General features: G+C 40.6%; 2 protein-coding genes, 2 long non-coding RNA genes, 1 other non-coding gene and 2 pseudogenes across 26 annotated transcripts; 5 read left to right on the forward strand and 2 right to left on the reverse strand.

The window, feature by feature from the left end:
* Positions 1-45,089: 45,089 nt before the first annotated feature.
* Positions 45,090-62,491, forward strand: LOC137216156 (arylamine N-acetyltransferase 1). Of its 3 annotated transcripts, XM_067722055.1 has the most exons (4): positions 49,200-49,330; positions 50,995-51,080; positions 59,038-59,116; positions 61,585-62,491. In XM_067722055.1, exon 4 carries the CDS (start codon positions 61,590-61,592, stop codon positions 62,460-62,462), a length of 873 nt encoding a protein of 290 aa, XP_067578156.1. In that variant the 5' UTR covers positions 49,200-49,330; positions 50,995-51,080; positions 59,038-59,116; positions 61,585-61,589; the 3' UTR covers positions 62,463-62,491. The 3 variants fall into 3 exon arrangements, with proteins under 3 accessions (XP_067578157.1, XP_067578155.1, XP_067578156.1); XM_067722056.1 differs by lacking the exons at positions 49,200-49,330; positions 50,995-51,080 and adding an exon at positions 45,090-45,133; XM_067722054.1 differs by lacking the exon at positions 50,995-51,080 and having other exon boundaries at positions 49,192-49,330.
* Positions 48,300-51,677, reverse strand: LOC137216155 (protocadherin beta-2-like; annotated as a pseudogene).
* Positions 62,492-223,098: 160,607 nt separating the features above from the next.
* Positions 223,099-796,210, reverse strand: PSD3 (pleckstrin and Sec7 domain containing 3). 20 transcript variants are annotated; one of them, XM_067721846.1, is made up of 19 exons: positions 727,273-727,386; positions 725,958-726,020; positions 662,545-662,653; positions 608,166-609,270; positions 604,830-605,225; positions 549,611-549,727; positions 532,868-533,062; positions 532,682-532,762; positions 530,615-530,727; positions 528,009-528,067; positions 496,956-497,045; positions 480,640-480,705; positions 383,703-383,746; positions 329,982-330,175; positions 303,336-303,406; positions 267,976-268,133; positions 264,921-265,065; positions 249,044-249,187; positions 223,099-228,762 (listed from the first exon to the last, which is right to left on the reverse strand). In XM_067721846.1, exons 1-19 carry the CDS (start codon positions 727,291-727,293, stop codon positions 228,544-228,546), a joined length of 3,390 nt encoding a protein of 1,129 aa, XP_067577947.1. In that variant the 5' UTR covers positions 727,294-727,386; the 3' UTR covers positions 223,099-228,543. The 20 variants fall into 20 exon arrangements, with proteins under 20 accessions (XP_067577947.1, XP_067577938.1, XP_067577952.1 ...); XM_067721837.1 differs by lacking the exons at positions 725,958-726,020; positions 727,273-727,386 and adding an exon at positions 795,614-796,206; XM_067721851.1 differs by lacking the exon at positions 725,958-726,020 and having other exon boundaries at positions 727,273-727,410.
* On the forward strand, positions 315,635-315,773 carry LOC137216244 (small nucleolar RNA SNORA70). Its single transcript, XR_010939661.1, has one exon. It is a non-coding gene; the product is annotated as a small nucleolar RNA SNORA70 (small nucleolar RNA).
* Positions 740,604-741,543, forward strand: LOC137216070 (protein phosphatase 1F pseudogene; annotated as a pseudogene).
* LOC137215901 (uncharacterized) lies at positions 747,428-748,794 on the forward strand. Its single transcript, XR_010939479.1, has 3 exons — positions 747,428-747,499; positions 747,919-748,006; positions 748,640-748,794. It is a non-coding gene; the product is annotated as an uncharacterized lncRNA (long non-coding RNA).
* A 13,011-nt stretch (positions 796,211-809,221) lies between the features above and the next one.
* On the forward strand, positions 809,222-849,824 carry LOC137216073 (uncharacterized). The gene is made up of 3 exons (XR_010939581.1): positions 809,222-809,404; positions 820,495-820,586; positions 849,101-849,824. It is a non-coding gene; the product is annotated as an uncharacterized lncRNA (long non-coding RNA).
* Positions 849,825-974,842: the final 125,018 nt, after the last annotated feature.

The following is a 974,842-nucleotide window of genomic DNA, read 5'->3' on the forward strand; positions in this document are numbered from 1 at the left end:
AGTAGTGGGATTGCTGGGTCATATGGTAGTTCTATTTGTAGTTTTTTAAGGAACCTCCATACTGTTCTCCATAGTGGCTGAACCAATTCACATTCCCACCAGCAGTGCAAGAGTGTTCCCTTTTCTCCACACCCTCTCCAGCATTTATTGTTTCTAGATTTTTTGATGATGGCCATTCTGACTGGTGTGAGATGATATCTCATTGTAGTTTTGATTTGCATTTCTCTAATGATTAATGATGTTGAGCATTCTTTCATGTATTTGTTGGCAGTCTGTATATCTTCTTTGGAGAAATGTCTATTTAGGTCTTCTGCCCATTTTTGGATTGGGTTGTTTGTTTTCTTGTTATTGAGCTGCATGAGCTGCTTGTAAATTTTGGAAATTAATCTTTTGTCGGTTGCTTCATTTGCAAATATTTTCTCCCATTCTGAGGGTTGTCTTTTGGTCCCGTTTATGGTTTCCTTTGTTATGCAAAAGCTTTGAAGTTTCATTAGGTCCCGTTTGTTTATTTTTGTTTTTATTTCATTACTCTAGGAGGTGGGTCAGAAAGGATCTTGCTGTGATTTATGTCATAGAGTGTTCTGCCTATGTTTTCCTCTAAGAGTTTGATAGCTTCTGGCCTTACTTTTAGGTCTTTAATCCATTTTGAGCTTATTTTTGTGTATGGTGTTAGGGAGTGATCTAATCTCATACTTTTACATGTACCTGTCCAGTTTTCCCAGCACCACTTATTGAAGAGGCTGTCCTTTCTCCACTGTACATTACTGCCACCTGTATCAAAGATAAGGTGTCCATATGTGCATGGGTTTATCTCTGGGCTTTCTATCCTGTTCCATTGATCTATCTTTCTGGTTTTGTGCCAGTACCATACCGTCTTGATAACTGTAGCTTTGTAGTATAGTCTGAAGTCAGGGAGCCTGATTCCTCCAGGTCCTTTTTTCGTTCTCAAGATTGCTTTGGCTATTCAGGGTCTTTTGTGTTTCCATACAAATTGCAAGATTTTTTGTTCTAGTTCTGTGAAAAATGCCAGTGGTAGTTTGATAGGGATTGCATTGAATCTATAGATTGCTTTGGGTAGTAGAGTCATTTTCACAATGTTGATTCTTCCAATCCAAGAACATAGTATATCTCTCCATCTGTTTGTATCATCTTTAATTTCTTTCATCAGTGTCTTATAATTTTCTGCATACAGGTCTTTTGTCTCCTTAGGTAGGTTTATTCCTAGATATTTTATTCTTTTTGTTGCAATGGTAAATGGGAGTGTTTTCTTGATTTCACTTTCAGATTTTTCATCATTAGTATATAGGAATGCCAGAGATTTCTGTGCATTAATTTTGTATCCTGCCACTTTACCAAATTCATTGATTAGCTCTAGTAGTTTTCTGGTAGCATCTTTAGGGTTCTCTATGTATAGGATCATGTCATCTGCAAACAGTGACAGGTTTACTTCTTCTTTTCCGATTTGGATTCCTTTTATTTCCTTTTCTTCTCTGATTGTTGTGGCTAAAACTTCCAAAACTATGTTGAATAAGAGTGGTGAGAGTGGGCAAACTTGTCTTGTTCCTGATCTTAGTGGAAATGCTTTCAGTTTTTCACCATTGAGGATGATGTTTGCTGTGGGCTTGTCATATATGGCCTTTATTATGTTGAGGAAAGTTCCCTCTATGCCTACTTTCTGCAGGGTTTTTATCATAAATGGGTGTTGAATTTTGTCAAAAGCTTTCTCTGCATCTATTGAGATGACCATATGGTTTTTCTCCTTCAGTTTGTTAATATGGTTTATCACATTGATAGATTTGCATATATTGAAGAATCCTTGCATTCCTGGAATAAACCCCACTTGATCATGGTGTATGATCCTTTTAATGTGCTGTTGGATTCTGTTTGCTAGTATTTTGTTGAGGATTTTTGCATCTATGTTCATCAGTGATATTAGCCTGTAGTTTTCTTTCTTTGTGACATCCTTGTCTGGTTTTGGTATCAGGGTGATGGTGGCCTCATAGAAGGAGTTTGGGAGTGTTCCTCCCTCTGCTATATTTTGGAAGAGTTTGAGAAGGATAGGTGTTAGCTCTTCTCTAAATGTTTGATAGAATTCGCCTGTGAAGCCATTTGGTCCTGGGCTTTTGTTTGTTGGAAGATTTTTAATCACAGTTTCAATTTCAGTGCTTGTGATTGGTCTGTTCATATTTTCTATTTCTTCCTGATTCAGTCTTGGCAGGTTGTGCATTTCTAAGAATTTGTCCATTTCTTCCAGATTGTCCATTTTATTGGCATAGAGTTGCTTGTAGTAATCTCTCATGATCTCTTTTATTTCTGCAGTGTCAGTTGTTACCTCTCCTTTTTCATTTCTAATTCTATTGATTTGAGTCTTCTCCCTTTTTTTCTTGATGAGTCTGGCTAGTGGTTTATCTATTTTGTTTATCTTCTCAAAGGACCAGCTTTTAGTTTTATTGATCTTTGCTATTGTTTCCTTCATTTCTTTTTCATTTATTTCTGATCTGATTTTTATGATTTCTTTCCTTCTGCTAGCTTTGGGTTTTTTTTTGTTCTTCTTTCTCTAATTGCTTGAGGTGCAAGGTTAGGTTCTTTATTCAAGATGTTTCCTGCTTCTTAAGGTGGGCTTGTATTGCTATAAACTTCCCCCTTAGAACTGCTTTTGCTGCATCCCACAGGTTTTGGGTCGTTGTGTCTCCATTGTCATTTGTTTCTATGTATTTTTTGATTTCCTCTTTGATTTCTTCAGTGATCACTTCATTATTAAGTAGTGTATTGTTTAGCCTCCATGTGTTTGTATTTTTTACAGAACTTTTCCTGTAATTGATACCTAGTCTCATGGCGTTGTGGTCAGAAAAGATACTTGATACAATTTCAATTTTCTTAAATTTACCAACGCTTGATTTTTGACCTAAGATATGATCTATCCTGGAGAATGTTCCATGAGCACTAGAGAAAAATGTGTATTCTGTTGTTTTTGGATGGAGTGTCCTGTAAATATCAATTAAGTCCATCTTGTTTAATGTATCATTTAAACCTTGTGTTTCCTTATTTATTTTCATTTTGGATGATCTGTCCATGGGTGAAAGTGGGGTGTTTAAGTCCCCTACTATGAATATGTTACTGTCGATTTCCCCTTTTATGGCTGTTAGTATTTGCCTTATGTATTGAGGTGCTCCTATGTTGGGTGCACAAATATTTACAATTTTTATATCTTCTTCTTGGATCGATCCCTTGATCATTATGTAGTGTCCTTCTTTGTCTCTTTTAATAGTCCTTATTTTAAAGTCTATTTTGTCTGATATAAGAATTGCTACTCCAGCTTTCTTTTGGTTTCCATTTTCATGGAATATCTTTTTCCATCCCCTTACTTTCAGTCTGTATGTGTCTCTAGGTCTGAAGTGGGTCTCTTGTAGACAGCATATATAAGGGTCTTGTTTTTGTATCCATTCAGCTAATCTGTGTCTTTTGGTGGGAGCATTTAGTCCATTTACATTTAAGGTAATTATCGATATGTAAGTTCCTATTCCCATTTTCTAAATTGTTTTGAGTTCGTTATTATAGGTCTTTTCCTTCTCTTGTGTTTCTTGCTTAGAGAAGATCCTTTAGCATTTGTTGTAAAGCTGGTTTGGTGGTGCTGAACTCTCTCAGCTTTTGCTTGTCTGTAAAGGTTTTAATTTCTCCATCAAATCTGAATGAGACCCTTGCTGGGTAAAGTAGTCTTGGCTGCAGGTTTTTCTCCTTCATCACTTTCAGTATGTCCTGCCACTCCCTTCTGGCTTGTAGGGTTTCTGCTGAGAGATCAGCTGTTAACCTTATGGGGATTCCCTTATGTGTTATTTGTTGTTTTTCCCTTGCTGCTTTTAATATGCTTTCTTTGTATTTAATTTTTGACAGTTTGATTAATATGTGTCTTGGCGTATTTCTCCTTGGATTTATCCTGTATGGGACTCTCTGTGCTTCCTGGACTTGATTAACTATTTCCTTTCCCATATTAGGGAAGTTTTCAACTATAATCTCTTCAAATATTTTCTCAGTCCCTTTCTTTTTCTCTTCTTCTTCTGGAACCCCTAGAATTCGAATGTTGGTGCGTTTAATGTTGTCCCAGAGGTCTCTGAGACTGTCCTCAGTTCTTTTCATTCTTTTTTCTTTATTCTGCTCTGCAGTGGTTATTTCCACTATTTTATCTTCCAGGTCACTTATCCGTTCTTCTGCCTCAGTTATTCTGCTATTGATCCCATCTAGAGTACTTTTAATTTCATTTATTGTGTTGTTCATCGTTGCTTGTTTCATCTTTATTTCTTCTAGGTCCTTGTTAACTGATTCTTGCATTTTGTCCATTCTATTGTCCATTCTATCTCCAAGATTTCGGATCAACCTTACTATCATTATTCTGAATTCTTTTTCAGGTAGACTGCCTATTTCCTCTTCATTTGTTAGGTCTGGTGGGTTTTTATCTTGCTCCTTTATCTGCTGTGTGTTTTTCTGTCTTCTCATTTTGCTTATCTTACTGTGTTTGGGGTCTCCTTTTTGCAGACTGCAGGTTCGTAGTTCCTCCTGTTTTTGTTGTCTGTCTCCAGTGGCTAAGGTTGGTTTAGTAGGTTGTGTAGGCTTCCTGGTGGAGGAGACTAGTGCCTGTGTTGTGGTGGATGAGGCTGGATCTTGTCTCTCTAGTGGGCAGGTTCATGTCTGGTGGTGTGTTTTGGGGTGTCTGTGGCCTTATTGTGATTTTAGGCAGCCTCTCTGCTAATGGGTGGGGTTGTGTTCCTGTTTTGCTAGTTGTTTGGCATAGGTTGTCCAGCACTGTGGCTTGCTGGTTGTTGAGTGAAGCTGGGTGCTGGTGTTAAGATGGAGGTCTCTGGGAGATTTTCGCCGTTTGATATTATGTGGAGCTGGGAGGTCTCTTGTGGACCAGTGTCCTGAAGTTGGCTCTCCTACCTCAGAGGCAGAGCCCTGACTCCTGGCTGGAGCACCAAGAGCCTTTCATCCACACGGCTCAGAATAAAAGGGAGAAAAAGTAGAGGGAATTAGTAGAAGTATGAGGAAAGAAAGAAGGAAAGGAGGGTAGGAAGGAAGGAAGAAAGAAAGAAGCAAAGAAGGAAAGAAGGCAAGAAGGAAAGAAAGGAGGGAGGGAGGGAGGGAGGGAGGAAGGAAGGAGGGAAAGAAGGAAAAAAGACAGAAAGAAAGAAGATGCAGTAAAAATAAAATAAAGTATAATAAAGTTATTGAATTAAAAAATTCTTATTTAGAAAAAAAAAGGGGGGGACGGATAGAACCTAAGGACAAATGTTGGAAGCAAAGCTATACTGACAAAATCTTACACAGAAGCATACACATACACCCTCACTAAAAGAGGTAAATGGGGAAAAATCATAAATCTTGCTGTCAGAGACCACCTCCTCAATTTGGGATGATTTGTTGTCTAAAGGAGGGAAGGAAGGAAGGAAGGAAAGAAAGAAAGAAAGAAAGAAAGAACGAAGGTAAAGTATAATAACATTATTAAAATTAATTATTAAGAAGAAAAAAAGTAAAAAAAAAAAAAAAAAAACATGGACGGATAGAACCCTAGGACAAATGGTGGAAGCAAGACTATACAGACAAGATCTCACACAGAAGCATACACATACACATTCACAAAAAGAGGAAAAGGGAAAAAATCATAGATCTTGCTCCTAAAGTCCACTTCCTTAATTTGGGATGATTGGTTGTCTATTCAGGTATTCCACAGATGCAGCGTATATCAAGTTGATTGTGGAGCTTTAATCCGCTGCTTCTGAGGCTGCTGGGAGAGATTTCCCTCTCTCTTCTTTGTTCTCACAGCTCACCGGGGCTCAGCTTTGGATTTGGCCCTGCCTCTGCGTGTAGGTCACTGGAGGGCGTCTGTTTTTTGCTCAGACAGGACGGGGTTAAAGGAGCCACTGATTCGGGGGCTCTGGCGCACTCAGGCCGGCGGGGAGGGAGGGGCACGGAGTGCGGGGCGGGCCTGCGGCGGCAAAGTCCGGCGTGACTTTGCACCAGCCTGAGGCGCGCTGTGCGTTCTCCTGGGGAAGTTGTCCCTGGATCCCGGGAACCTGGCAGTGGCGGGCTGCACAGGCTCCGCGGAAGAGGGGTGTGGAGAGTGACCTGTGCTCGCACACAGGCCCCTTGGTGGCGGCAGCAGCAGCCTTAACGTCTCCCGCCCGCCTCTGGGGTCTGCGCTTTTAGCCGCGGTTTGCGCCCGTCTCTGGATTCCGCGCTTTCAGCCGCGGCTCGCGCCCGTCTCTGGATTCCGCGCTTTCAGCCGCGGCTCGCGCCCGTCTCTGGATTCCGCGCTTTCAGCCGCGGCTCGCGCCCGTCTCTGGATTCCGCGCTTTCAGCCGCGGCTCGCGCCCGTCTCTGGGCTCCGCGCTTTCAGCCGCGGCTCGCGCCCGTCTCTGGGCTCCGCGCTTTCAGCCGCGGCTCGCGCCCGTCTCTGGGGTCCGCGCTTTTAGCCGCGGCTCGCGCCCGTCTCTGGAGTTCCTTTAAGCAGCGTTCTTAAACCCCTCTCCTCACGCCCCAGGAAACAAAGAGGGAAGGAAAAGTCTCCTGCCTCTTCGGTAGGTGCAGACTTTTCCCCGGACTCCCTCCCGGCTAGCAGTGGTGAACTAACCCCTCCAGGCTATGTTCAAGCCGCCAACCCCAGTCCTCTCCCAGCGCTCCGTCCGAAACCAAAACCCGAGCCTCAGAGCCTCAGCTCGCAGCCCTGCCCGCCCCGGCGGGTGAGCAGACAAGCCTCTCGGGCTGGTGAGTGCCGGTCGGCACCGACCCTCTGTGCGGGAATCTTCCCGCTTTGCCCTCCGCACCCGTTGCTGTGCACTCCTCCGCGGCTTCGAAGCTCCCCCCTCCGCCTCCCGCAGTCTCCGCCCGCGAAGGGGCTTCCTAGTGTGTGGACACTTTTCCTCCTTCACAGCTCCCTCCCACTGGTGCAGGTGCCGTCCCTATTCTTTTGTCTCTGTTTTTTCTTTTGCCCTACCCAGGTATGTGGGGAGTTTCTTGCCTTTTGGGAGGTCTGAGGTCTTCTGCCAGCCTTCAGTAGGTGTTCTGTAGGAGCTGTTCCACGTGTAGATGTATTTCTGGTGTATCTGTGGGGAGGAAGGTGATCTCCACGTCTTACTCTTCCGCCATCTTCCGACTTCGTATTTTCATCTTTTTTATAGTTTCCTTCACTGCACAAAAGCTTTTAAGTTTCATTAGGTCCCATTTGTTTATTTTTGTTTTAATTTCCACTTCTCTAGGAGGTGGGTCAAATAAGATGTTGCTGTGATTTATGTCATAGAGTGTTCTTCCTATGATTTCCTCTAAGAGTTTTTTTTTTTTTTTTGAGGATAAACATAATTTTATTGAGACAGAAAAGGGAAATATGGGCTCTAATTGCAAAGCCAGAGGAAGATTCAGAGGCTATCAGATTGACTTCCTTTGTTCCTTATTTTAGGGGAAAAGTTATTAGGCTTTCACTAAAAGTATGAAATTAGCTGTAGCGTTTTTTTTTTTTTAAACTTCATTATTGGAGTATAATTGCTTGACAATTGTGTGTTAGTTTCTGCTTTATAACAAAGTGAATTTGCTATACATTTACATATATCCCCATATCTCTTCCCTCTTGTATCTCCCCCCATCCCACTCTCCCTATCCCACCCTTCTGGTTGATCACAAAGCACCAAACTGATCTCTCTGTGCTATGCCGCTGCTTCCCACTAGCTATCGATTTTACATTTGGTAGTGTATATATGTCCATGACACTCTCTCATTTTGTACCAGCTTACCCTTCCCCGTCCCCGTGTCCTCAAATCCATTCTCTAGTAGGTCTGCATCTTTATTCCCATGCTTTCCCTAGGTTCTTCATAAACTTTTTGTTTTTTATTTAAAGATTCCATATATATCTGTTAGCATATGGCATTTTTTTTTCCATTTCTGACTTACTTTACTCTGCATGACAGACTCCAAGTCCATCCACCTCACTACAAATAACTAAATTTCGTTTCTTTTTATGGCTGAGTAATATTCCATTGTATTTATATGCCACATCTTCTTTATCCACTCATCTGTCGATGGACACTTAGGTTGCTTCCATGTTGGGCTATTGTAAATAGAGCTGCAATGAACATTGTGGTACATGATTCTTTTTCAACTATGATTTTCTCAGGGTGTATGCCCAGTAAAGGGATTATGGGGTCATATGGTAGTTCTATTTTTAGGTTTTTAAGGAAAATCCATACTGTTCTCCACAGTGACTCTATGAATTTACATTCCCACCAACAGTTCAAGAGGGTTCCCTTTTCTCAACACCCTCTCCAGCATTTATAGTTTGTAGATTTTTTGATGGCCATTCTGACTGCTGTGAGGTGATACCCCATTGTAGTTTTGATTTGCATTTCTCTAATGATTAATGAGGTTGAGCATTCTTTCATGTGTTTGGTGGCAATCTGTATATCTTCTTTGGAGAAATGTCTATTTAGGTTTTCTGCCCATTTTTGGATTTGTTGTTTGTTTTTCTGATATTGAGCTGCATGAACTGCTTGTAAATTTGGAGATTAATCCTTTCTCTTTTGTTTCATTTGCAAATATTTTCTCCCATTCTGAGGGTTGTCTTTTCATCTTGTTTATCATTTCCTTTGCTGTGCAAAAGCTTTTAAGCGTTATTAGATCCCATGTGTTTATTTTTGTTTTTATTTCCATTTCTCTAGGAGGTGGGTCAAAAAGGATCTTGCTGTGATTTATGTCATAGAGTGTTCTGCCTATGTTTTCCTCTAAGAGTTGTAAAGTGCCTGGTGTTACATTTAGGTCTTTAACCCATTTTGAGTTTATTTTTGTGTATGGTGTTAGGGAGTGTTCTAATTCTATTCTTGTACATTTAAATGTCCAGTTTTCCCAGCACCACTTATTGAAGAGGCTGTCTTTTCTCCACTGTATATTCTTGACTGCTTTATCAGAAATAAGGTGACCATATGTGAGTGGGTTTATCCCTGGGTTTCTATCCTGTTCCATTGATCTGTTTCTGTTTCTGTGCCAGTACCATACTGTCTTGATTACTGTACCTTTGTAGGATAGTCTGAAATCCAGGAGCCTGTTTTCTTCAGCTCCATTTTTCTTTCTCAAGATTACTTTTGCTATTCAGGATCCTTTGTGTTTCTATAAAAAGTTGTGAATTATTTTGTTCTAGTTCTGTGAAAAATGCCAGTGGTAGTTTTATATGGATTGCATTCAATCCAGAGATTGCTTTGGATAGTATAGTCATTTTCAAAATGTTCATTCTTCCAGTCCAAGAACATGGTATATCTCTGCATCTGTTTGTATCATCTTTAATTTCTTTCATCAGTGTCTTATAGTTTTCTGTATACAGGTCTTTTGTCTCCTTAGGTAGGTTTATTCCTAGATATTTTATTCTTTTTGTGGCAATGGTAAATGGGAGTGTTCCCTTAATTTCTCTTTCATATCTTTTCATCATTAGTTTATAGGAATACAAGAGATTTCTGTGCATTAATTTTGTGTCCTGGTACCTTATCAAATTCATTGATTAGCTCTAATAGTTTTCTGGTAGCATCTTTAGGATTCTCTATGTATAATATCATGTCATCTGCAAACAGTGACACCTTTACTTCTTCTTTTCCAATTTGGATTCATTTTATTTCTTTTTCTTCTCTGATTACCATGGCTAAAACTTCCAAAACTATGTTGAATAATAGTGGTGAGAGTGGACAACTTTTTCTTGTTCCTGATCTTAGTGCAAATGGTTTCAGTTTTTCACCATTGAGAATGATGTTGGCTGTGGGTTTGTCATATATGGCCTTTATTATGTTGAGGTAGGTTCCCTCTATGCCTACTTTCTGGAGGGATTTTATCATATATGGGTTTTGAATTTTCTTGAAAGCTTTTTCTGCATCTATTGAGGTGATCATATGGTTTGTGTTCTTCAATTTGTTAATATGATGTATCACATTGATTGATTTGCATATATTGAAGAATCTTTGCATTCCTGGGATAAACCCCTCTTCGTCATGGCGTATGATCCTTTTAATGTGCTGTTGGATTCTGTTTGCTAGTATTTTGCTGAGGATTTTTGCATCTATGTTCATCAGTGATATTGGCCTGTAGTCTTCTTTCTTTGTGGCATCTTTGTCTGGTTTTGGTATCAGGGTGATGGTGGCCTCATAGAATGAGTTTTGGAATGCTCCTCTCTCTGCTATATTTTTGAGGAGTTTGAGAGGGATAGGTGTTAGCTGTCCTCTAAATCTTTGATAGAATTCGTCTGTGAAGCCATCTGGCCCTAGGCTTTTGTTTATTGGAAGATTTTTAATCACAGTTTCAATTTCAGTACTTGTGATTGGTCTGTTCATATTTTCTATTTCTTCCTGGTTCAGTCTCGGAAGTTTTTGCTGTCTAAGAATTTGTCCATTTCTCCAGGTTGTCCCTTTTATTGGTATATAGTTGCTTTTAATAATCTCTCATGATCCTCTGTATTTCTGCAGTGTCAGTTGTTACTTCTCCTTTTCCATTTCTAATACTGTTGATTTCAGTCTTTTCCCTTTTTTTCTTGATGAGTCTGTCTAATGGTTTATCAATTTTGTTTATCTTTTCAAAGAACCAGCTTTTAGATTTATTGATCTTTGCTATTGTTTCTTTCATTTCTTTTTCATTTATTTCTGATCTGAAATTTATGATTTCTTTCCTTCTGCTAACTTTGGGGTTTTTTGGTTCTTCTTTCTTTAATTCCTTTAGGTGTAAGTTTAGGTTGTTTATTTGATATTTTTCTTGTTTCTTGAGGTAGGACTGTATTTCTATAAACTTCCCTCCTAGAACTGCTTTTGCTGAATCCCATAGGTTTTGGGTGATCATGTTTTCATTGTCATTTGTTTCTAGGTTTTTTTAATTTCCTCTTTGAATTCTTCAGTAATCTTTTAGTTATTTAGTATTGTTTAGCCTCCCTGTCTTTGTATATTTTATGGGTTTTTTTCTTTAATTGATATCTAGTCTCATAGCATTGTGGTCAGAAAAGATATTTCATACTATTTCAATTTTCTTAAATTTACCAAGGCTTGATTTGTGACCCAAGATATGATCTATCCTTGTTAATGTGCCATGAATACTTGAGAAGAAAGTGTATTCTGTTGGTTTTGGATGGAATGTCCTATGAATATGTTAAATCGATCTTGTTTAATGTGGCATTTGAAGCTTGTGTTTCCTTATTTACTTTCTTTTTCAATGATCTGTCCATTGGTGAAAGTATGGTGTTAAAATCCCCTACAATTATTGTTACTGTCAATTTTCCTTTTATGGCTCTTAACATTTGCCTTATGTATTGAGGTGCTCCTATGTTGGGTGCATAAATATTTACAGTTGTTATATCTTCTTCTTGGATTGATCTCTTGATCATTACATAGTGTCCTTCTTTGTCTCTTGCAATAGTCTTGATTTGAAACTCTATTTTGTGTGATATGAGAATTGCTACTCCAGCTTTCTTTTGATTTCCATTTGCATGGAATATCTTTTTCCATCCCCTCACTTTCAGTCTGTATGTGTCCCTAGGTCTGAAGTAGGTCTCTTGTAGACAACATATATACACATCTTGTTTTTGTATCCATTCAGCCAGTCTATGTCTTTTCATTGGAGCAATTTATCCCTTTACATTTAAGGTAATTATCAATATGTATGTTCCTATTACCATTTTTTATTGGTTTTGGTTTCGTTTTGTATATCTTGTGTTTCCTGCCTAGAGAATTTCCTTTAACATTTGTTGTAAAGCTGCTTTGGTGATGCTGAATTCTCTTAGCTTTTGCTTGTCTGTAAATGTTTTAATTCATCCATCAAATCTGAATGAGATCCTTGTTGTGTAGAGTATTCTAGGTTGTAGGGTTTTCCCTTTCATCACTTTAAATATGTTCTGCCACTCCCTTCTGGCTTGCAGAGTTTCTGCTGAAAGATCAGCTGTTAACCTTATGGGGATTCCCTTGCATGTTATTTGTTGCTTTTCCCTTGCTGCTTTTAGTAGTTTTTTCTTTGTATTTAATTTTTGATCTTTTGATTAATATGTGTCTTGGCATGTTTCTCCTTGGATATATCCTGTCTGGGGCTCTGCACTTCCTGGAGTTGATTGACTATATCTTTTCTCATGTTATGGGAGATTTCAACTATAATCTCTTCAAATATTTTCTCAGACCCTTTCTTTTACTCATCTTCTTCTGGGACCCCTATAATTCAAATGTTGTTTTTTTTAATGTTGTACCAGAGGTCTCTGAGACTGTCCTCAGTTCTTTTCATTCTTTTTTCTTTATTCTGCTATGTGGTAGTGATTTCCACTCTTTTATCTTCCAGGTTACTTATCCATTCTTCTGCCTCAGTTATTCTGCTATTGATTCCTTCTAGGGAATTTTTAATTCATTTATTGCATTGTTCATCATTGTTTTTTTGCTCTTTAGTTCTTCAAAGTCCTTGTTAAACGTTTCGTGTATTTTCTCCATTGTATGTCCAAGATTTTGGATCATCTTTTCTATCATTACTCTGAATTCTTTTTCAGGTAGAATGCTTATTTCCTCTTCATTTGTTTGGTCTGGTGGGTTTTTACCTTGCTCCTTCATATGCTTCATATTTCTCTGTCTTCCCCTTTTGCTTAAGTTACTGTGCTTAGTGTCTCCTTTTCGCAGGCTGTAAGTTCGTTGTTCCCATTGTTTTTGGTGCCTGCCCCAAGTGAGAAAAGTAGTTTCAGCGAGTTTTGTAGGCTTCCTGTTTAAGGGGACTGGTGCCTGTGTTCTGATTAGTGAGGCTATATCTTGTCATTTTCGTGGGCAGGGCTGCATCTGGTAGTGTGTTTTAGGGTTTCTGTGAACTTAGTTTGATTTTAGGCAGCCTCTCTGCTAATGGGTGGGTTTGTGCTCTTGTCTTTCTAGTTGTTCAGATAGGGCATCCAACACTGAACCTTGCTGGCTATTGGGTGGAGCTGGGTCTCAGCATTGAGATGAAGATATCTGGGAGAGCTCATGCCAATTGATATTACATAGGGCAGGGAGGTCTCTGGTGGTCCAATGTCCTGAATTTGGCTCTGCCACCTCAGAGGCTCAGGCCTGACACCAGGCCAGAGCACCAAGACCCTGGCAGCCACAAGGCTCAGAAGAAAAGGGAGAAAAAGTAAGAAAAAATATTTTTAATAAAATAAAATAATTAAAAAAATTTTAAATAAAAAAATTAAAATGGCAATAAAAAAGAAGATAGTAACCAAACCTATATACAAATCCAACAATGATAACAAGTGCTAAAAACTATACTAAGATAAACATTAAAATCAGAAACAAGTCAGTTGCAGACAGCAATCCCCAAGTCTTCAGTTGCTCCCAAAGTCCACCACCTCACTTTTGGGTTGATTTATTGTCTATTCAGGTATTCCACATATGCAACGTACCTCAAGTTGATTGTGGGGGTTTAATCCTTTGCTCCCGAGGTTGCACCAAGTAATTTCCCTTTCTCTTCTTTGTTTGCACAGTTCCTGAGGTTCAGCTTTGGTTTTAGCTCTACCTCTGCGTGTAGTTTGCTCTTAGGCTTCTGTTCAGGCCCAGACAGGATGAGGCTAAAGCAGAGGCTGATTAGGGGGCTCTGGCTCACTCATGCTGTGGGGAGGGAAGAGTATGGTAGTTATCATTGGAATGCAGTGTGAGCCTGTGGGGGCAGAGGCCGGGATGGTGTTGCAACAGCCTGAGGTGTGCCTTGTGTTCCTCTAGGGAACTTATCTCTATATGACAGAACCCTCACAGTGGCATGCTGCACAGGGTCATGGAGAGTGGGGGAGGGACGTGTGGATAGTGACCTGTGCTTGCACACAGGATTCTTGGTGGCTGCAGCAGCAGCATTAGCATTGCATGCCTGTCTCTGGTGTCCGTGGTGATAGTTGCGGCTTGTGCCCATCTCTGGAGTTCGTTTAGGTGGTGCTTTGCCTTCTGTGGGCAGACAGAGAAGGAATTCACTGTTCTCATGCACCCCAGAAGAATGGTCTCTTGCCTCTTAAGCAGGTCCAGAGATTTTCCCGGACTCCCTCCCAGCTAGCTGTGGTGCACTAGCCCCCTTCAAGCTGTGTTCATGCAACCAACCCCAGTCCTCTCCCTGGGATCTGACCTCTGAAGCCTTAGCCTCAGCTGCCAGCCCCCACCCACCTCAGTGGGTGAGCAGACAAGCCTCTCAGGCTGGTGAGTGTTAGTTGGCACTGATCTTCTGTGCGGGAATCTGTCCACTTTCCCCTCTGCACCCCTGTTGCTGCACTCTGCTCCATGGCTCCAAAGCCTTCCCCCACTCACCAGCCATGTTCACTAGTGAAGGGCCTTCCTAGTGCATGGAAACTTTTCCTCCTTCACAGCTCCCTCCCAGAGGTGCAGGTCCCATCATTATACTTTCGTCTCTGCTTTTCTTTTTTCTTTTGTCCTAACCAGGTATGTGGGGATTTTCTTGCATTTTGGGAGGTCTGAGGTTTTCTGCCAGTGCTCAGTAGGTGTTCTGTAGGAGTTGTTCCACATGTAGATGTATTTTTGAAGTATTTGTGGGGAGAAAGGTGATCTCCACGTCTTACTCTGTGCCACCTTGAAGGTCTATAGCAATACAATCTTACCTCAAAAACAAGAAAAATCTCAAAGAAACAATCTATCCTTACACCTAAAGCAATTAGAGAAAGAAGAGGAAGAAGAACAACAAAAAAACCCAAAGTTAGCAGAAGGAAAGAAATCATAAAGATCAGATCAGAAATAAACGAAAAAGAAATTAAGGAAACAATAGCAAAGATCAATATAACTAAAAGTTGGTTCTTTGAGAAGATAAACAAAATTGGTAAACCATTAGCCAGACATCAAGAAAAAAAGTAAGACTCAAATCAATAGAATTAGAAATGGAAAAGGAGAAGTAACAACTGACACTGTAGAAATACAGGGGATCATGAGAGATTATTACAAGCAACTATATGCCATTAAAATGGACAACCTGGAGAAATGGACAAATTCTTAGAAAAGCACAACCTTCCGAGACTGAACCAGGAATAAATAGAAAATATGAACTGACCAATCACAAGTACTGAAATTGAAACTATGATTAAAAATCATCCAACAAACAAAAGCCCAGTACCAGATGGTTTCACAAGTGAATTCTGTCAAATATTTAGAGAAGAGCTAATACCTATCCTTCTCAAACTCTTCCAAAATATAACAGAGGGAAAAACACACCCAAACTCATTCTATAAGGCCACCATCACCCTGATACCAAATCCAGACAGAGATATCACAAAGAAAGAAAACTACAGGCCAATATCATTGATGAATATAGATGTAAAAGTCCTCAACAAAATACTAGCAAACAGAATCCAACAGCACACTAAAAAGATCATACACCATGAGCAAGTGGGGTTTATCCCAGGAATGCAAGGATCCTTCAATATATGCAAATCAATCAATGTGATAAACCATATTAACAATTTGAAGGATAAAAACCATATGATCACCTCAGAAAATGCTTCTGACAAAATTCAACACCCATTAATGATAAAAAATAACACTCCAGAAGTAGGCATAGAGGGAACCTACCTCAAAATAATAAAGGCCATATATGACAAATCCACAACCAACATCGTTCTCAATGGTGAAAAACAAACTATTTCCTCAGATCAGGAACAAGACAAGGTTGCACACTCTCACCACTATTATTCAACATAGTTTTGGAATTTTTAGACATGGCAATCAGAGAAGAAAAAGAAAAAAAAAAGGAATCCAAGTTGGAAGAGAATTAAAACTGTCACTGTTTGCAGATGACATGATACTATATATAGAGGATCCTAAATATTCTACCAGAAAACCACTAGACCTAATCAATGAATTTGGTAAAGTAGCAGGATACAAAATTAATGCATAGAAATCTCTTGCATTCCTATATGCTAAAAAATCTGATAGAGAAATTAAGAAAACTTTCCAATTTACCATTGCAAGAAAACGAATAAAATAACTAGGAATAAACCTATAAGGAGACAAAAGACCTGTATGAAGAAAACTATAAGACACTGATGAAAGAAATTATAGACAATTCAAACAGATGGAGAGATATACCATGCTCTTGGGTTGGAAGAATCAACATTGTAAAAATGACTATACTACCCAAAGCAAACTACAAATTCAATGCAATGCCTATCAAACTACCAATGACATTTTTTACATGACTAGAATAAACAAATTCACAATTTGTATGGAAACACAAAAGACCCCGAATAGCCAAAGCAATCTTGAGAAAGAAAAACGGAGCTGGAGGAATCAGGAGCCCTGACTTCAGAGTATACTACAAAGTTATAGTAATCAAAACAGTATGGTACTGGTACAAAAATAGATTCATCAATGAAACAGAATAGAAAGCCTAGAAATAAACCCACACACTTATGATTAATTAATCTATGAATAAGGAGGCAAGAATATACAATGGATAAAAAGACAGTCTATTCAGTAAGTGGTGCTGGGAATTCTGGACAGCTGCATTTTAATCAATGAAATTAATTTTCTCACTCCATATACAAAATATACTCAAAAAACCTAAATGTAATACTGGAAACCAGAAATTTCCTAGAAGAATACATAGGCATAACACTTTTTGACACAAATCACAGCAATATTTTTTGGATCTATCTCCTAAGGAAAAATTTTTTTAAAAGAAGGAAAAATAAGTAAATGGGACCTAATTAAACTTAAAAGTTTTTGCACAGCAAAGGAAACCATAACAAAATGAAAAGACTACATACTGAATGTGAGAAACTATTTGCAAATGATATGACCAATAAGGGGTTAATATCTAAAATATATAAACAGTTCATACAACTCAATATCAAAAAAACAACAACCCTATTCAAAAATGGGTGGAAGACCTGAATAGACATCTTTCTGAAGAAGATATACAGATGGCCAACAGTTACATGAAAAGATGCTCAACATTGCTAATCATCAGATAAATGAAAATCAAAACAAAAATGAGGTATCACCTCACACCTGTCAGAACAGCCATCCTCAAAAAGTCTACAGATAACAAAGGTTGGTGAGGATGTGGAGAAAAGGGAACACTCTTGCATTGTTGGTGGAAATGTAAATTAGTACAGTCACTATGGAAAACATTATGGAATTTCCTCAAAAAAGTAAAAATATAACTACTATATGATCAAGCAATTCCAATCCTGGTTATATATCCAATGAAATTGAAAACACTAATTTGAAAATATACATGCACCCCAAATATTCATAGCAGCATCATTTACATTGGCAAAGATATGAAAGCAACCTAAGTGTCCATCAGCAAATGAATGGATAAAGAAAATGTAGTATAAATATGGAAAACTAATATCCATAAAAAGGAATTAAATTTTGCTATTTGCCACAACATGGATGGACCAGGAGGGCATTATACTTAGTGAAATAAATCAGATAGAGAAAGACAAATACTGTATGTCATCACATATGTGGAGTACAAAAAATAAAACGAATGAATATAACAAAACAGAGAGAGAGTCACAGATATAAAGATGAAACTAGTGGTTTCCAGTGAGGAGAAGTGTGATGGGAGGGACAAGATGGTATAAGGCATTAAGAGGCACAAACTATGTATAAAATAAATGAGCTACTAGAGTATTGTACAGTACATGGAATATAGCCAATGTTTTATGACAACTTTTAATGGAATATAATTTACAAAAATTTTGAATCAGTCTTTTGTACATCTGAAACTAACATAATATTGTAAATCAAGTATACCTCAATTTAAAAAAAGAAAGATAAATAGTGGCAAGTGTGTGGAGAAAAGCGTTGGTGGTGATGTAAAAAGGGTTGGTGGTGATGTAAAATGAGGCAAATGCTATGATAAACACTATGGAGTTTCCTCAAAAATTTTTAAAAAAGAACCTTGATTCTTTTTATATGATATGATTTCATCAATCCCATTTCTCAGTATATATCCAAAAATTAAAATAAAGTCAGGTTCTTGACTGATGTTTGCAGTCCCATGTTCACTGCAGTATTAGTCACAGTAACCAAGATAAGGAAACAAAATGTCGAGAGATAAGTGGATTATAAAAATGTGATATATACATACAATGGAATTCTATTTGACCTTTATATAGAAAGAAATCCTACCATATATGAATGAACCCTGAGGACATTATGCCAGGTGAAATAAGCCAGTTACAGAAGAACAAATACTTCATGATACAATTTATATTAGATATCTAAAATAGTCACATTCATAGAAGCAGGGAACATAATGGTGCTTTCCAGGGGCAAGAGGGAGGAAAAAGTGAGAGTTGTTATTCAGCATATATAAAGTTTCAGTTATACAAGATGAATAATTTCTAGAGTTCTGCCATAAAACATCATGCCTATAGTTAACAATACAGTATCGTACACAAAATAATTTGTTAGGAGGGTAGATCTCTTGTTAAGTATTCTTACCACACACACACACACACACACAAACAGTATGTGATTGATAGTACTGCACTTGAAGTGATGAAATAAAGGAAGAGATCTCAGGATGTTAAAGGTCAGGTTTTTATGGTGCACTGAAGGCCCTTCAAGGAAATAGTTGAGAAAATAGGAGAAAAAAATCAGCAGGAAGGGAAGATTTGTTGCAGTCATTTGATAATATGAAGTTCATCATGAACTTTGCTACAGTCTGGAAGCAATAACTCAGTAAATTAACAAAGATAATTGGGTGGAAAGAGACACATTGTAACTTAAGGACTTTAGACATGTTCTGAGGGTGGGTTGTTTTGTGCATATCCAGGTGTTAGAAGCCACCTAGAGCACACTGAATGGTCAAATGGAATCATTTTATTTACCTATTCATCTACCAACTGGCCATTTACATTATTTCCATGTCTTGGCTGTTGTATTTAAATAAAGCTGCAATAAATACAGGGGTGAAGATATCTTCTCAGGATAGTGTCTTTGTTTACTTTGGATAAATTCCCCAAAGTGATATGGGAATTCTTTTTTTTTTCAACTTTTTATGGTGTTAAAATTCACATAACCTAACATTGACCATTTTAACCATGTTTAAGTATACAAATCAGTGGTATTAAAAACATTCACGCATTTCCTCTAAGATCAGGAACAAGACAAGGATGTCTACTCTCACAACTTTTATTCAACATAGTTTTCAAAGTCCTAGCCACCACAGTCAGAGAAGAGAAAGAAAAAACGGAATCCAAATTGAGAAAAAGCAGTTAAACTGTCACTGTTTGCAGATGACATAATACTATACATAGAAAATTCTAAAGATGCTACCAGAAAACTAGTAGAGCTCATCAAAGAATTTGGTAAAGTTGCAGAATACAAAATTAATACACAGAAATATGTTGCATTCCTAGACACTAACAACAAAAGATCAGAAAGAGAAATTCAAGAAACAATTCCATTTACCATTGCATCAAAAAGAATAGAACTTAGGAATAAACCTACCTAAGGAGGAAAAAGACCTGTATGCAGAAAACTATAAGATACTATAAGACAGAAGCAGATCAAAAGACAGACATGCTCGTGGATTGGAAGAATCAATATTGTGAAAAGGACTATACTACCCAAAGCAATCTACAGATTCAATGCAATCCCTATCAAATTACTAATGGCATTTTTCACAGAACTAGAACAAAAAAATCCTTAAAATATGTATGGAGACACAAAAGACCCTGAATAACAAAAACAATCTTGAGAAAGAAAAACGGAGCTGGAGGAATCAGGCTCCCAGGCTTCAAACTATACTACAAAGCTATAGTCATCAAAACAGTATGGTACTGGCACAAAAATAGAAATATAGATCAATGGAACTTGATTGAAAGTGCAGAGATAAACCCACACACCTATGGTCAAGTAATCTATGACAAAGGAGGCAAGACTATACAATGGAGTAAAGATAGTCTCTTCAATAAATGGTACTGGGAAAATAGGACAGCTACATGTAAAAAAATGAAAGTAGAACATTCTTCAACACCATATACAAAAATAAGCCCAAAATGGATTAAAGTCCTAAATGTGAGACTGGACACCTCAAAACTCTTAGAGGAAAACATAGGCAGAATGCTCTCTGACATAAATCACAGCAATATCTTTTTGATCCATCTCCCAGAATAATGGAAATAAAAACAAAAATAAACAAATGGGACCTAATCAAACTCAAGAGCTTTTGCACAGCAAAGGAAACCATAAAAAAAAATGAAAAGACAACCCACAGAATGGGAGAAAATATTTGCAAATGATGTGATCAACAAGGGATTAGTCTCCAAAATTTACAAACAGCTCATGAGGTTTAATATCATCAAAATAAACAACCCAATGAAAAAATTAGCAGAAGACCTAAATAGACATTTCTCCAAAGAAGACCTACAGGTGGACAAGAGGGACATGAAAAGATGCTCAATATCAATAATTATTAGATAAATGTAAATCAAAACTACATTGAGATATCACCTCACACCTGTCAGAATGGCCATTATCAAAAAATCTACAAACAATAAATGCTGGAGAGGGTGTGGAGAGAAGGGAACCCTCCTACACTGTTGGTGGGAATGTAAATTGGTGCAGCCACTATGGAGAACAATATGGAGGTTCCTTAAAATACTAAAAACAGAGCTACCATATGATCCTACAGTCCCACTCCTGGGCATATACCCAGAGAAAAACATGGCCCAAAATTATGCATGCACCCAATGTTCATTGCAGCATTGTTAACAATAGCTAAGACATGGAAGCAATATAAATGTCTATCGACAGAGGAATGGATAAAGAAGATGTGGTACATACATAAAATGGAATATTACTCAGCCATTAAAAAGAATGAAATAATGCCATTTGCAACAACATGGGTGGATCTAGAGATTGTCATACTGAGTAAAGTAAGTCAGACAGAGAAGGTGAAATATCATATGATATCACATATGCTGAATCTAAATAAAATGAAACAAATGAACTTATTTACAAAACAGAAACATACTCAGAGACTGAGAGAACGAACTTATGGTTACTGGGGGGAAGGGTGGGGGAAAGGGATAGTTAGGGAGTTTGGAATTGACATGTACACACTGCTACATTTAAAATAGATATCAAATAAGGACCTACTGTATAGCACAGGGAACTCTGGTCAACATTTTGTAAAAACACATGGGAAAAGAATTTGAAAAAGAATAGATGCACGTATATGTATAACTGAATCATTTTGCTATACACCTGAAACTAATACAACATTGTTAGTCAACTATACCTCACTATAAAACAAAAAGTTAAAAAAAATTTTTTAATTTAAAATAAACATTCACATTGTTGTGCAACCATCATCACCATCCATCTCCCACAACTCCTTTCATCTTTTGAATCTGCAACTCTAAACCTATTAATTAATTTCCCATTCTCCCCTCCTCCCAGGCTGTGGAAACCACCATTATACATTTTATTTATGATTTTAACTCTAACTATCTCCTATACAGTGAATCATTCAGTATTTCTCTTTTTGTGACTGTTTTATTTCACTTTACATAACATCCTGAAGGTCCATCCATATTGTAGTACATGTCATCTTTCCTTCCTTTTTACAGATTAATAATATTCTACTATGTGTATACACCACCTTTGCTTATCAATTCATCCCTGAGCAGACATGTTTTAATTGTTATGAATAGTTTTTAATTTTTTGAGGAACCTCCAGACTGTTTTCCATTGTGGCTGAACCAGTTTACATTCACACCAATAATGTACAAGGCTTCCCTCTTCTCCACATTCTCATTAACAGGTTATTTCTTCTGTTTTTCATAATCGACACTCTAACAGGTAATATCTTATTGTGGTTTTGATTTGCAATTTCCTGGTGATTTGTGACGTTGAGCACATTTGTATGTACCTGTTGGCCATCTGTATGTCTTCTTTGGGAAAATGTCTATTCAGATCTTCTGCCCATTTTTATTTGGATAATTTGGTTTTTTGATATTGAGTAGTATGAGTTTTATGCATTTTGAATATTAACCCCTTATCTGATAAATGATTTGCAAATAGTTTCTCCCATTCAGTAGGTTGCCCTTTCATCTAACCAATGGTTTACTTTGCTGTATGGAAGATTTAAAAAAAAAAAAAGGAAGATTTTTAGTTAGATATAGTCCAATTTGTTTATTTTTCTTTTGTTGGCTTTGCTTTGGGTGCCGAATTCAAAAATATCTTTGCCAAAATCAGTGTCAAGGAATTTACTGCCAAGTTTTCTTCTAGGAGTTTTATGGTTTCTTGTCTTACAGTCAAGTCTTTAATCCATCTTTAAGTTTTGTGTATGTTGTAAGATAGTGGTTCAGTTCCATTCTTTTGAATGTGTATGCCCAGTTTTCCCAGCACCACTTATTGAAGATCCTGTGCTTTACCCATTGTATATTCATGTCTCCTTTATTGTAAATTAACTGACTATATATGTGTGGATTTATCTCTGAGCTGTTCTGTTCCATGGATCTATGAGTCAGTTTTAATGTCAATAGCATACTCTGTTGATTACTATAGGTTTGTAATATAAAGAAATCAGGACACATGATGCCTCCAGCTTTTTGCTTCTTTCTCAAGATTGCTTTGGCTATTTAGGGTCTTTTGTGCTTCCATACAAATTTTAGGATTGATTTTTCTATCTATGTAAAAAAAATCATTAAATTTTTGATAAGAATTGTACTGAATTTGTAGATTGCTTTGGGCAGTATGGACATTTTAACAATGTTAATTCTTCCAAATAATCAGCATGGAATATTTTCCACTTATTTGTGTCTCATTCAATTGCTTTCATCAATATCTTATAGTTTTCAGAGTACAGATCTTTCACCTCCTTGGATAAATTTATTTCTAGTTATTTTATTGATTTTGATGCAATTATACATGGGATTGATTTCTTAAATCCTCTTTCTGATAGCTCATTATGGATGTATAGAAATACAACAGATTATTATTTATTGATTTTGTATCTTGCAACTTAATTTATTTACTAATTCTAACAATATTTTGTGGTTTTGGAGTTTTCTATATATAATATCATGTCATCTGAAAATAGAAACAGTTTTACTTCCTTTCATATCTGAATGCCCTTACATCTTGCCTAATTGCCCTTGCTAGGACTTCCAATACTATATAGAATAAAAGTAGTCTTGTTCCTGATCTTTGAGGAAAAGTTTGAAGATTTTCACCATTGAATATAATGTTAGTTGTGAATTTATCATGTATGGTCTTTATTATGTTGAGGTATACTCCTACTACACTCACTTTTTTGAGAGTTTTTAATAAAATAAATGGATGTTGGATTTTGTCAATTTTTCCCCTGTGTCTATTGAAATGGTCATATTTTTATCCTTTATTTTGTCAATATGGTACAGAAAATATGAATTTAATTTACTAACATTTTATTCAAGATTTCTATGTCTAAATTTATCCAGGATATTGGCCTATAATTTTCTTTTCATATAATATCCTCATCTGATTTTGATGGCAGGGTAATAGTGGCCTCATATAATGAGTTTGGAGATGTTTCCTACTCCTCAATTTTTGGAAAAGTTTGATAATGATTGGTATTAATTCTTTAAAAGTTTTGGAGAATTCACCAGTGAAGCCATATGGTTCTGGACTTTGTGTCTTGAGAGGGTTTTGATTACTTATTCAATCTCCTAACTAGTCTATTCAGATTTTCCATTTCTTCATAATTCAGTCTTGGTAGGTTGTATGACTTTAGGAATTTACCATTTTTTAAAATAGTTTATTCAGCTTGTTGACATATAATTTTGCATAGTAGTCTCTTATGAGCCTTTGTATTTTGATGTATCAATTGTAATTTCTTCTCTATCATTTCTGATTTTATTTATCTGAGTTCTGCCTTTTGTTTTTCCTGGTGAATCTAGCTACTGATTTGCCTGTTTTGTTTGTCTTTTCCATAAACAAGCTCTTAGTTTCACTGATCTTTTCTACTGCTTTTGTTGTCTCTATTTTATTCATTTCTGCTCCGATGTTTGTTATTTTATTTCTTCTACCAACTTTGGGTTTAGTTTGCTTTACTTTTATTTTCTTCTTCCTTTAGAGGTAAATAGGTTGTTTCTTTGAGATCTTTATTATTTCTTAATGTAGGCATCTATCACTATCAACTTCCCTCTTAAAACTGCTTTTGCTGCATTCCATAAGTTGTTTGTTTCATGACCTAACATATAATCTGTTCTGAAGAGCAACCAATATGTGCTTGAGAAGAATGTGTGTTCTGAGGGGGATCAAGATGGAAGAGTAGGAGGACATGGAGTTCCCATCCTCCCCCAAAAAAAACACATCAAAAATATATCTATATGTGGAACAATTCACATGGAAAATTAACTAGAAACTAGCAGAAGAACTCCTACACAACCAAATCTTCAAGAAAGATCTCCTTGGGCTTCCCTGGTGGCACAGTGTTTGGGAGTCCACCTGCCAATGCAGGGGACACATGTTCGTGCCCCGGTCTGGGAAGATCCTACATGCCACAGAGTGGCTGGGCCCATGAGCCATGGCTGCTGAGCCTGCACGTCTGGAGCCTGTGCTCCGCAACAGGAGAGGCCACAACAGTGAGAGGCCTGTGTACCACAAAAAAAAAAAGAAAAGAAAAAAGAAAGATCGCCTCATAACTGGATAGGATGGAAAAAAAAGTATCGCATTGGGACCTGCACCCCTAGGAGGGATCTGAAAGGAAGTGAAGGTCAAAATGAGTGGACTAGAAACAATCTGGGCATCCCAGTCCTGGGGTTTGGTGTGTAGGGGACAAGACCCCTTGACTGCTAGGAGAACTGCTGGGACATACAGAAAGGCTGGAGAAACCTATATTCTACTCGTGAGGAGTGCATACATGATGGCTCACCAACAATCAGGTGGAGAGAGCTTTGTGCTGGTGGCTGCCACTACACTGCAGTCCATCTGATCTTCTTGGATTGGAAGAATTATTTTTTTTAAATGGGCATACTACTCAAATCAATCTACAGATTTAATGTCATTCCTAACAAAATACCCAAGAGGTTTTTCACAGAACTAGAACAAATAATCTTAAAATTTGTATGGAACCACAACAGACCCAAATTGCCAAAGCAATTCTGAGGAAAAAAAGAGCAAAACTAGAGGTATAACCCTTCCAGACTTCAGACTATACTACAAAGCTACAGTAATCAAAACAGTGCTTTATTATCACAGAAACAGACATATAGATCAATGAAACAGAACAGACAGCCCAGAAATAAACTCACACACCTACAGTCAATTAGTCTAGGAGGCAAGAATATACAATGAAGAAAAGTTTTTTCACCAAGTGGTGTTGGGAAACCTGGACAACCACATGTAAATCCATGAAGTTAGACCTCTCTCACACTATACAAAAAATGGCTTAAAGACTTAAATATAAGACACCATAAAACTCCTAGAAGAGAACATAGGCAAAATGTTCTCTGACATAAATCATAGCAATATTTTCTTAGATCAGTCTCCCAAAGCAAAAGAAATAAAATCAAAAATAAACAAATGGCACTAAATTAAACTTAAAACATTTTGCACAACAAAGAAACCATAACAAAATGAAAAGATAACCTATGGAATGGGAGAAAATATTTGCAAACAATGAGACTGACAAGGGTTTAATTTTCAAAATATACAAACAACTCATATCAAAAAAAAAAAAAAAAAACAATAAAAAAGTAGGCAGAGGACCTAAATAGACATTTTTCCAAAGAATACATACAGATACATAACAGGCACATGAAAAGATCCTCAAACTCAATAATTATTAGAGAAATGTAAATCAAAACCACAATGAGGTATCACCTCACACTGGCCAGAATGGCCATCATCAAAAAGCCTACAAATAATAAATGCTGGAGAGGATGTGGACAAAAGGGAACCCTTGTATACTGTTGATGGTAAGAATGTAAATTTGTGCAGCCACTATAGAAAGCAGTTTGGAAGTTCCTTTAAAACCTAAAAATAGAGCTACCATATGATCCAGCAATCCTTCTCTTGTATATATATACAGAGGGGGTAAAAAAAACCCTCTAATTTAAAAAGCCACATGCTTCCTAATATTCACAGCAGCATTATTTATAGTAACCAAGACATGGAAATAACCCAAGTGCGCATCAACAGTTTGACTTAAGAAGATTATATATATATAATGGATTATTACTCAGCCATAAAAAGACTGAAATATTGACATTTGCTGTAACATGGATGGACCTAGAAAATATTATGCTAAGTAAAGTAAATCAGGCAGAGAAAGACAAATCTTATATGATTTCACTTATATGAGGAATCTAAAATATAATACAAATGAATCTATATACAAAACAGAAACAGACTCACATACACAGAAAACAAATTTATGGTTAGCAAAGGGGAGAGAGAGGTGGGTTGGACAAATTAGGGGTAAGGGATTGACAGATACAAAGTACTGTACATAAAATACGTAAACAAAAGGATTTCCTGTGTAGCACAGAGAATTGCATTAAATATCTTGTAATAACCTATAATGGAATATAATGTGAAAAAAAATAAATGAATCACTATGCTGTATACCTGAAACTAATGAAATATTGAAAATCAACTGTGCTTCAACTTAAAAAAGAATGAGTATTATTTTGCCTTTGGATGGAATGTTCTGTATATGTCTGTTAAGTTCATCTGGTCGAACATGTTGTTTAAGGTCAATGTTTATTGATGTTCACTCTAGGTGATCTATCCTTTGATGAAAGTGGTGTATTGAAGTCCCTTACTATGATTGCATTGCTGTTTATTTCTCCCTTTAGGTCTACTAATATTTTCCTTATATATTTAAGGACTCTTTGAGGGGAATATAAAGAAGTGTCATATCTTGATTGACCCATATATCATTATATACTCTCCTTCATTGGCTCCTATTACAATCTTTGTCTTAAAGTCAATTTGTCTGATATAAGTATAAATACCTCAGCTTTCTTTTGGTTTCTATTTACATGGAGTATCATTTTCCATCTCTTCACTTTCAGACTCTGAAAAGAGTCTCTTGCAGGCAGAATATATTTTTTTAATCTATACAGCTACTCTATGTCATTTGATCAGAGAATTAAGTCCATTTACATTTAAAGTAATTATGATAGTACACATGTATTGACATTTTTAAAATTGTTTTCTGGCTGTTTTGTAATTCCTTTGCTCCTTTTCTCTCCCTTTACTCTCTTTTGTGATTTCGTCATTTTCTGTGATGGTATTCTTAGATTCCTTTCTCTTTCTCTTTTGTGTATTTACTATAGATCTTTGCTTTGTGATTACCTTTAAGCTTACATAGAACAACTTATATTTCTAACAGTCTATTTTATGTCACTAACCACTTAAGTTCTAATGCATTCTAAATCTGTACACTTTTACTATCCACCACGTTTTGTTTCTGATATCACCATTTACATATTTTTATCTTGTGTTTCCATTAACAAATTATTATAGTCATGGTTGTTTCTACTACTTTTATCTTTTAACTTCATAGTTTTAAAATTGATTAACTCATTTTATATTTATGTTAGACTTTATATTTTATTTATATTTATATATTTTATACTTTATATTAGACTATTTTGAATTTCACTGTATATTTACCTTAACAGTGATCTTTATGCTTTTAATGTTTTCTTGTCACTAATTAGTACCATTTCTGTTCAGATTAAAGGATTTCCTTCTACATTTATCATAAAACTGATCCAGTGGTGATGAACTCTTTTAGCTTTTGCTTGTCTGGAAACTTTATCTCCATCAATTCTGAATCACACTTTTGCCAGCTTAAGTATTCTTGTTTAGTACTTTTTTCTTTCAGCACTTCCAGTATATAGTACCACTCCCTCTGTCTGCAGAGCTTCAATGTGTTACATACAAGGAGTTTACCTTGTATGTAGCACATTGTTTTTCTCTTGCTGCTTTTAAGATTCACTCCTTGTCTTTAACTATTAACACTTCAATTATAATGTGTATTGGTGTGGGTATCTTTGGGTTCAAATTATTTGAAACTTTCTGGGCTTCCTAAAACTGGATGTCCTGGAAAAGCTAAGAGAAGTTTTCAGTCATTATTTCTTCAAATAAATTTTCTGCCCTTTTCTCTTTCTCTTCTCCTTAAGACACTCCTATATTGCAAATATTGATCCGCTTGTTTTCCCATAAGTCCTTTAAGTTGCCTTCACTTTTTTTCATTCTTTCTTCCTTTGTTGTTCTAATTGGATGAGTTCCACTGTTCTCTCTTAAGCTCATTGACACTTTCTTCTGTTTCATGTAGTCTTCTGTGGAACCTGTTAATGGGAATTTTCAGTTCAGGTATTATATTCTTCAGCTCTGTGGCTTCTGTTTGGTACTTTCTTATATTTTCTATCTCTTTGATTATAGTCTCACTCTGTTCATGCATTCTCCTAACCTTGATAAGCATCTTTGTGACCATTACTTTGAACTGTTTTCAGGTAAATCATTTATCTTTGTTTCATTAAGGTTTTTTTTTTTTTTGAGGTTTGGGGTTTGTTATTTTTTATATGGAACATATTTCTGTCTCTCTCTTCTGTTTTTTTTCTCACTTTCCTTGACTCTCTGTGTTGATTTTTTTGCATTAAATAAAACAGCCACCTCTCTCAGTCTTGAAGGAGAGGCTTATGTAGGAGATGAAACTTATTGTTCAACCCTGTCCTTACTCTTTGTTGCTTCTCAAATCTCTGAGTGTCCAAGCAGGCTACTTTGTTCTTAGTGGCTCCCAATAGTTGAGGACATGCCAAGATCTGTCAGTGTCCCAAAGGGGAGGGTCGCAGACATCACCCAGGTGCAGGCTGATTATAATCCAGGCCTTCAGACAGAAGCTTTTTTTTTTTTTTTTTTTTTGTGGAAACTTTTTAAAGTCTATATTGAATTTGTTACAATATTGCTTCTGTTTCATTTTTGGTTTTTTGGCCAAGAGGCATGTGGGATCTTAGATCTCTGACCAGGGATCAAATCCACACCCCCTGCATTGGAAAGCAAACTCCTAATCACTGGACTGCCAGGGAAGTCCCCAGGCAGCAGTTTTAAAATTATGCAAATATACTTATTTCAGGGGAAAACTGAGAAAAGGGTATTTCTGCCTGTTCCCTCTGCACTGATCCCTAGGGTGATAACCAATTCAAAATTATTTGTTTGTGTGCCCTCATCCCATTGAACTCATGAACACAAGCTCCACTGGCCACCACAGTCAGGCAATCAAGAAACATCCTCTGAGTAGGCAGCTACAAAAATCAGGACTCCAGACATATGCACAGGCTCATTTCTGGGAGATACTGGTGACCTAGAGTGAGGCAGAGGGAGAGCACAATGATGACACCCACCAACCTCCATGGTCTTCAGAGAGTCTTTCAGTAGGCCTCTAGATGACTGTTAAATTAGAAGCCTGAACCTCAGGTTGAAACTTTAAATAAGCAAATAGGTCTCTTTCATAGAAAGACGGCAGTGTGTTTCAGTCAGATGTCACTGCACCATGCCTTGAGTGTTAGTCATTTAAGAACAGTTTTTCCATTTGTTACTGTCTTGTGGGACTTACAAATGTAAGCCCACTGGCCACCAGAGCAAGGGAATCAAGGGCTGAGCAGCAGCCACAAAGCTGGGCACCAGACACATGTACAAGCTCCCTTCCAGGAGATACTGGTGATATGGTGCAAGGCAGAGGGAGAGCACAAAGATGGTGCTCATTATTCTCCCTGGTCTTTGGAAAGTATTTCAGTAGGCACCTAGATGTGTGTTCAATTAATGCCCGCCCTTCAGGCTAAAGCTTTAAGATAAGCCAATAGGCTTCTTTCACACAGAGCCTGACTTTTCAGTAAAATGCCTCTGCATTAGGCCCTAGGGTGTAACTGCTGTAAGTCCACCTTAACTGCATTGAGCCCGTTAAGAACTACTTCTCAGCAGCACTTTAAGAACTACTTCTCAGCCTTGTGGGTCTCATGGACACAGGCCCTGTTGGTTTTCAAAGTCAGATATTTTGGGGGTTCATTTTTCAGGTGCAGGTCTTAAAAGTTAGGTTGCCACATGTGGGGTTCAAACCCTTATTCTTCAAGGAGAAGCCCAGAATTTTGAGTTCCTTCCCAATTATGGGGTTTTGCATTAGGGGTGGGGTTTATGGAAAGATTATGTCTCAGCCTCTCTTACATGTTTCAATTCAGTGTTTTCCTCATTCACCAGATGTGGAGTCAGTCAGCTAGTTTTTTTATTTCTTTCAAAGGAACTTGTTTTGTATGTAATTGTATATTCACTGTGTCTACGGGAAGAGGTGAGTTCAACATTGCCATATTGAACCAGAACTCCATATTGGTTTTTAATAATGTTCTTTCACAGTAAGGAAGATGGTAGACAAGAACTAGTAAGAGGCTCTTCTAAATTTTCAAACAAGGCATAAAATGTCCTAGTAAATAGATTTATATGACTTTAGTTATTTTATGTTATGGTATAACTGTATAGATTCACAGAAATAAAGAAAATTCCCTCGAACAAAGGTTTTTTATTCCAAAGACATTATTAAGAAATTGGTATAGAAAATAAAAGAATTGCAAATCATAAAGAGTAATTAGTTATAAATATACATACAAAGATGCTTTTGCACATGTAATAATGAAAAGTTGGAAAGAATTCAAATGTCCTATGATAAAGAATGAATAAATAATGCTTTAATGTAAGCAATTTCAGTGATTAAGAATGATTATACGTAGGAGTAAACCTAACCAAAGAGGTGAAAGAGTTATAGGTTGAGAAGTATAAAACATTGGTAAAGAAAATCAAAGATGATTCAAGAAAATGGAAAGATATCCCATGCTCTTGAATGGGTAGAGTTAATATAGTTAGAATGGCCATACTACTCAAAGTAATGTACAGGTCTAATGCAATCCCTATCAGATTGCCCATGACTTTTTCACAGAACTAGAACAAATAATTCTAAAACTTATATAGAACCACAAAAGATCCAGAATTGCCAAAGCAATACTGAGGGAAAAGAACAAAGCTGGAGGCATAACTCTCTCAGACTTAGATGATACTACAAAGCTACAGTAATCAAAACAGCATGATATTGGCACAAAAACAGACATATATATCAATGGCATAGAATAGAGAGTCCAGAAATAAACTCACACACCTATGGTCAATTAATCTTCAACAAAGGAAGTAAGACTATACAATGGAGAAAAAAATTCTCTTCAGCAAGTGGTGTTGGGAAGGCTGGACAGCTACATGTAAATCAATAAAGTTAGAACACTCCCTCACATCATACACAAAAATAAAGTCAAAATGACTTAAAGACTTAAATATGACATGACACTACTAACCTCCTAGAAAAGAGCATAAGAAAAACATTCTTTGACATAAATCATAACAATATTTTCTTAGATCAGTCTCCCAAAGCAAAAGAAATAAAATCAAAAATAAATAAATGGCACCTAATCAAATGTATAAACTTTTTGCACAACAAAGGAAACCATAAACAAAACAAAAATGTAACCTATGGACTGGGAGAAAATACTTCTAAATGCTGAGACCAACAAGTGCTTAATTTCCAAAGTATAAAAACAGCTCATACAACTCAATATCAGAAAAACAACCCAATCAAAAAATAGAAGACCTAAATAGATATTTTTCCAAAGAAAACATACAGATGGTTAATAAGCACATGAAAATATGTTCAATATCACTAATTATTAGAGAAATGCAAATCAAAACCACAATGTAGCATCACCTCACACTTGTCAGAATGGCTATCATCAAAAAATCTACAAATAATAAATGCTGGAGAGGGTGTGGACAAAAGGGACTCCTCCTACACTGTTGGTAGGAATGTAAATTGGTGCAGCCACTATGGAAAATGGTATAGAGGTTCCCTAAAGAACAGAAAGTAGAGTTATAATATGATCCAGTAATCTCACTCCTGGCTGAGTGAGAAAAGATGAAAACTAATTCAAAAATATACATGCACCCCAATGTTCATTGCAGCACTATTTACAACAGCCAAGACATGGAAACAACCTAAATGTCAATCAACAGATGAATTGATAAAGATGTGTATATATACAATGGAATATTACTCAGCCATGAAATAATGCCGTTTGCAGGAACATGGATGGACTTAGAGATTATCATACTAAGTGAAGTAAGTCAGACAAAGACAAATCCTATACGATATCACTTATATGTACAATCTAAAAAATAGTACAAATGAACATATCTACAAAACAGAAACAGACTCACAGACATAGAAAACAAACTTATAGTTACCAAAGGGGAAAGAATGGAGAGATAAATTAGGGATTAACAGAAACACACTACCATGTATAAAATAAACAACAAGGATTTACTGTATAACACAGGGAATTATATTCAGTATCTTGTATAACCTATAATGGAAAAGAATTTTAAAAATATATGTAACTGAATCACTTTGCTATATGTCTGAAATTAACACAATAATGTAAATCAACTATACGTCAATTAAAAATATTTATAAAATGTGATATCTAAAATATCTTGGATTCGAAATCATATGGGAGTGAAGAATGGGTGCTGTATTAATGAAACATGATTGGCAATGAGTTGATAATTGTTGAAACTGGGAATAATTAAGTTTTTATCAACTTTTGTATATGTCTGGAATCTTCTATAATAAAAAAGGAGGGGTTGTAAAAGAATTATATATAAATCTTTATGTAGAAAAATATTCACCATATACTGTTAAGTTATAAACATAATATGCAACTTACTCTCTTTTGTTATAAAAAACAATACTGTACATGTGTAATAGGATATAATTATATGCTGATTACTGGAAAAGGCAACTGAGATTCTCAGGTAAGAAGATTCAAATTTCCCAGGCTTCTCAGTTCAGGGATCATCCACCTCTTGGATGGATCATCCATCCTTTTACCCTGACATGCTGAGAAATTGCAGCCAGCAGAACTGCCACTATTCCCCAATAGCATTTGTAATAGGAGAGCTGAATAGGAGAATGTGTTCCATTCCTGAGAACACTGTTTGTGAAACAAGGCTCTCTCCCTCTCCTAGATCACTTATGGGAAAGTGTGGCCTTGCTTCCTGAGGGAATTCCCAAGAAAATCACTCCTAACAAATGAGGGTACAAATGCTCTTCCTTCACACACTAAGTACTGGACAAGTAAAGCCTCTTAGCTTAAAGTTTCTGAAGCCTTGTGCAAGCTGAGTGCTCGATGTCATTAGGGTTTAAAGAAATGGGAAGACTAGAGGTAGCATAGAAGAAAGAGGGCATGCCAGGAAGCACCTTCATGTCCACCTATTAGTGTAGCAAAAATATATGTATTTCCCATGGATCAAGGGAACATTGTGGAAGGGAGTTAGGCCTGAACCTTGTTGCCATGTGTGTACTCAAGAAGGCCATCAGCTATAGGAACCCAGCAACAATAAAATTTGTGTTGGGAGGGAGGTTGTACCTAAGGTTGTACCAGAACTCCTATATCACAGGACTGAGCAGGGTAGGCTCTGGAGAGCCAAAAAATATGTCCCAAGAAAGTTCCTTTCACCCAGAGGGCACCAACAGATGTTCACTGTTAGATGAACCATAAACAAGTGAACAGCAAGTGACATAAGCCTATAAGTTTTCCAATGTGGGGCGTGCTGAAAGAGATTTAGGGAAGAACAGGTATGGAGTTTGGTATCAAGAGTTTCACTTTGGATATAAACTTAAGGTGCTATTTGCACCTGATGTCTTGACACTAGTGGAAAGATTTCAGTTGAAGATGTAAATGTGGGCATTGCAAGTACTATATGAGACACCTGTAGGGCAACACCTTAAATCTTTTTGGCCTCTTTACTAATTATAGTCATGTGGCAGAAATCAGTTCTTTGTTGGTTCTGGCCAGCTTTGGGCAGGTGCCATTTGAATGCACTTCAGCTCTCATTCAAGTCTTAGCAAGTAATGACAAGGAAGTAAACTTCAACAAATAAAGATGGATGATAATGAAAAAATGAGATGGAAGAATGAGTGTTCCATACAAGTGGCCAACTTGGAAACTACTAGCTATACCTGTTTTGCTGCCCATGTCACTAACTCTTGCAACCTGATTACCCTCCCCAATTAAACCTGCTTTTTTTTTAAACATCTTTATTGGAGTATAATTGTTTTAAATGGTGTGTTAGTTTCTGCTTTATAACAAAGCATTATGCATACATATATCCCCATATCTCCTCCCTCTTGTATCTCCCTCCCACCCTCCATATCCCACCCCTCTAGGTGGTCACAAAGCACTGAGATGATCTACCTGTGTTATGCGACTTCTCCCCACTAGCTATCTATTTTACATTTGGTAGTGTATATAAGTCCATGCCACTCTCTCCCTTCGTTCCAGCTTCCCCTTCCCCCTCCCCATGTCCTCAAGTCCATTCTCTACATCTGCATCTTTATTCCTGTCTTGCCCCTAGGTTCTTCATAATTTTTTTTTTAGATTCCTTATATATGTGTTAGTATATGGTGTTTGTTTGTCTCTTTCTGACATACTTCACTCTGTATGAAAGACACTAGGACAATCCACCTCACAACAAATAACTCAATTTCGTTCCTTTTCATGGCTGAGGAATATTCCATTGTATATATGTGCCACATCTTCTTTATCCATTCATCTCTCAGTGGACACTTAGGTTGCTTCCATGTCCTGGCTATTGTAAATAGAGCTGCAATGAACATTGTGGTACATGACTTTTTTGAATTATGGATTTATCACGTTATATATCCAGTAGTGGGATGGCTGGGTCATATGGTAGTTCTATTTTTAGTTTTTTAAGAAACCTCCATACTGTTCTCCATACTGGCTCCATCAATTTACATTCCCACCAACAGTTCAGGAGGGTTCCCTTTTCTCCACACACTCTCCAGCATTTATTGTTTGTAGATTTTTTGATGATGGCCATTCTGACCTGGTGTGAGGTGATACCTCATTGTAGTTTTGTAGTATCATCAATGAGATGATACCTCATTGTAGTTTTGATTTGCATTTCTCTACTGATTAGTGATATTGAGCATTCTTTCATATGTTTGTTGGCAATATGTATATCTTCTTTGGTGAAATGTCTAGTTAGGTCTTCTGCCCATTTTTGGATTGGGTTGCTTGCTTTTTGATATTGAGCTACATAAGCTGCTTGTAAATTTTGGAAATAAATCCTTTGTCAGTTGCTTCAATTGCAAATATTTTCTACCATTCTGAGGGTTGTCTTTTCATCTTCTTTATGGTTTCCTTTGTTGTGTAAAAGCTTTTAAGTTTCGTTAGTCCAATTTGTTTATTTTTGTTATTATTTCCATTACTCTAGGAGGTGGGTCAAAAAGTATCTTGTTGTGATTTATGTCATAGAGTGTTCTGCCTATGTTTTCCTCTAAGAGTTTTATAGTGTCTGGCTTTACATTTAGATCTTTAATCCATTTGGAGTTTATTTTTGTGTATGGTGTTAGGGAGTGCTCTAACTTCATTCTTTTACATGTAGATGTTCAGTTTTCCCAGCACCACTTATTGAAGAGGCAGTCTTTTCTCCATTTTATATTCTTGCCTCCTTTATCAAAAACAAGGTGACAATATGTGCGTGGGTTTATCTCTGTGCTTTCTATTCTGTTCCCTTGATCTATGTTTCTGTTTTGGTGCCTGTACCATACTGTCTTGAATACTGTAACTTTGTAGTATAGTCTGAAGTCCTGGAGCCTGGATCCTCCAGCTCCGTTTTTCTTTTTCAAGATTGCTTTGGCTATTCAGGGTCTTTTGTGTTTCCAGGCAAATTGTGAACTTTTTGTTCTAGTTCTATGAAAAAAGCCATTGGTAGTTTGATAGGGATTGCATTGAATCTGTAGATTTCTTTCTTCTCAAGTGCTCTTGGAACATTCTCCAGGATATATCATATCTTGGGTCACAAATCAAGCCTTGCTAAATTTAAGAAAATTGAAATCATATCAAGTATCTCTTCTGACCACAACGCTATAAGACTAGGTACCAGTTAGAGGAAAAAATCTGAAAAATATACAAATACATTGAGGCTAAACTATACAATACTTAATAACCAAGAGATCACGGAAAAAATCAAAAAATACCTAGAAACAAATGACAATGAAAACACAATGACCAAAAACCTATGGGATGCAGCAAAAGCAGTTCTAAGAGGGAAGTTTATACCAATAAAATTCTACCTCCAGAAACAAGAAACATCTCAAATAAACAACCTAACCTTACACCTAAAGCAATTAGAGAAGGAAGAACAAAAAAACTCCAATGTTAGCAGAAGGAAAGAAATCATAAATATCAGATCAGAAATAAATGAAATAGAAACAAAGAAAACAATAACAAAAATCAGTAAAACTAAAAGCTGGTTCTCTGAGAAGATAAACAGAATTGATAAACCATGAGTCAGACTCATCAAGAAAAAAGGAAGAAGACTCAAATCAATAGAATTAGAAATGAAAAAGGAGAAGTAACAACTGACACTGCAGAAATACAAAGGATCATGAGAGATTACTATAAGCAACTATATGCCAATAAAATGGACAACCTGGAAGAAATGGACAAATTCTTAGAAAAGCACAAACTTCTGAGACTGAACCAGGAAGAAATAGAAAATATAAACAGACCAATCACAAGCACTGAAATTGAAACTGTGATTAAAAATCTTCCAACAAACAAAAGCCCAGGACCGGATGGCTTCACAGGCAAATTCTATCAAACATTTACAGAAGAGCTAACACCTATCCTTCTCAAACTCTTCCAAAATATAACAGAGGGAGGAACACACCCAAACTCATTCAACGAGGCCACCATCACCCTGATACCAAAAGCAGCCAGAGATGTCACAAAGAAAGAAAACTACAGGCCAGTATCACTGATGAACATAGATGCAAAACTCCTCAACACAATGCTAGCAAACAGAATCCAACAGCATATTAAAAGTATCATACACCATGATCAATGGGGTTTATCCCAGGAATGCAAATATTCTTCAATATATGCAAACCAATCAATGTGATAAACCATATTAACAAATTGAAGTATAAAAACCATATGATCATCTCAATAGATGGATAAAAAGCTTTCAAAAATATTTAACACCCATTTATGATAAAAACTCTCCAGAAAGTAGGCATAGAGGGAACTTTCCTCAACATAATAAAGGCCATATATGACAAACCCACAGCCAACATCCTCCTCAATGGTGAAAAACTGAAACCATTTCCACTAAGATCAGGAATAAGACAACGTTGCCCACTCTCACCACTATTATTCAGCATAATTTTGGAAGGTTTAGTCACAGAAATCAGAAAAAAAAGAAATAAAAGGAATCCAAATTGGAAATGAAGAAGTAAAGTTTACACTGTTTGCAGATAACATGATACTATACATAAAGAATCCTAAAGACACTACCAGAAAACTGCTAGAGCTAATCAGTGAATTTGGTAAAGTAGCAGGATACAAAATTAATGCACAGAAATCTCTTGCATTCCTATACACTAATGATGAAAAATCTGAAAGATAAATTAGGGAAACACTCCCATTTACCATTGCAACCAAAAGAATAAAATACCTAGAAATAAGCCTAACTAAGGAGAGAAAAGACCTATATGCAGAAAACTATAAGGCACTGATGAAAGAAATTAAAGATGATATAAACAGATGGAGCGATATACCATGCTTTTGGATTGGAAGAATCAACATTGTGAAAATGACTATATTACTTAATACTTGCTTTTAACAGTTTGCCTCAGGTTCTGATTTCTGGAGAAACCTAAATAGTGTTTGAGTGGCATGTAGTGTCATGGTAATGAGTGAGATCATCCAGGAGAAAATGTGTACATTGAGAAGAGAAAGTGTCCCAAGACTAAGACACCACAACCTTTCTTTAAAAGTGAAAGAGAGAAAGCAATTTTGGGTAAGGAGACAAAGAAGAAATAGCTAACGAGTTAGGAGGGAAATCAGGAGATGATGGGCTATGGAAGACAAACAAAAAAGTGTGTTTCAAGGAGGAAATGATAAATAATGTTGATAGCTGCAGAGATATAAAAAACTATAAATAAAATAAGAGCTAATTTTTATCAAAGAGCTAGCTTTTGGTTTTGTTATTTTCTCAATTGTTTTTCTGTTTCCAATTTCATTGATTTCTGCCCTGATTTTTATTATGCTTTCTCTTCTGCTTTCTGTAGGTTAGTATTGCTATTATTTTTCTAGTTTCCTAAGGTTAAAACTTAAGTTATTGTTTTTAGATCTTTATTCTTTTCTACATTTAGTGTTATAAATTTCTCTCTAAGCACTGTGCATTCCACAAATTTTGATAGATTTTATTTCACTTTCCACTTTTCTTAAGATTTCTTGTTTAGCTCTCGTTATTAAAAGTATGTCATTTATGATACAAATAAACTTATTTACAAAACAGAAACAGACTCACAGACTTAGAGAATGAATTTATGGTTATGTGTGAGAGGAGTGTAGGGGGGAGGGATAAATTGGGAGCTTGGGATTGACATATACATGCTGCTATATTTAAAGTAGATAACCAACAAGAGCCTACTGTATAGCACAGGAAACTGCTCAATATTCTGTAATAACTTCAAAAGAATAGATACATGTAGAATATCTACATGTATTCAGTATAACTGAATCACTTTGCTGTACACCTGACACAAACACAACATTGTTAATCAACTATACTCCAATATGAAACAAAAATTTTTAAAAATAAACTAAAGGTGTGTCATTTAACCTTCAAAGGCGTTGAGATTTTCCAGCTGTCTTTCTGTTATTAATTTCTAGTTTAATTCATTATGGTTTAAGAACATATATTGACTCCCTTTTTTTTAATTCATGAAGAGCATTTTATGGTCCAGAATGTGGTCTTTCTTGGTGGATGTTCCATGTGAGCTTCAGAACAATGCATATTGTGCTATTATTGGATATAGTCTATTAATGGCAACTAGATCCAATTGATTGATAGTTTGGCTCAGTTCAACTGATTTTTTGTCTACTGGATCTGTCAATTATTGATAGAAAGGAGTTGATGTCTCCAACTATAGGTAGATTCTCTATTTCTTCTTGCAGTTTTATCAGTTTTTCCTTCATATATATTGATGATTTGTTGTTAGGCACATGCACAGCTTTACTTAAAGAATTGACCCCTGTATCATTATGTTCTTTTGTATTCCTGATAATTTTCCTTATTCTGAGCAGGCTTTGTCTAATACTAATATTACCACTTCAGCTTTCTTTTGATTTATGTTAGTAAAGGGATATTTCTTCATCCCTTTACTTTTTTTTTTCTTGGTCTTAGCTATTCTAGGGCCTATCAATTTACATGTTAATTTTAGAATAAGCTTGTCTGTATCTACATAAAATAAAGGTAAAATAAGAACAACAAAAAATACTTCCTGAAATATTGATAGGAATTGCATTACACTTATATATCAATCTGGGAAGAATTGACACTATGTTGAGTCTTCCAATCCACAAACACAGTATGTCTCTGCAGGGCAGGTCTACTGGTGACAAATTCTCTTAGTTTTTGTCTTTCTGGGCACGTCTTTATTCTCCTTCACTTTTCATGGATAAATTTGCTGGATACAGAATTCTAGATTTGTGGGTTTATTCTTTCAAACCATTAAACATTTTTCTTTACTTTTTACATGGTTTCTGAAAAGAAGTCCACTATAATTCTTGTTTTTCTTTCGTGTGTAAGGTGTTTTTCCTCCCTCTCTAGCTTCTTTCAAGATTTTCTCTTTGTCTCTGTTTCTTCTGCAGGTGTCCATTTTTGGATATTTATTATGTGTGTTATTCTCTGAGATTTCTGGATCTGTGTTTTAGTGTCTGTCATTAATTTTGGAAAATACATATTCAGCCATTATTACTTCAAATATTTCTCTGCTTCTTTCTTTCTTTCTTTCTTTCTTTCTTTCTTTCTTTCTTTCTTTCTTTCTTTCTTTCTTTCTTTCTTCCTTCCTTCCTTTCTCTTTCTTTCTTTCTCTTTCTTTCTTTCTTTTTTTCTTTCTTTCTTCTTCTTCTGGTATTCCAATTACATTTATGTGGTATCTTTTACAATTGCCGTGCAGTTCATGAATGTTCTCTATTATTTCTTGGTTTTCTTTTTGCATTTTGGGAAGTTTCTATTGACATATCTTCAAGAACACTGAATCTTTAATTGGCCATATTCAGTCTACTGGTAAGTCCATCAAAGGCATTCTTCATTTCTGTTATAAATTTTTATTTCTAACATTTCCTTTTTTATAAATTTATTTATTTAATTTATTTATTTTTGGCTGTGTTGGGTCTTCATTTTTACACATAAGCTTTCTCTAGTTTCAGTGAGCCAGGGCTACTCTTTGTTGTGGTGTGCAGGTTTCTCATTGTGGTGGTTTCTCTTGTTATGGAGAATGGGCTCTAGACACGTGGCCTTCAGTAGTTGCAGCATGAGGGCTCAGTAGTTGCAGTGCATAGGCTTAGTTGCTCCGTGGCATGTGGGATCTTCCCAGACCAGGGACCGAACTTGTGTTCCCTGCATTGGCAGGTGGATTCTTAACCACTGCACCACCAGGGAAGTCCCTCTAGTATTTCCTTTGATTCTTCCTTAGAGTTTTAATTTCTATGCTTACAATGCCCATCTATTCTTGCATGTTGTTTGCTTTTCCATTAGAAACTTTAGTATATTAATCATAGTTATTTTAAATTCCTGGTCTGATAACTCCAAAATCCTTGCCATATCTGAATCTTACTCTGATGCTTGCCTTATTTCTTCATACTGTGTTTTTTCATATGTTAGCATGCCTTTCAATTTTATGTTGGAAGCTAGACATGATATACTGGGTAATAAGAACTGAGGTATGCAGGCCTTTAGTATGAGGGTTTATGTTTATTTCACTAGGAATTATGCTGTGTTTACTGTTTTCCATAGCTATAGATGTCCAAGTCTTCAATTTCCATTACTATCCTAGTTTTGGTCTCTCTCTTTTCTTAGGATTGCCTGGAAATCCCTCATTAAATAGTGTCTGAAAATTGTAGCTTTTCATCTGTAATTCTCTGTTATATACAGTAGAATTATTGATGTGATTATAAGGGATGGTGAGGAGATAAGTATATTTATAGTCCTATCATTAGTCTCAAGTTTTAAGTAAGCCTGGGTTTTGCCCCAAAGTGTGACCTTCAAAAGTGCATCTCAACTTTTCCTCCCCTTAGGTAAGGCAGAAATGCTGGAGATGATTGGAGTTTGGTATTTTCCTTACCTTACTTTGACTAGGCTGTTATAAAGTAATTTAACTGGAGGGAAGGGAGAGAAGAGAAGTCTGTGACCTTATTTCAAAATGATTACATTTTCCTCCTTCTATCAGAAGCTCATAGAGATTATTCTGTTGTCTTCACAATGAGAACTTGGGTGGTGTTCCTGGTGGTAAAATTCACAAAGTGTGGAGGACTCCATGAGACTGAGACAGCCCAAAGTTTGTAACTTTCACGCTCATCCACACTGAGTCTCCAGGAGTTCATCGAAGTTTTTAAGTGTTTTTAATAATACTGGCTTCAGCTAGGGCTTCTAATCTTGAACTTCAGTTCACAGTAATCTCCGATTCTATGTATGCACCTGTCTGTCTCTCTACTTTTTAGCAGTGTTGCTGAAATTTGGGCTCTGTACACTGATGCCAGATTAAATCCTGGAGACAGAGATTTGGGTGAAGTAGAAAGAAATAGCTTTATTTCTCTGCCAAGCAAAGGTGGCCACAGTGGGTAATGCCCTCAATACTGTGTGTCCCACTCTCGAGGGGGTAGCAAGGAGTCTTATAGTGCTCAAGGTGCAGGGTGTGATCAGGTCATGGAATTTCTTCTGATTGGTTGGTGATGAGGTAAGCGGGAATCAGCATCATCAGCCTTCTTGTTCCAACTGGTCTGGGGTCTACATGCTTGTGGGTAGCATACAGTTAACTTATTCCACTTGGTGGGGATTTCAGTATCTGCAAAACAACTGAAAGGACATGGCTGAGAATATTATCTATAGTCCTTGAGGAAGAACTAAAGATCCTTGACGTTGTTTAATGGCTAAAGTATTATTTTGTCTTGCTTGACTGTTTTCCTTTCATTCTGCATTTTCTCACTTCTCTGATTAAATTTATTCTTTGACTAAAGTTTTTCTACAGACAAAAGGCAGGAAGAGAACATGGGTGGGGGTCTATTCTGGGAAGGGCTCATAGAGTCTTGTTCAGTTAAAGCAGCATTTTTCCTCATTATGTTGATACACTAATGGATCTGTTTGATTTTTCAGGACTTATTGATTTTGCAATAAGAATGAGAGGATTGGGACTTCCCTTGTGGTCCAGTGGTTAAGAATCCACACTTACAATGCAGGGGGTGTGGGTTCAATCCCGGGTCAGGGATCCCACATGAGGCAAGGCCAAAAAAAGAGAGAGAGAGAGAGAAAGAGAATTGATAACTTTTACCTGTTGGAGCAGAAACCAGAAGGCTTGGCAAGCAAATTTTAAAACAGATTTATTCAACAACAAAAAATCTTAAATTAGAGGTCATTGTCTTCCACAGATTCCATCATCAAGAGGGGGAGTTTTAGTTCAAACTTCCTATCTTTGCAAAAATGTAGGTCTGTTTGTTTTTCTTTAGCAATGAAATAAGAAGTTCTTTATATGGTTTAATATTTGAAAGAAAACACTTTAGAACAAGTTAGAATATTTACCATATACAAATTAATTCTATTGTATTAAGTATATTTATTTTTTAAAAAGCAGAATGCTTAAACTTTTCCAACTTGTACATACTGGAATAAAGAGGAAGTTTATTACTACACCTAACTCACATCCTTTATGGTGAGGAGAATGCTCAGTGACAGTTCCAGTATTTCCTACTTCTGCTCTCCTTCCACATGGAAAGTCTAGGAAGTAGTCAGAATTTGGCTTGGCATTTCAGATGGCCACTCTGATCCCAGGACTACATTCTCTGGTGTCCCTGCCCTCAGACCCTAGGATCCATGACTCTGGTCTTACTCTCCCTTAGCCACAGCCTCCTGACTTCATGTTTCTGTAACAATTCTTGCTGGAGATCCTCAAGGGTCTCTGTTACTTTGGCTAGAATGATGGAAGCAATCTCAGAATTACAAACTTGCCATCTGGATCTTAATTCCAGGTGTCACATTTCCCAGGATCAGGGGACAATAGCCCTACTCCATTTAATGAAGCCTTTCCACACTTTCTGTCAAAATGACCCAGGCCCAGACCTGCATTCTGAGATTATATCCTTCTCCAGCAATATTTTTCTAGCAAGATGTCCTCTGCTATCCATCCTTCATCTCTGTTGTGCCCTGGCTACTATGGCAGAAGAGTGTTTCCTCGACACCTTGCCATTTAATTCACCACCAGTAAATGTGATGGGTCAATAGGAATATGAAGTGTTGCTCAAACTCACTAAGAATCAGAGAAGTGCAGATGAGAATTACACTGAGCTATCACCTTAGACACATGAGATTGGCAGACATTTGAAGATTGCTAACTGAAAGTATCAACCAGGATATGAAGAAAGCAGGAAACTTTCTACACAAGAGGACAGAAATGCTCAGTGAAATTAAATACACTGTTGCCCTGTCCTCCAGCACATTCTATTCCTGATGTCTATCCAAGCAAAGTCCTCGTGTCCAGGGCACATGTAGGAAAGTGCTGATTACAGTGGTATTTGTAGTAACAAGGAGTTGGCAGCAACCTAAGTGTCCTTCACCAGTGGTACCGGTAGGTTAAATGGTTTTAGGTTGGTTTCCTCCAAAACCAGACCCTGAGATGAGGATTTATATTCAAGTAGCTTACTTGGGAGGTGATTTAAGGGAGCACCACCATGGGAGTAGAAAAGTGAGGCAGCGGCTCTTTGAGACTCAAAGAAGGATACATGATCAGCACATTACCTCAGAGGACAATGGAAGCTTCCTCTCAGTGGAGAACATAGGGAGGCAGTGCTGGCCATGACCCCAGAGTAACCCCACCTTAGTAGGTGGAACACAGGGGCATTTATGCACCCACTCACATTTTCCAGGCTGAGTGGTGTTCCAGGGCCATTAGTTGCAGGTCCATCTGGATGGCCCAAGCACAGGCCAAGAGAAAGCCTTCACATAGAGAGTCCCAAGTTCATGCAGCATAATACAGGAGGCATGGACTAGAACTGTTAGTGCCAAAGAGAGAGCACAAGGCAACACTTGTGTCCTGAAGATGGTTTTAGAAATGGGGGGGGGGGGTGTTGTGGGATGAATTAGGAGATTGGAATTTACATATATACACTATTGATACTATGTGTAAAACAGATAACTAATGAGAACCTACTGTATAGCACAGGGAACTCTACTCAGTGCTCTGTGGTGACCTAAATGAGAAGGAAATCCAAAAAACAGGGGATATATGTATATGTATAACTGCTTCACTTTGCTGTACTGTATAAACAAAAACAATATTATAAAACAACTATACTGCAATAAAATTTTTTTTAATTAAAAAAGAAAGTGTAGAGGTAAGTACATTAGAAACAGCAAGAGTGATAGACCTATACCATTAACATAAATTAAAAATACATGTAGAAACAAAAGCACATTATATATGTCACACTCGTAACTTATATGTGGACAAATTTAGGACACATTATACAGTGCCTCAGGGTGGAATGGTGAATGGGACTGAAGATGGGGAAGAAATTTAGGGGCCTCATGGAAATTCATGAGGAAATGCTGTCATAACCTGAGGGAGTGATTTAAAATATCCATCTCCTTCTACTCCTCTAGGTTAATGAACCTGCTTTTCCTGGATCCCCTTAAAACCCTAACCTCCCACGTTACACTTAGGATATCTGGATTCAGCCACCCTAAGAGTAGGAACTGTATGGATTACAAGGTCACTCCACTCTCAGTCTGGTGCCAGGTCTCGCCAGAGTACATTTGAACAAGAGGTGCACAAGGACAACCCAAGTTCCCACGACTACATTTCCCAGAGCGTCCTGGTGATTCTAACAAGATTCAAGGGGTGGAGCAGTTTGCAAACCAATGAGGTCTCTTCCTGGGCTTGTCCAGGAAGTGGGAGGATGGCAGTCAGCCCGGTTCCTGGTTGTGGGACCCAGGGGAGCTCGGTAAGTGACGTGTTATGCTTTGAAATTGGGGTTTAATCCTATATCAAATGTGAGTCCAGGAGACTAGATACTACACACACCCGAATGTCAGGTCCTAAGCCAGTTCAGAAAGTTTGGCTGACATATAACTTGAATCCTTATGCTGTAATTACTGTACAGGATAATGGAGGAGATAACACACCCCAGTTCAAACTGTCGGGGTTGATGCCAAAAGCTCAGCTTCTCTGTACACCGGTGCCAAATCAGATCTTGGAGACAGAGTTTTGGGTGAAGTAGAAGAGGAGAGCTTTATTACTTTGCCAGGCAAAGGGGTACACAAGAGCTCCTGCCTCGAAAAACTATGTGTCCCAACCCAGGAAGATTTGATAAGGAGTTTTATAACTCCTTATCAAAGGAGTTATCAAAGGGTGGGGTTGCAGACAAGATGAGGATGTGTGTAGGGTCTCAGGTGGTAAGTCTTCTAATCTTGATGAGCTTCTCTGGTCCCTTTAATCTTGCTTTGGGTGGTTTCTTGCCTGCCCCTCCCTTGATTAGCAACTGTTTGAGTCTGCCCTCTGGAACTCGGGGAAGGTCATGGAGGCTGTAGTCTTTCCGACAAGAAATCGGGGACAAAAATAAAAGGCCAAGCCTCCATACCTGGGTGCCTCACAGGGCCCTGCTCAGTTTCAGGGTTAGAGTAACAGCCATGTGACATCCCAGGTGTGAGGACTTGGGTAGGTCATTTAAGTATCTCTAAAAGTCAGTTTATCCCTCAGAAGATTGGAGCTAATAAGAGAGCTTACTTTAAAAGTTTGTTGCGAGGATGAAAGTATATAAAATATATCTAATGTGTACAACACGTGATTCAGGGGACAGGATTTCCCTCTTGGATAATTGAAACAGCAATGTCCACCTTCTCTGTCCCCACCTGGGTGTGTCCCAAAGGGCCCAGTTAGTCCTGCAGTCATCAAATTCATGATCACTCCTGCTCCTCCTGCATTAGCTCATCAGAAATTCTCTAATGATCATCCCCAAACTCCAGGGAGGCTGTGTTGTGTTGTCTGCACAGTTCAAGGGAATTCTTGAGGACATTTTATCTTGATGGAAGGAAGACCCTAAGGGGAAGGTCTTCAGGAGCCATAAATGACAAGAACCAGCTCTTTCACTGTCAGGCAGGCTGAGGACACCACTCCCTGAGCACAAATGTTTAGAATTCCACAGGAGAGAGGAGCCTGTGGAGGCTGACAGCCCCAGAGCAAGAGGTCTGTGGGCTCTCCCCTCCGGACTTTGCTCCCTTGCCCTGGCCCGATGCCCACAACAACAACACGCCTGTTGGCTCTTCTTTGATGAACTGACCTTTCCCTTCCCCCAAGTCACAGTTTAGTTCCTCAACCACAAAGTGGCTGACCCTGCCCCCTCTCACTCAGAAGGAAGTTGTTAACTGCCAACTATGTATACAGCTGCATCCTGCCCAGAGACTTATTTTGTTTGCCCTTTACATTTTAAATAGTTCAGAGCCAACTTTAAAAATAGGCAGATTTCACCCACAACTCTGAGTTTCTTCTCCTCAAGACGGGGAAAAAAAGAGAAACAAAGAAACATTCAGAACTTCCTGCTGCCTGGGTGTAACTTTTTTTTTTGGCTGTTTTCCATGGGCTTTCTGTGCAGTAAGCACTGTGAAGGACGGTCTGTGGGCACGGCTTGCATGGCAACTTCTCTTGTTTTCATCCAGAAGATCACTGAGCTGGCCACTTGTCCCTGGGGGTGGGTTGGGTTGTGGTGTCCTTGCAGTGAGCCTCGGCACCAAAAAAAGGTAAGTAAAGGGAAGGGATGGGAAGGGAAGGGAAAGGGAAGGAGAGGAAAAGAAAATCACAGCATATAGAATGAAAAGCCACTTAGAAGTACCTCTTAAAATTCTACTATTCATTTGGACAGTTCTAATGCTAGGCATATACCCAATGAATTGAAAACATACAGAAAAAAGTACTTGACCACAAATGTTCTCAGCAGCACTGTTCACAGCAGCCGAAGGTGGAGCGGAACATAGAGACAGGACGTAGACTGGTGGTTGCCAGAGGCTGGAGGAAATGGGGAGTAACTGCTTCATGAGTTTGGGGTTTTACTGGGGGTAGTGAGATATTTTGGAACTAGATAGAAGTCGTGGTTGCGCAAAGTTGTGAATGTACCAAATGACACGGAATTGTTCACTTTAAATGGTTTATTTAGGTCACGTAAATTTCACATCAATTTTTATAAATCTGTTGTCATGACAGATATGCTGGCAATAGGTACAGAAAGTTCCACCTCTGTCCAAACGTGTATTTATGCTGCTTGTAGCCCTGAGTGTGTCATCAGCATTTCACTCCCTTCCCTTGGGCCCTCATTTTAGTTCCTGAAGGATAAAACAGAGGACTCCATTCCTTCCCTCAAAAGGAGTTTTTTTGTTTTTGTTTTTTTAATATCAACTCCCTAGTACTTCTGTCCCAGAGACTTATTTTGTTTGGCTTTTCTATCTTCAGCTGAGCAGCTGTGTTCCCTCTGGGCCTGCTTGGTAGTCCTCACAATACCTGCCTGACTCTGAGAGCTTTAGCTCAGAGGCCTGGCTGAGCTGCAGGCCTTCAGTACATAAAGCCCTATTGTCCAATGGCCTCTGAGTAGGGCTAGCCTAGCAGCTCCCTTTCCAGCCAGAAATCAAGCAGATGCCCACCTGCCCTGGGGTCAGGGAGGGTTGTAGTGTCAATCCAGTGGGATGCCATATCCTTCACTGAGACAGAGAAAAGGAAAAAGAAGGAAAAGTATAGGAAATAAAACACAAACACCATACACACACACAAAGAAAAGCCACTCACTAGCACTGCTTAAGCCTCTTTTATTCAGTCGTGCCAGAAGTTCAGGAAGTAGGTATAGAAGATTTCATCTCAGTCCATAACTGTACTTGTGGTGGCAGCATCTCAGGGGTGAACTACCTCTGGATCAACCTGTTTTTAATTCTTCTATTTTAGGCTTTTGCTTACAACTTTATTTGGGGAACGAATAAGGGTTTCTTTAGTTGAAAAATAAAATAATAAAAATGAAATAAGATAAGATAAAATAAAATAGAAAAACACTGCTGTACATGAAAGAGGTAGAGACCCTAGACTGGGAGCTGGACAATGAGTTCTTCATATTGACCTGCTCTCCAGGGCTACATCAAAAAGGTAATTTGTAACTGAAGTACCATGTCACTTAGGGATAAATCAAAGCAGCCAGTTGACTATTTTTTTTTTTTTTGTTCAAAATGCCTATGTTTAATTTTTTTTCTCAGTCATCCATCATAAATACACTTTAGGCAAATTTAAGAGTAATCTGACCTACAGTTTTTGTCCATTTTTAGCCAATATAAGCATATACAGTGTTGAAATATTAATTGCAAATGTCAAAACAGAAAATGAAGTATATGTGTAAGTTTTATTTGAGTACTAAGCCCCTACAGGATGATACACCTTAAAATGGTACATATTAAAACATTTTTAGTTATCCACTTCATTAACCACAGACAAAGCTGCTTTAGGAGTATTATAAAGAATATTACCTGACTATATTCAATAGGGTAAATTATTAATATTGGTGGTTCAGAACTCTCTCTACATTGCTTTGGATAGAATTTGAAATGACGACCTTAAAAAACCTATTTGAAATCATCATTAAAAGATAATGCATTTATTTTTACTCACCTATTAGAAAAAGAAAGAGGCATTAATACTGGATTGAAAAGGTAGGAAGCAGATGAAAAAAGAACATGCAGGGTTAACTAGACAGAAAGTAAAATCAAGATATAAACAAAATACTATATCAACTCAAGAGCCTTGACTTAAAGCATTCGTAGCCAGACAACTTTCTGATTCTTCTATTAATGAAACCTACGCTATTCTTGGAATTGCCTTTTTGCACTAGTCCTGCCCAGTGTCTTGAACCAGACCACTAGGGAGAATCCGCTTCAAGAAGTTAAACTCATTTAACCCGGAGCCTCCCGTCAGACACACCTCGTACTGGTAGCTCTGGGACAGGGTCCCCGTGCCGCTGACGTCCACCAGGTGGCCTGGAAAGTGGCCCTCGGGCACCGAGCAGCGACTCACCGAGGCCGCCACGCCCCTCCTGCACAGCCGCACCGCGACGAACACCAGTACCGAGAAGAGGAAGAGCGACGACACCGACGCCAAGGCGACCACCAGATAGACGGTGAGCAGGGTGGCCGGGGCCGCGTCCGCCGCTTCCGCTTCAGGGGCCGGCAGGTAGGGCCGCGAGAAGCCGTCCACCAGCAGCACGTACAGCGTGACGCTGGCCGAGAACGGAGGCTCGCCGTTGTCCTTGACCAGCACCACCAGCCTGTGCTTGGCCGCGTCGCGCTCGCTCAGCAGCCGGGCCGTGCGCACCTCGCCGTTGTGCGCCCACACGCCGAACAGCCCGGGCTCCGTGGCCTTGAGCAGCTGGTACGACAGCCAGGCGTTCTGGCCCGAGTCGCCGTCCACCGCCACCACCTTGGTCACCAGGTACCCCGCCTCGGCCGCCCTGGGCACCAGCTCGGTGCAGGGCGCCGAGGCCTTCTGCAGCGGGTACAGCACGAAGGGCGCGTTGTCGTTGTTGTCCGCCACGAGCACGCGCACCAGCGCCTGTCTGCTGAGCGCGGGCGAGCCGCGGTCGGCGGCGCCCACGCGGAACTCGAACGCCCGCAGGGCCTCGTAGTCCAGGGACCTCAGGGCGAACAGGTGGCCGTTGTCCGGGTTCATGGACACCAGGGAGGCCAGGGGCACGTGCGCGTCGAGGGGCGGCAGCAGCGAGTAGGTGACCTGGGCGTTGGCGCCCGCGTCTCTGTCTGTGGAGCGGACGCTGCCAATGTGCAGGGCGGGGCTGTTGTTCTCGCGGACGGACAGGGTGTAGGAGGTCTGGGTGAAGGCGGGGGCGTTGTCGTTGACATCGGACACCAGCATGGTTATGTTGTGCTGGGTTTTCAGTCTCGGTGTCCCCATATCTGTGACGGTGATGGTGATGTTATATTCGGATCTTGTTTCTCGGTCCAGGGCTGTGTTTGTGACTAAACTGTAAAAATTCTCAACAGAGGGTTTAAGAATGAAGGGAACATCATTTTGGATGGAGCAAACCATCCTTCCATTGTCTCCAGAGTCAGGATCTGAAACGCTGAATACAGCAATTACAGTCTCCTGCAAGGTTTCTGGGATCTCAGTGATAAGCGTTGGCATGGTCAGTTCCGGCGGGTTGTCATTCAAATCCATCACTTGGACAAACACCACAAAACTGCCAGAAAGGCCCCCACCATCTGTCGCCTGAATATTTAATGTATAAGTCTGAATAGATTCAAAATCCAGTTCCTGTGTTAAAAGGAGTTCTCCCGATTTTGCATTTATTCCAAATGTTTTCCGAATATCCTCAGATGCTTGGGAAAGTACGTAAGATATTTCTCCATAGGTTCCAATATCTAAATCTCTGGCAGAGACAATGGCAACCTGGGATCCAATGGGGCTGTTTTCTAGGACATGCGCCTCATAGTGCAGCTTTGCAAAGTCGGGGGCATTATCATTGATGTCTAAGACTTCAATGCGGATTAGGGCGGTCCCAGACCTGGGTGGAATTCCGCCATCCAGCGCTGTGACGGTTAATCTGATCTCAGGCTGTTCCTCTCTATCCAGTGCTTTGTCCAGCACCAGCTGTGGTAATATTGTGCCGTCGGAACTGTCTTGTAATTTAAGATGGAAGTGGGAATTGGGGCTGACTGTGTAACTTTGGAGACTGTTGCTTCCTACATCTAAGTCCTGGGCAAGCTCTATTAGGAAAGTAGTTCCAGGAGTGATACTTTCTGAAATTTTCAATATTATTTCTTTGTCTAGGAAAACTGGAGAATGATCATTTATGTCCCTAATCCGTAGCTCAGCCTGGAAAAACTTCAAGGGATTTTCCAGTAACATCTGGAAAGGTAGTACACAGGGCTCGGTAGGGCCACACAGCTCCTCCCGGTCCAGTTTCTCACTTAACAACAAATCCCCGGTCTGCCTATCAAAATGCAAACGCATTTTTTTCCCTTTGGAAACGACCCCGGGGGGCCCGAGCAGCTAGATCATCTACCTCCAACCCCAAGTCTTTCAACAGATTGGCCACAAAGGAGCCACTGTCCATTTCCTCGGCCACTGAATAACGCCTAGGCTCAGAACCAGCCTGAGCTATGCCCAGCCAAACAAAGAATATCAAGACTTGCCTTTGTTTCAGAAAGCATTTCTTCCTCTCTCCTGCCTCCATCGCTCTCTCGTCTCCCAGCAAACTTGACCCAGCTCGGATTCACGTTGTCGCTGATCTATCTCCCAGTATCACTCAGACACTGGGATAAGTGGAGATGCCTATGGCCCTGATTTCCCGGAGCAACTGCCTTAGAAAGCCTCCTTTTCCTGCTTGCTTCTTTAGCAGAGCATCTAGCTAGAGGAACCGCCAGTTGACTATTGACCATTCAACAAAATAACAAGAATTCATTTGGTGACAGAAGAAGTCTCTTTTGCCTGACTTTCAAGGCCCTCTGGAAGTTTCCTCATCCCTTACATCTTACCTTTCTTTCACACAGCTCTCCAAAATGACCACTGATATGACTTGTCAGGTTCCCCAGATTTAGACGCTGAGGCCAGGACCATGTGCAAGTGGCTTATAATGTGCTCCTGGGAGAACTCCAGTGTCAGCCTGAATGTGAATTATAACTCAAAGTCTTTCCAGACTCAAGGCAAGGCAGCTGAGTTTTCAGAACCTCTCACCAGTAAGTCACTGATGCAGGGCTGCCCTGGCAGGACATGAAGTCCCTGGCACTTCCAATTTTCACATAGGAAGGCAAAGCAGCTCCAGGAACCCCCGAGAAGTCTTCCAAAGAGTCCACAATGCAGCTCCTTGAGCACAAGGACACAGAAGCCATGCTAGTCAGAGGCAAAGTGGTCAAACACATCTAAAGGTTTCTGGGTGGCTTAAAGACAGCATTCTCCCCACATTAGCCTCAGTCCTGAATCCTCACCAATGCCATGTGCCCTCTCAACGTACCCTGAGTGTGCTCTGTTCTTTACCCTCTGTACCTGAGGCAGAAATCTATAGGTCTGATGGCTTCCATTACATCACATTTTAAAAATGTTTTTAAACTACTTTAGCCAAATTCTCATAACATTTCTACTCTTTGTTCTATATTAAAAGGAAACAATTCCTTATATATAGTTCTGTATCCACCTTTGATTTCTTTCTTGAATATAAGTTTACAGGTGAGATGTCTGGCTGTAGTGGAGCTTGGACTCCTCAATCTTTCCAGTGAATACAAGGGAAGATGACTGATGACAAGAGATACTTTAATGGCTGATCTTCTATATATCGGTGGTTCTTCTTCCTTTCCAGTGACACCATACATTAAGAACACTGCGTTATTTTTCTACCCCAATATCCCCAATTATACTTTACACATAAAGGAAGACCATGTGTTACCATTACATATTGGTCTTTGCTATGTTTGGTAATTCTTGTAGTAGCAATCAGGGACATAGAACATGATTCACCCCTCCTAACTGATCCTAGGGCAAATAATCATCTGACTGGTTCCTTCTGAGCCCCCTTGTGCTGGCTTCCACAACCTCCAGGCTCAGAACCCATCAGTGTTGCTGTCATTTCCTGTGGTTGCACTTGCTACACCCTCCCCTATGCAACTCAGATGCCCACTTTACTCTTCAGTTCTTTCCCTTCTGTTTTGTGATTTTTAGGTACTTTTCACAACTCATGTAACACTAAACTATCTTTTTGTTTTCAAAGGAAGTCACAGTATACATTTTACTATCTCTTCTATTATTTCTAGAGTTCAGTCCAGGAGAAAGGAATTTCTGAGACTTCTGAATTAAAATTGAACATCAACTTGCTTCCATTTGCTTAGAAATGTTTTAAGTGCCTTTCTGGGATTTCTCAATAGATGCTCTAAGTGTGTTCTTTATATATCCCTTGAGTCTTCTCTAATATTAATCATGAAGCTGAAAGGAAAGGATATATCTGCACAGAAATGCTATATATCAAGAAATAAGGCTAGTTGTGTTTTCAGTTAGCTATTTTCCTGGCAACTGTTTCTAAGTTTTGCTAGTATTTCACTGTGAATCACAACTTTAGTCATAGCAATTTCTTTTGTTTAATCACAGAATACTCAAGTAATATTTGGTTACTCTTTCTGATTTACTTCACTCTGTATGACAGACTCTACGTCTATCCACATCTCTACAAATGACCCAATTTTGTTCCTTTCTATGGCTGAATAATATTCCATTGTATATATGTACCATATCTTTTTTTTTTTTTTGGAGTACACAGACCTCTCACTGCTGTGGCCTCCCCCATTGGGGAGCACAGGCTCTGAATGCACAGGCTCAGTGGCCATGGCTCAAGGGCCCAGCCACTCCACGGCATGTGGGATCTTCCCAGACTGGGGCACGAACTCATGTCCCCTGCATCGGCAGGCGGACTCCCAACCACTGTGCCACCAGGGAAGCCCTGTGTACCACATCTTTACCCCTTCATCTGTCGATGGACATTTAGGTTAATTCCATCTCCTGGCTATGGTAAATAAGGCTGCAATAAACATTGGGGTGCCTGTGTCTTTTGAAGTATGGTTTTCTCAGGGCATATGCCCAGTAATGGGACTGTGGGGTCATATGGTAGTTTATTTTTAGTTTTTTAAGGAACCTCCATACTGTTCTCCATAGTGGCTGTATCAATTCACATTCACACCAACAGTGCAAGAGTGTTCCTTTTCTCCACACCCTCTCCAGCATTTATTGTTTATAGATTCTTTTGATGATGGCCATTCTGACCACTGTGAGGTGATATGTCATTGTAGTTTTGATCAACATTTCTCTAAAAATTATTGAGCATCTTTTCATGTGCCTCTTGGCCATCTGTGTGTCTTATTTGGAGAAATGTCTACTTAGGTCTTCTGCCCATTTTTTGACTGGGTTGTTTCTTGTTTTTGGATATTGAGGTACATGAGCCCTTTGTATATTTTGGAGATTAATCCCATGTCAGTTGCTTCATTTGCAAATATTTTCTCCCATTCTGAGGGTTGTCTTTTTATCTCATTTATGGTTTTCTTTGCTGTGCAAAAGGTTTTAAGTTTAATTAGGTCCCATTTGAGTTTTTTTTTTTTTTAACATCTTTATTGGAGTATAATTGCTTTACAATGGTGTGTTAGTTTCTGCTGTATAACAAAGTGAATCAGTTATACATATACATATGTTCCCATATCTCTTCCCTCCTGTGTCTCCCTCCCTCTCACCCTCCCTATCCCACCCCTCTAGGTGGTCACAAAGCACCGAGCTGATCTCCCTGTGCTATGTGGCTGCTTCCCACTAGCTATCTAGTTTACGTTTGGTAGTGTATATATGTCCATGCCACTCTCTCACTTTGTCACAGCTTACCCTTCCCCCTCCCCATATTTCCATTACTCTAGGAGGTGGGTCAAAATGGATCTTGCTGTGATTTATGTCATAGAGTGTTCTGCCTATATTTTCCTCTAAGAGTTTTATACTTTCTGACTTTATATGTAGGTCTTTAATCCATTTTTAGTTTATTTCTGTGTATGGTGTTAGGGAGTGTTCTAATTTCATTCTTCTACATGTAGCTGTCCAGTTTTCCCAGTACCACTTATTGAAGAGGCTGTCTTTTCTCCATTGTATATTCTTTCTTCTTTGTTATAGACCATAGGTGCATGAGTTTATCTCTGGGCTTGCTATCCTGTTCCATTGCTCTATATTTCTGTTTGTGTGTCATTACCATATTGTATTGATTACTGTAGCTTTGTAGTATAGTCTGAAGTCCAGGAGCCTGATTCCTCTAGCTCCATTTTTCTCTCTCAAGATTGCTTTGACTATTCAGAGTCTTTTTTGTTTCCATACAAATTGTAAAATAGTTTGTTCTAATTCTGTGGAAAATGCCATTGGTAATTTAATAGGGATTGCATTGAATCTGTAGACTGCTATGGGTAGTATAGTCATTTTCACAATATTGATTCCTTCAATCCAAGAAAATGGTATATCTCTCCATCTGTTTGTGTCATCTTTAATTTCTTTCATCAGTATCTTGTAGTTTTCTGAGTACAGGTTTTTGCCTCCTTAGGTAGGTTTATTCCTAGGTATTTTATTCTTTTGATTGCAGTGGTAAATAGGATTGTTTCCTTAATTTCTTTTTCTGATCTTTCATTGTTAGTGTATAGGTATGCAAGATAGTTCTGTGTATTAATTTTGTGCCCTGAAACTTTACTAAATTCATTGATTAGCTCTAGAAGATTTCTGGTGGCATCTTTAGGATTTTCTATGTATAGTAGAATGCCATCTGCAAACCGTGAGCATTTTACTTCATTTCCAATTTGTATTCCTTTTATTTCTTTTTCTTCTATGATTCTCATGGCTAGGACTTCCAAAACTATGTTGAATAATAGTGGCAAGAGTGGACACCCTTGTCTTGTCCCTGATCTTAGAGGAAATGCTTTCAGTTTTTCACCATTGAGAATAATGTTTGCTATGGGTTTGTCATATATGGCCTTTATTATGTTGAGGTAGTTTCCCTGTATGCTCACTTTCTGGAGAGTTTTTATCATAAATTAGTCTTGAATTTTGTCAAAAGCTTTTCCAGCATCTATTGAAAGGATCATATGTTTTTTATTCTTCAATTTGTTAATATGGTGTGATTCGTGTATATTGAAGAATCCTGGCATCCCTTGGATAAATTCCACTTGATCATGGTGTATGATGCTTTTAATGTGTTGTTGGATTTGGTTTGCTAATATTGAGGATCTTTGTGTCTATATTCATCAGTAATATTGGTCTGTAGGTTTTTTGTGATATCTTTGTCTGGTATTGGTGTCAGGGTAATGGTGGCCTCGTAGAATGAGTTTGGAAGTATTCCACCCTCTGCAATTTTTTTGGAACAGTTTTGAGAAGGATGGGTGTTAGCTCTTCTCTAAATGTTTGATAGAATCCTCCCATGAAGGCTTCTGGTTCTGGACCTTTGTTTGTTGGAAGATTTTTAGTCACAGTTTCAATTTCTTTACTTGTGATTGGTCTGTTCATATTTTCTATTTCTTCTGGTTCAGTCTTGGAAGGTTGTACTTTTCTAAGAATTTGTCCATTTCTTCCAGGTTGTCCATTTTATTGGCATATAATTGCTTGTAGTAGTCTCTTCCAATCCTTTGTATTTCTATGGTGTCAGTTGTAACTTCTCGTTTTTCATTCCTAATTTAGTTGATTTGAGTCTTCTCCCTTTTTTTCTTGAGTCTGGCTAAAGGTTTATCACTTTTGTTTATCTTCTCAAAGAACCAGCTTTTAGTTTTATTGACTGTTGCTATTGTTTTCTTTGTGACATTAAGAAAGAATTAGGTTTTTAATTCCCACAAAACACCTTTCAGCATGCTTAACTTTCTGATAACACCCTCACCTGCACCACTTTTGTTTTGGGGGTTTGTTTTTATTGTTTGTTTTTAGATCCAAAGAACATGAAAATCCTTTTTTGACAAGGCTTAGAAAGCTGACAGTATCTCTTTTTTCCTCCCTCTATATGAAGAATGTATTTAAATGAATGTTGGTCAGTAAGACATTTGTCAGCTATGGGTATTGGGTGCTTAACTGTCTAATGTTACCATTTGAATATTGTATATGATTGTAAGGCTTATGTCACTAAAGATTTTTATTCTGATTTTTCATGATCAAAATTCATATGATATTGTATAGACATGCTTTGTAGTGAACTATAGTAGCAATAATTTCTGTACATGATCTAGGATTTATTCCAGCATTTCTTTTCCTTTTTTTTTAAAACAAAATATTTTATTTAAATTAATAAATGATGGAAATAGAAAAGTCTACATAAAGATTTTAGAAGGAGAACTTACAGGACACAAATTTGTGATTCATTAGATGAGACACTTGGATGTGATTCCTAAAGCTTTTATTGAGCATTGCCAAATTTGTAAGCTTCATAGGGATGGACATTATATTTATAAATGCCCTTCTATAAGGGTTACTGTAGATGTGAAATTCTTGACCTTAATATCATCTTTGAAAATATTAAATTGAAAATTCTGTTAACTTATATTTTAAGAATAGGTATATTGTATTACTGCAAGAGATTTGATTTTCAGCAGAGTGCAAAGTTCTTTCAAATGCACATGTCTTTTTTTTCTAATTTCATTTTGTTTTAAAGCACTTTTTAAGTGTAGTTTTCTCATTTAGTAAATGTTGTCTAATTGAACAAAAGAGAAAGACAATAGAAATACATAGCTTATCACCATTAACCTATGGGTGGGATTCTTTGTACCATGTCACCTCAGGCCATGTCATCTTACCAATAGTAATGCACCACTGTTACAATTAGTGTCCACACTAGATTAGAACTCTGGTAACAGGGGACAGAAATTTTTTTCTACATAGGATTTTACAAAATACAGACTTTTGGGGGTGGGGTGCTCACCTTACCAGAGAGTCAAAAGATAGCCTAATCCTCACCAGTGTCATGTGCCCACTCAAGGTACACTGAACATGCTCTGTTCTTTATCCTCTGTACCTGAGGCAGAGGTCAATAGGTCTAATGGCTTTCACTTAAGTCACACTTTTTAAATGTTTTAAAATTACTTCAGCCATTATTCTCATAACTTTTCTACTCTATCCTATAATAAAAGGAGTCAATTCTGCCTTTCTCTTCCTTAGTTTTTCATTTTGATTTACATCTTCACAGGCTGATGGAGAGGTAACACTATTAGAATATATACATATATATATATTTTTTCTATTATCCTTTTTGAGTTTTATCTTTTCCTTCAGAAATACCAATTATCTTTATATTGGATTGTCTTTGACTGGTTTTATGTCTATTAACTTTTCTCTAACTCTTTAATGGCTTTATCTCTTCATTAAAACCATTGAGTATTAAGTTTTTCTACATAAGTCATTTGATATTATGCTATATATATATATTGTTCATAATTACTTATATATTATCTTTGTTGTTATTCTTAATTAGTTTCCTAAGTTATAAATAGTTCTTTTGATAATGCTGTGTTATTTTATCACCTCATTTTTTTGGCTTTTTGGTATGAGTCCATTTTAAATGTTCTATATCTTCAAGTACCTGTGAAGAATATCTTTCCATTGTTCAGTTTATGTTTCTTCTTGAGCTTGTTGTCATTTCCCCCTATCTTTTGTGTATTATGTCCTTTTCTTCTGATCCCCGTCTCATAGTATATTTGCATTCTGTTTTTTCATCATATTCATGCATGTATAGTTCTGTCTCCATCTTTTATTTGTTTCTTGAATGAAATGTGACTGGTGAGATGTCTGGCTGGAGTGGACCTTGTACTCTGCAATCTTTCCAGTGGAGATGAGGGAAGATGACTGAAGACAAGAGATATTTTGATGGCTGGTCTTCTGTATGGATGGTTCTTCATCCTTTCTGGTGACACCATACACTAAGAATATTGCCTTATTTTTCTGCTCCAACATCCCCAATTATACTTTACACCTAAAGGAAGACAGGTGCTACCATTACATACTTGTGTTTTCTGTGTTTGGTAAATCTTGTAGTAGCAATCAGGGGCCTGAGACAGGGTTCACCCCTCCTTGCTGATTGTATGACAAATATTCATCTGGTCTGTTGTGTCTGAGCCCCCTGCTGGTGACTTCCACAGTGTCCAGTCTTAGAACCCACCCGTTTTGCTCCCATCTCCCATCATTGTACATTCACTTCTCTTCTCTGTGCAACCCAAATGGCCATTTTACTCCTGTTTTGTGATTTTAAAATACTCTTCATATTCATGTCCCAATTAGAACTACTGTCCTTGTTTTCAAGAAAGAATATGATATATTTAAAACTTTTTTCTTTTATTTCTACAGAGTGAACTAAGAAGAAGAACTATCCTAAGTCTTCTGAATTAAAACTGAGACTCAATCTACATTGAACTTCCTCAGAAAGGTATGCTTTTCTGAGACATCTCAGCTGGATCCCTAAGTGTGTTCACTCTCCCTCCTTTTATTCTTTTCTTATATTTATGATCAAGGAAAATGAAATGGTATATCAGTGCACATCTAAATTACAAGTCAATATATAAACTTTGCAGTGTTTTCACCCAGTTTTATCCTGACAACTACTTTCTAGTGCCTCCATATTTCACCTTCTATCATAACTTCAGTAGTACAAAATCTCTTATATTTAGTCATGGAATATGCAGATATAATTTGGTTATAACATGTTGCTTGCATCCAGACCCTGGCTTCTTCTCAATGAACTTGAAGCTACTAAATTCTAAAGTAACATAATATTTTTTTAACATCTTTATTGGAGTATAATTGCTTTACATTGTTCTGTTAGTTTCTGCTGTATAACAAAGTGAATCAACTATATGTACACATATATCCCCATATCCCCTCCAGAGGAGCAAAGAAAAATCTTTAAAATCAAAAGATAGCTTTAAAAAATATACATTAATTTCCAAATAAAAAGATGTTGGTTAACTCAGAAATGAAATGGCCAGGCAGTTACAAATCATATTGCTTTTGTTCCACATCACCTGCCCTCCTTACTTACCCAGCACTGATTCTGGATACAGAAGCAGAAGAGGGTCTGTGGTGGTCTGGCTAAGTACCAGTTGTTCTCTTGGTGTCTGAGTCGTAGAGTTTTTGGCTTGTGCTGATGCATGTAAAGATGAGAAGAAATGAAATAAGCTTAAGAGATTTGGAGGAGATCAGATTGCAGACATCAAGAATAGAAAAAGTTGAAACACTAGCAAAATGGGAAGAATAACTGATCAAAAAAGAGAATTAGGTGAATCTGAAAGAAATGACATTAAGAAGGACAACAGGGATACATAACTTATCACCATTAACCTAGGGGCAGGGCCTTTTGTAACCTCTTACCTCAGGCCATGTCATCTTATCAATGGTAATGCACCACTGTTACAATCAGTGTTCACACTGGATTATGACTCTGGTATCAGGGGACAGAAACATTTCCTATATGAGATTTTACAAAATAAGGACTACTTTTTTTTTTTTCTGGTTCACCTTACCATAAAGTCAAGATATGGCTTAAAACTTGATTGTTGTCTTTTCTCATCTTTCCTTTTCCTGCTTTTCATTCCTCAACTCAATAAATTCTTTGTTGATATTATTCTTCAGCAAGTTCTCCTAGTAGATTTGAGCAAATATCCTACCAGGTTCTGGCCCTGCAGTAGAAGCATCTGCTTAGGTTTCAGCAAAAGTTCCTCAACAGAGTCTCATTGAACTGACTTGGACCACATGCCATCCACACACAAAACACTGGTCCTAGAGCAAATGTGCTTTGAATTGCGCCTACCTGGGTCATATGTCTATTCATTCAGCTCAGTATGTACAGCTCACTCTCCATAAAAGCCAGACATAACAATTTGATGATGGTGCATTTTGCCCAAACTGCAGCCTTCCCCTACTGCCCTTCTCACAGTGATTACTCATCTCCGAGTAAAAGACAAAAGGTCAGATCTCATCTCAATCCATGCTTCCACTTACTCCCTCTGCTCCCTTCATCTTGTCTTCCTTGAACGTTCTTTGGAAACTCTAGGCAGGTTCCAGTTTAGGGCTTTTTTTTTTTTAACCCTCTGGTCCTTCTTCCTAAATTGTCCTCCCACATTTGTGGACATGGCTCATTCTCTCACATCCTTAAAGTCATAGTGAAGCTTCCTCTGCCCACCTTATTGGAAACTGAAGCTCTCTCTGTGCACATCTTATCTACCTTCTTTGCTTTATTTTCCCCAGAATACTTATCACTATCTAAGAAATTGCATGTTTTTAAAATTCATTTAATTCACTGTGTCATACCAGACCCCACTAAATTGTAAGATTCTTTAAGATAAGCAACCACTAGGTCAGTAACATATACATAATAGATTTTCAGTAAACTATTTATTGAATAAATCAGTTTGTGAATGAATATGAATCTTTGAGTGGGGAAATTTGTGTAAGGTTCAGCTGAAGAAGATATTGAGTTGGTCAAGTACCATGAATGAAAGTACTATATTATAATTCTCCTGTTTGTATTAGAAACTGTTTGTAAACTCTATTTTAATTGATAGCAACTTGTACCTCTCCTTATTCATCACCAAAAAAACCACATGTAAGCTCTTTATCATTTTACTCATCACTTCATCTGGATTTCCAACTTCTCATGTTCAAAACATGGAAGAAGTGATAATACTTTTCTTTCAGGGTTACTCGCACCATTAACTGAACTTATGCATGTGAAAGCCACTAATACACTAAAAGCACACACACGAAAAGGCTTATAATTACAATTATTTATAACCATTGTTTGTGTTTACATGTTTAAAATACATTTGTTATCATTAGGCTAATCAAAGAAATTCAAGTAAAAAAGGAATATTTTTGTTTTGTTTTCCTTGCCTTAAGGAATCATGAACATTGAAGCATATTTTGAAAGAATTGGTTATAAGCACTATAGGAACAAGTTGGACTTGGAAACATTAACTGACATTCTTCAGCACCAGATCCGAGCCATTCCCTTTGAGAACCTTAACATCCATTGTGGGGAAGCCATGGAATTGGGCTTAGAGGCCACTTTTGATCAAATTGTGAGGAGGAACCGAGGTGGGTGGTGTCTCCAAGTCAATCATCTTCTGTACTGGGCTCTGACCACAATTGGTTTTGAGACCACTATATTGGGAGGGTATGTATACAACACTCCAGCAAACAAATATAGCAATGCCATGATTCACCTCCTGCTGAAGGTGACCATTGATGGCAGGAACTACATAGCTGATGCTGGATTTGGACGCTCTTACCAGATGTGGCAGCCTCTAGAGTTAATTTCTGGGAAGGATCAGCCCCAGGTGCCTTGCACCTTCTGCTTGACAGAAGAGAGAGGAATCTGGTACCTAGACCAAATCAGAAGAGAGCAGTATATCCCAAACCAAGAATTTCTTAATTCTGAGCTCCTGGAAAAGAATAAATATCGGAAAATCTACTCTTTTACTCTTGAACCTCGAACAATTGATGACTTTGAGTCTGTGAATATATACCTTCAGGAATCTCCAGCATCTGTCTTTACAAGCAAGTCATTTTGTTCCTTGCAGACCCCAGAAGGTGTTCACTGTTTAGTGGGCTTCACCCTCACCTACAGGAGATTCAATTATAAGGACAATACAGATTTGGTAGAGTTTAACACACTGAATGAAGAAGAAGTAAAAGAAAATCTAAAAAATATATTTAATATTTCCTTGGAGAAAAAGCTTGTCCCCAAACATGGTGATAAATTTTTTACCATATAGAGTAAGCAATAAAAATGGTCTCAGTATTACTTCTGGTGCTGTAACTTTTTATTATAAAAAAGTTTAAACGTCTATAAAAGTAGAGAGAATGAAATAATAAACCTGCATTTGTTTATCACTCAGTTTATCAGCTATAAACTAGAGGCCTATCATATTTTCTCAATGCTCCCAAATTATATTGAAGAAAATGCTAGATATCAAATCATTTCACCTTTAAAAATGTCAGCATATATAATTAGATAACATTTAAAAAAACATAACCATATATTTTTTCAAAAATAATAATAGCAAAGATGTTTTAATGATGGCCTATGGTTTTCTTGAGGAAAAAGTGATTTATGCTAGAAAACTTTCCACATTGGTTAATGTTGAATTCATACAACATGTTTACCTATAATTCAGTAACTAGAACCTTGAGGGAAACTTTTTTATTAAATTCTACCAGTGTATATCCAATGTCATATTTGTGCAGAAATACCACATGTATAATGGGATTATAATTCAACCAAAAGAAAGAGACATGACATTCCTTCCAAATAACCTAATATTTCTCAAGACGAAGTGTAAACCAATACTTGTTAGCATGTGATCAAGTACCAAGAGAGGGACACAACTAATAATTTCTTACATGGCTCTTTTTGCAACCACAGTTCTTCAAGTACCATTTTTCTTAATATGGGAACACTACTATTTATAATTTTCAAATTTTGGAACTCAGTATTTTTGCTTAAAAGTAATAAGTACTGCAAATTTAAAAATACTTATTATCTAAAAACTTCATATTGGAAAAGTATGTTAAAACATGTTGGCCAATACAATATCAGTCATAAAATTTTTGTTCGGCATAGTTAGGTTATTATGGGGTTTCTTTTTTTTTTTTTTCCCTGCAGTAGAGTCTTCCTTGAATCCTCGTTCTTGTCTCCCAGTTCTATTCTTTTACTTCCTTTTACACTTTGTTGTAAGAGAAAGAGTATGTGCTTCAAAGTATACAGTTCTGAGTTCAAATCCTGTGGACACCAGGTGAATTAATTGATGAATCTGTGGCTCCCATTCCTCAGGTATAAAATGGGGACAATACCTATATGAATAAGTGCCTAACCGAAAGCACCATCTTCCTTCCCTCTCATTGGCCTTGTTCAGCTCTGCTGCTATCTTGCAGCATGGTTAGGTCATGTATGGTACTGTTGGACAGAAAGAATTTTCTCACATTCTGAAAAGACAATGCCAAGGGAGGAGATGTAAGCAAGAGATACATTCCAGATCAAAATGTGGCTCAAGAGAGGACCTTCAAAATGGCGGAGGACTCAAATATTAAGGTCACCTCCCCACAAATACATCAAAAATATATCTATATATGGAACAACTCCTACAGAACACCTACTGAACACTGACAGAAGATCTCAGACTTCCCAAAAGGCAAGGAAATCCCCACGTACCTGGCCGTGTGGCTGACAGGGACTTGGTGCTCCAGCAGGATGTCAGGCCTGAACCTCTGAGGTGGGAGAGCCAAGTTCAGGATGTGGGACCAGCAGAGACATCCTGACCATACGTAATATCAATCACCGAGAGTTCCCCAAAGATCTCCATCTCAACACTAAGAAACAACTCCACTCAATGACCAGCAAGCTGCAGTGCTGGACACCCCATGACAAACAACCAGCAAGGAACACAAACACATCCATTAGCAGAGAGACTGCCTAAAATCATAAGAAGTTCACAGACACCCCAAAACACACCACCAGACATAGTCCTGCCCACCAGACAGACAAGATGCAGCCTCATCCACCAAAACACAGGCACCAGTCCCCTCCAATGGGAAGCCTACACAACCCACTGAACCAACCTTACCCACTGGGGACAGACAGAAAAACAACACGAACTACAAACCTGCAGTCTGCGCAAAGGAATACACAATAAGTTAAGCAAAATGAGAAGAGAAATACGCAGCAGATGAAAGAGCAAGGTAAAAACCCACCAGACCAAACAAATGGAGAAGAAATAGGAAATCTACCTGAAAAAGAATTCAGAGTAATGATAGTAAAGATGATCCAAAATCTTGGAAATAGAATGCAGAAAACACAAGAAACGTTTAACAAGGACCTAGAAGAACTAAAGAGCAAACAAACAATGATGAACAACACAATAAATGAAATGAAAAATCCTCTAGAAGGAATCAATAGCAGGATAAATGAAGCAGAAGAACGGATAAGTGACTTGGAAGATAAAATAGTGGAAATAACTACCACAGAGCAGAATAAAGTAAAACGAATGAAAAAAATTGAGGACAGTATCAGAGACCTCAGGGACAACATTAAATGCCACAACATTCGTATTATAGGGGTCCCAGAAGAAGAAGAGAAACAGAAAGGGACTAAGAAAATTTTTGAAGAGATTATAGTTGAAAACTTCCCTAATATGGGAAAGGAAATAGTTAATGAAGTCCAGGAAGCACAGAGAGTCCCTTACAGGATAAATCCAAGGAGAAGCATGCCAAGACACATATTAATCAAGTTATCTAAAATTAAATAAAAAGAAAACATATTAAAAGTAACAAGGGAAAAACAATAAATAACACACAAGCGAATGCCCATAAGGTTAACAGCTGATCTTTCAGCAGAAACTGAGCAAGCCAGAAGAGAGTGGCAGGACATATTTAAAGTGATGAAGGAGAAAAACCACAACCAAGGTTACTCTAACTGCAAGGATCTCATTCAGATTTGATGGAGAAATTAAAACCTTTATAGACAAGCAAAAGCTGAGCGAGTTCAGCACCATAAAACCAGCTTTACAACAAATGCTAAAGGAACTTCTCTAGGCAAGAAACACAAGAGAAGGAAAAGACCTACAATAACAAACCCAAAACAATTAAGAAAATGGGAATAGGAACATACATATTGATAATTACCTTAAATGTAAATGGACTAAATGCTCCCACCAAAAGACACAGACTGGCTGAATGGATACAAAAACAAGACGTGTATATATACTGTCTACAAGAGACCCACTTCAGACCTAGGGACACATACAGACTGAAAGTGAGGGGATGGAAAAAGATATTCCATGAAAATGGAAATCAAAAGAAAGATGGTGTAGCAATTCTCATATCAGACAAAATAGACTTTAAAATAAAGACTATAACAAGAGACAAAGAAGGACACTATATAATGATCAAGGGATCAATCCAAGAAAAATATATAACAATTGTATATATTTATGCACCCAACGTAGGAGCACCTCAATGCATAAGGCAAATGCTAAGAGCCATAAAAGGGAAATCGACAGTAGCAAAATAATAGTAGGGGACTTTAACACCCCACTGTCACCAATGGACAGATCAATGAAAATAAAATTAAATAAGGAAACACAAGCTTTAAATGACACATTATACGAGATGGACTTAATTGGTATTTATAGGGCATTCCGTCAAGAAACAATGGAATACATTTTATTCTGATGTGCTTATGGAACATTCTCCAGGGTAGATCATAACTTGGGTCACAAATCAAGCCTTGGTAAATTTAAGAAAATTGAAATCGTATCAAGTATCTTTTATGACCACAATGCTATGAGACTAGATATCAATTACAGAAAAAAAAACTGTAAAAAATATAAACACATGGAGGTTAAATAATAAGCTACTAAATAACCAAGAGATTACTGAAGAAATCAAAGAGGAAATCAGAAAATACCTAGAAACAAATGGCACTGAAAACACGACAAGCCAAAATCAATGGGATGCAGCAAAAGCAGTTCTAAGAGGGAAGTTTATACCAATACAATCCTACCTCCAGGAGCAAGAAAAATCTCAAATAAACAGCCTAAACTTACACCTAAAGCAACTAGAGAAATAAGAAAAATAAAACCCAAAGTTAGCAGAAGGAAAGAAATCATAAAGATCAGATCAGAAATAAATGAAAAAGAAATGAAGGAAACGATAGTAAAGATCAGTAAAACTAGAAGTTGGTTCTTTGAGGAGATAGGCCATTGGCCAAACTCATCAAGAAAAAAAGGGAGAAGACTGAAATCAACAGAATTAGAAATGAAAAAGGAGAAGTAAAAACTGACACAGCAGAAATACAAAGGATCATGAGAGATTACTACAAGCAACTTTATGCCAATAAAATGGACAACCTGGAAGAAATGGACAAATTCTTAGAAAGGTATAAACTTCACAGACTGAACAGGAAGGAAGAGAAAATATAAGCAGATCAATCACAAGCACTGAAATTGAAACTGAAATTAAAAATCTTCCAGTAAACAGGGCTTCCCTGGGCGCAGTTGTTGAGAGTCCGCCTGCCGATGCAGGGAGCACGGGTTCGTGCCCCGGTCCAGGAAGATCCCACATGCCGTGGAGTGGCTGGGCCCGTCAGCCATGGCCGCTGAGCCTGCACGTCCGGAGCCTGTGCTCCGCAGTGGGAGAGGCCACAACAGTGAGAGGCCCGCGTACCACAAAAAAAAAAAAAAAAAAAAATCTTCCAGTAAACAAAGGCCCAGGTACAGATGGATTCACAGACAAATTCTATCAAACATTTACAGAAGAGCTAACACCTATCCTTCTCAAAGTCTTCCAAAATATAACAGAGGGAGGAACACTCCCAAACTCATTCTATGAGGCCAAAATCACCCTGATACAAAAACCAAACAAAGATGTGACAAAAAAAGAAAACTACAGCCAATATCACTGATGAACATAAATGCAAAAATCCTCAACAAAATACTAGCAAACAGAATCCAGCCGCACATTAAAAAATATCAAACACCATGATCAAGTGGGGTTTATCCCAGGAATGCAAGCATTCTTCAATATGCGTAAATCAATCAATGTGATTGATTATTAACAAATTGAAGGAGAAAAACCATATGATCATCTCAATAGATGCAGAAATATCTTTTGACAAAATTCAACACCTATTTATGATAAAAACTCTCCAGAAAGTAAGCATAGAGGGACTCTACTCAACATAATAAAGTCCATATATGACAAACCCACAGCCAACATCATTCTCAATGGTGAGAAACTGAAATCATTTCCACTAAGATCAGGAAGAAGACAAGGTTGCCCACTCTCACCACTATTATTCAACATAGTTTTGGAAGTTTTAGCCACAGCAAGCAGAGAAGAAAAGGAAATAAAAGGATTCCAAATCGGAAAAGAAGAAGTAAATCTGTCACTGTTTTCAGATGACATGATACTCTACATAGAGAATCCTAAAGATGCTACCAGAAAACTACTAGAGCTAATCAATGAATTTGATAAAGTAGCAGGATACAAAATTAATGCACAGAAATCTCTTGCATTCCTATACACTAATGGTGGAAAATCTGAAAGAGAAACTAAGGAAACACTCCATTTACCATTGCAACAAAAAGAATAAAATATCTAGGAATAAGACTACCTAAAGAGACAAAAGACCTGTATGCAGAAAACTATAAGACACTGGTGAAAGAAATTAAAGATGATACAAAAAGATGAAGAGATACACCATGCTCTTGGATTGGAAGAATCAACATTATGAAAATGACTCTAATAACCAAAGTAATCTACAGATTCAATGCAATCCCAATCAAACTACCAATGGCATTTTTTACAGAACTAGAACAAAAAATTTTACAATTTGTATGGAAAAACAAAAGACCCTGAACAGCCAAAGAGAATTTGTGAAAGAAAAACGGAGCTGGATGAATTAGTCTCCCTGACTTCAGACTATATTACTACAGTAATCAAGACAGTATGGTACTGGCAGAAAAACAGAAATATAGATCCCTGGAACAGGAGAGAAAGCCAGGAGATAAACCCACACACATATGGTCACCTCTTTGATAAAGGAGGCAAGAGTATACAATGGAGAAAAGACACCCACTTCAATAAGTGGTGCTGGGAAAACTGGACAGCTACGTGTAAAAGAATGAAATTAGAACCCCCCTTAATACTATATACAAAAATAAACTCCAAATGGATTAAAGACCTAAATGTAATGCCAGACACTATTAAACTCTTAGAGGAAAACATAGGCAGAATACTCTATGACATAAATCACAGCAAGATCCTTTTTGACCCACCTCCTAGAGAAATGGAAATAAAAACAAAAATAAACAAATGGGACCTAATGAAACTAAAAGCTTTTGCACAGAAAACCATAAACAAGACAAAAAGACAACCCTCAGAACGGGAGAAAATATTTGCCAATGAAGAACCTGACAAAGGGTTAATCTCCAAAATTTACAAGCAACTCAATTTCAAAAAAACAAAGAACCCAATCCAAAATTCGCCAGAAGATCTAAACAGACATTTCTCCAAAGAAAATTTACAGATTGCAGCAAACACATGAAAGAATGCTCAACATCCTTAATCATTAGAGAAATGCAAATCAAAACTACAATGAGATATCATCTCACACCAGTCAGAATGGCCATTATCAAAAAAACTACAAACAATAAATGCTGGAGAGGGTGTGGACAAAAGGGAACTCTCTTGCACTGTTGGTGGGAATGTAAATTGATACAGTCACTATGGAGAACAGTATGGAGGTTCCTTAAAAATCTAAAAATAGATCTACCATACGACCCAGCAATCCCACTCCTGGGCATATACCCTGAGAAAGCCATAATTCAAAAAGAGTCATGTACCACAATGTTCATTGCAGCTCTATTTGCAATAGCCAGAACATGGAAGCACCCTAAGCGTCCATCAACAGATGAATGGGTAAAGAAGATGTGTCACATATACACAATGCCATATTACTCAGCCATAAAAAGAAACGAAATTGAGTTATTTGTAGTAAGGTGCATGGACCTAGAGTCAGTCATACAGAGTGAAATTAGTCAGGAAGAGAAAAACAAATACCATATGCTAACACATATATATGGGATCCAAAAAAAAAAAAAAAAGGTCCTGAAGAACCTAGGGGCAGGATGGGAATAAAGATGCAGACCTAGTAGAGAATGGACTTGAGGACACGGGGAGGGAGAAGGGTAAGCTGGGACGAATTGAGAGAGTGACATGGACATATATACAGTACCAAATGTAAAACTGAAAGCTAGTGGGAAGCAGCCGCATCACACGGAGATCAGCTCAGTGCTTTTTGACCACCTAGAGGGGTGGGATAGGGCGGGTGGAAGGGAGGGAGATGCAAGAGGGAAGAGATATGAGCATATATGTATATGTATAACTGATTCACTTTGTTATAAAGCAGAAACTGACACACCATTGTAAAGAAATAATACTTCAATAATGATGTTAAGAAAAAGTGATGTTAAAAAATTATTAATTAATTAATTAAATACTGCTGTAGCTGCTCCCCAATTAAAAAAAAAATATGGCTCAAGGAAAAAATGCAGTTTGTACAAATGAGTCAAAGTCATATTGTATAATGAGTATCCTGAAACCCAATGCAGTTGTTTTGCCTTAAGTACAACTATGACATGGGGTGGGGGGTGGGGGGAGTCGGGGAAAACCCAAAATATGTTGAAAGAGACTTAGAGATATAAAATTTATCTTCCAGATTGAACAGATGTGCCTTTCTGTGCAATGTTAACATCTCTCCAGTGAAAATTAAATGAGTGGTCTCTACGGTTTAATGATTATTGACCCTGTTACTACTGCTGCTTAACAAATTGCCCTGAAACTCAGTGGTTTAAAACAACCATTTTATTTTTCTCACAAGGCCTCTGGGTCTGTACTTTAAGAAGGTCACAGAGGAATGGTTCTTTTCTGCTGTCCAACGTCCAGTCTCAGCTGAGAGAACTCCAGTGGCTCACGGTTATTTGATGGCTATGTGCTAGAAGCGTATTCACTGGCATTGTGTTGCTGAGCTGGGCCTACAAAAGGAGAACATACATGTGGCCTCTCCAAGTGGTCTGGGCTTCCTCACAGCATGGTGGCCTCAGGGCAGTCATAGTTCTAAACCGTGACTCAGAATGCTATGTTGAGGGTTCTAGCTTATAAGTTGGAAACTAAAGCACCTTTTTAAAAATTATTGTTTTCAGGTGAAGTGAAATTTGTGTACAATCACAATGTTGTGCAACCATCACCTCCATCTAATTTCACAATATTTTCATTACCCCCAAATAAAACCCCAGACCCATTGAGCTGTTTAAATCACCTGTCACGACCTAGCATCAAAGTCACATAGTATCATTTTTGCCACATTCTGTTGGTTATAAGTAACTCACAAGTCCTCTGGATTCAAGGGGCAAGAACTAGACTTCGCTTCTTGATGTAGAAATGGAAAGGTATGGAAGATATTCTTATGGTCATCTTTGGAAAATATAATCTGACACAGTCAACCCTCTGGTTGCAAAAATTTACATTGAAGTCCCCTCCCATTTTGGCATTAGGTTCAAACTTGAAATCCAGGATCTTGTCATCAGGTGCAGGTGCAGATAAGACTCCTCAGGTGCAGTTTTGTGAGTACCTCTCTTTGAGTATCATTCTTCTTGATCAGAGCACTTGTAAACCATTGTGACAAATTACCTTTCCCCACATACCCCACACAAAACAGTGAAACAAGTGAAAAATGATCACTGTGGACAGTTCCATTCAGAGCAAGGTAAACAAGGAACACACAGCAGACCCCAGTCCATAATAGGTGTGAAATCCAAGGGGCCCATGTGGCCAGTTCCTTGATTAGGGCTCAGTCCTATTTCCTGTGAGTTTTTTCATTATTCTTGACCTTATTCTCTAGGCTTTTGGATTCACCACATGTCTCTGCCATAATTTTCATAATGGCTAAAATTGACAAAAACCTTATTTTCTTATAAGGAGATTACAGCCCCATGGGAGCTAATAAACCTTTATCTAAGGATTTTCCTCCAGGGTGAGGGCAGTTTTGTCCACAGCCCTCCCAAGGAACAGCAAGACATCCTAGACTCAAGTGACGTGTGATGACTTGAAGGATGAGTATGAGTTTATGCAATTAAATATGCAGGTAGTCATTAATATGATGGGGCAATGTTTCTGAAAAAGTGGTGTCCTCAGTTTGGGTACCCTGAAAACAGAGCTGTCTTCAACTTGTGACCATAACAGTGAGGTCAACTTAGAAGGAGGGACTGGAATGAAAGAATGTGAGGTAAGAAAAGAATACTCGGGAGCATTGGGGTTTAAGCACTCATAGCAGTTTAAGACTCAGAGACATTTATTTGGGAGGTGATACCAATAAACAGGAGAGGGAACAGGGAAAATGAGGACATGCATGAAAAGTCAGTAAGAGGGTTCATTAAGTTTGTTGCTGTGGGCAACATGAGCTAAGTGCCACTAGGACTTACAAAAGCGCATATACGAATGCCTTCCAGCATTTTCCACTAAAGAAAAAGTGGTAGGAGCATTTGTCCACTTGTTCCCATCTCCCATTGGTTGAGAGTTCCCCCAAAGGAGTTACATGAGAGTGGGCTTCTGTTGGCATCCATGGAGAAGTCCTGTGGCAAGAAGCAAGAACATCTGGTATACACATGAGTCAGGACACTGTCAGCAGTAAGCCATCAGATGCCCACACGACTGGACTAGTGACTCGGCCAAAACAGATGGTAGTGTAGGGTGGAGGGATAAAGACAGGCTGGGTATGGAGGCAGGATCCCCCAAATCTCCCTGAATTATCAGAGCAGCCAAGCTGGGATTAGTATTCAAGCTTGGGACAAATGTTTAACCATTTTTTTTTCATGATTTGTAAACACTAGACATAAATGTAAATAAGAAAGAAGCAAACACACAGCGAACCTATGGAGCAGAAGAAAAGCTGTCATTTTTTAAAACATCTTTATTGGAGTATAACTGCTTTACAATGGTGTGTTACTTCTTGCTTCATAATCAGTGAATCAGATACATATATCCCCATATGTCTAAGCTGTCATTCTAATAGTAGAAAGGTGAACTGCTAAACAGGATCCTAGAAAGAACTATTTTATCTTCCAGGTCTTTAAGGAACAGTGAGTCCATTTGATGTTTTGTTAATCTCTAACAATATCCAGCAGCTTTCTCTGTCAATAATTGTGGGGAATTTTTTCTGGATGTTTTTCAGAATAATTGTGATAGTTATAGTTTCATCATTAGCACTAAACTTTCACTCTATAAGTCACTGAGATTTAGGGCTATTTGTTATGGCAGCACACTCTAGCCTACCCTGACAAGTGCTTTAAAATAAATCAACACTATGTGGAGCAGCAATAAAGGGGTATGCTTTTTTTGTCTCTTCTTCCTTGACAAATGGTCTAACTCCTTTAGATTATTTTATTATTTTCCCAGATGTTAGTCATCTTCTATGACTAGCACCACATGTATAGCTAAATTACATGAAAAGAGAGATTCTGAACAGCTGCTTTAAGCACAAAAATTTGGAAGAGGATAAAATGCCTAAAGATTTTTTTTTACACAAAAATATGTATGAGGAACTTGTGAGGTCAGAATCATGTTGCACGATGAGCAAAGCCTCTTTTCCAGGAGGTTCAGTAAATACACACAGGTCCACATATGACTGGAGAACTGTGAAGAGAGATCTGGGGAGGCTGTAAGTGTGAAAGAAGTTTCCCTTCTGATGGAAGCTTAAACTAGGTTTATGGTCATCACGGACTCTGCCATATTCAATGATCAAGTAGGTGTTGAGTAAATACTTGTTGAATTAATGCATGAATAACTTCAGCTTGTGTCTAGCAAGATGCTTGACAAATAGTGGTGCTCAAAAGTTGTTTGTTGACTGATGGCATGAGGTATAAACACATGTTTTGTTAGAAAGGAGCTCACACACAGTTTCTTATGCTGCTGGGGTCTACTCTTCCCCACTGCCACACCCACATTAAGCAGGATCCTGAATTTTTGGCCGCAGTTGCAGTAAGTGCTTCTCTGCTTCTGAACAAGGAGCTGGGCTGCCTAAGTCCTATACCACCTGGCAAGATGGAAAGTAGTTTCCCCAAAGGGATAACGGAAATGACCAAAACTCAGGAGTCCCTTGCTTTCTCAACTCCTGGAAGTAAGAAGCAGAAGACTGTTGTATACACCTGGAACAGGTTTTGAATTTCTGGTTTTTCTTCTTATTTTTTTCTTTTTTCCATGACAAGGAGAGAGAGGCAGCACTGAAAACCAAAAAGCCCTCACTGAGGAATTGGGAAAAGTTGCATCTTGGCAGGATCTTGTCAGCAACATCATTTGGTTGGTGCCAACATGCTGAGGAAGGTGACAGGAGACAAAGCTGCCAGCATGGCTACTTTGGTTTTGCTGCTAAGGCCAGGACGGGATCCATCCTGGAGGCTTTAGCTGCAAAACAACTCACGAGGCCAAATACCAGCAAGCAGGCATCAGCCTCACCCTGCCCCTCAGTGGGTCTCAGCACCAGAGGCTCGAGGGATACCAGAGTAACCTCTGCCACAGGATAACCAAGAGATCAGACCCATGACTATTGTTCTGGCATCCTTACTGCACCTTCTTCCCCGAACCTAGCAGCCGGCAGGTAGTGGTTTCTCAACCACTTGTTTCATCTACACCACTAAACTAGGAGGTCCTTTAGGAAAAAGAATATCTAAGATGGAACCAGTGAATACATAGTTTTGGCAGTTAGGTGCATAAATAAAACTCTAATTGTGTGTTCATTCTTCCCTGTGGTTTAGTACATGAGACAACTCCCAGCTTCTGGAATCAGTCATTCTGGTTGGAGATTAATTTCAGTTGCTGCAAAGAAAGCCTGTTATTCAACACTTTATAAGAATAAAAGGGTATCATGAAGCCCAAATGGGTGCCAAAAGATAAAAATTTAAAAAAATTCTTTCACCTGCCAGTGCTGTCATATTCTACTACTCAAGTTTTATTTCCAAGTGAAGTTAACAATTAGCATTTCGTTTGCAACAGTATTTAAGATATATTAACAAATATCTGCTTTTTAAAATTCAAATTCTTATTTTTTTTCTCAGGCAGGATTTTAGAGATGAATAGATGTGGCTGCTTGGCTGTTGTTACTTTCTCTCTTACTGACTTTAGTTCTGACCTCCTTCAATCTGCTGACATCCACGTCCTCCACCTGAAACCTCAAGCTCAGAAGCCATTTATACACGGGGTATGTCACTACTGCTTTTCCACAACCAAGCGAAATCAGGGAGAGTTGTCTAAATCCCCAGTTGCTGATCTTCTTGTAACTGTCACTCACCCACTGGGAAACTATTAACTCTGCCTCCATCAAAAATTAACATACACATTTCAAATTCAAGTTGATCAGAACAAAGGATCAATTAAACCAATTAGAATCAAGATGTGGTAGGCATTGCATCTTTTGATACTCTTTGTCCTCAACAGTTCTTTCCTTCTGAGATACAGATATTCTGCTTTCTCCTTAATCTTTCATGAATGTAGTCTTTGACAGATTTTCAGCCAGACAAGTCTCTGAATAGGCTTGTCATCTCATTCACTTACGCCCACCCCTCTTCTCTGCCTTGGGTTGGCATAGCCAGAAAAACAACCATCTGGGTCTCTAACAATGGGCTATGTATACTATCACTAATTCTCCTACAACACTGCAAAATATTTTACTATCTCCACTTTATAGATGAGAGTCCTGAGACTCATAGAGACCGATTAACATACCCAAGTTTAAACAGCTACTACATATCACAGTCATTTATGTCAGTTAATGTTATGCATTATGGTTAGGGTTAGGGTTAGGAATAGGGTTAGGGTCTGCACCAGGAGGCTAACCTGCACTTAGCACCACCAACTATGCACCTGCATGTTGCCAGGCTGACTCCCTTCCCTGACCTCCACTGCCATGTGTGCACCTATTGAGAGACCCTGAAACCACAGCATACCTGCCAGCAGCCAGGGCACTAGCAGCTGCCAGTGTGCCCAGAGTTGTCCCTGATCCTTGCTGCTGTCTCTGGCCCCCACCACTACATGTGTGTCTGTAACCAGTCCCTGCCACAACACAGACACTTGTGGCTGAGTGTGGGCACACCACTGGCTCTGGCCACCATTTGTCCTGCCTTAGTCTGTACCTACTGGGTACCACACTAAAGACTCCAGCAGTCCTGGAAGCAACTACAGACTCCCTGTATCACTCAGCAAGGACAATGCAGTCGTTGACACTCTGGGCCTTAGAAGCCTGAACAAACAAGACATCAAGACACACCCAGGTGAGTTGCCACATGCCCTTGCACTTGGCACCCTGCATTACTAGACCTGGGATCACAACATATTTTAGCATTCCCCCTACCAGCAGATGATGGTCTTTCCTTACCAAAGTCAATCCATAAACTCTGGAAGAGGTGACTCCTTCTTCAAATGCAGACACCTGTGCAATACTACATGGGTCACATAAAATCAGAGAAACAGGACATCACCAAAAGAACACAGTAAACTTCCAGTAACTGAACACAAATAAATAGAGACACATGAATTTCTCAATAAAATTCCAAAACAATTTGTGTAAAGTTGTTCAAAGAATTACAAAAGAATGCAAAGAAGCAATTTAATGAAATCAGTAAAATAATACAAAAGCAAAATGAGAAGTTGAACTGAATTTTTTTTTAAGCATAAAGAACAAAACAAAATTTTGGAGATGAAGAATGCAAAACTGAACTGGAAAATTCAATAGAGAGCTTCAAAAACAGACTGGACCAACAGAAGGGTCAGTGAGCTCAAAGATAAATCATTTGAAATTATCCATTCAGAGGAGCAAAAATAACAAAAAGAATGAGGAAAGCCTATGGGACTTACAGCATGTCATTAAAAGGAACAATCCACACATCAGTGGAGTCCCAGAAAGAAAAGAGAGAGAGAAAGGAGGGAAAAGTTTAGTTAAATGAATAATGGTTGAGAAAATGTCAATCCTGGGGAGAAATTTGGACATCCAAGTTTATAAAGCTAATAAGTCACCCCATAATTTCAATCCAAAGACAGTTTTCTCCAAGGTGCATTATAATAAAACTGTCAAAAATTTAAAAAAGAGAGAGAATTTTAAAAGGAGCGTGGATAAAAAAATCTCTCATAAAAAGTGACCCTATAAGGCAATTAATGGATTTCTCAGCAGAAATCTTGCAAGCCAGGAGTGAATGGGATGATATATTCAAGGTGTTGAAGGATTGTTTCCATCTCCGGGCTATTGTAAATAGAGCTGCAATGAACATTTTGGTACATGACTCTTTTTAGTGTCCATCACAGGATGAATGGATAAAGATGTGGCATATATATACAATGGAATATTACTCAGCCATAAAAAGAAACAAAATTGAGCTATTTGTAATGAGGTGGATGGACCTAGAGTCTGTCATACAGAGTGAAGTAAGTCAGAAAGAGAAAGACAAATACTGTATGCTAACACATATATATGGAATTTAAGGGAAAAAATGTCATGAAGAACCTAGGGGTAAGACAGGAATAAAGACACAGACCTACTAGAGAATGGACTTGAGGATATGGGGAGGAGGAAGGGCAAGCTGTGACAAAGCGAGAATGGCATGGACATATATACACTACCTAACATAAAATAGATAGGTAGTGGGAAGCAGCCGCGTAGCACAGGGAGATCAGCTCGGTGCTTTGTGACCAACTAGAGGGGTGGGATATGGAGGGTGGGAGGGAGGGAGACACAAGAGGGAAGAGATATGGGAACATATTGATTCACTTTGTTATAAAGCAGAAACTAGCACACCATTGTAAAGGAATTATACTCCAATAAAGATGTTAAAAAAAAAAGTGTTGAAGGAAAAAATAATGTCAACAAAGAATAATTTAACCAGCAACATTGTTCTTCAGAAATAAAGGAGAGATAAACACTCCCTAGAAAACAAAGCTGAGGGAGTTCATCACCACTATACTTGCCTTACATGGAATGTTGAATTCTTCAAGCTGAAAATGAAGGATGATGGTTAGTAACATGAAAACATGAAAATATTCAACACACTGATATGGGTAAGTATACAGTTAGATTCAAAATCCTTTAATACTGTAATATGGTGGTGTGTTAACCATTAATTCTAGTATAAATGTTAAAGGACAAAAGTATTTAAAATAGCTATAGCTACAATAATAGTTCAGTGGATACACAATATACAAAGATGTAAATTGTGACATCAAAAACATAAAATTTGTGTGTAGGGGGAAGGGATAGGGTTCTTATATGTAATCAAGTCAAGTTATTATCAGTTAAAACAGACCGATACATCTTTAAAATGATCAAGTAATCCTCAAGGTAACCACAAAATAAAAACATATAGAAGACACACCCAAGAGAAAAAGAAGGGAAATAAAGTATTCCACTATGGAAAATCATCAATTCACAAAGGAAGATGGCAAGAGAGGAAGAAAGGAACTAAAAACAACCAGAAAACAATGAACAAAATGGCATAAATACTTACTTATCAACCATTACTTAAATGTAATAGATTAAATTTTCCAACCAAAAGATAGAGTGACTGGACAGATGATAAAAACAAGACCCAACTATATGCTGCCTACAACTGGACTCACTTCGAGTTCTCGAACACTTAACATAAAGGGATGGAAAGGTATGAAAAAAAGATAATCCACACTAGTGGGGGGAAAGAAAACGAGAGTAGGGATAACTATACTTATATCAGACAAAATAGACTTTAAGCTAAAAATGATAACAAGTCAAAGAAGGCTATTATATATTGATTAAGGGTTCAATTCATCAAGAAGATATAACAGTAGTAAATATATATGTGCCCAACACTATAACATGTAAATACATTAAACAAATACTAAATACAAAAAGAATGAGGAAAGCCAATGGGACATTGTACACCATTAAAAGGAACAATTCACACGTCAGTGGAGTCCCCCCCAAAAAAGAGAGAGACAAAGGGGCAAAAAGTTTATTTAAATGAATAATGGTGGAGAACATCCCAAACTTGGGGAGAAATTTGAACATCCAAATTTATAAAGCTAACAGGTCATCCCCATAATTTCAAAATTTTGTTTTTTTGTTTTTTTTTTTAATTCAGTTCAACTTCTCATTTTGTTCTTGTATTATTTTAGTGATTTCATTAAATTATTTATTTGCATTCTCTTATAATTCTTTGAACATCTTTACACAAATTATTTTGGAATTTTATTGAGAAATTTGTGTATCTCTATTTGTGTTCAGTTATTGGAAGTATACTTTGTTCCTTTGGTGGTGTCCTGTTTCTCTGATTTTATGTGATACATGTAGTATTGCACAGGTGTCTGCATTTGAAGAAGCAGTCACCTCTTCCAGAGTTTATGCATCTGGAAGGGAGAAATAGGCACCATACAATAAATGGTAGGGGATTTCAGTACCCTACTTTCAACAATGGATAGATTGTCAAAAAGAAAATCACTAAAGAAACATTGGAAAAAATGGACCTAATATACATATATAGAACATTCTATCCAACAGCAGCAGAATACACATTATTCTCAAGTAGACACAAAACATTGTCCAGGATAGAATAGATCATATGTCGGGTCACAAAATTTATCTCAAAAAATTTTAAATGACTGAAAGCATACCAAGTACATTTTCCAAACACATCACATGAAACTAGAAAACAGTAATAGGAGGATAGCTGGAAAAAATCATAAATGTGTGAAAATTAAGCAACAGAGTACTGCAACCAATGGTCAAAGAATAAATTAAAGGTGAAATTAGAAAATATATTGAAACAAACAAAACTGGAAGCAATATACCAAAACTTAAAGCATACCAAAAAAACAGTTCTAAGAGGAAAGGTTATGGAGATAAAGGTCTACATTTAAAAGAGAGAGAGAGGGGCTTCCCTGGTGGTGCAGTGGTCAAGAGTCTGCTTGCCGATGCAGGGGACATGGGTTCATGCCCTGGTCTGGGAAGATGCCACGGAGCAACTAGCCCCGTGAGCCATGGCCGCTAGGCCTGCATGTCCGGAGCCTGTGCTCTGCAACAGGAGAGGCCACAACAGTGAGAGGCCCATGTACCACCAAAAAAAAAAAAAAAAGAGAGAGAGAGAGAGAGATTGCAAACAAACAACCTAAATTTATACCTCAAGGAACTGAAAAAATAAGAACAAACTGAGCCCAAAGTTAGCATGTGGAAGTAAATAATGAAGATCAAATCAGAACTAAGTAAAATAAAGAAGAGAAAAACAATAGAAAATATCAAGAAAACTAAGAGTTGGTTTTTTAAAAAAGATAAGTAAAATTGACAAGTAGTCAGCTACACTTACAAAGAAAAAAAGAGAGAACTGAAGTATATGAAACTGTAAATGAAAGAAGAAACATCACAAATGATGCCACAGATTACAAAAGTACCTAAGAGACTAGTTTTAACAATTTAAAAATTCAACAACCTAGAAAAAAATAGATATTGCTAGAAACATACAAACTGCAAATACCAAATCATGAAGAAATAGAAAGTCTGTACAGATCAATAATGTGTAAAATCAAAAAACGTCCCACAAAGAAAAGCCTAGGATCAGATAGCTCTCCCATGAATTCTACCAAATATTGATTTGAAGAGGAGAGAGCACTTCTCAACTTCCAAGGCCAACATTAACCTGACACCATAGCTATGTAGTGATACCACAGGAAGAGAAGAGTACAGATCAATATACATGATGAATATAGATGCAATGTATCTCAACAAAATATTGGCAAACCAGATTTAATACCACATTAAAAGGACTGTACACTATCTTCAAGTGAGATTCATCCCTGAGATGCAAGAAAGGTTTAACATACACAAATATATAAATGTAATACATCACATTAATTCAAAAAAAGGACAAAAATCATATGGTCATCTCAATAGATGCAGAAAAAGCATTCATCAAAATTCAACAAACTTTCGTGATAAAAGTGCTTAGCTGTTTGGGTATATAAGAAACATATATAAACATAATAAAAGCCATAAATGGTAAAGCCAGAGCTAACATACTCAGTGGTGAAAATATGAAACTTTGCCTCTAAGATCAGGAACAAGACAAGCATGGCCACTCTCACCACAACTATTCAACATAGTACTAGAAGTCCTAACCAAGCAGTGAAATAAGAAAAACAAATACAAGACATTCAAATTGAAACAGAAGTGAAAGTGTCTCTGTTTGCTGATGACATGATCTTGTATATAGAAAATCCTTGAAGGATCTACCAAAAAACTGTTAGAACTAATAAACAAGTAAACAAGAAATAATAAGTAAAGTTGCATGATACAAAATCAATATACATAAATCAATTGTATTTCTAAACACTAACAACAGAATATCTGAAAAAAATGCAAAATAGCATTGAAAATAACAAAGTACTCAAGGATAAATTTAACCAAGAAGTGAAAGATCTCCACAATGAAAACAATAACACACTAATTTTTTAAAACTTGAAGGAGACATAAATAAATGGGAAGCTAAACTGAGTTCATGGATCGGAGGAATTGATATCCTTAAAATGTCCATACTACTCAAGGTCAATATGTTCAAAATTTCAATGACATTTTACACAGAAATAGAAAACAACCCACAAAAACAGTCCTGAGAAAGAAGAACATAGGCTGGAGGTATCACACTGCCAATTTCAAACTACTATAAAGCTATAGCAATCAAAATAGTATGGTACTTTCATCAAAATGAACACGTAGACAAATGGAACAGAATCAACATCCCAGAAATAAACCCATACATATAAGGTCAACCTGTATTTGACAAGGGAGCCAGGAGTGCTTAATGGGAAAATCCTCCTCAATACAAGGTTTGGGCATAACAGGATATTCACATACCAGGAAATGAAATCACCTCCCTATCTTACACCAGTCACAAAAATTAACTTAAAACAGATTAAGGACTTAAACTTAAGACCTTAAATTGTAAAATTACTAGATGAAAACTTAGGGGAAATTTCCTTGACACCTGTCTTGTACATGACACCAAAAGCATAGCAACAAAAGCAAAAATCAATAAGTGGGGCTGCATCAAACTAAAAAGTTTCTAACAGCAAAAGAAACTATCAACAAAATGAAGTGGTAAACTACAGAATGGGAAAAAATATTTTCAAACTATATACCTGATAAAAGGTTAATCCAAAATATATAAGGAGTTCATACAACTCAATAGCACACAAACAAAAAAAAATCCAGTTAAGAAAGAGCAGAGTACTTGAATAAATATTTCTCCAAAGAAATGACCAACAAGTATATGAAAAGTGTTCAAAATCACTAATCATCAGGAAAATGCATATCAAAATCACAGTGAGATATCACCTCACATCTCTTAGAATGCCAACAATGAGACAAGAGATAAGTGTTAGCAAAGATGTGGAGAAAACATAGTCCTTATACACTCTTGGTGGGAATGTAAGTTGGTTCAGCCACTATGAGAAATAATATGGAGGTTTCTCAAAAAATTAAAAATAGAACTACCATAGGATGCAGCAATTCCACTTCTGGGAGAGAATATAGGAAACGAAAATAGGATATTGAAGAGATATATATGCACTTCCATGTTTATCACAGCATTATTCACAATAGCCAAGATGTGGTAACAACCTAAGTGCCCATTCGTGGATGAATGGATAAAGAAAATATATATATATATATATAGTAGTATTCAGCCAAGAGAAAAAAGGACACCCTGCTATTTGTAACAACATATTTGTGACAACATGGATGAATCTTGAGGACTTTATGCTGAGATAAGGCAGACAGAGAAAGACAAATACTGTATGATATCATTCAAATGTAGAATCTAAAAAAGCCAAACTCATAAAAACAGAGAGTAAAATGGTGGTTACCAGAAGATGGGAGTTGAGGTATAGGACAGATGTGGTTTAAAGGTACAAACTTGCAAGGAGCAATAATAAGTACTGGAGATCTAATGCACAGTATAGTGAATATAAACAATATTGCATTATAATCATCAAACTTGCTAAAAGACTAGAACTTAACCACTAAAGAAAAATGATAATTATGTGATATGATAGAGTTGCTAACTATTCTACCATGGCAATCATATTACAATATATAAATCAAATTAACAAAATTTAATTAACTTAAATCTACACAATGTGGTATGTCAAATATAGTTCAATTAAAATATTTAAATACATATATATATGTATAGCTGATTCACTTTGTTATAAAGCAGAAACTAACACACCATTGTAAAGAAATCATACTCTAATAAAGATGTTACAAAAAAACCATTTAAATAAATAAATAAACAGCCTGACCTGTTACCCCCAGGTCATACCACATTGCAGGGAGTGGCAGGCAAGCTCAGGCTCAAGAAGTATGGAAAATTACAGATAAAGGAAGAACTGTGGCTCCCTTGGTGTTCCCTGTTGCCTAGCCTGCAGTGGCTCTTGTATGGTAAATAAAACACTCTCCTATCACTTCCCCAGAGGATACCCCCAGTCTCTCTAGTCACACCAGCTCAGTCCCAAAATGGTGATTCTGATCCTTATTTATGCTTTTTACACCCCCAAGAAAGGCAGCTAAGGCTTAGAGAAGTATTTTTAAATTCCCATTTATTTTTACATCCTTGTTAAAATGCTTCTTTTCTGTGAAACCATTTTCTGGTCTCCCAGGCAAAAATAATAGCTCCCTCCTTTGTGTTTTTTTCTTGGTGAGGGTGGTATAGTTGTTTTACAATGCTATGTTAGTTTCTACTGTACAGTGAAGTGGAGTTCTCTGTGCTTTACAGCAGGTTCTCATTAGTTATCTATTTTATACATATTAGTGTATATATGTCAATCCCAATCTCCCAATTCATCCCACCCCTCCTTTCCCCACTTGGTGTCCATACGTTTGTTCTCTATGTCTGTGTCTCTATTTCTGCCCTGCTAACAGGTACATCTATACCATTTTAAGAGATTCCACATATATGCATTTATATAAGATATTTGTTTTTCTCTTTCTACTTACTTCAATCTATATGACAGTCTCTAGATCCATCCATGTCTCTACAAATGACCCAATTTCATTCCTTTTTATGGCTGAGTAATATTCCATTGTATATATATACCACATCTTCTTTATCCATTTCTCTGTCAATGGGCATTTACATTGTTTCCATGACCTGCCTATTGTAAATAGTGCTTCAATGAACACTGGGGTGCATCTATTTTTTTGAATTATGGCTTTCTCTGTGTATATGCCCAGTAGTGGGATTGCTCGGTCATATGGTAATTCTATTTTTGGTTTTTTAAGGAACCTCCATACTGTTCTCCATAGTCGCTGTATCAATTTACATTCCCACCAGCAGTGCAATAGGACTCCCTTTTCTCCACACGGTCTCCAACATTTATTGTTTGTAGATTTTTTGATGAAGGCCATTCTGATGACTGTGAGGTGATACCTCATTGTAGTTTTGATTTGCATTTCTCTAATATTTAGTGATGTTGAGTATCTTTTCATGTGCCTCTTGGCCACATTTGGAGAACTGTCTATTTAGGTTTTCCTCCCATTTTTGGATTGGGTTTTTTTTTTAATTGAGCAACATGAGCTATTTGTATATTTTGGAGATCAATCCTTTGTCTGTTGACTCATTTGAAAATATTTTCTCCCATTCAGAGGGTTGTCTCTTCATCTTGTTTATGGTTTCCTTTGCTGTGAAAATGCTTTTAAGTTTAACTAGGTCCCATTTGTTTATTTTTGTTTTTATTTTCATTTCTCTAGGAAGTGTGTCAATAAATGTCTTGCTGTGATTTATGTCAAAGAGTGTTTTTCCTGTTTTCTTCTAAGAGTTTTATAGTGTCCAGTCTTACATTTAGGTCTTTAATCCATTTTGAGTTTATTTCTGTGTATGGTGTTAGGGAGTGTTCTAATTTCATTCTTTTACACTTAGATGTTCAGTTTTTCCAGCACCACTTATTGAAGAGACTTTTCTCCATGGTATATTGTTGGTTCATTTTTCATAGATAGGTTGACCATAGGAACATGGGTTTAACTCTGGGGTTTCTATACTTTACTATCCTTCCACTGATCTATATTTCTCTTTTTGTGCCAGTACCATATTGTCTTGATTAGTGTAGCCTTGTAGTATAGTCTGAAGTCAGGGAGTCTGATTCCTCTATCTCCATTTTTCTTTCTCAAGATTGCTTTGGCTATTCGGGGTCTTTTGTGTCTCCATACAAATTTTAAGATTTTTTCTTCTAGTTCTGTGAAAAATGCAATAGGTAATTTGATAGGGATTGCATTGAATCTGTAGATTGCTTTGGGTAGTATAGTCATTTTCACAATATTGATTCTTCCAATCCAAGGACATGGTGTACCTCTCCATCTGTTTGTATCATCTTTAATTTCTTTCACCAGTGTCTTATAGTTTTCTGAGTACGGGTCTACCTCCTTAGGTAGGTTTATTCCTAGGTATTTTATTCTGTTTGTTGCAGTGGTGAATGTGATTGTTTCCTTAATTTCTCTTTCTGATCTTTCATTGTTAGTGTATAGGAATGCAAGAGATTTCTGTGCATTAATTTTGTGTCCTGCAACTTTACCAAATTCATTGATGAGACCTAGTTGTTTTCTGGTGGCATCTTTGGGATTTCTATATACAGCATCATGTCATCTGCAAACAGTGACAGTTTTACTTCTTCTTTTCCAATTTAGATTTGTTTTATTTCTTTTTGTTCTCTGATTGCTATGGTTAGGTTTTCCAAAACTATGTTGAATAATAGTGGCAAGAGTGGGCATCCTTGTCTTTTTCCTGATCTTAGAGGAAATGCTTTCAGTTTTTCACCATTGAGAATAATGTTTGCTGTGGGTTTGTCATATGTGGCCTTTATTATATTGAGGTAGGTTCCCTCTATGCCCACTTACTGGAGAGTTTTTATCGTAAATGGGTGTTGAATTTTGTCAAAAGACTTTTCTGCTTCTAAACATAGAGATGATCATATGGCTTTTATTCTTCCATTTGTTAATATGGTGTATCACATTGATTGATTTTCATATATTGAAGAATCCTTGCATACCTGAGATAAATCCCACTTGATCATGGTGTATGATCCTTTTAATATGTTGTTGCATTCTGTTTGCTAGTATTTTTTTGAGGATTTGGGGGTCTATATTCGTCAGTGTTATTGGTCTGTAATTTTTTTTGTGTGTGTGTGTGATTTGGTTGGTTTTGATGTCAGCGTGTCAGTGGCCTCATAGAATGAGTTTGGGAGTGCTCCTTCCTCTGCAATATTTTGGAAGAGTTTGAAGGATCAGTGTTAGCTCTTCTCTAAATGTTTGACAGAATTCACCTGTGAAGCCATCTGGTCCAGGACTTTAGCTTGTGGGAAGATATTTAATCACAGTTTCAATTTCATTACTTGTGATTTGTCTGTTCATATTTTCTATTTCTTCCTGGTTCAGTCTTGGAAGTTTATACCTTTCTAAGAATTTGTCCATTTCTTCCAGGTTGTCCATTTTATTGGCATATAGTTGCTCGTAGTTGTCTCTTACAATTGTTTATGTTTCTGTGGTGTCCGTTGTAACTTCTCCTTTTTCATTTCTAATTTTATCGATTTGAGTCCTCTCCCTCTTTTTCTTGATGAGTCTGGCTAATGGTTGATCAATTTTTTTTATCTTCTCAAAGAACCAGCTTTTAGTTTTATTGATCTTTGCTATTGTTCTTTTTGTTCTGTTTCATTTATTTCTGCTCTGATCTTTATGATTTATTTCCTTCTACTAACTTTGGGTTTTCTTTTGTTCTTCTCTCTCTAGCTCCTCTAGGTGTAAGGTTAGATTGTTTATTCGAGATTTTTCTTGTTTCTTGAGGTAGGATTGTATTGCTATAAACTTCCCTCTTAAAACAGCTTTTGCTGCACCCTGTAGGTTTGGGATCATCATGTTTTCATTGTCATTTGTCTCCAGGTATTTTTTGATTTCCTCTTTGATTTCTTCAGAGAACTCTTGGTTATCTAGTAGCATATTGTTTAGTCTCCATGTGTTTGTGGGTTTTACTAGTTTTCCCCTGTAATTGATTTCTAATCTCATATTGTTGTGGTCAGAAAAGATGCTTTGATATGATTTCAATTTTCTTAAATTCAGTGAGGCTTGTTTTGTGACCCAAAATGTGATCTATCCTGGAGAAATCTTCATGTGCACTTGAGAGGAAAGTGTATTCTATAAATATCAATTAAATCTATCTGGTCTGTTGTGTCACTTAAAGCTTGTGTTTCCTTATTAACTTTCTGTCTGGATGATCTGCCCATTGGTGTAAGTGAGGTGTTACAGTCCCCCACTATTACTGTGTTACTGTCAATTTCATCTTTTATAGCTGTTAGCATTTGCCTTATGTATGGAGGTACTCTGATATTGGGTGCATATATATTTATAATTGTTCTATCTTCTTGGATTGATCCCTTGATCATTATGTAGTGTCCTTCCTTGTCTCCTGTAACATTCTTTATTTTAAAGTCTATTTTATCTGATATGAGTATTGCTACTCCAGCTTTCTTTTGATTTCCATTTACATGGAATATGTTCTTCCATCCCCTCACTTTTAGTCTGTATGTGTACCTAGGTCTGAAGTGGGTCTCTTGTAGACAGCGTATATGTGTGTCTTGTTTTTGTATCCATTCAGCCAGTCTGTGTCTTTTGGTTGGAGCATTTAATCCATTCACATTTAAGGTAATTATTGGTATGTATGTTCCTATTATGATTTTCTTAATTGTTTTGGATTTGTTTTTGTAGGTCTTTTCTTTCTGTTGTGTCTCCTGCCTCAAGAAGTTCCTTTATCATTTGTTGTAAAGCTGGTTTGGTGGTGCTGAATTCTCTTAACTTTTTTGCTTGTCTGTAAAGCTTTTGATTTCCCCCTAGAAACTGAATGAGATCCTTGCTGGGTAGAGTAATCTTGGTTGTAGGTTTTTCCCTTTCATCATTTTAAATATATCCTGCTACTCCCTTTTGGCCTGCAGAATTTCTGCTGAAAAATCAGCTGATAATTTTTTTTTTTTTTTATGGCTGTGTTGGGTCTTCGTTTCTGTGCGAGGGCCTTCTCCAGTTGCAGCCAGCAGGGGCCACTCTCCATCACGGTGCACGTGCCTCTCACTATCACGGCCTCTCCTATTGCAGAGCACAGGCTCCAGACGCACAGGCTCAGTAATTCTGGCTCATGGTCCCAGTTGCTCTGCGGCATGTGGGATCCCCCCAGACCAGGGCTCGAACCCGTGTCCCCCACATTGGCAGGAAGACTCTCAACCACTGCACCACCAGGGAAGCCCCTCAGCTGATAATTTTATAGGGATTCTCTTGTGTGTTATTTGTTGCTTTTCCCTTGCTGCTTTTAATATTTTTTCTTTGTATTTAATTTTTGATAGTTTGATTAATGTGTCTTGGCATGTATCTCCTTGGGTTTATCACGTATGGGACTCTCTGTGTCTCCTGGACTTGATTGACTATTTCTTTTCCCATGTTAGGGAAGTTTTTGATTATAATCTCTTCAAATATTTTCTCAGACCCTTTCTCTTTTTCTTCCTCTTCTGGGACCCCTATAATTCGAATGTTGGTTTGTTTAATGTTGTCTCAGAATTCTTTGACACTGTCCTCAATTCTTTTCATTCTTTTTTCTTTATTCTCCTCTGTAGCAATTATTTCCAATATTCTATCTTGCAGCTCACTTATCTGTTCTTCTGCCTCAGTTATTCTGCTATTGATTCCTTCTAGAATATTTTTAATTTCAGCTACTGTGTTGTCCATCACTGTTTGTTTGTTCTTTAGTTCTAACAGGTCCTTGTTAAAGTTTTCGTGTATTTTCTCCATTGCATTTCTGAGATTTTGGGTCATCTTTACTATCATTACTCTGAATTCTTTTTCAAGTAGACTGCCTGTTTCCCTCTTCATTTGTTTGGTCTTGTGGGTTTTTTACCTTGCTCCTTCATCTGCAGCATATTTCTGTCTTCTCATTTGGTTCACTTACTGTGTTTGGGGTCTCCTTTCTGCAGGCTGCAGAGTCATAATTACTGTTACTACTGGTGTCTGCCCCAGGGGGTGTTGTTGGTCCAGGGCTTGTGTAGACTTTCTGGTGGGGAGGGACTAGTGCCTGCATTCTGATCGGTTGTGCTGGATCTTGTCCCTCTGATGGGCAAAGCCATATCCAGTGGTGTGTTTTGGGGTATCTGTGAACTTAGTATGACTTCAGGCAGCCTGTCTGCTAATGGGTTGTGTTGTGTTCCTGTCTTGCTAGTTGTTTGGTGTGAGGCATCCAGCACTGGAACTTGTTGGCCATAGGGTTGAGCCAGGTCTTGGTGTTGTGGAGGAGATCTCTAGGAGAGCTCTCGTTGATTAATATTCATTGGGTCTGTGAGTTCTCTGGTGGTCCAACATTCTGGACTTGGCACTCCCACCTCAGAGTCTCAAGCCAGACACCTGGCCAGAGTACCAAGAACCTGCAAGGTGCATGGTGCAGAAGAAAAGGGAAAAATATGAAAGAAAGAAAATGAACAGACAGCAAAAACCCAAACAAATGGTGAAAGCAAAACCAAACAGACAAAAACACATACACACAAAAAAGAGAGAGAAAAAAAGAAGAAATCTGGGGGAGCTTCAAGATGGCAGAAGAGTAAGACGTGGAGATCTCCTTCCTCCTCAGAAATACATCAGAAATACATCTACATGTGGAACAACTCCTACAGAGCACCTACTGAAGGCTGGCAGAAGACCTCAGACCTCCCAAAAGGCAAGAAACTTCCCACGTACCTGGGTAGGGCAAAAGAAAAAAGAATAAACAGAGACAAAAGAATAGGGAGGGGACCTGCACCAGTGGGAGGGCGCTGTGAAGGAGGAAACGTTTCCACACACTAGGAAGCCCCTTTGTGGGCAGAGACTGCTGGTGGTGGAGGGGGAAACTTCAGAGCCGCAGAGGAGAGCACAGCCACAGGGTTGCAGAGGGCAAAGTGGAGAGATTCCCACACAGTGGATCGATGCCGAGCAGCACTCACCAGCCTGAGAGGATTGTCTGCTCACCCGCCAGGAGGCGGGGGCTGAGAGCTGAGGCTTGGGCTTTGGAGGTCAGATCCCAGGGAGAGGACTGAGGTTAGCTGCGTGAACACAGCCTGAAGGGTGTTAGTGCACCACAGCTAGCTGGAAGGGAGGCAGGGAAAAGTCTGGAGCTGCCAAAGAGGCAAGAGACTTTTTCTTGCCTCATTGTTTCCTAGTGCGCAAGGAGAGGGGGTAAAGCGCGCCACTTAAAGGAATTCCAGAGATGGGCGCGAGCTGTGGCTATCAGTGCAGACCCCAGAGACGGACATGAGATGCTAAGCCTGCTGCTGCAGCCACCAAAAAGCCTGTGTGCAAGCACAGGTTACTATCAACACCTCCCCTCACAGAAGTCAGTGCAGCACGCCACTGCCAGGGTCCCGTGATCCAGGGACAACTTAACTGGGAGAACACACAGTGCGCCTCAGGTTGTTGTAATGTCACGCCAGCCTCTGCCACTGCAGGCTTGCCCTGCACTCCATACCCCATCCTCCCCCTGCCCTGAGTGAGCCAGAGCTCCCAAATCAGTTCCTCCTTTAACCCCTTCCTCTCTGAGCAAATAACAGACACCCTCAGGTGACCTACACACAGAGGCAGGTCCAAATCCAAAGCTGAATGCCAGGAGTTGTATGGACAAAGAGAAAGGGAAATCTCTCCCAGCAGCCTCAGGAGCAGTGGATTAAATCTCCACAATCAACTTGATGTTACCTGCATCTGTGGAATACCTGAATAGACAATGAATCATCCTAAATTGAGGAGGTGGACTTTGGGAGCAACGATATATATATATATTTATTTATTTATTTATTACCCTTTTTCTCTTTTTGTGGGTGTCTATGGGTATGCTTCTGTGTGTGATTTTGTCTGTATTGCTTTGCTTTTACCATTTGCCATAGGGTTCTATCTGTCCATTATTGTTTTTAGTTTTTGTTTTTTTTGTATAGTTTTTAGCACTTGTTATCATTGGTGGATTTGTTTTTTGGTTTGGTTGCTCTCTTCTTTCCTTCTATCTTTCTTTTTCTTTTACTAATTAAAAACTTATTTTTTAATAATTATTTTTTATTTTAGTAACTATTTTATTTCATTTTATTTTATCTTCTTCTTTCTTTCCTTCTTTTTTTCCTCCCTTTTATTCTGAGCTGTGTGGATGACAGGTTCTTGGTGCTCCAACCAGGCATCAGGGCTGTGCCTCTGAGGTGGGACAGCCAAGTTCAGGACACTGGTCCACAAGAGACCTCTCAGTGCAATGAAATATCAAATGGCAAAAACCTCCCAGAGATCTCCATCTCAAAGTCAAAACCCAGATCCACTCAATGACCAGCAAGCTACAGAGCTGGACACCCTATGCCAAACAACTAGCAGGACAGGAAAATAACCACATCCAATAGCAGAGAGGCTGCCTAAAGCTATAATAAGGCCACAGACACCCCAAAACACATCATCACGTGTGGCCCTGCCCACCAGAAGAAAAGATTCAGCTTCATCCACCAGAACACAGACACTAGTCTCCTCCACCAGGAAGCCTACACAACCCACTTAACCAACCTTAGACACTAGGGACAGACACCAAAAAAATGGGAACTAGAAACTGCAGCCTGCAAAAAGGAGATCCCAAACATAGTAAGTTAAGCAAAGTGAGAAGACAGAGAAACACACAGCAGATGAAGGAGCAAGGCAAAAAACTACCAGACCTAACAAATGAAGAGGAAATAGGCAGTCTACTGGAAAAAGAATTCAGAATAATGGTAGTAAAGATGATCCAAAATCTTGGAAATAGAATGCAGAAAATACAAGAAATGTCTAGCAAGGACCTAGAAGAACTAAAGAGCAAGCAAACAGTGATGAACAACACAATAAATGAAACTGAAAATTCTCCAGAAGGGATCAATAGAAGAATAACTGAGGCAGAAAAACGGATACTTGACCTGGAAGATAAAATAGTGGAAATAACTACTGTAGAGCAGAATAAAGAAAAAGAATGAAAACAATTGAGGACAGTCTCAGAGACCTCTGGGACAACATGAAACACCCCAACATTCAAATTATAGGGGTCCCAGAAGAAGAGTAAAAGAAAGGGACTGAGAAAATATTTGAAGAGATTATAGTTGAAAACTTCCCTAATATGGGAAAGGAAATAGTTAATCAAGTCCAGGAAGCACAGAGAGTCCCATACAGGACAAATCCAAGGATAAACATGCCAAGACACATATTAATCAAACTACCAAAATTAAAGAAAAATATTAAAATCAGCAAGGGAAAAACAACAAATAACACACTGGGAATCCCCATAAGGTTAACAGCTGATCTTTCAGCAAAAACTCTGCAAGCCAGAAGGGAGTGGCAGGATATATTTAAAGTGATGAAGGAGAAAAACCTACAATCAAGATTACTCTACCCAGCAAGGATCTCATTCAGATTCGACAGAGAAATTAAAACCTTTACAGACAACAAAAGCTAAGAGAATTCAGCATCACAAAACCAACTTTAAAACAAATACTAAAGGAACTTCACTAGGCAGGAAACACAAGAAAAGGAAAAGACCAACAATAACAAACCCAAAACAATTTAAAAAATGGTAAAGGAACATACATATCGATAATTACCTTAAAAATGGACTAAATAATACAACCAAAAGACATAGACTGGCTGAATGGATACAAAAACAAGACTTCTATATATGCTGCTTACAAGAGACCCACTTCAGACCTAGGGACACATACAGACTGAAAGCGAGGGGATGGAAAAAAGATATTCCATGCAAATGGAGATCAAAAGAAAGCTGGAGTAGCAATTCTCATATCAGACAAAGTAGACTTTAAAACAAAGACTATAATAATAAGAGACAAAGAAGGACACTACATAATGATCAAGGGATCAATCCAAGAAAAAGGCATAACAATTGTAAATATTTATGTACCCAACATAGGAGCTCATCAATACATAAGGCAAATACTAACAGCCCTAAAAGGGGAAATCGACAGTAACACACTCATAGTAAGGGACTTTAACACCCCACTTTCACCAATAGACAGATCATCCAAAATGAAAATAAATAAGGAAACACAAGATTTACATGATACATTAAACAAGATGGACTTAATTGATATTTATAGGACATTCCATCCAAAAACAGCAGAATACACATTCTTCTCAAATGCTCATGGAACATTCTCCAGGATAGTTCATACCTTGGGTCACAAATCAAGCCTTGGTAAATTTAAGAAAACTGAAATCATATCAAGTATCTTTTCCGACCACAATACTATGAGACTAGATATAATTACAGGAAAAAATCTGTAAAAAATAAAACACATGGAGACTAAACAATACACTACTAAATAACCAAGAGATCACTCAAGAAATCAGAGGAAACCAAATATTACCTAGAAACACATGACAATTAAAACACGATGACTCAAAACCTATGGGATGCAGCAAAAGCAGTTCTAAGAGTGAAGTTTACAGCAATACAATACGAACTTAAGTAACAAGAAACATCTCAAATAAACAACCTAACCTTACATCTAAAGCAATTAGAGGAAGAAGAACAAAAAAACACCAATGTTAGCAGGAGGAAAGAAATCATAAAGATCAGATCAGAAATATATGAAAAAGAAATGAAGGAAACGATAGCAAAGTTCAATAAAACTAAAAGCTGGTTCTTTGAGAAGATAAACAAAATGGAAAAACCATTAGCCAGACTCATCAAGAAAAAAGGGAGAAGATTACATGATACAAAGGATCATGAGAGATTACTACAAGCAACTCTATACCAATAAATGGCCAACGTGGAAGAATCGGACAAATTCTTAGAAAACCACAAACTTCTGAGACTGAATCAGGAAAAAAAAGAAAATATGAATAGACCAATAACAAGCCCTGAAATTGAAACTGTGATTTAAAATCTTCCAACAAACAAAAGCCCAGGACCAGATGGCTTCACAGGCGAATTCTATCAATATTTAGAGAAGAGCTAACACCTACCCTTCTCAAACTCTTCCAAAATATAGCTGAGGGAGGAACACTCCCAAACTCATTCTACGAGGCTACCATCACCCTGATACCAAAACCAGACAAAGATGTCACAAAGAAAGAAAACTAAAGGCCAATATCACTGAGGAAAATAGATGCAAAAATCCTCAACAAAATACTAGCAAACAGAATCCAACAGCACATTAAAAGGATCATACACCATGATCAAGTGGGGTTTATTCCAGGAATGCAAGGATTCTTCAATATACGCAAATCAATCAATGTGATACACCATACTAACAAAGTGAAGGAGAAAAATCATATGATCATCTCAATAGATGCAGAGAAAGCTTTCAACAAAATTCAACACCAATTTATTATAAAAACCCTCTAGCAGGTAGGCATAGAGAGAACTTTTCTCAAAATAATAAAGGCCATATATGACAAACGCACAGCCAAAATTGTCCTCAATGGTGAAAAACTGAAACAATTTCCACTAAGATCAGGAACAAGACAAGGTTGCCCACTCTCACCCCTCTTATTCAACATAGTTTTGGAAGTTTTAGCCACAGCGATAAGAGAAGAAAAAGGAATAAAAGGAGTCCAAATCAGAAAAGAAGTAAAGCTGTCACTGTTTGCAAATGACATGATATTATACATAGAGAATCCTAAAGATGCCACCAGAAATCTACTAGAGCTAATCAATGAATTTGGTAAAGTGGCAGGATACAAAATTAATGCACAGAAATCTCTGGCATTCCTATACAGTAATGATGAAAAATCAGAAAGTGAAATTAAGAAAACACTCCCATTTACCATTGCAACCAAAAGAATAAAATACCTAGGATTAAACCTACCTAAGGATACAAAAGACCTGTATGCAGAAAATTATAAGACACTGATGAAAGAAATTAAATATGATACAAACAGATGGAGAGATATACCATGTTCTTGGATTGGAAGAATCAACATTGTGAAAATGACTCTACTACCCAAAGCAATCTATAGATTCAATGCAATCCCTATCAAACTACCACTGGCATTTTTCACAGAACTAGAACAAATAAATTTCACAATTTGTATGGAAACAGAAAAGCCTCTGAATAGCCAAAGCAATCTTGAGAATGAAAAACAGAGCTGGTGGAATCAGGCTCCCTAACTTCAGACTATACTACAAAGCTACAGTAATCAAGACAGTTTGGTACTGGCACAAAAACAGAAATATAGATCAGTGGAACAGAATAGAAAGCCCAGAGATAAACTCACACACATACGGTCACCTTATCTTCGATAAAAGAGTCAAGAATATGCAGTGGAGAACAGACAGCCTCTTCAATAAGTGGTTCTGGGAAAACTGGACAGGTACATGTAAAAGTATGAGATTAGATCACTCCCTAACACCATACAAAAAAATAAGCTCAAAATGGATTAAAGACCTAAATGTAAAGCCAGAAACTATCAAACTCTTAGAGGAAAACATAGGCAGAACACTCTATGACATATATATCAGCAAGATCCTTTTTGACCCACCTCCTAGAATAATGGAAATAAAAACAAAAGTAAACAAATGGGACCTAATGAAACTTAAAAGGTTTTACACAGCAAAGGAGACCATAAGCAAGACCAAAAGACAACCCTCAGAATGGGAGAAAATATTTGCAAATGAAGCAACTGACAAAGGATTAATCTCCAAAATATACAAGCAGTTCATGCAGCTCAATATCAAAAAAATAAACAACGCAATCCACAAATGGGCAGAAGACCTAAATAGACATTTCTCCAAAGAAGATATACATATTGCCAACAAACACATGAAAGAATGCTCAACATTTTTAATCATTAGAGAAATGCAAATCAAAATTACAACGGGATATCATCTCATACCTGTCAGAATGGCCATCATTAAAAAATCTAGAAACAATAAATGCTGGAGAGGGTGTGGAGCAAAGGGAACCCTCCTGCACTGTTGGTGGGAATGTAAGTTGATACAGTCACTGTGGAGAACACTGTGGAGGTTCCTTAAAAAACTAAAAATAGAACTACCAAACGACCCAGCAATCCCACTACAGGGCATATACTCTGAGAAAACTATAATTCAGAAAAAGTCATGTACCAAAATGTTCATTGCAGCCCTATTTACAATAGCCCGGACATGGAAGCAACCTAAGTGTCCATCAACACATGAATGGATAAAGAAGATGTGGCACATATATACAATGGAATATTACTTAGCCATAAAAAGAAATGAAATTGAGTTATTTATATTGAGGTGGACGGACCTAGAGTCTGTCATACAGAGTTAAGTAAGAAAGAGAAAAACTAATACCATATCCTAACACTTATATAGGGAATCTAAAAAAAAAAAAGAAAACAATGGTCATGAAGAACTTAGGGGTAAGATGGGAATAAAGACAGAGACCTACTAGAGGATGGACTTGAGGACACGGGGAGGGGGAAGTGTAAGCTGGGACAAAGTGAGAGAGTGGCATGGACATATATACACTACCAAACATAAAATAGCTAGCTAGTGGGAAGCAGTCGCATAGCATAGGGAGATCAGCTCGGTGCTTTGTGACCAACTAGAGGGGTGGGATAGGGAGGGTGGGAGGGAGGGAGATGCAAGATGGAAGAGAAATGGGAACATATGTATGTGCATAACAGATTCACTTTGTTATACAGGAGAAACTAACACACCATTGTAAAGCAATTATACTCCAAAAAAGATGTTAAAAATAAATAAAATAAAATAAAATATTTAAAAACTGAAGTAATCTGGGCTTCCATGGTGGCGCAGTGGTTGAGAGTCCATCTGCCGATGCAGGGAACGTGGGTTCGTGCCCTGGTCTGGGAGGGTCTCGCATGCCGCAGAGCAGCTGGGCCCATGGGCCGTGGCCACTGGGCCTGCACCTCTGGAGCCTGTGCTCCATGGTGGGAGAGGCCGTGGCAGTGACAGGCCCATGTACTGCCAAAAAAAAAAAAAAAAAAAAAAGAAGTAATCAACCAAAGAAATAAACCAACCCAAAAATGAAATAAACACGATAAAAACAGAAGAAAGTAGAAAACAAAAGGAAAAGACACAAAACAACAAAAAAGTAAAGTCGAAAAATAGAAAATATAGTTTAAAAAAGATAAAAGCAAAGAAAAAACAGAAACAAGGAAAAAACACAATATAACAAAAAATAAAGTAGAAATGGAAAAATATATTAAAAATAAAAGCATAAAAAGAGAAGAAAGGAAAAAATAAATAAAAATTAAAAGAATAATTTATAAAAAGAACAACAGCATATCAAAATGAAACAAAAAAATAATAGCAATAATAATAATATTTTCCTGGGCCCTCAGCTGTCAGTGTCCTTGCTTCCACAGTTAGCCACCCCCAATCCCTGCCTACCCAGAAAGTCCTCCCATACCTCTAGGTAGGTCTCTAGACCTTCTGTGGGCACTTTGGGGCAGCTCAGTCTCTGACCTGGCCTTATTTCCACGTGTATTTGCCCCCAGAGTCCACAGTTGCCCCCCAAATCCACAGCCTCGATTGTAGGAACACTCATTGTCTACTCAGATACTCCACAGATGCAGAGTTTACTAAGCCAATTGCGGGGACTTAATCAGCTGCTCTTGCAGCTGCACAGAGAGATTTCCCTTCCTGTTGTTTGGTTGCACTGCCCCTGGAGTCCAGCTTTGGCTTTGGCCATGCCTCTGCGTGTGGGCCACCCTCAGGCATCTCGTCCTCACTCAGGCAAGAGTGGCTGAAAGCAGCAGCTGTTTAGGGTTCACTTGCTCCCTCAGGCCAGGAAGAGGGAGGGAAAAGGCAGTCACAATTGGGATGTGCAGGGAGTGCCTGCAGCGGTAGAGGCCAGCTGGAAGTTGCAACAGCCTGGGGTGTGCCGTGCACGCTGCTGGGGAAGTTGGCCCCAGATTGCGGGACCCTTGGGGAGTGGCTGGCTGCACAGGCTCCTGGGAAGGTGTGGGCAGTGACCTGCGCTTGCTCACAGGACCCTCGGTGGCAGGAGCAGGAGTGGTAAAGGAGACACCTCTGGGGTCCGAGGTAGCAGCCGTGGCTCATGCTCACCCCTGGATCTCATGTAGGTTATACTCTGCTGTCTGTGAGCACGTGGAGAAAGAAGCTCCTATGTGGACCTGCCCCTCTCCTGCCACACCCCCAACAATGGTCCCTTGCCTCTCTGACAGGCCGAGGCTTCTTCCCCGACTCCCTCAGTTGTGGCACACTAGGCCCCTCAGGCTGTCTTCACCCAGTCAACCCCAGTCCTCTACCTGGGGTCTGACCTCCAAAGCCTGAGCCTCAGCACCCAGCCCCCATCCAACCCAGTGGGCAGACTAGCGTCACAGGCTGGGGAGTGCTGGTTGGCACCAATCCTCTTTGCAGGATTCTCTCTGTTTTGCCTTCCTCATCCCTGTTGCTGCACTCTCCTCTGAGGTTCTGAAGCTCCCCCCACCCTTCTCTGCCAGCGAGGGGGCTCCCTAGTGTGAAGAAACTTTTCCTCCTTCACAGCTCCCTCTCAGAGGTGCAGGTTCCCCCCCCTCAATTCCTTTGTCTTATTTTTTTCTTTTGTCCTACCCAGTTACATGGAGATTTTCTTGCCTTTTTGGAAGTCTGAGGTCTTCTGCCAGCGTTCAGTAGGTGTTCTGTAGGAGTTGTCCCACATGTAGATGTATTTTTGATGTATCTGTAGGGAGAAGGTGATCTCCTCTGCCATCTTGAAGGTTCCCCCCCCTTTGTGTTCTGATTATAACTAGCATGCATGGCTGTTTTGGAATCTATCATGATGAATTGTTTATTTGCTTGCTTTAGTTAATCTCTGACTAGTTTGTGAATGCTTTTAGTTGATCCACACTTGTGTTTAGCCTTTGCTTGATAAAAGGATATAGAGATGAATACACTTTTGTAAAATTAGTGCACAATTGGATGTGCTTAAGCTATAAAAACAACACTGTACTCAGACATGCAGATAATAAGGAAGATGGGGTGCTTCAGAAAATGGTTACTTTAGTGTGGCTAGTGCATAGCATCATGATGGAAGATGGAGCTGGAAAGAAAATCTGGAAAAGGACTGTATATTATGTTGAATTCCTGAGTTTGAACTTTTTTTTCCATTACGCAGGCCTCTCACTATTGTGGCCTCTCCCGTTGCGGAGCACAGGCTCTGGACGCACAGGCTCAGCAGCCATGGCTCATGGGCCCAGCCGCTCCACGGCATGTGGGATCTTCCCGGACTGGGGCACGAACCCATGTCCCCTGCATCGGCAGGCAGACTCTCAACCACTGCACCACCAGGGAAGCCCTGAACTTTTTAATCTGCTTTAAATCTGGGTGGGTTTTTTATTATTAAACTATTAAACTACTATTAAACATTTTCCAGCCCATCATGAAAATAATTAGTTAGCATTCAAAGTTCCCTAGTCAATAATAAACAAGCTGTCAGAGATAGCTTTGCAAAGGTTTGACATATCATTATCAAAATCTACCCAAGTGTTTTGTAACTAGCATGATAGATGTTAAAAATATGCAATGCTTCATCATGGGTAAAATGAGTGGTGCTCAGGTATGTTGTTAGGTAGAAATATCATACAGATACTATCACCATTGTTTTGTGGACAAGTTATGGGCAACTGGAGGCCCAGAAGCCTCACCCTCAGAGGAGGGCTGGAGGCCTGGAGCTCTGTATGGCCTGTGTCCCCTCTGACCAGAGGACAGGGTCTGCTTTTTGATCTGAATAGAAAAGTCCTGGTCCTGACATAAGAATTTTGCTATATTTTCCTCAAAATGAACCTCTCATTCAAGATACTTGTTAGAGATTTCTCAAACTCATAACAATAAGCTGTATGACGGTTTTTGTTCTTGATAATAAATATTACAATTTGACAGAATTTGATCTAAGGCTTGCCTTCATTCTCATATACCACCAGTTAGGGGAGAAGACAGATATAGTTCAACTTCTTCTAATCATTGGATCCTACCTATATTTACCAAAAGTCTACCACTTCGTACCTAATAGAATGGCTATAAATAAATAAATAAATAAATAATAAGTGTTAATGAGGTTGTGGAGAAACTGGAATCCTCATACATTATTTGTGGGAATGTAAAATGGTGCAGCTGCTTTGGGAAATAGGTTGGCAGTTTCTGTAAAAGTTCAACATAAATTTACCATATGAACTAGCAATTTTACTCCTAGGCATCCTCCCAAATGAAAACCTATGTCCACAAAAAACTTGTATATGGGGTCATAGCAGAGTTACTCATTATAGACAAAAACTCGAAAAAATTTAAACATTCATCAATTAATGAATGGATAAACAAAATGTGTCATATTCTCACAACAGTCTATTTGTCAATAAAAAGGAATGGAGAGTATCCTTGCTACCACATGGATGAACTTCAAAACATTATGCTAAGTGAAATAAACTAGACACAAAGCCACATATTGTATGATTCCATTTATGTGAAATGTCTAAAAAAGCTAAATCTATAGAGACCTAAAATAGATCAGTGGTTGCATGTGGCTGGGAATGGGAATGGAAACTATCTCTTGGGGAGTTGGAAATGTACTAAAATTGGATTGTGAAAATGGTGGTACAACTCTGTAATTAATTTACTAAAAATCATTGAATTGTACACTTAAAATGAGTGATAAATTATATGCCATATAAGGTATTTTTAAATTTTAAATTATATGTCTATGTAAGCTATTTTTAAATGTTCTAAAATATATATGTATGTATAAATAATAGATGCTATATAGATGATAGATACATAGATAGAGAGGGATAGGTGATTGGCCAAATTAGTTTAGGTCAGTTTGCAACATCTGACAATGGATGCACTTGTGAAGGGTTTACCTTGTCAACTAAAAAAAATGCACAACCTAAAAGTTGAGAATTGTTTTACTTGGTGGACTCTCTGAGGACTTCAAGCCTGGGAGTCAACCTCTCAGATAGCCCTGAGGAACTGCTACAAATAGGTAGGGCAGGAGCCAGGGGTCTTTGCAACAATGACCAGGTAGATTACTGTTAAGCATCTTTTCATATGCTTTTTGGCCATTTGTATGTCTTCTTTGGAGAAATGTCTATTTAGATCTTCTTTCCTTTTTTTTTTTTTACTTTAGTAGTAACAAAAAGCAAACAAACCAAAAAACAACTAATACTAATCTTTCTTTGGGTTATTTGTATAGAGATATGTTAATATAAATGTTTCAGACATTACATGAAATTTCTAAAAATCTTATATGTTCTGGTATAATGTTATAAGTCATAATTCTTGTTATTACTTTAAAATGTATATCTCAGAAATAACTAAATTTCCTTGTCAATTGTATTATTATGAACTTTCATCAAATCATTAACCATGGTCATTTAAAAAAAAGATATTTAATCATTGAAATCATAGATTAGGTAAAGAACATATGACTTTATGTATACTTTGCTTGAAAATATTTTCTGTTTACTGAGGAGACACAAATTTTGCACTACCAATATACCTAGTTAACATAATTTACATATTCCAAATTTCTTCATTTCACTTTAAAATACATGTTCCACCTTAATCTTATTTTTTAATGGATGACCACAACAAAAGCAACAATGATTGCAATTACCAAACATGAAACACACTCATACTATGTCATAATATTGACATTCAGTCCAGTAATCCTCCACTGTAACAGCTCCTTTACTTTGCAGTGAAAATTGATTTGTATATTTTTTGCCTCTGAGTCCTTGTGGGATTTTTTTTCTATTCAAACAGAAAGTCACAAAAATTATAATCATCCTCATCAGTTCACTCAGTTCCATGTAATTAATTTTTTTTTATCTTGATCTTTTTTCATCTTGATCTTAGCACTCTTATGAATTCATCAGTTTTCCATCAGAGTTCTGAAAATGCTTATTCATTCAGTTCAGCAGTATAGTCAGTTACCAGAAACCTGAGCATGTCAGAGTCTTTTCCATGAATTCCTTAAAGATGAAACCCTTTTATAGGAACATATTTGCAAAAGCATCAGAGTACACCCAGAATTGTCTGTAAATGACAAAGGACTTAAAAATCACCACGGTTAAAGATTTGATGAAAGTTCATAATAATGTAGTTGACAAGGAAATTTAGTTATTTCTGAGATATACATTTTAAAGTAATAACTAGAATTATGACTTATAACATTATACCAGAACATATAAGATTTTAGAAATTTCATGTAATATCTGAAACAATTATATTAAAATATTTCCATACAAATAACCGAAAGAGAGTTTAGTATTAGTTGTTTTTTTGTTTGTTTGTTTGTTTATACTGCAGGTTCTTATTAGTCATCAATTTTATACACATCAGTGTATACATGTCAATCCCAATGGCCCAATACAGCACACCACCATCCCCACCCCACCGCAGTTTTCCCCCCTTGGTGTCCATACGTTTGTTCTCTACATCTGTGTCTCCACTTCTGCCCTGCAAACTGGTTCATCTGTACCATTTTCCTAGGTTCCACATACATGCGTTAATATACAATATTTGTTTTTCTCTTTCTGACTTACTTCACTCTGTATGACAGTCTCTAGATCCATCCACGTCTCAACAAATGACTCATTTTCATTCGTTTTCATGGCTGAGTAATATTTCATTGTATATATGAACAACATTTTCTTTACCCATTCATCTGTCAATGGACATTCAGGATGCTTCCATGACCCGGCTATGGTAAATAGTGCTGCAATGAACATTGGGATGCATGTGTCTTTTTGAATTATGGTTTTCTCTGCATATATGCCCAGTACTGGGATTGCTGGGTCATATGGTAATTCTATTTTTAGTATTTTAAGGAACCTCCATACTGTTCTCCATAGTGGCTGTATCCATTTACATTCCCACCAACATTGCAAGAGGGTTCCCTTTTCTCCACACCTTCTCCAGCATTTGTTGCTTGTAGATTTTCTGATGATGCCCATTCTAACTGGTGTGAGGTGATACCTCATTGTAGTTTTGATTTGCATTTCTCTAATAATTAGATATGTTGAGCAGCTTTTCATGTGCTTCTTGGCCATCTGTATGTCTTCTTTGGAGAAATGTCTATTTAGGTCTTCTGCCCATTTTTTGATTGGGTTGGTTTATTTTAATGTTGAGCTGCATGAGCTGTTTATATATTTTGGAGATTAATCCTTTGTCCGATTGATTCGTTTGCAAATATTTTCTCCCATTCTGAGGGTTGTCTTTTCGTCTTGTTTATGGTTTCCTGTGCTGTGCAAAAGCTTCGAAGTTTCGTTAGGTCCCATTTTTTAAATTTTTGTTTTTATTTTCATTACTCTAGAGGTGGATCAAAAAATATCTTGCTGTGATTTATGTCAAAGAGTGTTCTTCCTATGTTTTCTTCTAAGAGTATTATAGTGTCCGGTCTTACATTTAGGTCTCTAACCCATTTTGAGTTTCTTTTGGTGTATGGTGTTAGAGAGTGTTCTAATTTCATTCCTTTACACGTAGCTGTCCAGTCTTCCCAGCACAACTTATTGAAGAGACTGTCTTTTCTCCATTGTATATCTTTGCCTCCTTTGTGATAGATTAGTTGACCATAGGTGCATGGGTTATCTCTGGGCTTTCTATCTTGTTCCATTAATCTATATTTCTGTTTTAGGGCCAGTACCATATTGTTTTGATTACTGTAGCTTTGTAGTATAGTCTGAACTCAGGAAGTCTGTTTCCTCCAGCTCCATTGTTTTCCCTCAAGATTGTTTGGCTATTCGGGGTCTTTTGTTTCTCCATACAAATTTTAAGATGATTTGTCCTAGTTCCATAAAATGTGCCATTGGTAATTTGGTAGGGATTGCATTGAATTTGTAGGTTGCTTTGGGTAGTATAGTCATTTTCACAATATTGATTCTTCCAATCCAAGAACATGGTATATTTCTCCAGCTGTTGGTATCATCTTTAATTTCTTTCATCAGTGTCATAGTTTTCTGCATACAGGTCTTTGGTCTCCCTAGGTAGGTTTATTCCTAGGTATTTTATTCTTTTCATTGCAGTGGTAAATGGGAGTGTTTCCATAATTTCACTTTCAGATTTTTCATCATTAGTGTATAGGAATGCACCAGATTTCTGTGCATTAATTTTGTATCCTTCAACTTTACCAAATTCATTGATTAGCTCTAGTAGTTTTCTGGTGGCATTTTTAGGATTCTCTGTGTATAGTATCATGTCATCTGGGAACAGTGAGAGTTTTACTTCTTCTTTTCCAACTTGTGTTCATTTTATTTCTTTTTCTTCCCTGATTGCCATAGCTAGGACTTCCAAAACTATGTTGAATAATACTGATAAGAGTGGATATCTTTGTCTCATTCCTGATCTTAGAGGAAATGCTTTCAGTTTTTCTCCATTGAGAATGATGTTTGCTATGGGTTTGTCATATATGGCCTTTATCACGTTGAGGTAGGTTCCCTCTGTGCCCACTTTCTGGAGAGTTTTTATCATAAATGGGTGTTGAATTTTGTCAAAAGCTTTTTCTGCATCTATTGAGATGATCATATGGTTTTTCTTCTTCAATTTGTTAATATGCTGTATTACATTGATTGCTTTGCATATATTGAAGAATCCTTGCATCTCTGGGATAAATCCCACTTGATTGTGGTGTATGATCCTTTTAATGTGTTGTTGGATTCTGTTTCCTAGTATTTTATTGAGGATTTTTGCATCTATATTCATCACTTATATTGGTCTGTAATTTTCTTTTTTGTAGTATCTTTGTCTGGTTTTGGTATCAGGGTGATGGTGGCCCCATAGAATGAGTTTCAGAGTATTCCTTCCTCTGCAATTTTTTGGAAGAGTTTGAGAAGGATGGGTGTTAGCTCTTCTCTAAATGTTTGATAGAATTCACCTGTGAAGCCATCTGGTCCAGGACTTTTGTTTGTTGGAAGATTTTAAATCACAGTTTCAGTTTCATTACTTGTGGTTGGTGTGTTCATATTTTTTGTTTCTTCCTGGTTCAGTCGTGGAAGGTTATACCTTTCTAAGAATTTGTCCATTTCCACCAGGTTGTCCATTTTATTGGCATAGAGTTGCTTGTAGTAGCCTCTTACATTGCTTTGTATTTCTGTGGTGCCTGTTGTAACTTCTCCTTTTTCATTTCTAATTTTATTGATTTGAGTCCTCTCCCTCTTTTTCTTGATGAGTGTGACTAATGGTTTATCAATTTTGTTTATCTTCTCAAAGAACTAGATTTTAGTTTTATTGATCTTTGCTATTGTTTTCTTTGATTCTCTCATTCAAAGGGTTGTCTTTTGGTCTTGTTTATGGTTTCCTTTGCTGCGCAAAAGCTTTTAAGTTTCATTAGGTCCCATTTGTTTGTTTTTGTTTTTATTTCCATTTCTCTAGGAAGTGAGTCAAAAAGGACCTTGCTGTGATTTATGTCATAGAGTGTTCTGCCTATGTTTTCCTCTAAGAGTTTGATAGTTTCTGGCCTTACATTTACGTCTTTAATCCATTTTGAGCTTATTTTTGTGTATGGTGTTAGGGAGTGATCTAATCTCATACTTTTACATGTACCTGTCCAGTTATCCCAGCACCACTTATTGAAGAGGCTGTCCTTTCTCCACTGTACATTCCTGCCTCCTTTATCAAAGATAAGGTGACCATATGTGCGTGGGATTATCTGTGGGTTTTCTATCCTGTTCCATTGATCTATATTTCTGTTTTTGTGCCAGTACCATACTGTCTTGATTACTGTAGCTTTGTACTATAGTCTGAACTCAGGAAGCCTGATTCCTCCAGCTGCGTTTTTCGTTCTCAAGAATGCTTTGGCTATTCAGGGTCTTTTGTGTTTCCATACAAATTGTGAAAATTTTTGTTCTAGTTCTGTGAAAAATGCCAGTGGTAGTTTGAAAGGGATTGCATTGAATCTGTAGATTGCTTTGGATAGTAGAGTTATTTTCACAATGTTGATTCTTCCAATCCAAGAACATGGTATATCTCTCCATCTGTTTGTATCATCTTTAATTTCTTTCATCAGTGTCTTATAATTTTCTGCATACAGGTCTTTTGTCTCCTTAGGTAGGTTTATTCCTAGATATTTTATTCTTTTTGTTGCAATAGTAAATGGGAGTATTTTCTTGATTTCACTTTCAGATTTTTCATCCTTAGCAAATAGGAACGCCAGAGATTTCTGTGCATTAATTTTGTATCCTGCTACTTTACCAAATTCATTGTTTAGCTCTAGTAGTTTTCTGGTAGCATCTTTAGGATTCTCTATGTATAGTATCATGTCATCTGCAAAGAGTGACAACTTTACTTCTTCTTTTCTGATTTGGATTGCTTTTATTTCCTTTTCTTCTCTGATTGCTGTGGATAAAACTTCCAAACTATGTTGAATAAGAGTGGGGAGAGTGGGCAACCTTGTCTTGTTCCTGATCTTAGTGGAAATGTTTTCAGTTTTTCACCATTGAGGACGATGTTGTTTGTGGGTTTGTCATATATGGCCTTTATTATGTTGAGGAAAGTTCCCTCTATGCCTACTTTTGCAAGGTTTTTATCATAAATGGGTGTTGAATTTTGTCAAAAGCTTTTTCTGCATCTATTGAGATGATCATATGGTTTTTCAATTTGTTAATATGCTGTATCACATTGATTGATTTGTGTATATTGAAGAATCCTTGCATTCCTGGAATAAATCCCATTTGATCATGGTGTATGATCCATTTAATGTGCTGTTGGATTCTCTTTGCTAGTATTTTGTTGAGGATTTTTGCATCTATGTTCATCAGTGATTGGCCTGTAGTTTTCTTTCTTTGTGACATCCTTGTCTGGTTTTGGTATCAGGGTGATGGTGGCCTCATAGAATGAGTTGGGGAGTGTTCCTCATTCTGCTATATTTTGGAAGAGTTTGAGAAGGATAGGTGTTAGATCTTCTCTAAATGTTTGATAGAATTCGCCTGTGAAGCCATCTGGTCCTGGGCTTTTGCTTGTTGGAAGATTTTTAATCATAGTTTCAATTTCAGTGCTTGTGATTGGTCTGTTCATATTTTCTATTTCTTCCTGATTCAGTCTTGGTAGGTTGTGCCTTTCTAAGAATTTGTCCATTTCTTCCAGGTTGTCCATTTTATTGGCATAGAGTTGCTTGTAATAATCTCTCATGATCTTTTGTATTTCTGCAGGGTCAGTTGTTACTTCTCCTTTTTCATTTCTAATTCTATTGATTTCAGTCTTCTCCCTCTTTTTCTTGATGAGTCTGGCTAATGGTTTATCAATTTTGTTTATCCTTTCTAAGAACCAGCTTTTAGTTTTATTGATCTTTGTTATTGTTTCCTTCATTTCTTTTTCATTTATTTCTGATCTGATTTTTATGATTTCTTTCCTTCTGCTAGCTTTGGGGTTTTTTTGTTCTTCTTTCTCTAACTGCTTTAGGTGCAATGTTAGGTTGTTTATTCGAGATGTTTCCTGTTTCTTAAGGTAGGATTGTATTGTTATAAACTTCCCTCTTAGAACTGCTTTTGCTGCATCCCATAGATTTTGAGTCGTTGTGTCTCCACTGTCATTTGTTTCTAGGTATTTTTTGATTTCCTCTTTGATTTCTTCAGTGATCACTTCATTATTAAGTAGTGTATTGTTTAGCCTCCATGTGTTTGTATTTTTTACAGATCTTTTCCTGTAATTGATATCTAGTCTCATAGCGTTGTGGTCGGAAGATACTTGATACAATTTCAATTTTCTTAAATTAACCAAGGCTTGATTTGTGATCCAAGATATGATCTATCCTGGAGAATGTTCCATGAGCACTTGAGAAAAATGTGTATTCTGTTGTTTTTGGATGGAATGTCCTATAAATATCAATTAAGTCCATCTTGTTTAATGTATCATTTAAAGCTTGTGTTTCCTTATTTATTTTCATTTTGGATGATCTGTCCATTGGTGAAAGTGGGGTGTTAAAGTCCCCTACTATGAATGTGTTACTGTCGATTTCCCCTTTTATGGCTGTTAGTATTTGCCTTATGTATTGAGGTGCTCCTATGTTGGGAGCATAAATATTTACAATTGTTATATCTTCTTCTTGGATCGATCCCTTGATCATTATGTAGTGTCCTTCTTTGTCTCTTCTAATAGTCTTTATTTTAAAGTCTATTTTGTCTGATATGAGAATTGCTACTCCAGCTTTCTTTTGGTTTCCATTTGCATGAAATATCTTTTTCCATCCCCTTACTTTCAGTCTGTATGTGTCTCTAGGTCTGAAGTGGGTCTCTTGTAGACAGCAAATATATGCGTCTTGTTTTTGTATCCATTAAGCCAATCTGTGTCTTTTGGTGGGAGCATTTAGTCCATTTACATTTAAGGTAATTATCGATATGTATGTTCCCATTCCCATTTTCTTAATTGTTTTGGGTTCGTTATTGTAGGTCTTTTCCTTCTCTTGTGTTTCCTGCTTAGAGAATTTCCTTTAGCAGTGGTTGTAGAGCTGGTTTGGTGGTGCTGAACTCTCTCAGCTTTTGCTTCTCTGTAAAGGTTTTAATTTCTCCATCAAATCTGAATGAGATCCTTGCTGGGTAGAGTAATCTTGGTTGCAGGTTTTTCTCCTTCATCACTTTCAGTATGTCCTGCCAGTCCCTCTGGCTTGCAGAGTTTCTGCTGAAAGATCAGGTGTTAACCTTATGGGGATTCCCTTGTGTGTTATTTGTTGTTTTTCCCTTGCTGCTTTTAATATCCTTTCTTTGTATTTAATTTTTGACAGTTTGATTAATATGTGTCTTGGCGTATTTCTCCTTGGATTTATCCTGTATGGGACTCTCTGTGCTTCCTGGACTTGATTAACTATTTCCTTTCCCATATTAGGGAAGTTTTCAACTATAATCTCTTCAAATATTTTCTCAGTCCCTTTCTTTTTCTCTTCTTCTTCTGGAACCCCTATAATTCGAATGTTGGTGTTTTTAATGTTGTCCCAGAGGTCTCTGAGACTGTCCTCAGTTCTTTTCATTCTTTTTCCTTTATTCTGCTCTGCAGTAGTTATTTCCACTATTTTATCTTCCAGGTCACTTATCCTTTCTTCTGCCTCAGTTATTCTGCTATTGATTCCATCTAGAGTATTTTTCATTTCATTTATTGTGTTGTTCATCATTGTTTGTTTCATCTTTAGTTCTTCTAGGTCCTTGTTAAATGTTTCTTGCATTTTGTCTATTCTATTTCCAAGATTTTGGATCATCTTTACTATCATTATTCTGAATTCTTTTTCAGGTAGACTGCCTATTTCCTCTTCATTTGTTAGGTCTGGTAGGTTTTTATCTTGCTCCTTCATCTGCTGTGTGTTTTTCTGTCTTTTCATTTTGCTTATCTTACTGTGTTTGGGGTTTCCCTTTTGCAGGCTGAAGGTTCGTAGTTCCTGTTGTTTTTAGTGTCTGTCCCCAGTGGCTAAGGTTGGTTCAGTGGGTTGTGTAGGCCTCCTGGTGGAGGGTACTAGTGCCTGTGTTCTGGTGGATGAGGCTGGATCTTGTCTTTCTGGTGGGCAGGTCCACGTCTGGCGGTGTGTTTTGGGGTGTCTGTAGACTTATTATGATTTGGGGCAGCATCTCTGCTAATGGGTGGGGTTGTGTTCCTATCTTGCTAGTTGTTTGGCATAGGATGTCCAGCACTGTAGCTTGCTGGTCGTTGAGTGAAGCTGGGTGCTGGCGTTGAGATGGAGATCTCTGGGAGATTTTCGCTGTTTGATATTATGTGCAGCTGGGAGGCCTCTTGTGGACCAGTGTCCTGAAGTTGGCTTTCCCACCTGAGAGGAACAGCACTAATTCCTGGCTGCAGCACCAAGAGTCTTTCATCCACACGGCTCATTAATTTGGGATGATTCGTTGTCTACTCATGTATTCCACAGATGCAGTGTACATCAAGTTGATTGTGGAGATTTAATCCGCTGCTTCTGAGGCTGTTGGGAGAGATTTCCCTTTCTCTTCTTTGTTCTTACAGCTCCCAGGGGCTCAGCTTTGGATTTGGCCCCGCCTGTTCATGTAGGAGGGCATCTGTTCTTTGCTCAGACAGGATGGGGTTAAAGGAGCCGCTGATTCGGAGGCTCTGGCTCACTCAGGCCGGGGGGGGGGTGGGTGGGTGTGTAGGGAGGGTCACAGAGTGCGGGGCGGGCCTGCAGCGGCAGAGCCCGGCGTGACGTTGGCAGCCTGAGGCGCACCATGCATTCTCCCGGAGGAGTTGTCCCTGGGTCCCGGGACCCTGGCAGTGGCGGGCTGCACAGGTTCCCCAGAAGGGGGGTGTGGAGAGTGACCTGTGTTCGCACACAGGCTTTTTGGTGGCGGCAGCAGCGGCCTTAGCATCTCATGTCTATCTCTGGGGTCCACACTTTTAGCCGCGGCTCGCGCCCGTCTCTGGAGCTCCTTTAAGCAGCGTTCTTAATCCCCTCTCCTCGCGCACCAGGAAATAAAGAGGGAAGAAAAAGTCTCTTGCCTCTTCGGCAGGTCCAGACTTTTCCCCGGACTCCCTCCCGGCCTGCCACGGTACACTAATGCCCTGCAGGCTGTGTTCATGCTGCCAACCGCAATCATCTCCCGGCACTCCAAATGAAGCCGGAGCCTCAGCTCCCAGCCCCGCCCGCCCCAGCGGGTGAGCAGACAAGCCTCTCGGCTGGTGAGTGCCGGTCAGCCCTGATCCTCTGTGCTGGAATCTCTCTGCTTTGCCCTCTTGTGTACGGCCCCGGGCGTCCCCGGGAGTCCCGACCAGCAGGACAAATCCTTGTGAGTCTGAGGAGGAACCTGTGGGGGTTGAAAAAAGGGGGAAGGGCAGGAGACGCGAAAGAATGGAGGCAAGACAGAATCCCGATCAAGCCTCAAACTTTTATTGCTGCGGTAGCTGTATTTATACACTGCAGAGAAAGGGGGGCGGGATTCAGAATGAGGGAAGTACTTGGCTAATCATCATTGGTGCTGCGTGCGCGGGCTTTCATTTTAGGCGCGAACTTCTATCTCATAAATCAGGAAGAGAAGCAGGGTGTCGGCCATCTTCTAATGGCGAAAACTTCTTGGCTCCCAACATTTCCTCCCTTTTTATTTCTTTTAAGGAGGTGGGCATTAACCGAGTGAGGGAGTAGTGACCTGAATCCTCCCGTGGACAAGGTATGTGTGTCCACACTCATCGGCTCTTGGTATCTTTTGGGGAGGAGAGGCAGAGCCAAAGATAATCTTAGCTACTAAAAGCCAAAAACAATGTTTAGATACCAACCTCTATCATAATTCAGGTATACTCACAGGGAATAACAGAGATTACCTTGTATATACATATATACACGTTTTCCCTTGTGCATGCTTTGCTGCCACACTCAACTCGGTACCCATACCCTCCATCAAAGAGGGGGGTAGGCATGTCTCTGTTTCATGCCGCTCCAGTGGAGGGGCAGCCAGAATCATCCTTTGGTTCTGCTTCTGTAATGGCGAGGCGATGGTAATGTATCAGGTTAAATTTTGAGGCAAGTGGGGAGTGCTTTCAGCCTGTCCAACAACCAGCAAAGATGACAGGATCAGGGTCACAACGGATAACTCATGTCGTCTCTGCCGCTCTTTCAATATTAGGAGGGTCTCCATCTTTTTCTGAAAAAGAAAAAGAAATACAATCTCAGGGAAAAGGGCCCTGGATAAAATTTATTACTTTATAGAACTTATAGGTTTAATAAGGCGCTCAGGCAACCAGCGTGCTCCACCTTCTTTGGTATTATATACACATGCGGATCCCCTCCCCCAGATGAGGAGTGGATCGGGTCCATGCCATTTAAAGGTCAAAGGGTCTTTCCACATAACTTGTGCATATTGATTTTTAGTTTCTTGATGCCAAAGGCGATCGGCGGCAGATCTACCATTATTATCTAATTGTAAAAAATTAATTACAAACAGGGCATGACTAAGAATATTTTTTGGGGAATTTTTTGTAGCAGTTAAATCATTATTTTTAAGCTTGGAAATGGTATTTTTAAGGGTTTGATGGGCTCTTTCTACTATGCCTTGACCCTGGGGGTTATATGGAATTCCCGTAAGATGTTTTATTTGAAGCCGGGTGCAAAAATCTTGGAAAGCCTGGGAGGTATACCCAGGCCCATTATCTGTTTTAATTATTTGAGGCTTGCCTAAAACTGTAAAACATTGGAGCACATGTGAAATAATGTTTTTTGTGGCTTCTCCTCCCTGAAGGGAGGCATATATAAAGCCGCTAAAGGTATCAATGGACACATGAATAAATTTTAATTTTCCAAATTCAGCAAGATGGGTAACATCCATCTGCCAGATTTCATTAGGTAATAGACCTCTTGGGTTTACCCCAAGATGTGGAAGAGGTAAAAATGTAACGCACCCTGGACAATTTTTTACAATTTGTCTTGATTGTTCTCGAGTAAGCTTAAACATTAAGCGAAGAGTATGTGCATTAACATGATGTAGCTGATGAAATTGAGTAGCTTGAGAAACAGAATCAGAGGTTACGGTGCACATCAGGCGGGCATTTTTATCAGCTAAATCATTGCCCTGAGAGAGGGGTCCAGGAAGATCTGTATGAGCCCTAAGATGATCAATAAAAAAAGGCGCTTGTCTTCGAAGTATAAGACTTTGAAATTGTTGAAAAAGGGGAACAGCATTGGAAGAGGGTTTAATATATGGAACAGTTTCTAAAAGGGGGACGGACAAAGCTATATATGAGCTGTCCGTATATAAATTAAAGGGGATATTCTGTAACATCTCAAAAACCTGAAGAATGGCAAAAAGCTCAACAAGTTGTGCTGATAAAAAGGGGGACTGTACCCTATAGGGCTGATTATTTATAACAAATACAGCAACACCGGATGATGATCCATCAGTGAATACTAGGGCAGCATCTCCCAGAGGAACAGCAGAAGTGATTTTGGGAAATATAAACAGATGTTTTCTAGCAAACTGAAGGAGCTTATCAGGTGGATAATGATTATCAATATTACCCTGAAAGGAGGATAAGGAAACAAGCCATTTATCATCAGTTTGTAATAACCAACTAAGCTCTTCTTTGGTATAGGGGAGAATCAAATGATCAGGATCTCTGCCAAAAAATTGACGGCTTTTTTCTCTGCCCAAAGTAAGAACCTGTGCTACTAAGGAAGGGTAGGTCTTAAGCACTTTATTAGGAGATACGGACAAATGTATCCACAAGAGGGGATGATCTTGCCATAGGACTCCAGTGGGTGTATGTGCAGTGGCACAAATAATCAAACTAAAGGGACGACCATAATCTAAAAAGGTAATCTGTTGACATCTAATGGCCTTTTCTACTAATTGAAGAGAATTTTTAGCCTCCTTAGTCAGCCTACGGGGTGACAAGGGATCTGATGGCCCTTGTAAAATCTCGAATAAGGGTTTTAACTCTCCCGTAGTAAGTTTAAGATACGGTCGTAGCCAATTAATATCTCCCAAAAATTTTTGAAAATCATTGAGGGTTTGCAAATGTGATACTTGTATGTGTATCTTTTGAGTGGTAATTATTTTTTTGTTTAATTCGAAACCAAGATAATAGTATGGATCTTTTAATTGTACCTTATTTGAAGCAATTTGAAGGCCAGAGGAAGCAAGATTATCTTTTAAATCTTGATAACACTTAAGGATTTCATCAGTTGATTTTCCAGCCAAAAGAATATCATCCATATAATGAATGATATAGATACCAGGCCAACGAGCCCTAAGAGGGTCTACAGCTTGTGCAACAAATTTTTGACATAAGGTGGGGCTATTGGCCATACCCTGCGGGAGGACCTTCCATTGAAAACGTGGCATTGGGCCTTTAAAATTAATTACTGGGAGACTAAATGCAAAACGCTCTCTATCCTGAGGATGGAGAGGGATAGTAAAAAAGCAATCTTTAAGATCAATAATGATTTTAAAATAGCCAGCTGGAATGGCAATAGGAGAAGGCAAGCCAGGCTGTAAAGCTCCCATAGTAAACATTGTTTTATTAATTTCCCTAAGATCTTGGAGAAGTCGCCATGAGCCAGATCTCTTTTTTATCACAAATATAGGGGTATTCCATGGCGAAGTAGTGGCTTCTAAATGTCCAGCGGCCAATTGTTCCTGCACTAACTTTGTGGCAGCTGTAAGTTTTTCTTCTGTTAGAGGCCATTGGTCCACCCAAACGGGATCATTAGTTTTCCATCGTATTTTGTCCGCATGGGGCACAGGAAGGTCAATGGCCGCTAAGAAAAAGGCGAACTGCCTAGGCCCTGGCGATTTATGTTAGATGCCAGGGAAATAGGTCGTGTAATACCCTGATTATTTTTTCCTAAGCCTAAGCCTGGTAGAAACCCTTGGTTTAGCATTTGTTGGGTCACCACCTCATTGGGGCTGGCCATGATTAACTTTAATTGTGACAGGATGTCACGTCCCCAAAGATTCAACGGGATATGTGGCAAAATATAAGGTTGTACCTGTCCAGTATTACCTTCAGTATCTATCCATGTAAGAACTTTAGAGCTCCGTTTAGGATTGGTAGAATGTCCTATGCCTTGTAAATGAGTTATAGACACTGTACAAGGCCAAGAGGAGGGCCAATATTTTTCCGAAATAACTGTTGCATCGGCTCCTGTATCGACTAAACCCTCAAATTTCTTTCCATCTAACCACAGGGTTAGGAGTGGCCTTTCAGGAGTAATTTGTTGGACCCAATAAACATCTGAGGAGCCAAAAGCAGCATCTGCTCTAGGACAATTAGTATGGCTCTTATTTAAAGAATTTAGGGGCAACAATACTAACTGTGCTATCCTTTGACCTTTAGGGATTGATATAGGGCCTTGTAAAGCAGATGCCAAAAGGGTAATTTGACCTGAATAATCATTATCAATAACACCAGGTATAATTTGGAGGCCAGCCAAAGCGGAACTACCTCTTCCTAAAATTAAACCAAAAGTATTTGGGGGCAGGGGGCCATAAACTTCTGTGGGAATTGGTTGTACTCCTTGTTCTGGGACTAATATTGAGTCGGTGGAGGCACAGAGGTCCAATCCTGCGCTTCCGGGTGTGGCTCGACAGAGGGAGCCAACATCCGGGTGCAGGGAACTTGTCCAGATTTTTGAGGAACAAACCGAATTGCCCCTTGGTTTGGTTCCAAGGAAGGGGCCAGGGGCTGGCCCCGTGAAAAGTTTCCCTGTTTTTTGGGGAGCAATTGGCCATTTATATCCGTTTTTGAAAAACATTCTGAAGACCAATGTTTGCCTCTTTTACAACGAGGGCAAACGGTGGTGGGAGGAGCCCGGGATTGATATCGGGGTTGTTGTGGGTTAGCCTTTAATGACTGTCCTTGTCTATGTAATGAACAATCCCGGGCAAAATGTCCAGGTTGTTTGCAATTATAGCAAGTTTTTTGTTGTTTACCTAGGACGGATGTATCTTTAATAAAATCTTTTAGAGCAGCTCCAATCGCAAGACCAACAGAATGGGAGGGACCAATTCCGGAGCACAACTTAATGTAATCAGCCAGGCTACCACCACGATGAGCCCGAAGGGCAGCTTGGCAGGCCGGATTGGCATTTTCATAAGCTAAATGTTTAACAAAGGCATTATCAGTTTCACTATCACCCACTACACGCTCGGCGGCGTCCGTGAGGCGGCTAATAAACTCACAATAAGGCTCTTCTGGTCCCTGGCGAATTTTTGCCAAGGAAGTTGTGGGCGAACCCTTAGGCGGAAGACGGCGCCAGGCCTTAAGGCCAGCATTTTGTATTTGAGCCAACAAACCAGGGGGAAAAGCAGCCTGAGACTCATTGGATTCATAGGGGGGACGGCCAAGTAATTTATCTCGGGTCCATGATCGGGAAGTTCTGTTTTCAGCATTTCTTTGGGCAGTTTCTCTACAATTTTCTGCAAATTCAGTGCGCCATAAAACAAAATCTCCCCCAGAAAGGGTGGCCCGAGCCAGGGTAAGCCAATCATTTGGGGTCAGCCAGCGATCGCTTAATCCCTCCAAGATTGCCAATGTATAAGGGGCTGTGGGCCCATAATTATTGACAGCAGATTTTAAATCTTTTATATGTTTTAAATTGAGGCGGTGATATTTATGTTCAAAAGGGCCGCCCCCAGAAGAATTATGAATATCTGGTCCCTCATCAGGTTCAGGAGATTCTTCTCCCTCTTCCTCTTCCCCTTCCTCACTATCTTCAGCTTGAATTTCACCTTGAGTGGGTAAATTTTGACTGCGAGTAACAGGGAAGGCTAACTTAATGGATCCTGGTTTTTGTCGAAGCGGGGGTTTATTGGGACCGTTCGAGACATTAAAAGAAGTAAGCTCCACCTCAAGGGCCTTAAGCTCCTTTAGGAGATCCAAGCGTTCCCGTTTTTGTTGTAAAACATCTCTCAAAGAGGAAATTTCCTGGGTTAAGGCCATCTTAGCCTGTCGAAGGGGATCAATCAGGGGGGCAATGGGAGCAGGGGCGCTAAAGGCAGGCATCTGATGAGGAGTATTATAAGATGGTGGAGGCTTCAAAAGGGGGAATCCCCAGGAATCATCATTGCGATGATAACGAGCAGCCTGCTCATCGAGAGTTTCCTGATCTTGGGGGGAAAGCTGGTCATCATTGGGATCACCCTTAATAGCAGTAAGGGAAGGATAAATCTTTGGGATAACTTTATCATCTGTGGGATAATGATGACCGGTTTCTGGAATTTTTGGGAACTCTTCATTTGAACCCATATCAATGGTAACGGATGGACAAGCTGAATGGAGACGAGAGGCTGCTTTAAGAATTGTTTCCCCGGTCTCTACAACCTTTTGGACATCGGGGTCAAAAAAATGACCCATGAGAATCTCCCTAATTAAATTCCAATACGAAAAGGCAGTCACAGGCACTTTAGAAGGCCCAAAGGTTTGATAATAATCATTTAAACAATTTCCTACACGATTCCAGCATTTTTTATCTATTGTCCCTTCCTGTGGGAACCATGGGCAAACATCAGACAAGAACATAAAAAATTCACGCAAATCTTTTTTTCTAGCCTTAATCTTCCGCATCTTGAGGGAATCCTCGATCCCCTGAAGAAAGAGTTCATGGGAACTCAATTCCTGTCCCATATTTATAGCTCCGCTTACCTTATCCTCAGGTCACGACTGCCGAAGGGCGGCCAGTCCTCCGGGGACCTAATCAAGCTGCACTTTCGAGTAAGTCTCGCGGCGGCTCAGTGGGTGCCTGGCCAGGCGTTCGTAAGCGTGCTACCTCCGTCAGGATCCGTTCCTCAGGCCCCACGTTGGGCGCCAATTGTGTACGGCCCCGGGCGTCCCCGGGAGTCCCGACCAGCAGGACAAATCCTTGTGAGTCTGAGGAGGAACCTGTGGGGGTTGAAAAAAGGGGGAAGGGCAGGAGACGCGAAAGAATGGAGGCAAGACAGAATCCTGATCAAGCCTCAAACTTTTATTGCTGCGGTAGCTGTATTTATACACTGCAGAGAAAGGGGGGCGGGATTCAGAATGAGGGAAGTACTTGGCTAATCATCATTGGTGCTGCGTGCGCGGGCTTTCATTTTAGGCGCGAACTTCTATCTCATAAATCAGGAAGAGAAGCAGGGTGTCGGCCATCTTCTAATGGCGAAAACTTCTTGGCTCCCAACACCCTCTGCACCCCTGTTGCTGTGCTCTCCTCCGCAGCTCTGAAGCTCCCCCACTCCACCACCCGCAGTCTCCGCCCGCGAAGGGGTTCCTAGTGTGTGGACACTTTCCTCCTTCACAGCTCCCTCCCGCTGGTGCAGGACCCGTCCCTATCCTTTTGTCTCTGTTTATTTTTTTCTTTTGCCCTAACCAGGTACGTGGGGGATTTCTTGCCTTTTGGGAGGTCTGAGGTCTTCTGCCAGTGTTCAGTAGGTGTTCTGTAGGAGTTGTTCCACGTGTAGATGTATTTCTGGTGTATCTGTGGGGAGGAAGGTGATCTCTGCCTCTATTTCATTTATTTCTGCTCTGATCTTTATGATTTATTTCCTTCTGCTAACTTTGTGTTTTGTTTATTCTTCTTTCTCTAGTTCTTTAGGTGTAAGATTAGATTGTTTATTTGAGATTTTTCATGTTTCTTGAAGTAGGCTTGTATAGCTATAAACCTCCCACTTAGAACTACTTTTGCTGCATCCCCTAGGTTTTGGATCATCGTGTTTTCATTGTCATTTGTCTCTAGGTATTTTTTGATTTCCTCTTTGATTTCTTCAATGATCTCTTGGCTATTTAGTAATGTATTATTTAGCCTTCATGTGTTTGTGTTTCTTACATTTGTTTCCCTGTAATTGATTTCTAATCTCATAGCGTTGGGGTCAAAAAAGATGTTTGACATGATTCCAGTTTTCTCTAAATTCTCTGAGGCTTGCTTTGTGACCCAAATTGTGATGTATCCTGGAGAATGTTCCATTCACACTTGAGAAGAAATTGTAATCTGCTGTTTTTGGATGGAATGTCCTATAAATATCAATTACATCTATCTGATCTATTGCATCATTTAAAGCTATGGATGATCTGTCCGTTGGTGTAAGTGAGGTGTTAATGTCCCCCACTATTATTCTGTTACTGTTGATATCCTCTTTTATAGCTGTTAGCAGTTGCCTTATTTATTGAGGTGCTCCTATGTTGGGTGCATATATATTTATAATTGTTATATCTTCTTCTTGGATTGATCCCTTGATCATTATGTAGTGTCCTTCCTTGTCTCTTGTAACATTCTTTCTTTTTAAGTCTATTTTATCTGATATGAGTATTGCTACTCCAGCTTTCTTTTGATTTCCATTTTTTTTCCATATCCTCACTTTCGGTCTTATGTGTCTCTAGGTCTGAAATGGGTCTCTTGCAGACAGCATATATATGGGTCTTGTTTTTGTATCCATTCACCAAGCCTGTGTCTTTTGGTTGGAGCACTTAATCCATTCACGTTTAAGGTAATTATCTATATGTGTGTTCCTATGACCATTTTCTTAAGTTGGGGGGTTTTGATTTTGTTGGTCCTTTTGTTCTCTTTTGTTTCTTACTTAGAGAAGTTCCTTTAGCATGTAGATTTTCTTTGGTGATGCTGAATTCTCTTAGCTTTTGCTTGTCTGTAAAACTTTTGATTTCTCCATTGAATCTGAATGAGATCCTTGCTGGCTAGAGTATTCTTGCTTGTAGGTTCTTCCCTTTCATCACTTTAAGTATATCATGCCACTCCCTTCTGGCTTGTAGAGTTTCTGCTGAGAAATCAGCTGTTAACCTTATGGGAGTTCCCTTATATGTTATTTGTCATTTTTCCCTTGCTTCTTTCAATAATTTTTCTTTGTCTTTAATTTTTGCCAATTTGATTATTGTGTGTCTCAGTGTGTTTCTCCTTAGGTTTATCCTGTATGGGACTCTCTGCACTTCCTGGACTTGTGTGGATATTTCCTTTCCCTTGTTAGGGTAGTTTTCAACTATAATCTCTTCAAATATTTTCTTGGGTCCTTTCTCTCTCTCTTCTCCTTCTGGGACCCCTATAATGTGAATGCTGTTGCATTTAATGTTGTCTCAGACGTCTCTTAGGCTGTCTTCATTTCTCTTCATTCTTTTTTCTTTATTCTGTTCCACAGCAGTGAATTCCACCATTCTGTCTTCCAGGTCACTTATCTGTTTTTCTGTCTCAGTTATTCTGCTATTGATTCTTTCTAGTGTAGTTTTCATTTCAGTTATTGTATTGTTCATTTCTGTTTGTTTGTTATTTAATTCTTCTAGGTCTTTATTAAACATTTCTTGCATCTTCTCGATCTTTTCCTCCATTCATTTTCCGAGGTCCTGGATCATCTTCACTATCATTATTCTGAAATCTTTCTCTGGAAGTTTGCCTATCTCCACTTCATTTAGTTGTTTTTCTGTGGTTTTATCTTGTTCTTTCATCTGGTACATAGCCTTCTGCCTTTTCATCTTGTCTATATTTCTGTGAATGTGGTTTTCGTTCCACAGGTTGCAGGATTGTAGTTCTTCTTGCGTCAGCTCTGTCATGTCTTTTTTTTTTCTTCTCCTTTGTTTTTTTTTTTTTTTTTTTTTTTTTTTTTTTTTTTTTGCTGTATGCAGGCCTCTCACTGTTGTGGCCTGTTCCATTGCAGAGCACAGGCTCAGGACACGCAGGCCCAGTGGCCATGGCTCATGGGTCCAGCTGCTCCGCGGCATGCGGGATCCTCCCAGACTGGGGCATGAACCCATGTTCCCTGCATCAGCAGGTGGACTCTCAACCACTGCACCACCAGGGAAGCCCTGTCATGTCTTTTTAATCTCCTTAGTTCTAGAATACTTCCCTACATTTTTTTGTCTTTTCGTAACATTTATATTTTTAAAGAATAAAGTCATTTTCTTGTAGAAGGTTGCATTCAGAGTTTGTCTGTTTTCTCATGATCAGATTCAAATTAAATTATTTTTGGCAACTACTTGGGTGACATTTTGTCCTTATCAATGCCTTCCATTAGAAGGCACTCATATTAGCTTGTTTTGTTACTGATTATGCTATTTGGGTACTTCATTAAAGTAATACCAAGTCTCTCTATTATAAAGGTGTATTTTTCCTTTGTAATTATTGTAACTAATAATCCATTGTCTGATACTTTGAAAAATGTGAATACACTATGGCCCATCAATTTTTGTACCCAGTGGTTCAAACATTTTTTGATGAGGATGCTGTAGCCACCTATTACATTAGTGGTGCAAAATTGTCATTTTCTAAATCTAATATTTCTTTTACATTTATTAACTGGCATTCTTCTGTGAATAAGTACTTCTCTGCAAACCAACCCTTTTCTTTTAGTATCACCATGAATTCATGGCTGCTTTTATTCAGTATTTTTAAATCCATTACTCTCATTATCATTTGTGAAGCTCAAATTGTCTCAAATTTATCCAATGTGAGCCCTTTAAAACTGGCTTCTGTTGTCCTTTTGACATGTCCCCATTAGTTTCTGTGTGCTTTCTTACTTTTGGGCAGACACAGCAAAGTGTTCCTGATTTACTTTGTACTTTCTCTTCCCCAAATCTGGTATCACGCATTTCTCCAAGGAGCTCTGGTTTTCTTGTTGCTGCTGTTCTTGTTGTTGTTTCCTGGGGAATGATCTCAGGATCTGGTCACTAGCGTGCTCATTGCTACTGGGATATTATTCCTTTTAGATCCTTACAATGGACAGTGCTAGGAAATACTGCAGTATATATTCTGCTTCCAGACAAGATGGATTATATTAGGCACTGGATTTACCTTCACACTTTTTTTTTTTAAGGGACTTGACTGGCCCCAAATGTTTTCTTTTTTGTTTTGTTTAAATTTTGTTTATTTATTTTCTTGGCTGCGTTGGGTCTTCATTGCTGCGAGTGGGTTTTCTCCACTTGCGGTGAGCAGGGACTACTCTTCTTTGCAGGGCTTTGGCTTCTCATTGCAGTGGCTTCTCTTGTTGTGGAGCATGAGCTCTAGACACACGGGCTTCAATAGTTGTGGCTCACAGGCTCTAGAGTACAGGCTCAGTAGTTGTGGCATACAGGCTTAGTTGTTCCATGGCATGTAGGATCTTCCCAGATGAGGGCTCGAACCCATGTCCCCTGTATTGGCAGGTGGATTCTTAACCACTGAGCCATCAGTGAAGTTCCTATCTTCACACTTTTAACAACTAGAAATCTGGACTAAATATATAAAACCACTGTTGTCAGATACTGGACAACAAGGAACACATAGACTGTGATCACTTAGAGAAGAGAAACAAACAAGATAGCTTCCAACAATTTCCTTGTCCTTCTGTCTGGAAGCACACTGCAGACCACACTGCAGATCCCAAGCAGAGCATGCTGGTCTTGTCACATTGAAGAGACAGATGTCAGAGTTCAGAGAGTCCGAGATGGCTGGTTACAGGGCAGATTTCCGAATAAGAAGGGATGATACAGGTAAATAGCTCCAGCTCCCAGAAGTCACACAGGGCTGGGAATGACTTGAGCTCCCACTGGTCACAGTGGAGAGTCCTTGTGATCTCTCAGAGCATTCAGAATATACAGAAGATCATGCCTTAAGAGTGAGGCTTAACTATAACTAGAGTAAAGGTTTCTGTAGACATGCTCTACTGAAGCACAAAAACAAGCCTCAAAGGCTTAAACTGTACTGCCAGAAACTCAACTTCCCAGCAGAATAGAGACTAACACTCTTTAAAGGAAGACAACTAAATCAGATGATCGAACATATAAGTTTCACAATGCACAATCAAAAATTACTAGACATGCCAAGAAGCAGGAAGATGACATCCAAATGATAGAAGTGATGGAACTACCAGACAAGGCTATTAAAATGGCCATTACATCTATGTTTTAGTGGTTGAAAGAGAAAACAAACATAATAAGGAGAGGAAAAGGAAGTTATAAATGGAACTTCTAGAGATGAAAGATACAATTCATTGGTGATTTCATTTTATTTTCTGAATATGTTAAACATATTCAATATTCAATATTTTAAAATATTACATAGAAAGATATTTTCGGAAAAATCCATGCCCCCTGTGAGTAACCAATATTCTAGTTTCTGGATTATGCTTTCTATACTTCTTTTTGTAAAATAAACAAATGTGTTCCTCTTTCCCCTTTTCACTTACATAAAAGCTAGTATAATATAAAAGTCAATTCGGCCTTTTTTTTTAAAATTTAACAATATACTATGAGAATTACTACATATCAGTTTACACAGATCAACTTCATAATTTTTACAGCTGCATATATTATTCCTCTGTGTGGCTGCACCAAAGTTTATTTGAGTCTCTATGGATGGACACGTTTTTTCCTCAATATTTTGCTACATAAGAAATACTGCAACTAATAACTTTGTGCATGTGTTTTTCACATTGTTGGTATTATATCTTCAGGATAAATTTATAGCAATGGGATTGCTGGGTCAAAGGGCAAGTGCATATATAATTTGTTAGATATCACCAACTTCCTCTGCACAGGGACTGCACAATTCTGCACTCCCAGCAGTGCTATATAAGAGTATCTGCTTTCCCTGTGTAAGCAGCTCCTTTGCCCATTTTCTGTTTGTTCATCCCTGTTTTCCTTAGACTCTAATCATAAAGATGAGCTCATTAGGCAATTTTTAACTTAGCTCCTGATTTCTGCTCTTCTAAATACACACAACACCTTACTTAACCTGTTGATTACTTTTCTAGATTAGAAGGAATAAGAATGAAGAATTAAGTAGTTAAAGAATGACTAACTCTCTTCCCCTAGATTCCTCTTAGTAAATTTGCAGGTGGACCGTGTGGGCAAGCCAGCATTCCAAGGAAGATTGGGAGAAGTCAGCAGGTCTACATGCAATGGAAAAATGACGAAGAATCTGACCTCCTGCCTTAATGATTAACTGAGATTTTTTCCCCCTTTTTCCTTTAAAAATTGTCATGGCTGAGCAGAATATCCAGAACTGGTCTCTGGACACAAGTCCATCTTCTCCCCAGATTGCCAGCTTTCTGGAAAAAAGCATCTTTCTTCTCTGCCAAAGTTTGTCCCTCAATATATTGGTTGTTGAGTGGTGAGTGGCCAAACCTGAATTCAGTTATACCCACAGCCACACGAACAGAGTGTGGGCCAAGCTGTTAAACGTTTGTCAATCTGAATAAATGAGAAATTGTATCTCAGTGTAGTCTTAACTTGAATTTAGTTCTTTTCTGAACACCAAGTGAAGAGACATCTGTCATCCTGGAGACATACATTGATCCTCCCTTACAGACAGTGTCCTGGCTGAAGACTGATCCTCTCCTGAAGGATGATATTTCACCAAACCTGAGTGTTGCTGCTCTACAAACCATTTCAGGTGGTAGTAGTATTCCACCATGAGCACTGGATTATAACTAGTTTTCAGTTTACATTCCCTTGCTCAGCCATTATTCTGCAAAGCACAATTACTGTTAGAATAGGTGGATCCACAGGTGCTTTCAATGTCAGCCACGTGTGTACCCAAACCATTCCTCTTCCAGGGACCCAGGCCTTCAGTGTGTTTCTGGATCACCAGCCCGGACTCCTCTTTCTCCTCTTTGGGATCTTTGGTGTGCTTTTCTACCAGCAGTCTATGATAAGGCCATGTCATCTAAGAAGATAGCTTTCATTGACTTCAAATTGCTGGGTTTGGGTTCTATGTGCTACTATCACAGAAGAGCCCCAGACATTAGGTGAATTGACCAACAGAACTCTCAGACTACCTGTGCCTACTAAAAGATTTTATTTGGAGCAGTATTTATTAAGACAATTACATAACCATTACATCTTTTCCCAAGGCCTACTTGCCTGACACTTTCATTTCTAAGAAGGGCAATGCAAATGATTCTTCCCAGAACAAAGACCCATTTAAGGATATTTTCTCTTCATTCCTAAATCAAAAGAAGCTTGAAGCTTCTCTCCTTAAAAAAAAAAAAATTATTCTCTGCCTTATCTGTTCTTCCCACCAGATTACCCATGTTGAATATAAGCCCATGACCCCAAGAAAAGATGATTAGAATTCTGAAGACTACCTAGCACTCTTAGCACCCAATACTGTATTTCTCATTTGAATGTTCATTAATTAATAAACAAAAATATTTCCCAGTTTCTTGAAAGCTGCAACCACTTTCAATACACTCACTGTTGTTTCAAAATACTGCCCCAACTGAGTAATAGACCCCTTGAGGATAATAACTATCTCTTTTGATTTCTCTAATACAGGAGAATTTAATAAAGAACTAAAGACAAAAAAGGGCTTCAGGAATTTAAATATTTGTGGCTTTTACCTCACCTTAAATTGATTGGTGGCAAGAACTAGATCATATTTATGTTAGTATTCATGTCTCACCCTAACACCATCATATTCTCTCTCTGAATCTTCCTCTGCAAGTCTTCTTCTCTTAACTAGCCATAATTTTTTTCAGTGATCAATCGACTCATTGCTTTAGTACACAAATATTTTGTTCTTATTTTTGCATCAAAGAAACACATAGAAATTTTCTTCTCATAGAGAGAATGAGATGGGAATATAGAAGGTAAGGTCAATAACTGGGGAAATTTTACTCAGAAAAGTTATCCGGGGGAAAAGTGAAAAAAGCAACACACATAATCATAGAGAGAGAATCTAAGGGAAGAAACTGAGAAGCAGAACTTAATTGGTTAAATGTGAAACCTTGAAAAGCCACAAAATGATCATAAAAGACATTTAGAGTTAGTTTCACTTTCATAAACCTGTGTCCATTGGCCCTTTTCAGATAAAGAAGAGCTGATGGTCTTCTTTATGTGGACCATGCTCTTTTCCTAATTAAAGGACTCAGACAGAAGGAAATCATAGAAATAAACCAGGAAGAGACTGGGATGTCATATTTAGATCTGTTACTCACTATACCTTGAACAATGCACTTAAACACTCTGCCTCAGTTTCCTATCTCTGTAAAAATAATGATGAGAGAAGATACATCTATCTACAGGAATATTGTAAAGGTAAAATAAGATCATGTATCTGAAAGTGTTTTGTGGAGTGTCAAGTACCTTTCTTTAAGACCCACTGTGCTCACACTTTGCAAACCCATTTATTCCTCAAAATTATCCTGGAGGTATCATTACGCCTACTGTACAGTTGAGGAGACTGAGGTTCAGAGAACTCAGAACCTTAATCTTAAAATTATCTGATGTGATATTGTGATTAATAATAAGGAATGTATATTTGGTCTTCATCCCTGTTTCTGATGCAGAGGTCCTAAAACTCCTGGAATTTCCTAAGTGATGAGAGTAATAAACGTGCCTCAATATTCATAACAAACCCCTTTCAACCACATCTGAGTTTACATTAATAAAGTGACTTTTGGAAAATACTAAATATGTGAGCTTGTTGCCAAGGGAACCAACCATGTGATTAGAGAGTTGGAACATTCAGTCCCACTCCCCTGACCTCCAGGGAGGATAGAGGGGTTGGAGGTTGAAACAATTGTCAGTGGCCAGTGATTTAGTCAATTGTGTCTATGCAATGAAGCCTCCATAAAAACCCCAAAAGACTGGATTTGGAAAACTTCCAGGCTGGTGAACCGGAATGTTTCTACATGCTACTATGCCAGACAACAAGCTCCGAGAAGACAGAAGTTCCTTTGTTCAGGACATCACCCCATGTATCTCTTTGATTCATATATTTCAATCCTTTGTAATAAATCAGTTATTTAGTGAGTAAATGGATTTCCTGAGTTCTGTGAGCCACTACAGCAAAATAATCAAACCCTAAGAGTGGGGTCATGGGATCTTCTGATTTATAGTCAGTTGGTCAGAAGGATAAGTTACAACCTGGGCTTGCAATTGACATCTGAAGTGGAGGGTGGTCTTGTAGAACTGAGCCCTTAACCTATGGAGTCTGATGCTATTTCCAGGTAGACAGTGTCAGAATTGCATTGAATTGTAGGGCATCCAGTTGGTGTCAGAGACTTGCTTGATGGTGTGGGAGAAACCACCATACACACGTTGGAATTGGGCACAGAGTTGGAATTAGTGAACAGAATCTGCACCTGATTAGTACAGCAAAAATTTGAACTGATTGCAAATGCCATCATCCATCTGCTATCCATGCCCCATCAGTGTAAAAAGCAAATGCTTTTTCAAAATCACTAAAATATCTTCTGTGAGAAGTTACTTGCTCACTAACAGAAAAGAAATGAGCTTATACAAGTAATGCATTCTTTTTCTTTAAAGGATTAAAGGAGAGGTGAATGGCTGAATACAAGTGATCTGGGTTAAGACATAGTTGATAAGAATAGTTGATTTTGATAAGAATTTTAGGCAAGACAATTGAGGAAGGAAAAATGTCATAGAATCCACAGGTAATTTGATGGCTCTCAGCTCCTTCTTAAGATCTGGCAGAACTCATAAATCTTTACCCAAAATGAATTTCTTGTTGTTTTCTCATTTAGCCAATTTTTAATCCTGCTCACCAATTTCTCTAACAAACCCAAAGCAATTGGGATGGGGGTTATATTATAGTTTTATATTTTCTTCTTTATAGTCCCCAAATGGTCTGAATAGAAAAGCATTTTAGTATTTCTCCCACAAAGGACCAGTGTTTGAAACAGAGAATGTTCCAGGCATTGGCCTGTATTCATCTAAATTTAAATTTCAGGTAGAGTTAATATTATTAAAATGGAAATTGTGCAAGTATGTATGGTAACTTGTTTTGTGAAATTAACTAGATTTCCAGTAACAGTCAAGTACTGGGGATATGCAGTTATTGTTTAAATCTGAGATAAAAAGACGCCCACTTTCAAAAAGGAAAGAACTATGGAAAAACCTTGTATCTTAAAAGATAAATATGAATCACAGGAATGAGACAGTTTTACCCTTGACGGGGAGGGAAGGGCTTTTCCTTTAGGGGCTGGAGATGAAACACTTAAAAGTAAGAATTTAAAGCTCCAATTCTCTTGAAGGGTTTTGTGACTTAGAATTGCATTTATTGGTCTGACAAATTGGTTTTTACAGATGCCGTGTTTTGTAAACCAAATATACTGTTTGGCTGGTAACCTCAAAGAGGCCACACATCTCACTAAAATGCCTGAGAGGAACTTCCACTACGTTTGTTTATACAGGTGGCAGAGAACACAGAAAGGGGCTACCTGCCAGGTAATGCAGTCAATCACAAAACATGATCCTTAACAATGAGGGTGGGATTGAATTGTCTCTGTTACCCTATACTGGGAACTTCCTTACTGAATTGGCACCTCCTGTTCTATCTGAACCAAAAGAAAGAAGGAAAAGAAACATGGCAGCAAGACATGATAGAGATTGTGTGATGGAGTTTAAACTGGGACTGGAAACCAGAACTCAAAATCTGGATTTATTGGCCATATAATTCTGGAGGTATCACTTCTCTTATGTTTCCCTTTCTCATGAGGCAGAAGAGAAAAGTGGGTAAGTGCCCGGGTTCTGAAGTCAGACACATCTGGACTTGAATCTTCTCTCAACCTCTTGCTGTCTGTGTGTCCTCTCTGAGCCTTATTTTCCATATCTGTGAAATAAGAATAATAATATTACCTCATTGTATTAGTCAGAGTTCTCCAGAGAAGCAGAATGAATAGGATGTGTGTGTGTGTGTGTGTGTGTGTGTGTGTGTGTGTGTGTGTGTGTAGGGAGAGAGAAAGAGATTGAGAGAGAAAAATTATAAGGAATTAACTCATGTGATTATGGAGGCTGACAAGTCCAAAATCTGCAGGATGGGCTGGCAGGCTGGAGATCCAGCAGAGCCAGTGTGCTAGGTTGAGCCTGAAGGCTGTCTGCTGTAGAACTAGGAAAAGCTGATGTTGCAGATGAAGTCTGAAGGCAGGCTGCTGGAGAATTCCCTTTTGCTCAGGGGAGGCAAGTCTCTTTTTCTATTCAGGCCTTAAACTGACTGGATGAGGCCCACCCACACTTATGGAGAACAATCTGTTTTATGAAAAGATCATCAATTTAAATGTTAATCTCACCTAAAACATCCTCACAGAAATATCCAGAATAAAGTTTGACCAAATATTTGGGCTCCCTATGACCAAGCCAAGTTTACACATAAAATTAACCATCACACTCGTGTCATCCTCATTCATTCCTATGAATGAGTACTATTTGTGAAGCACATCTCCCAAGCTCAAACAACAAATAGCCAAGTAGTGTGTCAAATAGTGACAAAGCCAGGAGTCACTGTGGCTCCCTCTGCTCTCAAGACATTTCCAAATTAACTGCTTCTCCTCAATATCTCCTCCATATATATTCAATAGCTTCTTGTTAAGAACTCTAAATATATTCAACCATGTAAATTTATAGTGTATGCTTATTTCCTTTTCTGACAGTTCCACCATGATATCACTACTGAGGTAAATGAAATTGAAAAGCAGTTACCTAATCCCCTGTTATCAAGAATCTTTCTACTTTAATGATTATATTCTCCCATTTATTTCCTCCTTTGAAAGATCCTACTATGGTTCCTAGAATGAGAAAAAGAGAGGAGAGGGTACGTTTAGGTGGAAATAAGGGAGGAAAGAAGGAATCACTTGAAAACATAATAGATATGTATCTAAGATAACCACATCAATAAAACAGGCAGACAAGACCATCAGCTTTCCCTGGCTTAACCCTAAAACCCATAAACCAGTTGTCTGGGGCCCTGGATAACAACTGTAAAAATTTGTTTTAAATACCCAGGCAAATTAACTTGTCTGTAGTTGTAGAAAGAACAGATATTTGTACATCAGAAGAAGAGCTAGCAACAATAACACTCTCTGGTCACTTTGGAAACCATAGCAAGCCTTGTCCTTCACATCCACACAGTGTCCTGCAACTTTGGCCCTGTAGCCCTGCCAGCTTGCTCCAACCCATGAAGGGTGAGAGTAGTGATTGTCCACAGCCCTTCTGATGGCTGTGGTGCTGCTCTCCAGGATTATTAAGGCTGTCATTTTGCAAGCCTCACATATTACTTCTTCCCTAGCATGAAGCCATTTGAGATCAAACTGCCATCTGTAACTACACTTCCACATTCCTTCTCATCTGAGGAAGAATCTCTAGTCTTGGTGAAATGTATTTATAATCCAGTTTCATTACATAGCTTTCATTGACTCAATACTGGAAGAGACTTCAAAGGCCTATGAGTCCAACTTTCTGCCTAGTGTATATGTATATATGTACACACAATGGAATATTACTCAGCCATAAAAACTATTGAAATTCTGCCATTTTAGCAATGTGGATGGACCTGGAGAATATTATGCTTAGTGAAGTAAGTCAAAGAAAGAAAAATACTTCATGATATCACTTATATGTGGAATCTAAAAAATGAAACAAATGAATGTATGTAACAAAAGAGAAGCAGACTCCTATATATAGAGAACAAATTAGTGGTTACCAAAGTGGAGAGGGAAGGGGGAGAAGGAGATTAGGGGTATGGAATTAAGAGAGACAAACTACTATGTATAAAATAGATATGCAACAAAGATACATTATATAGCACAGAGAATTATAGCCATTATCTTGTAATAACTTTTAAAGGAGTATAATCTGTAAAAATACTGAATCACTATGCTGTATACCTAAAAGTAATATAATATTATAAATCAACTATACTTCAATTTTTTTTAAAAAAATTACTACAATTTCCCAGTCAGGTTATCATTTAATCCATCTTTCCTATTGCAATCTGGCAAAACCAAGTAGACCATGTCCACTTGAATGTAGTGACTGGATCTGCTGGTCACCTCAAAATGAAAAACTTTAGTGAGAGACTCAAGGGTGTAATCAAAAGATTCCCTTCATGCAAATGATGTGATGGTCATTAAAAATTCTAGATTCCCTAGTATTGAAAAGATTGGTAAAAAAAAACTTTTGAAACTAAAATCTTGACTTACTCTGAGTTAGGAAATCTGTTAATTATTTAAAAGAAATTAAGTTCTAGATCCATTAGATTTATCTGAATTTTGGAAACAATGAGAATCTAAATGCTTCTTCTTCATACTGGGCTGAGTAAGCATTAAGTAGTAGAGAGCTAAAAGACTGTTTCCTCTCATGTAAACTGGAGAACTTTGACTAAGTCACAATACATCAGAAAGAAACAACCACTAACCCAGGAGGTAGCAGATACAGGGAAGAGGAAATCATGGGAAACACTCCATCACATCCTTCACAAAGCTAATTCAAAACCATTCTCTAACAAGCTTTGTTTACTAAGGACCCAGAATGACATGTGGGGCACATAATAAAAAAATAAAACTTATTACACAACAAAGTGAAAATAAAGGTTGTCACAATCAAGTTCATTCAAAATAAAACCTTCACTATGCTTTGATCTCAGGATTTAAAAAGTAAAAATCTTCCAGTTACAAATGTTGGGTTTTAATGCTTTTCCCATGATATTAGAAACTTTCTTTTCAGATAATATTTTATGGGCAATATTTTAGACTTGTTTTTATCCACTGTAAAAATCAGGTCCACAAACACTGAACGTTTTCAGCTACCAACTTTGCCAAAAGGCAGTTTTAAAAAGAGATGATCAAGGAAAAGTGCTGCTTTTGAATTAATTCTGACTGAAAAAAAAAATGAAGCATTGGGCTATATTGAGAAACTGAAGAGAAAGTGGTCACTCTTGTTTTTTTTAACCTCATGTTGAATTCATTGTACTTAGTTCATGATTTTCATCTTTGGTCTGGAGGTGGGATCAAGATGGCAGAATAGGAAGATGCTAAGCTCACCTCCCCTCATCAAAACTACATATAGAACGACTTTCACTGAAATTCAGCTGAAGACTAGCAAAATGGCTTTTCTAAAATCACAACTGTAAAGAAAAATACACACTGAGTCTGATAGGAAGAGAGGAGAAGTGATCTGGTTGGGACCCACACACCTAGTGGGGGACCCAGAAGAGGAGGCTATATCACAGGCACAGGGATCCTCCCTGGGGATCAGAAGATTTAAACCACATGTTAAACAACCCAGCCTTGGGGTCAGATATCCAGTGGACAAGCCCATTGACCCAGTTTGAAAACCAATGGGGTTTACTGGAGGGCTGTAAGAAACTGAGAATTGCTTGCTCCAAGTCACAGCATGGAGGCAGCAGATTGAAAACTGCCTGGTGCTCTGGCCAGCTTGCCAGGACCAGCCCAGCACACCCCCAGCCTGCACCGGGCTTCTGTTCCACACCCTCTTATGCTGGTGCTGCTCCCCACTAAGGCAGAGTCTGCATTGCCAACAAGAGTACACACACACAGAAGGAATGGAATCGCTTGGGCCCCAGCCTTGCCTCTGTCCGGGGTGGAGGTAGCCATTGCCAGTGCATGCTTCCATGTGCACACAAGGGATTGAGCAAAACCAGCTTAGTAGTGTGGCTCCAAAGCCTCCAGAGCTGCCCAAGCCTCTAACCAAGGTGCTCACGCCAGAAGAAAAAGTGAAACCAGCACAAAAATGCAGGCCCAAGCCCTTGGGCTATAGCCACGCCCCCAACCAAAGTAGAGACTACCATCATGTCCCAGGAAAAACACAAATCCTTGAGTGCTCCAGATCCTTGGGACTTGATCCTGCCCCCAATTCGTCTGTGACTGCCACTGAACATAAGAGAAGTCCTTCTTCATACCTGGCTCTGGCTCCAACCCCTCCAACTCCAGCCTTACTTACACTAAGGTGGAAGCTGCCAGAACACCACATAAGAAGATGCGGCTAATGCTCACTTCAGATCCAACTTTACCACCAAAGCCACTGCACAAACACAGATAGCATGAGGACACTCCAACACAAGGACATGCCTTCAAGAATGGGATAGGTAACTGTTTTACTTACTATCCTAAAGATAGAGAAAGTTAAACAAAGTGAGAAGACAGAGAAATATGTTTCAAAAAAAAAAAAAAAAAAACAAGAAAGAAAACCCCTAGTGAAACAGAAATAAGTTACCTGAAAAATAGTCCAAAGCAATAGTAATAAAAATGCTAACTGAATTTGAGAAGAGTAGATGAACACAGTAAAAATTTCAACAAAGAACTAGAACACATAAAAAAGAACCAGTCAGAGCTGAAGAATACAATAATTGACATGGAAAGTATACTAAAAGGAATTAACAGCAGATTAGGTGATACAGAAGAATGCATAAGTGATCTGGAAGATAGAATAATAATAATTATTAGCAATAACAACAATGTTCTCACACAACCATCAGAGCAAAAAGAAAAACAAAATTTAAAAAGGATACTTGGGAACTTCCCTGGTGGTGCAGTGTTAAGAATCCATCTGCCAATGCAGGGGACACGGGTTTGAGCCCTGGTCCATGAAGATCCCACATGCCGTGGAGCAACTAAGCCTGTGAACCTCAACTACTGAGCCTGTGCTCTAGAGCCCATTAGCCACAACTACTGAAGCCTGCATGCCTACAGCCCATGCTCCACAACAAGAGAAGCCACCTCAATGAGAAGCCCATGTATGGCAACAAAGAGTAGCTCCCACTCATTGTAACTAGAGAAAGTCTGCATGCAGCAATGCAGACCCAACACAGCCAAAAAGAAATTAATTAATTTAAAATAATTATTAATTAATTTTAATTAATTAATTAATTTTTAATTAATTAATTTAAAAAATGATATTTGAAGGAACCTCAGGAACAAAAACAAGCATAGTAACATTTGCATTACAAAGTTCCCAGAAGGAACTTTGTAAAAGAAAGGGGTAGAAAAAGTATTTGATGAAATTATGGTTGAGAACTTCCCTAACCTGAAGAAGGAAAGAGACATCCAGGTATAGGAAGCACAGAGCGTCCCAACCAAGATGAACCCAAAGAGTTTCACACCAAAACAGATCATAATTAAAATAGCAAAAGTTAAAGAGGGAATTTCAAAGGCAGCAATAGAAAAACAGAGTCACATACAAGGGAACTCCCATAAGGTTAACAGCTAATTTTTCAGCAAAAACTTCATAGGCCACAAGGGAGAAGCATGATATGTTTAAGTGCTGAAAGGAAAAGACTTACAACTTAGGATACTCTACCAGTAAGGTTATCATTCAAAGTTGAAGGAGAGGTAAAGAGCTTTTTATATAAGCAAAAACTAAGAGTTCATCAATACTATACTGATCTTATAGGACATGTGAGAAGATTTTCTTTAGGTGAAAAAGAAAAGACTACAACAATAAATAAGAGATTATAGAAAGAGAAAAATTCCACTGAAAAAGACAAATATAAAGACTGTACATCAACTACTTAAAGAACCTACTACAAAGTTCAAAAGACAAAAATTGTAAAATCAATTATAACTACAATAAACAGAAAAAGAATAGACACAGTGTAAACTATGACATCAATAACACAAAACATGGGAGGGGGAGTAAAGATGTAGATCTTTTAGAAGTGTTTGAACTTAAATGACTGTCACTTTAAAACAAGTAAACATAATTATAGATCAACATATATGAACTCCATGACAAACACAAATCAAAAACCTACAATAATAGATACAAAAAAACTAGAGAGAAAGGCACAAAAACATAACATTAAGAAAATCATTGAACCACAAGGGAAGAGACAAAAAGAAGGAGAAGAGAGAAGAACTACAAAAATAACCTTAAGCAAGCAACAAAATGGCAGCAAGTACATACATATAAATACTCACTTCAAATGTCAATGGAATAAATGCTTCAATCAAAAGATACAGGGGGGCTTCCCTGATGGCACAGTGGTTAAGAATCCACCTGTCAATGCAGGGGACATAGGTTCGAGCCCTGGCCCGGGAAGATCCCACATGCCATGGAGCAACTAAGCCTGTGCACCACAACTACTGAGCCTGTGCTCTAAAACCCACAAGCCACAACTAGTGAGCCCATGTGCCACAACTACTGAGGTCCTTTTGCCCACAGCCTGTGCTCTGCAACAAGAGAAGTCATGAAAATGAGAAGCCTGCGCACCGTGATGAAGAGTAGCCCCTACTCAACACAGCTAGAGAAAACCCGTGCACAGCAATGAGGACCCAACACAGCCATAAATAAATAAATAACTTTATTTATTTAAAAAAGATATAGGGTGGCTGATTAGATTAAAAATACCCATCTATAGGCTGCCTATAAGAGACTAACTTCAGAGCTAAAGACACACAGACTGAAAGTGAAGAGATGGAAAAAGATATAACATTCAAACGGAAACAAAATGAAAACTAGGGTAGGAATACTCATATCAGACAAAAGAGAATTTAAAACAAAGTCTATAATAAAATATTTTTAAAAGGCATTATATGATCTTAAAAGGTTCAACACAAGAAGAGGATATAAAGTTCATAAACATATATGAACCTAACATAGGAGCTCCTAAATATACATAGCAAATATTAACAGACATAAAGGGGGAAATTGACAATAATAAAATAATAGAAGACTTTAATACCCCACTTACATCAATGGACACATCAACCAGATGAAATCAATAAGGCAATAGTGCCTTAAATAATACAATAGACCAGTTGGACTGAAAAGATATCTCCAGGACATTCCATCCAAGAACAGCAGAATACAAAATTTTTCAAGTGCACATGAAACGTTTTCCAGGATAGATCACATGCTAGGCCACAAAACAATTCTCGTATAATTTAAGAGGATAGAAGTTATTTCAAGCATCTTTTCCAACCACTGTAGTATGAAAGTAGAAATCAATTACAAGAAGAAAAGTGGGAAAAGGAGAAACACGTGGAGACTAAACAATATGCTACCAAAAAACCAATGGGTCAATGAAGAAATCAAACAGAAAATCAGAAAATAACCTGAGACAAATGACTATGGAATCACAACTCTTCAAAATCTATGAGATGCAGCAAAAGCAGTTTTAGAGGGAAGCTTATAGGGATACAGGATTTCCTTAAGAAACAAGAAAAATCTCAAATAAACAACCTAACATACCATCTGAAGGAATTTGAAAAAGAACAATCAAAGCACAAAGTCAGCAGAAGGAAGGAAATAGTAAATATCAGATAGGAAATATATAAAATGAGGAAAAAAACAATAGAAAAGATGAATAAAACCAAGAGTTTTTTTGAAAAGGTAAAAAACAAAATTGATAACCTTTAGCCAGGTTCATTAAGAAGAAAAGGGAGAGGACTCAAATAAACAAAATTAGAAATGAGAGAGGAGAAATAAAAAGCAATACCAAGAAATACAAAAAAAATCATAAGAGAAAACTATGAACAGTGATATACCAACAAATTGGACAGACTAGAAGAAATGAACAAATTTCTAGAAACATACAACCTGCCAAGACTGAATCAAGAAGAAATAAATCATCTGAACAGACCTGACATTAGCAGTGAAATAGAATTTGTAATTTAAAAACTCCCAGCAAATAAAATTCCAGGGCTGGATAGCTTCACAGGAGAATTCTACCAAGCACATACAAAAGAGCTAATACCTATATTTCTCAAACTATTCCCCAAAATTGAAGAGGATGGATCACTCCAATATTTATTCTATGAGGCCACCATCATCCTGATACCAAAACCAGATGAGACATTACAAAGAAGAAAATTACTTCTGTTTAACATAGTATTGGAGTCCTAGCCACAGCCATCAGACAAGAAAAAGAAACAAAAAGTAGCCAAATTGGAAGGGAAGTAACACTGTCACTCTTTCCAGATACATGATACTATATATAGAAAAATCCTAAAGTCTCCACCAAAAATCTACTACAACTAACAAATTAATTCAGTAAAGAGACCCACTTCAGACCTAGGGACACATACAGACTGAAAGTGAGGGGATGGAAAAAGATATTCTATGCAAATGGAAATCACAAGAAAGCTGGAGTAGCAACATTGTATCAGATAAAGTAGACTTGAAAATACAGACTGTTACAAGAAATAAGGAAGGACACTACATAATGATCAAGGGATGAATCCAAGAAGAAGATACAACAATTATAAATGTTTATGCACCAAACAGAGGAGCACCTCAATACATAAGGCAAATGTTAACAACTATGAAAGGGGAAATTGAAAGTAACACAATAATAGCAGGGAACTTTAACACCCCACTTACACCAATGAACAGATCATCCAAATAGAAAATAAATAATGAAACACAAGGTTTAAATGACACAAGAGACCAGAGAGATTTAATTGATATTTATAGAACATTCCACCCAAAAGTGGCAGAATACACTTTCTTCTCAAGTGCACATGGGACATTCTCCAGGATAGATCACATCGTGGGTCACAAATCAAACCTCACTAAATTTAAGAAAATTGAAATTGAATGAAGCATCTTTTCTGACCACAACACTATGATATTGGAAGTCATTTACAGGAAAAAGACTAAAAAACACAAATACATGGAGACTAAACAGTGTGTTACTAAATAACCAAGAGATCACTGAAGAAATCAAAGAAAATTTTAAAAATACTTAGAAACAAATGACAACGAAAACACAATGACCCAAAACCTATGGGATGCAGCAAAACAGTTCTAAGAGGGAAGTTTATAACACTTCAGTCTCACCTCAAGAAACAAGAAAAATCTCAAATAAATGATCTAACCCTACACCTAAAGCAACTAGAGAGAGAAGAACAAAGAAAACCCAAAGTCAGTAGAAGGAAAGAAGTCATAAAGATCAAAGAAGAAATAAATGAAATAGAAATGAGGAAAACAATAGCAAAGATCAATAAAACTAAAAGCTGATTCTTTGAGAAGATAAACAAAAATATACAATGTTCTTGGATTGGAAGAATCGATATTGTTAAAATGACTATATTATTCAAAGCAATTTACATATTCAGTGCAATCCCTATCAAATTACCAATAACATTCTTCACAGAATTAACAACAATTTTACAATTCTTATGGAAACACAAAAGACCCCGAATAGCCAAAGCAATCTTGAGAAAGAAAAACAGAGCTGGAGAAATCAGGCTCCCCAACTTCAAACTACACTATAAAGCTACAGTAATCAAGACAGGATGGTACTGGCACAGAAACAGAAATATAGATCAGGATAGAAATGGTACAGGATAGAAAGCCCGGAGATAAGCCCACACACATATAGTCACCTAATTTACAACAAAGGAGGCAAGAACATACAATGGAGAAAAGACAGCCTCTTCAATAATTGGTGCTGGGAAAACTGGACAGCTACATGTAAAAGAATGAAATTAGAACACTCCCTAACACCATACACAAAAATAAACTCTAAATGGATTAAAGACCTAAATGTAAGACCAGACACTATAAAACTCTTAGAGGAAAACATAGGAAAAACACTCTTTGACACAAACCACAGCAAGATCTTTTTTCACCCACCTCCTAGAATAACAAAAACAAAAATAAATGAATGGGACCTAATTAAACCTAAAAGCTTTTGCACAGCAAAGGAAACCATAAGCCAGACAAAAGACAACTCTCAGAATGGGAGAAAATATTTGCAAACAAATCAACGGACAAAGGATTAATCTCCAAAATACACAAAGAGCTCATGGAGCTCAATATAAAAAAAACCAAACAACCCAATTAAAAAATAGGCAGAAGACCTAAATAGACATTTTACCAAAGATGGCCAAGAAGTACATGAAAAGTTGCTCAACTTCACTAATTATTAGAGAAATACAAATCAAAACTACAATGAGGTATCACCGCATACTTGTCAGAATGGCCATTATCAAAAAAATCTAGAAACAATAAATGTTGGAAAGGGTCTGGTGAAAAGGAAACCCTCCTGCACCATTGGTGGGAATGTGAATTGATACAGCCACTATGGAGAACACTATGGAGGTTCCTTAAAAAACTAAAAATAGTACTACCATATGACCCAGCAATCCCACTACTAGGCATAAACCCTGAGAAAACCATAATTCAAAAAGAGTCATGTATCACAGTGTTCATTGCAGCACTATTTACAATAGCCAGGACATGGAAGCAACCTAAATGTCCATCGACAGATGCATGGATAAAGAAGATGTGGCACATATATACAATGGAATATTACTCAGCCAAAAAAAGAAACGAAATTGAGTTATTTGTAGTGAGGTGCATGGACCCAGAGTCTGTCATACGGAGTGAAGTAAGTCAGAAAGAGAAAAACAAATACCGTATGCTAACGCATATATATGGAATCTAAAAAAAAAAGATGGTACTGATGAACCTAGTGGCAGGACAGGAATAAATATAGAGAATGGACCTGAGGATATGGTGGGGGAGGGGGAAGCTGGGGCGAAGTGAGAGTAACTTCAACATATATACACTACCAAATGTAAAATAGCTATTGGGAAGCAGCAGCATAGCACAGGGAAATCAGCTCGGTGCTTTGCAATGATCTAGAGGTGTGGGATAAGGAGGTTAGGAGGGAGGCTCAAGAGTGAGGGGATATGGAGATATATGTATGCATATGGCTGATTCACTTTGTTGTACAGCAGAAATTAACACAGTATTGTGAAACAATTATACTCCAATAAAGGTGTATTTTTTTAAAAAGGGACAGAAGACCTGAATAGATGTTTTTCCAAAGAAGACATGCAGATGGCCAACAGGCATAAAAAAAATGCTCAGTATTGTTAATCATCAGAGAAATGAAAATCAAAACCACAATCACACCTGTCAGAATGGCTATCATCAAAAAGACCACAAGCAATAAATGTTGGTGAGGACGTGTAGAAAAGGGATCCTTAGTACACCGTTGGTGGAAATGTAAATTGGTGCAGTCACTATGGAAAACAATATGTCAGTTCTTCAAAAAAACTAAAAATAGAACTACATATGATCCAGTAATTCCACTTCTGGGTGTATATCCTAAAAAAAAAAAAAACAAAAAGAAACACTAATTGGAAAAGATACATGCACCCCAATGTTCATAGCAGCATAATTTACAATATCCAAGACATGGAAATAATCTACAAATTGCCAAAGAAGGTGTGATATATATATATATATATATATGATACATATATATAGTCCACTGAGTAACAGTCTATTACTCAGTGGACTATTACTCAGTCATAAGAAAAGAATGAAACTTTGCCATTTGTAACAACATGGATGGACCTGGAGGGTACTAAACTTAGTGGAATAAGTCAGACAGAGAAAGACAAATATTGTATCTTATCACTTATATGTGGAATCTAAAAATGAAACGAATGAATATGACAAAACAGAAACAGACTCACATATAGAGAACAAACTAGTGGTTACCAAAGGGGAGAGGGAAGGGGGTATGAGATTAAGAGACACAAACTACTGTGTATAAAATAAATAAGCAACGAGTGTATACTGTACAGCACAGGGAAATATAGTCATTACTTTATAATAACTTTAAATGGAGTATAATCTATAAAAATATTGAATCACAATGTTGTACACCTGAAACTAATATTGTAAATCAATTCTACCTCAATTAAAAAATGTCTCATGGAGGGGAGTGGTGTGTTCATACTTGTGTTTAAGTTCACCTTGACTAGTGTGAAAGGAAAGGAGGGTTTCCCATTAAGAGGCAATTGTGATGATCCATGTAAGAGAGTCTAGTAGCCTGAAGGAGAGTCTACCAGGCTGTGGTGATGAGGTGACATGGCCAGACTTGAAACATATATATGAGGGAAACCTGACAGAATGGGAGAATATTTGATGTCTTCTTATGGGAGAAAGAGAAGGAAGGCACCAAAATTGGCGTGGCACCATTCACTAAGAAGGAATAGAGGAGGGCTCATAGGTTAATCACTTCTGTGTTGAGCCAGTTTGATGTTGAGAGTAGCTGAGGAAAAGTTTAGTAAGAAGGTAAGTATGTGACTCCTGAGGTTGAGAATATCTTGGCTGGAAACAAAGACATGAGGCCCATAAGCTGATGGTAACTTCAGCAGTGAAAAAGTAGGAAGTCATTTATGGTATTACCTAAGAATTTAAAAAGTCAAGAGCCAAAGGCAATAAAATAAATCTTTAAGGGATGTTCAGATAAAGAGGAGCTTACAAGAGGCTGGCCACACAGGGAGAGAGGTGGGAAAACAGAACATCAGTGAAGAAGGGGAGGGAAAAAGTATCAAGTCCCACTGGAAAACATATATTCAGGATTCAGAATTGATAGTTAATTCAAGAACAGAAGGTCATTGGTGACTGCAGCTGGAGCAGTTTCAGTAAAGTCACATAGGTGGGATTCATATTACATTCATTTGAAGAGTGAATACAGGGTGAGGAAGCAGAAATAAACTTTTCTTTCAAGAAGTTTCCTGTAAAACAAAAGAAGGAGTAACTAAGGCAGACTTGAGTTTGAAGAGTTTCTTTTTGAAATATAAATATTGAGCATGTTCACAAGTTAACAGGAAGGAGCCAGTAAAAAGGAAAATGTTGGATTTACAAGAAAAAAAGGAGACAATCAATTGACCAAATTCCTAAGAAGACAAAGCCAGATGGGACCCAAAGTGCAGAAGGAAGGATGAACGTGGACCAGGAGATGGGATATGTTCTCCCATATAGAAGGAGGAACAGAGAACCAATAAGGGAAGGAAATGAATCTGTGGTTTGGGCGATAGGGGATTGAGGACATCTGATGGCTCCTCTTTAAAAAAATGGAGGCAAGCCCATCAGCTAAGAGGAGTGGGATGAGGAGACTGAAGCTAGTGGAGAAGGCCTGAAATGGTCTCTGTGGAAAAGGAGCAAGAACTGATTAGAGAAACACAGAAGGGGCCACACTGACAGCCTAACTGAAGTTAGGACCATGATTATGAAGAGACACAGAACCTTAAGCTGCAGGATTTTCTGCAGTGGCCCTCACCAGCCTGGGTACACATGTGAGAAAACATACAAAGTATGGCTGTTGCCTTCTTTAGATTTTCTACTCTTTGGTCAGTGTGATAATTTGTCTTTTCCTAAAAACGTAACCATCCATTTCAAGCATATTTTAAAACTTAATTAGCATTAACTTAATTAGCATTGTCTACCTAAGGAGACAAAAGACATTTACTCTGAAAACTATGAAAGGCTGATGAAAAAAATCAAAGATGACACAAACAGATGGAAAGATATACCATGTTCCTGGACTGGAAGAATCAATATTGTCAAAATGACTATACTACTCAAGGCAATCTACAGAATCAATTCAATTCCTATCAAATTACCAATGGCATTTTTCACAGAACTAGAACAAAAACTCTTAAAATTTGTATGGTGACACAAAAGATCCTGAATAACCAAGCAATCTTGAGAAAGAAAAATGGAGCTGGAGGAAACAGGCTCCCTGACATCAGACTATACTACAAAGCTACAGTAATCAAAACAGTATGGTAGATCAATGGAACAGTATAGAAAGCCCAGAAATAAACCCACACACCTATGATCAATTAACCTATGACAAAGAGGGCAAGACTATACAATAAAGGAAAGACAGTCTCTCCAATAAATGATGCTGGGAAAACTGGACAGCTATATGTAAAAGAATGAAATTAGAACATTCTTTAACACCATACACAAAAATAAACTCAAAATGGATTAGAAACCTAAATGTAAGACTGGATACTATAAAACTCTAAGATGAAAACATAGGCCGAAAACTCTCTGACATAAATTGCAGCAATATCTTTTCCAAGCCTTCTCCTAGAGTAATGGAAATAAAAACAAAAATAAACAAATGAGACCTAATTAAACTCAGAACCTTTTGCACAGCGAAGGAAACCATAAACAAAATGAAAAGACAACCCACAAAATGGGAGAAAATATTTGCAAATGATGCAACTGACAAGGGATTAGTCTCCAAAATTTACAAACACCTCATGCGGCTCAATATAGGGAAAAAAAAATCAAAAAATGGGCAGAAGACCTAAATAGACATTTTACCAAAGAAGACATACAGATGGCTACGAGGCACATGAAAAGATGCTCAACATTGCTAATTATTAGAGAAATGCAAATCAAAACTACAATGAGATATCACCTCACACCTGTCAGAATGATCATCATCAAAAAGTCTACAAACAATAAATGTTGGGAAGGGTGTGGTGAAAAGGAAACCCTCCTACACTGTTAGTGGGAAAGTAAATTGATAAAACCACTATGGAGAACAGTATGGAGGTTCCTTAAAAAACTAAAAATAGTACTACCATATGACCCAGCAATCCCACTACTGGGCATATACCCTGAGAAAACCATAATTCAAAATGAGACATGTACCACAGTGTTCATTACAGCACTATTTACAATAGCCAGGACATAGAAGCAACCTAAATGTCCATCAACAGGTGAATGGGTAAAGAAGATGTTGTGTTTATATATACAATGGAATACTACTCAGCTATAAAAACAAGTGAAATTTTTCTATTTGCAGCAATGTGAATGGACCTGGAGATTATCATACTAAGTGAAGTAAGTCAGAAGTCAGAGAAAGACATATCATATCGCTTATATTAGGAATCTTAAAAAAAATGATACAAATGAACTTATCTACAAAACAGAAACAGACTCATAGACTTAGAGAATAAACTTATGGTTACCAGGAGGGAAAGGTCGGGTGGGGGGGCAGTACATTGGCAGTTTGGGATTGACATATACACACTGCTATGTTTAAAATAGATAACAGGAAAGGACATACTGTATAGCACAGGGAACTCTGCTCAATATTCTGTAAAAACCCAAATGGGAAAAGAACTTGGAAAAGAATAGTTATACATGTAGATGTATAACTGAATCACTTTGCTATACACCTGAAACTAACACATTGTTAATCATTATATCAATTTTATATGCTCCAATATAAAATAAAATTAAGAAAAAAAATTTGATTGTATTTAGGGCCTACCCACATATTCAAGTATAATCTCCCCATTTCAAGAGCCTTAACTTGATCACATCTGCAAAGTCTCTTTTACTATATAACATATGCAAGTTCCAGGCACTTGGAACTAGACATTTTGGGGCTACCATTCAGATCCACATCCTGTGTTCTGTGTTGGAACTGCCAGTCCTCCACAGCACTCAAGCCTGTCTGGAAATACTACAGGTAATAGGAAACAACTACTAATGGCAATACTCCTCTCTCTGAAGTCCATGTCTCGGGTGTAATTGCAGTCCACTCAGATGAGGATGTATGTTCTAAGAAGGGAGATTAGGTATGAAGCTTGAATCCCATGCATTCAATTTGAGGTGGTTACAGAAATTATGATGTATAATTTTGCAGGTAGGCGAGTGAGCTTGAGAGACTTGGACACAAGAATAAAATAGTTCACTATGTCCAGTAGAGAAAACTACACCCAAATCTCTACTCCCAGTTATGGTTTATCTGTGCCATACTTACGGAGGCTTTGCCATTATCATCTCAAACATGCTTAAGAGATTCATTAACTTTTTTTTTTTTTGGACCATGCTGTGCAGATTGTAGGATCTCAGTTCCCCCACCAGGATTGAACCCAGGCCACAGCAGTGAAAGCCTGGAATCTTAACCACTAGACCACCAGGAACTCCCAAGATTCATTAACTTTAACAGAAAGATTTTTATACTTCTACATTTCATCCCTATTTGACTTTCCCTTATGAAACTAGCAATTTTCTGTGACAAAGAAGATCCCTGACCAGTATTAGCACAGGGTGCCTCTAAACCAACTTCAGTTTCTCTTTCATGTCACAGTGCCCTTAAAGTTATCCAGTTCAGTTCTGTCCCTGTTCATCAAGGGGCATTATGACAGTGCAGTGTAAATTCAAAGCATTAGAAAAAATTCATTCTGGCCTACGAAGGACAAGAAATGAAAATTATTTTGATTTAGGAACGCTGACATCATTCTATAAAACTATCTGCTTTCTGTTGAATGGTTTATGTAGCATGCAGGACTGGAGAATTACCAGAACCAGGATTTCTTCCCAATGTTCCCATTCTTAGACACAGAAGACCCCAACATCTTGAGTTTATATCCAATAATTAAAGAACATTATAATCGAGAAAGTCACTTTCACATCTCAATATATTGCTTTTCAAAAATTATGAATGACATATGTTTATGTTTCATATAAATATAAATGTATAAGCATGTATTTTCAGACACATGAGAGTCAAAGGAGCCAGGAAACCTGGGTTCTAGGCTGATTCTAGCCTGGCCCTATCACTAGATTTATCATTTGACAAACATATTTTCCCCATCAGGACCTCACTTTCTGCTGCTGAAAAATGAGTGAGTTGCACTAAATGATTTCAATGGCTTTCTCTCATAGTCCACTATTGTGTGATTTTACCCACAAGTCAAAAGGCATTAGATTAAGGACAATTATTTGAGCCTATAAAATTTTTAGCTGGGTTTATCATAGAAAAAGTGTCTATCACTCAGCTACATCTACGTAAACACCTGAGTCATATATTCTATTTACATTAGTCAAGTTGAGCAAAGTAAACATCTGGTGTCTCTGCAGCAATAGCCAAAGCATATTCCTCTTTTACAAGCCCTTTTATATTGAAAGTCTCTTAAGTCTTTGCTACCTATCTTTGGTAGGTTTGCTACCCAGAGTATTTGGGAGAGGTCACACCATTTTGGAAATGATTAAGACAATACAACATAACTGTTAAAATAAAGGCAATGTTGTTTTGATAGAAAGGAATTCCACCTCATTAGAATTTTAAAAGTTATCTTGAAGACCATGGCAAACAGGTACACATAATATATTTAGCCTCGAAAAATGTGTTACAGGATTTCACCAAAAAGGACTATTGAAACATTTAAATTATTATAGAGCTTGCAAGTTAAGTCAAGGATAAGGAAATGGCTAAATTCAGAGGTTGGAAACTGCAGGTCTGATCTGCCTGCAGATATTTTAGTCTGGTTCACACAGAATCCTAAAGATTCAAAAATTTATTTAAAAAAATTGAATTTGGGTTGGTCTTGAAAAATAGGAAGTTCAGGCCTAGCTGGCCCACTTTCTGCAGTCCCCCTGACTCCCTGTCACCCCACCCTGTGCATTTCTATCATTCACATTACTTCCTGCCTCTGTAGGAATTCAAGTTCACTCCCCATGTCTTGAACAAATGAATAAGGCATAAAAAATAAACACAATATTTATGAACATGGTCTGGAGGAGAGAACACAGGAATTTCTCCTCTTTCATCATTTACGGGTAGATTTTTAAATTAGAGAAATGACAAATTGACAGGGACAAATGCAGCAAGACCTCTGGATTGCTTTGGCTATTTATGGTCTTTTGTGGTTCCATACAAGTTTAGGGTTGTTTTTTCTATCTTTGAAAAATGCCATTGGAATTTTGATAGGAATTTCATTGAATCTATACATTGTTTTGAGAATATCTTTTTTTTTAATCTAGTGATTCCTTGCAATAAATCTAGGAATCCATCCAAGAGGCCTAAATGATGAGCTATCCACAATTGGAGAATTAAGAACAACTCAAAAAGCTTTGAAATGAAAATGATACAATTGTAAAGATGTTACTTTCAAAAGGAAATACAAGAATTTTTTCAGTTACATTGATTTAAGCATTTGACTGCATATCTAACTTAATAATTGACAAAGTATAAAGTATGAATTAAAAATTTTTCATCCACAAGTAATCCTCAAGAAGATGAGAAATAATGGCTTTCATTTCTGCTCACAACATCACTGGAAAAGAATTGATCTTCACAAAAGTTCTTAACATTTGGTTGGAAGAGGACAAAGGTTTCTGAGAGAAATGTTGCCTCCTAATTAAATTTGCTTAAAAACAAAGCACAGTGCCACTACATTGGCACTGAAGGAATTAGATAGACAAGTCATGTTTTCTGCACTCAAAGAACCTTTAGCTTAAAGGGAAGAAGGGTATGTACATGAATAGCTCTAATAAATGGTAGAGGGTGACAAGTGCAAAACACTATTGGATCAAGAGTCCCAGGGGACACTGAGCAGGAGAGGGTGACATCTGAGCAGGTATCATATAATAAAGAATTAGTCTAATTTTTGTCCTGGGTTCCTGGTATGGAGTTCCTAAAACCCTTGGAAATTCCTACGTGATGTTATTCATTATTAAATTAAATTATTAAATTAAACCCTTGGATTACTCCTGAGTTTATGTTGAAGAGATGACTCAAGATGGGGCTGGTCACCAGAAAGATAAACCATGTGATTAGAGGGATGGGACTTTGAGCCAAAAGATATCAACCCAACCTCCAAGAAGGTGGGATTAGAGATTGAGTTTAGTCATGTGGCCAGTGATTCAGTCATGCCTATGTAATGAAACTCCAATAAACTCTCAGGACACCAAGGCTCAGTGGAGCTTCTTTGTTGGCGAACACATCAGTGTCCTGGAGGGTGACATACACTGATTCCACAGAGAAAGGACATGGAAGTTCCATGTCTGGGACCCTCTCTTCATTTGGCTTGTTCTGGTTTATATCCTTTAAAATAAAACTGTACTCCCAAGTATAGTGCTTTCCTGAATTCTGAGTCATTTTGGCAAATTACTGGACCTGAGAGGTTTGGGGAACCTCAGATTTTATAGCCCAGTTGGTCAGAAATGTGATGGCCAGGGAACCCCTAAAGTGTAGCTGGTGTCTGATGTAAGGGAAGTCTTGTTGGGGACCATATACTTTACCTTCTGGGGTCTACACTAACTTCAGTGTTTGGTGCAAGAATTGAATTGCACTACAACAGTTGGTGTCAGGATAGCTGGGTATTGATAAGAGGACATTTTCTCAACAGGCAGAGATGGGAAGGACATGCATTCCAGGAACAAATAACATTCAAAGTGTGCCAACAACCACCGCACCACTGTGGCTGCTTATAAGGAGTGGCAAATTGCTCAGTTTGGCACCACTGTGGAAAACAGATAAGTTAGTAGTAGGAGAAGAAGCTTCAGATTCACTGGAAAAGCTTGGAGAGAATGTTAAGATGATGAGATTTTATTTTGAAGGCAAGAGAGAATCACTCACCATTATTTCATACTACTTTTTCTCATTATAAAATATATGTTCAGTGTTGAAATTAAACACCCACAATGTTACCATCTTGAGAAAACCACTGTTAACATTTGATGGCTTTCTTTTGAGTCAGTTTCCTAAATAAGTAAATATATGTATATATCTCTGTGTGTGTGTGTGTGTGTGTGTGTTTGGATCCAACTGTAAATATCTTTCTAATATACTTTCACTAAACACTTTTTCCCATTTATTTATTTATTTTGAGGTAAAATTGGTATGCAACATTATATTAGTTTCAGGTGTACAACAGAATAATTTGATATTTGTATACACTACAATAAGTCTAGTTAATGCCCCATCACCATACAATTGACCCTCTTAAATCTTTTTGCCCCTCTGAACTCCTTCCCCTCTGATAAGCACCAATCTATTTTCTGTATCTATGAGTTTTAGTTTGTTTTCTTTCCTTTTATTTATTCTTGGTTTTGTTTTTTAGATTCCACAAATAAGGAAATCATACAGTGTTAGTCTTTCTCTGACTGACTTATTTTAGTTAGCATAATACCTTCAAGTTCCTTCCATACATGTTGTCACAAATGGCAAGATGTCCTTTATTATAACAGACAAATTTACACTCCCACCAATAGTGCAAGAGGGTTCCCTTTTTTCCACAATCTCTCCAACACTTGTTATTTCTTGTCTTTTTTATGATAGTCATTCTGATAGTTGTGAGGTAATATCTTATTATGGCTTTGATTTGTATTTCCCTGATTAGTGATGTTGAACATCTTTTCATGTACCTGTTGGCCATCTGTATGTCTTCTTTGGAAAAAAATAAATATTCAGAACCTCTGTTCATTTTTTAATCAGATTGATTGGCTTTTTCTTACTAAGTTGCATTTGTTCTTTACATATTTTGAATATTAGCCCCTTAGCATATATATGATTTGCAAATATTTTCTCCCATTGAATAGGTTGCATTTTTATTTTGTTGGTGGTTTCCTTCACCATATAGAAGATTTTTAGTTGGATGTGATTCCATTTGCTTATTTTTGCTTTCATTACCATTACCTTTGTAGTCGGATTCAAAAAATATCACCTAGACCAATGTCAAGGAGATTAACACATATGTTTTCGTCTTGGACATTATGTTTTCTGGTCTGGGTGTGGTATCCTGGGTGTGGTAGTTTGCCCACAAATGTCTCCAATTGTTCCAGTCCCAGAGGAAGCATAAGCCCGTCTGGCCACCAAATCCAGGTGATCAAATGTGGTTCCCCGTGTGGACTGTGCTTGCCCACTGGCCTTAGCAAGGCTGCTGGAGAGTCGTAAGAGTCGGGCACGCCTGAGGCTTTAGCAAGGCCTGCAAATAGCTTTGGTGTTGGGCACGCTCACAGTTTTAGCAAAGCTGCAGAATGTCGCTGGGGGGTGGACAAGTTTTAGGGAGGCTGGAGCAAAGTGCTGAGGGCAGGGCATGCTATGGCTTTAGCAAGGTTGTGTCTGCACATGTCTGCCTGCACTTGCCAGGAAGAGGGGAGGGTAAAAATCGGTGCTCTCCAGCACTTCTATCCCTGAGGAAAATCCCAACTAATCCCTGCCCCTCCCCTCAAAGGCTTTAAGATTAGCAACTGAATCTCCTTCATTCATAATCAAGTCACTCTCAAACTGATGCCTTTGTGCTGCTCCCCAGGAGGAGTGAGTCTTCTTGTGAACCCCTCAGCAGGAGGACCTGAGATCCCCATAACCCTCAGGTTCACTGGACCTAAGCGCTGCCAGTTTCCAAAGCCAGATGTTTTGGGGGCCTCATCTCTCTGGTGCAGGTTCCAAGGATTTGGGTACCCAAAGTGAGGCAAAAACCCCTTTCTCCTCAGGAAGAAACTCCAGTCTGTGAGACCTCTCCCTATTTTGTGTTGTCACACTGGATGTGGGGTTTTAGTGAGATCACATCTCTGCCTTTCTTAGCCATCTCAGTGTGGCCCTTTTATTGCTTGTTGTGGAGGAAGAGGCTGTTTGGCTAGTTTTCAGGGTTTTTTTCGGTGGGAATTATTTTATATTCAGTTGTACACTTGGTGTGTCTGGGGAAGGAGGTGAGTTCTGGGTCTTCTTATGCCACCATTGTGGACCACACCCTCCAACCCCCATGCATTATTAATTTTAAAGATAATACACATTATTTTGGGAAATACAGATAATAAAAAGAAAGGCCAATAGTCCCAACAAGCAGTAATCACCCCCAGACAGTATTTTAGCATAATTTCTTCAGACTTTCTATATAACTTTAAATATATAAAGATTTAGATTGTAGTATGTATACATTTTTACTGACATTGTAAATTTCTGAGCATGCTCAACCGTAGACTTTAATAAGATAAATTACCACTACCCCTCATTCACACACACACAAAACACACACACACACACACACACACACACACACACACTTACCTGAAGCAACAGGTAACATCCCATCATAACATAACAGATCACAACAGACTTGTTGCTTGGGCCTTGATGATGGGCAGGCTCCATCCTAAATACTGATGCACATCCATCCCTGGAATGCTTTGACTCCACTGTGCATTCAAAATATTAGCAGTCATTACACCAGAGCAGCTGCCACATTTCTCCTGGCTGTTCTGCTGCTTTTTGGGGGGCCTGTCTTTTCTGCTATTCGTGTATGTCTCTGCTGGCCTTTCCCCTCACCTCTTTTCCCCTTCATTCATAGGTTAATTCAGAAATAAAACAAGCAGCCTAAAAAAATTCTATGTGGGAAAAAATAATTTATAAAAAACCTCATCACTGTAAAATATAAAAGGTGAAGAACTGATGCCAGTAAAAATGATTTCAGCAAGACAAAAAAGAAAAGAAATAAATGTTGGTGCTGACTATGATGCAAAGAAAATGTATTCAGTATTCTAAGTGTTTTAATGGAGCTTGTTTCAGAGAATATTTCATTGACCAAAACTTATCATACCACTAATAATGAGTATTTAAAATTTTGTATTCAAAACAATCATGAGGTTAAAGTGTGGGATCAAAACATTCACCAGGTGGGGACTTCCCTGGTGGTGCAGTGGATAGGTCTCTGTGCTCCCAATGCAGGGGGCCCAGGTTTGATCCCTGGTCGGGGAACTAGATCCCACATGCATGCCGCAACTAAGAGTTTGCATGCCACAACTGGGGAGCCCAAATGCCACAACTAAGGAGCCCTGGAGCTGCAACTGAGGAGCCTGCCTGCTGCAACTAAGACCCAGTGCAACCAAATAAATAAATACATATTTTTAAAAAATGATGTTTAAAGAAAAACACACAGTCACTGGGTAAAAATGATGAGAGAGTCAAACAGGGAACAGCTTGCCCTCTAGAACAGTTAACATCAATAAGACTGACTATACCAAATGTTGCTGAGGATGTGGAGCAACTGGAACTCCCATAAAATTTCTGTGGGTGATGATAATGTTCATCATCTTGAATGTAGTTTCCAACTGTATGCTTTAAATATGTACAGAAAATTTATGACAATTATACTTCAATAAATCTGTTTTTTAGAAAAGGTAAAACATGTAATTGAATTTTTAATTACAGAGGACTTTCTTCTGGGAAATAAGAATATTAAATCTTGGAATAAATACTTTAGAAACTGAACTTTTTCCATAACCTCAGAGATAATCACTGTTAACAGTATGGTGTATTTCAGGTTATTTTTTGTGAATATACTAATTCGCATTGTTATGGTTCTTATTTTACCAATGAAATCCTATGATGTATTCTGTTTTACATTCTTTTAAAATTAACCAATAAAACTTAGGTATCTTAAAAAAAAAAAAAAAAAACCCAGGAGGGCAAAAGTGTCCAGTACCTTAAAAATTCAGATTTGCTCTCAGGATTTGAAACTAAGGATCCAGAATAGCTAAGCCAGCTAGGCACAGAGACAGATGTTGAAATGAAGCCATATGTCAATATGAAAATAAAATAGAAAAAATAAAGTCAATCTCAGCAGCAACAAAAAGTACCTAGAAATAAACCAAACTACAAATAAATAACACCCTTGGGGAGAAAACTGTAAAACTTTATTAAGAACAACAACAACAAAAAAAAACCAAACAGACGCTAGAACAGTTTTATGGATGAAATGTCTCGATACTGTGGGGTCCATTCTCTGCAAATTAATCCATAGATTTAACAGACTACAAATCTAGATCCTACAGTGTTTTTCAAAGAGCTTGACAAGATGACTAAAATTCAAATGGAAGAAATAGCATGAAAGAATAGGTAAGATACAGTTCTGAAAGAAAAATAAAAGCATTTTCCCTACCTAATATTAAGAATTGTATAAAGAAATAATAATTAAATAATGTAATGTCATCCCAGGAATAAACAGATCAATGGCATAGAATAAAGGGTCCAGAAAGTAACTCATGTATATGTGGGAATTTAGTAAATAAGAAAGTTGAACCTCAAAACAATGGAGGGATGGACAGATTATTCAATAAACAAGGTTAAAGCAAGTTTCTAGACATTAAAAAAAATAAATTTATCCTTTCCACAACTTTATTTTCTGAATAGTTAATAAAGTACAGCTATGTTAAAGGTCCATATTAAAACAAAACTATTAAAGGATGTTTAAAATATATGGGTATATTTATCACCTTTAATTAGAAAACGACTTCTCGTTTAGTTCACAGAGAGCAAAAGTCATAAACCTAAAGACTAACTGTATAATGAACACAGATTGGGAAGAATATCTGTAGTATATATAATAGCAAAATGTTTTACCCAAAAATATGTAGAAAGGTTCTACCAGAGGGAAAAAAGAGACAATCTGTAAAATAATGGGGGAAAATATATAAAGAAAAAAAATCACAGAGATATAACTACAGATGGCTATTAATATGTGAAAAGATACCCAGTCTCACTAGTAGTTGAGGCAATGCAAATTAATCAAATAGGTATTTTCATTCATCAAATCATCAGACTGGCAAAATTAGAAGTCTGATAGTACTGTGTTGACAAGATTCAATGTTAGTGCATATGGTGCACTAAACTAGTGCATATTCTTTGGGGGACACATCTTATTATACTGGTAGACAGTGCTGATTATTCAGAATTCTACTTCTGGACTGATAGATGCTTCTTGGTATCACTCATGCATTCAAGGATTCAAGGCTAAAGAAGTTCATGGCAGCTTAGTTAGGAGTAGCAAAAATTTAGAAACAGCATAAATATTCATCAATAAGGGGAAACTGTGATATAGTTTACAGATACTGTGCAAAAATAAGCAGCAGTTTAAAAAACAGTAGATCTCAAGGACTCACATGGAAATATGTCAACATGTTATTGTTGAGTAAAATATATAATATGATGTCTTTTCTAGAAAAGAAAGATACTACATACTTCTATAAGTGTATATACTAAATGCATTTAAATGCATAGGAAAAATGTATGGAATAACCTATGTTAAACTTATGCTGTTTTTTTCTGAGTTAGGGGAGGAGCAAACTATTGGAGAAGGTAAGTAAAGGTGAATTCAGCTTAATCTAAAAGGTATTAATATTTTGTGAAGAAAGAGATTTATGTATTATTTCTGTAATTAAACATTGATTTTTAAAAATCACCTGCAATACATGCCAAGAAACATATGACTGCTTCATCACTCTAATTAGTCCTTATATATGTAAAAAAGGATACCAAAGCCCACACAGAGCCTTCCAAGGGCTCAAAGAGGTGTGGAAGGAAGGCATTAAACCTACCCTCAAGATGACATTTCAAGAAAGACTAATTTGGGGGTGGTTATTATTTTCTATTAGAACCTGAAAGCCTCGAGTACCCCAGTTGGGAATAGGGATGGCTGGGAAGGGAGATGGATGTGGAGGGAAGGGTTGCGGCAGCACCAACATATTAGTTTTATAATACTTCATAACAAATAATAACAAATTTAGTGGCTTAAAAATAATTAGCACACAATTTCTTTTTCTTTTCTTTTTTTTAACATCTTTATTGGAGTATAATTGCTTTACAATGGTGTGTTAGTTTCTGCTGTATAACAAAGTGTATCTGTTATACAAATATATATGTGCCATATCTCTTCCCTCTTGCATCTCCATCCCTCCCACCCTCTCTATCCCACCGCTCTAGGTGGTCACAAAGCACCGAGCTGATCTCCCTGTGCTATGCGGCTGCTTCCCACTAGGTATCTATTTTACATTTGGTAATGTATATATGTCCATGCCACTCTCACTTTGTCACAGCTTACCCTTCCCCCTCCCAATATCCTCAAGTCCATTCTCTAGTAGGTCTGTGTCTTTATTCCCGTCTTGCCCCTAGGTTCTTCATGACCATTTTTTTTAGATTCCATATATATGTGTTATCATACGGTATTTGTTTTTCTCTTTCTGACTTACTTCACTCTATATGACAGAATCTAGGTCCATCCACCTCATTACAAATATCTCAATTTCATTTCTTTTTATGGCTGAGTAATATTCCATTGTATATATGTGCCACATCTTCTTTATCCATTCATCTGTGATGGACACTTAGGTTGCTTCCATGTCCAGGCTATTGTAAATAGAGCTGCAATGAACATTTTGGTACATGACTCTTTTTGAATTATGGTTTTCTCAGGGTATATGCCCAGTAGTGAGATTGCTGGGTCATATGGTAGTTCTATTTTTAGTTTTTTTAAGGAACCTCTATACTGTTCTCCATAGTGGCTGTATCCATTTACATTCCCACCAACAGTGCAAGAGGGTTCCCTTTTCTCATCACCCTCTCCAGCGTTTGTTGTTTGTAGATTTTTTGTTGATGGCCATTCTGACTGGTGTGAGGTGATATCTCATTGTAGTTTTGATTTGCATTTCTCTAATGATTCATGATGTTGAGCATTCTTTCATGTGTTTGTTGGCAATCTGTATATCTTCTTCGGAGAAATGTCTATTTAGGTCTTCTGCCCATTTTTGGATTGGGTTGTTTGCTTTTTTGATATTGAGCTGTGTGAGCTGCTTGTAAATTTTGGAGATTAATCCTTTGTCAGTTGCTTCATTTGCAAATATTTTCTCCCATTTTAAGGGTTGTCTTTTGGTCTTGTTTATGGTTTCCTTTGCTGTGCAAAAGCTTTAAAGTTTCATTAGATCCCATTTGTTTATTTTTGTTTTTATTTCCATTTCTTTAGGAGGTGGGTCAAAAAGGATCTTGCTGTGATGTATGTCATAGAGTGTTCTGTCTATGTTTTCCTCTAAGAGTTTGATAGTGTCTGGCCTTACATTTAGGTCTTTAATCCATTTTGAGTTTATTTTTGTATCACACAATTTCTGTGGATCAGGAGTCTGGGTCCTCTGTAAAGCTGCCACCAAAGAGCAGCTTTGGCTCTGGTCTCATGTGAGACTCAACAATGGAAGGCTCTGCTTCCAAGCTCTTGTGATTGTTGGCAGAACTCAGCCCTTACGGCTGTGAGACTGAGGGCCCATGTTCTCATCAGCTGCTACCTATAGGCCATCACAGGCTGTCTGCTGGAGGCTGTCCTCATCTCCTAGAGGTCACTAATGGTTCTTTCTTACTTGGGGTTTCCTAACATGTCCACTGGCTTCCTCCAAGCCAGCAACAGGGTGAGAGAGAGACAGACACCAGCAAGATGGGTGCTTCCATATTATGAAACATAATCCCATAATCCATATATCCCATCATTTTTACTCTATTCTATTGATTAAGAGCGAGTCAGAAATCACATCCATATTCAAGGGAGGAGACATTGCAAGGGAATGAACACCCAAAGAGGGGATCATTGGGAGCGATTTTTAAAGCAGTCTATGACACATGGTTTCTCTTTTGTTCTGATATAAACCCAGGTATTAATCTTAACGTTCAAAGATGTGCCCTCTAAGAAAACTCCAGGAATACATGATATGATAATTTTTTAAAAAAATCTTGTTTCATTAGGAGAAGGGAGAATGGTTGTGGTTCATTCAAGATGATCATGACTGGGAGAGAAGGGGGACAATGGAGCAGAGTCAGTATCTTTCAAAGGAGATTGTTGGGTACTAGAGAGGATATCTGTTGTTTTTGCCTGGCCTGTCTATATTTTCAGTTAACAGCTCCCTGATTTCTCTTTGGAAATGATCCTTCCCTATTCCTAGCCCGTGTCATTCGAGTGTGGGAAGACCTCAACTCACAGCTCAAGACTGCCCAACTAGAGCTTCAGTGATGAGTTTAGTAATGAGCATGTAGCCCAACACAGGATGATCAGAATCAGACTTGGAACTTTTCTAGGTATTACTGAGAAAGAGGCTCTCAGTTCTCTGGGGGTAGTTGAGCTGGTAGAACAAAATACTAGACCTGCTGGCAGCCGTCTCTCTCACCAGTTGGTGTGAGGGAGCAAAAAAAGAGCTATGAGGTGGAGAGAAGAATAGTTCTGATAACATCATTTGAATACCTGGTTCCACCTGTTTCTGAAGTTAGTGTACACCTAGCCTTACAAATTTCATACACCAACAACTCCATTATGACTTTGCTTGAGTTAATTTAATTTGGGTTTCTATCATTTGCAACTGAGATAGGGAAGGGATGACTTTCTCAGATAAAGTGCCAATTGTAGGGGACAAGGAGTTTGTCTTACTGGAAATGGCCACTTCTCACTATTATTGTTTGTTCCTTGTAATCTGAGCCACCCTTTTGTCCACTTTAAAATCTAAAATCTAAGTGTCTGGTTCAGGCCTAGGTGATCTTATCTCTAAGAGTTTATCACTACAGCTAAGTATTAACACTGGTGGGATTAGGGAGGGTGGGAGGGAGATGCAAGAGGGAGGAGATATGGGGATATAGGTGTATGCATAGCTGATTCACTTTGTTATAAAGCAGAAACTAACACACCATTGTAAAGCAATTATACTCCAATAAAGATGTTAAAAAAAAAACCCAATCAAGAAGTTAGAAGTGATGGCAAACAAAGTCAGTAAGGTAGGAGAAGATGCAAACACCAGGAAGTCAAAGGAAAAGAGCTACCTAACATACAGTGTAAAGTGCTTCAGACAGAATAAGTAAGAACTGTAACAAAATCACTTCATCAGTGATGATTAAGAGGGTGTTTGGCAACTTTGAGGGAGCATTTCCACTAGAGTGGCATGGAGTCTTTAGCATGAATCCAGGAGTCCATGAGTGGTAGCAAGTGTGTACTCCTTTGCTTTGGCAAAAAGGGAACAACAGAGATGGAACGGTAGCTCAAAGAGAGGTCTGAGGAGGGAAAGTGTTCTTGCCTGAGAGAGGATGGGAGTGCCAGGAGATCAGATGGAACCCGTTCTCCATGGGGTGAGGTCCAGGGAGAGAGTGGAAGGGCTCCCTTCAAAATAGTGTTCTCAAACCTGGCTGCCATAGAATCACCCAGCAAAGCTGTAAAAAATACCAGTGTACAAGCTTCATTCCAGCCAATGTAATCCGAGTCTCTGTGGGGTGTGACTAAGGCACTGGGATGTTTTCCTGTGCAGCCAGGGTTAAGAACCACTCCCTTAGACAGGTACATTGTTCCCTGGATCAATGGAATGGATGAAGTTTGGGACATTTAGAAACAGGGAGATTTCAAGACAGATGGCATTGATCCCTTCAATAAGGAAGAAGACAAGGTCATCTGTTAAGACAAGTGAGGATAATGGCCGGTTTGGAGCCAAAAAAAAAAAAGTGAAAAAGGTTTAGAACAGCCATTAGGTTAAAAACAAATGGCCAAGAAAACAAATGTCTTTGTAGTGCTTCTGCTTATGTGCAATTAGATCATGCTAGAGCTCAAAATGAAATACAGCTACAGCAACTGGAAAACAGTTCAATAACTCATCATGTTTTCAAAATGTAAAACTTAAAAGCAGAGGAAGTAAAATGGTTAAATCAACTGTGGAAAATAAATTACACAGAGGGTGACATTAGATGTGATGCTTAAACAGTAGGAACATGTAATGTCTGCTCAAGTGGTCATTTATATCTGCTTTTTTCTTTTAAGGAGTTCTGTGAATGAAATTATGTTTCTGTGTTACATCCTGATGGGAGGGCTTTAATGATTTCTTTTTCCATTTGCAAAGAGTCTTGAGGGTGGGTAGATGGGTGCAGAAAATATTAGTTAATTTTGCCAGACTTGAAAGAAAAACATAATTCTAACATTTAAATTCAAAAAATTTCAGGACTTAAAAAAAGAAGAAAAAGAAGACATAGCACTTGACCATAAAAAACATTTAATCTAGCAGAGCATTTAAAATATAACTGTGAAGTGGAGAGGGAGGTGGGGAGGGACAAGTTAGAAGTATGGGATTAATAGATACAGACTACTATACATAAAATAATCAGTAAGGGTTTACTGAGTAGCACAGGGAATTATATTCAATATCTTACAATAATATATAATGGAATATAATCAGAAAAAAAATAATATAATCAGAATAAATAATCACTATGCTGTACACCTGAAACTAATACTGTAAATCAACTATACTTCAGTTAAAAATAATAAAAAATAAAATATAACTGTAGAACATGATGAAAGCCATGAAACAGGTACAAAGTGCTATGAAACCATAGAAACAAACACCTTGAAAGACATTACTTGCACCTGCCCAGTTTATCAAAAGAAGTTTCATGTGCATGAAGAAAATTCATCTAGGCCTTGCACCATGGGTAAGCATGCACAAGAAGGTGTTAGCAGGTACATGGAGTGTGAAGGGAGGATGGAGAGAGAGTGAGAATCCCGAGTATGTCACTGTGGGGTCAGTGTGGGGAGCACCTAGATGGCCACATCCAGGACTCTGAGCAATGAGGGTCCCTGAAGACAGAGAAGCAGTGAAGCCTTGAGGGTGCAATTGTGTCTCTCAAAGAAGACATCTGCAGGAGTGCTAATGGGGAAGCTAGTGTGATGTTTGAGTAGAGATAAAGAAAAAAATGTATAACTTTTTAATGTATATTTGGTTTTTATTCTTTTACTTTTTTATTGAAGTATAGCTATAAATTTAAGTGTAAAAATCCCAAGTGTATAACTCACCAAACACAACTTTGTACCTACCACTGAGTTTAAGAAATAAAATATTAACAGCATTTGGAGCATCCTCCCAAACTTCCACAGAAGCACCTCCTCCTCAAGGGCAACCACTACCCTGACTTGAACTCTGGTCTTCACATTCTATATGAATGGAATCACAGAATATCATTCTTATGTCTTTGGCATCTCTCACCCCAATATTATCGATATAATAACTTAGGAGTGAAATTGTCAGCCACAGAGTATTTGCATGTTCACCTTCATTAAATACGAACAGTTTACTGGATGGCAGCACCACTCCACACTCTCAGCAGCACGTGCGAGCTCCGTGATTCCACACGTTCCTCAGGTGAGTGACTTCTGTGAGAAGTCATCTTCAATTGTTGCTCTACTGGTAAGTCTGTAGTGGTATTCATAGTGTTTCTAATTTCCATTTCCCTTATTACTAATAAAGGAGAGCACTTCTTCACATATGTATTGGCCATTTGATTATTTTCTTTTGGACTGTCCAGTTCACATTTCTTGCCCAGTTTTACATTAGGTGGCCTCCTACTTATTAATTTGAAATAAATTTCTATATAATCCAGATATGTGCCTATTGTCAGTTATTTGTGTTGTAAAAATCTCTCCCCACTCTGTGACTTTTCATGGAGTTTTTCAATGAAAACAGTTTCTTGATTTTAAATGTTGTTCAGTGTATTGATCTTTTCCTTTATGTTAAGCACTCTTTGTGTCTTAAGAAATTTTTGCCTATCCCAAGGTTAAATTAAATTGTTCTGGAAAACTCTGACACTTTAAAATATCAAATAATTAATCTTTCTGACTAGTGATTCCTCTGGAAAACATCTCAAGCTTGCAGGTTTAGTTTTAAGCAAATGCTGGAACAACAGTCCTAGTGATGTAGTTTAGTGTTTCATGTTTTAAATAGTAATCAAATATGAGGGAAAAATTCCAACTGAATATAGTGGTCAAGAAATTTACTTGTATTAGGAAAACAGAGATAGCGAAAGAAAAACAATCAAACAAAATCCTGAAAGAAGCACTGAAGGAGAACTCACCCTGACAACAGGATCCACTGAATTTGTATTTGAACTAAAGAAGAGAAGACCATGAGTCTTTTATATGTGTCTTTCTGTTCTTGAGTTAATTTACTTAAGTGGTGTGTGTCTCCAAGTTTTTTTGTTTTTATAAATTTATTTTTATTTATTTATTTTTGGCTGAGTTGGGTCTCCGTTGCTGTGTGCGGGCTTTCTCTAGTTGTGGCGAGCGGGGGCTACTCTTTGTTGCACTGCTCAGGCTTCTCATTGCAGTGGCTTTTCTTTGTGGAGCACAGGCTCTAGGCGTGCGGGCTTCAGTAGTTGTGGCTCGCAGGCTCTGTAGTTGTGGTGCACGGGCTTAGTTGCTCTGCGGCATGTGGGATCTTCCCAGACCAGGGCTCGAACCCGTGTCCCCTGCACTGGCAGGTGTATTCTTAACCACTGTGCCACCAGGGAAGTCCCCAAGTTTTTTTGAATTTTGTATATTTTCTTATGCCTATCTTTTAATTGCCTTCACACATCACATGACTAAGGAATAAATTCTTGGATAAATATCATGTTTTCTCAAACTATAAATTACTATAATTTTTTCAGGTGCTAAGTGTTGTAAAGATGTCCGAAATTAGTCTGATTTTGATCATATATTGATAAACTACTTTTCCTGCCTGAATGCTTATAGGATTTTCTATTTGACATTAAATTTGAAAGATTTTGCCACAGTATGACCATATTTGGGACATTCTTTGTTGATTTTCACCTGGAACATAGTGGACACTTTTGTTCTGTAAACTGTCTATACTAAAAAGAAAAAAACACACACACTGAGAGCTGTGAATTTCCATTTTATTGGGGGACTCACTGAGGGCTATGACTCAGGAGACAGGCTCTCAGAGAGCTCTGAGGAACTGCTGCCATGGGATAAGGGGGAGGTCAGTATATATGTAGACCAACTGTAATTCCTGAGACTGAGGGGTGAAAGGGGGAAAAGAGCCTTTTTATTTAAACTCAACATGTAAACTTAACTTATTTAAACTGTTATTTATAAACTAGTGAGTTTTATATTGTAACACCTGATTCACGACTAAGTTTAAAAATTAAACTGTCAGATCTCTGTCTGTGTCTATATGGATGTATCTATGACTGGGTGTACCTTATAGATAAGATATGTCTCTACCTCCAGATGGTATCATCAAAATTAATTTGTAAATGAGCTATTTAATTTCCTTAAGGGAAAATAAGCACTCATATTTACTCTCAGAAATATAAAAGAGACTAACCCAAATGAATTTCAGGTCCATGTGAACTGAGAAAAACTCAGTATTAAATTAATGTTTGATATTAGAGTTAGTTGAAGTTTGTTGGTTTAATTAATACAGACATGCGTTTAGAGTCATCAACACTAAGTATAATATTTTTATGTACCTAAGTTTACTAGAAGTTAAATAAGATCTTATTATACCTGATGCAAATTTGTCAGCAAGGAAAATAACTTGGTATGATACAATTTTTATATGTAAATCAAATGTAAATAAGGTAAGAGTTTTTAGGCAAACTCTTTAGGAATAATTATGTTTCAAGAATATCTACATAAAAATAGATTCTCCCGATTTGGGTAACTTGAAACTTTAGAGTTTTGCTAAATTAAGTTAAATAATGGAAGTTTATTAAATATCTAGGTCATTCCCAAATAAAATAAGATACTGAAACATTATTTACTGAACATTGGCTTCCTTTTACAGAGAAACTAAAGAAATTTAGGATGATTAATAAATATATTTGATGCTACACTGAGATGTTTTCTTTAAGAAAGCACATTTTTTAAAAGAAATTATGAATAGTACCTATAAGTTTGCCAATCTGCAAGATGCTAATGTAAAAGACATTTCAAAATTGCTACTTGTTAGTTTTCACTAGAAATTAAGGTTTTTAAGAGTTGAGGATTCCAACTAGTATATGTAACTAAAACTAGTAAGTTAATAAGAAAAAACGTGTTTGGGGCTTCCCTGGTGGCGCAGTGGTTGAGAGTCCGCCTGCTGATGCAGGGGACATGGGTTTGTGCCCTGGTCCGGGAAGATCCCACATGCCCCAGAGTGGCTAGGCCCGTGAGCCATGGCAGCTGAGCCTGCGCGTCTGGATCGTGTGCTCCACAGCGGGAGAGGCCACAACAGTGAGAGGCCTGCGTACCGCAAAAACAAAACAAAACAAAACAAAACAGGGCATAAGGAATAGAAGTTAATTTTCCTAAGGGAAAATAAAGTAATTTTGTCCTAAAGAGAGGTTAGAGAGAGAGAGAAAGCATAGGGCAAAATCTGAATGTAAAAAAGGCATTTATAGAAGTTTTGTGGAAAAGAAACCATGAGGGGGGGAAAAACAGTTCTATGTGTGGTTAGAACTAAGATTATAATAAATTCAATTGAGGGAATGAATTTTAATATCAAAAGTAAGTTGGCACAAAACTAGAATTTGATTCCTCTCTTTTAGGAGGACAAAGTTTTCTTGGAATATTGATCTGCTTTTAATAACAAATTGTAAACTTTCTTTACCTTTAGCTGGCAATCTGTTATTATTTTCTGTATTTGCCTTTGAACTCTTTTATTGTCACCTTGATTAAGTGAATAAGTATTATTTCACAGCGACCTATGATCTTATTTGACCAAGTGTTTTAAAACCTTTATGATATCTTTGACAAAATTCCCAAAGGTCAAATTCTAAATGAAGTTTGTGTGACCTCTAGCCAACTCTGAGGTTTTTCCAAATGGGCCCCTGGAACACCACAAGAGATTTGTTTTCTTTCCTTATCAAACAGATATTAAGTTAATTAGGCTTATTTGGTATGTTAAATCACATAGGAAACATTGTCAAATGAGTGATAAACCTTCCTAGGTTATATTGTATGGGTAAATATTAATAGATATTCTAGAAATTATATGGAACTCCTAAAAATCTGTTATGTCCTGGTAAAATGTTATCAGTTACAATCTTAAATTATCTGTCACAACAGTAAACAAGTTTCTTTGTCAATTGCATTGTAATCAGGTCTTTAATCATGCTTGAACTCTTTTGAACTGTCATTCATAGACAGTTATTATTTTACTTTGATGTCTTTGCAAAAATGCTTCATCTTCAGGAAGGTTCATAGAAAGGACTTTTTGACAAGTATAGGTTTCTGATAACTTTCTAATCATACCACTGAACTGGGTAAAAATTTAAAGAATTTTAATGGAAACACTGATGGCTTCATAAAACAGTTACAAGAGATAAAGAATTAGTTACATAAAACTGAGTGAACTGGTGACTATGTTTATAATTTTTATGGCTTCTGTCTGAAATATTACTGCCTTTTAATCTGTGTTTTCCAGATATAAGGAAACTCTTCCCCTCAAGCTAATTTTGACTTACAGCATTTTGGCAAATTATACCTTTGTAAGAAGAATTGAAACATTTATCTTTTCTCTCTACCTGATCCCTCTCAAGATTGGAAACTCTTAGGTCCCCAGCAGCCTTATCAGGTGAATCAAGAAGGCCACCTCCTGACAGGTGCAAGAATCTCAAGATACTTTGGGAATCTTGAGAAGAGAGAAATTCACCAAATCTATAGATATTGCAGGCAGAATCTGACGGTAAACCCTTGACGGTAAATGGCTCTCCTGGCCTTGAGAGGAATTTTAAAAATTCAATCTGAGATTCCTTATTAAAAAAACTCCAGGAAAGCCAAATTTAAAAGAGCCTGTATGCTCAATTACACTTAAGTAAATAATCAGGCCAACTTTATTGAAGCCAGACTTACTTTCCAAACAAATGTCCTAATTTGGTTATATTTGGTAGAACTCATAGTAATTTTAGAGAGAAAAAAATATGTTTCAGCAATATATCTTTGTGGATATTAAATTCTAGTGTTGTTTGTCTAAGACTCACTTCCTAGATGGCTACTTGTGGCTAGGTTACATCACTGTAAAATTTGATTGAATTATTAAAAGACACTCTAAGTTTGTTTCTTAAGCTTATCACAGTAATCTCTCTGTGAATGAAGATCAGATGCCCCATGACCTGTAACCAGGAGATTATGTATACTGAAAAAGACATCATCTAAAGACTGTCTCCAAACTACATGGAAGGATACTTAACAGGTACTATTAACTAGCTTATGCACAGCAAAACTGAAGGAAATTGACTCTTGGATTCATATTTCCCACTTAGAAAGGGCTCCTGCACCAGACTGGTCTCTAGAGAGGACTACTGACCTCAAAATTACCTTAAAACAATGCTCAAGCAGAATAGAAACTACACCCACACCAGGGCAAAGAGAAGACAACATCAAAGGTAGACAGCAATCCCAAGAAGCTGACCTGACCCGTATGATAATTTATAGTGTTTTCTTAATTTCTTGAACTTTTGCATATAAATCTAATATATTTTTCTATCATGAGCACAATCCCATGCAGAGTTTAAAAACTAATCCAATTGTGGGTTTATGATCAATTACCTATGTCCAGTACTTCTGGGTTACCTTGGTGGATTTCTCCTCTCCAAGGCTCTAATTGGATAGCCCTTAGGAAATGTATTCTAGAAGAAAGAAGTTATAGTTCTGTTTGGGCCACTATTGATATTACTAGATGGGACTCCCTCACTTGGATAATTAATCACACTTGCTCTGACCATCACCATAAATATGAATTTTTTTTTAAAGTTACTCAATCAGAGTAGTGAGCCAAATTTCAACCAAATAATATAACCTCCCTGAGTAATGGGATGGATTTATATGGTTAACACTAGGCTATGGTCATTTAAATTGAAAGGCCTCCCCCTTATGTTGGGAAGAATTAAACCATAGTAAGGAAACAACACTAGGAAATTGGTCTGGGTGCTTCATGAACAATGCTTACATATCATTTCCCTTAAAGATAGGGATTGGTATGGAACAGACCAGGTCAGATGACCTGGGAATATACTGGGTCACACCTAGTGGAAGTTCTTGGCTTAAAATCTTACTAATTCTTACCTTACTAATGCTACTAGCTTTATAACTTGTATTCTGCCAACTTTTCAAGACTGTTGTTTCTTATATTACCAAATATGTGACATATTCTCTGATAAAATGATGACTAGGTGACTTGAAATGATTGAACAAATATATAGTTCTATATAAGACCAGTGATTGTAATAGTGTAACTCTAGATATGGGAAGAAACAACAAGATGGAATCATTTCCTGAACAATAATAGACTAGTAATACAGGTGACCCAGAGACTTTTGGCTACTGATTCATAGGGCCTAGTTTAGTAAGAGCACATTGAGTGGCCTATCAGTGAAAACCTGGCCTGACCTGGGAATGAAAATTCCTAACACCATGGGACAAGTGATCATGAAATGCCTCCCAAACCATGGTCGAGTTTATGACCAAGTGAGAGCACTGCCAGCTAGAAAAATGTCATTCGCCATCTGGTTCTACAGGAATGAAGTCACTAGCCACTGCAGTCACTAATTTTTTTTTTCGCAGGCTCAGCGGCCATGGCTCACGGGCCCAGCTGCTCCGCGGCATGTGGGATCCTCCCGGACCAGGGCACGAACCCGCGTCCCCTGCATCAGCAGGCAGACTCTCAACCACTGCACCACCAGGGAAGCCCGCAGTCACTAACTTTTAACACACCCTGAAAGGAGTTCATGGTGGAGATCAAGAATGAGGCACCCTGTGCTCTGGGAAAAGTGGCAGAATAGGCTTCCAGATAGTTAGGTATTTTCAGTAGAAAATTTTGTATGAACCCAAATTCTTGCATCTCCCCATACTTAGAAAAGCACTAAAACCATTAACTAAGATATCTGTTCCTCTTGACTAGCAGTAACCTTCTCCTGAGATGTGTGCTTGGTTACACATACCCCCTGTGCCAAAATCACATATATACTGACCTCTCCCCTTATCCCATGACAGCAGTTCCTCAGAGCTCTCTGAGAGGCTGTCTCCTGGGCCATAGCCCTCAGTGAGTCCCCAAATAAAACTGAAACTCACAGCTCTCACGTTGTATGTTTTTATTTCAGTCAGCATTTGACAGAAACAGGAAGCAAGCAGGGAAATGAGGCAGTGATATTTCCTAATGGTCCTCACATTGAATCCTTATGCTTGCTGCCTGTCTCCATCCAGTGCTCTGTCTACATGCTCCTGAACCAGGAAGAACATGGCCCATACTCTAAGCAGGTACCACCCAGTCCTGGTCAGTTCCTCCCTGGGCTTGCTCCCATGCCTCCTTTACCATTTCCCCAGCCATTTCCTTGCTTTCTGATTTGTGAAAAACTGTGAAAGTGATTTTAGAAAATAATAACCATTTACATTTGTATAGTGCTTCAGGGTTTACAGATTGCTCTCATACACATTATCTGGGGACCTGGGTAAATTCCTTGGACATTAAAGAAAACTCACTAACTGAAAGTGGCATGCTTAGAAAGAATGTCATTATTTGGCAGTGGACAAATATTTCTGGAAACAAATAAAAGACACCTCCTTAACTCTGATCTTGTTGATCCCAAAGTTGTCTACCAGCCTTTACCTACCCTCCCAGAAGGTGTATTTTGCTTTTAACAACAAACTGGGGGAATTCTCTGGCAGTCCAGGGCTTAGGGCTCTGCACTTCTACTTCAGGGGGCACAGATTTGATCCCTCATCTGGGAACTAAGATACCGCAAGCTGTGTGGTGCAACCAAAAGAAAAAAAAGAAAGAAAGAAAGAAAAAAAAAATTGGTGTTTGTCCATTTCTGGCACAGAGCTCCTAAAACTTTTGGAATCTCCTACATCATAAGAGCAATAAAGGTGCCTTTTGAAAAATTTTTTTTAAAAAACTTAGAGTAGTTGAAATGATGTTTATTTGAAATTACTTCTGACACAGTTTAATTTACACCTGAATTTAGTTTTTGTTTTTCTTGAGGCCCAATGTTTGTTGAGCAAATCTGCAATGTTTACGTCCCTTCTAATAAGATAAATTTTAAGCATGAAGTGGTTTATTAAATAGAAATATAAATTCAGATAATAATTAGATGTTCCTTTCCCTCAGAAACAAAAATCCAAAGGACCATAATGTCTAAAGTGATGCTCCTCTTCCCATTGGATACAAACTTTTTATTTCTAGGTTCATTTGCAACATTAAATTTATTATGGGTCCATTTCCATACATGACAAACAAATATACTGGAGTATTTAACACATGTCATCACTGGTACACACAGTAAAAATGTTCCAATGATGCAAATTATGAATGTTCCAGGCTTATAAAAATATATGTTGCCAAACTCTATGTTACTGATTATTTTTCTTTAAATTCACATCCAACTGACTCCCAGTCTCTCCTTCCACTGATAAGAACATTGAACTACTTGTAGTTTCCCAGGTGTTCACTAAAGTAGTATGTGAAAATAGGATCTTTGCTCCAGGTAATTTCAACCAACAGAATTTCAGTTGGTTGAAAGATATAAATGGTTAGGCTCTGACGGCATAGCAGAAATTCCATTTCCAGGTAACAGAGAGTCTGGCCATATTATCATTATTATTTTGTGGTACGCGGGTCTCTCACTGTGGTGGCCCCTCCCGTTGCGGAGCACAGGCTCCGGACACGCAGGCTCAGCGGCCATGCCTCACGGGCCCAGCCGCTCCACGGCACGTGGGATCTTCCCAGACAGGGGCACGAACCCATGTCCCCTGCATCGGCAGGTGGACTCTCAACCATTGCGCCACCAGGGAAGTCCTAGCCATGTTATTATTATTTTTCTTTATTATTTTTTTTTTTTGCGGTACGCGGGCCTCTCGCTGTTGTGGCCTCTCCCGTTGCGGAGCACAGGCTCCGGACGCGCAGGCTCAGCGGCCATGGCTCACGGGCCTAGCTGCTCCATGGCATGTGGGATTTTCCCGGACCGGGGCACGAACCCGTGTCCCCTGCATCGGCAGGCGGACTCTCAACCACTGCGCCACCAGGGAAGCCCCTGGCCATATTATTTTAATCACAATCCCAGTGGTGGTGTGTGGAGCACTGGGGTCCAGCTGAAGTGCATAGTCATTCACAAGGGATGGCTGTGAAGGAGATTTAAGTATAGGCAAGGCATTTAAGCAGTTACTAGCTGGCATCTAAAATTGCTTTCAGAGATTATATGATTCCAAGGGCAGCAGAGTCTCTCGTGCCCCCAGTACATAGGGGATGCTGACTGTCGACACTAGCCCTGTGCTTTTTATCCTCATTTCTCTCAAGAGTTCCCTGAAGTGAAGTAGAGGATACAGATGCATAGTTGAACACCTTAGCACTCTTCCTGGGCTTCTCGGTGGGCAGAGGCTAGAATGAAGTGAGATTTCTCCCTGTGTTTTTATAGGCAGGACTCAGTGGAGTACTGAGACACCGGGAGATTTTTTTCCCCCTTGGAAGAGGCTCCTGGAAGAAGGAAATTGAGGATGAGTGACAGGAGAAAATTGCGGGATTTTGAAATGGAAAAATGAAGAGCTGGGTCTTGTATAATGAGAAACTAAAATAAGGATGTGTGTCACGGCAAATGGAAATGCCCATGTATGTGGGATACTTTGCTAGGCGTTGCTCCTACTCAGGCTTGGAGCTATGCCAGAAAGGAGCATTCATCGTTGTCACCTGATGCCAACTCTGACATTCACTAAGCATCTGCTACAGGCCAGGACCTGTGCTAACCCTTCCCATCAGGATTTCTGCATTCCTCACTGGCCCAAGGTCACCTGGGAAGTGGTGGATTAGGAATTCAGCACACGTGTATCTGATTCTTCTCTACCTGAATGCTGTGCTTGACCCTCCACTTGGAAGTGCCCTTCCTACAGGCCTGGGTGACAAGTGGACACTTCCTTGGAGCTCTGGAATACACACTTCTCTCACGGTGCTTATTGTGCTTCCTAGAGTGGTGGCTGTCCACTCAGTCACCTCTGTATCTGCAACAATGAGAAGAGTCCAGGAAATGTTCAGTACACATGTGAGTTGCATTCAACAGAGGAAAAATTAGCAAGAATCTGGGAGGTTGCCAGGCCAGGCAGAGGGATGGAGAGACAAGTGTAGACTTCAGAAGAGGGAAGCAAGTCTGCTTCAAATATGAAAAAGCAAATAAAAGCAATGATTTAAAACAGGATCTCACAGTTTAAAACAGACAAAAAGAAATCCCTTTACCAAAGAAGGGATACTATGGTCCCTCTGAACCCTGCATATCCTTTCTCAGCCCATGAGGAATATCACATTCACAGCTGCATTTGCTTATTTCATGCTAACCTCATTAGCAGCAAATTTTAAGATCTATTTCAAATTGATATTGGAACAGCATATTTCTCAAAGATTAATTAATAATAAGAGTAATTTTACATCTGCTCAGTTACTTGAGATTCTCTAATATCCTGGCAGGAGAAAACACACACAGTGATGGATGTGATAGCCACACATCCAGTATCTATTCTCTGTTGAAATGTGCACACAGGGCTATGGTCCTTCTGCTCTGATGGCTTTCCAATCCCTCTCTTAAAAATATTAGGTGTCCTTGGGTGAGTTATTTAATCATTTTAACCTTCATTATCCATTCTTTATAATTGCATAAAATAATAGTATTGCATGATGTGGTTGTTTGGCAGGGGTTAAATGAAACAGTGTATATAAGAGCACCTAGAAAAATGTTTCATGGATAAATTTTTCTTAAAGCTAATGTTGGAATTTTGTTTTGATATTGCCCTTTGTTTTTGCTTTGAATTTTATTTTATTTTTATACAGCACATCCTTATTAGTTATCTATTTTATACATATTAGTGTATACATGCCAATCTCAATTTCCCAACTCATCCGACACAGCCCCACACCCCTGCTTTCCCCCCCTTGGTGTCCATATGCTTGTTCTCTACATCTGTGTCTCTACTTCTGCCTTGCATTAATATACGATATTTGTTTTTCTCTTTCTGACTTATGTCACTCTGTATGATACTCTCTAGGTCCATCCACGTCTCTACAAATGACCCAATTTCGTTCCTTTTTATGGCTGAGTAATATTCCATTGTATATACGTACCACATCTTCTTTATCCATTCGTCTGTTGATGGGCATTTAGGTTGTTTCCATGTCCTGTCTATTGTAATAGTGCTGCAATGAATATTGAGGTGCATGGGACTTTTTGAATTATGGTTTTCTCTGGGTATATGCTCAGTAGTGGGATTGCTGGGTCATGGTAGTTCTATTTTTAGTTTTTTAAGGAACCTCCATACTGTTCTCCATATGGCTGTATCAATTTACACTCCCACCAACAGTGCAAGAGGGTTCGCTTTTCTCCACAACCTCTCCAGCATTTGTTGTTAAAAGATTTTCTGAGGACAACTAGGAAGGTGGTGGAAGAGTAAGACGCGGAGATCACCTTCCTCCCCACAGCTACATCAGAAATACATCTACACGTGGAACAACTACAGAATACCCACTGAAGACTGGCAGAAGACCTCAGGCCTCCAAAAAGGCAAGAAACTCCACACGTACCTGGGTAGGGCAAAAGAAAAAAGAATAAACAGAGACAAAAAAATAGGGACGGCACCTGCAACAGTGGGAGGGAGCTGTGAAGGAGGAAAGGTTTCCACACACTAGGAAGCCCCTTCGCAGGCGGAGACTGCGCGTGGTGGAGGAGGGAAGCTTCGGAGCTGTGGAGGAGAGCACAGCAATAGGGGTGTGGAGGGCTAAGCGGAGAGATTCCCGCACAGAGGATCAGTGCCGACCAGCACTCACCAGCCCAAGAGGTTTGTCTGCTCACCCGCCGGGGTGGGAGGGGGCTAGGAACTGAGGCTCGGGCTTCGGTCAGATTGCAGGGAGAGCACTGGCGGAGTGAATACAGCCTGAAGAGGTTAGTGCACCACAGCTATCCGGGAGGGAGTCCGGGAAAATGTCTGGACTTGCTGAAGAGGCAAGAGACTTTTTCTTGGCTCTTTGTTTCCTGTTGCGCGAGGAGAGGGGATTAAGAGCGCCACTTAAAGGAGCTCCAGAGATGGACGTGAGCCGTGGCTAATAGCGTGGACCCCAGAGACGGGCATGAGACGCTAAGGCCACTGCTGCAGCCACCAAGAAGCCTGTGTGCAACCACAGGTCACCATCCATGCCTTCCCACCTGGGAGCCTGTGCAGCCCGCCACTGCCAGGGTCCCATGATCCAGGGACAACTTCCTTGGGAGAACAAACGGCATGCCTCAGGCTGGTGCAACGTCCCACCGGCCTCTGCCGCAACAGGCTCGCCCCGCACTCAGTGCCCCTTCCTCTCCCCGGCCTGAGTGAGCCAGAGGCCCTGAATCAGCTGCTCCTTTAACACTGTCCTGTCTGAGCGAACAACAGACGCCCTCAGACGACCTACATGCAGAGGCGGGGCCAAATCCAAAGCTGAACCCCGGGAGCTTTGCGAACAAAGAAGAGAAAGGGAAATTTCTCCCAGCAGCCTCAGGAACAGTGGATTAAATCTCCACTATCAACTTGATGTACCCTGCATCGGTGGAATACCTGAATAGACAACGAATCATCCCATATTGAGGAGGTGGACTTTGAGAGCAAGATTCATTATTTTTTCCCTTTTTCCTCTTTTTGTGAGTGTGTATGTGTATGTTGCTGTGTGAGATTCTGTCTGTATAGCTTTGTTTTCACCATTTGTCCTAGGGTTAGGTCCATCCTTTTTTTGTTGTTTTGTGTGGTTTTTTTGTGTGGTCTTTTGTTTGTTTGTTTTTTTGTGGTACACGGCATCTCACGGTTGTGCCCTCTCCCGTTGCAGAGCACAGGCTCCGGACATGCAGGCTCAGTGGCCATGGCTCACGGACCCAGCTGCTCTGCGGCATGTGGGATCTTCCCAGACTGGGGCACAAACCCATGTCCCCTGAATCGGCAGGTGGACTCTCAACCACTGCACCACCAGGGAAGCCCTTGTTTTTTACTTTTTAAAAAACTTTTTTTCTTAATAATTATTTTTTATTTTAATAACTTTATTTTATTTTATCTTACTTTATTTTATTTTATGTTATCCTCTTTCTTTCTTTCCTTCTTCTTTTTCTCCCTTTGATTCTGAGCCATGTGGATGAAAGGCTCTTGGTGCTGCAGCCAGGAGTCAGTGCTGGGCCTCTGAGGTGGGAGAGACAACTTCAGGACACTGGTCCACAAGAGACCTCCCAAATCCATGTAATATCAAATGGCAAAAATCTCCCAGAGATCTCCATCTCAACAACAACACCCAACTTCACTCAACGACCAGCAAGCTACAGTGCTGGACACCCTATGTCAAACAACTAGTAAGACAGAAACACAAACCCACCAATTAGCAGAGAGGCTGCCTAAAATCATAGTAAGGCCACAGACACCCCAAAACACACCACCAGGAGTGGACCTGCCCACCAGAAAGACAAGATCCAGCCTCATCCACCAGAACACAGGTACTAGTTCCCTCCACCAGGAAGCCTACACAGCCCACTGAACCAACTTTAGCCACTATGGACAAACACCAAAAACAACAGGAACTATGAACCTGCAGCCAGCAAAAAGGAAACACCAAACACAGTAAGATAAGAAAAATGAGAAGACAGAAAAACACACAGTAGATGAAGTAGCAAGATAAAACCCCACCAGACCTAACAAATGAAGAGGAAATAGGCAGTCTACCTGAAAAAGAATTCAGAATAATGATAGTAAAGATGATCCCTATTCATGGAAATAGAATAGACAAAATGCAAGAAACATTTAACAAGGACCTAGAAGAACTAAAGAAGAAACAAGCAACAATGAACAACACAATAAATGAAATTAAAAATACTCTAGATGGGATCAATAGCAGAATAACTGAGGCAGAAGAATGGATAAGTGACCTGGATGATAAAATAGTGGGAATAACTACTGCAGAGCAGAATAAAGAAAAAAGAATGTAAAGAACTGAGGACAATTCTGAGATCTCTGGGAAATCATTAAACGCACCAACATTTGAATTATAGGGGTCCCAGAAGGAGAGAAAAAGAAATGGACTGAGAAAATATTTGAAGAGATTATAGTTGAAAACTTTCCTAATATGGGAAAGGAAATAGTTATTCAAGTCCAGGAAGCACAGAAAGTCCCATATAGGATAAATCCAAGGAGAAACTTGCCAAGACACATATTAATCAAACTGTCAAAAGTTAAATACAAAGAAAACATTAAAAGCAGCAAGGGAAAAACAAAAAATAACATGCAAGGGAATCCCCATAAGGTTAACAGCTGATCTTTCAGCAGAACAGACTGGCAGGACATATTTAAAGTGATGAAAGGGAAAAACCTCCAATCAAGATTACACTACCCAGCAAGTAACTCATTCAGATTTGACAGAGAAATCAAAACCTTTACAGGCAAGCAAAAGCTAAGAGAATTCAGCACCTCCAAACCAGCTTTACAACAAATGCTAAAGGAACTTCTCTAGGCAAAAAACACAAGAGAAGGAAAAGACCTACAATAACAAACCCAAAACAATTAAGAAAATGGGAATAGGAACATACATATCGATAATTACCTTAAATGTAAATGGATTAAATGCTCCCACCAAAAGACACAGACTGGCTGAATAGATACAAAAACAAGACCCATATATATCCTGTCTACAAGAGACCCACTTCAGATCTAGGGACACATACAGACTGAGAGTGAGAGGATGGAAAAAGATATTCTATGCAAATGGAAATCAAAAGAAACCTGGAGTAGCAATTCTCATATCAGACAAAATAGACTTTAAAATAAAGACTATTAGAAAAAACAAAGAAAGAGACTATATAATGATCAAGGGATCAATCCAAGAAGAAGATATAACAATTTTAAATATCTATGTACCCAACATAGGAGCACCTCAATAGATAAGGCAAATATTAACAGCCATAAAAGGGGAAATCAACAGTAACACATTCATGGTAGGGGACTTTAACACCCCACTTTCACCAATGGATAGATCATCCAAAATGAAAATAAATAAGGCACACAAGCTTTAAATGATACATTAAACAAGATGGACTTAATTGATATTTATAGGACATTCCATCCAAAAACAACAGAATACACATTTTTCTCAAGTGCTCACGGAACCTTCTCCAGGATAGATCATATCTTTGGTCACAAATCAAGCCTTGGTATATTTAAGAAAATTGAAACTGTATTAAGTATCTTTTCTGTCCACAACACTATGAGACTAGATATCAATTACAGGAAAAGATCTGTAAAAAATACAAACACATGGAGGCTGAACAATACACTACTTAATAACGAAGTGATCACTGGAGAAAACAAAGAGGAAATCAAAAAATACCTAGAAACAAATGACAATGGAGACAAGACGACCCCAAACCTACGGGATGCAGTAAAAGCAGTTCTAACAGAGAAGTTAATAACAATACAATCCTACCTTAAGAAACAGGAAACATCTCGAATAAACAACCTAACCTTGCACCTAAAGCAATTAGAGACAGAAGAACAAAAATACCCCAAAGTTAGCTGAAGGAAAAAAATCATAAAGATCAGATCAGAAATAAATGAAAAAGAAATGAAGGAAACAATAGCAAAGATCAATAAAACTAAAAGCTGGTTCTTTGAGAAGATTAAACCAAATTGATAAACCATTAGCCAGACTCATCAAGCAAAGAAGGGAGAAGACTCAAATAAACAGAATTAGAAATGAAAAAGGAGACGCAACAATGGACATTGCAGAAATACAAAGGATCATGAGAGATTACTACAAGGAACTCTATGCCAATAAAATGGACACCCTGGAAGAAATGGACAAATTCTTAAAAATGCACAACGTGCCAAGTCTCAATGAGGAAGAAATAGAAAATATGAACAGACCAATCACAAGCACTGAGGTTGAAACTGTTAGTTAAAATCTTCCAACAGACAAAAGCCCAGGATGAGATGGCTTCACAGGTGAATTATATCAAACATTTAGAGAAGAGGTAACACCTATCCTTCTCAAACTCTTCCAAAATATAGCAGAGGGAAGAACACTCACAAACTCATTCTATGAGGCCACCATCACCCTGATATTAAAACCAGACAAGGATGTCACAAAGAAAGAAAATTACAGGCCAATATCACTGATGAACATAGATGCAAAAATCCTCAACAAAATACCAGCAAACAGAATCCAACAGCACATTAAAAGGATCATACACCATGATCAAGTGGGGTTTATTCCAGGAATGCAAGGATTCTTCAATATGCGAAAATCAATCAACGTGATACACCATATTAACAAATTGAATGAGAAAAACCATATGATTATCTCAATAGATGCAGAAAAAGCTTTTGACAAAATTCACCCCGGTTTATTATTAAAAACTCTGCAGAAAGTAGGCATAGAGGGAATTTTCCTCAACATAATAAAGGCCATATATGACAAACCCACAGCCAACATCGTCCTCAATGGCGAAAAACTGAAAGCATTTCACTAAGATCAGGAACAAGACAAGGTTGCCCACTCTCACCACTCTTATTCAACATAGTTTTGGAAGTTTTAGCCACAGCATTCAGAGAAGAAAAGGAAATAAAAGGAATCCAAATCAGAAAAGAAGAAGTAAAGCTGTCACAGTTTGCAGATGACATGATACTATATATAGAGAATCCTAAAGATGCTACCAGAAAATTACTAGAGCTAATCAATGAATTTGGTAAAGCAGCAGGATAAAAAATTAATGCACAGAAATCTCTGGCATTCCTATACAATAATGATGAAAAATCTGAAAGTGAAATTAAGAAAACACTCCCATTTACCATTGCAAAAAAACAATAAGATATCTAGGAATAAACCTACCTAAGGAGACCAAACTTGTATACAGAAAATTATAAGATACTGATGAAAGAAATTAAAGATGATACAAATAGATGGAAAGATATACCATGTTCTTGGATTGGAAGAATCAACATTGTGAAAAGGACTCTATTACACAAATCAATCTACAGATTCAATGCAATCCCTTTCAAACTACCACTGGCATTTTTCACAGAACTAGAACAAAAAATTTCACAATTTGTATGGAAACACCAAAGACCCCGAATAGCAAAAGCAATCTTGAGAACGAAAAACGGAGCAGGAGGAATCAGCCTCCCTGATTTCAGACTATACTACAAAGCTACAGTAATCGAGACAGTATGGTACTGGCACAAAAACAGAAAGATAGATCAATGGAACAAGATAGAAAACCCAGAGATAAACCCACGCACATATGGTCACCTTATCTTTGATAAAGGAGGCAGGAATGTGCAGTGGAGAAAGGACAGCCTCTTCAATAAGTGGTGCTGGGAAAACTGGACAGGTACATGTAAAAGTATGAGATTAGAACATTCCCTAACACCATACACAAAAATAAGCTCAAAATGGATTAAAGACCTAAATGTAAGGCCAGACACTATCAAACTCTTAGAGGAAAACATAGGCAGAACACTCTATGACATAAATCACAGCAAGATCCTTTTTGACCCACCTCCTAGAGAAATGGAAATAAAAACAAAAATAAACAAATGGGATCTAATGAAACTTAAAATCTTTTGCACAGCAAAGGAAACCATAAACAAGACCAAAAGACAACCCTCAGCATGGGAGAAAATATTTGCAAATGAAGCAACTGACAAAGGATTAATCTCCAAAATTTACAAGTGGTTCATGCAGCTCAATAACAAAAAAACAAACAACCCAATCCAAAAATGGGCAGAAGACCTAAATAGACGTTTCTCCAAAGAAGATATATAGACTGCCAACAAACACACGAAAGAATGCTCAACATCATTAATCATTAGAGAAATGCAAACCAAAACTACAATGAGATGTCATCTCACACTGGTCAGAATGGCCATCATCAAAAAATCTAGAAACAATAAATGCTGGAGAGGGTGTGGAGAAAAAGGAACACTCTTTCACTGCTGGTGGTAATGTGAATTGGTATAGCCACTATGGAGAACAGTATGGAGGTTCCTTAAAAAACTACAAATAGAACTACCATATGACCCAGCAATCCTACTACTGGGCATATACCCTGAGAAAACCATAATTCAAAAAGAGTCATGTAGCAAAATGTTCATTGCAGCTCTATTTACAATAGCCAGGAGATGGAAGCAACATAAGTGTCCATCATTGGATGAATGGATAAAGAAGATGTGACACATATATACAATGGAATATTACTCAGCCATAAAAGAAACGAAATCGAGTCATTTGTAGTGAGGTGGAAGGACGTAGAGTCTGTCATACAGCATGAAGTAAGTCAGAAAGAGAAAGGCAAATACCGTATGCTAACACATATATATGGAATCTATGAAAAAAACATGTCATGAAGAACCTAGGGGTTAGACGGGAATAAAGACACAGACCTACTAGAGAATAGACTTCAGGATATGGGGAGGGGGAAGGGTAAGCTGTGACAAAGTGAGAGAGTGGCATGGACATATACACATTACCAAACGTAAAATAGATAGCTAGTGGGAAGCAGCTGCATAGCACAGGGAGATCAGCTCGGTGCTTTGTGACCGCCTGGAGGGGTGGGATAGGGAGAGTGGGAGGGAGGGAGACGCAAGGGGGAAGAGATTTGGGAACATATGTATATGTATAACTGATTCACTTTGTTATAAAGCAGAAACTAACACACCATTGTAAAGCAGTTATACTCCAATAAAGATGTAAAAAAAAAGATTTTCTGATCATGTCTATTCTAACTGGTGTGAGGTGATACCTCATTGTAGTTTACTTTTGAATTTCTCTAGATATCAGTGATGCTGAGCAGGTTTTCATGTGCTTCTTGGCTATCTGTATGTCTTCTTTGGAGAAATGTTTATTTAGGTCTTCTGCCCATTTTTTGATTGCGTTGTTTGTTTGTTTATTATTGAGCTGCATGTACTGTTTACATATTTTGGAGATTAATCCTTTGTCAGTTGCTTCATTTGCAAATATTTTCTCCCATTCTGGGAGTTGTCTGTTTATCTCGTTTATGGTTTCCTTTGCTGTGCAAAAGCTTTTAAGTTTCATTAGGTCCCATTTGTTTAGTTTTGTTTTCATTTCCATTTTTTGAAGAGGTGGGTCAAAAAGGATCTTGCTGTGATTTTTGTCATAGAGTGTTCTGCTTATGTTTTCCTCTTAGAGTTTTATAGTGTCTGGCCTTACATTTAGGTCTTTAATCCATTTTGAGTTTATTTTTGTGTATGGTGTTAGGGAGTATTCTAATTTCGTTCTTTTACATGTAGCTGTCCAGTTTTCCCAGCACCACTTATTGAACAGGCAGTCTTTTGTCCATTGTATATTCTTGCCTCCTTTATCAACAATAAGGTGACCTTATGTGTGTGGGTTTATCTCTGGGCTTTCTATCCTGTTCCATTTATCTATATTTCTTTTTTTGTGCCAGTACCATACTGTCTTGATTACTGTAGCTTTGTAGTATAGTCTGAACTCAGGGAGCCTGATTCCTCCAGCTCCGGTTTTCTTTCTCAAGATTGCTTTGGGTATTCAGGGTCTTTTTTGTTTCCATACAACGTGTGAAATTTCTTGTTCTAGTTCTGTGAAAAATTCCATTGGGAGTTTGATAGGGATTGCATTGAATTTGTAGATTGCTTTGTGTAATAGAGTCATTTTCACAATGTTGATTCTTCCAATCCAAGAACCTGGTATATCTCTCCGCTTGTTTGTATCATCTTTAATTTCTTTCATCATTGTCTTATAATTTTTTGCATACAGGTCCTTTGTCTCCTTACGTTGGTTAATCCTAGGTATATTATTTTTTTTGTTGCAGTGGTAAATGGGATTGTTTCCTTAATTTCTCTTTCTGATCTTTCATTTTAGTGTATAGGAATGCAAGAGATTTATGTGCATTAATTTTGCGTACTGCTACTTCACCAAATTCATTGATTAGCTCTAGTCGTTTTCTGGTAGCATCTTTAGGATTCTCTATTTATAGTATCATGTCATCTGCAAACAGTGACAGCTTTATTTCTTCTTTTCTGATTTGGATTCCTTTTATTTCTTTTTCTTCTCTGACTACTGTGGCTAAGACTTCCAAAACTATGTTGAATAAGAGTGGTGAGGGTGGGCAACCTTGTCTTGTTCCTGATCTTAGAGGAAATGCTTTCAGTTTTTCACCATTGAGAACGATGGTGGCTGTGGGTTTGTTATATATGGCCTTTATTATATTGAGGTAAGTTCCCTCTCTGCCAACTTTCTGGAGAGTTTTTATCATAAATGGGTGTTGAATTTTGTCAAAGCTTTTTCTGCATCTATTGAGATGATCATATAGTTTTTATCCTTCGATTTGTTAATATGGTGTGTATCACATTGTTTGATTTGCATATATTGAAGAATCCTTGAAATCCTGGGAAAAACCCCACTTTATCATGGTGTATGAGCCTTTTAATGTGCTGTTGAATTCTCTTTGCTAGTATTTTGTTGAGGATTTTTGCATCTATGTTCACCAGTGATATTGGCCTGTAGTTTTCTTTCTTTGTGACATTTTAGTCTGGTTTTGGTTTCAGGATGATGGTGGCCTCGTAGAATGAGTTTGGGAGTGTTCCTCTCTCTGCTATATTTTGGAAGAGTTTGAGAAGGATAGGTGTTAGCTCTTCTCTAAATGTTTGATAGAATTCACCTGTGAAGCCATCTCGTCCTGGGCTTTTGTTTGTTGGAAGATATTTAATCACAGTCTCAAGTTCAGTGCTTGTGATTGGTCTGTTTATATTTTCTATTTCTTCTGTGTTCAGCCTTGGAAGGTTGTGCTTTTCTAAGAATTTGTCCATTTCTCCCAGGTTGTCCATTTTATTGGCATATAATTGCCTGTAATAATCTCTCATGATCCATTGTATTTCTGCAGTGTCAGTTGTTACTTCTCCTTTTTCATTTCTAATTCTATTGATTTGAGTCTTCTCCGTTTTTTTCTTGATGAATCTGGCTAATGGTTTATCAATTATGTTTATCTTATCAAAGAACCAGCTTTTAGTTTTATTGATCTTTGCTATTGTTTCCTTCATTTCTTTTTAATTTATTTCTGATCTGAGCTTTATGATTTCTTTCCTTCAGCTAACTTTGGCGTTTTTTTGTTCTTCTTTCTCTAATTACTGTAGGTGTAAGGTTAGGTTGTTTATTTGAGATGTTTCTTGTTTCTTGAGGTAGGTTTGTATTGCTATAAACTTCCCTCTTAGAATTGTTTTTCCTGTATCCCATAGGTTTTGGATCATCATGTTTTCCTTGTCATTTGTTTCTAGGTATTTTTTAATTTCCTCTTTGATTTCTTCAGTGATATCTTGGTTACTTAGTAACGTATTGTTTAGCCTACGTGTGTTTGTGCTTTTTATGGCTTTTTCCCTGTAATTTTTTTGTAATCTCATAGCATTGTGGTCGGAAAAGATGTTTGATATAATTTCAATTTTCTTAAATGTTGAGGCTTGCTTTTTGACTGAAGATGTGATCTGTCTAAGAGAATGTTCCATATGCACTTGAGAAAAAACTGTAATCTGCTGTTTTCAGATGGATATCCTATAAATATCAATTCAATCTACCTGGTCTATTGTGTCATTTAAAGCTTGTGTTTCCTTATTAATTTTTTGTTTGGATGATCTGTCCATTGGTGTAAGTTAGGTGTTAAAGTCTCCCACTATTATTGTGTTACTGTCGATTTCCTCTTTTATAGCTGTTAGCAGTTGCCTTACGTATAGAGGTGCTCCTATGTTGGGTGCATATATATTTATAATTTTTCTATCTTCTTTTTGGACTGATCCCTTGATCATTATGTAATGTCCTTCCTTGTCTCTTGTAGCATTCTTTCTTTTAATGTCTATTTTATCCGATATGAGTATTGCTACTCCAGCTTTCTTTTGATTTCAATTTGCATGGAATATCTTTTTCCATCCCCTCACTCTCATTCTGTATGTGTCCCTAGGTCTGAAGTGGGTATCTTGTAGACAGCATATAAATGGGTCTTGGTTTTGTATCCATTCAGCGAACCTGTGTCTTTTGTTTGGAGCATTTAATCCATTCACGTTTAAGGTAATTATCAATATGTATGTTCCTATTCCCATTTTCTTAATTGTTTTGGGTGGTTGTTTTTTTTTTTTTTTTTTTTTTTTTGTAGGTTCTTTTCTTCTCTTATGTTTCCCACTTAGAGAAGTTCCTTTAGCATTCGTTGTAGAGATGGCTTGGTGGTGCTGAATTCTTTTAGCTTTTGCTTGTCTGTAAAACTTTTGATTTCTCCATGAAATGTGAATGAGATCCTCGCTGGCTAGAATCATCTTTGTTGTAGGTTCTTCCCTTTCCTCACTTTAAGTATTTCATGCCACTGCCTTCTGGCTTGTAGAGTTTCCACTGAAAAATCAGCTGTTAACCTTATGGGAGTTCTCTTTTATGTTGTCATTTTTTCCTTGTTGCTTTTAATAATTTTTCTTTGTCTTTAATTTTTGTCAGTTTGGTAACTGTGTGTCTTGGTGTGTTTCTCCTTGAATTTATCCTGTATGGGACTCTCTGTGCTTCCTGGACTTGGGTGGCTATTTCCTTTCCCATGTTTGGGAAGTTTTCGACTATAATGTCTTCAAATATTTTCTCAGGTCCTTTCTCTCTCTCTTCTTCTTCTGGGACCCCTATAATGTGAATGTTGGTGCACTTAATGTTGTCCCAGAGGTCTCTTAGGCTGTCTTCATTTCTTTTCATTCTTTTTTCTTTATTCTGTTCCACGGCAGTGAATTCCACCATTCTGTCTTCCAGGTAGCTTAACCATTCTTCTGCCTCAGTCATTCTGCTATTGCTTCCTTCTTGTGCATTTTTTCATTTTAGTTATTGTATTTTTCATCTATGTTTGTTTGTTCCTTAGTTCTTCTAGGTGGTTATTCCTTAATTCTTCTAGGTCTTTGTTAAACATTTCTTGCATCATCTCAATCTTTGCCTCCATTCTTTTTCCGAGTTCCTGGATCAGCTTTTCTATCATTATTCTGAATTATTTTTCTAGAAGGTTGCTTATCTCCACTTCATTTAATTGTTCTTTTGGCGTTTTATCTTGTTCCTTCATCTGGTACATAGTCCTCTGCCTTTTCATTTTGTCTTTCTTTCCCTGAATGTGGTTTTTGTTCCACAGGCCGCAGGACTGTAATTCTTCTTGCTTCCACTGTCTTCTCTGGTGTATGAGGCTATCTAAGTGGCTTGTGCAGGCTTCCTGTTGAGAGGGACTGGTGGTGGGTAGAGCTGGGTGATGCTCTGGTAGGCAGAGCTCAGTAAAACTTTAATCTGCTTGTCTGCTGAATGGTGGGGCTGGGTTCCCTGCCTGTTGGTTGTTTGGCCTGAGATAACCCAGCACTGGAGGCTACAGGCTCTTTGGTGGAGCTAATGGCAGACTCCAGGAAGGCTCATGCCAAGGAGTACTTCCCAGAACTTCTGCTGCTAGTGTCCTTGTCCCTGCAGTGAGCCACAGCCACACCCCGCCTCTGCAGGAGACCCACCAACACTAGCAGATAGGTCTAGTTCAGTCTCCTACAGGGTCACTGCTCCTTCCTCCTAGGTCCTAATGCGCACACTACTTTGTGTGTGCCCTCCAAGAGTGGAGTCTCTGTTTCTGCCAGTCCAGAAAAAGTCCTGCAATCAAATCCTGCTAGCCTTCAAAATCTGATTCTCTGGGAATTCTTCCTCCCATTGCCAAACCCCCAAGTTGGGAAGCCTGACGTGGCACTCAGAACCTTCACTCCAGTGGGTGGACTTCTATGGTATAACTGTTCTCCAGTTTGTGAGTTACCCACCCAGCAGTTACAGGATTTGATTTTATTGTGATTGCGACCCTGCTACTGTCTCACTGTAGCTTCTCCTTTGTCTTTGGATGTGCAGTATATTTTTTGGTGAGTTCCAGCATCTTCCTGTCAATGATTGTTCAGCAGTTAGTTGTGATTCTGGTGCTCTCACAAGAGGGAGTGAGCACACGTCCTTCTACTCTGCCATCTTGAACCAATCTCATTTCAATATTGTCCTTTGAATCCATTCTGTGTAATGGCCCTGAATAAAACTTGTCTATAACAACAGCTTTTGGAAAGTAAAGAAATTAAAAAATATTTTCATCTAGTCAAGAAAGACTCACCTATTCATAGTTTTATTGACAGCAACATAATGACACTTCCAGTTTAAAATACCTGGCTGGCATTTAAATACCACTAACAAAAGTGAAAATGAGGAAAAAAGAAACATCACAACACAAAAAATAATATAATGTATTTCCAGATTCTTGGAAGGAATTCTATTAATTACGAATCAACTAGATATTGACAAGATTCCAACAGGATTTTCATCATAAAATAGAGGTTGGGGAGAGAGTACAGCTAGTAGAGTAGAAAGAAAACAGGGCTAACTCTCCCTCTACTAGTTGAACACTGCTTCTGAGGCAGTCAAAATATGGTTTCCCACTCCCTCCCACATCTATCTACATCTCCAAGAGTGTGACTCCAATAGTGGGAAGAAAGGGACTGGATAGCCACATATTGCATACTAGGAAGTTTGATGCCAAAGAACAAAGCCTTGCAGATGGATGGAGAGACAGGAAGTGCTCAGAGGAGGTGCTTGTAGGAAACTGGTCCTTTGGGTCAGAGTATCAGAAAAGCAGAAAGAGAGGCAAAGAGATACCTTCCTTGGCACAGCAGAGACATACTGAATGAAGCCACTAGAAAGGGGGGCAGGAGTAAATTTTAAAAGATCACTGATGTAAAACCATCTTTAAATGCCCATTCAATTGTATTCAAGAATGGCAAAATCCATCAAAATAGTGAAAAACTCCCAAAATATTGCTGCATTGTCAAAGGTGTCAAAGACATTGAAATGGGGGTGTCTGGTTAGCAGGCAGTTAAGCTACATAGTATCTTAAATATTTGATTTACTAAACCTAAAATTCAGAGAATTAAAGGTGGTTTAAGGATATAAGAGCATAAAGCACAAAACAATATGAATTATTTTTAAAAAGCAGTATAGAAGATGACTTTTTGTACATTTCTTGAAAATGTTACTTGAAGACATACATCAATCAATGAAGTGATAACATAAAGTGAATGAGAAAAGCATGCAATAAATAAGCTGGTAGTGAGGAGTGATAGCAGATAAACATGGAAGTGTTTAAATAATTACAAGAAATGTGGCTTCAAAACTGAAAAGATCCTTTGAAGCGATGATGTAAATGTACAAAATGCACTGTTAATACCTGGGGTTTTAATTCCAAAGTCAGGAAATTTGTCGTAGGAGGAGCTGAGGTCCACATAAACAAGGGCAACTCAATTAACACAGTTCTATTCTTTGTTAATGAAAAACATATACATTTTAAATGAATTTTTAAAGTAGAAGTGTCCACTAGAAAAGTTGTAACCAGGAAACCTTGGAAAAGAGAAATCAAAAAGGACATTGTCCATTTGAAGCAGAGAGAGAAGGAGAGAAGATGGAGAGAGAGAGAGAGAGAGAAAGAAAGATAAAACAAATCAGCAAGGAAGAATTAATCAAAATTAATAGATATTAATAAATTAATTAATAGATATTAATAGATAATAGACAAAAGGAGATGACTATATGGTCAGACCACTCAAGATGGCTGTTCTCTTGCTCTCTGTACATACCCTGCTTGACCAGTGCCTGCTTCACCTACACTCCACTCACATGACTGACCTTCCTACCTAATTGCCCCAGGCCCCAGTTAGTGATTGTTCTTATTAAAGGGACAGTGAGGGCATGCCCCTCTGCTGGTTGGTAACTGATGAGTCAATCTGACAACAATTCTTCTTGTAACTGGAAATTTCCCCTTCCTACCCCCAAACCCCCCAGAAGGAAGACTGCCACCACGTCCTGCCCGCCATCTCCCTGCACATGGTGGGGTGTCGCTCCAGGACCTTGCTTCAGACGTGTAAGCTCCCCCATCCATTAGACCATTGATGTCCCTGTTGCTGACTCCAGGCTCTTTCTTTGGTCTTAAGGCTGGGCAAATGCTGGCCTTGTAGACCTGTGGGGTGCAGCCCAACAATGACCTAAGAGCATCCATAACCATATTAGAAATGAATGAAATTCTCTATTAAAAACACAAAGACCTTCTGATTAGGTGAAAAACAAATCCCAAGAGCCATTATAAAAAAAAAAGATGTAAATTAAAAATAAAACCATGGATGGATACAGATTGAATGAGACTAAAAAGAAAGTAGAAGTGCAATATAAACTAATGAATTCATTTGTTCAAGAATATTTACTGTGAGCCTACTGTGTCCAGTCCTACTCAATGTGCTGGTGATACAGACAGAATTCTAGTCCTTGACAGTGAGGATGTAAACAATTCATAATATAATTTCAAATAATATAACCTCAAATAGTGTGAATAAAATATTATTTGTGGAAATAGGATTCAAGGCAAATATAATTAAATAGAAAAAAGTCATTTTATATTGATTTTTTTAATATCATAAACATAGAAGATATAATACTCATGGATATTATGCATCAAATTATATTACATTGAAATATATAAAGCAATACCTGTTAGAAATATTTATATATATATGGATCTCTCTCAGTCTTTGATGGAGTAAGTGAGCAAAAATAAACATGTAGAATATCTTAATGATAGAAATAATTTAAAAAATATGTACAGTCCGGTACAAGAGGGCAACTTGAGGGAGGGTCTCACCTCCTTCGTGGACACACCAAATCTACAGCTATATATAGAACAACTTTCTCTGAAAAGAAACCTAAAAACTAGCAGAGCAACCCTTTCACATTGGGGAAAGGAGAAGAAAACCACACTGAAGTGGGCAGGAGAGATGAGACACTCTCACCATAAACCCCACCCTGCACAGCGTCTCACAATCGGGAGGGAACTCAAAACATGGAGCTTCTCCCTGAGGAGAGAAGGGTTCCTACTCCACTTTGTGCACCCCAACTTTTAACACTGGAGCCTGAGAGAAGAGCCCCCAAAACATCCAGATTTGAAACTCAATGGGGCTTGTGTCCAGGAGACCCGCTGTGGTGAACTGAGAAATGGCCCTAAGGGCTCACACACAGTCTCACACCCCGGGGCCCAATGCAGAAGCAGCCCTTTGAAAAGTGTCAGGACTTTATGTGAAAAAGACCCACTGCCTAAGTTTAAAGCATTGGTCTGAGGGGCAGGACCTGTGGGGATGCTCTCCAGGGCAGGGGCTGGTGGGTGCCATCTTCCTGTTCTCCCTCTGCCTTGCTACAGCCAGCAGGTACCATCTCTTTTTTATTTCTTTCTTAAAATTTTCTTTTTTTTTTTCTTCCTTTTCTGACAGGTGCAATTTTTTGCACACTGCCCCTCTAGCCTGCTCCAGCCAGTGGCCACCATCTTCATGCTCTCCCTCTGCCACACTCTAGAGCACCAGTGTTTCCAAGAAGGGAGTATCTACATTGCTGCCCCAGTTTTTATGTTTGGTGCCCCAGTTTTTGCAGCTGCCACCCAAAGGATGCTCTTTGAGCACCTAGTTCTGGAGGCCAGGGGGCTTGTAATCATGGGTCCCATGGGACTCTAACTACCAGACAGACAGTTCCTGGCAGACTTCCAGCCCAGGGCACTGCACAGACAGCAGACTGACACATCCCTGGTCTTTCTGAGAAAGAGGCCTATTAGCTTGTCCATAAGGTTGGTCTGAGGGAAAGACTTTTTTGGCACACTCACAGGAGACCTACAGAGCTGCTCTCAGGGAGTGAAGACAAATGGACTTAATATGTGTGCTCACTTGCCTCACTCCAGCTCACCAGTATCTTCCAGAAAGGAGCATATTCCCTTGTCTGGTGCCCTGATTTTTGTGGCTGCTGCCAGTGGACACCTCTACACTGTCTGGCTCTAGTGGCCAGTGGGGCTTTTACTGGTGGGTCCCACAAGATTGTAACCAACAGAGAAAGAGTTCTTCATCAGATCTAAGCCCCACCCCTCCTAGGCACAGCAAGAGGCAGCAGACCCAGAGCTCAGTCTTCTGTGAAAGAGGTCTATTAATTTATTGTCACAGTCATAGCTGCAATTAAACTCACAACTGAAAGCTGACCATAAGCCCTTCCTGAGATGTCAGAGGGCAGGCACTACCCTCATTCTCTCCCCCTGCTATGCTCCAGAGCACCAGCATCTCTCAGAGGGGAGCTCTTGTACATATCTGGTGCTCCCGTTTTTGTGGCTGCGGCCCAAGGGACACCCCTTGACAACCTGGCTTTGAAAACCAGAGTGTCTTGCATTCCTGGGTTCCATGGGACTGTAACAATTGGAGAGACATTTCCCAGAAGACTACCACTCCCACAGCACTGACAGACAGAGGACTAAAACACACCTCTGGCCTTTCTGTGGAAGAAGCCTACTTGCTTGTCCTGAATCTTTGGTCTTAGAGGCAGGCTTCCTCAGGTTTGCACACATCCAGAAGGCTACAGATGTATGCTCAGGGAACATGGGCTGGGGAATGCCATCTTTGTGCTCTCCCTCTGCCTCACTGCAGTTCAATTGTTTGTCCAGAAAGGAGCTTATACACTCATCTGGAACCCCAATTTTTTAAATTGCCACCAGGGTACACCTCCAGATCACCTGGTTCTAGTGACCAGCAGGTGTATGCTTGCAGTCCCACAGAACTGTATCTAAATATTTGCATTCTTTAAAATCTGCTGCCTGAGGGTCTGTCTTCCAATCAGCCTGAATCTAGGTGCTGACTGAGATCCTTCCCTTTGGGAAACTGACTAGTTGTGGCACCCCCTCAACTACTTGGAAAGAACAAGATAATAAGTCAGAAGCAAAAAAAAAAAAAAAAAAAAAAAAAAAGCAAGCTAAAATGAAACGGAGATTTAAAATTTACCTGATAAAGAATTCAAAGTAATGGCCATTATAGTGCTCACCAAACTTGGGAGAAAAATGGATGAACACAGTGAAAACTTCAACAAAGAGATAAAAATATTTAAAAGTACCAAACAGAAGTCACAGAGCAGAAGAATACAATAATTGAACTGAAAAATACACTACAGGGGTTGTACAGCACAGTAGATGAAGTAGAAAAGGATCAGTGAACTCAAAGACAGATCAGAGGAACTTACCCAATTGGAGGAGCAAAAAGATAAAAAAGGATAAAAAAGGTAAGGATAGCTTATGAGATTTTTGGATCAACATCTAGCAGACTAACAATCACATTATGAGATTTTCAGAAGGAGAAAAGAGCAACAAAGGGGGAAAAAGCTTATTTGAAGAAATAATGGCTGAAAACGTCCCTAACCTCAGAAAGGAAACAGACATACAGATCCAGGAAGCCCAGAGTGTTCCAAATAAGATGAACCCAAAGAGACTCACATGATTAAAATATAAAAAGTTAAAGACAAGGAGAGAATCTTAAAAGCAGAAAGCAAAAAACTACTGTTATATACAAGGGAATCCCCATAAGAGTATCATCTGATTTTTTAGCAGAAACTTTGAGGGCAGAGGGAGTGACACAATATATTCAAAATACTGAAAGAAAAACAAAAGCAAAAACTTCCAGACAAGAATTCTCTACCTAGCAAATTTATCATTCAGAATTGAAGGAGAGAGAAGAGTTTTTCAGACAAGGAAAAGGCTAAAGAAGTTTATCACCACTAAATTGGCCTTAAAATAAATGTTAAAGGGACTTCTTTACTGAAAAGAAAGGGTACTAATTAGTAACAAGAAAACACATGAAATTATAAATCTCACTGGTAAAGGTAAATATATAGTAGAGTTAGTGGATTAATCACTTATAAACTTAGTGTGAAGGGTAAAAGACAATAGTAATAAAATAACTGTAGCTACAATAATTAGTTAAGGGGTACACAAGATAAATAGATTAGAATGTGACATCAAAACATAAAATATGGGGAAGAGAGTAAAAATGTACAGCTTTAGAATGCATTGAAACTCAAGTTGTTATCAACTTAAAATTGAGTGCTAGAAAGTTGTTATGTGTAAGCCTCATGGTAATAACAGAAAGTTGTTATGTATAAGTCTCATGGTAATCACAAAGCAAAAACCTATAGTAGATACTCAAAAAATAATGAGAAAGGAATCTAAGCACACCACTAAAGAAAGTCATTAAGCCACAAAGGAAGAGAGCGAGAGAAGAAGAAAGGAACTACAAATCAGGTGGAAAACAATTAATAAAATGGCAATAAGTACATACCTATCAATAATTACTTTAAATGTAAATGGACTAAATTCTCCAATCAAAAGACATAGAATGGCTGAATGTATTTAAACCAAAAACAACAACAAAACAAGATCCATCTATGTTGCCTACAAGAGACTCACTTCAGACATGAAGACACACAGACTGAATGTGAAGGGATGGAGAAAGATAGTCCATGCAAATAGAAACCAAAAGAAAGCTGGGATAGATATAATTACACGAGACACACTAGACTTTAAAACAAAGTCTGTAATAAGAGACAAAGAAATGTCATAATGGTAAAAGGGTCAATCCAACAAGAGGATAACAATTTGTTTTCAACATAGCATTGGAAGTCCTAGCCATGGCATTAGGCAAGAAAAAGAAATAAAAGACATCCAAACTGGAAAGGAAGAAGTAAAATCATCACTATTGGCAGATGACATGATTCTATCTATAGAAAACCCTAAAGACTCCACCAAAAGACTGTTAGAAATAACTAATGAATTCCGTAAAGTTGCAGGATACAAAATCAACAGAAATCTGTAGCATTTCTATATACTGATAACAATCTATCAGAAAGAGAAATTGAAAAAAAAATCCCATTTATAATTCATCAAAAAGAATAAAAGCGAAAATAAACAAATGGGGGCTTCCCTGGTGGCACAGTGGTTGAGAGTCCGCCTGCTGATGCAGGGGACACGGGTTCGTGTCCCGGTCTGGGAAGATCCCACATGACGCGGAGCGGCTAGGCCCGTGAGCCATGGCCGCTGAGCCTGCACGTCTGGAGCCTGTGCTCTGCAACGGGAGAGGCCACAACGGTGAGAGGCCCGTGTACCGCAAAAACAAAAAACAAATGGGACTAAGCAACAAAAGGAAAAATAAGTAAGTGGGTCTACATCAAACTAAAACTTCTGCACAGCAAAGAAAACCATCAACAAAAGAAAAGACAACCTGCTGAATGGGAGAAAATATTTGCAAATTAAGTATCTGATAACATATATAGTACTCATACAATTTAATAGCAAAAAAAAAAAAATTTAATGGACAGAGGATCTGAATAGACATTTTTCCAAAGAAGACACACAGATGGTCAACAGGTACATGAAAAGTTGTTCAACACCACTAATCATCAGGGACATGCAAATCAAAACCACAATAAGGTATCACCTCACAGCTCTCAGAATGGCTACCATCAAAAAGACAAGAAATAGCAAGGGTTGGAGAGGGTGAGGAGAAAAGGGAACTCTGGTGCACTGTTGGTGGGAATGTAAATTGGTGCCGCCACTCTGGAAAACAGTATGGAGTTTCCTCAAAAAATAAGAATAGAACTACCATATGATCCAGCAATTCCACTTCTGGGTATTTATCCACAGGAAAGGAAAACACTAACTCAAAAAGATAGCTGCACCCCCATGTTCATAGCAGCATTATTCACAATAGCCAAGACATGGAAATAACCTAAGCATCCATTGATGGAAGAATGGATAAAGAAAATATTATATATATATATATATATATATATAACTTTATATATTTTTACATATATATAAAATGTAATATTATTCAGCCATAAAAAAGAATGAAATCTTGCCATTTGTGACAACATGGATGGGCCTTGAGGGCATTACGCTAAGTGAAAGAAGTCAGGCAGAGAAAAACAAATACTAATGATCTCACTTACATGTAGAATCTTAAAAAAAAAAAAAAAAAAAGACCAAGCTTATAGATACAGAGAAGAGATTGGTGGTTGGCAGAGGTGAGGGGACAGCAGGTGGGAAAAAAGGGTGAAGGGGGTCAAAAGATATAAACTTTCAGTTATAAAATAAGTCCTGGGAATGTAATGTACAGCAGGGCAATTATAGTTAATAATTCTATACTGTGTATTGGAAAGTTTGTATGAGAATAAATCTTAAAAGTTCTCATCACAAGAAAAAGAAAATTTTGCAACTATGTATGTGATGAAACTTATTCTGGTGATCATTTCACTTTATATATAAATATCAAATCATGTTGTACAACTGAAACTAATATAATATTGTATGTCAATTATACCTCAAAAGTACACACACACACACACACACACACACATATATATGAATTACACACTGAAAATATATCTTTTTGAATGCCTGGAACATTCAAATTGTTACTATATCAGGCCACAAGGAAACCCTAAAATACAAAAAAACAAAAGTGGCACAGAACACATTCCCAGATCATGATGGCCTAAAACTCAAAATTACTAACAAAAACTTGTTATAAAATCCCAAACACCTTTAATTTTATATCACTATTTAACATGAGAGTGGTTTTTTAAGAGAGTAATTCAAAACTGTAATAAGCTATTTAGAAAATGCCAACCAGTATACTGCTTATGAAAACATAAGGGATGTATTTAAAGTTATACACATGAGACAAACTAATAATAATAATAATATTAAGAAATAAAAATAAATGATCAACTCATACTTTGCTGGTTGGAATTTTAAAAATAGTACAGCCACTTTGAAAAACATTTTGGCAGGTTCTTACAAATTTAAACATACATTCACCATACGACCCAGCAATCCCACTTTGAGATACTTACCCAAGTAAAATGAAAACCTATAGTCACACAAAAATCTATACGTGACTATTTATAAGCAGCTTTACTCACAATAGTTCAAAACAGAAAACAACCCAAATGTCCATCAGCTAGTGAATGGATAAATAAATTGCGGTACCTTCATGCAATGGGATACTATTCAGCACTAGAAAAGAATGAAGTACTGACACACGCAGAAACACGATGAATCTCAAAGGCATTACAAGAAAGAGGCCAGACTCAAAGCGCTGTATACTGTTGCTTCCATCTGTATGGCAAGCTGGAGCAGGCAAAGCCAAAGGGACAAACATCACATGTGTGATTGCCAAGGGCCAATGGTTAGGGTTAGGGTTTCAGGGTGACAGAAATCTTCTATCTTGATTGTACTGGTGGTTGTACATGGAGCACACTTTTCTTTAATTACTGGAAGTTCACGTTAAAAACCTGAATAAACCTGAATTTTTAAAAACTTGAAAAATACCTTACCCAAATCAAACTTTTACTGACCAGGGTTCTTGGCCTCTTTAATCAACAGAAATTGCTAAGAGGTCAGACAAGAAATTCAGGCAAGGCTTTACTGGGGCCCCTCCCTTGCTTCCTTGTTCACTCCCCTAGGTGGGGGGAACTGGTTCCTTATATGGGGTGAGGGTAGGGGTGTGTCTGGGGGGGTGGAGGGGTGGCTTAGGTGGTCTGCCTACCCCCTTGGTGGCATTGAGTGCTGGGGGCATGCGCAGTACCCTGCTTTTGCTCCCTGCTCTTCAGAAGTGGCAGTTGGGGTTTTTTTGGTCTTTTCGTATCCTGTTGTCCATAATTTGCCCCAAATGTGCATTCACACAGTTATTTTTAGTCCCTTATACTTTCTTTGTATTTTGTTTGTCCAGGCACAAGCACTGCAGCAAAGGGTCCCAGGTCCAAGCCTGTCTCAAAACTAAAAAGTCTGAGAATGAACAAACTAATCATGATGAGGAGAAAAGACCGAAGATGCAACAGAGCGTTTCACACTATCACCTTCCTGACCCTCAGCAGCACTGGCGGGACAAGCAGCTCTCTGAGAGGCCCCATCAACAGCAGAGTGAGTGCCAGAACCTCCCACACCCAGCAGGCAGTGCTTGGGAAAGACCTAGAATTCAGGCTTCTGCAGGTCACACATTCTTCTCCTACTGCATTTTCCACCTTCTTGCTACTGTGCCCACAAACCTTAGGTTGGCCTGAGAACTGGGCTTTCCAGTTCCAGAAGGTACATGACTGACACTTAGAAGGAACAGGGATTTGACCTTGCATAGAAAAGACTACTAAAACCCTCAATCCAGCTCTGCTTTCTGAACCTTCATTTGTTCAATCTACTGATTGTATAAATTACTGGGAAGGCTTATATGTCCCTTCATCCCTCACTTCAACAGGGATCTGTGTCCTACAGGGGAAGAAACCTTAAACTAAAGGGATAGACAAATGTCAGTGGATGGCTGCATGTTTCTTAGCAGCAAGAAGGAAGAGCTGAGATCCTCCTTGAGCCACGCCATTCAGTAGCAGCAGAGGTGGCAGTTGAATTCATAAACCCCACGAATGTCACAGGCACTAACAATCAGATGGGGGCCATCCCTACGGCCCAGCACGGCCGGATCAGTACTGGCCTTCACTAGCTGCAAACATCCTCTGCACAGTAGCCTGAGCTGAGGAAGAGCAAGATGGAAACATGCCCTCTGCCTACACTCACTCCAAACACTCTGCTCTCAGTAACAAATAATCCTAATAAAACTAATTATTAGAAGTGGATGCTAATAATGAAGCATCCCCCTTTAAAAATCACAAGAAAATGACTCCAAACTCTAAAAGTTATCAGCTCCTGCCAATCATAAAACTCAAATTTCTTCACACCTTTCCACCCAAAGACAAAGGTGTTTTGGAAGAAGCCCCCAGTGCTATTAGACGCAGATTGCTGTTCAGGCCTGACTTGTAGAAAAAAGACCACTAAGGATCGAGTTCAGTAGTTCTAAAAACTGTGGGTGTTATGGGGCAGACCACTTTGAAACTCAGAAAGAGGAGCTGAAAGGGGCCTCTCCCTCTATAATCAGACACCTTCTCTGTCTCCTCCTTTGAAGACTGGCTGATCACGTGTACGCCCCAAGAGGCTGGCTCAGCACCAGGCTTCCAGACTGGCTCTGGGTGTTCTCCAGAAAGGCTCGCATCACGGAAAGGGGGAGAAAGGAGAGGCAGGGCCAGTCCACCCCACCTGTACACCCACCAAGCACATTTCTAGTCCCCATCAACACCCAAAGGAAGGAAAATGCAAGGTCAGGGTCCAGAAGTCACTATGAATTCCTGGGAGAAGATGAAAGTCTGAATGAGTAAAGCAGTTTAATTAACCTTCCTTTTTTTATAAGCTCTGATCAAGTGTACTGACATTCTGTCAGTTAAACTCCCTCTAATTACAAGGCATGGAGACAGTGACGATGCTCATAGAATGCTGCCCTCACGGCCATTTGAGATGTTCCCTCTAGGACTCAGATGAGCAGATTCTCCCCGGGCTGTCCAGACTCTGGGGAACAAGCGAGGTTAGAAGGGCTGATGTCCAAAGGGCAGAACTGTGGGCTGGTCATCAGACATAGCACATGACTGGAACGCGAACGAGGAAGCCAGCGTGTGGGGAGGGCTGTGAACTAGACGGAGCACCGGAGTTGGAAGGAGTTCAGAGGTTAAAGACCAGCAGCAGGGGGGTGACTGAAGCCCCTGCAGTGGGGCAGCAACCTCAGTGTGAGGCCCCACGTGCCTTTGAGGGGAGGGGCATTGAGGGGAATGGGGGGTGATCAGTAGGGGAGCTGCTGAGATGGCCCCAGTTGAGGGTGGGGGGCAGAAAGGATGGCAAGGAACGAATCTGAGAGAGATTAGAAAGTAGAATTGCCAGGACCTGGGATGTGGTAGGGAATGAAAGAGAAAGAAAAATTTCATGCAACTCAACACTGCTGGCTTAGATGGCATATTACTTAGCAATAAAAAAGGAAGACACCAAAACCCACAATAACAGGGATGAATTGAAAATATGTTACCTTAAATGACAGATGCAACAGGGAGATCAGCTTGGTGCTTTGCGACAACCTAGAGGGTTGGGATAGTGAGGGTGGGAGGGAGACGCAGGAGGGAGGGGATATAGGGATGTATGTATATGTATAGCTGATTCACTTTGTTATACAGCAGAAATTAACACACCATTGTAAAGCAATTATATGTCAATAAAGATGTTAAAAAAAAATGACAGATGCCAGACTCAAAAGGCTACAGAGTATGTGATTCCATTTATATGATTTTCTGGAAAAGGCGAAATTATAGGGACCGAAAATAGATGAGTGGTTTCCAGGAGCCAGGCTTGGGACACAGTGTGATGACAAAGGTGTGAGGGCAGTTTTAGGGGTGGTGGAACTGCTCTGCACCCTGATTTTAGAAGTGGTTACACCACTGTGTGTTCTTACTAAAACCCATAGAGCAATGTGCTAAAAAGGTGAATTTTACTGTATGTAAATCATAACTCAATAAATTGGACCTAAAATTCATTTCTGTCTTGGGCACCTGGGTAGGAAATTATGCCATTCCCAATACGACTCTGTGGAATGGGCAGGCAGAAGAGGCTATCCGTTTGGAGAAGCTGAGTTTGAGCTGAATGAAGTCCAGTAAGCAGCTGGACAACTGTGTGTGGAAGATGGCGGGGGAGTGGCCAGGAACCTGGACCGGGGTGGGGGCAGCATCTGCTCACAGGTGGCAGGGTGGTGGGTCAAGCTTCCAGGGTGGGAGGCTGGCTCTGGAAGAGGGAGAGGGGCTTGCATGGTTAGGTGGTCTCCTGCAGGATGTGATTTTAGGTGTCTTCCCTCCAAGTCTTTCCCTGAAATACCTCCACCCAGTGCCTGTATATCCTTAGAGGAATCTGACTTTAATTCACCGCTTAGCATCTTTAAAAGTGAGTGTTCCAGGAAGTGGTAACACAATGAGAAAAAAAACAAGCCTGATGTAGTGATTACCTAATGTCAATGACTGAGGTCAGATCCTCTACAGGAGCTGGGTAAGAATTTAGGAGAGCACCCTTAAAGACTTCACATATTTCTCACATTTGTCCATTTATCGTGATGTGTTACTTTCCCCAAACGTTTGAAAATAGAACCCCTCTCTCCCCATAGAATAGCTATTAACCTCCTATGGAGGGTTCTTCCAAAGAGTAGCTTGGAAAATTTTGCCTTAGCCCAAAGGATTGAGACTTGGCAGGCATTCCCAGCACAAGTGCTGGAAAGGGTGAGAAGCAGTCTGGACCCGAGGTCCTTCTTGGTACCTGGAACTGTGCCTCTGACTGGAGCCCAACTAAGCTGCAGGGGGCGGGGCAGGGTGGGGGAGGCAGCCTCCATCTGGGGTCAGCCCGGAGTTCCAGCACCAACCTCAAGGGATTACTGTAAGAATTCAAGTCCCAAATTGACAGTGGCTGCTCGTTTCCTCCTTTCCTAGTGGTTTTCTCCTGGGGGCCAGTAACCACATGGGACTGAGCTGGGGACACTGGTGTGAGGGAGTGGGGACAGGGCACTGAGCTATTCGTGAACATGAGGCTTCATGACCTTTTTTTTCTTCTTTTTTCTCTCTTTTTTTTTTATTGGAGTATAATTGCCTTACAATGTTGTGTTAGTTTCTGCTGTACAATGAAGTGAATCAGCTTTATGTATCCTTGTACCAACTCACAACTCACAACTGATACTTTCCCATTATTGTTAACTTTGCATGTTTTAATTGAAGCATAGTTGATTTATAATGTTGTGTTAGTTTCAGGTGTACAGTAAAGTGATTCAGATATATGTATATATATCTGAATATATTCAGATTCTTTTCCATGATATGTTATTACACGATATTGAGTACAGTTCCCTGTGCCATGCAGTAGGCCCTGTCGTTTACCTATTTTGTATATAGTAGTGTGTATCTGTTAATCCCGTACCCCTAATTTATCCCTCCCCGACCCCCTTTCCCCTTTGGTAACCATAAGTTTGTTTTTTCTATGTCTGTGAGTCTGTTTCTGTTTCGTAAATAAGCTCATTTGTATCATTGTTTAGACCCCACAGATATGCGATATCAGAGGATATTTGTCTTTCTCTGTCCTAGAGTCACCCATCCTGGCAGCTGTTCACGAGGCTGAACTTTGGTGGCAACAGAAACTGACCCAGGAGGAGACTCCCTCGCCTGGGTCGCAGAGGACCCAGGAATGAGTTTCCACTAAGACCCAGGACAGCCAGGGCTCTCACTGGGGTCCCAGTGGCTGTCACATGGGCCACTGCAGAGCAGCAGCTCAGCGGTGAACAACCAGAAACAAGAAAGGCGTGCGAGGACCCTGGACCTCGGGTGGTTTCCTTCTGAAGGAAAGAAAGTGTGCTCGGGGACTTCACCGCCCCACTTGGCCCCCAGGCAGGGAGAAGAGAGCTGCGGCGGGGAGCTGTGCAGGCCCGGATTGCTGATGCCTTTTGAGCCCGGAACCAGTAAAGCTCCTTGCTGCTCCTGTTTGGAGGTTTCATTCATTCGTTCACAGGTACTCACTGAGTGTACATGTCCACCACCCTCACGCTGCAGCCTGACCGCAGGTGGCAGGCAGCCCCCACAACAGGAACTCCCAGTCCAGCAAGCCCACCAGGAGCACAGTGGGGACCTGGGGGCTGCAGAGAAAGGCAGGGCCTCCCTGAGTCTGCATGTCTGAGGGCTGCTGTCCAGCGTCTACTGAACACAGGGAGCAGAATGCCTTCTCACGGGGTCGCACCAATCCTGACGTCCACAGGGTACCTGCAGACGTTTGTCCAAAAGGCAAAGCTTCCACACAATGAGTCAGAGAGGAGGACTGTCAGGACCCCTGCGGGTGGGGCAAGCTGACACTGACCACGAACCCGAGCCGTGACCATGGCTCCTCAAGGTGCTCAGGGAGAGGAGAGGAGCAGAAGCAGCTTGTTGGAAAGGCTTCCTATGGAGTTGACATTGAACAAATACCTGGAGGAAGAGTGACAGGTGAAGAGAGAGGGGCTCAGGAGGGATGTTCAGAGGAACCGGAGAACAGCAGCTTCCCAGCGAGAGTGCCCGAGGAGGACCCCGGGAGACCCGAGGTGGACAGCTGGCAGTGGGGCTGGTCTCTGTCCTCATGCAGCGGGAGGCCATAGAAGGGGAAGCATCCTAGGAGCTTGAACCATGAAATCAAAAAGTAGCCAACTTGGCAGCCTCATATGAATCAGTATTTCCAAAGGAAATATTTTCACAGATGTCTTCAGTCTGACCGTTCCAAGTTTTACTACTTGTTATGGATCTTTTAATTCCAAGTTGATTTCCTCATTTCCTTTCATGGGCAAACCAACTTTGGTGCCGAGAGAGAGAGAGAGAGAGAGAGAGAGAGAGAGAGAGAAAGAGACAGAGAGAGGGAGAGAGAGCGAGTTGTGGAGCAACGCTCTCGGGCAGCAGCATCACTGCTCTGCTCCCCGCAGCCTGCAAGGCCCCCGGCAGAGTGTGGATCACCAGGAAGGCTGCCCACCCCCACGCTCCCCTCACCCCAGGTGCCCGGGGACAGTCTTCCTGCCTGGAGTTGATGAGGACACCAGGAAGAGCGAAAAGACCAAGGAGATCATTTCTTGAGATCCTCAAGAAATGCGCTTCAGCAACACCCCAGCCTCTCACTGTCGAGTTTCAGGCACTCTGTGTATGTGAGACTGGAATCCAGGTCACGACTCAGCTGGACATCGCTGCCCTGGAACTCTTCCCTTTTCATTTTGCCAGCACACGTAGAACAATTACAAAGCAAGTGACAGGAAGTTCACATAAACCAAATCCAGCTATCCGGGCACAGCCAGAAATGTGTGATTCATGTCTGATGAGTGAAGACCAGCACGGCAGGAGCACCCTTTACAGGGAGCTGTTTGGACACAGCAGATGGCGCCTGTCAGACCCCACGGTGCGCCCAGGCTGGAGAGACTCTGGGGACAGCAGGGTGCTCACGTCAGACTAACTCCTGCTGCAGACTCCTCTGTGCTTCCTGGTCAAGGGCCGGGGGGGAATTTAACCTAACTCTCCTCATGCTTGAAGTCACACCCAGCACTAAACCACTTCCTTCCCAAAGCGCCCAACTCCACCAGGCGTTTACAGAGCCCCACCTCAGTATCTGACCACACTCCATCCTGATTTCTGGTCAGATTTCTCCCCCACCATCCTCCAGGTGATGTCTGGTCGCCCAGGCCTGCCTTCAGCAAAGATCGGGTTAGGTCAGTTGAAACAGAATTCCCCTCACTCCTGGTGTTTCCTCTTCGGAATCCTCCATCCACTGACCCTCTCTGCTCCTTGGCTGTAAATTCCCACTTGACCACACCAAATTCCTGGTGGAGCCCAGTCTCTCTCCCCACCATAAAATTCCATTACAGTGATCCCTATATCCATCGCGATGGCCCTGAGTAAAGTCTGTATTGCCATCTTTAACAAGCGACAGTTTGACTCTGTTTTTAACAATTTAACAATGGACGATTTTTCCTTTAACACCCATAGTTTCTCAGGTCACCTCCAAAGTAATTCTACTCTTGCTCCAGCTGCTACATTGCACTCAAAAAGCAAAGGCCAGGCACTTAGCTTGCTCACCCTTCCTCTCCTTGGAAGCCACTTGGGGAGGAATAGAGAGAAATGAAGCGGAGTGGGTGAGGTCTGATTTAGCAAGTATTCATTCTACAGAACTGGCCTCTTCTTAGATGAGAACATTTAAAAATTTCCCTACTTACATTATTAATATCAGCACAAGGGGAACATAATCAGGGAGATAAAGCTACCATGTCTGTGAAGAATAAAAATCATCTTGTGCAAATAGAATCAAAGAACCATCATGTGGGGATTATTCAAGATCACAGAGATTTTGAGAACAGCCTCTTCAATGACAGAAGGAAATGAAGTTATTGGGAAAGCTTTGGTGTGTCATGAACTGTGACTATTAAATTTTAATACGTTCAGTGCAAGGAAAACTGAAATTTATAAAGAGAAAAGCCAAAGGACCAGTGGAAGAGAAGTGACGTGGGCTCGGAGGTGGGTGGACAGAGGTGAGGTCTGAGGCCCCAGACCCAGGGTTCTTCCCCTGCGACATGTGCTTGGGAGACAGAGCTGTCCTCAGCTGCCGTGGGCCAGCTGGGTTTATGCCTTTGAAAAATGACAAAAATCACCAAAGGTAAGGGTAAACTATGGATGTAATGAAGTTAGCTTTCAATTATCCAGGAGCTGACGGTTGGACTTGATGGCCTAGACCTTGCCTCTCATCCTAGTTCTTCCTGCATTGGGGGAAATTTGTTGCTCATAGGCCCTTTACCTGGTGGTGAACAACCATGAACAAAGCACATCAGCCCAATATTAGCCTCTCTGATCAAGGGTCTGGAGAGCTGGGGAAGAGTGTTTACATTGTCAATAGCATGAATGTTGACAGTTTCGTGAATTGACTATAACTGTTGTAAACCTGCTGTTCCTCGGAATCCACACAGCAGTTGAAGATCTGCTGAGCAGCTACTAAGGTCTGCTTTAGGGACTTGGAACCATCAGCATGGAAGATGTCCAGAAACATGTGGAAGGCAGAGCTGTGCAAGAGTTAAAGGGAAAACACAGATCACATCTAACTAGGGCAGAAACCCCCTTCCCAAACCCCCTTCCCAAGGATGTACCACCTTCCCTGAGACCCAAAGAAAAATATTTTATGTAAGGAAAAAATTCAGCAGAAAAAATTCAGCACACACAAAAATGACCATACCAAAGGAACAGATATTTAAAAAGCTAAATGTTTTAACTCATATGATTGAGAACACAGCTGAAATAACCAGTAGGAAAGGGTGGAGCCTCTAGTCTGTGACCCATATGGGTATATGGCTGAGTGAGATGCTCCAGCCCTTGGAAGCTTATAATCCCGTTGTTGGCTATAGAAAGAAAAACATGCATCTAAGGGTCATCGATGAAGGACAGAAGGCCATTGGGTGCTAAATTGTTCAATCTGAACTCTTAAGGTTGTAGTTCAGGAAGACGCATGGTCGATGAGGGCTTTATGAGCAACCAAGGGCTCAGCTCTGACAGGTGAGCAGGGCTGGAGCCAAGTCACAGGAGGACAAGGCAACTGATGGGACTCCAGGTGAGGGATGTACCTCCTCTGCTTCCAGACAAGACGCTGCCTACAAAGGGGAAGCCTGATGCTTTTTCCAAGGACATATCGAAATTAAACATCCACAAGAGAGTCAGTATCCAGAGCAATCTTCTTGGAAATGGAGGTTGGTGGCGGGTAGGAAGGGGAGGGTGGAAAAGGAAGAGGTTTTTTTGCTCTTTTTTGGCCTATCCGAGAAAAATAATTTCAGCACTTCAAGTTTCTCTTGCAAAGACGATTATCCAGTTTGTTCATCCATCTTCAAAGAAGGAGCATGACAGGGTTTTGAGCGTGACAGCCTTGTTGGAATCATAACAACTACCCTGATGGAGCGCTGTCGGCCAGGTGCTTATGATAACAGCACCTACTTCATGGGGCTAGTGAGACCTAAATGGAGCCATTCCTCTGAGCTTGGTCTCTTCCTAGGCAAAATGAGGAATATTGTCAGGAAATTTATGAGGCCACACAGCAGGGCAGCCTTATGGATGGAGGTCAGAGGTTAAGCTAGTGTGTTTCCAGGGGCAGCAGAGGCTGCATTGCTAATGTTTCAGTTAGCAGCTGGCTCCGTCTAACCTACTCGGCTCTCTTGGAGGGGGGCACCTTGAGGGGGACACTGCCCTGTAGCCACCAGTATCTCTCTGAAATGGCCTCTGGTCTTCCTAGCCTGCTGCCCCTGCCACAGGGATGGTGGCCCGCCGTGAAGGGTTTAGGATTCCAGGGCCGTCCGAAGTGCTCTGGGTCCTAGAGTTGGGGTGGGTGTAGGTTTTTCCCCAGCCACAGCTCAAGCCTGGCTGACTGGCCCCCCTCCACTTCCACGAGGCTGCCCCCAGCACGGTGGGGAGCAGGCCAGCTCCGCAGCAGACCCCAGGGGGCTCCAGGGGACCCTGTGGGCCTGGTGGTGTGGGCTCCAGAGCTCAGTTCCCCCAAATTCATCAGCTAATAGGGAAAGGAGAATTACAACCACTGTGTCGTACCACTCACACCCATGAGGATGGTTGCAATAAAAAGATAGAAAATACCCAGTATCAGCAGGATGTGGGTCAAACAGAACTCTCACATGCTGTCTTATGGGTATGACCACCCTGGAAATCTGTTGGCAGAATCTAATAAAACTGCAGCCACACAGCTCAGATGACCCAGAAGCCCCACTCCGAGGCCTGCACCCACCAGAAATGCACATACATGCTCACCGAAACCATGTAGAAGGAGCTCCCAGCAGCACTATCCTTAACACTCCCTAACTGGAATGCCCATTAACAGAACAGAATGAGTCAATATTGTGGTGTGTTTACACAAAAGAATATCCTGAAGGGAAGGGAGGAACAGCCTACAACCATGCACGACCACTGAGCAGGAGAAGCCAGACACAAAAGAGCACGGCCTGCACGATGTCCTGTTAAAGGGTAGAAAACAGACAGAGCTTATCTATGGTACAGAAATCAGGAGAGTAGTTAGTTTTGGAGGTGAGGGGAGAGAGCCTGGAAGGAAATAGGAGGGGCCTTCGGGTGATAGTCTACCTCTCAATCTGAGTGCTGCTTACAATGGAGGGTCCGCGTGCTTACCATGTCTACGCTTTCTGTTTGTAGATTTTACCTTAAGGGGCGCAAAAACAAGCATGTGAGGAATGGGTAGGGATGATGGTTTGGCAGGAGACGGAGTGAGACAGAGGGAAGGAAAGAGCTAAGAGGCCCCACATACATGACACTGGGAGGCATTGGCGCAGCCCGTCCCAGGCCATCATGTCATCTGCACCAACAGATCCTTCGGGGAGGCACTTCTCAGATTACCTGTCTCAGAGCAGCGAGGATAAGGCTGCACAAGCAGGCGAGGGATGACTCTAGAGGGGCTGCAAAGCCCAGCAGAGGTCTCTAGACTTAACCAAGGGGGAAGTGAGTGCTCTCCAGAAATCTGATCTGGGAACGTTAAGATGGAACCAGACAGGTCAGCTGCTATCGGCTCAATGACCTCCAAGAATGGCCTGCCTGCTGGGAGGTTATTAAAAAGCCGCCACACATATATTACGATTTCTAGGTTTCTAAATAAGTTCCCAAATGCTCCAGCTCATGACTTCAAACCACAGGACAAAAATTTCTAAAGTTGATGGAGAAATTCTCCATGTTTCAAAAGTACTATATTATTTGAAGGAAAAATAGAGCTTTTTATAAACCAAGCTATAAAATAGGCTTTTGAAATAAGCTTTGAAAGGGATGGCAGGATTAGAAAAAAAGGTCAGATTCCCTATAGGTCAGGTCAACAAAAATCTGTGCCAAGGTTCAAAGTCCCAGAGGCGAGCTTGCTACATTCATGCTTACAGGAAAAGCTTTGGGTGGGAACTCTATAAATTATTTATATTTATAAAATGTATGGTTGCCGTGTGCACAAGAGCCAAGCTGAGTGCGGCGACCATGGGTATTGACCATGAGACTCTGATGACCATTTGGATGTGTGGGCTCCCAGGGGAGAAGAAGACACGCCTTGGTCATAGGGAGAAACGGGAAAACAAATTCTTTATGGGTGTTTACCTGGACACCAGGAATAGCATTCATGCTAACCTTGGCCTGGACTCCGATTTGAGGTCTGACTTCTGTGGCTTCCCTGCCCTTGGGTCAGCAAAGCAGCATCATACCAGTGTGTGGAGCAAAAAGAGCCTCGGGCTGGAAGTCAGGAGGTAAGGGCCTTAACAGCTTAACACCTGGGACAGCCCTGGTTTATATCTGCTGTCTTGATGTAATTCCTAAAAGCATCCCCTTTTCTTCTCAAAGTGACCTAGTCTTTGAGATGTAAATTATAAGAAGATGTACGTTGCAAAAACCCCAACTCCTCCCTGTCTCAACATCCTTTCCAATGTGACTTTTCAGTTTCTCCATCAAAACATGGCATCTTTTTCCCCTTCTGGAATCCAGATTCATCTTACCACCTGGCTTTGGCCAATAAAACACAGAGGGAGTGTGAGTGATGTGTGCATTCCAAGCCGAGGCCTCAGCCTACCTCGTATGTTTTCACTGTTTCTCTTGGAGCCCCGCCCAGCTGCCATGAGAACAAGCCTGAAGAAGCCCTCCGGAGGCTGAAAGATCCGGTGGTGCAGAGGTAAACCCTCCCGCCTGAGGCCCTGCCAGCACACCAAGCCCCACAGGACCTGGCGCCTGCCAGGAGATGCGTGGTTCAGTCCAGTCAACACCAGAAACCCCACGCAGCTGAGCCAGCTCACAGTTATGACCTGTAGGGTTGTTAGCTGAATAAATGTTCACTGTTTTAAATCACTAAGTTCCAGGTTATCTGTTATGCGTCAAAAGCAACTGATAGAAACAGTCACTCTAGTTCTAATCAGCACTTTGTCTATAGCTGTCCCTGTGAACTTGGGCAAGTCCTTAACTGCTGGCATTGAATCTTAAGTGAAGAATAAATGCATTTTGTCAATGGGGAACTAACACTGCCTGTATTCGTTTTTTATTGTTGCCGCAATGAGTCAGCAAAAATTCATTGGCATGAAAGAACACAAATGTATCTCTTACAGGTCTGGAGGTCAGAGGTCCCAAGTCAGTCTCTCTGGGCTAAAGTTAATGTATTGGCAGGGCCCGTTCCTTCTGGAAACCCTTGGGGAGAACCCGTCTCCTTGCTTTTCTGGCTTCTGGAGGCCACATGTGTTCCTTGGCTTGTGACCCTTCCTCACATCACTGCAACCCTCTTGCTTCTGTCTGAACCCCCCACTTCCTGTCTGAGCTCCTGCCTCCCCCGACACAGGTCCTTGTGATTGCAGATGGCCCAGGATAATCTCTCCAGATTCTTAACTTATCGCACCTGCAAAGTCCCCTTTGACATGTAGGGTAACATCCACAGGTTCCAGGACTAGGACTGGGCATCTCTGAGGCCATGACTCAGCTACCACATTGCCCAGGAACTCAGGGCATGTTCACCACCCAACTGAGTCCTGGGGAAAGAGCACTGCGAAGAGCAGCTCCTGCTTTGAAGTCAGCAAGTTGGACTGGAATGATTTCCATGGATTCCTGAGCAATAACAATTGAGTATTCTTTACTTCTGTGCTGCCACAACTGCTCCGTACATAGTACATGTCATTGCCTGAGGGGCGTTACGAGAACCAACATTGTTCATTAAAGGCTTGAGGTCCAAGGGCAAGTGTTTCCCAGGGCCCCACCTTAAGCCAGTCCTTTAGCCAGGATGTGCCATGTTCTACAGTCTGTACCTGAGGCAGGGATGGTTTAGCCAAGGCAGCTGGAAAGAGAAGTGGAAACTAAATGAGAGGGCACATGTAAACTCCAGTCTGCGAGGAGGGATGTTCTAAATATAAGCTATTTGTTCAAGTGACACACTGTAGAGCAATCATCTATTTGTGGGGGAAGGTGCAAGAGAGGGCAGAGAACGGGAGAGAGAGCAAGAAAAGGATGAGGCATTGGGGAATGGGAGAGACAAGAGCAAAGTGGAAGACAGGAGGAACAGCTCGGTTTAGAAAAGAGAATCTTATAAAATACCAAAAGGCAGGGGGACCACGTGCAGGCAGCTCAGGCAGAGGGAGAGGCGGGGCCACCACCCTGGTCATCCTGCTGGGATCCACAGGCATTTGTATCCATCACCACCCCATCTCCTTTTATGGTTAATTGCTTTTGAAGAAGCATTTATCCTCAGTAGAAAAATATTGGAACATTAAAAATATTTACATTTCTAGAAATGGTAGATGCTTGTCAAACTCGAATTGGGAAGGAAAACACGTGCTACTAAGAGAGAATCTAGAACTAAAAGTCAGATTCTCTTTCCCTGGGGATCCTTGATGCATGAGGATCCTGTGAAACATCCAATGTGCGGAAGACTCACAACGTGAATCAGAATAACAAGGACAATAACAATAATAATAGCAAATAAAATTTGCTGAGCACATAATATGCTATGTACTAGGCTAGGAATTTTATCTGCATTACCTCATTTGATCCTGAAACAACACTGAGGGCTAAGTTCTGGACATCCTTCTTTTAAGATAAAGGACAAAGAATAAGATAAAGGATAAAGAACAGAGAGTTCCTGGTTCTCATGGGATAACTGCAGCTGTCCAGATAAAAGTATATCCACACATCTGACAAAAACATACAAATAACAAAGGAGTTCAAGTGAAACTACCCTTAAAAACATGATACAGCATGTTGTCCTCAAAAGGAGAAAAGTCCTAAAACTATAATTATCATGTAAGTAGGAAAAGAAGTAACAGAAACAAACTTGAGACAGCCCTAGAATCCATGCTGAAGTAGAGAATCAGAGAGAAACTACACAGGAAATAGAAGAGAACAGTAGGAGACTGCCTAGTTGCGGGAGAACATGGATAAAGTCACCCCCAGAGAGATGCATCCACCCTAGTTGAAGAAATTCTGAGAACAGCTCTGAGACCTGGTGGATCTGAGAACTGGCTAAAAAGGACAGGAAAGAAAGGACTTGAAAGCGTTTGGAATTTGAGATGGAAATTTGGGGAAAGCACATTCTAGAAGAGGGGGAAGAACTTAATTGTGAGGGGGAGGGAGGAAGCAAGAGGTAGAAATTAAGGATCCTATAGAAACAAAAAGAAATCACAGAATCAGGTAACATCCCCTCCTCCAGAAGGTAACATTTGTTGAAGAAATTGAACTTCACTACACTAAGAGAAGAGGTACACTGGAATTAGGAAACTTAGTAAGCCATGCAAATGCCTTACTCCTGACATAAAAAAAAATCATCTGTTATTGCTGGTCCAGGAAAATATAATGCATTTCAAATAACAGAAAATGGCAGTTCTTATACAAACATGTAAGAAGAAAACGGAACATGAGAATCTGATAAAAATTGTCCAGTCCTCTCCCAATTCCCCAAAAGAGCAGGGGAAAACTCAACCTGTCAACCAACATCAAGTATCATAGATATCCTTGAACAAAATTTTGAAGGTACTAAAAATATCTGAATATGTGTCAAGAAATTTGGAAACCAAAAAAAAAACTTCCTCCAAGACAGAAAGAAATATGAGTTGATCAAACTCAGGAAAGAAACTGAAAATAATCTCAAAAATTAAGATTAAATTATAAGGGGCACAAGGGAAAATATTTTATTGAAAATATAATGAGAAGCACTGAGGAAAGGAATAAATATAGCCAAAACGATGAAAATGGAATTAAGAAAAGGTAAAAGGGATCAGGGAGAAAGTGAGATAGATGTAAAGGTAAGAAAAGAAGATCCAACGTACATATAATTGAAGTCCTAGAAAACAGAAAAAACTAAACATCACTAATCTTTAAAACTATAATCCAAGGAAACTTTCTTGAAATAAAAGAACAAAATATATACCTTGAAAGGACCAACTGCATACCTTAAAATATTGAACCAGAATAGCCAACTATGAGACATACTTCATTGAAACAAACTTACTTTAAAGATAAAGGGGAAAATCCTTCAGTTCTCAAGGTTAGAGACCAAGCTGTTTATAAAGCAGAGGACATCATTTGGATTTAGACTTCTTGGCAGCAATACACAAAGCAAAAGTAAAGTATATCTTTAAAGTCTCAAGAAAATGTGATCCAAAGAACTTTATATTAAGCTAAATAGTCTTTCAAATATCAAAGGTATTGAAGAAGTTTTTAAAATGCAAGAATTCTAGGAACACAACATTCAGGAATCCTGCCTAAGGAGTCCACTTAAACATGAACTTCATCTAACCAGGAGATAACTAGGGAGATTTTGGCAAAAAATGTGTTGGTGAGCACTGAATTTATTTCTGTATAAAGACCAAGACAAGCATAAGGACAAGCATGGAGAAATAATATGAATCTTATATGCTATGACAAAGAAATGACAAAACCAAAAACCTAGGAGGAGGGAGAGAGAAAAGGAAATGTAAAATAAGTTTAGTAATTGCCACATAGGAAATGTAGTAAAAAATATCAAATCAAATACAATATACCAAAGTTAGCCAAGGGGAGAGGAGACATTTTTTATTCTTATAAAGAACACTACTAAAATAAAAAAAACTTAAATACCATAAATATAAAAATAAATATACACTATCCTGAGAGTGAAAAGATAACCCACTGAATGTGAAAACATTTTTTCCAAATTATATATCTGATTAGGGTTTAATATCCACAATACATAAGAACTCCTACAACTCAATAACAAAAAGACAAACAACAAAATGGGCAAAGGATTTAAATAGACATTTCTCCAAAGAAGATATAGCCAAATGGCCAATAGCACATGTAAAATGCTCAGTGTCGTTAGGGAAGTGCAAATCAAAACCACAATGAGATGCCACTTCATACCTACCAGGATGACTATAAACAAAAATATGGAAAATGACACATTAGCAAAGATTTAGAGAAATTGGAACCCTCAATTTCTGCTGAGAAATCTTTAATTGCTTGTGGGAATATAAAACAATGCAGCCTCTGTGGAAACAGTTTGAAAGTTCCTCAAAAAGTTGAACATAGAATTATCATATGACCCAGCAACTCCACCCTTACATATATACCACAAATAAACTGAAAATGACTAAAATAGATACTTGCATGCAAATGTTCATGCAAGTGTTATTTACCATAGCCCCAAAGTGGAAAAAACCTGTGTCCATCAAGAGATGAATGATAAACAAAATATGGTGCATACATACAATGGAATATTATTCAGCCATAAAAAGGAACGGAGTTCTGACACAGACTACAACATGGGTGAACCTTGAAGTCATCGTGCTAAGTGAAATAAATGAGATGCAAAAGGATGTACACTGTATGACTCCACTCGAAGCATTCAGAATGGGCAAATTCATAGAGACAGAGAGTACAATAGAACAGAGGGTAATGGGAGCTGGGGGAGAGGAGAAAGGGGAGTTATTGCTTAAAGGGTATAGAGTTTTCATGTGGGATGTTGAAAAAGCTTTGGAAATACTGGCGATGGTTGAATAACATTGTTAACATAATTAATGCCACTAAATTGTACACCTAAAAGCGATTAAAATGGCAACTTTTCTGTTAATATGCACTTTACCGCACACTCACAGAAGCAAATTAAAATCCAGACAGAAAGCAGACTGGAGGTTGCCAGGGACTGGAGGGAGAGCAAGATGGGGAGTAAGCACTTGGTGAGTTTAGGGCTTCCATTTAGGGGATGAAGCATCTGGGACTGGGCAGAGGTGGTGGTGGCACAACACTTGAGGTGCACTAAATGCCAACCAACTGTTCACTTTCCAATGGCTGACTTTATATTATGTGAGTTTTACCCCAATTTTATTTCCTTTAATTGGAGTATAGTTGATTTACAATGTTGTGTTAGTTTCTACTGCACAGCAAAGTGATTCAGTTACATATATATATGTATATATATATACACACATATGTATATATATACACATACATATATATATACACATACATATATATATTCTTTTTCTGGTTCTTTTCCATTATGAATTATTACAAGATATTGAACATAGTTCCCTGTGCTATACAGTAGGTCAGTCCTGGTTTATCTATTTTATACATAGTAGTTTGTATCTGTTAATCCTAAACTCTAAACTAAACTTATCTAAACTTATCTCTCCCCTCCTTACCCTTTGGTAACTGTAAGTTAGTTTTTCTATGTCTGTGAGTCTGTTTCTGTTTTGTAGATAACTTCCTTTGTACCATTTTTTTAGATTCCACATATAAGTGATATCATATGATACTTGTCTTTGTCTGACTTGCTTCACTTAGTATGATAATCTCTAGGTCCATCCATGTTACTGTAAATGGCATTATTTCATTCTTTTTTATGGCTGAGTAATATTCTGTTGTATATATGTACCACATCTTCTTTATCCATTCATCTGTTGATGGACACTTAGGTTGCTTCCATGTCTTGGTTATTGTAAATAATGCTGCTATGAACATTGGGGTGCATGTATCTTTTCAAATTAGAGTTTTCATCTTTTCCAAATATATGCCCAGGAGTGGGATTGCTGGATCATATGTTAACTCAATTTTTAGTTTTTTAAGGAACCTCCATACTGTTTTCCATAGTGGCTGCACCAATTTACATGCCCACCAACAGTATACGAGGGTTCCCTTTTCTCCACACCCTCTCCAACATTTATTACATGTAGACTTTTTGATGATGGCCATTCTGACCGGTGTGAGGTGACACTTCATTGCAGTTTTGATTTGCATTTCTCTAGCAATTAGTGATGTTGAGTATCTTTTCATATGCCTATTGGCCATCTGTATGTCTTCTTTGGAGAAATAGGTGATCTTATATTATGTGAACTTTACCTCAATTTTTAAAAGCAACTAAAAATTAAATGTAAAAATGATCAAAGAAACAGATCACATTGAAACAGAGTACATATATAACACCATAACTACAATAAATATAACCTAAAATAATATGACAGATTTGAGACCAAAGATATTAGTCACATCAATCAATATAAATGGAATGGGTTCACCTATTAAAAGAAAAAGGTTTTTCAAGTGTGTCACAAAGCAAACCGAATGCTATGATGTGCACATCACGCTGAAAGCAAAGTGATTTAGAAAGGTTGAATATAAAGGTCCAGGAAAAGGTTATATCAGGCAATTGCAAACGGTAAGGAAGAAGGGTTATGATTCCTAGAGCAAACAGTAGAATTCAGGGGGAAATTATTAAACGTTTTTAAATGCTAATGTTCAACCTCACAATGAAGATTTAATGGTTATGAATAACTATATACCAATAAAGCAGCAACCACCTTCACAAAGCAGAAACTGCACTAATAGGAGATTTTAATATGTTACTCATAGTCCAAGGCAGATCATGAGTGGGAAATATCTAAAAATTTAGAAGAACTAAAACAAGCAAGCCACAATCAATCAGGTAGAAGGCATAGCTATATATCAAAATTTACACCCTGATAAAAAACTAAAAATAGCGTTACCATATGATCCAGCAATCCCACTCCTGGGCAAAGATGAAAACTCTAATTCAGAAAGATACATGCACCCCAACGTTCATAGCAGCACTATTTACAATGACCAAGACATGGAAGCAACGTAAGTGTCCATTGACAGAGGAATGGATAAAGAAGATGTGGTATATATGTACAATGGAATATTGCTGAGCCATTAAAAAGAATGAAATAATGCTATTTGCAGCAACATAAATGGGCTTGGAGATTATCATACTAAGTGAAGTAAATCAGACAGAGAATGATGAATACCATATGATATCACTTATATGTGGAATCTAAAATACGACACAAATGAACATATTTATGAAAGAGAAACAGACTGACAGACATAGAGAACAGACTTGTGGTTAACAAAGGGGAAAGGAGGGTGAGGGATAAATTGTAAGTATGGGATTAACAGATACAAACTACTATATGTAACGCAGACAAACAGCGAGGACTTACTGTATAGCACACGGAACTATATTCAATATATTGTAATAACCTATAATGGAAAAGAATCTGAAAAAAATACATATATAACTGAATCACTGTGCTGTACACCTGAAGCTAACTCAATATTGCCAATCAACTGTATTTCAAGTGAAATTTTTTTTTTAAATTTACACCCTAAAATAGAGGAGATCCGTCTTCTCAGCACGTGGAACCGTCATGAACGCTGCCCACACTGTGTCACACAGGGGATTCAACAATGCATGAAGTAGGACATCAATAAGAAACATTTATTAATAACAAACATTTCACAATCATTTAACAGGTCCTTCAACCTGGAAATTTAAAATACCTATAACAAATAAGTCTTTGGTTAGAGCAGAAGTGGAAATCTTAACTGCAAAATTTCTTTTAAATTATGATAAAGAAAACACTAGGTATCATGTATTTCACAATTAAAGTAGTGATCAGAGGAAAAATTAATAACATTAAATAATAAATAAGGGTAAATACTTGAGAATAAAAGGAATTAGATTCCCAATTCAAAAAGCTAGAAAAGGAAAAATCAACTAATAAAAAGAAAGCAAAAGAAAGACAATAATTTTAAAATTAAAGCAGAAATAAACAGAAAAACATATATCAAAACACAAATCCTTTGAAAAAAGCAATGAAATATAAAACCCAGTATCTAACCTAATCAAGGGAAACCTGGAAAAAAGCACAAATATACAAAATAAGAAGTGTCAAGGGGTAAAAAGCCATCAAAGATAGTAAACAAAAACCATAAGAGCTTACCTTGTACAGCTTTATGCGAATAAAATTTTAAATGCAGACAGAATATATAATTTCCTAGGAAAATGCAATTTTTCAACATTGACCCCAGCAGACTTGGAACATTGTATGTGACCATTTTCCATAAAAGAAATAGAGGAATTTATCAAAGATCTATTCCACAAAGAAGTATTGGACCATATAGTTCCATCAGGAATTTTTCAAAGTCCAGATAATTCTAATATTCTAAAATATAGAAAAAGAAGGAACTTCCAAATTCTTCTTACAATCCAAGGATAACACTAATGAATAAACACAAAACAGAGTCAAACCAATTTCACTTATAAACATTGATGTAAAATTTTTTTTAAAATTAGCACAGAAACTAGCAGCTTATTTAAAAATAATGAATTGTGACCAAGTTATCTAGGTTTGACCTAGAAATACAAAATGATTAAAAATTTGTCTACATAATACAACATGTAAATAAAGCTCAGGAGAAAAATTCTGTGATTGTCTCCATGTGTATGTAAAAGGCTTCAACAAAATTGCTTGTTGATAAAAACACAATAAAATAGGAATTGCAGAAACTTCTTTAACATGATAGAAAATACACACGTTGGTATTAAAATCAACATCTGCATTATTGTGGGAACATTTGTGAGGGGAAAGTAAAAGGTGCTCCCAGACCACATTACTGTGTTCTAGTAAGTAGAGCTGCCAGATAAAGTATAAGATATCCAGTTAAATTTGAATTCTCAAATATTGCATGGGACATACTCATATTGAAAAACTGTTTCTTGTCTGAAATTCAACTGTAACTATGCATCCTGTATTTTTCTTTGCTCTGTCCTGCAACCACAGGTATTAATCAACAAAATAAGGCAAGAGGAAACAATTAGAAGCATAAAAACTGGAGAGAAAGTAAAAGTATGTTTTTGGATTATATGATCATATACTTGGAAAACTGAAGAGAATCACTGATAAAAAGAATATAATTCAGTAAAGTAGCAGAATAGGAAATTTGGGGTATAAAATTGTCACACAAAAATCAATAGCTTTCAGAGTCCTGGCTTCTGCATGGAATGGAGAAGTTTCCCAACACACCCCATCGGAGGCACAGCACAAAGGGAAACGGACAGTGAGAAACTCCTCAGGTCCAGCGGTTCCCAGGTCATCCACAAGGCAGAGTTGGAGGCATTGGAAGCCAGTGGTGTCCTGGGGCCACGGCAACACAAAACCCCAAACCAGCTCAACCCCTGACTTGGGTCAACCTGCTTCTTTCTCTTAGAAGAAAGAAAGGCACGACTATTTCCTGGCATAGAAAGTATTTACCTCAATTTCTACAGTCCTGCATAAGGTTTCTGGCTTTCAACAACAAAAAATTTGAGACATAAGAAAAGGTCAGAAGAAAAACCATACTGTTAGGAGGGAAAGCAATGAGCAGAAGCAATCCTAGATGTGACACAGACAAGAAATTTAAAATAGTGATAACTATCACGCTAAAGCCCCTAAGGAAAAGGGGGGTTGATATGTAAGATTAAATGAGATTTCAGTAAAGAGATAGAAATTCTAAGAATCAAATGGAAGTGCTAGAAATAAAAACTAAAGTTACAGAGATGAACAGTCTTCAGAGGGTTCATCAAACAGACCTGACATCCAAGAAAAGAATCAGTGAACTAGAAGTTATCAATAGAAATACCCAAACAAAAACACAAAGGAAAAAGGAGTAAAAAGCCAAAACAAAACCAAAACTCAGAGCAGACAGTCAGAGAACTAGAGGGCAATGTCAAGTATGTCATATGTATAAGCACAACCCTAGAAGGAGAGAGAGGAAAGGGCAGAATAAATACCTGAAAATATAATTGCTTTGACCTTTGATTGATCCTGGCTAGAAGAAAAAAAAATGCTATAAATGTGTAAATATTTTTCTATAAAAATTATATAAAGCTTTAAATATTTTTGGGACATCTGAGGAATGTTAATATGGACTAGATATCAGGTAATATAATTTTATCAGTGTTATATTTCTTGAGTGTAATGGTACAGGGCTATGTAGGAGGATGTGCTTGTCCTTGGGAGATGCATGCTGATGTATTAAAGGGTGATGTTTCATGATGTCTGCAAATGGCTTGGGGAAAAAAACGTCTTTCTAACTGTTCATCTAAAATAAAAAGTGTGAGTGTTGTGTGTGTGAATGAGTGAGTGGTTATAGAGAGAAAGGTAGAAAGGCAGTTTGGCAAGATGTTAGCCTTTGGTGAATCTGGGAGCACGGATGTGGACCACTGACATCTCCTCCAGGAAGGACCTGCGGGCTGCAGGGAGTCCCCCCCGCACCTTGGCCCCAGTGGTCCTGCTCTTCCTGGTGCTGCGAGGTTAGGGTACAAAGCCCAGCCACTTGGCCCAGCGTGGGGCTTGCTCCACAGGGTGTACAGGAAGGCGTCAGGCTCCACCACAGGCGGGCTCCTCTTCTGCCTGCCCTTCGTCCTCCTCCCTCCTCCACAGGTATTGATTCCTAATCAATACCTCACAGACAAACTCTGTCTCGGCTTCTGCTTCCAGAGAAGCCATCACGTGGCAGGTATTCACTGTGCTAATTTTTCAAATTTCCAAAGATTTAAAAGTTTTCAAAGCAAACAAATGCTGGGAGGAAGAAGAATCTGAATCAGCACATAGAAAAGTACTCTGCTCAGAGCCACAGAGCAGGAACAGTGAATAGTGAAGGCAGGAGTCGGCCTGGGTCCCTCTGGCCTCCGAGCTCAAGCTCTTGGCCGTCATGCCATGTTGCTCCTCTCCGGGAAGACGGTTTCCGACTCAGCAGTGAGCCAGCTATCCGTGCTTGTCTCCAGTCTGAATTCACCTTCACCGCCTGCTCTGGGCAAACGGGTCTGAGTCCTTGAAATGTCTTTCTTTGCCAGGTGGCACAAAGCTTTGTCAGGGGAGGTGCCGGAGAAAGATTCCAGAGGGCGGGGCTTTCCTTTCTGGATCTGATGGGCTTGTTCCGCAGGCTCCTGCTCATGCGCTGCCCCAGTGCTCACCTTCTGGTGACTGAATCTCCTCCAGCTCTCGGTTTCTGCGAGCCTGGCTCCTGCAGTGGATGCACCCGGCTCCTGCAGGGTGGGTGGCCTGTCAGTGCCAGGCTCCTGCAGCGCACAGCAGTCACAGCACGTAGTGAGCAGCAGCTTCTTCCTAAATCCCCCTGGGCAGGCAGTTTTCCCCATGAGACGCTCTCCCTGGCAGTCCAGAGGACAGATGTCTAACATGTTCTAGAGACATACATCCAGCAGTGTCCACTGGCACAGAGGCACAGTATTGTATCTTCCTAAGGTCTGGATTTCAGCCGTGGGGGAGACAAGGACTCCTCCCTGGGTGCCCTTTCTCAGCCCTAGGGGTAGTTGCTGCACCTTACATCTGCAACTCCTGTTTTCTTTTGTGCTTTCATTACCTTTTACATGTTATTTCAATCCTCTGTTACAGTTAGTCATTTTTAAATGTTAAATTCTCCCTGATGAAATTACTGTGCGGTTTCTCTCCTGATTGGACCCTGTCTGATACAGGTAGTTAGCCTTGTGGCTCTGATTTCAGATGCACCCAACTGTGAGTGGTAGCTTGCAGTGGACAGCGGCTGGAAGCAAGACCTTAGCTCCCTGACCGGGAATCGAACCCTGGTCGCCTGGGTGGAAACCAGGAATCTTAACCACTAGACCAGGGTGGGCAGTGTCTAGAATCTAAATCCCCAGTCCTTGTCTACCTTGAAAGGAGGAATTTGACAAGGAACCAGAAGGTATAGAGGAAAGTAAACCGTTCAGAGTACAGGTAGAAAGAAGCACGTGTGAACTCAGCGACAGAGTTGCGACAGTTGCACCTTTGGGAAGTTTAAATCCTTTATAAGGTGACAGGCTTCTGGGTCTTTGTCTTCTTTTTGGCCAATCGTATTGTTTTGTCCCCCCTGGCTAATCTGCCTCAGGACCCTCCCCTAGGTGCGCACGCAGCCCTCAGTCAAAATGGGTTTCATCGCAAGGGTGTCTGGGAGGGAGAACAGCAAGACTTTTTATGGTCTGGCATCCCCTGCCTTTTTGACCCCATGGAGACTTCCTGTGTATGTGTAATGTCTCCCTTGCCCCAAGGATGGGAAGTGTGTGACCTCTTGATCTTTCAGAAGGTTTTAGCCCTTCTCTGTTCCTGCCATACAAGTGTCCAACGTCCAGTTATTTACCCTATTCCTGTTGTTTCTTATATCAAAGTGCAGATCTGGAAATGCAGAGAGGAGACTGGTCATAAATATGTAGCCTGGAGCCCATTCGTCTCTTGCCTCAGGAAATGTAAACAGGAGGATGGTAGTGAATGTCCAGAGCCCATCTTTTTCTCACCCTGGGGAGTGTGAACAGGAGGCCTGTTGTAAATGTCTAGACTGGAGCCCATCTATCTCCTGCCTCAGCTCTGGGCATGGAACTTTGGGCTCACATCCTGGCTCCATCACTTACATGTGACCTGGGGCAAGTCATTTGTAAGGGTTAAATGAAATAATACATCCAAGTGCTTAGCACAGATTGTTTCCAATAAGTACTAGTTTTCACCATTGTTACCAGAACCATTATTTTTATCCAACAAGCTTACTGAGCCCCAAAAGTCAAGACTGAAAGTTCCCCTCAGGAAAATGGACTCCCAGGCGGGTACAACTAGCTTTAGAATTGAGCTGGGCTTTGAGGCGAATATGCTGCCTTGAAGGGGGGCTGAGGATGCTTTCAGGCAGAACCAAAATTCCCAGATCTGAGCTTTCATCTACCCCCGTCCATGGGCATGTCCCTCATTATGGGGGCAGAACCTGTTTAGGAATCGTGGGGTCACCTAAACAGGAAACACAGTGGCGAGCCACAGATCACACTGCCCAACAGCCAGCGTCTTCGGGTTGCAAACTCCACAACGGGGCTGCGAATTGTCTTCATTTCCAGCAGGGGGCAGCCCTGCTTCTAGGTCTCCCAGGGGACAAAAGGAAGGAAGGACACCCAGGTTGTCATCCCCACCTTGCTCTGGGGGAGCAAGGAGAGGAATCGATATCCAGATTTCAAAGGTAGAAGCCAAAACAAAAATTCAGAACAGACTTGCTCATTGGGTCAAACCGTACACTCTTTTCCAGTAAGTTTCATTAGTTTTTAACTTTCAATTAGATCCCTATTATACTTTATATCATTTTTACTGGAATTTTCCTCTGAAGCTATTCGGCAGTATTGTGTCTTGTATGTACAGGTGCAAGTAATGCTTGGCTGTATTGTTTGTTGGTATTACTGGCAACAAGAAATACTTGTTGGATGAATGAATCATGTCTGGGTGGTTGGTGTGCCTGAGTCTTGATCCGTAAATGAGTTTTCATTGATACGATATCATGTGCTATGTGAATGTGTGGAAAATCTCAACTTAATATGAATCTAGAGCAGTGCTGTCCAATAGATGATGGAAATGTTGAGACATGTATGTCATGCAACTAAGAAACAGAATTTCTAATTGCATTTAACTTGAATTTAAATTGCCTCATGTGATTAGTGGCTACCACATCAGTAGCCACTTTTCTAGAGGACTGAGACCATAACACAAGTAGACAGCATAAGTGCTAAATGATCTCTACATGCAGGCTGGAGGTTGTCAAAGCAGCCTTCTTCAAAATTGTTCTAAGAGTTACATTACAAAATCAGCGCATAGTGGATGAGCCGAGATATATGCTAAAACGTAATTCTTCCTGGGTCAGAAGCAGGATGAACAAGCTGGCAATTATCATTAATGGAATTAATATTGTAGGTAAGGTAATGTTAGTTAATATTATCTATTATTATTATTACAGGGCTTGCTAAGGGCCAAATGATGTGCTAGGTATTTTATATGTATTGTTCCATTTAAGCCTCATAAAAAGCCTATGAATTGGTTATTATATTATTCTTCACATTCTTAAATTGTGGAAACAGGAACAGAGAGGTTAGGTACCTTTCTCAAGGTCACGCAGCCAGTAAGTGGCAGAGTAGGGAGTTAAAGGCAGCTCCTCTGGACTCCAGAATCCCTGTTCTTAACCATTTAAGAACAGAGGTCTTGTGAGGCCGTGTACATTGAGCACTGCCCAGGGTAGCATCCACCCCAGACCCTGTGGTTCCCTGTGGTTTTGCTGGCGACATGGCCCCTCAGTGGGGAGAAGTGCTGCAAATGATCTCGGCTGGAGGCCTTGGCCGAGAACACCTAATGGCACCTGCTGCCTGAGTCCATCAGACGTGTATATATTTATTAAACAGCTGCTTGGGCCGCCAGGTACATGGCCAGCACCTGGCACGCAGCTGAGCAAGGTACAGCTTTCCGCCCTTGAGGGGCTAAGTGCAACACAGATTATAATCTGACTCCACTGCAGATGTGCCTGAGCCAGAAAGCGTCTGTCTCCACAACAGCAGCGTTCCAGGCCACGCTGGCACTTGGCTTTACACTTCCCATCCCTCGTGAGCTTGGTCAGCGTGAATGAGCTTCCACGAGTCTGATTAACTCAAAGATATTGGCAAGATCCTCTTTTGGGCCAAGAAAGGGTAAATTCCATGAGGAAATTCTACCCAGAGGGACCCCCCCGGTAGGGCAGCCGGATAAAATATAGGATGCTCGGTTCTATTTGAATACTTTTACAGCCTAAGTATGTCCCAAATACTGCATGGGACATACTTACAGTCAGTATTGTTATTTATCTGCGATTCAAATATAATTGGGCATCCTGTATTCCATCAGGCAGTCGCACCCCTGGCGGGCTGCGGGGAAGATTCCCCCGGACGCACACTCTTCCAGGCCACAAACCCCTCTCAGGGATGTTGGTGGCACGGCCAGAATGCAGTCATAGCTGAGGTCGAAGTACCTCTAGTCGGGGCAGGAGGGGCAGGGTATCCTGACAGCGAGGGTGGGAAAGGGGACTGACAGAGGGAGCGTGGGTCAGGCCGGGCCGCGGGCCTCAGGCTGGGTCTGGGGGCCTTAGGGGAGCGATGCCGCGGGCGCAGAGAACTGTGAGCGGGGCTCCGGGTTCACGTGCACGTACGAGGGGCCCCCTGGCCGCTGCCACCGCGGCGCCGCCAGCGGACATTTCCCTACGCGGGGGTGGTGGCCCGGCCTCCCTTCTCGGTGGGGACAGGGAGAGGTGCGGGCACAGGGCAGCACTGCACCGAGCCCGGCGACGCAGCAGACGGATGGCTGCCCGTGGCCTCGCGAGTGACCGGAGCAGCAGTCCTCAGGTCCCAGCTTTGCGCACAGCGTCACCCGTGGGCTCAGCCTCCGGGACGGCCGCAGGGCTTCCCAGGCCCCAGCGCGCGCCAAGCCCCGGGCGCGGGGAAGACGCCCAGGCCTCTGCCTCCCCGGGTCTGGAAGGTCCGAGGCTGGGCGCGTCCACCTGGGGCCAAGGACGCGCGGCCGGGCCGGCGGGCGGCGGTTCTCAAGCCGGCTGCGCGGCACAGTCGGGCGAGCGTGAGCCCGGGGCCTCAGCCGCGCCCCAGACCGATTCGGTCAGACGTGCCCAGCGGGACCGGGAGTTTGGATCCAGCGCGGGCCGTTTGCTGCCAGTTCCTCCTGCAGGTGGAGATGGACGCTGCTGAGGTGTTAAAATGCCGCGGAGGACCTGAAGACATGGGGCCTGATGCAGGCTTTCCTCCCCTGGAAGTGGGGGACGTCGGTGCTCGGGCACCCAGCCCCGTGGAGATGGAAGGAGGGGCGGGTGCGGAGGGGTCAGCAGGGTGCCGCGCACCTGAGCGCCAGGTATTCGAGTAATAGCATCCCTTACCGTGTTTTCTACAACGCAACCTCCGCAGCAAGTTTTTCTGGGTCCTCAGTGCCCGCCCCCAGCCCCTGCCCCGGCGCCAGCCCACGTCCCAACTCGCCTGTGGGCGGAGGACCTGTCTGTCGTGGCAGCTTTGAGTGGACAGCTCTCTCTTGGGTTCACTGTTGTGTTTCTCCTTGTAAGTTCCACTAACCAATCCTAGTCACCCCTTAGGTTGCTGCAGCATGGCTCTCCTTTCCCTCCTACACGCGACTCATTTAAACATCCCTGGTCTGTCATGGGCTGGCCGTCTCCAGCTCATGCGTGTCCGGTTCTCCTTGCACGTCACTGTTCATATTTCTGCCATCCTGGCTGCTGCTTTTACGCCCTCCCCTGTGTTCTCATCCCATGCTTCGGGGCAAGTTCTGCAGGCGCCGTCTCCCTGATGGAGGGCAGTGTCTTAGGAACTGCACTGTGTCCCGGCACAGGGTGCCCGGGACCCTTGGCACTGGCGCCCAGCTCGCTGGGATGGAGGCCGCAGACTTTCTTTTCCAGGTGTTTGCTACACTAGGCAACACCAGGGCCTACCTTGGCCTTGATAATTGTTCTTTTAATAACTGAAGTGTAAGATCTTCACTCTTACAGTTTACATTGTTAATCTGCACCATTTCCCTGCTTGATGAGATTTTTTTCAAATCCTGATTCTGTCATTCAGTATAATCATTCTTTCCCAGCTTTATGACATACACATTTTTAATAAACTCGCCTTTTGTAGCTTTAGTCAAGTTATTAATTAAAATGTTCAACAGATGGGGCCAAAAGGCAAGCTTCACAGCAGGATAGCCCAGGTGGACGTGTGCCTTTAATTAGCACCGTTCAAGTGGTGACACTCTCACCAGCTGTACTAATGTCCAGATCAGCCTTCTCCATTTTGCCCAGACATATTTCATTAAAGACCCTGTTAAATTCTTTGATGATATGGCTCAGATATTCTGCCTACTGCATTTTTCTAATCTACCTAATCTTACAAAATTCAAAATGAATGTGTCTGAAATGGTTTGTTCTTGGGAAACCATGTTGGCTTCCAGGAACCGCTGCTTCCTTATCACTCAAGCTAAAGCCACGACCAGAGTTAAAGTCAAGCTCACTGTGCACAGCATCCAGAATTCACACTCTTCTCTAACAGGAGAGAGGTATTTCCTGCTGCTGACAGCCTCTCAATAAAAGCTGACAGTGACTCAGCAGTCTCACCGGAAAATCCCACAGTGTATGCAAGGGACTTAGTCTAGAGACAAGATGTTTTTAGACTTGCTACTTTTTTCATTATAGTATATTAATTTTCTCTGTGTTTTAGTTTTCTCTTATGAATGTCATCTTTCAAAAATGATCTCTTTAGCTCCTTTCGTTCTAATATTATAAACTGTGCAACAAACAATATGACAAATACAGAAGACTCCTAGCTCCAGAGGACAGACAACTGGGCAGTGAGGATTCATGGCTTGTTTTGTTTTTGAATTTCTAAAATCGAGGTATAACTGACATATGACATATTACTTCCATGTGTGTGACATGATTCAGTATTTGTATAAGGGGATTCACATTTGAGGGATTTTGGTGGCAGCCCAGGCCCTCTTCTGCCCCCCATCCATCCATCCCTGTGAGAGTCACTCCTCAGGGTTTTGGTCTCTAATATCTCCAATATGCAGAAGTTAAGTGATTGGGGTGGAATTTTATTTTTCTAATTTTCCAAGTTAACATGTTATTTTGGGCATCAAGTTAGGTTAAGAGAACCCACATGCACACACGAGGCTCCACAGAGCAGGGGTGAGCACTGCACGTTAGGGCGACAATCACCCCTCGGCCCCTCTGCCTTGGTGGGAAGGCTGGAGTGGGATGCGTGTAGATTCTTGAAATTACTTCAAAAAGCTTCATCCTTCCCCCCTCAGAGCCCCTGACGAAGGCAGCAGCAGGCTTCGCACACACAGGTTCACAGAGCCCAGCGGAGGGAGGCAGGGTTGACAATGTGACTTTCTCACCTCCCCAGCCAACTCTCACTGTGGGGCTTGTGGTTGGCTTTTTATGCGAGGGGGTGTATGTACTGTGTTGTGTTAGTTGTTAATTAATTGGGGTTCAAACCAGCTGCTTAATAAATAAACAAATAAGAACATTCCCCAAAATGACTGAAATTTGTTGGATTTATTTCTTTCTAAAGTTTGTACATTTACATATATCATATACATATTTTAAATCCTTCACTATTTTGCATGATTTCTATTACATAAAAACCATTTAAATGCAATAAATTTTGTTGTTGTAAAACAACAAATTATCCCCAACTTATAAAAACACAGGAAGAGTTATATTCATGAGCATTTATACAGTAGAGAAATGTACTCTATACATCACAGCTTCTATACACATCAGGTGACTCACTGGTCTGCACGGTTAGCTTTCCTTCAACAACGGTGAGATAGGGTAATATTTATATACAACCATTTTAATAAAAAATAAAGCGATCGTAAAATGTAAACTTAATTTTCAAAATATTCTTTAAACACTTTAACAGTATCCACATAAATTACTGTTCCATTCAAAAGATGACCACCATAAATACCGTGATTCTCTAGGAGACAGCATTTCTCGAATCTGGTGGGCGAGGAGGAACAGGTTTCCTAAGGAGTTGGTGCCACGGGCTCACCCAAGTCTGCCAGTGCTGACAGTCTGGCCACTGAAAAGGAGCAGGCTGCTATTTTATCACTAATTACTTTCATGATTTCAGGGACATATGGCACCGGGACTACAATGAAACTGAAGTGACTGGTGGAGAAAGCTCTGAAGGTAAGGGACTGACCCACTCTGCCAATTAGTTTGAACCCCAGTAAACATAATCCAGTTAATAGGTTGGAAAAGTTCAAAGCTTGTTTTATATTAAAGGATACAAACCTCCGCCCTCTGCCTGCCCTACAGTAATCAAGGCTGCGGTTCCAGCTCTTCACTGCATCAACTTCTGCTCTAGAAACAGGCTCCGAAGCCGGTGGCGGGGGTGGGAGAAGGAATGCACGGAGGCACTCAGGCCTCTGCGCAGCAGGGCTCATGGGGCCTGGGGAGAACCGCGCGGCAGCGGGCTGCGTCCCTTGACCCTTCCGCGGAAGCGAAACCTTATCCATTTCCAGAAATCCAGGTGCAAAGGCAAAGAGATCATCCATCCCCGGTTATAGTTCAACCTGCCATCTTGTTTCTTGCAAAGGCAAAATATGCAGTCTTGTCTTCAGTCAGAGAATTGTTTAATACCTTTTGTCAAGCGTCACTGCAGTGACTCGGTCACCCTCAGCAGGGTCAGCCAATGAGGACAGCTGGATCCCTGCAGCCAGGGAAGGCGCACATGGACCAACCCTGGGCTCCTAGGAGCCCAGGAGGAGGGAGGCTGGGACGAAACCCTCTTTGCAGAGAGGTGCATGCCGGCCTCTGAGGGGGCGTCCCAGCAGGAGCCCAGGCCCACAGTGGGTCCTGAACTGAGCTTGTGCCTGGGGCTCCCCGGGGGGCGCTCGGGGAAATGGTAAGGGAAACTCCAAAATTCTCCCTAGTAACCAGCATTTTCAGGAACTGACAGTAAGGTGCTTATTTTTATAGCACTATTCGTGAAAGCTGAGCCTCCACCCTGCGAAGGGAAACCCATCGTGGCCAGGCTCCTCCCCTTTCCAGCCCCACCACCAGCTCAGAGGGGAGCCTGGCGGGGGAAGGCTGTGCCCACCCCCCCCCCCCCCCCGTATTCCCTTCTCAAAGGAACCAGCTAGAGAGCGAGCAGCAGCGCCACTGGGGACGATGGCCACGCCAGCCACTGCGGGACGCCGGGGAGCGAAGGTCCACCGGACAGGAGATGAGCGTCCCCCAACTGCCAGCCACCCGCCTCCCCGCACAGCATCTCAAGGTCAGATGCGGGGCTCCAACTCCTGCCCGCCCGGGAGGGGCCTGCGGGCCGCTGTCACCTCGGTCCACACCTCTCGCAACACTCGGGCGCTCTGGGTCTCAAGTTTATGTCACTTAGGACACTCGCTGTGTACACGTGTGCAAGTGCATGTACACACTGCCGAGGCTCCACGTGCGCCAGATCTCTCAGAGCGGAGGACAGGCCACAGCACGTCTCCCTCAGCGGAAGGCAAGCGGCTCACACACTCCCCACATCCTCACTTTGACTCTTGTTCCTACAGCTTAAGAAAAGGTCCTAATGGCATTAAAAATCAATGAGCATGCATCCTCTCCGCAGAGGAGACGTTATTATCCACGCCAAATGGTTACTTGGCTTTATATTAAAAGTCCAAACATTTCAAATGATTAAGCCCCAAAGTGAAACTTTTAAATTTTGATATTCCTTTTGTATATGATTTCTGAGTCAAATGGACGCTTTTGCATCTGAGTCAAATGGACGCTTTTGCAAATCACTATAGTTCTTAGAAGGAAACACACTCTTGTGGAACAGAGACCCTGCTGCGCAGCCACAGAGCCAACTCACAGCGCGGTCAAAAACAGATTAGGAAATAGGATACATTGGCAAAAACGGTTTGAGACTGCAGAGTTAATTAAAAAAACGCAAGTGTAACCACCACTACTACTGCAGCCTGGAGCTGAAGCTGAGCCTCCCAGCCCACGACTCCCACCCTCTGAACTGGACACGAGGAACGACAGGCAGTGTGCGTAGACGAATACACTGCACTCAACCACTCACTCACACACACTCAGTTTTGCTTTAAATATACCAACATGCTGGCTAATAAAGTTTTAATCTCTAGTTATCTAATACTTATATACTTTAAGATAGGCAGTAAGCTCAGACAACTAAGGCCAGTGGCTCTTCTTTGGGGAGAGGCCGGAAAAGAGACCTAAGTATAAAAATACTAAAGTTTTAACCTGGTCCATAGCCTGTCCTAAAATTCTTTTACCTGTGTCTAGATGCTAATTTGTGCAACCGCAGGCCTGGAGGGCAGTCCCAGATCTCTGGAAGCCCTGATCTGCTGCAGGGCTGGCGATAGTTCTTTAAGGTGAAGAGGATGAGGACGCAGTGCTAGGAGGGTGGTTTGGGCTGCTGTAAAACTGACACAGGAACATAAATGATACGCTGGGCACTTAGCTAATTCTTCTGAAAGCTCTATTTTTCTGGACTAATTACAACAATAAAGAACGTGTGCTTTAAAGCATCACATTTTGTAATAAGCCCCAAATTGTCAGTTTGACTTTATGTTTAAGTGCTCTTAATACTGAAGTTGCTAAGACTGCACAGGCTGCCTGTGTTTTTTTTTTTTTTCCCCCTTTCTTTCTGTATATTTCAAATTATAATGAGCTACAGCCCCACCCCGGGTATTGTACACAGTACACTGAAATAGTTTAACAAAGTTAGTTCAGAGCCATTTTTGCTCTGGTGATTCAAAGCTCACAGACGAAATTTTCTAGCATAAAATCTTATCATTAAAAAAATTAATCAAAATATCATTTGAATTTAAGTTTAATAAAACAGTACCACTGTATAGACTCTCAAAAACTGCATTATATATTCAATCCTATGAGGTTTTTACTTGCTTTTCATATCACACTGGTTAAGGACAAAAATAAATTTGATGTACATATGCCATATACTGATGTACAATCTACACGTTGATACAATATAGATACATACAACTATAAATACCCACAACTACGACATTGGAAGGTGACAGAAGGCATACTCTTGGATGCCTGACATACTATCAATATTCTCCAAAAGCCTGCAACACTACAGATACACACGTAAATTACAAAGAATGAGCCAAAGAGACCTAAGGAAACCTACTGTATATACAACTACTTAACTTGCGGTATTTTCTTGCTGTTGCAGTCAAGTCCACAGACTGTCATGCAGATTCACACCTTTACTGGCACTCTCTCTCTGAAGACATTCTCTCTGCAGGCACTGGCCACTCACTGTCCTAGGCAGAGGCTTCCCGCTCGGGCTTTGGGTACTCTGGGCACAAAAGGAAAATGGCAATGGCTTTGGACCTTGGTCCTCCTTTTGAGAGTGAGACACTGAGAAGAGAGCAGAAGTGGTGACAAAGCACCTTTCATCACTGTTGGGTTATTCTGTGTGAGCTACTGGTCTCTGAAGTCCTCTGGGTAACTTGGTACTATAAGATGTCCAAGGCCAATGGAGACACCTGTTGCCCGGGGCAGACTGTTGGCCTGGGAGAAGAGACAGCCAGAAAGCTTTGGAACCAGGAAGGCCCAGAGGCTCATCTCCTTACAAAAGCTGATCTTCTGTCAGAGTAACTCAGATGCTCCATGAGAAAAGCAGGTGCTAGTTAAGCCCAAGTCACACTAGTCATTAACCAGGCTCTACTGTGAACAAGTCCTGGGTGCCACTTTGATTCCTGTTTAACAGCGCTAATCTTATAATTGCAAAAATTCTGACAATTGAAAAGTGAAGGGATCAGGAGGTTGTCCATTGTTGCAGCTAAGGAAGGTGGCTCCCCACCTGCTGAACCCTTGGCCCGGTCCACAACAGCTACACTACAGAGCTTTGGACCACAAGGCTGAGAATGCCCTGTGAACTTGGCCTTAAAAAAGCTTAACAAGGAAAAATGCCAAAGAATCAAATTCCAGTGACCACTAACTAAACCCAAGAAAGTGTTCAAAGTAAGACAATGGAGAAACTTCTTTAAGGTCAATTTTCTTCCAATTGTCTATGATTAGGGATAAAGGCAGAGAAGAGGTGCAGCTCGAGGCCAAAGCAAGCCCTGCCCTACCTAAGAATGTCTTCCCCGGCTCTTTCTGTGCTGGAAGGACAACAGGCCAGGGCTGGCAGGAGGCTCCTTCCCTGCTGGGTATGTAAACCCCTCTCCAGCCTCAGGGGTTCTGTGCTTTGGCCACAGGGCGAAACACAAACACAAGAGACCAACCCTAGACTGGCCTTGGAGAGCCAGCCAATTTTTCTCTCCCAGAATTAACTCCCTCACGTCACTTCTGACCAGGAAACACTCATCTTTGGAATGAGGATCACAGCCGGAGAAGCAAAGACGGTCCTGCACAGGTGCTCTCCATCCTCTTTACGCAAGAGCAACAGAAAAGGTTCACATGGTCCAGGACTGCAGTCCCCCAGACGACTCTCCACACGAGGTAATTAAAATGTGCAGAAGTGTTGCTTGGTTTAATCAGGCATTACTAAGAGTCAGCAAATGATATCTGTAAAAAGCATACTTCAAATAATGTCTATGGCTGGCAATAAAATAAAGACTCTTGCATGCTAGTAATTAGGTTTCGATTGCTAACAAGGAAATCCTGACCCCTCCCTGTAAATGTCAACATGTGAGGTGGGGGAACACACTCTGAGACACTTTGGTTCCGGTTCCACACACGGCTGCTTCTATGGACAATTCGGCAACAAGACCGTCACCAAGGTATTTTGATGACTCTCAAGATTTTCTATACTAAAAATTAATATTAGGTGTATTTCTGCAAAGAGGAATAATAACTTATTAGATGGAGAGAGATCGCAAGGCTCCTAGTACTAAGGGATGGGTGAGGGATGGGGGGCAGTACCTTCAGAAGGGAAGGAGGGGGCTCCCCTGTACCGTGAACTGGGTGGCAGGCGTGGAGGAACTGTGAAGGGGAAGGTCTTCAGTCATGTCTCCTGACTAGACACCACGGGAAAGAAATGATCACAAAGGAGACCCTGGTTGGCTATGGGCAAGGCTCTCAGGATCCTGTCACAGAAGGGGCCTTGTCTCCTACAGGATAAGCTCTTGGCCTGCAAGGAGCACTGGCACCAGACAGTCCAGAGGCCTCAAGGGGAGGTGTTCTCAGCCCATCCCCTAACGATGGCAGTCTGGGATCATGGCTCACAAAATAACCGTTGCAGTTGTTTTTCAAGATAAACTATGGGAATGCAGTATATACCACAGCTTCAAAAGTGCCCTTCTCATCTGTCTCTCTATTAGCATATCCAGAAGTTCTTGGAGATAACATTAGTGAGTCACACAGTGAGCACAACGCCGTCGTGGTGCTGATGTTCACTGGGCATTTCAGAGCTGCTCGAGTGTCTAAACACTGCAGCAAGGTACCATTCCATGTCTGGTACAGACTCTAAGTGACACACACGGAGACATTCGACATACACAGACACACACATACTGGGAGCACACACATTCAAGCCAGTCAGGGATGTTGATTCTTCTTTAGTTATTGAAGCTCAGAGATGATATGGTCTAGGTACCTCTCTCGCCTCTGCTTAGGATAAAGATCTAGGCAGAAAGCACACACACTGATGATTCAGATTCTAGGAAGAAAGACTATTCCCTTGTAGAAACCTTGGATTCAGTCAGAAGCTACAAAGAAAGAATCAGGTACATGGGCCATGTTGGTAACTACCCTGTTTGTTTCTAGGTCTTGAAACAAATTTAGTCACTGCCTTTACCTAATAAACAAGATAGAGGGTTAGAGGGAGTTTTTCAAATGTGTGGCAAAAACACCACAAAGCAAAGCAGCTACAGCCTTACGGAGGGGTTTCTCCTTTCTGGGCACCAGCAAGTATGGGCATTTCTACAGCTGAAGGAAGGGCATGTTAATAAATAGTCCTGTATAAATGCTGGTGCATCAGAACAAAATACCACTAGAAAGTACCATGGTTCAGGAGCAGGTTTTCTCTAATTCCCTGGAGCCATACTACCCACACAGAGTCCCTGAGCCTCTAGTCACACAGCACCTTAACTAGTAAACCAAGTAGAAAAGAGCAAATCTCTGTGGGAGAGAAAAGAACATTCGAAGTGATTCCATTCACTCTGAACTTGTGGAGATTCTAGGTTTAAGGATCACAGAGTTTTCAGGTTCCAAAATCAGAAAGTTCTAACTCACAGTGGGCTCAATTTTCACTCCTTTCTTCTCCTCAGTAAGAGAATGTTCTGTTTATCACCCTGAATTTCAAAGGGACTGTCCCTGGAATAAGCTTATGACTGCTCTGAGCAGATACAAAGAAATGATTTAGAATCAAGGGTTTATTTTAGGGTGAAGCGGCTTCACAGAGACAGAGACAAGAACAGACTAAGGGACTCTGTGTTTGTCACCAGGAGATTCCTCAGTTTTCCAGCCATAATTCCTTCAGATTTTATTCCTTTCAGATTTATTGTAAAGAATCAACATTCTATTGCCAAACAACTATAGGGAAAAACAACTTTTTCCTTCCTTATTTTTCTTTATTAAGGAAAGAATGAAAGGGGCTCCATTTTGATATTATTTTGTTAGGAAGACCCCAAATTCTTACAACCAGGAGACAACACCATGCCTATATATATAAAAGAACCTAATTCCCGGATGGCAGGGTATCCACCACAGATGGCTCTGGATTCCTTGTCTAGACCCTGTGGGAGTGGGGTAACAACTTCCTGCAGATCAAAAACACATCTCGCTGCTGCAGCCCCCAAGAGTCCATTGTTGCCACCATCCTTTAGAAAACAAAATGAACTTGGGGCCACCTTGCCTCAGCCTTCAAAAGACGCCACTTCCTCCTTCCTTGCTTGGCTGAAATGGAATCTACACTTCAAGCGAGCTAACGTGCTTCTTAAATTCCCCAGGCCTGAGGTCCTTGCCCCCCTCTACCCCCACCAGCAGGGCCGGACTCAACACTAAGCACTCAGATGCATGAGGCCTCACAGGGGAGTGGCACCTCCCGTGAGTGTAACTCTTAACTGAACTTCTGCGAGCGCGAGAGCTGGATTCTACCTCTGTGACTGGGCAAGATTTCACATGAAAAGGCTTATATTAACTCTGGCTAGAATTTTCTAAACTACAAAGTTTGTCCAGTTAAGTGTTTCACAATGGATTAAATCTTTAACCTTTATAAAAAGTGTTAACAGCTGATTTGAGAACACACAAAACAACTGAGCAGAGTGCAAATGAGAGAACCCTGAGGGAGAAGCGATACATAATCCATTCTGAAATCATGATCCCCTCCCCTCACAAAAGGTGCATTAGTTATCAGGTAGCAGAAATCATCAAAGCAAAGAAATCAAGAGCAAAGAGACAATCTGTACAGAAACTAACAAAAATATACAATAGGAAAGGTTACTAATGCACCATTTAGTCACAGACTTTGTTTTAAATATATTCACGGATTCACCAGAAAGATCTTGAAAAACTCTATTTTGCTCCACGACCAGCACTTCCTGGCCGCAGATGGATTCTAAGTGACTTTTTGCTTAATGCCTGGAGTTTCAGGTCGGTGGTCTTTCCTTTCCGACACGTTTCTCTTGACCTTGGCGGTGACTGGAGATGCATCTGGGTTCAGCGAGGGGCTGGAGTGCGACTTCTTCAGGCCCGCGGCGCCCCCTCCACCGCTGCTACTCAGCAGCTCCAGGCCCCCCTCTTTCAGAAGGCGGACATACATCTCATAGCGGGTTTTCTGCAGGGAGTCAGAGAAGAGGGGTCAGTATACTGTCACAGGCACACGGCGCAAGGCGCCAGCGAGCTCACTTCCCGAAGGGCAGGGCTGGCAGCTCAGGAGGCTGACTGATGGTTTCATCGATTCAGTAAGACATAAAGATAGAATGTGAGTTCTCCTTCATTCTGCATTCTGCAGGAATGGCTATGAGATGGAGGAAGCCTGCTCCTGAACACTCAGCACAAGAAAGTGTGAGTTGGAAGAGCTGCGGCCTCCGGTTTTGGGGACCAGATGGCTCTCAGGCTCAGGCCTGCAGCCACTGGGGCCGCCCCACAAGGCCGTGGCCAAGGCCTCCCCTGAACCTGGCTGGGGTGCGGTTCTTTACTCCCAACCTGAGGAAGCAGTTGGTGGTGAACCTGTACTCCTGTCCCCTACGGGACCACTGACACTTCCTCGAAGCTGCTCTGGGTTTCCTGCTACGGCTTTTCTGCTAGGATTACCAACTTCTCAGAGTGCTATGGTTTCTTGCAGAACTTCAAATTATCCCCTGATGCTGTTCTTTATTCCACACATTTTTTCATCAACTGTTCATTGAGTGTCTACTATGTTTTGAATGGCTCCTTGATTTTCTTGTCTCTGGGTATCTTTTTCTAAGAATAATTGAGAAGAACACTGCAGAGATTTTTTTTCTCTAACCTTTACTGGTGCTGCTTTTCTTTTCTTAAGTTTGTATCTGAGTCACTATATAGAGCTATTGTGTACATAGTGCAAATTACAGAAGGGTCGCAGATTCTCGATTTGATAGATTCTAGTCAAAATAAGTCTCTCATCATACTGCTTCAACACATGAAGGATCTGTAGAAGGCCTAAAGTATTTTCTTTCTCAGCAAAAGAACAGCTCAGTTATAAATTGTCCCAACAAAGGCAGCAAAGTCTTTCATAACTCTAAGTCTTTTAGGGATTTTTCTGGTCAAATTGAGATTTTATATATCTGTTTTAAATTAATAATTATGAAGGTGAAGCTACTTGAAGCTACTCTTTCAAGTTGTTTTGTTCAAAAGTAGGGAAAAGCTGCTAGTCATTAAGCTTGCTCTGGGTTTGGTCAGTAGCCATGTTGAGGTGCCAAGCTTTGGTTGATGATGATTACATTATGGTGTGCCCACAGGCTAACTTGAGGGCATTAACACAAGAATCATATACAATTGGTACGTTATTATCCCTGTTTTACAGTAAAGGAAATAGAGGCAGAGATAAGTCCAAGACAGTAAAGAAGTGAAGCTGGGATATGGACTCTAGAACCCATACTCTTAAGCTGCATTTCCTTCCTGGGTATGAAAATATATGCAGGAATGTGTATTTTAGGATGACAACTCTGAGAGACTCTGTAGGTTTGGCCAATCAAAAGCCATTTTCAACCCCCCTCTCCTCCTATGTCCCTCCCACTGTTGATAAAACCAAATACTTACTTTCCCAGACACTCTTGCAGCTAAGATGGGCTGTGTGATATTTTGGCCACTGAGATATAAGGAGAACTCTCCTGGGGGACTTCTGCGAAAGCGATTTTGCTTTCTGATGAAAGGGGCAGGTTGAGAGGAGAAGCCACTGGTGCCAGCCCCTCACTCTTATTCCTTCCTTGACATGGATGTGATTCCTAAAGCTGTAACCCTGTGAAATGAGGCAGCAGGCGTGAAGGCAAAAGGACAGCATGCTAGGCCTGAGGGGAAATGGAAAGACAGAAAGAGCCCGGGTTCTTGATGACACAATGAGCTGGATCCAACTCTCAAAGCCCTTACTGCCTCTGACCGTCTTGTTAAGTATGAATAATAAATACCCTTTGGGGTTAAGCCACTGTTAATCAGGTAATGGTTTTTTCCACCACATTTTTTCCTTCTAGTTTCTTTTGAGATATAATTGACACACAGCACTGTATAAGTTTAAGGTATACAGCATAGTGATTTGATTTATATACATCATGAAAGAATGATCACAAAATGTTTAGTGAACATCCATCATTTCATATAGATACAAAACTAAAGAAATCGAAAAATTTGTTTTTTCCTTGTGATGAGAACTCAGGATTTACTCTCCTAATGACTTTCATACATAACATACAGCAGTGCTAATTATATTTATCATGTGTTTCATTACACCCCTACTACTTATTTATCTTATAACTGGCTGTTTGTACCTTTTGACTGCCTTCATCCAATTTCCCCCTCCCAACTGGCAGCCAGAAATCTATTCTTTTTCTATGAGTCTGTTTATTCGTTTATTTCTTTTTGATGTATAATTGACCTACAACACTATGTTAGTTCCTATTACACAACATAGTGATTCAACGTTTCTATACATTTCAAAATGATCACCATGATAAGTCTAGTTACCAACTGTCACCACTCAAAGATATCACATAGTTACTGGCTATATTCCCCATACCCTTGACTCATTTATTTTGCAACTGGAAGTCTGTGTCTCTTGACCTCCCTCACCTATTTCTCTCCCCACCCTACACCTCTCGCCTCTGGCAACCACCTGTTTGTTCTCTGTATCTATGACTCTGTTTCTGTTGTTACGTTTGTTCATCTGTTTTGTTTTTAATAGATTACATGTATAAGTGAAATCATATTGTATTTGTCTTTCTCTGACTTATTTCACGAAGCATAACACCCTCTAGGTCCATTCATGTTGTCACAAATGGTAAGATTTCATTCTTTTTTATGACTGAGTGGTATTAAATTGTATATATACCACATCTTCTTTATCCACTCATCTGTTGGTGGACACTTATGCTGCTTCCATATCTTGGCAATTGTAAATAATACTGCTATGAACATTGGGTACATTATCTTTTTGAATTAGTGTCTTCATTTTCTTTGGATATATACACAGAAGGGGAATTGCTGATCACATGGTAGTTCTGTTTTTAGTTTTTTGAAGGACTGCCATACTGTTTTCCACAGTGGCTGCACCAATTTTATTTTTAACTGAAGTAGAGTTGACTTACAATGTTGTGTTAGTTTCAGGTGTATAGCAAAGTGATTCAGTTTTATATAAATCTGAAAAAGAATATATATATTCTTTTATAGGTTATTGCAAGATATTGGATATAGTTCCCTGTGCTATTACACAGTAGGTCCTTGTTTATCTATTTTATATATAGTAGTGTGTATCTGTTAAACCCAAACTCCTAATTTATCCCTCCCCGCTGGCTACACCAATTTACAATCCCACCAACACTGTAGGGGGGTTTCCTTCTCTCCACAGTCTCGCCAACATTTGTTATTTGTGTTCTTTTGATGATAGCCATTCTGACAGGTGTGAGGTGATATCTCACTGTGGTTTCGATTTGCATTTCCCTGATGATTAGCAATGTTGAGCACCTTTTCTTGTGCCTCAAGTACTGTTAATTGCAGATGAAAGCATCACTAATTGATACACATTCCAATTTTAGTATAGAAGTAACAAAGGAATAAAATATTAATCTTTTCTCAGAAAGCTATTAATACATAAGGGTTTAATAAGGGCATATGCTAATAAAAATATGTCATAAGTATTACACAGTAGTCTATGCATCAGTGAAATCTAAAGTCATGTTCATTCTAGCAATTTAGAGACTTAATCTGTCTCTAAACTGCCTTGGTGGCAAGAATAAAATGCAGGAAAGAACTGTATTTTAATATGAATAAGGTTTAGTAAAATGATCTAAAGACAGTTTAAAAATACATTCAGAAAATCAATGTAAGGCATACTATTTCACAAAACTAGGGCATTTATACAATAAGAGGGATACGAAGGACAATTTTTTGAGATGACTTGAAAGAGGACAAAAGAAGAAAAGGTGACTGGGCCATTTTCTACTAGCTTTTGAAGAAACTGACATTATTGGGAAAATTCACCAAAACATGCATAAATTAAAGCAATTTCATCCACTCATTTTACAGCTCCAGCTGCAAATCTGTTGCCCCCATAAATTACATCTGTGTGTCAATCAACAAACAAAAGGCAGAGCACAGAGGAGTGGCAGTACATGAATCATCAGATGAGAAGAAAAGGCAAAGCAAAGCAAAGGGTGAAAGGGGGCCGGCAACCAGGACTGCTCAGATGTTGAGAGAAATAAGGAAAAAAATAATGTGGGTTTGTTTAGGAACTTCCAATGGCTGTGCTCTATTTCTGAGTTAAAAGGGCTTACAGGGACACAGGCTACTAAACCCAGTAATACAGCTTTGCTTTCTACCATTCTCTGTGGCCAAGCCAAATTCCTCTTTAAAATATTTTAGGAAAACTTATCTTTAATCTCAGGACTCTTCAGTACTACTGGAAGGACTGTGATCTACGTTCTTCTGGGATTACAGACTCACCAAATTTGTAAACCTCTATCCAGAGGCTTTGGGGCCAAAAAAAGATTGCCTCTGAGCAAAGACAGGCAGCTCTGAATGCAGCCCGAGGAGTGAAGGGTTAGGACTGCCTGCAAAATTCTTCTCCAAGACCTCTCCTGACTTCTCCCCTCTGGGGTGGCAAAGTCAGACTTCTTCCTAACAATGCAACCATGTGCCATCTTTGGGAGGGTTTATTTCCTTTTTTCCTTTCAGAGAAGACATGACTCTTTTTTCTAAGACCAATCCTGAAATTTTTTTTAGGTTAGAGCTGGTGTTTAGGGAAAAGCAGAGCAACAGCAGGAAGTGTACTTCTCAATCACTTTTTAACCTGATGTGCCAGTTTAGAGACTGAAAACCTGAGGGTCATGTTCCAATGGTCAATCTCAGCCAAAGAAGCTGGTAGAGGACAGAGCAGCAAACACTGTTTGCTGCTTCCCTAGCAGCCTCCTCTTGCAGCTGACGGAGTTGTGCTTTTCACTGAGGGTGTCATGTTCTAGCCTAACCCCAGGACAGGAATCGTGGTCTAACACTGCCAGTCAATGTTGCAGCCCTGTGACCTAGACCTGGCCAGTGACATGTAAGGAGAGCCGACTAGGGTACTTCCATGGAAGCAGTTTTTGGTGCTCTGATAAAAGTTGGGAGATGAAATGTTCGGAGCTATGGCAGGCACTTTGAAACCATGAAACGATAAGCATGAAAACAAAAAAGCCAATGTGCTAAGGATAGCAAATCAGAAGTTTAGAAAGATCATATATCTTTGGTGGCAACTCTCAAGCAGCCAGTGACCATCTACTTCAAGTTTTCTTAGATGAGATAAAGAATGTTTATACTGTTTAAAAACTTAGTCAAGTTTTCTATTATTTGCAGACTAATAAAATGGTCAACACTCAGCTTGGACTCACTCATAGAAACAACATCCCAATTGACTGACAAGGGCTTAATTTCCAAAATAGACAAACAGTTCATAAAACTCAATAACAAAAAAAACAAATAACTCAATCAAAAAATGGGCACAAGACCTAAATAAACATTTCTCCAAAGAAGACAGACAGATGGCCAAGAGGCACGTGAAAAGATGCCCAACATCGCTAATTATTAGAGAAGTGCAAATTAAAACTACAATGAGGTACCACCTCATACCGGTCAGAATAGCCATCATCAAAAAGTCTACAAATAATAAATGCTAGAAAGGGTGTGGAGAAAAGGGAACCCTCCTACACTGTTGTGAGAATGTAAATTGGTGCAACCACTATAGAAAACAGTATGACAGTTCCTTAAAAAACTAAAAATAGAATTACCATATGACACAGCAATCCCACTACCAGGCAAATACCCAGAGAAAACCATAATTCAAAAAGTCACACGCTGGGGAGGGGGAAGGGTGAGCTGTGACAGGGCGGGGGAGAGTCATGGACATATACACACTAACAAATGTAGTAAGGTAGATAGCTAGTGGGAAGCAGCCGCATGGCACAGGGATATTGGCTCGGTGCTTTGTGACAGCCTGGAGGGGTGGGATAGGGAGGGTGGGAGGGAGGGAGACGCAAGAGGGAAGACATATGGGATAATGTGTATATGTATAGCTGATTCACTTTGTTATAAAACAGAAACTAACACACCATTGTAAAGCAATTATACCCCAATAAAGATGTTAAAAAAAAAAAAAAAGACACATGCACCACAATGTTCAATACAGCACTATTTACAATAGCCAAAACATGGAAGCAACCTAAGTGTCCATCAACAGAATGGATACAAAAGATATGGGGTACACACACACACACACACACACACACACACACACACACACACACACACACACACGGTATCATTTATATGTGGGATCTAACATATGATACAAATGAATTTATTTACAAAACAGAAGCAGACTGACAAGACACAGAGAACAAACTTATGGTTACCAAAGGGGAAAGGGGGAGGGGATACATTAGGAGTTTGGGATTAGCAAATATTATATATAACTACTATATATAAAATAGATAAACAACAAGGACCTACTTTATAGCACAGGGAACTATATTCAATATTCTATAGTAAACCATAATGGAAAAGAATATGAAAGAGAATATATATTTATAACTGAATTACATTGCTGTATACCAGAAACTAATGCAACATCAACTGTACTTCAATAAAAAACAGTATCTCAATTGAGCTGTACGTGCACTTCCTGTCATAATTTTATTTAGCAAAAGATATACTTAATTAATAGGCTTTGGTATAACATAGTTTTGTTGGGTTTTCTCTGAATATTCAACAAATTATTGATGGATGTTATTCCACTCTAAGCCATACTGTGGTCACATAATAAGTATTAAATCCATTGACTATTTTATTATTTTAATAGTTTTATACCAGTTGTTTGGTCGCCATGGGTGCTAGAGTACAGTTCTCTTGGTCCTCCCCTATAAGCCTACAACACGTAGGATATCAAGATTGTAAGAGTTAGCCAACAAATTGTCCTACAGCAGTTTCTGGATCTGGGTAATGATTAGTTAGTATACTAGTATTTACTAGGGAGCAGCCTGGAGATACTTCTAAAATCCTGAGGAAGGAAATTTGACAATAAAAACTTTGCTCCTTGATCCTTCTTTCTCCCATATCCCACATCCATCTGTCCCTCCATCTTCAGAATAAATTCAGAAGAACACCATTTCTCTCTGCTGCCACCACTTCCAGTCTGGACCAAGCACCATCACCTTGTGCCTGGATAACTGCGATAGCTGCCTCTCTGGCCCCCTGCTCCCTCTCTGCCCCCCATGCATACACTTCTAGAAAGAGAGTCATGGGCTAAACTGTAAGAGTGTGTCATCTGCTCAAAATGCTCCAATGGCTTCTCATCCTTAAAAATCCTTCCAAACCCCAAATCCATACACTGGCCTAGGAAACCCCCATCAGTGCCACCCCCCACCCCCCAGTCTGGTGTCTTATTGCTCCCCCCGGTCATGCTGTGTGCCAGTCATCCTGCCTCCTGGCTGTCCTTGAACATAGCAGACACACTCCTGGCTCTAGACCTCTAGTACCTGCTGCTCTCTCTGCCCAAGAAGCATGGCCCCAGGAGCCTACAGGGCATATTCCCTGGCCTCCGTCACCCCTTTCAGTCTTCACTCAAATGTCTCCTTTATGCAAAGGCCTTCCCTGGTCATCCAGACCTAAAACTGCCACACCTGCTCTTCGCACTGGACACTGCATTATTTTTCTCCTTAGCATTCTCACCATGAGCCTTAGAGTTTGCTTATGAAACAATCTTGTCTATCTTCCCCCTGCCAATCCTAGAATGCAATCACATGGGGGCAAGGACTTGGCTTTTGTTTGTTAATATATCCCCAGCACAGAGAACACAGAGTATACACTAAGTAAACATTTGATGAGTGTATAAATGGAAGGAAGGAACAAATGAGAAAATAAATTTCTCATGTCTAATAGAAAACATATTTTGAACTCTTAATGTGGCAAATTCTAGAAAAATAAAACCATGGATATAGATGCAGAGGTAGATGCCCGATGAGCCCCTCCGTCAGTAGCCTCTAGGGAATGCTTTTTCACCTCCAGTGTTCCCCATTCCCATGTTTTCTACAAAAATGCTATGGTCTGACCCTAAGTGGCACCACTCAGCAAAGACTTATCTATGCCCCCCACATCCAGACCATGGCTGTCAAGACGCCACCCGCACAAACCCTGCAGAGTGCACTGAGGCTGCGTACTTAAGACTGGGGCTCTCTCTCTACAGAGAAAGAAAAGTAGTTTATATCATACTTTTGAGGTTCATAAAACAGAGACATATTTTCTGAGCGTCTCTTATGTAGTAGTACATGAAGACCAAATTTTATTACCCACTTAGAGCTTTAAAAAAAAAAGTGAAAAACTGGACTTTTGGAGTGTGGAGTGTGGTGGTTCTTCATTTGTTAGTGACTAGATCTCATTCTGACATGAAGGGCAGCCTCTAAATTTACCTTCTAACAAAAGCATCCATTAAAAAGATAAGAGTTTGTCAATGGTCATTTATATGTGAATTCCTTTGCCTGATGACTCTTGCATGTGACTTATATGTAACGCACCAGGATCACATTTACCCTTGGGTAAATACTTCAACACTCACCTAAGATTCTAAGCTCTGTGGGTCAGAGTAGCAGCCTCATCAATATTAACATGGGAAGGAAACTGCTGCTGACACTCAACAAGTAAATAATAACAATATGGAGGTTTTACACTTTTGCTCTGCCAATAATGTTCATAACCAGATAGTAAAAAGGGAAGAAGAAACAGCAAAAAACCATGAATGTTTTAATTAATATAATTCATGCCACAAAGTAACCACTGTGCAAGCATGAACATAGCTCCAGATCAGGCATGTTAAAGATGAGATGGGCTGCAGAACGCAAGTCTGTGGGAAGCAATGTGACAGTGAAAAGAGCAGTCTTGGGGGCAGGTGGCCACTAACTATGGCATTGATTCACTTTCCTAAATCCTTGCTAGTTTTCATTACGTGGCCCTTCCAGGGTGTACTTTCATTAGGAAGGACAGAGGGAGCCTGAGAATGCGATGTGCTTTGGGGACAGTTACTGCCTTTGGTCACGTTATTAAAGGTCTTTTTTTTAAAAATCATTTTCACAGTTTTTCCCTTTTTAAAAAATTTATTTATTTAAGTTATTTATTTTTGGCTGCGTTGGGTCTTTGTTGCTGTGCGCGGGCTTTCTATAGTGCCGAGCGGGGGCTACTCTTCGTTGCGGTGCGTGGGCTTCTCATTGCGGTGGCTCCTCTTGTTGCAGAGCATGGGCTCTAGGTGCACAGGCTTCAGTAGTTGTGGCACATAGGCTCAGTAGTTGTGGCTTGCAGGCTCTAGAGCACAGGCTCAGTAGCTGTAGTGCACGGGCTTAGTTGCTCCGTGGCATGTGGGATCTTCCCGGACCAGGGCTCAAACCCGTGTCCCTTGCATTGGCAGGCGGATTCTTAACCACTGTGCCACCAGGGAAGCCCCGTTATTAAAGGTTTTGTCGTAGTCGCTGTGGATTCATTCTCAGATCAATTCTTAAAAATTTCAGAGCTGTATGCTCAGCTTCCTTGCTCAGAGATTCTCCGACAGTATGAATAGATTCATAGCAGTATAACTGTGTGAGCTGATCCCACCATCAGAAAATTGAGATGGGATTTTACCAAATCCAAGCTCAGTGGCTACTCTCTGCAGAGAAGCATCTGAACACTGCTTTTGTGGCTTTGTCCATTCAGCAAGCTCTCTCTCTTAATTTCCTTCGTAAGATTTGCGCTTTCCATAAAATCTTCTGTGACCGCTGAGAGCCAAAGACAATTCAAATGCTTAATGGCTTCTTTTTCTCCTAAAATCAAGTTGTTTATTCACTCTGTAACCTCCTTACTACATTGTTTTGCAACGTTAATTTATTAAGTTGGTCTTTAATCACCTGTAAGAATACTTCTCAAACATGTAGGAAAAATATCCCTTTCACTAGCAGCAATGCTTACTAGGGAGGAACAAAACAATACAGTATCCAAGGCCAAGTAAGCTGTGGCTTAGGTTGAATGTTAAGTGCTAAAAAAAAAAATCCTGAGTATTGTTATTATTTGAAAAGAAGTTTAATCACATCCACATCTGATGGAGCAGTTTCTTTTTTTTGAGTATGAGTTCTGCATACCATTTTTCATTTCATTTAATATAACACTATCTCCTTTTGACCTCTGATACATGAATACAATAGTAACAGCCTAAATGAAAAGAAAACTGCAACGGCAATTCTAACTTAGCACTGCCATTTGCCTTCAGACCTCACTGCACCAGCAATCGAGTCCTGAATACATTTCCTCCTGACATTTTCCCTTCTCAGGCAGGAAGGGTAAAAGGCCAGCTTAAAATGAAAGGAGAAGAACACCAATAATGTCATGTACATAGCAAAACACTTTTTACTCCTAGATCTCTACATTGGAAAACAAAGAAACAAACCAAAACAATTAAAACAAGCCAACAAAACAAGGAGCTCTGGAAGAAACTGCTCATCTCCACTCTGCATTCTATAGGACGATGCAGAATTGACTTGCAGACTTTCTCCTTGCCCGGCTGGCTTACCCTCTGCTACCTGCTAACTTAAGAAAGCAATACATTAAAAACAGAGCTTTCTATAAGTTCTTATCTGAAAGCTATGCTAGGACTTACATTTTTAAAAGAAAATTTTAACGTTTTCTCCCTATGCCATTCTCCTATCAGGCTTCGGCATGTAATGGTAACCCACTGCCAAAATATAGCAAATACACACATTTTTAGGTTGTATAGTTTGTATTCGTGGCTTTCTGGGAAAACCTGAGGCAGTGTGAATTCTATTGTTTTATTTCAGTCTACCTTTTGGCTCGACTGCTCTCTAAATGAACTTTGTGACCTCAATTAAAAACAAAACTAAAATAAAAAGCTTACTCATAATAATAATGTAAGCAGAAGAGGTCAAAAAACTCTAATACGGACAAAAAGCACTGGGTCTGCAGAAAGCGTTTTGAGTGTGTCTTTGTCTCCATCCTGTGGTCCTGGTCTGATGCTCCTAAGGCGTCTGGTCTCTGCCCCCAGAGCTCCCACAGGCCCTTCAGGGAACAGAGAGGGCTCAATGGCCACCCCTGTCGTGCTTGTCCCTCCCAGGGCCCCCAGCTGCCAGGCCCGGGCAGGCAGATCCCCTGCAGTGCTTTTCCCTTTGCAACATCTTTGTGGAGAAGAACAGGACTTCGGTGTCAAGGAGAGCTTTCCCAATTCTGAGAGCTAATTTTTAAAACCCTGCTGCCTTTCTCACTCTTCACACTTTGTTTCTCCAGCTCTCGAAACCCTTTCTATAAACCCAGTCTGTATTAGTACCCAGATTTTTTTTCTCTTCTTAGAAATTAAACTCGAAATTCTCAATTTAAAAGTCCACAAAGCTCACTTAGAAAACAGAACACAGTTTGTTTTCTAGGTGGAAAACTCAAGAATTGTCCAGTTCCCACCTAGCCATGGGTCAGTCCTGCAGACCTGCCATGCACCAGGCTCCTGGCTCTGGGGGCCCTGCCCAGCGTGGCCTTGCATGAGGGTTTTGACAATAGCTGAGTGTAAAATTAACGGGAAAAAGAAAATTAACTCTGGATCAATGGGATTAAAAAGTTTAATGGAAAAAAAAATTGTCCTTTGAAACACAGAGATGTGAAGTCAAGTTTCTACATACCCAAGGTAAGTAATCTGAGCTAGAGAAATACTACTTATCTGGATAAGAGGCTAAATTTAACTCCTATGGGATAAAAGTTTGTCTCTCACTGAGTTTTTCCTTAGGGAACTCACATCTAAAACAAAATTTTAGTTTGTTATGACAACATTCTTATACAGGCCACACTCTTTTTTTTTTTTTTTTTTCCCGGTACGCGGGCCTCTCACTGTCGTGGCCTCTCCCGTTGCGGACCACAGGCTCTGGACGTGCAGGCTCAGCAGCCATGGCTCTGAGCCTAGCTGCTCCACAGCATGTGGGATCTTCCTGCTCCACAGCATGTGGGATCTTCCCGGACTGGGGCATGAACCCATGTTCCCTGCATCGGCAGGCGGACTCTCAACCACTGTGCCACCAGGGAAACACCTACAGGCCACACTCTTAATCCTTGGTTTATATTTAGTTTGTGCTTCTGGCTGTACTAGGATTCCCTAAAGTTGCACACACTTTCTCTCAGAAATACGCTCCCGGGATTCTTTGTGGCAGCTGGCCTGTCACATGCACAGGTCCCAAAACGCCAGTGCCTGTCATAAGGGGACAGGTCAGTCTTTCTAGGAAATTTTAAAAGTAGGATTTGAGGAAGCTTTGAAGGTAAACTACCTTCCCCACTGACTTCCCAGGACACTTCATACCTAAGATATATTGATTGCTTTTGAGCTCAAAGCAGTTTTGCACCTTCTGCAGGCCCAGTTCAAATATCTCTCTTCCATCTCACCAGTTCTGTGTCCAATTCTGAGCCTGTCTTGGTAAAGTATCTTTGACCCGTGGAGTCAGAACACTGAGCGACCAGGCCTCAGCAAGTCCCTCGCCCCCTCCAGTCTCAGGCTCCACAAGTGGCAGAATGAGGGGCAGCTATAAACTTCCCAGGACTCTCTAAGGAGGGAAGCATGACACATGGATGAAGATGCAGTGCTGGTCCGGGGAGGGGAAGGCACATGGGAAACCAGCTGTGGTTGACTCTGTCCACAAACTGGCCAAAGGCCAGACCCGGTCAGGCAGGAAACCTCTGGTTGAGGTGAGAGGCCCCAACGTGTCCCTCGTGCACATGAGCCATACCTCCAGGAGCTGTCCAGGCAGACAGGTGCTCCTGCAAGAAGTCCGTGACCGGGGGACCTGCTTCCAGCCTTCCAGTGAGGGCTGTACTGAGAAGGCTAGTACAAACATAGGATTTTTGCATATGATTTTTCCCTAATATTTCCAGAAGAACATTTCTGAAAACATTTTAAGTTTTCATTATAAGTCTCTTGAGTAATTCTGAACTAGATACACCTAAAGAAGCGCAGTAGCCTGCTCCAACAAGCCTCTGCATCTCGGAGCAGGGGCTCAAGCACACAAGCTTTTAAAACTCTTACATCAAAAGCATACAGATTCTTATGGAAAGTAGTAGGAAGAAACCTAAAGTAGTTAGACAGAGATAAAGTATTCTGGGTAAAAAGAAAAAAACAGAGTTAGCACAGGAAAGGGCGGACAGTACCAGCAGTCTGCAAAAAAACGGATGGGAGGGTCACTTACCAAAAGGTCCAAGGGAATTGCGAAGGAGGCTGCTCACACTATTTGCATGAGAATAGCTTTGTGGGGAGACTGAAGGGGCACTTCCTTCTCACAAGTCACTGTGGTGACAGCACTCACACCAGGTGGGCCTCTTCTTTACTGAATCCCCACCCAGAAGTAACAATCAAAACAGTAAACAACAGGCACCGCACAGGCAGCTAGACAGAAGCGACACCGTCCACAAACTACTGTAGAGTCCTACGGTGCACAACAGCTGCACATCTTCCATTATGCATGAAACCTGCACCCCACTTGTGACCAGGCCTCCCAGTCCCAGCTGGCTTTTAGGGAGACTGAGCAGCACAGGAGCCACTGCCTCAGGCGGCTCCTGAGCACGTGCAATGTGGCCAACTTACACTGAGATGTGCCCTAAGTGTAAAGGTATACTAAAGTTTGAAGACTTAGGAAGAAAAGAGCGTCAAATATCTTAATATTTTATAGTGATTACATGTGGAAATGATAATATTTTGGACATATTGTGTTAAGTTGAAAAATCTTATTACAATTAGTTCTACCAGTTTCCTTTTATTTTTAAGTGTAGCTACTAGAAAATTTAAAATTATATATGTGGTTTGCACTATATCTCTATTGGACAGAGCTGGTACAGATCCCCTGATATCCCCAAATTGAACTATTCTTGTTTTACGTTTAACAACACTCTTAGGGATCATCGTGAGAGTGAGTTAATCTAATAAACTATTTGCTGTTAGTATGTATCTCGCATCAAAAATAAAGAGTTGGAGGCGACCTTATAGGTTAGTTCACCCAATCCCATCTCATCTCCACAGCCAGAAACTGAGGTCCAGAGAGGATAACTAGTACCAAACACATCAAGGATGAGACTAAAGTGGCCTCCTAACTTCCAGTCCATCCCTTTTCCTAATTTTACTATTTTATAATTGCAAGTATTTCCCCTTTTCTGGCAGACAGTACATTCACCCAAAGCAGTGACTCTCCTCAGAGCAGACATTTCAGGTGTAAGGAGGGATTTAGGGACAGAGTCACTGTGGGTCCTGTGACTGGCTGTTTGTTCTGCTTCTCAATCATCTGTTTAAAATGTGATTCAAAGGATCCTGTTGCTAAGCTTCTCCTCCCTTCAGAAGCGTGCACCATCTTTTACAGATGAAAATCCAGCGCTCTGCAGACCTCGCTCATTGTGTCATACAAAATGCAACTCCGAACGGCAATGCAAGACTCCTGTCTCTGTAGTTAACTGGATTGTATGCCTGGGCAGATGCTGAACCTGTGTCTCTAGACTCTAACACTTAGTCTTCTATTAGAAAAATAAAATTCCTAAACTTCCCCAAGAATTCTATTAACCTGCCACATCTTAGCTTCTCAGATCCAGACCAGGGATCACCTCTGTGATGTTTTCTATAAAGGAGACAGTGCTGGATTCCAGGCTAGACCCTGTTACTGAGACTGAGACTCTTCTTCAAGTGAGACTGAGACTCTCGTTCAACTGAGACTCTCCCTTCGCTAGGGAGACGATGGTGATCACAGCTATCTCTGTACTTTTACAAACACGGCGACTCACAAATTAACAGCTAGATTGTCTTGTTCCAGAGATGGATTAGCTTGTGGCGGCTGGCAGTGCACTGAAATATGCCCTTGCACTGCTCCTGTGAGAGAAAAAGTGGACCGTCACATGAAAATTATTTATCTGATGTTGACAAAGACTGAGCGATCTGAGGGAGCCGGGCTAAGATCACAAGCAGAGAATCTGTTCAAAAAGAAATACATCAAACCACCACCTACCCACCGTGCAACAAATAGCCCAACGATAAAACTGAGGGCTTGCGCCCAGAAATTCATATTACGTGTGCTCCTTGATATGAGATGCTTTGAATTTCCTGAACGGTGCTGTATGGAATGTGCTCTTATTTCAAATACATCAATTTCAGAAGGAATCGCGCCATTTTACATGCCACCAAAAATTAGAAATTCAGAAAAAGATGCATCACTCCTCAAGGACGCCCTAGATTTTCTAGATTTAAAATATTCCGTCCCAAGAGATTTACATGTCTTACTAGAATGGACATTTGTTGTTTCTAAAATTGAGCTTCCAGCCATGTGGTTCGTGTGGGCCCTGCCTGCCTTAAGCCATGAGCATGTGCTACTCCAGGTCGAAATTCAGGAGTGGGCACGTGGCTGATTTCTAGCCCATTCAGCCAAGGGGACTTATTCTGCATCTGGGTAGAGCCATCAGGGACGTGGACTTCTTTTCCTGCTGGACTGGAACCTGAGAACACATGTACCTGGAAGTATCCATTTTCTAACCACAGAGAGACAGTTGATTCCAAAGCCCATGTTCAAAGATCTAAGACACAAAGCATATCCAACCGTCTGCAGCCTCTGTACAGGGATGGCAAACTGAACCGCCCCCAGGGGCCAGGCCAGCAACACAAATGTGGATGCCTGCTAGGCTTGATATACTAAGGGGTGGTGGGGAGGGCCCTGTAGGTCTTCCCTAAATGCATTCAAATCTCAATGAAAACAAATCCAGCACTGCGATGGCCAAAGAAAACATTCTGACCTTAGGTCTGCTGGCCCATGAAATGCACTGGTCTGGTGCTGCCCGCCAGGTTTGCCCTGGCTCTGCAGTGAACCCGGGAGCCTCTGTTAGCCTGCCCTCAGGAATCCCTCCCTCCTGTAAGCAAACCTCTTACAGCCCAGTCACGCTTCTCACAGGTTTGGGTTGCTATGGTCTCCCTTTCCCTACTCAGGTCTAAGAATTAATAACTTATGCCACTGAAAACATCTTAAATGTCACATGAAAAACATCCTGGATCAAACAGTATCTTCACTTTAACTGCTAAAGAGACATAAAGACAAATTTCTGGGGCCAAGTACAGTGCTAGCAAGGGCTGTTTCTTAAAGGGCCCAGGAGTATCGGGCACAGCCCTGCCTACTGTGCTTCGAGTGGCTGGAGCTTTGTAAGTTTTTATATGTGACACAAACCACCCACCTGTCCCACATCCTGATAAATTTCCTAATGTACTAGAAAGATGGAGATCAGTTAAACATTTTTAAGTGAAAAGGGAACTGAATAAAGTAGAAATAAGTTATAAGGAAGTGAGGCCATTTCTGATATTTATTTTTTGAAACTGGGAAATGATGGCAAGTTTCTTACACAGACTTATGATGCCTAACAACCCTTTCAAAACTGAGATCAGACTCCACACGAACTCTTCTAAACAAGTAACAGCCACAGCTTGGGGGAACCAATTCAATCAAAAACAAAGCAATGCCACCCCTCCCCACCCGCTATGAATACGCAATAAAGAGAGACAGGCATGAACTTGGTCAACTAACAGCCATTCTGAGGGGAGTTTGCTGCTTACAGTAATAGTGAATATCCTTACAGGCTAAGGCTGAGATTGATGGAAGTCTCCTTGTTCTCTGTAGGCTTTTTATAGACTTCAAAAACAAACAAACAAGAGAATGGACCTGAGGACACGGAGAGGGGGAAGGGTAAGCTGGGACAAAATGAGAGAGTGGCATGGACATATATACACTACCAAATGCAAAATAGATAGCTAGTGGGAAGCAGCCGCATAGCACAGGGAGATCAGCTCGGTGCTTTGTGACCACCTAGAGGGGTGGGATAGGGAGGGTAGGAGGGAGGGAGATGCAAGAGGGAAGAGATATGGGGATATATGTATTACTGATTCACTTTGTTATAAAGCAGAAACTAACACACCACTGTAAAGCAATTAGACTCCAATAAAGACGTTAAAACAAACAAACAAAAAACAACCACTGAACCTTCTTATTTACCAGAGTTTCTAATCATTTACTGTCAGTCAGGGTTTGGAGAATTTCTAAGTCATAGAAAGCTGTGAATTTGGCCCACTACGAAGAACTGTTTGTACTGAAAGCAACTTGGAATATAAATAACTGAAACGCATTAAGTTAGAAACAACCCCAGTGTTATTACCAACAGCTTAATATTCTAACAAAATAAAGGTGTTTTTCTTACCAAGATGTAAAAATTACAAGAACTGCTCTGAAACCACAGCGAGTCCCTTTACTACAGGAACAGGTGAGAGAAGAGGCTCCTGCCTGTGTTCTTCCCTGGTGACAAGGATGTAGATGGGATTCAAGCTCCCCTTCCTGTCACTGTCCATCTGAGGTCACAATGAACTGCAGACACTGCTGTCTGCTTATCACATTAGTTTTCAGGGGAGTTACTAAGCTTTCTCGGGGAACCACTTCCTCTGATGTTATCTTTTATACTCAGTAACAAAATTCCATTTATTCACTCAACAAGTATGTATTAAGCACTCAGTCCATATTCCAGAAGCTGGGATAGAGCAATGAACAAAGTACATAAGACGGTCAGTAACACTCAGACCTCCTGTTCAGGAAATAGAGCAGCCTGCTAGGGAAGGCTGTAAAAAGCCAAGCACTGAATTCTCTGCAGAGCCTCTCTAAGGCACACACACAAGACAAATTCTGGTGGCTGAAATAACAGCAAAGTGGACCCTGAAAGATATAGTACTTCAATTTTAAGTTAGTGAAAAATAATGATTCACTTAAAAAAAAAAGATTACAAAAAATTTTTGAGATAACCTCTATGAAGTGAGGTGCCCGTCTGCCTTTCTGGTGACACAGGTCAACACAGTTCGACAGACAATCCAGCATGCCTGACATATTACCATATGAGAAGATTTTAATGAGCCAAAGTCCTGGAATGCAATCTTCAGGCTCCTTGATGTGACAATTTTTTTTTTTTTTGGCGGTACGCGGGCCTCTCACTGTTATGGCCTCTCCCGTTGCGGAGCACAGGCTCCGGACGCGCAGGCTCAGCGGCCATGGCTCATGGGCCCAGCCGCTCCGCGGCACGTGGGATCCTCCCGGACCGGGGTACGAACCCGTGTCCCCTGCATCGGCAGGCGGACTCTCAACCACTGCACCACCAGGGAAGCCCTGATGTGATAATTTGATCAAAGCAAGACTTATCTCCACAGAGGTTGGTCTAAGTTCATGTCAGGAAATGAAAATGCCGGCTTTTGCTGGGTTACATTTTCAGAAAAGGGGCACCACAGTGGATGCAAAAGCAGGGAGTGCTTCTAGCAGCGGCATCCTTTCTATGGTCCTGCCACCGCCCCTGCCTCCTGGGAAGAGACCTGTAGCCTTTGAGCCAAGGGCTCAGGGCAAGGTGTTGAGAGCTGGCAGCAGGGGCCTGAGGTGCTGGGAAATTTAATTAGCACATGTGAAACTAAAAGGGCCTACAGCTGAAAGCCACTCCAGACGTGTGAAGAATTGGGATTGATTTTTGAGAACTCCCATCTCTCAAGAATGAACAAGTGTGGGGAGAGATGAGCTGCTTAGTTTTTTTGTTTGTTAAAAGGTATTTTTTCAAGTCTTTTGCTGGTAAGGCTTCCAAAGTTTTAGCTAATAAACTTTCTCCTTTAATAAAAGAAAGATCTTTCTTCATCTGCCCAGAGCAAGGACCTGCTTAACCATGAAGAAAACTAGTACATGGATCTGCAGGGGACCAAATGTTATTTTGTAACAGAAATTTTATAACTCAGAAAAAGACTTTTAAAAGCTTCCATGAAATCCTGTGCAGCCCAAAAGCAAGCACAGAGCAGAGATTAGAAATGGACCTGAGGCGCCTGCACTCCAAGGGCTCACAGCCTTGGCGCGGAAGCCATAGATACAAAGACTTCCTGAAATCACCATAACGGGAGTCACCGTGCAGGACGGTAACCAGCAGATTTAGAGCAGGCTTTTCGTAGGAGGGATTTGGGCTGCATCTTGGAAGATGAACAGCATTTTCAGAAATGAAATAAGGGGAAGAGCATTTGGGGCAGAATTAAGTAGATGAACAAAGGCATAAAAAGCGTGTTTGGAGAGAGCAGAGTGGGCAGAAATGCGACTGATATACATGGAGGTCGTGGTGGGAAGACCCGTGTTGTGGAAAGGCAGAAGGAACCCAAATCCTCTCAGACTAAGGATTGGACTTTATCTGAAGGTAAATTGTGGGGAAAATCAAGGGCAGCTGTCGAGCAGAAGCATGCCTTAGAAAACTAACTGAGAGGAGCATGCAGGATGAACTGATGACAGGAAGCAGCCGCCAGGCTCATGTGAGACATGAAAACTCAGCACTTGGGCAGAGAGGCATAAAAGCAACACGGGTGGCAAGCAAGGGACAGGAGGGACATCGCAGAGGCAGAGCACTGGGATCTGGCTCCTGATCAGATCCTGGGGGATGGCAGGGGCCAGGGCGAGGGTGCTCAGATGATGCTACATTTCAAGCCCAAGGAAGAAACATGATTGTAAGATGGGAAAGAAGGAGATGAATAAGTAGAATACACTAGAGCTACAATGAAAAAGAATAGTTAAAGATGGATTCAACACACTCAACAGAAAAAGACTGTAAATAATTTAAAGATAATTGTTCTTCATTTTGGACTACAGGCTATCAACTTAAAAAAAGAGATACTTTAAGTGTCTTAAAGTGGCAGCTGAAGGGGGAGAGTCAGAGGATCCTGCATAACCCTGATGCTAACTTGGGAGAAAATTTAGCCAAAGGTAACATTTACTATTTATACGGCTTTCAACTTGCTTTTAAATTTTCTGTCTTTCCAGAGTTTATGGATCCTCCCCATCCCTTTTAAAGACCACACTTGCTATAGTATATGGATGTGCACAACTAGCCTCCTTGTGAAGGGCAGTGAGTGGTAAGAGGAAAAATGCATCTGTTGCCTAGCAGCAGGAAAAGGCATCATGTCGCCCTGTAGCTCATTTCCTCTGCGGTACTTTTTCTGACTAAGACTGTGTTGGAAGAGGTGCAGAAACAGAGAACGCAGCTGCCCACCCTGGCATGTCCATCTACTTGTTGTTTTTTTGTCTTGCAGCCAGCACCTGCTATTCCGACAGGCAGGCTATTTGCTTTTAAGTGCATAAACTGCCAACTATTCCTTGATGCTTGTTTGACGCTTAAACAGAACCATGAACATGAGGGGCCACCATGACCTAGACCCTGCACAGAGCTCCCCAGGGAGAGGCAGGGTCAAGGTACATTGCCCACAGTTACAGTAAGTATAAAAAACCTGCCTCATGGAAAAAATCATAAAGTAGCTCAGGTACAGACAATTATTACATTTAGGTTCAACACACCTCAAACTCCAGATAGTGATCTTTGAGTTTGTACTCATCTACCTCCTTGGCTTTAACCTTCTTGTCAGGTGGGTAGGAGCGGTGCTCGGCTAGCTCTGTGGTGATCTGCCTCAGCTTGCTCTCGTGAGATTTCAGCTGTTCCTCCTGCAGGAAAGTATTAAGCCATTTAGCATCCAGAAAAATCAATAAACAACTGTAGCACACTTTAAAAAATCCCTTATGATGAATGACGTTAATTCATCAAAACAGTCCAACATGCCTCTGCTGCCACATCTTACCAACTTTCTCAGGCCAGGGTCCACGTGTACCTTCGAAAAACAGCAACCAAGGCCAAGGCCAGCCCCCCTAACCAGGCCTCTGGTCACAAAACCAAATGCTTTCATAGCCCTGCGTCAGGAGTAACTGCCACGGAGTTGAGACCAGGCCTCCTGAGAGATACTCAAGCAGGCAAGGCACCGGCTGCAGAGTCAAGCACCCATCCTGAGGGCTGCACAATTTGGCTTCTCCATTTCACGTCCTCAGCAGTGCTGTCCTGTCTGTCACTACAGATGAAGACCTACCTGCATATTTTTTTTTCCTTTTTGAGACAAGCAATGCCATCAAGAAATAATTATTCTGAAAGCTGCTATTCTAAAAAATGTAGTGACCTATGCTTTTCCCTCCAAAATAGTAGAGGTTCTGACTTCCCTCAGCCTCAAATTTTACTGAAGGATATTTAAGTTGTTTTCAGGTTTCTCTGGGCTGCTATAAATGATGCTACATTCTTATGCATGTTGCCTAGTGAATATGAGCAAGAATTTCCCTATAGCATACAGGCACATCTCGTTTCATCACACTTAGCAGATAATGTGTTTTTTACAAACTGAAGGTCTGTGGAAATCCTGTGTCAAGCAAGTCTATCGATGCCATTTTTCTAACATTTGCTCACTTTGTGTCTTTGTGCCACATTTGGTAATTCTCATAATATTTCAAACTTGTTCATTATGATTATATTTGTTATGGTGGTCTATGATCAGTGATCTTTGATGTTACTACTACAACTCACTGAAGGCTCAGATGATGGTTAGCATTTTTTAGCAATAAAGCATTTCTTCACTAATGTATATAGTTTTTCTAGACAGAATGCTATTGCACACTTAGTAGACTGGGGTACAGTATAAACATAACTTTTATATGCACTGAGAAACCAAAAAAATCTGTGTGACTTTCTTTATTGAGATATTGATTTCATTGCAGTGGTCTGAAACTGAACCCACAATGTCTCTGAAGTCTGCCTGTGATCATCAAGAACTGAAATTTCTGGATTTTAGAAAATGTATATCTTTAAAATGACGCTAAACTGTTTTCCAAAGTGTTTCCACCAGTTTACATTTTCACAATAGGCTTGAAACTTCCCATTTTTCTACATCCTTGCCAAAATTTGCTATCACACTTGCAAATTTTTGCTAATTTTATGGGTATAAAATGATTTGAATTTACATCTTCCTGATTACAAGTGAGGATGAACATCTTTTCGTATGTTTACTGCAATTCCTATTCTGTGAACTGGCTGCTGAAACACTGGACCCATTTTTCTGTTGAGTCCAGATCTGTAAGTACAATGACTCACAGTTTACAGTTTATAGTGTACAGTTTATTCACAGTCAAATAAATGTCTAAATTCAACGTGCAGTGCTTTACTCCAGCTTCATCATCTTCATGAAGCAAGAATCAAGGAGATAATCTCAAAATAGAAGCATTTTAAAATGATGCCTCTTAAATGTCTATTTTCACCACTGAAATAAAAATTCCAAGTGGTTCTTACGGCCATAAATGGATACAGACCACGCAAATTATTTCAATGCTAGAATCCCACCATACAGGAGACACACAGACTTTCCTAACAAAAGTGGATGTGAAAACGGAGAAGGAGGAAGGCAGGAGCCACAAGACGCAACAAGATGTTCTTAGGCTCACGCAATTAAATCTGTAATATCCACCATGAAGAAAGACCAATCAGGAAGCTTGCTGTTCTCCTCCCTTTTGTCTTTGCCCTTAGAATCCATTAGGGAAGCATGCAGACCATTCTCATGGGACAACGCTAACAAAGGGGATTTCACAGAAGGCAGAGAAATACACCTGACAAAGTTCAAAGAAAAGAAACAGAGACAGCAAATGGCATGTACTCGTTTAAACTGTTTTAAATTAGGAAGTCACAGCTTAAGTAGTGGCATTAAAGTAACAGATGCAAGAAAACTACTGTTATATGTCAAGTGATGTACATTGGTAGTACCTGTGATAGCACATATAATGAAATTTTATTCAAAAGGCAAGTTTCAGATGATGTCACTTAATATTTAATTTTTTTCCTACTTATATAATATTTTGACTTTGAAGAAAATTTCATATTTTCCTTTAAAATACCAAACTCTAGAAGAGACCATCAAGATGGAGGAGGAGTAAGACATGGAGATCACCTTCCTCCCCACAAATACATTAGAAATACATCTATATGTGGAACAACTCCTACAGAACACCTACTGAACGCTGGCAGAAGACCTCAGACTTCCCAAAAGCTGTGTGGTTGACAGGGTCTTGGTGCTCCAGCTGGGTGTCAGGCCTGTACCTCTGACGAGGGAGAGCCGAGTTCAGGACATGGTCTACTAGAGACCTCCTGGCTCCACGTAATATCAAACGGTGAAAGCTCTCCCAGAGATCTCCATCTCAACACTAAACCCAGCTGCACTCAACGACCAGCAAGCTCCAGTGCTGGACATCCTATGCCAAACAACTAGCAAGACAGGAACACAACCCCACCCACTAGCAGAGAGGCTGCCTAAAATCACAATAAGGTCACAGACACCCCAAAACACACCACCAGATGGGGTCCTGCCCATAGAAAGACAAGAAGCAGCCTCATCCACCAGAACACAGGCACCAGTCCCCTCCACCCACTGAACCAACCTTACCCACTGGGGGCAGACACCAAAAACAATGGGAACTACAAACCTGCAGATGGCGAAAAGGAGACCCCAAACACAGTAACTTAAGAAAATTGAGAAGACAGAAAACACAGAGCAGATGAAGGAGCAAGGAAAAAACCCACCAGTCCAAACTACTGAAGAGGAAATAGGCAGTCTACCTCAAAAATAATTCAGAGTAATGATAGTAAAGATGATCCAAAATCTTGGAAATAGAATGGAGAAAATACAAGAAATGTTTAACAAGGACCTAGAGGAACTAAAGAGCAAAAAACCAATGATGAACAGCACAATAAATGAATTTAAAAATTCTCTAGAAGCAATCAACAGCAGAATAACTGAGGTAGAAGAATGGATAAGTGACCTGGAAGATAAAATAGTGGAAATAACTACCAGAGAGAAGAATAAAGAAAAAAGAATTAAAAGAATTGAGGACAGTCTTAGAGACATCTGGGACAAGATTAAATGCACCAACATTTGAATTATAGCAGTCACAGAGGAAGAATAGAAAAACAAAGGGACTGAGTACATATTTGAACAGATTATAGTTGAAAACTTCCCTAATATGGGAAAGGAAATAATCAATCAAGTCCAGGAAGCTCAGAGAGTCCCATACAGGACAAATCCAAGGAGAAACATGCCAAGACACATATTAGTCAAACTATCAAAAATTAAATACAAAGAAAAAATATTAAAAGCAGCAAGGGAAAAACAACAAATAACACACAATGGAATCCCCATAAGGTTAACAACTGATCTTTCAGCAGAAACTCTGCAAGCCAGAAGGGAGTGGCAGGACATATTTAAAGTGATGAAAGGGAAAAACCTACTACCAAGATTACTCTATCCAGCAAGTATCTCATTCAGATTTGACAGAGAAATCAAAACATTTACAGACAAGCAAAAGCTAAGAGAATTCAGCACCTCCAAACCAGCTTTACGACAAATGCCAAAGGAACTTTTCCAAGATCTACAATAACAAACCCAAAACAATTAAGAAGATGGTAATAGGAACATACATATCAATAACTACCTTAAATGTAAATGGATTAAATGCTCCAACCAAAAGAAACAGACTGGCTGAATGGATACAAAAAAAGAGCAGCATATATGCTGCCTACAAGAGACCCACTTCAGACCTAGGGACACATACAGACTGAAAGTGAGGGGATGGAAAAAGATGTTCCATGCAAATGGAAATCAAAAGAAAGCTGGAGTAGCAATTCTCATATCAGACAAAATATACTTTAAAATAAAGACTATTACAAGAGACAAAGAAGGAGACTACATAATGATCAAGGGGTCAATCCAAGAAGAAGATATAAAAATTGTAAATATTTATGCACCCAACATAGGAGCACCTCAGTACATAAGGCAAATGCTAACAGCCATAAAAGGGAAAATTGACAGTAACACAACAATAGTAGGGGACTTTAATACCCCACTTTCATCAATGGACAGATCATCCAAAATGAAAATAAATAAACACAAGCTTTAAATGATACATTAAACAAGATGGACTTAATTGATATTTATAGGACATTGCATCCAAAAACAACAGAATACACTTTCTTCTAAGGTGCTCATGGCACATTTTCCAGGATAGATCATATCTTAGGTCACATATCAAGCCTTGGTAAATTTAAGAAAATTGAAATCGTACCAAGTATCCTTCCAACCACAATGCTATGAGACTAGATATCAATTACAGAAAAAAAAAAATCTGTAAAAAATAGAAACACATGGAGGCTAAAGAGTGCATTACTAAATAACCAATAGACCACTGAAGAAATCAAAGAGGAAATCAAAAAATACCTAGAAACAAATGACAATAGAGACACGACGACCCAAAACCTATGGGATGCAGCAAAGGCAGTTCTAAGAGGAAAGTATATAGCAATACAATCCTACCTCAAGAAACAAGAAACATCTCAAATAAACAACCTAACCTTATACCTAAAGCAATTAGAGAAAGAAGAACAAAAAACCCCCAAAGTTAGCAGAAAGAAAGAAGTCATAAAGATCAGACCAGATATAAATGAAAAAGAAATGAAGGAAACGATAGCAAAGATGAATAAAACTAAAAGCTGGTTCTTTGAGAAGATAAACAAAATTGATAAACCATTAGCCAGACTCATCAAGAAAAAAAAGGAGAAGACTCAAATCAATAGAATTAGAAATGAAAAAGGAGAAGTAACAACTGACACTGCAGAAATACAAAGGATCATGAGAGACTACTACAAGCAACTATATGCCAATAAAATGTACAACCTGGGAGAAATGGACAAATTCTTAGAAAAGCACAACCTTCCAGGACTGAACAAGGAAGAAATAGAAAATATAAACAGACCAATCACAAGTACTGAAATTGAGACTGTGATTAAAAATATTCCAACAAACAAAAGCCCAGGATGAGAAGGCTTCACAGGTGAATTCTATCAAACATTTAGAGACGAGCTAACACCTAACCTTCTCAAACTCTTCCAAAATATAGCAGAGAGAGGAACATTCCCAAACTCATTCTACGAGGCCACCATCACCCTGATACCAAAATCAGACAAAGATGTCACAAAGAAAGAAAACTACAGGCCAATATCACTGATGAACATAGATGCAAAAATCCTTAACAAAATACTAGCAAACAGAATACAACAGCACATTAAAAGTATCATACACCATGATCAAGTGGGGTTTATCCCGGGAATGCAAAGGTCCTTCAATATACGCAAATCAGTCAATGTGATATACCACAGTAACAAACTGAAGGATAAAAACCATATGATCATCTCAATAGATGCAGAAAAAGCTTTCAACAAAATTCAACACCCAATTATGATAAAAACCCTCCAAACAATAGGCACAGAGGGAACTTACCTCATTATAATAAAGGCCATATATGACAAAACCACAGCCAACATCGTTCTCAGTGGTGAAAAACTGAAACCATTTGCATTAAGATCAGGAACAAGACAAGGTTGCCCACTCTCACCACTATTATTCAACATAGTTTTCGAAGTTTCAGCCACAGCAATCAGAGAAGAAAAAGAAATGAAAGGAATCCAAATCGGAAAAGAAGAAGTAAAGCTATCACTGTTTGCAGATGACATGATACTATACATAGAGAATCCTAAAGATGCCACCAGAAAACTAGTAGAGCTAATCAATGAATTTGGTAAAGTAGCAGGATACAAAATTAATGCACAGAAATCTCTTGCATTTCTATACACTAATGATGAAAAATCTGAAAGAGAAATTAAGGAAACACTCCCATTTACCACTGCAACAAAAAGAATAAAATACCTAGGAATAAACCTACCTAAGGAGACAAAAGACCTGTATACAGAAAACTATAAGACACTGATGAAAGAAATTAAAGATGATACAAACAGATGGAGAGACATACCAAGTTCATGGAATGGAAGAATAAACATTGTGTAAATGACTATACTACCCAAAGCAATTTACAGTTTCCATGCAATGCCTGTCAAACTACCACTGGCATATTTCACAGAACTAGAACAAAAACTTTCACAATTTGTATGGAAACACAAAAGACCCTGAATAGCCAGCGCAATTCTGAGAAAGAAAAACAGAGCTGGAGGAATCAGGCTCCCTGACTTCAGACTATACTCCAAAGCTACAGTAATCAAGACAGTATGGTACTGGCACAAAAACAGTAATACAGATATATGGAACAGGATAGAAAGCCCAGAGAGAAACCCACACACATATGGTCACCTTACTTTTGACAAAGGAGGCAAGAGTATACAATGGAGAAAATACAGCCTCTTCAATAAGTGGTGCTGGGAAAACTGGACAGCTACATGTAAAAGAATGAAATTAGAACACTCCCTAACACCATACACAAAAATAAACTCCAAATGGATTAAAGACCTAAATGTAAGGCCAGACACTTATAAAAGTCTTAGAGGAAAACATAGCCAGAACACTCTGTGACATAAATCACAGCAAGATCCTTTTTGACCCACCTCCTAGAGAAATGGAAATAATAACAAAAATAAACAAATGGGACCTAATTAAACTTAAAAGCATTTGCACAGCCAAGGAAACCATAAACAAGATGAAAAGACAACCCTCAGAATGGGAGAAAATATTTGCAAATGAAGCAACTGACAAAGGATTAGTCTCCAAAATTTACAAGCAGCTCATGCAGCTCAGTATCAAAAAAACAATCAACTCAATCCAAAAATGGGCAGAAGACCTAAATAGACATTTCTCCAAAGAAGATATACAGATTGCCAACAAACACATGAGAGGATGCTCAACATCACTAATCATTAGAGAGATGCAAATCAAAACTACAATGAGGTATCACCTCACACCAGTCAGAATGGCCATCATCAAAAAAGCTACAAACAATAAATGCTGGAGAAGGTGTGGAGAAAAGGGAACCCTCTTGCACTGTTGGTGGGAATGTAAATGGATACAGTCACTATGGAGAACAGTATGGAGGTTCCTTAAAAAACTAAAAATACAACTACCATACGACCCAGCAATCCCACTACTGGGCATATACCCTGGGAAAACCATAATTGAAAAAGAGTCATGTACCACAACGTTCATTGCAGCTCTATTTACAAAAGCCAGGACATGGAAGCAAGCTAAGTGTCCATCAATAGACGAATGGATAAAGAAGATGTGGCACATATATACAATGGAATATTACTCAGCCATAAAAAGAAACGAAATTTAGTTATTTGTAGTGAGGTGGATGGACCTAGAGTCTGTCATACAGAGTGAAGTAAGTCAGAAAGAGAAAAACAAATACCGTATGCTAAAACATATATATGAAATCTTACAAAAAAAAAAAAAAGGTTCTGAAGAACGTTTCAGGACAAGAATAAAGACACAGAGGTAGAGAATGGACCTGAGGACATGGGGAGGGGCAAGGGTAAGCTGGGATGAAGTGAGAAAGTGGCATGGACATATATACAGTACCAAACGTAAAACAGATAGCTCGTGGGAAGCAGCCACATAGCACAGAAAGATCAGCTGAGTGCTCTGTGATCACCTAGAAGGGTGGGATGGGGAGAGTGGGAGGGAGATGGAAGAGGAAGGAGATATGGGGATATATGTATACGTATAGCTGATTCACTTTGTTATAAAGCAGAAACTAACACACCATTGTAAAGTAATTATATTCCAGTAAAGATGTTACAAAAAAAAACCAAACTCTAATTTCATGAAGAAAGTATTTCTTAGCTGCTTTGGCAATGGGGACAGGCAAGCCAGTGTTCACAGCGTTCACAGATCTCACAGTGAGTCCAGGGCTGAGACAGTGCAAGAGCCTTCCCTTCCGAAGCACAGCCCAACAGTTCAGCTACCAGCCAGGCACAGAAGTCAGCTCTCCATCCTTTTATACCAAGCATAAGACTTAAGGAGGGGAGGAAGGAAGAAGACCAGAGGGAGAGGGCAGAGGGTTGAGGGTTGGTGGGTAGGACACAGCTGTCCGCCTGCACTCTAACTGGACACATACTAGGTTGACAGGTGCTGTGCTGGGTGCTTTTTCCCACTGTGGAATACAGAACCCCAGGAATTCTAAAGTGAAAGAGAACCTGGCCTTCGCCCCTCTAACCTGTTCCTCTTGGAGGCCATGGAGATCCAGAAAGGTCAAGTCCTTGCTTGAGGCCCCAGAGGTAAAGGCAGAGGGGCAGCAGCCCCATTCTCCCAACTCTGAGCCTCCAGACAATGGTATAAAATCCAAAGGGCTGCTGAAAACACAAGCTTCAAAACAGTCTGCTCCCTGCTGGATCAGTGCTGACCTGAGCCGTCAAGGCTCTTGGTAAACTCATTGGTTCTCAACTGCCTTTTCTCCCATGGCTCTTAGACACCCAGTTTTAACAACTAGGTCCTTTCTGCAAACCCCACTCAAAGCCAGAGTTCCCCGGATTCACAGCCGATTCCTCTGCTGCGTGTACAGCACTTACAAGTCTACACCACATGCTCAGTAAAAAACATACCCTGACCCCTGCGGGAATTTCGTCTCCTCTACTGTTTATAAGCTCTCTGGAGGCAGAGCAAGTTCATTTTCCCTTCTCTCAACTCATCCAGTGTCTAGCATGGTGTTGGGCGGGGAAAGGAACGAGAGGCACCGTTCTGCCTTGTAGACATGACCTGCCTAACATCAACTGACCCCTTCAGCTTTCATTAGCTAAGAGCCAAAACCAAGTCTGAGCTATTTTTGTAATGCCCACACACCTCACACAGTACCTGATATATGGGTCTCTCAGGAAACAGGAAGTGACTTACTTTTTAAAAATGGAATAAATTGACTTACTTGTTTAAAAAAAGGGAAGGTAAAGAGGGAGACCTCAGACTGTTTCCTTGTGCTGTTTTAAAGTAGACATGATTTAGAAGGTAATGGCATTTCTAGGAATCTGCTAGGCAATTAACAAGTCAAATTGCTAAATACTGCAGCTTCATCAAACCCAAGCCGCAGGAGTTTAGACTAAAGAACACCTGCCTTCAAGTCAGCCCGAGGGGGGCTATTGCTGAAAGCACCATCAGAAAGATTTTGTTTCATCATTTCAAGTTTAAGACGGTTTTAAAGACCTTAAGCAGTGTTTAGTGAGCTTCAGCATAATAACCTAATTGTTTTATTGAGTATCTAGTATGTTAACTATTTAATTCAACCCTCTAGTAAATGAATACGAAAGCTGTCTATTCTCAAAGTGTGGTCCAAGTTCATGCCAAGGAGTCTAGACTGCATCTTGTTGGCAATAGTGAGTCAGTTAAGGTTAAGTGACATCAAAGCAATCATGTTTTAGCCAGAACTGTGCAGGCTGGACTGAAGAGAAGCAAGATGAGAGGAAGGGAGATCTCCCGTGGTTCTAGGAAGGGTCTGCCAGAGTTTTCCAAGGCAGGGCATGCGCCCCAGGCAAGGTGATCCACTGGGATGAATTTTTAAAATCAGCACTGAGATATAATTCACACTTGACCACACAAATCACCCATTTGAAATGTACAATTCAGAGTTTTTTAATATATTCACAGGGCTGTGCAACCATCACCACATTTAATTTTATGACATTTTAGATCCCCTAAAAGAGACCCTTTCGGAATAGAATCACACAACACGTTCCTTTTGTGACTGGCTTCTTTCACTTAGCAAGGTTTCCCAGGTTCATCTACACTGTAGGATGTACCAGTGCTTCAGTGTTTTGTGGCTGAATAAAGTCCCGTTGTATGGATATATCACGTTTTGTTCATCCATTTATCAGCTGATGGCCATATCTACCTTTGGCCGTTTGAATAATGCTGCTGTGAACATTCATGTAAAAATTTTTATGTGAATGTATATTTTCATTCTCTTGTTATCAAAGTGGGGTGAAATTACTGGGTCACATGCTAACTCTATGTTTAATCATTTGATAAACCACCGAAGTGTTTTCCAAAGAAGCTGCTTCATTTTATATTCCTATCAGCAATATATGAGAGTTCTAATTTCTCCATAACCTCACCAATATATTATTTTTCATAAAAATTTTAAAAAACTTACAGCCATCCTAATGGTATCTCATGGTTCTGGTTTGTATTCCCCTAATGACTAATGATGTTCAGCACTTTTTCATGTTATATTGGTAGTAAGACATGTAATATATTTTATTTAAAAAATACACATATTGAAGGATATCTGCTCAAATATTTAGTGTTGATAAGGTAAATGACCAAAAAATTAGGATACCAGTGATCTGAGTACAAGATAATAAGAGTCTGAATTAAGAGATGTGGGTAGGATATGAAAGATGTGTAGGAAGTAGAAGTGACAGGACTGAAAGTATGACATTGAGTGGGGTGGGAAGGGTGTGGTTCTGGCCAGTGAGGGACACACTCTGAGAATGCCTTCATCCTCTGAAAGCTCTGCTCCTAACGTCTGCCTGTGGAGAGGGGCGTTGAGAGGGCGAGTCAGCCGGTTGACCCTGGAGCCGGACCTGGGCACCAGGAGGCTCCTCACCCAGCCCCCGCCCTCGGAATGTGCATTCCGCTTGCCTTCCCCGTGCTAGGAGCTGCCCAAGGACGCAGCCTTGAGACAGTAAGGTGGTGTTGGGACCATCTGGACGGCCTACCTGACGGGAACCCACTTAAGGATGCTTATAAACTTTAAGATCCTGGAGGCGGGTGCAGAGATCCGCTGTGTCTCAGATGCCCAAGACAAGCCTCGCAAGTTCCCTTGCTTATTAAGCCTGCCACCTACCAGTCCGGGGTGGCTGCCTCTTTCTTCGGTCTCTCCTTGCCCTCCTCATATGGGGCCAGTTTGTGAACCAACATTGCCCCACTCACCTTGTCCTTAGCACTACTGCCATGTGGTCAAAGCACAGGATAGCACGAGGGTGAGAAGCAAACACAGAATCTCCTGTTTGCGACTGGGTTAATCACAAGGCTGGCCCTCAGTAGTTAGCATTTAGTGATCATCCACTGAGTCAAACTTCTACAGAACAGTGGTTGGAATTCAAAGCAGAAAACAGGACAAGATACCTGAGGAAATGACACTGTCATGAGGTACAGGTCTCCAGAGAAGTAGTGAAACGGAGGCAGGTTTTGTCACAGGGCAGGGTCTCTGGTCTGCACTGCGTATGGCAGGACACCGGTGTGTCTCAGAAACACACATATTCCCCGGGACCCTGGCCCAGACCTGATCAATCGAGGCGGGGGGCCGGGGGATGAGAAATGTGCGCTTTAAATAAGTCCCCAGATAATTCTTATGCACATTAATGTCTGAAAATGACTACTTTGATGAGTAGAAAAGGAGGTCCAGTAGATCTTGAAGATGGCCAACCATGAAATCCTAAGTTTGGAGAGCTACACCAGAAGGAGAAACAAAACTTACATTTTCATACTAGTCTCTCTACCTGCGACAGAGGAAGAAAAATGTGCCCTGGGAACATGGTCATGAAAAACAACTAGAAGAAGGCAGCTCTTCCCACACAGCAGAGTTGCTCAGAAAGAACCACGCTACTCTGACAATAATCAATTCCAATAACGACGGCTAATATGGTTTGGAGAGAAGACAAGAATAAATTAAAGAAAAGCCTGCAAATGACAGGGTGGTGAACAGTGTGTCTTTAAAAGCACCAAACAATCTTCTAATTGAATGTTTAGTTTTTTCCTCACACTGTTTGACTTTTTTCCAGCAGGGCACTCACACTGTTATACATTATTTTGTAAACTGAAATTATCCAAGTTTTCTGGCATTTAGGGGAGTTGCAGCCAGGCTGTGGGCATGCGGAGAAAGGAAAGACGGCCAGGCTAGAGCAGTGGCTCCCAACAGCAGGGACTGGCCCCACGGGACATTTGGCAATGTCTGGAGACATTTCTGGTTGTCACAACTAGGGGGATGATACTGGCATCAAGTGTGCAGAGGCTGGGGATACTGCCCAACATCCTACAATCCACAACAAAGAACTACCCAGGCCAAAAGGTCAGCAGGGCCGAGACTGAGAATGCCCGGGCTAAAGGAGGAGGCCTCACCTTCAAGGCACTGGAGGCCCTGTGGGCGCATCCAGACACACCTTCCAGGTTCACTGAAGGTGCACTGTGACTCCAGCCAAGACATGCCCCAAGAGTCTCCATCTGAAACGGAGGGTACCCCAAACACCTGCACCAGGCTGTGTGCAAACCAACGCTCTCTCCCTCTTTCTAACCTGTTCTTTATCATGTGCTTGGTTCTACATATTCGTTTCTAATTGTCCTATTACTCTCAAAGGTAAAGCACATTTTTCATTTTTAGTAAACAAACACGACGACCTGGGCAAAAAATACAGAGCTAGTGACAGAAAGAATCTTAAAAACATTCTAGAAAACTTCCTCATCTTCCAGATGGAAAACTGAGGCCCACAAAGTCTCAGTGACTTACTTGTCTGGGAGGAAGTCATCGTATTCTTTTACAAAGAAATTAAATTCCCAAAAGGGTTTGGTCATCTTATGTGACACAAGAGGATGCTTCTTTCTGGTTACTACTTGCATATTTAAAATCTTGAACCCATCATTTTGATCACATTACATATGCATTTTTTGCACCTCCATGTTCAAAATGAGGAAAAATATCAAAAAAGTTATGCATTCTATTTTTAATTCCAGTGTAGGACATTTGTTTAAAATAAGAGATTCTGCCTTGATAAAGGTGGTATGGTCTTGTGGTAAAAATATACAAATAGATAAACACATTCATTTTCACGTATAAGTGACTTAACTAATGTACAGCCCATATATAAGCAGGATAGTAACACATTTTTCAAAGTAGAAAATAAACAGAAATGTAGGTTCTACAGTGAGGAAAGAACAAGGAAAAGCTCTCATGTTGCTCTATACTTATTAATGTTCGTCTTTAACTTCAGATCACCTTTCCCCCCGGATCTTTTATAGGAGTAGTTGTGAGAAAGACCAATCTATTGAAAGACAACGATTGGAAAATTCCTAGTGAAATTAATAGAATAAAACTCAACTTTTGAAAGTATTTTTTTGCCTCTAGTTATTCAATTGCTTTTCTCTCCTCTTACCTTATGTAATGTGGCTTACTATTTATGTCAAGTACCCAAAATTACAGTGGGGAAATGCATTTGCTTTAAGAGTTCGTATTTTAGTTGGGTAGATGGAGAGGTCTGCCAACATACTTTCTCGTCATCAATAAGAGGTAAAACCTGCCTTTTCTCTTAGAATATTTATTTTCCTTGAAAGTTAAATGCCATTCTGCCTTGTAAAGTGAGCTGGCTCAGTCCTTTCTATTCCTAACAGCTTTTTCAGTAGTCAGTCTATGAACTAGACAGGAATAGCAATGCTTACGTGGGAGCATCCAAATCATGTCCATAATAATTATGAATTTACAGAAACAAAAGAATCTCTACTGAAATCATGCCTCCTCTGTTCTCAGCGCCAGCTTGTCTTTATGAACTCAGGCAGGACTTGCACACGTCTCCCCCTCCACATCCTCACTGCCTTCCACCCCCCTTAAGGATGACCAACGCGGCCGCTCCACCATCACTCCCGAAACTGCTCTCACTGTAGGACCCAGTCACCTCCTGCCACTTCACAGGAGATCTTTTGGTCCTATTTGTACCTGATCTTTCCCCCCTTCTCTTGGCATAACATTCTCTCTGGGTTTTTTCTTGACTAACTTAAAAACTATTGTTTCTCAAGTGTCTGTTTTGGTCTGCTTCTGAGCACTCATTGCAATATGTGGAGGTAGAAAGAGGAAAAGGACACAGGAAAGGACCCTGGGAAGATGCACCAGGAGGGAAAGGAGGAGACCATGGGGTCCCAAAAGCCAGATCAGACACCACAGTCTTCAGTGTCCAAGCCCAGGTGACAGCCCTTATTGCTCACTTCAGGGAGCACTAAGGACCATCAACATGCCCCAAACCCTTCCACTTCTGCCCACCTCCTCTTTAACTAACTTAGTTTTCCCCTGCATTATTGAAAGTGCCTTCCTGCTTTAGTAGTTTCCTCCTCTAGTACTTTCTTCCTATTGTAACAAGAATAATTTTTAAAGCACAGATTTGATCACATTAATTTCCTGCTTATACTATTATCCTAAGGATGCTGGGAACCAGTGAAGCATCCAAAATCCTACACCTGACAAACAAGACTTTTCATCATTTGGCATTTGCTTATCTCCACAGAGGAACGTTTCTTGCCTTTTCACAACACTCTGTACTCAAGTCACATCTGATAACTTATGTTACCTCCTACATCCCAGTGCTTTCTCCTCTAGGCCTTTCGGACCCTCTGCTGGATCATTCTCTTTCCCACAGCACACCTACCTGCTGCTCATCCTGTGAGCTTCGTATTAGCTAGCACACTTCCTCCTTCCTCCAAGGCCAGGCCCTAACTTGCACCCCAACAGTACTCTGGATTTATCCTTCATGTACCTCTAATCAAACTGCGTTACAATTACTTGCTTGTTTATATTTGCCAATTTGATCCCAGAGACCGCCTGGGTTTCACTTGCCTTCCTATTTCCAGTGCCAAAAAGAGTCTCTGAGGTACACAGGCACATGATACATATTTATTAATAAATGTTCCGTTCATGATGTCAGATGTGTAGAGGAGCTAGTTAATATCAAGACTTGGTTGATTAAAGCCAGGTGAAACTATTTCTATTATTGCACCAATAAGAAATTCACAAAGACATCAAAGTAGCTTCCAAAATCCTTAACTAATCAGTGGCAATAGAGGCACTGCAGACAGGTTTAAAACTGGCAAACGTGGCTTGTATGCAATATCTTAGAACAGAGTTTTAAGTAAGAAAGGAACACAATAAAATGTGGTCTTTAGAGAGATCACTCCTACAAAAGGAGAGCAGCTCATGTGAATACATCTGAAGAGAGTTCTAGCATGCTTTGTCTGAATTAGCTGGGAAAACCACCAGGGTTCACTTAGATCCTCCCTGAGAGGTAGGGAAGGCTCTGCCCCACTGCACTGTGAATAGTGGATCCCTGGGAATATTTTTATATACTCAGCATCAGATACAGTCTGGGATATGGGAAAAGCTCAATAAAATAAAAAGTTGAATGAATGAATGAATAAAAAGCTTGTTTCCAAGCCATGATGTCTAACATTAGCCAGTTATTTAAAAAATATGCACTGTTAGTAAAAACAAAAATCAAAATAAAAAATGAGGCTGGAATGACTAAGTAGTAAACTAATATGAATTTTAGAAACTAATTCAAAGTATGTGTCCTACCAACCTTGACAATTGAGCTGACTCAATTGTGTCAGCTTCCCACAGGAAGTGTAAAAGCCAGCACACTGCATTTTGCCCCACTTGTACAACACTGTCCTCCAGGGCAAGGTCTCATCACTGCCCCCAAAATATGGAGTATTATTCAAATACAAATATTAAGAAGATTATTTTACAAAGTGCTTTTTTCCAAGGTCAAAGCACGATCAAAATGACTAACCTGAGACAATTTTGTAGTGGTGGCAGGCAGAAGTGGACGACTAAACTTCTTCTGAGATCCGATGGCTGCTGGAAATGGTGGTGCAGAAAATACAGCTGCAACACAATTAATTTTGTTTATCCACCCTTGCATTTCCTCTGGACTCCTATGAGAAACAGATATATTTATGTTAGGGTATTTCTGCATCTAAGTGCATCACATCTTGCCCATTTCTCATTACTGATCTAAAATGGCATATAAAATCATTTATTCTTCTTGGTACAAATAATTCCTGACAAAACTTCATTGGAGACTAACATTTTCAAAAGCAATCACCATGGTAATAAAAGGCCCTGGAACCTAGGATCATCATAGTGTAAGGCTATGATTATCCCCCAAGGATACAGAAGGAAATACAGCAAAATCACTTCACAATAAATATTTACTAACCCCCCTACTTTCTATTTGATACTAGGCTAGGTCAAAAATTAATTTAAAAATTAACTCATCTCTTCCAATCACATAATTTGATTTTAAAATGCAACTGAGTGATAAACTGATAGAGGGAATGTAAAAGGGTACATACACCCCCTTTGGAAAGTAGTTTGGACAGTTTCTTAAAAACTATAAACTATAAATTTATTATACAACTCAGCAATTCTACTTCTAGGTATACACTCAAGGGAAATAAAAACATATAGGCACTAAAAGATTTGTATGTGAATGTTCATAGCAGCACTATTTATAAGCATCAAAAAGGATAAACACTCTAAATGTCCATCAACTAGTGAATGAATAAACAAAACATGGTCTAGGGCTTCCCTGGTGGTGCAGTGGTTAAGAATCCACCTGCCAATGCAGGGGACACGGGTTCGAGCCCTGGTCCAGGAAGATCCCACATGCCAAGGAGCAGCTAAGCCCGTGCGCCGCAACTACTGAGCCCGCGCTCTAGAGCCCGTGAGCCACAACTACTGAGCCTGTGTGCCACAACTACTGAAGCCCGCGCCCCTAGAGCTGTGCTCCTCAACAAGAGAAGCCACCACGATGAGAAGCCCGTGCACTGCAACGAAGAGTAGCCCCCGCTCGCCGCAACTAGAGAAAGCCCGTGTGCAGCAACGAAGACCCAACGTAACCAAAAATAAAAATAAATAAAATTAAAAACAAAACAAAAACAAAACCACGATCTATATCTGTACAGTGGAATACCACGCAGCAGCAAAGGTATGGAGTGCTGAGGCAGATTACAGCATGGATGACCCCAAAACTTCATACTGAGTTAAAGAAAAGCCCATGTATTCTGTGACTGCATTTATATGGAAAATCCAGAAAGGGCAATACAAAGAGGAAACTAGTGGTGTCTGGGCTGTGGGTGAGAATGGCACAGGGGATTGGGGTGGGGTGATGAAAGTGTTCCAAAACTGGAGTGTGTTGCACAATTCTGCAAATTTGCTAAACATCATTGTACACTTAAAAGTATGTACAGTATACTTCAGTAGGACATAAAAAAATCCACCTGAGAGGGTGTGGAAATCTCCTGATGTCGGTATCATACTTTTAACTTATATGTCATGTTTGCAGAGCCCAGCACTGACAGCACTTGTGAACTCATAAACCAATGGAAGAAATAGTCCTGAACTAGGTGAGATACCTACCATGTATATAATCAATAAAAAGATGGACAAGAAGTCAGCCCATCTAAAAATCATTTCCTGTACTGAATACGCTGAAAGCTACCACCCTAACCTGACACCACACCCAGGTGTCACCCTCATCATGCCCTGCATGCCTCTCTGACCCGTGTGCCTCTCCAACCTGTTATTTCAATCGACTGATTTCTGCATCAATCACACTTGGAGTAATTAGCTCTCCTTAGTTACCGTATCCAGCATTTTAGACATTTAAAAACAATAATGTTGGGGAACAGAATAACGTGGGGGCCCTTTATGACTAATGGCTGTGATTACACATCCGGCTGTGGCTCCCTTGTGCTGCTAGCCATCTCCCACACCAAAAACTCCTGTGTGACTTGGGTTTCCTTACAACTTCCTCCTCACCTGATGTCAGCAATCTCATGCCTTTGCAAGCTCAGCATCCCCAAATCACCAGAGTACCTGGTTCTTGTTCTCATTTCCTCTGCTAGTCTTGCACTGTTTTGATAAGCAAGCCTGCAGATACCTGTGTTTATTCTATTGATGTCAAATTTAATGCCAGTGCCTAATGCAGCCAGTTGGTAGTGCTGTGTTGAGAGTGATTCTGAAGTCAAGCTCAGGCTGTAAAAGGCATGCCATGAATAATTAACACTGCCTGCCACGGACACTGATGCTATGTGTGCTATTAAAATTCCTGTTCTAGAGGCTCAGTTCTAAACATCCAAAGTTTCTCACTTCATAAATCCAGAATTCTCCACGTGGAGTGTTCCATTTTTAATCTAAAGGCTGTCACAGACCCCTTATTAAAATGGCACTCCATCCCATTTCCTTGTCCACAATATCATTTTATATTTTCCTTCTAGTTTAATCACAAACTATTAGGGCTCAGAAGGAGAGAGAAGGGAGGGAGCAAAATGAAAATTTACACCTCTTGAACAGCCTCTGTGTGCCAGGTACTATGTGAGGCTCTTTACATGCTTCATGTCATTTGCTTCCACAAGAACCCTGAGAAATAAACATTATTAACATTATTATTATCATTATCTACACTAGCCATCAGCTGAGGTTCAAAGAGGTTAAATTTACATGATAGGACAAAGAGTTAGGAAACAGTAATCTGAATCCAGGTCTATTTTACTCACTGTGTGATAGAACTTGCATACTAACACCCTTGAGGGTATTACAGTCTAGAGGTGGTAAGTGGTTGACAAAGGGTCACAGGGCTACTTTGCAGCAAACAAAAAGCTTGCCCTAGGGTTTCTATTTCGTATTCTACTTTTCTTAGACAGTTGTCTCTCTACTGCAACCAGTTAATGACTTTGACTCCAACTCAAAAAGTTTCCCCTGCAGATCCCGATTCTATTTCTCGGTGTAAAGTGGTGCTCTGCAAACTAAATAACCAAACCAAACCAACCAGCGAAACCTACTGGGCTTGAAAAAGCAAGACCCTCCAATCAGCAGTTTTCAGTTTGAGCACATTGGGTTTCTTCTCGTAGTCCGTGGCCCGGGATGCCAGTGCGTGGTGCACACTCACAGCGTTTTTCAGGTCCTCTTCCGACAGGGCCTTTTCCGGCTTATATTCATCCTGTGGGCAGATACGAAGAAAGCAAAGACATGTTCAGACTTCATCTTCTCTTTTTAAAATCTAAGACTATAAGAAAAATTTTAGAGAATCCATGAAGGTGCATGAAAAAAGTGAAATGAATGGTGGGTAGAAACAACTCCTTGCTACTTCATAAATGTCATAAAAAATCCTGCTCTTTGAAAAGTATGCTCAGAATGAGAAAATACACATTTACCAAAGGGGCACTTTTGAAAAAGCTGGTATATAATAATTAAAGTAAAGAGCTAAGGAAGATCAAAGACAAAATATCTATCACACATGTTTTATAGTGATTTGAAATGAAGCTAGGTCTAATAGGGTGATTTGGTTTCAGGAGCTAAAGGACTTATGCAAAAGCCCCCAGGATGCATCAGCAGAACTGTACTGATGGTGAAAACCCATGCCACTGTGTTTGCCCGAAAGATACTACATTTTCCCAATACTTTCTTTTGAGGCAAATATTATTAAAAGAAAAATGAACAGTAAAATAAAACAATTTCTCCAGCTGTTCTCTGAAAGAAAAGAGGAAAATCAGTTTAATCTTAAATCAGGAGAAAGCCTAGCTCTATTATCATAAATTTGGAAAATGGGTAACATTACATAAAAAGGAGGGTGTCATGGATAGATGCAATTTTATCTTTGGGCATGATCCAGACACAATTCATAGAATTTATAAAGGTTCTTTTGTATGGCGTCCTTCCAAATGTAACTAAAAAAAAATCCCAACTAGTAGAAAAATAAGAATTTAAAACAAATGTGATATTATTATTACTATTTTATCTAGTAGTTTCCTTGGGTCCATAAGAATAAAAAAGGCCTGGAAACTAATGTCAATATAGTAGACATTACAAAGTGTTGTAGGAGATGTTTTTTAGTTTTTAGATGTTTAAGTTCCTCTCCCCGCTTCCCATATTTTATCAGACTTGATGCTAAATAAACTTGCACTTCTTCTGTAAAGAACACACACACACACACACACACACACACACACACAAGTCCTCACCTTCTAATTAGTACTAAAAGCCTAAAGGAAGACGTTGTTTATTCTGTTATCGCAGTCTGGTTTTACAAATTTTCAAACGGATAATTACACTCTCCCATACCTCCTCCTCCCTTCCCCGTGGCCCCAGCACAAATCGAGCTCTTCAGAGGTCCTCTTGCCATAGATTCAAAGTGAGTCAGAAATAAACAGCAGCTGCTGATCCTTAGTGATCACTGTCAGTGACAGTGCTGAGACAAAGGTGGGAAAACCTAAGATACTCAGTAAATGCCAACAGCAATATAAAAATTACACAATTTATTATACTAAATGATAAAATTACTACTTTAAGATTGCTACAGCTCAATTTTCTTAAGCCTCAGAGATTAGGAACTGCTGTCGACAACCAGAGAAGTATGAGGAATAAAGGAGAATTATTTTAAAATCTTAAAATAAATAACAATATATTTACATGTATCTGTTCTACAATTCCCATTAATGCATAAAACTATAATCTAGCTATGTTTTGGGGTCTTGTCTTTTCTACATGGGATTTTTCTTAGTGATTTAGCATTCCAAAACTTCACAGATCTCCTTCCAGGGGAACTGTTATTAGAGCAGGAGTATCAGCTAGAGGCAGCATGACAACAAATTCCCCCCGGCCTCAGAATTAGACTGCAATAGAGCCCCGCATGGCTGGCCGTGAGCTCAGCTTACCCACTTAGCTCCAGATAGGAATCTGGGGTGGATGAATTACGGGGAATGGGGATAAGTGATCAGGGACAAAACCTTCAGAGAGTTTATACACTAAGTCCATTTCCGTACATACTGATCTCTAACACACCTGATATTTGAGTTTGCACAGAGATCAGCCTAGAAATTTGTATGCACCGTTTTTTGATATTCCAGGTCCATAATTTGGGTTTTTATCCTAATTCTTTCTCACTAGTTTCTTTTGGTTAATTTTTTGTTGTTTGAATTTAAAACGATTAGTTTTTTATTTTTCATATTTCTTCTTTAATTAAGAATTTAAGACTATAATTTTTCCTCTGAGTACAGGATACACATAGCTTGGGAATGAAGAGTATTTTTTCGTTGTTCTGTAGATGATTTGTAGTTTTATTTTTTTCTCTCTTCTTCAATCTTAGTCATGTCAAAGAATGTTTCTCAAATTTAAAGCATCTAAAGTTTTTAGTTATTTATCATTATATATTTCCAATTTTATTGGTTTGTGACCAGAGAATGTGGTCTGTAAAATGTATTTTATTTACTTAAAATTCGCTAAGGTTAATTTCTCAAGGTTTTCCAACAACTTGTTTAGTTTTTGTTATTGTTCCATGGACATAAAAAAAAAGTTATTCTCTGGGCTTCCCTGGTGGCACACTGGTTGAGAGTCCGCCTGCCGATGCAGGGGACACGGGTTTGTGCCCCGGTCTGGGAAGATCCCACATGCCGCGGAGCGGCTACACCCGTGAGCCATGGCCGCTGAGCCTGCGCGTCCGGAGCCTGTGCTCCGCGACGGGAGAGGCCACAACAGTGAGAGGCCCGTGTACCGCAAAAAAAAAAAAAAAAAAAAAAGTTATTCTCTGAGGGATGAGTGTGTATTTATATTCAAGTTTATTGATTCAGTTCCTCTATGTTCTTACAGTATTTTTCTACCATGTTCTGTGTGCTATTTATTATTTTAAAATGTTCTTCTTTATCCACGTTAGTGCTTACTTACATAAGATGGAAACTTAAAAGGTTCTCTTCTCCCACCAAATGCTCTATTTCTCTGTATCAACAAGACTTTTAAAATAGTTTCACTTCCCTCCCTACCCTTCCCATTAATCCTAAATTTTGATAAAAGTTTAGTATGTTTTATTCTGCAATCTTATTAAAATTATCTTGTATTATGTATTTTCTGTTTCAAGAAATCCTATCTTGCACTTACATTACATATTCCCTGAATCTCTCCTTATTCTTTTAGATTTAATTGTGTCCATGTTTCATTGCTCACCTACTTTCTATCTTTTCTCCATCTTGAGGTCTCTTTTCTCATCCCTTTGTTATTCTCTCTTCTTGCAAGTACTTTTCTCAGGTGGGTGATGTCCTCCAGTCCTTACTTTCAAGTGTCTCTTGCTTTCTTTCTCAGGTGGAGAACTGGGTATGGAGCTTTGGGCTGCAGTCTTTTTCCACTCAGTACTCTGCAGATGCTATTCTGTCTTCTAGCTTCCAGTTTTACTAAAGTCCAAAACCAGTCTGATTCTCTTTTGCTTTTCTTATATTTTCTGTCAGGAATCTCATAGGGTTTTATTTTTATCCTTAGAATTTAGGAATTTTTGCTCAGCCATGCCCTAACATTCTCATCTATCTGATCTGGAACTAAAAAAATCCCACCCTAGTTCTCCTTATATGATCACTCACTTGCACTGCTGACAGCTGCTAAAGACAACCAACCCAGCTATGAAGATGTGTGCCACCCAGACGTATGGTCTCCAGCTATGGCTGCACCCAGTGCCGACCGACAATGCTTTTACTCCTCTACGATAACCCCTCTGGTCCATTCTGCCAAACGTCCACCATTCTCTTCAACACTCCTATCCCACGACAAAGATGGTTAAGAGCACAGGTGCCTGGGGTTAGACCCATCTCTTCAAATGTCTAGCTCTATTATGGTACTTAACATTTCCATGACCAGAGGCAAGTTATTTAAACTCATTAAACTTCATTTTCTTTGCCTGAGGAGTAGTGATAATACTTTCCTCATAGAGCTGTAGGATGAAATTCAATGAGATACTATTTTTCTAAAACTCTAAATAATGCTCACAGCAGACAGTGAGCACTTAGATGTTAGCTGATATAATCCCTAATAATAATTTTTAGTAGCATATAGCTTGAACTTGTATTTTATAAGGTCAAGCTTGTAAATTTCAAACTTTCTGCTTACATGCCCTGTAAACGCATATTTTGTGACCACCTTTATCCTCTTTCCTCCTTACACAGAGGAGTCCTGCTCAAGGCTAATCCTGTACTCCAGGATCAACCTCCACCAACCCTTCCTAGGATCTTATTGCGTTGGTTATTATCCTTCCACTATATTTTAAATCATTCGTTATCTACAGGCTTCTTCCCCACAGCCTATAAATACCCTCAAGGTCTCTCTATTATTTGTAAGATAACAGTCCCTCCTGAATATTGCTTTCTGCTAGCTGTCACCTCTAGCTGTCACCTCTCTTTTTCCTTTATATAAAATGAGTTAGGAGTCCACATTAACTACTTTTATACATTAATTTCCAGTTTACCCTTTAACCCACTGGAACCTGGAGTCCATTTCTACACTTCATTGAAACTGCTCTGGCAAAGGTCAGCAATGACCTCCTAACTGCAAAATTTAATAGATTCTTTTAAGTTTTCGTCTTATAGCACTAAAGGAAGTCAACAATACTCTTGAAATTCTTCCATGGCTTCTCCTTACAATTCTCTCCTGGTTTCTCCCCTATACGCTGACCATGACTCTGCTGTCTCTTCTTTAGCCTGTTTGTCAGCTGTCAGTTCTGCCACTGGCCTTCATTCTTTCTCATCCCATAAATGCGTCTTGGGATGATTACGACTACAGTTGACGCTTGAACAACGCATGGGTTGGGGCAAGTGAAGATCCACATATAACTTATAGTCTGCCTTCCATTTATGAAGTTCCTCCCTAACCTCTGTTCCTCTGTATCCACAGTTCTCCGTGAGTGAATTCAACCTCCTATGAATCATGTAGTATGTAGTGCATTACTATTGAAGAATCCGCTGACAAAGTGAACCTGTGCAGCTCAAATTTGTGTTGTTCAAGGGTCAAATCTACTCTTATCAGTTGAAGTCCCACCTATATCATGATGCCTAACAAACTGCTGCAGATGAATAAGAAACCCAAGACCAATCCTTAGCTATTAATATTGGATGACTTAGACCTTTGGAGCAACTACACATATTCTTGGAGCATATTCTCTCTGCTGTTATTTTCCTTTAAAACCAAGCTTAAAGGATGACATTCTTAGACCTCTCTAAAAGTGCGAAGAATTTTAAAATGCAACATTTATTATAGCTCTAAGTAAAAGTGAACAGTAATTATCAACTTGGAAGAATTGCACCATGGTTCCTGAAGAGGACTCTAAGACAGTTTCCTAAACTCTTAAGGTACCTAATATTGGAAGGAAAATACTGCACAGGCCAAAAATGGACGATAAGATCTATTTACTTAGGATAAAACCAAAGTCTAGGAATTTCAAGTCTAACATGGGCTTCCACTCTTTTAGTTGACAGTAATATTATTTTACCATTAAAACAAAAAGGCAAAATATAAACCATACATGTTTGGCATTCTGAATTCCTACTAGAAAATGTAGCTCCAAGTCCATTAAAAAAATGAGCAAAACTCAGCGTAGATTGGAAAAATTAGAGTTGACAATTGAATAAAAAGAAAAGACTTTATCCTATGGAGTTCATTCTGACATCTTTATTTTTCACTACTTAAAATTGAAGATGGTTTAAATGACGGTATTGGGAAGGAGGAAATAAGGGATAAATTATTGTAATCAAACCATTTCAAACCTAAGACTCTTGGCTGTGCAAACTAAATGAGAAAAGAGAGGAAGGTAAATTCAATCAAGAAATTCTGTAAGAAAAGAAAATGCTCTATGACACCTAATTACTATCTATTTTCTCAAATGAAGGGTGAAAATGATGCCTAAAAACATGTTACTCTCCTCTGTGTTCACTGCAATCTATGTCTTTTTATCTAGGATGATTCATTAGAGCACTCTACCACCCTAATAAGCACCAAGAATTTGATTTCACAATATGCTATTTATTTTAAATTCATTTAAAGCATGAAATGAAAAACTTTCTTCTTTTTCTTAAGAAGCTTGTTAATTAAATGTCTTGTGAAGTTGGATCATAACACACAGATCATCTACATATGTACAAATAATTGGTTGGCATCAAGTCTGAAAATCTGTACCCTCAGGTGAATATAAAGTCCAATTTGGAAAGTGACCAAATCTAAACTGAAATTCATCAATGTCAATTAAAAAATGCTCAGATTCCAGTTTTCAAAGTATAAGGCACAATTGCTATACCTAATTAAAACAATTTAAAACAAAGCTGAAATAGTCTTGATTTCCACTGAGCGAATATAGATGGGAAAACTGAGGACAGCCTTGAGAGGCTATGAGGATTTAATAAAAATGTCAGTAATTAAAATAAACTGGATCTTAAACTGTCCATTAATTCTTGATTTTAAAAAAGGCATTAAAAGCATTTTTCATAATTTGATGACTATCTTTTTTAAAAATTCTGAGTATTTCTGGTTAGGTATCTTTCTAAAAATTATTCAGCTTCATTTTTCTTTTACCAGGGAGCTCAGAGTGTGCTGTATTCCCATAAATCTGGGAACAAGACATAATAGGAAATCCAATGGAGGCATGTTTTAGCCCATCACTCACATAATCAGATATTTGAAAATCACTTATTCACAGAATGTTAAAGCTGAAAGGAGCCTAAAGGATCATTTCAACTAATTTTCTCATGTTAGCTAAACAATTTTAAAGTCAGAAAAATATGTCTTATATTTCTGTAAGGAGAATTAAGAAAGAATAAGCCAGTTAAAGTCAAAGGATTATGTTTGTTTATATTAGTTTGTTCGGTTACGGTGGACATGGTGCCGCTTCCATGTTGCGATGATGGGCCACATGGGCGGGTAGCGGAGGACTTTCCTTGTTAGCACGGGAACCCGTCATGGTCCACATACAGAGGGAGCACTTACGGACACAGTAGGACTTGAAGGACTTGAAATGCTTTCTCAGTCAGGCCTCAGACTTCAGTGAGACACAGGACATTTTCTAGGACAAATCTGGTGAGTGAACCAGGAAGCTAGGATCTATCTTTTTAATGATTACACAGCTGAACTGGAAGAGAATTAGGGCAGACAGACAACCATCAGTAGCCCTTAGAAAAAGACTGTAGGATTCTATGACTCAGTATCTGAAGAAACGTAAGAGCTCTTAACATTTTTAAGCAGAAAAAAACATCTTATCACCCTTGCATACTTCTTCCATATTTCTAACTAACATAATGATCAGGGTTTTGATTGATAGGAGGCTATTCCTGCTTTCCTCTCAGTTCCAGGCTCACTAACGTTCTGTTAAAGCTGCACTTGGCACTGTCTGGACCACTTGAAGTGTCTGCCCAGCACTCACCCACCACCACTCAGTTCAGAGCCCTGGAGACCAAGTTAGTATCTAATTCATATGTTTCCTGCTACGACTTTCACATGATTGGTATGGGTATAATATTTACTGCAAGGAAGGGAGAGAGAGAGGGAGACAGAGAGGGAGAGAAAGGCACTGCCTAGGGACCCAAGTAGCAAACAGGAAAAGAGGTTTGAGTTCTGGACCTATCTTACCCTCGAATTACTTAGAAGAAGCCACAAAACACTGCAGCGCCTCTTCATGTGGGAACAAAACAACTCATAGGAATAAACTACTTTCTGTTTGCTAGACCCCTGAATGAGAATTGTGTTTTGTTGTTGTTGGTTTTTTTTTTTTTTTTTTTGCGGTACGCGGGCCTTTCACTGTCGTGGCCTCTCCCGTCGCGGAGCACAGGCTCCGGACGCGCAGGCTCAGCGGCCATGGCTCACGGGCCCAGCCGCTCCGCGGCATGTGGGATCCTCCCGGGCCGGGGCACGAACCCATGTCCCCTGCATTGGCAGGTGGACTCTCAACCAATGCGCCACCAGGGAAGCCCGAGAATTGTGTTTTTAAACAGAAACCTTCAGAGCACAGCCTATGGGTCTTAAAATCCAGAGACCACGTGTTTCCAGCTGCAACGTTTTTTTCATGAATTGATAGTCTTAAAAAATTATGCTTATGTCCTAAATATACCTTGTATAATGGCTACATCGCTCTGCTGAACTGGGTCATTCATTTAACTTATAACTAATGAAAACTTTGATATGATCATTATTCTCCTAAGGCTTCAAAACCTAGTTAACTTTTGTTTTCTGCACTTTCCATTGTTTCGGAGAATGAGAGAGGGTCCACATGGTCTCTTCAGTGTGTGAGAGGACACAGAGCCAGCAGTTTCACAAAAGGAAATACAAATGCCCTGAGCACACAGGGAAGCTTTTTGCTATCAGGGGCCCAGGCCAGGATCAGCCAGCTCCTGGCACTTGGTATTTGACACATCAGCCCAGGCTGCCATCATCACAGTCTGGAAGGCCTGGTCTTCAGTACTTCCTTCTGCCTGGTCCAGGCTCACTCTATTGTTGCCACCTATACTTCAAACACTGCAACAAACAAACAAACAACTCCCCTTCCAATCCAAAAACATTATAGGCAGGTGGAACAAATCTCAGTAATCGAAGGAAAGAATGGAAGATTTTGCATCGAGGACATAGAGTTCCCAGTATACTATGACAGGAAACTAAATTTTTAGCTAACAAACATTTGAAAGACATGGTAAACGCAAATAAATTCAGGTCTAAATACCTATTTTCTAGACTCTAGAGATAAAAGACATTAGAACATTATCCAGAGCCTGGCGTGGAGAATACGATCATCAAGTAATTCACGGCCACGCACTAACCAGCCACCCGCACCCATCTCTCTTAACCATTCCATCGATCACCTGACAATTTATTTTAAGGATAACATAGTTAACTTTTGTTACAACCAGACCTGTAACAAAAATACCATCATAAAGCTTACCAAAAAATATTTTCAAGAAAAAGGCAGAGACTAGCAGTGTCAGACACAAAGCCCTTGACTGAAACCGACAGAGAATTTCTGAAGCTGTGTGACAGCAAAGGCTTATCTCAGCATTTGCCAGCAGATGACTCACTCTCGGTTAACAAAAGGATATAAAGCTGATATCTGAATGTCGACAATGATGGATCTTCACCACCAAAAATTTAATCATTTTATCATCAATCCATAGCAATTTCAAAATTTCAAAGCATATATAAACTGTGTTATATTGAAATGATATTAGACTCCTCTGCCACAAAGGCTTTATATTCCAATAATAATAATTAACTCTCCATCAGGTAATATATTTCCCAAGCCTGGGCTCAGGGGCACTGCAAGTACTGGAACCAAACAAGGACAGGAGTGCTTTCCTGCCCCGCTGGAAAACAGAGCCACTCACTCCACTGCAGGTGCCTCTCAGTGCCCTGCCCAAGAGAGTTCTCAGAGACTGCAGCCCACTACCCGCACAGCGGTATTCCCTTTTCACTGATGCTTTCCCAGCTCACCCATATCCTTGGTTTATATCATGTCACTAGCCATTCACTGCCTAAGACTTGTCTCTCACCCACCACCGTAAGCCCAAGCTCTTTTTGGGGATAGAGACCAAGTTTATTCCTCCCAAGATGACATTTTGTAAATGGTTCTGACATTACTATTGCAATTCTCTATGGATTTCCTTTCTGCTTGAAAGTTAGAGGCAAATGTGATTAAGTGACATTAAGTGAGGGGGCCAGAAAAGGAAATGAGGTGGTCATGAGGAAGGCTGTGTATAACCTGGAGAAGCAAAACAAGAGCTCAGGATAATATCAGAAACTGTCCAAGGGATGGAAAGAGAGAAAAGGACTTATTTTACTTGAGAGAGAAATCAATAACAGGAAAGAAAAGAGGTTCAGTAGAAATGAGATAGACACGGGGGATCCATTCTTTGCAAAAGTCACAGGAAGGGGGATATCAGGCAGGGGGTGGGGGAATGATCAGCGTGGAGCCTCCTGAAAGCAGCTGTCTGTACACTCTGCCTGTGTCTTCAACTCATTCTATCTGGCTTCCATGCCCACCACTCCACTGGAGCTGCTTTATCAATAATTTCCTGGTTGCTGAATTCCAGTGTGACTTTCCAACTCCTATCTTACTTGACCTCTTTACAACATGGAACATTTCTGCCACCTCTTGAAGTCTGTAGCAGCTCCCCCCCGCCGGCCCCCATTGTCCCCCTGGGTCTGGTCACACTGCATTCCTCACAGGGCACATATGAAATGTCTGTGTCCCACTTGTCCTACCCTGCGTCTTCTCCTCACTCTACAGCCTCTGAGTGACATCATCTACTCTCATGTTTTTTTGATGACTCTCCAGGCTCCCTTTTCAGCTCCGGATCTGAATATCTATAATTGTTTGTTGGACATGCCCATTTATTATTCCACAGACACCTTGAATTCAACACCACAAACTGAACTGTCCAGTCAGACTGTGTTTCCCCCTTCCTGTGACCCCTACCATCGTCAAGCTAGTCTGGTCTCTCTGTCTCTGACTGACACCACCCCCAATCCATACTCCATCCTATCGCCAGACTGATCTTTCAAAAATATAAATCTGATTATGTCACATCCCGTTAAAAATGCCTGACAGTCCCACACTGCTCTCAGAGCTCAACTCCTAAGCCTGGTTTTCTGGGCTCTGCAGTCTGGTCTGGACACCCTTTATGCTCCGCTGAGCCCACAGCTCCCTGGATGTGCTATGGTCTCTCACAGGTGGGCATCCATACATGTTCCTCCCTGTCTAAATCCGCCATGTGACTTCCATTTGCCTTTTAAGTGTAGGTGTAGACATCACTTCCTTCATGAATTCTTCCATGATCTTCTCTGCTCTTCCTGAGGCTCAGCTAACTGTCTTCCAAAGTGTTTCCAGAGCACACTTCCCTCTTGGTAGCACATACTAAATGGCATTGAAATGGCTTTTTATTTGTTGATCTCTTCAGACAGAGCATATGCTCCTTTAGGGACTATATTTTGCCTCGGTCAGATCTGCAGTGCACAGCATTCTGAAAAACTGCCAGAGTCCTAACCTAATAGATACATTCAGATAGATAATGATTTGCTTCCCATGATGGTCCTCTGTGTCAGGATGGTAGTTTGTTAACCTAAGTTCAGCTGATAATAGATGCTGGGGTTACTTTTAAGTGCCAATCTGGGAATCATGAAATGATTGAAATGTTGACATTTCCTTTACCACGTTTTCTGGGAACAATAAGGAAGAATATCTGAAAGTGGGTCTGGATTAGAAAATCTTAAAAGGTTAGTTACACTAATTATGGAAGGTGATTAGAGACAGCCCCATATTCCAATAGAGGAGAGGCTGCAGTCAGGAGACTGCTATCTGAGACAGGTTAACCATCAGTCCTGACCAAAGCAGGAAGCTACCTGTAGGAAAGAAGCTATTGCATACTTGCTTCATATTAGACAAAAGCTAATTGAATCTGGTTGAGGTGGTAAAAGAAACATTTCTCCAAAATCACTTGTTTTAAACTTCTAGTATTAAGAAAGTCATAAAATAGAGCTTTAGTGTTTATACAAGAATGGTTTAATGGAAAAAATACTAGCATGGCTCCTACCACCCTTCACAATCCTGAGGAGGTTAACCAACCTCTGAGCCTCAGCTTCTTAATTTAAAAAATGGGAACTATATCCTCCTATGAAGTTGTGGAGCTCAAATATAAAAAGTATCCTAAAAACTGTATCACACTAACAAACCCATGTTATTTCTGGCTGAATGATCACTCAAGTAAGTTGGCTCAATAAGTCTGCCAGCCCCTTCCTAACTTTGTGAGGTGGGATGCTCTGATCTGGGATGATGATTCTCTTAGATATTAGATACAAAGCAATGCCCTGTAAGGATATGTGTGTGTGTGTGTGTGTGTGTGTGTTCAGCAGGCATGCAGCAGAGAGGGTTGTAAGCACACAGGTAGGGTTATGAACTTTAGAGGCATGAGATCTTTATTATCTCTTCAGTTTCCTAGAGCAGTCACTGAAAAGCTTTGTGTTAAGCCTCTCTGTGCCTGGGACGAGAAGAGGGAGAAGCCTGGGTGAGTGGGGACTAAGAGGACTTGGAGCACCTGCCCGGTGTAGGTTCAGCTGTGCCTGGTTTTCTTTTTGGTGACTGTATTTTTCTGGAGGTGGTGGTGGTTTTTACTATAATTCTTCACTCTTCACTCTTAATGAGGAAATACTAATTGGGTAAAAATCATTTGTCTATTTCATAATTGAGAAATCTTGATGAAAATTTTAAGTAATTGATGAGCAACTGATCATGGAATGAGACACCAAACAGACTGTTACTCCAATGGCAGAGGGGTTTTGAGATGTGTGTGGCGTGTATGTGTTTAGAGTGAAGGGAGGGTGAGTTCCCAGCCATTACGGTATCTTTAGAAGACTGACTGGATTCCTTTAATCAGGGGAGCAGAGGTCCTGCTCCCTTCTGTCTCAGGGCAACACCGTCTCCCTCTTTTAGAAGCCAAGTTCTGGCAGCCACGATGGGTGTGGAGCAGACATGCAGCACCTGCCCGCCTGAGGAGAACAAGGGATGCAGGAGGGAGGAATCCTGGCAGCCTCTGGACAGGAATCTTCTATGCTGAGAAATTGACATGGGGTGGAAAGGCGTCAAAATCAGGATGGCGGCAGAAAGCCTGTGTGCTAGCCGGACCCGTAAGAACACGCTTGGTCCTATTATCTTTGCACCTCGGACCTGGCACAACCCCGATCCTGACCCCTGGCTGAGCAAGTCCCTGCCAGTCTGAATCAAACCTGTCTCGGGCTAGAGGAAAAGTGTGCCCTTTCTCCTTACCCATCATCCAAACAACAAAGAGTGGCAGGAGTTAAGGAGAGGAAGGGGTGACTACTGTTTTCTCTGCTTTGAATCCCAGCAGGTTGCACGGCATTCTCAGGGCACAGAGGAAAGAGCAACACACCCCTCCCGGGAGCACCACCAGCCAGCAGGTCCTGTGAGAGTGACTGCCCAGCACTCGGGATGATGCTGTCTAAATCCTTTGGGGACCTGGGTGTCAGTGGGAGCAGCACCCAACTCACACTCAAAGGGTTTGAAATTCTTCTGGGGAAGAAAACTGCTTCTTTGGTGAAGTGGACAGTTTATGACATTGTGACACCATTTTTTTCATTTTCATGATACACTAGCACTTGAAACATAATTTTTCATCATGTTTCTACTGCTGGCTACCCTCCGTCCATCCTGTACTCCAAATGGAAAAAACTGTTTTGCCATTCTCTGAACACGCCAATTCCCTTAAATCTGTTATTTCCCCCTCTCCAGTTAAAATGCTTTTTATTACCTTGCCTGCCTGGCAAATGTCTGGTCACCCTTCAGGTATCAGTTCAAGGCATGTTAATTCCTTAGGTAGGCATTCTCTGACCTTTGCAAGTATGACTAGGGCCTACTCTGTAAGACTTTGCATCCCTCCTTTAGTTTATACCACCGTCTGGGGAAGGTTCAATGTACCTGTTTCCCCTCTTGCTTTGTGGGCTCCATGTGGCAGAGACTGTGTCTTAGTCATCATTGGAAGCCCAGCATTTAGCAGAGTCCTTGACGTGATAAGCTCTAAATGGCTATGTGAAGACATAATCCCCAAATTGTATAAACCCCAAATCACCCTGCAGTCATATAACTTACTTTTGGTGTAGCATCTGCCATCATGTGCTGGGAAATCAGGACTCCGGCAAGGTTAAGGATTAGCCAGCAATGGGACATTAGAGCCCTTTGTAGGATACATGCTGTGTCAGTACTGAGCCTCTGATATACACTACAATCCAGAGGTAATTTAAAGGGGAAGATGTCTAAGAACCGATGCCTGCCGATTCTGGTAGGCAGCTCAGTATCCCAGAGGTCCCCTTACAGCAGTGGATATCAGACAGTGCCCCGTTAACCTTACAGTCCTTGGCATTTTCAGATGTAGGGGCCCATAGGGTCTTCATGTTTTTATTGCCTCTCTGCCTTTTTGTTTTCTTAATTTTACAAATCAGGAAGAACCTAATTAAAACACCAGGGTAGACATAGCCACAGAAGAACCTGGCCTGGTATGACGAAGCTTCTGCTGATTGATGAGCTAGTCTCTAGGATCTGTGCAAAGTTCTGGGAATAGATATTGGCTGACTGCTATGTTGAGATTTTAATCACTTGTCACATTTTTTCCAGCCCCTCCTTTTTCTTTTCTTTTAAAGAGCACTAACAACAATAACAAGGGAGGAGAGCCTGGATACAAAACCCGGCTGCCCCTGCTCAGCCTTACTCTCCAACTCAGTATGAAACAGCAAACTGAGAGATAACCCACAGCTCTACCTGCACTGTCCTAAACAAATGTATCATTTCCTTGTGTCCCATTTTTCACTTTACAAAAGGAATCTCATCCAATTTTCCCTAAGTGCACATGGGCCACACTCCAGAGGTACCATAAATATGGAGGTGCAATCTAATTTTGTAGCTCTAATCCAAACTGATGTTGACACTTCAGAATTTACAAAGTCATTCCCTTGTCAACATTTACCCCATTCTCTTTTGTATCTGGATGAGTCAAATTCAATCCAATTCACTTATCTGAGGGAGAGGACAATGAGAAAGGAAAAGCAGTTGACTTGGAAACAGCATTTCTCTTTGCATCACTTCTGTCAAATGTTGAATGCAAGAGTGTTTTTCTCCCTTCCCAGGCTTACCCTGGGGTGGAGTGGGTGGAAATCCTGTGACTAGGTATTCAATGAAATGATTTTGCCAAAGACAACCATGTCCCTCATAGAGATTTTAGGGAAAATGAAAAAGTAAGCCAAGAGAATAGGATTTATGCTGGGGAAACAGCTGTGATATGTGAAGTCTAATTTCAAAGGGCTGCTCCCTGCAGAGACAAATCTAGCTGAAAGGACCAATGTAGGCCCAGCATGAATACAACATGGTGCTTTGGCAGAGGCCAAAGCAGTTGACTTATAAATTAGAAGCTGTGCTGGCTCCATAGGGAAATAAAGATAATACAAGATATCTGGCCACCGAAGAAAATGGATGATCTCCTAACATCAACAACAGTCTCCATTTCTCCAGTTGTTTGATCCTTCTAAGTAATGTGTAAATTTTAGAAGGATGCCACAGATCATTTTCTTTATAATCTTTGGGTTTCAGCTATCTCCATACATCTCTCTGCAAAGGTAATTTAGCCACAAAAAGAGCTCTAGTCCAAGGTGAAGCATCCCATACTCTAACATTCCTTACCTAATCTATTCCAAAAGGAAGAAAACAAAAGGCTTTGTTAACATTAGATATAGTTCTCAATCTAGACATTGGAAAAAAGTGCCAATAAAGAAATAGAACGAAAGAGAATTATAATAGTGCTCCTTTTAAAGCTGCTCCGGCAGTATGTAAAATGTTGACATACGATAGTCAAGGTCCTTTTAAATATTGATCTGGGTGACTCTTAAGGAAGGGTGGTTTTAAAAAAGAATAATTCTTTCAATTTTATTACATAGGGCATTATTATAACATTTTGAAATGTTTAAAATAAAAATAAATCAAATATGTTCTTCCTCAATAATTATATTTCCATTCCAAAGCAGTTTATTATCTCAGTAGTGCAAGTGTGGACGCCATCACACAGGGGCTGCCATCTGATTCAGTATTGTTGATGTTATTTCAAATGTACTTTCTTCCCCAGAGAAACACAAGTGTGGAAAGGCAGCGTTGGAATGTGTAAAGTGTGTAAGGGCATGCGTTTGTACACTGAAAACAAAAAGCCCAAAATGAATGAGACCTTGATTCTTTAAATATGCAAATATTAGTAATTAGTGTGGCGAGGAAAGGCTGTGGTGAGACAGGTATTGTTAGAAACTGCTGTAGTGGGTGAAAGTTGGTTCAGTCTTCCCAGAAGTAATTAAGTAATAGGTCTCAATAATTTTAAACAGTTCCTACTCTGTCCCTGTGACCCATGATACTTCCAGAAATCTACCTTTAAGAAATAAACAGACATGTGCACAATATACCATTATTTATAACTGTAAAAAACTGAAATGAGGGTATGTCTGAAAATGGGAAAAGATTAAATTATGATAAATCTATTTAATGGAAAATATTGTAAGCAATTAAAATTGAATGTTTTTGTAAACCCTATTAAAAGGAAAAATTAAAACCATATGACTTATCATTTCACAGTCACCAGATACTAGACTGACCAAAAAATATACTTCTGAAGAATTTTTAATTTAAAAATGTTTATGATAATAAATAGAGTAAAAGAAAAGGAAATCATTGTCCAAGCAAATTTCAGAATCTTCTCCTAGGCGTGACGTGAGCAAGATGGCAGAACAGGAAGTCTCAGTTCTTGTTCCTACACAGGAACACCCATTTAACAAGGCTACACGGATTAAAATACCTTTACAAGAATGCCAGAATGCAGTCAAGAGCTAGCAGGACTCCAACTGAACAGAAGGCAAGAACAGCTTCACTGAAATAGATAAGATGGGTATGAGAAGAGCAACTTCACTTTAACCATGCCAGCCCCTCCCTGTGCGGGAGGGGAATGTGAAGTTTTGTAATGTAATGTCAGTGCGGGGAATGTGAAGAGTGGAGCATGCTTCCAACATCCTGGCTTTTTGCAAAGTTGCCTGAGGAATGGGTTTCTGTCTTGCTTCACTCAGACCTCGGAGTGAATCAACATAGATTGGATGCCTGGAGGCTGCTGAGACCAAGGAAAAAGGTGGGTGGCTTGCTGCAGCTGGCAGGGCTTGTCAAGATTGCGAGAAAGGTACACAACTTAAGTCTTCTCTCTTGGAGGGACAAAGAGGAGTGAAGTATGCATCTCACATTCTGGCTCATCAGAGGGCTGCCCAAGGGAAATGCTATCAGTCTCGCCTGACCTGGGGTATTGATGGGGAGCTGGCATACTCTGGATGCCTAGTTGCCACTCAGAATAAGGGAGAGCTGGGTGGCTTGCTGCTGTAGAACCAGAAAACTTGCAGTGCCACAGACAGATATCAGAAAGAAAAAATATTATGAGCTCTGGAAAAAGAAACATGCAAGCCTCTCTAATTGAGACGTTGCATGCACAGGCCCAGAGAAGTTGCACCCCTCAAAAAAAATGTTACAGAGGCCCCCAGAATCTCTAGCCAAGTAGACTGATGACGGTCTTCCACTGTACAAAAGCAGTCTGTAAACACTGAGAGGTGGCTACCCCTTAAAATGTACAGATCTCAACACAAATTTACCAGAATAAAGAAGAAACAAGTGGATGTAGCCCAATCAAAGGAACAAAATATATCTCCAGAAACTGTCCCTAAAGAAAGAGAGGTATATGATGTATCTGACAAAGAATTAAAAATAACCATCATAAAGATTCTCAATGGGCTTAAGAAAATGATGCATGAACAAAAAGAGAATATCAACAAAGAAAAGATTTAAAAAACTAAAACAGAAATTTTGAAGCTAAAGAATACAATGACAAACTGAAAAATTCACTAGAATCATTCAACAGCACACATAAGCAGAAGAAAGAATCAGCAATGGAAGACAGGAAATTGAAATTATGCAGTCAGAGGAACAAACAGGAAAAAAGAACATAAAAGAGTAAAGAGAGCCTAAGGGACTTACAGGACACCATCAACTGGACAATATACCTATTATCAGAGTCCCAGAAGGAGAAGAGAAAACAAAGGGGCAGAAAGCTTATTGAAAGAAATAATCGCCAAATACTTTCCAAATCTAAGGAGGAAAATGGACATCCAGATCCAAGAAGTCCAATGGTCTCAAATTAGGATACACTCCCCCAATCTACACAAAGACACATTATAATCAAATTGTCAAGTAAAAAGTGAAGACAGAATTTTGAAATCAGCAAGAGAAGAGTGATTTGTCATATTCAAGGGATTTCCTTACGATTATCATAGGACTTCTCAGCTGAAACCTTCCAGATTAGAAGAAGAGAGTGGGATGACAGATTCAGAATGCTGGCGGGTGGAGGGGGAAAGCCTGTGAACCAAGAATACTATACCCAGAAAATTACTCCTTTAAAAATGAAAGATAGATGAAGAATTTCCTAGATAAGCAAAAACTGAGGGAGTATGTTACCACTAAATCTGTCTTACAGAAAGTGTAATGAAAACAAATCAAGACTTTGAAATGAAAGGAAATGAAACAGCAACATTGGAAATATAAGAGAAAGAAGATGAAATACAAATCTCACTGGGAAGGTGAATATATAGACAATACAGGATAATGAAATACTGTAGTAGCAGTTTGCAAATCACATCTAACTAGCACAAAAGTTAAAACAGAAAAGTATCAAGAACAACTGTAAGCACAAAACTTGCTATTAGATATACAATATAAAAAGAAAAAAATTCTTACATCAAAATAATAAGTTATGTGTGAGGAGGGAAAAGTAAAAGTGTAGAGTTTTTGTATGTGATTAAAGTTAAATTGTTATCAGCTTAGGGCTTCCCTGGTGGCACAGTGGTTGAGAGTCCGCCTGCCGATGCAGGGGACACGGGTTTGTGCCCCAGTCTGGGAGGATCCCGCGTGCCACGGAGCGGCTGGGCCTGTGAGCCATGGCCGCTGAGCCTGCACGTCCGGAGCCTGTGCTCCGCAACAGGAGAGGCCACAACAGTGAGAGGCCTGCGTACAGCCAAAAAAAAAAAAAAAAAAAATTGTTATCAGCTTAAAATGGATGATCAGAACTATAACATGTGCTATGTAAGCCTCATAGTAACCACAAAGAAAATACTGATGGATGACACACAAAAGAAGATGAGAAAGAAATCAAAATATGCTTTTACAAAATATCAACAAAACACAAAGGGAGAGAGCAACAAAGTAAAAGTGTCAAGAAAACTACAAAGGAGAAAACAATTTACAAAATGCTAAGAGTAAGTACTTCTCCATCAGTAATTACTTTAAATGTAAATGAGTTAAACTCCCCAATCAATATATAGAGTGTCTGAATTGATAAAAAAAAAAAACAAGACCCAACTATATGCTGTCTACAAGACTCACTTTATGTTTAAAGGCACATATAGACTGAAAGTGAAGAAAGGGAAAAAGATATTCATGCATAATGTAACCAAAAGAGAGCTACATTTATTAGAGACAAAATTGACATTAAGTCAAAAACTGTAAAAAAAAGACAAAGAAGAATATTACATAATGATAAAAGGATCAATTCACCAGGAAGATGTAACAATTATAAATATCTATACACCTAACATCAGAACACTCAAATATAGACAGAATTGAAGGGAGAAATTGACAGCAATACAATAATATTAGGGGATTTCACTACCATACTCTCAATAATAGCAGAAAATCCAAACAGAAGATGAACAAGGAAACAAAGAATGTGATAAACACTGTAGACAAAATGGACCTCAAGGACATATGCAGAACATTTCATCCAGCAGTAGCAGAATACACATTCTTCTCAAGTGCACATAGAATATTCTCCAGGACAAATGACAGGTTAGGTTACAAAACAAGTCTTAACAAATTTAAGACACCTGAAATCATACCCAGTGTTTTCTAATCACAATGGGATGAAACAAGAAATTAACAGCTGAAAGAAAACTGCAGAATTACTAATATGTGAAAATTAAACAATATATTCTTGAATAATCAATGGGTCAAAAAAGAAATCATAAGGGAAATGAGAAAATATCTTGAGACAAAGGAAAATGAAAACACAACATAACAAAATATGAGATACAGTAGAAGCAAGTTTATAGATAAAAAACAAACAACCTAACTTTACACATCAAGAAATGAAAACAAACTGAGCCCAAATTAGCAGAAGGAAGGAAACATTAAGATTAGAGCAAAAAATCAGGCCACCCAGGTCCCAAAGCCAGCCACCCTGGGACCCAGCCCCACCCACCAACAGGCTGGCATTATCCCTAGGACTCCTCCAGGCCCTGCAGCCAGCTGCACTGGGACCTGGCCACACCAACCAGCAGGCTGGCAGCTATACACAAGGCAGGGCTGGACAGCCAAGCAGGCCAGGGGCAGCCCTGCCTTCCAGTTCACCCACAGTACTCGACCCTGCCACAAAAGAAGGGCCCATGCAACCTGCATAGGGGGAACTCCTAGAACACATAGCTCTGGTGACAAGAAAGGAGTGTGCTCCTGGGCCCTAAAGAACAACTCCTAAATAAGGCCACTTCTCCAAGATTAAGAAATGTAACCAACCTACCTAATGCATAGAAATAAACAAAGAATTGGGAAAAATAAGGAGACAGAGGAATATATTCCAAATGAAGGAATAAGACAAAACCCCAGAAGTAGAACTAAGCAAAGTGGAGATGACAATCTACCCAATAAAGAGTTCAAGGTAATGATCATACAGATAATCAATGAACTTGGGAGAAGAATGGATGAACACAGTAAGAAGTTTAACAAAAAGTTAGAAAATACAAAGAAGAGCCAAAGGAGCTGAAGAATTCAGTCACTGAAATAAAAAATACACTGGAAGGAATCAACAGGAAATTCAATGACACAGAGAAATGGAGACGTGAACTGGAAAACAGAGTAGTGGAAACCATTCAAGCTGAACAGAAAAAAGAATTTTTAAAAATGAAGATAGTTTCAGAGACCTCTGAGAAAACATAATGCATACTAACATTTTCATTATAGGGGTCTGAGAAGGAGAAGAGAGAGAGAAAGGGATAGAGAACTTATTTGAAGAAATGAGTGAAAACGTCCCTAAACTGGGAAAGGAAACAGACATTCAGATCCAGGAAGCACAGAAATTCACAAACAAGGTGAAACTAAAGAGGAACACACCAAGACACATTAAAATGGCAAAAATTAAAGATAAAGAGAGATTCTTAAAAGCAGAGAGATAAGCAACTAGTTATGCATCAGGGAACTCCTATAAAACTATCAGCTGATTTTACATCAGAAACTTTGCAGGCCAGAAGGGAGTGGCATGATATATTCAAAGTAATGAAAGGGGGAAGAAAAAACCCCCTACAACCAAGAATACTCTACCTGGCAAGGCTATTATTCAGATTTGAAAGAGAAATAAAGAGTTTTACAGACAAGTAAAGTTAAACAGTTCAGCACCACTAAACTGGCTTTACAAGAAATGTTAAAGAGACTTTTCTAAGCAGAAAAGAAAATCCCACAACTAGAAATATGAAATTTATGAAAGAAAAAATTCAAACATTTATAAAGCTAGTAGGAAGGTTAAAAGAAAAGGTAGTAAAATCATCTATATCCACAATAAGTAGTTAAGGGATATACACATAAAAAGATGTAAAATGATGTCCAAAACATTAAATGTGGTGAGAGGGGAATAAAAGTGCAGAGTTGTTGGAATGCATTCAAACTTAAGTGATCATTAACTTAAAATAATCATACACACACACACACACACACACACACACATTCGTTTTATATGACCCTCATGGTAACCACAAGGCAGAAATCTGTAACAGATACACACACAGAAAAGAGAAAGGAATCTAAACGTAACACTAAAGGTAGTCATCAAATCACAAGGGAAGAAAGCAAAAGAAGAAAGGAACAAGAAAGAACTACAAAAACAACCAGAAAACAACTAACAAAATGGCAATAAGTATAAACCTATCAATAATTATTTAAATGGAAATAGACTAAATACTCCAATCAAAAGACACAGAGTGGCTGAATGGATTAAAAAAGAGAGAGACCCATGTATATGCTTCCTACAAGACACTCACTTCAGATCTAAAGACACACACAGAGTTAGGTGAGGGGATGAAAAAAGGTATTCCACTCAAATGAAAATAAAAAGAAGAATGCTGGGGTAGCAGAACTTATATCAGACAAAATAGACTTTAAAACAAAGACTGTAACAAGAGACAAAGAAAGGCATTATATAATGATCAAGGGATCAATGCAACAAGAAGATATAACAATTATAAATATATATGCACCAACACAGAAGCACCTAAATATATAAAGCATATAATAATAACATAAAGGGAGAAATTGCCAGTGACACAATAAAAGTAGGAGTCTTTAACACCCCACTTACATCAATGGATAGATCATCCAGACAGAAAATAATAAGAAAACACTGGTCTTAAATGATATAAGTCCACAAGATGGACTTAAAAGATATATATAAAACATTCCATTTAAAAGCAGCAAAATACCCATTGTTTTCAAGTGCACATGAAACATTCTCTAAGACAGATCAAACATTAGGCCACAAAACAAGTCACAATAAACTTAAGTAGACTGAGGCCATATAAAGTCCTATCTTTTCACACCACAGTGGTATGTGACTAGAAATTAACTACAAGAAAAAAACTGCGAAAATAAAGAACATTTGGAGGCTAAACAATATGCTAACCAATGGGTCACTAAAGAAATCAAAGAGGAAGTAAAAAAAATACCTGGGAGGCAAATGAAAATGGAAACACAACAATCCAAAACCTATGGGACACAGGAAAAGCAGTTCTAAGGGGAAGTTTACAGCAATACAAGCCTACCTCTCAAATCTCAAAAAAAAAAAAAAACCAAGAAAAATCTCAAATAAACAATCTAAGCTCATACCTAAATGAAACAGAAAAAGAAAAACAAAACCCAAAGTTAGTAGAAGGAAGTAATAAAGGTCAGAGCAGAAATAAATAATATGGAGACTTAAAAAACAATAGAAAAAAATCAATGCAACTAAGAGCTGGTTCTTTCAAAAGAAACAAAACTGATAAAACTTTAGCTAAACTAATCAAGATAAAAAGATAAAGGTCCCAGATAAATAAAATCAGAAATGAAAAAGGACAGAAATACACAGGATCATAAAGATATTATATGAAAAATTATATGTCAACAAAATGGACAACCTAGAGTAAATGGATAAATTCCTAAAAATGCAGGATCTCTCAAGACTGAATCAGCAAGAAATAGAAAACAGGAACAGACCAATTACCAGAATTGAAACTGAATTAGTAAAAACAAACAAACAAAAACCAAACCAAAACAAAAAAACTCCCAACAAACAAAAATCCCAGGACCAGATGGCTTCACAGGTGAATGCTGCCAAAGATATAAAGAAGAGTTAACACCTATCTTTCTCAACCATTACAAACAACTGAAGATGAAGGAACACTTCTGAACTCATTCTACGATGCCAGCCTCACCTGGATACCAAAACCAGACAAAGACACCACAAAAAAAGAAAACTGGGGGGTGGGGGGGGGACCTTGAAGATGGCGGAAGAGTAAGACGTGGAGATCACCTTCCTCCCCACAGATACACCAGAAATACATCTACACGTGGAACAACTCTTACAGAACACCTACTGAAGGCTGGCAGAAGACCTCAGACCTCCCAAAAGGCAAGAAACTCCCCACGTACCTGGGTAGGGCAAAAGAAAAAAAGAAAAAACAGAGACAAAAGAATAGGGACGGCACCTGCACCAGTGGGAGGGAGCTGTGAAGGAGGAAAAGTTTCCACACACTAGGAAGCCCCTTCGCGGGCGGAGACTGCGGGAGGCGGAGGGGGGAGCTTCGAAGCCGCGGAGGAGTGCACAGCAACGGGTGCGGAGGGCAAAGCGAGGAGATTCCCGCACAGAGGATCGGTACCGACCGGCACTCACCAGCCCAAGAGGCTTGTCTGCTCATCCGCCGGGGCGGGCGGGGCTGCGAGCTGAGGCTCTGAGGCTCGGGTTTCGGTTTCGGACGGAGCGCAGGGAGAGGACTGGGGTTGGCGGCTTGAACATAGCCTGAAGGGGCTAGTGCACCACAGCTAGCCGGGAGGGAGTCCGGGGAAAAGTCTGCACCTGCCGAAGAGGCAAGAGACTTTTTCTTCCCTCTTTGTTTCCTGGTGCGCGAGGAGAGGGGTTTAAGAGCGCTGCTTAAAGGAACTCCAGAGACGGGCGTGAGCCGCGGCTAAAAGCGCGGACGCCAGGGACGGGCGCGAGCCTCGGCTAAAAGCGCGGACCCCAGAGACGGGCGGGAGACGCTAAGGCTGCTGCTGCCGCCACCAAGGGGCCTGTGTGTGAGCACAGGTCACCCTCCACACCCCTCTTCCGCGGAGCCTGTGCAGCCCGCCACTGCCAGGTTCCTGGGATCCAGGGACAACTTCCCCGGGAGAACGCACGGCGGGCCTCAGGCTGGTGCAACGTCACGCCGGCCTCTGCCGCCACAGGCCCGCCCTGCACACAGTGCCCCTCCCTCCCCCCTGGCCTGAGTGCGCCAGAGCCCCCGAATCAGCGGCTCCTTTAACCCCGTCCTGTCTGAGCAAAAAACAGATGCCCTCCAGCGACCTACACGCAGAGGCAGGGCCAAATCCAAAGCTGAGTCCCTGTGAGCTGTGAGAACAAAGAAGAGAGAGGGAAATCTCACCCAGCAGCCTCAGAAGCAGCGGATTAAAGCTCCACAATCAACTTGATATACCCTGCATCTGTGGAATACCTGAATAGACGAGTCATCCCAAATTGAGGAAGTGGGCTTCGAGAGCAAGATCTATGATTTTTTCCCCTTTACCTCTTTTTGTAAATGTGTATGTGTATGCTTCTGTGTGAGATCTTGTCTGTATAGTTTTGCTTCCACCATTTGTTCTAGGGTTCTATCCGTCCATGGCTTTTAAAAAAATTTTTTCTTAATTTTAATAACTTTATTATACTTTTCTTTCTTTCTTTCTTTCTTTCTTTCTTTCTTTCTTTCATTCTTTCTTTCTTTCTTTCCTTCCTTCCTTCCTTCCTTCCCTCCTTTAGACAACGAATCATCCCAAATTGAGGAGGTGGTCTCTGAGAGCAAGATTTATGATTTTTTTCCCCTTTACCTCTTTTTGTGAGGGTGTATGTGTATGCTTCTGTGTAAGATTTTGTCTGTATAGCTTTGCTTCCAACATTTGTCCTAAGGTTCTATCCATCCCTTTTTTTTTTTCTAAATAAGTATTTTTTAATTCAATAACTTTACTATACTTTATTTTATTTTACTGTATCTTCTTTCTTTCTGTCTTTTTTCCTTCTTTCCCTCCTTCCTCCCTCCCTCCCTCCTTTCTTTCCTTCTTTCCTTCCTTCTTTCTTTCTTTCTTTCTTTCCTCCTTCCTTCCTTCCTTCCTTCCTTCCTTCCCTCCTTTCCTTCTTTCTTTCTTCATACTTCTACTAATTCTGTCTACTTTTTCTCCCTTTAATTCTGAGCCGTGTGGATGAAAGGCTCTTGGTGCTCCAGCCAGGAGTCAGGGCTCTGCCTCTGAGGTAGGAGAGCCAACTTCAGGACACTGGTCCACAAGAGACCTCCCAGCTCCACATAATATCAAACGGCAAAAATCTCCCAGAGACCTCCATCTTAACACCAGCACCCAGCTTCACTCAACGACCAGCAAGCCACAGTGCTGGACAACCTATGCCAAACAACTAGCAAAACAGGAACACAACCCCACCCATTAGCAGAGAGGCTGCCTAAAATCATAATAAGGCCACAGACACCCCAAAACACACCACCAGACGTGAACCTGTCCACTAGAGAGACAAGATCCAGCCTCATCCACCACAACACAGGCACTAGTCCCCTCCACCAGGAAGCCTACACAACCCACTAAACCAACCTTAGCCACTGGAGACAGACATCAAAAACAGCGGGAACTACGAACCTGCAGCCTGCAAAAAGGAGACCCCAAACACAGTAAGATAAGCAAAATGAGAAGACAGAAAAACACACAGCAGATGAAGGAGCAAGATAAAAACACACCAGACCTAACAAATGAAGAGGAAATAGGCAGTCTACCTGAAAAAGAATTCAGAATAATGATAGTAAAGATGATCCGAAATCTTGGAAATAGAATGAACAAAATGCAAGAAACAGTTAACAAGGACCTAGAAGAAATAAAGACGAAACAAGCAACGATGAACAACACAATAAATGAAATTAAAAGTACTCTAGATGGGATCAACAGCAGAATAACTGAGGCAGAAGAATGGATAAGTGACCTGGAAGATAAAATAGTGGAAATAACTACTGCAGAGCAGAATAAAGAAAAAAGAATGAAAAAAACTGAAGACAGTCTCAGAGACCTCTGGGACAACATTAAACGCACCAACATTTGAATTATAGGGGTTCCAGAAGAAGAAGAGAAAAAGAAATGGACTGAGAAAATATTTGAAGAGATTATAGTTGAAAACTTCCCTAATATGGGAAAGGAAACAGTTAATCAAGTCCAGGAAGCACAGAGAGTCCCATACAGGATAAATCCAAGGAGAAATACTCCAAGACACATATTAATCAAACTGTCAAAAATTAAATACAAAGAAAGCATATTAAAGCAGCAAGGGAAAAACAACAAATAACACACAAGGGAATCCCCATAAGGTTAACAGCTGATCTCTCAGCAGAAACCCTACAAGCCAGAAGGGAGTGGCAGGACATACTGAAAGTGATGAAGGAGAAAAACCTGCAGCCAAGACTACTCTACCCAGCAAGGATCTCATTCAGATTTGATGGAGAAATTAAAACCTTACAGACAAGCAAAAGCTGAGAGAGTTCAGCACCACCAAACCAGCTTTACAACAAATGCTAAAGGAACTTCTCTAGACAAGAAACACAAGAGAAGGAAAACACCTATAATAACGAACCCAAAACAATTTAGAAAATGGGAATAGGAACTTACATATCAATAATTACCTTAAGTGTAAATGGACTAAATGCTCCCACCAAAAGACACAGATTGGCTGAATGGATACAAAAACAAGACCCTTATATATGCTGTCTACAAGAGACCCACTTCAGACCTAGAGACACATACAGACTGAAAGTAAGGGGAAGGAAAAAGATATTCCATGCAAATGGAAACCAAAAGAAAGCTGGAGTAGCAAGTCTCATATCAGACAAAATAGACTTTAAAATAAGGACTATTAGAAGAGACAAAGAAGGACACTACATAATGATCAACGGATCGATCCAAGAAGAAGATATAACAATTGTAAATATTTATGCACCCAACATAGGAGCACCTCAATACATAAGGCAAATACTAACAGCCATAAAAGGGGAAATCGACAGTAACACATTCATAGTAGGGGACTTAAACACTCCACTTTCACCCATGGACAGATCATCCAAAATGAAAATAAATAAGGAAACACAAGCTTTAAATGATACATTAAACAAGATGGACTTAATTGATATTTATAGGACACTCCATCCAAAAACAACAGAATACACATTTTTCTCTAGTGCTCATGGAACATTCTCCAGGATAGATCATATCTTGGGTCACAAATCAAGCCTTGGTAAATTTAAGAAAACTGAAATTATATCAAGTATTTTTTCTGACCACAACGCCATGAGACTAGATATCAATTACAGGAAAAGATCTGTAAAAAATACAAACACATGGAGGCTAAACAATACACTACTTAATAATGAAGTGATCACTGAAGAAATCGAAGAGGAAATAAAAAAATACCTAGAAACAAATGACAATGGAGACACAATGACCCAAAACCTATGGGATGCAGCAAAAGCAGTTCTAAGGGGGAAGTAAATAGCAATACAAGACCACCTTAAGAAGCAGGAAACATCTCGAATAAACAACCTAACCTTGCATCTCAAGCAATTAGAGAAAGAAGAACAAAAAAACCCCAAAGCTAGCAGAAGGAAAGAAATCATAAAAATCAGATCAGAAATAAATGAAAAAGAAATGAAGGAAACAATTGCAAAGATCAATAAAACTAAAAGCTGGTTCTTTGAGAAGATAAACAAAATAGATAATCCACTAGCCAGACTCTTCAAGAAAAAAAGGGAGAAGACTCAAATCAACAGAATTAGAAATGAAAAAGGAGAAGTAACAACTGACACTGCAGAAATAAAAAAGATCATGAGCGATTACTACAAGCAACTCTATGCCAATAAAATGGACAATCTGGAAGAAATGGACAAATTCTTAGAAATGCACAACCTGCCAAGACTGAATCAGGAAGAAATAGAAAATATGAACAGACCAATCACAAGCACTGAAATTGAAACTGTGATTAAAAATCTTCCAACAAACAAAAGCCCAGGACCAGATGGCTTCACAGGGGAATTCTATCAAACATTTAGAGAAGAGCTAACACCTATCCTTCTCAAACTCTTCCAAAATATAGCAGAGGGAGGAACACTCCCAAATTCCTTCTACGAGGCCACCATCACCTTGATACCAAAACCAGACAAGGATGTCACAAAGAAAGAAAACTACAGGCCAATATCACTGATGAACATAGATGCAAAAATCCTCAACAAAATACTAGCAAACAGAATCCCACAGCACATTAAAAGGATCATACACCATGATCAAGTAGGGTTTATTCCAGGAATGCAAGGATTCTCCAATATATGCAAATCTATCAATGTGATAAACCATATTAACAAATTGTAGGAGAAAAACCATATGGTCATCTCAATAGATGCAGAGAAAGCTTTTGACAAAATTCAACACCCATTTATGATAAAAACCCTGCAGAAAGTAGGCATAGAGGGAACTTTCCTCAACATAATAAAGGCAAATTGAATTCAAAAATACATTAAAAGATCATACACCACAATTAAGTGGAATTTATTCTAGGATGCAAGGATGGTTCAATATCCACAAAACAATCAATGATACACCACAGTAACAAACTGAAGAATAAAACTCATGACCATCTCAATAGATGCAGAAAAAGCTTCTGACAAAATTCAACGTCCATTTGTAATAAAAACTTTCAACAAAGTGGGTACGGACAGAACATACCTCAACCTAATAAAAGCCACATATGACAAACCTATAGCCAATATCATTATCAACTGTGAAAAGCTGAAAGCATTTCTTCTACAATCAGGAACAAGACAACAATGGCCACTATTGCCACTTTTATTCAACATAGGACTGGAAGCGCTAGCCATAGCAATCAGGCAAGAAAAAGAAATACAAGGCATCCAAACTGGAAAGGAGGAAGTAAAAGTTACAGTTTGCAAATGACACTATATTTAGAAAATCCTAAAGATGACAACAAAAAACTATTAGAACTAATAAATTAATTCAGTAAAGTTACAAGATACAAAAGCAATTTTGTGTTTCTTTACACTAACAACAAACTAATAGAAAGAAAACAATCCCATTAACAATTGCAACAAAAAGGATAAATATCTCAGAATAAACCTAGGGAAAAGATGGGAAAAGAGTGCTTCTTCAATAAATGTTGCTGGGAAAACTGGACAGTTACATTCCAAAGAATTAAACTGGACTACTTTCTCACAACCTATAAAAAATAAACTCAAAATGGGTTAAAGACTTGAATGGAAGATGTAAAATCATAGAATTCCTAGAAGAAAACACAGGCAGTATGCTCTTTGACATTGGTCTAAGCAATATTTTTTGGATACGTCTCCTCAGGCAAGGGAAAGAAATGCAAAAATAAACAAATGGCACTACATCAAACGAAAAAACTTTTGCACAATTAAGAAAACTAATAATAAAATGAAAAGACAGTCTACTAAATCAGAGAAGATCCCTGAAGCAATAATATCTGATAAGGGGTTAATATCCTAAATATACAAAGGTTCCATATAATTCAACATCAAAACAAAATAAAACAAGCTGATGAAATTATGGGCAGAGGACTTAAATAGACATTTTCCAAAGAAGACACAAATGGCCAACAGATGGATGAAAACATGCTCAACATCACTAATCATCAGGGAAATGCAAATCAAGACTACAATGAGATATTACATCATACCTGTCAGAATGGCTGTAATCCAAAAGACAATAAACAATGTGTTGGCAAGGATGTGGAGATAGGAATCCTTGTGCACTGTTGGCAGGAATGTAAACTGGTGCAGCCACTATGGAAAACAGTTTGGATGTCCCTCAAAATTTAAAAAACAGAACTACCATAAGATCCAGCAATTCCATTTCTGGATATTTTTCTGAAGAAAACAAAAATGCTATTTTAAAATGATTCATGCACCCCTATGTTCATTGCAGCATTATTTACAATAGCCAAGATATGGAAGCAACCTAAATGTCCACTGATAGATGAATGTGGCATATATACATTTATAACAGAATATTACTCAGCAAAGAAAAGAATGAAATCTTGCCACTTGCAATAACATGGATGGACCTAGAGGTTATTATGCTAAGTGAAATAAGTCAGAGAAAGACAAACACCACATGATTTCACTTGCATGTACAATTTAAAAAACAAAACAAACATAACAAAACAGAAAGAGTCATAGATACAGAATACAAACAAGTGGTTGCCAGAGAAAGGAGGGTGGAGGAGTGAATAAAATAGGTGAGGGAGATTAAGAGGTACACACTTTTGTCACCAAATAAATGAGTCACAAGGATTAAATGTACAGCATGGGGAATACAGTTAATAATAATATAATAACTTTATATGGTGACAGACAGTAACTAGACTTATTGTGGTGTTCATTTTGTAATATATAAAAAATATCGAATCACTACGTTGTGTACTAGAAACTAACATAGTGTTGTAGGTCAGTTATACTTAAATTAAAAAAATAAATAAATAAATGGGAGAAGAACCTCAAAAAAACAAGATAGCAAACAATATTCGTCAAAGTTGCTCAGAGACCCTTTTTTAAAATGTTGGTGTGCCACATGCTAGGACACAGATCCAATTATTAGGGAGTTTACATAGCTTCAGTGTAGCCCTTGTTAGCAAGTGGACTTTACATACATAAAGGATTCATATCAACATAACAATAAGAAAAATAATAAACATTTTGCATCAACTGTGAAATTCTGAAGACGTAAGCTGGAATACTGATCATGATGCTAATTTTTGCTAAATATTTCAAGTTTGGTACAAAGTAGAACTATATTTTTGGGCTTCCCTGGTGGCACAGTGACTGAGAGCCCGCCTGCCAATGCAGGGGACGTGGGTTTGAGCCCTGGTCTGGGAAGATCCCTCATGCTGCGGAGCAGCTGGGCCCGTGTGCCACAGCTGCTGAGCCTATGCTCTGGAGCCTGCGGGCCACAGCTGCTGAGCTCACGTGCCACAACTACGGAAGCCCGCGTGCCAAGAGCCCGTGTTCTGCAATGGGAGAGACCACTGCAATGAGAAGCCTGCACACCACAATGAAGAGTGGCCCCCGCTTGCTGCAGCAAGAGAGAGCCCACGAGCAGCAATGAAGACCCAGTGCAGCCAAATATAAATAACTAAAATAAATAAATTTAAAAAAAAGAACTATATTTTTAAAACAAGCATTTGGGATAATTTGTCCTAAAAACAAAAACCTATCTTTATGTGCTAAAATAAAAAAAAAATTAAATAGCAGTAATTTTGACTGACTTACAAGTAATAATGTCTTAGATATGAAAACACTAATTTTAGTATCATACCTCAAGGGTGATAATCTCTCCTTAGTTGTCTTAAAAACCTATTTGTAATAGAAGAAAAGAGTAAATCTTCAAAACGCCAGCAGCTCAAATAAAATTCACTTCCCTCAAAAAATAAAGATTAGTACAGAAATAAATGAAATAGAGATCAGAAAAACAGTAGAGGGAAAAAAATCATTGAAATTAAGAGTTGGTTTTTTGAAAATAATAACATTGACAATCCTTTAACTAGACTACTAAGGAAAACAGAGAGAAGACTCAAATAAGTAAAATCAGAAATGAAAGATGAGACATTACAACTAATGTCAGAGAAATAAAAATATTATAAGAAACAACTATGAACAATTATACACCAACAAATTGGACAATCTAGAAAAAATGGATAAATCCCTAGAAACACAATTTGCTAAAACTGAATTATGAATAAAAATCAGAATAGACCTATAACTAGCATGTAGATTAAATCAGTAATCAAAAACCTCCCAACAAAGAAAAGTCGAGGACCATTCAGCCTCACAAGTAAATTCTACCCAACTCTTAAAGAATTAACGCCAATCCTTCTCAAATTCTTATAAAATATTCAAGAGGAGGGAACACTTCTAAAATCATTTCATGAGGCCAGCATTAGCCTGATACCAAAACCAGAAAAAGATACTACAAGAAAAGAAAACTACAGGCCATATCTCTGATGAATATAGACTCAAAAATCCACAACGAAATATCAGCAAACCAAATCCAACATCATATTATGAAAGGTGCAGGGGCTTCCCAGGTGGCGCAGTGGTTGAGAGTCTACCTGCCAATGCAGGGGACACGGGTTCATGCCCCGGTCTGGGAGGATCCCACATGCCACGGAGCGGCTGGGCCTGTGAGCCATGGCCGCTGAGCCTGCGCGTCCGGAGCCTGTGCTCCACAACGGGAGAGGCCACAGCAGTGAGAGGCCCGCGTACTGCAAAAAAAAAAAAAAAAAAGAAAGGTGCATACACCATGACCAACTGGGATTTACCCCTGGAATGCAAGAATGCTTCAACTTATGAAAATTAACTAGTATGATAAACCACATTAACATAACAAATGTTACAAATCACATGATCATCTCAATAGATGCAGAAAAAGCATTTAATAAAAATTCAACAACCTTTCACATGATAAAAACATTCTACAAACTAGGAATAAAAAGAAATTACTTCACTATAATAAAGATCATATATAAAAAGCCCACAGCTAACATCATACTCAATGGTGAAAAACTGAAGGCTTTTTCTTTAAGAAAAGAAACAAGACAAAAATGCCCACTCTTGGCATTTCTATTCAACATAGTACTGAAGTCCTAGCCCAGCCATCAAGAAGAAAAAATAATTAAAGACATCTAAACAGGAAAGGAAAAAGTAAAATTATCTTTGTTTACAAATTCCATGACCTTAAATACAGAAAACTCTAAAGATTACACAAAAGAACTGTTAGAACTAAGAAATAAATTCAGCAAAGTTGCAGGATACAAAAGTCAACGTGTAAAGATCAGTTGCATTTCTATAAACTAATGATGAACAATCCAAAAAGGAAATTAAGAAAACAATTCCATTTACAACAGAATCAAACACAATAAAATACTTTAGGAATAAACTTAATAAAGGGAGTGAAAAACTTATACAATAAAAAGTACAAAACACTGCTGATAGAATTTAAAGACGCAAATAAATGGAAAGACATCCTATGTTCATGGATTGGAAGACTTTATATTATCAAAATGCCCATACTATCCAAAGTCACCTACAGATTCAATGTAATCCTTATCAAAATCCAAATGGTAGTTTTTGCAGAAACTGAAAAATTCACCTTCACAATTCATATGGAACTACAAAGGATCCTGAATGCTCCAAATGATATTGAGAAAGAATAACAAATTTAGAATCCTCACACTTCTCCATTTCTAAACATATTTCAAAGCCATAGTAATCAAAAAATTATGGTAGGGGTATGAAGACATACATGTAGTCCAATGTAACAGAATAGACAGCCCAGAAACAATCCCATCAACTGATCTTCCACAGGGTCCCAAAAGAACACAAAGGAGAAAAGATAATCTCCTCAACAAATAGTACTAGGAAAACTGGATGTCCATGTGAAAAAGAATGCAAGTTCATCCTTAACATACACCATACACAAAAGTCAACTCATCACGGATTTAAATGTTTAAGCTTTGAAACTATGAAACTCCTAGAAGAAACCACAGAGGAAAAGCTTCTTGGCATTTACATTGGCAATGATTTCTTGGATACGACACCAAAACAACAGGTAACAAAAACAAAAATAGAGAAACGGGATTATGTAAAACTAAAAAGCTTCTGCACAACAAAGGAAACAATCAAGAGAGTGAAAAGGCCACTTACAGAATGGGAGAAAATACCTGAAAACCACATATATGATAAGGGATTAATATTCAAAATATATAAGGAATTCCTAAACTCAATAGCAAAAAACCCAAATAACCTGATTAAAAAATGGTCAAAGGATCTGAATAAACATTTCTCCACAGACAACACACATATGGTCAACAGGGATATGAAAAAATGCTCATCATCACTAATTGTCAGGAAAATGTAAATCAAAATCACAAGGAAGTATCATCTCATGCCTGTTAGTATGGCCATTATTAAAAAATATTTTTTTTAAAACAACCCAGAAAATAACACATGTTGACATGCATTTGGAGAAATTGGAACTCCTGTGCATTGTTGGTGTAAATTTAAAATGATTCAGCCACTGTGGAAAACAATATAGAGGTTCTTCAAAAAATTTAAAGTAGAACTATCATATGATCCAGCAATTCCACTTCTGGGAACTGAAATCAGGATCTCAAAGACATATCTGCACACCATGTTCACTGCAGTATTGTTCACAATAACCAAGAGGTGGAAACAACATAAATGTCCATGGACGAATGAATGGAAAAAGAAAATGAAGTAAACAATGGAATATTGTTCAGTCATAAAAAAGAGGAAAATCCTGTCATATGCTGTAACATGGATGAACCTTTTACGTTAAGTGAAATCAGCCAGCCACAGAAGGACAAACACTGCTTGTTGCCATTTATGTGAAGTATCTGAGAGCCAAACTTAAAAAAACAGAGAGTAGAAAGGTGGTTGCTAGGGGCTGGGAAATGGGAGAACTGCTGTTCATGGGGTATTGTTTGTCATGCAAGACGGAAAGTTTCTACAGATCTACTGTACAACATGGTGCTTATAAAGTTTATAATACTGTACTATTCACTTAAAATTTTATTGAGGGAGATCTCACATTATGTTTTTTATCACATTAAAAAGAAAAAGTATTTCCAAGCTTTCCTTTGAGGTGGGAGCTAGAGTCCTGTTGGGCCCTGGGACGTGGTGTACTTATTCCAGTCAAGACACAACTTTCCCATCTCCACGCACACAGAGCTAGGGAGGCGGAAGCTCCAGGGACTAGCCTTCAAAGGTCAGAATATATAAACTTGATACCAAAATAATTTCCAGACTTGGGGATTAGAAGAAAGGACCCTGACAGGAAATGGTATGGTCAAACACTTACCCAGGTAACTGGAATACATTTGCAGTGTTAAATACCAGGACTTGAAAGAAAATGTGTTTCTAGATTTAGGTAGGATCTAAATGAAGATAAATAACTAAATAAATGAGGGATAAAACTAATCTATAGTATAAATACCCATTGAAACAAGTGTTACCACAATCTGAACCTGAATAGACAATATGAAGTCTAACTTATCAACTTATATTCAGCATTTCTAAATGAATATAATTAGAACACAGCTCATCCACTCCCTCTGATCACATACACTCACATATGCATGTATATAACCTTTTATATTTATAAAATGTAATATATATACATATATATATAAATAATTTCCAAAACAATTTTTGCACCAGAAACAAAAAAAAAAAAATCTAAAGGAGAATTTAGATATCAATTAAACAGTCTTTTGGGTGTTTGATGTGGCCTCTTTGTACAAAGTGAGTATTTTCTAGGTAACCTGTCTAATTATCACTTCATAAAGTTTTACAGGCTTCATTTTTTTGTATCTACTTTTACCTTTTGCAAGTAAAGAACTGTTCCCTTTAGTACAGCATAAAAGGTCTTCCATCCTCGCTTTCCTCTTGGAGCTAGAAAGGGAAAAAAAATTGAAAAATTTTATTTGATGGAAATTTGCGTTTTTCGAAGGAGAACCTAAAAGGTCAACATGGTGATTATGCTTCAATGTTCCTGGTTTATTTGCTACCGAGACTAATAATAATGAGAACTAAAATTTTCTTGAGGCTTACTGTGTAACAGGCAGTATTATCTCATTTAATCCTCACAATAACACTGTGAGGTAGGTACTATTACTCTTGTCTTTTTATAAAACTGAAGCACAGAGAAGTACTCTGCTTATGGTCACATAACTAGGAAGAGGAGAAGCAGGACTCTGAGCCCAAGCAGCAAGGCTCTGCGGTCCGTGCTCCAGTAGAGGTGACTAAAAGACTGAAAAAGCAAGAGGCATATTGGAAATACACATTAATCTAAGGGCTCACGAACCAGAGCCTTCATGGCTTCGTCAAAGTTTCCAGGAGTCATAAGAAAAAAGTCCCGGAATATAAAAGGACTCCTCTTGGTCTTTCTCCCAAACATCCACCAGCTGGACTGTAACTTTAATTATTATTACTCCTGTGGCAATTTGTGATACCTCTGCTGCAGATCACGCTGCCCTGTAACATAATTTTTTTTTTCTAAATGTCTCTTTCAGTAGACTGTGAATAACCTGAGAACAGATATCCTTCATCTTCAGAATTCACAGAACCTAGCATAGTGCAAGGCAGACATTAGGCACCTTTATAAAAATTCTCCAAACTAAGTTTCTTCCGGAAGTCCTTATATTTCCTTTATTTATATTTTCCTGGAGTATAAAGTAGAATTTCTCTATTGACTTATATAAAACTTTACAGATTGTCCTAAAGTAAAAGCACAGATTAGCAAAACAGTTTACTATTTATTCTTAATCTTGATAAAATTAAAATCCGTAACTGGAAAAGGTTATTACCTGAATACCATTTCTCTAATGTCTACCAAATATGCAGGAAGGGCCATTTATTCTTATTCTGTTATCAACTATTTGGCTGTCTTTAGGCTGTCTTTAACCTGGATGCCTGATTAAATTAGGAAGTGCATTATTCTTAAGTAAATCTTTTAAATCTCCTTTGACTGAAGAATTGTTAGGCTTGGAAAGTAGGTGAATAGCCACCTACAGAACACGGGTGCTCCTGCCAACACCATACTGAGATATCCACCTGGCAAAATAGGACTCAAAACATCCACTCTGCAGGTTTCCAGGGGAAATAAAAAAATTTCATCCCATCTGTTTCCATCACGTAAGGTTTTAAAGTGTGTACTCAAAAATAAATGATCAAAAAATGTATACCATAATCTTCTTTTTTTAAAAAATTTATTTATTTTAGGCTGTGTTGGGTCTTCGTTGCTGCACGTGGGCTTTCTCTAGTTGCGGCAAGCAGGGGCTACTCTTCATTGCGGCGCGGGGGCTTCTCATTGCGGTGGCCTCTCTTGTTGTGGAGCATGGGCTCTAGGAGTGTGGCTTCAGTAGCTGTGGCTCGTGGTCTCAGTAGTTGTGGCTCGCAGCTCTAGAGCGCAGGCTCAGTAGTTGTGGCACACAAGCTTAGTTGCTGCGCGGCATGTGGGATCTTCCCGGACCAGGACTCAAACCCTTGCCCCCTGCGTTGGCAGGTGGATTCTTAACCACTGCGCCACCAGGGAAGCGCCATAACCTTCTTTATAAAGAAAAACAAGTGGCTACTATAAAGAAAGCCATAGATCATCTCATATATATATATATATATATATATATATATATATATATATATACACACACACACACACACACACACACACACATATATGAAATAAATGTTGACTGCCTTTTTCAATAGATGTCAAATTCTGATCTGGGCCATGTGAGAGCAGGGCACACAGAAGTGGCCCCGGGCTGCAGGAGCTGCTGCAGAGCAGGACAGAGGCAGCGGTGTGGTGGAGGTACCTGCTGGAAGGCAGACCAGCTGATCTCTAGACCTTGTCTCAAACCTCTCCTCTCACCCACTAACCCTAATTCGGTAACTCCCGACCAGTCTCCCAACCTCTCAGGACTTCAGCTGCTTCATTTTAAAATGCGGATAATTCATATAACTTAAGGCAAAGCACTGGCTAATGCTGGAGAAGAACTTAGAGAAACCCTTCTGTTTTCTATAGGAGGAACACAGGTCCTGGATTTGAAAGGCTTTCCCCAAAGCCCTAAAACTAATTTAGTGGCATCTTGAGATTCCTTCAGTTTAAAGATTTACAAATCTAGTTTTCTGCTTTTCAAGTAGAAATCTATTAATCTGTTACCAAGGTTGTTGCCCCAGAATCATAACCCTGCCCCTCCCTCAAATGCAAACCAATTGCTCTTATCTAAGTTTCAGGAGGAAGCTGCAAGGAGAAAAAGAAGAACTGGTCAGAACCAACTAAGCCCAAGATGGGGGAAGATTTGACTTCCAGTGACCTTGAGCCAGATTAGCTAATCGACACACCCACCAGGATAGTTGACAACTGCCATGACAACAACTGGAAAAGCCCATACAAGGACTGAAAAGGAGTGTTCCATCAGGTCCGGATCCAAACCACACCTCTATTCATGAATATTCCTCCCTCTCTTTCCAATTCCCACCCTTTTACCTGGACCCTCCTCTGTACATTGTGTCTCTGCCTGAATTGGGTTGAGAAGTTGATTTGGGAACCGAGTTCTGGCTTCTTTCCATTCTTTGGTCATTGAATAAAGGCTGTGCTGTCCCAGGCTCTTCATTGGTTTCATTAGTGGCTGTGTGAATCCGAGCAGAAAAAGAACCTCCTTGACGGAGACAAGGAGTCTCCACCCGGGTTAGGACCCCAGTGTGGGTCTAGTCCACCAATTTGGTAACAAATTGGTGTACATGTTCACAAAAACTTTTAACAGATCTTCATCTTTACCACACTAAGCCTCCTAGAAATGGATCCCAAAGATCTCTCCAACCAAACTCTGATCGCAAGTCACCTGTGGGTGACTAATGCTGAGTCAGGGAGCATTAACCCTGTGCGCCATGCTCTATTTTTCCAGCTCCCACAGAAGTGTAAAACTTAATCTTGTTTTTGGTCAATTATAACTTAGTTGTTTAACGCACACCACAATGCTAAAAATAAGACACTAGTATTACCTCCATTTTACAGTGGAATTCAGGGAAGAAAAGGACCACTGTGCACTAAACAGGATGGGAAGGCTGTAGAGGCAGCCTCAGCGGCCCTGATTTTAAAGCCACACACACACAGTGCAGCTATGGCTTTTGCACCCTCGGTGAGGCTTGCCACGTGAAACACAGGGCTGGACCCCACTGAATGAGGAGGATTGTCCCTCATAATGACAACGGTAGAGGGAGTTAAATCTGACATCATAGCACATTCATTATTAAGTACAGAAGGCTGGGGAAAGAGCTATAACTGTAGTTACATAATGAACATGGTGGAAGGAATCAGTGAAGTCACTGACTGGAAACTGGATGTATCCTACTGCAAGGCTCTAACTACAAGGGTGGTAGCGGGTTGGTAGGTAGATGCATTTTAACAAATATCTGGGTGCCTACTGTGAAAAGGTGTTTGCCAAACTTGATCAAAAGATACCGTTTTGTGCACTAGACTACACTTCCACGGCTATTTTTAACATGCATACCCAGAGTCCAAAGACTGCTTTCCTTCTTCTTGAAAACAAAAGAATCTTGGTGTATTTTAACTCATCAACTGTCTCCAACCTTACATGATAACAGTGTCTATTACTTTTGTCTTGTTTAATACTACTGAAGTAGACATTTTGTATAAATTGCCACTGTCTGCTTAGATTTTCCCTCATGTTTACTATAATATTACCTTTATTTGTTACTTCTGTAACTCAGGTTGTTTTTGGAGGCCATTTTCAACTACTTATTGAAATCTATACTTAGAAGTTCTTTTAGTGAGGGTCTTTTGGTGGCAAATCTTTTTCTGTTTTTCTTCATATGAAAATGTCTTTGTTTCATAAGAAATTCTAGGGACTTCCCTGGTGGCATAGTGGCTGAGAATCTGCCTGCCAATGCAGGGGACACGGGTTCGAGCCCTGGTCTGGGAAGATCCCACATGCCACGGAGCAACTGAGCCCGTGCACTACAACTACTGAGCCTGTGCTCTAGAGTCCACGAGCCACAACTACTGAGCCCGTGTGTCACAACTACTGAAGCCTGCGCGCCTAGAGCCCATGCTCCACAACAAGAGAAGCCACCGGAATGGGAAGCCCAAGCACCGCAAAGAACAGTAGCCCTCGCTCGCCACAACTAGAGAAAGCCCGTGTGCAGCAACAAAGACCCAATGCAGCCCAAAATTAATTACTTAATTAATTAAAAAAAAGTCTAGGTGGACAATTACCTTTTCTCATGAAGACATTACTTCATGTTGTTTACGTACAGGTTTCTTCACGTTTATCCAGCTCTGGGCTTCTCAGGTATCATTTCCAAACAATTGCAGTCATCATATGTTTGAATACTGTCTCTCCATTGTCTCCGCTATTGAAACTTTTGATACTCTAACTTCTCAGTCTACCCCACAGGCGGCTTCACAGCTCCTTCATACTCTATCTTTTTGTCCTCTGTGCTAAAAGCTGGTAGTTTTATCTCCAGTACTCCTTGGGCACCCAGATCCACAGATGCCCTGAGGGATTAGCAGTCCCAGGGCTAGCTCACTTCCTAGATTTGTACTCATTTCCCTTTCATTGTTACAGGTTCATCCACTCATTTAAAAGGTGTTTAAAAATATTTTAATCACTTTTAGATGTTTCATAATGTACGAGTTTTGGAATTTGTAGGCCATTGTGTTGCCAAAAAACAGTTTCTCATTTTTTCTTTTCTTTTGAAGAATTCATTCACAAATTTTATAATCTAGAATTCATTTGAAGCAGGATAAGGAGATAGGAGCGGAGGACAGGATGAGAGAAACTAGAACAAGGAAGGAGGCTGTTACAATCGCCCACATGAGAGAAAAAGCCCAAAATATGGATAGAGGTGCACAATAAAGACAAAGAACTGGAAAGAAAGGGGAAGGCAGCAGTGCTAACTGAGCACCTATACTACAGTGCTCTGAGCACTGGGCACGCATTATAAACGTTCTGTTTGATCCAAATGATCCTTTCAGTTAGGCATCACTGCCTCTATTTCACATTGATGTCTCCATTATAACTACATCTGCAGCTCTGAGAGGTGGTGTAAGCTACTGAGGGGGCTACCTACATACGGATTTCAAAGCTACTGTCTAGTGCAACTCGGAGGAGGAAACATGTTCTATGGATACATTAAGGGGAAACTCTCCAGGTGACAATCCTTTGCAATAGTCAGGCGTACTACTCCGGTGAGGTAAGCACAGACGGCAGGGAATGAGAAGATAGGACAGCAGGGGAATGCAAGTCAGGTGTGTTCTCTGATCTCCCTGATGCCTTCAGAAGCACCCCTGCTCATGGCGATGCAGCTCAGAACTGAGCCACGATCCTGTGTCTGCCCCCTAGCTCACCTAGCATTTTGCAGAGTAGTAAGGCTAATAGCAGTAATAATTGTAGCAGTAGTGATAGCATCAGCTAACATTTATCGAGAACATACTGTTTTAAGCACTGTTCCAAAACTGGATGTATGTTAACTAAAGCCCACAACTCTGTGAGGAGCCACTTCTATATTCTTCATTTTACAGATGTGGACTCTGAGACTTCACTAACCTGCAGCACTAGGTTCCCCATCGCACTGGCCACTTTTACTCTGGTTTGTATGCAGGGAAAGAGCAGTCAAACTAGACTCATCCACACTGAGTTGGTAGACTCTGAGATATAGGGGTGATATTCAAAGTAAAACAAGAAACAAAAAAGTCAACAGGCCTCTGTGACTTTTTACACCACACACACAACACATTTCTGCAAAAGAGAAATTCGCAGTTGTTCCAAACCTGAGCAGTGGTGAAACTATCATTAAATCTTCAATATTATAAACCAGTTCTTATTAGTATTCTGACCTTATTATAGGTCAGAATACTATACTTATTATACTTTTATATACTATTTATATACTATACTATTATATAGTATTATACTATACTTATTATACATTTGAAGAAGTCTTCTTGAAAATATGAAGTACAATGAACAATATTTTGGCTTCAGTTACTACCACTGATCTTTAAAAAATAGTTAAATGCACAACTGAGAATGAAAGCACAGCCTGTCACCCTTCTTTCATAAAGAGGAAGGTATAAAATACTCCTGAGCAATGAAATATTCAGTAAAGAGTAATGACGGATATATGCCAGAAAATAAAGATATTTATTTTTTTAATTCACCAAAAGGTATAAGCTTCATGCAAAGGTTTTTATTTGCATGCTATACTCTCCAACTTTAATTTCTTCTGAACCGAACTGGAAACAGATTGCGTTTAAGATCTTACTGTTCCAATTTTTCTATTTTCATCAAAATCTTGGCCTGTTTTTGAACACTCCACACTGTGGGTTCCCTGATTATCTACTTTTTCCTTTTCTTCAAGTTTAATATCAGAAAGACTTAAGAAGCATAGAAAGACATAGTATGGACAGTGTCTATTTTTTCTTTTAATACACAAACCTTTCTTTCCTGTCTGTTGGCCTGAAAAATATTCTTCCATTGCCCCAGTAAAGTGACAAAAATATCATTTTTTCCCCAAATGGTAGAGAAGGTCAGTAAGCCATATCCACACTAATTAGAAACAATTCTTAAGTTATGGCCTGAAAGCTAACAATGGAGGCCCTGCCAGGCTAGGAAACAAGGGAAATGTGAGGATGTAATAAGCTCCATGTAAAATACCTTCAATTTCTCTATGTTAATGGGAGAAAGACATTTAAAATATAATGCAACACCACTGAGGGCATTCCAAAATAAATCTTGGAAACAAAGATGTGCTCAGCAAAAGCCCTTCTACACTGTACAACTGGGACATGTCTGTACGAGATTTGTAAAAGGCACAAGACATTTCTAAAGTTAATTCCCTAGTGACAGCATCTGAAAACTGGGCAAAATTCTTAAAGTATCTCTACTATAGAATGAAGAGATATGCTACCTTGGTAGGAAGCAAGCTCTTCAATTCTACGTCACTGAGGCAGCTGAAGGTGCACCCCAGGCAGGGGGAGTTTGCTTTCTATGACTGGTATGCAAAGGATTTAGATAAATTCATGGATGACAGCTCTCCCTACAAATCATTATGTGAAGTTAACAGTAATCCTTGTATATTTATCCCTAACTTCCTTTCATAAAATATTCTCAGGCACCACCATAAGAAGTACCATTAAATCTTAGTTGAGTAACTGAGACACTCAGATTACTGCTTGAAGCAATGGAATCCCAGCTGTGCACAACAGAAGTTACCTTTGGGAGAAAACTCACACAATATTAAGCAACTCATAGTGTTAATTATCTCCAGGTTTATAACAGAGTGGTAGAAATAAAACAGTACTATTACTATCTTATATTTCTAAATCATTTACCTTCGAAACATTTAAGGCAATTTACACATTTAAAAAAAATCAGTTAATCTTTATAATCTTTCTCTTTACGACTGGGAGCTGTTACCTGCAGTCAACTCTACTTTATAAAAGGAAAAACTGGGGCAGCCTTACAGGAACTAGAAGTACAACCTATACAGATTGCTTTTCCCTGAAAAACATTTCCTTCTTTTTATAATAGAAATAGGTTTACATCACTGGTAGAGAACAGAACATGAAACACAAGAGAGAATTGGAAGAATATGCTCCCCAGGATGCCCCTGGCAGGATGATGTTCACTCTGGATGTGATTCTATTCCTTTAAGAAGTCAAGACTTTTACCCTAAATTGATCTTTCTGGAATGGCAGAAAGTACTCTGGACCAAGAACCAGGAAACTTGGATTTTATTCATACCCTGCTGTCTACTATTTCTCTGACTTTCAACAAGTTGCCTAACATCTCTGGTTATAAATCTATAAAATGACACTACAACATACAATAATTACTTTACAGTGTTGTTTCATAAAGGTTATTAGGACACAAACCCTACCCCTAAACAGTTCACATTAACAGTGATAAGTTGTATAAACCAAATTACCGGTAGCATGGCACTAACCGAAAGCAACCACAGTGGAGGTTTCAAGCAGGTAAAGAGAGGAGGAAGTCACTAATTCTACCCATGTGTAGGGTTTACAAGTCAGAGAAGGTTCTAAATGAGGATTTCGTTTTCAGCAGATAGAAAAGGGGGGTTTTCTTTGGCCCTCCACCTTCTCTACAGTATATCTGGACTAAGACACTGAATCAAAACATGGATCTCAATTACAGAAGACTCATAATACTGATCACCACCATCCTTTATCAGGATGGCCTCTGGACAAAAGCCAACATAGTATTTTCCACAGAGAGCACATGATTTGAAATTCTGGTTTCACCTGAGTGACCTTGGGCAAGTCAGCCTCCCCATGCGTCACTTACTGTCTCTGTAAAACAATAATAAAATGCTACCTACACCTCGTAGGGTTATTCTGAAAATCAGATGAGTTAATACATGTGAATCTTTTAAAAGTGTATTTTTTATTGTTAGGGATACTGTCTTCTAAAAGAAAATGCATCCAATTTCCATGCTAAAACACAAAGACTTACTTTTTAAACATCATTCATGTATTCAGAAATTTTTCTTTGTTAAAGTCAATATTTTGAGAAGAACCCCCACCCCGGCCCCAGACATTCCTGATGCATTTTAATAGAAAAGGGGTAACCTTTCACCCTTAATTTAATTGGGGGGAGGATGGAGTACAGCACATTCATTAACATATTTATTGTTTCTGTTTTGTCCCAGGTCCTGTCCTGTCTTGACATTGGATACATCAAACATGAATGCAAACAGTAAAAGTGAACAGTGGGAGGAGGAACAAAAGCTGATGGAGAAATTTTTACCCAAGTAATAAGCCATAAAAATGTACAAACCCAACTTGTAAACAAATACGTTCCTCCACTCAGCTAGGAGATGGTTTCACAGCTAGCCATTGCTAGAAGCACAGGGAGAATGTAAAGGACTTGTGCTGAGGTTGGAGAAGAGGGCAGGACATAATAAGAACATATCATCATGAGCTAAGGTTACGGGAAAAGTGTGCAGGCAGCGAGAAAGACAAAAATAACCCAGAATATACAGCTATTTTTTTCAGGAAAAACAAATACTAGAGTCATATAAACTTTTTTAGCATTTTGACAGATGAACATCCCGCACATTTTCTTCGCTGCTGCTTTCCCAGATACCAGCATGACCTCTGCCCCTTCACTTCAATCAGGTCGCTGCTCAGATGTCACATCCCCCAGGGCTTCCTCTCCTCACCTTGCCTTATTTTTCTCTGGATCACTTAACAGTCACCTGAAATACCACCTATTTATTATTGAGCTCCCCCTATACTAGAATGGAATCTCCAAGCAAGTACTATTTGTTACTGTGTCCAGAGAACAGATTAAAAACTCGAAAAAGAAGAAAAGCATCAGATGTCCTAAATAGGCATGTAGATGAGGCAACTCAACAAACATTGAAGATAATTTTTTTAAAAAGTGTCTCCATCATTTAGGTGAAATACATTTGAAAACTCAGGTTGGTTAAAGAGCAAAGAAGAGGCAGGACAAAATTTTCATACAGATTATTTCAACAAGAGGATGTTGGATATGGAAATAGGATATCAGTAAAGACCCAGGCTCATAAGGAACAAACATAGCTTGACAAATTGCTATGGGTTTTCAGTAATTATTAAAGAATGGACATCTGTGGAAAGGGACTTTAAATTCTAGGAAACAAACAGCATCCCATAATTCTTTTTTTAAAAAACTGACATATAATGACATGTAACATTATGTTAGTTTCAGGTGTACAACATGATTCAATATTTGTCTATACTGCAAAATGGTGACCACTGTAAGTGTACTTAACGTCTATCACCATACATTACCGCAGTTTTTTTCTTGTGATGAGGACTTTTAAGATCTATCCTCTTAGCAACTTTCAATTATGTAATACAGTGTTATTAACCATAGTCACCATGCTCATAATTCTTATAAAGTGAAGGAAGATGCTGGAGAACTTGCTATTTTAATAACCACCTTAAAAAGTTGGACAATAGCAAAATGTTACTGAAGTTCAATAACTTCATTATATGTGAAAGGTATGAACACTGAACTCCAAGAAAATCAAGCATACTATGTTTTTTCATAATTTTTTGAGCAATTTACAGGATTCATTATCAAACTTACAGAGAGCAACATACTAAAATAAAATGTAAGGGTAAATTATTACAGTCTATCTGAGGAACGCAGGTTAACTGCTAAATCAGATAAGCCTGAATCTGGCTCATCAAGTGACACCAAATCAAGTTTGTTCAACTTCACAAGCACCTTATGACCAATAAACTTTAGAGTCTAAGATGCTGCTGAGCATGCATTTCTACAAATAGAATTCAAGTAGGCTACCTTAACTGTAAAATAGCCCAAGCCCCATTGGCACCTTTAACACGCCCCTGGGCAAAAGCTACTACAGGTCAACAAAAATAACTCCTAGTGGCAAGGAAGAGCAGCCTGCAGACAGAGGCTGTTCTCAGGGAAGATGACAGCAGTCTGACTGTTTTACCCCAAACTTAGGAGCTTCAGGAGAGACTGCCAGCTCCCCTTTCTAAAACACGGTTCCCAACCCTTCCTACAAGACCGCTGACACAGATGCCAGAAAACAGCCCACTGCCATGAACTGCATCTGAAGTGATGCCACCATGTGTGTAACTCAGCTTTTCCATGTCAGGCCAACGTCTTCCATTTGTTTAGACTGCCAGTGCTTGGAAGAGCTTCACCCCTTCCCACCTTGGGACTTCCCACCTTGTAACCAGGACTGCATTCCTAAGAGGACTGCAACAAGCAGCCTTGATACAAATTACTAAGTGCTGCTAAAACAACATGAAACATTTGTCAACGATCCCCATCCCCAATTTATTTATGGTAAGAACAGTACCACAACAGCCATTAGCAGATTTTTAAAAGGGAGGTTTAATACCCACCACCTTATCATAAGTCATCTTAAAAAAGAGACAATAGGCCCCAAATGGAGTCACTTGTGCTCAGCCCACCTCACCAGACCAAGGCTTAATAACTAACCTAATTGCAGTAATTGCAGTACAACCTCCTCCAGGAATGGTCTTAACCAACTAGTCTGGAAGTTTCTTGTCAGCAGCAATGAGGAAATCTGCTACACAGGCCCTTTCCATACCCCAGAAGAAGATGAGGTGACCACTCTCCCCTTTTCCCTTCTCTCCTGCCTATAAAAGCCTTGACTTTGTACGGCTCCTCCAAGCTCCTCTCTGCTTGCAAGGTGGGATGCTGCCCAATTGACTGATGGTTTAATAAAGCCAATTATACCTTTTAAATTTATTTTATTGCATTTTTTGTTATTTAACAGTCAATTTTTATTGGTAATCATGCTTAAGTGTTTGTTATACCTTTTTCCATTTGTCTTTATTTTGAAAACATTTTACTATATTTTAGACATCATTGTATTTCATTAGGCCTTTAAATATTCTATTGCATTGATGTTATATTTTAAATAACAAATGTTTAACATAAAACACTGATTTTCCCTGATAATGTAAGTTATATTCATCCAGTGTCAATGGCAAAAAATTTCAAAGTAAATAAAAAATATGGAAAATAACAGAATAAAACACACATAGAAAAAATATGTAAAATCACCAGTCTAACCACCAGAGAGCATTTCAGTATATAAGCTCCTAATCATTTTACTACGCACACGTCTGCCACAAAATTGGGATATCATACTTGTTTCCTTTAAACATTTCTACTTATATATCATATGTCATTTTAAAAATGACTGCAAGAGTGACACTGTATTGCTCTTGCTGGTCATTCAGCTGTTTCCAAGATGATGATGGCAATAATGCTGCTGCTGCTGCTAATATTACCTAAAATAATAATTAAGTTCTTAAATAACAATTAGGTTCTTTCTATGTGCCAGACACTGTGCTAATAAGCACCTTAAGGTGGCATTCTCACCTTTGAGGCTTTTGCATTACCTATTTCCCTCACTGGAATACTCATATATGCCATTTGTATCCAAAGATGTTATGAACTTCCTTTTGCAATTCAGCTTTCAGCTGAATGACACCTGTTCAGGTATATCCCCTCCCTCTCCTTATTTCCCATCAAGAGTGAATGGACTGGCACACAGATGGTGCTCGAAAGAATTTCTACTTTGCAGCCAATTAAGCCGACTGTGCTCTTTTCCCCATGGGGGCCTGGTGTGCAGTGGCTGCAAACAACAGTCTCCTTGGTAGTGTAGTGTATGAGCCTGTTGCCAGTATGGGTTGCCCTAAGGGATGTTGGATTCAGCCCTTTCCAGTGGACATTCGTGACTGGTATACTGTCCCCAGTTGAGGCTCCAGACAGGTATGTGAGGTGCCTTTGGAAAGCCCCAGGGTGCAATGGCCAGGGCCCACATTGGCCAAGTCATGGTGTCCATCTGCACCAAGCTGCAGAACAAGGAGCATGTGACTGAGGCCCTCCTCAGGGCCAAGTTCAAGTTCCCTGGCTGCCAGAAGATCCACATCTCCAAGAAGGGGGGATTTACTAAGTTTAATGAGGATGAATTTGAAAGCATGGTGGCAGAAAAGAGGCCCATCCCAGATGGCTGTGAAGTCAAATACATCCCTAATTGTGGCCCCTGGACACATGGCGGGCCCTGCACTCGCGAGAGCCTTGGCACTGTCCCCTCCCTACTTGCCCACCAATAAATTCTACTTTCTTGTCCAAAAAAGAAAAAAAAATTTCTAAAATGAATCAATGATCTATCTAGTTTAAAGCTCAAATTCTTAATTCTGTACTATCCAGTGATAAAATTTTGGTACATAAATTTCCATCACCATAATTATTTTCTTTAGGAAACCAGTATTGCATTTTTAATTTCAAATTTACATCAGGTTACTGAAGACTTTGATAAACTGTAATAAACAAACATAGAGAAATGAAGATTATTTTCTTCTTTCTCCTAAATTTTAACTATACTGAAAATATAAATAGAATGAGTCAACAGTACAAACAGAATAATTTCTAAAAATCAGATGTAGTGAAAACTGTGCATTCTTCTTTCAGAAAGAAATATTCAGATTCTGAACAGAGTTTTTTTGGTGCTAAAAAATTATAGTTTCTATTCCACATTCCTTGTCAAAAGTATTGCTTCTGAGAACAGTGGGTGACCTCTTTTAACCAACACTAATGAAGGAAAGGGTGGATTTTAAATGAAAGACAAGAGCCATCAAAATGGAACTTAAAAACCTAAAAGTTATTTAGTCTAAATGTAGAATTGTGAAGAGGCACTCCTCATCGAACACAGATAAAATGCCACCAGAACTAGACCGCCACCAAACTCCTACTTGAGGACTCAAATGGCCACCCTCATGGCACTGCTCTTTGGCCTTGTGTCAAAGGGCTTCATTATACAACCCTGCTGCCACAGAACAGCAAAGTGGCAAGGAGGGGGAACTTCGCCTAGTTTTAAAATAATTGCTTTGCTTTGCCTCCACTTAAAGAGTCTTTCTCTAATAGGAGGAGACACTGTCTTCTGGGGAAAAAATATTCCACTTTTATTATCTCTTAATTACAGTGTCGCTGTTCCCAGTGTTATACAATAACAAAGAATTCTGCCTGCAGTGCCATTATAAACTCTATTTTCAGTAAGTGTGACTCAGAATATCATCTACTCTCTCAAATTTGACATGTGGGACTGAATTTTCAAAACTTTCACTGACAGGCAATGTGTAAACCCCTCTAAAGTGAGTGAAACCCCCTAACCTTCTCAAGACACTACTCAACACTCCTTACATCCAAAGCTTTTAAAATGAGATCTAAAATGTGAAACAAATATGGCTCCCACACCCTTAAAAAGCAATTAACATTTCAATATTTCAAATAGAAACAGATCTCAGGTGGGTAAAATCAATGAAGGATCTATACTGGAAATGTGATTCAAATATTTCAAAATTACTAAAGTGGTATGTCCACATAATTAGCTTCTTTGATTCACTTCTTCCCAACTCCTCCAATACCATTTTCCAAAAGAAACCACTTTTTAACATTTACTGTTTCTTGGGGTAGTTAATTTGCATCATATCCCTAAACAATGTGCTGTGATAATAGATTGTAAAATTCTCTATTGATTTTCTGCTGTGAGAGATGAGGACTAGCAAATGTGACTGCTCCATTCCACCTGCCCAGTACATTTGTATGGCTTTTTATCTGCATCTTATTTGTTGTCCCAGTAGTTTTAAGAGCATGCTAACAACATTATTTCCTGCTTCTTGGGTATTAGGTAGCCCTTTTCCACTTCTCTCTAAGAGCAGCATGATGGCTCTATCCCTGTTTCCCTTGGGCTCTCCCCTCTCCACTTTTACACCCCAAATTCTTTCATCTGTATTCTTACAGGGTCAAGGTGGACAATATTTACATTCCATTGTGTAACCGTAATTAAATCTTTTACATTTCTAAATGTGAAAAACAAAAAAACCAAAATTTTATTATTGTGGTGAAGGTTTAAAATATTATGAGGTGAATACTAATTTTGGGGTTTTCGGTTTTATAATTATTATTTTTCTTGCACAGACTTCAAGAAAAATACCAACTGCTTCTAAATTTCCCATGCAATCAGGTGTTCTATCAAGTTTTAAAAATTTTATAATGAAACATTAAGAGATCAGAAGGCTATCAAGAGCAAGAAACATATGTGTACCTAATTTTTTAAAATTGTCAATATAGTTGAATTGCTAGGTACTCCTCACTGACTGCATGTTCTTCCCCTTGCCAGAGGTAACCACTAAGCCATATTTAATGATTCCTATGTGGATGTGTTCCTATTCAAAATAGTGCTGTGTTGCATGCTTTAAGATGTTACCATATACGCACATTCTTCTGCAAGTTGCTTTTCTCATTAAACATTACCTTTTGTGAGAGTCATTCATGTTAACAATTGTAACTCTAGTTACTTGCTTTTCACTGTTACATAGTTTTCTACTATATGAATATATGAAACCTTTCCAATCTCTTATTAAGGGCCATTTAGGTTGTTTTATTTTGATCTAACATAATGTTGCTATGAACAATCCCCTCCTTGTAAAATGGCAAGAGTTTCTGTAGATACGTACCTAGGACTGGGTTAACTGAGACACAGGTGTAGGCTTTTCCAACTTTATTGATTATTGCCAACTGTCTTCCAAAGTGGTAATACCACTGACACTCACATGCATGGGGTGGAAGAGTGCTCACTGCTCTAAAATCCTTGCCAGCATTTGGTATTATCACTCTTTCAAATTCTGGCCAATGAGACATACGTGAAATGATATCTCACTGTGTGTTTAATCTGAATATCCTTGATTACTGGAGGCTAAGTATCTCCTCATATATATTTATGGATCACTGCAATTTATTTTTCTGTGAATGGTCTGTTCCAACTGTTGTCCATTTTTCTGTTATGTCGTCTTTCTAATTAATTTAAGATTCCTTTACACACACACACAATACTAATCCATTATTAGTAATATAATATGCTACAAAGTATCTTCTCCCATACTGTGGATTATCTTCTAACTTTTTAAAAGAGGAGTCTTCACATTAATGTAATCATATACAGCAATATATCCTTTCACTGTTTTTGTTTTTCTAAATCTTAAGAAAGCCTTCTCTACCCAAAGGTCATTAAGATGTTGCTTCACATTTTGATCTAAACATTTTAGATTTTCTCTCTCAAATGTTTACCTTTAATCTACCTGAAACTGATTTTTCTGGTTGGGCTGAGGTGGGGAACATACACAGACACACACATACCACCCACCCCCCCTCATTCCATAAGCACACACACCACACCCACCTCACCCCCTCCACAGACACCACATACCTCCCCCGACCACACATATCACTGCCCACACCCTCAGCACCATTTACTGAAATAGTTCTGTTGTCTTCAATATCTGAATCACTTCCTCTGTTGTATAATCAAGTTACCATAAACACTGGACGCTGCTGCTTCTGGGCCCTCTTATCTATTCCACTGTCCTTTGGATATCTTGTTATCTGGGAGAATGTCAGCATGGTCCCAACTGTACTTCTCCCACTCAATTTTGAATGTTTTATATGGTACCTTAGCTAACAATATATGTATTTAGAAACTTGTGCTGTGGATTCTAGATGGTAATTATTCTCTGTATGGTACACCTAAATGTTAGCTCCTAAGAGGAGAGAGGCTATATTTAACACAGTCTTTGTACATGTACAGTCTTAGGTACTTGTGGAGTGTTTAACTCATGTAGGGAAAAAATTAATTTCTTGCACCTCAGCTTATATAGGCTGTGGTAGCAAAACTAGATAAGCACTTCATTTTTTGCCACAATTGATACCATTGAAGTACAAATTTAGCACTAGGTATGGTCTTGCCCATCTGTCTGCCCCCGTCTCCTTAAGGCTACCTCAGTCTAAATGGGAGGCAGGGGTGAGGGGAGGTGGGTCACAACCTCAAAAGACTCTGGGGTTAGAAAAGTAGCAATTATTGTGTAAGGAGGCCTGGCATAATGATATAGGGGCTTGCGGAAACTATGGTTAACCAGAAAATGCCTAACTAAATTCACACAATTCAATTTACAAAAAAGTGCTAGGTTGGCTAAGTAAAAGAAATGTTCAGGCCCCACTGGCCCTCGACTGAGACCTCTAGCCATCTAAATACATGCTACATTGTAGTAGATGGTACTGATTGCACAAAACATGGAGAACTTAAATGTTTTCTAAACATATTTTCTCATGGGCACTGCTTTTAATAATGTGCCACAATTAGTTTGGTATAATCAGATTTTAGTCCCACGAGATATCCTGATATTCTATATTACAGCTTTGGCTAACAAATATAAGATGAATTTCCTCCTCAGTAAAATGGGGATAATAGTAATAATACCTGCTTCATAAGGTGAAGATTAAATGAAGCAATGCATGAAGTGCTTAGGAAAAAGTACTAATATTGAGTAATCACTTAATTATCTCGTTATTCATCATGATTTAGAACATTCATATTTTGAGTACCTTGTTGTTTCCAATCACTTTCTTGATTTCCGCAAATATCATGCATCAGGTTAATAAAGCTAAGAGCTTATATTGAACTTTATTTTTCATTCTACCTGACAAAATGCAGAAGATACATTTTGTTTTCTAAATTTGACCGTTCAAAGCTTTCGCTTAATGTCAGATTTAATGGGTTTGGTAAACACCTATACTTCTATGAGATGAAACATTTGCTTTTAATGATGATTTGTCTCCTGGACAAATTTTTGAGCTGACCATATCTTTTTTTTTTTTTTTTTTTCCCCGGTATGCGGGCCTCTCACCGCTGTGGCCTCTCCCGTCGCGGAGCACAGGCTCCGGATGCGCAGGCTCAGCGGCCATGGCTTACAGGCCCAGCCGCTCCGTGGCATGTGGGATCCTCCCGGACCGGGGCACGAACCCCCGTCCCCTGCATGGGCAGGCGGACTCTCAACCACTGCGCCACCAGGGAAGCCCGAGCTGACCATATCTTTAAAAGACTAAATAAATAAATAAGAGCAAAGAATATCTCCAAGTTTTAAAAAATGTTTATATGAGGAATTATGGAAATACTCTGACAAATTTAGTACTTAGAGTTAATTAAAAAAAATGAAATATACAAACCTTGAGTTGGACAAGTGGTCTTTTGGAGACAAGTTAATCAGGGTTTTAATCTTTCCATAGAGTTTTGACCCAAATCTTCACTTATGAAAAACTTTTAGTAGTATCTATCGTCAGATCACCTCCCCATGTTTACATATACATGCAAATGTAATACAGCGCTGGCTATAGTGAACACGATGAATTTGAATAAATTTCTACAGACTTATTAGCAGGATAATATGCCCAAAAGGTATCATTACACAAATTTCTCAAAAATTAGTTGGATCTCCTATTCCAGAAAAGCTCCACTGCTGTTTTTAATTTTTTAATGTATTAGAAATGAAAAGTGATATATTTTAAAGCACATTAGATATGAGTAATATAAAACATACTTCAAATTTGCTTATGGTGACTACCTCTCAAAACAGAAGGATGCATTCAGAAGCAGGTCAGGTGTTGGTGCATTTCCAAGAAGCAGTAGCCATCTAGCAGTGAGATAAACCAGTTCAACCAGACACGATTGGAAGTCCAACAAAAGGGATTTGGGAAGCATGGAAAAGATCAGCTGGGAAGAAGACAAATCCTGTTCTGGGACTCCAAATACACACCTGGTCATACTCAAATACCTAGAATTCCTTATCACTTTCATAACTCAGTAAATATTAGGTCTTGAGGTCTGAGGCAACTAGAAAGAAATTTCTTAACAACAGGGATCAATAATCAGTTTAGTTCTAGTTATGCTCATTAAAGATTAATTGCTACAGAAACTGCCCTCCGATCATAACAACTAGAAAATAGGACAGTATATGTAAAGCGAAAGTTTTCAAACACTGTACAATAGGCAGATCTGAACTGTGATTTAGAAGAGAAAGGAACAAATAAGGTAAGCCCAGATTACTGCTTGGAGGCAGTGTCTAAGATCTAGCAGTAAAAGTAGGTGCCTGGAAGTAGTGCTGAGCTGAGGAGCTGAAGAGGGAGTGTGGTGAGGCTGAGGTGGCTAGAATTTATGGAGCAGAATAAAAGAGAGAGAAAAGCTGCACAAAGCGACAGCTCTGGAGTTCTGCAGAGGAATCCCCAGGTCTTGGCTGGAGCACTGATCTGAACACACGTGAACGGAAATGGTCCAATTCATCAGAAATAAGTAGTGGAATGAGTAATTTTAAGAGCTCACAGAGGGCTAAGAACAGCTTGTGTTCTTATCAGACAGAGTGGAAAGACTTCATTAACACCAGGGCATTGAAGAGAGTCTAAAGAAGGGTAATAATGCTTTAGTAATGGAGCTAAATAAGTCTCCAAATAAAGGCTGCTCTGGATCCACCATGACAAAGGGTAAAGACAAGCCTCTAAAGGGTTCAGCTAATCTGCAAGTTACTCATTTGGACAATGGAATAAAATACAACATTCTTTAAAGGAATAAAACCAAATCCACCCACAAAAATGTCAAAAAGTCTGGCATGAAAACAAAAATTACTAGAAATGCAAAGAATGTAACAGTTCCAGAAAAGCACAGAGAGAAAGAAATTTGAAGAGAAGGACCTTAAAACAGCTATTGTAAATATGAAAAATATGCTCAAGGATATTAAGAAAGATACAAACTCGATAAGGAGAGAAATGAAGGATATAAAAGTTTCACATTGCAGTTTCTAAGATAAAAATACTATATATGGAATAAAAATACTGTAGTAAACTTGAAGATATAGCAACAAAAATTATTAAAGTACTGAAAAAAACAAAAAAAGAGTAGGAAAAAAATTGAGCAGAGTCTCAACGAACGTTTTGTGTAATACAGTCTAACATACAGGAAACTAGAGTCCCAGGAAGAGGGGTGGGTGCTATAAAAATGATGGCTGAAAAATTTCCAGACTTAGTAAAAAATGTAAACCAATGAATCCAAGAACTTCAAAAAAAAAAAAAAAAAAGACAAGGAAAACATAAAGTAAGGCACCTCATAATAAAAATGCTTAAAATCAAATATAAAGAGAAAAATCTTGAGAGTGGCAAGAGGGGGAGAAACCCACACTAGGTACAGAGGAACAGAAAATGATAGCAGACCCTTTGTCTGAAACCACGCAGGGTAGAGAACAACAGAACAACATTTTAAAATTACTGAACAAAAAAGAAAACACTGACAAGGAATTACATACAAGTGAACATAAATTCCTAAAATTAAGGTGCAGCCTTAATATAATTTTAAAAACAATAAAACATGAGAACATTTCTCACCAGCAGTTTACTATAAGACATACTGAAAGAAATTGTTCGGGCAGAAAAAAAAAGATACTAAATAGAAACGTGAAACTGCAAAAAGGAACCCAGTACACCAGGAATGGTCAATATGTGAGTAAAAGTAAAGAATACCTTTCTGTTTAAAGGAAAAATATAACAATGGAGTATGAGTTTTATATACATAATTAAAATGTATGACAATAGCACAGTAACCTGTTATAAAGATTCCAAACTACACATGAAGTGGTAAAATTTGAAGGCAGACTGTGACAAGTTAAAGACTATACTGTAAACCCTCCAGCACTCATTATAATGATTAAACAAAGAGGTACAGCTAATATGCCAACAGTGAAGAAAGACCGAACCCCCCGATGCCACAAAACACACACAAGCCCAAACAAGTCAGGAAAAGAGGAAAAAATAAAAGATGGAGTAAGTAAAAAGAGCAAGTAAGTATCAAAGTAAGTATGGAGTAAGTATCAAAGAGCAAGATGGCAGAATTAAAGTCAACTATATCAGTAATTACTATAAATTACTATAAAGTCAAGTATATCAGTAATTACTATAAATATAAATGGTATAAACACTCCAATCAAAAGATTGTTGGTTGAAAAGACCCACAAGTATGCTGTAGAAAACAATTTTAAAGACAAGATCACAGAATAAGATTAAAAAGCTAGAAAAAATTTCTAGCAAAAACTGAAAGGAAAGGTAGAGTTACTATATTAATATTAGACAAAGTAGATTTCAAAATAAGGAATGTGACCAGGAATGAGGAAGGTCATTTCATGACAAAGGGATCATTTTTTCAAGAGGACGTAACATGCACAGGTGGCAGAAATGCAAAACATTACAGACACTTTAGAAAACAGTTTGGAAGTTTTTTATAAAGTTAAATATATACTTAGTACACATCCCAGCAAGCTCACTCCTTCACTCTTAGGTACCTTCTGAAAAGAGATGAAAACATATGTACATGCAAAGACTTGTTTGAGAATATCCAAAGCAGGTTTATTTATAATAGCCCCAAACTGAAAACAACACAAATGCCCAGCTGGTGTATGTGTAAACTGTAAGATATTCAAACAATGGAATGAATATACTACTCAGCAATAAAAGGAGACAAACTACAAACTAACGCAGCACACAATATGGATGAATCTGCAAAGAACACTTCCAAGTGAAAGAAGCCAAGCACAAAAAAATATGCATGATTCAATTTATTGAAATTATAGAAAAGAAAAAGCTCAGTGCCCAAGGACAGATAAGTGGTTGCCATGGGCTGGGAGTAAAGGTGGAAGGAATTAACAGCAAGATCTTTTTCAGGTAATGGAAATGTTATGTATCTTGATAGTGATGGTAGTCACACAACTGTATTCATTTTTCAGAACTCAAACTATGTAATTTAAATTGGTAAATTTTAGTGTATGTAAATTATCATTAGAAACTATGCACTTTCTACTGAAAAAGTTGGATTATCTGCCCATACTTATGTGATTTTAAAAACCATGAAAAACTGAAATGGGAATATCTAGGAAGAGCCTGAGGAATTAAAGGATGAAACTTCAAGACTCCTCCCCAAAACCCTCTCTCAAAGGCAGAAGTGAAGAAGCCCTCCGTGATAAAGCAACCAGCTGGAGTGAAGTCTGGAGACTGGGCCCAATTAGCCCCATCTTACCTGATCCATCTGTTCTCCCACCTATTTTGCGTTCTGAAGCAGGAACAGAAATAGAGACTGAAGCAGAGGCAGGTAACAGGCAGAACTTCTTAAGCTGCTAAACAGAAAAAAAGCCCTGTGACACTTAAAACCGCCCTAACCAGCCAGAAGTTCTCAAAGGGGATAACTAAGGCTTTTAAAGGAGTTTTACTGGCAGGAAAACCTCTGGCCTGGTGCAAGGGGACTGCGATGGTTTGGGCCTGTGCTCCTACTCATAGGGCTGCTAAGCGATCAGAGCTTCCAGCAGGGGGATTCTCTCCAAAAATTCTCAGAGGTGGCCCAGGAAAACATGGACAAAGCAAATGTCAACAGGTTGAACCTGGGGATGCTCTGGAATAAGTTACCCAGGGAAGTGACTCAGTGAAAAGACGCTCAAGTACATTAGCGTGGTCAGCCCATCCTGCTTGATGTAGCAACAGACATTGAATCAGTGACAGCTGTTCTGCTGCCTCTTTTGCCTTTTCTAGAACTGGCATTTTAAAGTGCAGTTATTCTGTTTTTTGCCTCTAGTACTTTATATGAAGTATGTCAGATATTCTGTATTTTTCAGTTAGCCTGTAGAGTTAAGTTACATCCCTACCTGAAGAGAATGGACACCAACCAGCCTCGGAGACGGGAGCCACAGCTAGACACAGGGGACAGAGGTGAGGAGATCTGTGGTTAGAGATGGGAAACTGTGCCATGTTGGGCAAAAGCACTGTTCGAACTCAATGTATGGAGAAAGGGTGTGTGTGTGTGCTGGGGACAAAGAGATGAACGTCGCTGGCTCTGTCTACCAAGAAGATCACCCTTTCTCCGAGAACTGTATCTCACCCCTGCTGGAGGGAACTCTCCTCTCACCAGAGCAACCACGTGGGTGTCAGTCACACAGGTCACAGTCGTGCCACAGAATACACTACAGTGGAGGTCAGGAGACAGAACTGAACACATGCTCTGCCGTGCTGCTAGTAATCACGCATCCAGCCACATGAAAGCCTCCCCTTCCAAAGAATAAAGCTGAGTGGGGTTCCCACAAGTGCAAAGCAGGAAGCCCCTGAGCTCACCTCCTCCCACAGACACACAAAATTACAACCACTTACGAAAAAGACCAGAACCTATCAAAAGAGATCTTCTACAACTAAAGACATAATGAACGGACCACAGTGAGATGGGTTTGAGGGCGGAGTCGCAGTACAGCCAAGACCACACCCTGGGGTGGGCAACCCACAAACGGGAGAATAGTTACAACTGCAGAGGTTCTCCCCATGGAGTGAGGGGTCCGTGCCCCACATCTGGCTCCCAAGCTCAGGGGTCCTGCGTTGGGAAGATGAGCCCCCAGAATATTTAGCTTTGAAGGCCAGTGGGGCTGACCTTCAGGAGATTGCCCAGAGGGCTGTGGGAAAGAGACCTCACTCTTAAAGGGCACACACAGAGTCTCACATGCTCTGGGACCCAAGACAGAAGCAGTAATTTGAAAGGGGCCAGGGTTAGACCCTCCTGCTGATCTTAGAGAGCCCCTCAGAGAGGCAGGAGGCAACTGCAGCTCACCTTGGGGACACAGACACTGGCAGCAGCTATTTGGGGAGCTCGTTCTACCATGTGGATGCTGGTCTAGCGAGCACCTCTTGGAACCCTCCTTCTAACTTACTAGCCTCAGGACCCAGCCCCACCTCTACCCACCAACCTGAAGGAACCAGTACGGGGACACCTCAGGCCAAGCAACTAACTAGGTGGGGACACAGTCCCACCCACCAGCAGACAGGCTGCCTTAAGACCCTCGAGCCCACAGCTGCCCCTGGACACGGCCTTGTCCACCAGAGGGTCCAGGACCCGGCCACACACATCAGTACATAGGCACTAGACCTGGGAACCCCAGGGCCCTGCAGCCAAAGACCCCATGACTCAGCTCCACACACCAGTGAACAGGCACCAGCCCCAGAATCTCCTGGACCTTGACCCCATCCACCAGTGAGCCTGCTCTAGCCTTGGGACCAGCATCACCCACCAGCAGGCAGAGACATGCCCAAGGAAAACCTCAGCCCTGGAGCCTACAGACCCAGCCCACACACCAGCTGGGCCATGGCCCTACCTACCTTCAGGCCAACACCAGCTCTGAGACACACTGGGCCCCTCAGCCAGCTGCCCCAGGGTCCAGCCCCACTCACCAGCAGTCCGACACCAGCTCTGGCACCCCTGGGTCCTGCAGCCAGACCCCAGGACCTGGCTCTGACCACCAGTGGGCCAGCACAAGCTCTGGGGCTCACCAGGAGTGAGGCTGCCAGCCACCTTGTGACTCAGGCCTACCAACCAATGACCAGCAACCTCTACACAAGGAGGGCCTGGCCAGCAACCAGACCAGGGGCCAGTCATGCCTATGAGACTGCCCACACCTGTCAGCCTACCACAACAGGGGGACCCACAGTCCACAGAGGGGGCACCCCTAGAGCATCCAGCCCTGGTGACCGAGGGGAGTGTGCTGCCAGCACACACAGGATGTCTCCTACAGAAGGCCACTTCTCCAAGGTCAGGAAATGTAACCAACTTACATACACAGAAATGAAACCAGCAAATAAGGCAAAATGAGGTGACAGAGGAACATATTCCAAAGAAAGGAACAAGATAAAACCCCAGAAGGAGAACTAAGCAAAGTGGAGACAGGCAACCTACCTGAGAAAGAGTTCAGGGTAATGATTGTAAAGATGATCAAAGAACTTGGGAGAAGAATGGATGAACAGAGTGAGAAATTAGAAGTTTTTAATAAAGAGTTAGAAACCATAAAGAACAACCAAACAGAGATAAAGAATACACTAACTGAAATGAAAAAATACACTAGAAGGAATCAACAGTAGATTAAATGATACAGAGGAACGGATGAGCGAGCTGGAAGACAGAGCAGTGGGAATCGCTGCTGCTGAGCAAAACAAGAAAAAAGAATAAAAAGAAATGAGGACAGTTCAAGAGACCTCTGGGACAACATCAAATATACTAACATTCACCTTATAGAAGTACCAGAAGGAGAAGAGAGAAAGTGGAAGACAAAATATTTGAATATATAATAGCTGAAAACTTCCCTAACCTGGGAAAGGTTAAATAGACTTCTTGGTTGAAAATCCACAGAGAGTCTGAAACCCAAAAAGGACCACACCAACACACTGTAATTAAAATGGCAAAAATTAAAAATAAAGACAGAATATTAAAAGCAACAAGGGAAAAGCAACAAGTTACTTACAAAGGAGCTCCCATAAGGCTATCAGCTAACTTTTCAGCCAAGATATGGAAGCAACCTAGATGTCCATCAACAGATAAATGGATAAAGAAGATGTGATATATATAAATGTAAACACACACAATGGAATATTACTCAGCCATAAAAAAGAATGAAATTCTGCCATTTGCAGCAACATGAATGGACCTGGAGGGTATTATGCTTAGTGAAGTAAGTCAAGACAGAGAAAGACAAATACTGTGTTTCATCACTTATACGTGGACTCTAAAAAATAAAACAAATGAATGAATATTACAAAAAAGAAACAGACTCACAGATATAGAGAACAAACTAGTGTTTACTGTGGGGAGAGGGAAAGGGGGAGAGGCAAAATAGGGGTGGGGAATTAAGGGATCCAAACTACTATGTATAAAATAAACAAGCTACAAGGATATACTGTACAGCACAGGGAATTACAGCCAATATTTCATAATAACTATTGACATACATGGAGTGTAATCTATAAAATCTTTGAATCATTATGTTGTACACCTGAGACTAATAAAATATTGTAAATCAATTATACCTCAATAAAAAAAGAATAAATATGATATGCAAAAACAATAAAGAGAAAGAAATGCAGAAAATGTCCTGGAGACAATTCTTCATCTTGAGGCGTCTCCTTGCCCTTTTCTCCTAAGCTGTTAGACTCACTGTCCCTTGCAGCCACTGGAGTGCTGACAGAGAAAATGACATAGCCTAGCGGGCTAGTGTACAGACTGCCCAGAAACACGGTGGGGTGCTCCTACAGAACTGGGGACAGCAAGGCTTGCTCAGCATTGTAAGTCAGTGTAAAGCTACACTGTTACAACGTTTCTCTTGATTGTACCCTAATAGAATATGCTAATACATTAAGAAAAAAGGGCCCAGCACAGGAGGAAACAGCAGGACTGTCCATCCCAGCACTGCATGTCTGTGTCTGGAGGTGGATAGAAATAATCTAGAGCTATAGCCTAATTCTGCATTAATTCTGCATGAAAGCTGTTAATTCATGCATTAACAGCTATCTTAGTCTATCCAACTATATACAATTGCTATTTCATACTCTGCAAGGGCTATTCTAAACATAGAAACAGACTCTATTCCACTCAAACTTCCAACATCATGTGTCAGTAGATAATCCTGTCACATGGGCCTCCTTCCATTTCCTAGGACGAAGCACACTACACTCACCTACACTGCACCCGTCCATCTTCCACAGAGGTCAGCATTCCACGTGTGCTTGGATCTCAATTCTAACCCTCCCTGCTTTGTCTCAAGGATCTCACACTATTTATCATTCTATGTGTTATAAATCCAACCTTTCCTTCAACCACCAGAAAATGTAAACTCCATGAAGACAGGGCCCTTGTCCATTCTATATACTACTGTATTTTTGATGCCTAGCACATAGCAGGTACTAAAAACTATTTGTTGAAGGTGAGAATAAATAAATGAATAAGAGGTTAGAAACAAATGGTCTGTAAGAAATCTTCCAGTTCTGAAGTTCTGTAATTCTACTTGCAGAAGATAAGGTGCATAATGGTTTTCAGATTTAGGGTTAGAGGCTTTACCAAATTTCAATAATACTTTTCTAAATAAACATAATACAATTTTTCTTTATCCCTTCACTTTACTTCAGATAAATTCACTTTAAATTTTGAGCCTATCTTAAAGACGAAATAAATGAAATAGAAAATGTCAACAAATGATGCTTACTCTTCTTTCCATCCATATCTGCATGGATTTTCCGAGCCAAGAAACCACTTTTGTACACAGCAGCATTTGGGTCGTGAGGAATGTCCAAGAATGGGTTGGTAGTACTCCCAATACGGCTGATGGTCTTTGGATGTGTTCCATTAGCCTTCTCATCAGTACCTTCTGACGGAGACTTTTTTTTCTCTTCATCATCTCTAAAAGGATAAAACAAAGATTGAACACACAGGTTGAGTAACACAATATTCAATGTGAACACTGTGAGTAACACAATATTCAATGAACAGAGTTATTTGGTGTAATAAACTATCATGTTTTCTAATGGTCTATCAGTCTTAATACCAACGACCATGATAAGAATAACTGCGGTTCACTAAACATCTCCTGTGTGCCAGGTATTTATGACCATGACAGTCTTGTAAGACTGATATTAGTATCCTATACCACAGGTAAGGAAAGAGACTCAAAGTTTAAATAAATATGCCAAAGCACAGACCTAGGAATTAAAGGAAGAAACAGTGAGGACATGACTGCAAAACTCTAAAGCCTCTGGTCTTTACACCTACTACAGAGCCTTCATGTTTGTCTTCTTTCAAACAAGTACAAGTTCTTTGGCAGAGATCATGATTTTGATTTTGATTTCTGCATGGCCTAGAATAGTACCAAGCATACAGAATACGACAAGTACAGATTAAGTCCAGTAAACAATATTGGACTATATCTGCCAAATAACCAGGTAATCTCTAATATCAAAACCTCAGGTAAAGCTACCAATGGGTTAGGATGGGGGTGCCATCCACAGTGCTTTGGCATCTTACAGCTTTCCAATCGCCATTAAAGTTTGGCGCACCCTATCACTGACCGAGAAAACCCCTAACTGCCCAGCCCCCCTTTTGAATCCCCATTCCTTCAAGCAGGGAAAGTTGAACGCTGAGGTTATAATGTACATGAAGTATGAAGGAGGTGGTCACATTCAGCTAATAAAGAGAGGGGAAGATTAGAAGAAAGCTAATAAGCTCTGATATACTGCTGGAAAACACATAACCAGAATAAGAGCATTTGTCTTAGTTCTCTGGTTTTAATGTCCTGAATCATCTCTGGTTTCATTGTTTATTAAGCTTTGAATACTGAATCTTTTTATAAAACTTCAACCAAAATAACCACCACCAAAATATATTTAAAATAAACCACAAAGCTTAACAATCATCAAAAGTGTTTATTTGGGGGCTTTCCTGGTGGTGCAGTGGTTGAGAGTCTGTCTGCTGATGCAGGGGACGTGGGTTCGTGCCCCGGTCCGGGAAGATCCCACATGCCATGGAGAGGCTGGGCCCGTGAGCCATGGCCGCTGAGCCTGCGTGTCCGGAGCCTGGGCTCCGCAACGGGAGAGGCCACAACAGTGAGAGGCCCGCGTACCACAAAAAAAAAAAAAAAAAAAAAAAAAAAGTGTTTATTTGGTTATCAGAGTAAAACAGACATTTCTCCCCATTGGTATTTTATAAATAATTGTGAGATATATGAAAATAACACTGAACTCAGGCAACTATACCTTATTTTTAATTTTATTTTTAGATAATTTTGGATTTGCAAAGATAGTACAGAGTCCCCTTATGCTCATCATCCAGTTTCCCCAATGTAAACAACTTTTATTTTCTTTTGGCCATGTCACGTGGCATGTGGGATCTTAGTTCCGATCAAACCCGGGCCCCCTGCAGTGGAAGTGCAGAGTACTAACCACTGGACTGCCAGGAAATTACCCCCAATGTTAACACCTTATAGAACCATAATAAAAGTGTCAAAATTAAGAAATTAACAATACAATACTAAGAAGTAAACTTCAGACTTTATTCAGATTTCACCCATTTTTTTCACTAATGTTTTTTTCTTTTCCAGAATCCTATCCATGACCTCACAGTGCACTTGGCTGTCATGGCTCTTTAGTCGCCTCCAGACAGTGACAACTTTTAAGCCTTTACTTGTCCTTCATGAGCTAGAAAGTACTAGCCAGTGATTCTGTAGGTTTGTTTGATGTCTTCTCATCATTAGATTGAGGTTATACATTCTCGGGAAGGATACCATGGGTGATACACCCTCTCAGTACACCAGATCAGGAGGTATGTGTTTTATTATTAGTGAGATGCACCTGGATCACTTGGTTAAGGTGGTTTCTGTCAAGTTTCTATACTGTAAAGTTACTATTTTCCTTTGCAAATGATTTGGGGGAGATATTTTCTGACTATGAAAATATGCTGTTTCTCTTTAAACTTCTGACCACTAATTTTAGCATTCATCTGTGTATTCTGACTAAGACAATTATACTGTAGTGATCTAATGGTGATTTTTTTAAATTTCCCTAATTTCTTCTACATTATTCATTGGAATTCTTCTGTAAGTATGGACACATGGATATTTATTATTTGGATTGTAATCAAACATTACCATTATTTAATTTGTTGTTCAAATTTTTCCAGCTTTGGTCACTGGGAGTCCTATCAAGTAGGCTTCTGTGTCCTTTCATCATGCCTCATCCTTTTTCCTTTTTGTTTTGTAAGTATTTCCTTTCTTTCAGGTACCACAAGATGCTACCTCCAAGCTCATCTTGTATTTTCCTTGTCTCAGCCCCGGAAGCAACAACTCTACAAGGAGTCCCAGTTCTATTTATTGGAGAATGGTATTTAGAAACCAAATCCAGGTGCTAGGTGTGCTCACTGCCTCTAGGCCCTCTCAACAGACACACCTAGGGAAATACATAGATATTGCATATATATATATATATATATATATATATATATATATATATATATATGTATGATCCAGCTATCCTCCCTCCCTTCCCATGAGCTCATACTGTTATCTCCAACCCAAGCCAGCAAGACAAAATTCATCCCAGCCTTTGCCTTTTGCTTATTTGTACTTCTTCAACAGTGAGAAACCTGGCTTTCTTACCTACAATATATTTATTTATTTATATGTTCAACCCGAGTAAACAACGGGTTGTTTGTTATATATAACAACGGTTATGCAATTCATTTGGAAAACAAATTAATTTCACATAGTCTGAAATATATCTTGCATTCCCCATACTGTGGCTGATATTTAAGAAATGTACATACACAAAATGTACTCCTTGAGATGTACAATTCTATGGGAATACATAATGCATCATGTATCTACCATCACAATATCAAACAGAACAGTTCTGTCACCCCCAAATTCCTTCTGCTGCCTTCTTTTAGTCAATTCCTCTCCCTGACCAATTCCTGGAAACTACCTATCTCCCTTCCTTCCCAATAGTTTTGCCATTCTCAAAATGTCACATAAATGGTTTATTTTACTTGGCAAAACATATTTACGATTCATCCATATTGTTGTGAGAATCAATAGTTTGTTCACTTTCATTGCTGAGTACTATTTTATTTTATGGACATACTAGTTTATTTATGCATTTACTTTCCCCTACCCCACACCTCCAGCTTTACTGAGGTAAAACTGATTTATTTATTGTAAGGTATTATAAGTGTACAACCTGATGATTTGATATACACATACATCATGAAAGGTTCCCCAACATTGAGTTAACAAATCCAACACCTCACATATTTATTTATATATTTATTTTTGGTAAGAAATTTAAGTTTTTCTCTCTTAGTAAATTCCAGTTATACAATGCACTGCTATCAACTGTAGTCACCATGTTTTATATTATTTCTTCAGACCTTATTAGTCTTGCAGCTGCAAGTTTGTACCCTCTGAACAAACTCTCCCTATTTCCCCCACACCATATGCCCTGGCAACCACTTTTCTACTCTGTTTCAGTAAGTTAGACTTTTTAAAAAAATTCCACATATAAGTGATTCTATATGGTATTTATCTTTATCTGATTTATTTCACTTAGCATAATGCCCTCCAGGTTCATCCATGTTATCAAAAATGACAGGATTTCTTTCTTATTTTAGGGCTGCATAGTATACCAGTGTGTGTGTGTGTGTGTGTGCGTGTGTGTGTGTGTGTGTGTGTGTATCATATCTTCTTTATCCATTCATCCACAGATGGACTTTAGGCTGTTTCCATATTTGGCTATTGTAAATGATGCTGCTCTGAACATAGGAGTACAGATATCTCTGAAATAATTATTTCTTTTCTTTGGCTATATATTCAAAAGTAGGATTGCTGGAACATATGGTAGCTCTATTTTTAAGTTTTTGAGGAACATCCATAATGTTTTGCATAGTGGCTGTACCACTCTACATTTCCACCAACAGTGCACCAGGGTTCCCTTTTCTTCACATCCTTGCCAGCATTTGTAACCTCTTGTCTCTTTGATAATAGACATCCGAACAGGTATGAGGTGATATCTCAGGTGGTTTTGATTTGCATTTCCATGATTTGTGATGTTGACCACCTTTTCATATACCTGTTGACCTCTTTTATGTCTCTTTAGAAAAAAATGTCTACTTAGGTCCTTTCCAAATTTTTAAACTGAGTTATTTGATTTTATGCTAATGAACTGTGGGAATTCACTGTATATTTTGGATATCAACCCCCTGTCAGATATAGGATTTGCAAAAATTTTCTCTTACTCCATAGTTGCCTTTTCATTTTGTTGACGGTTTCCTTTTCTGTGCAGAGCTTTTTAGTTTAACTTAGACCCACTTTTGCTTTTGTTGCCGAATCAAAAAAATCACTGTCAAGACCAATGTCAAGAAGTTTCCTCCCTATGTTTTCTTCTAGTTTTATAGTTTCAGGTCTTATGTTCAAGGCTTTAATACATTTTGAGTTGATTTTTGTGTTTGGTGTAAGATGAGGTCCACTTTTGTTCTTTCGCATGTAGATTATCAATTTTCCTAACACCATTTAGTGAAGGGACAATTCTTTCTCTTGTACATTCTTAGCTGCCTTGTGTGAGTTAATTTCTGGGCTATTGGGTTCCACTGACTTATGTGTCTGTTTTTATGTCAATACCATACTGTTTTGTTTATATTATTGTTTGAAAGGAATTGTGATGCATCCAGCTTTGTTCTTCTTTCTCAAGACTGCTTTGGCTATTTGAGGTCTTTTGTGGTTCTATGCCAATTTTAGCATTGTTCTATTCCTGTGAAAAATGCCATTGGAATTTTGATAAGGATTGCACTGAATCTTTAGATTGCTTTGAGTATTATGAACATTTAACAATACTAATTATTCAAATCCATTAGCACAGAATGTTTTTCATTTGTGTTCTCTTCAATTTCTTAATCAATGTTTATAGATTTCAGTGTATAGACCTTTAAAATGTCTTATAGATTTCAGTGTATAGACCTTTAACCTCCTTGGTCAAATTTATTCCTAAGTATTTTGTTGTTTTTGATGTTATTGTAAAAATGATTGTTTTCTTAATTTCTATTTCTGACAGTTCATTGTTGGTATACGGAAATGTAATTGATTTTTGTATATTGATTTTATATTGTGCACTTCATTTATTAATAGTATTTTGGTGGACTATTTAGGGTTTTCTACATATAGTATCATTTCACCTGCAAATAAAGACAATTTTACTTCTTCCTTTTCAATTTAGATGCCTTTTATTTTTCTTGCCTAATTGCCACGTCATCCTTATACTGTTCTTGATTTTAGAGGAAATGCTTTTCAAGGTTGAGTATATGATGTTTGCTGTGGGCTTGTCACATATGGCCTTTATTAATGTTAAGGTACATTTCCTCTATACTCAATTTTTTGAGAGTCTTTATTACAAATGGATGTTGAATTTTGTCAAATGCTTTTTCTGCATCTGTTGTGATTATATTTTTATCCTTCATTTTCTTAATGTGGTGTACCACATTTATAGATTTACAGATGTTGAACCACCCCTGCATCCCTGGAATAAATCACACTTGATCTTGATGTATGATGCTTTTAATGTGCTTTTGGACTCTGTTTGCTAGTATGTTGTTGAGGACTGTTTGCATCTATGTTCATCAGTGTTACTGGCCTGTGATATTCCTTCCTTGAAGCATACTTGTCTAGCGTTGGCATTGGGGTGATGGTGGCCTCGTAGAATGAGTTTGGCAGAATCACTCCTTTTCATTGTATGGATAGTTTAAGGATTGGCATTCATTCTTCTTTGAATGTTTGCTAGAATTCATCAATGAAGCCATCTGGTCTTGGACTTTTATTTTTTGTTTTGTTTATTTAATCAGTAATCAAATACCTGTCCAAGTAGTTACTAGTAATTGGTCTCATCAGTTTTCCGGTTTTTTTTTTTTTTTTTTCATGATTCACTCCTGGTAGGTTGTATGTTTCTAGGAATTTATCCTTTTCTTCTACTTTGTCCAATTTGTTGTCATATAACAGTCTCTTATGATCCTTTGTATTTCTGTGGAATAAGTTAAATGTCTCCCATTTCATTTCTAATTTATCTGAGTCCTCTTTATTTGAGTCTCTATACTGGTTTATTTAAAACGTTCTGCTGAGTTTTGGGGATGAAGTTATTTTTCTCTATATAAACATCAGGCAAAAGAAGTACAGTTACAGTGTCTAACATGGTAGCCACTGGCTACATATGGCTACTGAGAACTTAAAATGTGGGTAGTCCAAATTGAGATGTACAATAAATTTAAAAAATACACACCATATTTCAAAAGACAGTACAAAAAAGGAAAATACTCCAATAATTTTTCTACCAAATACATATTGAAATGATAATATTCTGGATACACTGCGATAAGTTAAAAGTACTTTATAAAATTAATTTTACCGTTTTTAAACTTTGATGATGTAGCAACTAAACATTTTTAAATTACATATGTGGCATGCATCACATTTCTTTTAGAAAGGCTGTTGTTAGAGGGGCTTGTATATTCTAAGACATATTAAAACCAAAGACAAAAATAGATGAAGAATAATTGAAGAAATGTTCAACAAAGTACAGCTCACTAAAACCCTGACAATAAGTGAGGGCTGAAAATATTCAATCCTGAGAAACAAGTATTCTTCAAATTACAAAGGTTAATGAAATGACCATGTCACCTTACACTTAAATTCACTTTATTTTTTATTGTGTCATTAAGTAGAATAGTGTAGGACCTCCCTGGTGGTGCAGTGGTTGGGAGTCCGCCTGCCGATGCAGGGGACACGGGTTCGTGCCCCGGTCAGGGAGGATCCCACATGCCGCGGAGCGGCTGGGCCCATGAGCCATGGCTGCTGGGCCTGTGTGTCCAGAGCCTGTGCTCCGCAGTGGGAGAGGCCACAGCAGTGAGAGGCCCGCGTACCACAAAAAAAAAAAAAAAAAAAAAAAAAAAAAGAATAATATATTCTACTGAGATTCCAGACATCTTAACATCTTACAACCTACAAAATTCCCCAAAACATTCTTTAATCTGTCCACTGTGTAATCATGTATGAGTCACTGGGTGGTCAAAGTCCACAGCTTAAGATGCAGTCTATTTGGAGAACAAAAGCTCTGGTGCTATCAGAAGATAATCTTTCTATTTCTCTGTTCTTTCTAAAGATCAACTGTAAATCACAAATTTCCTATATCCTATGTTACTTATGACAGGTGTGCTTTTATTTCTAAACGAAAAAGATAGATAAGGAACCATGCAAGTCCACTGGAGTCTTATATTTCACTGGAATTCCACAAAGAACAGAAAACAATTGCTTTTTTTTTTGAATTTTATTTTATTTTATACAGCAGGTTCTTATTACTTATCTATTTTATACATATTAGTGTATATATGTCAATCCCAATCTCCCAATTCATCCCCCCACCCAGTTTCCCCCCTTGGTGTCCATACGTTTGTTCTCTACATCTGTATCTCTATTTCCACCTTGCAAACCAGTCTGTGCCATTTTTTCAGATTCCATGTATATATGTTAATATACGATATTTGTTTGTCACTTTCTGACTTACTTCACCCGTATGACAGGCTCTAGGTCCATCCAGGTCTCTACAAATGACCCAATTTTGTTCTTTCTTATGGCTGAGTAATATTTCATTGTATATATGTACCATGTCTTCTTTATCCATTCATCTGTCTATGGGCATTTAGGTTGCTTCCATGACCTGGCTATTGTAAATAGTGCTTCAATGAACACTGTGGTACATGCCTCCTTTTGAATTATGGTTTTCTCAGGGTATATGCCTAGTAGTGGGATGGTTGGGTCATATGGTAGTACTATGTTTAGTTTTTTAAGGAATCTCCATACTGTTTTCCATAGTGGTTGTATCAATTTACATTCCCACCAACAGTGCAACAGGGTTCTCTTTTCTCCACACCCTCTCCAGCATTTGTTGTTTGTAGATTTTCTGATGATGCCCATTGTAAAAGGCGTGAGGTGATAACTCATTGTAGTTTTGAATTGCATTTCTTTAATAATTAGTGATGTTGAGCAGCTTTTCATGTGCCTCTTGGCCATCTGTATGTCTTTTTTAGAGAAATGTCTGTTTAGGTCTTCTGCCCATCTTCTAATTGGGTTGTTTGTTTTTTTAATGTTGAGCTGCATAAGCTATTTACATATTTTGGAGATTACCCGTTTTCCATTGATTTGTTTGCAAATATTTTCTGAGCATTGTTCTTTCATCTTGTTTATAGTTTCCTTTGCTGTGCAGAAGCTTTGAGTTTCATTAGGTCCCATTTATTTTTGTTTTTATTTCCACTACTCTAGGAGGTGAGTCAAAAAAGGTCTTGCTGTGATATATGTCAGAGCGTTCTTCCTATGTTTTCCTCTAAGAGTTTTATAGTGCATGGCTTTACATTTCGGTCTTTAATCCATTTGGAGAATATTTTTGTGTATGGTGTTAAGGAGTGTTCTAATTTCATTCTTTTACATGTAGCTGTCCAGTTTTCCCAGCACCAGTTATTGAAGACGCTGTCTTTTCTTGACTATATATCCTTGCCTCCTTTGTCATAGATCAGTTGACCATAGGTGTGTGGGTTTATCTCTGGGCCTTCTATCCTGTTCCATTGATCTATATTTCTGTTTTTGTGCCAGTACCATATTGTCTTGATTACTATAGCTTGGTAGTATAGTATGAAATCAGGGAGTCTGCTTCCGCCACCTCTGTGTTTTCCCTCAAGATTGCTTTCACTATTTGGGGTCTTTTTTGTCTCCATTCAAATTTTAAGATTTCTTGTGCTAGTTCTGTACAAAATGCAATAGGTAATTTGATAGGGATTGCACTGAATCTGTAGACTGCTTTGGATAGTATAGTCATTTTCACAATATTGATTCTTCCATTCCAAGAACATGGTATATATATCTCCATCCGTTCGTGTCATCTTTGATTTCTTTCATCAGTGTCTTATAGTTTTCTGAGGACAAGTCTTTTACCTCCTTAGGTAGTTTTATTCCTAGGTATTTTATTCTTTATGTTGCAATGGTAAATGGGAGTGTTTCCTTAATTTCTCTTTCTGATTTTTCACCATTAGTGTATAGGAATGCAAGAGATTTCTGTGCATTAATTTTGTATCCTGCAACTTTACAAAATTCATTGATTAGCTCTAGTATCTTTCTGGTGGCATCGTTAGGATTCTCTATGTACAGTACCATGTCATCTGCAAACAGTGACAGTTTTCCTTCTTCTTTTCCAATTTGTATTCATTTTATTTCTTTTTCTTCTCTGATTGCTGTGACTAGTACTTCCAAAACTATGTTGAATAATAGTGGCAAGAGTGGACATTCTTGCCTTGTTCCTGATCTTAGAGGAAATGCTTTCAGTTTTTCACCATTGAGAATGATGTTTGCTGTGGGTTTGTCATATATGGCCTTTATTATGTTGAGGTAGGTGCCCTCTATGCCCACTTCTGGAGAGTTTTTATCATAAATGGGTGTTGAATTTTGTCAAAAGCTTTTTCGGCATCTATTGAAATGATCATATGCTTTTTATTGTTTAATTTGTTAAGATGGTGTATCACATTGATTGATTTGTGTATATTGAAGAATCCTTATCCCTGGGATAAATCCCACTTGATCATGGTGTATCATCCTTTTAATGTGGTGATGAATTCTGTTTGCTAGTATTTTTTTGAGGATTTTTGCATCTATATTCATCAATGATATTGATCTGTTATTTTCCTTTTTTGTAGTCTGGTTTTGGTTTCAGGGTGATGGTGGCCTCACAGAATGAGTTTGGGAGTGTTCCTTCCACTGCAATTTTTTGGAACAGTTTGAGAAAGATGGGTGTTAGCTCTTCTATAAATGTTTGATAGAATTCACCTGTGAACCTATCTGTTTCTGGACTTCTGCTTGTTGGAAGATTTTTAATCACAGTTTCAATGTCATTACTCCTGTTTGGTCTGTTCATATTTTCTACTTCTTCCTGGTTCAGTCTTGGAAGGTTATACGTTTCTAAGAATTTGTCCATTTCTTCCAGGTTGTCCATTTTTTTGGCATATAGTTGCTTGTAGTAGTCTCTTATGATCCTTTGTATTTCTTCAGTGTCAGTTGTAACTTCTCCTTTTTCATTTCTAACTCTGTTGATTGGAGTCTTCTCTCTTTTTACCTTGATGAATCTGGATAAAGGTTTATCAACTTTGTTTATCTGCTAAAAGAACCGGCTTTTAGTTTTATTCATCTTTGCTATTGTTTTCTACATTTGAACTTCATTTGTTTTGTAACATATTTATTGGAGTATAATTCCCTTACAATGGTGTGTTAGTTTCTGCTTTGTAACAAAATGAATCAGCTATACATATGTCCCACTATCTCCTCCCTCTTGCACCTCCCTCTCACCCTTCCTATCCCACCCATCCAGGTGGTCACAAAGCACCAAGCTGATCTCCCTGTGCTATGTGGCTGCTTCCCACTAGCTATCTATTTCACCTTTGGTAGGGTACATATGTCCATGTCACTCTCTCACTTCTTCCCTGCTTACCCTTCCCACTCCCCATGTCCTAAAGTTCATTCTCTACATTTATGTGTTTATTCCTGTCCTGCCACTAGGTTCTTCAGAACAATTTTTTTAAGATTCCATATATATGTGTTAGCATACAGTATTTGTTTTTCTCTTACTGAGTTACTTCATTCTGTATGACAGAGTCTAGGTCCAGTACCTCACTACAAATAATTAATATCATTTTTTTTATGACTATTATTCCATTGTGTATATATGCCACATCCTATTGATCCATTCATCTGCCAATGGACACTTAGACTGCTTCCAGGTCCAGGCTACTGTAAATACAACTGCAATGAACATTGTGCTACATGACTCTTTTTTTTTTTTTTTTGCGGTACGCGGGCCTCTCACTGTTGTGGTCTCTCCCATTGCGGACCACAGGCTCTGGACGCACAGGTTCAGTGGCCATGGCTCACGGGCCCAGCTGCTCCGAGGCATGTGGGATCTTCCCGGACCAGGGCACGAACCGTGTCCCCTGCATCAGCAGGCGGACTCTCAACCACTGCGCCACCAGGGAAGCCCCTACATGACTCCTTTTGAATTATGGTTTGCTCAGGGTATATGCCCAGTAGTGGGATTGCTGGGTCATATGGTACTTGTATTTTTAGTTTTTAAGGAACCTCCATACTGTTCTCCATAGTGGCTGTATCGATTTACATTCCCACCAACAGTGCAAGAGAGTTCCGTTTTTTCCACATTGTCTCTAATATTTACTGTTTGTAGATTTTTTGATGATGGCCATTCTAAACAGTGTAAGGTGATATCTCATTGTAGTTTTGATTTGCATTTCTCTAATGATTAGTGATGCTGAGCATCCTTTATGTGTTCCTGGCAATCTGTACACCTTCTTTGGGGAAATGTCTATTTAGGTCTTCTGCTCATTTTTGGATTGGGTTGTTTTTTTGATATTGAGCTTCATGAGCTGCTTGTAAATTCTGGAGATTAATCCTTTGTCAGTTGCTTCATTTGCAAATACATTCTCACACTCTGAGGGCTGTCCTTTTGTCTTGTTTATGTTTTCATTTGCTGTGCAGAAGCTTTTACGTTTCATTAGGTCCCTTTAGTTTACTTTTGTTTTTATTTCCAGTTCTCTAGGAGGTGGGTCAAAAAGGATCTTGTTGTGATTTATGTCATAGAATGTTCAGCCTATGTTTTCTTCTAAGCATTTTATAGTGTCTTGCCTTACACTTAGGTCTTTAATCCATTTGGAGTTTATTGTTGTGTATGGAGTTAGGGAGTGTTCTAATTTCATTCTTTTACACATAGCTGTCCAGTTTTCCCAGGACCACTTATTGAAAAGGCTGTATTTCCTCCACTGTATATTCTTGTCTCCTTTATCAAAAATAAGCTGACCATAAGTGCCTGGGTTTATCGCTGGGCTTTCTATCCTGTTCCATTGATCTATATTTCTGTTTTTGTTCTAGAAACATACTGTCTTGTTTACTGTAGCTTTGTAGTTTACTCTGAAGTCCAGGAGCCTGATTCCTCCAGTTCCATTTTTCTTTCTCAAGATTGCTTTGACTACTCAGGGTCTTTTGTGTTTCCATGCAAATTGTGAAATTTTTTGTTCTAGTTCTGCGAAAAATGCCATTGGTGGTTCGATAGAGATTGCCTTGAATCTGTAGATCGCTTTGGGTAGTATAGTCATTTTCACAGTGTTGATTCTTCCGGTCCAAGAATACGGTATACCTCTCCATCTGTTTTTAACATCTTTAATTACTTTCATCAGTGTCTTATAGTTTTCTGGATACAGGTCTTTTGTCTTTTTATGTAGGTTTATTCCTAAGTATTTTATTCTTTATGTTGCAATGGTAAATGGGAGTGTATCCTTAATTTCTCTTGAAAAATTTTCATCATTAGTGTATAAGAATGCAAGAGATTTCTGTGCATTAATTTTGTATCCTGATACTTTAACAACTTCATTGATTACCTCTAGTAGTTTTCTGGAAGCATCTTTAGGATTCTCCATGTAGAGTATCATGTCATCTGCAAAGAGTGACACCATTACTTCTTCTTTTCCAACTTGAATTCCTTTTATTTCTTTTTATTCTCTGATTGCTGTGGCTAAAACTTCCAAAATGATGTTGAATAATAGTGTCAAGAGTGGACATTCTTGTCTTTTTTCTGAAAGATTTTTAAAGCTCTTCAAAATGACACCATTCTGTTTTACGCAGTTGTATGGCACATGTTATTTTTATAACTCCACCATCAATTATCAAGTTTCCATTTACATTCTTTTTTTTTTTAAACATCTTTATTGGAGTATAATTGCTTTACAATGGTGTGTTAGTTTCTGCTTTATAACAAAGTGAATCAAGTATACATATACATATGTTCCCATATCTCTTCCCTCTTGCGTCTCCCTCCCTCCCACCCTCCCTATCCCACCCCTCTAGGTGGTCACAAACCACCGAGCTGATCTCCCTGTGCTATGCGGCTGCTTCCCACCAGCTATTTTACGTTTGGTAGTGTATATATGTCCATGGCACTCTCTCACTTTGTTACAGCTTACCCTTCCCCCTCCCCATATCCTCAAGTCCAATCTCTAATAGGTCTGTGTCTTTATTCCCGTCTTACTCCTAGCTTCTTCATGACCTTTTTTTCCCTTAGGTTCCATATATATGTGTTAGCATATGGTACTTGTTTTTCTCTTTCTGACTTACTTCACTCTGTATGACAGACTCTAGGTCCATCCACCTCACTACAAATATCTCAATTTTGTTTCTTTTTATGGCTGAATAATATTCCATTGTATATATGTGCCACATCTTTATTCATTCACCCAATGATGGACACTTAGGTTGCTTCCATCTCCTGGCTATTGTAAATAGAGCTGCAATGAACATTTTGGTACACGACTCTTTTTGAATTATGGTTTTCTCAGGGTATATGCCCAGTAGTGGAATTGCTGGGTCGTATGGTAGTTCTATTTGTAGTTTTTTAAGGAACCTCCATACTGTTCTCTATAGTGGCTGTATCAATTTACATTCCCACCAGTAGTGCCAGAGTGTTCCCTTTTCTCCACACCCTCTCCAGCATTTATTGTTTCTAGATTTTTTGAAGATGGCCATTCTGACTGGTGTGAGATGATATCTCATTGTAGTTTTGATTTGCATTTCTCTAATGATTAATGATGTTGAGCATTCTTTCATGTATTTGTTGGCAATCTGTATATCTTCTTTGGAGAAATGCCTATTTAGGTCTTTTGCCCATTTTTGGATCGGGTTGTTTGTTTTTTTGGTATTGAGCTGCATGAACAGCTTGTAAATCTTGGAGATTAATCCTTTGTCAGTTGTTTCACTTGCAAGTATTTTCTCCGATTCTGAGGGTTGTCTTTTCATCTTGTTCATGGTATCCTTTGCTGTGCAAAAGCTTTGAAGTTTCATTAGGTCCCATTTATTTATTTTTGTTTTTATTTCCATTTCTCTAGGAGGTGGGTCAAAAAGGATCTTGCTGTGATTTAGTCGTAGAGTGTTCTGCCTATGTTTTCCTCTAAGAGTTTGAGAGTGTCCGGCCTTACATTTAGGTCTTTAATCCATTTTGAGTTTATTTTTGTGTATGGTGTTAGGGACTGTTCTAATTTCATAATTTTACATGTACCTGTCCAGTTTTCCCAGCACCACTTATTGAAGAGGCTGTCTTTTCTCCACTGTATATTCGTGCCTCCTTTATCAAAGATAAGGTGACCATATGTGCGTGGGTTTATTTCTGGCCTTTCTGTCCTGTTCCATTGATCTATATTTCTGTTTTTGTGCCAGTACCATACACTCTTGATTACTGTAGCTGTGTAGTTTACTCTGAAGTCCAGGAGCCTGATTCCTCCAGCTCCGTTTTTCTTTCTCAAGATTGCTTTGACTACTCAGGGTCTTTTGTGTTTCCATAAAAATTGTGAAATTTTTTGTTCTAGTTCTGTGAAATATGCCAGTGGTATTTTGATAGGGATTGCACTGAATCTGTAGAGTGCTTTGGGTAGTAGAGTCATTTTCACAATGTTGATTCTTCCAATCCAAGAACATGGTATATTTCTCCATCTATTTGTATCATCCTTAATTTCTTTCATCAGTGTCTTAAAATTTTCTGCATACATCATCTGCATACATCTGCATATATCTTTTGTCTCCTTAAGTAGGTTTATTCCTAGATATTTTATTCTTTTTGTTGCAATGGTAAAAGGGAGTGTTTTATTTTCACTTTTCGATTTTTCATCATTAGTGTATAGGAATGCCAGAGATTTCTGTGCATTAATTTTGTATCCTGCAACTTTACCAAATTCATTGATTAGCTCTAGTAGTTTTCTGGTAGCATCTTTAGGATTCTCTATGTAGAGTATCATGTCATCTGCAAACAGTGACAGCTTTACTTCTTCTTTTCCAATTTGGATTCCTTTTATTTCTTTTTCTTCTCTGATCGCTGTGGCTAAAACTTCCAAAACTATGTTGAGTAATAGTGGTGAGAGTGGGCAACCTTGTCTTGTTTCTGATCTTAGTGGAAATAGTTTCAGTTTTCACCATTGATAACTATGTTGCTGTGCGTTTGTCATATATGGCCTTTATTATGTTGAGATAAGTTCTCTGCATGCCTACTTTTTGGAGCGTTTCTTGTTATAAGTGGGTGTTGAAATTTGTTGAAAGATTCTTCTGCATCTATTGAGATGATCATATAGTTTTCTCCTTTAATTTTTAATACGGTTTTTCACATTGAATGATTTGCGTATATTGAGTAATCCTTGCATTCCTGGGATAAACCCCACTTGTTCATGGTGTATGATACTTTTAATGTGCTGTTGGATTCTGTTTGCTAGTATTTTGTTGAGGAGTTTTTGCATCTATGTTTATCAGTGATATTGGCCTGTAATTTTCTCTCGTTGTGATATCTTTGCCTGGTTTTGGTATCAGGGTGGTGGTGGCCTCGTATATTGAGTTTGGGAGTGTTCCTCCCTCTGCTATATTTTGGAAGAGTTTGAGAAGGGTAGATGTTAGCTCTTCTCTAAATGTTTGATAGAAATTGCTCATGAAACCATCTGATATTGGGCTTTTGTTTGTTGGAAGATCTCGAATCACAGTCTCAATATCATTGTTTGTGATTGGTGTGTTATATTTTCTATTTCTTCCTGGTTCAGTCTCGGAAGGTTGTCCTTTTCTAAGAATTTGTCCATTTCTTCCAGGTTGTCCAGTTTATTGGCATAGTGCTGACTGTAGTAATCTCTCATGATCCTTTGTATTTGTGCAGTGAGTTGTTACTTCTCCCTTTTCATTTGTAATTCTATTGCGTCTTCTCCCTTTTTTGCCTGGTGAGTCTGGCTAATGGTTTAACAATTTTGTTTATCTTCTCAAAGATCCAGCTTTTAGTTTTATTGATCTTTGCTATTGTTTCATTTATTTCTCATCTGATCTTTATGATTTCTTTCCTTCTGCTAACTGTGGCTTTTTTTGTTCTTTCTCTAATTGCTTTAGGTATAAGGTTAGGTTGTTTATTTGAGATGTTTCTTGTTTCTTGAGGTAGGATTGTATTGCTATAAACTTAACTGTTTGAACTGCTTTTGCTACATCCCATAGGTTTTGGGGCATCGTGTTTTCATTGTCATCTGTTTCTAGGTATTTTCTGATTTCGTGTTTGATTTCTTCAGTAATCTCTTGGTTATTTCTTAGTGTACTGTTTAGCCTCCAAGTGTTTGTATTTTTTACAGATTTTTCCCGGTGATTGATATCTAGTCTCATAGCATTGTGGTTGAAAAGATATTTGATATGATTTCAATTTTCTTAAATTTACCAAGACTTGATTTGTGACCCAATATATGATCTACCCTGGAGAATGTTCCAGGAGCACTTGAGAAGAAACTGTATTCTGTTGTTTTTTGATGGAATGTCCCATAAATATAAATTAATCCATCTTGCTTAGTATATCATTTAAGAGTTGTGTTTCCTTATTTATTTTCATTTTGGATGGATGATCTGTTCATTAGTGAAAGTGGGGTGTTAAAGTCCCCTAATATGTTTGTGTTACTGTCAATTTCCCCTTTTATGGCTGTTAGCATTGGCCTTATGTACTGAGGTGCTCCTTTGTTGGGTGCATAAATATTTACAATTGTTATATCTTTTTCTTGCATTGATCCCTTGATCATTATGTAGTGTCCTTCTTTGCCTTCTGTAATAGTCTTTATTTTAAAGTGTATTTTGTCTGATATGAGAATTGCTACTCCAGCTTTCTTTTGATTTCCATTTGCATGGAATATCTTTTTCCTTCCCCTTTCACTCTGTATGTGTCCCCAGGTCTGAAGTGGGTCTCTTGTTGACAGCGTATATATGGGTCTTGTTTTTGTATCCATTCAGCCAATCTATGTCTTTTGGTTGGAGCATTTAGTCCATTTACATTTAAGGTAGTTATCTATATGTATGTTTATATTACCATTTTCTTAATTGTTTTGGGTTTGTTATTGTAGGTGTTTTCCTTTTCTTGTGCTTCCTGCCTAAAGAAGTTCCTTTAGCATTTGTTGTAAAGCTGGATTGGTGGGGATGAATTCTCTTAGCTTTTGCTTGTCTGTAAAGCTTTTAATTTTTCCGTCGAATCTGAATGAGAACCTTGCTGGGTAGAGTAATCTTGGTGGTAGGTTTTTCCCTTTCATCACTTTAAATATGTCCTGCCACTCCCTTCTGGCTTGGAGATTTTCTGTTGAAAGATCAGCTGTTAACCTTATGGGGATTCCCTTGTATGTTACTTTGGCTTTTTTCCCTTGCTGTTTTTAATATTTTTTCTTTTTATTTAATTTTTGATTAGTAAATGCCTTGGTATGTTTCTCCTTAGATTCATCCTATATGGGACTCTCTGCACTTCCTGGACTTGACTGAACATTTCCTTTCTCATATTAGGGAAGTTTTCAACTATAACCTCTTCAAATATTTTCTCAGTCCTTTTCTTTATCTGTTCTTCTTCTAGGAGCTCTATAATTCAAATGTTGGTGGGTTTTATGTTATCCCAGAGGTCTCTGAGACTGTCCTCAATTCTTTTCATTCTTTTTTCTGTATTCTGTTCTGTGGCAGTTATTTCCACGATTTTATCTTCCAGGTCACTTATCCGTGCCTCATTTATTCTGCTATTGATTCCTTCTAGAGATGTTTTAATTTCATTTATTGTGTTGTTCATCATTGTTTATTTGCTCTTTAGTTCTTCTAGGCCCTTGTTCAACGTTTCTTGTATTTTCTCCATTCTATTTCCAAAATTTTGTACCATCTTTACTAACATTACTCTGAATTCTTTTTCAGGTAGACTGCCTATTTCCTCTTCATTTATTTGGTCTGGTGGGTTTTTTCCTTGCTCCTTCATCTGCTTTGTGTTTTTCTGTCTTCTCATTTTGCTTACCTTACTGTGTTTGGGGTCTCCTTTTCACAGGCTGTGGGTTTGTACTTCCCGTTGTTTTGGTGTTTGGCCCCAGTGACTAACGTTGGTTCAGCGGGTTGTGTAGCCTTCCTGGTGGAGGGGACTGGTGCCTGCATTCTGGTGGATGAAGCTGCTTCTTGTCTTTCTGGTGGGCAGGACCGCGTCTGGTGGTGTGTTTGGGGTGTCTGTGACCTTATTATGATTTTAGGCAGCCTCTCTGCTAATGGATGGGGTTGTGTTCTTGTTTTGCTAGTTGTTTGGCATTCGGTGTACATCACTGTACCTTGCTGGTGGTAGAGTGCAGCTGGGTCTTAGCACTGAGATGGAGATCTCTGGGAGAGCTCTCGCTGTCTGATATTACGTGGAGCCAGGAGGTCTCTGGTGGACCAATGTTCTGAACTTGGCTCTCCCACCACACAGGCACAGGCCTGACACCCAGCCAGACCACCAAGACACTGTCACCCACATGTTATGGAGGAGACAGTGCTGCTACCCGGCTGTTGTGGGGTCCAGAGGTTTAGAGAAGGGGCTCCTGAGGAAGGAGGCACCTCCCAGTAGGCTGCTTCTGGAGGTGCTGAAAGAAGGTGGAGGCTGCAACCAGCTGTGGCCGACAGGGTGAGATGCCCTCACAACCAGCTATTACATTTATTTCTGCTCTGATATTTATGATTTCTTTCCTCTACTAGCTTTGGGTTTTGTTTGTTCTTCTGTCTCTAGTTCTTTTAGGTGTAAGGTCAGATTGTTTGAGATTTTTCTTGTTTCTTGAAGTAGGATTGTATTGCTATAAGCTTGACTTAGAACTGCTTTTGCTGCATCTCATAAGTTTTGGATCATTGTGTTTTCATTGTCATTTGTCTCTAGGTATATTTTGATTTCCTCTTTGATTTCTTCAGTGATCTCTTGGTTATTAAGTAATGTATTGTTTGCCCTCCATGTGTTTGCGTTTTTTACGTTTTTTTCCATGTAATTTATTTCTAATCTCATAGCATTGTGGTCAGAAAAGATGCTTGATATGATTTCAATTTACTTAAATTTACTGAGGCTTGATTTGTGACACAAGATGTGATCTATCCTGGAGAATGTTCTGTGTGCACTTGAGAAAAATGTGTAATCTGCTGTTTTCGAATGGAATGTCCTACAAATATCAATTAAATCTATCTGGTTTATGGTGTCATTTAAAGCTTGTGTTTCCTTATTAATTTTCTGTCTGGATGTTCTGTCCATCGGTGTAAATGAGGTGTTAAAGTCCCCCACTATTATTGTGTTACTGTTGATTTCCTCTTTTATAGCTGTTAGCATTTGCCTTATTTATTGAGGTGCTCCTATGCTGGGTGCATATATATTTATAATTGTTTTATCTTCTTGGATTGATCCGTTGATCATTATGTAGCGTCCTTCTTTGTGTCTTGTAACATTATTTTAAAGTGTATTTTATCTGACATGAGAATTGCTACTCCAGCTTTCTTTTGATTTCCATTTGCATGGAATATGTTTTTCCATCCCCTCACTTTCAGTCTCTATGTGTCCCTAGGTCTGAAGTGGGTCTCTTGTAGACAGCATATGTATGGGTCTTGTTTTTGTATCCATTCAGCAAGCCTGTGTCTTTTGGTTGGAGCATTTAATCCATTGACATTTAAGGTAGTTATCAATATGTATGTTCCTATTACCATTTTCTTAATTGCTTTGGGTTTGTTTTTGTAGGTCCTTTCCTTCTCTTGTATTTCCCATTTAGATAAGTTCCTGTAGCATTTGCTGTTGGGCTGGTTTGGTGGTGCTGAATTCTCTTAGCTTTGGCTTATTTGTAAAGCTTTTAATTTCTCTGTCGAATGTGAATGAGATGCTTGCTGGTTAGAGTAATGTTGGTTGTAGGTTTTTCCCTTTCAGAACTTTAAATATGTCCTCCACTCCCTTCTGGCTTGCAGAGTTTCTGTTGAAAGATCAGCTGTTAACCTTATGGGGATTTCTTTGTATATTATTTGTCATTTTTCCCTTGTTGCTTTTAATAATTTTTCTTTGGCTTTAATTTTTGTCAATTTGATTACTCTGTGTTTTGGCGTGTTTCTCCTTGGGTTTATCGTGCCTGGGATTCTCTGCACTTCCTGAACTTGGGTGGTTATTTCCTTTCCCCCATTAGGGAAGTTTTCGACTATAATCTCTTCAAATATTTTCTGAGGTCCTTTCTCTCTCTCTGTCCTCCTTCTGGAACCCCTATGATGAGAATGTTGGTGCGTTTAATGTTGTCCCAGAGGTCTCTTAGGCTGTCTTCATTTCCTTTCATTCTTTTTTCTTTATTCTGTTCTGCAGCAGTGAATTCCACCATTCTGTCGTCCAGGCCACGTATCTGTTCTTCTGCCTCAGTTATTCTGCTATTGATTCCTTCTAGTGTATTTTTCACTTCAGTTATTGTACTGTTCATCTCTGTTTGTTCTTTAATTCTTCTAGGTGTTTGTTCTTCCATTCTTCTAGATCTTTGTTAATCATTTCTTGCATCTTCTTGATCTTTGCCTCCATTCTTTTTCCGAGGTCTTGGATCATCTTCACTATCATTATTCTGAAGTCTTTTTCTGGAAGGTTGCCTATCTCCACTTTATTTAGTTGTTTTTCTGGGGTTTTATCTTGCTCCTTCATCTGGTACATAGTCCTCTACCTTTTCCTTCCGTCTATCTTTCTGTGAATGTGGTTTTTCTTCCACAGGCTGCAGGATTGTAGTTCTTCTTGCTTCTGCTGTCTTCCCTCTGGTGGATGTGGCTATCTAAGAGGATTGTGTAGCCTTCCTGATGGGAGGGACTGGTGGTGGGTAGAGCTGGGTATTGCTCAGGTGATGGGTAGAGGTGGGTGTTGCTCTGCTCTCTGGTGGATGAGGCTATCTAAGAGGCTTGTGCAGGCTTCCTGATGGGAGGGACTGGTGGTGGGTAGATCTGGGTGTTGCTCTAGTGGGCAGAGCTCAGTAAAACTTTAATCCACTTGTCTGCTGATGGGTGGGGCTGAGTTCCTTCCGTGTTGGTTGTTTGGCCTGAGGTCACCCAGCACTGAAGCCTACTTTGGTGGGGCTAATGGCAGACTCCAGGAGGGCTCATGCCAAGGAGTACTTCCCAGAACTTCTGCTGCCAGTGTCCTTGTGTCCACAGTGAGCCACAGCCACCCCCCACCTCTGCAGGAGACCCTTCAACAGTAGCAGGTAGGTCTGGTTCAGTCTCCCCTGGGGTCACTGCTCCTTCCTCGGGGTCTTGATGCACACACTACTTTGTGTGTGCCCTCCAAGAGTGGAGTCTCTGTTTCCCCCATCCTGTCAAAGTCCTGCAATCAAATCCCATTAGGCTTGAAAGTCTGATTCTCTGGGAATTCCTCCTCCCATTTCCATACCCCCAGGTTGGGAAGCCTGACATGGGGCTCAGAACATTCATTCCAGTGGGTGGACTTCTGTGGTATAAGTGTTCTCCAGTTTGTGAGTCACCCACCCACCAGTTATGGGATTTGATTTTATTGTGATTGTGCCCCTCCTACCAACTCATTGTGGCTTCTCCTTTGTTTTTGGATGTGGAGTATCTTTTTTGGTGAGTTCCACTGTCTTCCTGTTGATGACTGTTCAGCAGTTAGTTGTGATTCTGGTGCTCTCAAAAGAGGGAGTGAGCGCACGTCCTCCTACCCCGCGATCTTGAACCAATCCAACAACTGCTTCTTAAGATTGACAAGAGCTGAATATTATTACATTGACCCAGCCACTGAACAGATTTTAAAATACCCCATTTTGGCAAGTCTCAGTATAGTTGTGTTTCAGGTGTACCAAAGTTGTTAAGCTAGCACCAAACTCAAGAATTATGTTATCTTCAAGGGACTGAATTATATGAAATCCAAATTCTGAATTTAAATATAAATTGGTGGGGCTTTTGTGAATGTATGTGTGTGTGTGTGTGGGGGGGGAAGGGAGGGAATAACAGTTGAAAAGAAAACAAAAACATTTTCCAGAGCAGAACTGGATTATTTACTTATGCTGAATTCAATGAGAAATAATCATGAAGAATATGATAGTGCAGCAGTCCCCAACCTTTTTGGCACCAGGGACTGGTTTCATGGAAGACAGTTTTTCCACAGACGAGGTGGGGAGGGATGGTTCAGGCGGTAATGTGAGTGAGCAATGCGGGGTATGGTTCAGGTGGTAATGTGAGTGATGGGGAGCGGCAGATGAAGCTTCGTTCACTTGCCCGCTGCTTTCCTCGTGCTGTGCGGCCCAGTTCCGCGGGTTGGGGACCCCTGTGATAGTGGAGTTGGACAATAACTGTAAGCTCTAGATATTTTCAACATCCGAATTGAAATTCTAAACTTATTAAATAACAACTTCTCATTCCCTCCTCCCCCAAATACTGGCAGCCAGTATTCCACTTTCTGTCTCTATGAATTGGATGACTCTCAGTACACCACATATCACTGGAAAGCATTTGTTTTTCTGTGACTGCCTTATTTCACTTAGCAGAATGTCCTCAAGGTCCACCTGTGTTATCACAAATGACAGGATTTCCTCATTTTTTGTGGCTGCATAACGTCCCATTATGTATATTCCACAACTTCTTTATCCATTTATCCATGATGGATACTTAGGTCGTTTCCGTGTCTTAACTATCATAAATAGTGCCGCTTCAAACATGGGAGTACAGATAGTTTCTGAAGTCACTGTTTTCATTTCCTTTGGATATATTCCCAGCATTAAAATTGCTGGATCCTATGGTAGTTCTAGTGTTAATTTTTTGACAATCCTCCATACTGTTTTCCATAGTGGCTGTACCAGTTTACAATCCCATCAACACAGCATAAGGGTTCCCTTTTCTCCACATTCTTGTCAGCATTTACTATCTCTTGCCTTTTTGATGACGGCCATCCCTAACAAGCATGAGGTGATATCTCATTGTGTTTTTTTATTTCCCTAATGACTAGTGACGTTGAGCATTTTTCATGTACCTTGGCCGTTTAAGATAACCTCTTTAGGGAAGATGTCTATGCAAGTCTTTTGCCCATTTGTTAATTGGAATGTTTGGTGTTTTGCTACTGGGTTACAGGAGTTCTTTATGTATTTTGGATATTAGTCCCTTATCAGAATATATCATATGCAATATTTTTTCCCCTTTGCAGGCTGCGTTTTGTTTTTGGTTTACTTTATTTTATTCTATTCAGAACAAGTTACTAAGTAAAATGGCTGAATCTCTGTTCTTCACTCTAGCACCTTTTATTTTTTAAGTTTATTTATTTTTAATTGAAGTCTAGTTGATTTACCTTATTATATTTGCTTTTTCACTTTATTTCTTTTGCTGTGAAGAAGCTTTTTAGTTTGATGTATTCCCACTTGTTTTTGATTTTGTTGCTTGTCCTTTAGGTGTCATATCCAAAAAATCATTGCCAAGACCCACATCAAGGAGATTTTTTCCTATGTTTTCTTCTAGGAATTTCATGGTTTCAGGTCTTACATTCAAGTCTTTAATCCACTTTGACTTAATTTTTGTGAGTCGTGTAAGACAAGGGTCTAATTTCATTCTTTTACATGTGAATATCCAATTTCCTCAGCAACACATACTAAAGAGACTTTTCCCCATTGAGTATTCTTGGATCCTTTGTAAAATACTAGTTGACCATATATACTTGGGTTATGCTGGGATCTCAGTTCTGTTCCATTGATCTATTTGTCTGTCTTTATGCCATTACCATACTATTTTCATTACAATAGCTTTATAGTATAGCTTGAAATCAGGAAGTGTGATGCTGCCTGCTTTGTTCTTCTTTCTCAGGATTGCTTTGGCTGTTCAGGGTCTTTTGTGAATTCATATAAATTTTTTCTATTTCTGTAAAAATGCCATTTGGAATCTTGACAGGGTTTGCAATGAATCTATAGATGGCTTTTGGTAGTATTGACATTTTAACAATATTAATTCTTTCAATCCACTGATATAAGTTCCTTTCCATTTATTTGTGTCCACTTTGATTCATTTCATCAGTCTTAGAGATTTCAGAGGAGAGATCTTTAACCTCCTTGGTTAAGCTTATTCCTAAGTATTTTATTGGTTTTGATTCTGTTTTAAATGGTATAATTAAAAAAATTTCTTACTCAGATTAATTCATTGTAAGTTTATAGAAATGCCAATGGTTTCTCTATATTAATACTGTATCCTTTACTGAATTCATTGATTAGAATTAACAGTTTCTTGGTGGAGTTTTTAGGATTTTCTAAATATAATATCACATCATCTTCAAAGAGAGACAATTTTACTTCTGTCTTTCCAATTCTGATGCCTTTTATTTCCCTTTCTTACCTGATTGCTCTGGTAACAACTTTCAGTAGTATACTGAATAGGAATGGTTTGAGTAGCCATCCTTTTCTTATCCTGATTAAAGGAAAACCTTTCAATCTTCAATACTATGGTATTAGTTTTGGCTTATGTGTCCTTTATTACACTGAAGTACTTTCCTTCTCTACCTAAATCATTAAGAGAATTTTTATCATAAACGAATATTGAATTTTGTCAAATGCTTTTTCTGCACCATCTGTAAGATGATCATATTACATTTTTCCATTCATTCAATGTGATGTAACACATTGAGTGACTTCTGTATGTTGAACCATCCTTGCATCCAAGGTATAAATTTCACTTGATCATGTTAAATAATCCTTTTAAGGTGCTGTTGAATTTAGTTTGCTAATACTTTATTGAAAATTTTTGTATCTATATTCATCAGGGATATTAGTCTGTTTTCTTTCGTGGAATTGTCCTTTCCTGGCTTGGGTTCTGAGGAGATACTGGCCTTGTAAAATAAGTTTGGAAGTGTCCCCTTCTCTTTGAATTTTTGGAAGAGTTTGAAAAGAACTGGCATTAACTTTTCTTTAAATGTTTCACAAAATTTGCCAGTCAAACCATTTGGTTCTTGGATTTTCTCTGGAGACTTCTGATTACTGACTCAATCACCTTACTAGTAATTGATATATTCAGACTTTCTATTTCTTCCTGATTCAGTCATGGTAGTTTGTATGTTTCTAAGTTTTTTTTTTTCCATTTTCTCTAGGTTGTGCAGTTGTTGGCATATAGTTGTTCTTCAATTCATTGTATTTCTGTGGAATCAGCTGTAATGTCACCTTTCTCATTTATAATTTTGTTGATTTGGTCCTTTCTCTTTTTTCCTTGGTTAATTTTGTTTATCTTTTCAAAGAACCAATGCCAAGTTAGGGGAATCTTTTCTATTGCTTTCCTATTCTCTATTTCAATTATTTTTCCTCTAATCTTTACTATTTCCCTCCTCCTAATAACTTGGGGGTCAGTTTGCTGTCCTTTTACTAGTTCATTAGAGCACAGAGTTAGGTTTTTTATTTGGGATCTTCCTTACTTCTTAATGTGGGCATTTATTGCTATGAACTTCCTTCTTAGAACTCCTTTTGCTACATCCCACAAGTTTTTGTATGTTGTGTTTCCATTTTCACTTGTCTCAAGGAACGTTTTTGTTTCCCCTCTAATTTCTTCTTTGATCCGTTCATTGTTCAGGAGAGTGTTGTTAATTTCCATATACTGGTGAATTTTCCAATTTCCCTTTTGTTATTTGATCTCTCACTTCATATCACTGTGTTCAGATAAGACAGCTGATATGATTTTAATCTCTAAGACTTCTTTTGTGGCCTAACATATGGTCTGTCCTAGAAAATGTTCCATGTGCACTTGAGGAAAACATGTATTCTGCCACCGTAGGAAAGAATATTCTATGTATGTCTGTTAGGTCCATCTGATCTATAATGTTGCTCAAATCCACTGTTTCCTTATTGATTCTCTGTCTGGATGATCTAACCATTGCCGACAGGTTGAGTCATTAAAGTCCCCAATTATTATTATGTTGCTGTTTACCTCTTTTAGCTCTCTTGTTATAGTTTTTGGTTTATGTATTTAGGTGCTCTGATGTTGGGTGCATAAATATTTACAATTGTTATATCTTCTTGAGGTATTATTACTTTATCATTACATAACATTCTTTATATACTTTTACAAGTTTTAGTTTCAACTCTATTTTTTCTGAAAGAAGTATAGACCTAGTCCTGCTTTTTTTGGGGGGAGGGGTTACCATTTGCTTGAAGTATCTTTTTCCATCCCTTCACTCTCTGTCTATGTGTGTTTTTAAGGCTAAGATGAGTCTCTTTTAGGCAGCATATTGTTGGATCTTATTTTTTTATTTTTTGCAGTACGCGGGCCTCTCACTGTTGTGGCCTCTCCCGTTGCTGAGCACAGGCTCCGGACACGCAGGCTCAGCGGCCATGGCTCACAGGCCCAGCCACTCTGCGGCATGTGGGATCTTCCTGGACCGGGGCACGAACCCGTGTCCCTTGCATCGGCAGGCCGACTCTCAACCACTGCGCCACCAGGGAAGCCCGGATCTTATTTTTTAATACAGTCAGCCATTCCATGTCTTTTGATTGGAGAATTTAATCAATTTAGGTTTAAATTACTATTGATAAGTAAGGACGTACTACTGGCATTTTGCACATTGCTTTCTGGTTTTACTGTAGATCCACTGTTCCTTGATTTTTATACTGCTGTCTTTTTTGTGTTTTGATGTGGTATCAATAAGCTTTACTTCTTTATCATGTTCTTTTGTGTAATTACTACAGGTTTTCCCCTTGTGGTTATGCAACTTACATAAAATATCTTAAAATTATAGGAGGAGGAGGATGAGCTCAGCTACCTCAACAAACACATCAAAACTACAACTGCATACAGAATGACTCTTGCTGAAATCAACCTGGGGACTAGTAGGATGGCACTTCTACAACCAAGGCTATAAAGAAAGATCCACATGGAGTCTGGTAAAAGGGAGGAGGAGTGATCTGGTCAGGACCCACACCCCTAGTGGGGGACAGAGAAAAGGAGGGGATATCACAGGCTTGGGGATCTTACCTGGGGACCAAGGGGTTCAAGCCACATATCAGCCACTGCAGCCCTGGGGTCTGACACCAGGAAGACAAGCTCTCTTTGCTGGTTTGAAAACAAGCGGAGCTTACCAGCTTATAGAAATTGAGACTCCACTCTTAAATACCACATGTGTAGACTTGCTTACTCTCAGACACAGAATGAGGACAGCAGACTGAAAACTGCCTGGAGGCACTGCCCCAGTGCACGCACCAACCCGCGTCAGGCTCTGGTTCCAGCCCCTCTTGCTCTGGAGCTGCATTCCACAAAGGGGGAGGCCACTGCTGCCAATGATAGAGGACACTTGTAGGGAATGGAGCCAGCATGGTCCCTGGCCCTGCCTCTGACCAGAGCAGAGGTAGCCATTGCCAGAGCATGCACTGGTGCACACACTCAGGAGGGAGCAACACTAGCTCTAGCTCCAAGGCTGAGACTGCCACCACCAGAGCATGCATCACTGTACACACTTAGAAGTAAGTGAGGTTAGCTCCAGGGCTGAGACTGCCACTCGCAGAGCACGCATCTCTGCACACACTTGGGAGGGAGGATTCAGTTCAGCAGTGTGGCATCAACCTCTCTGGCATTGACCAAGCCTTGAACCAAAGCAAGCACACCAAGAGGAAAAAGTGAAACAAGCCCAGAAGTACAGCCTGAAACCCTCGAGCCCTGGAAATGACCCCACCCAAGACAGAGACCACCATCATACCCAGGAAAAATCCAAATACCTCAGGGCTCCTGCTCCAGCCCCACAGGCCCCGATCCAGGCTCCAATACAGCTGTGACTGCCATGAAATAGAGGAAAAAAGCTGGCTCACAACTGGCTCTGTCTCCAGCCCCTCCAACTCCAGTACTACCTCTTACCAAGATGGCATCTGCCAGAGGACCCCAGAAGAAGATGAGGTCTGAGCTCACTTCAGATCTAGCTCTGTCACCAAAGCCACTGGGTACACACAGACTGCAGAGGGATGCTCCTACACAAGGACATGCCTTCAACACTGGGATAGGTAAACGTTTCACCTAATTTCACAGAGCAGAGAAAGTTAAACAACATAAGAATAGAGGAATATGTTACAAAAGAAAGAACAAAACAACAAAAGAACCCTAAAAAAACCTAATGAAACAGAGATAAATAATTTACCTGATAAAGAGTTCAGAGAAGTAGCAATAAGAATGCTAACTGAACTTGGTAAAAGAACAGATGAACACAAAGAGAACTTTAAAAAGGAAATAGAAAATATAAAAAAGAACCAATCAGAGCTGAAGATACAGTATCTAAAATGAAAAATACACAAGTGGGAATTAACAGGAGATTAGGTGATAGAGAAAAAACACATAAGCAATCTGGAAGACAGAATAATGGAAATCACCCAATCAGAAGAGCAAAAAGAAATACAAATTTTTAAAATGAGAATAGTTTAATGGGCCTCTGGGACAACATCAAGCAAACTAACATTTGCATTTTAAAGATCACATGCTAGGCCATAAAACAAGTCCCAACAAATTTAAGAGGTTCAAAAAGAAAAATGGAGAATACACAAATACATGGAGACTAAACAATATGCTACTGAAAAACCAATGGCTCGACAAAGAAATCAGAGAGGATATCAGAAAATGCCTTGAGACAAATGAAAACAAAAGCACAACTTTCCAAAATATATGGGAAACAGCAAAAGCAATTCTAAGGGACGGTTACAATGATACAGACCTACCTCAAGAAACCAGAAAAATCTCAAATAAACAACCTAATCTCCCATCTTGGGAAATAAGAAAAAGAAGAACAAACAAAGCCCAAAGTCAGCAGAAGGAAGGAAACAACAAAAATCAGAGTGGAAATAAACAAAACAAGGAAGAAAAACAATAGAAAAAAAAATCACTGAAACCAAGAGCTAGTGTTTTTGAAAAGATGCACAACATTAATAAGCCTTTAGCTGGACTCATTAAGAAAAAAAGAGAGTGGACCCAAACAGACAAAACAAGAAGCGAAAGGAAGAAATTACAACCAATATGCAAGAAATACAATCATAAGAGAATACTAAGAACAGTTATATGTAAACAAATTAGACAAATTTCTAGAAGAAATGGATAAATTCCTAGAAACATAAAATCTTCCAGTACTGAATCAGGGAGAAATAGATAAGTTGAACAGACAGATTACCAGTATTGAACATGAATTAGTAATCAAAAATCTCACAACAAAGAAAAGTTCAGGACTGAAATGGATACACAGAGGATTTCTATCAAACATGTAAAGAAGAGTCCTCCAACTATTCCCAAAAAATTAAAGAGGAAACACTCTTAAATTTCTTCTTAGAGGCCACCATTACCCTGATACCAAACCAGACAAAGACACTATAAAAAAAGAGAAAACTACAAGCCAATATCTTTGATGAACACAGAAGCAAACATCCTCAACAACGTATTAGGAAACCAAATTCAACAATATATTTAAAAGGACCATACACCATGATCAAGGGGAACTTATTCTATGGATGCTAGGATGGTTCAGTATCCACAAAACAATCAATGTGGTACACCACATTAACAAAGCAAATGATAAAAATCATATGATCATCTCAATAGCTGTAGAAAAAAGCATTTGACAAAATTCAACACCCATTCATGACAGAAGTTCTCAACAAAGTTGGTATAGAGACGCTCAGGATTTCTGTATTTAGCATAATGTCATCTGCAAAGAGTGACAGTTTTACTTCTTCCCTTCCCATTTGGATGACTCTTATTTCTTTTTCTTGTCTTGTTGCTATGATTAGGACTTCTAATACCATGTTAAATAGAAATGACAACAGTGGGCATCCTTGTCTCATTCCTGATTTTAGAGAAGCTTTCAGTTTTTCACCATTGAGTGTGATGTTAACTATGGTTTTGAAAAAATGGCCTTTACTATGTTGAGATAGGTTCCTTCTACACCAACTTTTTTGAGCGCTTTTACCATGAATTCAATAGAATTCCTAAGCTTTACACTTTTACTTTTCCTCCCCCTCACATTTTACATTATTGATGTTACAGTTTACATATTTTTATACTGCATAATAACAGATTACTGCAGTTATGATTTTTACTACCTTTGTATTTTAACTTTTAAAATAGAGTTGTAAGTGAATTATACACCACCATTACTGTATTACAGAATCCAAATTTGACTAAATATTTACAATTACCAATGAGTTTTAATGATACTATCCATGAAATTCCATTCTAAGAACACCCTTTAGCATTTCTTGTAAGGCAGATCTAGCCGTAACAAGTTCTCTCAGCTTCTGTTTGTTTCAGGAAGTCTTAATCCATCCTCAATTGTATGTACAATTTCTCCAGGTACAGTAATCTTGGTTGAGCATTTTTCTTTCAATACTTTAAGTACACCATCCCATTCTCTTCTGGCCTGAAAAGTTTCTGTTGAGAAATCCGCCTAAGTATTTTGGGGGTTCTCTTGTATGTGACTTCTCTCTTTTCTCTCACTGCTTTTAAAATTTTCATTGTCTTTGACTTTTGATAATTTAATTATAATGTGTCTAGGGGTAGCCCTATTTGGGTTTAACCTACTTGGGGTCCTTTGGGCCTCTAAGATCTGGATGTCTATTTGTCTTTACAGGTTTGGGAACTTTTCAGCTATTACTGATTTAAATATGCTTTCTGTCCCTTTCTCTTTCTCTTCACCTTCTGGAATTCCCATATAAGAATATTGTTTCTTTTCATTGTGTCCCGTAAGTCCCACAGGCTTTCTTGACTCTTTTTCAATTTTTTTGCTCCTCTGACTGCATAATTTCAATTTTCCTATCTTCCAGGTCATTGATACTATCTTCTGCACTGCGAATTCTGCTTTTGAAGCTCTCTATTGAATTCTTTAGTTCAGTTATTGTGTTCTTCTGCTCTAGGATTTGTTTGGTTTTGATGGTTAATATTTCTTTTTTATTGAAGTATAATTGACATGCACATTATGTCAGTTTAAAGAGTAGAACTTAGTGATTTGATGTCTATATACATTATACAATTTTCACAATAAGTCTAGTTGCCATCTGTCAATATACAAAATTAATGCAGTATTGCTGACTATATTTCCCATGATGTACATTATATCCCATGACCTATTCCTTTCATAAGTGAAAGTCTGTACCTCCTGATCCCCTCCTCTTCCATTTCTCATACCTCCTATCACCCCTCAACTCTGGGAACCATCAATCTGTTCTCTGTATTTATGAGTCTTTGTCCATTTTACTTTTTTAAGATTGCGCATATAAGTGAAATCACACAGTATTTAACATTTTTGGTCTGACTTATTTCACATAGCAGAATATCCTCAAGATCCATGTTAAGTCAGTACGAATGGCAAAATTTCATTTTTTATTATGGCTGAATAATAGTCTGTTATATATATATATATATATATATACACACACACACACACACACACACACACACACACACACACACATACGTACATACATACCCCATCTTCTTTAACCATTCCTCTATCAATGGACACTCAGATTGCTTCCATATCTTGGCTATTACAAATAATGCTGTAATGAACATGGTGGTACACATATCTTTTCGAGTTAAGTGTTTTTGTTTTCCTCAGATAAATACCCCAAATTGGAACTGCTGGATTGTATGGTGTTTTTAATTTTTCTGAGGAACCACCAGGCTGATTTCCATAGTGGCTGCACCAATTTACAGTCCCACAACAATGCACAAGGGTTCCCTTTTCTCCACATCCTAACACTTACCAGTTTTTGACTTTCTGATACTAGCCATTCTGACAGGTGTGAAGTGATATCTCACTGTAGTTTTGATTCTCATTTCTTAAAAATTAGTGATATTGAACATCTTTTCATGTGCTTGTTGATGATCTATATGTCTTCTTTGGAAAAAATATCTGTTCATCTATTTCTGCCATTATTTGCTTGAATCTGTTTTCTGCTCCTTTTTGTTCTCTCTTCTCTTTCTGGGATTCTACAATGCAGACTATAGTGCACTTGATGTCATCCCACAGGTGTCTTAAAATGTCCTCATTTTAAAAAATTCTTTCTTCTGTTTTGTTTGGGTGATTTCCACTCCCCTGTCCTCCAGATCCATTCTTCTGTATCATCTTGTCTGCTGTTGATTCCCTCTAGTTTATTTTTCAAGAAAGCTATTATATTCTTCAGCTTTTAAAATTCTGTTTGAAACTTTCTAATATTTTCTTTCTGTTTGTTGAATTTCTTACTGTGTTCATCCATTCTTCTCCTAAGGTCACTGAGCATTTTTATGACCATTACGTTGAATTCTTCAACAGGTATATTACTTAACTCCATTTCATTGCAGGTTTTTTCCCCCAGGGTTTTAACTTGTTCCTTCATTTAGAACATATTGCTCTATTTCCTGATTTTGCTTGACTCCCTATTTCTGTTATTCAAAACAGCTATTTCTCCCTGTCATGAAAGACTGGCCCCACGTGGGAGATGAACTTTATTATATAATCTTGCCCTAGTTCTTAGTTGTCTCTAAAACTATGTCTTTGCTTGTGTCAGCTCCATGGGGTTCCACAAACACAGCCCCTTGTTGGGCTGAGCCTGTCGTTCAAGGTATGTCTCCTGTGTGGGCTGGGGGTGCCCATCAGCTCTGGTGGGTGGTGTGAATGGTGTGGGGTGGTGGAGCTGTCTGTTCATTGGCTCTGGCTGGGTCACACAAGTGGCAGGAGGCTACTCGCCCTCCACATTTGTCAGTGCCACATGCAGGCGGCGCAGGGTCAGGCTCAGAACCTTCTGCCCACTGGGACTGTTGGTGCCATGGAGGGAGCAGCTTGCCCACAACCTCTCTTGGTGCCGTGCACCTGTGGCTCAGGACTAAGGGGCAGGGTTTCCATTTCTTTGTTGAACTTATTCATGCATTGTTTTCCTAATTTCATTTAGTTGTCTGTTTTCTTGTAGTTCATTAAACTTCTTTAAGAGGACTGTTCTGAATTCTTTGCCTGACAGTTCATAGATCTCCATTTCTTTAGACTCAGTTATTAGAGCCTTATTAGTTTTTTTTGGTGATGTCATATTTACCTGATTTTTCATGATCCTTGATTCCTCATGTTGGTATCTGCACATTTGAGTAAGTCGTCTCCTCTTTCAGACTTTGCAGATTCACTTTGGCAGAGACAGTTCTTCATTAGTCAGCTCAGTTTGATTTCTGGACATGTCTGCTGGTAACATCCTCAGGCAGGTGGGGGCTGTTATTATGGCCTATTTGGAGGCGAGCCGCCTGAGCTCTGAGACTGGGGAAGGGGATGGGTGTCACTGGCTGAGAACAGCTGGATAAGATGGCTGGCTTGGTTCCCTGCCCAAGCAAGGCTATCAGATGGGCTTCACAGTTGCCTGGATTCTCTGGCTAGGCTCACTATATGGTCAGGTCTGGTTACCATACTCCATAGTAGATGGGGCTATGAATTAGCTTCCCTGCCATGGAGGGGCAGCAGGATGGGACCCAGGGTCTGCAAGGCTCATTGTTTGGGACCCTGAACCAGTCAAGAGTGTGCCCTGATAATCTTAGTGAGATGAAGTTACTGGTTTTGCTTTGTGGGTGGAGGAAGCTTTGGGCTATGCTCCATGTTCAGTACCACTGTAGCAGGGCTGTGGATGGGCTGTACAGTTTCCTGGGTGCTCTGGTAAGGTTCCCTGGTTGGGTGGGCTGAAAGCTGTCTTCAGCAGAAACTGGGGCTATGAATTAGTTTCTCTGCCTGAACTCAGCAGGAAAAGCAGTTCCAAGGCCACTGACGCTCTTTGTATGTAGCCTTGACTCAAGCTGACCTGTGCCCCAAGTTCCCTGGCCAAACAGGGTCAATGGCTTTGCTCTAGGGGGTGATCAGTTCTGCTTACCCTTCTCCTCTCGGCTTGAGCATTGGTGGGTTATGCAGCTTCCAGGTGTTCTCAGCAGCCCTTCCTGTCAGATGGGGCTGGGGGCCACACTCTGCAGCAGGTGCAACTAGGGCTCAGCTCTTCTGCCTGGGCTTGAGCAGACCAGGTTCCAGGGCCGCAGAATTCCTCTTCTGGGGACCTCGTTTAGGCAGACCTGCTGAATTGCCCTGGTCAGACTGAGCCACTGACTTGGTTCTGCAGATGATCAAAGCTGCTGGTTGGGACTAACAATTGGCCCTGCGGGTAGGAAATCAGTCTGCCAAGATCCTTGTGATGGTTACTGGAAGCCCCTGACCCTTTCCCATCTCAATTAGATGCCCAGTATCGAGACCCAAGACTCGCAGGTGATTCCCAGGTGCGAGATCAGAGCAGGCTCCTGAAAAGAAATGCACAATGCTGGGGGGCGGGGGGTTCTGGTCGGCCACTGGTTCTCTTTTCTCACTGGGGGAACCACAGGCTCAGGGGAGACATTTCTACATGGTGGGTGCTGCACTGGCTTGGGGGAAGGGCCATGCAGTCGGCCTGTAGCCTTTCCTCTTACCCTTCTAATACAGTCTGTCTCGTCTCTGAGGCACAGAGGTGCTTCAGACTCCCCTCTATGTTCCAGGAATCTCTCAGTGGTGTCTTTTTCGAAGAGCTGTTACTTGTTCTTGTGAGGGGGAGTAAAGTCAGGAACAACTTATGCTGCCATCTGGGTGATGTCTTTTTTTAAAATTGAAGTATAGTTAATGTATGATATTATATAAGTTACAGGTATACAATATAGTGATTCACAATTTTTAAAGGTTATACTCCATTTATAGTTATTATAAAATATTGGTAATATTCCCTGTGCTGTACAATATATCCACGTAGCTTACTTATTTGATACATAGTAGTTTGTACCTCTTAACCTCCTACCCCTCTGTTGCCCCTCCCTTCTTCCTTCTCCCCACTGGTAAACACTAGGTTGTTCTCTTTGTGAGTCTGTTTTTTTGTTGTTGTTTTTATATTCACTAGTTTATTTTTTAGATTCCATATATAAGTGGTATCACAGAGTATTTTTCTTTCTCTGTATGACTTATTTTACTAAGCATAATACCCTCCAAGTCCATTCACGTTGTTGCCAATGACAAAATTTTATTCTTTTCCATGGCTGAGTAGTATTTCAGCGTGTATGTTTGTGTACCACATCTTTATCCATTCATCTGTTGATGGACACTTAGGATGTTTCCATATCTTGGCTACTGTAAATAATGCTGCTACGAACACTGGGGTGCAGGTATCTTTTTGAATTAGTAATTTTTCAGAATACAGAATTTTAGGTTGGTGAGTTTTTTCTCTCAACACTGTGTCGCAATACTCTCTTCCTGCTTACTAGTCTGCGAAGTCAGATGTTCTTGTGTTTGTTCTTCCATAGGTAAGGTGCTTTTCTCCTCTAGCTTCTTTCAAGACTTTTTCTTTATGTTTCATTTTCTGCGGTATGTAAATGATATGCCTAGGTGTAGTTTTTGTCACACCTCTAATTTTTATCCTGCTCGGTTTTCTCTGAGCTTCCTGGATCGACGGCTTGGTGTCTGACATTAACTTGGGAGAAATTCTCCATCACTGTTGCTTCACGTGTGTCCTTTGTCCTCCCCTGCCCCACCCCGTGTCTCTCTCTCTCTCCTCTTCTCTTTCTGGCACTCATTATGTATCTGTTTTTAATCGTTGATAGTCGTCCCACAGTTCTTGGATATTTTGTTCCTTCTCCTCTTCCTAGTGAATTTTCTCTTTTGTTTTTCCATTTTTGAAGTTTCTACTGACACATTCTTAAGCTTGCAGAGATTCTTTTCTCAGATGTGACCGGTCTACTAATGAGCCCATAGAAAGCATTCTTTACTTCTGTTATAGTGTTTTTGATCTCTAGCATTTCTTTTTGATTCTTCTTAGATTTCCATTTCTTTGCTCACATGGTTCATCTGTTCTGCATGCTGTGTACTGTACTTATTACAGCCCTTGGCATATTAATCATTGCTGCTTTATGTTCCTGGTCTGATGATTCCAAATCCCTGCTATATCTGAGTCTGATTCTGATGCTGGCTGTCTCTCCAAACCATGTTTATTACCTTTTAGTATGGCTTGTAATTTTCTCTTGAAAGTCAGAATCAATGTAGTGAGTAAAAGGAACTGCTATAAATAGGGCTTTAGTAACGTAATGGTAAGGTGGGGAAGGGAAGCATTCTACAGTTCTCTGGTTTGGTCTCAGTCTTTCGTCAGCCTGTGGCTCTGAACTGTGAACTTCACATGAGCGCCACAGTACCCACCCCCAGCATCAAACGGAACACCCTCTACCCTCTACCTAACTGTGTGGCAAACCCAGAGGATCAGGCTTTCCCTCTGCTCCTTTAGTTCTGGTTTCTCAGTCTGTATTCAAGTTAGGTGGGCTGAGCTCAGCAAGCCTGGCAGTCACTCAGGTTCCCACTGCATTTTCCAATCTAACTTTCTAGGGTGCCTTGCACTTTGGGTTACACAGTGGATGACTGAGTTCATTTGACTCAGTATTTTGTGTACATACTTCTCTTGCCAGAACATTAAAGACAGGAGTGGGGTATGAATCAGGTCATCCACCTTGAGCATCTAATCAATACCATATCATCCTAACTTAATTTCTTAACCTCACAACCACCCTAAAAAGATAGAGGTTATCAACTCACTGAAAAACCAAGCTTCAGACAAGTCAACCTCACATGGCAGGTAACAGGGGGCCTCCCTGATTAAAAAGATTTGAAAGTCACTGCACCATCCACAGGGATGCCTGTTGAGCACAGTAGCCTGCAAGTGGCCAAGCCCTTTCTTATCTATAGGAGGGAGTCATTGCCAGCTCAGAAATGATTACAAGGAGCCTTTAGCTGTCAGGCAGTGCACTAGGCGGTGGGAAGATCAAAATGATTAAGACCCTTTGAGGGACTCATAGTCCAGTAGGGGAAAAAAATACAAATAATAATGGGTAATGTTTTTATAAAAAAGAGTATTATAATATGCACCTCAATAGAGCTGAGCACAAAACAGTGTAGGACCGGAGAAGAGGGAAGACTTCATATCAAATATGCTGAATCACAAGCACAAGGAATCTGTATGGAGTCTAATGGGGTGATGGATTGTGACAGTAATTATACAGCTCTGTAAATTTACCAAAAACCATGAAATCAGACACTTAAATGGGTGAATTTTATAGTATATAAATTATACCTCAATAAATTTGCTTTTAAAAAATGAATATAGTGGTTGAGTGCAGGCACAGAATACTAAGTTGAATATCAACCCAATATTGTGAACAGGTGATTGTTGGAAAATAAAGTGAAGAATAAGCTTATAAAAAATGTGCTGACTTGTCATGGGGCTTCGATTTTACATCATATGGCACAAGGCAGGATGAGTTTAAAATGGATCTGTCTTTGTCACTTACCAAAAATAAAAAATAACCATGAAGTTAAATTTTAAAATTTTGATGAAAACAGGAAATACATTTTATTTTCTAATATTACGTTATTCTGACACAGGCATCTTAACTGTAAAAAGGAGAATATGCTTTTATTAAAAATGTCAAGCTTCATCATTAGCCCTTTAACACTAACAAGAATGCTGCCAGCTGGGAGAAGGATGTAGGCTTTCTGGAATAAAGGATCTGACTGCATGTTTGATGACTGTAGCACCCCTTCCAAACTAAGAAAAACTTAACTGTAGATGTTAATATGGTTTTAACAAAAAGTTGTTGGAAATACACTGGGGTCAAGACAGATGTCAGATGTTTCAGAAGATGTACTACGAAATTTTTAATGGGCAACTAAAAATAACTTCCTTATTACTGATCAGGCTAAATTTTTCAACTATGAAAATGTAGGTTTGTGTGTATATCACAATGCACACATGCAAAATGCTCAATGAAAGCCAAACACCTATGGTCTAAAATGTCCCAGGCACTATGTGAGCCATTGTATGCATATTATGCTCCATGTAGAAATTATGTTTATTGTATTTTCCTCTGTATCATTCTTTAACAAAAAGCAAAGGCTTAGCAATTGATATAGATGACATAAAATTCTAAATCATCAGCATATTAGGAAAAAACACTTTCCTTATACCCCAGCCTTTATAACTTTTTGCACCTTAGGGATTTAAAATTGCTTTGGGATGAGTGGGCTACTAACATTACAGCCACATTCCATTTGCTCTCCAACATGTCTGCTCAGCATATTCTGCAGTTAAAGATAATATTTGTAAATTACATCAATTTCATCATAATCTTTGTGGATATTAACGCTGTTACAACAATAAAATCCTTAAAAATTCTAAGTATCCATCTCAGTCTCATCATTGAGATGCCACTTACACAGAGGGTGGACTTTTTTTTTTTTAACTTGCCCTTTTAAAGCTAAACATTGGATGACAAATGTGTCCAGTTTCCTATCTACCTGAGTTCAACATATTCGAGATGATTAAAAAAAAAATAGGTACTTACAGATTAAATGTTAAGTGTGAACTATGATTCAGATTCTTAATAAAATTATACTTCACAGAGCTGTGTAAGAGACTCTTCCCTAACTCTAAACCTTGAAATCTTCCTTCAAATACCAAAATCCAGGAGACTGATCCATGTTCAATATCATTTTTAGCCAAGAAATTTTTAAGAGAAATCAATTCTTCACCTCAAAATCTAATTCAAGTTAATGATCACCTTTTTATAACTAAGGCATTGCTTTTCTTTCCTTATCTTATATTCAAACTATTTTCAATGAATTTATATATAGAACAATCAAACCAATAACATCCTTTACACATCCCTTACACATTTACCCTTAGTTAGTATTCATATAGGTTGTCTTCTAAATTTGTGAATTCCACCTAATATTAACATTAGAATTATTGTTACGCTAAGAGTGCAGCATGATTAGTATTCTCCAGTTAGGAATGTCAGGGTGATCTAACTGAGCAATGATGGTGGACTTGTCAAATCTTATTCTTTTCTAGTATTTTAATGAGTGCAATGTTTAATAGTATGAGCACCCCAAATGGATAATTGAGTTTTAACCCTTTTTTATAGTCAAATATCTCACACAAACAGTTTCATTAATTTTTCCATGGTTAGTTGTCTCTCTACCAATAATTCCTCATGCCAACCCTCCTACCTCTTTCTCCAAATATACACACTCCAGTATTTCTCTATATACTTATTATACTCACTGTATGTACAACCACTGTCCAACTTATGGCAACTTCTCTGTCTTAGTTTTCTCACTAGTAATTACGATCAACCTACAAATGGCTATTTTGAAGTTTAAAACAAGAACTAATCTTTGAACATCTTAGATCAAAGTGCCACATAAATGTCTTGATCCAAAATAACTTGTCTGAGTAAGAAAGTTTTCCTTTATCTACATCTACTATTAAGAAACACTATTGTGATTAACAATTTCATACATCTAGATTCACTAGGACATTAGGATAATAAAGTTATCTAACAGAATAAGTAACTGCAAAAATGAATTACCATGATTTATCTCTTTTACAGAAATAAAACAATTTTACTTCAAGGTAAAAAAAAATTTAAAATAAGACAAAGAAATGCCCTTTTCTTTAGGATACAAGTTCAAACCTAAAAGGTATACATAGGAAATTTCAATTTTTCTTCCTGGAGGACTCTAATGTTGGCAAATAAAAAATCAGGGAGAATTGTAACATGAGAAAATGATAAAACTTAAATGCAAGGTGATAAATTATATTCATCAGCTAAAGGTGCCTTATCTAAATCAGTCTAAGTTTGAAAGACTCTGTTGAGAGAAAATAAACTGTCCTTTTGAGATGGCCGTTTCCTAAAGAGCAAGAATTGAGACTACATTTTAACTGATATGTATTACTAAAATAAAATTAGAATCAACACTGTGTTAAATAAAATACAAATAGGGACCAGGTAATAAAAATAAAAGAGTTCTAGAAGAGTTCTTTTCTTAGAAAAAGGCTTTTATCAGAGACTATATAGCAAAGAGACTTTGGAAGCAGTTGTTAATGTTGGATTCAGACCTTTGGACTGGACAAAGAATTAAAGCACCACATAAAAGACAAAGCAGTCCCACTGCCTTTATCATTCTCTAACAACACACACAGACATAAACACAGGTACACACACCCACAGGTACTCACAGGCAGTGTCACCCAGGTAAAGAAGAGGGAGAAAATCTTTGCAGAGCTTTCTCTACTTCCTAAAATTAACCAATAAACGGGTAGCACTGGTTTCCTGAAAAGACTAGTCATAACTAAAGTTCATTTAAAAAATGATAAAGAGGCCAAACAACGAACTATTGGTATTTAAAACCACACTTCTGAAAGCTGAGGGCTTCCATAACACATGATCTGAAAGACAGAAAGGCCCCAATGTGCCAGGATATCACCTATCAGAGCCAGGACAATTTGATATAAGAGGGCAAATAGAAAACAATTTAATTCAGAAGCAAAGGCAAAGGTATTAAACTGCTCTGCTAAACTGAGTTATAGAGTAACATAAAATAGCAAAAATTATTCCATGATACAGGCATTGTAAAAATGCTTATTCAGAGCTAAAAGAACAACTATGCATAATGATAAGCAAGGTAAATAATGCTGCAACCTACACACTGAGGGAAGAAGCATGAGAGTGGAGGGGTCCAAAAGTATATTATTTACATTAAATACTGTTGGGTCTTTTAAAAATGAAGCTGGATATGTGAATTTTTAATATTTCTTAAAACTAGGGTAAGGGAGATTTCCTACAATCCTAAATACAATAAAATACAATAAAGCAGTACACATGAAAGTCCAAAGTAGAAGACGACCATTAATTTTCCTAATGAATAATACTGCACTTTTATTTTGCTTTTCTGTTAACTGCTGTATTCTCTGAAAATCCTCAGGTAGCTAAATTTTAAGCAATTCTAACATAAGTTATAAGTGCCTGTATCCATTTCAACTCACCTTACCATCCCATCCCAATCAGACAGAGTAACCACTCCTCATTTAAAAATAAACAAACACGTCTATTAGGCTGTAAGATTTCTTAAGGCCAGGGAAAATGTCTTAATGCCTTTTCTTCTCTGCAAATTTCCCGCATACCGCTTAGCACAAAGAAGCTTTATGAATAAAGAATAACTGAGCAAAGGAAGTGGGGAAGAAATGGTGATTCTCCTGCACAAGGGAGCCGAGACCTTCCACAGGCAGTCTGGCTACTTGCACTTCTCACTACAGCTTTTACGTTTTAGTCTTTGTACAGTCTGCCCCCTCCAACCGCCCCCATGTTGTGTTCTTCTTAGGCAGAGAACCTCTCTCTTTTTCATATTTGTATCTAGAGCTCAGTACTGGGCCAGGCACAGAAGCAGCTGTTTCAAAGGTTGTTTGTGGAATAGATGAATGATTAGTAATTCTAGGAGCATTTCACGAGACTAAAACTTTAATATAAATCTCTCTTAATACACATTCAGATGTGACACCTGCCCAGCAAAGACTTTGATAAGAGTTATGTGGCTACAGAAAAGTGAAGCAGCATGGCGATGCCAAGGGGAGAGAGGTGGCTGGGAAAACTAATCCTCGCTTTGCTCCTACACTGATTGTGTGACTCTGCATCTGTTAATAAGTGCTTCTTGACTTCATTTGCCTAATACATGAAAGGAGAACACTGGACTGGAGTAGTACTTTTCAAAAAATTTTTCTTCAGTACTGATTACTTAGGAAAAGCAATAATAAGTAGAGCGCCAAATACATCTTTTAAAAGGATAAAAATGGGGCTGCTTTGGTCATTTGAAACAGTTGTGACACTTGTGTGAGGTAGAACTGTGTCCCTGTCATCCTCCCCTTTTCCCTCATTCACATCACCTAGGGAGGCCCCCAGACATCTCCCTGAACGCTAAGGCTCCATGGAACCCATTTAGATAGCCAATGAACTCTAAGTTCCCTCTAGCTAAAGCATCCCATAATTCTATGATTTGATTTCTTCTAAGGCTCTAAAATCAACGTCATATCCCATTTACCATCACATCAAAAAGAATAAGGAGGACTCCCTCTTGTGAGAGCACCAGGATCACAACTAGCTGCTGGACAATCATCGACAGGAGGACACTGGAGTTCACCAAAAAAGATACCCCATGTTCAAGAACAAAGGAGAAGCCACAGTGAGATGGTACGAGGGGCACAATCACAGTAAAATCAAGTCCCATAACTGCTGGGTGGGTGACTCACAGACTGGAGAACACTTACACTACAGAAGTTCACCAACTGGAGTGAAGGTTCTGAGCCCAACGTCAGGCTTCCCAACATGGGGGTCCAGCAATGGGAGGAGGAATTCCTAGAGAATCAGACTTTGAAGCCTACTGGGATTTGATTGCAGGACTTTGACAGAACTGGGGGAAAAGAGACTCCACTTTTAGAGGGCAACACAAAGTGGTGTGTGCATCAGGACCCAGGAGAAGGAGCAGGGACCCCAGGAGAGACTGAACCAGACCTACCTGCTAGTGTTGGAGGGTCTCCTGCGGAGGCAGGGGGTGGCTGTGGCTCACTGTGAACACAAGGACACTGGCAGCAGAAGTTCTGGGAAGTACTCCTTGGCATAAGCCCTCCCAGAGTCTGTCATTGGCCCCACCAAAGACCCCAGATATGCTCCAGTGTTGGGTTGCCTCAGGCCAAACAACCAACAGCAAGGGAACCCAGCCCCACCCATTAGCAGTCAAGCAGATTAAAGTTTTATAGAGCTCCGCCTACCAGAGCAACAGTCAGCTCTACCCACCACCAGTCCCTCCCATCAGGAAACTTGCATAAGCCTCTTAGATAGCCTCATCCACCAGAGCGCAGACAGCAGAAGCAAGAAGAACTACAATCCTGCAGCCTGTGGAACAAAAACCGCATTCACAGAAAGGGAGACAAGATGAAAAGGCAGAGGGCTATGTACCAGAAGAAGGAACAAGATAAAACCCTAGAAAAACAATTAAATGAAGTGGAGATATAGGCAACCTTCCAGAAAAAGAATTCAGAATAATGATAGTGAAGATGATCCAGGACCTCGGAAAAAGAATGGAGGCAAAGATCGAGAAGATTCAAGAAATATTTAACAAAGACCTAGAAGAATTAAAGAACAAACAAACAGAGATGAACAATACAATAACTGAAATGAAAACTACACTATAAGGAATCAATAGCAGAATAATTGAGGCAGAAGAACGGATAAGTGACCTGGAAGACAGAATGGTGGAATTCACTGCTGTAGAACAAAATAAAGCTAAAAGGATGAAAAGAAATGAAGACAGCCTAAGAGACCTCTGGGACAACATTAAAGGCAACAACATACGCATTATAGAGGTCCTAGAAGGAGAAGAGAGAGAGAAAGGACCACAGAAAATATCTGAAGAGATTATAGTCGAAAACTTCCTTAACATGGGAAAGGAAATAGCCACCCAAGTCCAGGAAGCACAGAGAGGCCCATACAGGATAAACCCAAGGAGAAACATGCCAAGACACATAGTAATTAAATTGGCAAAAATTAAAGACAAAGAAAAATTATTAAAAGCAGCAAGGGAAAAATGACAAATAACATACAAGGGAACTCCCATAAGGTTAACAGCTGATTTCTCAGCAGAAACTCTACAAGCCAGAAGGGGGTGGCATGATATACTTAAAGTGATGAAAGGGAAGAACCTACAACCAAGATTACTCTACCCGGCAAGGATCACATTCAATTCGATGGAGAAATCAAAAGCTTTACAGACAAGCAAAAGCTAAGAGAATTCAGCACCACCAAACCAGCTCTACAACAAATGCTAAAGGAACTTCCCTAAATGGGAAACACAAGAGAAGGAAAGGACCTACAAAAACAAATGCAAAGAAATTAAGAAAATGGTAATAGGAACATACATATTGATAACTACCTTAAATGTCAATGGATTAAATGCTCCAACCAAAAGACACAGGCTTGCTGAATGGATACAAAAACAAGACCCATATATATGCTGTCTACAAGAGACCCACTTCAGACTTAGGGACACATAGAGACTGAAAGTGAGGGGATGGAAAAAGATATTCCATGCAAATGGAAATCAAAAGAAAGCTGGAGTAGCAATACTCATATCAGATAAAATACACTTTAAAATAAAGAATGTTACATGGGCTTCCCTGGTGGCGCAGTGGTTGACAGTCCGCCTGCCGATGCAGGGGACACGGGTTTGTGCCCTGGTCCGGGAGGATCCCACATGCCGCAGAGCGGCTGGGCCCGTCAGCCATGGCTGCTGAGCCTGCGCGTCCGGAGCCTGTGCTCCGCAGCGGGAGAGGCCACAGCGGTGAGAGGCCCGTGTACCGCAAAAAAATAAAAATAATAAAAAAATAAAATAAAATAAAGAATGTTACAAGAGACAAGGAAGGACACTACATAATGATCAGGGGATCAATCCAAGAAGAAGTTATAACAATTATAAATATATATGCACCCAACATAGGAACACCTCAATAAATAAGGCAACTGCTAACAGCTATAAAAGAGGAAATCGCCAGTAACACAATAATAGTGGGAGACTTTAACACCTCACTTAAATCAATGGACAGATCATCCAAAGTGAAAATAAATACGGAAACAGAACCTTTAAGTGACACAATAGACCAGATAGATTTAATTGATATTTATAGGATATTGCATCCAAAAACAGCAGATTACACTTTCTTCTCAAGTGCACAAGGAACATTCTCCAGGATGGATCACATCTTGGGTCACAAATCAAGCCTCAGTAAATTTAAGAAAACTGAAATCATATCAAGTCTTTTCTGACCACAACTCTATGAGATTAGAAATGAATTACAGGGAAAAAAATGTAAAAAACACAAACACATGGAGGCTAAACAATACATTACTAAATAACCAAGAGATCTCTGAGGAAATCAAAGAGGAAATCAAAAAATACCTAGAGACAAATGACAATGAAAACACGACGATCCAAAACCTATGGGATGCAGCAGAAGCAGTTCTAAGAGGGAAGTTTACAGCTGTTCAAGCCTACCTCAAGAAACAAGAAAAATCTCAAATAAACAATCTAATCTTACACCTAAAGGAACTAGAGAAAGAAGAACAAACAAAACCCAAAGTTAGCAGAAGGAAAGAAATCATAAAGATCAGAGCAGAAATAAATGAAATAGAAACAAAGAAAACAATAGCAAAGATCAATAAAACTAAAAGTTGGTTCTTTGAGAAGATAAAAAAAATTGATCAACCATTAGTGAGACTCATCAAGAAAAAGAGGGAGAGGACTCAAAACAATAAAATTAGAAATGAAAAAGGAGAAATTACAACAGACACCGCAGAAATACAAAGCATCCTGTAAGATTACTACAAGCAACTGTATGCCAATACAATGGACAACCTGGAAGAAATGGACAAATTCTTAGAAAGGTACAACCTCCCAAGACTGAACCAGGAATAGATAATATGAACAGACCAATTACAAGTAATGAAATTGAAACTGTGATTAAAAAACTTCCAACAAACAAAAATCCAGGACCAGATGGCTTCAGAGGTGAATTCTATCAAACATTTAGAGAAGAGCTAACACCCATCCTTCTCAAACCCTTTCAAAAAATTGCAGAGGAAGGAACACTCCCAAACTCATTCTATGAGGCCACTATCACCCTGATATCAAAACCAGACAAAGATACTACAAAAAAGAAAATTGCAGTCAATATCACTGATGAATATAGATGCAAAAATCCTCAACAAAATACTAGCAAACAGAATCCAACAACACAATAAAAGGATCATACACCATGACCAAGTGGGATTTATCTCAGGGATGCAAGGATTCTTCAATATACGCAAATCAATCAATGTAATGCACCATATTAACAAACTGAAGAAGAAATACCATATGATCATCTCAATAGATGCATAAAAAGCTTTTGACAAAATTCAACACCCACTTATGACAAAAACTCTCCAAAAAGTGGGCACAGAGGGGACCTACCTGAACATAATAAAGGCCATATATGACAAACCCACAGCAAACATCATTCTCAATGGTGAAAAACTGAAAGCATTTCCTCTAAGATCAGGAACAAGGCAAGGATGTCCACTCTTGCCACTATTATTCAACATAGTTTTGGAAGTCCTAGCCATAGCCATCAGTGAAGAAAAAGAAATAAAAGGTATACAAATTGGAAAAGAAGTGAAACTGTCACTGTTTGCAGATGACATGATACTATACATAGAGAATCCTAAAGATGCCACCAGAAAACTACTAGAGCTAATCAATGAATTTGGTAAAGTTGCACGATACAAAATTAATGCACAGAAATCTGTTGCATTCCTATACACTAATGACGAAAAATCTGAAAGTGAAATTAAGGGAACACTCCCATTTACCATTGCAAGAAAAAGAATAAAATACCTAGGAATAAACCTACCCAGGGACAGAAAAGAGCTGTATGCAGAAAACTATAAGACACTGCTCAAAGAAATTTAGATGACACCAACAGATGGAGAGATATACCATGTTCTTGGATTGGAAGATCAATATTTTGAAAATGACTCTACTACCCAAAGCAATCTACAGATTCAATGCAATCCTTATCAAATTACCAATGTCATTTTTTACAGAACTAGAACAAAAAAATCTTAAAATTTGTATGGAGACACAAAAGATCCCAAATAGCCAAAGCAGTCTTGAGGGAAAAAAAAAGAGCTGGAGGAATCAGACTCCCTGACTTCAGACTATACTATAAAGCTACAGTAATCAAGACAATATGGTACTGGCAGAAAAACAGAAACATAGATCAATCGAGCAAGACAGAAAGCCCAGAGATAAACCTACGCACCTATGGTCAACTAATCTATGACAAAGGAGGCAAGGATATAAAATGGAGAAAAGACAGTCTCTTCAATAAGTGGTGCTGGGAAAACTGGACAGCTACATGTAAAAGAATGAAATTAGAACACTCCCTAACACCATACACAACAATAAACTCAAAGTGGATTAGAGACCTAAATGTAGGAGCAGACACTATGAAACTCCTAGAGGAAAACATAGGAAGAACACTCTATGACATATATCACAGCAAGATCTTTTTTGACCCACCTCCTAGAGTAATGGAAATAAAACCAAAAATAAATGGGACCTAATGAAACTTCGAAGTTTTTGCACAGCAAAGGAAACCATAAACAAGATGAAAAGACGACCCTCAGAATGCGAGAAAATATTTGCAAACGAATCAACAGGCAAAGGATTAATCTCCAAAATATACAAGCAGTTCATGCAGCTCAATATTAAAAAAACAAACAACCCAATCCACAAATGGGCAGAAGACCTAAATAGACATTTCTCCAAAGAAGACATACAGATGGCCAAGAAGCACATGAAAAGCTACTCAACATCACTAATTATTAGAGAAATGCAAATCAAAACTACAATCAGGTATCACCTCACACCAGTTAGAATGCGAATCATCAGAAAATCTACAAACAACAAATCCTGGAGAGGGTGTGGAGAAAAGGGAACCCTCTTGCACTGTTAGTGGGAATGTAAATGGATACAGCCAGTATGGAGAACAGTATGGAAGTTCCTTAAAAAACTAAAAATAGAATTACCATATGACCCAGCAATCCCACTACTGGGCATATACCCAGAGAAAACCATAATTCAAAATGACACATGCACCCCAATGTTCATTGCAGCACTATTTACAATAGCCAGGTCATGGAAGGAACCTAAATGCCCATCGACAGACGAAGGGATAAAGAAGATGGGGTACATATATACAATGGAATATTACTCAGCCATAAAAAGGAACGAATTTGGGTCATTTGTAGAGACGTGGTTGGATCTAGAGACTATCATACAGAGTCAAGTAAGTCAGAAAGAGAAAAACAAATATCGTATATTAATGCATATATATGGAACCTAGAAAAATGGTACAGATGAACCAATTTGCAGAGCAGAAATTGAGACACAGATGTAGAGAACAAACGTATGGACACCAAGCGGGGAAAGAGGCGGGAGGGGGGGCTGTTGGTGTGATGAATTGGGCAATTGGGATTGACATGCATACACTGATGTGTATAAAATGGATGACTAATAAGAAAGAAAGAAAGGAAAAAAAGAATAAGGAACATAAGAGGTAAAAGACCTGTATTTGGAAAACCATATAACACAGATGAAAGGAACTGAAGATGACTCAAACAGATGGAAAGATAGACCATGTTCTTGGATTGGAAGAATTAATATTGTTAAAATGACCATATAGATTCAATGCCATCCCTGTCAAAATACTAATGGCATTTTTTTCACAGAACTAGAAAAAATTTCAAAATTTATATGGAAACACAAAAGACCCCGAATAGTCAAAACAATCTTGAGAAAGAAGAAGAGAATTGGGGAAATCACACTGCCTGTCTTCAGACTATACTACAAAGCTACAGTAATCGAAACAGTATGGTACTAGCACAAAAACAGATGCACAGATCAATGGAACAGGATAGAGAGCCCAGAAATAAAACCACACACTTATGGTCAATTAATCTATAACAAAGGAGGCAAGACTATATACAATGGAGAAAAGATAGTCCCTTTAATACGTGGTGCTGGGAAAACTGGACAGCTACCTGTAAAAAAATGAAGTTAGAACATTCTCTAACACCACATACAAAAATAAACTCAACATGGATTAAAGACCTCAATGTAAGACTGGATACTATAAAACTCCTAGAAGAAAACATAGGCAGAACACTCTTTGACATGAATTGTGGCAATATTTTTTTGGATCTGGTCCTAAAGGAAAGAAAAACATCATTAAACAAATGGGTCCCTTAACTTTAAAAGCTTTTGCATAGCAAAGGAAACCACTGAGAAAACGAAAAGACAATCTACTGAACGGGAGAAAATATTTGCAAATGATATAACCAATAAGGGGTTAATACCCAACATATACAGACAGCTCATGCAACTCAACATCAAAAGAACACACAACTGGATTAAAAAATGGGCCGAAGACCTGAAGGACATTTTTACAAAGAGGACATGCAGATGGCCAACAGACACATGGAAAGATGCCCAGCATCACTAATCGTAAGGGAAATGCAAAATCACAACCATGATGAGATATCACCTCACACCTGTCAGAATGGCTATCATCAAAAAGAACACAAATAACCAATGTTGGTGAGGATGTGGAGAAAAGGGAACCCTCATACACTGTGTATGGGAATGTAAATTGGTGCAGTCACTGTGGAAAATAGCATGGAGGTTTCTCACAAAACGAAAAATAGAACTCCCATATGATCCAGCAATTCCACTGCTGGGTAAGTATCTGAAAGAAACAAAAACACTAATTCGAAAAGATACATGCATCCCAATGTTCATAGCAGCATTTTTTACAATTGCCAAGATATGGAAGCAACCTAAGTGTCCATCAACAGATGAATGGATAAAAACAGATATGGTGTATATATACAATGGAATACTACTCAGCCATAAAAACGAATGAAATTTTGCCATTTGCAGAAACATGGATGGACTTGGAGGGCATTATATTATGCTAAGTGAAATATGTTAGAGAAAGAAAAATACTGTATGATATCAATTATATGTGGAATCTAAAAAATATAACAAACTAGTGAATACAGCAAGAAAGCAGCAGACCCATAGATGTAGAGAACAAACCAGTGGTTACCAGCGGGGAGAGGGAAGGGGGGAGGGGCAATATAGGGGGAGGGGATTAAGAGGTACAAACTATTAGGTATAAAATAAGCTACAAGGGTATATTGTACAACATGGGGAATATAGCCAATATTTTATAATAACTATAAATGGAGTATACCCTTTAAAAACTGTGACTCACTATACTGCACACCTGTAATGTACATAACATTGTACATCAAGTATACTTCAGTAAAAATAAAATAAATCAATATCAAGATCTCCCCCATGCAAGTATATACTACGAAATCCTACAAACTTTGAAGTAGCAAACCCTTTCCTGTAACTATTATCTAAACTTACACAACTGTAGAAAATCTCTCAGGAAATGCAGTTCCTTGCACTGTTGCTATTATTCTTTCTATAGACTTTTATATAGACTTCATTACATATAAGCACTATGCGCCTCAAAGGAGGATATAAAGGGACAAATCCAGACATGTATAACTTCCTTAAGCTTACAGTCTTAATGGAACATTCCTATCAATAACTATAACTGAGAATAGAAATCACTGTGTCATCAGATAAAGTAAAGTGGATGTTTAAAGGCTGAGATTATTTCTGGTTGGTAAGATCAGGAAAGAATTCATGGAGCATGTTATGAGCTGGGCTGTAAAGAATGGCAGGGATGTAGATTCTAAGCAGAGGTTACTTTATGAGCACTGTCCAAAAAGCCAGAAGCCATGGGGCAAGTGCAGGGAATGGCATCTAGTGGCAGCTTTGTTGACATACAGGGTGTGTGAAGACAAGTACGGGGAATAAAATAGATTACTGGCACAATGTGCAGAGCTTAATGACATTTTAGAGCAGAGGAGGGCTTCAAAACAGGTTAAAGTAGAGGAAAGAGGCTGGAGGCGGAGACAGTCAGGAGGCAGAAGCAGGGATGTCTGAACTCGGAGTGCCGCAGCAGGAATGGTGTGGGGCTGCTGGTGGGGCCAGTTCCGCAGGAGCGAACGAGGGGCCAGAGAGGTTCAAGGATGATGGAAGCCCAGAATCTAGGAAATACTGGTGCCATTAATAGAAGTGGAGAACATGTGACGAAGTCTAGAGACAGATGATGAGTGCTGAGTGCAGAGGAAATGTCCTGCAGAAAAATGCAAATGTTGAACTGAAATCTGGGAAAGAGGGCAGAGCTGCATATAAGGTAAGAATTTTTAGATATGGCAGATGAACTCTTAAGACTGAATGAGACTGATGAGAATGGGACTTTAGTGAAAAGACAATTCTAAGTGCTAATCTTCGGGAAATACTAACATTAATGGCTAATAGGAGGAAAATGAATCAGAGAAGGTGTGACTGGAGAGATACAAGGAAAACTGGGGAAGCACAGTATTACATACAGTTACACACATGCATATATACTTACGTATGAATGAAAAAGCTTAGCTCTTGATCTGAAGATCACATAAGTTGATATATGGACAGCAGGGTTTTCTAAAGTGTGTTCTAGGGCAGGGGTCCCCAACCCCTGGGGATACCAGTCCGCAGCCTATTAGGAACCAGGCCTCACAGCAGGAGGTGAGTGGCGGGAGAGTGAGGGAAGCTTCATCTGCAGCTCCCCATCACTCCCCACGGCTCCCCACCGCTTGCACTGCCATCTGAGCCATCCCTCCCCACCCCCCTCTGCCCCCATCCATGGAAAAACTGTCTTCCACAAAACCGGTCCCTGGTGCCAAAAAGGTTGAGGACCACTGTTCTAGGGAACACTAGTTTTATTAGCTGTTGAAAGGTACTTCATTATCAAAACAGGACTCAGGGATCAAAAAGGTTAGGATATTGGCCCTTTATCTACTGAAGAAATTCAAAGAGTCCATCACACTGACCCATAAACCCTTTTTGTTTTATATCCTCTAGATAACAGCAGTGTATCTAGACAAGGAGCCAGCTTGAGAAATACTGATACGTCGTAACGTTTCAAAATTCACAGAATATTAAAACTGAAAAGGACAGCTGTGATCATTTCTTCCAATCGCTTCATTTTATACGAGAAGAAAGTTAATTATATGATAAATTACTGTATTGCCTTATTCTTGGTAGGTGATGAATAAATGTGGATAGGAAACCGTATGAACAAGAGAGAAATAAAAAGGGAAATGACAAATAAAATAGAAATCTGAGCTTTAAAAGCTACAATATTAGTTACCATTTGAGAGGTAACTTGCTTTATGCTTATTGTTTTAGAATATTTCACAGTGTCATCCTGAAGAGGAAACTGAGGCCTCAAGGATCACATGGCCAGTGGTCCAGCTGGTACACAGCAGAGCTCGAATTCAAACCCAAATCTGTCTTACTCTTGAAATCTGGGCTCTTGAACACAATGCCCTGTTGACCTGACAAGAGGGCCAAAGAAGAATCCAGTTCTTGGGTAAACATTCACCCTCATCCATGGATAGGGCCCAAGATAAAGCTTTCTTATACCGAATTGCCACTATATATAAATGTAAATAAAACCTAATGTAGCAAATTCAATATATCAAAAATCTAGATTTACAAAACAGATCCTCAGGAGTATATTTATTTGCTTTTAAAAATAAATTTATAAAAGAATCATCAAAATATTCTCTCTCACAATATGAATATATTTACAATTATTTCATTCTATTAATTTTTTCGAGAGTAGACATCCTGCATAGGTCAAGATACGCCTTTCATATTTCAGCAAGGGTCTAAGTATATCATTTATGAAATTTTTCTAGGAAACTCACTTTCATTCATGAGAAATAAGTCCAAAAATAATCGCTTTGGACCTCAGGCCATGAATTCATATTAATTTTAATGAGTTTTCCTTGAAATGATACACTATCTCTACTTGAGTCTGGTGATATACATACACAGAAACATAGGCCATCACATATACTTGCAAATATTACAGTCTCATACTTTGAATCCCCAATTTAAAATAGTACCACATTCCCTTACAATTAGTCAAACAATTTAAGTGGTATTGGTATTTTTTAATTCATTCTAGCATGTTATATGTAAGATCTAGTCAACTGGTAAACCATTTTTCCACAGTGTGCATTATGAAAGAATAAGATTTATTCCCCCAAGTTATGATTTGTAAACCTAAGTTCACTGTAGATGGCTATGTTAGGTAACATGTCAGAAAAATATTTATGAAAGCTTAATATCAGTGAAAATCAAAAATAAAATTCACATGTAGTTCTAATTTAAAAACATATTTGGCTCTAATTTTCTTGATAACTGGATTAAAAATTTAGTAAAGATTCTGCTCTAACAATTTCTAAAAAATTAAATTCTTAACTGCTATATTGATTAGTAGAAATTTAACAAGGGTGGTTTTCTTGGTCTACATAGAGTTAGTTATAATTTATCTGTAATACTATCTCCCCCAAAGTATGTACCTTGAAACCTTACATTTTACTGTCAAAATAGGTTCAGGAAACATTGCAAATTCTATTTCTCTCTTACAGATTGACAATAAACATCAGCACTGTACAAGCTCCTGGAAGTTCTTCAGTTAAAAAAAAAATTAGCTTCATTTAATCCATCATTTCTTAAGCTTATCTATCAATATCCTGGTATAATTAGTGTCACAGGAAACAGGATTAGAAAACCTTGCTATAATGATAAGAAGGAGATAATCAGAATCAGTGTATGGTACCCAAATCATCTGTGTTAGATTCTGGAATTTATGTAATTTTACCATATTTTCTTTTTGAATGCTATTTTTTATAAAAAGATAATTGATTGCATACAAGCATAGCAAACAGCTTAAAATAAGAATAGGAGCATGCTGGGTACCAAGAAAAAGACATGGGATACTCAGGGTTTTTGTGTCTTATACAAAGTAGGTAAGACACTGGTGTAAAATGAGAACAGTTGGTGCAATTAACCCTTCTCCAGGGTCACCGCTAAGGCACAAAGAAAGACAGTAAGAAAAGAGCAAGTAGTTCATTTACTAAATGGCTGACATGCAGCATACTTACACTGCCCATTCAAGCTTCTCATTCTTGATTGAGTTGTACAGAGCCTGTAAAGAGAGAAAACAAGATGGAATTATTCTTTTCACCCTGTTTCACATTTTGCGTTCAGCAAATGACCAAAGCCAAAAGGCTTGAGTGAGTCAGCAAGCAACTCCCAGGGCCCTTGTGGGTCATCCTATTGGTACTGCAGAAATGAAGAAAACACAGGTGAGGCTAAGGAGCACAGGGCAGGTAGAGCTCTGTGAAAGAGAGAGACTTTTCATGAAGTAAAAAACGTCATTTGTAAGACACACAACACTGTACTACATTTTACCACAGTAAAATATAGGACATGATTAAAATTAGACCATGTACTCTATTTTTCTTATTCAAAATATGGTCTTATAGTTTCATTGCTTTGGAAATTTCAATATTCATACCTTTTCATTAATGGAATAAATATAACTGTTTTCATAACAACTTAATGAGTAAGACACATGGAAAGGAGACTGAAGCCCAATTATGGGAGACTATCTCAGAATAATTTCAGAGTTTCTATGCCAATGACTTAAACAGCTTTTTGTTTTGTTTTGTTTTTTTATTGGGATAAAGTTGCTTTACAATGGTGTGTTAGTTTCTGCTGTACAGTCAAGTGAATCAGCTATATGTACATGTATATGCCCTCTTTGTTGGATTTCCTTCCCATTTAGATCACCACAGAGCACTGAGTTCCCTGTGCTGTACAGCACATTCTCATTAGTTACCTATTTTGTACACAGTAGTGTATATATGTCAATCCCAATCTCCCAATTCATCCCACCCTCCCTTTCCCACCCTCGGGGTCCATATGTTTGTTTTCTACATCTGTGTCTCTATTTCTGCTTTGCAAATAGGTTCATCTGTACCACTCTTTTAGATTCCACATATATGCGTTAATATACGATATTTGTCTTTCTCCTTCTGATTTCACTCTGTATGACAGTCTCTAGGTCCATCCACATCTCTACAAATGACCCAATTTCATTCCTTTTATGGCTGCGTAATATTCCATTGTATCAGAATGGCCATCATCAAAAAATCTACAAACATTAAATGCTGGAGAGGGTGTGGAGAAAAGGGAACCCTCTTGCACTGTTGGTGGGAACGTAAATTGATACAGCCACTATGGGGAACAGTATGGAGGTTCCTTAAAAAACTAAAAATAGAACTACCATACGACCCAGCAATCCCACTACTTGGCATATACCCTGAGAAGACCATAATTCAGAAAGAGTCATTTACCAAAATGTTCACTGCAGCACTATTTACAATAGCCAGAACATGGAAGCAACCTAAATGTCCACCGATAGATGAATGGATAAAGAAGATGTGGCACATATATACAATGGAATATTACTCAGCCATAAAAAGAAACGAAATTGAGTTATTTGTAGTGAGGTGGATGGACCCAGAGTCTGTCATACAGAGTCAAGTAAGTCAGAAAGAGAAAAACAAATACTGTATGCTAATGCATATATATGGAATCTAAAGGAAAAAAAATGGTTCTGAAGACCCTAGGGGCAGGACAGGAATAAAGATGCAGACGTAGAAAATGGACTTGAGGACATGGGGAGGAGGAAGGGTAAGCTGGGACAAAGTGAGAGAGTGGCATGGACTTATATACACTACCAAATGTAAAACAGATAGCTAGCGGGAAGCAGCTGCATAGCACAGGGAGATCAGCTTGGTGCTCTGTGACCACCTAGAGGGGTGGGATAGGGAGGGTGGGAGGGAGACGCAAGAGGGCGGGGATATGGGGATATATGTATATGTACAGCTGATTCACTGTGTTATACAGCAGAAACTAACACACTATTGTAAAGCAATTATACTCCAATAGAGATGTTTAAAAAAATTAAAAAAAAAAAAAGCCACATGCACTCCAGTGTTCACTGCAGCACTATTCACAATAGCCAGGTCCTGGAAGCAAGCTAGGTGTCCATGGACAGAGGAATGGATTAAGCAGCTTTTATGGGTCCCACCTCCTGACTCTGCTTTACAGTTGGTGAGTGCCGCACTGGCGGGTGCGGTGGTGCAGCAGACAGAAAGCTTCCTTGGAGCCTCCAAGGCTCCGTCCAGGCAGCAGAAGACTGCCCCACCACACCTCCCAGCTCTGGCGTCACGTGTAAGCTCCTTGTAATCACGTTGTTCCACTACAGCTAATCCAAGAAAATGCTACCCACACCTCTAGTTTCTTACTTTTGAGTGAGATGTTACAAAGAAAACACAAGTGCATCTCTAAGATATAACAGCAAATTGCGTTGAAGAGAGGACTATGTGTCTAATAACATGATGCAGTTGGAACATTTTTCTTTAAAGAAGGATTTGGACTTATGAGACTCATCTCATTCACTCTGAGATGGGAAAAGGGGGATCAGATGCCATCCAACCCCTCATCTTTCACATGAGGAAATGGTAAGTTCATAACATTTCCCAGGCAGCACAGCAGAGCAGAGGCAGAACTGCCTTGTAGATCTATCTTCTAAGTGTGAGAGGAAGTCTACATGTGTGTGATCAAAAAGACTGCATCCAGCTAGTGAACTCCCTTTCTAGCAAAGCACGTCCCAATTCAGGACAAAGATGCTTAGTTACAGATTTTATATTATTTAAGATGCGATACATGTATCCTTAGCCAGTGTCTTGACAGACTCCATGGGAGTTCTTCAGTGTGGCTACAGTAGTCAGTTTACCTACTGTATAATTATGGGAGCTAATAAAATTTAGGACACATTTCATCATTATCAGGGTATGGTAAAACGTGTCCTCAAATACAGAAATGGTAAAACATCAAAAGAAAATAAGTGGTAAATCAAGGCACAAAGACCATGCTATAAATTGGATGTTCTTTTTGAAGAACTCAAATTCACTCAAGAACTAGGACAACCTATTATATAGCTAATGTCTCTTGAGTCTGCATGTACAGAAGTGCAGAGTCAATGTCTAGCTCCAGCCTCAGGAGACTCTTGCTGATAAGCGTCTTTACATTAATTCTATTCCTTGTAGGAGCCGTCCTGAACCCACAAGTAATAGTGGGCTTTTCAGAAGAGACAGACCATTAAAGGTTTTTTATACACTATCACTCTCAATACTAACCAGAGTAATTTAACAATATGGTAAAGATTAAAAAACTACCTGTTCATAAAGGTAGAAAATGATATCTAAGCAACTAGAAATTTTCCAATAAATTCAATTCTGCCCTAGATCATTTTTTTTTTCAAATTTTTTGCCTGTGAGAATATTTTCTTGAAGAAAGAACTGAGTTTCAAATGAGAAGATTCTTGTTTCCCTGTCAGCTGCACATCACACAACAAACTCTATTATAAAGGGTCTTGTAAAATTCAACAAAATTGCTATATTGTAGGTCAAGTCCTCTTTGTGTAAATGATAACACAACAAATCTAAACACGGGATGTTAGCCTTATCCTTTTCAATGACAAAATTACAAAGGGATTTTCCTGAATCTTTTTAGTGCTTTATGATAGTCCATTATTTCTCTTAAAAAAGGAAAATTTGCTTTGCAAATGCATCCAACACTCATATACCCTGATCACAACTGCCTACCCTTGTATCTACTTCACTTCGTTAGGAACTGAAGTCCCTTGATTCCCCCTCATCTCCAGCCAACAGTCCTCACATCCTTTCCCAGGCAGCCCATCACCTCAACCAGTCTTGATGGTACTTTCCACTTCTTTGTCCCATGGCCTTTCTGTTGTACCTGAAAAGAAACACTGTAACTCTTGACCAATCCTATTCTGACTTCACATTATATTAGTTAAGGTTTCTTTAGTTTCAAATTCAAAAATCTAAACTCTACCTTAAGGGTAAGGGGGACCTAACGTTTATGTAGCCAAACCATAAAAAAGATCCAGATGGAGCTGGCCACAGGGACACAGGAATTTAAAATTCTACCCCCTTGTTAACCATTTCTCAATAAAATTGGGAAAAAAACATAAACTCTGCCCCCTCTACTTTCAACTCTTCTCTTTCCATCCCAAACATCCCCACTCCCTGTTTCTTTGCTACACAAGAAACAATAAACATGTCCATATCAACAGCACCCATTCACATCTTTGTATCTCTGAATAAGAGAAACCCACAGTTCTTTTCTCCCAGCTCCAGTTTGAAAAGATTCCAACTGGTATGATGTAGGTCACCTGTCCTCCCCACTGATCAATCCATGTGCCTGGGAGATGAGGAGTTATGATTCGGCCCTTCCCTGCAGTCAAGGGGGCTGGGGTATCTATTACAGAGGGGTGGCACTGACTGGCCGCAAGTGCAGACCTCCTGAGCTCCTGGTAAGTGACTAATTCAACATTAATAGAGAACATTAACAACAGTACACACTAACATCTCACACTTCCGCAGAGCATTCATTCATGAGTCTCTTTTAACTTTTTTGCCATTTTCCCTAAAATGTATCTGCATTGGCATCTGTTCTTTCCTCCTTTCTGACAGGAAGGGAAGGAGTGGTCCATGCCTGCCAGGCTAAGCCTCTAACACAGGTCCTGACCTTCCCTTTCTGGGGTAACAGCTCTTCCTTTACCTGCTCCCCTCTATCAGCTTTCAAACCTGTGCAGGTCTCTCCAAACCCCATCTCTGCAATTTAGTTGCCACGCTTTGTTCCTCAGAACCTCTCCTGAGAGAAGTTTCAGCAATTCTTATCTCCGCTTGATCTATTCTCTTCAATCTAGTTTCCATCCCTGTTCCTCCATTAAAACTTATCACAACAAATTCATCAGCTTTCCTCGTTCAAGGCCACTCTAGTGTTCTGTATCTCTTCACCTTCAGCAGCACTGAATACTCTCAAACATTGAATATATTCTTCCTTATTTTCTGTGACACAATACATAGTTTCCTGAATTTTCTCCTATCTCCTTTGACAATCCTTCTCCTTACTCATATCTTCCTCATCTTATCCCTTAAATGTGGCTGAACCTAAGGGTTTATCTTCGGCCCATGTGAACTCCTGTGAAGTTCAGATTCATGTGTCACAAAGCATCACAAACTCCGTAAAAAGGAACTAACTAGTACATGAAGGCCTAATAGTGAAAGTGTACTCTCAATCTTAGTAAACCCCATTGATATAAAACATTTAATTACTGGAGTACAGAAACACTACACATAAAGCCCAAGGATGGGTAGTTTACGGTGATATAAAACATGCCCAAGTCAGAATCCTAGGAATGCCAAAATTTTTCTATCAATTGTTCCATTCAAAATACTTTTACATATATTTCTACCACACAATCAAGGAAGCTCCAGGTTAAAATCATCTTTACTACCAATCTTGCACCTGCCTACTAATGGCACAAGAACAAGCCTTTTAGTAATAGTGTTTTTAGGACAAACTGTTAAAACTCAAGAAACAACAAAATGGAATTTCAGAGCTGAAAGGGGCCTTAGAGGTCATGAAATAAATTCTTCCTTTTGTAGATGGGGAAAATGAAGCCCCTTGTTTAAAAAATTCTCTTAAGGTGCTATAGCTAGTTTTCATAAAGTTTGACTCAGAAATTACATTTCTCTCAGAAATCAAGTGACTACATTCAACTAAGTACATTCTATCCTTTCAACTAACTAAATTCTTTCCTATCAGCTAACTACAGCTAACTACATTCTCTCTCCTAAAACCAAACTTGACAGCATTGTAAATGCCTGGCTTAGGTCAAGGCTCACGTGAAAGGGAAGAAGGCTCGTGCCTCTCCTGGAATCGAGTCATGTAATGCTGGTCACTGTGATATTCTCTTCTTAAGGATGAGCTTTAAACAAGAGCCACCGTTGCTGGGACACATGCTTGGGATGCCTTCGTCAGTGAGGATGATGGTTTGCTGCACTGATCGTATACTCCCACTCCACTTATGACCAAAGGTATTTGCCATACAAATGGCTGAAATTGGAGGTGTATTTGACAACTTAGTAAAATAATTTATCTCTAGCTATGTGAGGGGTTATCTGATCTAGGTCCAAGAAAGCAAGATTTGTGGGTAAACACTGTCACAGAAGGCTTCCATTTCCCTGTGGCCATGAATTGGTAGCTGGAGACAAGTGGGGAAAGGGACGAAATCAATCTCAATGGGCCAGAGCAGCCCATATAAATTATATGCAGTGAGGTGATAGCCAGCTGTCTCAGGCTAAATAATGGACCCCCAAAAGACATCCAGGTCCTAAACCCCAGAACCTGCAAATGTTTCTGCATTCCACAAAAAGTTTGCAAACACAATTAAGTTAATGATCTTGAATGGGAGAGAACATCTGGGCTGAGTGGTGTCCCTATAAGAAGGCAGCAGAGGGAGATTTAACAAAGACAGAAGACAAGGTAACAGGAAGATGGACAGAGAAACTGAAGTGATACAGACACAACACAAGGAATGCTGGCAACCACCAGAGGTTGGAAGAACCAGGGAAGACATCCTCCCCTAGACCCTCTAGAGGAGCGCAGCACTCTCCACACCTTGATTTCAGACGTCTGGCCCCCAAAGTTGTGAGAGAATAAATCCCTGTTGTTTTAGAACAACAAGTTTGTGGTAATTTGTTGCAGCAGCCCTAGGAAATTAACACACGAGGTATAAATGGAAGACAGATTTCTGAATAAAGAATGATCATACCCACAGGGTGACTTCCAGAAACTTTTCCAAAGTCAGTCCCCAGGTAAAACACAGTTGTCTACCAGAGTGCTCTCAACTGAAAGTATGAGGGTATGTGCCAGAATGAGCCAATGAACTTTTTAAAATATTGATCACTGAGTCCCATCCCAGATCTACTGAATCAGATTCACAGATTAGGAACCTAAACATGAATATTTCCAAATGATCCACACATAACTCTGATACAAACCCTTGGTTAAAAATCACTGCTTTGTGAGGTTACCTGTCTTCTTCAAACTGAAATTCCTGCAACTTAACCCAGGAGCTAGACAATAATCAAATACCTCCACTGAGACTAAAGAGGACAGAATGATTCCTCAAAGTTGAAGTTCATCAGTTTTAAGAATGAGAAAGCAAAGTAACTTGCTTAAATTACAGAGATCAACGTATCTTGGTCTAAATTTACTTTTAAGTCTTTGTTCTTCAACTTTTAATTGCTTCTCATCGAGATGATAAAATGCAATTTTATTCAAAGCTTAGCACCATCTTTGACAGCCCACACACGGTTCTCTGAAGCTTTCCCTATTACCATGCATCAGGTAACCATGAGTCTCTTTCTCTCCAGAAGCACATTTTGCAATCTATGAAATTCATGTATTTTTGTTCAATCATCTCTCAACTCCAATGATTTTTCTTTCTCTGTCCTCCTTGAATTACTAGGAAAAGTATAGGGGATAACACAACTTCCAGTTTCCCTTCGTGAGACTGACAGTGACCACAGTGAAATTTGTACCCAAGAATTATGACACCATCAACGCCATGGCTATCTTGTTCAAGTGCAATGCTGCTTCATGCAGATATTCAGATCAAGCAGACTTCTAAGTATAGAACTAAATATGCAACACTCTGGAAAATGTTATCAGAGAAAGACTGTGTTTGAAAAAGACATTGGTTAAAAATTAATAAATCTAGGGGCTTCCTTGGTGGCGCAGTGGTTAAGAATCCGCCTGGCAGTGCAGGGGACACGAGTTTGAGCCCTGGTCCGGGAAGATCCCACATGCCACGAAGCAGCTAAGCCCGTGAACTGCAACTACTGAGCGTGCGCTCTGGAGCCTGCAAGCCACAACTAATGAGCACGCGCGCCTAGAGCCGGTGCTCTGCAACAAGAGAAGCCACCGCAATGAGAAGCCCATGCACCACAACGAAGAGTAGCCCCCGCTCGCTGCAACTAGAGAGAGGCCACACGCAGGAACGATGACCCAACACAGCCAAAAATAAAAATAAATTTATTTAAAAAAATTAATAAATCTAGTTACCATATGAATTTCAAATTGGTTAGAAAAACTCAAAATATCTTAAATCAATGGCCCTCAACTTTTATTTTCTTCCTTATACCTTAAAATAATATTGAGAAACTGCATTACTACCTCATTAAAGAGGGCTTCCCTAAAACCAATATTTAGAATTGACTCTTTGTTTGCCCCTCTACCCGTGGAAGTTGCTATACCCGTGCAACATACCAAATAAAGTTATGGGTGAGAACTGTGCCGCCGCCTTCTTTTTTTCTTTTTCTTAAGTGGCAGAAGGCAATTGTCAACCAGAAGTAAAAAAGGATAAACAGCCTGAAACTCTGACCACAAGAGTATTCATAGGTAGATCCATTTTAGGGAGAATAACATATAAAAGATGAGTTTCTGGAAACCGATTCCTGTATCCAGTGGAAAGTTTTCATGTACCCAAGTTTAAAGAACACGACATTAAAGAACACATATTAACAAGCAACCTTGCAGGCATTCCTCTCTTTAGCTCTCATTCAGGGTGACAAAAGCATGCTCAATATAAATAACTTATTCTGAGTTTGGCTTTTTCCCACATCTATAGTCAGATCTATTTTTTGGATCCAGTCACCATGTAAACAGGGTCAAAATCTATGTCCTGGAGCGTTAACTTACCACAGGTTGTGGCGCACTTACAAACCCAGCCAGCAATGGCAGAAACATCTAACCATTAAGTGTCTGACTCTACTGCAGAGATGAGCCAAGGCCAAACCATAACAGATACCACGACAGTAACATAAAAGCACTCGCCTTACTGAAAGGGAATCTGAAGTATAATTAATATGCATGATTCATCACATAACAAACACTTGTGAGTACATCTGTAGGCCACAGTGGCATTATGCTAGGTGTAGAAGAATCCGCTCTGCCTTCTGGGGCCTCTTATGTAAGGATAACAAAACGTACTGCTAATCCTGACTGAACTTGACCTAATGGAGAATTAGCTAGCAGAATCAACTTTTTATTTCCTGCCATCAATGTGCAAGGCACTTTCACACATAGTATCTAATATGTGACATCATATGACAAGTAATTTTTAGACAAATATTTAATAGAAGAGAGAACAGATCCAGTCTCAGGATCTAAGAATTTGAGGGGAGGAGGGGGTTCGACAATCATGAACTTGCCCTTTCAAGACAAATAATTTCATTTACCTGGCCTTCATTTTCTAAATATGTGCTATGAGAGGGTTGCATAAGGTTACCTTTTTTGACCCCCTTCCAGATCTACCATTCTATGATTCCACTTCAAAAGGATCTTAGAAATCACCTGGTCAAACTCTCAAACTAGTTCTTTCCCTAGTCCCTACTCCCTTTTCCTGTGTCCCTCACTTATTTTTCCCCATGGTTATTGATTAGCAGCATCACTATTTGCTCCCAAATCCCAGGTATGACTCTATAAATTAGGAAATAAAAGTAATTTTTAAATTGTACATATAAAAATGAAAAAGGGGGCTTCCCTGGTGGCGCAGTGGTTGAGAGTCCGCCTGCTGATGCAGGGGACACGGGCTCGTGCCCAGGTCCGGGAGGATCCCACATGCCACGGAGCGGCTAGGCCTGTGAGCCATGGCCGCTGAGCCTGCGCGTCCGGAGCCTGTGTTCCGCGACAGGTGAGGCCACAGGAGTGAGAGGCCCGCGTACCGCAAAAAAAAAAAAAGAAAAAAAAGAAAAAGGTAAAGAGGGAGGAAGACTGATTATTCCCTAAGGGGGAGGAACAGCAAGTGGGGCTCGCCTGATTGCCTACTGTCAAATGTATCTTTGTGAGCTAAAATAGGAACCACCCTTCCTTATCACCAAAGGGGGGGAGATGCAGCCAAAGATAATACTAAATATGCACACCTACCAAAAGATTTGGTGAGCAGCTCTGGAGGTGCACTCAACCAAACCTGAAAGGGAACAAAAACGTTCCCTTTATTACCATTTATGCTGACACAGTACTCCAAACTATTACATATACACACACACACACACACACACACACACACACACACACATATTGTTTCATTTCATTCATTCTGAGGGTAGAATTGGTCAATAAGGTGTCATGAGTATTTCTACAAAGCATATTCCTCCTAAAGGGTCTTTTCTACACCTTATGATTACCTCCCATTTGACTGGCTGCTGTGTCTTAAGGAAACTTTCCTAACTATGCTAGTTCAAATAACATTATTCAAAATGTAAATGTATTTAAATACAAAATAGCCACTAAGTTCCTTTTTCTAAATTGAGGCATGATTGACATATAACATTATATTAGGTTCAGGTGCACAACATTATGATTTGATATTTGTACTAAGCTCCTTTTTGAGCAAAAACTTAAGTAGAAAGAATTTTTTTCTCCTTGTTAATACTGTAAACATATCCCTCAACACAATAAAAGCCATATATGAGAAGCCCACAGCTAACACCCAAAGTGCCTGCATCAATTTACATTAAAAAACTGAAAGCTTCTGCTCTAATGTCAGGAGCAAGACAAGGATGCCCATTCTCACTGCTTTTATTCAACATAGTATTGGAAATCCTGGCCAGAGCGATTAGGCAAGAGAGGGAAATAAAAGGCATTCAAATTGGAAAAGAAGAAGTAAAATTGTCACTATTTGGAGATGACATGATATTATGTATAGAAAAACTTAGACTCCACAAAAAAAACTTCTAAAACTAACTTAAAAATTCAATTAAGTTGCAGGATATGAAATCAATATACAGAAATCTGTTGATTTCTATACACTAATAATGAACTATCAGAAAGAGAAATGAAGAAAACAATCCCATTTATAATTTCATCAACAAGAATAAAATATGTAGGAATAAATTTAATAAAGTGAAAAACCTATGCACTGAAAATTATAAGACACTGATGAAAAACATTGAAGATGACCAAATAAATGGAAAGATATTCTGTGTTCATGAATTGGAAGAATTAATATCATTAAAATGTCCTATATTACCCAAAGCAATCTACAGATTCAATGCACTCCCTATCAAAATTCCAGTGGCATTTTTTTCACAGAAATAGAAGAAAACAATCCTAAAATTTGTGTGGAGGCACAAAAGACCCTGGATAGCAAAAGCAATTTTGAGAAAGGACAAAAAAAGCTAGAGGCATTACACTCCCTCATTTCAAAATATATTACAAAACTATAGTAATCAAAACAGTATGATAGTGACATAAAAACAGACATGCAGATCAATGGAACAGAAGGGAGAGCCAGAAATAAGTCCACACATATATGGTCAATTGATTTATGACAAAGGAGCCCTGACTATACAACGGGGAAAGGAAAGTCTCTTTAATAAATGGTGTTAGGAAAACTGAACAGCCACATGCAAAAGAATGGAACTGGACCACTATCTTACACCATATACAAAATTTAACTCAAAATGGATTAAAGAGTTGAATGTAAGACCTGAAACCATCAAACTCCTAGAAGAAAACATAGGCAGTAAACTCCCTGACATTGGTCTTGGTGATGAGTTTTTGGATTTGACACAAAAAGCAAAGGCAACAAAAGCAAAAATAAATAAGTGAGACTATTCAAACTAAAAGGCTTCTGCACAGCAAAGGAAATCATCAACAGAATGAAAAAGCAATGAACTGAATGAGAGAAAGTATTTGCAAACAGTATGTCTGATAAGGGGTTAATATCCAAAATATACAAAGAACTCACAACTTGATCACAAAAAACAAACAAACAAACTCAATTAAAATATGGGCAAGGGATCTGAAGAGACATTTTTTCAAAGAAGACATACAGATGGCCAATAGGCAAATGAAAATATACTCAATATCACTAATCATCAAGGAAATGCAAATCAAAACCAAATGAGACACCACCTCACACCTGTCAGAATGGCTGTTATCAAAAAGACAAGAAATACCAAGTGTTGGCCAGGATGTGGAGAAAAGGGACCCCCTATACACTGTTGGTGGGAATGTAAATTGGTGCAGCCACTATGGAGAACAGTATGGAGTTTCTCACAGAAATTAAAACTAGAACTGCCATATGATCCTGCGGTCCCACTTCTGGGTATTTACTGAAGGAAACAAAAACGCTAATTTTAACATATACTGAAAAGACATATGGACTCCTACGTGCACTGCAGCATTATTTTATTTATAATATCCAAGATATGGAAACAATGTACGGGTCCATAAATGGATAAACTGCTTCCTCTCTCTCTCTCTTTCTCTCTCTCCACACCCATACACACACACACACATACACACATGCACACATATACACAAATACACACACACACACACACACGCAAAGGAAAATTATTCACCCATAAAAAATGAAATCTCGCCATTTGCAATAAGATGGATGAAGCTTCTGAGTATTATGTGAAGTGAAATAGGTCAGAAGGAAAAGATAAATACCATGTGATCTCATATACGTGGAATCTAAAACAAACACACACAAAAACCCCAAGCTCATATAGAGAGAAGATTGGTGGGGTTGCCAGAGGGGTGGGGTAGGGATGGGGGAGTGGGAGAAATGAGCAAAGGGGGTTAAAAGGTACAACATTCCAATCATAAGATAAATAAGTCATGGGGATGTAATGTGCAGCATGGTGACTATAGTTAACAGTACTGTGCTGCATATTTGAAAGCTGTTAACAGAGATCTTAAAAGTCCTCATCACAAGAAAAAATTTTTTTGTAACTATGTAAGGTGATGGGTGTTAACTAGACTTATGGGGTGATCATTTCACAATGTATACAAAGATCAAATCATTATGTTGTATGCTGAAACTAACATAATGTTATATGCCAATTATACCTCAATTTAAAAAAACCTGTAAACATATCCTAATGAGTTGATTTGAATATCAAGTCTAAATGCTGGTCCAATATCAAAAAACTGACTAAGACTCATCAGCAAGCAGGTAACATAGCTGAGTACAGTAGCCAGGGAGATACTCTTGGGAATTAGAGAAAGCCTGATCTAGAGGGGCGGGTGACACTCAGCTGTAGCCTGATTTCAATCAGGTGGGAGTGTGGATTCACTATGCCTAGCTCTTATTATTTTTCAGAAGTACAAATTACTCAAGGCTCACAAATTTTCAAGTGTGGCAACAAAAAGAGCAACAAAAACAAACAAAAAAAACCCCCACTGTGGGCCAAACTAAACACATCTGTTATCCAACAGGACATCAGGGTTGAAATTCTGATTAGAATGAAGTTATCAGAAAACTGCTGGGAAAAAACAATGAGAATCCCAAATAGAGAATAGATACAGCAAAACTTCCTGGTTTATGATTTAGAGACTTAACACTTCTGGATATTGGATGTTTCACTTGATGAGATTTCTCTAACTCTGTGATGATGCTCTAGCCATTTCTCAATGGCTGATATTCCACTGATGATAGATAATAATATAACCATCTATGAGGCCACACTACGTGAGGCATCGTGCTAAGAGAGTTATTTCTATTTAATCTGAGTCCTCACAGCAACTGTATGAATGAGGTATTATTATCCCTGCTTTAGAAATGACATACCTAATGCTCATAAAGGTTAAGTAGTCTGCCAAAGGTCATAGAGCAGAGCTGGGGATCTGAAGACAGGTCTGACTGAAGCCAAAGTCTGTGCTTGTAAAGTCTGCCTTAATCCTGATGCAATACTGACATATATACCATACTATAACGTAGTATATATACAGTATATATAAAATGTTTTAAGTTAACATAGATTGAGCAATAGATTTTACAACTTCAATAAATGCTTTGTTGTTAAAAACTTACTAGACGCTAGTTTACAAATTTAAAAACGAACAACGCTATTCAGATTCTTCCATTTCTTTGCCTTTTACTTTCTGTTATATCAGCTCAGGACTTGTTATTTAGTTATTTAAAAGTAATGTTTTCACAAGGAAAGATATCCACGATCCTGAGTTCTTACCTGAGAAAACAGTGTACCTGTGCTGACGGTTATTCATTCCATTCTCGTTTAACCTGTCATGCATCTCTGTCACCTGTGTGCTCCAACTGCCTATGTGGCATGCCTGCTTGACTCACTGTATTGCTCTAGCATACAGTAACCACAACAAATATTTTATCCTAACATATGCTGATAGGTCAGGGGAAAGTATTTTTTTATAACTAATAAACAATGATAAGATTGCATTTTTTCTATAATAGTATTGTATACAGTATAAGTACTTATACAGAATAGTATTTTTTATAACTATTAGAAGACTAGTTCATATTTGGGACATGAACAGTATAGTATAACATAACAGTTGTAACAACTGTAACGATATTGTATAAATAAATCTCTTAAAACTATTCACTCATTCATTCATACATTCAGTCAACTGAGTCTCTACTACCTGTCAGGTGGGCAGGTTGTCAGGTACTCATACAGGCATTGAAAGCCCAGTGGTGAACAACACAGGCATAGAACTTAGATTTAGTGGGGGTAGAAACAGACAGTAAAAGAATAAGAAAACAAATAAAGATTATTCACTTTCTGGGAGGCTGCCAAATAATTATTATAAGGTAACTAAAATAAGGTAACAATAACTCAAAAAGTAGCTTTAGACTGGATGGTTGAAAAAGCCTCTCTGCAAGGAAATTTAGGGTGTAAGTGACAGCCATAGGAAGATAAAGGGAAAGAGCTCCTGGCATAACTGAACCTGGTGGGTCTGAGAAACAAACAAGGCCACCATGGCTAGAGCACGGTGGCTTGAGACGTGGGTCCTGACAAGGACAAAGAGGTAACCACGTCACACAGGGTTTTTGACCAGAAAACAAGGGTTAATTCCACGTGTGTTGGGCAACCACTGGGGCATTTTAGCAGTAGAGTGACTTGCTCTAATTCATGTACTTAAAGGTCGCCCTGGCCACCAAGTGGAGAAAGGATTGGAAGAGAGCAAGGGAAGCTGCATCGAGACTGGCGGTGTCTGGTGAGGGGTGGTGTGACCGGGCTTGGGGGGGCAGCAGTGCAGACTGGGGATGTATCAGACCATTTTCCTAAATTGTGGGAGAAGGATGGCCCATTTTCCCACACATTAAGCACAAATAAAAAATTGGGTAAGACAGTTTCAACAGTGGCACCAGAGACAGATTGCTCTCCATTAGTATTTAAAGTCATTTAAGCTAAAACTGGGGTAGCTATATTAGAATATGCGATTAAAGGGGAAAAGTAAGGTGCAAAACAGTCTGTTTAGTATGTTCCTACCTTGTGGAAAAAATGTATCTACGTTTGCTCTCACTACATCTCTGAAAGGATACAGAAGAAACCACTGCTGAGATTTCCTTTGTAGAAGGCAACTGGGGGAATGGAGTGGTAGAGAGAATTTTCTATGGATAACCTTCTGTACCATTTGAATGTTTACCACACCATAAATGCTTTACTTCTTCAACTAAAAATCTAGATACTATATTTTAAACTCCTCACATGTGATCAAGACTCTGCCTCTCTTTAGTCCCCACGATACCTCATAAATTGTCTTGACCACGGCATGTTTTAAAGAAACAGGTGTTGAGAAGACAAGGACCTCGGTGATGATGACTCTGACACCATGACTCCCATCAGGGAGGCCACAGCACAGAACAAAGAACAGTGGACTAGAAATCAGTTCACTTGTATCGAACCTGCCCCTTCCATCAGCTGTGTGACTTTAGGCCACTAACACTAGCCTTTGGTTGCTTCATCAGTAAAGATAAGATAACAACAATCTACCTCACAGAATCGTGAGGATGAAATCAAATTGTCAATATGAAAACATCTGTACTTTGTAAAGCAATATATGAATGAAAGGTACTATTGTTACATACAGCCCATGCTTGTCCTACTCAAGACTTTACAGGACACTTGAAGTAAACATCCAGAATCCATCCATTCCATTCCCCATGCCAAGCATGCTGGGCCTGGGGAGAATCACTTATTTTGAATCAAATTGGCAGTCTGGCATTATAGACAAACATGGCAACAACATTTACTGAGTAGTTAACAAGTGCCGGGACCTGTACATGTATGACATTGTTCTCTCTTCACCACCACCCATGGGTATTATTCCCATTTTACAGATGAGGAAAATGGGGGTGCAGAGAGGGTAAAGAGAGTGTTATTAGGTGGGAGATCTCAAAAAGGAATCATAGGCAGTTTGATTCCAAAGCCTTTCACATTTTCTCCTTGACTTTTTTTCCCTTGAAAAATCTAGGCTTTCACTTCCTGTCTTCACTTCGGGGCAGAGGAGCTTGAATCTGTTATATAATTCTCCCTCTAAAACCTACAACAATAAGAGTACACGTCTCTGACCACTCAGACTAGTATACTATTCTCCCAAGAGAACTCCAACCTGGATGGCTAAAACTGTTTGCAGCTACAGTCGCGCTTTAGGACATGCCAGGCTGGGTGTCTGACAACTGAGAAGATATGATCCATACAGGTAACATTTATTGAGCTGCTACATGCTGAGCACTTATATGTACTATTTCATTTAACTCTCTACAACCTATGAAATAAGTATGACTTATTCCATCTCACTGATCTCAAAGCTATAGAGTAGGCAGATTGTTACTTGCTGCAGGTTGTAGGGTACCAGATCAAATGCAGGAGGCCAGTTAAATGTGAACTTCAGATAAACAGTGACTAACTTTTTTCAAGCATAGGTATTACCACCCCCCAACTTTGCATGAGGCATACTTATACTAAACATTATTTATTACTTACCTGAAATTCAAGCTTAACTGGGTGTTTTGTACTTTTATTTGCTAAATCTGGCAACTCTCCCAGGTGACAGAGTTCCAGTGGCAAAACTGGAACTCACACATAGGACCATCTGCCTCCAGAGCTGAGGTTTTTATTCACTGCTTTACACCTCTTGTCCTTCCCAAGATGGACTTGCTGTGACTACGTCAAAACCCTCCTGGGAAGAGGATATGTATCTCAGGTAGAAGAGGAATTCACTGAAGTACCAATGGAAAGATTACAACATATATTCTGAAAAGATCTTCATCTTCAAACAAATGTGGGCATTAAAAACTAATGTCCAAAAACATTATGTAGATGTGATTTAATGTGGCAATCGTCAGAGCCTGATAGTTTGGAAAAAGTTAATGTAATGATAGTCTTAGTAAATCACCACCTTCTTCCATAAGAGTTAAGGTTAACTTCCAAAGTATTCTTCAGCATATGTAACTATTCTCTGACCTGTATAAGCATCATGATTTTCAAATTCATTGCCTTCATAGCCATCTCCTGATTTTGCTTTTAATTCTTATACGCGAATCCTCTGATTTATCTATCAAAAACTTGTCTGGATTTGGATAGCTGGGCCATACTTTTGAAAAATATAACAATAACCAATATTTTCAAAGAAGATTCTGGATTGTACCTGCCATATCTGTTATTAGACCCTCTTGTTGTAAGCCTTACTTGTTGGGAAGTGGCAGGCACATACCATAATAAAGGAAGCTTCATAATTTTAGTACATAAAGAAAACAAATTCCAAATAACCTCGTAAATTACATGCAGTAAGTTTTTAAACACCTGAGAAAATGATCAATTATATTTAATGATTATGGACATGATGATAAAGTTAATGTACACAGTTAAAAAACTGTTTGCTGAGTAACATGCAGAGTTCTTTTTATAAATGGCTTATAAAAATGATTCCTGGGGACTCTGACATTTAGAGAGAACATCAGGCATGGCATTTGTTCTCTGTCATTTCCATGCATTAGACAAAGTAATGAAGACAAACCAAATGGAAACAGATTTCATCCAAAACAATCAATACAGCTAAATTAAATAATCTAATCCAGTGGCTGCCAGGCTTTGGGATTTCACGAATAGGAAAATTTTGAAAAGAGGTTTGGGAACCCACCTAGAACTGCCAGATTTTCATTTTGTCACGTGAGGAAATAAAACAAAACACTATCTTCTACTGCCATCATTCCATCAAAATAATTAACAAGGACAACCTCAAGACAAAGCACTGTTTCCCAAGAAAGGACCATACCTTCACTAACATTTTCACTATAGACTGAAAACTTTGACAGCAACCAGCAGCAGAACATGGTCTAGTCCTATAGCTGCTAGAATACAGTGTCTGGGAAAAGATGAAATTTTTAAAAAAGAAGTCCCTATTATTTGGTATTTGCTAAACACAAAGTTAAGATACACAAACCATTCTAGTCAATGGAAATTATTCCAGTCTCATGTGTACTTATATATGTTGTCCATGTTCCTTTTTGTTCATTTTTAAACTTTTATCAAAGGAATATGTTTATCATTTTCATAATTAAAATTACTAAAAGGCATGTAATGAATAACAATCTTTTGATTTATTTACTTCAGATTTTTGTTATCCAGAGTTAACCTCTTTCAACTCCTTTTTTTTTTTTCTATTTTCAGTATGAACTACTGACTTTCAACTGTGGAGCTCTGGAGAAGAGCATTTATCTCTCTCTCTCTCTCTCTCTCTCTCTCCATCTCTCTCTCTCTCTCTCTCCCTCTCTCCATCTCTCCCTCTCCCCACCTCCATCTCTCCCTCTCCCTCTCCATCTCTCTCCCTCTCCCTCTCCATCTCTCTCCCTCTCTCTCTCTCCCTCTCTCTCTCTCCCTCTCTCCCCCCCACTCTCTCCCCCCTCTCTCTCCCCCCTCTCGCCCCCCTCTCTCCATCTCTCCCTCTCCCCCCTCCATCTCTCCCTCTCCTCCCTCCATCTCTCCCTCTCCCTCTCTCTCCCCCTCTCTCCATCTCTCTTCCCCCTCTCTCCATCTCTCCCTCCCTCCATCTCTCCCTCTCGCTCTCTATCTCTCTCCCCCTCTCTCTCCATCTCTCTCCCCCTCTCTCCCTCTGCCCCCCTCCATCTCTCCCTCTCTCCCCCTCCATCTCTCCATCTCTCCCTCTCCCCCCCTCCATCTCTCTCTCTCTCACACACACACAGTATGCTCTTACTCCCCCCTCCACTCCCGATCCTCCCACTAAAATTATATCACAATCACAATTTAGAGGTACATCAATTTTCAGTGCCTACCTTGTTATGACTAGGCAGATGTAATTCACTGCTGAGCTATGTGTGCAGTAGGCCACAGTTGCTTCTTTGTGAACTTTTTGTTTTTCCCGATGTTAATCATGACCTCATTTTGTTGTTGCTGACTTCATTTTCTAAGAGCCTATCTCTAATTCATCACCACATGGGGAATCTCCTCTCCATATGGTCCAACACTTCACATATTCTCTCAGTGACACTGCTGGAAGCATCCTTGGAATCCTCTATTCTCCCACTCCAATCTGAACTGGTCAGTTTATCCTGCACACCACAACTACTGAGACTGTGCGCTCTGGAGCCCGCACGCTGCAACTAGAGAAGCCTGCGCGCTGCCAACAAAGAACCGCAACTAAGACCCAAAACAACCAAACTAATAAACAAACAAACAAACAAACTGGTCGGTTTCTATCTCCCGCAGAGCTGCTGTTCTGGGGCTTCCCCTTTACTATCATCGTGGGGTTCCCCTCTGACTCTCTGCTATTAGATTTCTGTGTACTGGACACCATGCCTTCTCTTCTTCCAGTAACTTCAAGTAAGATGGGTGAGGAGAGAACGAAGAGACTGCCCATTGTGAAATGTGTGTACTTTTCACTTAACCCGCCTATTTTCAATGTGGGAATCCCACTGCTGGCCTCAACTGAGCCTGATTTCCTAAGTCCAAAGTCTCTGAGAGGAGCTGCAGAAGATGGGGGATATGGTCACTAGGCTCTGCAAAGCAGGGGAAGGCATCTAGAGGGTCCAGTAACCAATTTTAAAGGACTTAAGGGATTGTTCTGTTTTGACCCACTGCCCTCAGAGGTAGGCAGTGACTCTGATTCCTAGGCCTTTCCTGTGTTCTATGGGCTTCCAGGTCTGCAGGCACCTGAGTTTCAGCTCTCTCTGCGGTTAACAAATCTTTCCATCTTTTGAATTTTGTTGACATCTTCAGGGAATTTATCTCATTCTCTGTGTCCTTGAAGATCTGTGAGTTCTACTGTCATTTTAGTGGGGTTATGTAGGCATAGGGATAAAAGCACATTTGTTATCTTAAATTTTAATTTTAAGAGTTATGCTTTTGCAGCATATAAATACCATTTAATCATGATCTCAGACATCACAGCAGGGGGTTGATGAGGCATACAAAAACCCCCTCAAAACACTGCCCAATCATAATAAAAGCATTCTGGAGAGCTTTCTATTTTAACTGCTTTTCAAGAAGTGTTCTGAGGAAGAAAACTGTCATAAATCAGTACAAAGCTGGTACTTAATCAGTGCCTCTAAGTGACAGGAAAGAACTTCTTCGCTCAAAGCGCTTTCCTTTTCTGTCTATTAGGTCTAGCTAGTGAACTAGACCTCAAACCTTCTGGTTTACTTATGCTGTGAAGTCTCAGGAGACAGCTCTAATAAAAAGCTCAGTAGGAAGTGACGCCCTTGTCATGGCTACTGCGGGTGCAGGGTCTGGAGGGGCTCCCCTGCCCGCTGTCAGCCCCTCCAGACCCCCGTTAGCTTCTCAGCTGTGGACCTGAGGCTGACACCACTAAACCGCACCTGGGTGCAAGGAGGAGACCAGCGATTGGGCTTGGGAGAGCTGCATACTCTCGCCTGATTTACTGGAGTCAAAAAGAAACTTGGCTTGCCAGATCTGAATAGAGCGATTACAAGTATACTGATGTCTCCAGCTGCCTTGGGTACCTCATGTTCCAACACTTCACTGCAGGCTGCAACCCCTGTCGTGTCAGGGGATGAGCCAGGCTAGGAAGAGGGCCTCACCCAGTACTTTCCTGAAAATTCTGACATGAAGCATTCCGAGTAATCTACGTAGAAATACAAATCCCACTGAAATCAGATGATCTGTGTGTAAACCAAAATGTTGTACCATCAGAACGTGGTAGACCAGATTTTTTCAAAGAGTGTACTGCTTGGAAGATAAGATAATGCTCAAAAATCTTAATTAAAAGCCAAAGATAGAAGAGAAACCCCATAATAAGTTACTGAGGAGGAGCTACTTTGCCCGGCTGCTCATGGTTTCTGTATCGCTATGCATGAGTAAATAAAAAACATTCTCCAAAATTTTCCCGTTAGTCCTTAAGCGGAATGCAACCCCTGAAATGTAAACCAGGCAACCAAGCATAATCTAACAACAGGTTTCAATAAAGGAAGGCATCGTCCTGGGAAACACAGGACATCTGGTCACCATGCATGTTCCCACACAAGGGCTCCTGAGGGTTGACTTCAGGTTATCGCCATGCTAACCTCCTTGCATCTTCAACAAAGACTATCTTAAAAATGCAAGTTTTTTTTGTTTTCTCCCGTAACTCCCATCTTAACACTATTTCACAGATTTCTCTTCTTCCCTTCCCTTGATTCTGACAAGGCTAATATACTAGCTTGCCAGGAATGATGACACAGACCAGCATCTTCTTTACAATGTTCAAATACTTCCTGGAAGCTCTGAAACACCAGCCTAGTACACCATCCCTGGAAGAACGTGTTCAAACAGAAAGGCACGAGTGCAGCAGAGCTGGATGCAGTGTGACACTGGGATTATTCTAAGGACACTCAAACCAAGTACAAAACCACGGGCACCTTAAGCAAATGAAAATAGGTAAATAGGAGGATAGTGAAGATCCGCTTTTAATTACATTCAAGGGTCAACAGGTGTCACCCCATCATAAGCATAGTTTGCTGAATGTCCTAAATAATCATCCTTTAAAAAGGTACTAATTTACATGAAAGTACTGGCAGGATCTGAAAAATTCAGAAATAACTTGGGGTGAGGGGAGGGGGAGTTAGGGGCTGGAGGAAAATCCAAAAACACAAACCTAACAACAAAAACCAGTATCACTGTGCTAGCTTTAGAATTTAAAATAAAACTAAAAGTGGTGAAAGCTTCTATTTGGAGGCAAGGCTGAGTCAAGTCTGAAAAGGGTTAAACAACTATTGATAATTACGTAGTCTGCAGCATTACTTTCCAGAAGGGCCAGGTATCTTAAGGCCTCCTCTGGGTAAAGACCACGTTAAAATATCAAAATGTATTAGTTTCTCAGAATCACACCTGAGGGAAAAGCATAACTTCTTGGATCACAAGAAGTGATTCCAGCGTGAAGACAGTAGAGCCGATATAAGAAAAGGAGAGTCTGGAGATAAAACTGTTTTTATCTTTGCACAACCAGATTTACTTTGTGAAAGACACCTCCTCTCAGACTCTCTCATGTGCCAGGGTCATAACTAGTAATGCGAGATGTTCTTCATATTCTGGCTCTAATAGTTTAGATCTACTGTCCTTCTGAAAGGATCCAACTGAAGGATGAATCTACAAGGTTAAAAGATGTTCTACTTCAATTTAAGAATAAAAAAATACAAAAAGACATTCGCAGGAAATTTTCCAAATTATGACTAAGGTTTTCTCCATATTATATGAGAAATACATTTTTTGAATAGGCAGACATACATGACCCACTGAACCAGAATCTCGTTCCCGGGCTCTAAGCCTTAGTTTAAAGAACAAAAAGAGATCTGGTCAAGAATGACAATCCACAAACCTCTCAAGAAAAACTTCAGGTCGCAAAGGGGCACAGTAATGATTTCTTCCGGGTTCCTTCGTGTATAGATTTGGTTCCCAGAGGGAGAAATGATTAACATTTACCTAACAATACTACAGCAAAGCCTCTGCAGAAGGGAGAGGACAGAGTTGATGGTGTCTTTCACACCACTGCAGCGAGTTTTGCAAAGCAATGAATTAGGCCCTTCCACTTTCCTTTCATGTGTTTACGGTTAACACCAAGCACAGGAAGAGGTTTATTCAAAATATATATAAACTCACCTTCCCTGAATCTAGCTCAGTCTTTAGGTTCCTCATACAGAGGAATAACCATCACCAATCCCCACAAGGTTTCTAAAATTAACATTGCTCAGAACTAGGGTATCATTTCATCAACCCCTGCTCTTTGTGGGTGAGTGTCAGGGAGGAGAAGTGACTTGTCTAGGTGCACACTGCTGACTAGTGAGCAAAACCCCGGCCCACCACAGGGATGCTGTCACAGCACAGAGCAAAAGGCCCCCGTTTTCAGTTGGCACCACCCAAAGTGCCAGGGGTTCTGCTCTGCAATCTGACTGTTGGAGAAGTTGATTTCTTTGCTGTACTATTGAATAGCTTGAAACAGTTCGCTTGAATCCAGATGATAACCAACCAAAGAACTCCTGGTTTAATCTCTAGCCTCATACAATTTCTTAAAAAATGCCTAAGAGTCAACCATGCGTGTCACACTGACCTACAACCACAATAGAAAAGCGTCTCGTTGAGACCCCCTCATCTATAATGCATAGTGTAGTTGGCAAGAGACAGGGAAGGAGAAAGCGATATTGTCAACATGAGCTTTTACAGGTTTATGTTTTAAACCGATAGTTGGCTTACTCAAGTTGAAAACTGCGCAGTGCTGAAATAACTTATATTTCCAGGGGGATGTGGAAACGTGTGGCAGAACCAAGGCTTGATCGGCATCTTCTTCCATGGCGCACGCCTGACTCAGGAGTGCCAGTCTTTAGACACCGACCCGAAATGCTCCTTGGGTCAGAAGCAGAGCGAGCAGCTGGGCCGCCCCCTCTCAGCCAGGAGCTCATGGGTACCCTTCCACCAGCAGGCCCTTAGCGGATAAAGAGCCACATCAAAGTCAGACTTCACTAAGACATTTAAATAACGCATGTGTTCTCCACAAAACGCGTACGTGTTCTTCTAAAGCTTTCAAGGGATACAAAACATGTTACATAGCTCCAGCTCCTTGACAAGGGACCACAATGACTGCACCTATTCTAGAAAACGCCAGAGTTCCAGAGACACAAAAGTAAGTCCCAGGAGCATACCCCAAGTTAATGGTACCTTACTGGCTTTTTTTTCAGGCAGTGGTGATGGTATCTCTTCTAATCATTAAATTAGATATCTTGCATTTTGGATGAAGAGTCAGATAATGAAAACGTGTTATTTACATGATTAGCAGGAAGAAGCAAGATTCCATTATTCCATTTTTAAAGAAGCTTCTTAAAAAAGAAGCACTTTTTTAAGTGCTAAAAAAGTAAGGTGAATGAAAATTCTGATTATTAACCTCCAGAGTAAAACATGTACACTGTGGACAGGAATTCATGTTGATATGTATTTATACACATCTATAATATAGTTTGGTTCAGTACATTTAGGGTATAAGCCTATAGTGTTATTCAGTTTACCTCATTTAGGGAACAAAAATGGTTAGTGAAAGATTATGTTTAATCTATCTAATTTCCCATTCTAATGATTTTCTGTTAGTTACTTCTGGGGCTTAATTTTAAAAGACTACATAATGCTATAAAAATATCTCTTGTGAGATAGTGGGTGAATGCACCCTCCAGAACTTCCTATGCCTCAAAAAATATAATTTAAAAAAATTTGACTATAATCTCCAAAGTACCATGTGATGGCCTACTGCCTACAATTCTACCAGAAGTCTTTTATGCTGTTCTCTCCTTGCTATGTTTGCAATACTCCCCCTCCCCCGCCAAAATGCTTGGCTTTCTCTTGCATAGAATCAAATCAAACAGAAGAACCTGTACTGTGTGACAAACAGAGAAGATAGTTAGAGCGTCCTTCCATTTGGCATGTATGCTAGATTCCTACATTACAGTACACAACCATAATTCTGGGCAAATAGACTAATATTACAATGCTTAAATTATCATCGGGATTGTTGGTAGATGATGATGGTCTGATACTGTAGGTACAATCCATATTAAAACAAAACCTAAACATGCTTCTTAGCACTCTTAATAGAAGCTAATCAGAGACATGTTAAGAATCACATACCTGCCCACATACACTTAGCTACTTAAAAATATAATAAGCCATCCAGGTCTATCTCAGCAGGAAACAGTAGTCATCACACCACAGGAGGTCTCCTAACAGTTCCAGTAGAAACCAATACATCCCCAGGCAGGTCACATTAACAGGACGGTGAACACATGGACGAAGAAACACATGTTTCTTCCTAAAGCTACAGCTTTAAAAAAAAAAATACAAGGAGGAAAGAGTTACATCTGAAGACATTCTAACTAGAAAATCTGCTAATGACTGATGGTGTTAGATCCCACTGTGTCACAGCCTAAGGGAGTGGGTAAGAAGCCAACATGTTTCTTAAAGTCATATGAGGTATTCTGCCCCCTCCCTTTACCCCCACCATATTTCGAGGGCACCCAGTTATTACCAAAGTCTTTCAATAGGTAAATGTCACAGACAGCAGCTGGGAGGGACCTGTGAGGAGACCGGGTGACACCGAGCTCTGCTCCTGAAGCTTCCCCTGCACACATCAAACCTCCGAGTCTCCAGCATAATCATCTACATCTACAGCCCCAGAGTTTTGTGATCCCATGATTCCATTATTCCATTTTTAAACCTGTGGAGTGGGAGTGTTTCTGAGTACCCTGTTCACACAGATGGTGGTGGGAAGAATCTCAAGAATATACTGCATGTAGTAAATGCCCATTTCACTACGTAATCACCCCCTTCACATCTCATATGAGCAGAGATGATGTTATCTTACAGACAGTCACAAAAAGACAAGTGAATAATGGCAGCACAGCATCAGCATACATATGTGTAAGGAACATGAAAGAAGAAATTCTTCCCAATTACATACACCTGAGGCTCTGAATGAGCTAAAGATGTAGTGTAATAGGACCAGGTCTGCCCTCCACATATTAGGGGGAAAGCAGAGGAGGGAAGGCAAGAGGACCTATCTGAACGATAAAATCACACACACTGTCTCTGTATTCCTGATGTTCTAAAAATACACTGCACTGACAAGTCATTTGTCAAGGCAACCTTTCTGAGACTAAAACGCGATCAATGTGCCAACCAACACTTCTCCACTATCATTTCATTTTGAGCCTTGCTTCACCCTTGTCTTCCACAAACTGGCTCTTTAGAAAACTGACCCACGCCACAATCTTAATATCTGGAGTTCAGATACCACCCTCTCACCTATTATCTTAGAGCCATTTTATGCATTGTACTTTCTCAGTTTGTCATTGCACATTAGACGCTGGCAAAAACTGTACCAAATTTCATTATCCTAACATACAACTGTCAATATGCTTGAACGTGGTGTCTCTTTACCTTGGTCTCCTTGGCAGAAAACTCTGAGGAGTTGGAAATTTTCATAGACTTTGACCGGTGTGACTGCCGCCGGATGGAATCCTCCCGGGAATATTTCACAGAGCCTGAGGTCCTCACCCGCACCTTGCTGGCACTCTGAACACTGTTCACGCCAATCATTTTGCAGGCTGACCGGGGAAGGGGCTTGGAGAAATACAAAGGCACTTTCCAGCCGCTGCAAGGCTCTTATGCTGGAGGAGCTCCGCTGGGCCGCGCCTGAGCAGCTCAGAGCTCCGAGATCGCCTTAGCCCAGGAAACACCAGGCTGCTTCCTCCAGCGTCAACTACCCTGCTCGCAGAGAGTCTGATTGTTCCAGGCACAGCTCACGTCACTGGCTGCGAACAGGAAAAAAAGCAACCCCAGCCCTGCTACTTGTCTCTCTGTTACACACACACACACACACACACACACACACACACACCCCATATTCACACACTGGAACAAATGGCAATTGGCCAGGCAAGCAATTCATTAACATTCCAAATAGCAACACTATTTCTCTTGTGATTGCGCAGCAAGCTTATTAATGTCAACAACAAAATAGAGAGACCACAAATAAAAGTCTCAAGTAATCTGTCAGGCACTACGTGGGGTGGGAACAGAGATAAATTTTCAAAAAGAAAAAAAAAAATACGATGGGCATCAAAAGGCTCAGTCAATTCCAAGCAAGGAAAAGGATGACAGCCACAAAGCCATCCCAATGAGCATTTATTTTCCTCTCCCCTTCCTGTTCCAGGCCACATATCATTTAACAGTAATTCAAACTGCATTGCCTTTTGAAGAACTAAATGTTTCTTACAGCCTCAGACTACTACAGCCAGACGTTTAACCAGGAATGTGGTCAGCCCGTATGAGAAATCCAGAATAAAGATGGTGTGTCACCTCCCTCTCATACTGAAAACTTAAAAAAAAAAAAAAAATCCATCGGTTAGCACATGTTAGCTTTAAATATGGCTTAGAGTGAGACACATAAAGCCAACTCTGACCAAGAAGGAGCAAGAAGCTTTTCTAAGAGCTAGAAATGCTCTGTCAGCACAAGAATGCATGCAGCCCCTTGAGTGAGAATTACAAATTGGAAGCTAATAGAAGACCAGAGAATTTTAGTTCCTGACATGTGAAGTTCTGAGTATAATACTCAGGATTGCAATACCTCACTTATCTGGAATCCCTGGGGTATACAGGGTCAGTCACAGAAGCCTCCAGATAAAGGAGGGCTTAGTGTTAATATAAATACAATTTTAAAATAGTTTGTAAAATGCCAATCCGGAAGACAGTGCTGCCTCAACCGACCCCACTCCTCAAATCTGATCTTTTCTTTGATGACTCAGGATTACAAACTTTGTACAGTACAAGGCACAGCTCCTGAGCACTATTCAGGAATGTGGGCTGTCTCCTCTGCTGACAGTGAGCCTGGCAGGTGAAGCTTGGACTTGGGCTGGGCTGCACCCCACGTCGGGGGCTACCTCCTACCTCCTCTGGCCTCTCCACTTCCCATCTCCCACCCTTGAAGCCCATGAAGCTTCAACTCTGCTACGAGCGAAACAAAGACATTAGAGAACTTTGGTAGAGTCTGGTCTAAGATGATAATAGATAATCGCTTCTGGACGATCCTGGAGATCTTCTCTGCTTTAAGAATGCAGAGTTTAGAGTCTATGACATCATTTTTGGCTACTTTAAGGTAAACTTTCCTCTCTTCCCAGGTAATCTGAAGCTACTGAACCTTTTAAATTAAAAAAATTCTGGGGCTTCCCTAGTGGCATAGTGGTTGAGAGTTCGCCTGCCAATGCAGGGGACACGGGTTCGTGCCCCGGTCCGGGAAGATCCCACATGCCGCGGAGAGGCTGGACCCGTGAGCCATGGCCGCTGAGCCTGCGCATCTGGAGCCTGTGCTCCACAATGGGAGAGGCCACAACAGTGAGAGGCCCGCGTACCGCAAGAAAAAAAAAAAAAAAAAATTCTGCAGTGGGGCTTCCCTGGTGGCGCAGTGGTTAAGAGTCCGCCTGCCGATTCAGGGGACATGGGTTCGTGCCCCGGTCCAGGAAGATCCCACATGCCGCGGAGCGGCTAGGCCCGTGAGCCATGGCCGCTGAGCTTGCGCGTCTGGAGCCTGTGCTCCACAACGGGAGAGGCCACAACAGTGAGAGGCCCGCGTACCGCAAAAAAAAAAAAAAAAATCTGCAGTGACTTTATATTTTACAAAGCATGTTCCAAAGACATAAAAAATGATGATAAAGTCACTCGTTTAGAACATGCATAATTCTAACTTAAGCATATGGTGATTCTATAGGCCAATATCTCCATTTAACACAAATAAGCCTGAGGTAGAACCCATGAAGGAACTAGCAGCAGAGCCAAGATAAAAATTCAAAAAGTACTAGTGGAAGACACGAGACCCTGCTTCAACGTGTCAGAAACAGGGAACATGCTGTAAAAGCAGCACATCGTTTGGGTATTTGCCAGGCAGAATAATGAGGAGTGAGAAGACACCTCCTGATGAACTTAATTTCCTTTTCCCCACCAAAAAGCTTACATAAAAAGAATGAAAACCATGTGCTGCCATGTACAGAAATGGAATCTGATATACAACCTGATTTCTGGGACGTTTAGCAGAAATATCCTATCTTTACCCAAATATGTTACCTTTATCCAAAGACTGCCCAGCTGGTATTATTCCTCCTGTAATGTCATTCCTAATAACAACTTTCACCTGTTTAACACCTTATACTTTACAGCAGTAGCACAGGTTATCTCATTTGGGTTCTCAACTTGAAAACATTGTGAGGGGGTCGAGGTGAGTGGGGATTGTAAAACCCCCTCTTCATAGGCGGCAGAAGTCAGTTCGGGAGGTGATGGCAGAGCCGCATTCAAATCCTCACTTTGAGCCACACCACACACCACGCAGTTTCCTCATACTGTTCCCAGCACTCTCGTATCGGGACAGAGTGAAGAGCACAGAGCCATGCCTCCACAGGGTCAGGGTGAACAACACAGGGAACACGTGAGGAAGCTGGCGGGGACCCCTAGCACTCAGGACCCCTGGGTGCTCTGACCCCACCCTACCAACCTGAACTCAGTCCCACTTCTTCCCAGCACCACCGTCCCCTTCAGTCAGGCCTGTGTCTTCATTCCCTAGGACTGCAGCCTCACTCAACCTGCACACGCAACACATGCTTGCCTGCTTGCCGAGGCTCTCCTGAATGGTCCCTGCTGGTGTCCTCCCGCCGGGCACTCTCTTGCTGCACCCTGATCCTGGCTTTCACCATTCAGGGTTCAGCTCAAATGTTACCTTTTCCAAGGGACCTTCTCTGGCCACCCTCCTGAAACAGCCCCGACCCCGACCCCAGTCACTCTCCATCACGACTGCCGTCTCCTGTCTGTAGGGCATCCCTGGCTGTCTGAAGTCCTCCGCGTCGCAGAGACTATAACAGCATCTGCAGAGAGCAGGAGCTCAATGACTACTTGTCAAATAAACTCCTTAAATGTACAGGAAGTTTCCCTTCTCTATTGTATTTCATGTCATTTTCTTTTTAAGAAAATTCAGCATAATCTTTTTTTCTGAAAAATGACTATAGTTAACGCAAAATGAACTTCTTTCCTAAAGGTAAAATAGAGCATGCAGTGAATTTTAAGTTTCCTTCCCACATTAGTTTCCCAGTCCCTTTGCCCAGAAAGAAGCAATATTGCCAGATTCCTAAGCATCCTTCCAGAGACAGTCCATCCATGGACACTGTGTGAGTGTGTATATGTATCCTTTTTCTTCTTATGGGCTACAAATGAAAGCATGATATATGTTCTTTCTGTTTCTTGTTTTTCCTTACCATCAAGATCATTCTACTTTAGCACACATAAATCTCCCTCTCTCTGATTCATCGCTACACAGTATTCCAGCATACAGATGTATCTGGGTCTTATTACTGGACATTTAGTTTGCAGTCCTTTGCTTCATAAATAAGGATGCAGTGAATATGCCTGTAATGTAGCACACCTTAAATAACATTTAAACAATATGGTTTTCCAACTGTTTTCTGAATAAGTCTAATTTTCCTCCCCTTACATTTATATCACCCACAGTTGTGGTGTTAGGCACATATGGGGTTCACAACTAGATTCAATATTTAATGATGGCCCCATCCTGCCCCATCCTGCTCTGAGAAGGCTTGACCGTTTTTAGACATCAGCCAGCCTGTGCAGAGGAGCTTGCTTGCTATAAAATAGAGGCAGGCCTCCTGGAGAGCAGCAGCTGTTTAAAGTACAAAATAACTTTTCATAAAAGCTTTAGCAGAAAATAAAGGTGACTTCCATATCAAATAAAAATTGTAGAAGAAACTTAATTACGCAAATTAACTGGAAGGCTGGGAATCCATACTGTACCTTCTGATGCTTTCTCTTACTGAAGACACTATTTGGTACACAAGCCCTAACAAGTTTCTAAAAAGTGTCCCAGTTAATGGTCAAAAGAAAAACTCTCTAAACCTCTCAAAAGGCAGAGTCCCAGAGAACTGAACCCCATCTAATACATTGCTCATGTGTGCCTACCAGGTGCCAGGTGCCAGGGATACGTACAGCACCAATACCGTAAGGCCCTAACATGCAGCTGGCACCCAGTTGGGGGTGGGAGGCGGGGTCAGCAGGAAATTCTGCCACAATTACAATGGTACCTTCTGGATACCCATGAACTAAAGACTTGGCAGAACTCCAGTGAGATAGTTGGGAGGACGACAGTGGCTTCTAGGCAGATGCGTCCTTCCTCTTTATAAAGCTGGGACAAAGTGAGAGAGTGACATGGACTTATATACACTACCAAATGTAAAACAGATAGCTAGTGGGAAGCAGCCACATAGCACAGGGAGATCAGCTCGGTGCTTTGTGTCCACCTAGAGGGGTGGGATAGGGAGGGCAGGAGGGAGATGTAAGAGGGAAGAGATATGGGGATATATGTATACGTATAGCTGATTCACTTTGTTATACAGCAGAAACTAACACACCATTGTAAAGCAATTATACTCCAAAAAAGATGTTAAAAAAAAAACACAAAAAACCACTGTGGAACCATTAGCAGAAAAGGCCGAAGACTGAGTTAAGCACTCTGGAGAGAAGCCAAAGTGGTAATGAATTCTAAATATCAACTGTCCAGAGGTACAATTAACACAGTAGGGGAGGGAAGAGAGGCATGAGATGCAAGAGGAAACCAGCTTCAGTTTATTTTCAGAACAGAATGATGGCCGTAAAAGGATCTCATGGCTCTCCTAGGTTCTTTAGGTCACACTGGCTTGTATGGAACAGAGTAAAGTGAGCGAATATGACCTGGGAGTCAAAGTCACATGGCCCGACATCTTCAAGAGGCTGGTGCTACTGTCACGAAGGTGCTAATAAATGATTTCTTTTCTAGGCCATTCATTTGCACTTAATCTCATTGGGAGAGCTGGAAGGAACCTTAGAAATAATCACCTTCAGTCTCTTCATTTTATAGATGAAGATTCCTGAGGCCCAAGAAACATGAAGCGGCTTGTCCAGGGCCTCATAACTAAGTGACAGAACTGAGACTTGTGTCCAGGTTTCCTAATTTCCAATAGAAGCTGTTTTTCTCCTGTGCTATTTGCTTCTTGAAGCTAAACATTCCACAACCACACATCTTTTCACACTGCTTTTAAGGCTTAAAATGGTTACCTTGAAATCCAATATGAGGAGACTGACTCCAGAAGTGAATGGAGGCCAGCCACTCATGTAATAACTGCAGAGAGGAGGCGTGAAAAATCAACTCTACCAACAGCTTAGGAACAGTCTGGGGGGCCAGAAAAATGTGTGGAAGCTTCCTGCCCCTAACATGGCAGGAGTGAGGTAGGTATCGTTCCATTCTCTGGGTACTATTCCTTTCCATACAGCAACATGATCACAAAATTAGTCAGTCTTCCAGAGAACAATATCTACTTTACCACAGTCATTGAGAGTACATACAAACAACAAATGGCTTTAAATAATAAAAAGAGATAAATTAGATAAAAACTCCCTGCTTTTTTCCTGTCTTCTTCCAGGCTTTCCCAGCTGATCCTTTTCTAATCTGAGGACCAATTTTAAACCCCAGCAGAGGGTGGCAGCCATCTAGCGTCCCACATGGCAGGACTAGATCCTGATCCCCAGGTGGTCCAGCCACATGAGACCTCACGCAGGCTCCCCTGCCTCTGTTCTGTGCTAAGAGTCTGTGCCAGAACCCTGTTGCCACGCGTCACCAATCTACCACCTTAATGGATTAGACACCTCACAGACTACTTTCCAAAACAGAACTCATACAGCTTCTCTCAGAATACAGACTGGACCTGCTCTCTGGTCCCTTATCCTTCAATCCCAGCCTGAGGAGCTAGTTTCACAACCCATTCCCTTTGTCCACTAATACTTTTCATAAAGGTCTGATAATGCTTATCCTTGCCCATCTCAGGTGGGCACAAAAGTGAAAAGTTTTGTCTAGCCATGGGGCTAAAGATTTCCTTCACTCATAAGTCATTATCTGAAATGTAAACTAAGCCCAATTTTAATGAACAATCACTGTCTTCGGTAATTGGCAGTTGAAGGTCGAAGTTGTCTTTGACTCGTTCAACCCACGAGGATGTGCTGCTTCCCTCCAGCGGCCCTCAGCCTCGCCTGTAGGTTCACAGGCTCTAGTTCCATCTGTTCCTTAAACACACAAAGGAACAGGATGGGAAAAAAAATCTTTAAATAGAACCTTCTTACATTTAAAATTAAATAACATTCTTGCTGGGGGGAGGGGGAGGCGGGGGGAGAAACCACCCTGTAAGCATGAAATAGTTCCAAACTTGAAAAAAACATTATTTATCCCTCATAAACCAAATCCAGTCATGTAAGACATTTAGACAAGAGTCATATATTAGACTTGCTATTTAGAAGCCCAGAAACACAGAAGGAAAACTGCATCTTTGTGTTCATAAGACATAATTCTGTGTAACTGACACTGCCACATTCAGCTCAGACCTTTTCAAACCATCACATGGAAAAGCAACAAAGAACTTTGTCTTGAAGTCACTAGACCTTCTGGAGGGGCAGAAAACCTCTCATGTACCACTAAGACACTAAAACCTTGTTCTGTGCTGGAAGAAGGTCCTCTTCATTCTATCCCAAAGTACATACAAAATGCAGATACAGAAGTGGTATCATTTCAGACCTCCCAGAGCTGTTCTTCTAGCTGTTGGAGGAAGTCATCAAGAGGACACGTCTACCAGTTGACCCTGGAGCCGGACCTGGGCACCCAGAGGCTCCTCACCCAGCCCCCACCCTCGGAATGTGCATTCCACTTGCCTTCCCCGTGCTAGGAGCTGCTCAAGGACGCGGCCTTGAGACAGTAAGGTAGTGTTGGGACCATCTGGACGGCCTACCTGACGGGAACCCACTTAAGGCTGCTTATAAACTTTAAGACCCTGGGCTGGTGCAGAGATCCGCTGTGTCTCAGATGCCCAAGACAAGCCTCATAAGTTCCCTTGCGTATTAAACCTGCCACCTACCAGTCCGGAGTGACTGCCTCTTTCTTCGGTTTCTCCTTGCCCTCCTCATATGGGGCCAGGTTGTGAACCAACACCAGTGAGTAAACCAGTAATTACAGATGGGATGGTAAGTGCTGAGAAAATATTCTGTCCCAGAAGCCAATCCAATAAACCCACCCATAATAATCTCATTTAGTGTCAATTCAACAAATATCCCCTAAGTACCTAAGTCATGCCAGACACACTGTCCAGAAGGAAATAAAACGGTCAGATATCGCTGCCCTCGTGGAGCTTCACGCCAAAGGCAAATTATTCTCTAAGCAAGAAACGATGCCAATTACAGTACATGACTGTACTTGCATTTTTTCCAAAAAAAGATGATTTGTACAGAGAGAGCATTTGCTGCCTCACTTTCATTTATCAGAAAGTCCTCTAAACCCACAAATTTTCATTTTCCATTTCTTTGCTTAGTTCACTTGGTAGTCTGGGTCACTTATCAGTTTCTATCTGTACTTAATAATTTCAAATCATATTTATAATTTCACCAAAAATGGTCACCACTTGGTGTTACATAAGAGTAACTATAAGCTCTATAGTGCAAAAGACAAAACACCTGTTTAATTCTGTTCACCACCATGATTTCCCTCATTTGTTATGTCAGGCACTAAGAACAGAATATTAAACAAAACCAGACAGATTCCTGCTCTCACTGAGCTTACGCTGAGATAGACATCAACTAAAGAACGATTCACTGAAAATAATCAAATAATCACACAAGCAAATGTAAAACAGTAGTGCGCCACTATGAGGTACTCTGTGTCTCCACGGGTTCTGACCTAGTCAAAAAAAACTAAACAAACAAAACCAGCAGATTTCTACTTAATACTCTCTGCCTCATCCAAATTTCAATGTGGCCAAGACAGTAACGGTGGCTTCACCAAGGTTAATAGCACTTAAGGTGGCAGCAAAGTGCAATGGTTCTGAGCCAAGCAGACCTGTGTTTACATCTTGGGTTTGTCATTGACTGAATGTATGACTTTGGGTAAGTTACTTAAATTTTCTAAATCTCAATGAAAAATGGGGGAAACATGACTCAATGGACATTTGATGATTTCACGCTACTCACCAAGAACTTCCTACTTTAGGGGAAACTCCCACTGTGTGCCAGAGTGGGGGACAAATAGTCCCTGTCCCTGTAAGTTAGCAGTGAAGGCCATGTGACCTAAGCCAGCCACTTGATGCTGCCAAGGGAATGACACAGACACAGGGTCAGAGCATCCCTGTAGCAGAAGTGGTGGCAGCTGTAGGGTCCTCACCACACCTTTCCCATGGAAGCCACTTGGCGTTTCCTCTGCTGTCAGCATTCCTTGGTGGGAAGCTATTTTCCTACTATGATTCTTAAATAGCCTCCCCCTCCAGTTTGTGAGCTACCTGATGACTTTCCAATAAATTCCTTTATACTTCAGTTATCCAGGGTCAGTTTCCATTTATTTTGTAGCCAAGAATCCTGGCTATAAGAAATGACATTATTGGAGACAGTGGAGAGGAAACACAGATGAAGCACTTAGCATAGCATCTGATATGTAAGTGGCATATCTGTGATAATTGGGTAGTAAAGCTAGATCCCGATATGCTATAAGACTTGTGATTTTGAGATCTGAAAATACTCCTGTCCAAGTTTCATGAAACAAACAATAAAGCAGCTCAAGTTAGAGCTTCACTTCAGTAACAAAGATTAAGAAGATCCTGGTTCCTATTTAAGCCTGAGTGGCCAAATACAAATAATCATCAATAAAACATTTGTGTTTCCTGTGCCTTAAACATCTATCCACCACTCCTACCCCAACCCTACTCCACACAGCAGTGTCTGCTCATCTGTTCCCACTACCACAGTGCTCTCCAAGTCTCTGGAGAAAACATTCTGCACAATGCAAGTTAATTAGAAAGTGAGGTTCCTTCTCTAGATGAAATCTTTCCTTTCTTACTTAGATAATAAATTAAAATTATTCTGATAAATGAAATGGTTTTCAACTTAGCAGTGCTCATTCAAGGGATCCTCAGAGCTGGCCAAGTATGTGCTAGAAATTTATAGTAGCATTTTTATGGGGGATGCTAACCATTAGATGTTAAAAACAGTCCAATACACATTTTTATGTAAGAGGAACCAATAAATGGAAACACAGAATCTAAGGCAAATAGCATTCAAAAGGGATCAGAGCTAGGCTTTCAATTCTCAAATTTTCTAGGGAAAAAACCACTCCTAAGAAGACTAAAAATCTCTAGCAGAAGGGAAAAACCTCCTTACAAAGAAGAGCAACAACCAAGGGCTGATGAGAGCTAGTATGACAGTGAGATCGAGATCCCAACTTGGGTTGACAATCTAAAGTAAATCTTAATGTCTCTTAGAGGCAGCTGCAGACACACAGTCATTGATACCCGACAGCCCCAAATAAGCCTGGTAGACAGGAAAGTGCAAGCGTGAGGTAAAAAAGTAAGAGGTCAACAGCATCTTTCATGCCTCCTGCTCTAATATGTTAGAAACACAACTGGGTAAGATATCAAATACCTTAAAAACACACTATTAGTTCCCTTCCACGTACTTTAGAAGACCCAGAGGGATTGCACAGAACTAATGGGCAACTTCTGTCTATTCTCTTGTAGGGGGTATTTTTACTAAGTAATCATTGATATGTACAAAATAACATATAAAATACATAAAACACATTTTGTATACATACAAACCACACAAAAACACATAAAAACATAAAAGTAATGTTCATGCAAGATATTAAACTAATAATAATCAAAGTAAACACCCTTCAAACCGCCACCCCCAATATGTGAAATAGAATATAACAGGGCCATTAAAGCTTCCTGGGGTCCCATTCCACCTGTTTTGCTGTTCCTCCATCTAAACGCTCTGGAAAACAATTTGGCATTATCTCGTAAAGTAGAATTTGTCACCTTATGACCTGGCAGCTCTTCTCCCAGTACTATACTCTAGAAAAACTCTTACATATATGCTCCAGGAGATGAGTTCAAAAACTCATTGTTTGTAACAGGAAAGCATGGGAAACCCTTCAAATGGTTAAATTAATTATGGTAACTTCGTACAACACAACAGCATATCTTCCTATTGTGAGGGAAAGGGTAAGGAACATTCCTGGTGGACACTGTGCTGCACTGCAGGACAGCTCTGAAGGGGCACCTCTCTGCTTCAGACCTCTGCTGAGGCAGCGGAGGCCCCTGGGGAGACTGCATCACAGCCTAGCTTCTTTTCCTCTCTCCTCCAAAGTGCATCCCACCCTTCCCGGGTACCATCTGGAGAGCACTTCCCAACATACTCCCTATGAGTTAATATGTGACTCAAGAGTTTGCTGCCCAGGGATCTTTACTCAGGCCCTCACTTACCTCACTTACCTTACTCTTGTAATCCTTAGGATAAGCCCTACTAGGTAGATACTGTTAATCTCACTTTAGAGATGGGTTTCAGAGAAGTTAGCTAAATTGCCTAAAGTCATTCAGCTGAAATCAGGACTTGAATCAATGTTGACTCTACTAGTTTCCTAAAAGCTATGCTCTTACTATTACTCTGTGGGGCCTGAGCTTAGCTTGTCTTTGTATACATTCCTAGAAGCAAAGAGAACTGCATTTCTTTTAAAGTATTCTTTGATTCAAGTCCTAATTGTAACTTTTCTCCAGAATTATCAAGGTTTTACAATATATTACAGCATATATTTATTTTACTATATATTTATATATGTATTTATTTTACTATATATTTACATTCTACTATATAGTTATATAAAATACTATATATCTACTATATATTACAGTATAAATATATTTTACTATATATTACAGTAATACAGCATCACAATCGCTCACCAAGTCATGATGAGTCTACTGGTTTACGAACATAAGGTTAAATAAGAAATATTTAATTTTTATTGAGCTAGCTCTGAGAAATCTGGCTCCACCACCTTTAATCATTCTGACCAGGATAAGGGAGAGCTGCTCAGCCTCACATCACACCATCATTAGTTACGGGGCAAAGTTTAGGGCAGTACTGTCCAAAAGAAATGTAATGAAAGGTGCATATATAAGTTAAATTTTTCTAGTAACCTTATTAAAATGAGTAAAAAGAAAACTGGTGAAGTTAACTTTAAAAACATATTTTACTTAACCCGACATTATCTAAAACATTATCATTTCAATGTGTATAAAATTTGTAATAAATAAAAATCCTTTTTGTATATTAAGTCTTTGAAATCTGGTGTGTGTTTTACACTCACAAGCATCTCAGTTTCGACTCAGCACGTTGAAGAGTTGGAAACAAAGGGCTAATGATGAGATGTGAGAATTTCTAGTATTTCTACTCTCCACTCCTTTCCAGGCAACAATAAAAGTACTTGACATTCAGTAAGACTTGTCATAAAAAATTTTCTCTCAAATATGAAGCCTGTCTCCTTGATGATCTATTTAAACAAGACAGAATTTTCATTTATTTATATTACTGAGGTCTGAGGTCCTTGACGGACCAAGACATAATTTCTTTGCCATCAGCAGACTTGGGAGCATTTTGTCATCTCAGAGTATTAGTATTATTAAAACAAACAAACAAACAAAAACCCTCTTAAATGGAGGGTTCCAAGAAAGAAACAAGGTACCTTCTCTCTTCCTTTATCTTAAAATCCCCAGAATGTCCCAAAGCTCTGCCTCTGATGGTCTGAGTAACCTCCAGCAAGTCTCAATTTTTTAGGGACCTGCATTCCTCATCTATGAAATATGGGTGTTGAATGAGAAATCTCTATAGTTCATTCCAGAACCAACATTTTGTGACTACATGGCAGAGTGTGATGAACAAACTGTCTTCTGAAAAGCAACCAAAAATTCATTTCATTGTTGTTTTGCTTCTTCCTGAGAAAAAGTTGCACATTATTTACCTATCAGTGTTAAACTAAATATTGGTCCCCAAAGTCTACATCCTAATCCCTGGATTAGGAGATTTTTATGTTCCTCTGTAAATATGTTACCTTACGTGGCAAAAGAGACTTACAAGTTGTGATTATGTTAAGGACCTTGAGGTGGGGAGACTACCCTGGGTTATCTTGGTGGGCACAGTGGAACCACAAGTGTTCTTAGAGAGATGTAGAAGGTCAGAGTCAGAGGACACGTAACAACGGAAGGAGAGCTTACCACATTTGTGTTGTCTTAAGACACTAAATTTATGGTAATTTGTTACAGCAGCAACAGGAAGCTAATACACCTAATATATCATGCTAGTATCATCCCAGATGGCATGTTATGTGCCTTCTTTATTAGGAGTAGATGTACTGATTTCTAACTAATCTTCCTATTTCATTAGGGTTGAAAGGTTTTATGTTGGTTCTTATATGTGAGAACAATAACAGTATATAAGTTTCAATAAAAATAGCACTTCCTCTTTCTGGAAAATATGCAGAAATATTAAAATTTTAAGTTACCATTAATGAAGATAGCAAGTCTATATTAAAACCAAGGCATCGGGGGCTTCCCTGGTGGCGCAGTGGTTGAGAGTCTGCCTGCCGATGCAGGGGACACGGGTTCATGCCCCAGTCCGGGAAGATCCCGCGTGTTGCGGAGTGGCTGGGCCCGTAAGCCATGGCCGCTGAGCCTGCGCGTCCGGAGCCTGTGCTCCGCAACGGGAGAGGCCACAACAGTGAGAGGCTCGTGTACCACAAAAAAAAAACAAAAAAAAAAAACCAAGGCATCTAAGAGCATCTGAAGATCCACACTGCCCACCCCCTAAAAAAAATCTCAAATAGGCTCCTCAGGAAATGGATAAAAAGATTATCTGGTACAGCAGAGATATCCTGTTGTCAATCAAAATCCCTTTTCTTCTCCATGGTACAGGGTTGTTGCTGGGAAGATCCAAACACTGCTCCCAGCCCCATCTGCAGCTAGACGCCCGCCAACAGAGTGTGAGTGATGGAACCTATGCCACCTGCAGTCCAGGTCCTTCAAGAACCACTGGCCCCTCCATGCTCCTTCTCCTTTTACAAGCCAGACACAGAACAATTAAGATGTCTCTGGAGATGATGAAGGCACAGAATGCAAAGAGGCTGCTATGTTTCTGTGAAGAACCTACTCACCAGGAATGTGTGCCTCAGACAACTGGATAGGCAAGAAATACATCTCTACTGTGTCTGAGCCACGATGCAACTTGGGATCATTTACTATAGCAATTTAGCCCACTCAGACTGATACATCTATTAACATTTAAGAAAGGAGACCCAACATTTGGTTGTTGAGTTTACTTCCATGGTGACAAATTCATTGTATGTGGTAAAAATTGTAGCTTTGTGTGTAGTGAACTGACTAATTTTCTACTCACTGGGTCAATTACTCTATATGAAGGATAGTTTCCTCAGAAAATGTTTGCTGAGATGTTTATAAATCCTGGTAAAAAATTTAAGGTAGTGTCAGTACTTCTGGGCAATATATGATGATAAGAGAAAAATAAAAGGAATTCAAACAGTGTGAAAGGTAAATTTATCATAAACTCTTGTATAGGTATACTGAGATACAGAATGGGTGTGTGGTAAGACAGGGAAAAAGTGATATGTGGTGTATTTTAATTATTTGCATTATTTAAATCAAAGTTCCAGTGTTACAGATTGCACAAATTGTAAGGAGACCTTAAAAAACAAAAATCAAGCTATAGATTTTGCTCTAGTTCCCTCCTTTCTTTACTAAGCCCATTGGCAAATGGTTAACTTTTCCTACTTATTTCTAAGAATAAAATTTTCCCCACAGGCAGTTAATCAACAACCCGATTCCTGGAAAACTGTGATAATGTGAGGCTTCCTCACTTGCAAGGGCATTTGATGGAATCTTGCTTGAGTCAAATGTGCTTCATTTTCCTAGGCCAAGAATTAGAGAAATGGGATCTGAAATCAACCACCATCTTTTTGGGCTCTCATATTAACATTAAACATAATATATCTGGGCTTCCCTGGGGCTGCAGTGGTTGAGAATCCACCTGCCAATTCAGGGGACACAGGTTTGCGCCCTGGTCCAGGAAGATCCCACATGCCGTGGAGCAACTAAGCCCGTGCACCACAACTACTGAGCCTGCGCTCTAGGGCCTGAAAGCCACAACTACTGAGCCCATGTGCCACAACTTCTGAAGCCCACATGCCTAGAGCCTCTGCTCCTCAACAAGAAAAGCCACCACAATGAGAAGCCCGTGCACTGCAACGAAGAGTAACCCACGCTCGCTGCAACTAGAGAAATCCCACGTGCCGCAACAAAGACCCAGCACAGACAAATATAAATTAATTCTTTCAAAAAGAAAATTGTACATAATATATCTTCTAAACACAAAAAACAGGGGGGAACTTCTAGACGGCAGAGGAGTAAGACATAGAGGTCACCTTCCTCCCCACAAACACATCAAAAATACATCTACATGGGGAACAACGCCTACAGAACACCTACTGAATGCTGGCAGAAGACCTCAGACTTCCCAAAAGGCAAGAAATTCCCCACGTACCTGGGTAGGGAAAAAGAGAAAAGAAAAAACAGAGACAAAAGAATAGTGACGGGACCTGAACCTCTGGGAAGGAGCTGCGAAGGAGGAAAAGTTTCCACACACTAGGGAGCCCTTTCACTGGTGGAAAAAGGGGGGTGGGCGGGGGGGGGAAGCTTCGGAGCCATGGAGGAGAACGCAGCAACAGGGGTGCAGAGGGCAAAGCAGAGAGATTCCCACACAGAGGATCGGTGCCGACCAGGACTCCCCAGCCCGAGAGACTTGCCTGCTTACTCGCCAGGGCGGGAGGGGACTCGGAGCTGAGGCTCAGGCTTCGGAGGACAGATTGCAGGGAGAGGACTGGGGTTGGCTGCGTGAACACAGCCTGAAGGGGGCTAGTGCACCACAGCTAAATGGGAGGGAGTCCGGGAGAAAGTCTGGACCTGCATATGACGCAAGAGACCATTGTTTCTGGGAGCGGGAGGAGAGGGGACTCCTTCCCTGACTGCCCATAGAAGGGAAAGCACCAGCTTCAAAGATGGGCACAAGCTGTGGCTATCAGGTCGGACCCCAGAGACGGGCATGAACCGCTAACACTGCTGCTGCAGCCACCAAGAAGCCTGTGTGCAAGCACACGTCACTATCCATAACCACCCCAGAAGCCTGTACAGCCTGCCACCGCCAGGGTCCTGTGATCCAGGGACAACTTTCCCGGGAGAACACACGGCGTGCCTCAGGATGTTGCAACGTCACGCTGGCCACTGCCACTGCAGGCCTGCCCTGCATTCCAATTATAATTACCGTACCCCTCCCTCCCTCCCCCGGCATGAGTGAGCCAGAGCCCCCAATCAGCCGCTGCTTTAACCCCATCCTGTCTGGTTGGGAACAGAAACCTGAGGGCAGAGGTCAGGGCAAAACCAAAGCTGAACCCCAAGAGGCGTGCAAACAAAGAGGAGAAAGGGAAATTTCTCTGTGCAGACTCAGAAGCAGTGGATTAATTCCTCACAATCAACTTGATATACCCTGCAGCTGTGGAATTCCTGAATAGTAAAAGAATCATCACAAATTGAGGCGATGGACTTTGGGAGCAACCGTAGACTTGGGGTTTGCTGTCTGTGACTTAATTATTTCTGATTTTTATATTTATCTTAGTATACTTTTTAGTGCTTGTTATCACTGGTGGATTTGTTTCTTGTTTGGTTGCTCTCTTCCTTTTTCTTCTTTTATTACTTTTTAATTTTTTTATTTAAATAACTTTTTTTTTTTTTTTTTTTTTGGTTTTTTTGCGCTACGTGGGCCTCTCACTATTGTGGCCTCTCCCGTTGCGGAGCGCAGGCTCCGGACGCGCAGGCTCAGTGGCCATGGCTCACGGGCCCATCCACTCCGCGGCTGCGGGATCCCCCCGGACCGGGGCACAAACCCGCGTCCCCCGCATCGGCAGGCAGACTCTCAACCACTGCGCCACCAGGGAAGCCCTATTTAAATAACTTTTTAAATTTTTTTATTTTAATTATTTTATTTTATTTCATTTTTTAATTGTTTTTTCTTTCTTTTTTTCACCCTTTTCTTCTGAGCCGTGGGGCTGACAGGCTCTGGGTGCTCTGGCCTTATGTCAGGTCTGAGCCTCTAAGGTGGGAGAGCCGAGTTCAGAACACTGGACCACCAGAGACCCCCCGGCCCCACGTAATATCAATCGGCAAGAGCTCACCCAGAGATCTCCATCTCAACACTAAGAACGAACTCCACCCAACGGTCAGAAAGTTCCAGTGCTGGATGTCCCATGCCAAAAAACTAGCTAGACAGGAACACAACCCCATCCATTAGCAGAAAGGCTGCTTAAAATCATACTAAGTTCACAGACACTCCAAAACACACCACCACATGTAGCCCTGCCAACCAGAAAGACAAGATCCAGCCCCACCCACCAGAACACAGGCACCAGTCCCCTCCACCAGGAAGCCTACACAGCCCACTGAACCAACCTTACCCACTGAGGGGAGACACCAAAAAAAAAAAAAAAAACGAGAACTACAAACCTGCAGCCTTCAAAATGGAGACTCCGAACACAGTAAGTTAAGCAAAATGAGAAGACAGAGGACTACGCAGCAGATGAAGAAGCAAGGTTAAAACGCACCAGACCAAACAAATGAAGAGGAAATCTGCATTCTACCTGAAAAAGAATTCAGAGTAATCATAATAAAGATGATCCAAAATCTTGGAAACAGAATGGAGAAAATACAACACACGTTTAACAAGGACCTAGAAAAACTAAAGAGCAAACAAACAATGATGAACAACACAATAAAGGAAATTAAAAATTCTCTAGAAGGAATCAATAGCAGAATAACTGAGGCAGTAGAATAGATAAGTGGCCTGGAAGATAAAACAGTGTAAATAATTACCACAGAGCATAATAAAAAAAAAGAATGAAAAGAATTGAAGACAGTCTCAGAGACCTCTGGGACAACATTAAACATGCCAACAATCGAATTATAGGGGTCCCAGAAGAAGAAGAGAAGAAGAAAGGGACTGAAAAAATATTTGAAGAGATTATAGTTGCAAACTTCCCTAACATGGGAAAGGAACTAGTCACTCAAGTCCAGGAAGCACAGAGAGTCCTATACAGGACAAATCCAAGAAGAAACACACTGAGACACGTAGTAATCAAACTGACAAAAATTAAATACAAAGAAAAACTATTAAAAGCAGCAAGGGAAAAGCAACAAACAACATACAAGGGAATACCCATAAGGTTAACAGCTGATCTTTCAGCAGAAACTCTGCAAGCCAGAAGGCAGTGACAGGACATATTTAAAGTGATGAAAGGGAAAAACCTGCAACCAAGATTACTCTACCCAGCAAAGATCTCATTCAGATTCAACAGAGAAATTAAAACCTTTACAGACAAGCAAAAGCTAAGAGAATTCAGCACCACCAAACCAGCTTTACAATAAATGCTAAAGGAACTTCTCTAGGCAGGAATCACAAGAGAAGGAAAAGATCTACAATAACAAACCCAAAACAATTAAGAAAATGGTAATAGAAACATACATATTGATAATTACCTTAAATGTAAATGGATTAAATGCTCCCACCAAAAGAAATAGACTGGCTGAATAGATACAAAAACAAGACCTCCCATATATATTCTGTCTACAAGAGACCCACTTAAGACCTAGGGACACATACAGACTGAAAGTGAGGGGATGGAAAAAGATATTCCATGCCAATGGAAATCAAAAGAAAGCTGGAGTAGCAATTCTCATATCAGACAAAATAGACTTTAAAATAAAGACTATTAGAAGAGACAAAGAAGGACACTACATAGTGATCAAGGGATCAATCCAAGAAGAAGATATAACAATTGTAAATATTTATGCACCCAACATAGGAGCACCTCCATATACGCAGGCAAATGCTAACAGCCATAAAAGGGGAAATTGACAGTAACACAGCAATAGTAGGGGACTTTAACACTCCACTTTCACCAATGGACAGATCATCCAAAATGAAAATAAATAAGGAGACACAAGCTTTAAATGACACATTAAACAAGATGGACTTAACTGATATTTATAGGACATTCCATCCAAAAACAACAGAATATACTTTCTTCTCAACTGCTCATGGAACATTCTCCAGGATAGATTATATCCTGTGTCACAAATCAAGCCTTGGTAAGTTAGAGAAAACTGAAATCATATCAAGTATCTTTTCCGACCACAATGCTATGAGACTAGATATGAGTCACAGGAAAAAATCTGGAAAAAATACAAACACATGGAAGCTAAACAATACACTACTAAATAACCAAGAGATCACTGAAGAAATCAAAGAGGAAATCAACAAATACCTAGACACAAATGACAATGAAAACATGACGACCCAAAACCTATGAGATGCAGCAAAAGAAGTTCTAAGAGGGAAGTTTACAGCAATAAAATCCTACCTCAAGAAATAAGAAAAATCTCAGATAAACAACCTAACCTTATACCTAAAGCAATTAGAGAAAAAAGAGCAAAAAACCCCAAAAGTTAGCAGAAGGAAAGAAGTCATAAAGATCAGATCAGAAATAAATGAAAAAGAAATGAAAGAAACAATAGGAAAGATCAATAAAACTAAAAGCTGGTTCTTTGAGAAGATAAATAAAATTAATAAACCACTAGCTAGACACATCAAGAAAGAAAGGGAGAAGACTCAAATCAACAGAAGTAGAAATTAACAAGGAGAAGTAACAACTGACACTGTAGAAGTACAAAGAATCATGAGAGATTACTATGAGCAACTCTGTGCCAATAAAATGGACAACCTGGAAGAAATGGACAAATTCTTAGAAAAGTACAACCTTCTGAGATTGAACCAGGAAGAAATAGAAAATATGAACAGACCAATCACAAGCACTGAAATTGAGACTGTGATTAAAAATCTTCCAACAAACAAAAGCCCAGGAGCAGATGGCTTCACAGGCGAATTCTATCAAACATTGAGAAGAGCTAACACCTATCCTTCTCAAACTCTTCCAAAATATAGCAGAGGGAGGAACACCCCCAAACTCATTCTACGAGGCCACCATCACCCTGATACCAAAACCAGGCAAAGATATCACAACGAGAGAAAACTACAGGCCAATATCACGGCTGAACATAGATGTAAAAATCCTCAACAAAATACTAGCAAACAGAACCCAAAAGCCCATTAAAAGGATCATACAACATGATCAAGTGGGGTTTATCCCAGGAATGCAAGGATTCTTCAATATACGCAAATCAATCAATGTCATACACCATATTAACAAACTGAAGGAGAAAAACCATATGATCAACTCAATAGATGCAGAAAAAGCTTTCAACAAAATTCAACACTAATTTATGATAAAAACTCTCCAGAAAGCAGGCATAAGAGGGAACTTACCTCAACATAATAAAGGCCATATATGACAAACCCACAGCCAACATCGTTCTCAATGGTAGAAAACTGAAACCATTTCCTCTAAAATCAGGAACAAGATAAGGATGCCCACTCTAGTTTTGGAAGTTTTAGCCACAGCACTCAGAAAAGAAAAAGAAATAAAAGGAATCCAAATCGGAAAAGAAGTAAAGCTGTCACTGTTTGCAGATGGCATGATACTATACATAGAGAATCTGAAAGATGCTACCAGAAAACTACTAGAGCTGATCAATGAATTTGGTAAAGTAGCAGGATACAAAATTAATGCACAAAAATCTCTTGCACTCCTATAAACTAATGGTGAAAAATCTGAAAGAGAAATTAAGGAAATGCTCCCATTTACCATTGCAACAAAAAGAAAAAAATACCTAGGAATAAACCTACCTAAGGAGACAAAAGACCTGTATGCAGAAAACTATGAGAGACTGATGAAAGAATTTAAAGATGATACCAACAGATGGAAAGACATACCATGTTCTTGGAATGGAAGAATAACCATTGTGTAAATGACTATACTACCCAAAGCAATCTACAGTTTACATGCAATCCTTATCAAACTACCAATGGCATTCTTCACAGAACTAGAGCAAAAACTTTCACAGTTTGTATGGAAACGCAAAAGACCCCGAATAGCCAGTGCAATTTTGAGAAAGAAAAACAGAACTGGAGGAAGCAGGCTCCCTGACTTCAGACTATACTCCAAAGCTATAGTAATCAAGACAGTATGGTACTGGCACAAAACCAGAAATACAGATCTATGGAACAGGATAGAAAGCCCAGAGATAAACCCATGCACATATGGTCACCTTATCTTTGATAAAGGAGGCAAGAATATACAATGGAGAAAAGACAGCCTCTTCAATAAGTGGTGCTGGGCAAAATGAACAGCTACATGTAAAAGAATGAAATTAGAACTCTTCCTAAACTCCAAATGGATTAAAGACCTAAATGTAAGGCCAGACACTATAAAACTCTTAGAGGAAAACATAGGAAGAACACTCTGACATAAATCACAGCAAGATCTTTTTGATCCACCTCCTAGAGTAATGGAAACAAAAACAAAAAGAAACAAATGGGACCTAATGAAACTTAAAAGCTTTTGCACAGCGAAGGAAAACATAAACAAGACGAAGAGACAACCCTCAGAATGGGAGAAAATATTTGCAAATGAAGCAACTGACAAAGGATTAATCTCCAAAATATACAAGCAGCTCATGAAGCTCAATATCAAAAAAACAAACAACCCAATCCAAAAATGGGCTGAAGACCTAGACATTTCTCCAAAGAAGATATACAGATTGCCAACAAACACATGAAAGGATGCTCAACATCACTAATCATTAGAGAAATGCAAATCAAAACTATGATGAGGTATCACCTCACACCAGTCAGAATGGCCATCATCAAAAAGAGAGGGTGTGGAGAAAAGGGAACCCCTTCTGGAGAGGGTGTGGAGATAAGGGAACCCTCTTGCACTGTTGGTGGGAATGTAAACTGATACAGCCACTGTGGAGAACAGTATAGAGGTTCCTTAAAAAACTAAAAATAGAACCACCATACGACCCAGCAATCCCACTACTGGGCATATACCCTGAGAAAACCATAATTCAAAAAGAGTCACATACCACAATATTCATTGTAGCACTATTTACCATAGTCAGGACATGTAAGCAACCTAAGTGCCCATTGACAGATGAAAGTAAAAGAAGATGTGGCACATATATACAGTGGAATATTACTCAGCCATAAAGAGAAACGAAATTGAGTTATTTTTAGTGAGGTGGATGGACTTAGAGTCTGTCATACAGAGTCAAGTAAGTCAGAAAGAGAAAAACAAATACCGTATGCGAACACATATATATGGAACCTAAAAAAAAAAAAAAGTTTCTGATGAACCTAGGGGCAGGACAGGAATAAAGACATAGAGAATGCACTTGAGGACACGGGGAGGGGGAAGGGTAAGCTGGGATGAAGTGAGAAAGTGGCATGGACTTATATACACTACCAAATGTAAAATAGATAGCTAGTGGGAAGCAGCCACATAGCACAGGGAGATCAGCTCGGTGCTTTGTGACCACCTAGAGGAGTGGGATAGGGAGGGTGGGAGGGAGATGCAGGAGGGAGGGGATATGGGGATATATGTATACATATAGCTGATTCACTTTGTTATACAGCAGAAACTAACAGAACATTGGAAAGTAATCATACTCCAATAAAGACGTTAAAAGAATAAAAAATGAAAAACAAAAAACAAATAACAGTGCAGCAACTCTCCGTGTTTCCCTTTGGAAACAGATTTCTTAATTTAAGCACTTAATTAGATATAATATAAAAGGTACCTACAATCCATGAATTCATTATAGGCTGTTAGAAGTATGAATATTTTATAGATTCCCATGGATGAGTCATCAAAAGAGTATATATTTATATTAATAATAGGGAACATGATGTAGTTTCTAGAGCATGGTTGTTTTCTTTTAGATCAAGCTCTTAAAGATATAAAACACCTTTAAACAGTATGAACATTGCTTAAAGGCTGTATGCCACACTTATCACCTTAAACCTTTCTGCTACACTTGTGGAAATCAGCAGTTTGCTTTGGAAGCTAACCATCAGCATGGGCACAGCTTGGTCATTTAGCCTTCCCCCTGCAGGCCTGAAAGACAGGATGACAGCTTCTAGGTCTGTAGTTATATCAATAGACGTGGTCACCTGTTATAAATTATCTGAACTCTGGAGCATAAGGACTCAAAGAAACTTCATTGTATAAAAAAGAATGTTTTTTTTTTTTAATTGGGGTGTAGTTGCTTCACAATGTTGTGTTAGTTTCTGCTGTAGAGAAAAGCGAATGAGCTATATGTATACATATATCCAAGGCTCATTTCCCCATCAAAAAAAAACCCAAAACAGACTAGATACATAATACGATGCAGAAAAGGCAGTTTCATTTTTATTTAAGGGGAAAAAAAGGCCAAAAAGTTAAATAATTTTCCCAAGACACCAAAACAAGGGCATAAACAGCTTGCCTTTCTTGTCTTTTCTGTCTTTCCCTCTGCCTATGTCTGAGGAAACAGTAGAACAGAACTCAGAACACCTGAGTGATGCTGCAACAATGCCACCATCCTGCTGCACAACCTTGCAGGCCCCTTCACGTCCCCAGGCCTCAGTCTGTTCACCTGTACAGAAGTAGGAGCTCTAAGGTCCTTGCAGGTTTCAAGTTCTACAGTTGCATAAAATTACATTTTATCTTAAATACTGTAACTAAGATTTTTTGGTCACAGGAAATTATACATACCTTGAGTTGGCATAAGTAATTTCAATAACAAAGCAAGGTTCATTCAGCTTGCTATAAATTTTAAACCCATATACAGTAACCTATTTTAACAAGCCCCCATGTGAAGACTGTAACTTAAAACCTAGCATATAGCAAGGAACCTCCTACACAGGACAAAACAGAATCATAATGATTACCAGTAGAGTATAGTTGATCATTTATATTATAGTCCAGTTAAACCAAATATATATGTGCTAATGTCATCACCATGTGAGTTAAGTCCTTTACTGTAGAAAGACCAAAAAAGTGGCTTCCAAATAGAGCACAACAAATCAATTCCAAGATGTTTAAAAGGATATACACATCTATCTGTCAAGGTGAATTTTCTTCAAATGCACTGGGTTTATTTGGCAATGTTTAGTGTTTGTCTTTAAGTGGATATTTACTTAGAGTGGAATTATTCACCAATTGCAAGACCTTTTACAATAGCATAGCCAACAGCTTTCCCAAGGGTGTAAACATCTTCTTACGAAGTAGAAACTTATAAACAACATTTCATCTCAATCTTTTTCCATCTAACCAAAAAACAATCACGAACGTGTCCTGAATGTGAAACACTATGTTCACAGGACCATTTATGGAACGTAGGACTTTTTGCCTACAAATTATATGAAAATTATGTGAAAGAACTGAAAATAAAAGCAAAAACAAACTCTTTCAGATCCCATTCATTTTAACATTTTATTTCCCGAGGCAGAATATTTCCCAGGAACCCTGAGGTTGATTTCCAGTACTTGGAGTGGCACATACCACTGCCAGGCATTGTGCTACCTATCACTCATCCATCTGCAGAGGAAGCTGAGACAACCTACTTGTAACTAACAGTTCTTTCTACTGTTTAAGATCATCTGGAAAAAGATGCAACTACTTGTAAGTCTCTTTCTCTGATCCATATTCTCCCCAGTAACTTCAAAACATGACCTGGAGAGTTCAGTAAACTATCCTGAGCCCATAGAAACGGCAGTGATGAAAGATGGAGGCGGAACTGTCTGGGGAACCTCTGGCTACTTATGCTCTCTAAGTTTCAGTTTTCAATTCTGTAAAATAGACACATTTTATGTGCCGTGTATGTATATGTAAGTAAACTACTTACAGGTTCTTCTCAGAGTTACAAGATGGAAATCACTTAAAATGTTAAGGTATATACTCCTATACCTTAAGTGATACTCTTTACAAGAGGCACTCTATTGTTTCATGCACTGCTTGCCAGGGCAATTTTCATGTTCTCCTAAAATGTCTTTCTCTCTTTTCTGAGACTATCTTGATTTTCGTGCTTTTCTGAGGACAAGAACTGTGAGAAATCCTAGCTGGAAAACTCTTTTATTTGCCAGTGGTCAATAGCTGGGTGAAATGTCCTTTAATTCTCTGCTGCTAGCACTGCACCAATCAGAAGGCAATACTACCATAGGGCCTGAGCTCCCTCACTGTTCCTCTGGCTACAGGGTCTTTTCCCCTTGAAGAACGGACCAAGGCAGAGATTTTTCTGGTGCGCATTCTGTGGCTTGTAAGACAGAATGCAGCTCACTGACCAACACGTGAATGACTCTGCAGCTACACAGACCCATGCACTCAGGAAGGGCTTACCTAGAATTAGACTGTATTACTGTCCCCTCCAAGGCACCTGAAGATGCTCAATCAGATTTTCAAGAGGTTGAAATCAAAATTGCTTTCCTTCAATTCTTCATTATCACTAGAATGTTTGAAATCTGAGGGGATCAAATATTTACATTTCAAGGAAAAGTTTGAAACAAACTTCTAATAATACAAACAATTAATGTGTCTTTTTTGTTGGTGTAAATAATCACCCACAGAAGATAGACTCCCACATAGAGAATTCCCTTGGAAGTGGAATTCCTGGTTAAAACAAACAACATGAAAGGACTGCCACAGAAGAACAGGTGATTATAGTACAATGGATGCTATTTCTAAAAGGCCAGTTGCTAATCTTCCGTTTTTTTTCTTTTTTTTACAAAAAGTAAAAAAAACATGAGTGTGTTTCTATTAAGAATATATAACACTAAGCCTAAAAATTAGTAAGTAAACCTTGCATTTGAAAACTACATGAATAGAAATGAATGCAATTGAATCTCAAAGCAATCATTTTCACATTTTGGCCTGAAGTATACTGACAATGAATTTCACATTAATCAAAGTGCTTTTAACCCTGAAAATACTGCAATATCACTAGCCTGTTCTTAAAATTGTGGTGATGATTTCAAAAAGCAGCTGATTCATTAAAAAGGAACTTCCTGGCAGATAAGATCTAAAACCAAAGATGCCAAAAAGATGAAAAAGCAAAAAGCAAAGCATAATGTAGCAAAATGTTGCTTCCCAATTGAAAACAAATACATTTATGTTCTCTTCAAACACTGACTTTACTGCCACTGAAATAAAGATCATTTGCTTTATTCCAAACATTTTTTTCTCTTACTAGACTATAAACGGAGAATTTCCCTTTAGAGGGCCAGTTCTGGGAAGATGAACTTCAACAGTGGGAAACCTTAAATACTAAGTGTAAAGGAAAATAAGTGTATCTCAATGCTTCCTGCGCTTTTTGCATTTCCATTTCAGTCCTGCCCTGTTACTGAGAGGCCTCCTACACAGTCCTACTGCTTCCATTACCTCTATTCTACCCCATTTTGCTTTTGTACAATATACCATCCATAGTATCTCTGTCCTGCTTAATATTTAAAAGCTGAAATTTTAAAAAATAACACACATAAAGTTAGAAGGAAAGCTAGAAAAAGTATAAGCAGCATATATGACAGACAAGGGTAAAAAAAAAATCCTTAAAATACAAATTTTCAGACATCAATTAGAAAAAAGATAAAAATCCCAACTTATAAGTTAAATAACTTATAGCATATATAATGAAGTACAGTGCAAGCATTAACATTCTATTGAAATATATATTGACATGTGAAGATTTACCATATGACCCAGCAATCCAACTGCTGGGCATATACCCGGAGAAAGCCATAATTCAAAAAGACACATGCACCCCAGTGTTCACTGCAGCACATGGAAGCAACCTAAATGTCCATCAACAGAGGAATGGATAAAGAAGGTGTGGTACACATATACAATGGAATATTACTCAGCCATAAAAATGAATGAAATTGTGCCATTTGCAGAGACATGATGGACTTAGAGGCTGTCATACAGAGTGAAATAAGTTAGAAAGAGAAAAACAAATATTGTATAATATCGCTTATATGTGGAATCTAGGAAAATGGTACAGATGAACTTATTTGCAAAGCAGAAATAGAGACACAGATGTAGAGAACAAACGTATGGATACCAAGGGGGAAGGGGTGGGTGAGATGAATTGGGAGATTGGGATTGACATATATAAACTATTGATACCATGTATAAAATAGATAACTAATGAGAACCTGCTGTATACCACAGGGAACTCTACTTGGTGCTCTGTGGTGACCTAAATGGGAAGGAAGTCCAAAAAAGAAGGGATATATGTATATGTATAGCTGATTCACTTTTCTGTACAGCAGAAACTAACACAACGTTGCAAAGCAACTATACTCCAATAAAAGTTAATGAAACACACACACACACACACACACACACACACACACACGAAAGGGAAAAGCAGACCACAACCACTGTATCCAGGTTCATTACAGCTGTTGTAAAGCCCTAAAGAAGGCGGCATGTACTGTATCTCTCTGGGGCGGGGTGAGTGCACCCTGCCTGTAGGAGGAGGGAAGCCCTCAGGAACAGGAAAGAGAAGAATGGTTGCTGTAGTACAGCACACGAGTATTTTGTGTGGAGAAATGGAGTATCTGTGACCAAAACTATCACACACTGTATTAGTTTTCACAAAATGCCTACCATGCAACCTACTCCCAAGGTTTCTGAGGAAACCTTCCTACCCCTCCACGGATGTGGCCGTAGCTGTGTAACTTGCGCTGGCGAGCAGAATAAGAGTAGATATGCACATTGCACGGGGAGCGTTCAGTGCATTGTGTGATTGGCTCAGCCTCTCCTCTTCTTCTTTCTAACACAGGAATGGGCTTGTCTGCAGAGGGACAGCTCCTCCAGGCTGGGCCTCCGAAGAGACAACACTGGAACACTCAGCCATATCCATCCCAAAGGGACACGAATACCTAGTTTAAGTCACTGAGATTCTGGGGGTGTTTGTTACATAGCAAAGCTATATAAGGAACACAATATATAATATTATAGTATAATATCATAATGTTTTACATAATAATGTATAATTACATAATATAATGGGATAATATTATATCCCAATATTATATTATACACTCCATAATATATAATAATATAAATACATGATGCAATGCTATTCCATAAAATGTTATTATGGGAGAATATTTTTCTCTTATTTTGCTTGTCATTTCCTAATTTTTCTATCATAACTATGTATAACTTAATCACATGGTAGTTCAAAAAAAGAAACAGTATAGCTCAACAAGCTAGAAGGATTCACTTTAACTTGACTGAATATGTTACAATAGCTAAAGAAATACTCATTGTCAGCTATTTGTCAGCCAAGGACAAAGAGCAAAAAAGCCACATGCAGGAGCATTGGCAGTGCCCATACAAACACACAGTCCAGGCGGGGAGAAGCCTTAGCTAATGGGCTTGGATATATTTTGGCCCAGCTGGCAATCTCCTGGCAGCTCAGGAACTCTGAGGGTGGTGGTCCATTGGCAAACTCATCTCCATGGGAAATGGCTACACTGAGCTGCCTTAGATCAATGACATGAAACATTCATCTAAATAACTCCCTTTGTCCTGATGCCACCCCAGCTAAATAATATTCTGAGTACTATATGGTTTCTTCGTAGTTTCACCGAGTGGGAAAGAATGTGCTGATAAAATAGGCTCAGATAAGAAGTACCTTGAGTTAATAAATTGGCATAGATTTCTTTTTTAGTAAAGAGCGACGAGAGATCATTCAAAAAAAATTCCTCATACTCCTTGTCCTCTCTTTCCCAGGAAACCTACTCTCCTTCCTAACCCACAGCAGCACCACCGGGCACACTGCTCTGCTCATGGGTCAAGTTTAAGACTTCCCCACACAGAGGTACAGAAGCTCCCGGAAACCTTCTCCTGGATTCCCCACAGCAACAAGTGAGTAGCAGATCCTCAAAAAACAGCTGTGCAAGTGACTGCTGACCACAGTAATTTGGCAGCTTCAGGCCAGGGAGGTTTAGGGTTTTTAGGCAGCAGCCCTGCAGCAAACACATTTACTACTATTGCCAGGCAGAGTTATGAGCACTGTTTCATGAATGACCTCATTAAGACAAAATGTACAAGACTGTGAGATAGATAATGATCATCACTCCATAGTTCCAGATGAGACAGAAAGGTTCAGACGACTGCAACATTCCCAAGGTCAGAAGTGGCACAGCTGGAATTCAGAGCCCACAGGTTTATTGGTCTTATGTGTATTGCCTTCTGCTAATTCTAGATCATTATAATAATGTAAGACTCACTAGAAATGTCATAAGATAGAGAAGAATTATTACACACCTCCCCAAAAGAATACAGTTTGAGACTGGAAAATTTGGAACAGGACGTAAGAGCCCCAAAGAGGCATACTTGAATAAACAAAGTCAGTTACCTGCGATGGCCTACAGAGGGCAGGGACTGTGGTTTTTGTCTGGTCGAGCACAACAGGAAAGTTTTGGGCTAGAGCTTAATTTCTAAGGACAGACAGGGCTTTGCCACCAACATCCTCTTCCTCTGCTCCTGGCCCAGGTAACAAACAACCTTGCTGCTGTAATGACAATTATTTAAAAAATATTTATTTACAATCTTGGCAAAGATGCCCAGCCTCACCCTGGAGGTAGGGGAAGTGGGAAAGAGACCGAGGAATCACGTCTAATTCACAGTTTAATGGGCTCACTTCAATCCTCAGACTTACTCTCTTCCTCCTCTACACTTAAGGCCAAGAGAAAATAATTATAATAGCAATTCCTCAAAGTTGCAGTGAAAGGCCTGAAGAAAAGAGTGAGAAAATCTCCAGCGAAACTCAGTATAGGCCTGAGTGTACTCATCGGTATAGAAGTAGGAGCTCTAAGGTCCTTGCAGGTTTCAAGTTCTACAATTGCATAAAATTACATTTTATCTTAAATACTGTAACTATAAAGATATTTTGGTCAGAGGACATGACATATATCTTGAGTTGGCATAAATAATTTCAGTGACAAAACAAGGTACATTCAGCTTGCTATAAATTTTAAACCCATATACAGTAACCTATTTTAACAAGCCCCTCTGTGAAGACCGTGATTTAAAACCTAGCATTCCTAGCAAGGAACCTCCTACACAGGACAAAACAGAATCATAACGATTATCAGTAGAGTATAGCTGATCATTTATATTACAGTCCAGTTAAACCAAATACATGTGTGCTAATGTCATCACCATGTGAGTTAAGTCCTTTACTGTAGGAAGACACAAACAAAGCAGCTTCCAAATAGAGCACAACAAATAAATTCCAAGATGTTTAAAAGGATATACACATTAATCTGTCAAGGTGAATTTTCTCCAAATGCACTGGGTTTATTTGGTAATGTCTAGTGTTTGTCTTTAAGTGGATATTTACTCTTAAAGTGGATTACAGGGGGGCCTACTGCTCTCTCCTCACTTGCCACTGTGCAAGCACTGACCATGGCTTCACGTGTTGGCTCCAGGCCCAGGGTTTTAAAAAACAGTACGTTAGGTCTCTCCGTAGATAAACTTCTAACTTTCAACCTTAGCAGCACTTCTGGGTAGAGCCATCATTAATGAGTTGTAGATAATCCAGTTGTGTCTCTATGTTTTTCAAGTTTTTACTCCAACCTTCAGTAAGAAATTACATTTTCATCATGACCTGGTATATGTAAGATACACATATGTATCTGAAACAAAAGTTTCAGGAAGTAATACTTACCTGTCCTAAGTGGACTACATTTTTTTTCTATTCCACTTTAATGAAAGAAATGCTAGCCACAAAACACTAGATTAACTTAATGGATCATTAATAATGGATATTAACCTGCCATTTGAAAAGCACTGGTCTAGATTAATCAGATCTAAAAAATGCAATTTTAGGGCATTTATTTTATTAATGTATTCATGTATGTGTTTGTTTATTGTCCACCTACAAATTCGAACACTTTAAGGAAAGACAATAATCTGTTATTCTTTGAATCATCTGAATTCAGATTGTTCAAGAAAGGTAAGCGCTCTACAAATTCTAAATTGCCTAGCTTGTAAACTGACAATAATTTTAAAATGATATGCTAAATATAACAGAATTTTTTTAAAAGGAAATCACTTGGAAGTGTTTCTGGACACAGGTATCAATCCATGCGCTGCCTCAGTGGTTGTAATCAGCCTGGCTGCTGCTCCACAGCCCGTGACAAGTACCACTTACTAATAACCCTGTTCTTCCACTGAACCCCATGTGGTCAGTCTTCAGTGTCTATCTCATTTCTCTAGGTAGGTACCCCCAAACTAGAGCTGGCACAAAAGTTCATTCAATAAGTATGTACTGAGACCCTACTACGTGCAGGCGCTGTTCTAGGTCTGGCTGGGCATGGCTGTAAAAATATAAAGCACCTACCCTCAGGGAACATACATTTTAGTGAGGGAAGCAGCCAGTAAGAGAATGAGCAAGAACATGCATAATGCCGGGATGCCAAAGTGCCCTGAAGAACTGCAGCGGGGGAGACAGGGCGGGGAGGGCAGGGGTAAGTGCTGGCTGGGAGGGGACGCACGGCACCAACGCTGGTCAGAGCATCAGTGGGGAGAACCGGACCTGCTTAGCTAGTCCAAGACTGTGATTTATCAGACATTAATTAGTTCACAGATTGCTGGAAAGGCCGAAGGAAAAGTCCAGGCTGCGTGTCCAGGAAATACCTCCAGAGCTCTAGTGCAGAAGTGGACTGCCACGGAGCCACCAGCCTCACCACGATCAGGTTGGAGCTGCCACCAGAACACCTGGACTGCAACATAACCTGCACCCCACATCCTGCCTCAGAGATACATGCAGACGTCTGCCACAGAAAAATGAAATGCCAGCAGAAACGGCAGCGTCACCGCAAGTGGACTTGGCCTCCTTGTGGCCCAGGTTCACCTGGCACATTTCACACGGCGTCTCTGATGGTTAAACCTAAATCACAGACTGAAACCGCAGCAGAAGGGGTGAGGGAAGTAGTTTTCACCTTTCTAGGCACTGCAGTGGCACAGATGCAGTGGAGTACGTGGGCAGGCCAACGTATTCCTAAGGAGGAGCAGCCAACGAAGGGAGAATGTCCCAGGCGTGTGCAGCAATAAGGGACCTAGGGCAGAAGGCGCTGCGGGTATTCACTCAGCGGCAAGAAGGCCAGGTGGCTCAGCCTGGGCAGTGAGGGAAAAACTGGCAAGAGATGAGGCAGAGCGGGGGACACTGCTGGAACCAGACCTTGCAAGCCCTGTAGGCCTTGGTAAGGAGTCTAAATTTATTTTCTAAGTGTTGAGGGAAGTTATGGGATGAAGGGTTTTAAGCAGAGGAGTAGCATGATCAGACGAACCTTTGTGACAGACCAATCTAGTTATAGAAACTATTCTTCATCTGATTTGAATCAATGGCTTAAAAATACAGTTTTAAAACAGCTAATTTGATCTTGTACAGAATGAGAATTTTATAAATCAAAACAAAGGCCCCCAAGGTAACATCTCTCCATTTCTGTGTTTGGCGCAGACAGTGTGTGAGCACAGCCATTTCCACCTTCTGCAGGACCGAGCTGGGGGCACAGCGGCAGCAGGCCAAGCCCCAGGCACCCCTCTCCTGCCAGACTCCAAACAGACGAGGCCGATCAAGGATGCACCTTCCTCTAAGAACAAAATTCAGACCTCTGGACTTAACCTGAGGTTCTTCAAATGTGAACAAAATATTGCTAGTCAGAAGAGAAAATGAAAGTTAGCCAACAGCACTGAAATCAGACATTTTTAAAGGAGTCCCAAGATCTAGGAAGTTTTGTTTTCTTCTCCAATATATAATTTAAAACCAGAACAACAGGATGAAATAAAAATAAACAAATCACCAAAGGAAACCGTGTTTCTCCCTACTATTTTTCAGAGAGTAAGCATTTCACTCCGTGTTGTCCATCTACAACAGGCCTACTTTTTGTAAAGAGCCATTTAAAAGAAAAATTTTAAAAATGCTCCAGAATGGGAGGAAGGGGAGCTGGCGGCGAGTACACAGTGCAATTCTAGCAACTGCCATCGGCCAGGTTGGAGGTCACACATCGTAACCGTGGCCTAAGCACTCTAACTGTGCTTTTCTTTTCACAATAATAATGTTTTGAGCTTTTGAGCCAAACATATTTTGCTCCAATTTTAAAAGAAAATATGAAGCAAAATTGCAGAAACATACTGCAATTTCAGTGTTAAATATACTTGATATATTATCTTTTTAAGTATTTGTATATTAGTTATTTACATAATTTCTTTTAGGTTTTTCTCCAAAGCTGCCACAATACTGGCTTTAATGAATTCCTACCATTATGACTGAGTTTGAAAGATTAAAAAAAACATTACTTCCTTTGTTTTCTTTCCATACAGATTGCCTTGGTGATTTTTTTACATGTAAATTAAATCAGAACCAAACCTTCTCTTTCCATTTCAAACTTTCACCTGCTCCAGCTCCCCTACGAGATCCAGTAAATAAAAGGACACCAAAAAATATTCCACAGGGCTGGACTAAAGGCCAAAGACAGCTCAGAAGCGTGTGTGGCAGTCAGCTTCCAAGAGGGCACCCAGGAGTCTTGCCTTGGGGACTCACTGCCTTGTACGTCACTTCCCACTTTCGTACCCGGCTTTAATAGACTTTGTTCAAGTGTATCTGGTAGAACGAAGATTTGTTTCATATCTGCTCCAGTGGCCCTGATGCACCTTCCCCTGTGAGCTGGCCTACACCTGCTCACCATTCCCCCCCCCCATTTCCTAACAGAGCACCCTCACAAGGTTCCTGTGCAGCTAACAGCCTTTTACCCTCACACTCCTTATTTCATCTGTTCCTCCATTCACACATGTCCATTTCTCTAGAATCAGAGAGCAGCATTTACTTATTTCCCATGTTATCCATTCCATGCTCACATTACTTTTCTCCCCCACAAGAAATTATAAAAGGAGATCTTCAGCTTTAGCACACTCTTTATGTGTGTTTTCTTTTTTGTTTTTGTAGGAAGCAGGCAGGAACAGGGATTACAAAGAGGTCAGATCATTTAGCATCACAGACAGATAAAAAGGACTAGAAGAAAATATTCAAAAATTTTAATTTTCTCTGGGATACAGGAAAACTGAAAGCATTTTTAATACTTTAAAGATTTTCTATATCAAGTGTTTAATAAATTTTATAATCAGAAAATATATTAACAGAAAGACAGTATGGCTACAGCATGTATTCATGTCTCAGCCTTGTTCTTGGGCACAAGTCCTTCCACGACCTGAAATGTTATTCAATTGGAGCTAAAATCCCTAAAATCCCTGAGGAGATGAAATATGATGGTAAGAGGAAAACAGGAAATGATGGTAGAAGAAAGTAGCAAGTCAGAAAAATTTTCTAATTTAGAGATATAATGAGCTTGAAAGCAAAGGGGTTTGATGCAAAAAAACCCAAAAACCAAAAAACTAAAATGGGAAAAAAGCAGGTTAAAAACAAAAAGGCAAGTGAGGAGAGCGGAGTTTAGCACAAATCCTTAGACAATGTGCAAAAACAGATATCACAGAACTTCAGGATCCACCCAACTGCCACAGACATCTGTAAAACTGTCAGGCAGCTGACGTGGAGATCCTGTGAGCATAAAGGATAAAGGAATGTGAGCGGTAACAGAGTTATTCTAGGCCAGGAGAATGAGGCTATAAGGGAAGAATGAAGACAGAGATTGAAATGTAGGTGGCTGTGACTTCCGATTGTCAGGCAGCCTGCTTCACACCACTCTGCCCTGTTCTCCCTGATCAAACAGTTTCTGGAAGGCACCTGGAAGAGGAGTATGAGTGGGCTCCATGGAGACCGCCAAAGTAATAAGTTCGATTTGTAGCATATATAAAGTTCCTCTGAATCAAACTCTATTAGGGTATTTGACAAAAGACAAAGTCCTTATGAAAAATTAAAAAATCTGAAATTGAGGGCTTCCCTGGTGGCACAGTCGTTGAGAGTCCGCCTGCCGATGCAGGGGACACAGGTTCGTGCCCCGGTCCGGGAGGATCCCACATGCCGCGGAGCGGCTGGGCCCGTGAGCCATGGCCGCTGAACCTGCATGTCCGGAGCCTGTGCTCCACAACGGGAGAGGCCACAACAGTGAGAGGCCTGCATACCGCAAAAAAAAAAAAAAAAAAATCTGAAATCGAGTGTCTGGCCTGAAAAAATGACCAAACCCAGGCCTCTGCATTACCCACTTTTAGAGGACTCCAAAGAAAAGCACTTTCTCAAGTCACATAAGCAACACTGGCAGAAGCAGCAATCTTCAAAGGCATCTCCTCCTTTATTATATGCTACTGGTCATCTTAATTTAAAACAACATTCATATCTGTGCTAAACCATAACAAAATATATACCACAGAAGCTCATTTGTGCAAGACTTTAAAAGTCATTTAGTCCAAATATTCTTTTAGCTGAACCCCTTGTTCAATATTCAGACTAACTGCCCAGTTACTGCTTGAACACCTTTAGGTCGAGGAAGCACTATTTAGTGAGGTGGTAGATCTCATCTATGGATACCTTCTAGAGAAAGACTGACTTGCTTGTTCCAGGATATTTTATGTCCATTCCTAAAATTGCCTGCATCTACTATTTTATGGTCAAGTGGTTTCATTTTAACCAATCAGCTTTTCAGGAATATAGCACACATGTGTACAGCAAAACTCAGTATTTTATGTTTTGTTTTGCCAAACATTTTTGAGGTAATAGTTAAGAAACCATTCTGTATACCATAAACACAGGATTAAAAAGTACTACTCATACTTCTTGTGTTCATAGTGATACAAGTAGTGTATTTCTCTCACTGAAACACAGAAAAGTGAAGATATGTAAGTTTTCTTATCCTTAATGCCCAGATAGTGTAAAATAAAAACCTACATGCAATTATGACTGTCCATTGTGACACGTCCATTAAGGACTACTGCCATACCCAGTAGAGCAGAATTCATTCATACAGAGAAAACCTACAGAGATAGTCCCTGCAAGGAGGACCAAAGTTCTGGCTTTGGATACAAAAACATAACCTTGTTTTGTTGGACTGGGTATCAAATACCCAGGCACATTTCCATCACTCCTCCCTACCTAAGCCACCAGGTGTTTCCTGGATCACACATTTGGGCACAACTGCGTTCTATGAGCCTCTTAGGAAGACTCTTTGAATTTCCAGATGTTTAATAAAATATCTGGAAAAAGGAAAACAGTTTTGTTGAGTAAAGGACAAGTGATGCAGGAAGCAAAACTTAAAAAAAAAAAAAAAGAAGAGAAAAAAACTGTATCCACATCCTCAAACTACCTGGAATTATATATGTTTACAGCTATTTACAATTGGCAAAAAGTAGCAAGAATTAGCAGCTCTTGATTGGGACAGAAATATAAAATATCATATGCAAACTGACCAAAAAAAGAGATGAATAGAGAAAGACTCTTAAAGAAGTACATATTAAATCTGCCAGGAAGATTGAAGGAGAAATCTGGCCTTTAGTACAGAACCCACCCCCTGCCTGACCACCTCCATAGTGCTCTGCACATGGCTTACAACCCATCACAGGGGTGCAGACACACTCGTGTAATGACACTCTAAACACACACATGGCTACAACAACCATCTTCCAGAAAAGAAAAGAAGGTTCAAAGGTCACTTTCAAATACAGTGATTTATTAGTAGTAGTGATGTTTTAAAACCTCTAAAGGTTTTGATTTTTCTTACTTTATATCACTCTTCCCCAGGATTTGGGGAAACCAAAATGAGCCTTTATTTTAAAAGAAAGCATGAAGACAGAAATATTCATACTGAGGGGTAAGCCTCATCAGTCAATGTGAACAAAGAGATCAAATCACGAACACTGTACTGGTTTTCTTGGGGAAAGAAGCCTTTGCCCACTGTCCATGTCCCTCTAGAACAAAGTCCTCCTGGCCCTGGAGCCCCAGTGAATTATGTTATTGCCGCCGGCCGGCAGGCGCTCTCTTAGAACATTCACTCTGGCAAAACAAGGTGTATGCAATTTCTGATATGTTTTTCAAGTAATTTTAATGTTTTCCTTTTCAGGATCAATTATTTCGGACTAAAATCTGCCAAAGTTCTATAGAGGCTCCAAAGGGGTTGGGGGAAGCAACAGTGCTATTTGCTATAAGATTCATTTTGAGATATGCCTACAAAGGTCTACCTGGATGAATCAACTGTGCCCCAGGTAACTAGGAGACCAAGGACCACTGTATTTATCCTTTTATATTTCTGCACATTCTGTAGCATAGCTAGGATCATAAAAACCTTAGAAGTTAAAAAACTGACATTTAGTGAGATGGTAATGCAATGTTTCATTTTACACACGAGGAAAGCGAAGATGTGTGTGACCTGCCCAAGGCCGCGGAGCAGTGCACCAGCATGGCCAACACAGGGCCTGGATTTCTTGACTCCTGCTCCAGGAATCATTCTGCATTGATAGAAGATCACTCTGGACAACGTGTCCTATCTTAACACAGAATGGGGAGGAGCTATTTAATTACTAGGGTAACTGTTTACGAAGTGGTTCCCTTGGACTAAGACCTATCACACGTCTTCACCCGATAAAGTCCAGCCCACAGAAAATTATAGTCAGTATGTATTTAACCTCTTGGCTGCAATTAAAAGACAGCTTTGAAAAAGGCCTACAAGTCAACCGGGGGCTACACACTTACTGTTCCCACTGCAGGGACAACCATTTTAAGTAGGTCACAAATAGTAACGCCATGTAGATTAAAGCGTGATGACTAACAACACCTTCTAAAACAGAAACCGCTTTATTGTTATAATTTCTAAACCAGTACATAGAGACTGTGATTTTTGAGGTTTTTTTTTTTTTTTTTTTTGCAGGAGAAATTATATTTCAACCTCCCTTTCTCCCAGCTGCAGTACTGAACTTAAATGTCTACTAGATCAGTGGGTGGAAGATCAAAGAACATTTTTAAAATTTTAACTTTACTACCCACAAGGACGTGGGGGTTATATGCCAGGAGGACTGAGATATATGCGGCAGAGGCTCACAGATGCCCTGACTCGACGAGGAGCGGGCTGTTCCCTCTTTCAAAGAAGCACCACTAGCCCTTCCTTTGCCTGGTCTACTTTATAGAGCTGACAATTACAAGTAAAAAGGTAATCCGAATTTTAAAATGCACATATTCTCTTTCCAGCACAGTAAAAACACTAGTCACACCTGATAGCCTGAGATTTCTCTTACCGAGAAGTCCCTTAGAAAGTTTCCCCTCAGTTGGGTAATAAGTGAGATACCCTAAAAATAAACTTAATCTTTAAGAAATGGACAAATATTAAATCTTTCCCTCCATATCCTCCCCCTTCATCCTCCCTGTCCTCACAGGGAGTACAGATGTGAATAAGTGTATCTAAATATAATCAGTGGAGACAGAGTCAGTCTCATTCAAGGAGGAGGAAGCAGCAGCAGCTGTGCCCGGGTCAGGACAGCACATCGGCCTCCTCACCCTGGGGGGCTCTCCCAGTGTCCCCACCAGTACCACGTCCCCTTGGTGGCGCCGTCAACTCACACCCCACTCCCTCCTACCTCCCCATTCTGCTCTTTTCTAACCTGAGAATGCCCTTCCCTCCTTGCCATAGGTAGCCTTTCCATCTGTCTAAATCTCAGCTAACTGTAAGGCCCGGTCCAAATTCATGCCCCCCATAGAGCTCCCCTGGAGTGCTATATACCCACCAGCCTCTCATTTTCTGAACTCTTAAACATTGCTATGCAAATTCCATAATTTGCACCAATTACAAAATGTCTTGTATCCTTTGCTAGTTGCCGTATGTATGTTAGCAGTTTTGTTTTCCCACTTAAACTGTAAGATTAAGGGCACACACTAGAACTCATACTTTTAAAATGTTTTCCATTGCACTAGCATGCAAGCAGACAAATAGGCACCTGGGAAAAATCCTGCTGCGTTGAATTAACACAGTCAATGCCCTGCCTCTCAGGACTAACCCACAACATCTCTTCCTTTGTGCATGAACTCACGTGCGAGTGGAAGGTGTATGGCTATAAATTACACCTATGCTCCAGCTCCTTTGAAAAGACTAGATATAATCATCAACACTACTGTGGCTGTTATTCATCTTCATCTTCAGTGCCTAACAGGAACACTTAGGCACGACTTGTCACACACATTCCTCAAGTGCCTTTGTGCATATATGGATGTAATTTTTCTTTCTTTTCTGTATTTCATCATCCAGTGCACTTTCTCATTTTACAGCAGGTTGTTAAGAGGATCCTTTAGTTAGCTATTTCAATGTAATGCAAGTTAGTTCCATAGGCATTTCTCTGCTGATGATCTATTAAATGCCCAGCACCAAGCAACATCCTGAAAGAAATACAAGACACACAACAGAGTTCCCTTTTTATTTTGTTAATTCTCAAATGTAAGAAGCAGGCAGACACACACACACACAGAGTTCTCAAGGAAAGGAACAAAGCTCGTTCCTTCGGCATGTCCAACACCACTTCCTCTGGTACTGCACGTACAGTAATAGCTCACAGTGTGTCAGGGGCATGGCATTGTTTATGAAATAATGAAATTTGTAGGTATAAACATAGCTAAGCACATGAGCCCTTTATAAATAAACAATCATATGAAAGCCAAGTACATAAAAATAAATTAATATATTTTAAGAACACATTTTTTTCTTCTGACTTAATTTCTGGAGGAGAGTTGATTCTCCCACACACTGTCACTGAAAAACCATTTATTGATTTTAAATCTCCTCTCATGTTCCCTGAAGCAGAAATTAATTTGAGAGGCAACTTCTGTATCTATACATACCAGAATACCTCTGGAAGCCTGCTGTTCCTACAGCAGTGATTTGCTATCACAGCCATATTAATACAAGTAAAGGACTGAAAGTTACATGGAAAATTATTCTTTTAAAAGTTAATGATAATAGACATAAAAAGAATGGATATACTAAAAGAAGACAAAAAATGAGCCTAGGGTTTGGGTCATAAACAAGTAGGTGAGGCTGGAAGTACACGTGGAGCAGAGATCCTGGCATCAGGACAACTGGAGGGGCACGTCTATTCTCAAGGACTGTTACAGGGTCTATTACTAGAAGACAAATGAGGCAACAATACACTGAGAAGCCAAAACAAAGAGCAATAATGTTAAGGCTAGAAATCTCCTTATAATTCCTTCCAGGGTTGGTATAAAATTTAATGTGAGCATGTAATGGACAGTGGAAGAAAGGTAAATACTGCTTAACAAACGACTCTAGAATGAATGAACATATGAATGAATGGAGAGAGGAATAAATGAATGCATGGATAAAATAAGGAGTGAGGGGACAAACGGCTAGTAGTGTGAGCTCCTGGAAGAAGAAGGAGTAAATGGACAAAGACCAACCCTGACCAGTGGACAGGAACACTGATGAGACCTGGAGAGGCAGGTGGGCTCGGGCAAAGTTACCAGCTTGAGGTGGGGGGAACGTATATTAAAAACTCATAAGAGACACAGACAAAGTGAACTGAATTCTCCCATGTAGGAGGTCATCAAGCAAAACCCAATTTCCTAGTTCTTTTCTGCCAAGTAACCTTTCACTAAGCTCTCAGTATAGAAAACATGTTCTATTTATTGGCTCCCAATCATGTTACTTCTTTTGAAACCATGTCTGGCATAAGCCTCTATGACACCCGAATCCTATCCATCCTTTAAGGTCTAACTCAACACAAGCCCCAAGAATTCTTTCTTCTTTAGGAAACTCAGAAAACAGTCAGCTTTGAAAAGAGACACTACAGACAAGGGACAGAAATAGATAAAGGAGGAGATGTAAGTAGGAACAGAGCTTGGAAGAAACTAATATTACAGATTTCCTTGGTTGCGACCTGAAGAAGGATGAAAACCAGGTCTCTCTATCACACGGTGTCCTAAGGGGTAAAATCCTTTATACTTCCTTCAAGGAGGGTGGCTTTTGATTTCTGGAATCACTCGAGGCAATGGGGTTGGCACTCCTTTCTACCACCCTCCTACCTTATGTTCTATTTCCCCTCCTTTTGGTGACTGGGGCATCTAGTGCATATTCATTTAGGATATGTCCAAAAGTAAAAGACAACCAGAGAGAGAAAGCAGAAGTTCCAGCGAGAGGAACTTTATTTCTTTTATGAATTCCTCTAGTATTCAGCCTGTAAGATGGGACAGATAACAGCTCCGAGGTTATTGCTTGAGAACACTGCCACAACTCGAAAGAAAACATCATGCTGAGACTCTGGGATACTCCCAGAGAAACAAGGGTGAGGGGGAAGTAAAATTAGTGACACCAGTGGCAATGACGCAAAGAGAAAGAAAAAAGGAAGAAATGCCAAGCTGTAGCCAGGCAATGCTATGCAAACCATTGCTTCACGTCCCGCCCACTTCCACACCCACTGAAAGTGCTGTTCTTGGGGACAAAAAAAAACAGCTTGAGATGGCAACAGAAGAGTCAGTGCAAAAGCATCCTTATCTCTGAGCCAAGACACTAACCTCGCAGTTCATGACTGTTACTGAGAGACAAGGCTGATAGGGGAAGCTATGATGCAGATCTCTCCTGATTCCAACACCACCTCCCCAAACCCAGAGATGTACTCACATGCTAAATCTGTTTAAAAAGTCATCTGAATTGCTGGCCTCTGCTTCTTTCATGCATTCGTTGGAGACCAGCCTAAACTGACGTCGGTGAGTTAGTGAGATGTTGCCAAGTAATAAGCAGGCAGAAACATTAAATTACTGAACTTTAATAACATGACAGCTTAGAACTTAAAGACAAAGAAGTATGTTTTTTCTTCCACATATGGAAAAGGAATATAGCTGGTTAAAAGAGCCACAGTAATTCCCTGATCTTCTCTTATCTCTTTCTTTATTGTGCTATGAATTGCTGTATAACTGATGACAATTATTGCATTATTATACCAAACCCTAGATATAAAGATTTATACACTCAGGATTATCTGCTACGTAGACCCAAACCCCCATCCATTCCCATGACTTCAAGTCATGCTGTCACAGAAGATTTCCCAACTCTGACCTGCAATCCCATCCTCTCCTCTGTGTGCCCATTACAATGTAAACTTCATGACAGCAGAGGTCTCATCTGTCTTGTGTCTTTGTGACCCCAGAGCCTAATAAAGAGTTCCTGGGAGCTTAATAAGCATCAACTGAATGAACCTACTCTGATGAAATCTCAGATGCAACTTATGCAAAATATCTTAATTCCATCCAAAACTACTGCCCCGTCTTTCTCAGTGTTCCTGCTGCTCGTCTGGGCTCTAAATGTAGGGCGCTAAATAGTCCTAATTTATCTCTCCTTCATCACCTCTATCCAGATAGTCCACCATCTAGGAAATTTTCTTTAGAAACTATATTGCTGAATTTAAAAGAAATCCAAACATACACTCACAACATACACACACCCCACAGAAGAATGTCTCTTCTAGTCATCTTACCTCTCTGCCACTGCCCTATTCCAAGCTGGGTATCATTTCCCCTATTTTGGCAATCTTGTGTAAACTGGCCTTTTTACTTTCAGTTTCTGCATACTAATTAGAGACTAAAAGTCTCCTTTGCTCGAAAGCTATATATACTTCTCCATTACACACCTACTTTCCAAAGTAAAATTATGCTCTTAAGGGGAACCATTCAAAGTCTGACTTTGCAACGTACCCTACCCACCAAGCGGGCCTCCTCAATGCCCTACCAGCTTATTTCTATACTCATATTTAACCCATTTTTATCCATTTAGTCCATTAAAATGTAAATTCCACAAGGGCAGGGGCTTGTCACTGCTTTATCTTCTGCACATAGAATAATACTGAAACATATTAGGCCCTCAAAAAATATTCGCTGGATGATTAGTTATTATAAGAAAAAGAGAAAAACAGAAGGGAAGGAGGAAGGTAGAGTGTGTGTGTTGAATGTCCCCATGAAGGAGTTTATCATTCAGGTCAAGGACCCACTTTCACTGATCATTTCTGTCTTCACTGGTTTCTCTGGTCACACAATTCAGCATGTAAAAATACTCATTCCAAGTGTCCAGTGAGTAGCTGAGGGCCTACTGTGTGCCAAGCTCTCTGTGTCAGGCACTGGTGGTGTGGTGGCCACAACAGACAGGGCCTTTGCCTTCTCCAATCCCGCAGTCTAGTGTAAGCATTAGAGTCAGTTACAAATCAGATGCTACAGTACACACAAAAAGGATGCTTAATTTGATCTTCAACAACAGGGCAGCCTTCTCAGGAAGGGACATCTAAGGGAGGACGTGCGGGAGGAGCCTGAGTTGGCCGGTGAGCAGCAGAGAGGAGTCTTGGAAGCAGAGGGAGTAGCGTGGGTGAAGAGCGGGAAGGGAAAGCGGAAGTGTTGCAGAGCTAAGAAGTCCAGAGCACAGAGCTGCAGGGTTGGCAGGGACAGGAGTCTGAGGGCCTGAAATCACCTTTGGGTGACCCTTTCCTGTCCGAAGAAGAAAAAGAAGTATGAGCCATCAAAACGAATATGAAAAGGAAGTTGGGAAGGGCACAGGAAAGGGCCCATGTGTCCGTTCTGTCTCTCGGTCTAGAGAATAAATTCCTTGTAAGAAAAGCAGAAGATAAATTCCTTGTGTCTCCCTGTTCAAAAAATGCAGTGTTCAAAAAGCTGATTGAAAACTTTGATTCTTCCTGCCCCTTTTCCATCCCAAAGGAAAAAAAAAAAGAGTAACTTTAAAATGTAGCCATTAAACAAAGAGACTAATAGACAATTTTAAGTGCAGGAGATTTCATCAGCTATTTGAACCTTAAGTTCTTAATTGGTTTTTCCCTTTGAGACTCTGAACTTCCTTTGCTAGACAGCCAAGATTTCTGAACTGGACTCCCCTCAGAATCCACAATCCTGTAAGTTCTCACAGTTACCAGGCAATTTGTAAAGCTTAAGGAATGAGCTAAAGAAAAAGCTCAAACTGGTTTTGATTTCCCTTCCGCTTTTACTTCAAGTTAATTAGTTTTCTAAGTATGGCTTAGAAAAGGTATGGATTTTCACGAGACAATTTGTAGTAATGGTGTATTAAGAAGAGCTACCCAGCATTTGTCTCATACGTTACCTTTAAACACTGTTCTTCCTCAAAACAGCTAGCACTCACTCTGGGCCATGAACAAAATCAGGGCACTAAGAAAAACCATACATGCCATTCTGGGGGGAAATCCTTCATATCCCTATCTCTAGCCTACCACACAGGAGAGGGAAATAAATCCCTGCTAAACCTTCCTCGTGAGGAAGTTGCTAACGCAATTTTTCTTAGTATTGTTGCTACCGTGTTTTAAAAGATGTTTCCCCCCAGTAAAAACAACTCTCATTATTTATCTCATTCATTATTCATTTCCTCTTTCATTAAAATAGCAAAACCTGAATTCCATGGAGACTAGAAAAGAAAGCATCATAAAGCAAAGAAACTTCCCCTTTCCTAAAATAGGGGCCTTATCTGGAATTCTAGTCCTTCACTTTCAAAAGTAAGCAATACGATAAGTATTGTTTTTTTTCTAATTACAAGGAGTACACTGTGTTTTTTTCCAAGTGTACCACTTCTTTTGAGATGTTCTTAATATGGAATGTTACTTTGGAACAACTCTGCAAACCACATTCATTCCGCAACCACAGGACAACAAAATGAGGACCTGACGTTTTAGGGATAAAGACACATGGTGTGATCATCAACCTCACCGTAATTCTCATCTGTCAATGCGTCTCTCTCTCTCAGGCTAAGCAGCGAGTATTCTCCAATATAAACACACACCCCAGATCATAATTAAAAACTTATCTAGCTTTGATCTCTGTCACTGTTTGGAAGAAATGCAAAAACCCTGTATATATGCATATTAACAAGACCACCATAGTTTATATCTGAACTATCAACTTGATCTTAACAAAGCCCATCCTCAGTACCTTTGAGGAAAGAGAAATAAAAAAAGACACCCCATATCTACTGTCACATTCACTGGCCTCTCCTCCGCGCACGCATAAGCACTTATTGATCACCTCCTGTGTGCCAGACACGACACAGTACAGAAGGCTGAGCAGCGTGCTGCCCAAAGTGCCAACAACCAGAACACCTCCAAGCAGTGCCCAGTGTCCTGTGGGAACCTCGGTCTCAGAAGCTAAGAGTATGTAGCCACCATTTTTCAGAAATTCAAAACATAACTGAAAGAAAAGATACACATACTTGAAATATGCTGGAAAAAATACATAAATGGCTTATAATAGCATTTTTGGTTTAGAGAGGTGACAACCAAGTAGAAATTCCCATGTACCTAGTTAAGGTTGAAAATAATATTTTTAAATGAAACTAAGGAAAAAGAACTTGCTCCTAAAAACCATTCCCCTCGTCCTCTCTAGAAAATTCTCTCCTCCCTCCGACCCCTCAAAAAGCCTCTTCATTACACAGCAAAACATGTATTATAACGACTGACTAATGACTTCAGGAATCAGTGTCACTAATAATGACACAAGCTTGGAAACAGTAAACAGAGCTTTAAGGTGGGCTTGATGTGATTCTCGTTAAGTTAAAAAAAGCAACTAGATCCTCTGAACCCAGCATCTTCTATCTGTCTGATACTTAAACTTTACATCCCTGGATGAAATATAATCCCAGTGATTCCTTTATTCAACTGTTTGGAAGAGTTTGAGGAAAGGAACTGTTAGGCAGAAAGACAACAGGAAAAATGATAAACCTTTAATTAAAGTACAAAAACACTAACAACAAAATGAGAAAAATACTACCTTGAGCTTTCAAAGGAAATTGCTTACAGAAGCTGATACAAGGACCTCAGAACAAGCATTCATTCTACTCAGGAAATTAAAAGTCATACGTTTAAAAATGGTTTCAGATCCTTCCAGAAATTTAAAATAAAACGAAATAACTACCTTCTGGTGTTTCCTTGGAATACTTACAATTTGAACAGAAAATGTACATTACAAACTCCCCCTGGATCTTGGCCTTTGCTTTAGTTTTTTATCTCAGAGCCTTCTGTTTTGCTCTTTGTCCACCAGCTACATGTAGAGTCTGAGAAGTGAGAATGCTCTAGTCTGGTAGCAGGAAATTTACTCTTCAGAGGAAATCAGTCAATTTTTTTTCATTGGTTTTCTTTTGCAAGAGAGGAATAATTTTTTGTTTCCTGAAAACAACTACAAGACAGTGGTGTCACTGAATGCCCCAGAGAAATGACATCTAGGGGCATTTCAAAAGACACAGAATCTGCTCCAAGTGAGGACAAATACAAAGCTGGTGAAAACAAAATGAGAAACAGCTGCTAAAGAATGTTTAACAAATTTTTACCACAACAAAAAATACTGATCAGCTAGAAGGTCCCTCAGAAATACAGGGTCATTGGTGTACTTGGACAGTCACCAGACATAAGGAGATAGACATAAAAGTCTTGTACAAGCTGCCCCAAAGTCAGCAGCTTACACCATGTACTACTGAATCTGCCCGCGATTCTGTGGGTGTGCAGAGTGGGGCCACTCTCAGGAGACCACTCTGCCTGCCCTCATAGCACTGGCGGGGCTCCCATGGGGCTGGAAGCTCAAGGACCTTGCTCCCGCATCTGGGAATGGTGTCGGTTGCAGGCTGCAGAGCCTCAATGCTCCCACAACAGGCTTTCCTCTGCAGCAGGAGAGCCTGCACTTCCTTCCTTACACAGGGGCTCAGAACCGCCCCTTCTTAAGATCTGTAATTGTTACAGCGTCACCTCTGCCACATTCTGTAACACTATGCCAGCCCTGCCTTCAAGGGGGAGGGAGGTGGGGATAATTCCACCCTCTAGAAGGGTAGGACAGCATGTGCACATGGGGATGGAAGAACTACAGGTGACCATCTCTGCAGACAATCTACCACAAACCCCAGAACTGGAAACCACAACAACACAAAGGAAGTCAAGAGAAAGAAAAGAAAAGATGATCCAAATTAAGTGCCTTTACTTGCCAATACACTCCATCTTCTGCCCTTGACTCTTCAACCAATGAAAAACATAAAAGAAAGAACAGAATGGAAATGCAGTGAAGACTGTACCTTCGTAGAGAGCAACCTTGATCACAACATCTAATTAGGATATTTAAAAAAATAGAGAGAGAGAACAAAAAAATGAAGTAATAGAACCACCACTGAATCTCTTAGTACCTTTAGCTAAATGTACACTTTACCCAAAAGGATAAAAGGATTTGGTACGAGGTAAAGAATATATACACCGTTAGGAAAAAAAGAAAAGTTGTTGTTAAAAAATGGTAAGTTCTACTTCTTAAGTGTCATGATTTTTAAAGGTCAAAGTTTCTAACATATCTTTCTAGAAGAAATAAACATTGGAATACCCACAGTTGAAAAATGAAATAAGAACAAAGCTGGAGGTATCACACTCCCTGATTTCAAACTATACTACAAAGCTGTCAGAATCAGGACAGTGTGGTACTGGCACAAAAAGAGACACACAGGTCGATGGAACAGAATTAGGAGCCTAGAAGTAAACCCACACATATATGGACAATTAGTTTATGACAAAGGAGCAAAGAACACACACTGGAGAAATGATCATCTTTTCAGTAAATGGTGATGGGAAAAAAGGACAGCCACATGCAAAAAATGAAAACAGACCACTATCTTACACTATACACAACAATTAACTCAAAATGGATTTAAACACTTGAATGTAAGATCTGAAACCATAAAAACCCTAGAAGAAAATGTAGACAGTACACTCTTTCACATTGGTCTCAGAAATGTTTCTGTGGATCTGATTCCAAAGGCAAGAAAAACAAAAGCAAACAATAACAAAAATAACAAATTGGACTACACCAAAACAAAAAGCTTCCACATAGAGAAGGAAAACATCATCAAAACAAAATGGCAACCTACTGAATGGAAGAAGATATTTACAAATCATATGTCTGATAAGGGGTTAATATCCAAAATATATAAAGAACTCACATAGTTCAACAACAAAAACAACCCAGTTAAAACATGGGCAGAGGACCTGAATAGACATTTTTCCAAAGAAGACACAGAGATGGTCAACAGGCACATGAAAAGATGTGCAACATCACCAATTATCAGGGAAATGCAAATCAAAACCACAATGAGATATTACCTCACACCTGTCACAATGGCTATTATCACAAAGACAAGAGATAACAAATGTTGGAGAGATGTGGAGGAAGGGAACCCTCATACGCTACTGGTGGGAATATAAATTGGTGAAGTCACTATGGAAAGCAGTATGAAGGGTTTTTAAAAAATTAAGAGTATAACTACCATATGATCCAGCTGTCCCACTTCTGGGTATTTATCTGACAAACACAAAAACACTAATTTGAGAAGATATATGCACCCCTATATTCATTACAGCATTATTTACCATAGCCAAGATATAGAAACAACCTAAGTGTCCATCAGTGGATGAATGGATAAAGAAGATATGGTAGACACATACAATGGAATACTACTCAGCCATAGAAAAGAATGAAATCCAGCTATTTGCGACAACATGGATGGACCTTAAGCTATTATGCTAAGTGAAATATGTCAGATGGAGAAACACAAATACCATATGATTCCACTCAGATGTGGAATCTAAAAAAACAAAACAAATGAATAAACAAAATAAAACAAAAACAAACTCAGAGATACAAAGAACAGATTAGCAGAAGGGGAGGGGGTTGGACGGTGAACAAAATGGGTGAAGGGGGTCAACTGTATGGTGATGGACGGTAATCACAGGTTGAATTATGATGCTGTACAACCCAAACTTATATATATATATATGAAAAAAATATATATATATATATGAAGGAAAGAAGGGAGGGAGGGGAGAAAGAGAGAAAGAGAAAACTGAGAAATGGAGGTAGTAACTTGGTATATCCTGCTGTGGACAGGCAGCTGCTTCTTTCCTGCACTGAACTGCAGTGCTACAGAACACCATCTCCTCTTAAATCTCCTCTCTTCATGTATAGGAAACAGTGGTATTACTCATGCATGACTTTTGCCAGAAAGTGGTTGGCAGGTGAGTTATATACCAAAGTGGCAATGTGATGGCACTATCCCGAGTCCCAAGAAACTAGTTCAGTTGAGCCTGGACAAAAATGTCACTGGATAAGAGGAGGTTTATCGCTTTCACAGAAGGTGGACAAACGCATCCTGCTTACAGTGGTATCTACCCATTTCCTAGTTTGTCATCATTCCTCTCTATTCTCCTTAATAGAAACAAAAAAAGGCAGTATCTTTCTTCCAGCTATAGATGTTAATCCTCAACTAAGTCTTAGTACATTCCATCTCAGGGGTATCCACTAAAAATTTAGCAGGAAAGCTTTGAAGCCTGCAAATCATTTAGGACCAAACTGAGAAATCCAAGTCCAATTATGGGAAAATGAGAAAAAGGTAAGGGAGCAGAAAAGCCCCTCAAATAAGACCACACAGGGGGCCAAGACCGATCACCGCAGATGAAAGAAAGTGGGAAGTAATGCTTCCTTTGCTGCCTTTTAAATACAGACCTCTAGCTAAGCCAGCACTTACTTACATCCTACAGGCATTAAAGTCTGCAGTACGGAAGGCACTGAGCTAAATAACTGCTACCGTGGGCCTAGGTAATTCTTCATATTGACAAACATCGATCCCCACATAAAAGGCAAAGGTAGAAAGATCACTAAACTTGGAAGCAGAAGGAAGAGACCTGAATCCTGGCTTTAACTCTGCATAACCCCTGGTAAATTAATCTTTCAAGGCCCAAGTTTATTCATCTATAAAAAATATGGATTAAAAATACCTTCACGGAGACTTCCGGGAAGATGGTGGAAGAGTAAGACGCGGAGATCACGTTCCTCCCCACAGATACACCAGAAATACATCTACGCGTGGAACAACTCCTACAGAGCATCTACTGAACGCTGGCAGAAGACCTCAGACCTCCCAAAAGGCAAGAAACCCCCCACGTACCTGGGTAGGGCAAAAGAAAAAACTAAACAGAGACAAAAGGATAGGGACGGGTCCTGCACCAGCGGGAGAGAGCTGTGAAGGAGGAAAAGTGTCCACACACTAGGAAGCCCCTTCGCGGGTGGAGACTTCGGGAGGCGGAGTGGGGGAGCTTGGGAGCCTCGGAGGAGAGCACAGCAACAGGGGTGCGGAGGGCAAAGCGGAGAGATTCCAGCGCAGAGGATCAGGCCGACCGGAACTCGCCAGCCAAGAGGCTTGTCTGCTCGCCCGCCGGGGCGGGCGGGACTGGGAGCTGAGGCTCCGGCTTTTGTCGGAGCGCCGGGAGAGGACTGGGGTTGGCGGCGTGAACACAGCCTGCAGGGCGTTAGTGCACCGCGGCTGGCCGGGAGAGAGTCCGGGGAGAAGTCTGGAACTGCCGAAGAGGCAAGAGACTTTTACGTCCCTCTTTGTTTCCTGGTGCACGAGGAGAGGGGATTAAGAGCGCCGCTTAAAGGAGCTCCAGAGACGGGCGCAAGCCGCGGCTAAAAGTGCGGAGCCCAGAGACAGACATGAGACGCTAGGGCCGCTGCTGCCGCCACCGGGAGCCCTGTGTGCGAACACAGGTCACTAGCCACACGCCCTTCCGGGGAGCCTGTCCAGCCCGCCACTGCCAGGGTCCCGGGATCCAGGGACAACTCCCCCGGGAGAACGCACAGGCGCGCCTCAGGCTGCAACGTCTTGCCGGCCTCTGCCGCCGCAGGCCCGCCCCACACTCCGTGCCCCTCCCTACCCCCGGGCCTGAGTGACCCAGAGCCTCCGAATCAGCGCCTCCTTTAACCCCGTCCTGTCTGAGCAAAGAACAGACGCCCTCCGGCGACCTACACGCACAGGCGGGGCTAAATCCAAAGCTGAGCCCCTGGGAGCTGTGAGAACAAAGAAGAGAAAAGGAAATCTCTCCCAGCAGCCTCAGAAGCAGCGGATTAAAGCTCCACAATCAACTTGATATACCCTGCATCTGTGGAATACCTGAATAGACAACGAGTCATCCCAAATTAAGGAGCCCTGTGGATGAAAGGCTCTTGGTGCTGCAGCCAGGAGTCAGTGCTGTGCCTCTGAGGTGGGAGAGCCAACTTCAGGACACTGATCCACAAGAGACCTCCCAGCTGCACATAATATCAAACAGCAAAAATTTCCGAGAGATCTCCATCTCAACGCCAGCACCCAGCTTCACTCAACGACCAGCAAGCTACAGTGCTGGACATCCTATGCCAAACAACTAGCAAGACAGGAACACAACCCCACCCATTAGCAGAGAGGCGGCCCAAAATCATAATAAGTCTACAGACACCCCAAAACACACCACCAGACGTGGACCTGCCCACCAGAAAGACAAGATCTAGCCTCATCCACCAGAACACAGGCACTAGTACCCTCCACCAGGAAGCCTACACAACCCACTGAACCAACCTTAGCCACTGGGGACAGACACAAAAAACAACAGGAACTACGAACCTTCAGCCTGCAAAAAAGGAGACCCCAAACACAGTAAGATAAGCAAAATGAAAAGACAGAAAAACACACCGCAGATGAAGGAGCAAGATAAAAACCCATCAGACCTAACAAATGAAGAGGAAATAGGCAGTCTACCTGAAAAAGAATTCAGAATAATGATAGTAAGGTTGATCCGAAATCTTGGAGATAGAATGGACAATAGAATGGACAAAATGCAAGAATCAGTTAACAAGGACCTAGAAGAACTAAAGATGAAACAAGCAACGATGAACAACACAATAAATGAAATTAAAAGTACTCTAGATGGGATCAATAGCAGAATAACTGAGGCAGAAGAACGGATAAGTGACCTGGAAGATAAAATAGTGGAAATAACTACTGCAGAGCAGAATAAAGAAAAAAGAATGAAAAGAACTGAGGACAGTCTCAGAGACCTCTGGGACAACATTAAACGTACCAACATTCGAATTATAGGGGTTCCAGAAGAAGAAGAGAAAAAGAAAGGGACTGAGAAAATATTTGAAGAGATTATAGTTGAAAACTTCCCTAATATGGGAAAGGAAATAGTTAATCAAGTCCAGGAAGCACAGAGAGTCCCATACAGGATAAATCCAAGGAGAAATACGCCAAGACACATATTAATCAAACTGTCAAAAATTAAATACAAAGAAAACATATTAAAAGCAGCAAGGGAAAAACAACAAATAACACACAAGGGAATCCCCATAAGGTTAACAGCTGATCTTTCAGCAGAAACTCTGCAAGCCAGAAGGGAGTGGCAGGACATATTGAAAGTGTTGAAGGAGAAAAACCTGCAACCAAGATTACTCTACCCAGCAAGGATCTCATTCAGATTTGATGGAGAAATTAAAACCTTTAGAGACAAGCAAAAGCTGAGAGAGTTCAGCACCACCAAACCAGCTCTACAACAACTGCTAAAGGAACTTCTCTAGGCAAGAAACACAAAAGAAGGAAAAGACCTACAATAACAAACCCAAAACAATTAAGAAAATGGGAATGGGAACATACATATCGATAATTACCTTAAATGTAAATGGACTAAATGCTCCCACCAAAAGACACAGATTGGCTGAATGGATACAAAAACAAGACACATATATTTGCTGTCTACAAGAGACCCACTTCAGACCTAGAGACACATACAGACTGAAAGTAAGGGGATGGAAAAAGGTATTTCATGCAAATGGAAACCAAAAGAAAGCTGGAGTAGCAATTCTCATATCAGACAAAATAGATTTTAAAACAAAGACTATTAGAAGAGACAAAGAAGGACACTACATAATGATCAAGGGATCGATCCAAGAGGAAGATATAACAATTGTAAATATTTATGCACCCAACATAGGTGCACCTCAATACATAAGGCAAATACTGACAACCATAAAAGGGGAAATCGACAGTAACACATTCATAGTAGGGGACTTTAACACCCCACTTTCACCAATGGACAGATCATCCAAAATGAAAATAAATAAGGAAACACAAGCTTTAAATGATACATTAAATGAGATGGAGTTAATTGATATTTATAGGACATTCCATCCAAAAACAACAGAATACACATTTTTCTCAAGTGCTCATGGAACATTCTCCAGGATAGATCATATCTTGGGTCACAAATCAAGCCTTGGTAAATTTAAGAAAATTGAAATTGTATCAAGTATCTTTTCCGACCACAACGCTATGAGACTCGATATCAATCACAGGAGAAGATCTGTAAAAAATACAACCACATGGAGGCTAAACAATACACTACTTAATAACGAAGTGATCACTGAAGAAATCAAAGGGGAAATCAAAAAATACCTAGAAACAAATGACAATGGAGACACGACGACCCAAAACCTATGGGATGCAGCAAAAGCAGTTCTAAGAGGGAAGTTTATAGCAATACAATCTTACCTTAAGAAACAGGAAACATCTCGAATAAACAACCTAACCTTGCACCTAAAGCAATTAGAGAAAGAAGAACAAAAAAACCCCAAAGTTAGCAGGAGGAAAGAAATCATAAAAATCAGATCAGAAATAAATGAAAAAGAAATGAAGGAAACGATAGCAAAGATCAATAAAACTAAAAGTTGGTTCTTTGAAAGGATAAACAAAATTGATAAACCATTAGCCAGACTCATCAAGAAAAAAAGGGAGAAGACTCAAATCAATAGAATTAGAAATGAAAAAGGAGAAGTAACGACTGACACTGCAGAAATACAAAAGATCATGAGAGATTACTACAAGCAACTCTATGCCAATAAAATGGACAACCTGGAAGAAATGGACAAATTCTTAGAAAGGCACAACCTGCCAAGACTGAATCAGGAAGAAATAGAAAATATGAACAGACCAATCACAAGCACTGAAATTGAAACTGTGATTAAAAATCTTCCAACAAGCAAAAGCCCAGGACCAGATGGCTTCACAGGCGAATTCTATCAAACATTTAGAGAAGAGCTATCACCTATCCTTCTCAGACTCTTCCAAAATATAGCAGAGGGAGGAACACTCCCCAACTCATTCTACGAGGCCACCATCACCCTGATACCAAAACCAGACAAGGATGTTACAAAGAAAGAAAACTACAGGCCAATATCAGTGATGAACATAGATGCAAAGATCCTCAACAAAATACTAGCAAACAGAATCCAACAGCACATTAAACGGATCATACACCATGATCAAGTGGGGTTTATTCCAGGAATGCAAGGATTCTTCAATATACGCAAATCAATCAACATGATACACCATATTAACAAATTGAAGGAGAAAAACCATATGATCATCTCAATAGATGCAGAGAAAGCTTTTGACAAAATTCAACACCCATTTATGATAAAAACCCTGCAGAAAGTAGGCATAGAGGGAACTTTCCTCAACATAATAAAGGCCATATATGACAAACCCACAGCCAACATCGTCCTCAATGGTGAAAAACTGAAAGCATTTCCACTAAGATCAGGAACAAGACAAGGTTGCCCACTCTCACCACTCTTATTCAACATAGTTTTGGAAGTTTTAGCCACAGCAATCAGAGAAGAAAAGGAAATAAAAGGAATCCAAATCGGAAAAGAAGAAGTAAAGCTGTCACTGTTTGCAGATGACATGATACTATACATACAGAATCCTAAAGATGCTACCAGAAAACTACTAGAGCTAATCAATGAATTTGGTAAAGTAGCAGGATACAAAATTAATGCACAGAAATCTCTGGCATTCCTATACACTAAGGATGAAAAATCTGAAAGTGAAATCAAGAAAACACTCCCATTTACCATTGCAACAAAAAGAATAAAATACCTAGGAATAAACCTACCTAAGGAGACAAAAGACCTGTATGCAGAAAATTATAAGACACTGATGAAAGAAATTAAAAATGATACAAATAGATGGAGAGATATACCATGTTCTTGGATTGGAAGAATCAACATTGTGAAAATGACTCTACTACCCAAAGCAATCTACAGATTCAATGCAATCCCTATGAAACTACCACTGGCATTTTTCACAGAACTAGAACAAAAAATCTCACAATTTGTATGGAAACACAAAAGACCCCGAATAGCCAAAGCAATCTTGAGAACGAAAAATGGAGCTGGAGGAATCAGGCTTCCTGACTTCATACTATACTACAAAGCTACAGTAATCAAGACAGTATGGTACTGGCACAAAAACAGAGACATGGATCAATGGAACAGGATAGAAAGCCCAGAGATAAACCCACGCACATATGGTCACCTTATCTTTGACAAAGGAGGCAGAAATGTACAGTGGAGAAAGGACAGCCTCTTCAATAAGTGGTGCTGGGAAAACTGGACAGCTACATGTAAAAGTATGAGATTAGATCACTCCCTAACACCATACACAAAAATAAGCTCAAAATGGATTAAAGACCTAAATGTAAGGCCAGAAACTATCAAACTCTTAGAGGAAAACATAGGCAGAACACTCTATGACATAAATCACAGCAAGATCCTTTTTGACCCACCTCCTAGAGGAATGGAAATAAAAACAAAAGTAAACAAATGGGACCTAATGAAACTTAAAAGCTTTTGTGCAGCAAAGGAAACCATAAAGAAGACCAAAAGACAACCCTCAGAATGGGAGAAAATATTTGCAAATGAAGCAACTGACAAAGGATTAATCTCCAAAATTTATAAGCAGCTCATGCAGCTTAATAACAAAAGAACAAACAACCCAATCCAAAAATGGGCAGAAGACCTAAATAGACATTTCTCCAAAGAAGATATACAGAGTGCCAACAAACACATGAAAGAATGCTCAACATCACTAATCATTAGAGAAATGCAAATCAAAACTACAATGAGATATCATCTCACACCAGTCAGAATGGCCATCATCAAAAAATCTAGAAACAATAAATGCTGGAGAGGGTGTGGAGAAAAGGGAACCCTCTTACATTGTTGGTGGGAATGTAAATTGATACAGCCACTGTGGAGAACAGTATGGAGGTTCCTTAAAAAGCTACAAATAGAACTACCATATGACCCAGCAATCCCACTACTGGGCATATACCCTGAGAAAACCATAATTCAAAAAGAGTCATGTACCAAAATGTTCATTGCAGCTCTATTTACAATAGCCCAGAGATGGAAACAACCTAAGTGTCCATCATCGGATGAATGGATAAAGAAGATGTGGCACATATATACAATGGAATATTACTCAGCCATAAAAAGAGACGAAATTGAGCTATTTGTAATGAGGTGGATAGACCTAGAGTCTGTCATACAGAGTGAAGTAAGTCAGAAAGAGAGAGACAAATACCGTATGCTAATACATATATATGGAATTTAAGAAAAAAAAAATGTCATGAAAAACCTAGGGGTGAAACAGGAATAAAGACACAGACTTACTAGAGAATGGACTTGAGGCTATGGGGAGGGGGAAGGGTAAACGGTGACAAAGCAATAAAGAGCCATGGACATGTATACACTACCAAACGTAAGGTAGATAGCTAGTGGGAAGCAGCCGCATAGCACAGGGAGATCAGCTCGGTGCTTTGTGACCGCCTGGAGGGGTGGGATAGGGAGGGTGGGAGGGAGGGTGACGCAAGCGGGAAGAGATATGGGAACATATGTATATATATAACTGATTCATTTTGTTGTGAATCTGAAACTAACATACCATTGTAAAGCAATTATGCTCCAATAAAGATGTTTAAAAAAAAAAAAAAAACCTTCAATCATGAGTTACAGACTATGTGGGTTCAAAGAAATAAGTAGTTTATACGTATGAAAAACAGTACCCAATAAATATAAACTGTATATGATTCTCATCTTTTACAGATTAAAGCTCCCAAATAATTAAGATTCCCAATTTTTTTTTTTTTTTTTTTTTTTACATCATGAAAAAGGCACAAAATTTGTAGTCAGCAGATAAAGTTACTGGGTCAGATTTTGCTCACTGACTGGACAGTCCTGGTTCAGCCTTTTCTCTCCCCACGTCCTAGGTTCTTCAGTGCTTGGAACCTGAATGTGTACCAGCTGCGGACACAGCAGCCACCAAGGTAAAGCAAGTCCCTGCCCTCATGGAGCTTTCCCTGTCCCGGGAAGATGTAAAAGAAACAAATGCACAGTAACTGGGCAGTGTCATCTATAAAAGGAGGTGACTGGGTTAGGTATCTTCAAGCCTCCCCCTTCTGATTTAAGTGTATGAATCTATGACTGTAACAATGAAAGTCAACAAAAGGAAAGGAAGATAATAATTTCTCATTCTGAAGTTTTGTTAGGTGTTAAATCATTCTTCCTAAAACTAAAAACAGGGCTTCCCTGGTGGCGCAGTGGTTGAGAGTCTGCCTGCCGATGCAGGGGACACAGGTTCGTGCCCCAGTCCGGGAAGATCCCACATGCCGCGGAAAGGGTGGGCCCCTGAGCCATGACCGCTAAGCCTGCGCGTCCGGAGCCTGTGCTCCGCAACGGGAGAGGCCAAAACAGTGAGAGGCCCGCGTACCACACAAAAAAAACCCCAAAACACACACACACACACACACAAACTAAAAATCAAAGGCTTCTAAAGAAAAGCGGTGTCATTATGAAGTCCTTCTGTACTACAAAAGCAACACTCCTCATTTGAGACGAAAACTTAAAATTCTGCTGTTAAAGGGAAGCCTTTGCTGTTAAAGGGAAAATCTGATCTTCACATCAAAGACTATGCTTTTCTTTATACCCCTAAAGCCAGTAATCTAGAGAGTAATACTGACCACCAAGCCTTAGCATACACAATCACAACCGATGGCTGAGCTGCTCACAACACTAGTTCAAGAAAAAACTAAGCTGAGCTGGCGAATGGACCGCAGATGAGCCCGGGCAAATATACTGCTCTCCAGGCTAAGATTCACAGAGGACAGAAATGCTTCATTTGCAGCCTGTATACTTTATATTCTGTTATAGTCATACAAACATATCTGAAGCTAAAAGCAATCAGATGGACAGTAGGGTTTACAAGGTCAATTTTTCTCTGAAATTGTTTCTATGCCCCTGCAGCACGGTTTTTACTGGCAAGCTCCCTTGTATAAGCCTTACACAGAAAGACTGACCTTTCAGAATGAATCAGACAAGGACTAAAAAATAATATTCATAAAGAGAATCAGTACATATTTTTCAGGCTGATGAAACTGTGAGAACACAAAGGATTATTGGATATCAACAAGGGTTCTTCAAATGATTTTTCAGTGTAGTCAGAAACTTTCTGTTTGAGTCAATTTAAGGAACACCCATCTGAATAATAAAATTATGTTTCAGGAAATTTATTTGGCAAATTAAACAAAGATTGTCTAGCAGAATTCATTAAAAATCTACTTTGAAGAATAAATAAACAAAATTAGCATATAAATTGTTTTTATGGAAAGCAGCTTCTGAAATACTCCAGGTTTCTTAAAACGGCATGTAACTATAACAAACTTGAGCACATCTCCTATAATCTAGTTTACCTATTTAAGTATAAGCAGAAAACTTATCCCTCCACATAACTTCTTCAACCCCGGACTTCCACCCATATGAAGCAAGGGTAATTGACTTTATGAGTCACAAGGCTTAAACTCTAGAGTTCTAGAATTCTGTGAAATACATCAATGTTCAAACCAGACTCCCTCAGACTCTGAGGTGACAGATGAATGAATAAAACCTAAATTACTTTATTTTATGTACATATGCATGTACCGCTATAAAATAAAAAGGCTATTTTCTTGTGAAAATTCAATAGTATTTGTGATTTAGAATAAAATAAATGAGAAATCCCCTGGCTTTCTTATTACTTTAGAAATAGGTCTAAGGGGCTGAAGACTGTTTTATTTGGATATATTACATTAAAGTGATTGGTATAAATATACTCTTATTAGAATATTTACATAGAATGGAAAGAACTTGGCGGTGGCAAGGTACTTAGAAGTTAACATTCTTTTCTTTTTTTTTTTAACATCTTTATTGGAGTATAATTGCTTTACAATGGTGTGTTAGTTTCTGCTTTATAACAAAGTGAATCAGTTATACGTATACATATGTTCCCATATCTCTTTCCTCTTGAGTCTCCCTCCCTCCCACCTTTCCTATCCCACCCCTCTAGGTGGTCACAAAGCACCGAGCTGATCGCCCTGTGCTATGCGGCTGCTTCCCCCTAGCTATCGATTTTACGTTTCGTAGTGTATATACGTCCATGCCACTCTCTCACTTTGTCACAGCTTACCCTTCCCCCTCTCCATATCCTCAAGTCCATTCTCTAGTAGGTCCGTGTCTTTATTCCTGTCTTACCCCTAGGTTCTTCATGACCTTTTTTTTTTTCTTAGATTCCATATATATGTGTTAGCATACGGTATTTGTTTTTCTCTTTCTGACTTACAGACTCTAGGTCCATCCACCTCACTACAAATAACTCAATTTCGTTTTTTTTTATGGCTGAGTAATATTCCATTGTATATATGTGCCACATCTTCTTTATCCATTCATCTGATAATGGACACTTAGGTTGCTTCCATCTCCTGGCTATTGTAAATAGAGCTGCAATGAATATTTTGCTACATGACTCTTTTTGAATTATGGTTTTCTCAGGGTATATACCCAGTAGTGGAATTGCTGGGTCGTATGGTAGTTCTATGTTTAGTTTTTTAAGGAACCTCCATACTGTTCTCCATAGTGGCTGTATCAATTTACATTCCCACCAGTAGTGCCAGAGTGTTCCCTTTTCTCCACACCCTCTCCAGCATTTATTGTTTCTAGATTTTTTGAAGATGGCCATTCTGACCAGTGTGAGATGATATCTCATTGTAGTTTTGATTTGCATTTCTCTAATGATTAGTGATGTTGAGCATTCTTTCATGTGTTTGTTGGCAATCCGTATATCTTCTTTGGAGAAATGTCTATTTAGGTCTTCTGCCCATTTTTGGATTGGGGTGTTTGTTTTTTTGGTATTGAGCTGCATGAGCTGCTTGTAAATTTTGGAGATTAATCCTTTGTCGGTTGTTTCACTTGCAAATATTTTCTCCGATTCTGAGGGTTGTCTTTTCATCTTGTTCATGGTTTCCTTTGCTGTGCAAAAGCTTTGAAATTTCATTAGGTCCCATTTGTTTATTTTTGTTTTTATTTCCATTTCTCTAGGAGGTGGGTCAAAAAGGATCTTGCTGTGATTTATGTCATAGAGTGTTATGCCTATGTTTTCCTCTATGAGTTTGATAGTTTCTGTCCTTACATTTAGATCTTTAATCCATTTTGAGCTTATTTTTGCATATGGTGTTAGGGAGTGCTCTAATCTCATACTTTTACTTGTACCTGTCCAGTTTTCCCAGCACCACTTATTGAAGAGGCTGTCTTTTCTCCACTGTATATTCTTGCCTCCTTTATCAAAGATAAGGTGACCATATGTGCGTGGGTTTATCTCTGGGCTTGCTATCCTGTTCCATTGATGCCAGTACCATACTGTCTTGATTACTGTAGCTTTGTAGTATAGTCTGAAGTCAGGGAGCCTGATTCCTCCAGCTCTGTTTTTCATTCTCAAGATTGCTTTGGCTATTTGGGGTCTCTTGTGTTTCCATACAAATTGTGAGATTTTTTTTTCTAGCTCTGTGAAAAATGCCAGTGGTAGTTTGATAGGGATTGCATTGAATCTGTAGATTGCTTGGGGTAGTATCTATAGATCAGTGAGTATCGGTAAATAATTAGCTATTTATCCAAACTAGGGACTCAGTAAGAGCCTAACAGGAGGACAATCACCAAAGCCCTCTAGGCTTCTTACTCTGATCATCAAGGGACTGTGTTCACTTCTGGGGAACACACTTCACAGAGATGATGGCAACCCAGTTTATCCCTAGAGCAGGATAAGCAGGATGCTGGGATATAGAAATAATGTCACATGAACAGAGATGAAAAATTGGGGGTATTTTGCCCTAAGAGACAACTTGGCTGAATCATAAGAGTAATCTTCATATATCAGAAAGGTCATCAGATATATTAGGAATTAGATTTATTATCTGTTTCCCCAAGGAAAATTTGCCTGCTTATCCGGAAAAACTTTTAAAGAATAATAAGATTCTGATGATAATGAGTATTCTTTCAACATGAATGTTGACACAAAAACTAGAGACTGCTTTTCAAATACCCAGGGATGGTTATGCTGAGTGAGCTGTTGGACTAAATGACATTAAAACTTCTCAAAATTGCAGAATATGAGAACTTTAAAGGGACTTCAAAGTTATCTGGCCTAGTGGCTCAGTCCATTAGAATCACCCAGGGAGCTTTAAAAACAATACCAGTCCCAACCCAGATCAATTAGAATCAGAGCTTTCTGGGGGTGGGGGCTTGTACTACCTCCTTAGTTTGCCTTGTGTTGCCTTTATATTGTTGCCCCAGACAATCCTAACATGCATAGAGTTGAGAAACACTGTATTAGTTCACAAATGAGAAAATTAGGGCTCACTGTTAGAAAATGATGGAACTCTTGTTTGAACTCAGGTATTTTCAATGCATTACTCAAAAAGTGTACGGCTTTATGAGGTGTGTAAGACTATAAATCAGTCTTGCAGATATCGGTTTGAGAGGGATAAAAAGTATGTATTGATATTTTAAATTTTTTTCCCAGGGTACAGGTCTATTTTGCCTTTTCTAATTTTATAGCTATGATATCACTGAACTTTAGTTAAAAAAAGACACACAAAACTAATCTCATACCATGGGGTTAACTTTTAACTTTGATTTTGATCTGCTTGAATCCGATTTCTTATTGTTCGATGTGTGTGGCCCCCTGCACAGAGCCTTATCACATGTTACTAGTACTGCTCCTTCTACTCAAACTGGTGACCAAGAGAAACTGCTTGTAATATTTTTCTACCTACAGGTGAAAAATATTAAAAGCTATCTTTGCTTGATTTTAAAAGTCTTAAATCAATGTGATATTGGGAGGAGGGCAACGGAATGGGAATCGGGAAATATGAATCCCTGACTTCGGGTCACTGGCAAAGCCCAGTAAACCAGGACCTGAGTGTTCATTCCCTGTCTCAGCATGTGCATCACAGACAATGATCCTGACTTTCTAGTAACCGATTTTGCATGATACGTCTAATTGGAGGTATCCTGGCGTGTGCGAAAACCATGGCAGTGGGAAGGAAAATTACCTTTACTCGTCTCAATTCTGGCTTCACATGTCCACACTAACCAGAGTCTTGAACAGGTCACTATTGCTCTCGGAAACCTGTTTTCTCATTTGTCAAATGAAGGGGTTCACCAGGAGCATCTCAAGGCTGACGTCTAACTCTAATGGTCTATGATTAGATAACATGCACATTATCAAGATCAACAGGGCTGGTCTACCATGTTTAACTGGACATAGCTGCTTTTTCTGGGGATACAATCCAGCAGACGATACATTTGAATCCACACAGAAACCCGTATTATAAAGGGTGCCTACCAAACACACTGCACATTAAACTTGGAAAACTCTAATCACTATTGGAAATGTAAATTTCATCACAGATTAAACAACAGCATGAATAGGTTTGAATGCCAAAAGGGCACCTTTCTCTCAGCTCCAAAATGAAAACTCACACTAGACACTAGAAGGATGACCCCATGAGAGACATATGAACATCACATGGGTTAAAGGGCTGATTAGCCTTTAATGAACTGATCATTTTCCAGAAATGGTTTTCTTGGATTGCTAAGAAGCAGACAAGATTAAGCTCTACTCAAAAATAGGAATTCTCTAACCAACCCCCCAAAAGGGTTCTATAAGAAATGTTAGTCATTTTTTTTCTAAAATTGTGTCTTTTAATATATTTGTAAGATAAAAACTACCCTAAGGATGGTTTTTTTCCTTTTAAGAAGATCCTTAGGCACCTAGATATCACAGATTATTCAGAACAGCTCAAACTAAATGCTGATTTTACCTGGTGATTTAATTAATAAATAAGTTCAATGTTCAAAAATCATTTTGGAAGGCACATAAGGAAAACTAGGAAAACTTCAAATGGATGAAAATTTAGTGATAAATATCTTTAAGAAAGAAAATATTAAACAACTGAAAAACTCAAGTTAGATTGAAAACTATGCTCAGTTATAAACAGTAACAAGAAGGCACATGACTCTCCAGCAGAAATAAAGGCTTTAGGCAATAAACAAATCTTTGTGGAAGAAAGAAGACTAGGATATATAAGGGGAAAAAATGGGTGTTCCTTTGCTTAATTATTAGTTATAGGCTCACTGTTGAAATACCATGAGTATTTAAAGAAACAGAGGGCTGGGCAAACCTGGAAAACATCAAACGTAAATACAGTGCATTTATTCGAACTCTGTGGTGAACCATAAAATGTCCTAAAACACCTGTGTTTTATTACAGGGTTGGATATGAAGAAGAGGATGATATACTTTGAGATTTATTTTTTAAACTTCCATTTTTCATGTGTCTAATAGTCTACAGATAAGGGGTCCACTTTATAAATACCGTATCTTGCACCATTAATAAACATAGTCATAGAACTCTAAGTTATTCCATTTTTTAGTAGCAAAAGTATAAGCCAAATATTTTTAAAGAATATAAGACATCAGACGGAGTTAACACTATCAGCTAATTTTAGAACACAGGTTCTTTCCAAAAGAAATTTTAAGACACCGCTCATAATGTAACATCAAATCTGGGATAACAGAGTGCTTGGTAACATTCTTCTTCATGAAAAAGCTCAGAGGAACAAAAGTGCAAGGTGTGAGCTATCAGCCAAATGTGCAAGAGCAGTGGAGGCCGGCTAGCCCTCAGGAGGCGTCCGACCTCAGGTCACTCCACAGCTGCTGTCCAGGCGGTGTCTCTGGGCCGACTCCTCATCCACGCAGTGTGCCTCTGCTTACTGTCTTCTGTTCCCGACTCTGATCTCTGACTGACCCTAAGCTGATGGCTCCTGCTGTGTTCACTCAGTCTGGATCCCCACACTGCTTCTACCAGCACCAGGTTTTGGCAACCCAGTCACTCTCTCCTAAGAATTCTGACCTCAGCTGTACCCTTTTTCCACTTCACTATTCCCCCTCAATTCTGACAGCTTGCAGTGACCTTCTCTTGCTACAGAGACAGAAATGCCTTGCTGTTTCATGTGTAAAATTCTCAAGTAGAACGCAGCACACCTTGAGTCCTATTTTTTAGGGCCTCTTTCAGCAATCAAATCACTGCACTCCTATTAAAGCAGGGAGAGTTGAACTGAGCGACCCTGAACAAGCCTCAGCTCTTCTTTGAGCCAACCCTTACAAGTTCCTCGGTTTTCTCACCTAAAAATTCAGGGATATCAGACTAGACCACCTTTAACATTACCTCCAGCTCTAATAAAAGTGCTCCTGCATTCCTAATTTCAGAGAAACAGCACCATCAGACACTAAATCCCAGGAGTCACCTGGAAATCCTCTCTCTCATGCATCCACAGAGCCAGTGAGCACATTACTCCCTCCATCCCTTCTACTCTGTCTCCGATTCCTCCTGATTTTGCTTAGACATCACTTCCACCTCCCCTGTGAAGCTGGCCATAATGCACCCACACCTTGTAGCCCCCGTGGGGTCCAGCTCTCTCTGCTTTGGGCCTCCCCCAGTGTCTCCTAAGTGTGAACCAGCTTGAGTGCCTCCTTAGGGCAGAGGGCTGATCTCATTCTCCAGAAAGATGTTCTGCACAGTGAACAATGAATAAAGCAATGAAAGGAAGAGTGAAAACTCATAAAAATGTTCAGACCCAAATACATTAAAGAATGTTTTCTGTTGTCTGTGTGTTAAATCTTAGAAAACGCTGAGCAAAAAGTAGACTAGAACAAGTCAGGTTGGGGGAAAGGCTTGTAGATACTAGTTAGAAGCCAGAGGATGTGCTAAACATTTTGACATATGCAACCTAATTTAATCCTTATAACAACTGTTCAAAGGAAGTAACGTTATCTCCATTTTGCACTTGGAGAAAGGAGCCTCAGAAAGCTTCATTAATTGGCCCAATGTCACAAGCCAGTAAATAGCAGGGTCAGAACTTCACCCAAGATGGTGTGACTCCAAGAGTCCACTGCTCTTTCCCTGAAGCTTGTTACTGTCATGATCCACCTTCAGAGCAGTGTCCACTGCAGCTCATCAATTTTATCTGATATTAAAATCCTAGAATTTAAGAAACCAAAGTATTTGGGAAAACATGGAAAACTCCACAAACACTGGAACTGTGCTACTCAATGTATAGTCTCTACACTTACAAGTAGGCACTTGCTGTATATAGCAGTACCTTTAAAATGGAATATTCTAAAACCCAATTTTGTGCTAAAATTATCTACTGGTATTCGTGGCACAATAAATTTTGGGTTCCCCTCTCTCATCTACTTTAAGCTCTCCAGAGATTACAGTATAACGATATGGGCTTCAATGCACTGCATCTAACTTAATCATAAAAGGAAAATGCTCTGACATCCAGTTACCATAGATGAATCAGTGAAGACTGCAAACAGAAGGAAAAAGCAGGTGCCGTCCCAAAGGAAAATGGGGAATGTAAATGAAATCTAAATGATTTTAAAATAGCAGGTCAACCAGTATTGTATATTTAAATAAAAGTATTAAAGGAAAAAAGGATAAAAGATGTGTTAAAACATTACCAAGAGTCAAATGAGGAAAATATGCTTTCAACATTATCACTTTTTTCCTTGGAAAGCTTTGGTGATTCAACTTTGAGAGGCCTATTCATAGGGAAGATATGAAAGAGAATTACAAATGCAAGAGAACAGCAGATCACTTTACCTCTTATTCTCATTTCTTGGAATGGTCTTCCTACATTCCTAGCATACACTTACACTTGACACTTCATCCTAGTTCCACTCATGGTCCTTTCAGAAACCCTGTGCAGTTCAAAATCACAAAGACAGATGGGTCTTCAATCTGCTGCAGAGACCTCTACACACTTAAATCAGAATGGCCAGGCTTAGAGCTCCAGCACTACAAAGAACCACCAGCATTGAAGCAAGCATTGGGAAAAAAAACCAAAAACAAAAACCTTTATAATCACAAAAAAACTGATGTCATAGCCAAATTATGAACATAGGCATATCTCTAAAAATATGTAGTTACTTACATGTCCATTTCTATATATTCTGTCTATGCTATACATAAATATAGAAGGCTTCTGTTAAGATAGTAGTGAATTCTGGCCCCCACCATAACTCGGGAGGGCTTTTTGACGCAGGGGTCAAAAAGCAATTGAAATCTATCCTATTTATAACTATAAGCCTGGAGAGTACATCATTTTGGTGCTCTATTCCAGGGTTTAAATCATTCTAATGAAAATTATCAGAATTACTTATTTCTGGCTCAACTCCACAATTTAGGCCTTTTGGTTTATTTCCCACAAAGACAAAGAGCTTGTTACACCCATTCTCACAATAACCTTTCACAGCCTAGAATTATAGGCTGGAGTCATTAAGTTCTTCACTTTCCAAATTAAGAATCATGTTCCAGGCAATTATAGATACTGGCCAAGAGCAGAGTCAGGCCCTTGTACTTTCCACTATGAAGATGCCAAGTCATATGATCTTGGACCCCCATCTAGAATGACTACCCAATTCTGTTAGCCTGAGAGATACCATTTTCGTTTCTTAATAATTTCTATTTAATAGCAGGCTTCTATTAAAAAGCTGCCATGTATACTTTTCTAACTGTGTACTTTATGGAAAACTTTAAATATTTAACTCAGAAAGTGGAATTTCCCTGATTTACTGCCCACCTCCAACACTACCACCATTAAACACATTAGTATCTAATCTCCAAGATTCATACACACAAGATTTTTTTTAACAGAAATGGCATTGTTTGATACTTAATGTTATATTGGGGGTTTTCCCCATTTACTCCTAGAAAATAATAAAGTATTAATATTTTATCAATACTATATGTTAAGTATTATCCTGAGTGCTTTATAGGGGTTTTCACATTTAATCTTTGCAGCCAGTCCATAACTTGATACTATTATTATTCCCAATTTACAGATGAGGAAACTGATGAACAGCGAAAAGAGGAATAATTTTCCCAAGGGTCACAGAATTCATGCTAAGTGTTGGAGGTGGGATGAGAGTCCAGGCAGACAAAGTGGGGCGGGGTCATGCTGACACGCTCTGCACCCCTCTCCTCACTGTGACATCCATATCAGGTACACACCGTGCTACGTGGTTCTTTCTAATAACTCTTAACTACATGAATATAACATAATTTACCTAATCCCTGAGTATGGACATCTGTGTTATTTTTAATTTCTTGCTATAGTCAACAATAATTAATGTCCTTGAACACACACCTTTGTACATTTAAGTATCCAGCATCCTTCTTATTTTGAAATAATTTTAGACTTACAAAAAAGTTGTACAAATGGTACAGAGTTCCTGTATACCCTTCATCCAGGCTTCCCTTGATGTTAACATCTTATATAACTGTACTATAATTATCTAAACCAGGAAATTAACATTGGTACTGTATTATTAACTAAACTACCAATCTTATTTGAATTTCACCAGGTTTTCCATTAATGTCCTTTTCTATTCCAGGACCCTATCCAGGATCCTATGCTCTATTTAGTAGTTGTGTTTTCTTGGTCTCTCCCAATCTGTGACAGTTGCTCGGTCTTTCATGGTCATGACACTCCGAGGAGGGCTGATCGGTTATAGTGTGGCATAGTCCTCAGTTAGAGTGTGCTTGGTGTTTTCTCATGTTCACAGTGAGGTTAGGCATTTGAGGCAGGACAGCACAGAAGTGATGCTGTGTCCTTCTCAGCGTGTCATATCACAGGCTTTGTGACATCCACGTCTTACCACTGGCAGGGTAACCCTGATCACTTGGTTAAGGTGGTATGTGCTGGTGTCTACACTGTAAAATTCCTATTTTTCCCTTTGTAGTTAATATCTGGGAGAGACAATTTGAGACTATGCAAATATCCTGTTTCTCCTCAAACTTTCACCACAAATTTGAGCACCCATCACTGGACCTTGTGTTCAAGAATTACTGTGGTATTTCCTAATGGTGATATTCTATTTCCCTCTTTGCTTTTATAGGTATTAACTGAAATTCTTCTGTAAGAAAAAGCTGTCCCTTCTTGCTCCATAGGGCATAATCCAAGACTATCACTCTCTGCTCTAACTGCCCAGGCTTGGCCATTCGCAGCCCCTCCAGATGGCCAGAGTGCTCTTTCGGCAGGTCTCCCCTTTCCTGAGCACTTACGTAGGTTTCTGGCACCACAGATGTTCTGTGCCTCTTGTATTTTCCCTGCCCCAGACCTAGAGCCAAACACTTCTCCAAGGAGCCCTGGTCCTTTTATTGGCGAATGGTATTTAGAAACCCAGGTCTGGACGCTAGACTGGTCATGGCTACTGGGTGTCATTGTTTCTAGAAACTCTCAGCAGGCAGAGCTAGGAAACCTCTGTCTGTACACTGACTCACACCTATCACTCAGTACACCTCTGTATCCATCTACACATTAGAAACTATGAATACACACTTAAAACTCCAATTCCAATCTAACACCACAGGTTCATTTTAACCTTCCTTCTTTTCCTGATTTGTAATTTCTTTCTCCTATAGAGAGAAACCTGGCTCTCATCATGTATACTTTATTTGCTTATTTGTTAATCCTAGTATATGCATAAAGTCATACAGTCTCAGAATTGCCAGCTCATAGCCTCCTTTGCTCACAGGAAATAAAGTGAAGTTTAGAAATCTACTGACTTTTTAAGGTTGAAAAGTTCTCCTCAGATGCAAATATTGCCAAATAATTCTCTACTTTTTAATAATAACATAAAAACAACATAAATCTGAATTTGACCTTTTCATGAAAATATATGTGGGTACCTATAAGAGTACTGACACTGGGCTTCCCTGGTGGTGCAGTGGTTGGGAGTCCGCCTGCCGATGCGGGGGGCGCGGGTTCATGTCCCGGTCCAGGAGGGTCCCAAGTGCCGCGGAGCGGCTGGGCCTGTGAGCCGTGGCCGCTGGGCCTGCACGTTGTCCGGAGCCTGTGCTCCACAACAGGAGGGGCCGCAGCGGTGAGAGGCCCGCGTACGGCAAAAAAAACCCAGAGTACTTATACCACTTAATGGAAGTTAACAGCACTGGAAGGATCTTTACAGTAAGCTTTTAATTCAGTGTTACAAACAAGGAAAATATAAGAACCTAAGAACCTGAAGAAACTGCCTGAGTTTCTAAAGGTTTGTTTTCACATGTTTTTAATTCAATTTTTCCTAAAGAAAAACATGAAACTGATACAGTAGAGAGGCAAAATATATATATATATATCCTGAAAGTCAACAGCATTGTGGAAATATGAAGAGGAAAAAATAAGTGAAACAACAGCAATCTCTTAGAGCGATCAGAAAATATATTTTAGCATATTAAGGTGGGAAAATGAATGGAAAAAGATGAAATCAGAAACAGTTCCCCGTATCTTTGAATATGAAAGTACAAAGCTTTAACCAGAACACCAGGCAGCAGGGATCATGGCAGGATGGCAGCATGGTGAAGAAAGCAGGGCTTCCTGTGCAGGTGCAGACAGCTCAGTCAACTGCTGTCGAGTTGCCTATTCACTACTTACTCAGAACGCACAAAGCAACTCCAAGAAAGGATGGGCTTCCTTTAGCAGGCCTCTGATCATCATGACCAACTCTTCAGGGGTGGGTGCAAGGTGGGAAGAGAAGGAAAGAAAACAAACCCTGGCAAGGGATAGGAAGACAGGTTTGGAAAGACTTTCATAGGTTTGGCATGCTTAGTTGCTCCAGAAGTTTAAAGAGCAAACTGCAAGTCATCAAAGAAAAGCGTAATTTGTTGATCCTCATTAAAAGACGCCTCAGCTTTTTGCCACCAAGCCTTCCCTTTTGAACTCTATTTCTCATATCCAGCTTTAGCAAAAAATAAAAATAAAATAAAATAACTAGCTTGCTGATTTCAGTATTTTAGCCCTTATGTACACATCCTTTAGAAGGGTGAATAAAAATGACCACAGGCAGTTAAAACCTTTGTATTTTTAAAAGGTTGGCAGGAAGTATTGTTAAGACTTTTTGTAGAGATGCATGCCTGCCTTTCAAAATAAAAATGTATACACAATCCTTTCTAACAGCTTATAAATAAAGTAAAAAAGAAGGTAAGTGGTATAGAGTAGTTAATGCTTAATGCTTACAAAAAGCATTTTTCCTTTATGTGGATTATTATAAAAATCAGTTGATAAGGCTGCAGTTTTTAGATAGATGCCACTAGGCCACAGCATCTCTCCACAGAAGCTGCAATGGTACTGATGTCATCATCCAACCAAGCTTTGTACTTTAGGGTACAAAGTCCACTAAAAATGGTCAGAGAGGTACATACTGTGGGGGCATATAAAGGAAGGCCACATTCTCTGGTTTTCATCAGTAGATATGGAGTTTTAAAGTGCTTGGAAATACTTAAATAACTTTTTGGACTTTCACATGTAATTCTACTGGGTTCTAACAGCCAGACAGAAGGTGAAAGATAAATCACATTATGAAATTCCCCCAGTCCTTTTAAAAATATTTCTATCCATTAAGTGGGTAACTTTTTGACATTCCTCCTATTTTTCTACTTTGATCTAAAAATATCTGATGTTAATCTGACAGTGGCCTGAATGACTCAGTGTAAATAATAACTAACACACACGGAGTGCGTTTATGGAATAAAGGCTGCTCTGAGGGGATCACACTTTGTCGCGCTTCCTTTCTCCACGCTGGCACTCAAACTATTAGCCCACCTCCAGCTCTTTCTCCTATTCTGGCTCTGCAGCATCCATTAGAACTGCCTTGAGTGACTAAACGCCACCTCCTCGAAAGAGGCTCCCTGGAGGCTCTCCTGTTGAAAGTCTTTTCTCTTTATTCTGAAACCCCAGCATTTTCAATGTAACTCTCTACTGTAGGCAGAATACTAAAGACGCCATCCTGCCAGCATTCTCGTTCCCTGGTTATTTAGCTAAACGTCCATCTAGGTGCTGCTGCGATAGAACTCTGCAGGTAGATTAAGGTTACTAATCAGCTGACCTTAACATAGGATGAGTATTCTGGATTACCCGGGTGGGCTCACGTAATTAAACAAGCTCTTCAAAGCAAAGAAGAAGGCAGAACGGTCACTCAGGAGATGTGCCAAGAGAACAGAGGAACAATGAGGTGAAAGCTGTGGTGACAGAGATACATAGAGTGACTTGACCCATCATTGCTGGGTCTGAAGATGGAGGAAAGAGTCCAGAAGCCAAGGAATGTGGGTGGCCTCTAGAAACTGAGAATGACCCCCAGCCAACATGGAAACAGTGACCTCAGTCCTACGACCACATGGAACTGGTTTCTGCCAACAACCTGAATGAACTTGTAAGTAGATTCACCCTCAGAGTTCCCAGAAAGAAACACAGGCCTACCTGCACTTTGATTTTGTTCTTGTGAAACCCAGAACAGGAGAATCCAGGCCAACCCAAACCTCTGACCTACAAAATAGTAAGATAATCAATCTGTGTTGTTTAAATTTGTGGTAATTTGTTAACAACAGCTTTCTTTTGTACTTTATCCTATTTAACAGTTCAAATCTCAGTGGACATCAGAATCATCGGAGGAGCTTTTAAAATGCATATGGACCCCATTCCCAGTTAAAATTTCTGAGGGAGAAGAGGGGAGAGCAGGAAGAAAACATCAAATTTTTATTTATAGCTCTGCAAGTGACACTTTTCCCAACATTTTTTAATATTAGCATCACCTCAGAAAGTTCCTGCAAGCTCATTTCCAGGTAATTCCCATCCTCACATCCCCAGGGTAAACCATGGTTCTGATTTTTATTTTCCACCGTACGTTAGTTTTGCCTATACTAGGATTCCATATAACAAAATCATGCATTGCATACACTGGTTTACGGTTTCTTTCTCCATGATGTTGTGTATATTGGTACTCCACTCCTTTCTACTGAGTATCACACTGTAAGGCTATACCATAGTTTACCCATTCCCAGCTGATGGATGTCTGGGTTGTGTACAGTTTGGGGCTATTATGAATAAAGCTGCTATGAATATTCTTGTGACGTGTTTTCATTCCTCTTGAACTGCTGGATCATAGGGTAAATGTATGTTTAGTTAAACACCTTTCTCCAAAGTGTCCATACCATTTTAAGAGTTCCTACCTGAGTGAGAATATGTCAGTTGCCTACTTTTTCTCCCCTCGTCTCAAATGATCTTAATGTGTAGCCAGAGTTGAGAACCACTAGACTAGATTAAGAATTTCTCCAAGGCTGGTTGCACATCTTAGTCATCCTTGCTTCCCCCAATATATTTAGCACAGTCTTTAGCAAAGTAGAAACTCATGAATCCTATCAGATTTCACCTTTTTTTGTGTGTTTAAACATTTATTTATGTATGGTATACCATATACCTCTTTCTGTAAGTTGCTTTTTTCTCAATATTATGTTAATGAACTCTAAATCAATATTACTAATAGTTTTAGTTCATTAATTTCCATCTTTTAGCATTCTGTGTATGGCAATTTGTCCAATAATGTAACTTGTTCATCCAGTCTCCTGTAAGTGGACATTTAAACTGTTTCACTAATATAAGCAATGCTGCTATGAACATTCTCGTGCGGGCTCACGATAGCTACATATGTATATATTCCATAACATGCAGTTTACCAGGAAAGATAATACGTGTGCATGATCTATACAACGAAGGCAGCGATTAGTTTTTATGAAAGGTACAAAAGGTCACGGGTTGTTCTGAGCAATACGAGGCTACTTTCACTAGAAAATATTTGGGGATGGCTCCAACGGCCAAGCGACATTCACTGCTAATTAACAGTATGAGACCACACCTTTTAACCTTTAATTACTCTTTAACTGATACCCAACAGTTCACGTGTGTCCATTCAGTTCTGCAACTAGAGTGTGAGCGCCAGGAGGACCGAGCCGGGCACCAACACGCTGAGCCAATACGAGTGTGACCGTGGAGAGTCCGCAGTGGAAGCTGCAGCCGCCGACCTCCTGGCTATGCCTGGCCACCGGAAAGTGACAGCGCGAGGGCAATGTCGGGGCAACCAGGGCCTAATCTCACTTTTCACTCCTAAAGCCAAGGAAGCTGAGGAAACGGGGACGCACTGGGAGCACAGACGGCTTCCTCAAAGCCTCTCTCCACTTACACTCGCAAGGCCGCCAGATCAGCAGCTAGGAGCGGAGGTGTAGACGCGGCCCCTGCCCAGAGCGTAGCCACCCGCGTCTGGCCTCTTCCAGAGGCGCCTCTTTGCCTTACGCCAGCTTCGTGAAGAGGCGCTGAGAGCAACCCGGAGGCTCCCCCAGCTCCAGAACCTGACGTGAAACTGCGCGAGGCTGCACTCCCAGCGGCCATCTTTGATTCGGGCAAAACCACACCCCGCACCCCGCCGGCCGCTCCCTCTCCGCGTCTCCAGGCTTTTCATCCACAAACGTAAGGCGCTGACCGTAGAGGTAGTGCTCAAGAAACACGCACAGAGGCCTGACTTTCCATGACCCCCGAGGTGCCAAATGCCGCCAATTTCCACATGGCAGCTAAACCCGAGCAGCAAAGGAGAGCTAATGCCAACGAAGTCATCTCAGATTTCACCTTGATCCAGCTTCTGACTTTCGCCATATATGGCAAATCTACTAAGTCTGCCCTCCGTAACTAAACACAATAAGTGTGTAATTTTGAGTAAAGCATTTCATGATCTGCATAATCATGGGTTCAATATTTGTTTTCTCTGCCAATTCTAAGCTCCAAGAGGGCATGGCCTGTGTCTGTCTTATTAAGGGCTGCACCCATGAATCCAGCACAGAGACTGGGCGCATATCAGGGCCTCAATGAATGAACAAAGTACAGAGGGGAAAGAAAAATCCTTTCTCCTAAATATTTTGTTTATTTTAATTGAAACAACAAGGTACAAGTCTACACTCTGGGAGAGTCCTAGGTCTATAGCTATCAATATTTGGGGGGAACAAAGGTCCTTCTGAAAATCTGATTAAAACTATGGATCCCCCCTCAAAAAAATAAAAGACAAGAAAAGATGGTTGTATGTATACATTGACAGTTCTGCATACAACATCAAGTTGGTCACATGGTGTTCACATGGTCAGAAATCACAGTACTGGGTTTTATATAAAACTGCAATCATTTCTTTCACAAATTATTTGTTGAATATCTGATTTGTCCTGGAATTATACTAGGTATAAGGGCAAGACATAGTCCCCGCCCTTAAGAATAGGGGCAGGGAGGAGGTCACACGCAAATAACAAGCAATACCATCTAATCCAAAGTCAGGCATCTCAGAATCCATGACCCTTTCCAAAGATGACTTTTTTGCCCAAGTCTACAACATATGACTAACAACCTGAAATGCAAATAACCCTTCAAGGTAGTATTTTGGGTATAGAGATTTACCTTTGACTTGTGTTTCTGGAAGTGAAAGAAAAAGAAAGAAAAAGAGGGGAAGAAGAGTAACAACTTATATATGTTGCACTCTCAAGGAATAAATGCTTCCGGTTGCTTCCAGCATTAAGAGACCCTGTGGTGAAATGACTTGCCCCAGGAGTAGGTGGGGCATCCGTGGTGGTCATCCTCACGTGGCAGTGTGTGGGGATAGGCACAGCAGCTCATTCATCTGGGAAAGAGCGGGAAGGGATGGGACCTCCCCACTGGTGGTCTCATTAGGTGCAGAGGGGACACACAGGTGGTCTGGTGAGGTGCTGAGGGGGCCTCCCCACAGGTGGTCTGGTGAGGTGCTGAGGACCCACAGGAGAAGGTGCTTCCACTGGTCAGGGGCATAGTGCACTGCACCATCCAGAGATACCTCCTTGCGAGGTGTTTCCTGGTGTTTCTGAAAAAGCAGCATTACAGCACAAAAACTATGCCGCTATCTGGGGGAAGTGTGAGAGGAGGGTAAATGTTAAAACAACTAGAATAAACAAAAAGCTTTAAAATAGCAACAATAAAAATCCAACATTGACCAAAAATGAAGTTCAAGAATGTTTTTCGGTAGAGAAATGAATTATTCTATATTAGTGGATTTTCTGATTGAAGCTAATTTCTTTAAATGGAAAAACCTTTATAAAATAGTTGCTGGCAATCTTTCCAAATCATTTCACTCTCCTGTCTCCTTAATCAAACTGAGTAAACATGATGTAACGTTCCTGGTGGCTCTCTAAGTCCATCCATTACTCCGCTGGGCTGTAACACACTCTGAGAAGCTGCTGCCTACTCAGCTCTGCCTGCCCTTCATCAAAACAACTCCAGCTGCTCCATGTGGAGATCCAGGGCTTTTTAAGTTTTCTCTTTCTCTTCACCTCATCATCAAATCACTTCTTGCTAAGGTCCATCTATCCAACTGACAGCACTCCATGCAACATTATCCTTTTAATTCCTGGCTAAACTGGGAAAACAATTGTTTCTTCAAAATAAGTTCAATTTAAAAATTTAAATAACAACCTGGATACTGTGTTTTATTAAATTTGTTTTAGAAAAGGTGAGCTGACTCTGAGATAAGCAGTGGCAGGTACAGCGCGCGGTTTTAGGCAGCTGTCTGTATAATGGCATCTAAGTGCCCATTGGCTTAGGATACGCCAGGGAGGAAGATTAGGCCAAAATTTTGAAGAAGTAACAATTCTGGTTATTATTGAAAATAGACCATAAATGAGGGTCTGAGTAAAATTTGTAAGGTTTGTTACACAGACTCTGTATAACACCTATTTATTCTGGCTGTTCAGAGTTACTTCTATTTTAATTTTTTTGTGTTTTCAACTTCTGAGTCTTTTCCAGACAACTGACCTTTACATAAGTGAAGCATTAATACAACCACAAAACAAATTGTTTTCCTTTGTGAAATTCTGTACTGTACAGCTACAAATGCCTTTAAATTAAAATCTGTGTCTCTGTGTCCTCAATGGACAGGTAAACCCTGTGTTTAGGATGGACTATTTGCTGTGATATTTCATTTGCCATTGAATTGCAGGCCTGTTAAAAGAAGCCCATCACTGCTGTCCCCATCTGGTATATCATAAGCAAAAGGAGGACAGTTTAAATTCACAATGTGACCCATTACATTCATATCAATACCACATGTTCATGCCTGAGTGACAGGAGCACCAACCTGGGTGGACTATATTATGAAATTTAAAAATGTTCCAAACATGTGACCATTCTAACTTCTATGGATGCATCTGAATATGAAATTCTGTAGCATTTCTTTATGATCAAATTAAAATGGAATCTATCTGGGAATCATTAATACTCCATTACAGGACCCTTAATGACTACCTCCCCTTTCCCCTACTCAAACTCTTTTCTTTTCTTCTTCTTCTTCTTTTTTTTTGGTTAAAAATCTGTTTGTACTCTTTAAGCAGCATCTGTTCTGTCAAAATGTTCTAAGAGAATTCTTTTTAATAGATTGTTTTAAAGCATGAACACGAGATATAGACCTTCAGCAGCTTCCAAGTATTATCTTCCTCATCGTCACCGTCTTCCATTCAAGGTCTGAACTACACCAGAAGCAGCAGCATTGTCTGTCCAGGCCAGCACGCGACTGGAAGCAACAGCCTGCAACCAGATCTCCACAGGGAAACCAGAGCAGAAACACACCACGAACCCTGTATCACACCTCAGCTTGATTCGTTTTACTGAACAAAGCTACATTCCATATTTTAAGCCAGAACCTCTAAAGCTTTTCTCTTAAAAAGCTGCTAACATAGCTTTTCTCTTAAAAGGCTCTCCTGCTTATACCAGAATAAGCATTCAAGCCCGTTTCCTCCATAGAGACTGTTGCTACCAGGTCTCCAGGACCTTCTCTTGGAGAGAGCTCACCTACTCCAGGCAACAGTTGATGCTCTTTTTTTAGCTACACTTAAATACCACCCCTCAGTTCCTATTTTCAACTGCAAACTCCAAATATAACTCAGATCAAGTATTTCTGAGAATTCACTTCAGGCTTTTCATTTATAAAAAATTCAGACTGTTTTCAGACTGTGGCCTGTTTCTTCCTCTCATATAATTCTTCAGGAGTAATCCTTTGAGAATGCTGACACAACAAAGGTAATTTTCTTGAATTTAAATCTGAACTTTCACTATTAAATACATACTTGTCTGAACCAATAAATATAACATAAAAGTTAAAACTTGAGTGATGTGATTTGAGTTTACAAAGAAAAAAAATGACATTAAGAACACTCCTAATACTTAGACTGAGAATCCGTAAAGACCACGTATAGAGTTTTTCCAGCTTATTCTCTGCTACAAAATATTTTGCTCAGAAGACACTGTACATGAGTAAGTTTGAGCACAACAAAAAAACAGAGCAAGGAGTTCTGGTCCCAGTGGGGAGTGGGGACAGGGCAAGGTGACCCCAGATACTGTGGGCTAAAAGGAGCCTGAACTGAAAACCTGAAAATTATGGGCACGGCCCACATATCTCATTTTACAAACCAAGAAACCATGACTGAGGCGCCATCACTCATCAGCAGCAGCAAGAGGACAGGTGTGGAGCCCAGGACTCCCACAACCCTGTCACAGAGACGAGAGCCATGTGACAACACGGCGATGCACTTGCCAATCCTCACAATCACTCCTGGAGGAAGGCCTTACTACCCACGTTACACACGAGAAAACTGAAAAGCCTGCGTGGCCAGGCCGAGGTCTTCACAGAGGCACAAAGCGGCACAAAGACCAAGCATTAACTCAGAAGAAGCAGACAGGCTCTTCCTACTTTTTATTGTTCTTTATTTCATGCAGTTTAGAACACAGGTGATATAGGAAGGGACAGAGGGGCAACTTGGAAAATAATTTAGTAACATAAATGCTAATAACATCTCAAAACAATTTAAAATCATTCCCTTATTACTGTCGCCACCCACGTCCTAGCCGCCAACCCTTCTCGCGTGGACAACTGCAACCATTTCTTCACCATCTTCCCCATTTTCACTCCCACTTCCTTTCAAACAGTTCTCCACAGATCCCAGAGTAATAATAATAATCTTTTTAAATGGACTCATGTGACCTTCTGCCTTTCAACTCTTTAAAATAATTCCCCATCGCCTTTTTCTTAAAAGCACTGTTTTTAATGCTGCTACACCATTATAGCTTAAGCTTAAGCATCGTGACACTCACTGCTGTGAAAGAGTAATGAAAGAGCAGTAAAGTTTGAAAGAGTAGGAAAACTTCATGAAACTCATCCTTGTATGATGCCTAAATCTCTGGCTGAACGGAGGGAAATGGAACTTCCTTCTCACTGAAAGTTTTATTGAAATAATTGTGGATTCACATGCAGTTGTAAGAGATAATAGATTTCTTATACCTTTTACCGAGCTTCCCCCAATGGTAACATTTGCAAAACTACAGTACAATATCACAACCAGAGTACTGACATTGAAAACCCCGATCTTACTCAGATTTCCCCATTTATACTTGTCCTAATTTGATAACACTGGAAGCAAAGATGAAAGAGGAGAGAGCAAAATGGGGGAGAAATGCTGCTTAGGGTCAGCCTTTTGGTAGAAAGAAAAATAGGGCAATTGTCAGTGTTAAACTGTTAATCTTCTCCCTAGCTGAAAGGGTCAAATTAGATAGGTCAATGGAACTCTGAAAGCTGAGCTAGCTTTGCTCTCTCTTTTTGAGAAAAATCCTACAGCTCTTGCTGTCACTACGTGCAAACAGGTACTTTTCAGAGTTCGAGCTTTTACAAAATTGTTTGAATCTTTAATGGCTGGTTAAACCATCTTTAATGGTTTAATCTTTTTTTTTTTTTTTTTTGCTTACCCCTATATACAACTGTAATTGATTAAAAGCCTAATGGTTATGAACCTGCATAGTATAATTTTTATATTTCCTAATTACGTTTCTTCCTTTTTCCAACAAGATACATTAACCTTTATTTAAAATGTGTTTTTCTCTTTTGATGTTTTGGATCTGTTTGTTTAAGTGCTACCCTCCTGGCTAATTTCTCCATCATTTTCACAAGCTACTGTTTCCTAAGAATAGCAAATAAGAAAATTGTATTTAAAACAAAACATACAATGGTTTCAGCCAACTACATATGTTAAGTAATGGATACATGCATTTTCAGAAACTTCTTTTAAATGAATCACATCTAAATTCTGTTTTTTGGGAAAGCAAAGGAAAACAAACACATCTAAATAGTAACATTTTATTGGGATTCTAACTAATAGAATATGTAACAATTATTTTAACTTTCTAAAAAAAAATTTTATATCATTTTTAAGGTTCCTTTCCGTTGGCAGTTATTACCAAATATTGGCTCTATGCCCTATATTGTATAATACATCCTTGAGCCTTTCTTACACCCAACAGTTTGTACCTCTCACTCCCCACCCCCATATTGCCATCCCCCCCCACCCCCGACCAGTAATCACTCGTTTCTTGTCTGTACCTGTGAATCTGCTTCTTTTTTTTTTTTTTTTTTTTTTTGCGGTACGCGGGCCTCTCACTGTTGTGGCCTCTCCCGTTGCGGAGCACAGGCTCCGGACGCGCAGGCTCAGCGGCCATGGCTCACGGGCCCAGCCGCTCCGCGGCATGTGAGATTTTCCCGGACCGGGGCACGAACCCGTGTCCCATGAATCGGCAGGCGGACTCTCAACCACTGCGCCACCAGGGAAGCCCGAATCTGCTTCTTTTTTCACTACTTTGTTGTCTTTTTTAGATACAGCATACAGTGTTTGGATTTGTCTTTCTCTGTCTGACTTTATTCACTTTAACGTAACGCTCTCCAAGTCTGTTCATGTTGCTGCAAACGGCAAAATTTCATTCTTTTTTATGGCTCAGTAGTATTCCATCGTATTCTTTATCCATTCATCTGCTGGTGGACACTTAAGGTGCTTCCATAACTTGGCCATTGTAAATAATTCTGCTATGAATGGTGAGGTACATGTATCTTTTCAAATTAGTGTTTTTGTTTTTTTTTTAAAATATGTGCTAAGGAGTGGATGTGCTGGGTCATATGGTAGTTCTAATTTTAGTTTTTTGAGAAACCTCTCTACTGTTTTCCACAGTGGCTACACCAATTTACATTCCAACTAACAGTGTACAAAGGGTTCCCTTTTCTCCACACACTTGCCAACGTTTGTTATTTGTGTTCTTTTTGATGACAGCCATTCTGACAGGTGTGAGGTGTTATCTCATTGTAGTTTGATTTGCATTTCCCTGATGATTAGTGATATCGAGCATCTTTTCATGTGCCTACTGGCCATCTGCATGTCCTCTTTGGAAAAATGTCTATTCAGGTCTTCCACCCTTTTTTAATCAAATTGTTAGTTTTTTTGATGTTGAGTTGTATGAACTGTTTATATGTGTTGGGTATTAACCCCTTATTGATAATATCATTTGCAAATATTTTCTCCCATTCAGTATACTGCCTTTTTGTTTTCTCAATGGTTTCCCTTGCTATGAAAAAGTTTTAAAGTTTAAAGGTCCCATTTGTTTATTTTTGCTTTTATTTCCTTTACTTTAGGAGACAGATCCAAAAACATATTGTTACAATTTATGTCAAAGAGTGTTCTGCCTAGGTTTTCCTCTAGGAGTTTTATAGTATCCAGTCTTACATTTAGGTCTTTAATCCATTTTGAGTTTATTTTTGTATATGGTGTTAGAGAATGTTCTACTTTCATTCTTTTGCATGTAGCTATACAGTTTTCCCAGCACCACTTATTGAAGAGACTGTCTTTTCTCCACTGTATAATCTTTCCTCCTTTGTCATAGATTAATTGACCATAGGTGTGTGGGTTTATTTCTGGGCTCTCTAATCTGTTCCACTGATCTATGTATCTGTTTTTGCACCAGTACCATACTGTTTCGATTACTGTAGCTTTGTTGTATAGTCTGAAGTCAGGGAATGTGATTCCCCCAGTTCTCTTCTTCTTTCTCAAGATTGTTTTGGCTATGCAGGGTCTTTCGTGTTTCCATATAAATTTTAAAATTATTTCTTCTAGTTCTGTGAAAAAAAATGCTATTATTATTTTGGCAGGGATTGCACTGAATCCGTAGATTGCCTCGGGTAGCGTGGCCATTTTAACAATATTGATTAAAAAAGAAAATTACAGGCCAATATCACTGATGAACATAGGTGCAAAAATCCTCAACAAAATACTAGCAAACCAGATCCAATAATATATTAAAAAGATCACATACCATGATCAAGTGGGACTTATCCCAGGGATGCAAGGATTTTTCAATTATTCACAAATCAATCAATGTGATACACCACATTAACAAACTGAAGAATAAAAACCATATGATCATCACAATAGATGCAGAAAAAGCTTCTGATGAAATTCAACATCCATTTATGATAAAAACTCTCCAGAAAATGGGCATAGAGGGAACAAACCTCAACATACTAAAGGCCATGCCATATATGACAAACCCACAGCTAACATCATACTCAAAGGTGAAAAGTTGAAAGCATTTCCTCTAAGATCAGGAAAAAGACAAAGATGCCCACTCTTGCCACTTTTATTCAACACAGTCCTAGCCACAGCAATCAGACAAGAAAAAGAAATAAAAGGAATCCAAATTGTAAAGGAAGAAGTAAAACTGTCACTGTCTGCAGATGACATGATACTATACATAGAAAATCCTAAAGATGCCACCAGAAAACTACTAGAGCTCATCAATGAATCTGGTAAAGTTGCAGGATACAAAATCAATATACAGAAACCTGTTGCATTTCTATACACTAACAACAAAAGATCAGAAAGAGAAATTAAGGAAATAATCCCATTTACCATTGCATCAAAAAGAATAAAATACCTAGGAATAAACCTACCTAAGGAGGCAAAGACTCCTTTGCCTCCGAAGACTCTAAGACACTAATGAAAGAAACTGAAGATGACACAAACAGATGGAAAAATATACCATGTTCTTGAATTGGAATATGTAACAATTTAATTCACTATTATTATTCCACTAGTGGAATGAATCATGTGAATTCCACTAAGCCAGGCACACTGATTTACACTATTTCAATTTAATTACTACTCCCCCTTACCCCACACCCCCTAAACCCCCAACACACACACTTCACCATTAACTACAAACCTAAGAGAGTGAAAAAACTTTTGGTCTCCCTTAAGAGACTGCAACTAATTTCAGAGTTAATAAATTCCCAAGTAAGAAAGATGGAAGCAAACAATTTCTAAAAAAAAATTAAATTTTTGAAAAATACTCTGAAGTCAAACATATAATCATAAGCAATAGCCTGAAAGGGGGACATGTCATTGACTTACCCAAGCAACATTATTTACCTTGCTTTATTCTTAAAGCTACCTGTGTATTTAAGCTGATTTAGGAGAAGGTATGTTTTAAAATACTCTGCAAAATGTATTCAGTTTTGTTTTTTAGTTATATTAAAATCATTTTGAAAGACTTGGGCGTTTTCTTGTTTGTCCTCTCTATAATTAAGATGATGTAAAAACTCCTGAATTCGATTATTTGCCTTATTTTTCTTCTATTTCTTGTTGGCACCTACTGAATTCAACTGCTGCTCAAGGAAAAAAAAATATAAACCTAACCATGACCAGGACAAAAATATTAAGGAGACCATTGTCTGAGTATCAAATGGTAGGGGGCAATAAGGAAGCTCGGATAGAAAACATGGGTTTCATGTTTCATTGCCAAAAATATTCAGTCTGGAGCTCTTCAAAATGATATTATTGTGCAGCCAATAACTGACTGACTTTTCACCCAGTGTGCTCCTATGCCACTTTTCACTGGCTCCTTTTCTCTTATTTCCTATTGTTTCTTCTCTTCTTTCATGTAAATATATTATGAAATGGCTACTTCCCCTCTAGACATGTAAATAACTGGTAGTCACCCCCAAAGTCCCGAAGTCTCTTCCAACATGTAATGTACCATTTCTAACCAAAGTTAGAAATGAAAAGCAAACTGGACTAAAGATTCAAATGTAGCTTTTCTGTTAAAATCAAGAATAGAGGTTAATAGGAAACTCAGAAGAAAAAAACTTGGGAAACAGAAAGGCAAAGAAGCAAGGTGCTACACTTGGAGCATGAGATAGAGGATGATCAAGAAAATTTTTAAAGATTATTCTACAAAGCGCTTCAGAAACATGCATGTGATTACATGTCAACACTCTCACTAGTTCTTAGAATCTGCCCCTGATGAGACTGGGTGGAAGAGATCCTCAGGATAACACAGTCAAGAATCTATAAAAACTGACGGGCAAGACCGTTAAACCGATGAGCCTTCTGACCCAGGGCTCTCTATCTGGAGAACGCACAGAGCAGGGAGACATACAGCAACACTTCTTCCCCAGGGATTTGAAGTCACTTCAAATAATTCACATCCCCATTTATATCCCAGGATTTTCTTGGGATCTTTAAGAGGACCAGAACTTATTTGCTTCCTCAAAGGTTCTTCATGATCTCAGGACCAGTTTAATTCCAAACTCTCCTTAGTCTCTCCGCTGTTGCAGCATCCAATACCCAAACCAAACCTAAGGTATAAAAATGTTCCAAGAGGGATAAGGTGCGAGAGAAAGGCACTGTTGCTAACAAGGTAAAAAGGCAGAAAACACAGGGTTAACCAAGGTTCATTGTCAGGTGCCTACAGAATGTCAAGACAGACTTCACTGAATAATGCCTCCCGTGAAGGATTTCAATGGCCATTCTTTGGAACCAACAAGTCTTTAGAAAGAAAGGAAGCCATAAATGACGAGGATTAAAAATCTTACCACAAAAGGAGGCAATGCTCAAGGTCAAGGTCACAAATGCTTCCTGTTAAAGACCAAGATGATGTGTGTGTTTAGGCTGAAAAGGGATGGGGGATAGAGGTCTTGTCTACTGACGCTAATCCCACTCAACCCTAGGACATGTAAAACACCTTGGGTCCAAATACTCACAGGAAGGGGTGGAGTCCTTGTCCAGTCCACTTTGAGATAGGTAAAGAATAAAGTAATATTAAAAATAAAAACTTATAATACCTAACACATGCTAGGTCTCTAAAGAGTTTATATATTATTAACTGATTCAATTATTAAAACAACTAGATGAGGTGGGTGCTAATAAAACCACCCGTTTCATAGATGAGGAAATCAAGAGACAAAGTTTAAGTGAATTTGCTCACAATCACTAGGCTAATCAGAGAGAGGAGCTGGGACTGGAATCCAGTCGTACAGTTCCCAAGACCATAGTCATAATCCTCAAGCTTTCATGTCTCTCAGGAAGTTCAGCCTCCAACCCAGAGCTGGCCCACATTTCACATTCTCATCCTCTTCTATTTATGTCCTGAAGATTTTTATTAGAGTTTTAGGGATGTCCTATTAAATCTATCAGAACTTTTTCCACCTCATCCCCAATGATGCCTGAAGGCAAACCACATCCAAGCATTGGGATGGGGAGGCCCTGTGGAGCCATAAAACACGCCAGATGGTTTGGCATAGTTTGGTCTTGATTTGGTGAGGAAATAGTCAGGGGTGCTAATGAGAAAGAAAGAAAGAACATTAATGTCTATGGAGAGGAAACGGGGGGGGGGAGATGAAGTGGAATATTAACCTAAATAAAAATCAAAATAAGTCTCCTACTAAAACTGTACCTATTTTTCAAATGAAGACCCATCTCAAACATCACATCCTCCCAGCCAGTTTCAAGTTTAAAGAACCTAAATAATATTCTATCACTGGCTGCCTTTTGGTACCCAACTTTTTCCATTTTATGCCATAGATATCTATAACTTATGCTCTAAGCAACCTGTCGGGGGAGAACTCTTATTTGCACAAAGCACTCATATACTCATGTATCTGTTTTAGGTCATTTGAGTGAAAAGGGAAACAGCAGTGGAATTGTAAATTGTAAAAAGGGCTCAATATACCATTATCTATCCTTTTCATGTACCTTAAGGCAAATTTAAAGCAAAATATTAACTCAAGTCTCTGAATTTGAAGGCTTGAAACAAGTTCCTCATTGTGCATACCTTTAAGTACGTTAAGGTCTATTTTTCTGTAACCATTTCCATTGACAACAGCAGAATTCAGTTTATATTTTTATTTTAATATGGAATAACTGTCCATGTTAAGGGAGAAAGGACCCTCCATCGTTTTCAGTAGTTTATGATCTCTGAGGACAGGGGCCCATTTGGTTCTGACACGTTCTCCAAGTCCACACCTGAACACACAGTGGACCTTCAATAAATATTCCTGACTACGCAACCACACTGAACAGATGTAAGTTGAAATGTTACTTCCGGTCCAAAGAAATCTGAACAACAGACATAAATCCAAATGCTACTTTTGATCCAAAGAAATCTAAAAGTAATAAGGTCAATATGTAGCAATAACCATTTATTGGTTTGATCCATGTAACTTTAAATATCTTACGTCATAAATTAAACTGCATGTAGGACATGCCTGTAATTTTTTAAGTTGGGGAGGGGGTGGCAGAAGACAGAAAGGGGTTAGTCAGAACCTGTAAGATGATACCAAACATGTTTGTGTTTATCTGTACGTATGTATCTGTTTGTGTGGCATGTGTATAATATTGTCCCCCTAAATGCCAATTAATATTCCACCCAATAATTTATCTCAACAAGGAATGAAGAGTTAGCTATTGAAAGAGAGAGAGAGAGAGAGTTCTGGTGGGAGGGGAGGAGAGAAAGAAAGATATGAAAGAGAGAAAGAGAAAACAAAGGAGAAAGGAAAAGACAGAAGTAAAGAGAAACAGAGAGGAAGAAAGAGGGAGGCAGAAAGGGAGGGAAAGGGAGAAGGAGCAGGGAAGAGGGCTGGCCACACAAAAGAGTGAAATGAAACCAACGGTTTGAAGAAACTGCAATAAAATCCAGATTCCTACTGAAATGGAAAACTCTCCTCTTGGATGGGTGAGTGGCTGGGGTTTGTTATAAAAAGGAATCAATATTTTACTTGACAATTTCCATGCTAAATGCCACTGTCATTTTCAGTGTCACTTCACTGTCATCTTCCCACACAGTAAATAAAGAACAGTATAACACATATTTTTCCCTGAGATTTGTAAACGTGATCTCAAACTGTACAACTGTGACAAATCAGCCAGCAAATTCTTCGCTGACTAAATCAAAGAACATGTTTACCCCAAGGAGAATGGTAGCCACTGCACTGTACATTAACTACATTTGGTTCAGAAAGCTCCATCAAACATGCTCTAAATCTGCCCACTATGTACCCACAGTCACAAACGTTACCATAAGCCTACCACTAAAGTCTAAGAGCTTCACTGTAAAAATTATACCTGTCAATTTTCATTGCTGACATAACTTGATAAAAGCCTCACAAATCCTCTCCTAGAAAGACTGTTATTTTCCATGCTAGTACCACTAGACTGAAAAAAGACCTGTTAACATGTGTCTACTGTATAACTTCCATGGATGCACAGAACATATTTATTAAGTCTCAATCCAACACCTTTTACTTCCCACTCCCATTTGGAATTGTAGCTTCAGAAACGGCAGCATTTATTCTATAAAGAAAAGGCTTAAAAAATACCTTCCTTATATAGTAAGCTGAAGATACATTTCTTCCTGCTTTTTTCATAATATAATTTTTTAATGAGCTGCAATTAAAGCCAGTAAGACTTGGAATCTCATAATGCCATTTTTACACCTTCTTTCATTTTTCAAAGTATATATGTCTTTCCAAATCTGGCAGAACTTGATTCTACATATTATGTAGTTTAAAAGTCACCAAAAAACATAATAAAGGACTTATCCTTCAGCTGGTACATTTCCATATTATACCATGATTCAAATGTGCTGCCCTTCTTAGCAAATTCAGTCAAAATAACTGAATCCAAAAGAAATATACATGTGTATAAAGTTTTTAAAAAGAAAGTTAGAATCAAACAGAAATCTGTAAAAATCACATTCTCAACATACACATCTTATCCTGAACTTCTAAAATATTCACATCCATTATCAATCACTTGATCAAATGCACATCTCATTTATACTGCTGCAGGATGCTATGAATTCCAAAGTTGATGTTTCTGTCTCCTAGAAAACAATCTGACTAGAGGGAAAAAGATGCTAATTGTTACCAATAATAAAGCTGAGTGCAAATAATTCAGGAAATCTACAATTACTCAGATTTAATTTAATCTCTTTCCAGAGATGACCTGAGTGGATTTCTGACTAGAACTGAAGAGTCAGAACTCCTTCCTTTAGTGTCTGCAAATGCTTTTTGTTTCCATAAGGAATATACCTTTGTGATCTTTCTCAAGTTCTGACAGTCAAGTAAATCAAAAAATGCCCACTATTTGTATCAGCAATTATTCCAAATCTACTTATTATCTCAGTATTATCAATTACAATGTGGACTTTTAGGAATTATTAATCAAGGACATCAAGGACAATGCCCAACAGAAACATCACCAATAAAACTAAAAGAAAAAAACAAAATACTTAAGTGATCTTAGTCTATTTTAGATTAAAAGGTAAGTAGAAAATATAAGCATATTTTAAAAACCAGTATTTAAGGGTAGGGGATTAAGAGGTACAAACTACTAAGCATAAAAAAAATGTTATAAGAATATATGGTACAGCAAAGGAAATATAGTCAATATTTTATAATAACTTTAAATGAAGTATAATCTATAAAAATATTGAATCATTATGTTGTATACCTGAAACTAATATAATATTGTAAATCACCTATACTTCAATATATGAATAAATAAATAAATAAATACCAGTATTTCAATGCTTACTTTCAGTAGATCCTTGGAGAAATCACCACCCTCATCTACCCCTTGGAGGTTTGCAATGAACTCTTGGCAGGTCATCTTCTTTCCAATATTCTGGAATAGAGGCAAATAATACATCATGATGGCATATGTGGAATTAAGATTATTTCTTGAAAATGTGATAAAGCAAAGCAAGACTGATTTGGTTTTTCAAAACCAAACACACACACCCCAATATATGCATATATATACATACAAGTTTATATGCATATGAAAAAACAGATGGCTTATTATGCTTTTAAAACTGTCATTAAATATGAATAGCAAAATTACGTTAAAGCTTTATTTTAGCCTAAGATAAAATCTGAAAAATCTATGCTACTTTTATAAAAATAATATATAATGTAGTTTTTAAAGGAAAAACATGAATAAAATGACATTTCTGAACTGAACTCTGATAGCTATTTATTTGCTTCTTTATTTGTATTTCCTACCTATTGCCAAGAACAATGAAGGACCTGAGATTTTAGCCTACTACTTCAAGCTAACAAGTTAGTCTACCACAACCTGCTGAATGCAGTCAGAAGCAGGACCACAGGAATTTATCACAACAGAAGTGGACAGAATCCCAGTGTTTTCTTGCTCCAGTTCCCTGAGTCCCAATTTTCACAGAGCAACTTAAGTGGGGCCAGCTGACACCTGCACACACAGCAGAAACCCTGAGATTTGGGAACATGAATCCCTGCAGTGGGGCAGTAACCATACCTATCCCTTTGCTCTAAAGTGAGAAACCAGCTCTTATCTTCCAAGGTCATATGCAAATCTAACCATTGCTCTGGGAATCACTACGTCTTCCAATACTGCTCACTATAGGAATTACACTGAAAAAACAAACCAGATCAAAGGCAACCAAACTTCAGTTCACAAAATATAAGAAAAGCAAGAGACCCATGGAGGACTGTCTACAAACACATTTCCAATCTGACTTAAGGATAATAAGTTTAACCAAAGAAAACCTCATTAATAAACAAAAATTTAAAAATCTGAACTGTAAAAAGAGAAAAGATACAAGTGTGCTGACTGAGAAAACTAATAAAATTGCTAGGACAGAGAATTGCCTCCAATGCCAGCTCCAATCAACTAGTATAAGTTGCCAGTTGTAAAGTATCCTGAGGTTGAATATGGGCACCAACAGAAACCCATCATGTGTGCAGGAGGGGGATGTATTGATAGAACACAAGTGCACAGGCAGGGAGTTTCTGGTAAATGTGGTCAAGTGGGGTGGTCAAGTTCACTTGAACACAAAGTTCACCAACATAGTAACATCCCTGCACACAATACACGTATGAATAAAAGGCATGCTCTGCAAGCCTATTTTATGCATAAAAGAATAAGAATAGGGTAGAACAGTACTCTTCAAGTTGGTGGAGAATATTTCTGGAGACAAAGACTTTAAAAGGAATGCAAAACCATAGATAGTTTTAAGGGAGTATTTATACAGAACTTAAAAAATACAAATCTGCCTGAGAACAGATTCACCTGTGTGTCTTAAAAGTAATCGCTTCCCAGAGAGTCCTTCAAGATGGTGGAGGAGTTAAGACATGGAGATCACCTTCCTCCCCACAAATACATCAGAAATACATCTACGTGTGGAACAACTCCTACAGAACGCCTACTGAATGCTGGAAGAAGACCTCAGACTTCCCAAAAGGCAAGAAAATTACCATGTACCTGGGAAGGGCAAAAGAAAAAAGAAAAAACAGAGACAAAAGAATAGGGATGGGACCTGCCCCTCTGGGAGGAAGCTGTGAAGGAGGAAATGTTTCCACACACTAGGAAGCCCCTTCGCAGGTGGAGACGGGGTTGGGTGGGGAGGGGGAAGCTTCAGAGCCACGGAGGAGAGCGCAGCCACAGGGGTGCAGAGGGCAAAGCGGAGAGATTCCCGCACAGAGGATAGGTGCCGACCGGCACTCACCAGCGCTAGAGGCTTCTCTGCTCACCCACCAGCCAGGACAGATGGGGGCTGGGAGCTGAGGCTCAGGCTTCAGAGTCAGACCCCAGGGAGAGGACTGGGGCTGGCTGCGTGAACACAGCCTGAAGGGGGCTACTGCACCACAGCTAGTGGGGAGGGAGTCCAGGAAAAATTCTGGATCTGCCTAAGAGGCAAGAGATCATTGTTTTGGGGTGCGCGAGGAAAGGGGATTCAGAGCACCCCCTAAACGAACTCCAGAGACGGGCATGAGCCGCGGCTATCAGCGCGGACACTAGAGACAGGCAAGAAACGCTAAGGCTGCTGCTGCAGCCACCAAGAAGCCTGTATGCAAGCACAAGTCACTATCCACACCTCCCCTCCTGGGAGCCTGTACAGCCCGCCACTGCCATGATCCCGTGATGCAGGGACAACTTCCCCAGGAGAACACACAGCGTGCCTGAGGCTGGTGCAACGTCACGCTGGCCTCTGCCGCCACAGGCTCACCCCACATTCCATACCTCTCCCTCCCGCTGGCCTAAGTGAGTCAGAGCCCCCAAATCAGCTGCTCCTTTAACCCTGCCCTGTCTAAGCAAATAAGAGATGCCCTCAGGCAACCTACACAAAGAGGCAGGGCTAAATCCAAAGCTGAACCCCAGGAGCTGTGCGAACAAAGAAGAGGAAGGGAAATCTCTCCCAGCAGCCTCAGGAGCAGAGGATTCAATCTCCACAGTCAACCTGATATACCCTGCATCTGTGGAATACCTGAATAAACAACGAATCATCCCAAATTAAGGGGGGTGGACTTTGGGAGCAACTGTAGACTTGGGGTTTGCTTTCTACATCTAATTTGTTTCTGGTTTGTTTACCTTTGTTTAGTATTTAGACTTTATTATCATTGGTACATTTGTTTATTCATTTAGTTACTCTCTTGCTTTTTTATATATATAGATATATTTTTTTTCCTTTTTCTCTTTTTCTGAGTGTGTATGTGTATGCTTTTTTGTGTGATTTTTGTCTATATAACATTGCTTTTACCATTTGTCCTATGGATCTGTCGGTAAGTTTTTTTTATTATGCTTTTTTCTGTTTTTCTTAGTATAGCTTTTAGAGCTTGTTATAATTGGTGGATTTGTTTTTTGGTTTGGTTGCTCTTTCTTTTTTATTATTTTTAATTTTTTAATAATTTTTTAATTTTAATAACTATTTTTTTCCTTCCTTCCTTCCTTCCTTCCTTCTTTCCTTCCTTCCTTCCTTCCTTCCTTCTTTCCTTCTTTCCTTCTCTTTCTCTCTCTCTCTCTCTCTCTCTCTCTCTCTCTCTCTCTTCTTCTGAGCCGTGCAGCTGACAGGGTCTTGGTGCTCCAGGCACGTGTCAGGCCTGTGCCTCTGAAGTGGGAGAGGTGACTTCGCTAAGACCCAGCTGCACTCAACGACCAACAAGCTACAGTGCTGGACACCCTTTGCCAAAAAACTAACAAGATGGAACACAACCCCACCCATTAGCAGAGAAGCTGCCTAAAATCATAGTAAGGTCACAGACACCCCAAAACACACCGCTGGATGCAGTCCTGCCTACCAGAAGGACAAGATCCAACCTCATCCACCAGAAAACAGGCACCAGTGCCCTCCACCAGGAAGGCTACACAACCCACTGAACCAACCTTAGCCACTGGGAGCAGACACCAAAAACAACGGGAACTATGAACCTGTAGCCTGCGAAAAGGAGACGCCAAACGCAGTAAGGTAAGCAAAATAGGAAGAGAAACACACAGCAGATGATAGAGCAAGGTTAAAAACCCACTAGACCAAACAAATGAAGAGAAAACAGGCAGTCTACCTGAAAAAGAATTCAGAATAATGATAGTAAAGATGATCCAAAATCTTGGAAATACAATGGAGGAAATACAAGAAAAGTTTAACAAGGACCTAGAAGAACTAAACAGCAAACAAACAATGATGAACAACACAATAAATGAAATTAAAAATTCTCTAGAAGGAATCAATAGCAGAATAACTGAGGTAGAAAAATGGATAAGTGACCTGGAAGATAAAATAGTGGAAATAACTACCACAGAGCATAATAAAGAAAAAAGAATGAAAAGAATTGAGTACAGGCTCAGAGACCTCTGGGACAATATTAAATGCACCAACATTCGAATTATAGGGGTCCCAGAAAAAGAAGACAAAAAGAAAGGGACTGAGAAAATACTGGGAGAGATTATAGTTGAAAACTTCCCTAATATGGAAAAGGAAATACTCAATCAAGTCCAGGAAGTACAGAGAGTCCCATACAGGATAAATCTAAGGAGAAACAACCCAAGACAGATATTAATCAAACTATCAAAAATTAAATATGAAGAAAAAATATTAAAAGTAGCAAGGGAAAAATAACAAATAACATACAAGGGAATCCCCATAAGGTTAACAGCTGATCTTTCAGCATAAACTCTGCAAGCCAGAAGGGAGTGGCAGGACATATTTAAAGCAATGAAAGGGGAAAATGTACAACCAAGATTACCCAGCAAGATTCGACAGAGAAATTAAAACATTTACAGACAAGTAAAAGCTAAGAGAATTCAGCACAACCAAACCAGCTTTACAACAAACGCTATAGGGACTTCTCTAGGCAGGAAACACAAGAGAATGAAAAACCTACAATAACAACCCCCCCCAAATTAAGAAAATGGTAATAGGAACATACACACTGATAACTCCCTTAAATGTAAATGGATTAAATTCTCCAACCAAAAGACATAGACTGGCGGAATGGATATAAAAACAAGACCCATAGATATGCTGTCTACAAGAGACCCACTTCAGACCTAAGGAAACATACAGACTGAAAGTGAGGGGATGGAAAAAGATATTCCATGCAAATGGAAATCAAAAGAAAGTTGGAGTACCAATTCCCATATCAGACAAAATAGACTTTAAAAAAAAGACTATTACAGGACATAAAAAAAGGACACTACATAATGATCAAGGGATCAATCCAAGAAGATATAACAATTGTAAATATTTATGCACCCAACATAGGAGCACCTTAATACATAAGGGGAAATTGACAGTAACACAACCATAGTAGGGGACTTTAACACTCCACTTTCACCAATGGACAGGTCATCCAAAATGAAAATAAATAAGGAAACACAAGTTTTAAATGATAGATTAAACAAGATGGACTTAATTGATATTTATAGCACATTCCATCCAAAAACAACAGAATACACTTTCTTTTCAAGTGTTCATGGAACATTCTCCAGGATAGATCATAACTTGGGTCACAAATCAAGTCTTGGTAAATTTAAGAAAATTCAAATCTTATCAAGTATCTTTTCCGATTGAATGCTATGTGACTAGATATTAATTACAGGAAAAAATCTGTAAAAAATACAAACACATGGAGGCTAAACAATACACTACTAAATAACCAAGAGAGCACAGAAGAAATCAAAGAGGAAATCAAAAAATATCTAGAAACAAATGACAATGAAAACACGATGACCCAAAAACTATGGGATACAGCAAAAGCAGTTCTAAGAGGGAAGTTTATAGCAATACAATCCTACCTCAGGAAACAACAATCATCTCAAATGAACAACCTAACCTTAACATCTAAAGCAATTAGAGAAAAAAAAACCCCAACGTTAGCAGAAGGAAAGAACTCGTAAAGGTCAGATCAGAAATAAATGAAAAAGAAATGAAGGAAACAATAGCAAAGAACAATGAAACAAAAAGCTGGTTCTTTGAGAAGATAAACAAAATTGATAAACCATTAGCCAGACTCATCAAGAAAAGAAGGGAGAAGACTCAAATCAGTAGAATTAGACATAAAAAGGAGAAGTAACAACTGACACTGTAGAAATACAAAGGATCATGAGAGATTACAAGCAACTATATGCCAGTAAAATAGATAACCTGGAAGAAATGGACAAATTCTTAGAAGGGCACAACCTTCCGGAACTGAACCAGGAAGAAATAGAAAATGTGAACAGACCAATCACAAGCACTGAAATTGAGACTGTGATTAAAAATCTTCCAAAAAACAAAAGCCCAGGACCAGATGGCTTCACAGGCAAATTCTATCAAACATTTAGAGGAGAGCTAACACCTATCCTTCTCAAACTCTTTCAAAATATAGCAGAGGGAGGAACACTCCCAAACTTATCCTATGGGGCCACCATCACCCTGATACCAAAACTAGACAAAGATGTCACAAAGAAAGAAAACTAAAGGTCAGTATCACTGATGAACATAGATGCAAAAATTCTCAACAAAATACTAGCAAACAGAATCCAACTGCACATTAAAAAGATCGTACACCATGATCAAGTGGAGTTTATCCCAGGAATGCAAGGATTCTTCAGTATACGCAAATCAATCAATGTGATAAACCATATTAACAAATTGAAGAATAAAAACCATATGATCATCTCAAAAGATGCAGAAAAAACTTTCAACAAAATTCAACACCCATTTATGATAAAAACTCTCCAGAAAGTAGGCATAGAGGGAAGTTATCTCAACATAATAAAGGCCATATATGACAAGCCCACAGCCAACATCGTTCTCAATAGTGAAAAACTGAAATCATTTCCTCTAAGATCAGGAACAAGACAAGGCTGGCCACTCTCACCACTATTATTCAATATAGTTTTGGAAATTTTAGCCATAGCAATCAGAGAAGAAAAAGAATTAAAAGGAATCCAAATCTGAAAAGAGGAAACAAAGCTGTCATTGTTTGCAGATGACATAACACTATACATAGAGAATCCTAAAGATGCCACCAGAAAACTACTAGAGCTAATCAAAGAATTTGGTAAAGTAGCAGGATACAAAATTAATGCACAGAAATGCCTTGCATTCTAATACACTAACGATGAAAAATCTGAATGAGAAATTAAGGAAACACTCCCATTTACCACTGCAACAAAGAGTATAGAATACCTAGAAATAAACCTACATAAAAAGCCAAAAGACCTGTATGCACAAAACTATAAGATACTGATGAAAGAAATTAAAGATGATACAAACAGATGGAGAGATATACCATGTTCTTGGATTGGAAGAATCAACATTGTGAAAATGACTATACTACCCAAAGTAATCTACAGATTCAATGCAATCCCTATCAAACTACCAATGGCATTTTTTACAGAACAAGAACAAAAACTTTCACAGTTTATATGAAAACACAAAAGACCCTGAATAGCCAAAGCAATCTTGAGAAAGACAAACAGAGCTGGAGGAATCAGGCTCCCAGACTTCAGACCACACGACAAAGCTACAGTAATCAACACAGTATAGTACTGGCACAAAAACAGAGACATAGATCAATGGAACAGGATAGAAAGCCCAGAGATAATCCCATGCACATATGCTCACCTTATTTTTGATAAAGGAGGCAAGAATATACAATGGAGAAAAGACAGCCTCTTCAATAAGTGCTGCTGGGAAAATGGACAGTTACATGTAAAAGAATGAAATTACAATACTCCCTAACACCATACACAGAAATAAACTCGAAGTGGATTAGGAGCTAAATGTAAGGCCAGAAGCTATAAAACTCTTAGAGGAAAACATAGGCAGAAGCCTCTATGACATAAATCACAGCAAGATCCTTTTTGACCCACCTCCTAGGGAAATGGAAATAAAAACAAAAATAAACAAATGGGACCTAATGAAAGTCAAAGCTTTTGTACAGCAAATGAAAACATAAACAAGACAAAAAGACAACCCTCAGAATGGGAGAAAATTTTTGCAAATGAAGCAACTGACAAAGGATTACTCTCCAAAATTTACAAGCAGCTCATGCAGCTCAATACCAGAAAAACAAACAACCCAATCCAAAAATGGGCAGAAGACCTAAATAGACATTTCTCCAAAGAAGACATACAGATTGCCAACAAACACATGAAAGGATGCTCAACATCACTAATCATTAGAAAAATGCAAATCAAAACTATGATGAGGTATCACCTTATACCAGTTAGAATGGCCATCATCAAAATATCTAGAAACAATAAATGCTGGAGATGGTGTGGAGAAAAGGTAACCCTCTTGCACTGTTGGTGGGAATGTAAACTGATACAACCACTGTGGAGAACATTATGGAGGTTCCTTTAAAAACTAAAAATAGAACTACCATATGACCCAGCAATCCCACTACTGGGCATATACCCTGAGAAAACCATAATTCAAAAAAGGCATGTACCATAATGTTCATTGCAGCACTATTTACAATAGCCAGGATATGGAAGCAATGTAAGTGTCCATCGACAGACGAATGGATAAAGAAAATGTGGCACATATATACAATGGAATACTACTCAGCCATAAAAAGAAATGAAATTGAGTTATTTGTAGTGAGGTGGATGAACTTAGAGTCTGTCATACAGAGTGAAGTAAGTCAGAAAGAGAAAAACAAATGCCATATGCTAACAAATATATATGGAATCCAAAATACAAAAACAAAAAAAGGTTCTCTAGAACCTAGGGGCAGGACAGGAATAAAAATGCAGATGTAGAGAATGGACTTGAGGACATGGGGAGGGGGAAGGGTAAGCTGGGATGAAGCGAGAGAGTGGCATGGACATATATACACTACCAAATGTAAAATAGATAGCTAGTGGGAAGCAGCCGCATAGCACAGGGCGATCAGCTTGGTGCTTTGCAAGCACCTAGAGGGGTGGGATAGGGAAGGTGGGAGGGAGACGCAAAGGGGAGGAGATATGGGGTATCTTTGTTATAAAGCAGAAACTAATACACCATTGTAAAGCAATTAAACTCCAAAAAAGATGTTAAAAAAGAAAAAAAGTAATCACTTCCCACTTCTCCTTTCACAACTGCCCTTCTGCCTTACAACATGGAACAATCTGTCCAACATGTGCTAGCTAATTAATTATAGTGAACGTGCTAAATAACTTTTGTTAAAAACTTTGCCTCTTCCATCAGCAAAGAGGGCATATAGTCACACTTACATGAAAGACTGGATGAATGTTTTAACAATGATAACTAGCTTTGCCAATTAAATGTATTTGGTAGATAATTCCTATAATTTGAATAAATTGCATCTGCAGTCCTAAGTTTTGATGAAAATTTAAAGCACAGAAAGGAACTTTAATGGAAAATACACTATACTGAAATAGACAACACAATAGAAAATAACATTATATTGAAAAAGAAAATGTCTTGAAAAAGCAATGTCTCAATTTTCCCAATCCTTATCTAGTATATCAGATCAAACAACGTGCCCCAAGGTAAAATGTAACAAGTATAATCAATAGTCATTTTGATATGACTTGCAATGCTTTTTTGGGATATGTTTCAAGGATTTAAGAAAATGAATGAATAATGACCAGGTAAAAAATTATTTTCCACGTCAGGTGATTCCAGTTCTTTGCTTTTAAAAAAATTAAAAGAGGACGTAATTTAATCATCAGTTAAGAACAAAAGTGTTTTTAAATATATAATTTGGTGAATTCAAATACTTGTAACATTATCTGCTTTTAATCAATTTTGCATTGCTAATAATGATAAAAATTTCTTTTAGAATGATTTATATTTAAACACCTGAAGTCTTTTAGTCATAAGAAATTGAAACTTTCATTTCAACTTACATAATTTTTGTTAAAATAAGTATCAAATAAAACAATATCAATAAAAGACTGAAATATAAAAACATAAAAATAAAACTATGGAAAAGTGGGCAAGGAGCAAAAAAGAGGGTTTTTTTAATATGATGGAGTGTCAACTTACTATAACTTTTAAAAAAATACCAGCTTTATTAAAATATAATTCATATAACATTCACCCTTTTGAGCTATATAATTTAATAATTCTTCGTATACTGATAAAGTTGTATGACCATCACCACTACCTAAATTCAGAACATGTTCTTCACCCCAAAAAGCTGCCTCATATCCATTAGTAGTCACTCCCCAAATCTCTCTTCCCATCACCACTACCCATCTCCTGGCAACCACTGACAAACTTTTTATTTACTAAACCCTATGGAGTTGCCTATGCAGAACATTTCACATAAATGGAATCATACAAAATGTGGTCTTTCATGACTGGCTTCTTTCATTTAGCATAACGTTTTCAAGGTTCACCCATACTGTAGCATTAATCAGTATTTAACTTTTTAAATTGCCAAATAATATTCCATTGTATAAACATACTAAATTTTGTTTATCCATTCAGAAGTTGGTAGATACTTGGACTGTTTCCAAATTTTGGTTATTATAATGTAGCTAAAAATATTTGTGCACACGTTTTTGTGTGGACATGTTTTCATTCCTCTATGTGTATAACTCAGGAGTGGGATTGCTGGGTCATATGGTAACTCTATGTTTAATCATTTGAGAAACTGATGGCACCAGTTTACAGTCCCACTAGAAGTGTATGAGAGTTTCAATTTCTCTACATCCTTACTAACACTTACCTGCTCTTTTTATCTTAGGCAACCTAGTGGGTGTGAACTGGTATCTTCTGGTTCTGATTTGCATTTCCCTAATGACAAATGATGTTCAGCATCCATTCATGCACTTATTGGCCATTTGTATATATTCTTTGGAGAAATGCATATTTATATCCTTTGCCCTTTTCTTATTACTTGTGTTTTATTGTTGAGTTGTAAGTGTCCTTTGTATATTCTGGATACAAGCTCATTATCATATACACACTTCACAAATACTGTCTCTTATTATGAGAGTTGTCTTTTCACTTGATGGTGTTCTTCGAAGCAGAGAAAATTTTTAACTAGATGATATTCAATTTATCTATTTTTTCTTTTGTTGCTTGTGCTTTTGGTGTCAAATGTCAAATGCAACATGGAGCCCAGCCGCTCCATGGCATGTGGGATCTTCCCAGACTGGGGCACGAACCCGTGTCCCCTGCATTGGCAGGTGGACTCTCAACCACTGCGCCACCAGGGAAGCCCTTGCGTTAATTTTTGTACAAGGTAGGAAAGACAAATCCAACCTCATTCTTTTGCATGTGCTATACGGTTGTCCCAGCACCATATGTATTCTTTCTCCACTGAATGGCCTTGGCATCCTTGCCAAAAATTAGAAGACTGTAGGGGCTTCCCTGGTGGCGCAGTGGTTGAGAGTCCGCCTGCTGATGCAGGGGACACGGGTTCGTGCCCCGGTCTGGGAAGATCCCACATGCCGCAGAGTGGCTGGGCCCGTGAGCCATGGCCGCTGAGCCTGTGCGTCCGGAGCCTGTGCTCCGCAACGGGAGAGGCCACAACAGTGAGAGGCCCGCGTACCGCAAAAAAAAAAAAAAAAAAATTAGAAGACTGTAAATATAAGGGTTTACTTCTGAACTCATAATTCTATTGCACTGATCTAGATGTTTGGTTTGATGCCAGTATAATACTCTCTTGATTCTTGTACATTTGTAGTAAGTTATTTACACCTCTGCATTCTTTTTGATATGGTTAAGAAAACCACATGAACAATTGAGCACCTTAATGATTTTTACATGCAGAGTTCAGTAGGGTTATGTATATTCACACTGCTGTGAAACAGATTTCCAGAACTCCTTCATCTGGCAAATCTTAAACTCTATACTCATTTAAAAAACAACTCACCAAGCTTCCCTGGTGGCGCAGTGATTGAGAGTCCGCCTGCCAATGCAGGGGACACGGGTTCATGCCCCGGTCCGGGAAGATCCCACATGCCGTGGAGCAGCTGGGCCCGTGAGCCATGGCCGCTGAGTCTGCGCGTCCGGAGCCTGTGCTCCGCAACGGGAGAGGCTACGACAGTGAGAGGCCCGCGTACCACAAAAAATTAAAAAATTTAAAAAATAACTCACCTTTTCTCTCTCCCCCAGGCTTCTGGTAACCATCATTCTACTTTCTGTTCTAATGAATCTGAATATTTAGGTAACTCATGAAAGTGAAATCATAGTGTTCTCAAAGTTTATCCATGTTGTAGCATACATCATAAGTTCTTCCTTTTTTAAGGCTGAATATTTCACTGTACGTATACATTTTTGTTCAACAATTCATCCACTGGTAGACATTTGGGGGTTCCACTTCTGCACTATTGTAAGTGCTGCTATGCACATGGGTGTGCAAACATCTCCTTGAGATCCTGTTTTCAGATCGTTTGGATATATAACCAGAAATAGGATAGAGGCATCATGTGGTATTTCTAATTTTTTAAGGAACCGCCATATTATTTTCCATAGGGTTGCACCATGTTACAATCCCACCAACAGTGTATAAGGGTTCCAATTTCTCCACATACTTGCCACCTTTTTTTTTTTTTTTTATAGTAGCCATCCTAATGGGTGTGAGGTAGTTTTGACTGGCATTTCTCTGATGATTAGTGAAAGTTGAGCATCTTTTCATATGCTTCTTGGTTATATGTATAGTATCTTCAGGTAAATGTCTAATTCAAAGCCTTTGCCCTCTTTTTAATTGGGTTATTTGATTTTTTGTTGTTGTTGTAGAGTTGCAGGAGTTCATTACATATTCTGGATATTAATTCCTCATCAGATATATGACTTGCAAATATTTTATCCCATTCTGTAGGTTGTCATTTCACTTTGTTGATTGTGTACTTTGGTGTACAAAAGCTTGTAAGTTTGATGTAACCCCATTTGTCTATTTTAAATTTTGCTACCTGTGCATTGAGTGTCAGATCCAAGAAATCATTGCCAAGTCCAATGTCATAAAGCTTTTTCTCTATGTTTTCTTCTAGGAGTTTTGTAATTTTAGGTCTTGTATTTAGGTCTTTAATCTCTTTTGAGTTAATGTTTTATATGGTATAAGGGTGCAACTTCATTTTTTTGCTTGTGGATATCCTTTATTCCCAGCACCATTTGTTGAAGAGACTAACCTTTCCCCATTGAGTAGTCTTGGCACCCTTGCTGAAGACTGTTAAAGCATATATGCAAGAGTTTATTTGGGGGCTTTGTATTCTATTCCATTTGTCTATTTTCTGTCTTTATGCCAACATCACACTCTTTAGATTATTGTAGACTTGTAATATGTTTTGAAATCAGGAAGTGTGAGTCCTCCAATTTTGTTGTTTTTCAAATCTGTTTAGGCTATTCACAGTCCCTTGAGATTCCATATGAATTTTAGGATGAATTTTTCTATTTCTGCAAAAAATGTCATTGGGATTTTGATAGGAGTTGTAATTGAATTTCAGTATTAGCTTATCAAATTTCTGGGGGGGGGAAGAAAAGCCAGCTGGGATTTTGACAATGGCTGTGTTCAACCTGAAGATCACTTTGGAGAGTATGGCACTTTAACATTAAGCCTTCCAATCCATGACCATGAAATTACTTTCCACTTATTTGGCTTCTTTCAACAATGTTATATAGTTTTCAATGTCAATGTATTGATCTTATATTAAGTTTATTCTTAAGTATCTTAGTATTTCTGACTGATATTGTAAATGAAATGAATTTCATTTTCATATTGTTCATTGCTAGTATCAGCAATACAAATGATCTTTGTATATTCAACTTTTATTCTACAGCCTTGCTGAATGTGTTTTTTAGATTCTAATCATTTTTGGATTTTTTTTTTCTTTTTTTGTAGATTCCTTAGGATTTTCTATATAAAAGATCAGGTCTTCTGCAAACAGAGAAAATTTGACCTATTTCTTTCTTATGTTCTTATGTTTTATTTTTTTTCTTGACTAATTACCCTGGATAAAATCTTCAATACGTTACAAAGAAGTGGCAAATGCAGACATTCTTGTCTTGTTTCTGATCTGGAGACAGCTTTCCATCTTTCCCATAAAGTATGATGTTAGCTATGAGTTTTTCATAGAGCTCATTTTCAGGAATTAAAGAAATTCCTTTTTATTCCTGGCTTATTAGATGTTTTCTTTTTAGTTATGAAATGGTGTTGGATTTTGGCAATGCTTCTTATGTGTTTACTGAGATAATCATGTGGCTTTTCTCTTTTATTCCATTAATAAGGTGATTAGATTGATTTTCATATGTTGAACCAATCTTGTATGCCCGTAATAAATCTCAAATGGTTATAATGTATAGTCCTTTTTATATATTGCTAGATTAGGTTTCCTTTTTATTTCTTTAAGGATTTCGTGTCTATGTTCACAAGGGCTATTCATAAGGGATATTAGTTTTCTTGTGATAGTTTTGACTGGCTTTGGTATCAGGGTAATACAGTCCTCATAGAATACCTTGAAAAATACTTTGATTTTCTATTTCTTCTTGATTCAGTTTCAACAATATTTATCATTCTAGAAATCTGTCCATTTCACCTGGGTAATCTAATTTGTTAACATACAATTGCTGACACCCTCTTTCATTACTGACTTTAGTAATTTAAATCTTTTTTTTTCCCCATGGTCAGGCTAGCTAGACATTTGTCAATGTTGTTGACCTTTCAAAGAAAAAACTTCTAGTTTCATTAAAATGTTTATTGTTTTTCTATTCTCTATTTGCTTCTTCTCGAAATTATTTCCTTCCTTCTGATTTCTTTGGGTTTAGTTTGCTTTATTTTTGTTTCTTATACTGGAAGGCTACTTTATTGCTTTGAGATCATTCTTCTTTTTAAACATAAGCAATTACAGCAACAAATATGCCACTTAGCAATGCTTGAGCTGCATCTCATACGTTTTATGCTGCATTTAATTTTCATTTGTCTCAGAGTATTGTTTAATTTCCCTTGTGAATTTCATCTTTGGCCCATAGTTATTCAGTATTCAGTATTGTTATTCAGTATTGTTCATTTTCTACAAATTTCACTGTTAATGACATAATTCCGTTCCATTGTACTCAGTGAACATACTCTGTATATTTTCACTCCTTTTCAACTTACTGAGACTTAGTTTTTGTTCTATCTTGGAAAATATCCCATGTGTACTTGAAACGAATACATATTTTGCTGCTGCTGAGCGGAGTGTGCTACAGAGTGTGCTTTGTTGATTTCTGCCTAGTTATTCTAAAGATATTTGTAAGTGGGGTACTGAAGTCTCAAACTATTGTTGTTAAATTGTCTATTTCTCCCTTTAATTCTTCCCCCCCCACCACCAGATTTACTGAGATATAGCCGACATGTAACATTGTGTGAGTTTAAGGTGTTCAAAGTGATGTTTTTCTACACATGTATAGCAAATTGATCACAGTAAGGTTAGTTAACACATCTATCACCTCACATAGTTACCTTTGGTGTGTGTGTGTGATGAGAACTTTTAAAATCTACTCTCTTAGCAACTTACAAGTACACAATACAGTATCGTTAACTGTAGTCACCGTACTGCACCATCTCCAGAACACATTCATCTTATAACTGGAGGTTTGTAAGCTTTGACCACCTTTACCTATTTCCTCCACCCTGCAGCCCCTGGCAATCACCTATCTACTCTCTGTTTCTATGAGTGCATTTTCTTTCTTTTCTCCCAGCTTTATTGATATAATTGACATATAACATTCTATAAGTTTAAGGTGTCCAACATAATGATTTAACATATGTACATATAGCATATGTACATATAGCAAAATGACTGCCACAGTAAGATTAACACATACAGCTCTCCATATATTTACCTGTTTGTGTGTGTGGTGACAACGTTGAAGATCTTGACAACTTCCAAATACGGTGCTGTTAACTGTAGTCATCATGCTGTGCATTATTAGATCCTGAGAACTAATCCATCTTATAAATGAAAGTTTGTACCCTTTGACAAGCTTCACCCATTTCCCCCACACATACCTGATCTTGGCAACCACCAATTTGCTCTGTTTCTATATGTGTGCATTTTCTTTTTAGATTCCACATATAAATGAGATCATACAATATTTGTCTTTCTCTTATTTCACTAGAATAATGCCCTCAAGGTTCATCCACGTTGTCACAAACAGTAGGATTTCCTTCTATTTTATGGCTGAATAATATTTCATTGTGTGCGTATCTATCTACTTACCTACCTGCCTATCTATCTCACATTTTCTTTACCCATTCATCCGTAGATGGACACTTAAGTTGTTTTCATGCCTTGGTATTGTAAATAACGCTGCAGTGAACAGAGGAGCATGGGTATCTTTTAGAGATGGTGATTTCATTTCCTTTGACTATATACTGAGAACTGGAACTGCTGGATTATATGGTAGTTCTATTTTAATTATGAGAAACCTCCATACTGTTTTCCATATATGGCTTGTATCAAGTTACATTCCCACCAGAAGTACACAAGGGCTCCCTTTTCTCCATATCCTTGTCAGCACTTGTTAACTGCTGTCTTTCTGAGAACAGCCATTCTAACAGGTGTGAAGAGAAAGCTCATTGTGAGGTAATAACTCACTGAGGTTTTGATTTGTGCTTCCCTGATGATTAATAATGATGAGCATCTTTTCATGTACCTGTTGGCCATGTGTATATCTTCCTTGGAAAAATTCAGTTTCTTTGCCCATTTAATCAGATTATTGTTAGTGAGTTGTATGAGCTCTTTATGTATTTTGATCATTAACCACTTAGCAGACAAACAATTTACAAATACTTTCTCGCATTCCGTAAGTTGCCTATTCTTTTTGTTGATGATTTCCTTTGCGGTGCAAAAGGTTTTAAGTTTGATGTTGTCCCATTTATTAATTTTTGTTTTTATTGCTTTTGCTTTTGGTGTCAGAGTCAAAAAACCACTGCCAAGACCAATGTCAAAGAGCTTACTGCCTATGTTTTCTTCTAAGAGTGTTATAGCTTCAGGTCTTACGTTCAAGTCTTTAAATCCATTTCAAGCTAATTTTGTGAGTGATATAAGGGTCCAGTTTCATTCTTTAGCATGTGGTTATCCAGTTTTCCCAACACCATTCAATGAAGAGACTATCTTTACACCACTGAGCATTCTTAGCTACCTTTTCAAATATTAATTGTTATATAGATGTGTGGATTCATTTCTGGGATCTTAATTCTGTACAATTGGTCTATGTGTCTGTTTTTATGCCAGCACCATACTGTTCTGAGTAGTACAGCTTTGCAGTATAATTTGAAATCTGGGAGGTGTGATGCATATGGTTTTGTTGTTCTTTCTCAAGACTGTGTTGGCCATTTGGGGTCTTTTGAGGTTCCATACAAATTTTAGGGTTGTTTGTTCTATTTCTGTAAAAAAAAATAAATGCCATTAAAATTTTGATGGGGACTGCACTGAATCTATAGATGGCTGTGCGTAGTATGGATATTTTAACAATATTAATTCTTCCAACCATGAACATGGGACATCTTTCCACTCATTTGTGTCTTCAATTTCTTTCTTCAATGTCTTTTAGTTTTAAGTATATAGATCTTTCATCTCTTTGGCTAAATTTATGCATAAGTATTTTATTGTTTTTGATGCCATTGTGACCGGGATTGTTTTATTTCTTTTTCAGAGAATTCATCCTTAGTGTATAGAAACACACACTGATTTTTGTATATTGTATTCTAACAGTTTTTTTTTTTCTGTGTGTGAAGTCTTTAGGGTTTTCTATCTTTAAGATTATATCATTTAAGAAAAGAAATAATTTTACTTCTTCCTTTCCAATTTGGATGCTTTTTATTTCTTTTCTTTGCTTGACTGCTCTGGCTAGGATTTCCATTACTGAGCTCAATAGGAGTGGGGAGTATGGAAACCCTTGTTTTGTTCCTGACCTTAGAGGAAAAGCTTTCAACATTTCACCACTGAGTATGATGTTAGCTGTGGGCTTGTCATGTATGGGCTTTATTATGTTGAGGTACTTTTCTATACCCAATTTATTGAGAATTTTTGTCATGAAAGGATAATGAATTTTGTCAAATGCTTTTTCTGTATCTATTGAGATGATCTGTATGATTTTTAACCTTTCAGTCTATTAATGATTATTGATTTGTGTATGCTGAAACACTTTTGCCTCATAGGGATGAGGCACTTGATCATGGTGTATGATCCTTATAATGTACTGCTGAATTCAGTCTGCTAGTATTTTGTTGAGAATTTTTGCATTTATATTCATCAGTGTCTTGTGATTTTCTTGTAGTGTCTTTATCTGGTTTGGGTACCAAGGTAATGCTGGCCTTGTAAAATGAGTTTGGAAGGAGTCCCTCCTCCTCTTGAATTTTTTGGAAGAGTTTGAGAAGGACTGGCATTAATTATTCTTTAAATATTTGAATTCACCAGTGAAACCATCTGGTACTAGGCCTCTCTGTGTTGAGAGGTTTTTGATGTTGATTCAATCTCCTTACACATTATTGGTCTGTTCAGGTTTTCTATTTATTTTTGATTCAGTCTTGATAGGTTATATGTTTCTAAGAATTTATTTCTCTTCTAGGTTGCCCAATTTATTGGCATATAATTGTTCACAGTAGTCTCTTATGATCCTTTGTATTTCTGTGTTATCTGTTGTAATGTCTCCTCTTTTGTTTATAATTTTATTTGAGTCCTCTTTTTGTCTTGGTTAGTCTAGCTAAAGGTTTATGAATTTTGTTTCAAAAAGCCAACTCTTAGTATTATTAATCTTTTCTATTGTTTTCCTATTTTTCACTTCATTTATTTCTGCTCTTATCTTAGCTCTACTCTTTATTATTTCCTTCTGCTAACTTTGGCTTACTTTGTTCTTCTTCTAGTTCCTTGAGGTGTAATGTTAGATTGTTTGAGATATTCCTATTTTCTTATAGCTATAGTTTGTTCTTAGAACTGCTTTTGCTCTATCCCATACACTTTGGTATGTTGTGTTTCCATTTTTGTTTGTCTCAAGATACTTTTTCATTCCTTTTCAATTTCTTCTTTGATCCATTGGTTGCTCAGAAGTATGTTGTTTAATTTCCATGTGTTTGTGAATTTTCCAGCTTTCCTCCTATTAATGGATATCTAGTTTCATACTTTTGTGGTCTGAAAAGATACCTGATATAATTTTTATCATCTTCAATTTGTTGAGACTTGTTCTGTGCATAACATGATCCTAGAAAATGTTTCATGTGTGCTTAAAAATATATATGTATCACGCTACTGTTTAATGGAATATTCTATATATGTCTGTCAGATCAAATTGATCTATAGTGTTGTTCAAATCCACTATTTCCTTTTTGATTCTCTGTTGGATGATCTATCCATTGGTGAGAGTGGGGTCTCCAAGTAGTATTATACAGCTGACCCTTGAACAACATGAGTTTGAGCTCCATGGGTTCACTTACACATGGATTTTTTTCAATAAATACACTGGAAAATTTTTTGGAGATTTGCAGCAATTTGTAAAAAACTCACAGACAAACCACATGGCTCACAGCCTATCATCACAGAGAAGTGATTTTTTTTTAATGTAGCAATGTTTCTAATACTATATTATAAATGACTATAATGCTGTATGCCATAAAAATTTTATAACAAGTTATTCATTAGTGTACAGGCTAGGCTACCATGAAGCAATCTTATTGCTGCTTCTTTGTTATCAATGCATGAATCATTACACCTGTAAATAAATATGAATTTCTTTTCCACATTATCTTTTCATTTTGATGTCTGGCATTATTAATACATGTAACACCTATAGCATTTTGTACCACATAAGACAATATTGATGTAGGTACTGACAGAGGATTCATCTTATAAACAGGTGATAAGCTTAATGATAATTATAAGTTTAACATAAGGAGGAGAAAATACATTTGCTGTACTGCATTTACTGATACCACTAAGTTCATAAACTTACAGTACAGTAAATGTATTTTCTTCTCCTTATGATTTTCTTAATAACATGTTCTTTTCTCTAGCTTACTTTATCGTAAGAATAAAGTATGTAATACATACAACATACAAAATATGTGCTAACTGACTGGTAAGGCTTCAGGTCAACAGTAGGCTATTAGTAGTTAACTTCCGGGGAAGTTAAACATTACACACAGACTTTCAGCTGTGCGCAGGGGTCGGTGGCCCAGCTCCCACGTTGTTTCAAGAGTCAGCTGAATCACTCTCTCACCTTTTAGCTCTGTTAGTATTTGCTTTATATGTGTAGGTGCTCTGGTGCTGAGTACGTAGTCTCCCTTGCACTTGTCAGCTTTTTATCCATGTATTTCAGGGCTGTGTTACGAAGTGCCTATACCTTAGAATTAGTGTTTTATCCTCTTGGTGGACTGACCCTTTTATCATTATAAAATGTCTGTCTTTGCCTCTAGCAGTTCTGGTCTTAACATACATTTTATTGATATTAATGGAGCCAGTCCACCTGTCTTTCAATTTCTGTTAGCCCAGTAGTACTTTTTCCATTCTTTTACTTTCAACTTACTTGTCTCTGAATCTAAAGTGTGTCTTTTGTAGACATAGTTAGATGCTTTTAATCCATTTTTCTAATCTTTCATGTCCAATACCTGGCTTCTCCTAGAGGCAGTTTCTATTGACTGTTATTCATACTATGTATGGGCCATACTTTCCTATTTCTTTGTCTCAAAATTATTTGTTGAAAACTAGAAATCTTAAATAACATAATACAGCCACTCTGTAATTCAGGTTCCTTCCCCTCCCCAGCTTTTGATGTCACTGTTTACTTGCTTCTCCTGAACTAATTCTGTAAAGTCTATATTCTTTGCTGTGTGTGGCCACTGAAGTCTCTGCTCAGTTAGCTCAGCAGTCAACCTATTACTGGACAGAGGTTCCCTAAACACTCTGAATCAGGAAGTAGTCAGCCTGTGCCGTGGGGTTCTGCATGTGCTGAGGCTCCAGGAGGTCGTTCACAAATCTGTTTGAGGCTTCACTTTCTGCTTGTGCAAAATCTCAAAGTCAAGAAGAAGTGAGAACTTAGGGCCTTCCCATGTTTTTCCTGGGCATGTAGACACAGATTCCCAAATATATTCAGAGCTTACCAAAGCCCCCTTTATGTATCTTATTTCCCAGCTTTTCCTTTTGAGTTTTTTGGTCAGCCTCTTGTTTGTCAGCCTCTTGTTTACCACCATCCCAGGCAGCAGCAGTGTTGAACAACTGCCACATACTCTGGGGAAAAGTTTGCTTTCAGTGAGTGAGTGCAGAGTCAGATCAAAGAAAGACAAGCTATGCAAGTGACGATTTTCCAGGGAACTGCCAGACAAGTCACATACACGTAATGACAATTCCCTGGGAATGGGACTTTGAGGAGAACTCCAAATTGCCCATTCCAGCGGATGCTAGGCTTTCGGTTTTCAAAGCTACCGTGACTGTGAGGCTATTGGTTTTCAAGATTACTCTGGAGCGGGGGAGAGGGGAATGGTTAACAGGATAAGTGAAAACAGCACAAAGCTTTCTGTTCTTATGGAAATTCAGCTGGGTTTTATTTTTTTCCTCCAATAAAGTCTTTAGATTGTTACAAGCATTCTGGTTAATATCCAGAGTTCTGAAAATGTTTATTTTGGTCATTTTTTGCTAGTGTTCTCACTGTTTTTTGGAGGAACGGATTTTCAGAAGTACTGTCATTTAGAAATATTTCTCCCTGTGATCTTTAGACCCTAATGAAAGACAATTTTTAATATCAATAATTAACATCCACATCAAAAATTATCTCTTTTCATAAGCTTTATTTACTTAACACAATAAAATATTTAGATGACAACTTTAAACTGGATGAGAAGCTACTAGTTTTTTCCAAATTCTTTTGGAAGATTCATGAGCAGTATGTGTAAAGATCACTCAGTCAAAAATGCTTCTTTAGGACACCAGGAATTTCTATTATAAGGTGTAAATAAAACTTTCATCATTTAATTAACAACTGTTATGTTTTACAACATTTAAAAATAATGGTAAAGTCCCTGGTGTTATTTTAGTTTATAAAATCACACTCATTCTAAATTCAGTTTTATTTCATTTACTTGCTTGTTTGGTATTGCCTTTTGTATACTTTCACAGTGACTAAACATTGCCTATATTAGTATAAAGATATCAATTTGACTCACATGGACTTTGAAACAGCAATTAGGAAAATAGCAATTGGGGGGGAAATGGGTATGTAAAGTCAGACCAACAAAAGATAATTCAAACACTTTGGGTCCTCCACAGTAAGGTAGTGTTCTGGGTGCAATCAACTGGAACAATTTGCCTTGATTTGTCTGACCAATGCAGGGAATAAAGATATGCCTTGATTTGTCTGACCAATGCAGGGAATAAAGATAACCAAAATACATGGCTTTCTATAGGTCAAAGATGCCCAACAACTTCTGGAATACTTGGTTAGTTGAGGCTCTTTAAATCTGCCATTTATTGTCCTCCTCTGACTCACTGGTAATTCTTCTAGGTAAGGTTTAGGAGCAAAAGCAAAGGGTCAGGTCAGTCCATTTTGCGTGTTACTGACATCAGTGTTTAAACACTCCCCATGTTTTTATACCATTTTTATCAGGGAATAAAAATAAAATGGGTCTTCCCTAGTGGCGCAGTGGTTGAGAGTCTGCCTGCCGATGTAGGGAACACGAGTTCGTGCCCCGGTCCGGGAAGATCCCACATGCCGTGGAGCGGCTGGGCCCGTGAGCCATGGCCGCTGAGCCTGCATGTCTGGAGCCTGTGCTCTGCAACGGGAGAGGCCACAACAGTGAGAGGCCCGCGTACCGCAAAAAATAAAATAAAAAATAAATAAAATGAAGTCTTTATCATCAAGAAACAGTCCTTATGAGACCTGCATTTTTTTTCTCCTTGTTATACCAAATTGTATCAATTAATTTGAAAGACTGTTATTCAAACAAATACTGTCCACTGAACAAAGTGAACTTTAATCACTGATTTTGTATCTCAACAATTCATAGGTATCAAAGATACAGTATCATGGTTCTATCCTCTTCTTCCTATTCTATTCTGTTTTCTTTTGAAATTGAATCATGACTTTGGAAAATAGTAGGCCTGCTCTGAAACAAACGCTGGCAGTTGCATGCCAAGGCAGCGTTTTCATAGAACTTTCTTATATTCTGAATTCCTTCCCATTAAATGAATAAAGCATAGAGATTTGAAAAGGCCTCCTTATGCATTAAGAGGCACACAAATTATCCTTTGAAATCAATGCAACATTTCCAATCAAATCTGAGACGCTCAATAAGTATAAATCTGTAGATCATTATCTTTAAAATCAGGAGGCATTTTTAACCAAATATAAAATGGAAAAGCCACAAAAAGAATTCTATTTGAAATCCCAAAATACCAGGTAGGCCCAAATCTTGACTACTTAGCCAATTAAGGTACCATTATTAATGAGACAAAACATTAATCAAAAAGTTAAAAAAAAAAACCCCAAAACTGGGGGTTCACATTCCCAAACAAATTTAAGGCTATTCTCCCAACATCATTATACTGCCATTAACAAATATATTTTCTTACAAAAGAAAGAGTTTTTTTTATCCATTTGTTTCCTTTTAGAGAGAAATTCTTTGATGAATTTATCATGTCTGAAAAACGTAACTCGGACACGTTTCACATTTAGAACGTTAGGTAAAAAGATCATCCTCAAAATAACCCTACTATGTTTGGGAGAGGGAATAGAAGGTTTCATACACTAAGGGGCAAGAATCTGGAAGAGACAAGTTCTGTAAACTTCTGTAAAGGACCAGATAAGAAATATTTTAGGCTTCACAGGCCATAAGGTCCCTGTGACTACTGAACATCGTCATTTTAGTTTGCAAATGTGTGTGGCCGTGTTCCAATAAAAGTTGGGAAAATCAGCGCGACCATGCTTGTGGGTCACACTTTGCCGGCCCAGTCTATGAGAAAAGGAAAAGGAGCGGCACTGGTACTGAGGACAAACCACAAGTGGGCATGCAAGCAGATTAGGCGTCCTGATGTATTCTGTGCCTTAATTTCAGGTTTTCCCTTTGTTAAAGTTGTGGCATTTTTTTCCCACCCCAGCAGATAATCAACTCCCAACTTTAGTGGTAACTGACAGCAAAGGAGGAAAGTTAAGAAGAAGAGTTTCATTCTTAACAATGTCACTTAGACACCACACAAACTATAATCTAAAGCTTAGCATAAGTGTGACCAAGTCTTTGCTTTGAGCATGCTTCCCTGACAACTAGGAGAATGGAACCTTCTACCAAGCTCCAGCCAAGACCTGACCCACACTCAGCCCTAAGGGGAAGCTGCTGATTGGGTGGCTATCTCAATTGCACATTCACCAGGAAGCAGCCCACAGCATATACTCTGATGGAAAGGTTGAAGAATGAGCAAAATAATCCTAACATTTTTCATTTTTAATAGCGTAAAGTCTGGAAACTTTGTGGAAAACATGCTTTCAGAGAAACTAAAAGCTCTCATGATCCATTGGTAAAATCTGGCTTCATAAATCTTGAAATATTAAAACACAGCAGGCATACCCTCCCACATGACAACTCCACCTCCTGCAACATGTTACAGTAAGTGCTGAAAAAGCATACTACTGATCTGGTAATTACTTTACTTCTGGAGCTCTGCTAAAAGCTCCTATTTTGCTTTTGTTTTGTATGCATCTCTATCAAATAAGCTTAATTGTGTTCTGCTGCCCTCAGGTGTCCATTTTTTAAATTATACATGAATACATGATTAGTTGGCAAAGCAGGATCCTTTGTAAATTTCCAAACCAGGAAACTATAGCTATAATATTCAAAGTATTCTTTAATAAACCCTAAACACAAGGCTAATGTAAGTGTTAAAAGTTCAACTTTTAGATATATTTGAAGTATTACTGGGATTTTTCCTACCACTTGTGTAACACATTGCCATTGAAAAAGGAGCCAGAAATGGCATAAAGAAAAAATAGATATATGGTAACTGAAAATAATGTTACAACACAGTGCTTCTCAAAGTGTGGTTCAGGGATCCTGTTCAGGGTGTCCATGAGGTCAAACCTATTTTCATAATAATAATAAAAACGTTTTTCAGTCTCTCACAAGTTACAGTGGAGTTTTCTAGAAGCTACATGACTTGTGATATACTGCAAAAGACAAAATGCAGAAGCAGAGAATCTAGCAGTCTACTATTAAACCAAATATGAAAGAGACTGGCAAAAAATTTTAAATGCTATTCTTTTCACTAAATTTTGTTTAAGTATAATTATTGTTCATAAAAAATATGTTATTCATTTAATTGGCTTCTTAATACTATTTTCTTTTTTTGCGGTACTCGGGCCTCTCACTGTTGTGGCCTCTCCCGTTGCAGAGCACAGGCTCCGGACACGCAGGCTCAGCGGCCATGGCTCACAGGGCCAGCCGCTGCGCAGCATGTGGGATCTTCCCAAACCGGGGCATGAACCTGTGTCCCCTGCATCAGCAGGCGGACTCTCAACCACGGCGCCACCAGGGAAGCCCTCATTAATACTATTTTAAATGATTTAATAAAATGTTTAAATTATCCATTTTAGTTTCTAATATGGTAAATCAGATATAAGTAAAAGCTTTTTGGTGGTCCTCAAAATATTTTAAGAGTATAAAGGAATCCTGAGAACATTGAGAAGTATTTAGTAGCATCTTCTATCACTGCTTCATAGAAAGTAGTTTCTCTAAAATTTGAGAAGATAAAGGAAAGACTGCCCTCATTATCAAATTACAAAGACTAATCTCTACTTCTAACTTGATTGTCTAGACAGGCATTAAAGAAAATAATGGTATTAGAGGTCAGAGGTTTCAGTCACCTTCCTCATCCTCATTTCCCCCTCCCTCCCCAAACTATTTGCAGGAAGAAAGAGCAAAACCTGACTTAACAGAGTTTCATCTGCTTTCCTTTATCACCATCTACAAATGAGCAGTGCAAATGTGAGAAGCTCATAATGGTAAGAAAGAGAAGGGATGAAGTTTCTGAATAATGTATCAATGAGATAATCCGAGGCCCCTAAATGAGCCCCACTGACTCAACTGATAAAAGCTATCCTTGTTGTATTTTATAAGTATGAACTGATTCTAAGAAAAGTAAAACTACCAAAAAAAAAAAAAAAGGTGAAAAAAGAAAGAGAAGGGGGTAAGGGCAGGGAGAAAGGAATGGAGGAAAGAAAAAAAGTAAAGGAAGGCTTTCATTTTGAGGAGTCTTGGAAGCCAAGAAAATCCACCAGTGCATGATTAATTCTGACATGCTTAAATAAGGATTCCTATTAAAATCTCAGCAGTTGCCAATTTGACAGTGATGAGAGTCTGGTGGAGTCACTGTGGCTGGGGAGCCCCCACGAGGTGAAAGAAAGACTCCACATCAGGGAGGTGGAAAAGAGGACTCCAAGGGAAGGAGGCTTATGGAAATAAATACCACCCACAGCTGGAAATCAGATAGAAAAAGAATTCAGAGCCAGGGCTGGCTCTCCTGGAAGAGGACACTGAGGAAATGGGGTAGCATGGACTCGAAGAGGAGTCCACAGAGAAGACAGCTCTGCAGGAGAGAGGGACAGCAGAAGCAAAACGCACTCACAGCGGATGCCAGTTACAGTGATGACGGCCGCAGAAACCCACAGAGAATCCCTGAGTTATTAAACCCACAGAGAATCCCTTAGTTATTAAATAATCCCTAGCAACCTCATGGAGATCTGTGCTGCTTTTAAGGGTGGAAATATAAGATAGCACAATATGAAAAGTAAAAGCATTAAAAGTCTTTAATCACAATTCTTACAACAGGCATTTTCCACTTCTGATAATAAACCAAATATTTTACCCACCATTCAAAATTCTAGGATCCTAGAAAGCCAATCTACGAATTAGAAACTCACAATTATCAATGCAGTTTACAGATTGAAAAATAATGAATTCCTATGACCTATCTCAAACTGAACTACACACTACACACACCTTCTTAACATTATTCTGTTACAAAACCTATACTTTATTCCTTGACTTCTTTCTTCCCCCTACCAGTATGGTATACTTGCCTTGGTTTTACCCCTTATCCAACCTATAACCCAACACCAAAAAGAGCCAGTAAGGTCCTGCCTCACACAACAAAGCCAGACTACTGAAGATGATGCATGCCAAGTATCCCAAGGACAGAGCATCTGCAGGATGCCCAGCCCGAGACAGGAAGCCACCACTCCAGAGAAACCACACCCTACACACTACACCCCATGCACAGGGTGGGCTGGCTCTGTCAATGCTAGAAAGCGGAGACACACCTCAGATAAAACTGCTGCTAAAAATCCCAGGCCTCAGTGTTAAAGGGTAGATTCTGTCACAAAATCTTGACTTAAAATAATGCCCTGGCTACTGCCTCTGACCATGGCCTGACCTGGGCAGCACCATCTTGTGGATCTCTTCCAACTTTTAGCTGTGACACTGGCCAACTACTGTGCCCCTATCCACCCCAGTCTCTGCTGCAACTGAGTTCTATTTCTAAAACTTCCTCCCATCTCAGGATCCAGTCCTGGTAAGAAGCTCCTGACTACTGTCTTGGCCCTGCTACCTGTCTTCAGCCTCAGCCTCAGATTCAGGAGGCTGAAGCTCGACTAGGACTGAAGTACAAGAGAGCTACTTTTAGTTAACAGAGCACATCTGAAGATAAGTCCAGAAAAGGAACAGGTTTGAGTTTATTCTAAAATGATAAATCATTTTATTCATGCCTTTCCAATAAAATACAAGGCTTTAAAAAAAAGTTTCAACTCTTTCCTTGTTGATAGTTACAATATTCAATACACCTTAGTTCCAACATAGCAAGAGAAAAATAAACCTTAGGTTTTGTTTTGATAGATATTGATCTGTATGTGCAAAAGTCTAACTTACATATAGATTTCAGATATGAAGAGGCATTTTAAAAATAAGAGATCACTTAGCAAATGTGACCACAATTATAAAATACTTATTTAATCTGAGTAAACCACTTGCAGAAAAGTAAAAGCAAGTCCATACTATTGCTAAAATAATGATAACTAATGATAAATCATTCGTACTTTTTAAAGTAAGTTCAGAAGGGAATCACCATTCTTAGCTCCAGTAAAATGACTAAAACATCTGAGCCCACTTAGTGAAGGGTGTGTAATTAAGAGAACCCCAGTGCTTTTCCACCACAGCACCTTAGTTACCTACCACCACCTCTGCAGTTAACCTAAGGGAGGTTAGCCTCACCAGCCCTACCAGAGTGAGATATGGCCTCTGATCCTTACCCAGATGGCAGGGAACTTGGAATGGAGTGTACATGCTACAAGTGTTTCTTTTTTTTTTTTTTTTTCGGTTTGCGGGCCTCTCACTGTTGTGGCCTCTCCCGTTGCGGAGCACAGGCTCCGGACACGCAGGCTCAGCGGCCATGGCTCACGGGCCCAGCCGCTCCGCGGCATGTGGGATCTTCCCAGACAGGGGCACAAACCCGCGTCCCCTGCATCGGCAGGCGGACTCTCAACCACTGCACCACCAGGGAAGCCCTACAAGTGTTTCTTTAACGACAGAATAAATTAGAAAAAAGGAAGCTAGAAAGACATTCCAACATATGACACTGTATTAGACTCACTATATTAGTATACCTTCTACCATTCTATTACTAAGATTAGCAGGAAGAACAAAGGCCCATTCCAGTGCATTTTCAACACATCATTCCTAAGCACAGGAAGATTCACAAAGAACAGCTGTAAGAAGTGAACCTCCCAGGTTATACCTCCCCCACTGAAAGCATGAGGAAGGGATGAGCTTGTCTCAGCACTTCTTAGAAATGTCATGCTGTTGTACTGCTATTATGACACAATGGTAGGGAAGAAAAGGGAAGTGGTTTATTGGTTCATTTCCCAAGAGGATTACTCTGGCTTTGGACTAAGTAATGAGAGGGGATGACCTAGGCAGCACAGCATAAGGAGAAGGTGAAAAGGGGAAGATGCTAGAAATAATTCACTGTATACTCTTCATGAATGATTCACTTTCAATAAGTCAGACACTGTAACATAATTCAGGCAATCATAATGCAAGAGAAGTTATATCCAGAATTATGAATTAAAAACTTACCACCTAGAAGGAAAATTTATTTTTTAAATGAATCCAGAGGAGGAAAAGAAGAGAAACACATTTTCACACAGTTAGTTTTTATGATAGCTAGTATACTTTCAACAGACTTGAAACAGCATGCACTGTATATAAGAATAAAAAAGTCTAATATACAAAACTTAAACAACAGACAATCCGAAGTATGTAGCACACATTTTTAAAAACAAACCTAAGAACTAATAATCAATAACAACATGATTTTGAAGGCGATACAGAGAGATTTACTTGCATTCATAATTTTCTCCCTCATATGTAATTCTGCCACTGTAGCCAGTTGTTATTATGTACGATTGGCATAAATCAAGATAATATTAAACTGTTCATTTATATAAACTGTCTCTTATATCCTAGTTGCCAAAAAGAAGTGTGACGCATCATTTAATCTCCTTTCAATTCCTCAAGTGTGGAAGACAAAAGCAAATCCAAGATCTGTGGTTCTGAACCTGTGTACAAGAGGCCCTGGGGTGCCCATGGCTTGTCTGGACATCAAGCATGCGGAGTTATCTGAATAAATAACAAACTTCACACCTTTACTTACTGCTATACTTCAAATTATTGTGATTAATAAGACACATGCTTATTTGACAGTATTATTAAAGCAATATTAGCTTTTTAAAAAGCAATCCAGCTTTTAATAGAAATAAATCCCCACAAATCTAGCAACTTCCATAGAAGTACTATGACATCCCTAACCTTTAAATAAGAATCGAACTATTACTGGATTCTCTTTTTCATTATTATACATTTTCTCAGTCAAAAGAGAGTAAATGCACAACTATCATATGTGGATGGGACCTCAAGATATCCAATGTGAAGAAGATTCCTCATGCTGGGACGCATTGGCTTGGATTAATGTTTGTATGTGGACAAGCATAATCAAAAGTGTTTCCTTCAGCTGATAGTTAGGTTAAGAAATTGAGTGGGAGGAAAAGAAGGGGACAGAGTTGCAGCTGTTATCACAAGATGAACAGAAAAGAAAGCAATGAAAACGTGCTTCACTGTTAACAGGAAAACAGAGGTTAGGACAGTACACTGATTGGTCATCCCCATATCAAGTTGAATGAATATTAGACTCTAACACTCATTTCAAGGCTCACACTGTGGGAATCCCAGTACCTTCATTTCCACAAGACATATTATCCACGAATGTCCCCTGAGAACATCTACATTTTCAGTCTATATAATCTCAGGACACAAGTTACATATGCCTACAAGTCACTAACGTGTTCTAAATTCACCTCCTGCAAACTGCAGAAGGAATTTCCTAGTTGAGTATTGTGAGATTTGTGAAGACGATGTTGAAATTATGATTCTATCACTGTATCTTCTCCTTCACTTTCTTGACAGTAGAACCGTTCTTCCCCCCCCCCCCTCAGTCCATCTTAATGACCCCATACAGCTCCATTTTGCCTCTCTTAAAGAGGAGCACCATGTTTAAAATAAGGTGTGACCTTTTGGAATAGTAGTAGAACAAATTAGGACCAATATCTAAGTTTTAGTTCTTTTAATGTGGTTTCTTAATTGGAAGATAAATCATATATCAAATCAAGGGATGATCTAGACTCTTTAATTATAAGAAACATGATTTTCTCTTCAAAATAAATGGACCTGGGACTATGAAATAATTTTTGTGCTAAGTACATGTTGATCTATATTTAACTAAAACATTTTCTCTAATATGAACAGTTCAAGTAAATGCTAAAATTCCACTTCTATGAAAGGTGAAAGTTTACATGTAATTCTAAATTCTATAAGTTCATCCTATACTTTAAATAGAAGATGAGACAGTAGATTACCTTGATATTTCAACTAGCAAGAGACCAGGTAAGTTGAGGAGTGTAAAGAAGTCTGAGTTTTAAGACTTACTACTATATTTAGTGAAAACATAGTTGACACTTTCAGATCTAACTTATATCCTCTTTCCACTATTCTATATCAACCCTAGTAGCTAACCAAAAAACAAAACAAAAACAAAAAACATAAGTAAAAGCTCTGTCTCTGCCACCTAGTGGAGAAAGAAGATACAAGAACACACATTACAGCTAGAACAACTCCAGACGTGTAGGCATACGGAATTCACTTAAAATTATGTTCAGTGCTAGCATGTAGAATAAGTTTTTTCTTTTTCCAAAGGTTTATGTTTACCTACCTGCCATGTAGAGAATGAGGTAAAGGGAGGCAGAGGATAAACACAAAAGCAAAGATAAGCCCAAAATATTTTGGAGCTCTGTAAGACAGCTCTTCACACACCTACACTTACATGGCCATGGAGATCTGTGTTAAGAAGCATCATTGCACAGGTGAGGCAATGGACTCCATCTAACAAAAGAGACAAGGACAGAAAGCATTAATTCACTATTTCCTATTGGACTCCTCAGTATCATTAAAATAGCATACCTATGCTTAATTAAGAACCTATGAAAACGCAATACTGTGGCTAGGCAAAATTAATCATATTCATTTGGGGAAACACAAAATAGATAAAGAAAAAGTTATTAAAATGATCTCAATGCACAGATTTGGACTCTACTGGTGATGAAGTAAATTATTCCTACCTCTGGAGGACAATTCGATAGTATATATCTAAAACTTTGAAACAGTGTCCTTTGACACAGCAAACCTACTTCTAGGGCTTTATACTAATGAAATAAGGAGCTACCCCAAACACAAGGATACCTAAAGAAAGACTGCTTACAATGGGGAATGAGTAAATATAACCCACCTAAAACACAATTCTGTTATGTTGAAGTCATTAAAAATGTGGTCCAAGTATACATGTTGAAATGGAAAGATATTTTACAATAAAGTATTACATGAAAAACACACTATATGCAGTATGATTCTATTTAACTATAATACATCTAGAATGATATATAATGTAATATTAAGAGATTATTATCTCTTGATAGTAAAATTATAATTTTTATCTTTTTTATTTAAAGTTTCTCAATTTTCTATAAGATATACAAATGAAAATAAATTATTTAATACTGTTACTTTTTTATTTTCTGGGAAGAAAGTGAATTAGGAAAGAAGCAAAAGTTAAAGAAAACCAAGATTTGCATCTTCCAATGTTTACTCTTTGGGTATTAGTTCTCTGGCTAAAAATATATAGACAGAAATAGTTATCCTTTTTCTTGCCATGCTTTAAAGGCAACATTTAGGTTGACTGGTCCAGGATGCTATGGATCAGACAAAAGTGAAATACTGAAATAATCACTGAAGATTTAAAATTAATATTTAGGGGAAAAACGTTACCCAAACCAGCAAAGTCATTTCACACTTATATGGAAACATCACTTTCTCTTCTTACTTTACAAAGGAAAAGAAAAAGCACTAAGAGTTAAGCTTCTTACTTCCAAACCTTAGGATTAGTTCTCCTTATTCTCTCCCTGCAATTCTCAATCCAAGTAAAGTAGACAATAGCAGTTGCAGATGCAGAAAAATCTTATTAATTTATACTAAATGTACAAAAAAGCTTGTCCCACTACTGAATTCATGAATTAAAGATAGCTTATCTTCCAAACTATGCCTCTGAGTAGGTGATTTCTCTAAGTGGACTATCTCTAAGTAGATGCTACTAAATGCTTAAAAGTGTATGTATTCCAGTATTCTAAATACATATAAAACAAATTCTTGAATGTATTTCTAAAACTCAGCAGCTAACTCTCAAATATCCTTATCAACAGCCAATTGAGTACACAAATCCGTAGCCCTTGTTTCACTTAGTAATGTCAGTGTCTTCTTAGATTTGAAGAAGGTTCTAATAAAAACAATCCACTTCTATACCTTTCATTCTCCAGTCAAGGCCGACAGTGATACAGACAGTGAATAAATGGTCTACATATAGTCAAAGGAATAAAGACAGTTCCTATTTTACGGATAGGAATGTGACTTTAACAATCAGTTAATTTAGCTACAGCCTTCAGGGCAGAGGCAGCAGGAGCAATCACTTTAGTCAATATAAAGTACACTGACACAATGTTAATTGGCAATACGGAAGCTAAGAGATAATTATAATTTCTAGTGCATCTAGTCTCAGTGATTTATTCCAGAACTTGTAAGTTTATGAAAGATACTCCAATTGTAAGTGAAAATGCTTGACTTCAAACCCTGAAAACTTTGCTTTATTGTAAGAATTGAAACGGAGAAATGACCTATCTTCATAAGGTATATCAAAAATTAAATAGTTTAAAGTTGCTTTTTAAAATAGTAAATACAAATATAGACCATTAAAATCATAAACCAGAGTCAGTGGTCAGTGCTGTAATAATGAATGTCCAAAAAAAGCACCAGAGACACACCACAAACTCCAGTGAGATTTGCAAATGTTTCCAAAACTAACCATAAAACTATACATGCCCTTCATCAAGAAGCTTAGAGATCAGGTGTATAGGAAGGAGAAAGAAGAAAACTAGCATTTCACTTATTACAATGTACACTGACATAAAATCTCAGTGACAAACCATGAGCAATTTAAAGAAAGTATACTGTCATACTATGGAACTGGAAAATGGAGTAAAAGTAACTAAAACAAGAGTAAAGAATATCATGCAGTCATTAAACATCATGGCTTTTAAAGAATATTTGATAACATGAGAAAATGCTCACAATGAAAGGGAAAGACAGTAGGAAACAAAACTCTGTAATGATTCCAATTTGACATAAAATATTGTACAAATAGACTAGAAGGAAGTAAATCAAACTGTTAGTAACAGTTATCTCTAGGTAATTAGAGATAACTAGGTGATTTTCATTTTCTTCTGCATAAGTTTCCATATTTTCCATAATAAAATGTAACCTTCACACATTGAGGAAAATAGCCCTTGTTATAAGAAAGAAATTCAAGCATTTCCATCAGATTACCTTGTGAAGCAATGGTATCTGGGTTACAATAAAAATATCTATTGGAGAAGTGTACTAAAATTCTCTCTCGTTCTTGGGTTTCTCCCACAAGAGAAAATGCTTTAAAGAAATACCTAAAAAAGAATGAAGGGGGAAAAGGTGAATTTTTAGAAAATGTTACCATACTCTCTATGTTTGATAGTTAAAAGTTAATTCATTTAAACATAAGAAATTAACAATACAAAGTAAGATATTCTATATTTTTAAAAAATCACTTACTAGATGGCCATTCAATATAAATTTATATTGATGTTTATATTATAGGAACTGTCAATATAAAAGATGACAGAGCAATAACATGGTGGCCAATACATCAAAAAAAGCCTTGGGAAGGTGGATGATTTCCACATATGTTAAGTGTCAAGTAGCCATTTTAAAAGATCAGTCAGATAAAAACTAAAGAACACAAGTCTGGATGCATAACCATGTAGGCTATGTTTTAAACTTTTTTTTTTTTTTTAATTTTTTGGCCATGCCACGCGGCATGTGGATCTTAGTTCCCCAACCAGGGATCAAACCCACGCCCCCTGCACTGGCAGTGCGGAGTCTTAACCACTGAACCGCCAGGGAAGTCCCCTGTAGACTATGTTTTAAAGCTTGACAAAGATCACAGGTTTTTGTCATTTTGTTACTTGACTGTAATCACCACTGACCCACTATTAAAATTACAATTATATTGTCTTATGCACAGTAGATTTCTTTTTTATTATTATTCAAACAGAAAGTTGCAAAAATTATAATGATCCTCATCAGTTCACTCAGTCCCATGTTATTTTTTTTTTCATCTTGAACTTTTGTTAGCACTTTTAGGAATTCATCAGTTTTCCATTAGCACAGTAGATTTCTGTTAATTTTATTTTGCCTATTATCACCACCATATATTATTAACTTGCTACATGAGGAAGAAATTGGAAAATAAAACCCTAATTTATTTCTTAAATTAGGAATACCAATCTAGATCAGAGTCACTGAGAGTACTGTCTATTATAGATGTATCCAGGACCCTCACTTGACAAAGTAGATGCATTTACCTAAACATGAGATGGGAAGGAAAAAATCATTTAAAATGCCCTAAGAAATCTTACTTTTGAAAGAAACATACAATAAAACATATTTCAATGATGAAAGTGTTGCTGTCTTCCTTATCTGTAGTTAATCTAAATTATGTTGATCTAACTTTAATTTTTCTTAACTTTTTTTTATAAACCATATGAGAGAGTAAAGCAAAAATACAGATCCCTCCCCCACCCTTACCTGTTTTCATTGACAAATCTATGAGTACCCTTGATTCACGCAAAGAGCCAGAGACTAACTCACTGCTGTGCATTCTAATGGAACATCCTCCCTTCACCTCCCAGGCCTCAGTTTCCTGATTTGTAACACTAGAGCATTACACAAGATGATCTCAGAATTCCTCCAGGCTGTGACACGTTATAAAGTTTATAAGATTAAATGCTTACTGGGTTTTACCTTCAGCTGCACTTAGAAATTTATACTATGGTATCGTGTGAGACATGAGGGTCAGTGTGTTTCCAACACCTTCACTTGAACAGATCAGCAAAAAGTGCTACTGTCTGAAACAGTTTTACAGATACTTTCTGCTGATTATTATGTTGATATTCATTTTTATCCCATTCATTAGTTAATTCCAAAGTACTGTCTTAAAGGGCTATTTGGCTATTGTAAAAAATGATTAGGGAAAATCTAATTCTACAGTCTGTAAACTGTGCCTTTTTAAGGCATTCAAAAACCAGATTCCCACAGATTCCATTTCTCCAAGACTTACTTTGCCACCATTCTTTACTAGGTCATCTATTTGGTGCAGGATATGAATTCATGTGTGATTTCATAAAAACAATATATTCTTTCCACCATGTTTAATATCTGTAATACAATCTGAGCTAAGATCACAAAGTAACTGTGGGTTTAAAAAAATAAAAATCAGATTTTAGCTTCAGCACATTATTTTCTCTTCTCAGAATTAATTATTTAGAAGCAAAGAAGAACAGAAGTGATGTTTAATCATACCTGAGAGACTGATCCAGTGTCATTCCTGTAAAATCAAAAAACTTCAAATATTCTTCTGCAACTAGTTTGCTAAATTCATTGCTATAAGAAAACAGAATAGACTTGGTTATTAAAATTGAAGCCATCAGAACACACACATACCCCTACAAGGATACACTCAGACACCATCCTTGGAATGGGACATACTTCTTGCCTAGGTGCTTTGCCACATCCGATCTTTTGAATCTGTCTAGTTGATAAAGACGTTTGGCCAACCTTTTGGCTGCTTCTACGTTGCTGCTGGTACCATTACTGAGACTTCCTGAGGTTTCCTTTTCCAGAATTTCAGTACTCCCCATTTCAGAATGAGCCTCTAGCAGTGTTGTTTTCATCCCAGCATTGCTGTGAGAATTGATAAAGAAGGAAACAAAAGAACAGAAAAGATTGTTCTTGTGTGGCAAAAAGGAAAGTAGCTAATGAAATTATCACAATATTGTAGAACAAATGAAAAAACTATTTTAAATGATAGCATCTTATGCTTAATTATTCATAAAAATATTTTCAGTTGCTATATTTTAACATACTAGAGAAGTGATTACTTAAACCCTAGATGAGCAGTTCTCAAACCTTTTGGTCTCAGGACGTTTATATTCTTGAAAGTATAGAGAACTCCAAAGACCTCTATGTATGTAGGTTATATCTAGTGATAGTCACTGCATGAGTAATTAAAACAGAAAAATTTAAATATTCATTTAAAAATAATAAATCCATTTCATGAATATAAATAATACATTTTTATTAAAAAGAACTATATTTTCCACAACAATAACATAATATTTAATGAGACAAGCAACAGTGATTTACATCTTTTACAAATTTCTTTAATGCCTGGCACACTAGAAGACAGCTGGATTCTCACAGCCATTTCTACATTCACTCAGTAATAATACATCATTTTGGTTGAAAGCATTAAGAAAATCTGGCCTCACAGAAATATTTAGTTAGAAAAATAGGGAGCATTTTAATATCCTTAATTGTGGATATTCTTTTTTCATATGATGATGCCAAAATAAAACAAGTGGTAGTCTCTTAAAAGTTAGCTGCAATATAGAATCTAAACTTGTATCAATGAACTTTTTGTACTCATATTAAAAACGTCTCACATGGGCTTCCCTGGTGGCACAGCGGTTGAGAGTCTGCCTGCCAATGCAGGGGACACGGGTTCGAGCCCTGGTCTGGGAGGATCCCACATGCTGCAGAGCAACTGGGCCCGTGAGCCACAACTACTGAGCCTGCACATCTGGAGCTTGTGCTCCACAACAAGAGAGGCCGCGACAGTGAGAGGCCCGCGCACCGCGATGAAGAGTGGCCCCCACTCGCCGCAACTAGAGAGAGCCTGCGTGCAGCAATGAAGACCCACCACAGCCAAAAATAAATTAATTAATTAATTAATTAATTAAAAAAAAAAAGAAGTCTCACACTTTGAATGCATCTTACCCAGGCATGATTCTGCCACATGAACTGGTCACTTGCAAAATATCTGTTGACACATTTTATTATTTTAAAAAATAACATTTATTAATGTCACCACTAATATCCTCAGAAAAGTCTTTAAGTACTGGGAAGCTGCCAAACTTTTGGTGGTAGATACAAGTTTTCCAAAATTCTAATTTTGATTGAAACTTAAGTATTACCATTGGCAACAAAAATTGATGGTTGTTTTCCTTAAAGTAATTAAGTAACTCTATTTTCAAGAAAATGTTTGCCAAAACCACAGTTTGTCAGACTTTGAAGGAAAATGGCATTTCCATGAAAAAAGCAACTAGTTTATAGCTCACAACTCAAACTACATGAGTGCTGTTCCTAGACAGCGCTTCATGCATATTTTCCATTTCATTGCATGTGAAATTAAAAAGGCAGGTACCCAAGTGTTGAAAAGCAATTAATTGGTACTGCTTTATCAAGGACATCTTTAGGTGAAACTGCCCTTTATTTTTATTTTGAATGCATGGCAATGAAGAATGTAACAACTAGAACAGTTTGGTGCTACTACCTTGATTTGTGCTAAGGCCCCCACCATTGCTTTTGTACCATCAGTGTGTATCAACACAGTGAAAAAGGAAAACAATGCTGCACTGTTATTAAAAAAATAATTTTGACCTCACAAACCCATTGAAAGGGTCTCAGGAAGCCGCACAACCACACTGTGAGAACCTCTGCTCTAGCCAGGTGCTGCAGCATGCATCTGTAACACTAAAACCAATAACACTGTGATTTCCAGACCTTCCTTTGGACTTCTAACAGAACAAAGCTATGTTCATGGTAAACTACTTGTGCTTAAGTAGTCTTCCAACACACTTACTGTAGACTGTAAAGCAGACATAGAATTTTTCTGCAATGAACCAGAGAGTAAATATTTCAGACTTGCAGGCCACATAAGGACCCTGGTCACACATGCTTCTTTGTTTTTGTTGTTTTTTCACAACCTTTAAAAATGTAAAAGCCATTCCAGGCTACACTGAATCCTAGTCTGCAGGCCCTTGCCCTATCCCATAGCTCTTTAACTTGGCCTGAATTGTAAGTAGAGAACAATTTATTGTCTAAACGAGGACACTCTGAAAAGGAAACAGGGATGATAAAATCATTAAATATGTAGTTATAATTGTTACAAGGTAAAAAAAAAAAAAAAAGCATTACCAATAAAAAAAATAGTTGTAAACTTATAAAAATCATTACAGCAAAGTGAAGACATTTTTAAACAGAACTGCTTAATCTCTATTTTGTCACTTGTTCTACCTAACTTACAATTTCCCATTTCCCACTGATCCACCAACTAAGTGGTAGCCTGGCAGCTTCACTATCACTCAGTGCAGCTGGGCTACTGCACAACCAGCTGGTGCACCAAGGAGCGCCTGGGGGCTGCAGAGTCCCCGGAGTCCCCAACCACTGCCAGACTCTAGCAGCCCCTCTCCAAGCTCACTTATCAGCAAGCACTGCACAAGCTATCTCTGAAAGGAGCTTTAAGGGGAGGGAAAAGGGAGAGAGAGTATCCCACATAGTCTTTTAGACTCAACTATGTGAAATTTCTGTTCAATGCACATGTCAACTCACGCATTCCAGATGAGACTGTGGAGAAGCGGGAAGTACAAAGTGGAGGGTTACAAACCCATGCTGACTTATTCTACTGCAACTATTAATGATAATACTTAATTTTTTTAAAGTCAAAGTCAAATGCTAAACCATAGTCAACACCAAGACAACAGACACAAACCGGAACTGACGCAGGCAAACCAAGATGTTTGGTAAGCCTCCCTAAGCAATCAGCCACCTTAAACAATTTTCCAAAAGAAATACCCACCAATTAAAATAAATTGCTTCATTATGATGAATTCTTCACGTAAATACATTTAAATGTTTTTCATCTTAAACTTTACTTTATAAAGTTCACATTACCAGCCAGTTTTGTGAAATTTACGCTATCAGAAAACTGAATATTTAATTTTTATATACAGCAAACCTGTAAGTAAATTCATAGAGGACACTTCTTTTAAAGGTCAGCTCACACTTTTGTGTTTTCCTAAATAAGTGGTGAAAATGTAAAATATTTACTCTAAGAACTAGTTGAGTTACAGTCAAGTAGTTTTTATAATTATGAAAAGAAAATCCCTGGAGTTGTGCTCCCGCGCATTCTCTTACTCTGCATATTAGCTATTGTGTAGAAAAAACAATGTCAAAGAAAGGATTTTCTTCTCAATTAAACTGCTACTTAGCATTGTTCACTTCTCAGGGCAAATTCACGGCATGTATTTAATCACTCCATAAAAAAAAGTAATTGTACCACATACATAGTACTGCAAAGATGTTGTTCAAATACAACAGACTTACCCTAACGACATTGTATTTTTTAAATGCGGTATTGATTCCTATTCCTTATGTTTCTCATTCCGCATGTTTGCTGCCTCTTTCTCCTATCCTGCCCAGTCTATTTCACCTCATTTTCCTCACATTCACCAGAAGGAGGTAATTTAAAAATGTGTATGGATCAGACTTCTCTGGATCGTCTTGAGAAAACCTTCAGTAAAAAGGAAAATAAGGAATAAAATGAAGATAAATACTTCCATTCCTAGATGGCTTCATTCTGCCCCATTCACAATTTATGAAAGAACATGAACAAGAACAGAGATTGCCCCTTTTAAGTCAGAAAGCCTGGCGGTATGATGGCAATACCAACTCACCAGCAGTACGACAGACACCAAGAACCCATATCTTGGAGCAAAGGGTGCGCCTGGGCCATGCTTCCTCTCACAAGCCCCTTCCCAGGACTCTTCATCCCCCATCTCCACTGTCTGCTGGTCCACTAGGGCTTCCAAGGACCTGGCTCCCTGTGAGGTCATTTGACTATGACCTCACACTCTCGCAAGTGTTTACTCTTGGGGTTTCTGTATGTTTTTACAGTACTAATAAAAACAGAAGCCAGAACACAGGGTCCACTGTATACCAAGAGCATACACAACAATGGCAGCCCTGCCTTGTTCACACTTGATAAAGCAAACTGGATGACCCCTCTCAGCAGGAGGGACACCCCCGTTTTGTTTCCTGGAATACACAAGACATTGTCCATCTAGTCTGCTGAGTGTTAGATGCTTCCAATAGTTTGAATTTTCCCTTCTTTTCTACAGTTCCGCTTTTCTTCTTGATCAAGTAACTTAAATCTCCTAAGGTGAAATCCTTACCAGTCACTTAAATATAGAAGAGACTTCCCAAAAGCTTCTCCCTGTGATATATATAAATGCTTCACTAAGGCCTATACCTTACACCTCCAAACATATGTGGTTACACTCTATCATCAATATCATCAAAAGAAGGATCAGATCACTGAGTCTGACCACCAAGTCTTTTCATAACCTTTTTATCATACTGATTACTGCGTTTTCCAAAAAAAATTAATAGGATACCCAGTTAAATCAGAATTTCAAATAAACAAAAAACAGTTTTTAGTGAAAGTATGTCTCAAAAATTGCATGGGGCATACTGACACTAAAAAAATTATTCACTATTTATCTAAAATTCAAATTTAACTGGGCATCCTGACTTTATCTGGTAACCCTATCTCCCGAATGCTTGTTCTCGATCAGACTCCTTCTGGGTTTGTTTTAACTTGCTTCTGTGATTTAATTTTTATTCCTACTATTTTTCTATTGTCTTATCAAGATCTTCTCTCAATTGACTACGATCTGCTGATTCTTCCCTAATGTCCTTCAAATACAAAAGGAAAACCCTCTTTTCTCTGTATTTTCACCCTTCCTTCCCAGCCTGCATACTGCCACCATGGATGTGATAAAACGTCTCCTTCACAAATATCCTACACAAGGTAAAAGCCCATGCTCTGCCGCATGTCGTTAAGGCCCTTCACAAGCCAACCCCAACTGCCCGTTTAGACTGGTCACCTCCATCGTCTTCATGCTTGGGCTGCACAGAGATGTAAGCTGTGCTCTTACACCCCTTTCCCACGTCCTTCCCTTTGCTGCTCCTGTCACCCCCACCCTAAAATCCTGGGGTTCCCAAAAATTCTGCAAACTCAATGATCCTACAAGAACCCAAGTGAAATAACAGCTTTTCTAAGACTCGTACTCCAACCCCCCCGGCTGCATTCTCAGAGCACCTGGATATTACAGCTCTGCTTTTTTAAAGTCCCACCTCTCTCACCTACCACTATCTTAAACTTCACTTTGTATCCACATCAGAAGAGTAGGCTGAGGTTATTCAACAGCCATCTGTTGAAAGAACGCAGAACTGAGCAAGCAGCTGTTTCCACTTCCTTTGAGGTCTTCTGCGTTCTGCCAGCAATGACATGGGGCACTAACTTTCTAGTTCAGTATAACCGATCCTGAAAAGTTCTAAGGAGACTGACATCAGCAGAGGGTACCAGATACACTGTCTTAGTCCATATTTTCTTTGAATTTAAATTTTTTAAATGTCTTTAAATTTTTATTTAATTGTGGTAATAAAACTAGGATAAAAAAATAAACTAGGCTAAGGTGCATGCCCTGCATTTAGAAAACAACCACAGTCACCTAGTTCAATTTCATACATAAGCTAGTCAGAGGCAAGTCAGAAGAATCCCAAAGAGGGCGAGGAAACAACTCCAGTCACAAGTGGAATAAAAGGACTGGAAGGGAGCACTATGACCCGGCTGCCATTCTGCAAGCTGAGGATGCAGCCACAGAGGCCTGAAACCAGCAGACCCAGGGAAGCCAGAATGAAGTCAGTCAAGAAGAGCTCTAAGTACAACACCGTAAGTGAGATGCACTTAAAACCCAGAAGCATAAATCGCCTCTGAGAAAGGAAAGGAAATCTTCTTGGCCACCATTATCTATGGCCTTTATGTCTCAGGCAGAGTAGAGATAGCACCTAATCTAATCTTTTAAAAACATATTCCTTTTATCAAAACTTTTTAAAAATTATTTTATTTTATTTTTCATTGAAGCATAGTTGTATTAGTTTCAGGTGTATGACAAAGTGATTCAGTAATACATACGTATATAACTATCCTTTTTCAGATTCTTTTCCCTTATAGGTTATTACAAAATATTGAGTATAGTTCCTTGTGCTATACAGTAGGTCCTTCTTGGTTATCTTTTTTATATATAGTAGTATGTATATGTTAACCCCAAACTCCTAATTTATCCCTCTCCACCTCTTCCCCTTTGGTAACCCTGAGTTTGCTTTCTACGGCTGTGAGTCTATTTCTGTTTTGTATATTAAGTTCATTTGTACCACTTTTTTTTTAATATCCCACATATAAGCGATACCATACAATACTTGTCTTTGTTTGGCTTACTTTACTTAGTATGATAATCTCTAGGTCCATCCATGTTGGTGCAAATGGTATTATTTCATTCTTTCTTATGACTGAGTAATATTCCATTGTTTATATAAACCACATCTTCTTTATCCACTGCTCTGTGGATGGGCATTTAGGTTGCTTCCATGTCTTGGCTATTGTAAACAGTGCTGCAATGAACACTGGGGTGCACGTGGCTTTTTGAATTATGGTTTTCTCTGGATATATGTCCCTGAGTGGGACTGCAGGATATGGTAGTTCTATTTATAGTTTTTTAAGGAACCTCCATACTGTTCTCCATAGTGGCTGTACCAATTTACACTCCCACCAACAATGTAAGAGGGTTCCTTTCTCTCCACACCCTCTTCAGCATTATTTGTAGACTTTTTGATGATGGCCATTCTGATCAGTGTGGAGTGATACATCACTGCAGTTTTGATTTGCATTTCTCTAATAATTAGCAATGTTGAGCACCTTTTTATGTGCCTCTGGGCCATCTGTATGTCTTCTTGGGAGAAACGTCTACTTAGATCTTCTGCCCATTTTTGTATTGGGTTGTTGGTTTTTTGATATTGAGCTGCATGAGCTGCTTGTATATTCTGGAGATTAAGCCCTTGTTGGTCACATTGTTTGCAAATATTTTCTCCCATTCCATAGGTTGTTTTTTTGTTTTGTTTATGGTTTCCTTTGCTGTGCAAAAGCTTCTAAGTTTAATTAGGTCCCATTTGTTTACTTTTGTTTTTATTTCCGTTACTCTAGGAGATGGATCCAAAAAGATATATTGCTGCAATTTACGTCAAAGAGTGTTCTGTGTACTTTTTCCACTAGGAGTTTTATAGCATCAAGTCTTACATTTAGATCTTTAATCCATTTTGAGTTTATCGTTGTATATGGTGTTAGAAAGTGTTCTAATTTCCTTCTTTTACATGTAGCTGTCCAGTTTTCCCAGCACCACTTATTGAAGAGACTGTCTTTTCTCCGTTGTATATTCTTGCCTCCTTTGTCATAGATTAATTGACCATAGATGTGTGGGTTTATTTCTGAGCTCTCTAATCTGTTCCATTGATCTATGTTTCTGTTTTTGTGCCAGTACCATACTGTCTTGATTACTATGTAGTATAGTCTGAAGTCAGAGACCCTGATTCTTCCAGCTCTTTTTTTCTTTCTCAAGATTGCTTTGGTTATTTGAGGTCTTTTGTGTTTCCATACAAATTTTTAAATTTTTTGCTCTAGTTCTGTGAAAAATGCCATTGGTAATTTGTAGGGATTGCACTGAATCTTTAGATTGCCTTGGGTAATATAGTCATTTTGACAATATTGATTCTTCCGATCCAAGAACACAGTATATCTTTCCATCTGTTTGTATCATCTTTGATTTCTTTCATCAGTGTCTTATAGTTTTCAGAGTACAGGTCTTTTTCCTCCTTAGGTAGGTTTATTCCTAGGTATTTTATTCTTTTTGATGCAAAGGTAAATGGGATTGTTTCCTTAATTTCTCTTTCTGATTTTTCATTGTTAATGTATAGAAATGCAACAGGTTTCTGTGTATTAATTTTGTATCCTGCAACTTTACCGAATTCATTGATGAGCTCTAGCAGTTTTCTACACCTAATCTTGAGGGAAACGTAAATGAGGTTATTCAGAACAGCTACAGCACCTCCAGTGGTGCCATTTACCTAATAGTATCTAATACTGGTTAAGCCTGGGAGTAGTGCTTTCTAGAGATTGTCTCAGGCAGAGTGTTGGCCTGACACAGGCCTCAGCACTCTTCTTACCTCAGGAAGAAGAAGGAATATATACCAGGGGGAGGGGGAGGGAGGGAGGGGGAGGGAGAGAGGGGGTGGGAGAGGAGGGAGAGGGAGGGGGTGAGAGGGATAAGAAGAGAGGAAGGGAGCTAGAGAAAGAGAGAGCAGAGAGTGTGCAAGCATATGGGGAAAAACAGGAGACAGAGGAGAAAAACCCTGAGTTTGATTCAAAGACTTGAAGACATGATAAGTATAAAGTGCCCACAGTATAACCAGGCAGAGCTACCTGTGGGAACTCAGTACAGGCACAGCACTTGCCCACACACTGATGGGTGCCCTCACAGGGTGAGAGTCTATATGACCAAGGAACTCTGAAATGTGCCACCCTAAAAACATGTCTAGCAGAGTATTCATCTGAATAAAACTCCATTACAGTGAAAGAATTAGGAGGTCCCCTTAATTTATTAATGAGATTCTCCAGGCAAGCACTCAGTTTGCCAGTAAGGAACAACTATAAATTTAGAAGATGCTAAAAGCGAGTATCTGTTGAAAAGCTCCAGTTAGACTGCCAAGTTCAAACATGGGTTCCATCAGCCACCAGTTGTGGGTAAGTTCATTATTCTCCGTGAGCCTCAGTTTGTTCATCTACAGAATGGAAAGAACGAAGTGCTATGAAGATTAAATGAGAAGATCTGTGTAAATGCTTAGGGAAGAGTCTGGCACACAGTAAACAATAAATGTCAGCTGCCATCACCAGACCCGTTTTCATCACTACACCACCCCTTGCACCACTAAGATTACTACTTGGTTATTTGGATGATCAGGCGAGATCAGCATTTTATTAAACGTAAACTGCTATTAGTAATCATATACAAATGTTAGCTCTCAGTATGAATGAATACTTGATTTTTCTAAAGAAAACTGCCTCAAATGAACACATTTTTGATGTTTATATAGAATAGATTTCTCTAGATGGGACTGCATCTTACCTACAAATGATTTCAGGGCCCTTATAAGAGAACCATAAACAAAACCTTATAATCAAAACTCAGCACAGAGGCCAAAATTCAGTCTTTACCAATGATGAATTTTAGTAAGCATCACCTAGAAGGTCTGCCTCCTCAGGGAACCTTTCACCTCACTCAGTTTTCTCAGTCCTGCCTTCGGTGTTCCAGAAGAGGGCACCCGTGTGCGAGGCAGTGTACAGAGACCGACCAAGCTCACCAACGGAATGAGACAGGCTGAACGTGCCTTAGTAGCACTAATTTCCAGGAAACAATTGGACTCATCACCCTTCTACAGGTTCAGGCTCCTCTGGGCATGATCCAGAAGACGGGGGTTTTCACTTTTTTGCTTTTTGGGGTTGTTTTGTTTTTCTATACTAGGCTGCAGCTTTTCTGGGCCAGCTCTCAAATAAGCATGTAATACCTGCAATACTATCAACTTTAATACAACCACATTATAAAAATTTGAAATGAATCATTTGCAAAGCAACTATTTCTAAATACTGAGCATGAAAACTAAGGAGAAAAAAAATGATGCAAAAACATTTACATGTTCACTCTGCACAGAAGCTTCTTTGTGCAAAGTGGGATCAATGAATCCCAATTCCAGTGGGCAGGAAAGGAAGAGTGAATCATTTGCAGATAGACTAACTTGTTTTCCTGAGATACTCTTCAAGTGTCATTGGAATTCTGAGTTTACAACTTCATGAGAAACAGCTTTTGGCTATGTTGCTTCACTGCCTTGATATGGCATTAAAAATTTCTGATAACACCATATCACTCTCCACCCTGACAAAAGAAAATAAAGGGGCAACTGCATTCCACTCCCTTGTAAACTAATCAGTAGATGGTCTGAAGCTGATCATCTCCTTTAATAATGTGATTAAAATACACTGCACAGGGAGGCAGAGCCAAGATGGCAGCGTGGGAAGACACAGCGTTGGAGTCTCCCCACAACTAGGGCACCTGCCAGCCACTGGGGGGGACTGTGACGACCAAGGAGACGGGAGGAACCCCCAAGTGAACCAGTAGGAGGTAGGGGGGACTGAGGGGGGGAGAAGTGGAGGCCAGACAGGATCGGCACCCCTGAGGCTGGGAAGATCAGGAGAGGCGGGGGGGGGGGACCCTCCGGGAGGAGTGGGAGAGGAGTGGAGGGCGATCTTCTGGCCCAGTCGGGCCAGAGAGCCGGCTGAGCTCCCAGGCTGATCCCCTGGCCTCCAAAGCCCCTTCAGGCCGCATGGGTCCCTGGGGGCACAGGAGGGAGGCTGGGGAGATCAGAAGAGGCAGGCGGGAGGAACCATCCAGGAGAGGAGGAGCAGGAGAGGAGGGCGTTTGCCCTCCCGACTCGAGCCCAGGAGGCCTGCTGGGCTCCCAGGTGGGGTCCCCTGCCCTCTGAGACCAGGGGTGGGGGGCATGCCTGGGCCCTTTCTGTTCCTTGAGCCTAAGCCCCACCCCCCCACAGCCCCCAGGGCCTTTTCCAGCCCTGTGGGTCCTGAGCATAGGCCCCACCCACCACCCAAACCTTGCCCTTGCTTAGGCACCACCCTCCACAGCCAAGGCCTTTTCCCATTTTTTCTTCTTTTCCCTCCCCCTCTTTTTTACTATTGTGGTACTGACGTACCTTCCAGTTGTTGATTCATCTATATTTTTAATTTTATATTCTTTTCAATATATCTGTTAGTTTCCTAGTCTAATTTTATCTTCTACTTTGTTATTGTTCTCTCTTTTGCCACCCCACGCGGCTTGCGGGATCTTGGTTCATGAGCTGGGCCTGGGCCGAAGCTCCTGCAGTGGGAGCTCCAAGTCTGAACCACTGGAGTAACAGAGAACCTCAGACCGCAGGGAATATTCATCGGAGTGAGGTCTCCAGGAGATCCTCATCTTAGCACCCAGACCAAGTTCTACCAATAGCTTACAAACTCCAGCGTTGGAAGCCTCAGGCCAAGCAACCAGTAAGACAGGAATGCAATACCATTCATTAAAAAAAAAAAAAAAAAAAAAGGAAAAAAAAATGAGATGGCAAAAAAATGTGTAACAGATGAAGGAGCAAGATAAAAACCTACAAGACCAAATAAATGAAGAGGAAATAGGCAATCTACCTGAAAAAGAATTCAGAGTGATGATAGTAAAAATGATCCAGAATCTCAGAAATAGAATGGAGGCACGGATTGAGAAAATACAAGAAATGTTTAACATTTTAGAAGAACTAAACAAAAAACAAACAGAGATGAACAACACAATAACTGAAGTGAAAACTACATTAGAAGGAATCAATAACAGAATAACTGAGGCAGAAGAAGAAATAAGTGAGCTGGAAGACAAAATGGTGGAAATAAGTGCCAAGGAGCAGAATAAAGAAAGAAGAATTGAAGACAACCTCAGAGACCCCTGGGACAACACTAAACACACCAACATTCGAATTATAGGGGTCCCAGAAGAAGAAGAGAAAAAGAAAGGGTCTGAGAAAGTATTTGAAGAGATTATAGTCGAAAACTTCCCTAACGCGGGAAAGGAAATAGTCACCCAAGTCCAGTAAGCACAGAGTCCCATACAGGATAAACCCTAGGAAAAACACACCAAGACACATATTAATCAAACTAACAAAATTCAAAGAAAAAACATTAAAAGCAGCAAGGGAAAAACAAAAAAATAACACACAAAGGAATCCCTATAAGGTCATCAGATGATTTTTCAGTGGAAACTCTGCAGGCCAGAAGGCAGCAGGATATACTTAAAGTGATGAAAGAGAAAAACCCACAACCAAGATTACTCTACCCAGCAAAGATCTCTTTCAGATTACACAGAGAAGTCAAAAGCTTTTCAGACAAGCAAAAGCTAAGAGAAATCAGCACCACCAAACCAGCTTTACAACAAATACTAAAGAAACTTCTCTAGGCGGGAAACATGAGAGAAGAAAAAGACCTGCAAAAACAAACCGAAAACAATTAAGAAAATGGTAATAGGAACCTGCATATCAATAACAACCTTGACCATAAATGGATTAAATGCCCCAATCGAAAGACACAGACTTGTTGAATGGATACAAAAACAAGACCCAAATATATGCTGTGTACAAGAGACCCACTTCAGACCTGAAAGTGACACATACAGACTGAAAGTGAAGGGATAGACAAAGATATTCCATGCAAATGGAAATCAAAAGAAAGCTGGAGCAGCAATACTTGTATCAGATAAAATAGATTTTAAAATAAAGACTCTTACAAGACATAAGGAGGGACACTACATAATGATCAAATGATCAGTCCAAGAAGAAGATGTGACAATTAAAAATGTTTATGCACCCAACACAGGAGCACCTCAATACATAAGGCAAATGCTAACAACCATGAAAGGGGAAATCAACAGTAACACACTAATAGTAGGGGACTTTATCACCTCACTTACACCAATGGAAAAATCATCCAAACAGAAAATAAATAAGGAAACACAAGCTTTAAATGACACAATAGACCAGATAGATTTAATTGATATTTATAGAACATTCCACCCAAAAGTGGCAGAATACACTTTCTTCTCGAGTGCACATGGAACATTCTCCAGGATGGATCACATCTTGGGTCAAAAATCAAGACTCACTAAATTTAAGAAATTGAAATCATATCAAGCACCTTTTCTGACCACAACACTATGAGATTGGAAACCACTTACAGGAAAAAAACTGTAAAAAACACAAATACATGGAGGCTAAACAGTGCACTACTAAATAACCAAGAGATCACTGAAGAAATCAAAGAAGAAATTAAAAAATACAAAGAAACAAATGACAATGAAAACACAACCGAAAACCCATGGGACGCAGCAAAAAACAGTTCTAAGAGGGCAGTTTATAGCAATTCAATCTCACCTCAAGAAACAAGAAAAATCTCAAATAAACAATCTAACCCTATACTTAAAACAACAAGAGAAAGAAGAACAAAGAAAACCCAAAGTCAGTAGAAGGAAAGAAATCATAAAGATCAGAGTAGAAATGAATGAAATAGAAATGAAGAAAACAACAGCAAAGATCAATAAAACTAAAAGCTGGTTCTTTGAGAAGATAAGCAAAATTGATAAACCCTTAGCCAGACTGATCAAGAAAAAAAGGGAGGGGATGCAAATCAATAAAATTAGAAATGAAAAAGGAGAAATCACAACTGACACTGCAGAAATGCAAAGGATTATCAGACTACTACAAACAACTATATGGCAATAAAATGGGCAACCATGAAGAAATGGACAAATTCTTGGAAAGGTATAATTTTCCAATGCTGAACCTGGAAGAATTAGAAAATATAAACAGACCTACCATAAGTAATGAAATTCAAACTGTAATTAAAAGTCTTCCAACAAACAAAAGTCCAGGACCAGAGGGCTTCACAGGCGAATTCTATCAAACATTTACAGAAGAGTTAACCCCAATTCTTCTCAAACCCTTTCAAAAAACTGCAAAGGGAGAAACACTCCCAAATTCATTCTACAAAGCCACCATCACCCTGATACCAAAACCAGAAAAAGATATCACAAAAAAAGAAAATTATAGACCAATATCACTGATGAACATAGATGCAAAAATCCTCAACAAAACACTACAAACAGAATCCAACAGCACATTAAAGGGATCATACAGAATGATCAAGTGGGGTTTATCCCAGTGATACAAGGATTCTTCAATATAAGCAAATCAATCAATGTGATACACCACATTAACAAATTAAGGAGTAAAAATCATATGAGCATCTCAATAGATGCAGAAAAAGCTTTTGACAAAATTCAACACTCATTTATGACAAAAACTCTCCAGAAAATGGGCATAGAGGGAACTTATCTCAACATAATAAAGGCCATATATGACAAACCCACAGCAAGCGTCATATTCAATGGTGAAAAACTGAAAGCATTTCCACTAAGATCAGGAACAGGCCAAGGATGTCCACTCTTGCCGCTCTTATTCAACATAGTTTTGGAAGTCCTAGCCACAGCAATCAAAGAAGAAAAAGAAATAAAAGGAATACAAATTGGAAAAGAAGTAAAACTGTCACTGTTTGCCAATGACATGATACTATACGTAGAAAATCCTAAAGATGCCACCAGAAAACTACTAGAACTACTAAATGAATTCAGTAAGGTTGCAGGATACAAAATTAGTACACAGAAGTCTCTGGCATTGCTATACAACAACAATGAAAAATCAGAAAGAGAAATTAAGGAAACATTGCATTTACCACTGCAACAAAAAGAATAAAATACCTAGAAATAAACCTGCCTAAGGAGGCAAAAGACTTGTATTCAGAAAACTATAAAACACTGATGAAAGAAATCAAAGATGACATAAACAGATGGAGAAATATACCATGTTCTTGGACTGGAAGAATCAACATTGCGAAAATGACTATACAACCCAAAGCAATCTACAGATTCAATGCAATCTCTCTCAAACTACCAATGGCATTCTTCACAGAATCAGAACAAAAAGTTTTGCAATTTGTATGGAAACACAAAAGACCCCGAATTGCCAAAGCAATCTTGAGAAAAAAACGGAGTTGGAGGAATCAGGCTCCCCAACTTCAAACTATACCACAAAGCTACAGTAATCAAGACTGTATGGTACTGGCACAAAAAGAGAAACAGAGATCAATGGTACAGGATAGAATGCCCAGAGATAAACCCACACACATATGGGCAACTAATTTACAACACAGGAGGCAAGAACACACAATGGAGAAAAGACAGCCTCTTCAATAAGTGGTGCTTGGAAAATGGACAGTTACATGTACAAGAATGAAATTAGAACACTCCCTAACACCATACACAAAAATAAACTCCAAATGGATTAAAGACCTAAATGTAAGACCAGACACTATAAAACTCTTAGAGGAAAACATAGGAAAAACATTCTTTGACACAAACCACAGCAAGATCTTTTTTCACCCACCTCCTAGAAAAACAAAAATAAAAACAAAAATAAACAAATGGGACCTAATTAAACTTAAAAGCTTTTGCACAGCAAAGGAAACCATAATCAAGACGAAAAGACAACCCTCAGAATGGGAGAAAATATTTGCAAACAAATCAACGGACAAAGGATTAATCTCCCAACTATACAAAGAGCTCATGGAGCTCAATATCAAAAAAAAAAACCAAACAACCCAATTAAAAAATGGGCAGAAAACCTAAATAGACATTTTACCAAAGGAGACATACAGATGGCCAAGAGGTACATGAAAAGTTGCTCAACTTCACTAATTATTAGAGAAATGCAAATCAAAACTACAATGAGGTATCACCTCACGCCAGTCAGAATGGCATTATCAAAAAATCTAGAAACAATAAATGCTGGAAAGGGTGTGGTGAAAAGGGAACCCTCCTGCACTGCTGGTGGGAATGTAAATTGATACAGACACTATGGAGAACAGTATGGAGGTTTCTTAAAAAACCAAAAATAGAACTACCATACAACCCAGCAATCCCACTACTGGGCATATACCCTGAGAAAACCATAATTCAAAAAGAGACATGTATCACAGTGTTCACTGCAGCACTATTTACAATAGCCAGGATATGGAAGCAACCTAAGTGTCCATCGACAGATAAATGGATAAAGAAGATGTCGCACATATATACAATGGAATATTCCTCAGTCATGAAAAGAAACGAAATTGAGTTATTTGTAGTGAGGTGGATGCACCTAGAGTCTGTCATACAGAGTGAAGTAAGTCAGAAAGAGATAAACAAATACCGTATGCTAGCACATATATATGGAATCTAAAAAAAAAAAGAAAATGGTACTGATGATCTTAGCTGCAGGGCAGGAATAAAGAGGAGGACATAAAGAATGGACCTGAGGACATGGGGTGAGAGGGGGAAGGTGGGGCGAAGTGAGAGTAGCATCAACATATATACACTACCGAATGTTAGCTGGTGGGCAGCAGCAGCATAGCACAGGGAGATCGGCTCGGTGCTTTGTGATGACCTAGAGGGATGGGATAGGGAAGGTGGGAGGGAGGCTCAAGAGGGAGGGGATATGGGGACATGTGTATGTATATGGCTGATTTGCTTTGTTGTGCAACAGAAACTAACACAGTATTGTGAAGCAATTATACTCCAATAAAGATCTATTAAAAAAAATACACTGCACACTCACACTCTTCAGGAAACAAAACAGTCTGAATTTAGACAACACACCCGTATTTCTACACAGAAAAACACTTGCTTATCCAGGCCAAGATATCACATCCCTTCCTGTCTCTCCAAATTCAAGTTATCTTATTTTACAATATTTTATTTAAAGGAAGGTATAATTTATTATTCATAAGTAAATAAATAAACCAATCAGTCAATCAATCAATCATCAACTCACCAAAAACCTCCCTCCTCTGAATGAGGCGGAAGAAAGGAGGTGCCACTTGGCCTCACAACACATGAAGAAGGACATTCTGTAAAAGGCTCTAACTGCCAGAGCCCAGCAATCTCCCTGCTGGGGTTCAGAAAGGACACTCTTATTGCTGAATTCAATACAACTATTATCAAGAAAGTTTAATACCCTTAGGCAGAATACTCACTATAGCACAGAATGAGATCAAGTCTACCTTCCAAAGAAAATTTATAGAAAGAAACATCAGATATTAAAAATTTTATTTTATTGAAGTATAGTTTATTTACAATGCTGTGTTAATTCCTCCTGTACAGCAAAGTGATTCAGTTACATATATATATATACATTCTGTTTCATATTATTTTCCATTATGGTTTATCACGGGTTTTTAAAGTTAAAAAATTGTCTGGGCTAGCTCCTCTTTGCTTTTTCTCTCTGAAATTCCTACCAAATAAAAAGAGAGGAACAGACAGATAAATAATAGTCACATACAATTCCTATATAAGAAAACTAATGACAATGTCTGTTTTGGTGTAATGCTTATAACAACATTATTCCTTAGAGATTCACATTTTAATCTATCATTTTAAAAGTCATTCAAAAAGAATAAATTCCCAAACAGCCATCTGAAGACTCAATACACGCCTTATTATTACTGGTTAAATCCTAATTATCTAGTTTTTTTCTGGTTTCTTACAGGTTTTTTTTTGCATGTGTGATTATCTGATACTTGAAAATAATCAGTTTTCTATCACTAGGGTTATATTATTGAGGAAAAGTTATGGCTAAAAAATAATGGTTTTACCGTACCATATTCTGGCCCTTCCTACCCCTAAGGAGAAAAAATGCTTAATTTCAACTTAAAAAATATGAAGCACTGAATTACCTTTAATCAGATCTCAAACCGTCTTCCAATTGTTTATATTAAATAAGTATAATAAATATAATATAATAAATATAAATAAATATAATAAATGGATTGTTCCATACATTTTAGAATGCAATGAATAATTTTTATGCAAAAATTTCTCTTCTGTCCACATTTGTGCTGAGTTGAATTAGTATTAGTATATATTCACTGGGCATCAGAAGCTGGGCAACAGAAGGTGGTCCAGGACTGGCCAGCTAGGGAATGTTTGAACTCTGACCAACATAATTGTCAACAGATACTCTACAAAGTAGATAATCCTTCCATAGATAATGACTACTAAGTTAATATTGTAAGCAGTTTGCTACATAGTGTCATATCAAGAGTTGGTGTACCTACTCCATTCCTGTGAATCCCTGTTTCCTCCAGAACACAGGTCAAGATGCACCCAAGCCGGTCTGGGATAGCTGGCCTCTTCTACCTCACAAGCAGTAGCCAAAGAGTTAGAAGACAGATCCTAATTCCAGTTGAGTGTGTGTGTGTGTGTTGTTGTTGTTTTTCTTAATCTACCCCTGCTAGAGGTCTCAACTTAGAACTTACTTCTTTTTAATTTAATTTGCTTAAGAATAGCAATCATTAGGAATAAACAAGTAAAAATTAACTCATTAAACTTAAGTATTCTACCCCTAAACTAAACATTACAAGTGCTCAAAAGTATACTTGTAAACATGAAGTTAGTTTGGCCACATACCTCTGCCCCTCGCATGTCAAGGTTCTAAATAACATTATCCAGCCAGAGAACCATATGGGTTCCACTCTCCTCTGATCTCTCTTCTAACTGTTCCATCTTGTGAAGAACAAGAGGCTTTATGGATACTTTCTGTGGTTAGATATCATCCAGTTTTTACCATCTCTATTAGTGCTTTCTGCCCTCTCTTCAAATTCTTACAAATACCTGTTTCCACTGTCCCATCCGTGCCCAGCTTGGCTGCACCTCTCTGGTGCACTCAGAACTGCACATCAGCCCCCAGGCCCCTGTCCTGCTGGCACATCCGCCTCGTGCCTTATAGTAAAATAATGATGGCACGAAATTCTTTATTTTTTATTCCCTCTGTTTTAGACAAGACTAGAGTTTTTTTGAAGTCCTGGTTTTTACAGTTAATTCTAGAAGTTTATGGCCAACTCCTGAAACATCACCATTCAAAAGGTCACAGACACTCTCTAACCAATGCCTTTTACAATAATATTTTTAAGTTTATCTAATATTTTTAAAGCTTTGCTATATCCCAGTGCACCAAGAAAACATTTAAGATAACCAGTATTAAAACTTTCCTTCTCCAATTTCAAGAAAACACAATCATACCAAGTTCCAAAATGCTAAACTTTAAAATTATGGGTAAATATTCCTTGTGAGAAAAATTACAAAGTAAAGGGAGGTTACATGAATTTAAGACCAGTATTTATAATCAATACCTAATAAAATCGAATGAAAACTCTTGATTTTTCTCTAACAAAATTGAATGTTAATCTGGAGGGCTGCGTGTAAATTAATGAAGTTAGAACACTCTTTCACACCATACACAAAAATAAACTCAAAATGGCTTAAAGACTTAAATAAAAGACATGACAACATGTCTTCTTGTCCTAGAAGAGAACATAGGCAAAACATTCTCTGACATAAATCATACCAATGTTTTTCTTAGGTCAATCTCCCAACACAAAAACAAAAATAAACCAATAGGACCTAATCAGATTTATAAGCTTTTAAACAGCAAAGGAAGGCATCAACAAAATGAAAAAACAACATATGGTATGGGAGAAAATATTTGCAAACAATGCAACCAACAAGGCTTAATTTCCAAAATATACAAACAGCTCGTACAGCTCAATATCAAAAAAAAAAAAAAGCTACCAATTCAATCAAAACGTGAGCAGAACATCTACATAGATATTTCTCCAAAAACGACATACATATGGCCAACAGGAGCATGAAAAGATGCTCAACATCGCTAATTATTAGAGAAATGCAAATCAAAACTACAATGAGGTATGCACCTCAACCAAACAGAATGGCCATCATCAAAAAGACTACAAATAAAAATGCTGGAGAGGGTGTGGAGAAAAAGGAACCCTCCTACACTGTTGGTGGGAATGTAAATTGGTGCAGCCACTGTGGAGAACAATATGGAGGTTCCTTAAAAAACTAAAAATTGAGTTACCATATGATCCAGCAGTCCCACTCCTGGGCATACATATGGAAAAGATGAAAACTCTAATTTGAAAAGATACATGCACCCCAATGTTCACAGCAGCACTATTTACAATAGTCAAGACATGGAAGTAACCTAAGTGTCCATCGACAGATAATTGGATAAAGAAGATGTGGTACATATATACAATGGAATATTACCGAGCCATAAAAAAAAATGAAATAATGCCATTTGCAGCAACATGGATGGACCTAGACATTATCATACTAAGTGAAGTAAGTCAGACAAAGACAAATATCATATCACTTACATGTGGAATCTAAAAAAGTGATATAAATGAACCTATCTACAAAACAGAAAGAGACTCACAGACACAGAAAACAAATGGTTACCAAAGGGGAAAGGGGAGGAGGGATAATTTAGGAGTTTGGAGTTAACAAATTCACACTACTATATACGAAACAGATAAACAAGAAGGTCCTACTGTATAGCACAGGGAACTATATTCAATATCTTGTAATACCCTATAATGGAAAATAATCTGAAAAAATATATATAACTTATATATGTATAACTGAATCACTCTGCTGTACACCAGAAACTAATACAGCATTGTAAATCAACTTCACTTCAAATAAAAAGAAAAAAACTGAATATTAACAATTTCCCTCACTTGTTGACCAGTTTCTGTGGAAATGAAGAATATTTCCCCCAGTAATTCAAACACTGCTTCATATTGCTTTAATACCAAACTTTTGGACTTTTACACACACATACACAAACAAATAACCCCCCTACACACACACACACACGCGCGCACACACACACACACACACACACACACACACACACACACAGAGCTTACTCCATATGGCTTATGAACTTCTATGCTCATGGCTTCAAATAATTTTTTGAACCATAATCTATTCCATCACTTCAAACTTCATTTTGAGGAAGAGATAGCAGGAAAAGAAAATTTTCCTCGAGGACAAATACACTCCATACTATAAAAAATACGAATGGCCAGTAAGCTGAGTATTCTTTAACTTCTAAACCCACCCCTTGCAGATTCACAATGCAGGTGAGTACTCTTCGTACTAAAGACTTAGAAGTTCTTCAGAAAAGAGTTTAACCTTGATAAAATCACTTTTGTTGTTTTGTTTTGTTTACTACCCTTTTAATTTCTATCCTACATGGAACACACACTCTGTGAAACATGCATTCAAACTTTCACTAAGCTATTCAATTTACAAAATAAGATGTTTTTTACCAGAAAAACTTAGGTTTGGGAGGGGCCATGAGAGGGTCTTCAGTGGCCTGAAACCACTAGATGGCCCAGGCTGAGTGAGCATCAGACTTCAAAGAAGAAAAGCAAACAGGGAGAAGATTTGGTCATATATATGCCTTCTTAAAAAGGAATCACTATGCAGATCCCCAGACAGCACCTGTCTATCCAGCCCAGTTCCTCGGACGGTGTCACTTGGGCATTGCTTGAGAGGAGGGGGGCAAACCTGTGTCCCTTCTTCAGTACTACAGTCCATCCCCCAGAGTGTGTTCCTAATACCCTTTCACCCCACAACACTCTTAAGAGCAATACCCCACGCCACGGTGCAAGAAAAAAAGCAGAAACATCCTCAAACTCAACTTTTTAAATGGCAAGAGGGAATGACCTAGCTGTGATGTCCTGGGCCAATATCCCCCTAGTGACAGTCCCTCTGCTTCCCTACCTAAATACCATAAGGTGTGGATGTGATGCACTTAGCAATTCCCAACTACCTGCTGCAAGAAGCTGCATATCAGAGATGAACCCAGAAGGCAGCATGCATTTAGATTTTGTGACTTTCAGAGAACACAGCCATTTCAGAATGAAATTCACCATAGAAATATAAAATATACTGTCCTCACTAGTACATTAACTTCATATAGATCTTGTCTCTTTTATAAAATAAAAAATACATATCAGGGAATTCCTAGGTGGTCCACTGGTGAAGAATCCACCTTACAATGCAGGGAATGCAGGTTCGATCCCTGGTCAGGGAACTAAGATCCCACATGCCACCACAACTACTGAGCTCACGCACCTCAACTAGAGCCCACGTGCCACAACTACAGAGCCCACGCGCTCTGGAACCTGCGTGCCAGAACTACAGAGCCCATGTGCCCTGAAGCCTATGCACCACAACTAGAGAGAGAAAACCCACATGCCACAACTAGAGAGAAGCCCACGCACCACAACAAAAGATCCTGCACACTGCAACAAAGATCCCATGTGCTGCAACTAAGATTCGACGCAGCCAAAAGTAAATAAAATAAATAAATAATAAGTAAATCTGAAAAAAAAAAAACATGTCAGATGACCCAGTTCAGATATTTTAAAGTTTAGAGAACAAGAGCATGTGCTTGACCACCCTTCTCCTGAGTCCTGGCACCTCTGAGCTCCTATCTCAGCATATAAACTCACTCAAAGATGATCATTCAACCCAGTCATTCAGCTCTATGAAGTTTTTATTTATACTTTATTCTTTAATTTTATTTCTGAAGTATATGATAAGTAATATCACTCTGGTTTTATGTAGCAGTAAGAAAAAGAGGGAGGGAGGGAAGGAGGACAAAGAAAAGAAAAAACTAAGCCAAGAGCCAGAAAAACTCCCAAGAAGCCAAAAAGAAAAAGAATCCTACCAGTCTGGAACTTCCATTTGGAGGACACACTCCTTCATTTGGGGTCTGAAGAAAACAGAATGCCCTTTGGCACCACTCTTAAAATTCATTTTTAAATTTCTCCTTCGACTACAGAGTCAAATCGCCTAGACAGTTTTACTTTCACATTCTGAATTTCTATCCTTGGAACTAGGGCTGATAAAATAAAACCTAAATACATTTTAAGTCAATCTCGCCAGTCCTCTCAAAAGATCTTTACCCCAATCACTTAAAGTAAGAAAATACCAGTCAACTAGCAAAAATAGCAAAGGTGTGATTTCTCCCTTTATGCACCAGAGGTGTTAAAGGTCCTGCCCTACCGGAGATCAGCCTGGCTTTTTGGTCCTGCCACGGGAGATCCTAAATTCTGCAATTTGCTGCAATGCCACCAGCCCCAAGTCACCGAAGAGCTGACGTTTCTGCAGCTTGTCACAGTGTTGTCACATGCTAGTCACTTCAGAGCAACCAAAAGACTTGCAGAAGTAATTCCCATTGATACCACTTAAAACTTGCCAAAGTTTGGGGAAAGCTCGTTACTAAAAATGTGGATACCACTACCTGCTCTCTGCCCTCACAATTACAGATGGTGCTTTACACTATACACACCCATGTTCATAAATCTTTACTAATATCTGGGGATAAGGCCTGGAAAACACTACATATCAATTTAATGGAGGGAAAAAAAGTGAGGCTCAGAGAGACTAAATGACTTTCCCAAAGATACAAAGCTGCTTAGATACAAAATTGGAATTGAACCCACATCTGTCTCCAATCCTAGAATACTTTCCACAGTAAACAATCCACTGCACTAATATAAACCTTGAATAAAACTGAAAGGCAAAGCCACTGAGGAAAAAAATTACGGGTCTGGAGACTCAAACAGACCTAGTCTCAGGTCTCAGTCCCAACAAGTTGTGTCACCTCTCTCAGCCTCAGTTTCCTCGTCTGCAAATAATGAGGATCATAATATCTGCCTTAAAAATCAACCACTCAAAACTAGTGTTTACTATTAAAAATTTTTGAAGATTTCAGTGGTTTCTCTTTCCCAGAATTCTTAACTTTACAAAATAGAAATAGAAAAAAAGTTCCCCACAACTCACCAGAATAAATCTAAGAGCTATGTACCAATGCCTAAAGCACACACTTCATTATCCATGATAAACGTTGCCAAAGAAATCTGCAGTGTTTGGAGGGAGAAGTTCAGAAAAGAAGAACGAGATAGGTGCTTTGTTCAACACATACCTGACTGTGATGCAGACACTGGAAAGCAGCAAACCAGCCCCAAGTCAGAGCACCAGTAACATACAGTGCGCCCGGGCTTACACCAATCCAGCGCCACCTCTTTAACCAAGACTTTCAACAAACAAGGGCCAAGAGTCACCCTCTTTCCATGTGTCCCCCAAAACAGTATTCCACAAAACCCTAGTGCTTCAGGCTATGAAAATTAGAGCTGTACAAAAACCAAAAACACTTTTTACCTTTCCAGCATTTCTCAAAGTTATCTGACATGAATCCTTTTGTGCCAAGAACATCTATTAACACCTAGAGAAATACAATTCGGAAAACCCTGACTTACTGCTATGCTGTCATATACTAGCACAGTTTCTCAAACGTATGTGTGCATTAGAATCACCCGGGAAAATGTTATAAAGGCAACTTCTCCAGCCCTACCCCAGACCTAAAGTTTGAGAACCAAAGGGTTACTTATATTTCAAATAAGCATCACAGGCTATAACAAATTTAAAACTGCTGTACCAGTAGTTCGAGTATTATCTGTTATCTCTCATTGTAAAGACCACCAGTAGCTCTCAAAATTCAATATCTGTTAGAGTCACCTGGGAAGCTCATTTAAAAACACATATCACTGGACATCACCCCTAAAAATTCAGATTGACAGAATTGGTACAATTGTTGGATCCAAACAAATTAATATCAGCAGCAATTTTCTTTCTAACTTAAGTCCAACTTCTTGTAGGACTCACCAAATGGTATAATGTCTTATTATTTTATATTCCTTGTGATGTAAATGAGTTCCTTCTGTACCTTTCTCTTAGAGAAATAAAAATGTTACTGTTAAGGAGGAATAGAGTTATATTACACAAAACTGATTCCAGAAACACGTACTGTGTTATCACTGAAGTATGAGAATGAATGTCAGCCTGGGCAAAGGCCCTTTGGAAAATTTTTGAAGGTTTTGGTTTGTATTTTTTAAAAATCCTATTCTGGTTATACATACCCAAGGGTCAAATTCCATTTTATACTCACAACTCTGATATGAATATTTCTATTCAGAGAGAGTACGTCTTCTATCTTTCAGATGTACTGTAAGTTCTGAGCTATAAGCACTGTAAGACAATTAACATCAGCTCACGCTAAAGTGACAGAAAGAGTATGATGGCTGTGACACTGTTTTATACAATGTTAACATCACGGTTAAGAGCAGAGGCTTAAGGCCTTGCAGAGATCAAGACGGTGGAATAAAAGAACGTGGAGCTCACCCCCTCCCACAAATACATCAGAAATACATCTACCTGTGGAGCAATTCTCACAGAACACCTAATGATACTGGCAGAAGACCTCACAAAACCAAAGCTGCCAGAAAGAAAACCACCTAACTAGGCAGGAAGAAATGAACAGGGACGGGACCTATGCCTCTGGGAGGGAGCTGTGAGAGAAGAAAGGTTCCCTCGCCCTCTGAACCCCCTTCACAGCTGGAAGATCAGCTGGGACAGACAGAGCCTCAGAGGCTTGGAGGAGAGTGCTGCAGCTGGCCTGCAGCAGGCAGGACAAAGAGAGACCAGCACAGACGGTCCTGGCCACCTTGCTGCACTCCCCAGCCCAAGACACGTGCCTGCTGCGCAGCAGCCGGGGACCGAAACTCCGGCTTCAGCTAACAGACCCAGGGACGGGACTGGGGTTGGCTGTGCAGAGACAACCCAAAGGGCCCACAGTGTGGTCCAGGCTGCAGGTGGGGGTGTGTGCTGGACAGAGCCTAGGTGCACCACAGGAGCTCCACTGTCAACGCACGCAGGAAGGGGTGGAACGTGGTGCAGTCACAGCAGCCTCATTCTCAGTGTGCTCATGGGCAGGCACGGCTCCACCTCTACAAGCTCTGGGAGCACACAAGCACAGGCGGGTTGCCCACACGCGAAGACAGGGCTGAAATCTGAGCCAATTCTTCCAGTTGCACAACTTCAGAGGATTTATGCCACCAGGAGGTTTGTGAGCGCAGCGCCTGTAGGACGTCCAAGCAGATGACAGGCACCCCCCTGGGCGGGGCAGGACCAGTGTCGGCAGTGGTGGGCTTTATGGTAGGCACACGCAACGGCGGGGCTGGGGTTTGGGCTGATTCCCTGCACTACCACAGCAGGTCCAGGTGCACCACTACAGTGTGTCCAGGTGCCGGACTTCGGCAGATCTGCATCTGCAGCCTTCTGAGCGCAGCACCTGAGGGACATTTGGGCCGATTGCCAGCATTCTCATGACTAAGGCGGGGCGAGGTCAATGGCAAGAACAGTGTACATTGTGAGCACACACAAGAGGTAACAGGTGACATCACAGAGTACACTTCCCGACAGACAACTCCTGCAGAGAAATACTCAGTGGCTCCTCTCACAGCGGGAGTGCTCCAGTCCTGCCTACCTCACACGGCCGCTCAGAACCGGATCTAGGGACGTCTACTCCAGCAACTGGGAAGCAGACCCTGCTGCTGACAGAGCTGTGACAACCACAGAGGAAAGAGGAGGACCAATCCAAAATCCAGGGCAGGCTCTGGTCACAACACTAATCACACCTACTCTCAAGGGGATAAGAGCCAGCACACCCTGAGGAAAGATGTGGCAGGCATCCATACTAAAAACCACCCTCACACCAAAAATATTAGAGCCACACAGGCTACCCAGGGAAGCTCCCACATAAAAACAGTAGATAACTGTTTCAAGACCACAGTAGATAACTGTTTCTTCTGAATTTATACAGTGAGAGAAAAATGAGTAAAATAAAGAAGCAGAGGAACCAACCCAAATAAAAGATCAAGAGAATGCCCCTGAAATAACAATGAAATTGACCACTCCAGTCTACTAGACCCAAAGTCCAAAAAGGAGATAATAAAAGTGCTGAAGGAATTAAGAAAGGCTGTTGATAGAAATGCAGACCACTGTAACTAGGAACTAGAAACTATAAGGGGAAGCTAATCAAAAATAGACAGCTCAACTGCTGAGACGAAAATAAAGATAAAGGCAATAAATAGCAAGCTAAGTAATGAAGAACAACGAATAAGCAATCCAGAAGATAGAATAATGGAAACCACTCCATCAGAACAGCAGACAGAAAGACAAATGGAGTGGGGGGAGGGACTGGTTCAAGATGGTGGAGTAGAAGGATGTGCTCTCACTCCCTCTTGTGAGAGCACTGGAATCACAACTAACTGCTGAAAAATCATCAACAGGAAGACACTAGAACTCACCAAAAAAGATACCTCACATCCAAAGACAAAGGAGAAGCCACAATGAGATGGGAGGGGGGCGCAATCACAATAAAATCAAGTCCCATAACCGCTGGGTGGGTGACTCACGAACTAGAGAACACTTATACCACAGAAGTCCACCCACTGGCGTGAAGGTTCTGAGCCTCACGTCAGACTTCCAAACCTGGGCGTCCAGCAACAGGAGGAGGAATTCCTAGAGAGTCAGAATTTGAAGACTAGCAGGACTTGACTAGAGGACTTTGACAGGACTGGGGGAAACAGAGACTCCACTCTTGGAGGGCACACACAAAGTAGTGTGCACATCAAGACCCAGGGGAAGGAGCAGTGACCCTACAGGAGACTGAACCAGCCCTACCTGCTACTGTTGGAGGGTCTCCTGCAGAGGCAGGGGGGTGGCTGTGTCTCACCGTGAGGACAAGGACAGTGGCAGCAGAAGTTGTGGGAAGTACTCCTTGGCGTGAGCACTTCCAGAGTCCACCATTAGCCCCAACAAAGAGCGCGGGTAGGCTCCAGTGTTGGGTCGCCTCAGACCAAACAACCAACAGGGAGGAAATTCAGCCCCACACATCAGCAGACAAGTGGATTGAAGTTTTACTGAGTTCTGTCCACCAGAGCAATAGCCAGCTCTACCCACCACCAGTCCCTCCCATTAGGAAACTTGCACAACCCTCTTAGATAGCCTCATCCACCAGAGGGCAGACACCAGAAGCAAGAAGAACTACAATCCTGCAGCCTGTGGAACAGATACGACATTGACAGAAAGATAGACAAGATGAAAAGGCAGAGGGTATGTACCAGATGAAGGAACAAGATAAAACCACAGAAAAATAACAAAATGAAATGGAGATAGGCAAACTTCCAGAAAAAGAATTCAGAATAATGATAGTGAAGATGATCCAGGACCTGGAAAAAGAATGAAGGCAAAGATCGAGAAGATGCAAGAAATGTTTAACAAAGATTTAGAAGAATTAAAGAACAAACAAAGAGAGATGAACAATACAATAATTGAAATGAAAACTACACTAGAAGGAATCAACAGCAGAATAACTGAGGCAGAAGAACAGATAAGTGACCTGGAAGACAGAAGGGTGGAATTCACTGCCACAGAACAGAATAAAGAAAAAATAATGAAAGGAAATGAAGACAGCCTAAGAGACCTCTGTACAACATTAAACGAAACAACATTTGCATTATAAGGATCCCAGAAGGAGAAGAGAGAGAGAAAGGACCAGAGAAAATATCTGAAGAGATTATAGTCAAAAACTTCCCTAACATGGTAAAGGAAACAGCCACCCAAGTCCAGGTAGCACAGCGAGTCCCATACAGGATAAACCCAAGGAGAAGCACGCTGAGACACACAGTAATCAAATTGGCAAAAATTAAAGACAAAGAAAAATTATTGAAAGCAGCAAAGGAAAAATGACAAATAAAATACAAAGGAACTCCCATAAGGTTAACAGCCAATTTCTCAGCAGAAACTCTACAAGCCAGAAGGGATTGGCACAATATACTTAAAGCGATGAAAGGGAAGAGTCTACAACCAAGATTACTCTACCCAGCAAGAATCTCACTCAGATTCGATGGAGAAATCAAAAGCTTTACAGACAAGCAAAAGCTAAGAGAATTCAAACCAGCTCTACAACAAATGCTAAAGGAACTTCTCTAAGGGGGAAACATAAGAGAAGAAAAGGACCTACAAAAACAAACCCATAACAATTAAGAAAATGGTAATAGGAACATACATATCGATAATTACCTTAAACGTGAATGGATTAAATGCTCCAACCAAAAGACACAGGCTTGGGACTTCCCTGGTGGTGCAGTGGATAGGACTCCATGCTCCCAATGCAGGGGCCCCGGGATCGATCACTGGTCGGGGAACTGGATCCCACATGCCGCAACTAACAGTTCACATGCCACAACTGAGGAGCCCACCTGCCGCAACTGAAACCTGGTGCAACCAAAAAAAAAACAAAAAAAAAAGACAAGCTCGCTGAATGGATACAAAAACAAAACCCATATATATGCTATCTACAAGAGGCCCACTTCAGACCTAGAGACACATTCAGACTGAAAGTGAGGGGATGGAAAAAGATATTCCATGGAAATCAAAAGAAAGCTGGAGTAGCAATTCTCATATCAGACAAAATAGACTTTAAAATAAAGAATGTTACAAGAGACAAGGAAGGACACTACATAATGATCAAGGGATCAATCCAAGAAGAAGATATAACAATTATAAATATACCTGCACCCAACATAGGAGCATCTCAATACTTAAGGCAACTGCTAACAGCTATAAAAGAGGAAATTGACAGTAACACAATAATAGTGGGGGACTTTAACACCTCACTTACAAAAATGGACAGATCATCCAAACAGAAAATTAATGAGGAAACACAAGCTTTAAATGAAACAGCAGACCAGACAAATTGATATTTATAGGGCATTCCATCCAAAAACAGCAGATTACACTTTCTTCTCAAGTGCACACTGAACATTCTCCAGGATAGATCACACAATGGGTCACAAATCAAGGCTCAGTAAATTTAAGAAAATTGAAATCATATCAAGCATCTTTTCTGACCAAAATGCTATGAGATTGGAAATCAATTACAGGGAAAAAAACGTAAAAAACACAAACACACGGAGGCTAAACAATACAAACTAAATAACCAAGAGATCACTGAAGAAATCAAAGAGGAAATAAAAAAATACCTAGAGACAAATGACAATGAAAACACGACAATCCAAAACCTATGGGATGCAGCAAAAGCAGCTGTAAAAGGGAAGCTTATAGCAACACAATCCTATCTCAAGAAACAACAAACATCTCAAATGAACAACCTAAACTTACACCTAAAGGAACTAGAGAAAGAAGAACGAACAAAACCCAAAGTTAGTAGAAGGAAAGAAATCATAAAGATCAGAGCAGAAATAAATAGAATAGAAACAAAGAAGACAAGAGCAGAGATCAATAAAACTAAAACCTGGTTCCTTGAGAAGATAAACAAAATTGATAAACCGTTAGCCAGACTCATCAAGAAAAAGAGGGAGAGGACTCAAATCAATAAAATTAGAAATGAAAAAGGAGAAGTTACAACAGACACCACAGAAATACAACGCATCCTAAGAGACTACTACAAGCAACTCTATGCCAATAAAACGGACAACCTGGAAGAAATGGACAAATTCTTAGAAAGGTATAACCTTCCAAGACTGAACCAGGAAGAAATAGAAAATATGAACAGACCAATCACAAGTAATGAAATTGAAACTGTGAGTAAAAATTTTCCAACAAAAAAAAGTCCAGGACGAGATGGCTTCACAGGTGAATTGTATCAAACATTTAGAGAAGAGCTAACACCCATCCTTCTCAAGCTCTTCCAAAAAATTGCAGAGGAAGGAACACTCCCAAACTCATTCTACGAGGTCACCATCACGCTGATACCAAAACCAGAAAAAGATACTACAAAAAAAGAAAATTACAGACCAATATCACTGATGAATATAGATGCAAAAATCCTCAAGAAAATACTAGCAAACAGAATCCAACAACACATTAAAACGATCATACACCATGATCAAGTGGGATTTATCCCAGGGATGTAAGGATTCTTCAATATACGCAAATCAGTCAATGTGATACACCATATTAACAAACTGAAGAAAAAAAACATATGATCACCTCAATAGATGCAGAAAAAGCTTTTGACAAAATTCAACACCCATTTATGATAAAAAACTCTCCAGAAAGTGGGCATAGAGGGCACCTACCTCAACATAATATACGCCATATGTAACAAACCCACAGCAAACATCAGTCTCAATGGTGAAAAACTGAAAGCATTTCCTCTAAGATCAGGAACAAGAAAAGGCTGTCCACTCTCACCATTAGTATTCAACATAGTTTTGGATGTCTTAGCCACGGCAATCAGAGAAGAAAAAGAAATAAAAGGAATACAAATTGGAAAAGTAGAAATAAAACTGTCACTGTTTGCAGATGACATGATACTATACATAGAGAATCCTAAAGATGCCACCAGAAAACTAGTAAAGCTAATCAATGAATTTGGTAAAGTTACAGGATACAAAATTAATGCACAGAAATCTCCTGCATTCCTATACACTAATGATGAAAAATCTGAAAGATAAATTAAAGAAGCACTCTCATTTACCATTGCAAGAAAAAGAATAAAATACCTAGGAGTAAACCTACCTAGGGAGACAAAAGACCTGTATGCAGAAAACTGTAAGACACTGCTGAAAGAAATTAAAGATAATACCAACAGATGGAAAGATATACCATGTTCTTGGATTGGAAGAATCAATATTATGAATATGACTATACTACCCAAAGCAATCTACAGATTCAATGCAGTCCCTACCAAATTATCAATGGCATTTTTTACAGAACTAGAACAAAAAATCTTAAAATCTGTGTGGAGACACAAAAGACCCTGAACAGCCAAGGCGGTCTTGAGGGAAAAAAACGGAGCTGGAGGAATCAGACTCCCTGACTTCAGACTATACAACAAAGCTACAGTAATCAAGACAATATGGTACTGGCACAAAAACAGAAATAGAGATCAAAAGAACAGAATAGAAAACCCAGAGGTAAACGCATGCACCTATGGTCAACTAATCTATGACAAAGGAGGCAAGGATATACAGTGGAGAAAAGACAGTCTCTTCAATAAGTGGTGCTGGGAAAACTGGACAGCTACGTGTAGTAAAAGAATGAAATTAGAACACTCCCTAACACCATGTACAAAAATAAACTCAAAATGGATTAGAAACCTAAATGTAATGTAAGACGGGACACTACAAAACTCTTAAAGGAAAACATAGGAAGAACACTCTTTGACCTAAATCACAGCAAGATCTTTTTTGATCCACATCCTAGAGTAATGGAAATAAAAACAAAAAAAACCAAATGGGACCTAATGAAACTTAAAAGCTTTTGCAAGGCAAAGGAAACTACAAACAAGACAAAAAGACAACCCTCAGAATGGGAGAAAAATATTTGCAAACGAATCAACAGACAAAGGATTAATCTCCAAAATATATAAGCAGCTCATACAGCTCAGTATTAAAAAAACAGACAACCCAATCAAAAAACGGGCAGAAGACCTAAATAGACATTTCTCCAAAGAAGACATACAGATGGCCAAGAAGCACATGAAAAGCTGCTCAACATCACTAATTATTAGAGAAATGCAAATCAAAACTACAATGAGGTATCAACTCACACCAGTTAGAATGGGCATCATCAGAAAATCTACAAGCAACAAATGCTGGAGAAGGTGTGGAGAAAAGAGAACCCTGTTGCACTGTTGGTGGGAATGTAAATGGATACAGCCACAGTATGGAGGTTCCTTAAAAAACTAAAAATAGAATTACCATATGACCCAGCAAGCCCACTACTGGGCATATACACAGAGAAAACCATAATTCAAAAAGACACATGCACCCCAATGTTCACTGCAGCACTATTCACAATAGCCAGGACATGGAAGCAACCTAAATGCCCATTGACAGACGAATGGATAAAGAAGATGTGGTACATAAATACAATGAAATATTACTCAGCCATAAAAAGGAAAGAAATTGGGTCATTTGTAGAGACATGGATGCATCTAGAGACTGTCATACAAAGTGAAGTAAGTCAGAAAGAGAAAACAAATATCGTATATTAACACATATATGTGGAACCTAGAAAAATGGTACAGATGAACTGGTTTGCAGGGCAGAAATTGAGACGCAGATGTAGAGAACAAACGTATGGACACCAAGGATGGAAAAGCGGGGGGTGGGGTGGTGTGATGAATTAGGAGATTGCGATTGACATGTATATACTAATATGTATAAAATGGATAACTAGTAAGAACGTGCTGTATAAAAAGAAAGACATGGAAAAAAAATAAAAGCAATATACGAGAACTATGGATAATATAAAGCATGCCAATCTATACATAATACAGATCTCAGAGGTAGAAGAAAGAGAAAAAAGAATCAAAAATGTATTTGAAGAAATTATGGCTGAAAACTTCCTAAACCTAAAGGAGGAAACAGATATCCAGGTACAGGAAGTACAGAGGGTCTCAAACAAGATGAACCCAAGCAGACCTACTCTAAGACATATTATGATTAAAATGGCAACAGTTCAAGATAAAAAGAGGTTCTAAAGATACAATAGAAAAATGAAGAGTTAGTTAGAAGGGAACCCCCCATAGGGCTATCAGCTGATTTCTCTACAGAAATGCTGCAGGCCAGAAAGGAGTAGAAAGATATATTCAAAGTCCTAAAACGGAAAAACCTGCAACTCAGGATACTTTACCCAGCAAGATTATCATTTAGAATAGAAGGAGAGATAAAGAATTTCTTAGATAAGCAAAAACAAAAAGAATATAGCATTACTAAACCTATCCTAGAAGAAATATTGAAAGTTCTTCTCTAAATAGAAAAGAAGCGAGAATCGATAGGAAAAATAAAATTACAACAGGAAAAGCAAATATGTAAAAGCATTGTAGATCACTTCAATAAACCAGTGTATAGATTAAAAAAAAAAGCAATCAAAACAATTTTTGTGAAAGCAATTATAACTACAATGACCAGCAAAATGATAAACATGAAGATGTAAAATAGGACATTAAAATCATAAAAACAGGGGTGGGGGGAGTAAGAAAATGTAGATTGTTTTTCAGAATGTGTTTGAGCTTATATGAGCAAGTATATATAGTGGTGGACTGACATACTTGAAAACCATGGTAACCACAAATCAGAAGCTCATAACAGATTCATAAAAACCAAAAAGAAGAGAACTCAAGCATAAAACAAAAGAAAACCATCAATCCACAAAAGGAAAAACAAAAAGAAAGGAACAAAAAAGAAGTAAAAAATCAACTGGAAAATAAAGTTAAAAATGGCAGTAAATACATACCTATCAATAATTACCTTAAATGTGAACAGACTAAATGCTCCAATCAAAAGACAAAGAATGGCAGACTGTATAATAAAACAAGAACCTACAATATGCTTCATACAAGAGACCCACACAGACTGAAAGTGAGAGGATGGAAAAAGATATTTCATCCAAACGGAAATGACAAGAAAGCAGGATTCATATCAGACAAAACAGACTTTAAAACAATATTCATATCAGACAAAATAGACTTTAAACAAAGGTCATAAAGAAAGATAAAGAAGGACACTATATAATGATAAAAGGATCAATATAAGAGTATATTACACTCGTTAACATATATGCACCCAATATGGAAGCACCTAAATACGTAAAACAAATACTAACATACATAAAGGGAGAAGTTGATAGGAATATAATAATAGGAGACTTTAACACCCACTGACATCAATGGACAGATCTTCCAGACAGAAAATCAATAATGCAACAGAGACCCTAAATGACACAAAAAAGAATAGTCAGACTTAACTGATATCTACAGGGCACTACATCAAAAAACAAACAAACAACAACAACAAAAAAAACAGAATACATATTCTTATCAAATGCTCATGGAACATTCTCTAAAATAGACAACATATTAGGACATAAAACAAGCCTCAACAAATTTAAGAGAATAGAAATTATTTCAAGCATTTATTTCTGACCACATCAGCATGAAACTAGAAATCAACCACAGAAAGAGAAATGAGAAAAAAAAAAAAAAAGACTACATGAAGACTTAACAACATGCTACTAAAAAACCAACAGGTAAATGATGAAATCAAAGAGGAAATCCAAAAATACCTTGAGACAAATGACAATGAAAACACAACCATACAAAATCTATGGGATGCAGCAAAAGTAGTCCTAAGACGGATGTTCACAGCAATACAGGCCTTCCTCAAAAAACAAGAAAAATTTCAAACAACCTAACCTACCACCTAAAAGAATTAGGAAAACAAGGAAAAAGAAAACCTAAAGTGAGCAGAAAGAAATAATAAAGATCAGAGAGGAAATGAATAAAATAGATTTAAAAAATAGAAAAAATAAAACCAAGAGCTGGTTTTTTGAAAGGATAAACAAAACTGACAAACCTCTAACCAGACTCACCAAGAACAGAGAGAGGACCCCAATAAATAAAATAAAAAGTGAAAGAGGAGAAATAACCACTGATATTACAGAAATACAAAAAAATATAATATTATGAACAATTATATGCCAACAAACTGGACAACCTAGAAGAAATGAAGAAGTTTCTAGAAACATACAGCCCACCAAAACTGAATCAAGAAGAAATAGATAATTTGAGCAGACTGATCACCAGAGGTGAAATAGAATCTATAATGAAAAAAAACAAAAACAAACAAAAATACCTCCCTGCAAACAACAGCCCAGGACCAGATGGCTTCACTGAGGAATTCTACCAAACATACAAAGAACTTATACCTATCCTTCTCAAACTCTTCCAAAAGATTGAAGAGGAGGGAACACTCTCAAATTCATTCTATGAAGCCACCATCACCCTGATACTAAAATATGACAAAGATACCACCAAAAAAGAAAATTATAGGTCAATATCTTTGATGAATACACATGCAAAAATCCTCAATAAAATATCAAACCGAATCTGGCAATACATTACAAAACAAAATACATACATACACCACGGTCAATTTGGATTCATTCCAGGGTCACAAGGATGGTTCAACATACACAAATCACTCAATGTGATACACCATATTAACAAAAGAAAAGATAAATATCATGATTATCTCAACAGATATAGAAAAAGCACTTGATAAAATTCAACATCCATTCATGATAAAAACTCTTGCCAAAGTGGGTATATATCTTAGCATTATAAAAAGCTATTTATGACAAACCCACAACCAACATAATACTCAATGGTGAAAAGCTGAAAGGCTTCCCACTAAAATCTGAAAGAAGACAAGGATGCCCACCCTCACCACTTCCTTTCAACATACTATTGGAAGTCCTAGCCACAGCAATCAGACAAGAAAAAGAAATAAAATGTACCCAAATTGGAAGGGAAGAGGTGAAACTGTCATTATATGCAGGTGACATGATACTACATATAGAACACTCTAAAGACTCCACACAAAAACTACTAGAACTGATAAACAAATACAGCAAGGTAGCAGGTAACATACAGAAATCTGTTGCATTTCTTTACACCAACAATGAAATATCAGAAAGAGAAAGTAAAAAAAAATCCCTTTTAAAATTGCAACAAAAAATAAAATACTTAGGAATAAACCTGACCAAGGAGGTTTACATGTTACAGGTTCTCAGGTTACATGCTGAGAACTATAAAACATTGATAAAGGAAATTAATGATGATTCAAAGAAACAGAAAGATAACCCATGCTCTTGGAGTGGAAGAATATTGTTAAAATGGCCATACTACCCAAAGCAATCTACAGATTTAATGTGATCCCTATCAAATTACCCATGATATTTTTCACAGAACTAGAACAAATAATCCTAAAATTTACATGGAACCATAAAAGTCCCAGAATTGCCAAAGTAATCCTGAGGAAAAAGAACAAAGCTGGAGGCATAATCCTCCCAGATTTCAGACAATACTACAAAGCTACAGTAATCAAAACACTGTGTTTGGGGCAGAGAAACAGACATATGGATCAATGGAACAGAATAGATAGCACAGAAATAAATCCACACACCCATGGTCAATTAATCTTCAACAAATGAGGCAAGAATATTCAATGGAGAAAAGACAGTCTCTTCAGCAAGTGGTGTTGGGAAAGCTGGACACCACATGTAAATCAATGAAGTTAGAACACTCCCTCACACCATACACAAAATAAAGTCAAAATGGCTTAAGACTTAAATACAAGACATGACACCATAAAACTCCCAGAAGAGAACACAGGCAAAACATTCTGACATAAATCGTACCAATGTTTTCTTAGGTCCATCTCCCAAAACAAAAGAAATAAAAGCAAAAATAAACAAATGGCACCTAATCATACTTATAAGCTTCTGCACAGCAAAGGAAACCATCAACAAAATGAAAAGACAATCTACAGGATGGGACAAAATATTTACAAATGATGTGACCAACACGCAATAAATCTCCAAAATATACAAACAGCTCATACAGCTCAATATTGAAAAACTAAACAACCCAATCAAAAAATGGGCAGAAGACCTAAGCAGACAATTCTCCAAGGAAGACACACAGATGGCCAACAGGCACATGAAAAAATGCTCAACATCACTAATTATTAGAGAAATGCAAATCAAAACTACAATGAAGTATCACCTCACACCAGTCAGAATGGCCATCAAAAAGACCACAAATGATAAATGCTGCAGAGGGTGCGGAGAAATGGCAACCCTCCTGCACTGCTGGTGGGAATGTAAATTGGTGCAGTCACTACGGAGAACAATAAAGAGATTCCTTTAAAAAAAAAAACCTAAAAATTGAGTTACTATATGATTCAGCAATCCCCCTTTCGGGCACATATTCGGAGAAAACTATAATTTGAAAAGATACATGCAGCCCAATGTTCATAGTAGCTCTATTCACAATAGCCAAGACATGGAAGCAACATAAATGTCCATTGACAGATGAATGGATAGAGAAGATGTGGTACATATACACCATAGAATACTACTCAGCCATAAAAAAGAATGAAATAATGCCGTATGCAGCAATACGGATGGACCTAGAGATGATCATACTAATCAGTCAGAGAATGACAAATGTCATATGGTATCACTTATATGTGGAATCTAAAAATTGATACAAATGAACTTATTTACAGAACAGAAACAGATTCACAGACATAGAAAACAAACTTATCGTTACCAAAGGGAAAGGGGGGAGGGATAAATTAGGAGTTTGGGGTTAGCAGATACACAATATCATATATAAAATAGATAAACAACAAGGGCCTACTGTATAGCACAGGGAACTATATTTAATATCTTGTAATAACCTATAATGGAAAGTAATCTGAAAAAGAATATATATCTATATATGTAAACACATATATGTAAAACAGAATCACTTTGCCATACACCAGAAACTAACACAACACTGTAAACCAACTGTATGTCAATTAAATAAATAAATAAAGAGCAGAGGCTTAAGAGGAGGACAGAGATGCCTAACCACCTACGAAGTTCCCTCACTGACATCAATTACTGAGCACCCAGACTTCACAGTAGGTACAGTGTGTACAAAGATGAATAAAGAGCAAAGCACAGCTCCCAACATCATGGATTTTAAAGTCTAGGTAGTGCAGACAAAGTTTGTAGAAATAACTACAAACAAGACAGAAATCACGGAGCAATCAGTGTTCCAACTGTTAGAAGAGTACATCCTGCACAATCCTGAACCAAAAGGAGGCGTATGCCAGGTGGACAGTGATGAAGGAAAGGCTCTCCCAGCACAGGCAATGCACAGCAAGTCGCAGGGGTGTAAGACGCCAGGGCTTGTTCAAAGCATGAGGCCAGTGGCATCGTACAGGGTACAGGAAAAAGGGCAGTAGTGTGAGTACTTAGGCAAGGGAGCCAGAGGAAGACTTCAAGTGGATATGAAAAATGGCCAGATTACTCTAAACTTAAATGCAGTATCACTACAACCCAATCTACCAAAATTAGCACCTCAACTTGCTTAATTTTATTAGTCATATAGTAATCTCATGAAAACTCAGCTCAATTGACATGGATTTGTTTTTAATACTCCAAGTATTAATACTCAAAGTTCAACCCTCAGTTCAACATTATGTCAAAGAGCAGTTTTCCTCAGGAATACATAGGTTGAATAAATGAGATAAAGAAAATAATAGTAATAAATGTATTTGGTCTCCTATTTACATTTGGCTCTGAGTTCACTGTTTATAATTTATAATAGAATGATAATACAAAAAACAGAAGTATAGGAATACAAGTTTACTCTAACTTGAGAAACAGTGAAAACTGTACGGTAATTCTTTAGTCATGAACTGGTACCATCCAGGCTCACAAAAGCAAACTTTCCTTGCTTTTGCCAACGAAAAAGCACCAAGTCCTGTTTTTTTTGTACAGACTCCTGTTTTTTCCTCCTACTGCCTTTTACCACTCTAGCTTTTTAAATATGGTCTTCATTGTTGGTGGGGTCCTAAACTTTATGAGCCAGTCTGCCAGTTTAGATGTTGTAAAATCCTAGTGGCTGTACTACTTCAACCCTGAAAAGCAAAGAAATTAAAGGGTAAAAGCATGAAGTATAGAGTTGTATTCTTCTCCGTGTCCAAGGGTACATTGAGTTCACCTGTATATGAAACTCCATTTCAAATCTCTCAGAACTCTGCTCAAATTCAGTAACAGAAGGCAGGCCTTCCCTTCAGTTCCACACAGGTTCAGAAACTAAGTTTTTCTGGCACAGGCGTACACAATACCTTCCCTTCCAACTCCTCCAACTCCCTCTTGCTATCACTTTCACTAATCAAGGCAGCTCCCTGCAGTCTCTCACCCATGCTCACTGTCCTCCATTCCCCTGTTCATCATTAATTTTGGAAGCATTTATTGAGTGACTACTTAGGTGTCAGACACAATGATCAGTAAGGGAGACATGCTCTCTGGCACTGCAATTTGAGGTTATAGTTAAATAGCTCTAACATTTTTAAAAGAGATTATTTTTCAAAGCAATTATAATAATGTCATTTTAAAGAAAATACAGGGTACATTCAGAGTACATGGTAGGACCATAACCTACTCTAAGGAAATCAGTCTCCTAGAGAAGAGTGACACTGAAGTTGACCCTGAGGACGAGGATGCTAAGAGTGGGGGGTAAGAACAGGAAAGCTCAAGACAAGAGAATAAAACATATTTAAGAAAGCAAAAGAAGTTCACTGTGGTTGAGTTTGTGGGGTGGAGGTGGGAGGTACACAGAACACAAAGCAGAGAAAAGCTAAAGCTGAAGTAAGCAGCTGCTAACTACATGGGCTCATGCTGCCATCACCACCTTAAACACTTTCTATCCTATCTCTTTAAGGTCCATTTCTCATCTTCCATAATAGTAGACCAGTATCAATTACCAGAAAATCAGAGAACCACATCAGTGACATGCTATATTAGCAAGTCTGTGTTAATGGGAGGATCACATGGGCATTTTAACAGGGACTTTCTGGAGGCAATGATTTGGTCAGAAAGAGAGTAACAAGTGAAACATTCAAGCTCCAAGACAAGCCAGTGTAGATCATCTTTTGGGTCAAGACCAGTTTTCCACTAGTTTCATTTACCTCTACATTCCCAAATATTCTGACTATCTAAAAGTTGTTAAACAACTACTGCTTTTTTTTAAAATTAATTTAGTTATTTGGTTGTACCAGGTCTTAGTTGAGACAGGCAGGCTCCTTAGTTTTGGCTTCTGGGCTCCTTAGTTGTGGCACATGGGCTCCTTAGTTGCAGCAGATGGGCTCCTTAGTTGCGGCTCCCAGGCTCCTTAGTTGTGGCATGCAAACTCTTAGTTGCAGCATGCATGTGCGATGTAGTTCCCTGACCAGGGATCAAACCCAGGCCCCCTGCATTGGAAGTGCAGAGTCTTATCCACTGTGCGCCACCAGGGAAGTCCCTATTCTGACTATCTAGTCAGAACAATTATTCCTAACAAAACACAACAGTATAAGACATTGTTTTACATTCCATTACAATCACCATAATCCTCATTCTAAAAGATCTACTACAGTAAAATGAGAAAAAAAAATGAAAAGATAGAAGAAGGCAGAAATAAAATAACTATTTGCAGATGTTGTAAGTGTCTACATACAAAGCCCAAATGTATTAAGTAAAAAAGTTATTAGAACTAGTAAAGTGGTCAGTTGTAAAATAAAAATATGAAAACAATAGCTTCAATAAACCACGAAGGACCAGATAGAAAACATAATTGAGAAAAATTCTACTCATAATAAGAATAAAATTTATAAAGTAGCTAGGACTAAACTTAAGAAAGGTACAGAACTAGAATTAAAAAAAGCTATAAAATTTTGCTGAAAGGAATTAATACTAAATAAACACTATGCTCCTAGAATGAATTAGGCAAAGATACTATTTCTCTCCCAAATTCCCCTATAATTTAATGTAATTCAAGGGGCACATAAAAAATAAAACTGTAAAGAACTAGAAGGTATAGCTGAATATATAATTTCCTCATAAAGAAGGTATTTCTAAACTTTACAGTAGCAAAAATCATGATTTAATTGACTATTTTAATTAAATGGTGAAAACACCAAGCAAAATTAAAATGGTAATCAGGGGCTTCCCTGGTGGCGCAATGGTTGAGAGTCCGCCTGCCGATGCAGGGGACACGGGTTCGAGCTCCGGTCCGGGAAGATCCCACATGCCACGGAGCGGCTGGGCCCGTGAGCCATGGCTGCTGAGCCTGCGCATCTGGAGCCTGTGCTCCGCAACGGGAGAGGCCACAGCAGTGAGAGGCCTGCATACCGCAAAAAAAAAAAAAAAAAGGTAATCAGAGGGAAAAACACCCAGGAGACAAAAGACAAAACTAGTCGTCGTATGTAATGGGCTTCTGTGTACCCATAAGAGAAAGATGAACACATCATACGAAAAAATGGGCAAAAGACATGGTACTGAACATTCCAGTCACTTCATCCTTCCTAGAGAAGCTATTTCACCCACAGCCCCTGGACAGAACAGTCCCCAAGTGCCTCAACCACCGCCCCCCCCCGCCAACCCTAATCTCAGCTAGCTGGACCAGACGCAACCACCTAATGAAATGGAGCCAACTGACTGCTCACTCCTAGAAATCTGGGACACAGATGCCCACGGCACCTGGATGATGATGGGTATCTGAACTGAAAGGTCCTGCTAAGAGTCAGGGCTGAACTGAGTGACATGGCAAACCAAAGCCAGGTGGTATGAACAGTTACAGAAAAGCAGAGGCCCTGCAGAGAGGGAGAAAAGGGAAACCCAGTAGGGAAAGAAAAGCTGGAGTGGAAATGATAGGAAGCAGGAACCCTCCCGTTCCTGTCTCTGAGAGGTCTGCCTGTCCTTCGTATTCTTTCCTTGTACATAAACCAGAGTGCCTATGACATCCATCCAATAAAACCAGCTCATGGAGGTTTTCAGTCCCCTGCAATCAGAGCCCAGCCCAAACAGACAAGAGCAAGGAAGTCACAAAAAAAAGATTAAAAGATCAGAATTAAACAGGTGGGAAAATACTTATACATAAGTTATCAATGAAGTACAAGCTCAGGCACTCAGCTTTTTCAGCTATCAAACTGGCAAAGATAAAAAGGCACTGAGATAGTGCACCGCAAGGTTTAGGAAGAAATATAAGTGCTCATAGATTGGAGAGGGGTATGAACCAATAAGCTATCTAGCTTCAGTAAGTCTTAAAAATATGTATATCCTAAGAATCAGCAAAAAGACTTTTAAGTGTTTATTTTAAAGAAATAATCATAAATATATACAAGAAAACTACTAAAGGGTATTTACTGCAGTGCTATTTGTAATAACACAAAAGAAAAAGACTCAAAGATTATTTAAATCAGTGTTTCTCAAAGATTATCCATTCATCACTTTCATGACTTTTGCATATCCCTGTACTAGAGGTACTGATTTATTTAATATTGTTCATTAAGTCAGCCCATGACTTTTATTTAAGCTATTCTTTCAACAAGTTTTTACTAAATGCCTACTATATGCCAGGAACTATACTAGGTGCTGTAGATTCAGTAATGACTAAAACAGACAAAAATCCCTGACCTGGAAGAGCTTATGTTTAAGTGGGGAAACATAATAAAATAAGATAACCACATTAGTGACATGGTTAGCGAGAAAAAATAAAACAAGCAAGAGGAACATGAGGCTTGTGGGGGAAGGAGTCAGAATTTTAAAGAAGGTAGCCAGGGAAATGCTTGCTAGAAAGGAACCTTTGAAGACCTGAAGTTGGGGGGCTGGCCATGGGAGTACCTGAGGGATAAGCATTCCAGGAAGGTGTAATAGCAAGAGCAAAGGACCCAAGGTGGAAGCATGCTTGGTATGTTCAAAGATGTGACAGAAGCAGGTGAGAAAGAAGAATAGGAGGAGATGAGGTCACAGAGGTACAGGACGGGGAAGAGGCAGACCATGCAGGGACTTGTGGGTTGGTGGTAAGGACTCGGGCTTTTACTCTGAGATGGGAAGCCAACAGAGATTGACAAAAGACTGAAGTAGGACACTAGTTAAAAGGATATTGTCATATCCCTGGTCAGGGAACTAAATCCCACATGCATGCCACAACTAAGAGTTCGCATGCCACAACCAAGGAGCCAGTGAGCCGCAACTAAGGAGCCCGCCTGCCACAAGTAAGACCCAGCGCAACCAAATAAATAAATATATTTTTTAAAAAACGGATATTGTCATAAACCATGGTGACCTGGATCATTTGAATCCTGGTGGCATTAGGAGTGGTGAAGAGTTGAATCAGGAACAGATTTTGATGGTAGAGCTGACCAGATCACTGATGTGCTGGATATTGAAGACCTAGTGAAATCACCTAATGAGTGAGGTGCTGAAGAAGGGCTGAGGACTCCCAACATCTAAAGGTCATCCAGAGTAACTGTAACCATGAAATCATAGGTTTGATGTGTTGTTATAATTTTATAATATATATTAGAATATATAACCATTAACAAAACATGCTCATTCATATATTTCCTAAATTATTTCATGTGCCACCAATAGTGTCTGCACCAGACTTTTGGAAGCACTCATTTAAATAAACCTGAAGTGCACACGTGCGCACACGCGCGCACACACACACACACACACACGTTGAAAATGCATATACCAAAATGGCAACAGTAACTGATTTCTCAGTGGTGGTTCCTAGATTATTTCTTTGTGCTTTTCAAATTGTCTTTAATGAACATATACTTTAATTCTATAATGAGACTCCTTTTTAAGTGGATGGGATTTTTTAATACACGGTTGACCCATGACAGCATATTTTAATAAACTGCTCAAATTCTTCTACATAAACATCATCTAAAACATTACCCTACCCAGGTAAAATAAACATAAGTATGCATACACAGACCTCAAGAGGTGTACAGCAAGTTCAATAAAAATCAGAGTGGGCTCTAAAAGAAATTGATTGTGCCTCCCCTCTCTGTCCTAATGGTATATTGGCATAGGTAACTAGGATTCAGTGGAGGTTTTTAGGTCAAACCACTTAGCTGGGTTATCAAAGTGTCACTGTTCCTGACTCTCTATTATTAACTAGCAAAAGACCATAAATGTACACAGTAAATGAAATGAGACTAAACTTTAAAAGTGCTCTGGTAAAGCTCTGAGGTTTTCAAGTAATCCTCCACCTTGCTTAAGAGCTAGGATGACTCTCCTCTAACCTAATCAGATCCACAACTCTGTCTGCAAGACACTGTTGCTGTACATCAGGGAGACAGCTTCTGGGGATGGGAGAGTCACTCTGGGAAAGACACAATAGAGGACTGTTCTAAATGCCTATTGTGTTTAGACACAGCTCTCCCATCTCTCTAATAAAGAACATAATTATGAATGGGTTTAAGTTGGCTCATGTATTGAATGAATCATATGGCTCAGCTAGTTAATCCTGTAATGCCATCTGACAAAGCTCACACATGGAATCACCTCACAGCCCTGAACACGGCTTTTATTTCTAAAACAATATTTTGCTAATAACACTAGAGATTTAGTTTTGATTTCATGTAAAGCTATAGCTTCATGGTATGATCGAGAAACATTAAGTATAAAAAATTACCTAAAGGTCTGCATTGTTTTACCACTCTGGGCAAGAGAGAGAACGTGGGTTTCCAGGAAAAGAAATGGTCTGACCCTCCCTTCCTCAGTTCTTCTGCTTTCCATAAGCATTTCTGTATATTGGTTAAGTCTAATTATTTGATAAATGTGTCCTGGCCTCTTTAAAAAAAATAAATAAATAAAAAATTTTAAAAAACTGAATGGACTTTGTGAAACTTTAAGAAAGTGCAAACCAAAGTTCAATTTTTTAAAATAATAATGTTCAGTAAAACAAATGTAAGCCTTCAGTGGCTGACAACCTATTTCAGTTAACTGCATTTCAAACATGTTTTGACTCTGCGCCCTATTTGTTTCTCAGTAATTTCAATCTGTGTCTGAATATTCTACAAATGTCCCAGAGGAAATGGGCTTATCATAGAAATGGAAAACTCAAAACCCACTTTAAAACAAACAGAAGGGAGAGGTCCTTAAAAAGGGAACTAAATCTCAAAACAGCACTTCCTGCGCTCAGCTCTCTCAACGATATTCTAACCAGAAGAAACACAAATTCCAAAGGTTAGTCCATCAGTTTCTGGCATTGTTATTTCATCAGAGCATAGGCAGAAAAGACACCCCTAGTCCAAATACATTTTCTCCACTGAACTTTTATACACAAATCTAACTGCATTTTTAAGGGAAAATATTTTCTTAAGCACAAAAGAGAAAAAAGACCAAAAACAGTAGAGCAAAAGCTTTCCTCTTAAAAGATCCTTTGTCAAAAAGCAAGTTTCCCTGGCTTCTCGATCAACCCTCCAGCCCCCAGCATTAGCTCTCCACCCCAGGACCCCGAGCTTGGCTTTCCTCATACAGCTCCTGGCCCTTAAAGCTGGAGCCTCTGTTCCATACAGAAAAACAAAGAGAGTGACAGGCTATGGCCAGCCCCAGAGGGGGCCTGCTGCCAAGGAGTCACTTCCGCAAATGGTGTGGGAACCAGAATTACTCACCTGGAGAAAAACAGTTTCCTAAGAAGGTTCTGCAGTTCCAGTGGTTCTGGGACACCTCACTTTCCACAGCCATCACCTGCTGTAAATCAACTCAACACTGAGCCCAAAGTAGCGACGGGTTGTCTCCAAGTGTCTTACTCAAAGCAAGGCTTGAGCCTGGCTGTGGCCCCCGTGACGCAGTGATGGCACAGCCAACGCACGCGGTGCCTCCCCAGCTCCCACACTGCCTATGGCAGTGGACTGACAGGCGCGGCAGTTACTTACAACTCCCGGTGGCCGTCTCACCCCACGTCACTCACAGACAACGCTGTGCCATCGTTCCGTAAAAGCTTTTCTCTCTCTCCGCCCACACACTGTTAAACTCCACATGATAATATACATTATTACACTGAGGAACAAAACACTGGTTTGAGGTCAGCAGAAAATAATCATCCCATGGGCCTTTAGGAATCCTACTGCTGATCCCTTTGTCCTCTAGATCTTGAACAAAATGAGCCTGCATTATTTCAAAGGAATGTGACTACCAAGTGAATAAACCAGAAGAACTTAGTGAGAACTACCTTTTGCCTGGAAATGTCCTGTGATATCATGCTAACAGCTAAGTCACATGGCCCCAGTCACTCCCCCTGGGAGGGGTTGCTGGAGGAGAAGCTAAGCCAAAATGTCTTGGAACACCTGTGACAAACACAGTGGCCTCCCAGAGACGACCTGGGCGGTTGGTGTATATTTTGCTACTAAATGAACCCCAGTTGGTCTGCCAGGCTGAGGTAAACACTTCAGTGTTCAGGCCATAATGGTCTCTACTTAATTCCTCTCCACTGCCATTCAAAGCATTCAGGCAAAAATGACAGTTAATATGTATTAAGCACTTTCAATGTTCCAGGCATGGTTCTGAGAAGTTTACAGGCATTAATTAGCGCATTTAATCTTCATATCAACCCTACGAAGTAGATAGTATTAACAAGTCCTCTTGACAGATGGTGAAACTGAGGTACGCGTGAGCAGGATGGCAGAGCTGGGATGTGCATCCAGGCAGTGTGGTTCCATACATCACATTGTGCGCCACTGCTGTCTCGTCTCCCTGGGAGAGGTCCGTGGCGCCAGTGCAGTACCGCAGACTCACCAACAGTGGTTAGATGGGAGGCACATGGCAAAGACGCTCCGGAAGAGCACAACATATATGGAAGCCAAGAGAGGTGAATTCCTGTTTCAGTGTCATCATTAACCATGAGACTCGGAGCAAGCACCTCACTTCCTTGGCCTCAGTATATTCATTCATCTGCACAGCTCTGGGGGTGTGCAGGGCTGGATGAATATCCCCTCTACCTCTAAAATTCCACAACAGCCTACTACACCTGATAAGGTTATTATATTACTTACTGTATGACATTTAAAAAGTAATAAACAAGAACCTAAGGAGGGAAGAGAAAGCAAAACAAGTCTCATGATTTCTGTTGGATAAAAATCAAGTTTACAACCTAAACTGCCTGGTGAACCCCTGGCCATGCCCACACTAACTGGATGTGCTACTTGTTGGTACCTGTCTTTGTGCATGCTCATGGCCCAGCACGGAAACGGAGTGTTCTTAGTGAGGATAACCCACTAAAGCAGCCCCTTGGGGGTGCCCAGGGTAGAGCACAGTATCACCCCCAGTCAAGCTTCTGACAAAGCAGGTTCACTTCCAACCATGTGATAAAACTGGGAGTTCTTTGTAATCCCTTAGTGAAAAAAAAAAGTCTATTTACACACACACACAAGCACACGAGTTTTAACACCCACTAGCATGGAGTAAGTGCCCTTACTCGCTATAAAGAGAAAGGGCTGCCTGGATGCCACATGTTAGGAAGAGAGGAAGTACGGGCGTTGTCTGAACTGGGTAGGAGGAAGGATGCTGGTGAGTGGGTAGGCTTTTCTGGGTTGCACCCAGCCAGCTGGTATCAACCAGTCATGCCCAGATGACTCAATAATGATGAAGGCCAAAATTCTTTAAGTTTTTTGAGAGACCCTTGTCTGCTGCTACCCTCAGGAAGTCTAAGAGCAGGGCAGGCAGTCTGCCACCCTGAGCCGTACCACCGGGAGAGAAGCCCTGCCTAACTCAGTGCAGGAGGGTAACAGAATGAATTTAAAAGCACAAACCAACAAAGGGTACCTGTCCCTTCCTTTGTTTAATCAGAACCTGCTCTATCTGTAAGCAGAGGACTTGAGACCAATGCAGGGGTAGAAAAGGTAGAGTTGATAAAGAAACCTACCTACAAGTCACAGGAGCAGAAGGGCAACTGAGGGAGCCCTCTTCTGCTGTTTCCAACAATACAATGGACTTCCCCATTCTTCTCCCATTTTAGCCAGTACTTGAAATTCTTAAGACTCTCAGTAAGGGAGAAGTACCTAGAGTCCACTGCTGGATACACAAGGAGACTTGAGCCGGCTGACGGAGGATCACCCCAGCTAGTGTTTAGCCCACAGCCAGGGTTCCTTTACCTAAACCACAGCTACTCTCTGCAGCATCACTGTGTGAATCCCCATAAGCCCACAGCAGCTCAAGGCCACACAACGCCAAAGTTACACGCCTTTTTGTAATTCCTCTGTGCTGCAGAGACTGCTTAGAGGCCATCTATCAAAGGCAGTTTATTTATTTTTTTATTATTATTATTTTTTTTCCAGTACGCGGACCTCTCATTGTTGTGGCCTCTCCCGTTGCGGAGCACAGGCTCCGGACGCGCAGGCTCAGCGGCCATGGCTCACGGGCTCAGCCGCTCCGCGGCATGTGGGATCTTCCCGAACCGGGGCACGAACCCATGTCCCCTGCATTGGCAGGCGAACTCTCAACCACTGCGCCACCAGGGAAGCCCTTATGTATTTATTTTTAACATCTTTATTGGAGTATAATTGCTTTACAATGGTGTGTTAGTTTCTGCTTTATAACAAAGTGAATCAGTTATACACATACATATGTTCCCATATCTCTTCCCTCTTGCGTCTCCCTCCCTCCCACCCTCCCTATCCCACCCCTCTAGGTAGTCACAAAGCACCGAGCTGATCTATTTTTGACATAAAAATGCTCCCACCAGGGGCTTAAGTGGAAAAAAACTTTTTTGGTTCTTCACAGCAAGCGGATGTTTTGTTTAGTCTTCTTTTAAGATGAGTTAGACCTCACAAAAATTGTGTGGTATTATTTACACAAAGACTTTGTTAATATCCAGTCAATGAGAGCTCTTCAGCAAAGGATTTAGATATAACATGTATCAGAGAAGGAGGACATTCACTAAAGAAAATCTGGTACAATGTGAAGGCACAGAAGCCTTCCTCTGATGTTCCTTTTTGCCAGAACATGTGGAACTAGGCACGGATTTCACTTGAGCAGAGAACCATAAATTTTCCTATTATTCTAACTTTTATCAGGAGATATTCAGTTTCCGTGTTGGTTTTTCCACTGTCAAGACAACTCTCTAGAAGACTATGTCTCTGCTACAGTTGTTAATAAAAAAATAAAATCATCAGAAGGATTATAGTGACCCATTACTGAAAGTTAATTTTCTATACAGCCAACTTCCAGCATGAGGAATCAGAATCACTGTACCTAAAACTCTGAGCAAGAGTCAGACATTATTCGAATTTCTTTTCTTTTTTTCCCTTTGTACAATAAAGAGGCATTAGGAAGTTTCTTCTTCCTGGAGGGACACCTGCAGACATTCCGTATTCTGGATCTGTAGTTCTTTCTCCTCTTCTAATAATAGCTTTGAGATATAACCTCAGTCCTCACCTAGCATCCCTGACAGAAGGGCACCAAAAAAGGCAGAAGGTAGAGAGGAGAAGTAGGAAAGGAATGAGCATGGGACACTGTCCCTTGTTGCTAACTGAGCTTTGAGCTTGATGGGGTTAACATAAAAGGCGTGATAAAAGCAGAGGCACGGGCTTCCCTGGTGGCACAATGGTTGAGAGTCCGCCTGCCGATGCAGGGGACACGAGTTCGTGCCCCGGTCCGGGAGGATCCCACATGCCGCAGAGTGGCTGGGCCCGTGAGCCATGGTGTCTGAGCCTGCGCATCCGGAGCCTGTGCTCCGCAACGGGAGAGGCCACAACAGTGAGAGGCCTGCGTACTGCAAATAAAAAAAAAAAAAGCAGAGGCACATGTGCCTCTGTGGAAGGACCTGGCAGTGACGGTGACAGCGAAGACATTGATGACAGCCAACATCTCCTGCACACTTACTAGCTCCAGGCACTGTGTCAAGTACTTCATAAGCATTATATCTCAACTGATCCTGGTAATGCCTCTAGAAAGTAGGTATTACTGCGACCTCTTCAAAAAGGACAGAAAGGAGGGTTTTTTGCCCAAGGTAACACTATCAGGAAATGGCCAAGTTAGGCTGTGAAGACAAATCCGCTGGTAAAGAACTAGGTTCTTAACCCTACACACAATTCTATCCATTGCATAGATAGAGTTCTGGCCCTAATAGAGGTCCAGCAGTTAGCTTGATGGGATTACAAATGTTAACATAATCATAGGAAGACTTGCATTAATACCCTTTGAATCATACAATTTACCCATAATTAAGATCTAAATCTACACAGGGAAAAACTACAAGAGTAATTATTCTTAAAATATGAAGATATCATAGAAAGAAAGTAAAGGAATGGCCCTACTTCAGGCCCCTGAGAATTCTAGAGAGGATGGAATTTTCTACAGGTTGATCTCTCCCCTATTCTTTTTCAAGCACATACAAAAAATCTGAGGTAGATACACTTCTGTCTTCCCTCAGAAACTTGAAAACCCTACGAATGACTCCCTGGGTCTCGAGCACTTTTCCTCTCTCTAATTCAAGGCCTTACATGTAAACAACTTAAAGTATACTTTATCTTGGCTAAATATAATAACAATTAAGACTGAATCACTTCCACTGAAAAGGCACTCTGAAGTTAGAAAATCAAAACAGAACACTGGATGCATCTGCAATTTTAGCCACAACCCCTACGCCCCCTCAAACAGGATGGGCTGCTTTCTCACAGAAAAATAAGATTTATTACCAGAAAAGTTAGAGGCACAAAAACAATAACGTATAAGGGCCTGTGCACTAGCATGGCTCCTCTGCAAGAGAAGAGTTTAATCAGGAGAAATACAGGGAGGTCAAATTCCAGAATCATCTAGTCTGCACAGCATTTACTTTGGGTATAAAGAAAATGACATCATTACAGGGTTGGGATCTGAAACAACTGTTCCATACAAAACCAGCTACAATGCCCAGTTCATTCCAAATCGGTGGGGAAAGGTTTGCACTCAAATCTAAGAATGTACAGCCATGGAAGCCTCAAAGCACGTCATATGAGTTCACAAACTAACCTAGATTTTCTAAAACCTTGTTGCTTAAATAAAGTTTTAACTTGAGGGTAAGTTTGTTCTAAATGTAAAAAAAGCAGGAGGTAAGAATATGATATTTAGTAAACTAGAACATTTCCTCAAAAGTAAATAGCATATTGCACTAATACCATTCTGATTGAGACTATACTAGTTGTAGGTCCTTGGCACATGGAGGCAGACACCACCTTGGCGGGGAGAGGCCGTCACAGCAGGAGCGAGCCGGGTTCACACAGTCTCCTGGAGCGGACACCCGGGGCCTTTGGCAGCTGTGCCATCCCACCGACACAGTCCTGCTTGCAGTCCCAAAGTTAGTGACATAAGCGGGGTGGCAACTCTCTCCTCAGTCATCACTTCCAGGGGCACAGGACAGGGTTTCAGGGTTTCAAGTACTCCAAGCTGAGAGGGCTCTGGAATCACCACATCAGCACCCTGTCAGTTGTGCCCGTGGGATGGCTGGGGGCTCCGTGAGCCCTCTGACTCTCTCCTCTTCCTCCCTGTTGCCCACAGGTGAAAGTTCCAAGGTCTCATTACTACATCAGTTAGGAAATGTCAGAAGAGAGAAACTCAGATGAATCAAACTATCTCCTTGTCTAAAAATCTGACAGGAGAGAATACTAAAATTATTGTTTTGAATAAAATAAACATATATAAATGAAATCCTTCATAACTCTGTTGACCAACAGCACAGATAACTAAATGCAGTTGTAATGACCTGCACTCGTACTGATCTCCTTCAGTTAAGTCAGTGGGATGAGCCTCAATAAAAGAATTCTCCAGGACTGGGAAGAGTGGGATCCTTCACCGAGTTGGGATGTATTTTAAACAAGGTAATTTGCCAACTCTAAAGTTGCCCTGTGGTACTGAAAGAATCAGGATAGGAAAAGGAGATTTTCAGATCCCATCGTGACCAGAAAATATGCTCAGTAAGCCATTCAGTGCATGTGCTGGGCCTTACGGATGGAATACAAGCGTTCTGACTGGCACTACCATTAAAACAAGAAGGCAAAGGCAGACAGTTCCCTGGAGAAGCATGGCTGTCCCTGCTAAACCTCCCCTCGAGGTTCAAAGGCACCAGCAGCTCTTCAACCTGAATGTGAACAGGCAGTTAACACGGGCTGGGGGACGAGTGTCCTTAAGGCTTATGGTGAAGGTAAACAAAGAAACAGAAAGAGGGAGATGGACAGAAACGTTTCTGCCACCCCTGGAGGGAGACACTCCTTGTGAAGGGACAGACAGTTCAAAAGTTCCATGGCCACAAAGGAACAACTCAGACGGGGAGGCCTCTCCTGTTCCTGGGCGGCTGTGCTCCTAACTGGGCGCCTCAGGCTGTGACACGTTGATAAATAAACACCAAAATCTGCACACTGACCAAAGACAACATCAACTGTAAGACGCTCTGTGGTAACTGGGAGTTAGTGCTGCACAAAAATTATGAGACAGCCTCTGCCCAAGGAGGTTGCAGGCTGGATACAAGGCGTCCGCACAAGCTGGCTGCTCCTCTCCTGTTCCCGCATGGCCACTCCCCTCCCACAACCTGCAAATGAAGAGGGGGATCTCAAGTTCCTGGCACACTGGATCCGGAAACAACCCTAAATACTGCACTGCCTAGCCCAACTCCCTCATTTTAAACATGACACCAGCTCAGAAAAGAGTAAGGGGGCTTCCCTGGTGGCGCAGTGGTTGAGAGTCCGCCTGCCGATGCAGGGGACATGGGTTCGTGTCCCAGTCCGGGAGGATCCCACATGCCGCTGAGTGGCTGGGCCCGTGAGCCATGGCTGCTGAGCCTGCGCATCCGGAGCCTGTGATCCGCAACGGGAGAGGCCACAACAGTGAGAGGCCCGCGTACCACAAAAAAAAAAAAAAGAGTAAGGGACATGCCCAGAGTCACAGAGCTAATGTGAGGCACGATAAAGCCCCAGGCTCCAGATGGTCACGTCCACGCTTCTTCAGTTCGAAACGGAGAGAATATGTCCCCTAAGTGTAGGCCTGCAACATACACGCACTGGACACTGAGACTCCAGAGAGGATTACGTGGACATTTACCTCCTCCGTCCTGGTTTCATTTCAGCCACTGGGGCCCACACTTCTGCCTTCATGTGAGAAACAGGGACCCTCTGATAAGGGGCGGAAAAGACGCAATCTTTAGTTCCTTACTTCAGCCAAGAGAAGAAGAATTAGTCTCCTACCATCTCTGCACTCGCCTTCCTAGAAGAGGGGCATTTGGGTTTCAGAATAAGTATTTCTTCCCAAGCAGTTCAGACTGAGGAAGGGTAACGAGTGGTTGTTGCTTTCATGGAAGAACATGCAGAAAGTCAGGCTGTGCAAAGCCACCCAAGAAAGTCGGGGAAGAGTGGACCCTGCTCCCTCATGCACCTGCTTTCTGGCCTCCCAGCCGGCCAGCGAGCGACACATGCGGTGCTCAGCCCTGGAGTTCTTCTACCCGCTCCAATTCCAGTCTCCTAGCTGCTTTTCAATCTGTTCTTGTGTAGAAGGTCCTAACTGGTCACAAAGAGCTAATCTCAGGAGCCAGAATTAGTACGATTTCATAGAGCCAAATAATGAATTTTTTGAGTTGAGAATATGCTTCGTGAATTGCTGAATCTAATCTCATTTCCCAGATGAGTAAAGGAAGGCCTCGGAGGGAGGTTAAGAATCTGGATATGAACAGAACTAGGGCCACAGCCCACGCCTCCCAACTCCCAGCACGACGCTCTTCCTACGGCCCCCCGGCATCACCAGCAGACACGGGACAACCTCAGAGGCCCACCCTGCACAGACGGGTCAGGAGGCAACCCCTGGGCTCATGAGACTCAGGCTGGCCTCACGTGTGCAATGGCCACGGCAACACAGCAGCTTAAAGGCCTTGTCCATCTGTGCCTGTGGAGGCTCAGCATGATGGAAAGGCCCTGAAGACAGAGAGAAAGGAAGCAGGAAAAGAAAATACGCCATCAAGAAAACAGGTGAAAAGAATGGCATCCAAGCACAGAAAGGACAACCACTGGTCACATAATATATACAGTACTGTGAGAAAAAAATATCCCTAAATCCTGTTACTTCCTTTATAATGACACTTTTAACCAACTTGGTGTACAGTTACAGCAGACTGCTATCCTCAGCTGTTTTCATAAAACTGAGTGTAACACAAGATAAATATTACTTGTACACCGGCCGACCCTGGGTGGGTCGGGATCCTTACCACACCCTGGGCGGGGCAGGCCCACCCTGGGAACCAGGCCCAGCTCCTGCAGATGGACCTCGCAGCCTCCCAAGAAGACCCAGCGCCACAGGAAGGGCTCGACTGACTCAGGAGGGGCAGCTCCCCAGGAGGAGCAGCAGGGCAAGATGACACTTCACACGCTGCACTGAGGCTGCCTGAGGGGTGTGTGTGTGTGTGTGTGTGTGTGTGTGTGTGTGTCTGTGTGTGTGTGTGTGTGTCTGTGTGTGTGTGTGTGTGTGTCTGTGTGTGTGTGTGTGTCTGTGTGTGTGTGTGTGTGTGTGTGTGTGTGTGTGTGGTGGGTATCTGTTTTGTTCAACCTAAATTTCCCAGTAAAATATTTTGTTAGCAAAAATGTTTTTCTCATTTAAAAAGAAAAGGTTACTTTCCAAGGAATGGGTTGTGAAATCCACACTGCTTACCAACTGAGGAGCCCAGGATGACAGAATCCCACAGCGAAGGTGGGGCCGTGGACTGGGCAGTCTGTCATTACGTTAAATGCCACAAGTAACATTCTTCGGCTGTGTTTCAGGTGGAGACTTTTGAGTTCCCTCGTTTTTAAACTTCAGAAAATGCTCAGCTATGCAATTTCCATGGTGAATTCAAAGTCACAGCCAAGGATGGGACACACCAGCTTCTCAAGGTCAAGATGCCAGAAAATTCAAGGCAAAATCCACCTTACACCAACTTCCTCCTTAGGTTTACTCTCCATTACCTTTTTTTTTTTGAATTTTTGAATTTTATTTTTTATACAGCAGGTTCTTACTAATTATCCATTTTATACATATTAGTGTATACATGTCAATCCCAATCTCCCAACTCATCCCACCGCCACCTCCCTGCCGCTTTCCCCCTTGGTGTCCATACGTTTGTTCTCTCCATCCGTGTCTCTATTTCTGCCCTGCAAACCGGTTCATCTGTACAATTTTTCTAGGTTCCATATATATGCATTAATATACGATATTTGTTTTATCTTTCTGACTTACTTCACTCTGTATGACAATCTCTAGATCCATCCATGTCTCTACAAATGCCCCAATTTCGTTCCTTTTCATGGCTGAGTAATATTCCATCGTATATATGTACCACATCTTCTTTATCCATTCGTCTGTCGATGGGCATTTAGGTTGCTTCCGTGACCTGGCTATTGTAAATAGTGCTGCAGTAAACATTGGAGTGCATGTGTCTTTTCTTTTTTTCATGGCTGCCACAGGACTAGATTCTGTACCTGTAAAAGTTACCATTGGCCACATATGTTTGTCGGGTTTTTTTGAATTTCATTTTATTTATTTTTTTATACAGCAGGTTCTTATTAGTTATCAATTTTATACACATCAGTGTATACATGTCAACTCCAATCGCCCAACTCATCACACCACCATCCCCACCTCTCACAGCTTTCCCCCCTTGGTGTCCATACGTTTGTTCTCTACATCTGTGTCTCAATTTCTGCCCTGCAAACCCGTTCATCTGTACAATTTTTCTACATTCCACATACATGCTTTAATATATGATATCTGCTTTTCTCTTTCTGACTTACTTCACTCTGCATGACAGTCTCTAGCTGCATCCATGTCTCAACAAATGACCCAATTTCGTTCCTTTTATGGCTGAGTAACATTCCATTGTATATATGTACCACAACTTCTTTATCCATTCGTCTGTCGATGGGCACTTAGGTTGCTTCCATGACCTGGCTATTGTAAATAGTGCTGCAATGAACATTGGGGTGCATGTCTCTTTTTGAATTATGGTTTTCTCTGGATATATGACCAGTAGTGGGATTGATGGATCACATGGTAATTCTATTTTTAGCTTTTTAAGGAACCTCCATACTGTTCTCCATAGTGGCTGTATCCATTTACATTCCCACCAACAGTGCAAGAGGGTTCCCTTTTCTCCACACCCTCCACCCTCTCCAGCATTTGTTGTTTGTAGATTTTCTGATGATGCCCATTCTAACTGGTGTGAGGTGATACCTCATTGTAGTTTTGATTTGCATTTCCCTGATAATTAGTGATGTTGAGCAGCTTTTCATGTGGTTCTTGGCCATCTGTATGTCTTCTTTGGAGAAATGTCTATTTAGGTCTTCTGCCCATTTTTTGATTGGGTTGTCTGTTTTTTTAATATTGAGCTGCATGAGCTGTTTATATATTTTGGAGATGAATCCTTTGTCTGTTGATTCGTTTGCAAATATTTTTCTCCCATTCTGAGGGTTGTCTTTTTGTCTTGTTTGTAGTTTCCTTTGCCTTGCAAAAGCTTTTAAGTTTCATTAGGTCCCATTTGGTTATTTTGTTTTTATTTCCATTACTTTTGGTACTCTCCATTACCTTCTAAACCTGTTGGCCATGTCCCCACCTCCAATCCTGAAGCAGCACTTATAACACCTGCCACTTAAATAGATACTGATCTGCTTGTTACAACGTTTATGGTAGGTCAGTTTGTGAGACCCCACCCTTCAGAATTTAGCAAGAAGTGTCAAGTCTTGAGCAACAGAATCTTCACTCACATTGCAACTGGAATGGTCTAGAGCAGAGATAATTCCTGTAACACACAGTCACACACTCAGATCATTCAGCCAATCACAGACAAATCTGTGTTCCTCCTATCAACCACTGCCTTAAAAGCCAGAAGTGCTGGAATTCTCTAGGTGACCTATTTCAACCAGAAGGACAACTCATGAGTCTCTAACAGCCGGCTCATCTGATGGGTCCCCCAAGGGACTCACTAGAGATACAAGTTCCAACGGTCAGTGACTGTCTCCCCTTACCTGGGCCAGTCCTGAGCCTTCTGATTTGTAAGCTGCAGAGATAAGTTTTTAACTGTCTTTTTGCTTATCTTTTAGCAGCAAAACACTGAAGAAATACAAATGTTTCCCTGTCATTCTGTCACCCAGAAATGCAGTCTTGTCCTGGGAAAGCCAGACTAAAATGTCCACACCTGCTAGATGTGCTCCTCTATTCAACAAGATTTAGACAAAGAACTTAGGAAACCAGGATGGATGAACAGCACTGAGAACCAAACCACAGCAACGCAAACATCTCACACACACAGCCTGGCCAAAGGCCCTCCCTGACCCAAAGGGATCACTGTCTCCAGCTCCAAGAAATTCATTCTCCATTTCTTCTCCTGGTGGCATCTCCATTTCAGCTGCCAGGGCATCCTTCTTCTCTTCCCCTTCAGGTTCTCACAGCTCCCATAACAACAGGTCTGAGACACAGAAGCCCTAATCAAAGGTGACCAATTCTGGATGAATATAAAACAAACCAATGTCAAGGTCAGTGGCTTATGGGCAGGACAATTTGATACTTACCCTGAACACCCCATCACCCTTTTCCACATTTAGGGCTCAAAAGTCAACACAGCATTCCTCAACTTGCTGTTCACAGCCTCATTACTCACTTGTCTTATCTTTTTGAAGATAACTGTCCCAAGCTGTTTAAAAGGGGAAGCAGAAATTGTTCAGTAATTTGATGGATACAGCAAGGTTGAGGAAAGACAGAAAAAGGAAGAGAATCATCATTTCCATGTCAAATACAAATGTCTTAAAGATGAGGACATGCAGGGATCAAGAGAGGAAGTGACTGGGTCTCAGGATCAGTAGCAGAGCTGGGCCAACAGAGGTGCTCTGGGCCTCAGTCCCCAGTGTCTCCCTGGCTGAAAAGCAGGGCCTCCACAGAGGACCAGCTGAATCAACAAAAGGGAGTAGCTTGTTGAAGAACATGCTGAGCACAGAAACTCTGTTGCCCGCCCTGCTTCTGAAGACAGGCTGTAGGCATGCCGGGACCACTCAGGAGCAGATGGGACACACGATACTCACAAAGAGGTTGGGTAAGGTCAAGGACACCAAACACTTAAGAGACTTAAAGAATCCACAGAGCACTTCGTAGTCTACCTAGCACTGTCACGTGCATTATTTTACTTCACACCTCACAATGGTCCCAGTTTCCAAGTAAAGAAACTGAGGACCAAGGAAGCTCTGCCCCGGCTCACAGCTGGTAAGCAGCTGGGCTGGCAGCTGAGCCCGTATCTTCCAAGCCCACACTCAGCACACCTCTCTGACGCTCCCTCAACCCAACGTTACTAATGACAAAAAGCCAAACACAACCGTACACCAGTGGGGTGACTGAATCACACCCTCAGGCCAGCTACATAATCACTAATAGCCCTGCTGGAACCCAACACAGGCTCTGCCTCCCTAGAACGTCAGGACTGGGCATTTTCAGAGCAGGGTCAGCCCTGGCATCTGCTGAGAGAGGCCCATGGCTCACTCTCCTGCAGGAACTCTGGCCTCATGGCAGGAACCACGGTGTGGCTACAGCTGGCCCTGTCAAATGCACTCAGCTCTGGTGACACAGCCCAGCTGTGCAGGCGCGCGCCCTCCAAGGGGCTGCTAAACACTGCAGCGCTGCGTGGTAGAGCTGTAGGGAGGAACCACGTTTCAGGAGGCTGGCAACTCCGAAAGAACTTTCCATCGTTTGTGCTTTCACACTGTAAGGTAGTTTAAAATTGGTCCCCAAAGAGCTGCACAGACCATGCCTTGCAAGGACACCCTACGAACCATCAGGAGGTCCCTTCGGCAAAGTGGGACCACAGGGACTTCAGTTTGAATTGTTACCATCGGCACATATTCCTTTTGTATTTCTGAAAAAAACTAGTTCAAAATTAAATTTAAAAGCTATAAGGATTAGCTGCACTGGAAAGTCATGCAGGCAAACAGAAACTGACTAAACTATTTTAAATTAAACAAAAGCTTTAGAAACACTAATCTAAACATGAAACCTTTATAAAAGCAAAACAGGGGAAAAGAGACTCATTTACAAATTGTATGATTTTTCCCCTCATAGCAACGGAAAAACATAGAGCAATTCTTAAAGGAGCAAACAAATTGTTAGGCATTTTCACATATTTTATCTCATTTAATGTCTTCAATAACCACGGAAAAAAGACATCATCCACAAGCTATAGTCCAGGAAATAGGAGCTAAGGAGCTTCGCCCAGCCACTAACTCCTGGAGCATGAAGACAGAACGGGTCAACCTGTGAACATAGAAAAACCCGGTAAGAGCGGCCACCGCTCCAGGCAGAGCACGACCTGCACCTACAGGAAGAACCAGAAGGAGCGGCCAGGTCCCGACAACGTTTCCACTGCACTCCCAGTGTGGGCTGCGTGGCCCCTGAGCGGCACGTGAGCGCACAGTGCTGTTCTCCCCATTCAAAGACGATGAAACTAACCCTCACTGAAAGGACTTGAGCATAAAGACGTTTTCACAGCGTTGATGGTTTTGTACCAACCTACCCATCTTCCTCCCTCCCTCTGTGGAGCCTTCCACAAAGGCTCCATCTGAGAGATGACTGGGGGAGAGGGGCAGGGCGGGGCAAGGGGCCACAGGCGCTGAGGAGGCACCGCCTGGAACCCTGGCACAAAGAAGCCCTGACACGTTTACTGTGTGAGCGTACCCACAAGTCCATGTTTGTGACCACCGGTCTACAGGCCCAAGCCCAGGCCCTCTCACGTCTGATGTAAGGGAGAACGACTTAAACACAGTAATAGCCGTGCTTTATTCACACCTGCTGAGCTCTGACTAAGACAGGAGAAAGGCTACTGAACTCGCCCACGCACTGCACCTCTGTTAACCCTCACAACCGCCACCCCGAGCTCGCTCCGGTCACCGTTCCTACTTCACGTGTGAAGAGACTGAGGGTCAGGGTAGTGCAGTAACTCACTAGAGGTCAAACGGTAAGAAACAGAGGTAAAACTTAAACCGCTGAGACTATGACTCCTCAGTCCAGGCTAATACATACTCACCAACACACCAATTACACTCAGCTGGCTACCCCAGACATCCAAGCCCTGAGGTTCTCACCGGCCTTGGGGTGTCCATGAATCTTTTAACTCCAAGCATCTCAAGAATGGAAGTAATATCAACGCACTGGCTCTGGCCCTTCTCTACCATCTGACCCTAGAGCTGCCCAGCATATGCCCTGGCCTGAACATGAAAAGACACCTTCCCAGAGAGAACTGTGGAGCTCGTTCCCTCAGCTCCAGATAAAAACTCCCTTTACCTTTTTTCTTTAGATAACGGACTAGTCTTTGAAGTTTCAAAACCAACGCCAAATTCTAAGACAGATCATGTCTCTACACTAACAGCATAGCCAACTTCCCTTTAGAGCAGTGATACACCAAAATAAGAGTGGGAGCCTTGCGCAGCAGTCAGAATGGACTCCACTGAAATGACAAAGCTCAAGCTGGTGACCTCCCGACGCCTGAAGTTTAGTAGAAGGCGGCTGGCACCGCCCTGGGTGCAGGAGCGCAGAGCAACACCTGCTGGCCTCAAAGGGCAGCACAGCTCCATCAAGGGAGCATCTCACTGCCCAAACATCACAGCCCTGTACAAATACACCCTCCGCACTTCGGACATCCTTGTTTAGAAAACAATATACAGGAATTATCATTTTCCTAAGTTTCTTCTAAGACTTTCTTACAATGTTTTTCACTTGAAATAAAAGTTTAAAATCCAAGGAATTTTCTGTAAGTACAATCACACATAATCCAGCACTGCCTGGGACCAGACAAAGAACATAAAGTCAATTCCAGTTACCTTTGTCAGCAAACAGCCTGCCCGTAATTTTGTCACGAATACAAAGAACATCCCCTGGTCCCATCTGTTTAGCAGAACTTCATCATCGGCAAGGGCTCTTTCAATGCACTTCTACAGCTGCTTCCTTTGGGAGCGCAGACTGCTGCACCCTGACTCGGCAGCGACATTCTCCCAGAACGCCACTGTTCCCTCAGGACTGCGGGGTAAGAACTTGAAGAAGCTGAAGGAGTACTTCCCCTTGCCCCGCCTCCCCTCTCCGCAGGCAGCCCCCCTCCAAGAGAGCTTCAGAAGTCCAGATCCTGGGAAGCCACGCATGACCTCACAAACCTCCAGCTTAACTCTTTAGAAGCCAGGAGGCCAGCTGACTACAGGGAGAAAGGACAGCTGTGCTAGCTTATCTGGAGTGGTTGCTGCTTATGTGAGAAAGACAGTTTGTCCAACATCATTTGAAAAAGAAGAACAAAAGTGTTAATCTCAGCATTGTTTTTCTTAAGTAGCACTACAGTTTTTGAGGTCCTGTTTTTAAAGACCGTCATTTCCTACAGCACACACATTCTGGCTATAAGGGAATGGCTGAAATAGGCAATAAATAGATCTGATTCATTTATATTATATAAAATTCACCTGTGTTAAATTCACACCTAATTTTATGTGATTTGTGTTTTCCTATTTTCTAGTTTTGTTTCTGTTTTTCTGCTATCCTTAAATGAAAAGACTCATTTGGCCTTTTGCTCAAACCCTGCTTTAGACGGCCAGAAGCGGACTGACAACACTCACAGCTGTCAGACGCAGGCAACAACTGCCACCAAGGCATCTGAGAAACTGGGACCTACGGGACTTGGGGGTGGGGGGCGGGGGCGGGGCGGACGGAATGGACGCGCACCAGGCCTAACTAATGGATAACAGAGTACACATCAGAGCTCCTGAAGGGAAAGGAGACTGGTTTCGCTTCATTTTTTCCCCATGCTTTCTCTTTAAGCTCCTGCTATTTTTGTTGGGATTTGGGAATTATAAGGATCAGGAGGTAAAATAACTAAAAATTACTTTATAAACAGAAGTAGATAAAATTACATACTCTCAAAGAAAATGTAATATGCCCTTTCAAGAATGCCTTGGTTCACCCAGAAAATGATTATAACTTACTGTCCAGCAATTTTATTCCTAAATATATACCTAGCCTAGAGAAACTCTCCACATGTGCACAAGAAGCCACTAATTAGAATGTTCACTGCCATGCCATTTAAAATAACAAAAATACAAGACAGCCAAAATGTTCATAACTAGACAAATGGGAAAATTAGTTACAGTGTATATTCATGCAATGAATATTATTCAGCAAATAATTAATACACTAGGGCGTTATGAATCAGTAAGAATGAATTTGAAATGTTGAGCAAATAAGTGAGTTACAAAAGGAAACAAGATAGCACTTATATAAAGTTCAGAAACATGTGAAAGAATATCATATATTGTTTATGGGTTGACACCTATATAGGCACAATACACGCCCACAGGTCATGGTGACCTTTAGGAAGAGAACAAGAGAGATGGGACCACAGAGGCACTGACTGCAACATTTTATTTCTCAAATTGGCTGGCGAGATGGAAGGTGTTTATTAACTTTTACACTTCTGGGTGTGCCTAGGACGTGCAGAAGTTGTAAAAGTCAACTGCATGATGACTGCCTTTCAAGTGGATTCAGTGGCCTCAATCTAGAAAATTAACACAACAGGAGGCAAAGAGATTAATAAGCCCTGAACTCCCCACTCTCAAGCCCCCAATCCAAGCAGCTGTTCCTAACTCTACCTCCACCTGGAAAGTCTCCCCCAGCCCACAACCATGTCCACACACCCACCGGGTCCTCCAAAGCCCATGCTGGAGTAGTCCTGGCCTCGGAACCTTAGTGCCCCACCCACTAGGCCCTGTTCCAGAGTGATCTGTGAAGTTATCTGCCCCCTCTTTGGGAGACACCTAGTACCTAGTATAGAGCAGCTGCTAACTGAGTTCCTCATTCAACAAAAACTGGGCACCCAGCATGTGCTGGACTCTGTAACAGGTTCTCTGAGTCTTAAATCTAAAGACTTGTGAAGTTCACTGCCTAATAGGAGGGACAGGCTCAGACCTAAGTATAATATTATATGATGAACCCTAAAATAGTTGCTAAGTGAATGGAGTGTGAATAATGAACATTTATAATTTTGTTTCACAATAATAATTATTCAATACCTCTTAATTTCTCTATACTAAAGATTTCATATTACTACTCTTGACTAGAAAATGTCACCATTGTGTCGAGGTACAGCTGCTGTATAATTATGAAGAAAATAAACTATCATTAAAACTCCTCACCTTCAAGTAATCTAAGGCTCTTAGAATTATTATTACAGATAAACAACATCCTAAGTTGATCTGACCATGGTACACTCACAGCAGGTGACTTTGAGGAAGTTTTAAAGAGAACAGTTCAAGCAGTGTTATTACTGAAAATAAGAGCCAACATTTTCTGAGTAATCATCAAGTGACAGTAAATTATTATCCCTTTCCCCAGATAAGTAAGCTGAGGTTTAGTAGAGATAATTCACAAAATATAAGCCAAAGCAGTCTGACTTAACCCACACTCTTCACTAGGAAACCATACTGTTTCCTAGCAGGAAAATGGGTCAACCTCTATATTTCTAGAGCAGGAATGGGCACCCTGTGATCACTACACCAAAGGTGACACAAGAAATCATTTCAAAGTTCACAGCCAGGGCCACTCACTTTTATGAACCTCTGTTAAGAAATTTCTCCCTGCCAGTAGCACAGTGACATATAACAGGCCTGCCGCCCTCCCGCCCCCGAGGACACGGACTGTCTTACTCAGCTTTGTATTCTGCCTTTAACAGTTTCCCGTGCTTCTCAAACTTTAAAGTACTCATGAATCACCTGGGAATTTGTTAAAATACACATTTTGACTGAGTAGGTCAGGGATGAGGTCTGCATTACACATTTCTAACAAGCTCAAAAATCAGAGGTTGACAACTTAGGCTGAACATGAGCATCTTTCCACGAAAAGCTTCCGAAGCTGTCACTGCCTGGGTACCACCCTCGACCAGCAGAGTCATAATCTGTGGTGGCAAAGCATGGAGAGTGCCTCCTAATTCCAGCTTCAGAGAAAAGTGCCTGGGGACAGAGGCCCAAGCACAAGGGCATGAGAAGCTGTCAAGGGATTTCTCTAACATTCAGACGCTAGATGGTTTAGATGGAGTTTACATTAATCCTCATTAGCATGCATGAGAAAGATTATGTTCAACTCGCCTGGCACCATGGCCCTACGGTACTGAATAGCAGGGCTCTGCTAGGAGCTTGTGCCAATTTAATACAGTTTACAGAAAGTGTCTAAGACACACGGGAGAAAAAGAAAAACAAGATTAAAGCACTGGAAACATACCCATTTGGGGCTCTGATAAATTGGTACTTCTACGTAAAAGACTTTCAGAGAACTTTATTTGGAGAAGGTCTCTGTCTTTTTTCTTCCCCAGCGGATCAATGGATAACATTTCTCATCCAATGTTGCAAGTCTTGTGTTAAGTGACCTCTGCTGAGAGAAAACGTTATTGCTTCCTTTAAAAGTTAAATATTGCACTGATATATGAATAGAAAGATTGCTGCATCACCCTGACCAGTTAAAATAACCGCCAATCCAGTTTTTATTTAGAGCTATGATTCTCCTTGTAATAACATGTAACTCCAATGTCCTCTATCATTTGAGGTCTTGCAATATAGTCTTGGATGAAAGATCACCCACTTAGCCAGCACTCCACAGCACTCTTCACACCAACGTCCAGGTCACTACTTTGTATGTCTTAAGGTTTAAACTACAGAATTAGAATGCTTCTGGGAAACCCTGTTTCAAATCCAGGACCATTTCCTGAAGTCATCACCGAGTTATACAAGAGACCCCAGCAAACAGGGAGAGGCCAAACCCCCAGAGCCAGAGCCAGGCCTGCCTGAGAGGACAGCCACACCGGCTCCCTGACGATCGGACACTGCTGGGGACTGAAGGTGAGCACCAAAGAGCCGCCTGGAAACTCCGGTCAGAGGCATACGTCCTACCCAGGTGGCATCAGAAAGCCGCACGGGCAGCACCCAAGGGCTCCCGTGTGCACCTCTCTCCAGCCCGGCCTCAGCCGCTCCTCGCCCTCCCAGAGCTCACTGCGAGCCTCCCCTCCAACTGGTCACTCCGTGTCTCTGCATATGAAGGGTCCTCCCTCTCCTCAAATTCAATCTGTGTAAACAGACCCCACTGGGAGGCGCCCTCCTACAAACCCTGCTGCTCCCACCAACTCCCGCTGATTGTTTCCTGACTTGGTAAGTCATCCACACTGGAAATCTCACAGTCACCTTGATGCAGCCCCCGTGTCCTAGATTCACTCACTCACCAAATTCTTGCGTCTTTCCTTCTTTATCAGGCTTTTTCTTATTTATTTTCTTATATTCCTCAGACTATTACTCAGACTACTGCAAAACTCATGATAAAAATGAATATCCACAAACTAGAACTTAGCAAATTCTTACAACAGAACTGTAAACTGGGTGATAAGGTTATTTCCATTTTACCAGTAAGGAACGGGAGGTTCCTAGAAGTGAAATAACCTACCCTGGACCAAGCAGCCAGTAGAGAGGATGATCTGACCTCCTGTCTTCTGATCCCAAATCCCCATATTTATGCCACCCCACCACAGTACATTGAATTTTATTCAGGACATCCAGTACCAGGTGTTTCAGACAGCTCAGAGGCTGACCCAGGGCCTGAGCAGGCGGTAGACTGGCATAACAACTCTTCTCCAGGTTACCACTGCTGTTCGTATTATCATTAGTTTACAGTTATCTCCTACTACATGCTAGGCATTGTGAAACCACTTGATTTTCTATTCTTGATTTTTTTTCACTTAATCTCATTTGCTTTTGAATAGGTGTTATTCATTCCATTTAACACTTGGAAAGGTTCCCAGGTTTTCTGTAACTTACTCAAGATCACACCCCCAGTAAGTACCTGAGGCAGGATCTGAACCCAGATATGACCGGCTCTGAAGCTAGGAGAGCCCCTGCCCTCAGCAATGAGCAGGGGCTCCTTTACAGTTAAGAAAAAAAAAAAAAAATCATCATCACAACTGCTTCAGAAAGCTAGAAAGAGAAAAATAAGAACCTATCTTCTACAGAACAAGTTTTAAAACATGAGAGAAAAGGCCTGAAGAGATCACCAGAGCAGCAGGAATGAACCTGAGAGGCAGGAGCTCCCCACCTAGAGGACAGAGGAGGTCAGCCAGATCCCCCCAAACAAGTTCACAAGATCAAGGTCTTTTCCTGTCACCAGCTTAACTAATGTCACATGATTTTAATATTTTACATTATACTAAAATACCTGCAGGGAATTCCCTGGCGGTCCAGTGGTTAGGACTCAGCACTCTCACTGCCGGGGCCCAGGTTCAATCCCTGGTTGGGGAACTAAGACACCACAAGCTGCGTGGCACGGCCAAAAATAATAATTAATTAATTAGTTAATTACTTAATTAAATACCTGCAGGTTTTAAGTTGGGATGTCAAAATGTATTTGAAATCGCACTTCAACAAATTTCTCGAAGTACTAATCTTGTTTCATGTGACTTTTCCTAGACAGAAAGACACTAAAGAAAAAGAAAAACAGGAAGAAAAAAGATACTTCCAATGTCTGCACTTCATTTGAGAAAGGTGAGAAGGCAGAAAACCGGCAACTACCAGCTGGAGTGGACCCAACTGAGCGGAGCACTCCCCAGGCGTAAGAGCTGCACACAGACGTAATCCACCCCCTCTGCGGGGCTCCTCGGGATCCTGAGCGCCCTCCGAAAGAAAAACTGGGAAGCCGAGACGTGGAGTATATATATCTGTTACACCAAAAATGTAATCTTAAAAGGCAGTTGTGTGTATTTCAGAGAATCAAAAGAGAAATCCCTGCCATATGGCTGTATTTGCTGTCCCTTTTCCCATCTGTCCAAACCCAAGCTCCATAGAAATAAACAATATTCAACCCTGCTAATGGTCACAGTGACCACATTTGTGCCCTGCAGGCTTCAGGTCAGGACTTACTGACTGGAGCTGCAGTCTTCAGCTGATGGGCCGGAGAGGGAGAAGCACCCAGACACAAAGGAACCCATTGGCCCTGGGTATCTGTAAGTCTCTAATTATCCTTTCTAATTTTGGAGCCACGTGACTGGATTCCACACAGCACCACTGAACCCGCTAGCTAGCCTGAGTGCTCTGCAGCTGGACCACAAAGGGAGGGGATGCTACTCTTTGCTCCTTCATTAAACTATTGTGTTACATTCACAGGGTGCGCTATTTCCGCATTGGCATGCAGCTCTCTGGTCAACATCAGTGTTCAGAGCATCTGAGAGAATTAACTATTCCTGCCAAATTGACTCCAGGATCTTAAGAGGTGTTTTCAGCTTATAATGAGCGATCTATTTGATACTGCAAAGGTACATAACCCTTTAAAAGACAGAGTCAGCACACATACTCTCTACAAACGTCCTTTCCAACCCTATTCTAGAATATTACAGATTTGAAGTATTTTCTTCTTTGACTTAAGTGGAGCTCAGTCCCGCTCTGGCCACAAAGCCTGGCTAAATCCAGGCCTGGGGGTGTTCCTGAGAGGGAACTAAGGTGTGTTGAAGTGCCACAGGTCCTCGTCACCCTCCCCAACCACTCCACCTTTCTTACAGGAAGCAACACAATTGAGAACAGTGTCATCCTGTGTTCAAAAGAAATCACTGTCAGATACCGCCACTGAAATAATCTTTAATGATGTAAAAGCATATACTGATATAGAAAAGTATTTAAAAATATACCTAGGCAATGTCAAGCAAAAATATTTTTGTTTTGAGATCAAAAGTAAATGGTCTCTGGAGCCTGACTGCCTGGGTTCAAATACTGGGTGTGGCACTTACCATTTGTGTGACTTTGAGCAAGTTACTCAACTGCTCTGAGCCTCAGTTTCCCTACCTGGAAAATCAGAACATTAATGTTCCTTTCTCTTAGCTTATTATGCGAATTAAGCACCATGTCTTTACTAAAGAAAGAAAACCTATGGAATACATATGATGCATAGGACATAAGATGGTGTTTAGAGACAACCTAAAATGATCTTATAATACTAACACTTTATACATCAAAAGCAGTAACTCAATAGGAATGGGCTTAATTTTCTTGGTTCAAGTCCAGCTAGAATCAAAGCAGCATTATCAGCGCAGATTAGTCTTATCATTCCCTTTCCTTTGTGCTTTCCTCAGAGTTCACTTTATCTGACACAGTCAGACCCCCCAGTCCACTGCCAAGGAAACAGGAGAGACCAGTGAGTAGAGGTGGAATGCTAAGCACGTGCACTTGTTTTATTTATCACTTTTGCTGTGTTGCTTTATCACAACATTTATTAATAAATGAATTTTTTTCTCCTTGAAGCCTAACACTTTGGCCTTGAGTGCCTAACAGAAGGGAGTCAATCGGGGTGACAGTTGTGCAGTCAGCGTCCTAGTCTGGACTTCCTTAACAGACTCAGTACCTCAGTATCTACTCCTTACCTCTGCAGAGGGATGTTTTAATGCAGAAGAAATTTTTAAAAGCCTGATCATTGATTACATTAAAAAATTTATGGATACAGGTTTATTAACAATTTGGGAATTTTTTCTCTTTTTTTTAACATCTTTACTGGAGTATAATTGCTTTACAATGGTGTGTTAGTTGCTGCTTTATATAACAAAGTGAATCAGCTATACGTATACATATATCCCCATATCTCTTCCCTCTTACATCTCCCTCCCGCCCTCCCTATCCCACCCCTCTAGGTGGTCACAAAGCACAGAGCTGATCTCCCTGTGCTATGCAGCTGCTTCCCACTAGCTATCTGTTTTACATTTGGTAGTGTATATATGTCCACGCCACTCACACTTCGCCCCAGCTTACCCTTCCCCCCCCCCGTCCTCAAGCCCATTCTCTACATCTGCATCTTTATTCCTCTCCTGCCCCTAGGTTCTTCAAAACCATTTTTTTTTTTTTTAGATAACAATTTGGAAATTTTTTTCTAAAATTGAACACATACACCATCACCAACCACCAGCTCTACAATTACCAACTCAGACTTACGGCTCCATGAATATATGGCATGAGAGGAATTAGATCAAAAGAAAGAATACAAATATGAAACCAGGCAGCCTAGAACAGTCAATGTACCTGGTCTAGGAGTCACGCAATTTGAATTCTGGTGCAAGATCTGTCACCAGGTAATTCTATCCCACCCAACGGGGACTCAGATTCTTTACTGTGAAACAGGGTTATCTAAGACCCCCTTTAAGCTGGAAAATATCATTATTCTTCAACCCACGATTCCTCTGGTGCTACAACTTCTCCAAAGCACTAAGAAGGCAGAGAACGTAGAGAAGAATATGAAAATTATTCCCGATTCCCTAAAATTTCTTAGAATGATTGAGCCCATCCTAATTTTTAACCGTGAATCACCAAACAAAAAACCTCCTCCACCTGTAACTGCTTATTATCTTATGCCAAGTCCAAGAACACAAATGGCGTGCCCTTGCCAAGCTGGTCTGTCCACATCACTAGCAGTGCTCAAGGAAGGGTGAATGACCACTGGTCAGGAATCATGTGGACAGTGCCAGAGCCCATCTCTAACATGCTTCTCATTCAGTACTGGAATTCGGTCTCATGGCTGGGCAAGATCTCATGGTTTGACAATGCAGGTAACACAGCTGAAACCTTATCTCAAGTTGGCCTGAAGTATATACCACTGTCCACATCTGAGATGCTAAAATACTATAACCTACCCCAATACTCTCTCTTAACTACCCAGCTCTGCCCTACTAATGACTGGCACTCACACTGGCCCCAATGATGGCTGCTTCCTATTCTGAGTGTGCAAACTGCACCTTTGATGAACCTTTCACCTTCCTGTTCTGACTTGCTGATGTTTACTTCTTGTCTTTACTTACTTACCCTCCCTGTGGCTTCTGCAGCAAAGCCTCTCAGCCAAAAACACCTCAGGTCCCCAACAACTTCAACTCACTCCAGAAAGTTGGATTGGAATTTCAATGAAATTATCTGCATTTTACCACAACTTACAGTTCCCCGAGATGATGGTGAAACTAAACGACTAAAGTAGCACCATCCACCCAGGGACACCCCCTCTCAAGGATGTCCCCTCAGAGACACCCCTCTCTCTGGCCCCTTCTAGAAACACCCCCTTCTCAGGGATGTCCCCCTTCCCTCAGGGATACCACCTCTTAGAGATCGGGTATAAATGCGGGTTTATCAGCCAGTTCTGATTCACACATTTGCTCCAGCTTCTACTTGGTACCAGGTACTGTGCTAGGTGCTTTAATCTATATTAACTCTTTAAATCACATGGCCACACAGCATACTAAGTATCATTAACCCTACTATGCAAATAAACAAAGGGGGTTTCAGAAAGAATAAGTGGCTTGTCCAAGAAATTCAGACCAAGGTCTTCTGCTTCTGAGAGTTGTGTGACCCAAGAAGACAACCAACATCCATGGTCTATTTCACATGGAAATGCATAGCTGCAACGTTACCATGTGCCAGTCTTGAATGTGCTCAGCCAATGAACTATAAACCTATAAACTGCGTATAGGAAACACTTAACATAGAACAGACTGATCATAAAAACAGGCTCATTAGAAATCTGTAATATGGGGACTTCCCTGGTGGCGCAGTGGTTAAGAATCTGCCTGCCAATGCAGGGGACATGCGTTCGAGCCCTGGTCTGGGAAAATCCCACATGCCGCGGAGCAACTAAGCCCGTGCGCCACAACTACTGAGCCCGCGGCTCTAGAGCCTGCAAGCCACAACTACTGAGCCCACATGCCACAACTACTGAGCCCACGCGCCTAGAGCCCATGCTCCACAACAGGAGAGGCCACCTCAATGAGAAGAACGTGCACCACAAAGAAGAGTAGCCCCTGCTCGCCGCAACTAGAGAAAACCCGCACGCAGCAACAAAGACCCGACGCAGCCAAAATTAAATAAATACATTTATATATTAAAAAAAAATTCTGTAATATGTATACTGACTTTAAAAAAAAAAAAAAACTGACGTTTTTTCATACAACTTTAAAATAGTTTATCCCCATTTAACCTCCCCTGCACCTCCCCAAACATGTGAATTGACACATTTTAATTCAGGAAAAATATATTAAAACTAAATTCATAAAATGATTAAGAAGTTTAGCATTCTCTTCCCACTTATGGAGATGCTGAAGGACAGGTAAATGACCCTAGAATGATGAATGACAAGAGATGAAATGCTGGATAATCCATAAAGAGACAGGGAATCACTAAATGACAGGTACAGCACATAAAACCTACATAATTTGTGATTCTGTGTTCTAGGGAGAGTTAAATCCTAAAGTAGAGAGAGAAAATAAGTATTTATGGCGTTGACCAAGGAATCAGCTCTACCAAGCACCCATATAATTAGATCCTCCCCCACCATCTCAGGAACATGAAGACTTCCCAGCAGAATGGGACCTCACAGGGCAAACGGCCAAGAGAGATTATAGTGACCATCTAATCCAACACCCTCTACTTACAATCAAGGAGTCTCTGGCCTAATCAAACAACCTGCCCCAAGTAATCAACCAATGCCAGTGGCAGAATGAAAGCCAAGATCTCCCAGTGTCCTTTTCCCAGCACCAGGCCACTGCTACCAAAGCTGCATCATGGGACCTAATACATACTCATCACCCACAAGTATTTGTTCAGGATCCAATTTACATATGGTAATACAAGAAATACTGCCAAATAGAATGTCCACAGGTTGCCAATTTGGCAAACCACTAAATTGTACTCTACCTGCCCCCAAAACCCAAATTACTTTTCACTCACATCATTCACTTATATCCACAGAAACCAGCCAAATGCTTTTCAAATATGTTCCACACTCAGATTTCCAAAAAAAAAACTGCTACAAAAACCACAAGCACAAAATTAAGAGAATGGGACCAGTACCTTCCCCAGAAAGCAATCTCTGGGGTGCCTTTCGTGTAGGTGGAGTTACTGGAGCCACTCAGCCCATTGGTGATCCCACCAGAATAGCCCATCACTATTCCACCATCTGCAGAGATGCTCAGGACGTCCTGCTGTCCTCCCATTGATGTCCTCTCCAGGAACTGACCACCTTCTTTAATGCGCTGTTGTATCATTGGAGTGAGGGGCACTTCAAAGCTAAAATAGCTATCAGGCTCTGAATATAAAGTCTCCAAGGACTCAGCACTGTAGTATAAAGAAGTGTTGTCCAAAATGGTTTCAAACTGGGAGCTGTACACATCAGTGGAGTCCTCTGCACAACCAGACCCAAGGATATCATCATCTCTGGCCCGAAAGTGCTCCTCTTGCTCAAGAATCCTGGAAAGCACATAAAACGGACGAATTTCAATATCAGGTTATTTTTTCCCCTCCAATCATATAAAAAAGGGAACATTCTATAGAGCTAACACTTGTATTCAGTGGGCTTATGTCAATACATTTGGGAAGGAAGATTTCATAGAAACATATTCAGGCTGAAAGAACTCTTTAGCATACATACGCTATGCTACCCTCTACATAATTTAATATAGTTTTGAACTATTTCCTAATATGTGAATCAGGTCCAAAGAATATTTCAATAAAATGTTAAAATAATGAATTTTCATCTAGCCAACTAAACTCCACAAATCCAAATTAACAGCTACTATCATTCTTAATTTTAACAGAAAGAGGTCATTAACAGGTAAATGACCTGTTAGAAGATAAATATATTGTGTAAACTTAATGGACTAAAAATACACTAAACTTTCATCAGTCTGTTAATATTTTCTGATTTAAATAAGACCAAATGCCCTCAAGAAGATAAATATTCTATAATCCAAGGGCTGTCCCCTGGTGACAATAAGACAGCACTGCAGAGAGAGTTCAGGTCCAGAAACAGCCAGCCAGTAAACGACCTTTTAAAAGAAAAAATAAATAAGTAAGAGCCAACAAACGTGTTTACTACAGGGCTAACCAAAACAGTGACAACCTACAAAAAACGTACAAGTTAATATACCTGGGGCGTTAATTAATTAATATGCATCATGTTCTTCAAATATTAAAAATGAACATTAGAATAACTAAATAAAATTTTAAAACTCAGTAAGAGAAAGAAGACAAGAGACAGAAAAACGTGGAGCTGAATCTGGATGTGCCAATTACTAGCTCAGCCTCAGGAACAAAACAGAAATAGGAATAAAACTACCTGGTAGGTAACCCACATTTCTAGGTATTACCAGGATTCACATTCAACAGTACAGTTGTCTCTGCTGTTTTTAAATTACTGAAGGTCTACCCCACACCAAGTACTATTCTGGGTTCTACCTCTAAATGGCTCCTCAGGGCACTTGCAGTGAAACAGGAAGCTCAGGATGAGGCCCCTCCCTACCTCTGCTCACCTACTTCCCACCCTCCCCCAGCCCCCAGGCTCCAGCCACACGGGGAGAAGGGCGGACGGAGGGTCACATCTTAAAAGGCACCTGGAGGCTTCTGCTTCGCAGTGTCCAGGAAGCATGCTCCATTAGCGACAAGCAGTCCTCCTTTGCCCAGGTGGTTCCCTCTGCCTGGAATATCCTCCTCCCCATTCTCTGCTGGGCAAACACGTATTCATTCCTGAAGTCTCAGCGTAACTATCACTTCCACAGAAAGGCCTTCCCCAAGCCATCAACCGAATCAGCCTCTCTCCTGCATTCAGACTATTCTTTCTAGGGACCTCCCTGGCGGTCCAGTGGTTGGGACTTCGCGTTCCAATGCCGGGGTGAGGGTCTGAACCCTGGCTGGGCAGCTGGGATCCCACGTGCCTCGCCTCGGGGCCAAAGGGCCAAAAGGTGAAGCAGAAGCAATACTGTAACAAATTCAATAAAGACATTAAAAATGGTCCACGTCAAAAAAAACTTTAAAACAAAACAAAACTATTCTTTCTAGTATGTCTCCCTTCTTCTCCTTTACGGAACTCAGCACAATTACAGGTCCCAGCATTATTAATGTGTTGATCTTCAGAAGTAAATTCCATGAGGTCAGTGACCTCAGGCCATGTCTATTTTCCACTGTTTTTTTTTTTTTTTTTTTTGCCCTCACCGCACAGCTTGCATGATCTTAGTTTCCCAACCAAGAATGGAACCCATGCCCCCTGCAGCGGAAGCACAGAGTCCTAACCACTGGACCGCCAGGGAATTCCCAGGGCCATGTCTATTTTGAACATTCCTTTATGCCCAGCATCTCTAGCCGTATCAAGGACAGAGCAGACAACTGAAAACCATTTGTGAAAGGACAGGAAGGGAAGGAGGGCGGGAGGAAAGGAGGAATGAATTAATAATCTGCACAGGCACAGAAGTGCATACCCCAGTGGGAATATAATTACCGAGCCATGTACCACATATCAGGGCTCCTTTTGAGGGGAGTCTGGAGATTTTCTGTGTAGGGGGGATGGGGACGGGAGGGAGAGGAGTCCTGACAGCCATCCTAAAGGAGCATCTCTTCGTGGATCTGTTAGTTAACTGTGGAGAAAACGGCATCTCCTTACACCAAACAAACAAAACCCTTCAGGCATGACACAGATGTTTTCCCATGTGAACTACCACAGGTGGAGGACTGACAAGACGGCACACATTTGAAATGACTTTGCCAAGAGGAACACTCTACAGTCAGACTACAAGCAAAGGAAGTGAAGACAGACGGGTATGGCTTCCATTTTTCCAGTCTCACAGCTGGTATGGATGCCAGAAATGTAGGGAGAGACCAGGAAATACCATATGATGCCAAGTTTACTCATCAGGGCTGTAATCAAAACATGCTGCTTGTGAGAAGGGAGACCCATGTGAGTGTCATGGAAGAACTGAATTCTGACCTCCTGATCTCTTTCAATCTAGAAAACTGAGCCAGCCTCTGTGTTCCTACATGTATAAGGCTGTATGCAGGCAACGGTGCTGCACCCAGAAGAAATGCCTGAGTTAGGATGTAATGACTACAGGATGTCAAAAAGAGTTCAAACCTTTCCACATTGTTAAAGATAATCGTGGGGTATTTAGTTACCTTGATGTTGGAGAAGTTGCAACCTGTCAAATACAATAAAACATCAGAAATGGAGTCACCTAGTTTAGAGTTCACAGTCTCCCCATATGGACAACTTTATAATAAGACCACTTTAACATCTCGGAACCTTAGAAGCAACATAGCTTACAGTCACTTCTCTTCCATTCTGTGGTAAACAAGGACCCAGGATATTGTGAATCGAGTTCTCACTGGCATCACAGACAGCAGGATACTATGCGAGCTCACCTTTCCCTGTCTCTCTCCAATTCAGGTTTCGTCTCAAGATGTTCCTTGTTTTCCCTTAGGAAGACTTCATCCTCTCCACTCTCATGAAGAGGCTCAGGCAGAAATGGCCCTGAGCCAGTGGCCAGCCTCTCTGAAGGAGCTCTCCAGGTGTCATCCCAAACACTCTCAGTTAAACCAGCTGAATCACACAAACCAGCAGATGAGATGAGATGGCTTGGCACTTTAGAAAACTCTTTGCTTTCAGGAGGGGTTGTCCTTTCCAATGATGTCTGAAAATCCACAGGTTGCCATGTCCCTCTTTTCTCCCCTCCTGTCCACAATATTTCCACCCCTTGAAATTCCACATGTTTGACCTGGCCTGGGCGTCCTGAGGAGCTGCCTCGACCACATTGCTCTGGGTGCTCTCTCCCCTGATCAGATCTCCTCTCTCTCAATAAACCAGCACTTCCCACTGAGCTGTGGGTCACGGGGCTCCCCACGGAGGATGCTGGACAAGCTGGCTCCTGCACATGGACAGCCCCCTTTCTCCCATTATTAGCTCTTAGGGAAAGCTCTGCTTGAGTTTCTCCAGTTAATAGTGCAGTCAGGTCCTCCTGGATGCTCAAATAAAAACCTTCCTCAGTCGTAACTTCAGCTGAAAGAGGTATATCGGGTGACTTTTCTCGGCCAGCAGGGAACAGTGTGTTGGCTCTCTGTGTTTTATGACTGGCAGGGTCTGGCTCTTGTTCCACCTGCTGAACTAAAAAAGTAGAAACCGCATCTCCATCCAGTACCTTTGTAGCCTGCAATGTTCCTGACACTATTCTGGCTTCTGTGGCTTTCAGAGCTGAAATCAAAGAGTCAATGGGTTGTAAACTCTGTTCCTTGAGATGACTCTGAGAGGGGACCTCTCTGACATCTTTTGGTCCTCCGGTAACACTGAGAAGCCCAGAGGGATGGCCAGCAAGAGACTGGACCCTCTGCTGCACCTGAGGGCAGCACGGCAGAGACTCGGCATCAAACTCGAGAGAGGCTCTTAGGCCTTCTCCACTTTCCTCCATGGTCCCATATTCTGGAAATTCATTTGTGACATTCGGGGGGAGTAAAGTGCTTCCTCCATGATCACCTACAAAGAGAACAGAATGGACACATGACTTGTTCTGAACAACAGATTCCAACGTGTGTTAATAAATCTCCATACGCATCAGGCATTCAGTCATCCTTATGGGATCCTTTCACTGTCTCCTGCCCCCACCTCTGCAACACTTGCTTCTCATAACCCTGCCGGTGGTCCCTTCCACTTAGCTTACACGAGAGTACCCACAAAGGTTTTGGCACAGACAGAGACGATCTAATGACACACGCCCTATTCAACCCTGCTTCTGATGAAGTCCCACACACGCACCTCGGTTGCTGCATACGCAAGAACAGATGAAAATAAGGATATGTATCATTTTCCAAATACCACTCATGAAATAGCAACTAAAGTATTTATATTGGGCACAACAACAAATAGTCTTACGATCCAGCCAACAATACCTGTGCAGTGCAATCTCTGAGATGGAAGCCTCAGAAAAAAGATATGATCTATTTAAAGTCAGTGAATATTTTTTTGGCTGGAAGCTTCCCCTTCACTGTTGGATTTCTGTTGTGGGGGGGAATGCTTTCAGAACATCCCTGGGGAATGAGACTGAAGTCAAAATGGAATAGGAAACTTAGTATGTTAAGAAAGATCTCTGGGATCCCAAATGAATAAAATTTAAATGGTATCATATGCAGAACCCCAATATATGAAGCAGTAAAAACAATTAGCATATATTTACTATGTAGGATCAAATTTACATCCTTTTCTTATTAAAACGGCAGTCAATGAGAAAAATGAAGACACTCTGATAACAGAATTTTAAATTGAGGATTTATGGATAACAGTTACAGTCCTATCACCCCAGGATCCAATTTCCTTCTGAACTTGGTTTTGGTTACTTTGTATCGAGAATATCCTCATCTACCCTGGAAATGTAGGGTCCTCACTTGGACAACTTTATGACAGAGGACACCTGTTGTTTTTGTTATTGCTTTTAAAGCATTGCCAGCTACCACCTTCCTATTCAGTGAAATGTTTGATGACTGTCTGAATATATACAATGAAATGACATGAAAGACTTGATTCCAAGGCATGTACAAAATGAGGTAACTTGGAAACATAAGTTAATGTATAGTATCCCACAGTGTGGAAAATCTGATAAATAATAATACATCTAAGAGTGTATTCAGTTTCATATTTCATTTTTGAAATAATTTGAAATACATTTTTTAAATTAAATTTGAATCAGTATTGATGGAATCCAAGAAGCACTTCTCTGTGATTGTAGTATTGATAGTACCTTCACAAGACAGAAGTAAGAGGATGCGGCTTGCTTGAAATCTGAGGAGGAAGCAACTTTCAAACCCTGATTTTGAAAAGGAAGACAGTTAAAAGCAATAAAGATTCCTCTTCCTGTGGCACACTGACATTTTAAATTTTTCAATAAAGACTGTGATAGGACTTTTAAGATTCAGTTGTCTTTAATATATTCACAAAATTGTGTGACCATCACCGCAACCTAATTCCAGAACATTTTCATCACCTCCTACCACCACCATAAAACCTATATCCAATCCATTAGCCACCATTCCTCAGCCCCTGGTAACTACCAACCTACCTTCTGTCTCGATGGATTCACGTGTTCTACTTCATATCAACAGAATCACACAATATGTGGCATTTTTTGTCTTTTTTTCCACCTAGCACAATGCTTTCAAGGTTTATCCACACTGTACCATGTACCAGAACTTCTTTTCTTTTTATTGACAAATAATATTCCATTGTATGGATATACCACAGTTTCTTTCCATTCATCTGCTGATGGACATTTGTGTTATTTCCACATTTGAGCTATTATAAATAATGAACATTTGTGTACAAGTTTTTGTGTCTACATTTATTTTCAGTTCTCTTGGGTATATATCTATGAGTGGATTCTGGGTCACATGGTAACTCTCTCTCTTTAATGTTTGGAGAAACTGCCAGTTTTCCAAAGCAACTACACCATTTTACATTCCTACCAGCAAAGTCTGAGGGTTCTAGTACTGCCCATATTTTTTATTATAGTTGTCTTAGTAGATGTGAAATGCTATCTCACTGTAGTTCTGATTTTGCTCAATATCATTAATCACTGTGGTAGTGATTAATGATATTGAGCATCTTGTCACATGCTTGTTGGCCATTTGTATGTCTTCTTCAGAGACATACCCATTCAAATCCTTTGCCCATTTTATAATTGGGTTACTTGTTTTTTTATTATTGAGTTGTAAGAGTCCTTTGTATATTCTGGACAGAAGTTCCTTATCATATATATACTTTGCAAACATTTTCTCCCATTCTGTGGGTTGTCTCTTCCCTTAGTTGATGGTGTTTTGTTTTCTTGTTTTTTTGTTTTGCGGTACACGGGCCTCTCACTGTTGTGGCCTCTCCCATTGCAGAGCACAGGCTCTGGACGCGCAGGCCAAGCGGCCATGGCTCACGGGCCTAGCCGCTCCGCGGCATGTGTGATCTTCCCGGACAGGGGCACGAACCCGTGTCCCCTGCATCAGCAGGCGGACTCTCAACCACTGCGCCACCAGGGAAGCCCGATGGTGTTTATTTTGAAGCACAATTTTTAAAAATTTTAATAAAATCCAACATCTATTTTTTTATTTTGTTGCTTGTGTCTTTGGTGTCATATGCAACAAATTATTGTCTAATCCAAGGTCACAAAGATTTATTCCTTTTTTTTTTAGGAGTTTTACAGTGTTAGCTATTACATGTAGACCTTTGATCCATTTTGAATTAACTCTTGTATATGGGGTAAAGTGGAGCTCCAACGTCATTCTGTTGCATGTGGATATCCACTGTCCCAGCACTACTGTTGAAAAAAACTATTTCCCCCACTGAACTGCATTAATATCTTCATAGAAAATCAACTGACCATAAACGTAAAGGTTTATGCCTGTACTCTAAATTCTATTCCTTTGAGCTAGTAGCAAGTATAACACCATCTTGATTACTGTAGCTTTGCAGAAGTAAAATCAGGAAGTGTGAGTCCTCCTACTTTGTCCTTCCTTTTCCAGGTTGTTTTGGCTACTCTGGGACCCTGGCATTTTCCATATGAATTTTAGGATCAGCTTGCCAGACACCCGAAATGTTCATAGAGGCTGGGATGAATCTGTAGAGCACTACATCCTAACAATAGTACTATTAAGTCTTTTGATCCATGACTATAGGATGTCTTTCCATTTATTTAATTTTCTTTAATTTCTTTTAACATGTTTTTGTTTTAAATGTACAAGTTTTACATTACTTTTGTTAAACTTACTCCCCTAAGTATTTTCTTTTTGATACTATAATATGCAGAAATTTTTTCATTTTCAGATTATTCACTGCTAGCATATAGAAATACAACTGGTTGCCGAACTTACTATTTAGTACTAATAGCTTTTTTGTGGATTCCTTAGGATTTCCTATATATAAGATCATGTTGTCTGTGAACAGAGATAATTTTACTTTTTTTCTTTCTTATCTGGATGTCTTTTATTTCTTTTTCTTGCCTAACTGCACTGGCCAGACCCTCTAGTACAATGTTGACTGGAAGTGGTAAGAGCTAGACATCCTTGTCTTGTTCTGGATCTTAAGAGAAAGCTTTCAGTCTTTTACCATTAAGTATGATATTAGCTGTGGGTTTTTCACAAACGCGCTATATATCAGCGTAAGGAAGATCCCTTCTAATCCCAGTTTGTCAAGTGTTTCTATCATGAAAGGGTGCCAAGTTTTGTCAAATGTTTTTTCTCTGTCAATTGAGATTTCCATGTGGGTTTTGTCTTTTAATCTAGTAAGAGTGAATTACATTAACTGACCTTTATATACTGAACCAACCTTGCATTCCTGGAATAAATACCACTTGGTCATGGTGCATAATCCTTTTTTAAAAGTTGCTAGATTCAGCTTTTTAGTATTTTTGCACCTATATTCATAAACAATATTGGTCTGTAGTTGTCTTGTGCTATCTCTGGTTTGGGTAGTAATGTGGGCTTAACAAAATGAATTGGGAAATATTCTATATTGGCATTTATTTACACCTTTTTACACTTTTTTAAAAAACATTTTTCATATTTTACACTTTTTAGGCTTTTAACAGTTTTCTCTTCCTTAATAATTCAGGGGACTTAATTTCCTCCGTAGTTTAAAAGCTATAAATTTATTGTTAAAATGCAATGAAAGAAAAAAGTATACAATCCAAAAGCATGGGCTTTTTTCTTTAACTTAGTAAAATAGCTTTAAATTGTTAGAGAAGTACTTAGATCACAGTGGGAAATACTTCCTATAGACGTTATAATGCTTTTATTTAAGTTAGAGTATGCCTTTACAAAAAATGATCATAGAATATAAAACTGCAAAAGTCAAAGGAATCAAAGAATTAATTTGGCTACCTAACATAATTAGCAAGAAAACAGGCTCAAAGGAATGATGTACTTGCCAACATGATACAACAAATAAAAACCAGAGCTTATCTATTTTACCTCTACTAAGCTTTACATCCCTCCCCTGCCCTCCATCTTTATTGGTAGTGAGATACCCTAGTATGTGTCTTCAATCTTTTCCCTGAAATTTAAAAAATCTTCTGAGGGCTTCCCTGGTGGCACAGTGGTTAAGAGTCCGCCTGCTGATGCAGGGGACACGGGTTCGTGCCCCGGTCCGGGAAGATTCCACATGCCGCGGAGCTGCTGGGCCTGTGAGCCATGGCCGCTGAGCCTGCACGTCCGGAGCCTGTGCTCCGCAACGGGAGAGGCCACAACAGTGAGAGGCCCGCACACCTCAAGAAAAAAAAAAAGAAAAAAAAAGATAAGAAATAAAAAGTGTTGGTAAGGATGTGAAGAAAAGAGAACCCTAGTACACTGTTGATGGAACGTAAATTAGCGCAACCTCCAGCGTGTGGAGGTTCCTCAAAAAATTAAAAATAGAACTACCATATGATACAGCAATTCCACTTATGGGTATTTACCTGAAGAAAACAAAAACACTAATTAGAAAAGATATCTGCACCCCTATGTTCACTGCAGCATTATTTACAATAGCCAAGATATGGAAACAACCTAAGTGCCCATCGATGGATGAATGGATAAAGAAACTGTGGTATATATATATATATTATATATAGTTTATATAATGGGATATTATTCAGCCATAAAAAAGAACGAAATCTTGCCATTTGCAACAATATGATTGGACCTTGAGGACATTATGCTAAATGAAATAAGTCAGAGGAAGACACATACTGAATGGTCTCACTTACATGTGGAATCTTAAAAAAAAAAAAAAAAAAAAAAACAAGCTCACATATACAGAGGAGAGACTGGAAGTTGTCAGAAGGATGTGGGGGGAGGTGAAACGGGTAAAGTGATTCAAAAGGTACACACTTCCAGCTATAAAATAATCATGGGGATGTAATATACAGCACGGGGACCATAGTTAATAATACTGTCTTGCATATTTGAAAGTTGATAAGAGAGTAGATCTTAAAAGTCCTCATCACAAGAAAAATAATTTCTGTAACTACGTACGGTGATGGACTTACTGTGGTGATCATTTCACAACATATACAATAATGAATCATTACATTGTACACCTGAAACTAATACAATATTGTATGTCAATTATACTTCAAAAAAGAATTCTCGAAATCATGGAGAAACAAGCCTGCTCCAAAAGATGAGCTTCAGAAAAATCGTGGCCCTTCTAAGACTGACCCTGCTTGAGGCCCAGTAAATGAAATGGATTTCTTTCTACTCTGAGTAGCAAACTCCTTAAAAGAAAATGGCTGAAGGAAAAAAAAAGAAGAAGAAAAAGAACTATTTGGCAAGTCTTCTGCAGACTTGGTCACAGCTTCACAGTAGAAATGTGAAGTAAAGAAGTTTATCATAAGGGATTCTGAGCAACTGGATATAGGTTTCCCAAAAGACTATGGGGGCCACGTCCATGAAACCACAATTACGAATCATACACACATTCCCTAGGAACTAGGCCCAGTCATTTTTAGGAAAAGATTCTTTGTTTGTTTTGTCTTATTTTGTGTTGTTGCCACTAGAATATAAACTCCAAAAGAGAAGCACTTTGTCTGATTTCTTTACCATTATATCCCCAGAGCCTAGAATAACAGTACCGAGCAAAATGGATATATTTGTTGAATCAATGAATGAATGAAGAATGTCCTATAACCAACAGGATACCATTTAATAGAACCTCAAAAGAGAAACAGAAAGAAGCCTCCCAAAACCCAAGCAAAATACTACACGTCAATGCCACCTAAGTTCTGTCCCCTACTCCCAAGTACAGGCTGAAGAGAATGCTGGAAACATTGCGGGGGGTGGGGGTGGGGGGCGGGGTCGTCCTTCCTAACAAGGAGCTTGCAGTCCAGCAACTCTATCTGCATATATGTTCTCTTGCAGAGAGCAGTGGTAAAGCAGTGGTAAAGTTAAGTGGGGACAACCTTGGCCATAGTTCTAGAATTCACCATGATCCTACATGGGTTGTTACCATTAAACATTAATTTCTCAATTGTTTAACTTACTCTCTAAATGCTATGTTGCCCTATATGGTAGCCACAGCCACATATAACTACTTAAAAATTAATTAAAATTAAACTGAAAATCCAGTGCTCAATACCATATGTTGCTAGTGGCTATCATATTGCACCAGAGATACAGAATATTTTTCCATGCTCACAGAGAAGTCTGTTTGAAAGCACTGCCCTAGAACCTTCCTACTCAAAATGTGGCCAGGGGACAGCAGCATAGGTATCACCCAGGAGTCTGTTCAAAATGCAGACTCAAGTACCATCTCAGACCTTCCTAATCAGAATCTGTATTTCTAAAAAGAACCCCAGGTAATCTGTATACACTTTAAAATATGGTAGTACTTCTCCAGAGAACTACAACAATATCTAGAAGTTGTTCTGACTACATTTAAATGGTTAATTTTTATTCTGAAAGATAATCTTAAGAGTTCCTACCTCCTAACTGAAAGGTCCAAGTGTTCAATCAAGTAAACAAGAGGTAAAGAAAACATGCAGCCTCTCCTTCCAATCAAGAGAAAGCCTTGTGCATTCTGGTCTGGGTTTGCCATCCAGCTGGTCCAGGATCCTTTCAGCAGAGGAAGAGAACCACCTCGACTGTGATGGGACCTGTCTTTAGTTTACAGCTCACAGTGAATTTCTCCCACAGTGAATGGTCAATGACTCTACCTTTAGGCAAAAGACCATAAAGTCCTAAAAAAAAACCTACAAATGTAAAACTGAGCATTAGTAAATGCCTGTACATTAACATCTGTACATAGCCTTAAAGAAATTACATTGTAGCTTAAAAGAAAGAAGCTGAGGGAAAGGTAAGGTTTTTCTGGTTTTAAAAACTGGGAGATTTTCCCAGACTTTCAAGGTTCATGTCCCTGGATATATCACCTGTAAAATAAAAATGCATAGGCAAATTCACTCTCGTGTGGCACTTTCAAGACAGCACTATTTTTTATAAGTACAGTTGAGCACATTTTCAATCCTTTACAAATCATGGCTAACCCAGCCACTAGAAGTCAGTTTCTCTCCTTCCCTTGTAGGTTGTTCATAAATGCAGTAATGCCCTTGGTGCTCTCTGTTCCCTAATGAATATCAGCTACCAAACATATTAAAACGTATATAATCAGTTAGTGTGATAAAAGAACTATAAATTCTTAAGTTATTTCAACACTGGAAAACTTACAGAAACAACCTTAAAGACACACTGCCCCCGACCTGTCAGGAAGGAATTCAATCCCATGGACAGATGGGTGCCTAATTGTCCCCTTTAGTCTGAAATTTCATAAATCAATAAAAAAAAATTGAAGACAAAGGTCCAATTTACAAAGCAACATAAAAAGTAAGCCTTGCAGAGTAAAAAATCTCAAATACATTTTATCTATAAGTAATCATAATCCTTAACTGTGAATAACAATGATCAATGTTTCTAACAATCAATAAACCCCTCCAGTATCACAGTGATGCATGCATGGTTTCGATTTGCAGTGCAGTAGAAAAAGTTTTATTTAAAAAAAGGAAACAAACAGGAGAATAATCCATTTTTACTAAGCAATAGAAAATACATTTAGTATGATAAAGGTGATATAAAATGAGTATGAGTAATGATAATTTGCTAAATGAGTAATCTAAGTACATTATACTTTGTTACACACTCTTAATAAAAGTCCCACTTTGGAGACGGCTACAGTATGTAGTTGAGGATGCTGGCTATTACCTGGTCACTAATAACTCTCTAAAAGCACAGATATTTAAGGTATTTATATGTTACAAAACCCAGGAAAAGGTCTGCCGACCACTACACAAGCTATTAGCATGTGCACACGAGACAGTTCTATTAATTGGACACTCTTTCCCCAAGTGATTAATAGTTACAGCTGTGCTCATCACAAACTAAATTTCACATACTAATGATTCAGAACCCAATTTTTCTCCTTCAATTCTAGTCCCTGGGGAAATGAGACTAGCTTTCCATTCCAGTCAACTGCAGAGGAGCTCTGTGGGCTAGGAGCAGCAGCACACAACACACGGTAGGTAAGACAAGTGCGCTAAGGAGCAGCCCAGTGACCCTAACCCAGGCCTCTGCCAGCGTGCAGAGACCTGGCACTCATCACGGAGGAGAAATTCTAAGCTGCAAGAGCTGAATTTAGATCTATCTTTAAAATCATTGTTTTTAAAAGCTGGTTTCCTTTTCTCAATCAGTAGGATTCTCCACTTTGACCTATCATCCACTCTCATTTGTTTCTTCTTATATCCACACTTTGTGCTTCTCCTTCCAGTCTTAGCGCTTCTGATCATCATTGCTCCTCTGATTTCATCCATTCTATCCTTTTTCTACTTCTTCCTGTTAGGAATCCACACTTTTAAAAACCCAATTTTATGTTCTAATTTTTTCCAGCTTTATTGAGATGTAATCCATATATAACATTGTGTAGGTTCAGGGTATACAACGTGTTGATTTGATAAACTTAGAGATTGAAAAATGATCACCACTATAGCTTGAGCTAACACCTCTGCCACATCACACAATTACTTCCTTTTTTGTGGTGAAAACATTTAAGATCTACTCTCTTAGCAGCTTCAAAGTACATCATACAATATTATTAACTATAATCACGATGCTTTACATCAGAGCCCCAGAACTTATTCATCTTGTAACTGTAAGTTTGTACCCTTGACCAGCATCTCCCCATTTTCCCCACCCTGACAGCCCCTGGTCACCACCACTTTACTCTCTGAAAACCCAATTTTTAAATTTCTCTGATCTTCACTGATTTTTTTTGTTTTCTCTTTATTTTTAAAAGCAAAAGTTTAAGCTTTTAAAGAACTCCACAGTCTTGTTTATAGCAGGCTCTCTTCTGCTAAAGTTAACACAGATGTGGTGGTATTAATATAAGTTCTTATTTAAGATATTTTATTAAATATTTTAATATTTTAAAATTGAAATATTAAAGAAATTTAATACTTAAGTTGAAATTCAAAATACTATACAATTCTTTTTCTTAAAAATCACAAATGCCAAGCGGCTGGAGTGCCTAGCAGTGATGATCCACTACAGCTGTGGACTTCCCTAAACCGCTGTGTGCCAAGACAGATGTCAAGTGCAGTGGAAAACAACAGCTTCACTCAGCCTCCAGCCTGTCACAAGCCTCAGCTGATCCATATTTGCATTCAGTAGTTTTCATGCTCAATAAGAGACCCACAGTTTTGGTAAGGATTCAGGCTGCAAATTGACATGAGCAATAATTCCAAGCGTCTCTGAAAATGCAAATTTCACCGAAGTCAAGTTCCCTGGTGAGAGAGAAATAAATCTTGAACTACTCTAAAAGTGACACTTTCCACAGATAAGAAAAACACACCCCCATGTGTAAACTGAGGAAAAATAAACCTCCAGCAGAGGCCACCTCAGCCTCAAGGACAGTGCTCAAGGAGCGGCTGTGGTGCTGCCTGGGGCTAGCCACGCTCTCCTCCAGAGACTCCGGCAGAGCAGGGGGAAAGCAGTCTGAGCTCTTTAAGAGAAACTCCTCCCCATTCCCATCCAGTGCCACAACATGATGGCTTTCTAAAACTACAGGGGTAGCTGGTTTCCTCTTTCTTTCTATATAATACATCAGAAACAGGGAGAAACAGGATGATAGAATTCTGTGTTCCCAGGAAAGCCGTTTGAACAACAAAAAAAAACAATGAAAGGAAATAAAATTACAGGTAAGAATAATATTCTGTTTTCTATTTAAAAATAAAAATTTTGAAAAATCCAATGTCAGATGCTAAAATAAACCTTCCACGTTAAAGCCAGGGGAGGTTCTGGGCAACAGCACTCGGAGGGCAGGTGGTGTCTTTCTGGCGGCTGGGGAATTAAAGAACGGCTGGTGTGGACACCCCGGATAAATGCAGTATGTGCTTCTCTAGTCAGGATTCAGCAAAACCTCATCCAGCCCCAGCAGTCTCCTACTGGGATGGTCAAAAGACAAGACTAGTAAGCAAAAGCAGTCAATAATACAGACGGATCATTTTACAGCAGCATTTTACAAAAGATAGATATACAAAATATATTTGCCTGCATAGACCTACAAATAGAGGTTACTCACAGAGATTACTGTAGCTCCAGCAGTTACCCATTGATCATAGAAAATGCCCAGTTCATCAGCTTAACGCTTGAGAAAAGTTAGCTAGAAAAGAAGCTGGCTAATTCAAAATCTGCCGTTCTAGTAACTGGAAGCAAATGAGTTTCAGATTTCCTGGCAGCCCCTGTGGCCCTGCAATGCACAGGGTGATGTCCATGGAAGCGCTCTGAGCACCAGGAGCCCGGCTGAGCGAGCTGCCGCCTCTCCCTGTGTCACAAAGGCACAGCAGCCTGCCCTCACGCTCCCGTCTGCCTCTGCGCTCTCCACCTTGGTAGCTTACCGAAAACAACCACCGTAGGGCCTTTCTATATTTGTGAAAACTACTTCCAAGGAGATAATGGAGATGACGGGAGTGAGCTTTAATGTAACCATTTCCCCAGTGCAGCAGCAGGAACCCCAGCAAAGCCTCGGAGAGGACTGTACCACCCCGGGTGACATCAGAGGTGGGGCTGTCATCTCAGAATTATGCAGCATTTTCTCTGATGCAAGAAGGACACGCGTGAAAGGAGATGGATGGGCTCCCTTTTAAAGGGTTTAATTCTTGTGTTATTTAACCAGAAAAGGCAAAAGCAAATGTAATGTTGAACAACTGCCGTGGGAGGATCTCAATCCTGCTTTCCCAGTCCTCATCTCACGGCTAAATGATGCTGCCAACTAAAGTCATTTTACTGACGACTGCATTACCATTCCTGCAATTAAATTCTTATTTAATGGGTAGCTGATATTACTTGGAAAATGTGACATGAAAAAATTCGAAGACATTAACATTTAGTTTTAAATATGATGACATAAACTTTTACATCACCAATGGTACCTCAGATGTATGCAATACCTTTCTACACAATCTCAATAAAAATACTAAATGAAAAACTAATGGTTTTGTAGATGAGAAAAGTGAAGTGAAAAATAGCACGAGATGAAGAGCATAGTGTAATATTGGTCCTTAGTCTTAGTAACAGAGGTTAATACAAACATTGAAAATATCTCATCTTCTATAACCTTAATTTTCCAACTAGTATAAAAAGCAAAGGCCAATACAAAGCAATTGATGATTATTTTTATTCACTCCGTATGCATTTACTGAGTACCTAATAGGTGTGAGATAATGTGCTGAGTTTAATTTGGAGTATACATTTCTCATAAATAATATAGCCAGAATAGAAAATATTTATAAAATGCTTACTATGTGCCAGGCACCACACTAAGCAGCTTTATTGTATTAACTTATCTATTCCTACCAGCAGCCCTGTGGGATAGCTACCATAATTAACCCATTTTACAGATAAAACTACTGAAACACAAGAAGTATCTGACTTGTATGAGTTCACATGGCTAAAACCGGCACAGGCAGGATTCAATTACAGGCACTAAGGCTGCAAAGTCCACCCTCTCAGTCCATAAAGCTACACTGACTCCTGGGGGCTTCCTTGTCAAGTAAAACAATTCCAAAGGAAGAATATAATTTTCAGAATTTGGAACCACAGCAAGTCAAAAATAGCAAGAAGATTCACCCAAATATAAGAGGATAAAGGCAGAGAGTACACCTAGAGAAAGCATACGAAGGTAGTGAAAATGACACCCAGGAGAGGAATTTCAGTGTTGACTGCTCCAGTGACCTTGGGCCAATGGCTTTAAATCTTTCGGCTTTAGTTTCCTTACTTCTGAGCTATAGATTTTTAAGTTATAAAAGCACGGTTAAAGCGCACAATCTAGACTTGTAGTCTGGGTTCCATCACTTTCCAATTATGTCCCTCAAGCAAGATTTAACCTCTGAGGGGCTCAATTTTCTCATCCAAAAAAAATGAGGAAAACAATGAGGTTGTTCTGAGAATTAAATTAACTATTCATATAAATATATAAAGCACTCATACTAGCAACTAGTATATAATAAAAGCTCAAGATTATTATTATTGTTACTATAATCATCATTACTTTTAGCATTATTACTGCATTTTTAAACTACAACTGCCAGCTTCCTCCCTTTTCAAAAACTTCTCCAAGAAGAGCTGCAATTTTTCCAGAGTTGGTAGGAAAAGCAGAAAGGACAACCTTTGCTGGTGTCATACAAACATTAACCAACCCATGAATCACCAACTCTCTGTGAGATATAAGCTGAAGTTGTTGGGTGTGCTTTCCAAGAAAGCTCCTTACAAGGGGAAAAAACTCAAATACATGAATGAGGGTGCTGAATAAAGTTACTGAGATTGTAAAAAGGCTACATAACTAAGATGATCCCCTTAAATGCATCTACCAGTGACTGTGAGGAAATGAAACTGTCTCAACCACACAACTGTCTCATTTCCAAATGTCTAGCGTTTCACATTAGGCTTTAATTAACAATATCTTTGACAGACATCCTAAAACTCACCATTTTAAAAAGTAAAGCTTGAAAATAAATTTGTTACATATTCTCTAGTCTCTCATGTACACTATCTCTAAAAAATATACATGTGGAAACAGCACCTGAGTCTACGACTGGGTTGGCAGTGACATCCTGAAGTCTTTGACTGTCTGGTTTTGTTTTGTTTCTGAAATGTAACCTAATAAAGCTGCCATTATCCTTGAAAGACAGATAATATCAATAATATTCAGATGAGAGAACCATTAAAGAATTTACCAACCAATATTCTGTTTATATCTCCTCTGTAAAAGATAATTTGTTTTTCTAGAAATATCACTGACAGACTGTACCAATCAAAAAAGCTAGATTTATAAAATACACTTTTTCATTAAAATTTAAGATCTTCTAAACAAAAGTATACAACAGCCAACTGCAACCAATGTTTTTTAATGAAGAAAGTATGAAATTTAAATTATAAAGTATTTTGAGTGTTAACATAAAGTTTGTATTGACTGTATCTTCTTATTTTCTGTGTTGACGCTCTGGCATTTGGGGCCTTGATCTTGGAGAGTCAGCCCCTCCCAGGGCTAGCTATTTCCTGAAGAGAGCAAAGGACTCCCCTGGGAGTACACTTCTGATGCACCAATCAACCAATCCAGAGCCACACCCCATGCATCTCCTTCCTCAACCTCTCCCACCTAAGCCAATATTCCCCAGCTCTACATCACCCAAGGGCCTGGCATGGGACAACTAGGAACTACCCCTAGACTTTAACCCTTGAAATTATTCAAACTATATAATCCTAAGCTTACGCAGGTATCGACCCTGCCTTACCCATTCCTTCCAGCAAAAACCCCATTAAAGGCTGGGCTGTGTTCTTCCCCACCCCCCTCTATCCCCATGTGGCCCTGCAGGTGTTTCTAGAGATCTGTGAGTACACTTCTTTCTTCATGACAATTATTCCCATGTCTGTGTGACTTACCATACCTGATTAAAACAAATCCTAAATACAAATCTTGTAAGAAAGTTTTAAGAGAAATGAATAATTAATTATTCTTGAATAACAAAATTTAAAATCAGTAATGTATTTCTAGACTTTATTGTCACTAGCACTGACAAGCTGTAGGTAATAAATTGCTATTTGATATAACGTGTTACTTCTCAAAAATTTCCAACAAAGTAATACAAACAGGCAAGCAAACTACTGTTATCCAATTTAGTATAAAATTTTAGAATTAAAAATATTTTACAAATAAAGACTGTATAATGCCAATTTTGTCACAACATATGATATTTTATTATTTGCCTTTATTACTTACTAAATCCATGAGGAGACAAGATTATCAGAAGAACTGGTAACAATAGTTCCTTATTTGAAATAACTTCGTTTTATTGAGCAAATTTCAACAAATAAGAAGCCAGTTTTCCAGGCTTCCCTGGTGGCGCGGTGGTTGGGGGTCCGCCTGCCGATGCAGGGGACGTGGGTTCGTGCCCCGGTCTGGGAGGATCCCACATGCCGCGGAGCGGCTGGGCCCGTGAGCCATGGCCACTGAGCCTGAGTGCCTGGAGCCTGTGCTCCGCAATGGGAGAGGCCACAACAGTGAGAGGCCCGCGTACCGCAAAAAAAAAAAAAAAGAAGAAGCCAGTTTTCCTATCTCAAGTTATTTATTTTTTAATTCTGGTTCTTAGATGTTAACAAATATACGCAGTGCCAATTTCAGGATTATAAAAATTTAGTTTTTACATATTAGTCTACTGTCTCTATTATAAGGTACATCTGAATGTTTAAGATTAACATAGAAAACAGAATCCAGGAAGACATAACATGAAAATAAATCCAAGTGAGCAGAGAGGACAGGTGTGCACACCAAGACTAGAAATAATGACAGTTATGCCAGAGCTTTATACTCTGAACATTGTTTTAAAAAAATAACAAAAATTCACTTGTAACTTATAAGAAATATATACACAGCCCTACTAGTAAGCTTGTAGGGAAACATACCTTACAAAAAGTGTGTATGTCTGAAACCTCCTGTTCAGTAAAGATATAATTTAAAATCACCTACAAACTCTCCAACTCTCCCAGGACTGCTTGGCAGGACGACCACAGTCAGTGGACCTGAGGGTCTGCATTGGTGAGGAGAGGGTGAGCCGTCTCAGAGTGCAGAACCACTGCGCCTTCTCTGCACTACAGACTGTGTGGGGAGGCGGCGGGGGTGGAGGGTGGAGACCTGGAGGAGGAGAGACTGGGCAAGATGCTATTTACCTATAAAGCTACCCTGTCACCCTCCAAGTCACTCCCCACTGTGTTCCTGCTCCCCCACCAGCTGTGATGACAAGGAAAGAGCAGGAAACAGAACTGCAGCAGGTCTTGGTGTCAGTCCCTATTTACCCAGTGCTTACTACACAGCAGACACCCAATTAACTGTTTCATTTAACCCTTAAAATCTCCTAAGAAGTAAAGACCAGGTATACCTAAATATAAGGCAACCCAATGGACAAAAAGTCGTTGGCTACACTTTAAGGATGTACATTAAATAATCAAATAGCTTCTCATAATATTTTATGTTAATTGTGTACATATATAAAATAACATACTACATGAAACAATAAAAATACTTGCTCTGACTTACATTTCTAGGAATTATCAGAGTCAAGCTTTTCACATGCAATTGTCGTTAGAATCTTTGCTACCACCACAGTCTCATTTTCAGTTATATTACATCTTAGGTTCTGCTTTAAGTTGAGATACAGCAATTTTTAAAGCTGTGTGATGCTGTAGCTGGAAATTCTATCCTAATGCACAGAATCCATTCAGTGCTACACTCACTGTCTGACCTTTAAAAGTCACCTTTAAAAGCCAGTTTACAGTGACATCCAACACCTACAACTCCAGGATCATTTCTTCAGGTATAATTAATAAATGTGTGTTAAATTTGTTTCCTCCTCTTTGTTTAAACCTGTTTTAGTGATCTCTGTAAGCATCCCAACTAGAATTATCTGTAGTTATTTCAAGCTAATACGTATTCTCCAAAAGTTCTTTGTTATTCAAAAACAATCAAACATCCCTAATTCAGAAATGGTAAAAACTTGAATATAAAGCCACTCCTCCTTTTCTGATAATTTGGGGGTGTAGAGGATTTTTTTTTTAATTTTTTAAAATTTTACTGAAGCATAGTTGATTTACAATGCTGTGTTTAATTTCTGCTGTACAGCAAAGTGACTCAGTTATATGTATATGTATTCTTTTTCACATTCTTTTCCTTTATGGTTTAACACAGGCCACTGAATATAGTTCCCTGTGCTATACAGTAGGACCTTGTTGTTTATCCACCCTATTAGCAGTTTTTATCTGCTAATCCCAAACTCCCAGTCCCTCCCTCCCCCACTCCCCTCCCCCTTGGCAACCACAAGTCTGTTCTCTACATCTGTCTGTTTTTGTTTCGTAGATATGTTCATTTGTGTCATTTTTTAGATTTCACATACAAGTAATATCATATGGTATTTGTCTTTCTCTTTCTGACTTACTTCACTTAGTATGATAGTCTCTAGGTCCATCCATGCTGCTGCAAATGGCATTATTTCATTCTTTCTTATGGCTGAGTAATATTCCATTCCATATGTACCACATCTTCTTTATCCACTCATCTGTCGATGGACATTTAGGTTGTTTCCATGTCTTAGCTATTGTAAATAGTGCTGCTATGAACATAGGAGTGCATGTATCTTTACAAATTATAGTTTTGTCTGGGTATATGCCCAGAAGTGGGATTGCTGGATCTACGGTAGCTCTGCTTTTAGTTTTCTGAGGAACCTCCATACTATTTTCCAGAGTGGCTGCACCAATTTACACTCCCACCAAACAGTGTAAGAGGGTTCTCAGGGTATGGAGAATATTAACTCCTTTTTTACAGATAAGAGCATAGAGAGAGTTTAAGCCACCTGGCCAACATACAATTAGAAGATAAGAAGGGCAAGAAACATCCCTCAGATCAAATTAAAAAAAAAAAAAGAAGGAAAGGAATTTAGTTGGCAGCCCAAATGTGAGTCTAAGAAGAGCAGAAGGAAACAAAGCTTCTACTTCACACTGGGCTGTACTTCATTCCTGTCTTTTATTCTACCACAGTTTGGGAATTTAAACATTTTTCCCTTGTTGCGCATATTAACTTATTTACAATAATACTTATGTTATTTTCTATTATATATAAACCATGTAAACATCATTTATAATGAACATACAACGTGCCATTTAGTAATATAATTCAGTTACTGTTGACTACTCTGGTTATTCCCAATATTATCTTAGGTAGATTCTTATATTTACAACTGGCTAATTAATATTATTCAGAATGTAATCAAACTATAAGCCCCACTGACTCAAAGGAAACCTCCACGAAGTGAATGATTTGTATCTGTTTTGTTCACTGCTGTACCCCCATATCACTGAGATACCCAGGAAGCACAGATGTCAAACTGCAAAGTCAGGTTAAGATGGCATAAAACTCAGGTTGCATGTAACAGGCAAGGAGAATTTCTATGGTCAGTCAGGAAACTGCCATCCTCATGTATGGGGCCTGGGATGGAATCAGAACCCAAGGGTGCAAGAATAGCACTGGAGGAGAAAGAATGCTCCAGAGTCTTGGGCTAAAGGGGACACCATACGCAAAGGTAAAACTTGAAAGCAAATTCTAGGAGGAACTGAATCTTCCCCAAAGTAGAAAAGTCAATAATTATCCAAACGACATTGAAGTGGGCAACTGAAGTAGCCAGAGGGCCCTAGGATCTGTACTCATCAAGCCGATTTCTGGCTAGCCTTTAGTTAAATTAGGATTATAATTCTCTCTCCTATAAACTCCTTTATTTATTTGCCATTTCTTTTTATTTTCTTTCTTTCAGTAAGAGATTCTGTTCATAAACTCTCACCTTGTATCAGCTATGTTACAATAAAATGTAACATCCCACCCCTTGGCAGGGAAGCAGGACCACATGGACTCTAGATCCAGCCCTAAGAGCAGAGCGCAGTCCAGTCAGTCAAGGGATGGAAGGGTAGGAATTTCTTCTACAATCCCTCTCGTCCACTGGCTCATGTGACAATATGCTACCCTAGTCGTTGTTCTATCGCTTCTGCCATTCTGCTATTTCCCCGGCTTCTGGCATTTCTTCTGCCCTTAAATTATAGGTTGTCCCAAAAATTGATTAGTTCTCAGCTCACTGCTCTTCTCACTTTGTATTCTTCACCTTCTAAAATGCAAGAGCTTGGAAGAAACATCTATCACCCAACAGACAAACTGGTATTGTGGCAAAAGTATTCTAAATGAGTTAATACACATAAAATACTTAAAACAGTGCCCAGCACTTAGGGAACAGTCAGTAAGATCTAGCTGATGTCACTACTATTACAACTGGGGATCAGCCTTTGTTCCATTACTTACCATGTGATTGGAACAAGTAATTTTGCCTTCCTGAGCCTCAGCTTTCATCTATTACTTTAAAAATTCTCACTAAAAGTCAACTTATCCAGCCTTTTGTACTCACTAAAATAAAAATTTGCAATTAATTTTCAACATAATTTGAACAATTAATTACAAGATGTTTACCTCACAGGGCTGTTGTAAGATTAAACTGAGAAGGTTGCCTGAAAAGTTAACTGAAAACTACAAAATTGTATTTGAAAGGAAGGCTCTGCCCTGATCATTCCAGGTTCCCAGATCTGACATCTGCCCTGAGCTTCAGTCCACCTCACACTTCCATTGACTGGAAGTGCTCGTCAGACGGAGACTACTATACAGGAAAAGGGAAAGATGTCAAGAATTTAGTTAATTCGGAAGAAAATGTAATTGGCCAGACCAGACCTCTGAGGCAAGGGTCTAGATTTGGACCGGGATGACAGAATAAGGAGAAAAAACAAAGTAACTCTAGACCAGTTTGTATCCTTTAATTACAAGCCTCAAGAAAGCCAAACAGAAAATAAATCTTACCAAGTTAAAGGTGTCAAGGCTACATTCCGATCTGTGTTGGCAAAAGAACCACCCAACTTATGATAATGACAACATAATAAGAAAAAAATACAAAGTAAACCACAGCCAGAAGCAGCTCACATACAGTCTAATTAGCTCACCTCTGGTGGAGGTCTCAGGAGTCTAGAAGGGATGTGTGTCTCAGGCTAAGAGTAGAAGGGAAGATTGTGAGTTTTGTCTGAAGAACTAACTTGAGCCAACATGCTCAAGAGAGCCTCTGGGAACTGCCCCGTGCTTCTCCCACAGACAGTGATCAAGTCGCTGGCATTTACAAGCCATGTGCTACACATCCACATTATTTCACCATGCAACCCACCGCCGTCACTCTTGGAAGGCACTACCAGGAAGAAGAAAAACTGGACTAAGGAAACAGATTCCCTCTTTCCTGGGACCCTGTAGGGGGAGTTCTGAGCAATTAAGGGCAGCCTACTCTCTGAATTGTGCCTACCATTCCCGGAAAGTTGGGTCTGGCCAGAGAAGCAGAAAAAGCAAAGAGTCAATAACTTCTAACTACCTGACAGATGTATCGTCACACTCAACATGCCAAAACCATAGTGATGAACTTCCCTATAAAACTAGCTCCTATTTCAGATGCACCACTAACCCCTCCGGTCACTTCAGTGACATACTTTAGATCCTCATATATTCCCTCGTATCTCCCCATATCATCTCCAAGACTATTATTATTTTCTTAGAGTCTCACACATCTATCCCTCCATTTACATTCTTCTTATTACTATCTCTTCCTACAGTGGATACCATCTCTTCTCTAGCGTGCTTCAGGAATTAACTACTGGTCCTAAACAGCCTACCCACCTCAACACGAATTCATACCCTCCAATGCACTCTAGGCAACTTCACTAGATTAATCTTCCTAATACACTTTTCCGGTGGCATTGTTGTTACTACTGTCTACTACATACATTTCCTTCCCCCAAACAAAACAAAACAGAAATTTTAAATGGATCCCCAATGCAACTAAATTAAAGCTGTAATTCTTTAACTCAGGAGTCAGCAGACTTTTTCTGTAAAGGACCAAAGAGTAAATATTTTAAGCTTCATGGGCCATAAAGTCATGATGCAAACACTCAACTCTGCCACTGTAGAAAAAGTCGTCAGAGACGATGATAAATTAACCCATGGCTGTGTCCCAATAAAACGTCATCTACAAAGACAAGAAATGAGTACAAGGGCCATAGTTTGCCAACTCCTGCTTAACCCTGTTACTCAAGACCCTTAGCAATCTGGCCACTAACTACTCTCACCTTATTCCCATACTGCCATCTTGATGGCTCTGTATATTAGGTTTTTCTTTTCAAATATAACACATACCAAATAAATTAAGAATGTTATAAGAAAAGTACTAGTTTTACAAATTAAAATACTGAGAACAGAGTGGTTAAGCAGCTTCCAGCCAGGACTAGAAGCCAGGGAAAGAGCCACTACCCACTGCTGCCTCTCCATTGGTCAACTCAGTGTCCCCTTAAGGGGCAAAATCGCCTGTGGACCTTGCTTCAACCAGTTATTCCCTCCTCCCCAAACTCTGTCTTACCCATCTTTCAAGTCCCCGCTCAAATCCCCCTTCTCACTGAAGTCCTGCATGCTTGACCCAACTCACAGTGACCGTTCCCTCCTTTCTACTCTTAAAACATGTATTGCCTGCACTTTTCTTTGGGTCCTTATATACTCATGATTTCATACTGGCTTCCCAACCTACTTCTTATGTTACATTTTCTATAGACTAGACAAGTATCATAGTGTTCAGAAGTTAAAAGATATTCATTAATTCTTTACTAGGATGATGATGTTAACTTACAAGGTAATCCATGGATATATGAACCTAAAATAATTTTCATCACACCCCATATTTATAAAGATTATGTCAAGTGGTCTCTGTACAGTAAATATGTCAATTTAATGGGGAAAGAAACTAAAAGTGTAAATTAATCCCTTTGACCTTTTTGGTATGGGGTACATCTTGCAAAAACAATTATGACAATATATCAATAGATTCACTAATTCAAGTACTTAAAAGAGCTTACTTTATGGTAAACACCTCATTAATGTAGTTGATTTAGGGTAATAGTTGAATCTGTAGGACTAGGAAAATATAATCCTCAGAGAAGTGGTTCTTAACTTTTTTGGCATCATGGACCTCTTTGAGAAAGCTATGGATCCTCTCCCAATAAAAACATCCAGATAGGGGCTTCCCTGATGGCACAGTGGTTTAGAATCCGCCTGCCAATGCAGGGGACACGGGTTCAATCACTGGCCCGGGAACACCCCACATGCCGCGGAGCAACTAAGCCCGTGTGCCACAACTACTGAAGCCCGCATGCCTAGAGCCCGTGCTCTGCATCAAGAGAAGCCACAGGAATGAGAAGCCAGTGCACTGCAACAAAGAGTAGCCCCCGCTCGCCACAACTAGAGAAAGCCCGCGTGCAGCAGCAAGGACCCAACACAGCCAAAAAAAAAAAAAAATCCAGATAAATATTCATACAAACTTCGCATTAAATGTCTGGGGGCTCACAGACGCTCTGAAGTTAAGAAACCCTCTCAGAGGGTCTCATGTTAAGCACTCACAGCCCTCACTCACCTAAGAAATTTTCCTTTTAATTCAAGTTATTCACATAAATTTCAATGCACCAAAAGGATCTGGCAGCAATGTTTTTTATTTTTACATTTTTATAGAGAAAACTCACACCCAAATTAGAAGATGTCAAAGATCATAAACAGCGGAAATGGGGAAATTTATGGTTAAGAGCAAATGGGTGGGAGGGGAGAGGGGAAATATCAGCAATGACAGAGATTTCAATTTCACTTCACTGCCTGCAAGGAAAACTTGGTGGCCTGGACACACGTCCACGCTGGAGGAGCATCAGCCCGGGCTCCTAGGGTAGCACACGTCACCATAAGACCTCGCACAGCAGAAGTGGCAATTTCACATCCTAAAACACTCATGCTAAGAAAATCAGCATGAGCAACTAATTATAAAATGTCCTTTAAAACTCAAATTCGGGGGACTTCCCTGGTGGCACAGTGGTTAAGAATCTGCCTGTCAATGCAGGGGACACGGGTTCAATCCCTGGTCCGGGAAGATCCCACATGCCGCGGAACAACTAAGCCCGTGTGCCACAGGTACTGAGCCTGCACTCTAGGGCCCACGAGCCACAACTACTGAGCCCACGCATCACAACTGCTGAGGCCCACACGCCTAGAGCCTGTGCTCAGCAACAAGAGAAGCTACTCCAATGAGAAGTCCATGCACCGCAACAAAGAGTAGCCCCCGCTCGCCGCAACTAGAGAAAGCCCATGCACAGCAACAAAGACCCAACACAGCCATAAATAAATAATTTTTTTAAATAAATAAAACTCAAATTCGGAAATAAAAATGAGTTCCTAAAATAAATACCAGTGGAGTAACACACACACACTGTGAATGCAACAGCACATAAGTGACAAACACAGTAATATTAATGATACATACATAGCTGCTGAATTCTAATTCCCTTTCATTTAATCTTTTTATTTAAAACAAATTTGTTAAATGTATTGCTAAACAGGATTTAATTTTTATGTCTTTTGTGCTGAGCATATGACAATGAAAGCAAGATGTCACAAAAATCTAAATTTTAAGATTGAAAATAAAATGGTTAAAATCAAACTATCTGTAGAAGTAACCCACTCTGATAGGTAAATTTATGAATATGGAATTTCAAAAACAGCCAAATTCCAATCAAGGTAACCAGGTATAGTCTCAGTCACATTTAGTGAAAGAAAAACCTGTAAATAAATTTGAGCCTTTCAGAATGACTGGTTCAATAACAGAGGCAGACTCTAAGGTACAGCGGGGACCCCCCCAAAGAAAGGGTCATCAATCAAACTGATAGGGATTAAATAAAGCTTCTCAAGACATACACTTCCAATGGCAACTTGCTGAACTGATTTAAGGTCTTCCACGATCACATCTTAATCCATTTCTCTACCTAAGCCAGTTTTCTGCCGTCCTCCACAACATCACTCTCATCTCCTCCTAGAACAGAACATCCTGCCTATTCTTTCCATATATTCAAATACTACCTACCCTGCCAGGCACAGAACAAACGAACATCCCTCCTAGAAGCCTCTGAGTGTGCCTTCATACCCTGCTGTGCTCTCCCTCTACTGTACCTAATATGATGACCACATACCCCTGACCTCCCAGGCTGCTCCTGATCTCAATAGTCTGTCTCCTGATAAGAACATATGTCTATCTCCATGCAGGATCATTAGCATGGAATCAGTCATCTGTTCATGAGACTTATACTAATTATCTGGCACTCAATCACACATCATCATCTATTTAATGGCTCCTAGTGTGAATGTTATCTTGCCTATAAGTTCATAAGTTTCTCATAAGCAGTGATTAGCAGAATTGGCTACATAGCAAATACTCAGTAACTATCTGTAGAAATTAATTAAATGTATTAAACAAGAAAAACTTATTTCCTGCCCCTTCTCTTCTCCCCCACTATACCTAGATATGAGAACCAAACCTACACAAATCTCAGTTCCCAAAAAATTCTGGGGAGCCTCGCACCACAAAAAAAAAAAAAAAAGAATCTCTAATCATTTTTCCTTTAACCAGAAAATTAAAACAGGTTCTTAATATTCTTTCTTTCATTCTATTCATTTTGATCAGAGTTCCCCATGCAGTTATTCCAAGGACAGCTAAGGGGCCCAATTTAAGATATTTAACAATCTGTCATTGGAAGGGCGAGCTCTCTAAATTGCTTTTCCGGGTACAGCTGGATAGTGCACTAAGTGGTCCCTACTCATTTGCTAGACTCCCTTTTAACCAACAGAAACATTTTTTTAAAATAGTTTGCAAAGTTCCTGGTGTACTGAAATAAAAGTTAAGATTTGACCCTGTCCTCAATGATACCACTGTTTGTATCAGTGAAGTAAGGCTGACTGAATACTTCAGTATGAACAGCATGAGCACAACAAGGAACAGAAACTTTCAGGAAGGCAGAGACAACGTAGCTATGGATGAAAGAGTGCTGGGTCTTGCTCACTGTTATTTGGCATGTTGCCAAGAAATCTTCTCTAATTCTACAATGTTGAATGCGAACAGAAATTTATGTTTCAGTGTTTTATGTATTTTTTACTTCTGTCATCTTCCTCACATAATTTCCCTCTGCTCGGATGTGGGAAGTGCGTTGTTGAAAGTTTCACTGCAAAGTAAAGGGGCAGCTGGGTGCTCTGATTACAGTGGGTAAAGAATTTAAATGCTTCAGTATTCTGAGATTTGGAGGACTGCCCATCTAGAGCCTGCTTTCCTCCTAATTTAATGGCCCTGTCCTCAGCACCCTAATGCTGTCAAGTGAAAGGAGCAGGTACTAAATAATCCGGTGCCTCAGGCCACACCTGCTTTCCCTGCCAAAGGAAAAATAACAAGGAGCTGTTGTGCTGATCAACATCCCTCAAGAGAGAATGAGCTGGATAAGACCTGGGAAATCATATTGACCAACAGTTTAATTTTTTTTTTTAAGCAGAGAAATTGTGCCTTCAAATGATGTCTGACATAGAAGCCCAATATGTACAACAGATAAGAGGGGGAGCCTTTAGTTGACTGGAGTGGGGCATGGATTCATACCACCATCTCCTCATTCCCCAACCTTCAGGGAGACACAAAGACCTTGGTTTAAAGATTTTTTTAAAAAGTGGAGCTAGGAAAGTCAATTACTCAATATCATACTACCAATTAATGACAAAGTCAGAATTACAGCCCACTTTCACCTGAAGTTAGTAGGCTGGCAATTGGGGTACAGTGGCATCTCACTCTGATTCTTTGTGATACTGTAGGATGTGGTGGGAAGACTTGGGCTCTGAAGTCACACTCGAGTGGACATGCCAGTTCCACAACTTACTTGCTGTGTAACCTGAGGTTAAATTATTTAAGCCTTACTGGGGACCTAGCATCAGAGGACTCCTCTGAGGTCTAAAGAATAGCTAACATAAAAATTTCCTAGCGGAGTATCTGTTACGTAGTAAGTGTGTGTGTATACATATATAAAACAAACAGAGAACTCAGGATTGAACCAAAAAATTAATAAAAATATCCCACTCACTTTGTCAGCCATAATTTAACACAGGACAAACAAATACAACAACTAAAAAACTATCAGTTAAGAAACAGCCAATTTAGGATCTTCCACATTAGTCTTTCAATTATTACAGTAGTAGTGACTTCTTCAGAAGTTTCTGCAAAATTTACATATAAGAAAAACAGAACACTCCAGACTAGCTTTCATATGTGTGTGTGTGTATATGTATATATACATATATATAAATATATATATGTATTTTTTTTTGCAGTACACGGGCCTCTCAGTGCTGTGGCCTCTCCCATTGCGGAGCACAGGATCTGGACGCACAGGCTCAGCAGCCATGGATCATATATTATTTTAATGCATCTTATATTCAAGCATTATAATTATCAGAGGCATACCAAAATGTCCATCTGAGAGTATGGGTGGTTAACATTTCTATTTCAACCACATGAATGTTTTTGCATGAAAATTCCAAATCTTTAATTTCATAACATCATAATGAGATTAAAGCATCACATATTTAAGGCATATTTGTACACCACTGGAATTTTTATAAACCTTCAGATTAGATTAAGCAGAAAGAACAAAAGTATATTAATTGACCTCCAAAACAAATGTAAAAGAAATCTGTAGCAGGAAAAGGAAACAGCACTTGACAATTTGAGAACTGCTACTAAAAAAGTGTCGCGACTTCCGGGAAGATGGTGGAAGAGTAAGACGCGGAGATCACCTTCCTCCCCACAGATACACCAGAAATACATCTACACGTGGAACAACTACTACAGAACACCTACTGAACGCTGGCAGAAGACCTCAGACCTCCCAAAAGTCAAGAAACCCCCCACGTACCTGGGTAGGGCAAAAGAAAAAAGAATAAACATGGGTAGGGCAAAAGAAAAAAGAATAAACAGAGACAAAAGGATAGGGACGGGACCTGCACCAGTGGGAGGGAGGTGTGAAGGAGGAAAAATGTCCACACACTAGGAAGCCCCTTCGTGGGCGGAGACTGCGGACGGCGGAGTGGGGGACATACGGAGCCACGGAGGAGAGCACAGCAACAGGGGTGTGGAGGACAAGGCTGAGAGATTCCCGCACAAAGGATCCGTGCTGACCGGCACTCACCAGCCCGAGAGGCTTGTCTGCTCACCCGCCGCCGAAGCGGGCGGGGCTGGGAGCTGAGGCTCGGGCTTCGGTCGGAGCGCAGGGAGAGGACTGGGGTTGGCAGCGTGAACACAGCCTGAAGGGCGTTAGTGGGCCACGGCTGGCCAGGAGGGAGTCCGGGGAAAAGTCTGGACCTGCCGAAGAGACAAGAGACTTTTTCTTCCCTCTTTATTACCTGGTGCCCGAGGAGAGGGGATTAAGAACGATGCTTAAAGGAGCTCCAGAGACGGGCGCGAGCCGCGGCTAAAAGCGCGGACCCCAGAGACAGACATGAGACGCTAAGGCTGCTGCTGCCGCCACCAAGAAGCCTGTGTGCAAGCACAGGTCACTCTCCACACCCCCCTTCCAGGGAGCCTGTGCAGCCCGCCACTACCAGGGTCCCGTGATCCAGGGACAACTCCCCCGGGAGAACGCACGGCGTGACTCAGGCTGGCGCAACATCACGCCGGCCTCTGCCGCCACAGCCTCGCCCTGCACTCCATGACCCTCCCTACCCCCGGCCTGAGTGAGCCACAGCCTCCGAATCAGCGGCTCCTTTAACCCCATCCTGTCTGAGCAAAGAACAGACGCCCCAGCAACCTACACGCACAGGCGGGGCCAAATCCAAAGCTGAGCCCCTGTGAGCTGTGAGAACAAAGAAGAGAAAGGGAAATCTCTCCCAGCAGTCTCAGAAGCAGCGGATTAAAGCTCCACAATCAACTTGATGAACCCTGCATCTGTGGAATACCTGAATAGACAACGAATCATCCCAAATTAAGGAGGTGGACTTTGAGAACAAGATTTATTATTTTTTCCACTTTTCCTTTTTTTGTGAGTGTGTATGTGTATGCTTCTGTGTGAGATTTTGTCTGTATAGCTTTGCTTCCACCATTTGTTCCAGGGTTCTGTCTGTTTTTGTTTTGTTTTTTTAAACTTTTTTCTTAATTTTTATTTTAATAACTTTATTTTATTTTACTTTATCTTTGTTCTTTCTTTCCTTCCTTCCCTCCTTTAGACAATGAATCATCCCAAATTGAGGAAGTGGACTTTGAGAGCAAGATTTATGATTTTTTCCCCTTTTCCTCTTTTTGAGTATGTGTATGCTTCTGTGTGAGATTTTGTCTCTATAGTCTTGCTTCCACCATTTGTTCCACGGTTCTATCCATCCGTTTTTTTTGTTTTTTGGTTTTCCTCTTAATAATTATGTTTTTTATTTTAATAACTTTATTATATTTTATCTTTATTTTATCGTCTTTTTTCCTTCCTTCCCTCCTCCCTTCCTCCCTCCCTCCCTCCTTTCCTTCTTTCTTTCTTTCTTTCTTTCTTTTCTTCTTCTACTAATTCTTTCTTTCTACTTTTTCTCCCTTTTCTTCTGAGCCATGTGGATGAAAGGCTCTTGGTGCTGCAGCCCGGAGTTAGTGCTGTGCCTCTGAGGTGGGAGAGCCAACTTCAGGACACTGGTCCACAAGAGACCTCCCAGCTCCACATAATATCAAATGGCGAAAATCTCCCAGAGATCTCCATCTCAACACCAGCACTCAGCTGCACTAACGACCAGCAAGCTACACTGCTGGACATCCTATGCCAAACAACTAGCAAGACAGGAACACAACCCCACCCATTAGCAGAGAGGCTGCCTAAAATCATAATAACTCGACAGACACCCCAAAACACACCACCAGACGTGGACCTGCCCACCAGAAAGACAAGATCCAGCCTCATCCACCAGAACACAGGCACTAGTACCCTCCACCAGGAAGCCTACACAACCCACTGAACCAACCTTAGCCACTGGGGACAGACACCAAAAACAACGGGAACTACAAACCTGCAGCCTACAAAAAGGAGACCCCAAACACAGTAAGATAAGCAAAATGAGAACACAGAAAAACACACAGCAGATGAAGGAGCAAGATAAAAACCCACCAGACCTAACAAATGAAGAGGAAATAGGCAGTCTACCTGAAAAAGAATTCAGAATAATGATAGTAAAGATGATCCAAAATCTTGGAAATAGAATAGACAAAATTCAAGAAACATTTAACAAGGACCTAGAGGAACTAAAGATGAAACAAACAATGATGAACAACACAATAAATGAAATGAAAAATACTCTAGATGGGATCAATAGCAGAATAACTAAGGCAGAAGAACGGATAAGTGACCTGGAAGATAAAATAGTGGAAATAACTACTGCAGAGCAGAATAAAGAAAAAAGAATGAAAAGAACTGAGGACAGTCTCAGAGACCTCTGGGACAACATTAAACGCACCAACATTCGAATTATAGGGGTTCCAGAAGAGGAAGAGAAAAAGAAAGGGACTGAGAAAATATTTGAAGAGATTATAGTTGAAAACTTCCCTGATATGGGAAAGGAAATAGTTAAACAAGTCCAGGAAGCACAGAGAGTCCCATACAGGATAAATCCAAGGAGAAATATGCCAAGACACATATTAATCAAACTGTCAAAAATTAAATACAAAGAAAACATATTAAAAGCAGCAAGGGAAAAACAACAAATAACACACAAGGGAATCCCCATAAGGTTAACAGCTGATCTTTCAGCAGAAACTCTGCAAGCCAGAAGGGAGTGGCAGGACATATTGAAAGTGATGAAGGAGAAAAACCTGCAACCAAGATTACTCTACCCAGCAAGGATCTCATTCAGATTTGATGGAGAAATTAAAACCTTTACAGACAAGCAAAAGCTGAGAGAGTTCAGCACCACCAAACCAGCTCTAAAACAACTGCTAAAGGAACTTCTCTAGGCAAGAAACACAAGAGAAGGAAAAGACCTACAATAATTATCGATATGTATGTTCCTATTCCCATTTTTTTAACAAATTGAGAAAATGGGAATAGGAACATACATATCGATAATTACCTTAAATGTAAATGGACTAAATGCTCCCACCAAAAGACACAGATTGGCTGAATGGATACAAAAACAAGACACATATATTTGCTGTCTACAAGAGACTCACTTCAGACCTAGAGACACATAGAGACTGAAAGTAAGGGGATGGAAAAAGATATTTCATGCAAATGGAAACCAAAAGAAAGCTGGAGTAGCAATTCTCATATCAGACAAAATAGACTTTCAAATAAAGACTATTAGAAGAGACAAAGAAAGACACTAAATAATGATCAAGGGATCAATCCAAGATGAAGATATAACAATTGTAAATATTTATGCACCCAACATAGGAGCACCTCAATACATAAGGCAAATACTAACAGCCATAAAAGGGGAAATCGACAGTAACACATTCACAGTAGGGGACTTTAACACCCCACTTTCACCAATGGACAGATCATCCAAAATGAAAATAAATAAGGAAACACAAGCTTTAAATGATACATTAAACAAGATGGACTTAATTGATATTTATAGGACATTCCATCCAAAAACAACAGAATACACATTTTTCTCTAGTGCTCATGGAACATTCTCCAGGATAGATCATATCTTGGGTCACAAATCAAGCCTTGGTAAATTTAAGAAAATTGAAATTGTATCAAGTATCTTTTCCGACCACAACGCTATGAGACTAGATATCAATTACAGGAAAAGATCTGTAAAAAATACAAACACATGGAGGCTAAACAATACACTACTTGATAACGAAGTGATCACTGAAGAAATCAAAGAGGAAATCAAAAAATACCTAGAAACAAACGACAATGGAGACACGACGACCCAAAATCTATGGGATGCAGCAAGAGCAGTTCTAAGAGGGAAGTTTATAGCAATACAATCCTACCTTAAGAAACAGGAAACATCTCGAATAAACAACCTAACCTTGCACCTAAAGCAATTAGAGAGAGAAGAACAAAAAACCCCAAAGTTAGCAGAAGGAAAGAAATCATAAAAATCAGATTAGAAATAAATGAAAAAGAAATGAAGGAAACGATAGCAAAGATCAATAAAACTAAAAGCTGGTTCTTTAAGAAGATAAACAAAATTGATAAAGCATTAGCCAGGCTCATCAAGAAAAAAAGGAAGAAGACTGAAATCAATAGAATTAGAAATGAAAAAGGAGAAGTAACAACTGACACTGCAGAAATACAAAAGATCAGAGATTACTACAAGCAACTCTATGCCAATAAAATGGACAACCTGGAAGAAATGGACAAATTCTTAGACAGGCACAACCTGCCAAGACTGAATGAGGAAGAAATAGAAAATATGAACAGACCAATCACAAGCACTGAAATTGAAACTATGATTAAATATCTTCCAACAAACAAAAGCCCAGGACCAGATGGCTTCACAGGCGAATTCTATCAAACATTTAGAGAAGAGCTAACACCTATCCTTCTCAAACTCTTCCAAAATATAGCAGAGGGAGGAACACTCCCAAACGCATTCTATGAGGCCACCATCACCCTGATACCAAAACCAGACAAGGATGTCACAAAGAAAGAAAACTACAGGCCAATATCGCTGATGAACATAGATGCAAAAATCCTCAACAAAATACTAGCAAACAGAATCCAACAGCACATGAAAAGGATCATACACCATGATCAAGTGGGGTTTATTCCAGTAATGCAAGGATTCTTCAATATACGCAAATCAATCAACATGATACACCATATTAACAAATTGAAGGAGAAAAACCATATGATCAACTCAATAGATGCAGAGAAAGCTTTTGACAAAATTCAACACCCATTTATAATAAAAACCCTGCAGAAAGTAGGCATAGAGGGAACTTTCCTCAACATAATAAAGGCCATATATGACAAACCCACAGCCAACATTGTCCTCAATGGTGAAAAACTGAAAGCATTTCCACTAAGATCAGGAACGAGACAAGGTTGCCCACTCTCACCACTCTTATTCAACACAGTTTTGGAAGTTTTAGCCACAGCAATCAGAGAAGAAAAGGAAATAAAAAGAATCCAAATCGGAAAAGAAGAAGTAAAGCTGTCACTATTTGCAGATGACATGATACTATACATAGAGAATCCTAAAGATGCTACCAGAAAACTACTAGAGCTAGTCAATGCATTTGTTAAAGTAGCAGGATACAAAATTAATGCACAGAAATCTCCTGAATTCCTATACACTAATGATGAAAAATCTGAATGAGAAATTAAAGAAGCACTCTCATTTACCATTGCAACAAAAAGAATAAAAATAAAATATCTAGGAATAAACCTACCTAAGGAGACAAAAGACCTGTAGGCAGAAAATTATAAGACACTGATGAAAGAAATTAAAGATTATACAAATAGATGGAGAGATATACCATGTTCTTGGATTGGAGGAATCAACATTGTGAAAATGAATCTACTACCCAAAGCAATCTACAGATTCAATGCAATCCCTATCAAACTACCACTGGCATTTTTCACAGAACTAGCACAAAAAATTTCACAATTTGTATGGAAACACAAAAGACCCCGAATAGCCAAAGCAATCTTGAGAACAAAAAACGGAGCTGGAGGAATCAGGCTTCCTGACTTCAGACTACACTACAAAGCTACAGTAATCAATAGAGTATGGTACTGGCACAAAAACAGAAATATAGATCAATGGAACAGGATAGAAAGCCCAGAGATAAACCCATGCACATATGGTCACCTTATCTTTGATAAAGGAGGCAGGAATGTACAGTGGAGAAAGGACAGCCTCTTCAATAAGAGGTGCTGGGAAAACTGGACAACTACATGTAAAAGTATGAGATTAGATCACTCCCTAACACCATACACAAAAATAAGCTCAAAATGGATTAAAGACCTAAATGTAAGGCCGGACACTATCAAACTCTTAGAGGAAAACATAGGCAGGACACTCTATGACATAAATCACAGCAAGGTCCTTTTTGACCCACCTCCTTAGAGAAATGGAAATAAAACAAAAATAAACAAATGGGACCTAATGAAACTTCAAAGCTTTTGCACAGCAAAGGAAACCATAAACAAGACCAAAAGACAACCCTCAGAATGGGAGAAAATATTTGCAAATGAAGCAACTGACAAAGGATTAATCTCCAAAATTTATAAGCAGCTCATGCAGCTTGATAACAAAAAAACAAACAACCCAATCCAAAAATGGGCGGAAGACCTAAATAGATATTTCTCCAAAGAAGATATACAGACTGCCAACAAACACATGAAAGAATGCTCAACATCATTAATCATTAGAGAAATGCAAATTAAAACTACAATGAGATATCATCTCACACCAGTCAGAATGGCCATCATCAAAAAATCTAGACACAATAAATGCTGGAGAGGGTGTGGAGAAAAGGGAACCCTCTTGCACTGTTGGTGGGAATGTAAATTGGTACAGCCACTGTGGAGAACAGTATGGAGGTTCCTTAAAAAACTACAAATAGAACTACCATATGACCCAGCAATCCCACTACTGGGCATATACCCTGAGAAAACCATAATTCAAAAAGAGTCATGTACCAGACTGTTCATTGCAGCTCTATTTACAATAGCCCGGAGATGGAAACAACCGAAGTGTCCATCATCGGATGAATGGATAAAGAAGATGTGGCACATATATACAATGGAATATTACTCAGCCATAAAAAGAAACGAAATTGAGCTATTTGTAATGAGGGGGATAGACCAGAGTCTGTCATACAGAGTGAAGTAAGTCAGAAAGAGAGAGACAAATACCGTATGCTAACACATATATATGGAATTTAAGAAAAAAAAATGTCATGAAGAACCTAGGGGTTAAACAGGAGTAAAGACACACACTTACTAGAGAATGGACTTGAGGATATGGGGAGGGGGAAGGGTAAACTGTGACAAAGCGAGAGAGAGGCATGGACATATATACACTACCAAACGTAAGGTAGATAGCTAGTGGGAAGCAGCTGCATAGCACAGGGAGATCAGCTCAGTGCTTTGTGACCGCCTGGAGGGGTGGGATAGGGAGGGTGGGAGGGAGGGAGACGCAAGAGGGAAGAGATATGGGAACATATGTATATATATAACTGATTCATTTTGTTGTGAAGCAGAAACCTAACACACCATTGTAAAGCAATTATACTCCAATTAAGATGTTTAAAAAAAAAAGAGGGAAGAGATATGGGAACATATGTATATGTATAACTGATTCACTTTGTTATAAATCAGAACTAACACACCATTGTAAAGCAATTATACTCCAATAAAGATGCAAAAAAATAAACAATCAAAAAATAAATAAATAAATAAAAATAAAAAAGTGTCACAAACTGCGTCCACCAGAGGGAAGTGTTGTCTAACTATCAGCAGAACCTAAACATAGAATTTTGTACAAAAAAAATTCGATTTGGCCAACCCAACAATTTCTTTCCAAGCTTTCAGGAAAAAACATATATATACTTATTGAAGGAAAATGCAGAAATCTGCCATTAGGTATCTGTAAATCAGGTTAAAATGATACCGTAAAATACAGTACACCTTTCAAAATCACTTGTGCCTGTGAACTTGTCATACCTTTAGATGTAGGACTGTCCTAAATGGAACAAAGAATCATCATGTTGGGACTTCCCTGGTGGCGCAGTAGTTAGGAATCCGGCTGCCAATGCAGGGGACACAGGTTCGAGCCCTGGTTCAGGAAGATCCCACTTGCCACTGAGCAACTAAGCCTGTGCGCAACGACTACTGAGCCTGTGCTCTAGAGCCCGCAAGCCACAACTACTGAGCCCGTGTGCCACAACTACTGAAGCCTACGCACCTAGAGCCCACGCTCTGCAACAAGAGAAGCCACCGCAATGAGAAGCCCGCGCACCGGAATGAAGAGTAGCCCCGGCTTGCCGCAACTAGAGAAAGTCCACACGCAGCAACAAAGACCCAACACAGCCAAAAATAAATTAAAAACAAAAAAAAACATCATGTCCAGCTCCACCTGACCAAGGCCGCTGCAGTCCTAAGCAGTCCCCCATCCTCACTCACAGCCTGATGCTAAAGCTCAAAGAAGGGGGTGAACAGTGGCAGTTGGGACCCTAATTTCATCACATTTTTTAAACCATTTCATGTTTCTCAAGGCACACTAGTCCTTGTATTAAATAGCTACCCCTCTCTGCCCATAAAAACATTCTCACTTAGCAATAAATATATACAGAATTTTAGCTTGAGAGACCTAGTTACTGCCCTATCACAGTGACAAAAACCCAAAGTGGGCTGCCAAGGGGGAAGGGGGGGCACAGGATATGCAGACTCTACTCCTAGAGATCAGCTCAGCAGCCATCTACCCTGAGTGATTTTGACAGTCATTATGATCATTTTGAATCATGCTGTTGATCTAAACAACTTTACACATATACACACACCCATATCTGATACATATCGACAGAAATACTGAAACACACAAACATCTATTTCTCTATTTTACTGCATTCAATCACCTCTTAATTGCTAGACACTTCAGCCTTTATTTACTGGGCCCAATTATTCCCTTCTTATTACAATCTTTTCCCTCTTATTTCCCAATATCTTTCTGTTCTGCTTTTCCTTCTATCTCCCTGGCTCATCATCCTGAATTCCTTTTAAACACCCTTTAAATATTTATCTTCTTCAAGGTGCCACTTGCAGTCTTCCCATGGTGCACATGTTCCCTGGGCAATACATCCACTTCCAAAGTCTCTTCTCCCTGGAGGAGCCACACACACCCCCTGCCCACCGGACATCCCTACATGAAAATGCCAGTGTCCGAAACCCAGCATAGTGGGCTGTCACCATTCTCCTTACCACCCCAAACCTGCTCCTCCTTCCAGCCTGTACCTTGTTGAAAGGCACCACCATCCACCCAGCTGCCCAAAGCAGAACCACCCTCAGTGCCTCCCTCTTTCCTCCTTTCCACACCCCATCAGGTGCCGAGAGCAGCGCCTCCCTCTCTGCACTCTGCCTTCCTCCCTGTTGCCACTGCCTCAGCCCCGTCATCATCATGAGCCCCTTGCATCCCCGTACTACTCTCTGTGGCAATCACACAGGTGGTCTGAGCCCACTGCCCACCTCTCCTGCCTTACAAACAGAACGCCCAATTCTTAGCTGGGCACATGGCTAAAGATTACATTTTCTGCATTTTCCATGGCACCACACTATAAGCAATGAGCTGTAACTGAAAATGTTCTGTGGTAAGGATATTCTCCAAAATATCCTTAAACTACAGATGACACGTGCCCCTTTGCCCTTCTGATTGCCCTCTTCCTCTTCTGTGCTCTCGGGAATTGCCTGGAACTCAACCAACCACATTAGAAGATGAGAAATGTTTAAAGGATGGCAGACCAAATAGCCCACAGGAGTGTGGCTCATTTGACACTGTAGAACCACCGCCCGAGCTCTCTATCATCTGTCTGGATCCCTTTCACGGAAGAGAAGAGTAAACTTGTATTTTCTTTAAGCCACAGGGGGGTGTGTGCGCGCGCATGTGAGCGTGTGTGTGCTGTGTGTGCGTGTGTTGCGCATGCACGTGCATGTGTGCGCTGTATGTGCGTGTGTGTGTGTACGTGTGTGTGTGCATGTGTGTGCGCGTACGCACCTTCCTAACAAGGCACACTGCTTCCAATCTCACTTCTCCATAACTGCAATCCAATCTCCACACTGCTTTCAGACTGATTCCCTAAATCCCAAACATAAAGAATCAATCCATTATTTTAAAAAATCCAATGAAACACATATTCCTTAGCAGGGCACATAACACTGTGCACAGCCTGGCCCTTGCCTGTCCTGAGCCTTCTCCCTCACACCCACCCTCTACGCCCACTGACACCAGCTGCTCTGAACAATCCATGGTTTTCACAGCACCATAGCTTTACATATACTTCTTCCACTGTCTGAAACATCTGTCTTGCCAGCACCCATTCCACCTGAGCCTCAAAAACTCTGCTCAGGGCTTCCCTGGTGGCGCAGTGGTTGAGAGTCCACCTGCCGATGCAGGGGACACGGGTTCGTGCCCCAGTCCGGGAAGATCCCACATGCCGCGGAGCGGCTGGGCCCATGAGCCATGGCCGCTGAGCCTGCGCGTCCAGAGCCTATGCTCCACAACGGAAGAGGCCACAACAGTGAAAGGCCCACGTACCGCAAAAAAAAACAAAAAACAAAACTCTGCTCAGATAGTCACCTCTCCTGGGAAGCTGTCCCAGCTTCCCAAAACTCCCTGTTTTTATTTCTACTGTAGCAGGAATCATATAATGTTAGAACCATCACATTACTTGTCTGTTTCCCCAACCAGCCTTCACAGCCACACTGTACACTGTTATCTCCACACCTCCAGCCTAGCAACTACAGGTATTTGCTGTATATTGAACAAGTAAACACCCTCAGGAGTGCCTTCACTCATCTTGAAGCAAGTTGTGGCATCTGATACCTGACATAAATGAAAACCCAGGCCTCTAGATTGTTTGCCCAGGCCTGTTGCTAGTACATCAGCATTTCCCTAACTGTGTTCCAATAACATCCATTTAGGGAATGTTAATAACGTTAATAACACATGGGTTTCCAGCCACCCCCAACGACTTTCAGTTCCACCAATCCACCCAAGTCCCTCACCCTCAGAAGGCCTATCACCTCAGCGCCCTACCCCCACCCCCGTTCCCACCTCTCATCCTTTCCACTCCAGCACCAGCTCTCACCTGGGGAGGACTATTACTCTCCCGTACTTCTAATAATCCTCTAAAATTTGGCTAAAGATCATCCTTAAACTCACCAGTCTCTACAATCTTCTCCATTCTCCTTTCTAAAAATAGACGTTTTATCTCTCAAAATATGTTAGCATCTACCCCTTTCTTCCTGACATCTGAAGAGTACCTTGAGTGGGTCTGTTCTTCACCTGTAGATGTGCTCAGCTCCCTCAGAGCTCCCTCATGTGAAAGGAGCAAGGGGAGTTCTCCCTGGGCTTCTCAGCAGTGTTTGCTCCACTGTTTCCAGCAGGGGTCTCACTTCCCCACTTTCTCTCAGAAATCTCTGACATTCACCTCACACGTCCTCAGAAAGGAGCCTAGCCCCTCCTGTTCTGTGTCCATCAGACAACACATGGCTACTGCACCTACCCCTACAAGCAGACTGCCGGTGTGAATTACCTGGGGAGCTCATCACAGTAGATTTCTGGGTCACACACCAAAATCAGAATTACTGGGGTGAGGTTCAAGAAGCCAAATTGTTTTTTCAGCCTTACTGAGGTGTAACTGACAAATAAAATTCTAAGAATTTAAAGTGTATGAGGTGATGATTTGATATACATATACATTGTGCAAAGAAAAATCTGAATTTTTAATAAGCATCCCAAGCTTCCAAAGCGTCAATACATCGCTGCTGGCAGGGCAGGGCGGGAGCTGCCAGGATCCCCAGGTGGTCACCTGCAGCCTTAAGCAGCTGCTTTCATTCACCCTAGTGTACGATATGAAGTATATCATTTTCTAAGTATGCCATGAACTGGAAAAGGTTTGTAGAGTTCCTAGAATTTCCTAGGAAACCATTAAATTAGTACTGCCAGGGGAGGTTCACAATGATCATTTTCAAAACGTCCACAGGTCAATGTGATGTGCACTGTTAGTTAAGAGCGATTGCTTTAAAATAGCAATTCTCAACTTTTTAAGAGCAAAAATACCTTTTCACAACAAATATTTGGCAATGCCTCCTTTATTATCCTCAAGTGAAATTCAAAGCTAAATATAAAAATCAAAACAATCAATATCAAAAAAAAATCAGTATAATGACTTACTAAAGGTGCACCTTCAGTGGTTTACTAAACGTAACACAAAGGAGAAATAGAATTAAAATGTTCCTCATGATGTACATGCTCAGGTTGTATCTACATGCAGCCTCACCCTGAAAGCTAGGCTCAAGCACAGACCGCAGGTGTGTTGAACTGACAACTCAACAGCACAGTCATTACCTTGTGGTAATGACTTTTGAAATGGTGAACAATTTTTAGTGAATTTCCAAACAAAAAGAAGTAGAATCTTCCCTCAATTCACATGGTAGTTATAGTTCTAGAAAATTCACTGATATTTAAAATGACATGAAAAACCTTTTGGTTACATATCCTATGCCCAGATCGTTAGAAACATGTTTTTCCCCTACGAGAATGTCTAACAGGACACTCGAAGTCATGAGCACTTGGGACAATTCTTCCTTGTGCAGTACTATCCCATGCCCTACAGGATGCCTTGCATCCCTGGCACTTACCCATTAAAGGCCAGTAGCCAGGCCTCACTCCCAGTCACTGTAACAATTAAAATCATCTCCACAAATTTCCAAAACCACTGCTTTAAAACAAGCATTCAACCTACCCAAGCAATAAGAGCAGAGGCACTTGTATCAGGCTGCAATATCATATCTCCTTGTCTGCTGTATCTTCATTATAATGACTCCAGAATCTCTGCCTGATTTCACCTATACAATAATGTTTTCCAAAGCAAATATTTACGTGACTACTAGGATAACAGAAATTGCCAGTGAAACTCCACATGAGTGGACAAACATTACAGATATAGGAAACCTCAAAAATTCCTGAAAAACTAATAATGCACACTATTTTCTTAACAATCAAATCATGTTTTCATACTGACATCACAATTTTAATTTCAGAGATGTCCTCTTAACTTATCTGATTGATCTTCAGTTGGGAGTGGTTCCTAAGCACTTCAGTTTCGAATGTCAGTAAAATACATCAAACTATAGTTCAAATGTATTAAAGGATCCCACAATGAATCTTGTTAATATTAAAATAGTTTACAAATAGCTCAGGTGACTACCTTTTTAAATACAGAAGTTCTTAAGCCTGTATGTGCATCATAATCATCCACTGGGGAGCCGCCTAAAAACTGAGAGATGCTTGGATCCCTTGCCCACAGATTCTGATTGCATAGGCCCAAGAATCTTTTTTCTTTTAAAAAGTCTACAGGTGGTTCTCATGCTGGCAGGGGCAGATCCAGTTTTGTGGCTCCTGAAATTTACAAAATTTGGGATGCTCTCTTTAAGCGAAAGAAGAAAAAATTGCTAGGCCTCAGAAGGCCTTGGAAAGTTCCCAGGCATACTTCATGATATATCCACCTTTGGATGCTAGTCAGGGTTGCAAAGCAGGACATAATGAGAATCATTACTGGAAAACATGTCAAAATAACAAGCCATACACTAGTATGACTTTAAAGCACAGACCTTAAGCCCAAATGCCTACAAGCTTCAGGAGGCAACACAAAAGGAAAGCAGGCAAAGTAGGAGCCTGCAGCACCTGAGTTCTATCTAGGGCCAGCTGCAACACCCACACGGTGGTGCACCCCAGATTTCCCCACAGACGCTTGAAGTCTGGATTTTTACATGAAATCCCCCAATGTTTTTTTCAGGTTAGCTCAATTTTTCATTAAAACACTGGCCAGGTCAAATAAAACATGCATGCCAGATGCCAGTATATGACCTCTCCTTTACAAAATAAAAGGGAAAAGATACCTCCTACCTAAAAATAAAAGGAAACTTAAGACTGGATAGTTGATTTAGGAATGGTGAAGGGAGGTTCTGCTAAAAGCAGACTTTCTAAAGTAGTTCTGGGAGCTCCCTGGTGGCCTAGTGGTTAGGATTCTGGTCTTTCACTGATGTGGCCAGGGTTCAATCCCTGGTCAGGGAACTGAGACCCTGCAAGCCACATGGTGCGCCAATAAAAGGAAAGGGGAAAAATAAAAAAACAATTTAAAAAGGAAAAAAAAAAAGTAGTTCTTACACCTGAAAATGAAAAATTCTGCTCAGGGACCCATCTTGAGGACCCAAATTTACTCTAAAACACCCTCACGGCACTCAAAGAGTTCTGTACGTCAAGGAAAGACTAGCTCTCCAATAAAAAACACATGAAGAAGAAAATCTTAAACAAAGCCTTGATAGCTAATATGTACATTAAAAAGTCTGACCTCAATTACATTTGGTGCCGCAAGTTTCTGGAGATAAAAGCTCTCTATTCTAATTGAGATGCACTGTTGCAGTGCTGCTCCAAAATTGATCTCAAGAAAGTCAAATCCTGCTCCTCAGCTTTCAACAGCTGCTTTAAAAAAAAAAAAGGAAAAAAAATGAACAGGAATTTTAGAAGTAAAAAGCATTTTTTTAATGGAGGGGAAATAATAAAAAAAAAAATAGAACATATATTTCCAGAGCTAAGGTATGACCTAAAGGGCTCACCAAGTGCACAGAAAGAACAATTAACGATGTGTGCCTCCTGACAGTTCAGAGGGCTGAGGTGAGGAGACCTCAAAAGTGTCTAGAGAGAGCAGGTCCCGCACAAGGAAGCAAGCCTCAGAGTCACATCAGGATCAGTGGATGCCAAGGAAAGCGGGGTCGCCTTCAGAATTCTGAGGGGAACTGAGCTGGATCTAGACTCAGTTCCAGGGGAGTGAGCAATGAAGCATAAAAACAAAATGGTCATTTCCAGACATACAAAGCTTTAGGAATGTTACCAACCCCAGAACCTCTCAGGAAGTATTACTAAAGGATAGATATACTCTATCAAAAAAAACAGATTCCAAGAATGAGGCATGTAATCCAAGATACAGTGCATCTAATCAAGAATGCAATGAAGAATTCTGTCAAAGTCAAAGGGGAACAGCTGTACAGAGGCCTAGAAAACTTATGGCACAACTGAGAACAGGTTGTCAGAAGACTCTAAGAAAGCCTTCAAGATGAAAACAACCTGCCTGTTACAAATAATACAGTTAACCTCACTCTGTCTCCTCTCTGCTCTCCTTGACTGTATCACCCCTTGAGCAGCGGAGGTCACGGATATAGGACTCGCTTCTCTCACTTCGGTTCCAACTACACCACCTGGATTCTGCACTCTGTAAATGCTGGTGCCAGGTTTTTAATTTTCAGAATCAACCTGTAGTAAAAGCATAAAAGATTTTGCTATCCTGTAGTTACAGAACAGTATATAAATGCCTACAGCCTTGTAAAAGTAAAGGTGAGACGCAAGGAGGCTGAGTTGGGGGAAGGAAAGCTAGGCAGGCTGCAGGGGTGCTGCATTCTCATTTTACACAAGAGTGTCCTGAGATTTAACAACCATAATGTAACCAAGTAAAAACCTAAAAGTAAGAATACAACCTGTGGTGCTGGGGCGGGGGGGGGATGAAAGTGAGCCAAACTCCTCATTTTTATTATACTTTTTCTGAATAAGTAAGAAATACAGGTGCAAGCATATTATCTATAAGGCAACTACGATTAAAGCTTAAAAAACAAAAGCAAAAGTAGAAGGAAAAAGAGTAGAAGAAAACAGCAACAGTCAAAAGTCACTGCCACTAGGGGAAGAAAGCGAGGCGGGGGACTTGCACATGGGCCGTGCATACTTTAGTAACAGTTATATTTCTCAGATTATACACTCATATTATTTTGATAGTAAAAACTTTAAATTCATATTTAAAATAAAAGATAAATACCTATATCTGGGGGAATAAAACCTAACCAGTGCATTTTCCCCTATTAAATGTGGTGCAGTGCTTTGTCTCAGACAGTAATATAAGGAAGAGGAGGTGACACCTGTACCACAGAGGAGACTCGGAATTGGAACAATCTTTGTGAAGCAATTTGTCAAACCAGGATTTTAGTTCTGTTCAACACTCCACCCCGAGACCTAGAACAATGCTTGACAAAGAGTAACCGCCTGTATGTTTACTAAATAACGAAGAAATGTGTGTGCCTTTGGGAGATGGAACAGACAAACAGAAAAAAATCGGAAGTAAGCTTTGCCAAGATGAGAACACATTGCTTGGAATTACAAATGCTCGTTTTTTTCCTTCTTTTCACTTTTCTGCAGATAACATTTGAAAAGCACAAAAAAAAAAAAAAAAGCAGGGATCAGAAAAAAGTTCATCAACCCCCACCAAAAGTAAAATTAACTCAACCATTGTGCTTTCCTAAGTTTCACTATTTATGGGGCTTCCCTGGTGGCGCAGTGGTTGAGAGTCCGCGTGCCAATGCAGGGGACACAGGTTCGTGCCCCGGTCCGGGAAGATCCCACATGCTGCGGAGTGGCTGGGCCCGTGAGCCATGCCCGCTGAGCCTGCGCGTCCGGAGCCTGTGCTCCGCAACGGGAGAGGCCACAACAGTGAGAGGCCCGCGTACCGCAAAAAAAAAAAATAAATAAAATTTAATAAATAAATAAATTTCACTATTTATATTTTTCATTTTCTGTAAGTTATTTTTTTGTTCATATATGTATGTTCTCTACTTCATACTTTCCTCTTTTATCATAATGGTTCCCTCTTTTATCTTTTAAACAAACCTATTATAGTTTCAGAATATTCTACTATCTCTGGTTCTGTGGGTCTTGATTTCCCTGCTTGCTGTGTATGCTGACCTTCCCTCCCATGGAAGCTCCTTCCTTTTTGCAGTTTATACCACTTTATTGTGAGCTTGTCCATTTTAGGGTCACTGATCTATTCATTAATATGAGGGTCTTCTATGTCCTGGGCTGTGAAAGAGCCCCTCTGGGCGGTTTTGCATGTACTTCAGCAGTAACTCGTGGGGTTTCACCAGCCCAGCACGTTTGTGTCAATTTCCAGATGTCAAGAGATGATACACTTGGACGTCTACCCCATCTGGGCAGGCTGGGGCTTCAATTCCACACGAGTGACTCTGCCCATCAGAGCTCTGGAAAACCAGTTCATCAACCACCAACCCCCCAACTCTTCCCTGGCCTCCACCTGACTTGAACGCATCTAAACTACATGCCCTTGGACAATTTCTTCAATACTGTTGAAGCTTATTTCCTACCTACTTATCTCAAAGTTTAAAAATCAGTAGAGAAGGTAGGAGTGAGAGTCTGTAAATTTCCAAGAGCTAGTACGAGAAGTCTGTTCCCTTTCTCAGGATACCACGGGCACTTTGCTCCCTCACACGCTTCCACAAGTCACGTGTCCTCCCCACAAGCCAAGGAACAGTCTCACTCTTCTTCAAAGACTTTCTCAAGCATTTCTTCCCTCTGGATTTCGCCCCAAAAGACATACCAACCTCAGCCATCTGATACTGCCTTAGGAACACTTCAAAGAATGTACTTCCCCAAAATGAAGCCTCCTCCTGTTAAAGCGGACTCCATCTGCCTAGCTGAGAGAAGCCAGCAGCCTCAGTGCAACAGCCAGGAGAGAAAACAAGGGGCAAGGGGTAAGTCTGGGAGGTGTTGCTTCACAGGTGGCCCCAGGTGGGTTCCTGTGGCACCTCTTTTTTACCTCTTTGTAGTTCAATGTAGCTCCACAAATATTCCAAGAGCTGATCAGAATGGAAGAGGGGAACCTCTGGTGACTCGCCTCCCTGTTCCTCATTAAGTCACAGCACAACTGATGCCACACTAGCTCAAAGCTTCTCAGCAATTACCAACTACGGACTTGCCCTTGAAGAGCTCCTGAAAGCTGCGACAGCTCCCATAAAGCAGCAGGGAATAGAGAGAAGCAAGGTCACCTCTTTCACTACACTGATGAACAGATCACAGAATCCAGACCTTAATTCCCAGTCAGGGGACTCTTTCCTCTGTTCTCATGTTCTCCCATACCCCATCCAACACCTCCAAACTCTGTCACAGATTCAAAACCCCTGCAATAAGCAACACTTTGCAAATTATCTTGTATTGTCTTCCCTAGAAACTCCCACCCACAGCCCATGTTAAGTCCCCACTGAGTGGCAAAGCCTAAGCCTCCTGTCCCTAGAGCAGCGACACTTTCCTTGGGCCTAACTGGAGTCATGAGTCAACTGACCTTCACTGATTTGGCTGCATTACTACGAGGCTACCACCTGAATATTACTGGGGATGCATTCAAAACGCAATGTCAGCATTTCCATTTCTCCAGCAGGCTGTTTCTGGAGCACTTAGTCAGTTTCAGTCACTTATTTAATCCACTTGGAAAAACAAAAACAAGTGGGAAGAGGTATGCCTATCAATCAAATTCAAATAAAAACACTGTCCTATTCTCTCTACTACCTTTCCCTATGGTCTTCTGAGTTTGGGCAGTGTTTTGACAATAGATGAATGGTCAATATAATGAAACTTCAAGAGTATTTTTGAAATGATAAAAATGTGCCATCATTTCTTTGTGAAGGTTAGAAAAAAAAAGTACTTTCCAAAAGTCAATATAAACTTGCATCTTACACCCCTCCTACGATAAGCAACAACTTCTGCTGCCCCTTCCAATTTCCAGATCAACCCACCTTGATTTATCTCTCTAAAATGGTACCTGGAGAAATACAGTTACCCCAGGCTGGAGTGTTAGAAAAACAACAAGAAAGGTGGAGTCAAGATGGCAGAGTAGGAAGACACAGAGTTCGCATCTCCAAAAGGGCACCAACTAGGCGCTGGTGGGGGACCTTGGACCCCTAAAAGGATGGGAGAAATCCCCACTCGATCAGGTTGGACATGGGAAGGAAGGAGTGGGGGGAAGAAAAGTGGAGGTGGGATGGGACTGGCACCCCTGTGGGGGGGCTGGGGGAAGGGAGAGGTTCTCACGCTCAGAGGCACCCACTCACAGTAAGAGGATCAGCAGGGAAGGAGAGGGACCTTCACGGAATCAGGGGACTGGAGGGTAATGCGGCCAGCATCTCCCCCAGCCCCTCGGGCCCCCATGAGCCTGCTGAGGTCCCGGGCCTGAACTCCTGCCCCTACCAAGGCCTCTCCTGGTGGCACAGTTCCTGGGCCTGAATTCCTCCTCCCCACCAAGGCCTCTTCCAGCTGCACGAGTCCTGGGCCTGAGCCCCCAACACAAGGCCTCTTCCGGCCGCATGAGTTCCGGACCTGGCCGCATGAGTTCCGGATCTGAGTGGCCCTGGCCAAAGCCTCTTCCGACTGCGCAGGTCCCAGGTCTTAGGCCCGCCCCTGACAAAGCCTCCTCTGGCCACGTGGGTCCAGGTGGGCCAAACGCCGCCCCCCTCCAAGGCCTCCTCCAGCCCCTGTGGGTGTGCCTGTGAACACCTGTGCCCCAGCTGGCCTGCATGGGCACATGTGCTCCAGGCCAGCTCCAGGAACAGACGCTGGTGAAAGGAACACACACAGACGTAGGGCTGACATAGTGAGTCCAGAGACCTACGTAGAGGTCTTGGAGGGCCCACTGGGGAGGTGGGGGTTGGCTGTAGTTCACAATCAGGAGAAGGACACTGATAGAGAAGGCACCAGGGAATATTTTATCTTTTTACTTTTTTTATCTTTTTTTTTTCTTTATTTTCTTTTTTCTTTTTTGCTTTTGCTGTTGTGGTTCTGTTTTGTTGTTTCATTTTTATTATTTTTTCTAATATATTTTTAACTTTTCTAATTCTATTTTTTATTCTTTGTTATTGTTCTGCTCTTTTCTGTTTGTTGCTTTTTTTTTTTTTTTTTTTGCTGCACTGTATAGCTTACAGGGTCTTGGTTCTCAGGCCACTGGCCTGAGCTCCTGTGGTGGGAGCACCAAGTCTAAGCCAGTGGACTAACAGAACTTCAGGTCCCAGGGAATATTAATCAGTGTGAGGTCTCCCAGAGGTCCTCATCTCGGCACCAAGACCCAGCTCCACACAACTGCTGGCAAACTCCAGTACTGGACACCTCAAGCCAAACAACCAGCAAGACAGGAAGACAGCCCCACCAATCAAAAGAAAAATAAGATGACAAAAAAATACGTTACAGCCAAAGAAGCAAGGTAAAAACCTACAAGACCAAAAAAATGAAGAGGAAATAGGCAACCTACCTGAAAAAGAATTCACAGTAATGATAGTAAAGATGATCCAAAATCTCAGAAACAGAATGGAGGCACAGATCAAGAAAATACAAGAAATGTTTAACAAGGACCTAGAAGAACTAAAGAACAAACAGTGATGAACAACACAATAACTAAAATGAAAAATATACTAGATGGAATCAATAGCAGAATAACTGAGGGAGAAGAACAAATAAGTGAGCTGGAAGAAAGAATGATGGAAATAACTGCCGAGGAGCAGAATAAAGAAAAAAGAATGAAAAGAAATGAGGACATTCTCACAGACATCTGGGACAACAGTAAACACACCAACATTTGAATTACAGGGGTCCCAGAAGAAGAAGAGAAAGAGAAAGGGTCTGAAAAAATATTTGATGAAATTATAGTCAAAAACTTCCCTAACATGGGAAATAGTCACCCAAGTCGAAGAAGTACAGAGAGTCCCATACATGATAAGCCCTAGGGGAAACACAGCGAGACACATATTAATCAAACGAACAAAAATTAAGTTCAAAGAAAAAATATTAAAAGCTGCAAGGGAAAAACAAAAAAATAACATATAAAGGAATCCCCATAAGGTCATCAGCTGATTTTTCAGTAGAAACTCTGCAGGCTACTAGATGGCATTGGCAGGATATACCTAAAGTGATGAAAGAGAAGAACCTACAGCCAAGATTACTCTACCCAGCAAGGATCGCATTCAGATTTGACAGAGAAATCCAAAGGTTTACAGACAAGGAAAAGCTAACAGAATTCAGCACCACCAAACCAGCTTTACAACAAATGCTAAAGGAACTTCTCTAGGCAGGAAACACAAGAAAAGACAAAGACCTACAAAAACAAACCCAAAACAATAAAGAAAATGGTAATAGTAACATAGATATCAATAATTACATTAAATGTAAATGGTTTAAATGCTCCAATCAAAAGATATAGACTGGCTGAATGAATACAAAAACAAGACCCGTATATATGCTGTCTACAAGAGACCCACTTCAGACCTAGACACACATACATAGACTGAAACTGAGAAGACAGAAAAAGATATTCCATGCAAATGGAAATCAAGAGAAAGCTGGAGTACCAATACTCATATCAGATAAAATATACTTTAAAATAAAGACTGATACAAGAGACAAGGAACAACACTGCATAATGATCAAGGGATCAATCCAAGAAGAAGACATAATAATTATAAATATTTATGCACCCAACAGAGGACTGCCTCAATACATAAGGCTTAAAAGGGGAAATTGACAGTAACACAATAATAGTGGGGGACTTTTAACCCCCCACTTACACCAATGAACAGATCATCCAGACAGAAACTCAACAAGGAAACACAAGCTTTAAATGACACAACAGACCAGACACACTTAATTGGTATTTATAGGACATTCCAACCAAAAGCAGCAGAGTACACTTTCTCCTCAAGTGCTTACAGAATATTCTCCAGGATAGATCACATCTTGGGTCACAAATCAAGCCTCAGTAAATTTAAGAAAACTGAAATCATATCAAGCATCTTTTCTGAACACAAAGCTATGAGATTAGAAAGCAATCACAGGGACTTCCCTGGTGACGCAGTGGTTAAGAATCCACCTGCCAATGCAGGGGTCATGGGTTTGATCCCTAATCCAGGAAGATCCCACTTGCCACGGAGTAATTAAGCCTGTGTGCCACAGCTAATGAGCCTGCGCTCTAGAGCCAGTGAGCCACAACTACTGAGCCCACATGCCACAACTACTGAAGCCCATGTGCCTAGATCTCTGCTCCAAAATGAGAAAGCACTGCAATGAGACACCTGTGCAGACTAGCTCGCAACAAAGAGTGGCCCCAACTTGCTGCATCAAGAGAAAGCCCACACGCAGCAATGAAGACCCAGTACAACCAAAATAAATAAATTAATTAATTAAAAATTCTTTTAAAAAAGAAATCAATAACAGGGAAAAACTGTAAAAAATACAAACACATGGAGTCTAAAAAAATGCTACTAATGAAGAGATCACTGAAGAAATCAAAGAGGAAATAAAACAATACACAGAAACAAATGACAACGACAACACGATGACGCAAAAGCAGTTCTAAGAGGGAAGTTTATAGCAATTCAATCTCACCTCAAGAAACAAGAAGAATCTCAAATAAACAACTAACCTAACACCTCAAGCAACTAGAGAAAGAAGAACAAAGAAAACCCAAAATTAGTAGAAGGAAAGAAACAAAGATCAGAGCAGAAATAAATGAAACAGAAATGAAGAAAACAACACCAAAGATCAACAAAACTAAACTGGTTCTTTGAGAAGATACACAAAACTGATAAACCTTTATCCAGACTCATCAAGTAAAAAAGGAGGACTCAAATCCATAAAATTAGAAATGAAAAGGGAGAAACTACAAATGACACCACAGAAATACAGAGGATCATAAGAGACTATTACAAACAACTATATGCCAATAAAATGGACAACCTGGAAGAAATGAACAAATTCTTTGACAGGTACAACTTCTAAGACTGAACCAGGAAGAAGTAGAAAATATAAACAGACCAATCACAAGTAATGAAATTGAAACTGTAATTTAAAATCTTCCAAGAAACAAAAGTCCAGGACCAGGTGGCTTCACAGGTGAATTCTATCAAACATTTAGAGAAGCGGTAACACCGATCCTTCTCAAATTCTTCCCAAAATTTGCAGAGGGAGGAACACTCCTAAACTTATTCTAGGAGACCACCATCACCCTGCTACCAAAACCAGACAAAGATATCACAAAAAACAAAAATTACAGGCCAAAATCCTCAAAAAATTACTAGCAAACAGAATCCAACAACACATTAAAGGATCATACACCACAATCGAATGGGATTTATCCTAGGAATGCAAGGATTACAAGGATTCTTCTATATAAGCAAATCAATCGATGTGATACATCATATTAACAAATTAAAGAAAAAAACCACATGATCATCTCAATAGATGCAGAAAAAAGCTTTTAGACAAAATTCAACACCCATTTATGATAAAAACTCTCCAGGAAGTGGGCACAGAGAGAACCTACTTCAACGTAATAAAGGCCATATACGACAAACCCATAGCAAACATCATTCTCAATGGTGAAAAACTTGAGAGCATTTCCTCTAAGATCAGGAAGAAGACAAGGATGTCCACTCTTGCCACTATTATTTAACATAGTTTTGGAAGTCCTAGCCACAGCAGAGAAGAAAAAAGAAACAAAAGGAATACAAATTGGAAAAGAAGAAGTAAAACTCTCAGTTTGCAGATGACATGATACTATACAGCAAAAATACTAAAGATGCCACCAGAAAACTACTAAAGCTAATCAATTTGGTAAACTTGAAGGATACAAAATTAATGCACAAAAATCTCTTGCAGTCCTATACGCTAACAACAAAAAAATCAGTAAGGAAACAATCCCCTTTACCATGGCAACAAAAAGAATAAAATACCCAGGAATAAACCTACCTAGGGAGACAAAAGACCTGTATGCAGAAAACTCTAAGACACTGATGAAAGAAGTTAAAGGTGATACAAACAGATGGAGAGATATACCATGTTCTTGGATTGGAAGAATCAATATTGTGAAAATGACTCTACTACCCAAAGCAATCTACAGATTCAATGCAATCCCTATCAAATTACCAATGGCATTTTTCATAGAATTAGAACAAAAAATTTTACAATTTGTGTGGAAACACAAAAGACTCCAAATAGCCAAGCAATCTTGAGAAAGAAAAACAGAGTTAGAGGAATCAGGCTCCCTGACTTCAGACTATACTACAAAGCTACAGTAATCAAGACAGTACTGGCACAAAAAACAGAAATATAGATCAATGGTACAGGATAGAAAGCCCAGAGATAAACCCACGCACATATGGTTAACTAATCTATGTCAAAGGAGGCAAGAATATACAATGGAGAAAAGACAGCCTCTTCAATAAGTGGTGCTGGGAAAGCTGGACAGCTACATGTAAAAGAATGAAATTAGAACACTTCCTAACACCATACACAAAAATAAACTCAAAATGGATTAAAGACCTAAATGTAAGACCAGACACTATAAAACTCTTCAAGAAAAACATAGGCAGAACACTCTTTGACATAAATCACAGCAGGATCTCTTTCGACCCACCTCCTACAGTAATGAAAATAAAAACAAAAATAAACAAATGGGACCTAATTAAACTTAAAAGCTTTTGTACAGCAAAGAAAACCATAAACGAGATGAAAACACAACCCTCAGAATGGGAGAAAATATTTGCAAACAAAGCAACTGACAAGGGATTAATCTCCAAAATATACCAACAGCTCATGCAGCTCAATATCAAAAAAACAAACAACCCAATCAAAAAACGGGCAGAAGACCTAAAGAGACATGTCTCAAAGAAGACATACAGATGGCCAAGAGGCACATGAAAAGATGCTCAACATTGTTAATTATTAGCAATTATTATTAGCACTTATTAGAGAAATGCAGATCAAAACTACAATGAGGTATCACCTCACACTGGTCAGAATGACCATCATCAAAAAATCTACAAAGAGGGGCTGCCCTGGTGGCGCAGTGGTTGAGAGTCCGCCTGCCGATGCAGGGGACATGGGTTCGTGCCCCGGTCTGGGAAGATCCCACATGCCGCAGAGTGGCTGGGCCCATGAGCCATGGCCACTGAGCCTGCGCGTCCGGAGCCTGTGCTCCACAACGGGAGAGGCCACAACGGTGAGAGGCCCGCATACCGCAAAAAAAAAAAAAAAAAAAAAAATCTACAAAGAATAAATGCTGGAGGGGGTGTGCAGAAAGGGAACTCTCTTGCACTGTTGGTGGGAATGTAAATTGATACAGCCACTATGGAGAACAGTATGGAGGTTCCTTAAAAAACTAAAAATAGAATTACCATATGACCCAGCAATCCCACTACTGGGCATATACCCTAAGAAAACCATAATTCAAAAAGACACATGCACCCCAATGTTCATTGCAGCACTATTTACAATAGCCAGGACATGGAAGCAACCTAAATGTCCATCAACAGAGGAATGGATAAAGAAGATATGGTACATATGTACAATGGAATATTACTCAGTCATAAAAAGGAATGAAACTGAGTCATTTGCACAGACGTGGATGGACCCAGAGACTGTCATACAGAGTGAAGTAAGTCATAAAGAGAAAAACAATTATTGTATATTAACACATATATGTGGAATCTAGAAAAATGGTACAGATGAACCTATCTGCAGAGCAGGAATAGAGACACAGACATAGCGAACAAATGTGTGGACACAGGCCGGGGGGCGGGGGGGGGCAGGGGGGGAGGTAAGTGGGGGTGGGATGAATTGGGAGATTGGGAGACATGTATACACTAGCATATGTAAAACAGATAGCTAGTGGGAACCTGCTGTATGGCGTAGGGAGCTCCACTTAGTGCTCTGTGGTGACCTAGATGGGTGGGATTAGGGGGTGTGGAGGGAGGTCCAAGAGGGAGAGGATATATATACACATATAGCTGATTCACTTCGTTTTACAGTAGAAACTAACACGACATTGTAAAGCAACTATACCCAAAAAAATAAATAAAAATAAAAAATAGATTAAAAAAAAAAAACAGTACCTGGCACTTCATCTCCGCATACCTAAATTAAAATGCACACTCTTCACCCTCCATGATTCTGCCCCTTTCTAAATGGTTATCTTTCTAAACCTATCTCTCTCAGATATGCTTTGCAAACCAACCTGGGCAGTTTCCTCCACGTTCTCCAAAAAATTTGTATTTTCTGCCACCACACCCTTGGTCATACCCTTCCCTCAGTCTGAAATGCCCTCCCCAAAACTCAATTAATCAGAATACTAGTCATTCTTTAAGAACAGTGCAACTTTCACCTCCTCCATGAAGCCATCACCAGCACAGCTGAAAATGATCATTCCCTCTCTCTGACCAAAGAATTAGCCCCCATGTGGTAAGGACTGTCTTCTGCTTCTTTGTACCATGACAGTGCCCAGCACAGGTGACTAGCACATAATAAGTGTTCATTAAATAGATTTAATAAATGCATGCACACTTACACACCTGCAGAATAACATCACACTAGAAATAAATAACACCAACCATTTTTACCAAGGCAAATAAGGAACAGGAGGTTTAAAATGTCATTTTGATTCTCCTCAGGTACACTCAGAAAACTACAAAACCTATGAGTAAGGTAGACCCAAACTCACCTACCAATAAGTCAAAGGACTATGTAGACATTTGATAGTATCTCTATATAGTGAAGTAAAAATCATGTTTTATCGAAGTTAAAAACAGCTTAATTAGCACAAAATCACAAAGTTAAGGCTATGCCAAGGAGGAGTTTTACACAGTCTTGGGGTGATGACAGTCAGTACTCCCTGAGACAAAGTGAATAAATGATTAAGTGCCCCAAACCTCTAGCCTAGAATGTTAGGTATTTATGCTACATAATAAAAGCAGAATGATTTTTTTTAAATAATTTAGCTGTTTTATACTTCATTAAGAGTCCCCAACTACTGAAATATCTAATAAATATTCATTATTAAGGTAAAAGGAATTATTGATATACACTGCATTCTTGCTAGCCCCAGGTATTAGGGAGCCCATTATATAATCCCATCTAACACATAAATCAAAATGAATAGTTAGCATTTGACTTCTTCAACTGAACAACAGCTACCAATACATTAGGTCAGATTCCTTGTCTACCCAAAACAGAAAATCAGTGTCAGACAGTGATGGAGTTGAGGAGAGTCAGGATTGTATTTTTTCTAAATGTCAGCTTCAAAGGTCAGGAATATGATGATGATAATGATCATAATAAATAATAATGGCAGCAAACACTTCCATATCATTTATTACATGCCAAGTATGGTTTTGAGATCCTTACATATGTCAATCTACCTAATCCTCAAAAGATTTCTGACACATATATCACTATAATCCCATTTTACAGATGAGAAAACTGAGGCAAAAATAGCTTGGACAACTTACTCAAGGTCATGCATCTCATAAGTTACAAAGCCAGAACTGACGCTCAAGAAGCCTAGCTAAAGAGCCAAAGCTCTTAACCACATTCAGTACCCTTCTCTGCCTGACTCCCAGGACTCCTATGGCCTTTATCTCCTGCTGATTGAGTACCTTTTCTCCATCCGCACTGCTGCCTTCCTATCTCTGTGAAACCTGTTGCTTTAATTATTCACTAATAATTCTACATCTTCCTAAGGTGTAGAACTCAGAAATACAGGATGTGATTCTAGTAGCCTGTTTTAGGTAATTTCAAGTCACTTCTTGATTTGAAGAATTCTCAGCTTCTGAGATTTGAAATTTCAATAGCACTTCCTATCTGTTACCTGAAAGAGGAAGGTAGGGATACACTTACTAGTATCTGGAGTTTTCTCTTCAGATCTGCCAAATAAAAATTCATATTTGGCCTTGGCAACACTCTGGGAATGTGCTGATGCACTGTTAACCCAAACAAATGTCTCTGCCTGCAAAATTAGAGCAAAACAAAGACATCATTAAAAGTATATCATAAAAAATACATCATAAAGCAAATCAACCAACAAGAGAATGGTTATGACATTTCTACTTGATAGAATGCTATACAGCCATTAAAAATGAAACATGAAAATCATAACATAACATAAATCAGAATACAAGATGATCACAGCAAGATTACAACTATATAGAAAGATAAACATACAAACATCTATAGGGGAACAAGAAAAATATGAAAAGGTTGGCTTGATTGGAGGGCAGAATTATGGTAGAATTTCTAAAACTTAAGTATATGTTACTTTTTTGCAATAAGAAAACTGTATTTTATTTTTAGACACATCATTTTCCAAATGATTATCATTACCCACAGTCCATACCAGGAATACTTCTGTGCATGGGTTCTGCTAAAGTATGTAAACAAAAGGTAGTCTTTCCCCAAAAGAGACCACATTTTTATTTAATCAGGAACACCATTTAGCCAAACAGGAGTACCAGGCGTTTATACTTATTATCCTAAATTCAAGCATCTGTCCCAGTGTCCTTTGGGACACTTATTTGAAAGAAAAACTACAAAGGTCACTGAAGTGGTTCACAACATGATTCTCAACTCCTATCACCCTTTTCCTGGCTGCTTTAGGCAACTGCCAAAAATCAGGAGTGCCTCCTTTCTCTGGCCTAGGATTAATTAAAAATAAGTAACAAGGCAGAAATTTCAAAACACAAAGAAATTTGACCGAGTCCAATCAGGGAGTCATTATGCTGCCTCTCTGCCTCTTCACTCCGAACTCAAAAATTAAAACCAGGATCCAGATATTACCACACTGGTTTCTATCGTCTAATCATGAGGCATCTTTCTCATGTCTGAGCAGCAACTGACCATTCACTTTAGGAGAGAGGAGCATGAAGGGTTCTATCAGCAACCAGGCAGCTACTTCAAGGAGGGAAATTTTATGACATCTGCTTTACCCTTTGGAGCAGAAATGATTGACAGCAGTGAGGAGGCGCATGGCTGGGTTATGAGTACCTCCATTACCCTCTGCAGACAGGTTCAGTGGGCCGGCCTCTCTTTGTTCTTGAATAACAATATCAAAGACCTTCTTGAACAATTTCAGGATTGCAATTTCTTAAAATAGCTCTACAATCACTTAATGTTCACAATGTGTAAAATTATTCCACTCCTCTTGGAGTTGCATGTTTCATAATCACAGGCTGTTAATTATCCTTTTCCCTGATGGAGAGGCAATATTCACTTGTTGATGTGTTTAGGGAGCCTCAGGCTGATAAAGGAGGAATTTGGTGCCCTAATTTAGGTAGGGGTGGTTAAGAAAGGCTCTCTCCCACAGAGATGAGAAGGATGGGAGCTGAGGAAGGGCAGAAACATGCAGCTGAACAGAGGGAGGGTCACACACAATGGCCTCAAAGTATGAAAGGACCAGGCTACCCAAATAACTGAGGGAAAGCCAATGTGGCCACAGAACAGTGGGTACACGGGCAAGTTCAGAGGCAGACCAGAGAAACAGCACAGCACGAACAAACACTTGAAAGGACGCAGGGGCCAAAAACACAGGCTGCAGGTCAGGGAAAGGCTTGACGGGAAGCCACTGGACTGTTCTAAATGTACGGTGGTCACTAACGTTTTTATTAGATCATTCACTTACACTTTAAAAAAAATCATACGGTTGTTATAGGGGAAACTGATTGGAGTCAGTCAAGAGGAAGGAGAGACACCAGTCAGAAGTGCCAATGAGAATGCATGAAAGTTTCGAGTAGGATGACGGCAATGGAAACAGACAGAAGTAGATAAATATGAAATATACCTGTAGGGAAACTCTATATAAATTTTCTGACAAACTGGGTTTAAGGAATAAGGGAAAGGAAGAAATCAAGCATAACTGTAATGGATAACATTTACTAACCACTTAACTCCAGGCCAGGCTGTTCCAGTGCAATACCTGGGATGTCTTATGCAATACTCAGAACAGTCCTATGAGGTGGGGGCACTGCTGCCATCCCAGTCTCACAGGCAGAGAAAGGGAGGCTTGTCGCTTGTCCAAGGTGACACAGCTAGTAAACCGTGGACCCCAGATTCAGATCCTGAATCCAGAACCCATGGCCCAGAGAATGATCTCAGGAATCTGGTTTGAGCAGCTGGGTGGTGTGTTGAGATGGGGGAGACTAGAGAAGAAACATTGTCAATAGATTGCATTTGGGCCTGAGGTAACCTCAGGAAAACAATAGAGAAGAAGATTTTAAAGGAAAACTCCATTACTTGGGAAAAGAGTCTGAAAAAGAATGGATATATGGGGAATTCCCCGGCGGTCATTACGACTCTGCACTCTCACTGCTGAGGGCTGGGGTTCAATCCCTGGTCAGGGAACTAAGATCCTACAAGCTGCACAGCGTGGCCAAAAACAAAAAAAGAAAAAGAATGGATACGTGTATATGTATAACTGAATCACTTTGCTGTACATCTGAAACTAACAACATTATAAATCAACTATACTCCAAAGTAAAATAAAAATTAAATTAAATTTTAAAATGCTGATTTCTCCATCAGGGAAATGCAAATCAAAACCACAATGAGCTATCACCTCACCCCTGTCAGAATGGCTAACATCAAAAAGAACACAAAAAATAAATGGTGGTGAGGATGTGGAGAAAAGGGAAACCTCCTACCCTGTTGGTGAGGAAAAAAACAAAACAGAACTCCATTACCATGGTGCTAGAAAATAAGAAATGCCATCGATGAAGCAGCAATTTTAAGGAATTCCAGGAAGGTAATTTTTTGACACACAGTCTTAAAGCCTGGGAACTATTCTCCAAAGAAAGGTTCCTCTTGAGCAAGAGTGCTTAACCTCAGAATTTTGGAAGTCTTAAGTTAGGGAAAAAAATTACATCTTTATTTTCACTTAACTTAAACCGAAATGTAGCTTTTTTTTTTTCAAATATGCATGTATTCAACAAACCACAGTATTATTATCAGTAACCGTAACTTTGTCACCAATTGAAATAACAGCCATTTTCACTTCATATAACAATTATTGCAAATAACTTGAACTATCATTTATACCCATTCCTACTTTGAAATGACAGTAGTTACAAGACCCACCACTAAATCTCACTATGAATAAGAAAATACAATATATCACCATATCACACATTTGTTTAATATATTGGTACCCTATATAATTGGTTTCTTTTACAGCTCCATGTATATTACTGTATACACTTAAAAAGCATTACTCTGACAAGAGATCCAGAGCTTTACAAGACTGTCAAAAGGGGCCACAGCACAGAAGAAGGTTAAGAGACCCTGTTCAAGAGCATCAGTCCTTAAACTGCAGTGCATGGTCTATTAGTGGCTTTGTAAGCAGCTGTGTGGGTTATGGCCAGATTTTCTTTATAAATAAGTTTATACACACACATATATATTTAACAGAATAAAATGAAAAATACCAAAGTAGATATAGAACTTGGTAAGATAACCATTGTTTTATGAAACTTCTAGAGTGTGTGTGTGTGTGTGTGTTTTGGGTCATGATGTAAAATATATTTTTCACCGTGAGTCCAGATCAAAACTGTGGAAACACAGTGCTCCAAAGTGGTTCTCAAACTTAAGCATGAATTAGCATTACCTACAGGGCTTGTTAAAGCACATATTGGGGTTTCACCCAGAGTTTCTGGTTCAGGGGGCCTGGGATTTGGGGCCTGAGAATGTGTGTTTTCTAGCAACTTTGCCCGCGATGTTGATGCTGCTGGTCCAGGGACCACATTTTGTGAACCACTGCTCTAGACCAGTGTTTCCCATGCTTTACTGTATATATGAACTGCCTGGGAGTCTTGTTAAAACACAGATCAAGCAGGTCTGGGGTGGGGCCTGAGACTCTGCATTCCTAAGACGTTCCCAGAGGATGCTGAGGCTGGTCCACAGAGCACACTTGTGCTAAGGTTTGGAAGTGAAGCACTGTTCAAAGCACAGACTCTCACAGAAGAGAAACACCTGTTAAAACGATGCTCTAACCAAGAGTAAAAGATACTACAGGGCTCCACTCTAATAAAGCACTCCATACTCTGAAAATTGTGGGGAACCCCAAAACCCAACATTCAGGCCCAGTCAAAGCACAACCATTCCCCTGACTTGCCCAGTGAAATAAAATGCACTCGGCTTATATTAGTTATTCTTAAAGCTAGGTGCCCCACTGCCCTTCCCATGCCAAGGGTTACAGTTCTTCACCCACCTATCTCCACAACAATTTTTGCAGGTCAAAAAAATTTTACTTGAAATACTCAGCACTACTTTTTCTTCTGTATTACTAACTGAAAAATATATATTCTTTTTTATCACAGCCACTGTGATAAAGTATGGGATATGAAGTAACATTAGCAAATGGACTGTCGGCTGATCCAGACTTGAATCCCAGGTGAGACTCCCACTCAGTCACACTAATGTTCAGTCCTGGACTTCAGCTTCAGTCTTAGACTTCAGCTTCTTTTTATTGGTAAAAAGAGATATTCAAATTCATCTCTAAGGTCCCTTCTAATTCTGAAGCACAAAGATTCTTCACACTTCTGAGCCACCTTCACAGATATTTCATTAAGGAGGAATAACACAAGTCTTTTCCTTGTGATGAAGTTACAATGACATGGTCACCATAATATGTAAGTCGGCAGTCCATCTTTAAATGGACAGGACAAGTAAAATCTCAACCTTACATTTTACATAGCTTTTCAAATTTACAAAGAGTTTTCACCTAATATCATCCAAGTCTCAAGATGTTGCTGATTATAATTACCAATTTCAGATACAAGAGAAACACTACTGACGTAAACTAATTTTTTTAATTGCCTAACTATAAAAAATCAAGAGGAGAAAGCAGAAAGCTGCAGGCAAATTTTAGAAGTAATTTCAGTTGACTTGGGAGGGGACGTATGGGGTCAGGGGTGGGAGAGGTGGAGACAGGCCTTGAGGGTAGTCTGAGGAGGGTGGCGTGCTCCTTCACATCCTTATCATTTCAATTTCAGGATCATGTTCAGAGGATATGAGACCTCTAAAGTCAGTCAGGGCTGAATATTATAAAGTGCTTTAAGCCAGAGAATATTAAAAGCTAAACTAACGACTATAAAAATAATGTTTCACAACTCACTCAAAACTAATATGATTCCAACATTCACACTCCATGCCTGATCCCACTCAGTGCCATCTGATTCCATCACCCAGAAGTCAGGCCCACAGAAGCAGGGCACCGAGTGCGGCAACTCAAGTACAGGCAGCACTAGAAGCTTAGTGCCAATGCTGCCAAAGACAATGGTTGGGTGTTATGGGCAGAACTGTGTCCCAAAATTCATATGTTGAGTCCTAGCTCCAGCACCTTACACGTGACTGCATTTGGAAACAGGGTCTATAAGGTCATTAGGGTAGGCCCTAATCCAATATGACTGGTGCCCTTATAAGAGATTAGGACACAGACACACATGGAAGTCCATACAAAGACACAGGGAGAAGGCAGCCAGCCATCTGCAGGCCAAAGAAAGAGGCCTCGGAAGAAACCAACCCTACTGACACCTTGAGCCTGGACTTCTTAGATTACAGACCTGTGAGAGCATAATTTTCCCTCTGGCTAAGCTACCCAGTCTGTGGCACCTTATTACAGCAGCCTATCATCAGGGAAAGCTGAAAGAGCTAAGAGCAAATGGGAAGTTGTTTAAGATGACAGGTAACTTAGGTCTGTTAAAAGGGAACAGAACCAACCAAGCCACACCAAAGAATACTCAAAGGCAAAGGAAAGGGGGAAGGGGGAAGGTGGAAGGAGGAGGGGTCAACACAAGCAGGACTGGTGAAAAGGAAAGGTTATCAAGCAGTTAGATCCCCAGATCTGTTTCACTGGAAAATTTGCCACCCCCCACTTCATTCAGGCAAAAGACTGGAATTTTATTCATGAGTGAGATTTTTCACAGAACATCTCTGGCCTGGGGGACACGAAGCACAACTGATACAAGGACACCAGAGTAGCAAGGGGACTTGCTGCTGTATGCTAAGATGCTTAGACTTCTTCTCCAGCTCTGTTCCCTGAGCTGGTCTACAAGCAGGTACCCCCAGTAGCAATGAGCACACCCAGCCACTCAATATCCAGTTCTTTTATTTCACCCAACCTATGGAGTGCTGCACCCTGGACTTTACCCTGCAGGCAAGAGATCTGAAGAGCTTTCTCTGCAGAAAGCAACCACCTCACGAAGAAAGACCTAAATAGTTATGTCAGGGGTCCACTGATGAATGGCTTAACCAGCTCCTCCCCACAGTGAAGCTCAGAACTTCCAACTGGCTATTTAGACCCACTATTACATGACATTAGATTCCTTAACTTACATGACTATGAGTTATTTGAAAATTACAGGCCCATTATTTTGCAGAGTGTTCTTCAACGTGGGTTTGTCTTTACATTTCCTCATGATTACAGTCATATACTTTTTTTTTAATTTTTATTTTATATTGAGTATAGTCGATTTACAATGCTGTGTTAGTTTCAGGTGTACAGCAAAGTGGTTCAGTTATACATATATCCATTCTTTTTCAGACTCTTTTCCCATATAGGTTATTACGGAATATTGAGTAGAGTTCCCTGTGCTATACAGTAGGTCCTTGTTGACTATCTATTTTATACAGAGTAGTGTATATGTTAATCCCAAACTCCTAATTTATCCCTCCCTGACACCTTTCCCCTTTGGTAACCATAAATTTGTTTTCTATGTCTGTGAGTCTGTTTCTGTTTTGTAAACAAGTTCATTTGTATCATTTTTTTAGATTCCACATATAAGTGATATCATATGATATTTGTCTTTGACTTACTTCACTTACTATGATCATCTCTAGATTGATCCATGCTGCTGCAAATGGCATTATTTCATTCTTTTTTTTTTTTATTCTTTTTTTATGGCTGAGTAATATTCTATTGTATATATGTACCACATCTTCTTTATCCATTCATCTGTCAATGGGCATTTAGGTTGCTTCCATGTCTTGGCTATTGTAAACAGTGCTGCAATGAACACTGGGGTCCATGTATCTTTTTGAAGTATGGTTTTCTCTGGATACATGCCCAGGTGTGGGACTGCTGGATCACATGGTAGTTATATTTTTAATTTTTTAAGGAACCTCCATACTGTCCTTCATAGTGGCTGTTATCAATTTACATTCCCACCAACAGTGTAGGAGGGTTCCCTTTTCTCCACACCCTCTCCAGCATTTACTGTTTGTAGACTTTTTTTTTAACTTTTTATTTTATATTGAAGTATAGCCAATTAACAGTGTTGTGATAGTTTCACATGCACAGCAAAGGGACTCAGCCATACATATACATGTATCCATTCTCCCCCAAACTCCCCTCCCATCCAGGCTGCCACATAACACTGAGCAGAGTTCCCTGTGCTATACAGTAGGTCCTTGTTGGTTACCTATTTTAAATAAAGCAGTGTGTACATGTCGATCCCAAACTCCCTGACTATCCCTTTCCCCCATCCTTCCCTGCTGGTAATCATAAGTTCATTCTCCACAGTGGCCGTATCAATTTACATTCTCACCAACAGTGCAAGAGGGTTCCCTTTTCTCCACACTCTCTCCAGCATTTATTGTTTCTAGACTTTTTGATGATGGCCATTCTGACCGGTGTGAGATGATATCTCATTGTAGTTTTGATTTGCATTTCTCTAACACTTTGCAATACTGAGCATCTGTTCATGTGCTTTTTGGCCATCTGTATGTCTTCTAGATCTTCTGCCCATTTTTTAAAATATTTTACTATACTTACTTTATTATTTATCCTTCCATCTACGTATAGTTCAATCCTTCCTTTATATCAGTATATTTCAAAAAATATTTGTAGACATCAAGTACACTTCCTTCTAAAAAATTTAATATGCATATAATCACCTAAAGGTCAATATTTATTTTTAACACCTTTATTGGAGTATAATTGCTTTACATTGTTGTGTTAGTTTCTGCTGTATAACAAAGTGAATCAGCTCTATGTATACATACATCCCCATATCCCCTCCCTCTTGCCTCTCCCTCCCACCCTCCCTATCCCACCCCTATAGGTGGTCACAAAGTACCAGCTGATCTCCCTGTGCTTCGTGGCTGCTTCCCACTAGCTATCTATTTTGCATTTGGTAGTGTATATATGTCAATGCCACTCTCTCACTTCGTCTCAGCTTACCCTTCCCCCTCCCCGTGTCCTCAAGTCCATTCTCTACGTCTGCATCTTTATTCCTGTCCTGCCCCTAGGTTCTTCAGAACCTTTTTTTTTTCCTTAGATCCCATATATATGTGTTAGCATACAGTGTTCGTTTTTCTCTTTCTGACTTACTTCACTCTGTATGACAGACTCTAGGTTCATCCACCTCACTACAAATAACTAAATTTCATTTCTTTTCATGGCTGAGGAAAATTCCATTGTATATATGTGCCACATCTTCTTTATCCATTCATCTGTCAATGGACACTTAGGTTGCTTCCATGTCCTGGCTATTGTAAATAGAGCTGCAATGAATTGTAATACAGACTCTTTCTGAATTATGGTTTTCTCAGGGTATATGCCCAGGAGTGGGATTGCTGGGTCATATGGTAGTTCTATTTTTAGTTTTTTAAGGAACCTCCATACTGTCCTCCATAGTGGCTATATCCCTTTACATTCCCACCAACAGTGCAAGAGGGTTTCCTTTTCTCCACACCCTCTCCAGCATTTAATGTTTGTAGATTTTTTGATGATGGCCATTCTGACCGGTGTGAGGTGATACCTCATTGTAGTTTTGATTTGCATTTCTCTAATGATTAGTGCTGTTGAGCATCCTTTCATATGTTTGCTGGCAATCTGTATATCTTCTTTGGAGAAATGTCTATTGGGTTTGATTTTGATTGGGTTGTTTGGGTTTGTTTTTTTTTTTATATTGAGCTGCATGAGCTGTTTGTATATTTTGGATATTAATCCCTTATCGGTCGCATCATTTGCAAATATTTTCTCCCATTTTGTAGGTTGTCTTTTCATTCTGTTGATGGTTTCCTTTGCTGTGCAAAAGCTTTTAAGTTTAATTAGGTCCCATGTGTTTATTTTTGTTTTTATTTTCATTACTCTAGGAGGTGGGTTCAAAAAGATATTGCTGCGATTTACGTCAAAAAGTGTTCTGTCTATGTTTTCTTCTAATAGCTTTATAGTATCCAGCCTTACATTTAGGTCTTTAGTCCATTTTGAGTTTACTTTTGTGTATGGTGTTAGAGAATGTTCTAATTTCATTCTTTTAGATTCTTTCCCAGCACCACTTATTGAAGAGACTCACTTTTCTCCACTGTATATTCTTGCCTCCTTTGTTGTAGATTAACTGACCTTAGGTGCATGGGTTTACCTCTGGGCTTTCTATCCTGTTCCATTGATCTATAAGTCTGTCATTGTGCCAGTACCATACTGTTTTGATTACTATAGCTTTGTAGTATAGTCTGAAGTTAGGAAGCCTGATTCCTCCAGCTCTGTTTTTCTTTCTCAAGACTGCTTTGGCTATTTGACATCTTTTGTGTTTCCATACAAAATTTAAGGTGTTTTTGGTACATTTCCTCATGATTACATTCAGATTATGCATCTTTGACAGGAATGTCACAGAAGTGATGCTATCCACTCTGCATCCTATTTAGAGACACAGGATTTCAATTTGTCCCATTCCTGATCATATTCACTTTGATCTGCCAGGCCTCTCTACTGTCAACTGAGAACTTTCTCTCTGTAATTAATCAGTATTCTGTGGAAAGACTTAGAAACTATGTACAGTAAGTCCCCTACATATGAACGAGTTCCATTCTGAGAGCACATCTATAAGTCCAATGTGTTCGTAAGTCCAACAAAGTTAGCCGAGGTACCCAACTAACACAATCGACTATATAGTATTGTACTGTAATAGGTTTATAATACTTTTCACACAAATGATACATAAAAAACAAACAAACAAAACAAAAAGTAAAGAAAACATTTTTAATCTTATAGTAGTACAGTACAACAGCTGGCATACAGAGGCTGGCATCAAGTGAACAGGCAAGAAGAGCTACTGACTGGAGGAGGGAGAGGAGGTGGGAGATGGTAGAGCTGAAGGATCGTCAGCAATAGGAGACAGACGGAAAGCTGCAATTTCACTTACGCCTGCCGTTGATGGAACGCACGTTCACATCTCTGAAAGTTTGCATGTAGGGGACTTACTATAAATATTCTGTTCCTCATCAAACCTGCAAATTATAAATTTATTTTTATCAATAAGGACTGAATTTACTATTTTATCCAATGAGCTGTGATCCACTACTTTCGTTATTTACTTCAATGTTCAAGCTGCCTGATTTTGGCCAGTGGAAGCTCTTTCCAGCCGGCTTCTGTTCTCTTTGACACATCCCCAGTATTCTCTGAGCACCTCTTCACTTTCTGGTACAACAGGACGTTCCAGGCCTCTCCCTGGAATCAGTCATTTCTCTACGAACAAAAACCAACCCAAAAACCTGGTCCCTTTCAATGAAGAATATTGTTTAGTATGATACATAAGAACTGGACATTGAGCAGCTGGGTGTGCCCACTGCTACTGGGGGTACCTGCTTGTCGACCAGCTCAGGGGACAGACCTAAGAAATTTTAAATAGGACCCTGCACATGCATGCGCGCGCGCACACACGCGCGCACACACACACACACACACACACACACACTCTCACACACTGCAGTGGGCTAAATAAGGGTCCCCCAAGATGTCCACATCCTAATCCTCAGAACCTGTGAGTACTGCACCACATGGCAAAGACTTTCAAAATGTGATTAAGTTCTTTCATACCTGGATTACCCAGGTGGGCCAAGATTTGTGGCAGGAGAGAAGGAAGTCAGCGGAAAGCAGAGTTAAGAGAAAGGATGCCACGCTATTGGATGGAGGAAGGAGCTAAGAGCCCAGGAATGCAAGGAATGGAACTCCAGGCTGGAAATGCCAGGAAACAAACTCTCCCTACAGTCTCCAGAAAAACCACTGCCCTCCTGGAACCTTGATTTTAGCCCATACAATTCATTTCAAGCTTCTGGCCTCCAGAACTATGAGAGAATAAATTTCTATTGTTTTAATCCACCAAGTTAGTGGTACTTTGCTTTAACAGCCATAGGAAATTAATGCAGACACACAGAAAATATGTATATACAAATACATACTTTTATATCTGTTTATTTCTGTATCTATCTAATAAAAAAACCGTGAGTTCACACTGACACGTATACTGTAAGTATATTTCTAATGCTTTCAAGTACAAATGAGTTATTAATGAAATAATCAAAGATTTAATGAGTAATTGTTATTCCACCTATATTGTTCCCTGTTATTGAAGTTCATCCAAATATACTTTGCTCTTCCACTATAATTAAGAAATTTGTATAGCTGAAAGACAAACAAGCAAAATTATCCACTCCTTCAGCTTGCCTGGCTATAAAGAGAGAGATTCAAATCCTGTCATGTGCAGCATTTTTCCCTTTAAAAATATATTTGACATACGACTGCACATAAACAAGTGGAAAAAACACCAGTGTTTGAGAATAAGGGGATGGCCCACGTAATTTGAAATTCCCTAAAACCAGCTCCTACTCCCTTGAAAGGCTAATTGGATAGATAGTCCAAAAGCCAGGAACGGTAACCAAGTAAAACTGGGACTGAGAGCCTCTCAAGAGCAGAAAGAGTCCAAAAACTGCCAGGGGACAAATGGGATAACAGAACATCCAAATCCTGACTTCTAAAGGTTAGAGACAGCATCCAAAGCAAAGGGCAAAGCAGGAATGGACTACCAGGCTAAGGAGAAGACTGTGGGGGAAAAGGCAGGACTCATCTCATCACTAGCCAGACCTGCTGCCAGTCTGTTTTAACTGTGTGAGCGCAGAGACAAGGGCTGAATTCACAGCCTTTTTAAAAGCCCCTGGAGGTCCATTCTCATCTTCCCACCAGCTGCCATCCATCTACTCAGCCCATTTCCTGAAAGCACACTCCCCTGGGAAGGGCAAGTGGGGGCTCTGCTGCTCCTCCAGACACAGAAGCCAGTCTGGGGGGTGGGGTGCAGGAGGCACCAGAGCAGAGACACAGAGTCCCCACCCCGCCTGCCACTGACATGCATGTAAAGGCAGAGGGAGGGGTATGACAGCAAGCCTTTGGCCAACGCAAAGGCTCCTTCTTTGATAATCTGCATCTTGGGCCCATTTTATAGTTGTCTTCCGACCAAATGGAAAGATTATATGCCCTTTTAGGAACTGCGCCTTCCCTGGCTTATTCACAATATATTTTATGGCTTATTGCAAATGGTGATAGTGCCTTTTTCTTTTTTTTTTTTTTGGAGTCTGATGTAGAAAGTTAGGGGCTAAGAAACTAGGATGATAAACATTCATTTGTAGCAAAGCCTCCCATAAAACTAGTGTAAGACACAGGGATCCAGTTTTCCTGACGGCTCCTTCACTAAGGCACCAAGGGACTAAAGTGTTGGAGAGCTTCAAAGAAAGAATTTAAAAGAAAACTAGCAATCATATATTATGCACTCACAATACATCCTCTGCCTTTCCCACCATTTCACAATCCATAATGACAGAGGGTGAGACCCTTGATGGCAAGTGTACAGACCCAGCGATCTAAGTCTTCCTTCTGCTTTTCTCATTTCCCTGCCTACTACTACCTACCTTTCTACCTTCCTCAGGCTCTGGATCTGTGTGCTTCTGATAATGTTTAAAACTAATAAACGAAACAGACAATATAAAGGTCCAGGTTTTAAAAAGAAAAACACACATTTGTAAGCCTCAGAACACATGTCCTTACTTGCTAGAGCTCTCACCCAGGAGGCTGGAGCCTTCCACATGCTGACAGCAAGTCAGGATTTAAGTTGGGTAACAAGAGGGAATGATGGAAAGCCACAGAGAACTTTAAAAGTCAGCCCAGCATAACTAGGATCCCTGGGAGGAAATCAACCAGACTTTGAATAACAACATTCACAAATGTTCCTCTGTGTACTCAAAAAACAACGGAGGAAGGCTAGGTACTGAGAACAATCAGAACAAGTGGTTGCAAAGCTGACACAGACTACAGGCTCACAGTGAGCGTTCATAAATATTTTTGCTGAGTCCTTATAAACTCAGCAACCTAAAAAAGTCTTGAAACTTTGGCAGAATACCACAAATTACATAAATGAAAACTAAGTATCAGCCTATTCACCAAAATCTAAGCTTCACAAATACGGAAGTATCTTCAGTTTTTTCAAATTTTCTACTAACTTCTGAAACAAAATTAAATCTACTCTAATTTTTTAAAAACATGTCATTTGGTACTTTGCCAAGAAGGAAAAATAGGTGCTAACTATGAATTACGGGTGGGAATCATGAAAAGTAAGTGTCTTCTCACCTGGTTTGCTACATTTTTATTTCCCTTAACTTGAAAGTCACCCCTGGATGGCAGCCCTGTGTTTTAGTAGAACATGTAATACCTAGAACTGGATCTTGCAATAAGACATGCTAAAGACTATTCTTGATTAAGGTAAGAAAACCAGCCATAATTTTCTTCTCAAAGAAGGTATGTGAGTGATCAAATAAATTAGTTTCTACGTGCAAAATATAAGTCATTTACCCAATATATATATTTATGTTTGTATGTATATAGAAAATTACTGCATGTATGGAGTAAAAAGTGTCTCAGGACAAACACAAACATTCTGAAAGTCATAAAATCCAGGCTGTAATTTAAGCTAAACCAGCACATGAAATATTAGAAATAATATAATCATTGCATTAATTTCTACAAGAAAATATACAATCCACCAAAATTTTACCAAAGTAAACTATCTCCAAGTACGGACCCCTCTTGAAAAACACCAAATGACCACAAGTTCGATATCACAAAGAAAATCAGAAGAGTCAAGTCATCCCCCTGGAAAGCATCTGGTTCTGCCTGCAGGACATAAACCCTGACCAGATGATACAAGCATCTCATCGTGGTGTTAACAGATGTCTATTATGGAGAAATGTGCATGCACTAAGGTAAAAGGATCTATATAACACGTATCTGTCAATATCAAGGTAAAGAAGGACACCAAAGAGAACATAGCATAAGGTCCTAAAAATAAAAATTTAACAAAAATTCCAAGTCAATATTCAGATAAACAATGCTAGTTATCTATAGTCTTGATTTAATTTTTTTTTAATATTTATTTATTTATTATTTCACTGCATCAGGTCTTAGCTGCAGCACACGGGATCTTCGCTGCGGCATGTGGGCTCTCTACTTGTAAGCATGCATGCTTAGTTTCCCCACGGCATGTGGGATCTTAGTTCCCCGACCAGGGATAGAACCCATGTCCCCTGCATTGGAAGGTGGATTCTTAACCACTGAACCACCAGGGAAGACCCAAAATTTTTAATTTTAATTTAAAATGATACAGAAAGTGAAATATATTATGTGGGTGCCTAATAGCCCTGTTAATTACCAGTAAAGCCATTTCTTCAAAGTGACCTGACGAGGCATTTGCCCGATTTTCCACTGATGATTTCTCAGCATCCCAGCTTCAGGCAAGTCCGATGGGCAGTCAATAGGTAAAAGGCACAAACTGACACGGTGACCTGTATTTTGATTTCAGAAGATCTCCATTCTTTAAACTTAAACATTGTCAGGATACCCACACTACCTGCAATACTAAAATGTGCCCATTTTACATATTTAGCTTTAATAAAGACACAAACTGGGACTTCCCTGGTGGCGCAATGGTTAAGGATCCGCCTGCCAATGCAGGGGACACGGGTTCGAGCCCTGGTCCTGGAAGATCCCACATGCTGCGGAGCAACTAAGTCCATGCGCCACAACTACTGAGACTGCGCTCTACAGCCCATGAGCCACAACTACTGAGCCCGGGCACCACAACTACTGAAGCCCGTGCACCTAGAGCCCGTGCGCTGCAACAAGAGAAGCCACCGCAATGAGAAACCTGCGCACTGCAACAAAGAGTAGCCCCCTCTCACCACAACTAGAGAAAGCCAGCGCGCAGCAATGAAGAAGCAACACAGCCAAAAATAACTAAATAAATATATTTATTTTAAAAAAAAAGACACAAACTATTCATCATAAGCCAAAATAAGTAAATTTCTCTGAAACAAACTGCTTATGTAAACATGATAAAAGTAAATAATTCTTCCAGGACTTTAGGACTTTTAGGTCCCATTTGGTCAATTACCTCTTTGGAGACATCAAGCTATGTATGCTTGGTGCCCTGACAGAGTTCATCAGCCTCACTCACAGAAGCAAGGGATCTGAGAATTGTCTTGCTCTGACTCATACTTGAGAGAGAGAACACAGGAGGAATGAAACACTCTAGAGCATTATTTCTGCTGGCCCAGGGATGTCTGGCAACATAGTCCCCAGGGTGCTTGTGGATAAACCACAGGCTGCTGAACTCCTCAGGCCCACTGAATCAGACTCCTGAAGGGGTCACAGGAGAAGCTGACTTTGTACCTAACTCCTCTAGCTGATTCTCAGGTATGCTGAAGTTTGAGCACTACTATTCTGGAGCTCTATGAGGTATACAAGTGAGCCCTCAAAAAGACTAAGGAACAGCAGGACAGCTGAGAGCAAGGAATGAAGAAGCCCATTCCTCTTAGGTCACCTCCATCATCCCTACAACACAAACCACAACCACAAAATACCTGGGAAAATGTACTAGCAAGCTTCTTGGCTTATTGTGGGCATTTTACAACTGATGTTAAAGCTGTTTACCAATGGCCTTAAACTTGTGTAGTGAGTGAGAACAATGCTATCAGTTATAAAGTTGCTTTCGGACCCAAGCAATGCAAGGAATACAGCATGAGGAAATGCTCCTGCTGCACTAACCAGGCCAAATCATCCTCAAAAATGCTGGATTTTCAACAGACAGTGCATGGGCTAAAGAATAATGAGTAAATGCAAATTACCTTTGTTCTTGTTCCTAAATGCAGAACACTGGAGAATAAATGATTCACCAAAGGTTTCTGCACTTTATAGTTTTAAAGGCATTTACCCTACTCCCCACACACCCACCCACACATCCCACAGTCTGATCACCAGAGCGTCTGAAGATGAGAGGTTTGTGCTATTTTTACATCTATAATTGGAATATAAAATTAATGTGATACACTATATTTTTTATGTTAAGTTCAAATAACAGTGCTTTATTAAATATTGTTAAAAGTTAATTTTAAGAATGCTCGTTTGGGCTTGCTGGAAACCTAGAAACTGACTTGTTTCTGTGCAAAAATAAAAGTAGAGTTCCAATTAATTAAACTATAAACTTTTGAAATTCACATATGAAAGTTAGAGATTACCTACACATTTTATTTACCTATACATTTAACTGAGGTTGACAGCTCACATCAATTGATGAGCAAAGACTACTCATGTGACTCTGATTACAGATCCCTAATTTTGCCTGGGGGAGCCAAGAACAGTCATCTTCTGTACAAGAGCAAAATTAATTAAAAACATAAGGAATGGTAGTATTATTAACACTTCCTTTATTTGGAACACCATAAACCAGCAAACATATATTCAGAACATAGAAAGTAGATTTTTCAGAATGGTCAAAGTACATATCTTAAAAATCCATGCAATTAAATATATATATATAATTCAGGAGAGCCCCAAGGTTCTCCCCTTGGGGGGGGGGTCCTTAAAAATGGACAATTTGGGGAAATTTCATTATTTTTTAACTCTTAAAAGACTCCAAACAGTTTATTAGGGAGAAGGACTAACAGCAAGCAGACAGTATCAAAAATAAAAAATGACAAACACAAGTCTGACAGGAAAGACAAATAACAAAAGACAACATAAACAAAGATAAAAGACAAGCATGGACTGGGGAGTAAATATTTGCAACATATATTTAAATATCCAAAATATAACAAATTCCAACATATCAATAAGAAAAAGACAAACACAACAGAAAAACAGAAGATAAAAAGACTATTTGAGAAATGTGAATACAAATGACCAATATACATTAAAAGATGTTGAACCTTGCTAATAATCAGTGAAATACAAATTAAAACAAAAGTTACCAAACTTCACCCATCATATTGGCAAAGATTAAAATATATGAAAATAACATAATTTCCTCATATGGAATTAACAGTAGTCTGACTTTATAAGGCTTTTGAAAGGATAAAGGAAGATAACAATGTGAAGCACTTAGAAGTGTCTGGAACATTTCAAGTGTCCAAGAGATGTTAGTTGCTACTGTTATCATTATCATTATTACTGCATTTGTATTTCTGTATTATTTGGTTTATATGTCTCTCTTACTTATTCAACTATCAGCCCTTGGACCACAGGAATTAAGTGTGTATTCTTTAATAACATAATTGTTACTCAAAAACATTGTTGATATATTCTCATTTCAGTAATATACATCTTACTTTCTTGAATACGTAAGTCTACCATATGACTAACAGAATTTATTAATTTATCTATTTCTATTATAAATAATATTGTAGTGATTAACTTTCTACACATTTCTTTACATTCTTTTCTGATGATTAGTTCAGGAAACTCTCCTAGAAGTGGAATTTTGGGGTCAAAGGAGCTGTCCTCCAGGGAGCCTGTACAAGCAGTGGGGGGAACTGTGTGTCCAGCCATGTCCGAAACCCGATCCAAATCACAGTTCTTGGCACATTTAGACACCTAGTAAATCCGATGAATGGAAGGAAAGACAGGAAGTTGATAGAAAGGGACATTTCTGGGAAAATGATATAATTTGAAGAAAGGCAGGCCACTGGAGAAATGCAGAACGTGTTCAGAAAATGACAGCTAGTCCAGGCAAGCTGACTGCAGGACTAAAATGGAGGCTGAGAAGAATGAGGCAGATCAGTGCTTCTCACCCTGCAGTGGGCTTCCACACACTTGGGGATCTGCTAAAATTCTAGTTGTGATTCCACAGATCCAAGTAGGGGCTGAGAATCTGCATTTCTAACAAGCTCCCAGGTGATGCTGATGCTGCTAGTCCATGGACTGTACTTCAAGTAAGAAAGAAGCAGTGAAGAGGCAGATCAGCACTAGAGTTTCAAACGTCAGGTTAAACAGTTTGGACTTTGGTATTCAATTATTTGGTCATCAGTTTAAGGGAGGGGTTATATTAGAAGCTTCTGAGCAGGACAGATCTAATCACCAGACAAAAATCAAGTAAGAAAAATCCTTATACCAAATTACCTACCAAGTCTTTCTTAGGAGATGGCTTGTTTTGTTTTGTCACTTTAATATTTTCTCAGTTTTGCTTAATATTGTACACAAACTTGAGGCTATTTTGGCAAAGTATCAGTGCTTTACATATATCCCTCTCTAGATTAATTTTTTTTTAATAATGGAAGAGACAATCAACAAATAAAAGCAGAAGGATGAAGGGTTTTGCTCTTTCTTACCTCCCCACCCCTATCTTCTCTGGCCCATTCAGCACAGGCCATACCCCAAAGCTCCTGGTCACTGCTTTATGAGTTTCTGGTGGCAACCAGGGGTCCTGTTTATAAAAATGACACAGGGGTAAACCAACAGTCAAGTCTCCCCTACCACGTCCCCACCCCCCAACCATGACTACAACTACAACTACTTCAAATTCAGTAAGAGATGAGTGCCAATTCTTGGAGCACATATCACCTCAAGATGCCTAAGCCTCAGAGTGAGTAATAACTCAGGAAAGAAGGGTGATTGACTGCACACAACCGAAGAAATTAATCTAACTCAGGGAAACACAAAGATAAGAACGGCCTCAATAGAGTCCAAATCCCCAAGAGCTCATTCCATGCCATCCCATCCTCCTCTGTCCTCTCCATCCATCACTAGCACTGGAGAGATGACAGGGACAGAAGCCAGCACTCGCTGAATTTCTCTCCACTGCTCCATTACGGCCTGGAAAGGGGGTGCGGTGGGGGGAAGTAAAGGAGAGAGAGATAGGTAGGTAGGCTGAACTCAACACCTGATCTCGGCATTTTGCTGGACTTCCTCTCATCTTCACAGTAATACTTCAGAACACACAGCAGTTTCCAAGGCTCTCGTGAGGCTCTCTAGCAGGAAATCCCTGCCTGCCAAAGCTCATGAGATCACAAAGTTAATGATGAACGCACTGGCACGTGGGCAGAAGTGTAGGTGCAGCCAGCATGACCACAAAACCGAGTGACCTGTGCAGTGGTAAAGGAGTCTTATGAGGCCACGACACTTCAGACATTTGCCATGGCAAGCTCATACAGTGTTGGAGTGTAAAGAGATGTAACCCATTTGTAAGATAATTTGACTATTTCTATCAAAATTTGAAAAGTGCATATCCTTTTAGCAACTCTACTTGTAGGAATTTATTCCACAAAAAAATCTACATGCCAAATAAGATGGTGAAATGATGTTCATTTCAGCAAAATGAGAAACGACTTAAATGTCTATCTAAAGGACCTAATTAACTCTACTGGGATATAATGAAACACAATAGAGATATTAAGAAAAGAATGAGGACGACTTCATGTGTACAAGAACTATCTCCAAGATATATTAGTAAGTTGCTGTACACCTGAAACACAATATTGTAAATCAACTATACTTCAATTTTTTAAAATTTTAATAAAAAAAGAAACATATAAAAGATATATTAGTAAGAAGAGTAAAATGGAAAACAGTATCTAGAATATGCAACATATATGGGAGAGGAGGTGTGTACATACACACATGTGCGTACGCGCACACGCACACACAAAATCTCTGGTAACAGATTGCCAGGGGAACTGGGTGTCTGGGGTTAGAGAAAGACTTTCATTTTATAGCTCCTACCTTTTTGTATTTATTGATTATTTACTTACTTATTTATCATGCACCATGTATTATTCCAATTTTGGAGGTTCTTTGGTTTGTTTGGTTTTTTCCCCAAAGCATGGATTCCTTCTGAGCATTCAGGAGTTACAGAAAACATTTACATGTTTTCATGTGAAGAAAAACTGCAGGTCAATCTCACAAAACTAAATGTAAAAATCCTAGGGCTTCCCTGGTGGCACAGTGGTTGAGAGTTCGCCTGCCGATGCAGGGGACACGGGTTCGTGCCCTGGTCTGGGAAGATCCCACATGCCATGGAGCGACTAGGCCCGTGAGCCATGGCCACTGAGCCTGCGCGTCCGGAGCCTGTGCTCCGCAACGGGAGAGGCCACAACAGCAAGAGGCCCGCGTACCGGGGAAAAAAAAAAAAAAAAATCCTAAACAAGAAATTAGCAAAGTGAATTCAACGATATATTAAAAAAAATAATCCATTACCACCAACTTGGCTTTATCCCAAGAATGCAAAGCTGTTTTACTTTTAAAGCTCAATTAATATAATTCATCACATTGACAAATCAAAGGAGAAAAACCTGCATGATTATCAGAATATGCAGAAAACTATCTGATGCAATGCAACATCAATTCATTATTTTTAAAAGAAGCTTTAGCAAACTAGGTATTAAAAGGAACTTCTATAATCTGATAAAGGCCCTACAACACAATCCAGAATAAACATCATACTTACTGGTGAAGTTCCCTCCTAGACGTCCTATAAGTAAACAATACAAAAGTGTTTACTGGTAGCTCTTAACCAGTTTTTGGCAGATAAACCTTTAAAAGACCCTACATGTGATTTCATGGCATCTTCCTTCAGAACTTCCAAAGCCAGAAGTTTCATGTATCCCAACTGAAGAAGGCTTAATGTTAAGGTTTTTAAAAAAGGGTTTTTTAACTGTAAAATGAGGAACCCATTCCACGGCACTATCAGATTCACGTTACTAAAACAAAACTATACTCTTAAAGTGTTCAAAAAACTGGAATGGGTCCTCAGCCTACAAAATAAAGGATACATTCTGCAGCCCTGCACAATCTGACTCCAATCTCCATTCCAATCTGTAGTGAGCTACAGCACTGCCCCTACACTAACAACAGTGTTCATCCATTCAAGGGTTTACTGTGTGTAACTCCACCAAACCTGTCCTTCCAACCCTCTCCAAGCTCTCATCCAACCAAGAGCGAAATGGGAATCAAGACACCATCCTTATCACTGATGAAGCAGACAAGAGAAAACAGCTACAGACCTGTGGCAAGAATCAACCTGACTTCCCCAGTCACTGGCACAGCTAGACAACTCCAGGCCACCCCAGCAGGGCCAAGTCTGTTAATGCAGAAAAAGCCAAGTGCCGGCTGACTCTGAACAGAGAGGGCCGGCAGGCAATGAGCTGCAGATCTTCACTTTTTCTCCCAATTCCCCAATCAGACAAGCAACTCCACTTCCACGGAGATCCTTCTGCCTAGAAACACCAGGCCAGGCAAACGAAGGCTGCCTCACTAATTATTCAACTGCTTTTTTTCTTTTTCAAGTACATAGCTTTTTTTTTTCCTTTTTCTATTTCATTTTTTTTTACAACTTTATTGGTGTATAGTTGCTTTACAATGTTGTGTTAGTTTCTGTTGTATAACAAAGTGCATCAGCTATACGCATACATATATCCCCAAATCCCTTCCCTATCCCACCCCTCTAGGTGGTCACAAAGCACAGAGCTGATCTCCCCGTGCTATGCAGCTGCTTCCCACTATCTTATCTATTTTACATTTAGTAGTGTATCTAGGTCAATGTTACTCTCTCATTTTGTCCCAGCTTACCCTTCCCCCTCCCCAGGTCCTTAAGTCCATTCTCTACGTCTGTGTCTTTATTCCTGTCCTGCCCCTTGGTTCATCAGAACCTTTTTTTTTTTTTTAGATCCCATATATTTATGTTAGCATACGGTATTTGCTTTTCTCTTTCTGACTTACTTCACTCTGTATGACAGACTCTAGGCCCATCCACCTCACTACAAATAACTCAATTTCATTTCTCTTTATGGCTGAGTAATATTCCATTGTATATATGTGCAACATCTTTATCCATTCATCTGTCAATGGACATTTAGGTTGCTTCCATGTCCTGGCTATTGTAAACAGTGCTGCAATGAACATTGTGGTACATGACTTTTTTTTTTTTTTTTAATTTATTTATCTTTGGCTGTGTTGGGTCTTCATTGTCGAGCACAGGCTTTCTCTGGTTGCAGCAAGTGGGGGCTACTCTTCGTTGCGGTGTGCGGGCTTCTCATTGCGGTGGCTTCTCCAGTTACGCAGCACGGGCTCTAGGTGCGAGGGCTTCAGTAGTTGTGGCTCGTGGGCTCAGCAGTTGTGGCTCACGGGCTCTAGAGCACAGGCTCAGTAGTTGTGGTACAGGGGCTTAGTTGCTCCACAGCATGTGGGATCTTCCCAGACCAGGGATCAAACCCATGTCCCCTGCATTGGCAGGTGGATTCTTAACCACTGCGCCACCAGGTAATTCCCATGCGTGACTCTTTTTGAATTATGGTTTTCTCAGGATATATGCCCAGTAGTGGGATCGCTGGGTCATATGGTAGTTCTATTTCTAGTTTTTTAAGGAACCTCCATACTGTTCTCCATAGTGGCTGTATCAATTTACATTCCCACCAACAGTGCAAGAGGGTTCCCTTTTCTGCACACCCTCTCTAGCATTTACTGTTTGTAGATTTTTTGATGATGGCCATTCTGACCGGTGTGAGGTGATCCCTCATTGTGGTTTTGATTTGCATTTCTCTAATGGTTAGTGATGTTGAGCATCCTTTCGTGTGCTTCTTGGCCATCTGTATGTCTTCTTTGGAGAAATGTCTATTTAGGTCTTCTGCCCATTTTTTAATTGGGTTGTTTGTTTTCTTAATATTGAGCTGCATGAGCTGTTTATATATTTTGGAGATTAATCCTTTGTCCGTTGATTCATTTGCAAATATTTTCTCCCATTCTGAGGGCTGTCTTTTCGTCTTGTTTATGGTTTCCTCTGCTGTGCAAAAGCTTTTAAGTTTCATTAGGTCCCATTTGTTTATTTTTGTTTTTATTTCTATTACTCTAGGAAGTGGGTCAAAAAGGACCTTGCTGTGATTTATGTCATAGCGTGTTCTGCTTATGTTTTCCTCTAAGAGTTTTATAGTGTCTGGCCTTACATTTAGGTCTTTAATACATTTTGAGTTTATTTTTGTGTATGGTGTTAGGGAGTGTTCTAATTTCATTCTTTTACATGTAGCTGTCCAGTTTTCCCAGTAACATTTACTGAAGAAGTTGTCTTTTCTCCATTGTATATTCCTGCCCCCTTTGTCAAAGATAAGGTGACCATATGTGCATGGGTTTATCCCTGGGCTTTCTATCCTGTTCCATTGATCTATACTTCTGTTTTTGTGCCAATACCATACTCTATTGATTACTATAGCTTTGTTGTATAGTCTGAAGTCGGGGAGCCTGATTCCTCCAGCTCTGTTTTTCTTTCTCAAGATTGCTTTGGCTATTTGGGGTCTTTTGTGTTTCCATACAAATTGTGAAATCTTTTATTCTATTTCTGTGAAAAATGCCATTGGTAGTTTGATAGGGATTGCACTGAATCTGTAGATTGCTTTGGGTAGTATAGTCATTTTCACAATGTTGATTCTTCTAATCCAAGAACATGGTATATCTCTCCTTCTGTTTGTATCGTCTTTGATTTCTTTCATCAGTGTCTTATAGTTTTCTGCATACAGGTCTTTTGTCTCCCTAGGTAGGTTTATTCCTAGGTATTTTATTCTTTTTGTTGCAATTGTAAATGAGAGTATTTCCTTAATTTCTCTTTCAGATTTTTCGTTGTTAGTGTATAGGAGTACAAGGGATTTCTGTTCATTCATTTTGTATCCTGCCACTTTACCAAATTCATTGATTAGCTCTAGTATCAACTGCTTTTTTTTCAAGGCACAGTACACATCCCACCCTGACCTGAAAACCATCCCATCCCACACAACACTTACCGTGTTATCCTTTCCTTGGATTTCCTATAGCACTTAATGCCTGTGCTACTCTCTTGTTTCTACATTTACAATAACATCTCTTGTACTGATGAGAAGTCTATTAAGATAAAATAGGCAGTAAGTCCCCTGATCCTGAGACTCTATTTTATCTCTCTTTGAATTCTCACCTCCACTGAACAAAGACAACACTCAGCTATCCACTGATTTTGAAAAACTATTATTGTAAGAATGTGGAGTGCAGTCTTTGATAGGTAAGAAGGAATCCCAGTTAAGGGGGAAACATAATCAAGAAGTGTTTTCTAAACATTAATATTCAATGGCAGATCCGGCTAGAATACAAGACACAAAGAAGCAGCAAGAGGGAAACTACAGCTATTTACCTGTATCTGGAAAAGGTTCTTCAGATATCAGAGTACTAAATTAAAGCAGAAATCATAAAATAATGGAAAGCTGTCCAATAAAGAACAACTGAATAAAAGCAAATCATGAAAACAGATTAGGAAATACATATATACACTAAGGATTGCCATGGGTCACTAGCTGACAATAAAATGCTGCTTCCGTGATGTTGCTAACATAACAGGGCTGTTAAAAATGGAGGGTAATAAGTCATTGTTATACTCTCTAAGTATATATCTAACAGATCCCAATTAGATCCTTATTAGAGTTCCAAGCCTAATTGAAAAGAACAATGAAGATGATTTAAGGCAGGGGTCCCTAACCCCAGGGCCACAGACCAGTACCTGTCCCTGGCCTGTTAGGAACCGGGCCGCAGAGCAGGTGGTGAGCGATGGACAAGTGAGCGAAGCTTCATCTGCCGCTCCCCATCGCTCCCTATCACTCGCATTACCGCCTGAACCATCCCCCCTTGCATCCTGTAATGGGAAGATAAGTGTGACGTGTTTGGGTATCAGTTTGAAATACAGAAGAATTCTGCATCTCTCAAGCTCGTCATTGAAGAGCTGTGGAGAGGCCTCCAGACTCGCCCGACAGGGTGCTTCGTGCGCACGAGCTCGTGCTCATCAGTCAGCACCGAGGTGGCCTACATCCGTGTTGCCTTCCTGTTCTGTTCACACATGTTCCCATCTTGATTTTAGGGCCTTCTAGAACTCCACAGCAACCATCTAATTATATCAATAGTGAATTTCATTCAAGTTGTTCAGGGTTTGTTGCGAACACAATTTAGAATAGTGAGGATGTTTAGGATTTGTGTATTTTCTTTAAAAGGCAAAAAGTTTACCAGACTCTATCAGTACGCTAAATCTAGAAAAGTGTCCCTTTTCAGTGACTGCTGATTAAGAATAGTCAGGTTTTACTGAAACCAGATTCAACTTATCCCTGAAGAGTGAGTGTGACTTGATTGTGTGTCCCGCTTTGTCACCATCCCGAGTACTTGGCAGACAGGAGCATGGGTGGTCCCTGCCCCCAGTGTGTGTAAGGTGTGTGTTTGCTCTGCAGGCCTTGAGCCCTCCCTCTCAGGGACCCCAAGATGATGGGCCAGGCCATGGTGTCAGCTGTCCCATCCTTTCAGTGTTAGGAATTCAGACAGATGCCCATCTTGCTCATCTCTGTAAGAAACGACCACTGCCTCATTCTGTCACAGGGGGAGGTCCTTATGTAGAGGGAGGACTGCAACTTCACCTCCCCTGGGGGCTCTACCTAGTGCACACATGCCGAGGAGGTGCTGGCAGGTCCGTGAATCCACAGCCACCACTCCACAGGCCTTTCCTGGTGTTCCCCTGAGGCCGGCCCAGAGCTTAGTGAAGGCCACTCTCAGGCCAGCTTATGCCAGTCTGGGATTGGCAGCTGGTGAGGCCAGAGCTCCGGTTCTGCTCTTCTCTCGCAATGTTGGGCCTGGACCTGAGGCGGAGCCCCGGGCCCGTGTCAGCCCAGGGCTGCTGGACGCAGGGACCTGAGCCTTCTGGCCGGTGTGCTCCACCCCCCGCCGCAGGGCTTGAGGACAACACTGCCCTCCCAGGAGATGTTTGGTGAACACTCCAGGAGCAAACCCTGAACCTCTGTAAAGCAGTCTTGCAAATGGAGATACTGGATTTGCATTAAATAATCCTTGGCATGTTCAAATTAAATGCTTGTTTAATGCACTCGCATCCCCCCATCGCTCACATTACCACCTGAACCATCCCCCCTCTTCCGCCCCTCCCCACACCCCATCTGTGGAAAAACTGTCTTCCACAAAACCAGTTCCTGGTGACAAAAAGGTTGGGGACCGCTGATTTAAGGAGCTGAAAATGAGACTTCTGGAGGGAGTAAAAAGGTTTAGCAAATATAAAAAATTTTCTGAGATGCAATCATACTACTGAAGACTAGCAGTTAGAACATAGTAATTAGACATTTTACAAGTGCACTGAAAAATGGAGAAATTCAGCAACAGAGAAATTTTAGCTAAATATGAAGGAGGAACTAAGTGTAAGCACTGTTAATGAAGCAGTGACAGAAACAACACTATCTTTTTTAATTAGTCAACTCAGTACTGGAGTCTACACAGTGATCAACATGATGGAACAGCAACATAAGATAGAGAGGGTTACAATTTAAGCTATCTAAAGACAAAAGACGAAAACACAACAATAGAAAAGTCATAAAAATTAAATATATACAGAAGGTATCTGTAGATATAAATAGTCCTCTAGGGATCTCGGTCTTCAAAATTGCCGTAAAGGTATTTTATTTGTCCTGAGTCAAACGGCATGATAAATCAGGTATCTGCCTAACAAAACTATTTCTAAGTCCTAGTCAATGGGTATGTGCTTCCTCCACTGCCTGGAGCTCATGCCTTCAAGCCCCAAACTATGCCTGCTTTTCTGATGAAATCATGTAAAATCTAGGACACTGAGTTTCATTTCGCAAAACTTTTATGTTAGTTTCAAAACGAAGATAGGTCAACTTCCATCATCACCATCATACCTATCAGGAATTCCCTTTTAAAACTCTCCAAGGGACTTCCCTGATAGTCCAGTGGTTAACACTCCGTGCTTCCAGTGCAGGGGGCATGGGTTTGATCCCTGGATGGGGAAGTTCCGCATGCTGGGTGAGGCGGCCAAAGAAAAAAACCTCTCCAAGATTAAAAAACTTAGAAATCTTTGGTTTGCTTTCAAATTGGGAATCTACGACAATACAGACATACAGCAAAAGGGATTTTTTTTCCAGGTGGTGGGGGGGAAATAATGTTGTTGTAGAAAAAAATGGCAAATCATATTGCTAATGTATCCCCAGTGAGATGTCTCTTTTTTTTAACAGGGTAATGTAGTTATTCCGGTCTATCAAGCTGGTGCTTGAATCCTTCCACAGCATCCCAAAGTTCAAATATCTCCAAATGCTGAAGAATTGACTAGCCTAGACAGCTTTTATTAGTTAAAAAATATGTTTTAATTAAAAAAATTTATGTATGATTGCAGACTATGAGCCAGGCACTGTCTAATAACTTTACATGAATTATCTTCTTAACCCTCACAAACCCTTGAGTTCTACTGTCACACCTGTCTCGAAGACAAGGAGACATAGAAAGGTTAAAGGCCACAGCAGGTCCAGTGGAGCCAAGATCTGCCATGATCTTTGGAAAAGTTATGGTTAGATACCATATGTATTCCCATACATTACAAACCACAGAGAACTTGACCCCCCTAATTTCTGCTTCTGAAACTAAAAATTTCCTTCAAAACTTTTCTTAGGCACATACCACATTCTCTATGGGTTCCCAGTTTATGAACCTTAGTTGTTTTTTCTTCTTATTTTATACATACCTGACTAGCAAGAAACAAAATGCAAAGCATCAAGAAGACAAATTCAATTCTCTTTTTTCAAAATTATTCGGAAAGGTAAGTAGAGACCATCAAAACATTTAAAAATCAGAATCCATGATTAGTTCCTTACATTCATCTTGCCCAGGAATTTCTGCTACATAACATAGCTTGGAACAAATAAGAAATAAGGGGTGGGGGAAATGAATAGACAGTAGCCATGTTTCAGGTATAAATAACTTATTAAAAGCACTCCAAACTTAATGAAATAGCAGTATTTTTAAGGCTTTGCTATGGCTAAAATATAAAGGCCACATTATTGCAATATGAAGTACATATGTCACTGGAAAGAGTAGGTGGTATCAAGCTTGTATACAGGGTATCTTCCAGGACTAAAATACTATGAAGAGTTCAGATAAAGATTTAATGCTTATCATACTAAACAGAGAAGAAAGATATGAATCATACCGATTCAAATAATGAAGAATGAATAGCCTACTTCCTCAATCTATTTTCATAGAGAATTATCTAATGGAAGCTACTCACTAAAACAAATGAAATACAGTACTCCTCTGTCAATTAGGCTCCTCTTTTATTTATGTGTTTATAGATTCACTTACCTATCTAACTCAGGCATGTGAAGACCAAGCAGAATTGATTTTCCCCAATGATACTAAAGTAAAATATTGTTATAATATTTAGAGCAAATAACAGGAGAGAAGGGGGCAATCTATATAAGAAACTGTCATGTGCAGGCAGAACAGACATTATCTGATACTCCAGAGAACAAAGGTGTGATCAAAGAATAGAAGCTACAGAGTCAGATTTTGACTCAACATTCATAATTCTTCCAAATACGTGAAGGAACCCAACAATGGAATGAATAAGTTCCATAGCAAAGTAGCAAGCTCCCAACCACTGGAAGTATAGGAGCAGATTAGGCAGCTGCTGTTAGAAACAGTGCAATGTGTTTGTGTCCTCCCAAAATTCATAGGTTGAAACCCTAATTCCAGTGGGACGGTATTAGGAGGTGGGGCCTTTGGGAGGTAATTAGGTCATGAGGGTAGAGCCCTCAAGAATGGAATTAGTGCCCTTACAAGAAGATGCCACAAAGCTGGGTAGCTCCCTTTCCACCATGTGAAGACACAGCAAGAGACAGCCCCTGTAAACCAGTTAAAGGGCCCTCAACAGAACCTGACCACACCGGCACCTTGCTCTGGGAATTCCAACCTCCCAGATGGTGAGAAATAAATGTTTATTGTTTAAGCTACCCAGTAGATGGTAATTTGTTATAGCAGCCCAAACTAACTAAACAGCATGAAAACTGCCAGCACTAAGTGGGTGGGCTGGTTGGTTCAGACTTCTAATTAGAACTCGGGTTCTAAAAAACTGATTCCTATAGTCTGGGGGCGGTGGGGGGGGGTCGCGGCTGGAGAGTTGGAGTGAACAAGATAAAATTCTGAATTTGTACTAAAATATCAGACCAAGTACAGGATGGGGTAGACATGAGTGTTAAAGGCTTGTTCAGGTGACTACATAACCCAATCTTAGATTTCATTAGAAGGGTAGAGTCCAGTACCCAAACTGCTGAGGCCACACAGGAGTCCTGAGTTTATCTTGGGGTTCCCCACTTTAAAAAGGACATGTGCACACAAGAAAGTATCTAGACAGTAGTGACCAGGATGGTAAGATGTAAAAACTGTCGCAGGAGGAGAACTAAGAGAAGATATGATGATGCAAGAAAAGAAAAAAGGATCTGCATAAGTCTGCTCAGGCTGCTATAACAAGATACCACAGACTGGGTATCTTAAGAACCAGCCTTCAGAACTTTCTCGTAGGTCTGGAGGCTGGAAGTCCAAGATCAAGGTGCCATCAGGGTTGGTTTCTGGTGAAGCCTCTATCCCTGGCTTGTCGCTTTCTGGCCATGTCCTCATAAGGCCCTTGCAGAAAGAAATCTCTGGTGTCTGTCCCTCTTCTTTAAGAACACCAGTCTTATAGGACTAGGGCCCCACCCTCATGACGTCATTCGACCTTAGTCACCTCCCTAAAGGCTCTGTCTCCAAACAGAGTCATGTAAGGAGTTAGGGCTTCAACATGAATCTGGGGGGACAAATTCAGTCCACAGCAGCATCCAACCTTAAGTATATGAAAGACTGACTGAAAATGATACGAATTTATTCTTTATTACTCTATAAGGAAAAATTAGAAACAGGGTAAGAGTACTAGATGTGGACAAAATGAAATCTAAGCTTCTTTCAACTCTAACAACTATTACAGCAACTGTCATTTATAGGCTATAAGTTACTCGGTGCTCCCTATGGGCCAAACTTTGTGTTAAGTACTATCTCACTGAATCTTTCCACCCACTCAGAGGTAAATCCTACTATTATGGCCATTTGTTGTTGTTTATAAATTAGGCTCACTCTTGCCCAGTGTCACAGTGCTGGCAAGTGGCAGAAGGAGCACCAGATCCTAGGCAGTCAAATGCCAAAGTCACCTACCCACCTTTGAACATTAAACTGAACAGTCTCCCTAAATTAGTAAAGGACAGTAAATACAACTGAGTAAATAACTCCAATTATCAATAGAAAATCACACAAAAGAAAACTGTAACATTAACAACCACATCACCACCAATGCTTATTTTTCTTCCTAGATATCAGTTGTTTCCATACACTGTCAGAGTTCATCTCACCACAAACCAAGGAGGCAGGTATTATGCCCATTTCACAGATGAGGAAACAGACTCAGAAAGTCTTCCTCAAACTCATACACTGACTAAAAACATCTGGGGTCAGAACTCAAACCAGTCTGGGCTATTCCACGTGCAAATTATTTATGTCAACTATAATCCTCCACTCCTACTGGGCTCTCACTTAGCTCAGGCTCTGGGACCTGATGGGGTGGACCAAATGTCACAGGGAGGGGCAAATATATTCCAAACCTGCCTTCAAGGGCAAGAGAGCCAAGGAGAGCAAACCCTAGGGAACAAAATCAGGCTTATCTCCACCAAGTCCTGTGGCCCATTTGACAAATACTAACAGAACCCCTGCTATATGCTAGTCCCAGGGAACATGCAGAGAGCAGTAAGCAGATTAAATCCCACTCACCCAGACCCTCATTCTAGTGGGGGGAGACTAAACAAACTTCTAATATAGAACACGACAAGTTTAATACAAAAAGAGAGTGAAGGGGCATGGGAGCACGGTCAGAGGATGCAGCAGGTGCTGTTTTACAACCAGTTGTTGGAGAGGGGAAGGGGGTTAAACAGCTGCACAGAAGTGCAGCAGGCCTGCTAGCTATTACATCCATCAGGCCCTATAGCCTTGACTACAGTTCAGTACTTCCTTGCTTTTCACTGGAGGAAAGGGTGGACCACAGTGCTAATTGCAAACACCGGGTCACAGAGAAAGAAATGGGTGAAGCCTTTTTTCCTTAAAGGCAAGGAAAGTAGTTATCTGTGAACTGTTGCCATAGCACTGAGGAAACAGAGAGAGAAGCATTCCACCACCAGAGCATGAAGAGAAATGCAGCAGTGAGGAGATGACAAAAGGCATAGAGGTTTCACTCCCAGGGTGGGCGGCAGGCAGGAAGGAAAGCTTTCAAAAGTGGCAGGAGCTGGAAGCAAGGGGAAGGGGAAGAGGTCAGAGCTACTAAGGAAAAGGTTTTTGCCTAATCCCTACTCATTTTCTACACACCCCTAGTAGATCAGGGTTCTTATGGAACAGTCAGCAGAAAAATAAAAATAAAAACACATCAAGTTTCTGAAGTACTCTATATCACATTAGAATATTTCTAAACAGATATTTTCTGAAAATTTTGTCTTTTTGGTCAAAATGTACCTTAGGTTTCAACCAGCTAATTTACCACCTAAAGTAAGTATGTCTTCTTATAAACAAGGTATGGCCCAGGAGTGGAAGAAACCTGTACTATGAGGTCAGGTAGAACAGAGCTTAAGTCCTCTTTCTGCCACTTACAACTAGGGGACCCTGGATAAGTTACTTGGCCTATCTAAACTTCTTATTCTTTATCTGTAAGATTAAAACAGAAAGATTAAAGAGATAACAGGCCTAAAGGCTGACTTTTAATTGTAAGTTAATAAATATTCACTCCCCAGCCTTAAACAGTTCTAATATCTTTAACATCAGCTTTAACACCATCAGTGATAGGAAGGGAAGGCAATTTGCTCCACTGGTAGATAACTGGAATTATAGAACTGAAAAAATTGTACGTGATCAAAATCTTCCTTAAGGCATGAATAGGCCTTAAAAGAGGCCACAAAAGAAGAATTACCAACTCCTAATAATCATATAGAAATATCTCAACTTTAACTCATAATCAAAGGAGTACACTTTAGCCAAGTTTTTTTTAATAACACCGAGTACTATCATCAGTTATTGGGACACAGACACTCTATCATATACTGCCAGTCAATGTGCACACGATCTTTCTAGAGAGAAACAGAACAATATGAATCAAAGCCTTAAAAATGTGGATTCCCTTCCATTCACCATTTACAATTCTAAGAAATTTCCTAAGAAACTATTAAGTGAATGTTCTTGACAGCACTGTAATGAAAAACTGGAAGCAAAAGGCCCACCATTCAAATAAATCACAGTATTTCCATATAATGGAAAATATACAGCCATCGAAAATGCTAATGTTGGAAAAATATTTGCAAAGCATAGGAAAGTTGAAGGGCTAATTTCCTTATTTTATAGACAGCTCATAAAAAGCATTTAAAAAAAAAACTAAAAAAAAAAAACTATCCATGAAATTGGATCCTCATCTTACACCATACACAAAAATCAACTCAAAACGGATTAAAGACTGGACCATAAAACTACGAGAAAAATACATAAAGGGTAAGCTCCCTGACATAATCTTGGTGATGATTTTTTGGATTTGACACCAAAAGCAAAGACAACAAAAACAAAAATAAACAAGTGGGACTACATCAAATTAAAAAGCTTCCACACAGGAAAGGAAATCATCAATGAAAAGACAACCTATGGAATGGGAAAAACTATTTGCAAATCATATATCTATTAAGGGATTAGTATCAAAAAGATATAAAGAACTCATACAACTCAATAGCAAAAAAAACCCAAACAATCCAATTTAAAAATGCAAAGGAATCAAATAGACATTTTTCTGAAAAAGACATACAAATGGCCAACAGATATGTGAAAAGATGCTCAGCATCACTCGTATTCAGGGAAATGCAAACCAAAACCATTGAGATATCACCTCACACCTGTCAGAATGGCTATCATCAAAAAGACAAGAGTGGGATAGGGAGGGTAGGAGAGAGGCTCAAGAGGGAAGGGATATGGGGATATATGTATGCATATGGCTGATTCACTTTGTTGTACAACAGAAACTAACACAGTATTGTGAAGCAATTATACTCCAATAAAGAGCTATTAAAAGAAAGAAAAGACTGTCCTTTCCCCATTAAATTGCCTCAATGCCTGTTTCAAAAATCAATTAACCCAGTATGTATGGGTCTATATCTGGAATTTCTACTGTGTTCCATTGATGTGTATGTCTATTCTTATTCTAAACACATTCTTGACAAATGTAACTGTATAATAAAATCTGACATTATGGGAAAAAAAAAAGACAAGAAAAACAAGTGTTGGAGAGGGTGTGGAGAAAAGGGAACCCTCCTGCACTGCTGGTGGGAATGTAAATTGGTGCAGACACTATAGAGAACAGTATGGAGGTTCCTCAAAAAATTTAAAATAGAACTACCATATGCTCCAGCAATTCCACTTCTGTGTATTTATCCAAAGAAAATGAAAACACTAATTCAAAGATAAACTCATCCCTGTTCACTGCAGCATTACTTACAATAGCCAAGATATGGAAGCAACCTAAGTGCCCATCGATAGATGATGTGGTATGTATTAATATATGTATGTGTGTGTCTAACACACACACACACACACACACACATAATGGAATATTACTCAGCCATCAAAAATAATGAAATCTTGCCATTTGCAACAACATGGATGGACCTAGAGGGTATTATGCTAAGTGACATAAGTCAGAGAGAAAGACAAATACTGTATGATTTCACTTATCTGTGGAATCTAAAAAAAACAAAACAAATGAACAAACAGAAAACAGAAACAGAGTCATAGATACAGAGAACAAACAGATGATTGCCAGAGGGGAGGAGGATGAGGGAAACAGGTGAGGAGATTAAGAGGTACTAAATTCAGTTACAAAATAAATGAGTTGGGGATAAAATGTACAGCATGGGGAATACAGCAAATAATTATATCTTTGTATGGTGACAGATAGTAACTAGACTTACCATGGTGATCATTTTGTAAAGTACAGAAATATCAAATCACTTGGAACTAATAGTGTAGTGTTGTAGGTCGATTACACTTAAAAAAAAAAAGACAAGAGATAACAGGTGTTGCTAAGAATGTGCAGAAATGGGCTCTGGAGCAAGACTGCCTGGGTCCTAATCCAAGCTAATTTCTTACCAGCTCTACAGCTTTGGGAGGGTATTTAAACACTTAGCCTCAGTATCTTCATCTGTAAATCAGGATTAAAAATAGTATCTACTGCATAGCTTTTGTGAGGGTTAAAGGAGCTAACTGATAAAACAGTCCCTGGCATACAGTAAGCAACCACTTAATGTTAGTTGTCTTATTACTAACCATTTGAACATGTCAACAAAGGTTGTGAGATTATGTGACTTTTTGGGGTTTTTTGTACTTATCTGTATCTTAAAAGGTAGAGACAAAGAGATTCATCTTTTGAAAATTCAAAATTATATTTATTGATATGAGAAATGTAGAGAACATGTCAAATGAGAAATCCCAGCACAAAACAGTATGTACAGCTCAAACTCATTTTTATTAAAATATTTAATATTATGCAAATAAATGTACATAGAAAAGCATTTTGATATGCACTAAAATGCTACCAAGCAGTGGTTTCTCTAAGAGGTAGATTATAGATTATTTATATTTTCTTCTTTTTGCTTTCCCTATTTTCTAATTTTCCTAAAATGAACATACATTACTTGTATAATAATAAAATTTTAACTGTCATAATTTATTTCCAACTATAGAACCTACAAAGAAAGAGATGGAACTGAGACACTTCTAATGGTATAACCAAAGACGGGCTTTAGAGTAAAAACAAGTGAACAGAACATGTCTTCCTGAGGACCGTAAGTCAGATATCACGTTAATACCAAGGAACACAATTGATAATCAGTAGCTAGGACTGGGGACCTCGATCAGGCCAAGCTCCCACCTGACTTCAGGGAGGTGTGCTGGGATTTAAGAACCTGAATCCGGCCCGAGGGAAATGCATAAGCTTGGTGAAAGTCCAAGGGGCACTGTGGGCCACACGCCCACACACTGGTGTTTCAACACTTGTTTTACACCAGCAAATCCGTAATAGACCCTGAGTGAACTAGGAAAGGATAACTGAAACATTCCAAATACCTTTTGAAAATCAGTTTGCATTTTGACTTCTCTTAAAAAGTCAAACCCCAACTAACTAAGCAAGAAGTGTCACAGGATTTTGCTCAGACTTGAAAGTAGAAAGGGAAATGTGAGATTATACCCCCTTGCTAAGAAAAACCTGAAAACTGGCAAATTATCAGCCACACAAATTTCGATTTGACTCTTCTCTCCCCAACATCTCTTTGTAACCTGAGAGGCTGGCTCTACTGGTTGGACTGAGATACATCAACAAGCCTACAGACACAGACGCTCAGAATGGCATTTATGCTGCAGGTATAGGACATTCCTAGGTCCCACCTGAACCAGTCTCCCCTCGCTTCATGTGTGCAGCAAGACCCTGCTTCAGACCGTTGCTTTTACTGGTACCACTGCTGAGAAAGGAGCAAAGCAGGCATACTTCTTTCTCTATGGTCTTCCGTCTCTCCTTCCCTCAATTCCAGTCTCTCGTCTCCCTCACTGATGTTGACTCTCTCCCTTCCTTCCCCCACCTCCCACCCCTCTTATCACTACACTAAGGTCGGCAACCACAGCAGAACTGCTGGGCAGCAACACACAGTGCAGTCTCAAAGCAAGCAAGCCAGATAGAGTCCGAGTGCCTAGTTCCTTCCAGAATTAGCCATATGACCCCCGTCTCGTCCCTTCACCACTGTGGGCCTATTTTGCTCATCTGGAGGATGAGAGGATGAGAAGAGATTTCTGAGATCCTTTTCCTGCTTCAAAATTCTGTGATTCCACCACAGTTAACTAAGGTCACTAAACAGGAGAACCACCAGGATGCTAGGGGGAAGCAGCATACAGCATCTTTAGTTCTCAGTTTCCAAAATATCTATTGCAAAGAAATATATCCAACTAGACCCTAGCTCCATGTTTTAATTTTTATACATTGTAAGTAAAAACTGAATTCCGTCATTCTTTCCATTCATAATGAGAAGCTCTTACATGAGATCAACTGAGTCTTTTCTTCAGCAGCACATTCTTCCTTAACAAGAGAACTTCAGGCATTTGTACTAATAGAATCAAGAGTATCTTTCACTCCAAAGAAAAGGAACTGCTGTTTTGGTATGCTCTGCTCAATTTTTCCTCCAAATAATAGAAAAATATTTGTATTATTTTACTACCAATATTTTATTACAGCTTTTATATGAGTAAAGCATTTCTTTGATATTAAATAAATCATGCTTTTCAAAGTACAAAAGAATTCTCTTCTACTTGTAAAATGTATTTATGAAAAAGTAGGTCATTTGGTCCTTAATTGCATAAAAACATGTTTTTTTTCCTTCTGTTGTGAAAACAAATCTCCAAAGCACTGAGAGGTACAATAGTATCCTTATGCAGAAGTCAGATTTAACCTTGACTGAACTAATTAAACAAGAAATATTTATTATTTACTCACATATGTTTTAGCAGGTATTATGGAAAAGTCAGAAGTATTACAGGTTCCCTGCCTGCAAAGAGTTTACAATCTCACATGGAAATCAATGTATATACAAAATAAAGTCAAGGTCTATTTATACTTATGTTTGCCGAACACTACATAATTCATTAGGGATGTGAATAAGACTCCCCCTCTGCCATAAAGCTCTCACAAGCTGGTGGGAGCCAGTACTGCGTAACCCAGGCACAGCTAACCTGCCAGCTCCCAGTGTGACCTCCACTGCACTTGCAGGGGAACGTCCAGTACCCTTCCCAGGAAGGTAGTGGCTTCAGGATAAAGGGAGAGGTGAGGAGATGGGGGTATATTATCTCATGGTCACTTCTGGTCATTTCCTGTATTGTGGTATTCTCTGTCAAGTATATCTGTTTATTTGTTTGGTTAGTTTTTTGTGTTTTTTTTTTTTTTGCGGTACGCGGGCCTCTCACTGCTATGGCCTCTCCCGCCGTGGAGCACAGGCTCCAGACGTGCAGGCTCAGTGGTCATGGCTCACAGGCCCAGCCGCTCCGCGGCATGTGGGATCCTCCCGGACCGGGGCACGAACCCATGTCCCCTGCATCGGCAGGCGGACTCTCAACCACTGCGCCACCAGGGAAGCCCCTGTTTGGTTGGATTTTATCAGTCTGAAAATCCTTGTCTTTTTTTGGTGCATTTAGTCCATATACACTTAAAGTAATTACAAACACATTTGGGTTTATATCTATCATCTTATTTTGTGCTATCTGTCCCATCTATTTTATTTTAATCTCCTTTCTTGCTTCCTTTTGAAGTGATTTATTATCCCATGCCCCCACAAGTTTGGAAGCTATACACTTGGTTTCTATGCTTTTTCTGTCAGAAATTACAATAAAGTATAAAGTGAATCAATCCTTTCAGTTTTCTGTCTGATCTTAGAACACTTTTAACACTATCTACACCCTTCTTCACTCCATTTCCAATTCAAAACACTGGACTTCAGCCATAATGGATTTGTCTGAAGTTCTCTACACTACTTATACATCCTCTGGCCTTTGCACATGGCTGCTCCCTTTACCTAGAATGTCCTCCTCTTCTCCTCACACCTGCTTTCCAATCTGGCTTAATCCTGCTCACCTCTCAGGTCCTTGTCTCTCAGTAACATAGTAAGCTTCACTCTGCTCCATCTGCCCTCCCTCCTAGACGTTAAGCTGCAACATCAGGCCTGCAGGTCACCAGAGTCCCGCAGATCAGGGCCCAGCTGGATCACTGCTGCACCACATGATGGGTGCTCAGTAAATATTTGCTGAATGAACAAATGAGTGAATGCAAGTTTCAAAACATACAAAAATCAGGATGAAAGCAAAACAGGCCACAGACAAAAAACAGTCCGCTCCTTGTAAAACAAAAAGACCACCATGGTGATAAAGAGGCAGGCTCTGGTGCCAGATGGAAAGAATTCAAATCCTGACTTGTCCACTTACTAGTAGGTGACCTTGCACAAGTACTTAACTTCCCTGTGACTCTGGAAAATGGGGATAACAAGAAATCAACCTCATGAGGTTGTTTTAAGGAATAAATAAGCTAATATGTGAAAAGTACTTAAAATACCTTTTAAGATTCTGTCTGCATGTCTGCTGAATGTCTAGTTGTTAAAGAGCATAATGTAACTAAAACGGTTATTAGGCTCTTATTTAAAACCAGGTTATTATTTAAAACCAGGTTATTCATACATTATAATAATTTACCATAACACCTTGACATGATTAGGTACAGACCTATAAGCCCATGAGGAGAACATTACTATAATTCAATACTGGAAATCAACATGGATAACTAAAAAAAGTTAAACAGCATTAAGTACATGCATTAAAAATACAGAAAAGGGAGTAATAATATACCGTTTAAAGAATTCTATCAAAATATGATCTAAAAGAACCATTTGAGCATTTGAAGGAACAAGTTTCAATTTTTTTATTGAGGTAATATGTTTGTGAATTTTGCAGTCTTACTGAATTTTATTATAATTCCTTAATTGTAGCTATAAAAAGTGTTGAGTGTTTTAAATTTCCACATTCTCCAAAAATATATCCAAATAGTGAAATCAATTATTCATTATTATCCCATAAGACAGACGACAAATTTTATTTTTTTAAACTTCTAACATTATTTTTTTTTAATTTTAGAATTTTATTTTTTTATACAGCAGGTGCTTATTAGTTATCCATTTTACACATATTAGTGTATATGTGTCAATCCCAATCTCCCAATTCATCACACCACCACCCTCCCCCCGTCACTTTCCGCCCTTGGTGTCCATACGTTTGTTCTCTGTGTCTGTGTCTCTATTTCTGCCCTGCAAACTGGTTCATCTGTATTATTTTTCTAGGTTCCATATATGCGTTAATATACGATATTTGTTTTTCTCTTTCTGACTTACTTCACTCTGTATGACAGTCTCTACATCCATCCACGTCTCTACAAATGACTCAATTTCGTTCCTTTTTATGGCTGAGTAATATTCCATTGTATACATGTACCACATCTTCTTTATCCATTCGTCTGTCAATGGACATTTAGGTTGGTTCCATGATGTCCTGGCTATTGTAAATAGTGCTGCAGTGAACACTGTGATACATGTCTCTTTTTGAATTATGGTTTTCTAAGGGTATATGCCCAGTAGTGGGATTGCTGGGTCTTATGGTAGTTCTATTTTTAAGTTTTTTAAGGAACCTCCATACTGTTTTCCATAGTGGTTGTATCAATTTACATTCCCACCAACAGTGCAAGAGGGTTCCCTCTTCTGCACACCCTCTCCAGCATTTATTGTTGGTGGATTTTTTGATGATGGCCATTCTGACTGGTGTGAGGTGATACCTCATTGTGGTTTTGATTTGCATCTCTAATGGTTAGTGATGTTGAGCATCCTTTCGTGTGCTTCTTGGCCATCTGTATGTCTTCTTTGGAGAAATGTCTATTTAGGTCTTCTGCCCATTTGTGGATTGGGTTGTTTGTTTTTTTAATATTGAGCTGCATGAGCTGTTTATATATTTTAGAGATTAATCCTTTGTCCATTGATTCATTTGCAAATATTTTCTCCCATTCTGAGGGTTGTCTTTTCATCTCATTTGTAGTTTCCTTTGCTTTGCAAAAGCTTTTAAGTTTCATTAGGTCCCATTTGTTTATTTTTGTCTTTATTTCCATTACTCTAGGAGGTGGATCAAAAAAGATCTTGCTGTGATTTATGTCAAAGAGTGTTCTTCCTATGTGTTCCTCTAAGAGTTTCTTAGTGTCCGTTCTTACATTTAGGTCTCTAATCCATTTTGAGTTTATTTTGGTGTATGGTGTTAGGTAGTCTTCTAATTTCATTCTTTTACATGTAGCTGTCCAGTTTTCCCAGCACGACTTATTGAAGAGACTGTCTTTTCTCCATTGTATATCCTTGCCTCCTTTGTCATAGATTAGCTGACCATAGGTGCATGGGTTTATCTCTGGGCTTTCTATCCTGTTCCATTGATCTACATTTCTGTTTTTGTGCCAGTACCATACTGTCTTGATTACTGTAGCTTTGTAGTATAGTCTGAAGTCAGGAAGTCTGACTATTCCAGCTCTGTTTTTTTTCCCTCAAGACTGCTTTGGCTATTTGGGGTCTTTTTTGTCTCCATACAAATTATAAGATTTTTTGTTCTAATTCTGTAAAAACTGCCATTGGTAATTTGATACGGATTGCACTGAATCTGTAGGTTGCTTTGGGTAATATAATCATTTTCACAATATTGATTCTTCCAATCCAAGAACATGGTACATATCTTCATCTATTTGTATCATCTTTAATTTCTTTCATCAATGTCTTATAGTTTTTGGCATACAGGTCTTTTGTCTCCCTAGGTAGGTTTATTCCTAGGTATTTTATTCTTTTTGTTGCAGTGGTAAACGCGAGTGTTTCCTTAATTTATCTTTCAGATTTTTCATCATTAGTGTATAGAAATGCAAGAGATTTCTGTGCATTAATTTTGCATCCTGCAACTTTACCAAATTCACTGATTAGCTCTAGTAGTTTTCTGGTGACATCTTTAGAATTCTCTATGTATAGTATCATGTCACAGATGACAAATTTTAAACAATTTTTCTGGAGTTCTTTTCTCTCTAAAATAATAAAATATTAGAATGATGTATTTTAGTAGCATGAAAAGGTCTCAGAATCAATTCTATTTCTCTGCTCCTGATTTTGGGTGGCAATTCGCTCTATAACATTTTCAATTTTTTCCTAGAAGCCAATTAAATATTTCCTAATTAGTCTGATTTAATGAATATCTTGTAACTCTAAATTAATAATCACATTTATCAAGCTTTGTTCTGATAATCTACCTCATTTTATTATCCAATGTTCTATTTTAAAGACTAAGAAATTCCAGTTGTGTCTTAAACCTCTAACCCATGATATGTAGTGCAGGTGCAGCAATAGGTCTTTAAAATACTCAACTGGGGCTTCCCTGGTGGCGCAGTGGTTGAGAGTCCGCCTGCCGATGCAGGGGACACGGGTTCGTGCCCCCGTCTGGGAAGATTCCACATGCTGCGGCGCGGCTGGGCCCGTGAGCCATAGCCGCTGAGCCTGCGCGTCCGGAGCCTGTGCTCCGCAACGGGAGAGGCCACAGCAGTGAGAGGCCCGCTTACAGCAAAAAATTAAAAGAAAAAAATACTCAACTGGCAATGAGGTAATAAAGGCTAATTAACTGTTAAAGGTCACACACAATTGGGAGTTTTTATTTTAAAAAGAAAATTATTTTGATCCTTCACATACATGGGATAATTGAAATTAGGTTAACAGTAGAGGTCCTTGGAGAAACTGCATTAATAAATAGATAAGTTATTATAATTAAAATTTTAACTGTAAAGTATACAAAGGCACATGAAAATAGTTTTATTTTACCCTTTGGTATTTAGGGTTTTTTTTCTTGTTTTTGTCTTATTTTGTTTTTGCTATCAAATACTGAGTGCTTCATATGGTAGTGCTATGCTTACATGGATTTCCTCATTTAATACTCAGAACACTTCTGCAAGGTTGGTATTATTACCCCATTATACATTTTAAAATATACTCAGGGATCAAAGGGTTCAAAAAGGTCTCTCTGGCTCACTTCCTCATTATAAGCCCATAAGCTCTTATCTGAGGTAAGGAGAATAGTCAAATCATCACAAAATGTTCAATGTTGTAAAAAGTCTCACAAGCATCTTTAAATATTCTGTTTATCTGATTAGCGTGTGTGTGTATATACACTATATACAATATATATATACATATAGTATATATATAACTAATGCTGTTTTTGAAGAGTCAGACACTATTTATTGCTGAATGCCCGTCCTTAAAGGGTTCGTTAACCCCAGTGGGGCTGATACAGCCATCTGGGAGCTGGTACACAAGAGGCTGTCCCTTGAAGGGAAGACTAACATGGGCCAGGAGTGAGAAGAGGAGGGGGTGTACTGTCTCTGTCATGTTCTGCCTGCGGACACTTGAGGAAGCCAGCTAACTCTTCTAACCCACACAACACGCCCACTACACGAGTGCTGTGGCAGGGATGGTAATGCTCGCCCTGCCTACCTCAGAGATGACGGCAAGATCAAACAACACAACGTGTGCAAAAAGTATTGCACCGTATTAAAATTGGGCAAAACATTTTTCACTTCATATTTTTATGTTTAAGGGTCTACAGTATTCCTGCTCTTATTTATTATTTTTATAAGCAAATTCCTTGAAAAGACTTAGCTTAAATTTTAAAACTACAGGGAAATGAGATTAAGTGCACAGAAATTTGTTTTCCTTTTTTAAAGAAAACTGTTTTGCAAAATGAGCTACAACTGCATGAGCTAAATCTGAGCATACACACAAAACACAAAACAAGGGCCAACCCTTTAACCCCCTCATTCTTTCAAAAATTATTTACGTAGTACCTACCATGCACCAAGCAGCTGGGGAAGTAACACTGAATAAAACAAACTCTTTTAACTGCTAGATATCCCTGTACCTTTTGCATGGAACAGTGCCTGACACACAGTAGGCAACAAGGGATGTTAGATAAATACACTTGACTAAAGGTGCTCAGTTAAATCTGCTCCACTAGAACAGTGTGTGAAGGAGAGGAAAACAAAAAGCAGAGAAGCCCTGTCCCAAAACTCCCAAGATACGCCTGCCTCTCTGTTACCAGAGAAACAAAATTGAAACAGATGAAAACCAGGCAAAAAGATCTCTAATTTTAAAAACAAGAAAATTCCCAAGTGTAAAACCTGCTTTCCATCAATCAAATAAATCAGGAAAGGCAGCATTTCTAGGCCATTACCCCTGGGTCGACAGGGCACTTACAAAATGGCTTAACTAATTAGTCTAATCACCACTTCTGTTCCACATGGTTGTAGCCGCCTAACTACCCAATTTAAAAATGTTCCCCCAACCCCCATATGCCAAGCCCCTCCACACCTCTATTTCCTTAAACAATGCTTCCACAGGAACATTTAATGACACGACCACATGTAAAAAGCAAGGATTGATTTGGAGGTGTAAAAGTGACCCCAACATTTGGGGACTTTTTTCCTGAGAAACTTAAGGAACAGAACTAAAATTTCTAACAGTCCTTCAGAAGTATGGAAATAAGAGTATGGAAAATAACTTTGGTTTCTGAGACTCTCCTAATCATCGTTTTTAAAATCTGTAGTAAATGGAGAAATGACATAACAAAAAGCATACTGTTGCCCCAGGTGGTTAGTACCTGCTGGGCTGGAGCCCACCATTTGGCCTGCAGAACCACCTATCAGTCTGGGCCAAGCAAACCACAGCAGTGGTTAAGTTTGAGAAACCAGCATCGCTGAGCATCTCCTGAGCCTAGCGAAGCACTGGGCTTCCAGGCCAGGAGCACATTCTGTGAAGAGGTTTTGTTTGCCCTATAACCTCAGGGAGCTGGGCCACTGGACTGATTTCTTCCAGTCTTGACCTCTTTTCACAGGCACTTCAGAATGAGCTTTTTTAGTAAAGGAGAAAAAAAAGAGACCAAGAAACTGAGAGAATCAAAGCAGCATCGAAGGGGCAGAGACCACCCAGAGATGACATAGCTAGTTATTTGATGTTTTTACTTTTCACTATGTGGAATAACACCAAAGAAAAAAGAAACACTAATTTTAGACAGAAAAAAATTACCTGGAAGCACAAAAATAGGGCAGACGATTTAATGAGAATACCAGGGATTAGAAAATGTTAAAGCACTATCAAAAGATTATCTAGGGCAGATTTCTTTATTTTGTAAGAAATGCAGTTCATGCACCTCTTCCCACATAATTTATACCATTTTAAACAAGTTTAAAAACCATCAACAAAAAATATCCTAATAAATGGGATTTGTTCTCATTCCTTTAAGCCTCCGCTCAAGGTCCACCCTGAGAGTGGGGTTTAGGATCAGCTCCCCCTGATCTATGTCCAACCAAGTGCCTATTATACACCTCAGCACTGTGCTAGAATCAACGAAGAAAAACGAGACATGTCTAACCCCTGTTCTCAAGAAGTTTACAGTCTGGGTGGGAAGAACTGAGTAACACAAAGCAGTATCCAATGAGAAACGGCCTTCTCCTCTCTGTGTCTGTGCGTCTCTTTTTCTCTTCTTATAAGGACACCAGTCACTGGATTAGGGCTCGTTACTCCACTATGACCTCATCTTTACCAATTACACTCACAAAGATCCTTTTTCCAAATAAACTCAGGGGTTCCAGGTGGACATGAATTTGGGGGGACACTATTCAACCCAGGACATACACTCTATGACCTGATACATATACCTACTGAAATGCACATATATGTGCACCATATACGTAAGTGTTGGCAGCACCACTAGCCGTGCTAGCTAAAGTGGGAAACCACTCAAATATCCCTCAACAGAAGGGCTCAATGACTGGCAGAATATCTATCCAGGGTAATAGCAGTGGTGTCGCTATTATGCAATGACTCACATTAACCTCCCAATTTTGAGCATAGAAGCTAGACACAAAATATAATACTGAATAATTCCATTTACATAAAAGAGCTGAATCTCAACAATGGCAGCTCCATCCACTGTGCTAATCAAGCTGGAAATCTGTCATTCCTCCTCTCCTTACCCATCACTCAACAGATTCTGTTGATCTACACAAACTGTGGCTCACTTATCTTTCCACTTGTTTGTATTCCCATCCAAGAAACCTTCATCCCTCTCCTACAAAGCCTCCTAACACTCTCCCTCTTCCTTTCTGCCTAGGAGAAATGAATGGAGCGTGATCTTTTTTAAAAGCTAAACTGCTTAAACCCCTTCAACGACTTGAATTCTCATTTTCATAGGACAAAATCCAAGCATCCTACTTCACTGCCCAATCTGTCTTCAGCTTACCTTTCCAATTCCCTTCCCTCCCTCCCCATCTCCCCCTCCCAACACCTCCGCACTTGGCCAGGCTCCAGGCCTTCCTCAGTCCCTCCTGTGCTAAGCTCTCGCCTGCCCCTGCCTTCTGCACTGTTATCCCTCTATAAGGCATACGCTTCCTCTGGCCAGCCCCATTTCATCAGCCACGGACAGCTGTTGTTTCTGCCTGCCCAGCACTCTTTCTTCTTATAACAGAATACCTCTTTTCTTCTTTAAATAATCTCTCCTCTAGTCTCACTCCATGTGTTAGGCTTAAATTGGCATCTTCCCCTCATCTTCACCCAGGGCCATGCCTCTGGGCATGTGACTCAGGCCGAGCTAAGACACTGGCCACAGGGACAGACACATAAGTCAAGCCAGGCCTATCAAAATTAAGCCGAGATTCTGGGGGAGATATAGGGAAGAGGCATGTCCTGGGCCAGATGATAGGTAATGAATGGTTCTATATGCCTAGCAGAGGCTGTCATGGCAAAAAAATGTTTGGTGACATTTATGTCACCCTCTAATTCAGTCCTGGGGAACAACTATCTCTGGTGCATCAAGATCTAGATGAAAAAGAAAAGATGCAGGACAAGGAGTCAAAGTCTCTAATCCTGGCTCAGCCAATTACCAACCACATGAACTTGGGTAAATCAATTAAATAACTGTTGTAGCTCTCAGTTTCCTCATCTGTAAAATATCATAGTAGGACTATGTATATGTACTAGATGTAGATCTAAAGATTTCAGCTCTGTGGTTCCATAACCTCCTTTTAAAGATGTGAACTTAGATAATGGCTATGACAAAGCTAGTCCTAACCTGTATCACTCAAAAATCACAAAAGTTTCTTTCTGATTCTATAGTATGGTGAGTAAAATATAAATGTAAATGGTGCCACCTTTCCAGAAAGAAATATAGATGTGGAGGACTTAAAAAGTTCACACCTATAACTCTCAAACTCCTCTTATAGGAAAATATTCTATGGTAATAATCAGAGATACAGACAAAAGTTTATATATAAAGTACGTGTGTGTATATTCAATATATGTAGAAATAAAATCACAATGAGATCCTGGAAACATCCTAGGTATCCAACAATAGAGAACTGGTTTAATAAGTTACAGAAGGGCCCTAACACTAAATAGTAGGTGGCCATTTTAAAAAGCATATTTGCAAGTAGTTTTAATAACATGGGGAAATGTCTGTAATACAATATTAAGCAAAGTAAAACACATAAAACCATATATACTGTATGAACACAAACACACGCTCAGAATAAGAAATAGAAATGCCTCAAAAAAGGTTAACAGTGTTTTATCCCTAAGTAGAGGAATTATAGTTGATTTTTGTTTTCTTCTTTAAATATTTCTGTATATCCCAACCTGTTTACAATTACCAGGTCTTTTTTCATAATCAGAAAAACATTTCCAATTTTATATTTTAAAATGGAATTTTAACAATTAATTACACAATCCAAGAAAAAAAGCTGCACATGCCCACATCTTCGCCAGAGGCCTGCCATGTACCCACCTTTTCCATGATCTAGAATTCTCATAATGATCACACTCACTCATGGGCCAACTGAAAATAATGCTGAAATATTACATTAAGACAGTGGCCTTATTTTTGCCAAAGTTCTGTCAAATAATTAAGAGGAGAGGGAGACAAAATATTGCCTCCAAAGACAGTTAAAATGTCCACATGGTCCCCGATCCCTCTCCCAATAACCCAGATGTATTTCTCAAGTCAGCTAGGTGACACCTAAAGACCCAGGAAAATGAGATGCAGAAATGAGCAGGCCATCACCCAAAAAAAGTAGGGCAACATAAAGACAAGTTTTACAGAGGTCCAATCCAATTACACATAGGACTCTCTCCTAATATCACTTGCAGACTGGCAAATCAAATTTGTAATGCTTTTAACCAGACACTGCTATTAGATACAACACTGAAGTAAAAGTCAGACTGAATTTGCAGGTGTAAAACATATGTAAAGAAAAAACATCAGAGGTAAACTTGTCCATAGAATCATAAGATGCTGTGTTTACAGTCTGGGAGGACAAAGATCCTGCGTAACAGAGTACACACACACACACACACACACACACATGCACGCACGCGCACACACACACACACACACTGGCACGGACCCCTAAAACCCAGGGAGGCTTCACAGTGAACCACTTCCCTGCGTGTCCTTTGGCTAGAGGTAACTGTGACCCACAGGCAGGACCTTCTCTGCCTGCTTTAATCAACAGCCAAATTTCCAGAATTGTCCAAAACTGATAATGCCTGTGGAATGGGAAGAGAGTTCTAGAATGTGCCAAATTGTGACACCACAAAAACTGCTAGTGACATTTAAAAGAATTAATTCATACACATGTAAAAGAAATAGTGCTAAGACAGGTATTATTTTAAGTACTGTTTCAATGTTAGGACTTTTAGACAAAGGTAGTTAATACATTTAGTCTAAACTAAACATAAAGGCTGAGTTAGCACCCTAAATCTATCTTTAAAATAACTTTTACCCATTCTTAAAATTCCCTTTTCTAAATTATCATAGTAATTGCTGTGCTTTTGTTGAATGTTTACAACATTCCAAGCAATGAGCTGAGCACTTCATAAGCACGTTCTCCTTTTAATCATTTAATCATCAAAAAAGCCCCATGAAACAGCTTTAACCCCATTTCACCAATGACAAAACTGAAGCTCACAATTAATACATTTGCTCAGAATCAGATCACCATTGAAAGATGGGATTCAAACGTAGGTCTGTCAGATTCCATCATAAAGTTATAATGTTTTTCAAATCAGTAAATGGTAGAATAACTTGCTTATGTAACTAACAAGGATCAAAGCTCTAACTGCAGTAATTCCAACGTGTGCCAACTGGACAAAAGGTGTTTTACTAAATCAAAGCAGACTACAGCTGGCTGAAACTCCCAGATAATCCTTTTAGATTGTTAGTGATACTTTAAAAAAAAAAAAAAAAAGCACATCCCCTCATCCTCTGTTCTAGACTATCTAATGGCTTCCCAACTCAGAGAAAAATCCCACAACTGTGTTTGGAAAAGCATGTGGCACACAGGAAGCCTTCAATAAATATTTGTTGAAGGAACGATAAATTATCAGAGCCACTGTATGCCTTCTTTCTGCCTTCAATGTGAAGATGCTTATGTTTTCAGTGAAATAAAACACTGTGGCATTAAATAAGTTGAAGAAACAGAAAGCTTGTCTTTAGGAAAATCACTGAGTTTCAAGTTCAGATGAGGTAACAAAAAAAGGACTCAAGTGTGCCCCAATTAGAACAAAATGAACTTAAGGCTGCTTTATTCTGTTAGCTCTAGAGAAGATTAAAAAGGACCTTTCAAAATGTGCTGTAGGTGATTTAGTCTGTTCCACCTATACATTAGTAATTGTAGTGAGAAAAAAAAGCAGTGCAGCTGAAGTCAATACGAGCTGAGTACTTGTCCAACTGGGTCTTTATTTTCTCTAACTTTCTCAGTTTCCTCATTTGCAAAATGAGGTTAGACCTCAAGATTTCTAAGGTCCTTCTTTGCTCTGACATTCTAATATTAAATCACAATCTCCAACTTAATTTCCAATCTCCAACTTAACTTCCAAAACTGAGGTAGTAATTATTTACATTACAAAAAATCTGATTTTAGAACACAATTTACCACAAACCCCCAAGACTGGAAAGAACTTAAAGGGTCTTTCATTTGACCAACTGGACAACTCACCCAATAGCCAATTCCTATAATCCGAATCTTCCAAATGCAAGCATTTAATCTAAATATCCAGGTAGGGACCTATTCTCTGTCCAAACACATGTAAACAGAAAGTGGTTTGGTTTTTCAAACAGCTCTGTGAAAAAGTGCTTTATTATTTCGAAGTAAAAATCTGCTTTTCTGTAAATTTCTCCCATAATTCTTTGGAGAAAGATGGAGTAAGTGTACATATTCCTTTCCTGTAGTCAGGTTTCTCTTTAGACCACAGTCCTTGTTCCAAATACTTAAAAACAACTATTCTGCCACTAAGTCTTCTTTCCTTAAGCTAAAGATTAAAGTTTCTACAACCTCTCCTAACATCACATGATTTTCTGACCATTCACCCACCACTCACATACCTAGCTGTCCTTTCATTGCTAATGTCTGTCTTGAAAGGTGACACCCAGAATTGAATACATGGAGTCTGTTTCAGATACAATGCACTGTTTTTGGCACTTATTTATTGAGGAAGATAAAACCAACCCTACAGCATCATTTTAATGATTAAAAAAGATAATGAGTATAAAAATAAATGACTGCTGCTGTGACTGCACTTAACTGTAAGTTATAATAATCTTTTACTAGTATTAGAGCCGTATCCTCCCAATCAAGCTGTAAGCTCTAGTCCTCTACTACAAGGAAGGTTTCCCTTATATATCACTAGCTGTTCTTTCCCCAAGTCAGGGTTGGGCAGAGAAATTAAGTGCTGAGGCCCAACTTAAATTGAAGATCAGTCAGAAGTCAAGATAAAGCAATTCTGAAATTAAGACAAATTAATGGCAAAAGATTTATTTAAAGAGTTAATTTATACTCAAGTTTTCAGAACACAACGATTTCATAAATCAAGCAATCCCCACTCTTTACCCCTGAATCACACAATTTAACAAGGCATCACTGGGACATACTGAGGAAGCCATCTGGCACAGACTTGAAATAAGTAAGCTCTGGGATCAGACTGTCTAGAGTTCAAATCCTAGATCCACAGTCTACCCACTTGGTGACCTGGGGCAAATTACTACACCTTTCTGGTCTCAGGTTCCCCATCTTCAAAATGCAAGTCATCACAGTACCTACCTACCTTATAGGGATTTGTGGGAATCAAATGAAAATGGACATGAAGTGTGTTCAGAATGGTGCTTCTCACCTTTCAAAACTCTTACTGATGTTGCTGTTGTAACTACTTCTCAGAAATCATCTGAAGAAGCAAATTATCCTAAATAATTTTGCTAAAACTTATCTGAAAGTCTCAGCCATTTTTAATTTATATAGACCCTCACCTCTGTTAGCCATTGCTGAAGTCAGCTGGCAGCTTAGCATTTTTTTGCATATTTATAATTTTCTATTTTCCATACATTCATCTATTCATTTTAGGGTAGATTTTTAAATTAATATTAAAAATTCCACCCCAATTTTAATATTTAGCTAGCCATAAATGCTATCGCTATAGCAAATAATATGTTGAGATTCACAGAGAATGATGAAATAAAGGTACAAACAAAACTGTATTTATTACACCTGCAACTTCTCTGCATATAGATCAGCACTGTCCAATACAGCACCACATGGAGCCATTTGGTACCTGAAATATGGCAGAAGTGCTGTGAATAAAAAATACATGTCAGATCACTAACACTTAGGGTAAGAAGAAGAAGAAAACAGATTATCTCATTAATAATTTTTATACCTATTACATATTGAAATGACAGCATTTCTGATACAATGGGTTAAATATATTATTTAAATTAATTTCACCTATTTCTTTTTACTTTTTTAAGGTGACTACTAGAAAATTTAAAATTATATATATAACACATATTTATATTGGACAGCACTGACATAGATGATCCTAAAGAATATGCCTCATGAAAATTAAATTCAGGACAAGATATATGATCTAAATCACAGCAGAAACGAAACATAGAACTTAAATAAATTTTCAGTTTACATATAATTAATTTCAAACTCTCCCCCACTCCCCCCAAAAATGACCTTTGATGAGTGACTCTTCAATTCTAGAGCCATTTGAGAAGCTTTTTATCAGCATGTGCTAATTTAAGAGATTTCCTCTACTTTCCACAAGCTGACAGAATTTACTTCTATAACACAGCTCAGCAACTAACCTCCATCAGGAGAGCTAGACTTAGCACAGAAGTGTCCAGAGCATTAGACAGCTGACCACGCTTGAACCCACACCTGAACTGGCAATTTGGCCCCAGTGCTGGACCCTGCCTCTGGGTCTTCAAAGCACAGAAGCGTATGTTCAGATGCCCAAGAGAAAAAGGGCCTGGGGATTTACGAGCCTGAGAGTCTGGCCTTCCACAGATAATACGAATGACACTTGCCTCATTACTACCTATTTACTAAACAAACACCCAGAAGCCAGTAGGCTTTTTGCAGAGATCAATAAAAATGCAAAGTTAGACAGCAGAAAATACTGAAATGCTGTATGTTCTGAGAATTCCCACTAGAGAGGACCCAGTATGGAAATAAGAGAAAGTAGGAAGAGAACAAAAGCAAAACCTTAAGGAAAAAACTTAAGCTCAGAAGTAGTACCTCTGATATCTCTCTACTCAAAATGAGGTACACCAGCATCACTGGCATCACCTGGGAGTTTTTTAGAAATGCAGGATCCCAGGCCCCACCCCAAACCTAAAGAGTCAAAATCTGCATTTCTACAGTGTCCCAAGATGATTTGCACAGCATGCACAGAAGCCACTACTAATCCACACAAGAGCCAGAGACATCTGTATCTTTAGATTCTTCCTGTTTTTTATCAGCCATCTGTTGCCCTGTGGCTGTTATCTGTAAACACAGGACCATATATGTATAATGCATGCAATGACTATTTTGTTGACTAAATATATTCTTGGAAAACCCAGAGGATTCCATACCTGCTTAAAGGACTGTGGGAAATCTGTGCCAGAGATAAGATCAATAAAACAGTGAGATACCACTACACAGTCATCTGGATGGTCAAAATCCTGAACACTGACAACACCAAATGCTGATGAGGCTATGGAGCAACAAAAACTCCCATTCATTGCAGATGGGAATGCAAAATGGTACAGCCACTTTGGAAGACAGTTTGGCAGTTTCTTACAAATCTAAACGTTCTCTAACCATACAATCCAGCAATCCATACAATACTCCTTGGTTATTTGCCCAAGCAGTTATGCCCACACAAAAACCTACACATGGATGTTTATAGTAGCTTTGTTCATAAATGTCAAAACCTGGAAGCAACCATACTGTCCTGGGTGAATGGATAAATAAATTTTGGTACATAAGATAATGGCACATTATTCAGCACTAAAAAGAAATGAGCGATCAAACCATGGAAAGACATGGAGGAACCTTAAGTGTATATTACTAAGTGAAAGAAACCAATCTGAAAAAGGCAATACACTGCATGATTCCAACTGTATGACATTCTGGAAAAGGCAAAACCATGGTGATGGTAAAAAGATCAGTGGATGCCAGAGGCTGGGGTAGAGGGGAGGGCTTTTTAGGGCAGTGAAAATATTCTACTATTATGAAGGATACACATCATTATACATTTTCCAAACCCAAGAATGCGCAACACCAAGAGTGAACCCCAATGTAAACTGTGGACTTTGGGTGATCACGATGTGTCAATGTGGGTTCATCAATTGCAACAAGTGTACCGTATGATGGGGATGTTGGTAATGGGGAGGCTATGCATGTGTGTGGGCTGGAAGTACATGGGAAATCTCTGTACCTTCCTCTCAGTTTTGCTGCGAAACTAAAACTGCTCTTAAAAAAAAAATGAAGTCTGAAAACAAAGTCAGCAGTTACTGAAGTGTATGGACAGAGTATACTTCAGGCCCATGCATACTGGTGCAGAACTAGGGACTCCCTTAGGTTGAAAAAGATGAACAGAAACGATCCAAACAAACAAAAAAAACATTTATTTAAAGGCTCAGAGAAAAGAAAAAGTTTGATTTTTTTTTTATTGGAGTATAATTGCTTTACAATGTTGTGTTAGTTTCTGCTGTACAACGAAGTGAATCAGCTATATGTATACATATATCCTCTCCAGCTTGGACCTCCCTCGATAGAGATGGGAAGATAAGAATTTTGTACGTTGAAAATATAGGCTACATTAACAAAAATTAGTGTTCACAATAGTAAGCTAAATGATTTTAGCTGTTTTAAACTAAACCAAAGTTCTTCTGAAAGGGAATTATGCTGCTACATGAAGGATGATTCCATTTTTCCTCTTCACTGTCTTTGCTATCAGCAAACATGCTGCTACTTTCCACATTTTAAAACCTTTCTTGACCTCATTTTCCCTTCAGCCGTATTTATTCACCTTCCCTTTACAACAAGAATCCTTGAAATATTTGTCCACGTTTGATGTTCCCACTTCCTACTCCTGTTGTCTCTTGTCCTCACCATCAATTGTAGGTCCCCACTACTCCACCACAATTGCTGCTGTCAAGCTCACCAATGACCTCCCCATTGCTAAATCCCTAAGTCAATTCGAGACCTTGACCATCACTGTACTTCCCCTCTTCAGTATCTGACTCATCCTCCTTGAAACAGTGTCTTCACTTACTTGGCTCCCAAGGCATGGCACTCTCCTGGTTTTCCTACCTCATCAGCAGCTTTTTCTCATTCTCCTTTACTGGTTCCATCTCATCTCCCCAACCTCAGTGCAGAAGTAGCCCAGGTTCTTGGCCCTGAACCTCTTTTCTATCTACACTCACTCCCTTGTGGATTTCTCCAGTCTCTACATTTTGACAGCTCCCAAATGTTTATCTGTAGCCCAGACCTCTCCTCTGAAATCCAAACTAGCATATCCACTGCCCACTGGGAATCTCCAAAACTGAGCTCCTGATCCTTCCCTCCAAATCAGCTTCTCCCTACCCCCTTCAAGCTGCAGAGGTCAAAACCTTGCAATTCACCACTGACTTCTCTCACAATCTCACATCCAGTCAACCATGAAATCTTTTGCACTCTATCTTCAAAACAGACCACCCTGGTCCAAGCGGTCACAATCGCTCACCTAGATTACTACAATAGCTTCCTAACTGCTTTCCCTATCTCTGCCCTTCTCCACTTAGGTCTAGTCTCATGAGACACAACAGCAATGCGTCCTCTTAAAACATAAGCCAGATCATGTCAAATCTTTATGTGGAACTCTCCACCAGCTTCTCTGCTCACTCGAGTACAAGCCAAAGGCCTTGCAACAACCTATGGGACCAGTGGCCTTACAGGAATTGGTGTCTGCTCTCCTCCCTGCCTGCACTACGCCAGCCACACCAGTCTTGCAGTTCCCAGAAGGCGGAAAGCATGCCTCAGCCTCAAGACTAGCATTTGCTGGCCCCTCTTCCCCCAAGACAGCCACATGACTCCCTTCACCTTCTTCAGGCCTTTCATTATACAAGTCACCACAGGGGGGCCATCCTTGACCATCCTAGTTAAAATTTCAACTCCCTCCCAATTCCTAACCTCCCTCCTTTGTTTTATTTTTCTCCAAAGTACTATACACACATATACAGGAGCGCGCGTGCATACACACACATACATACATACACATACACACACACACACACACACACACACACACACACACAGAGTCTGTCTCACCTTGCAAGAGTTAGAATTTTGGGGTCTATTTTGTTGACCACAGTATCCCCAGTACCTAAAATAATGCCTGATACTTAGGAGGCACTCAATAAATATTTGTTTAATGAATACATGAATGAATGAAAGATTACAGTAATACAGAGCTGCATGTGAACTATGATAGTATATCTTGCAGCCTTATAAAAGGGTTGTATCTTAATATGGCACTTTGTATGCATATAAATATTCAGATACTGTAGAAAAAACAAAGGTGCTCCAACTTGATAATTAAATTAATCTCATACAAAACCTGAATAACTGTAAAGAAATAGTTCTCTAAACTGAGAGATACTCTAAAACACTCCAAGGGTAGTAGGATTTCTCAAAACCCTAGACCTTACTTCACCAGAGCACAATGAAAAGATGGGTCTCAATAGGTACACCCTTCCTGAAGCAGGTGAAAGTCTCCAGGCCAATATAATGGACTTTAATTTCTTCAAATGATAGAGAAATTATGACACAAAGTACAAAGCACTTAATGTTTTAATGCTGTATAAAATCTGGGTGTAACCAGTGAACGGTATGAGACAGAAAAAAAGTTATTTTGTTGTTAGCAGTGCATTCAGTTAACAGAAAGAAATGGGTGGGTCATATTTTTATAAACCATAGTTTAAAAGAACTTAAAAGTATCTTCCAGGTAAAAAGAAAGCCAACTAATTTCAAAAACATTTAGATGCAGAAATAAATTATTTAGGAGTTTAGTAACTGTGTACACAAATGGAAGTGATATGAGGCAGATAAAAGCTAAAAGTGATTCTACAACAAAATGGAAAGTGTCCCAATTTCTCTACCTTATCAATACCCACATAGTCTATCAGGTTTCTAAAGTTACATATACAGCAGAAGTTCTCACCAGCCGGCAGTTAGCCAGCTCCAGGATGATCAGGCACCCTGTGAAACATCCGAGCTGAAGCCCATTATAACCTGGTGCTCATGGCTAGTAATCAAGGCTCTGAAATTCTGCTCTGATCACCGAGCTGATGGTTACCAGAATCAATTGTGTTTGCTCCCAAACTGATTTATGCCAATATTATGTAATTTAATTAAATATTATGTAGAGCGATTATATATGTGTATAACAAGAAAGAGTTGTTTCCATGAAAGCTAAATGGAATGCTTTAGAAATAAGCCGTTAAATGACCATAACAGAATTCTACCAACAGTGGTTTATTTTTAAATTGTTTTTACTAAATAGAGGCAAAATAAAATTTATAAAATATTTGTCATATATGAAGATTCATAATGCAATTATCCCTACATACACCAAGAAATTACCATTATCCTTTTAACTCCCCTGTGAACTTTTTGGTATATAATGATATTATAAATTAAAACATTTTCTCATTAAATAATCACAGATATTTATTTTAGTAGTGCTTCTAAAATATTGACCTTAATTACTCTGAAGCTATCAAGTTCTTTTAAATATATAAATATCTTTATATACAAATAAAATAAAATTTAAAGTATTTTAAGTAAATATATCTTTACTTAAAGCTCCAGCTTTAGAATATTACACTATATTTAATTAGATTTTTTTCCCCAGATAGAACCTATCAATACAAGAGACAATCGACTGACATATAAGCCACACAAGGAAGGTAGGAAGAAATGAATCAAGAATTTTAAAAAGTGATAAAATCAAAAGAATGAATGAATCAGGTCTCTGAGACGGTTATATCACACCATGCAAACACAGCCTACACCTGTAATCTACTTCTATGAAATGCCTCTGCCAGAAGGGAAAGACCTATGTGAGGAAGTTCACAGTTAACACATTACTCTTACCTTTATGCCCTAGGTTGTCATTTGCAAGAAGGCTGTAATGAAAGTCACACACCTGGAGCACTAAATGCAGCCCATGAACATCTGCAAAGTGGGGAAAATTCCACTTCCCCAAAGCAGGAGGTACAAGAAGACCACACACCAAAGCAACGGCAAAAAATGATCAGGCCAGAAACCCTGCTGACTCTGGAAATTCTACTCCACCACAAGACCAGGGTCAGTATCAGAGCACCTATTCTGTCCACACATGCTTGGAAGGGTTCCTGGGCTTAGCGATTCAATAGCCTGTGGTGTTTAACTCATTGAGTGACTACTATGTGCCAAAGCACCATTCAAAGTGCCAGAATTTTCCTCTTGGCTGCCACACTGCGTATCTACAAGCAATCACAATATAGGGAACAAGAAAAACCAGTTTTACTAGTTAACAGCTGTGTGATTTTAAGAATGGAAATAATTCCACCTCCTACCCAGATAAGTATAACCTACCATCCAGGTCACATTTACTGTCCACTTACTGTTTTACTGCAGGCACTAAGCCCCTCTCAAGCATTATTAAGGCCACATTCTAACCATATACTGCACTGCCTCTCACTTGGTGACCCAGGCACAGGAGTGTCCCCATCCCCTGTTAAATGAAGCTGGCCCAACATCACATTTATCAAATCCTTTAGGAGACCCTGACCACCCACCCAAAACAAGCAAAGTGTAAGTAAGGATTATGTAAAATTCGAACTGTTTTCCTTTCCATGACCTCTTCTCACCACTGGGTCTCATAGAGATCTGTGCGGCTATGGAAGGCCGCCAGGGATTCAGCAATGGTAAGAAAACAGGGACACATCTTAAAGGGGAAGAAAGGGGAGGGAGGAATACTTTCAAGAGGGTAGTGGCAACCTTATGACTTGAAATGTTTGTGAACCTGGTTTAAATTTTTATAGTGGAACCACCTCTACTATATGAGGGGAGGGAAAGAGAATGTGGGTTGCCTTGGATCAAGATCCGTAGCTCCCTAAGCAAAGTAGCCAGACTGGCTGGATCAGCTCTCTGTAATCACCCGCAGGGAGGGATGTTTGCCACCCGGAGACCACACCCACTAAGACCAAGAACTTAACTTGCCCCTTAAGTTCTAGGGGCAACCACTAAAAGGTCATGATTATCACCAGTTTAGATCAGAGTTTCTCAAATGTTCCTGATCTTAATCATGTGGGGTCATTATGAAAAGTGCCGCCTCAGAACTACTGAACCAGACCTTCAGGCAGCCCTAGAAATCTAAAACCAGGTGATTCTTGTGACAAATTAGTTTGGGAACCTCTATTCAGATCATAAAATTACAGGACCTACAAGAGGGGTCTTTTAGGCAGGGTGTCCTTTTCCTTTCAAGCAGTTCTCTAATCCAAGAGGAAAGCAGCATTTTCTGTACATAAAAGACTCCAAAGAAACAACTTCGAAAATTTCTTTTCAATACACACAAAGGTCTCAAATCCTCAGAGCTTTGCTTTCCTCTTAAGTAACTTAGGCAAAAGTTAAATCCATCCTTTTTTCCAACCAGAAACCCCAAAACAATGATATTCATTATACAAACTATTTTACAAATTATTGTGGTGACTGACTTCAGCAAATACGTGAGGACCTATAAGTGTGCTATGCCCACCCAAGCTTTGCTTAAGAAAAAGAACCTCACTTACTTCGAAGGACAGAAACAAGGAAGTGAAAAGACAACCCACAGAATGGGAGAAGATTTTTGCAAAGCATATACCTGACAAGAGACTTGCATCCAGAATATAAAGAACTTTTTTACAATTCAATAAGAAGAAGACAACCCAATTTTTCATAGGGCAAATGATCTGAATAGACATTTCTCAAAGGAAGATAAACAAATGGCCAAAAAGCATGTGAAAAGATGGTCAACATTATTAGGGAAACGCAAAACCACAGTGAAATACCACTTAATACCCACTAAGATGGCTAAAATCAGAAAGACAGAAAATAACAAGTGTTGATGAGGATATGAAGAAATGGGAACTCGCATAGTCTGCTGATAGAAATGTAAAGTAGTGCAGCCCCTGTGAAAATCAGTTTGGCAGTTCATCCAAGTGTCAAACACAGAGTTACAATATGACCCAGCAATTCCACTCCTAGGTACATACCCAAGAGAAATGGAAGCATATGTCCCCACAAAAACTTGTACATGAATGTTCACAGCAACATTATTCCTAAATGCCAAAAGCGGGGGAGGGAACCACTATCTGATGAATGAATAAAATATGTCCTGGCTATTCAATTGAATATTACTCAGCAATAAAAAGGAATGAAGTACTGACACATGCTACAGCATGGCTGAGCACTGAAAACATTTTGCTAAATGAAAGAAACCAGTCACAAATGGCCACATACTGTATGATTCCATTTATATGATATGTGCAGAATAGGCAAACCCATAGAGACAGAAAATAGAATAGTGATTCCTCGGTCAGGGAATGGGGGCAATAGTAGGATTACGGAGAAACAGCTAATGGATCCAAAGTTTGTTTTGGGGTGATGAATATACTCTAAAGTTGATTACGAGTATGAATGCACAACTCTGTGAATGTACTAAAAATCAATGAATATGCACTTTAAATGGATGAGCTGTGTGGTATGTGAATTTTATCTCAATAAACTTGTTTTAAAAAGGAATCCCATTTAACCTCCATGAGCCTCAATTTCATCCTCTGAAAATGGGGATACTACCTAGCTTACAACATTGTAAAGAACATATAAGAATATGTAAACTGGGCTTGCCTAGTGGCGCAGTGGTTAAGAATCCGCCTGCCAATGCAGGGGACACAGGTTCGAGCCCTGGTCCGGGAAGATCCCACATGCCGCAGAGCAACTAAGCCCGTGCGCTACAACTACTGAGACTGCGCTCTAGAGCCCTCAGGCCACAACTACTGAGCCTGCACGCCACAACTACTGAAGCCCACATGCCTAGAGCCCTTGCTGTGCAACAAGAGAAGCCACCGCAGTGAAAAGCCCGCACCCCACAATGAAGAGTAGCCCCCGCTCGCCGCAACTAGAGAAAGCCCACGGCACAGCAACGAAGGCCCAACACAGCCAAAAATAAATAAGTAAATTAAATAAATTTATTTTTAAAAAAAAGAATATGTAAATTCACGTACACACACACACACACACACACATATACACACACTGCTTCACATGGTGCCTGCCACACCGTAAATACAGAATACATGTTATTCTTTCTCCTCTTCCTACCCCACATTTTTGCAGTGTTATGCCTTGATATCATTGTGTTTTCACCACAAGTTAGAAAACTCAAAATAGTCAGGTATTCCAACAGAAGCCTAACCATGAGAATTCTCTCATGATTTCACACATGCTATTATACTCAAGGCTATTCCTACACGCCTGACCCTGGAGAAACCCTGGCATCTGTAAATGTGGCTGTCTACCTCCCAGACTGAAAAGTATTTGGGGATAAAGAGTAAGATTTTTTCCTCCATTCTGTGGTCTGAAGCACCTCTACTAACATGTACTTTTAAAGCTAGGCATGCTCCTTGCCAAAATTCATGCAATACAGAAATCTTTCCTACTCAGCTTCATCTACTTTGAAAATCTATTGGGCCTCCAAGACAGCTTTGAGGGGTCCCAGGAAAAGACCTTAGCCACTTGAATATCCAGCATTACCCACCTGGACTGTGATGCTATGCAGATTCAAAGGGAGCTGGGAGCTACTGAACTATCCACAGCTTGTAACAAAAAAAAAAGTCAACGGCAGTGCTCTCACCATCTCTGTAAGTTCTCAAACAACTCACAGCCAGCTCATGAATTAATATAATAGTGGATCTCAGCCAGACACTCGTTTTTCTATTTTATCAAAAGCTTTTCCTCCATCTTGCTGAGTACTGTCAACTGCACGCTACCTGTTACACAATTTTTTTTCTTTAGTATAGTTCTTACTCTTGAATACATTTTTCTTCTTCTCATCACTTTCAATGATTCTATCTCCACTTTCATTTCCATTAAAATCCCATGCCCCCATATACTCTCACTGCTTTTGTACTTATCAGAAATGATGGGGTAAACACATACAAAACTAAAAACTTAGCAAAGCCCAGTCAGTAAACATACCATAAGCAACCAGACGGTCAAGTGGGAACTGACTGCCCAGGACAACCATTAGCATCTAGTAGAGCATTTCTGGTCTAGAGCTGTGCTGTCCCGATATATTAGCCATTAGCCATATGAGGCTAATTAAGTTCACCGAAATTAAATAAAATTTAAAATTCAGTTCCTAAATCTCACTAGCCATATTTCAAATGCTCTCAGTGGCTACATGCAGCTACTGACTGCCATATTAGACAGCACAGATATAAACTATTTCCATCACAGCAGAAAGTTCTATTGAACAATACTGATTTGGAGGTAACTCACTGATTCTATGAAAGTATTCCATGAAAGGGTTCTTAAATACAGTAGTTTCAGTATTTACAGGCTGTGAGGTTTGACACTCTGAAATATGACCTTAGTGCCTCTAAATGTTTTTTTTTAATAAATTTATTTGTTTGTTTGTTTTTTGGCTGCACTGGGTCTTCGTTGCTGTGTACGGGCTTTCTCTAGTTGTGGCGAGCGGGGGCTACTCTTCGTTGCAGTGCGCTGGCTTCTCATTGTGGTGGCTTCTCTTGTTGTGGAGCACGAGCTCTAGGCGCGCAGGCTTCAGCAGTTGTGGCACGCAGGCTCAGCAGTTGTGGCTCACGGGCTCTAGAGCGCAGGCTCAGTAGTGTGGCACACGGGCTTAGTTGCTCCGCAGCACGTGGGATCTTCCCGGGCCAGGGAACGAACCCGTGTCCCCTGCATCGGCAGGCGGACTCTCAACCACTGCACCACCAGGGAAGCCCCAACACAATGCTAACTTTGAGTACATAGAAGCAGAATGGTGGTTAAGACCACTGGACTGCCAAGTTTAAATCTCAGCTCTGCCCCTTATTAGCTGTGTTACTTAACCTCTCCAGACTTCAGACTGGAGATAATGGCAGTACTGACCGCATGGGGCTGTCATGGGGACTAGAGGTAACCTGTGTGAAAACACACAATAAGATCTCAATAAATATTAGCTGTGACTGTAACAATGCATCACGCTTGAAAATATCACATGAAATAAGCACTTTCCAAAAGTTAGGCCATAATTTGAAACTTAAAGGAAAATGCTGCTTCTCAGACAACCCACACGAAGCTACTAGGTAAAAAAAGAGGCTCAGGCCAAAATGTTCATTTTCCCTCTTACCCTAACCCCAAGGATAAACTTCCAAAAATGTCCATCGACATGTACAAGTTATTCTGATTCATCTCACGGGCCTGTGACCAGCGAAAAGGGAATTTCAAACTAGATGGTTGTTCACAGTTAAACAGGCCTGGAGAAATGAGTGGTCAGCTGTGGCCAGGGCCTGGCGCTTACACGGAGGATGGGGAGAGAAGCTGGTGACTCCCTCACACCACAGGTGTGCCCGAAAGAGAAAATGCCTCACCACCTCTGTGCCCTGGAGTGTCAACAAAATCCTGCCTGCTCAGCACCAACAGGGCCCCAGTTTGTTGACCTTCTGGGCACAGCAGTGTAAAGGTGTAAAGCAACTATACTCCAATTTAGAAAAAAAAAAAAGAAAAAAGAAACACAGGAAAGGTACAAAGGGACACGCTCTCAAAAAATAATGCCACTGCTAAAATTCTTTCCAGCAAATCTCTGAAACTGCAAACAATACCACAAACGAAAGCTGTCCAGACATGGACACTATGAACAAATGCTCTGGGGGATTTCACCTGGATGGTGCACTACCCTAAACTAAGGTTCAGCTGATTTAACTGTGAAAGAACTTAGGAAGAGCTGAGAGGCAGTACCCTAGGTGGAAATGTCTCCACTCTTAGCAAAGGGAAGCCAAGGACCTCTGCGCCTGGCCACCATTGCATGAGGAGAGTCCTAAATGTTGAGAACTATCAAAGCAGCAGTGACTGGAGGTGAGCCTGGACCCCAAGGTATCTGTAAGCCTGAGTCACATGCTCAGGTAAGGGGGCTTTGGTCACCTACTGATCACCAGATTATTTCTCACAGGCTGCCTAAACCTCAATCGTGTCTGAATTCGTTTCTAAAAATTGAGAAGGATCATCATCCATTACTTATTTCTTAATCCAACCCAAACGCAAAGAAACGCTCTTTTCATAATTGGCAAGTGACAACATTACGTCAGGTAAACCTCAAACAAACCAGTCCAGAAGCCAAAGTACATACACATTTTAACATTCACACGTTTTTTGCCCCAGCACTTCTTAATCAAGACTGGGCCTAATCCATTACCACACTGGTGTCTTAGTTTATGAATGATGACAGATGACTCCAGAATTTCTAAAGAAGAAAAATCACCTCTAAAAGGAGTAATGCCTCAGACATGTTTTTTTAGAAAAATGCCAGGCTAAATCCCACTCATATTTTCCACCAGGGTCAGCAAACAAATACCAAGGTTTTAGAAAGTGAACAGAACCATGGATGGAAAGTATCACTGAATTTCCCTTTTTCAAGGAACTATTTGCCGTCTTATATTATTTTTATTTCCAAATTCCCAAGATTTACTAGCCTAAAAGGATTTCTGAGATATCTCACTTTTTTAAGTGCTAGTAGTTAATTAAGAGCAAAATTGAAGCTCTTAACACACGTACACAGTAAAGCACGTATTATTCTTTGGTCACAAATGAAATGAACAGTGTCAACAAAACCTTTTTTAAAGCCAACACTCATTCAGATTGGCAAATCAAGCTTCTTACACTTGCATTTTAAAAAATAAAATTCAACTGTGGAATTTCACCTTAAAATAAGGTTATTTTAGCTTTGCAGCTTCCATCACTCTCCCCCACTCAATGGCCAGGATGTGCTGATCCGTTCACAGAACATATAAACTGAGAGCGATTCAGAAGGTGAAGCTGAGAGTACATCACTGAATAAGGAATGCATGTACACGTCTAGGCATGAAACCATAAAATGCTGGGGCTGGAAGACTCCGAGGGAGCACCTATCCACCCAATCCCCTTATCCTACAGAGGAGGAAATTTCAGCTCCAAGGGCTAAAGGATGTGACAAAGACAGTGGCAAAGACTCACCCAGTCAGTGATATAACCTACAAGCCAGGTGTCTAAGCACTTTCCATGGTACCCACTCTGCTCCTGTTAGCACAAAAAGTGTGTATTAATGAAATATAAGACAAGACAAACCCACAGAGCTGCCATAGGACTTGTGAGAGGATATAGAGAGTTGTAGAAGAACATGCATCGAGCCACTAAACAATTGTTTGGGAAGGTGTTCTTTTATTTTGCTTTGTTTTGATGGTTTTGTTTAGCATGCCGCACTTATTTTTAAGCGGTGAAGAGGAATTTAACGACTTTTTAAAAGAATATTCCTTGATCTGCAAACACTCTAAGGAAGGACGGTAAAGCCTGTCTTGGAAGAAACTAGAAAGTGCATTCGCTTTCCTCCAGCGGGGAGCATCCTTTCCCCACGACGCGACGGCCGCCCCAACCCTCCCCTTCAAGGTCCACCCCAACATGCCCGCAGAGGCCGTCCAGGCTCTCGCTCGCCAGAACCCCGCCCTCCTCTGGGTTCCTCCTTCACAGCTCTGCCCAAGCCGCCCCTCCTAGAAGACAAGCTCCTTGACAGCAGCAAGCCTGTCGCACTCACCTGGCTACGGGACTCCGCAAAATCCTCTGCAGATACTCAACTATGGCTCATGAATTGCAAGCATTTGCTCCCAGAATCCCAGTGAGCGGAATTTTCCAGACCTCGTCTTCCCTACACCAGCACCTGGACCCACTTAAGAGCTATTCCGGGGTGGAAACCCGGGACCCCAGTGTCTGTGGACAATGACGTCGTCGCATGCGTCGCGTCCTCCGAGGGGAGCGGTAACACTACACATTTGTCATCCAAGCAACCGACAGCATTTTAAACCCACGTCCTCCAAGTGGTGCCTGCTTTTTTTTTAACATCTCACAACATCGCCTGCCAGAACTCGCTGCAGAAACCGGCGGACAAAGTTAAACGCAAGTACCACCGAAGGGCTGCAACGTCTTTCAAGGTGCGGAATCCCCACCGCCGGCCGCGCGCCCGCTCGCTGCGCTGGGCTTCCCTGTTCTCCTGACAGAAACCAGAGCGCCGCGCACTCGGCCGCCGGGCCCCCTCCCGCCTCCCCCGCCGTCCCGGCCTCGGGGGTCGGGGTGAACCCCCCGAACCGCCACCCCACAGAGCGAGCCTTCCGCCTCCTCACCCGCACAAAGACAGGGCAGAAAGGAAGCAGTTTCCGAACCCGACGTCCAGCGGTCCGGAACCCCGGGACCGAGCAGCCACAAAGCACCGCCGCCCCGACGGCCGCCCGCGCTCCCGCCCCCGCCCGCCCGCCCGCCCGCCCTCCGGGTCGAGCCTCACCGCGGCGTCGCTTCCTTCCATCTCCCATCGCCCGCCGAGCTGCTGGAGCCTCAGGCGCGCTCTTTGTCGGGCTCCCGGGACACCGGCGGGCGGCGGGCGCGCTCCCTGGCGGAGGCTGCGGCCGGGCCGCGGCCCAGGGACGGCGGGGGCGGGCGCGGGGCCAGAGGGGCTAGTGGAGGGAGGAGAAAGAGAGGGGGAGGGCGGCGGGGCCGAGGGTGGGAGGGGCGCGGGAGATGGGGGCGGGCCCCGCGGGGGAGCGGGAAGGGGGCGGGGCAGCCGGGGAGGTAGGGGGCGGGCAGGAGCGGGGAGGTGGGCGGTGCCCCAGAGGAAGGGAGGGGAGAGACGAGGGGGAGGGGGAAGAAAGGGGGAGGGGCGGGCCCCGCGCCGAACTCGAAGTCGCCTGTCTCCGGCGGAAGCCTGCCTGTTGCTTCGTTCGTCTCCCTGAGGAAAGTGAGCCGCGCTTCCGACGGAGTTTCCTGTCAGGAAGCGCCGCGAGGGGAGCGGCGTCTCGCGTGCTCCCGGGACTAGCGCCCGACACGCCCACGCGTCCCATTGGGTCGCGGCATCCGGGTGGGGGGCCTCTGGCGTCCGTGTAGGGGTTTGCTCGCCAGCGACCCGCCGACCCTTTCCAAGTCCAGTCCCTCGAGGCAGATCCCATGCTCGCGGCCACCGCGGTCCCGGCTCCGAATGCGCGTGCCAGGGGATCCCGGCGTAAAACTGCATTTTCCAACCGAAGTGCCGCACACCGATGCCCTTTTTCCTGTTCGCCTCGAGCTTTTGCGGCAGAGACCGGGGCCGGGAAGGCGCCCTCCTCTGGCCGAGGGAGGGGGAGACCTAAGACCCCCCGCCCCCAGAGGTCCGTTACCCGCGGAGAGCGCGCTCAGCACCTGGAGCAGAGACCCGCATGGCCGGCTGCACGGTGCTATGGTATGAGGATATTGCAGCCTTAAAGTCTGGCTTCTGTGACCGGTGGAAGATGCCCAAATAAAGGGAAATGGCTAACAATGGCCAAGCGTTGAGTCGAGGATGGAGGGTCAGGCTCCTTGGTGGCCCGAGGAGGCAGCCCACCAGGTCAGGGTGCAGGAGGCCCCTGAGGCTCCTGCTTTGCCTTGCCCCATTCACAGCTGCCGGTCAGCCAGCGGCGCCCACCAGCGGAACCAGAATGAGGGGGTGGATGCATTTATGCAGATCCAGTCCAGCTTCTGAAAATGGTCGTAGTCCATGCTACCTGGCCAGAGCAGAAGTTTGGTCAGATGTGTAGGTTCTAAAGCACCCCAGTTACTTGGGCATTTTTCTCTTTTATGGATCCTCCCCTCTTAACAGAATGACGCAAAGAAGACAGTCCCTGTGTGCCTATTCTCAATAAACTCCTACCTTCCTTGAACCCGGAGGTCTGATGACTTTGTTGGCAAAGAATCAGGAGTAAAACCAAGTAGGAAATGCTGTTGCTACCTAGGGCTTGACCGCTGGCCTGGTGGCCTTTACCTGGAAAATCAACCAACAGCTCATACATGGAAGAAGGTCAGGATTTTGAGCTGAATCTAAACCCATACCAACGATGCCCAGACATAACGCTTCATAGAAGAGGCAGAGTAGACGGAGATTTGCATGAGCTTACTAGTTAAGGGACGTGGTAATGGACATCTATAATCTGAGGCTCTGTTTCCTCAATTACTGAAAGAGGATAATAATAGCTTGAAGAACTATTATTAGCATGACAAGTTATGTAAGGTTCCTGGCCCATAGTAAATGTTCAATAAAGAGGCATTTCAAAAGTTAGGCAACAGAAACATTTTCATCACAAAGCAAAGTTTTTATTTTTTTCTCCCTGAATTCAACATGTTTTAAGATTTTACTTACAAAGCTGGTCACACCTATTAAATGATCATTCATTCTTCCCACCTTAAATAATCAAAGGCATAATTGTTGGAGACTCTGATCGGCATAAATTAGCCAGTGTTGCCACTTTTGATCTGATAAAGCCCAAAGCAAATCAAACAAAGGTTGACATCGCATTTTGCCAGCATGTATTTTGTGGATAAATATTTTGTTAGGTTTCTTGAAATATTGGAAATAGAGTATGAATTCGCATTTCTGCTACTCTAGCCCACAGAGATCCCAGGCACCCAGCTCAAAAGATCACAGTTGTGCTCAAGTTTGGTGTCAGAATACACAGACATCCACCTTGTAAAAGTAGGAAGGAGGCACACTGGCCAGGGAGGAGCAACCACTCCGAAAGAGGTATGGGCTGGTCTGTATTTATCCAATGCCATATCCCTCCCTGAACTCTGCCCATGAGCCCCGTATTGTGTTGTGGAAAGAGAGAAAGATAACTTAGGCAAGACATTAGGTACCAGCAGTCAAAAGAAGAAATGAAAAGGAAATGGAAATTCTCTCATGCATGATTCATGCACACAATTAATCCCCGCTATTTCTCTTTTGTTGTTGTTGTTTGTTTTTGGTGGTACGTGGGCCTCTCACTGCTGTGGCCTCTCCCCTTGCGGAGCACAGGCTCTGGACGCGTAGGCTCAGCGGCCATGGCTCAAGGGCCCAGCCGCTCCACGGCATGTGGGATCTTCCCGGACCAGGGCACAAACCCGTGTCCCCTGCATCGACAGGCAGACTCTCAACCACTGCGCCACCAGGGAAGCCCAATCCCCACTATTTCTGAAGGCCAGTTTGCAGAACCAGATTGTGGATTTTTTTTTCGTTTTTTTTTTTTTGTACAAGAGTGAATATTTATTTAGAATGGAAAAAAACTTTAATACAAATTTCTAAAAGTTGACAAGTTACGCGCACACCACCAAATCCAGAAAAATCACATATTTTTATTAATTAACTTCCTAAAATATCTTTACAGTACTTTTCCCCCATGTGTTTTGGCTGCATACTTTTGATCATCTCTTTGGAATGACTTTTTTTAACAGCTTTATTGAGATATAACTCATACACCGCACAACTCACCCATCTAAACTGTACAATTCAATGGGTTTTAGTATATTCACAGAGTTGTGCATTTTATAAAAATATTATCATGCCAAAAAGAAACACTATATTCTTAGCAGTCACTGCTCTTTTCTTTCTAACCCCCTCAGCCCCAAACAACCACTAATCTACTTTCTGTCTCTATGGACTTGCCTATTCTGGACTTTTCATATAAATTAAATCATACACTATGTGGTCTTTTTGTGACTGATTTCTTTCACTTAGCCTAATGTTTTCAGTGCTCATCCGGGACCAGCGTATATCAGAACTTCATTCCTTTTGTTGCCAAATAATATTCTACTACCCATTCATCAGCTGATGAACATTTGTGTTGTTTCTACTTTTGGGCTTTTATGAATACTCCTGCTATAAACACTCCTGTGCAAGTTTTTGTGTGGATGTTATATTCTCATTTCTCTTGGGTAGAATTCGTTGGTCATATGTAACTCTGTTTAATTTTATTGCCAAACTGTGCCTCGCAGTGGCTGCACCATCTCGTATTCCCATCAGCAATGTATGAGGGTTCCAATTTCTCCACATCCTAACCAACACTGGTTATTGTCTGTATTTTGATTTTATAGCCGTTCTAATGAGTGTGAAGTGGTAGAATAATTCTGTAACATCATTTCTGATGGGTAGAATAAAAAGTCTTTTCTCCAGCATAGTTGATCAAAAGTTGTTTGGTTTTTTTAATTGACACTTTAGAAAAGTTCCTGTCTCACATTCATTATTGAAAATAACATGTACAATTTTACTGTGTTGTCGAATTTAGGAAGATGTCTCAAGTTTCTTTCATATGTGAGCCGTAGGATATGGGGACATTTCAAGTTATTTAGGCAATGATTAACATTAAGTGCTCTTAAATTCATCTTTATTAATATTGTGAATTTTATCATTTCATAGATGTCAGTTATTTCATGTCAAAAGAGAAAAAGAAAATTTCTCATTGCGTTCTATGGTTCACTCCTCGTTTTTACCTGAATTCTCAAACAATCCAAGAGTCTTAAAACATGCATTTTTAAAGTTTTTATTTGAAATACACAAACTCTAACCTCTACAATATTTTCAATTAGAAGACCTCTTAACACATTAATCATTTATCAGTTGTATACAAATAACTGGTATATTAGAGTGGAGAACGTTAGCTTATTTATTGTCAAATTCCTAGCTTCTAGCACTGTTCTTGGTCCATAGTAAAGACGTCAGTGAATAATTGTTGAGTTGAAATTTGCCCTTATCCAAGGTAGAATTATTCAACTTACATACACAACAAATATTCAACTCAAATATACAACAATCTAAAATCATGTTGTCCTTGAATTTCAGTAGCCCAAGGTGAAACTGAAAGGACAGATCTAAGACAAAATTCACCTGGCATCTGACTCTACTGAATACTGAATGGATGCTGGATGGATAAGAGGATTGGGAGACAAGAAGCAAAGAGTAAAAATCTGGTCACTGTGCTGAGGTGATTTCAAAGAGCAGAGAATCAGGGGAAGATCAAGGAGGAAGTGACATTGGCTCCCTGTGCTGCATGCACAGAAATGTTAGATCATAGGCTGGACCCAGTTCACCTTTTCCCCAGGATCCAAATAAGTTAGGCTATGTCTGGGAAGAAGAAGAAGAGGAAGGAGAAGGAGAAGAAGAAACACAAATAACAAAGGTTTCAGCTTATTTTTTATTATCTTTCTCATGGATAGCTATTCTTTTATTCATTCATATGACCAATATTTCTTGAACATTTGCATGTTTTGTACTAGGTATAGTTCACTGACTTTAGCAGCAAATGAAACATCCCTGTCCTCATGAAGCTTACAGTCTAATGACCTTGGGAAGACAGAAAATATGCAAGATAAGTTAATATTTATAAGACCTGATATGGTGATAAGCATTTTAGGGAAAAATAAAACAAGGAAGAGGGACAAGGAGTAAGGAGTGTGGGTGTGGGGAGTGGATGGTTGCAAAGGGTGTTTGGAGAAGGATGCGCCTGAGAAGGGGAAATCTGAGTGAGGACCTGAAGGAGGTGAGGCGCCAGCCTCACAGACAGACAGATGAGGAACTGTGAGTGTAGAGGCCCCGAGGGCTCGCCTGGCGTGTTCAGGCCACAGCAAAGATGTCAGTGTGCCAAGAGCCGAGTGAGGACGGGTGACAGCAGGAGGTGTGGTGTGTGGGGTCTTACAGGCCACTGAGAGGATCTGGGCTTTTAAGTGACTTTGGAAGCTTTTGAGCAGAGGAGTAGCGGGATCTGATTTCTCTTTTACCAGGATCACCTTGTATGGGGTGTCGGAAACAGGGAAGTGAACTAGGAGGCTAATGCAACAATCCAAGCAGATGAGGGTGGCATAGGCCAGAGTGGAAGCAAAGGAGGTAGTGAGAATTGTTCAGATTCTGTCGTATTTTGAAGGCTGAGCTGACAGGATTTTCTGATCAATGGAAGGTGGAAGAGAAAGAGAGTCAAGGATGACTCCAAGTGTTTGGGGGAGAACTGCTTGAAAGATGGAGTTGGGAAACTGAGCTGGGAAGAACCTGCAGGGGAGCAGGACTAGGCGGGGGACGTCAGCGCTCAGCTGTGGACATGGTAAGTTACAGGCATCTTTCAGACACCCAATGGTAGTGCTGCATAAGCAGTTGGAGATCAGAATTCAGGGAAGAGGTTGGTGCTGGAGCTATAAATTTGGAAGTTAGAGTAGAAGTGGTATTTACACCCATGAAATGAGATGAGATCAACAAAGAGGCGGATAAAGAGAAAGAGAAAGTCCAAGGCAACACTAAGAAGTTAGGGGGATGAGTAAGAACCAGCAGAGGAGGTTGAAAAAATAGGAGGAGAGCAGGTAGATGCTCTTAATGGAATATTGTCAGGTTATTTTTACATGAAAGTTTTTCCTCTCTAAAGTTTTCAGTTAGCATTTTCTCTATTCTACTGTCTCCCTACTACAATCATCACTTCTCTTTTTATCAACACGTTCATTCTATCATTTTCAAGAAGAATGGAAGAGAGTGTTTATACCTATAGTTCTAGCAATTTCTCACTTTGTCTCAAGCTAATTTGTTATGCCTGACCTAGTTACTAATATTTGTTTACTATTTTTTGCAAAAATAATCACTTCTAGAATTCATTAAAAAAGATATTTAATTAATATATAGGTTTCCAGGCTGATAGAAATTGTTTATTAATTAATTTGTATTTAATTTCTGTATTTTTTTGTTACAAAAGAAAAGAAGTGTCAACCACAGCTTCTTGGAATTATACCAAGAAAAATCGAATGGAATGACTATATACATTAGAACCAGGATGTTGAATAAGTTCCATTCCTGGTATAACCAAAACTGTCCTCCACAATCATCTCATTCGGTGTCTTCCCTGTCATTAAATGAAAACTTGGCAGGCCCAGAAATTGTTCAGCTCACTCTAGACACAGGGTCAGTTCAGTAATTAAACTACCCCATCCTGGAAAGCCCAAACTTGACCTGACATCAGATCTTCTTCCCTGCTTAGCTGGAAGTGTGCTATGGGAAGGAGAGTGTAGGTGACAACCTCTGCTCCTGTTCCACAGCCCTAAGTACCCACTGGGACACCTCCTTTTCTTACTGATACTCTCCAGCCCACCCCAATGGATAGACCACAGGAAGGTAGACCCCAGGCCAACTCTCTTGCATGTGGCCCACGTCTGGTCCACAAGAACACTCATGGCCCTTGCTCAGAAACTCTGGAAGTGCAAGCTAATCCCAACCACACAGCAGGGGATCTCAGGCCCTGCCCCTAGAGCACCCAACTCTCTCTCACACTGAGTTTCCTGGAAAGCAACAGTCTCCAATAGCTTTCTGGGGCATGAGTGAGGCCACTATCCTCAGTGTTTTCCAGCTACAGGGAACAACTTCAAATTTCTCCAACGAGTCTCTTTGAAGTCCCTTTATGAGTCTTGGGGTCATAGAGTAGAACCTCCCACCTTCCCCTAATGGGGAGTAGAACCAGGCGACCGCTCTAGTCACCATGTCCTCCCAATCTCCTCACACTCACTTCTTTTTACAGCTTTGATCTAACTATGGGATCCAAGATTGTGGAGCAGGATCTCAGGACCATTTCCTTCAAAATCTGTACATGGGGTGGAGGTCTGTTTCACATTCACTTTGTACACTTTCATATCTAATGCATTGACACCTCAGTAGAACCTGAGACAGAAAGAGCCCCATTCTACCTACCATCCTCTTACCTATCTTGACTTGAAAGAGTCAAAGCATTTTTTTCTTACTATAAATACATGTGCACTTATATTTACATGGACATTTAAGTATATACATTACATATTGTACCTCTGGATATAGCCTTAATCACCTCCATTGTAGATTTATATGTTTGAAGGTGATGACTGAAAGACTGGTACCCTTGTGGACAGAAATCACTGAAAAAATCCTCCATCTACACCTAGCCCAATTCACCACGACCACATTGTGCATATTGGGACACCTCATATTACCTATTCCTCATACCCAACCTGTCCAACTTGATAACTACTAGCCATATGTAGCCATTTAAATGTAAAAGAATTAAATTAAATTAAAACCCAGTTTCTGAGCCTGACTACTATATTTAGACAGTGCAGTCATAGAAAACCTTTCCATCATTGCAGAGTTCTGCTGGACAGCACGGCCTCACAAGGGCTTTGGCACATAGGAGGCACTGAATGGCAAGTGAAAGTTTGGTCCAAAGATACTGTTACCAGAAGGGGAACCCAGAATTGGGCTCTTGTCTAACACCCAGAAATGAATTGTCCGAGGAGACACACTTACTGACAAAGCAAAAGACTTTGTTGGGAAGGGACACCTAGGTGGAGAGCGGCAGGGTAGGGGAACCCAGTAGAACTGCTCTGTCATGCGGCTTGCAGTCTCAGGTTTTATGGTGATGGGGGTTAGCTTTGGGGGTTGTCTCTGGCCAATCATCTTTCTTGTGCCCATATTTGGTCTGACTCAGTGTCCTTCCTGATGGTACGTGCATTTCTTAGCCAAGACGGTTTCCAGCACGAGGGTTTCTGGGAGGTCGGCAGGACATATTACGGGCTGGCATCTCCTCCCTCCTTTTGGCCCTTCCCAAATTCTCCAGGTTGGTTTTAGGTGGCAGCACCATGTTCCTTATCAGGACCTCCTATTGTGAGACAACTCATGCAAGTGGTTATTATCGTGCCTGGCCAAGGTGAGTGGTTTCGGCCAACGGTTCCCTAACAATACCATATGATTGCCCTGGTTTATTTTTCTGAGAATATAAAGCTTTTTAGTACAGTACTAAGTACTGACTCAACCATAAAGAACAAAAACCAAGGTACATAGGTATAGCTGCTTTTCTATTTCACACTTGAAAACCTATCTGCATCCTCCTACTCCACTAGAAAATGCTTTACCGTCCAAATAATTACTGAAAATATTTGGGGGAAAGTCCCTATTTCCCTCAAAAAACAAATTACTTTTTCAGAATTATTCCAGTGAAAAGGAATTGTTTCAAAAGCAGTGTTTGTATTGAAGGGGGATTCCATATAAAAACTACTTTGCTGAAATAAGCATTTCACATATAATATTTTTCCAGAGTAGACATGACCTATGAAAATTACCAATGCCTGAGTGCGTCCACATTGTAAAAGTACCCTGGTGTTCAAAAGCAGTCTTTATTGTCACAATCCTCACAATCTTTCTGGCAATGCTTTAGTGATAATGGCAAATCCCAGAAGCTGAATCTGTAAATGTTCTGAATTGTGACCCCAAGAAACTCAGACCAGACTAGCCTTCAGGTGCAGAGACGACCACACCTTCTTTATTTACTTCCTTTTTATCTCCTGCCCAAGGCACATTGCCCAGCACAGAGGAGTTGCCCATCAAGTGTTCCCTGAATGCATAGATGAATGAATTCTCTCTCCTTATTTTGGGAGGGACTAGCATGTGGTTTAGGGATTCCTTTGATTTCAGTGGCTCTACAGAGAGAAATGTTGGTGAACACTGTCAACAAAGCAGGTAAGAGAACTTCCAATAGAACTCTCATCTCAAAATATCTGCTTTAGGAACTCTTACATTTGAAAATTTCTGTAACTGTGTTCATGAAAGGAGAGAAATCTACCCGTTCTCTCTCCATTTCCCGTTAAAAACCCTCATTCTGGACACATCTGCTGAATTACCTGCAAGAGTTGACAAGTTCCTGGGGCTGAATTCTGACCGAGTGAGTGGCTCTTTTCGAGTCACCTCACTTCCGAACTCTGTGAGCCCAGCTATTTTGGCCCTATTGATTCATATAAATCCACAGTCAGGAACCCTGGAGAAAAGGGTTTCTTTCCTTCAAAATCAACTTTACTGATGGATAGTTTACATACTGTAAAACTCACCAATGTTAGTGCTGTGGTACTGTGATTTATAATAAGAAATATACTTGGTCTTCCTTCTGCTCCTGACACAGAGCTCCTGAAGATCTCGAAATTCCTAAGTGGTGAGAGCAAAAGCGTCTTTTGTTATGTTGATGGCATGACTTTAGAACCTCACCTGAGGGCGGGGGCTGGTTGCAAGGAGAACCAACCCTGTGGTTAAAGGGCTAGAACCTGGGCTTCCCTGGTGGCGCAGTGGTTGAGAGTCCCCCTGCCATGTAGGGGATACGGGTTCGTGCCCCGGTTCGGGAAGATCCCGCATGCTGCGGAGCGGCTGGGTCCGTGAGCCATGGCCGCTGAACCTGCACGTCCGGAGCCTGTGCTCCACAACAGGAGAGGCCACAACAGAGAGAGGCCCGCGTACCGCAAAAAAAAAAAAAAAAGGTCTAGAACTTTCAGTCCCAACCCCTTGACCTCTGGGAAGGGGAGAGGGGCTGGAGGTTGAATTGATGCCAATTGCCAGTGATTTAATCAACTGTGCCTATGTAATATGTAATGAAGCCTCCTTAAAAAAAACAAAAGGATGAGGTTCCGGGTTGGAGAACACAAGGAACACAATCTTGCCTTTCCTTCCTTAAGGATGAGCCCTTAATCTGTTGGCTCTGATGGTATCTCCAGGTAGATAGTGTCACAATTGACTTGAATTGTAGGACACCCAGCTAGCACTGGGGAACTGCTTAGTGGTGTGGGGAAAAACCCACACACGTTGGAACTGATGATAAGAATTGTTAAGTTCAGAGTTCAGTGAGCTTTGGCAAATGTATCTAGTTCTGTAAATCACCACTACAATCAAGATATTTCACACCGGGGCTTCCCTGGTGGCACAGAGGTTAAGAATCCGTCTGCCAATGCAGGGGACACAGGTTCGATCCCTGGTCCGGGAAGATCCCACATGCAGCGGAGCAACTAAGCCCGTGTGCCACAACTACTGAGCCTGCGCTCTAAAGCCCGTGAGCCACAACTACTGAGCCCACGTGCCACAACTACTGAAGCCTGTGCGCCTAGAGCCTGTGTGCTCTGCAACAAGAGAAGCCACCGCAATGAGAAGCCTGCGCACCGCAACAAAGAGTAGCCACCACTCACCCCAACTAGAGTAAACCCGCGCAGCAACGAAGACCCAACATAGCCAAAAATAAAATAAATTAAAAAAAAAAAGACATTTCACAACTTCTCCCCCCACAAATTTCCATGCCCCTTTGCAGTCAACCCCTCCCTCCAGACCCTGGATCCTAACAACTACTAACTTGCTTTTCTCTCCGCTGTAGTTTTCCCTTTTCTAGAATCCCACATAAATGTAATCATGCAGTATGAAATCATTTGTTGTCTGCCTGCGTTCACATAGATTCATGCATGTTTTTATATGGATCTGTAGTTTTTCCTCTTTGTTATTTAGTAGTGTTCCATTATATGATATATCAATATAATTTGTTTATTCACCAGGTGATGGACATTTGGGTTGTGTCCAGTTTTTGGCTATTACAAAGAAAATGTTATGAACTTCGATATTCAAGTTTTTGTGTATAGTGCATATGTTTTTTTCTTGGATAAATATCCAGAAGCGATATTTCTGGGTCATATGGTTAATGTATGTTTTTTTTTTTAAATGCAAAACAGTTTTCCAAAGTGGCCATATTATTTTGCTTTCCCATCTGCAATGTTTGAGAGTTCCAGTATTCTACATTGTTGCCAACACTTGATATTATCAGTTTTTAAAAATTTTTGGCCTTTTGTGTACGTAGAGTGGTATCTCATTGTAGTTTGACTAGCATTTCTTAATGATAAATAATAATTGAGCATCCTGTCATGTGCTTATTTTCAATTCATATGTCTTCTTTTGTAAAGTGTCTATTTAAATCTTTTGCCCATTTTCTAAAATGGAATCTTTTTGTCTTCTTTTTATTAAGTTCTAAGAATTCTTTATATATCCTGAATCCAAGTTCTATGTCAGGTATGTATTTTGTAAATACATATTTATAAATGTATTTGTATTTGTAAATACATATAATTTTCTCCCTGTTTTTGGCTTGTCTTTTCAATTTCTTAAGTGTCTTTGAAGAGCAAGAGTTTTTAATTTAAAAGTCCAATCTGCCACTTTTTCTGTTATGGTTTGTGTTTTTTTGTTTCCTAAGAAATCTTTGCCTAATATAATGTCACAAAGATTTTCTCCTATGTTTGCTTCTAGAAGTTTTATAATTTTAACTCTTATGTTTACATTACAACTGAATTTTTTTATGTGGTATGAGTTAAAGGTCAAGGTTCCTTTCTTCCTACATGGATAGCCAATTGTTCTAAAACCATTCTTGAAAAGATTACCCTTTCCTCATGTAATTATCTTGTTGAAAATCAATTGAGCATATATGTGTGGGTCTATTTTTGAACTCTCTTCTATTGCATTGATCTTACCAATTAAAAAAAAATTTTGGCCTTTTGTGTATGCTAAGTAAATAAGAGTGGAAGATAAAACCACGAGTCAAAGTCTCAGCGTCATAGAGGGGACTAGGAGGAACACTAGAGATGATGTAACCCGACCTCTTTGCCTTACAGGTGGGGAAACCCTTTACAGACTCTTGGCACAGCTTGAAAGACACTTATTTGAGTACCATCGTCATAATATTTTACTTTATAAATGTCCTAGGTGGACACGTCCCATGATCTGCTCTATTTTGGATCAATGATCACCTTCTAGGGGGGCCTTCCTGCTGCTCAGCGTGACTTGGGGATGGATGCTCAGGTCACTGGACCCCAGAGCGGGGACCACTGGAGGAGGCCAACCTGGGGGCAGTGGGTCCTATCTGGGCCCTTCACTCCAGCCACTGTCTTCACTTGTCAAATGAGTTACAAATAAAATGCTTTAAGATTTGTAGAGCAATTTAATATTTTTAAAAAATCAACATTTCATCCTCTTACACTAACCCCAAACACACACCCACACACCTCAGAAATGAGACGTGGTTTTATCTATCCCTTATGTTTATTTGTTAAATATAACGTTTAGAAACAAAATTGAAAGCCAAGTTGATTTCTTTCGTAATTTAAGCTATATTAACCTGCTACTGATTTTTTCAGATGAAAAATATTTCCAAAAACGGATTAGTAATTTGTAGTTGATGGATATTCAACATTAATGTCAGACTGTAGAACTTGCCTCTCATTTTGTTGTGAATATAAGTTGAATATGCATATATTACAGTTGAAGAACTTCTGAAACTTTTAACAATAAGGAGGGCTACTTTAATGCTCTAAATTTTGTCATTTGGTTAAAATGTCACGTAGTTGTCACACACACACAAAACAACAGGTCATCTTCAAATCCATTTTGTTCAGAAAAAAGACTTTGTATGTGATTTCTGAAAGTTATTTAATAGCTAGAGATACAAAATCATCATATTTTTGGATATGAGATTGTTTTCTCGTTTAGTTTTTTTCTCCTTTGTGGTTTTCTATAGAAATTGCCCATACTAGTTTATATTGCTGATGCTGTTATGGTGCTTTTATAGTAAATGATTGATTCTAGAATGGTTATCCGTAAAAGGACATTTTTCTTTTCTCTTTTAGAATATATTTTGTTTTTCAAACCTTAATTTTTATTTCTTCTAAGGAGTAGGGTTTCTATTGCATCTAAAGGATCTATGTAGACATAGGGCTTAAAAGTGAGAATCAGGACAGATTTTAAACCTCTTCTTTCTTGCTCTCCTTCTCCTTCTGTCTCCTTTCTACCTGTACTGCTTACACCCAGCCCTGCACCCTTGCCTTAGTGACCTCCCTAGGATTTATTTTCTTTCCTTTTCCCTGGGCTCCCTCTCAGCCTCGCTGTAAAGTTCTCAGTCTATCCCTGGTCTTCTCAGCCTGTTGTCATAGTGACAACCACACTCCCAGGAGTAGCAGTCTCGTGAGTGGTTGGGATGGACCTGACACCAGGTCCCACAAACAAGCCTGTAACTGTGTGGACTTCAGCGGCTCTGGGCAGACGTTTAGCAGCTAGGCCAGAGCTGTCACCATACGGTGTTGTTAGAGAGAAAAAAAGAAAAACGAGAAAGAAGCCCACACTGTTAAAAACCTAGGCTGGGGAGAGCGGCTAGCGGGCGCCGGGCGGCCGAGTGGCAGAATGAAGACCAACGACCTGGCAGCAGCCCCCGGGGATGCTCTGGGCATGGCCTCAGGACCCCCACAGCAGAACAGCCAGAAGGCAGAGGAGAACCCTAGCCTCCTGGACGCACTCCTCCGCGACTTCCCAGCCCTGCTGGGCCCGGAGAGCCTGTTGCCATGGAAGGTCCGAGGGACAATGCTGATCCAGGAGGAGGTGAAAGGCGAGCTAGCTGAGCTGGCCATGAGCTAGCTGAGCTGGCCATGGGCTTCCTGAGCAGCAGGAGCGCTCGGCCGCCACTTGCTGCCTGCCTGGCTGCTGCGGACGGACCTTTCTGAGTTGCGGAAGTTGCCGGAGCAGGTGGAGGAGGATCGCGATGAGGAGGAGGAGGCCCCTGTGAGCCTGCTGGACGCTGCGGGCCTGGTGCGGAGCCTCTTTGACCGGCTCTGGGAAGTGTGCAGCCAGTGGCAGAAGCAGGTGCCCGTGGCTGCTTGGGTCCCGCAGCGGCAGTGGCTCGTCTCCGTGCATGCCATCCGTAATGCGCGCCTCAGGATGGAGGACAAGCACGTGTGCCTCCCAGCCTTCAACCTGCTCTTTGGCCTATCGGACTCTGTGGACCGCGCCTACTTTGCCGTGTTCGATGGGCACGGAGGGGTGGACGCCGCGGGGTACGCGTCTGTGCACATGCACGCTGTTGCTGCCCACCAGCCGGAGATGCCCACTGACCCTGCGGGGGCCCTGAGAGCAGCCTTCCGCTGCACCGATGATATGTTCCTCTGGAAAGCCCGGCGAGAGTACAGATAAAAGCTACGTTTACACTGTACCCTCATCTATAAGCGTGCAGCAGAATTACGTCGAAAACAACACACGTACGGTAAAAAACACCTTATTGCTAAAAACTGCTAGCCGTCATCTGAGCCTTCCAGTCGTGATCTTTTTGCAGTAGGAACATCAAAGATGACTGCTCACAGATCATCACGACAGAGAATAATAATAATGAAAAAGTTTGAAATATCGCAGGAGTTACCAAAATGCGGCACAGAGACAGGAAGTGAGCAAATGCTGTTGGAAAAATGGTGCCAATAAACTTGCTCGGCGCAGGGTTGCCACAAACCTTCAGTTTGTGAAAAACGCACCATCTGCGAAGGGCAATAACGCGAAGCAGCAATACGAGGTCCACCTGACCCTCCCCACCCTCCAAACACCTCCCCCGGGCAGGTCTCACTAGGCTGCTGGTGTAGGCAGTTAGCGCGATGAGGTGCGTTTGTTTCTGAAAGAAGAAAGGACGCATTGGTCCCTCTGTGACCTTACCGCCCACTGAACCTCACCGCGGAACCTCGGGGGTCCTCCTAGCAGGGTGGATACTAAGATCGTGTCCATTTCTGAGATCGGGAAACAGGCCCAGAGAGCTGAGGCCTGGCCCAGTCGACAAGGCAGGAAGAGACGCGGGGTGGGGGTGGGGGGGGGTAGGCACCGTCATCAGATGCTCTGAGCACAGACCTCACCAGAATTAACAAGGCTGCATTTGAATCTGAACAGAAAACCTTCCAGGTCTAAGACTGTAAGCTGGGAGCCCCGCCACCCGCCACCCGGGAGCTCAGGGCTGCCACTCTAGTCAAGAAAGAATTCTCTGAAGCAGAGCTGTTTAGCTTAGGCTGTGTTTATTAAAAACACCTTTGCTGAGACGTTAAAAAAAACAAACCTAGGCTGGTTCATTGCCTGCTCACTGATGAGGATTTAAAGGACAAGGTAAAGATAGGTACAAATATTTAGAGAAATATGACTGTAGACAGATGACATTCTGGATAATAAGGGAAATAACGTAATTTTAGAACACAGTGAGCCACAGACTTAAGGAAACTAGTTGGAAAAACATCTCCATTTGAAAAGGACCTAAAGGGTCTCGGAGGAAAACTTGGCAGAGACTAAACAGTCAAATTAGTGAGCGTCTTTCTTAGAATTAAGGCTAGCTCAGGACTTTCTTTCTGAAAGAGAACAGTTTGCTCCATATAATACCATTTTACCAATAACACTACGTCACAAACCTAGTTCACCCAAGTATTACATTATAGTAAGAATCCAGTGAAGCAAAGGTTGAAGGATGAAAATAGAAGTCCTTCCTCCTTCCCCTCCTCCCCAAATTCATGGAATCGTGGACCTGGAAATCATCTATTTCAGCCTTACCCTCAAGGCAGGAAGCCCTTATACAGCAGTTTTAACAGGTGGCCATCCAGGTTCTGCTTCATTACTTCCAGTTGACAGAGAAGTGAGTCATTGCTTCACAAAGCAGCCCATTCTATTTTTAACAAACTTCAGGTAAAAATCCTCCACTAATAAAGAGCTAACACTCATGTTCTATTTACTCTGTGCTAGGCAGAGGCCTCCATGCATTAGCTGGGAATCCCCACACGACCCCATGCAGCAGGCCGGTGGCTCCGAGCAACTAACCCCACCACAGCAAGGACGGGATCTGGATTTAGGTCCAGCCTGACTCCAGAGCATCCTATGTAACCCCTGTGCCATGGGGCCGCAGGTCACACATGCCTCCCTGTAGCTTCGCCATTCACGCTGGTCTGGACACCAGCGGTCAAGCCACCACTCCCATTCCTCTTCCACTCCAATAGCCTTCAGACCCTTGAAGATGGCAACTGTCATCTCCCCACCCTGCCCCGCAACTCCTCTCCTCACTGCTTATTCAGCGGCAAATTTTTGGAAGCCTCTTTCATCTGGATGACCATCTTCTCAGGATGGGTACTGAAGAGCAAACACAGTAGATAAGGTATAAACAGAGTAATAATTACAGATGAAATTGTCATGTTTTGGCTACCAGATTCAGTGGAGGAAAAGATTTTATAGGTAATAAGCATAAAAATTATCTTTTTAAATATTTACTACTGCATGTATTTATGTGTACTCGCAAATCTTTTCATTACTAACATAGTAATTATCGTTCTAAACACATTATAGTGCTGCATAATGATAACTTATTGCCCAAGCTGAATTATATTTCAGGAGCTAAGAATGAATTTCATGGATGCAACCATTTCTGTGCATCTCTGCTACCATGGCAACCAGTTAAAACAGGTTTGCTTAATTAATTAGTTGTTGGTAAAGTACTATGAAGATGAAGACTGCTATTAATAGATTCACAGTGTTTGGTATTAACGCTAGTGTGATTAACATAAACGTAAAGTGTTTATGGCCGGAGTAGACCAATTCATTTTCCATTAACAGCCATATTTCATCATTGAATTAAGAAAAGGATTTTTTAAAACTTTTATCACCCTTTTTATTTTTAACAAATTGTCTAGTCTCTCTTTTATGCTTCTCTTGGCCAAATCTTAACCAACTCACATCATACACTCAGGCAGAAGAGAAAATTAGTGATAACCAAAGTTTCCTGATGAAAAAGGAATATCTTCTGATGGTGGTGACAATACTCAAATGCCACTGCTGAGCCTTTCCGTTTCCTAAAGCTGAATGCAGGGTATGGAGATTGTCCCGAGTGAGAGCTGGAGGAATGGCCGCATCATCCGCCAGGACCTATTTCCCAAAATGGCACAAGGGTTGTTTGCAGGGAGCTTGTCAACCTCCCTTAACTCCCACCAATGCTTATGCAATCGAAGTAAAAACCGCTGTTTGCCATGCAGATGGAACTATGTGACAAGCTCTCCAGATTGTCAAACCTCCAAACAGATGGGCTCCAGGTCTGCCACAGGTTGAAATTCTGGAGCTGCCGTTGCTCCTTTCCTACCTGCCTCCTTGCTATGATCTCTTGAGTCTCCAGGGAGATCTTCTATCATGGAATTTAGAAGTGGGAAGACCCACCCAAGACCCTCTACTCTAGCTCCCTGCATTCTAATAGGTGAGGTATTTCACAGATGAGGAAAAACAAAGTTCAGAGTTAGCTGAACTCAGAGAGTGCTGGGCTGGGCTGGGCTGGGCTGGGCTGGGCTGGGCTCCATTTGGATTGTGGTGGGGTTACATGGCTGGTTGGAAGTCTTATCCTCAGGTAGACTGAGAATACCTTCCGCTATCCTAGCTTAAACCAGATCCATGAACCTCTGGCTGGGTCCATTTAAATGGATTCAATGGACTACCTCATTGCCAGTAATTGAAATGTCCTCGTTTACATGAGGGCAAGGAGTGAATGCTCAGGCCTGGGCTCCTCTTCTTTTTTGGTACGCGGGCCTCTCACTGTTGTGGCCTCTCCCGTTGCGGAGCACAGGCTCCGGGGGCGCAGGCTCAGCGGCCATGGCTCACGGGTCCAGCCGCTCCGCGGCATGTGGGATCTTCCCGGACCGGGGCACGAACCCGTGTCCCCTGCATCGGCAGGCGGACTCTCAACCACTGCGCCACCAGGGAAGTCCGGGCTCCTCTTTAGATGGTGGCACACCCCAGTGCCCACCTGGGGCCAGAATAAGACAAAGGATGAACATGACTTCAATATTTCCCTTCCTCTGAATACCCTGTGCTTTCATGTTGGCTTTTGTAGCAGCGTCTTATGCTCTTTAACATCCCTTGGTGTTAAGCATCCTCAGATGTTAACATCTGCAGCCCTCCCACCGCACGTTAGATTTACCCCTCCTTGGAGTCATCCTTTGTGACTGACAAGGACTCTTACAGAAAAGGCATCACCAGCATCTCCATCCCCAGGTTATGTATTTGTGCTTTAAAAGAATCCTTCAGTCTGTTAAGCCTAAGGAGTGATTGAAAATGGCAATTTCAAGTCTATGGCAGATCAGTGGGAGAATTCCTGTGCTGAACAGTCTAACCTGAGAAAGAAAGGTCTGGCTTGCAAGATACCAAATGGGATGCTGTTCAAATGCAGCTTATATGTAACTGCCTGCTGGAGATGCTGTGGAGGGAATTCAGGTGACCTTGGGCCAGATGGCCTTTCAGATGCCTCCAGCCCTGAGATTCTTAATGATTGTGTTGCATGAATGGCGGCTCGATTCACTGTTGGTCAGTGGCCACTTGTAAAGGCTTTCTTACACCTCTACAGAGCTCTGTCCTTAGCTCTGGCAGTGCTTATCAAACAGTATCAGTTCAGGAAGTTGGAATTATCAGCCCCATGTGGCGTAGTGAGAAAGAGGCACTCACAAGCTCTCAACAAGTGGGGGCCATGGGCTGATCTAACAAGATGGCACTGAAAGACCTTCTCTTTATCAAAATACCCATCTCTCTTCTCATCCTTATCATCCGTTTTGTGCTCCTATCTCAACATCTATCTTCTCTTCCCTAACACTAAGCCCTGTGTCTAAATATATGAACCTTTTTCCTTTCTTTACAGGATTTTGTTCACTCAAGAGGCCTTCCCTGAACTCCGTTAATCTCCCCAATTTATATCTTATCTTTCTCCTTCCTTTATATTCCAAACTCTTACCAAAAGAAATAATACCTGGGACTTCCCTGGTGGTGCAGTGGTTAAGAATCTGCCTGCCAGTGCAGGGGAGATGGGTTCTATCCCTGGTCTGGGAAGATCCCACATGCCACGGAGCAACTAAGCCTGTGCACCACAACTAGTGAGCCTGCGCTCTGGAGCCTGCGACCCACAACTTCTGAGCCTGTGCTCCATAACAACAGAAGCCACCGCAATGAGAAGCCCGTGCACTGCAATGAAGAGTAGCCCTTGCTCGCCACAACTAGAGAAAGCCCACGCGCAGCAGCGAAGACCCAACGCAGCCAAAAAAAAAAAAAGAGAGAGAGAGAAATGATATCTAAAGTTATTGAGCAGTTGCTATGCATCAGGAACTGGGCTTAACAATTTAAGTGGATTATTTCATTTATTTCTCATAATATTTTAATATGATACTTTTATCCCTATTTAGTATATGAGGCAATAAGGCTTAGAGAGATTAAAAATCTTTCCTGAGGCCCTACAGTTAATGCTGAAGTCTGGGTACAAATCCAGGCAGTTTAACTCCAGTGATCTTAACCAATAAGGCCTCATCCTCAGGACCTGGGTCCCTGGCAATCTGACCTTTGACCCTGCACTGCTGAAACTGCCCCTCCTCCAGCTTTGTCCTTGTCCTACTTGACCTTCCCTCCATTGACCTTCTTTCTTCCTTGACTTCATGAGACCATGTGCATCCTTTTTTTTATCCGCAAATTTCTTCCTTATGCAAATGTTCTGGCCTTTGCTTTTTTTTTTTTTTTCCCCATCTTCTTCTCTCCCTTTTCTTATTTTTTGCTCTTTATCTACCTTGGCAATCTCATCCTTTCCCACATTTCAATTACAAAATCAATGCAGGTATCTGAGCTCATTTCTGAGTTTCAGTTTTTATATCTAACTGGTGAACGTCCCAGGGACACCTCAAACTCAGCATGTCCAAAGCCAAATTCATCATCTCTCCTTTATTTGTACACCAACCTCACTTCCTGCTGATGAAATGATGTCATGTCCTGGAAAGAACACAAAGCAGGGAAATGAGGGGACGTGGATTCCAGTCCCTGACATGCTGGCTGTATGAACCCTATCTCCTGAGTAAGGGGGTGTTCAATGGGTGGCATTAGATGCCATCCACTCTGTATTCCTACAACTCCTCATGTCCCAAATCCATCACTCTTTCAGGTACCCAGGGATGGAATCTTAGAGTCATCTTTCACCCCTGCATATATTCAATCTTGAAATGGAAAGGAAATTTTTCTAATAATTGATTAATTAATTTTAATTTAATTTATTTATAGAATACCTACAAGATGACAACACTGGGAAACACAGTGGAGAATGAATGAGAAAAAGTCCCTACCTCATGGAGTGAGTGGAGGCTGACAGTAAACATCTGCATGAATAAACGTTTTAAATAATAGAAAGGAACAAAAAGAGCCGTGACGAAAAAGAAAGCAGGTCAAGGGTTTGCAAGCGGCTTGGTGGGAAATGTTTTAGTTAGGGTGGTCTGAGGAGATGATGTTGGAGCATTGACCTGACAATGAGGGAACGTACCACAAAGACGGGAGGGGAGCCTGGGGAGAGGGCAAAGGTCGTGAAATGGGAGCAGTGAGAGGATCCTCGTGGTTGGTGCAGAGCACTAAGGACCAGAGCTCAGCATGAAGGCGGGAGTCCAGGTCTTTGGGCCTGAAGGCCATGCTCAGAATTTGGATTTAGATTTTAACTGGTGGGGATACCTTAGAGGATTTTAAGCCTGAGAATAACTTGGCCTGATTACATTTTAAAAGATCACCTACTGCTATGTGGAGAATAGATCATGGAGTTTGCAGCAGGACAAGAGTGATGACAGGAGGACCTATAAGATTCAGTTGTCAGGTAAGAGAGTCTTGGGGCTTGGACCAGAATATCCATGCAGGTGACGAGCTTGCTGAAGAAGCTACATGTGAGGGGCTGTGTCCCTTATTACTGGAAGTATCCTGGAAGTGGGGGAAGTCAGGGATGTTGCCCATGAGTCAGGTTTGGACAACATGGTATGGAAGGTTTCGCTACCGCCAACATTCTACACTCTATGAGACTTGATTCCATTTTATGTAGAATCTGCCTTATCTACTTTTTATATGGCCCCATAACCCTGTAAGTCAGAAGACAAAAGGGACAGGCATTAACGCAGAGGTCAGAGCTAACTGGAGCTGGTCTAGCTAGTTATCCTACCTTTAGGAGCTGACTGGTCCCCAGTGTAGTAGGGTGATTTGCCATAACGAATGAGCCCCAATGCATGACACCCATTTTACTTATCTATGTGGAGTCAGAATCCCCTGAGCCTTAAATTCATAGTAAAAGGGTATCAATTTGTGAAGATTAAATGAGGGAATGCATAAAGTTTATAGAAATCTAAGTTACTAAAAGTATAAATTTTTATAGAAATCTAAGTTACTATTCTTACTTAAATGAAATTCAGTGCAAAAGTACAATAAAATGTCTTACAATGTGCTCTGTCCCTTTGCAAAGCTGTAACTGCTGGAAATGCTACAATTCTTGAACTTGCTGGGCCAGACCCAAGGACAGCTACGTGTCTTTGTATACAAAGTTAATATGTGTCAGACAAACACACTGGACTATACGCCCAGGCAAATTTCCAGTAATGAGACAAGGGTAAGAGTAAGAAGTAAGTGTTTCCCAACATGCTCTGAACCAGAATTCCTCTGTTTTGATGTCATCAGCACACTTTTTCTGCCATTTTATCTTTTCTCACAAAAAAGAAACCAAAAACTGTGATTTCTAATATTATTTCAAAATTGTGCTTTTCCTATGTGGTTTTTTAAAAAAACATCCTTTTTTTTTAATTAATTAGTTTATTTATTTATTTATTTTTGGCTGTGTTGGGTCTTCATTGCTGCATGCAGGCTTTCTCTAGTTGCGGCAAGTGGGGGCTACTCATCATTGCGGCGTGCAGGAGCTACTCTTTGTTGCGGCGCGCGGGCTTCTCATTGCAGTGGCTTCTCTTGTTGCAGAGCATGGGCTCTAGGCACGCAGGCTTCAGTAGTTGTGGCATGCGGGCTCAGTAGTTGTGACTCGCGGGCTCTAGAGTGCAGGCTCAGTAGTTGTGGTGCACGGGCTTAGTTGTTCTGCGGCATGTGGGATTTTCCCGGACCAGGGCTCGAACCCGTGACCCCTGCATTGGCAGGCGGATCGTTAACCACTGCACCACCAGGGAAGCCCTCCCATGTAGTTTTATAGAGAGCAAAGGAATGAAGAAACATATTTGAAAAAGGGAGACAAGAGATAATCAAAACTGAATTTTGTTCTAATTCTCTTCTGAATTCTTTAACTTGTACATTGTCATAATTCAGACCTTTACATGAATTTCATCATCAAAGAAACTTTAAGGGGAAAAGAGAATTTCTCTTTTCATTAAAATTGTTTTATTTTATGTGTATGTGTTTATATGGAAACAAAACAAATCTGATGAGAAACAGCTGGATGAACATGTGGTTTCAAAACCGTTACATAATAAACGAGGAAAAGATTCAGATTCCCACATTGCACCTAACATGTGGTATTTCATCCCTACAGCACCCCTCCCCCCACTTTTTAAAGGGTATCAAATTCTAAAGTGATTTCACAGGTGACCCACCTTCTAGAATTACATTCTGCAAACTTATTTCCCTCCACATGCTTAGTGAAATGCGGGGTGAGGCTCCCAGATGAGTGAGCCCCCAACATGTTCTTCTCCAAGCAAGCCTAAGTGTATGTATAAAACCAAAATGTCAGGCATGATAAATCTAGGTCTATAATATATAAAGTGAAGAAAATCATACGTAACAGCAGAATATCAATGATTGACATATCAAAAACCTTCAATTCTATGCCAGCAAAGGTTGTCTATAAGTTGACCAGGTCCAGACACCAACAGAATTTCTTCAGTTTTCTTTAAAAAAAAGTCTGGGACATAAACAAAAGCACCTCATGAAAGTACTTTTTTCATGGGTCACTGAAACTCAAAATCACTGAACTTATGAAGAGTTCAAAGAAATATCATAAATCCACATGAAAGGCTTGAGCACTGGCTTGGGTGTTTTCATTTCATTCGTAACACTTGATGTTGCTGCCAAAAGTTCAATTTTCTCTCTCTTTCTTTTTAATTGAATGAAATACCTATAAAGGAATCATACCTCCTAAAAAGAAAGCACAACTTTACAAGAGAAGAATGATGACTCTCATCTCCAGTTAAATACAACTTCCATCTTGGTAAATTTGAATAAAGGAATATGCTGCCAGTGAGTTGGCCAGTAATGCAGGTAGGAGGGAGGGAGTTACAAAAAGACCGGGTCCTTACTTATCCTACCGCCTCTCCCCAGGAATCTGGTACATGTCCATAAACTACTTTGACCTTATAGAAAATGGGTGGAACAGAAAAGAGTAGGAAAAAAAAGAGTAAAGACCCAAGACTTGACGCATGTTAACCAGGAGGCCAGTTCTACGTTCAGCATCAGACCACACATTTTGCCAAATATCATAGACTGGCAAACAGCATATATGGCCAAAATGATTGTGGTAAGAATTCACAGGTATGGAATCATGCTACATAAACAGGATCTCAAAGCAGTTTTAGTGGTAGCTCAGGGTCAAAAGCTTTTCAATTTACTGTGATATTCAGCCAAACAGCTCCCACACAATCCTCTCATCTGGTCATGGTTTTGTGGGGCTGTGGACTCTACAATCCCTCCCACCTGGGAGGAAAATGGGATCCAACCTATTACTTTTGCAGGCCATGTTTAGGTTCATAGCTGGGGGGAAATACCGTGACCACATATTGTGTCAGGGCTCAGATACTCACAGAGGCATTAACCACATTATGATTTTTCTGCAGGACCTGAGTCTTTTTTGTCTCCTCCCCACGCTGCTGGCCAGTCTCCCAGCTCAGGGCCTGGAGCAGCTGCATCTGGGGATCTGTGCTGAGGACTGTGCCCTGCCCCTATTGCAGTCCCCCCACCCCACCCCTCGAACAACTGCATTCAGGACCAAGTAAGATGCTGTGCTGCACCCGGCTCCTCCCTGTCAGGGCCTATCACATGTATTGATCGCTCTCTGCTTATTACTCTTGCCCAGGCACTCATCACCTCACAACTGACTAATTCCTGCAATCTCCTGGCTGCCTTCCCCCCTCAAACCCGTGCTGCGAACAAGTGCCAGCCTATAGCTTCAATGGTAGCCTCCCTTCTCCAAGCCAGACTGGGGTAATGCAAACAGCCTGGACTTTGGAGCAACAGATGGGATTCAAATCTAGGCTCCATGATTAATTAAGTCACTAACCAAGTCACTCTACCCTTAAACCCATTTACTGACTTGTAAGTGTGTTAATCCCCACCTGGTTATCAAATAGATTAAATAAGATTTTATCAATTGTATCCTTGAAAACATCTAGTACCCAGTTTATAGCAGATATTAAATGAATGTAAATTATTATCTATTCTTTTTCACTATATTTACTGTTCTTTGTCAACTCATTCCATGGTCTTTAATCTAATCACCAAGACCAGGTCTTTTTCTCTAGAGTTTGCAGTCTGGTGCAAACAGTAAAACATTGGTGTATTCCCCCACTTTTCGGACAAAATTCAAGACAACATTTATTCAACAAACACAGAGTTAGTGTCAACTAGATACTAGATACTGTACAAGCCTACTATATCAACATGAAATACAATAAAACATGAAAAATACTGTGAAAGCAAAAGAACTATGAAAGTTCTATGAGAACCTTGCTCTGTGGTGTACCACAAAGATTCACAGAAGAGATTCTCCAAGGATGAATAGGAGTTTGGTGGAGAGATGGGGAAGGCTATATAGAAAAATGTGAAGGCTTAGGTATGACCCGGGGAGACAGGCAGATGAGACTTTTGAAGAAGTTAAGGCCCAAATTGTGGAAATCCTTGAATACCATTATAGAGGTTTAGGACTTTGTTACAGGCAATTGAGAAAACATTTTAAGGAGAGAATGAAATGAAACCAAGAGATTCACAGTTCCATTGAAAAAGTTCACCAAAGGGTATTTCTCTTATATGTCTTTTATTTTGAATATATCAGAAGTGTTAACGGAGTTGAGACTGACAGTAGCCAAACTCCCTTGAACACAGCCAAGTATCTTTCCTGAAAAAATAAGAAGCATTTCTAAGCAACAGCATAAAGCTCTTGAAAATAGCAGTTCCCAGTAGCTGTTTTCTAGGACTGATTCTACAGAAGTTTACCCAAGTGATTAGAAAACTCTTTGCTCTTGCAAAGATGAGGTCTCTTTACATAACAAAAGAAAGGTAATAATCCCTTTCCTCTGTAACATTTCTCCATTAAGAGGGGAAGGAAATTCTAGAAATGGAAGAAAGTAAAAGAAACCAGCCCTCTGATTCAGCTCAAAATCAACTGAGGTTGGCTGTGTTGAGAGGAGGCTACTAACAATTGTTGGGCACCTTCTAGGTGTCAGCACTATGCTAGATGCTTTATACACATGATCTCATTTAATCCTCACAATAACCTACCAAGTAGGCATTTTTACTCCCAGTTGAATTCAAGGCTTTCATCAGTCTAATTACTAGTTTCTCAAATATTTTCCTTTAAATCTTCTTTTTGTCCATAACCAACATCCCTTACATCTTGTTCAAGTTTAGTTTGGGTACAAATTTTACTGGAATTATCCAATAGGAAATAAGAAAATATGTGTAGAACAAAGATGAAATAACTAGATCTTATACTTTCGGACCTGACAGGGACTCTGATTTTAGCATTGATCAGTTTCCTTCCTTGGGCTATCACTTATTCATTCAGCAAATATGAGCTGAGTTCCTGGCACCATGCATCTGGCTGAGGTCAGACTTAGCAAGGGGCCATGCCTACTCTTTCTCACTCAGTCCTGGCACTCTACCCCTTATCGTTCCCGTCTGCCTCTTAAAACACCCAAGTGTAACTTTGCCTTGAATTTCCAAGGCAAGCTAAACCTCTTTTTTCTTCCAAGTTTGATGCAATATTGGATTACCCAAGTAAAACACCAGGATGCTAATCTTTTTAGTAAAATCTGATGAGGTTTTGTTAAAGCTGACAAAGGAAGTTTCAAAGAAATACTGTTGACACTGCTGAACAGTATTTAATACTGAAGCTTACTATCATTCAAGTCTTGGCAAGTGAAATGGTTGGTTGGTCTTGCAATAGAAGAAAAGGCATTAAATAGGAACAGGGACAAAGTTCTCAGGTGTGGGCCTCAGGTGAGCACCTGTTTTTAATCAAGAGTGATCTCTATCTATCCTCAGCTCACACAGCACCTGGAGAGTTAGGGGTTAAATCTTAGGGTTGGCAGCCCTGGGACCAACAGCTGCCAGCAATTACATTTGTCAGCATACCCTCTGCAAACCCCACTACCTCCCTGGGGCTCACTGCCAGCAGGCCTCTTATTCCTGTGTATGTGGGGACATGAATCTGTTTGCAGGAAGCAGGAACTAAGCTAGGTGCTTGAGTAGATGAAGTACTTAAGAGCCTCAGGTGAGCAATGCAGTGCTACTCAGCTGTTTATTTGCTAATGACAAAATGCATTGCTGATTTACAAGCATGGAGGTCTCTAACTGCGCAGTCCTTGGCACTCTGGGGTAGCTCTCATGTGCCTCCAGGCTATAGCAGTAAGATGCATTGTGCAGATTTCATTACAAGCAAGGGATTCAGGATCCTGTAATTGGAGAGGCCATAAAATGGTCATTTATCGTAAAATATCTCCTAGCCGCCGGATGATATAATCCTGCCATTAGGGACTCAGGCCCTGAGATAAGCGTCATTCTTCCTGCAGCGTCTTCCTCCGATGCAAGCCTCTGGGAGGTGGAGCATGCAGGGGACAGATGAATGGAAGAAAGGACAAAGAAGAGGGAGACACAGAGTGTGATGAGGGAAGGAAACAGCCTATGCTGCATGCACAAGCACACTGCTGAGCCCAGGGGGCAGGGAGCACATCTGTCTATCAGCCATTCCCCCGCTTCTTGCATAATACAAGGTGGGTATTCAATAGGGACGTGCTGAATGACGTGACTTAAAAGGCAGAGGACCAGTTCTCTCCTGCCTAAGAACAGGAACCCATCAGAACAAGGATCCCAAGGTGCCTGTGCTCCTGGCAGAATCTCCCCCAGGGCCAATGCTGTGGCCAGGTGGGCCTCCTGCTCTGAAGTTTCTGCTGTCAGGTAACACCTACACACAGCCTAGTGTCATTGAGTGTCTTGTGATTGGATTTTTTTTAGTGAAGTTTCATGCACATTCGCCTTCTATCCTTGCTTATGCAGCCTCTCCACGGAACGGCCTGGCAGCACCCTTGGCTTGCCCAAACCTGGAGACAAGTAGCGTTTGCACATCCAGAGTTTCCAAAGAACAGGGCAGATGCCTCTAACTCATTCTCCTGAAGCCTTACAAGAAGTGGCAGCCAGGGTGAGGCCAGGCTTGATGACCGCCCCCAGGACTAAAATTAACCCAAATGCCAGTGGGCCTGGTGGGACGATGGAGCCAACCTCCTGGCCCTTCACTGAGAAGCGGCCCCGCCCTCTCCTACAGGGCACAGAGTCCTGGCAGACCTATCACTTAGGAGGAAAGAGCAGTTAGAGGTGGGGTTTTTTTGTTTTTTTTGTTTTTGTTGTTGTTGTTTTTTGCGGCACACGGGCCTCTCACCGCTGCGGCCTCTCCCGCCGCGGAGCACAGGCTCCAGATGCGCAGGCTCAGCGGCCATGGCTCATGGGCCCAGCCGCTCTGCGGCACGCGGGATCTTCCCTGACCGGGGCACGAACCTGCGTCCCCTGCATCGGCAGGCGGACTCCCAACCATTGCGCCACCAGGGAAGCCCTAGAGATGTTTTTTATGGGATCTTTTATGAGGGCAGAGTGTACTTTCTCCCCATCTAAAGCCCACACCTTTGAAAGTCAGGTTCCTGAAGAAATGGTATATAGCTTTGAGCATGTGAAAACCATTTAGCTCACAAAGATATATGGATAAAGTAATGAAAGGTGCTCAGCTGCTGAATTAATACTTTATGTACTCCGAGCAGCTTAACTGCCAGAATGCTATATATCCTCATATATCCTTGTGGAGAAAGGAGGGAAGAAAGACAGGAAGAGACCCCACATCAACAGCGTGGTGGGTAAACGTGAGACCTGTGAGATACTGGGTTGAAAGATGCTTGTGAATCCGTAAGCAGCTGCGTTCACAAAATAGAGAAAACTCACTGCTAGGGTCCACTCTAGTCTATATGAGCAGGGAAGCAAAGAGCAATCAGGTTTTCTCACTTTACGAAGATTTGGTAGAGCTGCCTTAGGCTCTGTAACAGTTTGCTAGGGCTGCCACAACAAAGTACCACAGACTGGTTGGCTTACATAACAGCAATGTATTGTCTCAAAGTCCTGGAGGCTGGAAGTCCAAGATCAAGGTGTCAGCAGTGTTTCTTCCTTCTGAGGACTTTCTCCTTGTCTTGTAGGCATCACCTTTCCCTGTGTCCTCTCAGGGTTGCCCTCGTCTGTGTGTTGTCTGTGCCCTAATCTCTTCTTATAAGGACACCTATTAGATTAGGGTCCACCCATATGACCTCATTTCACCTTAATTACCACTTTAAAGGCCCTGTGTCCAAATACAGTCACATTCTTAGGCACTGGGAGTTAGGACTTCAACATACAAATTTGGGTAGATGGGTGGAGAAATAGTTCAGGTCCTAAAAGGAGGGGACATTCTCCAAGGAGGAGGGAGGAGAACCTCCCCCATCACTGTACCAGGAATCCCTTACACCTAAATCACACGTATGATGAGCTTCCGATGCTTCTAAGACTTTCCTGTGCCTCTAAGATCTGTGACAGAGGATGGTGACAAAGATGGCTTTATTTCGTCATCTAATTAAAAGGTGGAAACCTAGATATTTTCTCTCCTCAGCTCCTGAGCCTGCTTTGAATAGTGGGACAGCAGGGTGTCCTGGAAAAACCCATGGTGTGAAGCCAGACTCCCTGCATTTGAATCCTATGCCTGCCACGTATTAGCTTAACTCATTAGTGAAAAACAATCATGACAAGGGAAGGGATGGAACAATTAAAATCCTCAATTCCAGCCAGCACCTAGCAGAGAGTTGAAACTCTTAAAGAAGCCCAGATTTTGGAAACATAATACTTTAAAAAAACATATTTATTTACTTATTTATTTGGCTGCACCGGGTCTTAGTTGTGGCATTTGGAATCTAATTCCCCAGCCAGGGATAGAACTCGGGTCCCCTGCATTGGGAGTGTGGAGTATTAACCACTGGACCACCAGGGAAGTCCCAAAACATAACACTTTTGTTTGAACAAGCCAACCAATTTGTGATGGAGATTCCAACAATTCTTAGATCAAGAGTTCAGTACTTAGGATGCAGGTCAAGGAGGCCATGTCAGCTCTCCCTAGATAGTCTTTGAGGTCTGCAATTTGCAAATGAGAAAAAAGAAAGTGATATAATTTAAGTGATCCCGCCACCCCAGGGCCTGCGAGGTGAGCCTGAGTGTGCTCTTTGAACTAGACACAGAAATGCACTGGGTCTACACCCTTCACCTACATCCCCTCCTGGCAGACAAATAATGGCTATGAGGCTTAGGAAACACTGAAAAAGGTATAGGATTAAACAAATGGGCTGAAGGCCTCCTGTGAGCCAGGACTTAGTCACACACATCCTCTCCCAACTGCCTCGGTGTCCAGAGGAGGAAACCAAGCCTCAGGAAGAGTTTGCCCAAGTTCATTGGCTCATAAGACTTGAATACGACCTGTGATGTCTGATTCTGAATCCAGTGCTCTTCCAGTTTCACCAGAGTTGACCCCAAGCCCTCCATCCTGCTACCCACCCTGCAGCTGGAGTGTTCATTTAAGCCCATGTCTGATCAAGTCTCCTCTTTGCTTCAAGGCCTTCAACAGCTCCATGGCTCTTAGAATAAACACACAGCTTCTTATCCTGATCTGTGAGACCCTGCTCCCTGGCGTCTTTCACCTTCCATGTCTGCACCCCTCCATTTGCTGTCCTCCTTCCAGGCCTGAGTCCTGGTCAAGCCTCCTCCCTGCACAAGAGCTCTGTGCAGGCTGGCCCTCCTCGGGCCTCCATCTTTACCTTGATGACCAGCACTCATCCTTCAGTTCTTAGTTCCATTGTCCCAGGTCCAGGGAAGACTTCTCTGCTTTCTGGGATTAGACCACACCCTCTATTATGCACTTGCATATGACCCAGCACTGCTCCTTTCCAGCACTTTCCACAGCTCATACTTATTTGTGTGATTAAGGCTAGTCTTTGATTATCTACAAACTCCATGAGTGCAGGGACCTTGTTTGTTTTCACTCATTAGGGGGCCTCCAGCACCCCGGTAGTGCTGACACATAGTAGACACTTAATAAATATTTTTTGAATGGATTAATGAGTGTATTTGCATGCTTTTTCTCCTTTTCTATTTATTTTGCTGCTGGAATAGGGAGATTGGCTCTGGGGCAGTAGAAGGGCTTGAAGAAATTAAAATGCCCCATCACAATAATTGCTCCTCCCTGGGAATGCCTGTAGAACTATTTGTCATTGTGTCGTGCTGACTTACAATCAGGTGAATAGCACATTACCATCTACCCCTGTTCAACTGAGGGCAGGGGCCATACTTTATCCTTTATTAGATGCACTGTACCTAGCACAGTGCAGGCACTCACACACTTGTTGAAGGAGGAAAAACACAAAGAGCTAACTGAAAATGACAGCTACATAAGATGCTGGAAAGAGATGGCATGATACAGGAATAAGATCTCTCAGCTCAGATGTCAAGAAATTTAGAGCACACGTAGCTGGATTAACTCCAGGAAGGAATAGGAAAGTCTCTTCCCTTGATACCACAACAAAGGAAGAGGGAACAATTGTAGAAATAAAAATAAAGATGATGGGGATGGGGATATTTGCTCCAGGTGCCTATGTTGCCTCCTTCCAGCCTTTCCTTGGTGAGATCCTCAAGTGCGAGTGAGAGTGGATGGGAAAAAAGACATACTTGAAGAGAGCAGAGACGGTCTGGGAAAGCTACTGTGTAAGAAAGCCAGAAGGTTCATGAAAAATATAGAGAGTTAGTTATGAAAGCAAGTGTCAAGGGCTGAGAATTGGCTTGCTATAAATATGTGTACCATTTCTTGGGATTTCTTCAGCTGTGCTTCAATACCTAAATCCAGAGCTTGACAAATGGGGTGGAGACTCGGGGTTAATACAGCTCATCAAGGGGTCCCAGCTGGGGAAGGAGACCAGTGACTCCAGCAGGGGAGAGATGGTCCATGGGAAGTGGGAGGAGCCCACCCATGCACATGCACACACACACACACACACACAGTCCTCTCCTCCTGACAGAGAGAATAGGAGAACATAAGGTCCTCATGGGAGAGAATCCCAGGTCCCAGGACAGAGTTATTTAAAGAAAGGCAAGTTTCTTATAAGATTAAGAGATGAAGTGAGGATATAAAGAGATGTACAGTAAAATGGAAAACACCCAAAGCACAATCAAGAGAGAACATACCCCATGATGAAACCATTTTACTAAGAAGCAGCTTGGACCAAGATCATCTTGGCTGATCTAGTCTAGGGCTACATGTCTGGAGCTGGAGCTGGTAAACTGGTGTCTGCCCACAAAGTTACCTCGGATCACCCGCCTTGTGCTTGTGTTGTCCTAGGCTCAAGGAGAACAAGGTCACTCTGGTGGCGAGCACGGTTATGTAATAGAGATCAGGGAGCCAGACTCACTTTGCTGATACAAGAGTTTACTTGCAGTCAAGGTGACTGCGGTGGTTTGGCACCTGCCCAGAGAAAAGATAGATATTCCAAGGAGAACAGACTGGTGACAGGAACCCTTAAAGCCACAATTTGTTGAATCCTTTGAAAATAATAAAATTAGTGGGGTCCCTCCCATTAGAAGAGTTATAGAAGCACCCAGGGTGCTGGATTCTGGATGACCTTTTTGCAGCCAGACAGGGGAGGTGAGCTGCCTGACCTTGTTCCCACCTACCCCCTTCTCCCCACTTGGAAGCCAAATTCCCTCTCTCCTTCCCACTAGTGGCCTCCCTGCACTGCCTCAGATGCATCACCTAAGGGCAAGAAGGGAAAATATCTCCCCTGGTCAGGACCAGTAGTTGAGACACTAATCAGGAGATGCGTAGGATGTTTGGGGACGGGGCAATTTGGGAAGAGGCTAGGAGGAAATGAGTCTAGTTAAAAGGGTACCAAAAACAGTTCCAATGTAAAAACAAACTAGAGAACGACATGCTGAACACACACATGCTTACCTCCGGCTTTATCCAATCGAAACGTTATGTCATATTTGCTTCAGATTTTTCTAAGGGAGATCATAATTTATAGATACACCTAAGGCCCTCTGTGTATCTCTTCCTCATCCATTTCTCTCTGTTGCTTCCTCCTCGGAGTAACAGCCACTATCCTGAATTCTGTGTTTATCCTGCTCATGCGTGTTTTTAACTTTTAATATAAATTCACATCCATAAAGAGCATGTGGTATTGTTTTTCAGGGTTTTAAAACTTTTTTAAACGTAACCTGGGTCTATTACTAATCAACTGCAATTTGCTTTTTTCACACAGTATTTTGTTTTTGAAAATTTTTTGAGATCGTTTTTCAGACTTGATTTTGAGATTTTTTGAAATTGTTTTTGAGATGTTGATAGTTGTAGCTCAAAGTTTTTCAGTTTATCTGCTTTGTAGTATTATTCTGTTAAATAAACACATTATAATTTATCCATTTTTTCCCGTCAATGGACACTTGTTTCCTTTTTTTTTTCTTTTACAAACAATAATGTAATAAACATTTTGTACATGGTTCCTTGCTTACATATACAAGATTTTCTTAAGAGTATAAGACCTAAAAATAGAATTTGAGGTTAGGAACAGTGGAAAGATTTTTGTCTGTTTTGTTCACTGTAGTAGCCCCTGTACCTAGAGTATTGCCTGGAAAAGAAGAAAGGGAAAGGAAGGAAGGAAGGAAGGAAGGAAGGAGGGAAAGAAAGAAAGAGAGAGAGAAAGAAAGAAAGAAAGAAAGAAAGAAAGAAAGAAAGAAAGAAAGAAAGAAAGAAGAAAAGAAAGAAAGAAAGAGAAAGAGAGAGAGGGAGAGAGGGAGGGAGGGAGGGAGGGAGGAAAGGAGAAGAAAGGAAGGGAAGAAAGAAAGAAAGAAAGAAAAAGAAAGAAGGAAGGAAAGAAGGAAAGGAAGGAAGGAAGAAAGGGAGAAAGAAAGAAGGAAGGAAGGGAGGGAGGGAGGAAGGAGGAAGGGAAGGAGGAAGGAAGGAAGGAGAAAGGAAGGAAGGAGGAAGGAAGGAGAAAGAAAGGAAGGAAGGAAGAAAGGGAGAAAGAAAGAAAGGAAGGAGGAAGGAAGGGAGGGAGGGAGGAAGGAAGGAAGGAGGAAGGAAGGAAGGAAGGAAGGAATGGAGGGAGGAAGGAGGAAGGAAGGGAGGGAGGGAAAGAAAAGAAAAGAAAAGAAAAGAAAAAAGAAAATAAGGCAAACGAGTTTTTGTTGGACTAATGAATAAAATTTTTATTTTTGTTTCCCTAAGCTAAAAGTGGACTCCTTCAGTTGTGTCTCTCTGGTCCATTAAGTCTCTTCCACTCTGACCCTCCCACCTGCACTGGGACATGGAGTGGTGTACAGCCCCGCTGGGCCAGGCCTGTGGAAATCTCCCATCTGGAAACATCCACACTCTTCCCCCTTCTGCTGGCTTGTTGCAGTCACACATCTTGGAAGCTTCATGTACTATTTGTGGAGCCATGTGAATCATATGACTGATAACAGCCTCCCCCTGCCCTGCACATACATTTTGGATTGTACATGAATTAAAAGTAAACATTATTGTGTTGAGCCACTAGGATTTGGGGATTTATCTGTCAAGCACCCAGTGTTACCCTAACTCATCCAGGAACAGTGACTACTCATTGATGATTATCTCCTTGGTGCCTGGCAGAGTTTGTGGCATGTGACAGAGACTGAATAATATTTGTTGAAGGAAGGGAGGGATAAAGGGATGGAGGGAGAAAGGGATGGAGGGAGGAAGGAAAGGAGCGAAGAAGTTGTGTCTCCAGAGCTCTGTAATCGTCTTGCATGGAGCCAACTCCTCTGCCCCATGTGCCTCCATTTGCTTCCTCCCATCTCCTCAACTTCTCTTTACGCTGAAAAATGCAGTGAGGAATCTTCACCTGGGCATTTGCCAAATGTAGTCTGGGGAATTCATATTTTTGGTAAATTTAGTTTTAATAATACCTGTGAGCTGATTAAATGAATCTAAACCTATTTTATAGAAATAGGATCTTAAAAAGGCCTATTCTCAAACAGGAATCATGATCATAAATTTTCCCCTTAATAACATCTAATAATGCAAACAATTTTTAATCCTGATATATCTGCAGTTCTAGGCTTGAGGGACTTTTGAACTAAATAATTTAGAAAGCAAGAATATTACATAAATTATACATTTTAGGTGTATGTAATATACACATTGTACACTGTAGGTGCATGTGATATTATATACATTATATATTACAGATGTATGTGATATTATACAGTACATTGTAGATATATGTGATATTATGTACATTGCACATTGTAGATGTATATATATCATACATTGTAGATGTATGTGATATTATATACATTGTACATGATAGACGTATGTGGTATTACATACATTGTCAGCAGAAGGAACATTTGTGTTGAAAGCTTCTCTACCCTGTTTTCTCCTCCTTCCTGAGCATGTGGAAGATGCCACATTCAGCTCCTTGGCAGGTAGGAGGTACCATGTGATTAGCCTCAGCTTGTGTGAGTGGAAGAGATGCGTGTCACTTCTGGGTTTGCAACAGTGAAAATCCTCTGCTTGACCTCTTGATCTCTCTTCTCTTTGCCTATTTGATTTTGCATGAGCAAAAAGTAAACCTTGGTTGTGTTGATCCACTGAGATTCAGGGGTTGCTGTGTTGCCAAGGAACGGTTTAGCCTAGCCTGACTAACACAACAGCTGAAACGGGAGTTCATACATAACCCACGACACGTGTACGTCCTAGACGACTTGTAGCCTTTTTCACTGATCTACATCCCTAGTCCTAGGCTGAAAGAACTAAGCTATGTATTTCAGTCTCGAGACAGCAAGGAAAGGCAAAGGTTCAGAAATGGTAAGTGTAGATGGTGCTCAGGGTAAAGGGTGTTGACAAAGCAAAATTACACAGTTAGGACCAGTATGTTGAAATTTTAGACCCAACAGAATCCACACCTCATTCTGTGACCTGTGGCCACAGAGATTTAATCTTCTCAATGGTCCCTGTTCCTGTGTTCAGATTACACTAAACATGACTGGAAAGACATTCCACCAAACAAAGGCAGACACAGAATTCAACACAGTTCAGCTTTATTCTCCATGCCAATGATGTGGCAAGAGAACACACCGATTCCCAAGATCATCTGCTCTCATACTAAAAAGGTTGCCACGTGAATTATCAAAGATACAGTCTATGAAAGGTAGTTCTATTATCTTGAAAATCTATGTTTCTTGGTCTGATTTTTTTTCTTCCTTGATGTTAAATACTGCCTCTTGTGGCTGTTCTTTGTTTGTTTTAATCTCATTTAAATGTGATCATTTACAGCAACTTTCTCATGGGAGAACTTCCTTCCCTTTCATCTTTCTCAAATACAGGCCAACAAAAGATGTTATTTCAGAGCAAAATCTAAAACTCAGAAGCCACAGAGGAAACCAGTTCCGGTCTCTGGGTAGTTTGTTATATTGCAGCTTTGCAAATGAGGAAATCTGACCATCCTCTACCATAATTAATCAGACCAGGCAGAATCTGCATGTTTGTAATTTTTGGGACATTTGTATTAAAACTAAAATGTGTCTTGGAACTGTTCCTCTCAGTAGAAGAGAAGTAAGCCAGAATTTTGACTCGTTGTACAATTACAAGGTAAAGAGAAGACTCCTGATGGAAAGATTGGACGGGTTCCTCATTTGCAATCTGATGAGCAGAGAGAAATGCTCGGGCAGACCAAGCTATGGCTAAGTGGAGTCCAAGTCAGCAAGGCACTTAGTATCATTTTAAAATTTCAACAGGCAGCAAGCATTCCATTCAGACTCCAAAATACATACTGTGTCTGTGAATTTTTCCCATTACCAGTCATTTTTTCCACCAAGACTGTACATACTATAGGCACAATTTGGAGACTTTATGGGTTAGCGAATCGGTGCCCTGTAGATGACCTGAGACCAATGCCCAGGAACGCGTGAGAGCAGCAGACAGAGCGACAGGAGAGAGAACTATCACTGTGACCGTGCCTAGGTACAAAGTGGGCATCAGCAGAAGGGAGAGCGACACCCACATGATGGACGGACGGAACATTTTTAGGGAAATGCAACTGAACATATATAACTGTTGTAGATTTGAAAAGTAAGTCTGTTAGTGCTTTCCCAAATCAGGGGAGAGGTTATAGGGAATCCTAATATTTTCAGCATTTAGAATTGAGGGACTTTTGGATTCTTGCTAAATTGTTCTTCAGAGAAACAGTAAGTTATATATTCATCTAATAAGAAAACTCACATATGCAGTAAGTTTCAAGGAAAATCATGGTTTGTTTTTATAAATTGGCAACTATAGTAAAGGAAAAACTCCAAATTTTCATTTGTGTTTCAGTTGTTTAACTTTCACATATAAATTTTACATGCTTAAACTTCACACGTAAGTACAAAATTGATATTTTGTTTGTTGTACATTTTTCCTACAATCTATATAATTACTTAAAATTTGTCTTTTTACCTCTCATTGCATATATATTTGAAATATCAAAAATAGATCTCATCTTACAAAAATGATTAATATCTTTTTGATTAATGCTGTATGGTGATGATACCAAGTGCCTGTATGATACTATATTTAAGGCACAGTTCTAAGAGATACACATACATTACCTCATCTAAACCTTATAACAACTCTGTAAAGTGAGAATTATTATTATCCCCACTTTACAAGAGAAAGCTGAGGCATGGAGAGATTATAGATCTAGTAATTTTTTTCTTCCAGTTGGATCTAGTAATTTATTATTCTGATTCAATAATGATGCCTTATTGACAGTTCTTCTTCGAAACAAAATTGGTTGGGTTAAAAAAAAATTATGTCATGCAAAAAAAATAGCTAGAAGTTCTGGTTCCAGGTGTGATGGAGTAAGTGCATGCCACACTTTCTCTCACTGAATGCAACTATAAAACCTAGACAATGTGCCTCCCTCAGATGTTTGAAGACCTTAAAAATGAAGTATATACTAGCAGGCAGATCGGGCAAAAATGCTAGAACTCAAAGTAGTGCTGGACTTGGTGGTGAGTTTACAGTTTCATTTCCCCTCAGTATTCCCCAACCTGAACTTGAGGTAGCTGGAACTGTGGAAGTAAGCACTATGGTGCAGACAGAGAGCGATCAAGAGAAGCACTCTAGGTCTGGCTTGAGGAGAACTTCAAGATTTACAAGGAGAGGCAACTTTCTGCTCAGTGGGGCTGCAGCTCTAAGAGGTGGAACCAAATACATAGTTCCCCTGACCCCCACTCCCACTCCTCCTACCACATGACCCCAGACATGATGCAGTTGTGGAAGTGGAGAGTTTCTGGCTAAGGGACCAGAAGGGGAGACTAGTGAACTGGAAAACATCAGAGAGACAGTGAAGAGGGAACATATTGTTTATGAACCCTTAGGCTCAATCCTGACATGCTTATGTATGGGTTTGGTCCTAATTAGCATACCAAAGACTTTGAGAACTAAGTTAAAGCATAGACTCTGCCCAGGTCCCACACTGATATGAATGGTGCACGAATAGGACAGATTCAATCAGTGCTCACTGCAAAAGCTTTGAAAACTGAACTGATGTTTCAGTCACAGACCACAAAAAGAAGGTTGGAATTTGCAGCCTGAACTTAACTAGGTTGGTTATCTGTTAAAACAGAATTAATGTTCTTCATATGATTTAAACAAATCTGAGTCTCATAAAGTAATATGCAAAATATCCAGGATACAAACAACCCAAATTACTTGGCCTACAAAGAACCAAGTAAATCTCAACTCATAATCAACAAATGACAACAATAAGATGACATAGATCCTGGAATTATTTGACAAAAGACTTTAAAGCAGCTATTATAAAAGTGCTCAAATAAGTAATTGCAAACATTCTTGAAAGAAATATTAAATAGAACATATCAGAAAATATAAAGTAGAACGAAGTGGGAATTTAAAAAATGAAAAGTAAAATAATCTAAATTTAAAAACTCAGTGGATGGAAAGGAATCAATAAAACTATCTTTCTTTTTAGACTGCATGATTGTCTATGTAGAAAATCCCAAGGAATCTGTAATAAAACTCATAGAACTAATAAGTGAATTTTGGAAGGTCACAAGATACAAAGTATACACACACGTGTCCTATTTCTATATAGTAGCAATATACAGTTGGAAACTGAACTATAAAAAACAATACTATTTACTTTGGGGGTAATAAAAATTCTGGAAATAGAGAGTGCTGATGGTTGTATAACACTGTGGATGTACTTGATGCCACTGAACTATACACTTTAAAATGGTTAAAATGAAACAATGGGTCAATGGTGAAATCAAAGAGGAAATTTAAAAATTTCTTGAGACAAATGACAATGAAAACACAAACATACAAAATCTATGGAACACAGCAAAAGCAGTCCTAAGAGGGACATTCATAGTGATACAGGCCTTCCTCAGAAAACAAGAAAAATCTCAAATAAACAACCTAACCTACCACATAAAAGAATTAGAAAAAGAAGAACAAACAAAACCTAAAATCAGCAGAAGGAAGGAAATAATAAAGATCAGAGAAGAAATGAATATAATAGAGTTTTGGAAAATGATAGAAACAAATCAATAAAACCAAAAGCTGGTTTTTTGAAAGATAAACAAAACTGACAAACCTCTGGTGAGGCTCACCAAGAAGAAAAAAGAGAAGACCCAAATAAACAAAATAAGAAATGAAAGAGGAGAAATAACAAATGATACTGCAGAACTACAAAAAAAATAAGAGAATACTATGAACAATTACACACCAACAAATTGGACAACATAGAAGACATGGACAAGTTTCTAGAAACATACAGCCCACCAAAAGTGAATCAAGAAGAAATAGATTATTTGAACAGACCAATCACTAGAAATGAAATAGAATCTGTAATTAAAAAAACTCCCTGCAGACCAAAGTCCAGGACTGCATGGTTTTACTGGGGAATTCTACCAAACATACAAAGAAGAACTTATACCAATCCTTCTCAAACTCTTCCAAAAGATTGAAGAAGACCGAACCCTCCCCAAAGTAATTCTAGGAAGTCACCATCAACCTGATACCAAAACCAGACAAAAACACTACAAAAAAGAAATTTATAGGCCAATAGCTTTGATGAATATAGATGCAAAGGTCCTCAACAAAACATTAGCAAATCGAATCCAATAATACATAAAAAGGATCATACACCATGATCAGGTTAGATTCATGCCAGGTTCACAAGGATGTGTCAACATAAGCAAATCAATCAATGCAATACACCACATCAACAAAAGAGAAGACAAAAACCACATGATCATCTCCATACATGCAGAAAATCATCTGATAAATTCAACATCTATTCACAATAAAAACTCTCACTAAAGTAGGTATAGAGAATACATATGTCAACATAATAAAAGCTATTTAGGACAAACCCACAACCAACATAAAACTCAATGGTGAAAAGCAGAAAGCCTTCCTGCTAAAATCTGGAACAAGACAAAAATGCCCACTCAACATAGTATTGGAAGTCCTAGCCACAGCAATCAGACAAGAAAAAGAAATAAAAGGTATCCAAATTGGAAGGGAAGAGGTAAAATTGTCATAGGCAGATGACATGATACTACATATAGAAAACCCTAAAGACTCCACACAAAAACTATTAGAACTGATAAACGAATTCAACAAGGTAGAAGGATACAAGATTGACATACAGAAATTTGTTGCATTTCTTTACACTAACAGTGAAATATAAGAAAGAGAAAGTAAAAAAAAAAAATCCTTTTAAAAATGGTATCCAAAAAAAAAAAAAACATTAGAAATAAACCTGACCAAGAAGGTGAAAGACTTATAAGCTGAGAACTACAAAACATTGATAAAAGAAATTAAAGACAACTGAAAGAAATGGAAAGATATTCCATGCTCTTAGATTGGAAGAATTAACATTGTTAAAATGGCCCTACTACTCAAAGCAACCTACAGAATTAATAAGATCCCTATCAAATTACCCATGACATTTTTCACAAAACTAGAACAAAGAATCCCAAAATTTATATGGAAACATAAAAGAACCAGAATTGCCAAAGCAATCCTGAGGAAAAAGGACAAAGCTAGAGGCATAACCCCCCCAGACTTCAGACAATACTACAAAGCTACGGTAATCAAAACGGTGTGGTATTGGCACAAAAACAAACATATGGATCATTGGAACAGAATAGAGAGCCCAGAAATAAACCCACACACCTATAGTCAATTAATCTTCAACAAAGGGAGCAAGACTATACAATGGAGAAAAGACAGTCTCTACAGCAAGTGGAGTTGAGAAAGCTGGACGGCTACATGTAAATCAATTAAATTATAACACTTCTCACACCATACACAAAAATAAACTCAAAATGGCTTAAAGACTTAAATAAAAGACCTGACATCATAAAACTCCTAGAAGAGAACATAGGCAAAACATTCTCTGATATAAATTAAAGCAATGTTTTCTTAGGTCAGTCTCCCAAGGCAAAAGAAATAAAGGCAAAAATAAACAAATGGGACCTAATCAAACCTACAAGTTTTTGCACAGGAAAGGAAATGATTAACAAAATGAAAAGACAACCTATGGGCTAGGAGAAAATATTTGCGAATGCTGCAACCAACAAGGGCTTAATTTCCATAATATACAAACAGTTCATACAACTCAATATCAAAAAAAAAATCAATCCAATCAAAAAAATGGGCAGAAGACCTAAATACACATGAAAAGACCTAAATGGGCACATGAAAAGATGCTCAACGTTGCTAATTATTAGAGAAATGCAAATCAAAACTACGATGAAGTAGCACCTCAGACTGGTCATCATCAAGAAGGCTACAAATAATAAATGCTGTAGGGGATGTGGAGAAATGGCAACCCTCCTGCACTGTTGGTGGGAATGTAAGCTGGTGCAGCCACTGTGGAGACCAGTATGGCAGTTCCTTAAAAAACTAAAAATAGAGTTATCATATGATCCAGCAGTCCAACTCCTGGGCATATTATCTGGAAAAGACAAAAGCTCTAATTTGAAAAGATACATGCACCCCAATGTTCATTGCAGCACTGTTCACAATAGCCAAGACATGGAAGCAAACTATGTGTCCATTGACAGATAAAGAGGATGTAGTGTGTGTGTGTGTGTGTGTGTGTGTATACACACACACACACACACACACACAATGGAATATTACTCAGCCATAAAAAAGAATGAAATAATGCCACTTGCAGCAACATGGATGGACCTAGAGATTATCATACTAAGCAAAGTAAATGCACCTTTCAGACAAATACAAATATCGTATGATACCACTTATATGTAGAATGTAAAAAAATGATACAAATTAACTTATTTACAAAACAGAAACAGACTCACAGGCATAGAAAACAAACTTATGGTTACCAAAGGGGAAAGGTGGGGAGGGATAAATTAGGAGTTTGGGATTAGCATATACATACTACTATGTATAAAATAGATAATCAATAAGGACCTACTGTGTAGCACAGGGAACTCTACTCAATATTCTGTCATAACCTATGTGGGAAAAGAATCTGAAAAAGAATGGATATATGTATATGCATAACTGAATGACTTTGCTGTACACCGCAAACTAATACAACACTGTAAATCAACTATACTTCAATGAGAATTTTAAAAAAAAGAATAAATGAAAGAGTTGTACAATTAAAGAGTAAGTGAAAGAGTTTTAGACAGTATAGGAAAACAATTAGTTTATTATTATCATTTCATTTAGAACTCCAATAACAATTAGCTAGTTGAATCAGCAACCCCTCTATCCCCACCATGTACAAACGTAAATCCATTAAATATTAAAAAAGCAAAACAAAACCACAACAAACAAAAACTAAACATAAATTTTTAAAAGGTAGAATCTATGAATAAGTTTGACTCAACTCTCCTAATATATATTTGTGTATATTTATTCAAGATATAAATAATAAATAAATAAATTTAAAAAATGATTAAAGTGGTAAAATTTATGTTTCATGTATTTCATGACAATTTTAGAAAGGAAAAAACCGGCACTAAAACAAAACATATACTGTTTAAAATAATTTCAATATTTAGGTAAAAGTCTAAAAAAATGTTTAGAAGCTAGATGCTGAAACCTACAAAATGTCCATAAAAGAAATCAAAGACCAAAAAAAATGGAGACATACTGTGTTCATTAATTGGAGGACAGAGTAAAGATGCCAATTCTCCCCAAACTGATCTATAGACTTAATGTAAAATCAGTCCAAATCCAAGCAGAATTTTTTGGAGATTTAGACAAGCTGATTCTAAAATTTATATGGATGGTGGAGGAATTAGAAGCTAAAACACTTTTGAAGAAGAATAAAGTTAGAGGAATCACAGTATCCAGTTTTAAGACTTTAAGCTACAGTAATAAGAAGAGAGCAGAATTGTTGAAGAGCTACACTTAGGTCAAAGAAACAGAATAGAACCCAGGAATAGACCCACACAAATATGGCTATTTCCTTTTTGACAAAGGGGCAGAAGCAATTCGGTGGAGAAAGTGTAGCTCTTTCAGCAAATAATATTGGAAAAGTAGGTCATCTTTATAAAAAAAAAAAGTACCTCAATTTAAATCTCACACTTAAACAAAAATTAAAAATGGACTTAAATGTAAACCCTACAACTATAAAACTTCTGGAAGAAATCAAGTAAAAATGTCATGACCTAGGATTAGGTAAAGAGTTTTTAGACATGATATTCCACAAGCATGATCTGTAAAATTTAAGAGGTGACAAATTGCAGTTCGTCAAAAAAATAAAAAGTTTCATGCTTGAAATACAATGTTAAGAAAATGAAAAGACAAGTGGCAGACGGATAAAATATTTACAAGCCATATATCAGACAAAGGTCTTGTATCCAGAATATATAAAGAACACTCAAAGTTCAACAAAAAGAAAAAAAAAACCCTCAATAAATGGACAAAGAAAAAAATGGGCAAAGGAGTTGAACAATTATTTCGCTAAAGAGGTTATAAGGATAGCCATTAGGGAAGGGCAAACTAAACCATGATGAGATACCATCATGAATGGCAAAAATAAAAAACAGTGAACATACCAAATGCTGGCAAAGATGAGGAGAAACTGGATCTCTCATAGATTGCTGACGGGAGTACAAAATGGTAGAGTCATTCTGGAAAGACAGCTTGGCAGTTATTTTTATAAAGTTAAACATACACTTACCATATGACCCAGCAATCTCCCTCCTGATTATTTTCCCCGAGAAATGAAAACATGTTCACACAAAACCTGTGTGTGAATGTTTACAGCAGCTCTATTCACACCATCAAAGCTTGGAAATAACCCACATGCCTTTTAAAGGGTAAAAGGATAAACAAACTGGGGAACGTCCATGCAATGGAATGCTTAGCAGTAAGAAGGAACAAACTCTTCAACGTGCAATAACTAATCACTCGGCTGAATCTCAAAACATTGAGATTTGCTGGGTGAAAGAAGCAAGTCTCAAAAAGTTACATACTTTGTGATTCCATTTTATGATATTCTTGAAGAGACAAAACTATTGTACTGAAGAACAGATGAATGGTTTCCAGGGACTAGGGGTGGGGGAAGGAGTAAGTATAAAGGGAGAGCATGTGTTTTTTGGGTGTGTTTGCATAATTATGTGTGTATTATATATGTATATGTGTGTGTGTTAAAATTCATAGAACTACACACAAACACATGCACACATGCTAATTTTACTTTATGATAATTTTTTTAAAGTGTTGCCTACTCTACCAGTGAGGCCCAACTAAAATACTACCAGTATCCTTTCCCTTTCCCTGAACTGAAGTGTTAAGCACATTGTTATAAAAGTTCTCTGAAGTTTGGAGATGTTTCTGGAAATTAGGGAATGGTGCCAGCTCCTTACCTAGATATTTTTGATGGTGAGTGGCTGATCGGTACCTAGGCCAGGAGAGTGACAGGGGTCCGCAGTGTGGAGCACGCTTAGGAAAGGGAAAGTGAGGACGTGGCCATCCCAGTTCTCCAGAGCTTTGGGGATCAAGGCGAAAACCCAGCTGGTTTCTGTGACCCAAGTGAGGTTAACTGAGGGATGGGAGCCCAGAGCTTGCCCTTGTGATCACTCTGCAAAGCAGAGTTGCGGGGCCTGAAAGGATATAGCGCGTACTGAGGGCAGAAGCCACAGGAAAGTTTGACTACCCTCCAATGGTCTTTTGGTTTAGCTGTATTGGAGCTGAATGCTGACCATGAACACTCTGTATGCCACCTACAGTGAAATCTCCATTTTAGCAGAGACCATTAAAAACAGAATAATCAAGGTCTAAGTCCTGAGCGCGTCCTCCACCCAGGTGGTATCCAGCTGTGGCCGAGTCTGCATCATTGTGCCGGGAGCTAGACCAAGGAATGGTACCAGAGCAGGGGCCAAGAAAGGAGTGGCCATGGCCAGGCTGCTAGATTCTGTAGACCGCCATCAGCCTCATAAGAAGATGGTCCCCTGAGCTCCAGCACTATTGCTGCTTCTGTAGACAGTGCAGCTCAAAGGAAAAACAGGACCAGGTAAGCAGGGCATGCCAAGCTCTGCAACTGTCTATTTCCAACACAGAGCAGCAGCTGCTCCAGAACAGAAAACTAGCCTGAGCAGGATGCGGAGAGACTGAAGCTTTTAGAAAAGTCTAGGGTTTAAACCAGTATCAGATGGGACTGAGGTATTTTATTATTTTATCCAATGAGATGAAACGGACCCCTCCCCACCTGCCCCAGTACCTAGGGAGATTATGAGAGCAAGCTGATGATCAGGTATTCAAAACCATTAAAAATGTTGTGTTTGTGTAGTGCTGAGTTGAGACCTTCAATCACTCCCATGACAGAAAGCAGAAAGTTTCGGGAAGAGATTCTGGAGAAAACAAAAAGCAAGAGATGGGAAAGAAATGACAAGTGCCAGGCTTTCCTTTCTGTTGGATCATCTTCCTCTTTTCCAGCCTGCCCAAGTCCCCTGCAGCTCTCTGTGACTGGCCTCCCGTCCAGGGTACCCGCCCAGCCGACTTCTGTCTCCTATAACCATGGAAACTTCTGACCTTGCTCTGTGCCCAGCGCCGCATCCCAAGCCACTGCCTTGAGAACCGATGGAAGAGCAAGTCTACGTGGGCTGCTGTCGCACCTGTGCTTGATGTGAGTGTTTTTGACCAGAGGAGCCCTAAATGTAGCTGACTTTTAGATGACAGCCTCTATATTGTAGATGATGCTTGGAGGGCCCTGACTCCCTGCAACGTCAGGTTTTGTGGAGGTGGGGTTTGTCTTCCTCCTTATTTGTGAATAATGGCAGCTGAAGGAAGTGCGTGCATTTTGAAGTTTGGGGATTTAAGGAATATGTGTTTCAGGTGACGAGAGGAAAAGTTTTAAAAAACACTGTAAAATTTGAGTTTCCAAGAAGTGTAGGAATATCTATATAGAGATTTTTCTGTCACTACCTCTTATTTATCAATATATGGAAAACTGCATCTTCATGTGTAGGATTACTAATTCCTTGCGTCTGTCATCATGGAGACCTGGATCGTCATATGCAGCTCAACATCAGCCTATTAATACAACCAGCAGAGCTTATCAGTGTCACATACGTGTCCATACTGAAGCCCCACTGACCATCGTCTCATCTCACTGCTATTTTTCACTGCTAAGATGGAATTCTGCTTTATGATATCCTCAACTATAAAGTCAACTAAAGGAGGAAAGAGGGACATGACATGTAATACACAGAAGCAACAGGCCTGCAAGGGCCTAAGGCTGAGGAATGGCAGGTGGCTCAGAGGTGCCCACCCTGGTGTCTAGATGTCTCTTTGGCAAGGTGACAACTGCCCCTAGCTGAAGGGTCCTGGCTTCTACCTTCTCTGACTGGCCCTTTCTTTGGCCCCTTTCAATCATCCACAAAGCATAGTAGGGCACATTCATCAGCCTGGGTTTCCTCCATAGCCTTGGCAGGCTTCCCAGACATCAGCCAGGTGCATGCCTCCCACCAGTGGCATCTGCTCATGCCCCATTTGTCCTCACCGCTTCCCAGTTTCCCATCACAGCAGAGAACTTCCTAAAAGAAATAAGTGAAATCATAGTTGGCAGTCTTTATAAATAAACACACATGACCACACCACACTTACAAAACAAACAGGCCAAAGAGGTGATAGAGTAATCTAATTGGTCAAGAGCCTTACAGCTAGATAATATTTTAGGAAATAAAAAAAAAGAACATGGCCAATAATTTAATCATTGGCAGCAAGACGAAATTAACAAAATGTCTCAACCAACAAGTATGTTAGATCATAAATACTGGGCTTCAATCAGGAGGAGAAAGGTATTACTATTGTGTTTGTCTGCTGGTGAATTTGTTAAATATGCATTAAAAACATCACTTTGCAGACTTTACACACATGGCTAACCCAGCTTAGAATGTTCTTCTTCTTATCCCTTATTTTAAACACCTCTTCCTTCAAAGTCATGTCCCATCTCCTCCCCAAACTTGCCGATAACTGATAACTCCTTCCCCCATCCTGGATAAGATTCGCCACATCCAGTGATATTTGCTGACCTACACGCCTAACTTGCCCTCTAAGTGCCTTCACAAGGGAACTGCAAACTCTCTGGGGACAGTCACCATTCCTATCACTTCTCTGGTTTCCTTCATTGCGCTTTGTACGTCCAAGGCACAAATAAACTCAATCAATTGTTAAATATTCAAGCTTGTGGCTACACGATGTATCTCTCTCAGTAGATAACTGGAAAGAAAATGAAAGTGCTGATTCCTCTAGACATAGAGGGGCCCCCAAATGGCAGAAGTGGAGGGGACAGTTAATGTATTGAATCTTCCAGTGCTGCCTTGAGCTGCGCTGCGGTGGTCCTCGCACTGTGCTGGTAGTTGGGGGAGGAGGATGAGTAAACTGTGGCCTGTTTCCTCAGATGCAGCAAGAGACCACTGTTTCCCCAGTTTCACCCCTTATGCGCCATCTGCCCAATTTTTATTGCATAGGGATAATATCTGTTCAATTCCTAATGTTTTTGTTTTTTTTGTTGTTGTTTGTTTTTTTTGTTTGTTTGTTTTTGCGGTACACGGGCCTCTCACTGCTGTGGCCTCTCCCGTTACGGAGCACAGGCTCCGGACGCACAGGCTCAGCGGCCATGGCTCATGGGCCCAGCCGCTCCGCAGCATGTGGGATCTTCCCGGACCGGGGCACGAACCCATGTCCCCTACATCGGTAGGCGGAATCTCAACCACTGCGCCATCAGGGAAGCCCCCCCTAATGTTTTTTAACGTAGTTTTTTTTTTAAGATTTATTTACTATTTATTTATTTATTTTTGGCTGTGTCGGGTCTTAGTTGCTGCATGTGGAATCTTTCGTTGCAGCACACAGGCTTCTCTCTAGTTGTGGCGTAGGGTTTTTCTCTCTCTAGTTGAGGCGTGCGAGCTCAGTAGTTGTGGCGCGCAGGCTTAGTTGCTCCGCAGCATGTGGGATCTTAGTTCCCCACCAGGAATAGAACCCACGTCCCCTGCATTGGAAGGCGGATTCTTTATCACTGGACCACCAGGGAAGTCCCTAACTTAAATAGTTTTAAAAGGAATCTTTAGAATTTTTATCAATAAATGGCAAACCAGTATCATTTTCTGTAAGTAGAAGGTATATACAAATATTCTTTAAAATACAAAACTTTTAAAAATAAAAATAGTAAAATTGTGTTACTACCTAAGGTCCACACTTTTGGGAAACATTATATTACATCAAAATCCATATTGACCAGTAAGATAGATTAGCCTATATTTCACATAGATATTACTGTATACATATGTTAGGACCCACCTTTGAAAAATCAACCTTTTCAAGGGGTCATATTTATTTGATTTGATCTGTTTTTCCCCAAATGCAAGAGAAAAGAAAATTTGCTACCACTCAAAATTAGTCAAGAAAAAAGTCTATTAGCCCTACAAAAGTAAACATGCTAATAGGTATTCAGCAAAAAACAAAACTAAGACATCAAGTAGAAAACATGTGTGAGACAGTTGGACTTGAAGGATTCCAAATTAGCTTTAAAAGGCAGAGAAAAACAGCACTAATTCCTGGCTGGCACTTTATTTAAACTTTGTTAAAATCAGAGCTGACAGTTCTATTATTTAACTTTGTTAAAATAAACTTTGTTAAAATCAGAGCAGACAGTATCTGAGAGATACTCCTATTTCTCTATAGATAAAACATTGTAGTTTCTGATACAGGAAAAATCAAGTGTTTATTAATCTGAATATTTTTAAATTGGGCATTCTAGTTAGCTGACTTTAATTATAGCTTACCAAGGGTTAACCAGAAAATATTTTAATTTTAAAAATATTAAAATTCATTATTAAATGAATTTTAATATGCCTTCATATTTTCAAAAGTCATTATCAAAAATAACTTTTGAAAATATGAAGGCATAATTTCTGTCAAAGTTAACACAGAACAGCAAATGTAAGTAACATTTCTTTGATGATTTGTGATGTTGTGGTGGCCCAGGCTAAATCATTTTCAATGATTTGTTTCCTGAGTACCTGTTCTGAGTGGCCCTTTGCTTTCCCCATGTGATCCCATTCTGCTCTTCCCACATTAGAGTGAGACAGGTACTATGCCCCGCTTTGTGCAGATGAATGAATTGAACCATCGAAAAATGAAATAACTCGTCTGGAGACAAAACAGTGAGCATAACGAGGACTCTCAGACACACCCATCTGATTTCCAAGTTCACAATACCAAGTGTAGCAGAACAGGTGTGCCCAGAATCCTGGCCTAAGGTGCCCCATCAACGTGAGATTCATTCGTCTTAAAATGTTTGAGTTGGGTTTTATTTTTCTTTTAACCCGTTATCATCTGGCAATTTCCCATAAGCCTTAGATACAATACAAAAAGTAATTCAAGTTAATTGAGAACTCCAGGTAGCGGAACTCTAGTTAATTAAGTTTTAATAGCATGTCATTCCTAATAATTAAAGATGCTTTTGTGTGCACCCAGATAAAGTAATATTGGACATGGTCATGCTTATATTGCTTCTTTTGAAGTTAAGGTGGAAACGCTTTAATAACACTGGAGGAATCTAAACGTGGCCCAGCAGACCCTCCTCCTGAATGTTGTGAAGTCGTCCTGAGCCAAGACATGTCCAGGTTAACCCTGTAGAACCGCTCACAGTGTCAGGACGAAAAGTCCTCCTCCCACCGTTATAATATTTCCTCACTATTTCTACATTTCCCCTAAGCATGTGATTCCAAGAATGGAGAAAAATAACCTGCTGGAATCAATGCCTTTGTGACTGTGGCTAGAATCATTCTATCATTAAAACACTGAACATCTACTATTATTGCCACCTGATTGAACACCAGGTGGAACTGCATTAAAATCATTATAGAGTTTTTCTCACTTAAGGCTTATTAGAAAATTAGATTATGCAACCCCTCCCACTTCTGAGGAAATTTTACTTTAAGGATATTTTACTTCTCACAAACCCTAGTAACCTCTGACTGTGTATGAACCATTTCGTCTGCCTCTTTCCTGAATTAGAAAAGCAATTGTTCCTTCAGAAGCACGTTACTATCTGAAGGACAAACGGACAACGAGGCTGTTGGAGCTTCCTTGCAGCGTCAGCTCACGAAGCCCACGAGGTGGCACGGGGCCTGCCCCAGCCTTTGCCCCTGGCTTGTCCAGCTTCCTTCCTACCAGTCGGCCGAGACTGGGGTACAGCTTCCTGCACCCACAAGCAGGGCTATCTCCAACTAGCTGTGAGGGCATGGTTGTCACCGCTTGTGCCTTGATTTCTTTTGTCTGTGAGTAGAAACAAGAATAGACCCTACTTGATGGGGTTCTTATGAAGACCGAATGAAATAATGCACATAACATGATGACATATAAAATGGGCTCAATATATGTTAGCTCTTATTATTAACCTGGAGAATTCCTCCTGGCAGGAAGCTTTTCCTACCCACTCAGACCAGGTAGGGTGCTCCCACTACACACTGCTACAGCATCTTGACCTTCCTTGTAACATTTGTTATACTTTTAATCACCTATTCAATACCTATCTTCTCAGCTAGATGCTAGATTATACACACCACAAGGGCAGGTCTGTCTTTTTTTTTTTTTAATTCCCTGGTGTCTAGCACAGAGCCTGAAACTGAATATTTGTTAAATGAGTGAAAGTTGATTGCTGAAGCTGTAAAACTAATGGGTTCTTTGGGCAGACATTCAACTATCAGTTTTTAAAATTGGTCAATCTGTAGGAACTAGGAATTGAGAGAAATTGGTATTGTGCCACACCTCAGTTTGAGACATAATTCAGAAGAAAAATAATAATAACAGTAGTGGTACCTAAGTTTTCTGTCCCCTCTTTGCTTTATAGTGTATTCATACCTATTACCCCATCTCAGAGGCTCAAAGAATACGAAAGTTGGAAGAAACTCCAGAGCCATCTCATTCAAAGCTCCATGTGAGAGATAGGGAAACAGAAAGCCGTCATTTACCCAGAGTCACAGCATCCTCCAAAATGCCTCCTACAGAAAGAGCACAAGGAAAGCCCTTGGACTCTGACCGTGTGTTCTATGAGCTCAAAATCTTGAATCATAACTTGTGAGGGGATAAGAAATTGCACAAAAATGGGCGGATGGAACTAGAAGATGGAAATACAATCGGATGGTGCAGATAAGGAGTGATGCTCAAGGCCCAGGGTGGGAGCTTTGTCTGATGCTGAAGTGGACCACAGCCCCCAGGGCCATGCAGGCAAGAGCTGCTCCAGAGGAACCTGCAGCAGCTGCGGCTGGGTGACTGATCTCCCTCATATGAGCCAATAGGTGACGGTTGGGCTTATCAGCTCAGTGCGCTGTGCATCATCTAGCTGGCTTGGAGCAGCATGCCCGGCATTCTGTCTCTTCTGTCCACTGCAGATACCTCCCTTTAGCTTCCCAACGTGGAACACCCGGGGGTCCGAAGGAAAATCCCTCCATCATTTGGCACATGGGAAATGCTTTCTGATAATGATGTGGAAGAGAATGGTCTTCCACATGCCTGAAAGTTCAGTCCAGTTCATCTGCCCACACACTGGGAATACAGGACTGACTGCCCAGTCCCCTGATTTTGACTCCTCTGCAGCCTGCATATGGGGGATACCTACCTAGCAGAGGCCCCAGAACACCTGAGCAGAGTGGGTGGCCCAGGGGGATGCTTAGTAATAGCAGAGTTGAAATGGCGGGGAGTTAAGGTCAAGGACTTTTAAAAATAAAGTCAGACTCAGAGAGTCTTTAATTCTCACTTTAACCTTCCTTCTTGACAGCAAGCGGAAGGCGGGCGAAGTGCCTCAGTGCAGCGACACACAGACCGTTGGGAGCTGGTGTGCTGTGACTGTGAGGACTGTGCTGGCACTCTCTCCTGGGCACCGTTGCTTCCTCCCAGGGGATGGTCTGGGTGGGTGAGCATTCCAGGAAGTCTTTCCCACTGTCCCTATCGCTGTCCTGGGTTCCCTCCCCCAAACCCTTGTTATGCTTCATGACTGTATAGAAATGTCTAAGTTTCCATCATATCCAACCCACAGCTCTGAGGGGGACACTTCACACACCCTGAATTAATATCAAGCTAACGTTGGGCAAGTTGTTCTAAACGGTCTAAACTCAGCAAAAGAATAGCCGCCCGGCATCCATAATCATTTACTTTCAGCAGCTTGAATGCAAATGTCATTAAATCTTTACAGTGGTTGCAGTGAATGCCATTCATTTTCATCTGTAGTTTCAAAGATTTACACAGGGGAGTTTTTCAATTTGATATGAACGATAAATCTTATACATCCTGTGGGACCTACTGGCCTATAAAAACTGATTGAGGCAGTTTCCACAAGGGCTTAGCCTGCTTGAAATAACTTGAGAACAAAGCTTCATTCTTCCTACGGGGAAGGAAAAGGGAATAGGAGAATAGGAAGAGGGGGCCAGCCAAGAGCCAGTCAACCAGACTCAGTGGAAGTGCTTGGGCAGAAGCTGTACTTATGCAAAATTCAACAAACTGTGCACAAGTTAAGTGCAAGTCTGTGCAAATGTGGATCCCACCTTCAAGCAAAGGAGGTAAGATTTATAGTAAATACTTGAATCTGAGTTGCAACTAACAGGGCCATCTATCATGATAATACCTATAACTTAGACCTTTATCTCCTTTGTGCAGGAACCATGCTACGTGCTGATATCCACTATAAAAAGGATGCTCACAGCAACGGAGGGCACAAAGAAAGTGAGGCTCGGAAAAGCTAAGTCATTTGCCCAAGGTCTCTTAGCTAATGGGTCTTCAACACCAGACCCAACTCCAAACAAGTGTTGCTGTATAAAATACAGGACACTGCTTAAGACTGAATTTCAGATAAACAACAAATAATTGTACTAAAAAGTATGTCCCAAATATTGCTATTTTTATTTGCTAAATTTGGCAACCCTTCTCCAAATCTCATCCTTTGAAGCTATTAGTATGGAATTCTGGTTAGGAGTGAAATGGTCTATTGCCTATATGTGATATTGTGATTTATAGTAAGAAATATGTCTTTGGTCTTGTCCTGTTTCTGGCCCAGGGCTCCTAAAACCCTTGGAATTTCCTAAGGTAAGATCCGAGGAGGTGTCTTTTGTTATGTTATTGAGGTGACTTGGGGGAGGCTCCCAAAGAAGGTGGCTGGTGCCAGAGGAACCTATTCTCTCTCCATCAGAGTTGGAACTTTCAGTCCCTCCCCGCCACCCCATCTAGGGAGGGAGAGGGGCTGGCGATTGAGTTCAATCAATGATTAATCAATTATACTCATGTAATTAAGCCACCGTAAATCCCCAAAAGGACTGGGTTCAGACAGCTTCCATGTTGGTGAACACCTGGAGATTCGGGGGAGTGGTGCCCAGAGAGATCATGGAAGCCCCGTGCCCTTTCCCCAGACTGTCCGCTCTGCATTTCTTCCACCTGGATGTTCCTGAGTTATCTCCTTTATAATAAACTGACGATCTAGTAAGTAGAATGCTTCTCTAAGTTCTGTGACCCACTTGAGCAAGTTAATTGAACCTGAGGAGGGGCCCTCTGGAACCTCCCATCTGTAGCCGGTGGGTCAGAAGCACCAGTGACAGTCTAGACCTGTGACTGATGTCTGAAGCGGGGGAAGGGGCAGTCTTATAGGACCGAGCCCTTAACCTCTGGGATCTGACGCCATCTCCATGTCGGTAGTGTCAGAATTGAATTGAACTGTAGGACACCCAGCTGGTGTCTGAGAATTGCTTGGTGGTGCGGGAAAAACCTCTGCAGGGTGGAATTTGGAGTGGAAGTAGGCCATAGTAAAATAGGTGCTCCAGCCCTATTTTGGATGAATCGTGGTAGCTGCAAGAGGCATAAGACTTAGACAAAATTGTCATGTAGATGATATTTGTTTTGAATATTTGTTCTGTTAAACACAAGGCAACAGGCCCCAAATGGAATTACTTCTGCTGAGCTTCACATCACCAAACCCAGGCTTAACTTTACTAGTTTCAGCCTCTCCCAGGAATAGAGTCTTAAACCCATCCATCAGGATCACCTGGTCAGCACTAGTGAGGTCATCTGCCTGATAGACCCCTGCTGCCCCTACGGGAAAGTGACCTGACACAAGCACCCCACTGTTGGCTGGTATAACTTCCTTGTTCCCACTCCCTTGGGCCTATAAAAGTCTTTCATTTTGTACAGCACCTTGGAGTCCCTTTCTATCTGCTTAGATGGGATGCTGCCTGATTCACGAATCATTGAAGAAAACCACTAAGATCTTTAAAATTTACTAAGTTGAATTTTGTTTTTTAACAGCTCTGAGTGTGGTAAGCCTCACAATGTTTAAACCATTCCCCTCAACACCATCAGCAAAATCATTTGAGCATCTGTCCCCCAAATACACATATTTATTTATGATTGATACGTTAATACTCTCATATTAATATATCTTGTACATTTTAAAGCACAAAATAAAAATGTTAAAGATGAGATATAAAAATATAAGAAGAAGTACCACCTCTTTCTTTCTATACCCAATAGACTGCCCTGAGCACCCCCTTTGGACACTCTGGCCCCATCCTTGTCCTGGGCAAGACTCATAATAACTAAGATTTAGTGAACACCTATGTGTGGTTTTCTCACTTGGTCCTTGTACCAGTTCACGAGCCCCTATTTGCCTTTGGTGAATACTGGGGTGAGGGGCTACTTCAGAGTCTCAGTGACTCACCGAGTCCCACCCTAACCAGCAGAGCTGAGACCTGCAGAGCTGTGCTCTCTCAGCCGGGCTGCCTGTGAGGGAGTTGAGGTGGGAGGGGAGGCAGCTGTACCAGATGCTGGAAGCTGGGGTGATGCTCCCCCCATTTTACCGAAGAAACTGTGGGTAACATTTGCCTGTTGTAACACAGTTAATATGCTTGTTTTGGAATCTGAGACTTGATCCCAGAATCTGTGCTTTTTCCTGCTTTGCTATATATTCTAAGATACCTCTGAACCTGAACCCAAGTATGAATAAAGGTTGGTATTCCCTCCTCAAAAAATAAATAAATAAATAAATAAATAAAAAGGACACTGGAACTAACCAAGCAAACTTAAACCCAGAGAACCACTAGAGTTTTATCCAATACATTTTTGTAAAATCCAAGTTTTCTTTAACTCTTTTTTAACTCTAGGTACACCTGGCTGAAGTGTTTTACCTTTAGAATGTGGTCTAACAATGAAAACCTCTTCAAAACATTCTTGAGTGGCAGGATACTTTATTAGCACGCACTCGTGCCCAGGGAGGTTTCTGTGTCAGGAGCACAGGTCTCCTCAGGACCCTTCCCTTCGGTTAGACACACTGAAGAGCGGTAACAAGTGTCTGGGGAGAGGAGGAGAGGATGCGTGTTCCTGGAAAGGGGCAGAAAGAGAATCCTGTGACTCCTGGGGGGTGCGGGTGAGGGTGAGGCCTGGGGAGTTTTTTTGTTTGTTTGTTTTGGGGTTTTTTTTGTAGTACGCGGGCCTCTCACTGTTGTGGCCTCTCCCATTGCGGAGCACAGGCTCCGGACGCGCAGGCTCAGCGGCCATGGCTCACGGGCCCAGCCGCTCCGCGGCATGTGGGATCCTCCCGGACCGGGGCACGAACCCGCGTCCCCTGCATCGGCAGGCGGACTCTCAACCACTGCGGCACCAGGGAAGCTCAGGGCTGGGGAGTTTTAAGCAGGGGAATAGGGGCGGGAATTAAGGGGAGGCCGTCGTGGTTATGAAGTGGTGCAATGAAGCTGTTGGCCAGGGTTTTTCAGGCTTTGCTATCTTACCTCCCACTTGCTAACCTTGTCTTCAGGACCCTGAGGCACATGGCTTTACTCTTCCAACTACAGAGAGCTCTTTTGCTTTCCTACTTTTCTAAGCTTAAACAATTTTCTGTTTCTCAAGGTCCCATCAGTTCTGGATAGTGGGTGATGAAATCATAGTGAATTCAGATATTAAGCGTATATATAACAGAATTTATGATTAAACAAAGAAAATATAGCCCCATCTTTATGGGTGGAGATGGGGGAGGGTATTCAGGCATTCAGAGAGAAGACCCCACCCCCTACTTCTGTGCTGTCATTCTTCCAGAAGTGCAGAGTCCAGCCCCCAGCCTGGGGCACAGAAGCAGCACAGGGCCTGGGGTGGGACGCAGTCTGGGGAAAGTTCCAGCAGACAGAGAGCTAATCCAAGCAGGGGTCCCCCAGCATCTGCAAACTCCATGCCAGGCATTGTTCCAAGTACTTTAAATGTTAGTACACCCTTAATCCTTGTTTTCTATCAGGCAGGTCCTCACTTAACCTCTGTTTTACAGATGACGAAACTGAGGCACAGAGAGATTAAGTAACTCACCAAGGCCACTCTGGAGGAAGGGGCAGGCAGAGCCAGCCTCTCACCAGAGTCAGGGCCCTGGGGCAGCTCTTCAAGGCTGCGCTCATGCTGACCACGTGCTGAAGGACAGATGTGAGGGCAAGACTTCATTAACTTCTCCTGTCATGACCTTTCTGGATCCTTGGCCCAAAGTTAGCAGACAGGGAGCCCTGAGCATAGCTGAGTTCCAATAGGATGGGGGTTTGCAGCTAGCTTTTAACGTGATTTTAACAAAAGAATGAAATGGCTCTCTCTCTGAGCATGTTGATGGATTCTGAGGCCTACTACAGTCAGGAATAACTTATTTTGTCTTTTTCCTGCCCTTAAGAGAAGGCAAAGACTGCTCCACCAGCAGCATAGACAGGCCCAGTGAGGTTATAAAGGGAGGGAAATGAGTGCTTCAAGTTCTTGGCCTGGTCTTCGTGATTAAGAGGCCTAAGAGGTCTTAATAATCATAACGATTCCTCTGGGTGGGAAAGAGGCAGGAAAGCCAATCTACACGTTACTGTTGTGAACCGACAGGTTGTTACCGTCACAGATTTCTAAACGTCATTTTTGTTCAGGAGTCACAGGGGCCTGCTCCCAGCCTGGATCACCTGCTTTGATTTGCTGTCCAAACAGCAGGATCCTTCGTGTCTACAGCAAGATACACTCCCTGCACATTTGCTCATTCACAGAATCGTCCCAGAGTCAAACTGCCTCCCCTGCTTCCTGCAAGAAATAGCTTCTGATTCACCGACTGGTCCGGCATGCGGGGCCCTTTCCTGCATCTCTGTGTCTCTTAGCAACGCCTCCCAAAGCGGCCCTGTTCAGTTGCCATCATCACCTGCCACCTGGGAAAGGAAACCGGCCAGTTCCGGTGCGGAGCCACCACTCTCTAATGCACAGACATGGGACTCTGTGTCCAGATTTTCTGGTCTTGGTTGCAAATTCTCCAGTGTTGCATTAAATTATGCTTATTTTTAAATCCTGGAATGTGTGCTTCTCTCATGATATTTTATTCTTTTCAGTAAATGTAGTTGACTAATTTAAATTTATTTTTTATACTTTCGAATAAAAGATATAAACTAACAAGCCAGAAACCTTAAATATTTTCAGTTTGAAAAGCATTCACTCTCTAAATATGTGACCACATAGTTGTTACGTTCCTTCATAATGAATCATGAAATTCACACATGAACTCAGGAGAAACCACGAACTCAAACCCTCTCTACATTCTATCAATCCAAGCTTTCCTCCCTTCATTCAGATGGCCCATCTCCATTAAGAATCTTCTCCTGACTAAATCACCCCACTGCAGGCCTACACTGATTATTACATAAAGTAGTAGACCTTTATCTTTATTCTGCTGTTTCTTGTATATATATGTCTAAAAATGCCTCTTTGCATATATGTTTGCCTACCACAAACGTTAAGCTTATAGAAAGCAGAAAAAGAATTTTCTGCCTCTGTTTTGTGCTTTATAAAGGACCTACAGAAACATTTAATAATGCTTGAAGTAACTTACAGGTAGTCAACAGTGTAATTCCTGCCATTACTTCTAACTGGATTTATGTGATGCTTTTTTCTCAAAGGGCTCCAGAAGCTGCAAACAACAAGACGACACAATAAACAAAGGCAGCCGGTCCTCAGTGGCTCACAAAACAGCATAAAGGTGGTAGGAAAGCAGTTTGCAGAGAACTATAAGGAAAAGCTCATTTAGTAAAACAGATCGAGGATGAGAAGGGAAAGAATTTTGCCATGAGCTTTCTAATATGGCACGAAAAGTAGACTGATTTATTTAAATAGAAAAAAGTTATTTTACAGGTTGTTTAAAGCATGGAGTAAAGCTGGTTCATTAGGAGAATAGTTACCGCTATTGGGGGTCATTATTCATAAAGATTATTCACAAAGCAGATCCAGAAAACTAGGTCACCAAGCTCAGCCAGAAATACCACTGTTAATTCTTTGGCTACGGGGCCACCCAGGAACTCCTTTAATATTAGTCTAAGCCACAATACATTTTCATAGAAACACCACTAGGCTAAATTTATGACCCCAAAGATAGTTCAAAATTTTATTCTACTTTGGATGGACTCCAAGAGTGCCAACCACCACTTGCTTGCCAAGTTCCTGGCATGGATGGCCTCACAGTTCACTGCCTACAGATGTGAACCGGAGGGATGAAAGCACCTGAGGGAAGAACAGAAGGAATTGGTAAAAGAGGTCATTTAGTGTGGTTTTGCCATAATCTAAAGTTGAGAAATATTTATGGAGCACCTATTATGTGCAATGCATTTTGTAATGCTCAAAAGGCGGGGGGGAGTTTTTCTATTTAAATCATAAATTCTATGCGCTGCAATAAGTTTAACTTTTTGAGGTTACAAATATGGAAAAGATCTACTCTATTGTCTATCGTTAGAACACAGCTTCATTTGGGGAAATCTCAAATCCTTGAGTAACTGGAGTTTTCTCCCCCTTCACCTGTCTGTGTCCGCAGGACCTCATCAAACCTCTACATTTCAGAACTAAAGACTCTGAAGAAAATTAGAGCCCCCAGTGTTCAGAGGGAGTTAAGCTGTGTGCCTCAAGGTTTCTTTGACAAGATTAGGAAATGAGAGGCAGATTCAAACATGTAATCTGCAGAGTAACTGTAGGGGGGTCACTTCATAAACACACCCACCCTTCCCTTAATTTCTGTGTTTCTCTCCTGCTTAAAACTCTCCAAAGGCTCCCCAATAATAAATTTAAAAATTTATTATTTTACTTAGAATAAATTTCAAAATCCTTACTGAAAACTAAGAGGCCCTGTGTGATCTGGCCCTGCCTATAGCTCTGAGTAAGCTTCACAGTAACTTATGCTCCCCAGTGACCCTGCAGGTACAGGGGACTCTTCTGCTAACCCTGCCTAGAACCTTCCCTCCCTGATCTTCTCGTGGCTGCCTCCTGTCTGTCACTCAAGGCTTAACTCTGAGGTCACCTTCTGTCATCACACAAACTAAACCATTCATTCGAGCACCCTCCCCTCATCACCCCTTGTTTTACTTTCTTCCAAGCTCTTGTGGCCACGTGAAGTCCTATGCCCGTGTGTTGTTTGTTTGTTCATCATTCCCTGTAGGAGCAAGGACTTTGTCAACTCACTGCTGTACCACCCGTGCCTGGAACATTGCTCGTCACATAGCTGGTGGTCAAGAAATACTTATTGAATGAATGAATCTGGAAGTTATTTCTTCAGCAACTTTATTCATCCCTAGCATGGCCATAGTCACAGAAAGCAACAGTATCATCTCTGAACACACAAAATCAGAAGAGGGACTTCCCTGGTGGCAAAGTGGTTAAGAATCCACCTGCCAGTGCAGGGGACACGGGTTCAAGACCTGGTCCGGGAAGATTCCACATGCCGCAGAGCAACTAAGCCCATGCGCCACAACTACTGAGCCTGAGCTCTAGAGCCCACGAGCCACAGCTACTGAGCCCGCATGCCACAACTACTGAAGCCCACGCGCCTAGAGCTTGTGCTCCGCAACAAGAGAAGCCACCGCAATGAGAAGCCCGCGCACTGCAACAGAGCAGCCCCCGCTCACTGCAACTAGAGAAAGCCCCCGAGCAGCAACGAAGATCCAATGCAGTCAAAAATAAATAAATTAATTAATTTTTTAAATATCAGAGGAAAAAAAATCCTTTCTAAAACTTGTGAGATCTTCTGCTAGCTGAGCCACTCTATCCTTCCGCTGGATGAGCCCATTCAAAACTTCCACTGGTTGAGCCCACTCAAACCTTCCGCTGGATAAGCCCACTCAATCCTTCTGCTATATGAGCCACTCAGAACTTCCGCTGGATGAGCCCACTCAATCCTTCCGCTGGAGGAGCCCACTCAGTCCTTCTGCTAGATGAGCCACTCAACTTTTACTTTATGCAATTAACAAACTTGCCTTACAATTTAAACAAATCTGCTGTCTAGTTTCCTGGCCTGTGGTAGATTAAAAAAAGTATATTAGAGGTAGACACACTAATGGCAGCAAGAAGGGATAGGCCAGCATGGAGAAAACTAAAAAGTTACTAAAAGGCAAAAAGAACTGAGAAAACAGAGTATTTGGGGCATTAAGCGTAGAAGCAAACAGTCTCACAGATCTGAAGTTGCCAGCAAGCAATACTGCAGTTACAGTAATTGCTTAAGTTATCAAGAAAATTAAGTTATGTTGTATACATGTATATGTATCTAAGGAAACAGGGAAATAGTAAATGTTAAGTCCTCCTTCGAAAAGTTTTTATCCAAAATGCTATTTTTACTGTTATTTTAAACGGCAAGCAAAATTCGGTTTTCTAAGAGAATTGATTTCTGTGGAACATGTTAGAGGACCTCTTCCTCCCTCCCTCCCTCCTTCCATTGTTTCCTTCCTCCCTCCCTCCCTCCCTCTCTCCATCCCTTCTCACAGAACTGTGTAGCTAACCATGTCTCTTTTACCTTGAGCAGCTAGAAAGCACACAGCCAAATGTGACTTTCAAACATACTGGCTCTGTTGGCCTTTATGTTCTTTTGGGTTCTTTTCCTGATCTTGACCTTTCTTCATCTTGACACTTATTTATGTTTTCCTAGAACTGATTCTTTATTACTGTTTACCTTCACCATTATTTTTTATTTTTTATTATTTGTGCTATAGTTATTTTTATTATTATTTTTATTATTTTTATTATTTGTGCTATAGTTGTAGGGCACTTTAAATCCTTTATGGAAAAAGATTGAGATCTCTCTGCTTGTGGCATGAGATGGATGGAGTGACATTTTAACTGTTACTTCATCATACAATCAGATTGATAACTCAGTCAAGAGTAACCAAGCTTCTTGCAGACAAAATGGAATTTTCAAATGACAGAACATTGTAAGTGCTTGAATAGGGTCCTGGAGCTTTTTAGCTCACGATCTGCTGGACTTGGTAATTCAAAGGTTAATACAAAATCACACATCCTGAAAATTGAAAGTTAAATTCCAAAAAGTTAAAATTGACTAAATATAATCACAGGATATGTGCACAACACAAAGGGCAGCCAAAAAAGAGCCACAGCTGCTGATTCCTTTAGAACGAAGGAGAGCGAACTTCCTCACAAAGCAGGCTGCAGCGGCCCAGCAGTGGTGACATGGTGGAGCCAGGGTTCTTTCCTTTGCCCATCTCGTGTTTTCACTGATACGGTTCCGTTCAAGGAACATGGCTTCCCCTCACTGTCCTGACTTCTCGGATTCTGTGAGTAGCCCAGGGAGTGGCTGTAATGTTGAACAGATCACACATAGAACCCAAAGGGCTACAGAACCCTGCTTTCACTGAAGGACTTATATTTATGTAAATCATGTAGCATTTTACAGTCTCTAAAAGTCTGCAAGGAAAAAAGTCTTTGAAAGAGAAAACTTACCATATTATGCCCAGTAGCAGATTCTGGAAACAAATCTATTTATAAATCATATCAGGCAATAATTTGATTCTAATACATTGCTTGTTCAGGGATGCTTTTTAAAAAAATCTCCTTAAGAGCTATAAAAACTGGCTTCCCTAAAATCAGAGAGGGCTCAGATAGGACATTTATAGAAAGCAGTGACTTTATAAATTTTAAGTGAAACTCCCTGAAAGTGTCTTTGTCATCTATTGGGTTGGCCGTCCACACCTGCCCCCTTCTCTCCATGTCCCATCAACTTCTAGGACCTGTCCCTCACACAGGTTTACATGGTTATAACCACCTTTGGGCTCTCAGTAGATCTGATAGCACCATATGAGCTGTCCCCACCACAGTAGGTTGGGTGGGCACCAACCCCCAACCTGCACTGGACCAAGAAGCCTCTTTGCAGGGGGATTGGGAAGCAGGTCTGAGGAATCCCAGTCTTTAAGGAGAGGAGATATAAATCTGGGAATTGTGGGTGACCATATTCCTCCCCCTGGAATAGGGGAAGCAGATGTGCAAAAAGAGAAAGAATAGTTCAGAGAAGAGTGCTGGTAAGGGCAGAGAGCAACAGGTGAGTTGAAAAGAGAGACCTGGGGCTTCTCTGGTGGCGCAGTGGTTAAGAATCTGCCTGCCAATGCAGGGGACACGGGTTCGAGCCCTGGTCCAGGAAGATCCCACATGCCGCGGAGCAGCTAAGCCTGTGCACCACAACTACTGAGCCTGAGCGCCTATAGAGCCCGTGCTTCACAACAAGAGAAGCCACCGCAATGAGAAGCCCGCACACTGCAACGAAGAGTAGCCCCTGCTCGCCGCAACTAGAGAAAGTCCACGTGCAGCATCGAAGACCCAACGCAGCCAAAAATTTAAAAAAAGAAACAAAAAAGAGAACTGGATGCCCTGGAGCCCTCATGCCAGGTGATCCTGACGCAGCTGCACCCCCACCCTTGGTTCTACACACCCAACACTTACAGGCAAGGGTTCTCCTCATAATGAATCCCCCTCATTGGGGTTAAGTAGCCTTGTGGGTTTCTATCACACACAACCAAGAATCCTAACTAATCTACAAGTGATAGAACACTTTTGTTCAAGGGCACAAAACTTGAAAGTTAAACTGAGGCAATTGTTGGAACTGATTCCAACTGGCTGAGTGCGGACAAGCCTCTTCTTCATTCTGGGCCTTAATTCTGGAATCGATTTCCAATATTCCCTTTGCTAAGTAATTAAATCACGGGACTAAAAACACAAAACAATCCCTTTCAGCGAATGTATTTCCTTTTAATATGGGAGAATAACAAAACACAACTCCTTTTTGTACAGTTATAAAAAACTCAATTCAGTATTTTGTCCAAATCTCTCAGGGCAAACCTAATACTTAACTCGTGCTACCAATATTTTGTAGAGAAATTTAACACTTGAGATTAGAAAATTGGGTATATATTGGTGTAAATTGTTTAAATATGTATTTTGGTTCCTTTTTAACCTCTGGATCCTGGAGAGGTATCTAATTTTACCAATAGAGGAGTTTCCCAACAGTAGTGACTTCTAAACATGATGGATTTTTAGAGATTTGTCATCAAAAGCTGTAGCTTTGGTAGAGTTTTCACAAACACAGCTGCAAATGGATTGGCAAGAATTTAGAATCTTGAGCTAGTGGGAAGCAAATCACAGTCTGATCTTTTCACATTTCAGATGAGAAGTTGAGACCCAGCATGAGGAGGTCGCCCTTACTTAGCTAACTTGAACCAAAGAGGGGGCCAGACCTGGGTCCCAGCTCCCACCCCGAATCGTTTCTACAAGTCTCAGAGGCAATGTGTGAAGTGGTCCGTGTGCTCTCCGCCCTCTTGTCCCATCAAGATGTGGAGGTGAGATGGGGCCATGAGGGCGGCTCCTGCACAATGACGACAGGACGTCTGTGTGAACGTCGAAGGAAGGGGTAAGGAGAGAAAAAGAGTGAGAGAACATTGTCATGGGAACGCCGAGGCAAACCACAAGATGAAAAAGAGTTGAAACCCATTCTGCTACCTCAGGTTTTATTTACTGAAATAATAAATCAAGACATCTGTGTCAAAACCAATGCAGTGTAAAACAGACTAAAGATAAGCTTTTGAATCTGATCAGCACTGTCTTCTAAATACCAGAATCCTTTAAAAGTGATACCACTGCACAGTTATCTACATCACTGTTCAAATTACTATATGGCATTTGTGCAAGCTCTCTCTTCTAGCTTCTTTTAAAACTTCTAAATTGCTCACCAAGAATGACTAATATAATGACAGAATTATCTAGAATTTTATCTTTCTATGAGCAGAACAGTTTCTAAACTCACAACAGGCCAGAAAAGTCAAATTGGCTTAAGAAATTAAGCATTTACTCCAGATGAGATCAACGACCTCCTCCTGGGGATTAGGTGTACCTGGGGGTCAGTACTGAACTTCAGAGGAGAACTTCATTCAACTCGAATCTGGTCAGAGAAAGAAATATCAGGCTTTAGGGAATAGACAGCGAACGATTGTGGCCCTAAAATTTTGTGGTGGGGATTTGTGTTACTGCCCAAAGATGGCACTGACTCCTATCACTGGATGTTAACCCCCTTCCAAGTTTCATTCATTCAACTGATTGTTCAGTGCTGGTCCTATAGAGAACATCCCAGCTCCCGCTGAAATCCCATATCCCCTGAGAGATGCAAGCCCGCTAAGGGTAGCTTCCCTGCCCTGGAGCCGTTTGACAAAATAATTAATATTTAGAGACAAGCGGAGGTAGGTGAAATTAAATTATTTTCATACTTTTATTTCCTTAAACAGTTTCATTACCTTTCTGGATTCGAAGATTCATACTTATCCCAGAAGGTCAGAGCTGGAAAGACCTCAGAGGTCAGACGGGGTAACCTTGCTTTGCTCAGTGAGTCGTCAGGGCGCTTAGCTAGTTGGCTGGCAGAACCAGAGCTTCATTTCATCTCCTGAATCCCAGTGACAGTGACCTTTTCTCTAAATAAAATCTCTCTATCAAAAATTGATACACTTTACAGACATATTTCAGACCCTGTTTTTATTTTAAGGCAAAACAATCCAAGACACAGAGGGTTAAAGCTATTCTCTCTGATCTGCTGTGTACAAGTGGACCCCCCTTCCCCTCAGCACCTCAGGGAATAACTGCTCCCTACCCCCGTCCCTGTGCCCCCGCCCCCAGCCTCCAGGGAGGCCCTTTCTGCCCTGCTTATTCTCACTCTGCCTTCTAAACCCTGAACACTCCTAGCAGCTGGTGATGAAAACTCAAAAAGCTAATTGTTTTTGAGATGAGAGAGGAAGAGAAGAGGAAGACCAAAATAAAGAGGTAAAATCCTTGGGAAATTTAAAGCTACAGGTGGGGTTTGTAGAAATGGCATTTGGGGGGAATTTTTAATATTACTTACTGCTAATTTTCTTTCCTTTTTTTTTTTTTTTTTAAGTTGCTTTCTTGGGAAGGGAAGCTGTGAAATGGCTCTTTTTTTTTTTTTTTCTGGCTGCTTCAGGTCTTAGCTGTGGCATGCGGGATCTTTGTTGAAGCATGCGGGATCTTTTGTTGCAGCGCCCGGGCTTCTCTAGTTGTGGCGTGCGGGTTTTCTCTTCTCTAGCTGTGGCATGCACGTGGGCTCCAGGGCGCATGGGCTCTTTAGTTTGCAGCATGTGGACTCTCTCGTTGAGGCATGCAAGCTCAGTAGTTGTGGCGCGCGGGATTAGTTGCCCCGCGGCATGTGGGATCCTACCTCCCTGAGCAGGGATCGAACCCACGTCCCCTGCACTGGAAGGCGGATTCTTTACCACTAGACCACCAGGGAAGTCTTTCTAATGTCATTTACACACCCAAAGTCATTGTAATTTCAAAACATAAAATATGTAAGATAGGAAGACAGTTTAAAAAATGGAAAATTCCCAAAATGATTGTAGAGAAAGCTATTTTCCCCTCTCATTTGACTTGTGTCTGTTTTCTGTGTCTTTGTATCTTTAGCCCCAAACTCAAGTCACATATCAGCAAGGCTAGGTCACTAGACCTGATAGTCCTGAAGCCCCTTCTCCCATGTCCCAGGAGTGCTTACAGGACCCCAGTCCCGCGGCTGGTGGGCTGCCTTCCGAGGAAGACTCGCCCTCTCAGAAGGCAGTGAGAGCAGAGCTCCAGCCTCTGCATGGACCACAGGAGCTGTGTCCAAGCTGCTGCATCCTGGCCTCAGGACGTAGCAAGTCACTGACCGTCCTCAAGCATCTGTGTCCTCATCCACAAAGTGGGCACAATGATAATGTATAACTTCACAGAGTTGTGAGGTTCTGATAAGAAGGAATCATGCTTTGGAAGCTTTCTGTAGGGCACAGAGAGCTGTAGTTTTCACTAAAGCCTAGTCATGGTTTGGATGAAGAACTAAGTGATTGCTGTACCCGCTCCTTGTGATACTTGGATACATCAGCAATGCTCACTCTGGACCCCATTTGTTTCAACAATAAGGGAGTAAATTTAGCCATTTGGAGAAGAAAGTCTACACTTAGGATCCAGACTTTTTTGCTTGAGAAGTTGATACAAGGACCTCCATCCTATGATACGCATGTAGGAATAGATTTCGCTTCCACGTAAGCAATATTTCACTTTAATAAATGTAGTAAATAATCACATTTGTATGAGTGTATTGAGTGAAAGGCCTCTTCACTGGTAGCTCACAGAAGACATTTTTAACCAGTCTGCTGTCACTATGCGGTGACTCACACAGCTAAGTTCCAACTCATGCGAGGACAGGGCGGTGCTTGCGCACCAATCTATCAGACCCAGGGAAACCGTCATGTGCCCAGGGCTGGGCGGATGGAAACCTCTCTTTGTTGATTTCTTCCTTTCTCTAACGCCCAAGGCCAGGCAGGGGTCATCTGGCTAATAACAGCCATGAGGCACCTGAGGGACTTGTAGTTCTGAAGGTGCTGATTTTCCAACTCCGTCTTTGCTGTGACAGAGACCGTCACACAGTCTGACCAGCATGGTCAAGGTTAAGTTTAGCCCTGCATTCTCCCCTGACCCCAGAGTCCCCAAACTGACCCCTCTAATTCCATGCTTCCCGGTCCTACCTGCTGTCCCACTGACTTTGCTTCTCTTCTCTCCCCTAAGATAGGGCTACTGAGGGACCCTCACTGGCCCCGTGGCGACTGCCAGGCAGGTGGCATCCTCAGGGCTTTCTGATGGGAAAACTGAGAGCTCTGGTGGTTTGCTCAAGGTTAGGAGTTGAACCTGGGGTTTCCAGGATTTTAGCCAGGAATCTTGCCGTCCTTGCTTTAGATGGGGCAGATGTCTGGGGATCCATTAGCAAAAGTGGCTAAATGGGGCAGACAGGCAGAAATCTACCCACTTGGAACAAGTCCCACAGTGCCTCTCCCTAGAGGACTGGCAACAGCTCTGAGGTTTTCTTATACCTGGAAGGCGGAGGAGAAAGGAGGGGAGATGGAGTTTTCAAGTCATCAGAGCAGCATTAAAGTACACAAACAACTACCGTGTGACCCCACATCCAGAGACTGGGCTCTGACGCACGGATATGTCATTCCTCTTAAATCCCTGTAGGAAACGCAAGATACAAGGACTAGGATGGAATGTAAACCATTTCTTAAGGAAGCATGCTAGCATTTCTCTTCTCCAAGAGTTTCCCTCCAAAGAGAACTTGAGCTCATCTTTTCTCCCTGATTCTCTACTGTGGCTGTAAGGGCTGCCTGTTACGGGGAAAGGGGCAGGAAGGAGGGTGTAGAGGCACGCAGGAGGGAGGCACAGGCTCCAGATGATGCAGCATCACGTCCACACCTCTGGGAGGCCCCTCTCCCGATGCTGTGAATTTCATCCATTTCTCTGGTGACTTCCCCAAGCGTCCCTCCATGTGGACCTTCCACACAGTCCAGCAAGAGGCCCCTCCTCCATCTCATCCCACCAACCCCTCCCTCACCCTCATTGCCTGTATATGGACAAAGTATAGCAAGATGTCCGTGCTATCGGGAAAGAGAAAACAAAAGCATAATTTTTAATTTTGTCCACCCATTTTGGGATCAGTACATCTGAGCTGGGTGGAGAGGGGAGGCTGGGCTCAAGCACCAGCCCAGAGAGGAGGCTGAGTGGAGATGCAGAGAATAAAATGCGAAGAGCAAAGAGTAGGCTTGGCCATGACTGGAGCTGGGAGAGACGCTGGAAACCACCCAGTGCTACCCTTTCCCTTCTGGTGGGAAGGGAAGCAGGGCCTGGAGGCTGACGCCAGGAAGAAAAACATCGACCTGCCGGCAGGGGTGGAAGGTGGTCCACTGGGTACAGATGGGGCTGAGTTCCAAGACTGCACTCCAGTTCTGGAAACCTCGACAAAACCCACCGAAGGCTCCCCAAGTCCCCCTCGCCCATTCCGGAGAACAGGTTTTGCTTCTGCCCTTTCCTTTTTGGGAGCAAGAGGAGGATTTTTGCCTAATCACTTCCCAATTCCTTCATCTGGAGTTGGGGATAGGAGCCTTTGTCTTTCGGGTGGCTATGCAGCTTAACACCCAGCATAAGGGCTGGCACAGCACAGGGCTCAACAAGTGTCCGTGCACCGCCACCAACCTCCCTCTCCGCTTTCCCATAAAGGACGCTAGTCTTTGGCAGAAATCTTGGGAAGGAGCGATACATTCTCTCCTTCCGCAGGATAAGCCGCTCGTGCAGGGAAGGTGGCGGAGCACAGAAGAAGGAGCCAGGCCCACAGCGGACAGGAGACCCCAGCGTGAGGAACTGGGGGCCCTGCGGGCACATCGGCCCCCTCTCTCCACTCTCGCTTCTCTGGGAAGAGCTCGGGTCTCAGGGATTCAGCCACGCGCACTTTCTTACCTTGAGAGGCAGGGCGGCAGGTGGGGCCGGGCAGCTCCTGCTGGTCTGGAGGAGCGCACGATGCCTGCCGAGCCTGGCGCTCCTGGGCCGCGTGGACGTGCCCGAGCCCTCAGCGCTCCGCGGGCGCTCCGGGCGGGGTGCCGGCGCCTCGCCACTTCCCCCGGACCGGGGGCTTTCAGCCGCGGCGGCGGCAGCCAGGGGCTGGGGAAGGGAGCCTCCCACGGCGTCCTGAGCCTTCGGGTCCGTGCCCCACACGTGCCGCGGGGCAGGACCGCCCGGCCAGGGCTTCCAGCCCGCGAAGGGACTGCGGCCACCGTCGCCCATGCCGCGAGCCGGGCTAGGGGGTCTGCGTGGCCGGGGCTGCCGCCGTCCACGGGTCCCGGAGGCAGGGGATCTGCGAGCGCGCCCCCTCCTTGCATCCACGTCCCGGGTTTTCTTCTCTCCCTCTTTCCCCTCGTCGGGAGCAGAGCAACTGGGAGCAGCTGGTGCCTCTGTCCCACGGCCCTGCCTCTGCGGGGGAGGGGCAGCCGGGCCCCGCGGGAGCCCGAGGGCCCGGCCTGCCGAGAAGCCGGTCCCGGGACCCGAGAGAGAGCGTCCCTCTTCCGGGCCCCCTGCGGCCGCAGTCCGGGCGGGAGCCAGGGCGGGGCGGGCGCGCGCCGGGGTGGGCCGCAGCTGCACGGAGAGGAAGGAAGTTTTCATCTGCTGCTGCTCAGCCATGTCCTCCAGGGGCTCAGCTGGTCCAGGCGGGTCGACTTTCAGACCTCGGTGCCCAGGGATGCGAAGGCCGGCAGCTGCGGGCAGGCGTGACCTGGCCCCATGGCTCCACGACGGCCTGAGGAAGCAAATTATACACCTTCAGCCCAGGGGGAGTCTTCCCCCTGGAGTGGGGAAGGAGTGGGGATGGAGGTGACCCAGCCGCGGGTCAGGACTGTGCATGAACAGACAGGCTGGGGGAGCGAGGCTGGGAGGGGACAGTTGGGACTCGGCTGCCCTCTCCCTGGTGTGTCTGATGGCTTTCCTTCTGTTATCCGGCCCCCTCCCCATGTTTGAATTGAAGACACTAAAGTTACTAGTTTCCATGCTTATCCTAAACTCCATATTAGCGACACCTGTTGTTTGGTGTCTGACACTGAGACGGATGCATGTAAAGATGAGCCCCCAGGACACTTCAAAGCTCACTTTCAATCTACCTTTCTCGCATCAGTGACACACAGTTGTAGACAACTTTAATGTTTTAATGAATTTCCACTTGGAATCATGTGGTTATTCAGGAATTCCCCAGGGGGTAGTCCCATAGTCCCACAGCAAAATACTAGGCATCACATACACACACACACAAATAGATAAGTAGAAATAAAGAGATAAAGATGAAAAAGAGAAAATAAGAAAGAGAGAAAGATGAAATAAGAAAATCTATCCAGGTGACAAATCAAGCAGGAGGTTTTTTGTTAAATTATTTTAAGAAATACTTTAGTTTTCTTAAACTGTGAGAACAATAGGAAATCACCTGAAAATTCATCCAGTAATTCACATTTAGTGGGCTACTACAGGCTCAATATCCCTCACAATGGAAAAGAGCCCTTTGAGTCCTGCTGACCTTGATCCTGGGGACAGCATAGCAGTGAGTGGAAAAGGTCTTTTCTTTATCAATTTGAGCTTGACTGGGAGGGAACCAGGAAATGATCCTCTGAGACAAACTGGCACGTGGCCTGGAGAGCTGGCAGCAAACTAGCCTGAGCCACAGCCTCCCAACTCCTGACCATGACCTCCCACGGGCAGCGTACCTTCAGTGGCTGAGGGCACCGGCCCTGACTGACCACCGCTGGCCGGGGCGGCTCCTTGGAAATTCTCAGCCTGGGTGGATGGGGCCCTGTGTTTGTTTTCCTTCTTAAACATCTTCACACAGCTTTTCCACCCAAGTTTATGGAGGCTTCTCCTTGTTTCCAGACAGCTGACAAACGACTCAGTCTACATGTGTCCAGAGCTGTCTGGGCCAGGCTCTGGGCGCTGTAGCCCTTTTATAACAAACACCATGACAGAGAAAATTGCAGCAAAACGTATGGCCAAGTCTCAGACTTATCCATTGAAATTATGACATACTGATCTGATTATATTTATTTTCAACAAAAATCCCATGTGAGTGATGTCTAGGCCTCTTTATGTAACTCACTCTCCTATAAAAGAACTTACTTGGACATTGTAACCACTCAACAAGTATTGTACTAGTTGGTTAACCGATTAACTCTGAATAAGGCCAGGGGGGAGCTCTGTCTTCCTGCAGAACAGGAATTTGGGGAGAAGTACCGTTGTCTTGTCTTAGCTTCCAGGGGTTCGAGCATCACACTAGGTGCTCTGCATTTCTGTTATTCACAGTTCAACCCCATCTTGAGAGGCAGGGGGCAGTGTTTCCACTGCACAGGTGAGGAAGGTGGAGCTCGGGGAGGGGAAATGATTGCCTTTTTACCACAACTGCCCCAGATGGGCAGGGGCTTAAGGAACCATCAGAAGAGAAGTTTCACTTCAACTCCAATCTGCAAATAAAACAATGTACCAGGGGCTTCCCTGGTGGCGCAGTGGTTGAGAGTCCGCCTGCCGATGCAGGGGACACGGGTTCGTGCCCTGGTCCGGGAAGATCCCACATGCCGCGGAGCGGCTGGGCTCGTGAGCCATGGCCGCTGAGCCTGCGCGTCCAGAGCCTGTGCTCCTCAGCGGAAGAGGCCACAACAGTGAGAGGCCCGCGTACTGCAAAAAAAAAAAAAAAAAAAATGTACCACAAAGTCTGTGGTGGTGGTGAGTTCAGGACAATTCTCTCTTCCGACTTGTTATTAGCAAGGCTGCCGCAGAGGTGATTACTGCCAAATGTTTCATGTCTAGGTTGTTTGGGCTGGCCTGGGAGGAGAGTAAACAAATGGCGGGGATGCCACTGGGGGGTTGACAGGAGGGCGGAGGGACTTACCTGGAGGACACGTGTAAGACACCTCCTTAGTATTGGGGGGACTTTTAGGGAGCTGGGGTTCTCTGTGAGAAGTAGGGGCAGGTGCCAGAAAAACATGGGTTTCTGCTGTGATGTAAATAGCACAGGGACTGAGAGCACGAGCTTTGGTGCTACACAGACATTTTTCTGAGCCCACTGTGTGGCTTTGTGACCTTGAGCAAGTTACTTAACCTCTCTGATAATCAGTTTCCTCTTCTCTGCGTTAACAATACCCACTTCATAGGGTTGCTGAGAGGATGAAGTGGAAGTGTCTGTCAACGTCTTGTTTAGCATAGTAACGGGCACAAAAAGGTTTCTCGATAAATGTTAGCATTTCTTAGAATGCATATGCACACACTTTTCAGGCCTAGGAAGTTTGGTTGACCCAATGGAACAATTTGAGCTGTTGCATGAAATCTTTTTTTTTTTTAAACCTGCAATGGCAATCATATGCAAGTTTGTACGCTTCCTATCTGATGGGTAAGCATCTGAGAACTGAAGAAGTCACTGCGATGAGGGAAGGGTTAAGGTTAGGGTTAGCAGTGAGTTTGGGGTCTGGAGGTCTGACATGATCATTTATTAGCTGTGACTCACAGCATGTTTCTGACCCTCAGTGGACTTACCTGAGCAAAATATATTTCTGCCCTTTCTGTCTTAAAGAATTGTTTTGAAGGTCAAGGGGGATAATCTGTGTAAGAGTACTCTGTAAACACAAAATTAATATTTATTAAGTCTTTACATCAGGATGGGTGTTGTTATAATAATATCATTAATAATAACTCTAAACTTAACCATCGTCTGATTTCTCTGAAAACTCAAGATCTCTTTGTCTGAAAGGATTCTAAATTGATTTCTCCACCACCACTGACCTTCAAGATTCATAAGGTGTGAAGGCAAACAACAGATAATTTAAACTGGACTCTATTTCTGCTAATGACCTCTTCTCATCACTTCTAGCGAGAAAAGAAGATCTAGAAACTTAACACGGGTGGAGCGGGGAGTGGGCACTGAGGAGAGATGTCAGGGCTTCTCTCTCTCCAACCTTGTGACAACCTCATGCAGTCGGCAGCTGAGCCCCCTTCCAGAGACGCAGAAAGAGACTGAGAGCACCGGGGTCCGGGGTGCAGTGGAGATTTCATCGGGTCTGGCTCCCTCCTTCCCTCTCTAGACCGGTGGACGGTGCACACAGCTGGTCCAGCCCATCTGCTCCTCTCTCCAAACCTGGGCTCCCTGGAAAGGCCCACCCACCCACATGAGCTGCCTCGCTGCCCAGGGAGCTACTCGCTAAAGTTGTTTCTCTAGCGTTCTTAAGAGCTTAAATGATTTAAGATTGTACAAAATGGTACCTTATCAAGATCTGTTGTCTGAATTGAAGAAAAGTAATTCTCCCAAGAGTAGTGATTCCAGAGAAAGAGTGTTAGAGGACCATGTCCCGGGGGTCCCAAGGGCTCCTGGAAATATTCCATTCAGGAGTGACATCCTCTCCACACGCACTCATTCTCTCAGGGGAGTTCACGCCACCCGTCCTTGGCAACTAAATTTGGAGCCTTCTGGAGTCCCTGTGCCCAGTTTGGTCATGACCTTCCGGCATTAGCACCTGATAAGAAGAGAAGAAGGTGGTAACTATAGTCCTCTCCTGCCAAAGGATATGTTTTGGAAAATGCACTGTTTAAAAATAATTTTCCAAGAATTTTCTTCCTTCTTTTTTTAATTTTTCTTTTTTATTTTTGACTGCATTGGGTCTTCATTGCTGTGTGCGCATGGGCTTTCTCTAGTTGCAGCGTGTGGGCTTATTGCGGTGGCTTCTCTTGCGTAGCATGGGCTCTAGGCGTGCGGGCTTCAGTAGTTGTGGCTCGCGGGCTTAAACCGTAGACTCAGTAGTTGTGGTGCCCGGGCTTAAGTTGCTCAGCGGCATGTGGGATCTTCCCGGACCAGGGCTCGAACCCGTGTCTCCTGCACTGGCAGGCGGATTCTTAACCACTGCACCACCAGGGAATTCCCGGAAAATGCATTCTTGATTCAAGAAAGAACGAGAGACAAGGCGGAGGTGGGGGTGGGCCAGAGGGAGAGCTTGGCAGAAATGAAGCCTGAATGGTTAGGGAGGCAGAGAGAGTGGACCCGAGCAGAACTCTGTGGGGCCCCCAATTACAAAGGCCTCTCCATGTCCCCTGCCTCTCGTTTGTAGAAAAGCTGAAGTCTCCCAGGCCTCCCTGAGTCCAAAAGAGTGAGCCCAAGCAGCTAATGATCAGGACAATAGGGTCCCAGACTCAGTGTCTGATGCACACTCCTGAGCTGTTTTACAGATACTATAACTGCCACCAGAGGGAAAAAGCTCACTGCATGATGACCAGACTGCAGCCATGATATAACTGCCACACCCTGAGCAGTACTGAGTCTATGGCTAGCACAATTCCAAGAACTGGCCTCAAGAGAATGGGATTAGCACTGTTGCTCATGATCATCTATACCTTTGTGAGCATCAAAGTAATTATAGCTTGCTCTGCCTGTATACATAAGCAGGCAATAAAAACCGTCAGCAAAGAGATACTACGGACACATGTCAACATCTTCCACTCTAAGACCTCAATGCCCTTTCTCAGCATGAAGAAGTTACAGAAGATGTACCTTCGTTCCTAATCCCATAGAAAAGAAATGATATCTGATGGGGGCGGGGGTGGGGGGTGGGGGTGGGGGGGATTTGTAAGTAGCTCTTTGCAGGAAACTGCCCTCAGCAGGAAACCCCCTTTCTTGTTACTTTAGCAAAGCATCTTATGGAAAAACCCCGAACAAACTTTTTGGCTAACCCAATATATTGTAACTAACCTTAAACCAGGCACCTGCATGCTCTGCTCATCTCCAGCCCAAGCACACTTTTCAAATCTTCTGATCACACAATACCTTGCCTAACTTGTTGGTTCTTTCCTTAGATCAGAGAAGTAGAAATGAAGAATAAGTAATTAACAGATGATCAGATCTCTTCCCTAGCTTCCCCTTCAGTAATCTTGTGAACAGACTGTGTGAACAAGACAGTATCTAAAGAAAATCACAAGAAGTTGAGAAGCCTGCACTCAGTGGGGGAGGGTGATGACTCTGACCCTCTATCTAAATGATTAACTGAAATTATGCCCCTTTTTTCCCTTTAAAAACTGTCATGGCTGAGTAGAATCTTAATTGGTCTTGGGACATGAGTCCACCTTCTCCCCAGATTGCGGGCTTTTCTGATTAAAGCATTTTTCCTTTCTACCAACCACTGCCTCTCAGGTATTGATTTTTTGGTTTGTTTGTTTTTGTTGAATTTTTGAATTTTATTTTATTTATTTTTTATACAGCAGGTTCTTGTTAGTTATCTACTTTATACAAATTAGTGTATACATGTCAATCCCAATCTCCCAATTCATCACACCACCACCACCACCACCCTGCTACTATCCCCCCTTGGTGTCTGTATGTTTGTTCTCTACATCTGTGTCTCTATTTCTGCCCTGCAAACCGGTTCATCGGTACCATTTTTCTAGGCTCCACATATATGCGTTAATATACGATATTTGTTTTTCTCTTTCTGACTTACTTCACTCTGTATGACAGTCTCTAGATGCATCCACGTCTCTACAAATGACCCAATTTCATTCCTTTTTATGGTTGAGTACTATTCCATTGTATATATGTACCACATCTTCTTTATCCACTCATCTTTTGATGGGCATTTAGGTTGCTTCCATGACCTGGCTATTGTAAATAGTGCTTCAATGAACATTGGAGTGCATGTGTCTTTTTGAATTATGGTTTTCTTTGGGTATATGCCCAGTAGTGGGATGGCTGGGTCATATGGTAATTCTATTTTTAGTTTTTTAAGGAACCTCCATACTCGGGTATTGATTTTTGGGTGGTGGGCAGCCAGACCTGAGATCAGTAACAAGACTGATGGCAGGAATCAGCACTGAGCATTCCTGCTCAGGCCGTACAAATAAAGCTTCAGGACTTTCCAGAATATTATGTCTACTGGTTAGAAATGCACCTTCACAGTTGTAGCTTGGTTTCCTCCGTTATCATAAGGAGATTTGCCTAATAGTGAGCTTGATGGTGGTGACAGTGAGAGCTGCCATTTACGAAAAATCTCTTTTATGCCTGACACGGCCAAGGGCACTTTATATATATGACTTCTCACCCCCAGAACAAGGTAAATATTAGACTCTGTCTCAGACAGGAACACAAAATCTGCAGAAGTTAAACTGCTTTCCCAAAGTGACATAGCAATGAGGTGGACCCAGGTCATTCAGGATCCAAAGTCCATGCCCTTTCCACAATGCCACATTGCCTCCCAATGAATATATTTAGAGGACAGCGTTATCTTCCATTTTACAGACAAAGACTTGAGATTTGGAGAGGTTAAAAAAAGAAAATTTTCTCACATCCTCCCCAGGTTCCAGGGGCACGTGGTCCCCTCAACTCCTCCACTCCTTACTTTCTCCAAACCCAGTCCCCTGTGACTATTTTTTCCTCTCCTCCAAAAGCAAGCCGGGCTCATTTCTTCAGGAGATGACACTGTGTCAGATAGTCCCCTTGTGATGACTATTTATGGAGGAACCAGATGGGAACGCTTGGGAAATGCTCTGATTAGAAAGAGGCTTTCATTTCCATCCTGCTTCTATTTCCTTTACTGCCTGCCACCCAACTCCATACACACATGGGTGTGTTCTGAGCGATTCTTTGTATGTTAAGTTGCTACGTGTCTACACTGGCATCTGATCACACAGGCTGATGCTTTTGAAGTAAATGGAAAAATTTCTTGAACAGATCAGAGCACTGGCCTGAGGAACTTGAACGCTCTGTCCTGTGTCGAGCTTAGATGGCCATCCTCTCGTTCACGGTTCTGAGACACTTTCTACTACGAGGCGCTGGGCAGTTAGAGGTGGGGTCCTTGCAGGGAGCAGGACCACTCCACCGAGGGGCTGGGGTGGGGGGAGGAGAAGGGCGGCTTGAAGGGGAGGAGTGTGTTTGGGGTCTGTGTTCGCTGAGGCCCGGGTCAGAGCCAGAGGTTGTACCTCTTCACTTGGTCTGTAATTGTCCCTTGGGGAAGCCATCCTCATAGGGCTGTGAGTTTCCTGGAAGGAGGCTTCACGGAAGCTTGATTAGTTGAGTAGCAATGATTTCAAGTGCACATTTTGTAAGTTCCAGGTGAACTTGGTGACGGCGCATTTTGATCCCACATGCCCAGCACCTCCCATCTGCTCTCCTGTTTAGTCCTCGGGATGCAGAGCCTGAGGCCCAGGGAGGTGGGTCAACTTGTCCCCTGCTGCTGACCAGAGGCAAAGCCAGCCCTCAGCCCTTCTGTCATAACTGCACACAGGGCCCTGATGGCACCAGGTGCCTCCCAGACCCACCCAGGCCACACTCCCTGCCACCCCATCGCATCCTGGCAGTGCCCACCCCATCCTGGCCAGCCAACTATACTGACGCTCTGCACCTGTCTTCCAAGCCCCAGGTCTGCACGCCTATGAGCCTAGGTCCCCAGTGTCTCCAGCGTTGTCAACTCCACAGACAGTGGTTTGCCTGCACCATCCCTGCATTCCCAGACTCTCCTCCCACTCTTCCTCTGTGGGGTCCCCTCAGACAGGACAGGTTCCCCGGGGCCACCGTGCAAAGCCTCCACCCGGACCCTGGCTGAGCTCTCCCCTTCCCTGTCCTCCCCATCCTTGCTAGACACTCTGGCCATCAGTAATACTTCCTTTTCTAGCACTTTCTGCCAGAAACATTGATTCTGATGCCAATGGTAGAAGTAAGAAAGAAAAGACAGGAGAGAAGGAAGTTTTCAAAAGGGTTTAGAAATTTTCTTTTTTCTAACTCCTGACACAGTCTCAAAAGCCATCTGAAATGTTTTAATGTTACAACTCCTCTCCCATAAGTAAAATATTAGGCTAAATTGTAAACTCAGATCAGAACTACATATTGATAATTTTTTAATATACACCAGACTACAAAGTTTATTGAGACTCTACGGAACTATGACTAATTCAGCAGTGAGCTTGAAAATGTGTCTGTATATGTATATGTGTCTGATATATGTGTATATGTGTCTGATATATGTGTATATGTGTCTGATATACTTGCATAGTGAGGCACCGTTTACATAGAAGTGAAGGAGGTTTTATCAGGTCTTAATAGGAACAGCTGTACCCATATGATGAGCACCCTCTTTTCACCCTCTGGTAACGGCCCTGCATGAAGGCTTTGAAGGGAAAACACAGTGATCCTCAGCCCTTGTTGGGGAGTTTGATCTTTTGCTCTACTCCCTAATTCCTGAAAGGGTAGAATGATCCAGAAGTCAAGAACCAGTCCCCTGGATCAGTGTTAAACAGAACCTCTGTCCCAAAAAAGGTACAATGTGATCACTTAAGCAATAGGGAGGGAGAAATCTAGAATTAATAAGGCTGGATAATATTGGGGATCCTTACTTGTCCAGTGGATTCCCAGCTTCAGTTTTAGGATTTCCCAGCTTCTGCTGTACTTTTTTTTTTAAGTTTCTTAAAATAAATTTATTTATTTTATTTATTTATTTTTGTCTGCATTGGGTCCTCAGGTGCGCAGGCTTTCTCTAGTTGGCAGCACGCAGTGGCTACTCTTTGTTGCAGTGCGCGGGCTTCTCATTGCAGTGGCTTCTTTTGTTGTGGAGCATGGGCTCTAGGCGCGCAGGCTTCAGTAGTTGTGGCTCACAGGCTCAGTAGTTGTGGCTCGCGGGCTCAGTAATTGTGGCACACGGGTTTAGTTACTCTGTGGCATGTGGGATCTTCCCGGACCAGGGCTCGAACCCGTGTCCCCTGCATTGGCAGGTGGATTCTTAACCACTGCGCCACCAGGGAAGCCCTCTGCTGTACTTCTTGACAGGAGCTTCAGGCTGAAGGACTGTCCCCTAACAGAGACAAGACCTAGGCTTTGGTCTGGAGAGAGTGATGGAGAGGAAGGAGCCGTGGACCAGACTGCAGTACTAGCCTCACACCTTACCAGTAGCACAGATGTGAGGGTTCAACTTCTGCACGTAAAATTTTTTTTAATTTTTATATTTTAACTTCAGAATGTTACTGAATATATTTTACTTCATAGTGTTACTGAATAATTACCATGTTAGGACCATAGAAGGGAATTTGAATCCTGATGCTTTCTTCTAAGATAAGACAAATAGATTGAACAACTGATGTCATTGCCAGGAAGTGACACAAGTTCACTATTTTAACAAATGCTACCGAGCATCTCCTGTGTGCCAGGTGCTGTGAGTCCTGTGTGACAGGGCTACAGAGGTGAGACTGCACTGTCAGTGCCCAAAGCAGCTTAGACCCTGTGGAGTGCAAACTGCACAGGCAAGTAAACGTCCTTAGAGGCCATGAAACCAAAATGCCACAGGGCTCAGAAGAAAGGACATCATATTAGAGTGGGGAGAGTTAATAGAAGACGGCCTTTGTGGGCTGAATGTTTGTGTCCCTCCAAGATTCACATCGAAACCTAGTCCCAGAGGAATTGTGTTTGGAGGTGGGGCCTTTGGGAGATAATCAGGTCATGAGGGTGGAGCCCCTTTGGTGGGATTAGTGTCCTTACAAGAAGAGGCCAGAGGGCAGTTCCTGCTCTTTCTGCCACGTGAGGACACACCAAGAGTCAGCAGTGGGCAACCAGGAATAGGGATCTCGCCAGACACCAAGTTGGCCAGCACCTTGATCTTGTATTTCCCAACCTCCAGAGCTGTGAGAAATACGTTTCTATTGTTGATAAGCCACTCAGTTTATGGTAGTTTGTGATAGCAGCCCAAGCTGAGACGGAAATGGGGTGCTGCTATAATAAATACTTAAAAATGTGGAAGCAGCTTTGAAACTGGGCAATAAAGGAACTTTTAAAGGCAGTGCTGGTGCAAGCTCAGAAAGGAAAGGAGAGCTGTAGAGAAAGCTTCCATCTCCTTAGAGATCACATAAATAATCATGTACAGAATGTTGGCAGATATATGGATGGAAAAGGCCGTTCTGATGGGGTCTCAGATGGAAACAAGGAACGTGTTACTGGACAATGGAGAAAAGACAATCCTTCTTATAAATTGGCAAAGAACTTAGCTGAATTGTGTTTGTTTCCTAGTGTTTTGTGGAAGGCAGGACATGGGAGTGATAAAATTGAATATTCAGCTGAGGAGGGTTTTTCTTGTCCGTGTGGCTTTCAGGATCTTAGTTTCCCAACCAGGGATCAAACCCGTGCCCCCTGCAGTGGAAGCTTGGAGTCCTAACCACTGGACCACCAGGGAATTCCTAGCTGAGGAGGTTTCTAAGTGAAGTGTTAAAGGAAAGGCTTGGCTCCTTTTGACTTCTTATAGTAAATTGTGAGAAGAGAGAAATGGCTTGAAGATGGTATTATTAAGCAAAAAGGAACTAGAACTTGAAGATTTGAAAAATTATCATATTACAAAGAAAATGAGAAAGCATGTTTGGAAGAGAACACTTAGGGTGTGGCCAGGCGACTGTTTGATAAGTAGATTAGTATGAGTGTGAACTGCGTCAGAGAAGACTTGAATAGACATTTCTCCAAAGGGGACATACAGATGGCCAACAGGCACATGAAAAGATGCTCCACATCATTAATCATCAGAGAAATGCAAACCAAAACTACAATGATAGATCATCTCACATCTGTCAGAATAGTTATCATCAAGAAGTCTACAAATAACAAATGTTGGTGAGGGTGTGGAGGAAAGGGAGCCCTCGTGGTGCACAATTGGTGGGAATATAAATTGGTGCAGCCGGTATGGAAAACAGTATGGAGATTCCTCAAAAATTAAAAATAGAACTACTATATGATCCAGCAATTCCACTCCTGGGTATATATGCAAGGAAAACGAAAACGCTAATTTGAAAAGACACATGCACCCCAATGTTCATAACAGCATTATTTACAATGACCAAGATATGGAAGCAACCTAAGTGTCCATCAACAGATGAATGGATAAAGAAGATGTGGTATAGGGCTTCCCTGCTGATGCAGTGGTTGAGAGTCCGCCTGCCGTTGCAGGCGACACAGGTTTGTGCCCCAGTCCAGGAAGATCCCACATGCCGTGGAGCGGCTGGGCCCATGAGCCATGGCCGCTGGACCTGCGCGTCCGGAGCCTGTGCTCCGCAACGGGAGAGGCCACAACACTGAGAGGCCCGCGTATCACATAAAAAAAAAAAAAAAAAAAAAGATGTGGTGTATGTATACAATGGAATATTAGCCATAAAAAAGAATGAAATTTTGCCATTTGCAACAATGTGGATGGACCTAGATGGTATTATGCTTAGTGAAATAAGTCAGAGAAAGCAATTACTGTATGTTATCACTTATATATGGAATCTAAAAAATAGAACAAATGTATGTAACAAAACAGAAACAGACTCACAGATATAGAGAACAAACTAGTGGTTACCAGTGGGGAGAGGGGCACGATGGGGGTATGGGATTAAGAGACACAAACTACTGTGTATAAAATAGGTGAGATAAGAGCCAGCATGGAGCACCAAGGTGTGGTGGGCACGTAGTCATGCCCAGCAGGCAGGTGCAGATGACTCAGGTGTGCAGGTCTGGTTCACCTTCGCCTGGCGGACCAGGCAGAATCAGCAACCTCAACCAGGCATGCGTGGATTTGCTTCTCACCCATGCTCTCTGCATTTCAGAAGGAAATCCTGCAATAGCAGAAAAAAGGCCTTATTTATCTTGATAGGCCACGTCAAGTACAAGAGGAGTGAGGGGTAGAGGGCAGCAAGAAACACTTAAAAGTGCAACTGTTTGAAAACAGAATGCTTTTCATTAGGTCTGTGCAGCTGCTTAAATAATGGAAAATGACTGTTTATTCCATTTAACACACATAGGCATTAAAACCCCTTTTTTTAAACTTTGCTTCACTTATCTCCACCTGGTAGTCAGGGGAGAGGAAAAGGTCCTTGCTTGTGAAGCAACTTGGAAGATGCCAGGAAGGCCTACTTGGCCTAAAAGTTATGCTTATCAGAGTGACATAGACCCAAAAGATCTATCCCCATGGATTCATTTCTCTGGGTTAATCATTGCCTTGGGGGTGAGGGTGGATTCTCCTTTAATACACTAATTACTCTGGGAGGAGCAAACCCACCACACTCTAGTGTCTCGGTGCAAGTGGTTTTCTTAGGCTGCATCCTTAGGAGGGCCCAGGGGTGCAGACTGGAGGAACAAGCCTCACTCACCGCCCCTGGGAGCTCCCCACAAGCCGAGGATCCCGGGCAGCTGAGGAAGATAAAGGGTTAATGAGCTCAGTGTTTCCAGCTGTAGTTGCAGCCTTTTCTTTTAGTCACTTTCTACTTCTAAAATAGCGTAAGTGACGTAAAAAATTTTAAAGATAATTTTCATCCTTTCCAGCTCTTTGTTCTTACAAATATTTGCTTCTGAAAGAAACATGTTCGCACGTGTACACTTATGTGACTGTGCTTTTTTGGTTTGTTTTGAGTTTAGCAAGAGGAAAAAACCAGTTAACACTAAAAAAAATCCAGCCAAGCAGAAAATTGGGAACAGCAGCAGCTGTGAGGAGAGATGTGCACACCGGGTACAAATGAGTTTCCTTTCCCCCCCGCCCCGAGACTCTGTCCTCAGTCCTCTGAGTCACCAGAGGCCCATCGGATAGGCGGCCATGGTGTGGGCGGGATGGTGTTGGAGGAGAGAAGGGAGAGAGCCTCCTGAAGAGTCCTGATGGAAGAGGCGCCTCAAGGCTGAGGGTTTCCAGTACCGAGGAGCCGCCCTGGCAGCCCCGGCTCGGAGGGAGAAGGCCCTGCCCCTTCCGGACCCGACAGGTGATCTTGGGCGAGTCACTGGGCTTTCTGATCCTCGTTTTCTCATCTGTAAAATGATAATGGTAATGATGTCTCCCTTGCGGAATAGAAGCAAGGACTAAATGAGATACTATACAAGGAAGCAGTTTGTAGGATGGATACTGCTGTGCACGGATGCATAGATGGCTCTACTCAAGGTTACAATATGTCCCTGAAAGACGTGTCCTCCTGCACGTGGCTCACATCAGTCTTAAAAACGTATAGGGGGCTTCCCTGTTGGCACAGTGGTTGAGAGTCCGCCCGCCGTTGCAGGGGACACGGGTTCGTGCCCCAGTCCGGGAAGATCCCACATGCCGCGGAGCGGCTGGGCCCGTGAGCCATGGCCGCTGAGCCTGCGCGTTCAGAGCCTGAGCTCCGTAACGGCAGAGGCCACAACAGTGAGAGGCCCGAGTACCGCAAAAAACAAACAAACAAAAACGTATAGGAATTAGCCAGTGAAAGAGGAGGGACAGTATTTGTGTTCGCAATGAACAAAACACGCAAAGAAACCCGAGGTCTGCAATGTGCAGGGCCGGCCGGGGCTTGCGGAACTGCGAGGCAGGGTAGCGATGAGTCTCAAGCGGGTTGGGCTCGGTGCCCTGTCAGGTTTGAGGCAGACAGCAGCGGGAGCTGACCCCGCAGGGCATCACGTGCCATGTTAGGGAGCTTGGATTTTTATTCCCTAGAGCAATGTTTATCTACTGTGTTCAATGAAATGTTAACAGACATGTCTGTTAAAGTTTCTATAGTCCAGCAAGTTCAGGATTAAACAGTAAATCCTGTTTCTTTGCTGCAGGACTTGTCAGAGCCTTTACTATGCTAAGGTGCTCCATGAAGCTTCAACAAGGGCAGGCACTCTGCCGTATTTCTTCACGTTTGACAGGAGGACCTTTTTCTGACCCTGCCCTCTCTGGAACGCCCACTGCACCAGGGTTTCCATTTTCTAGCTCCACAGTTGGGAAATGCTGCCACTTCAGGGAGTCAGCGTCAGGGTCACTGCATGTCTGTGCTTGTAAATGTTACTGTGCTTTTCCAACCTTTCCTGACCCTCTGTCTGCTCGCCAAGACCCCGTCCCAACCTTCTCTTCTCAAGGGCCCTGCTTCTTCCCCAGTGGATGAGTGTACAAAAAGGATGAAGTCAAGCTGGGCTGGCCCTTGGCTACATCCTAACACATCCACGTCTGCACACTCTGTCCTAATTAGTTCCAGAGATGGCGTTCCTCTTTCCTAGGGTGGACGCCAACATGTCAGTCTAAGAAGATGAAAGAACTGTCAGCGAAGGGAGGCTACCTGTTCCAGGTCACAGAGTTGAAATAGATGGAGGCCTGGCTAGAACCTGTCTCAGCTGCGGCGGCGGGGCCTTCCGCAGGTCCCACTGCCATCCAGACACCCGGGAGGTAGTCCTGGTCCGAGAACGTGGCAAAGGCACGTCATCAGTACAGCGTTTATACCAGCACAAAATTACTTAGTCAGATCTTGAATATGTGTGGTAGAAATCTCTCAAGTTTCTTTTACCAGAACTATTTTGTTCCCTTTCTTTTCACTACAGTTTCTTCATATAAACCACTCTTAGTCCCAGAACTACCAGGGATTAATATAATGCTTTCTGCCCTAACAATTAAAACAAAAACTAATTTATTGAGCTGCCTTTCACAGGCGCTCTGTCATTTTTGCTCTTTTCCCAGCACTTTCCCTGGTTCCCACCGTGCTGGGGATGCCCAGGAGGTGGGCATGAGACGGGTACCCTAACCCTGCAGCAGCTTCAGCAAGCTCTGCCCTCAGCATCACCACGTAGAACCAAACACTCCGGGGTGTGTTGGCTTCACTTAACATTTTTGGATTTAGAGACAACACATGAATAAAATAGCCATTTAAAGCGCTTTGCCAGAGGTGGCCTCTGGGCATTGAGTCAATGAAACCCCTTTCTTTCTCCGCTGCTCATTTCTCTTGGCACTTAGAGTTAAGCTGTTCCTTGGCCTTTTTCTTTTTCCAGGTACTTTGGGTAGAATTAGTTTCTGTTTATTTGTTTTTAAATACATCTTTAAAATCTGTATGACTGTTTTCGAAGTTTTCAAAACTCATAGCTACTTTAATCACTTTTTCCGGGCACTGTTTCAATCCAGATACTTTGAAGAAACTGGGCCTTAGAGCTGGCACACACATGTCCTGAATAAGGGCCCTTGTTCTCCAAGTTTAAAGCAATCTGATTTGGAAGGAGTGAGACGTTGCTTGTGTTTAAAAATAGCCAGCTGAATATGGGAGGCTTTTTCCAATTACTGTGGAAAGATACTTTCAGGCCCGATTAGCCCCCATACCACAACTATAAATGTTTTACAGCTTGTGGGCATAAATATATTTGAGATAATTTGGGGCAGTCATTCAAAAATTGATCATTTGAACATGACATATCCAAGGCTGAACTATTTGATCAAGTCAAATATTGCTAATTCTTCATGAAGAATATAATTAATTACTATATGTAACTTAGTTCAACCGTACATTTACACAACATATTTACCTTTTTAAAGAATACATGTGTATATATATATTCAAAGAATATATATGTATATAAATATACTTATCTGCTGAATCATTTTTTCTTCCCAGCAGCTTTGCCTCCAATTTCTTTCTGATTTAATCCATCCCTTATGCTGCTGCTTGGGATACCTGCCCATAGCACATGCATGAAGCCATGACAGATAAAGGAATTTATGGCATCTGTAAACGATGATTAGAATGGTGGAGAATGGGATTGAATCTAAGCAAGAGGGGAGCCATTCATGAGGCTACTGATGGACAGGGAAGAAATGGGAGATTCAATGAAGTGTGAGTCATGATGAGATTGGAAGCCCACGAGGAGGGATACTTGAATAACTAAACTACAAGGACATAGATGGTCTGGGAGCTGGAGGTTGGCCTTCAAGCTTTCAGAGGTGGTGCAGTGTCCAGGGGCAGTGTCTGGGGGCAGCTGTCAGAGTGGGCAGCTGCTGGAGAGGGAAGAAAAGACCATTTGAGACACGACATGAAAAAACCGAGATGCTGGGGAACCTAGATGGCCTCCCCTGGGAATGTCTAAGTCACAAAAAGGATGGAATTTGAGTGGAAGGAAGCCCAGGAACCAGTGAGTGAAGAGGGTGACTGAGAGATGACAGAAACCGGGGAGAAGCCCAGGGAGGGGGTGGGTAGCATGTCCGAGTCACATGAACGTCAGAGGCAAAGGTCTGACAGGAAAATGTGTGCAACTGTGTGGAGGTAGCAGAGGTGGGCACGGAGGCAGCCACCCCCCTTCCTGTGGGCCCCGGTTACATGGCATATGGGAGGAAAAACAGCCTTGAGTGTCCGTGGGAGAGCCGTCTCAGAGAACCTCCCCATTTCAGAGGAGAGGCCATGAACAGAAGGCAGACTCAGGCGCATCAGGGTCTGTACAGAGGTGTACGGTGATTGCTCAGGTGAAGGGAGGTGGGGACTCAGGGCCTCTGGCTGCGTGCACAGCGATGAGCCTGCTGGCTTCTTAGAGGGTGGGCTTCAGCCTGGCCGTCTCGGGCCACAGCCCTTGTCGACCAGGGCGGCTGCCCTTCCAGTGTGCCCTGTGTGCTTCTGGGTCCTCACGGTCCCCAAGCACACTCTGGATCCTCCCACCTCTGCCCTCTGCCCCCAGCGCCCCACGGGAGATGCCCTATTTCAGTCCCATCTGTCTTCAACGCCTGACACAAAAGCCACCCTTTCTGCAAAATCCTGCAAGTCACTTCCAATCAGAAACAACCTCTCTGGCTTCTGGATTTATGTCAGTGGAATGAAATGGAATTCGAAATGGAATGTTTCAAAACAATTTTTCCCCTGCTCAGCAGAAAACCTTTTTTCTGTGCATTTTTGAGGGAGGTGATGTATCTCAAAGGGGGACCCCTGTGTTTCTAAGGCTCCCATGCTTCCCTTCTGGGGAGGGGAATGGATTTTGTATTGCCTGGGATGGGGGTTCCAGGCCAAGGGAGCATTGGGCTCCCCCTGAGGCTGTGGTGAAGGAGAGCTGAGGCAGGTCGGGGGGAACTGGGGAGGGACTGTGGAGGGAGTCCGGGGAAAGGGACAGGGGCCGCTCAGAGAGCTCACGTGGCTGCGTCCATCCTGAGGCCCGGGAGCTGCTCTCAGGGAGCACGAGGGTGAGGACGGGCAGGGACTGACTGCAGCCCCTCCTGAGGGGGCATCGTCCGTCTGGACCGGAGCCGGCACCTGTCCGATGCCCGGTGGATGCAGATGCTGGCACTGCCGTGTCCACAGTCCCCAGCGAGGGGCCTGGTGCCTGTGCGGTTGGGACTCCGTGTAGGTTTACTGAGTGAAGCAAACATCCTGTGAGGTGGGTGGGATAGGTCTCATCCTCTGCACTTTACTCCTGGAGATTCTGAGGCATAAGAAGGTTAAGCTGACATCCATATGTTTATTTAAACAGTAACTGACAGGAACAAAACCCAGGCTCCGCAGGGACTGGCGTCATTGCCATTTGTTTTCCCCAGCTACATAGCTTCCCTGAACAGAGATTGAGGCTATGTCAGAAAAGAAAGGCAGAATTTTATGATTCTGTATTAAAATTATCCCTTTGGTAGAGAGATCATTTTCTGTAAAGCATCCCTTTTGTTTGCATAAACAAAAGGCCACTTGAAGACAATGTCCTCATGTGAACCTGTGGTAACCACAGGGTAAGACTTGGAGTGAGTGTGGACAGGACCGGGAGGTGATCTGCAAATTAAAGTGATTGTAGAGTTAGGCTGGGGTTATGATAAACCTCCTGACTTTTCTTTGATACCTAACTTATTATTTTTATGTTACATTTTCAATAGATGCCTAAGAAAATCTCAACTTTAGAATAAGGCAACAACTAATAGCACTTGTTGAATTGCTGTTAAAAAGAATCACAGGTAAACAATATTTTCTTGTCTCTGCTGCTGGAAGACAGGAAGACAGTTGTTGAGATGGGAGCAGCGTTAGGGAATCCCCAGCCCCTCTCTGGAGGCATTCCACTTGGGATGCAAAAGCCCTGGTGTCAACTGGGGACTCTATGGGTTGAATGCCACTGTTGCAGTTGCCTTTTGTGACTTTGTTCGGGGACGTGCAATTGTGTGGGAGGGTAGAGAAGTGGCTGAAGAGCAGGCCTGGGAGTGGGAGGGGACCACGCTGCCTATGACATTAGCTCCACGTCTTCCTCATCAGACCCAACTCCAGTCCCTCCCTGCCCAGCTCTCACCAGCTGTCACCCTGACACTTCCGGCTGGCAGTTCCTGAGCAAGTTCTGATGAAGGCAGATGACAGGGCATCCAGATCCACCAGAGCAGGGCCTTGAATTAGACTCGCTGCCACAGGCCTGGGGGCCAAGGCATCCTCAGGCCCCCAAGTCAGAGCCGTCCCCTGAGTCTTGCATGTAGGAAGCCTGACCAAACTAATGTCTGCTCTTAGAAGGTGGGACAGTGTTTCCCTTTAGACTGTGTGAGTAGCTCCCGTGATGGGGCAAGGAGGGACTTCTGGGGGCCAGTCAGGCTCTCCTTCCTGATCTGGGTATCACCTGGGTGTGTCCAGTTTGTGAGAATCCCCTGAGCCAGGCAACACTTACGATGTGTCCACTTTTCTGTGTGTAGATTATAATTCAGTAGATCAAAAGTAAAGAAGAAGAGAAGAGAGGGAGGGAGGAAAGGAAAAAGGGAAGGAAGAAGGAAGGGAGAAAGGGAGAGTGATGTAAAGCCAGATCGAGGCACTTGGACCTGATTCAACAGGTAAACATGTGAACTCCAGTCGTCCCATCGGGACAGGACAGGACAGTAGCTTTATTGTAGGAAGATTGATTGTGGAGAGCAGTTGAAATGGGATGAGGCTGAAGCAAGAAAGCAAAGGAAGGGTTACAGTGGCCTTAGTCTGGGGATGAGGCTTAGATTAGATACGTGGGGATGTTAAGAGGGTAGGGGGCCCGTTTCAAGGTAAGCTTTCCATTCATGAGCCCTCATGCAGCACACGCTGTCGGCTGCTTTCATAAGCTATCATTTCATATCGTGCTGCACAACATTAAAATTCACTTTCTTTACACAGTAATCATGATACTTGCTGTTATCGGCTGGGCAGGGCCCAGGACAGCCCACTTAGACGTGCTCGTCCACAGCTGAGCTCCAGAGCTCCAGCCTGGCGAGCCCCTGCTCCCAGACGTGTGCCCTTTGTCAGGAGGTCCCAAGGTACTCTAGCAGAGACCAAGCGTGTGATTGGCAACATGAACCTTGTTTTTTTGTTTTGCTTTGATTTGGTTTGGTTTTTAATACATCGTGATAATGTTGGTGTCAAATGATTAGCCTGCAAGATAAAACTACTAAGACCAGTTCACAAGATTGATTTAATGGCAGAATACTGAAGATTGAAGAGAATATTGCTTTCCAAAGTATATAATGAAGATTTTAAAGATTGGATTGAACAGATCAAGCTTGTTCCTTGGAAAAATAATATGAAGCACAGGGTATTAGCACAGGGTCCTCAGTAGAATTTAGATTTATGCAAATGTTCAGTGTTCCATAAGCCAAAATTAACAAACTTAGAATGACACAAATCTGTTGAAATATGATGCAAACTAAACATTTTAATGCATCTTTCTAGAATTCAACAGAATGTTGACATCTAAATTTACATTGTGCACCTCATTTAATTTCTGCATGATGAACCAACAGGCAGAAATAGATGAACTGCTGACATGTTGACTTTTTTCCAATTCCTAGAAGGGAAACAAAGGTTTGTAGTCAGAGATCAGGGAGGAGTTCAACTGGTCCATTAGTTTGTGTAAATCCATAATTATGCACACAAGTAATTTCTATGTGCTGCACTAAATGTGTTATTATTATTCAGCTTTGCTGCAATGCCTGTCATTGAAACATAATCTAATTTTATTAAGTTCCTCAAAGCCTGGGAGAGTCTTAGTTACAAGCTGGTTCTCTACTCATTAGCATTGACCTCTATGGTTTGTTTGTTTGGAGTTTTCTTTTTGGCCTTCTGCTCCCAAGTTAACACCCCTTTGTTTCATAATCCATCCTGTCATCATGCCCTCTGGACCCAGAAGAGAGGCAGATGAATGGAAGTATTGATGCCAATTTTACAGCTTCTACAAACAGGCAAGAGGCCTGAATGCCTAGTCACTTGGCTCTGATTTCTTTGGAAACAAAGAAGGGAGGAGTAGAAAGAGGACTTGAGCAGGTATTCAAGGCCTTCATGGACTCACACTAAGCAATGCTGTCTGTAAGATGATTAAACAGTGCACAGCACATAGGAAGTCCTGCACAGATAACACTCATTTTTGTTGTTGTCCCTGGTGTTGGTATTTTGAGGGCCTCTGCTTCAGTCTTGTACTGTCTTGAGACTTGGTCCAAAGGCCCTGTATCCCCACTCGAACTCCCAACCAGCTGAGCAGCCCTCTACCCTCTTCGAAAAGAACAGGAAGAGTCAGTTAAGATGATCAGCAGGACAGGTGGTGCTACGTGAGGATGTGCAAAAGAGGGCACGGCTTCAGCCTGCAAGAGGGACCACAAAACCCACAAAATCAGAGTGGCCTGTGTAAGAGAAACATGGGTACCCCCCAAATCTAGACATATTCACATGACACATGGATTCTAAAGTTTAATGATTAAGCAACAAATAAAATGAATTTTTACTTCATTGAGTTGGTAGTAAACTTATAAAATGCACTACTAGAAAGCTCGGGCAGGAAACATAATTGAATTATAAAAACGGTCAAAATAGCTATTATGAAATTATATTATACAAACTACATAAAAGCTTGGGAAATTATGATGTTATAATTTTAAAAATAAAAAACAGAATTAAAATTAAATGGATATCACAAATACAGTAATATAAAAATATGGAAGCTTGGGACAAAAGATAGAGGGATTTATAAAAATGAAAATAATTGTGGTTAAGATTTGGGGCATTGTTTTGTTTTCTTTATTCAAAAAGGTATTGAATATAATATTGCTTTAAATAAGTGTTTATCTGTTATATTGTTTTCTATTCTTTTACTTCAACTTGTTGGTGTATTAATGTTTTAGATATGTCTCATAAATAGTATATAGTTGGAATTTTTTCCCTCCCCCTCTCTTTGGTTTACTTTGTTTTTAACTTGTAAGATGATAACACTTATATTCATTGTGATAATTGATATATTTAGATTTGCTTATATGATCTTACGTTATTATTTTGGTCTTACTTTTTCTATGCCACTTTTTTCCCCTTCCTTGCCTTTTAAAAAAATTAACAGAACTTTTATTCACTTTTTTTATCCCCTTTTTTTCTTCTTCTGGTTTGGAAGCTAAATATTCTATTACTATTTTTGCCAATGATATTTCTGGAGTAAACAAAGCCTAACTGTAGTCAATATCTTAATCTTTTCCCCCAAATGCAAGAACATTGTGTTGGTTCTAATTCCACAATTAGACATCGTTTCTATTATAAACTGCATGTTTTCTACTTTATTTTCCTGCAATTCCTTCTTGTGTCTCAGACCTTCCTTCTGGGATCACTTTCCTTGATCTTGAAGTAGGTTCTTTAGAAGTTTCTTTCATAAAGTTCTGCTCCTAGGAACACTGGGCCTTCATCTCAAAAGGTTGTTATTTCACTCTTATTCTTAAAATAGTTTTTCTACGTTGTTACTCAGCTATTGATGATACCATTCCACCATTTCTGTCTCCTTTTTGTGTGTTGAGAAGGCTGCTGTAAGTTTAGTTGTTATTCCTCTGTGGGAAACCTGCATTTTGTCTTTCACTGCTTATCAGGCCTTCTCTTTGCTTAGATATTCTGTAGTTCGTTATGGCGTATCCAAATAATTTCATTTATCCTGTTGGTAAGTTTTCTCTCATCAGAAGTCCCCTTTTCTCTTCAAGTATCACCTCTTTCTATTCTCTCCCTCCGGGACTCTGCTTATACGTTCGGTGGACTTCTCCTTCTATCTTCCACATCCCTTTATCTCTTTCCCATAGTTTATACGTTTAGAATCATATAGTCTCTCTTCAGTTACTATTAATACACTAATCTATCCATTGAGTTTTCAATTTCAACAATTATACTTTTCATTTTAAAAAGTTCTATTACAAATCAAAACTACAATGGGTTATCACCTCACACTGGTCAGAATGGTCATCATCAAGTAGGCTACAAATAATAAAAGCTGGAGAGGGTGTGGAGAAAAGGGAACCCTCCTACAGTGTTGGTGGGAATGTAAATTGGTGCAGCCACTGTGGAGAACAGTATGGAGATTCCTTTAAAAACTAAAAATAGAGTTACCATATGATCCAGCAATCCCACTCCTGGACATCTACCTGGAAAAGACAAAAACTCTAATTCAAAAAGATACATGCACCCCAATGTTCAAAGCAGCACTAGTCACAATAGCCAAGACATGGAAGCAACCTAAGTGTCCATCAACAGATCAATGGATAAAGAAGATGTGGTATATATATAAGATGTGGTACATGTATACAATGGAATATTACTCAGCCATAAGTAAGAATGAAATAATGCCATTTGCAGCAACATGGATGGACCTAGAGATTATCATACTAAAGGAAGTCAGACAAAGAAAGACAAGTATCACACGATATCACTTACATGTGGAATCTAAAAATAAGGATGCAGAAGAACTTATTTACAAAGCAGAAACAGACTCACATACATAGAAAACAAATTTATGGTTACCAAAGTGGAAGCGGAGGGAGGGATAAATTAGGGGCTTGGGATTAGCAGATACACACTACTGTACATAAAACAGAAAAACAACAGGGGCCTACTCTATAGCACAAGGAACTATATTAAATATCTTGTAATAACCTATAATGGAAAAGAATCTGAAGAAGTATATATATACACTTTGTATATGTATATATATATATATTTATATATATACTTATATATATACTTTACATAGATGCTTACATATACATTATATATGTGTGTATATAGATATAAATATATATAAATATAAATAAAAATAAATAAATAAATATATATATATAGACTGAATCACTTTGCTCTACACCTGAAACTAACACAACATTGTAAATCAACTAAAAATAAAAAAAGTTCTATTAGGTTGTTTTGTAAATCAACCCATCATTTTGTTTCTTGATCAAATTTATGATCCCATTCTTTATTTCCATAAATACTTTGTATTTAAGAATTATGTATTCTTTATCTGAGAATTTAAAAATATGAAATCCTTTGGGGTCTAAGTCTGTTTATCTCCTTTTTCTATGACATGATGTCTTGTTTATTTGTGTGTTTGGTGAACTTTTTGAACTCATATTTGCTTGAGTGCATGGAAGTCATGCAAACTTCATCAGAGAGAACTTGTGCCTCCTTTTGCTACTACTGAAGCTGGCACTGTCTACTTCAGTCCTCTCTGAAACCCCCTGGCTGATGTCAGAACACAGGCTTCCCTCGCCCACCTGGCACTGGCCCAAGGCTGGAGCTCCCGACTGCAGTACAGCTCTCAGCCTTTGCCCTCAGGGAAACACTGCACATCTCATTTGCTTACTGCTCCCAGCTCCTGACTCTGCTTTCAGCTCACTCTGTGGTTAAGGGCTGGGGTCGGGGCTAAAGCCTGCAGGGCTGTGGCATCCTGAAGAGTTCCTTTCCTTCTCATCAGTCCAGCAATCTATCTACAATCTACGAGGTATCTCAAAAGAGATGTCTTCTTCAATGCAAAGTCCTTCAGCACCCAGCACAGTGTTTGACACTGTATTTATTTAAGGAATGGATAAGTAATAAAAATGTTACAAAAATAACAACACAACCACATTCAGTGTGTCAGCCTCTATGTCACTTTTAGAAAGTGGTATCCTATTCCCTATAACCTTACAAGGTCAATATATTTATTATTATTTGTATATTTTACAAATGGTAAATGGCAACTATACCCCTAACACAAGTATATTTTGCTCCACAGTCTATGTACATAATTGCTATGTGTGTTGTTTCAGCATAAATGAATAAATATAAAAATCATTCATTTATTCAATTAATAAATGTTTATTGAGAATTTACTAAGATCCAAACATTGTTTTTAGGTACTGGCAATATAGTAGTGAACAAAACAGAAAACAAGTCTTGCCTGTGTGGAGCTTATATTATTAAGGATGGAGAGAGACAGCACAAACATGTAAGTAAATTTATAATAAGGAATTTATATATAAATTTATAATGTATATATTTATAATGAGGAATTTATATGTATAAATTTATAATTAAGGAAGATTGAGATTGCCAAGGGCTGGGAGGTTCTTACTACTTTACCTTAAGTGATCAGGGAAAGTCTCACTGAGAGTTGATATTTGAGCAGAATAAATGAATGGATGAGTTTAAACTTTAGCTGTCTGAGTACAACATGAGACAAACTACATATAATTTAAACATAAATGGAATAGGATTTCCTTTAACAAATGTCATTTTCATTAATAAAGGGTTGTTTCTGAATATTAATATATTGCATTTATACTGTAATTTCTATTTAAGATAATGAGGTTTCATCTTATTTTAACATTGTAGATCTAGTAGTTTAGAGAATAATGATTAATAACATGGGTTTGAATTCTAATTCATTTCTCCTCAGCTCTGTGACCTTGCGAGGAAGTTACTTTACCTTTTTGGTCTCAGTTTCTTCATCTTTCAAGTGGAAATAAAATATAGTGTCTTCCTTATACAATTATCATGAGGATTAAACAAATCAGTGCATGTAATACACTGAGAACAATGCCTGTAACAAACACTGTATATTATTCTCATTTTACAGTGGTGAAAATCTAGATGCAACTGGTTACTCTAAAACAAGATTGCAAAATCTAAATTCCCTGGCTCCTGAGGGCAGGAAGCCTAACTGCATAAACACGCTTGAATTTTACTTTTGAACCATTGCAACACTTATTTACCATGTTCACGTTTGCTTTCCTCAGAGCGGTTTACATTGCTACCAGGGTTAAAGTCAACAGAGATACCTGGGTTTGCAAAAAAATTGATGGGCAAAACTTTTCCATTGCACTGTTTCCTCCAGTTTGGGGTTCAAATTGTGACTTCTGCTTAGCCAAGGAATGGCATGCGATTCTCTTCCTGAATCCTGTGTGCTTCGTTAGTTTAAGTAGGAGCAATTCTTTCCCCAGAAGAATCACAAATTGCTGAGTGTTTGGGTGCTGGCTCTATTTTCTAAACTTTCACGTTCCCCGCACAGTAGCTGATGGTCATATGTGGCGACTGAACACTTGAAATGTGGTTGGTACAATTCAAGATGGTCTTTAAGTAAAAAATACACACAAGACTTTGAAGCCTTGGTGTGAAAAAAAGAATGTAAGTTATTTCATTATTTTTTATATTAAGTTAATGTTCCTGATATATTAGCTTAAATAAAACATTATTAAAATTAATTTCACTTGCTTCCTTTAACATTTTTAAATGCAGCTACTAGAACATTTTAAGTGGCAAGTGTAGCTCACATATTTCTTTCCTTCATTATTTTCCTCCATTGAGTAGGTCTGAAGACCAAGAAAATGGCATTTTCAGTTCTTAAACTGACCACTTGGCCATTTCAAACTTAAAAATTGGTTCACAGCCAAAAAGATGACTTTACTTCACACTGGCTACATCTGTTATGCTTGAAAACAAAGTGCTAGTTATCTCAATATCCCAAATAAGGTTTTTCAAAATTTGCTCATACTTTTAATTCCATTGAACTTGGATTGGGGGCAGAGGGCTCAGTGGGGAGAGAAAGGGAGCAGATAGAAGGAGAACAGACAGGGATCCTTATCCATCTAAGTTCATTAGGAAACTAGGATGTTTTTTAATCAACTGTTGAGACAAATGATACACTTAATTTAGGTAAAAGTGAGCAATAGAGTGAAAGATTCCCCAGGATTATTTGGATACTCACATACTCACCATGCTGCACCAGATCCAGCAAATACAAAATCCTTCTCTTGGGGTGTAACTAACGAGGATCTATCTCCACATTTGACTAAAAGTCAAATACATCTCTTTCAAGACTCATCGATGGTCCAGCCAGGGTCGCACAGGGGTCGGGGCGCTGCTGTCTCTTGTTCAAGCTCTGCTGTGGAGCTCGAGGGGGACAGAGTGAAGGAGCCACTGGAGAGGACTTTCCACCCAGAGCCCAGAGAGGGTTTCCCTCCGTGCAGAGGAACAGGGCACAGACTCTTACATTTAATTACAGGTTCACCATCTTTTGCCCACAATTCCAAAGAAATTCCTGAAAACCAAGAGATTTTCAGAATTCATTTGAAGGCAAAACCTGGTCTGAACTGACTGGAGGCTATTCTTAGTCTCCCTTTATCCCAGTTAGTGTGATGTTCATACAGAAACTGCAAACGTGCTGCTGTGTTGGGTTGTGAGCTGCTGCCCCAGCCTCCGTGGGGTGTCACACCATCTGTCACAGTATATCCAAAATAGATTACCTTCATGAAGCCCCAAACATTCAGAACTTGGAAACACATCTGACCCCATGAATCTCAGAGAAGGGACTGTGAGCCTACCTGCGAGTACCACAGCCCAGAAGGCAGGGAGTACCAGACCTCTCCACCTACCAGGGTTTTCTCCTGACTCAGGCTCTTATCCCAAGGTTACTTTTCCCTTCTGTGCTTTAGTTCCTCGTCCACACAATCCTGCCCCAACTCAAAGGGCACTTTGTGGATAACCACAGTTGCCAGATATGTTTCAGACACCCCGTGGTTCTCTTTATGATGTGGGCCAGTCTTTGTTTGCAAGCCTACATGAAATTATAGTAATGAAATTTACCTTCTCTAAACTTACTTAAACAGAAAAAGAATATAGAGGATCTTTTTCATATAACTGCAAAGGAAAAAAGCATCCCATGAGTTAGGAGAAGAAAATAATGTGTGACGTATTGTACTCTTAAGATTATACATTATTTTCAGAAATTTGCAACATTCTAATCTATTGAGAGAGCTTGATTGTTCTCAAATTTCCTATTAAGAATTACGATTTTAATTCATTTTCATGAAAGATTTTAAGGATTTGGGGAAGACCTGGCAACTAAAATGTAATCAAATCTGTTTTATCTTAACCAGGGATTTTTTTTTTTTTAAAATCCTACACTGTTTCTTTAACAACACTTCTAATTATCTGGCTTTGGTGAAAGCATTTATGGTTTCTTTCTTGGAAACGTTTCCTTAGTGACTATTCATATACCACTCCAGATGGATGTTGCATATTTGTTACTGTTTACAGCCTTTGGCCCTAAATTTCATTTTACATGAAGACAGAACATGAGAAAACTAATCAAAAGGCTGTATACTTTTCTTTCTTTTTTTTTAAAGAAATCTTTCCACTTCTCTCTCCCTGGGAGTGTAAATACGTAAATCTATATATAGCTTATGCTATGCAGTGGTTGCAGTCATATATCTGTCCAGTTACTCTTTGTTTGTATTTGAATATCATTGCTTCAGTGTAAACTCAGAACTCTGGGATCATCAGCCTAGGTAACACACAAGACATGACATAGCTTTCAAACTCTGTGCCCCTTGCAGAAGTCCTGCATGCCAGCCTATTGGGGCCTTCTCCCTCCCACCTGCGTGGGGTCATCTTAGTCGTGCCTTGAAAATTCAGACCAGGGTACCTACTGATGTGGCACCTCTGCAACCCCAGGAAGTCGACACCTGAACGCAGCCCCACTGACACCAGGCCGGTCCCTTACCTGGGATGTCGAGACCCGCCCTTGTGGTCCTTTTCTGGAAGTCCCTCTACCTTAGGACTGGTTGGTCTCCTTTTCCCCATGGAGCTACCACCTGGAGCCTGAGTCTCACTCTGCTTCTCCCGTCTCCCAGTTCTTACTCCAGCTGTAGATCCAGGCATGGCTTCAGGAGAAAGTTCATCTGTCCATTCGCTCCTGGACTTACCCCACCTCACACCATCTAATGTGTTTCTGTCATATTTAAAAATTTGTCTTTTGCCATTAAACTCCATTCTTCTGCCTTTTGTGTTCTTCTTTGGGGAATGAACTCAAATGCGGGCTGCTTTGATTGGATCACCCTTCCCAAACTCCACAGGTGACCAGAGAAAAGGCACTCCATGAGGAAGCAGATGATTTTTCCATGATGTATGGGACCCATGTGCTGTCATGGTTAAGCTGGTGTTTGGGGTTTTGTTCTTGTTTCCTTCTTTCTAATAGTTTCTCAAGTTTCATTTCTGCCTGAGTTTCCCAAGAACACATGTAAGTTCTGCCCTAACCCAGGCTTAGGGCGTGGTAGGCAGCCCTTAAACTGGCTTGTCTATACTTTCTTGCGGGTTTGCATCTGCCCCACCAGCACTGTATTCACTCAGCTTAAACAACGGCATTAAAAAAATATATTTTATGTATTTATATTTTGGCTGTGCCGTGCAGCATGCGGCACAGCCAGGGATCGAACCCACGCACCTCGCAGTGGAAGCCTACCTGGAATCTTAACCACTGGACCACCAGGGAAGTCCCAGACAACTGCATTTTCAAACTCTGAGCTCAACAGCAGTTGCCCTGGGAGCGAAGTGACCCGGGAACTAAGCCCTATGCTGCACTCAAACTGGCAACAAGGATTCTCCACAAACTCCTCCTCAGCAGAAATCTACACTACAGTCTCCTCCACCCATTTGTGTATTTTCTGGATCACAAAGTTTGTTTCAAGTTGTCTCTAAAGCTCCAAATAATAATTTCTGGAGGACAACACTTTTCCCACAATACTTGTTTGGGATATAATTCATAGAACACAAAACTCATCATTTTAAAGTGTTTTTTAGTATATACTAAAGTATATACGAATAAAGTCGTTTTCATATAGTAAAGTATAGACTAATAAAGTGGTTTTCAGTTTATCCACAATGTTATGCAACTATCACCACTGTATAATACCAGAGCATTCTTATTATTCCAAAAACCTCCACACCTGTTACCAGCCACTCACCGTTCTCTCCTCTCCCCATCTCCTAGCAACCACTAATCTACTTTCTCTCTGGACGGATTTGTCTATTCTGGACATTTCATAAATGTCATCGTACAATATGTAGCCTTTTGTGTCTGGCTTTTTCACTTAGCATAATGTTTTTAAGGTTCATCCATGTTGTAGCATGAATCAGGACTTTATTCATGGCTGAATTATATTCCATTGTATGGATATACCAAATTTGTTTAATCATTTATCAGCTGACGGATATTTGAGTTGTTTCCACTTGGGGATATTTTGAAATATTGCTGCTATGAACATTTGTGTACAAGTTTTTGTGTGAACATATATTTTAAATTCTCTTGGATATATACCTAGGAGTGGAATTGCTGGGTCATATGGTAACTCTATGTTCAACTTTTCGAACAAATGCAAAACTGTTTTCCACAGCATCTGCACCATTGTACAATCCCAGCAAGAATGTGGGAGGGTTCCAGTTTCTCCACAGCCTCATCAACGCTTATCATTACCTCTCGTTTAGATTATAGCCATCCTAGTAGGTGTGAAGTGGTATCTCACTGTGGGTTTGATTTGCATTTCCCTAGTGACTAATGATGTTGAGCATCTTTTTATCTGCTTCTTGGCCATTTGTATATATATTTTAGAAGAAATGTCTATTCAAATCTTTTGTCCATTTAAAAAATTGGATTATTTGTCTTTTTATTATTGAGTTGACAACTTCCTTACGTATTCTGGACACTAGACTCTTGTCATATATGTGACTTGCAAATATTTTCTCCTGTTCTATCCACTTTTTGATTGTGACTTTTTTTTTTTGGCTGCATTGGGTCTTCATTCCTGTGTGCGGGCTTTCTCTAGTTGCGGTGAGCGGGGCTACTCTTCGCTGTGGTGCATGGGCTTCTCATTGCGGTGGCTTCTCTTGTTGTGGAGCATGGGCTCTAGGCACATGGGCTTCAGCAGTTGTGGCACGCAGGCTCAGTAGTTGTGGCTCACGGACTCAGTAGTTGTGGCTCACAGGCTTAGTTGCTCCATGGCATGTGGGATCTTCCCAGACCAGGGATCGAACCCATGTCCCCTGTATTGGCAGGCAGATTCTTAACCACTGCGCCACCAGGGAAGTCCCTGATTGTGTCTTTTGATTCACAAAAGGTTTTAATTTTGAGGAGGTTCAGTTTATCTTTTTCATTTGTTTGTTTGTTTGCTTGGAATACCCTCTTTTAAAAAAATTAAATCTATGTGGAACGCCACTATATAAAAAGCGCTCCGGTGAAGCAGAAATGGGGATCTCATATCTGATCATGCAGGAAGCCTTCCAGCACATCAGGTTCTATGGCATCTGATGAGGTCCTGGAAGCTTTTAGAGCTGATCTCTAAATATCAGCTTTGCACTCCTCACCTTTCCCAGTGATCTATATAACACGTGGGTTATTCTACTGTCTCACAGCAGTGAGAAAGAAAATAAGTGAATGTGGGAAAGTGTTTTGTGAACTTAAAGGGGCATCAAAAAATGGAAGTCAGAGATCATAGAAATCGGAGTAAAAAGACTATTAAAGATTATGTAGAAATAAAAACTGAGGTCTTGAAGAGTCATTTTCAAAGTGCTGTCTCTTGATCATTGCTGGAGAGCTTAAAGGCTCTTTCATGGAGTGTGTGAGGTGAAAACTATTTCCGTAATAATAATAACTATTTTCATAATAATTCTAAGACATTATTTGCCCTTTTCACCCTCATCCTCTCACAAGTATACAGAAAAGTTTCCCATGGTGTCATTATTACAAAATCTAATGGAATGTGTGCTTTTGTATTCTTGTGTTTTGTAACTTTTTCAGATTTAATTTATAATATATATCTAATATACATCTATCTATCTATTATCTATCCACCTACTTACCTACCTACCTATCTCTCAAGTAACACAAGCAAAGAGCTCTTAAGGGTCTTAATAATTTTTAGCAGTGTAAAGTGGTCCAGAGATCCAAAAGTTTGTAAATGTTGGTCTAAAGAGATTAAATAACATAACTAACTATATTTTCTGTGACATGTTTTATTTTCGCTATTCTGGAAAGAAAACAAAAGGTTAAAAACAGTATGGACTACATAGTTGTATACAAGCTTAAAAATCATTCATCGTACATATAAGAACTGGGCAATTTAGACACTTTACTATATTCATGTTATGCCTCAATTGAAAAGTAATTTTAAAATTTGGACATAAAAAAGAGTTCTGGTAGAGAGAAGAATTAGAAAATAAGTAGCTGCACAGATCCCAGGTAATTGTCTAGGTCAATAAAAGCAAGAGTGATTTGACAGAAGCAGATTGTACCTCCCTACTAACTATTATCTCATTCCTAGAGAATCCTCACCTTAGATTCTCACTCTAAAGAAACTGAAGGAGAAAATATCTCAAGAATGATGGGAGGGTTCTGTCAGTGCACTGATAAACAAAAAAGTTGGCTGTTTAAGAAGGTGGAAGGAGACACATGTGCAGACTGGAGAAGGGACCCACAATCAGGAACAGATAGCTAGTGAAATTGTACTTGGGATTTAACCAGCTTGTTGTGTTTTTCTACCCCAGCCCTACTCGGACTATGTGATGCAGACCAACACTTGCCTTGGGAAGAGTGTTGTCAGAAATGAGGCAAATTTTAAGCACTAATAACCTGGGGGTGAGGTGATGGTGACTCTGGAACAGGTCCCTTTTCATCCCCTCGACTCATTAAAGAGCTCAAAGATTCGGGGAGAGGGAGAGAGGGAGAGAGGGGATGAGAGGAAGACTACAATGAGAAGTAGTGCAAAGACCAAGCTCTGTGCCCCCATCTCCACCCCCCAGAACAAGTTGGTGGGGACCCAGTGGAAACTAGTTTGGGGGTCCAAAGGAGAAAAGACCTGGGTTGTAGCCTATGGGGAGCAGTAGCCAGCCTTGGAGAGACTGCTTACCCTACTCTGTGCCATCTTGGGTTATAAAGCAAAGATTAGGACATGTGAGCCTCAACAGGCAACCTCATTCAACACCACGACTCCAGTTGTATCTTACGTACCAGCAATTTCCAAATGGTATCTCCAGGCCAAACTTTCTCTTCTCAACTTTAGACTAAGACATGTGGCTGCCTACTCAACACATGCATTCAGATCTCTCACAGTGTCACAAATTTAACATGTCAAAAATCCAGTTTATGACCTTTCCCATGCAAACTGCTCCTTTGCCATTGTTTCCAGTATAAGTTAATGACATCATTCCCTAGCTCAGTAAAATTGACACCTCCACTTGGATATTTAATAGACATCTCAAAGGACAAAAAACTCTCGACTTTTTACACCTAGTCTTTACCATCTCCGTAAAAAGGTCTGTCTCCTCTCTTCCACTCATTCTCCGTCCCCAATCCCAGCACAAAACTCTGTTGTTTCTGTCCCCACTTTAGAGATCTGACCACTGTTCTTCACCTCCTCTGCCACCAGCCAAGGCACCCTCACTTCCTGCCTGGGCAAATGCAAGCTCCTTGGAAAGGTCTCCCGCTTCCACAGCAGGAATCATCCATTCTCCACATGGCAGCCAGAGAGAATTTTTTAAATACTGATCTTTCCAGGGGCATCACATTACACTTAGAATGAAATCACAACTCCTGGTTTACAAAGCTCTCTGTACTCTGGCCCTTCTCTACTTCTTTAAGTTTATCCCATTCCACTCTCCATTCACCCACTAAGTCCAACCACAGGGGTTTCTCTGTGTTCCTAGGGTTTCCAGATAACATACAGGATGCCCAGTTAAATTCTTTTTTTAATTAATATACTTTGATTTTTAGAGCAATTGAGCAGAAAGTAGAGTTTCCATATACCCCCTCCACCTTCCCACACAATTTTCCCTGTTGATATCTTGTGATACATTTGTTACAACTGGTGAATCAATATTAACACATTATTATTAAATAAAGTCCATAGTTCACTCTTTATGTTGTACACTTCTCTAGGTTTTGGCAAATGTATAATGACATGTGCTTAATGGCACATGTTTATCTTTTTTGGAGTTACATTATCACACAGAATAGTTTCACTGACCTAATGATCCCGGGTGCCCCAGCTACTCAACTCCCCTCTGATTCCCCTCCAACCCCTGGTAATTGTTGACCATTTTATTCTCTATAGTTTTGCCTCTTCCAGAAAGTCATATTGTTGGAATTATACAGTATGTACCCTTTCCAGACTGGCTTCTTTCACTTAGCAGAATACATTTAAGGTTCTTCCATGTTTTTGTGGCTTGATAGTTCATTTCTTCTTGTTGCTGAGCAATATTCCACTGTATGGATATATCAACCTTCGTTTCTATTTACCTATTGAAGAATATCTTTATTGCTTCCAAGGCTTGGCAATTATGAATAAAGCTGCTATAAACACTCATGTGCAGGTTTTTTGTAGATAAAAGTTTTCAGCTCATTTGAGTAAATATCAAGGAGCATGATTGCTGGATTGTATGGTTGGAGTATGATTAGCATTGTAAGAAACTGCCAAACTGTCTTCTGAAGTGGCTGTACCATTTTGCATTCCCATCAGTAATGCATGAGAGTTCCCATTGCTCCACAGCCTCACCAGCATTTGGTGGTGTCAGTGTTTTAGATTCTAATCATTCTAATAGCTGTGTAGTTTGTTAGGAAATTTGCAATTTCCTGATGACATAAGATGTTGAACATTTTTTCAGAGGCTTATTTGCCACCTGTGTATGTTCTTTGATGAGTGTCTATTCAGATATTTTACCTTCTTTATAATTGGATTATTTGTTTTCTTATTGTTGAGTTTTAAGAGTTCTTTGTGCTATTTTGAATACAAGTTCTTTACTTGTATGTTTTGCAAATATTTTCTCTCAGTTTTTGGCTTGTTCTTTCATTCTCTTAACCATATCTTTCAACAGAAGTTTTTTGTTTGTTTGTTTGTTTGTTTTTTGCGGTACGCGGGCCTCTCACCGTTGAGGCCTCTCCCGCTGCGGAGCACAGGCTCCGGACGTTCAGGCTCAGCGGCCATGGCTCACAGGCCCAGCCGCTCTGCAGCATGTGGGATCCTCCCGGACCAGGCACGAACCCGTGTCCCCTGCATCGGCAGGCAGACTCGCAACCACTGCGCCACCAGGGAAGCCCTCAACAGAAGTTTTTAATTTTAATGAAATTCTACTTAACGAATTTTTCTTTCATGGATTGTGCTGTTAGGTGTTGTATCTAAAAAGTCATCATCAAATGCGCCACTTAGATGTTCTTATATCTTATCTTCCAGAAGTTTTATAGTTTTAAATTTTATATTTAGGTCTATGTTCCATTTTGAGCTAATTTTGGGGAAGAGTGTAAGGTCTAGGTCTAGATTAATTTTTTGCATGTGGATGTCCAGTTGTTCTAGCACCATTTGTTGGAAAGACTATCCTTTCTCTGTTGAATTGCCTTTGCATCTCTGTCAAAGAACCATTGACTATACTTATGCAGGTCTAATCCTGAACTCTCTATTCTGTTCTACTGGCCATTTATTCTTTCACCAGTACTACACTGTCTTGATTACTGTAGCTTTACAGTCTTGATGTTGAGTAATGTCAGTCCTCCAACTTTGTTCTTCTTCAATATTATGTTGGATATTGTGGGTATTTTGCCTATCCATACAAACTTTAGAATCAGTTTCTTGATAACCACAAAATAACTTCCTGGTATTTTCATTGGTACTGCACTGACTCTATAGGTCAGGATGAGAAGCACCGACATCTTGACAATAGTCTCTGCCTATCCTTGAACTTATTTAGATCTTCTTTGATTTCTTTCATCAAAGCTCTTTTTAGTTTTCTTCATATAGATCTTGTACATATTTTGTTAGGTTTATATATTCCTAAGTCTAAGTGTTTCTTTCTTTATTCTTTTTCTCTCTTTCTTTTTTTTGGTAGTAATGCAAATGATATTGTGTTTTTAATTTAAAATTCCAATTGTTGGGAATTCCCTGGTGGTCCAGTGGTTAATGTGGACATGGGGTTCGATCCCTGATTGGGGAACTAAGATCCCACAAGCCGTGTGGTATAGCCAAAAAATTAAAAATTAAAAAATAAATAGAATAAAATAAAATTCCAATTTTTCATTGCTGATATATAGGAAAGCAGTTGACTTTTGTATATTAAACTTGTGTCCACAAATCTTCATGTAATTTCTATTAGTTCTAAGAATTTGTGGTTGATTCTTTAGGAGTTTTCTACATGCACCCAGTTAAATTTGAATTTCAGATAAACAACAAAGTTATTTTTTTCTTGGTATAAGTATGTTCCAAATATTGTACGGGACATATTAATACTAAAATAAAAATAGTTGGTTATCTAAAATTCAAATTTAACTGGATATCTTGTATTTTTATTTCTATATCTGGCAACCCTACCAATTTCTCATTTCACTAAGCTCATTTTTGCCTTGGAGAATTTCAGCAAATAGTCCCTCTTCCTGTCATGCTGTTTCTCCTACTTTGCACGGTTGTCTTGTTCTTGTTCTTCAGAACTTAGTTTAAATGTCATCTCCTCAGACAGGTCCCCCTGGCCACCCAGTCCAATCCAAAGTCTCCCCCTCTATCACATCAGCCTATTTTAATGCTTTGTTTAGCAGCCATCACTTAACGATTTATTGAGTAATTGACCCATTGATTGTCTGTCTCCTCCCCACGTCTCACTAAGGTGCCTTTTCTTGCTCAGCACTGCACCTTCAATACCTAGAATGCTGCCTGTCATTTGTAGGTGCTCAATAAATATTCGTTAAATTGATAATTGAATGAAAGTACTTTACGCCACAAAGCTGAGTATTTAATCCTTCCTCTTTTTCCTTTGTGTTTATATCCAATCACCAAATCATGTCCAAAAATCCCACCAAATGTATCTCCAACCCATCCTTTCTCCTTAGGACTGCAGTGTCAGTCCTCTGACTCAGTCCTCAGCTGGGGAGGAAACTCTCACTATCTTAGCATCCTAAATTGAATGGTGCCATGCATCTCCTGCACACTAAATTTTCTTTTAGTGTCTTCTTCTCTTAGACTAAGCTCCACAAAGGAGGAACTGTGTCTGGGGGCTGCTGTGTCCTCTGTGCCTGGTGTGGAGACTGACACATAGTAAATATTCAGTAAGTGTTATCCATTATTATTTTAGAGTAGCAACAATAATCATTTATTAAAACTCATTTCACTTCAGTGAAAGATGCCTACTAACTAGAATTTGAATTAAATATAATCTTACCAGTGACATTCATGTCATGGCTCATTCATCAGTTATAACTCCGGGCTGGCTACGGATTCAGAATTTAGCAAAAATCAACAGAAAGCTTTCTGTGAGAATCAGTTGGCTAAATGGAATTGATGATAAAGAGCACTGTATATTTTATTATTTCTAAATTGTGTTACATATCCTTTATATCAGTTATAGACATATATTGACACACACGTACCTACAAATACCTTTTTTTTGGAGCTGGTTGTTAAACATCTACTGATACACTACTGCTTGTGGTGGTTTTATCAGACGTGAATTTTTCCAATTAAAAAGTTTGGTGGACATAAACTTGATGGGCAGAAAATGCTATATCCTTGTCATTTTTCTCTGTGTTTACATGATTCTGTACTAGTTTCCTGTGGCTGCTATAACAAAGTACTACAAAGAGTGTGTCTTAAAACAACGGAACTTCATTCTCTCACAGTTCTGAAGGCTAGAAGTCTGAGACCAAGGAGTCAGCAGGGCCATGCCCCCTCTGAGGCTCTGGGTAGAACCCTTCACTGCCTCGTCCTAGCTCCTGGGGGCGGCTGGTGATCCTTGGTGCTCCTTGGCTTGGAGCTGCCCCTCTCCATCTCTGCCTCTGCGGTCACATGGCTTCTCCCCTGGGCCTTCCTACTGTCTTGTCTTGAGGGCGCCAGCCATGTTGGAGTAGGGCCCCTTCACCCCAGGATGGCCTCCTCTTAACTAACTGCATCTGCAGTGACCCTGTTTCCAGTAAGGTCACACACTGGGGGTTAGAACTTCAACATAGCTTCTGGGGGGACACAATTCAACTCAACAATTATTAACGAAGAATAGATTTAGGTAAGATTCCTTATAAGATCGAACTTAATGAAGTCTGTTTATCTTTGATTTCAATTAGAACAAAGCACAGGAAACACTGCTTACACTCCCTTTCTCTCCTACCCTTCCTGCTTTCCCAATGCAATGCGATTCTTAGAATATCGAGGTGATCACTGCATAATAACTGCTTGGATTCACAGTTCTATCTGACAGCAAAAGTGCTTCCAGTGTGGATACTGGAATAGAGGTGGTGCGCAGGCTTTGTGACCAGACAGACCTGAGTTCAAATGCCAGACAGATCTTATCAGTTCTGTGACCTTGGGAATAGTACTTCAACCTCTTTAGACTTCAGTGTTCTCATCTGTAAAACGGAGATACTAATATCTATTCAGTAGCACTGCTGTGAGGATTTTATGGGATAACAGACTATGCCTGACACGTAGTAAGAGCTCATTTAAAGTAGCTGTTATTACTATTGGGTTTTTTTTTTTGCTGTTGTTGTTACTTGATAAATCCCAGTCAGTCATCTTGTTTTAAGTAATTATTCCTCACCTGATGGAGTGTCTGCTGCAGAGAATCACGTGGGGAAATCAGTGAGGCAGGACCAGACAGACGGGGCCCGGGAGGACCAGTTCTACAGCCCCCGGGGATGGGGGTGGGGGGCTCTGGAGCTAGAGTGGCCCCAGCTGGAGCGAGGGCGCTGCACTTTTAGACGCCCACAGCAGCCAGTCACTGGACGTGGGCTCCCCAGCGAGGGGAGCGTGACCGCGGACGAGGATGCCCCTGCAGAGGCCAGCGGTCCGGGGCAGGGAGTGAGCTGCTAGCTGCCACCGCCCACGCTTTCCACGGCGGGGAGGAGCTCTTTAGTCCCTGGAGGGCGGGGTCTGCGTCGTGCATCACAGCGGCCCCTACAGCGTCCAGTAGATGTAGGATTTTCTCCCCTGCCCCCAAAGAAGTAGGCTTCTTAAGTAAATAATTTCACAGTCACATCTGCGAAGCTTTCTTCACAAACCCCAAATTCTCAAGTCCTTTCTCCACACTTGTTTACTTCAGGGGAAACTGGCTTCAGCGGAAAGAAGACTGACCTTGTCACAGAGGCAGGCAGGCAGGCTTATCTCACGGGTCACCAGCGTGCCAGACCCTCACCAAGCTCGGCGGAGCGCAGAGTCTCGTCCACGTGAAGGCTGTAATAGCGCACGTGGTGTGGTGTGCCTGGGTGTGGGAAGCGACAAGAACCGCGTCCATTTAGCAATCCCACTCCTCTCCACCTGTAATTCCACTGCTCCTGTATCCAGAAAGTTCTGGCTTGCTAGGTCACCATGATCACTTTAGTTTATACCCTACACTCTAAAAGATTAAAAGCAAAATATAAAAGAGCAGAGAGGAGACCATCCTTGTCCTGATCCAGCATCTGAATCACACTGGCCATCTGACTGTTGGCATCACGGGTCAGCTCTCCACCTGGTGTCCATCTGGCCACTTTTCTTTCTTGATTTCCGACACATGGTTGCCTCCCTCTTTGCATGACCCCTTCTTTCTTGACCACTGGCTGGCTCATGGCTGGCAGCTGCACAGGACCGTCAGTCTTAGCTGAGATCCTTGGCTTTCAGTGTTTATCTTGTTTTGGCTGTTGTTAACCCAGTGTTTTTCGTTGCTGCCTTGTTCTTCTGGATCTTACTTATATCTCTTCTGAGCTGTGGCCAGTGGGAAGCCCTCTTGGACTGTCCTGACCCCATGGCTCCTCAGGTTTTAGGGCAGTGCCCCTGTGTCCAAGTTTGGTCTGAGACATCACAGTTCTCCTAGCTGAGTAAGAGCCTGTCAGGTCGGAGCAAGGAAGGCAGGATGGGGTGGTGGAAAGAGGGATGGACCAGGAATCAGAGGCCTGGGGACTGGTCATTGAACCCTGCAATGTCAGCGCTCAAAGGAGCTTAGAGATTGTATTGTTAAAATCTGTTATTTAATTTAAAAGGGGACTAAAGCCCAGAGGAAAGTGTCTTGCCTCAGTTATAGAGCTATTTAGTGGCAGAGCTTGTATGAAAATCTGAGCCTGGAGTCTAGTCTCTGGTTTCTGCTCACAAACAGTATGAACTCAGCAAACACATGTCTCTGAGCCTCACCTTCCTCATCTCCCTCCAGGGGACAGCAATAGCCTCAAATAGGATCAATGTGATTAAATACGATCATGTATGCAGGAAGGATGTCTAAAGTCTTAATGCAATGTAATATGAAGTCTCTCATTTGTCTTCTTGACAGGCTATAGATAGTTAAGTACCTTATTTTTCTTGTGCTTATATATTGAGACATAAGTCTACATGTTACAGGAGGAGACAAACACACATCACTCCCCTAAGGTTAGACTTAACTTACCTACCTGTGGCTAGTGACAAGAGTAGCAAGTGCTTAACTAATCAAGTTATCTAAGATTTTGAAGAATAGTAAACTTTGCTGCATTTTTCATGATTAATCTATTTTTTTCTCATAATCTATAAGGTGAGTTCAATGAAATTACACATACACAACTTATTTTTTAAAGGTTATATTCCATTTATAGTTATCCAATATTGGCTCTATTCCCTATGCTGTACAATGTATCCTTGTAGCTTATTTATTTTATACCCAGTAGTTTGTACCTCTTAATTCCCTCCCCCTATCTTGTCCCACCCCTCTTCCCTCTCCCCACTGGTAACCACTAGCTTGTTCTCTATAGTATCTGTGAGTCTATTTCTTTTTTGTTATTTCACTAGTTTGTTGTATTTTTTAGATTCCACATATAAGTGATATCATACAGTATTTGTCTTTCTCAGCCTGACTTATTTCACTTAGCATAATACCCTCCAAGTCTATCCATGTTGTTGCAAATGGCAAAATTTCATTGTTTTTTTATGGCTGAGTAGTATTCCATTGTATATATGTAGCACATCTTCTTTGTTCATTCATCTGTTGATGGACACAGGTTTTGCTTCCATATCTTGGTTATTGTAAATAATGCTACTATGAACATTGGGGTGCACGTGTCTTTTCAAATTAGTGTTGTTGGTTTTTTTCTGATACATGCCCAGGAGTGGGATTGCTGGGTCATATCGTTTCAGTTTTTTGAGAAAACTCCATATTGTTTTCCATAGTGTCTGTATCAATTTACATTCCCAATATACAATTTATTTTGGTCTCAAATAATTTGTAGAACTAGGAAAAAAAAAGGAAGGTAACCAGAATGTAAAGTTTGTCTCAAACTTTTTCAACATTTAAAACAACAAAATGGAGTAGAGGAAAGAGCACGAGGTTTGGGCTGGGAGGCTCAGATGTGAGAAGGGTGGATTTATGTAATCGGGGTAAGCTGTTCTCCCTCAGGTTACCACTGTATCAGAAAAGAAAAACGATAAGATTCCTGCCTCAGCAGGTCGTCGTGAAGTCAAGCAGGAGAACGTACCTGAAGGAGTTTCGTAAACTCTAAAGCGGATTCAAACTTCTGCTCAAGCCTGTTTAGTTTCCGTGTACCCTGTTGACCTACACCGTGCATTACCATTTTTTACCTGCTTGCTAACCTTTTTAGAAAGGGGCTTTCATATGGAACTTGGATTTCTGTCTCTACTTGGCAGCCCTGGACTGACATTCCAGGCAGCAGGAGCATCAGGACAGCCCACCTAACACGGAGACCAGGTGAGAGCTGCTGCTCCTCATCAGGCCACCGCTCCTCATCGGGCCACCTCTTGTTTTTATTACATTGAAATTTTTCTTGTAATGGAGTGAAGAAATAGTGAAGCATTTCTTAGATTCAAGTCTTCATCAAAAGTTAGAAAATGAAAGATAGATTGAGAGGGTTGCAAGGCTCAGAAAAAATGAGAGGAAGTGTGTTTCTTTGCAGAAGCTAAGTAATGTTTATGTGTTTACTATGTAAACAAGTCTATCTGTATTCCAAGCACGTCCTAAGATGCCTTTATGAAACAAGCCCAGCCTGAATACTGTGACAGGACTCGACATGTCAGGCAGTGTTAGCGATATTATGTCAGCGTCTCCTTATCTATTATTTCTCCTCCTCTCTCTACTTAGCAGGATAGGAATTGCTTTTACAGTCATTACATCCCTCTGCGACCCTGAAGCCCTCTATCATAACATTTTTGTAGTATTATCCAGTAAGTATCAAGTGTCTCCAGTTTAAGTGTGAATTGCTTATTTTTAATCTCCCCACATTTCCAGCCTTAAATTCCAGTTCATGTAAGGGAATATGAATTTAAGGACCAGAAGGACAGATAGTTGTCTACCATCTGCCACAGGAAGTCACTTGTGCAAGATGTAAAAATTGACTCAGAGCATGAAATTGATTATAAAGTCCAGAGGCCTGTCAGCCTGAATTTCCTCCTGATTGGCCTTGAGTACATTCCTTGCAGGTCATATGTTCTACCTTTACTTAATGGCATTTAAACACATTCCCAAACACCCATGAAACTGTGCACCTCAGATTGGGACTTGAACCCATGTGCCAGGACTCAAACCCAGCTTAAAGCCAGATTGGAACTTGAACCCACACGGCCAGGACTTGAACCTGGCCAAAACCCACAGCCTTCCAACTGAGATCACACACCTGGTTTCAGGACTTAATGAAGCTCGGGTTCTTGATGTTTCATCTCAGAAAGAATTCAGTGAGAGACAAAGTGATAGGTAAGAAGTGGATTTATTTAGAGAAAAACACATTCCACAGACAGAGTGTGGGCCATCTCAGAAGGCGAGAAAAGGCACCTCGGTATGGGGTTGTCAGTTTTTATAGTGGTGGGTAATTTTATAGGCTAATGAATGGGAGGAGTATTCCAGCTATTTCTGGAAGGGCAGGGATTTCCAGGATTTGTGCCACCGCCCATTTTTTTGATTATGGTTGGCCTTGGAACTGTCATGGCTCCTGTGGGTGTGTCATTTAGCTCGCTGATGTGTTACAATGAGCATATACTGAGGCTCAAGGTCTAGTGGAAGTCGACTTGTCCACCACCTTGGACCCATTTGGTTCTAATCCGTTTATGTCATGTCCTCGGGCTATGCCATTCTTTCAAAAGTTGTGTTCTGCTCCCTCCCCTCCTGTTTCACCCAGGCTAGAAACTCAGTTACCTTGGGTCCTCTTTCTGCTTCACCTTCCACATTAATTTAGCTACTACATGTCATGAATTCTACTCTGAAATGTCTCTGGAATCTGTCACAATTTCCATCCTCACTGTCAAATATCATTGCAATAATTTTTAAGCTTTTCTTTTCCCTGCCTTTTCCCCAGTTCCAGGTATTTTTGTGGTAAGAATCTTTGCTGCAAGGAGTTTTGCTGCATAACTAGTTGGCCGTAAGACAATTTTATTGTAAAAGATAAGAAGGACATAATAAAAAAAGATTAAAAGGACATAATGAAACATAAAAAATTGATAACAAAAAATTTTTAAGATTTTATTGTAAAAAATGAAAACACAAAAAAATTTGACTACCTTTAAAATGTGTAGATTCAGGGTTATGTTGTATTGGGGTATATCTTAGAGAAAGTGATGATAGTTTCTCAATGTTGATCATTAAGGATTCAGGATCTAATGTCAGACATAAATTCTTTATGATATAAAAATATTTGCTGCAAGTCTCTCCAGATTTTCCTGGAAGTAAAACAAACAGACAGGGACACTGCTATTTTTCATCAGTATATGGAACATATGTAACCGCTAGAACATAGCTGGGCTATATTGAAATGTTCTATCACATGCCTAGTCCTTATATTCCACTAAATCAAGGAAGCCACATTCTGTGCCAAATACCAAAATTCCATCTACATCATGTTCTCCATTATCAAATGGCAAAAAATTTCGCATTTTCAAGAAACCTACACTCATCGGGAATCACATAACTATTTCTTTTGAGTGGGTAGGAGGACCTTGGTGCTTCTTTTGCCTCCAACTTCTAATATTGTTAATATTCATAAATTTTGTTAAAAGTACAGGAGAGAACAAGCAGTGTATCCAAATCAGCCAAAGGATGGATCATTAATGCTCTTGAAGACTGTTGTGAATTACTAGGTGCATCTTTTATATTGTCTTGAATGGCACTGAAACCAAACTGTCAACCAGCTGGTTTACCTTTTAGAGCAAAACTGTCCTACAGCCAGATAGTTGTGCAATGAAACTGCTCACAGCAAAGATGTTTATGGCAAAAATACCAGACGTGCTTTCCCGCACCCCACTGCATTCTTAATGTTTTGTATATATTTACATGCAAACAAATGGTATAACCATCTCTCTTGTTCCTGTGATTTTCTATTGTCTGATGAGGTTCAAAGCTCTTACGGTGGCACCTTCCAGAGCTGGGCCCTTGTTTATCCCTTCAACCTCAGTTTTGATAATACCAAACCCCATTCAGACCCCACTCATTCATTCATGAATTTCACAAATTTTTATTGAAACCTGTAATATTCTGAGTGTTATTCTAGGTTCTGAGGACTCATCAGTGAACAAAACAGACAAAAATGTCTACCTTTCTGGAGCTTATATTCTGGGGATGGGTTGTAGGTGGCAAATAATAAACTAAATAGGTAGAATATAGAGTGTTTGATAGTTATATGTGATATGAGAAAATAAAAAATAAGAGGATAGGGTGTAAGAGGAGGGATGGCAAGTTTCTGTAAGAGGATTAGGAAGGCCTACGGAGAAGGGTCATTGAATAAAAAATGGAGGGGGAGAGAAGTGTGGCTCAGGGAGTCTGGGGGGAGCGCTAGGCTCCCGGGGGTGGGGGGGGAGTGGGCAGTCGGGGAGTAGAAGGAGGTAGGAGGGATGGGGGGCTCAGGTCATTCAGGCATTCAGGGCCTTGGTCGGCCACAGTGAGGACTTCAGCTTTTACTCAGTGAAATGGGAGGCATGGGGGTTTTTGAGCTGGAGAATTACATGATCTGTCTTACCATATACGTGGATCGATCGCCCTGTCCGCTCTGCTGAGAATGGATTGAAGTGGGGCAGCCCTGCGAGAGATGATGGTGGCTTGGATGAAGGTGGAAGCAACAGAGCTGGTAAGACGTGATTGGGTTCTGGATCCTTTCAGTGGAGCCAAAAGGATTTGTTGACACTTTGGAGAGAGGATTACAGAGAGGATTCAATCGTGACTCCTAGGCATGTGGCTTGAGCAACTAAAGGATGCAGCTGCCATGACTAAGAAGAGGCAGACCATGGGATGGGCCAATGGAGGAGGTGGAAAGGGTAAGAAGTTCAACTTGGGGGGTATTAGGTTTGAGATGAATGTTGAAGAGGCAGCTTGAGGTGCGCCCCCTTCACACCCCGGAATAGCAGTGTTCTCACCTTTCCCTCCTTACCTCATTCTTTCGTGTTTATGTGGGTTTTGCACTTGCTTAAATGCACTTTCCTTTTGGCCTCCACTTTACCTCTTATTGCATTGCATTGTAATTATTGTTTTATCTTCTCTTCCTTTCATCATACTGTCCTGCTACTCATCCTCAGCATAATGCCTGATACAAAATAATCAAGAAAAGTCTATCGAATAATTCAAACCTATTGGGGCCATAATCTCCTATGTTCAGTTGTTAGGTTTCTTGATATATGTTGCTATTTTTTTCTCTCCCACAAAAAGAGCTGTTTGGCACACATTGTTTTAATCAATGTGAATTAAATTCTATTTTTGTTGGTGTGCTTTTTTTCATATTCCCTTGGGCATGCGATTTATCAAGCATGAGTAGTATCTGGCACACAGAGTCTCTAATAGCTTCCTTTTATTATTAGATCAATGATCGAATTCTTGAGAAAGGAACTATCTGGAAAGAGAATGCCCCAATTCCTTGAAAATGGTGCTAAAGAGAACACATGGCCGTATAAACAATGAACAGTGAAGTTGCTTTGGGGGCACTTGAAGCCTTATTTATGGAAACTTGGAACCATTTTAAAGTATTTTTTCAGAAGCCAGTGAGTTAGTTATGATAGTTTGGCCTCTGAATATTGGATGCATTTAACGTGTTTTTCTTTAGTGTTTGGCATATTTTAAAAGAAACATGAAGTAAATAACTAATTTTAACAAACAAATTCTCACCCACACCTCTCCACCTTCACCAGACCTCCAGTCCCTCTCTGCACTCAGTTAACAGCTATTTTCCTCATTTTTTTTCAGAACTAAGCCTTCATAATTTATATTTATGTCTATCCTTTTTTTTTACATAAATGGGCCCCTACTGCATTATCTTTTCTGTCACATAGTTTTCTTTCACTTAACATATCTTAAGCATGCTTAAAAAGTTATAGCATGTAAAATAGCTAATACATATCAGTATACTTTTTTCTCGTTAATACCTCCATAACATCCCACTGTATAGATGGGCTATAACCTAACTTGAAACATCCTACTGCTGAGTATTCACGGTTAGACATTTACTGTTGCAATAAAAGATGCTACAGTGAACAACTTTGTGTATATACACACATATATATACCTATATATACAGATACATTAGCATTAAGTACAATAGGTATTTGTATGTATACATATTACTATATGTATTTGTATGTATATGTATATATAGATATATATGTGTATACGGTTCATATACAGCCTTCATGCTAATTATCTGTAGGATACATTTCAAAAGGGCAATTGCTGTTATAATTTTTGATATATAATTGACAAGTCTGAGAAACCCAGCAGGACACACTGGTGTCCACAAACACAGGCTGCACAAAATTTAATCAGGACCCAGGTTTCCATTATCAAAGCCTCATTAGCCAAGCCATCCGCACTCATTTCGAGATTGCCGGCTGGCCAAAAAGCAAGTAGCAGATGTTGACCTTGCAGAGGTTCACTTAATAGAGTTGAATTTGATTCAGATTCAGTCACTGCTTCCGCAGCCGTCGGGTGGGCCAGTAGTACTGCAGAGGTGAGGTCGTGGTGTGCACTGCCAGCTCGACGTGCAGGCATGACTCACACCTTTGCCTTGAAAGGCTCCACTGTGTGTTTGATCCTGGGTGTAGTGGGGATGTGACTCACCCACTGACTCAGACCCCCAGCGCCTCCCAGACCTGCTGATGGAACTTCCATGTGGGGCGTTAACTCCGTCCCACCCTGCTCTCCAGCAAGTTGGTAAAGAGAGTTGCAGCCTAGGATGGCCTTTGGCTGGGCAGAATGCAGCTTGTCCTTGGGGTTCTCCATCCCCACCTCCTGCCCTCCACCCAACTACCCAGCTCCCTAATGTCACTTTAAACACAAAGGGGTCTTTTAAGTATAAACCAACAAGTGTGGATGGGTAATATTGTGACTACACAATTCAGTTCAGTCTATGTGCTTAATTACAGGGATATAATTTATCTGTAAATAAATCCGCCAGCGTAAGTGCAGTTTGAGCCTCATCCCTCCTAAGCAGGGAGATGGTAGCTTCACAGCCTGGGCGAGTGGACCTCATGTTTTGGGTGGGTTCTTTGTCCTCTACTAAAGCCCCATGCTTCCCCTACCCCTTCCAGAGTCACTTCTGCACATGCTCTGGTTGACAGGGTTATGAATGGTACAAGATAAATTACGTGCTACCAATTGTTGGTCTTTTGGTTTATTCTTTTGCTTTCTCCTTCCTTTCAGGAGATGCTGCTGCTTCTCCCCAAATTTTCCCTTTTTCCTCATGCTCCTTGTGGTGTCAGCATCTGCATTAAGTCTATGTCTGATTTATGTTTGTTCAGATTTTTCTATCTCGCAAGAAATTTTTCTGGGACTGGCTTTTTTCATGGCGGGAGAGGCTATTTCTCAGCCATTCAGGAAACCTCATTAGTGGGTCAGGAAAGACCAGCTTTTAGGCACAATCATCAGAGAGAGTGCTCCCTACACACACACACACACACACACACACACACACACACACACATGCCATAAAACGAGCCCTCTCTATGCTAAATACCATTTCTGCAATTTAAAAACCACTTGAGACTGGCAGAAAGGTCCCCTCAACACCTTCCCTGAATCCTGCACTGCATCCTCAGGCCGCCCTGCCCTGCGGTTTGGGGTGTTAGCAGATGGGAGGGATGGAGCAGATGTGCTTGAGTAGAAGTGAAGCCGGAGGGAGCATGTTTGTTTCATCATCTGGGTAGAATGTTGTCACAGGTGGGGCTGGAAGAAGATGGCTGTGATCCTGTCCCTGGGGTGATGCTTATTCTGAGCTATGGCTTTAATTTTAGCTGCCTTTCCTAAATTCTTCCAAATTGGCCAGTTAAAAGCACAATATACCATTTACAGAAAGCATTTTTTATTTCAGCCTCACCTCTTCAATCCATGCTCTGAAAGTGTAGCTTGTCAAGGAGAACCAAGGGCACAGATGTGCTACATCTCAACACATATTGACACTCACTGCCATGTGGAAGCTCAGTTTAGGGGAAGGAGATCTGAGCAGGAGACAGGATCTTAGAAGGAGACCCAGACTGTGGCCTTGAGGAGGTGAGTTAACCTCTCCTGCCTGCCACCCACCCTGCCCCAGGCGCAGTCATCTAAAGGCAGGAGGCCAGCTCAGGCCTCTCACAGCCCCTTCTATCTCTATGATCCAAGCACTTAGTTAATTTGTTATTGCACTATTCCTCCCAAGAAAAAGAAAGAAGTACAAATAAGTGATTACCCAAGTCCCATGAGGTGAAGAAGATTACATTAATGGAAAATCTACTGTAAGTCAAATGATGTAAGTCAGACCAGATGACTGTCCAAGCCCTGGGATTCCTTGAGTACATTACTTTTACTCAGAAACAATGGCACAAGAGAGGGAGTATGAGGTCATGTAAAATGTGCTCAGCACAGGGCCGAGAACACAGTCAGGCACCAAGAAGTGAGAGCTGCTATTAAAAATAATAATAGTTTTGTTGTTAACTTTTAAAAAATTAATTAATTAATATTTGGCTGCATTGGGTCTTCATTGCTGGGTCTTCATTGCTGTACACGGGCTTTCTCTAGTTGCAGTGAGTGGGGGGCTACTCTTCGTTGTGGTGCATGGGCTTCTCATTGCAGTGGCTTCCCTTGTGGAGCACGGGCTCTAAGCGCGTGAGCTTCAGTAGTTGTGGCACGCAGGCTCAGTAGTTGTGGCTCATGAGCTCTAGAGTGCAGGCTCAGTAGTTGTGGTGCACGGGCTTAGTTGCTCCGCGGCATGTGGCATCTTCCCGGATCAGGGCTCGAACCTGTGTCCCCTGCATTTGCAGGCAGATTCTCAACCGCTGTGCCACCAGGGAAGTCCCTATTGTTAACTTTTTATAGAAAGTTCCTAATGTGATGTCATAGTCATGTATATTATCAGTCTGTATAGTTTCCACTGAGCAAACAGGAATATACTTTTAATTTAATATTGTATAGTATCTCTCCATGAAAGATGCCTCATTTGAACTCCTAAATCATGGACTAATTTTACTACAAAAAATAAAAAGTTTAGGGACACATTTACTCAGGAGAACAGGACAGTCTAGTAAGAAGAGTATGAGCTTTGGGGCTGTCTGGAGTTCTTCTTGGCTGCAAAAATTAAGGACCTTGTAGTTAGACATGGTGCTGCCTTTGAAACAGACACGTTCTGGAATCCTGGGGTGTTATTCAGCACGCAAAGCCTCAGTTTGTTCCTGACCTAATGCAGGGCATCTGCCTGTGAGATGCATGACCAAATCCACCCGTGCACCCCTTCACCAGGTGAGATGCATAATCAAATCTTAAGGTGAACATCCACCTGTGCTCCTTCACCAGGTGAGATGCATAATCAAACCTGAAAATGAACACCCACCTTCACCAGGTGGTTGACCTACAATGTCAAAGGATGTGAAAGTCTGGCTTGGTTTGTGCCTCAACCCAAAGGTGTAGAACACTGACTTTGATCCCGACTCTTCAGAAGCAAGATGCTTTCCATCTTGGTGGTCTTGCCCAGTCTGCCCAGCATTGTATAGCTGCCACCTCCCTGCCAAAGTGTCCTGCCAGCGTCAGGCTTGGCCCAGGTGAGGAGGCTTGCAGTCCACTTGGAGCTCTGTGCTCAAGCAAGCAGGCTCTGGAGCTGGTTCCCTGCCCCGGGCCTGTGGTGCAGGCTACAAGGGGCAGAGCTGATGCTTCTGTGATGCTCATGGAGGTGAGAGCCATGGGGCCCTCCTCGGTCCTCACCCAGGGGGAGTCTGTCTGTCCTGCCTTGTCCTGGGGGTTCACTTTGGCCACGTGAGACCATCAGCAACTCACCCAGTACCTGCTAGTCCCTTCCTTCAGGGCAGGTACCATTGCTGTAAGAGCTCCTATCTTCCCAGTATCTGTCCTTGACCCCCAAAGGCTGGTCCCTGAGCCAACTCCGTGATTCTGAGAACCACGGCTCCCTCATGGCTCCAGGAGCCCCCCCAGCGTGGATCCCATTCTGAACTAAACTTCTGGACTTGTGATTCAGGCCCTCCCCGACAGCTCTGCATGGCCTGGCCCCAGCCCCCTCTGTACACACACCTCCTTACCCTCTGCCCTCACTCCAGGCCCACTGACCTCCCTCCTCATCCCACAGGGACCTGTTAAACTTGATCCTAGTTTTGATCCTTTGCAGTAGCTGAGCCTCTGCCCTATGTGCTCTCCCACCCAATTTTACATGAGTTGTTCCTTCTTATTGTGCAGATCTCAGCTCATATGTCACTTTTTCAAGAAGGCCTTCCCTGATGACCCCAGTCTCTTTCTCATCACCCTTTTAAAAATCTTTCCAGAGCATTTACCAGTAACTGACACTTTCATATTTGCATTATCATGTGTGTCTTTGTCTGTCTCTGGCCTTACAATTTAAGCTCCATGAGAGCAGGATGTCACCTGCTCAGCCTGTGCTACAGCACCTGGGACATCTCTTGGCATGTGGAGCTGCTCAGCAAACGCTTAGGAAATGAATGAGTGTGAACCCCACCCCAGGTGGAGGGAGGCCAGAGACCCCCACCCTGCTCATCCCTTCTTTGATTGCCACATGGCCACCTCAGCTCACAGCCCCTACCCCACCAGGCCTGCCTAACACCTGCAGGTTTAGGCTGCACAGTGTAAAAAGATGTCCTGCATTTTGTCACAAAAGCACCACTGTTTTCCTTTTTAAAACAAAATGCAAACACAGTAATGAAAGATCGAGACTTATACTATATACTCATTTCTTCAACACATGGTTAAAATTTTCCTTTCTAACTTTTAAAAGTTGGTTTATCACGAATAAAGCCAAATCACATTCCAGGGCATCCTCCATACTCTCCCTCCCTGCCCGCCCCCACTCCCCTGGCAGAGCCTGAGGGCCCCCACGTAGCATGGAGCTGGAGCAGAGACACGGGGAGAAGAGCTGGGGGATCAGGTGGAGGCACTGCTCACCCCCTAGCGGCATGGGCTCTGAGTTGTGTGCCAGGCTGGGTGCCAATGCTGAGAAAGTGAAAACTGTTCCCCGTGACGGAGGTAATGGATGACAAGCTGGGTTGGCCTGAACCAGTGAGAGAAACTGCACGGCCCCACTTGGACGAGAGGCTTAGCTGAGAACTGCTTGAAAACAGGCTGGAAAGCCAAGCTGCCAGGCTGCCCTCAGGGGCGTCGAATCTCACATGGATTCTCCAACCATACAGCCCACAAACCCAGGACAACCCTGGTCTGGAGTAGGGAGTAAGGTGTAGACAGTGCATAGAGAGTGTCAAGGGGAACCAGAAAAGAGATTCAGGAACCTTCAGATGAAATCCAACGCATCTACTGAAGTCCTATCTGTAATTCTAATTCCTAACAACGGTATAAACTTTGCACCCTATGGGGCATTTTCTCTACATTACCTTGTTGATCCTTATAACAATCTCATATAGGAGGCAGAGCAAATAATATCATCCTTACAGTCAAGAAAATGGAAGCTCCGAGTGGTTAAGAAATTGACCACAATGTCATAGGTGTCAGATTCTCTTGTGGGTTCAGTTCAGTAGGTTCAACTGAGTCTAAGAAACCACTTTCCCTAAGTTTTAACTTTGAATAACTTATATTAGCCTAAAGATCTTGCCATTAAAATGGTAATTATTCATTTTATAAAAAGAATCTTAATTTATCAAAAGAATATATGACTTGTTTAAATAACAAACTCCTTTAAATGTACGCTAAAATATTTTAAAATATCTTTATTGATGTATGTGCACTGGTGCATTTAAATGATCAGATTTATTGTATAAATTAAACAGGCAAACTAGAGTATGTAAGGAATTCCTATAAATCAATAAGACAAAGCAAACAAAATAAAAATGGACAAAAACTTTTACCAGCTGAGTCATGGAAAAGGAGGCCCAGAAGCCACACAAATACCTGCTTGAGAAGGAAAGCTAGTCCCCCTCCCGCCTTCCTCCTGGACACATAGCTGCCCAGCCAGGGACCATGACTCCCAGCGCCTCCTAAGGATGTGCCTAACTTTTGCCAATGGAACGTGAGTTGAAGGAGTGTGTGCAGCTTCTGCCTTATTTGCCTATAAGACAATTGCTTTCTCAGAAACTCTCTAATTTTTTTTCCAAAAGTTAGTGTGTGGCAACTACCCAACTTCAACCATGGGGACGAGGAGGATGACCTAAGGGATGGCAGTGTGACAAAGGGAAGGATCCCTGAATACCAGCCTGACTGCCCAACGCAAGGTGGTTACGCAAGAGAGAACTACTGTACCTGGGGCCTCTTTGTTACATCAGCTTAGCTTTACCCTAACTAATATAATGTTCAACCTAACTAGTAATTGGGAAATTCAGGTTAAAATGAGATGTCATCTCATGCCCTAAGGATGGCAACAGTTTAAAAGTCTGATGATACTAAAAATCGGCAAGACTATGGGAAATGAAAAACCTGCATATAGTTCTGCCAGGAGTGTAAATTGGTATAACCACTTGGAGAACAATTTGTCAATATTACTGAAGTAGAAAATGAGCTCCCTACAATCTGTTCACTTCACTTCTAGGGACAGTAAACTTGCATATGGAGACCGTCTGTAGGGTGATTCCAACATCACTTTTATTAGCAAAATTGAAAGCAACCTGCAAGTCCATTAATAAGGGGAATAGATAAATAAGTTGTGATATTTTCACATAATTGAGCACAATCAGCACTTAAAATGGATGCACTGCCTCTACATGCATCAATATGAATAAATTTCAAAAACACAATATTGAAGAGAAAAGAAAGTTGAAGAATATGTATAATATGACAGCACTAGGTAAAACTCAGAGTAGGCAAAGCATAACGATGTATTGCTTTGACTACATATATATGTGGTAAAAGTATAAAAGTGTAACCTGGAAGAATACATACCAGATTCTTGAGACGGTTGTCTCTGGGGAAGGCAGGGAAGATGGATCTGTGGAGAGAAACAAGGAGGGTTTCAACATTACTCACAATGTTTTATTTCTTTTGTGAAAAGATGTCATGTGAAAATTGTTAACATTTGTTAATTATGGTTGTTGGGTCCGCTCAGTGGTGAGCTACAGCTGGATCACCCCGGGAAGGGTAGATTGTGTGCAGATCCTCCCAGCTCCCCATTCAGTGATATCACCGTGATAGCTGGAAGTATTCACACCAATTCACAGAAATCAGCAAGTCCTACAAATCAGAGCTTTGTTTTCCTCTTGAGAGTTGGTTGTTAACATTGACCACTGGGTACCTACTAAATTAATCTTGGAACTTTTAAATATTTTTTAAACTTTTCAAAATATAAAAATTAAAATTCTATATCTAATTTTTCAGGATTATGCGTTTTGCACAAAGCATCCTGAAGGTGTGTCTTGCTGGTGGTGAAAAAATAAAGCATCTCTCAGAAAGAGCCAACCAAAGGTCAGGCTTTTGAGAAAACCTGGTTCATTTGGGTTGGGAGAAAACTTTGGACCTTCTACTTATTACACATTTTCAATGGCTAATGTCTTCAAATCATATATGACATTTCCTATGTGATAAGAAGCTTCCTGCCTCTTTTCTAAGAAGAAAACATCTTTCACAGCTGCTAGAATGCCTACATTTACCTCCAAACTCCAGGCATCGACACAAGTTTGACTCCTACTTCTGTAAAAATAAATCTGGTTTAAAGGGTTTACAATGTGGCCTTGAGGCTCAACCTGATTTGAGCCAGCCTCTGCGTCCATCACCTTGGGAAATGGGAATCACATCCTCTGAACCCCACATCAGGACAAGTGGCCACATAAGGAGGGAGGACTGCGGGAAGGGTGTTTGACTTCAGTTCTGTCATTAAGATTCTGGGCTTTTGATCTTCTAATCGTAGTACCAGGTGAAAAAGGTGACTTATTCCTCATTAATCACACACAAATCAATCCTTGGAATGATTATTTCTAAATAATTTTCCATTTTTGTTATTAAAAAGTAAAACATTAAATGTAGAAAATAAAATCATCCATTCATAATTTCATGACCTAGAGATAACAACCGTTAATAGTTCAATAAATAACTTTTCAGATTATTTTGTCTATTTACCTTTTTTTTCTAAAATAATATTAAACTATATACACTGCTTTAACTGGCCTTTTTTAAAAATTAATTTACTTATTTTTGGCTGTGTTGGGTCTTCGTTTCTGTGCGAGGGCTTTCTCTATTTGTGGCAAGCGGGGGCCACTCTTCATCGTGGTGCGCGGGCCTCTCACTGTCACAGCCTCTCTTGTTGCAGAGCACAGGCTCCAGATGCACAGGCTCAGTAGTTGTGGCTCATGGGCCTAGCTGCTCCACGGCATGTGGGATCCTCCCAAACCAGGGCTCGAACCCGTGTCCCCTGCATTGGCAGGCAGATTCTCAACCACTGCGTCACCAGGGAAGCCCTAACTAGCCTTTTTCACCTAAGACTCTATCATTAACTTATTTCCATGTCATTAAATTTTTTTCAGATGTGTTTTTTATAGCTATATAGCATTATATAACTGTAATCAAATTTATTTCACCCATTCTTCCATTGTTAAATATTTGGATCATTTGTTATTCTTCCATATAAATAAGCATAGTTTAAAAAAATGAGTAAAAAAGGAAAATTAACAAAATTCATCTTCACTTCCATAGCTGATGACTTGGGGCAAGGTAATTAACTTTTCCTGAATCAGTTCATTTTTCTCTAAACGGTGTTAATTCCCAAGTCGTAGAGTCATGGCTGCTGCATTTCCTGACTCTACAGAGGTTTTCCTGCTGTGTGTCCAACCTTGTCAGCTACTGAACTATTCTGACTGAGGTTGGTTGGCTGACTCATCAGCTAGGGGGGCCCAGAAGGGGAGGAGAAGGCTCAGGGTTTGGTGAGCTGGGTGCTCAGGGAGACTTGACTCCATCTTCACCCCATTACCCAGACCTCTGGGCCTCCCTGAAGGAAGGACTTCTTGCCGCTGCTGAGTACTCTCAGCAGACGGCCTTCAGCTGCCAGCTGTCCACGGATTCCTCGGCTGCAAAGAGCTACCTCATTCAAGGTCAAGCCTCTTCCAGGGCAGCCCATACCTAGTGACTGACAGGTGGGTGCATGAACAGCCAACAATCTGGCCCAACCCAGGAAAGCTCAGACAGGTGATGTTCGCTCCAAAGCTCCCTGGGTGCGGGGTGTGGGGGTGGGGTCGAGGCTGTTGAGGCTTGGCTGCCCTCCTTCCGCAGGCACTGAGCACATTCCCCAGTGAACAACCAGTCTGCTTCCTGGAGAACCGCCCCCATGAAGCTGGTACCAGGATGGGGGTGACAAAAATAATGTGGGGTTTGGAACTGGTTCACTTGCTACCTGACTTACCTCTCACTGGTGCTGAGTCAAGCACGAATAGCCCCTGCCACAAAACGGCTCTTGGTAGTAGGTTGACAAGTGTCCCCAGAGATTCGCGTCCACCCAGAACCTCAGAATAGGACCTTACTTGGAAATAGGGTCTTTGCAGATGTAATTAGCTAAGGACCTCAAAATAAGATTTAGGATTGGCCTTAAATCCAATGATGGCATCCTTGCCAAGAGGAAGCGGGGAAACCTACAGGCAGAGAGACATAGGGAAGAAGGCGTGTGAAGATGGAGGCAGAGACTGGCCCACGTAGCCACAGCCAAGGAGCGCCAGGAGCACCAGAAACGGGAAGAAGCGAGGAGCGTTCTCCCCTCGGGGCCTCAGAGGGAGCCCGCTCTGCTGACTCCTTGATTTCAGACCTCTGGTCCCCAGTACCCGGGGACAACACATGACTGTTGTTTAAGCCACCCAGTTTGTCATGCTGCCCAGGGAAACTAATGCCCGGTCTAGTCGTTAAAACTTTTGCCAGGGACCGGTTGAGAGGGTGGAAGGAAATGCTGGTGTAAAGTGCCAGATGTGTGAAAAGTTTGGAGGAAACAGCGACTCTAATGACAGTGGAATTCAACAGCTATTACTATGGCAAAGTTGACACGCGTCATGAAAACCTGCGAGCGATTTACGGTGATGGAGAGTCAATGTGGAAGCCAGGGACCCTCCTTACAACAGCAACGAGGGTCTCACCTCCCAGAGGGAGAAGGCAGAGAAAGATGACCACCAGACTCAGGACCTAACTGTCGGAACAGCAGAACCAAGAAGGGGAAGGGTCCAGCCAAGGACCCATGGGATGGTTTCAGCTCCCCCTTCTGTCTTGAAACTCCTAATTCCCCAAACCCTCTGGGCCTGCAGAAGCAAGCCACCCTCCCTATAAAGAGTGGCCCTCCTGCCCCCTCACCACCACCTTGCAGGCAATGCAAAGACCTCCACCCACAAGACACGTGTCCCATCAGGACCTGCTCCCACCCACCTCTTGATCCTAGTCCTATAACTGGGGTTAAGCTTCAGCATAACTCAGCCCTGAGGATACAGCATGAGCCTGCGTGCATGAGCCTGCATGCCTCACTCTTGTGGTTTCACTGGACCACAGCTCTTGGGAGTGGCCCCGGAGAGACTCCCTACAAACCTCCCTTCCGGCGCTGTCTCTGTCTCAGGACATGATCCGGGAAACCCTCCTTAAGACAGTAAGCACTGTCATCGTCCGTGGAGGCTGGCTACTCGCATACAACTTCATGTTTTTAAATAAGTTTCTAATGTATTAAAAAAGGAAATTGGGAAGAAAGGGTGGTGAAACTGACACCCATGAATCCGCCAGCAGATGGACAGCTCCGAGAGCCCCATAACTGGCACCTCCATCCTCTGTGCTACAGGTCAGTTTATGGCCAATAAAGATGCTCAACATCGTTAGCCATTAAGAAAATGCAAATCAAAACCATTAAGGATGCTAGGATCAAGAAAGATAATTACAAATGTCAGTGGGGATGGGAGAAATTGGGAGCCCTGTACATTGCTGATGAAAACGTAAAATGGTGCAGCTGTTCAGGAAAACAGTTTGCAGTTTGTCAAAAGGTTAAGCATAGGGCTACCACATGACCCAGCAATCCCCTCCTCGGTATATAATCAAGAGACATGAGGGACTTCCCTGGTGGTCCAGTGGCTGGGACTTCATCTTCCAATGCAGGGGGTGCGGATTCGATCCCTGGTCAGTGAGCTAGGATCCCACATGCCTCTCCGCCAAAAAACCAAAACATAAAACAGTAGCAATATTGTAACAAATTCAATAAAGACTTTAAAAATTGTTAAAAGAAAAAAAAAGAGAAATGAAAGTGTATGTCTACACAAAAACCTATACACAACGTTCACAGTAGTCCCAAAGTGAAAAAACCTAAATATCCGTCATCCAATGAATGGATAAGCAACATGTGGTCCATTCACACAAAGGAATATTATTCAGCCACAAAAAAATTATGAAGTGCTGATACATGCTACAGCACCCGTGAGCCTTGAAAACATGTGCTAGGTGAAAGAAGGCAGTCACAAAAGATAACATATCATATGATTCCATTTCTAGGAAATGTCTAGAATGGGCAAATCTAATGAGACAGAAAGTGGATTAGTGGTTGCCTCGGGCTGGGGGATGGTTCATAGGCAGAGACTGTTAATGGGTACAGGGGATCTTTCTGAGGTGACAGAAATGTTCTAAATTTAGACAGTGATGATGCTTGCACAATTCTTTCCATATGTTAAAGTCATTGAATTGAATTGTACACTTTAAATGGGTGGATTTTATGGCATAATTCATATCTCAATAAAGATATTGAAATAATTTAAGAGACTTCATTCCATTAAGACTGCCCTATCCATTTCTTCTGCGAGAAGAAAAGGAGCTATTGTATCTTAGTCTCCTGGGAAAGTCTGCATGTCATTCTACAGCTGAGGTTTCAGTTCCTCGGTGTATATTTTCCATGCAGGCTAGAACTATATATGTATGACAACTGCCCAATCAAAAAATTTACAAGGATGGGAAATTAATGTGAAAAATCCTTTTCAGGGCTGTTGTTTGGCTCAGTGGTACCTTTGCTGCAGCAGGAATATCCCCTATGGATCTGCTTCTTTTCCATTCTATATTCCTCATGTCTTTGTGGTGGGTTACATTATGTTTCAGCAGATATTCCCTCTCACCTCCAAGTCTGTCCTACCTCATCCCTCCCCCACGCCAGGAGAAGTGCATTTCCCAGGGAAGTTGGGTTTGGCTGGGTGGGTCACTTTGGCTAATTGAGTGAGGGAGGCAGTGGCTCCTGCTTATCCCAAGTGGATGCTGGAAAACGCGTTGAGAGAATTCCCACCAGCCCTCTGATAACTACCACCGTGGGAAGTGAGCATACAAGATAGTGTCTCCCTCAGTATGAGTCCCAGATGGAGGACATGGGGCAGAATAGAAGCTACCCGACTGCCCATGACTGCAAGGGAGAAATAAGTGCTGCAAGCTGCTGACATTTTCTTTACGCAGCGTTATCATAGTGAAAGCTGACTGATACAACCATCACTTTATTCATTCAGAAAACATATTTGGAGCACTGCCATGCATTAGATTTCATGGTTATTCTTTAAGGAATAAGACAATCTCTTCTATTCTCAGGCACCTTTCCGTCTAGAAGGTAAAATAGGAAAATACACAAATAAAATACAAAATATGTGGTGAGTGACACAAGAAATATAAAATGTAAGAGCTGTAGAGCAGAAAGAGATTATTTCTGACTCAGAGGAATCACAGAACTTCTTTAAAGAGGTGACATTTCCATAATCAGTTATTTTAGGAAATGAAAACCCAATAGTATATAGATTGTTCTCACCGGGTGCCACTGTAGACAGAGGAGAGCTGGAGAGCTCCTGCTTTCCCCACAGGCGCCCTCTGCCCTGGCTACAATGTAGACAAGCCTCTGGGGCTGATGTCGCCCTTCAGAGCAGGAGGAAGGGGTCAGAGAAATCATAAAGTGACTGGGAAAGCCCTGTGGTGATAGTTTTAGTTGAAACTGACTAGATTTTCTAGATTCAGGAAGGATGGGGGCTTAGGTAGACTTGAGTTGTAATTATAGGAAAATATAGGCAGTTAGGTTTCTGTGCCCCTGAATGTCACACACTGCACACAGGAAGGGAGCAGCTCTTCCAAATGAGGCCATAATCTCAGAGAGCCAGATGCTTGGGTTCTTGCCCAGATGTCTTGTTCCTTTAGGTAACTGTTCCATTTCATTCCATTTGCTAAAATAAAGGCTGACGAGTTTTCCATATATTGTGCTGTGACCAAGAGCCAAGAAGAAACATCAAACCCTAAAGAAAAATCAACACCCTTGCTTTTTTCTATATTGAAGGCATGCTTTGGAAATGAGGAAGTTCCTCCCAAATGTTTCTATTAAAACATCTCTACCAAAAAAAACCCTAAAAACAAAAACACAAACATCTCTACTCACACACTCCACTTTTTTTTTTTTTCAAGTACATTTGTAATAAAGAAAACCTGAATGTACCTTTAACACGATGTACTAAAACAGACCACACACACACTGAAAGACTCAAAACCATGGTGGAAATTACACAGGCATTTTTGACAGTCTGGATTTTAACTTTTACTTCGGTACATTTTTATGAAGTCACAATAATAGGAAAATACGTTCTCCAGTTTCTTTCAGTCAATTTTAGGATAATCTCTAGGTCTCCAGAAGGGTCAGTACAATCTCCTGCAACTGATTTTGGCATCTCCAGCAACACCAGTGGGGAGCACTGATGTGGCCCTGGGTCTACTCCTGGCTCCACCAGGAATTCCTCTGAGGCTCTGGCAAGTCCCTTCCTGCCTCTGGGGCTCATTTCCTCATCCTTGAAATGCACGGGCCTCTAAATAATCTTTAGGCCCTTTCTAGCTGCCACTCTTTGATTCCACTTTTTTTTTTCATGAAACTTTTAGATTCATAGCTTGATGACTGAATCCTTTAGAATTAAAAATATTTTTCTCCTAATAACATATGTTTTGTTCAAAGTCCATTGGAGCTAATTTTATTCATCTTCCTACGGGTTGATTCAGAATTTATCTTTATAGTTACACACACACAAAGGGGGTGTTAATGCTGGAAGAACCACGTCATCTTCTGCAGACTTGCCTCTTAGATCAGTTAACTCTGCCCCGTAGATTACAAGTGACTGTGGGTCACTCAGAGAAGAGAGAGTTAGCGGGCTTTTCCATCAGGAAGAGAAGCAATAATATTTCAGCAGAGGCTGCTCAGTACAAACCACTGCCTAGTCCTTTTATTCCCATGGAGCTTTACTGGCAGATTCAAAGGTAGAGATGAGTTTGGGGCAGGTAACAGTATTGGTAGTTTGCGTTCAAGCACAATTTTTGTGAGTACTTATGTGCTAGACACTGTCCTGAAAACTTCCCATGAGTCAATTAACCCTCAAAATAACCTCACAAGGTAATATTCTTACAGATGAAAATACAGACACAGACAGGATAGGTAACTTGTCTAAGGTCTCAGGGTAAACGGCAGGGTCAGAATTTGAGTCTAGACAGAGCCCAGCCCAATGGACTGGACAAAGTCTGTCCCTGGAGCTCAAGGGCAAACTTGGAGACCAACTCAAACCACGGGGCGGATGTTTGGAATTGGGGGGGTGGGGATGGAGTTTACTGTATTTAACCTACTTTCTTTCTCTGCCTTGAGGGGATTTAAATTGCTGTTACATGAATGTCAAAGGGAAAAGAAAATATTAGCATTTAAATTCTAACATTCAAAGTAGGATTTTTTGCTTACGAGACAGGCTTAATATGACATGAAGGGAATGAAGCTGTATTAGAGCCTGGCTGGCTGTCCAGCCCAGCGTCCACATGGGGGTGGGAGACAGCCCATCAGGAAGAATCGAGGACAGCCCCCTTTCTCCTCCCAAGGGTAGTCGGGGTGGGGATGACATGGCCATCAGAGGCAGCTGTGTGCTTGATAGAACTTGGAAACCTGAATCGGGGGCAGGAGGGGTTCAGTGTCTCCGTCCCAGCATTGATCAAAGGGCAGAGAGAGTGTCTAGTTTGGGAAGCTAAGCTTCCCGCCCATCTCCTGTGGGGGGATGGTGAATTGAGAGCAAGCTCACAGCAGAAGAGCTGGGGGTAGACCCTGGAACAGGGGACAGGATGGAAGACGGAACAGAGGTTTGGAAAGTCCACAGCTGGTGGGGCTAAGTCATGGGAAGAGGCACTAGGTCTTCCTGAGCTGAGAGACAGTGAGGCTAGTGGGAGCAGCCCCCCAGGGCACAAGGGAGAGCGCCTATCAGCTGGGATATCAGAGAGCATGGCCTGGATCGGATGCCCCTGAGCTCCCCCATCAGAGGCAGGACGTCCCCCTCTCTCTCAGAGGAGCTGGATGGGGTTTGGAGAACTTCAGGTCAGAGTCTAAGCAACTACCCCCCAAACAGCTTTATCAATGGTTTGTTTAAATTACTGGATCACACTCGGTCTACAAAGCTTCCTCTCCCAGAGCAGGAGGGGTAGAGGTGGCCAGCTCATGAGGAAGTCCAGGAAAATCTATAAACAAATGAAAGAAACTACACTTTATCTGCCTTACTGAGTTACGGCAGTCTTTGTTTTTGAACCGTGCACTGCATGTAAACAGGTAACCACGATGAAGCGTGGGAAGTGTTGAGGGAGAGTGACAGAACCATGCTTGCTGCCATGTCAGACCCTGCCCCAGCGCTGAGCATCCGTTAACTCGTCTAAGGCTTAGACATTCCCATGAGGTGGTGCTATTTTTACCCTCATTTTGCAGGTGAGGAAACTGAGACACAAAGGTGAAGCAACAGGGTCAGGATCACACAGCTGATCAGCGGCGGGGCTGGGACTGAGCGCAGACAGTCCGGCTCCCAAGTCCAGGCTGTCACCCTCCGGCTACGCTGTGCAGATACAAAGTGTGACAAGCACACGGAGAAGACGCGCTCCACTCTGCCCGCTGCAGAGCAGGCTTCTTAGAGGACGTGCTGTGGGCTTGGCCTTGAGGTGGAGAAAGGAAGCAAGGTGGGTGGAAACAGGAAAAGAGAAGGCACAGAATCCTGAAGGAACATGCATTCAGGGAAGGGCAGTGCAACAGACCCCTTAACGTGCTAAAGGGATAAGTCCAGACGCCTCTAGAATATCTGCTTGTGAATATTGTATTAGCTGCTGCTCAATGGTAGGCTTTATACTCAAGATTTCTTCTTCTTCTGACCAAGAACCAAAACTTCCTAAAACCTGCACACTTTGACTTCACTTTCATTACCATGCTGCTTTCTTTCTTTCTTGATCCCTTTGCATAAAGAAACAGTCTTTACAGGTTTATGAGAACGCTTAACAATGAGTATGAAGCAGTGAAGCACAGCTACCTGGATGTTAGCATCAGGCAGGCTCGCTCACCAGCTGAATAACTGTGATCCAGATTCAAGCCTCAGCAGATCAGCCCCGAACAGTCAACACCGGGAAAGTGAAATGCAGGACCGCAGGAGCCCTCTGTGTCCTGCTGAAAGGCCTCACATCCCCAGTTCGCCACAGGCTGGGAGCCTGGGGACAAACGGGACCGGAGAAGGACTCTCGGAACGTGGACATTCTCTCAACCTAGGAACTATTCTGGAGAGTCTTTCTGTCTTAGAGTATTTTTCTGTTTATTGCCCAGTTGTATTTCTTATTTTGTGAATTTTCAGTGTACATATTTTGTCTTTTTTTAATTGAATATTCATCTTTTTAAGCACTTTTTAATATTCTTAGAATATTAACCAATATATGTTGTGAATGTTTTGCTCAGTTTGTTATTAACTTCTTAAATTTTAAAAAAGTATGTTTTATATTTAAAAGTTTTTAAAGTTCATGTTGTTAAATCACCTTATGTTTTCTTCATTTGTTTATATTACTAAAAAGTTCTTTCTATCCTAGTTCAGAAAAGCAGCCCTATATTTTTTTATATCTGCTTCCTGGCTCCCTTACAGCTTAGAGGTTAAGAGCCCAGGTTCTGAGTCCAGTGAAGGTGAAGTTGAATCCTGGTTCTGCCCTTCACTGGCTGTGAGAATTTCCCTTCCTTCTGTTTCCTCACTTATAAGCCAGGCACACAACGATGCAGTGAGAGAAGTACACTCCCAATATGCAGATGGGAAAATTGATATTTAGAGAGGGGAAATTGCTTGTGCAGAGGTACTTGGTAAATGGAGCTGGAATTGGACACCACGCTGTACCGATTTACATGGAACATAATTGTTTTATTTTTTTTATATTATAGAAGAAGTTTTGCTAGCATTCTATTTGAGATGTTTGCATCTATCGTCAAAGGTGAGGCTGTGGTGCAGTTTTCCTAATGGACATGTTTCCTAACCGTGGTGTCTGAGCTACATTTAGGCTCTGCCTGTGTCTTCTGAGGCCTCAGTTATCATATTTGATTGGCCTGCTTCAAACAGGCTTGTACACAGTCCCTCTAGTGGGACCTACAAAGGACAGGGGGCTGGACAGCGATTAGAACAGATCTTCGGTTTAGTTAAAGGCTCTTAGTATGTGTTTCTCTGCATCAGAAATGAAATAAATGTGTGTAAACAGGTGATAAGAAGATTCCACTCCCCCAGGGTTCCTTGAAGCAAGACCTGTCTGGAGATGGTGTGGGTTCATTCAGAGCCTGTTTCCAAGTTTTCATTTAATTTGATTAGAAACAGCTGGAAGATCAGAATGACTGCGTAACCTCTCCAGTGATGCAGAGGGAAAGAATGTTCAAGTGACAGAACCACAAGTCACCACCCTGGCTTGACTCACACGTGGAAAAATTGCGTTAACTAAGTTACAAGCCCCAAACTTCTCATCCTTTCAATGTTCATTTTTACGTCTGTTCAAATTAATATTACCCCATGCTGCCAATTCCTGTCACAGTGCTAATTATTACAGAACTAACATCCTTTTTATCTTTACAAAGGGTTTTTAAAAAATATGCATATCAATATAAAATTTTTAACAATCAAAAACAATTATTTCCATTATTCAGTCACGAGCAGAGGGGAGAGGAGTTTCTCCAGACAATACAGGGCTTGGTGTTGACCCAGCCCTGAGAAATGTGCTCGCGGTGGGGCAGAGTCTGATTCAGTTGCTGAAGGTTCAGCCTCGTCCATCCGTACCACAGTCAGTGGCTTGTGAACCCTGCACCAAGGCCAGGCTCCATCCCCTCCCTGGAGACAGCCCTCTCAGGCAGTGGTCCAAACTGTCCTCAGATCCTTAATCAAACCTACTACTCGACTAGCAGAGAAGTTGAGAGAATTCTTTGCTAATCTTTTCTAATCTTCACTTGCATAGTGTAAATAATTAAATCAAAATGATGAGAGTGTCAACCTCACAAGTCATTCTCAGAATAAACAGTAAAACTTCTACATAGTGTTTTAAATAAATCAAGTTACCTTTAAATGATGAAAACATTTAAAGTTGCCTAAAATGTGAAATACAGAAAAGGAAGGTGGTAACAGAGATAGGAAAGGTGATCCATAATCTCACCACCTCCAGACAACCACTATTAACATGTTATTTTTCCCCAATATAAGTATTTTGCTCTTTCTCCCTCTTTCTCCTCTGTTTTTGTCCCCTTCTTTCACTCTCTCATCCAGAGGTTGCCTCATTCATCTTCCCTCACAGATGAGACAGAAGGGCAAAGAGGGAAACGGGTACAATGGGATCCACACACCTGGCCTTGGATCTCCACACACCATGTGTTCCCAGCCCCGCTAACCTAGAATCCTGATCAGCTTATTTCTTAATTTCCCACAACCATCTCTGTAGAGGTTAGCAGACACCCATCTGTGAGCAGGGATGGATAAAGAGCAGAGACATGTGGATGGGATACAGAAGGACTGACTTTTCCATGGCTGGCTGGCCCCGGCAGAGCTCCACAAGTTCTAGGTGTTACAGCCAACCTCACCACTGCCTTTCCAGTGGTTCTTATGGTGCCCTATTTGGGTAGTTCTAAAATTCCTTTTCTCCTGGTGGGGCAGAGACAGTTAGGGCTCACCAAGTATTCTGTTTGCTCATTGACAATCCCAGCTCTCCAGCAGTTAAGCAAGGCTGTGAGACTAATTCCCTCTTTCCTTGCAGACATGGATGCCTTGTGTTCCATGCAGATGGTGCAGGTACAAGATAGAATATTGAGGGATTATATGTTGCAAGACTCTTGTTGACTCATGTGAGACATGTCTTGTGAGAGAGAGAAATAAACATTTTTTAAGTCTTTAAAGTTTGGGGCTTGTTTATTATTGCAGCACAAACTAGCATATTCTGACTAATACAATTGGAGGGGTTCTCTCAGTTGGCCCTATACGCTGATCTTTTTATATCCTTAAAAGAACAATTTGATCGTAGCATTTCCTTGTTTAAAAATTATCAGGAGCTAGCCATTGCCTAAATAGTGACGTCAAAATGCCTTACCCCAGCAGACTATCTCATCCAACTTATCCTTGTGGGCTAATCTCCTGGTGTTCTGCCCCCCAATCTATAGCCTAAATTACAGCCACACTGACTCCTAGGCCGTTCCCCAAGTTTCCATTTCCTGAATTTCCCAGTCCTTTAAATGCTGTAAGGCCTTTGTTCATGCTGTTTTCTTTGCTTAGCTGGCCCTGCATTTCTCCACATAGCATATTGTTACACATCCTACAAGACACAACTCAAATATGACATCTGTGATGTTGAAGCCAACACTGCAAAACATTGTCAGCTCCCTCTGCCAAGTTGCCACAGTGATTGGTAAGTTCTTTTCCTCAGAAAGTCTCCTACCATATGATTTATTTGCATGTACACTTTAGGCTCTTAAAGGTGACGTTATACCATATTCTTTTCTAGCACAATGGTAGTTACATAGGCATGCGTATGCATTCTCTATAGAACCTACTATTGTGGCCACAGTGGTGGTTTAGGAGCAGCACCTATAGTTTCTGTCAGTCTACCCTCCCTAGTCATTGGTGTGTAAAACTGATGTTTCTGAAGCAGAATGTTATGTAAAGCAGCTTAAGACAAGTCCTCTGGGAGGGGCCCAAGATGGTGGCATAGGGAGACCCTGAGCTCACCTCCTCCCTCGGACACACCGAATCTACACTACACCTACATATAGACCTCAGATCTAAAGACACACACAGACTGAAAGTGAGGGGATGGAAAAATATATTCCATGCAAAGGGAGAAGAAAAGAAAGCAATACTCCTATCAGATAAAATAGACTTAAAAAAAAAAAAAGACTGGGGCTTCCCTGGTGGTGCAGTGGTTGAGAGTCCACCTTCCGATGCAGGGGACACGGGTTCATGCCCTGGTCTGGGAAGATCCCACATGCCACGGAACGGCTGGGTCCGTGAGCCATGGCTGCTGAGCCTGTGCATCTGGAGCCTGTGCTCCGCAATGGGAGAGGCCACAACAGTGAGAGGCCCACGTACCACAAAAAAAAAAAAAAAAAGACTGTAATAAAAGACAAAGAAGGGTGTTACATAACGATAAAGAGGTCAATCTAACAAAGACTATAACATTTATAAACATTTATGCACCCAACATAGGAGCAACTAAATATGTTAAGCAAATATTAACAGCATAAAGAGAGAAATAGATGGAATACAATAGTAAGGAACTTTAATACCCCACTTACATCAATGGATAGATCATCCAGACAGGAAGTCAATAAGGAAACACTGGCCCCAAATGACACATTGGACCAGATGAACTTAATGGTTATAGAGAGAACATTCTATACAAAAGCAGCAGAATATACATCCAAGTACACATGGAACATTCTCCAGGATAGATCACATGTTAGTCCACAAAGAAAGTTTCAATAAACTTAAGAAATCTGAAATCACATCAAGCATCTTTTCCAGCCTCAATGGTATGAGGCTAGAAATCAAGTACAAGAAGAAAACTGGAAAAAAACAAAAACACATGGAGACTAAACTATATGCTACTAAACAATGAATGGGTCAATGAAGAAATCAAAGAGGAAATTTTTAAATACCTTGAGACAAATAAAAATGGAAGCACAACTTTCAAAAATCTATGGGATGCAGCAAAAGCTGTTCTAAGAGGGAAGACCTAAATATAAGACCAGACACTATGAAACTCTTAGAGGAAAACATAGGAAAAACACTCTTTGACATAAATCACAGCAAGATCTTTTTTCACCCACCTCCTAGAGTAGTGAAAATAAAAACAAAAATAAACAAATGGGACCTAATTAAACTTAAAACCTTTTGCACAGCAAAGAAAACCATAAACAAGACGAAAAGACAACCCACAGAATGGGAGAAAATATTTGCAAATGAAGCAATGGACAAAGGATTAATCTCCAAAATATACAAACAGCTCATGGAGCTCAATATCAGAAAAACAAACAACCCAATTAAAAAATGGGCAGAAGACCTAAATAGACATTTCTCCAAAGAAGACATACAGATGGCCAAGAAGCACATGAGAAGATGCTTAACATCACAAATTATTAGAGAAACGCAAATCAAAACTACAATGAGGTATCACCTCACACTGGTCAGAATGGCCACCATCAAAAAATCTACAAACAATAAATGTTGGAGAGGGTGTGCAGAAAAGGGAACCCTCTTGCACTGTTGGTGGGAATGCAAAGTGTTACAGCCACTGTGGAGAACAGTATGGAGATTCCTTAAAAAACTAAAAATAGAACTACCATATGACCCAGCAATCCCACTACTGGGCATATACCCAGAGAAAACCATAATTCAAAAGGACACATGTACCCCAGTGTTCATTGCAGCACTATTTACAATAGCCAGGACATGAAAACAACCTAAATGTCCAATGAAAGATGAATGGATAAAGAAGATGTGGTACATATATATAATGGAATATTACTCAGCCATAAAAAGGAAAAAAATTGGGTCATTTGTAGAGATGTGGATGGACCTAGAGTCTATCACACAGAGTGAAGTAAGCCAGAAAGAGAAAAACAAGTATCATATATTAATGCATATATGTGGAATCTAGAAAAATTGTACAGATGAACCTATTTGCAGGGCAGGAATAGAGAGGTGGACATAGAGAACAGACATGTGGACACAGAGGGGGAAGGGGAGGGTGGGACGAATTGGGAGATTAGAATTGACATACATACACTACCATGCATATACACTATATACTACTATACTACTATGTAGAGTGTATATATACTACTTACATATATACTATACAATGTATATAATTGACTTATATACCACTAAAATAGATAGCTAGCAGGAACATGCTATAAAGCTCAGGAAGCTCAGCTTGGTGCTCTGTGATGACCTAGAGGGGTGGAATGGGGGCGGGTGGGAGGGAGGTCCAAGTGGGAGGGGATATAGGTATACATATATCTGATTCACTTCATTGTACAGCATTGTAAAGCAATTATATTCCAGTAAAAACAATTTTTTAAAAAGGAACAAGAAAAATCTCAAACAATCTAACTTTATACCTAAAGGAACTAGAAAAAGAATAACAAGCAAAGCCCAAAGTTGGTAGAAGGAAGGAAATAATGAAAATCAGAGTGGAAATAAATGAAATAGAAACTAAAAAAAAAAAAAAAAAAAAGAAAATGTAAATGAAACTAAGACTTTGTTCTTTGAAAAGATAAACAAATCAACAAACACTTAGCAAGACTTATCAAGAACAAAGGAGAGAGAGTCCAAACAAATAAAATCAGAAATGAAAAAGGAGAAATAGCTAACACCATAGAAATACAAAGAATCACAAGAGAATAATATGAAAAATTATATGGCAAAAATTAGACAACTTTGAAGAAATGGATAAATTTCTAGAAACATACATCTTCCAAGACTGAATCATGAAGAAATAGAAAATCTAAACAGAGCAATTACTAGTAAAAAAAAAAAAAAAAGGAAATAATAATCAAAAAGATCCCCCAAGGTACTTCCCTGGTGGTCCAGTGGTTAAGACTCTGCCTTCCAATGCAGGGGACGTGGGTTCGATCCCCATGTCAGGAAACAAAGATCCTACATGCTGCAGGGCAACTAAGCCAGCAAGCTCTAGAGCCCGTGTGCCACAACAAGAGAGAAGCCCACATGCCGCAATGAAGAGCCCACGTGCTGCAACGAAGATCCTGCGTGCCACAACTAAGACCCGATGCAGTCAAGTAAATGAATAAATGAATTTTTAAAAAACCCCAAAACAAAAGTCCAGATCCAGATGACTTCATAGGCGAATTCTACCGAACATTTAAAGAAGAGTTAATGCTTTTCCTTCTCAAATTATTCCAAAAAGTTGAAGAAGAAGGAACACTTCCAAACTCCTTTTATGAGACTGGCATTATTTACCCAATACCAAAACCAGAAAGAGACACCAGAAATAAAGAAAATTACAGGCAAATATCCCTGATGAACATTGATGCAAAAATCTTCAACAAAATGTTAGCAAACCAAATTCAACAATACATCAAGAGTATCATACACCATGATCAAGTGGGATTCATTCCAGGGGTACAGGATGATTTAAAGTAAATCAATCAAAAAAATAATAAAGTAAATCAATCAATGTGATATACCACATTAAAAAAAAGAACTATAAAAATTATATGATCATCTCAATAGATTCAGAAAACCATCTGACAAAATTCAACATCCATTTATGATTAAAAAAAAAAACTCCCAGCAGAGTGGGTATAGAGGGAACATGCCTCAACATAATAAAGGCCACATATGACAAACCCACAGGTAACATCAATGGTGAAAGACTGAAAGCATTTCCTCTAAGATCAAAAACAAGACAAAGATGCCCACTCTCACCATTTTTATTCAACATAGTTAGAAGTCCTAGCCACAGCAATTAGCCAATAAAAAGAAATGAAAGTCATCCCAATTGGAAAGGAAGAAGTAAAACTATCTGCAGGTGACATGATACTACATATAGAAAACCCCAAAAACTCCACCAAAAAAACTATTGGAACTAGTAAATGAATTCAGTAAAGTTGCAGGATACAAAATTAATATACAGGGTATTCCCTGGTTGTCCAGTGGTTAGGACTCCACGCTTCCACTGCAGGGGGCCCAGGTTCAATCCCTGGTTGGAGAACTAATATCCTGCATGTCACATGGTGCAGCCAAAAAAAAAAAAAATTGTATAAAAAAAAATTTCTATGGAACCACAAAAGACCCCAAATAGCAAAAGCAATCTTGAGAAAGAAGAACAAAGCTGGAGGTATCACACACTCCCAGACTTGAAACTATATTACAAAGCTATAGTAATCCAAATAGTAATATACTGGCACAAAAACAGACATGTACATCAATGCAACAGAATAGAGAGCCCAGAAATAAACCCACACTCACATGGGCAATTAATCTATGAAAAGGAGGCAAGAATATATCATGGAGAAAAGACAGTCTCTTCAATAAATGGTGCTGGGAAAAACTGGACAGCTATATGCAAAAGAATGATACTGGACTACTTTCTTAAACCTCATACAAAAATAAACTCAAAATGGATTAAAGATTTAAATGTAACACTGGAAACCATAAAACTCCTAGAAGAAAACATAGGCAATAACCTCTTTGACATTGGTGTCAGCAATATTTTTTCAGATATGTCTCCTCAGGCAAGGGTATCAAGAGCAAAAATAAGCAAATGGGACCACATCAAACTAAAAAGCTTTTGCATGGTGAAGGAAACTCAACAGAGCCACTATGGAAAACAGTATGGAGGTTCTTCAAAAAACTAAAAATAGAGGTACCATACGATCCAGCATTCCACTTCTGGGTATTTATCTGAAGAAAATGAAAATACTAACTCAAAAATTTATATGCATCCCCATGTTCATTTCAGCATTGTTTGCAATGGCCAAGATATGGATGCAACCTATGTGTCCATCGACAGATGAATGGATAAAGAAGATGTGGTATATATACAATAGAATACTACTCAGCCATAAAAGAAGAATGAAATCTTGCTGTTTATGGCAACATGGATAGACCTGGAGAGTATTATGCTAAGGTAAAAAAAGTCAGAGAAAAACAAATACCGTAAGATTTCACTTATATGTGGAATATAAAAACATAACAAACAGGGACTTCCCTGGTGGTTCAGTGATTAAGAATCCGCCTTCCAATGCAGGGGACGTGGGTTCGATCCCTGGTCGGGACATAAGATCCCACATGCCACGGGGCAACTAAGCCTGCATGCCGCAACTACTGAGCCTGTGTGCTCTGGAGCCCACAAGCCATAACTAGAAAACCCATGTGCCGCAACTAGAGAGATGCCCGCCTGCCACAACTAAGACCCAATCCAGCCAAATAAATAAATTAAAATTAAAAAAAATAACAAACAAAATAAAACAGAAACAGACTCATAGATACAAAGAACAAACTGGTGGTTGCCAGAGGGGAGTGGGGATGTGGGACAGATGAAACAGGTGAAGGAGATTAAGAGGTACAAACTTCCGACCACAAAATAAATAAGTCATGGGGATGTAATGTACACATAGGGAATATAGTCAAGAATACAGTAACAACTTTGTACGGTGACAGATGGTAACTGGACTTATTGCAGTGATCATTTCATAATGTATATAAATATCCAAACACTATGTTGTACCCTGAAACTAATATAATATTGTATGTTATGACTCGATAATAAAAGGACAAGTCCTCTGTGTACTCTTCTCCCACAACCAGAACTCTGCCCTTGAATCTCTCCTACATCAAAATGTTAGATCCGGGAATTCCCTGGCGGTCCAGTGGTTAGGACCCCATACTTTCACTGCCGTGGGCCTGGGTTCCATCCCGGGTCGGGGAACTAAGATCCCACACACCGCGTGGCCAAAAAGAAAAAAAGAATGTTATAGCCAACACTGAGGGCGACTGACAACGCCTGTCCGTAAGAGGCGCTCAACAAAAGTGTGTCCAGCCTACAAGGAAAATAAACTATATATTGTAAGGGAGGAAAGCTATGTGGGAAATGGATTGAGTATTTTTAATAATAAATTGGTATAATTATTCTTTAAATGGTTTTAAATGATGAGGGGGAAAAGCCCCAAATGATCATTTGTTCATTCATTCGAGGTTTCTTTCCCATGAGCTGAGAACAGCTGGAGGCCCTTCACGTGCCACGTCATTTAATCTCGGTCAATGCGCCCGATAATCCCACAATGGGCGATTTTTTCTCATTTACAGCGGAGTCAAGGATAGGCGGTCACCCACCTGACATGCATCCCAGCCAACGGCAGAACTGGTGCCTGCAGTTTTTACCTGATTTCATTAGCAGGGAAGCAGGAGGGGGTCCATGTTCTTCATGCCTCTCCCTGGAGACATAGTCCGTGAAGGCTCAGATCAACAGTTATCCAGGTGACCCTCCAAGCCACTTTTGTCTTTTTATTCACACCTAAACCTTAAAGTCCTCAGGCAGAAACCAGAAACTAAAGGGCCCAGGAGGAGACAATCGGCTTTTAATTACTTGGAGGCTGTTCTCTCAGACGAAGATTCATTTCATGTGCTTTTACCGTCTCTTCCTTTGGAAACATTTCCCTGCTTAAAAAGTGTATCTACAAGCAAGAGGGAAAAGTGAGAAGGCTTCAATTCAATTCAATTCAATTGTACTCCATGGATTCAATTTTCTCAGAAGAGCTCTGGAAAACACGGGTCTGAGGGAAATGAAAGCTGACCTAGTTCAAATGGAATTTAGCAATGCTGCAACGCGGAGGTGGTCCCTGCTCCCAGGACACAGGGTCTCTAGGAAGCCCCTAAGCGGCGTCCGTTGGTACCTGGAGGTGCCTAATCCTTGCTTCCCAGGCCGCTCCTGGTCAAAGGCACAGTGTAGCCGTAAGAAAACCCTTGATTTTCAGGCAACGCCGGACGAGGGATGGGGAGTCAAGCTGGGATTGTACGGCTTGTGTTTCGGCTCTGAGACCTCTGCACGTCTCGGGACCCACGCCCCCTCCCATCCGTACCCCCGCCCCGCCTACCCGAGCGTTCAAACCCCGATTCCGCTCCTCCCGGGGGACGTCAGAGGCCCCCCCACGGGTGTCGGCTGTCAATCCAGGATGACAGCGCCTAACTGAGGACTGTCCCGAGAGTCAGGAGCACCCAGACAGGATCCAGGGCCCCGGCGCCCCTCGCTGGCGTCTGTTGGTCCCCGTGAGCCCGGCGTCTCCTCCCGGCCTTGTTACTTTGTCAGCGCCCAGGGCGCCCCTCTGGGAGCCTGGGGCTCGGCTGCAGGGGTCTCCAGCTCTCCCTGGGACCCCCTGCTAATGCTCCCGCCCCCGCGCTGCTCTCCTCTGAGAGCCCTACCGAGCTGCGTGCGCTTTTCCATTTTCATCCCCCGGGGAGGTCCAGCCCCTGGAGTCAGCCGCATGCTCTGCCGGCAGTGAATTCAGCTTGCTGGTACCTTGCACCCCAGTTGCAAGTTTGTGATGAGCAAACGGTTTCACTGCATTTTAAACCCTTTAAAGAAGAATCCGAGATGTCATCTGTGCTTGAAACACACCACCTGCTATACCTGCACTGTTCCACAGGGCAGGTGCTAACCTCACGAGGCTGTGAGCACCTGAAATGGGGCTGGTCGGAATTGAGTGCTGTGACGTAAAATACACCCCAGATTTCAAAGACTTAATACCAAAAAATTAGAATGTAAAATGTTCAAATATATTTCTGTTGATTACATGTTAAGATCCATAGGGTTAAATAAAACGTATCATGAAAAAACCTCAACTGTTCGTTTTTACTTGTTTCAATTGTGGCACTAGAAACATTTACTATGGCTCACATTGTATTTCCAGTGGCTCGCACTGTGCCAGACAAACCTGGAAGGCACAGATCCTAACTATTACAGGAATACCGCAGTCATCAACAGCGTCATACTGTTGGGGCAGCTTTTTCTCTGAAGAGATTAGGAAGCCAGCTGCGTATGTCACATGCGCTACATAATCATTAATATTTTGAAATAGTGCTTGCAGCTGTTGTATTCTCCTTCTACGTGTTGTCTGACCGTTTCTTTTACTTTATTGAATAAGTTCACAGATAAATGATTTTCAGTTGGCAAAAAAGTTAAAAATCATGCATAGGGTTTTCTATTATAAGAGTAATATAGCAGCTGATAAAGCATCTGTCATCTCCTATGGAGAATTTATAATAATTTATAATAATGGAGTCCATTTGTTTTCTGGTTTATTTATTTTTTATACATTTCAAGCTATTTTTGTCAATATTATGTAAGCTATTTTGGATAAGCAAGTCACTTTTAAAATTTTTTAACTGCCAATTGCTCATGCAAAAGTGAATCAAATTCAGTAATTACCACAACAATTCCCATGGAAGTTGCATTATTTAAGGACAGCCACTTTTCATTGCAACATCAGAACAAACTTTTCATTAAAAAATAATAAACACAACTCTGTCAAGCAATCAAGGTAATACTGTATTTCTTTGTTCTTTGAGACATATAACATTTTTATTTGATTGATACGTGATCCAAGTACAGCCTTCTAGTGCTTCATAGAATCTTTACGACTTTTGAAGGTTCTTTCTTCACATACACATCCAGTCTAAAAACTGGTCTCCTATAAGGAATATCTGTCCCTTTCAAAGCAGTTTAGAAATAAAATGACACATGCAGTCTTGGAATAGGCCAGCCAGAGTCTCATGATAGTTTTGATCATTTAAAATTTTTTTCCAGAATGTCTATTTTCAAAACATCTTTGTGTGTGTGTATGTGTGCTGTTTGATTTTCTGTAAATATTAATGGGATAATAACTTGGGGGAAAAAAAGAAAACCAACGTTTTCATTAAATGGTGTCAAAAATTATTTCTCATTGTAACAAGCTGAGGTCACAGAATTCATCAAAGTCAGCGAATTCATCAAAATTAAGCTGCTGTTGGCCTTTATGTACTGTTTGTACAGATTGTTTTACTTTGTTCTTATTTTAATCCTCCTTCTTCTTTTTTTCTTTCCTACTTAAGTGTCCTGACCTTCTTTATCTTTAAAAATTCTTCTGCATCATTTTCATTACCTGTATTTTCTTGCCTTTATTAACTCATCTTATCCTTACCTTCACGAGTTTAATTATTAAAGTTTTGGGAGTTTTTTAGTTCCCAATGTGCTATATCAGAGAGGTTTTGACATTTTAAACTCTGTCAGTTTTTCTTTCTTACAATGTGGGCTTCCACTGGGCTACTTCCTTCTTATTGTATTTGAATTTTAGTATGAACAATAAATCTGAAGAAATATACCTACTTAATTTGAAATCAAAGCCTACAGTAGAGCAAAGGTAATTTTATTTTTTTAATATAAATTTATTTATTTATTTATATTTTATTTTTGGCTGTGTTGGGTCTTCACTGTGGTGCATGGGCTTCTCATTATGGTGGCTTCTCTTGTTGCAGAGCAAAGACTCTAGGTGCGCGGGCTTCAGTAGTTGCAGATCATGGGCTAAGTAGTTGCAGCTCACGGGCTCCAGAGAGCAGGCTCAGTAGTTGTGGCGCACGGGCTTAGTTGCTCCGTGGCATGTGGGATCTTCCTGGACCAGGGCTCAAACCTGTGTCCCCTGCACTGGCAGGTGGATTCTTTTTTTTTTTTTTTTTTTGCGGTACGCGGGCCTCTCACTGTTGTGGCCTCTCCCGTTGCGGAGCACAGGCTCCGGACGCGCAGGCTCAGCGGCCATGGCTCACGGGACCAGCCGCTCCGCAGCACGTGGGATCCTCCCGGACCGGGGCACGAACCCGCGTCCCCTGCATTGGCAGGCGGACTCTCAACCATTGCGCCACCAGGGAAGCCCTGGCAGGTGGATTCTTAATCACTGCGCCACCAGGGAAGTCCCAAAGGCAATTTTAAATGGTTATGATGCTGCTTTGTTGCATTGAACTGTTCAGCTGTTTAATCAAATCACTCTTCTGCTGCATACATTGACTGACTGATGGTTGAGCTCAGGAGTTTTGTCACTGGACCACTTGTGTCAGTGACTGTTTGGCACATCATTTCCTCTGGAACCACCAGACTCTGCTAGGACAAGACCTACGAGGAGGCTGCCCACAGGGTGTGGCTTGTCAAGATGCATGAGCACACGGCTTCACACACACACGTTTCCCCGTGGGTAGGTTTGTGTCCTCACGCACAAGAAGTCTGATCAATTCCTCTCACTGGTTTCCGCCAACAAAGAAAAATACTGCACAGGGATTTTATCATTTTATACACTGGGTTATTGTGTCTGTTCCTGAGAGAAGAACATTTCCCTTTTGACCAGGTGCTATTGAAAGTGGAATCCTCTACCTACCATCTTACACGTTTGATAATTGGGAGAACTTTCCAAGGACCTGTTTCTGTCTCCAAGTGTTTAAATCCTACTTTCTGCTCTGCTATCTGGTTGTACCAGTGCAGGCACCGCGGGACACACACTTATCACAACCTGACCCTGCACCGTGACATCACAGCAGGCAAGCTGGGGTGGAAGCAGGGAACCCCAGGGGACAGCTCCCTGTCACTTAACCCTGCACAAACGTGACAGTGAGCCCCATAAATATACGTCACGACCCAGCTGCACACATCGCCGATTCAACGGCCCCTTAGATGGAGCACCAAGACTCCCTGCGTGCTCGTCACACCCTGGACACGAGAGGAAGCACAGAGGCACAGCGGGAGGGGACAGAGACAGAGGGCTGGACCAACGGTGCTTAAAATATCTTATTTTTCCTTTTGCGGGTATATTTTACAAGAACATGTGACCATGTGAGCACACTGCTAGGGCCCCTCCCAGAGTCTCGGAAGAGGCCCACACAGTGAGGGTCCCTGATGCATCAGCCTTACTAGCTTCACAGTGGGTCCGCCCCTACTCTGAGGTCAGCTTGAGCTGAGTTCCAGGACTGGCCCAGACGTCTCAACTCTCCCTTGTGTCAGGGCATCCCTCGCCCAGCCCCTGTGCCCTTTACCCAGATGGGGGCACCTTTTGTCTTCCTTGTATGCAGGAGCATTCATCAACGTGGAGGGGCCCTATCTTCAAGCCCCCTCCCACCTCGGCATGGCATTGCCAATGTCTCCCAGGTGGCAACAGCTTAATGCAAGCATGTCCCTTCCTGGCCTGTTCTGATAACCAGAGCTCCCTTGGTCCTTGCTCTGAGTTATGGAAGAAACTATCATTAGGTGAAGACCATGAAAAGTTAAACAAACTTTTTCAGGCAAAATTCTAGGAAGCTACACAAACTTTGCATGTTGACGACAAGAGAAGAAAGTTCCCAAGTATATAATGTGATTTATCATAATGTAGATAAGTTGTAAGTGATTCTGGGAAGAGCATCAAACGTCAGCATAGATGATGTAATGCAAACCCCAAAGATTTTTTAACCCAGTTGTGACATTTGAGATGGGATGTGATAGCTGCCCTCAATAATTGCTGTGTCTACTTACAAGGAAAAGGATGAATAACTTCGCTTGGTGCAAAGCAATCTAAATTCAATCAGTGAATTAAATTAAGTAAAAAATAATTAGGGCCAAATGTTGTGAAACTCCATTAGGTTATGGAAATCTCCCAAAGGAGATGCAAATAACACCATTACTCAGAACTGAAAAAACAATATTATCACTGCATGTGTTATGAGTAACTGTGCTGTGCTTCTTCCAGGGCACTAAAGGGATGTCCAGATACATGTTTACTCTTTCTTTTTCCACAAGCTATGATTCTGTGGGAACCGCATCTTTGCTTACCCAGTGCTAAATTATGAGAACAAATTTCTTCATTAATATAATACTTAAATGTAAAGACTGTTGACTAGGGAGTTTAATTACTTAAAGCCCTAATTAAAATGCAGTCATCTCATACAGTAGCTGAATTTTCCATGCAAGCCAATTAATTTGATGCTGTCCAATGAAGAATGTCAAGCTGGGAAGAAAAAGATGAGAGCAGGGATGACAAGTAAGCTTCATCTAGCAAGCCTACTCTAACTTAGTAGTAGTGTTTGCTTGGAGCTCTCGGTTGAGAAAGATAATACCATGATCCATCAGTGACGTCTGCCAAGGCTTAGGACAAGCCAGCGACAGCCTGTCTGCCATTTGCAAAGCTGCTGGACCACAGCTACTGGTCAGGATCCAACACACTCCAGGCAGTGTGGACATCCAGGACTGGGGTTCTGGGCTGAGACTCTCTGCTCCTCCCCTAAAGGGAGCAAGAGACCAGGAACCCATGTTGTAGGCACCCTCCTCCTTAGGCTCTGGAATGCAATAGAGCCGTATCCACTACAGGGAGGCCTTAGGGGTCTTTTTACACAACTGTATCATTTCGATTATGAGGAAGCTGAGGCCAGAGAAGTTATTTCACCCATTATGGCCATAAGACAACTTAGAGGCAGCGTTGGGACCAGACCCCAAGCTCCCTGGCACCCAGACCTGCCCCCCCCAAGCCCCCACCTGCACACTCGTCCCAGGTCCTTCACAGCCACAACAGTTTAGCCCTAAAGCAGTGGACGTACTCAACCTCTGGGCTGTTGACCATCTACACTCACTGGTTCTGTTCCTGTTTCATTTTGGTGTCAAAGGCCAGACATCCTCTTGTCCTTCAGGGTCCAGTGGCTCACAGGTGCACTGAAATTCAGGAACAGCAACAAAGCAACCCTGAAGTGCCCAGTCAGGGCTCAGCCTGGAAAGTAGTGTCATTTGTCATGTGAGCTCTGAATCGGGATGTTCTTGACCTGCATCTGGAGAACCCTGAACAAGCCCACATTTCTTTCCAGTCTGTGAGCAGCGAGAACCCGTGAGGGCACATATGAGTCAGACCTGGTTTCAGGCTGACCTTGGGCTGACCTTCAGAGCAATCTGCCTATGAGAGGCCTAGAAACAGAGGAGCAGCTCCCCTGCCTCGCCACGGGATCATCACCCAGCACAGGACCACCTGGTCCGTTTCACTGGGCTCCCTTTCCCTTGCACTTTCTCTCTTCCCATCGGGCACCTGAGAGCATGATGACACCACTTCATTCTTCCAAGGACCTGGCAGGACGCGGACAGAACAGGTAGAATAGAATTCATATCAGCAGAAAGCTGGTCTCCCATCTCCTTCCCGGGACAATATATGTTTCATTAGCGCCCTTCTGAGCTTTCTTCTTTGTGTTACTTCCTAGGTTTGGCCTCAGGCCACAGCCAGGGGGGTGATGAACAGGACACCCAACGGGGAGATGAACCATCCCTGGAGCTGGTGTGGGTATTTGTTTTCTTCATACGTGCAGTGCCTTTGGCTAGACCACCAGGCAGTGTTGCTCTGGCATAACCCAGATTGCAGCCAATAAACACGGAACCCAGCACAGTGTCCCCAGTCCTCAGAGGCTCTGCTTCCCGGGAGCCTGGGCAGACAGCAACTACCCTGACAACTGCCCCCCGAATCTTCACATGTACACCCAGGGCTCTGTGAAGGGGTCCATGTCTCTGCATCATCACCTAATGTTTAAAAATGAAATATCCAACTGCTAATGCAAAGCATCTAACACAGTGCCTGGCACATGGTAAGTGGTAGGTACCATTAACTATTAATATAAGTATTATGATTCTTATTGTGTAAGTAGTATTATCCTACAGTGTGTAATACTATGTACCCAAATCTTCATAAGAGCTGGCATATTACAGAACTTTACAGCTATTAAATAATTTTCGGTCATAATCCCATTTGATCCTCAGAAAAATACCTTAAAATCCACCTCTACATAAAGTTTTCTCCATTGGTTCCAATCTCTTTCTTCTCTGAACCACCATAGAATTTTATTTGTCTCTATTTGTCCCCCAACCCCTGCCATCCTCTCAACACACACACACACACACACACACACACACACACACAAAACCTGGGAATCATGCACATCCTCTGTGGCACTGCTCTGAGCCCCAGCAGGTGACATCACCTGGGTCCCCCGATGGCTGGACTTGGTCAGTGGAAAGTACCAGCAGGAGATCGGAGAATGTGTAGTCAGGCATTAGGGCTCTCCTGGTAAACAGAACCAACTGTGTGTGTGTTTTTGTGTTTGTAATATATGTATTAAGAGATGTTTTATAAGGAATTGGCTCATGTGATGATGGAGGCTAAGCCCCGAGGTTTACAGGGTCAGCCAGCAAGCTGGGAACCCAGGAAAAAGGATAGTTTGCATATTCTTCAAGAAGATGTCCATGGGGCTTCCTTGGTGGCGCAGTGGTTAAGAATCCGCCTACAATGCAGGGGACACAGGTTTGAGCCCTGGTCCGGGAAGATCCCACATGCCGCGGAGCAACTAAGCCCGTGCGCCACAACTACAGAGCCTGTGCTCTAGAGCCCACGAGCTACAACTACTGAGCCCGTGTTCCACAACTACTGAAGCCCGCATGCCTAGAGCCCGTGCTCTGCAACAAGAGAAGCCACCGCAGTGAGAAGCCCGCACACCGCAACGAAGAGTAGCCCCTGCTTGCCACAACTAGAGAAAGTCCACGTGCAGCAACAAAGACCCAACACAGCCAAAAATAAATAAAGAAAAAGAAGATGTCCATGCTGGGTCTGTCTGTGAATCTATACCCATATCCAGGTATCTATGTATCTAAGTATATTAAGTGACAGAGTCCTGGTTCTGGCAACATGGGCATTTGAACTAAAATAAGCTCCATCTCATCTACAAACATAAAATATAACAAAGATTGTAAACACGTAGCCAATATTGAAAAAAACAAATGGACTTTCTTCAATTATCAGCAATAGCAGAAAGGTCTTGGGCAGGATGAGAGACTTACAAGCTGCCTTGGGTGGCCCCCGAGACATCAACCTGAATACAGGTCCAAAAGAGTGAGGTTTTAATGCTCCCAGAAGGGCATTTTGATGTGGTCTTAGGCTCTGCAAAGGAGGGAGCTGAAACTGGGAAATACCTTATACAGCTAAGTCCCTAGAAAGAAGTTCTAGAAAAACTCTACTAGTAGCTTGTTCCTTGAAAGGATTTTGGAATAAAAATCAAATAAATGAACAACAACAAAAATTCTTCCGTGAGAATGAAAATCCAATCCTGAAACCCCCGCAAAGTATAGAGTCCTCATTTATGGGCTCATAACCCGTATAATTAACACAAAAGTGGTTTCCAGATCATTGAAACCCATGGAGCACTTGGCAAAAGAAAATGCAAAACAAGTCTGTAGGGACATTTTCCTACCATGCTCATGGGACACCCACAGAAACAAACAACTTCAGTTGAAGATGAACTCATGGTGAAAAGTTACAAACCACAAAAGAAAATGAATCATCATAAGGAAACTATGTGCTCCCCACCGAATTGAAATATTAGAAAGAGACTATATAATACTATGTTTAAATCATTAAAAAGTTAAAAAGAGGGAATAGAAGCCGTATGAAAGATCAGGCACTAAAGAAAGGAGAATCAAAACAGAACTAAAAATGAAACATGTAGTTATTGAAGTTAAAAATTCAAAATATGGGTTAAATAACAAATCAGATACAATGGAAGAGAAGAATGACCTGAGGAAATACCCCAGAATTCAGAGAGAAAATGATTCTAAGAGGTAAATGACAGTTAGTTTAACAACATATTCAAATTTACACCTAGATACACAGCACTTACTTCCAGTAGGTGCTGTGCTGTGTTCTCTACAAATATCATCTCACTTAATCCTCGTAACAATCTTATGATCTAGCTTCACTTGTTTTCACTTCAGTTATTATCAACTCATGGCTGTTCCCAGTCCATCCTTCACTAACCCCACATGCCCCAATGGCCGAGTGCTTTAGTCCCAGCATGTCTTCAAACACTCTTTCATTCTGAGGCTCGCAGCAATCCTTCAAGGGGAAGGGCAGGAATTACCCTCTGTGTTAGGCAGATGGGGCAGTGGAGACACAGCGTTCAGGAAACTTGCCTTCCATCCATGCAGTCATTTAGTGACTTCAGGACTTGCACGGCCTTCTGCCTTGGTTTGTTGCTCGTGTCACCTTGCAACATTATCCTAAAATGGTGATGGTGGAAACCCCAGCATGATGGGGTCTCCAGGAGTTTCCTCTTTCTTCCTGGTCTGTACCACTTTCTTCACGCAAATAGCACAAGATCTCTGAGGTCTTGAGGTCTATAAAAATGCAAGGAAATTCCATGATCTCCGAATCCCCAACAGCCCAAATGCCACCTTCTGGGTGAAGACTGCTCTCCCCCTACCTCCCTGTCTCTCCCTTTCCAGGCAAGACTCGTCACCATTCCCTCTGTGCTCTGACATCCCTCTGCACAGGACTTTACTAAAAGTTTTCACTTCATGTTACAGTTAGCTGTTATAGGTCTGTCTCTCCAGCTAGAATGAGTTCCTTAAAGGTGGGTCTATATCTTCTTCTATTAGAACCCTGGCCCCTCAAATTAATAATTTGGAGCAAGTTTAAGAAAGGGACTGTTTACAAAGATGGGACCAGGATTTAAGCAAAAGAAAGAAATCATACAGTATCTTTCCTTCCCCCCCCCATGTATTTACCCACACCCCCCCCAGACCTGACCCATTAGTGGAACCCTTCCAGAACACAGAAAGCCATATGGGCACAGCTGCTGACAGGAGCCGACCCTAACCAGAAGTTAGAAGGCAAGGGTCAGCCTCCCAGGGCAGAGCAGGGAGGGCAGGGCAGAGAGCAGGACAAATGGAGGACGTGCCCAAATCTGTGCATTCCCAGCATGTAGCAGGGCGCTCAGCACACAGCCGTGGACAGAAATACTTCCGATTGAATTACTGAATCTTAGATATTCCTCACTGATGTACCCTAGAATGGTAGAAAACATTTTTAGCATTGCTACAGCATACTGATCACAGTTTAAACCAGAGAAGTACCAAACATCTGATCAAAGTTTAAAGTGTTATGTTGTCATAAGGAACTCAGGTTTCTAAACCAAAACCTAAAACTCATTGTTCTATTTAAGAATATTATAGCCAAGGTGCTGTATAGTGCTGTATGAGTATGAGGTTATAATCCTTCCCTACTAAATGGATTCCAATAAGGATCCTGTATACTCCTTAATATTAGAAAAATACATTTTTTGTTCTACTTTTCTTGCCCAAATGCTGAAGCTCCTCAGGCTGTTGGGTAATTAAATCACTGTGAGACTTAAAATGACAAACGGCACCACTTATGACAAACATGCCCAAATGCCTCAGCTTCACCACCTCTGAAGAAAGCAGAGAGTGGGTCCAGAACTCCCCAAACAGGTACTGTGGGTCCTCTGGTTTCCATAGCTCTTTTCACCAGCAGTCAGATTCTCTGTTTTTATAAGTATGTCCGTGTGGTGATTTTTGCAGCATGAAATCCTTACTTTAAAGGCCACTCAGTATGCATTTCTCTAATTGACTATTTAACAAAAATGCCCTGAAGGGTTTGCATCACACACCCAAACGCCTGGCACACCTGAAGCTGATAAACCGAGATTGCGGCTCCAGCTGCAAACTCACCAGCGACCACCAATTTGCTGAAAATGAATTGCTTAAGCCAGTAATCACCCAGGGCAGTTGGTCCAGGACTTGTGGTCACTGGTAGTCCCCGCTCCCTTTCTCAGAAGTGTTCTGACTGGTCCATAAGTTATATGGTCGCCCTACTTAAGACCCACTATCAGTCTGATCTTCAAGACTCTCGGTATGTAGATGACAATGCTCAAGCAGCACCTTCGCTGACATTAAAATCTCGACGTCTGTGCTGTCGTCTGTCAGTTCATTGCCACGTTGTATTAACTTCCTGCAGCTGCTGTAACAGACTTGGGGGCTTAACACAGCAGACATTGGTTGGCTCACAGTTCTGGTGCCTAGGAGTCCAAAATCAGGGTGTGGGCTGGTGTGCACCCCTTCTAAAGCTCGGAGGGGAGCCCATCTTTCCCTTCTCCAGCTCCCCCTGGCAGCAGAAGCCCTCGTGTTCCCGGCTGTCACCACCTCACTCCCGTCTCTGCCTCTTCCCCTCGCGGTTTCCTCCTCTGTCTATGTTAAGCTCCCAGTCTCATCCTTATAAGGATGCCTGCCATTGGAGTTATGTCCTACCGGGATAATACAGGATGAGCTCTTGATCTCAAAATCCTTAACTACATCTGCAAAGACTTTGTTTTGCTGTTTTTTTCAAGTAATGTCACATTCACAGGTCCCAGGGGTCAGGACTTGGACAGATCTTTTTGGGGGCCACTATTTAACCCACTACACATATTAAGTGAAGCTTACATTTTCTAATTTTATTTTTGAAAGTGTGGGATTTCTGTGCTACATTTTTAAAGATCCTGTTGAGTCACTCACACTTGACATACTTATATCCCAGATGTCCCCGTTACAAATTAAAAACCAATTGAGGACAGCATTGCTGGCCCCTGCCCTGAGAAGTCTGCTTTCTATAACACTCTCCACGACAGATGAGTCCAGTTCATTCAGAGGGTCCATCACTGGGAATAGGGTGACGGGACTGAGGCACTTGCCTAGGGCACAAAATTTAAGCGAGTGGCCAAAATCTCAGTGATCAAGATAAGTAATCTACTAGATCTTAGGTACTGTGTGTCTAATATATTAGATAGACATTACTTATCTTGATCATTGAGGTCTCTGGCATCCTCTGTAAGTGTGCAAGGTGAGCGTCTCATTGGCCTCAGCTAGGCTCTGCATCTTCTGCTATTTTCCTTTGTAAGAGTGGGCATAGCTCCTGTGTTTGCAGTGTTCTCTAATAATGAATGTACAAAATCTGCTCTTTCCTTTCCACTCTCAGTATTTCTCAGCATCATAATCTGCATCTTCCATAAATAAACACAGAATGTAAATGTTTCGGAGGGTTAAGTTTCCTCAGTCCCTTCCCTGTCCCTCACCACCAGCCTGCCCCACAGTCTCTTCCGGTCCTACAGCCCAGAGAAAAAACAACAGACTTTCTAATTTTCCCTTTTTGGCCATCAAACCAGTGGACACCAGGTTTTTTTCTTGATGGAAAAGGTAACTTTAAATCAACTCGGGACCTCACACTCATCTCATGAGTTGTTTCTTTCTATTGGAAGCATGTAGTGTGTTACCACCACTGGATCTCATTCCGACAAGTCACTCTCAAACTTCTGAAGATCACAAGCCACCATCCTGAAAGGCTGGCCCTAGCGGCAGTATCTTCCAAGTTAAGCCAGCAGGATCTGAGAAACCTGGCCCCCATGACCTCAGCCCCTGGTCCTCACCCGGAGCCCTTCTCCAAAACGTCACTTCTGGAGAATTCCAGCCTGTCCTGACATTGCCCTCTTTCACCTCGGAGAGTTCTCAGGGCTTATGGGATCTCTCCCCAAAGAGTCTTGGTCTGCATCTCTGAGCCTAACTCAGAACCCCTCTTTCACGAGAGTGCAAGAGCTGTCCTTCTCAAGCAGGTGGTGTGCCACGTGCATCTAAGTAGGCCGAGGAGGGCCCACGGCCCCCAGCGAGTCTCAGGAGAGACCTTCCACTGCTCAAGGTTTGCTCAGCTTCACTGTCAGGACAGAATAGAACTTCATGGTTGGTCTCCTTCCCGAGCAATCACTCCTTCAAAGTCACTGTTTGGGTGTGAAGTCAAGTCAGAACAAGGCAGCAAATTGTGTGGAGACGATTGAAAATTTTTATGGGTTGTCTATGTGGTTCCAAATAGGAATGCTTAAGAAAGAAAGATAATTTCCTGACTTGACTTTTTACTTCAAGCCCAAATATGTGAGTCTAGTGGCTATTAGCTATTCATTAATATCTCATTAATAGATTGAATCCATGTTATTTCTGTTTTCAACTTGATTTGGTTATTGGTCTTTAGTTTTAGCACTCTCAAAGGACATTGTTTTTAAATAACTGAAAAACTATAGCCTTTGGAGATGGTAAAGAAAAATAATTTATCCTTTTGTCATGCCCAAGAAATTTTGTTATGTATATAAACAGCTCACACAACTCAACATCAAAAAACAAACAACCCAATTAAAAAATAGGCAGAAGACCTGAATAGACATTTTTCCAAAGAAGATATGCAAATGGCCAACAGGCACATGAAAAGATGCTCAACATCACTAATCATCAGAGAAATGTAAACCAAAACCACAATGAGCTATCAGCTTACAACTGTCAGAATGGCTATCATCAAAAAGAACATAAATAACAAATGTTGGCAAGGATGTGAGGATAGGGAACCCCCATACACTATAGGTGGGAATGTAAATTGGTGCAGCCACTGTGGAAAACAGTATGTAGATTTCTCAAAATACTAAAAATAGAACTACCATCTGACCCAGCAATTCTACTCCTGGGTATATATCTGAAAAAAAAATGAAAACACTAATTAGAAAAGATACATGCACCCCAATGTTTATAGCAGCATTATTTATAATTGCCAAGATATGGAAGCAACCTAAGTGCCCATCAACCCATCAACAGATGAATACACACACACACACACACACACACACACGCACACACACAATGGAATATAGTCGGCCATAAAAAACAACAAAATTTTTCCTTTTGCAACAACATGGATTGACTTAGGGGCATTATGCTAATTGAAATAAGTCAGAGAAAGAAAAATACTGTATGATATCACTTATATGTGGTATCAAAAAATAAAACAAACTAGTAAATATAATAAAAAAAGAAACTGACTCACAGACATAGAGAACAAACTAGTGGTTGCCAGTGGGAAGAGAGAAAGGGGGATATAGAAGTAGAGGATTAAGAGGTACAAACTACTATATGTAAAATCAATAAGCTACAGGGATATATTGTACAACACAGGAAATATTTTATGATAACTATAAATGGAGTATAATCTTAAAAAATTGTGAATCACTATGTTGTACACTTGTAACTTATTTAATATTATACATCAACTATACTTCAATTTTTAAAATTTGTTTTTAACTAAAAAAACCAAGAAATCTGTTTTGTGTAGAGAAGAGTCAACTAATTACTCTTCTCAAATGTTAATTGTGGTACCAGTACTTGGTCATTTGGGATCTTTGTATAATAATCATAGGCTTTGATGTAGGCTACAGTATTTATGTACTGTAACATAAATATAAATTACATTTGTATTAGAGAATTTCCTGCACAGCTACTCTGAAGTTAATGAATCTGTGCAATACATTAAAAAAAAAAATTTTTTTACCATGTGGTTTACTAAATAAACCATTGGGTTGAGAACAATTATAAAAATACACTCATATTCTTTCAGTTTCTGCATCATTAAACTAGTAAGACAGAGGGACAATCAACCAATCAATAATTAAATGCCTACTAAAAATATGAGGCAATATCTATTATCAATTATCATAGAGAACAGTCACTCATAAGCTAAAATCACAGATAATATTAAAAGTCATACATTTATTGGCTTTTGCATATAATGCTTGCAGATCTTTTATTTTTAAAGTTGTATTTTGGAGAGGCTAGTATTGAATTACATTATTTGAGCACATAAATTTGGACAATGAAGAAAGTGACCTGAGAGTTTGTTGGGAACCAGAGGAGACTTCAGTTTGAGACTGAGAAAAAAGAAAAAATGAAAAAAACAAAAATAAAAACCATGAGACTGAATAACCTGGAAAATATAATTGAGAATAGGTCTATTCTAGTCACGGCTATAAGATAAAGGGACAGTTTCTCATGTGAAGTTGGGATAACCAGTATAAGACTTGGTAGTCATTTTCTCTGTCAGAAGAGGAAGAATTAGGAGAGAGAACAAGAGACCAAAGTGAAGGGAAGGGAAGAGGCTCTGGCTGGGAGGACTTCCTCGGCTCTCTTCGCCTCTTCCTGGTGGCAATCGTTACCTTTCCACTCAGTTCCCACTGTAAAGGGAAGGGAGGCAGGTCGAGAAAGAACACGCCTGACAGTTGGAACCAGATGTAATATTGCTTGTTTGTTTCCCAGAGACGACTTTGCTAACATAGACCCAGGCCCAACTGTAGGGCTGCACGTTCTCTTAGATTCAGGCTACAGGCCACAGGACACCAAGTGTTCCGAAAGAAAAATATTTAGGCACATCCACTGCTGTGTGCATTTAACACTCAGACCAACACCACTGCTGCTCATCAGCCCCTGTGGAGCTAGTGTGCCCTGGGAGCACGGCCCCCAGGCCCTCATCCTCCTGCTCTGCTGCAGACGCCCTCAGCCACCTGGGGCTCAGTTGTGGGGTCATGGCTCACTTCCTTTATGGTGTCTGAGCTGAGCTTGGACAGCTCCACCATCAATTACCTCTTTTGGCACTTGGTTTTAGCAAAGTTGAAACATCGTGTGGACGTTATTAAAAGAGAAAACTGATGCTCTGAGGATTCTACAAAAGCCATACATAACTAAAATTTAAAAAAGAGAAAGTGAGGCCAAACCAAGAAAAGTGTATTCTGGGGTACTCTTGTACCATTTCCTTGAACAGTGATGCAGGGAATCTTAGTTGGGTTTGAATTCCAAAGGCGAAATTTCCAGAGCATTACATGTAGTGCCCTGTCCCTTGGCTACAGAGGAGGTAGTGATTCAAGCTTGTTAGGGGTGGAGGGCAGTGAATGAAATATTGTCATGTCAAAAGGCCAATGGGACTGCTGGTTAGACAGGCTTCCTATGTAAATAGATCCAGCCTCAACAGTTAACTCTCTGACACAAAATCTATGGTCTGTTTGCAAAGGCAAAAACACAGAGAGATGACCCATAGCAGCAAATCACTGAGAAAAAGGTGATTTGGCTTCTTTGTCCCAGGTGTTTTGTACATGCTGTGTTACACTTTTGAGGTCACAGGAGATAGTAGGTTTTTAAAAATATAACTTTTCTCAATATGTATTCCTCCTCAAAAATTTCAGTCCCCAGGTAGAAGGACGTGCACTCACTCCCTCTTGTGAGAGCACTGGAATCACAGCTAACTGCTGAAAATCATCGACACGAAGACACTGGAACTCACCAACAAAAGATACCCCACATCCAAAGACAAAGGAGAAGCCACAGTGAGATGGTAGGAGGGGCACAAGCACAATAAAATCAAATCCCATAACTGCTGGGTGGGTGACTCACAAACTAGAGAACACGTGTGCCACAGAAGTCTACCCACTGTAGTGAAGGTTCTGAGCCCCACGTCAGTCTTTCCAACCAGGGGGTCCGGCAACGGGAGGAGAAATTCCTAGAGAATCAGACTTTGAAGGCTAGTGGGATTTGATTGCAGGACTTTGACAGGACTGGGGGAAACAGAGACTCCGCTTGTGGAGGGCACACACAAAGTAGTGTGCACATTGGGACCCAGGGGTAGGAGCAGTGACCCTATAGGAGACTGAAACAGACATACCTGCTAGTGTTGGAGGGTCTCGTACAGAGGCTTGTCTGTAAGAGGGGGTGTCTGTGTCTCACTGTGAGGACAAGGGCACTGGAAGCAGAAATTCTGGGAAGTACTTCTTGGTGTGAGCCCACCCAGAGTCCAGCATTAGCTCCCCCAAAGAGGCTGTAGCCTCCAGTGATGGGTTGCCTCAGGCCAAACAACCAACAGGGAGGGAACCCAGCACCACCCATCAGTAGACAAGCAGATTAAAGTTTTGCTGAGCTCTGCCCACCAGAACAACACCCAGCTCTACACACTACCAGTCCCTCCCCTCAGGAAGCTTGCACAAGCCTCTTAGATAGCCTCATCCACCAGAAGGCAGACAGCAGAAGAAAAATTACAATCCTGCAGCCTGTGGAACAAAAATCACATTTACAGAAAGACAAGATGAAAAGGCAGAGGATTATGTACCAGATGAAGGAACAAAGATAAAATGTCAGAAAAACAACTAAATGAAGGGGAGATAAGAAACATTCCAGAAAAAAGAATTCAGAATAATGAGAGTGAAGATGATCCAGGAACTCGGAAAAAGAATGGAGGCAAAGATCGAGAAGATGCAAGAAATATTTTCCAAAGACCTAGAAGAATTAAAGAACAAACAAATAGAGATGAACAATACAATAACTGAAATGAAAAATACACTAGAAGGAATTAATAGCAGAATAACTGAGTCAGAAGAATGGATAAGTGACCTGGAAGACAGAATGGTGGAATTCACTGCCATGGAACAGAATAAAGAAAAAAGAATGCAAAGAAATGAGGAGAGTCTAAGAGACCTCTGGGACAACATTAAATGCAACAACATTTGCATTATAGAGGTCACAGAAAGAGAAGAGAGAGAGAAAGGACCTGAGAAAATATTTGAACAGATTATAGTCAAAAACTTCCATAACATGGGAAAGGAAATAGCCACCCAAGTCCAGGAAGCACAGAGAGTCCCAGGCAGAATAAACCCAAGGAAAAACACACCGAGACACAGAGTAATCAAACTGACAAAAATTAAAGACAAAGAAAAATTATTGAAAGCAACAAGGGAAAAATGATAAATAACATACAAGGGAACGCCCATACGGTTAACAGCTGATTTCTCAGCAGAAACTCTACAAGCCAGAAGGAAGTGGCACAATATATTTAAAGTGATGAAAGGGAAGAACCTACAACCAAGATTATTCTACCCAGCAAGGATCACATTCAGATTCGACATAGAAATCAAAAGCTTTACAGACAAGCAAAAGCTAAGAGAATTCAGCACCACCAAACCAGCTCTACAACAAATGCTAAAGGAACTTCTCTAAGTGGGAAACATAAGAGAAGAAAAGGACCTACAAAAACAAACCCATAACAATAAAGAAAATGGTCATAGGAACATACATATCAATAATTACCTTAAATGTGAATGGATTAAATGCTCCAAGCAAAAGACACAGGCTCGGGGCTTCCCTGTTGGTGCAGTGGATAGGACTCTGCGCTCCCAATGCAGGGGGCCCAGGTTCAATCACTGGTCGGGGAACTGGATCCCACATGCTGCAACTAAGGGTTCACATGCCACAACTGAGGAGCCCACCTGCCGCAACTGAGACCTGGTGCAACCAAATAAATATTTAAAAAAAAAACAAAGACACAGGCTCGCTGAATGGATACAAAAACAAGACCCATTATATATGCTGTCTACAAGAGACCCACTTCAGACCTAGGGACACATACAGACTGAAAGTGAGGGGATGGAAAAAGATATTCCATGCAAATGGAACTTGAAAGAAAGCTAGAGTAGCAACACTCATATCAGATAAAATAGACTTTAAAAGAAAGAATGTTGCAAGAGACAAGGAAGGACACTACATAATGATCAAGGGATCAATCCAAGAAGAAGATATAACAATTATAAATATATATGCACCCAACATAGGAGCACCTCAATACATAAGGCAACTGCTAACAGCTATGAAAGAGGAAATGGACAGTAACACAATAATAGCGGGGGACTTTAAGACCTCACTTACACCAATGGACAGATCATCCAAACTGAAAATTAATAAGGAAACACAAGCTTTAAATGACACAATAGACCAGATAGATTTAATTGATATTTATAGGACATACCATCCAAAAACAACAGAATACACTTTCTTCCCAAGTGCACATGGAACATTCTTCAGGATAGATCACATCTTGGGTCACTAATCAAGCCTCAGTAAATTTAAGAAAATTGAAATCATATCAAGCATCTTTTCTGGCCACAACACTGTGAGATTAGAAATCAATTACAGGGGAAAAAATGTAAAAAACACAAACACATGGAGGCTAAACAATACATTACTAAATAAGCAAGAGGTCACTGAAGAAATCAAAGAGGAAATCAAAAAATACCTAGAGACAAATTACAACAAAAACACGACAATCCAAAACCTGTGGGATGCAGCAAAAGCAGTTCTAAGAGGGAAGTTTATAGCAATACAAGCCTACCTCAAGAAACAAGAAAAATCTCAAATAAACAATCTAACCTTACACTTAAAGGAACTAGAGAAAAAAGAACAAACAAAACCCAAAGTTAGTAGAAGGAAAAAAATCATAAGATCAGAGCAGAAATAAATGAAATAGAAACAAAGAAAACAATAGCAAAGATCAATAAAACTAAAAGCTGGTTCTTTGAGAAGATGAACAAAATTGATAAACCATTAGCCAAACTTATCAAGAAAAAAAGGGAGGAGACTCAAATCAATAAAATTATAAATGAAAAAGGAGAAGTTACAACAGACAGCACAGAAATACAAAGTATCCTAAGAGACTACTACAAGTAACTCTATGCCAATAAAATGGACAATCTGGAAGAAATGGACAGTTTCTTAGAAAAGTATAACCTTCCAAGACTGAACCAGGAAGAAATAGAAAATATGGACAGACCAATCACAAGTAATGAAATTGAAACTGTGATTAAAAATCTTCCTACAAACAAAAGTCCAGGGCCAGATGGCTTCACAGGTGAATTCAATCAAACATTTAGAGAAGAGCTAACACCCATCCTTCTCAAACTCTTCCAAACAATTGCAGAGGAAGGAACACTCTCAAACTCATTCTATGAGGCCACCATTACCCTGATACCAAAACCAGACAAAGATACTACAAGAAAAGAAAATTACAGACCAATATCACTGATGAATATAGATGCAAAAATCCTCAACAAAATACTAGCAAACAGAATCCAACAACACATTAAAAGGATCATACACCATGATCAAGTGGGATTTATCCCAGGGATGCAAGGATTCTTCAGTATATGTAAATCAATCAGTGTGATACACCATATTAACAAATTGAAGAATAAAAACCATATGATCATCTCAATAGATGCAGAAAAAGCTTTTGACAAAATTCAATACCCATTTATGACAAAAACTCTCCAGAGGGACTTCCCTGGTGGTGCAGTGGTTAAGAATCTGCCTGCCAATGCAGGGGACATAGGTTTGAGCCCTGGCCTGGGAAGATCCCACATGCCGTTGAGCAACTAAGTCCGTGCACCACAACTACTGGGCCTGTGCTCAAGAGCCCACGAGCCACAACTACTGAGTTCGTGTGTTGCATCTATTGAACCCCACATGTGTAGAGCCCATGCTCCACCATAAGAGGAGCCACCACAATGAGAAGCTCATGCACCACAACGAAGACTAACCCCACTTGCCACAACTAGAGAAAGCCCGCACGCAGCATTAAAGACCCAACACAGCGAAAAATAAATAAATTTATTAAAAAATAAAAAAAGAACTCTCCAGAAAGTGGGCATAGAGGGAATCTACATCAACATAATAATGGCCATATATTACAAACCCACAGCAAACATAATTCTCAATGGTGAAAAACTGAAAGCATTCCCTAAAGATCAGGAACAAGACAAGGCTGTCCACTCTGGCCACTATTATTCAACATAGTTTTGGAAGTCCTAGCCACGGCAATCAGAGAAGAGAAAGAAATAAAAGGAATACAGGGCTTCCCTGGTGGCACAGTGGTTGAGAGTCCGCCTGCCAATGCAGGGGATATGGGTTTGTGCCCCGGTATGGGAAGACCCCACATGCCGTGGAGTGGCTGGACCCACGAGCCATGGCCACTGAGCCTGCACGTCCGGAGCCTGTGCTCCACAATGGGAGAGGACACAACAGTGAGAGGCCCGCATACCACAAAAAAAAAAAAAAAAAAAAAGGAATACAAATTGGAAAAGAAGAAGGAAAACTGTCACTGTTTGCAGATGACATGATACTATACATAGAGAATCCTAAAGATGCCACCAGAAAACTACTAGAGCTAATCAATGAATTTGGTAAAGTTGCAGGATACAAAATTAATGCACAGAAATCTCTTTCATTCCTATACACTAATGATGAAAAATCTGAAAGAGAAATTAAGGAAACACTCCCATTTACCATTGCAACAAAAAGAATAAAATACCTAGGAATAAACCTATCTAAGGAGACAAAAGACCTGTATGCAGAAAACTGTAAGACACTGCTGAAAGAAATTAAAGATAGTACAGACAGATGGAGAGATAACCCTGTTCTTGGATTGGAAGAATCAATATTATTAAAATGACTATATTACCCAAAGCAATCTATAGATGCAATGCAATCCCTATCAAACTACCAATGGCATTTTTTACAGAACTAGAACAAAATATCTCAAAATTTGTATGGAGACACAAAAGACCCCGAATAGCAAAGCAGTCTTGATGGAAAAAAAGGGAGCTGGAGGAATCAGACTCCCTGACTTCAGACTATACTACAAAGCTACAGTAATCAAGACAGTATGGTACTGGCACAAAAACAGAAATATAGATCAATGGAACAGGATAGAAAGCCCAGAGATAAACCCATGCCCCTATGGTCAACTAATCTATGACAAAGGAGGCAAAGATATACAGTGGAGAAAAAAGACAGTCTCTTCAATACGTGGTGCTGGGAAAACTGAACAGCTACATGTAAAAGAATGAAATTAGAACATGCCCTAACACCATACACCAAAAGAAACTCAAAATAGATTAAAGACCTAAATGTAAGACCAGACACTATAAAACTCTTAGAGGAAAACATAGGAAGAACACTCTTTGACCTAAATCACAGCAAGATCTTTTTTGATCCACCTCCTAGAGTAATGGAAATAAAAACAAAAATAAACAAATGGGACCTAATAAAACTTAAAAGCTTTTGCACAGCAAAGGAAACTACAAACAAGACGGAAATACAACCCTCAGAATGGGAGAAAATATATGCAAACAAATCAATGGACAAAAGATTAACCTCCAAAATATATAAACAGCTCAAAATTAAAAAAACAAACAACCCAATCAAAAAATGGGCAGAAGACCTAAATAGACATTTCTCTAAAGAAGACATACAGATGGCCAAGAAGCACATGAAAAGCTGTTCAACATCACTAATTATCAGGGAAATGCAAATCAAAACTACAATGAGGTATCACCTCACACCAGTTAGAATGGGCATCATCAGAAAATCTACAAACAACCAATGCTGGAGAGGGTGTGGAGAAAAGGGAACCCTCTTGCACTGTTGGTGGGAATGTAAATTGATACAGCCACTATGGAGAACGGTATGGAGGTTCCTCAAGAAACTAAAAATAGAATTACCATATGACCCAGCAATCCCACTACTGGGCATATACCCAGAAAAAACCATAATTCAAACAGACAATGTTCATTGCATGACTATTTACAACAGCCAGGTCACGGAAGTAATCTAAATGCCCATCGACAGACGAATGGATAAAGAAGATGTGGTACATATATACAATGGAATAGTACTCAGCCATAAAAAGGAATGAAATTGGGTCATTTGTAGAGACGTGGATGCATCTAGAGACTGTCATACAGAATGAAGTAAGTCAGAAAGAGAAAAACAAATATTGTATATTAACACATATATATGGGACCTAGAAAATGGTACAGATGAACCGGTTTGCAGGGCAGAAATAGAGACACAGATGTAGAGAACAAACATATGGACACCAAGGGGGGAAAGTAGCAGGGGGATGGTGGTGGTGGTGTGATGAATTGGGAGATTGGGACTGACATATATACACTAATATGTATAAAATAGATAACTAATAAGATCCTGCTGTATAAAAAAGTAAATTAAAATTTTAAAAAGTATTTCAGTCCCCATAGTAATTTTTCAGGTTTTCTTGCATATGCAGAGAGTGAAATAAAACAGATTTCCATGCCCATGTGTAATGATCATACTGGCACTTGGTAATCTGAGCAGTGGTTTTCAAAGCGCGGTCTCACTACAAGCAGCATTAGCACCACCTGGGAACCGGTTAGGAATGCAGATTCTTGAGCATTACCAGAACCCCTGACTCAGAAGCCCTGTAGGTGGAGCCCAGCCATCTACACCAGCAAGTCCTCCAGGAGATCCTGACACAAGGCAAAGTTTGAGGAAAACCTTGTCATTGTTTATTAGTGATTACCGTGACATCATTATAAACTAAGCAAAAGGAAACCACGGAGTTGCACATTTTGGGGTCTGTTCTCACATCTGCTATTCAGCAAGATAGATAATTTTGGAATTGCTGTGTCCGCATGTATCTCAAACATAAATCCTGGACTCACTCCACTGAAAATGGAATTCTGAAACAATAGATTTCCTGCTGTTTGCCTTTCAGCTTCTGCAGAGACATTAGATCCAAAAAAAAACCTTCGCAGCTGAGTTGCCAACATTGAGGATTATTCTAAAGGATGCATGTTACGCGGTTTCAGATGCTGGATGGCACTTCATTGTCCTGGGCAGTAACTGGCCAGGGCTCTGACTCCAAAAAGAAACGTGACGCAAAACTCAACACAGGAACAAATCGCAGCTTTTTTTTTTTTTTTTGGCCGCGTTACACGGCTTGTGGGATCTTACTTCCCCAACCAGGGATAGAACCCGAACCCTGGCAGTGAAAGCACCGAGTCATAACCACTGGACCACCAGGGAATTCCGCAGCTTTTTGTTTGCATATAAATGGATGGGAATATTCAGGATACTGAAGGGAAGCACAGCGCCTTACAGTATCATTAGTGGGACCAACCTCTTCCCCCCAGGTCACTTCCATTTTAAATTAAAGCCGCATTTTATTCCAGGGTAAACACTTGAAATTGTCTGGAATATGCAAAACTGGAAAATAAGGTAAAGAAAAGGAGGAGTCTTCTGATAAACGTTTCCAACCTCACAGTGTACCTGTGGATAAGTGCTCCTTGGAAAATTATCAAGTGTTCACATCCCTATAAAAATTAAGTCTAAAGAAAAGAAAACCGAAGGACTGTTTGGAGCCTGATAAAATCAGTATCTTCACTTCTTCCAAAAAACAGTACATTGGAGTTTTAACGAGTGCTGGAAATAAGCTTTACTAAGACACGGGGTCAGCGTGGCATTGAGTTTTGAGACTCTGATACTCTCAGCCACCTCCCTGGATGGGGGGGGGGGCCCAGGTGTGTGTCCCCTTTCCCGATACGTCGAGGGCAGGAAGAGCCTTGGCATCCCAGCACCACCCTGACAGCTTCTCTGCTTCCCGTCTCCCTCAGGGCACAAAGCTCACATCTTGCTCAGGCTCCTTTGCTACTTTCAGTTCAGTATTTGCACGATTTTTGTCATCTGTGTCCTCTGATCTTCAGAAGAAAGATGAAAATGCAATTTTTAGGGGTTATTCATGGTTTCCAGTAAAACAGCCCATGAGCAGGAAGGAAGGAAGGGCAGAAAGGAAAAAAATGTGGAAGAGGAAGGAAGGCTTTGCTGAAAGGAGAAGTGAGCAAGTATCTACAGTCTCCGCCCAGAATCCGTAGCATGAATGGTCCAACTTTGGAGACTGCCTTTCAGGGATTACCGCAAGCCCACAGAAAGATTTCCCTGGACAGTTCTCAACGCCGTGGTGAAGGGGTGCCGTGTGCCTTGTAATAAGGACCACCGTTTCCTAAATAGAAGATACGCACTTGTGCCTCAAAACTATTTCATGCAGTGACTCTCCCCCGTGAGGGAGTGTGGGCCTCGCCTGCGGGAACCCGGGATGCACTGAGGCACGCGGATGGGGCAGCAGAAACCTAAAGGGCCAGAAACAAGAGCTGCTCTGAGTTTTAACATGTCCTCATAAAACCCTCTTTTGTTGTGACTCATGTCAATAGCCGGTACAGGACAGAGAATGACCAAGGCCTTTGCCACTAAAAGTGACCTCCTTCCTTTATTAGGGCAAAGCAAGCAGGGCAACAAAAATGGCAACTTCTGAATTTGTGTCAGATATTTCGAAGCCTTCTCATGTCTCTAATACCCTAGGGAAGAAGAGAAATGGAACCAAGAGACGAGCCATGCCTGAAGTGTCACTGGAGAGAACACGACAGGAGCCCATGACCGAGCCCCTCTCCCCAGCCCCAGGGAAAATCGACCCCAGCAAAGAATCATGGTGACACCTGAGGTTGGGACCAGAGAGGGAGGGGAAGAGCGCTCCATGTTATAAATGAGTTTACTAACTCATTTATAACCAACATAAGCTGATACAGAGCAAGATTTAAAGAAACTCAAACACCCAGATATATTTTGGTACTACATGAACTAGAATTCAAGTTTAACACTTCTGACTTTAAGGTAAGACTGACTGAGCCTTTTCTTAAAATCAGAAATTACCTAAGACATTATACACACAGAACAATCTCACTTGACAAGAAAGCTTATTGTTTTAGCTGTCAGGCCTTTAATTACTTCCTTATTCTAATTACTAGGACTTTATCTGTATCTATTTCCTAATTATCCCAGGAATCTAAATTCCCTGAATCTTCTTTTCTAGGAGAAAGTTGCTTTTCTTCCTGTGTGTTCACTTCCTTATGGCTAGCAGGAAAAAAGGAAAAAAAAAGAAAGAGAGAAAGAAAAAAAAACCATGGCATACAATACTAACTTCCTTTGAATGTCTTTCTTACTTCCAAATTGTATGTTACATCGAACAATTTCCTTGCTTAACCTTACAATGTTTAGTGCTGAGACTTCTTTTTAACTTTTGCAGTTTTATTGAGATGTAATTGACATACCATATACATTTAAGGTGTACAGCATAATGATTTCATTTCACTTCATTTCATATATTGTGAAGTGATTAAGAGACTTCCCAAACGGGTCAAACCTTTTCTCTTTTTCTGAATATTTTAAGATAAAACCACACCCAGGAAGTATTTTAAGCCAAGCTATTCAGTAGTTTTTAAAAATACTTATTTAGAAAAAATAATTTAAGCCATTTTGTTATACCTTCCGTTATTTCCCACCATCAAATTTGTTGACTATACCTATTTTACACATGAGTACATTCAGGCGAATTTACTTCCCTCTAAATTTATTTATCTACTGAGGCAAATTTATTTTTTATCTCCAATCATTATTTAAAGTCCCTGCCTCATAAGACAGCAGTGAAAATTATATGATTAATGGAAATTAATTACATATAATGTAAAACACTTAGGAAAGTGCTTACAAGTGAGCAAGGGCTATAAAAATGTTAGCTGCTATTACCATCATTTCAGGAGTGACTAAGAAAACAGTGATCACCTGTTCTGATAGTTGGCCTGTATTTTCTATCTAAGAAATCTATGACTTTTTTTCTTTTTTCAGAGAAGCTATTTCAAAGCCAGATTTTTAAAGATATTAAATTAGTTGTTTAAAGTTGAGCAGGATTGTGGTTAACCAAACATTTCCTGTTAAAACTTCGGACAAACGTATGTAGAATAGAACAGACTGCAAGGCTGTGAGCTACAGAGGGACTTTATGTGTGCCACTATCTCCTAAACAGATTTCTCAGTATCTGAATTATCAGCTTCTGCTGATGTTTCAGCCAAAAGAACACAGTGAGGTCACGTTACTCGGGAGCTCACCTCAAGTCCACACGGCGCCAGTAAAACTGTGTGAGTCATGGTTTGTTCTTTCGTAACTGCTACAAAATATGACGTTTTGTAAAGAATATAAAGTATTGCAGCATTTCCCCTTACTGTGCTAAATTACACAGTCTTTAGAATGCAGGGAGTGGGCAGTGAAGCCTGTCATGAGTGGGCATCTCGGGGTTTAGTGTAAAAGTACATGTTTCAGTCAGACCACAGGCTCCCTGGGAGCACACCTAGGAAGAAACCAAACCACTTATAGAGGCCCGAAGATGTGGTCTCTCACCGCAATGGTGGGATTTTATTTCCTATGGAGGTGTACTGATGATACTCAGGTGTTTAAAAAGAAACCAACTAGGGAAGTCCCTGGAGGTCCAGTGGTTAAGACTCCACGCTCCCAGTGCAGGGGGTCCAGGTTCCATCCCTGGTCAGGGAACTAGATCCTACATGCTGCACCTAAGACCCAGTGCAGCCAAATAAATAAATATTTTAAAAAAAAAAAAGACCTGTGCTTACACTGCAGGGGACTTGGGTTCAATACCCAGTCAGGGAACTGAGATCCCATGTGCCACGCAGCCAAAAAAAAAAAAAAAAAAAGAAAAGAAATCAATTAAAGAGTTCACATAAATTCAAAGCAATTTCAATTTTTGAGAGAAATATATAAAATAACATAATCACTTTGCAAACTAAAACCAAATCATGCAGGACCTTACTTAAAAACAAAAAACCCCAAAAATCTAAAATATATTTAGAAAGGCAGAGAGCAGGAAGGAAAAGACAAAGGAGGCAGAAGGGGGTAAAGAAAAGAGAAGGAAAAAGGAGAGAAGAGGAAGTATAGGAAGAGAAAACTTTAGGAAAGTTATAACAGAGACAAGCGATACAAGAGAATGATTAAAAGAGTTGCTTCTGCATTAAAGAAAAATAAGAAAATGATTTTCTATATCTATTTCAAATTCATTTTCTGATTAAATTCTGTAGTTTTTTTTATTGCATCGGGTCACAGTTGTATGTAAAATCATAAAATGTGGATCACAGATAAGAGCATTTAGGGTGAATTTTTTATGTGTTTCATTTTTATTGGCTTTTACTTTGGCAGAAGTATAAATATGATTCTTATAATAATAAAGAAAAATCAGTGTGATCCAATTAAATGAATCAAGGCAATACAGGAGGTTCCATTTGAGTTGGACCTCAACCTCCTGAATTGAAAAACATATATAAACTTATAGTAAGGAAATTCTCAAGCATACACAAAGATGGAGAGAATAGGAAAATACCTTCATGGACTCATGGCCCAACTTCAATAATGATCAACACATTGCCAATCTCACTGCAGCCTTCCCCCACTAACACACACACACACACACACACACACACACACACACACACACACGGGGGCAGAGAGGACGAGCTGATGTGTTTGTGTGTGCAGATACATAGTTTCTCAAAACTATCTAAAACCCAGCAAAGCCAGCATATTTAGACACTTCTTGGAAATGCAAATTCTTAGTTGCACTGCAGACCCACTGGATCAGAATCTCTGGGGGGAGACTCAGTATTCTATGTTTTCCCAGGTTCTCCGGGTAATCCTGATGCACGCACACTCTGAGAAGCAACGTATGCAAGCAAATTCCACACATGAGGTCATGTGACCTGTAAACACTTCAATATGCATCTATAAGTGATATTATTACATCAAACAGAAATGAGTAATTCCTTAATAACATCCAACCTGGGGTAGTCACCAGTCCCGATTGGCCAAGGTCAGTCTGGTTTATACCCGTTGTCTGGGAATAATTATTAAAACTACCCCTTTTCACTCTCAAAAGTGTCCCAACTAGGATGACACACTTTATGGTCACTATACTCACTCTCAGTCTAACTTTCATGCACTTGATATACAATTACTAGGTTCATTTGCTTCCTTTTGTATTGTTTTAAAGGTGCTTTTCAATTTCTTAAAATTATGTAAAACATTTTCATGTTTCTGAAGTAAATGTTCATCTTGGTTCCCTCCACCCTAATTCCCCCCTCCCCAAAGGTAAACATTTTTTATTAGTTTTGTTTATTCTTCACTTGTTTCTTTCTGAAACTATGGGTGAACTCATATGCTGTTTCACTCTGTCCTTCTTTAACACTGTTCCATAGCTCAGGGTTTTAGGTACCACATGCGGAGCTCCCTCCAGGGTGGGTGTACAGCCATTCGCATTCCTTTTACAGCTGCAGAGTGACCCTTTGTGTGAAAGTAACAGCTACCAACGCCTACTGACAGACATTTGGGTTTTTGACAATCTCTTGCCATTTCAAATAGAGCAGCAATAAGCAGCCATGTGCATGTTGTCATGTCATAACTTTGCCTGCATGTCTCTGACACAGAGTCCTAGAGATGGCACTGCAAAGTCAAAGGATGAACGCACACATAACTTTGCTAGATATTGTGAAATGCCCCCCAGGGGTGCCAGCAGCTGGCACACCCGCCAGCACTGGATGAGTGGGCCGGTTTCCCACCACCTTCTCTACAGGATGTGTTGTCTAACTTTGGTATGTTTGCCTGCCTGGTAAGTGAGATGTGGTATCTCAGGGCAGTTTGCTTGTTAACTTATTTACGTACAATGTACATACAGAAGGTGTACCTATCAGAAGTGCAGAGATGGTAAATTTTCACAGACTGAGCACATTCTTGTAATCAGCACACCAGTGAAGAAACAGAAAAATTACTAGCACTGCAGAAGCCCCCTCGTGCTGACATAGTGAGTTGCAAGTTGCATTTCTCTTACTTTGAGCAAGGGTAAGCTTCCTTTCATATATTTAAAGGCCATTTGTATGTTTTTCTGTGGAATTTTCTGTTTCAATATTTTGCCATTTTCCTACCGAATAGACTTCAGTATGATTTATAGGAAACCCACAAAGCTTTTAGGAGAATTGTGGTAGCAGAAAATAATATCAACTGGGACAGAAAAGCATAGAAATATTATAAAATAAAGAGACCCCTTTGGACCCACAAACTTCTGTACACAAAAAGCAGGATGGGAAAACCACTCAGCTGCAAACATGGGCTACATTTTACTCCCAGGGAGGAATGAAGAGCCTGGAGGGCAGAGTCAAGAGCTGTCAGGAATTGTTCCTAGAGTCATAGGCCTGACCCCTAACCAAGAACCTGGCAGCAGGTGCGGGACTGGATTTTAGAATTGCTGTGTTTCTCCTGTTACTGCCTTTTGAGTGGGAACATCTGTAGCAGTTATCCTATGCTGTCTCACTATTGTAGGCTGCACATACAGAGGGCAGGTAAGTTCTCTCTAGCTTGCAAGACTTCAGATTGAGAGGAATATTACACAACGAGCTGTATGTGAAGAAACGCACTTGAGAAGCCTCAGCTGTACATAAGCTTGATTTAAATAACTTGATCCTGAACCTCAAGCCTGAGTCTGGTACCTTAATGCACAAGATCTAGGGGTCTTCTGAGAGGGGATGAATGCATTTTGCATATGGAAGGGATGCAGATGACAGTAGCCAGAGGACAAACTGTAGCATATTGTATTTTCCAAAAATGGCCATGACAACACTCCTGACCCCCACATGCTCTTTCAGAACTTTTCAGCTCTCCCATCAAGAGATGGAGTCTATGTCTCCTCCACTGGATCTTGGGTGGGACTTGATGACTGTCTCAATGAATAGACTATGGAAGAAGTGACATAGAATGACTTCCAAGGCAAAGTCATTATAGGCAATATAATTTCCTCCTGTCTCTCTCTCTCAGGACAGTAGCTTTTGGAGCCCTGCACCACATGTAAGAAGTCTGAGGCTGCCATGCTATGAGGAAGCACAAACTTCTTTAGTCAAAAGCAGAGACCGTGTGAAGAGAGAAACACCTGGCCAGTCCCCAGATGCTCCACACACTGCTAATCCCACTGCTGCCACCCTCAGACTGACCACACCAGGTGCTGTCAACCAGAGCTACTCAGCTGAGCCAACCCAACCCTGATCCACAAAATCCATGAGAAACACTACACAAGAGTCCTTGTTTTCAGACACGAAATGTTGGGCACTAGACAGCTGGAACAGATTTTGATCCCTGCTCTCAAAGTAAGAAAAAATCTAATTCTCTACTAAATTTAAACTAAACTAATACAGAACAAAACACCCTCAGGAATGGTGGCTGAAAAACAGCTCAAATTTTAGAAATTCATTCTGGAGCACAAGAGATGTTGGTTAATTTAAATTTAATTTAAAATTACACATCATCTGTAATTTAAAGTTATCTGACTGCCTTACGCTCCAATTTACAATGATGGAACTTAATGCCTGAATTTTCTAGTCAACATTTATTTACTTGATATGAGATTTCAATTGTTCCCATAAAATTAAGCTAGGTTTTAAAAAAATCTAGTCAGTACAAATTAGGATAACCAATAATAAGAACAACATTATCAAAAGCGAACATACTCTAGGAACAAAATTGGAACGACTGTTCTCAGAGATTCATCAGTTATTATAAGCTTTGCTCTGAATGGAAATGTTAAAGAAGTCAGTGGATAGAAATTATTCTGTGAATCAAAAAATATCCATTTTAAGCATAACTAGCCAAATTTATCTTTAAAAAGTTGGGACTTGACAGAAGCTTTGAAAGCCCTAATCTCTATCATTTGATTTGCCAAGAGCCAAAACACAGTCACTGGGTATATTTTCCAATACTTTTATTCTATTGTATTTAAAATAGCACCAACTCTTACCTTGACTGAAGTAGTAAGCAACAATAAAAATGTTGGGTTATACACTTTTGATACAGAGGAGATATATATGTGAGCTGCCTTGTGAGCATAGAAATGGCATTAAATTACTGAGGCATTAGATGTCACTGCTGCTGTAATTCAATTATTCAAAAAAAAGTGTTTAATCTTCTAGATGGTTCATGTGTTTTTCTTCTGAAAGCTTTTGGAGTCTCAGCACATTTCGTCATATTTAATGGGTGTTGTTCTTACTTTTAATTTTAACAGAAAATTAGGATGTGACTTGACTTGCTTTAGTTAAGACTGAGAAATCATAGGTTCTAGGGACTGCCAAATTTCACACCTAGGCAAGATGCATAAGAGCTGAAGACCGCTTTTATAAAGCTTCGCCCGCCCCCAAGGCGAGCTGCAATGAGACTGAATGTGAAGACGATTGGATGTAGGTGTGGGGGGGGGGGCTTCCCCTCCACTGCCCTCACCTGCCGTGGGGAAGGGGAGAGGATGCTTCAGCCCAACCACAAGCCAAGTGGGAGAGGGGCTCCAGCAGAACCACGTGGAGAGCTTGGCGCCAGCGCAAAGGTGCCGAGATGGTGTCGCTGGGTTGGCCTGAGCAGAAGAAGAGATGCCTGCAGCGCTGCGCCTCCCCCCGCCTGCAGGCACAGGTGCACCTTCCTCCCGTGGGTCAGGATGCCCGGAGATGGTAGTGGACGGTGTCATGGACAAAAGGGGTGTTTGCCCAAGGCCTTCGTCCAGGGGCAGGCCTATGGCGCCTCAGCAGAGCCAAACTGGAGGAGGACCTCCATCAGGGGGCCAAGGGTTAAAAGAGGTTAAAAATGACCAGCCAGGCGAGTCAAGATCCTCTTCACCAGAATTCAGTGGGAAGTACCCAGAGCGGATTCTTCTAAAAAGCATGGACGCTCCCTCATCCCCAACAAAAGGCCACAGTTGTAGGAACCCACACACTTAGAGAGCAACCACACACGAGCTTGGAGCTGGACCACGAGAGCTTATATGCGCCTCACCCCCCCTTCCTGGGTGGGTCACACCAGTTTCTCTGGGTGTCAGGTGGGGCCCCAGCTGGAGAGCAAGATGAGATCGGGGATCAGAAGTGCACTAGTCTGCCTTTATATTTGCTGCAAAAATATATTGCAGAACATTCCGGACGAAAGACATCTTGAGAAACATTTACTTGTAGTGACTTTTTAAAGCATGGACTCACACTAATAGTGAATTTATTAACCTTAGTTGTATGAAGAAATGTCTTACCCCTTCCTCCAGTTTCTGTATAAGTGATACATAATTGGAAATTGCTCTGAAAACTGCCTGAAGTAGAGTCTTGAACATATATCGGAAGTTTCGAGACATCCTTTGACCTGTAATTCCTCTTCTAGCAATTGATCTTAAATAATTAAAAAGATGTACAAAATATTAGCTGCAAGGATGCTCACTGCAGCATTGTTTATAGTGCTAAAAATTGGAAACATCCTCAGTTTTCAATAACAGATTGAACAATATTTCAGTTCAATAAACATGGCACATTCATACAAAGGAATACTATCCATTATGTAAAATGATGTTGTAGATCATTGTTTCTCGACCTCTTTCCAATATTGTCCCTGTAAGGAGCCTTTTTAGACTTTTTTACCCTAATATCTTAATAGTTTCTCACCCACCTCCTTCCCCCATGAAATTTTTTCTTTTCTTTTTTTTTTTTGGTGGGGGTCGGGGGGCATGCCATGCAGCTTGTGGAGATCTTAGTTCCCTGACCAGGGATCGAACCCCTGACCCCTGCAGTGGAAGCTTGGAGTTCTAACCACTGGACCACCAGGGAAGTCCCAGCCCCCATGAAATTTTAATACCATGATGTACATCTGTTTATGTACTGTGGTCCTTTGAAGGGTCACAATACATTGTAATATCTAAGATTTTTTTCACCCCTAAGAGCCAGTATTTTCCAACTTGAGGGCTCATTCTCACTCATTGAGAAAGCATGTTGTTGATTGAAATGTATTGACATGGAAAAATGTTTATGATATTTGGGAAAGTAAAAAAAAAAGGTTGTATGATACAATCCACATTTATTTACTTGTAAATAGGTATAGAAAAAATATCTATAAGTTTCTATATAAAGGTATTAATTTTGGTTGTCTCTGGGTGAAAACCAGACCAAATATTTATTAATGTCCTATTATGTGAGGCACTTGTCATGTCATTTACCCCCGCTAACTCTGTGAGGGGCTGGGGGCTCACAGTGAGACCAGGGGAGGGTAGCAAGCATGGAGCTTTGTACAACTTGGCATTTAGTAAGTGGTAGCTATTTTATTATGATCTTTATTATTTTAGTTATTATCTTATTTTAGAGGTTCTGTTTATTTGTTGTTGTTTTTTAAGACAGCAGAGGTGAAATGGCACAGGGACCCATGGAGTCAGGCAGCCCAGGTCTGAATCTTTGCCATTGGCTGGGTAGCCTTATACCAGTCACTTAATCTCTGATGTCCAGCCCCTCACTCACTAAATGATCATGATGACAATAATTATACCCACCACATAGGCTGGTTGTGAGGATTAAATAAACTAATCCACGCACTGTGCTTAGAATAGTGTCTGGTATATAGGGAGCCCTCAATAATGTTGCCTTGTATTCTTACTTAATCTTCACAATGAACCCATGGTGGGGGGATATAATTATTTCAGTTTTACAGGTGAAAGGACTGAGGCTCGGAGTTTAAATGATGGAATACGACTGCATTCCATCCCAGGGTGAGGACATCTGGAACCACAAGACAGTGCATGGCAGTCCAGGGGCCAGGTGGAAGTTGGTGATTAAAAGAAGGTAAGTTCTCTCCAGTTTCCTACTCATGTCTGTGGTGAAGATTGCCCGCCTACGTGCACAGTGTGCGTTTTACACACATACATACGACTGCCTTGTGCTTCCGGGCGTCCTTTCTGGGGACCACATGGAGAGATAGGATCAGGGAAGGTGCGTGGCCTGAGGCTGAATCCTGGCTCCACCAGCGCTAGTTAAGTGGCGCTAAAGTGCACACCCGTCCTCAGATCCAATGTTTCCTTACATGTCAAAAAGGGGCCATAACGTACACCTCATGAAGTTAGTAAAATTAAATGAAATACAAATAGCTACTGTTTAGCACATGCCAGGAATGCATGAGTTACATTACGTTACACAAATCCCACAGGGGCTCTCAAAGGGCCACCTCCTCTCCCCCTGCCCCTTCCCTTTCCTTGTTCTTTCCTGATGCTGATCCAGGAGATGTATCGTTCATTCTCTGTCCACCCAACAGGCCCTCAGCGAGCTGCTTCCTGGTCCCGGCACCTGCCAGCTCTGGGAGGTGAGAGGAAAAACATCACCCCAGCTCTGGAGTGGCACTCGGACTGGTTAGAGGACAGTCCCATAAAGGTGTCACCGGAGTACAGTGTGATGCAGCGCCCCAAGGGACAGGCACATGACATTTAAAAAGGCTCAGTAACATTTCATTTCAAGCTGCAAACCCTCCGTGATTAAACCTTTCCTTGTTCTGCGTCCGCTGCCAGAGAACGCCATCTCGGAGATTCATAACTGGCACCAAGGCACCTACCTCACTTTCTAGGAACCTCCTCTCACATCAGGTAGTGGTTTCTCTTCCTTCAGACCTCTCTGTTGCAGGGACAGCGAACTGCATCAAGTTCCCGAGCAAGTGGCCTCTTTTCCCAACTTTGAAAGCTCTCTCAAGGGCTTAGGTGAAAGGAACCCAGAACTCAGTCCTTAGAAGAAGGCTGAGGAGTGTGTCCCACTACATCTCTGTACGTCTCTAATACTTAATCACATGCTCCCAGGGTGAGTTAAAGTGATGACAACTCTTATAGTTAAGATCTAGTTAGGTAAAAAGAAAAGATGTTTATAATCGAAACCCTAAAACAATAGGGAGGGTTCTCTTTCCCGCAGAAATTCCTTGGAATGATGTAGAAAGAATGCCTCCTAAAAATGGAGAAATGCACAAGGTCACCTTCTTAAGATCCATCTCCTCCAATTAGGGGGAAGCAAACACTAAGAACATTCAGTTCATACAACAAACATCGACGAAGCCCCTGGGGTACATCAGTAAACAAAACAGTCAAAATCCCCGCCCTGACTCGGTTACGTTCTACTTAGTGGAGGCAGACAATCATCGTAATAATGCACAGAGCCTGTCTTAGAATGTAATAATTGCTCCTAAAAAATAGAGCTACTTAGCAAATAGAGCTCGCCAGGGGTGACCGGGACAGGAGACTGCAATTGAAAACAGGCTGGTCCGGGTGGGCATCGCAGGGGCGTGAAGAGTTGAAGGAGGGGAGGGAGCATCAGGTCCCAGGCAGGCGAGGCCGAGGCCAGCGTGAAAGCTCCGGGCCGGAGCGTGCCTGGCGCGCTTGGAGAGCCGGAAGGAGCCCGGGAGCCAGTGCGGCAGGAGCGACGCCGGCCCGGAGGACAGCCGATGTAGGGACTTGGAGGCGGCTCGCTGGCAGGACTTTGGTTTTCACTCCAAGTGAGACAGGGTTTGTGTGGCAGCACAGTGTGATCTGACTTTTGCTTCAAAGGGGCCACCCAGCCTGCCAGGTGGAAAGTATACGGGGAGGGGGTTTGTGAGGGAGCAGAGAGCAGTCCCTGCAATGGTCCAGGTGGGAAATTATGGCGCTTGGACCCCGTAGTCAGATTCTGGGTTTTTTGAAGACACAGCTGACTAGACTTCCTGGAAAATGGAATATGGGGGAGGGGGGTGAGAAAAAAAGAAGAATCAAGAATGACTCAGATTCTCGGAAGGATGGAGAAAGATGGTAGTTGGGGAAGATTTAAGGGGAGAGTTTGGAACATGTCGTGTGAGAATCCATTAGATACGATGAGGGCTTTGAGCTGCATCAGCTGAGCTAAGACAGAGCCCATTCCCTCCTGTGGCTCCTGGTCAGGCTGCAGGTAAATCTGCGCTGAGTTTGGAAGGTGCAGATGAGGTAGCGTCTAAGGTTAGGCCACGACCTGCCTGCACTGTGGCCGAAACGCTGGCCACTGCGCTGCCAGGGCGGGTAGCAGATCCTGCAGCCTCCCTAGCCCCACCCCTCCCCAGCTCTGCTGACCCCCGGGGCCGGGGTGCAGGCCGGCGTGTGGTCCAGGTCAGAGACAGCGAGAGGCAGATGTGGCCCCAGTCATCCGGCTCCCTCCTACTCCAGGTCCAGCTCTTCCTCCCAACTGCAGGTACAGCTGACCTATGGCACCTGAAGGCCCCCAGGGGCAGAGTCAACAGCTCTTCACAGACCCTTCAGCAACTCCACAACTGCAGAAATTCGAATCCCTGCAATGAATCCCGCCCCCGCCCTGCCAACTTCCTATCACTCATAGTGGTCCTGCCCTTCTGATTAGACTCTGCTACAGCATCGAAGTGAGATGCTGGGTAAGTGTTGGCTGTGAGTCTCAAGGTCAAGGTCCCAGCTGGATGTGTAAATCTGGGAGTTGTCGTCATATGACTGGTATTTGAAGCCCTGAGACTGGATTGGATCACCCAAAGAGAGACCATTCCAACAGGAGACGAGTCCAAGGCCCAAGACCCTGGGAGCTCCACAGTAAAAACGTCGGATGGGGAAACAGCCAAAGACTGAGAGCTACCAGTGAGATAGAAGGAAAACCAGAAGAGCACACGCAGTTCAAGGTGAAGGAAGAAGGAATGTCAGGAGGAGACCGAGATCGACCGTGTCAGGTAAGATGAGGACTGAGAGATGACCACTGTGCTTGAAATTATTATTATTGACATTTTCCAGAGGGATTTGCTGAAGTGGAGTAAAATCTGATTACAGCAGGTTCAAGAGGAAATAGGGTGAGAAAAATTGGAGAACACTCTTGAGACATTTCTTTTTGAAGGAGAGCAGAGAAATAATGAGGAAAAAATGACGTCAATAAAAAGTTGGGAGAAACAAAACCTATTTGCTTTCTGGTGAGAATGACCCAGTAGAGAAAGGGCCCGATTGCTGGAGGAGTGTCCTTGAGAAGTGATGCTGATAGGGTCTAGTTCCCAGGGAGGGCCCCTGGCCGCAGGAGCCTGGACACCCTGTGAAGGGGCAGGAACATGGGGTCACATGCTTCCTGATTGGACATGTGTCAGGAGTTTGGAAGCTCTCTTCCAATGACCTCAGTTTTCTCAGTGAGTAGAAAACAAAGCCATCAGCTGAGACAGAGCACAGGGAAAAGGTGTTGGGGGTTTTAGGAGAGGAAAAGGCGTGAAATATTTCTTTAGGTGAGCAGGAGAGCACACGGACCAGGGAAATATAGGATGTTCTCAAGGCAGCATCAGGGCCCACTTGGGGACGGTGGTCTTGAATGTCATGTGTAGTGTGAATGTGCGTGAGCCACTCTCAGCTGCGCAGACACAGTACAGAGAGAATGAGGGCAGGGTCAGGCAGGTTTGTTGAATGAGAAGGATGAAAAAGACAAAAACAAGGGGGGATGAGGGTGTGCACAAGAGAGTGATTGTAACAATTGGCCATTTAACTGGGCAGACAGGGAAGAAAGGGGGTGAGGGACAGGGAATAGGTGACAGAGTTGATGGAATGAAGGTCCCATTGGGGTCAAAGGATTTTGGGGCTCAAGGTGCTGTATGAGTAACTGAAAAGACAGGGGATGGAGGCGGGAAGTGGGAGGCGTAGATGAAGGTCATGGGAGGTAAGGACGTGGAAGTGAGTGGCTGACGGAGGGTGGAGGACAAGATTATAGGGAACAAGAATGAAAGGACCTGAAGACCAGGGCACTGCAAGGATCACAGATGTGTACGTTGAAATCAACAAGAGTTAATATGAGAAAAGTGAGTGATAGTGATTCGGGAACTAAAATGATCCAGAAATGAGGGGACTTGACTGTTGTGATCCCCTTCCATCCACTCATGGGTGAGGGAGGGGTCCCTGTCTGAATAGCATGGGACACAGGATGCTCAACACGGGACAGAGGAGAGGGCAGTGGTTCACCAGCCACACACACTCACAGCTGGGGGAGGAGGGCACCGCATGCCATGCAGGGTCTCACGGGGGCTGCTTTCAAGATTACAGTGAACCAGCGAAGCCTGGGGGCAGGCTTTGTAGTAACAAGAGGGTGTGGTGCCCCTGTGCTCCGTGGGAGGGGCTGATTGGCTTGTTTGGGTAATTTTTCAGGGAAGTGAACTTGTCAGCTTGAGGACCACGTGGGGCGCAGCTGACCCAACTGACAGGAAGCCTTTCCCACTGGGGTGGGAGGCATATCTGGCAAGAGCAGGGCAACTCAGGATCAGGCCTTTGGGGCCTGTGAGGCTCCAAGGCGTCAAGGCGGCATTTGAAGTTTTAGGCTTTACAGTACACTTGACCCCAGCTGATGACTCTGACAATGAGAGGGAGTGGGTGGCAGAGTCTGATGAGATGGGGTTTAAGGCTGGGAGATGTCAGGACAGGGGGAAAGGGTGTGGAAGGAGCAATGGGGGGGGGGTGGAGAGGACATCGACCCCCTGCTACCTGAGGAGCTGCAGGGTCCTCCGGGGAGACTTGGGTTCAGTTAGGCAGTGAGGGGACCATCCAGAAAGGAAAGCTGAGGGATACAAAGAAATAAGCTGATGGCTTGCAGCGAGTTGCAGAGGCATTGTGGAAGGTTCCAGGAGTTGGGGAGGACTGAGAGACAGGGGAAGAGGGGCTCTGCAGAACCACATGGTAAATAGAGTCCAGGAGGGGACTAGGGCCCTGTGGGCTGGGCTCCTCGTGGTGACAGACGTAAACAAGGGAAAAGGAACAATGAGATTAGTCATGACAGCCTCAAGGCACAGCTGACCACTCAATGGGCAGGTTCTGGCCAGGCTTTGCCATGATTAGTTATGGAATCGTGGATTCATCTCTAGGCTTCACTTTCCAAGTGAGTGAAATGAGGGACATGGAATAGAAGATTTCTTAGGGTAACTTTTAGTCCATAATATGAGATTTTATCCAGTTTGCCCAAGTGCTGCAGCACCTTTAGGCCACGGTGGCCCTGCCCCGCTCACCCAGCCTCAGTGCACAGGCTCTGTGAGCAGAACCAGTTCAGAGTCATTTCTCACGATTCCCTCCTTTCCACCAGCCCCATTCTGCTCTGAACTCATCACCAACGTTACTTCTGTCCTTGCCCTGATCCTCAGAGCCATGCACCTCTCGTCCTTACTGTGCTCTTAACGCTCAGTGTTCTGGGTCTCCACGTGAGTCTCCCACTCACCCCTCCTGGGTGGAGGTCAGAGATGCCTCAGTAAGCCTTGGCTCCTTCCATGGTCAGGACCCTCTCTACCACCGCTTGGGCAAGATTAACCCAGTTATAGGGTTCTCAGATTTCTCTGGATGACCCATACTTGTTCACACGGGGCAAGAAACATTTTCTACTCTCTCTCCTACACAGGCACTGCACACAAAGCACAAGGGTCTTGGACTGGGCCTGCTCTTCTCCTAAATATCCTGAGATGCCAGAGCAGTAGAAGTCCAGCTTCCAAGGCAGCGTAGTTCAAAGACATGTCTCTCTTCCACCTGTGTGAGTTCTTCCCTTCGAACACGCTACTCATGCAAAGGAGTCGTTCTTCAACCAGCAATTCTGCACAAGTTGCAGGGGCTCATAGGCCTTCTTAGGTCCACCTCTTAGAATCCCATAGATCCCCTTAGGGTTTCTTGGCCAGGATCCGTTCCTGGGAATTTTATTTCCTCCTTTTCAAAGACAGAGAGAGAGAGAGCATCCAGAAAGGAGATGGAAGGCTCCATCTGCCCTCATTTCAGGGAAGAGAAATTCCCGGGAGAGAAAGTGGAAAAATCCCATCTCCTGACAAAGACTCCTTCCTGGGAAACTTGTCTTTTCAGTTCATAAACACAAAAGGGCCTTGACCACTCCCTGGACAGCCTCCCCTCCCCCAACACTTGTCCTTGAAATCTCAATCCTCTGCTCATATCCTGCCCGTGTATCTAATTGAGATTCTGGAATTAGGCAGAAATGTAGTCTACATTCTCATTTTCTAACACAATCATATTTGATCATTGTTATTAATGACACATTCTAATATTTATTCTTCTGAGGAACATATAGGTTAACACGAGTGGCACACCTTCTAATCTTTTTTTTCTAATTATTTATAAACTATGCATTTTGTGTAGTCATCAGCTGTCTTTCTCTAAAGGGAGTGCTGACATTTCCCATGGCTGGCAACTGCTCTGCACAGCAGCTGGTTATCTGATTTGTCTGGTTAACAAGTTCCTCTTTGACATTTAATAAACTGCAGTGATTTCACATTTAGGTATTTCCCCCCTCGCTTGATGAGGGCAAAAGCACCATATAAAGGCCATCTTAGTAGGTGTGATTGCAAAAATAGTGGCAATTTTTATGGATAAGCAGAACTAAAAAGTTACCTTTTCTATCTCTGTTTTTTTGAAGTTTAAATCTTCAGCTTTTCTTTGGAAATACACGATCTTATTCTAACATTTTTACTGTTTACAGGTTTTCTTCGTAATGTATTTGCCATCAACTGCTTTGGTTATGGTTTTGTCTCTTTAACACTAAAGATATTATTAAATAAAGGGCAAAAAGCAAAGTTTTGTTTTTTGTTTTTTTTTATGGAACTATAGCTCTTTAAATCAGAATAGACTTGAGTCTTCCAATAAAATCTTCCATCAGTGAGTGTTCAGCGAGAACTCTACACATCCAACCAGTTGACATTTCAGAATATATTGAAGAAAAGCACAATTCAAGGTCATCAACCTGCCTAGATCCTCAAACACCAAGTCTCTGGCAATTTGACTTTATGCTAGAATAGCTTTAGATGGTAAAACCAAGAATATTTTTCTGACTCTTCTTCCTCCAAAGGAAAACATATCCCAAAGCAGCCCAGCAAAATACCCCCAAATCACATCTCCCACCATGTCAGAATTCTTATTTTAACACAGTCACAGTTATAGAAAGTATAAAACTTTTCAAAACCCAAACATTTCTTCCTAAAATATATTCTTGCTGGTGTTTTGCTTCACAAGAAAGTTTCCATCTTACGCAGCGACTTACCAGGCTTGCATCTGGCCAGGTCCTTGGAGTGGTTTCTCTTTGTTTTGAGGTTGTGTCTGACACAAAATATAAAATTCGGTCACTTCCTCTGCCTGGTATTAGTGACTTGGTTTATCCCAATGGACTGACTCCACGACAGGGTGAAATCCAATCCCTTCTCTCTGCAAATCTTCAAATTATTTTCTTCCTCATTCTCCGCTTCTACACCATAGGCCACGACGAAAACCACACAATCTTGGTTTACTTGTCAAGGAAAAGGTGCCAAATGTACATGTGTCAAGCCAAGTAGGAATCATCGATCACAAAAGGATGTAGAAGGTTCTTCAAATAGATTAGTCACCCCATTAGCTCTCTGTTTTGTATATATTTGTCAAAGGAGTAAGTTTTTTCAAAGCGGGAATGATATCCAAGTGCCGACAGAGAACGGGACAGGGACTGTAAATCAGCAGGAGGGAAATCAGACCCTGTGGCTCTGACAGTTAATCCAGCAACAGGAAGTGCACTGGTTTAGCTAACGCTGGAGAAACAGTGGCCTCTTATGGAGCCAGATGTCACACTGATTACACACAGTGTGGTGACTGGTAGCTTATTGTGACAGTCATTCAAAGGGAAATACGGGATGAGAGGCCTACAACTGAAAAGCCATCTCAGGCCTAATTATTTCATTTTTATGAATAAAGTCCAAAAGTTCCATAATGTTCTTATCCTCATCCTTCCTTCCCAGCGTGTTACCTTCCTCCTCGGAGACATTTTAAATATGCAAACATACTCTAATGAGGTTTAACTTTTAAACAATTAGTATCGACATGTGAATTTTTGTTTTCCTAATGTTTCTGGCATTCTCTACCATAGGAATATCATAAGAAAAAGATATTACAGTATTTACTTTGACAACCTATATTGAAAAGTATCTTATAACCGGGAAAAATCTTCCATCTCTACATGGAGCAGTTTTGCCCACTTGCCACATAAAATATAGGCAGGCAGCACAAACACTGGGGGATGGTGAGAGGTAGTGAGAAACTCAGGTTCTTCCAATCCTTGCTATGTTCATTTCTTTTCTTTTATGCCATTTTTACAAATGTGAGCATAGCTAAGAAAATTAGTACATGCGGGTCTACCCAAAACCTAGTAACAAGCTGATCCTAAAGAAAACCAGAGAGGGTGCCCCCTTACCCTTTTCAGATCTAGTATTTACTGGGGCTTGGGGACCATGCTATTCAGAGAGCTCTGACCCTCTACCAGGCAGACCCTCGTGTGCTCACCTGTGATAAGGTAGAGTGAGATCCAGAACAGTGAGGGGACACGTGGGCCAATGTAAATTGTAGGGAGAAGAAAAAATATTTCAGGAGAGTTCTCTGAACTTTGAGTAGCATGTCTTTGGTGGAAAACAACAATACACAGGTAACTGTAAAATACAGTCAAAGATAAGCCAAAAGGGGGCTTCCCTGGCGGTCCAGTGGTTAAGACTCCACGCTTCCACTTCAGGGGGCGCGGGTTTGATCCCTGGTCCAGGAACTAAGATCCCGCACGCCACGAGGCCAAAATATAAAATAAAAAATAAATAAATTAAAACGAAAAAAACGATAAGCCAAAAGGAAGGCTCCATTTGTCAGAAACTCATCTGTTAAAGGTAATTCCCAGGGTTTTCAATTTAAGTGATAATACAAGGTCATGTGAGATCATACATTTAGCAGAAAACTTGGTGTCAAAGACCGTTTCCCCCCCTCATATTGCCTCCAGTCAGTAGCCGTGTCATGTCATATTATCTGTTTATTAAGCACAAAGCCAGGAACCTTCACGGATCCAAGATTTTAAGATAATTATTCTATAGGTTTTCAATTATTATTTTCCTCGGGGTACAATTATGGTCTTATTTCCTAGAAGTATTTTATTTAGTTACATGTAAATTCATAAAAAATTCTCAACACATAAATGTTTCATGATGTCACTGGATGGTCAGTTTTCATTTATGCCTGAATGCAGGTTCACTGAAAACATTTTGCAGCCCTGGTGGAAAACCAAGAGGAATCCTGGCAGAGGTTTCCTGGAGGTTAGCAAACCTAATAAAATACTGTACAATGAAGCATTGTTTGCAATTGTGACTTAACTGCATTCTTATCTACTTCCAAAGTTGCTTTTGTATTTATCTGAGTTGTAAACAGCTTCCAAAGGTCAGACTACTTTACAGGGAAGAACTCTGATTTCCTGTCTGTGAAGGCATGTATCTCTGCTCTATCTTTGCTGTATTTTATTTTCTTCAGCCCTATTCCCTTTTTCCTATGAAGGTCACCTCTCCCTCTCTGTCATGTCTCAGGATCTATTCCACTCCACTGATATTTTTTAACTCAGATAGAGAAGGATGCCACCTCTCTACCTATTATATGCTATTTTCTTTTAAAACAGTTATAAGGGAGACAACATATCTAAAGATTTTAAACAGTAGTGAAACAGGAGGGAATGGGGCAGGGTACAACCTTTAAAAGAATGACATATCCATAGGACAAGATAAAAACTGGTTAGAACCAACTAGGTCCAAGATGGTGGAAGATTTGACTTCCAGTGGACCTTGAGCCTCATACGTTAGCATCATTGTAATACATTAGCACAAGCTAAGTGACACACCCGCCAGTGCCATGACACTTCCAAGGCCGACCATGAAAGATCAAAAAGTGGGCAGTGGCCCAATTCCTGGAGATCTCCACTTCTTCCCCAAAATAGTTGGAATAATTCTCCCACTCATTAGCTTATGAAATTACCCAGTCCATAAATACTAACCACCCCATATTTTGGGGCCTCTCACCTTTTGAGATGGCCCACACTCTGTCTGTGGAGTGTGTTTCTCTCTAAATAAATCCACTTCTTACCTATCACTTTGTCTCTCACTGAATTCTTTCTGCAAGGAGACATCAAGAACCTGAGTTTCATTAAGTCCTGAGACCAGGTGTGTGATCTTATTTAAAAGACCATGGGTTGAAGTCCCAATCTGAGTTGCACAGTTTCAGTAGTAGTTGAACTCATTTCTTATTCTTTTTTCCGAAATATTTTTTTCTCATTATAAAAGTGATAAGGCTCATTGCACAAAATTTGGAAAAATCCAAAGTACAAAACTTGATAATACAAATCAGCCACATTACCATCAACAAGAGACAATCACTCTCCCAGTCCTTTTTTTCTACATGTATTTATTCTTCATAATATTCAGATAGTATGATGCCCTCTTTCCTCCACCTACTTTTATATTTTGAATACTTATGTCCCCATGTTATTTAAATGTGGTTTTAATTTCTATACAATACTCATAATGTATTTACTTCTCCCCCCATGGGAGGCACTTAGACATTTACCAATTTTTCCTTATTTTAAATAATGTCGTTGAGAATGTCTCTCTAGACATTTTAAAGTTGCCCCTCGGGACTTCCCTGGTGGCGCAGTGGTTAAGAATCCACCTGCCAATGCAGGGGACATGGGTTCGAGCCCTTGTCCGGGAAGATCCCACATGCCACGGAACAACTAAGCCCGTGAGCCACAACTACTGAACCCGCGCTCCTAGAGCCCGTGCTCCACAACAAGAGAAGCCACTGCAATGAGAAGCCCGCGCACCACAACGAAGAGTAGCCCCAGCTTGCCGCAATTAGAGAAAGCCCGCACGCAGCAACGAAGACCCCAACGCAGCCAAAAATAAATAAATAAATAAAAGCAATCTTTTAAAATAAATAAATAAAATTGCCCCTCTTTCTCAAAACAACCAATTAATCCAGTCCTTCTATGTACATACAAGCCTCAGTCCCCTGTGAGGTGAGGGGTTGCACTTGCATTTCCTTCCCTTGAGGGGCCCAGAGAGATTCTATCACTTCCCTGAAGCCACGTAACTGGTTATTTGAAATTTAGAGTCTTTGATTTTTTTCACTTTCTCCATCTTTCATGCTCAATCAAACACTAAGTCTGTCCTTTTGAACTGCCTTTTCTCAAACCCATTTATTTTTATTTTATACCAGCTCTTGCCACCCGGTTCCAGGCCTGTCCTTGTAGCCACACCCCAAAGCCACCTAAATGGGTTTCTTGTCTCTGGACCCCCCTTGTTCTAAACCTCCCCGCACACCAGTATCAGATGGGTCTTTCTTTAAGCCACTAAGCCAGTTCAAAGCTTCACTGACTCCTCATGTAGGTAGTGAAACCCTACATGAAACATGAACCCCTGCCTGGCTCTCAAAGCCCCATTTTCCCTTCCAGTCTTACCTCATCCACTGGCCCCGCCCCTCATCTGCTCACACTCCCATTCCTGGCTCCCTGCCTTCTCCTTATACTCTTTACCCCAAGCAGAATACTCTCATTTCCCCTCATCTCTTCAAATTTTACTCAGGCCTCTAAGGCCCAGCTCAAGTCTCATTTACTCCATGAAATAGAGTGAGCTTCCCATTGGATTTGAAGTTGGCTGACTTGAGGTCAAAGCTCTGCTGGGGGATCTGGGAAGAAACAGTTAACTTTTCTGAGTCATTTTTGCATATGCAAAGATAAATGATTATACTAATACTTGTCCTTTGTCAACCTCCCAGAACCCTAGGAAGGACGGAATGTGCGTCACAAAGGTCTGGTAGCAGCAAAGTGCTAGGCAAATGTGAGGCAATACCGTCCATGCGTTGGGCCAGTTCAGCATCCAGGTCTGCACCACGCAGTGTAGCACTGAATTACGTCCTGTCCCATCAAACTCTCTCGTTGTTTCATGTACGGTAATCATTTTCCCTCAACTTGGCTGTGAAGTCTCTGAATGCAAGGCAGTACCTTACCTCACTTCCATAACCCTCAGAGCCTAACACAGCACGCTGTCTTAAAGACTGCTCGTCTAATCCACATGAGTTCTAGCTGGATTCGGGTCACAGTGGAATTTAGATACAAAGGGAAGAGCCCAGGCTTCTGCAGGTCTTCTGGAGTAGGAAAGTCTTACACTTTGGGGAGTCCTAGAAGACTGGGATCAAGGTTAGCATACGCCTTTGTGAGTCTACGGAAATGTACTCTCAATTTGGATCTTGCCTCTCCAGAGACTTTCACTGAATTTTCACAATGACCCTTATTAAGTACATTCAGTGACATCAGAGAACAGAGGCAAGGATGTCCTGTAGACATCCGGGAACAATATCCACACCTTGGGTATCTTTATCAGAAAGATCAGGCTACCTGACCATGAAATGCTGTTGAAGATGGTCCACTGATGATCTGTTCGTAAATTACTCATTTAATCTGAAATTCATTTCTCAGTTTTGATTACCTGTTTTCTAGAGACCTAAAGAACATTTTACCCTAATAGGTCTACCCCTAAAAAAGCCAGTTCTAGGGATAAGGTTAGGGTTAGTGACAAGAAATGGGGTTCACGTTAGAGTTAAGGGTTAGTGCTGCATTTAGGGTTAGAGTTCAGGTTACTGTTAGAGTTAAGGCTCAGCTTTGGATGAGGCGTCAGTTTAGATGTGCAGATGCAGATTCATGCCAGAGTTGGTGTTAGTGTTGTCAACTACAAGTGGCACTCGCCATCGACCTCTACAAGGATTAAACTATGTGCTGTTGCAGCTGCTGATTTTCAACACCCCTGAAAGGAGTTCAGGGTGGAGCGCTGAAATGAGGCACTCTGTGCTCTGGGAAAAACTGGCAGAACAGGTCTTCAGATAGTTAGGTATTTTCAGGAGCCGACTTTATGAGCCCGGTTCTTGTATCTCCTCATATCTAGAAAAGCACTAAAATCCTTCATGGTGACATCTACTCCTCGTGACTAGCAGTAAGCTTCCCGAGACTAGCAGAAACCTTCTACAAAAAATCTGTGCTTGATTACATGTATTCCCCTTCACCAAAATCACATATATACTGACATTCCCCCATACCTCTTTGGAGCAGTTTCTCAGAGCTCTCTGAAATGCTGTCTCTCGGGCTGCAGTCCTCATTTTGCCCCAAATAAAACTTAACTCGCAACTGTCAGATGGTGCCTTTTTTTAAGTCGACAGTGCGACACGCAGTTTGGGGGTTGGGATTAGAGTTAGGGTTAAGGGGACAGGTTAGGGTTAGAGTTAAGGTTAGGGTTAGGCTAGATTCCTGGATACAAGGACGATTTTACAAAAACGTGTTCTTGAAAATTCTTTGTATGATAAAGGACACATTTTTACCGACTTCCCGGGAACTAGTGCGGCACTGTTGAAAAGAACCTTCATTCTACAGCATTTCAAGATCAAATTCAATATACAGTTTTCCATAGTTCATCAGAGTGTTTTTTAAATCTCTAATCCTGAAAGGGCAAGTAACACTTTTAATGTCATTGTTAACACCCTGAAGTTCACTTTGTAGGTTGTGTTCAGTTTGTACTGCCCGCTTCCCCTCCTGATATGCTGAATCCCCGACATAAAAGATGACACCATTAAAGAAAAAAGCCATGATCTGGAATCCACTTACATTTTATCTGAAAATTACATTTTAAAATAAACACCGTATACTTTTGAAGTGCTAGTCATTTGTCAGGTGCCATAAACATAAAGTACAATCTGTTTTTAGTAGAAACACATTTCCAAATGGTTACATGTAGCTCACATCTGCATTTCCCGCCCAGTCCTCTTTCTCAAACTATTGCAACAGGTCCAAAAATGAGCCCATGTCTCCACAGCCATCACCTAACACACCTGCTGCTTCTTTTCCATTATTCTCAACAGCAACACCATTAACCAAGCGTCCAAAACAAAAACCTTCTCTCGACTCTTCCTCACCTCCCACCATCCCCTCCTGTTGTAGAAACTCTCAGATCGCCACTGCATACCCTCTTTCTGTCTACCATGCTTTACTGCACTCACCACACGTTTTTTTTAAACCTTTATTGGAGTATAATTGCTTTACAATGCTGTGTTAGTTTCTGCTGTACAACAAAGTGAATCAGCTATACATATACATATATCCCCATATCCCCTCCCTCTTGCGTCTCCCTCCCACCCTCCCCATCCCACCCTTCTAGGTCATCACAAAGCATCCAGCTGATCTCCCTGTGCTATGCAGCACTTTCTTATGCTCATCTCCCTGGAGTGGATGGTAAGCTGCTGGAAGCTGAGACCATCTCATTCATTGCTGCACCACCAGTGCCCTAAACAGTGCCTGGCACCTAGTGAGCGCCCACAAAATTTTGCTGAAAGAAAATAGCTTACAGGGCTAAATAACTCTCAGAGATCCTCTTTATATATTAGTACATCCAGTCCCAAAATAAAACTTATGCTGTGTAAGGCTTCTTTAAAAAGCACACCCTGCATCTTAACAGGAAGATACAGATGAATAAACAGCTGACAAAACAAACTAAATAGCGGCCAGTGACTCACCAGCTGACCGTTCAATTGCTGCTAACTGGATGCAGGAAGCAAGCAAAGACAGGGACAGACCTCACTCTTCATTACTAGCAGGCTTTGCAAGGTGCTCAAAAGCTCTGGGTAGCAGGACGTTCGCACATCTCACGGTGGGGAAAACCCAGGCACGGAAGCAGACCATAGCAAAAATGAAATTGGGAGGCTTTGTGAATACAGAACCTGATTAATACCAAATTGGTGGCCACAGAACAGCCAGCACACCCTCCCTCGTCCACTTGTGTAGCAGGGAGCCTGGCCTGTGGTTTTTAGGTGCCATTCATGAGAAGATGATGCCTCTATATAGACAGTAAACGTTTCTGTAACCTCTGGATGTCTGCCCTGCCACAGAACTAAAGCGGAGGAGGTGCTGGTTTCACAATAATAAAGTCAGAAAGCTCAGCCACCATCTGCATTACAGAGCGGAAAGCCCAGAAGACGCAGCCCTGGGCACATGCCTACCGCTTGAAGTGTCTTCTCCTAGGAAAATGCTACTCCCCTATTTAGCGGGTTGGAGCTTAGTGAGAACTCCCACCGACAGCTTCCACTTGGGAAGGCGTAGGTGATCAGACGAAGCACAAGCGGATGAGTGGCGGGAGACCGTATATAAATAGGCAACTCTGACCCGCAATCCCTGCAGCAACCAGACCAAAACGGTGAGGATTTGATCAAGATACGCAAGCTTCCTTAACGTCCCGCCCCCGACTGCCCCCCCTCCCCGCCCCGTCCCGTGCTTCCAACTCTGGAACAACCGGGGAATCCCAAATATTCTTCCTAAATCAACCACGCAGAATGCTTGGCTTGTTGCCCAGTTCAACAGCCTGGGGTCAGGGCCTCCTGTCCACTAGGAAGCCTTCCGACCGCTGCCTGCCTCGCAGTCTCTCCGCCGCCAGTGGTGGCGGCCACTCCCGGCGTTCTCACGGGGGGAGGGGGGGAGGGGTCTCCGCGGGTTTTCTCCCTGCGTGTCTCTGGAGCGTCCTGAGCCCCGCCTTCTGTGATGGAAGGAGGACTGGGTGCCGCGGGCGGGGTGGTGGCGTCCGGAACTGGAAGGGGGCCCTTTGGAGTTGGGGGGAGCGGCTGGGGTGCAGGTAGAGGCCTGGGGGCCGCTGGGGAAAAGGGGAAGGAGGTGAGGAAACGCGCCCCGCCGGGCCGCGGTGCGGGCGCCGGGCGAGGGGGGCGCCGGTGATGGTGGCCGTGGGAAGCCGGTCGCAGCCGCAGGGGCGCCCCGCGGGGAGTCGTGCCCCGAGGCCGGCGCCTGCGCCCTGCGGGACCGCCGTTCGTGTGCCCGGGGTGTGTGGGGGGTGGGCCTGTCCCGAGAGCGCGGGGAGCCGGGCCGCAGGGCGATGGCGCCCGCCTGAGCACCCGAGAACCCCCGGGAGGTGGGGGAGGAGGCGCTGACTCCGCCTCCTCGTTCTCTTTCTGACTCAGTTCTTCCCATCTTTCTCCTGTCTGGACCCCTCCAGAGCGGGACGTTAGCCTGTGAGTCCATAACCCTCACGTGCCCACACCCTGTCCCCCCGCCTTGCCCCCATCGGGGGCTGGAATCAGATCCCCCCAGGGCCCTGCTATAGCGCCAAGGAACTAGCTCCAGGGCAGAAGCCTCTCAGAGGACGGGAAAAGAAGGCTTCCGCCCACACCCGCGCCTGCATCCCTCCGGCCACAGAGAACTGGGAAGGTCTTCCCCCCCCCCCACCCTCTTTTAGGACGGGGTGATGTTTCCTTTTTCGTTGTTGTTGTTTTTTAGCTGCGTGGGGTGTTTCCAAGAGCGGAGCCTACTCTTCCATGCAGTGCGCTGGCTTCTCACTGAGGTGGCTTCTCTCCTTGCGGAGCGCGGGCTCTAGGCGCGCAGGCTTCAGTAGTTGTGGTGCGCGGGCCCAGTAGTTGTGGCTCACAGGCTCTAGAGCACAGGCTCAGTAGTTGCGGTGCACGGGCTTAGTTGCTCCGCGGCATGTAGGATCTTCCCGGGCCAGAGATTGAACCCGTGTCCCCTGCATTGGCAGGCAGATTCTTAACCACTGTGCCACCAGGGAATCCCGGAAACGCAGGTTTTTGTAACACAACTTCCTATTGAAGAATTCCAGTTGGATGTTCCACCAGCATCTAAGCAAACCATTTTAAAGACTGGAGTAGGGACTTCCCTGGTTGTGCAGTGGTTAAGAATCTGCCTGCCAATGCAGGGAACACAGGTTAAAGCCCTGGTCCAAGAAGATCCCACATGCTGCAGAGCAACTAAGTCCTTGTGCCACAACTACTGAGCCTGCGCTCTAGAGCCCGTGAGCCACAACTACTGAAGCCCAAACGTCTAGAGCCCCTGCTCCGCAACAGAAGACACCAAAAGCCCGCACACTGCAACGAAGAGTAGCCCCTGCTCGCCACAAGTAGAGAAAGCTCGTGCGCAGCAATGAAGACCCAACGCAGACAAAAATAAATTATTTATTTTAAAAATAAACTGAATTAATTATTCCCCACAGCCCACACAAAATACTGAGTTCTCCTAATTGCATGTCCTTTTCCAGTGAATAGTTCCTTCTTGCACTTACCTGCTGAGGCCAAATGATTGGGAATTCATTTATGTTTCTTCTCCCTCACACCCAACATCCAGATTCACATTTAGTAAAATTTCCCTCCTAAATATCAAAAACACCCCTTTCAAATGCCACTGCACTAATTCAGCCCATCATCTCTCACCTGAACTATTGCCAAAGCCCCACAATGGATTCTCCTACCTCTTCTGCAATCCATCCTCCATAACTTTACTAAAGTTTTTTTTTTTCCTGAAAAGCAAACCTGATGTGTTGCTCTTCAGGGACTCCCTGTGGCTTTCTGGGCTGCTCTGGTTCTATTTCTGGGTGGGATAAGAGGCCAGGATTCTGGCTGACTGAAGTCCAGGGACAGCTTACTTGCCTCTAGAACAAAGACCATCCTGTCTTCAACCTCTTCATGTTTGCCATTACCCAAGAACCTCCCATGAGCTTGACATGAACAGGCTCAAGGGAACTCACATTCATGAACAGACAGGGTAAGGTACAGCTTTCTAAGGAGGGTCTTCATAGCTTGAGGGAGGACTGACCTTCACCTCCTGGTGTTCACATCCTTGTGTAATCCCCTCCTGTGCGGAAGGCCTGGCCTTACTGACTGACTTCCAAGGAATAGGATGTAAAAAAGAAATGAGATATAATTTCCAAATTGGGTTAGAAGCATGCTGTGGCTCTGTCTTGGGTGTTCCTTCTCACATGCTCTTGGATTACTCCTGGGGGAACCACCTGCCCTGCCTGAGGCAGCCTGTGGAGAGGCCACGTAAGGGAGCCTGAAGCAGATCCTTTCTCAGCTGTGCGTGAGAGCACAGCAGCCCTGACCAGCACCTTGGCTGCAGCCTTGTGAGAGCCCTGGAACCAGAACGACCCAGCTCAGCCATTCCTGGACAACCCACAGCAACTGTGAGCTGTGTTTAGAGCATTTCTGCTCATTTCTGTGAGCTATTCTGTGAGTTGTGTTTAGAATTCTAACCACGACATTTTGGAGTAATTTGTTATGCAGTAATAGATAATTAATACCAAGTCCAAGAGAAGGAGGATCTCACTGAGGCAAAAAAGACAAAAGAAAATTTAATAGAAATTTAATAGAAAATTTAATAGAAATTTAATAGATTCTTTAACAAGAATCTCAAATAGATGCAATTATACAATTTTAAAAAAGATTTGCTGTAAGTACAAAACATGACTTTGGATTTAAAAATTCAAGAAACACTAAAAATTATTATGGCTGTTGTGAAAATTCAATTGATGGAGCAGATAACTAAAAGGGACAAATAATTCACAACTCACAGCACAGAGGAAAAAAGGAAAGAATTGCAAATCATAAGGAAAACAATAAGACACTTGGAAAGCAAACCTAAGAAATCTATTATATAAATAATAGGATTTTTATGGGAAAAAAGAACAAATAGAGAAGTGATGATTAAGGGTAAAATAGAATATAAAACTATTCTAAAGTTTTTTTAAGTGTTCGAATCATTTTACTGAAAGGGAGTTCCAAACAGGATTGGGCAAAAAAGACACACGCCTAGACATATTCTGGCAATGTTTCTGAACTTCAATGATAAAGAAAAAAAATATGTCTAAGCTTCTAGCCAGAAATCACAGGATACCTATAAAGAAAAGAAGATTCAACTTCTCTGCAGGATTGGAAGCTAGAAGATAGTGGACAATCATTGTAAGCTACTGAGTGAACAGGTATAAGTCCCAAGATCATATACCCAGTGAAGACATCATCCTTTACACTTGCACACCACCCACATATTCTATCCAAGCAAAACACTTCAGGAAGTAACCTAACCAAAGGAAAAAGAAATCTGAACAAAGGGCTTAGATAAGGAAACTAAAGAGTACAAGAAACAGTGGTGAGCAATGAGTTTTGTAAGACATGCTTAAATCTAAAGGGATGACTATTACATTGTTTGACATTACATACATGCACTGAGAGTAAGAAGAGCCTTCCCATTTCTGGTTAAGTATGTAAGGAGCTTGGAAATTGTCACTGTGTTCTGACAGGTAAACAGCTAAGCAAACTGAATCAGCAACTGTTCTTAGTCTATCAGAGAAGAAGTAACCTGCTGCTCCCCAAATCAGAGAGACAGACATGTGGATACTGAGAATCACAGCTTACTAGAGCAGAAGCCCCCTCAGGAACCAATACCAAGGTAGGGGAAACTGAACTTAAATTGACAAATTGCTGGAGGCTCAGTGTGAGTAATTCTGAGTTAAAAACTCCAGAGGGACACAGTCAAGGAGGGCCTCCCTTTACCTCTAAGAGTACTACCCTCTTGAAGTGAAGACTGGAGAAAGACCTCCTCATGCTTCTGGTGGGGGGGTGGGGGGAGGGAGGCTAGCCATTTTGAACCATGTCTGAGTTCTCTGTCCTGCCCCCCAGAGTATTCAAGGGCTGCCCTCAGGAGAAATCATTTTTCCCAACTGAGCTGCAGGAAGGGGATACTCCAGCTCCCTCTATTCTTCCACATGGGGGACAGAAAATACAAGATTTCATCCCCCTCTAGCTATTCTGTCACATGCAAGGGCAGGAAGAGCAGAAATGGAGAAGCACTTCTGAAGTCTGACGTTCAGGGGCACAGTCTCATTAAAAGAGTAAGATTTATTTAATCATAAGATTAAAGAACATTTCTTCTCCACACACACTTGACTACCATATTGCTAAAGAACTATTTACCAGTTCCTTTTACGCAGTACTTCATATCTGGCCACCAAGAAAAATCACAAAGCATACTAAACTGAGAAAAAACACAGTTTGAAGAAACTGAAAAAATAGCAGAAGCAGAATCAGGTATGGCAAGAATGTTGGAATTATAAACCAGGAATTTTTTAAAACTATGATTAATATGTTAAGGGATCTAATGGACAAAGTAGACAGCAAGCAAAAACAGACGGATAATGTAAGAGAGATGGACATTTTAATAAAGAATCAAGAACATACAAGAGTAAAAAACACTAACAGAAATGAAGAGTTCATCAGATGTGCTCATTAATAGACTTGGCATGGTTGAGGAAAGAATGTCTGAGCTTGAGTCTATTCCAATGGAAACTTCCAAAACTAAAAAGAAAATACTTTAAAAAAACAGAACAGAATATCCAGGAACTGTGGGACTACAACAAAAGGAGTAAATATGTGAATGGGAATGCCAGAAGGAGAAGAAAGAGAAAGGAACAGAAGCTATATTTGAAACAATAGTGCCTGAGAATTTCCAGTAACTAACATCAGACACCAAATCACAGGTTCAGGAAGCTGTGCTTAAAGAAACACAAGCAGGATGAATGCCAAAAAAGAAAAAAAAAAAAAACCTACACCTAGTCATATCATATTTAAAATGCAGAAAATCAAAGATAAAGAAATAAATCTTGAAAGAAGCCAGAGGGAAAAACAGTTTACCTAGAGAGAAGCAAAGATAAGAACTACATCTGACTTCTCTTCAGAAACCATGCAAGCAAGAAGACAGTGGAGTGAAATGTTTAAAATATTGAAAGAAAAATCCCCACCAATGTAGAATTCTGTACCCTGTGCGATTATCCTTCAAAAGTAAAGGAGAAATAAGACTTTGCCAGATGAACAAATTTTAAGGGAATTTGTGACCAGTCAACCTGCCTGGTGGGATATGTTCAAAGAAGTTTTTCTCAGAAAAGGAAAATTGTATAGATCAGAAACTCAGATCTACATAAAGAAAGGAAGAGTGTTGGAGAAGGAATAAGTGAAAATGTTTATTTTTCCTTTTCTTAATTGATCTAACAAATAAGAGTTTGTTCAAAATAACAATAGAAACAATATATTAGGCTATATATGCTTATGTACAAGTGAAATAAATGACAACAACGATACAGGGATGAGAGGGAGGAATGGAATATATTTTATTATAAGATGCTTGCACTACTTGTGAAGCAGTAAAGTGTTATTTGAAAGTGGACTTCAATTAATTGTAGACATATACTGCAAACTCTAGGACAAACACTAAATAAAAGTATAATAGATATGCTAAGTAAGGAGAGAAAATGGAATCATATAAAGTGCTCAGTTAAAACCACAAAAGGAAGAAAAAGAGTGGAGGAACAAAGAACAAAGGGCAACAAACCATAGAAAACAATAGCAAATATGGTAGATATTAATTCAGCTATATCAATAATCACTTTGACTGTCAGTGATCTAAATGCATCAATTGAAAGACAGAGATTGTCAGAGTGGATCAAAAACCACTACCCAACTATATGCTGTCTACAAGAAGCTCACTTTATTTAAAAAAAATTTTTAATTGAAGCATAGTTGATTAACAATATTGTGTTAGTTTCAGGTGTACAGCACGGTGATTCAGTTATATATATTCTTTTTCAGGTTCTTTTCCCTTATAGGTTATTACAAAATATTGAGTATAGCACCTGTGCTATACAGTAGGCCCTTGTTGGTTATCTATTTTGTATATAGTAGCGTGTGTATGTTAATCCCAACATATGGGGGGAACCCACTTTAGGGACTTCCCTGGTGGTGGTTCCCAACATATGGGGGGAACCCACTTTAGGGACTTCCCTGGTGGTGCAGTGGTTAAGAATCTGCCTGCCAATGCAGAGACACGGGTTTGAGCCCTGGTCCGGGAAGATCCCACATGCTGCGGAGCAACAAAGCCCATGCGCCACAACTACTGAGCCTGCACTCTAGAGCCCACGAGCCACAACTACTGAGCCTACGAGCCTAGAGCCCATGCTCCGCAACAAGACAAGCCACTGCAGTGAGAAGCCCATGCGCAGCAACAAAGAGTAGCCCCTGCTCGCCGCAACTAGAGAAAGCCTGCATGCAGCATGGAAGACCCAACACAGCCAAAAACAAAAATAAATAAAATAAATAAATGTATAAGAAAAAATATAAAGAAACCCACTTTAAATATAAAGCTAAATATAGATTAAAAGTAAGTGGATGGAGAAACATATACCATGCTAACACTACTCAAAAGAAAGCAGAAGTAGCTATATTAATGTCAGAGCAGTCTTTGAAGCAAGGAAAATTATCAATGATAAAGAAGGGCATTGCATAATGATAAAGGGGTCAATTCTCCAAGAAGGCATAACAATGCTTAACATGTATGTGCCTAACAACAGAACATCAAAGTACGTGAGGCAAAAACTGATAGAACTGCAAAGAGAAATAGGCAAATCCACCATCATAGTTGAATAGTTCAGCACGCCTCATCAGAAATCCAGCAGGCAGAAAATCAGTAAGGACACAGTTGAACTCAACACCACCACCAATCAACTGGATATAACTGACACCTACAGACTACTTCATCGAATGACAGCCAAATACACATTCTTTTCAAGCTCACATGGAACATTCACCAAGATAAATCATATTCTAGGCTATAAAATACACATTAACACATTTAAAAGCATAGAAATCATACAATACATGCTTTCAGGTGACAATAGAATTAAAGTAGAAATTCATACTAGAAAGATGGCCAGAAAATCCCCAAATACTTATAAATTAAACAACACACTTCTAAATATCACATGGGTCAAAGAAGAAATTGTAAGAGAAATTTTAAAATACCTTGAAATAATAAAAATGAAAATACAACTTATCAAAATGTGTGGGATGAAGCAAAAGCAGTGTTTAGAGGGATATTTATAGGATTTAATGCATATATTAGAAAAGAAGAAAGATCTAAAATAAATCATCTAAGCTTTCACCTTAGAGAACTAGGAAAAGAATAAAAAATTATATTCAAAGTAAGTAAGAAAAATCATAAAAATTAAAGCAGAAGTCAATGAAATTGAAGGCAGGAAATCAACAGAGAAAATCAACAAAACCAAAAGCTGGTTCTTTGGAAGATATTAATAAAACTGATAAGCCTCTAACCAGGCTAACTAAGAAAAAGAAGACACAAATTACTTTAATAGAAATGAAAGAGGACTTCACTACAGATCTTTGAGCTACATCTGTTCTTTTTTTCTAGTTCCTTGAGGTGTAAAGTTAGGTTGCTTGAGATTTTTGTTTCCTGAGGTGGGAATTTATTGCTGTGAACTTCTCTCCTAGAACTGCTTTTGCTGCATCCTGTAAGTTTTGGTATGTTGTATTTCTCTTTTTGTTTGTCTCCAAAAATGTAGGGGACTTTTAACACCCCTACTAATATTGTATTGCTATCTATTTCTCCCTTAAAGTCTGTTAGTATTTGCTTTATATATTTTAGTGCTCCTATGTTAGGTGCCTGTGTATGAATAACTGTTATGTTTTCTTGATGAATTGTTCCATTTGTCATTATATACTGTCCACATGTGTCTCTTGTTACCTTTTTTGGTTGAAATCTATTTTGTCTGATATGAGTATGGCTACACATGCTTTATTTTGGCTGCTGCTTGCTCAGAGTATCATCTTCCATCCCTTCTCTTTGAGCCTATATTTGTCTTTAGAGCTGAGATCAGTCTTCCAGAGGCAGCATATAGTTGGAATTTGTGTTTTAATTCATCCTACCACTCTGTGTCTTTTGACTAGTGAATTAAATCCATTTATATTTAGGGTGATTATTGATAAGCAAGGGCTTAGTACTTCCATTTAATCTTTTGTTTTCTGGTTGCTCCATATCTCCATTGTTTCTTTTTCTTTTTCTTTTCTATTTATTTTGGCTGCACTGGGTCTTCATTGCAGCATGCAAGATCCTTAGTTGCAGCATGTAGGCTCATAGTTGCAGCATGCAGACTTCTTAGTTGTGGTATGCATGTGGGATCTAGTTCCCTGACTAGGGACTGAACCCAGGCCCCCTGCATTGGGAGTGCGGAGTCTTACCCACTGGACAACCAGGGAAGTCCCTCCATTGTTTCTTTTTCTTGTGTTTCTGCCTGCCATTTTGTTTTGGTGGTTTTCTATAGTATTTTTCTCAGTTTCCTCTTTTGTATATTTTGTGTCTCTGCTCTAGATTTATGTTTTGTGGTTAACATGAGGTTTGTATAAAATATCTCATAGATAAAATTGTCCTTTTTTTGGCTAACGCATCTTATCTTCATTTGCTTATACAGATTCCATCCTTTTCCTCTTCCCCTTTTGTGTTTTTGTTTCCCCAAATTATCCCTTTTTATGTTGTGAGTTTATTACTGAATTGAAATGGGTATAGTTATTTTTTTTCCTGCCTTTTCCCCCTTTAATTTTTATGCTGTAATAAAGTGTTTTAAAACCTATTCTAATAAACAGTTGCAATTTTCTGTTTCTATTTATCACTTTGCTCAGAGGTTTGTATATTTTGGCCATTTTGTTTCTGGTAGAAAACTCCTTTCAACACTTTGTAAGGCAGGTTAGTGTCGATGAATTCCCTCAGCTTTTTTCTGGGAAAGTCTTTATATCTGGAGGATAACTTTGCTGGATAGAGTATCCTTTTGTGACAATTTTTATCTTTTAGTATTTTGGGAATGTCATTCCACTCCCTCCTGGCCTATAGGGTTTCTGATGAGAAATCTGCTCATAGACTAATGGGGGTTCCTTTGTAAGTTACCATCCTTTTTTCTCTTGCTGCCTTTAAAATTTTTTCTTTGTCATTGACTTTTGACAGTCATTGACTTTTGACAGTTTTAATACGATGTGTCTTGAAACAGGTCTGTTTATATTGAGATAACTGGTTTTTCTCTTAGCTTTATGGGCTTGTATATCAGTTCCTTCCTCAGATTTGGGAAGTTCTCAGCTGTAATTTCTGTATGTAAACTCTCTGTTCCCTTCTCCCTCTCTTCTCATTCTGGAATACCCATTATTATAATGTTGCACTTCCTAAAAGTGTCAGATAATTGTAGTGGAATTTCCGAAATTTTTTAGATCTTAATTCTCTTTCCTCTTCTATCTGTATTATTTCTAGCTTTCTATCTTCAAGCTTGCTAATTCTCTCTTCCATATGGTCTGCTGTATTTTCAAGGCTTTCTAATGCATTTTTTATCTTGTTTATTGAGTCCTTCATTTCCAGTATTTCTGTTTGGTTCTTTTTTAGCGTTTCAATCTCTTTTGTAAAGTTTTTCTTCTATTAATTAGTTTTATTCCTGAGGTTATTGAACTGACTTTCTGAGTTTCCTTGTAGCTCATTGAGTATCTTCATGGTGACTATTTTTAATTCTCTATCAGATACATTGCAATATCCCATGACTTTAAGTTTAGTTTCTGGAAAATTGTCATTTTCTTTTTGTAATACAGTATTACTCTGGTCCTTCATGGTGCTTGATGAATTGTTCCTCTGCTTTTCTTCTTTAGGTAAAGTTTTGTTTTCCTTTGATTCTAATGAGACAACAGGTTAGAAGCAAAAGCCTTGCTTTTGTTTCCAGTAGGTGGCGCTATAGCACAAATTTTTGGCTTCTCTTACCTGAGCTGCCTGAATTGGGTTCCTGGGTGCTGCGGCTGCAAGTGGGGGTTGGGGGCCAGAGTCTTGGTGCCCCCGTGGCTGGAGGGATGGGGCCACAGGTCCTGCTGCTGCTGCTGCCCAGTTATGTGTGGCCATGAGCGCCATGGCAGCTGGTAGGCCAGTATGCCACCTCCCCTGCTGCTACCTGGGGTTGTGGGCTCAGCTGCCACTTCTGGCAGTGGGGGGCAGGATTCCAGGCAGTGCTCCACTGTTCCCCTCATTCCACCTCCTCTATATGTTACAATCCACTCACCTTTAGATGTACAGATGTGTGGAATTCTCCTGCATCCTGGTGTGTTGGGCAGAGACACATGTGTTGAATTGTGGGAAACAAAGGAAGCATCTCACTCTGTCATGATTTCAACATCACTCCCCAAAGGGGAGGATCTTAGTCAGCACCTAGATTCAGGCTGATTGAAAGCCAGACCTTCAGGTAGCAACTTAAAAAAAAAAAAAAGCAAATATATACAGTCCTATGGGACCATAAGCCCTAGTGGCCCCCAGAGCTGGGTGCTCTTGAGGTGTTCCCTGGGCAGCAGTCACAAAAACTGGGGTTCCAGATGGGCTTACAAGCTCCTTTCTGGGAGATACTGGTGAGCTATAGTGAGGCAGAGGGAGAGCACAAAGTTGACACTCTTGGCCTATGTTCCCTGAGAGCACCTCTGTATCTTCTACATGTGTGCAAACCTGAAGCCTGCCTCCAAGCAGGACTAGCAAGTAGACCTCTTCCACAGAAAGGCTGGGGGTGTGTCAGTCCTCAGTGCAGTGCCCTGGGGGTGGTAGCCTGCCAAGAACTGTCACTCCAATTGTTGCAGTCCTGTGGTACCCAGGAACACAACCCACCCCCCCGGCCTCCAGAACAAGACATGGTAGTCATAAAACCCAGGGCGCCAGATGTGTGTTGACGCTCCCTTCTGACAGATACTGGCACTCTGGAGCATGTCAGAGGGAGAGTGAAAACATTGCACTGACTGATAAAAGGGAAAAAACAAAAAGGAAGAGAAAAAGAGAAAAAAGGGAACTATAAAGAAAAAAAAGGAAAAAAAGATGGCACCTGCTGGCTGTAGCAAGGCAGAGGGAGAACAGGAAGATGGTGCCCACCAGCCCCTGCCCTGGAGAGTATCCCCTCAGTCCCCGCCCCACAGACCCATGCTTTAAATTTAGGAAATGGGTCTCTTTCACATAAAGTCCTGGTGCTTTTCAAAGAGCTGCTTTTGTGTTGGGCCCCAGGGTGTGTGAGTCTGTGTGTGAGCCCTCAGTTCACCACAGCGCCGTGGGTCTCCTGGACACAAGCCCCATTGAACTTCAAAGCTGAATGTTTTGGGAGCTCTTCTCTCAGGCACCAGTCTTAAAAGTTGGGGTTCTTGAGGTGGGGTAGGAATCCTTCCCTCCTCAGGGAGGAGCTCTGGGTTTTGAGTTCCCTCCCGATTGTGGGGCACTGTGTGGGGTGGGCTTTATGGCGAGAGTGTCTCTGCCTCTCCTACCACTCAGTGTGGTTTCCCTCTTGTTTGCCCAGTGTGAAGGTTTGCTCTGCCAGTTTTTAGGGCTTTATTCAAAGGAAGTTTTCCATACATAGCTGTAGATTCGGTGTGCCCACGGGAGGAGGTGAGTTCACGATCATCACCATCCTGAACAAGAATCCTCATCAATACTGTATAGTTTTCAGTATACAGATCTTTCACCTCCGTGGGTAGATTTGTTCCTAAGTATTCTACTGGTTTTGATGTTATTGTAAGTGGGATTGCTTTCTTAATTTCTCTTTCAGAGAGTTCATTGTTAGTGTACAGAAACTTGATTGATTTTTGCATGTTGATTTTGTATTGTGCAATGTTACTGAATTCATTTACTAGTTCTAACAGTTTTTCAGTGAAGTATTTGGGATTTTCTGTACATAGAATCATGTCATTTGCAAATAGAGACAATTTTACTTCTTTCTTTCTGATTTGGATGCTGTTTATTTCTTTTTCTTTTTTTAAATGCTGTGGCTAGGACTTTCAATACTATGTTGAATAGAAGTGGTGAGAGTAGATACCCTTGCCTTGTTCCTGATGTGAGAGGGAAAACTTTCAACCTTTCACTATTGAGTATAATATTAGCTGGATTATGTTTCTTCTATACCCAATTTATGGAGAAAGGAAGTTGAAATTTGAAAGGAAGTTGAAACATGAAAGGAAGTTGAATTTTGTCAAATGTTTTTTCTGCATTTATTGAAAGGATCATATGATTTTTATCTTTCACTCTTAATGTGGTGTATCACAATTATTGATTTGGTACATTGAATTATTATTGCATCCCAGGAAAAAAGTCACCTACTGCTGAGTATGATACCCACTCCCAATCGTCTAGTGAGCCTGACCAGAGAATCTAGGCAACCACAGAGACCATCCTATAGCCTCACTTGGGCAGAGAACCAAGCCAGCCATCCTATCCAGTCATTCTCAGCCAGTGACACCCACCCCTACCCCCACCCCCAATCTCAGAGCTTGAATATTTGCCTTGCCCCAAAATAGACCATAATAGCAGGCCCCACCTGCTCAAGGACATTACCAGAAGACATGTGCAGAAACCCAAATTGAGCTGACTGGTAAAGAACTGTCTCTGCAAAGAGAACCCTCAATGTCTGGACGAGAAGAACAATTATTCAAATGTGCAGATACCAATGTAAGGAATCAAGGAGCATTAAAATATGACACCACCAAAGGAAGCTAATAAAGTGCTAATAACTGATCCTAAAGAAATGGAGATCTATGAGCTGTTGGACAAAGAATTCAGAACAGTCCTCTTAAGGAAGTTTAGTGAACTACAAGAAAACACAGACAACTAAACAAAATTAGGAAGACAGTGCATGAACAAAACAATAAGTTCAATGAAGAAATAGAAACCATAGCGGACAAGGGGAAGATGGCGGAAAAGTAAGACGCGGAGATCACCTTCCTCCCCACAGATACACCAGAAATACATCTACACGTGGAACAACTCCTACAGAACACCTACTGAAGGCTGGCAGAAGACCTCAGACCTCCCAAAAGGCAAGAAACCCCCCACGTACCTGGGTAGGGCAAAAGAAAAAAGAACAGAGACAAAAGAATAGGGACGGGACCTGCACCATTGGGAGGGAGCTGTGAAGGAGGAAAGGTTTCCACAAACTAGGAAGCCCCTATGCGGGCGGAGACTGCCGTGGCGGAGGGGGAAGCTTCGGAACCTCTGAGGAGAGCACAGCAACAGGGGTGTGGAGGGCAAAGCGGGGAGATTCCCGCACAGAGGATCGGTGCCGACTGGCACTCACCAGCCCGAGAGGCTTGTCTTCTCACTCACCGGGGTGGGCGGGCGGGGCTGGGAGCTGAGGCTCGGGCTTCGGTTGGAGCGCAGGGAGAGGACTGGGGTTGGTGGCGTGAACACAGCCTGCAGGGGATTAGTGCACCACGGCTAGCCGGAAGGGAGTCCGGGGGAAAAGTCTGGACCTGCCAAAGAGGCAAGAGACTTTTTCTTCCCTCTTTGTTTCCTGGTGTGCAAGGAGAGGAGGTTAACAGCGCTGCTTAAAGGAGCTCCAGAGACGGGCGCGAGCCACGGCTAAAAGCACGGACCCCAGAGAAGTGCATGAAACGCTAAGGCTGCTGCTGCCGCCAGCAAGAAGCCTGTGTGCGAGCACAGGTCACTCTCCACACCCCCCTTCCGGGGAGCCTGTGCAGCCCGCCACTGCCAGGGTCCCGGGATCCAGGGACAACTTCCCCGGGAGAACGCACGGCACGCCTCAGGCTGATGCAACATCTCGCCGGCCTCTGACACCGCAGGCCCGCCCGGCACTCTGTACCCCACCCTCCCCCTGGCCTGAGTGAGCCAGAGTCCCGGAAGCAGCTGCTCCTTTAACCCCGTCCTCTCTGAGCGAAGAACAGACGCCCTCCAGCGACCTACATGCAGAGGCGGGGCCAAATCCAAAGCTGAGCCCTGTGAGCTGTGAGAGCAAAGAAGAGAAAGGGAAATCTCTCCTAGCAGCCTCAGAAGCAGCGGATTAAAGCTCCACAGTCAACTTGATGTACCCTGCATCTGTGGAATACATGAAGAGACAACGAATCATCCCAAATTGAGGAGGTGGACTTTGAGAGCAAGATTTTTGATTTTTTCCTCTTTTTGTGAGTGTGTATGTGTATGCTTCTGTGTGAGATTTTATCTGTATAGCTTTGCTTCCACCATTTGTCCTAGGGATCTATCTGTCTGTTTTTGTTTTTTTTTTGTTGTTGTTGTTTTGTTTTAATTTTTTTCTTAATAATTATTTTTTATTTTAATAACTATATTTCGTTTTATCTTACTTTATTTTATTTTACTTTATCTTCTTTCTTTCTTTCTTTCTTTCTTTCCTTCCTTCCCTCCTTTAGACAACGAATCATCCCAAATTGAGGAGGTGGACTTTGAGACCAAGATTTATTATTTTTTTCCCTTTTCCTCTTTTTGTGAGTGAGTATATGTATGCTTCCATGTGAGATTTTGTCTTTATAGCTTTGCTTCCACCATTTGTCCTAGGGTTCTATCTGTCCATTTCTTTTTTAAAATTTTTTTCTTCATAATTATTTTTTATTTTAATAACTTTATTTTATTTTACTTTATCTTCTTTCTTTTCTTCCTTCCTTTCCTCCTTCCTTCTTTCCTCCCTCCCTTCCTTCTTTCTTTCCTTCTTTTTTCTTTCTTTCTTTCTTTCTTTCTTTCTTTCTTTCTACTTCTACTAATTCTTTCTTTCTACTTTTTCTCCCTTTTATTCTGAGCCATGTGGATGAAAGGCTCTTGGTGCTACAGCCAGGAGTCAGTGCTGTGCCTCTGAGGTGGGAGAGCCAACTTCAGGACACTGGTCCACAAGAGACCTCCCAGCTGCACATAATATCAAATGGCGAAAATCTCCCAGAGATCTCCATCTCAACACCAGCACCCAGCTTCACTCAACAATCAGTAAGCTACAGTGCTGGACACCCTATGCCAAACAACTAGCAAGACAGGAACACAACCCCACCCATTAGCAGAGAGGAGGCCTAAAATCATAATAACTCAACAGACACCCCAAAACACACCACCAGATGTGGACCTGCCCACCACAAAGACAAGATCCAGCCTCATCCACCAGAACACAGGCACTAGTCCCCTCCACCAGGAAGCCTACACAACCCACTGAACCAACTTTAGCCACTGGGGACAGACACCAAAAACAACGAGAACTACAAACCTGCAGCCTGCAAAAAGGAGACCCCAAACACAGTAAGATAAGCAAAATGAGAAGACAGAAAAACACACGGCAGAAGAAGGAGCAAGATAAAAACACACCAGACCTAACAAATGAAGAGGAAATAGGCAGTCTACCTGAAAAACAATTCAGAATAATGATAGTAAAGATGATCCAAAATCTTGGAAATAGAATAGACAAAATGCAAGAAACAGTTAACAAGGACCTAGAAGAACTAAAGATGAAACAAGCAACGATGAACAACACAATAAATGAAATTAAAAATACTCTAGATGGGATCAATAGCAGAATAACATAGGCAGAAGAACAGATAAGTGACCTGGAAGATAGAATAGTGTAAATAACTACTGCAGAGCAGAATAAAGAAAAAAGAATGAAAAGAACTGAGGACAGTCTCAGAGACTTCTGGGACAACATTAAACGCACCAACATTCGAATTATAGGGGTTCCAGAAGAAGAAGAGAAAAAGAAAGGGACTGAGAAAATATTTGAAGAGATTATAGTTGAAAACTTCCCTAATATGGGAAAGGAAATAGTTAATCAAGTCCAAGAAGCACAGAGTCCCATACAGGATAAGTCCAAGGAGAAATACACCAAGACACATATTAATCAAACTGTCAAAAATTAAATACAAAGAAAACATATTAAAAGCAGCAAGGGAAAAACAACAAATAACACACAAGGGAATCCCCATAAGGTTAACAGGTGATCTTTCAGCAGAAACTCTGCAAGCCAGAAGGGACTGGCAGAACATATTAAAAGTGATGAAGGAGAAAAACCTACAACCAAGATTACACTACCCAGCAAGGATCTCATTCAGATTTGATGGAGAAATTAAAACCTTTACAGACAAGCAAAAGCTGAGAGAGATCAGCACCACCAAACCAGCTTTACAACAAATGCTAAAGGAATGTCTCCAGGCAAGAAACACAAGAGAAGGAAAAGACCTACAATAATGAACCCAAAACAATTAAGAAAATGGGAATAGGGACATACATATTGAAAATTACCTTAAATGTAAATGGACTAAATGTTCCCACCAAAAGACACAGATTGGCTGAATGGATACAAAAACAAGACCCATATATATGCTGTCTACAAAATACCCACTTCAGACCTAGGGACACATACAGACTGAAAGTAAGGAGATGGAATAAGATATTCCATGCAAATGCAAACCAAAAGAAAGCTGGAGTAGCAATTCTCATATCAGACAAAATAGACTTTAAAATAAAGACTATTAGAAGAGACAAAGAAGGACACTACATAATGATCAAGGGATCCTTCCAAGAAGAAGATATAACAATTATAAATATTTATGCACCCAAAATAGGAGCACCTCAATACATAAGGCAAATACTAACAACCATAAAAGGGGAAATTGACAGTAACACATTCATAGTTGGGGACTTTAATGCCGCATTTTCACCAATGGACAGATCATCCAAAATGAAAATAAATAAGGAAACACAAGCTTTAAATGATACATTAAACAAGATGGACTTAATTGATATTTATAGGACATTCCATCCAAAAACAACAGAAAACACATTTTTCTCAAGTGCTCATGGAACATTCTCCAAGATACATCATATCTTGGGTCACAAGTCAAGCCTTGGTAAATTTAAGAAAATTGAAATTGTATCAAGTATCTTTTCTGACAACAGCGCTATGAGACTAGATATCAATTACAGGAAAAGATCTGTAAAAAATACAAACACGTGTAGGCTAAACAATACACTACTTAATAACGAAGTGATCACTGAAGAAATCAAAGAGGAAATCAAAAAATACCTACAAACAAATGACAATGGAGACACGATAACCCAAAACCTATGGGATGCAGCAAAAGCAGTTCTAAGAGGGAAGTTTATAGCAATACAATCCTACCTTAAGAAACAGGAAACATCTCGAATAAACAACCTAACCTTGCACCTAAAGAAATTAGAGAAAGTTGAACAAAAACCCCCAAAGTTAGCAGAAGGAAAGAAATCATAAAGATCAGATCAGAAATAAATGAAAAAGAAATGAAGGAAATGATAGCAAAGATCAATAAAACTAAAAGCTGGTTCTTTGAGAAGATAAACAAAATTGATAAACCATTAGCCAGACTCATCAAGAAAGAAGGGAGAAGACTCAAATCAATAGAATTAGAAATGAAAAAGGAGAAGTAACAACTGACACTGCAGAAATACAAAAGATCATGAGAGATTACTACAAGCAACTCTATGCCAATAAAATGGACAACCTGGAGAAATGGACAAATTCTTAGAAATGCACAACCTGCCAAGACTGAATCAGGAAGAAATAGAAAATATGAACAGACCAATCACAAGTAATGAAATTGAAACTGTGATTAAAAATCTTCCAACAGGGCTTCCCTGGTGATGCAGTGGTTGAGAGTCCGCCTGCCGATGCAGGGGACACGGGTTCGTGCCCCGGTCCGGGAAGATCCCACATGCCGTGAAGCAGCTTGGCCCGTGAGCCATGGCCGCTGAGCATGTGCGTCCGGAGCCTGTGCTCTGCAACGGGAGAGGCCACAGCAGTGAGAGGCCGGCCTACCACAAAAAAAAAAAAAAATCTTCCAAAAAACAAAAGCCCAGGACCAGATGGCTTCACAGGCGAATTCTATCAAACACTTAGAGAAGAGCTAACACGTATCCTTCTCAAACTCTTCCAAAATATAGCAGAGGGAGGAACACTCCCAAACTCATTCTACGAGGCCACCATCACCCTGATACCAAAACCAGACAAGGATGTCACAAAGAAAGAAAACTACAGGCCAATATCGCTGATGAACATAGATGCAAAAATCCTCAACAAAATACTAGCAAACAGAATCCAACAGTACATTCAAAGGATCATACATCATGATCAAGTCGGATTTATCCCAGGGATGCAAGGATTCTTCAATATACGCAAATCAATCAATGTGATACACCATATTAACAAATTGAAGGAGAAAAAACATATGGTCATCTCAATAGATGCAGAGAAAGCTTTCGACAAAATTCAACACCCATTTATGATAAAATCCCTGCAGAAAGTAGGCATAGAGGGATGTTTTCCTCAACATAATAAAGGCCATATATGACAAACCCACAGCCAACATTGTCCTCAATGGTGAAAAACTGAAAACATTTCCACTAAGATCAGGAAAAAGACAAGGTTGCCCACTCTCACCACTCTTATTCAACATAGTTTTGGAAGTTTTAGCCACAGCAATCAGAGAAGAAAAGGAAATAAAAGGAAGCCAAATCAGAAAAGAAGAAGTAAAGCTGTCACTGTTTGCAGATGACATGATACTATACATAGAGAATCCTAAAGATGCTACCAGAAAACTACTAGAGCTAATCAATGAATTTGGTAAAGTAGCTGGAAGCAAAATTAATGCACAGAAATCTCTGGCATTCCTATACACTAATGATGAAAAATCTGAAAGTGAAATCAAGAAAACACTCCCATTTACCATTGCAACAAAAAGAATAAAATATCTAGGAATAAAACTACCTAAGGTGACAAAAGACCTGTATGCAGAAAATTATAAGACACTGATGAAAGAAATTAAAGATGATACAAATAGATGGAGAGATATACCGTGTTCTTGGATTGGAAGAATCAACATTGTGAAAATGACTCTACTACCCAAAGCACTCTACAGATTCAATGCAATCCCTATCAAACTACCACTGGCATTTTCCACAGAAGTAGAACAAAAAATTTCACAATGTGTATGGAAACACAAAAGACCCCGAATAGCCAAAGCAATCTTGAGAACGAAAAACAGAGCTGGAGGAATCAGGCTTCCTGACTTCAGACTATACTACAAAGCTACAGTAATCAAGACAGTATGGTACTGGCACAAAACCAAAAAGATAGATCAATTTAACAGGATGGAAAGCCCAGAGATAATCCCACACACATATGGTCACCTTATCTTTGATAAAGGAGGCAGTAATATACAGTGGAGAAAGGACAGCCTCTTCAATAAGTGGTGCTGGGAAAACTGGACAGCTACATGTAAAAGTATGAGATTAGATCACTCCCTAACACCATACACAAAAATAAGCTCAAAATGGATTAAAGACCTAAATGTAAGGCCAGAAACTGTCAAACTCTTAGAGGAAAACATAGGCAGAACACCCTATGACATAAATCACAGCAAGATCCTTTTTGACCCACCTCCTAGAGAAATGGAAATAAAAATAAAAATAAACAAATGCGACCTAATGAAGCTTCAAAGCTTTTGCACAGTGAAGGAAACCATAAACAAAACCAAAAGACAACCCTCAGAATGGGAGAAAATATTTGCAAATGAAGCAACTGACAAAGGATTAATCTCCAAAATTTACAAGCAGCCCATGCAGCTCAATAACAAAAAAACAAACAACCCAATCCAAAAGTGGGCAGAAGACCTAAATACACATTTCTCCAAAGAAGATATACAGACTGCCAACAAACACATGAAAGAATGCTCAACATCATTAATCATTAGAGAAATGCAAATCAAAACTACAATGAGATATCATCTCACACCGGTCAGAATGGCTATCATCAAAAAATCTAGAAACAATATATCCTGGAGAGGGTGTGGAGAAAAGGGAACACTCTTGCACTGCTGGCGGGAATGTGAATTGGTACAGCCACGATGGAGAACAGTATGGAGGTTCCTTAAAAAACTACAAATAGAACTACCATATGACCCAGCAATCCCGCTACTGGACATATACCCTGAGAAAACCATAATTCAAAAAGAGTCATGTACCAAAATGTTCATTGCAGCTCTATTCACAATAGCCAGGAGATGGAAACAACTTAAGTGTCCATCATCGGATGAATGGATAAAGAAGATGTGGCACATATACACAATGGAATATTACTCAGCCATAAAAAGAAACGAAATTGAGCTATTTGTAATGAGGTGGATAGACCTAGAGTCTGTCATACAGAGTGAAGTAAGTCAGAAAGAGAAAGACAAATACCGTATGCTAACACATATATATGAAATTTAAGGAAAAAAATGTCAGGAGGGACCTAGGGGTAAGACAGGAATAAAGACACAGACCTACTGGAGAACGGACTCGAGGATATGGGGAGGGGGAAGGATGAGCTGTGACAGGGCGAGAGAGAGGCATGGACATATATACACTAACAAACGTAAAATAGATAGCTAGTGGGAAGCAGCCGCATAGCACAGGGATATCAGCTCGGTGCTTTGTGACCGCCTGGAGGGGTGGGATAGGGAGGGTGGGAGGGAGGGAGATGCAAGAGGGAAGAGATATGGGAATATATGTATATGTATAACTGATTCACTTTGTTATAAAGCAGAAACTAACACACCATTGTAAAGCAATTATACTCCAATAAAGATATAAAAACAAAAACAAAAAACAGTCAGGGGATCCTGAGAAGGAGTAGCCAGGCAGACAGGACATAAAGCAGGAGAGGGTTGTGGTATAGATGAAGGTATTTCAAGAAGGAAGGGGTGCTCAAGAGAGTTAAACACTGCTGGGAGCTCAGATGAGATAAAACCTGAAAAAATAATGCCATCGGACTTAGCAATGCCTGTTATTGATGACTTTGGGAAGAGCAGGTTCAGAGGTCAGAGCATAGTCAGAGGAAGACAGAGCTGGGGAACAGAAGGTAATAACTCAAGAAATCTGGCGGTGTAGACCACACCACTATTGGGTGACATAGAGTTATAAATAGGTGTCTGTTTTTTAAGATGAGAGGGACAAGGCTATGTTATAAATCTTTCCACTTAACACAATTACTGTGCTTTTGTGTCTTTCTCCAGTTGTAGACTGCAAGCACCGTGAGGAGAGTCTAGACTCATATTTTTGTGTCTTGCGCACAGTAGTCTCTTTATTTTTATTTTCCTTGGCTGCGCAGCTTGTGGGATCTTAGTTCCCCTACCAGGGATGGAGCCCAGGCCCTTGGCATCGAAAGCGCAAAGTCCTAACCATTGGATCACCAGGGAATTCCCCAGACTTGTCTCTTTAGAAGGGTTTGTTGAACTAAAACTGAGCCTTAGTCCAAACTACAACAAAGTCTCCTATCACTGTCATTCCCTATTTAGTCAGGATAAGCTAGGTTATGCTCTGACAACAGAAAACCCTAGAATCGTAGTGGCTTAAAGACACAATTTTGTTTCTTGCTCATGCTATATACTCATCTTCAGTCAGGGACTCAGGGTGACAGAGCTTCCACTGTCTGGAATGCCTCCAGTCACTATGTTGGAGGAATGGCTGTGGAAAATCACATACTTCCACTAACTGGACAGAGTCACATGGCCACACCTATCATGAGAGGTGTCAGGAAGGAGGAGATGCAGAATACTGGTGACAGCCCTAATGACCTTCCATACTCCTATACATCTTCAAGGCGGTCAGAAGAGTCTTCCTGCAGTCTTCCAAGGGGTCTGGGCAAGCACAACTGCCAACACCTAGCAGAAGCTCTCCCCTTTTCTGTTCCCGTTCCACAGCTCTCCTCAGTCAGCAGACATGCTTGTAAAGCCACTTAGAAGCTGTCTTTGAGCTTCTGGATGGATCTTCCATTTTTCACCACAATCCAAATACGCTCCGAGACACAGCAGCAAGAGATATGTTTATTAAACAGAAACCAGATCATGCCACACCCCTTCTTGAAACTATTTACTTCTAAGCACTAGAAAATCCCAAACTCCTTACCCTGCTCACAAGCATCCCCTGATCTCCCGGCCTTTCCTCACTCTCACCACTAGGTTCCCACACCTGTCTCCTCTGCATTCCTCACACACCAGTGCTTTCCTGCCTGTTCTCTCTTCTTTCTAGAGAGCTTTACCTTCCAGGTTGTCTCACATCTGTCTCTTTCTCATCATTTTCTCAAAGCAAAGCAAGTATCATCTTCCTGGAGAGAACTCTCCTGAATATTCTAACTAAGGTCATCCCATCCCTGTCCAGTCACTCTTTATACCATTACCTAGTTTTAGAAATAGTTAGCATTCATCAGTATCTGAAATTATTTTACTTATATATTTTTATGTATTTATTGTCTATCTGCCCTCACTGGAATATAAGATCCATAAATTTAGGAATTTTTGTCTGTATTGTTCACTATTATATCCCCAGAATGGTTCTTAACAGATATTCATTGGATTAATTAATCAATCAATACGTTTTGGACGTAGATAAGGCTAGAAGGAAACTACCTGCCAGACTGAGGCAGGTTTGAGCAAGAGCCTTTGCTAAAGATCAAACTGTCAAAGGAGCTCAGGAAGCTGAGCAGGGAGGGGAGTCAAGAAAGGGCAATGAGGAAGAGGAGGTCCCGCCACGCAGGTGGGTGGAAGCCAAACATGGGAACATTCACCCCTCGACAGCCACACCCTCAGCTGGTAAACTAGAAAACAAAGTACACAATAACGGGAATTACAACAATCTGTCGTGCAGAGTGAGAGGGTAAGAATATTTGCCTGGGTAAGTCTGGGCTCTGAAGGAAAAGAGAAAACAAGAAACAGAAAACAATTCTCCACTCAGAATCCCTAACCACAGCAGACCACTGTGGATCTGGGGCCCGAAGCCACATTACTCATGGAGGAGAAAAGTCAAAATTTAGTCTAAGGAAGTCTCAGGATGACAGGTGTCTGTCAAAAACAAGGAAAGCATTTTCAAATCCTCGTCTTTTTGAATTTTCACAAATAAATTTCCAAGGGACATGAACTCACAATAAAAAAATCACAAAACACACAAGGAAATAAGCCACCTTGAACTATATCAGCAATGAAATACAAAATTAGAACTTCAAAGACTGCAGCCCTAGGAGTAGTGGTGGCCTCCTGATATTACAAGCTCTAAAATGTTTTACCAAACCTGGGGGTTTCCCTACACTCTGTTCCCACCTTGATAAATAATCGTTTTATTAATCTGTTCTCAATTATCAAATTTGAGTGTATCATCTGTTTTCTACTGGGAACTTGTATGAATAAATTGGTTAGTTCCTGGACACTTTATCCATCTTTGTTACTATGTAAATGATACTTCATTTTTATTATATTTTTCTAGTTTTATATCAGTGGTGTGAAGAATGTAGTTCTTGTTGCACTGATGTTTTCTTGGCACTTTTGCTGAACTCTCTTATTGGTTCTATTAATTTGTATATTGATTCTGTTGGTTTTCATTGGGTAAATAGATAATCATATGATCTTCAATTAGTAAAAATTTATCTCTTTTTCTTTCACAGTTTATACTTCCTCTTTTCCCCTTATAGTATTGGCCAGAACTATACTGGGGATTGTGGACTTTATCTTAAAGGGAATTCTTTCAAAGTTTTTCCATTAAGTGTAATTCTTCCTATACGTTTTGGATAAAACCTTCACCAAGGTAAAGAAGTTCTATTGTATTCATAAGTTACTGTTACAAAAAAGACTTATAAATAGGTATTGACCTTTATGAAATAAATTGAACTTATAAAAATTTTAAAATTTATCTCTCCATTAAGAAAATGAAAAGGAAAATCACAGACTGAGGGAAGATATACATATAGAAAGGACTTGGATACAGCTATCCAGAATATGTGATGAGCTTTAGGTCAACAATAAAAGGAAAACAACCCAAATTAAAACATGGGGAAAGGACTTGAAATTAATTTCACAAAGAAGGATCTCTGTATGGTAAATAAACACATGAAAAGAAGCTAAATATTATTAGTCACCAAGGAAATGCAGAGTATAACCACAATGAGGTACTACTTCATGCCCACAATAGTGGCTAAAATATAAAAGACTGACAACATCAAATGTTGGTGAAGTTGTAGAACAACAAATCTCTCCTACTTTACTGGCTGAAGTAAAATGGTTTCACCACTTTAGAAAACTGATAGTTTTGGCAATACCTTATAAAGTTAAATAGACATCTGCCATATAAACCAGTAATTCAACTCCTAGGAATTTATCCAGGAGAAATGAAAACACATATTTACAAAAAGACTTGTACAAGAATGTTTATTGCAGCTTTATTCATCATAACCAAAATACGAAAACAATGCAAATGTGTATCAAGAGGAAATTGGATAAACAAATTGTTTGGAATATAGCAATAAAAAGCAATGAACTGGGCTTCCTTGGTGGCACAGTGGTTAAGAATCTGCCTGCCAATGCAGGGGACATGGGTTCGAGCCCTGGTCTGGGAAGATCCCACATGCCATGGAGCAACTTAGCCCATGCGCCACAGCTACTGAGCCTGCACTCTAGAGCCCGCGAACCAAAACTACTAAAGCCCACTCACTCTAGGGCTGGCGTGCCGCAAATACTGAGCCTGCGTGCTGCAACTACTGAAGCCCATGCACCTAGAGCCCATGCTCCACAACAAGAGAAGCCATTGCATTGAGAATCCTGTGCACCGCAATGAAGAGTAGCCCCCGCTCGCTGCAACAAGAGAAAGCCCGCATGCAGCAATGAAGACCCAATGCAGCCAAAAATAAATTAAAATAAAATAAAATAAAATAAATAAAACCTTAAAAAACTTATGAATTAAAAACAAAAAGAAAACAATGAACTACTTATACATGCAACAACATGGCTTAATCTTTTCTTTTTTGGAGTCTTATTTATTATGGTTGAGTCAATATTTGAAAAACTCTTTATAGATAGTTAATACGCATTTTACTTTTCTAACTTTTACTATTATATTGGGTTTTAACTTCAGATATACTTGAAAATTCAAACAATACAGAAACACCAGTTGGAGATATTGAAAGCTCTCTAAGTTCTCTGCCCTCCCCGCCTGCACACTTACCCCATCAATGGTTTAGCACATCCTCTCAATTCTTTTTCATATTTTGGGGGAAGGGAGGAGGGAAGAATAATAAAAACAGTATCATTAAAATAAAAATAAAAGCTGTTATTGGTCAAGCTTTGGCCAAGTTTCAGGCAATTTCCACATATTAGCATTGATTCTTACAAAAGAACCCATAAAGGCCATTATTATTATCCTTTTCTTGTCTGTGAGGAAACAGACTAAGAGTGAGTGAGTAACTTATCTAAAGTCACAGCAATAGAGCAGAGGCAGGATCTGAATTTAGCTGTGCCTGATTCCAAACCTATACTCTTTCCACTGTGATGAGAGTGACAGTCACCATTTAATGAACCCCTATTATTTGCTCAGCACTTTAAAAAGTTATTTCCATTTTTCACAAGAACTCAGTGAGATAACAGTGATCATTTCTCCTTTGAAGAGGGGGTGTGGTTGGCCAAAGTCACCTGGAAAATCAAGTGCAGAGGCAGGATTCACATGCAGGGCTCTTAGACGCCAATGTCCCTGCTTTTCCCTCGACACACTTACACTGTAACATTTCAATGAAGTAGCACTTGTATCTCAACATACTCCTGTGCACAGTGTGTTCCCATAGGTTTCTCATAGGTTTGGGAATAGTTGTCCCGTAGGTTTCCACCCCTGTGCCAACTCCATAGATGGATGGTGGCTGCCTGGAGCACTTGTCTGGGAAGGGTTCTTAGGCAGCTGTGAAAGTGAAGTGAAAGTGAAGTGCTGTGATGGGCTAGTGACGTCTGTGTAGTGCTGTGGTGGGCTAGTGACGTCCATCATGTGCATGGAAGGGGAGGTGCTGTGGCCTCAGTGCCCAGAATCCTCCATCCCCAACATGATTATTGTAAGATAACACAAGATTACTAACTCTTAATTACTTACCTTTCTACAATGATCAGTGGTCCCCTCACCTCCCTCAATGATCTATTAAAAAAATAAAACTCTAGTTATAAAAAAAGAAAAAACAATCTACAAGGAGGTATACACATCCACATACTAATTCTCAGATAAAATTCTATAGATAAGCTACTTTTAGTATATGCCAAAGACAAAATTATTCAGTATAATTTGACTAGCAGTCTTATTCACACAACCTGCCTTGTTTCATCATAGTGTTGTGCTCTACACAAAGATAGAAAATTCTAACCTTCTGCTCTAATAATTTCCTGCCCCTACACCTGACTTTAAGCTACCAGACAATTTTAATTCTTTGTACATCTCCAACTTAGTCATTAGTCTGTAGTTAAAAGACCAGCTTAAATGTTTTTCAATTGGACCGAATATTTGATCTCGTTTTAATCTGGTACTTTGGCTTTGTGAGCAGAGATGGGTCTGGAAAATAGAAGGAAGTTGGCATTAATATAGGAGAGGGGAATATGGGGCTTAATCTTAAAAACATTGTGTTGAGGAAAATAAACCAGGCACAAAAGAGTACATATCTATGCGATTCCTCCAAAGAACAGCCAAAAATAACCTATGGTGATAGAAATCAGGGTAGGGCTGCCTATGAGAAGGGAGATTGGTTGGAAAGGGGCACAGGGGAACTTCCTGGGGTAATGGAAATATTCTGTCTTAATTGGCGCATCGATACACAGGAGTATGTGTTCGTCATCACCCACCTGATTGCACACTGAAGGTCTGTGCACGTCTGCCTTAAATTTTATCATCGCTGTCGTCATCATCATAATGAAATGATGATATTAACATCACAAATGAACTGCGTAGTTTCATTCTCTATTTTTTGGATCAACTTTTATAAGACAGGAGACAAGTGCTCATCGAACGTTGGCAGAATTCACCAGTAAAATCAATCAGGTGTGTTGTCTCTGTATGTATGAGTTATCTCTCGTCATGTGACAAACTACCCTAGAACTTAGTGACTTCACACAACACACATTTGTCACTTCACAGCTTTGTGGGCCTACTTGCTTCTCACTCAGGGTCTCTCACAAAGTAGCCGTCGATGTGGTGTGGGTCAGCTCTCTCCCGAGGGAGAATCTGCTTTTCATCTCACTCACATGGTTCTTGGCAGGACTCAGAAATCCACTTCCCAGCCCAATCGCACGGCTGCTCAGAAGCCACAGGTCCTCACTGACTGTTGGCAGGAGACTCAGTCCTTGGCTCTGGGCCTTTCCTTTGGGGAACCCCCAGCGAGGCGCCCTGCTTCCCCAGAGCAGGGCTGAGAGGGAGAGGAGGACAGCAGGAGCAGAATGGGCCTTAGCTTCCCTGTGGCCAAACACCTAGTGACGTCCGATCACTTTGCCATACTCGATTCATTAGGAGAGTCCCTAGGTCCAGCCCACATTCAAGGGCACCAACCCCAGGAGACAGGTCACAAGGGCCACTTCAGAGGCCACCCACCACCGTATGTCTCAGGACGGCGGAAACAAGAGGGGCTGTGACACAGTCTCGACGCTGACTCCGAGGGGCTTGATTAGCCCCATCTGTCCTGTGTGTGCGTGTGTGTGTGCGTGTGCGTGTGTACATGGGCACTTGTGCCTTGAGAGTGACGGTTCATTAATTCCATTTGAAAACCTTGTGTACTCAGTGGTTGGTTTAATTTTAAAATTTCTCTTTGTGCCAATTTTTACACATTTACATTTCTAGGAATTTATCTGATTCAGGTAGTTTTTCAAATTCATTTGTATATATTCATTTACAATCACCTTTAAAATTTTTCAAGTGTCCCCCCTTTTCATTACACATTTTGCATATTTGCATTTTCTCCCTTTTTACCTCCAGATACCTTTCTTATTAATCTTTTTCACGAACCCGCTGCTGTTTTTGTTCATCTCTGTTATTTTTCCTCTTCCAGCTCATTGATTTCTCTCCTTATTTTTGTTTTCTTTCGTGATGTTTCTTTGTATGTATTCCAGTGCTCCTTTTCCAAACTCTTGAGTTGAACAGTTAGCTTGTAATTTTTAACCTTTTAAACTTTTCTATTAAACATATTTAAGGTTATAATTTCACCTGAAAGTACTTCTTTAGCTATTGCACACATTTTAACATGTCGTGTTTTCATTACCCTTTAATTATGAGCATGTATTTGTTTACTTTATTTCCTCTTAAAACCAAGGCTTATTTAGTAATGGTTTACTAAATTTCCAAACAGAGAGGATTTTTTAAAAACTTATACCTTTGTTATTAACTTCTAATTTTCCTGAATAAACTACAATTTCTACTTGAATAAATCATGGGTTGCAAGTTCTCAGGGATACCTTTCCTCTTCCTGTGGGTTCAGCCCTCCCAGGCCTGCCTGTGTGGGGTTCTCACCCAGACGTCTGCTTGCTGCGGGGCCAGAAGCATCACCTCCCAGCTGAGGCCGACACCCCCAGGGCAGGGAGGCACCAGGCAAAGCCGCCTGGTTTTCAGCGCTGAAGCATCCCTTTACTTTTCTGCACACTCAGCTCTGTGTTGACAGGGCTGTTTGCAACAGGCGATACTGCCCAGTGAAGTGTTTGAAGTGGAGGATTTCAGGTAACCTAGCCTTCTGCATTGCTTATAACTGGACTAGGGTCAAACAAGACAGAATGAAAGGCCGCGTGGGTGATCTCGGCCTCCAGAGGTGACCGCTGCGACCTCGTGGTCTCCTTCCCACAGGCCTTTTCTCTGAGCTCAAACAGTCCCTCAGGGTTGGGGGAGTGGAGCCTGAGGGCCTGGCTTCCCAGGCCCAGTTCTGTCACAAGCTTCTTGTGTGACTTTGAGAAAAATCATTAACTTCTCTCAATCCAGTTTTCTCCTTTGGGAAATGAAAGGGCCAAGGAGGGCTTCCCTGGTGGTGCAGTGGTTGGGAGTCCACCTGCCAATGCAGGGGACACAGGTTCGTGCCCCGGTCCGGGAAGATCCCACATGCCACAGAGCGGCTGGGCCCGTGAGCCATGGCCGCTGAGCCTGTGCGTCTGGAGCCTGTGCTCCGCAACGGGAGAGGCCACAATAGTGAGAGGCCCGCATACCGCAAAAAAAAAAAAAAAAAAAAAAAAAAAAAAGGGCCAAGGAGACACTAAGATACAGTATTCATAAGCTTATTTTTTTCTCTGACTTCTTCTTTAGTCTGCCTTTTTTGGTCTCTATAGTTTTTTCATGGAAGTAGACTGTGTTTAGTAATGCATAACTTTTCTGGATAAAGAAGATGTGGTGCATATATACAATGGAATATTACTCAGCCATAAAAAAGAATGAAATATTACCATTTGCAGCAACATGGATGGACCTAGAGATGATCATACTAAGTGAAGTAAGTCAGACAGAGGAAGACAAATACCATATGATATCACTCACATGTGGAATCTAATTTTTTAAAAATTATACAAATGAACTTATTTACAAAGCAGAAACAGACTTACAGATTTTGAAAACACACTTATGGTTACCAAAGGGGAAACATGGTGGGGGGGAGGATAAATTAGGACTATGGAATTAACATATGCACACTACTATATATAAAATAGATAAACAACAAGGACTTACTGTATAGCACAGAGAACTCTACTCAATATTCTGTAATAACCTGTATGGGAAAAGAATCTGAAAAAGAAAGAATATATGTGTATGTATAACTGAATCACTTTGCTGTACACCTGAAACTAATGCAACATTGTAAATAACTATACTCCAATAAAATTTACAAAAAAAACTTTTCTGTAATTAAAAGGAAAAAAAAAGAGGATCCATGCTATGTCTAAGGTCCTTTTAAGCAGTTAAAAGAACTCTATGGTCATCTATACAAACAGTCCTGATAACTTGGGCCGATAGTTCCCACACCTGCTGTGCATCAGAATCACCTGGGAGCACTTGTTAAAAATGCAGATTTGTGTTAAAAATACAGTCCCTGGGTTTTGAAAAAAGAGCCCTGGAGGATTCTAATGAGCAGCCTGCGGGTATACCCAGCAAAGCTCTGGCATCAGGAATGTGGCCACCTGGTGGCACCAGGGCAGCACAAGGGCACTGCAGACGCCACTGCTGTAAGCGTCCTGCCTGGGGGTTCTGAATCCCCATGCCGACCCTGGGCAAAGTCCTTCCTCTCCCTGGGCCTCAGCCGCTGGTTCTACGAAATGAAGGTTCTGATTCTCTTTCCACCTGGAATCCTACTCATTCACAACCCCACTGAAGGCCCTCCCTCCCCGCCGACGCCCCACAGGATCAGAGCTGGGCCTTCCTAGCAGGACATCTCTTTGCCCAGAGCTGGTTCCCTGCAGAATCCCGGGTGACACTTGTCTTTCAAACCCTGGCTCCCAGGCATGATTCAAGGAGTCATCCTAAGCCCTTTCTCCCACCTGAGATTTGGGAATCACATTTATTCCAAGGGGGTAGTCCATCCTTCCTGGGGATGTTTCTATTCTCAAAGAGGCCCTCAGGCACGGGCAAAGTTTAACCCAAAGAAATAAATTATTGGCAAAATTAAATACCTGCTAGGCTGCTATACGGGATACTGGGAGGTGGGGTGTTGTAAATTCTCTTTATTTCAGGCATAGCCCTGACATGACCAGCCACATTCCCTGCAGGTAAGGAAAACTCTCCCTGTCTGTTAATCCTGCGTCATTAATTCATTCATTCTACTTCGAATGAGTCAGAGCCTGTGCGCTCAGGGAGCTCCAAGTCTAAGGGAGAGATGCCTTTACAACATAACCGGCCAGGATGGGTGGGACGAGGCTTGGGGGAGGCGCGGAGGCGGAAGGCCCCCCGGGATGCTGAGCTCTGACTCCCAGGTGAGGGGTGTGGAGGCCAGTGTTGGGTAGGGGGAGCGGAGGAAAGGCGGAAGGACGGTTTCACAAGGGGACTGGGCTTAGCCCGGGGCTGGTGGCCGTCAGCTGGAGGTGTCCCCGTTCCTGTGTCCTCAGGAAGTCTTTCTTCTCCTCTCTTCTCTTGAAAAGAGTAAGCAAAATCATAAATGTCCTCTCCTTTCCTCTTTTCCTCCTACCGTGAACAGATTTAATTATTCCTTCGAGGAGTCTCTGAGTCCCAAATCATCAAACAATGGGTGACCCGAATGAGCACTGTTTTTAAGACTATAAAATGAAAGAGGCTCAGTTTCCTAATACTTCCCAGCCTCAGGGAAGGGACCAAGCTCACCTTGCTGACATCACTATATCACAGTCGGTTACTGAGGAAGGCAGCGATCTCAACAGCGATGTTTCTCCACTCAGCATGGTGCCGAGCTTTGCTTCAAGGGTGGGGGCGGGGCACACCAAGAGTTCTGACCCCTGATCATAGCTCAAGTCTGATCTCTCGGTTTGAGGAACTAGCCCATCTCGGCCACTTGGTCCATTTTACAGATGAGGAAACAGCTGTGACGTGTTCTTCCCGTTGTATCACACTAACCGAGGGACACGGATGACACGACGGCGGGTAGCTTTGCGGAGGTGCCGGGATCCCGCGCGGGAATCACCGTGGAGATTGAGAACACAGACGCCCAGCCCGCCCGGACCCACCAGAGCTCAACAGCGGGACCCAGGGATGCTTATTTTGCTCTCAGGGTGATTCTGAAGCGAACCTCTGATTAAGAACCGCTGCATCACCAGAGGCTTTGTTTGCACTGAAGTTGTTTGGTTTAGTCGGCTCGCTTGTTAGCGCAGTTTCTGTCCACACAGCATCTCTGGGGCCTCACGGGATTATCCTCAGGGCACCTGGGCTGACGTGCCCTTCCCTCTCCAGGACTGCAGTCCTAGGAAGGCTGCGGGCACCCGTCCCCACGTGGCCGCTACTGTCTTGTCTGTAGAAGGATCACACGACAGTGCTGCTGGATCCCAGGATGAAATCCTGGGCACGCCACCCTGTCCTTGAATGAACCCGGAAAGCGAGTTCGTTCCTGACTGTAGGACGCGCACCTGGTCCCGAAGCCTCCGGCGGCCTATAGCGCCGCCTGCTGGAACAGCTGGTTATTTTCCGCTGCATCTGGGCCTGGGCGCTGCAGGAGCTGAAACCTGGTGTTTACTTCCTCATGCTTACCTACTACAGTTACTCGTTCTGTTTATCCATTTCAGTAGCATAGATTTCCTAAGGACAGCAACAGTAACTGAATTACTACGAAAGACTGGGCTGAGAATGCCATTGAGAATAGAGTGGATTGGGGAGGGAAAATGTTAGAATTTTTCAAAACAAAGGATCTTTGGCTCTCAAATTGCACATTAGGAAAATCTAAGGCCCTTCGATGGTTATTTAGAGTTTCCACAGAGACTGAAATTCCTGTGAAGTCCCTATTTTCTCAAGAGCTTCCCCAGCCTCTCAGACTGTGCCACTTTATTTGTTTAGAAGGATCTGGAACCTCCCTCAGGTTCTGTGGTGTTACTTAATAAGATGTGTCCTAGATGAATGGATAAAGAAGATGTGGATAATGAAATAGTACTCAGCCATAAAAAAATGAAATAATGCCATTTGCAGCAACATGTGTGGACCTAGAGGTGATCATACTAAGTGAAGTTATGTCAGACAGAGAAAGACAAATATCATATGATATCACTTATATCTGGAATCTTAAAAAATGATACAAATGAACTTATTAACAAAACAGAAACAGACTCACTCTCATAGAAAACAAACTTATGGTTACTAAAGGGGATAGCGCGGGGGTGAGGGGAGGGAGAGGAGGAGAGATAAATTAGGAATTTAGGATTAACAGATACACACTACTATATATAAAATAGATAAACAAGGACCTACTGTATAGCACAGAGAACTATATTCAATATCTTGTAAAAACCTAAATGGAAAAGAATCTGAAAAAGAATAGATATATACATATATGTATAACTGAATCACGTTGCTGTACACCTGAAACTAACACAATATTGTACACTAACTCTACTCCAATTTAAAAAATGGTAAAGAAAAAAAAAAAACTTAGGATGTGTCCTATTGCTGCTGGCTGGGCAACTCCAGCCTTGAAAGAAAAGGCAAGGGCAGACCACTGAAAATAACTTTAAAGGTTGAATCCATGTGTAATCGTACTCCTTTTCTTCCTCTGCTACTCTCAGCTTGAACAGGTCTAAATATCAGTGTAGGGTAACATAAAGGATGTGAGCTTTGAAGTCAGGGAGACTTGGGTTCAAATCCCAGCTCTGACATTTACCAACTGGGTAACTCAGGCAAAAGTAGTTAATCTTTCTGAACATCATCATTCCTCATATGCAAAATGGGAATAATACAGTGCCTGTCTCATGAGTTCTTCCTGGGGAAATCAGTGAGAGAGCATATGATATGCAGAGCCTGGTGCCAGGCTTGCGGAAGGAGGGTGGTAATGGTCCGGAGGATATGAGGTTAGTGCAGGACAGCAGGAGGAAATTGGTGGTGCTCTTCTCCTGATTCGCTGGGCAAAATGGCCAAGGAAGCAAGAGAGGTCAAGAGACACGCTGGGGCCGGTGGACCTACACAAGCCGGAGCGCCACCCCTCTGGGAGCTGCTGGCAGAGTGAGGCCAGGCAGCAGGTCCCCTGGCACACGTGCCACCCCCTGAATCCTGCCCTGAGCCTCTTCCAGGTACCTCCTTGGAGACAGCAGATCCCACCTGGTCTCTCCCTGCATGGGCTTGCTAGGCCAGCAGCTGATGAGGTGGAGGAAAAGACTGAGGTTCAAACAGTAGGAGGTCTGAAGGGCCCCGGACGAGGATAAAGGAAGGGGCCACGGCGGTCAGCCCTGGATCCCGGGCTTCCTCGAGGTCCTTTCAGGCACGGCACAGGACACGTGGGACATGGTAAATGGAGTCGCTGGTCCAGGGCACAAGGGTGAGCAGAGAGAGCCAGGCCCTGGGTGGCTCTGATGCTTCCTCTTCATCTGGCCACTCAGGACAATGACTCAGAGTGGCAATGGTCCAGCCGCTGACCAGCCCTGGGTCCCTGGGCAGATCACTTACCCCTCTGAGGCTCGGGGCGCTCATCTGTGAAGTGGAAGTAACGAGTTCACAGAGCTGTTGGCAGGATTAAGTTCAGTAATATATATTTAATACAGCACAGTATACAGTAAAAGCAAAATAAACGCCAGCATTTTGGCTGTCATCTTCATTATCATAATGTTATTACTGTTATTATTATTCTGGCTTCATGCTGCTTATGTTGTTCTCCCAGTGGCTTCCCCAGTCTCAGGGCGCCCCCAAGCATAATGACCAGTCTTCTTGGGGGTAGGAACATTTCGAACCCCTGCTCAGAGCTGTTCCATTTGGAGGCCCTGTGTGAAGCGTGGGAAGGAGAATCGTGTGGTCAGAGAGCTCCCTCTTCAGGTCCAGGTAGTGACCCTCCTCTCCAGCGCTGTGTTCATAGGCAGGTCACCTCTTCCTGTTCTTCCAGCTGCGGTACATCTTTCTGCACCTTGAGCATGTGGTCTTCAAAAATGTGCTACTCTTAGATAATCACACCTTCAGCTATTAAAATAGCAGCACCGTAAAGAGAGCGGTCAATATTATTCACATTCTCATTTTATGCCCTGCTCAGTGCTGGGCCCTTTGCATGCATTATCTCATCTAATTCTAACAACTTTTGAGGTGGGTATTAGTAGCTTCATTTTGTACATAAGGAAACTGTGCTTCAGGTAGATTAAGAAACTTGACAAAGCCCCACAATGAACAGATGGTTGAACGGGCACAGCTGTGTATGTGGCTCACCTAACACTCCCGAGAGGGTCATTTTTTATACCCCTCTTCTATGTGGCAAAATTATGTTTAGTAATAATTATGATACAAAACAAAGAATTTTAAAACCAGAAAAGAAATAGGCAATGAAAATTGTCTCTTATCGAACCTTATACTTATTTATGCCATTAAAAATTTTTTAAATAAATAAAAGATGAAATAGTACAGTACAAAAAAAGGAAAAAAAATAGATTCATATTAACTATATTAATGGGTTTTTTAAGGGAATGAACATGCGATAAATAATAATGTTGAAGTTCAAAAACAACAAATTAGAGAAAATGACGATTTTTAAAGAGAGGAACACATTTAACTTTAAAGACGTCATTCCGATTCTGTGTACTAGCTTCCTAGGGTCTCCATAAAAAAGTACTAGAAACTAGGTGGATTAAAACAGCAGAAATGTATTCTCTCACAGTTCTGGAGGCTGGAAGTCCAAAGTCAAGGTGTGGGCAGGGCCGTGCTCCCTGTGAGACCACAGGGGAGAGCCCTTCTTTACCTCTCCCAGCTCCTGGCGGGTCCCCAGGCCTCCGTGTTCCTTGCCATGCAATGTCATCGTTCTCATCGTCACCTGCATCACCTGCATTGTCACATGGCGTCCTTGTGGGTGTCTGTGTCTTCACATGGCTTTCCTCTCCCCACGTGTGTCTCTCTCCTCTTCCAAGGACCCCTGTCATATTGGATTAAGGGCCCACCTTCACTCCAGTACGACTTCATCTTAACTAATTACATCTGCAACAATACTCTTTCCAATTAAAGTCACATTCTAAGGTACTGGGGGTTAAAACTTTAATATATCTTTTGGGAGGACACAATTCAACCCATAGCATTTAGTAAAATATCTTAAGTGTTGGGACTTCCCTGGCGGTCCGGTGGGTAAGACTCTGTGCTCCCAATGTAGGGGGCCTGGGTTTGATCCCTGGTAAGGGAACTAGATCCCGCATGCAGGCCGCAACTGAGGAGGCTGCATGCCGCAACAAAGATCCCTTGTGCCACAAGTGAGACCCGGCACTGCCTAGATAAATAAATCAATTAATTTAAAACAATCTTACATGTCATGCGAAATAAAATTTGCACTTACCAAACAAAAATATTACACCTCGCAGTTCACACTCTATTTTACTCTTAAATTTTTAAAACCCTATAAAAACTCCAAGTGGTCATGTGGAATGACAGAGTTGAAGGACTCACGTTCTGTTTCTTTGTTTTTACCACTCCTGTGCTATTGTTATTTAAAATCTACTGTTTAAATAAAGTATGTGTATAGGTACCAGGGTTGGAGTTACAAACTGTGCTCCAAGTAAGTTCAAATCATTCTAAACCATTATGAATTCATTCTCTGAACCTAAGCGGGTAGCTGCATCCTCACGTATAACTAGTAGGGTTGCCAGACAAAATACAGGATGCCTGGTTAAATTTGAATTTCAGGTAAACAATAAATTTGTTTTAGTATAAGTATGTCCCAAGTAAGCATGAGACGTAGCTATACTAAAGAATTAATTATTGTTATTTGAAATTAAAATTATGTGGTGCCCTCTGTTTTTCTTTAATCAATCTGTCAACCCTAACTGGGAGATCTTTGACCAACTTTCATGGAGAAGACAAGGTTTATTAAAGGATAAGAAACAAAAATGTGGTGAGTTGAAGCATTCATATATGTTATTAAAATTCAATAGTAACCATAAGAATTGCTTGGAATTCAGACCTATGAAAGACTTTTTCAGGAAAGAGTATTTTATCACTGACATTATTTAGAATTGCCAAACACAGTGATAACAAAAAGGAAGCTCACTTTTAGTTGGTTTTATAACTGTTTTTAAGTTCTTTACAGACAATGCACCTTCCTGATGGCTGACCTTGGCACACCACTGACCGGGCATAGTAAAACCTTTCATTGGTGGGATGCTTTACAGTTTCTAAAGTCCTCTGTCACATCCATTATTTCATCTGGTCCAGAACAGTTATGGAAATTAGCAAGTCTATGTAACTGACTTACCCTAAGCCATGCGCTTCCTACAAGGCAGGGCTCAGACCCAGTCCATCTTTTGACCCTTTATCTCAGGCCCTTTCTTCCCAGACACCTTGGTTCTAGGGCTGATTTTGCCACAGACTCACCTGGGTCAAGCCACGCTACTTCTCTTGGATTCAGTTTCCTCATCTATTCAAAAGGAAAGGATTGGACTAGGTGAGTTTTGAGACACATTTCAGCCCTGAGATTCTGCAACTCAGACCTTGGGACGCTGCCCTGTGTAGACATTCTCTACCTGGGCTGGAGCAAGAGAGGAGAGTCAGGAGCCAGCCAAGGGGAAGCGAGGCAGGTATGCGAGCATCACAAAGGGGACCTCCTTCATCGTTTGGCCCAGAGCAGCGAAGTGCCATCCTGCCCACGGAACACAGTTTGCCCCTGAGACTAGAGCACGGCGCCGAGGAAGAACACTCACCTTCATCAGTTCACGCTCATATGCAGCCTGTGTACACGTTCACGCCAGGGGGACCAAGATTCTTTTCAGGTACAATGGGACACCTCCCTGAGGACACGACAGTTTCCAGTGCCAGCCAATGTTGCTGTGAATCTGACCTCCCCCCCATCTAATTCCAGGTGGGCATGACCTACTCAAGACACGTGTGTCCCAGATAGTCAGCCTCTAGCAGAGCTTTACCAGGCTGGATGCAATCACTGTCTCTGCCACTGGGTGATTGTGGGTGTTTGGGGGTGTTTTGGGGGGTGGGTGGGTTATTGTGTTTTAATTATTGCTATGGAGAAGTTGGTGGGTGAAGACAGGAGGATAGGGAGCACGTAGAAGGCAAGGAGACGAGAGGGGGGTGTGGCCCCAGGGACCTTGTTGTGCCCACATCCGATCATATGTAAGTCCGGGTGGGAGAGCCGGGCTGCGGGGCAGGGGCTTTGCAGCGACCTCCGCGAGCGCACGCAAGGGCGCCGTCTCCCTGAGAGCTGCCCCTGAGTCTGGGACGGGTAAGGACAGGCCAGATGGCAGGCAGGGGCTTCTGGAGGGCACATCACACTGCCAAGGTCCAGCCTGCTCTGAACAGAGATGCCAATTCGCCCGAATGCATATCTCACGATATCGGGGAGCCATGCAGTGCCAGCAGGCGCGTGAGATCCCGGGGAGGCCAGAGCCCTAGAACGGCCTGTGGCAGGGTCAGGGGAGGTCACCCCTGGAGGACCTTTCCAGGTTCCGCATCAGGAGCTCAGTGCTGGGACGCTGGCACCAGGAACACGCCCACTGGGCGGGAGCAGCCCTTGTCCACACAGGCCTGCCATCCAGGATGCCTGAGGGCAGGGGTGCTGGAGTGAACTACGCAGGTGCAGGCATCTGTGACTCAGCATCCAGGCACCGTGGGATCCTCTCCGGATCCAGGACTTATAGGGATAGACCAGGCCACCGGTCGGGACTTCTGGGGACTCTCAGCAACGCCAAGGTCCACCACAGCCTCCAGAACAGGGTTGCCGGTTCCATTGATGCCAGATCTCATGGGACCTCTAGGGAGTAATCCCGGGGAGCCCTTCAGTGAGAGTTACCTGGGAGACCTGCCTCCCATGGAGGCCTTGTGTATCGTCTGGGCTCTGACCCGACGACCTCCCCACTCTGCATCTAGTTCCAGGGTGTCACCTGCCGGGCTGGCTCTGCTCCTGTTCACACAGCCTGGAGGTACGAGATTCCTGAGGGTGGGAGGCGCAGGGAGGGAACTGCACATGCGCCCTTCCCCTCGGGCTGGGTGACCGGGCTCCCTGGGATCAGTTCCAGGCCAGGGCCACAGGTGGAGGCTTGAGGGGGACACTCTGGGCAGCCAGGGTCCATCCTGCTCCAAAACAGAGTCAGGGGTTTCCCTGATGCCAGTTGTATGTAGATGCATATATTCCACATATGCATATGTATAGCCAAATAAAAAACGAACAATAACTAATACAGCAACAGGTAGACTTCTTAATTGCAAGACTGAATTTAGTAAATTTTCCCCCATATTTAATTTACAGATTTAATACAACTCCAGAGTTGGCAGGCAGCTATGAAGTCGGCTACCTCCTGTATCAATGGTGGCTTTGTAAAGCTGTACAATCCTTTGGAAAGTTATCTGGCAATATCTGTAAAGAATCATAAAAATATTAAAGCCCTCTGGCCCATAATCTCACCTCTGGGAATCTATCTTAAGGAAATAATCCAAACTATAAGAAAAAGCATATGCTCGTCGTTGCTCACTGCAGTATTTATAACGATGAAAAATTGGAAGCAATTTAAATGCCAATTAATGAAGAATGATCATGGTACATCATAGAAAGAATGTTATGCAGATATTAAAATTACTGAACAGAAAATAACATCAAGGAACAAAGCACAATACAAGGCTCTATTGTTAAAACTAGTAAACATCTTAGAAGCAAAGGTTTAAAAAATTACACTTTATGAGTTAGAGTAACAGGTGACTTTCTCTGTACTAAATGTGGTACACTTTTCCTGGTATAATAAAAGAAAGTAAAATCAGGGCAAAGTTGAATTAGAAAAGCATACTTTGTTCTTTGAGATTGGAGTAACTACATCAAAAATGAAAGGCAAGAAGTTTTGGCCTGCCAGATATCACTATTCACTTGTTAGTTTTTTTCCTTAATTGCAGGCACAGTGCCAAAGAAGAAAAAAACATTTCTTGAACGTTTTTGGAATGTCTTGGAAACCAAACAGATTAAATGAAAGCAAACATTCTGTCTCAAAGCGGCCACTGCATAGAGCAGGCCGGCCTGCACACCCACTCAGCTTCAGTCAAGCCAGGGGGCTGTGCTGCTTCCCCACGAGGGGTGGATTCTGGGGAGGGCAGCGCTCAGGAGGAGACCTGCCTCAGGGGATCCGAGGTTTTGCTGTATCATGGGAGGACGCTGTGTGGGAAAGACCCAAAGAAGAATCATATGTGGGATAAAGACCAGTGTTTCCAATCTCCACTACAACATCCTGATGAAAAATAACCTACGGAACTCTGTGTATTTCTATAAGTCATCTCAAATTCCCACTGGAGCAAGATGATTATCTACATAAATAAAACATCTAGATTTAAAAAACAACAACAAGAATTTACTGTATGCCCAGCACTATCAAAGGCATTCCGGTGGGGTTGAGTGGTAGACACTTAAACAAGGCACCTGCCCTCACAGTGCCTAACATCTGGTAGGGGAGACGGGGTGGATGCGAGGGGCTACGAGAGTGGGGCTATGAAGGTAAAGCAAGAAAAGAACGAATGAGACCAGCGTTCTACTAGATAAAGGAGGAGAAGGAAATGAGAAGAGAAGGGACAAGGGCCCATAGGGCTGGGAGACATAAAAAAGACATCCTGGGAAGATAGGGAGCCTGTGGACCACAGAACCCGGAGACATAAGAGCATCACATAAACTAAATGGAGTTTAGTTTAGTTGGCTTCATGGTCCTGCTTTCCATTTGGGGAACTAGGAAACCTCATTTTGATTCAAGTGCAAACATATCTTGTTCATTTTGATTTACCGGAGAAATTTCAATCAAGTCCTTAGCATAGCACAGCACTCAAGTTGTCATTTCTTTGAGAGACACAGGTGATGTATGAGTGCAGCCGCCTTCCGCAAGCCGTGTGCTCGCTGCCCTGCCAGCTCCAAGCCCATCAATCTCGGCCTCAGCTGGCACATCCAGCCTCTGTTGTCAGGCTGCTGAAGATGCCTTTGGTCCTGGTCAAAGATTATTTGAAAGCTTAAATAGACACTAAAATTATTCTGTTTTTTTATTACTTGAGTGATAACCTAAGATATTCCTGCAGGATATGGCCCGGGTTTTTATTACTATGCAGATAAACAAAGCTTACTTTAATCTGCTGTCAGATTAAAAAGCTGTGCTATCTTTTCCAGGAGTCCATATGACACTGGGACAGGGACATCACAGATTTTTTTTTTTAAGCAAATTGAAGACCACATGGGAATTTCTACATGAGTCAGTCAGCATCCACAGGGCATCAACTTGATGTCAGGTACTATGCTGGACAAAGCAGGTTAATACACACACACGTGCACACACGTACACATACATACACACACAACACTTACATACATACACACACATACACTTTCACATACACACATTACACACACACACACACGACAGGAGCCTAGCTTCCAGAGTACTCTGAGTGAGCCTCTTAGATCAGAAGGAACATTACATAAGGACAGGAGAATTGAGTCCCATATGTGAGGACAGGTCGCGGGGTATAAGGCTGACACGTGGCAGTCACAAGCACCCATCCACTGCAAGGCCACGTGATCTTCCACCCAACTCCTGCCATGGCTCCGACCTGGTCTTCCCTGCCCCTCCCCTGCTCCAATCATTCTGACCACCCCCCTGTTCCTGAGCATGTCAGGGCCCTCCCGCCAGGGCCCTGTACAAGCTACCCTCACCGTCTGGCACCCTCTTCCAGAGGTCTCCCTGGCTTGTTCCTTCATGTTCTTTTGGCTTTTCCCCAGTTCCATGCTCTGAGGAAGGCCTTCCCTGGCCACCCTATCTCTCTGTATAAAAGGCCACCCCTTTTCATATCCCTGTGCCCTGCGTTATTTTTGCCCTCAGCACTTACTACTGTCCAACATAATATATGGTGTACTTACCTCCATTGTTTACCATCCTTCTCCCCTACCAAAATGCCAACTCCACGAGGGCAGGACATTTTGCCTGTTCAGTTACTGCTCCATCCCCAGCACATGGCAGGCATTCATAAACGCTTATCAGACATTATCAGGTGAATGAACAAATGCCCTTTGTGTTCTTTGGTCTGTGCCGGGTGCTTCACTTAAGTCATGTGTTGGAACCCTCTCAGCAATTCCGTGGGGCAGGTGTTATTTTAGGAATTTCAATGTTTGTCCTTAAGCCCATGTGATATTTTGGAGTCCTTCTCAGGGCAAGGCCAGCTGGATGTTTCCCAAAAGCGTTCACAAGGCCATGCCCGTCATTTCGGTCCATTTACTCTGGCCCAAGGCCTGCGGCGTTGCAGCCTTGTAGACGCTTGGCCAGGTGTTTCAAACTTCAAATTCACAGCAAGAGAGAAAACTGCCCCACCAGCAAGCATGAGCACCACAGGCCATGGATACTCTTTCCCGTGTAGCCAGACCCACGTGGAAACTAAACCATCGCAGCATCATACAACCTTCCGGCTTCCATCTCCACGTTAGGAACCCCGCCTGAGCTTTGGACCACTCTCGGCCAGGTCAAACCCCCTGGCCCTAGGGCAGCGCTTGGAGGGAGGGCTGGCCCCTCTCCTTGCCCCCTCCGTTTCTATTCGCTTTCTTCTCTGGGCCCCCCCCCCACCCCGGGGGCAGCCTTCATCCCCAGGCTCTCGTGCCCTCAGGCCTCCAGTCAGACGCCAGCAGGAGACGCCAGACAGACAGATGAAGGGCAGGAAGAGCAGGGTATTCTCTCAAAATGCCCACGGCAGGACTATCAATTTGACAGCAGCTACTGGGCCCAGTGACGTCATACCCCCTCAGACCTCTCATCGGCAGCGTGGTGCTAGCTCCCCGCTGTGCAAAGGCCCCAGATGCTTCACCAGCTCTGTGGGTTCGATTTTAGATCAGTGTAGCCCTATCTTTGTCAATAATCTGTTTACTACACCCTCTTCAGTTAACCCTTCAAGCGCCATCTGACTTCTCCCAGGACCCAGGCAGATGCAACCTCACTACCAGTGTTTAACTGGAGATTCTCCATTGTCTGCAAGGTGAGTCAGCTGGCCAACTCTTCTCCAGATCACGGGAGCTTTTCTAGGTCAGCGCTGACCCACAGAGCTTTCTGTGACAATGGAAATGTCCTCGATCTGCACTGTCCAACGTAATAGCCACTGGCCATGTAAGCACTTGAAATGCGACTAGTCAAACTGGGGAACGGTTTAATTTTATTCAATTTTCATTAATTTTAATTTAAGTCACCACACGTGGCCACCATATTGGACATCCCAGGGCTAGCCGCTCACTCAGTCAACTACTGTTGGCCTGGTAGTTATTTATTTGTCCTTCAGGTGACATATCTGTGTCTCATCTCTTACGGAAGCAGTTTTCCTAATTTCCAAGTTTTTGATGGGAAACTCACCGTAACCCCCAGAACTTACAACAACGTTACCTGAGAGTTTAGACAACGCGTCAAAGCGGGCTGTGCCCTAGTAGTTATGAGACCCTGGCCCTCCTGCAGGCGGGGATGTGGAGCAGTGTGACACAGGACCTGCTTCCTGGCGTCCCCATCTCTGCCTTGTTTCCATTGGGGAAGTGCAACAAAATTCCCCCTTTATCCAAATAGGAAAGAATTTAGCAAATGGATAATAACATAGCAATAGGGAGTAAGTTCAGGGGGAGGAGTGACTTCCTGATGGGGGATGGGGGAGGGGCACTGGGCATGCCCAGGCCAGGCTCTGTCCCCTGTCCCGGAGCCTGCTGCCCGCAGGAAGCATGCAATCTGCCCTCTCCTCCGCCAGGAGACCTTTCAGGGCAGGCCGGCAGATGGAGCGGGGGAGGGGGTGTCTGGTTCTGGAGCTCAGTGTCAGAAAGCCTGCTTCACAGCAGACGTAAACTAAGCCTGGCATTTATCAGTGATTAGGGGTTAAGATTGGTTCTCCCGTCTGCCTTACTCTTGTCTTATTTCTGAAATGGCTCAGAACGTGGAAAGGAAAGAAAGGTGTTATTTCAGGACTCCTCAAACACTTCAATTTAAGAGTCAGGTCAATATTTTGCGATGATGACTGTGCCATCTGACACGACAGGGAGAGCTAGCAAAGGAATGATGCAGCCCCAGGAAGGGGCTCCATGAAAGGAAGTGTGTGCAGGAAATGCAGGGGCAGGACAGTAAGGCAAGACTTACCATCCTCAGTCTGAATCAAACTTTGTTTTGATGGTTACTTTATCAGTTGGGTACACAGCTCCAGGACAGAAGGCACTATGTTTTGTTCACTGTCAAATCTTCAGCACTTAGAGGTGCCTGCACATAGTAGTTGCTCAATAAACATTTTTTGGATGAATAAATGAAACACGATTGCCAGTGGTAGCAACATAGACTCCTTTTACAGGTGAATACCTGAGGCCAAGGGAACTCGATTACTCAAGGAGAAACTCGATTACTCGAGTTACTCAAGGAGCAGGGCCCTTTAAATCCCCATTCAGACCTGCTCCCCTCTGAGAACTCCTTCCTGATCTACTCACCTGGCTCTAGTTGCACCGTGAAAGCTATTACATAAATATCCCTGTGAGCTGCAGTAGTTTCACTAGAACCTTAGGTGGAACTGAAAGATATGGGTGTGGCCACCCAGCTCTCGTCTATTTGCCTCTGTCCACCTCTGTTCCATCCCAAGACACAGGGTGGGACCCAACAGCTCTGGCTGTGCTCCCGAGACCCTATCTCCTGGTCAGAAGTGACCAGTCCAGGCGTGGACGGCTGACCCAACCTAAGCTTGTCGGTTGTCTCTCCCAGAAACTAGAAACTTCGAGTTGAGAGACATGGAGCTCTGGGGGTGGGAGTGGGGGCAGTTGAGGCGAGGGTCCTGGCTGCTGACTTTCGTCCACAGCAATGTTCTAAAGAGAAATGCCACAGATGCAGCGGCCTAGCTTCCTGCAGCCTCCTGGTCCCTGTTGTTTCCGAGGCCTGGGTTTTCTCCCCTTCTTTGGATTCTCCACACCCCAGCATCCTTCCAATATTTTCTCGCTTTTGCATTAGCCAGCGAGAGTGAGTTCCTATGAACTACTATCAAGCTAAGACATAAGCCAGTCTCCTCGTTTTGAAGGTTGGAAAACTCGAGGCCTGGAGGCAGCTGCCTTCCCTTCTTGGGCAGGTCTGTCCTCTCTTCGTGCACTAGTTGGCACCTGTCTCTTTGCCGTCTCCCTCCTCGCCTACATCCCACCACCCGCCCTGGTGCGAGCTCGCGCACAGGCCACCGTGCACTCCTCCCGGCTGAGCCTGGGCTGTCCTTGGGCACATATGCTGCACCTCACTCCGCTCCCCCACTGCCGGGCCTGTTTCTCGAGGGAGGCAGCTTATAAAACACGTTGCCTTATGGCTTTTGCCCTTACTCTCCCCACAGCCATCCATCACTGGTCATCCTTCAAGGCCATTTGCTCACTAGCTTCCGAGCTGAGATCCAGGATCATGAAAAGCACTATTTAAGAACAAGACTCCATCGCTGATCTGCATGCGTTTTGCCGGCCCCAAGAATTAACAGCCAAGTTCTGGGTTCCATAACAACAGACAATAGCTGACACTTCCAGCTGGAAGATTTACGTTTTTATTTGCAGCTCTTCTTTTTTGTAGGACTGTGGCTGAAGGACAACATTATGTCTAGACCGCCCTCCTTTCAAGGCCACCTTCAAAGCTTCCAACTCTACCAAGGTTGGGGAGTGGGGCTGCAACACGGAAGGGAATGAAACTTCCCTCTCTGTAAAAATAATAAAATAGAATAGATTAAAATATAAACTCTGACTACTTATTTATTTAAAATTCTTCTGTGAGAAAGGTAGGATATCTGTTCATTGGACTTAATGTCTTTCAGAAACTCACTCTGAGTTTATAAGATCCCTTTTTACAATAACTACTCCATTATATTCACAAAGATGGGTCATTTAATTTGAACTTTAAAACAGAAATAGAAAAGGAGACTTGTGGTCCCTTGGGGAGTGAAGGAGAATATTTGTTTTCAAAATTAATTCTGAAGTTTTATCATTCAAGTCTTGATTTTTAGTACCTAATGATAAGTTAGTACCTGTATATTTCCTGTGCAGTTCTGCAACAATATCTATTAGGTATTGCACTTATTGTGTCCCCAGCTATCTTGAGGTATCCTTAAGGAGTTTAAAATTCACCTAAAACAATCAAATAACAACCTAAGATGGATAGATTTGTATCCCATGGAGGTCAAGAAGCAGGAGATGTTTATATAAAACTGCTTATGATTTTCAGAGACTGGTTCCCTCTCAAAAGCATGATACTGATGGAATATTCCACAATCCAAATTATGAAGCACACTTTATGAAGGCAACACACTATGCAATGACGCTAAAAACTGACATGCTTCATTAATGACATTTTTATTTAAATCAAAGAAGAATAATTCTCAAGCCATGTTTCATAACCACATAAATAACACCATTATTCAAGGAAGTTGGAAAAGTACAGAGATGCCTTAAAAATTATTTCCCTGTGTGATGTCAGTGGAAAAGCCAGTTAGACGGCTTCACTCCCAGACTCACTGGCCCGGAAGGCACAAGCTCAGCCAGATGCTCACACTGTGACCCACTCAGGGTCATGTTCGCTGCCTCACAGCAGGGGAGGCTGGTGCTGCAGACTGATTGGTTCCCATGGACGCCAGGCATACGTCAGATGGCAACACGGTTGACACAAACTCAAGAGGAATGTGGAATGTGACAAAGAAGACTCCCAATCTATTTTCATTCCAGGATGGAAGAACCTGTAATGGTTAAGGACACAAACTTAGGAGTTCAATGGCCTGAATTGGTTTCCCAAGTCTACCACTCTTTAGCTGTGTGATCTTGGGCAAGTTACTTCTCTGCCTCAGTTTCCTCATTTGTAACGTGCAGATAACAGAAGGTTTAACTATGAGACATGTGGTGCCTGGCACACGGTAAACACGCCATCGATGTAAGCTGTTTTTTCACTGAAGGCTATTTGAATTGTTTCGTAAAGAATACACTGGTCCACATGGGGCAGTGGTCTCTGGACCTTTTACCCCTTTTCTTCAGGACTACATCCAGTTGTAGAAATCAGCTGGAGAAAAGGAAAGGTGAGGAATGACAGAGTCCGTGTGAGTATTCCCTGCATCCCCTTTACACGTGACTTTTGTCCACTGGTGTTTACATTCTGTTGTCTACCCACACTACGTGATCCAGGACCACACCACCTGCAAGGTAGATAACCTCCAGGATGGAGCTAATAGACCACAGTCATTGAGTCAATGTTTTCCATCTCAAAGTATGTGTACACAGAGGACAAAAGTAGAGCCAGGCAAAGAGAGAAGAGGGGGCATGGGAGCCTGAGCGAGATGAGGGAAGATGCCACCTCCCCAGTGCTTTGAGTTCTTAAATCAATCCCATGCCATCTCTCTGGCCAATGGGCCTTTTAGGAGGGTAGGTGGTGACCAGGACATTTACAGTCTGAGTGATGTTTTTACCCAATTAATCCTGGTCTTCTGCTACGGGAGCCTCGTAGAAATCTACCTGGAATCTGTCACGTCAACCTGGGGAATGGCATCCTTCCCCACTGCTCTGAAAACCTGAGAGCAGAAGCCTTGTCTTCTTGCTTTTTCACATCTTCCCCAACCTGGCACTGTGCTTCAGACGTGCTAGCACTCGGCACATCGTTTTTGACTGCTGGATCGGATCCTGAAAACCTGTAACAGAATCATCCAAATAGTCCAGCTCTACATAGGAGCCCGTGCATTTGCACCCCTTCCCTTGGAAGGGCTGGGGGACATGCTGGGGAACAGGCAGTGCACTTGGGAAGGCTCTCCAAGTGTTGGAAACCCATCAGGGGATCTGGTCTCCAAAGCCTCATATGTCACCAGCCTCTTGCTAACCACCGCCGTGCGATGGGGCCTGGATCTGATGTCATTTGACCTTGGCAGATGGCAGAGTAGTTTTGAAATTCATCCAGGTGCCTCCTCACAAGAAACGTCGGAAGGACCTTTAGTTCCTCCCAGACCTTGTTTTTAGTGAGGCTTCAGCAAACTGCCATTGCTGATAAGTATAATTGGCCAGCCTTTGGATTTCAGATTGATCTTTAAGAATGAAAAAAAAAGTTAAGTGGTTATAAGAACACAGCTCTAGTCCGACTGACACAACCGAATTTTCTAGTCTTGAAATGTTCCACACTTGAACCTCAAACCATTAGGTGTCTGATTTATGAAAAGAACAAGAAATAGATTGACAACTGGATAAACCCTGTCATGGGCCAGAAAAAACAGACTATTGGCATCTTCAAAAATTTCCCCAACTATTCTTTATTATAAATCTGTATAGAATATTTGTTGGAACTTGAAATTCATTGCATATACCCTTAATTACATTTAACTCAGATTCTCAGGCTAATTAGTTGTCTGCTTCTCAAGTTTCATGGGTATGTAGAATTTTGGACTTTTAGGCCCCTTCCCTTATAAGCCTTTCGTTATGTAGTAAGGACGGGAGGGAGAGAGGAGCTGCCAGGCCCTGGGCCCCCTCTGCTCTGTTAGAGCTGAGATGAGTCTCCACGTGGTCCTACTCCTCTCTCCACTCTTCAGCTGGTCTTTGTTCTGCTCCCAGCTGCCATCCCTCTTTCAGTCACGGGCCACTTCTACAAGAGAACAGCATTCATCTTGTCAGGACTGATTCCCAGAAGCAGAGGTGTTTTAGTTAATGACTAACTCACCACTTCCAAAAGGGGCTGCAGAAAGCTGCTTCTGTCCTCCGATGAAGTCCATTCCCTCTCAGAGACACAGCCACGCTGGGTGCCAGTCCCAGTGGTGTCTTTGGTCACACGGGGACCCAGCTGGGGGGAGAAGGGGGCGCTCCTAGCCATGGTGAATACTGCTCCCACCATGCCGGGCAGAGGGTAGTGCATGGTGGCTGTGCAGGGAAGTGGGGACGGTGGCCTCAGGCCAAGAGCTGACATGTCCCCAGGGAGTGGAAGGAGTGGCTCCATTGGGGGTTCCAATGAGCTTAACAAAACAGCAAGAACCAGAGTGGACGTCATTCCACAGGCTGAGAGCAAAGGCTCCTGCAATCGTGGCCTAGAGCGGCCAGTTCGCCCTGAGCTATGCATCCTGTAGATTAAAATAACCCACCAACCCTTTCAAGCTACCTTAGTGGAAGCCAATCATACGTTTCCAATTCAAACATAAAATGTGTGCCTAAAATACTTTATATTACTTCACCGTAACACATTTTTGTTATCTTCATTTTACTGTAATATTTACAGGCTGGAATATTTAACAACTGATCTTTGAAACTCTCACCTGCTCTAATTTCAGCCCAAAGATTGCAGCGCAGCACATCAGCTATTTTCCTCTCCCTTGGCATAGTCTTTCTTTTTATTTTACCTTCCAACCTTGGACATGCTCTGATTACCCACTGAGCCCATGGGTCAGTGTTAGCGTTGCTTCATGATTTTAGACCAAGGGTGGTCTTCATTCTGCCACGCTTCTGATACTGATGGGGCAACTGTGTAAACTTAGCTTTTAAAGTACCTTCAGAAGTGTGTGTAGGCAGCATTGCAAGTCTTAACCATTGTCTAACGGTACAACCATTTTTCATATGCTATCGGGGAGGTGACAGGGGACAATGAGAGGGTTAGCATCTTGGCACCAAAACCTGACTCTAGGGTTTGTAAAGGAGATCCATTATTACATTTGTTTCTCAAACGCTAATGAAGTATCTACCAGCTGTCAGGCACTTTACCAGGTTCTGAGGTTACAGCAAGGAATGAGACCACTATTTCCCTTAAGAAAGTTACACTCTCACAGGGAAAAAGACCTATTATAACTTGATTGTATAAAATATCCAGTGAGTGCTTTGAGGAGCATGTAACCGGCATTATGCGAGCAGGCAGAGGGGCCTCTAACTCTGCAGTGGACGAAAAAGGAGGCCCAAAAAGCTTTGTGGAGGAGCTGATGCCTGAGCTGAGCATGCAAGGATGAGGGAGAGTTAAATGGTGGTTTTGAGGGGTGGGGTGAGGTGTCAATATAGAGAGGAGAAAGGAAAGAACATTCCAGGCAAGAGAGAGGGCGTGCACAATGACAGAGAAGCCAAAAATAGCATGAAAATGCAAGAAACTAGATAAATCATTAGTGCTGTTGAGGTCGAAACTATGGGACACATAGTGTGAGGGATGAAGCTGGAGAGGCAGGACATCCCCTGGGCGTCAGTGATGGGCTTTGAGATGTCACAGCACAGTTGGTTAATATATCCTGTTTTGTGGCTATGTGGAGTATGGATTTAGAGACGATGAGATGGGAAGAAAGGAGGCCAGTTAGAAATTCAGAAAGAGATGATGAGACCCTCAACCAATGATAGCAAAGCTGGAAAGGCTGTGATGAATTCGAGAAATGGCATTAGGATCGACATGGCCAGATTAGAATTAACATGGGATGGGGGATAGTAAAGAAAAAGGAAATGGTAAGAATAACTTGAGGGACTGGTTGAAATCACCAACCAAAAGAAATTAGAATAAAGGAGAAATGTTAATCCTGTGTGTGTGATGAGAGCTGACATCAGATGTGATGTCTTTGGTCACCCCTCTTGTATTGGAGAATTTCTCATATGATGAATCCTGCCTCCACAAGGTAGAAACCAGAACTCACTCTGGCATCCCTTGCTGCTGAGAGGCAGGCATGTGAATCCAGCTCCCACGGGTCAGATGCTTCTGTTGACTTGGATGGGAGCAGCATAAGGAGGTAGGTACACGCAGACTCCATATTTCGGCAAATGAAGTGGAGAAGTGTTTATCTCTTCAAGCACAGTAGGAACAGAACTTCCGGCTTTCGGTTGTGAGCATTGTCAGTGCATGGTGCGAGCTAAGGTTTGGATTCTGATAGTGGTGTTTACCATAACAGCCCCCATGGCATGGTTGGGGCCGAATAGCTTCCAAGGGCTCTCAGGTCCTTCTGCAGATTCTCTGAACTGCAAAGTAACTTCTAACAAACATGCCATTCAACCAGTGGATTGGATTCCGTTGTTTGTAACAAAGAACCCTGACTGATGCAGCCAACATATCTAAAAGCATCAGTTTTCTCAAGACAGGAGGCAGGTCATCTGCTGAAATTGAGAGATGGAGGCCTGAAGAGTGTGATTATGATAGTATTATTAGAGTAGTTGGTGGGAACAGCGGGAGAGGAAGCTAACCCAAGACTAGCGGCAGACTTAAGGTCCAGCTGAAGTTAGAGCCATGACTCTAGGTAGCCCTTATCCTCATCACTGTGTGATTTTCCTTCTCCAGCAAAATGAGGGAGGAGTAAGGGAATGGAAAGTGGCGGTGAGAAATCAGCAAAGGAGGACTATGCTGGGGAGAGAAGAAGGAAGGGGCTGAGGTAGCTGATAAGCCAATAAAATGAAAGGAATCAGGGAATAAAAGTTCCTTTGAGCTAAAAGAGCAGTGCAGTGTGAGTTCATGAGAAAATTGGGAGAACAGCAGGCTGTGGCCAGAAATTGCTATGTTCAAATACCAAATTTAAGAGGTACAGAAGATCCAGGCTGTGGACAGAGCCAAAGGAGCAGGGGATGTCTTTGGAATTAAAGAGACCCAGGAAAGGGTGAGCTGTGCTGTGGGATGGATCATCTATCAGGTAGACGGTGAGATTTTCCAGGTCGCTGGCAGGAATGGGAGTGGAGGGGAAGACTTTGTAACAGGTCTCAAAGTCTGTGAGTGAGGGGCAGTGCCTGGGAGCTGAGTAGGTGACAGTGGTGAAAGGGATGAGATGGGACAGCTTAATGAAACAGTCTGACACCGTAAAATGAGCTTTAATGCAAGAAACATAATAGATTAGAAACAGCAGTTGTGGGTGAACATATCTTGAAAGGAGACACAGCCAGAACTGACATCTGTGAAACACAGTGTAGCCATAAATAAGAAAATGGACCAGGACAGAGTGAAGGTGGTGGTAAGTTTCCATTGTCCTTCATTTGCTAAATGATGATTACCAGAAGAGATGAGATGTCGTGAGCAATAACTGACCTCAAATTTCAAATGTCCTAATTTGTCCAAGGTATCTCTAGTACATGAGACTCCTTCAGATATTTGAGGAGGTTCCCACATACCCCCAAGCTTTCTTGGGTTCAGGCTAATCACCCCCCAATTCCTTTAACTGTACTTAACTTATCCATTCTTCCCTGGAAAAACTACACTTGTCCATGATTGATGTCACCTTTAACTGTGGCACTCAAATTCAAACGAAATTTCCCGAAGGCAACCTGACCGAAGGAGGATACAGTGAAATTGTCAACCTTTCCTTCCAACAGCCTGAAACTGAGCCAAAAGAAAAACCCTGACATCATTTCCTGTGACACCCGCTCTTCTTCTCTCCATGCCCTTCACATGCACTTGAGCCTGAACAAAAATGTGCTGCTTGGTGACAAGTGAGAACAATATGAATAATGATGACGGGGGTGATGACGAGGCTCAAGGCAACCCATGGATGACAGCACTGCATAGACCCAGCACCAGCGCTCCTGAGGAAGGAAACCCATAGGTTTGGATCTGTTTGCTTATTTAACCTGAACCTTACACACAGAACAAAGACTATGTGCCTTGCTCAGGGACCTGCTATCCTAATGCCAATTTACTTCCTGGCTTGAGTCAGAAGTGCAAGCAAGCTGAGAGCACTACTGTGGCTCCCAGAGATGCCCACCTATCCCTGCACGGTGGCTGACAGACTGGGGAACTGAGAGTCAGAGAAAAGGCACAACAGAAAGAAGTACTCAACATCCTGTTCCTATTCAGCACTCTGCTGTTTGTTAAGTTAAACCCTTAGGCTTAATGAAAAATAAAGCCTATAAGAAATGTGCTCTGAATTCACTTACAGTTACAAGCTGAGCTTTGTAAGCTTTGTAAGTTTGATGTGGAATTATCACCTCTTTTCTGAAAAACAACTGACATTATCAAGTGTCAGACATAGTCTCATGGTCAGAATACCAGCTAAAGCAAAGTAAATCAAAGTTAATAATAAACAGGAGGAAACACAGTTTGGGGAATGTAAGGTTCAGGGCTGCAGGATCTGGTTTGGGGTCATTCCTCTGTAGTGTCTCTACTAGTTAATGTTAAACATGGTAAAAATGAAATTAATGAGAGATTGTGAAGTAATAAGGAGTATTCATAGCATTGAAAAGTAGAGGAAACAGCAAATAAATTAATTATAAATATTGAAAAGCACATAAAATATTAGACAAGAAGTCCTCAAATGTTACAAAGTAAATGAAACTGGAGACAAGATATCCACAGGGGCTGGAGAGGGAGGGAGGTGGCTTATGCAGAGATCATTAGACTGAGATCTGAATTCTAGTCTTTAACATTCCCTAAGTTAGCATGGGCAAGTGAGAGGAAGGAAGGGAGGGAGGGAGGGGAGGGGGGGGAGGAAGGAAGGAAAGAAGGAAGGAAGGAAGGAAGGGAAGGAGGGAGGGAAGGAGGAAGGGAGAGAGAAAGAGAGAGTGAAGGAGAGAAAGAAAGAAAGAAAGAAAAAGAAAGAAAGAAAGAGAAAGAAAGAAAGAAGGAAAGAAAGAAGGAAGGAAGGAAAGAAAGAAAGAAAAAGAAAGAAAGAAAGAAAGAAAGAAAGAAAGAAAGAAAGAAAGAAAGAAAGAAAGGAAGGAAGGAAGGAAGGAAGGAAGGAAGGAAGGAAGGAAGGAAGAAAGAAAGGAAGGAAGGAAGGAAGGAAGGAAGGAAGAAAGAAAGAAAGGAAGGAAGGAAGGAAGGGAGAAAGAATGAGAGAAAAAGAGAAAGAAAAGAAACAAAGAAAAGAAAAGGAAGAAAAGGTTCTTGCAGGTACTGTCACCAGTGGTTTATCCCAGTCCAGGGGTCGTCCAGGCACTCCACATGAGACATCTACAGAAACAAGCTAATGCAGGAAACAGTGGAATAAACTCCTATGGAACTCTGAGCTCTCCTGGGCAAGCTGTCCATGTTCTAGAGAGTTCTGTGCTGGACTGTGTGGTACACTGTAACAGTAATGGTCCCAGTGAGTCACACTTCCTACAATCTGTGCAGTGTAGCCCCTCCTATATTGACTCTGGAGGTGGCCTTGGGTTTGCCTCAGCCAGCAGGACACGAGCACATGTGCTGTGACACACCAGGCCATGGCCTCTTGGAATGCTGCTGCTGCTGGTGGAGAAATCCGCCTGGACCCCATGACAGTCAAAGGCCACATGCCTGCCCCAGGGTCCAGCTGCCCCGCAAGAACAAGTCCAGGCAAGACCAGCAGGATAACCCTCCCGGCAACCCACAGACCCATGAGGAATGTTAAAGGTTATTGTTTAAAGTCACTATGTTTTTGGTGTTTGTTATGCAGCAAGAGATAACTGACACAAGCTGGAAAGATCAGACCAGAGGACTAAAACTTTCTAATTAAGAAAACCTTCATAAAATCCTATTACGTGTTCAGCCTCACTGACAACCCCAAGTGCCTCTGTGACTGCCCCACGAATTCCCACCATCCCCTATGACTAAGCTACCGGAAGGAGGAAGGAATGTACGATGAGTTCTCTGATAACCACCAGAGTTTCCAAAGTCCCTCAGGTTGATGTAATCTGTCTTCTCATGAATGCTCACACCTTTATCTCTGTGGCCTTTGTAGTATTTATATTTTCAACCTCGTTATTAAAATTATTTTAATTGTTTTTATTCATGACATCTCTCTCATAGGTATTTGCTAATGGCCATCAGGGACTGTTTCTTTTCATTACCCCCTGCCCCCCAAAGACACGTGTTTACAAAATGTTTGACAAGCCAGCAGAAGCAATCATTCATTTCCTTCTCATTTTAGCAATGGAAATTCCCATCTGTAGGTTTTCACATGCTATTTGAGAAGGAAGAGAGGGAAAAGCAAGAAGAGAAGGTGAGGTCACATGTGGTTTCTCTTCTTAATGCAAATATCCTAGAAGCAGCTCCCTCAATTCCGTCTACTTTTTTTGCCCTACCAACAGAAAGTTTCATTATACAAATATATAACTCTTAGGAAATACTATGAGGAGTTTAATAAAACAGAATTCCATCCCAACTACAATATTAAGTTGGATCAAGATGAAAACTAAAAAAAAAAGAAATTCTCTAGTGAACATTGCCAGACTACACCAAGAGCTCCATCAAGGGAATCTACTTTCTTTGCCGTGATCTGTGTACTCAGAAATCCATGTTTTGTGTTGGTCCTTCATTAGGCATGAGGGAGATAAAATACATAAAATGCACGAGTCTATCTGAAGGAATTTATAATCTAGCTGGAGAACCAACAGCAATGAAACAGTTGAATAATAACTCAAGATGGTGCATTCCTAAAATTGCAAGATTGATCATGTAAATAATCATCTTTCTGGGTCAGCAAATGCTATGTATTTCAAAACAATAGCTGCTCACGTGTGTGTCATTCACATCATAGGGATAAAAGATTTACATCATTGCACATAATGAATAATAGTTTGAAAAATAATAAAGCATTAAGGGAAAATAAAAATAAGGCATATGATTCTGTGGCAGGATAATAATATAATCCCCATGAGATTATCCCCTCCTTTCATACAGACTAGCATCTCAGGTCAGAACATTCAAGTTACATGAGCCATTCCTGGGGTTAAGATAATTCCTCAAAACACACTGATGAGTTCTTAGGCTGCAAAGCTACTTAACCTTAATTTCCAAAAATAAGCTTACCCAGACTCTGCAGGGAGGCACTGATTCTCTCTGGGCAAGCCCAAATTTAGATTCCTTCAGCTCGTCAACAAACATGTGTTCAGTATCTACTCTATATCACAGCCTGGGCTAGGCTTGGGGGCTGCAAAAATAATGAGACAAAGCTCCAGCCATCCTATGCACGCAGGGAGAATGACAGGGTGACAGAGGCAGTAGGGTGTGGGGAAAAGGGCCTTGGACTAGGTGTGGGACGACCCGAGTCCCAGCCCTGGTCCACTACTACCCAAGCTAATGTATAAACCAGGCAAATCATGGAATTGCCCTGAACCCAAGTGTTCCCATTTGTCAATTAAGATCAAAAGGCCTATCTCACCAAACATGTTGGGAGGACTGAAGGAAATCATAGCTTGAAAGTGCTTTGAAATGTTGGTCTGTACAGATTTACGGTGTCATGATGATTTAGTGCACACTTGGAGGACTAGAAACCATTTCTATCTGACATTAAGTGTCATCTCTTTAGTGACATATGTTACTTCCTTGGAGTCTAACTAGGAAATGTTATTGAAAGGAAAAAACAGTAGGATTTGAGTCTTGTTTCCCAGGCATTTGATTAGACTTTTCTTTCAGCCATTTTGGGAGGGCTGCTCACCACACAGCAAAACTAGCAATAAAATTCATGCTTTCAAGCCCAGTATTGACCAGAAATTCCTCCTCTTCCATTAAAGACTCAAAGTAATTTCTGGATGCTGGATGCATTCTTCCCCCCCTCATGTGTGAACCCCTCCCCTGCTAGGAAGGAGTACAGATTTGAGGCTCCACAGGAAACACCAATGGGAAGCAAAGCTCACTTAGGAAATCAGCTGAGTCATGTAGACATTTTAAAAAAATCACTTCCACTCTCTTTATTCTTCTGGCGTTGATTCCTCTGTTCCTTCTTCTTACACCTCTTCCTCTGGGCAGAATTTGACCCAAGGAAACACTCAGAATTGACTGGTGGTTCCATCAGTACCTGCTTATTGCACTGAAGAAAGAGGGAGGGTCACAGCCTCAGGTCTGCCTTCTCCAGAGGGGCTGAAAATCTCGATGTGGCACCTGCAGGTCTCCTTCTGCAAGTGCTATGAGCATGGCCAGCAGATCCCAGAGGGGAGACCTGTGCCCCATAGCTGCCCTCGAGCTGGTGCAGCCCCGAAGAGGCTCCTGTCTGCCCCTTCATTACCAGACAGAGGTGCTTATGTTGGAAGAGAAACACAGGTGATGGTTCCCTTCATTCTTACTCCTGAACTCAGTAAAGTAAATGATCTGGTTAATTTATTACAGTATAATAACTCTGTAAAGACTGTATGTCAGAAACTCTTTGTTTTCATTCTGTTTTCACCAATAAAGCTCTGTTATGGTTAACCTTGCTTTCCCCCCATTTTTTTCAGCTGCAAAATGAGGTCCAGATAACGTCCAAATTCCTTCCAGCCCTAAACATTGTATATGATGTACTATCCTTTAGTGAGGACAGAGCTGTAGCATGCACTCCCAATGACGGTTCCCAGTGTGGCTATATAAATTCTGAATACAGACTCCTTTCTCCAAAGGGAGTCTGTCCTCTTTCATATTCCCTATTTATAAAGCATGATCTGTTATCTGTTGGCCATAACCTTCCATAATACTGGATGCTATACAAATGTCCTTGTTAAAATGCTGACATGCCAATAAAAATCAACTCTCCAGTTTCAAACTTAAAACAATGGCATTCACCGTTGAGGCCATAAACTGGCTCTTCTTCAAACATACACTTAGGGGAAGAGGCATAGTAGCTTACTTTACCCCAGGGTAAGGCTCTCCTTGCTGCTAAAGAAGAGTCTTTAGGCAAACAGAGTATAATGGGGGAGATGGCCCTAGAGGGCAGAACTAAAGAGCTATCCCCAGGAAAGGCAAGGACGTGAAGAGAAGAACGTCTGGAGCCAGGAGCCTAGGTGGGAGTCTTTGGGCCAGAGTGCGAAGCCCTGTTCTCAACTAAA

This window comes from Pseudorca crassidens, chromosome 21, assembly GCF_039906515.1.
Source record: "Pseudorca crassidens isolate mPseCra1 chromosome 21, mPseCra1.hap1, whole genome shotgun sequence".
Classification (NCBI taxonomy): Eukaryota; Metazoa; Chordata; class Mammalia; order Artiodactyla; family Delphinidae; genus Pseudorca; species Pseudorca crassidens.

What these genes read in the sequence shown, in the direction of transcription:
- LOC137216156 (XM_067722056.1), top strand. Translation starts at nt 61,590, where the DNA reads ATGAACATTGAAGCATATTTTGAAAGAATTGGTTATAAGCACTATAGG.
- PSD3 (XM_067721837.1), bottom strand. Translation starts at nt 795,937, where the DNA reads ATGGGCGACGGTGGCCGCAGTCCCTTCGCGGGCTGGAAGCCCTGGCCG. An exon ending in AGAACAAAATCAAAGTGCAG is followed by an intron (nt 383,747 to 480,639) that starts GTAGGCCTGTGT and finishes CTCTCTTTACAG; the next exon opens with GCTCTGTACAACTCAATCAA. An exon ending in GTCTTGCTTTTTCAAGCCCA is followed by an intron (nt 265,066 to 267,975) that starts GTAGGTTTCGCT and finishes TGTTTCTCATAG; the next exon opens with GAGTCCAGAGGAAATGCAAG.